The following is a 1,022,510-nucleotide window of genomic DNA, read 5'->3' as shown; positions in this document are numbered from 1 at the left end:
TTACTGTTAGATCTCACATGTAAATGGCAATTTGCAACTAAATTATAGGTCATCCTGTCAGTGAGAGAAAACTGAAAGAAGGCTGCTGAAGAAAACTTGCTTAGTATAAGCAATTTCCCAAGAGACAGTAGTTAGCTATAGTAAACAGATGAAGCAAGGTCTATCTTCTGTCAGGCAGTCAAATTAATATGGGAATACTCCATCTGTATAATTACAGAGCAGCTGAGGGCAAGCCCACTACATAGACACCTAAAATATTGGGGAAATTAGATTTTCTGAAACTTGATTCTAAAGTTATTTTCCTATCCTATTTTATATCCTAAAATATAAACGCAAAATTATTTCTGATATGCTCTTTGTGTTCAGTGTAAGAAAAGAATTCTAGGAAGCAGTGGCGACCATAGAAATGGTTCATCTGAAGGGTTTGGGTTGGTTTATTTTTTTTTTCTGTTTTTGGTCTGAAAAGATCCTATGGAAAATATCCTTTCAGTTTTAGGACACAAGAGAAATCTTAAACTGACACAAAGGAATAGAATTCAGCATTTATGTAAAAATTATTGGTGTGTTTCATAACTTTCTTTCTGCAATAACAATTCCTAAAATTTTAAAGTGGAAGTTTAACCTTGATAGCCCAAATTAATAATACCGTTAATCTCCAATCTTTATTTGGAAAAAGGCATGATCTCTAAGGGCAGCTGAGACATGTAGGATATGCTGTCACAGTGAGAACAGTTGATCTTTGTTGAGGGTTCATATTCACAACACACCTGTCATCTAACATGTATTCTGAAATCCTCAAGAGCTGAGAAATCCTTACACTATTTTACAAAGATTTAATAGAATCTTATGCCAGATGATCACATCTTAGAAGACAACTTTATTTCAAATCAATATTTTTGAGACTGTTGAGACCCATTCCTGAACCAGCTACCATAATTTAGTCATATTTTAATCAATTTTACTCAGGATTATACTCTGAACAAGTTTTGGAATGTGTGAAAAACTTTTCAATGTAAGTTTAATGAGAAAAATCACTACATAATATTCATGTACAGGTACAGAGCCCTAGGCATCTTTTCTTTTCTCTTTTTCTCCCTATGCAGATGTTTTTTGGAATCTCATGTACACCCTGAGAAAACCAAGAAAATTTAGGATTCTTTGAAGTCTACCTGAGGAAAAACCAAAATTCCTTCAGTAACTGTAACCATTCTCTGCATCCTTCCTCCTGCCAGCCCAAATCAATCAAGAGCTCTCTGCAGAACGAGGTCATTAGGTTTTAGAAATTGTTAGCAACATCTGAGTTTCAGCCACAAGTAAATTAACAACAAATTAGTCTATTAATGACTCTGTCTTGTACCCATACCTAAGTCCAAAGAATATATAATATTTTTAATTTTATCACTCTTGCATTCCAAAAAAGAAAAAAAGCAAGAGAGTTCCTTAGAAACATAATGAATAGCCTAAAGGCTTCTCAACTTTAAAGGTTGGTGTAGGGACTCATGTATCTGTGACCTGGATATCAGGTCCCAAACCTGTTTATTGTAAGGGGATAGAGATTTACTATTTGAATTTTCCTATCACACCTCTTCAGACCTCTGAAGAGTAGACAAGATGTTGTAATGAAGACCTCAACAGATGACATAAGTATGAAATTTGGTTCTCTAACTTATCCCAGTGATAAATGCAAGAAGTGATTAGCTGGCTACATTATCTGGCTCCAGAAATTGAGCCAATATTTACAATAATTCCTAGAAATAGTCCCCATTAGGAAGTGACATATTCATGTGGCATTTAAAACAAAATTTGAAATTACAGGAAAGTCTGGATTAAAATCTATGCACAAGTAAGTACCGTTCCACACCTTTCCACTCCTACTTGGCAAAAGAAACTATGGAATGCAAATTCAGATTTTGGGTGTCGGTTATGAAGTTTTCTTGCAAAAATGAGTACTTGAAAAGGAACGTTTTGATGTGTGCACCTAAAAAGGCTATTTGCCTAATTTCCAAACTGTGAGTTTGGAAGCTCCAATTGAATGAAGTTCCAATTTCTATGTCAATTCTAACTTGAAATCCCATCTAAGTTGTATGATAGCCATGGGAGTATGCATGGAACATATCAAGAAATGCAAGTTTATTAGTTTATTAAAGTACTTTTTTTGGTGTATATTATAGGACAGGATATTCTCTTTGCTTAGTCTTTTCTGGTGTCTGATAATGGTTTTATAAAACTTTTGTGATTTACAGAGAAAGAAGTGGCAGAGTTATCAACTGATTATTACAACTCAAGGTTGTCCTGTTTCCTACAAAAGATGCTAACTCAATTTTCCATCTGACAGAGTAGATACAAATCCCAAATTAATTTTTTTCAAGTATATATGCTGTAACACTCAGTATTATTAATCTTCATATAAAGAAATGAAAAAAAATTTCACTAAGCAAAAAATTGAATAGTACTATAGAACAAATTTCTAATTTGAATATGTAATTTTTTCAGTATAAATTTGCTGAATTATAAAATTAAAAAAAACTTTTTCTCCATGTCTTTGAGAATGTAAAAATTTATCCATATAAAAAGATATAATCAAGGAAGATATTTTTAGTATGGTCTTTAGGCCTCAGGAAAAAAAAAATTAGATCCATGGTTTAGTTATTAAGTGTCTCAGAGAAGTGTCATCTTAATTTTGAAAATAATTCATGTGAAAGTTTTACTTGTAGGCTAACAGTCCTTTCAATTTTATGAACAGACCTTATTCAGTGACAGATAAAATAAAAATATTCTCCCAATGAAAAGTTTCCTAAAGCAGAAATGAGTTATTTCAAAAATCTATCCATATAGACTATGTCTAAAATATTTCTTTACCCTACTTGCATTAAGCTTCTAAACACATAACCCAAACCAGGAAGAATACATTAATTAAAAGCTTATGTGTAGTAGAAATTGTTGTCTACTGAGAGACATATTTGTAAAATTATCTCAGTATAAGGTTCCAAATTCTAGAAAAATATTCAAACTACACATTCTTGGTCAGAGAATCCTTTATGTTGGAAAAGACCTTTAAGATTATCCAGAGCCCAGCCATTAAGTCTGAGGACTGCCAAGGCCATAACTAGACTATGTTCCCTAGTGCCACATCTTTTAAAGGCCTCCAGGAATGGTGACTCCACCATTTCTCTGGGCAACCTGTTCCAGTACTTAATCTCTCTTTCCATGAAGAAATTTTTTCCTAATATCCAACCTAAGTCTCATCTGGCAAAGCTTAAGGCTTTTCCTCCCATCCCATTCCATGTTACTTGGGAGAAGAGACCAAACCCCACCTGGCTACAGCCTCCTTTCAGGTGGATGTCAAGAGCAGTAAGGTCTCCTTTGAGCCTTCTTTTCTGCAGGCTAAATAACCCCCAGTTCCCTCAGATGCTCCTCATAAAGCTTGTGCTCTAGAGCCTTCAACAGCATAGAATGTTGCAAATTTATCAATAATTTTAATTGACTCTCATTGCACTTTTCTAGTCAACATTGGAATAAAAATGAAAACAAAGTGTTGAAATGTCTGAATTCCTCTTTCTGGGCGACTCTCTGCCCTATATATGGATGGGTAATCCATTTCCTTATATTTTTGGAATGTGAATTTTTCTGAAGTTCATAGCCCTTGCAATTCCTGTGTCTGCTTTAGAATGTTAGACATAGGGTTCAGCCTAATTTGGCAGTGGAAGACTAATTATCATGTAAGAAGACTTCAACAGAGCAGTCCTCAGAACTCAGTGATTCGAGAAGAAAAACTTTCCACTTGTTTTAATGTCATGATCAGTCCTGAAAGCTTTCATAATGTTAAATCATTGCCTCAGTACAGTTCAAAAGATTTTATGTCAAGTTAAAAAAAAAAGCTACCATCTTGAGGATGCTCCTCAATGTTATTACTGCTAACTGGAACTGAAAGTGAGCTACATCAAGGAAAAATTTTGACCCGGTTGGAATGATAGTTTCCTTATTACCTCCCATGGATTCTAAACCACCTAATCTTTAGCATCTGCTGTAAACATGCACAAAGTCATTGCAAAGACATTCATGCTTCACGAGCTGTAACACATCCCCACATTCTCTGTAGAGCAGATCCATATAGCTCCAGTATTCCTAGCCCACAGTAACAGCAGGTGCTGCAAAGTTTCCACCCAGCTTGAGCGCCTTGCATGAACATCAGACACTTGCAGGACCTCTATAATGTTCCTGGCATCTTGCCTTTGACCATCCTTATTTTGTGCTTTACTCTCTGACTGTTGGTGGGATAGGAGAAGACAAGAACAAAGTTGCATATCTATGCCTGAAGTTCAATCATGAAAAGGATATTTATGCATACTTGTCCTAATTTTGTCCCAATGGTTTCCATCCAACAGAAAATTCCTTTTCTTTCATACAGATGAAATAGAGATGGTAGCTCGTACTGTTTCCCAAACGACCTGTCCTGTGTTCACAAGTTTTCTAATTAGGCTCAAACTTGTCCATATAAACACAATGTTCTCCTTTTTACTAAATCTTCACATAGTCTCACTTCATATTCAAATTGTGGAATTCTATTTTGTGTATTTTTATAGATCTTCAAATTTGGATGTAGTTGCCCCTAGTCTTCTAATATTTATTGCCCCTTCAGTTCCCACTCCTTGCAAAGCCATATAATTTTCATTCTGAAAAAAAGAAGCAATGGGGATCTCCTAACTTCTGGCTTTCTACTCCTCTACATCAAGCATAACACAGGCTTCCCATGAGTGTAGTTTTCTTCTGTTTTTTTAAGCTTTTTCTACACTTTCAGCATATGTATAAATTTCCTGAAACATTTCCTGCTTGGATTTTAATACCTAAGCTACTATTTAGGTACTTCCTAGTTTAAGAAAACTTTCAAGAAATTGTCTGATATTTCTTTAGTATTAGTGCAGCAGTTTCAACTCATAACTTTGCTAGTATAATGCAAAGAGATGAGATGTCCTCTGCAGCAGAAGATGATGGTCCTTTCTAAATTTTTAATAAAGCTTTTGAGAGTGACTTATTCTGCCTATATGTTTGCAAGATTTTGCTGGCTGTTATATTCTAGTCAAAGGCCCATTCATCATCTAACCTTTCTTTATTAATTTCCTTTTCTGTTATATCAATAGAGTGCAGCTTCAGCTGTAATGATGTAACTGCTAATAAATAAAAATGCATACTTTCACATCTATTGAAAATTAACACTTATTTTACAGTCAATATTTCAGCCTTACAGCTTACATTTACTATATTCTTATGGTCATGTAACAGATAATCTTCTTCTCACTAACACAATCCATGCCCCCAGAGCTACAATACATTCACAATGCTATTAAACTCTTGTGGTGGAAGACAAGAAAAGAAACAAGATGTATCTAATATAATTGGATGAGTAATAATGAGTAGCATTCACAATATGAAAAAAAGGAAGGCTTAAAGACATTGTACTAATTATTTTTCTGGGTTTGGTTCGTGGTTTTTTGATTTGGTGGGTTTGGGTTTTTTTTTGGTTGGCTGGTTTGTGGTTTTATGTTTGTTTAAGATAGTGCTTTATTTAGACCTTAGGCCAAGTGTTATGTAGGAAGTGTGGAATAAACTCTATAGGATATTATTAAAGAACTTACATACTGCACAGCATCCTCTGCACTCCTCAAGACCTGACCAGGCAGGGTACTTCTGACAGGTAAGAGGAGAAAAGCTTAAGTGTTTTTATGGTTCTTACATCATTGGAAACTGTGACAATAAGACATCAGTCTCACATACAGCTGAACCGAACAACAGTTCGGATCAACAGTTTTTATTCATCTTGCTGATCAGGGCAGGAACAGTATTAGTTTTTAAGGGTGTTATAAGAGAGAACTGTAACATTTTCCCTGACCACAAATAGGCTTGCATAGGTTACGTGGTCTTCACTCCATTTGCAAATGTTCAGACCTGGAGCATTACAAGATAAGAAGTCTCCTTGGTATTTACTCTTCAGAGGGTGCTATTCCCTAGTAAAAGACTATGCAAATGGACATAGAAGACCATGAGACATCAAGGGCTTGTTAAAGTCACCATTCCCATGATCAGGTATTGAAAATGTTGATAACAAGTCTGGATCACATACCACCTTTAGTCAGGAGCTACTATTTTCAGGAAGAAGTATAGATTAAAAAGAATTAGATTGCTGAAGTATTTGCAGATTCATATAGTGGATATTTTGGCAGGTAACTTTTATACAGAATAAATTCTGATGATACCTTCAGAAGCATACAGACATTAAAATGATATTTGTACAAGAGATCCACAGAAAATTAATAGTCTGTATGTTTGGAAGTTCACACTATTAATATCTATGTCCAAAAAAAGGTCTTCACAAAATTCTGGTTATAAAATAATTTCCTATTCCCTTATCTTTCCTCTTTACGGTCCTGGCATTTAAGTAAACTGTAAAGCTAAAACAAAAGCTATATTTCTTCAACCAAAAGTAAATCAGAAAGGTACTAAATGTTAATAAAAGACTCCAAATATGTGCTTTTTCACATAGAATACATACTGTTCTTTTTCAGCTGATGAGACACCACTACAGTTCTAGTTCTAGTCAAAGTGATTCAATCACTGTGAGAATAAAAGGTAATATTTCTATATTTAATGTGGCAGGAAACCCTGATTCTTTCAATTAAAATAATCAAAGGCATCAAAGAAGTAGAAAGATTGAAAGCCACCATAGATAGTCCTGACTGTGGCTGAAAACAGGTGAATCTTTTCCAAAAGCAGAGTTTCAGCAAATTGCAAGCATGACAACATTCATTTATTCATTCATAAAGGCCTATGTAAGTGCATCTACTTTTTGAAGACTTATATAATTAGGCAAAGTGAAATTATTCTGTACAAAAACCTTAAAGACAACGAGGATTTTGTTGTTAGCAATAGCAACAAAGGCTATTTCAAAGGCATTGACTGGAAATATTCAATGAGTTGGCAAATGTAAAAGAGTTTACAGTAGATACCAAAAATGGAATAAAAATAGGACCAAGATAAGAAAAAAGCTTTGAATGTTATCTTCAAGAATTGGAGTATAGAGAATGTATTCTGTGAAAGCTGAATATATTAGCTGAGTTTTCATTCCCACTAACTTGAACCAGTTCAGTCTATGGGAAAGTGGGTCTCACTTGTATATTCCTTAGAGACAACTGAAAAAAAGAAAATTGTTTTAGTGAGGAAACTACTGAGACAGCTATTATATTAAAATATGCTTTCAAAAAAGGTGAAGTTTCTGAATTTTACAATATGCTTCTGCAACCTAAACTTTAAGACCAGGTGCAGCTCTTCAGTGAAGAGCACAAAGTCTGAAGATTTTAACACCTTCATTTCTCTGTCTGCAGAATACACAGCATATTCTGATTAAAGTGTGCTAACGTAGCTCATGCTTATTTCATATTTACTTAATTAAAGTATACCTTAAAAGAGAAGGAGCTTTGGTATTGCTCGGAAGAGAACAGAAGTGAAGAGAAGAACATCATGTACAACCAGGACTTCACAGGCTTTTGTAAACACTCAATTTTTTAGCACATTTTATATATTTTCGTTGTTTTGGTACCCACTACTGTGCAAAAGAAGAAAACCTATTGATGTTTTTTTGGGTTTGTTGCTTGGTTGGATTTTTTTGCAGATCGGAGATTGATTTCCATATTATATAGCAAACTACAAGCTGCTCACCAGGCAACTGAGAAAATGAGTAGTCAGGGTGGGAAGAAAATTCAGAGGATTTTTTAAGGACTTACAAGCTTTTATTTCACTATTTCTTTCTAATCTTTAACACTGGGACCTAATATTAATCATAACTATTTTTATGTCCTGTATGCCCACAAGACCCAGAATTCAGACTTCTGCAGAATTTTTTTGCAGATGTTGTACAGGAGAAGAGGAAAAGTCTCCCTTCCAGTATTTTTTGCATCAACATAGAAAAGCAGGGAGGTGTGGAATTGGCTAAAAATTAGATTTCTGGGCTAAAACAGACACATGTTATAAGATGCTTTTTTGTTCTTACTTAAATAGTTTCACCTGAAGAACAGCTGCTTCCTCCAGTGGGACAAGACCGACACTGGAATTGTTCCAATGCAACCAATGTACATCTGTTTTCAAAAGAAGATGTAATTCATATCTGCCTACCTGGGCATTTTCAGGGGAAGATGGAGCATCTGGAAGTTAAAATTGTATTCACATTTGAGAAATGCCAAGAATATATAAACAGCTTGATGAAAGAACAGAGGGGAAAGTGGCAGAGTCTGCAGATACAAGGAATCAATGATTACAACTTCATGATATTTGTAAATAAATATTCTGCATTCACAGCTCTGAGTGTCTCAATACCATAGAGAGAACAATGGAGAGGGTTAGTTAAAATTTTATATAAATTTTGCAATATCTAAGACAAATTTCTTCTGTGCTGAAAAACTATTTTAGAACATTAAAATTTCTGATATTTGATAATAAAAACATGGTAACTACAAGAACTAAGAAGTACTGTGCTGCCTGTTCTGCTTGAAGTAGCACTGGTTTGAGGTGGCAGAAATAAGATTTAATAGACAGGATGATTAATGGGAGTACAAAAGTTGGGGAAAGTGAGGCATGAAGGTGGGTTGGAGAGGTGTGTGCCTGTGGGGAGCACCAGCTCAGCTTCCTGCTTCCTTGCACCTGGGGACATGGGACCACCGCAGCCATCCAGCACTGAAAGAAGAGTCATCCCACTGCAAATGGCTCTGGCAGGGAGTAGTGAGGAATCTCATGGGTCCTGAAGCCTACCAGATGTGGTCATCTCCAGGAGAATGAAAAGTGCAGTAATCACTTTTCTTTTTCTTGTGTTACTCATGTAAAAAGCCCAGTCATTGAGCAGAAAACATAAAGCCTGATTTAAATATCAGAACAGCGCAAGTAAGCACTAAAAATATTCTCCAGAATCATTTAGGGTTAAGATCTCTGAGATCATTGAGTTCCAACTTTGACTGATCACCACCTTGCCAACTATACCATGGCACTGGTTGCCATGTCCAGTCATTTCTTGAACATCTCCAGGGTGACTCCACCACCTCCCTGCGCAGTCCATTCCAATGTATTACAATCCTATCCATGAAGAAATTCCTCCTGAAGTCCAGCTTGTACCTCCCCTGGTACAACTAGAGGCTATCTCTTCTTGACCTGTCACTTGTTGCCTGGGAGAAGAGGCAGAACCCCATCGCACTACTATCTCTTTTCAGGAAGAGAGAGATAAGGTCTCCCCAGAACCTCCTTTTTTCTAGGCAGGGAGGGTGCTTTTGGACAGTTGTGTAGTTTAACATTCACTTTAGTAGCACATTGAAGTTTAAAATAATTACAAAAAAGAGTTAATTCTGTTAAATATATAGGAAATCAAAGAATATTTACATTATTTTAGAATTTTAATGTAAAGACTGTTTCCAGCTGCATGAAGTAAAGTCATTAGACCAATGTAGCCCTGACCTAAGCACTACCACAGGGGAAAATAATTAGAGATCCAGTGCCACTTTATAGTCCTGACAGCCTCCACAGATGTGGCTTTATTTCTGATCCATACTTAGAATGACATACTGAAGAGTTGATAGCAGCACTGTTGTAAAAGTGAGCTTTACAACTAACTTCCCCTTTTGTGAAACTGCCCCTAGCATTCACAATATGAAATGCATTTGCCTATCTTGATTGATCAATTAAACAATGGCAAATATATGCTTAAAAGGAGTTTTTAAGACAAAATCCTAGTTCACATCACTGTTTTCTCTCTATAGTTATAATTATCCTAATTCATTAACACTGGCAAAATTGCTGATTCCCCTTCCCAATGCACTAATATCTGCATATGCAAACTTTTATTCATATTTAATTTTAATTTTAAATGTATGCTGAAACATCATCAATATTTGTAGCTAACCTTGCCAAGATCTCCCAAAATTGTATTCTCATATATCTGAAGTGGTTTTCCACATAATTTCCAAAGTTCCTTTCTTTCCAGAGTAACAGTGACCTAGTAAAATTTCCCTTGTGATTGTTCTTATATGAGCACTGTAAAAAGAAAACAACACATCCCTGGACACTTCTGGTTCGATAGGAACTCACAGGCAAAATACAATCAAGTAGTATTACAAAATCTATGGATATCTCCTTATGACAAATGAAAGGAATAGGCATGGAGCTGTGTCTCTCAGCAGAGGGACACACTGCATTTATGTCTGGAAGGGGAAGAAAGGGAGGGAGTAAGCTAGGAGAGTTTTCACTTCTACTCATCTGGAAATTCATCACTTCTTCTGGTTTGCTAACAGCAGAGTAGAGCGTTACATTCTCCAGAGCATTTCATGTGGCTTCTATGTAATCAATGAATGCAAAATCACCATGTTAGAACAAGAGATGCATTTTAGGATAAATATATCTCACATGGATTCTGCTTGAGCATCTGATAATAGGGCAGGTTTTGGGGTTTTTTTGCTGGGAAAAAAAAAAGCTTGTATTTATTTTTCAGTTGTTGTGCTTCTTACGAAAGTTAAAATTTTATCAAGCATATTTACAGATCAAAAACAAAAACACAAGGTTTTTGTGCCCTTCCATTTCTGAATCAGCAAAAAAATCGTGTTCTCAGAATTCACTTTCTACTGCAAAATAACATCTTCATGGACTTAATAAAGTGAGAGATAAATTTAGGGTAAAGCAGTAGTTGTTCTGCTCCAACTCATAGGATGCAGTCAGCCATCTAGTCATGGAGCTGGCCCAGACAGGCCAAATTCAACATCTACCACAGATCTTTTGCTATAATAGTGTTATACTAACACTCATGGTAAAAAAAAAAAAGCAAACAACCAAGAAAACCCCAACAAACCAAATCAACAGTAAATATATAAAAGGATTAGTCTAATTTTGGATGCCTCCCTGTAAAATGCTCACATTTTTTACTCCTATCATGAAGGGTGATGCAAAAAACTTCCAGGAAAAAGAGAATTTTAATGTTGTCCTTAGAAAAAGCCATTGAAATTATACTAAATTGTTATGCTGTAGTTGCAGTTTAAATATTGGGATTATAAACCATTATAAACTATATAATTTGAACTGTACCATATACATGGGTTATCACCTCTTTGGGGTATTAAGGTGTGTCCTACACCAGACGTGTTCATGTACTAATACAGCTGACTTCAGGAAGAGTTGCATGGATAGACAGTCAAAATTAAAATCCTACCTGCTACAGGAGGAAAAGGTCAGTGCATAATAAGGACCTTAACATTTGAATAGATGTATTAAATTATGCCTCTAGAAACAGTAAAATTACCAGAAAACTATATTTATGGTAATTGTGTCAATTGTGAGCAGCCTCTCAGCAAAGACTGAAACAAGATTTAGCCTTCCTGACATGCACAGAGAGCCACAACTTAAATCTCCATAATGGAATATAGGAAAAAATTGAGCTTATTTACATACCAAAGGAGGCTACAAAGGCTCAGATTCATTGTGCCTTTGACAATTTGACTCCAGGCAAAGGTACAGAGATACTTTTGAAGTTGTGAGAACATAAGCACGTAGAGGGAGTAGCAGGTCTTTACTCATTACATATTTGTAAAGGTTTTTTTAGAACTATCTTTGAAGATCCAAAGAGGAGACTTCTCCAGTGAGAAAGTTTTTCTGTGCCTGGCATTTAATAGTTTCCTTTCTTATGGTAAATGCCTTTGCATGGCACCAAGCAGAACTTCTAGACCAGATACAAGATCATACTGTGCTCTCAGACTTATTCTAAAAGAAGGTCAAATCTGCCCCTGGACTCAAGTGAGTCTTATTCAAGACTTAAAGGCACAGCTTTTTCATTCTGATTTGTTAGGATAAAGCTCAGCACTGACTATGATTTTGAACAACTAAACTGATTTGAGTGAAAGTGTAACATAGGTAAGTTTTAGCATATGAACTATTTGGGATTAAAAAAAACCAGGTAACTCCTATGGGTTTTTTCTCTTTAGCCTCCTCTACATTGCATGACCTGTTTTGTTAGCTCATCTCTTTTACTCAAAATATAATGAGTCTAAAGAATAATGCAGCTACTTACAGTGTGCTTTATTATTTTGTCTCAATATGTTTTGCATTCAGAGGAGGGGGACAAAAATAAATCAGAGACAATGAAGAAAAGGAAAGAACATGGGACAACTGTCAGCAGCGTCCTCCAGTATTTCTACTACTTTTTGGTGTCACTATCTCTACCATTAGTCAAAGATTTGGTAGCCATGTACTTGCTTCACAATTCCCAAAATAGACTTTCTTACATAAACCAAATGTGCTGTAGGGACATATTAGGAAAAAAAACAGAAGCTAAATCTTTCTGGTCCCTTTTGACCACATAGAACTTAAACACACTCCTACTCAGGAATCTAGAGTCTGAATGGTTGGTTCCAATGCACTGAAGGAAGACATACTATTTAAAGGTACAGGGATATGACTAAAATATTAAATATTATAAAAATGTTAAAAGTTGACAAGAGACCATGACAGCAGGATCATATGGATAATAAGCGCTGCTGGTTGTCCATAGTTTTAAACTAAGTGTTTAGATGCAGTGACTTTATATCTTACTTCTTTCTTGTCTACTTCATGTACTGTGTGACCAGTCTGGTTTGTCAATGTAAAGCAGCAAGGATATGAAGCCTCCCTGTCTCTGCAACTTCTCTTTGACCATACCTTTGGTTTGCTTTTAAATCAGTAAAAAACTGTGTTCCTCTTTTACACCTCTCTGAAGACATTTCAGTATTATTGCTCAACAATCCTCCTTTTTAAGACCCACTAAAATGAGGCTGCCATAGGGGAATATAGGCAGGGAACAAAATTGTTGATGCTTTTTGAATCATAAAGTAAAGTTTTCTATAAATGTCCTTTTAAAAAATGCCCTTTAAAATTAAAAATTAATTTAAGAAAACCCTGTGCTAAGGACCATACTTTCACAATATTACAGTTTTCCATTACTATTTATAGAAATCACATTTATTTAAACAAAACAAAAAAAAAAAAAAAAACTATGATCAAGCCATTACTGTTGTGAAAAGAGTTAAAGAAATTATTGAATTGTTGGAAATCACTGGCTAAGCAAATGCAGTCAAATTAGGGCAGCCTTTTTTTGAGAGTATAGCCTGTTTGCAAATGCAAAGAATCTGTTCCTAATTTCAATTTATTTTGCTATTTGTACTCAATTATTATCTTATTTGTACCAAGGCCTAATAAGGATTTAAAAAAAAAAAGTAGATTTTTTTTCCCCTACCTTTGAATAAATATGACATGAAAGAAAATGAGCTCTCTCAGTTATATATTCTTATAGGATGCAGTGGCCAAGAACTTAAATTAGAAATAGCACTATATTTTTTTAATAAATCATTTAACTTATCAAGAGAGCTTATACTTAAAATGGACTTTTCCTATTTAACCCTATTTCTATTATCTAAGTATGTAAATATACACATATAAACAATTTTTAACTGCTGGGTTTGTACCATTTTAATTGAATTAAAATTTCCGTCCTAATGAAGCTTGACAGAAACCACAACCAAAAATGAAACCATTATCCAGCAAAAGAGAAATGCACCATTTACCATTCTCCAGCATTAAAAAACAACAACAACAAAAAAAACTCAGTATGAAAAAGCTAAGAATCAAGATAAAGGACTCCCAAAATATAGAATATTTTATTACACAGATATTTAGGGTATATTTTTCTCTAAAAGGCACAAATTTAGTGAGAAGGGCTCTATTCAGTTGCCATATTGGTTGCTTTTTGGAAAAAAAATGATAGATGACATTTGCAAAAATCTTGAAAATTGCTATTTTGAAATCCAGGTTTCTTGTTTGTTGATTTAAATCATGACTGAAATTGGCAATCTAAAAGTCCTTCCAGTCATTTGGATTTAAAGCAAATCTATTAAAAGTAAGCCTCTACTACTGTAATATGGTTTACCTGGTAAAATTTGTAGTTTGCATTAGTTCAATCTTTTTAAACAGAGAAGAAACCAGTGACTGTCATCATCAGAAAGGAAAAAGCTTTTCATTTCTGTAAATGGATGAGCTGCTTCAAATGGGGTAACTCTGATTTGTTTCTCTCTCCTCAGTATGTCCTGAACTGAAGCCAGACCTGTATTATGAAATGTTTTAAAGTAAAACAGTTTCTGCTTTCCAGAACTGAGCAGTAAAAAGAGAGTAAATCTGCCTCTTACTCAGTATTTATATTGCAATCAGTGGGTGAAAGTACTCAAAATATTTCTAGACTAGATTGTTTTTTCAATGTTTAGGTCTCTGAAACTATAGGTTGAGACTTCTGAGAATGTAAGTAGTTGCACAGATTTCATATTTAGGTCAGTGGTAACTGATTTTCCCAATTACTTGAAAACACTAGTAGGATTTTAAAAACATTTCTCAATATATAAGTAACATTAAAATATGCTCCAAATACTTAAGATCACAAGGTTCTTTGTGATCTTTCAAAAAAAATTGAATAAATATTCAGACCTACAGTCCAGCTGTTTGTCCACAGCAGGAGCTAACTGAACACACACAGTTTTAGCCTGTCGTGTTCTAACACAATGCATTAGCTTGGCTCTCTGGTTAATAGGTTTTCAGTCTTCTTGTTCTCCAGAGCTAAAACCCTGACTAGTTTATAGGTTTTCAGCCTTCCTGCTCTGCAGAGCTAAACCCCTGACTCTCTGAGGGGCTACCTAATGTAATGAATTGTGTGTAAGAGTTGTACCAACTGAAGGTGCATAAATACTGTATCAGCTTTGAGTAGAGTTGTCCACAAATTCTTAAAGTCAAGCTAACCATGCTTGCATCAACAGGCTATGTATGAGAAAACACCAAGGCTGAAACCAAAACAGAATGGTTGTACAGGCCCACAGTCACAGGAGAATACAATTTTTAAGGAATTTTGGTAAGAATTTGGAGCTTCTGTTCTCCACAAAGATTTTTCCACAGGTAGACCTGGGTTTTCTGACCTTTTTTTTTTTTACTTTGTGTAATTAGGCTTTTGATTTTACCTGGTTGTTCTGAACTATAACAGACAGATTCCTAAAAAAAAATAGCTAAAATTATTGTATTTTCCTTACCCTGCTGGAATAGGTATACTATCATCCTCGTCATCAACATTGAAAGGCAGAGAAAGAAGGCATCTTTTCATTTTGAAAATTTGCTAGGTGCAAATATATTCTATATAAACATCCTAGCTCCAAGCATAAACAGCATTAAGGAAGGAGGGTAAGAAACACCTCTTATGCCTTTAGTCATCAAAATGAATCATCTAATCCAATTTATTCATCTAGGCCTCTGTTGCTGTCAGCACAACTGGCACATCTAGCAGCAACTCATGAATTACCATGAGAAGTAGCTATCTGCCTCTTGCTTCTAGTGTGCCTTCATTAAACATTTTGCCAATTGAATACCTCTGGTAGCTTCTGACCATCACACTCATGAAATAATTGGGATTTTACCCTCTGGCTCTTATGTGTTATTTCTCATACAGTAGTATTTTCATGTCTGTTAATCTTCAAGCATACACATCTTTTTGCCTTTTGAAATGATTTACATCTTAAAACTTTTCATAGTTATCCAATAGCCTGAGAAAAGGGCTGAAATGCAGAAGCTAATTTTGATTTTGTCACTGACAAGCTGTGTGTAGCCTTGGGGATAGCCTGTCTCCTTGCAGCCTGCTCCCAGACAGAGGAAATATGTAGTTGCACAGCTCTCAGCAGCAAAATAAGGACCAAACTGTGACTCATTGTCACATTTCTATTTGACTCCTGCTTCTCTCTTGCTCTACTGGGGAAATAAGTTGTGGCAGACAAACAGCTGGCACAGAAACCTTGTCTTTCTCCTCTCCTCACCTTCCTGGATTAGATCAGTGCACAGTCTCCAGAGCATTACAGCAAGCAGAGCTGAGTCTCCCTGTGTGGGAGGATGAAGAGTCAGGGGATACCCATCAACCTTGCACTGTGACCTGCAGGAGATTGGGCAAGAAAGGACCAGCTATAGGGCTGGTGCTGGAGCTGTTGTGCACACACAGATTAAGCTGTACATTGGCAGAAGCCATTTCTCAGAGGTGTCAGCCTTTTGCTGTTCGAGTTTCAGTGGTGGCAGCTCCAACTACATCTGCCACTGAGTCCAGTCCAATACCTGTGTTCATAGACACAGTGGAGTAGCATAGTTTGAGAGTCATGGCTTTTTAGACAAAGCCTTAAGTGGACCCCAGAAAAGATTCTGGCTGCTACAAGAATACTCAGTAACTGCTTAAATGTAATAATAACAAGAGCAATAATTACTATTAATTGTAATAATATGACTAATAGTAACAATATTATTAGATCCTGAGAGTATAGCAAAGACAGAGTACTTATTCCCTGTACTGAGTCTTTGTACTTTTTTTTAATACAATTTTAAGGACTTCCACTTTTTAATAGTACATTTCTGTGATGGCAATGACATGTAATAGGAGGATGCTGAAGATAATCCTTTGGAATCTTCTCCTAAATACTTGACAGCTGGAGACATAGGTCCTGCCAACTTTCTAAGGACATTTATGAATTGCTGTCTTCAGGGATCTCATTTTGTCTTTCACAGTGTACATTTCACCCGTATTTCTACAACTGACAATTTGTAGCTGTGTGAACGAATAAGTAGCACATGTGGGTTTTGGTGCAAGTAGGCAGTGCAGGGCTTATTGGCTACATATTTAAGTTACCTAATCTCACTGTCATTATCATGCTGTTGACCTGAAAGAGCTCCCCATTGCCTCTGTTCATCTCTGAATAGATTGTTGTCCTGACACAGGCTGTCAGAAAGAGAACCCTGAGATGTGCACCAGCACACCCTGCCAGGCCTGGGCCAAATCTCTAAACCAGCAACCACGTTGTCCTGCATCGCTGTTCTGCCCTGCTCTCTGGTGTGTCAGGGAAAAGGCAGGGAGCCTCCACAAAGGCAGGGAGCCCAAGAGTCTGGCTCTGTGACTGACAGTGGAAAAAAAGTTATAAATACCTATTGCAAGGAGCAAGTGGTTTAGTCCTAGCAAAGTCATGAAGAGCCCAGCAAATCATGGGCTGGGAGGTAGTATGGAAAACAAGATAAATTGTGAAAACAAAATAAATTGTGTGAAGTAGCAGGTAGTTGAATAGCTTTTTGTTTATCCAAGCTATACGTTGCTGAATTTTATATCTAAACTTTCAGGTTGTGAGTGCCAGTACTAGCCCCAGAGGAAAACAAACTGCAGTGAAACATTAGCTTCAAGCTGAATTCTTACTTTTTGCCATAAATAAAATTTCCATCTCATGGATACAGTGTTTAAAAATCAGTCAATCACTACAAGTGTATTCCAAGTACATGAAAACAAAATAAAACTAAGGCAAATATAACTAAACTAATTATATAGTTTATTTCCCTGTCACATGGAAGGTCAGCTTACTGGGGAGCTGGTGCTCATTAGCATTTAAGTCTATGCTTTGTATAAAAAGCCCCACAGAACACACACACTGTTACAGCTGTAAAAACACTCCTGTAAAAACACTACAAACGAAATTTAAAAAAAATCAGACCCTACTTTCCTTCATTCAATGGTCTTTTGTTTCATTCTAGAGTCTATAATTTTCTTTCTTTAATAAGATAAATGACTGAAAAGTCAGACTGGTTGTAAAGTCTTATATTTTTTGCCCTTAATTTTGGACCAAAAATCTTGCTAATTTGGTTGTTTCACAGATTTGCCTCATAACAGCTAGAAAATAACCAATGTTTCCAACAAACCTTTTTAAGAATTTCTAAATAAACCAGTGTTAGTATTTGGGTTAGGGCTGTCAGGCTGAGCCACCTGTTTTGGCAGTACTTGCATCCAGAAGTAAATTATAGATCAGTCCAATTGCTGATTAAAAAATCACATTGCTTCCCTGATGTGGCTAACCAGACATCAAGCAAGGATTGAACTACTTGACACAGTCCTAACATTAGCCCTTAAGAAGGAACAGGATCACTTTCTAATAGCACTTAATGCAGATCTTCTTACAAGTATGAACAATAAAAAATGGAAGATGAAAACAACATCTTTCATGCACTGAAACATCACATAATCTTGAGAAGCAGAATAAAGTAAATCTCAGAAGACTGTTTAAAAGCAATTTTTGTATTTTTGTCATTATTAAATTCAAATAAAGAGTGGAAAAAAAAGATGGAGTAAAATTCAACTAAAATATTCAGTATTAAAGAGGGTTGCATTTTAAATATATCCCTCCTTCTGACTTCAGCTGATAAAATATTGTTATGCATCTAAAATGTACTTTAAATATGAATGGTCAGGAAATATTAAAGTACATGAAACATTCACATTTTAGAATACGTATTTATTGGTTAATACAATTGCTTTTCATTTTTGCAGGCCAACATCGTGTATATTTATTTCAGCACAATTTTCACTGACTCCCTTAGAAGTCTACCTAAATAAGGATAACAGAGGGGTTTTTTACCTTTTATCCTTCAGTAACTTCATGTACACTTCAAAAATACTCTATGCTCCCTATGGAAAAATCAGGGCAAACAAATTAAGCTGTTCTGACTCTGGTAAATCTCTGATTATAAGGGACTACCAAAGCTTTTTTCTGAGCAAAGTTTTGAGAATAGAACCCTGAACTTCAGACATTCCCTGTTTGTATCACTCTGATGGAGGTGCCTAAATAATGGTGTTCTGCAAATGAAAATAAGGTTATTTTTAGAGGTGTACAGAGAACTTGTTTCAGTAACTGGTAAAAACTCAGGCTACAAGAGTAAAAAAGTAAAAGAGAGAAGAAAAAACAGGAAAGAAAAGTAGAAAGGAATGCAGAAAACAAAATTAAATTATCCTGGAGTGAAAACATTATTTGCTAAGAACAACAAATCATTTTGACAGGCCAGTTCACTTATACTGTTAAATCACATATCATTTTTTGTTAATTATATTTGAAAGGAGTTACTGTACCTTCTGCTGTTATCTCGGCCATGATGATGGTAAGAGATATTCTCTTTAAAAGGTCAAGATTTACTGTGGCAGCTTAGATAGTGCTTCTGGGTTGCTGACTCTCTCAGGACTTGCAGAATGAGAAGGAGGGAGGTCCTCTGCTTTTTCTAATTGTGTTCTTTCTTCTTTTATGCTCTCTGAAATGTCTGTTTCCTCTGCAGACTTGGCCTCCCAGAACAACCCAAGGCCTTCCAGAGGCAACACTTAAAGCTCAGTCTAAAGTATCAGCTTCTAACAAAAATAGCCATGCCTCAGAGTGAACCTTCAGCACGTTTGTCTAATATCCTCAGAAACATGCACACCAGAAATAAAATGTAAAAAAACCACAGCTCTAAACAGGACAGGAATGCATGGAGAGGCAACAAAAATCAAAAGAACTGGGAAAGAACTGTTCAATGCTCCTACAGCCTTGCTAACATAATTGCAGTTCTTTGGGGGGTATGTCAGGAAACATGAAATATAGAGTTCAAAGTAACCTTATCCATCCCAGTACAACTTTATTCTTAGCACACTCAGTGCTTAGCACATTCTTCCTGGCCTTATATGGCTTGGGGAGGGTCCTATGAAGCTCACCGCTGACCAAGGGGGAGGGTAAATTTAGGTGATTTTCTCCACTTAGACTCTTAGCTGCAGTTCAGAACCAATTAAGTCAACCAATTTGAACCAATAAAATTGGCTTGGATTTTTTTTGTTTGATCCTTTTCTGATCTGTTGTGATTATCACATATACCTGTGAAGCTCATCTAAGTACTACAGAACACTGTTAAAATTTTAATAATAATATTTTATATAGTCTAGATACATGAAGGCAATATGTAAAAATATTAAGTAGACCAGGTTTGATTTTCTGGGTCTGATTCATGGAAATATTTAGGTAGCTCAAAAATTCCGTGATTTTTAAAAAGATTTTATAAAACTGAAAGCAAGTGGATTCTTAAAAGCATTTAGAGAAAGTAAAATATTAACAATTCAAATAAGAACAATTATTTTAAAACCTGAGCAATCTTTTCCTTGGACTGCTTGCAATTCCACAGCTGTAGAATTATGTATGTGGTCAATAGGTTGAAAATGAAATTAGCAGAAAAGTGCCCTCAAGCCAGCATACCTTTACGTAAATGTCATCGTCACATGAAACCAGAAACCACCTTTAACAGCTCTTGCTAGGGAACCTATAGTCACCTTGTCTCTGCTACATGAGCTGGCATTTACACTTCTCATCTTCCCCCCCCAGGAGATTGGCACCTGGCTCTGTGGCAAAGTGTGGGGAAAGGAATCTATTTATCCAATGCACAAGATGCAGAAGCAAAGGTTCATTGAACAGCAAAATCCCCACCAGGTTTTTTCTCTTCCCTCTACTCTTAACACATTTCATACCTGCCACCTGTCTGAAATTGGTAGCTTTTTCTAGCCAAAGCTTGCAATCAGTGCTTGAGCCTCTTCTTTAGCTCTACTAACCTAGTATTTTGCACTGACAAGGTTTGATTACTTGATGCTAAGTACTCAGTGTTTTTCTGATCATGCCTCTAGCCCTCTGTTTGCTCCTTTAGCCTGTTCTTCAGTAGATCCTCCTTACAAGGCTGATAAAGAGATTTTATGTAAAACCTTATTTCTTCAAAAATACTCTTTCATGAGTACCAGAATGGTCTGAGGAGTCACATTCACATATCAACAAAGCAGCTGCCACAAAAAGTCAGTGGTTAGTAAAGGATGATACTAAGGCAAATCCCTTGTTCTTCTTAATTATATCTCTTCTGCTGAAGCAGTTACATTTTATATGAACAGTTAAATATTTGGGGTCACCTATGTTTTGACAGCTTTACTACTTGCTTAAGATGTGAGATAAATCATCTGAATACCTGAAGGACAGAGCTAATCAATCCTGAGAAGTCAGGATTTTTTTCATTTGTATTCCTATTCAAATTCAAAAAAATAATACAGTCTTCATTTTGGAACATAGGGAGAGAGACAAATGGGGAAAAATTAATGTCTGAATCTTTTCTTGTTTTATGTAGCAAGATCCTGAGATTGTGGACTATGCCCAGACATAGGTGTTTGTATAACTAACTATATGTGCATGATTGCCTGTCCCTCACCACTTTACATTGCAGCTCCTACCACCTGCCCTCCTTCCCACACACCTTACTCCCTTGTTATTATTTATGCTTACCTTCAATCATGGGCTGTTGTTCTGAAATCAAAATATAAGAGTAGAAGAAGTGAGAGAATCCAATTTGAAACCAATTTTCCACAACATCAGCCCAGTGGCCAGAAAGATAAGTGGTTGGTACCCTCTCATACCCTCCCTTGTATGCACAAAATATTCATTCTGGGAAGCAGGCTAAAGATGACATATGCACCAATATCTTACATATATGTGTATATATATGTATGTACATCTTACACATATATATGTGTATATACTTATACACACATAAAGTGTGGCTTTAGGCAAATTAATCGGAAGTTATGCAGTTGCTCCCTTTAAGGAGGAAAAAGTCAAGGAATCTGAATGTCATATTTACTAGAAATAATCACAGCCTTTGTGAAAATACACAGAACTAAAATAAAAGAAGTTATGTGTGTGTGCATATATGTTGAATCTGAAAAACAAACATTGCCATCTGGAAATTATAAAGAATATCACATTTATTCTTTAGAAGTCTAAGCAACCGAAAAATCTGAAAATGTTTTAAGGGCAAGTTCAAAGTTTTTTTTAAAATCGAATCTTTAGCTCCTGATTCAATTTAGGAGTTTCTTTTAAACATAATCTGTGAAACTCAGAGTATGCAGAAAGTGCAAAATTTATACGAATCTTCATGCAACAAAGTAAACATATTTTCCCGGCCTAGTTTATATGTTGAAAATTTCATTTTAATGGGAACCTTTTCTGCCTAACCTGACCAGAAATATTCTTTTATAAGATGTCCTCTCTCTCTCCTTGCTCCTCAAACAACATGGAAAATGAAAAATCTAAAACTGCTTTGGTTCTTGCAAGTGATATCTAAACTTGGACATACACAAGTTTCTCATAATTTCCTCTGATTATGCCTTGGGCACAATGAGAAAATGCTCTTGCCTCAAGTTAGCAATAAATATCCTGCTCCTGCTCACAGGGGTTACATGGTAAATGAACTGTCCTGGGATCAGTTCTCACATTCAGTGGTGGGAATGGAGGGCGGAAAGTGTAGAAACAGCTACACCCTCACACCAGATTTCTCAGATACACAAGTCTGTGTTAGACAAAATAAAATGACAGTTCTCTTTCCTCTATAGTTGCCTGGATAGGGAAAAAAGTGACAATACTAGGAAGAGGAGAGAAGGACGTACTATATGCTGCTACTAATGTCTGCATGTAGCCACATGCCTTGATCTCAGATAATTCATATTTCACTTAGAACCATAACTGATGGAACAAAGTAAAGCAATTATTTGAGCAATTTTTTAGAAAAATGCCAGAGGTTTACTATTTGTCAGATTCTAATGCAAACCCCTGCTTATTAGTGAAAAGTTTGGTTGTTCATATAATCAAAGTAGAAATATACAAATACTTTATGAGCTCATTTTTGGGTTGTCTTGATGATATTAAAAAGGGAATTAGGAGAGACAACAGTTCACATGAAATTATGAGGTAAAGAGAGGAGAGACTTTGATACTGATATAACAAGGTATTGGAGGAATTGAGTATAACAGTCATTCAACAAGAAAATGCAGGGCAATATTTGAGTTGTCTACTAATATGTTACTGATGAATTCTCAGAGTTCAGTCCTACTGAGAATCAAACTCTTCATAAGAAAAAGAGTTTTGTATCCCAGTGCATGCTCAGCAGCACAGCTGGGTCAAGGAAAGGAAACTTAAATTTAACTCTGATACACCCAATGATATCCCCAGCTCACATGGGAGTAGGTTGTTATCAAAAGCATCCAGCAATCAACTGATAAGAACTAAATATAAGATGAAAGTATAATGCCAAAGAGAGGGTGAATGGTACTGAATCTAGTGAGTAACAAAGACATATGCAGAAGCAAATATAGGATTAGAGTCATGTCTGCCAACTTAGCTTTGATGTGCATATGAAGCTGGTTTGCCCTGAAACCGACTTTTACTTTTTATGCTTTATTTTTGTTTAGGAATACTGTTACTTCTAGATGAGATTTTCATTCAGCCTCACTAGTAATGCCATGTTTTCCAGTGTGAATAGGAACACACACTCTGGTGCCTTTGAAGTCTTGATCAGTCAAAGATGTAGCTGTGACTTTCTATGGACCATTAGACAACTCTCAAGTAATTTTTTTCCATGTGTGATTGATATTTCATAATTAATGGTTGCAAGATTTTTTGAATCAACATGGCAAAAAATATAGGCATATTCTGGATATTCTGAAGCGCACACAAAATACAAATCAAAGCAAGACCTTGGTATCACATCTGACCTAGGTTAAATCTTGGCACAAATATATTTGTCTCATAAATCAATTTGAACCATTTTTCAGAGAATTGCATACATAGTACATAGTAACAAGTTTTTATTTAATATGTAGGAGACAGCAGGTTGAACTCCATAGTAGATCTGTCCTGCATTTAATGTGAGCTACTGACAGACAGATAAGGAGCTCTGTCCCTGTAGGCTGACTGGTCTGAATGCAAATCAGCCTCTGCCTGGGGACAGCTGACAAGCACACTGGGTTCACATCACCTTGGCACTCTGAGCTCATTAAAGGACACTTCCAAAGCTATATGATAGAAACACAGCAGTTACAAAAGAAAACATCTATGACACTGACTATTCTGCTTTACTATGGATGATATCACTCTTAGTCATTGTACTGCAAAACTGCTGAAGTAGCTTCAGTCAAGGTGTGTGAATAATGAACATTTTCTAACATCCAAGAAGGCCAACTGATTGTAAAACTATTTCCAGGAAACAAGAACATCCTACTTAGTCTTCTTGCAAGCTGGCCAAGTAGGCAGTCTATGGCAGGAAATCAGACTAAAGCAGCCCCCTAGCTAAGGAGATTTGCATGTTTTCAGTGTTCTTTGCTTTAACTATCAAATTATATGATAGTACTATATAATAAAAATTATATTACTATATTACTTATATAACTTATATAACTTATATTACTATAAGCTGGGTTCAGGGAGGGTATTTATTGCAGTATGTCAAGGTAGACTGCATTTGGATGACCTTTAGCAGCTCCATGTAACACGCTTTTCCTTTTCCTTTGATTATTGCTATTCTTATTGTGTATTGTTTTATTAGCACCTATGTGTCCTTACTTTTACATCTGGAAAATTACTCAGAAACAGGCAAGTTCTATGACTCTGAAAAAGAGATATCTGGAGCTGACCCTTTTTAAGAAACAATGACAAAAAGTACACTATAATCATCTTTTTTTTCAGGACAATCTCTATCCAAGCTTAACCATGGACAGAACATAGAAAGTTGATTATTAGAGATAGGGATTGGCTCTGACACAACATGAATTTCCCCTGTCAAATACTGATTGAGAACTGTTCAAAAATACCAAAGTATTTGGTGACTGGAAAAAATGTCCTTGCAAAGTAAGGTGACTTCAGTTCCCATGACTTTCCTTGAGAACAGGAATTTTCTGAAAAAATTCACTGACTTTTAAAAAAATTTATTTCAAACCAAGTTTTTATGTTGAAAGAACAAGACTCTGAAATATATCACACAGAAATACCTAGACAAAGCACAAAATGGCTCCTGAACTTCAAATTTCCAACCCAGCTCCAAATTTCCAGTAATACATTGTAAATTTTCTTCACATCTTAGACTTATGAAACGTCTCAATAGAAATCTGCATTTAGTGGGTTTTTTCCAGATATGACCATAGTCAAGCATGTTGCCAAAAACAGATGGAGAGAAAGAAAATTTTGAACAAAAGTCTGACGTGAAAAGACAAAGACAAATAAATGTTTTCATGCCAAGTACACGAGGACAAAAACATGGAGTAAAACTAAGTATCAAGTATCTTCAGTAATGTGAACCCTTTTTGGGATGGTTTATTCTATCTTCTCAGGCTGACCTTCACAGCCAATGGGAAATCTTCCTTTCTATTTAATAGCTTACTCTTCTTCTTGATATGGTACATTATGTACCACATGTTCTTAGACACTTAGGCTAGACTGGACCTCCCCTAGTCACATTGCCAAAGTATTTACCTTGTAAATAAAGCCAGTCAAAGTGTCAGGAGGTCCATCTGGATTTTGGCACTTGTATACTTTGAGAGATGACACTCAGTATCTAGGCACAGTGAATTAAAAGTCATTTTCAAGCACTTTTTGTCCTGGACATCTCTGTGTGCAATACAGATGCAGGTCTAAGAGCGGTTTTGCTGAGAGTTTGTGTCTCCTGCATTTTGTGTTTGTTTGGGTTTTTTTGAACATCATGTTTTTCTGCTATTCCCAGGATCCCTTTTGCCCAGGGACATCAGGACCTGCTTGAATTATGCATTTCCACAGACACAACACATATCAACTCCTGGCAGTGGAGAAATAATTTTCTAATGAAATAAAAGTCCTGAAGATGAATTAACTCTCTGTGTGCCACAGTCACCCATCCGGCAGTACAGAAACATATGACGCAAAATGCTGAAGAAAAAATTGAATATGCTATTTGTCACAAATATACAGAGAGACAGATAGAGAACAAAGGAGAAAAAATATAAAGCACACAAAGTATTTCAGCAATTATCGTCTCTAAGAAAGAAATTACATGAAAGAAACCAGATTTATAAAAACTTTGTTTCTACAACAGCCATAATTTTTCTTTGTGCTTCCTCTTTCTTTAGCCTACATTCTAGTCACAGTCTTAGAGAGATCAAAGCTGGAATTGCAGATGAAGAACCCACTTTATTATTATTATTATTATTATTATTATTATTATTATTATTATTATTATTATTATCACTATTTAAAAAGAAAATCTAATCTGGGAGCTTTTTCATTAGGCAATTTAGTTTCTTTACAGAGTAGAAATGGAAGACATGAATTAGTAAATTCAACCTTGTCAGTGCTGACAGCTGTGACTGCACTGAAAAAAGCATGTCTAAAAATTAAAAGATCTTTTAGAAGGAAATATAATTTTGAGCATTGATGTCTTTACAACCCATCAGAGCACATATATTTCAATTTTCCTTCAATAATACACCACCATTTGTCATTGTCAATCCATTTAGATTCCCGTCCAAGCTCCAACACAAGTCCATAGTCGACTTCCTAAAGCAAAACAAAAAGAATATTTCTCTGCAGAGCATTTACTGAAAAGAATTGCTAGGTCTTTCTTTCTCCTCTCCAGAAACCCTGAAAGAGCAGAACACAAATAGACCAAATACAGAGGACTAGAATGATCCTTAAAGGACAGCTACACCATTTCTTTTCCCAAAATCCCAGTTTAAATGAAAATAAAAGCATTACCCCAGAGGCACCAAGTAGAAGCTCCTCAGCTGCGTCCCCAGAGCTCAGAAGGCAAGGCAAGGGCATTGGGGACTTTTGGAAGCTCCCGGATGCATTCCCAGGGCCTGAGGAAAGCGTGCAGCGCTGGTACAGCTGGCACAAAGCGCAGCTGCCAAGGAGCTGTTGGCAGGTGCTCCCTGCGGGGTGGAGGGGCCGTGCAGCCAGTACCGGCAGGGCAGCACGTCCAGCTCTTGTGCAAGCCTCAAACAATCCAGACCGGGACGCAAATATTCTCTGGAGGATCTGGCCTCCAGTATAAGAGTTTGTGCTTGAGGTCATTTTGTGGGTCTTGGAAGTAATTATAACTGTACTTGTGGTTTTTTTTAAATTCACAGGCAGTCTGTGAAGTGGACATTTGGCTATAAAATCCTATTTTATGTGCCTTGTACCTTAAAGATTTTTCTCTCTGGTCACCCCTGCCTATTCCGCTTTCCTCAGCTAACTGGAAAGTTCAGGGTTTTGTGCAAATTCATGTCAGATTTTTATGAAGGAAAGGTAACTTGATTTTTTGGATTCTGCTTCACCTAACAATGTTGCCTTATGATGAACAAGGAAAAAACATGTTTATTGTTTCAGACAATTGAGAAAGGGATTTTGGTTTTGTTGTATTGTGGGTTTGTGCATTTTTTTCTTAAGAGAGTGAAAGCAGATAGGCTTATAGTCAATCCCTCAAGAAGGCAGATATAACAATACTTCTATTTTCCACATTTTCAGAGTAACAACAAAAAAAAAAAGTTATTTGTTTTACAAATAAGAAACAGAGCATGACAGCTGAATGGGGCAAACCTTGGGTTCAGCTGCAGAAATAACAAAGTCCACACAACATCAGATACACAAACACAGGACTGGAAGTACAATCCACCAGAACATGCATTTTGCACAATCAACCAGAACATACACTTTTCACACATCACCAAACTTGAGCTAATGTTCAAAATCATGTTTGTGACCCATATACAGCAAAGAGGTGCCTGACAGAAATGGGGGTGTTACACAGCCCTGGGAAGGTTATGCAGAGGCAGAAGACTGCAAGTAGTGAGTGATTCATGCCACAAGCAGAGTTATGGTCCCAGTTCCCCTATGTAACCTGAAATGACAAACTTGCTCTGTAAATAATACCATCCCACTCCCTTTACAGCATTTATCAAAGGAGTCCTTCTTACCCCCATTGTCCCCACCAGTAAATTTTGGTTTTAGTTAAAAACCCTCAAACTTTTCATTTGTCACAGTAGTGCCCTGACATCAACAGGTAGACACTTCTGGCAGACTAAATCCTAATGGTCTTTTTAAACAACTCTGAGTAATGTTTCCAGTTTTCCACTCCATACTAACACCAGTGGACTGGAACAGAAATTTACTCTTGCTCTTTTCCTCCTAAAAGACTGGTATCAGTGCATAACAGAAAGACAAAAAAACCCTCTTTTGTATTGTTTTAGTATATAATGTCTATCAACACTTTTATTGGAGTCAAAAAGTGTGGAGAATTAAAGACTACCACTTAAAGCTGGTGGTCCTGAAGTTAATTCCTGTCTTGGATGGTCTGGGTGTTTTTTGAGGGGTTAATTTAAACACACCTGTCACTCTTAACTACAAGGTAGTTGGAGTATGTTAACATTCTGCTGAATTATTTAAAAGATATGACTAATGCTTCATGTACCATAAGACTGTTATCTGCAAAAATAACATCTGTGTCATTCATTGCTGAGGGGTTAGGATTTCATCACTGGCATTTATCAGTGTGAAGGATTCTGCCATCTTACCAGCTCTCCTGCACCTTCAGGTGTAAAACCCAACCTACAGACTCTTCCACATTGCCTGTTTTAATCAGGGATGAATAAGAGTAAAATTTGGAGTCTCTTTCCTGAACAAAATCTAATAAACTTTCTGATAAACCAAAAACTGTGAAGTAGATATGTTAGACAGTCTGGTGTAATATAAGAATTCTTTCAAGAAGGTAGAAAATGATCCCACATATTGTTTTTTCCTGAGTCCTGGGAAAGAGCAATATTATCTAATGAAATAGCTCAGGGACTGAACTGAATATAATCTACTAACTAAAAAAGACTTCTCACAGTCCTGTGGCAGTGACATTGTTTCCTCATATGTATAAATCTTTTCTTCACCAGAAATCAGCCATCACTGAGAAGAAAAAAGAGCAAACACAATATCTAATTTATGGTACAACGTATCTTTTCCCTATGGTATCTCTCTGATATCAGATGAAGAATGTTTAGCTGTTCAAGTTATTTCTGATAATTATCTGGAAGAATCCTTCTGTTAGTTGTTGATCGTGCGTTGCAGTAGAAGTTCTGTCACCAAAGAACCTCTTTCTCACCCAACTTGATCAATTAAAGGCCAATTTTCAGAGTTTTCAAAGATCTCAGCTAAAGCAAGTGAGAACTGTAGGAATTTTCAAAACCAAAATGCTGATTATGTACTTTATTGCTTGTGTATTTGCATTGCATATGCAATCAGTAATTGTAAACGTTAAGTACTTAAGTGAAAATATATATACCATGATTATCCTGAAAGATATTTTTATTGAGTTATTGAAAGCTTTTCAGTCACTTGATCAGCTGTCCTTCATCAAATACACCACCTAGCTGGGAATTTGAGTCTGGTTATGGAAAGAATATGTGAATGAATGAATGAATGAATGAATGAATGAATGAATGAATGAATGAATTGTAGCCACATACTTTATTATTTGCTATTCTCAGTGTAAGAGGGCATATAATATCAGTTACATTTCTTTACAAACCTTGTGGTCTGCTTTTATTTATTTATTTATTTATTTATCTATTTATTTATTTATTTATAAAATAATCTTGCCATACACTCCATAGAACTGAAACCTTATTTCCATAACTGGGAGTATTAAGATATTGTCTCTCAGATTTTAGTTTAATTTTGTAAACTTTTCTAGTTTGCTTTGTTCTTCTTTGGAGTACTATAGATACACTGTACGAAATGCAGTAGTTCATTATTTGAGTGTTAATCTCACACAGTGGTAGAAGCCTACCTCATCATTGTCATAGGTTATATAAATCCCAGGACAAAATACTGGAAAATTCTGGGACTCAAAATATTCTATCAGTGGTCCAGATGTAAAGCTATAGAGAGCCCCAGCTTGAACAGTAGCAGTGTTGTGGCACCTGTGCCTAAATATGCTTGAAAGCAAAGGTCTACAGCTATAGCACCAGCTGTGGGAGGCACAGGGAAGTGGTTATATCTTGCTTTTCAGGTGGTGTTACCCTTCACCAGAGGAAGTATTAGACATAAGAATGCCTTTGGGAAGCTAAAAAGATATTGATACATCAAATAATTTATGAACTAAACGTTCTGATCCAGGTGCATACCAATGCCCTGGTCATGAGAACACTTTTCTGACAAATTTTCAGATTGGGCAGCAATTTATGTCCACAGCTCTAAAGAAGAGGTCAAGAGCCTCACTTGAATGTGTCTCTCTTAGTTGCTACAATTTTTGCATTTCCATTAGCATTATTTCACTTGTGCCACAGGCAAATAAATTGAAACATTAAGATGTGAACTGTAAATGATTACTTAAGAAATTTGTGCAAGAATCTGAAACCCAGTGTAACAATTTTGCACCTGTAATTGTCTCCTGTGTCTGTTGCTCAACATTAAAATAGTATAGGGAGAATTCATCTGTCACTATTAAAAAAGAAATAAATCAGAACTATTAAAATGTACACTCAGCATGAGAATTTTAAATACTTTCACACATTTTTGTAAAAAAACCCCCGCACTTAGATGCTATTTTTCAAATAATTAACATTATTAATTCACCGCTAAAAAGATTATTTGCATAATTTTTAGGATATATAATTAACACAGTGATTTGTATGAACACTTTAGTCTTGAAAGGGTTTTAAAAGGTTCTCCTTTCAAATCAAGCTTCTATTTTTACAGTCACAACCAATAGGGCAAAATTAAATACACATGCCTTGCTCTTTATACTGTTCATACTTCTGTTACACAGAGAATAAGAGTGTATTTTGCGGCTGTTTAGAAGGAACCACTGGTGAGAGAAATACTGTGCCTCAGCCCTCTGACAGCCACACAATGGAATGTCATTGAGGTGGAGGAATTCCAGTGGCAATTGAAATTGTACTCGTTGTTACAGCAGATAATGGCGTCTCACACCTTATGACTTCAGAGACAATTCCCAGCATTTTGTACCAGCTAAATTCAGAAAAAAAGAACCAAACTTTGCTGCCTGAAAAAGTATGTTTAGAAAGCATGAATGCCAAAATTGAAAATCAAAAGAACATTATATACCAGCACATGCAAGATAAGGGTGGCAGAAAATTATTGTCTTATCCTAGAAGAAAAAATAATCAGGATTTGAAGTTTTCTGTGTTATGCACACATCTTCTTAAAGATAATATAGAGTTGGAGCCCTGGTGATCTCAATGAGCCAAAGCAAGCTTGTAACAAAAAAATCCCCTCACTTTCTTTGATTATTGCATCTCTGGTTGCTGTGCAATTAATACACCAATTTTGCAAAGAGAGAAAATTCTGAAGAATCTCCTAACATAAAAGGGAGAAAATCTAACACATGAATCCAGCACAGTATAAAAGCATACTGTCTGGTCAATACCTGCCAATGAAATACCAAAAAACCCAGAAATAAAAAAATTATACTTGATGTGAGCAGACTTGTGCTTTTCTTCTGCTGTTAGGAAAAGCATTCTTCAGCCAAAATGTCAGCTCATTGGTCAGATTGCATCAATATACTGCAGCTGTTTTACAAATCAATATCTACTTTACAGTCCCTTCCTATAGTGAGCAGTAGGATTTGTTTTGAAAGAACAGGTGCAGTCAGAGGTTCTTACCTGATGTGTATTTGACAAAATGTACTAGAGAATAGTACAAGAGATCTTAAGATCTCTTGCCTCTGAAACTGGGCAGCTGCTTTTCTTCTGATACCAAAGAAAAACAAAATTTTAAAACCATCACCATGTTTTTGAGAGTCAGAAATTCTACTGTCACTGCACTTGATGACTTGTCAGCTGAAAGCTTGGCTTTTTATTGTGAAACCAGGCACACACATACTTGATTGTAAAGAATTCCTTTAAAAGTTATTTATAAAATGACAGCATCTTTTCTCTCTCATTTCCCTCTGGAAAACTTTGCATTCACAAATTGGATCTTTTGTCGTCCAGATTTTCAAACATTTCCTGAATCTTTGCAATGTCAGATTGATTCTGCCACTGAGTTTGAGGTGAAGTTAGGCACTTCTTGATAGCCTTGTTTCACTGTTCTGTCTCAAAGCCCTTATTAAAAATAGCTTAAATTTATCATTTGTTCCTTCAACTTTAGAGATCTTCTGCTGCAAAAGAAGCACTGAAACCAAATATTTTCCTGGTATTTTTCACACATCTACTGTCCTCTGACAGTCTGTATACACTGCAAGGACACACAGTCATTCTGCCCTGCAGACCTGCTCCTTCTGCTCCCATCAGGTTTTGCCCTTACTCACTTTGGAGCACCAGTCCCACCAATGACAATCCAAACCAGTGAACACAATGAGACTGCTATCATTTTGAGCCCCATTGCTGCACTGGAAGCTCTCTACCACCCCAGTGATTCTATTCCTTAGCTCTATGGAACTGAGGTGGATACATGGGCTGATGAACAGCAATGGATCGCTTTGTGTTGCAAGGATCATCAGAAATAAGCTGCACAATTGCCATGTTGTAGTTGCTTAGACTGGAGATGATCACAACACAACACAAAATATCTCCAAGTCTATCAGTAGTTAGACAAAGCTGACTATTTCTTGGGGCAGAAGAAATAAATTATCCTAATGCAGTTCATTCAGTCTCTATCACCAAAAATCCCACTATAGATATTAGCCAGACAAAGGCAGAACTAGCCACAGGCCTTTTGTTCCCTTGTGAGTCTCCAGATACTGTTTCTGACCACATGGAGCCACACCTATCACTTGAGGCAGGGTTTTTTTATTACTTAAATACATTATATCAGGGAACTTAGAAGCAGCTACTGACAAATAGCTTCCCTCTGGATGCACCCAGCACCAGGTAAGGAGCTGGCAGCTCCCCCTTTATGTTTATAGTGGTCTCACATAATGCCAATAGCTTCTTTGGGGACTGCAAAATCTCCAGTACCTGTTGCAGATGTAAGGTTGAATATAAGCCAAAATCAAAACCCACTGAGTATCTGTTGCCTTGATTTCAAGGTTTGTCCCATTTTGAAGAACAAAATTATGGAGCTGATAATCACATCCATCCTTTGAGACCTTCACTGTCTTTGCACACCTACCTGCTTCCAGCTGATTTGACAGCTTTCCTAATTTATGAGACAGTTGCATCAGCGTTTCTACCCTTTCCATTTTAGGGATTCAGCTCACTCATCTCAGTTATTCCTGCCAAATCTTCCTAAGGATCAAAATTCAGGTGCAAGATATGGACATCTCTGTATTTCAAATTTGAGCCTAAAGTGGAGACTAAAAACTAAATAAAGGACAAAACCAATGGTTAAAATTTACTGAAGAAGGAAAGACTTATTATTCTGAACAAAGTATTGGAGCACTGATAGTGGTGGGTTGTAGTGAAAAATTCCATGGAAATGCTTTATTATAACACCTCTAATTGAATGTACAAAGCTATGCTGCTTTTCTATTGCAAAGACTTAAATCAGTCTAGTTGCGAAAAAATATAATGGTGCATATCAGGACCAAAGGGACCTGTGAAACTACTTCTAAGTAGTAGAAGCTCTCACTCTAGAGGAGCTGAAATGTATCAGGTTTTAACTTTATTGTGAATTAGCAGTGATATCAATTTACCCATGTCACAGTGGTTTTAACAGTGGTTTTGAAAGAGAGAAAATACTTTTCATGAGAATTGTGATAAATAGAAATATTCCTTTCAAGAATAGTTCTGTGATTTTGTCCTTCCTTTAAGCCTTTTCTCAGGACTCCAGACTGTTACATGTAGTTTAGAGTTTACCATTGACTGAAATTATCTTTGTGGCTCAGAACATAATGAAGGTGCCTCTAATATTGACAAAGTTCCTTTTTTAAGTTTATGAATTATTTTGGTAGTTTGCCTATTACTGAAATCACTGAAGATTTCAACTTGACATGCATTTCTTTGCACAAAGATACAATGAGTTCATGAATCAATTTACTTCTGCTGTATTTCTTCCTAAAGTAAAAGTATGTAATCTCTGTCTCTCTCTCTCTCCCCCTCTGTCTCTTTGCTTTAAATATGGATGGTTCACTTGGCTGAAAACTGTCTTGGGGTTTCCGTGAACTGAATAAAAATAATTCTACTAATTTTCACTGACTAAATACTAAATCATAAGATTTTTCTCCTATCTACTATTGACATTTATATGATAGATAAAATGATATGTATTGTTTTTATTGTTACTATTACTGCAACTAAAACAGAATTTAGAAGTTACTTGGAATGAAAAGGAAAGTTTGAAAGCAAAGGATTAGTTTTTAGCAGTTTCTTGTCAGGCCTCTATTGAACAACTCAAACCTAAACACCCTAAAGGGATTTAGAGTTTAGTGACCTTTGTATTGCTCCTGATGTGAATTCAGAAAGGCAGTGTATAGTGTTTCAGTAAAAAGGCTGGTTTCAATACCCTGCAACTGAGCCCTTATTTCTATATTTGACCTCTCGGGGAATATGAGAGACGTAGCAGTGGGAACAGAGAGTGGAAGCCCCCAGAAAAAAGCAAAAAAACAACTAAACACAATTTCTTAAAAATGATTAAAGTTAGATTGTCTATAAAATGCAGTTTTAGAATGCAGTGGCAGATATCAACAGGAAATTTAATAACAGGGAACACAGGGAATTAATTTTGGAGGGAAGATGCTGTATCCTCCATCTGCATTGCCGTTAGAGAAAACCATTTTGAAGGTTTTTTCCTACAGACACCCCATTCCAAGAGATACAGTGAGATTCACTTTCTAGGAAAGAGCACTTGATAACGTCAGTAAAAGGTGAAGGTTTTACAGTGCCTGAAATACAGTAAGAGTGTCTGAATATCCTTTTAAAGCCAACCCTTTTGCATCCTGAATTAGACACCTAATTTTTATTCCATTGGTGATTTCTTATGTGTTTTTTTTTCTAGTAGCATAACAGCTTGAGTAATAAGAAATTAATTCCTCATGTGTTAGTGACAACCAGATGTTCAGTCCTAGACAGGTAGAAGAAAGAAAAGCAATGGCAGATATGAAAAAAGAGATCTCCTTAGAACTTCAAGCACCCTGATCCTTGGTCTGCATAAGTATACCTATTCCCTGTAGAGACTTTTATCATGTGTAAGGCAAAAAAAAAAATAGGAAATACCTTATGTCACATTCACAAAAATATATTTTAAATGTATTTGAAACTGGAAACTTTGAAAGAGTGATTGCTTTTTGAGTAGGCAAGCACAAGAGGTATAAAATACAGAATTTTTATCTTTTTCCCACAAATATCATCAGAACTGCATTTTTTGCACAGATAATGGCTGATTTATAATTTTTCTTATAACTATGGCTTCAAGTCTGTAAGCACTTTCACCTTATAACTCAAAGGAACAGTCTAAAAAAAAAGGTAAAACATGAAAAAGAAGAATGAATATTTTCCCATAAATAATATAAATATCTCCATGTCTTTTCAGTGCTTCAAACTGAGAATATTTCAGTACTGAACATTTCTTCTATGATCAAAGTTGTAGACATGATTCATTTGCTTCTCAAGACTAGAGTATTGTAGATATGTTGGTATCTGAAGTGCCTGCCTTCACTTACACTGGAAAAGGGATTGTATTGCTCACTATTTTTTCTCCCTGCCAACCCATTCCACAGTGCACTGGTACAAAGAGTTTGTTTGTGGAGGTGGAGTTTTGCCAAAGTGGTCATTAATGGCCATCATCATGTGCTCACTGTCCTATACACAGGCTAGAGAAAAAGAGGAAAGGATTTCCACCCCCCTCTCACAGATGTGCAGTACAGACAGTGACCAAACCCTTTTAAAAAAAATCGGCCTATATTAGACACGTTAGAGATCCTCAGCGAATGGGAAATCTGGGAAAAAAGCAAGCATCAGTCACTTTATTTCTCATTTCTGAGCCGCAGTAGGACAAATTGTAACTTACTGTGGTAATTCCCAAGTAGGAAGGGCAGTACTATGGAACAATGGGAGGCACCTTGATATGAAGGAGTCTTTGTCAAGCCCATAACAGAAGGAAGTTACTCAATTCTTAAAAGATTGATGTTGTCTGACCTTCCATTTGGAATCAGGATCAGGATCCAGAGAGTGCTACAGGAGCCTCAGAAGGGAAGATTTCTCTCCTCAACAATCCTACTATGCCTCAATAAAGAAGTAATATACATAAAGTCTTTCCAAGTATGGAATTAATGATTGAATGGCTGGTTCTGAAGATGACTAAAAATCCTTATTGAGATGTCTAGCAATTCTATTTCCAGTTTCATACTAACTTGGATATTTTTAATAGCTAATAATAACACCCTGACTACCTTTGACACTATGATACCCCAAAATGGTGCTTTTTTCACTTCCAGTGGACCCCACCATGGGCACTGGGATAGCCAAGATCAATCACATGCCTGCCATTCTCCATCTGTCTCTGTCCCCAAAATACCTCAGGACTGCTGCAAAGTTTGCAAAGAGCCTTCCTATTTCTGTTTTCCTCAGTTTCTGAGTCGCAGCATCTGGAACTTTCATAGACTTTATGCATCACTAAACTCAGTCTTTATCTCAAGATTGGGGAATAAAAGTGGAGGTTAGCTCATGTCAAATAGCCAAGATTTAATATTTTTCTCTTCAGTTTTTATTTTTTATCTTTTTTTCATTTAATAAATAAATGAAATTATATTCACAGTGGAATATGTCATTTTTTGTCAAAATTTCTTATATTTGATTAGCACAGTGTTATTTTCTATATATTCAATGATCAATTAACATGGTATAAACCCAAATAAAATACCAGATGAAATAGATAGAAATCTTGAAAAGGTACAAAAATATCTAAATAATAATACGTAAAAGAAATTGAAAAATAACTTCTAGAAAACTTCCTTAGATTCAAAAAAAGGGGGAAAAAAGGGAAAATTATTAATCAATGGCATGCAACAGGGTGTTTGATTATAACATGATGATAATTCCTCCAGGCCTTCCCAGCATTGTTCAATCCAAGTTATAAATAACATCACAGTAAATGCTAACGGGTGAGTTACACATTCATTTTCCATGTTATCACTGTGATCTTAAGGGATGCATTCTGGACAATGCCCATCATGCCTGTCTTGCAAAATAAGCAGAATTTCAGATAGGAAGCTAAACAATCAGTTTTAAAAAGGAAAAGCATTCCTAATTTTTAAGAAATCCTGAAATAGAAGGAATTATGGAAAATCTCACACTTTCTTTCATATACAGAGTGTAAAAATGTATTTTCACCTCTGAATCATGTCTCTAATAATAGTCATCATATTTCCATTAGTGTTTATATTTTCTATCTGAATGACAGAACATTGTGTGGCAGATGGAAAGGATGCAGATTAAAAATGTGTTAACAGTAACCCACCATGCTGTCAATAAGCTTTGGGAATTCTTGAATCAAGAAAAAATCATGAGCTTTTAATCAATTTAAAAAACCTGATAGGAATAGGTAAAGGTTATTAATAACTGAAGGAAATAAGAAACATTTGCAGTCAAATAAGCAGATTTCAAAGAGGGTTTTGTATACAAACCATATTTTAGTAGTTTTCACCAGTGTATATTTTCACCCTCAAATTCAAACTAATTTAGGTAACAAGGTAAGGCTGTTAAATGCATAAATACATTCTGGGAAGGCATCATTACAAACTGAAACTCCTTAGAGGCCCAGCATACCATGTGTGATCCAACTTGACATATTCTTGTTAATAAGCAGTTTCAGTAGATTTCAGAGGCAATGTTTGACAGGGTCCAGTGGTCCTGTTATAATCTTTCAACGGGCACCTTAAGCGTGGAGATGTGAAAGGTAGCCCCACTTACTTGTTTGAAGTTTCAGCAAAGATGCCAGAAGAACTACTTCTTCCTGTTATAAAATTATAATTCCTGTGATGAAATTATAATTTAGGTCCAGAATAAAAGTCCACTCAGAACAAAAGTCCAGCCAAAAAAAAATGCTTCTACATGGCTGTATATAACTGATGAAAACACTTTTCAGGAGCTGATATTTGATGATCCTTGTGGGTCACTTCAAATCAGGATATTCCATGACTTATGATTTTCATATTCCCTGTCAATATATAACATTCAATGCTCATGATTAACAAAAAAGAAAGTGTAGAAAGTATGCAAACCTTGGCCATGGCCTCTGTTATAGGTCGCTCTTTGTTTGTGATTCTCTGTTTGTGGACAGCTCTGTGTGATGAAATAACCTTATTGCTGCTATTTCCAGGCATAAGAAACAAAACCAGAGAGAGAAAAATATATTTAACAAGATCATCAATTACTCAACAACATAATTTGGAATACAAACCAGGTTTCTTGGGTCTCAAGCCTCCACACTGTTTCCAATTATTATTTTTTTTATCACCTCTATACTCTTCAAGAAACAGACAATACAAATATTTGTCATCTATGGCTCAAATTATCCAATAAAAACTATGTACATTTGCTGTTTTGTTATAGTGCAAAGCTTGTCATAGGATCAAATCTGCTTAAAAATCATTTCCATTTCTGGTTTTTATCAAAATACATGCTTATATTCTGTAGTAAGTTTTAAAGAAAAGTAATTCAAAAATATTCAGAAAAATAAATTGAAATAATCACAGGGAAAACATAATTTCCTGTTGCAAAGACATGCACTTATCTTCAGATATTCTTCTTCTATTCTTATGCCAGATGTGAATTTGGCTCACACACCCTTGTATACAGCTCCATTGCAACATTAATCACGTGATTAAGAGAGCTGTTATTTCGTTAGTACATCCTTTTACTGATCATTGTGACACATTAGTCATAAATAAAATGAATATCAGAGGCTTGCTTCAAAAACTGTGTATTGTCATTTCCACTGCAATGACAACTTGAGCCCTTCAGTCCGCAAGAATGGAATTGCACTAAATAACCTGGCCTAGTAACACTTCCATCTCTGTCTAAAGGGTGTTTATTCCAGAGCAATAGCATTTCTTTTTGAACAGAGAGAAACAAAGAGAGAGAGAAAGAGAGAGAGAGAGAGAGAGAAAGAAAGAGAGAAAGAGAGGAAAGAAAGAAAGAAAGAAAGAAAGAAAGAAAGAAAGAAAGAAAGAAAAAGAAAGAAAGAAAGAAAGAAAGAAAGAAAGAAAGAAAGAAAGAAAGAAAGAAAGAAAGAAAGAAAGAAAGAAAGAAAGAAAGAAAGAAAGAAAGAAAGAAAGAAAGAAAGAAAGAAGGAAAGAAAGAAAGAAGGAAAGAAAGAAAGAAGGAAAGAAGGAAAGAAGGAAAGAAAGAAAGAAAGAAAGAAAGAAAGAAAGAAAGAAAGAAAGAAAGAAAGAAAGAAAGAAAGAAGGAAAGAAGGAAAGAAAGAAGGAAAGAAAGAAAGAAAGAAGGAAAGAAAGAAGGAAAGAAGGAAAGAAAGAAGGAAAGAAAGAAGGAAAGAAAGAAAGAAAGAAAGAAAGAAAGAAAGAAAGAAAGAAAGAAAGAAAGAAAGAAAGAAAGAAAGAAAGAAAGAAAGAAAGAAAGAAAGAAAGGAGAAAAGAAAGAAGAAAAGAAAGAAGAAAAGTATTGAGAAAGGACAAAAAAATGCAAATGGATATCTATTTTTTTTAAGGGCCTCTTGCATAGAGAGGGAAAGATTTGTTGTTAATAATCAGCCAGATACCTCCTCCATCACCGGTGGTAAAATTGATCTAACTACGTAAAAAAGCCCTATGCTGCAGTTTTCCTTTTCCTACATTTGCTGACTAATCTACACAAATCACTGAGGACAATGGATATAACGAAATGAGTATATTTTGTAGTGGATTCCAGTAAAAAATGGACTTCATAGTGTGATTGTTGTTATTAATAGTCAGAAATAAAGTATTTGATTTACCAAAAACCCATTTTTTAACTATAAGTGAAAAATACCAGCAGTTTCCAATAACACAAAGATAAATTATACAAAACCTAATCCTTTGGTGAATGACATATACCTCAAATTTTTAAAATTCAGAAGTCTGTAAAATCCATCCTCTCTTCCCAGACACCTTCAGCTTTATACTACACCAACACATTTCATCCTATAATGACAGAAGCCATTTAGGTATTCACCTACAGCCATAATGTTGCCATTTTGGAGCATTTTGACCAACAGTTTGGGGCTCAACAGCCCCACAGGCAACCTTTGTGTCCTTCCCAAGGGTCACGTCACTGCCAGTGACTCCTAGTTTCCCAGCGTGGATCTGTGACTATTGCAGTGCTGACATCTACAGAAATCAATTCAGTGTGACAATGGAACAGTGGCCAATATTAATCCTTAAAAGGTGTGTTCAAGGAAGAAATTTTAGTAGGTGAAAGCAAAAGCTTTTTCTTTTCTTGTACAAGCAGCTACACAGCTCAGAGACCAGTGGGGGGAAAAAAAAGATTGAGTTTTTTTTTCCAAAATTGGATATGATCTAATCTAAGGAGTATGTCATATTCCTTCAAGAGAGAAACAGACCTTTCAATTTTGAATCAGTGTGGGGGCCTAATTGAACAGACTAATCTTTTCCCACAGTCTTTCCCCCAACTCAAATTTGTAAGATAAATGGATTTGTAAATAGTTGTTCATTCCACCAAGAAAAGATAACTTCTAAGATTGCTATGAAAGAAGTGTTTGACATCTATTATTGCAGTCTAATTGCTGTACATTCACAATGCCATAAAAGTGTGAAAGGGTGTGCTGTTACTTTTTACTGGCAAGTGTTCTGTGATGGAAAATGTGTGGAAGTACAGGAGATGAAAGAGCTATAGTGAAATTCAACACCTGTAGCATTACATGTAAGCTTTGAGAAAAACAGAAACATGCAACTCTGTTTGTGACAGGTAATCAAAGTACTGGATACTTTTCACAATTTTTCTAAAAAGGGATTTTTTAACAAAAGCTTGGGGTTTTTTAAAAGCATAATATGTACTTCTTCTTTAAAGATGACACAAAAAACCAAGGAGAAGCCAGAAGAATGAAAACTATTAAAAAAAATCATATTTAGTCTCTTGTAAATCCTTCTGCCTCCAAAAATTGGAGGATAGCCCTGCATGTTATTATAGGTTTCATCAGTAGATTCAGATCCAGAGCTGTGATTAAGACCTGAAAATCTTAGGCTGAAACTGAAAGATGCACTTCACTAACAAACATGTAGCAATTATCACAAAATTAAGTTCATTCCACATTTTAGCTAATCACCATGGAAACCTATATTCATTGGCACTTAATTGGAAATGTTCCTGACCTGGAAAACACTGTAGGCTTAAGACTGCATAATTTCTTATTTAAGCAATTGTACTATTCTGTGTTTGTGACAGCACACCCTGACAATTTTGGCAATAATCCCAGAGAAAAATATTTTCCTGAGAAGCCTGCTTCTTGCAAGTATTTTTCACAATCTAGAGGGACTTCTGCCCCAGAAGGTGGCTTCATCAAGACACTTCTACTGTTTGTGACATAAATACCTGAATACCCAGTCACAAGTGTTACAGAAAGCTGCTGTCCTAGTAACTCCAAACTGAAAAGCCATAAAAATAATAATGAAGGTTATGTCCTTCTGTCTGAAAGAAAACTGTGGTGCCGTGACAGCATCAGGAAAACTCCTGCAAAAAAATGTTCTTCAGGGATTATTTAGCTTGCCATAACAGAGTAGAGGGGAAAGAGTAGCTACAGACTGGAAAAAACGCCCTATGTAAAGGAAATTTTAGCTAAGAGTCATGCCTAGACTGAACTCCAGAGTACTGCTGCATTAAAGAGGTACTGGTGTCAGAACTAGCTGTTTATGAATCAGTTCTGGTTCATCTGCAACCCACTGTTGGATTACCATGCAAATGCTCCCCCAGCTGCTAACAAAAGCATTTTTATATGCATTTCTTTCATCCATTACAGTCTTCAAGAAGTAAAAAATTAATCCTTGTTAAGCAGTTAAAAAAAGGGCACAAAGGACTTAAAACTATTGGAGATAGTTCTGGGGTTTTTTTCTTTCCATGAATAGAAGGATTTAGCAAACTAAACTCTGTTTACTGCTAGAAAATTAATTAAATGATGAGTCAAAAGAACATATTCCTCAAAATTACAAATCAAAATTACAAAGCTGAAATGACATGTGATTGTGTATGAAAGCCATGGTCTTCAGATGGAACATAATATCTTTATCTCTTTTTCAAAACACATCTTCAAGTAAATAACATAAGAAATACACAATTCTTTTTAATTTTCATGGAACTAAGACTTGGTCTTGCATATTGGCAGGATATTGTGCGATGAAGACATTGATTTGGATTTTCTCTGTGTATAATCAACTTTCTGGATTTAGTAGGGAGTATGGAGAAGTAATGCAAATGTTTCAGCATTTTGTGAAGGCTTTTTTGGATCAGCTGCAACAAAGGTGTGGAAGCACAGAAAACACAACTCTACTCTTTCTATTCTCCAGCTCCTGGTTTGGACTTTGTCTCTCTGGCTCTCATCACATACATCCTACTCACTGCCTTCTGTATTTCATGCTCATGAGCTGCTGAGTATGTACGCCTATTTTTGCTAGGCACACTGCTTGCCACAAAGAGTCCCCTTATCATCAGCTTATTTGCAGTACCCATCTAATTCTCTCTTTTTCTTACAGTGAAAATTGCCTCAGGTTCATGTTGAGTCTTTGCTGGTTTTGCCTACTGGTGGTGCTGCTGCCTCAGGTTAGATGTGGCCGAGTCCTCACTATCCAGGTCCCTGAAATGCAGTGCAGCCTCTTCAGTGTTAAATGCTGCTGCAAAAAGCTGCTCCCATCCCTTATCCCTTCCACTAATGAAAGCAACCTCCTGCTGTCACTCTTGGCTGTTTTTTTCCCCTATCCCTTCCTCTTTCTCAAGGAATAATCAGTATATAATCCCATATGACTGTGTGAGCATGAGATAATAAAATGTGGAGCCCATTTTCCTCTCAAGACTGAGGTTTAGCATTGTCATATGAGAGGTTAATGTTCTTTTCCCAAGAAGTGCTCATTGTAATACTCATTGCACTACACTGTATCTTGTTTGCTAAATTTGAGTTTTCATCAGGGTTTTGCCACCTTAATAGCTAAAACCCCAAATATTTCTTATTTGTTTTTTTCAGGGAAACAGCTTCGTGTTGGCTGTTAAAACCTTACATTTGAGATGTGTTTAAACAGCTTAAGTGCTTTATGTATCTATTACAGTGACTTTAAAACCTTCCAAGATTTTGGAACCATTCCCATGAGATATCTTGGCCTGGAAGATTAATTTATCTGCCAGGTAGAAAATTTTTAAATTTTGTTTTAACAACCTTTGAAGTTTTGATACACCTGATAACTGAAGTTACCATAAGTCTTCCCTTGCTCTTCTCCTAAAAGCATTACGAATTTCCAGTCTTCAGATAACTAAACGTATTCATTCATTTTCTTAATGTATCTCTCTCTGAATAGAGTTGTTTTTCTCCTGAAAATTCTTGGCAAACTTTGAAGATTCCTGTTATCCTAACAGGAATCTTCATTTAAGGAATCTAACATTTAAGAGCATTCAGAGTATTGTTATCTTTTGCCAAAGTATACTCCCCAAGTCTTATTATTGCACTCAAATCAGCCATTTCACTCCTGTAAATACTTACATGATGAATAAATGCACATTCAAAGCAGTTGCTTTACAAATGGAGCATTTTTTGAGTTCATGGTTTTAATTCTTGTTCTCTATCATCTATTCCCATAAATGGACCTCCAGAATATAAATTAGAGCACATATATTTTAATTCTGATGGCTCTCAGTGTTTACATGACTGCCAGGATCTTCCTTTCTATATGTTTACTGTACTATTCTGTTAGGGTGGCAAAGGGATAGCAAATGATAGCTGGGAAATAAGGATATTTTTGCACTTCAGCTGTGCAGAAAATGAATGCGAGAAATCAAAATTAGAATCCATCAAGCAAAAAGAAAAAAAAAAGAACATTTAGGGTAAAAATAATGATAAATATTTATTATTGATTATGTTCATTGTTAACATCAGACTAATAGACTTTGTTTTGTTAATTTATATAGAAGACAAATAAATAAAGGGCCAGTATGTAAAAAGTATTTGTGGTTGTCAATTCTTTCCCATAAAATAAATGACTGAGAGACTCTCCTAAGAGATATGAGAGAAAGATTTTCAGTGATTTAAACAGTTAAGGACAGACTGGGATAACCAGGAAAAATACAGGAAGTTTTCAGTTTTCATGTCTTAAATAATATGAACAAGTATTTAATATTCATCTAACTGTGGACAAAATGACCAGACTTTGCCTTTCTTAATTTAAAAGCCATCAGAAATATTCATTCACCATCTTGGAGTTTTCTTGCCATTGGAATAAAATGATCAAGAACTCATTTTGAAGACTCTGTTTACCCTGTTTTTCTGCTGGGAGCAGCTTCTAGAGGTTATCTGCAGATGGGAAGGCTTCTCGTTGAAATTTAACACTGAAACATTCCAAACCATGTGCCATTTGCTCATTACTCCCTCACTCTCCCCGTGAGGCTGCTAGAAAGAAGAATTGAAGACACAAAAGATAGAAATTATGGGTTGAGATAAGAACAATTTCCTGGAAACAGTAGTGAAACAAAAATGAAACAGTAACAACAACAATATTTATAAAAGGGTGTAGAAGAAAAGTACAGCATTCTCCTTACGAATATTCTGTCACTTAATCAGAGTTTTGCAGTTATTCAAGGATGTACTTCCAAACCATTGGAGAGAATAGCCCTTCAAAAGCTGGCCTGTTTTCTCCCACCTTTCATGCTCCTCATGATTATCCATCCTCAGGGCAGATCTCTGAATTACCTTTCTGGAATTCTCTGTCCAGAATCTAAATATGGAGTTGACTCTATGACTCCAAACCTGGTGCAGACCATATTGAGAATATGTAGCACACTAGCAACAATAGGATGCTTTCCTTAACATCCAAAGGGAATTTTGAATTCTCAAAAGCTGAAGTCTGAAGGAGAAAAAGGGTGAGAAAAGCTGGGTCTGAAGGAGTAAAAGGGTGAGAAAAGCTGGGGAAAATCATCCTCCCTTGTTCTCTCCATAGGCTGAGTATGGTGTCAAAAGGTGTCAAAAGATAGTGCCCAAAGTAAGGGTAGGAGAGCAACACTGACTGCACATCCCAAATGACCCTCATTGGCCCTGATGTTCTCATGTCATAAGCTGATATGACATAGTACAGCAACATAGCAATCCTGATCCCTTCCCCTGCTCTGAAAAATAGCACAGCTTTGGTCCCATGCTGCATATATGGAAACATAATATAGTGTTGGGCACCACGTGAACAGTCCAAGCAACATTGTGAGCAATCAATCTCTGGTCATAACACAACAAACTGCTTAGATCAGATATTTTCCAGCCCTCTCACTGGGTAAACCTGTGGTTATCTTAACCTGTTGTTATCTGTATGCCCCAGATTGGGTGCCAAATAAAGCTGTCATGGATTAGGAATGGTGTTCCCATTAATTGAAGAACGTGTCAGAAGATAATTGTAATGAGGTTAAATACTTCTGACAAAAGTGAATCCTTTTGTCATATGACATGACTTGGGAAGGAAATGTCAATCCACATTATGTTCCACAGCTGTAACATTACTCTTCATAGACTCAAACATGTGCAAGTGAGCTATATCAGAAGTTGCATAATACTGATCTTTTTACCCCTGAGAGTATTGCAAATGTCTATCATTAAGGCAGCTACAGCTAGCCAGTCAATGTCAATCAAAGCCTGTGAGGCATTTTACAAATCAGTCCCTACTGATACATAATGATATATGAATTAAAAGCAGGAGATGGAGCCATTTTTCATTGTAACAGCTAAGTTTCCAATTAGCCTATTTAGGTACTTTTATTGTATGTGTCATGTGTATGCCATGTAGATATTATTACTCAATGCATTTTAATTAAATAACACAAATGCTGAAAGGAGCTAACAATGAATCAGAAATTTTGTTTAAATATGTTATATGTATGGAGGTTGGAGGAAAATAACATTTCTTACTTTATTCTTTGCTTCATTTGACCTTCATCATTTGCTTCACATTTCTTCACAGACAGAGACTTAAGTTATAACCAAAGCCTTTCTGACAATACTTTAGGGCTAAATTTAGAGATTTAAAGAAAATTCTTGGGTAGAGAAAATCCAGAACAGAAATATCTATCTCACTCCTGTAGATTAGCTAAATCTCATTATGAAAATTGACTTGCTCCCACATTTTACCAGAGACGCTGAAATGAGAAGCGAATCCACACTTTTCAAACAATTCCTTGGGGTTACTATAGCACTCCTGTAGTGAGCCTAGCTGAAAGTATGCTCCTTTTAGGTGTGTTTGTGTACCCCAAAACAAAAACACATGGTCAATTTCCTCTTCAGGATATTTGACAGAGGACAATGGAGCAGAAGAGAAGTTGGTATGATATTCTTGCAACTGTACTGCAGCTTCTCTATTCTCTGTCTAGGCATCCCCCAAAGCATAAAGCATCAACTCAGCAGCTGGCTTATAAACTACAAGAACAGCAGATTGATGCTGTGTCAGGAGCTGCTTTGCTCTAGTTAGATTAGAAAATTTTAATTATTTTAATTATTCTTTATTGCTGTAGATTTTAAGTAGGGAGGTATCTTAATTTATCTCATTTTCTAAAATATCTCTTTCATAGGAGATCAGAACAGTATCAGTATCTGTTTCTATCAGAACAGTAATCCTACCAAGATTATTCTAGAGTTATTTTCATGCTACATGCTGATTTTTGCATATCAGATCTTAAGTATTTCAGACATTGATTTTTCATTTGTCATTTGTTTGACCTCTTGTACTCAGAGAATATGCTAGTTCCATTAATTAACACTTAGATGTTTATTCATTTTAAAATTATATAATACCACGAAGAATAAGATGACTTTCAAGGAACAGGAATAAAGAAAACTAAGAAATAGAATGAAATACACATTTCACTTAAATGTGTCAAGTAGTTACACAAAACTGTGAGACTACAGAAAAACAATCACAAGTGAAAAAAGGAATTGTTAGAAATACTCTTTTTTATAAGACTTCCATTCCAAAGCTTCTTGCCACATATTGTGTTTCGAATCTTCAAAAACAGTCAAGGGATTTACACATTAAAGTCCCCCTGGAAGTGTCTTTGAAAGTCCTCCCTAGGAGAACAGCCTGGAAGGAATTTTGTGCAAGGCATAATTAGGAGCTACGGTGTACCTGCAAGCTGAGCAAATGCAGAATAACACCATCTGTGTAGCAACTCTCATTCTGCATTGGAGTTAGTCCCATAATGTCACCTTTCTTCTCTTATTAATCTCATTGTCCTCATTCCACACTTTACCTACCTCTGTGTATTCTCCATCTACAGGGAGAAAACTTGGACTTAACTGATTGCCTCAAGTTTTTTTTTTTTTTTTGATTCTTATGTTTATTTTTTAATTTAACTTTTATTTTATTTTTATTTTTATTTTTATTTTTATTTTTATTTTTATTTTTATTTTTATTTTTATTTTTATTTTTATTCTATTTTTTAATTTATTTTAAAATTCTTTTTATTCTAGTCTCTTTTTTTCTTCATTAAAACCCATTTAATGAGAATTAAGCTACTTACTAACTCTTCATGAAGTGACATTACTTGTTTAATTGTAACATCCTGCTACCAGTTCTTCACATAAAGCTGAATGTTATATGAATGTGATGGAACACAGGTGCTACAGTGTGCAAACTGACCAGAAAAGGTAAAAATAAAGGCGAGTAAGAGGATTCACAGGGATTTCTAAAGTCATGGGACAGTATAGAGTAATAAGTAGAAGAAAAAGAGGCAAAAGAATCAATATGAGTCAAACTCTTTTGGGGAAGGTGATTTAAAATGTTTTACAACTGTTATCTACCATCACTCTAGAGAACTCTGTACTGTTAATAAAATAAGGGCAAAATTCCTGAAAGACTTTACAGGAGATCTTTCTTTTCCAGATATAAATTAAGAATAAATGCCATTTAAATCTAGAGTCTGAGAAGAGAGTTAATTGGTCACTCACAGGGTAAATACAAGAAAGAAGTAAAAGTGATTTAGAATGAAGGACAGAACTGACATAAAACAAATTAGTGTACATTGGTGAGAAATTAATTCAGGCTGGAAATTAGAAGCTATCTAACAATCCTGAGAGCTGGGTCTCAAAAGGCTCAGCATGTGACTGGAAAAAGAATTCATTTTATTCTGGAATTTGAGAAATTTTTGATGGCAGTTGTATGACATTTACAGATTTCAAATGGGGAAAAACAAACCAAATCAGGAGCAAACACCTCCTGTCAACTGTTTGGTTGACCTGCTACTTATCATTACATACTTAAACTTTAAGCAGCAATTATCTTCTCACTGTACTTTTGGACACTGCAAAGGAGAATCCAAATCAAATGCAGTTCACATGGTAGAAACAATAACAGAGTAACATTGAGGTTTAAAGGGGGCTATTTAGTAAAAAGATTAAATTATGATAGTGTCTGCCATAGAAAATTTCAGTATGTCAGAGCCAGGTGAGTTCAGGATCAGTGAGACGAGGCTCAATTATGACCAACTTATTAGGCAGAAATGACCCAAGTGTGTAATTTCTGAAAGAAGGAAAACTAGGGAAAAAATGGGAAATAGCATTTTGAAAAAAAAATGAGAACTTACAGTTCAATTAAACCAAACATTTTCTCTTTTTATTTTTCCCTAAGCAAAATAGTGCAGTTTAACTCCTTACTTTTCAAGCATCAAATTATCCTAGGTGTTGCTTGAGATCAGACTTACATAAAAACATTGGTGCAGTAGAATTTATTAGGGCCAAATAACAAGAACCACATAACAAGAAATATCTCTTTGAAAATTTATGGTTTAGGGTGCCTTTACTATTTTTTTTTAATCTAATGCCTTAGATTCATGTAGAGGTAAGAGATTATTATCATGTGACTGTCCTGTTTGATTCATATTATCTCTTAATTACATTAATACATGCTGTAACACAGACACATGTAAAAATAATTGGTTGGTAAAACAGGGCTATCATGGATATAAACATTCCAGTCATCTTGATGCAATTCAGATATCTTTGCTAATGAATGACTTGAATAAAAGTCTGGATTTGGCTCACACTCTGTGATAATAACTTAGAAATTGGGTTGTGTTGTTATGCAACTTATTTAGTAGGCTTACAAACCTAGCTAAAACTATAAAATGAAAATTAAAAGGAATACCCTGCAAGCATAAGGTTTGCAGACTCAAGCATCTAGGCAAAGTTTCCATTTATACAAAGCAAATATAAGTAAATGAATAAGAACTGCCTCAGAACATGATCCCACAGGTGGTTGGGGACAGTTTCTTCTCTGGAGTCATGAACCTGAACCTCCATGGTAGACATTTGACTTAAATTCATCAATACCCTTGAAATATTCAGCATCTATGTTTGAGATACATGTACTTGATTAAGACTAACAATAAAGTACATTAACAGGACATCTTCCAAAACAATGACATGGAGAGTCACTTTGAAAATTTTTATTCCTCTCTTCCCAAGGCATATTTGAACTGTCTGAAAATTAGTGAGAAAACTGTTCAATTACACTGAGAATCTAAGGGAAAACAAGTGTTTTTCTCTGTATGTAGAGGTTTCCTTCAATAAATGGTAATGTAATATTAGATGAAGAATTGTCATGACATGTTCTTTGACTGGTATTTAAAATTATATTATTGTCTTCAGCATCAACTCAGACTTTTATTATAAATAGTGCTTAGGAATCAAAGGCAGCCTTTGATGGAACACTTTTCTTTTTCACTGAAGTGGACATTAATCATATGGATTCCTGAGCCACTCTTGTCATTTGTAAGCTTTTCTGATGTCTTCTATGCAGCCTTGAGAACAATCTTAACCAGACCCCATCTTCAGACTCTTGCAAGACTGGATCTAGAAACAATCCAAAGGACTATTACTGCTAAATTATACTATCAGGTGATAGCCTTGAAATGAGAATAAAAACCCAATTTCCTCATAGACCGGTATTGTGACTTCAGTCATGTTGAAGATACAGAATTTCCTTTTCATATCAACTGCCTTAACACAACCAAATTCATATTTCTAAAATTTAAGATTTTACTGGATGGCTCAACTGACCTTATAATACAGGAAAAAATAAAAAATCCATGGAATTCCTTGTATATTGTGGAATTATCTCCCAGTCCAGGAAGAGATTGGTTGATATGGCTGCTGCCTGTGAAAGCAGCTGGCTTCTTCAGCATCTGATTATTGTAGTATACTAAGTGGCAATATCCAGTTACCAGAATTAAAAAAAAAAATTAAAATAAAAAATGCATAGGCAGCAATAGGAAAGCAATGCTTGTTTGAATATTTCCTGTCTCTACATTCCTCTTTTTGTAATGTTTCAGCTTCTGGACTCAGTCAGACATACTTTATAGGACTTGATGGACAAATTGTCCCAATACTTAAATTCTATGCTCCTACTTTAGATAAGCTCAGGTTGATTCCATGGCATTTTCTTTCACTTGTAAGCAGATGTAGCATGATTCATTCATATCTATTTCTCTCAGCAGTTGCTTTTTTTTTAAACTGTGAAACTGGAAGGAAAAAAGGAAAATTAAGGATTATCTGTATTCAGGATTACTATATTCTTAATATGGAAACAAATTATTCACTGCTAGCATCAATCCATCTCTTAAGTAACTTTTGCATACTGTCCTAAGATTACGGACAATTTTTCTTCAGATAATTTTATGGATCAAAGAAGCAATTGCAAGTGAAAAATGCAACATTAACATAAAATGCATATAAGCATATCAGAAAATAAACTTTAATTCATGATGCACTTAGCCAAGACAATTGTCCCTTATTTTCCCCCTATTCCAGAACTAAAACAAACAGAGGATGCTTTCTTTCTTTGGTGCACAAGTCATTATTTACGCTTGCATGATGTCAACTTGCTCTACTGTTGCAAGAATTTTCATGTTCAGCTACAAAGACTTTGAGAAGGAATCAGTTGTTCTCAAGGCTAAAGCTGCAGCTGAAGAAGTTCCAACTCATTATCTATATTTATATTCTGTTCTGTCTGAAAATGTATTTTTATAAATTTCCAGCCTTGATGTGTTTCTTTTGAAGTAAAAAAGTTTCTGCAATTAACTTCATTGTGAAAAAAGCATCCCTGTAGTTTTTAAGGGATAACTTGAAGTCACAAGATCATAAAATCACAGAATAGCCCAGTCTAGAAGGGCTATTCAAAGACCATCAGATCCAGCCTTCCATGGGAAAGGGAGAGGAAGCCTAGATGAGATCAATTCTTTTCCCCTATTAGCCTGCTTAGATATGCCTCATGGTCTATATATTTTATTTTATTTCATGTTATTTTGTTTTATTTTATTTTAAATTAATATTTCACATCTAGAAAAGACCTGCAGTCTTGCAGTGAGTGGACGGTTATGGACACAAGAGCAATGTTCTCTCAGAGAAAAATCTTTTATGCATTTATTCTGAGACTTACTTCTTACATTTGAAGGGCAATCCAGCAGCCAGTAAATGCATGTAGAAGCTCTTTTGTAGGAAGACACAGGGTGAAATCCTGCTTTTCTTAATCATCAGGTTGAACCCTTCTGAACTAAAGCACCTGACTGTTAACTCTGCTTTGAAATGGAAAACTTGGTGGGCAGAAGATTTCACCACTTAAAAGAACAAGGTATACTGATATCAGTTATCTTGGAATTCAATTGGCTTTCTTGCTGCAAAGGTTGTACTAAATATAGAAACAGTTTTGAGCTGAGGACAAAAACCTAAAAAACTGCAGAAAACTGTGGTCTAGAAAAGGCATTTTGCTTGTGAAATTTCTCACATATTAGAAATGAAACAGATGCTTAATTAAGGTGAAATTCCACTTATTTACAGAAATCCTTGTTAGACCAAAATCTCGTGATTTAGGAGAACAATAGTAGCCAGATTTGGCTGATTTGTACTGTGAGTCAGAAAGAACAAAAAAAGAAACATTATTCCTTTTTTTTCCACAGTCATTCTCACACAATTTTTCCTTCCCAGCTTAAGAGCATTAGTTTAAGAAGCAGAGAAAGAAAAGAAAAGGAAGCATTCATCTAAAACAAATTTAATTATGTTTTTTGGCCAAAAAGACAGGTTAATATTTTTGGCAACTTGCATTTTTCCTTCTGCAGCTGGAATTCAGCAGCTCATAGCTGTCTGCCAAAGCAGATGCATAATCTAGGCCACTGCCTCACAACAGCTTTTGTGAGTGTTGTTAAAAGAAGCACTTTCTACATAAATACTGTGAGAATCTTAAAAGTAGAGAGTTTGAATGAAAATGAATAAGAATTCACTTGGGTTGGAGCAGAGGAAACAGCTTGTTGCAGAATTTAGATATGGAGATAGTTTTTCTCATTTCTAATAAATACATATTATTATGTCCTCGCTAACTACCCATAAAATAAAGATCAGCCTGGTAGTTCTAATTCTGAGGATGATCTATTGATGAAATCAAGCATTTTTTACAATATTCTATTAATATGAATGCAATCATCATGTTATCTTGAATATGAGAAAAATTAAATCACCAAAAAGTTTTCTTGTTCACATTCCTAAGTCTTTTTCAGTCAGAGTATTGATTTTATAACTTTCTTTTTAAATAGATTTACAGTGTGGGGATGATACTTTCCACTTCCCTCTGATTTTCTCTTTGCTTCCCTCTCTTTTTCTCTCTGTCTTCATGCACACATATGCATGCATATATCTATCTATTCAAGAAAATACTGAGAAATGTCCTTCTAGTTTTGAACTGGGTGGAAATGAGTGCTTTGTCTTGAGGATTTGGGACTGTCATTTACTCAGACATCTCCTCTGAAAGCAGAGAGTTTATTTCTGGTAAACTGAAACTATTAAACTCATCAGTTTTAGTAATGTTCTATCCAAATCCAGAAGTTTTACGGAGCTGATCAAAAACTCCTTCAAATCAGAAAAATTTTGCAAACTTGTAATCTTGTTACATACAATTAAAACAGTCCTGCATTTTGTTCTCCACCTCTGGAGGCCATATTTTCTCTAAAGCAGCTTTAGAGAAGGTGGCTGAGGGCAATCCAGTGTTTGATTGCACTCACTCTGGTGTTGCTCTTCCTATTACCTTCTTTTCCCTGCTGTGACTTGGGACTTGTCCTTTCACCACTGTCTTCCAAGAACAGTCTGGCTCCTTTGTTTTCTGCACACTCTCATTACATGTTGAAAGACTAAGAACCCCATTCAGAACACAGTTCTCTCAACCTCCTCTCATATGTCATGTGCTCCAGTCTTTAATCATCACAGTGGTTCTCAGCTGAATTTACTCCAATTAGTCAAGGTCTTTTTGGCAGCAGTGGTGTGTTGGAAAGCCCATCATAAAGAAAGCCCCTCAAGGCAAACATCCTAAGAACTGTTTTTTGCTCTTCCACAAGCCAGCCATTCTTCTTTGTGTTCCAGCATATTGGATGTATTTTTAAATAGAAATATTTCAGGTCCAGAAGTAGTCTGCCCTCTGAATAGTGCAGTTCCAAGCTGATACTTCTTCCTGGAACCAAAACAGCTAAGGATGTTGCTACAGATAGATCCAACTAGCACTTTATTAGTCTGAGTGTCTGCAAAATAGTAAAGTTGGTTAGAGCTTCTTAATTAGAGCTGGTTTCTTATGGAGTAGCTTTTTGTAGCTTTTTACTTTTTTTTTTCCTTTCTTTTTTTTTTCTCTCTTAATTCCCAGGCTTCTGAAGAAAGAAGAAAGAAGCTGTATGAGCTGATCAGTCATGTCAAACTTCACTCATTCTTCATTAGGTCAGTTCAGGTGCATTTATACCAGATAATCTCTGATTTCTGCACTGTCCAACAGTCATTTTCTGTAGATATATGGATTCACATACTGTGTATCCATCCATCCATCCATCCATCCATCCATCCATCCATCCATCCATCCATCCATCCATCCATCCATCGGTCTATATAGTACAGTTAATCTAGATGTAAAAATCCACCAACACAAAAAGCTCCCAATCTAAACTACAGAATTATTTCTTTGTGGCCCTTAATGGTGAAATAAGCAGGACATTAGATGTGAATTAAACATGACTTCCGCACCAGCTGATGCAAGAAAGACCTTGGCATCTAGTTTGTTGTGCTTTTCATGCTAAAATATTAATTCTGTTTAGACATGGTGTGTGGAATGACTCTGAGACTTTATTCTAAAACAGGCAGTATTGTCTAAAAGCTTCCCTAACTAATAACTATTTTTGACATCAGTTGTGGAAAAGAATCAATAAGCTTTAATGTAACATCCTCTCAAAAAAAATACTTAAACACACATACTCCTACATCATGAATAAAGGCATCATGAGAGGAGAGGAGAGGAGAGGAGAGGAGAGGAGAGGAGAGGAGAGGAGAGGAGAGGAGAGGAGAGGAGAGGAGAGGAGAGGAGAGGAGAGGAGAGGAGAGGAGAGGAGAGGAGAGGAGAGGAGAGGAGAGGAGAGGAGAGGAGAGGAGAGGAGAGGAGAGGAGAAAGCTTTTTGCTCACTAGCTAATACTCATCAAAGTTATCAGGGAAGAAATCAGAAAGTCTTGAGCATGTATTTGGTAAATCTTAACTATGTGTAAGAGTTGGCCAAATTCATGGCTGCATTCATCAAGCTCCTTTCTCAAGAAATACTTTAATGAACATATTGTAGTTTAAATTGTTTTAAGACAAAAAGAAAAATAACTATAGTGAACACAGTGGACATCATTTAATGTTTTTATATTCCTGCCATGAAGAAATGTGTTCCTTTTGTACTGCCTGACACATGCATCCCCGAAGCAATAGCCACATGAGGTCACTGTTCATACATGAGTCATATGCTCAAATCACAAAATTTTCACTTGACTGAAACCAAAATGTGTGACTGAAAAATAAAGTTGTCTGTTTTATACATTAACAAAAATCTATGTTTCACAGTCTGCAAAGAGCTGTTATTAACATGGAAAATACTAAATACAAACATTATATGCATAAAATACAAAATATACAGTAATTTTTTTTTTGCATTTGAAAAACAGCTAAAATTATCCCATAATGGTTGAAAAAAGCATGGGCATTATCAACTATATCTTCTGGAACTTTCTCTGTAGTAGTTATTCAGCTGTGCTGGCATAATAGCATCAAAAATTTCAAGAGACTTAGAAGCTTGTAATTATTTAATTGCTTATCTTTCATGAGATTTTTTTTTTCTTTTTGCTTTTATATGTAAAGTTTATTGTCTTCAGAAGCATAAAAATGCAAGAAGTTTAAATATTACAAACCGTGGGAGATGGTCTGGCATTAGATAAGCAAGCTATTAGGCAAGCATTGTTACAGCAAACCTGTGCACAGAACTGCAGTGCAAAGCCATCCTAGCTCTGAATTTGCTTACAAGTTTTTTGTCAATTCTTAAAATATATTATACCTATTATGCTGATAGACCCTCTCTGAATGATTCACCCATTCATGTGATTATATCAGCATACATTATCATAACAACTTCTTTTAAAAGATTACATAGCATATATGATGGATGCAGTGTTATGAGATTTCAGAGAGAGTACAATTTTTTTGGTCAAATTCTTCTCATAAAAGAATAAAGTGTCATATTCACCAGTGCTATATAGTCATGAAATTAAAAACCTTATCACGATCAAAATCATCAAGAGAATAGAAGAGAAATAGCAATCAAATATGTCAGCTGAATTTGAAGAACTGCATAATTAAAATCTTACTCCCCAAACTGAATCAAAGTCACATTTGTATGCTAAGATTCTTTCAGGGAGGTGGATTTTTTTATACTGGTGTATTTATCAGCAGGCATTTGGATGCAAAAGCACGATTTTTTATACTAATAAAATAAAAGATAACTTTAAAAGTTGATTAGTTTTTGCTACATCTTTTATCAAAATACCATGCATATTAACTTCTACATCCGAGCATTAAAAACCCTCACTACATAATGTTATAAAAGACTACTTTAATAGAAAATTAACACAGTAAAAAAACCCCATGTATGTGCTCAACAATTCTTGCATTTATTTTTTCATCTCTTAGCAGGTGAGTAAATAAAATTCCTCATATTATCCAATTATTTCATACCTTTGGATTCCCATGTGGAATCCAAAGAGAGATCACAGAGAAAACTTAAACATTAAATGTAATCATCTTCAGCAAAAGAGCAACAAAACAATGAATTTTAAACTACAGAGACTGTATATAAAATGGATGGAAAAGTGGGTCAATACAGGACATTATCCCCAGTTTCTATTGTCAGCATGTAGCCTTAAAACTGAGAAAAAAAAAGTTCTCATAATTAAATAATCATTAGCTTAATCTCTACAGCTGATCTGACTACACATAATATGACCTCCATATTTATAGAAACAAAACAGGGTATAATTACAAAATATAATTAACTACACTAATTAAGCTATAAAATAACAATAACTCTCAGTAAGTATATGACTACAATTTGCTGCTTAACTGAATTAATTCATGACTGTAAAGGAAGGCTAAAAGAACTAGATGCAGGAGGGAAAGAGTTCATCCAGCCTCAGAAATCAACTAAATTTTGAAAATCTGTCAGAATAATTGGTGACTGACCAGTAGCAGCAGCAAGTGCAGCAGATGGATGTTCAGCAGTGGAAATGGGTGTGAGTGTGCACAGCTGCAAACACCATTCCAAGAGCTGGTGGCCCTTCTGTGATCTGAAAGGACAAGTAAAGTTTTATCTCAAAATTCGTTATCAGGACCCACAAAACAGCAGTTCAGACAGTTCTTAAAGAGGAGTCAGATAATTACCCACTGGAATGGGGTAATTGACAGAGAAGCAACAACTGGGTGTTTTCACTTGCAGAGCGCAGTACATAAAATTACTTAATAGTGCTGTGGTAGTGCCATGATGCAGGAAGAAAGGAACCTGTTTCACTCCCTAGACTAAGATCACTACCATGGGACAAATGAATACTTCTATTTTGGCTCTTATAATCAAATAGATCTTGATACGTAGTGTTAAAAATTGTCTTAACCTATCCAACCTTTTGAACCATACCATCTGTCAATTCTTGTACAAGATAAATATATGAGAGATATTTTTCAGGAATAAGTCATAGGACAAAAATTCAATTTAATGTTTATTAGTTGCTTATTAACTACTGATTCCCTTCTTTCTTTTGCTATTTTTTTCTAATAAAGTATATCTGTCTAAGCAAGCAAATGAAAATACCTCCTGCTACCTTTCCTTTACTCAGTAATCAAAATTCTTACTGAAATAATTTATCATAGTGTTAGGAGCATATTTTTTGAGTGGAATCCCTACAAGATATTGGCAACACACCACTGGGTTCCCCAGGAAAGAAAGTCTTTTTTACTAGATATACATATTATTGCACCAACAACTACTCCACCTAAAAACTCAGCTACTCAGGGGATTACTTTTCATCACTGAATGTAAGTGTCCCATGTGTCACTCCAGCAGATGATGATGGGGCAGGTGGAGGGCTCTTATATTCATTTATTTCAAGTGAGATTTAATTTATTCTCCACCTATTCTTTCACTAAGAACTTTTCTCCCTTGCCTTTATAACCCACTCCATTAGGGTGTCTGGCGAGTCAGTGAAGAAGAGAGAGGGTAACAGAGTTTTGTGTGAGTCATATGCTGCTAATAGTCTGACCTATTTTACTGTCTAAAGTAGCATAGCTCTTTCATCTCACAGGTAGTTTTATTACTGCTGGCTAAAGGTTTAAAGGGATGTAAGGCCAGTCTATTTTAGGGGCAGCTGACACACAGTCAGAAAATACATTGTGGAAATTTTTGTCCAGTGAGGTTCAAATGTTATTTACAAGCAGCAAGCAAAAAAATCCTTTCACCACAAACCTGTGGTCTCAAATGTAGCTTAAAAAAAAAAAACCACCAAAAAACAATCCCTATAACTTGTGACTTAGAAGGTCAATTTGGTAGCATTCTTTAGAAAATCTTTTGGATTTCATCATTTTAGTTGTTGAGGATTACATTTATAAGATAAAAATAAAAAGAGTTTGTGTCACCCATAACTCTTATATGAATCTACATAATTTAAACATATCTATTGTATATTTTGCTTCCAAATTCGTCATCCATCCACAGAGATGTAAAGGTCACTGCTGACATACACCAATCAGGATGCAAAGTCATTCAGAAGTCTATCAGGAGGTAATAGTAATAATAACAATAACAATACCATTATAATCATAATTAAGCTTGTGTATAACATTAATATGAAGTAAAACTGTTTATTCCTACTGTTGTGTAGATTTTTGAAGACCTTACTCTCTGTATAGAAGTTTCTTCTTCCAAACCATGGAATCCAAGATTAAGAGCCACAAAAGGCACCAGCTGTCTGATCACCTATCATCACCATACCCACAACTTGTATGTATCTTTTCTTGAGTTTTTAAATCTCCATATTACCAAGAATCTGGACACATGTAAATAGACAATTACTCATCATCAAGGCATTTTTAAAATCCATTTTTACTTGGGAAATGTGTGTGTGCACACACTTTTGAGGGTTTTTTGTGTGTATAAATAAGGTCACAGAATAACTTAGACTGGGAGAGGTTTCTGGAGGTCAATTTGTCCAGACCTCCTTGCTCAAGGCAGATATACATTCACTAATTAGGCTGGAAATAGCAAGTTATTTATTTCTATTAGCATGAGGACAGCTATGGAACAGAAGCACTTTCATGAGAAAATAATCCAGTACCATACAATTTTATACTTTAAAGAACATCATATCTCAGTTATCTTTCCCATATCTAATATACCTTTCTATTATCTAATTACCTTTCTATATATCTAATATATACATTTCTCTTTACACAGAGGTATATACACATACACATCCCTCCTATAAATATAGAAACATGGAAGTTGGAAAGAGAAAGAAAAGAATGTATAAATATTCATATATATATATGTATATATATATGAATAGAAATTGCATTTGTAAAAAGAATATTCCTATATTAAATGCTCTAAAACAATACTCTTTTCATGCTGAAATAAGGGCAAATCCACAGATCCTACTAAGAGATATAAAAGGGGTCAGAAAACCTCTTGTCTTTTACTTAGACCAACCTTTTCAAACAGAACTATCATAAAATGGAGCCTGGACACAAGATGTGACATTTTGAGAACACATCAGCTGCCCCTCAGTGCTTTCTGTATCAGTTTAACAAGTCAAGGCAAACCTGGGTGACAACTAATTAAGACCCTACTAATGAGGCCATAAAAATTGGTGTCCTTAGAGATTTCTGATTACTGACCTTTATTGCTCTTTGGTCATTATACAGGGAGAAATGTCCCTGTGTGAAAGCTTGAATGTTTCAAGTAGATTTTACAGAGCACAGCTTTCTGTAATAAATAGAAAACAAATGTAGTTAATCATGCAGATATCAGCAAAACATGGTACATTATGCCTTTGTGTTCATGCAGAAAGAAAATGTGTCTGATGTAGATTTTTAGGTTTACAATAGTTTAATAGAACCAATATTTGGCATATTCAAATACCAGACTACAAACAAATGTGCTGTCACTCTGAAAGCTTTCATATGGTTGCATTTTTCAAATTAGCAAACTGAAAGTTATCTAAAAGGCAACACATTGTTATACTCTAATGGGCCACTATGGCATAACTTATTTAGTCATCAGTTCCAGCTTAAAATCAATTTCTCCAGATTTTGGATTCAGAATCCCCATAGGGATTTTACAATTTGGCTACTCCTTTCTCTTTCTTCTGGGCTATATTACAGGAGCATGTATACCACAGGACTTGGCAATACATCTGAGGAGATGTGACCTGTATAGGTGTTTTTTTACTGAACTCATCACCCCTAGTGCAACAACAGTGTAATGCAAAGATTCCTTTGTCATAGTATATCCTTGCACACAGGAGTGCAACAGGACTGGTCTGAGCCTATTCACAGCGAAAATGTCTCAGCACACAGGGAGAAGCTGAGTGAGGCCAGATTGCAGCCAATTGACCTGAAAGGAAAACATCCAAGCTCCCATATTAGTTCCATTGATGGTCTACAGACTGAAAGGCATTTATTTTCATGACAATTTCCCTGTGCTTTTTCTCCAGACATTTTATTTTCCTAGTTTAAAGCAGAGAACATGAAAAAGATTGCCATCTTTATTCCATGTACATAACCCTACCTCAGAAATGTTGTTTCCCCAAATTCAGGCATCTTTCCCTGACCCAAACTTTAATTGCCCACAATGTAAATATCTATATATGAAACTGTTGTTTTAATCAAACTGGCTTTATGGTCAAAGAAAAAAAGCTGTGCAGTCAATACAGAGTTTACTTGAGAAAGGAAATGCATTATAGCTTCTCTTCATTTTTATTACCAGATCTCTGTAGACTACAGAGAAACTGCATGAAGATTTTTAGATGATTTGTAGAATTACTTCAGTTTTGATAATGATATCATTGCTCAGTGTAGTTACATCTGGAAAAAAAAAAAGAAAATATTATCTTATTCCTCTGAATTTTCTCTGAAGAGTTGTTTCTTTCAAGGATCAGACCTTTTACATATCCAAGTGACTCTCAGATTTCATTTTGATCTTCATTTACAAAATAAGAATACACATAAGTGAGGAAGTAAATTTCTTATTCATGAAACGGAGTGATAACCACAACTGGAATATTAGACTCAACTTCATCTTTGAGTTTTAGGCTGAGTCTACTGCTATCTGTTGAAAAATTGGCATCTGTGTGCACAATCATTGGATTAAGTTGCAGATTTAGATTCTTTTACAATTTTGGGGAGAAAAAAAAAGAATTCTGAATTAAATTGGGCATTTATACTGGTCAGATTTTTCAGTGCTGCTGAATGATATAGGTGTCTGTGCTTTGTACATGCATACTGCATTTGATCTGTCACCTTTCTTGGTGACTTTTTTTCAAAGCTGCTAAAAAAAACTTTTTAAACTTTAAAAGATTCTTCTCAGACCTGTCTTAATTTTTTTTCCAATATAGTCCTAGTATAGAGATTTCTGGAATTAGTCATTTGAAGTAATACCACTTACTTCAAAGAGGAGGAGTAATTACGTCCCAGGTTAATGCATGCTCTTTACATATGTCAAGCAAATATTTGTTCCACTTCAAAATGCAGTGCACTGTCTCCTAGATCAAGAATATGCCATTTATTACCCTTATTCTAAAATTTTGTTTTAGAAACAAAACCAAAAATATTTATCACTGATTAAGTAAGAGCCATCTCAGTAATCTTAGCTGTGTATAGGTAACATTTTCATTTCATGGTTATATGACTTCTATATAATCATCACATAATTTTATATCTCTTTCTTTGTCTTAAAACTAATTATATCATAACAAGTAAGAAAAAATGAAACATAACTGTGATTATATTCAAGTTATTTTCACATTATTTAGGCAGGGTTTTTGGTCCCTTATGTAAAATTCTAGTTGAAATCCAGCACAGTTCTCACAATAGAGTCGAAGATTTAAACCTCTCTGCTTCCAAGACTGTATATTTAATAATACTGATAATGAAAAAATACACCAAAATTATTTGGAGCAGGAACCAGAAGCTGGAAGCATCTTCTCTCCCAGGTAAGGACTCTTGTCAGTGGTTTGTTACATCTGGTTTTCCCCTTTCTCCCATACCTTTGCAGAATGTCCCATTTTTACCATGAACATGAGAAATATCTTACTACTATGGTTTAACTGGTGATTACGAGAGTTTCCTTGACAACAGAGCAGTGCATAGCTGCTTCTCCAGATTAGTCTCACAAGACCTAGCAGCTACAAGCAAAATATGAAATTATGTGGTTCACAGAGGTGAAAAAGTTTATTTAGCCAGGCTATATACAAGAGACATGCAGTCACATTTTCCTCATTGGCTCACACTTAATAAGACATCGATGACCAATTATATCTTCCTAAATGAAATTCATAAAAGACTAATTGCAGAAGGACATTTTTTGATTGCTTGTTTCCATTTTCTTATATCAACTGAAATGGTGAGGAAATTACTATTAGCAAGATTTCAGATAATCCACTCTTTATAGTATTTCCTGTTGATTTTTTTATTTGTATGAAAGCTCTAAGAAACTGTTGCTTATAACTGTATTTTGTGATCTGTACAGAAACTGCCTCTTTCATACATCTTATTGAGCCTCTTTTTGAGGCTATCAGTGCTCTGTTCTGGAGGTATAACATTGAAAAGGAAAAATCTTGATTAGCAGCCCAGGTTATTCCCTCTGGTTACCAACATTTACACAAAAGAAACCTGTGAAATCTTCAGATAATAAGAGTGAAGCAAGACTTTTCAGTGTGCTGTCTCACCTAAACTTGCAACTCCCTGAAGCACTCATAAATACGCAGGCATGACTTATTGACCTCTCTGGGGTGCTTCTCTGCTGTCTTCTGCTGCACAGCATGTGGAGCCCTGAGGCCTGCAGCATGCTGGCTGGTATTGCTTGGAATGCATCAGAGATCCCATCTGGAAAGTGCACTCATTTCTTTTGCAGAGAAACTGGAGCATGCGTGGAAGTGTGGGGTGAAGAAAAGTTTGGAGAAGAGGTGGTGCATGGCCTTCTCTTGTCTCATCAAGTCTCATCATCTGATACCCAGATGCGTCTATGCTTAGGCTTTTCTTTCTACAAATCAGGACTCCAAGCCTGAGTCATAATGCAGCATTCATGACTCATACCTCATCTCTCATTTCTTTCTGCAAATGGAAACCTTAAAGCTTTTAAATATGTACTTCAAGATTGACCTGAGAATTAAAAACTTGGAAGTCCCAGATGCATCCTTTGTTACATTTGTGTTGTGTATTGTATCATGCTGTTTGCTACTGTTTTCCTTTCCCACATTAAGTCTTTTAATCTTATCTAACTGTAAGCAATGCATCACACAAAATGCACTTTTATTCCCTATGCCGACAAGTACAATAAAAATACTTCCCTGTTTGGCACACAAAGCATGTGTCATATCTTGTGACCTATAACAGCAGCACTTACATATAAACAAGAAAATAAAATCCCTTGGCAATGTATCAGTCATCCAGTACCACCTTTCTCTCAAGACGGCGTAATATAAAATTGCTTAGTAATCACCTGCTTCTTTTTTTTTTTCTTCCAATTAATAAGCCATATTTAAAAGTTCTGTCTTAAGATATAATGTAATCCTCCAAAATTTTCTCATCATGACTCAAGGAAACATCTGAGAATCTTATGAAAAGAGATTTTGGCCTATTTGAACAGGAGCATGTTTCACTAGTATATCTCTTAGCAGCCACTGATGAAGGAAGTTTAGAAGCAACCAAAAGAAGATTCCAGTGTCTATATGTTCTTTGACCCAATCTGTCGGAAGCATAAAAATCCCTGTTCAAGACTGCAGCTTTTGGAAAATACAGGGTGTACTGTGGGGTAATTTTCTAAGATGTTAGAAATCTTCACATTGCCTGTATTACCATATGAATAGAGGGAACACTCTTAAAGATAAATATAATGTTTATAGACATTTATATGTCAGGTCAAATGGAAAAATTATTCTCTTTCATTGAGAGATAATGATTACTTCTTATGACTAAATTTTATAGTGCTGCATTATTTACAAAGCTTTGAGCAGACATTAAAATAGTCATTACCAAGGGGAGGATTCTCCTTTCATTCTGTCTCTGTTCTTTCACATAAAAGAACATATTGCAAATGTAAACACACTTTGAGCTGAATATTTACAGTATTTTTAACACTCTTTCTGGCATCTTGCTGGCAGATGACTAGCTGTGATATGAAAAAAATGTTTTTGTGACAATTGTTTTATGTGCTTTTTAGCAAGATTTTCTTCTGATACATGTGCTGTCAGAATGCACATGCACAACATATTTATGGTCTGTTGACCACCCAGATTGAAGATATACCAGCTGAATATAGGAAAATGGATGCAGTCGATCTCAAATGTCTATGAATCTCAGCTTGGGCAACTGAAGAAATCCAGGTAGCTTTCTAATACTTACACCTTGACCCTTCTGTCTTTCTGTTCTCTCACCTGTATCTATTTACTCCATTTGCATGGACAAGAAGGAAAAAAAGAATCATACACAGGCTATCCATGCACAGGCTATTATTACAGGCAGGATTATTTTCTATACAGGTGATGTACACCCTTTGAAGCCCAGACATCCCTTGAAATGCTCCTAAAGACAGCTTCTCTGAGATCCAGTTTTATACTTGTTTCTCTCCGCAGCCCTAGAATCCATATGTGGGATAGGCTAACAGCAAATGTTAGCCTATACAACCAAGAAGGCACTTTTCCCCTCTGCTGGTTGCTCATCTGATCTAATAAAAAAGCCTGTGAACCAAGGAAAACCAGATGCTAGCTGCTATCTCTGTGCAGCTGCAGATGGGTTAGCCCTGAAACTGAGCTCACCAGTGCAGAGTTACTTTCTGCTTCCCAGCACATGAAGGCAAAACTCTTAATCAGAAGTTTCAGTTGGATGCAATGTTGTTGGATATTGTGTGGACCTCATGAAAAGAATAATCAAGACTGAAAAGCATTGTGAGGCTGAGCACCACACATCTGTAAAATGTAAAAAAGAAGGCCTTACTCCTTTGCAAAAGCCACAGCCCACAGGGGAGCAGATTATTGCTGTGCAATTGATGTATCCATAAGCCGATTGCATGTTGTGTGGGGTGGATGTGCAGAGATATGAGGGAGGCAGGGAAGGAAAGCCTGTGGTCTTACAGGCTGACTGTGCCTCTGTCCCACAATGCTGACTGAGATGGCTACTGCCATATGTATGCTCTAAAAAGATCACCCTGAATGAATCATCCAAAATAAATGCATCAAAGAGAGATAAAGCACACAAATGAGGGGGAAAATAAATTCAACTCATACAGGCTGGTGTTATAAAAAAAGAGGTAACACTGATCATATTCCTTTATTTGTGATGATTTGCATTATCCCAGTCAGCTCTATCCACTCCTAGCATCTTGTTTGATGAAATGAAAATCGCGTTAGTAATATAGTTTGCAGAGGGCATGAAGAACAAGATTGTTTATTCCTATGTTATAACTTTATTACTCTGCATATTTACAGGAGAGGTTGCTTACTGTAAGAAGAAAAATGAAGGTTTATAGCTTGGGTATTCACTTCTGATATTTGGGGGTTTTTTTTCACTTAGATTTCATTTCCCATCTCATTCTTAGATAATTAAAAAAGAAAGCTACAAATAGAAGCAAGTTGAAGATACACATGTAATAGGGAACTTTGGCAATGCCAAAACCTGCATGACTGAAGTATTTTCAATATCTTTTGATCAAATTGATATAATTAACAAACAGCAGAAGTGGGAAGAATATCCAGTATCTCCGAGTCTTCCTCTCTTTCACCCTGTAGACAGATGTTGAATGTGCAGCTTATATAATTTTTCCCATCAGTGCTGTTCAAACAATAATAAGTCTACCCTGACTAATGTTTTGAGAATCAAGAAAAACAAATAACTGGGAAAGAAAGCCCCAGGACTAGCAAAAAAGATCAATTTGAGAGTTTCCTGCTGGAATTATCTGCAAATGAACCTCAGAGTTCTTAAGAAACTTTGGGGTCTGGAAGGGATTTTAGCAAGTGAAGAAAGAACTTCAGTGAAGCAAAGAAAGCTCAGTGACAGAAGCAAGACCTAGAGGCAGTCAGACAAAAGAGAAAGTGAGTCAATATGTGAGCAAAGAACATGTTCAAGAGTATCAGGGAGTAAAACAACCAAAGGAAAAGTGATGCAGAAAGAAAGAAGAGGAACAGGAATACAATGTAATTGCAGACTACAGTTTTACTCTGGATGATTTATTTATGTGAAATCTTCCTAACATGTATTGAAAGATTACTCCAGGCTGGTTAAACCTTCTTAGGCAAAATAATCTTGAGAAATAGACTGAAGGGGAGATTTATTTTGGCCTTTTACTGAGTATAATGGTAGAAATGGTGCTGAACTCTTGCCCTCAGAAATAAAGTCTTTTACATTATTTATCCTCTTATTCACTATCATCTACTGCTCTATTTCTTGGAGATCAGTAAAAATGAGAATGTTTTTGCATTATTTCCAAGGAACTGTAGGAAAAAAGGTAGCAAAATTAGCATTTTCTCAGAAGTCATCAAGTCAAATTTAGTCTACCTTGTATGCTTCTAGGATAGGTGCATGGGATAGTAATACCCAGTAGGTGGCTGGAAGAATGGATGGGAAACACATAGGAGGCATATGTGCATTGTTAGGTGAGAGCATAAATGGAAATGTACCACATGAACTTCAATGCCAAAGAAGAAACAATACACATATTTTCCTAAATGCAAAAATAGAGATGAATGTTTTGCATCCATATAGCAAATAAAATAGGTCTCTCAAGCAGGAAGGCTTTGCCCAGAGATAAAGAAACACTCTGGACCATCAGTAAAAGACATGGAGAAGGGAACAACAACAAATCTTAAATAAAAAGATTCCAAACATAGAGAAAAGTGTAGGAACAACAGCAATAAAACCCCAGATTTCGTGGCTGCAGGAATTGACAAACCCTTCTTGCTCAAGTCTAACCTCAAGGCAGAATATGAAAAATTGGTAAGAGCATTAATTGGAAGAAAACTGAGAGAGCTGACATCTGCCATGGCTAAAGAAAAAAACAAAATAAATCTCTTTGAAATACTCAGTGAATTTAAGAGCAACTGAAAAACTCTGCAATAAATCTTAACAGGATACACAAAATAGGAGCTTAAGGAACACAGTTTTTAAGGGCCTAGCCTATTTAATGTCATTTCCTAAATGCCCAAATGTATTAAACATTTTATGATACAGTTAAAGGCCCAATCTCTATGCTGAAGAATTCAATTTATATTTAAAGCACAGCTTAGGAAAAAAAAATAGCATTTTATAAAAAGTATTGGTAGTTTCAGGCTGCACTGTTCAGCTGGTTGCTTGTTGAACTTACAGGTGTCTCAGCAGTGTGTGAAACCTATATTTCATGTTGAAAAAACATATCAGAGTTTAATTTTAAATAAAGTTTTAAAGAAGGAGAAGATAATAAAATGCGTGAGAGAGAACAAAATAAACCCTAAATTTCTAAAAATAATCAGATAATATTACTTCTAAATAATCAGATTGTTGGACACTTCAGGAACCTGTTAATGAAAAGAAAAAAAACAACCCATAATTGTACCTGAGGCATAACTTAGCTTCACAGGCCTGTGAAGTTGGGTGACAGCAGGGAAGAAGTTCATTTCACAGTTTTTATTATATGATATGATGATAAGTTTGTTACAGCTTCTTCCACCAAAAGATCTTATTCTTGTCCCAAGGAGGTGTTTGACCTGAACTTCTTTTATTTAACTTTTGCAGAAAAAGAAAATAAATCTGAAAAAAAACCAAACAAAAACCAAAACCAATCCTATAAAAAAAAAACCAAAACCCCAAACTAAGCTGAAACTCTTTGGGAGTTATTATTATAACTAAACTAATATACATTGTCTATAATTTTCCAACGTGTATCTCCTTTTAGCACAATAATATCTTGCACTATCATCTCCACATTTTAAATCTATCTCAAATCTCTGTATCAGCTATATAGTTGAAGAAAATGACCATTCATGAAAAATAAATAGAAAGGATCATCTTCAAGTAAATATAAACCAGTCTGCTGTTATCTGAATGCTGAGACCCATAATGTGACATTGCTATTTGATAAACATTTTAAGCGAGTCAGCACCCCTTGATCCATTAAAGTCCTTTCCCAACTCTGTGAATTATGTTAACCACAGAGCTGGAAGCTGTTCCTGTGCTGTTTGTACCAGCTTTCCAGGCACAGGAGAGGGGCACCATAAGAGAGACCTCTTTGCTTGTGTCTTCCCCATCAACAATGCTGAGGACTTCTGCCTAAGAGCCAGAAGGACCTGAAAATTCAGATGGCCACCCCTTCTTTCCCCCAGCACAAAAGGGAAGTGTGTAGAAGTAAAGATATTTCTCCTGCCTCTGTGCCTCTGACCAGGGAACTTCCAGCAGCCACAGCCCTGCCCCTGCCCTGGGGCAAGGACTATCAAGGGCCCCAGTCCCACCTGCAAGCTTGCTGTCTGGCTCTCCAACACACTTCCCCAACACCTCAGCCTGCACAGCTCTTGGAAACCTGAGTTTCTTCTCAGCTCTGATTTACAGCCTGATTCCATGCAGAATTGTACAGTATCTCTGGGAAGGTGGTCCATCATGGGGAATGCCTTACTGAGAGGGAAAAACGGGAACTCCTTTCACTGATCGTACTACTAGCAGAAACATAATGAGAAATTATATGCTAAGACTTGTGAATGAATGTGAATCATGGCCAAAGAAGATGCCAGACTTTGGAAAAATTCATACTGCCTTTCTTTGGCAGCACTCTGCACTTGCTGTTGTAAATTTACTTTTTGCCTCTTGACATACACTGCATTGGGAACTTCCACTGCACATTTTACCAAGTAGTAAGGCACCAGAGCCCTTTTGCAAGTGGTGTCTGAGGATGACAAACTAATAACAAGAGGGAATATTGAAGGGATGAGGGGCAGAGAACCATCAAATTTGACAAAAATGAAGACACTTAGGCCAAAATTAATCAAAAATCCAAAGGATATGAGGAAGAAAAAAACTTTAATTGCCTCTATTGCAAGGCTAGGAGCCTTTTTAGTAAACAAGAGCTGAAATGGCTCATTTATGAGCATGAATTTTTCCTCGTTGGCATTACTGAGACTTGATTGGGTAATCTGCATGACTGGAATACTGAAATCACTGGCTGTAACCTATTTAAGAAAGAAGTTGGGAGAGAGTGCAAAAAGACACTTCATGTCAAAAATGGCTCTTACTAAGTGCTGACAGTGTAGAAGTGAAAAATATTGGAAGTTTGGGGGTGAATATTTAACTGGCAAAGTGCAAAGTACCAGCTGGGATTGGCTGCAAGTTCCCATATCACAGTAGGAAGCCCCAGGCTCAGGTGAGCACCTGTCTACAGTGAAGTAGAACTAAATGCCTGTGTAATCACATGAACTTCAGCCTGAGTGACATATGCTGAAGAAATTCTGATGCTAATGTTAACATTCTTCTAGAATTCAAAGTTATAGGTTAAAAAATCCAACATATTACTAGGTAAAAATCCTGGTTATATTAGATTTGCTGTTTGCACAGAAAACAAAACCCAGTCTGCAGTAATCCTTTTAATAGGTTGATTTCAATGAATTGATAGCAATTAGGAACCAAATTAAATGGAAGGGGAGGGAAATAGTATCACAACATAATGAGCCTACATAGAAGTAGGAACCAGAGGAAATAGATAAAGGAAACAAAAGTAAAAAAATACACAATCATTTAATAATGGACCTCACCAGATTAAAGTAAATCATGATTAATCAATTACAAAATTGAAAAGGCAATAAGACCTGCCATGGCTGCTAAGGTCAATAAGAAGAGAGACTATTTGGCTTTTTTAAAAGGATATTAAAAGCAAATAAAAGAGAAGAACAATATTGGTTTTGCACTAGCAGATGGGAAATACCGAATAAAGAATAATAATGCAGACAAATCATGTGTGCTCAGTGCATAGCTCCATTCTCTGTTTAGGAGGGGAAAAAGTAGAAATTTTATCATAAAGTAAAGCTGAAGTACTTTCCATTTGAGGGGTCACTCCAGAAAATCAAAAGGTAGTTAATAACAGCACACATTTCCACATAAAAAGATCCAGGTAATTTTCATTGAGAAGTTTTAGAAAAATCTGGTAAAGAAATTCTCTGAACCATTAATGTTTATTGTCAATAAGAACTGGAGCATCAAAAAGCCCCAGTGAAAAGGAGGAAAACTAATATTGTACCAATATTTTAAGGGGTAAATGAGAAGACCTGCCAGTCTAACATTGATTAGAGGAAAAATTATATAAGACTGACATAACAGCTGATATAGACTCAATTAATAAAGAATTAAAGATGGATAATTATTGATGATGATTAATAATAATTAATGCTGATCCACATGAGTTTATGGAAAACAGACCTTATCAAGCCAACTTGATGGCTTTCATTGATGAGATTAAAAGTTTGGATGATGATGGTAACCATTTGGTTCAAAAACTTTAGATTTTTTCAGCTCATATTGATGACCATTTAACGAGGAAAACTAGAAGGGTGAAAATTCAGCATGGAGCATAAGTTAAGCAAGTTATTAAGTTAGCAAAAAAGGTGGGTAATTATACATCTCAAATTAGGAATTTTAAATGGAAAACAACTTCTGAACATGTCAATAGCACCTTGTACTATCTACCACTTAAATTAAATACAGAAAAGGAAAAACAAAGGAAATTGCTATCAATATAGTTTGAAGATGAAAAGGTAGTTTCAGTGGCATGTTGTGAAGAGGACTGGTTGTTTTATGTAACTTGGGTAACTTGGCAAGCTGAACATAAAGAAACATTTATGTGAGCAGGGAATAACACAAAGTCCTGTAGCCAGGAATAGACAAGGCAATTCAGAGGGAATCCATGGAGAAGCCTATCTCAGGAAACAGAACCAGAGAAGGAGCTCTAGAGGGCATAGGAGATGAACAAGATGGACAGGATATTTCCTGAGGATGATGAAAGCAAATCTGATATGAGGCTTTTTGCATTTGAAAATGTTGCATTCCTGAATAACATACTGTGTTTACTTCCACAGTCCAAATTTCTAGAACATATTGAACTGTTAGGGAGGATTTAAAAAAAAATAAAATCTGTGAGAGTGATTGAAGGACTGAAAAATCTACCTGGTAGTATAACGCACAGGGAGACCAAGGTCTTTATCTTATCATAAAGAAGATTATATATTAAAATGGCAAGAGTCACGACAAGTTTAGAGAGAGAAGAAAACAACCTTTTTGATTTCTAAAGGGAACTTTTCAGTGTTACTGTTAGAAGTTGAGTAACAAGCAGTTCTTTAAAATTAAGTTTTAGACAAGAGATAAAATGTAATTTTTGATCTTATTTCTTCTACTGGGCCTCTAGGATTTATTACAGAATGCTTTATGTAGTCCTTGTTTTTAGAAAATTCTATACAATGTCTAGAACAGTATTTCCCAAATTTAGTTCAATCAGAAATCAGTCCAAGGAAGTCCTATCACCTATTGCAGAAGGCCAATATGGATAAACAAAGGCACTCCATTTCACCTAGAAAGCCATTTAAACGTTATAAACAAACATAACTCAGGTTATTCTTCTCTTACAAGTTACAAGGCCACACGTGACCTCAGGAAAACAACAGGGTTTTCCAAGATCAGAGTCCATAAGAGATCATCAGACCTGCTGCACAACTTTTACTTTTCCTTCTTACAGTTCACTCTTCACGAAGCCCATTGATTTCCTGTGTGCCAAAGGGAGACCGCGTTAGGCACGGCTGCCTCCTGCACCATGGTATCCACGCTGTGGATTCCTCCGTGCCTTGGAGGACAGAGCGGGGCAGGGCAGGGCAGGGCTGGGCAGGGCTGGGCTGGGCTGGGCTGGGCAGGGCTGGGCAGGGCTGGGCAGGGCTGGCGGGAGCGCTGCGAGTGGGAATCTGCGCATCCACAGCTTTCCGCAAGAGCGGCCGGCGACGGGCGCCGTGTGTGTGCATGAACGCAGTGCCCTCTCTTGACGGGTTTCAGTTTACAAAGAATATCAAGGTTCAGCTGCAGCTGGGCTCTACCAGAGCTCTTCCAACTGCTGAGAGCTTAGAAGACTGGCAGTTCGACGGCTCATTCTACTTCTATTTGCCCGTAAAATCTCCTTCTTGAATACAAACCGTAATTTTACCCCTCTGTCCATTTTGAAGACCATAGTCACACTTCTGTCACAGAAGAAAGCATCCCTCTGTTTGTCGAACGTCAGGATTTTAGTTTCACTGGCAATCAAAATATTTTCTGAAAACAGAGCCTGTTTATTTCAGAATTAAAATGTGTTAAAATAATTTTTTTAAAGAGATCACATTAAATACAAACATGATAAATGAAAATTAGATTTGACAGACTTAAGGAAAAAAAGCAATGTTCAATAATATTAATAGCAGAATGCTTAAAAATATAGTTTTAATGGATATGCATCCATTATTTCATGGGATAAGGGAAACAAACATTAAAAACAATGGTCACAAAGAATAATCTGACCTCCTCATTGGCCAATTTTAAATGTGAGAAGAAATTTCAATGCTACGAAAATGATTTCTCCCTTGTGTTACCTTGCCCTAGGCGAAATGAGAACACATTTATTTTCCAGATGAGGTATATAAGAAGCAGAATGTTTAATCGACTTGCTAAAGGTTACACAAGTTTATAGCAGACAGATAAGAAAAATCTACTGTGTGGATGTCCAAAGTACCTAACATATGAAGTGTTTCAAATCTCTGTACACAGATCTACTGAAATTCAGGATCAATAATATTAAATTACCTATACAATGCTTTAATGTCCACAAGTGAAAAAACATTGACTAAAAATGAAGCAGTGATAGCATTATTAGACTCTTTTTTTTTCCCCAGAAAGACTAATAAGTGCACAGAAAATTACAGTGTTAGTTAAGAAAAACATTGTACAAACTGTGTCCACAGAGGGCAATGATAAACCTTCAGCTTGACAATTTTGTTAACCACGCTCCTTTGTGAAGCAAGATAATATGGCAAGGAATTCCTCCTCCCCTCCGATTCATATTTTTCCCATTCTCCCACAGAAGGTGGAACAGTTTGAAAAATGCCAAAGCTGTTGCATCCTTAATGTCTCTCAGCCTGGGTGGAAAACAAACTCAGCAGCAAGGATGCAGTGACAGCGCTTGGCTGCCACTGATCTGTGGCCCCAGAGCAGGGTTTTTGCCACTTGTGGTGTGCTGCAGTTGGTGGCCCAGGAAGGTCGGACACCCTTGGACACTACTCTGCTGATACCCGGTCTTACCCTGTGCTGCAGCCCACTGCAGGTCAGCTGAGCACCTGGGTGCAGCACCCCTCCACAGAGGTTCAGCATTCATCCTCATGTATAATTCACTACCATTTTCTACCAACCTTCATAATGGCAGGTATGTGATGCCTGCATTGTCTACAAAGTCAGTATATATGACAGAGTGCCAGGGACACATCATTCTCTTCTTCAATCTAGCAGCTTGCTAAGCTTCCCCATCTCATTCCCTTCTCATTTTGAAAACTGGCTTGTCCTTTGCCTGCAGATGAGAAGGGAGATTGCTACTACCATTACTTCATCCACTCATTACCAGAAATAAAATGACCAGAAAATTCCCTTACTGGTAAGTATTGCTAAGTAGAAATGACCCATCACATTATTTCCAAATCTAGTCACTTAGAATCAGTCAAGAAAATGAATACATTAAATGAATGGATTATCCTTATTACTGTTGTTACTTATATCTCATCTAAGGTATGCATATTGTTGAATAAGAAAGTAAAATCTTATTCTTTTCTTCACACCAGTTCCAGAGACCCAATATTTCTCACCATAAGGGAAAGGGAGACTTTCTGTTTCCAGTAGCCAGAGTGCATGACATAGCCTCAGATCTCCAGCACAGGTTGGTAGGAATAACAGGTTGCACAGGTTGGTAGGTTTTGGAAAACAGGTTGGTAGGAGTAACAGGTTGCACAGGTTGGTAGGTTTTGGAAAACAGGTTGGTAGGAATAACAGGTTGCACAGGTTCGTAGGTTTTGGAAACAGGAGCCAGGGACTTTTTCATCTTTGTAGAAGCTATGATGTACCACTGGGCTTTCAATTTCTATTTTTCATTTCATTCATGAAATGATGTCCCTCCTAATTTATCTGACCCTCTAGCTAGTTGTTGTCTGGTGACTTTTACAAGTCCTAAATTAATGCCTGAAAGGGATAACACTGCTCTTCTTATTCAGTTAAAACAAAGACTTACTTAGAAAATGTACACATTTAAACCCACTTAATGTTTCAAATATCATTATTTTCAGTAGCAACTGCTTCTTAGTTAAATGGTTTTTCAGGCATCAGACTATTATATGACAGATGATTTTGTCACTATGCAAAATGTGAAACCTGTAATCAACTTGTTATGGCATTTCACAAAAGTATGTGACAGTAAAATAAGTAAACTGTCATTTGGGCAATCAAGTCTTGAAATCCTGCAGGAGGTAAAAAAAAGTACCTGACATTCAATCTTTATGGTAGAGATTATGTTAAAAAATAGTTTAATACTGCTACAGTCTTATAGGTTTGAATAGAATTTTTATTGCAGTGTGCTTAAGCCTGCAATAATTTTGTATTATGTTTTAATCACTTATTTTTTCCTCCCTAATTGATTCTTTCCCCAGAAAGTCAACATGCACATCACACAGCAAGGTCTGCTCTGTTAACAAGGTGTTGGTTAAATTGAAACAATATTATCCCTTTACTATTGATGACAACATTATCAATTACAAAGCATTTTCAGACTGGTTTGATACAAGAATGGATGCAGTAGGTAATGAATGAATGCAGTAGGTAAGAGCTCATGCTGATTTAGTGGCACCTGGGAGAGCCTGGGGAGGTGGTGCTGGTGGCAGCAAGCTCCTACATGGCTGGAATGCTAGGGATGACGTGCCACTGAACCCACACTGTGCTGGCTAAACGGATTTCACATAAAAGGCTTATTAAAGGAAAGGGATATGCTCCATATCTAGTGGCCCTTCCTGCTGCTCTGTTTGGCCTGTGGCTTGTTCTCCCAAGTCCTTGTTCTCCTCTGTGGCCACTGGTTTGATGCAGCAGGCTGGCAGCTGCAGCCCTCCTTGGGCTGCCCTTTTGCCCAGGTGCTCTTCCAGGCTCAGGAAAGGAGCAGGCTAGGGTTAGGCTTAAAACCAGTTAGTTAGTCCTGTCAAATCACAGGGAAGGCAGGCACTCTAGGGGACACAGGTTTCACCATTATGCTGCCAAAAAGCGTGTTCCCCTCTCGTCTCCAAAGAGCAGACATCCTGGGTGTACAGGTACTAGCAATGAGCTCCTAAAACTGGAAGAGTAAAATGAATCTGTAGCCTCCGGTTTCCACTCATTAGTGACAGTCTAAGATTTTGGAACTGATCTCCTCCCAGAAATGAGTTATAGAAATAGGAATAAAATTACACTTGATTGAGAAGACTGGAGGGAAACAGGGAAAGCTATTTTTATCTGGCTTTTTTGTTTTGTTTGGTTTAGGGTTTTTTTTGGTTTGTTTTTTACCTCTTTATGATGACAAATCAACTGGTGAAAGCACTGTAACCTGCAAGTTAATGTTTTGCATGGAATAACCTTCAGTGAAGAGCACTGCACAGCCTGCCTTTGAAGAAAATTGGTTTTGTTTTGACAAAGTTATGAACATTTGGAAATTACTCACTGAGCACACATAACAGGCCTTTTGTTAAGTCTAACTAGGAACCAAAGAAACCAGTATTGCTGTGTGTACACAGCTGATTTTTCTGCATGCTGAAGCTGCAGGGCCCCAAGAACAGGCTTAGACTGGACTCAAAAAGGCCCTGACCTGAGCATTTGACCCAATGAGAGCTCAATCCTGTGGCTTGAGTCCTCTTGATAAAAGAGATTAAACAGATAAAAGTGACATGGAGAAAGGAAGTTTGTGTGGACAGATAAGCCACAGACCAGGGGGAAGTGGATAACAGCACAGAAACAGACACATTTACTTTAAACATACTTAGGAGAAGGCAAACAAGTTTAGAATCTTACTAGAGTGCAAAGGTATAGGAGAAGGTGTTGAGAAGAAAAAGGATCAGGGAGCTTTGGGAAGCTGTTAGAGTCCATGGAGACTGTCATTTTGGACTCTTCCACTACTGTCCAAATTTTCCTTAGGAAACCTCCCACTGTAATGAACAACCAGATCAGCTATGGGCACAGAGAGAGAACTCTTTGCTTCCTCACAAGAGTGCAAAAGAGTACAAACTGCCCTTTCTGTTAGCTCCCCAGCTCCCAGTCTCAGATAATGAGATCTGCTGTTCTTGCCACTGCCATGTGCTATAGGATGACACTGTTTGAGCAGGGAAGTTGGACCAGATGACCCACTGTAGTCCCTTCCAACTCTACCCATTCTGTGATCCTGTAAGTGTAAGCATGAAATGCTGAAGAAGTCAGAAGAAACTGTTGAGTGCAGAGGTACCTGAACTATTCTCTGCCACTTGCTGGACAGTTCTGCTGTCTAAGCCTCAGCTGTTCCACAGCTTTCTTTGTCCTCAGCTATGGCTATCCCTAGTTGCCTCCTTAGATCCTCAAATGAATATGTTCGCTGTGCCCAGAGATTTGACTGGTCCATACTGTGTCTGACAGCACAGAGGCTGACAATCAGAAGAATGTACTTTTGGAGCAGAGGACAAACACTGTCACTTTTGTGCGTGTTTTGCTTCCCTGTGGAGTGCTCATTACATTATAAGAATTTTTAGGAGTCATAACTGCTCATCTGACAGTTTGCCAACGATTTTGACAAACTTGCTTATAGAGTGAGAGCAAACTACATGGGGTTATAAGCTCCCAGAGAGCTTCCAGTTTTACAGGGTATTTGTGCTGCGAACAAATATCCACATGTGCTCAGGAAACCCAGGGTCATTCCTCCAGTTCATAATTGATGACATCCCAGATAAAACTACTTCTGTTGATGGGCAGTGCAGTAAGAGTGACCTGGTCTAAATTCAATGTCAAGGTGGTTGGTGATGACACAGCAATTAACAACCTTTGGAGGCTGATTGACACAGCAGATCTTGACACATAATTTACCACCAACCCGATGTATTCTGAATGCTTTTAACAGTAGAGGAAGGCCGGATCAAGTCACTAAGTGCAAACGTTCCTCATCATAATGGTGAAGAGCCAGTTCCCTGAAACCAATTAATATTTTTTTTCTTAATAGGACCAGTCTTGTCCTTCTTTTCCTGCCCTCACCCTCCAGCCCCAAGCCTCTGTCTCGGACCTCTCCCAGTGTTCCAGGTCAGACTCTTTAGATCAGCCTCCGCCTGTGAGCTCCGCTCAGGGTGGGAGCGACACCGGTGCGGCGGGCAGGTGGGGCCCGCGGCGTTCCCGGCGCTCCCGGGGAGCTCTCCCGGGTGCCGGCTGCAGCGGAGGGAGGGCGGCTGGGGCGGCTTCCCCTGCACCGCTGCCCGCGGCCCGCCAGGCGGCAGCAGCGCGCCCCACCGCGGGGCTGCGGCCGCGCCGGCTCCGCTCCGCGCCCGCGGCCGGGCCCCGCTCCGCTGCCCTGCTCTGTCCGCGGGCCGGGCCGGGCCGGGCCCTGCCGGAGGGGCTGTGCCTGGCGGCGGCGGGGCTGCGGAGCGCGCCGTGCGGTGCGCGGGAGCTCCGCGCGGGGTGGGCGCGGAGAGGTGTCCCGCCGAGACAAAGGCGCCCGGGAAGGTGCAGCCGCGCTCGCCGCGCCCGCGCAGACAAAGCGGAGGCGCCCCCCGCCGCTGCGCCGCCTCTCCGCGCCCTCCCGCGGGGGAGCCCCCGGGAGAGGGGTTCCCACAGCTGGGGCTGCCTCAGCCCTACCGGGAGGAGGAGGAGAAGGAGGAGGAAGGCGGGCGGGGGAGCAGCTATGTTGTGGGCAGGAGGGAAGCCGCTCTGCGAGCGTGAACCGAGCTTAGCGCCGCCGCCTGCCTCGCCTCCCCGTCCGTCCGTCCGTCCCTCCCTCCCTTCTCCCCTCCTCCCCCCGCCTCCCCCCCGCCGCAGACGGCTGCGAGCCCGGATGGTTTGCGAGCGGAGTTGAGGGGGCAAACTTTGAAGCCCAGATGCCTCTGGGGCTGCGCGGCAGAGCGCGGCTGCTCCTGCAGGCACCTGCCGCCGCCCTCCCCCCGGCGCTGCCGCCCTCCGCGGGGGCGGCCGGCCCCGCTGCCCGCGACCGCCGAGGCGGCGGGCGCTGCGGCCGCGGCTGAGGGCGGGCGGGCGGCGGGCGCGCCCCCATGCGGGTCCCGGGCTGGGGAGCGCCGGCGGCAGGCGGGAGCCGGGCGGCGGCCGGGCGGTGCTCTCCCGCCGCCTGAGTGGGCGCGGCGCGGGACGGCGGCGCGGGGTGCCGGGAGCCATGGGCTATTGCAGCGGCCGGTGCACGCTGGTGGCCGTGTGCGGCGCGCAGCTGGTGAGTGGCGGCGGGGGCGGCCCGCGGAGGAGGGGGGGGGAAGGAAGGCGGTAGGGAAGGAGGGGGCGGCGGGGCGGCTCCCCCGCTGCCCGGAGTGGGGGCTCGGGGAGGGGCAGGGTGGGAAGGCAGCGCCCGCGCTTTGGGCGAGGAGGGGCCGGGAGGGCTGGCATGGGGATGCGAGCGGGGCGGCAGGGTGGGAAATTGGGGCTGTGTTACAGGTAGTTTGGCGGGGACTCTGCTGGGGAGGCTGCGGTGGGCGCACGGCGGAGTTAATAAACTCGGGCAGTTCTCCCAAGCGTTGACTCAAGTTGGTACCTGGCTTCCTTTAACTGGCCCTGTGTAAGGCAGAGACGCGTGTCAGAGGTGATGCGCAGCTTGCACACAGTTTGCCATACAGGTGTGTTTTCCGTGTGAAGTTGTCACGCCTGAGCTGTTCTGCAGATGTGGGGGGTTTTTTGTTTGTTTTCTTTCAGACTTGTTGTCCAGTGTATTTTAACACTGTATCATTATGTTGCTACAGAACTCAGCCATATATTTATATTTACCTTTGGAGGAGACATGTGGCAGCGCTTGTAAGCTCAGCTACCAGCGAAACTAGATTGAGTTTAAAAAGTAGGCACTGAGATACAATAACAAAGAAGCTGCCTAAAAATAGATCTGCTTAGCAAGATGGTTAGGCTGTGCAATTGTATTGTGGCACTTTGAAAGAGACTGGGGTTAAAGTTAAGAAACTCATATCCCTGTCTGTAATGTATACAATGGGTTATTTCATTGTTGTGGATCAGATACATGATGTCAGAATTCCTGTGGATTTGGATGCAGTGACATACAGATAAAGACTTATCAATGTAATATGCCCCATTTCTTACTCTCATTATATTGAATGTTCATGTGCTGGCAGAACAGGTGCTGGAAGCACCTTTTTAAGCAGTTAACCTTATGGCAGAAATGAAATATTTCATGTTACTCCATCCCTCTACCTCTTAGTGAATAGTTTTGCTGAGAAAGTGTAAGTCAGTGTCAATAGCAACCAGCATAGTTGCCAATTTCTTTCCTGGAGGCAGGTACTAAGAGAACTACAAAAGAAGAAAAATAATAGATTTCAGGAACCAAATCAGTAAAACAGTACGTAAGAAAGAAAGATGTGTTAGCAGATCAGAAATTTGAAATGCCTGTGATCTTTTCATCAGTTGTCATCAGTCCTTAATAATTTTGTATTCTGGAACACATTTTATTTCTATATGCTGTTCCCCACCTAAGTTATTTAATTCTTTGTAAGTGGATGTATCTTATCAGACATGATTTATTCATGTATATTGTCTAAAAAGAAATCTTCAATAGTAGCAATAGAGTGAATCTTGAGTGGAATGGTAGGAATGTAGCCTTTTCCAGCAATTTGGAAACATAAAATTAATGTCTGAAGTTCTTCAGATCGATTTAAGTTTCAGAAGCATACTTTTTTTTCTCTTTTTCCTACAAAGGGGACAAAATTGGTTTAAATTGTGCCTCTTGCAGAGCTTTTTTTTTGTTGGTTTTTTTTATGCTTTTAACAACCAGGAGGTAATGATGACATATAGAATGTGCTAAGATGTTAAATTGTTATTTTTTTGAAAGTCTGTGAAGGAAAGTATATTTGCTAACTCATGGTGACAAAAAATACATGCAGAACTCAAAAAAACATCAACAGAAATGCCTGTAGGAATGTATCAGCAGGTGGATGAGCAGGTAAGCTAATCAGAACTGTAGCATTACTTTCTACATGAAGCTTCCTACAACTGGTTATAAAACTAGAGGGTCTAATAAACATATTTTTTTAAAAATAAATACTGTTTTCTGGAGTACCTTAAGGAAATTTTTAAGAGAATTGTAAACTGAAAGCCAACTTGAAAATTTTTATTGGGCAAGAAAAGGATGTACTAACAGCAATGAAAACTTCTGAATCACACTTGGCCTGTGTCATGACATTTAGATAGGTTAAAAGCAGGAGTAATCATTTAAATGAGAAAAAGGAGACGGAATGGAAAAAAATACACATTTTATTAAAATAAACGTGTCATATTCCTTCATGTGCCATATACCACCAGATGGGAATAGGTTATGAATTTTAAGTCAAGGAGATTTAACTCTCCTCAGTAGGCCCAAGGGTGATTAGTTGGTTGTCAGTACTTTTTTAGGTAAAGACTACTTAAAGGAGCAAATGCTGTCAAGATTCATCCTGGAATTATCAGCGACGTTAATGAAGATGCAAATCAAAAATAAAGGATCTAGTATTTATCTGGCCTGAGGAGATGGGTGTGGGAAGCATTTCCACACTGATAACCACAATTCAAAAAAAAAAGTGTAAAGCTTTAAGTGTGAAGACTATGTTTTACTGGTACCTGGGATTCAGTTTTAAAATATTTAAGTAGAAAGTATACTTTTGTTTTGAGGAAAAAGTTGGTAAGAAGAAAGGTTTCTTTGTTTCTTTAAATGTAAATATGTTCTTCCATCTATACAAAGCTAGGGTGTGGTGATCTAATTGGTCTTTGTAGGCACTGCACAATAAACAGTATTGTGGAATACTGCAGTTCATTAGAGAAGCTGTTGCATATTGTACACACATAAATGATGTAGATATCAAAATGGGTAAAAAAGGGGGTTGTTTCAGATACTGGTGCAGGAGTAGAGCTGCATTAGCTTGAGAGACCCTGCACAAGCAGAATTATTTTCATAAATGCATTTTAAGTGCTCATAGTTAAGGCAACATACTGTATACCATCAGATTATCAGAAACCTCAAGGAATGCTTCTGCTCACAAGGGCATACTGATCATTTCTCTCTGCTTATTAACATACATATACCTCACTGTTTGTGCTCTCATTTGTACTATGGAAAACAACCTTTGACAGCTCATTTTCCTCTGCATTTGTAGCCAATGAGAAAAATTAGAGCAAGTAAAAGCTAATTTTGCTCATGTTAGGAGCAAGGCATTGCTTTCTGTATACAAAATTTGTTATCTCTCTCTCTCTCTCTCTCCATATATATATATATATATATATACACACATACATATACACACACATATATATAAAGATATTAGTTTTGGTCTCTTGCTCATTTCCTTTCTGAAGAGAACCTTCAGCACAGGGGCTCTGGTGGTTTTTGTTGTATGGTAACTGTACTGGTTGCAATAAAAGATTTCGCCACTATTTCATTTTGTCCTTTAAACCTCTCTATTTTTGGGTGTTTCCTTTTCTATTAATAGCTCGCATCAGTAGCACTAATGTCTTGTTGCCTAGTCTTTTAAATAGAGGAGCAAAAGGGAAACTTCCAAGACTGTTTTGGTTTCTAGAAGTTTTCAAGAGCCCCACAGAAACCAGTTTGAAACTTTCTTCTTTCCCATTGTTGCTGCTTGGGAAAACTTGGAGCACGACAAAACAAGAAAAAGTACAGCATGTTTTCTACTTAGAAGGTCTCCCCTCAAGTGCAGTGATAAGAAAGGACTGTACTTCATGAGGAAACTTTAAGTCCCTAGTAATCATTGCCTTATTGTTTCTCACCATCAGACAAAGATTGCCATACTCCCACAAAGCAAATTAGATAACAGATAATTCAGCTTTTACTCTCCCTTCTCTCAGTTTCCTTCTGAATTTACTGAACTCGTTTATATAAATATTTCTGTAAAATTTGCCTGTTCTGCCTGTTGTTTTTCTTTTCTTCCTCTTTTTTTTAAGTCAACTATATTTCAGTTCAGATATTCCAACTAAGTACTAAAAAACATACAAAATTTGTCAACAAGCCATATATATATATATATATGCAAAGGGTCAGTTAGTCATTGTGAGGTACTCCATCTGATGCTCTAAAGATTTATTATAATATAAATACATTATCTGAATCTCTAAAGCTTGTCTTTCACAAGCACCAGTATATGATGCTTGTAAAGTCTCTCCTTCCTCTTGCTAGCACTTCACAGTTGGATCTATGTGCACACAAGCTCATGGTGACTCTTTCTGAGCTCATCCTGTTCCAGCTCTGGCTGGAGCCACTGTCCAAGTCTGTCATTCTGGCCAAGCAGAATGAAAAAGATACCTAGACTTGGTTGGTTTGCTAAGAGGCCAGGTCTTTTGAGCTAATGAAAAAAATTATCAAAATGCAAATGCTTTGTATAGAATGTCCTCATTCTGTAGTTTTCCACAAATGAATAATGCTAATTAAGAGAAAATTAAAATACTTTGTTTCAAAAACTGTTTTAGCTGAGGTAATTTCTATACTTAACTGTGATACTGTTGTCCATAAACACATACTTAATTGGTTGTTGGACATGAGGATACATATTTGAACTGCAGCAGGTAGAGTGGTGGAACCCAGGAAATGAATTACATACAAACTAGTATGGAAAGAAGTATTTACTATATTTCTTCTGTGACAAGAGGTGTCACGAGAGATGTCTATAATCAATATTGCACACTTAATATAAGACTGAAGAGTTCCTTGTACTCTTCCAATTCTCCCTTGCATTATTAAAAATCAGCATATGTAACTAAAGAGAACAGAGTGTGATACTTGGGGGAAAAAGTCTGCCTTAGCGATAGGCCCTGTAAAGTTTAGGTTTGCCTTTTTTAAATATGAATAGCAAACATTCTTATGCTCATTCAGGAATGGTGATCATGACAGGCTCTAGTCTATACCACAAATCTAGCTACAAGGTTTAATACAGTTTAATATCATGAATATTCTTACTTGGAGAAAACCTCATGTTTTAACAGTTTGGAGGTTTAATTCTCAGGACTTTCAGAGAGTGAAGTTTGCTGGATTAGAGCTCAGTTCCCACTGAGGGCAGAGCAAAGGCAATCACAGTGGATATTCTTCAGAATTAGCTATCCTGAAGTATTATGCAATAAAGAACATATTTTTTGTTAATGTAGGGTCTTACACCGTGCATAGTGTCAGGTACTTTGCCATAGCACATCAGAGTACATAACTAATGAACGTATAATGTTTTTTTTTTTTTCATTTTTGTTAAAGGGAAGCAGTAGTGAAATTTTGGGAGTTTGCTTTTAATTGCTGGGTTTGGGGGAGAGGTTTTTTCTTTTTTGCACGTGTGTTTTGATTGTGTTTCATTGTCACTGCTGCCAATAGTTTTCTATAGCAGCTTTAGGAGAGAAGTGTCTGCACTGGAAAATTCTGATGACATGTACATGTTCCTACATTTTCTGCTAGCAAAAGGGAAATGAAAAACGTGGGCTTTTCACGTGGAATGGGAAGTGATGTTACTGCACTAAGCCTGTGGATCTGTAGTTTTATCAATCTGCAAAGAATAGAAAGAATTGGTTTCAGTTTTGGGTAATACTTAGGTGCTACCTTTAAAATTGTGACTATGTCAACAACTTGCATCTGTCCCTTCTTTAAAGTCCTGCTTTGTTTTCCTCCTTTAAAGTTGCTTTGTTTCAGATTTGATAGGAAAGTGAAAGTTTCATTGTATCCAAAAACATGTGATCCTACTAGCAATGAAAAGGAAACAGTCTGTGAATAGCAGACTTTCAGCAGATGTATGTTTGAGAGCTATTGTATAACACTAAGGAGTAGATTTTGAGGTGTTGCTGGAAATAGATACACCAGAAACTTGGTTATGAATTCAGAGAGCTAACATCTCTTGTCATGAGAAATCATGTAGTAATGTTTTTAAGTTTGTAAGACCTTTGTAAAAAAATAAGCACTTTTATAAATGTCTGGTTTTGAGATAAAATACCAAGGATTCATAACCAAACTTTTTGTTCCTTATAACTTGAGCTCAAAAGGGGTGATGAGTGCAAAAAAATGGATGCCTGGGGAAACAGTCCATTATATAATTTAATTTTAGTGGCTTGACATTTGCTGAGAATGGGACAATGTTATTTTTTGTAGAAGTGTAAATGAATAATAATGAGTAATTGGTTATGCACTTTAAGAAAAGTGGAGTGTGTTAAGTTACAGGGGTAAAAGATTTAAAACCAGCTGGATAAAAGTTTAATTCACTGCATTTTGAAGCTCCTTTAGAGTTCAGTTAGCAGACTCAACATTCTGATACTGTAGTGTTTGGTAGGAAGGAAAGCTTTAAATAGATAGAAGTTGATTGAACTACCTGGTTATAGGCACCTTGAATATCTAGCAAAGTTACTCTTTTTGTGTAGCCATGGGGAAAATTTGTGATGGTAGGAATTAATTTCATATTCACAGAGACTTGAGCTAGCACCTTGAGCAATGAGTGGTGGTGTGGTTTTATTTTTGGGGTTTTTCTGTTGCTTTACAAAAAGCATTAAGTAAGCATTTTAAAAATACTCCAAAGTTTCCTTCTAGTCACTCTGTAGTCCATGAAGGGAAATATCTCATTTTGTAGTCAACAGAAAGGAACAGGTTCTGTGGTTGAAAACAGAAACATAATGTTTTAAGATGGTAGTGACTACTGTCCCAGGCTGGGCCATGAGAATGTACACTGCAGTGCAAAGTGCTGCAGATAAGGTGTGAAAACAAGTACTTGATCAGTTGTTCCAGAAATGCATCTAAATCCATATGGGATCTTCTCAATATTTTGCTGCATTTGATAACAGAGATGTCAACATCCAGTTTCATTTAGCATGACGTTTTTAGAAACTCCCCTGAGCTTAGGGACTGGTGAGATTCAGACAGTGTTTGCTCTGGAGGCTGATGTCAGTGAGCTATTTGTGTATCCCAGTACACTCCAGACTTCAGTTTTGGTCCCATTGTCCCACTGAGCTCAAGAGATTATCCCAGGTGGAAAATGACAAAAGAGACAGCAGATTCCAGTGGTCTTTTGTAAAAGGTATGTCAGAAATTTTGAATTTTTACAGGATTTCATGTAAGGTTCTGAATTCAAATGACATTTTATGGAGAATAATAATAGTGAGTATTTTCAAATTTGGATGAGGACAAGACTATTGATGATATGACCAAATCAGAATAATCTCTCTAGGCTTCCCTGCAATCAGAAGAGGGAGTCCATAAGGGGATAGGTCAGATTGCCTAATGTTGTTTCTTGGCTTAAGGTGACCATTAGAATTGTGCCTTAAGTAAAGTGGTCTTTCAGCTAATGCAGGCTTTTTGGGAGTGGGAGAGAAAAGAAAAATCACAGACCCATTGTATGATGTTAGTAATTCACAGTACTTATTATTTATATTTTCCTTACTCTTGCATTTTCACTTGTTATTTTGGTGAGGAATGTTTGATTTTAAGGACAGCTGTGATCTAGAGATTGAGCAATGCGGTTTTGGAAAAGTATTTGTGTCTTCATTGACTATGAAGAAAAATCAAGGAGCCTGCTTCCACTGGAACAATGCCAGCCTTTGTGCATCCTCCCTTATGATCCCCTAAAATATGATGCTAAAATCACATGGATAAAACCAATTTATGCTCACTTTGGGGTTTGGATGATTTTTCTGTAGCTTCCAACAGGAGTGAAGAAGACAGGGAGCATTGTAAATACTGTGCGATCAAAAAGAGTGTGTAATAAATGTAATAACTTTAAAGAATCGGATATTTTATTATCATCCAGATTAGCCTTCATTCATTTGTTTTATCACAGAAGTGAGGGACTGTTAAGTGCCACCTGACTTGTAAAGTAGAATGGGTGCAGTAGTTGAAATGACATTTTCTTGCCCCTGTGGCAAATAAACATTTCACAGTTCATTATTTTATGTCCTCTCCCCAGTTGTACATGTACCAGTTGGATGGCATCTGAGAATCATTTAAGCATTTTATCATTTTATAACCCTCTGATGGAAATGGCATTTAGAAGAAATATTACTGATTTCTGTGTTCACTAAAGAGTAAACATGCATAGCTAATGGTTCTATTCACCACAGATCATACTTATGCATTTTTAATAAAAACTTGATTTTAATTCATACATAACTTATGAGAAATGTTTATCAGTTTGGAGATCTGCTGATTCCTACTTAAACGTTTACATGTATCTGGATACCCTGAAAATATCTCTCACTGATGCTTGGATTAAGGTGAATCTTTACAGACAACTTGCTTCTCTGCTGCCTACGTGATGATGTAACATATGTAGGAAATGCTGATTATTATACTGATTGCTGAAAACAGTAAAAACCCCCATTTATTTGACATGAATGAATCTCATATTTTCCTATGCTGTTTGAAAAAAATAGGTTTCTAATATTAGTGTTTGGGGTGGCAGTGTGTGTGTGGGGGGGGGGGGGTATTCTTTTTCTTTTTTTGTATTTGGAATGTTAGGCAGTATCTTTGGTGGAAAGTCACCAGTTACATGTAACTGGCAAGTTACCAGTTGTGTGAATGGGAATAAGAAAAGTCTGTCATATTCTATATTCATACCATAACAGATTGAGTTCTGGTTTCCTCCTGACTCTTTTCTTATGAAGGAATTCTCATTAGTGGAGTTTGTTACAGAAAGCAGCATGTGAGGTTAATTCTCTTATTTCTAAGATGTATGTTGAAATGGTGATGCCTGTCATGTTTATACATTGCATCACCTTTCAGACAGCAAAAAATGCAGCACCATTTGTAGGTAGTGGGAGAGAGACTCATGCTATCTCATTCAAACATGTAATGAATAGGCTCTGAACCAACTTCTGGAAGTGGCTGCCTCTTTTTTTTCAACTGCATAGGCCTCTCTTCTGCATGCACCTTTATTAACCTCATTATACAGTCAAGCCTGTTTATTTTTGATGATATATTTGTACTAAAGAAGATTAGATAGACTGTCAAACTCTTTTTTTAGAATTCAGGCAGAACATAATTGAGTGATGCATGACATTTCTTCTGGATGAATGGAAGTCATGCTAGAGGCCTAGAACAAGGGTCAGAGGGTTGCCCCTGTTCACCTTGAGTAGCATTTACTGTCATTCTGAGTGATGCTGCAGTAGTGAATTAAATTGGTGCACAAGAACAAGGTAGCATTAAGAGCTAGAGGGTCTTGAATCTAAGGTACTGACTAATATTTGTGTGAGAAAGCTTAACTGTCTTAGGAAATTATGTCCTTCTTCTCCAGGTGACTCATAGTATGGGTCAATTTACTAATTAAAAATTCCTTTAAACTTCTTCATAGACAGACTAGTAATTGGCCCTCAACAAGTATATCCTTCTTGTTTTAAGATAAAAAGCTTTTGTGAGGAGAGGAAGATAGGTGCTGCAATGCCTCTTTAGAACAATGCATGTCTCTTTGAAAAGCCATTCTTCAATAATTAAACAAAATGTAAAGTTTGCAAATTTTTGTCATGACTGACAATGGCTTTGCATTTTTCATTACACTCTGGTCACAGTCTTTGTGGCAGGGTGTTCTATTACAGAGCACAGAAACAAAAGGAGAAAAAACCCGTTGCGTGTCATTGCTGCCTTCACAAAGCCACAAATGCATTAAACTCAAGATACTGTTCATTGTGCTCTTGAGCCACCAGTGACAAAGGTGCTGTGAGTACCACTGGATATGAGGGAGTCATATGTCATTACATCACTATTCAAATTGGCAGAGCAAATAGCATTAAAACAAATTAAAACATTAGTGGCTAAAGGAATGCAACACAGTAAGAGGCTTGACTGAATAAAATACAGTATAGAATTTGGATATTATTTTTACCATGAGTTATAAAATTGATTTTACCTTTTCCCTCTCTTTTCTTTTTAATTTACATTTAAGTTATTGTCCATGCCCATTTCATGCTCTTGAGGCCAGTTAGCTTTTATTTTCTTTGACACTTGCAGCAGTTGCAGACAGTGACAGCAGCTTGGTAACAAGCCAGATGATGGCACTGGTTGTGTTAACATAAGATATGGGCTTCAGTGTATCCTGAAAACAGAGTTCACTGTCTTGGATTTTATCAGACGGGCTTTCCTGAGTGTGGAGCTGGCAGTAAATTTGGTACTTCTAGAAGGAAGCTCACAACAAATTGGAGTTGGATGCAGTGTTCAGCAATATTCCTAATAATGCCTATTTCTGGTCCTGACAACCTTTCAGACTGTTTAGAGGGCCTACTGTTTGGTACTATTTTTTTTTGTTTTTCCTTTCTTTTCTGTAAATGAAAGCCATAACCGAGTGGTGGGGGTCGTAGTGGCAGGTACACAAGTAAAGTTACTGGCTTCAGCGACTGGAAGAAATGTCTGTTGTGCAACGTGCTAAACTGTGCTGTTTCAGATGCATAATAAAAGTTATTTATGGACACCAATAAAGTGGTATCTGTTGTATAATATCGCAGATAGGCATAAGGATAATAACAAAAGGCAGCTGGTTTAGTAAGCTCTATTTGCTGCAGAAATGTGCTGTTCTTTGTGAACTGAAATTAAAAAACCATGAGAGAATGTTGGGGTTTTTTCCTGCTTCCTGTCATTTGCCATCATTCTTGCTTTGCAGTGTGCTTTTAAAGAAAATTATGTGGGTCCCGTATCAGTATTATATTTGTCATGACTAGCACCTTATGAGAGGACAACTGTTCTTCTCTGCCCAGCACATATATGTAACTACCACTGAGGATAACAGAAGTTGTGAGTATAACCCTCCTCTTCATTTTACCAACAGGGGATGCTGGAGCTCTCGTGGTTTCAGTTAAATAACTTAGGTATAAAAACCAGCAATGAAATAGTTACAGATCTGCAACTATTCAGTTGCTTGTTCAGAGTTCATTGTCTGTAAGGAGGTTTCGAACTTCCAGCAATTATTAGCTGGCCTTTTTAACAAGGTGAGTAAGAAAGGCACTGTCAAAATGTGCAACATCTGAGTCTTTCAGTGCATGCTGAGTGTCTTCACTAGAAGGCCAGGTATTCAGGATCCCATCAGCCCAAGAGCAGTCTGAGGAAGCTTGGTGTGCAGGAGATGTTTTCAACTTGTAAGCATTTTGTGGTAACTCTTGGGTCTCTCTTTAATCCCATCAGGATTAAAAGAAAAGGAGCGACCAGCAGGTTTTTCCAGAGTTACTCAGATGCTGTAATGATGCTTTGGTTGCTGTCACTTCTGCTGAGAAATGGACTGAATTGGAACAAAGAACATAGCAATGGCACAGTGCCATCATAATGCTGTTAGGAACTAATGTAAACTCAGCTGGAGAAAACCATTTGCAGTGAACAGCAAGGTTTATTGACCATGGCAAGCCCAAGAACATATTCTCAAGAACCACCTCTTGGCATTTTAGCTGTTGTAATGTGCTGCATATGCAAATCTGTAAGCACTTGCTTCTCTCGGGTCAGAGCTGCCTGGTAGGCAACCCAGACTGCCCTAGAGAATGTAAACACATGCCTCAATGTTCATTCAAGTTTCTCTTTTGTTTTTTGTTTGCTTTTCAAAATTTGAGTAAATTGGAAATTCTGCACTACTTGGGGTGACAAATTAGATTTCTTGGTGAGCACAAGCCTTGACTTTTTTTGGAAGGTGAAAATTACTCGTCTTGAAACTGCAGCATCTATTCCAGACAGTTTCCTTACTAATTTCAGACAAGATACAAAGCTACAGTGATGAATGGATTGAACAGGTAATATTTGACATTTCCTTTTATGCTTATGCCATTTAAAAATAGCTGACTTTTGACAAACTGCTAGTACGTTTTTATATGAATTAGAAAACCTAGACATACAGTAAGTTCACTGCTACCTTTCATTTTGAGCTCTCTGGAAAATGGCTGTGCTAAAGGTTCCAGCTGCTTTGATGTTCAGTGTGAGCACAATGATACTGAATTGGCTGAAGCTGTTGACTCCCTTGAAAGCAGAGGCCCTGCAGAGAGACCTTGACGAATTAGAGGGCTGGGCACTCACCAGCCGTATGAAGCTTAACAAGTACAAGTGCCAGATTCTGAACCTGGGATGGGGCAACGCTGGATATTTGTACAGGGTGGGGAACGAGACACTGAAGAGCAGTCCCACATAAAGGACCTGGGATCCTGGTGGCAAGTTGAGCCTGAGTCAGCAGTGGATGCTCTGGCATTCAGGAGGGCCAACTGTGTCCTGGGGTGTATCAGGCACAGCATCGCCAGCCTGTCCAGGGAGCAAATTGTCTCACTCTGCTCTGCACTGGGGTGGCCTCGCCTTGAATATTGTATTTTTGGCACTAGAGTATAAGGATATAAATCAATTAGGGAGCATCCAAAGGAGAGCATAAAATGGTGAAGGGCCTTGAGGTGAGGCTGTATGAAAAGCGGCTGAGGTCACTTGGTCTGTTCAGCCTGGAGGAGACTGAGGGGAGACCTCATAGCAGCTTCCTTGTGAGGGGAGGAGGAGGAGCAGGCACTGATCTCTCCCCTGTGGTGACCAATGACAGGACCAAAGGGAAAGGCATGAAGCTGTGTGTCAGTAGTAAACTTTAAAAACTTTATTAACTTTTTTTTTTGTATGAGATATATTAAAGAGTGAAAGCTGGTGATACCAACAGGTGCCAGAGGAGCACTTCAGAACAGCCTTCTCTGAGGCAGTTGGGAAGGTATGTCTCTCATAACGAGATGCCAACCTAATTTTTTTGCCTCTAGGGATTTCATGAGAACATGACTTTAATCTCTGCACCCTAGGCCCACCTGCACAATTTAGGAAAAATTTTTTCTGCTCTCCTAGGTGTCTCCCTGTGTTGGTAGTGCCCTGTGGTGCAGACACACTTAAGCTGTGAATGGTGGCATCCAGGGGACCGAGCCATGCTGGCACCCTTCATACCTCGGTGCAACGATAGCCACTGAATTGCACTCTTACTGTGCAATTGCATTCTTACAGTGTAAAATTATTTCACACTGAATGACGTCCATTTTGTACCCACATAATCCAGCAAGGTGGAGGAGAAAGTTTGTGCCTGTGCAGAGACCTGAGACTCTTGCACTGGATTGTCTTTGGTCTTCTTTAGCGGTGTGTTGTAACTTAGAGCTTTTATCCCATTTATCTTGAAGATGTAAAATTTGTTAAGGAGTGTGCTGAGACATGCTTGCTGAGCGAAGGAATGATTAATCTTCCAGGAGTGTTTCCGTATAAAGTGTCAAATTACATTTATGAGGAACCTCTACATCATAGCCATCCTAGGACTTATATAAGGTCACAATACAAATACAGCCGCCAAAATCTCTTTAGAACATCAAATTTGATAGAGATAAAATGTGCTTAGTGAATTTTTTTTAAAGGTCAGAAAGGTAAAGATCGTGTATTTACTTCAATTGAAATTCAGCAGGTCTTAGGTTAAAGTGAGGGATAAGGAAAATAAATCTCTAGAATTATGTTATACTTGACAGAATCAATAATTGTCTCAGCATGAGCTGATGGTGAGCTGAAAATTTGTTTACGAATTTACGTAGATATTTCTGATTGGCACATCTTGTGCATAGTTGCACATAGCTTTACCCTAGATTTTTGTTCCACACTTTGTCTCCACATTAATGCTTTAGGAATGTTAGACCATCCTAATTTTTGATTAAAAACATGTTAGAAAATTCTGTATTTCAGATAATGTTCCTGTAGTGTAAGAAAATAAATATTTGCAGGGACATTATTGGCTTACTAATTTATTGAAGAAGAATGTTTTACACTGTAGTGGTTTTACTGGGTACCTGGCAGACTGAGTACTGCTACTGTAAGGAAGTTGGCCTTGGAAAGGGGAAGCATTTTCAAAATGATAGGTAGGAAGATGCATCTGTGAATTCCTTATAAGGAGAGTACTCATACTTGAAAAATTTAGGTACAGGTTTAGAAAATAGAGGTATTTTCTAAAACCTTTCTTTCTTGTGTCTACACAGTCTCCCTATGCTTGCAGGAATAATGCAAGGTGCTTCCTTCCTCTTAAGGCTGGGTCATCACAGTCTTTCACTAATCAGCTAGTATAATCTTGAAGTAAGTATTTCTAGTGCACCTTATTGGAGATCTGTGTCATTTTCTGTACTGCTCGCTTTATTTGCTGCCATACTCTTCCATGCATGCAAGCACCTGAGAGGAATTCCCTCCAGGTACCTACTCAGTGCCTAGGCTGCCTTTCAGGATGATGGAGGCAGGCAGGGGTCTCTAGGGGGGGAATTCACTACTCTTTGATAGCATTTAGAAACTTCACTTAGGTGCTTTAAATCACGCTCTGAAAGAACAAGTATCTCCATGAGCTTGGTATAGAATATTGAGTCATAAAGTAGGTGTCTGGAATCCACAGAAAACTTGTGCTTTTTTGCTCCCCTGCACATTTGATGTATGCTTGGTGCTGAATATAAAATAAGGTAAAATATGGATAATTTTTTTCTTTTTTTTTTTTCTCCTTTCTCTTTACTCCCTTTTATATTTCACAGAATCACAGAATGGTTGGGGTTGAAGGGATCTCTGGAGATGATCTCTCCATCTGCATAGTCCAACCCTCCTGCTAAAGCAGCCTCACCTAGAGCAGCTTGCACAGGATCATGTTCAGGCGGGGTTTCATAATCTCTCTGAGCTGCCTGTTCCAGTGCTCTGACAGCCTCAAAGTAAAGAAGTTTTTCTTCATGTTCAGGTGGAACTTCATATATTTCAGTTTGTTCATGTTGCCTCTTGTCCTGTCACTGGGCATCACTGAAAAGAGTCAGGCCCCATCTTCTTGACAAGCATGTGCTCTGCCATAACTAGATTCTTTTAAAGTTATATTATCTGCTTATGAATCTGCAGAATACATCAAGGAAAAAACACACACAAAAAAGAGGCTATTCACTGTTTGTTGAGGTTTACTCATGCAATAAGATTGATGTAAATTAATTGCAAACAGGAAAACTGTAAAATAGAGCTAATAAAGTTCATACCTTCATAATGGTGTCTGTGTCTCTGCTTTCCAAGAGCTGACATGCACTAATAGAGTCTGTGACTGTGGATTTTTTTCATATGTTCTTTTTGTCACTGTTCATATCTTTTCACTACTCAAGTCCTACTTGTTTTACTTTCTTGAAATGTCTTGGAAGGAAGAAAAGTTACATGGAGCCACTTCTTAGTTGGTATTTTTTATATTAGCTTGCCTTCTGCTGCTGCCATGAGCTATAAGCTAAGCTATATTAAACAGCAAGGATTGCTTACTTAGTAGCTACTAATAAACATGAAATATTTCTGGATGGAATCACTCTTTCCAGTTCTTTCATAGGTTACTGAGTCTGCATGAATTTTCTTGGTTGCAGTCAATCAGTGATCTATTTCGTGACAAGGCAATGTGTAGCCAGATACACCCAACTGTATTTCACTGGACTATAATCTTTACTCCCATAGATATTCCCATTCCCAATGTGAGGGAATATCAGTTCTGTTGCAGCGTGACAAGAGAAAAAGAGGCAGAGCTGTTTCCCCAAATACTGCACATCTTAAAGAAATGCACCTTTAGTGAAAGAAAATCCCCTGATAATAAGTGAATGAAATGACAGTAAAGCTTATTGAGTTCAAGAAGTGCAGGTAGGAAAATAACAACTGGTCTCTGCTGTAGTAACAGCTTCCATGAGATGTGGGGGTAAAGGAATGGGGAGAAGAGATAGAGGGAAGAGAAAAGAAAGAAAATAACATCATTGATGGAACTAGTTTTTTAATTTGGGGAATTTATTCTCAGAGGGGTTTCTTTCCACTAGACTAACCTCTTTTTATACTGGTCTGAAATAAAAAAGGACAACAGTTTTTTAGGGATTCGTGGTTCAGATGAGATAAAGAGGTTGGAGGAAGCAAGTCAGTTTGAAATATTTGTTCAATGCATGTAAATATATATACAGGAAGCGTATGTTAATGTGTTTATCTAACAGGAAAAAATATGTATGTCTCAGTGATGTGGGAAGATGTCATACTTGACACTGAATTGATGTTTTAAGCAGTGATGTGTCAGGTACTGCAAGTGTACTGCAGTGCATACATGATGACACTGAATGTGTCATAGAATTGGGGACTTATGAAGAAAAACTCTCATAACTTTACCACTTGAGCTGGGAAATTTGGCTTCTGGGGAAAAGTAGATGAAGCTTAGGCACAGGCAGAGTCTTAATATGTTGAATAGAGGGTGCATATAAGCAGTGGATTACATATCCATTTTCAGCTCAGTGTTGCAACAAAGGAGACAGCAGCTTAAGAAAATATGCCTGAATGAAGTCACAGCTCTGAATGTGTGTGCTGTGCGTTTTTAAAATAGGATCCTGTTGAATTGAATAGAATCATAATCTCCTACGCTGCATGGGTGGTACTCAAGACTTTAGGGGAATGGATGATAAGTCTGATACTAATGGTAGTCTATTAGAAAGAGATATGAATTTATCTTGCATGTGTCATGAGTGAATTTGTCTTAGCAGACCTACAAGTTGAGTAAATGATAAATGTTTCGTATTTATGTCATTGAATTAAATGAGAAAGGTCCTTCATTCAGCCACTTCTTACTATTATTCTCAGTGTTGGACTGCTAATTTGGGGGAAAAAGGAAGGAGAGCAGAAGAAAAAAAAATAATAAGAAGAAAAAAACCTGGGTGATGAGTGAAAGTGTCAAGACTCAGGGTCATTCTGGGAACACAGAAATACAGAAATGCTCTTCAGAGGTGATATAATCTCCAGGAGCAAACACAGATGGAGGGCTTCTGCTGCTGGATCTTGCTGACCAGGGATCTCTGGACATTCTTTAGAGGCATTAGGACTGCAGTCCAGGGAAAGGAGAGCTTTGTTGCTAGAGGGATGGACAAGATGTTGCATGCCCACAGAGTTGGCTTTATTATGCCAGTAACCAGTATTGCTGTCCATCAGAAATTATGTTCCTTTTGGTGGAGAAATACCTTGCATTTTTGTTAATGCAAATCACCCATGGCTTATTCACCTAACAGAGAAATCAGTTCAGGTATTTGAGCAATGGGGGGAGAAAACCCCATACTTTTAGCTTATGTGCCCTATCAGCAAGCAGACATATTTTAAACTTCATTTTGGTAAAAGAAAAAAAACAACTTAAAAGTACTTAGTGCAGTAGTATAAAAGTTGTGATAAAGTCTATGGGTTATATTGAATATATTTAGAAACTTTTCTGAAATTTAAACTTCAGCTCAGATTTCACAATAAAGGAATCAACATAAGTTAGGCACCCTGTGTAAGGTCAATTAGACACTTTTATTCAAAAATTGTATAAATGTTGATTTTTAAAGCCCACACAAAAAAGACACATGATAGAGGAAAGAATGCATTACAGCTGGACAACTATGGTATTTTTAAGACTACCCACAGTGAGGGAGCATTTGGCTAAGACAAGGTAATGGTTTGCAGGTTTCTTCTACTTAAGAAACCTGCTATTTTTTGCTTTTTTACTCACTTAGCTTACAAAAACATAAAATAAATGTCCTTTTACGTTTTTCCTTTCACTTTTTGTCAAGCAGTACATGCTTTGTAGTTGCTGAATGTATAATAATTAATGTTATTTTGATTTTGTGGGGGGTTATTTCTGGCTGATACAAGCTTTTAATGTTGCTTTTTCCTAACTTGGTTTCAGTAGTCCTTTAAATATATTTGTGTTGGTTTCCTGGAGTTTATCAATCATCTCCAAAAAAATTTGATCAAAATTTAAGTATGTACTGAACTCCCTTGAAGCATTACTGGTATCATACTGATGCATCTAAGCTAGATCATTCCCCCTTAATTCTCTTTCCTGTATTTGTCCTTACTTATTTTAGCTGCTGCTCAGACCTAAAGATTGGATACTTTCCTGCTTTAGCTACTTGGTAAGCTAAGAAATTGTCAGTATAATGGAAGCTGTTTAGATCAGTTCCATGGATGTGCCTTAGGTCCTAACATGGGCTGCTTGCTGGGTTTGCTGTGAACAGGGCATGCAGAGCAAGCAGAAGTACTCCTGGATCATTTTGAGCATATGGAAGGTTTCTCATTCCCCTTCCTGGCTGGGTTTAATTGACCACCCACTGCACACATTAGATGCCTACATGGGCTTAAGATCCACACTTGCAACCTGTGCTTGAGTCAGGAACTGAGGTTGCTCTGTCATCCCTGAGATGAGGCTTGGTCCTTTCTGTCATGGTGTGTCTGGAGAAGGAATAGTGGTAGCTGTAGCACTGCACAGTTTTCATATAGTAAATGACTTGTTAGTTTGTGTGCACAAGAAAAAAACATCTGTTTGTTTGCCCTCTTGAGAAGCTGAAGCCTTCATTTCTCAGCCCTTTTCAGAGTGAGTACCCTTGCCAGCAGCTCAGGACCAATGGGAACTACCCAGCTCTTACTCCCAGACCAAGAACAAGACAGAAAGAAGATGCCTGAACTCCCTCTATGTAAAATAGAAGAGTTCGATAAAGAAATGTACCTGGACTCAGCTCTTTGGACCACTCTACTAATTTTCTGTCATGGAGTTATAAGATGCATAAACATAAAAGTATTAAAAGCAGATCTCTTCTGGGAATTTGTTTAGTGTGGTTTAGAGTCAGGTAGAAGTAATCTCAGTCATTCACCCAGAGTCATGACATCAAGGAGTGAGAACTGGATCTCAGTCCTTAACCCCTGATGCTTTCCCTTTCAGGACTGATCTTATTTAATTTTTTTCTTCAGTAAAGTGGTTCAAAGATTAGCTGCATTAATCATCTCTGTTACCAAAAGATAGATTCAAGCTCCAGGACAAAAGCCTCTTTATGAAGCGAAAGGTCTTATTAAAATATCAGCTAAAGTCCCTGGAAGATCCCTTATAAAGACTACTGTTGCTACAACACCAAGTTGCTTTGTCAGGGAAAGCAAGATTATGGTAAAAAGATCAAGCTTAACTTTTTTTCTTTTTGGTTTCTTTTTTTTTCTCTTACACTCTAAATTATGTTTTTTTCTATCATCATCAGTAGTTATCTAAAAAAAAACTTCACAAGGGGAAAATGTCTTAAGCTTGCTTTCTTCTGCTCAGTTACTTCTCATGGTCTGATTTTATTCATTGAGACATTAAGTCAGTTTCAACAATAACAATAAATGAATATACTTGGAGTTCTGTGTGCTTAGGAGAAATACTGAATAAGTTTTCATGTGGACAGGGTGATAATTGTCATAATATTTCTCCTTTCTGCTCATGCTCTTAGCTTTGCACCCCCTGTGCAGGGCAGTGCAATGAGCGTGTCACCTGCCATAGACTGTGTGGGAGTCCTTCAGATGTGGAATGCCACACAGGAGGGGCTGGTGGCAGCACCCAGAGCAGTGTCATTCCTTGCCAGAATGTGGCCCTTTGCCTTTGAGTATCCCTCTATGGCTGTTTTATTTCTCCTTACAGCAATGTCCAGACCTGATGAAAATACTCTGATGTTGGAATTTGAGATTTTTTTTTTTTAGAGTCATCTTTCCTAGGTATTCTTTTAAACATGGTTAGACAATGTTTTGCACAAAATGGTGTTTTTGTTGATCATTGTCCCATATTTCACATGATTCTTGTGGGTGCCTTCCAACTTCAGGCATTCTGATTCTATCCCTGGTGTCCCACAGACAGAGCTGAGCAGTTCATTTGCTGACCCCTCCTACTCTTTAAGCTGCACTTTTGAATCTGAGGTAGAAAAAGGATGTGGTTTATTTCTTGCCTGCCCATCTGATTGCTTTGTTTTAATCTTACTGCTGTCTGCCAGACAGAAAAGGGAAAAACCCCAAACACCACTAACACCACAAGAAAAGCCCCAAACTCTTACAGTTGGAAGGTATGTCTTTATGACCTACAGTCTTCCTAAGTACAGTTCTGGTACTGTCAGATGGGTGTTGTGCTTTCTGGTCTTATCAATGGTCAGTGATCTTCATGTTTCCTGTGTCTTAATCCAGGCAAGCGTGCTTTCAGCAGACCAGTTCTGAGTTTGTGAAGGCAACACTCAAGTTTTTGAAAGCTGCCTCTGTTTCCAGTCACTCAAGTCTTCTAAAATTTAAATGCAAAATGGGACACCCAAATGCCTTTCTGACAGCTTTGAGAGTCTTAGTTTATGGAGTCTCTATTGCAATTGCCAGTCCATGAAGCCTGACAAGTGATTAAAGGAAATTATTGGTAGCCACCATGATGGTTTTGTTTTCGTTGGCAAAAACATCAATGTAGTAGCTTTGCTGTCATGCCTCAGTTTTTCATCCAAACTACCAGTAATAAAAAGTATGATTACTTCATTGGAAATGTGCTGCTTGCTATAATTCCTGTAATCACATCTGTTTTACTTTCTTTTCCTTGTCTTAGTTTTATTTCTCTTATTATACAAATAAAAATTAATCAGAAGATGATGTTTGCCAATTGTAAAACTTAGGCTGCTTATAAGTTTGGCAAACACCTCAATCAGGGATCTTTTCCAGTTTTGATTTTTTTTTTTTTTACTTCCCATTGCTCACCTATATTAGCATTTTTAAATATTGTCAAAAAAAAATGAAGAAATGTAGAAAATAGTATCCTGGCTTCTTTTAATTTTTTCCTTTTTTTTCTATACCATCTCCCAATAAAATTTTTAAGCATACATACCTATCTGACTTCCTTTTCTATATGAAGGGATTAAATATTATGTTAAATATAATTTGTAGAAACAGATGGGTAATTATATGCATGATAGGTGCTATCTCAGTATCTTTAAAATATATCCTTATAGGATTATTTACTCATGTACAAGTTATTCTCTCTTTAAGGAACACTGATAAGTAATAATTTGTGGATGCCAGTTGCCCACCAAAGTATCTCTATCACTCTCCCTCTTTTCCTGGACAGGGGAGAGGAAATAAAAGGCTTGTCAGCTGAGATCAGGGCAGGATGACATCACTCACCAGTTACTGTCAAGACCAAAACAGACTGGCTTGGGGAAATTAGATCAAATCAGAGTAGGATAATGAGAAATAAAAAAAAAAATCCTAAAACCACTTTTTTTCCCCAGCCGTTCCTTCTTCCAAGACTGACAAATTCTCTTCTTCCTCCCTCCCTGTTGTGGCACATCAGGACAGGGAATGGTGGCTGCATTTAGTTCATCACACATTGTCTCTGCTGCTCCTTCCTCTACAGGGAGAGGACTCCTCACTCTTCCCCTGCTCCAGCCTGAGGTCCCTCCCATGGGAGGCAGTCCTTCACCAACTTCTCCAACATAAATCCTTCCCATGGGCTGCAGTTCTTCACAAGCTGTGCCAGTGGGTTCCTTCTGTGGGGTGCAGTCCTTCAGTGCCTCAGCCCCCCTTCTCCTGTGGGGATGTCCCATGGGGCCACAAGTCCTTCCCAGCAAGCCTGCTCTGTTGTGGGCTCCTCTCTCCATGGGTCCACAAGTCCTGCCAAGAGCCTCTTCCAGGGTTTCCACAGTCACAGCCTCCTCTGGGCACTTCTGGGGTCCTCCAGGGACTGCTGCACTCCAGCGACTGCATTGCTCTGCTCCCCCATGGACCTCCGTGGGCTGCAAAGGCACAGCTGCTTCACCATAGTTTGCACCATGGGCTGCAGGGAACCTCTGCTCTGGTGCTTGGAACACCTCCTTCCTCTTCTTCACAGATCTTGGGGTCTGCAGAGTTGTTGGCCTCACATTGTCTCTCTCTCTCTCTCTCTCTCTCTCTCTCTCTCTCGTCAATATTGCTCAGGTTTTTGGTTTTATTTTATTATTTTTCCCCTTCTTAAGTATAGTAACCACCCCTGTTACTTACTGATAACTGGTTGGAAAGCAAAAGTATCCCTTGCCCTTCATGTTGCCTTATCTTTTTCATCCTACTACATGAAAGGTTTGTGGCAAACCATAAAGTATTAAGAACCTGCTCTTGTAGATTTGAAAATTTTCTTAAGCACTGTAGTTTGCTGCCAGTGATGATGCCTGCTGAGAGATGGAAGTTCAGATGATAGCAGTCTTGAAAACAGAGTTGAGGTGACTTGGCTTTGAAGTGGTCATCCTTCAACTGAAGGTTGAGGGAACAAGTCACCATGCCTGTTCATTTTAGAAATCTGCTCACAAGGGCCAGCTTGTTATCTCTAAGCTCTATGACAGTGTAAAATGGCTTTGTTTTGCTACCTTCTATATGATGTTGTAACTGACATGTAGAGTTTAACTTCTCAGGGCCAGTCTAGAAAAGTGTGAGTTTCTGTTGCTCACAAACACTCTTGTTCTTGTTGTGTATGTATACTCTTACAGTGCATTGCATCTTCAGACACTTTTGCAATGCTAATCTAACTCATTACAATATTTAAAGGACAGCCACCTCTCTGCATTTCATATGAACTGAAAATCTGAAGTTGCCACATTGATTAAGCTGTAATAAATAATTGTACTGAAGTACAGTGTCAATTGATTTCTAAATGCAAAATAGTCGTCTGAGAATTTTCTTCTTCAACATTATTTTCAGGGCACAGAAATAAATATTGTTGGAATCATCAAAGTGAATCACCCATATTTTCCAATTGAAACAAGTGTTTTGAAATGCTCATTGCTAAGCTATATGTGAATTTGGTCTGGTGTATTAATTTTCGAAAAATATACAGGCATGTTAATCTAGATCAACAGTGATCAAATCTATAGCTATTCTGGTTGTAAAACACAGTCTGGGTTAACACCTTTATTTTGGGCTAATCAATCTATTTCAAGAAATCTCTCAGAGGGTAGTGTTCAGATTTTAATTAAAGATAAAAATTGCAATTGGTAGCATTAATTTTAATATGTACATTTTTGTATATCTAATGTATATCTAAATGTATGCTTAGCTTCAAATATTTTCAGTGTTTCATTTATTCCTTGACTTTGACCTAGAAATTGTAGCACATACTATAAAAGTTGTAATTGATTAATATTGTATTCTTTTCTTTAAATAGTACTTTTCTCTAGTAATCTTCTTCAAATAGTACTTAGATATTCTTGCCGAATTGTTATATACTGTTCTTAAAATATTTACTTTTTCTCAATGATTGAAGTGATATTCAGGAAAAATTTACTTATAAATTACATTTCTGACTTTAAAAATGGCAGAATACAGAGGACAAAAAAGAAAAAAAAAGTGAATCCTCAAGTTTGCTCTTCTATTGAAGGTAACTTTCAAATTTATCATTAACAAGTCCTCAATTGTGAAAAAAAATAGATTTTTAAAATTACTTTTATTTTTCCTAGCAAGATTCTGACTTGAAAAGGTAGCCAGAGCTTTTGATACACAGGGATACAAGAATAAAGAGACTTCTGAAGCAATAATCCAGAATTCTGTCCAATTATTTTGGCTCTCATTTTTTTTTAAAGGTAATCCACCTGCTTTTAGTATGTTTTAAATATGTGCTAAGAACTGTGCAATCATATGATTAAAGACAATATCATCATGCATATGGCGTATCATAATCTCCAAAAATTAAATATGCAGAGGCTGCCTCTTGACGTTTTTCTAAAATTTGCATGCGCATTTTCTTCAGACTTTTGTATCAAAATTTTAGCTTTCTTTAATTATTATTATTATTAAGAAGTGCACACTACATGTTGTGCACTGACCACTGACATGAAATTCCTCCATTTCAACCCCTGTTAGCTGTTAGTGGGGTGTGCAGAGTCTGTTGTGTGCTGTTTGTCCTGCCTCATGTCATTCATTAGTCCTGTCCAATGCCTGCAGAGTGCCCTGTGGTTGGGTTTCACAGCTGTGTGCTGGCAGCTGAGCAGCACTGAAACATGTAAGATGTATGGTTTGATTGATTCTGGGTCATGCAGAGATGTCCATCCCAAGCCAAACGATGCTTCCTGTGAAACATGGAGCTTGACTATGGAGCTGTAAGTCTTCACCATTACCTGCTCTCAGCAGGCATTTAAGAATCCTTTTGTCAAAATGTCCTACCTCCAGAAATAGCTGCCCGAAATAGCAAGTTCTTGCCACTGATGACATGCTCTGTTCATTCTTCTGGCTGTCATATGATCTGCTATTAGTAACCTTATAACCTCTCATATGAACCGAGGGGTTTAGTGGAAACTTGGGATGGGAAAGAAAGCTTCCATTTCCTGGATTGGCTTTAATATTAGTTATGATTTCAATTTCCTGAGTTTTCAGCATCTTCAGCGTCTAGAACAGTGCTCAGTGTATTGCAAACACACTGGAGGACAGCAGGACTTCAACACCAGCATCCCAGCATCTCCTGTGACATCATGAGACTTACAGTATCCATACCGTCTATCCTGCCTCATACTGCACCAAATGTCTCCCTCCTTCATCTCTCTGTGCTGCACAGGGTGTCATTTTCCCCTTCCCACTTCTGTACTAGGTTTGTCCACGTCCCATCTGTTGTATCCTTGCAACCCACCTACTCTTAACTCACTCGCTTTCCTAATTTGGCCCCCTTAAAATAAAGAGGCAAAGAGCTCTGCTCCAGTATATGGTTCAGTATTAGAAGTGATAAACTATGATGTCTCTCCCTCCTAGTATCAATTTAGTCTATCTGGACCACATCATCTGAGCCCTTTTTCATACCTCGCTGTATCTGTTCTTCTTTTTCTACTTTCCTCATTCCCACCCACCATGATCCTTCCCATTCTTCCAGGCCTCCTTCTTCATTTCAGTCCTGCCTCATTTTTCTTCTTACAGCCTTTTTTCTTCCCTGTTCCTTGTTCTGCTTTGTGGGTGTCAGGCTGCCTCTTCCTTCATTTGGTATCATTTGGCATGACTGAAAGCAAGTTAAAACAACATTTTATTGCATTGACACAGAAAAAAACCCAAGTGGATTGAAGTCAGGTGGTGTTGTCATCTGTCAACCTCTTCTGGATATTTCTCTTCTACCTCAGAGACAGATTTGAAGCAGTTCCTGATATTCATTGTACGTAGGCACATCAGGTGGGATGTGTGTTGTAAAGATTCTGGTACTGTTTCAAGTGAGGTCTGACATCCTCCCTAGATTACCAGCTCATGTATGGAAGAAAGATGTGGCTAGTGGAGCAGAAACCATGTCAGGAGTCCAACTTTTCCTCATAAATCAACAGCCTTGGAGTGAAAAATGCCTGATGTCTAACCTGATAATGCTGTTGTAAATGAAGAAGGTTTGACTGGTGAGACCAATGGTGATTTGGAAGCAAGAGTAATTTCTCATGTGTACTTGTAATCTCTGGCATGTGGGTTTGTTCGGTATACGAGATGTGGTTCTTTAAAATATGAAACAAACATGAACTTAAGCTGTTAAACTTCTAATTGCATAATTAATTTTTGGAGAAAAATGTAATTGTTGGAATGTATTTTCATCTGACTTTACAAACTGTTAGGCAACATTCCAGTCCACATTTTGATATAAAGATTATTTTGTCCCTTTCTAAATAAGACAAATGTAAATTTTTAGAGTGTGTATCAAATTCTGGTAGTTCCTGTGTTCCTGACAGAGTGATTAATAAAATCACTGTGTGATGTTACATTACGCAGTCTTGGATAACATCTTTTGGAAGAGTACTTCATTCTTACTCAAATTGAAAATACCTTTGTGTGCCTTAATGTACACCTTATTCAGAGAACCTCATACTGTTTGTTCTATTCATTCTTGACAGCAAAAACCTCTGGTTACACTAAAGAAATAGGAATAACACTGGATTTTCTAAGATACTGGCAGTCAGGCCAACAGGATCTGTTAATGAATGGGAGTGATAGCCATAGCAAGTATTTGTCATGGTCCCTGGCAGTTTCCAGCTCAGAGGGGGGAAGTGCTTAAATGTTCCTGAGGGCAGGGGAAGTCACAAGGGATGTGTCCATAGTGGGGGTGAGCCAAATGCTGTGGAGTCCCCGTCTGGCTGGTGCTTCTCTAATATTGGTGGAATTAAGGTTGATTCATGAAGCAGTTACTGAGTTCCTGAGGGTGCTGTTGCTGAAACATTCCTGACATTGCCTGGGGTACCCCACCCAATAGCATAGCAGATACACAAAGGTAGTTCAGTCTCTGTTAAAGTGATTGGTTTGAATTCTGGGCGAAGAAGATCCTGAGTCCAAAATTTCATCAACAGGCCCAAGGTCTGTAGTCATGGTCCCTTCCATGAGTCACTCAGGTTTAAGCAGCTATGGAATTACAGAGCAATGGCCACAGGCAACACTGCAGCTGTCACACTACCTGAATATCCTGAATTCATTAATCACAAAGTTTGTCGTAATGTGATTGTCCCTGATCTGGAGATGTGTAGTTGCCTGCAAGATTGTCAGGACTGCACTTTGACTCCCCATGGAAATAGTTTTTATTTACTGTATAATGAATTGGTAGGTTAAACAACTGAATAATACAAGGCCTGACATTAAGTTTGATGCTGGTTTTCTGGCAGCCCTTCAGGGCAATGCTCTTCCTCTGAGTCTTCCTGGAATAATTAAATATCATTAATCCTTTGAAGGACTTCCCAGGTAGGAAGGAAAGGAAAGAGAACAGTAGGAGCAGGGAGGATGCAGGAGAAACAGAGCAGAGTGCGAGTCCTTACTGTGGGGGAAAGGGGAAAGTGGGAACAGGATAGGGACAGTATTTGGGGCAGCTGGAAGTGGTTAACACAGGTAGCTGAGAGCAGCTGAAGATTACAAGTGATTAAAAAGCACAAGCAAGTTCTGGTGTCAGCTGATGTATTATCATATGCTCTGTATATTTAAAAACACAACCCTTTGTCTTTCTCGTACCCGTTTTTGGTAGATATAATTGTAATCATTATAAAAATGTTTTAGGAGGTTGAATGACCATGTTTTAAGAAGTGGTCATTGCTTTCTGATAGCTCAGTTTTAAATGTATGACTTGATATATACCAGGATGTAATTTCATTGGGGTTTATAGCCACAGTTTCTGTTTGCTGTGCATTTTGGATGCAACAGTTGATTTTAAACCACAGATTTACTTGGTGAGATCCATGAAGTTGTTGTTCCCTCACAAAAAGACTGGCCTTCAAAAATGAACTTCCAGTCCCCATATGATGGAATTAGGAAAAACCACTAGTTTTTGAATGAATGCAGTATGTGGATTTTAATAAATTCTGAAAGAAAGTAAAAGAAATATACTGCAAGAAGAGCATATGATGGTAATTTGCATCACTGAAAGTTTGTTCTAGCAGAATTTACAAGTTGATTATTAGACTGTAGTTTATAGAAATTAAAAAGCATTTTGTAGCCTACTTATGAAGTAAGTTAAGAATAACAGCTTTGCAGTTTTCATTAGAGTCATTGATAATAACAAGAGTAGAAATTTAGTCCTCACTGAATGTCTGTATAATTCAGGCTTTTTTCCCCTCTCAGCAGGGATAAAAAGGAAGGCAATGGGTGGTACAGGATGTGTTAAATTAAGAATTTAAAAATACACAAGTGAGTGTAGAATGGACCTTAGGCAACAATCAGAAAGCATTCAAAGAACAAGTCTGTTGATGAGTTTATATCTAAAAGGTAGGTATTTGTAGACAGATAGATTAGATGAGGGATCTGATACTGGAGCTCATGGATTTACACTAGGTAATTTGTAGCACAGAGGGCTTGCTATTCCTTTGGGTGTCTGTTTTGCTGCTGTTCTCCAATGCTACCTCTGATCATTTACAGTGAATATTATTGGCAACATGTGGCAATCCTGACAAGGGTCTGGTTATAATTTTATGATAATGTGCATTCTCTGTAGCTTGCTGTTGTCATCCTTCATCTGTCTGTTTAAAGTGCCTGATTTTTGCTGTGAGGGTAAGTGCTCAGAGCTAAATTGGGGCTGACTGCTGCCACTGCTGAGGGTGGGAGGGCCACAGAGCAGAATGTTGCTGCTTTTGACCTGAAAACGTGCTGAGCATGATCTCCTTAGGGAGCCACAGCTAGAGGTCTGTGGTGCCCTGAGCCCAGAATGCCACAGCTCTGGCATACGTCTTTGTGTCTTGCTGGGTGTGATCCAGAGTAGGGGGCGGAAGAACCCTTTACTGCATCTTGCTTTTTTCACTTTGTTACCTTCTTTTTGCTGCTCTGATGGAACATCAGTGAAATGCTGTACCATTTATTTACAATGCTGCATGTATTCATTAGATGTGCAGAATAAAGTAGATATACACTGAGTCTGCAGGGAAAAAAAAGTAATCAGGGAATCAATAGCTGAAGAAGCACTGCTATTAGGCTGTCAGCTGTTCTCAGCAGAGTATGGCAAAGCAAACTTCAGCCAAGTGACCTAGAAAGAGGGATGCTTTATCAAGGAGTCAGCCTGCTTCTCAGGCGATAAAGTATTGCGAGTGAACGGTCAGTGGCTGTGTTGCTGACCTGTGCGCGCCTGCCCTGTTGCAGATTCTGCTCCTGCCCTGCCTCTGCTAAAAAAACCACACAAGCTCTTACAGCTCAGATGTGCAGGAAAGAAGTTATTTCACTGGCACAATTTTAATTTAAGTTGGCCTTTTCCATATCTTTCCATAAAACCATTGAGGCTGTTGCTAGTGTGCCCGCACGTAGGCTGAGGCTGCAGTCTGCTGTGCTGACCAGGGTTGTAGCTGTCTGATACACTGAGGTATCTTGACTGTCTGTACCCTTCTGCTACCTTCCTTACATGCCATATGCTCTTTGCTTCATTTACTATCAGATATTGTGTTTTCATTATGCTGAGTCCTGAGATCTAACATGGATTTTACACACTACAAAAACACTGCTACTGCTATGCTCTTCCTTATATTGGAGTTGATGTAATCATCTCTCTGTCTAAAACTAAATTTTCAATGTAGTATTTAATGCTTTGAAATTTGGCTGCTTTCAAAGCTCTTATGTCATACAATCACTAGTCCTGAAACATTGCTGGCACTAAAAAAGGGAAGGAAAATATTTCAGGTATCTTTTTCAGGATATGGATTCTCCTAATTCATCCCTTCTGTTGGTTTTCAAGCACAATAGCAATTCTTAGATCCTTCAGAAATTCAGACATGGGACTAATTCCAGCAGGAGAACACTCTTTTCACAGAATAAGACATTACCAGTCAAAATGATTTGATGATGTAATAATTGGAGCCTGCTTTGTCCCCAGCCTACTGGCTGGTGCTCTCATGATCTCAGTGGCACCTGCAGTCTTCTCAACACATGCATTCTTTTCCAAAATACATTATTGTGTTCAAAAATACATGAGTGCTGTGCCACACTGTTTTCTACCAACTTGCTTTGAGTAGTAGGTATGGTTTATCTTGAACACTCCAGAGGCCTGCTTGAAGGAATATCATGATGAGTAAAGAACAAGATGTTGCATGTGCATCTCCTAGCCTCGTAATGTGGGCAATCTGGGTATTCATTTAATGTTTTCTTTTCCTTGGTATTTCATTTTCCCTATTTTTTCACCTGCCTCCAGAAAGTTCATAATTGAGAAACATAATGAGTCCCACATGTTCATCAGTACTACTGAAGATGAATGATTTATAGCAGGAGGAAGATGTTAAGCTAAGTGCAGAGCAACTGCTACAGGTCACCAGAGTTTTGGAGACACAGCATCAATGGTACAAAGGGACTCAGAATTCACTTTAATGCTTTTCAAGTATCACTTGAACAGTAAGAAAACCAACTGGTGAAATATTTTTGCTCTATAAAACAAGAGTGTAATCAATAGTGTAATGCACACATATTGATGTATAGGTGCATTGACACAAATATCTGTGGGCACATGGATCTGGGAAGTTCCAATATCAAAACAAACCAAAAGGGACAGAATAAATTTTGACATGAAACCATTGCAGATTGCTTTCTTTGGCTTTGCAGAACCTGGCTTATTATTTCTGCTCTGACTGGTTAGTGATAACTCTTTGCCAGATTGCATATGTCAGACCTTCAACCCAGGCTCTTTGATCAGCTTATGATGATATTTTCCTCCTCCCCACCTACCCTTATGGTTCTGGATATCAGGGATTCTGTAATATTTTCCTTTTAAATTTGACATTTGAGCATTTTCACATTGACAGTTTGTTTTTATGTTGCAAGAATGGATGTTTTTGCCTCCCCTTTGGCTTTTTGGTTTTTTTAATTACCACCCCTGACTAGCCTAGCCAGCTTGTTTCTAGCAGATTGGTTCCTTATCTGCCAAGATAGCGGCAATCAAAAGTGTGCAGAACTTCTCTGTACAAACTGGATTATTATTACATCAAGGTCTAGCTTTCTGTTTTATAAAAGATTTCCTTCCATAGCTGATTTACTTCCACAGCCTTTTGCTTCCTTCCCTCCCTTCCCCTGCATTCCCAATCTTGTTTGTGGGACAGACAGTCTTGCTGGGATAAAAAAACAATCCTGTCTTTCATTGCCCTTTTAAATTAATTCTCTGTTGTCTGCAAATGACTGAAGCAAATAGTAGTTATATTAAAATCTGTAGCCCTATGGGTTCTGATGATTTTAGAAATCTGTTCAATGCACAATCCTGGGATATCATCATATCATCCTGCTGGGCATCAACCTTTTACAGATTTGTTTACTGTTTTTCAGAGTGGAAACTTAAACAAGGATCAAGTGAAATCATCAGAAAGTTGGTGATCTCTTCATTAATACACTTAAAGCCTTTGGGCTGGCCTACACAGTTATTTGTTCTACTCATGTGTTTGCAATTTCAGAGACGTTTTGTGAAATTTCTAAAGAAGGAAGCTGATATTACTAATATGTTGGGGTTTTGTTCAATTTGGTTGCTTGGTTTGTTTGTTTGTTTATTTGTTTTTTATGGAAGCTTTTAGCTCCATAGTAGAATGTCACCTGTTTTATTAGCTTATGGTAAAATAACTGCAAATAGCTCTGTTTTTCAGTCTCTCTTATTCTTTATATATTCTTCCTTTGGTTCGTGAATCTGGTGTGTAAATGTTTGATTTTCATGTAGTTTTCAGGCAGTTGTCCTTTTAAATTATTTTAAAACTGTATTTCAATATTGTCTTTTCCAGATATTTATTTAAACTCTTATTCCAGCAGAATTTCACATTGTCTTACCTGAAGCCAGATAGCATGTTTTAGGGCTGTTTGGGGGTTTTGCTGATTTGCTTTGTTTTGGGGGCAGGTCAGATTATTGGCTCTTGTGCTCTTACAGCTGTTTGTGATGATACTCCTATCATTGAACTAAAATAAAATCTTTAAGCAGGCTTACAGTGGAAGCATTTTATGTTGTCATCTGTCCTCATGTACTACAGACAGGAAGAGATATTATGATTTGTTCTGTTTTCTCTTTGCAAAGAGACACCGGAATGAAGGATTACATTCAGGGTAATATCAATTTCCTGGTTGTTTTGTAACAAGATTAAGGGAAGGGGTGGGGGAAGGCCAATCTACCTACTGCAACTAATGACTATCTCATACCCACCATTAGTGGAAAAGAACATAACATGGAGAGCAGTAATTGAGCAGAACAGCAAACTCTGGTGACCAGCATTGTTGCAAAATTGTTCAACTTTTGGAGACCTCCCCCATGAAGAAGACCAAAGGCAAATGATTTTTCCCATAATATGAAACTTATGGTGTAGGAAATTGTTCTGCCACTCAGTGTTTTGCTGATGGAGTATTTCACTTTAATTTTGGTTGTTTACCCCTTCAGTGCCATGGCAGAGGATCATGTGCATGACTCCCATGAGTTGTGATTTGCAGGGACTCAGAAGCTGTTCTGTGATGCTGTTCCCTGGTCCAGGCCCTTGTATGAGACCTGGTGACCCAAAAACGGAGTTGCACAAAGAAGCTGACTTACCCCAAGGTGCCATTTGTACCTCACAGAAAAGCAGAGATGTGGCAGTGGTGATAAGGGTTATCCACGTCTTTCTTACAAACTATTTCCTTTGGCTCCCTGAGGTGTAAGGTCTGACTGTTATCTCCTGCCTGGATAACTTTTGGTATGAGTCTTGGAGGCAGGGAGCTTGGGGCCCCTTCTTAAATGTGTATCACAGCTAGCACCATTTGATTCTGTCATTTTCCCCTAAATGCCACTTTTCAAAAGGCATGACTTTTTTGATCAGACCAGCCAATTTCCAGAAATAAACCAGATCAACATCTTAGTTTTCTGTCCTTAATTAAAATAAAATCCTCAGACCCTGAGTGATTTCAAACATGAAGAACAAAGGTGTCAGAAAAATTAATTACCAATAAGGGCATGCATAGATTAAGATGGGAGACAGATTGTGTGCATATGTATTATTTTTGGGTTTGTTTTGTTTTTTGTTTTCTGTTTTTTTTTTTTTTTTGTCCCTAATGGAGGTAATAAAGGGGCTAGTTTAGTAGAAGTTTAGTAGCTGATAGGATGAGTGAGGAAAAGGGAAGTTTGGATTTTGCCACTGGCATTTTTGGATTGAAATCTAGGGAAAAGGTATCTAACAAGTTACAAAATGGTAGCACCTGTGTAATGTGGTTGATAATTTAAAAATATAAATTTAAAAGTTCTGATCCATAATAAAGTTGAAATATGAAAATGCGAAGTTTGGCACTTTCTCCCTGTTAGATTTTCCTCTTGAGGGATTACGTTTTAGAAAGCAAAGGTATAATTATAACATAAATTTATTATGCTAGTTTCCATACTTAAATTATTTGTCATTCCAAAGTAAATGGCTATGACAGAGAATTCTGTATTGAACTCTTGTGTTTTAGCTTTAATTAAACTTTTGTTATGTTTTGCTTTCAACTTTTGTGGTAGTTTATAATTTATCTGCTCTATGATAATTCACTAAGAATAATATTCTTATATAAACTTGGATGGATGGTGCTTTCTTACTTGTCAGTGAGATCACCTATAGGATATGTCTGAAATGCAGATGACTTTATCTAAAATACAGCTAAACATAATTTATCTGATGAAGTTACTAGTTACTCCTAACATCTGTGAAAATAATCTCCCTCCAGGCTGTTTTAATGTCAGCTTGCTATTTGGGATAATTGTGAACATGTGATTATTATCATATATTATGTAGTATGAGAAAGCAAGGACAAGGTATTCAAGGTCAATTGAGTTGATAGCCTGAAATTACTTGCTCTTCAATTTTGCTTTGTCACTTTCTTTATTCATATATTTTACAGTTTATATAAATAACCCGTCTCTGTTTCCTTTGGCTTGGTATTCCAGAGAGAAAAAGAGAACATAAAATCTTTGTATGAGGGGAATAATTTTCTTTTCCAGAGGAAAATAACTTGATTAAAGTATGTAACATAGAAAAGCCACTTTTCTGAAAAGACTATAGTCTCTTGCAAATGGCCCGTAGGTATTCTACTTCTGTTTAGTATGAAAAGTATAAATTCTTGGTCTGGTTTTTGGGTGTCTGGTTTTGCACATTAGTGTGTTTGAGTCTTCACTGAACTTTGGATCCAGCACAAAGGGGTGGAAATAGTCTGTGTTGGCCATCTGAAAGAATGATTCTTCATCTACTATGTGTGCAAATCTAGAGGCATGGTGCTACTGATGGTGGAAGAATGTACATAAAACTCATTGCTTAATAGCATGAATTAACTCATGTTTAATAGCACGAATTGTACCTGGGATGGGGCAGCCCTGGTTGTGTGAAAAGACTGGGGACTGAGATGCTGGAAAGGGACCTGGGGGTCCCTTGGCAAGTTGAACATGAGTCAGCAGTGCCCTGGCAGCCAGGAAGGTCAAGTTTGTCCTGGGGTGCATCAGGCACAGCATCAACAGCTGGGCAAGGTAGGGGATTGTCCTGGTCTGCACTGGTGTGGCCTCAGCTTGAATATTTTATTTTTGGCACCACAGTATAAGAAGCATATAAACCTATGAGAGAGCATCCAAAGGAGGGCAACAAAGGGGAATGTGGGGGGATAGAATGTAAGAAAATAAAGGTAGTGCAGAAGGTAATCTCACCCCTGAGGAGTTGAAGCTGTACCAATCACCAAAGATTAGGAATAGGCCTGCCCTTAACAGGCCACAGCTGTGTCCAATGAGGATGAGTGCTATAAAAGAGCGGTAGAGAGAGCACGTGCACTGGCATTTGTTGGCTGTGCTGTGAAGAAGAAGGAGTCAGTGCTGTGAGGAGCTGCCTGTGGGAAATCACAAAGAAGGTATGGGACTTTTGCAGTAAGATGGCAACAGGTGAAGCTGTGTGAGGACTGGCAGAGGTCACTTGGTGTGTTCAGCATGGAGAAGAGGAGGCTGAGGGGAGACCTCATTGCAGCTACAACTTCCTTGTGAGGGAAAGAGGTGAGGCAGGTACTCTTCTCTGTACTGACCTTTGACAGGACCCAAGGAAATGGCTTGAAGATGTGCTAGGGCAGGTTTAGATTGAATATTAGAAAAATGTTTTTTACCTAGAAGGTGGTTGACCACTGGAACAGGCTCTGCAGGGAAGTGATTACAGCACAAAACCTGACAGAGTTCAAGAGTTTGGACAGCGCACTCAGGCCCACAGTGTGATTATCGGGAATGGTGCTGTGCCGGGCTAAGAGTTGGAGTTAATGATCCTTGTGGGTCCCTTCCAACTCAAAACATTCTATGATTCTACAGCTCTATGAATAAGAGCATCACCTTATTGACAGTCAAACTACTTTCTGAAATAACTATAATAAGTCAAAGTATAAAACCTTTTTTGTGTGCTACTTCTAGCCTTTCTGTGGTGTGAGTGTTGAATTTTATGTAGTTCTGATCTGACTTGAAAAGCAATTCCCTGAAAATTACATAACAAGGTTCCATTTTTGTATTATCTTTTTGCCTGTCATAAGTGCATACTTTACAAGTAAAGCAGTATTATTTTTTAATGCATCTTTAACTATCTACCAGCATATCTTGGGACTGAGGACTGAGGTTCTGACTGCTAGTTTATATTACTAGAAGGTTTTCCAGGTGAATCATGTTCAGGGCCTTTATATTTGCATCAGATCAGAGCTAGCAAGCTGTCCTATTGACTCAAGAATGAAAAGCTCCAGTTTGTGCTGTGTGTATTAGCTTTGGAGATTTCATGGGACCAAAGTGCAGTTTTCATTTTCGTATTGGTTGACTATATACTGCATTAGTGCATGTGATATGTAATACTATACTTCACCTTGGTTCTGCAGTGGTATTTCTTTAACAGTCCCCAGTGGAGAGCTGGGGCCTGCCTTATGGCCAGTTTGCTGCCGAAAACTGGGCTGGGGTCATTGCAACTGATTCGTGCCTGAAAAAGGCATCAAGGAACATGAGGCTATTGGTAGAATGATTGTGCTGGAGGAGCACAAGCACAGTAAAGAGACTGTGGAAAATGGTAGGATGATGAGAAAGTGCAAAGACAGATGTCTTTCCAGAATTCATGGGGCTGAACTGTGATGCAGACTGCAGTTTGTTGCTAGAGAGAGTGGTCATGATACTGACTGCTTAAGCAGAATGGACCTATTGAGTAAGGACAACTTTCTTGCAATCAGTTTTTAAAGGTATTTAAATGCTGCCCTGCTACTGATTTCACTGAGTTAAATGCTTAAATAACACATCTCTATTAACACATATTGATGTCTTTGCTGTCTTGTGTGCTTCTGTTGTCTGCAAAGGCATCTAAATAGTGGGAAGAACTGTGCAAATAAAGATACACTAAAAGAGAATATCCTCATTCATTATAAAAATGACTTTTGGAGAATACATGATGCATTTAAAAAATTGCTGTCAAGGTAATATGACCTACTACACCCATGCTAAACACCAATTTAAACAGAAATTCTGGTCAAATTCCATTTTAATACCAGGATGAATTTTATTCCTACTTTTCCTGTGTATTTGTCAAGCAGGGATGTACGACTGACTATTACTCAATGGCAGAGAATTTTATTGTTAAGCATCAGTGTCCTGGCTAGAATTCTACGTTCTCCATTAATCTTTGTTTTCTGGTTATTATAGATTATCTGTGGTTGTTGCAGGGTTCTGTTATTTAATGGCATATGGTAATTATGACACAATATCTGATGTGGTGGTAGGCACATGCATTTGTGTTGTGCATTAAACATCACTACTGCCTGACATTTTAGGTCTCTCAGCATCTGGAATGCAAATGTTGCTATTCAATGTCTTAAATTAATGTGAAGCTATCCTAAATAGTTGTTCATTTGAATGTCATTACTTTAATTGGTCTGCTTAGACTTCTGTCAAAGCTATTAAGGCTATTGTAATGTTGTGGAGGAGCAGTAGGTTGAATGCAGTGCTTGTAACCTGTGACTGTAAATGTGTTCCTAAGCAATTTCCAAAGATGTATTGTGTTGGAAGTTTAGGTAGAAGTACACTATGATCACCAAAGTACCTAAATTATTGTAAAGCCAGATGACCCATAATTTAATCATTAATTGCTGGGAAGAAAAAAGTGGAAAAATCTGTTTTTTTTTACTCATATGAAGATTAAACTGAGCTCTCCCCAGTATGTGTGGAAGTCTTTGCAAGTTAAAAGGACGTCTTTGATCCCAAACCACAGTTGTTCTAGAAGCATTCACTCATGTTTTCGTCAGGATTTTTCTGTGTTCTTATAAAACATGAAATGTTCTGCTAATCTGGCAAACAGGCTTTTGTTGTTGTTTTACAACTATGAAAAATGATTGTTTAATTAGAATACAAAATATGAAGAAAGGAACAGAAATGCTGTTTATTTATATTTAATATATAAATTATTTTTAACTGAATAGTCTGTCACTTTTACACCATGCAGTGTACAAGCATGTATAAGAAGCATTTGTCTGATACAAATTGTTTGCAAATACTTCTTTGAAGGCATGTGAGTGATGAGTATCAACTCTAAATTACTTATCTGCTCTATATATCTTCAACATATGAAAAATACATGGTCAGTCCCATTATTAATGGATGCTGTTCTTTTTTTTTTTACTCTGTGTTTTATCCATGGACCACTGCATCAAGCTAATACAAATTCAGTTTCAGGGCATATTCCATCTATATGATACAGTCTCCTAAATCCTCAAATTCAAATTTCTACATAAGGCAGGGATTAACCAGGCTGGTTTTTCAGCCAAAGTTTGTTTGACCAAGGTAGAGCAGCTGTAGCTCTGGACATGGAAATGTGCTTTACAGACAGGGAAATGAGTTCAAGACACAGGTCTCCAAAAATACAAACACTGGGGCTCCCAGTTGACTTAGCTAAAAGCATCAATCTATTTAAGTCTTTACCAATTATTTACTATTTGGTACATCTGAAATGCAGAATGTATTTAACTTTAATATTAGACTTTAATATTTAAAATATTCAACTGACATCTTAAAATGTGATCACTGCATATAAACACAGACTGTAACTGTGATTTTTTTTTAAGTCTGTTTGTTCTGTAACTGGTAGTCCTTAGTGGCTGTAAAGGAGTTATAATCATGTAAAGAATTTGATTAAGGATTTTTTTTGGAAAACTACATGCACTTTTTTAGATTGCCCATAATGGCTCCAGTGTGTAAACATGTAATTATGCAGTTTTCTTAAATGCTTACTATTTACTCAATAGGCCGTGAGGGCTACAGAAGAAGCTCTTTATTGCTTTGCAGATCATTGAACTTATAGACTGCATAATAGCTCCTTTGAAGCCAACATGTGCTGTTTTAATGTGGGTGCTGTGTAGAGTCCACATGCCCACATTTCATTTTAAAGAAAGAATAGTAAAATTATCTTTTTTTAATAGAAAAAGCAGTTGCTTCACACTATGGGAGGCTTCAAATGTTGTTTTGGATTACAGGAACCTTTACTGATTTAGACAAATAGGGTTTCTGTTTTTGTTAGGTATTTTGTTTTTGTTTTTTTTCAGGCTGTATGATCCAGTTCATTATTTTGCAGCTAAATATGGCTAACTGAATATATAGCTTCATGAAAGAAAATGTTTACATGATTTAACATTTGGAACATGAATAAAGAAAGCCCTGCAGGGAGACCTTGACAAAGTAGAGGGCTGGGCAATCACCAACCATATGAAGCTTAACAAGGGCAAAGTGTTGGATTCTGCCCTTGGGATGGCACAACCTGAGTTGTGTGCACACAACCTGGGCAATGAGAGGTTGAAGAGCAGCCCCATGCAAAGGGACCTGGGGGTCCTGGTCAATGGAAAGTAGATCATGAGTTGGCAGTGCTCTGACAGCCAGGAAGGCCAAGCGTCTCCTAGAGGGCATCAGGCACAGGATCACCAGCTAGGCAAGGGAGGGGATTGTCCTGCTCTGCTCTGCCCTGGGGCGACCTCCTCTAAATTTTTGTGTGCAATTTTGGGAGCCACAATATGAAAAAAAAAGACGTTAAGCTATTGGAGAGTGTCCAAGGGAGGGTCAAGAAGCTGTTGAAGGGTCTGGAGGAGAAGCCTTATGAGGTGTGGCTGAGGACACTCTTCAGCTTGGAGAAGAGGAGACTGAGGGGAGACATCATTATGGTCTTCAACATTCTCATGAGGGGAAGCAGAGGGGCAGGTGCCAATTTCTTCAGTCCCATGACCAGTGACAGGACTTGAGGAAATGACATGAAGGTGAGATGGGGAGGTCTAGGTTGGATGTCAGGGAAAGGTTCTTCACCCAGAGGGTGGTTGGGCATTGGTCCCAGGGAAGTAGTCTCAGCACCAAGCCTGACAGAGTTCAACAAGCTTTTGCACAGTGCTCTCAGGCACTCTTGGGATGTCCTATGCAGAGCCAGGAGTTGGACTGTGATGATCCTTGTGGGTCCCTTCAATCTCAGCGTATTGTATAATTTTATGATAAGCTTTAGGAATCTGGTGCTATTAGGCTTTCAAGTGCTGGTAGGGGAAAGTTGCTGAGCTGCGGATCAGAAAGGACAGGAAGGGTATTGGGAGGGAGTCTGTTTTGCCTGCAGTTACTGGTAATAGTCAACACTGTTTGTCTTCTGTTGAACTTTCCAGTTTCAGTCCTGGACCTGATCACTCAGGTGCCTGACATGCAAACCACTAGGACTGTGTTCTTAATAAGCCTGTTTCACATCTTTCTAGGCCAGAGGTGAACAGGGAGATGGCAGGACCGATTTTCTGCATTAATGGGGGAGAGAAATGTTGTGTAGATATGCAGAAAAAGCTGAGCATCAAGAAGGACCATGTTTGAAGCACTTGCTGAAGTGGAGGGTGAATCTAGCTGGCAGTCCATGGTGGGGAAGAAAATTATCTGGCGGGTGGTGTGGAGACAAGAATGAAATGTTTTGTTAGCTCTTCAGAAGTCACAGTATGGTTTCTGTGTTCTAAAATCTGTCAGCAAATAGAAGTTAGTTTAAAGAAGTTATTTCTCCAGTAAAAAGGGGAGAAAATGCACAATATTCTGAAGACCTCAGTAGTGCTCCTGAGCCGTGTGGGAGCAGAAGATCAAAGCTTCCATTTTCATCGTTTCATTTAACTTCTCTTATATTTAATTAGCTACATCCAGATGTACAAGAAATTATGTCTGAAGAGTAAAAGTAATAAAAATTCTGAGTCTTACAAGACTAATGAGCTAAAAACCAGTATCTATTCTGGTGACTGAGAAGAGGGTATTGTTCTGTTCTTTAATAAGAGCTTATGTCTACCAAGTGCCTGAAAGCAAAATCAAACTCCATCACAAACCAAATCTTTTTGCAAGGGAAAAAGAGATGGGTAATTTCAATGAGGGTATTGCAAATATCTGAATTTCATGTGCAAGTTCAAAGAAAAATGTTTCTCACAAATGAAGAATGGATGAATTTGGAAAGTTACTGTGGCTAAATAAGAAAGCTAGCATTCAAGTAGGAGAATTTAATTAAGAGTTCTTGAACTGCAACAATCTGTTAAGATAGTTGAGATGAGTGTGTTGCATATGAAGAGTTTGTTGTAATTTCAGCATGGATGTCAAAGTTATATACAGCACCATCAATTGGGAATAACAACACTGTCAGACTTTATGTATGCCTTTCATTTTGTTTTTACGATGTAGTGTAATGATGTTTTGTTAGCTGACTAATTTGTTGATGTTCCCTTGTATACAAAAGGACCATTAGATGCACCAACATAAAAACCTTTCCTATCAGTCATTCACAGAAGAGTTTATTAAAAGGCAACATTGTAAATATCTGATTAGTTCCTGATCCAGTTTGTATTTGTTACTAGTGGCACTAATGGGCATTGACTTGGTAGAGATGAATAATGTTCTGTCTCTTCTCAGCCCTCGAACAGGCCTTTTCCAGAACCAACAAATCAGCCACAGGCTGTGCTGATTTTACCTTTATTGAAATTGTTGCATTACATCAGGCCCTTACAGTCTAGAGCATTACAGAGTTACCCTCTTTAAAAATATGTAACATGATCATCAATGCAAAAAATAAAAAGAAAAGAAATAAAAGAAGACGGATCCTCCTATATTTAGGTTTCCCCCCCATAATGAAATTCAAGTCACTGAAAATGAAAGAGGTAAACAAAAATGACATTTTAGTTATCAGAATTCTAACTCTAGATCTCATAGGGACAGGTAGGTAGACAAATTCATATCTTTCAAGATGATACCTTCATTCAGAAGAGCATTGTTAAAAAGACTTTGTGAGGAGAAAATAGAGAAATAAACAAAATATCACTTTCCCTAGGAAGTGGCGTGTGAAATAGGGCTGCATATTTAAAGATGACCCATCAAAATAAAATGGCTTACAGGTGCAATGGAGGATGAAAAAGCAAATTGTTTTTTGGAGGTGTCTGTCCAGTTTAGGCTTCTGTCTTACATTGAAATGAATTGTCCACAGGATAGACCTATTTGTCCACTCACCATAGGCGGCATGGAATTTCTAGTTCAGATGTAACCAAATTATTTATAGAGTTTTGAAGTCAGATGACACAGATTTCACCATGACTTTGTTAACTGTGAAAGCCCTTGTGCGTCACTTTCATTCATTTTATATTGAATGTATTGCTCAGAAATCTCCGTAATCTTGTGCACAGCAACTTTTAGAAGTTAATTCTATTGCTCTTTGTAAGGCAAACAAAGAAAGTCATTGTGTGTTTAGTATGAAGCCTACTGTGTCAAAGTAAGCAACATTTCAAAATGCCTCTCAGTCGAACACGCATCAGTAGAAAGTGCATGGAAAACCTTTCATCCTAGCAACGTACATTTTGCTAATCTGTTGTTCATTCCAACACTGATTCTTCTTTCAACTGCATGGATAAAATCATACTCTGTACGCCATGTCCCAACTCTCTTAATCCCCTATTGTTTTGTAAACACCTCCAATAAAAGAGATGAAGTTGTATTTCCAGTATCACTTAAATCAATCCTGCTTTAGAATGGCTGTTTGAGGATTCTCTTTTTAAAAAATAGAACAAAAAAAATAACCTGTGCAGGAAGCTCACATTCAAAGTCCTCAGGTTGCACCTAGTTTCAAAATACTTTTGTTTGTGTACTCCTGTAGTGTATGAAAACACAAAAACTACCTCTAAATTCTTCAGCTATGAAGTTTTGTGTCATTTTAAGAAATGAATAATTTTTTTGCAGAGGGGAAAAAAAAACTTCTCTTAGACATAATCTTTTCATCTGTCTACTTCTAAAGCTGTAGATAGCAACAGCCTTTGCAGTGCACTTTGTAAAATAATGTCACAGGGAAGGTTCATCGATCAGGGAAGGCGGGTGGCCTGGAAAGTGCCAGGTCATTGGACAGCACTCCAGCTGGGGCTGGAGCTCTCCTTGGAACAGGTGGTCATCCTAGGCCACAGGGAACTGCAGGAGAATGCTGGAGATTTGTAGGTAGAGCTGCATATGCTGAGAGTGGGGTGGTTCAGACAGTCTGACATAGTGGGGAGAGGGACTGTCATTAAGCATATCAAATGGTCAGAGCTATGTAAGCTAGAGACATTATTGACATTCCTGCTTGCTGTCTATACAGTCCCCTTTCTCTACTCTGTGTCTATTCATCTATTCCTCTCCTACTGTAGTCAAGTGGAGAATGGATTGGAAGAAGTAGTTGAGGAGGGTCAGTAATTTCACAGAATTGAGGTTCAGCATCACAGTGAATCACTACATTTTATACAAGTGAAGTCTGAAGAAATTTTTTTCTTTGGGCTGTGCACTAAGATTTCCTGAGATGATTCTGTTTCCATTCTGCCACAAGCCCAAACTTGTGGACTTAGTATAATGCAGAGTAGTTTGTGTTCATTCTTAATTTACTTTAAGAATTACTGATCATTACTTTATTCTTTCTCTGATTCATCCTTGCCTTTTCAGACCTATTGATTTTGAAAATGGCAGCATGCTGCTGAGCTCCAGCCATACATCAGATTTGTTTCTCCCTGTTTGTGAATTACAATCGTATGACTCACCCAGAACTGCCAAGAAGATAATTGAATCAAGTCACCATTAGCTTCTGGAGTATAATTCTCATCAGCACATATTGGCAGTTTTATGAACTTTCTTAAAATGCAAGACAAAGAAATCTGAACCTGTTCACAAAATACGGAGATTAAACCCAGTCCCCAGTAAATTAAAAAAAAAAATTAATCAGCATCTTCACTTGCTTTGAGAGTCTTGAGGGAAAAGACATGAAGTATGGATTGATTAAAAAGGAGAAAGAACTGGGGTTCCAGTCACACTTGGAAGGCATTTTGGAATTGCCATTAAGGGTATCAGTGTATCTCAGGGTCACCTGCAAAACAATGCAATTTTCTACACTGGGGAAAAAATAGTCATGAAGACTATTGTAGAAAGAGTTAGTCCCTTCTCTGAGTACTTGGCTAGGAATGAAAAAGGGAGGATTTGCAAAATGTTACTTTATAGCCCAGACTACATGAGTGAAGGTTGTGAATTCCTGCAATGTGTCCAGCAGCACTGACTAGGCAATAAGGTGTGGCTTGGGAGTATCAGCAATAAATCTGTACAGACATTTTCTGTCAAAATGGTTTTTCAGAAAAGAACTTTTCCAAACAAAAAAACCTTTGTCATAATTACAGTTTTGGTGAAATTTGTATAGTGAACCATATTTGAGCACCCATACTGTCTTACCAAGATGCATCTTCCTGGGATAGTTTGTGCTTCCACACTTCCATAGGAGATGGAACTCAGGTTAGTGTCTCTGCTGTGCTTAATTTAAAACTTGGACTCACATGTGTCAAGAAGGTGTGCAGGTCTCAAGATTATTTTCTGCTGAGTATTTTTGCTTAAGTTTATTTTAAGATTTTTGGGTTAGTTCCCATGCTGGTAAAAAGGTTTTGAAACCTTGGTATTTTTGTGGAGTAAAGCTCTGCTTCTCTCTCATTCTATATTTGCCAGCTGGTGTACAACAGAGTGATCCCAAAGCTGTACATGCAATTTGTCAATTGAAAAGACACATTTCAGCAGTCCTTCTCCTGTGCCACCTGGAACCAAGGGACTGCACTGTACCTGCCAACGTTTGTGTTAATGCTCTTGAAGAGGCATACAATTTTGTTAATTGTGTTTTGAGATTGTATGAGACTGAAAGAAGTTGTAAATACTACTGAAGTGAAGAAAATGATTATTAAAAAGAAGATCAATGGGTGGTGATATAATTCAATTTGACAGTGGAACAGCAATTTGCTTTTGAGCAATGTACCTAGAATGGTTGTAGCATTTTGGCTCAGGGAGGTGACAGTTCAGTTCTATATGTGGTGCACTGGGGTATGGGCACATTTGAAGAGGTTGATTAATTTATTGGTGTGCTTTAACAAGCTTGCCATGAAGCTCCAGAGCTTGGAGTAGGGAAGAGTTGCCATATAGTGAAAATAACTATATTTTGACAGAAAAGCTTGCACAATGTTGCTGAGCAGCACACAGAACCCTATCTTCATATTTTCCACCAGAAACATTTTTAAATATTCTGGGGCAGCCACAGTGTTTTTGTTGAGGTTTGTTTTTCAGTTCTTTTCTAAAAGTCATCTGTGAAAGCAGGGTAGAAAAGTTGAATGTTGTGGCCCTAATCTTCCACTAGCAATATGTAGAAATGGAACTATTACAATTAAAAAGCTTCATAAATTTACCACTAATGTGCATTCTGGTTTGCATTATCTTACCAAAATTCCTGTCATTAAACTGGAATGAGTTTTGTCCTTACACTGTTTCAAGTAGGACTTGAGTGTTTGTAGTGATTCTCTGCAAGATTTGCTTTTTCCTCCAGCCAAGAACAGAGCACAGGTTAGATAGGTAGATAGATAACCTAAACAGGAACATGTGGAAATGCTACTTTGTAAGTTTTACATTGGGTTCTTAGTCTTCAGGTTGGCAGAGAACAGATTATCATATGTGCAAGACATCTAGGGAGGGAACTAGTTGACTTCTGACTGATCATGCCAGAATGTATTTCTTTAAGACCCTTTATTCAGTTTCATCTCTTTAATTTCTCTCTCTTTGTTATATCTACAATGGAATTTATGAAGAAGTCACCAATTTTTTCTTTTTTTTACTCATTGTATATGTGGCACATTCAATCCTGAATCTTTTTAAAATAAAAACAAATTATGTTATTCCAGTTAAGATTGAAAATTTCTATTCTCATCTTCAGTTCTAAAGTTTACATTCCTTTTGCTTTGTAGATCTCTTTTCAAATCTTTCAGAATTTGGCAATAAAACATTTACGTACAGAGAAAGGAAAAAACCCAAGCTCCCAAAACTTCAATAAAACTTTACAGAAGGTTCAATTAACATCACCCAAGCTTCAGTTAATCCACCCTATACAAAAGACATTAGTGTGCCCAGTGTCTGGAAAAACCATCTTCTGCTTTTGGGAATGTTGTTGTACCAATCATTAGGCATTTTCTATTGAAAGAAAAGCATCATATTTTAAAAACTCATAGCCTGAACATGCTGCCAGTAGTCATAATAGGATTTCACCCTCTTTCTCAACTATCCTTCTCTGTAATTAGGACTGGGTTTTAAAACTAAATGATTGGGTTTGGCATTTGTGTCAAATCACAGGAGCTATAAAGTCAAATAACTTTATCCTGCCAGGAAAATATCGTATCAAAACCAGTAGACAGCCATCCAATGCTAGTTAGACTGCTCACATGGATTTTCAGGTGAAATTCTTGAGCTGCATAAAATCACATCTGATGACTGCTGTGGGAATTATGGCACAAACCTCAGCAAGAGGGTCAGATGGACACTAGTCTGGCAGCCCCTGGGTCGGAGGCGAAGAGGAAGTGGTGTGTTCAAAAAGGATCTCTGTGGAACAAATACAGACTTTTGAAAAAACACAGGATTATGTATCCAAATAGATGATGGCTATTATAGAAGATACAGCTGGGACAAAATGTGTACCTTATTACTGATACTGAATATCCTATAAGAAAATGCTGCTCTGTTAAAAGATAATTAGGAGCAAACACTTTAAGCTGCTGTATTACTCAGAGCTAAAATGATCTAGTGAGATATCATATATATTATGCAAGGAGTTTAATAAAAATTTCATAAAAATTTGGGTAAGTTGGCAAGAGAATTTTTCCCAAATGGAAGCAAAGATTATCCTCTAATCATTATTAAAAAAATAAAATTGAAATAAATGCAGGATACATTCAGGAACTGTGCAGCATATGTTAATAGACTGTTATGAGGGAGAGGTTATATGTTATATACTTAGAACAGTTAACCTAAGAAAACAAAGGAATGCCTTTCTAGCTCATATTTCAGAGATTTTCATCTGTTCTGGGTAAAACCTGACTAGTATTTGTGAATTGCTCTAAGCCTAAGAGGGACTAATGACTTTAAGCAGAAAGAGGGTAGATTTTAATTGGGTTTTAGGAAGAAATTCTTGACTATGAGTGGGGTGAGGCACTGGAAACGGTTGCTCAGAGAAGTAGTGAATGCCCATCCTGGAAGTGTTCAAGGCCGGGCTGGATGGGGTTCTCAGCATCCTGGACGAGTAGAAGGTTTCCCTGCCCATGTCAGGGGGGTTGAAATTAGACTGTCTGTAAAAGTCCCTTCTAAACCAAACCTAACCTTTCTATGGTTCTGTGTATCTGTGATTCTAAGGGTCATTTCTGGGGAATACTAAAAGCGGAATGAGGTATTAATCTGAAAACAGGCCACAATGACATTTGCACTAGGAAAATAAGATGATGAAAAATCTCACCTCGTGAAGATGGCAGAGGTGAATTTGACATATAGAGTGAGCTGCTTCTGATTCCCAAAAATAGTGGTTCTTCTCTTAAGAGATTGTACCCTGCATTTTCAGAGTGATTTTATACCACCGAGGAATTAAAAAAAGGTCAAATCTATGAACCATACATAGAGCACTAAAATGATGTTATTCTTTAAAGACTGTGGGTTTTTTCTCTTTACATATTTCAAGTAATTGCTTTGAATTTTTTTAAGAACTCAATAAATTAAATATAACCCACCTACACCTTAATGACATAAAAATATGACAGAAGCATAACATAATAGAAATTCATCTTGTTAATGTATCTCATCATATTGTCTAAAAGCAGCAGCAGTATAAAAGATAAATTTAGGGTGTGTTAAACATTGAATGGTTCAACAGATATTGCATGCATATGCCAAAAGAACATATATTCTTCTCTGTTTGTGATATATATATTTTAGTGCATGCTGTTGGAACATTTGTAAAAGTTCCAATATACTTTTGTCAGATTGAAAACTTTACTGTGTGGACTTTTCCCTGGGAATTTTGTTACATTAGAAAAAAAAATAAAATCAGGATATCCAGCTGGTATTTCAGCAGTAGCTAATGAAACAGGCATAAAGCATCAAGCATACAACCAAATTGTTAAAGAGCACCTGTGTAGTCAGTAACTCTTCCTGCTATCTTCTTGTCAGGAAAAAATAATACAGAAATACTATTTTTTTCCAGTTTTGAAGTAATTTGTTTTGTTCAATTATTCTGTCCATTACACTAACACAGGGTGTCAGTTATGTTTCTTGGTTAATTACTGCTTCAGAATGGGGAAGTGGTTAGCCCATGTGCTTGATCCAGAGAGATGATGTAGCAATAAATGATTTTTTTTTTTCCAGTGACAGAACAATAAGTATCTTTCAAAAGCCGCTGTGGTAAATACTTTCTATGGCCTTTCCAGAAGTGCTGCTTCTTTCAATTTTTAGAAATCTTTCTCAGGACTGATTTAAACACAACTTTAACTACCAAGCAGAACTTGTTCATTTGAAAGCTCCCAGAGCTGTGAGTCTGTATTTTCTGTGCAAAATACTATACTTGAAATCACTACAGATTCTTTAACTTTTCTCCCTCTGAAGCGAACAGGAATTATATATTCTGGTTTTCAAGACAAATCAAAATAATATCTCTGCAGCTCCATACAGACACCTGAGGTGATCTCATGGTTTTCTAACCATGCTGCATGGTTTGCAGCAGGAAAGAACTAATTTTTTGGTCACCATTACACTGGAAGTAGATAAATGCAGATGTAGAAACAGAAGTCACTCCACAGCAGTACACTGCTATAAGTATGTAATAAAGCTGCATTTTTGCCATGCCCATCTTGACCATTTTCATCGCTGTCACTCTCTTCTTTTTTCTCCCACCAGTAACTTCCTTTGGATTCATGCACAGAAATCAATCTCTACTGTTAATGTTCTCTCCACATCTACATTCAACTGTTTGTGCATATGTGAATTTCAGAGTCTGACTTTCATAAAATTCTGCTAGTAATGTGCATTAGCAATCGATTAGCCTTAATCATCTGTTTAGCCCAATATGGGTTTCCATTAGCACCCTTATGGAAACTAAAATGGAAAAATGATTTGCTCATGAAAGACAGAAAAGGAAAGATTCAGAGAGATGAATTCTTTCATGATCTGTATATCTCTCTGATCAGCCAGCTGGAAAGGCATGGTCATTGAAAAAGTCAGGATTGCGGACTACTGACATTGTTTTCCCACAGGACTCTGTAGGTGTTTCATTCTCTGATTCCAAAATGAATTTTTGTAGATACTCATGACATGAGTGCATTATTAGTAACACATCAGCCACTAGTTAATTCTCTAAATTCTTTCATAGTTAATCACCAAGTAAGTTATGATGGTTGAAGGTGAATTAGAAATTTCCTGTAAGAAAAGAATTTCAAATTTCAGTCTTTCAAAGGGCTTGGATATTTTTGCCTTTTCATGCTCAGACAGTGCTTTTTCCCCTTTAATTTCTTAAGTATTTTTTCTTCTCTGTATTCTTATTACTGTTTTCTTTTCTGTGCAGGCTATAACTCTCCATGATATTGCAGGCTATTTGTAAGGAGAAAGATTGCAGGGTTGTAACATGAAATTGTCAAGGATCTACTGATACTAGTGTTTTGCCCTCCTTTAAGTCATTCTGTTTTCTCTCATTTGGCTTTCATTAGAGAACATCTCTACTGTAGGCTACAACTAAGAGTCAAGAAAATTGCACTTGAGGTTTGGGTGTACCATAGGCCTCATGATTGACCATATTATCTAATGCCCTGTGTGGCTGTTTATGAATCTCTGAGAGAAAGAAATAATTTTTGTCCAAATTTAGTTAATTTTGAATGTATAAATTAAAATGCAGACAAAACCTTAATGTTTTAACTAGCAATTTTCAGCCACTTTGTTGAATGTATTATTCTCTGTGTAAGAAGAAACATGCCATATGAGAAGATGACATTTTATAGAATACTGAGTAAATACAAAATATTAAAAAAAACCCCAGGAAATGTAGGCAACTTACTACATGGTTTTATTTATCTCATTTCTCTAATTTTTTGTTTTTCCTCTTCAGTGAGGATAGATTAGGGTAATTATGTAGTCAGTTCTGGTATGGCTTCAAAGAGTAATACCAAACATTAGCATCATGATAAAAATGTCTGGAAAGGGATTGCTAGTTTGCTAGAAGAAATAAAAGTAGATGCTTCTTGGCCATTAGGCTTTAGTTCCAAGGGAGGGAGTACTATGTAGGTCATGATGATAAAACTTTGTCATTTATCTGTGGGTTGCTCTGGGTGTGTTTGCATTTGGATATCTTTCACTCCTTGGGGTTTTTTGATGCATACCTTATGAAATTAATAGCATAATCTAACAGACCTCAATTTAATAGCATGATTTAGCATCCATTCTTGCCTTTATCTCTGTGGGGAAGTTGGAACTCACTGGAAATTTTACACAGACAATGCCAAAATAAAGCAGCTTATGCTGGTAGAAACAACAGCAATCTTTTCTCTTTTTAATTTTTTTTCCATGTGAAATTACAGGTACTGAAATACCATTTCAGCAATAAAACATAAAAGTGATACACGGTGGGAGATCATTAAAAAAGTATCCTGTCACTTGAATCAGACCACGTATTGTAATGCAGATTATATTGATTTGCTGCAAGTTTCACATTAAAACTAGACTTTCTGTCAACTGAGCACAACTACTAAAACTCTTTGAATTACAGTGGCAAGCAGCAGGGTAGTTGGTACAACGTATCTCTTACCAAAACTTGAGATTATAAGGATATTAGCAGGAGGTTTTCAGACTTTTTTCTGAAAGCTTGATAAATTATTAACCAAGTCTGTTTCTACTATTTGCACTATTGCTGCTGGATAGTATTCTTAAAAGGAACAGTGAGGTGCTGTGTTTTTATTTTTGTTGTAAAGTAGAATATTATTCATGTTGTTCTTTTCAAAGATTAAGAGATATTATCTCAGGTAGAGGCAAGATTCCCTTTCCCAAGATCTAAATTCAAATCTTCCGTGTTATGGTTCCCTGCGATTACCAAGGCTGTAAGAACATTCCTTGTTGCTTTTTGAAAATGTCCTAACTTTATCAACTTTCCCTTTGGTAGATGCTGAATCCCACAGCCTTGAAGGATTTGAGCAAGAATAGGAAAAGCCGTTACACAAGGCTAGGGCTGTAGATGAGGCTGCTGGAAATATTCTTTCAAATCATCTGCTGTGACATTTGAAAGTACCAAATGCAATAATGAACTTTTCAAAGTTAGTCTGATTTGTCTGAGTCATGTAAAATATAGATTTCCTCCCCTTTAGGTGCAGTGATTCCTAATTTATGAACTGAAACTCATGGAAGTACAGCCCATCCCTTTTTTTCATGAGTCAGAAAAGGTTTTGGGAACATCTATGGTGGTTAATGTCCTGCTTTGGGGAGCTGAGGGACAAATAGCTAAATAAATCTACTTCTGAAAAAGGCAAGTAGCAAGAAGCCATCTTGCTACTTTTCAGTTATATTAAGGTTTCTTTAGGTTTTTTCATGAGTCAGAAAAGGTTTTGGGAACATCTATGGTGGTTAATGTCCTGCTTTGGGGAGCTGAGGGACAAATAGCTAAATAAATCTACTTCTGAAAAAGGCAAGTAGCAAGAAGCCATCTTGCTACTTTTCAGTTATATTAAGGTTTCTTTAGGTTGCCCAGCTAGCATAGAGCAACCTGATGGTCACAGAAACAATCTCTGTGTGTGCAAGAAGTAGCCTTGAGCCAGAGCAGAGTGCAGTACTGTGTGAATCTGCTTACAGCCCCTGAAGTGTGAGCTACATCAAAGGCTTAGCTTAGGGAAGCAGAGACAATTAAAGAGAGAATAAATCAAGGGCTGTACTGAGCACCACTTTGGCAGCCTTTGGCATGGAGAGGTCAGTTGTTGAGGACCACAGGAAGCAGAGATTCAGGCAGAGCAGGCACAACCCCCACTGACTTTTGCTGCTGAGGACATGATCTCAGCCTGCGTGAGAGTGCTGGAGTACAAAGTACTGGTGATTCAAGGCTCATCTTGTCTCGTCAGCTCTTCCTCTGTCACAAAAATCATATATCTGAGAGCTGGGACCAGGAAATTGAAAAAGACCTGAATTTCTCAGTAGCTGCTGGTGATACCTTTGAGGATCAACCACTACCACTAAAAACTACTGTACATTTTCATCAGTTTTCAAAGAAATTCCATTGAGTTTCTGCTTTGCCTTGATGTATCATTTCAGATCTGTCACATTCTCTTTCACATTAGATCTGGCTTTGATAATATTATTTCAGCATTACTTTTCCTGAATTTTCGACTAAAGAAAAGGAATGTGTTGTGATTTTTTTTTTTTTTTTTGCTTGATTTCATACTCTAGAGCAGGCTTGCTATGTATTTATGTCTTCTTGCTGTTACGGAGTTTAATCCTAATAGAAGAGTAGCCTTCCAGGCTGCATGTCCCTATAGGAGAAGACACACAACATGAACAACTGCTTTCCTTCCCTAGCATTACTTTCTTAGCCTACTTAGCTTCCATCTCAAGGAGCCCTATTTAATATGGTGAATGGCTCTTTCTCAAAGATGTGTTTCATCCTGGGCAATTTTGCTATGCCTGTTGTGATTGTATGAAGTTGTGGAGATGAGATTTTTCTTCTGGTATTTTCTTAACTGGGTTTTGGACCCTGTTTGCTATCTTCTGTCAAATAAACTTATATATAGGAAACATGATGCAGGCAGTTCAAATCATCCTGCAGCCTTAAGTACCTATTTCTGTCAGTTCCTGTCAAAATTCTACCTTTTGTGATTTTGGAAGGATTTTTCATACTAAAAATGTAGCTGAGCTCTACCCCCATATTGTGCCAAACCTTCAGCTGAATGTGTATTGCTTTATGCTTACATGGTGATTTTGCATAATTTTGTGGATTTCTAAAGAGAAGGAGGGGAGATTTCTGTATAGGTTACTGAACACTAAAAAGTGTTGAAATTGAAAGACAGTTCAAAAGGATTACAGGAAATGCATAATCTAAATTCCAGACCTTAATGTAGGAGGTTTGTTCTTTAATGGGGTAGGTTTTTTTGTGACTATAATGACATCCATGAGGTTAGGTATTTTATAAGTCATTTCACCTGAAGAGCCTTTCCTTTTAGGTAATGCAGTTTCCTGCAAACACAAAGAGGGGAGAATTAATACTATTTAAAAATATTTTTTTTATTTCAACTTGTCTTCTCCTATGTGATATTCTCTGTCTCTCTTTCACATTGGTTTTATTTTCTCTGATGTTCAAAATTGCTAAATAAATGTTGTAGCTCTTGCCTGGTTTTAGTATGTTGGTGTCTTTTCCAAATGTTAGATTTTCAGCACACTATGGGATCATGCCAAAAGTAATCATTGCCTTTTTCAGTGTTAAGATTGCAGATTTGAATTAATTGCTGTTAGGTTATTTATTACAGTCTTTTGGAAGACTTAGTAATATATTTGTATCATGTCATAGCACTTCTGGAGTAGAGCTAAATTAATGGCAAATTTGTGGCAGAGAGCTAACTGGCAAGAGGTCTAGCTGGCAGGAGAAACCACTGAAGGTATCAGTCTGAGTTACAGCTTGGTGTGGATTGTTCAATATGGAGTTCATACGCAGCAGACTTATATGTGCCAGTACCACAAGTGATGTTAGGGGTTTTTGTTCAGTAATTTTTTGATGTTCAAAAAGAGCAACTTGATCTGTACAGTTACAAGTTATAAATTATTTTTTTAATCGATGTAATCTGTGTTTCAAGCTCTCACCCCTGATAGCACTAACAGTATTGAGAAAGAAGCTCATATTTTATATTCAGGTTTTCCTGCACTATATTTCTATCAGCTGGGTTCACACTTTCTATCTTTTCAGATGTGTAAACAGAGATTCTTTTCACCTGCCAAATTCTAGAAGCTAATCATCTCATCCCAAGAGGCTCACTCACTTCTTTTACCCAATTGAGAGAAGCAGCTACATCAAGTAATGGCAAGCATCTCATGTCCTTGTGATGAAATGAAACGTATTTCCTATGTGCCTGTTTCTCTCATTGAGTAAAGATTAATTAGACTAGAGCTCAGCTAGTCTTAGCTAACCTATCATTGTTTAATTTAGGCACAATCATTGTATTCTTGATCCCTACTTCCAAGTTCATAATTTGTCACTGAAGGTTTTTAGAAGAGCTGAACCAAATTGCAGGAATTATTATTAAAAGTAGTGTTTGACCAATCTTGAAATTGCAAGAACTTCACCATATTACTATAAGATCATGCTACTAAAGTGAGAGAACTGAAAGGAGGGGTTAAAGGAAAACCAAAACACTTAACGTGGATGAGCTGTTGGAATACCTTAGATTCAAAAGAGATGTAGGGATCCAGCATAGGCTGGAAACACACCCAATAAGAAAGAAGAATGAGAACCATCCTGCATGATATGATGGTCATGCATGATGACCAGTATCTTACTTATTAGTTATCCTCTAATAAAAGATTCTGAAAGAGATTTTTGTACTTTTATTCTTTCAGGGAGCTAACTGTCAAAGCATGTGAAGATAGAGAGCTTTGTCAAAAGATTTGTCACCAAACAGTAGTTTTGCTCATGTGATGTCCTCCAAAATATTTCTCATTAATAAAGTGAAGTATAAAACTTAACAGCTAAGGGTGGAAGCACTAAAACTCTCTACAAATGAAACCTATACTGAGAAAGAAATTAAGCAGTTTGTTGTAGACTTGTACATATTTTGAAAAGGTGGAGGTATGATAAGTGTGAAGGTCACAGTACCTTTCCTAAATTATTCTGACAGATAAAAATGATGGACCCTAAGAAACTCAGGATTGCTTATTTGTTGACTAGCTAAGCTGAGGATGTTCTTTTACTTGGGAGTCATAAAACAATGTGCACATTGATAAATAGGTAGTGCATTTTCACAGTTGCTTTCTATAAATAAACAAGCAAAGTCATGTTAAAATATGGCAACAGCATCACCAAAGTTTTACAATTACTTTTTTTTCCACGTTCCTTAGCTCTTTTCTTTGAGTAATTGCATACCACATTGCTTAGTTATATGGAGAGGAAAATTTTTGTTTCTTTTATATCTTGAGTAGACATTATCAATTTCATTTGATATTCCACCTTCCAGTAAGGTTGCCTTTCTAGCAGTAACCCAAGGAAGCTTTCCTACTTCTGTCATACTGGAGTTCCTTCTTCAGCTTTTTTCCATGTAGAAAATACTTTTAATATTGTCAGAAACCCAACTGCAAAAAATGCTCTCACCTTCAATTCAAAAAAAAAACAAACCAACAAAAACCAAACCTGCACTCTAACAAACAACACCCAAAGAACAAACCTAAAATATCAACTGAACAAAACCGTAGAAAACCATTGATGTTTAAAAGGTTTTCATGTCATAACTTCTGGATTGCTTGTCAAGAGACTGGCATGTTCTACTGGGGATTTCAGTAGGCAGCTACAACCAAAAATTTCATTGACAGCCAAAGAATCAATCTTTTCAGCTTCATTTGTGTTTAGAAGGAGTTGATGTAGAAGATGTCTGTGCAAGCTTAGGGAATTCTACAACCTCCCTTGTTTGTTATCTACCATGCAAATACTTTGTAGTTCATCTTCCCTGTCTTGCCAGTGTTGCATTTTTGGTGTCAGTAGCAAGGTCAACCTGAATTGAAAGTTCAACAGAAAAATGTGGGAACAAAAGCATAAGAATTCCTGCCTAGCAAAACAATCCAGCATAAGCATATTGGCAGGCTCTGCATGACATGAGTTGGGATGAAGCTTCATGCAAGGCTGAAGTATGTCTCGTTTGGTGAGTGGCAGTAGGGCTTTATCGTCTCAGTTGCTGAAAGTGTTTTGAAGTACAGCCTTAATCATAAAAGCAATACTAATGTTTTGTGACAAATTTGGAGTTGATTAAATGTTTATTTACTTTTCAGGACACACAAAGAAGCTGTGTAAGTGGCTATTATTTATCCCAAAGGTCTCAAAAGGTACAGCAATCACAGGAAAGCAAAAAAAAAGAAAATGCTAGATGAAAAAGGCAGAGGCAGTTTCAGCCTTCCTCTAGTATTTCCTATCCTTCCTTTCGTTCCTCTGTTGCTTTCTTTTTTTAGCCTCTTTTCAGCGATATCTCTATACTCATACCTGGTAATTTCTAGCAGTATTTCCTCATTCTTTTGCTTTCAATAGCCCTGTTTCAGTTCAGACAGTACAGATTGCTTAGTTTTGGGATGGAACTTCAAGCATGACAACTGGCAGAATTTAAACTCTATCATTGAACTGCCTCCTTTATGAAGTATATCACCTATAAAAGAGCTAAAGAATATATGAGAGGGTACTGATTATTATTATTATTTATTCACTTGGTTTATTATTTCATAGGCACCCTTCTGTGCCATTCAGAAAGCAGCTGTCAGACTAAATAAAAATACATGATAAGGAAGCCCTCATCTTTTTAATTGATATTAATCTAGTTGCATCCAGCCATAAAATGCTCACCATTGATGATATGGCAAATAATGTGACTGCAATTAGTTAGCAATTCAATGTGCCTTTCAGAAAACAGTCTCCAAACCTTCCTGAAAATAACACCCTTCTGCCAAAATGATTTTTTTTTGAGACATGTGCAACTACTAGGTTTTAGAGTCTCTTCAGATCTGAATTCTGAAAATTTTTTATGCTCTTTCTGAAGTTAATGCAGAAGCCTTGGTGGGTGAGGCAACGGATGCTGTTTTCAAGGGGAAATAAATAAGAGTGAATATAGATAAATATCCTAGCTTATAGAAGCTCTTCTGAAAACATTACTGAGGGGAATGTTTACACCCTTTGTTTTTAGCTTTTGCCAGTCTGACAAATGGATTGTCCTGAAGAGTGGTATTCACTGTAGAACTAAATAACTTGCTTCACATTATTTTAAATGTTCCCATGTATATTGTAATGTTCCCATAATTTTAATGTAGTCTTCTGTTTGTGTTTCTATTTTTTTTTTTTAGTATTTTGTGATAAAAAGGAACATTTTATTACAATTATTCACTAAATTTTAAGCCACAAATGGTAATCAGGCCATTACTGCACTACATGACATACTTAAGTGATTTTGGAGCATCCTTTGGTAAAGTCTTCTTCTCTGCTTCTGGCTACAGATGTCAGATTGACTGTTCAGGTTATTCTTCCAGCACTAGATCCATTACAGTCAGGATTCAAGTGTCCTCAGCCACTTTGCAACCCTACAGAAATTATTTGATCTGGATGAACACAGATTATTTGCTGCATGTTTTGCTATATTCAGGTGGAAAAAAACAAACCCTAAAATATAGCAACAAAGCTAAGATTAAAAGCTTCAGCTGAGAAGAGCACTGAGGTAAGTGGAGTGTGACTACCTCTAGTTAGCTTACTTCTGTTTCCCCACCAACCCACCACCTACCTTTCTGTGGTGCAAACAGCCTTGTCATTGCTGTTGACATAAGCAACAGTATATCATTTCCAACCTGGTGCATCTGGATTTAGATTGTTGGATGACTATCATTACCCTTATTCCTTTTTTTTCTCACCTGAGTCACTTTGACTGGTGGGAACCATAGTGAAACATGAAGGCAAAGCTGTCATTCACCTGTTGTGGCAGCAGATGGGCCCCTCCCAAGCTCTTACTGAAGGGTCAAATGAAATTGTTCCCTTTCTAATTTTTATTTTACTGTGCTTGAGGTACCAGTGGGAAATGAGACATTCCACAAAATGACTCAGACACACAGTTCTCAGTGTGTGTAAAGATCAATCCCAGTTTTACAGCTGGTTCCCTATCTCCCATCAGGTTCTAACAGACCAACAGCAGGATGCAGCTGATTCACCTGGTGGGTAAGAGCCTGATACATTTTAGGCTGGTATAGGAGCTTGGCTTCTGGTTATCTCATGGCTTTTGTGCATGTTCAAGGTACCTGCCTTGTCCAGTATGCTTCAGGGGCACTCTGGTGCTTGAAGTAACCCCAGATATTTTGTTGCTGCATTGACTGGGGTACTTGAAAGTATGCTTAATTACTGATTTTGCCTTGACTGAAGACCATTTCTTCTCTACTCTCATAAGGCGGAAATACCATTTGATTACTGCTTAATCTCAGTTAATTTATGTGGTGGTATATCTCTACTACAAAAGATTTGGAATTTTTACTGGGAAACTCTAGTCTTTTTTCATCAATAAGCTTTTGCAGCGGAGTGAATATATTTTCATATTCCCAGTACCCTCTAAGATTTCTTGGGCTCTTGGTTTCTGGTACCTCTAGAATCATGTAATGTTGTTCTGTTGAATCAACTAAAGATGGTTTAGTCTATGTATTTCTTCTAAGTTCTCATTTACTTAATTGTGGTTGTGCACATAAGAGAATATAAGGCTTCCCTTGATTTGCTAAATTTATCTTTATGGAGAAGTGAATGACCTTTATTAATGTGGTACTATTGCACATTTTTCCTTTTCAAGAAGTTTCTTTGAAAGTAAAGTTGCAGGTGTAGTATATTACTGTGACTAGGCATAATGAGATATCACTTAAGGAAAAAATTATTTTTAGTTGTCACCTACTGGTCCCTACCTTTAGTGTAAGTACTCTCTATGGAATAACATGAGAATATTTTTGAGCAAAACCTTAGAAATTTTTTAATATCTTTGCCTAAAGGCTATTTCTATTAGGTATATCAAAATTATGTGTAATTTATAGAAGCTAGCTTCTCTCTTTAATAACTATTTTTGCCTATAGGATTTTCAGCACTTTTACATACTTCTTAAATTTATTGATTCATTTGATCAATCCTGATCAATTCCTCTGAATCCTCTGGAAGTCAGAGATAATTAAAAATATTTGAAAGTGTTTGTTTACTTCAGTGATCTTTTGAACTGTAGAATGAATACAGTGCTTATGCAAGAAAAAAAAATCTGATTATGAATCTAATGAGGATTAAGTGCTTCTAAAAGGCAAGTAATGGATAGCCACAGTATGACTTCTTAACAACAATGGATAAGTGTAACAACCAGCTTCATTTCTGTGAGTTTTCAACTATTGAAAGCAATGAGATATTTTCCATCTTTTGTGTAATACAGTGTCCTTGGGTGGAAAAAAGAAAATATGGAAATGGAAGATATTTTAAATCTAAAAGCATGAGCTTTCACTAGGTCAGTGAAACTGTAGCACAAAATTGACTGTAGTGACTTCATATAGAGTGCATTTAAGGGCTCAAAAGTGTGAAACTTTACTGCTTTTATTTTTTTCCCTTGAGATGTAAATAAAAGCTGTTTGCTAATTCATTTGGGCATTGTTTTTTCATTGGTTTCGAAACATTTGGGTGTTTTGTTTTATTTTGGTTCTCTTGAGTATATTGGGGGAGTATGGGTGGGGAGAGTTGGGTTTTTTTCCTCTGTAGGAATAGGTAATAGATGCAAAAGAGTATTGTTTATTTTGTAAAGCAGAGCTCCTTCCATGTCCTGCATGGTCCATTCAATGATCTATTTTGTGTTACCAATTTGGATTAAGAATGTGAGAAAAAAAGCTACAATGTAAGATTTACATTAGAATGTTTCCTTTTCTGCTAATTTCCCAAGTTTGCATAGATGAAAAAATCTCTTTCTGAGGACAAGTGAAAGGACCAGAATGTTGATTTTATTGGAGTAACTGCTCTGGTTGAAGACAAATGTATTTGATTTTTTTCTTTTTTTTTTGACTCGAGTAATGTGTATTTATTTTAGATTTATTTGACACTTTAAAGAGCACCCATCCAGGGTTAGAAATGCCTTTGACATTTGTGGAAAATACAACTGTATTCTAGGCAATTGTTAATTTTTTTTCCATAATTATAGAGGCTAGGACTCAGCAAAGCATGTATATAACTAAAACCACACACTTAAATGCTCTGATGAATAGGCCAGCTCAGCTATGTCATGGTGGTGAGGAAGAATGAAATGGAAAGGTCATGGTCTCTTCTCTGTTTGAGTCAATCTGCCTGGGCAAAGACACCAGAAATTGGATACATTTTGCTATGTTGATGTGGGGCTAGCAGAGCCAGATTTTCCTTAGCTCTCTCAGAACTTCATCAGAGAGATGTGAAAAGACACATGGCAGAAACACATCAGCCTGCAGCACGTCCTGGGACACTGTGGTATCTCGGGAAAATGAGAGAAAGAAGGAGGAAAAGACCTAATGTGATTTGTGAGAGCTAAGGAGCTGAGCCTGACCAGGGAGTGGCAAAGGCTATCCTTACCTTAAGCATTGCTCAAACAAATGCAGAGTTAGACTATTCAAAGGTAACAAAATGTGTATCACTTTTTTTTTCCCCTGGTTGATTTATTGGGAAGAGATTCTGCACTCCAGTTAAACTGATGGATTCTTGAGACCAGTTTACTGCTTCAAGAGCCTTTGTTCCAGTAGTCTTACTTAGATGAATGGCCCAATAAAAAAGGGGAGGAAAAATTTTCCCAGTAATATTCCCTGTAGATCTTGGATTTTCTTAGTGACCTACATATCTTTTTCCACTACTTTATGCTTTTATTATATATATATAAACATGGGAATTCAGGCCTCCTCCTAAATAAAAAACAAAAGAGTAAATGTACTAAGTGTCATGTTGCAGCTGTGTGAGGGATTAAAGTGAGGTGTAGGATCACCAAAATTATAATTTTTAAGGAGAAAAACACAAGTAGCACTGTTTTAAGTTGCAGCTTAAAACAGTGACCTGAAGCTCTTAAAACTAGCAGCTCTGTATTCACTTCAATCTTTAGATTATGAAAAGCACATGTCTGAATTGTCAGTAACAATCACTAAATAAAGCTTGTCATCTGAAAGTGAGGAATCCACAGATGAATCTCACACTTGTAAAGTAATGAAGCCTTCCACCATATGCTGTCCAAACAGGTGTTGGGTCCCAGCTCTGACCACTTTTAGTCTAGGGGAGGTTAGGGCTTGAAGCAGATGGCTTCTGCTGAATAACTGAACTGAGCACAGGATGTGTCGCAGTGACCCCAAGACTACAGATAAATATGCATCCATGTGGGAGGCTGACATTTGGTTTGGTGCCTCTAACCAGTCTCTGTAGAAAAATAAATAGCTTTGCAATTAAAGAAGGGAAAAGAAAAAGAGACTATAGGATTATGTTCTCATTTTGTTGAGAAATTTTTAGGTCACAGAATCATACAGTAGAGCTGTAGTCCTCCTTGACAGAAAGGAACCCTTTTCAATTTTGTAACTTTTTGAAAGTATGTTTTTAGTATAAAGTTTTACAGGCTTTCAATAATATATTCAGCTTTAGCCCTTTCAAGGAGGAGGAAATAGTGCAGGCTATCCTCAGTTTATAACATTTTGCAAAAGAAAGAAGAGCCAAAAGAAAGACGTGCCTGTTAGGGATCCTTAATACTATTTTCTGTGGGAATTTCATGACTGAAGATTGCTTCAGAGCTGATCAGTTCCTGTTGTGTAATTCTACCTACCCTACGTGTGTGCAGAAACATAACTGGATATTGAAATTCCAGCATGATTCCTAGAAGCTCATTGAAATGGAAGTAACCAATACCTCTAAAATGATAGTGCAAGTAGTTTGTGTTGTTCTGTCACATTGCCAGGAATGTTTCTTAGGAATTAACATAGTGTGTGCCACTATGGACTGAAGCAGACAATAAGGATATATTACTAAGTATTGGAAACAATAAAATGAGAAATTAAAAGAACTATATTGCCTTTAATGTTTTCTTAGAACAAAGATTTTGATAAGGGACAGCCACAAGTAATATTGAGGTTTGGTCATCATCTACTCATCCAACAAATGTAATATAAGAAAGGATTTGAGAAATGGGACTCGGAGCCCTTCAAAGCTTCTATAGCTAGAGAAAAATATGAATGAAAAATAATTATTTGATCTTCTAAAAAACAGAAGTGCATTAAAAATAGTAATGTCCAAAATTAGGATAAAAATTCGAAATTTTTTAGTCTTTTCCACAATATTAGAGTGTTCTTGGTTTGAAATAGAATGAAATCATTCTGTAATATTGTTTCAGTTTTGTGTATTATTGCATTGCTGTAGATAAATTCCCCCGCCTGCCAAACGGTATTTTTTTTAAATCAAAAGTTGAACTTTTCAATCTAAGAAATTAGAAATGAGGTTCTTAGTTACTTTCTGGAGTTTTGAATGTCAAAAGCTGTCTTCAAAAAAACACCCCTTTTCTTTGAAATAAAGTGTTTTATAAAGATATTGTGTAGCACCTAGCTAGATTTGCGAATTTTAGTGTTTTGGAATAAAGCTTTTCTATCTTCATCTTAAAGGACACAGTAGACTGGCTTTATCAGGAAACTCTGCCTCAGGTATTAGTACAACACTTTAATTTGTTAGAAAGCTTAAGGGAACAGGTAACAACTCAAGCAAAGAATCTGAGATGCAGAGAAGTAAATACTGCATACCAAGAAACAAATTCTGAAAATGAATAAGAGATACAAAATTTCTACTACAAGAATTCTTATCTCCAGGCTTTTTCAGTTCAATAAATATAGACAGATGCAGCTTCAATAGTATTGATATTAAAAAATTAAGACAACTGTATTCAAGTACACTGAAAGCCTGAAAGTCATTCCCCTCCTTAAAGAAGATATTGACAAGCAAGAAGAAAAGCCTGCAGTTTTTTAAAATACCTTGAAATGTTGAGGAGACTCCGGCACTGCACTTCCATTGTTCATTTAATGAAATAAGCTGTTGCCTACACATCCATTAGAACATAAAATAGAAATAACATCTTAATTGTTAGGCAGAGTACTAAATAGCATAGTAGAAGCTGGAACAAAGTGAGAGGTTGACTTAAAAGTTTCATGCTTATGTCAATGCTTATTGCCACATGGGGTATATTAACACAAAACTGTTTCCTAGCAGTGTTTCTGCTTGCGTTATTTTTTACTCTTTTTCTTCATCTGGTTGGTTCTGGGTTTTTGTTTTTATTTTTTTTTTCTGGCAGTGGTGTAAGTACTCTTGTAATGCTGCATCACTTTCCTACTGACATTATCTGCTGTTGGAAGTTCGTATGTTGGGAATTATGCATGTTTTCAAGGAGTCACATTGTACACTATTTAGATGTAGATGTAAGCTAATCCCGCCCTGAAAACCTAGCTCTTTAGGTCCCTAAAATAGTCTGTATAACAGACAGCTGCAAGTCCTCCAGAGAGGTACCTATGTGGAAAAAGGAGAGTAGAATTATGCCATTTAATTATATAGAATTGATAGTGGCTACTACCTAACACTTTGCAAGAAGTGTGTTTGTGAAAGTTGCTAAATGGGAAAGTAACTGAGCTCAAGCAGAGGAAGACATTTATAATGAACAGTCTGAAGTAATATGCATGTTTTCTCTGTTTTCTGACAACTTAGTCTCAGTTGATTCTTTCATGGAGATCTGGCTACATCTGTTCTTTCAAGTGAACAACCCAAAACCACTAAAGGTAAAAAGCTCTTGAAACAGAGAAAATTCAAGGCTTATTGATCAAGATGAATTAAAATAAAAGGTTTGACAGCAGATATCTCTTACCCCTTGCAGCCTGCTGTGATTGTTGAGTGAATTCTGTCCTGCTGTGATTCCAGCAACTTTCACCACCTCTCTGAGGAGCAGTGATTTCTGCATTGCCTCTTCTGAACCTCTGTGAAACCTCTGTGCATCTTTTTTATCATCAGCTCTGCAGTTTGGCTTTGAGCCTGTTACTTTGTTTTAGGAGCCTCTTAATCGTCATTTTTGCTGGATGCTCCTAGTTTACTCTGTGTTCTGCCTGCTCTATGCTGCAGTCAAACACATCCACTTCAGGATGATCATCTACTCCCATCTGAGAGGCCCCACACCCCTTCTCAGCAGAAAACATGCAGTGTACATGCTGCAACTGGCAAATGCATAAATCAGGACGGGTGGCTTTAATCAGCCTCCCACTGGCCACCTCAGCAATGGGTTAACATGACAGCACTGCAGGCAGGTGCACTGTCAGTTTGAGAAGCCAGGTGGTACCAGGAGTCAGAATGGTTGTGAGGAGAACTCTTCAGTGGAATTACAGCCTCTTGTTCAGCCCAGAATTTAAGAAGAGGTGGAAAGATGGAGATAATAATAACAAAAAATTAAGGAGACAGATCTGACCTTATAAAAATCTGTTTCCCCTTTGTAATACGAATATAACATAATTTGTTTTAAAGGGGTTCGGCAGTCATTCCTGTGGATTTACTGAGTGTGGGAGGCAAAGCCTGCTGTTTAAAGAAATGGTGGATGATGAATGGCTGCTTCCAGGTAAAATCTTCAGTCCTCAGATGACAGCAGAAAGGACCAGAATGATGTACAGAATCTGTCACTTGGTGATATGCTTCTATTAAATAAACAGAATAGTTCACCTCTCTTTTGAAACATAGCATCTAATAAAATAACTTAAAAGCATCTAAATGTTTTAAGCTTGATTGCTCATTAACATTCATAAAATATTGGGATAAAAAAAGAATAAAACACTGAATAAAAGTAGAGCCAACCAGTAGAATAAAGCAAAGTGTGATGAAAAAGAGATTTGGAGTGAAAAAATTTACAGTTGACCAAAATATGGCTGCCACCTGTCCTTCCAATAAAGGCAAATATATCTTCTCAGTGATGTTACATTAGACTAATGTACCAAGGACTTCAAGACTAAATGATGACATCTGAGTCATTTGGCATATATAAAATAGACTTTGAAATAAGTCACTGTCTTGGAGCAAATATATCTTTGAAAACAAATAATTCTGGCTCAGCATTTATTCTTGATTAGTTCCTTGTGCCCACCTCTGTTCTGTAGCTGTCATGCTATTGTTATAAAAAGGCATGAGTGTGTGTGCCCCACACATGGTGTGTAGATAAAGCAGAGGCACATGATTCACAAAAGAGAAAAGGGACTTACTGACTTTGTAAAAATCGATGTGAAAGTGAGTGGGTCACTTTTAGCCATTTGAGAGTTCTGACTTTGTAAGTAGGTCACAGCATTGTAATATTCACGTATTACAATGAACTTAATTACATGCAAGAGCAGGATTGTAAGGAAAGGATTTTAACTGTAGCTTCTGGATCTGCATTGAGTTCTATGAGCAGAAAAACAGATGATTGATTTCCTTTCTTATTTTCTTTTGTAAAGAAGCCAAAATCATTTTATCCAAAGTTGTTTTACTTGGATGTATAGACTGCAGCTACCATTTTATAATGCTTAATCTTAATGGTTAAGTGGAGGGTGTTTTGTTGAATTTATGTGTGTATAGTTGGTTTTGCTTTCTGAAAAGCAAATGGAAGTAATTTGAGAGAAAGAAGATTACGGAGAGAACCTGACCTGGACTTTACTCAAAACCACAAACCTTGTGGAGAAGATAAAATCTGTGCTTTGAAAGATCTTGCTTTAAAATATAAAGCTTTCTCCCACACTGATGTCAGCAATGAAGAGCTTATTTCACAGAGGTTTCTGCTTTTAATTGTAGAGCACTACATCAAATTCCAGAAGATAAATGAACATGGAACGAATTTGTACTGGCTCTGTCAATAACTAATCTGACATCAGCATTTTAGCTCGTGGACAAAGGCGGCTTTGAGATCAGGAGAAGACTCTGTAAGAGCCTTTTCTTTGTGTTTAATTTAAATGTTAAATTTCTATCAGCTCAAGCTCTGTTATTAGTTAAAAAAAAAAAAAAGAAGAAGAAAAGAAGCTGATGTTTGCTTCTTTTCCAGAATGTGCACACATGCTGTTTTACTGAGACCTTTACAAGCTGTTGTTGGCTAGCCATACACTCCCGAGGCTGTTTTATTATTGTTCAGTCTTTCTACAGAAAACAAAATATAGCAACTTATGCCATGACATTTTGTGACATTTCCAGATATGAACATCTGGGAAGTTTAGTGTGACAGTGACAGCAAAGCTGACAATGATTTTCCAGTGCCACATACAGCCTGGGCATCTGCAGTCATTGCCTTTTCATTTTATTTTCCTCTCCCTCCCTCCCTCCTTATCCCACCTAAATGCTTAATGCAGCCTTTCTCTGTTTTGGCCTTGAAGATAGAATAATATCCCACATTTATTTCAAAGCTGTACATAGAACATTGTACATCAAGTGCATCACAAATCGGTTCAGAGCAAAAGGGAAGAAGCTTTCCAGCTAGCAAGAGGAAGCACAGCTGCACAAGTTGCTCTAATTGCAGACATTGGGTGGATTTGATCATCAGATGTCTACTCTGCATAAAATCGAAGTTAAACAGCTAAACATTAATTACTTCTATTATTGCGTTTAGATATTGAGATAAAAGGGGGGAAAAACACAACAACCTACACATCTTGGGTAGTAAGCCAAAGCAAGAGAAGGGGGGAAAAAAAAGGAAAAAAATCATTGAATAGTTGTTGCATTTGAAATGAAAAATATCTTGTTTGTGTGACAAAAGGTGCACTGGAGGAAGGTAAAATTTTATAAACGACCCAAAGTACAGCACTAATATGCTTAGTTAATAAAATAATATAAAACAAATAAAGGTACATTGTAGCTGTCTAAAGGAATTGCTGTGACCTAATGGTGTGAGGCACAAACACTTAGTCAACATGTTCTTATGTCAATTTCATTTTCAATTTATATTATTTATTTGCTTTTTTTCTAGTCTTAGACATCTACAGAAATTGTGTTTTTTAAGGGATATTCTCTCTGTTGCTTTGAGAGACAGTACTGGGTAGCATTACTAAGAATAAGAATTGCATAATCTGTCTGGTGTGTTGCAACACTTTCAGCCACAAGACCCTATTAAAGCCTCAAAAATTGTTACAACAAGCCTTTAAAATTACATACTATGTTTTAAAGATAATTTCAAGAAATAATAACTCAAATAACTCTCTATCTTAAAAAAATATTCAACTGGAAGATTTAGTATCCACCAAAAGTTTTATGCTGTACAAAGCTGTACAGTAACAGGGTAACAGCAAAATCATTTACCTGTAATTACTGATAGTGGAGTCACTGTTCCTGGAGGTGGATGTGGTACTTAGTGTCATGGTCTAGTGGTCTTGGGTCATAGGTTGGACTCAATGATCTCAAACATCTTTTCAAACCTAGCTGATTCTGTGATTTTTGTTTGGATTTACTGCAGTCAAACACTGTTCTATGTTTGGCTGTGTTTAGACACAACAGCCTTACATTTTTTTCTGTAATTAGTAGCCTTGAAATATTCATAGTGTTACTTTAAAAAAAAGGGCTAAGATGAAGAAAAATATAAGATAATAAGGGCAACAAGTAATTTTCTTCACTGAGCACTTTTTTCATATCCTCTAGGAAAATTTATACTCACTCTTTTACAGAATTGCTTTATTGGAAGAATAGAAACACCATATCTAATTCAGTCCACATCTCTGTCCCAGACTGGACAGTACTCCTAGAGAGAGTATGAGCTTTTTTGGATGGAAAATTGTCTTCCTAGCCTTTATTAACAGATACCCCCTAAAACACAAGGTTTTACCTTCCTTGTCTTCCTTGGAAGATACTTTTTTTGTAAAAATCTTCCTAATAAACTTATTTATTAGAGTATTTCCTGAAGGCAGATGCTGAAGTGCCAAGGCTATAACCTGTCAATTAAAAACCAGAGAATTGAAATATTGGACCCATGGAGTAATTCCTTGCTCAGACCAGGGAAGCTGGGGCTCCTGAAGGGTGTTTCCATGCTGCTTGCTGGTGAATGTTTGCCTGGCCAAGAGACAGCAATGACTTCCAATAGATAGATGATTTTCTGCTTTCCCCTAGAAATATATATAATGAGTCAGAGAGAACGTCTGGGTTTTATAGACTGCCATTAGCAGTTGTCATTTCAGCCCAAGACAATTCTGATTGAAAGAAAGTAATTTCCTGAATATATTAAAATAAAGGAGACTGTTATAACCTTAACAGGAAAATAGTGTGATGAATCAGATTCCACAAAGGGTTTCTTTTTCACCTCTTCCCCCTTTCCATCCTCTCCTCTTCCCCCAGGTTTCTCTTCATTGTAAACTCCCAGGCATCTTCCATTTACTCTTCAGGATCTTTGTTTTATTGTGCTTTGCCCCTTTTCTGTCCTCCTGAAAACCTAAGCAAATTGATAGAGCAAAGCACAAATACAGTGCCAACAGCTTACAGAGACCTTTCCTTAGAAAACAGCAGGCAGTAGACTTGGATTTTCTGCTTCACAGTACGGGGATGCAGCAAATACGACCAGCTGTTCCATGGAGAGTTTTGGCTCAGTGAAACCATTTTGTACAATGATGCTCTGGCCTGGCCCCAAACTTTCTGTTTCCTAAGCTCCTTATGCAACATACTGGAGAGGTCAGTTGGCTGAGGGAGGCAGTGTCCCACTTACCCCCACCCCAGCCCCAGGCGTCTCCTCTGCAGTTTGAGCCACATGTGGAGAAGAAATATTCTTCCTGTTGCTTTCTGTTGCTTTTGGCCCCCATGCACCAGTATCAGCAAACACAAGGTTCTTTGTGTCCTCTTCCTTGCCTAGTGGTTGGTTTATAGTGTTGCATCATCCAAAACACCTACTCTGCATTTTTGGCTTGGTTAAGTGACCCCCTGTTCACCCTGACCTTTTCTTGCTTCTCTTGTGGCAGGAATAGCAAATTTAGTCCTGTCCACAACAGCTCTTTTTTCTCCATTCTTAAGCATTTCTCCTGAAATTTTCACCTTTTTGAACGGGCAACTTCTTTGCAGCTTCTCTAATGATATTACTGCTCTTACATCTTTTTTCATCTCCATTAATGGCAAAAATCTGTCCATAGATTTTTTTTTAAGTTAAACTCTGAATTAGTTCTCAAATTGTTTCTCAGGTTTGTGTGAATGTTGCTACAAATACTCAGCTTTCTTCCATGCGACTCCTGTGCTGTAGTGTGACTGCAGACGAGTTTGTGAATGTACATTGCTGTAAGTTTAAAAAATCCTAATGAATTATTTGAGCACTGAATATTACCATCGCCTTGTGTGGGTATTATTGATGCCCATGGGTGACCAGGCTGTCGTGCCACTGGCACAGACACAGTTTAAAATCACCTTAAACCGTGTAAGAAGTTGCCATCCAAGGAAGAGCCAGGGCTGATGATATACCAGAATTGAATCTGAAAGTAGGAAATCTTGTGAAATAGGAAATACCTTAAGCACTCTGGTGATGGAATCCCAGCCAATCTGTTTCAAATGGACTGTGGAAATTTTTGGGGTTAATGAAAATAGAAAGCGTAGAGGATATTTTGGCATCTAATGGAATCTGAAAGAGAGAAGGTTCACTAATCACCTTTTTGTTACCCCTTCAGGATGCTGGGCACAGTATTTTACATTACTTCCACTCTTCAACTCAACTCTGTGCCTCGCTTTTGAGGCTCCCATAGACTTTTGGATTTAACTTGATTCTCCCTCCCTACCTCAAATAAGAAAACCCACACAGACTTGTACTAGAAGTGGGAATTGCATCCCATTGCTTATAAACCTATATAGATTGTGAAGGATATATTAAGATAGTTTAGTTAAAAACTTGAATGTGAATTTTGCAAACAATTTAACAAAATACATTATAAGAACACATGAATACTAAAAAAATCAGGTAAAGTTAAGAAAAATCATCGGTGGTTTTTCAGGCCGTAGCACAAGGGACAACATGTTAATTTTAGTTTGTGTGCCTGATCTGTCAATACATTTATTGGGGGTTCGAGCTGCCTTACAAAGCCCCTGCTTGGGACTGCACACATACTGTTACACTCTGATTTTCCCTCTGACATGATGCTAGCTTTCAGCCTGAAGCTCAGTATTATTTTATGCCATGTGTTAATTTCCTGCATGAATGCCTTATTTACCTTCATTTAGAGTATGCTGCAGGTGGAAACAGAACAGTACTTACTGGCAATATTTTTGGTGGCAAAACACTGAAGGACAGCTCAGGGTCTTGCATAGCTCCAGGGTATCACACTGTGAAAGCAATTTGGAGGTGTGATTTGTCATTAAGGAGGACTGGTTTCTTAAATACTGGTTCTTCGTAGGACTAACCATAAATACGAAGTTTTGCAGTCTCTTCAAAGGGAACAGATCTAAAAATTTCTGTTCTCCATTCAAAAGCTACTCAAGTCAATGGGAGTCTTTCCTGGAATTTCAGCCGGTGTTTGATTTGGCTCTCAGTAACATTTTGTTTTGTTTGAAAGTGTCTGGTGAAAACAATAGAACTCTTGGGGATAAAGTTACAGATTTGTGTATTAATTGAGTAGGGTTCTCTTACTAAATGCTTACTAGGTATCAGTAGCTGTTCCAGATATTTTTTTCTCTCCTTGTAAGATACAATAGTTACTGCGCATTACTCTGTTTTATTAGCATGTTATATGTATCTATACAATTTATATTAGTTTTCCTATATATCAGGTGCACTGATTTCAGTACTTGTATTTTTAGTGTGTATTCCACAAGGGCAGCTCAATATGCTAATTCATTAAGACTATTTACCCAATGCATCAACCTTTGTAAAAGATCCATTCAGTACTGTACCATGTAGAGGGATCATTCCTTTGCAGAGTTTCTAGGGTTTTTTTCCTTGTTACTTGGGTAGGTTTTGATTTTTGATGTTGTCTTCTAGGGACTTGCACTTTATTGTCTTGGAGGTTTTCTATTTGCTTTGCTCTGCAGTCAATGGATCCTCTGCTAGTGAGCTTCCAAACAATTGAGCTGGCGGTTTTTAAGTTGTAGGGTCTACATTTCTTCAGTTGCATTTAATGACTAAATACACGGCTAAATTTGTTAGGCTGTTTCAGCAATATATCTTAAATTTTTTATTTTTCCATTTTCTCCTTCACTGTTCTCTTCAAGGGCCAATGAAACTGCTTTTCTGTGTTTAAAACTGAATTCAGCAATGGAGGAAGGCTTAACATTTATGTCCGTGTGAGTTTATGCACTTGTGATATTGGCTGGTTATTAGAAACAAATATTCACATGTATATGAATGCATGTATACTATAATTGTGAGAGAGTAGAAAAGGGATGTAGCTAGATGTAAAGTATTTTTTTAAGCTTTTATGTTATGTGCTTCTCTTTACTTCTTCTTCTAGGAGCACAGAAATATGGTTTGTGTTTGCTTTGAGCGCAAATACGGGAGCTGCTTAAATTGCACCCACAAAAACTTCTTATTACCTTTTACATTTCCAGAGCATAAGTAAAAGAAAATTAAAAGCAGAAGGAAATGCTGTTGAAATTAAGCTTATACAATAATAGTACAGTAATACATTTGAGCAGCCTAGAACTTGCTGCCATAAGAAACCAAATGAGTCAGAAATTTAGCACAATTTCTATGGAGGCTCAAGCTTTGGGGCACTTCACATCTAAATTCAGATATAAGAAGCAACTTTACCTATTGAAAGATAATTCCATAATTGCCAATTTCATGGTTTCTTGCCCTTTTCTCTGATGCTGGTCGCTGTCAGAAAGGGTATTGGATGAGGTGAATTGGTCTGAATCACTATGACAATGGCTGTTATTGTGGGGAAAGGATGATTTCTGCTTGTATCTTACCAATAAGAGCACTTCTAACATGTATGCACTAGACTGAGAAACATTCCGTGAAAACTGATAAACATTGTGTTGATTTTAGAATGCACAACTTTAACATGCAAACTGATCAGCCTGTTTTTTATTGGAGAAAATTAAATAATTCTTTGTACCTTTTTAAAAGAAACGTGATTCAGAGTACTGCTCAAGCTAATGAAAGTTCAGGGTTAGTAAATAATGTAGAATACAGGAGGGATGAAGCATTTTAGATGAGCAGCTTATGACCTTTGCAGGAAAACAAATGTGAAACTTCTCCCAAATTTCAAATTTTTACCACAATGATTTTAGATCTATAATTTGGGCTTCTAGGCCATATGGTAATACAAATAATAAACTGTAACAACACTGGTAAATATTATATTTTTTCTTGTTGTTTACTCTTTTCCTAACTTCAGTAGTAGCAGCAGAACTTACAGTCCTTTCAAAGTAGTGACTAGTGCACCAGAGGTGAGTAGATATGCTTCATGGGAAACTTTCCTGCAGCAAGTTACACAGAGGACTTTAGCAGCTTTTTTTTTTTTTTTCTATATTTTCTTCTTCTGTAAAAACATTCTCCACTAGGTGTCCCAAGTACAAGGAATGCAAGATTAATGTCTTCTAGTTTTAAACTTGACTATTTTCCCCAAGTCAAGTATTCCTCATACTATAAACATTTTCTTATATTTTAAGGATTCCTGACTAAGTACTTCTAGAAAATTGATAGCAAAATATGAAAAGGTACTTTAAGTAATCATCTTGATTCCTGCCTCATATCCACTTAAAATTGATCTCCAGGACGTCACCGAGTCATCTATAAACAGCTGCAGAAAGAATTTTGTTAGGGCTGTCCTTGAGACTTAAGAACAAAAATCCATTCAAACCTTATTTTATAATACAAGCTGATCCCCCTACTACACTTTAATCCAAGATAATTTTTGGCATTTCTGAAAATTTCTGAGAAAGAGAACCAAACTTTTCAAAATTTTCCATAAGAATGTGCATCAAACCTCCAGCATGCTGAACATGCTGCACACTTCTCTGCTGTGGAGAAAAGAGCTTTCATTAATGAGGCCTCATTTTGGAACCTGTAAAAATATCTGGCAAGGTCCTTGAATTGTCATTGCAGATTCAAAGGCAGGAAACAAGAAAATATATACATATACTGTATGCCATTTGTAGGGACAGAACAGTCTGATGCAAAGTCCTGCTGAGAGGGAGCCAAGATGATAAGATCTGCTTGGTCGTAACATTTATTCATTGGCAAGCTTGCAGTTTAGAATGTCAAATTATTAGGTCCTTCTGGCATGTTATGATTTTCTTAATTATAATAAGTTTACAGATTTTGTTGATGAGGTCACCACAGGAGCATAGAAAAGAATTTAAATCCCTAATTGCTGAGGGACAGTGAGCAGCAAGAGCACCTATAGAAACAGCTCTAGATGCTGCAGTTACTCTGTTACAGTCAATGGAAATTTGTGTGGTAATGAGCCTCTGTCTTCTTGGCTCTGGAGTTCTGAGATCCCAGGAGCAGTGTAGTCATCAGAGAAGGATCTTCTGTTTGGATGATGCAGATTAGTTCTGCATGAAAAAGGGCAATGTCCTTCACACTTTGGAGGATTTATTTGCTATTTTTTTCCTTTCAATGTGTACATGACTGCAGAAAAATAGAACAGAATTTTCTGAGAGCTGGTCCGTGTACAGGGTAGGAAAGAAACAGAGAAATTTCTTCTTTGGGATGGCAGAAGACCCTAGTACCTGCTCAAGGTATAATGAAACACTCCATTTCTTATTGATTTAATCTAGTAACAATCTTGACAAGTCTGTTTTGAGTTACCATTTTGCCATGTTTGTGGATTTGAGTCACTTTTCCTTGCATTACAAGCTACCTTTTCTCATTCTTGGTATTGACATACTCAAAAGCATACACTTCAAGGTCAGAGAACACTGTAGGTTGCCTCTTACCTGTCCCTAACTGTTTTATCCTCCCCTTAGAATCCACTTTTCCCAGAATTTGTTTCTAAAGGAAGTGGGTCTTTTCTGTGATCTTCAAGAGGGGAGGAAGTTACTCCTGAATAAGGAAGAGTTTTGTTCACACTGTTTCATGATTTTCCCACACAAAGGAGGGCTTGAGAGCCCTCCCTACCTTCATTATGCTGTTCTAATTCAGAAAGACCTCCAACACTTTGTTATATTTTCAGATGATAGTAAATACTTGACAACACCTACAGATCCATTTGCATTTTTTTTGTATGGCAGGTCTTCCTAACTGTGTCTTTGCTATATAAGCAACATTACCTGAAAACATCTTTCAGACAATTTAGAGACTTGGCAGTTCTCTCCTTATTTACTTCTGATGCAAAGGTCCTGGCAAAGTAAAGACAAAGAGAATACTGGTTTTTACAAAGACCATGATGACCTGTGTGGTTTATGAGATGTAAGCCTTTATGATATTGTCTTTTTTATATGATTGATATAAGAACATAATGTCTATAGAAAGACAGATCTAAACTGTAAGTAGCCTATAATGCTCTTTCCAACACCTTAACAGTGGGAACAGTGCAGTTAAAGGTCGCCAATGTAGCGATATTTCCCCAGAGTATTCTCAGCCTCCAGGAGATGACCCTGAGACCACCTCAGTTGTTTAGAGCATGGTGGCAATAACAGCAGGGTTGTGAGTTCAATCCCTGTACGGGCCATTGAGTTAACAGTTGGACTTGATGATCCTAGTGAGTCTCCTCCAGCTGAGAATATTCTGTGGTCTCAGTTATAAATCAGAGACAGAATCTTTATAGTTAATATGTCTACAAGGATTTCTTGAATTGGTAAAGGCTTTCCTGGAATTCCTGGAACTTTTGTCAATCATCCTGTTTTTCTTATCTAGGTCTTGAGTTCTTGCTAAAAATGCATCCCTATAGATCTCATTTGTTTGCATAATTTCACTAATAATCTGTTTAGAGAGACCCTAATCTTAATGTTTAGATGTTTCAGTCTTTTTATGTAAAAAAAAAAACAAACAACCCTTCTAGATTTTCCATCAGACTCCTAATTTTTTTCGTTATGAAGTTTATGTAAAGATTACCTATAAAGTTTTCAGAGATTATAAAGCTATGTGTTAAGGTAACAGGATAGAGCCTCAGGGTGATCCGGTTCCATCAAGTTGGAACAAGAGCTTTTCCTCTCTCTTTGAGAGGCGTCTCACTCACTGGCAGATTTATTTAAAGTTTTATGGACTATTAATTAGAGGAGTCTTCCATGAAACATACTCATTCTGTAAGAGTAGTATTTTTCAGTCTATTTTTAGGGTAGCTCCAAATCCCCATAGTGTTTAGCTGAAGTCTTTGCATTTAAGTCATTAAGCAAGCATTACAAACTCTGAATGAGAAAGAAAGCCTACTTGCTTATACAGCACCAGGAGTTCTTGTGCATTTGTTCTCTGTGGCTTTATAATAATTTATACCATATTGTGGCTAGCTTTTCTTTCCCTGTATTACAAACCTTGTGAAGATTGTGTTCTGTCGCAGACATCTTTTGTGAAAAATCTTTTCTTTAGGATTTTTCCTGCTGAAGCTGAGAAGTTTCAGCAACAAGATGTAAACAATGGTTATCTGCTGCTGTGGAATGCAACAGGCTCATCTGTGATTGGTCTCCTGTGGATGTTTGGGTGTGGTGACCAGTCACAGCAGAGCTGGGTCTCGCTCTCTGTCTGAGACAGCTGCCTTTGTTATTCTTTTCTATTCTTAGCTTAGCTAGCTTCTGAAAAAACCTGTACTTCTTTTTCTTTTTAGTATAGTTATAATGTAATATATATATATATATATATATCATAAAATAATAAATCAAGCCTTCTGAACATGGAGTCAACATTCTTGTCTCTCCCTTCACCTGAAAACCTCTGTGACACTGTCACAGTGTTCTTCAGTGGGGAAAGACCAGAATGTAGCTTTACCTTTCCTCTTCCAGGCACAGAGATCATGATGCCACCTTTGCCAGGTACTGCAGCATATTCCCTTACTTTGAAACCTGGTAGTACTTCATGGACTATTTCATCCTTGGGATGAAGAGCAAACATGTCAAGAAGCTGTATTCATCTTTTCTATTAACCACTAAAATCTATTTTGCTTTCTGTTCTGGGCATTTCTTTAGTGCTTATCAGTTCAGCTACTTTTGTGATTCTTTTGAATGTGTTTACACTTTGCTTGACTTTGAGAAAATGTGATTGTTTTCTCAATCCCAGGAATCCTTTATAGCCTCACATATAGAGGAGTAAGCAAAACCAATGATATGTAAATTAACTGCTTGTTTTACCCAAAAGAAACCATATTTGGATGATATATAATTCCAAGTATTCTAATTTTGCTTAATGCTCTGCTGCAGTGGTTAGGAGAGTTAAACGGTATAATCTTCAGTACTCATCAGAAGCTCCGGGCAAGGATTGAACATTTTATGGCTTATCAATCAGTGACTGCCAGAGACCTTGCAAAGAAAAACAAGTTTTGATTGGTTAATGCATGCAATTCTTGAGAATTCTAACCTTCTGAACATAATATATGGTACTGAACAGGTGAGCAAAGTATCAGCTACCACATTAAGACAAATCTGACACTGCACCATCTACATTTTTTGTAGAAAATATTTACAGCTTTTCTTTCTAAATAGGCTATATAGAACATACGTATGAAGAATGGCTCTAAAGTACTCCTGTGCAAATATGTTTCTCTGTCTAGCTAGGTCCTGATTTCAGAATGACTGGGGTATGCCGAACTAGCTTCCCCATCATTAATGGCAAAATTTAAATATCTCCTTAAATCCTGTGCATGTGTAGAGGTAACTTTCCAAGCTAGCTTCTGCAGCCAGAACAATTCATTCCAAGACATTGGTGTTTTGGGGCTGGGCTCACTGGCACTGCCTTCAGCCTCCTATCAAAGCAGGATTTGATTTCTCTGGATCCAAACAGATCTATCTCTACAGCTGTGTCACTATAAGTTATAGGAGTAGAACTACCAAAATGACAGTGTGTGGACCAGCTGCACCAAGTATCTGCGCAGTGTGGCAGAGAAGGTCACGCTGCTTGTCCTTACAAGCACCAGCATCTGCTCAAGTAAGAGCAGTCAAGGGAAGTGTCTCTACAACTGAGGGTATTGTTGCTTTGCTAGGAGGAGTGTCCTGGTTTAGGAATGGTACTCCCCAGTTCAAGGACCCCACACCACTCACTGGAAACAGCAGTGAGATAAGGAAACAAACAGAAACAGCAGCAATACTAATGGCAGAGGGTAAAAGAAAACAAATTATTCACATGAGGGGAAAACCCCCACTAGTACACAATGATGGGTTAGGTAAATGCTACATGTACAAGATAACTTTCTGCTTGCAGTTCATTAATATGAGAGGGATAATCTACTGGCAAGATTTAGATAGTCTCGAGTATCTTAACACCACCAAAATGATAAAAAGTAAGTTTGCAAGAGAATATTTGATCCCATTGATCAAATCCAATACATCCAATATCTGAACTTATTAAAAAAACATTTAATAAAACATTTTTCTAAAGAATGGTCAACATGTGAGTGTTCTTTAACACAAAAGTTTTAGAAGATGAGCCTGGTGATTATAACAGCCATTGTCAAGGTATAAGGAGCTTTAAAATGGAAGTACACTAGCTAGAATTTTTGAAAAAATTAAACTATTGTATTGGATTTCAGCATAAAATACCAGGTAATAGAGTAAAGTCTATTACTCAATTTCACTTATTAAATTATTTACTTTATACAGATAAAGTATCACACTGAAAAAACATTCAGACACTTAAAAAAATAATGAGAAGTGATGCCTCCCTAAATTATTGTGTTTGTGGTTAATATCATCATTTTCCTATCTTATGCTGATGCATTTCAGAATTTATAGTCATACCAGGTAAGGTAAGCCAGAGGTCACTGGAGACAGAAAACTCTTCTAAGTGTGGACATAGGTAATCAGGAACTCCAGCTCATTCCAAGATTTTCCTTAGGAGGGAAGGATGGTGCAGCTGTGTATCACATTTGGCAGCTCTTATTTTGGAACTAACCATCCAAGACAAGTGGGATAAAATACTTACTTACTTCCACAGGGATGTGAAGACAAGATCATTTGGAACAAAAATTTATCAACTTTCAAGAGAGATAAATATTTGAAAAACAAGGTGGGGAAAAAGGCTAGGTTGAGATAATCTTGTTGAAAATATTTGGAACAATAAAGTTGTGTTAAAAGATTGAGTCTGATGTCTTAAGAAACCTAGAGGCAGATATATGCACATCTTTACTTTCACAATTCTGTTGTCTTCAATTGCAGCTGTCACTTTCCTCAATGGAAAATACATGTTGGAAATTGTAAATCCATATGTGATATTATCATGAAGAAAGACAAAGCTGGAAAAACTTAGTGCCATAAAGTGCCATAAAACCTTAGTGCCTTCAGTCTCATTTTCAGCAACAAAAGGAAATAAGTCTTAAAACTTTACATAAAGCTCTCTTGCTGTACATTGCTATTGTTCCTGATTTATTAAACATTTTCTTGCTAAAATCAAACTTATGGATTTGTGCAATGGTTGCTCTAGTGTCTGGAGAGAGACATTATTCTTTGAGTCAGTAAGCCCATAAATACAAACTGTAACCTTATGGCTCTTCCATGAGAAGAACATCTGATTACAGTAGATGAAGCAAGTAAGTGATTAGAAGCTTTTCTTCCACTTTGATTTCGGATTAATTTTTCTTGATCGGTTTTGGTGTGTCTTCGCCCCATATTAGCCTAAGTAATTTGTAGCCAAATGTAAAGGTTTTAACTGACCTTTGTTCAGTGCCAGCAGGGGTTATAAAGGAGTTATTGTAGGTAGGTGAATCCTTGTGTGGAGAGTTATTGCTTGGGTTTTTTGTACAGCTGTTAGCTCAGGTGTTTTGAGGAGAATCACTCGATGATTTAAAGAGCTAGTTCACGCTCCTGAATCTGGTGAAAAAAGAAGTGTTGTGGAGAGGTATTCAGGCATTTTCAATCTTTTAGTGATTTAGTTTCATCATCACCACAGAACCTAGACCGGTTACCAATCTGAGTCAAAACAGAATCTAAAGGCTATGGAGGTGCTTCCAGATGTCCATGACTAAAAGCTTCAGCAAACTCAGGTTAGTGATTTTCTATGAGGGAATGAGAAAGGTGAGATTCTGCTTGTATGGAAGGCTAGCACTGCAATGGTTGTAATGTCATAACTTTATAAAGATGTTACAGTGGCCAAAGGTTTACAAAAGTTCAGGTAGTTCTTCACCTCGGGTAAGGGTGAGTGGTTTGTGTGGGTGGGTGAATTAAATTAAATTCCATTGTGAGTTATTCTTCTATCCCTCTTTGGAAAGTCTCTCTTATTATCTCAGGTCTGTTACACAGAGTGTGTGGGATGATGGCTGGAGTAAAATTGCCTTTTTTTAATCTGGATGTAGGAGGTTACCACTGGATATGGTTATTTTATATGACTTTTTTAATGGTAGAAAGTTGATGCACGGGAACAAAGAGAAATCTGTTGAATCTTAAAGTTAATAGAGGGTTAAGGAATTTAGCAGCTATTAGTGTGCAGTGCTATCTCCCCCATAGATTTGTATGGCTGATTTGCCACAGGGAGACTGTGTTAAATAGCCTGGGGTAACAAAACCAGGATGTGAGTGAAAATCCAGAGTAGTAATGGTTACTGGGGTTTTATCTTGTTATGGAAGTTCCACTTAGTGATAAAGACTGGACTAGAACTCTGATCCCCTGAGCTGAACTAGTACTCTTATCTTTTGAGGCATGGAGATACAGCAACTCATATCCCATGCTGTCATGGGAAATCCTGAATAATGGTTTTTAGAGTCTCAATTGAAATAAATTTTTTTCTCAGTAGAGTGGTAGGAAACAGATTAATATAGGACAAGAGTAAGTAGCAGTGAAGTAGTATGTCCTAAAGAAAATGATAAATAATCTATGCAAATATGCAAGATTAGTGATCTTTTCCTCTTGAAATGCAGTCTTTTCATGTATCTCTCTCTCTGTGTATGTATACATAGCATAAGGGTGGCTTCTTTGCTTATACAGGCGTAAAAACTGTCTCCCCTGAAGTCAAGGGAAGAAGTTTCTCTAACTAATAGAATTAAACCTTTGTCATATTGCATGGTCTGTACACACTCAAATATTTAAGCACTTTTGCATGAAGGTTTCTGTGTGTTTTTTAATATGGGGGTGATGTATTTTGAGGTTTGCTTTCAAATAGTCTGTTGAGTACTTAAAATTATACTACATTGATGAATCAAGTTGTCAACTTGTTTTTGCAAGTGTCTTGACTCTTATGGTCAGAATTTACCTATTGTGAGAAGTCAGACTAGGCTTTGAATAAGCATAGACCAGATTTTTTGGGTGACCCAAACAATTTCTGCATGTAGAAAAATATGTAGGAAATCATAGAATATCCTGAGTTGGAAGGGACCAACTAGGATCATCATAGTCTAACTCCTGACTCTTCAAAGATGACCCTGAGAGTCATACCATATGCCTGTGAGTATTGTCCAAATGCTTCTTGAACTCTCTAAGGCTTGGTGCTGTGACCACTTCCCTGGGGAGCCTGTTCCAGTGCCCAGCCATGCTCTGGGTGAAGAACTTTTTTCTAATATCCAACCTAAATCTCTCCAGACACAGCTTCAGGCTATTCCCTCAGGTCACCACAGAGAAGAGTTTCTACACTTCCTCTCATGAGAAGGTTGTGGACAGCTATGAGGCCTCCCCTCAGTGTCCTGTTCTCCACTTGAACAAACGAAGTGACCTTAGCTGCTCCTTGTATTGTTTTCCCTCTGGAATCTGCACCATCTTTGTAGCCTTCCTCTGGATGACCTCTAATAGCTTTACATAATTTTTTATATTGTGGTGCCCAAAACTGCCCCCAGCAGTTGAGATGAGGCTGCCCCAGAGCAGAGCAGAGCAGGATGATCCCCTCCTTTGCCCTGCTGCAATGCTGTGCCTGATGCCCCCCAGGGCACGCTTGGCCCCTGGCTGCCAGGGCACTGCTGACTCATGTTCAACTTGCCATCGACCAGGACCACTTTCAATGGGGCTGCTCTCTGGTCTTTTGTTCCCCAGTCTGTATGTACATCCAGGGCTGCCCCCTCCCAGGTGCCAAATCCAGCACTTATATTAACATCTGCTAGTTTGAGTGTGCTTAACCAATAGAGTGTATTTTGTTGATTCTACGGTAAAAAATTTCTTGCTTTCAGTGTGCGTTTGTGAATATGGTATACATCGTCTTTGCTTTCTGCAAATGAACTGAAGCAGGGCAAAGGACCTTCTTTGCATGAGAAGAAATGTTGTTCTCTGTTACTGGTTGGTTCTACCTTCAAGTGAACCACAGAGTAGGTTTAGGTGGCAGGGAAGAAGGGAAACATACATAGTTTGACCTGATATTTCATAGTGAGAGCAAGAAGAGATCAATATAGAATGCCAGCTAGGGAATTCTAACTTGTGAAGAAGTACAACTTGTGACCATGATGTTAGTTACTTGATGTAAGATGGTAATTTTTTTTCATTTTTAAGTAACTGCTCAAAGGCTAGTGTATTAAAAGCTTTTTCAATGAGGAATCACTGGGAGAAATTCCTTGGCCAGTGTTCTGGAGCAGATAACTCTAGTTAATCACACTTATGGCCTGCAAAATAAAAGACAATTTTTCTTCCTTGGGTACAAGCTAGTAAAAATATCCTTGCTGAAGATTTAGCAAGTGAATAGTTGTGTACAGATTTATTGAAGCCATGATGATTTTTACATAAAGCAGAGAAATAGAAGCACTGGACTTTGCATTATTGAAGTCTATTGACCTAATACCTCCATTGCTGGTGGTCTAGAAGGTGATCTAAAGAAATAGTTATGCAGAAAGCTAAATAAAGTAAAAATTTCCAGCTTTATGACAAGCCTCTTCATGTTCAGGAGAAAAAAAGAAATGCTTCTGATCAGAATTTTAGAAACAATGGAATTTCTTTCTTTGACAGCAGAAAAGATCAATTAAATTTTTTCCTCCTGTACACTTAGTCCTTGACTTAACAGTCTCAATCAAGAAAAGCAGGGGTTTTTTTCTCCTAAATTAGCTCACTGATTAAAGGAAAATTATGATCTCTCCAAAATGCAAGCTACTGTTAGAAAAAGTTAGCAGTCAGACACTGAAGAACAGCTGTGAAACAAAGAAAATGGGATCAATTGTGATTGGAAAAATAGTCTTGGTTAAGAACTTTTTTCTTTCAATCTTGCTTAGCTTTGTGAAATAGAGGCAGGTCTGCAAAATACAAATTTACTGCACAATTTACTGTAAATGGAGGGTGCTGCATTTTGAGAACTTATTTTTGTGTGCTGGAAGACAAAATTAAAATATGTGGTGGCTCATCTGCTGATCAGTCATTGTAATGTGGCTCCACTAAAATCAACCAGTGAAAATCATTCTCCTGTTAATTTTTCTGACTGGGACATGACTGTTTTTTGGGGTTTTTTATTTTGTTTTATGTATATTGCAATATTTTTGAGAATGTACTGGTTACAGCTGGAGAACATTTTGCAGAACTCTGGAGTTAGTGTTCAATTTAAGAGATATATTACACATAAGAAACATTTTAGATTAAAAGGTTTTATTTTGGCCAACTAAATTACTATAGCACCATTTAAATCTGTAACAGTGTTTACAATATAAAATAAAAATCTTTAGGGTTTTTTGTGCTTCTGGAGACCAAAGCTTCAGGAGGCTTTATAGCAATACATTTTCCAAGATAAAACTACTTTTATAGCTGAATTCCCAGAGTGTGAGCTGCCTAACTCTCTGAATTAATACTGTAGCTAAAGAGCTATAAGAGATAGGAAGAATAAAGTTCTTGGAAAATGAGGATGATTAACAGAGCTACCCTTCTTCGAGTGGTTGCAGTCTTTAATCAGCCTTAGGATACATGCACTTTACAGTGTTACTCAGCCTGTAATCATATACATTAGTATTTATAATCTGACAATAATGCAAGATTAGCTGTAACTGAGAACCATTAATTTTAATTGTGACTCCATTCAAATGAGGGCAAAAGCATCTACCCTTCAGTACTGGACCATGCTAGGTAGCAGTGTGGGCGGTTCCCCTAACACTGCGGGTGTTGTGGCTTTCTGTTTTCCACCTGATTGCTTCATCCTGCTCTTTGCCCACTATTTGTACTTTGCTGTAGTCATAAAGTGATTGCACATAAAAAGTAAAAAGAGGCAAACAGGTAACATATTCTCATGGAGCTTTTTTTTTTTTTACTCTTTGCTTTCTGTGTAGGACCAGTTGAATAACTGTTGTCAGCACTTTGGTGCAGGCTGGGAGGATGTGCTTTCTGATATCTGAGAAGAGAAAACCCTTGTGAGTTTTCGGGCTGATTGGAGGTGCCAGAAATACCAGAGAACTGATACTCAAATGTATTTAGGAAGCTAAAACCTAGTAAATATGATTAAAAGTGCTTAAGCCCTTTGTGAAAATCTCAGCTTTGTGATTTGAGACATATTCTTCTCTCCCAAACACTGTGTGTGTGATGGAAGAGGAGAGATCCTGCTTGATATGAATAGGGAAATTGGGAGAATGGGATCCTCTCTGATAACAACATGGTGAATTGAAGAGGCCATCCATCAACAGATGGAAGTAGAATTAGGGAGGTGGCAGCCAGCAGAAGAGGGCAAGAAAGCAAAGCTGCAGGCTCTAATACTTGATGTTTAAAGCTTCAATTCCAGCATCAGCTGGAATTCTATGTATTGTCTTGTTCCAACTCCCTCCTCTAGTTAATTGCTTGAGGGCAGGAGACACCCAAAAGCAAATTAGCTCTCAGGTCTAAAAAATTTAGACAGTGCAGATTGTTTCATTCAAATCATTGGAAGTGAAAAACAAAACAGAAAATTGTTTCAGTGCTGCTGTATTTCCCATATCATCTAAAGTTCATACTGGTTTTAGAGTTCCTACTTCAGCTGCCTTTTCAGAGACAGTTGTGAGAAGAACTGGCAGTCAGGATGAAATATGGGAACATCAGTGTTTGTGTGATAGAAGTTTTGGGGAACTAGAATTAATCTCAGTCATAATGTTTGTATTTGCTTGGACTATTTCTATTTACCAAACTATTAAATCTGTGATTTTCTTGCTGTTTCTACTTGGAGAGATGCTTGCAAAAGAATGCCTGAATGAGATCCCTCATAAATTTTTGCCTTGTTTCCTACTTGATAGTTAAAACCACAAATATTCCTTTGTCTTCTGCTGCTATCACACTATACTCAGCCTGTTGCCTGGCTATATGGGAATTTTCAGTTGCAGTTGGGCGGAAGTTATGGCCCATTGTGGGCACCAACAACATCAGATAAAACAGCTTGAAAGAACTGTGGAAAAAACATCATTGAAGTTTCATCAACATCCCTGACATCAATCTTAATCTCTCATATTTGTTTCCTTCAAGCCTCTTACTGGCTGAGAAAAAAAGGGTATTGTCTCTCATCAACAGAGGACTGTTTGCCAGCCCTTTGACTTGATGGGAATTTTGAGCTTTTGCAAAATTTGCAGCTGAGCAGATGGACAGCACGCAGGAGGCCAAAATGACACAAAGGGAGCCCTTAGTTTGTAGAGCACAGTCTGGATCTGTCGCTAGATTATCAGCTTTGTGCCCTCTGCAAACAAGGCTGATACAAATTAAAAAAAAAAAAAAAAAAAAGCACAGGACTGAGACTGAAAGAAAATACTGTGATGTAGAAGAGCACAAAATGTGGGTCAAGACTTTTAAACGTCCTCCCTAGTTCTTCAAGCTGGATAGGGAATGTGAAAATTGGAAGACTTATACACAAGAAGCTTTACTGTGCTTTCTTACTCAGCACATGCCTTGCAGTTAGCAAACACACAGATCATTTTTGAATGATTTCCACCAAAAAATGTCGAGGCACATCACTATGACCTTGCAAGACACAGGGTTCCTTTCCAGTACAGCTTCACTTAAGATTTTCTGAGCAGAAAGCACTAGCATGTGGAATCTGGCTCAGACTTCACAGTGACCCTGAAAAAGTGATTAATGCAAAAGGGTAGCCTTCCCTTTTCAGAATAATAGAGATGAAGTTAATTCATGGGAAAGGGAGGGAGAAGGAAACAAAAAAAGAAAAAAAAATTCAGAAGCACACTGGGGCTTAAGAACTCATGTGGTCATCTCCCTCCTCAAAGGCTTCTTCCTTTGTTGGAGGCTGAGGTACTGGCATTTGAGCTACCGGACTTTAAAGGAGAAACTCAAGACAGATTGTTCCCAAAGGACTTCTTTGATACTTTAGTCAAATAGTCATAAAAATTCCAGACCTGCTGCTGGAAAAGTGGGGGGGGGGTGCAGGGTAGGAAATAGGCTGAAAAAGGAGAAAAGCTAATAGTAAAAAGGAGTCTGATTCTTTCCCCTTAGGACAAGACATGTAGATAAATTCAGAGGTCCTTGAAGGAAAACTTTGAAATGTCAATGATGTGGCATTGATAAAAAACCCCACCCAACCAAAACCACTGATTTTATTAAAGCATTGCTCTTCTGGTGTAATATGTTAAAAATAAATTTAAAAAGTAAGGATTCAATTGACAGTATATTCTATCTCTCCCTAGCAGCAACTCCCTATTCAATATTCTTCTGGAGATAAGACATTAGCAGTGGCCTTGGCAGTGAAGTATTGACCCTGACCCTTAGTGATCTGGCTTCCTCAGCTCTAGAAAGGCAAGGTCCGTGGGGAAATATATATGTCAGAAGAAAAACAAAAAGTTTTATGTAACAATAAAAGAATATCTGAAACATGATATTTTCTTTCTTTCAGCCAAATCATGTAAGGCATGATTACTGAAACACCAGGCAGATATAAGCCCCAAGGGGAAAGACACTAGGAAATTCAGTCATCATTTTTCCCCCTTTCTGTTTTATGGAGAGGCTCCCCAGGAATAGAAATTGGCCTGCATTAAGTCAACAGGAGATGTCATTTTTACTCAGCAAAAGTAAAGCCCAAAAATGGAATGAGATTGCCTACATAGAAATTAATGAGCTTTATTTTAACATGATATGCAAAGACTTCACCAGTGAAATGAGTTACCATTATGACATCATAAATTGAACCAGATCTGGCAGAAAAATGTCTAGATCACATATAGAGGGCACCCAAGTCTCTGCCTAGAGGCCTCATAATAGGATTAATTTTAACTATTTCCAGATACCTACAATGTGGAGATGTTTCTGCAACACCTGATTTATTAAAAGATTACACAATAAAAATAATTAATTGGAATGCAATTTGATATATTTGATTATTGTACTTTTATTTGTATTTTATTATAATTTGACAAAATGAATTGTTACCAGATAGTACCTGTTTCTCTCTCTGATCTCAAAAAACCCCAAACACGAAACAGCAAAACAACTCAAAACCTATGGTGAGCATCTTAAATGTAGTCAACTACAATAACCTACAAACAGACTTGTTAAATTGATGTGTTTCTGAGATTGAAGTCAGTTATGTTCCTTATTGATGCAGAGTAAAACCTGCTCCCAAGTTCGTTTTGAGGAACATAAACTTTCATTTTGGGCACCTCAAGGACAGGCATTAAGGTTCAGCATGGGTAAAATTAAAAATCTGTGCCCTGAAGTACTTGCAGGGTTAGACAGCAGTCCTATCAATGCATCCCCATCTTGGTATTTTATGGTTTTGGGATTTAGTGGATGCTTTACTGGTTTGGTCAGCAAAACTTTTCTTAAGATCTTTTTTCCAAGCTGAACTGAATCTCCATAAACATTTTCTGAGCCCAGTTTCATTCTGAGGAACATTCAGTAATGCTTTTGCTGGCCTCTTGATATCATGGCCACATGTTTCTCAAGGAGGTGTTTGTATGCTGGAAATACTAATTTAAATTGATTATCAAATCCCTTTTCCTTCACAGAATATTGGGTACAACTGTGACTGTTGCAGGAAATTAATCAACATTTGTGTTGAAGAACCTGAAGCACTGTTTCAACATGTAGTGTTGAATCCTCAGCAGCAGTAGTACGGCATTATTTGGCACTTGCAACCTTTGGGTCAGGGCCAATGCCTGATTGTGATCTATACAATACATCCTAGAAGTTATAGAAAGAAAAGTGACTGCATGATTCATAATTCTTCGTAAAAGTATTTGTGAAAGCTTAGTAAAGTGCTTCAGCAATTAAAATAGCCTCCAGGTTTACTAGTTGAAATTAAGTTTACATGAACTAGGGTTCCATTCGAAACTTCTGCTTTGTTGCTCATAAACTTCTTCATAATATTTTCCTCCTTGTCCTGACTTTTTCCAGTGTGAATGTCCTGAATGTGGTTCTGGTGGTGTTTTATTGTGGATTTTTAGCAACATTAACAGTTCCACCATTTATAGTGTATGAAAGCTAAGGGAAATAGCCTTTCCTCTTCAGTGACTCTTTGGATTTGTGCTTAAATGTTTCTCACCTCTAGTGAGGTGAGGGATAGAAACCTGAAATAGCCCCTACTGTGGAAAAGCAAATTCTTTTTTTTTCTGCTGAAAACTGGATTTAGTTGGAGCAAATGAGGAGGAAACTGCAAAAATACACACATGCAGTTTTTGTGTATTCAAAATAACCATTTAAATGTGATTTTTATCACAGAATATACTCAAATAACTGTGGATATTAACCAAGGACTTTGCAATGGAAAAGCTGTCAGTTTTATATCCCAAATAGCACACACAAATACTGAGCAAGAGCTTTTTGCTTAGAGTGTTTCCACAGCTCTTATTTTATCAGTGTCAAATAGATCACTACATTTTCAATATGTAGCTGTTCCACATTAACCCTGGATGTAATCAGGCAACTAAACTTTGTAAAAGAGGGAAAGCTAATATCTAATTTTTATGTGAGTTTACATGCATGTAGTTCTTCTTGTGCTAGAAAACAATCTTTATTTCATTTCTGTAAGCTTCAAATGCAACTTTTTGTTAGATTTTCCCCAGAAAAATATTGCAGGTTTCACAGCATCTCTAAATCGTAGAGTGGCTTGGGTTGGAGGGGACCTTGGAGATCATCCAGTACCACCCCCGCGCTATGGGCAGGTGCACCTTTCACTAGATCAGGTTGCTTGGAGCTCCATCCAACCTGGCTTTAAACACTCAGGGATGAGAAATCTCCACCTTGTCTGGGCAACCTGTTCCAGTTTTACCACCCTTACAGTAAAGGATTTCTTCCCAACACCTAATATAAACCTATGCTTAGTTTGAACCCATTCCTCCTTGTCTTGTCACTAAATGCTCGTGTAAATACTTTCCATCTTTATTTTAGCCTCCCTTCATGTACTGGAAGTAATTAAGTCACCCCATAGCCTTTTCTTTTCCAGACACAACAGCCCCCACTCTTTCCTCGGAGGAGCAGTGCTCCATCCCTCTGATCGACTTGGTGACCCCCTTCAGAAAGCCCCAACAGGTCCATATCCTTCCTGTGCTGAGGACCCCAGATCTGGACACAGCACTCTGGTTACAGTCTCATGAGAGCACAGTGGAGGGGCAGAATCACAACCTGCTGGTCATGCTGCTCTTGATGCAGCCCAGGATGCTGATGGCAACAAGGTTGTAGAAATTCATATGATTGATGTGAATTCAGTCCTTGTGCCAATGATCTTAAAATTTTAGCTCTTTGGTATCATGGGAATTGTAGTGGAAAGGTTAGTCAGCTGTTGAAATGAATATAGTGCTATTAGAAGATACACACTGATGTTCTGACAGTTGATGTGTTTTCTTTTGTGCAGTACATTGATAAAAGATTTATTTTTCATGTACTTAAAAATCTGTGTTCTGAAAAGTTAGAGTTTCAAAGTGAGTTTTGTACAACCATGGTTAAAGTTCCGTGTTTGAGATTCCTGGTCTGTTATCAATGGTGTGTTTTTGAAAATGAGATATGAAAGCCAAATAAGTGAAAGAAGCATTGTTTAGCATCTCTCTTTTGGGCTTCTGATTATGTCCTGGGGTTTCTGATGGGACCTATGACAGTAATATGAATGGTTCTTTTTAAAATGCAATATATTTCTATAAATCACATTGATAATTGTTTTCAATATAAAAATAACATTGTGAAATACTTTTTTATCAATTACCCATATCTTTTAATGATAAGTTTGTTTGTTTTTCAAGAATAGGAGGACGGAAGGCAATAGAAGTGGAGAAGGCCCAAAATATTCGGTTGAAAGAGATGGGTGTATCATATGGCAACATCCATCTTTATTGACCTACAACTGAATAGCCCTTGTCTTTCATTAACTTCAAGAGGAAATTGAAACATTTCCAAATGCCACCAGAAATAAAGAATATGAATTGGTGGATACAGTATTTTGAAGAATAGAGTGCAAAGCTGTTAATGAGCTGTTGTGGCTCCGTTCTGTAAGAAAGACAAGTTGCTTTAATCAGAAAGGTCATGCATGTCAGATAGCATTATTGTTTCCTGTGTTCGCTTGACTCTACTTCAGTCTGGGGGAATTAAGCTTTCAATGAACATTATTAATAGTTAAGACACATGTCTGGAGATGTGGATGCTTCTGCATTCAGCTCTGCTGAAATTTCACTTTTGATTTATTGTCATTGCTGTTAAGTACTGCTTAAATACAGCCAGCTTATATGTGTCACCAAAACCCCTAGAGTCATGCAAGTGTTAAATTTATAGCACAGAAAATACCTTAGGGATCAGCAAAGCACAGCTAGTTCTACCTTGGACTTGAACTATGGGAGCACTTTCATCATCCCTAAGGTTTAAGTGATTTGGTCATATTTTTTAGATATGCTGGAAAGAGAATGTAGGAGTTGTGATTCACTTAGGTTGAGACTCAATTAGTTTGGGGATTGTCTGTAGATAGCAATTCCCTGCAGGTGGTCAGGCTGTCCCAGAGTTTATATTTGTTTGTAGATGCAGGCACCTGTTTGGAGGGGGTGCTCCAAAGACACTCTAAACACAGACTTTACTCCTTTTCCCCCGCCCCCTGTTACATTCATCATATTTGTGGATCTGCAAGCTGTGTTAGGGCTGGCCAGTATTGGTCACTGTATAAAAAAATTACTAGAAATATTAAAGAATTTTTTTTTTTAAGTGTTATGAATGGTATTTCATAATATGATCCCCCAAATAACAAAAAGCTGCATGTGGGGTAATTTGAGAAAATATATTTCTTTTTTATTGTATTTGGGAGGAGTTTTTTATGCTTGTAATTTTATTATTTATGTGCATGCAGAAAAAAAGTATATTTTCATCCATTAGGAGCTCACAAAACCGGTTTTCCACCCAAAATGGAAAAAACTGTGAAGTGGAAGAAAAACCCCACCAGGGTTCATTGATCCTGAAAATGTTTGGTGACTTGTATCCTGATGAGGATTTCACCAGTGCAGGCAGACTGTCTTCCTGCAAACTTCTCCAGCCAGAGTAGGAAGATGTCTGTCAGGTTCCACAGGAATCCCTGTCCTAGCAGAAACAGTGGTGCTGCTGTCTGAGTTCTCTTGATCTGCAGTCAGCCTAGACGGTGTAAAAAGTCCTTTATCACAGCTTGAGTGGAAAGGAAGGATAGTCATCTTGTGTCTGTTATTTCTATATAGGTACAGGGAAGAAAAAAGGAACAAAAAAATGAAGTGGAAATATATTTAGCTCATTGTTACTGTGTAAGCCTTTTTACTGGACTGAGGTCAAGATTCTGCTACAAGAAAGGTTGATAAAGGCTAACACAGGAAATGATTGCTTTCAGAAATTACATGGCAATCTTGCCATATTTTTTCTTTTAATTGTCTGGAAAAGGCTGTGTTTGGGTCTTTTTTTTTGTTTTTCTGGTAATGTTTACATTGGCTATGTTTTGCCTCTTTGGTTCACTTCAGTGAAAACTGGGAGTTTCTTTGCTTTCTTATTTATTTCCTTTTAATCCTAAAGTTTATTCTGCTCCCCCACCTAAGCCCTTTCTTTAGGTGCAGTGAAAGTTGTTTTTTTTTTTTTTTACTCACCTCTTGAAAGCCACATTATAGAATACAGTTTGGGGGTTTAGAAAATTAGATGAATGTCCATATTCCCAAGTTTAGAACAGGGTCAGTGCAGCTGTGAAGGAGGAATGTATGGATGCACACTTGGAGCTTATTAGTGTAGATAAAAGTTATAAAATCTTTAGCTGTTGGAACTATTGTGCCAAAGTGAGGTGTGCATCTAGAAATCACTGAACTTCCATTCAACATCCCTTTTTAAATAAAAAAACCCCACACATCAGTCATCTCTTTTTTTTTCTTTTTTTGCTGTAGCATTGCCTGTGCAAAGGCTGTGGAGAATAAGAATGCTTTTCAGAGGTAGGGCTGTCCCAGCAAGATTAGTTGGGCAGGCCAAAAGTAGAGCATCTTTTTCATCAAGGACTATGAGATCCTAGAGGAAGGCCACTAATCCTTTTTCTTGGTGTGAACTCTTGTCCACATCCATTTTAAGGTATTCTCAAATATGTTTGAATACACAGTGAAGATGATTCTTCTTTTAAAATTCTCTTCTTATCTGAGGAGTTTGCAGCTCTAATGAAGATCTATATTCTCTATACAAATTCTCATCTCTTTTCATCTTCCCCGGGAAGGATGGGGAAGTAGCTGTGCAGCCACTAATTACTGAGAGATTAAAACAGTCTCTGTGATAAGAAAGGAACCTCAGTACTACTTTTTCAAGCCAAAACTGATGAAGAAGCTAGCAAAAAATACTCATTTTTGGATGGCCAAGAGGTAGCACCGTAATGTGCTACTATCATACACTATTGAATGTGCTACTATCTCAACAGAAGGACAGCTATAGGATGTGACAACTCTCATTATGTTGAAAAGCCAACAGGGTTTCAGCATCTGCCAGCTCATTCCTGTTTGTGATGTGACAAATATCTTTCCCAAAGGAAAGCTGGAAATACCTACATTAACAGTACCCAATTCTCTCTCTCCCTAATCGATTTTTGATGCTGAAGAAGAGGAGCCATACCAGCAAGGATGCCTATAGGTTAACTTTTGGAAGGTGAAACTATATTATACTGGCAGAGTGAAAACTTGGTTTCCCAGTATAAATACTTGAGATGATGAAGGAAAAAGAAAAACTCATACATTTCTTCCTCATGATATCTTATGCAAGAGTGGCCTGGCTTAAATGCTTAATGAAGGAGAAGACTGAAGATTAAAAATAGTAAAACTTTTCTTTTTTTTTTTTCCTTTTCCTTTACTTGCCCTGTTTTTTATAGAGGTATGGTAGTTAAATTAGGGCATACTATCCAATAGCATTTCAAACCTTTGGAAGAGAGATGCCAAAATGTCACTGTTAAATCTCTGTAGCCTTTTATTGTGGCAAGACAGATAGAAGCAAGAGCAGCATTTTACAAGTAGCCTAAGAACATCCCTCAGGGCACCTGAGGTGCTACAAGCCACATTAGACTTGTCCCAGAAATCAAAACTATGAACTTGAATGGGTGTTAGCACAAGTATCACTCTTGTACCTGCAGAACAGAAGAAGAAATGTGATAATTTCAAATATAATTGTACTCTCATGTCCTTTGTCTTCAGTGCAGCTATTATTAAGAATACACAGGTGCTTATTGTATTCAACTATGTTCCACTAGATTCAAAGCTTAAATAGCTACCATTTTAATTTTCCTCTGATGTCTGTAATTGTTTGTGTTGTACTTTATTACAGTAAAAAATTGGTAATAATAAAAACAACAATAATAATTCTGTTAAAAAAAGCCTTAATAATATTACCCACCCCATCAGCCTTAAGCTCATTTATATCTGACTTGTTGCTCTTATCCCTCTGACATGTCCAGATCGGCTTTAGTGCAGGTGAGGTGCCAAGGCTGCTGCTGGAGACCTGAGCATCTGGAGCTCCCGGGGCTTTGCTTGCCCTCTAGTGGCATTGGAGGGCTGGGGGTGGCCGAGGGGTTACACTGCTGCCTGACATCCCCAATCCTGGCGGTGCTCACCAAGGAAGAGGCAAACCCAAGCAGTTTTGTTAGCAGAGCATCTTCCTTCTGCCTTGCGTTTGAAATTGGAATCTCTGGGGTACAGGAAATAGTTTTAATGCAAAGAGCTTTCTTCTCTTCCATGCATCCAAGAAATTCTTTGACTGTAAGGGGGAAAGCTGTTCTTCCAAATGAAGTTACTATTTACAGGGATGCTCAACACATTAGAGACAGAAAATTGCAATTGAAAGAGGTATAAGCATTGTCTCGTTCTTGTGTTATTTGAATGTTACTTTAATTTTATAAGTAACACAATTTTTTTGACATTTTTGCTTCTGTGATTTCTGTAGAATAATGTCTGTTACAATTCATTAGCTGTCTTTTAATTTAAAATCATGATGAAATTGCAATTGCATCTCAGGCAAATTTCCTTAGCTGAGTCACAGAGGAGATAAACATTTGTTGATTTGCCTTGACATAGTATCCTTTTTCTGTAAATTGTATTTTGATACATTTGATAGCTTGAAGTATCTTCTGCAACCCACAATTAAAACTTCCTATCTACAGTGAGATGGTTACACTCTGATTTCTAGAAAAATGATGAAAATACCAATGTGATTATGCAGGAAAGTCAGCTGCAGAATAATGCCTTCCATTCATTAATCTTTGGCACTAGATGCAATTTTTCACAGCTACAGATACTGCTAACTATTGTTATCCTTCACTTTTATTTTTTTTTGTTTTGTTTTGTTTATTTTTCTTTTTTTTAAAGTTCAGTCCTTATAAAATAGACTATGTGCAGGTTGTCTTTTCTTGCACCAGCACAGGCTGTGGTATGTGCACATGTAAGTCATACTCTTAAGGACCTTTTTTTAAATAAGTACATCTCAATTTCAAGGTATTTTCAGCCCATTCTCTCTCTGCAAGTATAAAACCTCTAAGCTGTACTAAGCTTGTTTGTAGCCACTCAGGTTGTTTTTTTAGGATGGATGCTATGATTGTGTCTATATTAAAAATAATTTCTCAGTCTTTGCAATGAGAACATGTATTTCATTAAAATGTTTACACAATTTCAGGTTCTCTTTTTGCCTGTAACAGCTAGAATTCTCAAGTATTTGTGTTTATGTGTATGAAGATATGAGGAGATGAGGTGCTTGGATGAATATTCCCAATAAAAAGTTTGCATGCAGTCACCTGTTCAAGTAAGGCAGGAGTTTTTTTTGGGGTAGGTTCCTCTGTGCCAATAATTCCTTGAATATTTGTAACCAGGATGGGAATTGACAGGAGACTGTCTACATTTACCTAACAAAGAATTACTGTGCCTGTGTTTAACACCAACAACAGACTGCCTGGTTCTCCTGAACCTTGAAATGTTCAGTCACTTGTCAGCTTCTATGTCACCATGAGGCTATACAGGAGTAGCTCCTTTGGATAACTTGTTCTAGCTGGGGAAATTAATTTTTATCCTGAGTAAAGGCTGGGCTGTTCCTAGTGCATACATATGCAAAGCAGTACTCAACACTTTCTTTTTAGTTGTTTTCATTTAATCACCTCTCTTTCTGATTATTAGGTGACATTTACCTGTGAAATCAAGTGTTAACACAAACCCAGCTTGTCCTGTGATCTGGGGAGCTAATATGGAAATTCAATGGATCTGCATCTTTTGTTTTGTTTTCCAAGTCTGTTGTATGCTTGATTCATTAATAAAAATTCATTTACATGCTACAATGTTAAATTAGTTTTTGGAAAGAACAGAAATAAAAGTATGGAAACATGCTATTGCATATCTTGAAGCTGTTTTGCCTCCACAGTATATTACTCCCTTTTGTCACTGTTTTTCAGAGAGTTTGCCTTTCTTTGTGTGAGACATAATGCTGAGTAAGACTTAATACTGAGAAGAGTGAAGAGATTGGTATGTAGAAACTGAAAAGCCAACTAGAATTCTTCATAATAGCTCTATTACCACTCCTATCATCATCTGAGGAATATTTTTCCTTATGAAAAAAAGTCTTTTGTCAGCTTAGTTCAAGGGAGATGCTTCTTGAAAAGTTTTATTACCAGCCCTGGAAGCCCTTTTCATTGCTGTGTTTGCACCTTTGGCAGCATCTGCTTGGCTGCATAAGAGTTGGCATGTCTGTATGAGCTGTAACTGCATATTCATTACTGTGTTGAAGTATTCTCGAACAGATCATTGGAATTATTGGAAAATTACTTCTTGTTTTTGGAGCTACGGGTACAGAGACTTCTCAGTCCTAGGCAAGTGTATGAAAAAGCATGCGTTTGCTATCAGTAAAAGATGTATAGCAGAGCTCCTAACCCAGATTATGAGCTTCAAGCATGTAGTTTGCATGAAATATTGAATATGGCACCCGGCCTTTATCAAAAATTGTGTAGTCATCAGGACTGGAGGAGTGCCAGGACTGGCACTGGTGAGGCTGCATCGTGAGTATTGTGCCCTGTTCTGGGCCCCTTAGTACAAGAAAGACATTGAGGTGCTGGAGTGAGTCCAGAGAAGGGCAACAGAGCTGGTGAGGAGTCTAGAAGAGTGAGTTTTATGAGGAGAAGCTGAGGGAGCTGGAGTGGTCTAGCCTGGAGAAAAGGAAGCTCGGGGGTGACCTTCTTGCTCTGTACAACTGCCTGAAAGGAGGTTGTAACCAGGTGGGGACCAGTCTCTTCTCCCAGACAACTAGACAAGAGGACAAGATATGGTCTTGAGGAAGGGAGGTTCAGGTTCAACACCGTGAATAATTTCTTCACTGAAAGGGTTGTCAAGCATTGAAACAGGCTGTCCAGCAAAGTGGTGAAGTCACCATCCTTGAATGTGTTCAAGAAACAACTGGATGTGGCACTTAGCACTTTTGTTGGTTGACATGGCAGTGTTCACTCAAAGATTGGATTCAATGGTCTTGGAGCTCTTTTCCAACCTTAATGATTCTATATAAACCCACTTTACTGGAAGCTTTGAAGTTGGCATGTGATTCACTGGTATCCATTTATAATTTATGTGGGTTTTTATATGGAACAAATGTCATTCTCTTAGATTCATTTTTCTGCTTATGAATTGACCTCTTTAATGTCAGTAGTAGACATATGAATAGAATAATGGTGATCCTATGGTATGTACATCTTTTCATAGCAATTTTTCATAGCAAATCAATTCCAACTAGCAACAGAACCTCAAATCAAATGACAAGAGAAAGGTGACGATAGACTCAGTCTGCTTGGAATAGATCTCCCAGCCATAAAAATATGCACACAATTCTAGAAACTAATTGTGCTCTCTCAAAGGAGAGCCTTGGAAGGAGGGCATGGATGAGCATGGAGAGACTGCTTAGAATGCAGTAATGGTTTACGGGGAATGTCAAACTGCGCTTAGCTGTCAGAGCTCATCATTTTATCCTGCAGTGGACAGTGCTACTAGAGTTTGCACTTGTGGGGGGATAACAACAGTGCTATTTCCTTTGAAGAAATGTAGAAAAGCATCACATGCAGTGAAACTGAGCTTTACAGGATACATATAACTGTCATCCTGGTTATAAATAAAATACAACCTAGAAGAGGGTAACCTATTATTACTGAAATACCAATGTTGTGTTGGAGATGCTCAGGGCGATGGACAGAAGGAGTAAGTTCAGCCTAGTGAGCTGAATCTCTCTGGATTGACCATTTGCTGCAATTTATATTAGTAGGCAAAAGGCAGCCTTCTGTGATTATCTTCCATCTTGTCTGAGAAGTCTTTAACAGAGAAACCAAGAAAGGAGATAATGGTAAACTGCATTAACATGGACAGCTTCCAGTGCTGCTGCTTGGGCATCAAAGCTCTTAAAGGATCTTCAGTCAGGTCCTCTGACAGACAATGGGTAACAAACACATTTTGTGCAGAAACAAATTATTTCTTCATGATGGCCGGGAGCTACCTTTCATACCTTGCTGGCATTACCAGCATACATTGCCACTGCAAAGCAGCAACTTTGAAGGTAAATGGACAAGAAGTCGAGTTACCAAAAAAACAGAAAAACAAAGACAAAAAACCAAACCAAACAAACAAAAACCCCAAACAAACAAAACAAAACAGAAAAAACAAAAACAAAAAAAAAAACCAACAAACCACCAAAAAGCCAAAACAAACCCAAAAAACCCTCAGGACTGTCATTGTAATATCTACTGAGTAGTGTGATTTGGTGGGAGGAAAGTCCTACTTGTGTTGTATCCAGTAGTCATTGTAAAGAATTCAGATGCATAAAGAACTGTTTCTTATAATGAATATTAATGAATGCATATATTGATAGATGGAAAATTTTCTAAGTTAAATACTTATTTAAAGTATTTCAAGCAGACCATGAAATTAAGTACAGCATGTAGTCAGCCATGTGGGAAGTCCTCTTGACCCTTTAGGTAAAACTTAGAGTGTCTTTTATTTCTGTGTCAATTTATATGGCATGGCACCTGACCACTTTACAAGTTTGAAATAATTTTAAATACTTCTGTGAACAGGTTTCTTTAGATTTTTATAGCTTTAGTCACAGTGTGTGTTCTGAGCACAATGAAGTGGAGAATAGAAAATTTTTTTGTTTTGTTTTTATAAGTGGTCTCCACAAACTGTTATTAAAAAATGCTTTACAGAATGGCTTTTAATATTTTTTTTCTTTACAGGGAAAAATATTTATGGCTATATATTTACATCACATCTTAAAATCTGCATAGTAAGATGGGTTTCTTGTTTGTGTTTTACTGCTGGGATTGAGAGTTTAGTCACTTTTAAGACTTGAAAGCTTTTCAGTTTGTGAGATGTAAATCATGTTAGTGTTTTCACACCTGCTTCATTTAAATAGATTTAACAGCCCCACTATCGAAACTGCAGATACTTAATAATGAGGTTCCGCATGAGTTTTTTTTTTCAATTCTCTGATAAAAAAATTATCTTTGTCTATCATCTGATTCTAAATTAACAGGGAAGTCTTGTTTTTTTCCCTTGAGACAGAAGATGTGGGGTTTGAGCATTTATTTTTATATGTTGAACTAAATTCTCCTGTCATCTCAGTTAGTGCAGGACTTGGTACCTCACAGGATTTATTAACATAAACCAAAGGAGAGAGGTGAAGATGAGTTTTCTGAGTTTGATCTTTTCTTTTAAAATAACAAATGAAGCAAAGCTTCAAAGAAGTGGAAAGCCAGTGCTGAAGTAACTTGAGGCTGGACTGTTCACAGAAATTGCTAGCTGGTAGTCTGAGCCATTAAGAGTTAACAAGGTTGAAAATCTGCATCATGTAGAAATTCTATTTGAAGTGCGTGCAAAAGCCTGTAGGTGCAAAGTTTGAGAGCCCGCAAACCGAAACAACAACCTTTTCCTGATGGTAGTGGAATTCATTTGGGAAATACTACTACATCTACATTTCCTTCACACTTATTTAGAAGGTAGCAGCTTCCTGGTTTGGTTTTTGTATTCTTATCCACATTTGGGTAAGAATTGAAGTGTACTTCAATGTGCTTTAAAAAACCAAAATCAACAACAGAGACTTCCTAGGAAATTACAGTAGAATTGATGCTGGCATTTGTTGTTCTCCCCAAATGTCAAGATATTCAATAATACACTCCCTGAGAAATCAGAAAGTGTAAACTGAGGAAAATAGCAGAACAAACAGTTTCTACAAGGCATTAAGGATAGACCCACAAAAAAGGCCTAACTGAGGTGGGAACATAAATGTCCTCTGAACACAGTGTCTGCAACAGCTTTTGAAAGCCAGCTAGTACATCTGAGCTCTAGCAAGCCATTAGCTGAAAGGACAACTGCATGCATTTTTAATGTGCCTCATTTGGATCCTTCACATCCTGACCAGTGTTTGTGACTCCTTGAAAACACTTTGTAAAGCTATTATGGTATTTTTGTTTAAGAACATTATTTCTCTTTGGAGAAGCCACTGAATAGAATGGGAATGTTGTTCAGATCTTTTTAACATGTTATAGATAATGGAAGGAGTCCAAACTGGCATTTTCAAAAAGAATGCAGATACCTCTGCTTGAACCTTACTTGGAAAATAATGTCTTTCATGATGCAGTTTGCAGATGTTTATGTGTATGTAGACATAAACATTCTGGGCTTTTTTTTTGCTGAATGCCTGTGTCATTGACATATTGTTATTTTATAGGACTTTGCAGTGGTGGTGCTGGGCAGGGGTATAAGTGTAACTCATTTTTTACCATCTTTGTACATCATTAGAAATGAGAAAACAGCAGTGTCTGAACATATTTACTGTAGTATGACAGAATCTCAACCCTGCTGAAGTAAATGAAAATTTATAAAGATTACAGTAGTATTAGGATTTGATTTTTAATTATTAGTACTTACAGTTTGTTCATACAATGCTTTCCCTGTATAGATTAGTAATTGCTTGCTGCCTCAAAGTCTTTGTTCAATTATATCTAGGAGAGAGGAGTTCCCTAGAGCAGCTGATATGTGATGAGCTCTTTTATAGAAGCTGACCAGTGCTGCCAAGGATTTCACTTATGCTGTCAGGTCTGATTTTTAAAAAGGATCAGAACCCAGTGTGATAATCATGTTAATATTTGGTGTTGAAATGAAGCTGAACATATCTGAGAATCTTGGCCCAGGTTTGAGTTGCAAACTGTCCTGTGAATTGTTCAGGTGAGAAGACTACCAAGTGAGAGGAATGATCTTTGGAAACTAATGAAATGAAACATTCAGTAAGAAGCAAAAATATCTCTACTGCCCAATTAAAAGGTTTTACTTAAAAGTAATCTTTTTCCACTTGAAGTTAATCTTAAGAACATAGAAAAATTCTTCACAAGTGACAATATTTTCTATACCTAGCATTTAATTTAATAATATTCTTATTTTCATAAAGGTGAGAGACGCGAAATCCTATCCTGATGAAGTGAAAGGGAATCTCATTAAGGTTTTGTAGGATACCAGGGTGTTTGGATTTCTGTCTTCATCATGGATTTTGTTGAAAATCATAGGGAGGAGAGTGCTTGATTAGTTCTTTTTTTTTTTTTCTTTTTTTTTGTTTGGTTGGTTTTTTTAAAGCTCTTATGTCCTGGAATGTGTAAGATAAGGAGAAAGCAAAGTTGTCTGAAAGAAAAAAATATAAAATTGTTTTTGATCTATTCCAATAACAGCTTTCTTTTCCAGAAAAGTACATGTTCTTGAATGTTAAATCAATGAAAACAAAGCATGTATGGATAACTGTATATGCACTCAAATGACTCGAGTGGTTACTCAGGTACTAAATGAAAAGGGGAACATAAAATATTCCAGGAAAGTTAAAATATTAATGAATCATGACTTTCAACATCATGAGATGTCTAAAAATATCTTCTATATATATTTTATTCAGGTTCTGTTAACAGGATTTTTGGTAGGAAGTCAATTTCTCTCTAGCCTTTGGTGCCGTCAAACTATGAACATATGTGTAATTTTATACCGTCATCACAAAGTAGCATCATACTTAAACCAATAAAGAATCTTTGCTTTAAGTTTCTGTTCCAAATATCTGAGCAATTGTGGAAACTTCCAGAGTATAAAGTGTACTTGGGTGTGATGAGTTGGACATGTAGTGTTGAAACTTCTGTTATTACTTAGAGTTTTGTTTTTGCAAGAAGAACAACTGTTGTGAGAGAACAGAGGAATAACACTAAGGATATGTCTTGGAAAGGGTTGACAGCCCCTGCAGTTTTATACTGAATATGAATTCACAAACCCACTACAGATGAGAAGGTGCATTCAGTTGGATTATAAATAGACTATAGTTAGCTTTGAAATGCATCCATTTTATTCTGAGCTTCCAGAAAAGTCCTACTGATATGTAGCTACAGTGAGAGCTCTAATGTTGGTAATAAAGAGAAAATGACAGGAGTTTTATTTGGAGTCTTCTGACAGCTGTAGAAGAAAAAGAAATCCATATGTTGTTGTGACGCCTTCCCCCCCCCCCCCCAAACAGTGAAGGAGTAGATTAAAAAACTTTCCATTCTCAGAAAACAGATCTTTGTTCCCAGAGAAATGTGCTCAGTGTGACTGGAAATGTGTACAGTTTTTGGGTCCTTTTCTTCACTCTTTCTTTCTTGTGCTCAGATGCAGCAATCCCAATGTAATACAGTAGAAACCAGGTGCTGTTCTGTCTTGTGGTCTAAGGGAGGTGGAATGGCAAGACCCACGCTTTTGCTTTTTGTCAGAAGAGCACTCAAGTACCTTGAGGTGATACTCACCTGAACACATTGGTCAATGCAGCATTTTTGTGATGCCAGCAGTAAAGTCAGTGCTATGTGCTGCCCAGCCCGAATTAGTAAATTTCGTCTTGTAGGGGATGACTAGGATGACTTGGATCCAAGGGTCAGCAGAGTCTGTTTAGAGTACCTGTGGAGTTTAGAGTACCTTTGCTATCAAAAGAATATCAAACAGTGTATCCCCGTCCTAGGTGGAACAGAAGTGTATCAAATTAAGTTATGTTACTCTTAGTGTATTAAATAATAATTCTGTGTAATCTCCCCTGATTGCCACCTGGAGCAGACAAACATTTCTTCTGCCTCCTTTTAAGTACATATTTTACTGACTGAATGAAGAGTCTCTTCTTCTAATACATATCTCAAATGTGGGAAGTTTTGAATTTGGGTGGTCATTTTTAGCTTTTTAGGATGTGATTGAAACAGTGCCATCACCCAAGATGAGAAATGGTAATGTGTGTTTTGCTGCTAAACAAAATCAGAGCACAGCACTGGTGATTCTCCAAATAATTTGATGTTGCATCAGAAGACAGATGGCAATGATAAATCAGTGGAGAGCTGGGAGTCTTCAGCTTGTGTCAGCAGCATGCTGGTCTCCAGTTTTGGACTCTATCTAACCATGAACTATTTTTAGAGAGAGCATAAGGATGCAAGGCAGTGCAATTACTGCCTTTGCGTGGAGTGCAGAGGTCTTCAGCATTTGCACAACTTATTTTCTACACAGCATGATGGGTTTCCTCAACATGGATACATGACTGCTTGCACACTCTGGGACTTTGTAAAGTTAGGAGAGAAAGTGGACACAATATACAGTCTGGTGTTGCAGATAGTTTGCAGTGGAACAGAGAAAGGATCAGTATGTGCCAATCTGGTGGTCAGCCAAGGTCCTTCAGCATGTGGAGGACTTTCAGGTAGCAGGTGTGCTGGCGTATTCCTAGGTAGACACTGCCTGATAAACTCTCAATCTTGGGGGCTTTCTCCAGCACTGATATAACCACTTAGACATAAAGTTAAAGCAGCTGAGTTTAATCTGTAAAAAGGAGAGACTAGTGGTATTCCTTCTAAGAACATACATACTGTTTGACTGATGTCATGAGAGCTCTTCACCCTTTGACATGATCATTTTTATAGCTTCTGTGCTGCTATGGGTTTCCATCATAAAGTAACCATAAAAAACTATTTAATTTGCTATAAATTCTTTTGTGTTCATGTTCCTTTTTGTTTGTCCAAAGCCAACTGCAAAATTTGCGGTTCTCTGGGTCATAAAATCTCACATCACTATATGAATCCAATTATCAACATTGTTAGAAACAAATTAACATGAAACATCACAAAACTAATACCAAACAAAACCTAGCAATAATTGCCTGTGTTCTTTCACCTCATATTGCATTCTGTGTAGTTTTCTTACTCTTCCTCAAGTTTCCAGACACTGTTTTTCTCCAAGTCAGATCTCCATTCCCGCTGGGTGTTTATCAGTCTCTGTTCTGATGCCTGTCCCTCTGTCTTGTTCATAACAAATGCCAGAGTTCTGAATTTTTTAAGGCAACTGCAGCCATTGTAGTTGATGAAATGTTTTGGGGCAATATCAGGTCTCACATACTAAAGCAAGGACGTGGTCTTCAGTTTTCTTATCTCAAAACACTGAAAACAAAAACATACTGTTATTGCAAAATATTCTACCGGTCTACACAAAAGGTCCTATGAGCTTGAGAGCATGTTTCTTGTGATTATTTTCCCAAATTAACATTTTCTTTTACATACCCATCTTCAGTGTGACTGTTCTAATGCCATTGTGTCACTGCTGAGTGTAGTGTATATTTATGTAACAGCCTCCCTTGTAGAGTTTACTTTGGAAGTTAGACCAAAAAAATTATATGTAAATCAAACACATTTTTTTATTGAGATACAATGAGCATAGACCATAATGATACCACTTTTATGGCCACATTTCAAAGCACAAGCACACTTCATCTCTTTGATCCCTTTGTTCTAATGCTCAAAAATAAATGTTAGCCACTGAATGAGATTTTATAATGCCACATATAAAGTAGTTTTTGGGGTTTTTTTAACCAAAGACCTAAGAATCTTTTTCCATTAAACAAAAAATAGTAACAATTTGACAAGGAGGACTGGAGCTTTGAGATTTTTTTTTCCACTGATGCAATAATTAATTGCAGTGGGGCATCAAAGAATTCTATCGTGCAGTTTGCAAGGAGCACAGTTGTCACTCAAGACAAGTAATGAATTCATATATTTACATTGCAATAGCTAGCATGTCATGATGATACATATTTTCTCTGTAAAGGTGTTTTCTTAGCTTCAGAAAACCTCTCCTTCTAGGAAAAAGATCCTCTGTTGTGGAGGTCTTTCCTTGATAGCATGTACAGCAAGATGTTTAAAAGAAAGTGGATGTCCAGGGTGGAAATGAGAACCAGAGAGGTCCAGTAGTGAGATTTTTTACTGGGATCTTGGGGCTTGTACTAATGAACCTTAAACACTTTGTATATTATCCAAACACTGGATGGTGGGAAATCCAACTGCTTTGACTACTTGGAGTATTTCTCTTCTCAGAGTGTGACTTTTGGAGAATATTTTATATTTCCTATAGTTTCCTCTCCCCTGCATGAATTTCCTTTTTGCTTGTACAAGTTAAGCAAAGCTGACTTGAGCCCACTCATGCACTTTTTTTTGGCTTTTCCAAGCAAACAATCTCTCATCACATCTGTAGGGAAACTTCACAAAAGAGTCTGTAAAACTGAGGAAAGCGAAACCAAAACTATAAGTGCGGAGTAGCTTGTTTTAGTATGCTACATCAGAAATAGAATTTAAATTAAAGGCTTATAGATGCATTGGCTCTACTTAGCATTTATCATGAGCTATTTGTCTATTATATGTGTATAGATGCATATTTCTTACATAGGTCCTGTACTTAGTTTTATTTTAGTGGTGCTAATTCTCAAAATATCTCCATTTAAAACTGAAAGACATCTCTTTGAAGAAGTTTCTGTTCTTAATTTTACACGTCTGCTCACACTTTTCCACCCAGTCCAGCCCCCAGCCAAGCAAATCCAGCATATTCAAGGCTCATGAATATTTCTCTTAGATTAGGGATTATTTTGTGTCCTGTTTCCCTTCTTTTTAATAAGGAAAACTGAGATATGGAGAAAGGTTAAGCTGGGTGGTCAGCAGGGAAAAACACAGAGCAATGCTGCATTGAATTTTGCATAGCAGTGTTGCATGATTTGACAGTGTTGTTACCTATTGGGTAGTCAAGGCATCATCAACAGCCTTTGATAAAAAAGCTGGAATCTGGTTGGGTTTTTTTCCATTCTCTCAATTAATTGACACAAACATGCCCTCCAGAACGTTGGTTACCCTTTCTTTGGCTTAGGAAAAGTGAAATAGCTTCAGCAGGAAACTGAAGCTCTCCTGAAGTACCTGTTGATAGAAACTTTTAAGTCTTCCTATGCTTATCTACTCCCAAGCGTGCTTATCTTTAAATGTGTAAGTTGCTTAAAGTGATGTTTGCTGTCAAGAAGGCCATTTCTGAATTTTGTCCATTTTATACTGTTTATTGTATCTCTGTCCTCTGCCTTTGCCTCATAACCTGTTGTGATTCCTATCATTACTATGACTGGCCCAGAAAGGTATGACTTCCTTGAATATTTTTACATGGTTTATGAGTTTGTAAAGACAGAGTTGTAACTTCCTTTGCTTGCTTTGTATTTTATCTGGCAGAATTCATGTGTAAGGAAAAAAAACTAGGTGATCCAGTCTGTTCACTGTCTCTTCCTTGTACTCTGATATCAGATGACAATTTTATGCTATATTAATGTAAAATTAATCTGACTGTACTTTCTCAAAAAAGAATTATGGTGTTTTTAACCCATATATTGGGTATTTGTAATTGTATATTGTAAACATTGTATATTGTATACATTGTATACATAAACTTGTATATTGTAAACATTGAGTTATCTGAGACTATGACAGAAATGCCTGATCAAAGCATTAAGGATATGTTCAGGAGTGTTCTTTTTATTTTCAAGCACTAGAAATGTTTTTTCTCTTTTTTTAAGTAATAAGGATGCTTCTGCTAGAAAGAGCTCAGCCAGAACCTCCTTACACAGAAATGTCTGGTAGTTAGAAGCAGGATCTGATTTATGTTGGGGACCCAATTTTGTGTGGAGTTGCTAAAGAAGAGAAATGAAAAACCCTTCCCTTTCTCCAACCCTTGCTGTGCTTTCTGCGAAGTTAAGAGCAATAAAATATTTTAAAGCTGTCCTCAGACACCCTCATTTGCCTTGGAAAGCTTTTATTGGTAAGTGCCTGCTGGTGGATCCTGTAGTTGTGCAGGCTGAGTTCACTGTAGCACAGCAGACTGAGCAGCACCCTGCACGTGTGATATATCACCTTGATGCTTGTCATCCTGTCTCATAAGCTGAAGCGTTTTACTGGTTGATTTCATAGTTCATTAAAAGACTTGCATTTTCCTCCAGCAGCTGAGTGGCAAATAGAAATACCACTGGGTTGCAGAGACTGTGCTACTAAGTAATTCTAGCCTAACTGGCCATGCCTCTAGTAAGCAGTAAAATTGTTAACTGTGACAGCACCATTATTAGTAACGTCTCATTCATCTTGTATCCACGTTCCTTGAATTAACTGCTTTTTTCCTTTGCCTGTTATTTAACATTATTTTAAATTATTCCCTAAAAAAGAAAAAGGAATGGATTTAGTTCATTTCCTTATGAAAAGTTTGATGCTCTGTCTTCAAAGAATTATGTTCTCAAAATGTAGATGGAAAATCAAACTGAATAATTTACTTATTTCTGAAAGGGATTCTTATGCAAGGCTTGATTTACCTTGATTAACAGCAATTTACTACACATTTCAAAATGTGTTGCTAGTATTTGTAGCTCAAAATAGAGATACCTTGCAATTCCCTACTGTATTGAACACTGCATTGGAGGCTGCAGGAGCTGTTTAATTTTTGGAGATACAATAAGATTTCATTTCAAATAGCTTTAGATAATAACTAGTGAGGTGATTTAGTGTTAAACCTTTATTTTTTCTTCTCATTTTTTATAATCACTTTCTTAACACCTTCAAAATGCATTTTTATCAAAGTAGTGTGAGGATTATGAAGTAAATATAATTTCCTTCTTTTTCCTGGAAAGGTTTAGGGTTAAACACAAATGGTATAAGCAAAATGTTGGCTCCATGATGTTGACTAAAAGCATTCAATACTTTTTCAAAAACCTGAAAGCACAAGTAACAATCTAAAGCAGGCCTTTTAGGAATGTTTTTCTGCAAGAATAAGAGGGATTTGGTTTAATTTTTTCTTGTCTTCCTTGGAAAAACACCTCCTAAAATGGCTTCCAGAAATCATAAAAAGAAGTGTTGCTGATATAAATTTATAGAATTAAATAGGAGGTTTTTTCTTTTTTTTAATAATTCTACTTCTCCATCTAGCACTTATGAAAGATTGACCAGAAGAATGGTCACAGTAAACCATGCCTGTAGTAAATGATATTTCACCTTAAGGTTTTGAACAATTCTTCTGCAAATAGGAAGGATCTTTGTGCCTGTTGTCAAGAACAAGCCATTGACCATCCCTGGAGGCTGCGCAAGGCACACAAGCTATAGTGTAATTCTAAGTACAGAAAGGTTTGAATTTTTTACACATTCTTAGGGAATTAGTTAGTTATGTCCTAGGGCTACCCTCCTTTCTGAACTTCTTCCTTTTACACTAAACAAAGTTTGGTGGAATCAGGTATACATGAACTGAGGAAAGCATTTCTAGCAGGTTTGGACATAATGGCAGAAAATGTGGTGGTAATTCCTCTGCCTTCCTACCCCAACAGCCACCCTCAACACAAAAAGGAAAAAAACCAAAAAAACAAAAAGACAAAAAAGTGAGATTGACACAACCACCTTGCTGTCTGTGGATAGCAGATTTTTTAATGCAGCCCATTAGAAAGTTTAGGGAAATATTGGGCAAATGCTTTACAACAGGTTGGTCAGTGAGCAATGTGTCAGGTTTTTCTGGGTAAAACACAGTGACAACCAATGAAAAAAATTCTGCAGGAATTAAAAATTGACTTAAGGTAGGAGTTGAAGCACATTTCCTAAATGAATGTAAAAGCAGGTACAAGACTGAAGCATGAGAAAGTTCTATAGGAGAATGAATTGTATTAGCAGCAGGGTAACTTCAGCCGTTCTTTTTGGTTGGTTGGTTTTGTTTGTTTGGGTTTTTTTTTTTCCCCAGTGTTTACAGTGTTATGGACAGATTCTGTGAAGCAAAACTTTACTGTGTGAGTCAAGGCTGCATGCAGAAGTGTCCATTTATAGCCTGTAATTTTTTTAAAAGATTAAACAACTTGTCTTGTCTTGTATAAGACCAAGCCTAGCAAGGATTGCAGCTGGGTGCTTGGGGTAGTGGCAAGATCAGGGTGCTCTTGTGACATCTGAAAGATAAGCCAGAAGGAAGCCATCTTCCAACCAGAACATCATAGCAGAAAAATGAAATAGCAAGCTACCATAACTTTTATTGCTTAGAAAAGGTAACACAGCATAGAGATTCTGTAAGTAATTGGCACACATGCACGGTTACAACGGTTAAATAGTTAAAAAAAATATGGGTAATGCACTGTTTCTTAGATGTTCTTGGGCTGGTTTTTTTTTGTTTGTTTCTTTCTACTGTTGCATATAATGAACTTGATTTTTTCAGATTAGATAAGAAAATACATTTTAAAAGTATCCAGGAATAGCACTGCCACTGTTTCAAAAGTCTAGGTAGAATTAGAGATTTTGTGTTCATGTTTCTCTTTAAAATGCTGTATAGAAATATGTGTATTTTGTGATAGAGGATAAAACATCTTGTAACACCTTTTCAAGCACTGCAATTGTCTTATGAAATTCCCTGTTGCTTCAGTGTATGCTGGATCAGGCTCACAGTAAATAAACTTGGAAAAAGATCTGTAAAATCAGTCAAACACATAATTTTTCCTTTTTAAAAAGAAAAAAAAATACTTTAAAAAATCCGATATTATTTGTTTAAAACTCAGTTGTTTTGGTTTCTTTTTTTTTTTACTTCAGTATCAAATAGGCATTAGCATACATTCCTTTGAATCAAGAACTTAAAAAATCCCTTCAAAAATGCTACCCTGTTCTATTTTTATTCTATAGTTTGCTACATACACTTTAATTAATCTAATTTTGTTAGTATATTGAATGTTAAAAGAAAAGTAGGTTTTTATGATTTCATCCTGATTCATTGAGCTGCATCTCATAATTCACTGTCAATACAGAAAATGTAAAGCTGTTCCTGGGGTCATTCTGTCTTTTCAAATGCTCTTAAAATTGTCTGTCTGCACTTAAGAGTTTTTCTTCTAGAGCTCAGTTGGAACCACCTGCCTGGGAGATAAAGTGCATTTCCTCAGGCTCAAAGTCAGCTTCCAATAGACTGCAGCCAGACCTAATTTCTTACAATTTTTTCAACTTAATTTTTCCTGATATTTCTCCAGATCACGATTTTTCTTATTAACTCCTCTCTGAATGGTGCCACACCACCTGGGGTGCTTCAACACTTCATTTCTACTTGGGCTGTGTATTCTGGTTCAGTGATGCAGGTTGATTCCCATTCATCAGCAGCACAGTATAATGCCTTCCTGAACAAATCCCCTACTTTCCTAATGTACCAAATTACTGCAGCCAATTTTGGCCGCCTCTTCACATTTCTTAGGCTGATCAGTGACTCTTGAAACCTCTTTTTGGCTTTATGGAACAGCAGACTTTCCTACCTGTCTTATTTTTATACAGACAAACTAAACTGAAAAAAAGCAATCCAGGTGCCTAAGCAGGAGCAACCCAGGTGCCTAAGCAGAGGAATATACATCATATAATTGAAGACATAACAGAGGTTGGGCAGCTAGGCTCTGTGATTGATGGGAAACACTTCAGGACTGGCAGCTGGAGAACACTCAGGATACTTTAAAGCCCTAGATACATGTTTTAGGCTCTCAAATGACTCTTCATAATTCCTGCTCTGAAAGAAAATGTTATTGCAGTTAAATGAAACTAAAACCACTCAGTCCAAAATGCACATTTGATTTTTTTTTTATTCAGTTATTTTAATGGTCATTGTTGCAATGTCTATTATAATTGCAATGTATAAATGTGTCTGTGAATGGTTAGGTCTTCTGAAAAATCATGAGAAATATTTGAGGTATGGCAAAAGAATTTAAGGCACGGAATGTCAGAAAATAGCCCATTGGTTCTAGCTAAGATGGAAGAAAAACTTTTAACACAGTCATTCTTTCAAAATATGCTGTGGTGCTTCACTGGAGAGAGGTAAGGAAACATTATTAAAATATACACACTCATGCACTTTAAGCTTTACTTCTCTTTAAGCTCCCTTCAGCCAGAGGAGTTAAATAGCACTGTACTATTATTAGAAAATTTAATTTTCTGGTCTTTTTACTGCTAAGCCATTTTAATTTCCTGATAGTACCAAAATATAGACACTTTGAAATTTCAGGTTTCACTTTCTTGAAATTGTGGAAGTATTTTTTTGTAGAATCCAGGCTTTCAGAGGATGTCCTTTTTTTCATAAAAGAAGATCCCAATCATGAAGGGAGAGTGCTGGCAGAATGAATATTGACTTGTATTAATGTTGGAAAAAAAGTAAGGCTGAAGCATAATTTTCTTTCAGTGAAGCAATGAAAACGAGAAGAGATGCTTAAAAAATGCTAATGAAGGACTCAATTATGAAGAAACTTCAAGACTCAAAGCACCCAGGAAATTGCCACTTATTCATATTGCAGTGAAACACATTTGGTCCTATTGGGTAATTTTTTAATTTTTTTTTTTTCATGAGCCAAAGACATCCTTATTTCAACTATTTCATAGCCTTGACTCCCACACACAGCTGCACTGGTTTTTGGGGTTGGATGTGCAGGAATAAGCAACACTGTGGCAAATATCTCATCTTTGCCAAACATGGTTAGAAAAAGAGAAGAACCTGGTGTATCTTCAGGAGAACGAGGAAAATAAGTAGGAAAAGTTGGACACACGGTGACTTCTGTGCTCAAGGTTTTGTTTATGAGTGCTATCTACCCTTACATGTTGTTTCATCTATTCTGCTTAATGGAGAGATTACACACACAAAAAAGTGAAGCATTATGCTCGTTGGAATAAGGTTTTTGTCCATGAAGTGACATGTCTGTATTAGACAAAGCCCAGTAACAGAGGCAATTTGCTGATAACTTTATTCTGAGTATTTTCACATCCAAGTTTGAGATAAAACAGCATTTAAAAAGGATGAAGCTACTAATGATAACTCTAGGTATGTTCATGGCATATTCTTGATAAGAGCAGAGCTTTTTGTCCTTTGTTTTCACAGTGGTTCCAGGCAACCACTGTGGTTCCATCTGAAAAGATTTGGCTAATTTAGTCACTGGTGTTGCCTCACACTTGTTCCATTTATAGACTAGATGAAGAACTGTTTGCAAGTGGCTCTATCATTAATGACAAACACAAACCCACAAAAGAAAGAAACTTCTAAATTATTAACTGCCTGATCAGCAACTCAGTTGGGAAGTTCACTGGGTCATGAATGCTGACAGGTTGTCAGGGAAACAGGAATATCTTAAACAACTGCCTAGGTTGGAAGAGGAAATGTTTTTAAATAGTTTTGGTGTCTATTAGCTGAGCTGCATTTGCAAATGGAAAACACAGTAATGTTTTTTTTTTAATTCGATACAGGCAAATTGAAGAATCACAGAATGGTTGAGGTTGGAAGTAACCTCTGGAGACCATCTAGTCCAAATCCCTACACAAGCAGGTTCACCTAGAGCAGGTTGCACAGGATCACATCCAGGCAAGTTTTGAATATGTCCAGAGAAGGAGACTCCACAACCACTCTTTGCAGCTTTTAACTTTTAATTTAGAATCTTCATCTGGTTTGATTAATGAGAAATTCCTTGGATTTTCATCATTATTCCCCCTCCCTCATCTTTTTTCCTGTTCTAATCATTCATTAAAATATTCCTTTGCTATCCTGGCAATTTGAAAACAATTAATAGCGTTATGAAGCTCTCTTTAGCTTCCAAGTATGGTGAGCCAAAATTCAAGGTGATTTAGGTGTCATCATTTCTGCTTAGACTTTTACTTAGTCTGCCTCCTTTGCTACCCATATGCCCTTCAGGACCAGTAATTGGTACTTCCAATGGCTGAGGCAGTTTCCTTTTGTTCTGGGTCATAAAACAACCACCTGGAAGGGCAAGTTGAGAATCACAGGCAGGAAAATAAAATGCTGTGTTTGACTGGAAGTAGGATTTAGTCTAGGATTTGGAGAGATGGGGTTATGATTGGCAGGATGACATCCCTGCCTGCATTAGCAATTAGGCTGTAGAAAGCTGTGAAATGGATTCTATGTCTCTGAAGCTCTCAAAACTCTCATTGACATGCTCATTTTTTATGCTCGTTTCATCATTAGAATGATTGCTGGTCCATAAAGCTTACCTGTTCTTCTGAGTATTTGCTTATCTGGAAAACATCCTTCTGGAAGACGCCTAAAACAACTGTTATAAAAGAATATTTGTATTTCAAAACTTTATTTGCTAGGATAACTGGTCACTCTTCATCTGTTTTTGTTTTTTTTTTTCCTGATTCTTAGTGTGTATGCTAGCACTAATTAGGAAGATGAGGCAAAAGTTTTTCACTCATTTTGGCCCATGACTGGACAGGTAGAGATTGAGAGTAAGACAGTATATGACCATCAGTGACTATGAATCAGTATTCACTAAATATTAAAGGATCTGTTATTTAGCAATCAATCTCTTGAAGTTTTTTGTGTTAAATAAGAGCAATCATGCCATTGAACATTTATGAATACAGGTATAGTTCTCAAAACTCAGATAGAGTAATATAGATTTTCTGTGACAGTTTGCAAGGAATATAACTGATGGGAAGCCTGGAATCAGAGGGCACGCAATAACCTTTGACTGGTAAAATATCAAAATGAGGTTTTAAAGTTTTAGCTGTCTTCAGATTTTTTGGATTTAACCATGTTACATTTACACAGCAGGCCCTTATGGTACCTGAAGTCAGGTTTTCCTGAATTGTCATCATTGTAGATAGAATACTTACCAAAGTATTTTTTTCTCTTCCTTATTATTTGTATAAAATTTTGTACCAGTCTGATATTCTTGGAGTGGACTGATTAAAGTACATGGGAAAACTATGTTCTTAGAGCTGATCCTTACCACTCAAATGTACAATAGAGAAAAGATTACATTGCTGTTGTGACTATTCCAGGTCACTGTTTCTCTTTTCTCACCCCTTTATGTACTTCCTTTACAGTGCTTGAATGGCTGAGCTTGCCATCAGCATGATTCTGCTGCATTTCTGTGTCTTGGTGTTGCCCTAACAATGGAGAACAACTTGATTTATTTCACTCAACTGGTTGTCTAGAGCCCCTCTATACTTACTGGAGGGAAACAAGCACAAGGAAGCAGTTTGTTCATTTCCACAATGTAAATACCTGCTTTTGGAGCAAGTCTGCTGACTTCATGGAAATGCACATTTCCTTCTATCAATTCAGATGACTGAAGTGTTTAAATCTGTGTCTGGGCAGATTAAGTGCACCAAAATGACAAAGGGTAGGCAAAATTATAGCTTTTATTGGATAGGAAAATAAAACATTGCTCAGTCAGACTTTCTCAGATCCCAAAGAATTTTCTTGTGGGTTAGAAAGCTTGAAGAAAATGAATATCCCAGATAGAAATCTACTATTGCACATAACAGAAATCTCCTTTATAATATATTGTGATATGTACATTACTGGATTGTCCCTCAGCTGGGCTTCTTTTCTGTTAATATTTTGGGGTTTTGTTTGTTTGCTTGTTTAAACAACCTTATCCCACCCATGGTCACTAGAAAAAAATTTCACTTTCTTCCCTAGACTTCTCAAATCATCTTCTTCTAGAAAAAGTGTAGTTCCTCATTATTCTTAAGTGTAGGAACAAATTCCCTTTTACATTTATTAGAAAAAAAAAAAAAATCTGCAGCTCCTTTGGGTTATATTTTTTTTGATTCTTTTGCAAGCAAACCTTTTACAAATGTAGCACAAATAAAATAAACTCTCTATGTTGCCTGTTAGTAAAATGGGGAAGCAAAATTATACCCCATAGTATTCAGGATCTTCAAATTCATTTTTTCTCTATTTCAAAGTAGTGGTTTTTAACTGCTCATGAAAGCATTATAAAGATTGGTTTCTGAAGGGGGGAATAAAGCTTTCATTTTTTTCCACTCATATTCTCTCTGCCATCAGTTTATGGTTCAGAAACACAACCACTTTACTCTTCAGGACTAAATTAATTTGATGCACTATCACAGTGCATTCAAATTATCAAAGTCTGTTTCTTGCCCTAAAATATGGTATTGAAGTGAGAATACCAATCTGCTTGCATTTCATGGGTAGCTTGAAAATACTGAGCTACAAAACTGCAGATGAAATTACTCAGTTTCTTCTTGTCGGTGATTATCTTTTTTCCCTTCCTACCATGTATTAAAGTATTATTTCCCTGTAGGTTGATTATTTTTCCTCTTTCTAGCTAGTCAAAAGCTTCAATTTTTTTATTCTCCATAGTGATCACTTAAACTTGGGGCACTGGAGCTTTCACAGCTGAAGAACTGCTTTAATATTGTATACAGTTAGAGGAAGCTACAAAAGCCTTGCATACAATGGGGACTCAAAGAAGAATGCAAAAATATTTATTAGTGGCTTTTAATGGGACCTCTTTTGGTAAATGAAGATGTGATTATCAAATGGACTTTGATTTCTTTTATTTTTTCAGAGTAGTACTATCACTGAAATATAACACATACCATTCATACCAGCCCAGTACAAACTGATGATTTTAGGTCTTGCAAGGTCTGCATGAAAAGCATGATGGGTAATTAGCACAAGAATTCTAGTCAAATGTCTGAATTTCGTATGGCAAAGACTAAGAAGTCACACAGATTACAAGAGAAAGGAATGTTTTCTGTACCAGCATTTAATAGTTACGAGTGCTTACAATCCAGAGAACTTTTTAAGAACCGGCAGTATCACTTTACTAATACTGAAAAAGTGAATGGTGCTATTAGTTCATAGCTCAAAAGCTGAGTCCTCAGGAGCTTTCAAGGGAATTTCAAGGGAAAGCAGTGGTGTCTGGCAAATATTTGTATTAAAGGGGCCATTGGTGCCTTGATCCATGTGTGCTTACTCCAAAAAAGGCTCCCAAGAGCTTTTTTTTGTACTTACAAAACTGCTGAAAGTACTTTTATTTCTATATCTTACTGCTTAGGCAAAATAGAGAAATAAGAGTTTTACCAGTTTTGAGTTATAATTTCCATATTTACAGATTTAACTCAATAATTATGTATTTCTATCATCATCAGTAATTAATTTTTGTCTGCCTTGCATAGTAAAATGTTCAAGCTTGGCATGTTTAATATCTTTTACTTATGACTAATTATCAAAGTGACAATATTCACTTATTTCAGTTTTATGCAGGAAAGTATAAATGCAAAATGCTCATTTATTATTAATATGGGTAGTTGAGGAGGCTGTTTCTTCATTTTATAATCCTTTCAAATTACATATTACATCATATTAATAACATGTTACACTGCTATTCTTGCAGCAACTTTTGGGCAGTCAGGAGACATCCCATTTTATAGTCCATATACTCCTTTATCCTTGGCACTCACTGAATGACTGCTTCTCTTCCTGGAACTAATTTGGAGGGTTAAAAGGATCAGGATCTTTGCCATCATTTGTTCTACTATATTAAAGGATAAATAAGTGAATAAAATTGTGCTCTGGTAGTTTTCAATTCAGACCCCTATGAAAGTGACATGTTCCTTGCTTCTGTCAAAGTTTGGAAGTTTTTAACTGCTGGAGTTCCTTAACTGCAATACACATCTAGGCCAATAGTAAGAAGTTTTTGGACTTAGGCCTGTAACAAAATTTGCTGTTTATTTTTCACTTTTTTTCTCATTTTCTTGTATAGCAAATACTATTGTGTATTTATTAAAGACTTCGGGAAAACTTTTTGACAGTGAGAAAAAAGGATTTTTACTTTTGACTAAAGAGGCATTTTCTGGTGCTGTGTGGATCTTTACTTTTTTTTTTATTTTCTTTTTGAAGTTCTAAGAGAACTTAGCAACCATCAGACTGAGGATGTATCCTACTGAGCAGTTGTACTTGCTTTTAAATTTGAATAGTTGAGGGGGTTTTTGTTTATTTGTTTGCTTTTTCCCCTGGGGGGGGGGGTGATAGTCATAGTTACATTCAGCTGTCTTTAGAAGAGCTTCAGTTGGCCTTCAGTTTGGCTCTAGTCCATACAGCCAAGCTCTTTAGCATCTGAGAGGAACAGCCTCAGGATAGCTAAGAACACCTCTGTAGGATACAGTTTGCCTCCTAATCTCCCTTCTCTATAGATGCCCCTTCAGGAAGCTTCTTATATCTGTAATAACTAAATAAAGATAAAGTGGAGTAAAAAAAAATAACATACTTGTTTTGTCATGCCAGAATGGCAATAGTGAAGGGCAATTTACAGAATGAAAATTCTCTTTTAGGGCCTAGAGCCATATTCCATGGACACACATTAAATGGTAAGGCTCTGCCCCATGTGCTTTCTCTGTTCAACAGAAAACCAGGCTTGCTTCATGGTGGTGGTTGGTACCAGTGAGATATGGACCCATAGAAATATACCACAGTGCTAATTGTTTATTTCAGTCTTGTCAGAAAAATTAAATAATATTGGCAATGAAATTTGTACTTTGGGTTGTATCTGTCTGGACAAACTGAATCCATTTCTACTTTGTGTTATCATATATGTTTGTTCTTGTCTGAACAACTATTGCAAACCTCAGGCATAGGAGCTTAATTCTTTACTGATAAAAAACAGGGATGGTAACCTAGTAACTTTTGTTTCAGAGGCTTAAAAATGAGGCTAAGTGGTTCTTTTATGGTGGTAGTGATTATAGTGTTCAGCTTATTCTTTTTAAATTGCATTTAACTCATTTTTAAGGAATCAGAATTTATATAATGCAATACTCAAAATAACTAAACTAAGATCAGGGTTCCTACACAAATTCCTTTCTTTTTTCGCCTGTTTCTCCCCATCCGATATGTAAATAGTATATAAAACATGTTAGCATTTTCATGAAAATCCAGCATGTGCCCATGTTCTGTTTATCTCATTGCAAATGCTACAGAAGACAATACTTAGCCACTGAATGCTCTCCTTTCTATAGATGTCTAGATATACGCAAGGAATATGGAATTGTGTTGTTGCTAATTCCTCAGATATTTAATTCTCTTACTTGTATAAGTAATTAATGGATTTCTTGGGTTTTTTTTTTTTCTTTTTTCTTCTTTTTGCAAGAGTTGGAGACTTTAAAAATCTCATTCAAGACAACAGCATGACTTTAATGGATTTCAATAGCTACACAGTCTTTAATCAGTATCACATTTTGGAAGAAGCACCCAAATTTTCAGTACAAAAATTTGAACTACAGTTTCTGGCTGTGTCCTGTCTTTAAAAATGTTTTGCCAAGTGTGTTGTCCTACAGTAAAGCAAAACTTTTCATTTAGAAAAAATGCATCTTAACATACTTTACTGAGAAAACAGCCATTTCTAGGAAAAGATTAAAATCTTCCAACAGTCACCTTCACCTAACTATTTTGTTGTCATGTTGGAAGCACTTTTGGAGAGATGAAAATGGAAAGGAGAAGAGAAAAACCCTTTTGAATACTTGATTTTGGGTATTTTTCCCCTTTGCCCATTGTTTCTTAGACATCAAATTTTCTTCATAAAAATTATTTTTTTTTCTTATTTACATGACTAAATTAACATCATCTAGGAATGAATTAATAGTACTGAATAGAAGGACTGTTGAAGTACAGCCACTCATCTGTGTTTTGGAGCTCATGCCTTGTTTTATTTATGAGTGATGACATACAAGTAGAGATCATGTTGTACTTCCCAACAGATTGTCATGATTTAGGAATGCTGCTCCCTAGTTTGGTGGTCCCATTAAGATTCTCCAAACCACCAGAGCATGCCACTTCCTTGCTCCCCCACTTTCTCCTCCCTCTGCAGGGGATTGGAGACAAGAATTGGAGGCACAAAAGAAAAACATCATGGATTAAGATAAGAACGATTTACTGGAACAGCAACAGTATTGATGGAGTATACAAGAAAGGATCAATTTACACCAAAACCCCCCAAAAACCAACAACACCCAATGGCTTTGCCTGCCAAGCTCACTGGACCAGAAGGAACCCCTTCTCTCCACACCTGACAGTGACCTGAGGTAGGATAGAATAACATCCAAGCCGTGCACCCTGGCTGCTGCAAAAATGAACCCCAACCTGGCCAGAGCCAGCACACAGATAAACCAAATAATTACTTCTTAAAGGCAAGAAAATTACTTTTTTAAAGGCATTTTGGCCACTCATTCATTATCTATCTTATTTAGAAATGGTGAAAGGTTAATTCTCCACACTTTCCTGCCCTGATATATAAGTTACATTAGAAATGCTACTTTTGTAGTGTGTAAAGCACCATAAGAGTAATAGATTTTCATTACAGTATAATTCTAAAAGTGATTAGAGAACTCTAAGGAAACTTTATAGCATGATCAAAATAATAACTCTAATTTATATGTGTGCTTATAAATGTGCTGGGAAAAGTCTCTGCTTATAGGTAAATAGCTTGCCTTTCTAGGCTTGAATGAATAATAGAAGCTGCTGTGACTGTGAATAAAATTAAACAAAGATGTTCATTAACACATGAAAAATAGGGAGCAAAAGTAATTAATCTAGGTCATAAAGGAGATAACCATATGTGGAGAACAGTAAGAATGCTAAGACCAGTAGCCTGATTTTACTTGTGAGACAAGTAGTGTCATAAAAACTAGCAGAGCATTAAGTGCATAGACACGAGAAATATTGAGTTTAAAGCAGTTTGAGATGTTTCATTTATGGAGGGAACAAACCCTTAAAAATCTAGTTGCTTTTTTCTCCTACTAGAGCAAGACTGTGAAATCTTGATGAAACAATATTTTGGTAAAATAATCCAACACTGAACAATGGTAATTTGAATTACTGCAAGACAGACCTAGTGATGTAACAGCAGTTCTATAAGAAAGAGACTTTTTTTTTTGTTTTCTATATGATACAAAGCTAATAAATTTTACAGAAACTTTAGATTTTACTGATATTATCCACATTTTGCTTATTGGTTTGATGATAGTCCAGACAACAGTAAAGGAAAAGAGATGATGCCTATTAGTCAGCCTTTGTATCCTTAAAAATAAAACAAAGATAATTAAAAAAACACCACAGAACAAAAACACAAACAAATCTAAAACCATCTAAAATCTATAGTTTTGATGTTTTTTTACTAGAAATTAGTATCTTCAATTCATTCTCCAATAAAAATTAGACATATCACTTCACTGTAGATTGAATGCCATTCTGGGCAGTAAAAATACTTTTGAATGAAGACCTACTGTAAAATTTTAATAAGTGAACCAGACCTTCCAGGTCCTGCAGTGCTCCGAGTCCAAAGCAAGTTCTGGAAAATAGCTGGCAATCATGGATACTTTAAAGGTTTTGGTAGGGATTGAGATTTTTAATATATTTTTAATGATTCCATAGTTCTGGCTATGGATTTTTGAATTTACTAGTTCTTAGACATTTGGGACAATGACAGTGATTAACATGTTTGTGTAGGTGTAATTTCTGTTTGGGTCTAGGATAACGGAGCATACAGTATCTCTTTTTGAGAGGTACCTCTTCTGAGTACGTGAGATTATTTCTGAGAAAGAATCTTAAATATTAATCAGCAAGAGGAGAACATAAGAAGTTTTTTCTGTCAAAGGTGTTAAAGGTTTTTTTTTTGATCATATTTGAATTGTGTTCAGAAGGCATGATGCTGGTTAGTTTCATGAAAGTTCTAAAGCGTAGAGATTTTTTTTTTTTTTTTGGCATGTATATGTAGTGAAACTTTGGGTTTTTTACTTTCTACTAATACACTAATTTCTACTCATTGAATCTACTGGATGAAATGGAAAGACAGCAATTACTTCCAGGTCATTAGATAGAGAATACTAAGCAAATTAACAAGTATGTGCTATTCTGTCCTCGTTTTCCAAGTAAATCGCACCTTGACTGTTCCACAAGCATAGCAGCGATCAGGCTTCGGGCTCTGAACATTTGTAATATTCAGGTGACAATGAACAACCAAAGATTTTTTTATTCTACACAATGAGTGTGGTAAATGGAGGTGCATATACCAAACAGCTGCTGAGGTGGGATTCTCAGGTACTAACACAGATAAGCAAATTTAAAATATGACATATCTAGTGAGGGTACGGGACCCCTGACTGTGTTGTATGAAGCAACAGGGCTGCTGAGATCAGAAATAAAAAACAGGTAATTTCATACATTTTTAAAAAATCTGAAACGCAGAATATTTGAAAGTTTCTATAAACTGCCCAGGTGAAAGGATCTTTCTAAGGGCTAGATGTCAATAGTAATAGCAACACCAGCATATAGGTGTAACTCTGTGTTTGCTGGGGAATTCTCTCTGAACCAGTGAGCTAATACATAACTGTACTTCATTCAATGGCCATATTTCAACTGACTTTAGTGATTTCTGGATGCAGCCTTCTACATCTGCCTTAATCTCTGCATTGAATTAATTTCCAATTTTTCTAATTATCTTAACTTTCTTCATTTCAGAAGGGCAGTTCACCTTGGACCTCACGAAGTAATGATTTTGTTATGGATCAAATTAACATTTCCTGTCACATAGCTCGTTTGCTGAGAAAGAAAAAAGTTCTTCTAGGATGAATAAGATCGAGTGTCCATCCACCCTACTTTATAGGCAGAAATCTCCTATCCTTAGGCACATTGCAGCTCTTACAATATCTCTCGACCTTAATTTTCTCTCTTTGTATGGCTATGATATATTTAAGCAACATGCCTTTACTATTCCTCAGTTTAAAATTCGATGTGCCACATTGTCATGGTTTGTCACTGGCACAATGCCAGTGCCCCCATGAGGATACCCTCTCCCTGGTTTCTGCTGTGAGATGTGACCAGGAATAAGCAAAGCAGGCTTCCACTTAGAAATAAAGAAAACAAAACTTTATTAACTACACTACAACTATATATAAAAAAAGGAACACACACAGGAAAAATGAAAACCTTACAAATACATTTCCTCCTCCCCCCACCACATTTCCAACACAATGCATCTATTCCCCAAATCACCAACTCTCGGTCCAGCACCACCTTTTAGACAATCAATCCTCAGTTCATCAAGAGGAGAGGAGTCCTTCTTGTACCATGGGCTTCCCCTGGAAACACAGCTGAAGCCTCGTGTGTTCCTGTGTCACTCGTGGCACCGCCTGGAGTACATCTGCCGTCGTGACCTCTTCCTTTTCATGTCCAGTGCTCTCACCACTGAACACGGACCAGAGCTGCTTCTAGGGTTGTCTTTTAAGGATGCTTTATCCCGTTCCAAAAAGAGCACAGTCTCACCTTTGGGACACCTGTCCCCCCCATATTTTTCACCCCCTGGGGCTGAGGGGCACCAACACTGAACCCTCTTGGCTCTGAGGCCATTGCCTCCCCCTAGATGCAGTCTCTGTATCACAAGGAACATGGTTCTGTCCATGGCTGTACAAAAAGAGTCCAGCAAATGCCACTCCATCATCTCTTCCCACTAGGATTCTTCTCTATTCTTCCACTATTTGTCATTCGCCCAGACCTCTCTCACACTTGCCCATTTCCTTCCTCATCTTCCACTCTATCTCTCTTCTAGGAAAGGTCAATGTTCTGTAAAGTTTTCATTGTCCAAAAAGGGTTAAAAACTCGGACTCTGCCTTCTCAGGAACTCCCAGAGCAGCCGGACACCTTCTCGCTGCATCCTCCCCGCCCCCCCCCCCCCACCCCTTCTTCTCCTTCCCAGCCGTGCTGCCGGCACAGGCCCATGTTTATCAAGTTTCAAGGTAGCAGTCTCAAGCACAGGCTGTACTCTCTCTCTCTCGGGGAGGGGGGGCTGCCCGATGCCTCCTGGTGCTTCTCCCACCCTTCCATCCTCGGGGGCCTCTTCACCTCCCCTCTCTGTCCAAGCCTCGGCCTACCTCACTCAGCTGCATGGCTCCCCGGCCCCGCCCAGCAGCAGCAGCTGGACAGGGGAGAGATCTGAACTCTTTCCCCACTGGAACCCAAGAGAACTTCCCATGGGAGAGCTCTGCTTTTAACCCCGTGTTCTCAGAGGCGGATCCAACGTCCCAATGGCCACAGTAGATGCCAATATTAAAATCTGAACATTCATTGGCCCAACCACAGCATCCCAGAAAACACATTTCCTGTCAAACCACCACACACGTAGAAATTGACATTTAAGTATTGAAAAACTTGCATAGCCACTCTTACATGAAGTTCAGCTGGGTAGTCAGCAGATCCATATGGATCCCTATAAGGAGCTCTGATCATACTTCTTCATATAGAATAAGCTCAGTTTGTTGTGCATTTAGAAAGTATATTTGGGTGAAGATGTAGAGGACTGTAAATGTATATAAGCCATTTGTGCATGTCAGCAATTCATACAGAAAACATTTGTGGTCACTTTCTCAAACAGCTTTTGCTCCCAGGGTCTCATGGCTTCTCGCATTGTGTTAGGCTTGTTCCACCCCATGGTCAGGGCTGGGTGACAGCACTGCTGACACCCCAGAAAAGCACATTTGTAGTCCTGGTGCCTTTATCTGAAGAAACTTGTCTTCTCCAGGTTATGTACAGTTAGGATCTGTCCCTGGGTGAAAGAAAGATCGGAAAATCCTGCTGCTTGCAAAATTTTAATCCATTAAAGACATAACACAGATTTTTTTTTTTTTTTTTCAGGTCAGAATGTGCTATATCTAACACAGGCAAATAATAACTGTATCATTAATCATTAATAGGCCAGTAGCAAAACACAGGATCAACTTAATCCTTGTGGACATTGATGAGTGCACACTGCCACTTTAAATAATGGCATAAAAGGCATCATTACTACCCAGTATGGATTTACCACAGTAAATGAGTTTGAGTTACTGTATATATTTTGCACTCCATACCCTGTTATCAATAATAGTCCTCATGCCTCACAAAGGGCAACATGAGCAGGAAAAGAATAATTGCCATTCTGCATGGAGGCAGTTTATTGATGAGGTGGACAGAAGTAATATTTTTAGCCTGCTGGGTGTCCATCTGTAAGCAGTTTCCTGAAGCTGCTACTTCTCCTTTCTCTGGAAACTGTTATGGCTTTTTCTGTCCAATGAAAATAATGAGATCCATCTATCAAACAGAGAACAAACAATAAACTCTATACCTTCCAATTAATTTGTTTTTCACCTCTTGTTTACCAATGTGCATGCAGTTAACTATCCATCGTATTATATGCATGTAAAGACTACATTTCTCAAAAGGTTGAATCTATTAACCGTTTTCCTAGCAAAATATATCTGCATGCCCTCCAGCTAAACAGGAGACTTGAAAAAAAAAAATCAATCCTTTTGAAGTGCCAGAATGTAACAACATAATGTGCTATAAAATCATACCATCCAATCTAAAGTCTGTATCCTCTGTTATGTTCATAACTTATAGTCCATAAAAAACCTTTTCATGGCAAAAAAATAATTAATCTCAGTCAAAATATGCAGTAGTGAGTCATTTCAGGATATAGTATGTTTACATTAAATGTAGAGATTCCTCAAAAATGCATAGCTCTGGTACTTGAAGTCGGGGTGGCTTTGTAGTAATTTACTTTGTCCTAGCTGTATTTCCCTCTCTTAGATGGCTTTCCACTGTTTTTTGCACAGTAATTTTCAAAGGCTGAGAGATTGGCTATACCACATGATGACCAAGCTGTATACTCCTTTTGGCCACTGATGTGATTGTGTTGTTTCTGTCAGTGTGTTTCTTGGTTTGGGGTTTTTTTCAGAACATTGCTCTGTTATGGGGCTTTGCTTTTGTGTCTACAGCATTTCCATTTGTTTCATTAAGAGTTGCTTGCATCTGGGTGTTAATTTCCTTGAAGAAGTTTGTGTGCTATTTTCATGTGTAAAACATGTGAGCTGAGCTTATCAGGACACAGATGGCACATCAAGAAAACCTAAGCCAACTAGACAGAAACACTGATTTGTCTACCACCACACAAGCATACACACACACACACAAAATAACTGAGGAAATCAGCTCCAAGGTGCCAGTTTTTTTGTGCCGAAAAGCCTGGAACAATGAAGATGACTCAACAGTACAGTCATCCTTCTGAGACTATGCCTGAGGAAATTCTTAGTGTTAGAAAAGCTAGAAAAGGAGTCATGCTTCAGATCTTGGGAACCTGGCTGGCTGACTATGAATAGTTTTGTATGAACGGCTTAAGCACTGTATTATTGTCATTAGCCACTTTCAAATACAGTAAAATTCCACCAGGGAAGAACTTTCTTCCTTTTTGAAAAAGAGAGGACTCTGTTGTGAAAGAAAGGGTTAAAAGGCTTCAGAACTCATGTGGCAAAAGAAAAATAAGATGAGAAAGAAAAAGCCAAGAAGAAAATGTCTTTCTATGTATTTCTGTCTAAATCAAAGCAATTTCTAGCTGCCCTAAGTTAAACAATTGGTAGATGACATTTCATGCAGATGAATCAATGTGTTCCCAATTATAGTTGTATATTCAATATCTAACATGCAGTCAGCATCTTAACTAGTGTTTTTTGTCAAGCTGCTCTGAGCTCACCCACAAATATGTCATAGAGAGAAGTCTGTACTTTTTGACTAAGTGTGAATTAGAAAGGTGCTGCGGTGCTGAGATGATGAGTTTGCCCGGCTCACGCTCAGCCCCGATCAGCGACGAAGGGGCGCTTGAGGAGCCCGGAGCTCCTATCGCGCCTATGGGTCCCGAAGAGATCCACGATACGAGAGCGAAGGAGGGCGGCAAACGCAGGGAGGCGCAGGCAAGGAAAGAGGGACTCAGCCTTCAGGAAGGGTTGGCAGGTTTATTGGAGGAAGGTCGGTCGGGGAGAAAAAGCAGGGTGGAGGGAGAAGGACTGAGCCTCGAACTGAGGGCAAGTAACAGCTTATAAGGGAAGGGGGAGGGCCTGGGAGGGGCAACACGACAGCAAATGAGGGTATGAAAAAACTGATACATAGTTTGATGAACACATGAAGCTAACAAATCAGCAAAAAACTGGGGAGGGGTCCCTGCCCTTGCCCAATCACTCGACACCCTGGGGAGAAGGTTCTAGAAGGAAAGGCAGGGCTGCCGAGTGATGGACAAAGGCCAGGGGTGGGGACAACAAGACACATCTGATGGATAGGGGAGGGGAAACGTGACAGACAAATAACGATAAGAACTTGGGGATTTCCAGGGAGAAAGGGGGAGCTTTTCAGGACGAGCCAGACTGAATTAAAACAACATTACACCACGCACCACCACATCTCCCCCTTTCGCAAACAAACAAAAAGGAAAGGGGGGATGGGGGGGACTAACTTATTATAATTATCTGAGTTCATGTTCTCAAGGTTCAAATTCGCTGTCCTCAGGGCCTTCTTCGTAAGACAGTTCTTGGTCCAAGGGCCCCATACTGTCTTCTTCGTCAGGGTCTTCCCAAGAGTTTTCTTCTGGTGAGTTGGAGGGCGCTCGGAGTCGGAGGACTTCTGGAGAGGAAAGGGCTCGGTTAATAAAGTTTTTCAGTACTTTCCACAGTATTGAGGCAGCGAGTAACACAAGTATAAGTGAGAAACATAAATAAACGATCGGTTTCAGGATGGCTACTGCCCAGTTTGAAAACCCCCACCCGCGGAACATGTCCCCCAGCCAGTCGGTAGTTTGCGCTTTGATATTTTCAATATGATTTTGCATGCGTTCAATGGAGACTCTCGCGTCTTCAGCCCTGGATGAGAGGTTGAGGCAGCAGAGACCTTCAAACTCCTCGCACTTGTGCTGGTGTAACAGGAGGAGGAAATCGATGGCGGCTCTGTTTTGGAGTGTGGCTTGCCTCGTGACTTTCTCATCATAAAGGAGGTCCGTTAGGGCGGCTGACGTAAGATTGGCCTGTTTTACAACCCAACACTCTAGGCGGCCCAATTCGCCTAGTGACTTCGCGATCGCTACCCAAGGAAGTAAAACTGTGAGGGCAGTCGCTTTTGTACGGTCCCAATGTTCAATCACAGAGTCGCAGCCTTCATCTAAATTCTTTAAATCTCTTTTGATACGTTTTAAATCGAAGGTCGAATTGAGGCTTGCGCTTTTATTCTGCCAATCGATAATATGGGTCAGGTTGGGTGTAAACAGGGACAGCCGGCCTAATGCACATGGTCCCCCGATAGGATTAGATGGGATTCCCGCCCAAGCTCGGTTTCCGCAAATTAAGAACAAACCATGGGGAAGGGTCACTGTTTTGTCATTCGGGGAGGTGGCTAGAGGGATTTTTTCAACACGTTTGCACCATTGGTTCGGGGGATAGGAGGCATTGGAGGGGTTCAACAGGGTCAGAGTGCGTGGATACCGGAGTGAGGCAGAGGGGGGGTGTTGGGAACCCGGGGCTTCTCTAAAATATAGAGGATTACCGGGGCTGGGGATATATCGAAAAATGAGGCAAACTGGGGCAAGTGCAGAGCCGAGCAAATGGAGCTCTGGAGGGTTCACCTCAAGAGTAGGTTGTAAGCGGAGGTGGTCTCTCCAGGCGTTCCAAAAAGCAGTGGGGGATTTCGGGGTAGTTCTGAAGGAGTAAATATAATTGAAAGGGGAGGGAAGCTGGGAAGGGGGGAGCGGGATCCCCACGAGGCAAGACGCCATCGGGTCTTCAGCTGCCGCCGTGTTCAGGCAAAGGTGATCTTGCCCCAGGGCTTCCGCGAGGGTCCGCCAAACATTAGGTTTCGGCTGGGGGAGAGTCCATGCAGAGCAGCTGGTGGTGAGCGTGGCCCAAAGGAGGTAGATGGCAACTGAGCGTGTCTGGGGCTGTGCCATACCTGAAAAACTAAAAAGAGGCAGTATCAGGGAAGGAGAACTGGGCTTTAAGAAATGGGAACTAAGTATTCGAACGGTTCTGGCTCATCGCTGAACAAGGAACATATGGGCGGAAGAAGGGGGTCAGGGGGCTTTCTTCGGCGCCTCCAACTGGCGACACGGACTTGTTGCTCTTTCGTCCGGTGTTTCGCTTCCCTGGGCACAAAAGGCCGAACCCATTTTGAGGGCACCCACTTGGGACCAGAAGGAGTGAGGACGCAAGCGTACCCTCTCCCCCAGGTCACCAAGTCAAAGGGTCCTTGGGTCTGCCAAGTCTCCGGGTCCTTGATGAGGACCGGAGGCTTGGCTGTAGGTTGCAGCGCGTTGTGGCTCCCGAAGTGTCTAACCATGGGCGGGTTCAGGCTCTCAAAGGAACAGTTCAAAAAATTCAAAGTGAACATCGCCTTTGAGAGTCTGATGTGAGGGGGCTCTACCTTTGTGGTGGATTTCTGTCGCTCTAAGATTTTCTTAAGGCTTTGGTGAGCCCTCTCTACCATGGCTTGGCCTGTCGGGGAATAGGGGATGCCTGTTCGATGTTCTATTCCCCATTGCTGCAGGAACTGGCGCAGTTCCCTGGACTTGTACGCAGGCCCATTATCAGTTTTGAGCAGCCTAGGGATGCCCAGAACAGCAAATGCCTGAAGTAGGTGTTTTTCGACATCTGCTGCCCTTTCTCCCGTGTGGGCGGAGGCGAATACCGCGCCGGAGAAAGTGTCTATCGAGACATGAACAAAGCTCAACCGGCCAAAGGAGGGAACATGAGTGACATCTGTTTGCCACACTTCGCAGCTTGAAAGTCCTCTAGGATTTGTCCCCAGGCCCAATGATGGAAGCTGGTGGGACTGGCACTGGGGACATGTCGCCACGATAGCTTTGGCCTGTTCGCGCGTCAGATTGAACTGGCGAACAAGGCCAGGCGCGTTTTGGTGGAACAGCTGGTGGCTTAGTTTGGCCTGACCGAAGCGATCAGGGAGCGGGGCCACCTGAACAGGAGCGGCAAGGGCATCAGCGCGCCTGTTGCCCTCCGCAATGAACCCCGGCAAATCGGTGTGTGACCTAACGTGCATTACGTAGAAGGGCTGCTCTCGGTGGGAGACTAAATTTACAAGTTTGGAGAGTAGCTCGAAGAGGCGAACGTTCGAGATGTCCTGGAGGATTGCTCCCTCCGCTCTGGACACTACACCGGCTACATATGCCGAATCAGTTACCAAATTGAAGGGCTCAGAGAACCTCTCAAAAGCCCGGACGACTGCATCTAACTCAGCCACTTGTGGCGATCCTTCCACCACAGAGATGTCTGCCTCCCACCGCTGAGTTTGAGGGTCCCGCCAAGTCATCACTGACTTGTGGGATGCTCCAGATGCGTCAGTAAAAACGGTCAGGGCATCGAGGGGTCTCTTGCTCTGTACTGACTTAATGGTGAAAATAAATTCTTGATTAAACAATTTGTGGGCCGGCCGATCTATCGTAATTTGGCCCGTGTAGCTGTCCAGAGCTAGTTGTAAAAGTTCATTCGTCTGAAGGACGTTCTCAAACATTGTTAATTTGAGGTGGCCCGTGCCGAATTTAATGGGAAGATGAATGCACGTCAAGTCCTCACCTGCCAGCTCCCTGATCCGTGATCTCGCTTTCCGGATCAGGTCAGCCACCAGCTCCAGTGGCGATGTCATTCTTTTGGACCTATGGTGGCTCAGGAATACCCACTCTATGATCAAGAGAGGGTCCTTCGCCCCGCGGTCCTTGCTCTTCCCGATGACTCCGTCCCACTGGAAGAGCATGCCGTGAAGGTGTGGCAGTTTCCCCAGAACAATAAAACGGAATGGCAGACCCGGTTGGTACCGGTGGGCCTGCCTGGCCGAGATTAAACTCTGAATTTTCTCCAGAGCGGTTTTGGCCTCCGGGGTGAGGGTCCTAGGAGAACTCAGCTCCTCTCCCCCCTTCAACAAATTGAAGAGAGGGGTTAGGTCTTCGGTGGGAATACCTAACCAAGGTCTCACCCAATTTAAAGAACCACACAGTTGGTGGGCATCTGCTAGGCTTCGAATATTGCTTTTTATTGCCAATTTTTGCGGAACAATGGTCCGCTTGGTAATTTCAAGGCCAAGGTACCGCCAGGGCGGCATCCTTTGAATCTTTTCTTGCTCCAGCTCAAACCCTGCAGCAACCAACGCAGCGGTTGTCAGGTCAAGCGCATGAGCCAACAGGTCGTCGTCTGGCGCACAAATCAAAATGTCATCCATATAATGATGGATGACGGCTGACTCCACAGCTGCACGAACAGGGGTCAGCAGGGAAGCGACGTACCATTGGCAGATCACCGGGCTGCACTTCAAGCCTTGTGGCAATACGGTCCAATGGTAGCGCTTGCCTGGGGCTTCACGGTTAATAGATGGAACCGTGAAGGCGAAGCGCGGCGCATCATCAGGGTGTAGAGGAATTTGGAAAAAACAATCTTTTATGTCAACAACTGCCAAATTCCAATCTTTAGGGAGCATCGCAGGGGACGGCATCCCTGGTTGGAGGGGTCCCATATCTTTAATGACTGCGTTAATTCGACGGAGGTCCTGCAGGAGTCGCCATTTGTCTTTGTTGGGCTTTTTGATGACAAAGATGGGAGAGTTCCAAGGCGACATGGACTCTACTAAATGCCCTTTCTGTAGTTGTTCCTGCACGAGCTCGTTGAGCGCCGCTAATTTTTGTTTGTTTAGCGGCCACTGCGCCACCTGTACTGGTTCATCTGAAAGCCAATCCAGCTTCCAGGTGGGGCGCTCAGCAGTGGTCGCTGCCCGAAAAACCTGGGGAGTCACTGGTAAGTCAATTCGGGCTCCCCACTGGGCCAAGAGATCCCTCCCCCACAGGGGTTCCGTATAATCTAATACAAACGGACGAACAGAAGCCAATTGTCCGTCGGGCCCCGTAATTTGTACGATGCCTTTCGATTGCTTCGCCAATTGAAGCCCTCCTACACCTCTGATGTGGCCAGGGACGCTTTGCAATTCCCAACGCGACGGCCAATCCCGAGAGGGAATAACCGTGACGTCTGCCCCTGTGTCCAGCAAGCCGCGTAGAGCGACTTGCTCTCCCCCCTTTTTTAGTTTACAAATAAGTTTGGGCTTTTCATGCCCAAGAGTTTGAGCCCAGGCTACTGTGGGTATGTCTGGAGCCTGGGTTGCCGATTGAAATTCCGGAGGTGATAAATCGGAAACAGCATACGGTGGTGACACGACAAAGAATTGGGCCATTATTTGCCCCTTCGGTAGGAAGAGCGGGGGGTGGACACAATGCAGCATGAGTGAGATTTGTTCCGAGCCAGCGGGAAGCAGGCTCGGGACAATACTCACTTCTGGTGGGGTCGCCTTTGTGTCGCCTAGGACGAGGAGACTGTGGCTTTGACGTTCCCAGTTTGTTAGACCCTCCGGGAGGACAGCAACGTGGTGAAAACCGGCGGAACGGAGATGTAATGGTTCCGCAAGCTGCAACCTACGGGAGGAAACACAGGATGAAAGAGCATGAGTATTAATGGGTGGTGTTTGTGTCAGTCCGGCATGAAAGTCAAGTCCAGTTGGAGGCATTATTTCACTGTTCTCCCTCTTCTCCCGCCAGGACGGATGGTGTGAACAGGCCTCCGCATTTGTGTCCTGGCGCAGGGGGCCGCTGCGCTGTTTAACTAGTTTTTTTGAACAGTTTGCCCGTGGGTCCCCTGCACGGACTTTTTAAACTCATAAAACTGCTGTTTGAGGGGGCATGCGGGCATCCAGTGCCCCAGCTTCCCACACAGATGACACGGTGTGGCTGGAGGCTTAGGCACCGGGGTCGACATTGGTGGCAGCGGTTGCGCGGTAGTGGGACAGACGTCGGTGGTGAATGGGGGCTCCTCGACGGCGGCGGCGGCGGGACGGAAAGGTGTCCTCAGGCGGGCGGCTGCGGCAGGTGGTGGTCCGGTACCTGATGGAACTAATACTTTTTTCCCACACACCAAAAGCATGTCCCGCAGGGTGGGAGCTGGCTCCAGAGGGAGGCTGTTGATTGCATCTTTGCAAGCCGAGTTGGCATTGAGGAATGCCATCTCTTTTAACAGCTCGGCTTGCAAGTGTTCTCCTTCAACATGATAGTTAATGGACTTTCGGAGCCGCTCCACAAACTCGAGGAATGGTTCCTCGGCACCCTGCAGGACTTTGGCATATGGGACTTGGGGTGTGGCCGCTCGCAACCCCAAGAAAGCTTTCTCAGCCGCCCGGGCAGTTTGCTGCAGGACTTCTACGGGTATGGCTCTGGCTTGGGTTGCTCCGTCACTCCAGTTCCCCGTCCCAAGCATATGGTCAATGGAAATGACCTCTCCATCTACACTCGTCCGGGAGTTCGGGGCATCCCATAGGGACGGGAGCACCTTCAAGGCTTCCTTTCTCCACGCTGCCTCCCAGAGCACTTGCTCGGTGGAATTGAGGAGGCAGCGGAAGACTCGGCGGAGGTCGGCAGGTGTAATGACCGACTCCGCCAGGACGGCCTGAAGGAGTCCCCGAAAATATTCGGAGTCCCTCCCGAACTCTTTCTGTGCTTTGCACAGCTCCTTCATGGACGAATGAGAGAAGGGGACCCATTGAGCCAGGGTTGTCCCATCTCCCGCGGGATGAAAAACGACCGGGGCTGCTGATGGGACTGCAGACAGCTCCGGTCCCCGGCTCGGGACCCCCCCCCCGCTAGCCCCCAGAGCGTGGGAACCGGAAGGGAGGGCGTGGGAACCGGGAGCGGGGGAGGGAGGGTCCCGGCGTGGGAACTGGAGGGAGGGTTCTGCAGCAAAGTGCCTCCCCTTATGGGAGGGGCCCCATGACGTCGTTGCGGAGGCGGGGGGTGGTGGGAGAGGAGGGGAAGGGGGAGGAGTTGCAGGGGGTGAAGGCGGGGGAGGAAGGGGAGGAGAAGGGGGCGGGGGAAGGGGAGGGGACGTGGGAGGAACCCGCGAAAGGGGAAGGGAAGGGATTTGGGGGGGGGCTCGGGAAGGAGTGGGGGAACTCTGGGAAGGAGAAGGGGGTTTTTTAGGATTGAACACGCGGTCCCCTCCATTTTGGGATGATTTGACGCCATCTTGGCGAGGGGACTGCGGAGAACTGAACCGAACTTTGGGTTTAACAACTGGGGTCGAGGGGGCGCGGGAAGAGGGAACAGGGACAGTCTCCTCCGGAGGTTGGCCAGACCTCCGGAGGCTCGGGGACCGGGTCGCCCGCGAGGAGCTCAGGGACGGATGACTCCCTGGCGCGGGGCTGTCGCGGGCTGCTCCCCGCAGGGACTCGGTTCGGGAAGGAGGGCGCGAGGAACGAAGGGCAGGTGCATGGGGACGGGGAGAACTGGGGTATAACTGGGGGTCCGCTGGCTGAGTCCGGGAAGAGGGTTTAGCAGCGAGGGCAGAAATCAAAAGGGATATTAAACAAAAATGGCTCTGAAAAGATTTGCTGCCAGCTTGGATCTCTCTCTGAAGGCGGGATTGAACCCGCCTCAGAAATCTGGGATCCAGGACTGACTCGGGATTTAAATCGGGGTAGGTACGGGTCAGCCAGCGGACTAAACTTTTAACTTCCTTTTTATTAAACTTATAATTCCCACCCCCCAGGGTACCCACAACTTGGTAAAAAACCCCTTTCTGAGTGGCCGACAGTTTAGCACCCATAATTGCTGATGGAACACGCAGGGGTCGGCCACTCGCTCTACCACTAGCAACAGGGAAAGCGAAAAGAATCTGAAATAAAACTGAACGGGGTCCCCACTGACCCTGACCTCCCCCTCCCGCTGGCCGAGGAGAGGACCGGGATGCCTACGCCAGGTTTTCCGTGGGGTCAGGTGGTGGGCTGCACAACACAGCCAAGAGACTCACCAGTCAGGGGGACGAAACAAGGCTGCTGCTAGCGGGAGCTGCCTGCGCCGAAGGCGGCCTCTTTAGGGTGCGCTGAGAGGGTGTCGCCTTCTTCTCTCCGGAGCACCGCACCTCCCGAAACGAGGGCGTGCTACACGGAGAGCGGTGAGTCGCCCAAAGGATTAGAGCAATCCAACCCGCGCGTCGCGGGACTCCTGTTCCGAGATGCAGTCCTCCGAACGGTGTTCAGGATCCGCAGACTGCCTCAGATGCAGGGGTCTTCACGCCACGCGTTGGGCGCCAAACTGCTGCGGTGCTGAGATGATGAGTTTGCCCGGCTCACGCTCAGCCCCGATCAGCGACGAAGGGGCGCTTGAGGAGCCCGGAGCTCCTATCGCGCCTATGGGTCCCGAAGAGATCCACGATACGAGAGCGAAGGAGGGCGGCAAACGCAGGGAGGCGCAGGCAAGGAAAGAGGGACTCAGCCTTCAGGAAGGGTTGGCAGGTTTATTGGAGGAAGGTCGGTCGGGGAGAAAAAGCAGGGTGGAGGGAGAAGGACTGAGCCTCGAACTGAGGGCAAGTAACAGCTTATAAGGGAAGGGGGAGGGCCTGGGAGGGGCAACACGACAGCAAATGAGGGTATGAAAAAACTGATACATAGTTTGATGAACACATGAAGCTAACAAATCAGCAAAAAACTGGGGAGGGGTCCCTGCCCTTGCCCAATCACTCGACACCCTGGGGAGAAGGTTCTAGAAGGAAAGGCAGGGCTGCCGAGTGATGGACAAAGGCCAGGGGTGGGGACAACAAGACACATCTGATGGATAGGGGAGGGGAAACGTGACAGACAAATAACGATAAGAACTTGGGGATTTCCAGGGAGAAAGGGGGAGCTTTTCAGGACGAGCCAGACTGAATTAAAACAACATTACACCACGCACCACCACAGAAAGGCAGATGTATAACCTGGGAAAACTTGTAGATTGATCTTTCTTAAAAAGGGATGTGTTCAGCTACGCTGCTCAGGATTGTTCTTTGCACCACAAGCCATCATCAGCATGATGATAATTCAGAAATGAGCCCAGGTTCACTAGGAGATTATGTCTAACTGGTCCTGGCCTCAGCTGTTGGAATTGGTACATCTTTAAGGAAGGAATGTCTGATCTGGTGCTCTTCTGTAATTTCTGTCCTGATATTGGGCAGCTACACATACTCAGCTGGTATAAATTGGCACAGAACTGTTCAATTTTATGCTTCCTTAATGATCTACATTTAAAAAGAACTACAACAAAAAAAATTTTAAAAGTTTTTATAAAAACCAAAAAATGAAACCAACAACCCTCTACAATACGGAACATCAATTAGTCATGAATGTTATTGAACATCTGATTTATGAAAAGTTCTCCACTTCTCTGCATTCTTGGCTTTATTTTCCTCCAATCTGGTTGAGGTTTTAACTTCTATCATTTGCTAATACATTGGTCACTACTGTCACTCTGCCTTTTTCTCTGAGCAAGTTAATATATTTAAAGCTTTTACAACAGTCCTGGAACCCAGTGTAGTTCATTCAGTCTGAATTTCAGCACAGTTCCTTACAAAATTCATATAGCCCATCCATACAAAATCCTTTCAAGTAGGATCACCCTTATTTCAGTAGGGCTGGAAGTGTTTGACGTTGATGTGTACATACAACTTCACTGTGCCATCTCCCATATGTAAATTGCAACGTATGTAATGTACCACAGAGGATTTTAACGTTCTTTGCTATTGTGTTTTTGTGATATCTCCCTGGGTAAGGATTGCTAGTAACACAAAGTGCATGAATACTCTAGACTGACAAAAGGTTATTAAGCTCACTAAGACTGCTGTGGGAAGGTGTGTTTTCAAGCAATATGTTTGAAGCGTCCAAGTCCTTGGCTCCTAGCATTTCAGTGTCAAATGGGGGGGATGTAATTTACTGAATTTGCTTGTATAAATTTTATATAATGTGTGAGTTCTCATAAAATGAAAGCTAGAAAGTAAATGTTGATGGGACTCTTTTGCTCATATAAAAAAAATACAACTGAGTTAGGTAAATCTTATTGAAAATCTTGTTCAAAGGAAAAATATTTTAAGACCCAATTCTTAGCTGAAATAACTAAAAGAACTTTACTGAAGCCTGCAGAATATACATGAATTTATACTTTCCTGGAGGACGGATTACCTTTTGTAAAGGCTTAGAATAGGACCTGGTGAAATAAGAGTTTGGCTAAAAGATATTTTTATAAGAGAAATATGTTTTATATGGTCAGCCTCTTTAAAGCCAGAGTGTTTAGGAATTTGATTCTCTTACTATTTATAGTTCTCTTCAGACCATGAGCCATCAAGTAAGGACAAGAATTTTGTCTTGAGTTACTCTGAACTGACTGGTTGCCAAGATATTGAAGGGTTTATGGCACTTGATGAAATTTTACACGACTGCTCAAGAGTCTGACTAAACTTGCATGCATCTACTGTTGGAATGTAAAATTATGAGCACTAGATATATATTGCCACAAAGAAAAGGATATTTGGTGTGATTTGTTTGGGGTTTCTTTGTAATTCAAGATAATTTAAAGAAATGGTGCTTAATAGGGCAGAAGTGCTTCACTGCTGCCTAGAGACGGTGTATAAAAGCACAATATTTGTATAAGGGTTCTCTAAAGAGAGAAATGCATTAATTTGAGGAATCAATGCTTGTTTCTGCAAGATTATTATGGTAAAGGCTTTGCAGAGAATTTTAATATGTGTCACAGGCTTTCGAAAAGAAGGCAAACTGTGATCGACTGGAATAGCTTGGTGTCTCCCGAGATACTGTAATGTTATGCTGTGGGTTTTTATTTGTTGGCTTTTTTTTCCCCCAAGTGCTTCAAATGTTTTGTAATTGAGTAATTCAGCTGATAAACTTCAGCAAGGAAATGTGTAAAAGAAAGGTTTTCAAACAGAATGTAGACTCTTCAAACTGTGCAGGAGATAAGCTGCCTGGACACAGACCACTAAGGCACTTAGACTGCTTCATACACCTAGCAGGTCCCTCACCTGGTATATTAGGCATGAAATCACTTGCATCAGGAGGATTACTTGGAACTTAACTTTTTTACTTTAACATGCTTAAGTTTTTTGCTAGATTGGGATAAGTTTTAGGAACCAAGCCCCAAAAAGTGCTTTCTTTATAGAGAGAGTTCTTTGCTTTGGAAGGTGGATATGACCACATATTGATTATTTGTCTTCAGAATGAAATAGAAATTTTCTGTGGATTCTACAGAAAGAATTTCTGTAGGAGAAACAGATCAACTGTTAAAAAATGGATTTATGGGTGTACCTGCTGTTTTTATTTTAGTTTGATATTTTTATAGTTTTAATTAGTTGCTCTAAAGGGTACCTTAAAAATGTGTCATGAATGATCCTTAAGCAATCTCTATCCACTGTTGCATGATTAATAGGAGATTAATCTAGAAGATTTAAACTAGAAGATTAGATGTGGTATTCAATGTGTGATGAACTGTGAATTGTCAAGAAATAGAGTATCTTAAAATCAAAAGTGCAAAAAGAGCATAATTTTGTTACAAATAATATTCAGATCTGATTCCGATAATATCACAGTATATTAAGAAAAAATGGATTTACAACCATCTTCAGTGACTGTTTCTTTCTTTTCAAGTTTGTTTCTTGGAAATGGAAAATATTAACCTGTTGGAGAAATGCTTTCATAGAAAAAATAGATTCTTCTATGAACATGGAATCTGATTCTTATCTCCCTTGTAGTGATGGTAATTGTAAAATGCTTTACCCAAGTGTGGCCTGTCAAGAGACACTGGAGGGCCATGGTCCACAGCATATTTGCAGGAAACTGAGGAAATCTAGTGAAAAACACAATAATTAGATAAAAGTTTTGTTTAGTAAAGAAAATCTTTAAACATTTTATAAAAATATTTAGATATGTAGAAAGTGTGACTTTTGGGAGATGGGAAAAAGTTCAGGCATCAGATAAGGTAGTAACAAGATAGGCATTGCAAGATGGAAAAAAATCCATAAAGAGCCACATCTTCGTGGTCTTTTGTAGTGCTCTGTGTTTCCATGTAGGTTGATACTCATACATCTGGAAAACAAAATCCAAAGTAGAGAGTACTTGTAAAGAAAAAAAAAAACTTTAAACCTAATAGTAACCCTGATACTATGTATGTGACTTGATAAATCAGGTCAGTAATGGAATTAGGAGCTGTTGCATACCTACATATGTCTGCCTTTGGGTTTAGATATTAAACTGCTTTTCAAACGATATAAAAGTCATTTAGTGCTAGTGCTCACAAAAGGATATGTAAACATATGTAATATAGAACCTGAAATTCACGTTTTGCTGATACAACTTTGTCAGGTAGACAAGCCCTGGCTAACTTTGTAGTAGATGTTAAAAATGACATGGTGGGACAAGTTTTGTAGCTGTAATTTCATCACCTTTTAGGCAACTGAGGTTATTTTCAAATCAATCCAAGCTGATATAGAATGGTTAACTCACTTTAAGAAAAAGTCACAGGAGAAATGACAATGCTTAGCAGACAAGTGGAAAGTAAGAGGTCATAAATGCACAGACAAGACATGTATTTTGTTAAGGATATTAGAAGCAGGAGGGCAAGGCAGAGGGCTCTGGTTAACAGCTCTGCAGTGTCCTTACTTTTGTGCTTCATCATTATATCTTGGAGTAGCCAAGGCTGTACCTTACTGGTGATGATTCACTAGTATGTCAAAATAAATTGGTTACAAGGAACGAAGAAAATAAAGTGCTATAAAAATCGCCCCTAATGACAGTTTTCTGCATTACTTAAATGGTCAGAGAAAGCTACAAATTGCACATATCTTTTAATATTTTTTTAGACATTAACACTTAACCTAGAAATTAGGTTATTTTGAAGTTTACTTATGTATTTCTGAGGGTGTTAGCAAACAAAAAACAAGCCAAAACAGGATTTTCATAGGAGGAGAGTAAAATTCTTGAGTAATGGAACTATGATGTATAAAAATTATGTTCAGATTAATTTAAGGCATGTATATTTATCCAAGTTATACTAAAAAGAAAAAAAAAAATGATGTGAGTATGACCAATACTCACTGAAATAATTTCTGTTGAGGAGAGCAGAGGCAAAACAATTCTGCACTTAAAGCTGAAAACAGAAGTGCATAACTTCCTGTGAGGGAGATCAGGTCTAGTGTCCACAGCTGTTGGCCAGAGATATTAAAATAAACAGAGCTTGGTTTACAGGCACAGTATTTGTATTTGTTAAAGAACATAGAAATCAAATTTTTCCTTTGGAGGTGTTAAACTTTGTTGCTTGGTTAACAAAAGTGAATGCCCCTGCTGTTCCCACCAGGGCTCAGGGTCCTTCTAGTCACCTCTTAAAGTAATTATTTTCTCACATTTACAACTGAGTTGAATTTCTCCTTGCAACATCCCTGTTGAGATCTGGTGATCCAGACCTGAGTTTACCCCCAAATCATTTTAAATGTTGTTGTTGCAGGAGCCCTGAGAGACTAATCCTCCATTCCTGCCTAGAGGAATCACACTGCTTTTTTTGCCTGTTAGCTTTGATGCATGAGAAAAATGGCAAATTTTACCCATAGGGTTTGCTTTTTTACTTTCCAGAAAAGATGAAAACTTGTTATGGAGCATATTTTAAAGTCATTCTTGTATCCTTTTTCTACGGTAGACTTTTCCTGTACAAAGCAAGGGGCAATAAACCTTTTATTTTGAAAGAATGAATGCTGTAGATGTGAAACAGTGCCAATAATGTCAGTATTGTGTTATAGGGTTTTGAAAAATGAAATAATATATTCAAAGCAATTAACAAACATCAAATTTTTATTCTAGATGCTGAATGTGATTAGAAACTGTAAATGAACAATTCTTCATTCCAGCTGTTCTGGGAGCAGGTTTTCATGCACCATAGCCACCCTAAGCATAACTTTACTGCTATTTATTTGCACAGTCCATCAAAACAGCATTTTGATTAATAGGCTTTACTCTGTTAGAGAATCGCCATTTTAAACTATTGGTGTCTTTATTAAAACAGAGAAGTCTAAATCTGCAATATACAGTAAAAGCTATAGTGATTCTGTTTGCACCAAGAAAAAGTCTTTGGACAAAATTCTTATCAAGCTTCTATTTAGAAATAATGTTTCAAGGTTCATTTTGGTACTTTGTTTCACGGAATAGACTAGTTTTTATGTGTATAGCTTGCAGTGGTAATTGCACGAGGAGCTAAAGTTTATTGCCTTTCAATTCTCCAGTGCAGTGTGTTTTTACTCATTTAAAAGTGGTTTGTTTATTGTTGGGATTTTTTAGTTTGTTGGTTTGGTTTTGGGGTTTTTTATATATCCGTTTCAAACCCTACTAAAAGAAAAAAGAACAGCTTCTGGCATATTTTTTTTTTCATGGTGAAGAGTCTCTGCTCACAGTACACTGAAGAAACTGCTTTTAGTAGGAAATTGAGGAATGTAGCAGTCTTAACAAAAAATCATGGACAAGCTCTTGGCATTGTCTGAGATATTTCAGGTTTTAGTGCTAATCTACTGATTCTAGTAATTACTAGTCACACCCAAGTGATAAAGTCATGGTAGTTTTTTTATGCTCTTTTATTTCCTATTGATTATGTGATAATTAAACTACCAAAAACTATATTCCTATTTAAAGCAGTGCTATCAGTTTGGAGACAGGAATTAAAGGTTTTACTCAGAATTTTTGTCCATGTACTTTTTCTTCATGTTAACTGTATAAAAGAGCATTGGTGTGAATGTGCTTCTAGGATTTTAATCATTCATGGGCTTTCTTGGAAGCAGCAGCTTCTCACTTGATCGTGCATTATCCAAGTGACATGAAGTAATTTCCATATTAGCTTTTCCATTTGCTTATGATAGTTTTATGAATGACTGTTCTGTTGATTCTCCCCTACTCCTTTTCTCCCTTCTCCCAACCCATCTTCTCTTTATTTAACTGAGAGCCTGCCTTCTAACACAGTTGTGCTGCTCCAGAAAGAAAGCTAGGGCTTCCCTTGTCATGGAAGCTGAAGTTTTATGCCATTAACTGTTTCTGCTTATTGTTAGATGCAATCAGTAGAGAATTGCAAATGTGTTGGGATAACTGCATCCCTTTGTGCTTTGTACTAGATCATTCTTTATTCTTTGTTGTTTCCTTTGTTATCTGTTATATAACTACAAATAGAAAAGATGTGCCATACAGATGGAAAAATAACTTGTTTAGACATGTAAAGTCATAGAAAAGGGCATGATTGACGCTCAGCAAGTCAATCATTCTGTCCCTGGAAAGCATCATATCTTCATCCGTCTTACTTGCAAGATTTTTAAAGCCTCTGATGTTGGAGGCAATTATAACATTTCCATGTAATCCATTACAGTACTTCAGTGTGTTTGTCAGCAGGACATACAGACATGTATCGATTTATGTCTGAATGTGATCATTTATCCAGGCAACTTAAAACTCCTTCACAGGATTTACAAGCCCCTTTGCTACTTGTCCACGGTGGATTGAGAGAGCAGTTAATTCTCCTGAGTGATTCAGCCTTTTACATGTTTAAAACTGTTGTTATATTTCCCATTGACATCTTATGAACTGGCCAGCCCCTCTCCTTCATGTAATGTTATCCCAAAGATGGAAACACCAGGGCATATTAGGTTTCAAATTGTGAGGTTTGTTTATATTTTAATCATTATTATCACAAAGCTGGGGGGAGTGGCAAATCCCCCAGGGGTTTTGCAGTCCTTCAGAAGGACTGCAACAGGCCAGAGAGATGAGCAGAGAATAACTGTTTGAAATTCAGTAAAGGAAAATGCAGGGTCCTGCACCTTAGGATGAATAATCCCAGGCACCACTACAGGGTGGGGGCTGATCTGCTGGAAAGCAATTCTGCAGAGAAGGACCTGGGGGTCTTATGGCAACAAGCTGTCCAAGTGGCAGCAGTGTGCTCGTGTGGCCATGAAGGTATCCTGGGCTGCACTAAAAGAGCATTCCCAGCAGGTCGGGGGAGGTGATCCTGCCCCTCTACTCAGCCCTGCAAAAGGTTGCCCAGAGAGATTGTGGAGTCTCTGTCTCCTCAGCTGGAGATATTCAGGAGCTGCCTGGACACAGTCCTGTGCAGTGTGCTCTAGGATGACCCTGCCTGAGCAGGGAGGTTGAACCAGATGACCTACTGTGATTCCTGACCCATTCTGTGATTATTTTAGTATTGCTTTAAAAGCAGTGCTGTGTTATAATAATTTGTTTATTATTAAAGCTTTGACAAGCTATTTGTAAAATTTGACTTAATAAGTAACAATAGAGAGGTTAATCTCACTGATCAAAGATCTTGGGATTTCTTTAAGAGAGTCTGTTTGACTTGGTTATTGTAATAATATTTGCAAAAATTAGAATTTTAGCACAGAGAATAATTATGTGCTTCCTGGCATTTATTTATGCATACACACATACATACAATATGGTTCACATTGCTTCATTTTCATATTGAGTTGGACAATTAGTGAGTCTGAAAAGAGAGAAGCATAACCTTTGTGCTCCTTTCTCCAAAAGTAATTTATATCGTTAAATGCTGGTTCCTTGTGTCTTGGGCGAGTGCAGCAGATGAGGCACCGGGCACTTTATGGATGTGGGGTTTCTGAGCTCATTTAAAGCATCTGGTTTCCTCATCATGCCCCTTCTCCTCCTGGGCTTCCCAGCTCCCCTGTGTCTGGGAGCCAACAGCAGCAGAGTGAGGGGTTGTCAGTAGTGCTGGGGAACCATGTCTGGGAGGTGGAGGAACAGAGCACAGGCACATCACTGCTGTGTTTGTACACCTCAGCACCCACCTCTCCCCAGATGACAACCTTTCACTGTATGAAGAATTATTCTTTAGAGGCTTGCCTTTCTTATGCTAATCAACAGAGCTGATGTTATATTCTCTCCTTTTTGCTTTTATCATCCTCTGCTTAGCTTATTTTCCTCTAGCATGAAACTCTCTCCAGCTTTAATTCTTCTCTCACACAGATAAATCGAAAGCTGCAATTATTTACTGAGTGAGAGGAGGAGGGAGGAAGCACATTAATTTATAAATCATTTTAAATTTACTATTCATTGAAGGAGGAGTATGAAGAGCTCTGGCCTCTATCCACTCAGCATGACCAGAAAACAACAGACCTGTTTAGTCAGAAATAGTGCCAACTATTCCAATCTCTTACAGCAGCCTTGTTCTGCTGGGACCATCTGAAAGATGAGGTCTGACTTTCCCTGACCCTGCACAGTTTGTGGCTTTGCTGCTGGAAAAGTCAATACCTCTTCTAGTTCTTACATTGATGCTTTTTTCCTTCTAGAGGACTGGGGCAGACTGTCAGTCTGTTTTGCCTAGATCAGAGAATGCCCTCAGTGTTGTTTTTAGGGTGGAAGCCTGGGGAGTGGTGGTCAGGAGACAGACATTGGAATATTTTTTAATAGGGTATTAAAATTGCCTGAGGGGTTGCTCAGTGGAACTGAGAGGTGGGGAGAAGAAATTAGCACATCTTCTTAGACTGTGTACCATCAAATTATAGAAGACCAGATGAGTAATTTTCTGAGATAAGCAATGTGTAATGAACATGTGAGTTCACAAGTCTGTGGTTAAGATATGAACCAAGGAGTACAGTGGTAGGAATGGTTACTGAAAATATTTGTAAAGAGCAGGTAGAAGAACTACTTCAAAATTGCAAGCAAATTTCCTTGTATTGGGTTTGTGTGGCAAGGTTTTAGTACTGGGAGGGCTAGAGGGTTGGATTCTGTGAGAAGCTGCTGGAAGCTTCTCCAGTGATTGACAGAGACAATACCAACAAGCTCCAAGATGGACCCACTGCTGGTCAAGGCTCAGCCTGTTGCCAACAGCTAGAGTTCTTCAGGGTCAGGGAAGAAGGAGAGGGAGGAGGTGCTCCAGACTGGAGCAGAGAATCCCCTGTAGCCCCTGGTGTCACTCATGTGCTGGGGTCGGGGCAGGGACAGGCGAGAGGCAGGATCGTAGAAAAGGCAAAGAAGGCTTTATTCAAAAGAGCTGTGTGGTTTTTGCAGAGCTCTGTTCTATTGGCTAACTAACAGAAACATCTTTCTCATGCACTGTCCTTGAGAGGAATAGAAAAACAGCACCTTCAAATTGTTTATAGTCAACAAGTTATCACATCTTTCCAGCTCCCTAAAACTGCTCACAAGCCACTGTAAGAAACACTTGCCATTTCTCTCTCTCTGTCCCCTGGTATCCACACCTGGTGCAGGTGAGTCACCCATTCCCCTGCAGCCCATAGAGGTCCATGGTGGAGCAGAGATCCACCTGCAGCCCATGAAGGACTCCATACCAGATCAAGGGGATGTTCAAAGAAGGCTGTGACCCAGGAGAAGTCTGTGGATCAGGATCTGTGGGCCCATGGAGAGAGGACTACAATGTGGGAGCAGGTTTGCTAGCAGGACTTGTGACCCCATGAGGAACCTATGCTGGAGCAGTCTGTGGGAAACTGCAGCCTGTGGAAATGAATCACACTGGACAAGTTGGTGGAGGATTATCTTATCTATTAGGGGCCCCATGCTGGCATGAGAGAAGCATGTAAGGAGTCCTGCTGCTGTGGAAGAAAGAGCACCAGAGCCAACACATGATAAACTGACTGCAACCCCCATTCCCATTGCCCTGCATGGCTGGTGGGGAGGAGGTATTGAATCAGCAGTGAAGATGAGCCTAGGAAGAAGGAAGAGGTGGAAGCAAGGTGTTTCATTATTTAGTTTTTATTTCTCATTTTCCTGCTCAGGTTTGATTGGTAATAAATTAATTTCCCCAAGCTGAGTCTGTTTTGCCCATGAACTGTTGACTGGTCTTTCCCTGTTCTTACCTTGTCCTGTGAACCTTTCCTTATACTTTTCCTTTTCCAGCTAAGGAGAGCAGCTTTGGTGTTCACCTGGCATCCAGCTGAAGTCAACCCACCACAGTCCTGTAACATATGCAATAAAATTACAAATATAGAGCTTGCACATGTAAGGAGCAGAGGTGGATTGAAGTGAACAGCTGTTCTCCGCCTGGGTTTCACACAAACCCCAGAAGACATTAAGAAAGATACAGCAGAAATAATCATCAGCCTTGGCACATGCAGTATGCTTATATCTGGATAGTTGTGTGGCCTTGTGCAAAAGATCAAAGACTTGCATGCCACTTTTTGAGAATATGCCAGGAACCTGTGCCCCTTTGGCAGCTTTCTTAGACTGGGTCCTGGTTCTGGCAGCAGCTGGGTGCTGGAGGCAGGGAGATGTCTGCCAGCCCTGCACCCCTGCATGAGCACATGGTGTGTAGTCAAATTGCAACTTTGAAACATGAAAATGCATGATAACAGCTCTGGTGTTACTCATGCTGGGGATCACTGTGACAATCTGGTTCCTTCTTCCCACCTTTAGGTCTATGCCAAAATGAGTTTTAATTATTGTGTTTGCTTTAGGGTAGTCTCTTCGATGGCAATGCGCCAGAATCCAGGCTACCAATGCCTATCCAGTTTTCCAAGCTGTATCCTAAATGATTTTTTTCTGTCCCAGACTTTTATGTGGGTGATGGTGAGGGATGGCCAGGATGCTGCTCTGTAGCAGTTAAAGCTAATTTTTTAATTACTTGGATTTGCAACATTTCATCTCTAAATAAGCTTAGAAATTAATACAGGGACAGGTGCAGTCTTCAAAATTCAGCTGTGTTCACTGCAGACAATACTCCCCAACTGCTGGTTGATATTGAGTGCCTAACTTTTACCACCCTTGGAGCTCTACAGTTTAAAATTAGCTGATCTGGTTCATTTGTGTCTGCTGATAGAGTAGATGAGGCATGCTGGTGAGATTTCTCCCTGCAGAGTTGTGAGCTTCATAAAGGACCTCTAGAAATGAGATAAACATGCAAGAACACCTTCTCCCTCTTTAGTCCACATGCCCTTATGATCTCCCACTCAGATATGGCTCTTAGTAAGCAAGGAATTCTTATTGTGAACTGATGGATGGTACACATTTGTGTCAGGTAGTTTTGAAACTGGTCTTTTTTGGACTGCCTAGAAGGTGTGCAGAAGCTTTTGGGAAAAGCAGGGTAAAATGGGGATCATCTTGATGCTGAGACTTACTGAATCAGTTCTATGAAAATGAATTTCTGTGGTATATTCATTACAGAAGCCCACTTTGCAGCTGTACTTTAATAACCATTCTCCTCTCTTCCCATCAACAAGCACAAAATACATAAATAATGCTCTGGAAAATGGAGCAGTGGATTCTGTGGGAGTTTTAAGCCTAGATACCTAGTGCAGGAAGAGAGCTTTGCAACTCAAACAGTGCACTGGTCTTTTCTAAATGTGTCCCTGTAGTGTCATAATAGGAAAAGAATGACCTGCAGTGGACAGCAGGGGTTTTCCATGAGGTTTAAGTACTGTAACTAGTAACTAGTATTATTTTTAGAATGCTGTTGACCTCTGGAGAACATTTGCATGCTTTAAGTACAGGACTTAAATATCTTGCAAGAGAAAAAGGGACGTATGCTAAGCATGTATTAATTGCAAATCATGGATCAGTACTAATATTATACAAATCCTTTTGTTTGGTTGAGTTTTTTGAGTTCCAGACTATTTCTTTGAGGATACGAAAAGGAAGTAGTTTTCAGCCTATATTTTGGGAACTGTGGATTTGTTTTAATAACATGAGTGCTGGGGTGCAAAAGGACTCATTTGGAAATAGGTAAGTAAATTTATGTGGGAAGTCAGAGTATTTTTTAATTAATGTGTTGTTTTATGGTGCAAACATTTAGTTTAAAACCAGCTAATTCTCAGTTTACCAGATTAAAATTTCTATAGAAAAATGTGCATTAGAAGGGTGTATTAGACTGTAGTTTTGCAGCATCTTATTTTATAACTAAATTGCTAATGCTGGTCATCTTATAAATGCTGTTAGAGAACTGGTGTAGAAGCATTATTATGACTATTTTTTTTTCTTTTAGATGGAAATCTAAATAGAACAAATTATGAGCCGTAGTCTCCATTAGAGACTGTGAATATGGGGGAGGCTACTATTTTCATGTACCAAATGGGCTTTAAAAGTTACTATATTAGTTTTCATTTTAGCTAGTTCACCTAGACCTGGAAGTTAATTATGCCAACACACAACTGATCTTGTAAGTATACAGTGATGCTTCCTGGCAGAAACCTCAGGACCAAAAGCTGAAACATTCTTTTCCATTGTAAAGGAAAATGCTTTCTATGGTTTTATATAAAATCTGAAAATCTGATAAGATGACAAATGTGAATATATTGTGTTTTATAACTAATTTTACTGGAAACATCAGTTGTACTGAATTGTATTGACAGAAATCACTAATTGTCTGTGCTGATAGAAAGCAAATTATAACACTTTTAAATGTCATGAAATTCAAAACAGACATCTAATTGACAGCCAACAGCAGAAATTTCAGTTGTAAAACACTGAACTATAAATTTTGAAGAAAAGTTAATATATATGGAAACAAAATTGTTTACTACAGGAACTAATATAGAGAGTATGTCTTTTAAGATTTGCCCATTAATGCGCGTTTATCAGTTCTACATTCTGTTTCCACAAACTAATAATAGATAAAATAGTAATATTCACCATCCAAAAGTACCCATGCTTAAAAAAATATTAGAATGAAACTATATTTTTAGAAGTGCTTTTTAATCATATTCTCTAAAGGTTTTGTTAAATCAGAACTTTTAACTTACCATTTTGCTTATGTAGGCAAAACCAACAAATCTCCTCCAGAGTGAATACTAACCGTTAAAACTGATTTAATATAACAATTTAAACCTGCTTAAGGGGCTGGCAAAGCTACTCTCTCCCACTGCCTCAGTCTTAGACCTTGTGGACTTCCCCCTCACTTGCTCTGGAACTTGTCATTTGCTTTACTGGATGCAATTCAGCTCACTAACTTTTTCAGTTTTTGTGTTCAACATTATTACTAGATGAGCTGTAAAGTTTTGTTTCAACAGACACCATTCCGTGATCCTATGAAATTCTGAAGTTTAAGAAGCTGTATTTTAGGGGGGTTGCCCTAACTTGTTCCCTGTACCTTTATTCTTCTACCCTTTCTTTCCTGCTACCATATAGGTCCCTAACTGTAAGTGCTGCTGTCTGCAGTACAACTCCTTGGTCTTCTGAAGCATCTCTGAATTTGAGGCACCAACCTATATTCCTTCTGTAGGTTTCCTTCACCTTCTGTGGCTGCTCTGTCACTTAAGCTGCTGTATTTTAATCTGATGAACATAAGTAGCATTTGGAAGATCATCTCTGAGTTTTGAGACTCCTTCCTGAGGAACACAGGCTCCATGAAAGACCCCTTTCATGGAAGGGTTTCATGAGACACTGATCTGGCACTAGCTCACACGTTGCTCAGCTGACTGAATGACTGGCTGCCAGCAGAAGAAAGAAATTTCCCACTCCTGTCAGAGCTGTCCTACCCACTGGGCTGTGCAAGTCCCAAAAGAAAAGCAGCAGAAATTCACCCGAGGGATTGTGGCAAATTTTGAGGGTAGATGGATACATAAAATTCAAGCACTTTGTTAAAAAATAATAGATAAAAGCGAGTGTCAGTAAACAAGCAAATCTGTTGAGGTACAAGGGTATAAGGAGTAGAGAGGACAGGTGAAAACCAGGCAAGGTAGGTTCCCATGATACAGAGCCATGAGCTCAACTTCAGGAGACACTACAGCTGAAAAGAATGTCCATGTTCTTGCATCTCCAAAGCAACATTTTGCAAGGTAGAGTGCTCACTATAGCTGGAGGCAAAGCAATCCAAGAAGCAGCAAAAAGAAAGAAAATCCTGCAAGTTAAATATTTCCTCTATGTTTACCACTCTGACACATTAATAATAATATTTTTTCCAGTGTTTGCAGATACTCTCTCTCCAGTCTTCTTATTCATGCCTCACATGCCCTGTCTGTACAATGCTCTCTGTGCAGAACTTGTACTTCAAATAGTAAAAAGACACTCCTTTTGGTTACTGTCTTATCTGAATATCCCACTAGCTATAGGGACTTTTTTTAGTAAAAGTATGAGCAAACAGCTGGCAGCATTTGTGTGCTCATTTTCTATTCCTCTCAACTCTCTCTTTTTCCTCTTTTTAAAAAAGTTTTGATGATCATCTACTGCTTTAAACTCATTCACACAGCCAAGATTTGTATGGATTGTGCTGTCCCACTGTTAGTATTTTTCTTACTTGAAAGTGTGACCATCTGATGAATCATGCCCATTGTTCTATCTTGGGAGACAACGGAGCGCAAGATATTTTGAAATTTTGGTAATGCAATACTGCCAACAGAGACCCTTGAAATGGAGGTGACATTTAGAAATAAAAACAGGGTTGGCAATTTTATTTTACATGCATATACATAAATTTCCTTGTGCGTGTACGTGTGTGTTTACACATCTACACAGTTTTTTAAAAGTTATAGACATGAGCACCATACAAGTAGACACAGGGCTGCTAATTTGTAAGAAACCTTAATGAACTGGCATGGTCAGACGCTCTGAATATAAACTCCAAATCACACGGGCTTACTTTTGACCTTGCTCTTCAACTAAAACAAAGAAAAGCATGTTTAGAATAGAAGGCTGGTGGTGTTTTCAAAGGAGTTTTGGATGAGCAGTACCTCTGAAATTTAGAGACTGGAATAATTTATGCTTTTCTAATGATACATTTGAATTAGTTTAGTTTAGGTATTTGAATTGGAATAATTGTTGTAGTCTTCCTTTATCTCTCCAAGATATATGCTAGCACATTTTTCAATTAAAAATTAAGACTCTTGGGCTGAGTTACAAAATTTCAGTATAAATTTTCATTCTGAAATTATAAGCCCCCAAAAATAGCAAGGGGAAAGATTATAGCTCTCTGACACTACCTTATCTGTATAGCTGAGAACAGCATCACTACAATAAAAGAAGATAGCAGTGTCTCCCATTGATTGTTGTTTGATGAATGTAAAGCAATTTACTGGAATGCAATTAGCATTTGCAATCACATTACCATGGGGATTTTTTTTATCCTGGCTCTGAATTGAAAAATCTATACATTTTCTGTCCATGAGTCACTTCTTAGGAAGCTTCCTTTCATTTGCTGGCTGTGCAATGCTGTGGAATTAGTTTCTCAGAGTTTTTATAAGAAGAAATACATGTCTTGGAAAAAAAATGGCTTCTAAATAGAAATACCTTAGCAATCTTAAAATAATTTTATTAATCTATATATTAAGTTTGAAGTACAAAGATTAAATAAGTAAAACAGTGTCCTGAAAGATTAAGACCTGTGTATGATGGCAGAGTAACACTAGTGCTAAAAGTAACAACTTTTAACAAACATTTAGATTGCCAAAAAGAAATGTGCATGCATGCAAGTGCTCAGTTAGAGCACTGTTCTGTCTACACTCTAAATTGGTGTAAATTTAATTTTTTTTACATCACGCAAAGTATAGAGAGATTTCAGAAAAAAAAATCAAAACACTCAAATGAAAAATGTGTGTGCTGAAAGGGGTAGTCAACATCCTCCTGATGTTGACACGTGCATACAGTAGCAAATATGATCTCTACGGTGCTTTTTAATGGTTTCTGTATGTTATGGACCAAGGGGTGCTATTCTACCTCAAAGACAAACACAGGGAATTATTTCTATAGAGATCTATCTGGGAATGTCTGTTGCTTTAAAAACAAACTTTATTTTTAACACTATCTAAAGTATTCTACCTGCAATTGTATATAGTGCACCATAACCACTTTAGGAGGAGTTTCTCTCTTATGTGTTTGACCTTAGAGGTCTTACAAGGTCCCATTGTCTTGTATACCTTAATTTCTGTCTAGAAAGAATTGCTACTGAATTCCTGGAGACTATATTAGCTTTACCAGTGGGACATTATCTTCTGAGCTTTCTAAGGATTTTTATTTATTTTTAAATGAAAACCTTGAAAGAAAGGAGAAACTCCTTTGTTCCTGTTCCTATTATGTCTTTATACATATAATAAAATGCTAGTCCCAGTCAGTTCTTTTTTTCCACTGAAAACTTCCTTCAATTTTAATGGGTACAATGGCAGTTTTAACTGAGGTTGGCATTAATATTTTAGTAGAGTTGGAATTGTCTGTGTGCCCTGTTGCTACTTTGCTTAAGAAAAAAAGTTGTTGTCCTCATTTATCCATATTCACTGCTGTGCTCATGCTGTGCACTGGCATGCACATTTAGGGAGAGGCTGGAGGTTTTGGGACACATCTTGTGCTGGTAATAAGCAAAGCACTACATTTCCACCCTTCGCTGGGGTGGCCATGCAGTGTCCACTTCCTTCAGATTTTACTCTGCTGCCCTTTCATTTAGCATCAATAAACAGTTAAATACTTCATAGTCTCACATTTTGTCCTTGAGAAAAAGGACTGGATACCTTTGCCACATTGATACAGCCTCAAATTTTCTGTTATTTTTATGAAGACATAAATTGAACAATATGAAATGCAGGATGCAAGGAACGAGATAAACTTTTGACTGTATGAACAGAAGTATTATCATTTTCTAAAAACTAATTAAAAATTAGATTTTCTGTTTCTCTGGCTGAAGTACCAGAGACTTAGTATTGCTGAGTTTGAAGGCTGGATATGTTCTTAATAATATAATTATTATAGTTTTCCTGAGGAGGGAGATTTGTATTCTTTCTATATTAACTTCCAAAGTTAACCTCTTTATGCCTCTTCTCTTCTGTATTGCAGTTTTCTTCATGTTGCATTGCTGTAGCCTTGGTTGCCTATCCAAAGAGTGCTAAGGCTAAAAACAGATACTGGCTTTGTCCAGTATGGGGCAAAATGTTGTTCTTAAGTGCTGTTTTGTGTTGGTAAGGCTTCTCTGGCACTTTCAAATACATTCATCTAAATTCTGTCAATATTCATTTGCCATTTTTCTGAAACACAAGTATTTCCTGGGCTTTAGCAGCCTTCAGTGTTTGAGCAAGAAACTGCTGGGACTGCACTGTGTGTAATACTGGTAGTTTAGTGCTGGTGATATGTACCCAGTTTCCAGATTAGGGAAGATCCTATGCCCCTGTTTTTTTTTCTATTCTATAAGCAGTGACATGTTGTGGCAAGTGTTCCAGGCAGCTGTTGAAGTTACTCTGCTCCTGTGGGATCAATGCCTCCTGGTTCCTGTTAACTGACTTTACAGGAACCGGTGCATCGCAGGAGATAGGAGCCACTGTTTGTTGTGATATTGATTATTTGATTACTCTTGTCTTGTCTCTGTGAAGGCAACAGTTCGTGTTCCATGAAAGGATGGGACTTGTGGCTTCACCCAGAGCCTTCTCACAGGGGCAGAGGCTGGTCTGTGGCACTGTGTGCAAGCTCGCCAGCGTTTTGGGAGCCTCTAGCTGTCTTGAAGGAAATCAGTAATCAGTGGAATCCCTGAGCCATTGTTTCACGTGGAGGCAAGAGTGTAAAGATCATATAGAGGGAATATGACAGGCAAGCAGGAATCAGGAGATCCTTCATGGTAGAATTTAAATGACTCCAGGAGCTTATAAAATGCCTTCCCACTTGCATGTGAGGCAGCATCTTAACTTATGAGGCTTAGTGTCACTTTCCTTCCACCCACCTCATGCTCTTGAATCATTGTGTACAAGGATCATTTTGACTTTTTTGGGTTTTAATCCTTTTAGGGATGTTTACTGGAGGTTGAAGGGTGACAGCTTGCAGTGCCCTTGTAAGAAAGTAAATCTGTGCTGAGACAAAGCAAGCTCTTTACAGTGTTTTGATTTCATTTTGACTCTGGTTTTAAAATCATTGGCAATTACTCAGAGGAAAGAATGCATTGTGGAGGTCTTGCCCCTCACTGCCAAATGCTTCCTGCTCAAGCCAGGGAAGGATGTTGTACAAGGAGTTACCAGATCAGAGGTATTTAATGTGGAAGCTGGAGGATTTTCATTCAGACTAAGTGCTCGAAACAGGCGAGTGAGTTGGGTGTTTTAAGAAAAGATTGCAGCTAGAAAAGTTGGATTTGATTAAATATACAAGCAAGACATTTAAAATATAGTGAATAGAAGAATCCTGGGGTATAGAAGAATCCTGGGTAGAAGAATTGCTTCTAAAATCCTAGTGGGTAGAAGAATTGCTTTGTCTGCGACTTTGAAAGTATATTTGGTTTGCATAGCCAGGCTTTGGTAGCCAGGGGGCTACAAGGGTGGCTTCTGTTAGAATCTCCCAGGAGCTTCTTTTCTGTCTGACAGAGCCTGTACCAGTTGGTTCCAAGGTGGACCTGCCAGTGCCAACCCCAACATCAGTGGTGGTTGCGCCTCAGGGAAAACACATTACAGAAGGGGAAAAAATTATTATACTGCATTGGCAGTAGGAGAGAAGACTGACAATACATGAGAGGAACAACCCTCCAGGTCCTTTGGTCAGTGAAAAAGGACAAGAAGTGTACCAGGTACAGGGGCAGAGATCCCCTGCAGCCCTTGGGGCAGACCACGGTGAGGAGCTGTGCCCCTGCAGCCCAGGGAGGGCCATGGGGGAGCAGAGATCCACCACAGCCCATGCAGGACCCCAGGGCAGAGCAGGTGGGTGCCCAAAGGAGGCTGTGACCCTGTGGGGAGCCTGTGCTGGAGCAGCCTCCTGTAAGGATCTGTGGCCTCATGGAGAGAGGAGCCCACACCAGAGCAGGGTTGCTGGCAGGACTTGTGACCCTGAGCGGGCACCCACTGGAGCAGGCTGATCCTGAAGGACTGGACCTGTGGAAGGGACCCAAGCTTGAGCAGTTCATGAATGAGTGGATGAAGCCTGTGGGAAGGACTCACATTTAAGAAGTTGGTGGAGGACTGTCTCCTGTGGGAGGAATACCATGCAGGAGCAGGGAAAGAGTCTGAAGAGTCCTCTTCCCTCTGTGGAGGAAGGAGCAGCAAAGGCAATGCATGATGAACTGACCACAACCCCCATGACCCAAAAGAGAGGAACTCACACCTGAATAGCCATCTCCTAAAGGATCATGGAACAGGTAGAAATCTCTTAAGGAATGTTAAAGTAAACAGAAATAATAGAACAATGTTACACAGACATGAAGGGGAGCAGTGGCGTAGCAGAATGCTACAACTAGTCTTCACACATTAGGTGTCTGCAGAGGATGTGGAAGGAGACTCAAAGTGTGCTCCAAGAAACAGAGGAATTTTTTTAGGAAATAAGTTGCACTGAGACATCCTTGAATATTTTTATTTTGATATAAACGAATAAAATCTCTGTTAGCCACTCCTTCTCTGAAAAAAAGCTGAATGTTTTCTTGATTTTTCAATGAATTATCTGTGGAATAATACTGCATGGAAAGATGCAGTAGTATAAACATATGAAGGCTTTTGAACAGGATGTAGTTTCAGAGGGTTTAGGATTGAGTGTCATTAAGAACAAAGGATGACTGAGATCCTCTTTGGCACAATGCTGGTCTTCTTAAGGTTTCCAGGGTAAAAGTTCCCAATAAAAATAAAATAATGAACAGACCAATATAAACGAATTGTTGTATTTGAACTTGAAAATATGCTTAATTCTCAATTTGCATTGGGTTTGGGTTTTTGTTTGTTTTTGCTAGAGGTTTTTTATATCTCAAATCTTTTCACAGCTTCAAAGATTTTTGGGTTTACTTTTGTTTATTGTAAGGGTTACTGCTTTAATTCCAGTTTTAGCTGTATTTCACATCTTAATGACTGAAAAGACACATGCCTCAGTTGTTCTTGTTCTGAGTAATATGAATCATATAAATATGTAATATGAATATCACATGAATTTCAGTAATATGAAAATATCCATATCATTATCCAATATAAAGTAAGATTGTTCACTGTGTAGCTAAGAAATGCAAAACATGCTTTAAAGTCCACATTCTTGAGCTTCTACATAGCTTAAAAAAATAATTTCTACCTTGATTACAAACTAGAAAATTCTGGTTCCTTTGGGGTTTTATACTTCATTAAACATAATCTACTTCTTCAAGAGTATAAGCTCGCACCACTTGAATAGTGTTTGGCTCTTGGTTTTGTTCAGGTTTTTTTCTGTAATATCAAAACTGTATTTGGGTGTTCTGGGGTTGTTTGGACGGTTTTTAAGTTTTTATTTTGTTTCCTGATTGGGTTTTTGCTTTTGTTGTTTTGGGTTTTTTTTTGTTGTTGGTAATATTTAAAAAAAAATCTTTGTTCCCAGGAGAAAGAATACGTGGGCTTTAAAAGAAAAGGTTTAACATGTGGAAACTTTTTTGCATGCAGAATGTGCTATGAAGCTGTTTAGTGATTTGAAATGTTAAAACATCTCTCATGGGAATGAGTGAATGAATGAGCAGATGATTTTATCAGGCAGGTAGGAGACAAAAATTGTACAGATGTGGTTAATTGCTCTAAATTCACCCATATCCTCAAGCATCTACTCTCTTATTATTGTCTCTTCTTGTAAATCTGCACTCTATTGTTTAAGAATATCTACATATTTTACTGAACATTCCTTCTTCTGTAAGTGTAGTATGAGAAGTGTTCGGTCTGTCAGTATACAGGAAACAGCTGTTAAGAACTCCAATTTTATTCTTTTCCTTTTGGAAAAAGTGTAGGAAGTGATCAGATTCTTCAGCAATCTGCTTTGTATTAAACATCAAATTCAGGAGTTCCCAGGGGTGCTGTTAGATGTACTGTGATAATGGCTGCTGTGCTGCTGGAAATAGCAGTTGGTGGAGCTGCCGCGTGTACGCGGCAAGGTGAATGTTACTCTTGGTGTGACTGCTGCACATTCATACCCCTGCATGAGCATTTTTCAAATCTCTGCTTGTCCTTTGATCATATAGCTTTCACAGGTAGTTTGTGAACCTCAAAAGATCATTTGTAGGAGCTGGAAAGGCTTAGTTTAGAAAACACAAAAGAAAAAGGAACACCATCACCTGTGCCACTCTCATCCCCCGCCCCAAAAAAATCAACTCAGATGCAAACCAAAACAACCACCATGAAACAAGTAAATGATTAGCTAATGAAGTAAACAAAGATGTTTGCATGAATAAGTCATTGCTCTATTTGTTAAACTGATTGACAGAGGAAATGAAAGTGATATACTAGAGCTACCGCTTTCCTCCTACCTCTGATGTCTTGCAGTGCTCTGCCTTGCATTAGATCATGATGGATTGTAATGTTGTCTTTGGAAACTCTCTAACTCTTTGCGAAGTTGCAGAGGTTTTTGTCTGGCCTTAAACAAATTAGGATACAGAAATTGATAAGCAACTGTGTAGCCCCACCTGTCTGTTTTTACAATTAAAAAAAAAAATCCTGATGATTAGGAAAACAGCTCATGCTAGCATATATTCACAGCTATTTTCTAAATGGAAAATTACTTTATGCTAATTGTCCTGTTACAAGATAGGCCAAGCCAGTTGTTTTTTTTACTGCAGAACATACTGTTTCTTCTTCTATGAACTTAGGTGTACATTTTCTTTGTCATCCATGATTGTACCATTGAATTAAGAAGAATGTCCCACCAGTGATACTTTTGCTCAACATTTCTTCATGTTGCCAAACTGTTGCAAAAATAGCAAGTATTTAAGATCCATATAAACACTTTTTCTAAGCGGCATTGGGATGCTTTCTGGCATGGATTTTCATCTTCAGATGCCCCCTTGAAGATGGGAGAAAATTGAGAAGAAGTTATAGGTGTAAAGCATAATTCCATTGGCCTAGATAAAGGACAGTTTTCCTACCCAATTTCTATTGCATGTGTATTTTTTGCAGTTCTGTAAAGCCTTTCACTTAAGGAAAAAGTCTGACCTTTTAATAAGTGGATACTGATCAGCAGTGTGTGAAGTTTATCAAAGGCTTTTATGATAATCAGACATAAATTTTCATACTTGTTAAGTATAAAATAAAAGGGCATCAATCCATTTAAATCTGTCAGGTATTTGTCTAAGTGTTCTGAGTGTTTAGAAAGACAAAGTTGTTTCTAGACAACTTTATCATGTCTCATTTCAAGACAACTTTGCCTAGGTATAAAGAATTCTTTTAGATTTTGCAAAAAATTCCTGAATTGGCCTCAAGCTGAGAATGGAAGCACCTGGCTTGGTTTCACAGAGAACAACCTGAAAGACACCAAAAGGCTCCCAAGTCTTCAATACTGTTCCATAAAAGAGAAATAAACTTCTAGGTAGATCATAAGTAATTTGTCATACTGACTTGCTGTGTGCTGATTGAGACCTATTGAAAACAAAGCTTTGCAAATCCTTTCTGCTTCCAGCTCATTTTCCAGTTGATCCAAGCTCCCTTGCTTTCTGTCTGTTCTCAGGGCCATCTCACTACTGCAGGAAACCTTTTACATCTCAGAGCAGTGTCCCAACGCTGACAAAACAGCACCTTGCCTGCCTCCTTTTCTCTTCTTATCAAAAGCCCCATAGGCTTTACAGAAGTTTCTCCCAGTCCGATATGCTCAGTTTCCTTCAGAAAAGAGGCATTTTCTTTCTCCCACTAGGAATGTCAGCCTAGAAAAGAGAGATAGGAACAAGGTAAAAAGATGGCTGCACTGCCTTGTTGCATTGTTTTAAATAATATATAGCTAATCAAGCACTTGTAAATTTTGTACTGGATATGAAGCAGATTTATATTGCACCAAATTTTAGCTAAATGTGGAGAACATGTTATTGTTTCTTACCTGGCTCTCTTGATCATTCATCTGCTGTTCTTGGTGGTGGTGTTCAAAATCCTTTGACAACTTTCTTAGCCTGCTGTGTTCTGAGAACACCATGTTTTATAGTGGTAGTGTGATCTTGTTCCATTTTTCTATGTCATGCATATCTTCTTCAAATAGAGACCATCACAATCATTACAGTGTACTATTTGGTGCAGGGCTTCTGGAAAGAGTCAAGAGTTTTAGTCTTATTTCCTATTAAATGATCATTTTGTATGCCACCTAATTTGTCTTTTTTTTTCCCATCTGCAGTTGAATTTATTTACCTTCATATGCTTTAAAAATGTCTCATTATCTTATTGTAATCATTAATTGAATAGTTAACCTGTAACTTATTTTTTTCTTCAGAGTATCTGAGGTTTTCATGCTGGTTTCTTCTAGATGTAATTCATGATCACAGGACCATTGAACGGTTTGGGTTGAAAAGGGACCTCAAAGATCATCTAATTCCAACCTTCCACTAGTCCAGTTTACCCTAAGCCAATTGGTCTTGAATACTTCCAGGGACATCCACAACTGGAAAAGAAAGCTGATACATTTCTTAAAAAAGTAGATAAACATGGTGCTTCTTCTCTTAATCTGCACCAGCTGCAGACGAGGTGTGGTATCACTCAATAATCCATCCTCTCAGTTGTGCTGATTTGGTCTTCTCGTGCACCATCCTGGGATTGCACCAGCAGTGGCTGTATAGCAGAATCTACAAGCAGCAGGCAAACCAAGTCTCAGAGCTGGTAACTCCAATTCTAGCATATATATTCTGTGCTGCGCATCTTAGTCTTGCTCATGTTTTCTTGGTATGGCAACTGTCTGATTAGTATAATTAGTGAACTGAATTTGAAATTATAAACATTGTTATCATTGAAGGGAGTTTTTATTTTCAGGTAACAGGGCTGGCTGCCTTTGAGGTGTCTCTGGTGGTTGAAGTGGCTGTAACAGCCCCTGACAGCCTGCCTTGCTCAGTTCTTTCCCTGGAGCAACAGCTGTGCTGCTGCTGTCATCCCCAATGAGGGGGCATGTTTTTGTGCTGATTGAAGACCTGCTTTTGCAAAGAAAATGCTCTAAAAATCTGAAAGCTGTTTCTCTCTTCTGCACCTGGTGTTTTTGACTTCCACTGTGTAAATTGCAACCTGTTTTTGCAATGTCATTATTTTTTTTTTCCTCCAAAGTCTTAGCCTTTTGAATTTGAATAATAAAAATCATAGAACCAATTTGCCAGTGTCAGAAAAAAACTGTAAACTCTACAGTATTCTGTATATGTCACCTCTAATTGCATAAATTAAAATGAGCATAACTACTGGTAGTTGTACTAGTAAAACAGTCATTTTGCTATGGTTAAATTACTATTTTGAATATTTGAGAGTTGTGTTGTCTTTCAAGTTCCCTCTTTGAGGGGATATTAATGCTATACTTAAAGAGTAGTTCCTATAATAATTACTATAGATTCACAGCCAGCCTCTCTGCAGTTTTAGAGATTAGGTTAGAAGAAGGCATCAGTGTACTTTCAAGTCTCAATGAAAATCCTATGCTCCTCCTGTTTCAAAAAGGAACAAAAATAATCTAAGGAACTCCAAACCTATATTTAATCCTTACATTATCCTTAAAGATTACAGTGAAAGGCTAATTTTTAGCTGGCCTACACAATTTTTCCCAGATATCCTACATCCTTCATAAATAATACAGAAACACTCCCTGATTTCTCTGTAGAGTTGCTCTCTGCCTGTGATAGTTGTACTTTGGTTTTATTTTTTTTTCATAGTACAAACCTATGATCCTTGTGAAGTAACAGAGATGCAGTGGAATCTGTGAGCAATAGGAAATTCTGAGTGAGCTCATTTGTACTTTCCAGGAACTATTACAACTAGACTAGTGTTTTTGTAACTTATTTAAATGATGGTTCATAGTTTATTTGGGCAATGTTTTAGTGATGAGAAAGCTTTTCTACCTGATCCGGAGATGGTACTGCACTAATATGATTTCATGAAGCCTCTAACTGGGTAAAGAAACTGCAATCACTTAATTAGACCAGCAGAATTTCAGCTGTGATGAAGTTTTGAGAAAAAGGAAAAAAAGCCTCTCTCACCCAAAGCATTCAGGTAGTTGAAAATGTTGGTGTAAATAACTGCTAGAGGACAAAAACCATGATATACTAGAGCCATCAAAGAATGGACGTCTGAACAGATGAGGAGAAAGAGAAAATGCCACTGAAATAGAACAGATAATGGCTTTTTGCTGCTGTATAAAGGCTGAGGCCACAAGGTGAATCAGAAGAAATTTCAAAACAGGCAGCATTGATCCCGTGATAACAGTCCCATTGCCATGATTTCATTTCTATGACACTGCTTGATAGGTACAGACACAATTATTTAGTTTCCCATTTGCTGGTGCAACAGAAGGGTGTTTCCTTAATGTGTGCACAGTACCCCCTTCCTTGCACAGTCAAAGCTCCCACTCCTATCTCTGTACCAAGAATTACACAGCAGGACACAGCCTGATGAAAGAATTAATCTGTATTTTGCCTTGAGGCAACCATGTGTAATTGTGTGTTGAGTTTTTATTGCATATTTTTGCAGCCAACCTAGATGTTTCCTGAAGTTTCATAATTCTTAAGTTGTACTGTTAGTGCAGTATGGATGTTCATCTACCAGTATGACAAATCATAAATACTGAAACTGCTAAGAAATATAATGCAGTATTTTTGTGAAAGCCAAACCCAAACAGGAATGAAGAAACAGTTTTCAAATGGATGAAGCAAGTCAAACCAGAGAATTCACACCAAGCTATTATGCTTCATTAAAAAAAGTTATGTTTGGGGAATATTTTATTTTTATGTTTTATCTTCAGAAGTCCAAAAGTAAGTATTTTCTTTCTAAGAAATGTTATTGTCCATCATGAAAGCAATAATTAAACATCTGACTAACATTTTAATGAAACATGGATTGGATTGTGTATGTGTTAATGTTTTTTTGTGGGGTGAGTAATGATTGTATAGTTGAGATTGTTTAAGTAGGGAAATGCCTGTAAGGAATCTATATTTTATTAGAGCAGCTGATATAGTTGGAGGAGGGAGTCAGACAAGATTTCTGGCACACAAACCCTTTTTCCTGCATATGTTTCTTCTGTCACTCAGAAGTGTGGTTCGGAGACTAAAAAATATGCCATATATCTTTGCCAAAGTGGTTATAGCTTTACTTTAAATTTCATTTCTCTAGACTTTAAAAATATTTTAACTTCTGAAGGCGTTCAAAATATAAAAGACCTTTTCAGTCTAAAAAGAATTTATTTAATATTTTGCCTTATCAAAATGACTAGTAAATATTATTTTAAAAAATTTATACTGCACTTGTGCAATTATTCTGGAGTTCCTGTTCATCTAGTAGTATTTCTTGAATATGTTTCTCCAGACAGTTTTGCTGGTACTGCTCTGGAACAGGACTAGGAGAAAGAGATCACCTTTTTTGCCTTAGTATAACTCAGATATAATTCTGATGTCTCTCAATGGCATCTTAGGACCAATGAAATCACTACACAAGAGACTCCCAAGTAGCTTGATAGATAAAAAAATCAGAATAAATAACAAAATAATATGAACCACTAACTTATAGGTGATGATAAGTGTACCTAGTTGTCCACATTTCCATTATTATAAATAAAAAAAGTCATTAGACAATTAGAATTCTATGTTTCTTCTCTTTTTTCCCTTGCAGTGGGAAAATGCTTAATTGAGGCATCAAAGGCATTGTCTGGATTAATTAGTTAGTGATTTTTCAGTTCTATAAAGACTATTATTGATAGTAGTCAAGCATGAGACTGAAGTTATTTAGCATTTCTGTTCACTAGAACATTTACAGAGAGAATTTATTGTGAGTACATATAGTCACTTTGAATTAGTCCTCATTCATTCTGAACAAGCCAATCAATGAATGGAAGATTATGGAATTTGATGTGTCAGAAATTTTTTGACGCTTTCACACAACAAAGTTGAAGTTAAATCAGTCTGGATTTTAAAGTCCATCTGTTCTGGATGTTTGGCATCTCAAGGACTACCTACATCTCAATATATTACTGGAATTCTTGTAAAAGAGAAGGCATTTTTGCTGTTCGAGAAATGCATACAACATGGTTTTAATTTATGTGAGGCCTCACTTGCTCTTATCTTTTTGCACATCCTTGACATCTAAACTTTACTTTTTTATACAGATGCCAATCTGACCTCAAAATTAAATATGATATTTTGAAGATAGTCTGCATTATTTTGTCACTGAATAAACCATCTCTGTTTACTTTATACATATGCATATAAACCACTGGCCAAACACTAAATTGCAAAGTCACTGGCACCTTTGTGCTTTGTGCCACCATCTTCCACCCCTCCCCACTTGTTTTTTCCTTTTTTTTTTCCTTTTCTCCTCTACATTTTTGTAGCTTATTTAGCTTATTAGGAAGAACTTTTCCTTTAATTCCACCTTTCTCAAACCTTTTTTATTCCTGGAATAAGACCCCTTCCATCACTACAGGTCCTTAATAATTAGGGGACATTTACAGATGCCCAAACCAAAGCAAAAGCAGTGAGTTTTTTTCCATAAGTTATTCTGACTGCCCTCAGTTCTTCCAATTTTTCTTTTCCCTGCATCTGTGTCAAGTGCCCTAGTCCCATTCAAGACTGTGTATGGTCACAGAAATTTTACTCCCATTAAATTATCACCCTCCACAATCTCATGAGTGGCAGTGTGAGTGAAGTGGGGACAAATGTCCTTGCCTTGCAGCTTTGCCCATTGTCTATTGTGACTTGCATTGAAGAGCATTTGAGGGTTGGCCCTATCTGAGATAGCTAACTAATACCTGCTGAAATTATCACTGGTGAAGTTTGTTTTTCTCCCTGTTAAGTAACAGACATTTTATTTAAAAGCTGGTTAAGATTCACCATATAATTACTAGATATTAAAGACAGGCTCTAACAAGAAAATGAAATTAAAACAAAGCATCTCTTTTTTGCTCCTATCATAGTCAAGAAACTTTGTTTTAGTTGAGCTAAAGATTATTATGGCCTTCTACAGTAAACATTCTACCTACAAAAAAACTATTCCAGATTCACTTTTCATTGAAACTGAATTCTTAGTGTTTTGTCGTATTCACTTTTGGGATTCAATTTAGTAACAATCTCAAAACTAATTCATTGTCGATTGTGGGAGGGAAAAAATCTGAAATACTTTAGCAGAATCTACTGCAACAAATCAATTAAAAACAGGTAGCATCAATTTTCCTTTAATTAGATATAGTCAAAGATATAGTCAAACATTAATTTGAATTCACATTCTCCATTTTTCTTCTGGTGGAATCCTGAATTTATCTTTCATCTAACTGAAAATTTCAATAGATTCTGATGCCTTTTTCTCAAGACCACCATGCCCTAAAATGCCTTTTGCATCATTGCTGCTATGGCATTTTTGAGGCTGGCATTAAGTCCTTTTGCAGAAAGTAACTAGAGCACATATTTAAAATGCACTTCATACAGATAAGAACAGAGTATAGTGTTGAATTTGGTAAACATTTTCAAAAACCTTTGCCTGTTTTCTAGAAATAAAAAGCAATATTAATTATTTGCAGCATACTCTTAATGAAAATCACTGAACTCCCATATAGTGTTCCAGAAAATTCCTGTTGCCATTTTCATAAAAACATAGAAGTTGTGTACCTGTTGCTTTGAGGTTTGCATAAAATGTGTGATTATTTTCACTAATATTAATGGCAATTATAAAGAGCAAACACCTACATTACTTGGAGATAAGCCTCTGAACATAAAGCAGGATCTGCAAGCTTAGAGTTAATGAAGTATGTACATCTGTATGTTGCACGCCATAAGCTGAATGTGGTAAAGAGCTTGCTGAGGTTTCATCTCATCAACAGAGGAATTTTTGGAAGGAGATGAAGCTTTGAACTAATATCAGAGTATGTTTTGCATGCTTTAATGGAGAAGGTTAAAGAAAAAAAACATGAAAAGAAGTTAAATATTTCTGAGGTACAGAAATAGAAATACACCAAAGGTATTTTAATGACTTTCAGTATATTTTCTGCATGATTTTTAAGACTGATGCTGTGTTTTAGCAAATGACAAGCAAAACAGATATTTTACAGAGCATTATTACAGAAAAGAATGAAAAATATGTTGCCAGGACTGCTATAATTTGAGATAACTCTTCTGTATGAGATTTAAATTTTCCCCTGACCCCCTAGCCTCATATACTGCTCAAATACATAATAAATGGAAGGAAGGAAAAATCACCAAATTCATGGTATCTCAGTAGCAAAGCTATTTCAACTTCCAGGCCATTGTTTCATGAAAACAAATATAGTGGGCAAATAGGCAATAATTTTCTCATAACTGCAATATTTCAGAGAACTGGTAATGCTTAATTTGTTTTGCCTGTTTTATGACAAAATCTGAGGACAAAGAAGTCACAGTCAAACCGGTAGAGAAATCAGTCTTAAACCAGACACAGTGGCGAGACTGCACATGGATGCTAAGGGTGAAAGTCATTGGAATAAAACCTGCACCTGTTCAAGCTCACTGTTTTTATTTGTAGCAGTCTCTGAGAAGAATTTGTAATGTTTTTCTGTAGTTTTAGTAGTGTTAATGAAATAATAAATAGAATTAACTCATTTAAGTAAAGGATTAAATCTTCCCACAGTGCAAGAAATTTTTCCCACTAGTCACCATAGTACTGTATTTAACAAGGAAAATATAAAATAATTTTTATGCTGAATGTGTTGTACTAGGACTTGATTAGGATGCAAAACAAGATCCCTGTTCTGCAGGTATTTTTCCTTTTATAATGTTACCTGTTGCACTGGTTAACAGCTCAGGTTGACAGGTTCCTTTTTTTTTACTGATTCCAGGTTTTTAAGTTATTATTTATATAGGATGTGCTAAATGGATGTAGATGCAAATCCAGCTAAGTAATGAGGCATGCATATATTCTTCTTAATAATCTATATTTAAGATCTCCTTCATGAAGGCAGGTTGCTGTATTGCTATTTATAGTGGGGTTGAAAACCTATGAATATTCATGATATCTAATATGTCTTATATCTGATTATTGTGAAAGAAGTACAGTTCCCATAAATAAATATTTTAATAAGCAGATGAACTGCAGTAGAAGTATAATGAATATCTGTGTTCTCCAAATAACAGCGAAACAGGCACTTCTAGTGAAAGATAAACCTCTGAACAAATCTTCTGCTTTTACACATCTCTTATTTTCTGAGCAGGATTATGACTGTAAGCTGTCTAATTAAAAGGTGAATATAGAAAAGTAGTCTAGAAACACATAAACAGAAAGAACACAGATATTTCCTGAAAAGCCCTAAACTTGTTTTTTTAAAAATCTATATTCACCATGATCTCTATTATGCTTCAAGTTATATCATAGTTTATATCATAAAGAGGAGTTACATGGATTTTTCATACCTTAATAGGTTCTAAATGCAAATATTTAAGACTGAGTGGGAGATGATGTCTGGGACCATAAACTGAAAGCAGATGAATGTTTTGAAGAAGTGCAGTCACAAATAAAAATAAAAGAAACTTCATGTATGGTTCTCCCACTCCAAAGAAGTATAGAAGGTCATTTAGGAACAATCTAAACTGTCAATTTGTAAACAAAAATTCAAACATTGCAAAGAAAAATGGATCTCAAAAAGCTGAATAAAGCAATTATGTTCTTGTGGGTGTTCTGACTGCTTTAGGTTCTAGTAATGCACTACAAATTCAACTTAAATGTAGTTCCTATAGATGCTTTCAGATCAAACAAACCTGAACTAATGGAAAATGCAAGTTACTTTCAAAATCCTTTCAATGATAGCCATTCACACCACACTTAAAATATAAAAATTTCTCTCCTCAATACTTACTTAAAAGTATTTGGAAAAAACTTATGGTTTGACTTTTTGCTTCCAGTGACCTAAGCACATTCCTTTTTGCTCTAATGACTGCAGAATGAAGCACTACAGTCACTTAAAGTGTTTGGGGTGTTTTGGCTTTTTTTTTCTTTAGGGAAGGAGACCAGGTTTTTTGCTTTGTTTCTTGCCCATTAAATCTTGTGAATGAAGTTATCACCAGGGATGCCCGTGTCTGAATTCTCACAAATGGTTTACTGAGGAGGAGCAATTTTATTGTTATTTGTGTTGAGTTTGGGCTGTAATGCTCCTTAACATTCTGTTGCACATTTCTGCTGACAGTGATAAGAGGAAACTAGAGAGTGTGGGGATAGATGTCCACCAAAGAGCTGGCTTGGCAGCTCCTGTGGTGACTGCACTCTTCCAGTATCCCTTTCCCTCTGGGTAGCAAAGTGCTTCTTACTCAGCTTGGTGCTTGTAGGACATTTCCTAAGAGTTCTCCTGTCTCTGTCTCATTCAACCCAGCACTTTGTGAGCCTCAAGCAGAAATTTCTGCAACTACCAGTTCAGAGTGCTTAGTGCACATCCTAAGCAAAAGCCCTGGATATGTACAAAAGTAAATTTAATTAGTTGTTTGAAAAATCCTTGCTACTGCTGGCCAGATTGGGCTATTGGCTGATGTGACATCTACTTGAATCTTACTGTTAGCTTGACACAATTTACCTAGCATCCACTTAAATATTTCTGCCAAATATAATAAACAAACAAACAAAAAAAATCAGAAAAACTAGTACAGTGAAATCCTATTTTAGGAAAACAATAATTTCTTTATATTTAGAGTAGCTAAAGGACTTGTTAATTTGAGAGACAAAAATTTCTAATACAAGTGTCAGGCAGGTTTTATGAGAAAAGTATTATGCAATGGAAGAAATGATCACTGAACTTCTGATGCCAATAAAAGCATTAGTTTCTGTGTTCATCCCTCCTGCTGTGTTGCTTCTCTCTGCATTGTATCAACTTTTTTTGCTAATATGAAAAGCAACATTTTTTAGATTTTATGTCTGTCTTTGTTTTGTTAATGTTCAAGTCTGGGTCCTTGATTTCTCCAAGGTGGTTCAGCAAACGTATTTCAGGATCATATGAAACAAGAGTCACTGCCCTGTGTCTTCTCTGAGAATACTCCAAATAGGATTCACTCATCTGACCTTTATCAAGTACCCCAACCTAGTTCTCTAGGCAGCAACATATTGTCCTTTTTGGGTACAGAGAGAGTCCAGAGGTCAGGATTAAAAGAGATGCCTCTCTAGGAGAGCTGAATTTAAGATCAATCTTGTATTTTTCTTCAGTACTTGCTCTTTCCTGATGAATCTGACTTGTAGTGTAAAATACTGACACGTGGGGTAAGGGCAGCTCATTTTTATCCATGGAGGCGCTCTTAGGAATCAGGCTTCTCTCCTACATTTGGGCTCTCAGTAAGGCAACTCTTTGAAGAACCCCATCCTTCCCTGTAGACTGTGTCTTTCACACTTACCTGTGTTGTTATTGTTACCAGCAGAAATCTAATTGTTTTTAACTGTGGTCCCCAAGTGCCACAACTGCTGTAACATCACTCCAGTTACATTTTAACATTTAATTGTTAATTGCTTGTCTCTCTTATTCCTGCGTCTCTTTTTTCTCAACACAACTTACCTTTTCTACTCCCTGTTTGCTTACATCTGTTTTTAAACATGGCCACAATATTTTGCCTTTTTTTTTGTCTTTTTTAATGCACTTGCATTAAAAAAGTAACATTGAAGGGTCTTAAACATAAATGTAAAAAAAAAAAAGAAACCAGCTTTCTTCTCTTGCTTAGGATTTTTTTTCTTTTTTACCACTTGATTCTGTGGTTCTTTTAATATATTATTTTCTTCTTGCTTTTTAAAGATAAATGCAGCTGTCTAATAGACTATGTTGCCTTCTTTTAGTACTTTAATTGGTATTATACCTCCTTGACCCAGAAGAACAAGGGCACTTTTTCTAAAGCAAGCAAATTATATACTTCAGGTTGTGTAGCAACATGGTGCTGGTGAGCAACTCCTTTAAAGCAGTTCTGCAGAAAGCACTTTGAAATTACAATATACTGGGATAATAAAATCTACATTTTCTAGCACGTTTTTCTTATGTTGCTGTTAACAAAGCAAATCTAATCCCATTTTTAAAGTCATTGTATACAATTTTCTATTCTTAAATTTAGATCTATCACATTTCAAATAATTTCCAAAATAATTTAACAAAAGTAATTATTATTAATCTTTTATTTCCACTATTTAAAATCTTTGGGTATATTAAGAAAGTGCAAGATAAAACAGGATGATAATAATAATAAAAAAAGACAATTACGTACAGGGACAAAGATAGCTGCATAGTACATTTTATAGAAATTATCAAGCAAAAGCTCTTAACATGTGCAATTGGGAGTGGAAATTAATGTAAATTGATGCTTCTTATTTACGGAACAAAAGCAATGTTGGTTAATCCCAAGATGTTGAGGTGGCTTAGCAGCAGCATGAGAGTTCAAACCATCTCTTAAATTCCATGGGGATCAGGGCAGTAATTAAAGTTGCCTTCCATCCCTCCGAGGTCTAACCATGAATTCTTCTGTCATTCTAGCAAAGGCAAGATTCTCCTTCATGTTGCTCGTAGGCAAAACCAGCAGAGCTTATGGTCTCTGTAACCAGGGGTCAGGGATATGGGAAAACAAGGGCTTTGGCAACAGGAATAAATTGCCTGCCAGCATGGGACCGTAATTGAAGCACAAAGCCAGACAAAGCTCACCTTCCCTCTGCCCAGCAGAGAGTCATTTGCAGTGCTCTGTGTCAACCAGCACAGGCGTGGAAGAAGGTGTCAGCTTCACCTTTGTTAATGAGGTGCTGAAGGCTAAAAATATTCTCCTTGTATGCGATGGAAAGACAAGATAAGGTACACATTCTGACTCCCACGTGCTGCAAAACTAGTAAGGCTGCATTTGCTGAATGGCAATTGAGTTAAAAGTGGGAAAATTTAGCCTCAATGCAAGCTTCAGAAAAGGAAGCCGGAAAGAACCGTACATTTTACTTGCATACAGAAAATTTCACCTCCCACACAATGAGCTTTAATGGCAGCAGCGTGTCCTGGTCCAAACCTACAGATGGGGTCATAGGGTTCTCTTTAGCTCTCTCCAACTGCAAACCATTGAGAGAGCTGAATAATACCACAAAGGAAAGAGAGCTATAGTTCTGTTAGCAAAGACTTTCAATCACCTTTTGAAACTATGTCTTCTTGTAGCAATTCAGAGACACTTGAAATGGGAAATGGTATGTGTATTTTGGAAGGAATTAAACTTTCTAAAGATGTATAGCATTAGGCAGCTAGCAAAAACTCCAATATTTCAGATTTTTAGAAAAGACCAAAATAATTGTGCCGTGGAAAGTCACTTGGCAGAAACACATTTAGCACTTTCTATTCTTGCTGTTTTTTGTCTTGTTTAAAACCATCTCAGCTACTCTGTATTGAAAAGCACTACTATGTTTGAAACTTGAATGTTGCTTTATTTGCATTCTATTCAAAAATGGCCTAAATCAAAAGCAGTGGAGAAAATACTGAACAGAGTAATTTTGAAAAAAGCAAAACCCAAGCTTCCTTCCCCCACCTCTCTCATGTTATTGATTCCTGTGGGAGACTTAAGCAAAGTTATGAAAAATTTAATGTGTTGATGATGATCTTTTCCCTTTTCTGACACTAGCTGTCTGGTTACATCAGTGTAGCTACTCTGTCAGAAGGATGCTGAAATGTGTGATCTTTCAGGTCAGCTTTCCAGCAGATAAGTGATGACATTAGCTTCAATGTCCTTTTCTTTAATATTATAAAACATTAATATTTTATTTACACACAAACATCTGTGTTTGACCAGAGGTGGCCCATTAGGATGCAGGGCAATAGTGTCATCTAATGCACCCACATTATATGAAATAGTCATGGACACTAAAGCTAATAATAAATTCTGGTTTTGATATATCTCTTTCATGCAGGACAGCGTATAACCCAGCTAAAAACCAGCATATGCCTTCACTGGCATGTGGCAAGGAGGAAACCACTAAGCTATCAAGCAAATTAAACTAGTTATCTTCATATGGTGTCACATCCCAGATCAAATGTTATAGACCAGTGTCTACAGGTTGTATTTCTCATGGGAATGGCTGATATATTCAATCCTTGATGTATTTTCTACCTTTAACACTTAGTGAAGAAAAATCTCCTGAGAGAAATATGCTTTTCAGGCATAGAAGTAGAAGAGTTATTTGAAACTGGATTTGTGCTGATGCCAATCCTGATGTTGGTTGTGTTTTGAAAGGCTTTTTTTTCAAAGGTGTGGTAGGGTCCAGAGTTGGATGGATTAGCACAGGAAGTTCCAAAGTTTACAGCTAAATAGAAAATGAGAAGCAAATGTAATCAGATATCAAAGGTTTGAGATTAGAGGGAAATCTCTCTCTTAGGGCTCAGCATTGGTTTATTTGTATGAAATGCTGTTTCTGTCTGTTTTCATTAACATCTTGAGTGACTTCCAAAAAAATCCCTATCTTTTCCGTGTACTTAACTAAACAGATTTGTTTTTTTCCTACATCACTGCAAGTTCAAACTGTAAAGTACCTGAATCTACCTGTGGTGACAAGTTCTACATACATTCTAAACCCTTTTCCAATATTGATAGTTCCACCTACTTTGAATAAAAAATGCATTTGAAAGCATCTTTAGCTGATTTTGTTGTCAGTGATGGTCAGCCATATATATGATAGTAGGATTAAGCCCTTCAAAGTGCCTGTACAAGGTTTTCTGATTGTTTGTAACTTTCAGCATCCATTAGAGATATAACTAGTTGCACAGTCAACATTTTTTGCTTCATCGCCTACATGCCCTTGTGTCATGGAGTCCTTCATACATAATAAGGAAATCTTTTCATTGCTAGTAATCTAAATACTTGTTCTCTTTCCAGTCAAACCTTCTTTGACTAGGTGATTTTTTACAACAAAAATAAGAATGTGCTAAAAATTTTAAGAGATCCATAGTTATGATGAAGAAAGCAGCATTACAAAAAATAAAAAACCCCATGTTTTATTTAGAAGTTTCTTTATATACAGATTAACAATAGTACTTAGGGCTTAAAATGAGTCCTTCAAGAACCAGAGAAGCTTAGTCTAAGTTATCTAAGAAGTGGAAGCAATATTAATAAAGGGGTTGCTGTCAGTAAAAGGCTAAAGTGAATATGTTCAATGCCATCTCATTTATTCAACACACAGAGAGAAACAAAAAAAGGTGCTGGAAGGATTTAGAGATCTTTCAAGATGAACAATAGATTTTCCAGTAATTGGAGGTACATGAATTATAAAAAATTCATATACTTCAAAAGATGATGAATGAAAGATTGTAGTTGAACAAAAGGATGTATATCATAGGAAAAGAGTATAGATTTGCACTCAATAGCCAAAACAAAGCAGACAAAAGAGAAAGGAGCGGGAATCTGATGGAGAGGGAGAGTGTTCTATTCAGATTGAAAGTTTGGTATATAGGCTAAGTTATTACCCAATACAGTAAAGAAAGCCCTGGCAGGTTTATTATGGAGTGTTCAACTTCAATATAAAATTTATCTTTTGGAGTCAGAGTGCAGCACCACTAGATTTTTTTAAATTTCATTTTATTTTTTAATAGGCGCTTGAAACTAGGTCTTACAGAGAATTGTTTAGAGGTGTATGGCCACTGAGAAAGTCTATGGCTGGGTCAGTTTCATAAAGAGAATTGTGTGACAGAAAACTATCAACTAGAAGGCAAGTGTGATGAGATGAAAAAGACAATCAGTCAAGGATACCTGGATGAAGAAGAGTACAAGTGCAAATGAAGAGGAGTTAATGAAATTGATCACCTGTCACTCAGAAAGAGTAGTGATAATTAAACTATTGTCCTGAGATCTGATTTATTACAGCAGCAAATCTATGAGCAGTTATGTTTAGTGATCAAAATAATAGATAACAAAAGTAATGTTTACCTTTAGGAAATGATTGCCATAAATTATGTAATGTCCCTCTTGCTGCTTGATGCAGCCTTGCGTGTCCTATTTCCCATCATGCCAGCATCATTACATTGTGTATCTAATAGTGTCTGGCACAACCTAGAGAAAGAAGGACAGTGTTGATTTATCATGTTCTGATACTGTATATCTATATTTTCTCTTTGCTGACAATGAACGTGGTGCTAGTTGCTAGTCTTAGGTACAGAAGATGAATCTGCATCCAGCAGATGATGCAGATGACAGCCCTCCCAGATGACTGTCCCCATTGCACTTGCTGCTACTAAGAGAAATCATGCATATGGATTGAGTACACTGCTGGAAACCATCTGAGAGGATGTGTTTTTCTCCTGAGGAAGGCATCATCTTGTTTCTTAGCCTGTGGGAATCACTCTGCCCTGGCGTGTTACCTCAGCCTTGGTTGCATGTCAGGAGAAAGCACTTCAAGTGCATTTCAAGATGCAGTTAAGTCCATACCACAGGACTGAAATCCAGATGTAATGCAATGCATTCCTGTCACTGAGCAAGTGTACAGGATGGTTCTAGTGCACTAAGTGGGTTATGTAATGCACCCTGTGCATCCCTCCTGCACCACCACTTTCTTTGTCTTTTTGCCAGACCTGCCAGAAAGATTAGGCTCTGATTAAATTTTGGCTTTAGAAAATATCATGATTGCCTACAGAATGCAAGTTTTATTATTTTTCTGATGGGCCAATTCCCAGTTTTACATAGTTTATCTGTAATGTGCCATATTCTACTTTTTCTACATTTTACCATAAAAGTCCATCCAGTGAAATGTCAACACAAGATGAATGACAGTTTTATTCTTGGTACACTAAACCAGATTGTACCTACAGGGATATGCGGATAAGGGGTGGATTGTCTTTGGAACATACAATATTTACATCAGGATAGCTATGAATGGCAACTTGAGCATATAAACATTTTATCTATGATCATTTCCATCTATGGAAATGATCATAGATAAAATGTTTATATTCTCAAGTTTTCAAAAAAAGCAGTACATGTTACCAAAGTCTTAAGTATGTAACTGTTCCCATCTTGGATCAAATCTTTTAAAGTGTGTGTAGTTATAGTGACTGTGCCACCTTCCCCTTCCATTAAGGGCATAATTCATATTTTGAAAGTGGCACTGGGCAGAGGCAGAATCTCGTAGGCATAGATATATTTAATCTGGGCAGCAGGTTCATTTATATCAGGTTTATTTTTCCCCATGGTGTCTATCCACCATCAGTGATTTGTTTAATGAATGCATTTTAGATGTTGCTTAGAAATCTCACAGGATTAGAGTTCTTAAATATTTTAATGTCATTAGCTGCCATTGGAAATCTCTGTGTAATTCTTAATAAGATAGTTGTACCAAGGTGTTCAGTGTTCTTTTCAGTCATATATATTTTTCCTGAATATTAAAGGTAGTTTGACTTCTCCTACATACACATTAGAAGCTTGATGTCTTTCTCCTCAACTGAGTAACCTTCCTTAGGACAAAAGATAGTAAGTGCTGGTTGCAATTACCCATCTATGCCTTATTCATGTCTCCTTTCTATCAGAGTCTTTGGGGTTTTTGCTCTGTGGAGCAAAAATGATTATTGATCTGATATTTTATGGTTTTTAATGTGAAGTTTTATTTTTTTTTATATGTAGGCATTTACAACATTTTTCTTAAATAGTACAACATAACACTGCCCATGATATTCCGATGTTTGGCAGCACAGAGATGAGATGATTTGCTTCATTGAAGGATTCCAATCAGTGTCTTTGAGAACAGTTAAGAGTATCCACACCAAAGAGATCACTTCGACATGAAGAGATACTTGCTCTGACATCTGTGCAGGTTAATGCTGTTGATCATCTTCCCAGAGGCTTTATTTTCCAATTCTAGTTGTCTTTCTTCAAATAAATAGAATAAAAGGTTGAAAACAGCTGTAGTTACAAGAGACAGGAATAATGTCTCTATTAATAAATCTTTTACCATGGGGATAATATCCTGTATCTTTACTAGAGGGGCTGAACCTGTCCAGGGGGTGATTTTTTGAGCTTCACAGATGCTGTGATGAGGGTCATTGGGTTTTCTGTATTTTTCTTGGGGCTTTTTGGAGGATTTTTTTTTTTTTGGTTTGTGTTTTTGGGGGGGTTTTTCTGTTGTTGTTGTTTTGTTTGTTTGTTTTTGTTGTTGTGGGTTTTTTTGTGTTTTTTTTTTCTTAGTTGATTCAGAAAAGAATTTGTGGAGAAACAGGGTTTACTTTTCTTGACTTTTAAATACCAGATAAGTTTCCATGGCAAATTGTGCTCCTTTCACTTAAGAGACTAGACATCCTGGTAGAAATACTCTTCATGTTATTTTTGTATCATAGTGTAAGTCCTTCAGAGCTCTAAGGACTAGAAATTTCTCTTCTGACTTCATTCATGGGAGGAATTAGAACAGGGAGAAAAAAAATCAGAATAATTAAAAAAAGAAAAACCTGTTTGGTATGTACAATTCTGTAAAAAATATTTGACAGTTACCTGTAAACATAGTACTTGACTATATTATTCTTTCTCTCTCTCTCCCTTTCAATTTATAATATATATAAGAAAAGTAGGAGTAACTTTCAGTTTGAGTTTTGTGAAAATAATTGATCAGGACTGAATGCAATATTCATAGTTTAGTCCAGCCAGTGCCTTGTTGACTACCTTTAATATTTCCTTTACCAAAGCCAGAGTAGGGTTTCATTTCCAATCTTTGTGCCCACATTACATTTATCACTTATAATTTACTAATCCACCAAATTTTACATCTTGTATTTTTCTTAGGTTTTGGATTTGTCACATAAATTTTGTTAGCCATTAGTTTATCTTATTCATATTGTCATTTCTATTACTTCTGCTTTTGGTTCAAATGATTCATCTCATCTAATACTGAAATTCTCCTCTGAATGCTGCTCCTGTTGTAATTTTTACCAAAACTGGAGTTCTGGGAGAAGGAATACAAAACAAGAGCAAGAAAGCAAGTGACTCCAGATATTGTCTGTCCTGTCTTCTCTGAGTTGGTGTCTATATTTGGTGAAGAGGGTTTGAGTAATGGTTTCTGCCATCTAGAGAGCTCTTTTGATAATGCACAATCAATATTAGTTGCTTAAAGTGCTAAATATTTTTTTGCTACAAGGCAAAAGAAAATCAAGAGTGAAGAGAAAATCCTTGCTGTAGTGTTCTGAATTCTCATTTTAAAGTCTTAGTTGAAAAATTATACAATTTTTTAAAAGAATCATGTTGTTGATGATGAAGATTGATTGGCATCTGACAAAGTCGATGTGCTTGTATGCACTTACTGTTTCATTTATGGATTAATTTGTTTTATTTAATTACCTTTGCTCTTGTATTCATACCCCTGAATCAGTACAATGTAATGTTTATGGAAGTGCAAGTGACCTTGGAGATTTACTTCTAGCCATTGTCTTGTCTTCTGAGAATACAAAATCCATATGGTGCCATCCAAAAAGAAAAGGGTTTATCCTGCCTTAATGTCAAATTAGCTGTTATTACATTTGAGTAAAAGGTGAACTGTTTGAGGCAAAACTAATTATAATCTATTGCTGCTTATATTCTTTGTGCAAATTCGACATTTACATTTTTTAATAGCAATGCAGAAGATCAAAGTACATCTTTGTTAATTTTGCTTATTATTGCCATCTATGCTGGTGTCATAAACTCTGGTACTGACAGGCTGGCTGAAAAAATAGCTAGAAAGCTAATTGCTTGAAATAGGTTTCATGAAACTTATTAGGTGGTGTTGTACTTACCACATATGAAAACATGAAGAGAGTGCTGTATTGGACCACTTTTTTTTTTTAATTGAAAACTTTGTTTCTTTTGAAGAAGAAACACAACCTGACTGAAACTATTTACAAATTTTAATGATATACAATGAAGGAAATATTTTTAAAATTATCAAATTTATTATCAAAAATCTATTTCTAAACTGAATAAAATATTTGATTCCTAAGTAGGCAAATTTTGTTTGATAAAAACTGGTTGCTTGAACAAGCACAATTATTTCAAATTGATGAAAAAAAATTTCCTCCTCCTTTTAAACCTGCTCAATCAAAACAATAACACTAGAATAGAATTATATTTCTTAGACTGGTGTTCATGGAAGAAATGTTAACATTTAAGCATGCATTTGAGCAGTAGTTATAAAATTAATATGAAAATTGTTAGGAATAGAAGGCTATAGGAGATTGCTAAGGAGATCTTTACATTGAGTACTCTACAACAGCAGACAGTCATCAAGCAGCTACACAGATGATGATGGTCCATAAAATATCTGCCTCTAAAAAACTGGCCACAAAGCATTTTCCATTATCTTATATCAATTCCAACACTTAAAGGGTTGAAGATTGAAATTAAACCAAAACCAAACAAAAAAAACCCCACACAAACAAACAAAGAGCCCCAACTAGTGTGCCCCAGAGGTGAAGAAGAGAATAAAGGGCATTGCTGGTGTCATAACCACCTCCCTGGATGCCTGCAAGTGTGCTGTCCTCATCATGCTTGGACTTTGGAGACAGCCACTGACATGACAAATTCTATCCAATCCTCAAATCTGGAGATCAAAGACCCTAATAAAGTGATCCCTATGTTGACCAGATAACTCTAAGAGCTGAAATCATGGGCTCTTCATTTTACTTTATCTGCTTGACTGACAATCCTGGAGTGCTTGATGCACTCTACAATACCATGGTGTGTAATTGAAACAAAAAAAATCTCAGATTATTAGAATCCTTTCTGATCATGCTGGTAGTCTTAAATGTTTGGGAGAATTAAAAGGATACAGTGGGGTTTAGTGTACTTCAAGATTCAGACAGGTATTTGTGAATTTTTTTTCTATTCTTGACTCCTCTCTGGCCAAAAGAAAATTCTTTCCATTGTCATTTGAAATTATGCATTCAAAAGGGTCCAGGGCCACATTTCTAGGCTCTTAATGTCCATTTGTGGGTCACAGAGCTAAAAATAAAGTTAAATTCCTGTTTTCAATTTATCAAAAGTGTGGCCCATGGTGACACTGATGACCAAGCTTTTTCAGAGGTCAGCAGCTGACATGCTGATTTTCCCTTCAAAATTCTCTCTTGAGTGTAGCAGTCAGAAAATTCTGGTGATGGTGCATTCTGCAGGATGCACATGCTGGAGCTTCCAAGCAAAATTCAGTCTGAGTGTTTTTTTACTTCTAACTGGGCTCCATCAGAAGATTTCTAGAGTGTGTTGTGATCACAGATGGTTTCATCAACAGCTGCGTTAGTGATGAGTAGACATGATAACCTGTTTATGTGTGTTTTCACATTAGGACAAAATATTTCTGGAGAGGACTATGGCTGGACCTCACTGTTTTCAAGGAGCTAAGAAAATTTTCAAGCTGAGCATATTTTGTATGAACACCAAATAGTCAGCTGCCAAGTAATGACACTTTAGCTTGTAAAACATAAATAAGTCTGCAAATAAAAACAGAATATTCTTAGTAATATTAAATAGCTGCTATCTTACTTGAGCTCCTGAAAGCCACGTTAATATCTTTTACTTGTAAAATGTGTAATTGGATTCATTCTTAATATCTCAAATACAACCTTGTAATTTAAATGGATTTTTTAATGTGTATTAATTTTAATGAATGACTGGGAGGTTTATTGGAGGGAGGTAAAGTGATGTCTCTGAAGCCTCACTGGTTAATCAAATTGCTATAAATAATCTTTGATAGTCTAAGGTTCTATTCCTAGATGATTTCTCTCATCATTATCCAAGATGTTAAAGAACTGACACCTACAGAGGTTTGCTTTCAGATGCTGGTAAAGGTCATGAACATAGCTCTTCCCTCACCCTGCCCCCCCAAAAAATTCCTCTCAGTAGAGGGTGTAACTACTGTGTACTATGTCAAATCTTTGCTCTGTATGCATTTGGCAGTGCAAAGTCATCTTATTTAGATTGGCATTCATGGTGCCACTTCAGTATCTCTTGGTCATGGAAGAAAGATTGAGGGGAAAAAAGTGTGTAACCTCACTCAGAGGCCTGCTTTGTGCTTTCTCCATGAGCAAAAATAGAGAAACTATGACAGGGATTCAAAAGAAATGAATCAAAAAATTAGATATTTCAAAAGCAAATCAGAAGTACGTGGACTAGGAGACTTCTTTCTTCAAGTGAATGTTGCTGAAAATGGTTATGAGCCCCTTGGCATCAACTCCAAACTCTTTTCTTCTTTAAACTTTATCAGTACTGTAGTTCAGTTTTTCAGCAAAAAACCTAGATAGGTTGCAGTTGCAGTTTTGAAAGCATGGTTTTAATACCAAGGAGTTCATTCAGTTTTCCAAATTAATGGAAAAAAAAAAAAAAACAGCATGAAAGCTCTCCATGAGCAGGAATCACTCAGTCCTAGGTCCTACACGTTCTAAACAGCCATCTAAATAATTTTGCTCTTAGTTTCTATAGTCTTTATCTTGGATCATTCTGACAGACTGCAGCCTGGTCCTGTTAGATTATGCATTGTTCTTATCACATTTGTGGCAATCCATGACTTACTTACTCCTGATTTGTGTTATTTACATGTTCATGCTTTCTTGAAAATCTAAGTAAGCTTATTTAATATGTGTGTGCATTTACATGTGCATGTGTATACATTCACATTTCTATGCAAGTACAGACTATTGGGAACTTTGGATGGATTGCAGCAAATTCAGAGTAGGTCCAATTAAGTTGATCTTTTGTATTAATATGACATTAGAGTATTTGATCTTTTGAATTTTGCTAGTTCAGGACCAGAGTCACAAAACTCACTCTCATTTTCCACCTTTTTTTGCTTGTAGTCTTGGCTGAGAAATTGCTTATCAAGTAGGATGTAGAACAGAAATTACCTATGCCTACTAGAAATAACAATTTAAAGTTTAGATATTTTGTACTGGTGAACAAATGTGAACTGATTGGCAGCAAGAAGGCATGTAAAGGTTGTTCTTCAGTTTGCACACCATCTTAGTATAAACTGAGCTCTTAATGGTCCACACTTAAAGTTAGAAAACAGTGTCATTGTGTATAGACAGTTGTATCTGTCTGAATGAGAGAGGGAAAACACAAACCTGTTTTGTAGCTGTCTTTGTGACAGCCTTGGGGTTGCAACTTTGAAATCCACAGTTCCGTCTGGTCAATATGAACTCTGCATTTCCAAAAAAAAAATGGTTTTGAGAGTAGGTTTTCCCTGGTGTATCTAGTTAAATACCTTCCTTCTCATCTTGCTTTGTTGTGCTCTGGGCTGCACATCAAATTGGCTGTATTTCAGTGCCACCAAATGTGTACAGTTTGATAAGCACGTCGTAGCAAATCTTCAGGACCAAAGTCACTGTATAAACGTCAAATTATTTACCCATTTCAAAGCATTTTATCCTCCAGAGCTGTAAATCCAGCACCATTTGCTAACACAAAATTAGGTTTTTAATGCTGTGGGACCCTATAACACTAACACATCCTTGCTAGGGGGGAAGGAGGGGAAAGCAAAAGTTGATGTGTCTAGGTGAAGCTTCAGCAATTCAAGTGCTTTATTCACACTGGATTTAGAATCAGATTAACAGGCCATACTAGGTCTCAGTTCAGCAATTCTGTCATCCTGTCTTTTCTTATGAGCAGCAGAGACCAAATATTCTCATGTACTCACCACTCACAGAAATCAGCAGGAGCAGCAAGCAAGCTAGAAAGGCAAGAATGGGACACACCTGTGTATTACTGTATTTGCTTCATAGAAGATTTATGACTTCTTTTTTTGGCAATTAGTTGTGGTCACCTGAAAACTTGAAAGAATTGTGGAAAGCCTACTTGTATATTTCCAGACTGGTGATGTATTACACACTTTGTGTTTTCACTTTGTTGGTGTTCCACAGTGAATTACTCTTTTATTTTTCTTTGGTCAGACTATTTTCCTCAGCTTTCTGTTGCCTAATTTTTTCTTACTACTTTCACGTCCTTTTCTTAGGAAAAAAAAATCAATAAGAAGTGCTTTTAGCACTGGCACAGCAGAGTGGTTTGCTGCAGTGTAGGTGCCAGTAGTGCCAAGACTGCTGACCTATATATTGGGATTTTGGTTAAGCAGAGATAATCATATGGTGTTCTTTTAATATGTATCTTTATCTGGACATGTTTGGAACTGGGCTTTGTTAATAAATGTTTGATTTAGGTTCTGAAAGAGGACCTAAGACAGAATTTTGTTAACCATTTCTCAAATGCTTCTCAAACACTATTTTTATCACATATAAATTTCCATTAACAATATAATGCTGAAAAACAGGGGACAGGGAAATATCAAGTATAAAAATACATTCTGTCTTAAATGGATTTTTACTTTTATTGATAGTGAGGTAGGATATTACTGCATGTTTCTCACTTTATACCTGTAAATATACTTCCTGTTTTGGGACAGGGTCCATTTCCCATTCAAGCAACATGCATGAGATTTAAAATTGTAAGGTGGAAATTCTAGAAAGAACTTAGGATGAATTCAGAATCCCCACAAGTCATGGTCAAAAATGCATCCTTGCTTGTCTATAGCCCTAGTATTCCTACCCCAGATTAGGTGCAGTTTGGCAGAAAATAATGAGTGCCTCAGTCACATTAGAGAGATGAGGGAGATTTCTGTCTCCATTGGAAGACCTCAACTTTCTTCAGCCCTCATGGGCTTGAATTCTTGCCTCAGCTCCCCTGGTAGCCATGCAGCTGTGGGCAGGACAGGAATGGGGTCCACCCCTGTTTGGAATTGGTAACCACGCAGCTGGGACTGTAAGGGGCAAAGGGCAAGGAAGGGAGGAGAAGCAGGGAGCCCAGCTTTGGCAGTGTGCAAAGACTCTGGCATCAGTGGGATCCTAGGCCGGTTTCTGAGCACAGCTCTACACTTTGCATAGCACTCACTGAAAATGAAGCAGCAAGTACTGTCTCCTTGCATCTTGTTAGCTCCTTCTCCACAGCAGAGTTGGACAGATTCTTGGCTTCCTTAGAGATGCCCAAGAGGATTTCAGAGTGAGGAAAAATGTCTGCACTAACGTGATACTTAAGATCTGATTTTAATCCGGTTTGTTTGAGTGATCTAATCATAGCTTTCATTACCTGCCTTGAAAAACGTTTAGGAATGTGGACTGCAGATGGAAGGTAAGGGCAGCCTCTGTTCAGCATTGAAACTCAAAGAGCCAGGCTGGGCTTTCCTGTTGTGGTGAGAATCTCATTTTTTCTCTGCTCAGTTAATTCTCTGCTATTACACCTTTTTTTTTTTTTTCTTTCTCTTTCGCTATAATTATAGCAGCCAAATATCTTTTGTCTTCCTTTAGTGTTGTAATGTCTGACTGAAATTAGGAGATGTCAGTCTCCAGATGGTTTGAAATTTTCACCGGCCTGCGTTAAGTTGTAGGAGAAAGAAATTATAAGAAATATTGTCATAGAAACACAAAACAGAGTGTAGTGTTACTACACCAGATAGAATTCTTGCTCTGTAAGGAAGATGTAGCTTGTCACAAAGCTGTGAGAAAAAGCCTCACAAATTCTATAGCCTTCATGTTCAATCTTTTTAATTGCTGAAGTTCCCTGGGATTGATTGCTGCAGAGGCAAACAGTAGAAACTAAGATGCTGAATGGTAACTGGGGGGTTTCAGTGAGGTTCCATGAGGAAATCTACACTCTCTTTGTGGAAGAAAATAAATCTCAGTAATTCAAGTAAAAATGGCTACCTGAAGTCATCTTTTAAAAACATTTGATAGTGAATATAAAGTCATCTGGAGTTTTTTATAATTTACTTAATATTATCATTTTTCCTTTTTAATTGCCACCTAATGAAGATAGCTTGACTTTAGACATCTAATTTTAGTAAGTGCTTTCTATGAAGATATATGGGAATACAAACAATTTGAAGGCCTAAGAAAAAGCTACACTAATGAAATGCCTAATATAGATAAATGCAGAAAGCATTTTGCCTGCTTATTTATTGTTCACAGAGACAAGTAAAGGTCATCTTTTGCTATGCCATTATAATCTTGGCCTCCTTGGTATCAAAATGTTAAATATTGTAAAGAAATTTTTCTGTGTGATGAGGATATTAATTATAATACCTCTTTATGTTTTCATTCTAGCACCAGTCCATTTTCTTTCCATGCTGAAGTTTTCAGTAATTAATTCATGACCTTTAACTACTTTAAAGAAGCATAGATTGGGAATTATTGCTTTCCCTGCAATTGGAAGTGCCAAGGCAGAAATGCCTTGAGAAGCTTCATGGGATTTTATTAATGAGGTACTCATCTCACATTAGAATAAAACATCTGAAGCTGCTGGGTTCGCTCATTCTGGTGTTATCTGGAGGATCAGTGTTTAAAGTCACTTGGAGACTTTTGATCTTAGGTAAATAAGTGATCAGACCACATAAGGATATGCAGTTTATGATGAATAATCTGGTTTGTTTAGGATTAATTTTTACCCTTGCAATTCTGACTTCCTTCCCCCTAAAAGGTGAGTTAATACAAAATAACAGCTGAGTTCAAAGCATGAGTAAGAGAAGGAAAAATTCTGCACATGTATGAATGTAGGATAGAATTATAAAGGATATCTACCCTTGCGTATGTGTAATATATGTTCAGAAACACAGATTTGAAATTTATCTCTTCCCAAACCGCCTTTGTCATAGTGACCACTGCAAACACAAACTTCAGAGAAAGATTTAGAAAGTCAATACTTAAGAACTGTTAAGACTTCTACATAATTAATTTTATCACTATGCAAAGCTGGACAACCTGGTGGCCTGACTTGAATGGAAAGATCAGGAACCCTGTCTCCCTTATGTTTGTATTACTTCCCATACCCTCAACTACTCTGGGTAGCTCCACAGTCCTGTAGTGGAGTAGACTTGGAGACAAGGGGAAAGAAGGGGCAGGGAGAAAGACATTGATGCCCACTGTCTACGTGAAGATAGAGGCCATGAGAGGAGGGAGGGAGATTGAGAAGCACCTCCATTCAGTTCCTGGGCCACGACTAGCAGAAAAAGCACTCAAGTCTTCAGAGACATGAATTTGAGTGTGTCAGATTCTTTTGTATTTCAATAGGTGTTGAAAGCACCTTCACAAAAATCTGCCACAGCGATGCACTCCCTACAACTGCAGCTCTTGTCATGTGCAGGAGTGCTATGGGCACAGGAACTGAAACTTTGGGATTCGTGTCCCTTAGTGTTCTCTGCAAGCTTTCAGTCTGCATACATCAGGAAACAACTTTAATAGGATATTGCAGGATATACCAGATTTTGGTTATAAACCTGCTTTGAAATAATGAATTCAGATTAGGAAGAAGCTAAGTTTACATCTGTGCCTCTGAAAAGGTAGTAGGATGATTTCAAACTTAGGGTCCCAGAGATTTCGAAGTTAGGGTCCCAGAGAAGGATGCTGGAGCTAAAAGGTGAGAAAAAGATCAGGAGGGCTAAGCAAAGCACATGCTATCTCAAACCCTTTATGTTAGCAAATAACTGTGAACTATTGACAGTGTGCACATTTTTCAGAGAGAATGGTAGAAGATGGCAACCTCTTGGTTTACTTTGTTCCAGCAGAGCATTCTCTTGTGGGTGTGTACTAGATAACCTCTTTGGTGACCTGCACCTCATATGGATTATTTGAGTTTGTGAAATTAATATTTTATCTTTGGAGATCATAGCAGCATTTAGTAAGATCATCAAGTTCAACTGTTAGCCCAGCACTGACAATTCCACCACTAAACCATGTCCCCAAGTGCCACATCTAAATATCTTTTAAATACCTGCAGGGATGGTTACACTACCAAATCCCCGAGCAGATGAAAGGAAGGACTGATTTTAATTATTGCCAAATGCAAGTTCAGATCTCTAGTGTTTAACACATTCTCTAACTGTTAACCCTATTTAATATACTCATTTTAACAATAAATACTTTTTAACATAATTTGATGTCTGCATTTTATATAGAAAAATGCAGTTAACCCGCCTTTTAAATTTATTCTATTTACTCTTTTTCTCTACTTACTACTCTGCAGTAAAGTATAAAATAATGTTTCAGAAAGCTCTTCAAGTCACTACAAGTTTTGGACAAAAATTTCCTTAGGTCCTAAATTTAATTTACTGCTGAAAGAAAGAATAATGTATTTTTAGGAAGAATTAATTTAGACTTATGATAAACTCAGTTGCATCCTTTTTTTAGGGGAGTGGCAGTTATTGGCCTGTTGTGGTAGAGGTCATGAGAAATTCATGTCCTATTTCTTTTCTAATGGCTAGGGAATATGCTGCTTGCAAGCAGCAGAAATATTTTTTTTAGTGTAATGTCTCGTGGCTCAAGTAGAGATTTATTATTTTTTTAATGTAAGGTGTGATACAATGGAACTGAAGGATAAGATTTTGATCTCAGCAGTAGAAATTAATAAATGCACTGTAGGAAGTCATTTACTGTGATGTGCTGTATTCCTTAAATATTTGTATGGCTTCTCTCCCCTCATAGATTCTTTTCACAACAGGGTTACCTTAATATTGTAACAAGTTCTTGAACAGTACAAGGCCCATGTGCTGCATGATATCACTAACTTTTAGATGAAGTTGCAAAATTTAGCTTGAACTTCCAGATTGTAGCACTTGACAGGCATGCCAAAATCCAAACTTACATTGTTGAATTGGTTTTACACAATCAGTTTTTACGGTATTAAATCCATGACCAGTAAGCATTTACCATGAGATGCCTGGCACTTTTAGACCTTACCTCAAAGAAAATCTCATAACAAGTCAATTGAACTTGACCCCTACCTGTCTACAGCCTCCTTGCAGGTAGTTATAGAAAATTCAGCCGCTGTCAACCAACATCCCCAGATCCTTTTTCTCTGGGCTGCTTTCTAACCACTCTGCACTCAGGCTGTAGCACCAAAGGGGGTTATTGTGGCCAAAGTGCAGACCCCATCACTTGGTCTTGTTGCACCTCATGCTGTTCATCTCAGCCCATCAATCCAGCCTGTCCAGGTCCCTCTGCAGAGCTCTCCTACCCTTCAGCAGACCAACACTGTTGCCCAGCTTGGTATAGTCTACAAGTTTACTAAGGCTCCACTCAATCCCCTCATCCAGATTGTCAGTAAAGGTACTGAACAGCTCTGGCCCCACACAGATCCCTGGGGGACACCACTGCTGAGCAGACACGAAGTGCCTTCGCCATTCACCACCTCTCTCTGGGCCTGGCCACCCAGCCAGTTCTTGATCCCATGAACAGCACATCTGTCCAAATCATGGGTTGACATCTTCTCCAGAAGCTGGAGAAGAGCTGATTGTGAAAAGAATGGAAAGAAAGATCAGGCCTGTGAAGATCAGGAAGAAGAGTCTGTTCCCCAGATGGTCAGTGCCTTTAGATGGCCTACAGAGACTGAACACAGTTGTTCTGGTAGCTGTAAATGTTTCTAAAAATCTCCAGCAGAGATTCTGGACTAATGTTTCAGTTGGTGGTGACCAGCAGTCACCTGTCCACTACTGCTGCTACTTGCTATGCTACCTTAAGTACAAAAACTATGTGGGAGATGTAAAAGTTCCCCAAATAGCTGATTCTGGAACATAAATTTGAGTTAAATATCAGGTAATGGGCTATTGTTTTGCACTCTGCTTTTAAAATCAAAGTAGACAACTGAGAAATCAGTTGCAGGAATCAGGAATAAGAATACAACTCAAGTGATGAAAGCAGAGCTTAGCATTTAGAAATTACAATGCTCTAGATGCTTCTGCAATGTCAGTATCCTCCCCTTCTAACACACCTGTAAAGTTTTTTCTTGTTGACACTTCAGGCAAAGAGAAGGATGGGCCTACTCTGGGAATTCATCAATACCGGGTAATGAAACCAAAGTATATTTTTTTAAACTGACTTCTGCATCACTTGTTGCCAAAGTTGGAAAGCATAGGCTAAGTAGGCAAAGGAATGCAGAAGAATGGGGTTCACTTCAGGATAGAAGATGGCACTCGCTCTGAGAAATTGTATTCTAAGCCTGCCACTAACACCAAGTTCCTATCTTATGTCTGACAAGAGATGAAAGCAGACTTTTCTTAGATATGATTGTATGTTCCTCATTTTAAGATTCCTAACCTATGATACAGATTTGCAGATGTGGAAAATGGGCTTCAATGTATTTTCAATGTGCTGAGACCTTGAAAATCAAGTCTTAAGTATCTCATCCTGACCCTCAGCAAATAAGGGAAGCCTTGACCTTGATCTCTCTGTGCTACAATTGTAGTAGCCAGTAGTGTAAAGGCTACTATGAAAATAAATAAATTATTTTTTTTTAAATATCATGTGGAAAAAAACACCAGAAAAATAGCTATGAGAAAATTAATAATTCTTAGGAGAAATTAAAAACTATGTCTTTAGAGCAGGATGTGAAGAGTGTGCTGTAGATAATAAATGGAGAACATGTGTTGAACACCAAAAAGAAAGCAAAATATTGAATTATTATTTATTCAGGTGTGTACTGTCCATCAGGAGGCCCAAATAAAGTAGAGGTTATGTGGAAAAAAACCAGCATGCAGTCAAAGACTGCATATCATATTGATATGCAGAAGGGTCTATGGGAAATTCAGCCTTTGGAATTGCCTTGCATTTGAGTACTCAACCTTGCAACTATTTTAATGTCCTTTGATTGCAATTTTGTTTCATAAAAACTCATGTGCGCATAAATCTGTGTATATTTCTGCATAAACGTTTATTACACAGATTCTAATTGGGTGATTACATTCTGTTTCAGTAACAAACTAGATTTTTTCCTATTCAAGCTTTAGTTTTAGTAGACCCTTGGGGCTTAATCCAGGCTTGAATTTTACTAGTCGAGCATGATTATAACGGCCTTTTCACTACAAGTGTTAATACTGTTATAAATTATTTGGGGCTAACTTTCAATGCATTTTGTGTTAAGTTTCTTAATGAACTAAGTTAGCTTTCTTAGTGTTTTGATTGTCAAGGTTTTGTCCTGCCACTGGAGATAACATTATGTATGCCAGATGACCTTTTTTGGACATCGTGAAGTCTCTAGTTTTCAGGTTATTGTTATTTCCCCCTTTGACATGTACAAGTTTAAAAACAGAGCTATGAATTGTCAAGGTAAGTGTAGATTCAATACCATTGCCATGTTTATCTGTGGATTCTGCCCAAAAAGCGATTCACACAAAGTGCTGCACAGTTTTAAAAGCCACACTAAAAGCTCACACAGGATTTGAATATAGATTGGCTTGCAGCAGAACAGCAGCTCTCTGCAGTTTGAAACAGTGTCAAAGAAAGGAAACTGAAAGTTACTCTTCTCTCTCACTCTCTGTGTGTGTCTCCAGGGTGTTAGTCTGTCTTTTTTAAGTGCAGTAGAATTAGAAATAGCTTAATTTGTGCAGATGATGCAGAAGAAGGTTTGGGCACCACTTTTACAAAAATTAATTCAGAGCTGGACAAAAATTTTAAATGGCTGCGCTGGAGGTGGGCTTTGCCAGAGGAAGGGCACATCCTGCCCTTATTTTGAAAACATTGCAATCCTGTTTTTTGCCAAGTAGTCATAACTGCCATTTATTGCAGAGCCTGCCAGAAATGCATGAAGGCTTTTCATCTAAGTCAGAGAAAGTTTAGCAATCAGTATTTCCACACATTTTTATTCCCAGTGTATGAGGACTCCCAACCAATACAGGCTGTAAAAATGTATAATAGTAGTACCATGTTTTGATGCTTAGAAACTGACAAGATTGCTTGCAGTGACTGCTATCTCCTCTTGAAACAGGTACTGAAGAACCTGAAAATCTACTCTGACTGGAATTGTAACAAACTAAAATTTCTGTTTTGCATATTATTCTGCAAAGTCTAAATAGGCAAGCTTCAAAGGTAGAAAATTGAAATTGAAATTGCAATAAAAAATTCTAAACATAATTAACCTTTAAAAAGATATTTTGCTGTAACATAGGAATGTGCTGAAACAGGAAGCTTACTGTGAGCTTAAAAATAGGTGTTCCATTCCCAAAATGAAATTTGATCTGCAAGTGTGCAGTGGTGTAATAAATTTCATTATTGACAGCACGCCTTTCTATGTAGTTTTTACGCAGTCATATTTATTTTCTGATGGGAAATTTTTCTGTCAAAAATTTTCTTACCTATTCAATTTGCACCAGCCCTTTATCTAAGCCATAGAATAAAAGTATTTATTTGATACAGAAATTAATTTATAACAAGGAATAAGAAGTCTCTTTCTGAGCATATAAACTTTCATCAAGTTATGCTGGTTTAGCAGTTGTACTGATAATGTATTTGAGCACAGTTTTCTCATTCCTGTCAAATTTTATGACAAGATTATGAGATGAAAATATATAGGAAGTCCTGTTTTCATCAGAAATATTCAATTTTTCTGTGAAGTTGAAGTGAAGTAAAAATGTACAGTAAAGATTTTGGGTTTTAGAGATAAGAGTTCATTCCAATAGGGAATGAAATATTAAAAAAAATAAGTTCTGGATGCCTGAAAGCAGAATTGCACATTTCAGATTCACAACACATGGAAAATGCAAAACTGGTGGTTTCTACCTAGGTTTGAAGTCTTGAGCTTGTTGAGAAGCACATAGCCAGAGCTGCTGCATTTGCCAAAACTCATCCTTGGATTTTACCTAGGCTATAGGATAAGCTAGAGCTTTTGAGACAACTCTTAGTGTCTCAGCTCTTGTCTACTTTTCTGCCTAGTGTAAGACCTGGAAGATCAAGATATTCAGTTGAGTATCAGAAGCTGGCAGGTGGAATTGGAAAACATGTGTTCTAGTAAATTGGCAAAAACTGAATAATCTCCATGAAGCAGTTTTAGTGAACCAGAATTCTTCTGCAGGAGAACACACAGTAGAACCTTTTTTATGGCACGGATATTTTGATAAAGCTGTCTCCTGAAGCACTTTTACAGCAGGTGAGCTATAACCAGCCAAATGTCTCAGTGCTCTAACTCTATCTCTTTGGCTCTCTCAGATGTGGCTGACTAGGAAAAAATAGGCCCAGTTTTATAACTCATAAGATTGCAAACCAGCGCTGGCTGGAACAAACTATGGAGAGGCATGTGCCAGTTGAATGATTATCTCAGTGTTTACATCCTCATAGTTGACAAGTAAAAGTTAGGGCTCATTGAGAGGCATAATTTGAGCTAGCCACACACATTGCTGGGTTCTAACTGAGCAGTGAAGACTTGATGTTGTCAAAGATTGCTCAATGACTACAGCAGGAAGTGAAAAAGCAAACAGGGTGTTCAAACAGACAGAAAATAGTGATATGTTACACATGAACCAGTTATAACTCAGCTGGAATAAGACAGTTCAATGGCTTGGATTGGAAGGGACATTAAAGACCATCTAGTTCCAACCCCTCTGCCATGGGCATGGATGCCTTCCACTAGACCAACTTACTTAGAGCCCCATCCAACCTGGCTTTGAACACTTCCAGGGATGAGCCTGCACAACTTCTCTGGGCAATCTGTTCCAGTGCCTCACAGTAATTTTTTTTTTTTTCTTAATACCTAATCTAAATCTTTACTCTCAATTTGAATCCATTCCCTCTTGTCTGTCACTACATGCTCTTGGAAATAGTCCCTCTCCATCTTTCTTGTAGGCTTCCTTTGGGTACTGTAGGGCCACAGTTGGGTCACACTGAAGCCATCTCTTTTTCAGGTTGAACAATTTCAATTCTCTCAGCCTTTCCTCATATGGGAGGTGCTCCATACTTCTAATCATCTTGGTGGCCCTCCTCTGGACTCTCTCCAACACATCGATGTGCTTCATGTTCTGGGAACCCCAAAACTGAATGAAATACTCCAGGTGTGATCTCACCAGAGAGGAGCAGAAGGGAAAAATCACCTAGTTCAACCTGCTGGCCATTCTTCTTTTGATGCAGCCTGGGATATGGTTGGTTTTCTGAGCTGCAAGCACATATTGCCAGCCCATGTCCAATCTCTCATCCACCTCCACCAGCATCCCCAAGTGCTTCTGGGCAGTGCTGCCCTTGATCTGTTCATCCCCAGCCTGTGTTGGTACTGGGGTTGCCTTAAACCAGGTCCAGCACTTTACACCTGATCTAGTTAAACCACACAAGATTCCCATGGGCCCACTTCTTGGGCTTGCCCAGCTCCTTCTGGAGGGTACCCGATCTTTCAGGTGTGTCAATGACAACACTCTGCTTGTCATCATCTGCAAATTTGCTGAGTGCATTTTATCCCTTCATTTATGTTAATAATGGAGATAGGAAATAACAGTGGTCCCAGTACAGACCCCTGAGGGACAGCACTTGTCATTGATGTCCATTGTGACTCTGAGCCATTCCCCACTAATCTCTGGATGCAACCATCCAACTGATTTCTTATCCATCTAACAGTCCGTCAGCTGAGTCCATTTCTCTCCAATTCAGAGAGAAAGATGTTGTTGCCCTTCCCTTGTCTACTGATGTAGTTACTCCATCAGAGAAGGCTGGTTGGTTTTTGAAGGGAGGCTGAGTATAAAGACTTCCATACAAAGACTCAACATATTATTTTTATTTAGAAAGGATTAAAGAAAATAAATTATATAATGTAGATACGTGCAAGGAAGATAAAGTACTATCTCATACCTATTTTTTTTTTTATGGTATAAAAAAGAATGGGCAACTAAAAGAAAATAAAGAACAATAATGTTCTTCTTTAAAATACAAATTTTGTAAGCACAAACTCTGTGTTAATCTCATTTTCACAGGCCGAGTAGAATTGAGGCTAAGATCTTCATACAGTTTGTAAATGAATTAGACATTTGCATGCTTCTTTTAACTTTATATCATATAAATAAAGATTTTGCAAGCAATATGCCTTCAGGCTTTAGAGTTAAAAAGAAACATTCCCAATGGGCAGATTATTCTATAGCTATTCCTACTTTCCATAAGGCATCTTGTTATGTTCTCTGTTTGAGACAGGTTTCTGCAATTAGCCAGTCTTACAACTTTTTAATAAAAGTACACTGTGCAGTGTTTTGAATGTTACATTTTTAATGACATTAGGGCTGACTATGTTAAAGCACTTTTCAGACACTGTAACTTAAGCTTTGAGACAGGCATTCCTATAAAGTCTTGCCTTGCCTCCTATCAAAGATGGAGTTCTGTTCTAGTTCACTTGCTGTATATCAGTGATACAGATAATGGAGAATAGAGGCAAGAAGCAATACAGAAAGCAAGAAAAAGGTTCAACAGCCAAAGGAAATACAACTCAATATACAATAAAAGGACTGGCTTCACTTCCCATTTTTGAATCTTCTTCAACTCAAATTATTTTTGAATTCAAAAAGAGGCTCTCAAATATTTCACAAATGAAAAGGTCATTTTCAAAATGTTGCTTTAGCGCTTATTTTTCTTTAAAAATTGGCTGGGAAACTAAAAATATTCACCTGAAACATGAAAACAAGCAAAATATTCAAAAACATAGTGAAGCATTTAAGACACTTGCAATTAATTAGCCAATCTATTGATGAGAGACTGAAGAGCAGTCAGAAATATTTGAAGTGTGTTTAATTAATAGTTTTTATGATCCCTTTTTTCTTCAGTGTTATTTCAGAATTTGAAATCAAAGCTTTACAAACTTGTTGCACTTTGCTTATTGAATTCTGCAACTGTTCATGTGGGCTGCTTCACAAGAGCAGAAGCTCTGGTGGTCTGTGGCCCCTTACAGGAAATATTTCTCATGTTTCTTCGGTACTCAGGAAAATAAGATCTCAATTTTGTTCATGCTCCAATACTAGATATAGAAAATTTGGAAGGTTATCCTGCCTGCCTGAATTCAGTTGAGTGCCAGGTTTTTTGGTTATTTCCAAGGAATCAAGATCAGATAAGAGGTACTTTAACTTATTAGACTCCAACCTTTAGTGGTTATCAAAGGTAAATGGACTGAGTCAGAATAAGCAGGCCAAAACAGTTCTTCAGAATAATATCATCCATTACGTTTTAGGGGCTACCTTTCTATTTACTAGATCTGAAAGTTCTTTCTCTCTTAACTTGTCTCCTTTTAAGTTCATCTAACTGTTTATCATCTATTTACTTCTAAAAAGTATTTCCATGGACTAACTACACTTTTCATCAGAATTTCCCTTGGCTTGCTACTTCTTAGGTTTCATTTGTTACTCCCTAGCTCCCGTATTTGAAAAGAGGGTTAATGACATAATGCTTCCTGCTATGGTGAGGCATAAAGCAAATTAACCACCTCTTGGTTTTTTTCTGACAAAAGGGGTAGTTCTTAGTGGAAAGGTGCAAGTTGCTTGACTAGTTTTAGTCTGAAATTGTCACTACAACAGACTGTTAGTGATGTGATAGGACCTTGTAACTTCCTTTTATTTAAAAAAATTAGGTCTTAAAGTCTCCAAAGTACTTTATAATGCAGGGCTTTTCTTTAGGGGGAAATTATAAAATGGAAAGTACATTTATTGAATTGCATTTGAGCCTGTGCAGGAGTTTTGCTGCACCCTTAGCACTTGTTATTGGTTTACTGTGGGTGGCTCCCCTGTCACCCTACTGGTTCTTCCCAATTACCTACCTGGAAGCCTCCAATTTTCCTTAAGTGTTGCAAAGGCCAAAGAAGCAGCTAATGCTGTCTTTAACATTTCATTTTGGTGGGCAAGGGAATAAATTTAAGTATTGAAGTACTTTAGATCAGCACCTTTAATATCAAGGCAATTGTAGTCAGTTGATACTTTCCACTGGCATAGTCAGATCACCAGCTGAGGGACCATGGCAGAGGGTGATGGGACAGTAGAGGAGTGACAGGTTAGGGACAAAATGCAACTGCCCTGCCAGCTCTCCTGTGCATGAGAAACAGCTAAAGATGCAATGCCATAATATTATGGCTGACCAATAAGAATGGGATACAGGTGTCTATCCATGCATAATTCACAATATAATGTGGGGTTTAAGACTTGGATATTGTCAGAATTGAGTGGGAGTTCTTCCATCAACTTTAATGAAAAGTAAATGAGACTGCTGTTCAGCAAGTAGTTAAGAACAAGCCTAGTTTTCAGGCACAAGTGGTTGATTTCAGAGGAACCTGGTACATGTTTAAGTACCTTAGAGAATTGAGATTATATTGAATCATACATTGTCAGGACTAAGTAGCACACAAGCACCATAAAAGCTAATCAAAACAGTAATATGAAAGTAGCAGACATTAGTTTCATTGCATTTTTTACTAACATGCTGTGTTTATTATCACCATTGCCATTCAGCCAAAGCTTCCTTAGAACCCTTTTCTAGTACCCAAATGCATTAAATGGTTAATATTATTTTGACAGAATTAAATATTCTTTAAGAGGCTCAAGAGGAAGCATGTTCCAAAACCAAAATCCAAAGATAAAGAACCCAGTCTTTACTTCCCAAAAAAAAGTATATGCTGGATTTTATGTCAGGTTTATTTTCACCTGGTAAGAGATGTCAGAGGAGATAAGCTTTGTAAAACTAAGTGGGGGGAGGTGTTGGATGTTGTTTAGTGCCTGTTTCTCTGCTGCCTGCATTCATCTCTGTTGTAACTAAACAATGGAATACAGTATCTGTAATTATTCAAATAGGCACATTTGCAGTTATAATGTATTCTTTCACAAGCAAAGCTATTATTTAAAAATTAAAGGGAAGAAATGAGCTCTTTATGGCTTTAAATTAAAAATACCACATAATATGATAGAGCAATTTATAATTGTCAGAAAAATTAAAGGTTTTTCTTTGATTTTGCTGGTCTTAAGTTGATCTGAAAGTATCAGCCAGCTAGCAGCAACTTAAGACAGTAATGGTGATTTTGTTATTCTGTCTTTTTTTTTTTTTAATAAGGATTTTGGAATTGAAATTAGCTTGCTAGTTGATTTATAATGTTGGGACAAGATGAGTAGCTTGTACTGTGTTCAACTCTTACTGGTCAGAGCTTTTAGACTTTTTGCCATATCTGTAAAGCCTTTAGCTGGCAGAACTATACAATTTCTATTCCATCATTTTTTTTCTGTCTGTCATGGCATGCCAGTGTATTAGTTTAAATGCTCTGGTTGAGCTTTTACTTGATTCTGTTTTAGAGAAGCTCCAAAGCTCTTCTAAAATGCAGAGCCTCATTCTATTTGTTAGAGAAATTCAAGTGCTAGAAGCTTAATAATTTCTAGTTTTACAATGGTGTAATTTTATGCAGTGACAGACACATAAACCTTGAAGAACACAGCAGTGGTTCAAGTCTTCCTCATTATTAAATTTGCAAGACATAGATTCTGAGTAAACAGGAGTTCATACATTGTTTATTCAGTTTAAAGTAATAATTTCCATTGAATTTAATTTTCCATAGCCATAGCTGGAATCAATTTTAGAGTTATTTTTACCAAAAGCCTGAAATGGACACATTCATTCCTAGGTGCCGTTTAATTACATTTGTATATTGTTTACTAACCATCTGGGCATCTGATTAGATGCTATGACCATCATTTGATTTGAGCTTCTTTACTTGCACTAACTGCTAGTTATAAAAGATAATTACTTGGAAGTGAAAATATGCAGTTCACATGGGTAGCTCAAGCAATTGTTTTAGCTAGCCTTGCTGTTCTTTGTATTCTGATCCTTTGTGTTCAGAAGAGGAATAAATCCTCAAAGTCTCATACCTCACAAAGAACCTGGAGAATGTTTTGTGAAGGTTTACTGGGCTTTGTGCACTCTTTATGACCAAATCTGCAAGAGGAAAACAAAGATAAAAGCTTTATTTTCTCCTGAGCATTTTGTGTTCATAGAGACTAATAGCCAATTAAGATAAAAGGAAATATTTGATGGCTAAAATCCAATAATATTATCTGTCCCAGGTCAATTTGACATTTAATATGTTGTTTCCTCTTCAGCAATTTTGCTACAAGGGAAAATTCAAGCATTGAAAGAGAAGGACTCATCTGTTCTATCTATTCTATCTTGCATAGTTTTTGATTTTTTGATTTTTTTTTTCTTAGGTGAGGCTTTATCATTACAGCAGTGAGTTATTTACGTACATAGATGCTCCATAAAAAAATTCATCTGTATAGTAAGGGCTTTATTAAGATTGATAATGACTTCCTGAAGAATTATAATTATTAAAAATAATTTAACAGTATTGAATTGTTGGATTACTCTTTCCAGAACTATCATTAAAATAAGAGGGCAAAGCAGTTACACCTTTTTTGTGTGTAAATATATTTTGGTAGTTTAATGCAGGATTATTGAATAGCTGTTTAAATTAGGTAAGAATACCTAAGGTGTCAGAAATATATCTAAGTTGTCAGCACCAATAATGATGTAGACTCATGAGCAATCAATAACTGCTCAAAGCTTTGATTTTTACTGAAATAGTTGCTCTGAATCAATGCCAATACTTGCATGGACCATAGTCACAAGTATTTTGTTGATGGACCCATGTACTAAAAAGGAAAAATAAATCTTAGTAATTAAGGACTTTTTCTTCTTATGAACTGGTAAATAGAGAGTAAATGCAAAACTGACCTGAGGCATTTATCGTGAACTTTTGCCAGCTGAAATAGTGATGTGCTTCTTTAAGTACTATCATATAACAAGCCACTGTCATTTAAGGCATTCATTAGATTGTGATAAATAACTGGTTTATCTGTAGGGTATGGAAAATTGCTGCTTTTAAAATCTTTTTATAGCTCACTGAAAAATTGTTTGTGTCATGTATCTTGTTTTTTTAATAGTTAAGAGAAGACTATGGAAGACCATGACATTGTTTTGGGTTTTTGGGTTTTTTTTCCTTTCTTTTTTTTCTTTTCGAGAGCACACTTTTCTTTGTTTCAGAAAACACTTGCAAGTTATCATGGTGAAGAAGAATTAGAATCACATTAGCTCCTTTGTTTTCCATTGCATGTCAAGTTCCCTGGTTTAATAGTTCAGATCTGATTTACAAAGGCACCTCTGCTGTTTCCTATTACAGACCGAAAAACAAGATGTATTCAGATAATTTTTGTAAATATAACAAATAAGTAATTCATATATATATATATATATATCCTATGAATTGGAAACTCTGGCTTCTATCTGATAAATACAGGTGTCAAGCAAATTAATGAACCATTGGTTAAGTCCTCTGCATTTTCTGTGATCTGATGATAATGAGTTCTGTAAGCCCTACCTGAGAAAAATTCCTCTCTCTTCCCAGTTTTATACAGACTGTAACCATACTTTGTGCAAAGCCCACAGCCCTTGCAGAACAGTGACATTTTACAGCCAGACTTACTTTCATTCCCTCTGTGGTGCTGAACATTTTGTTTTAATTAGAAAACAGAAGTTTAACTCAAAACAACATCACTTTTTATTTATGCATATTTTTTATGAATGTTCTGTCAGTATTTGATCAAAAATTCTCACGCACGCATTAGAATCCCATTGCACCAGGTAGTATATCAGCATGGCATGAAAATGTCATTCTTGCTCAGATAGGTTTATAAGACAAGAGATGGCAGGTTGGTGCAGACAGTGGGCAAGGATGTTGAAACAATGAGATGGACCTGATTAGATGGAAGGGTGGCATTACCAGCCTGCCAGCAACTTAATCACTGTCTGGCACCAGTGTGTTTCAAGGAAAAATTTAAGGTTTAAGAGAAGTCTTTGTGGATGCTTACAGTGAGCTCCTATTAGACATTAGAGACAATTTTGAAGACTTTGTACGTTTGAAAATAAATCTAGTAGGAATGCCAGTGTCATAATTTGGTCAGGGATAGAAACTGTGACAAATTAAAACAATACATAGGAAAAGAATTGTATAGGTAGTGCTTTGAAAATTGAATGAAGACAAGTCAAATAGAGTTTATGCTTGAATGGGCTGCATAGTGATCAAGCCAGCAATGATCAATGCAGTGCCTTGGGAAAATAATCATTGCAAAACCAGTAGATATTTGGAGGATGCAATTGACTTTCTTCAAGCAAGCCTTTAGTTCCTTGCTGGATAGCTCTTCATTGTTGTGAAAGGGGTCTCTGATAAATCATGAGTGAAATGTAGGAAAAAATCTGCATACCATTTTTATTAAAAGTACTATTCAAATAATTGTTCTTATTTCTGTTTTCTTTCAACTCAAACATCAGTTATTTTCTTGTGTTATTTTAAAATGTCAAATAATGTATCTATATTTTCCCCTCATAGTAGTACTACATTATGACTAAGGCTATAACAGAGACATTCTTATCATTCAGCTGTTCCTCCAAGATCAGGATGAATACTTTCGTAAAGATCCTTTTGACATATTTTATAGAAGTAAATTTCTGACATACCACTTTCCATTGAAGCTTGGTGCCCCAATTTACTGAGGTAAACAATTTTTATTGAGTTTAGCAAATTGGTTTCACAGGATTTGGAAAAATGAAAACATAAAAACTCTTGAAAAAGGCTATTCCCATTTCTCATCTCAAAATACTTTTTCCTAAAGTCATTATTTCTCAAGTTTTTGACAAAAAGAAGTGAGTTTCAGATTAAATAATATGAAATATTTCCTTGATCTTTTTTAACTCTAATTTTCTTTTCCTAGTTTGTCTATTAAGTTTTTTTATTTTCAAAATTTTTTATAGAGTATTGATCTGCCAAACAGTGTTATAGGAGGATACAGTATGAAGGTGGTATAGAATGTAATCTTATCCCCCAAAGAGTTGCAGCTGAACCAATTACTAAAAATTAGGAGCAGGCCTAATTTTAACAGGCCACACCTGTAGCCAATAAGAACAGTGGTATAAAAGAGTGGATTGGTGGGCTCTGGAGTCAGTTAGTTATTGCAAGGACCAGGCATAGTCAGTGCTTAGAGGAGCTGCCTATGAGAAGCATTGAGGAGGTATGAAACTCTGGAGATATGGAATCCTTGCCCTATAGTGATGTTAGAACTCTTGATATATAAGACAACACAGTCTGGTTATGGCTGAAATTTACATTGCATGCAGAATTGCTATGTCTATTATCTAGATTCCTACTGTATCAAATATCTTTGGCTACTACACTTTAAGGAAGATGAGTATAATTCTTCTCTAATATTCATATGCTCCTTTAATTTAGGTCTTTGTACATACTGTATTTTTACCTAGAAGTTTTTTAAGGAAATGTAAAGCACTTTTATATAAATTACTTATTTTTATCTTCTTGTAGTTATTTTCATCTTCTTGTCTTTCTATCGTTAGAATTTCCTTGCTACTCCCAACAGTGAGAGTGCTTCAAAGTTTTTAAACTTCATTCATCACCATATGGGGTCTATGTTATCCTAAACTGTCAATGGAAAAAGTGTTAATTTATTACAGGACTGCTTTTGTAAGCATGAAATATATTTAAGAATATCTGGCAAGGATCCACAAATCTATTTTTATAGAGCTAAGGGTTTTTGTAAATGGTATGAAAAATTTTAAGCAGTGTAGACCTGAGTACTATTTCTCATGTTGTAATCCACACAGTAATAATATCTATGTTAAAAACTATTTACTCATTATAAAAGTCCACCTCAGAGTTCTTCAACAAGAAAATCAAAACTGGTCTCTTTCTTTGTTTTTAAAGCATCCACATTAATTCCAAGATCGTCTCTTGTTCCAAAAACTGTATTTTTGGAAAAGCTCTTTGAAGCAACAGCATTGCCTTCTTTGCTATTTTTTGCTGTCTGTGAAGATAGTTCTGCCTCTTCTAAGCAGTGCACAGGAGTACACTTGATGTCGTGGGAATAAGGAATGCTATGTCTGATTCATTAGTTGCAATTACTTATCATTATTCATTATTTATTTTGATTTATAATGGATAAAAAGAACCTACCCAGGGCCATTTTAACATGAATGATAAATGGAGTCTCATAAAACGATTAAACTGGCAACTGCTGGTTGTCTCTTAAGTGGACAATAATTGATGTAAGATTGAGAAATTCCGACCAATGCCTAGCCTCAGTCTTTTTTTTTCATACAATTCTAATTACAAAAGCTGGCTAATCTTCCCCAAAGCCAGGAAAATTTTCAGAGACTTTTAGCAAATGATGAAAAAGCAAATTAAGGCCTCATGTAAAAATCAGTCTTTCTCAACACTGACAACAAAACTTATTCTTGACGATCAGCAGTAAATTTAGTTCAGAGTCTGTAGAAGACTAAAAAAGTGTCAGGGAAAGGTTTGAGAGAAAAACACTTTTGTTCTTGTTCAAGATATTGATCAGAAGATGAAGAACTTCTTCTACAAGCTGGAAATCATCCTTCATGATATTAATGTAGTACAGCTACTCTCTGAATAATTAAAATTTTCTACAAAGAACAGGAAAGTACATCAGCTATTAGGATGTCAGGAACATTGTTAAATACAATAAAATGGAATAGTGATCATTTCAGTGCTCCTAAAGCAGTTGTATTGGAAATAAAATAAGTGTGTATATATGCACACTAGTATTTTTCAACAATTCATATCAAATTTGTACTGGAAGGGGACAGCATGTTCATAGTACATACTTTGACTGATTCTCTCTATTTGCTGTCTACCTACTAATGCTATTGACTTTGCTATCCTTTGTAAAAGGAGACCTTAGTGCCTAGGAAAGCCTTGCAGACTTAAACATAATCGAACATAAATTAGTCTTGCAGTCACCAAGAAAATAATTCTAAGTATTTTAGATTCTGAGATTAAAAAGTTTAATTTACCTATTATTATGGAAGTATTCTTTCTCTTTTGGGAAGAATGTATTGAAAAAGGTTGCCCATCTGTCCTGTGGCAAGCATGACCTGCCTGAAGGAAGTTAGCTGTTCATTGTTTGTTGCAGTGATTTGTGAGCACAGCAGTTACCTGTATTGACTCACAGTGCATCTAAATGTGAAGCACGAGTTATCCATGGCAGACAGTCTCCAATGAACCAGGCCTCAGTATTTTGTGCAGTTTTAAGACCTGGAGATCTTCATGTTTGTGCCTTGAAGAGAAATTAAATTTAGTGACCAGTCATCATTCCTGTAGTAGGATCCGGGCCGTGGAGTGAGTCGAGTTGTAGGTAACAGGAGTATGGGTATTGTTGTTTAGTAAATCTTGCAGGGGACTACAAAGCCCCTTGTGCCTCTTTGAGTCTTTTCTCTTGTCCGATGTGGTCTTCAAATGAGAACTGTAGGAATACCTCTCAGTTTGAGGGAACACCATGTGCCCTTCTTCCATGGCAGACACACAACAAGAAATGCTGTGATTATCTTTCAGTGTACAGACATCACCTATGACTGGCCATTAAAAAGTTTCTACTCAGACACCTAAGAAGGTGTCTTAAGCATGCTACTGAATATGCTACTGAGTGTTGTTACTAGTTGTTGCATCATCTGTAGAGCTAATGACAGTGCCTGGTTTCCTACTGGCTTTTATCCTTTAATCTCTCAGATCTGTCTTCCATGGAAATAACATCTGTTCCTTCCTGAATCTGTCTGTGACACCCCTGCAGATGAAGCATTTTGTCATTAGTCTGCAGCTAGATATGTCCAGATTGCCTGGCCCAGCTGCCTTCAGATGGGGTGTGTAGCTGTTACATTCTGCCTACCTTCCTCTCAGGATACTGCATCTCGGGATGTAGCTGTGCCCACAGTTATCTGTCTACCTCCCTGTTTTCTAGTTTCCAAATTTATAACATCTTTTAGACATTTTTTAGAAGGTCCAATTCTCTTTGAGCCTTTACCCATTTGCTAAATCTACCTAAAATTGGTCCACCCAAAACTTATTTGAGGTGTGACAGGGAAGGAAAAGTAGTTAGCATAAGCATTCTGTCTTGAGACATTTGAAAATGAGAGCTATTTCTTAAAAGTCTAACTTGACATGTGTATTTGAAGTATCTTAAATTTATTTGATAAAATGTGGTAATATTTCTCTAATGTATAAAATGAAACTTATGGATATGCAGTACCTTAGCAAATGCATGTAGAATTCATTGTATACTATGCAATCTTCATCATATTAATCACATAAGTAAATTTATGAAGCTTGTTTTCTCGAAAGAAGTATCATAATATTTGAAACTTTTTTAAAGCAGCATTTTGGGTGTTTTTACTAGCATTTATTGAACAAAATCCAGGATTTTGATTATTAAACACTATGACAGGATTTGCACAGATTTTGAGTGACAGCAAGTGTGATAAATAATGTTCTAGAATAATTTTAGAATAGACACTCAGACCTCTGCATTTTTTATAGCTTCTTGTAATGTTCTCACACTTTGCATACTCTAGGACTCCTCTGTGCAAAGGCTGGTGTTGTAGACTTCTCAGTCACTGATTTTTCTGTCTAGAGTATAAATTGAAAAGCTACTAGACTTTTATTGCACATACCTAACAGTACAGATCATAGAGGAGGTAAAAAACCCTAATGCACATGAGAATAATTGGCTGTATTTACACTTTCCCAGCTTCTGAATTAAGAGTTGAATTATGCTTAGACAACATAAAAGATTACTCCCCTCTGTGCCCTGGCACTTCATCATCTAATGAATAGATAGGTGGAACTTAAGAAATGAATTATTACTATTAAATTAAAAAAAGTGTAAGAACTTGATTACCCCTGCAAGACTTGTCCTGATATTAAGTCTGCCTCATGTGCTGCATAAAAATGCCAGGCTTATGAGGTAAAGGGCAAGATGGACATCTCTGTGACCATGTGCTTGCTAATTAACCAGCACTGAAAATAGCCTTGTCATGAGAGAAGAGTCATCTCCTGTACAACTAGGAACCAAATGATTTTGCTGCTTAGACCAGAAGATGAATACAGAAGCAGGCTGGATGCCACTGGAACAAAAGGAAAGCAACTCACAGAAGACTGTTAGGTACCAAAGATGCTTTTTCATTCCATATTGAGAATTTGGGCACTATAAAATTACTAGACTTATAGGGTTTTTTTTAACTAGTAGCCCTAAACTGAATGGACAATGAAAAAATGAAGCAGAAAAAAAAAGAGATTAACCAGACAGTGCTGCCAAGGTTCATTAGCTTTATTCTATGTAATCAATTTTCTTCTATTCTTCCAGCACCTTATTTAATACTTCCAACACTTGCAATAACTTTTGTTTCTGCCTTCTCTTAAAATGCATCTATTTATATGCATGTGAAAATAAGTTAGGGAATTATTAGAAAATTAGGGGTTTATGATTGGTTGTGATAGTTCTCTCTTGTTTTACTTTATGAGAACATCCTTAGCTGAAAATCAGGCAAATCTAATGCAATTCTCTCAGACAGTCTCATTTTCTTTTCTGCCTCTAACACATTTGTGTGTGAACACCTGTTTTAATAAATAATTGAAGCTGCTGAACTTTTGCTTTTCAGAAGTGTCACACTAAGATAATTGATATTGGAAGTGTACTGTGAAGCAACCCTTAGATTTTAAAAAGCCAGCTATTATAATAGCTTTTAATAAGAATCACAGACGTTAAAGGAAATGAGCTATCTATTGTTGGTGGCATTAATTTGGGAGTGCTGCAGTTGTCTGTATTATAAGTCTCAGTACATACCAACTCCATTTCCCAGTTTCTACCTCAAGCAGCTGATAAGGCTTAATAATTGAAAATTAAATAATACAATACACTTCTACTTGTGGAAGATATAAATAATCTGTTTTGAAAATTAAAAAGTATTAGAAATTAGAGTAATTTACTCCATGAGGAGGCAGATTGTAATGATAATTTCTAGAAAAATTGTTGGTTTTTATGTAAAGGGTATGGATGCCTCAAGCAATGAAATAAATAAGATTTATTGTTTTCAGGTTTTTCCATGACAATAAAAACAAGTCTTTTTTTTGTAGAATTATAATTCAGTCATTGGCAGTGTAATGCCTGGGCTACCCAGTCAGAAACTCATGGTTCCTTACAGAACAAATATACCACAATGAAGCTCTGCTCATGTTAGGGACATCTCCAGTAGCACTGGGATGTACTGTTGGGCAGCTCCTTCCAGCCTAGTGGGTTTGATTCAGGTGAATTTGTGCACAGTATTCAATAGACACTTAAAAAAGTCTTTAATAATGTGTAATATTTTAATAGGGAAATGATAAATGTGCTTAGATATAGGATGGTATTTATTTTTATTTGTGTAGCAGTATGGGGAAAGTTTTTGGCAGTAGGAAAATTACTCACTATACCTACAGTGTAAAGTAGCATGTGCTCTTCCTATGAACACTCTCTCTCTCTTTGCTGTCACAATTAAATATCACAATCTTTTATCTTTTACAATAGATTTCAATGCTTGTTGTATTGGTATTTACTCCTGAGTTATTCCTGTTTTACCCTGCCCTGGCTTTGTACAGCTGCTATAAGAGTTAGTAAAGCTGTGTGTCCACAGCAAAAAGATCTGTGCAATGTGTCCTTCTTGTAACTTGACTTCCAGCCATGGTTGCATCAACATGACTGTCAACCACAGACCGGAAATTTGGGTTCATCAGCCATAAAGGAGTCATGATGTAGTTTATTGCCCCAACAATTAAGGGACCAGAGAAGAGAATCAGTTTCGAATCATACATCTGAATCTTTAGATAGAGCCTTAGAGAATCTTCATCTGTTGCTGTTGTTGCATTCGTTACCTTTTAAAATACTTCTCTGCAAAACAAAAATGATGTAATGGCCATAGACATTAAGGTTAATCAGTGATTAAAATTCCCCAGCAATTTACAATGGAAGCACAATGGCTCCATTATTATCTTTGAGTAAAGTTTATAATTGTTATGGGAATTCTAGCTAGTTAAGCTATAAAATGGTAAGCACAGAAATGTTGCAGGTGCAGGTTGCATGTCATATAAATATTGTTTAACTCTTGAGAAATAGCCAAGAGAAGAAGGGAGAAAATAAACCACATGAGAACCCTGTGAGCTGAATCATAAAAATGTTCCTACTCCTAGAGACATGCAGTTCAGGCAATAGGAAGAGGCAGTCCAGTCTTTAAGTCAGATGCCTATCTCAAGTATAGAGAGCCAGGAGTCAGTGTTTGGTTCATGTCTCCTTGAGCTTTATTTGGCAGAAACTTCTAAGATGAATGTACACCCATTGGGTGTGGTACTACCTCACTGCTATGTCTGAGCACCTTCACTGTCTGGCAAGAGAAGCCCCACTTGTCTGGAGTAGCAACCTGGGCTCTTGGCACTATTCATTTAAAGAAAGATTGAACTTATGACCTTATGTCCTAATCCCTATTCTGAATGAAGATGTGCTTCTCTTTCCACTTTATGCCACAGAAGCATAGAAGCAATGATTGACAGCTTATTGGAGAGGGGAGATTCTCTCCTTATGGCCACAGACACTACTGGTTTCCTGGTCAGTCCCATGAACAGGGACAATCTCCACTGAGGAATGCTTTAGACAAAGAAATAGTACTGCAGCAACATCCAGGAGCCAGTTCAGTGCCAAAAACTTTTCTAGAATTATGTTTTTGCTGGATACTTCTGATTGTCTGGCTCTTGACTTGTCCATGCCTGGCTGTCCACAGTCTGGCTCAAAGAGGGAGAGTGGAAAACACACTCGCCCTAAGTTAGGAAGTGGAGTATATTGGTGTTGACCTAAGATGAATCTGAGGTACTTAAACTGCAATTTAGATAGAAGATCTAGTTTGTTAAATGAGCATAGGATGATGACTTCTCTCCTACACCTGGAAATGCATCTACCTTAATGGCATTACAGCAAGTAGGTGCTGCCCACACTCTCTCCCACTATTCTCAATGATAAGGAATTCTTTAGGCCTGAGCAGATGGTATAGCACCTTGATGAATTGTTGAATTAATATTTACCTGAATATTTAACTGCTTTTTTAACATCATCAATGTTTTATAATATGTCCTATATTAGAAAAAAAATAAACATATTGGTTAAGATTAGATTAGTAGAAAAGGGATTTATTTATAGAAATTTATCAGGAATTCATAGTAACTGTAAAATATGATAGACAGTGTTACTGATACACAGAAAAAATGTTGATATGAAGGATATCAGAAAACACAATAGTTAGAAGAAATTTAATGCATCGATATAATTTGCATCCCTTTTTTAGTTATTTCTATATATGAAACAACCTTTGTGTAATGGAAGACACATAGTAAATATTGTAAATCACATATACTTTTATGTCTGTTCCCTCATTTTAATGCATTCTAGAAAATTATTGCACAGTTTTTATTTCCTTAGACAGTTGCCAGGATAACGTAATAGGGAATCAAACATGTGACTCCATGTGTGCCAGACAAAGCCATCAGTAGCTAAAATCTGTCCAGTTTCTTTGACATTGTTAAATTTGCAGCAAATTAATATTAGCATTAGACTTTTATCATTTTTTCTGAAAAAGACCAGCATATGTCAGTTTTGGCCTAGGCATTAATATTTATTATTATTGCTGTCGTTTCAAGCCATTGTTTCTAGAAATCTGAGCATTGTGTCTCCTTGGTGTATGTCTGATGGTTACAACTGAAAGGAAAATCTGGGTGAACTGACAACTCAGTGAGGGCACTTGGGTATTGTAGTGAAGCTTCACACCTGTTGAAAGAGATTGCTTACAAATCAATTTTTATATTTTCCCTGCGATTATCTTGAAAAGATAATGAACAACATTCCCTTTAAATTAATTGGGATTTTTTGTTTGTAAATTGTACTAAATTCCTTTCCTTTGAGCCTGTATGAAAGCTCCAGAAGATTAAGTAAAATATACAGAAATATCCCTTGTAACATACATGTTAAATTGCTTAGTAAAAAAGCTGTGAGTAAAAGTGCTTGCTAATTATGGTGACAGTTATCAGAATTATAGATTGGTGCAAAATAGAACAGAGGCACCTGTCAGATGAACACTAGTGGGTGAGAAAAAGTCACTCTGTTGGATTTTCTCACAGGTTAGTCTGATAGTTACAAGAAATATTTTTCATATTTGTCAAGCTAAAATTCTGTGGGGTTTATTTTAGTGTTCATGGTTTATTTAGAATTAAGATATATAATTTCCGGCAGCTGTCAGTCTAAGGATGCCCATGCTTTTGCCCAAGTGGCAGTCTCATTAACAAATGCTCTGTTAATTTGCATATCAGCATAAATATACTATAAATCGTTTTTTACTGTAGTCTAGATAATATTTTTAAAAGACTGTTGCTATCTTGGGTGGAGGAGAAAATTCTTTTGGGACCTGTAACCATGGTAACCAGAGATCAGACTTGCTATAATTTGTTGTAAGTTAAAAGATCTAACACTGATTTACTTTTTACTTCATAAAACGTAATGGATTCTCCAATAAAGAATCCATACAAATAAGTGCTGTGCTTCCATGTACTGTTGAAATTCACTAAAAACATTTTGAGAAAATAATCTGCAATTTAAATAAGTCTTTGTTTTCAGTTGAAAGTCAAACAATTGTAACATCTTGATACTACCTATGAGGTTAAGTTACAGTATATAGGTCTTTCTCCTTCCTCATGATTATCTATGAAATAATTGTGTATGGCAATTTTAGTAATGCTTTTATGACAGTTGAGTGCATGCGCTTGTATGTTCTCCTTCCACCATTGACAGTGCCCTATTCTTCCATGTCATCACTGTATTTCCACTTTATGTAGTTGTTTTGCACCAGTACCTGAAACCCAAAGGTAGAAATCCAAGACAGCTAGAAAGGGTAAAAACTAAATCTAACACTCATGTAGTCCTACCTCCCTAAGCACTGTTAAAGGAGCTAAATGGCAGGGAGGGATTCCTGCAAATCAAGTCTCTTTTGGAAGCAGGGAAAGAAAGGAAACAGAAATGTTAAGTCAATGCTTCCCAGGCTGGAAGAATGAGTTGCTCCCTTTAATTACATTTTAGATCTGGGGCTCTTTGAAGTCAAGGATTAACAACCTTCCTACTTTGAGATTAAAATAAAATAGCTAATTAGCCCCTAAGAGAGAAAATAAGTCCCATGAAGTTGAGCTTTTGGCTTTGTTTTTATGACCTCTGAGGATTATCAAGGTTTTGTCTTTGGAAGTAAAGGCCCATTTTGTGGGAAACTGTAACTCAAGGGGGATTCCTGCATGAGCTGATTAGGACCTGTGGTGTCTTTGCACAGAGATTCTCCAAGTCCTATGTCTAAGAATTAAGGCCCAGATACTGAAATAAAATTACTTCTGTCAAATGCTTTGGCTTTCAGTGCTTCCTGAACAAGATGCATATTTTCCATATACCTTTCAGCTATAGTAATTGCCTTGTTCAAGTAAAGACATCTTTGTATTTTGCTGATAATTCCAAGCTAAAATTACATTTACTGTTAATTCTTGAGGAAAATACAGATTAGTCTCTTCGTTTGCTATTCCTTTCTCTGACATTCTTTGTAAGATGTCTCTTCTACGACAGTTGTGAAACAATAGCCTTTTAAGGTATTGAAAGCTGACAGGTGGGTTTAAACAGCATGTATGCATCCCACAATTTGAATATTTACAGATTTAACAGGAAAAGCTTTTAAATATGCTGTGTTAAAAAAGGGTGAACCTCATATCACTATTTGTCACATCTGTACCAGTTATTGATGGCAATTTCAGAAGCCACCATTAACTTAGAATATCACAAATGAACTGGAGTTTGCAATATCAATCAAAATTTGAATATAGAAATAGATTAAATAGTTTCTATGTTGAAGCCTATCCATTTGAAGAATCACCCAAAAGGCAATCTGTCTTTTTATAGAATTTATGCGCTTTGAAGCATCTTTCTTTCTATCAAGAGTGAATATATGATATAAACTCATGAAGATGCGTTTCTATAAAATCCATCTAAACTTTATGAAAGAGTCGTAATGGAAGAAAACAAAGTGATGCAATTAGTGCAAATCAATCAGCCTGAAGCAAGAAGAGCTAAGAATATCTACTACCCATATTTCTACTCTTCAAAATTTAGCGCTTTCTCCAACAGAGTTTCATTTGGGATCTCCTTACAAAGGATCTTTTAAGTGTAGCTCAATCTCATATATGACATTTTGTCAATAAATATCTTTGAAAATCTGTATGTTTGTGAGGGAAAATGCTAGCAGGCTTTCTCCTGCAGGTGTATATCTACCATTTTACTAAGTATTATCTCTTGGAGTTCCACTTTGAGTTTCTGTTTTATTATATTATTTCTAGGGAAAAAGCTTTCTTCTATGGGAATTATAATATTGAGACAGCTCAAAATATTGAATTGGTTTAAAAATAACATTCTTTTAATAAAGAGAGACCTGAGTCAAAGGGTAGTATATCATTATGTAATTAAAAGATCCATAAAATATTCATATGCTCAAGAGATAAGACTTCAGAAGTTCAAATTTAACTTTCGAATCTCTGATTTTTGATGTAGGAAAATTAATTTTGCATGAATGTAATCTCTTACTTGACCCTCAAAAAAGAAGAAAAATATTCTCCATTGTGTTTCTTACAATAATAGCTGTAGTTCCAGGTCTGGGGTGTCTTGGAGGCTTTTGGGGGTGGTTTTAGGGATTTTTTTTGTTTGCTTATTTTATTTTAACATTATATTCTACTTTTATGCTATTCTTATCTCTTCTCTGACTGCATAGTTAAAGTTAAATTGTTCTAATTTAAAGTCAAATCACCCTTCTTTTCTCTGTTATGATACAGCCTCTTTGTTGCACATAAGCTTTCTCTGGAAGAAAGCTTTACATTTCTGAGTGTGAATGGTGGGTCTGGCTTCATACAAACACAAAATTTGAAACAGCAACAACCAGAAACTCCATAAACTTCTGAAAGTACTGATTTGTCTAAAACTAAAGAGGGAAATCTAGACATATCTAGAATTGGAATTGTTCCGGACAGTATTGCATCTGAAATACAGTTGGAGAATACAAGGTTTTACCATAATTAGTTTCATGAATTATTATCAATTCAATGTTCTGTCAACCAATTATCACTTTTTATCAAAGTCTGCATGAGTGTATTATGTTTGAAAAGCTAATTGTGTCTCCACAGGGTGCTGTTTTTCCTCCTGTATATTTAAACCAAATCACCATCCTCTCTTTTTTCCCTCCCTCCCTCCATACCTCCATCCCAGTTTTCAGGTGCCAATACCCACACAAAATCTAGGATATGTTATCATGAGGTAAATATCAGAAATAATTCAGGTGAGATGAATATGGATAGCATGAAAGGAAGGTTTTATAGCAACACAGTTTTTTGTAGTTGTGGACAAGGTATATAGGAAAGGAAAGGCCAGATAGCATGGAGCAAGTGAACTTGAGAAGAGGACTGGTGTCAGGAGAAACATAGATTCTAGAGGGTGCAGAAAGATAGCATGTCTTAAAAAAAAAATGAGAGAGAAAAAGGTTTTGGGTTTTTTTTTTGTTTCTTTTTATCAATTGTGATTGCAAGCTATAACTCTGTACATACAAAAATTACATATCTCTGTCAAGTGAGGTGTTTGTTAAGACTTTAGTCTTTGCACATGCAAAAAAGCAGTAATTGGAAAACCTGATTTGTTTTAGAAAGCTGCTATGGAAGAGCTGAAACTATTCTACATGTCTGTGATAATGTGTTTTAGTACTTCTTTCCTGAAGTGTATGAATTATACTTTGCCAAGGGCACAGTGGCTATGCACAATAAATCCTGCTACTTGGCTGCAGTTGGCAGTCTGGTATTCTGACACTGCACAGGTGGCACTATGTTTCAGATAGGTATATCATGGACATCTCAATTTTCTGATGTACAAGAAATTTTCTTTAGAAGGTAATAATCTTTTTCTCTACTTTACAACATACAACACAAAAATATTTTAGAAATGAACTTCCACCGGGCAAGTAATGATTGTGTATCAGATTCTCATGTTGCAGTAGGATACACACATCACTAGACTCTGACAGCCAGGCAAGCTGATAAGAGTGAGTTTGTTCATACTGTGGAGTATCTTTAAATAGTTGGCTTTTATTAAAGCCAACTATTTCACAATTTTGTTTATTTTTTTTTAATATGTGCTAAATTGTTGCTTATTTAGTACTGTGCAAGTACTTCTGATTTGCGCACATTCTCAGTATGTACCATATTTGTTCCCTGCTGAACCAAGCCCTTACCTCCTTGGAGCAGGAAGTCATGCATGGGATCATACAATCATAAAAATTTTGTGGTTAGGAGAGACCTGAAAGATCATCTAGTATCAACCACCCTGCCATGGACAGGGGCACCTTTCACTAGACCTGGTTTGCTTATAGCTCCATCCAGCCCTTCAGCAAGACACCAAGGCCATCCAGGCCTTGAACATCTGCAGGGATGGGACAGCTACAATTTCTCTCGGCAACCTGCTCACCCTCACCACCCTCACAGTAAAAAATTTCTTCCTCATATCTAATGTTTTCCCTAGTCTTTTGTAGTCTGTTTTCCTAGAATGATGCCATTGGAATGGGAGCTAATAAGGTTTTATTATTCCTGGTCCAGGACAGCCATGGCAGTGCCTTGATATCATATACTCTAAGCCATTGAATGATGCAGCAACTTCATACCCTCAATTAGAATTCTACTTGAATATAGAGAGATTCTCTGAATTGTTATATCCTCAAATAACATCTCCTGTGTTACATAAATGAAGTGTAAAAATGGCTTACAACTCCTGCAAGATGCACTGCTGTACAAAGAACTGCTCATAAAATTACCGGATAAAATGAACGGATTAAGAACATTCATGCTGTTATTTTTGTGGATTAAATATCCATGCTTTTTATTTCAAGTTAATCAGTCCTTTGTACAGCAGGACAGAAAAAAAAATTCCCAACCCTGTCCAGTAAGCCTCAGCAGCAAGAATCATTATAAAAACCTTCATTGCTGTGAAGGAATTGCTGAACTTTTTGATATCCCAAATTGCACTTCCTAAATATGCACTATGCCAATTCTTTTTAAACTGAACATAAAGGTTTATTAAATGATATATTCAAAAAGTTGAGTTGAAAAAGTTTCACAAATATTCTAAGCTATGTTATTCATTCTGCCTAAATTGTAGCATGCACTCCATATAATACACCTTAAAGTACTCCCACACATGATACTAATTTTTGCTGAAGGGGACTGGATGACATAGTGGTTTGGTTTTTTTTTTTCAAATTGCATGTCTTAATAGAGATTTTGCCATTGACTTACTGAATGCACAAAAATCCCACACTACTCTGTGATTTACCCTGGACCAGTTAAGCAATTAAAGCATAGTTTTCCTAAAGATAGAGCACATACAAATGTGAACACATAATAGAAACCCTTGTGTGACATGAACGTGAACATTTTGCATGAAGTGCCGCTTGTAACTCTTAGATTCCAATTGAAAATTTATAATTGTATAAATATATATTGATGAACTGTAGGCAGTTTTAAAAAATAGATACCTGCTAGTTCTTGCTAGCAGGAGGAAGTATAGCAGTGATGGTGCCCTTTTAAACATCAATAATTATCTCTAATAAAGGTTCACCGATGTGCCACTTCAATAGGAAAATGTAAAAATTATAAACAGATGATGAATAGATGATTCTAAACAAGTATCATGTGTCTAATACCAGTGGTATTAAACTCTGCCAGGACTTTTCAGGGTACTGCTTATTTTATCTAAATTTTTAAAAAGGGTTGAGGTCTTTTATAAAGTTTAAGCCAACATATTTTTATAGCTGCTAACATATTATAGAATTGCTGTGGGAATTGGCATCATTTTTGCCTCACCAGTGTACCATATTCCCCTTCTCACCCCATTCTTCCAGAAATAATTTCCCTTGTCAGACATCTTGATGCTAAATCCCTGTTTGAGCACCCAAACAGGTCATGTTTCTTCTGTCAGTCTGTACCTTAAGCCACAACATGAAAGAGAGCAGGAAATTCTACAGCTCTTTCTCCTCATCATGCATAAGTAGTTATTTCAAATTACCTCGAGCAAAGTTTTGAGGAAATTGAACCATACCAAAACTCTCATTCAGCTTTTACTACCTACTTTTCCCAGGTGAGTCTTTCCTGTTTGCTCCCTAAAGTGAAATATTGCTTGTCGAGATTACCAGTTACCATAATTGATTGTGTAGAATTAAACTAACTTTTTTTACAGTTTCTAATATATTATATTTTATTAGAGTATTTTCTTAGCTTGAAAAATAACCCAGGCTGCAACAATAATTTTTTAAGAGTCTCTGAATCTGAACTATTTTATGTATATTTCAAAGAAAGCTGTATACAAGTCCATAATTTAAAAGCTATTTATCATTGCAAGTTTCTGTCAGTCAAAGTAAGGGCTATGGCTATATTTCATAATAATGGCATAACTCCTAGCTGGCCAAGAAATAATACCAAGTAGTCTAATAGAAACCCCATACAAATTTCATAAATTTGCTGTGTGAGGCACTGCATGAGGCTGCTGGCTTGAGGTCACATTCAGCAGAGTTGAGAATTCTCTAAATTCTCAGTTCAGACTGGATATTAGTTTCCTCATGCAACACTACAAGCTAGTACCAATATGAGACATTGGTGATCAGCCTTTTAACCCCAGCTTACCCTCAACAAACCTCTTCATAAAAGTATATACAGCTTCCAGGAAAGGTAGGAAGAGAATGCATTCTTCAGTGTGCTTTCCCTAGGCTACAAGGAATTTATTTCTTGGAAACATGTATCTGAAGGATACTAATTTCGTGCTGAGTAGCCAGACAGTAGGCAGTGGGATTGACTGAAGACCTGATACTTCAAATTGTGAAGCCCTGATGTACTTTTTTCCTTGTAATCTTTAAGTGCTTATGCCGCATTAAACACAATTAAGCTCTTGAGATTTTTGTCTTCTTCTGTTTTTGATGTAGTATCCTGCTAAACATTTCCAGTTTGGATAGGAAATAAAGATCAATTTTTTTCCCCTTTTTGTTTTATTTTATACAAAGTATTTTTCTTCTATTCTTTCCCTTGCACATCTCAAGGGATACAGGATAGCCAATTTTTCATGGTGAATTTTTATCTACTTGATTTTAACTTGTCTGGGTTTGTGATATATCAGTAAAACTGTTGTTAAAGCCATGACAGAAAAGACCCATTATATTACCAAATCTGTGGAATGTCAAAACTGCCCTGGAATTCTTGTCACCCTATCACAAGTCATAGCATCAACCTCACTGAAAGGTGTTAAGTCAAAAAGTCAGATTTTCCTGATTTTAGCGGCTATATCTGGATGTGGGATAATTCTTGACCCTACATCTCACTGCTTTCTAGAAGCTTGCTTGCTTTTATATCTGACAGCATAACAACATAGGTTGCTGCTCTCTAACCCATTTCTATCAAGAAGAGCCAGCATTAACACTAGGGCCACACCGAACTTGGCCATCTGGCCAATTGAAGAACAACAACTTATAGACTTAGATCCACAAATCCATGCTCTGCTGTGTTGGTGACAAAGGGTGTTTGGGCCTGTATCCCTTTAACCCAGTTCAGCTCTAAGCAGCGTGTAACATCAAGCACAGCTTGATGATCACAGCGTTTCTTTGCACATGTGCTGGTTTTGGCTGGGGTAGAATTAATTTTCTTCACAGTGGCTGGTATGGGGCTGTGTTCTGGATTTTTGCTGGACACAAGGTTGATAATATGGATATGTTTTTGTTGCTGCTGAGCAGGGCTTGCACATAGCCACAGCCTTTTTTTGTTTCTCATGCTGCCATGGCTGACAAGGGAAGCTGGAGGTTCAGCAGCAGCTGGGAGGAGACATAGCCAGGGCAGGTGACCCCAGCTGCCCAAAGGGATATTCCAGACTATATGACATCATACTCAGTATATTAAATGTAGAGGAAAAGGGAGAAGCGGGGGACATTTGGAGTCATGGCATTTGTCTTCCAAGTAATCATTACAGGTGATGGGACCCTGCTCTCCTGGGAGATGGATAAGCCTCTACCTGGCCATGGGAAGCAGTGAATCAAATCCTTGTTTTGCTTTGCTTGTGTGTGCATCTTTCCCTTCCTCTATTAAACTGCCTTTGTCTCAATTCACTTTTTTATTTTTCTTTTACCTTTCTAATTCTATTCCTGATCTTACTAGTGGGTGAGTGAGTGGGTGGCTCTGTGGGTTTGCTTGCTGGCTGGGGTTAAACTGTGGCAGCTTGTGTGCTTAAAAGGTGACCTTGTACTTATGGTATGTGTTACAATAGGTCAAGCAATGCTTAATTGTGTTGCTTTTGCATCAGTTCTTCCATCACTTGATAGATCTGGTGGTTCTTAACCAAAATACCCAAACATTTCTGTATTTGAGAACAGGAGCTCTAGGATATAATCTAAAAGCCATTAGGTCATGGAAGATCCTGTTAAATTCAAGCTTGAATAGGTCTCTAATAGGACATGTCATTTTAGTGCCATGGTGTTGATGAGGTAGGGAAAGAAGCTGAGCTGTTGCAGATTAGTCAGGGCAGCTTATGGCCTTTATGCTTCAAAGCATGTGTCCAGTTGCCAAATCAGCAGGACAACTTTTTTTTTTCCTTGCCAATGGTCAAGATGCCAGAAACAAATAGCGAATAGTGATCTAAGCTGAAAATAAGGAAGTTGTTACCACAAATACTTTGAGGAATGAGCTAATACCCATCTTTCAAAAAAAATCATAAGAGCTATTTTCTGATACTTAATATCAAAAAGAAAGCTTGGTTAGTGTTTACAATAAATCTTTCATTTTTAGTGCTAAACACCTGAGTGACTGCTTACTCTAATAAACATTGGAGGAATAGCAGTGCAAGTAACCTCAAGCAGATGCCATCTAAACCACATTCTTATTAGTTAGCAAATAGCAATATTTTCTTCCTCACCTGGGACATTTCCATACTGCTGAATGGGCAATTTATTTAAATTTTTGGTAAAACAGACCTCTCAGATGATAAAGAAATTCCTTGAAATGTATTGTCGTGAACATAGTCGCTTTTTTTTAAAGCATTCTTTTGTGTGCCACCCAGCAGAATTAGCACCTTGCATTCATCCACATTTCCTGTGCTTTGCTGTTAAGGATGGCTCATGTGGCAGGAACTGATCAACCCATGTGCTCCTTCCCCTCTGCTGAACTCAGCAAATGCTCTGTGCAGAACTCCAGCAGATGGATGCATTATCTTCTGAAGACACATGTTTCTCTTATGGACCATTTTACAGCTTGTGCTTGTTCAGTTTGTACTTTAATGGATACACTAATAAGGAGATTATCCGTGCAGTTCAGCTCTTCACTTTAAAAAGGTGAAAGGTGTAATGAAAAATAAATAAAGGAGAAGAAGATGAGGACAAATGCCTTGATTTCAGTGAGACCATGAGAACATTTAGGCCGGCTGATGTACACCCATTGTCTATAGTAACCCCAAATAAAGAATGGCACGTATTCTTTTAAAAATAAACCCCACAGTTTTGTATTCTATTTAAATATGCTTTCTTGGTATGATTTATAGTCCTAAGCTGTAGTCAAATCTCTTTCCTGGATAAATTGAATTCCATTCCAACAATCCTTTTCTGAGGAGTCTCTGAGATGTGGTATAAGCTCACCATGACACAAAGATCTTAATTAAAGCAACTAAGTGTTACTTTAAAAATGCTATGTATAAGACCTAGTCAGGGTGGGATTTAAACTGTAATTAGAGTGCTTGCTTCTGTGGTCAAATGTAAGTGCACTTTGCAAGAAAAAGATGATAATGCTAGGGAAATTTGTACAGTAGATGTAAAACAAAGATTTAGAAGACAGTAGCTGATAAAGAATAAAACAGGGATATAAGAGAAAAGCATGCAGGCATGAACTTTAGAGAATCTGACCTCAGGTATGCCAAGCAAACAAGGTTATTCAACTTTGCATGTATCTTTGTTACTCAGAATATTTTGACATATTTAAAGCAATTTTCCCCTGTTTGAAAACAGAAAAAACCCCATGTGAGTAAGTTCCCAAACAATCCAAACACTATTTTTTGAAATAATGTCTTTAAGAATTCAGCAAAAAAAAAAGGATTAGACATTTCTTAATTAAAGGAAACTTTGGGTAAAATTGTGTTTTGACTATGGCTTTGTGGTAGTGGGGCTGTGTGCCAGGATAGAGGTTTGGGAGGCTTAGTAGCTCTGACAGCTCTCTAGTAGCTACTGTAAGCTCTGATTGATTCTCCTTTGCTAGTAGGGATGCACTTTCATTACTTTAACTTGATGTTAAAGAAGCAGTCCTATAATTGGCAGCATCAGTTGTCTGGGGACTGAGAGGGAGGAATTTTAAATACATCTCTTCAGGCTAAAAGGACACTCAATGTTTATTGAGTTTTAATAGAGATAAACTTACAGGCACCTTTATTCTAATGTTATGGAAGATGTAACATTTTTTAATATGCTTGTTTTTTGAAGATTCAGAATGATCAAGCTCTGAGCTAAAAGCTTACAGCCTTGATTGCCATCAGATATTTGGATTCTGTGGGATGTGGGAATTTACAAGGCTGAGACTTACAAGTATGTCACTTGCTTTGAAAGAAGGTAATAATTTTGCTCACATTTAACACCTAGAGTCATGCAGTCTGGTGTCTTAAAGTCAAGGAGTAGTGGAAGGACATGCAGAGGGAAAAGCCTTTCAGGGTTTTTCAGAGAAGCCCCCTGAATATTGCATAGTTGAGAGAAACAGCATTTATTGTCAACCAGCTTTCTGGGTGCTCCTCACTGTGCTGTGTGGCTGCAGCAGCAGCAGAAGAGGACCTGGCATCCTCTCCCTTCCTCCCACCTGTCAAAATCCTCCTACATCCTGATGTTTACACCAGAATTCTCTACCATATACTCACCCATCACCCGGCCTCTGCAGCATATGTCCTTCTGTGAATTATGGAGTTTTCTTGGCTTCCTTTTCATGTTTGAATCAGAAGTACCAACTTTTCTGCCTTTCTAGAACAATTTCAACATCTGTAAAATTCTATTGACTGCATAAATATGAAATATAATCTGACATGAATCAGTGAGAATCCCTGTGTGTGCAGGGAAAGAAAAAATAGGCCTATTTAAATATCAAAATCTTTGCTAAAATGATGTGAAGGGACAGTTTGAAGGGGAAAAAAAAAACAGTTAAATAATTTAAGGCAAAAAGATTTCTGTATTTCAGATGACAGAATGACTATTACAGTGGTGTAATTCAAGAACCAAGTGATTTAGCCAGATATATAGTAACTGATCTTTCAATTTCTTCTTTTTATGCTCTGAAGAAAAATAAAGAAATGAGAACATGTGAAGAAAAGTTTTGAAATCAACTTAGTTGCACATTTTAGAGTGTTTTTTACTCTCTCATGAGGAATTTAGTTCTGTATTTCTTCTAAATTTTAAGTTATATCTAGAAGAAAATGTATGAAGTGCAAGTACATATATAAGTTATTAAAATGATTATAAATTATTAGAAGACTGTTCATATATAGGTGGTTCTGAAGTTCTTCCTTTTGACAGGTTAAAAACCATGGAGGTCTTTTTTCTTCTTTTCCCAGAATCTGCAACTGACTTTACATTGAAATTCAATATTGATCTAATAGGGAGGTAAAGATAACAAGAGAGTAAGAAATGTCAGAAATGGTGATTGTTGGATTACTAGATTCCCTTGTACACCCCATGGAGAGGGATGTTTGCATTACACTCTTCAGACCACTAAACCCAATGACCAATAAGGAGTTGTTCTTCTTATCATGGTTTATTGGCTAAGCTTCAGTGTGCCCATAATGGAAGAGGGCAGACAAGATCCAAAGGCAGAGGAGTTGACTGAATGATTCAGAAAATCTTTTCTTGGTTTCCTTAGTCCTAGAAAACTGTCTCTGTACCTGAAAGACATCAGTGTTAGTTTGAAACCATTACTGTCTATGAATTTGAACCAAACGTAATTTGAATGGGTTATTTGGGGGTAAATAGCAATCTTCTGGACCCAGTTATTGTTCATCCAGGAGTTGCACAGGTATTTATGCTTTCAAGATACCCAACTTTGAATCACTGGTGGCATTGAAATTTGTCTTGCTTACTTACCTACTGGCTTAGGTAAATGCACCATGTAAAACTTAGGTTTTTAAATACTATGTGTGTAATATGATAACTTTATAATCAGTTCCTTCAACAATTTCCTAGTGAAATTTGGACTGTGGATTTTGCATCATAACAATCAATGCCACAAAACTTAAAATTTGCCAGGTTGCAATAGGATACAGAGTTATTCCATTGTTTCACCTCAAACATGTACTCTCTAAAGGTAAAAAAGGCTATTCACAGAAATACCATGAAAAATATTCTCATAGGTACGTTCATATGGTGAGGGCAAAATTCCTCTTTCTGGCAAATTATTTACAGAAGCATCACTATCAGTTTGTGATAAATACTGTGCCTCCAGTATTTGCTATTTGCAGTCCATGACTACCATGCTAAGTCATATGATAATTTCCTATAATTTAGATTTTTGTGAAAGCAAAAGATTGGACACAGCATCTATTCACTGGAAAAAACATATTGCAATGCTTCTTATTGGCTGGAAGAGAATAGTATTAGGCTGGTTAACTACTAGCTGTAAGACTTAAAAAATATAATGGCAATAAAAATCTGGGTGAAGGAAATTTGAGGTTTCTTGCACATGTGTGTGTCTCTGTTTTGCTTGGCTTATTTGTTTATTCTTTTTAATATTTTGTAGAAAACTCTGTCATGGCTTAGGACTTTATGTGCGAATACCAAACAAAATGACATTTGGTGCCTTAAAGGTGTGATCTCGTGTCAGGAAACTGCCCTATCAGAGGTGAAAGAGGCAAAGGTGACGAGTATGATAGGTAGTATGTTAACAATCTAACTTTGTGATGGCTTCAAGGAAAAGAAAAAAATTATAAAAGGGCATGAAGGAGAATAATGAGGTAGTTCTGCCTGTGTTTACAAGGAAATCTTCCAAAATCTGAAAAGCAAAACAGGGAGAAGAGAAGGAGATTTTTTTAAACATAGTAGCTGGATGAAGGCTTGGATCATAAGCTAATCAGTGGCAGAACTCAGTCTTTGTGGCTGATGAGAGAGAAATGGTCTTGATAATTGAGGTTGGTACTTGAGTCAGTAGTGAAGGAAAAGGCAAGTGGGATGGAGAGAAATGGATGCCCCTCAGCAGCTCACTGGATACTGTGATTGAAACTTCAGATGTCATAGGCTTTTATACTTTTTTTATATGCACGTGCAGGTGAAAAGGTACAAAATATCTAAGATGCTATGCAGTGAGAATCTGCAAGGTTAAAGATCAATAAGTACTTAGGTTTTTGCAGGGCATTCTCTGATTTAACATCCAAATTAATGATTTCAAAGAACTAGATGACATGTAAGTGAAATTCATAGATAACTAAAACTGACAGGAGAGGAAAACATATTTAGCAGAGAGAAGGCATCCAAAAACTGGAAGAACTGGTTAGTGAGAAAATATGTAAATGCAAATGTACTAAAGCAGGACATTACAAAGTGCTAGGGTAATAAAGGCCAGTGATCATTAAAAATTGAGTATCTGTAGGTCAAGATATGTGGCAGAAGTGTGGAAAAGACTCAGAGGTCTAATTTCAGAGTTGTTACAGATTGCCAGTGTTAGCTTGTAAAAGGTTTGGTGCAATATTCTTAGTGTTACAGGAATAAATTTCCTTTGGGATATTTGAAGTTGCCTGATTAAAGAACAACTGCTGTAAATTATAGTAGGTTTTATGTATTTTTACACCACATAATCAATTTACCAACAAAAGAGTACTTTATATCTTATGTTGACCAGTCATTCTGTAACCTGTTGCTTTAAAACAACCCTGCATGTGAGTGTTCCTAAAATGGAGCAATTTCCTCTATTATGTAAAGAATATATACAGTGTAGTTAATTTTAGAAGAGGAAATGTGAATAATGATGTAGACTGTCTAATAAAACTAAGTGGACCAAACAGTTCCAAAATTTAAAAATTAAGAAGAGTTAGAATTTCCTTAAGCATGAATGCAAAAAATACTTAAGGGAAAACATTTCATTAGGATTAGTTTAAGTTCATGACAGATAAATAAACAACTCCTCACTGTTTATATTTCTTTTTTTTTAATTATCATAAGCAGACAGGTTTTTTTTTAACTTTTTAGTATGAAAGCTACATATTAGAACTTGGCACACACTAGGAGTGTGAGAATTGTCAAAATTCAAGCCAAGCTACAGCATACAAAAGGTAATCAAAACAAACAAACTTTAGCCATGTAAAATTAAGAATAAAAAAGTAAAAAAGGGGGTTTTATTCTAGGATTAGACAGATGGTAAAATGGTTCTTTTTGCCCCAAATTCTAAAATAAAATCTGATCAAAGCTTTCTGTAAAGACAAAGGTCCTTAATATTGAAAAAATTCTGAAAATGAGGACATGGAAATGTGACTTACTGTTTCACAGAGGAAAAAAAGCTTGAAAAAATCCATATGATCTAGATGGGGAAGATTAGAAAGTCTTCATTTCAGAATTTTGAAAAAACATGTTTAAAACCACAGATCTATTCAATTAACCTATTTTTAGTCAACCTTTCCCAGCAGATGTATACTCAGAGAACAATGCTAAAGCCTACACTTTAAATTTAGTGAGAGTTTTGCATTGAATTCAGAGATTTGGGATAGTGGATTTCAATGGCAATTATAATGAAATGTATGAAGGCAATTAGAAATAGGACAAAATAGGACATGTTTTGAACTGCAGTTTTTCTTTGATAAATAATTTTCTAGGCAAATGACATGCAGTAAAACTCATCTATTTGGACTTCTGTTAAACACTTGATTCAGTGCCAAAGAGTAAATTAAAAATAGGATTGTTACAGGAATTTTCATGTCTTGGAAAGAAATTACTAAAGGGGAGAAAATCACGTGTGATATTAAAACAGATAAGATACACTGAAGGGGAAGGAGGTTATTGCAGGTGATTTTTAGCATTTTTGTTGTGTTCTCATTTAGTATTTTCCTTAATGACCTCGGTCTAAAAGGTAAAAGTATGTCATTGGTTTTTTCTACAGTACATACGGTTAATTTAAAAAAAACTACCATAGGGAAAATAAATAATTTTAAAAACTTGAAGGCTTAAATAATAAAAATGCGTACATGGAATTAAATTCATCAGTGCAATGTATAGTAATATATTTGGGGACTCTTACAAATTTTTACAGTACGAGATGTTCGGTAGGTGAAGGGGGAAATAATTGTATGTATTAGATGATTGAATCTTCAAAATCATTCAGATGAGAAAAAAGCAAGTTTAGTTGAGGGGTTGGTTCTGAAAATTAGAAAATGCTAATGTCATTGTGTAAGGAAGTATTAAGGCCTCCTCTGAAAATCTTTGTAAGATTGAGGTTACTAAATCGAAGAAAAAATGAATTCATAGTGTAATCGATGAATGAAAGCATCCCAAAAGAATCCATACAGGGGAAAAGGCAACAAAGTAGAAGATACATATTGTGGGAATCCATAAAATTAGAGGGTTTTGGGAAAGCTGCAAAAGGCAGGCCTCAGATACAGCAGAATTGTGAATAGTGCTAAAGCAACAGTCATAAGATAGGTCAGCAGAAAAATTATTTCAACTGTAGAAAAAGCAAAGGCAGATAGAACAATAGCCTATGTATTAATGCTTGTCTGAATAGCTTTCTAAGCTGCAGAAAGTGTCTCCAGTAAGATATTAGGAAGGTTAAAGCTTAAGAATGAAGCTCTGTGCTTGAGGCTTACAAGAAGGTATTGTATTCGAAATAAGTAAGCATTGTTTTAACCAAAGCTACGTGTGCTTATAGTGATTGAATAGAACTACTGTCAATATGCTTTTGCTTTGTGTAATTGGTCAAGAAGCTTGTAAAGTATGTTGTAACATTAAGTTTTTTAGCCTTCTGCCTAGATTGTAATCTGTTAGCATCTTCCCATTGTCATAATCATGTAATGAGACTGATGCTGAAAAAATAAACAGCTCGAGACACTTTCCATAGCAGCCCCGTCTCGTTCACGTCTGTAAATAGCCCCCAGCCGGCATCACCAAGAAGCTGGAGAAAACCTAAAGCTGAAAGCATACATGATTGTTTTCTATAAACTCACAAAAAAGATAAATGCAGGAAAGAAGAAAATGACAAAGTTAGAAACTAGTTTTACCAAGAGAATTAGTTGAATACAAACTGTCAGTTAATTATTTCAACCTGGAAATTAATAGATTTCTAACCACGACAGGTTTGTGTTTAAAGCTTTCTATCAGAAATAGAAAAGCAAGAAACTAACTGCTTTGAAGATAATAATAATTATGCATATTTACTTCACAAAATAAATTACGTGAACTAGCACTATATTAAAGTCAGTGAGCCATAAATTCTTACAATGTTCCTTTTATAACCAAAGGGAAACGTGGTATAAGTATCTGAAATACATTTAATTTTTCTTTTCCATTATTGTTTTTAATGTGGTGCATACTGATAACATTACTGTAAGCGTGCTGGTATACAATATCAAAAAGGATAAAATTAATTCCTTCCTTTTGACTTGGAGATAGCTCTTTAGAAAAAAGGTGGTCGCCTCAGATCCTGAGACATTTAAAACCAGATACAATGTGCTACTGAAGAAAAATACTCTAGGGACCAAACTGACAGTGAAAGGATGAGACTTAATAAGCATTTTTCCCCCCTGTGCTTCTTGGAGTGCCAGCCCTTCTGCTGTTCTTCTCTCTGGTATGGCATCTCCAGGTCTACACACAGTGTGGCTGCCCTTCTGAATGCATGGATTAGCAAAGTAGCTAGTGAAAATGTTCAGTAGCTATTTTCAGATTGAAGTCACTTTCTATTTCACTTTATTCTTTTAATTACAACAACTGCTCACCCGTAAATTGTGCATACCCTTTGATTGTTAATGGGAGATTTAATTTTCTGGTTGAACATTCTGTTGAATATTCATTCTGATTGAATATTTGACTCAAAGAAATTAGCAGTTTCTGGAAACTAGTAGCATATATCCAAGAACTTTTGAGAAAAATATAGAACTAGAGAAGTATTTTCTTTTTTTGGTACAATCCCAAAAAATAGACAAACTTGTCTGTGAAAAATGAGTGCATTCAATTTTCTGTGATAAACTTTACTTGCAAATAAAATCAAGGCATCTTCTGTGACTTTTCTGAATGTACAGAGTTAGTGTTGCTTTGGGGGTAGAGCAGAAAAATCTCCAGACTGTCACATCAGAAATATGTGCATTTGTTCTCATGGAGAAATCAGTATTTAAACAATAAAATATACCAGGACTGTAGACTTTTGGATTTATTGTCTTTTAGGTAAAGATAGAGTTTTGCAAGAGATAACTTGCAAGCAGACCATTCAACATTCACAGAACCTTTTAGATTTACCAGTGTTTCACAGAAGCCAAGCACTCCATACGTACATTCTAGCTTTCAGAAACATACATGCTGTTATGAGCAGTTCTGCACTGGATTCTGCAATGGAAAAGCAAGTATATGGCAACCTAATAATGTTTCTTATCTTTAGACATTTTTTTCTGAATTTGCACTAAGCCTTTGGCTGAAAGTTTTACAATTGTTACTTAAATACGTATATATACGTGTGTGTGTGTATGTATAGATTAACCAAGTTAACAGTTTGCAGTAGGATGATTAAATTCTCACTTCGAAGGCCCAATTTTGAAAGAGGAAATAAATAAATTATTAACTTTTGCTAGTATACTACTAGGGGTAAGAAGAAACTTTTGTTTCCTGGGTTGAGCACCAAACCACTGAAATTGCCTAGTTTAATGTAAAGAATTTTAATAATTTACTAATCTGGCACAAAATTAAAGCAAAACTTAATTCTTTCTTTTACTGCACCTGTTACAAAGGCAATATTCCTTCCTAGCATGAAGAGAGTGTTGCTGTTTTAGGACAGTTTACTCTAGACTTGTCTTTAAAGTGTATGTTTTTCTTTAGAGAAGTACAGTAGCACAATGCTAATTTTTACATACATTACAGAGCACTAAGGAGCTTGTTGGGGTCAACAGGAAATAGACCTGCTGTTATTTAGTGACACCGTTTTCAGAGAGACCAAGTTGCTAGGCAAAGTATTGTTAGCTGTACAATAAATTTAACAATAACGTGTTATTACATGTGTAAATTGGCCAGAAATTCTCCATTTAATAAGTACATCTTGTTAGTTGACACACAATTATGTTAATGCAATGGAATTGGAGAGTAATTTAAATGTAATTATCATTTTAGGGCTTAAAAGATAAATCGTACAGAACATGGAACTTGTTCTTATAGAGTATGTTTGAAATACCAAGTATGTCTAAAATATTGTCTTACTGTTTTACCTTTGAAATTCATTTTTATCCAATGGAATAGAATAAGAGCAATTTGTAAATCAAAATACAATCGTACTGCTCAATGTTTCAGTTCCAAGTTTAGACTCGCACAATTAAGACAATCAGAAAACATATCCTTACTGAGGTTCAGTGTAATCACGTATGTTATCATGGCTTCAGTTTTTCTGTTTTACTAATGTATAGTCTAATAATAAATTATAAATAATTTATCTGCATTTGTAATACTATATTAAATTTCTTATCAAGCTTTCTTCAGTATTAAACTGTCTGTCAGTTTATGTATACATATTCATGTCCTGTTTAAGAGATAAGATTAATTTTCTGCCATCAATATGTTCTAACATCAGTTTAGGAAAAAATAAACAATAATAATTGTGTGTTAATTTATTGATTTCACTAGGTCCTTTTTTTTAATGTTAGTATTTAGAATTTTTATGGATTTAATTATTATATGTTTTTTATTTTTTCTATTTCATGTCTTGGTTTTTATTCAAAACTCCTCTGTTCCCTATTAATGCCAGCTGCTTTCTGGAGCAGTGCTTAACCATCAAGCTGTTAAACAGGTAATAAGCTCAATTTTAATCGAATTTAAATACTGTCTAGTTTTTTGATTCTAGACCATGATGGAGTCTTTGGTAAAAAATGTTATCTCCCATACCTTTTGAGGCAGTTTTGATCATGCACACGTGAATAATCAGAATAAGCCAACCTGGTTACTTTAACCATCTTCAGAATTAGTCTGCTGGAAAAAGGAGTTGTTGGAACCTGGTTTGGGGACCACATTTGAGTTTAGGCAAAATAAGCAAGCCTCTGCTGCCAAGGCAACAAAGTGTCATCCTAAACCTTTTTTTCCTGGTTACTCCTCAAATGTTTCTAAATCCACAGATTTTACTTTCTCAAACTACACACTGAGAAAGTAAAAGAGCAATGTAAGGACCACCCCACAGTTTTGAGAAAGCTGCATTTTCTCCTGCAGTCTTCAAACAACCGTGTAAACACAGTAAAAGAATACCAATATTATTGTTCTGAAATCCTTGGAATATTAAGCAAAGTCTTCTTAAGTTAGAAAAAAAAATATTTACAACTGTGTGAAGGTGTACTGTGACAACATTGGTCAATATCCTCAGCCTGATGTTAAGGCTGCTCTGCTCTATTTTCTTTAGAAAGTCATTTGCATCACATGTTGTTTGGCAAATAGAGACATTGTTTTATGTGTTACATTCTTGTACAGTTTTTTAAGCAGCAGGGATCTCTGGATGTCAGAATGGTCTATAAGCATAAGAGTTCTTCGCTAAGGTCACTGGCATTATTCCAGCCATCTGTTGTAGAATAAATTCCATCCAGTATGATTTTTGAAAATCGGTATGCTTTTTGCTGTTTTGGTTATGTTTGACTGAATATTTTATTGAAAAGTGTACATCACTAAGTATTGGTCAAAATAACCCAAGCTGCCATTCTTCTCAGCAAAGCTTGGTTTTATTCAGGTTTTGTGTTGGAGTAAATATAAAATGAAGTTTAAGACTGAACTTTTACAGAATCAGCAATGTGTTCTGATTTTGTTACTGAGAAGGTAAGAGGAGGGAAAGTGCAAAACAAGAAATCTAAGAGCAATTTAATAATCCCAATTCTTTAGAAGCTCCTTCAAATGACAGAGCATCTTTTAAAGGACATAAATTTACTTTGCCCATGAAATTTTGAATTCTGTTTGAGGTGCATATCTTGTCTTGATCTGCTAAGTATTGCTTCCTGCCTGGTTGGTGGCACTAATTCAGCAATACTCATTCAGTGTACCTTCATGTGCACTTTTCAGTGCCAGTATGACTCAGAACCACCACAGTATAATCTTGTCTTTTACTCAGGTCTTTTACTTGCTGGGAGCCCTAGGAAGGGAGACACAGAGTGCTTTTGAAGACTCTGGGTTGACATTAGTACCTGGACTTATTGCTAGACAATCAGAAGGTCATAAAGGGCAGAACAAGGATCAAGGCTATTGTGACAGTGGTGGTTTAAGGACAGTGATTTAGATGGGCTGCCCATCACTACAGTCGGTCAGGTTTAATGTCTATATATCAATCCTTTTGATTCAGGTCAGAGAAGTCATATTGAAACCAAGGTAGCAGTGTGTCACAAAGAAATCTGTGCTGTAAATGTCAATGCAGCAGTGGTTTCAAGGATGTTTCAATTAATCTCCTGTGCTTGCTAAAGGTGTGAATTAGGCCTCTTTAGAAAACTCTGAGATGGGCATGTTTTGGTTTTTCAACCCTATGAAGTTTCTAAAAAAAAAGCAGAGAGAGAGATTTTATGGATTGAAAGACAATTTCTGAAATGATTGACTGAGGGCTTACCAAAGATTCATTGACAGCTAAGTATAATTACACAAGGAACTTATTTAAACAAAGATTATTAAAAAGTTGCCATTTTTACATAATACAAAGTGCATACAAAAGAAAAATACAATCCTGTATATGTTGATCTCAGGAAGAATTCAGAATTGAAAACTATTTTCATGCTGTGTCACTCCAAGGTATTAATACTTTTTTTACTGTAAGGTATTTTCTTTCCCAGTGAAGGGAAAAAAAGTCTCAAAATCTCTTGTCTTCATAAAAAGAGCAAGACAACAGGATTTTTTTTGTTCCCATTTCAGATGTTAGGTTAATTTTTTGATCCGTTTTCAGGAATAGCAGAGACAATAATATCAGCTGTATGAGAATTAAAAATATGATTATCCTCACTCTTGCAGTTCTGCAAGTTGTTAGAGTGATCTGTATCCAGAAAAGTAATCTGTAAAACCCATTCAGGGAATCTTTTTCTAAAAGAACTATTCAAATCCAGGGACTTCAGTCTGTCAAGAAAAGCATTGCAAAATTGTCTAATTGTTGTGCCACAGATTTCTTTTTATCTCAGATCTTTCATCAGTTCGTGAGTTTGCTTTTCCTTTTGTTTTGTAAAGTAACATTTTCATTCTTTTCTTGTCTTTTCTCCTTGAAGAATTATACTCATCTACTGTTTGACCTTTTGCCAAAGAGCTTTGTAGTCCATAAACCCTTTTCTCTCCTTCCTACTTTCTCCAGAGTGATGGATCTCTGGGAAATGCATTGCTTCCTTCCCAAGCTATCAGGACTAATCCAGTCAGAGACCCCCATCCTTACTAAGACATAGGGAAGGTGCTGCAGGCATTTAAAGTGGAGCATGCCTCACCCTATTGACAGTCTCTTGGTTTGGCATGTGGGAATGATCATTGATTTTTCTCAAAGTTCTGCCTCTGGCACTGGCTTATGAAACACAGTGCCAAAAGAGACATCATACACATGGCACCTGAACAATTGGGTTATTCTGAATGAAGTAGGATAAATTGATTCTTTCAACTTGTGAATATTTTTTAAAAATTATTTTTGCAACTGGTGCACCTATGACTGCAGCATGTCTGAGAGCCCGTTGTCTGGATTTCCTTTGCCTGAGGTAAAAAAGATGAAGAGCTGGTGTTATGTGGTAACTTAGGGTATTGTGGAGAAACCAGATACACAAGAGGGGCTAGATTCCAACAGAACCTGTCCCCCATGCAAGGTGCAGGGACTGCAGCATAGCATCCTTGATAGAGTGCTTTGCAATCACAGTATTAGCATAAAAAGCACTTTTGGCCAATTACGTTGGAAAGATCTAGTATGTTGAAATTATTAACAGTAGGGAAGTTTAAATAAAGGGGGCATTTGGATTCTTCTTTCTTTTTGTTTAAAGATATGGGGCTTTATCTGTAATAAAATATCTGACCAGAAAAAAATGCTGTTAGCTGTGTGTATTTAAAAACATTTCATGATTTCATACAGCTGCATTTAGAAATATATTCAAAACCAGACTAATAATTTCTGAGCGTCAACCAGAGTAATCACTTATGGATTTTTCTGATTGCAAATTGAAGGTTTTATGTTTACATACAAGTCAGGTTTTGATTTTGGCTTTATTTTTCTGTTATTTAGTCTTGTCATTTGGGCCTTCAGGAAATAGTGTGACATCATGTTTCCAAATGTCAGAGTCAGAGGTATTTTATTTAAGTTGGAGATTTTTGTTTTGCTTTCTTTTGTTTTTTTTTTTTTTTTTTTTTTTTTCTGGGGGTGGGGAGAGATGGGCTTAGGACTTAACTAATTAAAAGTAATTTGTTTTCATGATCTGGATGAAGTGTTTTTGCCAGATGCCTAACATACCTCTGAGATCCAGGCAGAAATTTGTCACATCAACCAGGAAATCCTTATCAAAACAAAGCTTGGATCTCTGGTGGCACTGAGTGTATCGTTTGATAAGTGAGTCCTATTTTCTTGTCTGCACATCAGTCCTTTGTAGCAAAGGGCATTTATTAAGGAAACAGATGGGGAAACATCAGTTATCTTTTGTGCCTTCTGTTTTCTATAAAGGCCAGCAAGACAAGGCAAGCTCAACCAAAATAATTGAAGGCTTCATAGAGTAAGTCAGGGTAGAATAGATTCACTGTAGCTCCAGCAGCACTATAGCTTCTGATTTTAAAAACATGTTCGTCATACAGGTTGGTAAAATAGCTCAAATTTTGAAAAGCCATAGAAATTATCTTTCAAAGGCATTTTGATCAATGATATTGCTTTTACTAATACAAGCTGTTGTGCTATGCATACTTGGAATTGGTATAAGCCATTTCTGAACAAAGATTTTTTTGAAAATTGAGAGCCACAGAGGTGCTGAACCACCAGCTGCAGTTTTTATGGACTTCCGCAGAAATAGTGAACTATTATAAAAATCCTAAGATATCTTTAATCAGAATCATAGATATTAAGAGCAGTATTTTTTGTCCTGGTTTTAAGTTTGTCACAGCCATGTGGTAGGCTGACCTTGGCCATCTGCCATGTGTTCACCCTGTTGTTCTTACTCCCCTTCCTCAACAGAACTGGGACAAAAAAATTAGATGAAAAAGCTTGTGGGCCGGGATAAAGGCAAGGAGATCACTCACCAATTATTGTCAAAGAGAAAAGAGATGCAATTTGGGAAAAAAATTATCTAAATTTATTGCCAATTAAAGTTGATTTGGATGGTGGGAAACAAAAACTACACACTTTACCCTCTGCCTGGCTTTTTTTCCCAGTCTCAACTTCATTCTGTCATTCCCAACTCATCTACCTCTCCACCCTGACTGGTGGATGGGGAGTTGGGGGTTAGGATCAGCCCATGACAATCCTCTTCTGGGAATTCTGTCCAGGCACATGGAACACCTCCTCCTCCCCACCTCCATCCTGGGCCTCAAAGGGCTGTTTCTCACACCTTTTTCCCCTCATTAATTGCTCATGGACTGTGTCCTGCCCATTCCTACACTCACTTCCCCAAGACACTGCCATCGTGTCTGGGGGCCCTCAGCCTTTCCCTAGGATGGGTGAGTGGGAGCCCGCTTAAACTGGCCATGTCTCACACAGAGCAGGTCCCCCACTTCCTGGGCACCTAGCACAGGTTTATAAGTGAAGTGTGAGTTAATTAACTATACTAGAATGAAAACAGTATGAGTTATAGACAATTTCTTTCATCTGATTTTTTTTCATAGCTAGGTTTCATACTTCTCATAACTATGAGGCATTTAATTTTGTTCACTAGTGGGATATTTCTTAATTTATAGTGGTAAGTTAAATAAATTAAAAGGTAATCACCAAAACCTGAGGAATTTCTCATAAAAATTCTCCTGAAGAAAGTATATAGAGAGTGAATAGTACCAGTTTAATATTATTTCTGGGTTTTGCAACAATGTCTGGTTTTGCAACAATGGGATTACAACAGTTTAATCAGATTTAGTGATGAAATGCTGCCCTAGCAGTATTGCAGAGTCACATAAACTTGTGTTAGGCAATATCCCATAAAAGGTGGGGTTCCTCAACTCTACATAGTTTTGCCAGAGAAAGGCAGAACGAGGAGCACAGTGACATGGTGGAACAGCATAAGTTAAGAAACATATTGGAAATGAAAAATATCATGTTAACATATACCATAAGATCATAAATCTCTCTGTGTCTTAACACTTTCTCAAATATTCATGAAAAAAAATTGTGAATTTTTTTCTACAGTGCAGTGTATTGTTTCATATTACTTTGATTCTGTTGAGATATCTGATTATGTTATCCCTCAGACAATATTAATAGCTTGTCTGTTATGGTAGTCGTAATATCTAGATACAAGTGGAATTATGTTTCCCATTGCCTAGATTAATGAACTGAATGGGTAAAAAACCACAGTCAAAACCATGGATTTTTAAGCTCGTATTATACGTGTACATAAGTCACTTTTCTTGCAAATGCTAAGTGTCAGCCTGGTTCAGCTTAAATCCACATTTGCTGCCTTTAAATAGCAGGAAAAGAAGTTGATTCCCTACCTTAGTACTTTCGGTGTCCAGATTTGTGTTGTTATTAATCATTACCTGTTTGCCATTGATAATATTGCTACTTTCCAAGGCAATGAAATTGTTGTATTATTGCCACAATAATGCAGTTTTTCTATAGACTTTTGATACCAACTGCGTTTTCTTTTATCTTTAGTCACTTCTGTTTATGGATTCACAAGAAGAAAGAGCTGGTTTAGAGGTCTCTTAAAATAATCTTTTTTTTCATTTTAATGTTTTTGTACTTCTAAGAAGATATGTATTGTGTAGCATAACAAAATGTAATTTTACAAAGCCAGGGAGTCTAGATCTCTTAGCTACCTGCATTTCAAGGAAACTGTGCAAAGTCCTAGAAAACTCCCTTGTCCAACCAACTTATGAGTTTGTGTTCATTCACTGGATGTTCATTCCTGTTCTCTGGTCCAAGGCAAATAGATTGCTAGTTTAGGCATGAAAAGCTTCAAGTTTATGATTAGTTGTATAGAAAGACTTAAAAGGATGGTTATCTGCAGTGTCTTCTGTGCCTTGCCCCAAACTCATTTCAGTTATGTCTGCCCTTTTCAAAGCAGAACTTGAATTTCTTTCATTTACAGGCAACTATTCATCAGTAACCAAAATTACTGCACTTTCCCACTAGTACCAAATTCACCTTCCCCTTTATAACTTAATAAGGTGTAGCTTTTTTACTGGCCAACATTCAGTGCTTGGTGAGTGGCTCATGAAGCATGCAGTGGAGTTTTCCATCTGCCATTCTTTTCTTCCTATCCAGACTGAATAGAGTATATATTTTCTCTTCAAAATATTGCACTTTAAGCTTGAAAAAGACTTGTGCTCCAGCTTGCATGATGTGGCACTAATCTGCCATATCTGAGCAATATCTTTTCGTTTCAAAATACACTGACTGGTTTGTTCTTATTGCAGTGTCAGTATTGAATGGGGGTGTGTCCTGTTGCAGATGTGTCACCTCTTGGTGCTATGTTAATATGAAGGGACTCATTAAAATAAGGAATTGTTCATATTTTGTATGCTTTTAAAGCTTCAGGAACACCATCAATTTATTGTTAATGTACCTGACAGTCTTGTATTTTTTCATGACATACATTATTAGACCCAGATAATAATATTAGTAACAGATGTTTATTGTAAATGGATAGATGGCTGTCTTCAGGTTCTTGATAACAAAAGAAAAGTGCTACTTAACAGTTGTCTTCAGTGCAAGCAGAGACTGCATACTTCACTGTCAGGTCCATGCTGGTGTATTCAGCTGGGTGATTTTTGGTGGATCTGTAGCCTACTTTTCTCCAAGTCTTTACTCTTAAAATTAAGATAGTGGTGTTTCATGTCCTTTTACATGACTCTTCAGATAAGATGCACAGTTGCAAAATTCCAATTTTATTTAATTATATATGTAGGCTTGCTAACAACCACAGAGGATGTGAACAATTGAAGAGGAATAGCTGAGCAGGATCAGCCCTGCAATACCTATCCCAGGATAGACAAGAGTTACCTGTCACAAAGGATTACTAAATCCAAGCTTGAGGTAGATTTCTTGTAGTCTCAATTTATCCACAAATAAAATGAGTTGCTCCTTAGCTTTGCCCTCCCTCTGTGCCCCCCCTGTATCTTGATGTGCAAGTAAATGGAGCCTTTTACAGTATTATTCAAAAGTTTTGAAATGGTGCTGTTCAACGTCATGGCTATGTATGTGTGCAATAAGCTGAAAATGAAAACAAATCGATGAAGATTTGTAAATAAAGGAAGTGATTTCATTTTATATTCTCCTAATTCTTGGTCTTTCCCATTAGCCACTAGAGAGCAGCTTTCTACAGGACCTGAAAGAGATTACTGTCCTGCAGAGTTCCTGAAATGTAAACAGAGAATGTCTCCAAAATGATCATGTTTGAAAGTCATTTTATAAATACGTTCAGGCAGTATGATTGTAGATCATATTGAGTTTGTTCCTGACCCAATTTAAATCTTAACACTTCAGACTTCATGTGTCTGAAGGCATAATGTTCTGTGACTTAAGCATAAGTATACGTATTCTCATATGCCATCAATGGGCATAATTTTAGTAAGGTTTGTGATTTTCAGTCATGTCATTGCAGTTTAAATTGAAAAAAAAACCCAAAAAACAAAACAAAAAAAAATCCCAATCAAACCCAAACCTGTAAGCTATTTCAAATGGAAAATAAAAAAACCATATTAGATGAGAACAAAAGATCACCTAAGCACAGAAATCTGCCTCAAGCAGCAGCCAGTTGCAGTTGCCTAGTGAACAGTGCAGGACCCTGTAGAGCATGGTCATTCCTTCAATTTACCCTCTCAGCTTTCAGCAGTTGGTAATTATGAGACTTCTTAAACCAAAGGCTGTAGCAAGACCATCATTTTTATCTGCTATCAATGGACTAATTTTCCATGAAATTATCTGCATTTTTTCTGTCTAAAACACAAAAGCCTGTGGAAATATATTTCCCAGGTTCATTATTAACCCTGTAAAAATATATTTCTTTTTTCTTTTCAGCTTGTCTCACTTCATTGCAGCCAACTGCCTCTATGGCTAGTGCTAGAAAAAGTAATAAAACTTGCTCCTTACCTATTTACTTTATGTAATCCTTGATTTTTAAGAGTTTTTCATATTCTCCTAGAGCTCTCTCTTTTCTGACTTCAAGAGTCCTAATTGGTTTTGTCTGTCCTCAGTAGAAATCTTCCACTATTCTGATAATCCCTGTTATATTTCTTTGTACTTTTCCAGCTTTACTGTATCTACTGTTGCAAGTGTGGTGCTCTCTTCAATAGTACGGTTTTCTGTTTCATTGCCCACTCTTTCTTAATGATTTCTGAAATTTGGGGGTTGTTTATCATTAAGCTGACATTTTATGCTAATTTTCTGGAATAATTTTATAATTTCCTGAGTAGTGATTGTTAATTTAGAATCATCCACTGTGTATGGTAAATATTCTTTTCCGTGGAGGTACATAATTTTGCATTTATCAGGACTTTATTTCATTTGTCATTTTGATGCCTACTCATTCACTGTTGTAATATCCTTTCCAGCAATATTCTGGGGATTTACTATTGTCTACCTTGCAGATTTGGATAGACATAAAGTTTCTGCACCTTCCCACATAACTTCCCATTAAAACATACTTCCTTCAAGTGTTCAGTTTTGCTGAAGCTTTATGAAAGTAGTTATACTAGGAAGCTTCAGTCACTGATTCTTTAGATCTTTTAGAAAAAATAGTATTAATTCTCCCATAAAAAATTGCATTAATCATTTTTTTTCCCCAATCTAACCTGTAATCTTCCATACAGGATGAGAAGAAACTGGTCAAATAGTATTTGAGCAAATTTATATCCATCACACTGATTGTTGACAAGAGATTTCTTGGTCTCACCTCTGACTCCTGGCATACTTGTACAAGAGTGGAAGAGAAAGTCCAGTGTATAATAATGCTGAAAGTTAATACTTCCCCTTGAACAGCTTTCACCTTACAGATAAAACAAAATAAAATATTCACAGTTACTTAACTAAGATAGGAACTTAATTATTAGAGAAACTCAATAAAATCTACAGTTCCACACGGCTCCATTTTAAGATCAGGATTTAAATACTGCCTAACTCTGTTACCTTGAAGCTATTTTGTCTGAATCCCATAGGGAATCTGTGGCAGTGGAACAGCATGGACCCCAGTAGTCTATTCCTGGTCTATCATATGTATTGATTAATTTAGTAATAATTATGGTTCTTTTAGATTAAATAGATGGATCATATTCATTTTTTCTTGCTTAGGTGTCTGCACTTAGTCAGAATGGATTTGCCTCTGGAGGCCAACAGTGACACACACTTTTTAATTTAGTATACCAGAAATTTGGTGGAGATTCAATAACTAAAATGTGGATAGAAGCTAGAGTCCTACATTAGGTAGATTGGACTTCACCTCTGCTTTCTAAATAGAAGGTACGATTGGGATGGGCCAGTGGCTTCTTTTCTAAGATAGTATCCTTACAAGAGGAAGGTCTATTTGTTTAGCTCAAAGGGTTTTATAGCCATGTGTGGGGTGAAACCTGCTAGGCAGGGGATGAAGGAAGACTTGCAGCACTCCCCACAGCAGGGAAGACAGTTCTGTCTAGAGGAGAGCAGCTATGCAGGAATTAATGGTTCCCACCTGAGCTTCTCACAAAGAAAAGACATGAACGTCCCTAAAAATATTATTGGTGCTGACAACCATTGTCAGTTCTCAACAGAAATCTGAGAAATATTTGATTAGTTTTCCAGAATAAGAAGTTGTCTTTACCCTAAGGTTTTATTTTTCACCATAATTTACTTTATATCGTGAGATACGTTACTGGAAATTTTGACTCCTGTTTTTTCCTCCTGTATTTTTATCTATTCCTTCTTCTCTCCAATGTAGAATTGCCTGTCAATATCAGGGCATCTTGAATGGGCATTGATCCTTTCTTTCCTTGGCTGAGGTAACAGAGCAGCAGGGGTGAGAGAGGTTGATTCTGCTTCAGTTCCTTTTTCCTGCTTGTAAAGAAGGCAGCTCTCACTAACCAAAGTTCCTTTTCCACATAACTGCATTGTTTTCCAGGGACAGCAGCTTCCCATATCTTCACTGTAAATGGAATTCCAATCAGAATGTCATCAGGCTAGAGGCAAACCACTGGGTAAACCATTACTGCAGTCAAAGCAGTGCCATGCAGCACAACGCAGGAGCCAGCAGGTGCCTCATTCATTGCATAAAGGTGTGCTGTTGCCTTAGCAGAGAAGCAGCAAGCACAATATTATCAGATTATCTTTTCCTTGAGTTAAAAATATTCTCTCTCCAGAGAGGTCACCTATGCCACTAAGAAGTGCTCAGGCATTTGGTGTTATGTAAATGCTATTTTTTTTCCCTATTTTTCCATTAATAATAGGAATTTGCTTCAGAAAAGATGCTGTAGTTACCTTCAAATAATTGTATCAAAATCTGCTGTCTAGCAGGGATTAGAAAGTCATAGTCATCCATCATTTCAAACATTGACTAATACATTTATAGGAAGAAAGGTTAACTGCCAGATTTTTTACAATTTTGTGTAAGGTATCATGCGATATGAAATTAAAGTGAACACTGTTAGCCTTCCCCTCCTAGTGTAATACACACAAAATTGGTCAAAACCAATTATAAACACCTCTTTTTTTGACAAGTCATGACTAGATAGAAGATTTGGGTTTTTTGTAAATTCAAGGCAGTAATTTACTGACAAGATGGGGAATTTAAAAGGCTAGATTTAAGCAGCTAACCCAAAATTGTCAGGTTCGGTTTTGCTTCTGGGATTTGCTGTTGTTTTGGTTTTTTTGGGATTTTGGTGGTTTGGGTTTTTTTATTTTTGCTAGGCACTGTAGAAGGCTCTGGCTCAGTCAATGTAATTTGCCTTTCATAGTCTATCACAAGGCTCATGATTATTTCTTACAACAGAATATTCAGTGCAACAAAATAGTAGATTCTGCTGTGTTGGTTGGGCTGCATTCCAATTCCTGCCTTAGTGATGTTGGCTGCCTTCAGCACTGCCAGCACAATAATTATTGCTGCGTTTTCTAGACCTCATGAAACCAGCAAGGTGATCACCCCCTTGGAACAGCTGGGGATATGAGGTATGGAAAAGTGGAAAGAAATTGCTGCAACTCTGTGCTATCTTGCCAGCAAGTGCCACTTGAATGATGACAGCTATTGGCAGGGATAGGCCTCTGCTGGGGGAGAGCTTGCAGCAGTGCTAGATTATAGCTTTTCCTGCTTCCAAGAGGAGCTGCTGTGGGCACTGAATTAAAGAAAGCAAATTGGGAGGTGGGGAAAACAAAGATTCAAAGGCAAATGCAGAAGAGTAGAGGATAAAATCTGACAAGGAGCCAATTTTTGATTTACTGTATGTGATTGGCTCTCCTTATGAAGAAAAAACCTGCCACAAACACTGTCATGTCAGCCATGCAGGTTTGTTAGGCAGCTTTTCCAGCCTTCCTCACAATGTTAAGGTACCAACTGGTGTCAGAAAATGGATGCTATTCTTTTTTCGATACAGAGAAGTATAATATTTTTGTCAGGTTTTTACCATATGAAAAACAGAAGGACAGTTTAAAAAACCTTATTTTAGTTATTTAGCAAAATTTTCATCATTAACATATCTTCTGAAAATGTGCTGCTGTGCTTGAGTGTATAATTTGGGTAAGCAAATGAGTTTAATCCAGGACACAACACTAGCCTTCAATACACAGAACAAACACCCAGTAAAAATCTGACTTTAGTCTCAAATTTCTGATGTAAATTATTCTCAGACAAATGATTTTGACTACTTTGACTGGTTTTTACTGCTTTGACTGGTTTTGACTTCCCTTTCTTTTGAAACTTTTAATTTTATTCCACATACATTTTTTTCTGGACAATCTACTTGTATGGAAATATATATTTTTTTACACCATTCTCATCATTACTAACACCTAGTAGCTCTATATAATATATCAAACATTCATCTTGTGTGTTTATTCTTTTTGTCAGAGCTTTGCATCTATCCTTTTCCATGTGCCTCACATTTTAACTTCTCTGTATAACAGACTAGGAGAAGAGCTTTGCATCTCACCAAGTTGGAACTTTATTAGTTTTCCCTTTTTCTGTATTTGTTAGTTTTTAAGTTGATAAAGCTTGAAAGCGAATAGACAGTATTTCAGAAAGAATGTACTAAGAGAAGGAAATATTCGTATCCATACATGAATTGGCTACTAAAAAGGAGTTCAGCACACCTAATTAGTACATTACTCATTACAGACTAGCTTTATATTCATTGCATTTGTAATAGGGGCTAGGGAAAAGGACTGATCAGACTGCTTCTTAATTTTATTGGAGTGTTAATGTTGGAAAAGGCTAGAGAATGAGACTATAATCTGTACTGTTTACTTATATTACTGAGGCTGTGTTTCCAGGAGCAGGTGATAGCTTTTTGTATTTTTTCAAATCAGAAAGCTTAGGGTCCCACTCATTAAAACATATTGTTTCATAAAATCAGGAAAAAGCCATCTCTTTGTGTTTTCCTTGAAATATTCAATGGGAGCAGTGTCTGACTGAGTCACTCTGGCTGTCCATGGGAGCTGGAATGACCTAGAGTTTTCCTATAATGACAATTACAGCACAGAGTGCTTGATGTGCTGCCTTTTTTCCCCTTATAATTATGTTCCAAAAAAGATTGAATAAAAATGATTAAATATTGAAATATAATGTAAATTAACCAGTTCAAATCAAAAACTCTCGAGCTGAATTAAGTATTGAACTAGCCTAGAAACCACATTTTCTTTATTAACCAAAAAAAACCCCAAAAAAACCAAAAACCTTGATGCTCTGGATAGAAATGTATGTTTGTAGAACTGGGTTATAGACAGCAATCAGTGTTCCCCAGCTGCCATTGAATTTAAAGGTGCTGATCCTGGGAATTGGGAACACTGGACATCTGGAAGATGAGGTCTGAGACCTTGTGCTTCTCCCTTAGATTCTGTGTAGAGACCAGATAACAAGTCTGACTCTAAGGCAGCCATGTTGCAGAGAAAATGCCTTCATTCCTTCCACAGTACTTGAAGCTCTCTAAGGATGGATGGCTGTATACACAGGTAATAGGCAAAGTTCAGCAGGTAGAAACTTTTCTGTCTATAACTGATGTCAATTATCTTTCTTCCATAAAGTGATCAGCATAGTTTATATATCAGTTTTCAGGTGATGCCAAGGCATGAAAATGTAGCAGGTGCTTCAAATATTCCATGTAGTAATAATGATTACTCCAGTAGAAGCATCTTGAGAGAGATTTCTGTAAGGACAGTAAAGTCAGCATTCTGCTTATCCAGGTTTAGTTGTGGAATGAGAGATTACAAAGGAGCCCTCTCTGCCTTAACAGTTCTGACATGGGCTACTTCACATTCTCTCACCATGTCATTCTCTCTCTTGCTCTGTGGACACTTATATACCTGCATACAAATAAAACCACCAGGACACAACAACTAATGACTCTAGATTGGCTATTTTCATTTGATTTTCACTCTGTTACTAAATGCCTGGTTATTATTATTATGATCAGACTCAGACCTGATGAGATAATGAGTAATCCCTGCCAACTCCACTCAAAATAATTTGGCTAAAGAGGTTTCTTACAGGTGTGCCTTTCCTGCTGAGAACTAGAGACTAATTTTTTGCTGTTGTTATAGGGTAATTTTTTTTTCGGGTATTAAGCCAGAGTTTGTCCTGGACTGAGAATCATACATAGAAGATAGGTTCACTACCTAAACATAGCTGAGATACTTCCTTCTGTAAATTCTGACAGCATTATCACATCTTTCTTGAGTTTACAAATGTAATATAGCATAATATTAACCAGTGTGTAGAAACTAGTTGTATTTTTTTAAATGAAACCAAAATCTACTTTATTGATAAATATCTCCATAAGGAGAGAAACAATTTGAAAGTATTTGATCAGGCTAATCTTTCTGAATGATCTCTGCATGCTTGATTTTGCCTTCAGGCTTTACTGCAGGCCAATTCAGATTATTCAATCATAAATTATTATTAAATCTTAATTCAAAAGCATTTTTACTTGTAGAATTGGCTCTAGCTTTCTCAGCAGTGTCAGTAAAATTGAATTTTGCCACCTTAAAGTGTGGGTGCCAGTGCTTCGATGTTCTTGCTAGAAGGATGTGAACAGGAAAGAGAGAGAGCAAGATTGAGAGAGATGGAGGGAGTAATAAGGGTCAGCCAAAGAGATGGAAGGAAACTCGTACATTGACAGCGTTTACAGTAATTCCCAGTGATGGCCACTAACCCATCAGTCACGATCCCGCCTTTGGCCACAGTCACAGCTAGCCTTCTTGTTACACCTTCTTGCTGGTATTTGGCAGCTGAGGATTTTGTGCTACAACATTATCTTGGTTTTAAGGTAAAACAGAACCTCGTGACTTGACCCAATTATCAGTTTGAGAGCAAACCACTTTTATGCACCTTTCCCTGTGTTTGGTGGCATGCAAATATGTCATATTAAATAACTCGCAAATTGTTATTACAAGTGTTCATGAGCAGGAAATAAAATATACTACAGGGATTAAAACTTAGCACCTGTTGCTAAAGTTCATCCTGTAGCTGAACTACTAACTTATTGAGAGTCTCATAGGTAGAAGAGTTTCCATGAGATGGATTTTTTAAATTTTCTTTCAGACACACAAAAAGAATGTGTTCTGACACATCTCTAATTCTTGCTACTGGTGGCCAGCCAGAAACAAGAAACTCTGTTCTCTTAAAGCATACACATATGCACACACACACACACACAAAATTTGCTGTACCCCGATTTTAATATTTGTGCTCTAAATTGTGTCATGAACTTAAGTCTCTAACCCATCTAAGCAAGTCTTTGGAATCGAGTGTGCGTTTGTATACAAAACTTAGAAACAAATAAATTAACTGAAATGCTCTGCTGGTTTCAAGAGTATTGGAATGTTATATGCCTCACAAATTCTGGATTTTTGTTGTTGTTTTAAATATTAGTAAAAGTGAATTTGGTTTTGTACAGTAAAAACTACAGCCATTTGAGGCACAATTATCTCTACAATGCTGTGTAGATATGCTTCTCACTACTCCATAACAGCAAACCTACTGCAGAAAACTTGTACTTGTCATTTTTTTATTATTGCTGTGCTCAGTTAGGGAAGGCAGCAGCTAAGACTAAGAATGCACTCTGTACCTGAGGAGAGGTTTGTTGTCCTTAGTAGGTCACAGCAGAATCCACTTATACAAAATATGATGCAGGAATGTGGTCCTACACAGGATTTTTAAAAACTATGATTAGCTTCTTATCGAGAGTGGTGAAGGCCTATTCCTTTTCTCAGAAACATCAAATGGATTAAGGATGGTGGCTTAGTATTATATATGTGATTCCTTTGAGGAACGAATGGACAAGTGGAAACTAATTCCTTCTTGATTTTAACTCGAATTACCTGTTCTTGCTATGGTCTTGATGGTTTATATTAGATGCACCAAGAACACCATTGTGTCCACAGGTCTTCACAGCATTTAATTTCAGTGTTGCCTTTTTTGCCTTTCTTCTTACCAAAAAAGAAAAAAAAAATATTGTTTTTATCTACCCTGCTGTCTTACAGTAAAGAACTTGACTTACATGCGCATGCACGCTTGCAGATGTGTATGTGTATTTCACATAGATTTGACTTTCAAAATATTAATCTGTTTTTCTGCTGGGTGACTGTGGAGAATTTTCTGAGTAACTGGGCTCTCTATCTCAGGATACTATCTGAAGTTTTGATGAAAAATTAAATGAACCTCTCTAAGGAATGGCACAAATAAATGCATTCTGCCTCAAAATGATGGAAGTGCTGGAGGAGTGTTAGCTGGGGATATTGTACTCATGCAGGCAGGCTTTAGCATTAGAAATCGTTCATAAGCTAAAGGCCCAAAAATACTTGTGTTTAGTTGACTCTTTTTAATTTTCTATGCCATAGAGCAAGAACTGAAAGTATTTTAAAAACTTAAAAGCTAACACAAAAACAGAAGGGAATTATTAGATGGTGTGGGCTGAGGGGACTTAATGACTTAGCGATTAGAGCTTAATTTCCTTAGCTCATTCTTAGTGTGAGCCATTCAATGATATAAACCATGGTTGTTTAATTCTCCTGCACTGTAATTTAAGCTAATACTCTTCTTCCTTCGGATTTTGCTGAGAGCCTGTTAGCACCATTCAGCCAGCTGTGTGACCCTGCCCCAGCCCTGACATGCTGAGCGCCTGTGTGCTGTGTTTGCTGTCCAAGGACCTTGGCTGGCAGGGGCTGTACATATCCTCTTGTGTGTCTCTGCCTATGTAAACTTTAATTTATATAAGTGCAAAGTTTAGATTCTGTATCATTGTAAAGTAGTGGTGGTTGTAGTAGTAGTAGTTTCTTCAGTCGTGGTTGAGTTTCTTCTCAAGGAGCTTTCTGAGCAAAGGCACTTAGTCATTTTCTATTTTGGAGTTTGTGTTATAAATCATCTTTTGACTGGTTTCTTCTTTATGGCTCCTGTCTGAAATTCTAGTCCAATCATATACTTTAGGAATCATCTCCAAATGTTTTTCATTTTCCTCTGGAAATTCAGTTCATAGATCCCTCAAGGTCAGTAACACTGTTAATCTATTAACAACAACCAGCCTCTGACAAGAATCTGGAAATAGTTTTTGAGCTATGCCAATTTGGCACTATATGGGTTCATTTTATTTTCTATTTATTTTTACAATAGTTTGCCCGAGTCTGGAAAAAATAATGTGTTAGTAAAATAGTCCCCTTTATTTAAAGTCTTCTATAATTTTATCAGTGAATACGTGCAATAATCTGCCTAAGAAGACAATGTGGTGAGTGATTATTTTCTAACATTAGAACCTGACTGTCCATAATCCTACATTCTGAGTTCACTGCATTATTATCGTGGAATTGAATTAAAACATATTTTTCTTTTTCAACCATATTATACTTTTTCATCCAAAACAACCTTTTTTACTTTTTGCTTTTCTCAATTTAAACTCTTTCCCTGCATCATGGAATCGCAGGATGGTTTAGGTTGGAAAGGACCTTAAAGATTATCTAGTTCCAACACCCCTATCATGGGCAGGGACATTTTGCACTAGACCACATTTCTCAAAGCCCCACCCAACATGGTCTTGAACAGCTTCAGAGACTGAGGAGTCCACAACGGCTCTGGGCAACCTGTTCCAATACCTTGCCACTCTCACAAGAAAGGGTTTCTTAGAGTTCCTAATATCTAATCTAAATCTACCCTCTTTCAGCTTAAAGCCATTTCCCCTTGTCATGTCATTACCTGCCCTTGTTAAAAAAATCCCTCTCCAGGTTTCTTGTAAGCCCCTCTTTGCTAGTGGGAGGCTGCTCTAAGGCCTCCCTGAAGCCTTCTCTTCTCCAGGCTGAAGAGTCCCAGCTCTCTCAGCCTGTCTTCAGAGGAGAGGTGTCCAGCCCTGTGACCAACTTAGTGGCCTCAGTTGACCAGTTGACATCTTTCTTGTATTGAGGACCCCAGAGCTGGATGCAGCACTCCAGCTGGAGTCTCACCAGAGCAGAGTAGAAGGACAGAATCCCTTCCCTCACCCTGCAGGCCATACTGTTTTTTGATGCAGCCTAGGATGGGGTAGGCTTTCTGGACTTCAAGTGCACTTTGCCAGCTTGTGTTTTGCTTCTTGTCCACAAACAACCCCAAGTCTGTCTACCCAGGGCTGCTCTCAATGCACTCTCTGCACAGCCTGGATTTGGGCTTGGAATTGCCCGAATGAATCCAGGTGGAAGACCTTGCACTTGGCCTTGTTGAACTTTATGAGGTTCACACAAATGGACCTCTGAAGCCTGTCCAGGTCCCTCTGGATGACATCCCTTCCCTCCAGTGTGTCACCTGCACCACACAGCTTGGTGGCATCAGCAAACTCACTAAAGGTGCGCGAAACCCCAGTGCCCATGTCAATAACAGAAATGTTAAAAGTGCCAATACCAACCCCTGAGGAGGAAGAAAGAAAATTCCTTGACTTTAAAGATTAATATTTCTTGTTAGTTCTTTCCTTTATCTCCGTAATATCCTTGAAACAACATTAAACATTGAAGCTAGCAGGTATGATTTCAAGAAGTGCAGTTGTTTAACCAAAAATTTTGAAGTAAAGGGATAAAATGCTTTCAAAATCACATCTATATTTTCTCTTGCTATGTAAGGAAATCCCTTATGATTCTGACATCTGTGTAAGAGGAGCAAGCTACATAATACTATTTTTAATAGTCTTTGTTATTACTTTGTCCTACTTTCTACTTTTCTCCTTTTGGAAACACGGTGAGATTTTTTAGAAAATAACTCATGTAGAAAGTCTGTATTATATTTTCGTTTGTTTGTGGATAAGTTTTAGTGTCTCTTCACCTTCATCTCTTCAGGAAGTGGAAATAAAGATCTAGTTCTGTCCTATAATTTCCATTTCATAAATCCACAATGCACCTTGCCATGTTAGTGTGATCTTCTAAGGAAGAGTTGCATTTCTACAGCATTTCATCTGTACACACCTGACAGAGTGCTGCCATTTCACATATCCAGCAGCTCCTGCACACAGCTGATTCCTTGAAGTGATGTGAGAAAATTTAATAGCAATTCTGCCTATGACAAATGAGAGGTAGATATACATAGACAGAAGTGGTGCAGACTTGTCCTTTTCTTCTGTATTTACCCCCTGTCTTGTGTGCCCTGCTGTTTGGTATTTACTCACCTCAAGTTCAACATGGCCCCAAAATCTGAGTGGTTGCTTAGTACTGAAGGAATTACTAGCAATGGGAAAAAACAAAGAGTACGTTGATGTATGAAAAGAAAATATTCTCACAGAATAGCCATTTATCCAATGCAGTCCCACAAGGAAGTTTTGGTGGAACTGCATCTTTCACCAAGACAAGCAAAACAAAACATGTTGATGCATGGTAGCACAGTTTCATTTTTGACTAGAAGTCGTGTCAGGAATATGAAGTTTTCTACTTTTTATACAATTAATTAGCATGCTGCAATTTTCCTCTGTAATTGGCATACTTAACTGGATGATCTCCTGCTGTTTGAATGATTTGCAGCTTCCCATGTATTGTTTTTTGCTTGCTGAATCTCTACTGTTACTAAACTAAAAGCAGTGTAGTGAACAGTCTGTACTCTTTTTGCTACTGCTTTGCTCCTCTCATTTACTCTTTATCTGATGAAAATAAGAGCTCTGTGCTCAGAGGGATAATTTTCCCTTTGTTACCTGTTTAACAGCACTTAGGTTAACAGGTCTTTTGCTGATACACCTAACAGACCTCACACTGACCTATGTAATACTGCTTCATGCCACATGTTGGCCTTTTTTAATATAAATTACTGTGTCTGTAGTCAAGGAAATATTTCTTAATGATAAACTTAGAAGCACAGGCAATCTGAGTTTTCATGAAGTTCCTAATACAGCTTGACCTTCCTTTTGTTTCTTCTTCATTCCATTGTCACCATTAGACACATCTTGGGATTCTGGGAACTCTTCTGTGACTTTCCTCTGCTAGGGAGAGTTGTAGGATAGCGCAAATAGTTCAGAAACATTTTGGATCATGTAGGAACATAATTTCGTTCAATAAATATGTAAAATAAAATGGTAGTCAAAATACTAAGACTGGTTATAAGAAGGATGAGTTGTTTGAAAGAAGTCTTTGTTGAAAAGAGAAATTCAGTGTTTGACCTGAAACCTGAACACTCAAATTTGAAATTACATGGCTGGCAAACTTTCCTAGGATTATTTTGGCAGTCTCCATCTCAAAGTTCAACAAATGTCAGTACATAGCATATAATTAACAGCCTTTTTACATTTGCAATGCTGATGTGAATGTAGGATGTCTTTTAATGAAAAGTTTTCTTATTTAATTTCAAAAAGAAAGTGTTCATGTGATAGTGGACTGTGGCATGAAAATTGAAAAATTCTCCCATAGCTGTACCATACAAAAGCAGTAGTTAATTACTCATTTAGTACTTGATCTAAAAGGTGTTATTTTTTAAATTAACAGAGTGGTTGGCACATAAACCTAATTCAGTTCATACACAGCATAACATAAACTCAGTAAATAGTTACCTGTTATTTAATGAAACTTAATCAAGAAACAACCACCTGTTCTGTTTTTCTTTCTCTTCCTTTCTTGCTCTTTCTTCTTTTTTTTTGAGTGTGTGGTGTCTACATCGCTGTTATTTTAATTATTAATAATAATAATTTAATTTTTAAATTTTATTTTCATTATTCACATTTTTGTGAAATTTATCAATTCACCATTAAAGTTAATGAAATTGTTGGAATGCTGTCAAAGAAACTTCCTGATCTTTCTGTCTAAATATACTTCACCATTACATTGCCTTCTAATATTAACATAAATATTATTTTTGTCCAAACATGTCATTCTACCTATGGATTGAGCTACAGTACTGTATTTTTACATAATGTTAGAACACCATTTAAAGGACATCTGCTATTGGAATTGTGAAAATATTTCTACTGATACTGTTAGGAAAGCATTTTTTTCTAATATCTGACCTGTCTGTTTGGAATGATATTAAACATCAGACTGGGATGGGATTGTTCCACAATTGATTTTTAATATTATTTTATATTATTTATCTAGAGTCTTGGTGAAGTTTATACTTCAGCTGATGTTTCTGACAATGGAAGAATGTAAAGTAGAGTCATTATCAGTAGAACCAGATCAAAAAGTTGCATGTATTTGGTTACAGGTAAAAGCCCAGTGACAGAATAGCTGGAGTAGAAAGAAGAGATAAAAATCAAAATGCAGTGAAATTGTGGAAGAGACTGGACCAGGCTAAAGGATGGTGTTGTAAATGGAAACAGTGTAGATGAGAAGATGTCATAAACCTATCACGTTTTCAGCACTATACCCTAAAACATTGTAATAAAAACATTGATAAAAGCACTGATACCCTAAAACATTTGCTGTTGTATGTAAGAGTGATTTGTGTTTCTCCTCCTGCAAACATACCATTCTAGGTGAACAGTTTTGTATCTTGGTAGAATATACCTCAGTAACCAGTGAGAAGTGCAGCTTTCATTGAAACTAGAAGTTGAAGCATTTCAAAGTCATCTTATTTTACTGCTGACAAGTATTTTTTTAACTCAGAGCAATTGTCTTGGATATGGGAAGGGGAAACACCTCTATATATGATTTCTGGTTTGTTCTAATCTATTTATGCTTTTGCTTTTTAATCATAGGTTTCTGTGCTCGAGAGGCAGATATTTGACTTCCTTGGTTATCAGTGGGCACCCATCCTCGCAAATTTTATACACATTATTATAGTCATTCTTGGCTTATTTGGAACCATCCAGTATAGACCTCGTTACATAACAGGAGTGAGTATTTCATTTCATTTACTTACTTTGATGTGCATGTGGGGGAAAAAAAAAAACCTAAACAGAAAAACACTCCAAACTGCATCATTCTTAAAGCAAATAGAAATCTTATTTTAGTTTAATTTTCTTCTGTAGCATTTTGACATTTACTTACTTCACTTTTGGGACACCTGCAATAATCAACTGGTAACAGTCTCCAAAATTTAAAAGTCAATATGGTCATTAAGTGCATGACAATATGAACTTTCAAGTGGAGTCAGCTTAAGGAATTACAATGTCTTCAGTATTAGGGGAATTTAGAGCTAGTCTAAATGTTAGCTGTAACTTTCCTAGATACACTGGACCTCCCCAACAGAGGCGTGATTCATTATAGTTACTCATTATTGTTATTAACTTCTGTTGCTAGAGTGCTTATCTGTTATGTACATGCCTCCTAGAATTTATAATCCAACCTGAAGTGAGGTATGATGTTATGGTAAGAAATAATGGACTGAGGGCTCCAATATGAAAATAAGGATTTGGACCTTAATTAACATTTTTAATCCATTTCTTTCCTTATTCAGCTACCCCTTATACACAGACTTAGTATGTCTGTACTCTCTGGCACAATGCAGTATTAATTAAATTCTCTTTTCATACTCTGGGTTTTTGGAGTTTTTGCCATTTGTACTTCTACAAAGAGAAAACAATAGCAACTCTGAAAATCATCATTCAGAATACCTTTTGTTAGATTTTCATAACAATCTTTAATTACTGTCAAAATTGATTATTAATTCATGTAAAGCTTGTATACATTTGAGAGACAGGAGTTGAAAAATTTGCCCATACACAGCCATATTTTCATGTCAGATGAAAACAAGGGGATCTTAGAATGATAGAATGGTTTGCATTGGAAGCAAGCTTAAAGATCACCTGGTTCCAGGCTGGCAGGGGCACCTTTCAGTAGGCCAGATTGTTTTAAACTCCACTCCAACCTACTCTTGAGCCCCTTCTGAGAATGAGGAATCCACAACTTCTCTGGAAAATGTTTTCTAGTGTCTCACCAGCCTCACAGTGAAGAGGATTTCCTAATATCTAATCTAAACCTATTCACAGTTTGCTCTTTCAGTTTAAAGTCTTTACCCCTTGTCTCTGTTAACTCCACTGAATCTGTACCTCTTCTGCAAAGTCCCTCTCTTAACTGTTCCCTCATACACCAGTAGTCACTCAGAATAAAGAAAAATTTTGCTTCTACCCCAGTGCTACCATCCATATTACATTACTGTGATGCTGGGAGAAATACATTAACATTTGTGTCTGTGTTTCTGTCTCTGTGATCTCCTGTATGCAGAAAATTTGTATCCACATGTGTGATGCCTTTATGCATGCACACAATTTAATATATTCCAAAAAATTTACTATCAACATTGATGAGTATGTGGAAAGCCTTAAATATTTAGTTTTCCTTCAAGTTACAAAACTGGCAGTCATTTGAACTGGAGTCTCCTTTCTTTTCTGGGACTCTGACCAGTACAAGAGACTTGAAAATAAAAATGCAAAATTCAATCTGTTAAAGAAAAAGGGTTAAATGTTCCATCCCAAGACTATTCTGTGGCATAAAACAAAGCATGGGCACAAATTGGATAACTGAGCTAAACAAAAAATTATATTTAAATGGCCTGCTACTATGATAAGTGAATTGTGAATGGGGAAGAGCACCAACTTTATAAATTGAGTGTATTCACATGAGTTTCTGAATGATGTGGTTGTGCAACACTGTTCTAACTAATTTTCGCACACATCTTTCTTAGAGCTCACCCCAACTGTGGAGCCCATCTGGCTTTGTGAGTTTGCCTCTCTGCATCATCTCATTGATTTGGATTGAACCAATCTAATATCCAACTGTCTTGTTTTGAGTTTATAAAAGACACCTGAATATGCCAGTTATCATAGACTGTTTGAATAAGAAGACAATAATAAAAATCTCATCCTTTATTTAGTTGAATCAACAGAGGAGCTCTGTGGCCCACAGTAAAACAAAGACATGAACCTCTTAGAGCAGGTCCAGAGGAGGACCATGAAAACAGTCAGTGGGGTAGAACATCTATCCTCAAGAGGCAGGCTGGGAGAGTTGGAATTGTTCAGGCTGGAGAAGGGAAAGCTCTGGGCAAACATTATTGTAGCTTTTCAATATATGAAGGGGACTTACTTACAAGATAGACAGAGAAGGTCTTTTCACCAGGGCCTGTAGTGACAGAAAAAGGAACAATAGGCCCAAGCTGAAAGAAGGCAGGGTTAGATTGAACATAAGGAAGAAAATATTTACAATGAGGCTGGCTAGACACTGGAACAGATCAGAGAATTTGTGTATGCCCAATCCTTGGGAGTGTTCAAGGCCATGTTGGATAGGACTTTGAAAAACCAAATCTAGAGAAAAATATCCATGCCAATGGCAGGGGACTAAACGGTTTTTAAAGGTCCCTTCCAAGCTTGTACCTGGTCACATTAAGTCTGTGAGAAAAGGATAGATTATTAGTGGTACTTTACTTAACATGTAATTGCTGCTATACATGTGAAAAAAAAAACCAAACAAAAAAACAAAGAGAAAGAGGCAATTACCTTATGTCTCTGCTTCTTGCAGCATCATCAGTCTGCCAAGCCATTAGGCCCCAGAGAGTACAGTTGAGCTAATCTATGTCTTTTTAAAGACTAGATATGGTCAATTGCTCAGCACACCTAGTGGGATCTACTTAATGTCTTATATGACAAGTATCCCTGACTCTCCCAATTCAGGTTTGGAATATTTCTGTTTTAAATTGAAATTTATTATCTTCCTTTCTTAAAAAAATGTTTAAAGTAGCACATGAAGATGTGCAGCAATTAATCTCCCATATGTAGATACCAGGATACTATCCAACAACTGTAATCATGCCATGGGAAATTGTAAAGCCTCTGAGCTACCTTTCTGAATTTTAAAGACAGTCTCCATATGGTGAATTATTTGGCCAGGATTTTTGGGGAGAAAACATTTCAGATGACTATTTTGCTAAATCTTGTTAAGAGAACCAATTTTCAGGTAAAACAGTTATAATAAAAGGATTCTTATGCTTAACATTTTTAATAAGTGAGTTCTGGCATTAATACACCTTATTGACATAATTTGATTTTTCTTCCAGGTAATGGTTTTATTTATAATAAGAAAGTCTGTGTACTCAAGCTCAGCACAGAAATTGTTAAAAAATATATTTTCACAGAATCCCATAGTGGGTGAGGTTAGAAGGAGTCATTTGAACTGGAGTTTCAATGATCCACAGTGGATCATCTGGTCCAACTTCCCTGCTCAAGCAGGGTCATCCTAGAGCTCATGGCACAGCATTGCATCCAGATGATTTTTGAATTTCTCCAAAAAGGGAGACTCTGCAACCTCTCTGAGCAACTTGTTCTACTGCTCATTCATCTGCACAATAAACAAGTTTTTCCTCTTATTTTACTTCTGCCTTCTTTATAACGGTTAGGGGAAAAATTATGTGTAAAACCATTTAACAAAAAGGATGATGAAATTAAATAGAATAGTCATTGTGCATTCTTGTCAGCCTGCAAGACACAAAATTTTGAAGTCTGTGAAGTCAGACTCCTACCTGAATCTGCTCTCTGTAAAAGGTTTTCTTAGGAAGTACTTCTCCATTCTGAGACAAACCAGTGTTTCTGCTTAATTGTACTTACTGTGTTGCAACTGAGATGTAGACATTTATTTATAGAAGGAGGCACACAGACATTACTTCTCTGCTCTACACAAGTTTTCAGAGCAAATGATAATTTGCGAACATAAGCAATAATTTTCTGCATAATCATTTTGAGCTAATGCCCAATAATATTATAAGTACAATTAAGTAAATGACCTTGAACATTTTAGTAGTAGCTCTGTCTGGTGGCTGTCACAGGAGGCTGGGAATCAAGATTCTGCTTCTGTTTCAAGCTGTGCCATTGGAAAGATGACTTGTTTGTTCAAGTTTGTTCAAGCACACATAATAATATTCTTCAGTTTCTTCTTTGATTCAGTAGTTTGTCATGGATAAAAATGAATGGGAAAATTTTTCTGTTGTTTTTAGAATCATAGAACCATACAATGTGCTGAGTTGGAATGAACTCTTCAGCATCATTGAGTTCAATTTCTGGCCCTGCACAAGACACCCCAAGATTCACACCATGTGCCTGAGAGCATTGTCCAAATGCTTCCTGAACTCAGACAGGCTGGTGCTGTGACCACTTCCCTGGGGAGCCTGTTGCAGTGTTCAACCACCCTGTGGGTGAAAAACCTTTTTCTGATATCCAGCCTGAACTTCCCCTGTCTCAGCTTTGTGCCATTTCACTAAGTCCTGTCACAGGTCACCAGAGAGAAGAGATCAATGCCTTTCCCTCCACTCCTCCTTGTGAGGATACTGAAAACCAAAATGAGGTCTCCCCTCAGGTTCCTCTTTTCTAGGCTGAACAAACCAAGTGACCTCAGCTCCTCTTCATAAGGGACTACAGACCCTTCCCCATCCTTCTACTGTTCCTTTGGATGTTCTTTAATAACTCAATATCTCTTTTATATTGTGCTGCCCAAAACTGCGCACAGGGTTCAAGGTGAGGCTGCCCAGCTCAGAGCAGAGCAGGACCATCCCCTCCCTTGCCCAGCTGGTGATGCTGTGCCTGATGCCCCCCAGGACACGCTTGGCTATCCTGGCTGCCAGGCCACTGCTGACTCATGCTCAGCTTGCCATTGAACCAGGACCCCCAGGTCCCTTTCCATGGGGCTGCTCTACAGCTTCTCCTTCTCCAGTCTGTGCACACAACCAGGGTTGCCCCATTCCAAGCACAGAATCTGGAACTTGCCCTTGTTAAATTTCATATGGCTGGTGATTGCCCATTTCTCTAATTTGTCAAAGTCTCTCTACAGGGCCTCTCTGCCCTTGAGGGAGTTGATGGCTCCTCCATCAACCTAAGTTTGGTGTCCTTGCCAAACTTAGTATTTCATTGTGTCCTTCATCCAAGTCATAAATGAAGATATTGAAGAGCACAGAGTTGAGGATGGAGCTTAGTGAAGGACATCAGCCTGATGTCACCCCATTCACTATAATCCCTTGTGCCCAACTCTTGAGTGTGTTGCTCACCCATCACATAACACAATTATCTAGCTGTGAACTTGATGCTTTGCCCAGAAGGTTTCTGTGGGAGACAGTATCAAAATCTTTGCTGAAGTCCAAAAAGAATCCATTTCCTTGCATTTCTAGATTAATGAGATGGATTACCCTGTTGTAGAAGGAAATTAGGTTTGATAAGCAGGATTTTCCCTTCATGAAGCCACGCTGGCTGTGACTGATGACTGTGTTGTTCTCCAAGCATTTTTCAATATCTCCCAGAATAATATTTTCCATTATTTTAACAGATACTGAAGTGAGACTGACAGACAAGTAGTTTCCAGGGTCCTCCTTCTTGCCATTTTGAAAATTGGGACTATGTTAACTAGCTTACAGTCAACTGGAAGTCAACCTCTCTGGATTCCCAAGACCACTCAAAAATCATCCAGAGAGGCTTTGAGGTGTCATCAGCTAGCTCTTTGAGGAATCTGGATTAATCTCATCAGGCCCTATAGATTACAGAAATATTCATTTCTGTATTTCAATGTATTTAATGAATAAATTATTTCTATTACTCACATAGATTTCTGATAATTTTATTTTTAATGTAAGTAACAAAACAGTTAGCTATTATATCTACTATATTTCAGAGAAGACCAGCCCCTTAGACTTCTATTTCTGGCACAAATGGGCTTGAAAAAACAATTTCCTGCACCTATCACTAATTCCAGCAACCAAATGATTAAATTTTAGGAAATTCTGTCATTCTATTTACTAAAATCTTTGCTGAATGTGAGCTAGAAGGCAAGCTGAAGAAGACTGAAGTAAATCCACTTAAAACTGGAAATGTTACTTGTATGAAACATCTTTCATTATCCATGCTGTTCTCAGTATAAAAAATTTCAGGATTTATTTGTTTCACTCAGGTAGAAAATAGTGTGATGGAAGGTGATTTATATTTTAGTACTTACAAGCCAGATCAACCAGGAAGTGTGTGACCACAGTTATATTTCCATCTTAGTAAGAAAATCTGTGTCAGTGAAAAGTAATTACTAAAATGTCAGGAGTAATCCAAATATACACCTACCCAATGAAAAAGTTAAATACAAACAAACAAAAGAGGTATCTCAGGGATAAGCAATGAAAGATAATGATGACAGAATATTAATTTCCCCAGATTTCATAGAATTCTAGGAATTAAACTTCACATGTGCCTTAAACAGGGAGGGACAGAACAGCTTTTTTTATTTGAGAACTGCATGTGTATTAAGATGTTCTTACACTTGGGAAGGAAAGGGAAGGTCATCATCCATTCGTTTCAAGTGGCTCTATCATAAGCACACTACCATTACATTTTCAATCAGAAAAATCAAAGAGATTCAGAAAACACAAATGATGCAAGATCGAGGAGGTGACAGCACCCCCCAAAGTGGCCATTATGGAAAGCTCTGCCTACATATAAATAGAACAAATGTTAAGGTGAAATTTAAACAAAATAGTTCCTCAATGCTTACTCGTTTTATTCTTGGGGCTGTTGATTAAAAATTAGATATGTAAATCATTTTTCTTCAGCTGAAAAAAAAACAGATGAGTTTTTAGAAACAGAATTATGTCTAGTCATCAACTAACAGTGACTAAAATATTAGTGGTCACTGTGCCTCCAGAAAGATCAAGAAACAGACATTTTTTACTAATCTTCATCTTAATGGAAAACCAATGAATGATAGAATCATTAAGATTGGAAATGACCTGTATTATCATTGAGTCCAACCATTAACCTAATATGGCCAAACCCACCACTGAACCATCTCCCTAAGCACCATATTTACACTTTCAGTAGAATGTTGCTTTAGCATCCCTGTAAACTCCCAAATTAAAGAGGAGACAAAGCAAGGGAGAAACAGCACACTTGTATACCTAGTTAGTAGAGATAGTTAACTATAATAAACATTTCTGTGAAAGGTTGTGTCTGATGAAGTAAATGGAGATATAAAGTTGCTAAAACTATAATGCAGCATAGGATTGCATTGAAGTAAATAAAAGCTTTAAAGTGAAAAATGTGTGACCAAGAGGATAAGGACAAAGAAAAAATACAAACTAAAACTAGAAAACTTAAAAGAGGACTAGTAAACCTTGCAGAAACATGCTTGGGACACTGGTAAAACTCCATAACATGAATTAAGACACTTACAGTGCTGGAGAGTCCACCTCAGCCCTGAATTAGCTTTGCTTCATTCACGGCTTAATTTTTGTTATGCCAGATAAATTGATGCTAATGAAGCACTGGTATTTTATGGTGTACTAGTTTCTGCATGGGGGCATTTTCTTGAAATGCTTTCCATGCCATGAATAGCAGCATAAATTCTCTTTGACATTTTCCATGATAAGTATTCAATATGTTAGCGTTCTTTTCACTCCAGAATTTATACTTAGTATTTTGGTTGAAAATACTTGCTCATTAATATGTTTGTTCAATAAAAATGTTTGTCAAAGCTCTTCTTAAAAAATGTCCTTTATTCTGGTCACCTTTTCAGTAGTCCTCCCTCAAGTCTTGTCAGTGTTTTCTGAAATATCTCCATGTTCAGAAATACCGGGAACAAGAGCACGTTATTGCAACTTTTTTCTCTTAAAAATTCTCATAAAAGATTAGTGATACTTTGGATGCCAAGGAAGAGTAGAGTTTGAGATTCTTTTTATAGTCTGTCCTTTTACTACTGATGCTATCTCCATACAAATGACCTTTGTAAACTTGGCTGACTGTTATTTTATTGGAGGTTTTCGCTCACGTCTGGGAGATGCTGTGAAAAATGAGTAGGGATGTAAGTAGAAGATTGCCCTTTGGACTTTGAACAACATATGCTGAAAGGGATTTGATTCACAGGGAGGTATGCTGTTTAATAGAGTGCTTTTGCTGCTGTTGTGTTAAAAGACTAGATTTTAGTATGCTGTGGATTCAAATATACTTTAATTTATACTTAAAAGGACAAACTCAGCAGTTTACTTTTGTAACTGAATCTAGCCTGCTTTAGGGTAGGGATGAGAATGTGAAGGGAATAGAAGTTTCTGAATAGCTAGCTGGTCAGTGTCATAGCACTAATCCAAATTTTGAGTCTAATGGCTAACACGTACAGAACTTGATCAAACAAAAGCTTAACTTTTCCAGTGTTCAAAAAGTATTTCCTTCTGTATGCTTATCCATTAGCTTATTGGTGGAGTATTAAATACATGTTTTTAAAAAATGATCTTGTTTTTTACCTGTCAATCAGTCCAGAAAGTTGGTCTAAGATTTGATGACCCTGGGCTTTTGACCTCTCCTTATAGATATATTTTGATAACTTGCAAGAAATCTCAATGGATTTCAAATTCTTAAGCCCTGGAGATTCAGCTAAGCCTTGAATAAATATGTTCAAGAATCACTTCCAGTATAATATTATACAGAATGCATCTGTCTTGACTGTATGGAAGTTGATGAAAGAAGATAGTCTACAGTAAATTTCTCTGCATTTACTGTCATTTTTTGGCTCTTTATTTTAAACTTTTCTTATTATTTAGGATAGAGTATTTTTCCCTGTAATTGTCTGGGTGAAGTTTGACTACTTTCATCTGCTCTCTTCACTGGGACTTATTTAGGTGTGAGGCATTGAGGGTACAAATAATTAATCTAAAGGAAATTATGTAAAGGATGGCTCTTCTTTAAAAAGTGTAAAATATTCTTTGAAGATTAAAGAGCACTCAGACAGTAAATCTGCCAGCTCTAGGAAAGCACAATGAAAAAAAAAAACACACAAACCCCCTGCTGATCAGAGAACTAGTCAAGACATAAAAAGGAAGTGATCCCCATATAAGAGCTCTTTAGTCTCTGATTTCTCTAAGTTTTGTGTAGGACATTACTTTCTCAGAAGTTCCCTGCTGTCAGAAAACAGTTCTAAAGAGTAAAAGAAAAATGGCCAGACTCCAAGAGGCTTTTTAAAAACCAAGCATTTTAAAAACACAGTATACTCTTCTCCCTTATTTGAACATGAAATCTATTTGACTCTTAGAGCCACTGATTCCTGAAAATTAATTTGATATATTTTCAGAAAGTACGATTAAAGACACTCTGGACAAGACACTAGTACAGAATTTACTTGAACAGTTCTGCATGGAGTTTTGTTTTCCTTCAGACTGAGATGGATTTTCACTAATTTTCAGAGTGTTTTTTAAGTTTTCCATTATAAAAAAAGTCCTTTTAAAGACACTTAGCTAATACTGTTTTTTAAAGTGATTAAAATGCTGATTATTAGAAGATCAAAGATTATAATTTGCATCATATAATTAAGTGCAGCTTTGGTTCCCAGGAAATTTTATGCAGAACCTGTTCAGTGACTGATACTTTCAATTTAAATCCACAATTATTACTCTCATGACAGTTTTGACTACTGTAGAATTCAGCTACATTCATCCTTTCCTATAGGTTTTATTCCCTTACAATGAATTGTATTCACATTTAAAAAGTAGCCATTCAAAGTGGCTCTCCCTCTCCCATTCCACAGAAAAGGAAGAGGTTTTCCAGGGAGTCGCCACTGAGAAGTAAAGTTCCATGTAGAACTGAAAACAGTGTATGATGAATATTGTACTTTATTTGCATTCAAACCAGAGACATCACCATGGAAAGTTGAAAACATGAAGTTCCTCTGCATTTAGTTTTTTTCTTTAGAATAGATCCTCTGTTGTCTCACTGTAATAACAAGTGTGGTTTTTTTCCACAGTGGGGTCTATGGTTCGTTTTTTTCTTTTTTTTTTTTTTTCTCTTTAGAAGAACTAGCAACCCTTTCTGTTTAAATAATGTCTAATAGGCTGAAATAATGTCTAATAGGTTGAAATACTATAAAGAGCATTGAGAATGAATGACTTAGCTGATGAAGTCTTTAAACAGATAGGTAAAGGAATAGATTAGAGATGAAGTCCATGGGGTTTGCTACCTCTACCTAAACTGCAGTGGAAACATTAAAATTCTCTTAAGCACCCAATAGCCCTGGCCAGTTAGACATAATTAAAAATAAAGCAAGGATAAAGTAATGTTTCCACTGCTCTGAGATTACCTCTGTAGTTCAGTGCTGAATATTTCTCTTTATCTAGCGTAATCAGGTTTCCTTGTATTTCCCAGATTTACACCTGTATTTGTCACTGTGGATTTTCACATTGTTTATTTAGTATTTTTTTCTACTTGCTGTATATTAATTATGCTGACATTTGATTGTCTAAAAGGTTATATCTCTATCTTGTTATCTTTTATGTGTTTATAGCATGCATTCATGGAGATATCTGTCCACCTCAAAGATTTTAATGTCTCTGCCCTTGTGTGATGCTACTGGAGTAGGGAAGTATTCTCCCACACTGCTTTAGAACATGGGGGCTGAAATATTAGAGGTCTGAGAAATTTTCTCATTATCAGATGAAAGGCTGTGTCAGATAATCATGTGAATCCATTTCTCTCAAGTTACAAGCCTGTGTTTTACCCAGTGCATCCAGCAAGCATAGGGGTGCTGCAAACTGTCAGTAAAGTCTCGGAATAAAGACTGGAATCACAGCTACCTAACAGTGAGGAAAAAAAAAAACCCCAAAAAAAAGAAAAACAGTCTTTGGGCAGTATCTCTCTGTCCCAGCTGTTAGCTGTGCCCCATAAAATCACTCCCCTCTGCTGGGATGGGGAAGTGAATTGAACGGGTAAAAGTGAGAAAACACATGGGTTGTGATGAAGACAGTTTAAGAGATTAAACAAAATCTGCACATGCAAGCAAAGCCAACAAATTCATTTGCTGGTTCCCATGGACAGGGAGGAGCTCAGCCATTCCCAGGGAAGCAAGGGTCCATCATGCCTAAAAATTATTTGGGAAGACAAACGCTATCACTCCAAACATGCCCCTCTTCCCCTCTTCCCCCACTTTATATACTGAGAATGATGTCATATGGCATGGAGTGTTGCCAGGGTCACTTGGGGTTGGCTGTCCTGGCTGTGTCCCCTCCCAACTTGATGTGCACTCCCAGCCTCCCTGCTGGTGGGCTGGGGTGAGAGGCAGAAAAGGCCTTGAGGGGCTGCAAGCTCTGCTCAGCAACAACAAAAACATCTTTATATTAAAAACACTGTTTTCAGCACCAACCCAAAACATAGCTTCATACTAGCTATGCTGAAGAAAGCTATCCCAGACAAAGCTGGTACCTTCTTTCAGCAAGGGAAAAGCTGCTAATGCCTGAACCTGGTTTTGTGATAACTTTTGTCAGACTCCGTGGCTATTGCAATGGCTACTGGTATCCCTTGTTGTGCTTCTTCCAAGGGACTAATATATTTTAACTAACATCTTATAGCACAGTGACATATACATTCGAAAAAACAGGAAACATTGCCTTTAGTCCAACTATCTGCTCAAATCTCACATTCCTCTTTTGTGCTGCTTCTCCTTTGTAACTGGCTCTGGGCTTGTTGTGAAATACCACCACAGAACAAAAACTCTGCTGCTGCTCTTCTTTCTATTCCAGCTCCTTTTGTACTTCTGTCTCCCCCTAATCTCTGCTAATCTCTACATGTATATTTGAAAAGACATTGTACTGCATGTAGCTAAAATGATGTTTTGGCTTTCAATTAAATGAAGTCTGAGCAGCCCTGCTTACCAGTACCGAACTGAAACCAAGTTCTTCTGGCCAACTGATTAAGATTTATGAAATCTTAGTAATTTGAATGAAGCTGACTTTAGTCATAGTTGTCTTATATCTCTGCACAGGATGACCTGACAGTACCTGGAATCCACCTTCATATTTTTTCCAAGAGGTTTTTTTTTCTAAGAAATGTGGCTGATTCTATTTTGTGAGCTTCATTGTCACCCTGAGGTTATGCTACAAGAAAGGTGCATTGAGAATCACACAAAGCTATACTACCCTATTCATTTACAAATCCCCATTTCCAATTCTGAGAGAAGATGGAGATGCTTTTCTTCAGTTATATTCCAAATGTGGCCTTTTTTTTCCCATCTGAACAAGAACCTACTTAAAAATCATTTGTAAATCTTGTCACGAATCTTCATTTCAGAACTTCAGAGATGTTTTTCTCTTTCCATCTGTACTTCCCTTTTAAAATTTTTGTTGTTTTCATTATTGTTTTCAACTCCCAAATCTCCACAAGAAACAGGGCATGGTACTTCTTTCAAGTTTTGCCTGTTGCTGTGAGAACATTACCAGTAGAGATACATTTTCTGAATGACACTGAAAGGCAGGATAAACAATGAGTAGAGCTGTAAAATGCACTATTAAGCATGTTCCAAAATTTCCAATGCTCCCTACCTCTATAATTTAGCCGTCAAGGGCGCTATTTATTTGCATTTTGTTTTATGGGTTATTATGTATATTAGGCATAGAAGTTAATGCTACATAGAGTCACATTGGTTAGATCATAGCGAAGCAGCATTTTACGTGCTATGAACTCAGCAGGTAAAATTTGAATTATAAATGCCTCTAAGGACAGAATTTTGCATATCAATATAAATTTTTCTTCTATGCAAGTCTAGTAAAGTAACATTTTAGTTCTACAATTAAATGGTATGATTCCCCCTATACCAGTTCAAGCAACCAATAGTGCTGCTGCTCAGTTTGGTTCCTAGCTGTAATTTCATAACCATTTTCAATCATCCTGTTTGTTACATTTCTATTTATTTATTTATTATATTAAGCTCTGCAGCTGTTTTCATTGATTTCAGTATCAATTTTGGGTGAATGAGACATAAATAATTTTGGGTTTCCTGTTGTTTTTTATCAGCTAGTAGGCCAGTTAAAGATTCTGCGCTGACTGTACTCTGAAACCAGTGGATGTTTTTCCTTTCATTTATGGCTCACAAAATCAAACATTTAGCTGGTGGGTTTACTGTCCAACTAGAAAAAAGGCAGAACTCATTAGAAATATCTACAGAAGTTTTCAAGTTTATTAAATCACCATCTTTTGGAAGAGCATATATGTTGTTCCTTGGATAAAAATTTTGTTAAAGGATAGCATAATGTAAGTAATGCATAAACAAGCATGTGTCCTTTGCTAAATTGTTTGAATAGGCGATAAATTTCAAAACAAAATAATGAATTTTAAATTGGCATCATTTATTTTATCATCTCAGTGTTAATCAGTTTGACTTTTTAAGTCTAGATCTAAAGTAATCTTCAAAATGTTTCTGTTGTGAGTAAAAACCAAAAAGTTATTCATAGCCTATGGCACTGAGCACTCTACATATTTAATTTTGCATCTCCCTGAAGAGCAAATTCCTGTTTGAAATTTAATGTTGAAACAAGCCTGTCACAAATTTTATTTATGAGTTTTGTTTTACCTAGGTACTGCTTCTACTTTCTGTGAAACAAGAAGCACTCTCCTGTCTTTACTCTTTTTGAAATACCTATTCATAGATTTGAAATATTTTTAGTGACATAAATGGTACAAAGGTTTTGGGTCCTACGCCTCTTAGTTGTCTTGTTAAGCCAATTTTTTATTTCTTACTGATGCTCTGAATTTTGTGGCAAAATTAGATCCTATTTCTGTCTTAAGAGACTTGCCCTTATAATAAATTTAATTACTACCAATATTAATGCATTCGTCTGAATGTCTTAGGGTGATTGACAATGCTTTTCTCTCATAAAGATGTCATTGTTAAATTCACATAGGTGTAGACACGATGTGAATAAGCAGCCTTCTGTTTCTAAAATCCATTGCTGTTTCTGTGTGAGTAGTCTCTTTGACAACTTTATTGACACTGACTTTTTACCATTTGATATTTGAGTTCTAAGATAACAGATTCTAAAAATGGCCAGCTTTATTTATGGTCACAAAAGGCCTGGAAACATGCACTGACCATGGAATGAGGTAAAAAAGTTTTGATTCTTGTATGCTGTGATTTGCACTCAATTGTACTTTAAAAGATGTGCATAGTAGGATGATTCCTGCACAAACCACATCACAGAGAGTCTGTAGAAACTCAAAAGCTCTGGTTAAGTCAGGGAAGTGTTGTGAATGTTCATGCATGACAATGACTGGGAATTTTAAATACAATGTTGCCTTTCCCGTAAAACTAGTCTTCATTCCCCTAGTAGGAGAGATGATGAGACTCTCAGATTTATCCTTTTCTGTCATCTGGGAAACAGAACTGCCAAGTTCTGGCATTAAAAATCATGAGGACTGAAACACATTGAAATACATGAGGATTTTTTATTTTTTATTGCCTTAAAGGAGTGTGTATCACCAGAGTGATCCTGAGAGTAAAATCAAATAAATAGAATGTGGACTTAGTGACACTGTATTACTCCTGGCCCTGTTTCTCTATAGAAAACCTTCATTTAGTAGTTGCAAAATTTAATGGATGTTCTCTCCTCACTGTTGAATAGCTTAGGTAACTGTATTAGATCTTGTGCTCCTTAATGTAGGCAATAATGAGATACTCTGTCATATCTGCTCTCCTGGACTTTGCTGTGGTGCAAATTCTCTGCTCACTTCCCATTCTCAAAAATGGAGTCTACACTGTTCTGCTGCCTATGGACCTGTGCTGTAGTTAACCTATCTGTAAAAATTATTTTTTCAAGGTTCAACTCTGGGAGTTTTTTGTGCATTCTCTTTTTTCATTTCTTTTAATCCTCTTATCGGCCTTTGTGTCTCCGTTGAACTTTTTTACAAGTTCCTCTGATAAGTATCATAGTTTTTCATCATCTTTCAGCATCAGTTGTGTTTTGGAAATTCAAGTTTTCCTTCCTATCTCTACAAACCAAATGGGATAGCAATTTTTCTGTTTGATTGGTTTTGGGTTCTTTTTTGTTTGTTTTTTTGTTTGTTTGTTTGTTTGACTGCCTCCTTGGCATAATTACTACTTCTTATGACTGGGTTATTCCCCACTAATTTCCTCTGAGTCTGGTTCCAATATATATTGTACATGTTGAACATAACTGACTTCAGTTCTACATCTGAATTTTGACTTATATATTCTGGACAAAGTGTTAGACTCCTTGAGTTTCACATTGTTTTAATCCTCAGGTCATTAAAAGAATTCTGATGATATGAGCTACAAAATATTGTCTTATGATCAGAAATCTAGAGTGCTCAGTCACATATTCCCAGGCAGTTTGGGGTACATTAGAGAACAGTATGTTGGACAGACAGTATTTTTAAATTAGTTGCCTAATAGTACCTAAGTATTTTGACACTATTTGAATGGCAAATTATTTCAGTATGTGTATGTGCTTTTCAGATATCCCATATCAACTTTGACATCTAGCAACTATACAGGTTTAGCCCAACAAATACTGCAATTTGCTTTTATTACCTGTAGCATACATTTTCACAGAAAATGGCATGTGTTGCTGTTAATGGTTAGGATTTGCTTTCATCAGTCTCTCTCTGAAATCTGGGTGGAGATAGGAATGCTTCAAGATGCATTTGTTTGCTAATTGAACCATGAGTTTACCTCATGACAGAAGCAAAATAATTCTCATTCACTAGCATTTTTCATTTGGTTTTGTTATTGCTTGAAGCCTAATTTTATTACAATTTAAATTTGGCATGGTAATATATTTGTTTTGACAATGAATTACGTTCTACCAAGATAATTCAACTCTACCTCTTTGGGGGGGCTAGTAGGGGAAAGTAGAATTACTCAGTACAATAATGACTGTTCAGCAGAGATATGAGGGAAAAAGATCTAAAGCTCTGTAGGCTTTGAATTGCTCCTACACATCCTGGGTTGGTGCTGTATTATAAGGCAAATTTCTTGATGACTTCTGTTTACTTACTTTTTTACACTTTTTGGGTTTAGTTTGTTGGGTTGGTTTTTCTTTTCTTCAATACACTTTGAAAACAAACCTCAAATGTGAGATCTCATTTTGCCTAATTGGAAAAGGTTGTTTTTGTTCTTTTTCTTTTTTTGGACACGGGAGGGCAGCTTTGGTGTTAAATATCCTGTGGGGAATTGTTTGCAAGTTTGAGTGGATTTTTAAGTGAGGTTTTAGACTAAGTAACTGTAGCATTTGTTGCTTCCTATTTCATTTAAATCTATCAAGTTGGTCGCAGTTGGATCCTGCTGTTACTTGAATGGGAGGACAGTTTCCATTTCTTTACAGTATAACCTTTATCCTGAAGGAGTACAAAAATCAGAGAAATGATAGTCCTCTTCCTGTAGGGCTTGACTCTCAAAAAATAATCTATCATCTGTCTCTCCATCATTTTTATGTAATCTATTTGAAGCTGCATGGTGAGTGCTGGGTGCTGAATGTCAATGACAACTGTGTTAAGACAGCCAGAAATATTCATTAATATGCCTGTGCATAGTTTGCTATTTCATTTCACTGATACTTGGAACTATTTCTTCTCACTTATTAGAAAGCATTTACACTTATCAATGGATTCTTTTTTGAGAACTTATATATGGAAATTAATGACTTAGTAGAATATATTTATTTATATTCCTCAAAGATCTAATGCCTGTTAGGACTTGTTAGCTGATCAGTATAGCATAGACAGGAAATCAAAATACTTTTTTGGATCTTTTATACCAAAAGTAAAAACGCTTTTCAAATTATTCAGTGGTTGAGGTTTGCACCAATTCTTGTGAAAAGAGAGTTGTTCCCATACCTTTAAGGACAGGATTATGGCAGGATGGGTAAAGACCTTGATAAGATCTGGATAAGAGATTTGCCAAGAAGACCAGTGACATCCTGGCTTGTATCAAGAAAGATGTGGCCAGCAGGACCAGGGAAGTGATTGATTCTCTGTACTCAGCACTGGAGAGGCCACACCTGCAGTGTCATGTCCAGTTTGGGGCCCACACTTCAAGGAAGACATTGAGGTATCAAAGTGTGTCCAGAGAAGGGCAATGGAGCTGATGAAGGGTCTGGATCACAAGTCTTATGAGGAGCAGCTGGGAGAACTGGGGTTGTTTATCCTGGAGAAAAGGAAGCTCAGGGGTGACCTTGTTGCTCTCTAGAGCTGCCTGAAAGGAGGTTGTAGCAAGATGGGCGTTGATATTTTCTTCCAGACAATTAGTGACATGATAAGAGGACGTGGCCATAAGCTAAACCAGGGGAGGTTAAAGTAGGATGTCAGGAGGAATTCCTTCACTGAAAGGTTGTTAAACATTGGAATAGACTGCCCAGGGAGGTCATGGAGTCACTATCCCTGGAGGCATTCAAGAAACAACTGGGAGTGGTACATTGTACCATGGTCTAGTTGACAAAATGGTGGCCAGTCAAAGGTTGTACTCAATGATCTTGGAGGTTTTTTCCCACATGATTCTGTGTGTCTCATAGGAGACACGGAGAAAGATAGGAGAGCCATGCTGAGTTCTGTCTTATTAGGTCTCCCTTTGAAGCTAGAGTGCACTGCTTCCAGTTTTACTTCTAATTACCAAACCCAAGAAAACCACATGACAAGGGGACATTTGGAAAAGCATTAAATGAGTGTGCTATTCTGCAGTGAAATCTGATTCTCACCTGTCTAAGGCTTCCTTGCTGTAAAGCTTCTGTGAGAAGTAGCATGGTAAGAGAATGGAGAATGACATCGCTAATGGTTTTAACTATTTGAAGTCTTCCTGAGCTATAGATGAAATATTTATACCTACCAGAAGGAGAAATGCTATTAATACACTCCTTATGAAAGGCTTTTAGTTAATAGTTATGTGTATGCTGTGGTTGTCACCAGTGAAAATGGAAAGCTTTTAATATACATAACAGATAACACTTGTAATTGAGATTCTCTTTCTTTCCTTTCACTAATCCAGGGAACAACATCTTAAGTAATAAATAGCTGCAGTTTTAAAATGCTTCTCCAATTGTAAGTTTTCTCTCTCTGTATGTCCTTCCAGAATAAATACATATGCAAAAATTTGCCTCTGCTTTTGCCAAATGAGGAGAATTTTGCTATAACTAAATTATATGTGACCTCAATTTGATTCTAGTAAAAATTGTGGTCCTCAAAATGCCAGGCATTACTTGAATATTAACTTCTACCTTTTTCTTTAAAAGTTCATTTCTTTTATTTGGAAGAATAAAATGTGTACAGAATATCACTATTTTAATAGTTTCCACAGCCTTTAGCAGGTATCACGAGGATTGTAACAAGATACTAAGAATGTTAAAAGTAAAAAAAGGTTAGTGTTGATGCTAACATAAGATCTAATTAGGAGTTTTTAATTTCACTTCTACCTGAAGTAGAACTACCTGTTCTTTAATTTTCTATGAATAGACAGCTGTGTGGAGTCATGAGATGCTTGCTGCAGTGAACAAAGATATTCAGACAACTAAGTAATCAATCCTACATACACCTACATGCACCTTTTAACTTTCTATTTATCAGCAAAACACTGAACTTAGCAGAATTAGATATGAAGATAAGTGTGACGATGTTTGGAGAATTGTGGTTATAAATTCTTATCCACAGTCAATATGATTGACTGAAAAGAGAATTTCTGCTGGAATTTATTATAAAACTAACACAGAACAGAAAAAACAGCTTCTCTTTTTAAATAAAATCAAATTTAAATGCAAACCTACAATGTGAGAGGATTTTTTGCCTACTGAGTTTTCTAACCCTCATAAACAGAATGATAACTTTGCATTTCAGATATATGTAGGATGTGCACTTGTAGCAGGAATTCTGAAGATATCTTACCAAACCAATATATCTGGCCAATCTTGCAAAACCACTTTTGATAATATTTATGCAACATATGAAATAATTTATATTGCTCTGCATGTCTTTCCTTCCTGGGAGTATTCCTTTAAATTACCTTAATAAGCATGAAACTTCAAAACTGAGGGACAAAACAATCCGATGATTATAATCCTTTCAATATTAGTTGAAGTTGAAAGCAAATCCTACATTCGTGTGGAATATTCTTAGTTCACTGTATCAATTTTTCACATAAGTAAAGCAGCTTTGCTTTCATGTGAGTTCTGAAACAACCTGAACAACAGAACTAGGTACTATCTTCACCAAAACTACAGAGAGGAATAAAGTATTACTGTTAAGTTTGGTATCTAGAAGCCAACATATCAAGAAATTTTCTTATACGAGTATGTAGAATATATTTACAAAGGTACCTTTTGATTATTTGTGATGTAAAAATGTCCAGCATACAAAATTTTGTTTCTGAGCATTTTCAATTTTGTAAAGGCATTTCTAAGCATTATCACCTACTTATAAGAGTAATAAATTATATGTTATATGGAAAATTGCAGACTAATTTCACACCTTTTAGTTTAACTAAGCTTTCTTGTCAGAATGCTGGGATTTGAATTATCACACAGTAAAATGCACAGTCTGTAAAGTTGCTCCTGTTAATGTCATTATTAATCACTTTTGTTGCAGTAAATTCTAAGTGCTAACCAAGAAGGTGCTCTGTTGTGCTAAGCAGTGTATAAATGGAGCGATGGTGGGATAAGATAGTCACTGGGAGAGAGAAGTTAAAAGTGAAAGAACATAGCAATCACAGAGAGAAAGGCAAGAGTAAACCTGAATGAGGAGACACCTGTGTTTTATGGCAGATGTATACCAGACTGCCATTTTGCAAAGAGATCCCCCATTTAGATGCGAACACCTAATGACCATGCACTAGGTGAGACTGGATTTTTGTTATGGTTTCCTGTGACTGTCAAATTCCCTCAAGACTCTGGAAGTGGGAGCATCACCCCATGCACACTCTCAGCATGCTGAAAGATGCTGCTGGAACAGAAGAGAAAAGCATTGGCATGCAGAGGCTCAGCACAGGGGATTCTAGTCATAACTGCAGAAAAGTCTCAGACTCTGATTCCCTGTCTGGCTTCTTTCTGTGATTGTAAATACAGGAGAGTCCCTCTGAAGTTTTACCTCATTTGCCTGGGGAACAGAGAGGGATCACTGTGACTCTGACCAGTGTCTGCTGTTTGAAGCCTGCAGGGGTACAATTATTATGGAAGAGTTTATTGATTATCTTAAAAATAAAAGCTTGCAGATAAGGGTCTTTACAGCTTTGTCTCCTTTTCTAACAAGATGACATGTTAGATGCCACACACATTATTAAATGTCTAGCCTCTATCAGATACAGGATGTCACAAAGAGATGACACAGTTATCACAGGCCAGCAGACACGAGGATTTAAAATCCTTGTCTGGATTATAGCCCTGGTGTAAATACATGGGAAGCTATTGCTTTCAGTGGAACTTAACTGAATGTACCAGCTAAGAATTTGTTGTTAAGGGCTAAAAGTAATGCTGATAAGAAGGGATTTTTTTCCCCATGGTAAATGAAAAGAAATAACAACACCACCACCAAATTAGCAGCATAACTGGAGGAGTACTTGTTTTAGAGCCTGAAAATAACCAGTATCTATTTTGTCAACACCTTCCTCCCTCTCAAAAATCTCATGATATTTCAGGTGCAGAATTTAGTTCAGGACTTGCTTTTTATTTTTGTTACATGAATTTAATTATCATGGAAAGAGGCAACTTGATAGCATTAAAAATTAAGTAAGTCATGTTTTTTTATACTCCAAACAGCCACGAGCATACTGTAATTGACATCTGTGTTAGCATCTGCATTATAACCTGACAGGTAGCTCATCCTAGGCCAATAGGTGGAAGAGTGGATTAGTTCCAATAGTAATGGATGTAAATTTTCCATGACAGAATCTTTGGCCTGTATGCAACATATAGTCTGATCAAAACAGGTATTTTTACAGCACTCCATACTGTAGTTGCTAAGTGCTTGACAAATATTTCACATTATCAGCATTTTAAAACTGAGAAAATTAGGTCATGTTTCTGAAAAAGAAATATATAGATAGAAGCATAACACCTTTCTTCCAGCATAATCTGCTACTTTAGCAAGATTTTTAATATATATTTTTCTTTGTTCTTGTTTTTTCTTTTCTGTTTGCTTCTTATTCTATTTTTTTTAATAGAGGAAGTTTCATAACATCATTACAAACACTGGTAAAATAATTAAGTTTGGGTATGTAGTGTCTGTTAGACAGCCACTGAATTTAATAAAACCAAAACCCAAAGTTCCTTCTTCAATAGCATAACATTTATCATTGCATTTTGTTCTGCCAGCTATCTCATGCTTAGTGAGTACTTAAGTTCCAATGATTCCAATGGACTTTGCTTGAAGTTAATCATTTATATTTACATGTATTTTCAAGTGAGGATCAAATTTATCATGCTAGTTTAAAGCATTCAATAACAAAAAAGTCTAGAGGATCTTTGCCCATGCAATAGATATTACCTGATGATGACCCCAGAATTCCTTCATTTATTGCTCTTAACTGAAGCTGTTTGATCCTGTCGTAGAAGAGAAATGTTTAGGAAATCTTTGATTTGTCCTCTTTAAATCTGTAAAGGCTCAGACCTACATTTTGGATCCAGTGTGAAATTCCTGAGCATGCTGTGTACATGTTTTCAGTTCCAGCTTAATATGTTTTCCACTTTTCTTATCACATAGAAAAATGTACTGCTAAATTTTGCACTGTGTGGAGTTTGCTGAAGGATAAACACAAATGGACATTCAGGAGTGATGTATGGCACAGTGAGAGAGAGTGTATAAACACAAGTAAACAGTTCCACAGCAGCCCCACTATGGGTCATTAAGAAATGAGAACTTTGCAGAGAAGTGACCATAAATTGCAGCATTGTGTCTCTGATTTTTAGCCCTTGAAACCAGTGAACTGTGAGTCAGACTTTATCATTTATGCATTTGGGTGGCAAAAGGGAAAATACCAGGTGACATGAAATTAAACAGAACAAATGAATGCATGTGTGGGTGGTGAGAAACACAAAGGTCCTGTTATGACCATCATCATCATTTGAACCTTTGCTGTCGTTAGAAAAGACTTGAAGAATTCCTGCCAGGAATCATAATTAGATGATGCTGAGGTTGTTGTTTGGTTGCTTGCTTTTTTTTTCTTTTTAACTTATGGAGGCTCTTCAAAAATATGGCAACATTTTTTTTTGGTTCTTGTGCTTGAAAATGAGTCAAAGCTTCTCACATACTTTGTCACAAAGAAACAGAAGTTTTAAGATAGAACTGTAGGCTTTTGGGGGAGGCAATTGTTGGTATTTTTGATAAGGAAATTACAAGAAGAAAATAAGAAGGCATCATTATGGAAATAAAAAAAAAAAAAGAAAATAAGTAGTTAGTAAGACAGGGAGAACATTGAAGACTGCTCACCTGATCTTTCCTAGGAGAGCAACACAAAGCAGGAAATCTCATACTGCTGGGAAATCTCTAAATATGCCAGAAGAAACTGACAAGTGTAAAATTATTCTTGGAGTACAGCAAAGCTAAAAACAAACATAAAAATATTTCAACATCATGTCTGACAACAGAATAAAAAAATTAAAAACCAGTTGTAAACTCAGTGTTGGAAAGAAAAGGTGTTAGGCTGATATTTGAATGTTAATGTCTGCACAGGTGATGTTTGGAGTCCTTGCTCTTTATATTTGCACTGGTTTTGTCATATCATTTAAAATGAAACGGAACTAAACCAAAAATATCCTTGTAAATAACAATGAACTAGGAGCTTTGTATATATAATTTTTTAATACTTTTTTTTAAAATCACATTAATAGAAAGGAAGATAGCATTGTAATGAAACAGCATTTATATATATATTTACATAATCAAGGTTGGTCTCCATAAAACTGTTCTTTAATAAGTGTTAATCTATGAAAATACCACAACCCTTGTGATAAATTTTTCAAAATATAGTGATGTAGCTAATAGTCTTGGTGTCTTCCAGTTGTGAAACTAAATGAACCCAAGCCATGTCTTCTGCTTAGAATTAATATAAAATTAGAAAATTAGCCATAATTCTGTACTTTACCTATACACTTTAGCATCCATTTCTTAATTGCTTTCTAACATGTAAAAAACAAAGGTAGCAAACTAATTATATAGAAATTTTCAAATTTGCTGGACAATATATTTTCTCTTTCCATTTAATTCCTGCAATTTCTTTATTGCTACATTTTATCCACAAGGTTGGGTGTCAAAAAACCTATGGAAAGGAGCTCGCCGCACCAAACAGATCTTCTCACTTGATCTGTCATATCAGTGATTTATACATGCTGGCTACATATTATTTTGAGGGAGAATTCTTAGCACCGCAATTCATGCCAGAATCAAGAATTTAGGGCACTAGCATGCTTCTTAAGTTAAAGATTCAGGACTTCTCTCTGTTTAGGTAGATGTTCCCATATCTTTCTTTCATCAGTAGAAATGTTGCACTGGAGGCTTTTTAAGGCCTAATTTCTGCAGATTTATATATATAGCAGTCATTTATTTTCCACAGCAAAATAAGACATTAGGACAGAAATCCCTGCTGAATCAAAATGATTGTACAGACCAGTACTCTTCTCACTGAAAGTTAGGGGATCACACCTGCAATCTACACTTGACACCTTCTCTAAGACTTGCCATCTATTAGTTTGAATGTTCTGCAAGTATATCCCATGGGATAACTGGAAAAAGATCCACTTCATTGCTTCCTAATACATGTTCAGTAGGCAAAATCTTCAACACACTTAGAACAGTGCTGGGGAAAATAGGGAATATAAGTTAGAATTTGAGGCTACACAGCAGTCTCTTATGCTGCTTCATCTGCTTTCTGCAGAATTTTGTTCAAAACTGAGTGCCATGGGAATGTCACCTCGACAGCAGGTTCTCACTTAAACTGGGAGTAGACAAAGTGGCTACGGAATTAATTCAGCCAAAGACACTTCAAGTGTGAGAGCTCAGCAGAGTACCAGGGTGCTCTAATTATCCTTTTCTCCCCATCCATGCTCCTCCAGGCAAGTATGATCTGAGGTTGGGTGAGACAAGAAAGTGTTTAGTAATGGGAAAGGACAGAGATTTCTAAGTATTTTCGTCTTTCTAGGTGTGCATCTGCTAAAAAAATCAGTTAATACAATGAGCATTTACGTAAGTCCCCAGCTGAGTCCATATTTATACTACTCAGCCAAGACTTTCTGATTCCTTTGGACCAATTCTGTCTGGTAGGGGAGAGTTTTCTAATTTTATAACTAGATGTATGTGGCAAGTCTATGCTTGTTCTAGATTTATTTCTTTGTATTTTAATGCCAAACTCTCCTTTGCTGATGATTTCACTGCATTTCTGTTGGAAGGGTGGTCCTGCAGCTGAGATTGTAAACATAACCTCTCTGTTCTTTTATCTTTCTTGCCATTTCATTAGTGTTCTGGGACAGAACTCAGGTGCCATGGAAGTTTTCTTAATCTTTTTGGTCTAATTTCTTGCTGATCACTACTGACCTGATAGTGATTCTCTGACAATTCTTTTTCTTTTTTTTTTTTTTCCTTCTTTTTACCCCTTAGAGTTTTATAGTTTTATAGTTATCTTTCTGGCTTTTGTTCCCTAGTGCATACATGAGACACAGATCCTGTCTACATTTTAGAATTATCTTTTTCTTCTGACGGTAAAATTACATTTCTTATGCTTTTATTCTTTAAAATGTGATCATACTCTCAAATAACCTCCTGTGGCTTATATATTTGAACATTATCTTATTTACCTAACCTTTCACATGCTTCTTTCTGTTTTGAGACTTTATATCTCTTTGCAGTATTAATACTTCTATCTCCCTTACCCTCTTTGCTTTGGAAGTTCTCTTGTTTGTTCTCCCTATGACTAATACTATGGGATACATTTAAAGTAGAAATAAGGGCAAAGGAATATTTAACAATGTGGAGAGATGAACAAAAAAGAGCAGTGAGATTTGGGCAACTTATTGAAATTTCTTGTAGAAAAAGGACAGCAGATCTTTTTGATGGGACTGTTTCTCTTAAGTATCATCGATGAATGGGGACATATCACCTAAATATTACTGAAGCCTTAGCAGTGCATTTGTTCAACATGTTCTGAACAAGGCTGGGGAAAAATAAATTACTGTATCTATTTAATAATTTCCAGAGTGATTGTCAGGTTTGGCAATAAGTGTTTATATGTAAAGTTGTCCAGTGGTTTCCATTACAGAACCTTGATATTTAACCACTTTTATGAACTGGCTACATTTAAACACTTCAACCTAAAGTTTTTCCAAAATCTATTTATTATTTTTACCATTAAAGTGACTCAGTCTTCTGATCATCTAGATCGAGGGAACTAAAAGCAAACAAACAAAATTAGAAAAGGTTTGGTTGGTTTTTTTGTTTGTTTGTTTGTTTTGACAACCACTATACAAATATGTTCTAGTACTTTTCTAGTACTTTCTTGCAAAGTCAGTGTGACATTTGACATAGTAAAAAAGAGGGAAGAGATGCCACAGAGCATCATTTCAGGCTGTCTCTTGTCCACATTACAAATTCAGATAGATTTGTTGGAATGGGCAGTGATTTCAAATCAGGGGATGGCAACAAACTCTAGGCAGGAGAGCCAGAATGCAGCCATCCACCCTGCAACTGAGCCACAGTGCTGAGGGAGCAGGCTTTGCTTTTGCTGAACAAAGGCATGAACCCTGGGGGCTACTCAGGCCCTTACTCAACCCATGCCTCTCCTGGCTCAGGCAACTGGCACCTTTGTAGAAGGGAGAACAAAGAGGACCAGTTTTCTTCATGCCTGTGGTGAGGGGCAGAGGCAGGAAGCCATCATTCAGTTTGGGGAAAGAGGAAAGGGCAGAACACAGAAGTCTCTAGTTCATATAACTGTGGGTGGTGGGCTGTTGCCTTCTGTCATTTTGTTGTCTTGATTGGCACAGTTTTGTTTTGAGAGGCTGAGAGTCTCTAATGGCTCACATGTTGATCAACATCTCTGTGTAACAGTGGTTTTGGGATTCTTTTTGTTTTCAATGTGTCCTTTAAACAGCATAGAGGTATTTATACCTATGTATTAACAGCAAACTCACCTGGGAGCTATTATCAGCTCATGTGGAAGACAGTGCTCATCACACAATATTAACTGTGGCTACTTGACTGCATAACACTCACTATTCACAGTGAAAGTGCAGCTGAGAAAATGCTTACACATACACTTTTTCAAGCACTGGAACAAGAATCTATTAAAGCTGCAAATGGGGCATCCAAGACCGAGAAACTTCCAAAACTGACGGTGCCTCTGTGACCTTTATTTAGCCACCTGTGTTTTTGAATTATGCCACAGTCCTTAATTGTGTGATCAAAGTGAGCATCTCCTTATTAGTGCACAACATGGTTTTCTGGCACTGGTAATGAATAACATGGCTGCCTTCAGCACCCCAGACTCATTTGTGGCAGAAATTTCTTATCTCTAACATGAGACTAATAACTATTATCCTGCCCAGCCAGTGCTTTAGAAAGGTAATCCATGCTTAAGATGCACTCAGAAGCTACAGTAAGTCAGCTAGCCTAAGAAAATCCAACAAACAGGTGAATTTGGATGATATTCAATAATAAAGCACAAATATGGGCTGGGTGATGAAGGCAAAAAGAAATGTTAAACAGCAACATCCAGTGAACCTCTACTGTGATACATGAAAAAAAACATTGGATGTTGCTGTAAATTATCATGGGTAATTTTTCATTCTTTTATAATTTTTCCAGGACTTTACCTTGGCTTGTTTTTATTCTTGGAAATATCTTCTTCTTTTCCTTTTTCTTTATTTTTTTCTTTGTATAGAATACATTTTGTGCTTGGACAGAAATATAATTTTGAAATATCCAAGCAATCAGGCCAGCAGAATATTCTAATTTAATTCAAGCATGAAATATAAGCCTGAACTTTAGCTTGCATTGATACAAGATTTTACAATGGCCACAAAATTATCTTGATGATTTTGAAACAGCAGCAATTAGAAAATGGCATTATTTTCCTACTGGATGTTTTAGTACTTATTTCCATGTACCCGGTGGAGTATGCACTCTTTCTGGCACTTTGAAATGAAGTTGGAGAGCAGGAGAAACCCATTCAATTTTCATTATAACTTCCAGAATTTGGAATAATTCAGTCTGGTCGCTTAAAAACCCAATGCTTTTCCAAGCACATTTATCAGTTTGTCATTCTGTTGTCTCCTGTCATAAAACTGTCATCACAGTCTCTCTGATGTGGCAGTGCTGGGGGCACTGGCAAAGGTTCTTGGCTCAGCCATGCTCAGATTTTGCATGGCAAGTTGTGCTGCTCCAGTGAAAGTCACGTGGCTCTACTGCCTCAATGTGGAAGCTACCATGCCTTTCATTGCTAATGTCATCGACTGCCATCTTGACATCTGGATATATTCCCACCCCATTTGAAGTATCAGCTCTGTATTCCCCCTCACTGTTGACCTTTCTTACCTTCTTATAGTTTTTTGAGCTATCATCCTTTCAACAACCTGCTATTTTTACTTTTTCTGAAAAGTGCTGGGAAAGGATCTGTGAAGCACTGAGTGTTTATCAAAATAATGTGTATACTTTTCTATCTGAGCTGTGCATAGGTCATAATGCCAAGAAAGATATGTAAGAATCAAAGAAACTGAAGAAAAGCTGGGTTGGAAAAAAAACATTTTACCAAATATCCCTCTAAAAGTGAAGCAAAGTTCTGCAATCTGATGTTTCAAGGCAACTCACAGTTGCACTGTTAGTTTTCTTGACTACATTTGCTGTATCTCCTAATGTTCTTATATCAGAAATTATGCTGCAATTGATTGTATTTATGATACACGATGAGCTCATATGCATCTTGTACACTGAAAGTCAATTTAATTTCCTTATCATGTTTTTCTCAAGAATTTTTTTAAGACTTGTTTAATTTAAAGTTTAAATAATCTTCTTAGATTCCAATTTGCTGAGTTAGGAGTGTTATAAGAAAAATATGAGGTCTAGCCTTAGATTGAAATAATATCTCCTCTGAACAATGGTCCCGAAAACAAAACCAACAAATTATGCTTAAATTTCTGTCGGAATTGTGTGCCATATCTTTAGGATGAACTAGGATTATTCTTCTATCTCAGCTCTATGATTTCATATAATAATTTGTTTGCTTTCCTCTCAATCTAATCCAATTCCATTTGCAAAGCTTTCCTGGTTTCAAATTCTGTAAAATGGGATGAGTCTGTATTTTTGCCTTATTTTTTTCCTTTGAATTAGAGGCATATGGTGCACAATACTTAAACTATACTCACAACCTGCCCTACTCTCATTTTATTTCATAGTGGCTTTGTTCATCAGTGTCTTATCTGCTTTTATTCTGTTTCACTCCCAGTACCATATTTTTCTTTGTAAAAGAGGTACAAAAATGGTGATGGCAAGACCCATTTTCAGTGAGTGAAAAAAGAAGAAAAAAAAGCACAAAGACAGTTTATTAGTATCTCAGCTCTAGCATTTCTTCCTACAAAAGAAATGGCACTTTTGTGGCTATACAGGCTACCCATGTAAAACCTTTTTTTGGCACCTCTGTGTACTGAAACCGTCCAACTAGCTGATAAGCAGGCACCATGCCACCAAAGCAGATGGGCATAGCTGCAGAGAGCCAAAAGACAATGTATGTGCATCAAGTGTGGATGTTGGTGGCAGGCTTCCCAGTCAGTGATGTCTTAACGATTAAATGTCTCGAGTTTTTTGCATCTGTAGTTACAGAGATGCCAGCCTTACTTCTGAATGGTGTTTGAGATTTTTCCTCCTGGTTTGTTTATAAATTATAGGGAATTTTTTGTGAATGCTTGACCTAGAAGATACTTGGAACAAGAGGGTTAGCAGTAAAGGAAATAGTAGCAATAACTTTCCTCAGCCCTAAACAGCTGGATGTTCCCTCCCAAAATTAAGCAAACAAAAATTCCAGAAAGTGATAGTGTTTTTCAGGGTATTTGAGATATGCAGAGGAGAGAAGTAACAGGCACTTTAAGCGAAAGAAAATCAAATACAATCAGAGATACACATTTACTATAATATTACCAATAAAAGGATTTGGAGGTGATGCCATGAAAGAAACACTCTCAAAGGCATGAATAAAGAACAATATGCTATTCTTTGATCATATCACATTTAGGGAAATAGAATTTGACCAGTCTATGTATATTAAGAGGGCTGGACCACAACATTATCTGATTTCATTTCTAGTTTCTTCTCAGAACTGCAAAAACCTAGGGCATGGAATATTTTTAACTGAAGTTTTTTTGATGCCAGTTGAGAGAGAAGGGAAAGGCAGTTTCCCTAATATCATCTAAGACAAGGAACTTTCTTTGTTTCCTGAGTGATACAGAGCAAACTTGCACACAGAGTCAGGTATAAACCTCCTTGAGGAAGGCCCTAATGCATTCAATGAGCAAACAAAGTGTAATGTGTTTTGGTGATTTGAGAAAAAATCAGAGATTGATTGATTGATAAAGAAAATGCTTTTAAAATAGTACTTCATTTGAATATATGCAATCTGGTTTCAACACAAAATGATTTTTTTTTAGACAAACATAGTCCTAAATCTCTCTGAAGAAACTATAAAATTAAATCCATTTTGTATTTTATCCCCTGGAAGTGATGTTTGTGTATCTACATTCATTGTTAAAACTTCAAATTCCTCTTTTGTTTAATTCAATACATTCAGGATTGAAAAAGACTGAGAAAAAAACATGTTGTATTAAAAAATACTGATCTTGTCAATCAGGCAGTCTTGCCTATCAGATTTACTAGAAGGGAATAAAGGAATTGGAAGATTATTCTTTGTCTTCTCTTCCTTGGCTGTGGCTCATTAGATTCACTCCCAGAGTCCATCCCACAGAAGTGGGAGCAGTGATGCTCTCGCAGGTAGGCACCCCCTATACAAGGAAAATGTGTCTGTTCCATGAGGCTGGGTTTTCTGCCTCCTGAATTTGACTTTCTCTCCTCCAGCTACCTTAACCTCCTGAACAAAATTTAGTCTGTCTCTATGGCGTGGCTGGCTGGAAACACTCTGCAGATCCAGTTCCTGTGGGTTATCGCCAAAGAATGGGAGGTGACCTTGGCCATTGACTGCTACTCTGAAAGCCTCCCAAAACAGAGTTGCCAGCCAGTGACTTTGAAGGTCTGTGTGCTCCATTCTGCAACTCAGAAACACAAAGTCGTCTAGTGTCTTAGCCATGTCCCGAGTTTTTTCCAAAATTTTGGAGTGGTCTAAGGAATTTCTTAAAAATTGTGCTGCAAAAAACAGTTTGGAGAGAGGCAAGAAAAAATTTGATGGTCCTCATTTATTTTTCCTGTAGTAAATCTTCAGTTAACATTATATCTGCTTTGGAATATGACCATTAAAGACCACACTCAAAGCTCTTTGGACTCAACCACCAGAATCCTCATGACTTTGTCTGCTAAGGAATTAAGCCAAAGAAAACTGAAGGAGGAAAACAATACCTGGGAAGCTGAATAAAACCATCTCAATTTATCAAAAAGATGTTATTGTAAATGGCTTAGTTTTAGTTTTAGCAAGCATTTCAGTATATTCTCTGAGGAGGATGGATTCCCTTTATAAATAGTTGTAGTTGGCACTCAAATACTGAGGCATCAATAAAAGAATCTAAATAAATGTCAGTAGACTTCTGTTCCTAGCAACAGTAGCTATTGATTTTAATTTTTGCACTCTGTTAAAAATGAACATTGAAAGAATTCTGATTGTCCTGATTTGTATTTTTAATCGAGAATTCAAACGGGAACAGCTGCTAAACGTTCCATTAAAATAAACTGTTCAATGACTGAATTATAATCAAGATTTTTCTTTTTGGGTGTTTCTGAAAAGCCCAGAGACACCAAGGAAACAGTCAATACATGTCTAGTTCCATCAATTGCTAACGTCTGAAGCAAATTACTGCTTTCCACTTTTCCAGTGAGAAGCCCTTCTCATTAGATTACAGTGAGGTTATGTGTCTTAGGTTTATTTTAGCTGACAAGAACACCTTTTCTTCCTCACTGCACATTGCCCAGCTCAAACTGGAGGAAGTGAAAGTATTCCTGCTGAGGGCTGGCCACTCAGCAGAACAGGCAGATTCCACCTAGGACTGCCTCAGGCTGAAAAGGGCTGGGAGAAGTGGTCCCAGCTGGTGAGCCTGGCTTACCCTGGGTGGAATGCAGGGATGTGGCAAGGTGAGCACAGCCCAGAGCCCACGTGGAGGAGCACTGCTGCCCTGCCAGGGGCTGGGCCATCAGTGTGGCCTCCTGCACTGGCACCCTCAGCAGCGCCTCTCAGTAGAGTGGTCCTTGCCCTGGACTGAGCAATGGCAAGTAACAGGCAACCTCACTTCTTGGCAAGGGAGTATTCACATATTCTGCAGAAAAGCAGTTACATAATCCTCTTGAGCACGTTTTCAAATATTTCTTAACAACTGAGGCAAACTTGTACATATAAAACCATTCTGCCACCTATCCCTTTTCATGCTAAATCTGTGGAATTTTTTTATTCTTTTTTTTCTATTTTGCCATGTCGTAATTCCATAATAGTATTGACTCTTAGATTAAGTCTGATAAAGCAGTTTATAATATCCAATGATCTTCTTCATGTTTCTTTTTCATTGGTAATTAATTGGTAAAATGTTCTGGGGAGCCACAAATTACAGTGGAATTTTGCCACAACAATTTCTGCAACTTTCCCCTAAGATTTCTTACAACAAATATATCCATCAGTGACAGTTTAGATTCATGTGAATGCAATTTCTACACTGATAACTATGTATTATCTCTAAGGAAATCCAGGTTTTGAAATTCTTAGTATTTTAGGAGTGTTCTAGAAGGTAGGGTTTGAAAAAAATATTTCAAAATATTTCTAGCACTAATTGAAGAACCAAATCACAAAATCACATCATTTTCATTTCTATATTTTTTTTCCTATGTCAACTTTAATATAAATTTAACAGCTGATTAGAACTGGTCAAAAATAATGTAATTTCAAAGCCATTATTTCAGGTTTTTATTTCTTGAACAGCATTGATTTCTACTGCTAGTAGCTCTTGAAGTATATCCGGTAGATTAATATTGGAATTGAAGCAGAAAGGTTAAAAAACGTTCAAAGCAATGCTATTTTAAGGTTGACTGTTGTGTAACCAGCTCAAGTTATGTCTTGAAATACAGAGATATAACAAGAATTCTGTTATAAAGAAAGTGTTTTGAGTTCTATTTAAATGAGAACTATCATTTCCTGTTACTTACATTTAATTAGTAATTTCTAATTTGAGAGACTTTATAATCTGTTCTACAAACAAAAGAGTACTGAAAAAATATGGAAATAATAAGAGGAAAAATATCAGTCCATCTGTGAATGTATGTATGTATATTCATGTGTTTGCAGCTGGTTGGATATGTACTGTGTTGCAGTACACTGAGTATTCAGATATTTGAATTTACTTCCTGCTGATAAATGTTTCACAGCAAAGATGTGATCAAAAGATATACAGGAATTGATAGATGAGTGAAGCCAAACCAATTAAATTTCTACTGCCATGTCAAAAGATAAAATAAATATGTCCTGTTAAAATTTCTGCCTTACCTTACTTTATACGTTAAGTGCACTTTTGTTAAAAAGCTCAACAATTGTAACATACTGATGCACAAGAAACCTCAATCCCCACCAAACTCCCCCCCAAAACAAAACAATGAAACAAACAAAAAACAAAACAAAACCAAAAACAATAAACAACCAAAAAAAAAAAAGACCAACCAAGACAATAAGAAATATTTTAAATGAAAAGAAGAAAGTTTCTTTGCTCCTCTTTTGGAAGAAGAATGGCAGAAATATTTTTTTTTTAAAGAAAACTTATTTTTAAAAGTAACTTCTTAGTTCCGGAGTACTTTCACCTGGGGAGCCAGACTATTTGTAGCTCCCTATTGTAACTGACTGAACAGTGCGACAGAGCTACAAGGTAAACTAAGTTCTTCTGCATTTTGGCCATTCACCCTTCTAGCATCATATTGAAAGAAATTTTTGGTATCATTTGTAAGAATAGAGTGACTACACGGAGAAAATGTTATGTATCTTCCTTAGGAAACCTGTATGAGTGGGCTGATGTATCTCCAGAGTTGTTTGTGGTTTCTTGGAATGGAAGTTTGTCATTTAGTGTTGTGCGTTATATCTTCAGTGGTGTAGTTGGACACCAGTTTAGAAGCTGAAGGACAAATGAATGTGATGCAATACTGAAAACCACTTTTCTCAATCTTTTGCACTAAAACCGAAAGAGCTATGAATCCAAGAAACAGGAAATTAACAAATTAACAGAAAATTAATAAATTAATTATTCAAACTTAAGCATTAATGGACCATCAGGAAGTGTAGGATATAAACAAGAGTAGTCCTCAGAACATGTCTCTTCACCAGTCCATCAGTGATATTTTACCCTTGTGAAGTTTAAATTACTTTGGTATTTTTGTTTATGTGGGGAAAAAGAAGGAGTATATATCTGCATAGTGCAGTGTTACTATCTTATTCTTTATGTTACCAGTGCAAGATTTTTAATGGGCTCTGTGACACTGGGAATTTCACCTCTGAAAAGTTTGGCTTTCCAAGCAGCAAGGGTAGAGTGATCAGTGTCAGACACTGGGAAATGAACCGAGCCCTGAAAGTGCCTTTCCTCTGAATTGAGTATAATGGAATCTAGATGCTGCTCAGAGGAGGACATCTGCATTGCAGACATCTAAATGTGGGCAGATGGATAGTACTCTGACAGTAATGTGCTTTGTAGAAATTCAACTTATTTTATGCAAAAGGAGTTGGAGCCATGTCTTCAGAACAAAAAGCAAATCTCTGCTGTGCTTTCTGTTCCCAGCATAATTCTGGCACAAAGAAGAGGGAACAAAACAGAAGCAGCCAAAAGACAGAAGAAGCCCAGTGATTCCCACTCAAGCTAGAATCCCTTGGCTATGAGTAGATTGAGGGCTGACTGCACATCATATCAATATACTGGGCCCTGGGCTGTGCCTTTATCCATTTATGACCTGACCAGAATGTGCCTCAACTTTTCTCCTGTCTTTTATGCTTACGAATCCTTCTCATGCACATCAAGGGGAAAGTAGAGTTAATAAATAACATAAAATCAGAGTTTATAACTGAGTTCAAGGAACTTGAAAGTTTGTACATAGCCACGGAGTTCATGGAAGCCTCTGGAACGAAATTTTAAGCAGCATTTGCTTTGTATCTGCAAGCACTGATTGCTCAAGAGGAAAAAAACCATTCCAACAGCAATTTTGTCTTTGGTAGTGACCAGTTCTGATACACATGATAGTTCAGCGTCCTTCAGTCAGTCTTGGTAGAGGATACTAATTATTAAAGTATAATGACAAGGAAATAAAATATCAGGCAGATTTTTTTTTTATCTGAGGGAACAAAGGAAAAGAGAAAAAAATACATAAATGTGTGACTGATAAAAGACTGAAGAGTCAAGGAATCACAATGCCAATGGGTAAAAAAATTCCCTGATAAAGACAACTAGACTGTCATTGCAATTTGAGACAGAAAACTACAGCAACTCAAAATGGATGCTACAGAATCAATTCATATTTGCTTAGAAGCAGATGCTCACAAGAATGGACAGTACTCTGATACTATAGCCATGATTAAAAATAAATGAAAAAAAAAAGCCTAGCAAGAAATATCTAAGTCTTAATGATAGGAAGACTTCAGCGAAGCAAAACTAGTGGAAGCTGCATGCTGTGACAGTCAACAAGCAATGAAAAAAATCCAGAGAATTATGTCATTCTGCAAGAGCTTCCCAGTACATTCAGGAATATCAATGAACATTTATTGAAGTTGAACTGGTTGCACAAAGTCCTCTGCTGCCAGGAATATTATTTTTTGTCAAGACTACTGGTTTTGGCCCTGAGCTCTCTTCAAGTGGGGCCTGTAGATAACATCTGGGCAGGGAAGACTTTCATCTGAATTATTAAAAGCAGAACACAGTCGGTCTTTGGTCCTCATACATTCAATCACTGAATCTCTGCTGGGTGAGAATTTGACTTCAGATTCCTCTTTGGAGTTAGGCTGTGGTTTCTGATCCTGCTCTACACTGGAAGCTTCCTGCTGATGTGTGACCCCTGCTGGGTTCTAGAACTGGGCTCTCCACCATGTTGTGCTGCCCATAGCCTCATCAGCTCTCCAGGAAAAGCCCCAGGCAATGGGAATAGGAAGGAAACAGCAGAATGCACAAAGCAGATGAAATCAGAGATGGTGCCTACTAAGCAGCCACGTGAAGTCCCACTGTAGAATGATGTCCTTTCTGCTTCAGATGGACTTCTCACAGGGGAACCTAGAGGATTCTCTCAGTTCCAGCCATATGGAAACAAGGGGAAGATATAGTATATGGATGCCAAGTATTCAGAATTTCACTTTTTTTCATATTTGCTGGGGAAGAGATAGGCTTGAAAATTGTATTTCTAAGTGCTATATCTTCATAGACTGGGGAAATTAGGGGGAAAAGCATTAGAAACAAAGATAATTATATTGTAAACAGTTCTTACTGCATTACTGGAAAGTCATGTTCTTCCCAGATATGCTGGACTCTAGATAATCTTTGAACAGCTCAAGTACTGTTGTCCAGATAGCATAAATAATCACATATTTAATGACTGTGGTAAATGTACTAATTATAATTTTAGAAATTCCTTCCGTTTCTTTTTTCTGAATATAGCACAGAAGGATCTTGAGGAATATTTTCAGATTTGGAAGAATGTAAAACTAAAATTGTGTAGATTTCTAAAAATAAAATAAATAGCAAATCATTAATGACAAGGACAATTCAATTGCTTTGAATTTCCACAATGTAGGTCTCAGCCCTTGTATCCCCCAGAAAAATGTGTTTGTAACTGACTCACATATCAGAAAAGAATTTGGAAGCAAGAGAAATGCCATGTAAAGTTCTTTGGAAAAAAAAATTAATTATTTAATTTTAAATACTCATAGCTATCAGAGTTCCTGACTATTTATGCTCAAAAGGTAGGGGACATATTTCTCCTTCAGGCAAAGCGTGACAAGAGTATTAGATGTGAGCTCTGCTGACCATGTTTATATCAAAGGCAGTTGTGGCCTACCTGAACATTTGCTTCTTGTGCCCTTGTGATCATTTTTTCCATTTGGCTTTCGCATTAAGTGAAGTGATTTAATTTCTTTGACCTCCAGTTTCCCTGTTAGTAAACTGGAGATAATGTGACTTAGCCAACTTTGACAGAAGTATGAAGAGAAATGTATATGTTCTCAGTACTGGTTCAGGTATTTTAATATCTCAGTTTTCAATTCCCCAAGAAAAAAACCCCATCCTATATTTACTTGTGATGGTTCACAGTGAATGTAACTACACAGTATCAATGAATCATGAAATACCTAATTCTTCTCAAAATTCTTTGCAGTGGGTTATAAATTCACGTTTACTATTCAAGTCTTCAGTCTTAACCCAGTTGTACCTCTTTCCAGTGTGGATCTCCATAAAAATAATAAGCTTCATTGTCACTGCTGTGCCCCTTCTTAGTATCTCCTGCTTGGTCAAGTGTGTATTCATCAAAGTTCTTGTCTCGCTGTTATGTGATTGCTGTAGCATTGTGGTGGCTTCTGTCAGATAATGCAGTTGTCTTGAACTCCCATATATAAGAAAAAAATACAGCTGTAGCCCTTTGAAGAACTCTTATAAAATGTGCTTCTAATTAGATACATATAATAGAGAGTGCCAGGGGGATTTGTTCACTGTCACAGACCTTCAGTGCTGAATTCAACTATTTGCTGAAGCACATAGAAAACAAGAGGCATTTATGACTGCATGTGATGCAGAGATAAGAGATGAGCTACATCTGAAGTCTCTGAAATAAGAAGCAATGGGAAGCAGAAACATCCATTTATTTCAAGACAACTAAACTCAGTGTTTATCCATTGAATTCAGGTAACAAGCACTTAATACAGCATTTCAAAAGGAAGAAGTTTAAAACATACTTTTAAAAGACACTTTTAGCCTTATCTGTAGTCCAATAATGAGACATTCTTGTTAATGAGTTTCTCTAAATGGCAGACAAATGTGTCCATTTTTTGGTGATAAATTAGCAGTAAAAAAGAAAAGTTTTGTTTCTTCATATAATAAGGTTCTCTGCTGGCACAAGAAGTTCCAAAGTTCCTTGGAGGCTTCTGTTGAATGTCCTGTGCACGTTGAGCTTTTTAATCACTGTTGCTTACTTCCAATGCTAGATGTGCCATGAACAGCCGACATAATGAAACCTGGTTTCCAGTGTCTCTCTCCCATATTTTCCCCCTTCTTGTTGACTGATAAATGATGATTTTGTAAGTCCTTCTCTGTATAAGGACTTAATAGTTTCTATTCCCATTTGTATGCTCATTTTCCTGAAACCTTTGTCTTCCAATCTTCTTGTATTCTTTTGTCCAATTTGCTTAGAATTTTTCTGGAGCACAAAAATTTTTCACGCAAACAGAAATTGCACATTTTGTATTTTTAAGAAACCAACCTAAGTGCAGTGTTTAGAATTTTCACTATAAGGAATCCAGTTATCTTCACATGTCAGGAGTGTTTTTATGATCTACATAAGAATATATAACATTACAGTATTACAATAATTGGCAAAACCCAACAAGTTAAAATGCTGCAAAGTTGGTTAACAAAGCCAAATTAGGGTTTTTGAATCTAAATTGATGTTTTCTTCTCTTTTTTGTAATTATAAATCTTCATGTTACATGTGAAGAGGTGTGTACTGCGAGAAAGTTACAGGAAAATTAAATGCTTAATATGTTCAGTGTCTCAAAGTTTTGTTTAAAAAAATGAATTTGTTAAGACTCTCCAGCTGAACAAGGTTCCTATTTTCCAAAGTTTTATTAGCAGCCTGCATTCAAAGTGTAGATGTGGATTAGCTGGGTCATCTCTGGAGATATTCTGACCTCAGCTGGATAAATCCCTGCATAACTTGATCCATGCTGGTTGTGCCTTGAGCAGAGATTGGACCAGGTGACCTCCAGAGAGTTCACCTGACCTGAATAAATCTGCAATCTGTGACCAGAAAGAGCTAACCTATAAAGTATATGTAATCTGTATGCTTTAAATTACCTGAAATTACTTCTGTATAAAGCAATTCAAGCATTTATAGCTGTGTTAGCTTCCATTAAATCAAACCTATTTTTATCATAACTTTTTAAAATCTGAACTAATAGCTAGGCTGGCTGGAAATTATTTTGTTATCTCTAAAAAAAAATTTGAACAGGTCTAAATTTTGGTTGTATTGGATATAGTCTAACTTTAAATTCTGGGAAATGGCAGAATTGTTTTATTTTCACAGTAGCTAGTAAATTAGGTTGAAAATGGCATGTTGAATAATGGATAGTGTAATGGAGAACATCACTTGCAAGAGGAATGCAAGAAGAATCCTGCATATGTTGTTACTGAAAGAAGAGAAAGAGATTGTCATTCATGACAAACAGTAGTTTATAATGTATTTTTTTTTTATATGGAATGGATGGTATACAGTCCAAAATATAGTCTGCTATAGTTCAGAATGTGAACTCTTGGAGGTTTGCAGAAAATAGGCCTTCCTGATTTGGAAAAGGAACTATCAACATGTAATCAGTATGGTCTGGAGAAAAGGCTAAAAAACATAAAGAGTAAGTCTGTAGATACTTGTGAGAAGTGGGGTGGTGTTATAAAAGGAGAAAGCAGCTCTCAGCTATAGCAGGTAGGGAATGGTGTCCCATCGCTGTCATATTTCACATGTATGAAAGGCCTTGTGGAAAGAAAAAAACAAACATGCAGAATTGAATTGTGGACCTAGAGAATGGCTACAACAGCCATCAGAAAAACATTTGAAGATCCTGATGTTTATTAGGTGATGGAATAATTTGTCAAGGGAAATTCTTAAACACAAACATCAGATAAGATTAGCAACTGCAGGTCAGCCTTTATTGTACAGGATCTTACAGCCTTACAGCAGGGGAATTTACTTTTCAGTCCTAGCACATAAGGTCTTATGAATACAAAACAGAAGCAGAATAGTGGACAGAAGGAGAGAAAAAGTGTATTCAATTTCTCACATCAGATACATGAATAAGAAGTTTGGCAACTACCAACAAACAGATATTGCTTAAATATGAATGCTTCTCCTATACATTCTAGACAAAAAACAAAAAGAAAAACAAAAAGACCCTAAAGAAAGTGGCAATTTAAAATGTAGTCTGCTTCCTGTAAGTGTTGAATAATAATTATGAACCTTACTTTGGAAGGTCACAAAATTCCCACATATTTTGTTGAAATATTGCAAAAAATAGTGAGATAGATAACTTTTTTTTAGGTTATGTATGCTTGGTTTCTTGAGACTAAATATGAAGTGTTGAAAAAATCCAGGGCTAGTTCAATTATGCTGTTATTTAGTAAGATATAGTCGAATGATCAGGTCTGCATTTCTAATATAATTAATACAATTATATAATAATTACTATTAATAACTAATATAATTGATATTACATGCCTCTCTATTGTAACATTACCCATTTGAACAAAGAAAGAGATACAAATTAGTCTCAAATTAAAATGTCAGATTTATCAACTGTGTGTGAAGATGCAGGTTTTCTGCTGGGACTGACTACTCAGTAGGTCACTAGACACTGTGTCAGGGAAAGGGAAGAATTTATTTGTAATTCTCTCTCATGTGTAACATTTTTGTTCATAGGCACCATACTTATAATCTGATATTTGTCTTGGATTGAGCTAATGAACTAAATTTACCTCAGCTGAGTGGAATTGTTAATTCTGTTTCTCTCTTCCTCCCTACAGTATGCTGTCTGGCTGGTCCTTTGGGTTACATGGAACGTGTTTGTTATCTGCTTCTATTTGGAGGCTGGAGACCTTTCAAAGGTAGTTGGATACATTTAAGCCATCAACTCTTTGTTAACATGCCCAGGCTGTGCTCTGTTTTACTCATTCTTTTAGTGTTACCTAAATGAATTTCGTAGTATGATGTAAATTTGGAATATTCTGGGTATGTTAGAAACTTTTAAACCAGACAGTAATGAGTGTATACACTCTGATGCCCACAGCAATAATTGTATATATTTTTTAAAAGAAAATTACCTCTTTTTGTCCCCCTCAGTAGCCCTGCAATGCAAATTCCACCCATGTGAGAGACATTAATTAATGGTTTCATGAATAAAAAACATTGCCATCTCAGGAGCAAACAAATGTTTATTGTACCTTTTAGCTTGCTGTTACTTAGCTGGATTCCTTTCAGGGGTCTTATACATAGTATAATAGTTGTAAAACAAGGGGTTTTCCATTAAATTAAAGATGTAAATTGAGGTGCCAGAACAGGTTGCCATTTGGCTTCATCAGTGTTTATGCTTCTGGTATGAATTTTTCCTGGAACACTTATACATAGTAAAAATCTACAGAAAAAATATATTTTCCTAAGAAAGATATATTTATAGAGTTTTATTGACAGTGTGATAATGCATAAAGTGGCAGTTGGTAATGGCCTCATACCAACACTCCTACTTTCCAAGGTGTTCCCAGAAAGCTGGCAATTTGTGGGATAAAAGATTAGCAGTGGCAACAATTTTTTTTAGGGTAATATGCTTCAATTGAGTCCAGTTATTGCTGAATTATGCTCACATTACCATGAACTGACCATCAAGAATCCCTCATGTCAAACACATCACATTGTCTTCTTGACTCAGATTTTAATTTTTTTACCTGATTATAGGGAGTTTAGGCCAACTGTAAGTTACAGATATTATCCTCTGATCCTTTGTGAGTTACTGATACCTTTTTATGCAGAAGGTTAAACACAATTATAGGAAGAATAAATGAGGCAGAGATACATCCTTGCATGTTGTTTCTTTCAAATCACACCCAAAGTACAAAAACTACTAGAGATAAGGTATTTCATCCCCATCTATTCTGTTTCTTCAAAGATGCTGACTTCAAAAGGATCAAAATTTCATTTCCTTAGGGTGTAAAGTAATTTTCTGCAGGTAAAACGTTACCCTTTCCGGGTTTTATACTTTCAGACAGGCCAAATCTCATTAAAAGCTTGGCAAAAACAGCAAATAAAATGACTTGCATATATTATCTTTTATTTGGTCAAAATTCTTTCTTTGTTGCCAGGAGAACTAAGATACAAAACAAACCTGGCACCTGTTGTACAATCATACTCTACCCAATCCACCCTCTTTCCACCTGCTTGTTTCAGCCACCTGCATTCCTAAACTTGTAAATGTTGGGATGCTTATCCTGCCCCAGGAAGTGAATGGGGGTGGGAAAAATGGAGGAAGGAAAAGTAGCTGTTTAAGCACAGGATATAAAAACAGGGTAAGGACACAAATAAGTGCTGGTTGGAAATAAAATAGGCCAAAAATAGTACCTAAACCTTGAAATTATTTTTTTCCTGAAGTCATCATCTAGAATGTTTCCCAAACAGTCATAGGGTTCAGCTCTATATGAATGCAGTTTAATCTTTTATTTGGTATCTAGAGGTATTATTTGCTCCAGTGATATGATCTGCCTTGAAATACCCAGTAGAATATTCTTTCCACTTCAATTGGCTTTCAGAGCACCAGAATTGGTAAAGAGAGAGAAAAGAAAAAGTTCAGAGAAAAATGGATTTAAAAAAATGGTAGAGATCAACTCATTATCCAGAAAAGATCTAATTCACATGTGGGGCATCATTCTCCTCTCCTTTTCAACTCAAATGCTATGTCAAGACTTCCCCACATGGGAAATATACTAGAAGATCTAGTGCTTGGAAATATACATCTAATGCAAAGACACCCCACTGTTCAGGTTGATAGAACATACCCCCCCGTTCTAGATCCTTCAGAGGCTCTGACTGTTTTACACATGTAGGCATCTTACAGAATAGATCATTTCAAGTGTAATGTTTCTCAGGCCTACTCATAAATCTTGCACTGAATCTTCTTTATTATTTATATTTTCATCTGGGAATAACTGCAATTTTAAATCTGTGGTGATAAACCTGGGTATTTTCTTTGTTTGAAATGGTATGTAGAATCTTGAGAAAAGCTCTAGGTCTGAACTAGTGCTAAATAGAGAATAAAAAACAACCTTTAAGCAAGTACCATAGGGATGCCTCTGAGATTGTAAACCATGAGAGAGGATCCTGTGCAGCATGGCTTTAAGAATTAATAGGTTAAAATTACAACCTAATAACAGTTCAGATTGGTATAGTTTATTTTTATATGTATTATTTATAGCTTGCTACAAAATAAAATAGAGAGAAGGCAGGGGTTTTTTTCCAAAGTTTTAAGAAAGCTTTTATTCTATGTGTACAACAATTTTTCCATCATCACCTGCTGAGAAAATGGAGAGGACATATTTCAATTGTTAATATACTTATTTTACTTGTGGGGGTGGAGGTCATGACATTTTTACAGCTTCTCCTTATTATACTGAAACAGGTCTGTAAAGACTCAGAAATTTTCAGAACAATGAGATAAGCATCTCTAAAGAGACTGAGGAGATTCAAGGACTATTTGTGAACATCCATGTAAATCTGTTTGCATTATACACCTTTACAATCATAGCTATCTTGTGAAAAATGGTGTCACACCAAGTATTTTCTGTCCTTGAGGCACAGTTATCTTTGCTGAAACTCTATCACAGCAAGATGGAATATTTATGGCTTTGTAAGTATGGTTTGTAACAAAGAGGAAGTACAATCTCTTATTCTTAACCTTGATTTTTTATGTAGATCTGTGAATAAATGCCTAGAAAACCCACTTCACAGACTTCCTTTTCAGTATTATTCTTCAAAAATATTTAATTAGTTTGTGTGTTGTTTTGCTTAATGGTGACTGCCATACTCTCTATAAGTAGGACTTTAAGGTGTCAGGACTGGTAATATTTATTTTGGCCTGTGGCTAACCAAATGCAGCACATGAAAAGCATAACCTCTTATCTTGAATGAGGCACATCTGAAGTACACTAGTGAAACAAAAAAAAAACCAAAAAAGGAAAACATAATAGAAAGCATTTTTGAGAAAATGTAATATTCCTGTGATTTTTTTAAACCCAGGAAAGTAGACATGGAGATAAATTCAGCTATCTCAGAACAGCAGAAAATACTCATGTGATTAAGAACAGCACTCTTGATTCAAGGCATTTGAAAGCTTCCCCTAATGATGTCTAATGACACCACAAGCAGAAAATAAGCAGAAAAAGAACTATCATAGTCTCATTTTTAGTTTTGAAATGAGTAAACAGTTTTTGCTGAAAGAAACCCTTTCCTGAGGTTGCAGTGGTCCCATCACAAGCGTGGGAGTGGAGACTGTTGCTGTCAGCTGCTGGAACTCAAGGCAGAGGCTGGGTTTGGGGTGCTGGACAAGGGGGACCAGCTGAGCCTCAGCAGCCCTTGCTGCACAGGGTCCCATCCTCGGGTCAGAACTTATGGTTCTCTTTGCATTAAAATCTATTTGTGTGACCAGATCCAAGAATTCTCCTCTCACTCTCGCCTGGCTGAGCTCCGTAATCACTTCACCATAGTCCCCAGAGTACTATGTGAATATAACCAGAAGTACACGTCTGAAAAGCTCCCTTTAACTGTCAAAATTGACTTAGTTTCTATTTTTATTATATTCTTGATGTCTTCCTTATTTACAGAAAAAAATTTATGTTTACTATATTAAATCATTAGGTTGTACTTATTTATTTTTTACACAAAAATTAGATGTTTGAAAGTCAAACAGTCTGACATCAAGAAATGCCAGAATTAAGATTGCTTGACTAAACATGATTTAGGTCTCTTCTACATTCATTTTTACATACCTCTTAATGATGAAGCCACAACTGTGTATTTTTCTTTAATCTCTCTACCACATAGCCTATTTCAGAGATGAAGTTTTGGCAGTTGAGTGAGGCTGACATACTGGATCTTACTCCATATACTGCAGCAGTCAGAAAAAGATAATTACAAAATCTGTAAATTCTGTACTTCAGTTCTGATCTGAAAACATGTAGAATAAGAATATAAAAGGTTAGATACAGAACTCTGGCACCTAAAATGTCTAAGCACAGAAGTGATGCTGTGTACCTAGATCACTGGGTTTAGTCAAACTATCCTTCTGTAGTCAACTCATTATTCATTATACAGGTCCAAGCAACTGTTCTTAATTTTAAAAAAAAAAGGGTTTCTATTTGCATTCAAATCATGTTACTTCCTTTCCTATATTGCTCTGTACTGCAACAGGGGGAACTTGAAAGAATAAGTTTAAAATATGCACTTATTTAAAATTGAAATTGTTAAATATAATGCAAAGAACTGAATTTTCTGTAGTTAATAAAATGTAAACATAAAGGAAAATATGTAATCAGGTTGTTTTCTGCCAGAAGTTTTAAGGGAAATTAAAGGTTTCTGAACTCTTTCTCTCCTACCCACCACAAATAACTGGAAATATAAGATAACTTAGACTTACAAAATCACAGACTTATTCATGCTGGAAGAGCCTCCCAAGGTCACTTAATCTGGTCTCCTGCTCAGAGCAGCACCAACTAAAAAGTTCTATCATGTTGCCCAGAGTTTTAGCCAGTCGAGTTTTGGAAGTCTTCAGGATGGAAGTTTCACAACTTCTCTATTTCTTAACCATTCTCATTGTAAAAAAAAATTTTCCTGATATGCAGCTGAAATTTCCATGACTGCAATTTGTGGCATTGTCTCTTGTTCTGTCACTGTGTGCCTCTAGAAAAGTCATGTTCTACCTTTTCTAACATTCCCTTTAGGCTTTTAAGTGAAGCCGGGTACTTTGGTTTTCTATTTGTTCTTTCTGTAGTTGACTTCCTATTTTCTAACCACAGATAGTTTGCTGCACTTCACAAGGAAAATGCTAGTTATCTTGCAATAAATAATCAGTTCATTTTTCACACTTTTGCCTTACTATGGGAGAAAAATGAAGGGTCTTCGCACAAATGTAAAGCTATATAGTATCTTATGTATATTAGTTGTCCATGTTTGGAAAAAGTAGTAACACATTCAAAAAGAATTAGAGTCCTTTAGTTCAAAGACAATTATGCTAATAGTTAAGTTTCCTTATATTGTATTTAACAAACTACTGACAACCTTGTGTATAAACCCTGCAGTCTAGTAAAATGCTGCAAATATGTACTCTGTTCCTGCTGAGGTAAGCAAATCAGGAGGATTAACCAAAACTTGGTGAAGGCTCCCAAGTAACTGCTAGGGAGCAGTAGGAAGTCAGTGTCATGGCATTGTTGGGGAATACCCTTGGGGAGAGAGTCAGCTCTGCAAAGCTGAAGGAATGAAGATTTAGGGAGAGAGTTTGCTGCTGTTTCATTATCTGCAAATACTGCCCATTCTGTAGCTGGAGTCCAAGCTAGTCTGTTTTCCGTATCATGAAATCACAGGAATAAAGACAAACATAAGAAATCTTGTCCAGCTGCCAATGTGCAATCTGGTTAAAGTCAGTGTTTACATACTCATGGTCATGGTTCATAGTAAAGTAAAGCCAGAAGGGACTTTGGGATACAGCCATCAGTTCTCCTGCCTCCAGCCAGACCCAGCCAGCAACCTGCACTGTGGGAGTGCAGCTGATGCAAATGATCTCAAGGAGGAAATGAGCAGTTTAGAAATCCACCTACAAATGATGCTCATCCATTAGCAACTTTTCATCACTGAGAAATCCTCCTTTCCCCTGTTGATCTGAGATGGTAGTCCAGGATTAGACAGATATAGCTGACTCTTGGGCACTGTAGGGCAGCCCATTCTTTTTCTTATCCTTTTCCATTGGGTTACTCTAATGAGAAGAGGAAGAGGCAGCAATGGTCATAGCACCTCCTGTCAACAAATTAGCATGAGTAGAGATTGCTGGTGGAAATAAATGGAGACGATAGGAGGAAATATGGAAACTACTTTTCCTCCAACTGTTCCCACTTGTCCCTACCATCTTATTGCACAAAATTATAAGGACCAGCCAGAAATACATCTTATAGTAAGTAGTATTTTTCCATTTGAATATCCCAACCTTGGCAAGCACACATCCACCTATGTGTCTGACTTTCATATACCACTGCTTGGATTGATACCTAGTTGCTCTGAAATCCAGTTTATATCCATATGCAAATTAGCTATAATAATGCAAATTACTTCAGGATATAATTTGCATAGCTTTGTCACTCATGCTGCTTAAAAAACATGCTGGCTATGAGTGCTGAACACTTTATGCAGCTAATATGCTCTGATTTTAAAGGGAGGGCTTCATACATAGATGAAGCTAAGGAAAGAACAAAACAAAAAAAATGGGTAATTCATCTTCAGCATAACTCAGTTGTAACAAAGCAATGAACTTGGCAAAAAAGATTGAACTTATACCAGTTATGCATTCATTCTACATTACCTTGTGTCCATTGGTATTATTGTTATACTGCTTTGATTCCACATTTTCTAATTACTTTTGTATAGCAGTGGTCATTAGCAGTTAAATGTCAATGTCATACATACTCTAATAAAACAACCTGCAGGATGGTTAATTTTGAACATATTACCTTCCTTGGATGTTGTTTTAACAGATGTCCTGTTAAGATAACAGAGAAATTAAATTAGTTTTCAACTCAAAGCATCTGGTTAACTTTGTAGGTAAATGCCTTTGAGCAGTAAATCTGACCAGGGTTTTCAGATAAATAGCTATCAGAATGTTTTAAGTAAATGACTTTATTTTTTCACTTCTATTACTTAGGGCACATTTGACATGCTTGATCATATATCTAACAGATGAAAATTGAAAACAGTGCTGGCAACCAGCAGTGTTAGGTTATTCAGGGGGTAGTTTCATGGGTAGATACTATTAAGCATGCTTATAGTTTCATAAAATTTAGTTCTGCAGCAATTTTTAAATCTCAAGATCTTTACCAGCTGGAAAATAACTGATTATAAAATGTAATCTGTTTAATACTGTAGACATAGCATATGGTGGAATGCATTTAGATAAAAGTGGAATTTTTCATCTTTTTAATGGTGAAGTAAATTGTGATAGCAAATCATTCAAAGTATAGAAAAATATGAAATATGATTGTATCTATTTTGCTAATTGTAACAGTTTTATCTTTTAAAACCTGGGACATATTTCACATTGAGTTTATGAATAAACATACATCTTCCGCTGTTGATTTACTTATGCTCACTTTTCCCAAAATTCAATAGCTTTGCACCGAATACAGAAACATATGAAAATAAGAGTAGTGACTGGTTAGATGGTAATTCCATACGATGATTTACTTATGTGTGTGTATACATCTATATTGAGTACCTTAGTTATGCTGTTAAGATTGGGAAGCATGCACTTTAGCATGTACCTTAAAGCTGCATATATTATAGTTACATGAAGGCTTTCCTGTATATCTAAAGACAGTGCCATGAATATTTCTGCAAGTCTTTCAGACGTATAAACAAGACATTGCAAAAAAAATCCAAATATATATTTATGAGATTACTTTTTAATATTTATTAATTATATTGCAGTACCATCTAGTGGCCCCATTTTGATATCAGGGTGCCATTATACTGTGAACCTTAGACACACATAATATAAGTAAACCTTATCCTAGATGGTACATACTCTTACTATGTGATTCTGTGAGAATGGGAGATGGAAACCAAAAAAAAGTAGATTGCTGTGAAAATCCAAAACAATGTTATATCTTTGGAATTCTTCATGAAGTCTGGATTTTCACAACTTTCTTGTCCTATTTTTCCCCATGTTTCTCATCTCTGTGGGGACTGATAGTTGAGTGACACAAAGCCCTATTCTTAGTGCATTTTATGGTCCACTTCAGTGAGGAAAACTTTTCTGTATGCTGCAGTGCACCATTGCTAGCACTTCACCAGTTGTTCAAGGCACTGTGGGGAAAACTAGATTTTGCTTAAAATGGAAGATCAGAACTAAATTTATTTCTAGTCAGGCAGATGCTCAGAAGATCACAGCTACAGAATGCATGTTTTCTGTGACAGTTCATCTGGGCATTGTCCATGCCTCTCATACACAGTACCTTTACTATGGCTATGTGAGTCAGCTATGGACAAGGGCTGAAGGGGATTTACCATACTTGAAAGCAGAGCAACCACTCATCTTTTGAAAGTATAAAACCACTCATCTTGTGAAAGTATAAAAGAATATAAAAATATGCTCTGCTTTTTAATATTCACCGTCTCATGATGTCAGCCTTGTGACATTATTTATTTTTGTGGTATGGGCGCAATACTTTAATATAGACACTAGCAATTTTTTTTTTCTAAGTATGCAATGGCTAGAATATAGTTTCCCACATCTACTCTTCCTCTAAATATAAGATAGATTCTAATTAGAATCTATCATATAAACTCCATCTTGTGAACCAGGGGTCCACCAAAAATTTCAAGGCAGCACTAAACCCATGCATTTTCTGAGGAGCTTTGTGTTATTTGGAATTTCTGAAGGAAGCCATTCTGATCCTTATGTCACTAAAAATTATTCCAGTGGTAATCCAATAGGAAAATGAAATTCTGAATTGCCTCCAGCATCTTTTTACATATGGATAAGCATTTTTTGAACCTGGGAAAGCAGTGTGAGCTGTGAAGTACTCTCCATTTTTGATCCTGTTTAGTATAGAAACCCCATACTCCTTTCTCACCACTGCAATGGTGGGCTCCCAGGCCACGCACTGAAAATGGCTATGGTGGCTAATCACCTGCTACAGCTGTTCATCATCTTGTAGAACTCTATATTTGCAGTTCCCCTTCTGCTGGAGGCCCCCACTCCCATAGTCCTGCCTCTTGAACACTCATGATCTGTCTCTGGGCTGAAAACACAGGTGTTCCTTAAGGCACTTCAGGCAGCCACATAAAATTCATTCTTACACAGACACAGCTTTGCACTGGAGCATGCGAGTAGCTCCTACAAAAGGCTCTACTAAAAAGCTAAGGAGACAGTAATGTGTTTAAACTGTCACAGATATTTCAAAGTGAATGTTTACCCTAGTCACAGAGCCATGCTATGCTTTCTGCACCATGAGAGAATTTATACTCACTCGATAAATTTCCTTGAACATTTAAACAGGTATTTCAAATTTCAAGAAGCATCTTGGAATGTAGCTATTCAAGACAGAACCAAAATTAATTTTTCCTCTTGCAAAACTGTAGAAATATTTTAAATATTATTAATCTTTTTCATATCATTTTCTTCCTTTCTTATTCCCATGAAAAGAATGTCTCCAAAACTGGAATGGAAAAGCAGTGATCTGTGGTATATGGATAAGTGAATTAACTGATGTCAACTTCAATAACGGTGTGGGGTTAGCTGATGATTTTTTGATAATTGTCTGTAATAAACAGAAAAAATATTCTCTCCCATTGACTTCAGTGCTGTCACACTGCAGTTGACAGCACACTCACAATTGGTTTTATTTTGTTGATTCTCCACGCTCAGAATGAAGCACTATATATGAAAATATTTGATGTTCTTTTCTAATAACCTATTAAACCCAATGATTACCTTAGTGACTTTATCCCCAGAGTATAAATTTACTCTAGCGTTGTTTTCAAAAGTTGCTGCTGCTACTTCAATTACAGTAATTTTAAGGGGCATCCTATCTGTTCAGGAGTGCTGTAGTATGGTGCCACATCCCTCTTGTCAGACTACCACAAATACCTGTTTGTTTAGAAATTGGATTCCCTGTTTTGAGGGCAGGATTTGATTGATTGAGTAACCTTAGGAATTGAACTGAAGTGTGGTTTATTGTGGGTTTCACACTAAGAGCCTGTTCTTCAGCAGGCCACAGTGTAACTCAGGCTATTTTTCTTCCACCCTACAACAGGTAGGTAATTCAGCAATAATGAGGTGATCAGCAATGTGCTGTGTCTAAGTATCTCACTGGTATCTTTAAACTGCCAATGAATCCTTTTATAGAAAAACTGCTGTTTGCAATGCAGAAGAATAATAAGATCAGGGTGTTAAAAAATATCTGAAGAACCTCATCTACGGGTAATTTGAGATATACCTGACTACTCAAATGAAAAAATAAAAGGGGTTAGATTTGTCAAGCTTTTTATCATATCATAAAGGTGAAGGGCTCTCCTTTCATAGGGCAGCCTCATAGAAGGGGTCCTTCTGTGACTTCCAGATGCACAGAGCACATCCTTTCTCTCTTTTCTTGGCAATTTATACTTGCCACTTCTCTCTTTTCCTCCATCAGCTTATTAAACCTGATCACTTTTTATCTTGCCTTTACTCACCTCTGGCACATTCCTCTGACACTTAGCACATCCAGAGGTATTCTATCTTGATTTGGCTAAACTGGCACAGGGTGTTTGTTATTTGGGAGCACAAGGAAACACTGTATTTGAGTGCAAGTTCATTCAGGTATTTCTCTTAACCTCTGTTTACAGAACACACTGTTGTTGCTCTTGACTGCCCATTGTAACCAAATCCACTTGATTCAAAGTGTCCCACAAATGCTCTTAAATCACAAGTACAAGACATTTATCCGGCAGCTGCAGTGATGGAGATTGAGTTTCATTAGGTGGAGAAGTTAAGCAGTTGCAACATATTTATCTTAAAGTTCGACTTAAAGACATCTTTATTCCTCATTGGAATGCCAATATGAAGTTTATGTCTTCATAAACTGTGTATGACATAATAATAGAAGTTGTAATGAAACACTGTTAAATGTATTGCTGATATAATTGAAGTAATATACAGTATAAAAACTACTTGCACAAGTATTCACATGAGAATTACGTAAAAATTGATACTGAGGGTTGTGCAAAGCTTATCTGTGATTATCATCTACCCAATTGTATGCAATCCTAGGTGTTCAAATGGCCATGTAAGAAACACTGCCAAGAGCAAAACTGAGAGGTTTCTCCACTGGAAAAGCTTCTTCTTAAACCTTGAGAACTAACCACTCACTTTGATTGAAAAAAAGACTTATACATGTATATATATACACACATACATATTAGATCAGTGTTTTCCACTTCCTTTAAAGTATTTCAATCACAAAATGACATCCAACTCAGCACAAGGATATTCAATGTAGCATAATTTGCACAGAATAAAAAATCTTTGCAACTTCTAAATGTGCATTTCTCATGGTTGACAAACAATGATGGGGTTAAAAGCATGAGATGTTTTCTAAAACTACAACTTCTGGCTGTTGTGTTTTCCTTCATGATTTCTATGGTTTTAATTTTTAATAAAGTAAAAAGTCAGGAGCTCAGACAGCTGTTTGGAAGAAGAGGCTACAGGAGAGCTCAGTAACAACAGACTATGATACTATATAATTATATTTTTTTCTCTTCATTAGCATATACAACCTGCTACAGGAATGAGAATATAATGATAATTGCCAGACTCTTGGGTTTTCACACTTGGAAATAGTGTAAAGTACAAACCTAAAGTAATAGGGATTACATCAAGAAATGTCTCTGTCTGCATAGTGAAAGGAGGAGTTTGTAGCAGACTGGAGATTTAATTTTGATGTGAAATTTCTGGCAAAACATCTCCAAGAGATAATAGCATTTATTCTCTTTCTGGTCTCAAAGTGAATATGAGTGTAGCACTCATTCTTTAACTTCCCATTAAAAGATGTTTGTCTGTGTCACAGCATGTAGCATTAATGATAGATTCTGCAGAGAAAAGTTGCTGCTATATGAAAAATCACTGGAGACTAAAGTTTATTGAAAAAGTTTACATGGCAAATTTCTTTGGTTCCTGTACACATTTTGTTTAGCTTTAGGCAATGTTTTCATTTTTCATTAGCGCAGTAATGTCTCTGTTAAAAAGAATTTATAAAAATAATATCTTTTTTACACTATCTCTGTGTGCTGTATAAGACAATACTCCTTTGTTTCCTTTCATAAAGGGTCATGCTTTCAAAGTTGGTAAGTGTCAAGTACCATCTCATAGAGGCAGTGCAAAATACTAAGAGAACTTGTGGCAAATTGTTAATAAATAGAGTCTTGTTTCACATATAACTTAGATCTTTGATGATCCTAAGTCTAAAAATTATTTTCAAGTATTCAAATAATCTTCCTTTTCAGCAGGACATTTACTGGTGTCTTGCTAAGCTCCCATACCCATAGGACGTGCCCCTTTCCCATGTGTAATCCTTCACTCACTCTTTCTTTTTACATTTCCCCTGTTTTCCTGGACACCTGCCTGATGCAGGTGGTGGAGGGCTGAAACATTCTTTGGAGATCCCTACTTCTCTGCCTAGACTACCAACATAGCTCAGAGGGGATGTTGTTGTTCTATTATTTCTAGAGTCCCATAGTGTTATTATCAGATTTGTAAAGTCCATACCTCCTTGGTGTGTTCTCATGGCTGCAGATCTTCACTGCACAGACTCCTTCTGCATCTTGTTCTCTCTCCGTTCAGGGCTCCTCCAAGGCTCTCTCTGACTGGCTAACCCACCCCCTTTTATCCCAGTTATCTTCATTGATCACAGCTGCAGCACATCAAGGACAACCAGGACCTCTGGGGCAAAGCCTCTATACATATATTCAAATACAATACATTTCCTCTACTATAGTACAATACATACATTTCCCCATGACTCAAAGGCCATGTACAACATACATAGATCCTTGCTCAAAGGCCATACTCTTTCACAGCTCTTGGCCATCTCATCTTCTACCAAATACCACCGCAGCTCTTGGCCGTCTCATCTTCTACCAACTATCACATCGGGGTCACCAATAGTTGTTGTTCTATTTCTAGAGTCCCATATTGTTGATATTCTATTTCTAGAGTCCATACCTCCTTGGTGTGTCCTTATGGCTGCAGATCTTCACTGCACAGACTCCTTCTTCTGTATCTTGTTCTCTCTCAGTTTAGGGCTCCCTCAAGGCTCTCCCTGACTGGCTAACCCGCCCCCTTTTATCCCAGTTATCTTCATTGGTTACAGCTCAGCCCAATTAAGGACATTGCAGCTGCAGCCCATCAAGGGCAACCGGGACCTCCCGGGGCAAAGCCTATATACAGCTATTCAAGTACAATGCATTTCCTCTACTATAAGGGGATACCTGACTTCTAGGCAGTGGAAGTTAAATTGGCTGAATCCAGCCCTAAGTGCTTATCACCCACTGAATTCATGGCACTTAGGCACTAACAGGATACCTTCCTTTAACAATGAGCTCCTAATATATTTAAAAATCTGGTGGCATGGAGCCTAAATTTCATTTAAATAGAAATTTAAATGTTTAATCTGTTAGTAATTTCTGAAAATTAGGCTTGAGTTCTAGCAGAAAAATCCTTATCCTTTCTTAAAAATCCTGCATTTATTGATTTGCCTTCAAGAATAGGAGAAAAAATGGCAATGGTGGAGATCTCATTTATAGACATCCTGAAAAACTGCTTCTTGTTTTCTGTTCATATTATTTGATTCTCTTCCTTCATTGATTATAATTTTGTTTCAGAGTAAGGCAGTGATGCTGCATGTGAAATAACTTAAAAACTTGCCTACCATACCCATGAAACAGTGGGAGTCGGTTTTGAATGCCTAATAAAAAACATCATACTGACATGCATATGAATAATAAGCTTTCGGTTCAGAACATGGAATAGCTGAATTTCAAAACCTGAAATCCCTAAAAAGGTAAATGAAGAAAAGTACATGCTTCAAAGGAAAGAGCAGTGTGAAGAATTTGTGGCTCTGTATTGATTGGTACTATAGAAGACACTCATAATAAGAAAAATTGAAAGACTGCATGAAAAATTCAAAGCAAAAGATCTGATATGAAGATTCCCAGTACTGAGGAAGGGACATATATTCAGCATACTGAAAAATTTAAGATTAAATTTTTAATAATGGCTGTTTCTTTTCTGTAGTATTTCCTTTGTGATGAGCCACATGATACATGTTAGATCAGGTAAAAAGGAGAAAGAGGCAAACTTTTGAATATGTAAGTCATTGAGCGAATAAATATTTTATTTTGCTTTTTTACAATTAAATATCAAACTTCAGAAATGTAGAACTCCTGTATTTTATAAATGGAAATTCACATGGAACTATATTAAGTATAAACTCCTTTGGGATAATTTACTTCATCATTATTTTACCGTCTACATGTTAAAATATATTTCTTATGTTGATTCTTCATTATTCTTCACTGCGGTTGACAAGGTGGATTTTTTTTCACATTTTCTTATTACTCATGTTTTCTAAGTATTTTATTCTTATTGTAGTCCTCTGTATTCTTCCCATATACTCTGCAGTCTTTTTAGTATGGAGTATTTAAAAAAAAAAAAAGCTATTTCAATTAAGACTTCCCCAGCACCAAGTAAAGCTGACCCATAGGACCTTTTTAAAGTTTTATTATAAAACTTCCAATAAGTGTTACTGAATGAGATTTTCTCGATTTTGCCCAATGCTACAGTGTTGGTTTTCATTTCTATGTCACTATTACAATCTCCTTCAATTCTCTGCCATATTTTACTACCTTGCCAAATGTTACTTGCTCCCATTCTGTCTGATTTCTCCTGCCTACAGGAAGCATTTTGCTCTTTATTTAATTCACCTTGTTTTTCTTCATTTGCTGAGATCTGCCCTCTGCAGCATTTGCTCTCCTTTTTCTGCACTATTTAAACAGTGTTAAATCCTATAATCCAATAATTACTGAAAAAATAAATTGAGTTGAATTGAGTGGACGCCCACCTTCCTCTTCAAACGTTTTCTCAGCTTAACACCCAAACACTGATGAATTCTTTTTGTGAACAGTTTTTAAACCAGCTGTGGAAGTTGTTCTGGTGATTTACATGCACTATGCAATTTCTTTGTATATAAGGGACATCACAGAGCCCAGTGTCATAAGATGGAATAAATTAGATCCTCTCTACTGTTCTGCCTCTCCACATCCAAATCACCTGTCACAGAAGAAGGACAGTGATTTTAGGAATAACTGCTCTTGATAACTCATATTTATTTTACTATTTCATAGGTGCACAGGGATTGATGGATTAAAACTTTGTTACAGAACCTCAAGATCAATTATTAATTCACTTTTCTAAAACTGTGAAAACAGTGGCTGTCTTTCTGATACTCTACAGTTGCTTCATCAGCTTTTTCTTTTAAATTTTTTCTGCTTTTTTTCCTTTTTTTTTTCAGTCAGAAACTTCAAGTGAGATCATGTCCCTGTTGATGTCAATACATGAGGGTTTTTTATTCCATTTACTACAATGAGACCAGTAGCTAACACAGACTTTTCAAGGGCTTCTCAAAGTGCCAATTTTCAACCCTAAAAGCATAATGATATCTCAAGAATTCTGCACATCAAAAACAATTTCATAATGGAAGAGAATATTTTCATTTCATTGATATGGAAATCGTGTTATGGAGCACGCATCATGAAAGCATTCATTGTCTAAACTGACACTGTGTAAGTCATTCATAGATAATTTCCATCCTCACCAAAATGTTGTTAATTTAGATTTAGTGAAAAAGATGTACTTGTACTTATCATCACAAAACACAGATAGACATATGAGTAATAGTATGAGTTCTGTTTTTGTTTTTTGCTTTCATATTTCTATGCAAAAGATGTGCAAATCTTGGAGGATCTGAATATGTACCTGAAGAAGCAAACATCTATTAATCTATTAAATATAATCTGCTCACCAAATAAGTCAGTTATTTAACTGTAGAACAGGAGCATGACTTTGTAGTTCATATCACTTTACTGAACCTTGAGAGATTTAAGTCCACTTTTCAGCTCTGACTCAGATTTCCTGCAAATCACAGCTTTTACCTCAGCTTTTGCTGTCAGTTCCTGCTACTGTAAAACAAGATGCTTGCAGCTGCCTATGTAAAAAGGAAACCACCGTAGTGAGGTTAAATCAGTATTGCTCAAGTGCCTCACAGTTATTAGTGGAGACACCCCACTCTGCTGGTTCACCATGTCTAGTCCTGTTCATGAAAGTGGAATTACTTGAAGCCTTGATCATAGAAACAGGTCCCTTTAAGTTTTCTCATGTATGAATTTTTCCCTTCCTCAGTACATCTTCAGCCTACTGCTAATAAGACAACTAGTCAACAATATAATTAATCTTTCTTGTGCTAATGTTTGTGATGACTTTATCATACTTGTGTATTCAAATTATTTATTGAACTTTATGGGAAAAAATCTTTTTTTAGAAACTGCTCATCAAATGACTGACAGTTTGGAGTTTGTTCCAAAATATTTTTTGTTTTTACTGATTTGGTTATTATAATTGGATTACATGAGTCTCTTTGGCATACTGGGTTTACAAGAATGACAGTCAATAAAACAGTACAGGTAGTAAATATGTGGCAGGGTCCTTGTAATGGTCTTTAATCTTTTGCCTGGGAAGCTTTTGCCTGGGCAAAAGTTTTGGGTGATCAGTTCTGGAAAAGAGAACTCATCAACACTGACTCAGAGAACAGACCAACATTTCAGTCTGTTTTATCTTAAGTACATGCATGTGTAACTGCACCTTTTCATTTCTTGTTACATTTGTGTTTTATGTTATAGAGTGATATGAAAAATATTTTTCTGGAAACAGTATACTTACGTAAAGATAAGAAACTGGTTCATGATGCAGTCTTTTGGGTCAAATGAATCCTTATATCTATGTTTCATTTATTTTTTTTCTGGCACAGATAAAAAAGAGGATGTTAAACTGAACAAGATTCTTTTAGAATTTCAGTGACAGTTGCACATAGCTATTAAATTATATTTACTTTAGGGATTATGCAAGTTGAACATTTGTACAATATTCTAAGTTTTCAAAACAAATATTCTGTCTTAAATCATGAAGATCAAAAGCAATCAATTTAAATGAATACTGATTCATTGAAAGTTTCTGCCTATCATTTTTTAAGGCATCATATTTTCCTATGGAAAAGGTGATTTCCCCTGATAAATAATATGGAAAATCACTTTGAGAAAGGAAGTTTAATAGTCATTCCTCTGGCATGAAATGAAGTACAGTTGACTTTTTAAACAAGAATCTCAGGGGGGAAAAAAAAATCTGTTTTATGTTTAGGCATAACTTTTTATTTTGAAGTATTGTAAGCAGATATAGAAATCACACAATCTGTAGCTGAACCATGGCAGTATCTGAAGGCAGAGGTATCAACAATCCTTTTTAGATTAGAGAAGAAGAGGGATATCATCAGAAAAAGAATTTAGATATGTAGATTATGATCTAGTCATATTAAATATGATTAAATGTTTCTGGTCATCTACCTTGGTACAGAGGCCAAAGCCTCTCTACAAAAATATGATGGGATCTTTAGCAATCAGAAATGCTTAAGCATGAGACAATTTATCACAACCATCAGTAAAGGGAAAATCTATCAGAAAATTGATTATTTTTCAGCCCAGTCTGGCCTCCACCTACAGCTACCCCTCCAGGAGACCCGAGGGTTTTCCATGGGAAAGAGCACCTAGAGAGTAATGTCATTTCAGTGATGCAAATGCTTTCAGATAGAAAGCCAGGGACTTTGCTGTATAATACTCTCCAAGTAACAATTCTGTTTATTTCCCTTTTAACTTATTTTTTTATTAAAATATTAATTGGTAATCAAATATCAGATGGGACACAAAAAATAGAAAACAAAGAGAGAATTTTCACAAGAGTAGAATTGGCTAGTGTATCCTAGCAAGATCTGTGCTAACCTTTTCTCCAGCAGAATATTCAGCACTGCTCAAGCAAAACTGATGAATAAAATAAAGTTACAGAAATAGCTGATTATATCAAGAACTTCAAGCTTTCCAAAGTTGAGTCTAGGTAGAATTACAGAACAATCTCACAATCTTTGTATTTTGCAAAGTAGCTGATAGGACAAGTTGGCCCTGATAATAAATGCCTCTCAATACATCAATCTATCATGTGACTAGTTCTTTGAAATCATCAATTCAGCACCGAAAAAACCATCTTGAAACTTGATAGGAAAGGAGCAGTTCACCAGGCAAGTAATGTTGTACTACTGACAAACCACAGCGAACTCCAGTGCTAGGTAATGCAACCAATTCTGCTCATTTGTAAAAGAAATAATGTGTGAAATTGTCTAAGAAGGAACAGGGATGCTAGATTGATTCCATGGTGGATGAATGACTGTCACAACTTCTTGGAGTAAGGAATATTTTCCTGGAGTATCTCTGAGTACAATCTCAGGGCTATCATTTCAGTTTAGGCTATGGTTCTCATGTGTTTTGATTTTCAGGAAAGAGAATGTGTTCTGATTTGTTGCTTCTAAATATTGTCCTCTTAAAATAGCATAAAAAATACATTATAAAAAACTGGAGGATAAAGACAACTGAACCAAATTATTTAGGAATTTACTAGTAATTGGATTTTTGTTTGTAGCTGATGAATCACTTTGCCTGCCTACCCTCCCTCTCCTCTTCTGCTCCAGTAAAGCAGAGAGGAAGACAGTGGTGATAATCCTTCTGGATGGAAATATTTTACACTTGTTTGGTAGGTGATAAATGCTTCATTCCAAGGGGATTAGCACAGTGAAGATTCACTGAAGGAGTGAGGGTTTCTGCATGCACACTAAATAATCAGAGCCTTGTTGAATCAACAGTAATAATACTTTTTCTGTAGGAACAGCTAATACAGGAGCAACAACCACTCTAAGTTTTTTTTTTTTTTAAAATTTTAATATTCTCCTACAGCTTCTGTGTTGTGAACTTGTTTAATTGTTGTGGGGATTTTTCTTTCACTAGTTCACACTAATCTTTTCAGTTAAATCTTAATGGAGTTAGTAAGAAATATTTCATTTTCTCAGGAAACTAAGGCAATTTTAGGCAACTTAATGTTTTAAGCCAGATGAAGCATTTGTAATGATCAGCATTACTGCCACCATAAAATGTTAATAAATGTATATCCTAATTCATGCAAAGGGTATAATATTGCAAAAGAAACATATCTACTTTTTGTGGATTTCTATAATTTCTCTAAACATTACAGTTTCATTTAAACCTGTCACTGAAAGAAAATGCTTAATTTTCAAGAAAGGCAACTGTAAGAGCATTTTGTATTTCTTATCCAAATCAACACACATTCTAAAATACTGTTGAGAATATTCAGATTTTTTCTTACATTAGTGAAAATAATGTAAAAAAAAATGCAAGCACAAAATGAGAAACTGATTTGATGATTATAAGCTGTTTAAACTCCCTTCTTCCAGATATGACAAATTTATGCTTAAAAAATTCTGTTGCTTGGAATTTCTTCAGTCTGCATAGAATAACAAGGCAAATAACCTATACTAACATTGAATCCAAGCAATATGAGATTTAAAGGACAGTATGAAAAGAGTAAAGTGAAATTGTTTTGTGATTTCTTGAATTTTAAACAGAGATTGTACTAAAAATTCTTATAAAAATGTTAATTTATGGACATTTTATATTTTACTTTGTTTTTCCTATTCTGTCATGTTCTATCCATAGTTATGTCCTAATGCACAATCAGAAAGCTTCAGTGGAACACCAGAAAAAAAAAAGAACCCATTAACCTATCTAATGCTAGATATTTCTACTACCAGATGGAATCACAAGGTTGTTTTTAAATTGTGAGCTTTCTGCTAGAGCTGAGTGCTCCATCTGTGACAGATTAGCTCCCCAAGTTGGAAATACTGCTTTCAGTCCATTTCCCTACTAGAGACTGAATGCATTACCTTTAAAAAAAGCTGTGCTTTGAGTACAATTATCTTTACTTTGAAGCACCATTGTAAGACAGTGTCCAGTGAATTCATGCCAACAGACTGAGCCATGCTTGCTCCCACTTGAAGGTTGCTTATCTTGGCAGACTTTATACAGGTTATTGCCATTCATGATCTCAGTATTGAAAGTGTTGGGGAAGGGGGGATTTAAACAATTGTATTTTATTTCCCTCCCTTTAGTTTATGCAGTTTTGCCTTCAACAACATAGGATTGCAGGCTACGGAGATGGAGCCACCTTGCTGATGTGTGGTATAGAAGAGAAGATGAAGGAATGCTAGGCTAGAGTGTTAGAGAGCTTGGACGTGAACTGATTGCTGGGGATCTTAATATATCTCCCCTTCAATATTGAGATACCTTCCCCTCACCAGTTCCTTTTGCAGGTTTTGTGCCTAATAACTCAGAGTGTACAAAGCACTCTGACTATAAATACACTGTACTGGTTCAGGAGGAATCTTAATTTATTTTTATACTTTCATGGAAATGTTAAAAATATTCCAAACAAACTAATGAAGGTAGAATTCTGAAAACATTGAATTAAGAGTCTTTTCTGTTTTCAGTACCTTGATATTAATTGCACAGCTTAAATGATAGGCAATGCGTTTGAAATAACTATTAAGCTAAGAGAAGAAAATCCTAGTAAGTCACACTGTGGTATTTTTCTGAATAAAATGTCATTTTTGCTATTTGAAAAAAGTACCGGTGATGACTATTTAAATATTGAATTTAATTCTGAAATATTGTAATTTTTAAAGTCATCATATATAAAAAGCCATCAAAAACTGCATTTACAGTGCTTGGCTTATAATAGGTCATTTTATGGCTTTCTTTAGACTTTCCAATATGCAATGCACTTATGATGGCAGAAGATAAAATGATGCCTCCTCTGCTGATTTAGGCTATAACATTTAAATGCTGCAGTAACTGGAAAAACTATCTGCATCTTAGTGGTAATTTTTAGTAATTTTTTGGACTGCTAAGAATCTTTTTGTCATATGCAAAATAGAAGAATAACATTTTTCTATTCTAATGGTGCAACACTAAAAATATGTAAATATTTTCAGAGAACTGATTTGGTGGTTAACACCAAAATTTTTCTTCTTCATGGAATGTAAGGTTTTAGCACTTTAGACATAAATAACACTTGTGGCAATAAAAATGCACAGTATTGGCAAGTCCATTGAATATATTTTCATGTAGATGAAATATTATGTGAATTTTTACTTTCAGATTTCTGCTTCTAAAATTGCAATATTTTTTTTAACATTGGATGATATCTCACAGCCAAAAGTAGAACTTCATCATCAGCCTCAAGACGGGGCAAATGTTTGGTGGAATTAGTCAAAATCTTCTTGAACAAGTCATGTAATAAAGAAGTTTACATGTTTCATCTTTGCTTAAGACACATTTCGAAGTAGTTGAAATAATGGATTCTGGTTATGGGCTGTTTGTGTGAGAATGATGGTGGTTGTGCATGGGGTGACTTGGGTGGTGTACATACTAGCACAAGAAGTATGCAGGTGTAAAATAATAAAAAACTGGTGTATAAAATATTCTATGCAGAAAAATAAAAATATTTTTCTTCAATAGGTCTGATATTTTAGGGTATTCCTGTTTTATTGACAAAATTTGTGTATGTTCCTCTTTTGTTGCCTCATTACAGTGTTGGTACAAATAGATGAACAGGTTGAGGGGTAAGTCTTTTCCTTGTCTAATCATTGGCATTATTTAGCGAATTATACTTTTAAAATTCTGGAACATTATTAGACACCATTTTGGAGACACCTTTACTGAGAGGTCTGAGATTTAAAGAGCATAAATTATCTCAACAAATCTTTGCCTGGGTAGTGGCATGATAAAAGAAGGCACTGGTTCTGTTCAGATTCTATACTGAATTTTGTGTTCTTTTATTCTTTTATCTAGAAAACATTTAGAAAAATTATAATTGGAGCTATGTATTCTGTCTTTTGTAATTCCAGTATTACATCTTGAGAATTGTAGTAGATCTGTTGTACAGATCTGTTGTAGCACATATTTTTGTTGAAGTACATTATGGTTCTCTTTTTAACTTAAAGCTCATAGAAAATGATGTTTTGTCAGAATATGAGGAAAAGTTTTACTTATGAGGACATAAATTGTGATTATTGAGAAAGTTCATTAAGAAACACCTTGATTTTCTTATTCTTTTCAAAGGTTGCAGACATAAATTTAAATTCAGAATATTCTCAGTAATTATAATGTAATAATTGTAGCAATATTGCAAGCAGTCACCTGCTTTTGAAAATTTTAGTAGACGAAAAGAAAGGAAGTTAAGGAAAAAAGAGAGTTGGAAAGTATTACAAGAGATCTTCAATGGTGCACAAGAAGAGGTATAAAATTGTCTTACTGAAGAGGGAAATATATTTTTATTGTTACTGTAAAGATAATGTATTTAAGTAACCCAGTTTAAAAATAATGACACTTGTCTTAACAAAAATATTATATTCATGGATTTGTGGTGCTTTTTAATGGGAAAATCTTTTAATTTGGCCCTGCTTTGTCTCATCATATATATTGTCTGTCAGAAAAAGTCATTAGAATGGTTACTCGTACTGAGGAAGAAAATAGACTCATATTTTGTGGGGAAAGAGTAAAAGGGTCAAGGGTATTTCTTGAAATGTTAGGACAATATTGCTTTTACAATTGCTAAATACTCTTCTGTTTAAAATTGCATATTTGTAAGCAGAGATGCAAGTAATCCGTTTTAAGACTGTGAGAGCCTGTTATGATCCTCTAGTTTGATCTCTTGAATAACACAGTCGTTAGAATTTCACTGAGTAATTTTTCAGATTCTGATGGAGCTTCTCTTATCTTATGGAAAGAAACTCATTGTAGTCTAAAAAGATTTAAAATGATGGAAAATCCATTGTTCTCTGTTTTACTGAGTAGGTGTCTCTGGGACTAAAACAGTGCTCCTATCTCATCTGAATTTTTTTTAGCTTCTACTTTCATCCTGTGCATCTTGTTACACCTTTGTCTGCTAAACTCTGTGTCTTGTCAGAAATGTTCTGTTCATATTTATATTGTCTTCCTTCTTGTAACACTTGTCATGTATCATCTTTACCAAGTTACAACTATAAAATTACTGCTATTAAATGACTAAGTGATATAGATTAAAATTCTTAAATTTCTCTCTGTGATTTAGATCCAGAATAACTTTCTGAGCTCTTCACAGAACTATTTTCTTTTTCAATTTCCATTCTAAAAAGTCCAGTTGAAACATATACATTCTACATATATTTTCAGGGATTTGCATTTTATTCTTCGAGATTTGATTCTGTGAATTCTAGTTCATTGATCACTATAGATCTCTAAATCCTTCCTGAGAATGATTTTCCTACCGTCTATGTTGGAAAAAGATTTTGTGACTGGACTCTTAAATGGATAAAAAAATGGTTGTATGGTTGCATCCAGAGAGTAGTGATCAATGGTTCAGAGTACTGATGGACATCACTGACAATTGGTGTCCCTCAGGGGCCTATAATGGGACCTGTACTAAGTAATATCTTCATTAATGACATAGATGAAGGGGTTGAGTGCACCCTCAACAAATTTGCAGATGACACCAAGCAGAGCAGTGTTATCAACACACCTGAAGAACACAATGCCATCCAGAGAGACCTGGGCACTCTGAAGAATTGGGTTCATGGGAATCTCACAATTTAACAAAACCAAGTTCAAGGTAATGTACCTGGGTTGAGGCAACCCCAGGTATCAACACGGGCTGGGGGATGAACAGATGATGAACAGATTGAGAGCAGTCCTGCTGAGGACTTGGGAGTGCTGGTGGACGCGAAGCTGGACATGACCCAGCCATGTGCAGTCCCATCCCAGAAAGCCAAACTTGTCCTGGGCTGCATCCAAAGCAGTGTGAGCAGCAGGGCCAGGGAAGGGATTCTGCCCCTCTGCTCTACTGAGACCCCACTTGCTGTGCTGCATCCAGCTCTGGGGTCCCAGCACAGAGAGGAAGGACATGGACATGTTGGAGTGAGTCCAGAGGAGGCCACCAAAATGATTAGAGTGAATGGAACACCTGTCCTAAGAGGAAAAGCTGAGAGAATTGGGTTTGTTCAGCCTGGAGAACAGACAGCTTTGGTGTGACCCAATTGCAGCCTTACAGTACCTGAAAGGAGCCTACAAGAAAGATGGGATAGACTTTACAAGAATATATAGTAACAGAAAAATAAGGAATGGTTTCAAACTGAAAGAGATTGGGTTAAATTCAATTTTAGGAAGAAATTCTTTTGTGTGATGGTGACGAGACACTGGAACAGGTTGTCCAGAGAGGTTGTGGATGCCTCCTCCCTGGAAGTGTTCAAGGTCACATTGTGTGGAGCTCTGAGCAATCAGGTCTTCCATGCAGCCCATGGGAGAGGTACTGGAACAGGATCATCTTTTAGATCCTTCCAACTCCAACCATTCAGTGATTTATGGTTCTATGATTCCAAAATTCAGGCATCCATCAGAAAACTTGTGATGTGTGTTCCTTCTTCCTCATTGTAAAATATCTCAAAATGTATTATTTTGAAAATCTGCCTTAGTCTGTAAAATAGGTATATGTGTAAAAATGTCTGCTCCCCATGAGTGTTCATCATTCCACCATTTTTTTGTCAACTGCAAATTTTTGCTACCATGAATGTGCAAATTCTGGAATAATGAATATCAAGATCTTTGCACTAGCCCACTAAAAATTTCTTTTTGCATAATGGTTCCCAATTAACAGCTGTTTTCTGAAATTAGCAAGTGAATAATTTTTTCAAAGGATTATTATGTGCTACGGGGAATTTTGCGTAATGCTAATTTTTAATCTGAATGTTGTGCAGACAAGTGCCCTTACAGAAGCCATATTATGTCAACACCCTTTCCTCTGTGAACTGAACTTGTAGCCTCATCAAAAGTTCTGATGAGATCTGTTTTCCATAAAACTGTGCTGATTGGCACTAATTATGCCACCATCCTTTATTTCTTTAGTGCTTTTATGCTGCATCAGCTTTTCTGAGACTTTGCTGAGAACGGAAGTTCATCTAAAGCAGACCATAATTATTTGGGTCATCTCATCTACCCTTTACAAAATACAATGCAATAGACAATTACAGCCCTTTTTCCTTTCCATTATGTTTTACAAATATAGCCTGAGATCTCCATACAGAATGGAAAGCACAGTTTTGTGTAGTATGTCCTTGAAAAGGACTTGGGTTGCAGGCCATGGGACAGCTTGTCTGACACAGGGCAGAGTATATGCAATCTGTATGCAGAGGCTGAATATCACTTACTTTTCTCATGACAGAGTGCATACTGACGATGCTGCTGGAAAGGTTACAACCTGCTTTAACTCTTCTCTGCTCCATTAAGTTGTTCCATATCTCAAATAATATCTTTCAGTGGTACATTTTCAAAGCCTTTGTCACAGCTCAGTATCACTGTCTTGTCTGTTATGGCAGGGCATCACAGAGCGCACGTCCCAGAGACCCCGTGAAGATGGATCAAGATCACTACACAGCATGTGTTGCTTTCAGTGATGATGGTTCAGACAGACTTAATTGTATTTAGAAAATAGAATATTTATCTATTATGGATCTGTAGTTTTCAATCTCATGATCTTTTTGTAGCTATAATCTCAGGGCCAGATGCTCAACCAGGGTAAAGCAGCATCAACAGGCAATGCTCTTTTAAATTACATGATGTCATTATGATTTCTACAGCAGCTGAGCAACCATAATCATTCTGAAATGGCATTAACACAATATTTTGCTTTTACTCCTGAAGGAGTTACCAGAGTTGCATGGCATTACCAAAAGCCTTTCTGACATCTTTAAATATTTAGTATGCATTTGGACTATTTCCAGTGTTTTTCAGAGTAATACATCAAAATGTTTCCTCTGAACCCTCTTTCACACCAAAGAATAAAACCCAGAAAGGTAGCACAATCAGAAAAAGAACACTTTGGGAAAAAAAAATATAATATTTTCATGCCTGCTCTTCCCCTTTCAGAGGTGCACTTTTAGGAAAAGAGAGCTTAATTTTTCCACTTTACAAACCCAGTCTTCTCTTGTACAATAAATGAGGTTGGCATATACAAAGGAAATAGCCATGATTTGTAACATAATTTTACTAGCAAATCAGATACACATTTTGTTGCCATTTTGATCTTGGAAAATAATTGGAGGACTGAATGTTTTTGAAATGTGCCAGCAAAAAATAGTATGCTGGAAGTCCTTTTATTTTGAGGTAGCACTTCAATACATCAAACATCAGCAAAACTCTAGAGGGATTGGCAATACAGTGCAATAACCCTGTGTGGGAAAAAAAAAGTGTAAACAAAATCTATTTGATTATGCATATTTATAAAAAGTGTATTAAAATGTATAAGAAGCATAAATATATTTTAGAGAAAGTAAAATATGATCAGCATACTATGCCACAATTGAGGATTCATAGCAGATGTCACCTTGAGCAACTGCTATCAAATCTTCATGCACATGTACATGTATGAAACTTAATCAAGATATTTTTGCAGACAAAAATACTGCTAACTAAAATTTTTCTTTGGAATTATATGAAATAGCAGGGAATATCTTTTTTTTTTTTTTTAATGTAGTTCACATTGCTCAGTAAGGAATCTACAAAAGGTCTCTGATCCAGAATTCTCCTAAGGAGATTTTGTCTTAGGAAATTTCTACTGCCAATTGATTTTAGGAATCAAGTAAGTTACTTTCTTTGGATGTTTATGTAAGTTTGCTTCCAAGAAGAAAAAAAAACAAACTAAACAAACAAACAAACAAAAAAAACCCAAACCAACAAACCCAAAAAACAAAAACAAAAAAAAAAAAACAAAACCAAACAAAACTTCTCACTTATTCTGGAGGCAATATATTTAAGTTTGGATCCATGACCTGGGAGAGGCTCAGATATTGTGCTTTCAAAAATGGTACCTGAATTGGTTTTTCCAAATTAGTATTGGTATTCCTCTAAATAGGTTTGAGGTGTTTTCTTTTGAAGTGATTTCACTAAATACTAATTTATAATAGATAAATTTTATATATATATATATATATGGTTTTGGCATGCATATAATTTTCTGGTCTTGTAAACCATTGACTTGTCTGTAAAGAACATAGTAAGAACATAGGTATTATCAGTGTGTTATAGTAGTGTCTGTGAAAAGTATATGTGTTATCTGTGATCTGGGCCAAAGTAACTTGAAGATTAATTAAGACTGATAAATTTGAATAATGACTCTTATTCCAAGGTATTAAAAATTTTTTATTGAAGAATCCTACTCAGTTTCCTAAATCTGAGACACAAATTTCCTTTAGCCTATTCAAAACAACGTAACACATATGATGAAGAATTTCAGTTGCTGAATTATAAGATGCCTAAAAGTCCTTGGATGTCACCTTTTTAAAAGTAAGTGTATTATACTGATTAGTCTTTAGAGAAGTTGTAATTAACTCCTACCCTTAGCTGAGACCTAATTGCAGTTACTCTGTTTATAGGTTATGTTTGCCTACTTCCACCTAGAATTAGTCTGTATTTAATAGTGCTTATTTGTGGCCAGAGGCTGTTGTGAGTCCTTAGTAGTAGACCTCAATGTGGTGTCTGACTTCCTGTAGGTGTGCTTTGCATTTCAATGGACAGTTTCACATTTTAAAGACAACTATTTAATCTGGGAAGGCAAACACAGTCTCATCCTGGTTTCATCACCTGATACTGTACCTCTCTGTTCTCCATGGAAACTGTATGCCACGAAAATCTGATTTTTTTATCAGTACTATTAACATATTTTCTTTTAATTATTATCTTATGAAGATGATAGAGATTTATCTGCAAATAGCACTAAAAAACATGTGTTTATATGGTGATAAGGTGATATGTGATTTTTGGGAGGCTTTTCTTTTTTTATAACCTTAGTTTTACTCAGCCTTCTTTTAGTATTTTCTTCATTTGATTATTCTGCAAACTTTGCAGGTTATTTTCCTGGTTTTGGCTAGGATAGAGTTAATTTTCTTCTTAATAGCTGACACAGTGCTGTTCTTTGGACTTATCATGAGAATGATGTTAATAACACACTGGTGTTGTGCTTTTTGCTGTGCAGTCCTTACTCTAAATTGAGGCCTTTTTAGTTTCCCAAGCTCTGCCAGTGACCAGCCAGGCAGCTGACCCAAACTGCACAAAGGGTTATTCTATATCACAGAATATCATGGCCAGGATATAAAATGCAGGTAGGGTAGGTAAGACTGTTGTGGCTTAACTTCAGCAGGCAGCCAAGTTCCAAGCAGTCACTTACTCTCCCCAGCAGAATGAGGAGTAGAGTCAGAAAAAAAGTAAAGTTATTGTTTGAGATAAGGACAGTTTAACAATTGAAACAAAAATGCAGTATTAACATGGCTACTACTATTAGTTATAATGATAATAATGAAAATAAGAGAGGAAGAAGAGAATAAACCCCCCAAAAGAAAAGTGATGCACAGTGCCCTTTCTCACCACCGATTGATGTCCAGCCCAGCCCCAAGCAACCACCCCTCCCAGTTATCTTCCTCCAGTGCTATGGAAAATTCACCATGGATTAAGTATTTTATGTCAATGCAGAAAAGAGATAGAAGACTCTTGTATATTTTCCATTCTTTTCTGCAAGACTAGTTTCTCTCAGGTAGACTAGTTTTTCTGAAGTCTCATTTATTTTCATTAATGGTAGTTGGAAAAACTGATGAAAAACTTCATTAACAAAACTAAATGGTACAAAAATTGCCCACAAAAGAATAAAAAGAAAGCCTAAAAGTGGACTAGTTTCCATAAGCTACTGTGGTCATATATTTTTATACTGTTTGAAGAGAAGAAATATTTGTGTTTGCTTTTTTACTGATAAAAATAAGGTATGCTTTTCTTCCCTATTTTCCTTTCTGTAGAAATCCTGTGTTTAGAAGGTGTTTTAGAGACTTGACAGCATTATGACATACTAGGTGTGGAGAAAACTTAATTAGTTAATATAATGTGTTTTTTTCTTATACAGATTTCAGTCGTATCTGCTTATAAATTTCAGAGGAAAGGTGAAGACTAATCATGTCCCTTGGCTTCATATCTAAGGATGGGAAAACGTAGAGAGTTTTGAGGGAAGAGAAGGGTAAAAACACTGATCAATAAAATAAAATAAAATAAAATAAAATAAAATAAAATAAATTGCAAATAGTTGAGGAAAATGGTAGATGAACAGGCAGTTTTTTCACTGATAACAATTTGATACATTTTTTCCTTTTATTCCTTCCCACATTTTATTGTTTGGTGTCAGTTTATAGCTGTTGGAATGTGGTTTATCATGTTTCTCTATATTTTTGGGTCATAGACTCAATTATTTTCACTTTTGGGAGGTAGACAGGGGAAGTGCAAGGAAAGCAGGAGAAGCAGCCTCAGTGCTCATTTTCAGTGAGGCCTTTATTCCTCACTGTGCTCATCTGGGATCCAGTTTCTGAAGAAAATTTCCAGGGGTAGATGGAGACTTGCTACTTTTACTGAGTCTTGTGTAGAATACAGAGAACTTCAGCTGCCTGAAATTTTTTATCTTCACTGGAAAGCAGGGGCAGAGAAAAAACATTAATGTCAGGGCAGAACTCCTCTGTTACAGGGTGTCTTGCCTTTTTTTGGCTTTTGAGATGTAATTGCTCAAATATGAAATTCCATGACACATATGCAACTTTATGACTTGAAAATGTTACAGTTCCATATAGTTTTTCCAAGAAAAATGTAATTTTTTTCTCTGCCTTTTTTCTTTTATTTTAATAAGATGACAAACCTTAATTTTGATTTCTTTTTCTGAGAGACAAGAATATTGCTTTTTTTAACAAGAAAAATTTGAAGGATTAGAATGAGATTTTTGAGGAACAGTCACAAACTTCAGCAACTCTTGCTATGACTGTATGTCTCACATTGTTCTTTCTTAACATCAATACAGAGGATGTGCACATATAACTATAATTTTCAAATATAACAGCAACAATACTGCCAAAAAATGATACTCCATTGCACATTTAGCTCTCATTTCCCTCTTCCTTTGATCAAGGTGATTAGAGAAACACATGGGGTAGCTGTTAGTTGCATGGCTTAGAGCATACTCACAGAAAGAATCAAAAAGCATGGAAAGGCTAAAATTATGTTTCATTTTCTTCCCCCTGAACATTTATTTCTATAATACATGCATGTAATTTTCTCTTAAGAAAATAAAATCCAGGGAAGTGTTGAAATTATGAGGGTAATGATAATTCATATTTTAAATACCTGTCTTTTCTATGGATCACCTTTTAATACAGAAAACCTGTACTCTTTGTTTTCAGTCTGTTTTTAAGAGTTGTGCTCACTGTGCTGCTATCAAGTAAATGGTCTACTAAATGTTAAATCCAGGATAGATGATAATCCACAATTGCATTCAAAATTTTAAATTCCATGTAGGTTTAGGTATATCCAGAAAAAAATATATAGCCAACCCTACCATATTGCAATTCATGTTATTGAATTATGAAGACGATTATTCAGCCATTTGAAAAGGGAAGCCCTAATATATTGTACTTTTGTGAAGGCAGTACTACACAGAATGTGGTTAAATGTTTATACACAACATTTACATCAGGACCATGGTTACATTAAGTGCAAAAAGTGGACTTTCGTGTTTAAAACAGGAGCATGTTATTTCTGTTTGTGACATAAATTATTTGTTACAAATTTTGCACTGGATTTGGATTTAATATGCATTTGCATATTACACACTTGACATTGGAATGGGCTGACCACGGGAAGTGGTGAAATCACCATTCCCAGAAGTTTCCCAAGAAATGACTGGACGTGGTGTTATGATTTGGTTGGCATGGTGGTGCTGTCAGTCAAAGATTGAACTTGATGATCTTGGAGATCTTTTCCAACCTAACTGATTCTGTGGTTTTCCAATCTCTGCATAGAGTAATAGCAATGTCCTCTTGAAGGCTGCCTTTAAAACACAAATTTTTCTTTCAGAATAGTCAGCCCCTTGATAGGAAGAGTATGTATAGTGCCTAGCCATAATAAGGACACCTTTTTTTTCCATGATAAACTTTTATTTGCAAGCAATATAGTAACTATTAATTAAAGCAAATTGTATGTCAGAGACTAATGCATGCAAAGGTACCCACTGAAACATCACATGAATAGATTAAAAATAGTTATGCAAACTGCATCCTGATAAGGCAGTCCAGTTTTCTTTGCAAATGGTTTGCCACAGGCACAGTATTAACAGAACAGGAGGACAAATCAGGCATTTCAGCTCCCTGGCTACTCCTTGATCTGATGGGAACTGTTTTTTTCATCTAAATTACTTATTTTAAGGGTGCCTAATAATCCAATTACACTGAATCTAAAATCTCTGGCCTATCTTTCTAGGAAGAGTGCCAGCAGTAGTAACTAGGAATTAATGCCAACAATAGTCCAAAGCAGTTTTCACAAATTGTCCCCAAATATTTCATGGAAGTCTGTGTGTTAATGTTGTTCATTCAGTGCACTTAAATGGGTTTTGCAATGGCATGTACCAAATCCTCCCAGCCAGTTTAGCACTTTACTGCACAAGCAAATCTTTGGTTTATATCCAAAAATGCTATTTTGTCTGCTCATATTGCAAGAAATACCCTAGATATTTTCTAACTGCAAGTCTTGTCTGCACTGATTGTGTCCCCCCCCCTGGAAGGTAGCACACAGAGTTACCAAATGGTTTCTCAATATTATGCTGAGACAAAGGTCTGCTACTAAACAGAGGGAGGAGTGCCAAATATCCAATCATCGGTGCTATTTTCCTTAGCACCAGGATTTTCTTTGGAAAGGTCCCAACCAATTATAATGCAGGTCAGAATCTGCTTACCTTATGAGATCTGACAAGATCACAACCTGAGGAGACACAGATGGTGAGGCATTCCCATCATTACCAGCATTACCAGCATCCAAAAGCAAATGAACTTTTGTTTAGATCAGCTTCCAAGGAAACTTAATATTTGATGGATATAATTAGGTTAAGTGAGCCAGAATCCAAGACTAGATATGGAACTATATTTGTAGTGCATGGATAATAAATCTCAGTTATGAACACATGGCAGTCCTAATATCTAAAATTGGTGTAAACAGCAGAGGGATGTATAAGAACACTATAACTCATTATATGGTTGGCCAGTGATAATAGGGGAGAAAAAAGAGCAAACCAAATAAAGAAAAAAAAAACAACAAAACACCACAGTCGTACCAAATGAAAATACAAAACCAAACTACCTTTTTTTGTGGGACAGTTTCCATACTTTGGGAAATATGGAAATAAGAGCATATATCTATGTGTGTGTGTGTGTGTGTGTGTGTGTATATATATATATCTATGCATATAAAATGTATGAAATTGAAGGCTGCAGACCTAAAAGAATCATGGGAGAGATACAGTTCTCACTATCAGAAAAAAGAACAACCCTACATCTCCCCTCTGAGACAACTGAACTAACAGTGAAGCCCACAGGAGTGATTCCACTCAAAAGGCAGAGGAGAAATAAGAGTAGATACACCCTAGGATAACAGGGGAAACCTAATCACAGGGTCATAGCACTTATTCCCACTTTCTGACTCTGTGAATACCTTATCATTTTACAAACTTGAATAGCTCCCAACTGGAATAGTTTCCAGCTATGAACTTACAAGGAGATATTGCTATTAGATCTACCTGAAATTTCAGCCATTAAGTCTGACACTTGTGTTTCAGCACACATTATAGCTGATGAAAGTCTGTATTTATCTTGGTAATGGGAGAGTCTAAAACAGGTCAAGGGGATTTCACATTCATTTTAAATCTTCTAATCATTATACTATGAAATACAGAAAAAGAGGCAAAAACAATCTTTTCAATCTTGTAAATGATATATCATAAGACTACTCCTTGTTAGGCAATGCTGGCATCAGTTGTTTAAACATGCTTCTCATCTGATGTCCCACAAATATGGATTCTTGGATTCTGCAGCAAAGATAAAATGCAACAACAACAACAAAAAAAAAAGTGAATTAACAAATCTGAAGAAATTAAACATGCTACAAGTGAAATGTTACTGTCCAAACTGCATATACATGAAGTCAAGGATTTGTACCATCTGCCTCCTCTGTTTTTTTGAACTCCAGAAATTCCCATCTTTTCTGCCAGTTGTTGCTTTGCAGTCTTATAATCTTTCCAAAATCTGTCTTGATTTTTCTTTTTTTGAAAGATCTATTTTTTCTTTCACAGGAGTCATTTTGTGATTCTTGTCTCCCTCCATATCCAAATGCTTTTCTCTTACAGTTGAATTGCAGTGCTTTGGCTCAGAAATGTTACAATCCTTTTCACTGATCACAACCCATGACCCTCATGGAACACCTGCAATTCATCTACAGCAATAAAAATGAGTCTGCCTTGATACCATTTACCTGCTTCCTTTTTTCAGTAGCTTTGTTGTGTTTCAGGGCTATCATTTCAGCAGCAGTGCAGCTTTGCTTGTAATATGCATATTTCTGTCTGGAATGTAGATGAAAGAATATCAGTCTGATTAATATGCTAAGAAATGTTATCTTTCTGACTCACTTTAGGGTGGGAGCAGACAAATGTCTGAAGAAAGATGTTTTTTGTTTCTCCTGTGTGTTCTCCAATCCATAAATAAATACAGAAGAGAATATAAGCTAACCAAAGGAAGAAAACACTCCCATAAAATGCTAAGATGGGCTTGCTTGCATACCATTGTGTGATAGCCAGCGTCTCAATTCTGTCTGCAATTATGATAACATTTTGCTTTACAAAGCTGCTGCAATTAGCATATTTAAACATAGTCATTTCAAAGTACGCTGTTCAGCTCAAATTTATCAGCATTTTCATTGCATAAAATTTCATCTTAATAATCCATGAAGGTCAAGCTATTAGCAAGACACACACACAAGCTCACAAAAAACATGCCTGAAGCACAGTGGAAAATTCATGGCACTTAAGTGACTTGGCTATAATTCCTTTTCATCTCAACAGCCTTTAAAACTCTCCACATGAAAACAGCAATAGCCTTATGACATTTGCAGGGCAGTGTGTTTTCTGAACATTTATTTTCTTGACTTTTTTTAACCTAAGGATAACGTTCAATGTCAGCATATTTGCAGAAGTTAAAGACAGAAGCAGAATTCAAAGCTGTAATAATTTCTCATAAGAGACTTACAATATTTATTAAAAAGATACACCTACATAAATGCACTAAATTTGCATTTGCACAGTATTTTCTGTGCAGGATAGCCTGGATTTTTATGAAGAGAAAAGAAAATCTGTTTCAGTTTTTAAGTCCTTTTTTATGCCCCACAATATTTTTTCTTATACATATTTGTTCTGTTGACTTTCTGAAGTTGTTTTTGTGAAGTCTACATGAGGCTTTGAACTTTAGAAGTTAATTTATCTAAGAGGAGAAATTCTATCAGGATTATTTTGACAATTTGCACTTCAACAGTAAGGTCAGAAAATTAAAGCATTTGACCACTAGGGCTCCCTGTGTTTTGATTTTCGCAATGTAAAACAAATAAACAACACCCCCAAACTCTCAACAATTTTATATCTACTCTTCTTCTTCTCCTACAACTGCACCATTGAGGACCCAATTGCATTCAAATTTCACTCACTCTTGGTTTAGCTTCATGTCATGGATATAAATTGCTTTCTCAATGCCTTTGGCATTGGATTTAATGAGAAACTTTTGAAACATTTCACGATGTTCTATTTATGGTCCTAATCTTGATCTCACAGGGACCCCCCATGCTTTATTTTTAGTTTACATTTAATTCAGATTTATGTCAGATGTTTTGCTGAATACTGTGTGCACATTTTTTCTACCTTACTGACCCATCAGCTGTGCAAAATTCCATGTCATTAGGGGAGTTAATGGGGCAAGCAAGTGTTCATTGTCTAATGATAGATGCAACCTGATACAAAAACAAATGAAATAACATTTAGTGGAGTTTAATAAAGAAAGGTGGGGGAGGATTCTGCTGCCCAAGTGAGTGTCAAGAATGACAGTAGTCAGTGCTAAGGGAATAGGAAACAGGCAGCTGATGTCAATACTCAACCATTTATAATAATTAAGACACATGCTCCTTACCTGCTGTGTTACAAGTATTTAGAATCAGAGAATCATTTAGGTCAAACAAGACCCCTAAGATCATTGAGTCCAGCCATTAACCTGACACTGTCAAGTCCATCAAATTAAAATACCTTTTCCCTTGCAACTTACTGATATTAACATGCCTTCTAAGGGGAAAGGGTTTGTGTTGCTTGAGGTTTTTTCTCTTGTTGAACACATTTTAAGCTCAGCTTAGGAATGCATTACACTGTGGCCTAATCATTAATGACAAAATGGTTTCAATTTTGAGCCATGTCCTTTACTGTGGTGACTTTATCTTATTATTTAGTATAATGTGTTCTGCTGTGAATTTTTCCACAGTAAGTATAGTTGGTAAGCAGGAAGAGCTGCATTTTGACAAAATAAATGCAGAGAACAGGGAACATGTTAGATCACTTAGCTTCATTATGTCACCCACTTGTAGAAATTATTGCCTCCTGTCCTGTCACTTTTATAGAACAGTTTACATTCTAAAATACCTACCCACAGGGATCAAGAAAATAAAATAAAATTTTATTTATTGCATCTAAAGCTAAAAATAATCAGTTGGAGGAATTTGCTTGTCCTAGAGCCCAAAAGAACCCAAAACTCAGTTATTTCAGCTTTGATCATCATCTGTGCACTACTTCCAGGGGTGCATAGAAACAAGTTTTAGTTGAATGTAATCAAACAAAAAAAATCTGACTTCAAATAATTGCTTGTGTTCATAGACATTATTTATGATTATGATTTTTCTTCCTGTGGGCATAAAATCCCAGTTTCCTTGAAGTTATAATAACCAAAGTCATAAGTTTAAGTCATTGGATTTCACATGCTTATATATGTTTCTAAGTGTCTTCGTCTTTTGTTGCTTCATGTAGAAGGTCTGTGGGCCTTGATGTTGTTTAACCTTTTTAACAGAGATAACTATTTGCTTAAGTACAGCAAATTTTTTGGTGCTAGAATTAATTAATAATATTTACACAGTAGTCTTGGTTTGGGTCACCTCAGGACAATAGTACGTATCAACTCACAGAGAATTTTTGAAAGAAGAGAAATCATTAACTTAACTGTTTTTCTTGTGCTAACTAATGTCTTTGACTTGATGTAATTCTGATCTATGGTGATCAACTTTAATTTTTTCTAAATAAAAAATTCCTAAAAATATTTTCTAGGTTAAAGGAACTATCTACATTTATCTTTAGTATACCCATCCCATTCTTCTATTTTGTACCTTACTAAAGCAAACTAGAAGAGAAGGTTTCTTTTCCAGTAAAGTAGTATTGTGTTGAGAAGGATTTTATTATTTTGTTGGTTACAGAATCTCTTAAGACACTTACAAGTCAAAATAAGGTATTAACTTACCAAGAACTGAAAGTCTGAAGTTCACATGAGTCATAAGCTTAGGTTATTTGCCCAGCAGAAGTGAGCCCGATTAGCTTTCCCTTTCTGTAGCATGTCAAGTATGTGTGTATGTGTATGCATGTGTATGCTTAGTGGAAGTCAAATTGCAATTTTTCGTGGTATTGTTAAACCTTGCAACATGCAATGCCCTCCAACAGCAAGATCAATTGTAAGTCTTATTTCTACCACCAGCCTCTATGACTTCATATAAAACTCCAGAATTCTGATAAACTGTCATGGGGAAAAATGATAAAGTGATTTATACTCAATTTCGCTGGAAGGGAGAAATGCAGAGGCTGTCAGTCTGGGTCTTCAGAACAAATGAGTTACAGTTCATGAGGCAGCTCAATAAGGCTATCATTTCTCATCAGCTCCTATCACTGACAGCCACAGATTTACTGGATGGGGAAAGAGAAAATGGCTGAGATTTTGTGCAAGGTGAGTCGACACTCTTACTCCATCAACCAGACTTGTGTAGACAAGAAGCTACCATGAATATTTGATAGTAGCTTCTTCCCATAAGTGCCTGTAGAAAGTAGTAAAGCTGTTCTTTCTTTTGTATAAAAATAGCCCTTCATCTCTCTGTTTAGATCCAGTTGAAAATGTCCATTTGTAAACTGCTAAGGTTTTTGTGATTTATTTTGTGGGTGTGCATTTGTTTCACTCAGCAGTCTGTTTTGTGCCACATGCCTTATTTATAGCCCTTGCCGAAAAAACAAAAGAATCCTCAATCTGCTGGGATTTTGTATACAATGCATTTGTCACTATCCATCTCACAAGACTGCAATAAAAACACAGCCTCAGAGCCACCTGTGCATGCCCAGAGGAAAGAGGACTTTCCTCTGCCACAATTACAAATTGTTAGAAATATCTGTGTTCCAGTTTCAGTAAGAAAAATACTCAGGACAAAGCTGACGTACTTGCTCTGTACGTGCTCATGTTAAAATAGATCAGCATAAATGACTTCTGTACTATGCCAGGTTTCTCTTGCACAGAACTTTCCTGGCAATTGTTGGTGTCTGTACAAAAAGCTACTATGAGGATGTTTGCACAGCCAAATTTCTTAACAGAAATACAGATTTGCTTTACTGATTCATGCTAAAATATTTACTTCTTCTTTAATCTTTATTTTCAGTAATGAATTTGGTCCCTAGATGTCAGCATTAAACATTCTCTTAGGCTGGACTGTTGTGTTACAAGGGTGAGATATTAGAATTATAGAATCATAAAATATCCTGAGTTGGAAGGGACCAATCAGGATCACTGAATCCAGCTCTTAGCTCTGCACAGCACCATTCCCAAGAGTCACACCATGTGCCTGAGAGCATTGTCCAAATGCTTCTTGAGCTCTGTCAGGCTTGGTGCTGTGACCACTTCCCTGGGGAGCCTGTTCCAGTGCCCAACCACCCTCTGGGTGAGGAAACTTTTCATGATAAGTCATGATAACCATAACCTCCCCTGACACAACTTCAGTCCATTCCCTTTGGTCCTGTCAGTGGTCAGCACAGAGTAGAGATCAGTGCCTGCCCCTCCTCTTCCCCTCACAAGGAAGTTGCAGATTGCTATGAGGTCTCCCCTCAGTCTCCTCCAGGCTGAACAGACCTCAGCTGCTCCTCATACAACTTCCCCTCAAGGCCCTTCCCCATCCTCCTGGCCCTCCTTTGGATACTTTCTAATAGTTTAATGTCTTCTTTATGTTGTGGTGCCCAAAACTCACAGGTGTTATTGTTAGGCTGCTTTTTAAGATAGAGATATACTCCCAAAGGAGAATTTTATATGACAGTCAGAAACAAGGCTGTGATGTTCTCACTCTCCCTGATATGTCTTGTTTACCTGATTCTGTTTGCAAATCTATGTTGTGAATCAAACACTACTGCACCTGTATAAGTCAACAGAACTATATCTCTGTCCCTTATTTATCTGCAGAAATGAGACAGACTCCAAATCTTTGCTTGTGTCCACAGATTAGACAAAACAAATTTAAATACCTATTGAGTTACATAAACTCCTTCCATCATATGCCCACTGACAATAAAATCTGAAGAGTTCACACAGGAAAAAAAAAGAGTTCAAATGATTATCAAATATGTCTTTCATTATGTATTGGGTCTGGCTGAGATGGTGTTTCATTTTACAATCTAAGAAAGAACAAGGCTATACAGGCATTGCAGGTATGACTAACCTAGTGCCAAAAGAGTTAATGATGACAGACTTTATTTGATTTCTTTTTATCTTGCTATGAAGATTTAGAATAACAATAACATTCTACATTTGTGGAAAAGTACAGATAAGAACAAATATTACTAATATTAAAATGATGGTTTCTTTCCTGAATTTTTAAACCACTGCTAGCTGGTTTGTTTTGCCTAGGTTATTTTCCCATGTGCTTGAGCCATTCCTGTCATTACTAATAGGTACCATTCATTTTTTCAAATACTGCTCTGCTTTCATTTGCTTAAATGACTGAAAGCTGTGTACCAGTTCTATCTTTAATCTTTTTCTCTTAAGCTTTGAGAATCTCAGTAAATACATTTTCAAAAATAGAAAAAAATTTCAAAGTCAGATCAGATTAACAGGTTTGTCATTTAATAGACCATTTTCCATCTAGGAATAATAAATACAAAGAAACAATTTCTGATTTGTGTTCCTCTCTTCTGGAGCAGAGAGGGCTGAAAAACAAAGTGTGTCATAAATGCATCAAACTCTGTGTAGACAGAGTAAGGAAAGTACAGAACGTTTACAATCATAGAGTCCTTATGTTTCATATCAGTCATCTCTCTTCCTAAACTCTAAAGAACATAAGGAGCTACACATTAAAACACTAGTGTTGAAATCCTAACAAACCTATCACCACATGTTTTTCCACTCTTTTTTTTATTTAGCTGAACACAGGAGATAGTGATCCTGTGGGACAGCCTTAAAATTCTCTATGCAAGGAGCAGGAACTCATAGGGATTCCTGTATCTCTTTGGTTTTTGTCTTTTTAAGTTCACATAACTGACCATAAAAAGGGATAGCAAACTAACATACCAAGGCTCCATGAATATTATCTCACGGCAACTGTTTCCTGCTCTCTCCAGTGACTAAAGCATGGAGCATGAACTGGAACTGCATTTTTTCAGAATATCGAATGATTTTTCACATTCTTGATGATCCTGTATCTCTGTGTGGGAATATTATGGCAGAAAGGCAAGGCAAGGAAATGGAGAAGGGGATGAGGAAAGAAGGCAAAAATGGAAAAAGCAGGAGGAAAGAACTGGAAGAGGAAAGATGGAAAGAGAAGGGGAAATGGAAAGAGAAAACTATACATGTCAGGTTTCTCAGCTATCAGATATTCCAAGAAGTTAATTATAATGGGAATTTAGGTTATTGTTCAGAAGTAATTTCTCTTTGAATTTAATTCAAATTTAAAGTTGCTTTGTGTTTTTTGTAGTCTCAGCTATGAAGCATGAACTATAAGTCATAGGTTTATGAAGACTTCCAAAATTTGAGGTGGAAATAATTTCTTATTTGAGCCAAGATTTTGTCTATTTTTATCCTGTTTTCCACTTCACTAAAGATGTGTCCATCTTGACTGAGAGTGCTAGGAAAGTATTTTCCCATCTTGCCCAGCTATAACTGACTATCAGACACATTGGTCTGAAATGTTGTGAATCACCATTTGAATTTGAAGAATGTTCTGAAATATTCTTTATAAAGCTCTGATGGTAGCTGGTACACCTTTAGTCTTTTGTCATATTCCCCAAATGAATTTTCAGTTTCAATCCACATTTCACATTTGAAAGACTTTTGTGTCACAGAACCGCTATGAAAGCTGGCAAGACCAACAGCAGAAGGAAACCATAACTGAGATATTCAGGCAGGATGAATGCATAGCTGAAGATTATCACATGGGCATTTCCACATTGTCTGCCTGAGTGCCTTCCCACGATTTCTGGCACTGGTTCTATTATTTTTTTAACATCCTGTTGAATGAGAGTCTTGTTCTTTGCCTCTAATTTTGTACTTGCAAGGATCAAAACCCACAAATATGTGGGGTTTTAACCAAAATCTTTGGTGAGAACCAAAGGATTTGAAGTCAGTGCAAAAATGCCCTGACTTCTGTACTTGAATCAGCCCTTCTGTACATATGTTACATATTAAAATTATCTTCAGAAAGAAGAAAGTGTCATGTGAGTCTCTCAGTTACAGAATTTCAGGTGAATATGTGCATGATTATATAACATTATCTCCATTTTATTTTCTAGTAAAATTTTAAGAGCTGTTACAGGTTGAGAGCCTGTGTAAAAAAGATAAGAACTTACTAGAAGGTATTAATTGCTGTCACAGTTATTCATGGATTAATTATATAAATTCTGCTGTAAAACTGAGCTTGTAAGAATGCAGCTGAGCCATTTTCAATCTCTGTGCTGTTGTATAGCTAGTAATAGGTGAATCTGTCACCAAATTGCATCACTCCACTTTTCTCACATGGGCTAACATGAAAGTCCTTTACAGGGTGAGGAATTGTGTACCTTGCTCAGGGATCAAATAATTTACTTTCTACTAGTTGAATCACTGCTCAAACTTCTTTATTATATTCTCTGTTTTTCAGTAATGGAGTGCTGTTTCTGTACAGCAATTCAAGGTGTAACATGACAACTTTTCCATTTCTTGAAGTAAAATCGTAATGGATAATATCTAAAGAAGAAAATTGGACCCAATACATGATCCAGCTAGATGAGAACCACAGTAGGGATGCTGTTGCTTTATTTATTTGAGCCTTAATAATCTAGATTTTCCAACAGTGTTCAAGAATTAGAGTAGAATCAACAGTGAGGAAAAACTGAAATGTTTATAATAAAGTTGAGGAAGTCTTTACACCATACCATCCTGGTACCAACAGAAGCTTTGAATGTTAACAATCTAATGATACTATGTTTATTTTCTTAAAAGGAGCCTATGAAAGTTACTTTCTTTTAATCCATAATTAAGAAAAAAAAATGAGGCCACAATTAACAACAGATAAAAATTAAAGGCAAAAACATGTCTTGACATGGAAGATTTCTTTAAGGCTGCCATCATGCTTATGGCAGAGAAAATTCCAGAGAAAGGATAACTTTTGTTTTTCTTTTCCGTATCACCTGATAAATAAGTTAAGGAAATTGCACAGGGCTAGATTTATTGAATTTATATGATATGAGATTGAGTTGTACATATATACCTCTCCTTAGACACAGCTCTGGCAATAACTGGATGGTGCAAACCATTATGAAGTAGCTCTCTGTGAATGTAATCCACTTGAGCATTGCAATGCCATACATGCTACAAAGCCTGATGAATAAGAGTCAGGGCCAAAGTGGAGTCCACATCTCTCAGCTATATTTGCTGCTTAGGCTAACATATTTCTGGAGATGAAATAAAGGATGCTGATCCTCAGCAGGAGGCAAGGGACAGTTCCAGCAGTGGGTTTGTTTTAGCTAGTTTCAGAGATGCAGGTATAACAGGTGCAGAGGTAACAGCACTGCCTCCCTCCCTCCCTATCTCCAAACTCACAGCCCAGAGTACCCTGTGGAACTGGCTCATGGTCCCCATTGCATGGCTCCACCATGTCTTCTGCCTTCTTGTCCACAAGAACTTCTACTCATTCAAACATTTGGGTTGACTCAATGAACATCCATAGTCTGCTTTGGGAAAAGATGTGAAATGCCTGGCAGTCCTCTGCAATTCCTATCAGTAGGGTTCTCAGAGCATGATCCAGACTCCATCAAGGGCAGAAGGGAGGAGGATACCTCCTGCATTACTGATGATATATTAGAGGGGAGGCAATATGTCACTACAGCTTTGATGTAATTTGCTGATTTAAAGCATATGCCACCCTGAGCAGTTCTCACTGGGTCAGGCAGAGAGCCAGTCCACAGGAACATTGGCTCTTCATATAGCACAGTAGCACTGGGGTTACAGGATGATACGGCAGTCACCTGCCTTGGGGAGTATTTCAGATTTTCCTTCTCTCTTGGGAAAGTCAACCCTAAACCTCCAGCCATACTAATAAGTGGTTTGGCAGAAATATTCTCTTTTGAAGTAATAATACTCTTTATCCTTCAAGCATAACTTGTTTTACGCCATAAAATTCTTGATAATTTATACTTAAGGTAAAGATATGGCCCATTAAAGATACGGCCCTGTGATTCAGAACGTGGATACCATGAGTGTCAGATGCCCACAGGGATCTGAGGAGCATCGTCTCCTTCCTTATCTTCAAAGGTTTTAGTAGAAATTGGTGGTTTTGTATGAAATATCTTGATTTCTTCAAATTGATGTTTGCCAGTGGCAAACTTTTCAATTGGTGAATTTGCATCCAGCTCCCTTTTGCAAGATGCTGAGAAAAATCTGACAAGAGACCAAATTCATGTCAAACTTCTTTTGTAAATGAAAATCTGTCACTTCTGTAGGCAACAAGAACTAATGATTTGATTGTCACATAGAATTTGTAGCAATCCAGTTCCAACAGGCTGGAAAATTCACTGACATGCAAGAATTCTTTCTCTGCCTAAACATACAGATACATCTAGAAATCATTGATGCATATTATATTCCATTATCTTGATTTGTCCAAAATATGCATTTAAAAAAAAGAGAGATTGAGGGTCCCCCTTGTTCCACAAATGACAGTCTGCATTTAATTATTCAGTGACTGGTTGGTATTTAGCATGACTGATTTCCTTCCCACTTGTATCAAGAAATAAGTCTTTAATCCTAACCAAACTATTCCTTTTTAGGAGTAGGCTGTCTTAATAATTTTGATTTCAACAGTACCATAGTTCCTCTGCACATGCTTGGCCATATTGATATAAACCACCAAGTTTATCGAAGGTCTTACCTGAAACACTCATAACTGTTCTTGCTTATAGCTCTTAACTATTAAAAAAAACCAAAACAAAACAAAACCCTTTTGGTCTTTATTAATGGGATCATGCGTTCTTTAGTAGTTATGTCTGTTCTTTCTCAGAAAGGTTGCTACACATTGTGTATATTCCCAGATCTATGAAGGACACAGATTTTCACTGCTTTCATAAATACTGTATTATTAATAGTTTGTTTCACTTGACACTGAACAAGAACAGTAAGAATCTTTTTTTTTTCAGTTGAAAATTTTGTTTCCTAATTCAATGATTCATTTTAAATTTTGTGTTAATGATTTACAGTAGAAAATGTCAGCTACATTTCAAATCAACTAAAAATAAAGATATTTTTATTTCTGTCTAAAGCAAGCTTGCCTAAGTCTGCCAATGTTTGTGTGGAATACTTTGATCATAGCAAATTAGTATATTTGTAACACAAAATGTTTCCAAAATCTTGGTATATTTTAATTGCCTTTGTTTATTTCTGACTGTGTTATGGAATTTTGTGAAGTTTCTCCGCCTTTCTCTGAGTTTTTGATGATCCCTTTATATTCTGTTTAGACTTTATTATCCTACACTATGAAGAAATGAGTAAGGTAGAATTGCACTCTTACTTATGCTAAGTTAATTGTGTGCACTTTCTACTGATATTTACCTGCTGAGTTTGCAGAGGATAATTTGTGTCATTATACTAAACTTATGTAGTTTCTTTGTGATATGTCTTTTGCTTTTGTATTTTTATTTTCATAATGGCTTTACTATGCTTTGCTACTTTTACTAGTTTCTCTTTCTTTAGCTTTGTTTTTCTATCTCAAATCATCATACTTCTAAGAAAATTGTACAAATCCTTTCATTCATTCATTTTCTTTAACTTTATGATTATTAGTCTAGTAATTTCACTTTTCTTAATTCATGACACTTTCCTCATTAAGGGATAAAACTTGACTACTAATACTTGACAAGACAATTGATGCAGTGTTTTTGGGAAGATAAACTTTGCTTCTTTAATATGCTTGGCTTGTAGTAGTTGGAATTTTATTTCTCTGATTACATTGGCAGTGGAAAAAAGTGAGTATTAAGTCTTCAGTGTAAGTGTCAGGTTTTACTTATCTTTTTATGATCTGTATCTTGCTCTGCCCCTTAGATAAGAAAAAAATAAACCTCAGTGAAGTGCACGTTTATTGGACTGCGTTAAATTTTGAAGGTTTACACTTTTTCCTTTCAGTGTGATTTAAGCTATCAACGTAGGTGGTCTAGTTGCTCAGCTTACTGTTCTCTGACTCACATAGCAGGTGATTGACTGAAATGTTATGAATTTTCATCCCAGTACTTATAGACTACTTTAACAGTGGTATAAAATGGCTTGTCTGCTCAGAGGAGACCCAAGAGTTATTTTTTCCCCACAAGAATCAAACAGAAGCTCAAATAAAGCTTGTCGTTTTTTATTTTCTTGATTCACATTACTTTCTTCCCAATGGGATGGAATAATTAATTTTGTTCCTTTCTTTAAAGGAGAAAATTGTTTTGATTTCCCAATTGGAAATGAAGATTTCCATGAATGCCCAAGCTTGTATGGGGCTGTGAGTCTTGTTCTAAGAAATCTATTTCACTGTTTTGATTTGACTTCAGGGAAAGGCATCAGATTTCCTAAGATTTACTTCAGTGCCCTTGAAATCAGAATCTGGATCATGCTGTTTTTTAGAACTAAGAGACTTCAGCTCATAGAATCACAGTATCTCAGAAGACAATCTGGGAGGGAACTCTGGAAATTGTCCTGTCCACACATCCCGAGCACCACACTCACCCTCTCCATTCGGGCAGGGTCAGCTGTAGCAGGATGCCCAGGATGAAGCTGTTCCTGATGTGCCCCAGGACATGGATGGCCCTCCTGTCTACAAGGACCCTGCTGACACAATATCCAACTTTGCATCGACCAAGACCCCCAAATTTTTTTCTGTGGCACTGCTTCCCAGCATCTCACTCCCCAGTCTGTCTGTACATCCAGGGTTAGTCCTTCCCAGGTGCAGAATCTGGCACTTTCCATTGTTGAAAATTGTCATTCAAGTCCATTACCTCTTGGTCTTTCACTTGGTCCTGCAGAAAAGACTCTGGCTCTCTCATCTTCCTTCCTTTCCATCAGGTAATTTCCTTTCCTTGCTTCATTAATTTCCTTTCCTTGCTTCTTTGATGAGAAGTCTTTTCCTTCTCTCTCCTTTCTTAGGGCTGTTATGGAGAGGATAGGTTTCCACAAATGCCTGAGCTCATCTGGCACCATGAATCAGATTTTTGGCAATTGTTAATGCATTGTGAGTAATTAGGAAGTTCCAGTCTTGTAACAAAGGCAGTGTCTTTTGGAAAGAAGCTAAAAGGGAAAACATAGTGCATGAATCCCTTTTTTTCTGAAATATAAGCAGGTTATAAATATTCTTAGTGTGCCACCGCCCTGTAACTCAGAAATTATAAACATTAGTAGAAAGTAGATTTAAAGCCATGATATTGCCTGCTTGTACTTTTCTCATTCTAAACCACCAGTATTAAGTTCCTGTTCTTTAAATTTAGTTTCGAATCACAAACTCAAAAACATGCCCTGAGCTTAAGAGACTGGAATTTCTCCTAAAAGTAGGTCACAGAAAAAAGGATCTGAATCATTAAATGATGCTATCCATATCAGAAGAGGAAAGTCAGAATCTCATTATGTACTGTTCCAGACTTTTAAATGCTGAAACCTGAAGCTGAATTTTAGTTAACTGAAAAAACCTTTCAAATTTGGAGTAAACAATAAAAAAAATAACTCTGTCAGCAAAAATATATGAATCTTTGATAAACTCATCTCTCAATCCCAATCATATTCCACATTCAATGCATACATATAGAACTGTCACACAAATATTAAAGGAGAATAGAAGTATCAATTTATTTTATGTCACGAAGTCCAATACTTCAAATGCTGAATATTCTGATGCATATTTAGGATAAAGCATTTTTTCAGAAAATATTTAACTGGTTGGTAAAATAAGCTGAGGGATATATTAATACAGATAGAACACAGGTTTCATGATGCAAAATTCTTTGGAGAAAACATTGGAGGTTTGTTAACAGGTAAGAACGGAATGGGGAATGCATAGTGGGATGAAGAAATAATTAAAATTTGTTTTTATGGAACAGATTGTTAGAGAAAATAAAATATGTAGGCTATTTATTTGATAATTTGCTAATTTCTAGAATTTCATTCAGCTTTTTCCATAATGTAAAGGTATTTATAGCAAAAGGGTTTTTTATTTAATCTTCTTGAACTTTTTAGCAAAATCACTGGACTTCTTAAAAGGCTTTATGGTGTTTGAGAACTTCAGGTGTGTATTTTTCAAATTGCTTAAGGGTTGGAAATCTACCACTTAGGAGCACAATGTAGGAGTTCGTAGTGATGCATGAAAAATAGATGTAGCCCAGCTGGGAAGCAATAGAGAAGGCCTCTAAAATATATGTCAGCAAAACTGTCAGTGAAAAAGCCACTTGAAATCATGATAACCACAATGCAATGTGAATTGTTCTGTGTAGTAGTTCTACTGGGATTTTTCAAGTTCCATCTCCACATCATTGAAATATGATCCAGGTATGTCCAAAATTAGAACATTTAGAGTTCTCCACAAATTATAGTATGTCTGTTCCTTTATGTTGACAAATTCTTTTCATTAGCACCTAGCCATCCAAAGATGTTGGGGAACAAGTCTCTCTTACCGTTATTATTATTCTTTTTACCATTTTGCTGTGGCTTGATTGTGGGAAAATCAGCTAACACTTTGTATGAAAATGTTGAGGAAAAGTCTCTGAAGTTTGGCACCTGCACATTTAAGTGGTGGTGACATGTTTTTTGAGCTACTGAATGCAGCTGGTTATTGTAGCATCATTTTTATCTCAATGGATAATTTTCACATGAATTATCACTTTTCAAAAATTCATAGAGGAATGTTTCATCTTCACAGTGAAAGACTGGAAATATGGCTTTTACAAACACTGGCTTTGGTTGAAAATTGGGAAGTATTTCCAAAGAGTAATTTTATAGATACACTTAATGTATATGTTTGCCTAAAAGATATTATTTTTCCAACTAGAAAGGTTTGAGGCCTTTTTTTGCCATGTCTGTGTATTGATCAGTTCAGGAATTATTGGTCTTTCTTGGCTAGTTTTTTCTCTCATATGGGGGAAAGTTTATACTTGCATTTTTTCAAACTTCTTGCATATTTCAGAATGCTATTTGCTACAGGGGCCGTTTTAAGGTAAGAAGAGGAGGATATAATGCAGAGGTGCAAAAGCATTTCCTGTCTCTGTCTTTCTTAACACAGATTCAGATAGAGTTCAAAAGAAAAGAGAGTTCAAATGAAAACTCACAGTAGTAGAAAGTCTAGTCAGCCATACTTTTGGCAAATAATGTCTAACACTGTGCCAAAATTAATTGTGTATGTAAATGAGAATAATAATGGTCTGGTACATGGAGCACTGACATGTTACATCTATGGTCATTTAAATCTAACCTGAGGTTTTAACCACAATTAGAAGAGTGGTTTAGGGTTATTACCTGTTAGACAGTAGTCCCCCATTATCCTCAATAAAGAGAATATAATTTATCACAATTAGGCTTAATTGGCAATTCTCAGTCTGTGTTCAGCAGAGTATCAGGACTAAGACAGCATGGACAGTTACTTTATTCCTTTCATACCTGAAGGTGATTTTCCTCAGCTCAGTGATAAACAGTATGACCATCTCATTTAAAAAAAATAAAAATTATAAATTCAGAGTCTGTCGCACATTTCATTCTTCTTCAAGTTAGACATTCTAGGCAGTTCAGTTAGGAGACATGACACTTAGAAAATACCTCAAATTATATTACATTATATATGCAGAAATTGAAAAAACATGCTTTACATTACCTGCACTCATTATATTGGCAAGTGCTACTGAATACTATGATGACAAATCTTTATACGTTTAGAGAGAATGAATAAAACCTAACACCTCTGCAAGCTCACCTGTCCCCCACTCAAACTATATATTTTGAAAAGCTCTACTCCCATTCAGGCTTTTTCCTCTCTTCTGTAAGTTTTGATTCTACTGTTGCTAAGTGTTACAAAACTGCAACTTATGCTTAAATTTGGTTGTTTCACGGGATATCCTTCCTTATCAGCTTGTTTTGGTTTCATTTGGTTTTGGTGGGGTTTTTTGGTTTTTTTGGTTTTTTGGGGTTTTTTGTTTGTTTGTTTTTGTTTTGTTTTTAGGTTTTGGTTTTGGTTTTGGTTTTGTTTTTTTTTTCCAACAACCTCTATAACCAGCACTGCCAAATGCAAAATGTACATAGGCAAAAAAAATAATTCTGGCACACATCTGCTGTTTTTGCAGTGGCTTTATGGGAATAAGGAGAAATATGGGAAAATTAATAAATCTAGGTTTTCTTCTTTTTATATATGTAGTTTTTGTTTTGCAAAAGCCTACCAAGTGTTGTAGTTCGAGATCAGTGTTAGGGTGAAGTATGAAAGGATGGCTCTATTTCAGAAGTAATTAAATAAAACAATAAATTCCCAGCCTAGCCTGTGATTTTTTCAGGTCAAACTGATCTAAGAGTCAATTATATTCCTAAGAATATGACACTAAATGTAGATAATTACCTTTCTCTTACTGGAAATATGGGAATTACTCTCTTCTGGGAAAACTGATTGTGAAGTGACTCCAAGGTATACAGGGCTTCCTTACTGAATTTGGTGTTTAAGATACCATAATGATAATATGAGGTATGAGGAAAAAGAAAATCTGTAAGCCTTCCCTCATAGCGTTCCCTCTTTAGCAAGGGCAATATTAAATCTCAGGAGCTTTGTTGTTCAAATTGTATGGTGTTGGTTTGTTCGGTTTTCTTTCACAGACAATGAATGAACAAAACAGAGCTGAAGTGTTCATGGAGCATTTTGTTCTTTAAGGAGAGAGAAATCCACATAGACAAGTAATCATTTCTTCTCAGGGTTAAACACAGTATTCACTTGCAGATGCTGTTCTCACGAACAATCCCTTTCCATTACACCAGCATCACCTCTTCAGCCTCTGTAAGGACTCTTGTTCAGCATCAGAAGCTTATACTCAGTCTCTAGGAAAAGTAAAAATAGATGCAGATGTGGTGAATGTAGCCACATATTTTGATAAGCATTATTAATGCCAGAATGTATTGTTTTGTAAATTTATGGAATGGGAAAGGAATAATCTCCCTCAAAGCAACATAGTGCAGTATCTCAAGAAATGTATGTAATGAAGAACCAAGACTCTGCTCTTTCACTTGAGATATAAGATCTGTGTCTCAAAATATGCTGGTTTTGACCTAGGAGCAATGGAGAATTTAAACAGTCTCTTCAGTGCAGTAACAATGTAATGCATTTATACAACATCTTCCCTGAGTCGCAAGGGGCCTATCTGTGATCTTTCAACACGTCAAGCATACTGGATCTAAATAATTTCTTATGTGCTGAAAGGAAAAATGGATGTTGTTTAGGTCTCCTAGACAACAGACTATGCTTCAAAGGCAAACTATGTAATAGGTATTTATCTGACTCAAATCTAAAATTCAATTTAGGAGTGAAATAACATGACCATCTGGCATTGTTTTACTGGGCTGCTTCAGATAGACAAATAAAACTCAGCCAGGCTTCTGTACTGTTCAGTTCAAATGTTGTTCAGTTTGTGGAGTTTTTGGTTGTTTGCTTGTTTGTTTTGTTTCTAATTTTTGGGGGGTTTGTTTTCTTTTTTTCTTTAACAGATATCTAGACAGAAATATTTCTCCTCCATTTTCCTTATAGAAAGAATAATTCCATTGATTTGAATGTATTGCTCTTTCTTATGACAGTGATTTTGCTTGGTGTAAATTATATTTTCCAAATGGACAAAATCTTACTATAAACCAACAACTAGTAATGTATTTATTTGTGGCTCTTTGAATATTATTTTCTAAAAAAATATTATTCCATTTTCAGACATATATTTCCTCTTATGAATAGTTTACCTTTACCAATAAATGTCTGCTATCCTCAATTGCCAACTCAGGCACCAAAGTAAAATGAATTAGACTGAAATTTTTGTAACTGTCTGGAGAAAGAGGAATATTCTTTACAGAATTTTTTAAAAAGTAATTAAATCAGCAGTTCTTTCATATCTACTTATGATGACATCTTTAAAACCACAATTATGAAAAAAATCTCAGCGTGATTTCTCACATATGTATTATCATATATAAACTTGGTTTGCAGTGTTGAGTAAAACCACATGGATTAAACAACAAAATGAACTAATTTTCAGCCACATCAGATTTCAGGTGAAAATCAAATTAGCTGAGGCACATTTAGCTTAACTTTTTTCTAGGGATACTTCTTGAAGAAAGAGAGAAAAAAAAAGAATGAAAATGCTTTGAATTATAAACAATGAGGACAATCTTTTAATAGTATTTTATCCTAAAGACATAAATTTTCTACATGAATTGTTGAATTTTGGCATTGGAAACTCATTCAGAGTCTCCATTCCACCTATTAAACAATGCTAAACTAACATTAAAAAAATTAGTTTCTCTGAAAATTAGTATTTGAAGTCCCCTAGATTAAGAAAAACATTTTATTATTAGCCTCCCAAGTAATATTGCTTTTTTCTCTATCAGGAAAAATAATGAGTTTGCTTCTTAATTCATTCATTGCTCTTAAAATTTGTCATAGCCACAACCTTGAAAGTTTAGGAATATTAATTGATGATTCCATAAAATTAAATTATACATTTATAAAATTCGATGGGCTTGCCAAGTAATCTTTAATTTTAAGCACCACATGTGAATATATAAGTAGATATGCTGTTTTGTAAATTAACATGTAACACAAATAGACATTTTAGCAAGTAATCTGAATAGAAAACAGACTTCTTTTTACTGCCAGTTCTTATTTTCAGAAGCCAATACTTGCCATATTTACATGTCTGAGACAATCCTGATACAAAATAATAAGATAATTGTAATTAACAGGTATCTTTTTTCTCTCGTTAAAAGACTTGATATATCTTTCTAGAGCAGCTGTTTCGCTGTCAAAATCAGCCATGTAGCTTTTTCCTGTTAAGAAGTGTTTGCAAGAATCTTTTTACTGCTGAAAATAGTTTGAAAGTTTTTTCAGCTGTTTCATCTCAGGGTTAACTGCACTGCAGTTATCCATAGGAAATAAATGTAAATTATTTGGTTTGTATAATTTTAATTGAAAAGTATGTGCACTTTCAGATGAGAAATGAAAAGATAAAGTCAGAATAGGAGATAAAATTCAAGTCCAGTAATCTTGCAACTATAAATTGCTAGTCATTTTTTAGATGATATTGCTTTGGGATGTACATATAAAATGGACATTTTTTCTTCCCTCATGCTGGTTTACATAGTAGTGTAATTCTGTGGTATTTTAAGGATTTTTATAAAAGCATATCTCAAGCTTCCGTGCCATAAACCCCTAACATGATGAAAAGAAAACACAGATAACTTCAGTGGGACTCTCTCCTGGTATTCTGAAATGGGACTGCATTTGTGCAGGAAGGGGTGGGGAAGGGCAGGATATGGGACCAGTGTCTAGGTAAGGAGATCCCAGTCAGTTAAGGATTGCAAGGGGTGACAGACTGTGAAGTCACTCACAGTTGCCCCCAGCTGTTATTATCTTATTATTAAAAGATGCCTCTGCCTGAATTAAGGTGCAAACAAGATCATAAGCTGAAGTCAATAGTATGGATTTTATTTAACAGCAAATTTGAGGTAAAGAAATAGAAAGAAATAGGAAAAAGAAGGGGGCCAGAGGGGTGGGGGAGGGAGAGAGAGAGAAATGGAAAGATCAAGCAGAAAATAATTACCTCCCATAGATGTAGTGGCATCCTGCTGGTCCTCCTCCACCCTGGTCTTCTCAGTGGTGGGGGTCTCGGAGTCATTCTTCTGGCAGTACTACTTTTATACAGTTCATGTTCTGGGTATCCTCAGGGTGGTCGCAGATGTTCCTACAAGATCGGCTCACATGGGTGTAAGTATTTGTTTCCTTTCTCACAGTCTGCACAGTGGGAATTTTTGTCCAGTATGCTAAGCAAATCTTCACCTCCATTAGGCCAGGAATTAGAACCTTCCTGATGTTGCTATCTTGCTTATCTCAAGTTTCTGCTGTTGTGGTTTATCTTGTAGCTCCTTCTGTGGCCATGACTATTCTTTGAGCCAGGCAACTCCATGTTTTAAATCCTTACACTATCCCATGGTGTTACATGACCTGGACTGTAAAAATGCTCTGCATTCTTCTCCAGTTTTCAAGTTTCACAGTTGTGTGACATCTCCTTTATGCACAGGAGCAGATCAGTCTTTACCCTACTCAGTATTCAAAGCTGGAAGAATGCACTAAAGGATGACTGTATATATGTGTGCACATGTTCTCTTCTGAAGCTCCTCTATGTCATAAAAAGAGACACCAGACGTTGTTATGGTTGAGTGTTGTATGGATGGAAAGAATTTGGTTTTACTCTATGGAAACTGAGAGCTCAGAGCTATAATGTATATTGAGTTGCCCAAATGCCATTAAAGGCTTTTTCAAGGTAAAAGGCTTTGCAGTAGCACAGTCTTCATCTCATATTGTCATGACTAAAATTTTGTCAGGTTATACTTAATGACAGACTGTTGGAAAAACTTCAGAGTACACATGGTTTAAGTACTGACATTTGGCCACAGATGCTACTGTGAGATCTCAAATTGCCATTGCAAATAGCTAGAATATTAATGGAGAATTAAATCTCTATACCAGTAAAAGATGGAGAGAGCATCTTCTTTTATGCTTCCCTGCCCTGTCTGAACTACTTCTCTTATAATGGCTGCATTTCTGCCAAGTGCCTCTTCTTTCCGGCAAAGAACTATAAAAGCAGACTGCCCTTGCCATTTAGGAAAGATGTTGACAGGAGGCAGAGGCAGTGATCCTCTGCCTTATGGCATCAGTTCTCTCCCATCAGCATCACACATGAATAAGTGACTAACTGCCAAATGCCATTCTCCAGAATGGAGACATTTAGACAGTGCTGGAGAGTCTAGTCTGGATCTCTAAAACAACAAAACTCAAGGTCTCATCTCTGCATAAAAATGAGCTTAAATAATATCAAACCTGAGTTTATTACTAAAGAAAGCAAATGGATGTAAATAAGGCAGTAAAATGAATGAACTTCTGTCACAGGTGTTCCTAAGTAAAAGAGGTCATAATGCACAGACCTCATAAATACCATCTACCAAGTGAAAGCTATCTTTTCTCAGTGCTAAATTTGGGTGTGACCTGTGTATGTAACTGTAACGCTTGGCACACCAAGCAGGTGTCCCAAGAAAGTTCTGCGGGTGTCAGTATTTGAAAACTACAGTGGTGGTGGGTCTTAACAGCCGAGAGCTCCTGCAACACACAGGCAGTGAAGCAGTGCCTGAGTTCTTCAGGCCATTATACTTTAACTGCTGTAGTATGTTTTCAGATTAATAATGAACTGCTTTGCATGAATGAGAGTAATGTGAATGATAATAGCTGCAAAGTTTTAATGTAATGTAGGTACAGTTTCCATGGAAGTCCTTGAAGCTGGCATGCTATCTGCTAGGAGTTATTGGATAGCACGTGCCAGGTGGTGCTATGTAGCCATGAGGCACTTCAAATGACTCTGCAGAGACAGCTGTTGGAGAAAAAAGATGATGGTATCCTTAGGCCCCCCCAAAGTGAAATGATGGTTGTCCATTGGAAGCAAAATAGCTCTCCTTACAGGAATTTGTGTAGCTTCTGTTTCTGCATAGTGTTGTACAGTGTCAAAGCTAAAACTCCTCCCTTTCCTCACTTTATACGTAGCCTGTGTTGCCTCTTAAACAACTGTAACTTTTCTGTGAAGAGAGAAACAACTCCTTAGAAGATGGGGTTTAGAAATAAAAATGGCAAACATTTCACACTGTGTAGTGGTGTGATATGTTAGAAGTAATCTTGGAAGAAATGCAGTAGTGGGTAGAGTGCAGGTGGAGTGTTCAGAGCTGCATGTGTAATTCACACTTAGTGTGGTGGGTGCTATAAAAAAATCAATACATAAACTGGAAGGCGGATGGGATTCATCACATATCTCTGCTGTTTGTCACCTGAATATCCCCAGTATGTATAGAATGCATCTGTATAATTTTTTAATCCTATTTTACTTCTAAAAATAATCCTATTTAATCCTATTTTACTTCTAAAAATACATGTTAAATGCATATTAATTTCTATACACAGAACTAGAAGTGTTTAGTGTAAAATATGCCTAGGATACTAGGAAGTTTTAATTGGAGATAACACACAGTGCCAGAACAAAATGCATCTTTTACAGTATCACATTTACTCCTCATCAAGAGATCTGTCATATCAGTGCTTCATTTTGGGTAGCTCATTCTGTTGAAATGTATAATATTACTTAACCTGTAACAAAAAAAAATTACATGAAAACAAAACCTATTAATAGTAGTAATCATTATCCCATCCTTATTAAATATATTATCCTTCCTTTTCATTGCTATGCCAAATGCTAATTTCTAACAAGTAAACATTCTGGTTTTGCCATTTGATTGACATCTGCAGTGGAGTCCTAAAAGAAGGAGGAATGATTGAGGTATCTTTGTATGCTTTTGCTATGGTAAATAAAAAGTGGCCTTCAGGCCTTTGATATGATATTGAAAAATGATTTATTAAAGGGAACAGTAGGAATTTGAATTGCAATATAGAATTTTCAGTTTTCTGAGAGGTACCTTCCTGCTAGTTTAAATTGTAAACATCTGAAAATCCAGTGTAAATTGATGTTATATTTACTGTGCAGCAGTCACTTCAATATGCTTGCCTTGAAGCCTCAAAAGCAAAATCCTGTGTATTAATCCTATGGCTTCAGAAAAGCAGGGAGAAAAATAACCATTGATGCTTATAAATATGAAGCCTGCAGAGTATAAGTAAAAGAAATTTATACAGAAAACCTTGAACAATTCCTACTGCAACATCAGCCGAGTTTCATTCTGAGCTGTTGAGCCAGAAATGTGAGAAAATGAAGTGACTGAAGCCTGTCAGAAAAGAAAAACAGCTAGTGGAGTGATGATATGAATCCACAGACGAAGGCATTGAATCCACTATCTTCACTGCATTGATTAAAGACTGTTACTAGTCAGGTGAATTGAAACCTTCACAGAAGCCATGGTGGAGATGAGCACAATAAAAAGTTGTTTTTCATCTGTAATTCAGTAGGACTCTGAAGTAAGGAACTGATTTTTTTTTTTCTTGAACTGGGTTATATTATAAGCTTACAGGAACAAATATATATCATGTACGTTTCTCCCAGTAAATACCTTGGTTTATAGAACATGTTAGCAATCAGATTAGGCAAAAACTACAACACAGCTAAACTTTCCAAATATAGCTCTACCTTATTGGTATAGCTTATATCTTGAGTTCATACAGTTTGCATAAAACATGCATCATATTTAGCAGCTTCATTTGAAGATGAAGCTGAGCTTTGAAAATACCACAGATTTCAACACACTTTGGTCTCTCCTGATCCAAATGGATACTAGTATTTCATCCCAATTGTGACACAAAACAATCCTTTTTCATGACAAAAAAAAAAAAAAGATATTTCAAAATTTTTCAGGATTTTGAACTTTGTAGATTTGTTAATGTTGCGGCTTTTTGGGCTTGATTATTTAGAGTTCTTTGAAATTTGTTTTTTGGGGTTTTTGTTTTGTTTTGTTTTGTGAGAAGACGGCAATTTTTTTTAAACCTTCATCTTTACAGCATTTGGACATCTTTACAGCTTGTGGACAGATTAACTGATCAAAACCAGAGGCATCACCCCTGGAATACTCCTGAGGCACAGATGACTGCCAAAGAAGGAGGCATTTGCATGGAGCTTTTGTACTGACTCAGAGCTGAGTACTTAATCTGGGTCTCGCACATTTCAGTCACACCTCCTACAGACACAGTCACTAGATGCTTGTGAGTAGGTCTTCCCAGCAACTTGAGTAGGAACTTCTCAATTTCAAATAGATAATTCAGGGAAGTTATTTCAAAAGTTATATTTTCCTGGTCTGCTTTCATTACAATGAAGATAGTTTTTTTGCCATAAAAATCTTGTAATAACATTATTAAATACATTAGTCGTGGCAGGCCAGGACTTGTAAATATCAGGTATGTGGAAAATGTTCAAATAGACTAAAGGAATTATCCAAAATTAGGGGCTTGTCAGGAATTTGACACACATTTAAGTGAGATTCAGCAAAATGCTATAACAAATCTTTCTACTTCCTTAATATGAAAAGAGGCCTGTGTTTTACAGCATTCCACAAAGAATCACTTGGCTGTACTCTCTGGAAAATGTCAGAGCAAACCTCTGCTCTGTCACTCATGTATGCATAGTAGCAGGAATCATTCATTAATCAAGTTTAAGTTTAAAATCATTATTTCTTCCAACACTTCTTAAATTGACTTGACACTATTTCGAATCCATGAAGTTAAATTAATTCAGAATCCTTTCTGTCTCTCAGTCAGTTATAAAACAAAATATAGATTTTATTCCTTATACCTCAAAAACTATGAAAATGTACAAAAACCACCTTCTAATTTATGTGAAACTGATTTGATATGTTACTTGTCGTAGCATTCAACAATGTATCCTTAGCCTAACAAAATCAAAAAAACCTCTATATTCTGCTATGTTGCTTCTTGTTTCTACTACTTTTGAAAAGCTTTCAAAAATCAGGGAGAAATCCCTGGTGGTTTTAACAGTAGAGAACTCAGCTTTTTCTGTATGCTTTATCCTCTCTTAGTACTCTTTTGGCATACTCTTTTGCAGAGGAGAAAAAATTTTCAGGAGATATTTATTAAATTATTAGAATATAAACTGTGTTTTGAGTTCACAATATGAAGACATAAAAGTCAATAATTGTTCAGGGCTTTGGATGGAAGGAGATATTATTTCAAATGGCATCAATTAACAGTACCATGTGCTTTCAGTAAGTAATCTTTATGGAATAAGATTGTAACAGCAGTCTCTGATATAAGTTAATTTAATTAAACATGATTTTTTAGAATTTATTAACTTTTTGATTAAGAAAGGTCTCTCTACCATTTTTAGGTTGTTGATAGTTCCTTTCTTTTACTGCTTAAAATTGTTTGCATCATTGCAGTTAACTCTATCCACCCTTACACAAGATGCTGCTGTTCTTTTCAAGAATAGGAGAAAAAAGTCAATCCTACTAATGCAAATTCATATATCAGGCATAAAGCCAAAACAAACTAGCTGTTGCATATTTGTAGCTTATATCTGCTGCACTTGAATGTAATGAAATTACATTCAAGTATTGAATTGTTTGTTAAAACAAAAATACTGATAAAAGAATATCCCTTCAATGTAGTTTTCTTAGTCACAAAATTTGGCAGGTTTTGCAAGACCTTAAAGATGAAAAATAGCCAAAAAGAATGCCTGATTAGGAACTTTAATCCTGTTGATTTTCTCCTCATGGGCTGACCTTGCTTCAGGAATTTAAGAAACTCATTACCACAATTAGTTATTCCCATGGTAGCAACAGATAACGTAAACTAGATTGCTGGCCTTCACAGGCTCTGGGATGTCAGCCATATACTTCAGTGGTGCTGTTTCTTTTCTTTTCCAACAAGTACCTGTTAACCTGAGGGGAAATTCAAGGTGTTTGTACATAGCCCTAACTGTTTAACATCTCATTTCCTGCCATCTCTGACTGCACATACAACATACTGACATCTATAGGCACTGTGAACTATTTGTCTGGTTGAGCTCTTCTAATGAATCTAGGGAAACAAAAGGCTTTTTCAGACTTCTATGCCTTTACAAAGTACTCTCTCACCTTTTCTTTTTGGCCTGTGTTGTCATGCTTTTGCATTTAAATTCTCAGCTATTATATTCTTTCTCTGTTCTTCTAGTCTGAACACAAATTACAATTTCTTAATTGTAAGATATCCATCCTACAATAATACTCTTTGAGGCCATACAAAGCCACTTGAATTTGTGGACAGCAGAGATCAAGCCAAGAATAAATCACACCACAGGCCCTGGATTGATGCACCACACCACAATTTAATGGCTGATATAGACTCACCCATTGGTTACTTTGAATCTCCTTCCTATGATTTGAACATTTCCCATAATAACAGCAAGCATTTTGAGTCTTAGGTTTTACATTTTCATTTGCTCTTATAAAACATCCTTTCTTTCTCTTTTAGAAATTCTTACCGGCTTGGTTTTATGTTTTTAATGTGTTCATTTAAGGATGCAGATAATGAATATTTTACCATGACTATTATAAAATGGCTCTTATAGCCATTATGCCTTAAATCAGGTTTTTCACAGCTGTACCATTTACCACAAAAAGCTAAATAGAGTATTTATGTATATATCATCTTATATATATAATAAGAATATAATTATTGGAAAAAAAATAATTTCCCTAGCAAGGGAATATATCAAAGACTGAAGATTCCACATTAAAAATTGGGTATAAAGTCTGCTAAAATGGTAGAACATCTTCAAAGCAAAACATTTTTAATAAAATCAGTTTCACATTGATCTACTACAGGCAAAATCCTAAATCCATCATAAATATAACTGCTATTATTGTATGATGGAACAGTGAAAAGCAGATGGACCTTATTTGCTATAATGTAGCTGGGCTGAAGGTATTTTTCTGCCTCTCTTCCTGCATTATAATGACAGGTGGTGTTGAAGATAATTTTAACCAGATTATGATGAGCTGTAGTTCAAATTCAAAGACTTTTTTTTCAGCTTCTCATGCTTGGTATATGAGTGAACATACTTTTAAATGCAATTCTTCAAAAACAACATTTGAAGATTTTTGTGTGTGGGAGCTGGTGAGGTTCTTGCCTTTTCTGAAAAGAATTCTTTGAAAAACTTAAAAAGGACATATTTCAAAAAAAGATTCTTCTGACTTTCATGTGAAGATATCTATTTTGATATGAAAATGCTTGTCAATGGAATTTCCAAATAGCAGATTCCCTCCTTCTGAAAAAAGGATCACAAACTAGGTGGAGAACAAAAAAGGACTCTGTGCTTAGTTTAGACCTTGCAAGCTGACAAGGTAGTGTGTTAATTGCAATCTGCTTGCAAGGCAGGTTCTCTTTTTAAGAAGAGAGTAAGTGTATACATTTATGTAGTACTTGGTTTTCCTCACAGGTCAGTGAGTTACCTTCAAAGTTAGCACAGCCCTTGAAGAGAATTTCAGTTTCTTACTCGCATTCTTTGAGTTTCACCTTCTGTGTTATCTGTATTTATGCATATGGATGTATGCAGATATATGCAAATGACTGCATAAGTTGGAAGTTTCTAGAGTTGTTTAACTCTATGCAGTGGGAAAGCAAAGCACTATGGTGCTTAGTTTATAACTTAAGTGGGCAAAGAAATGCTTTGGGAAAGGGTTAATACTTATAGCAGCCCTATTCAGCTGAATGAAAATACATATTAGTGACATATGAAATAGAGAATTCATGTTTTCTGTCATTTCTTTGTGATGAAAAATTTCATTTTATGAAAAGCTGAGAATGTTTTCAAACTGCAAATATAAATACAGCAAAAGAATGTATTGAGTCTAGTCACAAATTTGTTTTGAATGACATCTGAATTACAAGGCTTCAGTAGTTGAAAAAATGGTAGCTACAGGTATTATTTGATCATTTCAAAAGACTGCTTGGGAAAAACACTATAAAGAACAGGGCATTTGACCATGTAACCACTCATAGAGTTTGAATATTTGTAATTTCTGTGAATGTTTATTTATTCTGCCTGGGAAAGCTAAAATTTTATGCAGTTTGACTCTGGTATCTGATGTCCCTCGGCAAAAGTTTGTATCTCTGCAAATACATTAGAGTAATAACAAGGTGCTGCCTCAGCATGTGCTTGAATACATTTTGGTCATCAAGAACCTGAGGGAAAGCTGATGGCAGATTCTATAGGAGCCCAGATTCAAGGGAGCCCGAAGGTCAGAAGTTTCTTTCTCCTGTTTGTAATCATCTGACTTTCTTTGCTGACTGTTTTGCTCAGCTGAATCCTCACCCATACTTTCAGTAAGCTTTAAACCTGGTTAAAAATGCAGTTTAAGCACCAATGAGTCACATCAGTAGTGAGTTTTTATCACCTGGGCTAGGGTTATACATAACCATAACTTCAGAAAATCCTTAGAAAACTCAAAGCAATGCTTGCCCTTTTCAATGTGAGCTCACTGAGACCAATGAAAAAATGATTCAGAAAACAAAGATGTATTTACCAGATCAATTCCTTATCGTAAAGACAATCTCCATAAGACTCAGTTTTTTCTTTAAAACACCTCATAGCATTTGAGGACTGTTGAGTATTTCAACTTGGTATGATGTATTTGGTAGATTTTTGTAACATGCTGTTAGGTCTCACGTGCATAGTGCAATTGCTTTGCACAGTAATTATTTTCAGACCTGGGCTTTGTTACTTACTGCCCAAAGCAGCCAGGCAATTAGCAATACTGGCAGATATCTGCTGCTGAAATTGCAAAATTTGTCAGATGACATGGTGCATGTTAGCCTAAAATTTCAGCCTTAATTCTACGATACTGTTGTCTTGGTTCAATCAAATGCAATAAATCCAACTAGTTTAACTAAACCACTAAATGAAGTTGTGCAGCTACTTTTATTGCAGTTTAAATGAGGCATTTTTCAATATAATATAAATTAGGATCTGTTTAAGCTAAACAGAAACAAACTGCTTTTAAACTGAGTTATACATACACACTGGAGTTTAAGTAATTCACTTTATGAAAAAAACTTAATAACCCACAAATCTTTTGTGTGAACAAAACTTTATTCTTCCTATACAAAACTGATAAAAGATTATTAAATATGGTTTCCACATCTTGGTAGAAAAATACAGAACAAGTCACATTTGACACATGCGCACATTCGACACATCTGCACTTCCCTGATCTGATATCAGATAGAAAGCTATGAAATAAAAATTTGGTTTTGCTAGAACACAAGAGCAAGTGTTAACACGGAAAATCTATTTTGTTAGAAAATATAAATAAATTAATCAAGTCTCTGAAAAGCAAGTCTTTGTATCATTAGGGAGATGTAAGAATAAAATGTACAAAATACCTTGGTTCAGGTGATAGGTTCTTCACTATAATGATGATGGTGGAACTGCAATGAAATATTTATATTTTCTAATGATCTACATTCTCCTAACATACTACTGAAATGTGATTCTTTCATACACAAATGTGAATGCAGACCAAGAAAGTTTTAAAGAAAAATATTAAAGATAAATCATTAATATTCTTCAAGCATGTGCCTCACTTCTGAGTAAAGAGACACTTAAGCACACACTTATGGACTTCCTCCCACTGGGACTCTGCACCATGATTATCTCTAACCATGTAAGTACAGTTTCTCCTGTGTCCTAGTGGAGTATGACTGAACAAAGAAATTGCTTTTGACTTCAGAATAACAGAGTAACTTGGAAATATTTTTATTTTAGCAACTTGAGGCCTCTTCGTGGACAAGAGGCATTTGGAGTAGTATTGCTCTGCTGCAAAAGAAGAATATTTTCTAGTGGTATAGATATCACTCATGAATCATACTAAATGGGAAATTTTATTGAAGATCACTTTCTTCAGGCTTTGATATATTTTTTTGTATTTGACTTCACTGAATTCTTTCCCAGCAAACAGTAAACATGTTTATTGTAGGCAGCTCAACAGCACTTTCACATGTGCCAAATGTAGCAGGATAGGCGTCCTCAGTGTAACACCAGGAAATGATAAAAGAAGAAGAGGTGCCTCACAAAAATTTCACAAACACTTCATGTCTGGGGCCAAGGAGTTGTTCAGGCACGATTCCTGACTTAGATTTATATTGAAACCTTCACTTGAGAAGCCCTGTCTTTGGTATTGTCTTGCCAAGCAATCCAGATCTTCTGGACTTGTTTACACGAGAAAAGCCTGGAGAAGAAAGTGGTGGACAACTTCTGAGCAAGATGAGGGTCTCCCCTTCTAAAAGAGGACCCTGCCCTTGAAGAAGCATGGAGCTGGAGATTATACCAAGCCAGAGGAAGGCAGGACTGTAGCTGTATGTTATGATTGCCCTGTAAGACTATATCAGACTTTAGGGAGGAAAGGGCCTGAGGCCATAAGTTAGATCATTGAGAAATTTTGGTTGATTAGTGATGAGAAAACATTAAAAAAAAATGGTAAAGATCCATCTTAAATAAGTACTGTGTTTTCATAACAGAGGGCTTACATGGAATGTCTAACTCTTTTTTAACTGTGTGTTTTATTCAGGATAAAATGTTTCCAGAATTCAGTTATTTAAAAATAAATAAGCAGCAGCTTGAATGCAGATAAAGGTACCCAACTCCATTAGGAAGGATTTTTTTCTGCAAGTCTGAAAGCAGGCATTATCCTTCTTTGATAGAAAAACACAGCTGTGCAGTGCTGAGATACTAATGTGTTCTGCATTCAGCAGATTGTAGGGAAAACAGACATTCTTATTTTGGATACAATTCAAACTTTTGGCAGTGTCTTCCAGCTTCTGAGGTCATTTGCATCACTTCATTACAATGCACACACATTGTTCATACCTTGTTATATGCCAATTGAGTATAAGTAAGTATTTGCATATTATTGCTCCACAGCTTATTGAGAGGCATTTCATTTCAGAATTTTAAATATTTAGTGACCAGGTGTTTAACTGCCAAATAAAAATAATCATGTCTGTTTCTTATGAGGAAAAAGTCTAACCAATCCAGTAAGACATTCTCAGTACCAAGCCAGTGAAGTGTGTAAAAATGTAGTGAGCTAAAGTCTTTTCTCATTTAAACCATCATAAATGTGCAATTATTCCTCTGAAGCAAAATGTACACCACCAGATATATTAGATTTTAATTAAAATTAGAATGTGGACTCTAGTAATCAGTATGTTAGTGATGTTTTGTGTTAAAACACAAATACAATGGAAGAAGTCATTAGTCATGCAAAAATAAAGAAAACAGAAGAGAAAACATAATTTAAGCTTCTTCTCCATTTTTATTTTAACCTTTTTCCAGTTATTCACATTTCATATTTTTTCTACATTGTTTTCAGTGGTTTTGTTTGTTTGTTTTTAATTGATGGCTGACTGTTAGACTCTTTAACATGTACCTAAATGAAAATAGATTGATTTTTCAAAGTCGTAAAGCATCTTCTGTGCTCCTTGATTCAGTAGCTTTCATTATTTGACCATAGAATGACTATTAAGAATGTAATGGGATCATAAAAAAGACAGATGTTGCACTGTGTTATGTCAGGTAAGGTATCTCCACTAGAAGTAGAGAGGTATTGAAGCTGTTTTATAAGGCATGGCTGAATTTTCATAATGCAGGGTATAGTCCCAGTGTTTGCAGCCAAGAACCAAGTATTTGAAAACAAAAGATATAAACAGAAGCTTTTGGGATGATCAGAGGTTTGGAGAGCTTGCAAGAAATGACTACAAGCATCCAAATTATTCAGTTGAATACAGAAAATTGTAAGAAAGATGGCTAGAGGAGGTTGTTATTTTCCTGATATCTCTTTCTGCCTCTGTGACTTACAGTATTAGAAACCTCCTGAGATATACAAAGCTATTTCATACTACCAGCCATCCTTGCCACTTTATGTGTACTCTGAGTAGTATCATAACCTCGTGTCTGAGATAAGTGGTCTGAAGTGCGCACACAGTAATTGAGATTTCCATGCATTATATATTTGTATAGTAGCATAATTTTTTTTAATCCTTTTTTTTTGGTTTCCTACACTCTCTATAGAAAATAATTAATATTTTCTGTCTTTCCATTGTTTTTGACTATTTAATTCTACAATCATTCCAAAGGCTCTTTTCTGACTAGTTGCACCTAACTCAGTCATCAATGAGTTTATATGCTTTACTTTCTATGCTTTACTTTGCAGAAGTTAGCCCTGAATTTCTCTCACATATTATTTATTCAGAGATGTAACTGGTTCTGGTCCTGGTATGCAGCCTATGTCTATATTACTAAACCTAAAAGAACTCAGACAGGGACTGAATCCCTGGTTCAAGTCCACATTCTTGCATTGTTTAGCCAGGTCCCTGAAATATTTTTGTCCTATGCCATCGTTGCCTAGACAATTTACAGGCACCATTTTGGCCCTCAAAACAGGGTTTTTAAATGCAGCTAAAAGTTAGGAAATAATTTTTATTGTTCAAAGTTTATTAAATAAAGTTTATTGTTCAAATCATGACTGTATAGCTTACCTTTACAATTAGAAGATATTTATTATATTAAAGGGAAATATTCTACTTAAATCTGCTAGGTTTGTCCTATTTTTACATAGAGGCAATAGACCAATTGCTTAGCAGCACCTTTTGCTATGCCTCCACTCAGATTTGCCTTTATGTTGCCAAAAACCTTGAACTTTCTCCTCAGATTTTCATGATTGCAACTCTTCGTCTCTGCTCTGTCATGGACATCTCTGCCAGGCCACAAATTTTTGGGGACCTGGTGTTCAGAACAAGTGTTTGGAATGCACCATTTTTGTCATTTCCAGTGCTGGGATGAGAAAAGGATCACCTTGCATGCCTCTCAGAAACTCTTTTTGATTCTTAATATGGTATTTGCTACTTCTGCAGCTGTTTAAGGAAAATCTTTTCTATTGGTCTTACGGTTCTGAGATCTCCAGCAAAGGTAATGTATGTTTTGTTTACTTCCTTTAAATATCCCAACCATTTAAAGGAGATTTTCTGGGTGCCAAGACTATAATTTATTTTGAGTATCTTATCAGATGCCAGTATTTCATTGCAGTGTATAGATATTCCTTCTTTATTCATGGACTTTGAAAGAGAATGATTGATGAATGGAGTTGCTCCATCAGAGGTAATGATTAAAGCTTCAGCTTTTAATACTCACTCTAGATTATTTCTTTTACCATTTTAACTTAAAGCAATAAAGTCATAAATGTTTCATTAGACAAGTTTAGAGCCTTCAAACTAGGAAAGTATTCCGTTAAATCAGACGACAGATAAAAGTTTGAAAAATTTCTGAATTTCTGATAGAAGTGCTGAGGGCAGGTGTATGAGCCTTTTGCATTATGATACCTTATTTTCAGCCTATTTTTCACCTAAATAAAAAAGGAAGATTTTGGTCTGAGAGACTTCTGCACATTTTCTTTCCTTTTGTCTAAATCATTGAGAAAAATACAGAGGAGAGTGTGTGCATAACAGAGGAACTGAGTTCTTTGTAAAATAAGCAACCCCTCTATGAATTCTCAGCCTTATAACTATGACCCCTAATGTTCTCCTAAATCTTCCAAACATAAATGAGTAGATATTGGTTATTATTAAAATAACTTTTCTACAGTGTTTTAATCTTTCTTTTCTGCATTTGATGTTCTCCTGCTTGAAAAAATGAACATGTTTAAATCTTCATCTGCTGACATGACCTCATCTGATATATAGGTTCTAGCCTGTATAGAGAGGATTGCCAGTTGTTTCTTTTTGGTTTATTTATGTCTGGGTTGGTTTTCTTTTTACTATCAGTATCACATTTCACTCTAAGTGTTCTGTGTTTTTACATACCTGCAGTGCCAAAACATTTTAACACTTAATATTTTTTTAAATTTAGAATTAGTCTTAAAAGCTAACATCTTGATCATTGTTAAAGAGCAAAACAAACCTAAACCAGTCTAGATATGGACAATTAAAATTAGATTTTAAGACAAGCTAGATAAAGGATCCATAAGAAAGGCTGTAAAAGCTATTTGAGCACCAACATGCTATAACTAAATATATACTGACAGTTATTATTTTCAACATTTTTTCTGTTTCCTGTAGAAAGTAATTTTTAAAATAAATTTTACTTTTCCAATTTTCTTTATTTTTCAAATGCACAGTAAAATATTTCAAAAAAGATGCATCTGGATTCATCTTCACATGTCCTGCTTCAATATATTTAGAAATTTGTGATGTGTACACTGTTACACACAGTACCGAGAGAGCAGCTCACTGGCCAAAGGCAGTTTATATGAACTTCCATAAAGTTTTCACCTCTTCTATAAAAAGTCATTTAGAAATTAAAATTAAAATGCTGCCTAAAGCTTGCTTCTTAACTTTTAATTTTAAAAATCCAAGATCCCAGCATTCTTTGGTCTCACTCAGGCAAAACTGAGTTTCTCTTTTAAACTAAAACTACAAGGGTGTAGTGTTGTAAATATCAGACTGCCAAAAGCATGACTGTTTCCATGCTAAACATTTAACCTATCTTGATTAAAATTATAACTCCTGTAAAATTAGAATTTCTGTATACTGTGTTATAGTATCTAAACTACTGTATTACTATACAGTAATACAGTAGTTTAGATCCTTCCCATCTTCCAGCAGAGTTATGATAAAAGTACCCAGAAAATTTCCCTGTGACAACAAATACTTCTTTTAAATGTTGGACTTAACATGAGTCCTGCTTTGAGATGCTTGAAGTTTGATGGCTTCAGCAGCCATTCATGTCCACAGAATGTTAGAATATTGATTTGAAGAAACAGAAATAGATATCCACATTAGCTATTTTTCTACTTCTCTCTCTAGAATGGAAAAAATACAGGGGAAAACAGAAATATCAGCAGGTGTGCCAAGGCCTCTGGTAATTCATTTGCCATGTTGTGCTATCATTTATGCCTATTTGATTGCCAGAATAAAGAGGATGCCCAAGTTAGGTTATGCTTTATTTTTATTTTATTAACTCCAGCCTTGGTCTCTTGTTCCCTTTTTCTTGCTTAGTGCCATTACAGACATTTCATTTATGAGTACTATCAGCAGTTATGAAAGAGCAATAAAAATGATTGAGGGTCTGGAAGGGACTGATTTATGAGGAAAGGAGAAGAGCTAAATATGGAGTGCCTGTCTAAATAATGATTCATGAGCGGCATGCTAAATATCTGTAAGTGTTTTAAGGGGGTAAATGAGAGAGGAATCAGGTAGGGTGGCTCAAAGAGAAGTAACCAGGAGTGACTGAATGGAAGTAAGGGAAGGATTTAGGCGCATTTTCTTTTATAGCCATATTTTTCTAACAGTGAAACTGCATACAACAAGAAACAATCTCCTGGGGCTGCTTAAAGCAGTGCTGCCACTTGACTGGATCAACTGCACCATCAGGACACTAAAAAAACACTCTCTGAATTGGCCATACTATAGGAACTCCTTCTTTACACATACTTCAAGGTGTTCTGCAGCCAGTACTTAACACCTTGGGACACCTTTTTTGGTCAGGTGATGAGTGTTAGGGAGCAAAATCAATATAGACATAGGTCTTTGCAAATTATGACATAAATCACAACTTTAATCTTCAGTGCTTCAGTGCTTTGTATCACAAAACTGAGAAGAAAGAAATGCTTTGCCTTGCAGTATAGTTCCAGGGATCAGGAAATCTCAGGCCATGCTTCCATCCTTTATTTATGGATGTTTGAAACAATGTACCTAGTCACTCACACTGAGAGGTAATGACTATGAACTTTTTGAGGTGCATGATTCCATAGTTGGACCTGACATGTATGTCAAGTTCCTTTGAGCAGAGCAGGAAGGGAAACTTCCTGCTGATAAGTAATCTGATACTGGCCATTCTGGTCATATCACGTGGATATTCTTAAGTTGTGTAAAAGGAGCAGAGAGAAATAAAAAGTGTCATTCATTCCCAACGACATTTTATTTTCTGGTTTGCACAAAAAAAGTTTATTCACTTTCATTTGAAATTTCATTAAGTTTGTCAGTTCAGCTCCTAAAAAATAATCTGACTGACAGCTGCCAATCATGGGAAAAAATGCTTACATTAATTTCGAATCCCAGATATCCACCCACCTGCAAAGCTACCTTAAAAACATTCCCAGCACTAAGATTAGGGAGAGAAAGCCAATCACAAAATATCTCACAAGAACAATAGTGAGACAAGCAGAAGAGGAGGACTTTGAATGCCAGGGAAGTTGCTCTCCTCTTATTAGAAGATCCAGCATTCTCTTGTTATTACTATGTGGAGTTAGAAAGACAAGGATTAGTGACTGTGTTTTCCCTACTCTGACATTTTATAACTTTATTTCTCTATTAGAACATCCTGCTGGATTTGTAATCATTCAAAAATGTAGTTCTATTTCCGCTGCTTCATAAGATGCATTCCTCAGGAGGTGAAGGAATGGTACAGAATGGTGCATCTATAAAAGGATATGAAACAGAATTGCAGAAACACAGAGTAGCTAAGGTTGAAAGAGGACATTAAAGGTCATCTGATCTGCCAACCCTGCTCAAGCAGGTCCACCCACAGCCAATTGCCCAGGACTCTATCTGGACAGCTTAAGAATATCTACTGGGATGGAGACTCCACAACCTTCCTAGGCAACCTGTGCCAGTGCTTGGTCAACCTCTTAGTGAAAAAGTGTTTCCTGATGCTCAGAAAGAACCTCCTGTGTTTTGATGTGGGCCCATTGCTTCTGGTCCTGTCACTGGGCATCACTGAAAAGACCCTGACTTTTTGTACCCTCTGTTTATGTATTTATATACCCTGGTAAGATCTTCCTGAGCCTTCTTTTCCATAGGCTGAAGAGTCACAGTTTCTCAGCCTTTCCTAATTTGACAGCTCACTCCTGATCAACTTTTGGCCCTTCTCTGGAAGCTCCCCAATATGTCCCCATTTGCCTTGTTCAGGGAAACTGAAAACTGGACTCCACACCCCAGGAGTGGTCTCACCAGTGTTGAGCAGAGTGCTGCTGAGTGGAGGAGTTCCCTCACCTGCTGACAGTGCTCTTCCTAATGTAGCCTAATACTGTTACTTACTGTCAGCCAGCTTTGTCATGAGTGTAGTGCTGCTTCATATTCAGCTTGATGTCCACCATGATCCCTCTTTTCTTAAAAGATGCCTTCCAGATAGTCATCCTCCAGCATATACACTGGTGCCTGGAGTTATTCTTCCCCAGGTTCAGGGCATTACACGCTGTTTAACTATGAAGAGGTCAGAGTAACGATGCTCAATTTTTAAAGGACAGATGATTTTGCTCCTTTTTCAGACATCCTTTCCTCAGTTTACACTTGAAGCTTGGTCATGCACTATTAACAAAGAATGTCTCTTTTTGCAATTGGTCTCCTAGCATACACCCATTCAAATCTTACCATGGAACCTGCCAATTTGGACTAGAAAATATGCAGTCAACATCTGTGAGCCAATCAGGAATCACTTCCTTTGGTGTGATTTTTAATTTCTTCAGAGAAAGATGATAGCCAAAGGTCTTTGGATTCTTAGCATGCAAAGACTATTAACTTTCTTTATGACTGCTAATTTTGTGTCTTGCAGAAGAGACTCTTCATTAGCTTTCCTATTTTTCTTCTTTTACATCACACTTCTTACAAGAACTAGAGGAATTGTGATTACCATAATAAATTATGTCTAACAGGATCCATGAAACAACTTTGAGGAGAAGAATTTTTTTTTAATCATCCAATCCTGAATCCTAAAAGCTATTTTGGACTTGCTTGGGTTTATATGCTAGTGTTAATTACAGAACCAAGTTAAATATTAATATTTCCTTTCTAGAATACCGCAGTAGGTATAGAGGTTGCACCATATATAATCTGTGTTCATAGATAAGTATGACTAATGCAGCGTACATCAAAAAGAAATCTGTCCTAAGGCACTATGCATGAGTCACAAAAACCATAGTATCATATTCAGAGTAATAATCAGACAAGAAATAACAGACTCCTAAAATTTAATGAGGTCATTTAGTCAAAAAGTGTGTTCTGGGTTTGTCTTAAACTACATACCAGGGCTGTATGTGCTTGCCTCTTTTTCTTTCTTTTAAATTCTATTAAACAACCACATGCAATGGAGCTATAGATTACCATAACATTAGTCCATAACCTCAATGAGGTAATACAAGGTGTCTGCAGTTTCTATTTTGTAGTCATGTTGCCTGCATATTATGGGAATCATTGTGATGAAAACAAACATCTCTGTCATAGACTGCTTTATAGGTGAATAATCCTTATTGTATCACTGTAGGTGATAGGGACAACTTGAAAAAAAAACCCCAAAAAACCAGCTTCAGAGATGTCTGAGTCCAGATACTCAAATAAAAATAGGTAGGAGATTTACCTTTTAAGAAAGGTCAGGAGTCAGCAAACCTGCACCACTTTTTTCTTCTGCATGTAAGGGAAGGAATAACACAGGAACTGCTGTCATAAGTTCCTCACAAATCACATGGGTTTCTTTTTCCTTTTCTTTCTGGAGTAGTATAGCTTCTGAAGAAAGGATGTTTTGAATTAGCTGCTTCTTTTTCATGCTGTCCCTTAAATATATCTGAAAGAAATACCTCTCTATTTCTCCTTTTTGTTTTAATTCTTTTTCTTTTTCCCTAAAGTAGTGGATCACCAATAAATGAATATAAGTTTTTACTATAGTCTGCAGTGACATGTTCTTTCTGTTTGGTTTGTACCTACTAGTGTGAAGGAAAAGCAACTACTGCAAAACCCTGATATTTTGAACTGTTGGTGAAATTTTATATGGAGAGGAAATCTAGGTTTGTTCAAGAACAGGTTTGCTCAAACACAAATTATCTACTCTAAAAGTAAAGGATCTGTAAATTTTAATGACATAATTTCTTTATACATTCCATAAATTTGAGAACTGTCAGGCAAGAGTTTCTTCTATACAAAGATAAATATGTTTCAACACAAGTTTTGAAGTAATAATAGGGAATCTTTTTCCACTTGTCCATTTGTGTCTTGCTTTTTGTTTTTCTGAGATGTCTTTCATCAATTGATAGCATAACCATACACACAGAGTAACATAAATTAATGATCCTAATATTTCAGTTGCAAATTACATTCTTCACTGCTCCAGTCCTGGAGCTAGCAGCCAGTCCTGAGTTTGTTGACATTGTTGGCTATTATTTAACACTATAGAGCTGGGAAAACTGGGGGGGAGGGAGGGGGGAAGGCAGAGGAAAGGCTTTTTTATTTAGGCCATCAATTACCTCATAAAATAAATCTTAAGAAGTCACCTTTGTGATGTGGTGTTTGGCTAGCCTTGACACTGGAGATGCAAACCAGGAGGTTAATTTGAAGATGTTTTGTTTAAGATGCAAAAAAAGTACAGTAGATATACAGAATATGACTTTATCCTGTAACAGAAAATAAAATGCATTAACATTAACAAAGTACTTTGTTGATACTTATCTTATTGAAGAAGAGGACTTCGGACTGATGCCAGCAGGTTTGGTGATTAACTGTGGTCAAAAAACACAATGCTGTCAAAGACTACTTCTTTATAGTGCTGGTGTCTTTTTACACCCCACAGAGATAATGACTGGGTTGCTAGGAAACTTACTTGAGTTTAACAAAGGGTAATGTAGGCATCTTTTCTATGGAAATGATGCATGAGCCAAAAGCTGTGTTCCTTAAGGAGCTACTTACCCTAAAATGCCTTTATTTTGTTTTACAATGAGTGGACAGGTGCACTTGTCTCTTCACAGAAACATTTTGATGTATTCTACTGCTGCTAGAGTGTATAAATGTACCTTAATCAAACTCGAAGGAGGATATTTCCCTAAGATTTGATGGGATCAGTCTGTTTTCAGAAACACATAAGTGTTCAAACTATATCAGTGGAAGAACCAAGGGACATTACCTTTCTTTCCTGAGTATGTCTCTAACAAAGCAATTCTGCAAATCTAATGTCATACAAGCAGGAAGTTGGAGGGGGAAAGAGTTATTCTTTGGGTTTGTTTTTTATGAAGGAGAGCCTTGGTTCTGAATTCTTTTTCCTTAAGACAAGCCTTCTTTTGTGAGTTTTTTTGGTGCTGTCCCTTCACTTCTCCGGCCTTTCCTCTACAGCTTCAAAATAGAATAAGCAGCTGCAAAAAAGTTCTTGTGCCTTCCTCCTCTGAACTACCACAATGCCCAGGAACATTCAGACAGCTCCAGGGATAGGTGGCTCACCTCCGTGGTGGGGTCTCTTAGATGCTGCCCTTGTTTCAGCACCATCCTCTATACAGGGTTTAGAAAGAGTTTCTATCCTGGGATTAACCTATATGAAGCCAATGAAGACACTAATATGCCTCTTTTCTTATTTTTAGGGGCATTTCCCACCAGGCCACAACTTTACTCTGATTCATATCTATTGCCCACAGATTTAGGCAGACTTTGCAACATTTTTGTGAAAATATTCTACATAGACATTCTATGTGTTGGTTGAATGCTATTGGTTTTATCCTTTTTGAATTTTATTAAAATTTGCTGCGAGCTTTCTCTTCTCGGAGTAACCATGGCAGCATAATTACCTTACCTGATATTTCCTTCTTCCTCTGTTATCAATATTTTTTTCTAGGGTATAATAAGTATATACAAAAATAAACCCCCACATTGAAATAATATTAGGAGGCTTTGCTGACATTTTTACCCTCACAGTTTTATGACCACTAAGAGTAGATTTGCTTTTCTCGTTGGGAATATGGCAGCTATCACTTCCACTGTGCAGGCCACTTTATCATTGTTGAGATCATAAAATCATCAAAACTGATGTCTGATGCTCTTCAGCAGAACAATTTATATCTATTTCTTGCTGTCAAAAGAATAATGATATAAGTTTAAAATAACAAGTCAAAGAGAAAATGAAAATAGATCTTATGGACTTCAACCTATAATCATGGTTCCTGATTACTGTCAGTATCTGAAATCATAGATATTCAGAATACTGAGCATGGGTTCCAAGTTTTTTAGTTTTAAATATCTTCTCATAAGCAAAATTATGTATTTTAATGTCAGTCAACAGTTCTCATTTTACCTATGAAACAGATTATCCTAAAGACCCCAGAAATTCCTTTGTAGAATTCAAATCACATGATTCTTTGTGGCTTTTTGGTTTAAGGTGCTTTTTTGGGTGGTTTTTTTTGTTTTGTTTTGTTTTGATTCAGCTTGGGTTTTGGGGTTTTTTTTTTGCTTTTCTTTTTGTGTGTGTGTGTGTGTGTAATTGCTGGCATTAAACTCATGTTAAAGTCAGGAATAGCTCTTTTTAGAAAAAAAAAATTATATTGTAAGCAAGAATAATCTAAAACAGTGGTAGGAAAGAAGTATTCTAGTCCTTGGGCATCCCAGAAAAGGTAAATATAAGATTTGATGAGTTTTTAATCTATAAAAAAAACTCACCAATTTAAACTATGAAAGTAATGACAACAGCATTTTTATTGTTATAGAAGCAATTGTAAAACTGGGATTTGATTAAGAAAATGAATGTAACTGTCCTGACTATAAGAGAAGGAAATTAAAAGGTGAGAGAGGGGAGACTTGTAAAATTTTGGGGAATAAAGTCTAGTGAACTCAGAAAGGTCATCTGAAAAATAAGTAGTTTACATCACACCACCTGTCTCTATATAATGCATGCTATGCTATTTTTCAAATTTTATATGTAGGTATGTAACAGTTCTAACTGTAAAAGCAGTAATCAATATTATAAATGTGATTATTTTTCAGCGATTATATAAAAAATAGTTTTTGAATTTATTCAATTCTGCATTAGTGAGTTTGAAAGAAGAGAAAGAATCAAGGGATTGTTTTGAAGGAGAACTGAACTAAGAAACACTGATCCTTCATGAGATGCACTGAATTTGTGTTGAACTTAAAAAGCCCAGAAAACTGGTTTCTTTGAATTCCTCAAGATCAAATATGCCACTGACTGAAATTTTGTCTAGTGATGAACAGAAAATTGATGGGTCTGATGATCCTGCAAGACACTTTCATTTCATTTTCTTTATTGAAACATAGTCACATGTTAATTAATGTTTCTTCTGAGACCTTTCAGCAACATTTTCACATCTGCTGTATTCAGTAGCAGTTTTTATTCATTTCTGCATCCAAAACACTGCAGAGATCAATCTGTGCTATATGATATAAAAACAACTAGAAGGCAAAAGCTTCAACTTGATCAAACAGTTAAAATTTCCTTTTATATTAATGAAATTGCCTTCAAGTGAACAAAATCAACATTAAAAATAGTGACTGCAAGGCTTACATTTGCAGATTTGCTAACAAATTTGGCAAGCAAAAAAAAATAGTGATAATGGAAGAACTGCAGCTTAGGTCTTGTGAAGATTGTGCTGATCCACAATGTGTATTGAGCAACAAAAGTGCAAATTATGGCTTTAAACAAAATAATTATTATTCAGGTTAATCTGATCACAAAGATATAATCAGACACATCACTGACTTAAAAACTCTTTAGTACTCAGTGATCCTGTACATATCCGGAACTGCTGTTTTCTGAGGATCCTGCTTCACACCTGAGCTCTGTTTTGTGTGCCTGTATTCTACCTAGAAAGTAGGTCATCTGGATCCAGTTCTTTCCTTCCTGCAACAGCATTCAAAACCAAAACATCTCCCAACTCCTAGATGGTGCCTTAGTCAACAAGCTGAAAAACCTCCACCAGTTTGAAGGACTGATTCTACAATGAAGAACTCAACAGAGGGAATTTGTAGAGGAGGATGCACACAACTACAGCCTTGCAAATGATGCACTCCTTTTATAAGAAAAATATACTAATTCTGTTCTGTTTCTGCATTTTGTGTTTCAAAACCACTGCTAAAATAGTGAATAACATCTTTCAGAGAACGTATCTAAACCCTGATCTCTCTGGATGATCATCTTATTAATGAACGTCCCAAAGCCCTGTGGATCCGTATGCTTTCCTGCAGTGATACAACTTCAGAAAGATAGAAGGAACTTATCTCTAGCATGAATAGAAAATAGCATAACACCTGGTGCTTTTTATGGAAATGCAAATTTTAGGTTGGACTCCCTCTCACTTTTACATTGAAGACCTGACAGAAGGAGGTGGATATCAAAGGGAAAGAAATGCTTAACATAGGAGTGAATATAAGATTAACACAAGGTGGTTTTTTATGCACAGCCTTTTTATTTTTTACATATGACCTAACTATGCTTGTTCATTGTGTGAGATTTTTAGGTTACAGTTCTAGTACTTAACCCAGTAAGTCCAGCTTTTATTTGTGATAAACATGCTTGAAATTCAAACACTTCCAACAACTTGTAGTTAGCCAAGTTGTTCATTAGACCTATCACTACATTACTCAACGACTAAAGTAATGCCAGATGGTTAATCAGGCATGACATCTGAACTAAAAATCCATACTGTGATCCATAGAGTTAGCTGTTCTCACTCCTGAAATACCCCATGCAGAACTCAGTATCCAGGTTTCCTAGGACCTATTTTGTAACACAGGGGCAGCAAAATGAGCTCATTACTAATTTGGCCCTACATTAGCCACAAATGCAGCCCAGTAGGAGATTTTCAGAGCAATGTTTTTGATGCTGGAGATCTGACTCACACAGTATGGAGGGTTCAGGGTCAGACTCTGTGGCTTCAATGCCTGCAGCAGTGACAAGTCATTGGAATACTTCTATAGTAGATCTGGGTTTTTTTGCCCAAAAGGGGTCTCTTGCAGTATTTCTGGGCCTGCTCTGCAGTGTAAACTGAGGCCAAAAGTGAGGTGACCTGCCGTCCTGTCCCAAAAAAAATTCGCTAAATTAGTCTCACCCTTGTGATGTGAAAAACCTGGGAAATTGGGGGATTTCAAATCTAAAAGGATTCTTGGATTTTGAGCAAGCTACAAGAAATCACATGGCCTTAGAAATCCCCTGGGGCATCTGGTTACCCTGTGCTGGCTGGGCAGCTCTGACACAAGCAGCACAACCCCAGCTGGGTCAGTGGAACCCCACCATCCCCTGGACAAGGCCTTTAGTTCAATATCATGGCACCAGAATTTAGGTACCTTTTATAAAGAGGTGTCTTGTGTGCCATGTCATGCAACTCTGCCGGTGATATTGTCAACTGTGTGGAGCCCCCTGTGGGATCAGAGCAAGGCTTTTCCTCCAAAAGCAGATCTCCATCACCTCATCATCGAAATCACTCCTTAGGCTCCACTGACTCTGTCTCCATGCACTCTAGCAGAGCCTTATAGGCCCATACAGTGGGAATGCAGATATTTGTCACACAAGCAGGCATATATATGAGACACAACATTAAGTGTCTTAATCTTGCACTGGGTTTGTTTCTTGAACTCAGAACCTGGCCAGGATGAATTTCTCAAAGGGTTGTATAAGTACCAGCAGAGTATTCTTGTTCAAATCATTCACATTAGGATTATTCAGATCAATGTAAATCTTTATAAACTGATCTTTTAAGAGGGAGTATATTTTGAAAGGGCAAGTGACTTCAGCAAGAGAATGTCAGGGTCTCAGAATAGACTCAAAAAGCTAGCTTCCCTTTGCAGGGAAACCAGAATACTTAACACTGGCATACTGGCTGAATGGCAAGTTTTTAATTTACAACATGAATTTATTTTTGGTTTTGGAATAAATATGTTCATGGAGTAAATTTAGGATTTTGAGTTCTACAGGAACTATCCAGTAATATAGTAAATTTTAGAAAATATCAATTTGCAGGGAAATCTTGCAGCCAATGAATAATTCTCCTCTCTCTTTGCCTGTTGTTATTAATTCCTCTCTTGCAGAAGAGCAGTAACTCATTTCTCCATGTGCTTGAGGGACAGATTTTTCCTCTTCTCATGCACAGACACAGACAGTGCCTCACAGCTGAGGGCCGGGTCATCTTGCTATACTTAAATCACTTCTGTTAGCTTTACAGCCCTCATTTTACTCCATCCATTTTCTTTTACTTCTTTCTGCCTCACTTATGGAAACTGAAGGACAAGATCTACCTGCTTTACAGTGACAAGAGTCCCTCTGTGACAGGCAAAGAAGAAATTTAAAGATACAGATGGGAAAAGGCAGAAAGGCTGGAAGATCGCTAGCTGGCACATCTGTGTTTTAAGGAAGAAGTTAAATTTAGGATAATTGAATATCAACATGAATGTACTCAGCCCTCTAAGCCAGAAGGCAGGGATGGGGAGCAGAATGAAGCTCCCATAATCTAAGGGAAAATGGTCAGTGGTCTGCAACACCACTTAGACACACCCACAAGTCTGTGGGGCTGGATGGGATTCATCCAAGAGTGTTGAGGGATCTAGCAGAAATGCTCCCTGAACCACTTTCAAACCCAGAAGTAAAAGTAATTTGAAGAATAAATTTTACCTGAATTACTACCTTAACACTTGAAGACAGGCTGAATATCTTTCAAAAGTTTTGGTTGTCCTGTCCTCAAGCCTTGATTAATTCTATGATCTGATACTCAGAAATCACTTCTACTTTGTATGGAAAATCTGTATTGCTGGAATGATGAGAACTTGTTGCAGTGCCATTGGGGTCTTTGCATTTTTAACACAAAGAGTAATGTTGCAACTGAAAAGTGGATTTGTCATTTTTTTCTCTGCTGTTTTTATAAATTGTGCAAAGCATAACCCATGGCAGGTCACAGCACAAGATTTAGAGAGCAAGGGTCTTCTCTGTTTTCCATTCCTGATGATCCGGATTTGATTTCTAGCAAATTTAAAACTAGAAATATCTGAGATAATTTGATGTTCAAATTGTTCTGATAACTGAACTAAATTCACTTTAGTACTGAGACTGTAGCTGACTAATCTGGCGTGTTTCATTAATTTATATAATTTAGTTTAAAACTGAATTCTATGGTCCATAGTAAGAGCTAGATCAAAAAAGCAAATTGTTTTCATCAAATCAACACTTCTGAATTTATATTTTTAAGGGGTTTTTTCATTTTTACTTTTCATTTAAAAAAAAAAAAAGATTTTGAAGTATCTTTTCAGAAGTTTTAATCAACCTTTCAATATGAAACAAATGCTTTTGATTTGAATCCCATTAGTAAGTATAATACTAACTGAGGTTTGATTCCTAATTACATTTTTGGTGATGAAAATCATATAAATTAATTTTGTACAATTTCAAATACTTTTACACACTTCTTGGATGTTAATGCTTTGCCACTGATTTGAGAAGTACTTTTCAACTTATTTTTCCAACTGATATCTATGTAGAAAATTCACGTCGTCATTTCTCCAGATAAATATAGACAAAATATAATAGAAAAGAAAAAAGTTTCTTTTCCAGAGCGCAATTACTTCAAGGTATCATTTTTGCACTTTGCATACATAATGGGAATGGCTAATACCATTCCTTGCTTTCAAATACTTCATCTGTGCTTGACATGGAGAAAATGTCATTCATTATGTGGCTGCTAACACAGTTTCTGTTCATTGACCCCAATTACAGGAGCTATCACTGCTCAGGTTTAAGAAAGCACTTAGGCACACACTTGAGTTCCATTAGAGGGACTTGTTGAGTGGGCAAAGGCAGACAGAGGCTGAAGTGCCTGCTTGAACAGGGCCCATCTCACGCACTGGCCCTCCCAGCATCGATGTCCTGTAGCACACCAGTCTCTCATTGACTCCAGCAGGGCAGCTCATACAAGGAAAAGGTCAAAATTAAGTACACGTCTGAAAATTGGCAGGACCAGAAGCTGGATGTCTTTGTAGTTACCTACAGGTGACTGCAAGCAAGCCTCATCCACAATGTAAACTGGCCTCACACATGCTGTCTCAAAGCCTGACTGTTGTGTCAAAGCTGGAAGGAAGCTGTTAGACTATTCTTTGGGCAGCCACTGTGGCTGCTGCTGTGGGCCATGGTACCACATTGCACGGCTGTTGTGATAGATTTGGGGTTGGGATACAGGACAAAGAGAAGCCGTGGCAACAGAGATGTCCATGCTTCTGCATTAAGTAGCTGTATCTCAGTCACAAAGAAGACAAAGTGGTTAAAAACATCATTCACTACTGCACAGTTCACACAGAGCTGTCAGAGCTAAGACATTGGAAACAACTCCCCAGCTCACACATTGGGCAGCCTTTCCCCAGTTTCCCTCATGTACAACTCACTGACAGGAGGGGCCAGGGACAGCAAGGTGCTTTCTTATGAAACAGAGAAATGGTGCCCACGTGTGATTAGGGAAATTAAATTATTTTATTGACTTCTTTTTCCTCCAGAGAAGGGAAGCTGAGACTGAGCATCTATGGTAAAAGAAAACCAGCTTTTGTCTGCACAGAGCAGAAAGCTTTCATAGGGGTGAGGAATTTAAAGAGAGATGGTATCTGTAACTGTACATCAAACCATAAGCCAAATTTACAGTATGTCATTCACTTCCCTTTGATTATTCTATGGTTTGACCTTGGGTTGTTTTTTTCTTTTGCTGAAGTGTTTTTTACTCTCACATGACAGTCCATTGAATTTAACAGAAACATCCAACTCCTGTCATTCTTGACACACTTACACGTCCTTGTAGATCAGATTATGAAAACAACCTTTCTGTCTATTATGTCACTAACAAATCAATGCACTGATGCTTCAGGTGAATGACTTCTTGTTAAAAATACAGCCTACCAACAAGGAATCAAATGTATAAATTACCTCTGGGCCAGCTATCACATGTATTTTTTTTCCTAAACTGTATTACCTCCTAGGCACTTGCTGCAACACTCTTGTATCAGAACAGACAATACAACATCACTATTTTTCAGGACGAAGAAAGGAAATGTAATGAAAATGCCACTTTTAATAAGAAAGCTCAGTAATATTCAGTCTCGGTTGTTCCAGCTGAGATATTAATGTCTTGCACTTCTTTCTGGAATTCAATAACTGAGAGAAAAAGGTAGGGATCAGGGGGTTAAAAAATTCTTGGCTGTGCTAAGCATATAAGGTCACTGGAATTATTGCTATAACTGATCTAATAGCAGTTGCTCTTTTGACATTTTTTGCAAGATTTTTCAAGTCAGCTGGAAGGGAACTCCTTACCTGCCTAAAGAATAAAAATGCTAACTCAGTTTTTTCTGCAAGTCTGAAGCTTTATCGCATGGAGACCAAAAAAGCTATGAAATATTTGGAGTGAAATATTTTTGTAAGAAAGACCATTACCTGCACACAAGCACAAGGATTGAATGCAACTGCACCTCAAAGTCATGGACTAGTATTGGGAAAGACCTGGTAGTCAGATATTGAAAAATGCAGTTTTTGCATCCACAAGCCATTTTCTGCTTTCAGACCCTCTATTGGCCTAAAAAAACACTGTAGAAAGACCTTCTGACTTCAGACCTGTTTTGTGGAGTTATGTGCCTAATGTAAAAAACACAAGCAGAATAATTCACTTTCATGAGACTGTCCTGTGCATAAAATTAAGAATGACTGCTTTTAACCTCCAGGAGACAAAATCCACTATTGTCATACATGTGTGATCAATAGAGATATTTCAATTAGAGACTTGGGCATAGATTAGGAGAGCCTCAGCTGAGGATGATGCTTCGAAGGGGGGGAACTGGCTCCTTTTCACTACTATCCCCTCAGTCTAAAATTGCTGAAGTACGATTGCTACATAAGTAGCAAATCCCCACATATCAGAAAGAAACTATGGGAAGAAGCTGAAAGGTTTTTTGATAAAAAATTTAACATGTAGCCTTGCTAAATGTCCCTGTTTTTTCACTGAAATCATGGTATTTTTGATTTCTTCTTTTGTTTCTTTTTTGTTAATGACAGTTTCAGAATACTTGGGATGACCAATGTTTTGCTTATTTCATTTTTTCCTCTTTAAATCTTATTGTGGCATACATTTTTTATGCTTAAAGGAAGAAAAGAAAATAGAGAAAAAAAGAATAAAGGAAAAGAAATGTTGATTGAAAAATTTCATCCCAAGACATGTTCTTTTTGAACAAAAGACAAAATTACAGCTCTTGTATTTGTCATATATCACTTTGTTTACAAAGCTGTATCAGTTTAAAAACAAGTCCTATATTTTAAAGTGTACATTTTATGTTTTGAAAATTAAAAACTTGAGATTTTTTCTTCTGAGATTTTTTTTCATATTATACCCTTCAATTCTAAAAGGAAAATTAAACAAACAATAAAAGAAAGCCTGAATGTTTTGAATTATTTTAAAATCCAAAGGACCAAGCAAAATCTTATACCAAAAATCATGGTAGCAAGTAAAAAACATCTGTTGAAATGTAAGTTTCTTATTCAGGCCCAAAACATTTGCTCAAGCTAAATTGTACAGAATTTAGGTAAATCGCCAACAGACCATGCTTCATTTATTTTAAAAAGTCAGCTGCTAGAAAAAAAAAATATTTGGGTAATGATGATAGTCCTTATCTTTTACACATAGTGTAATAATGAAAGTATTTTCCTTGTTGAATCTGAGTAAAAGGTCTCTAATCAGATTTCAGGGCTTCAAATCCTCATCTGCTACTTTGGGGTAGATGGGATACAGAACAGCTGAGAAATAAATGAGTAAACCATGGCTGGGAAACAAAGCAGCAAAGTACACATGAGTCAAAAAAGGAACAAAAAAACATCAAACTCTTTAGTCAAAAGGTTAGCTTACTCCCCTTGAGGGGGGAAGACCAATTCAAGCCCTTGACCCCAGGCTGTTGTATGTATTCTCACTGGAGAATTATTGCATGGAGAAAAAAACCCAAGGTGCATAAATCACCACAAGATAGATAAGGTACTTTGAAAAAACCCTGTTATATTCAGTTTTGTTTTGCTTTGGGTGTTGGGTTTTTTTTAAGGAAGGAAGAATATATGATTGTTCATTAGATTGGCATTGCAGGATGGCACGACCTCAGTGTTGATGATGCACTTGATCTCCACTCATACTGTATTTCAAAGGTAGTTGTCCTTCAGATAAGCATTGTTTGGGGTTTATCTAAAAGTTACATAAAGTTTGAATGGCCTAAGCACATAATAACTTAGTCTGAAGGGACTTTTTGGAGATGATCTAGTCCATTCCTCTGGCTCAAAGTAGAATCAGCTAGCACATTGCCCAGAACCATGCCTAATGAGTTTTGAATATCTCCAAGGATGGAGGTTCTACAAACTCTGGATGGTCTGTGCCTGTACTCTGTAAACACAGTAAAATGTGTTTCCTGATATTCAGAGGGAACCTCCACATTTCAGTTTGTACTCATTGCCTCTGCTCTTGTAACTAAGCACCACTGAATAAAGCCAGTCTCAATCCTATTGCACCCTCCCTGAAGGTATTTGCGCACTCTTTTCCCCCTGAGCCTATTCTTATCCAGCCTGACCAACCCCAGCTATCTCAGTCTCTCCTCATACGACAGATGCTCCCATCCCTCATCTTCATATCTCTATGGCCATGCCTGTCTTGTGTAAGGGTGCCCAAAACTGGGTCCAGAACTCCAAATGTGACTCCACCACTGCTGAATAGCTGGGAAAGGATCACCTTCCTGGAGCAGCTGGCAGTACCCTGCCTAACGCAGCCCAGGATTCCACTGGCCCTCTTTGGTGGGAGAGTGTATTCATGGCAGGGCCTCAGGTCCTCTTCTGCAAAGGTTCCTTCCACATGGTCATCCTCGAACCTGCACTAGTGCTTTGGTTTGTTCTTCCAGAGGTGTGAGGCTTTGCCCTTCACCTTGTTGAACTTCATCAGGTTTCTCATCGTCCCTTTTCTTAACCATATATACAAAATATAATTATTCTCAAGTTACAGCACTCAATCTTATATGATTGCAACTTTCAAAATGTGTGAAATTAAAAGTGCTCTGGTGAATACCAGCGAACCCTAGTTGCAAAGTAAAAACTGGTGGTTTTTTTATTCTGATCTCAGTTGTCAAAATACAGGAAATTGAACCACTGATAGTTTTTGAGCTTTTCAAGTACCGTATAGTTTTATGGATGCCTCCTGTTGGCTGATTAAGAATTCAGAGAAACAAAGAATAGCTGCTGCTGCTTTTTCATTGTTATTTTTAACTGTTTCTTTTATCAAATGCAATAATAAATTGACTTGTCTGTAGCAGTGAAAATCAAGGATCAAACTGCAGTTCTTGAAATGATGACAAACAGGGTAATCATTGAAGCAGAAAGGTTCCCCTGCCCCTATGGAAGTGTTTGTACCTAAATAGAACTGTCATCCTCCTCAGGATTTCATATTCTAGTGCAAGTAGTGATCCAGTTATGGTGGCTTAATCAATCCCATTTTGACATCAGTCAAATTTTATGAGCTCCAATAAATGTATTTCAAAAACAGATTCATCAGCTGTAGGATTCCTCAGCTGTAAGGTTCCTCAGCTTGTTATTCCCAACATCTAGGCCAGTGTCGGAAATGTACATGATCAGTATGCTTGAAATCTGGGTGAAGAAACAGTAATTTCAAAAAAAGAAAGAGGTTTGGAAAAAGAGGCAGGACATGAGCCTGTGTGCACAGGGCTGGAATTCTTAATCTAATTTTACCACTTTTGTAAATAGCTCTTTAGTAAATAGTCTAACAATTCAGACTTATAAAGAATAGGTCCTCTAATATAATTACATAGTGCAGAATGCATGAAGAAAAGTAGAACTTCTCACAGCAAGGAAGAGAGGGTGATTAATAGGAAAAGAAAGCAACAGATTGGAACAGAGCAGGAGGCGTTCAGGAAAGACTCAGGCTACCTGTAATCCTTATTTCCAGGAAAATAAAGGAATCTTGCATAAACAGGAAAGTGGTGATAACAAAAATTAAATCTGGGTTTGTAGCAATTATGGGGGATGAAGGTAAAAATGGAGAATATGAAGATGAAGTTCATTACTACCCTTTTTAAAGGACAAATTAGGAAGTCAATGAGACAGTGTGGCTAGATATAACTTTCTATCAAATAGCTGGCAAACACTGGAGTGTTGCCACACAGGAGAGAATAAATTGGATATGAGCTGTTTTCTAAGAAAAATTGATCTGCTACTGATATCAGGTGCCCTGTCTAAATGTAAATCCCTGCAGACTCCCTCTGTAGTGACTAGTGAGATACCTCTTCAGAAGCAATTTATCATATTAAAAAAAAAAAGTCAAAGATTATGTATTTCTTATAGAAGTCTTTAGTTAGTTCAGTGTTAGTGAAACTAAAAGACTGGGTGGAAGAGATTTTATCTATAAGGCCAATTGACGACATTTAAAAAGAAAAACAAAACTGTCCTTTGCAACCAGAAATGGGTCTCAGGAAGTTACTGATCCCTACAGCTGCCACAAGGCTGTACCTAGGAAGTTTCTAACGTGTTTGTCAAAGCTGTTTATTAGTTTTTCAAGTACCTCAATAGCTCTAGATTTTTTCTCCTAATGTTCATTACTTTGAATGCAAAGAAATTATTTTCATGGGGAATAAATTCTGTAAGGATTATTGAACACTATCATCTACTGTGCTGTAAGAGCATTTTAGACATTAAAGGCAATATGCTCACCCCTTCTTATCTGCCTCCCAAGGCACCTGATTCTGGCCATTGACAGAGACAGGACACAAGTCAGGATGCATTCTATCTTTCTAATATTGCTCCTTAATATTCTTTTCTTAGTTAGGATACACTGCACCAGTCGCTGCAGAAGAATAAAAAGTTTTCAAAAAGTCAGACTCAGATGTGAGATTTGTAACACCAATTTCTAGGAGGCATTTTTTCAAAGCAATGAGTTTAACTACACTAAAGTGACTCCCAAACAAGAGTGACCAAGCTGCAAAGGGTAAAAGTTAAAAGGTGACAATCCCTGTTGGAGAACAAGAACTTCTGGCTAAGCTTCAAGAGCTCTAGCAGCAGGACAGAAACACTGAGTGTTTAGTCATACAGTGTCCGCTACAGTTATCACTAAGGTCAGCATGTCTGGAAGGAAAATATTCACTTGACATCCAGTGGTGGGAAGAGAGTAAGAAATAATCCTAGCCATCTCTTCAAGGCTTCCTGTATTCTGATTATCCCAGCAGGGCTGTGTGAGACTAGCACCAACAGCAGTGCTCCTTCCAGGCAGTGTCAAAGTTGGTCAGGCTCTTAGAGCACAGTATATATTTTTCAGAATGAAAGAAAAGAGGAAATAGATCACAGAGCAATAAGCAGCTTACAGTCACACCTTGCCTTCCTAACACTGCCTATTGCACCTCTAGGAACTAATTTTCTTTAGTCTGTGATTTTTTTGTTCAGATTTAATGTCCCCTATCCTATCCTATCCTATCCTATCCTATCCTATCCTATCCTATCCTATCCTATCCTATCCTATCCTATCCTTTCCTTTATGGAAGTTATAGATATAGTAGCAGGTAACAGCCATATGCTGTAATACATGTATCTGCATGGAAATACATATAACTCTTGTAGTACACTGATGCAATAGTTTTTGGATATGTCATCATGTGCCCTGCATCTATGCAAATATTTATTTATATTTAGAATATTTATTATTGCATTCTTCCAAAACATCTCATCTGTTACAAAGGATGAAATCCTTTCAACTGCTGCACTTTGCATCTATGTTATTATATCAGTTAAAAATTGCATTCCACCTGATTTATGGAGGCAGATGCATTGTAACCCCTGCCACACCAAAAAGCAGAAGTATCGTGCTGAAGGAAGTACCAAGTCACAGTGTTTTAGAATACGAAAACATTATTATGCCAGTGGCAACATGCAGTAATTTGATAAGAAATTCCTGAGAAAGTCAAGGTTTATAGATGTTTGCAAACATCAGTGGCACCAAGCACTAAGGAGCTGGACTAAGAAATCCATTTATTTAATTTCAATGCAGCACCAAGATATTGTCAAACTGAAACAGAGTTATAAGGGCCTTGTAGAGTATGCAAATAGAAAACAAAAGCATAGTGCTAGGAAATAACCACTAAGACAGTAAGAAAAATATGAAGTAGATCCCACAGTGCAGCATAAGATACTACAATATGCAGTACTTTATTGGTTTTAATGCACCTCAGAGGAAAGAAAATGATAAATCAGCGAAGAAAAGGCAATGCCGGCCATGCTGGAACTTCTAATACCTTCTAGGAAAATGTAAAGGACTCACATGAAGTGGGGTTCTGCCCAGCACATAAACAGTTTCTCAAAATGTGCAGAAGATTTCAGTGTGAGTCCAGTGATCCTGTTCACACCTGTCAGCCCCTTCAGGAGAAAGTGGTTTCTGTATGTGAACAAACAAGCTTAGCTGGGTAGGTAGAGTGCTCCAAGAAGGAGGAGAGCACCCCATACTGAAAAAGGAATTTGGGAAAAGTTCAACAATGGCTGTCAGGAATGAACAAAAGGGCAAAACATTTTCTCATGCCAAAGAGTATTATGGAATGTCTATTAGAGGAGTCATACACACTGCAAAGAAGCTGTTGAGATAATGTCAGGCTAAGCAGGCACCCTTTAATGACAAAGGAGCTGAGGTTCTGAGACTGAGGAATCCTGATGGGTTCAGTCACATTTGAGCTAAAACAAGTGAAAGACAACAGGCTGAGCCTCAAAGGCTCCTGATTGTGTTATACCACCACACACTCAAACATTAAAATAGGAAAAGCTGTCCTAGACTGGGAGCTGTCTCTCCTCAGTGGCAATAGCACAAGAAAAAGGATATTATTTGGATCAATGCAGCAGAAGAATGGTTTTGGTTATTAAAGGAAAAAAAAATTGAGGATGAAGATAATTTTGCTGACTTTCCCCTATGGTTGTGTATCTGGTACCAGCAGGTTAGTCCAGATGTTTCAGAGCAGAACTCATTTTCAGGAGGGAAGAGAAGCAGAAGGTAGGAAAAAGGATTGAAACTGGCACCTGGAAAACAGATTACATGTGTAAACAGCTGTAATGGTAGGCAACTGCAGTATCTCTGTAGATAGGTTTTATTTTATGAAACTTGTATTTTAGTCTTGTACATTCTTCTACAATGCAAGCAAGAAACATCAAGATGGAGCTGAAAGCTTTCCAAACATGCACATGGAAACATTCAGAACTTCTGTCAGTCCTTTGCTTTCCCTTAGGCAGGCTGTGCTGTCCAAAATGTACAGGCTGGAGAAGGGAGTAGCGAAAGCAGGGCTCCCCTGGTGTGGGAGAATGAGCTGGGGGAAGCATGATCTGGGTCACCAGAATACAAGCAGTGCCCTCAAGGACCTAGGCACAGCTCCAAGCAAGGTCCACATGGCACCAGTGAAAGGTCTTGTTGACAGACAAGAGGTAATGGGTTATGTCCAAGGTCCCTCCATGTGAGCAGCAGAACTTGGCCACAGTCAGGGTTAAAGGCAAGAATATCCAGTTCATAATCCTGCATGCCAAAGGTTTATATGTGGTCTGCCCTTCTCCTGTGTGTGGATCCAGTTTCTTGCAATAGGGTTATGTTCATTACTCCAGAAATGTTTAGGTAAATGCTAGCAGTGCTCAGTTTTCTGAATGTACAGGACCACACATTTCAGATTCAAGCTGGTGGCAGATGGTTCTACCATACTTAACTGAGTTTCTTGAACTGATGAAGATACATTATTTAGAAAAATGTAGTCAATAATTTATCACAAGTCATATGGTATTAAAAGGCCAGTGTTGCACTAGTGCACCAGAAAGCTTTGCTTTCCCTGGGTTAAAGTACATGAAAAGTGTGTTTTATCAATATTTAAGACAGTTCTGTAACTGGCTGGACCGAGCTTTTATTCATAAAGTGTAAGAGTATCAGACATATGAGGTAAGGATCCTCAATGTATTCTGCAGTTTGTAATGTTAAAACAATGGCTTTTCAGGTCTGTGACACTTTAATTCAACAAAATGAATAATTTGAAAACTGTGTAAAAGCACAGATTTTTATAGTTTTTTTATGGTTGGTACGGATTAGTGAAGTGAAAATCAGATAGGTTTCCACTTCATGAACTCATTCATTTGTGTAGGCAGAAAACACAGCCAAAGAGCCCTCCTGGGGGTTTGTGGCACTTCTGTTGAGTCACTGGAAACCTCAGACTTTCCCAGAAGAGGGAAGGATTGTGGCCTGGGGTGGTACAGTTGCCATCCCTGGAACAAGCGAATAGGAAGCTGAGTGTTATGCAAAGATGGATGTAAGGATTTGCCGCTATAAAGCTTTACATTTTTCACACAAAATTTTATTTCTAGTTTGTTGTATAGCAGCCCTGAAAGCTATCTAAAAAACCCTTTACATTTGGCTACAAAAATATGTCTCAGAAAAAGTATTTTTCTGATGCTGCAAACTGGAGCAGCAGCAGAGCAGCAGTGTAAACTTACCAAACTTACCAAAGATAATATCTTCTTAAGATTTTTATTTCTTCCTTCTAAAGCACTTTCTGAATTATGCTTGAAGGCTGTATTTAACATCTCATTGAAAATTAAGAACACCTAGCAGCAGTTTCTTACTTTGAAAGCAAGATTCTCTGTCTGCATTAAATTCTTCTCAAAGAAATTACTAGTGATTGTATAAATTACTCTAGATGAAACATACTTGCAGTCACTAAAAATAAGAATAGATTCCAGAGATGCACCTCAGCATCCCAGTGGGACCTAAAAATGGAATATAAAATTAGCACCAAGCTGGTCATTTATTAAAGAATCATTTGGTTTCTTACCTTACTGAGCCTCACCTGCTTTCCCTTCACCACTAGAAATGTTTGTTCTCTTTCTCTTACCTCCCCTGCCAGTCGAAAGTAGAATTATACTTATGTGCTTAGAAGTTGAAACCACCATGTGCTGCAGCACTAGGGAAAACATTTATGATGTTAAAATATTTATACAGCTGGATTTGGAGAGATGCAGCATCTCCTTTTTGGTTAACAAGCTTGTCAACTGCTAGTTAGAAAAAAAATATAAAAGATGCCTTTAGAGCCAAAACTCCTCGAACAATTTTTGTCACAATCTTATGAACCATGTAATTCACAACATCATTTAAAACCTTTTGCAGTACCACATCCCAAAAACAGACCAGGACATGCACATAAATGCATGTAGAATACACATATATTATTCTGAAGTCTCTAGGCCTGGAAAGATTTTACTTTAATTCTAACTCTGGGAAGAGAAAACAATTTCAAGAGAACAGGGAGAACTGGGTTCTTGTCAAGGTAAAACCAAAATTACCCATTTGTTGCTCTTTATAATCTGGTAAAATTGGAGAAAGCATTTTCCTTATAGTAGCAGTCAAAGCTGGATTGCTTTGATATGTCTTAGATAAAGCTGTTATCCCAGGAGTAAATTAAAGGTTAATATACAGTATTTATTCCAGTCAGTCATATCATTATTTTTGAACTGACAATAACATCTGAAATTACTGATTTCAAATCACCAATTTAGAAAACAGAAAAAGAAATCTATATGCATGACCTTGTTACTGCATAATATTGCTGGCAAATTTCAGCACAGAGTGGCAGCTCACTTAGAAAAGCTGGGAAACATGATCACTGGAAGCTAGCAAACCCCCTCATGATGCGTGCTTGTCTGTCAGACAGGTGCATATACAGAAATCTCATGGTTTGGAGAACTTAATTTTCTGTTTGAGCAGCTGGGAGGAGACAGCCTTTCTGGACAGACCCCAGGCAAGCCACTGCCCTACTCTGCTTCAACAGCAGCCAGTGTTTGAGTTCCCTTCCATTCCCTCTCTGCCCTCTGTAAGACAGAGTCTAAACATCATAGTCTGTGCCTGATCATTGCTGCAAGCACCTGGGAACCCCAAGGTTAATTTCCTAAAAAAGGAAGATCCTTAAAAAAAACTAAGATCCTCAAGATTAGCTTTTCATTTTTAACTCCATTTTGTGGTTCTGATAATGGGGTCTGGACAGTGTTTAGTGCCCATGAATTTGTTTTCAGGGAGGTTTACCTATTCCACAGATAGCCAAGGGCAAGTACTTATGCAAGCTTTCTTCTCTGTGGATTTGGACATTGCTTCCTATTTTAAATGCTGAAAGGTTGTATAAATTTTGACTTTGGGATTTAGATATGATTTCACAAAAGTGTAATATTGTTAAACCTTCCCTGAAGTTAATAGAGCAACTGTTTCTATATTTTAAAATTGTAAGGATGACAAATAGGTGTACACTCAAGAAACTGACACTCCTGACACTTCTACTGCAAACAAAGGTATGAAAAATGTCTGTTTCATTTAAAAGCCATAAGGTGTCACTTGTGGGATCAGTGCCCTGGAGCAGACCTTCCAGTTCCATGTCTAATTTGGGCACAAATTAGGATCTGATTAGGACTGAAACCAAATTATAAGCAAACAAATAAATTTCCCAGAGTCAAGTGAGCTTTATGTATTAGTGCGTATTGCTTGGTGAAGACTCATCTGAAAAATGCAAACAATACAAAGTCCAAGATCAGGCATCCAAGAGAAAAAGATGTAAGTTGTTCCTGTGAGATGAGAGGATATTTTGGATTGCATTGATGTTAGACAAATTTTGGGGGTACAAGAGATAAAGGAAGAGATAAAGTCTCAGATACTGTAGCTCTGAGGATAAAGACAACCTGTGGGTATAGAACACTGCAGTTGTAAATGGCTGCTGCTCTCCTGGATCCAATTCTGCTGTTGACATTTTTAGAAGGGTAGCAAACAACAGGAGAGCAGTGGGAAAAGAGTGATTAATAAAACATAGCAAGTATAGGAAACTCAATTTATTCAGTATGTTCACTCCAGTATAATGACGAGAAAAGAACTAGCAGATAATTTTTAATCTAGGAGAAACCAAAGTTGCAGTAAAAACTATGATTGAAAATTTTAGGTAAATAAATTCAAAAGGCTTGTTTATGAAATAGAAGTAATTAACCTTCCCTAAAGAACTGGAGGAGCCTTCATCACTTGAAGTGGTGAAACACTTGTATGCTATTTTGAATTCTGTGCAGAATGTCACTGAGCAGTATCTTTGTACTTGGTGGAACAGTCTGAAGTTCTTTGTCCTGTTATGCATAAAATCCCATTAACACTCCCCTCTAACTTTAAAAACTACATTTCTGGTAATATTAAGATATTTCTCCAAGGAGAAAACACTCTGCAACTTCCTGAAATCCTGGTGGCATTTAGCATCTCCTATTTGCCTTATATTCTGTTGCCTAATGAATAGAAGAGTAACCAAGTTCCAAAGGAGAAACCTTGATTGTATGTACATTCATAGGGGGGCTTTTCTATGGATGTGTATGACAAATTAGGAGTACAGCTGTTTTGATATCTCACCTAAACTCCTGAATCATTGTTCATTCTGCATATTGAGGTTTGGTCTGCAGCTATCTGCATTCAGACAGGAAATAATTACATTTACATATGCAAATAAAATCATCTTCAGTAACCTAGGTCTTAGAAGCAAGGTCATTGTATTAAACTGATTAATTTTATCAAACTATCCTTGGGAAAAAAAAAAAGAAAGAGAGAAAGAGAACAGTCTTGTACAGACTTATCTGGGATCTGGGCTTCCACAGCCCTTCAATAAGTGCTATATTTAGAAGCAGGGATCAAAAAGTTTGGGTATGTTTTACGTGCTTGTTGTGGAGTCTGATTCTAATTGGTTTTACTGTCTTTAGGGATTATTTTCATGAAGTGAGACATCACTTGTCACAAATAATAGTGCCACAATTAAGCCTTTCAACAGCAGAGTCATCAAGGAGAATTACCTATAGCCCAGAGTGAAAAACCTGCCTTTTTTAAACAGCTCTATGGACATAAAAAAAAAGATCCTGAATTTCAGGCAATAATTTTGATCATAAAAGGGGTCAAAAATCTTTTTGCCAGATTTTACTATGACTCAGGAGCAGAAAGAAAAAGAACAAAATATACTCAATTTTAAAATACTTCATAGATTAGCAAGATTTGTTTATTTATTTTCTTAGGAAAAAAAATAACAGGCTTTGTTTGATATTCTTGAACACAGAGACCCTTGACTTTGCATCCTTAACTAAGACATTGGGCACAGCAGTGGTCTCAGGCATGTGACATTTTAACTTGTGTTCATTGAATAAAGTATCAGGACTTCAAAAATGTAATTCTTCAGACATGCTAATAACTGATTTAATGTTAATGAAATGTTACAGTTTTCATGTCCTTTTTATAAAGTTATAACATCCTGTCATGCTGTCCTCTATGTGTTAGAAGTTCAGAATTGAAAGCCACACTTACATTAAGCAGTCAGGCTCACAGCAAGGTGTTCAACTTGACATTTTGAGGAGCATGGATATTTCTATCCCGTTTTTCAGCTTAATGCATGATAATTATGCATTTTAAAGCATTTTTATTCTAATTTTTTGCTCTCTTTCCAAACACTATTCCTCCTGAGTCTCACAGAGCACATATTTCATGACAAGTATAATATTTTTTTCAAATTTAATCCTTTTTGTACACTCTGGTGTACCCACTGTTATTGCTCAGAATTTAATATAGGCCAATGTTTTTTTTAAAGTGCCCCTCAGATTCTTGTTCATCTCTTGCTTTATGCAGACAATAGGAAAAGAAATCTGTGGTACTCTAACAAGTAGCCTCATACACACTACACATTTTGCAAATGCAACATGTACTATAAGACACACTGTGTGCTAATGAACAATGCAGGGCTGGGCTTCCTGTGTAACTTCAGCTGTGAAAAATTCCAATTCTCTCTGTCCTCAAGGACTATACAGTGGTTCTGCTTTCCTACTTTTAGGAACTTCAGTTTGTCTAAAATAGCCAGCAGGATTAATCTCCAACTGTGCTTGAACTGGAGGTGCACCAAGTGAGATATTTGCCTGTGTTTTGTGACTAAATATGCTGATTTATTTCAGTCACACTCACAGAGTTTTTATTCACAAACAAGAAGACGTTATTCATGTGAATAGTGCAAGAAAGGGAATGAATTGTGCGTATTAGAAAGAATAGATTTATAGAGTATTCACAGCTATGAAAAGCATCATAGCCGTTTATTAAAGCCTCTTTTTTTGTCTTTATCACAAGAGCCATCAAAACCAGTGGATATTCATGTATAATTCATTAACAAACAAGGCAATTTTCCTGCTTACAATGCATAGGTCACTCATTCTTGGAACAGAAATAATACCATCTGATTTGGTGATTAATCAAAGTACGCAGACTAAACAGAAAATAATCATACTGACCAGTTATGAATAAATTCTACAGGAGGTTTAAAACTGTGCCTATAAACTATGACAAATACACAAATACAGAGATTTAATTAACAGCCTGTTCAGGAATAGTTGGCAGAATGACTGTATTCATTGAGAAAAGTTGTTCTCCATAGTTAGTAACCACAATAAATATCCACTTTTTATATCATTGCTTGGACAAGAAAAATATGTTCATACACTCAGTCCTCCATGAAGTTGGGAAAGCTTTTTTTTCTGCTGATAGCTAAAAAGGGGAACAGGTTAGTTTGACTGTTTAGAATATAATCTTATATGTAGAAAAAAAAGTGCAAATGCAGAATCCAAAAAGAACAGAATATAGATGAGAAAATGCAAAAGAAATTGTTACATAGGTAGAGTAATTAGTAAGATTTTACTTCCTGTGATTTTTGTTCCCTTACAGTTATTACTGTGCCTGCCCTGTGCCCAGAAGACTTATTTTTCCACAATACTTTCATTGTTTTCCTTTAGTGGTCTCCAGGAATAACTCTGGCTCTTCCCCACACCATCCCTACCCTCACTTCTCTACTGCAGTAATACTTTATTTGCCAACAAAAAAAAAAAAAAAAAGAAAACCACACAACAACAACACCCCAAATGAAAAGCACTTACACAATGCCTAGCACCTTGTCACATTTGCTACCTACCTGGCCAGACAAGAAAAGCTGGTTCTGCTGAGTTGCAAGCTCTGTTTGTGCTGCTTCTCTGGTCCAGGTACATGGGCTGCTTGGTGGACCACCAAGCCAGCCCACAGAAAAAGCTTCAGACACATTTTAACCTTCCCTCTGTGGATGTAGTAATAGGCTGTTTCTCCTTTTCTCTGTTTTCTCTCTTCATTAAATTTGCATGATTTTAATATCTAGATGTTTCTGTTAAATTTGATTAAAATCCGTCAGCAGGCTCAAAAATTGCATAGGAGAAGGAAAAAAAGAGTTATACAGAAAGAGAATATATCAAGTCAGGTGGTAGAATGCTGTAAGCCTTTTTTTTCCTTATAAAACTAATCTAAAGTTCTTGTAACACATAGTTAAGTACAGAGCTTTAAATATTTATTTATAATATTAATTAATACACAAAATATGGGATTCAGAACACCCTCAGAGTTTCTGTAAAACACTAGCTGTAATTGAAAATAGCAGTTTTTCAAAGACAGATAATGCTGTGTAGGATCCTGGCAGGCACAGCAGGAAGGTTGTAGGCATATAGCAAGAAAAGCCTGCAGAAAAGTTAGTACTAGTGGCCTAAGGAACTCATGTAATCTTCAGGCTGGTGGGAACTCAAAGGGACATTTAGGACATTTAGCTCTGGTGGTTTTTCATTGCTTGGCAGCCAAGAAGCCCAGGAAGACCTGAGCAGCCCTGGCTATTGAAAGCAAACGTGGGCACAATAAATCTACCAGGTTCTCCATCTCTGTACTAAGATGTCCTTTGTACCAGTCAGTGAGGTGTCTGTCTGTCTCTGTTATAAATCTATGTGCATTTCCTGAAGGTAAAAAAGAATGCCAGAACCAAAAAAAAAAAACCAAAAAACACCCACAACAATATATTCTATTACTGGAACTGCAGGTAAACTGTTATAATTCTTAAAAGAAATCACCTTCTGTGTGATGGAAATGCCTCCCAGTGTTCTCACCTAGCATGCTGAGAACTCAGATTTTTTTTCCACCTGTGATAACACTTTTCAAGCTTCTTACTGTCAGAAGAACAAAAATACAAAGTAAGTTCCTCTTTGGTTCCCTCCAAAATACCCAAGAACTCCACCTCTTATGAATAATAAACTAGCCAGATGCTTTTTTATTAATGACACTTCACACCTCTTCCATGTGTGAGCAGATTACCTAGGAGTATCAGCTGCCAGCCAAGTCTTTCTCTGCCAAGTGCTCTACAGAAAGATAGTCCCATGTAAAAGTGTTCACAATTTCAAGTATAAGACAAAGCAAAAAAGCAAGGGAACATTAGATAGCAGTAATGCTAGAGGTGTGGAGCATTTATTTCATATACTTTAACTCTGCAACTCTGTGCCACCTGTTCATTCCATATTCCACTTTGGCTGGTGGCTTTTGTCTACTTTTGCCAATGTTTGTGGCTTTAAGGCCAGTACTGTATTTGATACCTCTTGCTTTATAGATATGTATTTGCTACCATACTCAATTTTAACAAAGAGTAGAGAGACAGAAGTGGTCCAAAAGTAATATTTCCTTCTGGTGCATGAGTTTTATTTCTTACCCTCTCCCAGCCCAAGATAATTTTCTCCTCAGGCAACAATCCTTAATATCTTCTATGCAAAAATGCTGCATACCTGCAAGAGAACAGCAGATCTAAGAATTAATATCCTGCACACAGGATTTAGTATAAAACCCCTTTACCTTCTTACATCATGTCTTTAAAGTACAGAAGCCCATTAACTTCAAATTGTGATTCTGTTGCCTTTTTTTGCTCCAGCAAGGACTGCAGCAAACGCAGCACTACTAAAGCTTCTACTCATCTCAACTTTAGATTTCCATCCTTGTGTCTTTTAAGCTAGTTTCTCTGCAACATACAAGGTGTTAATAACTCTTTGTGTGTTCCAGTTTTTTCTACAGAGCTGGAAGAAAGCATGGATGCACTTTAATTGTCATACAGTATATTCTACATTTGGTTCCCAGTGCAAGCAGTTACATTTGCTGATAACAAAATGCATTTATCTTCAGTGACATTTTAGATAGCTCCACAACCTGCTGCGTATTCTAATGAAACCTGTATCACTACCAATTAGACACCTGCAGAAGAAGTGGGCTATGCAAATGCCTTGCCCCACAAATGCTATTTTCCCTCTCTCATTAAGTTTTCAGACTAAATTATATCACAGCTAATGGCTAAAGACTTGCCCCTCAAATTTCAGTGTTGCATGGAATTTTGCCAAATATCTCACACAGACTTTAAGGAGTTGTGTGACTGCAGGTCCTTCAAAATGTATTTTCCTTGCTTCACATATGCTGAACCTAGCCCTGCACTTGTCCACCTTCCTTTTCTTTCACTGACACACAGGCAGAAATGCCCTCCCTCTCACCCTGCATCACTGTGACAAGGTATTCTGGTGGGCTTGGAAAGCTGTAGATTATTGCTTTGTTTTTCATCTCTGGAGGTCCTTGGTTCAAATGTTTTAGATGTAAGTCAGACTTGCTGTAAACAAATATTTGTTGATTGGATATACAAGATAGAGATTAAACAGAGGAAATCTTGTTTATGAGGTTATATATGCATCAAGGGTTTTCAATGACATCACAAACCATGACAGAAAAGCAAACATGATTAACAGAGTTGCCACAAATCCCAAGATAGAATGGTATCTTGGTAACTCACAATTGCCAGTTTCTTTCATGCCAATCTCAGGACCTGTTCTAAGCCCTGTTGAGGATACAGTCCCCATCTTGTTCCCAGGAATGTTGAATTAACATTTCATTTGCTCTGGGCTCCTGCTGTTGCTGCCCCATATTCCAATTTGTCTGGCTGCTGCTCTGGTTGCTTTCATCTCCTTCTCCAGGGTGCTCTCTGGTGAATGCTTTGGCAGGAGCTGTAAGCATTACCCCATATCTATTAATTACACATGCAAGCACATTTCTGAAAGCATACAGTGTGTTCATAAGTCAAAATTGGATTATGAGATTCCCAAACTGTTTGTGGCCACAAGTGAGTGAAAATATGTGATCATCTCTGAAAATGCAGACTGCACAGATTTGGTAGTAGGCTTTAGATTTTCCCTTTGAAATTTTGGCCATAGCATTTCTAGAAGAAAAATGTTTCAAGAACAGGAACACAGAAACATTAAAATCTTAAAACACACAAGGAGGGTAGTGATTAAGTATTTTTTTGAATCTTCATATGTTATCATTTAAACAGGATCCTCTACACATGTCAGTTGTTGTAACTTACCTATGACTTACAGGTTTTTATTGGGCAATTTCAGTGAGACCAATTGTAAGGATACCCTTGGTTTGTCTAAATCACAATGGAAATCAATATCATTTTATCTGCATGCATATTCTTGTTTCTATAATCAGAAGGTAGAGGACAGGCTGGATCTGCTGTTGAGTTTCACTTCATATGAACTGTATATTTTAAGTAATAGCCAAAGCTGGAATGAATTAAGGCATTATACCTCACTTTGGCTGACCATAAAACAATTATGTTGTGGATTGACCCCAGTGGGCAGCTCAGGTCCACACAGACACTTACTCATCTCCTCCTCACAGGGGCATGGGGAGGATAATTAAGACACAAAGTGAGAAAATATCTGGGATAAAGACAATTAAATAGGTAAAGTGAAAGCTTTGTCTTCAAGCAAAGGAAAATCAGCAAAAAATGGTGAAAAATAATTTAAAAAAATTCCAATTCCACCAGCTTTGAAAAATATAAGCAAAAGTTTGGAGAGAATTCTTACTCTGATAGAAACATCAGCAGCAGAAACATTGTCTTTCTTTCTAGCTCAAAAACAACAAGAAATTTGCACAGTAATGTTAGCTACAAATATTGCCTTTAGCACAGTTCAATATAGCTGGCTATAAAGTAGCATTTACATGAGTTATCCTTATCACAGAGATCTTTGCTCAAGGGGCAGACTCTGTGAAAAGGGGTGTCAAATGACTATTTAGTGAGCAAGGCTTGTGTTTATTCTCTGGATGGTTTTTTTTGGTATTTCTTTTGTTAGCTTACAGTAACACCTGTCTAGGTGACAGAAAACATTTGAGTTTGCTTTATTTGCTATTGCTCACAGAACCTCAGAGAACAGAAGTGTGTAATTATCCCAATCTCAAGAAAATGAGAGTTTTAGATATTGCAAGACACCCCATTGCTAACCTGCTTATCTGAAATATTTTTTCTGATAGCACACAATAATTTCTTGTATCACAAATAGGCACTCTTTTCTGTTTCAGAATTAAATATTAATTGATTTTGGTCAAAATATATTTCTGTTGGTAATTCCTTGTTAAGGAAGATATATTCCTTTTGTTTTCTATATAGTGTGCATAAGAAGGTGAGAGAAGTTTAAGGCATTAGTCTGAGTGCACTGTTTTTTCTGTCATGGTCCTGGCCAAAAACACAGGGCAATGACTGGAAAGATTGTCTGAGACAGGGCAAGGGAGTTCAGGACCCAGAACCCATGGAAAGAAGTAAAGTGTGCTGCTTCATAGCAATACCTTCAGCCTCTTTCAAATATCAGTGTACAGTTGCTCAAATTCCTAAAAACTGCAAAAAGTTTGTAATTTTAGCAGTTACGTCTGTAATATTTTGTGTTTTGGTTGAATTCCTCTTCCTGTAGACAAAATTCACCATGCAAATACCCTTCTATCATAGGAATATCCTAATGAAGGATCTAAGAAATATTGAATAAAAATGTTTTAATTACAACCCTCACATTCATTAAGAAATATTTGAAGTCTTGGCACAGTACCCAAACAGGTTCAGAAACCAACAAAGGGAAACAATTTTTTTTAAATGCTCACATTTTTAAACTTAATGTCAGGATTCTCAGAGACAGGTTCAAGATTTCTATATATTTGAGGTTCTAAACCAACCCAAATATATGGGGAGAAATTTGAATTGGACTCCTCTCATAAATAGTCTGTATTAGAGTGCATGAGTGGAATTGCTCTCTAGCAAGCCTTTCCATCCTCTTCCACAAAAAATCTAGTCATACACAGGTTAACAGCTCATTTTGGGCTATCTGGGGTACTATGAGCTGGTAGCAATCATCAAAACACTGACTTCTATAGTTATTGAAGACATTTTGGCATCTATCACCAACATGAAAGGACGTTGTAGTGAGGTGGACACACTTCTTTTTCACTGAAAGAATGGTTAGGCATTGGAATAAGTTGCCCAGGGAGGTGATGGAGTCACCTGTCTGAAAATGCTCACGATGCGGCACTTGGGGATGTGGTTTGGGGTGGTTACAGTGATGCTGGGTTGAGGGTTACACTAAGTGCCCTTGAAGGTCTTTTCCAACCTTGATGATGCTGTTATTTTATGGTCTTCAGAAAGTTGTTAATTTCATCTTACCCTCTGGATAAGAAGGGATTTTAGAGGATAGACTGAAATCTGTCCTTTGGACAACTAAAATTAGGTGGACTACACGCCAATCTTTTTTGGTAACATTACATAATGATGGCATAATTAAGAAACATTTGGTGCTATTTCTGTACAGCAAATGCTGCTTTATCATTTTTTCTTTTGTTTTATGGAACAACTAAAGGATTGTTTTGACAATATGTTATTGAACTGGAAGAATCACAATCAATAAGTATTATAGCTACTCAGTGACTAGATTATTAGAAAAATAAATTAGGAACTATCCTGCTTGCAAATAACCATTATTTCACATGATAGGTAGAAAAATATTGTACACATGTCATGGCATATTGTTCATTTGCAAATACAGAGAGACCTTTTGTAATCATATAAATTTCATTTATTGATCAGAGATCATGATAAAGTGGTTTCTTTCAGAGTGCTCTTTGTCTAAGCTCTCTCTTTAAAATTAAGAATCTATTTTACATTACCACAACCCAAGATAAAAACTATGTGCCCTTGTGTGTACCAACAGGTAACTTCTTTCTCTCCTGCTTCAACATAACTGTTAGCTTTCTTATTAAGAAAAACTGTTAGTTTTCTTATTAAGAAAAAAAAAATACAGTTTTCTTCTTTCTCCAGCTGATTTTTTTGTTCAGGTATAGCAAACATGCTGCTACCAATTGTGATTTATGCTACAGGCAAATCTGACTTTTTCATTTGCACATCATGTCCATTTTGAAATAAAGAAGTGACAGCTGATCTGTATGTTGAAAGCACTGTGTTACTATTGCTCTATAGTTTGTTGGTTTGCTTTGTTTTGCTTCGCTTTGTTTTGCTTCTCTTTGTTTCCTCTGGAAGATCTCACAATCTGCTGTGAAGTAGTTGTGTGTTAAGAAAGGGAAAAGAAGTATAAATCTCACAGAGGTTGTTGCAGAGAAAAATTGTCACAAAGCACCAGACCACAGAGATTTAAGCCTTTGTGCCCTCAACAATAAAAATTCACCAAGGTAGCCATAGATTCCCTATATGGGAATTTGCCCCTCCAGAGCACACCTCGCACTTTTTTGTTGACCAAGGAATGACAAGGTATGAAAATACACCTGCTCATCTTTAAGCAAAATAAAAAGGGATTGTGGTGGAGAAATATACAGAATTCCGCATTACCTCAGGAAAGAGGTTTCTAAACTGTGATACACACAGCTCTGGTCTCTTTTGTAAATAGCAATAATCAAAAGCATCTGGCTGGCTGTTTATGTGCCTTTGCCTTAGTTGGTAAATGCCAGCTCACAGATAATCACACGAAAACAGCTGGGAGAATTGAAAGATTGTGGATAGAGGCAGAGAAATGAGGATGAATTTGTGGGAAGAGGAGAAAGTACAGAAGCTGCCACTATGGTACAAAGGAAAGAGATGTTAGGAAAAAGACATCAAGGACAAAATAATCCTTATGCTAATATTTTCATGAGACCATTTTTAATGCAAAACTGTCTAGAAATTCAGTTTCTATAAGGTAATTTTGTAAGCCAAATCAATACAAATCAGTGCTGCTCAGGTCCGTCTCAGATTCTCACTGTAAGATGAGTTAAAATGTATCAGCTGCCTAAACGTATTTACACGGAAATGCCAGGGCAGAGAATGAATCAATAAATGACCACAAAGCTTAAGAGAAAAAGGGTTAAAATATTAGGCTAATCAATTCCAAAACTTATGATAATGCAGCCTTAAAAGTCAAATGGTACTTGGGTTGTATGGAAAGGAGTTGAGGACTAAACAGGGGTATGGAGAAGCACAGGGCCTGTACTGTTGTCAGCCTACATAGCTCATCCTGTGTTAAGCAGAGGAGTTCAGTGCTGGCAGCATGTGCAGCATTGACCATTACAGTCCTTCCTGTAAGTGGAACAGATGGAGCACAAGTGCTGCAATGTGCTGACAGGAGACCCTTTTATTTCCGTTCCCTCAGAGTGGGTGCAGCTTACCCCTGATATTTCAAGCCCCACCAATTCAAAAGCATGATATCTCAAAAACTGATCTGTTGCCTTCCTCCTCTTCTCCAACCTCTTCTACATTTGGGAGAGGAACGTGATGAGAGCCAGTATGCTCCTGGTTTTCTTAAGTGATTAAGACAAACCTTTTGCTTTCAAAGGCACACAAAGCTTTTAGTTCCCCTTTTCAGCTTGCTTATGTCTAGCTAGATTTATGCATCTCACCAGTTTCTGTACCTCTCATAGGAAAACTGTGGAGAAATGAGGAATTATTCTGCATCCAGCAACAACGAGTCTTCATTGCACCTTTAATATTTCCTCTCAAAGTTTATGGGTTGTTGTTCCTGCTATGTTAATTACTTTTTAGTGATATGGGATAAATTTTCTTCTACTTTTTAAGTATGCATTAATTTTCTCTGAGAACTCAGTGCCCTGATACTCAGGTTCAGTTACCTTACACATTGTTTTTAGTTCTTCCTCCAGTTAGAGAATTGTCTCATACAAGTGCCTGAAGAAGGTTTGTGAAGCAGCAGGTTCATTATTTAAAAAATATTTGCAGGTACTCTTTGAGGTAACAGAGATGACCTTGAGGCACTGAGAAAACCACACCATTGCACAGTCCCAGGGAGCCAGCCTGCTGCATTGATTCACAGCTGGGTGATCATGACACCATGTTCAACAACCCCCACAGTAAATATAGATTAGATAGATAGATAGATAGATAGATAGATAGATAGATAGATAGATAGATAGATAGATAGATAGATTTATATCACAAAAGCTTTTCTCTTTCTTTAGGTGTTTTTCATTGCATAAATGCAGAAATGCAGGATTTGCTAATTTTCTCTCTTTATTACCTTAAATTCTAATGTATTAGTCTGCAGCACTAATGTATGTTGCAAAATATGCAATATGGCTGATGTTATAATCCCATTAGCAATTGACTGATGATTTTTGAATCCCTAACTCCCAAAATTTAACACTACTTTAGTTCTCATTTTTCCATTTAAAAGATAAGACCTTGTTGCACAATATTTTGCTTGAAAATAATTGAATGCTTGGCTCTTGCAGTGGAATCAATGCCACATTTTAATCTTTTTTAGGTTTTCCTACTGTATCATTCTTTATGAATTAAAATGAGTGTAGTGCTCAGAAAATGTCCCATGTTTCTAATCTATAGAATAATGCAGGTAGTATCTCTTCTCCAGTCTACAAATTTCCTCCTCTGGGTTTTATGAAGGTACAGATTCTGGAGACCAGGGAAGTAATTCATTCCCCGTACTGATCCAGTCTCTGACCTTGCATCAGATGTTTAAAGCAACAAAATATTTCTTCCTTCCTCTTAGCTCTGAGAGATTCCATAAAACAAGTCTGTGTGTAGTGGTAAAAAATATTCATAAGGGACTAAAGAAAGAAATCATCTTCCTTTCTGTAGTAAATGTAAGTGAAGAATGAAGCACCTAATAGGAAAACATAAGGATACTTCAAGAAAGGCTGTTGTCTAATGCAGAAATGTATATGATGTCCTGTAACTTTGAGATGTTCAACATTTGTGTCTAAACATTGTGTATAGATCAAGAAGTGAGAAACAAGCAAATGTGTTTTCATGGAAATCTGAATTTTAGTGTATAGCAATAAAAATGGCACATTCTAATGAATAGATGTCTTAAATTACCACCTTCCTATCTCACCCTAATAGTCTTATCTTAAAAATAAAAACAAACACAAAAACAAACTAACAAAACAAACAAACAAACAAACCCCCACCAGAATCCTAACCAGACCTTCCAGAAGATAGCATCTGCTTTCTAGATAAATTTGCTTCTTTTAGAAATAAGATTTGCAGCTACCCTACATCAGCATAAAATTAATTTGTCCTCTGTTCCTGTGTTTATTCCTACATTTCCCACTACTCCCTGAAGGAGGACAGGTCAGGAAATTATTCCTGCTACCTACCTGCAGACTACTCTCTGGAACACTGCATCCTTAAAAAAACCCTTATCTTTCCTGTGTTGCTGTGAAATATGAAAGTAGTACTATCTCCTGAGCAGAAAGTGCAAGAAAGAGAACTGTTTAGGGTCTTTCTTCCCCAATTATAATATTCTTTTTCCAAATCTTGGAAATCTGCACAGAATAATCTGGTGCGAGTGCTGTACCAAAATCCAAGTATTATCACGTTTGCTTGCTTAGTTATTTTTGCCTCCTTGTACTCCAGTAAAGGAGAATATACTCTTAAGAAAATTTTAAAGAACTTGAATACTCTTTCCTAATGACTGAGTATTACAGAGACCATCAAAAGGGAGAGTCTCTATGCCAAGAGAGAACAGCATGTTGGATGTTGTACAAAACCCTAAATAAAGACATGTCCAAAAGTGCATTGGATAAAGCTAGTTTTATAAATTAATTATCCAGCCAGAGGAGTTAAGCCAAGTCATCTTTTGTCTGTTTTGATGACTGCCTTGAGAATCCTGTGAAAATTTCTTTGAATTTCCCCAAAATGAAGAGCTTGCCAACTGAACACATGGACTACAGTTCTGCAATATTTATTTATAGCAGCAGAGCTCAGTCTATAAACAAGCACTACACCCCATGTCATTTATTATGTTATCTGTATTTTCCTGTGATTAGAACAAATGGCCAGATCAGTCGTACTTCTTGTATTTACAAAGTAGACTGATAGACAGTCAATACAGCACTTTTCTGTGAGGGATGAGAACAAACTGTGCAAAGCAGGCTTCTCCCAACCCCTTTTCTCTTTTTGATCATTACTCTTTTTCTAATGCTTTCAGCCAAAAAAGCACTGCATGACCTCTGAGAAATGTCAGGAAAACATTATTTTCTCTGTGCCACTCCAGTTTGTGGACATTGGGTGCATCCTTACTGCAAGCCCAGCTCAGAGCAGTGTATCTGAGACAAGTAGTGCTAAAATGCCTCTTGCTGCACTCTTGGGGTGCCACACACTACCCCCGCCCCCTCCCACCCCCCACCCCTTGACCTTCTCTGGCTGCTAAATGTGGCTGTGGGAGTCTCGCTAATGAACAGCACTGCACCATCTGTTTGGCTCCCACTGCTGAACCTCCTTGGGGTAAGGGAAGAGCAGCAAGCAAATGCCAGTCCAATACCTCTGTCTGACTCACAGAGAAGTACAGCTGCTGCTTCTGTGCTTTCTGCTCTTTTTTTTTTTTTCCTTTCCAGAATGACTCAGACACATTATTTTTCAGAAATAATTCAGAAGTGTAGGAAACTTAAATTCATAGAACAGAAATAAATTCATCACAGTATATGTGATAGAAAGAAACAAAGGAAAATTCAGTTAAAATTGTACCTGTTCTGCATGCATGACTATGTGTACAGGTGTCTGTGTCTGAATTTCAAACTGGATAAAAACTTATATGTGAATAGTTGCAGAAGTACATATTTTGGCTTTTTTATGATGCCACAAGTTTTGACAGCTGAATCTAAAAAAAGAAAAAAAATCTTGGGCATAAATTTTGTATCAGGGTTTTTACATTGCACTTATTCAGTAAAAATGTTTTAAATGGGAAACATATTTCTTTATTTTAATTGCACTTCCTTCCTTTTAAAATCCTTGGGACAAATACTCTCTTCTTTCTTTTCTGCATTGTTTCTAGTACCTTTTTACTCAACTGTGTAATATGGATTTTACACTGTATGATAGAAGGACAGAAAGTGATTTACTATGATATGTAAACTAGTGTACTCAAGTTTTATGTAAAGTAAGGTGTTGTCATTCTGTAACTATTTTAGTTAGTCCTTGGGCAAATGAAAGAAAATGTTCCCTTTTCATCTCTTTCAAAGTCTAGCAGAGGACTGGGCTGGGTGTCCTGATGTTTCTGATGGACAGCAGAATGTTGCTGCACTCCTGGTTGAGCAGCCTGGAGGTGAAGTGATCACATCACTCAGATGGGATTGCCTAATATAACACCCAAAATTTGTGGCTACAGCAAGTCTTCAGACCTGGGTTAGGGCAGTCTTGTTTGAAACTCCTGCCTCTCCTCCACAGTTTCCTTGTTCACTGTCAGCAACACCTTTTGAGGTATTTCTGCAAAATCCCACTGGGCTTGGGTCGATGAGGACCCACATTGGTGCCAATTCTGAAGTCCCAATGGATAAAGCTCCCTCTCTTCTCCACTGATCAGGGCAAGTCCTGGGCCAGTCCTCTGCTGGCATCTAGGTCCTTCATCCAGCTACCCTTCTCTTGTCTTTGCTGTGGGAGCCCTGCAGCGTCCTACTGCAGGCTGCAGTCTTGCCCTGTCAGTCTGGATGCTCTTCCGGTATTGCCACAGTCTCTGAGAAAAAAAAAGAGCTGAGTTTTATCCTTCCTCAGAGCAGCATGACTGCTCCTGCAGAGCCGCATGGTGCAAAGAGACATGAGGAAGAGCAGCAGAAATAAGTCTTTCTCATCTCAGTCTCTTCATGTCCCTTCTGTTCACAGTATACAGATAAATGCAAAATAGCAGCTATGTGGAGAGGTTTCCCAGCTCTCTGGAGAAAAGTAGGAGGCTGACAGTAATGAGGAAGCAATTTTTTGCCTTTTTAGTAGGACCAGAGTCTGAACCGGATTAGATGGTATAGGAATATATTTTTCTTCTCTTTCTGCAGGTGTGTGCAGTTTAAAACCAGCAGAGCCACGGCCATAGTAAAAGAAAATGAAAACAAACCACAGTACTAAAACCAAATAAAAATTGTGTTGTTGTTGTACCTGATACAGTCAGAGATATAAAAGAGATGTTAATTAGTTACGTGTTACTTGCTTTCTGCTCTGCATTTTGTAGCTCTTTATAGGGTTGAATGTTGTGCAACAGAGTGGGAGCAGATGCTGTGCTTCCTTTGTGAGCACCTATGCCAGTGACAGGATTTGAGCATATCAGGCATATGTTTTATTCACTAAGGCTCTAAGAAGCCATTTTCTGTAAGGTTGAATATTGAATGATGGAAGAGATATCTTGCATTAATTTTATACTTTTGGGGGGGGGGGGGGGGGTGCCAAAAAAACAGATCAAATATGTTTGGAACATGAGATACGAGAACAGCTGAATTTTGATAATAATGCAGAGAAAGAGATGACCTTATTAAATTGTATCTCCCCAAATCTTCCAAAGCAAGAAGCACAATTACATTGGAACCCTCCAGAAAATCAGTAGATTTTCCTGTATTTTTATTCAGTCATATACTGTAACTATTAAACCCTTGTCCAATGAACATGACATTGCATGATATACTTCAAAGACTAGACTTTAGGTACTATCATAAAATTATTTATTTGGGAAAACAGTAAAGGTAAAACACTGTTTCCAGACTGCCCACATGTGTGTCTTTGGGCTTGATTGGAGAACCATGAAAAACTTACTATATTGTTCAGGCCTTGTGTGAAGAGAATTGACTACAGGGAGGAACAAAGCAAGAGGGGTAGATAAAATTAAAAATTAGAAAAAGGAATTTACTCACTGCTTTCAGACCAAGTCAGTATTTCATATTGAAAGGCAAAAATATTTCATTTGTGGCCCTTATTTAGATTTTTGAGGTTAAGTTTTTTTTAATTAATTAAAAACTGTGTAGTGTTTTCTGGCTTCATAGACTACCCAGAGGAAATAAAAAGGATATGGTTTTGGCACTTACTGCACTCAAGACAGGTAATTTAATCAATGCCCCTATCACCTGTATTTGTCTGTCTACAGGAAAAACACAGTGATACCATCAGCAATTTGAAATAGCTGTCATTTAGGTATGAGTATGATTCACCAAGGGCAAACCAGGCCTGACAAGCCTGATCACCCTCTCTGACAAAGTAACGTGCTCGGCTCATGTAGGGCGAGCAGTGGTCATGGTCGACCTGGATTTCTTCAAAGCTTTCACTACGGTTTCCTACAGCCTCCTCCTGGAGAAACTGGTGGTTTATGGTCTGGGCAAGTAGCCTATGCAGCAGGTGGGGAAGAGGCTGACCAGCTCACCCAGAACACTAGATGTGCTGTTAAATAACTCTGTTTCATAACTGGAATAATACTGAAATAACTGGAAACCTGTCCCAAGTGTGGATCTCAGGGAGAGCTATTGGGCTCAATGCTGCTTGCTGCATTCATAAATGACATGGAAGATAGGATCAAGTGTACTCTGATGACATTTGCCATTGAGACCAAATTGAAGACTTTGGAAGGGAGACCATCCTGCAGGAAAACCTGGACAGGCTGAAAGAGTGGGATAAAATCTTATCAACCCCAAAAAGATCTTGCACCTGAGAAAATATAGTCCAGGAGCATAGCACAGGCTGGGATCTACCCAGCTGGGGAGTACCTCTGTGGAAAGGGAACTGAAGGAATTGGAATAATCACCCTGGGGAAGTGGAGGATTGCCCAGTCTCAGGCACTTTTGAAATTCAGCTGTACAGGGTGTATGCCATTTTGTCTAGAACACTATCTGCCAAGAAAGGTTGGACCAGATGATCTGTAAGGTCCCCTTCAGTCCTGGTGTTCTATGACTCTGGGATGACAACCCATTTTATTAATTATGGATGCCTAGTGTCTTACTGTTGCATTGATGGCAGTCTTAAATTTTGTTGTTGTTGCTTGCTTGTTGTTGCTTGGATTAAAATAAGGAGCAGAAGCAGGAGCAGGTGTAAATAAACAAGATCCTGGGACTCAGGATGCTCTCTTCCTCTCTGCCTGAGGACCTTTGGCTTCCCCAGGACATGAATCAATGGCCTCAGACAGAAGATAGCAAAGCATCTTTCTCACTATGAAACCTAAAAGACCTGATCTATAGGACACCCTTTTAAATTGCTATGGTAAAATCCTATCTGTTGTTTCCAACTCTAATAAAAAATCAAACCTCTAAGAACTCTGGCCCTGCAGTGGTGAGCTGAGCAGCACCCAAGATGAAGCACAAGCTTTCTCAGTTGGGTGGGATTTACTGAGTCACCAGTAACTCAACAACACGCTCTTTAAATTCCACTTTTTGCTCAAACATGGTTTTTAAACATGCTGTGGTGTGGCATTAATGGGAGAAGAGACCACAAAAGTTACTTAAATATATATATATATATCAGACTTATGTAGCAAACAAGATGTACTAAATTATCTTAGCTGAGCAAAGACTTTTTGTAAAAAGTTCTTTATATGACAAATAAGATATGGAGCCAAAAATTACATTAAATCTTTATAAATTGTGGAGTCCTGTTTAAATTAAAGGATTTATGCAGGTAATTCTATTAACGGTATTGATAGCTTTCTGCATAAATCCCAGCCTTTCAAACAGGAAAATATGTTTTTGCATTCAAAATGCATCTGACAAAATGCATTATGTAGTACTGTAATCCTTGCTCTCAGTTAGGAAGACGAGGATGGTGTTCTGTATGTAATTATCATATACATTAACAAATAATGCAAGAAGTTATTTTCAAGATATTTTCAAGGGATTTTTTAATAGAGTGAAAAATAAGATGTTTGGTTATCTTTCAGAAAGAGCAAATATGGCCTATGAGGTCTCATTTATTTTCTGTTCATCTGCAACACTTGGAAATTTAAAAGTCTTTTTGAGATGAGTTAATTTATTTTTATCAAACAAGGACAAGTTTGTGTAGAAGAGGTATTAAAAAACTTCCAGGTACATTTCTTAAAGCACCCAACAGCTGAAATAACTGTGTGGACTTTGATAATTCCTGATGAGTGTATTAGAGCTCTGGCCAAATAGTCAGTAGAGAATAGGATCAAATGCTAATATTTGATTAAGTTCTTCTAGAAGTTTGCCTTTAGATTAGGTCAGAATCCTACCCAGTTAAACCTGGATAAGGAACATGTTTTCAGAAAATTTGTGGGATGAGGGAGAAGGGGCAGGGGAAGTAACATCCATTATTTTATCCAAATATCCTACCAAACATAAGAGGTTTGTAATTTGCAAGTTGTGGATCTGAACCAAAATTAGGAGGAGCATGTGGGTCTTCACAAACCTTAATCCTGACTCTTGTAATTTAAACAATGTTTGTACTTCCAGAAAAAAGGGATGGATGTGTCCACAGCAGCACAGATGTACTGGGAAGGGTGTATGCCTCCCCCACAGCTTCATTTGGCTAAATGACCCCCACCAAGTACTGTGAGCTGCAGCTCAGTAGTTAGCCAAGCTAGCTGGGACCTGCTCAAATCTGTGCAGGCATTGCAGTTGTCGCTCTGATGGAGCCTTGGAGAGCCTAGGGGTGCATCCAATAGCACTGCATCCCCTAGAAAATCCCATGGTGATGTCCTTGCAGACACACTCATACCCACCCAGCCTACTTTTCTCTGGGTGTCCCATGCTTATGTCCTGCACAGATTACATTTTCCCTTTTATCCAGTAACACTAAAATGGTTATGTGTGGTGGTCAGTTGCTGTCAGGAGGCCTAGAGATGCCTCCTCAGGATGACACATTTCTCAGTGGTGGACGTCAGGTCCCTGCTGAGCAGGAAGCAGGAGCATCCACTGAGGAGTCAAGCACTGGCTAATGCTCTCAGTGTGAGGTGGAACCCAGTGTCCCAAGAAATGCAACCCAAAGAGCTCCTCACTGCCTGGGTGGGCATCTACACCTACATTGCTGTGCAAGTTTTTTCCTTTTGACTTCCAATCACCTAGATAGAGTCTCTTCAATACTCCTGCACATATTTAGCCAGGATTTGCAGCATTGTTTCAAGGGACATTTGAATCTTGTTTCTGCTACATTTGTTACTTGAGTATCTTGTGTTATGCGTTCAAATAATATTTATTATGTTCAGTGTGACCAGATCAATTTTATTGCCCTCTATTGCACGTTAACTTAGAGATAGTAATCCAACAGTGTTGCAAACTACTCTTTGCTGAGGGAGTGGAAACTCTGGCTGTCTAACAGTAGAGGTAGGAAAAAGAAGCCTATAGGTACAGTATTTAGGACAAAGTATTCTGGAAAGGCTTATAAGCACACTGAGAATCCACTGGAAAGACTGATTGGGCTGAAAAAGAACAAGCAGAATGGGAAAAAAGATGATGCTTTTATTGTTTGTCTCTTACAACTGACAGGAAAGATCTTTAAAAAGTAGTCTTTGAAGAGGGTTGTCTGGTTCTGATTATTTTATTGCAAGTCCATGCCCCTTCTGTGTGTTTTGATATATGTTCCTTCTCTTAATTAGTTCAACCTGTTCCGAAGTAATCAATGCATCCGTTTTTGTATTCCTCAGGCTTACATACAGTGTGCAGTCATTAGTGAAGTCTGTGGCTGATATTTTATACTTCTCCACACCTAAAATTAGTGAGATTTTATAGCCAGACATATCTTCTGACTGCTTACTTTATAAAAAGAAAAAAATTTAATAGGCTGACAAGCTCAATCAGAAAAAGTACTGGAACTACTGTTAATGTTAATATTTTTTCCCATAGGATTATTTTTGAATGGTCTTTTATTTCTAAGGATTTTTTAAGTAATATGAGGTACCTAAACAGAAGAGAAATGCTGAAACAACAAACATCCATGTCTGAAGCAGCAAAGGGTTTTCAAGACTACCTCTAAGACATGTTTTATTTTCCACTGAGGAGATTGTTGACTTCTTCTGAAGAAATGGTGTGCCTTCTCCACTAAGACCAATCTGTAGAGCCATAGCCAGAGAAAAAGAGGATTCTGAATTCCAGATGCTGGATTTCCAGGGATTCAATCATGACAGGCCTGATTTGTTGTTTTCAGGATGGATGGAATTTACTCCTTCAGGCAGCCTGTATACAAAAGTCACTCTCCAATCTATTTTAATCTACCTTAAACTCCTAAATATAGATTGTTACTGATATTCTAAGTAACATGGAGGGAGAAATTTTGTTTCATTTATGTGCAAATGATTGTCTTCACAATACTCCAAGAAAAACTCTTGGAAAGGTGGAAATATCAGACACAACCTTCAGAGGATGAGAACATTGTACCCTACCTCCCATGAAGACCACTTGCAGAATAACAACTGTGCTGAACTGCACCCACTGCTGAGCAAACACATTTCAAAGTTTCACTTTCTGCACTCAGAATTACTTTGGGATTGTTCGTTTGCAGCTTCTTTTTGTGTCTTTTTCAATTGTTTTGCACCCAAAGTACATCAGGATACCTGAAAACCAACCCCAACCAAGATTTTGTATTAAATTTCACATCAGGGTTTTATCTTATGTTGCAACAAAGGGAATAATTTCTGATGTGCTTTAATATATGCTGCTGTACCTGCTCAGAAAATGAGGTAGTTCATATGAAATTTCACACAAAAATTATATATAATTATCTCCCCTCTACAAGGGAACGTTCTAGGCTGAATAGCTGTAAAAAGTATTTAATGCTATTTTAAAAGATAAAAATGTAGGCAGACAGATTTACATTTAAATCATATTTCAATCAACCTTAAAGGTTCAATTTACACAGTAAGGGTATAAAAAGTTAGCTTATTAAATATGCACAATGTTTTGCATTGCATGAAGGATGTGGATTGTACTTTCGATTTCCAAGCAAATTAAACCTGCTGTCAGTAAGTACACTGTAGCAGGATACAGTGGGCTCTGTGGAAACCAATTTAAACAATTTATGCTACTGCATATCAGTTGGGTGAATTGGATTTCAGATAAATCCTCAGTGACAAGCTGAGGTTCTTCTTGCAAGAGTAGGAAGAATCCTCATCTCTTTTTCTGATCACAGGTTTAGGGCAATATTTTTACGCTCCATGCAAAGGAGTTGAAAGGGTTGTGGTGGCTTCATAGAAGGCACAAAAAATAATTATTATGCAGTGAGAGACAGTCTCTATGACTTAGCAGCAGCTGTCTACATCTTGCTATGTACATATTAGGGATTGATCAGGGAATTGTGTAGCTTGAGACCAGCCCACTCATCCCTAGCCTTCTTCTGTGTGAATGTAGTCAGTGACCCTACAGTCATGGACATTTAGAGATGCTTTTTTCTCAGCCTTTGAAGGCTGCATAAGGAGACAGATTGTGCATTAATTCATACCAGTCAATCTACCTCATCATATGGTTTTCCTTAATCTCTGTGTTATACAAAAGAGGACAAATCCTGCCTATCCAGTGCCTCATGGCTTGGGGATTTTTTATAAGGTGTAATTACTAAAGTACACTTGAAATCAAGTTTTCAAACACCAACTTTACCCTCCTTCCAAGTGCTCTAATGAACAGCCAGGGACACATCATCATGTATAACTTCTTATGGTACTTACTGTGCTTAAAAAAGATATTCTAAGAACATTCCAAACATTGATTCATCATCCAGCTGAGAATTCTGAGAACTCATCTTTTGAGAAAAATGGTTATGATAAAGATGAGGCCATAAAGTAACTGCCTGCATTTAATTGGAAAGTATTTCAAATAACTGTATGTGTAGCATAAACAAACACAAGTTTGAAGAGAACCAAATGTCTAAGGCAAGATAATTTTATTGAAAAAGTACAATTCCTTAGTAATAATGCATTTACATCTTTAGGTTAGAGGGCTCTAAAGCCCTTTACAGACTACATGCACTGTTTTCAGTGTATTCATAAAAATCAGCAGAAAGTTCTAGATGGTACTTTTAAAAATTAAATGACTCAATAAAGTCCTTTTATGATTCTTTCTCAAAAAGACTTTGGGAGGCTTTACATTGTCATCATATCCTCCCAGTCAACATATTGTTAAATTGCTGCCACTACTGAAGAAATTGGATTCTTCAGTAGTGGTGTGTTTGTAGAACACCCAACCATATTTTCAGCCATCTTATCACTGGACAACAATCCCAGCAAATCCAATTTCCAGCCATAAAGTCTGTTTTTCCAAAAGTGGCATCCATCTCCCAAAAGATTTCCATCAGACACATCTGTAAGCATCTTTCAAGTTTCCTCTGGATGAATCTGTCATGCAATTAGGTTATGGATGAGCTGCCGTGACAAATAGGTTGCCATTTGCCTTTTGATGTACTTTTGATTTTGATGTTTCAAGTATTTCCTTCTTTTAAATGCTGTCTTCTGGGAGCTGTACCCACTCTATTTTATGTTTTGGATAAAACACTTGCAGCAGCATCTTTTCTTTGGGAATCTAAAGAGCATGTTATAATGTGTCATATTTTTCCCAGGAGTGAATATTATTTTGAATACTTACTGTATTGTGGAATAGCCCGCAGACTAAAGAGTGTATTTACTTACCAGTTTTCTCTGCCCTGAGAAATCTCTCAGTTGGTAAAATAGAATCATAGAATCATAAAATGACTTGGTTTGGAAGGGACCTAAAAGATCATCTAGTTCCAAGTCTCCTGAAATGGGCAGGGACAGCTCCCACTAGACCAGGTTGCTCAGGGCCCCATCCAACCTGGCCTTGAACACTTCCAGGGATGGGGCATCCACAGCTCCTCTGGGCAACCTGTGCCAGTGCCTCACCACCCTCACAGAAATGAATTACTTCATTCTTCCAAAATATCTAAATAGTAATGTTTTCTGTTAAGTCTTTATTTGCCTCTGTTGCCTGTGGCTTATGATACAATCTTTAATTATATTTTGATTTACTATTTTTCCTCAATATCTCTGCCTTGTTCATTGCAGAGTGGAATAGATAAATCACCTGCAAGGAATGAAAGAGACTGCTGTCTGAGGGAATTCCTTTGCTGAGCTGGAATAGTAAGGCAAGAACCTGAAAGAGAGCGAAATACTAAGACAGCTATTGCTGCTCTGGAGGAATAGGTTCTAGTCCTCAGAAATTCTGTCTGGGTTTCTGAGTGGTGCTGCTGTCCACTGCTAGAATAACTTTTGTCTAATAACTGGGTTTTTCTTGCTCCTTTTTCTTTCTTTTTCTTTTTTTTTTTTTTGCATTAAGTTTGCACTGAGATATCTTTCTAAGAAAAAGAACAAATTGAATATTATTTTAAAAATTTAGAAGATGAGAAATGAAATCTATCTTTTTATTATTTAATTAATTCTATTATTAAATCCAGAAGCTAGTCCATACTGCTTTACTCCCAACTTCTCACTGATAAAATTTTCCAGTTTTTTCACATCTTATTTTTGCCCATCTTTCCCTACAGAAGCATGAGAAGCATGGAATATTTCAGGTCAAAGAGATTTAATTAATTCTTAAAATTATTTATTTAAATTCCAATCAGCATGATCTTTTATAAAAAAATACTTCAAAACCTTGTGCATTCCTGTGTTCCATTGCTGTGTTTAATGAAGAAATTATGAATGCAGATTTTAATGTCATCAACGTGAGGATATTGCTTTTGAATTTTGCAGCACATCTAGAGGCAAAGAAATAAAATGACCCTTTAAAAGCAATGTGTTTTACTGCAAGTATTTAGGCAACTCCTTAGTTCCTCTGCACACAAGCAATGACTAGACCTATGTTTCAATTTGTGCAAATGTATAACACAATTCAGAATCTGCCCGTACACCAGGCAACTGATCTGAAAATAAATTTGAATTAGGAAGTGAAAAATATTGTTTTCTGAGGGCTACAATTCCAATTTTGTTGTATTTTTTTCTCTAAGTTGTCTAATGTCCTTGTAGCTTAAAATCCAAATTGCCTGGAAGTTAATGAGGCATAATTACTTCCACTTTCTAAACACTAAGTATTTTCTTTCTTTTCACAAATTTTTAGGTCAAAACACTTAGAAATAAACTACATCCATACTTTTCATTTGGTTGTTAAAGGATGGGTTTTCTCAAAGCAGTTAAGCAATTTAGGAAGGTATGTGCTACTAGTTTTATGCACTGGTCAGCATAAGATAGCATAAATTATTTAGAGTCCTTGATAAACTAGCTGCCAAATATATCAGAAGATGTCTATGGGCTAGAAACACTTTCTCAATATCCAGGTTATAAAATAAGGAGATAAAGAACTGAAAGTAAAAAAAAAAAAAAACAAAAAACAAAAAAACCCATAAAATAAAATTAAAATTAAAAACCCTATCCAGGTTGGCCTATATTTCAAATTCCTACTACAAGTCTTTTTTAATTGTCTACTTCATTGTTATGCTGCCATCCTTCTATTGCAGGTAAGTAATTAACTCTCCAAAAGATGAGTTTAACTTAAAAGAGAAAATATTTTAATTTAGGGGAGTAGAACCCAAAGTTTTTCATACAAAAACTTCAACTTCCCCATGAACTTGCCTCTAACACTGAAACTGATGCCTATTTCATCATAATGTTTCAATGTCTTCTGTTCAATTTATGTTGTCATAATACTATTACTTTTATGAGATAAGGAGGCATAGGTAATTATGCTATATACTACATAAATTTTTTTTCAGCTCCAAGTAGTGGCAGGCTTTGTGCATTAAGGATGTTGCCTTTGTACTGCATGCTAAGGAAAAGTACTAGAAATTATACTAACTAGAAATATAACTACTTGTTCAAATATTAATATACTCCCCATATAGTCATTAAAGCTAAAAGGGAAAAATTGCTTTTGAGCATTTCACATTCATCAATAGTTCATGAAAATACGTAACAAGTTATGACACATCTAATAAAGATGAAAGGGATGAAAATCCTTGTGAATTTTTAATATGGATAATAAAGGGCATTAATACAGCTTAATTATATTGATAAATAATTTAAATTACTTTTTAAACTATGTTTTATTTTTACTTGAAATAACTTTATGTGTTATTCTTGGAGGAATTATAAACATGGCATTATCCTGCCAGCCACTCTACAAGGGGAAGTAAATGTTGTTGTATTGATGATCTGAATAAATATGGCCATTTAAAACATTCTTAGAACATTTCCTCTAAAATTCTGTATCTTTTAAAGTATCCTTTTAACTCCAAAGTTTAGATCAATGTTAAATAATAATAAAAACACACAAAGATCTGTCCTGAGATTAGATGTCTGATTGATCTGCCCTCTTAAGGCAAATCTGTTTCTGTACACATTATCATACAAAGGAATTATGTTGCTGTCTTTGCAGGGGACACTTGGCTTTCAGTCAGCTTGGGTATAGCTTAGTTAAAGGAAATGTAGATATTTCATTTAAAACCAGAGGCTTAAACCAAAGTTCAAGATTAAGTCCCTAGCTTTATTTCAGTGAAATATTCTGACTTTATTTTCTCAGCAAAGTAAGCTAATACTGGATAGGAGCTTTAACTACTTAGCAGTTCAGGGCTGACACACTTTTAGCAAGATCTGTGTGCCCAGACTGAAATTTGTCTTTTTCACCTTTGTTGCTTTTTCACAGAGTGCACTAGTGTACCTCCCTTTCTCTCTTTCTTCATCTCTCTCCGTGTTCCCTGGCTGCAGCCTGCTGACACTTAGCTAGAATCACAGAATTATAGAATATCGTGGCATGGGATGGACTGTGTGCCGAGGAGGAGGAGGAGGGGTTTGGTTACAGAGAGCCAGTCTCTGATATGAACACAACCAGGTGGCTATTGGTTCATGGGCTGGGTTGCGACCAATCAGAGTTGACTGTGGAGTGTTTTATATAGCCTATAAGAAAAGCTGGGTACCCAAATAGTTTCTCTGCTGCTTGAAAACCTCTATGTGTGTCATCTCTCCACCTCCCATGCACCGTGACAGTAGAATATCTTAAATTCTAGGGGATCCATAAAAATGACTGAGTCCAATTCCCTTCTTCACACGGGACTACCTAAAACTAAACCAATTGACTACAAATATTGTCCAGACATTCCTTGAAGTCTATCAGGTTTGATCCCATGACCAATTCCTTAAAAAGCCTGTTCCAGTGACCAGTCACCCCTCTCAGTGAAGAACTTTTTTTCTGATGTCCATCAGAACTTACCTGAGCAGTGTATTTCCCCTCATTTCCTCATGTCCTATCACTGGTCACCAGAGACAGAGATAGCACCTCCCCTTCCTCTGTCTCCCTTGAGAAAGCAAGGAGGGCAAAGCCTCTGCCTTCTCCAAGCTCAGCAAACCAAATGACCTCAGCCTTTCCTCATAAATCTTGTCCTTGAGTCCTTCCACCATCTTCTCACTCTCCCCTGCATACACTCTAATAACTTTATAGCTTCCTTATATTGGGGTATCCAAAACTGCCCCCAGCACCTGAGGTGAGACTGCCCCAGTGCAGAGCAGAGCAGGACAATCCCCTCCCTTGCCTGGCTGGCCACGCTGTGCCTGATGCCCCCCAGGACATGCTTGACCCCTGGCTGCTGCACCAGGAAGACACACCGGGCACACTACAGGGAGCACTGTTCAACTTGCCATCCACCCAAGCTCCCAGATCTCTTTCCACGGGGCCTCTCTTCAGCCTCTTGTCCCACAGTTTGGCCATATAACCTGAACAACAATGTGCTGTAATAACTGGTTTTACCTGAGTTATTAGGTATACCTGCGACCTCAGATTCTCCTGTTTAGGTGCAGAGAGCCAGGGAAGGAGTTATCACAGCCACCTGAATCAGCCAGTGCAGCAAAATTTATACTGGGAAAAATATTTTTTTTTTTTTTTTAGAAAGACACAGATACATATCTTGGCAGTCCTGCCACCTGAGGACAGGTGTATCCAGAAGTCTAAAGGAATTGTGTGTCCTAAACACAGTTGAGTCTGATTTCTGCCTTCTCCACCTGAAAATTTTCATGAAAATATGTCAGGGATATTTCTTAACAGCTCTAGAGATCTTTATTCCTTCTCTTCAAAGTACGTTTCTGGTCTCAGCAGGGATCAGACCAAAGACCCAGTTACTAGTTATGTGCTGTCCCATGCACAAAGGAGTTGCAAATGTTCACTGCCAGGTGACTCTATTGAACATTCCCCATCCTCCTGTTTGAAAGATCCCTACAGAGAAATACTCAAACCCCAACACTATGCCAATAAGCAAACCAACATCTACATTAATAAAGCATTAAAATCTCTGCATATTTATCACAACCTCTACATATTTAACTTCTGAAATATTTATAAAGTGCATAATACTTTCTGAAGTTGTCAGTATTTTGTATTAAAAAACAAAAATAAAAATTAAAGTTAAAAAATTATCTGTCCTCTCCAAAAGTGGATGCTAACAGGAACTTTTGGTAGGATCCAAACTGCATCTTTGCAACAGCTCAGCAAAACCCCTGCTTCCCAGAGGTAGAGTGTGACAGGTGCATTTCTTGCACCCAGGGAAACACCACCTCCATGGCCTCCCAGCAGAGTAAAATTAAGATTTTTTTTCGTCCTCTCCGTCTACTTAAAGCTGAGGTAAAATTTTTAGGAAGAAAATGTAGTGATATTATTTCACAAAATATTTTTAACTTTAAAAAAATTGTTGCCTTCCAATTAAGACAAAAAACATACAAAACATATCCCTAGGAATCATACAAGAAGAGAAGTGGAGCAAAACCTGTCCTAGCTTTTAGAAAATTGAAGTCTTTCATCCAGAAAACACTCAAATTTGAAAGGAAGAAAGGTGACAGAGTGCGTCCACTTCAGTGAAAGTGGATCGTGCTATTTCAGTTTCTCTGCTGTCCCCCCTTTGCAGCAGATGACATCCAGAGGTCCCTTGATTGGATGTGTCCCCTTGAACCAAGGACACCTCTTGCCAGTCATTGGAAAGGAAGATGCCCTATGTGCCAGACCACCTGTAGAATTTGTCCTGGGGACATGTCTTATGAACCCCTCATAAAACAAGGTGCACGTCATGTTGTACTTCATCTGCACCTGGCTTGTACCGCGTTTGGGCTGAGGGTGAGCCCAGGGCTGCCTATAAAACCTTGTGTCAAAACATTTTGATTTTGATGCATTTTGATGTGTTTCCATCTTAACATGACATTTATCTAAGATTCAAAATTCTTAACAGTTTTCCCACTGTCTTGAGTACTTAAATGAAAAGTAAATTCTCTCTTTTGATGAATTTGATCAAAACAAAACTGCACAGTCATCACAACAGGGCATCTCCATCTAAGGTGTGTTTGGGGTTTGCTCACCTGCTGAAGAATTCAGCTAGATGACAGTAATGCTACTGCTTATGGGAGAAGAACTAAATGACAACAGTATATGAAGGGATACTGCCAAAGCAATAGAGGAACCCAATTTCAATTAAAGTTATATAAAGTTAGGACTGAAATTATATTTCGGTTCTTCAGCAGTGATATTCTGCACTACTACACGTTACACAAAAAATTATTTCTTGGTGCACTAAAATTGAATCCTGTTCTTTAACAAAAAATGCTTGATCTTATAAATAGCTACATAGAATAGTATTAAAATACATCTGTTGACATAGTGACCTTTGTTATCTCTCCTTTCTTCTTCTGTATTATTTTGCTTTTCAAGCCTGTCTGTAAGAACTGCGTATCAGACCACAGATAAAACAAAGAATTTCATGAGTTGTTCTCAATAATTTAGTGCATTACAGAGATCCAGATCTGAAGGAAATGTAATTTTTTTACTTCCTTTTGCTGGATTTTAGGCTGAAGTGGGGGTACCCAAAACTCTGGGAGAAGAATGTCTTTTCAAAATTAAGTGTCACAAGGGACACATAGGTGACTTTTCCAGACTATTCAGACATGCTGGTGATTAGATGTATGTCAGCAAAAATCCATGCTTCTGAAAACAATGAACAACTATGTCTTACATGTAAATTTGAAACATCTAATAATAAACATCCACTGCAAAATATAAAAACCTTGCCTTTCTCTGCTCAAGATTTCTAAAGCCGTGTTAACGCTGCATAGGTGACCTGAGATCAGAACTCCAGGCTCTCACCTGCCAAGTCAGCTGTCCTGGTCAATTTATGTCCTTAGCTTCATTCCCAGCTTGGTCTTGCCATTCAAGCGACATTCAAGCACAATTTAGGGCCAATTCCACTTAACAACTTGTTGCTATTAAGGGATTTTGCAGAGTGCAAGCATGGTTGTTGTGAGACACGAGCTTGTTTTTCAAAGGAAAAAGAGGAGTTCAAGGTGAAGGCTCAATTGTTTAACTCGCAACTGGTGCTGCTTGGTCAGATGTGAACTTTGGGTGAGGGTCAACATTACTGATTGTTTTCACTATTCCTATCACTTCATAGTAGCTGCCTAAAGTTTTACTTCATCATGGTCTTAACACAGTCTACTGCTTTTATTTACCTGTTTAAATAATATTTGTGGAATAACATCCTATTTAGTTGGAAACCTGGTTTACTTTTTGTGTAACAAAATTTTCATATGGGCAGTGTGATATCCTGGGATCTGAAGGATTTTTTCAGCCATTCTTTAAGTTGAATAGTTTAAAGACAAGTGAAAATAGTCCATTGACATACTTCAAAACTCAGGGGATGCATAATCAAAATAAGTAAATTGGCAAACTCCAACTGACCCACTTATGCAACACATGCCCACAGAAACAAACCTAGGCTTTAATAGTCAACTTAAACAAAATATAAAATAAATATGCATCTTTAAAGAGGGAGAATTTTGAAACCTTCACATTGTGAAAAAGAATGGACCATATTTACTGTGCAGTTGCTGGAAGGTGTTGGTTTAGTGGGAAGGTCTTGATGGGACACACAAACCACTTTAAGTAGTGCCCTATGCAATGCAATTACACTCCCTGAGAGAAATTTTGACAAAGCTCTCCTTTAGATTCTGGTAAAAAGGAAACATTTAATCAGTGGTGGACATATTTTGGCTTAGCTCTGATGAGAGAAAATGGTTATAATTCAAAGCCTTTTATTATTGTTTTACATGTCAAGGATAACTTCTCTGTTTGTTCAATTAGTGTAGGCAAGAAGAAAATCAAAACTACCTTTTGAACAATTTGTGGGAAAATAAGAGAGGAACTCCTCTCTTCAACTTAAGAGAGGAAACACGAAAGAAAGTTGATGAGCAGTTATACTCATCAGCAGAGTGTCTTTTTCTAATATAGAAGATAAAAAGCATTGAGATCTGAAAGTGAGAAGGATTCTGGATCTCCCTGAATAAAAATGGAAAATTCTCAGAAAAAAAAATGTTTAAACACCTAGGATGAGCTCCAATTAGAAATTAGAGTACATAATAATCATCAACTTTATATAATTCTGACCTCTGCAAGGCAAACTGGTTTTTCTCAGTAAAATATTAAATCGCTGCTCAAGCCTTTCAAACACCTTCCATAATCCAGGGAAAAAAAATGAATTTTGAACCTCTCTGGTATCTGGGAGATTTTGAATTGTGATTTCAGTTCTAAACACTGTCAGCTATTTGCCAAATATGAACTGGATTCATGGGCCTGACTTATACTTTCCTTGAAGGTTTTAGGCTCAGTCCACTGCAGTTTCATGTATGAGCATTGTCTGTGTGGTTGGGTATGTGTGCTTAAAATAAGTAACCAAAACCTACGAGGAAGGGAGTGCATCTTACAGTAAGGTATCTCAGCCTGTAATGATTGTCTCTGTTTGGTGCTGCCACTAGCTACTTGAGTCTTTAATATTTCTTTTTGTGAAAATTAAAATTGGAGTTTAGATTTTATTGTTTCTTGAGTGTATTTGTTTCCATTTAACATGATGATCCTTTTTTTGGGAGAAAAGCTTAACCTAAAAGAAATGTGTTCCAATATTCTAGTTCTGTAATTTTACTGAAGATAGAAGAGTGAAGTTTGCAGAAAATCCAGGTCTTTATTAGATAAAATGGAAAAGATACCATCAGGATTAAAGCAGCAAAATAATCAGAACTCCTGGCTTCTCTTTACCATTATCAGTTTAGTGTTTTTCTAAGTCTCAGAACACTTTTTCAAAAGTAATACTACGGTGCTTTTTATTATTTATTTTTTTTCTTTTGAGGAGTCTGTAATCACTTTTCAAATATTGCACTCCCAAATCCCTTTTTGAGACAGGCACACCTTCATCTCTGTAGTTCTCGAGAGCTGAGCCCTCTTCCTCTCTTCACATGTATTATTTATGTGAGTAGGCACAAAGCTGAAAATAATAAATTGGCAGATCCACGATTGCACACCACTCAGTAGAAAGCTTAAGGAGCCCAGCACCACAAAATTGCACCATAACTTTCCAGATTCTATTGGACACTTTGAAATATTATACCTCTTGGGCAAGATGGCTTCTAGCAATAAAACTGGAAATGGTCATGGCAACAAATCAAGACTTGTACCTGCAATAAATGAACCCAAACAATAGTAGTAATTAAAATCTCACAAGATTCTCCTTTACTACTCTTAAGTAAGTCTAGTAAAGAAAATGCAAAGGTAGATTTTCTATCAATTAAGGCATTTTATGTATGTTATTAATTTCTTATGCCTTCCCTAAGCAGAATTTTCTCTCTGTCTAGCCACTATGTAAAAAGAAAAAGGAATAGCTTTTTTGGGAGTTTTGCCTACACCTGTTAACTTGGTGACAGGAACAGTGGGAACAGTAAACTTTTGCAAATGTAGGCCAGTAGTAAGTTGCTAGCTTCTACAGAGAAAAATTAGAGTATTAGTATAATCTTTACTGTGGAATGTCCTTGGAGAAGAAGAGCACCATAACATCTACTGCAGTAGACATTCTCACATGTCTAAAGAGTTGTTTAAGAAACACATTCAATCATAGCAGTACAAAGAACCTTCTAGACTTAGCGTAACCCTAGGCAAATACAACTCAAGCCTATGACCCAGTGTGATGAGCAGCAAGGCAGAAAGGCCTCTCTGAGCTGAACTACCTAATGAAGGTGCAATAGGTTTGTATGTGCAACTGTGAAGTCCCTGAGTCAAGGCACAGAGTGGCTATTATCTGAAAGAAGCATCCTAAAATATAACAGTCATTGAAAATATAAAATTCAAATGAAATTGTAATGGCATAAGAAGTGTAAACCTCTGAACAATGTTTCTAAGAGGAATCATGCACACACAGGTATGCTGTGGGAGCCATAGTTCTTCACAAGTGTTTATGGTTTCTTTCACTGTGTTTTTATACTTAACTGTTACTGATAAGAGAACAATACAACACTGAAATTTTATGAAGGAGAGAGAAAGCTTTATTTACCACAGATGAACATTTAAAACCAGAAAGTTAGAAGATATATGAGGAAACTTGTCCTATGAGCCTCTACATTAAAGAGTTTCTCATCTTTAAGGATTGCCTTCTGTATTCATAGTCTACTTTAGAGATTTGCATGCCATTTTATTCAAGACTACTTCTGCTAGACTGTTGTTTGCTGATAATCCTTTACTACTATTCATGTCCCAAGTGTTGTAGTAATATCCTATCAATCTCTATCAACATGAAGGCTGCATTTTTCCTATGTGCTTTACAAACACACATAAAATGCAAATCCACACGAATATATCATGACTTTATCTCACTGCTTAAAATAAAACAAACCTTTAAAAATGTTTTATTTTTAATTATAGCTTTTGTCACTGTGAGCTTCCCATGTTTTTCCTTAGAGTCCATTCAAATATTTTCAAGTAATAAATTAGAACAAAACCCTAAAATATAATGCTTATGCTCTGGTAGGTAAACAAAACTGCACAGTATATTTTAGCTAAGGGTTTGGTTTTTTTTTTTTCCTCTAGTCTCTATTTCCTCTTGAAGCTGAGGACACAGTCAAACTGGGGAATGGAAATTCATGTTTTTACGCCATACTACATACTCTAGAAAAGCAATTTTGTGGATTACTGAATGCAGACAACTAAGATGGGGAAAAGATGAGATTATGATATTTTACTGCTGCGTCTCAAGTTATTTGTGATGGATTAAACTACAAAGTGAAGTTAAAATTCAAATTCATTTTTTACATCATATGGTTCTTGTTTACTGATTTAATGAGACCATAGAACTTAAAATTGAAGAGTTGACATTAATTTTAAAAGCCCTGGTCTTGTAAATATTTGCAATCTACTTGTGTAAAGGATGCAGGTTTGCGCTCTATTTTTTTCTACTGATTTTGAACTTTTGCTGTCTGTAATGTCTTTTTTGCTCTGCACAGTCAGTTATTCATTTGACTTTTTCTGTTACCAGTTTGCTGTTACTTTTCCTGTAATTTGTAGCTGGATGTAGTAGAAAGAATTGTTGACCAGGGCAAGAAGCTCACCAGATTTAACAGGGCATGATTTAACAAGTCATTGTTGTGTGCCTGTGGCAGAGTGGTCAAGAAAATGTTCCTGGCCAGGCACAAGAAGGTTTCAGTGATCATGTGGATGATTATGATTAGCTTTGTTGCTAATAAAGTATCTAAATATTGACAATGCAATATCTGAACAGCTCATCATCTGCTACAATGGGTCTTAGTATAATCTAGTCATGGTCCTTCTCCTGCATCATGAGATTTAGTGAGATCCACATGCTCCCTAAACTTCTCAGAGAAGTCTAGGTATGGTTTAGTCCACTGAGTTTCAGATTTGGGCAACAGGCTGTGTCTAAAGGGTAATAATATAAGCAGGTTCAGCCAGAAATGTACAGGTTTACAGCCTCTGGCTTTGCAGAGTTTACAATTACAAAGCAACAAAGCACCTACGCAACCACAACTTTATGTCTGGACAACTTTATTTGACTGGACCTTAGTGCTTTATACTGTTCCATCCAAAAGTGAGTGTTTCCCATCTTCAAGCTGGGCATAGGAAGGGGATCTACCTGAAAGCTGCCTGAAACCTTTTTGGATGACCCAGTCTCTAGCAGAATTTTACACCCTTTTGCAAGTTGATGTGCATCAAAGTCAATCACAGACATCTCAGCTCCCCCATTTCTGGAATGCATTGATTATGTGAACATCCAGACAGTTCCTCCTGAAATACCCACCTGGTGTTCTTGCATTAGGACAAACCACATCACCCATCAGAGAGCTGGAAAAGGAAAGAGGATGTTGGGAGAAGAGGCACATAAAGATGCCACTATCTTTGGTCACCAACACAGTGCCGTGTTTGATCACTACAATTACAATTATCCTGACCTGAAAAAATTTTGCTAACTGTATGTACTTTCTCATTTTTACACAGAATGAGAAAATGTTATGGTCCTCCACTCAGCCTGTGGAGAGAGAAAAATCTGCATGGGAGAAGGGGAAAAGATAGGACATATAACGCAAAAGTGGCGTGTGCTGCTTCTCAGTTACCCCATGCTGGAACATTCCTCTTCCTTAGTGTCTCCATCCGACACTACTATCCAGGTTAACATTTTAATTCAATGTAAAAAAATACATACCTCTAGAATATGATACCCTACATTATATAGGAAAGAGATACATATATATATATGTGTGTGTGTGTGTGTGTGTGTGTGTGTGTGTGTAAAGGAACAACATTTTTACCTCTACAAGAGACTTTTTCCCTTTGATTCTAAAGGGATTCCACACACCTTGCTTAGCTTGTCTTTGCTAGTTAAATTTTACAAATTTAAAACTGGGTAGCACAAATGCCTCCCTCTTCACCCAGAAAAAAAGATCAAAGTAAAGCTGCTCCTTACTTCAGTCTCAGTTACTACATTGAGTAAATAAAGTCTGCTTATATGAGACTCAGGTGGTATTCAACAGGTGGCAATGCATAACTGTGTTTAAATCAGTCAGCTTTCTCTCCTTAGACAGTTACTAGAACTATATTTAACAGATTTCATATGCTCTTGGATGCAATTCACCTCATCTAAAAAATCATCTTATAATACAGGTCATATAAATCACAGTTAAAAGTGGATGCTTGCCTCCCCTGGCTGTAAAATGGGAGCCTGTAACGTGGCAATGGAGGAACGTGGTGTCAGGATGAGAGCAACAGGCTTGTAAAAGCTGGCTCTGGCTCCCAGAGTACAGTTCATAGATTTTGGTTACAGACTAAAGCTACACCTTAAAGTCAAGCACTAAATAGTCTAGAAAGTTATTTGTCCTGATGTCTTCTGTCATCTTCACCCTCATTCATTCATTTAAGCTAAGTTATACTCACTCATAATTAATTGGACAAAAAACATGCTCCCGGATCCTTGCAGCTGCTCAGCTGACAGGAGGGAGCTTGTTAAGTCACTGCAATTCAATTGTGTTTGATTGTACTACCGTAACCTGAAGCTTTGGCTTTCCTCTGATGTGAGTTTAAATCACGAGTAACTTCCCTGAAGACATTAGATTTATTTCACAGAATAAAAACAACATGAGAAGAGAATCAGGGCCTTAGGCCACCCAGCTTATACAACAATAAAAGGAGAAAGGGAATTTATGGATGACATCATCAAAGCAGGTCATAAAACCAAACTTACAGCTTGAAAATACTATATTAATTAAGAAAGTGTGTTGCCAAAGTTGGAGACTGTAATGCAGATACATTGTACGATGTAGATACATTGTACATTTGTACAACGCACAACATTATACAAAAACATAAAGAATTTAATAGAAATTTAGCTGCTGAACAATAGCTAAAACCTACAGAAGTCTTGAATCATGAGTACTTTGATCAGAGGCATAGAAGTTATGTACTGCACAATGGACATAGACAAATCACTGAAGTGAATATTAATCTTTAGATACTCAGAGTGAGTATTTCCTTTCAGATTGCAGGTATGTGAGGCATGAACATTATTTGTTTATTCAGCTAAATACATTAAAAAGCAAAAGCAAAACCAACACACCATACAGTTCAACATTACAAAACAATTATTCTATTCAGTCAGTGCTTTAAAAACAAACCCATTCCAGAACAGCTGGAAGCCTGCAAGTGACATTTATAACAATTGCAAGTGGTAGTTAACATAATGTAGCAAAAGAAAAGCTTGGCTTTTTTGGTCTTTTTTTTCCACATATTTTATTTCTAAATTTACATTTGGTTTATGATTTTCATGTAATCTCTTGCCTATTCTTTTATCTCTCCTGAAAAGTTCTAATTAGCAATTCTCACCAGCTTTGGTGCATCTGTCACTGGAATCCCTCCTAATGCATTTTATCGTGCCCAAAGCCTGTTCCAGAGTGCTTTTTTAACAATATGTATATTTTGCTTGTTTGTTTCAAATTCAGATACATCCTCTAAGCCCAGGTTTATCTGCCAAAATGAATAATGCCAAGTGTATTGGCATAATGGTACTCATAGCTGATTAATTACTTCTAAATATAGTAGAAATAAAGCAATTTTATGGGTTTTTTTTTAATCTTGACCATTGGTTTTTTTGTCATTTAGGGCAAATATCAGTAGAAAGCATGGTAAACCACACCAAAGAGATACACTGTGATGACTCATTCTTGAGAGAAGAGAAAATTAACTGGGAGCATAATGTAAAAGTTCAGTTCAAAAGGCACTAGCCTGTTCTTTTTATCTCAGTGGAAATGAATCATTACACTGACTAATACCAAGGCAGATCAACTCAGACTTGGATTCCCAAATCCAGAAATGACCCACTGAACTGGATTTATTGTGCTAATACAGCGAGTCATGGTGCTTACTATGAATGCTTCTGTTAGTGGTGTGAGAGTATGAATGGATATTTCACTTAAATGACCAATCAGGAGCTATAAAGTTAGTCCAATAAATGAAAACCATTCATTGATGAAAGACCAAAGCACATCATAGACACCTCATGTATCTTTAGGCAAAATATATCATTTAGAAGCCTCTTAAGCATCCAATGGACTTGAGAAATGGAGGAGGACTGAAGATGCTCTGCTGCACAGAAACAGCTCCACAGGCATAGTTTGTGACCAGATTCAGCAACTGCAGAAGCAGCCCTGTAAATGCTTTGGCACACCTGGGGAAAATTGAGGTAATGCTAGATGCCTTACAGAACACTTCGTGTTGTACTTACCTACCATGTGGGTCAGCGCCAGACCTCATCCATCTCATCTGCTCTTACAGGGCTTTTATGCATCCAATATCAAATGGCCCAAAGGTGCCAGACCTTGTCCTCTGTTGTTTATTGCTGAAACACAGCCTACTCCAAGGCTGCCTGCACAAAAATGTAGGTGCAAACTCTCTGGTCTCGTGAGTGCCCAGGATTTCAACGCTCAGACAGCTGGCTTGGCTGACCTGTAAACACCTCCATAAACTTTTCCATAGTGTAGTTGTATCACTTAAGTTAATCTCCTTCTCTGGGTGTCCATTTAGATGTTTCAGCCACCCTTGAATAACTGCAGAAGTAGTGTGCAATTGAATTATGAATTAAATTCTTCAGCCTGATTTTCTGGTGCAGGGCAATGGGATTCTCTACCACCATGCTCAAGCTGACAGAATCCAAGCACCACAGAGCTGCACAGGTCACTGGAATGAGCCCCACAATAGTTTAAAATTAGAATTTTAGCTGTTACACACATACACATATTTGGGAGGAAGGGCATGTTGGGGTTTTGTTTGTTTCCACTGACTCCTTGCAGGCCCTCAAAGAGACATACCAGACTTCTCATTTCAAGACAGCAGAAGAGCAGTTTGGATAGCTCTAAAGTACCTTGTAATAGTACTTTTATTCCTCCTAGACCCACTTTAATTTCTGCATACAATTCAGCTCATCTTGTTAGCATTCAGAAACACATAATCATGAAAATGATTATATGTCGGTGCTTTTATTAAGAGCTCTGGGTGTCAGGGGTATTCAACCCAAATCTGACTTCAACCATACATTCGGGATGAACATGTTTTTATATTCTATCGTTATATAACTTTCATGTTAATTATTAAACTTATATTGTTCTATTGTATACATGGATTCCAGCCAAGCATGGCTCCTTGTGGCTCCCCCTTAAATTTCTAACATAGTTTCTCATGATTCTTCTTATGATTATACAATAATTATATTTAATTATTGAACAATCATCACATCTAACAATTATATCATTTATCATACTGCTTACGCAGGTGCAATGATCTGGCAAAACACAAAGCCTAACATTTTCAGAGTCTATCTTTAACATTTTCCAGGGTCCCACTATCATTCTCCCCCCTTTGAAAGCATTTTCACTTCACTATAGGTGTAAATGTTTTCACTTGATACAGTCCTTTATTTCTCAATTTATACTTGACGTTCTTCAAATCCATGGTTGATGTAAACGTTGTCGTGGATGCTATCACGAACTGGAGAACCAGTAGATGGTGGGCGTGGATCTCATGTCAGTGCCTTTATTATTTTCTGGTTCCAGGACATTTTCTTCTGTATGTCTCCCTTTAAGATGCTGTAAACTAACCAAATTGCTAAGAATAAAATTAGTAAGATTATCACACTCTCAATGACAGATTTAATCCATGAACTCACATTCCACCCTAACCCTGTAAAGATTTTTCCTAACCAGCTCATAGTCACATCCTTTTGCTCTTCTTGTGCTTCATGCTCTATTTGTTTTAACTGATTGATGTCATATTCTACCTCTGCAGTTACATTTGGGATATGAACGCAGCAATGATCAACTCGTCCCTTTAAGAATCCACATACTCCATGCTCTTTCAGGAGTAACAAATCTAAGGCTAATCGATTTTGTAAAGTCATTTTTGTGGTGGCTTGTAATTGTACATTTAATTCTTTAAATCCTTCCCAGGTGACTCTTGCCAGTCTATCTACCTGACCTGTAAGTTTGTACAGCATCTCCCTACTCTGACAGTTTGCTATAGGACCAAGCAATGACTCTAGAGCCCACCCAAATTTCACTCCACTAGAGGGTTCTTGCCAAGTGTCATCTGGATTTTCACTGTCTAAAACTTCTCGTCTTGCTCTTATCTGCAGAAATTCATGTTTTCCGTTAAATGGGGACTTTTTCCAAATTGGACATGAGGTTGGAAGGCCTAAAGTAATCTCCTTTACTTTCCCATCTACAGGCAGATGTGTTGTCCAGGTACCATCGCTTGCTGCCCATACAAATTATCCTGGACTTTGGACTGTACTCCTGGTACATCCTACGACTACTTTATAATTCACTCTGCCTTGTTTATGTTTGATCCCTGTGCAAGCACAAACAATTTGTAGGGCTATTGCCAGGGGTGGCATCTGTTTTATCTCTGCATCACCAGAAGTGCAGTCATAAGTTTTATTACATGCCCACCAACTTACTTTGTCTGCCCTCGTTCTGCTACTAGTGGCAGTGTAGGTTACTGCTGGATCTGTTTCATTCTTGGAGCCTTCCCACTTAATACACCAAGGGGTGTTTGCTATATATTGGAATCTTTGAAGAATACTCACCAACCATGCACTGTCCCAAGGCTCTATCTGATCTTTCTGATCCTTGGCCTCACACTTCCATACCAGAGTGGTTTCTGTAACATTTTCTGTAATCTTTTTATAGTGTGACAAATAGCATTGCCATTGTGTGATGCCTTCTGATTCTCCCATAGGGGTTCCTAGTATGCCATCACTTAGAATACAGTCTTTCTGGCTCATGTGTTTCATCCATGTTCCTATTTTCTCCCAAGTTTCCTTGACTACTTGCCTCGATTCGGGTACCTGTTTGCATGCAATTGTTTTGTTCTTTTGTATTTCAGGTAGCTTTGATGTTATGATTCCCCAATTTACTGGGTCTCCTGCTGCCTTTGGTATTGGCAGACAGGCAGTTATTCTACTGGTGTTTTGCATTTTGGCAAAATCTTTGACTAATCCAATCATTACATTCTCAGCCTGAACTGCATTAGAAATCTTTATCACCTGTGTTTCTGCTTGTACCTCTCTCTTCATTCTAGAATGAAGAGTAGTTAGTTCATCTTTTTGCATTCCACATCCCAAAGACATTAATGACCATAACATTAGCACAATTACTGATAGCATTCTCAAAGCAATTAAACACATCTTATCTGCAGCCTTGTTGGTTCCACAGCTAACACAGTCTGTGATTCAGGATGGATTTTCTTCACTCGGGTATAGTGAACACAGAGGTCCACACAGGCTACTTTGACTGCTGTAAAGGTGGTCAGTAGTACCTGATGGGGTCCACTCCACTTTTCTTTCAGCGGTTCTTCGTTCCAGATTTAATGTACACCTCCTCTCCTGGATGTATGTTATGAACTGGATTCTCGAGAGTCAGTGGTCTATTCCACATGAGGATGCTCTGGAGCCAAGCTAAAGTTTTCCCGAGAGACAGAACATAATTATACACTTCCTGCTTTCCTGTGACGTGTACATTAGGGTTAGGCTCAGGAGATTCATATGGTTTCCCATACAATCTCTCATAAGGACTGACTGACATCCCACTCCTAGGCTTTATCCAAATCCTCAACAATGCTATTGGCAAAGCCTGGGGCCACTGCAATTTGGCTTCTTGGCATATTTTACTGATTTGACTTTTTAGTGTTTGATTCATCCTCTCTACCTGTCCATTTGACTGGGCTGTCCACGGTGTGTGGAGGTCCCAAGTCATCCCCAGCAATCTACTTACCTCTCTTACTACTGTAGCTGTGAAATGGGGCCCCCTCTCTGATGAAACCCCTAGGGGTACCCCAAACCTGGGAATAATCTCCTGCAGTAACCACTTAACTGTTTCCTTTGCTTGGTTTGTGCAACAGGGAAGGGCTTCTGGCCATCCAGAGAATGTGTCAACCCCCACTAACAGGTATTTGTATCCTCGAATTCTTGGCAGTTCTACAAAATCTACCTGTCAATAGTCTCTTGGCTCTATTCCTATTCAAATTCCTCCTAGTGTGCCTGTCGCCTAGCCACTGGGTTGTTTTTCAAGCAGATATCACATTTTGACATTACTGATTTTGCCATTGTTAACATCAGTACCGAAATTAAACTCTGCTTTAGCAATTTTACCAATGCCTCTGCACCCCAATGACATTCGTTATGTTTAATTTGTAGAACTTCTCTGATTATCAAGGGGGGGGTACCACTATTTGTCCTTGTGCAGTCACATACCATCCCTCTGAATTCTTTTGTACATTTAGCAAACATGCCAGTCTCTCATCTTCTACTGAATAGTTTGGTTTTGGAGGCAAATTGAATTGGGATACATTAAGCTTTAAAGGTATCAATGCCATTGTTGTTTGCACCTCTCGAGCAACCTTTCGGGCTGTCCACTCTGCCTTTCGATTTCCCTCACAGATTTTAGAGTTCCCTGATTGGTGTGCCTTACAATGTACAATTGCCACTTGTTCAGGTTTTTGTACTGCTTTTATCAATTGCAGGACTGCATCCTGATGTTTAATGTGCATACCTTGAGAAGATAGTAATCCTCTTTCTTTCCACAGTGCTCCGTGTACATGCACCACTCCAAAAGCATACTTTGAGTCAGTCCAGATATTTACCTTTTTCCCTTCACTTAATTCTAGTGCCCTGGTTAAAGCAACCAGTTCTGCCTTCTGGGCAGATATATTTGGTGGTAATGCCTTTGCCTCCACTACTGTACTGACTGTACAGCGTATCTGGTTCCTTTTTCCTCGGAGCTGCTCCCATCTGTAAATAGCTCCCACTCTGGCGGCTCTAGTGGGACGTCTTTCAGGTCTTCTCTTGCTGAATAGGTGTACTCTATTACCTCTACACAGTGATGCTCTAATGGGCCTTCTTCAGTTGTGGTACCTAGGAACAAAGCTGGATTCAAAAGGATAGTTGTTTTTAATGCGACATCATCCTGCTCAGTCAGGACTGGAATTTCATCATCCTGCTTGGGGATAGCCAATGGCCCCCCTTCTGCTCTAAGACAGTGGTTACCATGTGTGGTTCATAGACATCTATGTGCCTTCCCATAGTAAGCTTCCTGGCTTCTTGTATCAGCATCACAGTGGCTGCAACTGCCCGCAGACATGGAGGCCACCCGGCACTTATGTTGTCAAGTTGTTTGGAAAAGTAGCCCACCAGTCTTTTCCAGCTTCCCAGACGTTGGGTCAGGACTCCTAGTGCTAGGCGCAGCCTTTCATGTACAAACAGCTGAAAATCTTTAGACAGATCAGGTAACCCTAATGCTGGAGCAGTTGTCAGTGCTTCCTTTAATTTTAGGAAGGCTTCTTTCTGTGGCTTGCCCCAGGTAAATGGTTGTGTCTTCTGAGCTTCTTACAGGACTCTCACAATCAGTCCATAATCCATGATCCACAGGCGACACCATCCTGCCATCCCAAGGAAGACTCGCAGCTCATGTAAATTCTGGGGCTCTGGAATAGCACAAATAGCTTGGATACAGTTAGTACATAGTTTTTGTTGCCCTTGTGAAATCTCACATCCTAGGTAGATCACAATCTGTTGGGCAGTTTGTGCCTTTCCTCTGGATACTTTATAACCTCCCATTCCCAGTGAATTTAAAATCTCAAGGGTTAACTTTATACAGGTTGCTTTTCTTCTGTAGCTATTAGTATATCATCAACATACTGCAACAACAGGTATTGGTCTCTTGGTACTTGCCCACTCTCGGTCCAAATCTCCAGCTCCTTTGCCAGTTGGTTTCCGAATAGGGTCGGCGAGTTTTTGTAACCCTGTGGAAGTCGTGTCCAGGTGAGCTGGGTCTTTCTTCCATTCCCTGGGTTTTCCCACTCACAGGCAAAAAGTTTCCTAATTTCTTTGTCAAGGGGTATGCAGAAAAAAGCATCTTTTAAATCAATTACAGTAAACCATTTATCCTTTATGGATGTCAGCAATGTGTAGGGATTTGTTACCACTGGTTATATTTTGTTATATTATTTATTGCTCTCAAATCCTGCCCTAAACTATATTCACCATTTGGTTTCTTTACTAGAAATATTGGTATATTAAATTCTGACTCACATTCTTCTAAAATTCGGTATTCCAAAAATTTCTCAATAATCTTTACTATTCCTTGCCATGCTTCTGGTTTAATGGGATACTGTTTGACCTGTACAGCCCTTGCCCCTTCTTTTAACTCTACATGCACTGGTTGTGACAATTTAGATTTCCCTGGTATATCTGTCTCCCATACAGAGGGAATCACTGCATCCTCTACCTTCCTAGGGATGGAGGGAACAGGTTTTTCTTTGATCATTAAAATCTGTCCCGTCTTTGATTCAGGTATTTTCATTATAAGTCTCCATTTTCAAAGGTTATTACCGCATCAAGTTTCGTTAGCAAATCTCTCCCTAAAAGCGGAATTGGACACTCAGGTACATATAGGAACTCGTGTGTTAAAACCTTGTTCCCAAAACACAAATCTAGGGGTTGCAAGAATGGCCATTTTTCCTCTTTCCCTGTAGCCCCGACTATTGTTTCCTTGTCCCCAATTTGTCCTTGCAAATCATTTAATACAGAATATGTAGCTCCCGTATCTATTAGAAATTTGACCTCCTTATGCCCTAACTGTATATTTATTAAAGGTTCTTGAACCTGTTTTACAGGTTCCATGTCTAGTCAGCTGCTATATTCGCCTAAGACCATCGCCTTGGCAACATTTTCCTGCTGGAACTGATTGCCCTGCTGAAACCGGTTGTTCAAGTCTGGGCAATCCCTTTTCCAATGTCCTTCCTGTTTGCAATATGCACATTGATTTAGGCTTAACCCTTGCATAACTGGTCTTCTACCTCGACTACTTCTGCCACATCCCCTGAAATTTGGGTTCCCTTTTCCTTGTATTACTGCCAAAAAATTTTGCTGCTGCCTTTTACTAGCTTCTCTTTCACGATTATTATATACCTTCCAGGCTACCTCAAGTAGTTTATCCAAATTCCTTAATTCCTCCCCTTCTAATTTTTGCAATTTCCTACGAATATTGTCCTGTGACTGGCCCAAGAATATGTGAGCGAGCTGAACCTTTGCTTGTTCTGTGTCCATTTGGAGATCTGTATATTTCCTTGCTACCTCCTTAAGCCTCTCCAAAAATGCAGTGGGAGATTCTTTCTTTTCCTGTCGGACCTCATATAATTTAGACCAATTCATAGTTTTGGGCACAGCATTCTGAACTCCTATTTGGATCCACTCCTGATATTTCTGTAGTCTTCTCATACCCCAAGGTAAATTAGGGTCCCATTTTGGATCCTCAATTGGGAAATTTTCATCTAAAGTTCCTGTTGCAAGCCCGTTTCTGATATCCTCCCTTGCCCTTTCTTTGGCTGCCTTAAGTACCATCTCTTTCTCAGTAGAATCCATCAAAGTATCTAATATTACTTGTATGTTATCCCAGTCAGGATTCTGAGTTTTTATAACCATTTTTACTACTCGTGCCATTTTATCAGGATTTTCTCTATAAGTGCCATCTGATTGTTTCTAAATAACTAAATCTGCAGGAGAAAAAGGCGCTTTTATAAACACTGGCCCTTCCGCTCCTACACCTTGTCGCAAGGGAGCAATCACAGTCCGTTTTTGTCTGCCTGTCTTTTCTACCCACGACCAGGGCAAGCTTTGACCGACTCCGAGTTCTGTGGGCTATCGGTATCACTGATTCATTACTATTGATGTCTTTTTCACTTGCATCCCTCTTTCTCCTTTCTATCACAGTTAGGTTTTGCTCATCTTCCGATGAAGAGGGATCAGGTGACGGTGGGAGAGGAGGATAAAGAGAGAAAGGTGTACTAGATGAGACAAGTTCAGGGTTAGGTGAGGTAGGGGCAGATGGTGGGATAGGGACAGGTGAAGCAAGTGGTATAGGGCTAGGTTCTCTTGGTCTTATTGGAGCTACCTGTAAATCAATTTCTGTATAATTTTCCCTACTCAGACTTTCTTTCAACGCCAAGTGTTCTAAACAACATTCCTCACAAACCCTACACTTACCACTTGCAGATGCTCTAAGCACCATTAATCCACATTCATCCTGCCATCCTGGCTTTCCCTGTAAATAGAAAACCAAATCAACATACAGCACCTCATCCCATTTTCCTTGTTCTTTACAAAACGACATTAACTGCAAGATAGTGTTATATTGCAGAGTCCCATATTTTGGCCATTTTTCACCATTCTCCAAGGCATATTCTGGCCACCATGTATTACAATAATCAATCAACTTAACTTTACATAATTCTTCCCCAAAATTACCCTGTTTCCAATGTGCTAATAAGCACCCTAAAGGAGAAGTTTGCAGAATAGAGACATTGCTGCCCAAAATCCCTTTAAGCTTCTCCAACCAAATACACCACAAATGCCATAGCTGTAATGCTTACAGAACAGCACCTAGGCAATACCACCAGGAATTCCTGAGCCCAATCCAAGCGTAGCTTTCACTGCATCTTATCAGCAGGCACCCAAACCAAAGTAAAAAGCACCTTACCTTTCTCCTGGGGACGTTGTGAGTGGCAGGGGGCGGGTTGCAGCCAATTGAGCTCCCCAAGAATCCCTCGGTGCCGGCTGGAGCGTGGTCGAGTCGCAAACTCGCAAACTCACTCAGCAGCACTCACAGGGTCCCATCTGGGTCGCCAAAATGTTAGCATTCAGAAACATATAATCACGAAAATTATTATATTTCAGTGCTTTTATTAAGAGCTCTGGGTGTCAGGGATATTCAGCCCAAATCTGACTCCAACCATACATTCGGGATGAATATGTTTTTATATTCTATCATTATATAACTTTCATGTTGATTATTAAACTTATATTGTTCTATTGTATACATGGATTCCAGCCAAGCATGGCTCCTTGTGGCTCCCCCTTAAATTTCTAACATAGTTTCTCATGATTCTTCTTATGATTATACAATAATTATATTTAATTATTGAACAATCATCACATCTAACAATTATATCATTTATCATACTGCTTACGCAGGTGCAATGATCTGGCAAAACACAAAGTCTAACATTTTCAGAGTCTGTCTTTATTTTCCAGGGCCCCACTATCAATCTGAACAAGAATTGATTTGAGTTTATGGTGCTCCATCTACATTCTATATGCAGGAATTTTCAGAGGGAAAAACTGCCAATGACATCATGTTGGAAATATCAATAAGCAGATGTTTTTTAGAAATGTTCATCCTTAAGTAGAATAATACAAGCCTAATCTACTATTAAAATATATTCTGATATTTTAACAGATTCTTACTTCTCAAGTTGTCAAACAAAGAGGTTTTAATTGCTCTGGCTTCCCTGTTGCAGAATTTTATTTTGTTGATGGATCTGGTCTAATTCCTCTAGCAGACAGGCGAAATCCAACCACTAGCAGTGATTGAACAGTTCTTATACTGAAAAAAGTGGAGTCATTATTATAGCTGTTAATCAAGCATAGTGTGTGTTTTAACATATGATTTTCTGTCATGCAATGCCAACTAATGCCATCCAAAGCCCTCCAACACAGAGAAAGTTACAAATTAATTTTCTAAATTTATATCAATGGAAAATATAGTATTTAACTGGTGATACAACTCCAGTTATGTAACAATAGGGATAGGCATGTCTACATCTTCATATTTGCTTTTGTGCAGCAGAAAGGCCCAAAGACTGTTTTTCAACAGTTTAGACAAAAGAGAGAATGAATCCTCTATTTGACTTTCTGGCTTTGTTTTCTTTTTCTTGTGGCCTCTGCTAGGGGAATGGGCATGGCACATCTTTTGATAAATCTTTGGGGGTCAATTTTAACCACAGAAATAATTCAGAATATCTTTCTTTGCCTTTTTATTTTTAAAGAGATTAATATAAAAAGAACAAAATAAAAACTGAACTTTTTCTCCCTTGGATTTCAGGATGGAATTCTTTAAACAGGTTGGATTTTTTTTCTCTGCTTTATGGTTAGAGTTGGGAAGCTGTTTCTCCCCTTCTCTTATATACTTGGCAGAACAAATTATAGAAACTGCTACCAGTTCAGATTTTACTGTAACCCAAACCTTGTCTGAGAGTGTTCATCCAGAGCACAACTTTGTCTTATGACAGCTTCTGAATCTGTGTTGCCTGGGTTTTAATTCAGACATTTTGGTCTGTAAATCCCTCACTTCTCACTGAACCTTATCAAAATTAGTGTTCATGTCTGTAGTATTCAGAAAATGAAGGAAAGGTCAATACCATTAATTCAGCTTCAACTGAGGTCAAGCCATCCTCCAGGACAGATCCTCATGTAAGTTGTGATGACTCATCTCCTTGAAGAAACCTGCAGCATGGTTCATTTCTTCGTTATTACAGAACGATGTATTTAGTCATCAAAGTCTGCTGTTGCCAAAGAAAGGAAAATAAAGACTTGTCTAGCTCTCAAATTCAGGAAAAAAACTGGTTTATTTCTTCATCATCAGGCATCTGTATACCTGTCTGGCCACAAAGCAAGTGTTGTTTATTCAGGTCTTACTGAACACAAAATCATTGCGCATTTTATAAGTATAGTCTTGCTCAGAGACAGTGCTATATACAATAAAATAGGGGAGGAGTACACAATCCCTCACCAACACAGTCTATAATCTGAAAGATAATAAACATCCAGAGAATGCAAAAGTGAAAAAGAAGAAAAATTCAACACAACTTTTTCATTTGATATATGGCCTTCTTTTCCATTTTATCTTTTAGTAAAAGCTTCTGGGCAAAGCTGCTGACTGCAGAAGCTATGACCCAGGGCATACAAAGCCCATCTTCACAGAGAATAACCTGTACAGCAGGCTGTTCCACATAGTGACAAGTCTGAAAGCTGTGGGAAGGAAGGAAATGTCTGAAGGAAGCTTCAAATTCTAGGAATCAAAAGATCTGCTTTCAAAAAATGTCTCAAAAAGTTTCAGTGTTGCTGTTGATTACCTTGTGTGCCTATAATTCAGTAACCAGGTTCACTATGTCCCCTTATTCCAGGTTCTGTACAGATTTAAGGAAAAATCTTTTCTTTTTGACAGAATTTGCAGGGCAGACTCAGATGCTTAATAGGAAAGCATATGGTTTAATGTAACAGTACAATGTGTAAGAAAACTAAATACTGTTTTAGTTTATCCTGAATTAATTATATTCAAAACTATGATGTGAAAACAACTATTTCCTACCAATAAAATTAAACTTTATCAAGGACAGGTAAGGTCTAATAATTTAATATGTTTGGATTGTGTTTAAACAACACAATAAGGCATTAGAAGCCTGGAAAGGCACACAGATAATGAAATTGGTGAGGAAGCAGCAGTGGAGTACTGAGGAAGCTCCACTGATCATTTGGTGACTGGTATTGTAACATTTACCAGCTGTCTTTGTTCACAGTCTGGAAAAGCTGCTCCTAAAATAAGTTTTCCCTGTTAGAGGTTTCTGATTATTCTGGAAGGATGAGAATGAGGGAGCAGGGACAGGGGAGCTGGCCACAATATTGGCAGTGGGATCCCCAGAGTCTGATCACTTGAGGCACAGGGACATCAAACAGGTGGTAAAGAGGGAAACCTGTTTCCTTGTAACATCTGTCTTTGAGCTTTCCCAGATGTGTAATTATTGCCTCAAATCCATGTAATCTCATCTTCTACTGCAGTCTAAAGTTATGAAAGCCTGGCTTTACTTTGAGTAGGAGTGACCTACTCAAAGGTCAGTGTCTTTCACAGGAAGCTGTTTGACAGTGAGTTGTCCAAAGCAAAGCTAATCACCTGGATATCTTAATGGCCTTATCCTTATGAGGTACTCATCTGGGTAGGTGGGATGATTCATCCACTGGAGGTGGCCATCACTCCTTAATCCCGACAAAGGAGCCTAAACAGCTAGCTTTGTCTAGAAACTTGACTAAGTTTGATTAGTCAGCCAAAGATAAGTGAGATGAATCTTAACCTCTGCACATAAAATTTCTCCTATCTATTAGGAAGTTGTCCTTAGTCAGAGAGTGCCTTAAGATGACAGATGCCAGCAGGTACCTTTCACTGAAGTAGGTGCAAGAGTACTTCAGAGCAATAGTGGTTCAAAGTGCTGCCAGTGGTGGGTTATATTTGGACATTAAGGGAACATTTCTTTCCAAGAGGATGGCTAACCATTGGAATAGGCTTCCTATAGAGGAAGGTGATGCTCCAAGCCTGTCAGTGTCAAGACATTTGGACAATGCCTTTAATATTATCCTTAAGCTTTTGGTCAGCCCTAAACTGGTCAGGCAGCAGGACTAGTATGTTCCTTCAGAGTATGTCCCTTCCATCCAAAATATTCTATTCTATTCTATTCTATTCTATTCTATTCTATTCTATTCTATTCTATTCTATTCTATGCTATGCTATGCTATTCTATGCTATGCTATTATTTTCATGATCTTTCTATGAGGCATTTTAGTATTTTACTGCTGAAGAGGAGCAAGGTCAGGGTCTTCTTAGATGAACATTTTTGCCATCATTAAATTGGATTATCAGTGATCATCCTTAAAAGAGTTATAAATTAGGCTCCTGACAGTCAAAGTCTTTCCTACCAGTTGCTCCTCTTCTGGTTTGGGAGAAAGTCCTTGAGCAGATTGTGCTAGGGAGCCCAGACAAAGTTTGTAAATCCATAAATTTTTGTCTTTTGAGCATTGGTCTTAAAATATAGATATATAGTAGTGATTTCTCTGCTCAAGTTTGTACATAATATCCCGCCAGCAATGAAAAATAAAGTGCATGCGAGATAGGTTTTTTTTATCTATCATCAGTCTTTGACACCAGCTCTGCCTTACTTCTTTGCTCTGGAATTTTCCCTCACATGTGTCACACACCCTGTTGAACAATTATCAGCAAAATTAAGTGAGCTTTTGTCCTGCTCTGTCCTGCTATATGGACTACATTGCCTGGCAAGATTTGAAGCAAAAAGTTGAGCTTTGCCTTTAATTACAGTGTGTTGATAAGAGTAAATTCCATTTGTATCATTTGTCTTGGAAGTGCAGTTGAATAAATTAACTGGTGTAAATGTCCAAAGTTCATGGGTAGTTTTACATTTCAAATAGACTTTTCTCAAATGATCCCTAGGAAAAATATTGGCTTTGGATAGAGATCTGAAATCACATCTCCTAAGATTTTCAATCTATTTTCAATCTATTTTCATTACACTTCTTTCCCTCCCTTGCTTTCCAGGATTCAGAAGGGTGTGAGAACATGAACCAAATTGTAAAAGAAATTCTGTAATTTGTTCTGAAAACTCAAATTTGTTTTCAAGCAGGTGTAAAAAAAATTACATTTTTTAATTAAATTAAAAATATCAAGTATAAAAGTAGATATTTTTAATTTTGAAATTATTTTGGTTGTTTTTATGAATACTAATGTTTTGCAGCTTTTCTAAATCAGTCAAATGGTAAGAATTTTCAATGGTGAAAATTGCAGATAAAGGACTACATATTCTATTAGCAATACAAGTTGATGTTCTTGCTATTGGTAATTGATAAATTTTTCTGTCTGTTCTTCACCAATAATCTGTCTATCTGATTTCCACAAACTTAAAACTCTGCTGGGAATGCAGGAAGGTCCGAACAACAATCTCTTTTATTTTTCATGTTATTATGTAGGTTGCACAATTCAAATGTTTGAATATTTGCAACACTAACACTCCAAGGTTAAGGTTAAAAAAAGCTGATTTCAGAACAAAGGGAAGTATTAATTTCTTTCAGTATATTGGGCAGGAGCTAGATGAAAATAAGCTTTCCCCTTATAGAGGATTTAATTTTTTATGACTGTGAGCATCTACATTTACTATGAAATTTCTGTGAATACTGAAGGCGTCTGTATGGGAAAGGATAAGAAGGAGCAGTGGAGTGGAGCTGAACTCTCTGCTTAAAGAAACCTTTTATGTCTTCCTACATTGATTTGTGGAGCTGCAGAGCACTGCTTAGCTTCCACTGAGGTACCCAGAAAGACCTTCTTTATTACAGCTCAAGGCAACTGAATGTAATTCAGTGTGTTTCCTTTTGGAGCATGAACTCTCCTGCACTTGAAGTTGTGAAGAAATATTGCAGCAGGAATAGTCAAATCTGCTTATATGTGAAGAAGTTATATATGTAACAGAGCTTTGTCATTTCCCTTTAGTTTCTTAAGTAAAAACCACCTATATTAGCTACCAGATAGAGCTACAGGTAAAACCTGTTTTCAGAGGTCAGCTTACTGGTCTTTTGAAAGTTACCAAAGCCATTAAATCTAGATGCTAGAAATGTGAGCTTGGAGATAAACAGGGATCCTCCCAGTCTGGAATTGTGTTGGAGCTCTCCGATTCTATTACATGCTTCACAGACTCAGTGGTGTAGCCTTGCAGAAATCTGTTATGAAATGAGCCTCAAGGACCATGAAGAGATTGATCACTTATATAAAATAATGTTCTTTTTCTGGTTTATTCTGTTTGTGCAGCCACTGGAAAAACATTTCATTTCTTGACAAAAGTGTTGTTCAACATCCAGCCACTCTTATGAAGCTAAAAGAAATAATTTATTTTGCACCAATACAAAGAATTTTTATTAAATACTTTGCCATTATGTTAAGCAATGTTATGCATACCTTTTAACTTCTTTTTTGGTTTTTCTTCTTACAAAGGTATAGTAATTGTACCTTTCTTTTCTGTATTTCGGATACAACTTGATAAGAGGATTTATAAAAACTGATTCTTTTGAATTCTATTGAACAGGGTTTGACCACTTAAGTTTACTAAAAAAAGAAAGCAAAAGTAAAAAGTAAACAGAGTTTCAGATGGACTGACTTCTGAAATATATAAGACCTTTGAGAAAATCTCAAGGACTAATTCTCTAAGGAAAGGAAAATTACATCCCGTATCACCTCATCCGCATATTTGTTGCTCTTGCTTTTGTCTGCAGTTTCAGAAACAAAAATAGAACACTGGAAAGAAAAAATATCAGTGTGTTTCAAAAAAAGGAAAAAAATTGAGAATGTCATTCTTCTGACACTTATTCAGTGGGATGTTTAGGTTTATGCCTGGCTTTTGCCATTTAAAAGCATTAGGCCAAGCTGAGTTTTGTTGGAATCCTGAGTACCTTGCTTATCTCAGCCTCTGAACAGCAAATATTTTTATAACAATAGTTTTTATAGTAGATTTCAAGGTAGGCCAGGTCCTCATTTATGGTTTTGATCTCCATTTCTGTGGAATCACCACTGACCATTGGCGAAGATGCTGGAGAAAGTTGCCAGAGAGTTCCTTAAAACATTTACTATGTCATCAAAATCACTGACAAATTAGTATTGTTTTTCTGATGCAGCTAATCCTTTTTTCTCCAGTGATACAGTTCCTTTTGATATTTAGGTGAAGCATTTGCACAGTCACAAAAAACACAAAGCAGGATGAATATCTGCCTGGGATCACAGATGTGATTTGCTCTATACCTTCTCTCATGGGTGATAATATTCTCACAAAAATAGTCTCTAACTCTTGAATAATTTGACTTTAAAAAATAATCTTATCATATTACGAAGCAAAGCTGTAAATGACTGCAAGTCCAATAAACAAATTAATGCCATTTTTTACTCTCATAACTCTGATGCTTTCACGAGAAAAAATATCTTGTCTCTAAAAAGGTCATTTCTCTTAGGCTGTAGGAGGACTAACAAGCTAATTATAAATCCAGCTGAAGGGAAGACTTATGGACTCAGTCCATAATTATGTCTGGAATTGGTTTATTCTGAAGGTATAGTGAACTCAGTGGAATCTTCTGGGATTTCAGGCACTCTACATAGACCATTGAAATAAATCCTTAACACAGTTTTAATTTCTTTTCTTTTTCTATATAGACCAAGTTATTCCTCATGTAGAGGTTTTGTTCTAATTATTTCATTGTATCAGACAGTCATACAGTTTTGCAATACAATGTATTCTAGGGTTATATATATTTCAGTATATAAATGTATACAAAATTTGACCTACATTTAAGAAAGGATGTGAAAATATTTTGAGCCCAATAGGAAAAAAGGATGTGTTCAGCTATTTCCTGGACTAGGGCTCTAGTTGCAGCATAAATGAATAGGGAGTTGCAAAGGGGAATATTTCCCCCCTACTGACAAGTGACTGGGAAAATTAAAGGAGAAAAAAAATGAAGTCTTAGAGGTTTTTATAACAAACCTTAGGACCAACATGGGAGATGGATGTGAAAGACTGAATTTTTAAAACTGTTTTACAAGTTCAAAAAATAATCTCTTTTCTCTCTTCATTTTAAGGAGAATTTTAGCTTCAAATGAATGACCTTTTTATGTATAATCAATAGTCCTGAATATGTAAATGGTGCATTGTAATCAATATATAGGAATAAACACTAAGGCAGAAATATTATCACTGACAAAAACATCCTCATATAGCTGAGAAAAAGCGGAGATGAAAATTTATTTTTCTAAATATAACCTCATAGCAATTTTTTCCCCTCAATGTGAATTAGTGATTGGTACTGAAGGGCAAACAAAAAAATAGATTTGAGATATAGTTATAATAATAATACCAAAATTAATATCAATATCAATATGAAAGGTACTAAAATATACTGAACAAAGCCACTTCTTTTGAACCCTTGAGCTGCAATTCAAGGAACCTGCCATGTTTATTGATTGGTATGAGAGTACTACAGCAAAAGCTTTAAAGAATGAAAATTTCCCAAGGAATATTGTGTCATTGTCAGTAAACAGAGTTTAATGTTATAACTTCATCCTCAATAACACTACCTTTTGAAAGAAGTTTGTGCAACGTGACCTGTTTGGCAAGCTGATCAAGACTGAGCTCTCCAATAACATATGATAAAAAAAAGAACTCATATAAAGAATCAGACACGTTGACAAAAGTGGGTGAAAATGTGCTTTATTATATTATTGAATATGTAGAAATACCAAACAAAAAAATGGAATTTGAAATAATTTTAAATTGTCCACAAATTTTGTAATAAATATAAATGTGAGAGAAAGCTTTGAGATATTATTGAAATTCACAACTCTGATTATTTTGCAAAGTCGAAAATCTCCATTCAAAATGCTTTTGTCCAAGGACAATATCCCTAGATAATCAAGAAAAAGCTTTGCCTTTGCTCACACAGCTATGCAATGCACTTTCAGTATGTAAACTGACAAAGGCATTGAAAAGAACATTAAATTTGTTCTAGTTTCCCTGACCGAGCAGGAAAGTTCAGAGGGTTTTTGATTAAAATACGTGTTTAACCTTGGATTATTAAGTAGGGGAAAAAAAAAGAGTATATATTAAAAAAAGGTTTATTTTGATAGTCTTTCTGTTCTTCAGTCTGTCATCCAATAAAGCTGAAAATTTAAGTCTGACTATAAAACAGCTTTAACTATTCTGTCAAGCATGACTTTTTGAACCTGTCAAGCAGTCATTCCTTTCCTACTGCAAAACATCTAACTGCAAGCTTAATAGTCTTACTACTAAACAAAAGTTTCAGAATAAACCCCCACTTTATAAAAGCCTTTTTACAAACTTACTGAATTCGGGCAGATGCTCCAATTTTTGTTCCCTATCAGAAGCTAAGTTAACTGATGTTTCTGCTCTGAGGTCAAAGAAATTTCTATAAACAATAGTTAAGTGGGGAACCTTGTGAAGCAACTAATATTTTTGCCCATTGGTTGCCACCTGTCAAGAATAATAGTGCTATGGAATTTTGCTATCAAAGTGTCAACATTAGATTTAAAGTTGTATTTATCTGTTGCAGCACAGGTTGTATAATAATGTGCTGTCTTTCTGTACTGCCAGCTCAGCAGGAAATTCTAATAAAAAATCTGTATCGTTAATAAGCTACTAAAAGTAAATTAAAGTGTCTTCCTCTGGCACTGGATAGTATAAGAAATCTGTATTTGAGGCTGCATAATACTTTCCACTAAGAAATCCCAGTTTTCAGCAACTTATGACTTTGCCTTAGGTCAACTTTTCATGCTGAAATTTTCCATGCTTGCTCCACACTTCAGACTTTTTCTTTTGGGGAGATGGGTGTTAAATTTCAGCAGAGGTTCAAGTACTTCAAAGAATGAGAGTAGATAGCAGCTTTACCAAAACAAATTCTCAGGTATTTGATGCATTCTTTAGAACAGCAATCAGGCAATAGTAGTGAAGACTGCTGTTGGAGATACACATCTCTGCCCCAAATCAAAGTCAGATTTGGCCAAACTAGCAGTCTTAAAATCTCCCAGTGCACCTCTTGAGTCAGTTCTGCCAGGGTTTGCCACAGATCCCCTGTGCTTAATCCAGGCACCTTACACCTGCTCTGGTCTCCCAGTGTGCAAGCTGCACTGAACCCACTAGAATTCCCCCAGAAGCAGAGAACACATCCCAGAAGTAGAGAAGCTTAGGATCAGCAGATCCTTCCCATGTGGCTTGGGGCAAGAATGAGTTGAGACAGAACTCTCATTTGAATGATAATCTAGTTTTTCCAGGAATAATTGATTATAGATCTATACCTTCCACTATCTTCACAATTTTATATGAATTTCTGTCAACTACTATGTTGTAAGCAGACAGCAAACATTTTTTCTATATCTCACCAGAAACCCCTGACAAATTTCTCAAACTCTCTCCTGGATGATCCAAGGCTGCAACTCCAGCATCCCATGCCAAATTTTCTCTCTATTTAGCCAATGAAATGTAAGAAAAAGTACACCCTTTTAAGATACTTTCAAGAAAAAAACTGCATTTTGAATGTGTTCTGTACTGGCCTAAATTATTGCAAAACTCCCCAGGTTTTTGTAAAACCACTATTCTCAGGGAAACAAGCAGAATATCAGCAATAAAATGTATAAGTGTGCTTTAAAAAGTATATGCCTGCAATTTCAGAACTGCTGACAGCGAGTTTGAGTAGGGATGCAGTTTTCTGCATCCACTATAAAACTGGGCAAAGCCTTCTGCTTTGTCCTGTTTGTACATAACATCTTTTTAAGGTTTGGTGGTTTTTTTAGCAGAGTTACTCTGAGTAATTAATGGAGCAGAATTGTCATGATCGCACAGAACAGAACCTAGGAAAAAAATTACAGGTAATTTCAAAATATGTGAAATCAGGACTGTTTTCCCTTGGAAAAAGCAATATATAGTGGGTTGTAAATGCCAAGGTCAAAAAAGTTTTACAACTTCAGTCAGGCATCCTAAAAACAGTAAATACACAGTATGTCTTATGATATGCAATTAAAGTGATTTATATACACAAATAGAAATCAAAAACTTACTTTGCACCCACCCCTTTCCCCCCTCGAAACAACAGGAAAGGAAACAACACATCACAGACATGGGTCATTTTGTTTTAGTCACTACTGGAAAGCAGCTGGGGATTACAATGATGAGATCAGTAAAAGGCTGCTATATCAAATGAAATGGAATTGCTTAGTGACAGCAGAGAGGCTGGATTTGTGACAGCAGTTCTGGAGCACAGAGCAAGGTAGAACAAAATGGTCAGAAAAGCACCCACAGTCATGTGTTAGCTCCATAGTTTATATCAGTGGCTAATGGTTTTGTTTTGTTTTGGGTGGGTTAAACACATCATGATTCTTAAAAACTTCATGAAGCTGAGTGAAAGCATCAATCTATAAATGCAGGACTTAGCAGAAGTCTATTAAAGCAAAGCTTCTGTTTTTAGAAAATGAAAACATCTTTTTACTCTGTACTGATATGCAAGACACAGACAGATTCCCTAATGTTATAGAACATGTTACAGAGAGAAGAAAGAAGCTGTTAAAACACCGGGACAGTCTCAACCAGGTCTCCTGGGCTTGTATGAAATTATTTACTGGCTTTACAATGCTTGATAGATTTTCATTCACAGTGAATGTCTGAATTTGCATATAATGGTTAATTCTTTGAATTCTCTTTGCAGCTTGTTCTTATTCTCTAATCCTCTACTTTTCTAAGAAATGACAGTGCTCTTTGGTAAACCGTTTCCATGAGAGAGTTGCCTTTGCAGATATCTAGGCTTTGTTGATCAGTGCATAATGCTAGACTTGTACAGAATCAAGCATCTCCAGAATTATAAAAGACAATAGTAAACCATGTGCATAGAATATATTCCTACTGGGTTTCAAACCACTTCTGTATAGGATAGTATTGAAAATTTCATATTATTCATCAAGCTGAGTGTGGAGGGATAGAATGTAAGAAAATAAAGATAGTGCAGAAGGTAGTCTCACACCTGAGGAGTTGCAGCTGTACCAATCACCAAAGATTAGGAACAGGCCTGCCCTTAATAGGCCACAGCTGTGTCCAACAATAAGAAGAGTGCTACAAAAGAGTGGGTTAGCTAGGTGAGAAGAGAGTTGGAGTTTGTTGGTTGTGCTATGAAGAAGGAGTCAGTGCTGGGAGGAGCTGCACATGAGAAATCGCTGTGAAGGTATGGGAGATTTACAATGAGGTGACAATAGCTGAGCACACAGTGCTATTTAAATTTATGTGGTTCATTCTTTTAATTTCTGTGTGGGGCAAAGTCAGCTGGGGTAAAAAAATGTTGTAGTACTATACTCAGAGAACAGACCCATATGAAATATGGAGCAAATGTTGTAATTAATTGCTGACAAGACAAGGTCCGGTTCATTATTTTTAAAGATGTTCTAATAGCATCATTTATGAGGTACTCTTATATCAAATAATAAAGTGGTGTATTTTATATTTGGCTTTGGGTAGAAAAAAGGAGTGCTATGAATGGAAGAACACCTCACTATGCAAAACTTCATACAAATATAGAGCACATTTGAATACTGAAAATTTTAAGATAATAATTTAATTACTTCAAGATGCTTTATCCTGGAATGGAAAAAGTTAACATTGCATTTAAGTTAATTTAGAGGTAGATTGTATATTAAAGGATTGACCTAATTAATTTTGAATTTACACTAATAAGCTGAAGCTGTAAAAAATGGCTTATATCCTTGTGGTAGAACATGTCTTCAGGCAGTTCTCAGGTGATGAGAAACTGTCACACATTTTGGAGAAGGTTCTGTGTAACTGTATCTTATTATTATATTGATATACTTCATGGAGATACCAGGCATCTGGGATCTAGAAATTATTATTCATTTTTGAGATCTAAAAATATCAAGAACTTTTAATTGTTAGGTTTTGTTAAACTCAAAAAATTGTGACGTAGATTTGAAAAAAAAGTCACTTTACAAATTCAGTGACTAAAGAGTAAATAAGGTTCCATTCTAGGCCTTTCTTTGGAAGTAATCACTATTGTGACTGACAAATTTTCAAGTTACAAATCTTGGGGAACTTTTTTTTCCCCTCAACTCATTTGTGCATGCTTTCTCCCTGGCTTTAAGCAATAATTGATAGGCTTTTGAAAATTTTCTGTGGTACTCATAGTCTTAACTTCGTCCTTATTTCCCCACAACTATTAAATCTCTGCAAATCTCTCCTAAGTAAGGAGAGATGCTTCTTAAATTATGTAGTAGTGCTACTTCCTTTTTACACAGAAGGATGATATGTGGGTTTTTTATTATTTCATTACTCCAGTCTTTTTTGGTTCCATTCCTGTAGAAGGCATATAATTAAGCTTGATATAATGGCAGAGTTTTTTCCTTATTGGCATCAAATGAGTTACATGGTGGAAAAAATTGCAAAGATGTAATTAGTTAAAAATTTTAATAATATAACCTAGTAACTGTTGTGGGTTTTTTCAAGGAGTGGTATGACAGAAGAGCAATTAATTTCAGCTCTCTGAAGAATAATCCAGAAATTATGTTAATGAGCATAATAATTTTTCTCTGTATCTAGTGTGCTTATGCCACATTGCTGTTCATCCTCATATTAAGGGTACAGACAACCCTCAGTTCAGAAGGTGAGTTTGGAATCTTGAACCTCTTGTAAAACAGACTGTGAAGGCTCACTGTATTATCTGGATGCATGCAACTGTATTGACAAAAAAATGAGTATGAGAAAAGGAACAATTAAAAAATTAGAACTAAGGGAGCACTGGGTTACTTAAACATAATTGTTATATCAGACCACCTACAAATGTGCTGTGAAGCATTTTATTGCACCTCACATCCTGGTTCTGCCTGTGAGGTTTGTGCAGAAAGCACCGTTCTAGCAGGTTTTGTCACGCAAGTGTGCTTTTGTGTCAGTAATTTGCTAATGCTGTCACCTTGCAGAATGAAGCAACATTCATCTTAGGAGAGCACAGTAGCATTCCCCAAATGATCACAGAAGTTGAAGCACCTGCATCTGGTCTCTGCCTGCTGCTAGTGCTAAACCCTCTTCTCACAAAGGTGATCTGCCTTTTTATTATCTTAGGTTTGGTCAGAGAGAGGGAATTGTCAGCTGCAGGGTGACTCCAGCACAAGGCTTCCGGCTCCAACAGAACAAAACCTCCTAAGTGAATGAAGCATAACTGCGAATCCTTAAAATGTCAGATCTCTTGAGTCCCTACAAATGCACTTATGTTCCTTGTTTTATAATATGTTGACACTTGTGGGAGCCTAAAGAGTGGTAATTGACAAGAGGAAATGTCATTGTTGTTAGCCCCAGCAGATTTCATGCATGTTCCCATCAGCTGCAAAGTTTTTGTTCCCATCCACATCCTAGGCTACAGATAACCCTCATGAACATTTATTTAAAATGTTCTGATTCTTAAAGATCTCAAATCAATCCTCAAGAGAGTCTAAGACCTATAGAAAATGGATTTTATAGTCCCTTTCCTTTTAGAGGTGAAGAGCAAGAGTCCATATCTAAACATGTGGTTATTCTTTAGGCAGGGTTGCAAGATGTTCCTCTTTAGTAGGTGGAAGGGCAATTAGAATGGAAAGAAACACTGAAAAAAAATCTAAATTATCCCTCTTTCTAAAGTCTGCAACAGCGAGTTCATATGTTTTACTCATGTTATACAACTGATGACATGCTTCACTGCCATACAGCAAGAGTCTGGACTCCACAAAGCAGCTCAAGATGGAGCTGGGACCAGCAAGGGGTAGAGTCATGGAAGGAAGCAAACTTTGCCTAGGTGGGGAAACAACTTCTTGGATTGAGCAACACAAGTCTTCCACACTTTCTATAAATTCTGGAAAAGGTGTCATGTAACTATGATTCCATTAATCCCTTCCTAAGTCTGAGATTTTATAGCAAGCAAAAAAATCTACAGAACAGACAAACAAAACCAGATTTCTGACTCATTGCAGAACACATCCTGTAAAATATCATCAAAACAAAAGCATCCAGCTTTATGAGTTTAGAACTTTTCCTTTAGATCTCTTTAATACATCTCTGTAACGTGGAAAATGATGAAAATTGTCAGAAGCTGCATTTCATTTAATTTTTTTTCCATCTTTACACTTGTCACCAAAATTCATATAATTCTGAGAAATGCATAAGATTTTTAGCAGATGAAAATTCAGCCGCAGATGTTTGGCAATATCTATGCATACCAAAACAAGAACCGTGAGGTGTATTTCCATCAAAAAAAAAAAAAGAAAATTCATTTCTTTCTAGAGAATTATCTAATAATAGAAGACAGTTTAAAAAAGAAAAATAGAGGAAATTTTTAGGTTGCTGTGGTGGTGTGCAATTGAGAAAACTTTGTGCCACATGGAAGTTACTTTAATAGTTTACATCTTGAGTGGGTTGTTAAATTTTCCCTGTAAAATATAGCTAGTAATTGATCCAGAATGAGAAAACACTGTTTATTATTCTTATTTCCTCCATAGCAAGAGTTTTCATACATCCAGCTAGAACTGGGAACAAACACCTTTGGTATTTGGTGCTATAGCAGTTCAGCTTAGGAGCTGAACTGCTCACCAGGAAGGAGGGGAGGGAATTACTCCTGATGGAGATTCTACCACCAGGGGAGGGAGTTTTTATAAGCTCTGAGCACCTATCTCTTTGTAGCATTCAGTGTTCTGGTTTACTTGGAGCAAGGTGAATCTGGGGTCTAGAAGCCTGTGGGCTGACAACTGGGATTCATAGCCATAGGCTGATAATATATTAAATTGATTAAAAGCAACCTGTAGTATAAAATAGTCTTGATCTAGCAGATCTTCTCTTCTTCTGAACTCTGGGTTCTGTTGAAGGAACATCCTTCTGCATATTGTACAGAGGAGTTTACAAAATCTGTCTATACTTGCAATGATATGTTTTTCAAGTTATTTGACAGCTAAAAATGCCATGTGGTTGTCTGACATGGACCTGAATGTGGTAACTCACAAATATATAAATGATAGTAAATTAGGCTGTGGTTTGAGGCTTTGTGGGATTTTCTTAAGGATTTTATCTGGAAAATATTTTGTCCAAAAATATTACAATAAATTCTAACTGTATTTTCCCTTTTGGAGCAAAGCTAATTCCTCTATGTTTAGCAGAGAGAACAATTTATTTACTTTTATGCCCTTCTACTCATTAGTGACAATAATCTAGAAATGTTCAATATTAAGTAATTATGCATTCACTGAAATTTTTGGAGATGAGAATTTAAAAATAGGTCAAAACATCCTGTACAAAATGTACTTTTTTAAAAGATTTTCACTTACAGCACCACAAAAAGTGATTGAAATTGCATTAAGAGTTTAATTCCCAACTCAATCAGACTCACGGGAAAAAAGGCTTCTAATTGTCTAAAATGCATTTTGGATCTGCTCCTTTTTTATTTCTATTGTTAATATATGGAATGGATAAATTGTTCTCATCTTTGCCTTTTGAAGGGAACTTCTAGACTACTGTTAACTAAAGCAAATTGTAATCTTGAATCCTCATTAAACATAATAAGGAAGATAGGATTAGGTCTAATGGCCCAAAAACAAATTTGAAAAAGAATAACTCTCCAGTCCTAATTTGTCAGAATCAAGTCACTTTTTTGTCTGTATTTCTTTACTTATTATGATTTTATTACACCCACTATATATCCCATGCTCTTCATTAATTCTAAAGTTCTTTGAAAATATAAGGAGTCAAATACTGTTATTAAATCAATGAACAAAATAATTAAACTGTCTAAACAGAATTGCAAAGAATAATTAGCAATTAAACAGGATGCTTTTATCTGTGCAGTGTGATGATGAGAGCAAAACTAAGACAATCAGAACCTATCTGAATATAGAAGAAATAAGCAACAGTGAAAATTTAAGTTTCAGTTCATTAAAATGCACCTAAATGACTTCCAAATATTTTAGTCTATTAAATTATCAGATCTAAGACTTTGAAAATAATTTTCCCTTCTATTTACAAATTAATTTTGTTATTCAACTTCAGCTCTACACAATCTAGCAGAATCTCCTTTCTGAAAGTATCAATGAAATGCAAGCCTCCAGCAATCTCATCAATGTCAACTATAGCTAGTTTAAAAAATAGAGGTAGTACCAAATCTGTAACATATCCTTAATCTGTGTGTTCTTAAACCCAAATATTCCCTTTAGCTACGTGTGTTCAGATCTCAGTGGAAGTCACTGGTAATTGTATGTGGCATATCTGGGCCTAACATGATTTTTAGAAATATCTCCTTTGAAATTCTGTAAGTGGCAGGTAGATTGTCAAAGACCATGTCATTGCAATGGTTGTATTGGCAGAGGAATAAAAACCTCAAAAATGTGACCTGCACTCTGAAAGAAAACCCAGCACCTGTCTTGGGTATTTTTCCATTAAAATGAAAAAAATAATTCTCTTTCAATAAACAATGGGTGTGATTTTCTGCACAGGTGTGGTGACCTGTGCAGAATTTAAATCTACAGGTAGTAGTAAAGCAATTACATATCAATTTGTAGAATCTGAGATTATTCCTGGGAAGCCCCATTTGAGAGTAAAACCCATCAAATGGTTAAATCGGCAAGCTGGATTCTGGGAGGCTGGTTCAGATCTATTCTTTGTCACAAACCTATCCTCAAAGTCTTTTTGATACAGATTTTTTATAGCATTTAAATACCCATCAAAATAGTATAGGCTTTTATATGTCACGGACATCCTGCACAATTCTCACTTCTCCACAAAGAAAAAATTTGAAAATAATGTCATTCTACTGAAACAGGAGACCATGAACATAAGTACAATATCTTGATTGTATCTACGACTACCTAACGTAGGTAAAGTTTCAGAATCACATGCTCTACTCTGCAGTAAATGTGAAAACACCACTATTTCTTGTGCTGCCCCAAACTATATCAGAGAGCTGCAGTATCAATAAAGAGATGCAAATATTACATAATTTGCATGTAGAATCAGGCCACAGGAAATTCAAATTAGTCTCTTTATACAGGCACCAATCTGCTGACTTCTCACCAAAAATTAGGAAAGTGGAGGAGGCATTCAATTTGCAATGTGTTTTCATTTTCAGAAGGTTTTCCAGATTGTTGTATCATCATTAAATACATGAAAAGAGCGAACAGAAAAAATTTTTCTTCCTCTGAGTACAGTAGGAAATGGAGTCAATACAACAGGAAATCTATTTACCATGTTTTCATATAGGGCAGCTTTAAAAATGTTGAAAAGGAAAATATTTGGTGAATAATCACCAAATGTGATTGATCACCAGCATGAGATTAAAATATTATACAAAATAAAACCTGATGTAATTTTTAAAGCATAACATTTTAATTTATCTTAGTTGCCATTACAGGACTAACCAGTTGAAGGCCTGTAAAAAAATGGGGTAATTTCACAAAAATAAGTCCAATTTCACAAGTTGTGTAAATTGTCTGAAGACTTTCTCTGAGTTGCTCTAATAAAAGTTTTTTTGATCATTTAATTGAACAACCCACAGAATCTAAAAGAAGATTAAAAGAATGTTTAGATATTAGCACAAATGTGCTAATTTCCCATGAATCCCAGAAAACAAACAAGGAATGTTAGTGGTTTTTAATCAGAAAAGCACCTGATTTAATAAGAAATCTTAGCTGAATAGCTGCCATATGAAGTGTCAATTTTGAGCAATTCACTAGTTACTCTAGAGACTAGAGGAAAACGCACACAGATGAGCTCCCTCACTCTTTCAGACATCAGATAGTACCAGCTTGGCTGGTGAGGACCAGTGAGCACACCAGTGAAGTGATGAGGCAGAGAGCTCCAGCCAGTGGAGTGAATCTCAACACACTGCCCGAGGGAGATCATCCAAAGTAGGTGCAGGACAGGCCTAAAACTGTAAATGCTGGGCTGGCATCCAGGTGGAAAGGTAGGACAGCAGATCTCTGAAGTGCTGGGATCTGAGATATATCTAAGAGGAAGGCATGCAGCGCTGAGTGAGGTAGCACCAGGAAAAGCAAGACCTGGAAGTATGAATAGACTGTTGGAAGCCACCATGAGGCCATTGCAATTATCAGTAAGAGGCAATAAATGAACACACTAAATAAATTCTCAATGGTCAAGCCAGGCCTCGAGGAAACTGATTGTCACTGCTTAGAAGCTGGTAACTGGTCACAGCACTCCAGACATGCTTATTTCCTGTACAATCAAAAGACAGATACTGGTCAAGGCTGCATCCTTTTATTATTTGACTGCCAGGCTTAATGTTGTTGACCAGCTTTGCTTAACCATACTTTTCAGATATGATTGTACTACATGGATCTCAGCTGCCCAAATATGTTCCATCATCCAAACATCTGCCAAAGTTTATTATATCCTTGTGAAGCACCTCATCTCTTTGTTGTTCAAGAGAGGCAGATAAGTTTAAATAATGTAGCTAGTTATTCTTTGTTAAACTGGCTGATAATAGTAGCATTTGTTTTGACTAAATGACACATCCAAGAAAGTGGTAATTTCTAATACACTGTGGAAGTGAAGAGGTCTTCATCTAGTCCAGAAACAGTGGGGAAAAGGTGTTTCTGAAGCCTATAATTTTCTTGTCTGTTTTGTCACTAGACTTGATATAACTGAATTCAATTGATTGAATTCTATTATATTTTTAAGGCTTTCAGGTGCATGAAGATAAGCATTTTTAATTTTCATCTGGTAAAAAAAATAAAAAAAACCAAAAAAGGACAAAGCAAACCTTCCAAAAAACCCTGCCTCAAAACAAGAAATGTTAATGCAAGTAGAATTAAAATTCTTTATTAGGCTTCCATCTTGACAGGCAACTCCTGAAAAGCATTAGGACAAATTACAGTACAGTTTCAAGAAGCGCAATGACATAAAGAAAACTAATGCTACACAAATGAATGATCAAACTGGCTGAAAGCATAAAGTCGTAGTAACCCATGCCAGCTCAGTCCTCTTGCACTGCATCATTCTGTCTCAAATGTGTACGCTCTGTAAAATACAAAAGGATGGGCAGAAAGAAAATAATTCATTTTGTCCCTTTTATTAGTCACCTCCTGGTTTTCTGGATACTGCTAAATAATAAGGGAATATTCTCACCTGCTATCGTGAGTTACATTATCTCAGATTAATTTCAAATGTTTCATAGAATTATGCCCAAAGAAAGAAGTATTAAATGCAATTCTGAACTGAATATTGCTGTGCCATTAACAATAAAGCTTAGGGGTTTAGATGACAAAGTATGTGAGGTCAAGACTCTGCAAACTAAGCCTTTTAGCATGTGTATATTCAAGTCAAATTTATTATTATCTAATGCAAATAGCTCAGAGGCTTGGAGGCTTTTCTAGCAAGTAAAAATAAATGAACACAGCATCTAAAGCCAGAAAGATCTAGTTGAAAATAAATGAGCATTCAAAATAATCTGTCAGAGGGATCAAAAAATGTTTTAAAATAACAATGACAATGGCAATGCATTTTAAGATCTTGATGTACCAGAGAAGGCAATTTTGGAATCCATACCTGTAAACAAATTGGAAAAAAATAGTTGACCTGTGTGAAAGTGCACAGACCTGCAAAGGACTTTGCTGCAACATTATCTGTAGCATCACTTTAAGCCCTGTAGTTGACAATAAACCCAGAAAGTCTAGGATATATTTGCAGAAGTCTACATGGTAAACACAACCTCTGTCCATTGCAAAAATACTTGGGAAGTTGAAGTGTTCCATACTTGAAAACCCTGTCAGTTGCTTACACACCTGCAATTCATGCCTTGTTGCACATAAGCATTGTCATGACAACTTAGTGTTCCCCTCTTTCTTCCTTTTTAATTTTCCCTCTTTGTTCACTGGTTAATGAGGCTACTTCATACTATTCAAAATCTGCTACTTCTGCCTCAGTGGATGGCTATCAAAAATAAGGACAATGAAAGAGAAATGACAAAACATGAGGCCTCTTAGGCCTCTTGTTTCCTCCCTGCCAAGCATATTGGCTCAAAAATGTAAATTTGTTTCAGATGCACTTTCTGCCAGGAAAAGAGTAGTATCATACTACACACCAGAGAAAAGGAAGTAGAAAATCAAGTATGACCTAAAAATATCATTTTAATTGCAAGTAACATGTGAGATGGCATTTTATGTAATTTGATGTAGTCAGAACCATGACAGCTTTTTTTTTTTTAGGCTAAATCTAGATAGCCATATCATATACTCACAGCAATATGGATCTTACTGTCCAAAGCCCATCTTGGGTCTCTAAGCAAGTGGCTGAATTATTCTGTGCATCTTCTTAATGAATATTGCTAAGTAAAATTAGTTAAATTAAAGCTAACCGAGAGATATACATCTAAGCTGCAAATGCACACTGAATTTCAATGTCACAAGATAAACTTTTCCTCTTTGGGTAGTTTAGTTAATATGAGCCAACATGCTGGAATAACTCACATGTCAGTTCGTAACATAATTATCCTAATGACTAGAAGATAGATGGAATTTCAGTAGCTATTATAAAACTGAATATTCATTGGAGCAACTGCAGTATGGTTATCTAGGAACTTTCAGGGTCTGGATCAGTTAAAATAGAATTAGAATTTTCTTGTTTTTAATATACAATTTCCTGATTACAGAGGGATCTATAAGTTGTACTGTAGCTTTCTGATAAAATATTGCATACTCGGTACGGTGCTAATGGTGTTGGAAGGAGGGTTGAAAGGTAAATGTTCTGCTCTGAATTTAGATGGGCTAAAGGAGACTGACTTTATATATCAATGCTGGGTTGTATTTTTGTATAGAGGAGGCTGGTCCTTCTACTCTTTGTTTCCAGTGTACATATTGCATATGCAAGTTACTTTTCCATATGATCTGTAATCTTCCTCTTCTTTGAGGTGTGACAGCTCAGTTGTTTAGAACACAGTGCTAATAATGACAAAGTCCATCCCTATAGGGCCCATTCCCCTAAGAGCTGGACTCAATGACTCTTGTGAGTCCCCTCTTCCTCAGAATATTCTGTGATTGCTAATTTTCCCAAGTGTCAGATTGCAATTTTACCAGACCTGTAGTTTCCAGGCACACATATACTCCTATACTCAAATGTTACTAAAGTGAATGAAGCAAAATCAGAAATCCCATTTTAAAAAGATTTCCCATTAAAATGTAGTTTTCTTTTTAGTGATCCACTAGTAATGATTTGAACAGCACATTAACATCAGGGAGTTTGCTAATAAATATATGTAGTAAGCTTTATACTTTTCCTGCATCCTAAACTAAGGAAACAGGTTCATTATCTTGATAAATTAATTAAAAGTAGGTTTCTAACTCTGAGATCAGCTAAATAAAAATTGCTTTGACTGTGGTTTGCCAACAATAATATAATAAGGAACACTTTTCGCAGATTCCATACTGTTCATATTTTTCTATCAATTTTTTTAAAAACCTTTATATAATGAATGAAAATGTACCAGATATACTCTTGATGAAGAAAAATATTGTTAAGTTTTAGTAAAGGCAAATGAATATACATTGCTCTGTATTTATCAGACGAATAATACACTTCTAAGAAAGTAATAGCTGAATTTCACTAGAAAATACAAAGTATGATTATTCAATTCATCATTCAGTGGTAATATCAGAAACTCCATTACACAGAATTATGTCCAGAGATCCCATGAAAGTGTTCATGACTACTGAGCAAACACTGCCACTAAAGACCGATTTAGAGAGTTGCATTATTGAACAGAACATGACACTTGCTCACATAACAGGAATCATAAACTTTAATCTACTTGTTGGCAGGGGGACATATTGCATGTGAGTTTAATGATTAATATCTAATTTGAACTGAGAAATAGCTGATATTTCAAAAGCATAATAACTCTGTGCAGGGATCAAGAACCACTGTATCTAATGCACTCATTGGTATGTTACATGAATATAGGCTGCTAATTACAGCTGGTAGTGAAGGAAGTTGAAACTGGAAATTGAAACTTATTCAAAATAAAGGAAACAACTGATATAACAGCAGATAAGAAGCTAAATAATACCAAGTAGGAAATCAGGACTTAACAGTTATGGAAATTTTCATCTGAAACTTGAAAATAGGAAAATAACTTTCAGGTTGGTACAAAGAAAGCTGAACTTCTACACGTGGTTATCTGTCTCACTTAGCACAGACTAAATTAATTACAGGTTAGCTCACCTTTGCCAAATCTAGACTACATCAAGGACCATTTTATTTGTAGGCAGATTTAAAGATTCAAAATCAAGTGATATCAAATTTTAATATTCTGAATAATACATGAACCAAATATGCTCCATGATACTGCAAGCTATTTCTAATCCCAACATTTTTCATTTCTGTTACTTTTTTTCTGTATCTCAGACTTTTAATGACTGATAATTTGTGACTTTGCTTTCTTTGTGGCAATTTAACGTTTGTGTTCAAGATAATGCTGTCAAAAAAGAAAATCCAACAAAAATCAGGTGCATTAAATTTCCATATTGTCTCCTTTTAGTCAATCTGTAGTTTCAGTTTGCAAACCAATTCCTCTTTAAAGAATTAGGTAGAAGTTAGCTGCATGTAATTTTTTTTTTGGCTCCTTCATCAACTCTGTGGTGCCAAACAAAAAACTCCATGTAATGTTTTGCTATTATTATGGACACAGTATCTCTTGTCTTCTTTCCAGTTTTGGGGTGGGATATAAGATATCTATCAGAGAGCTTGGTGTTCCAATGGGGAAGCTTTGAAGTTTGGATACTTAATCCAAAGCAGTCCATTCATGGCAAAAGAATGGCAGAATCCTGGGAACTGCCTACAGCACTGCCACAGTTCCTGGAGCTCACAGACACCCATAAATCAACTATTTAGTTGATTAATTCAGAAATCAATTTTCTAGTATCGCAGAAATACTAGAACTTTGTCTCAGAGTCCTCAAATTTGTCATGCCACATAAGTTCATAGCTGTTTAAGGTCAAATTCCAAAAAGGCTTCAGGAGTTTTAGAATCATATGTTAAGTGTCAAAGTGAATAATCTTCTTCATTTTCAAGCAGAACTTCAGTATTCTTCCAAAGGAAATGCCACATTATATATTTAACTAAAACAATTAACAATTTTTTTTATTATTCATGAGGGAATTTCCAACTTATCAAATATTTGCTCTAATACCACATATTTCTAGTTGAAGTGCCTTTTTAGCACATGTATCTACAGAAAACATGCATCCAGCTCACAGATCATATATATATATATATATATATATATATACACACAGACATATAATTATTTATTTTTAATCTGATATCTTTTCACTCCAGAATAATAGCCATACCTCTGGTTTTATTTCTTAAGTACATGGAGTTGAAATGAATGCAGATATGTTCCTTTGGATTAGTAACTTGAGCTGCTCTAAAGCCAAAGGACTGTAAGGCATGATTCACCCCATGCTGAAGAAAATTTCCACACCTTTTGAAATTACTCATACCCTCACAATGCTTTTTCTGCTCCATTGCTCCATAGGCAACTAGCTCAGAAGTAGACAGCCAAAGCTAGGGAAATGCATTCCAGCTTTACAGGTCACACTCTGTTTCAAGAGTGCCACTGCATGGACTGCACAATATTGTATTGTACTGTAGCCTATCAAAAGCTGGGAACCTAAGAAAGAAGAAAATTTTTATAGTTATTCCCTTAAAATTACTTCTATAAACAAGGTTCCTTTTCTTGCATTAAAACTGCTCATATCTCTTAGAAAGCTCCAGGGAAAAGTCTTATATTTAAATTCAGTTATGTTTATGCATTACATGTTGGGTACTTCCAATTATTACATTAAATATATCAAATCTCAGTGGGATGACTGGTGATAAGTGTTGCATATTTATAAATATTATGTATTCCCAGAACCATGTTTTGGGTTATTAGAATCATAGATTCACGCTGATGAATGGCTCAGTAGGTCAATTAGTACATGTCATCAGCCTGAATATGCATGAATACATGATAGAAATTAGTCTATTTTGTTCTTAAAAGCCAGTAACAATAGATGACACAGACTTCCAAGTCAAGTCTCTCCAGTCTCAAGTCTCTCTTTGCCTCTCCCTTGGCTTCAGAAACTTTCTCCCCCAAGATCTAATTTGTATTTTCTTTGCAATGTCTTTGCAGCGCAGTTGAGTTCCTGGGCCAGTGACGATGTTGTACCCCCATTTCAGGCAGGGAAAGAGGTTACTCACTTCATTCCAACAGCCAGGCATGCTCCCAGGCTTCTGAGCCAGGAAACCCCAATTCCTCCTATCTTTCTTCCCAGGTCTTGTTTTCAGACAACTGCTCATTCTAGTCCACAGTTTTTCTTGAAGTCCTTTGAGTTGAAACCCTGCCAATACTAGGGAGAGTTTGTGCTGTAATAACTTTCCCCTTCCTTGTAAGAGAGTGACATCCAGAATTTTGTTACCCATACTGTCTTTGTATGTTTAGTTATTTCAACACAAATGTACTTTTCAATTTGTCCTTGCTGAATAGCACTTTACAGGAAAAATCTGAGGTTTCTCCAGATGATTTTGAATGCCAGTCCTTTCCTCAAATGTTCTTGCAGTCTCTCAGTATCATATAGTAACAAGCCTTTCCTCTTTTCAGTCATTCACATAATTAATTAAAACATATCATCATAGGGCCAAGGACAGAACACAGTATAGCATCATTTCATATTTCTTTCCAATATGACTGTTAACTACTGAAATTTCCTTCTGGACATGGTTTCCCCTTTTTTTGCAGAATATCTAATGGGTAAGTCAGAATAAAAATTGTTTTGACATTATTGAATTGTTTGAATTGTTAGTCTCACATGACATTCACTTCAGTGTGCTAGGGAATCACAGCATATTTATCAAAATCAGAAGGAATGCCATACCCAGAATAAAAAAATACCCATATCACCATCAATAAGAAAAGATATATTAATGGGTTCAAATATATATAAAACGATAATAATGCCTTGGGAAAAGTTTATCTTAAAAACTGGTCTCAGTTTAACAAATTTAATCTCACATGCTGTGAAAGTTCCATTAATTTAATGGAATTATTTCCAGTACAAAAAAAAAAATTATAAATTCTGAAGTTATCTTGGATTAAGCTGTTAGTCTCTGCAGGTTAAACAACTAAAAAATACATGAGGGCTTAATGATGAAGTTTTACAGGATGCTGTGTGCTCAGCCCAGGCAATAAAAAATTGTATGTAATTAATGCTCTATTGTAGTGCTGAGGTGCACCAAGGCAGAACCAAGGAGTTTGTCATTTCCTAACCTTTGAGGACTTAAGCATGTAATTTTTATTTTCATTTTTCACTCTGCCATTTGTTTTTGATATTAGGTTATTTTTTTGATTTAAGAGATGCATGCCTTTAATGTAATAATACTTTATAGATTCGCCTTTCAGATTAAATTAAAGCATTTATTTTAGATTGGAAGCATATAGAGCTTTACTGCTGCATTCTCTGGGCAAATTCAACTCCCAGTGAAGTCAGAATTGCACTAACACACAAGGTAGAAAACTGATGTGATCCTGGGAATTCAGAGAAGCATTAATACTTCCAATGCTTTTCTTCAGGAAAGAAAAAGTCAGTGATGTTGATGTAAAAATTACGTGTCTTTGTGTAAACAAAATACACCTCTCATTGTTATTTTATGAGAGTTTTACTCCAAAGAAAAAGCACATGTGGTGTATTACTGGCATTTCACAGTGAAGTGATTCTATAAATTCTGAAAAAATGAATTATTTATTGAATTTTATATATTTTTCCATCGGGCAGATATACAGTTCCTTGAAAATATTTTTACCCAGTCTAAATTTAATAAATCAGATATGATATGTTTATTCCTTGACTAAAAAAAATGAACTCTGCTTCTTTGAATTCACAGCATTTTTCAATATTCCTAAGCACCAGGAAATCAAAGAGCTCTTTGTATCACTCTTCTCCCTGTGACTGTTCTATTGTTGTACCAACTTTCCAATTCCAAGTAATAAAAGCATTGATCTTCTAACATCTTGGCAGTGGAGTTCATCTAATTCTGCATTAGCACTAAACACAAAAAATTTAGTATAAGCAGCCCCAAGAGATGCTTCAACCAGATTCCTCCATTTCCCTGGGCTAAATCAGCTCCTCAAAACTCAATTTAAGAAACTGACACAGACACTACAGTTAGAATGGTAAATCTACTCCCCATCAATTCCTTAAATAAAGTTTTCAATCACTGATTTGGTCTACAGAGATAGAGCTCTGTTCTAGGTACTCCTCTCAATCTATGCTCATTAAAGGTCATCGCTCCCAGTGTTTCATCTTAATCCTGGCTGGAAGTTGGAAGGTCTTTGAGCCAGTAGGAAATGCTTGCAAGTAAAATATGAACACTGAAGAACTGTAATATGATTCAAAAGGAATGGAGGCAAGAGAGAGAAAATATCTTGAAATAAACTTCCTGAATTTTTGCACGCTTACCTTTTTTTATTCCCAAATACTGTACTTTCACTACTACCATGGTCCCCAGCATGTTACAGTAGGATTTTTAGAGATACCCCATAGATATTCATGCTTCGGGGAAACAATCCATTCTATAACCAGGGGGGTTGGGAATTTTTGTTGGTTTGGTTGGTTGATTCATTGATTGCCTGAGTTTTTATTTGTTTTTTGAAGAACTGCAACAACCCTTCTAAAGCCTTCAAGGAAAGACACATTGAATCACAAAATTATTTAGGTTGGAAGGTCACCCTCTTCTCAAAGGAGGGCTAATTAAATGACATAGTTCAGGTGTTTTTGTGGTCATATTTTGGATATTGACAAGGATGAAGCTTTTACCTCATTTATGGACACTCATTCTAGTCTTTGGCAATTCTCATGGTTTAAAAAAAATTTTAAAAATAATTAGAATTTTCTGTGTTCCGGCTTATGTTTGCTGTTCTCCTGTCCTTCTGCTGTGGACCTGTGAGAGGAGGGTGCCTCTGTCTTCCATAAACTCTCCCTTTCAGTGGTTATGGGCAGGAGTAGCATCCTCACAAGCCTTCAGCAATTAATCCTGAACTGGCCTCACTCCTTCCTCCTCTCCTCAAATGTCCTGTGCTCTAGTCCATAACCAGCTTAGAAGCCTTTGCTGGATTGGTTCCACTCTGTGTATGTCTCTCTCCTACTGGGAAGCCCAGAACTGGACCAGGTGTTTTCTCACCAGTGCTGAGCAGAGATGAAGAACCACATTTCTCAGCCTACTGGTGACACTCCCCCAGCACAGCCCAGAAGTTTTTACCACCAACACTCCCAGGTTTCTTTCTGCAGAGCTGCTCCCCTGCCTGTCAGTGTTCAGCCACACAGAAAGCTCCATTCCCACTGAAAAGGGAACAAACTACTGTTGGTCCTGTCCGAGAGCAGAGACAGGGACTCCTCACAGTCATTCAAACACTCTTGGGCACTCAATGTTATATTAACTGGAAGCCAATCTTCCCTTTTCCAGAGCCCTGGGAGATGGAGCAAAGCATCCAAACATTAGCAAAGCATCTGAACATAACTTCAGTAACAGTGCAGCTGACAGCTGACATGAACAGTCAGCGAACAGTCATTAAAACATAGCTGATCTAGGAATTAATATTTAAGGATGCCTGCCAGGTACTAGATCCTACTCTTCAATTAAAAGGGTTTGCTGTGTTTTCTTTTCTAATATATCTCTTATCTAAAATATCTCTTATCTTATACCTTTGTTTAACATGTGAAGCAAAAAGCAGTTTAATTAGATTTTAATCAGTCCATATAATTACTCTTTATATAAATTTGAATTTATCTCCTAAAAATAGAATAAAGTTTCTGTAAGACCACCCTGGAAAATACAAGACCAAACAGCATTTGCTTTGTCATTAAATAACATATCTTCTACAAAGAATCAGATGAAAATATTTGAATCTAAGATTAAAGAGTCTTAAATATTGGGAAACAAAAGCAGATGTAAAGAGTAGAAAGAAAGAGTGTGATACTTGGAAAATTAATTTTTTACCACCTAATAACACCATCAGTTCAAAACTGTAACCCCACACACTTAATCTGCATATTTTTTCTACATCTTATGTATACTGTATATATAGTTATATATGGTGTGCAAACTGGTGCTAAGTATAAGATTAGGAAAATAATAGTTCTTTAGTTCTTTTTGATGAGGTGATTTTGCCATCTTAATTCAGGTGTTCTTGCATTATATGTAAGGATACATATATTCTTATATAAGCAGGTAGTCCTCTTAGGCTTTAGCAGCATTACATGCCTCACAGACAACAGGCAAAAGAGAGACATGCTGTCCATCTGTGGATTAGTACTTAGCTGGCTTAAATTGCTGCAGTTTCTTTTGCAGTACATGAGATGCTTTCCTGCATACTAGCAAAAATATCTAGCATGGTATTGTAAGATTATTCCTCAGGGGGTGCTTTTGAAAATGTAATAAAACCCATACATTTATCCAGAGTTACACACTGAGTCTTTTTAAATGGCTTTGAATTGTCCTTGGGAGGCTGTGGTTTACTGCAGTGGTGGAATTGTCACATCATAGGAGCAGGTCACTAGAGGAAAGGACACCCACCTGAAAAGTTTTGCTAGCGTCAGCTTGTTGGAGATCATAGTTTGTTTATTAATATAGGTGATTAAGTTTCTTTTCATCTGTTTCCATGAGACTTTTGATGTCAGAATAGAAGTTTATGAATAGCTTATTTTTAATTTCTGATTCAAGGATTTGAACCATATCCCCTCCACTGGATATGTGGGACTGCTAACATTTTCCAGTTTGTAAATGCAGCCTAAGCACCTCAAGTTTGGAAAACAGTAACATTTTATGATGAAAATGTTGAAACACATTTTCCACAATGTAGTTCGTTTTCTTGGTCTTTTCATTTTGAAAGCAAAAACTAGCTAAAAATGGATTTCATCCATAGTGGTCTCATTATTCAAAACTTTTTCCAACACACAGATTAATAACAAAACAAAAAAAAAACCAACAACAGCAACAACAAAAACCCTGAAAAATAATTATCAGCTTCAGGATGGAAGCAATTGTGTACATTGTTTCTTAAAATTAGTTAAAATAATTTTCAAACACAGGAAGCAGCCAATGTACGAAACATCCATAATTCTCTCTGCGTTCAAGATAATTTAGATGTTCTTATTTCTGTGCTTAAATGACAGTATTGGATAGTCAAATTAGTTTTAATAAAACTAATCTGTGGCCCATATTGAATGACACGATATCACACCACAAAAAGAGAGAGCAATTTCACCTACTGCTAAATTAATTAGTTCATGTAAATTGAAAAGAGGTTGATTTATCAAATCTGATATAGTCTTAGGTATTCTAATAATAACCATCATCACCTACAAGAACATGAATAAACACTTTATGAACTGAAGTTTATCAGAGTCATGTAACATGTTCCTGTGACAGATATCTTTTCATTTAAAAAATCAAATAGGATCTTTTAGACAGGAGCTGAAGGTAGTTTTTAAAGTCTATAGGGTAGGTATAGCTCGGGCAAAAGTAGCTCTTGCCATACATTGAAAGCATTGAAAACTGTGACATAGGTTTTCCCATGTCACGTGATGGATTGCAGCTGTGCAATTCCTTAAAATTGGTGAGTTGTACTGAGGAGTAAAATGTGCTAAACTAATGGTCAGAAACCTTAGATATTCAGCAGTATTGCAATAGAGACTGTTAGATGCAGGCTTTGTGTTTCTGCAGAGATCTATCTGACTTTTCTTTTACTGGCCCAAATTTGTGAGGCACGTGAATGTTGCACAGCTTCAGATCTGAATCTAATGCTGTGGGTGATGACATCTGTCAGCCTGGTCAGTAGTGGAATAAGTTTTAGTGAAAGAGCCTGAAGTAGGTGGTGCTGTACAGTTATTCCACATCATTTCTTGAACAGTGCCCAAGGGCTATGTGGAGAGAGCCCACACTTGTCCATCTGTCCTTCCTGATAATCACTCTGTGCTGCCCAGCATCTAGGTTTCAAAATAAGCTTTCCAGAGTCCTTCAGGAATATTTACCACTCTGTTACACCTGGGTCCTTTCTACTGACTTCAGAGGAATTCAAACCATTTAAATCAGGATATTTTGTTTTGCACTGAGAATGCAAATGGGTTGTGAGAACAAGCTATGCTTTTTTAATTGATGCTTTAGCTCATTGCAACCTCCCCACAGAAATAAATCCTTTAGAAAACATTGGTTTTGGAATAGATGTGAATCAAACTGAGAAAGATTACTCCACATTCTTTTTTAGAAATTTTCTGACTTAGCTAGGCGTCATTTTAATCATTCTGAGATTATAATGCTTATAAAATCACTACTGACTAGAAATGCTTGGGCTTTAGAGCACAAGGTACACAACACATATTTCTCCTCAGCCTGGTACTTCATTAACCCCACCTGTGTTACAATAATTTCAGGTTTCCTAACACTGCTTTTGGTATAGCAATAGCATTTTTGGGATAGCAACACCATTTTTGTGGTTTTAGAGCTCTATTCAAAGTCTTCTTACTGTTTTCTGCACACTACTAGATAATTATTTACATTTTAAAAGATAATTTACAAAAGTAGGAAACAGAAAACATAAATTTATCACTGTACACATGCATTTTGTTCTACAGTACCTAGCACTAAATAATAACCAACACCAGGGAACACTGAACAAACTGCATCAGCTGGAATGTCTTTCTGCATGCATTCTATCAATTTTCTGATGTTTAAGTTCTACATCATACACTTCTGCGTCCTTCCCTACTAAACGTTGGGCAATACTAAAATTTTTTCCATGGACAGAGATGATCAAGCAAAGTATTTTGGGGATGGTTTGGTAACTTGGTAAACCATTTATTCTAAAAAATAAAAGAATTTTAAAGATATTAATTTCATGCTGCAATTTTAATCAAGGCCTAGATCTTTCTTTATTCAGCCTTCAGAATGGTGATTCCAGCTCAGTGGAAGGTTTGCATAGTCTTTTGGATGCAATTCAAGTATAAGATGTCCTTGCAATGCCTAAAGATCTTTGCTTTTTATATATTTTTTCATATACTTGTAGCTTTGTAGACTGTTAATATATGGTTATATAGCTTGCAGTACTTTTCCTGCCCTTTCTCACACATCTAGAACAATAAGCTAACCCTTTCTAAGACATTCCTGAAATTCTGTTTAGTGTTATTCTCAAGTAGACAAATTCTAACAAGAACACTCTGTTTTGCACTAGAACTCAGAAGACATAGCAAGAAATAGGGCAAAAAAACCCCTGGAAGCACTCCAAGGAACAGACTCAAGGGTGGGTTGCTGGGGCAACTACTCTGTTATTGGATGCACTAATTAACCTTATAAAATTTGTAGTAAATCAAATGTATGCATGTGCAGAGCCATACTTGTGCATACTTGTGAAATCTTGCATTGAAGATCTGCTTTTCACATTATCATTCTTAATATTGTTTGGAAAGTTTTTGTCTTTTATAGGCAACACTTGTGCTTAGAGGGGTTTTATTTAGAATTAAGAGGTTATGTATATTTGTGTCTGAAAATTCTAAGCACTATTGATCTGTGTATTTGCCTGGGTAAACCAAGAGAGATTCATACTTCCTTTACTGTTTAAAAACAAAATGGGGTGGGGGGGAAGCCAGTCCCAACAAAATAATGAACTGAGCATCTTTAGAAGCATTATGCCTTACTCATAAAAAACTGATACTAATATATTGTGAAAGTGGTGTGATCATGCATTTTCAGCTCAGTATTAATAACCAGGGTTTGGAAACCTATCAGAACATTCACTTCACTTCTGAAAGAGACCCAGAACCCTACTGATCTTAGTTCAAACATAAAAGTCTTTGCCAGTTTTGGTTCATGGGACACAGATGAGATCTGATAATCCCAAGGACAGAACCATGTAGATCACCTGGAAAACTGTCCCCTGTACACTCACATTTTCAGAGCTTGGGTATAAGATGTCTTTGTCAGGGAATTGCAATTTGTCAAAACAATGTATTATATTTAACTCAATTTCCTTAAACAAATTTTCTCAATTTCAGAATGATATCCTTGATTACTGCACAGTGTGAAATAAATAAGATTCGACAGAGTTAGCTACTACTATGGGATGTGAGTGCCTATAGTTAGCTTTCCATTTCAGTGTGTTTTATCACTGCACAAGCTTACATCATCCAGAAAGTAATTTTCCAAGAAATTACAAAAATAATGCTTCTCAGGATCTTCAGTGAATATGTATAGTAGCTAAAATAAAATTTATATTTGACTGCAACTTCCTAGTCCTCGTGATAAATGACATTGGGCTACTGTGAAGGGCTAAATTCACATGTTCTGCACAAGGAAAAAATCAATGGATCTTAGTCCAGAACATTCTAAAAATATTCAGTTTAAATATGAAAAAAAATTCATGAAAGAGTAATATTCATGGAGCACAATAATCATGTTAACCTAGCAATATAAACTGAAGTTTTTACTTCCTTTTTCATTGTATTTTAATTGAAGAACTAAATAGATATAAATTTTTTGAAGAATAATGTTAATAAAAAGTCTTGATACCACTGATCTAATTAAATTAATATTCTGGAGCCTAGCAGGTGGTTTGTCTTTTTTTAATGAGTAGAAACAGAGCAGATTAAATCTTTTAGATTTTTCAATGTACATATTAAACTACTAGAAAAATATAAAGATCTAAATTAATATAACATTAATTGTAGCTTTACTAATTTCAGAAGATAATTGACATGTATTATACAACAGAATAATAATTGACAATGTCAAGCTCTGTATAGCAGTGCATGTGCTTTTTGAGGATTATTTATAGTATTTTATAAATATTATATTCTAGTTGCATTTTAGAGAAGAAAACCAGGACATCTGAGTCATCTCTTTCATGCTGGGAAATTTATAATTAAATCCTTCGGAAGTACGTTGGCACACCGGAAATCACTTAAAATACACTTGTAGCATTTTTAACTGAGAAATAGAATACTGAGAAAAGCTATCGGGGGGACAATTTTTGCCATTTTTCATTGATGAGCTTCAGAAGTTTATCAGTCAGGTATATTCAAACTGGTTAAACCTTATCTGATTAACGACATAGGTACATCAAATTCTGTATACAATTTTCAATTATACTAGTAAAAAATGGTTTAACAAGAGGAAATTAAAGAAGGGAATTCCAGGTTACTGAAAAAAAAAATCAAATTAAAGGGAAAACATCACATATATACAAAAATTAGGGAGGAAAACACCCAAATCAGATGAAACAAAATAGAAAAAATAATCTTTAAATATCCATTTTCCCTACAGATTTAGACAATAATTATTTTCTATATATAAACTTTGCATTTAAAAGGAAAAAAAACCCACACAGCTGACAAGCTTTATTTTGGTTCTTCAGTGAGGAGAGTTTTTTCTTTAGACAGGAAAAAGTCTGCTTGCATGAGAAACTGGTGCTGCCTGGTGGGAGTTAGTTTTAGTGGAAAAGTGAGATAACAGAAGAAAAAAAAAAGCCTGTAGAGGCCTTGGTGCATCCTAGGCATCCAGAACTACAAATGCTTTCAGACCCTGATCTTTTATCACTGAAACCTTGTGTGATTGTTCTCTCCAAGCAGCCGGTTCTTGCTAGTTTGAGTTTGATAAATGGAACAAGTAGTTACACGGTTGTATTTGACAAAAGATGTACAGAAGCTTGGCAGGTTTGCACAGATTTCAGCAATTCCTAATTAGAAAAATAGAAGAAATCATTTCCCATGACACAGCAAGCCACAACCATTGAAATCAGTACAATTCAACTTCCCCGAGTCGGGGAGATCTTCTGGACTTTCAAGGAGAATCACCCTGAACCACTCCTGCCTCTTTTTTCTCATGGCACTGTTTGGAATTAGCTTCTCTGAGGTGCAACCAACAAAAATCATTGAAACAGGAATATATTGTGATTTCTGCAAAGAGACAGCACACTTACTAACATGTGCTAGTACTAATACAATACACAAAGAGCTGTCTTCCTTTTAAGAACTGCTCTCCTCCTGCTGTGTCTGATTACAAAGAAGCTTTTATTCTTTTTTGGGCAGCTTTTACAAAGCTTTATGTTGCCATGTTCTGTTATCAGCTTTCCTCAGCCAGAAAATGCTATGCACTGTGCAGCTGACCCTCAAAAAGGTTGCCATCTACTGTATTAAACATAGGTACCAAACCATCAGAGCTCAAATTTTTACCAACTAAGCTGAAATAAAATTACAGATGTAATTTGAAGATGTCTCATATCCTAATCTCAGAAATCTGTCTCTGAGACCTCCAAACTTCAAGATTTGTCTAATCTAGCAGTACTTTTCCTGACCACTAAAAATATCAACACATCTTCAGAATGTCAGCAAAGATGTCCCACAAAATGTTTTCCTTTGGGATTTTTTCTTGGTGAGTATCAAAATCTACTTTAATGCACCAATTTTCACTAAAAAGCTTTACAAATACCAGCAGAATTTACAAAAGCAGCACAGTGATCGGCAATAAAGCCCTTACAGATGTATTTCTGTGTCCACAAAGGAAACAGCTGTTTGTTGAATTTAGGATAATGAAATCTTCCTTGACATACAGACTTTGAACAACAACATATTGGCTTGCCCAATGTGTATCAACAATTCTTGTTAGTTTTCATAGCTTCAAGGCTTATCAGACCATTTCTCTGCATTTCCCTGAACAAAGTTTGAGCCACAGATGTTGGAAGGGAAACAGACGGCAAATGCACTAGAGAGCATAATAAATCCTCAGCTTCCATTGTAGACTTTGTCTATGTCCACTAAAACTGTATTCAAACAGTGAACAAAGTAAATAGCAAGCAGAGTTTGTCAAAAAATAGTTCTAAATGCTGTCAGTAGAAGAGATGTTAATGATAGATACATCATCCCCTTCTTAGATTCCACAGTTCTAAAAGGGGATTCAATTCCTTAAGTGTTTTCTCACTAAGGGAAACTTTTTCATAAGCTGGTTGACCTTTAATACTGAGCAACAGGAACTGTTCTGCTAATATGGTTGCATGAAAGGGGACATGGCTTGAAGGTTATAGACAAGTTCAAAGCACAACGTAACAATTTATACCTGAGATTTAGTTGTGCAGCAGCTTTGTAGTTAATAGGCTCCTTCTATGCTTATTCTGATCCCAGATATTTTGGGCATAGGAATTTGCAAGGTCTGACTTACATGTTGACTTCTCATAATTTTATTTTATTGTCATTCTTAATCCATCCAAGCTGGACCTGAGACATGAATGGTGTCTAATCTTACACAACCAGATTTCATGCTTTATTGTTTTGCTTTCTGAAGTTGACCTTTTTTCTTAACAGACTAAGTACATACCAAAAGTAACAACTGCTTTTCAAAAGCCTTCTCAATCACATGATTCAAAGTTCTTTAAGATTTGAAGCTGTGACTTGCAGTAGAAATATTATTGTTATTGTTATTATTATTATTGTTACTTAACTGCCAAAAGATTATTTGAATGCAAAGGAATAGTGTAAATATTTCAAAAAATCATCTGAGGATAAATTCAGGGATGGGAAAAAGCTAGATTTTGTGAAGTTTCTATTTACATAAGTAATCTTAAATATTTTAATGTATAATTATATTTCCCATATAACTTGGAAATTTACTTATGCTTTAACTAATAATTTTTTAAAATATTGAATCTGTGGTAAGCAAAAATAGCTACCCCTAGAGAAATTATATTCTACACACAGAGCCCAGTTTTGATCCATTTTCACTTCTTCTGGCAGATGCATAACATACTCAGTTCCTGCAAGCCAGTTTATCCCTTTCTTTTTCAAGGAATACATTTTTCATTCCTAGTCTGCACTTTGTAAAATGTATTTAGTCCATCATGATTCTTCTCAAGGTATTGCAAATGCTAAAATAGAAATAGACAATGAGTCCTATTCATTTGTGCTGCATCTCTGATAAGAGACTAGAGGTTTCAAATTTTCCATGATAACTAGAATGGCTGAATTCTTCTTTTGACAATAACATGATGAATTCCAGTTTCAGTCATTGAGGAATAAATCTATTACTTTAAGCAAAGTTACTCCAAAGATGTCCATTCTACAACTTCTTACACCAAGTGAGAAGACCAGGGTTCTGCTTGAGGGGATGTAGCAGCCTTCAGAAAGAAAAATAATCTTTTGGCTTGGGTGAAAGGTAAAAATTCCCATTTCCAAGAAACACATGGCAGACACTTTAAAGTGTCTATGGCTTTAGCAGGGAAGGATCCAGAGAAAAGAGATGGTTTTTGGGGATGAAGACTTATAACCATACATCAATATATATATTTGGGCAAAATTTGCATTGTTTATAGAAATGTTTGCTGTAGTTTTGATCTAAACTAAAACATGCTTTAAGTTAGTTGTATGATTAAATTCATATGAAGCATTTTAAATTTTCTCATACAGCTCATTATTTGCTGGATTGAACTGTTGTGGGAATGAAGGGTAATTATTCATTGCAAACATATTTAGATCCTTCCTGCCATCTGATCGCTGTGTGTGCTTATGCAGGATAGTGATTCATTTTTTTTTTTTTGAAATTATACTTTTGGTACAAACTGTAAATCAGAGAAAAAAAATTAAGCTACACTGCAGTGTCAAGTGCAATCACAGATCAATTGACACGTGACATTATCCAAAACCTCTCTGGAGGGAGTTACCTCTTCATAAGTTAGTGCAAAAAAGTGAAATAAGTGAGGCTGAAAAAACGGCTCTTTTGAAGGGAGAGAAATGTGAATACAACTTATGTGCTACAGAATAGCATTCTATTATTTTTGGCACGGTAAGTCTAATTAAATAGTTACATCTTAAAATCTTTATAAGAATCTTAATTATTAATGACATCAACAGGCTGGAAAAAATGTAGGTTAGGTGTGGGGAGAGTTTGGCTCTGCAAAGACATTACTTAAAAGCAATCTTTTTTTGCATGACTGAGCACATGTGCACACAGACTAGATAGTCACACTTTACAATGAGGTTACACTCATAAATTATTTATAAAATGTTGGTAAACACTGTAGGCTATTACAGAATCTACAGAGTCCATAGTTTTGTTATAGCTATGTGTAACACCATCAAGCAATGTGCAACCACATATAATTTATGAAAGTAATATCCGTAGTATTGTTTATGATGTGTATTAATAATTTATTAATCCTTTATGAACTATTTATAAATGCAATCCTAATGGAAGGTATGGCTGACTAGTTACTCCATCACCCTAGCTGTATGGGAGTCAAAGGTTGCACACCTCTGCCCCTCCTTTTTACCTAGCCCAGTAGTCTTTAGACAAGGGCAACACTCACTCTTTCCTTACAGGATCCTAGGAAAGTAGAAATCAGAGAGAGGCATTGTAAAGAGATTTGCCTGCAAGCAAATGCACAGGATTCTTCAATCTTCTCCAATATTTCAGCAGAGCTACCATAGGTCTCCTTCGCTGGGTCCATGAGAAAAAGCTCCTGGCAGATGACGCGTGTATATTAAAGTGTACAAAGGCTTGAGTCTGGGGGATTTTTGTACAGTTTGGTACATCAGACCAACAAAACATGGGCCATCAATCCTTATGGTATCCACTGGAAAATGGGCAATCAGCAGAAATGAGTGCTATAGTCTAGGCTGCCATGATCTCTAGGAACAGATCCTGGCTTGCAGGATTATTTTTCTGCTCCAAAGCATCTCTGCCTGACAAGGTACAGCCACTTCTGCTTGCAGCAGGCAAGCTCCACTAACTTTCATGTGCCAGCGCAGTTTTATTGCAGCTCTTTGCTTCTTTATGCATGCTGTGAAATCCCTTGCTGAGGCATTGGATACCAGGGTACCATCCCCACACAATAATTCTTCTCTTGCTCTTCTGCAGGAAACAGATCTCATTCTGACCTTTAACATCTCAATGCACCGTTCCTGGTGGATGGAGAATGGGCCAGGCTGCACCGTGACCTCAGTAACCCCAGCACCGGACTGGGCACCAGAGGATCATCGTTACATCACTGTCTCGGGGTGTTTCCTTGAATACCAGTACATAGAAGTGGCTCACAGCTCTCTTCAGATCTTCCTTGCAGTAAGTGTTTACAAATGGCTTCAATTCCACTACCTTTTCAGGATTTCTTCTCTTCTTTACCGGAATAGTGGATGGTTGTGGCACTCAGTCACAAACCCTGGGTTTAGGTCTTAGTTTAGTTATGAAACTCTATTGTCATTCAGCCAGTTCAAGATAGCTGCATGCAAAAATTTCCAACATACATATTTATTATTGCACTAAAAACTAATGACATGGCACGCTCTGTTTTCCTGATACTGTAATATATAAGTTTTGACATAATAGCAAGTTACAGCTATTGTTGTGAAAGCCAAATTAAATATGAAATTGAATATAAAAGACAAACCAACAGTAAAAACTAGATTCCCTGATCAGTTCACAGGACTCAAACTCATCAATTTGTTTTTAACTGTATTAATTGACACTAGACTACAATGGGAGGGGTTTTCCCTCCCCTCCCCTCCCCTCCAGAAAAAGTTACACTTATATGAAAATCAAAACCCAGGATCTTAAATCTTTTATAGGAGTACAAGAATCCATTGTTGCACTGCAGAAAATTTATAAGGGATGAAAACTGTTTGCTTGGAGGAAATAATGTATAATGGAGCTCACAGTTATCCAAAAAGTGGGTGACTTTTCCATTTATCTATTCCTCAGCATTTTATAACACTCAGACTTGACTCGTGGAATTGTAGCTTCATAGAATAATTTTGGTTGGAAAAGACCTCTAAGATCATCAAGCCCAACCCTTAACACAGGACTGCCAAGTCCAACACTAAAGCCTGCTCTTAAGCAACTCATCTGCACATATTTTGATACCTCCAGGGAAGGAAATTACACCATTGCCCTGGGCAGCCTGTTCAAGTGCTCAACAAAACTTTTGGTGAATAATTTTTTCTTAATATCCAACATAAAGTTTCCCTGGTGCAAGCTTGATTTCCTTTCATCCAGACCAGGATGCCATTGGCCTTCTTGGCCATGTGGGCACATGCTGGCTCCTGTTCAGTCAGTGTTGACCAGCACCCCCAGGTCCTTTTCCAACAGGCAGCTTTCCAGACACTCTATCCCCAGCCTGTGGCAGTGCCTACAGTTGTTGTGACCCAAGTGCAGGACCTGGCGCTAGGCCTTGTTGAACTTCATACGATTGGCTTTGGCCCATTGATTCAGCCTGCCCTCTCCTCTGCAGAGCCCTCCTACCCTCAAGCCTTTAAAAACAAATAACCAGGCTATTTTTTCTGCCTTTTATTTTTTAATTTAATGAACGGTGAACAAGAAACTTGAGGTATATGTAGTTCAAGCCCAGTTCTGTTCCTGATTCAACAAGGTTTTTTGTGTGTCTGTGTTTAAATAGAGCTGAGGTTTTGGATAATCTCATTCTTTTCAAGTCAGAGTAATGGTTCAAAATAACAAGCCATTAGTAATCTGCTAGCTGTAGCTAACTACATCTGTGTTGTATTCCCATTCATGTTAGTCCAAATGTGGTTATCACTGGTAAAAAGCTGCACAGCATAAGTATGGGTCAATTTTACAAACCTTGTGCTTGACTACTGTTGACATCACTTTCACATTTCCCATTGTGGCTATTTTTTTCTATTAGAAATGCTAGTGTAAATTCACTCCCATATTAAATGTGATTAAATGGGAAACAGAGGAATTAACTGGTAAAGCTCAGTGACACATAACACAAAGTAAGAAGAGAAGATACTGTTTGTGTCAGGAAAATTAATCCACAAATACCAGAGGTTTATATCCAAAAAGGAGACAGAGGAGTCCTATTACTTTATTTGAATAAAAGGACAGGTCATGGGCATTTCCCATGGGGTCCCTCAAATTGTTAGAGGACTGAACCTCCTTTTTATCTTAATTTCCCAGCCCCATTTCCCTCTATCTTTCCCCATTGGCTAAGGTACTTGAGAGGTACAGGCTTTCCAAATCACCTATGACGCCCTTCTAATATATACCTCCCCCTTTTTCTTTTCTTTGTGTCAGTCAGTGGAATTCCTACAGAATTGCATTGTCAGTGGAGTTGGACTAAATGATTTCCAGAGGTCCCTTCCTACTCTAACAATTCTGTGAATCTGTGATTCTGTATTTCCATGGAACAACTTCCTCATTTCCTGCCCTCCCCAATTCTTGATCAATATCACAGCTGAATCTGCTAAGGTGAGATCTTAGCTTCATCACACTTTGACAGCAACAGCTATTTAAAGGTTTGCTGATAAATGCAGAAAAATGCATAATTTTGGCCACAACTAATTCAATATTCTTGTTGGAAAGAACTAACCCCTAACGTAGCCTGTTGTCAAGGTTTGAAGCTGGCACAATGCCCCCATTAAAATACTTTCTCCCTGATGTCTGCTGTGAGATGTGACCAGGAATAAGCAAAGCAGGCCCCCACTTCGAAATAAAGAAAAAAAAACTTTAACTAAACTACAACTCTAAGTAAAAAGAAACACACAGGGAAAATGAAAACCCTCCAGAAACATTTCCTCCTCTCCCCACCAAATTCCAATACATCCATCCCTCAAATTTCAACTCTCAGTCCATCACCACTCTTTAGATAATCAATTCTCAATTCATCAAGAGGAGAGGAGTCCTTCTTGTGCCATAGGCTTCCCCTGGAAACACCATTGAAACCTCGTGTGTTTCCATGTCACTCATGGCACTGCCGGGAGTACATCTGCTGTCATGACTTCTTCCTTCCATGTCCAGTGCTCTCACCACTGAACACGGACCAGAGCTGCTTCTAGGGTTGTCTTTTTAAGGATGCTCTGTCCCGATCCAAAGAGAGCACAGTCTCTCCTTTGGGGAACCTGTCCCCCCCAAAATTAACCCTTTGGGCCTGAGGGGTCTCAACACTGAACCCTCTAGACTCTGAGCCATTGCTTCCCCCTGGAGGCAGTCTCTGTGTCACAGGAAACATGGTTCTGTCCATGGCTATATCAAGAAGAGTCCAGCTAAAACCACTCCATCATCTCTTCCCACCTAAGATTCTTCTCTACTCTTCCGCATCTTTCACTTGCCCAGACCTTCACACTTGCACATTTCCTTCTTCCATTTCATCTGTATCTCTCTTCTAGGAAAGGTTAATGTTCTGCAAAGTTTTCATTGTCTAAAAAAGGGTTAGAAGCTCGGGCTCTGCCCGCCCAAAGCTCCCACAGCAGCCGGACACCTTCTCACTGCACCACCCCCTTCTTGTCCTTCTCGGCCATGCTGCCGGCACATGTATCAAGTTCCAAGGTAGCAGTCACAGGCACAGGCTGTACTCTCTCCCTCTCTCTCTCTCTCTCTCTCTCTCTCTCCTGGGGGTGGCTGCCCGATACCTCCTGGTGCTTCTCCCCCCTTCCATCCTCGGGTACTGTTCACCTCCCCTCTCTGTCCAAGCCTCGGCCTACCTCACCCGGTCGCATGGCTCCCCTGCCCCGCCCAGCAGCAGCAGCTGGGCCAGGGGAGAGATCCGAACTCTTTCCCCACTGGAACCCAAGAGAACTTCCCACGGGAGTGCTCTGCTTTTAACCCCTGTGTTCTCAGAGGCGTATCCATGTGCCCAGTGGCCACACCAGGTGCCAATATTAAAATCTGAACACCTATTGGTGACCACAGCATATCCCAGAAAACCTACTTCCTCTCAAACCATGACACCTGTGCTCACATACTCTCCACTAGGCCCTTCTCTCCCAGGGAAGTCTCATTTACAGAGCTCCCAAGTCTTGAGCATCTGATCCATCCAATATGCTCAGCAAGGACCACAACTCTGCCTGTCTTTATGTCTACAAATTACCAAAATGAACTGGTCTAGTGATGGCATGACTCATATACTCATATGCTTCAGGCAATAAAGTGTCCCTGTGTGTTTAAAGGCTATTGATTCTTGTTGCTTGCATTAGAGAAGCTATTTCATTTTCAGGCCTACTGGGTTATCAAGGATAGATATACTTAAATGACTGATCTCTGGAGAGAATTATTCCAGGTAAAGAATGAGGTCAGTAGTACTAATGGGGATTTGATTTGCAGCTATTTGAGCTGCATTCTGTATGGTATCTGCAGAGGAGTCTGAAACTTCCTACCTCTAAACAATAGGAGGTATAGCTGCCACTTCTCCATGGGGAGGGCAGTGCTTGGGAGGGACACAGTGCAGGTCATACACCACTGTTAATCTTGGCATATCATGTCAGAGCATAAGGAAGTCATTGGCTCTGCATGTAAATAGCATTTTCATCCCAGCCTTTTGTCACATAGCTGGAAGTTTCTCATAAGCTGGCAGTTTCTAAGCACTCACACATATCAATGTCTAATTCTACCTACAGAGCCTAGGTACAATTTTCTTCATTTCCACAGTTCGTTGAACTCTTGTCTTTTAAGAGAAGGTGAGAGGCTTTTCAGTTCAGGCCCTGAGCTGCAGTTCAGGTCAGAGGGTTCTGCTTCCAGATCTATCACAATGTTCTTTTGAAATCATGTCATCTCTCTGTGCCTCTTTCCAAGTGCAGAAGAGAGAGAAAAGCATGCCTAAATTTTTCATGTTCATTTCATAAGACTCTGTACCATTTGCCTAGATGGAGATCTCTTGAATCTTTCAAAAAGCCCCTAAATATGCAGGACACCCAGTACAGGAAGGTCTTTGTGTGGTACAAGGAAATTATAATGTTAATTGCATTTCATACAGAAATTGAGCTCAGATTCTCTGCATCTTTCTTTTGTCTTTGTTTTACTCTTTGATTATGCATGACCTGCCCTCACTCCCACAAGTCTGTTCTTGCAAAAGTCAACAAATGAAAACCCATTTGTAGATCAAAACTCTGAAAAGATGCAAATTAGAGATCAGGCTTGGAGATAAGTGTAACAGAATTACAAATCTATTTGCCAACACAGGATTAAAAATATTTAGTATGCTTGTCTTTTACTTCTCACACACTCAAAAATCTATTGATTTTAGTGGAGATAAGTGCCTGAGTTATGGGAATATGACCAATGTGAAGGCATCACCTTAGCCAGTTTGGGTTTTAGTTACATAGCCCTCGAAAAGATGGACTGTGTAATATTATTCCAGTAAAACAAGTGGAAGAAAGGCATTTCTTATGTACTGCATCTGCATTATTGATGGTAATTTACATACCGAATAAATAAAACCATAAGTAAACTCTTAGATAAAAGTATTGACCATTTTCAAAGTGATCCTGTCCACTGACTTTTATGTGCTATATATTAGTCTGAATTTCTTTTTGTTCCTTCCTGTATTTTTGCTTGAGTATATGCTTCATGCAATCATTAAAATTATTATTTCATGCTTCAAAATCTGAAATATGTAATTACCCATCCATAGTATTTACAGTAAATGTATAGTGTTTGGATTTCTGCAAAGTCTGCTTTATGCACAATACCTTTCAAGCCCTGATGCTGCCAGATGGATTTAAAACACCATGAAGCATAACTGTGTTATTAAGATGCAATAGTACAGCTATGAACTTAGGACGCCAGCATCAAAATCTCTGCTCTGTTGCAGATTTACCATAAAACCTCTGGCAGGGTGCTTAATTCATGGCAATTATTGTCTGTACTATACAAACAGTGGTTCTTAAATATTTCAGAAAGATGCTGCCAGGACAATTCCATTAAACATTGCAGGTAATCCAATATTATGGAAAGGTGGTCTGTGTATGTATTTAAGCACTTAGAACAATAGAATAGCATTAATGTTCCCTGCTTCTCTTAAGGATTAATAATTAGAATAGGAAAGTCTTAAAATCTTTAATGTTTGCATAGCACAGGTGGAATTAAATACCTTCAAGCCTGGGTAGAGAGATAGGAGTACTCAGTAAAAGTGTGCTTTTTACAAGAATATATTTACTGAGCTATCTACATGTATTTTAGACCTCCATGCTCAAATATGTTACTCAGAGTCTAACACTTAAAGGCCCTCAACAGTGCTGAGGAAATATGATTAGAAAAAAAAGCAGTGGTTCCCATCCAAAAGAACTAAACTTTGAAGTATAAAACAAGCCAGCCAGCCCATATGGAAAGGAAAAGAGGAAAAAACAGGAAGACAGAGAGGGAATATTAGTTTGAAGTTTCATTGGACCTCCTGTTTGACCATTGTCAGCTTTCCTGTAAGCATGATAAAAAAGTCCGATGATTCAGAATAAATAAACTTCTGATAAATTTTATCTGCTGGAAAATTATCCTAAAAAGCAGAAAAAGACAGAAGTGTGTGAAAGTTCGAAATTTAGGAATTAGCTGACAAGAAGCTGGTGTCTCATTAGCAGTGCACTCTCATACTGACAGGAGGGGACAGGCCAGGTGGGACAGGCCACAGAGAGTCTTGCAAGAGAATGAAGTAGTTGAATTTCACTGGACAAAACTAAGTAAAAGAAATGGAGGTTTTAAAGCAAGAGGTGGAAAATAATCTCAGCAGCGGGCATTTTCAGGAGCAAGGAGAAGACATGGCACAGGAGGAGAGGCAGGATGCTCCTCAGAAGCTGAGACTCACAGTAAGACATTAAGAGGGTATAAGAAGGACACCAAAGGTTAAAGAGAGAGCTTGTAAGGTCTAGCATTTAGAGCAGAAAGAGAAAAGAAGCCTTCTGCTAGGGAAGTACATTTGATCTCTTTTTTTTTTCCTTATGGTTTTAATTTAATTTTTATTTGAGAAGGTATTGGTAACACCTGAGCATAGAAAAAAGCCAGAATTTCCTCCAGATACACCAGCAAATTATAGAGCAAGACTGAAAGACTCAGGCAGCAGATATGTCAGCAGGACAGACTGTATGATACAAGGAGAGGCAAAACAGCAAAGGCAGGGGAAATGTGGAAAGTAGTCACAGGAATGCATGGAAAATGAAAGCTGCCTATCAAATAATGTCACTAAGAATGAGGCAAACAGCAAAAGAGCGTTTCCATGTTTCCCAAAATATTCATGAGTTGAACCAACACAGAGGTTTGCCCTGGATAATCCAAGTTCAAATTCTAAAATTAAACAGGCAGGTCCCTTTGACAGAGCTGCACAGGAGTATTCTGAAAACTTGTACTGTAGTAATAGCCTTCAATGAGCTCAAATGGATAATATTCATCTTTTAGGAAGAGTAACTATTGATGTAGCCCTTGTGTTCTGCCAATAAACCAGCATATTCCATTCCTCTGCTCAAAATACATAGAGTGTGATATGCTTGGAAAAAACAAAATGCAGCAAAGCTCTTGCAAAACATCAAATGCAGCAGTAAACCTAATGCTGTGTTCTTAATTTTCCAGTCCTTTTTACCCAATATAAAGGTCATCAATTGTGCAGGAAGTACATCTTGCACATAAAAGCCTGTTCTTAGATTTGTCCTTGATAACTTTGTTCCTGCACCTCCCTTCTGTCAACAGCCTCCACCTCTTCCACATGCTTATATTCATTCACGTACTTTGCACATCAGCTGTCTCTTCCTGTGCTTTTAGAGTGGTGAGAATATTTATATGTGAGTAAGGAGATAAGAGCTCATGTAATTAAGTTGTGACTCTTTGAACCTAATGCAGAAAAATAATATTATTTAATTAAAGCAAGGTTATTTTCTAAGGTAATACAATGGTTGAAAGAAAATTGATTCTTAATGATATAGATTGGTACTTTAGAAAGTCTTTTTTTCACTGTGGGACTGGGCAAAATCAGCACAATGTGAAAAGGGTATGAATCATTGTAAAGTGTTAATAGCACTGACTTGCCATGTTAGCAGACAGGCATCAGGTTCAGGAATCTTTGACATTGGCTCAGAGCACAGTATATTGCTTTTTCTGTGTTTGACAATAATGCTACAACATATGTCATTAGTATTTTGAAGGATTTCTGTAAGAGATTTTTTTTTAATATCTGTATGTATTATCTGTTATTGCTTCTATCAAATTTTACCTGCATATCTTCACTACTTCTTGCAGAAAACTGAATTTTACACATCAAAGCATAAACGGTTTTCATAATGAGTAGGTTACTTTGTCAGTAGAATTGTACTCATTCATTTTCTTGAAAACTTCCCTTCTTAATGAGCTGTGTTTGTATAAAGCTAAGCTATGTAATTGTCTGACAACAAGTTTTCTCCAACTCAGAAGAGAGAAGTCAGCTTTAAACAGTCTTCCCTAACCAAGGCAAACAGGATTGTCTCTGAAAGGTTTATTTCCCTGGTGGAGAGAAAGACAACAGCACCAGCACGAGTTGAGACTAGAAGAAGCCGTTCTGCTTCTTACAGATGTTCTTGCACTACCAAAGGCAAATAGCATTTGTGATTTTTTTTTTTTTTTTTTTTTTTAGTGAGACTGGAATTATGAAAACAAAGAGCTGAACATTGGACTCATTACTTTATGGCCAGAGGGAATTTTCCTGAGAATTTGTTTTGATCACCTCATATGTGTTTCTTGACAGAGGGGACTCTGAATTCTGGCTGACCCTGTAGTGATCTGACAGAGCAATGAGATTAAGGATCACCAGGTTCAGTGGCTCACGGCTGTCTGGGGGCTGTGTGATCTAGATGGTGCTGTGCTGACTGGTGATGCTTTCCTTCTGACTTGCTGCCTCCCACAACTGGCATTTAAATTATTCCTCAGTTCTGGTACTGGCATAGTCCTGTTTTTATTTCTCTGTCATAGCATGAGAGCTGCGCGTGAACCTGTTCCAGCTATACATGGGTCAGATGAACTGGACTGGGGTCTATTTAACCTAGTCTTGGTGAGCCTCTCTCTGAAGAGATTCTGGATAAGTAGCCTAGTCCATTTGATTTTCTCTCTGTTCAAAGGAATTTACAAGGTAGAAAAAGCTTATTACATTTGTTTGAGATGTAAAAATAGTACTGAGAAGAACAGCAATAATAATAAGTAGCACAAGCTTCTATAATCATAAGTATTCCTCTACAACATGTAGTTAAACAAAAAGCAGTACCTCTTCATACTGAAAACTCATAGTCAAGTTCCAGGTTCACCAACCCCATTCCTGATCTGGTTCTGAAGGTAGAATAAAAATGAGGGCTGATGCTTGGAAATATTGAAAACCCCATCCACTGTACAGCTATACCTCAGTGTCTCCATGTTTGGTATTCCTACTGATATTACAGTACTGTCTTGTTCTGCTTGATACAAAAGTGGCATTTGCCATTTTGCTTCATATCCCAGAAAAAGCCCCTCTAATTCTGGAAGTACAAGGACTCAGTTCATGAGTTAAGGTGATTTTTTCCTGAATATAGAGTCATAAAACATACAGCCAACTTCCTCACTTCATTATAGAGACAAACATATTAAAAAAAAAAAAACCTACCAGAAAAAGAACTATGATTGTTTCTCAAATTTGTGGTGAACCTTCAATGGTATACTTTAGGTAGTATGCTTCATATTTCATTTTTGTGTGCTGTTAGCACAGCTTCCTGAGCAGAGGATGAACTGAGAACATTAAAGTATAGTGTTAACGAAAACATAGAATGAACTGTTTTGCAGCTTTAGTCATGACTATTCTGGTCACAATACCATGATTCTGAAAATCTGATCTATAAAATTCACCAAAGATAAACAATGTCAGCAGCTGTAACTGAACCCGTATTGAAGGCACTGATTAATGATAGATTCCTGAAATTATATAATACAACTTGAGTACTTCTGGTAGAGCTAACTACCCCACTAAAAAGAATAACTGTGACTAAGGAATATTAAAATGTAGAAAGTATTTAGATGTCCCTGTTCTTTAGTGTGTGTACAATAAAAACAATTATATGACATTATGAATTCTGCAATTTTTCCCCCATTTTCTAGCACAGACAGCATAACAAGGCTTTTGCCTTCCAGAAAAATAAAAAAATTAAGAGTACCTTGCTTTCATGCAACTGTGTACCCTAGAACCTTTGGAATAAGTGTCTGAATCAGGCCAAGGTATTGGGGTCAGAAAACTGCTCACAATATTTTTGATAACTTAAGTTTTCTCTTGCAATCTCAGGATCAGAGCTAATTGGGAATTTTCTGAAGGAACATGATTCTTTTGAAAAATGCATCAGCTCTGAAATGTTTTGTCTTAACATAACAGTGTCATAGTGGTCATTTAAAGTGCAGGCAAGTGATCTTTAACATAGCACCTGGTTTTCTGGTAGATTTTTTTGGCTGGCTTCTTGGGCTCTGGACTTTCATAGTACATTTATACTTGGACAGGGCTCATCCTAAAAACCGCAGCATGATTATTCAGAATGTTTGACTTTTGCTAAAGGCCCTGTCATGCATTCAGCCCAGACCAGTATCACTGTCCCAGACTCTGTTGGGCCATGGGTACAGAGGTAGCACAAACCAAGGAGCATCTCTGATACCCAGTTTGGATCTGCTCATCTTGTTCTGAGGCAGAAAAAGAGCTTATTTGTGTGAACATAAGCTGTGCTATACCATTTGGCTTCTAGGTCAGAAGGCAGTCTGTAGGTTATTTCAGTTGATACTGTGTCTATATACACTTCTGTATGTTCACAAGGTCATGGCAATCGTACACTTAGAGTTGATGTTCCCTGGACATTTAGCAACACTAATGATACCTAGATCTCCAGCTAGTGTTTGAGTCATGCAGTGGACTCTGACCTTGCAGTTCAGGAAGGAAACATGGATTGGAATCCTAGTACTGGGAGAGAAAAGTTTATCATGTGTCTTAATTTTTTAGTGCTTATGTAGCATACAAAATAATGCATGCAATAAAGATCCTCTGTAGACATGCCCTAAGGATTCTTGGCTCTCTGACTTCTGCAGTTCTAAGGAAACTAGAGACTGAGATTGAAAATTGAGTCTTTTTGTTGTAAATTTTCTGAAATTTCCACCTGAAGCCTAGATTCTAAGTGGCAGGTAATATTCATTAGTGAAAAAGTCATTGTTCCATCTAACTGAAGAAAATTACTTTCCCTTGAAATCAGAGGTTATCTGTTCTTTGCCCGTATTCTCAGTAGACATCAGCTAATTCTCACCACTCCTTTAATAGATGTTATCTTCAGCACCAGCTGGGCAGGTACAGAGCACATACATGCACTTCTGATGTGTTTGGGGGCTTTCAAGGCGTGCCCCTGAGCAGCACCTTTCACCTAATCTGCAGCACTATTGAGACATCAGCTTTGCAGTACCCAACTGCTTGAAACAGACTGGCATAAAGTGATTCATGTTTTCAAAACCATTGGAGCAGGTTTTTTCCCAGCAGGCAGCATTCTTTCAACTCTACCTTTGAGCTTTGTCAGCCTCTATTCTGGTCTGAGCACAGTAAAGGAAATAGATATTTCTTAATGTATAAAATTTAATAATGAAATGCTGTGACTTTTCCTCTGCTTCATTTTCCTTCTGTATGTCCATGTTTTCTGCAGGCAGATCAGTTGTGTGTGCATAATCACAACCAGAGGGAAAAAAGGCATCTACAAAGCCACAGGAGCATTTATCTTCTGGTAACAATTGTTTCCATAGATGGGAATTCAACATCACCATGACAGAATTTATTTTTCTTTATATGTTCACAATGATCAAGTAGCGACATCTGGAATCTACCCCAGAGGTTCAAGTCAATAAAATATTAATATGTGCCATTTCCAGCGAGAAGGTTGTAACAAGAACACAGCACAGAAATCTCTGACATTTTTGCACTATTGTTTTGCACCTAAATATTTAACTGTTTCCTTTTCCACATACTCTTTTCCTAAAGATTAGGAAAAATAGATCTGGGACTAGGATGCAATTCCCTACCTTCCATTTAGGGGAACTGCTGTTCAGATAGCCCTATTTCCTGGGAATGCTCTGGGAAGTGGCTACTGACAAGGGGCTGGATCCTCAGCACATCCTCCCCACTCCCTCAGAAGAGCAGCTCTGGGAGGAGCTGGACTGACTGCACACATCTGATTCATAATTGAAACCAGGCACAGAAATTAAGGCAATGCTGGGCAGCCTCACCTGAAGAGCTCACCATTTTCCCAAGAGATTATCAATGCTTTCCTTAGTAATTCATTTCAGTGTATTCAGTCGCAAAAAGCAGAGAGAGCTGGAGGAAGAGAAGCACTGTCAAGCTTTGCTTTAGACAACTCCATTATTCCCATTCCTCTCATTCAGTGAATAAGTATTAACAGTCACTTATGCATAAGAAAAAATAATGAGGTTTAATGAATCTCCAAAGATCAGCTACTTCATAAAAGCAAATGCCACCCTTTTATCAGTAAAAGTCCTCCAAATCCAACATCAGCAGCAGAGGGAATTTCTATTTTAAAGCAAATTGCACCCAGTTTCAGTAAATTATCACAGAATGATTACTCAACTTTTATCCAGTCAATGTTATGCCTCCCCAGTGAACCAGTTTATTGTCAGTATGTCTGTTTCAAAACATGTCTTCCCTGGAAAGCACTCCTTCATTCAGCTTCTGCTGCTGGAAGCAGGCAATAGCTTGAAGCTAGCAGCTGCTCTCAAACAAAACAGGTAGAGAGGCAGAAAGGCTGCTGAATCCATAACAATAAGCACATCATGGCATAATTACAGTAAATCTCCAGAATGGTCTGTACACACAAAATGGCATATGTTTTGGACAGAGGAAGTGTGCACTAGCAAAACCATAGTATAACATAAGCATTTTCCACAGAAGTCCTGTTAGCTTGAAATTGATTTTTTATCTTGAAAATTATCATTGACAGAACAAAAGATAATGTTTAAATGGTCAGCTAGTTAGCTTGAGGGGAATATACTTAATATCCTGAAGGGCAGGAGCAGGTGATAGAAAGGTTTGGGGGAATTTTACAGTTGTAACTGCATAATCTAATACTGGTGCAGCCATTTAACCTTTCTTTGATATGCTCTTCTTTCACCACTGCATGTAATAGCAGTTCTGTTTTCTAAATGTCTTCATTTGACTTTGAACAGGTTAATAGGATTTATTGCTTCTGCAGCCTGCCTACACAAAACAGGTTGTCAATATGGGCAATCCTTTGTGGGCTGCCAGGGAATAATAGACTGCTTTCTCCATCCCTGCTTTTAGGAAGTGATTTAGTTTCCTGAAGATTTAGGTACAAAAGAGAGAAGGGGGGCAGGTAGTTTTTCTGTGTGAGTCTATCATGAGCTGGCACTGCTAAATGGCCACTTGGCATTTGCTGTATCAGCTGGTGGTGCTTGCCTCATTTTCAGACGGCAGCCTCCTGATTCTCCCTTAGAGATGCCTGCAGAAAATTTGCTGTGTCTAGGTACCAATGGTACAAAATACATAACCCAGATACATTTCAAAGGTTGTGACAGACTTTTGCAAACATATTCTGTTACAAACTGCATGAATTGATCTCATCTTCAAAAATGTTAAGCTGCGAAATCATTGTTTTGTACTCTGGCTGAACCTACATTTTAGGTTTCAGTGGCTTTGTGGTTTGTAAAGATCATTCTAAAATCACTGTGTATCATAAGAAAAGGATTTTTCCCTGGGCTGTTAGCTCTTTTTGCCATGATTATTGCTTCCTGCTGCAACCATCAGAATATAATGATGCAGCAAATTTTACAGAAATGTGAATTACATGAAAGAAACAAATTGTCATTTTTAAAGCATTGAGTCTTTCCAAATGTCTTCTGCATATGAGTTATGAAGCTCTGACTGAGTGGAAGAGGTTAGTCACATTAAAAATTATTATACTGGTTATATCTGAGACATAGATAAGAAATACATGCTGCATTTTCTGTCTCTTTTTGATTCTGGAAATAATACTGCTATGAGAGGTTCATTATGAAGATCCTAAAAATTACCAGAAGTAGTAGTCATTTTAATGCTATGATTTTTAAATGTGTGGATGAACCAAATCCCTCTGCAGTACATTGTATTTTCTATCCTGAAATACTCCTTTTGTGTAGCCATTTAGCTTCCTTAAACTCTGATTTATTTTCATTAAAGCAGTCAAAAAGAACCTGAGAAAGAAAATGGAATGAGGGTGGGGTTTTTTGGTTGGTTGGTTGGTTGGTTGGTTTTTTGTTTGTTTCCTGTAATTGTTTGTAAACCAAATCAAACCAAACAAACAAACAAACAAACAAAAAAATCCAACAAAAAACCTGCCACAAACAAAAAAATCCAACAGATCCAACAGGTTTGTTTCCAAAGCCACATGCAGGTATTATTCTTTTGTGCACTTACTGGGAATTGCCTTGGATAGTGAGATCCATAACTAAAAAAAATTCACAAACTTCCAGAAAAACAAAATTAATCACAGCTATTTCCAGACAAGGGATTTCTAGACAAGGGCTGCCACAGATGGCAGCTGACTTCAGTGGACTGAACAAGCACCGTGCACTCGAGCAAGGTTTGATCTGGAGATTTTGATCTCATCACAGGTCTGGACTTGGAGCTGAACTTTGCAAAAGTGTCTTCCTCAGCCCTAACGCACTTAGGAGCATCAGGCTCCATTTGATCCATAGCTCCTTAGAGAGCTTGATTCAGTGCATAGAGCTTTGAACAAGTCTCAGGGGGAATTTTGAAGGCAGTGTGAAGAGCATTCGTGCCATTAGCTGCCTCATGGAGGGACTTGGTGGCATTTTGGAGTCAGCATATGCAGCTGCATAGACCATTCAGGAGGTTTATAGTTCTTCCTCTAACTTCAGGTGTTTAAACAAAACTTCACTGAAATTAAAAAGTAACATTCCTTTGAAAGACTGTTTGAAGGTTTTTCTCTCCCAAAGAGACTGTCAACTGGAAAAGAGCAAGGAATTTTGAACTGCTGAGGGATTACAAGTTAACTCCTGGTTAGTGCACATAAACACAAAAGTGTGTTTGTCATCACTTCTGGAAAGCTAACTGTTTTTAAAATTTCATTTTTAATATCTTAAGGGGGTGTACAAGAACCTACAATTCTTTTCCAGTATCCACAATTACCTTCAAAACCCATTCTCCTGATGCTCTTCAAAATGGTTTCTAAGAGTCTCTTTGATTCTAGATGTAGAATTTTTATATGAATCCTAGGATCTCATATTTTTCTATGCAAAGCATTTAGGAAATCAGAGAATCACATGGTAATATTCAGCTTTTTCAAAAGAATGTCTGAGAGATTAAGTTTCACTTAAATTTCACTGAAAAAGACCTATTAGCTAGAAATGGTGAACATCTCAGTTGTTCAACATTCCTCCCTATAGCTTGTCTACTGAAATTTGAAAATATACGCTTGCTTCAGTTAGCATTTTCTTATTCTAAATTAAAAGTTACTACTTGTTATTGCAGTTGTTTTTGCTTGATTGTTGATGCTGTTGTTGTTGTTATAATTTTATTTTATCATGTAGAATTCTTGTCACTCAGTTTGATCACTTACACTATCAAACATCATTCAGGGTGAAATAAAAAACTAAACATATTATCATGTCAGATTGTTTTTGCAGAACTGCCATCATACTTTACAAATTTATGTTTGTTTACCAAAGCTACCTTAGTGTTCCAGAGACGTGACGTGGCATCTATTGAACATTACTGAGCTTTACAGGAGTTGTTAGAATTCAGCACATTTGTTTGACTTTTTTTCCCCTTCATTTAACAGAAATGGCACTTGTCAAAATTGCAATCTGCTAACTTAAATTTGGGCATCATTCAGCCAGCCTCCACACACACAGTACTTTGGCTTTACTTCATGCAATCTGCGACCTTTGTTTGCTCTCCTTCTTGACAAATGGCCTCACTAAAGCGACAGACACAGACAGACTGACGTGGAAGAGCATATAGCAATTTGGAATCTGCATGCTTTAGATTTTTTAATGCCATCTCAATAATAATACACCAGTGAATAAAGCAGGTGATTGGAAGTGGAGCGGATGCATACAGACAGATGGATTAAGACAGCAGTAATTGTGCTTTCACTTGATTATGATATTAACAGGCTCCAGGTGATTTCTATTTTTCACAGCGTCACTCATCTCAGCAAATCCCAGCAGGCTTGGAAGCAGCGTAGAGATGCATCCTGCTTTTCACATGAACCTGTTTCCAGTGTGAGCACTTAAGAGAGTTCTTCAGTCAAAAAGCAATTAGCTTCTGCAGTCTAGGGTGCCACTTAGAATATCCAGGCTCATGTGTTTCATCGTAAAATTGACCTTTTTAATTTTTTATGCCTGAGATTCCCCACTAAAAGAGTTAGCATTAAAAAATACAACCCTAGAGAAAATACTGAAGGCACATGTAGAATTTATTAAAGGATGTCTGGCCCTGAAGTGCTGGAGATAGGAACTCCATCTGAATATAATAAAATGAAGTATGCATTATTGTGTGCTTAATTTTTAAGTAATTGGTGTCATTATGTAGCATAATGATACCAATTACATAAAAAGCATAGGAAAGCAATATGTGTTACATTTACAGGCTTGCATTTTTCCTGTAATAATTGCTTTTCCATACAAATAGTGTCTGCTTGATGATACCTTTGAATAACTGTGCACAAATTATCCCAACATTTCAAAGTTTGTTCTCCTTTTTTAGTAACAGTTCCTGTCTTGGTAATTCACTTTTTGACAGAATTTAGCACCATTTTCTTGTAATGGAACTTTTCAATTGCCATAGACATTCAGGATAGGCAAAGAAGTATCTCTTTTACCCAGGCAACTTGAGTAAAACTATTGCCAGCGACAGTAACATCTTCCCTCCACCTCTGCCATCCATCAAGTCAGAGAGTTTCAATAGTGCAAGACTACTCAAGATTTAAGGTACAAATAGATGTTAAGCTTTAGGAATATCTGGCAGAAGCCAGCGTAGTTTTAGAACAGTACTTCAGTATTTTGCTCTAAAATTTAGTAGCAAGTTTCACTCACATCTCTACTGCTTAGACAGAAAGAGGACATGACAGCACCTTTAGCCCTGCTTGGAAGTAGCATGAGGTCAGCTAGGATTCTTGAAGCTGACATCTATTCCTACTTACGAACTAGTATGCAGGACCCCTACAAAAATTATGCTCTCTCGTAGCAAGGTAGACACAGTGCAGAGAAGAGCAAGTGTAGGTAATAAGAATACGTATCTATGCAGCACACATACACATCTGTGTGAGTATGAAATGAATGAAGCAGAACTCACCACAGTCCATACAGAGGAGATCTTTAACCAATGTGCAGTAGAACATTTTTATAACATGCAAAAAAATTGTCAAGATTTATGCCTTGTGTCACTTGTTTGTCTGCATTCAGCTTCAGACCCAGTGTCTGCTGTCTGGATAGGAAATTGTAGAAAATCAGCAAGGACCATGTCCTATAGACATGGTATAGACATCAGAATAATTCAGTGGTCCATCAACTTCAGAACCCGGTCTCTGACACTGCCAATGAACAATGTGTCAGAATAAGCTGGAAGTCAGCTCAGTTCCCTAATGAATTCATTGGGTCAATTCTGTACTGAGGTCTGAATGATGACACCTGAGAAATTTTTGCTAGAGGATGGGCCATTAAGAAAGGATCAAATTGCTTCATTTTCCAGGAGAAGGGAAACAAAACAAAAATAAGCAAAACAACTGAAAGCCACAAGAAAATCCACCCATCATGTGCCCTTTAATCATTTGAATCCTCTTCTCACCTCTGAAACTTTTCCATGCACACTAGGCTACTTCTCTTTTTCCCTTTACTCACTGGGGATGCTCTAGCTCATTAATTTGTATGTCCTCTTTCTATCATTTCCCAAGAGTTCAGTTTTGCACTTCCATAACTTTATTTCTTTAGCCTTTCCCTTGTCTTCCTTGTCCTTTATGCAAAATGGTGCAGTTTTTCTTTCACCATCTTTGTTGAATCACCCTAAAACCTTATGTTTTATCTTAAAGCTTTTGAAAAATTCAAATTTATGTAAAGGGTTCTGACTACAACCACCTTAATCTTTTTCCTTGTCATACAACTTCCATTTGTTGTCTAACCATTCCACTCCATTTAGAAACTACTCTGTGTTCCAAAATCTGCTTTGAAACTCTCTGCTGTCTCGTTCTCATGGCAAATATTTTTTCTCAGATTTTGCTCCATTCTGTCTTTACTGTGCATGCTTGTCTTGTTATTTAGTGCTAAGCCCATTGGGGTACATGATGTCAGTTTGTTTATGTTTATAATACTCCATGTAATATTATTGCCCTCTGTAAAGCAGTAGTGAAGGCACATTAAGACTGATAAGCCAATTTGAAGGAAAGCCTCCAATGATTAATGAACTTGTCGAATCAACTAGGACACCTGCTAATCATTTTTGAAGTACTGACAAATGTAACAGCTGTTAATTATACCAGCTGTAGCCTGCTTAGTGCTCAGGCAGTTTTACTATCATTAAAATAGCAACAGTTTTCTGAAAGTTACTTTGTCATTCTTTCCTTCCCTTCACAATACCTGCTGGAATAAGAAATATGGTGTACTGGATTTTGCTTGTTAATGAGTTATTTAGGTTTAAGCTCCCACAAGCCACAGTGTGAGGAGAAGAAGCACAGAAAGACACAGAGGGCTGAAGCAGTCAACAGAAGAAAGCACTGTACTTAGAAAACTAATTTTCTTTTAAGTATGGTAGATTGCAGTTCTCTGAAGCAGAGTCCTTGCTTTCAAAAAACCAATTTCTGGCAGACTGCAGAGGTTATTCCCCTTTGGTTTTCCAGCATCAGACAGGAGACTGGAATGGTGGACCCTCTCTCAGGGGGCTGGCAGCTTCACAAAAAAACAGATGGGACCTGACAGGCTATTTCCCAGAGATGGAGTCTCTGAAGCAGGAAGCAGGGATGCCTGAAAGACTGTGGGGAAAGCTGCTTTAAAATGGGTGAATCAAGGACTCTTTTGACAGGAGGCAGCATCCATTCACAGGCTACCAACTGTACTCCTTGTTATGTGACAGTCTTACCAGTCAGAGGTTGAGTTATGAGCTGCAAATGATTTGGTTAGGGTAATGTTTGACCTGTGCAACACAAGCTGTCTCTCCATGATTTTGACAAGAACCATTTGTTTTGCCTTGTCATTGGGTGCACCTCTCTCAGTTTCCAGCCCCACCTCACCAATCACATCATAACCTCCTCATTCTGAGCTGCCAGTTAAGTTTCACCCACAAAGGACTTGAAACATCCCACTTTTTCTTATTTCCTACAAATCCTTTAAAGAAAAAAGAAATTATTTTCTGAAAATACTTTAAATTTAAACAGTTGGAGATTTACTTGTGAGAACCTTTGAAATTCAAATCTCTCATCCTGAAAATGTAATTGAGTGTTTGCAGAAGATGCACATTGCATCTGTCAGTGAAAGGCTGTCCCTGAGGAGCTAGTTCTGTGCATTGCAGGCATGCAAGCAGGTACTTCTCTTCACCAGCTGCAGGAAAGTGTGCCAGCTTTTTAGCAACTGGTAAGAATAAACTCATCAGTTAAAAAAAAAAAAAAACAAGGTTGGATGAAAAGAATCAATATGCAGGTCCTGATCTAGTTTCCTGAACAATGGTGTTGAGTTATTGGAGTAGAAAGAAGGATACTTCAGAGGGTCTCTCAGTTTTTAGATACTCCTACTTAAAACATAAATGTATTGAAAATGCAGATATAGATAGGTTTGGGCGATGACTCACCTGCAAGACAATGTATTTGGGCTCTTTCTCAGTGCAGGAATGGACCTGCAGAGATTGAGGTCTTGTCTGCAAGGGAGGTGTGAAAATCCACATTGTAACAGGTGGTCATTTCAAACCATTGTCTTGGAGTAGGTGCTTTCCATCCTTGAAAAAAGGGAGATGGAATCAAAACTTCACCAACTGAGGTAGATCTAAACATGACCTGATCCCAAGAGGTGAAAGTTATAGCAGAGGCCATGAGATGATGCTGCAGCTTTAAGTGTCCTCCTGTCTTCGTGCTCCTGGGCTGCGGGAGGGTCGGATGTGACCCCCATGGAAACACTGCTGATGCCATGGATGCCTCTGGGAGCTGGTCTATGGGTGCAGCACTTACAACTCTGTGACCCATCCTCTCTTCAGGATTCTTAGAAAGCAACTTTATCCTTGAGCTATTCCTGACACAACCCTGTAATTAGGGTCAGACAGCTTTATGTCTTATCAGACAATACTATATCTTGTACAGATTCTCAATACATTTTTAAGCAGCTTTCTGTCTTCCAGGAAAGGCACTTCACTCTAATATTTCACTCTGTAGTTAATAGAGTTATTTCTTGTTGCAATATTAGTAGCAGATTTCTAATATTTCCTGTCATCATTAACATGTATTTAAGTGGATTTCAGATATGTAGGAAATTAAACTCAATGTAATGTAAACATTATGTCAAGTTGGATTTTTGATAAAAATCAACATATTTATAGCTGTGCACCCATTCACATAAGGGTATGCATTTGTTCATTGAGTTTTAATTAATAGATTCCTTGCCAATTCCTCTTTAGACCTTTATTATCCCTTTCTTTTAATGCACTCCATTCATCACTTTTAAAAATTAGACCAATTTAGTTGCATAATTTGAATCCATAATTGAATCTGCTAGCTACTCTCAGACTTTACAAGTTAATCAAATGACATCGTTTTAAACACATTTTCAGTGCATGGGAAAAACTATGTTAGTGACTAACCCCCAGCCCATTTAAAATAGGAAACTTATTCTAAGCCAGGCTCTGTGCTGATTAAACTTCTTCTCCAAACTAAATTTTTCCAATCCCTGATAAAAATTAATAACATAAGACTATGTGGAAGGATGAATAAAGTATAATTCTAGTTAAGAATGGGAAATGACAAATAAATGAAAAATCCTATCTAGGCATGGAAAATAAATGTGTAATTGAACAGCACAGAACCATATGTCAAATGCCTTCACAGAAAGAGTCAGGAAAAGAAAATCCCAACAGTATCTCAGTGAAAACACCAGCACAACTGCTTCTCCTTACTAGAGTGCTGTGAGTGCTAGAGACTCACCAGAGACATCTTACCTGGTCTAGCATTTGACAAGTCTCTGTTTATGTGTGCTGTCACTCAGACAATATTTTATATTCTCCCATTTTGTCTCTCTCTCAGGCTAAAAAAGCTGTGCATAAGCTACCAAAAAGGAACCCAAGTAAATTAGACAGGACTGACAGCTATCAGAATTAGTGACTAACTAGATCAGAAAGTTGCTTTAAGCCCTGATATGTTTGAATTCCATTAGACTTGCATGGATTTGTGCCAGAAATTATTTTAAAAGTATGGCGAGCAAATAATGTTTCATCTATATAGGTGAAACCTTTCCAAGGATGGGGGGGTGTGAAATAGGAGAAAAGAATATGTGGATTTCCAAGGAATAAGGATATGAAAATTCATGGAATGCCATTATGAATGTCCATGGTATTAATTTATTTTCCTGCCCCCTGCTGTATAACTTTACAAGCAAAAACATAGATGTTTATGTTACTGTATTAAAATAAATCTGAAATCCAGTAGTGGAAATTACTTAAACTATAGCAGCAGAAAAGTAGTTTTGCCAATATATTCTACGTCTCTTTTAGAAACCTTTGCTTGTGTGGCTGTATTGATTCTCAGTGCAGATCTATGTTTCCATTTTAATGCTATACCTCTGTTTTTTCCTTACTTCATTAACTTGCAGGCAAAAAATGCTGAATAAATGCTTCAGTGCAAGCAACATAATCCTTTGCCTTTCCACTCAAAAAAGAAACATTATTTTTAGAGCATAAAGTAAATAAATTTTAGCAGCACTAGAATGTCCTGAAAATTACATTTTTTGGCTTCTTTTAAGTCTCTGAATTCCTTTCTTAGAAGCTTTTCTGGATGGCCAATAAAGCCATAATGACCTGTAGGCAGCAGGGTGTTACTTAAGACAATTTGCAGTGAGCCCTAGATGTCAGGGAAAAAGAACTGGAAAAGGAAAGGTCAAGTACTGGTAGTGAAATGAGCAAAATTTCTTTCCACTACTCTTAGCTCTCTTTCTTTGTTTTATCCCTTTGCTGTTAGCATCACCCAAATCTCATCAGTTCTCTTCACTTTCCTCTTGTTGCCAGTTTAACAGAAGAATACAACAGCTACCTAATACATGCAGACAAATCATCACTACATTTATGTGAGAAAACATTCAACTTTTCATCAACTTCTGAGCTGTAAGATTACCTCCCAGAGCTTGAACTTCTCTCAGGTCTCCAATATGCATTTGATTCTGGAATGCATCACCTGTATTGTATTGATAAACAATTCCTGGTCAAGGCTGTCTCCTCTGGGCTTGTGTTTGTGGGCTTCCTCACCTGACTCAGAATTGTCATGAAATCAGGAACTCTGATGCTGCTTCCTCTGCAGAAAAGGAAATTATTACTGCATCACTGCACAGTGATGCTATACATTTCATTTCAAGACTTTTTTCATTAGTAAAAGCCTAGAATAGTTCCAAATCACCGTACTGTTAATTTGATGGTTTATGCATATTTTTATCCTAAACAGAATATACAATGAGTATATTAGATATAATAAAGGGTCTGAGAGCATTTGGTTGTTCTAAAAAAGGCCATTTCTTTCTTACAGTTTCAATTAATATTTGGCTAAAAACCAAAGAAAAATAACCAAAGATCTAAAATATACTTCTCAGATTGATTTTTTTTCTGATAGATTTATACTTTTAAAAGTAATTTTGACTAGACTCTAACTCCCCAAAACCTGGGCTCATTTCCAGATTTAAGTTTGAAGATTTATTGCATTTCCACCCTCTATTCTGCTTCCCAGGCACTATCTGCTTTTGGCAATTAATACAAACGTTATGGGGTTTGATTTGCTTCACTGCAGCATGTGAACTCAATTTCTCTTCATTTGTAGCTTTGAAATAGCATAAGCCTATTTGTGACAGTCTTTCACATTGCACTGGTACTGCTTACTGAGCGGTGGGTGCAGACCAGCAGGGCCAGCTGTACAGAATGCATCCCTTTTGTTTTAGCTGAATATGCTCACTTCGTGCCACGTCAAGGCAGGAATTTAGACAAGCAAGTGCTACAGCTGGGGTGGAAATGGGTTTATCAGCCATCTGACACACATAGCTTTACATGGGCTAAAAGGGCAGTGGAGGGGGCCTCACAGCTGCATGGGGTTCTGCACCAGATACCAAAGTTTCATTTATTTTTATTATGCAGAATGACATGTCACAAATCTCAAGTTGTTCCCACATTCATTTGCCCACACACCCTCACTACCAGAGCAGTGTATTGGTACAGACTAATGTGTCCAAACAAACCAAACTTTATAATGACCATCTCCAACCAAACTTCACCACTGTCAACTGCCACTCCAAATCCTCCAGCTGGTATCTCTAACTGTGTCTGGAGCAGATATCAACTTCAAATTTTAGCTGGTATCAGTAAACCTTGTAGAGCACTGAACATTTCAATGAACATTTGAACATTTCAAAATTGTTCCCGTGTCAGAATATCTGCTAAGGAAGAAAAATATTCATTGGACTCAGAAAAGAAAAATGACTGATTAAATGCATTTGAGAGTAAATTCATCCCATGTACACAAGTATCTGTGGAACTCTTCTGTGGTGCAGAACCAAAGTGTTCCCAGCCCTAACTGAGGCTTGAGAGCCGGGCCACCAATGTAGCTGTAGCAGCAACTGAGCACAGGGTCAGCTGGCTATCCCATAGCCAAAGGATGAATCCTCCTGCATGGGCTGATAGGTTTTGACAGGCATTCTACCCTGCTCCAGCAGTCCGAATACATGCACCAGATGTGAAAAAAGGAACATTGCAGCCATTGTCCTTAAAATCATTATTTCATTTCTCTCTGTGGCACTTCTCGGTGGGTGGGGGGAAGGGGGTGGGCAGACATTGATCTCTTCTCTATGTGACCAGTGACAGGACCAGAAGGAATGGCCTGAAGCTGTGTCAGGGGTGCTTTAGGCTGGATATCAGGAAAAGGTTCTTCACCAAAGGGTGGCTGGGCACTGGAACAGCTTCCCCAGGGAAGTGGTCATAGCACCAAACCTGGCAGAATTCAAGTGTCTATACAATACTTCCAGGCACATGGTGTGACTCTTGGGGATGGTCTATGCAAGGCTAGGGGTTGGACTTGATGATCCTTGAGAATCCCTTCTAAGTCAGCATATTCTGTGATTCTCTGACTCCTGTTATATTACAGCATCTGTTGAGAATTTGGAAGATTGGAAGATTACAATGATTCTTTCTTCATCATCAGAGTGTTTCTTATTTGTATTGAACCTCAAAAGACTGTTTAACAGAGTGAACAAAAAACAACTAATGTTGCTTAAGTTAGATTAATGTACCTGCATCAATGTCCTGGGTTGACCATATGATGCTTTTATCCCCAGTCGTCTCATTCTGTTTATGCTGAATAATAAGTTTTGCACCTTTAAAACATGTTCCAGAGAGTGAAGGGGAGGAGAGAAGAATTTATTCTCCTTTATAATAATACAGTGGTCATCCAACCAGTGTTAAGGGAACTGTAAGGAAATAAGGAAGTTTAGAGAAAAAGTACATCTACCTCACACAACAGAAACCACCCCAAAATACCCGGAAAATACTGTGAGCAGCTGGTTTATAGGCTAGAAACACTGTGCTCTGTCTGAATTTATCTGCCTGTGAGACAGCCCCTTTTTTTAGCTCAGTTACAATGCACTTTAAATTGCACAGTTGTCAAACTCAAAGTATTACATGCTTGATATGTGCAGCTAAGGGTTTATTGAGACCAATTAAAGATTTAACAATCCTATCAAAACACAACAATTGTTACTAGTCAAATTACAATGATACTAATAGTCTAGTCTATCCAATTATCAGAGGAATGTCTGAACGACCATGCAGTTAAAATTTTTATGCAAAAACTTTCCAGTATGTACCCCTTTCTCTGATGTTACATTCATCCCTTCAGTCTTCTTCTAGGCTTATGGCTGTGATGTCAGTTTTACTTGTATGGTGTCACAGTCTGAAAGACAAGTAACTGAAATGCAGCATGCCTTCTCCTAGGCTATCCTGCTGTTGAAAAGACAGGCTTTATAATTAAATACCTTGGAAATACTGAAAAATGATAGAAAGAGTTATGCTTATTCCCAATATACTTCCTTTTTTTTCAGAGATACCTATTTCTCACAGTCTTTTTCACAGCCCTCTAGAGGGAAAATATTTCCTCTTATCCTATTTTCCTCTGATGAATGAAAAGGTAGAAAAGGTAAGAATGAAGAAAGCTGAGGAAAAAAACTCATTACTAAAATATGTTATTTATGTGAAAATATATATGAAGAAAATTTTACATTCTTTAAAACTAAACAAAGATGTTGACACTCCCATTCATCTCTACCATTAGCAAATACAGGTCTGGTACTAGGAAAGACTTCCAAAATTTTAAACACAGTAATCAAATACCATAGAGAGTTATAAAATATGTAGGTTGTTCACACATCTGACCTCTCCTTAGGTTTGCTCACACTAAAACATCTGCATTACAGGCTTCTTCTCAGTCCTGTACTCTGGCTGACCTGAGGCCTAATGGGTGCACATCTTCAGATTGTGATAAAGATTTCTGCACTTACCTCAGGCAGTGCTGTTGCTTATAAGACTTGGCCCCACACTGCAGGACTGGGAGCTCCATTGGATGTACCATTTTCAAACCATCCCACACCTAGTTAGAAAATTTGCCATCTGGTTTGCTTGCTGAATAAGGAAACACCTGCATACTCAAAGGCCATAACCATCACTGTAAGCATGGGTGTGAGGTGTAGAGCCAGAAATATGGTCTTGTCCATGGAAGAGCCAGAACTGAAACTTGACTTAGAAGATACTTACATTCTAGTCTTCATTTAAAAAACAAAACCAAACCAAAAAAAAAAAAGCCAAAAAAAAAACCCAAAAAACAAAAACAAATAAAAAAAAAACAAAACAAAAAAAAAACACAAACCAAAAAACAGAAAAAAAAAAACCACCCAAAGAACACCCAGGTGTTTATGTTCATTGAGTTGTACAGGCAACACCTAAATGCAATTTCTATAGAAGCAATGTGAATGTGCACTTTTCAGGACTGAAAGATGGATCTCAGGTCTGTCTAAACTTGTTGGATAAGACTTACTTAGAAGAAACTCGGACTCTCTCCTCTCTGTAAATTTTGAGAATACTCAGGCAGCTAGAAAAATGAGTCTCAATGTCCAAAGAAGTGTGAGTAGGAGCCCTGCTGTGAAAATTTTGTTATCATAGGTTGGAACTGACATTTATAACAGCAGTAAAGCAATTGTAGGAGCTTAATAGCATGATGCATTCTCGATTACTGCTGTGTACACATGTCATCTGAGATAGCCTCCACTATCAGCTGGTGTCATCCAATCTTGGTTAGCAGTCAAGAGACAATGATGTGTCATCTTGTCATGGTTAAAAATAATTCTGTAAAAGTTGGAGTATCACACAGTTTGTCAAGTATGCTTAATTGAGTTAAAGCAGCTCAGTCACTGATCAAATCCTTATGGTAACACAGTGACATGATAGGCTACAACACATGACAGTGTGAATTATGGAGAGTCTTAAATGATAGGTAAATAATTGGAATTACAAGAATGGAAGTGCATCAGGGGATGCTGAGAATGCTACAAAAAGCCCCACATGCAATAGGACTTATTGTAAAAGCTCTGATAGGATCGCATCTACTTCCATTCTTGATGTTCACAGTTCCTTTTATGCAGTGATGAGGTGTACATGGAATTACAGTTCCAAATGAGCCAATTTGCTTTGTTCTTTTAAAATCTGAATTCACAATGGTGTGATTTCTGTCTGATGCCAATTTTCACTTTACCACAGGTAATTTATTGTGTCTTATTTCTATGTTTCCTTTTTAATGAGACATATATGACACAGTGGTAAGCTGTGTATTGGCATTGTTTTCCAGATTTTATTCAGGTTTTGAAAAAAACCTCTGGTCTGATTTCCCCTGACTTGCTTTTGTATTGCCACTGTTTACTAATTCTCCATAAGGCTGACTGGAATATAATAATTTGTTACATCCTGCAGTAGAGGAGGTTCTTCCTCAGTTGCATCTACTCTGGAAGGCACTTGCAAGACCAGACGAGAAAATAAGTGCCATCCCTGTGAGTTGATGTTTTTCTGTAAGTTAGGAAGGAAAAAGAAAACAGTCTGAAAAATTATACTGAAATCCATATGAATTCAAAGGATGCCAGGCACACATCTGGTGGGAGCAAACAGTTCCTGAACTAATTTTATTATTGGCTTATGCAATTTGTGGTAAATTACTATTAATTTATTTGAAGTCAAAGTCATTCATTTTTTGACAACTTTGTCCAACCCATGTGTGGAGACATACTACCTGGTGTCTGGTGTAGGTCATTAGTGTCTGCATATCCTGTCATGTGGTTTGGATATTTAAATTTTTAAAGAAATTAGAGACTCTTCCTAATGTGCTGATAAGCCAAGACCCTTGGCAAAACAGCATCAAGAAGCTGCCATTTGTGGGGGTTTCATCCCTGGATTTAAAATGCTTTTCTAACCATGGGAAATTGAGTCTTGAAAAATTGCACTCTTTAAGGAGGGCTGTCTTTTGGAGCACAGAAAAATAATATAGGGAAATTTCCCTATCACCAATGTCTGCTCTTATTTCAAGAAAAAAATTGGTAGCTAATGTGTTCTGTAAATATGCCACCTTTCAGTAATATTAAATAAAATTATATCTTCTTTCCAGTTGCCAAGAAAGCATTGTTATTTGCTCCCATTTCACCCACAGTGGAAAAAACAAACAAACAAACAAAAATCAAAATCAAAAACAAAAACACCACAACCAACAAAACTGAAAAACAGAAGTGTCTGTATTATATTAAAGAGTGTCTCAGAGCTGATAAATAATCTGGGCACTATGTAAGAGCCTTCTGTTGGAGGCCTCGTAATTCCTCATGATCTTCAAAAAAAGTTTTACTTCTTTCATTTACTCCTAGTTTACAAAGTACAAAACTGAAGTCTTATTTTCTGGTATAAGAGGGGATTTTTAATAGCACACATACACCATAGGTTGTGATTCTCTCTACTTCTGTACCTGGGCTCAGTTTAAAGTAGTAGTTCTTTTGATCTTTGAACAAGCTATCCTCCTGGAACAGCTGCATTTTTCTGTTTCTAGACTATCAAGTAGAATCAGGATGTACATCAATTGCACTTATTCCCAGGTTAGCTGTCCTCTAGCATAATTCAAAAAAAAAGAAGGGAAAAAAGGAAGCAGAGTAAGTAGCATAAAAGTAAGAGGATTTTTCTACTCGGTTTTTATCTTGAGTATGCATACAGTCACCTTTTGTGATGACTGGAAAGAACAAAGAATGTTTATCTGGTCCAGCAAGTGGCCTCATGACATCATAGTTTATGTTTTTCATTTATTCCTCTAAGAAAGGTTTTTGTGACATGAATAAATTGTTTAGCATCCAACAGCTTAGAAATCCAACAGCTTTGTGAGATACTCTTTAATGTTTCTCTGTCATTGCACTTTGCTTCAATTTTCATTAACTCATAAGGAAATTTATCTGAAAATTGAAAAATAATTGTGTAAAAGTTTGCTATATCTGATTTTATTCTAGGTCTTGCATTTTTAAATATAGTGTGATTATCATGACTAAAAAATTCCTTCTGTCACATTTTCTAATAGGCTTTCAGTAGTGGTGCCTGCCACAATTTTTCATTTACAGCCTGCAAATCTAACACTCAGAAAAATCACTGTCAGACTTCACACCTCTTTCTTCAGTGTGTTAGAATGGCACAGTCTCAGAGATAAATGAATATGAATCATGTGGATAAATTATTATTTTTAACATTCCAAGCAGAAAGGTCTAAGGCACTCTAGACCCTCAGTAGAAGTTCAGAGAGGAAATAATCTGCAATAACTAATTGTGAACAGCTGTTGATCAAGGAAACAAGTCATTATATCAGCACTTAAATCAGTGATAGCTGGTTTATAGTGGAGGAAAACAAGAGAAGACCTGCCAAATATTGGGGCAGAAAGGCATATTGTAAAATCTTGTGTTCACAAGGGTTCCTGAGTACTCTTTAAATGTAATTCAATGTCTCAGATGATATTGTAGGGTGATATCAATATCTGCTACATTTTTCTAGTCACAGTTTCTTCCCTCTGAGCCTAACTTTGTATCTTCATCCTCAGTTGTTTAACTTTGTTTCATTTTCTTTTTTATATGTTTACCATGTATAACTAAGAACAGAAAAAAGGCATATCCACTATCTAATTACAGATACAATGAAAAAATTAGATGATTATTTGCAAAACATATTTAAGAAAAAAATATAAAATTTGAAATCAAAAAGATAGTAAGATTCAGTTGAGTCCATTATCATTCAAGCCTAAATGAAGCCTTTTGTTTACTTCTCAGAGGCAGGACAACTGTTCCTCACAATTAAGTTAGATTTTCAACACATTCAAGAAATGTTAAGAAGCAGAACATTGATTTGAGCCTTAACCAAATTACAACTGCTGAAGCATATCAGGATGATTGCAGGCTCCCTCATCTACAATTTAATTGACACCAGTTCTTGGGCACCAGTGGCAAGCAATAGAAGAAAAAAAAAAAAAAGCATTGCATGCTCTTGAGCCACATATTACAGAATACTGTTTTTCAGTAAACAGATTCAAATGCTGATATTCTGTTGTGCCAGGCTCAAATCCTGCTGGTAATGCTGTACATACTTAGCTGTGCTGGGGAACAGTATGCATTAGAGATGAAGCGTTTCAGTAAGTCTATAAAAACCTCTAAACCAATCAGTGTTCTTTTTGCCTAACAGAGTAGATTTGTAGTTGCCATCAGCAAGTCTGATAAACTACAACAATCAAATGAATCAAAACTCAATGAATTATTATGCAACATATTCCATGAAACATTTTGAAATACAAATACGAGTTCTGCAGTCAACAGCAAGCAAACAACAACAAAAAGAAACATGAATTTCTGTTTTGCTGCTTTCACTATTACTGCTATTTTCATAGGACCAGCTCTGGCAGTTATATCTACAAAGAGCCTAATCATCTAAAAGAGGGCTCTGGCAGAGTAGGGCTATTCATATTTGCTTAGTGAGATTCAGGCTATGTCAAATAAAATGTAAAATCCTTTCTGTATTGCAGAGAAGGCTCAGAGGTGATTCAGAGCATCACTCAGATGTCCATTGCTAGACAACACTATTAACTATTTCCTGCCTTTGCTCTGCTGAGGTGCAAAGACATCTCACCCTGTGAGTGCCTGGAGCCTACTGAGTTTTCACCAGTAGACGTCCTTTAACATCTAATGTTTTGGATGGGCTCAGAAGTATCAGTCTTCCTTGTCACTGAGCATTAGTTTACTGTATTTAGTCTGTGCCCCTGATCTCTGATTCTGCAGTCGCTCTGATTTTACGGTTAACTGCAGGTGATGCCTGGACGTGAAACATGGCTCTGATGATCTACTGACCCCACCGTACCCGTGATGGGCACTTTAGAGCCAGTCAGCTGAGAAACAAAGACAAGGGCTGAAAACTGATCCTGCAAAGAGAAAATAGCAGTGTGTTTGTTTCTGACTTCACAATTTCAGTGCTTGCTAAAGCTGGAGGCAAGAAGGCTGCAACAAGTTTTATGGCAGTCATGTTAGAGGCAGAGGATGTGAGCCCAGACCCAGCTAGAGGCCAGGACCAGACCCTGCACTAGGGTCCTTCATAGCAGCTGCGTGAAGAGATCAGAACCCTGGACTTTTCCCCTCTCCCACCTGCTTAGAAAATTCTTGTTTCAGAAATGAACACTAGGAAGGAAAACAGGAATACACTTATCATCTAGATTTACTAGGGCAGCAAACCTTGGGTTTAAATTGCAATGAAGACAATTCAGAAGCAGCATAGTTCTGTGCTGAGCATAGATGTGGGGAGTTACTGATATGGATCAACTAGGCTAATCAAAGAATTTTTTCCAGGAGAGGTTTCTGAAGCATTTTTCACTCCTCCAGTGAAACATCTGTCAGGAACAGTATAGGTAGAGCTAACTCTGCCTTGAGGTTGGAAAAGTCGGATATGCGTAGATGTGCTTTTCTCCCTTCTTTCATATGATCCCAAGTGTTCTTTAAAAACAGATTATAATCTTGAGAAGTGTAATCCAGGAAGTAATTCTACACACACACACACGAAAGAGAAGGAAATGTATATGATTAGCCAAGGAAAAATCTTATATAACCCCATCAGAGGGGACAGAAAAGGGTTTAACACAGTGGCTTCCATCCTTTTTCTAAGACAGGCCCTGAGTTCCTATTATTGCTTCACTGGACACCTTCCCCAAGCTTAAGATGTTGGGCTTCCCTTCCACAGCATTTTTGGACACAGCATGTTACCTTCAGGACAGTCAGTACTGGGATCTGGGCAGTGCAGAGTGAAGACACACAGTGGAGCATAATTGTTCGGAGTCTTTTTTGCCTGGTTTCTGTCTCCCATTAATTCACTATTAATCAGGGGTTGGGGTGTGGGATAAAAGACCAAGGGAGACTAAGACAACAGAGGGGATTCACAGGGTGGATTTGGATAGAGGCTGCCTGCAAGACAGATTGTGCACCATGACTGTACTCATTTAGTGAACAGAATCTGACTTGAGTTGAAGAGACAGAAGTAGCACTGAAAGGCTACAGAATGGAGCTTAATCCACTTTGCAGCATTCCCCTTTGACCTGCAGTGCTGACTTGCATTAAAGAAAACATAAAGAAAAGCATTGGAAGTCACAAAAGAGACAGATTTGCTACTAACACCTCTCCGTACTTCCATGTTGCCAAACCTCATGAGTTGACAAACCTGTTCTAGGAAAAATATACTGCCTTTCTGCTGAGGACAATGAAGAGTAAGGAGCAGAAATATTACAGGAAAATGAGATAAGTATCTAGGCTGGAACTAAAGAAGAGGAGTCCTCACCTTTCAATGGAATATGTTGTCATACACCAGGATTTTCACAGAGCAGCCTGCCTATTTCCACAGGGAGGGAGTAGCCCTCATATATATTAAAAAGAGGGCTGAAGCTTCCTACAATTTAAATTGCACTGAATTAATCTAGAGCAAATCCTATATGAAGCAGTTCCTGTGGTGAAAACCTAGGACCCCAAACCCTTTCTACATGCTCCAACCACCAACTCCAGTCCTGATAACCTCCAAACCAGATAAAGGAAATAAGGCACCATGACATCTTTCTGTCCTTTCCCTCCTCAGGGCTAGTGAATTCCCACCTGAGAGCTAGAAAATATACGAGAAAAATTATATTATTATATTCTAGCAAAAATTAGTTATTTGCTGTGTTGAGGGTACTTTCTGAAGGGAAAATTTCATCTTTTCCATTATTCAAAATTAGGGGCTTGAAAGGGAAGAATTTCTTGCTGTGATACTTTTGAGGGAAGTTCTGGGAAAAAAGCTTTCAAGAGTATGGATGTGGGACATATTCCATGCTAAAGAGAAAAGATGGTGGTGCTGCAGTGTAGCTAGAATAGGAAATGGCATTTTGGCAATTGGATTCAGTGTGGAGCATATGCACTTAGAGACGTCATGACCTTCTTCCTCCGTGTTCACACATATGCACAAGAACTGCACCATGGCCCATTTATTTCAAAACACTGCTGCAGCTGACACTGATTCCAACTGCAGGGAAGCAATGTTAAGTAATAGAGTGTTGGGTTGGAGTGTACTACACAGAAAATATGTCCACGGGATTTATGTAGAGAACTCCTCTGTACTCCTTTAAATGTTCCTCTCTAAAGGCTCTTATTCTCTGAATCGCTTGTTTGGGGTTTGTGCAGCACAGACATTCCAAAAACCCCAACACTGCTAGCATGTTTATCAAGTAGGGTGGCCAGATGTTCAAAAACGCCAGCAAAGACTAAGGTTAAATACCTCCCTCAGGGGTTCCTTTTCTGAAAATGTTTTATGACTGTAAGTTTTTCTGAAAAGTAGTGAATTGCCTTTTTCTGTTGCCTTCTCACAGCTTCACACAGAGCACAGGGAAGCAGGCAGAATGACAAACACAGTAACAGAAATATGGAGAAAGTGCAGTTCTTTACATTTCATAAACACCATATCATTTCTATTAATATAAAAGACTAGAATCTGAAATAGAAGGTAAAGATTAGTTTAACACACAATATTGAATTATAATGTAAACTGTCTCTTAAAGTCAATGTCTCAGTGATGAGGTTCAGCTTAATGAGGTTTAGCATAAGTTAAAAAGAAATCAAGAGAGCTAATGTGAATAAATGCAAATTATTTCAGATGTCCTGTTATAAATTCAGACAAAAAATCCAGTAGATTTTTGAAGAATTAGAAGTTGTGTTTAGTTTTGGAGTTTTTTTGGTAGATTGATGGCTGGTTATGTATTTTCTGTCTTCATGTATTTTCCTTATATTCATCTTACTCTCTCTTTCTCCGTGATTATTTATGTGATTATTTACATTTTTGCAGTCAGGCACAGGGTGCTAGTTTTGGAGTGGAATAAACTTTCTGGCTGAAAGCTGTTTTAACCATGGTGAAATAGCCATCCCTTAGGAAACTTCCTTCCTCGTGTTTTACCTCTAAAATATTTCCAAAATTATCTTACCAGAAAAGAGGTTGGTGTCTTTTTCATTATTATTTTTTATCTGTCAATTAGTCTAATTGATGTAAAACCCTGATTGGGTCCTCAGAGAGATGAGTTTTTCCAGCTGAACCTTATCAAGAAACAGCTTAGCACAAAATAAGGAAGAAACCAAAACATGCAAGACTGCCAAAAAAAAATAAATAAAAACAAACCTGTGATGCTTTGAGACAAGGTGAAAGAAAAATTTAGGTGTTACAGCAGGCTGCTGTGTAGGTGTTATGAAAATAGGTCAAGCGTTTTCTAAATGCTTTCCTTTTAGTGCATAGATCTGATGCAAAACCATTAAAGTAAGAGTAAAAATGAGGAAGAGATAAAAGATTTTTCTGTAAATAATATCAGAATGTGGAAAGGATAGGGACTGTAAAAGGCAGTAGTTAACAGGCCAGAGAAGTGACTTGCTTTTTCATTCCTCTTTCCTTCTGCAAATGGCCATTACAGAATACAATGAACACAGAGTCACAGGAGGTGTGATGCTTTATCATGCCATGGGCAGAACTGGTGTTGAAGGTGGTAAAACACAGGTGGTGGTGGTGAGCACATGAAACTCAAATGAGAATGAGAAAAAGCTTCTGCAAACTCTGTGTGCACACATGCGGTGGAAAACTTGGCTGAGTAGTGGTATCAGCTGCCAAATTATTTCTAAAATATTCCAAATTTTCCCTAGGAAAACCTTCTTTTCCTTCAGGTCTGATGAATTAAATATTGGCCAGGAGTCAAGTACGAAGGAGTTCCCAATTCTGCTTGTAGAGAAGTTTTATCTATACCTGAAATTGCACAGAAGTTCAGCCTTTGAGTCAAGATTGAAGCCTGTGTTCTTCAATTCTGCTCAGAGTATAAATACACAGTGACCTCCTGGTAAACCATTTCATTGTTATCTCCCATTCTGCACTTGAAAACAGAGGTAATAAATTGCCTGCTACTTTGTTATAACATTGTAAATTCCTTGACTTATGTGGAAGGGGAAAAAAGAACTTTATTGGAATTACTTGTTTTTGCTGGCTTTAAGGTGTATGTAGGAAAGACTATTTAGATTCATCAGTTCTGGTGAAGAGATGGACAAGTGGTGCTACATGCTGAAAGCTTCTTCTGGGCAGGTTTTACTGTATTTGATCTAAATCTGAAAAATGCCTCAAGAAGCTGCAGTATTATTTTGAGTGTTCTGATTTCTGCTGGTGCACTCTTTCACTGCCATAAAATACCATGTCACATCCATATGCATTTTTCTCATAGTAAGGACAGAAAAGTTAAGCAGACATGGCAGAATATATTCTTTTTTTATGCTATTGTCAACTCTGAGCTTTCCTTGACCCTGTGCTTTAATATTTACTTAAGCACTTACTAAACTCAAGCTGGACTTATGGCCTAGATGACATTAATACTTGGTCTCGGTGTGCTATGATATTCAAGCCTTTGGGAGAGTGGTGTTGGGAGGCTGCCAGACTGTGTTTCACATGACATCTTTTTCACTCTGGTTAGTCTGAGGAACAAAATATATTCCCTGCATTTAGAAACTCATAAACTGTAATGTAGCTAAAATGGAGCAACAAGTACAGCCTCTCCCTTTGCACCAAAATCTTTCCTCCCTCTTTGTCATGCATGTCGTCATATGCATGTGTGCATAGAAGCATAAGCACATACCCATTGCAGAAAAATATTTTAAATCAGCTGGTGTCTAGCAATTATTTCATCATTTTTATATCCTTTATTAAAAGATGTCAGAGGGGAGGAGGGAAGTCATGTCTGAAAGTAAATCTAAGCATCCCAGGGGAAAAAAAATAAAGTTAATAAGGTGCACCATTTTATGTACAAATGAACAAACAGCTCACAGAGTAGGGTGAATGCAAATGCTGGAGACCTAACTTCCAACTGAGACATGTGGTACATCCCCACACAGATACAAGGAAGATCTCAAATGTGGAAAAATATGAAGGGAAACTTGATTCTTAATCAGTCTGACTGGTTCCAGTTGTGAAGCTATTTCTTGTGCTAGTTTGCATTAATATTAAGGAGACGATTAATCTCAGCAAGGCTGTCTGAGGGAAGTAAATACTACTGTGACTATGGAGATTTATGGAATAATAATAATAATAATCACATTAATAATATGTGTTTCATGTATTTTGGCAACCCTTTGGATCATAGATGTTGAAATGCTTAAAATGAGAGTGTCCTCAAAAGGAATATCTGTGTTGATTGTGAGACAGGGCCAGAGAGAGAACTCAAGCACTGGCCTCCTGATAAATGACATTACTTATTTTCCAGCTAACACCCTGCCTCTGTTTGGAGTACTCCTATGAACATTTTCTATGACAGTACATGAATACATTTCTGGAGATAGCTCCTTTCAGAGAACTCTCCCAGAAGGCAGAAAGGATAAGACAGGGCTATTCTTTGTTCATTCAAGCTTACACATTTTCTCAGTGTTATCCCAGATGCTTTGAATCCCCAAGCACCCCTACATACTCTCCTGTTACATCCAAGAGGCATGACAAAATCCTCAGTCTTGCATCCAAGAGTAGTTTACAGAGTTAAAGACAAAATTGAGGAACCATCTCAATATAGACATCAATATCGAACAAGAATATTTTCTGCTGTCTCTCCTCTGCCTTGCCACTTTCACTATGAGAAAAATTTGGATGGACTGATATGAGACAGCCATTTTATGGTACAGCAGCAGTAAACTAAGCGCAAAACCTCGCTCTGCTGGGAAGTGACACAGCCCTCATTGTTTCAGACACTTTGAATGGGAGAAGTAACACCTCAGAGAAGATGGCATTGCCTCAGAGCTGTAAGTCCCTACCACTCTGGACTCACAGGAGTCTCAGTTAAGTGCTGTGCAGACTGTGCATGGCCCCTGAGCACTTAACACTGCACCAAAGCAGTGTTGTCAAAAGCTGGTCTACAAAATTTGGCCTGGAAGATAGAGGTTGGCTCTTGGCCCTTTCCTATTTAGCAACAAAGCCATATCCAGAGTATCTTTCCCTGCATCATTAATTGTCCAGATCCCACTCTGCTTTATGAAGATAAGATATTCCCAGTTCTGCAGTGTCTCTGTGTCATGAGTGCAGCCTATTCCAGGATACACTTTATTTATGCAACTGTACAGCTTCCTGTCATTGCTGGCTCTACAGTTCAATTCTTTTAATATGTTCCATGAGGACTACTTGCTGACAAGGGAGGGCTCCACCAGCCGTGGGCTGCCCCAGTGCTCTCGTAGCCTTGAAGGTTCTGCACCTGATCATTTCAAAAGAGGAAATGTCTGACATTGTGGTTGTGTGGTGATCAGCAGAGAGGAGCTGTGTTTGCCTCAGGCAACCTCCTGCCAGTGGTACAATGTCTATTTTGAAATTTTGTCCCTCTGCACATTTCATACTAATCCACGGCCCTCTGTAAAATAGACTAGTCAGAAATAATATGCTCCATAAAAAATGAAAAATTAAAAAAAGGAAGTGAAAGAGTGAGCCAAGGTGACATATTTCCTCAGTTTTCTCTTTGGCATATTCCCAAGTGCTCCTTACCTTCTTTAAATCCTCTGCATTTTGTTTTGGATGAATATTTTAAGATACTACTTTTTTCCTTTCTGGAAACTCACATGCAGTTCCTGACATAAGGGTTGAAGCTTTTGAGGTGTGCCTTCTTTCCCCATATTTCCGTATTAAATATTAAGCTGAGATCTGGAACAAGCTCTCTCCTGAGATTCTTTGGATTTAATTCAGCACTTACATAAATAGCAATGTAAATTACATATCTAATGAATTAAGTGTTGTAATAATGGTGTAATATGCACCGTGTTACTTATGACTGAGTCTGCAAATTGAAGTTAATTTACTCAAGAAGAAAAAAGTAAAAGAAATCATAATACAGTTGAGGGTAATTGTACTCCACTGTATCAGAGCGAGCTAGATACTAATTACAAATATTTTACTATCACTCCAAGTTTCTCTGTTATTCTTCCACTAAACCAGTGCTCATTTTCCCAATTTTCAGAATTAATTTCTTTCACAAACATTCCTATATACTAAAATCCTTACATACCAATATTATGTACACCATATTATAGTAGAAAACCATGAAGACAGAGGAAAATGCTGCAATTTCCTAGTCTGACATCCTACATAAGGCAGGGCATAGAGATTCCCTGAATTAATTCCTGTCTCAAGCTATAAAACATTTAACATTGATCTTAAAGTATCCCACAGTTGAAAGCTCACTACAATTCTTGTTAAAATTCACCTTTAACTTGTCCAAATATCTAGATTTCTGTTCAGGTGCTTACAATGCAGTTATCTGCAAAAGTACATCATCCTGTCATCGGGAATATTTCACTAACTGTTTTTATGAAGATAGTTAATTTCCTTTGAGTAGCCAAACTGCTTTATCTCCTCCTCCTAGCCCTCTAATCACTCTCAGAACTCTTCTCTGAACCTTCTCCATTGTTTCAAAATCCTTCCTCAAGTGTGGATTTAAAATAATAATTTGAAAATTAGCATGTACAGTACTGCTGTTAAGAACAGACAAGAGTCTAAACAACTCTTGTTTAGACTCAGAGTTCCCTTTTAAATAACCTCATAATCTGTTTAGCCACTTTGCTAAGGGAACATTCCTGTCTGACTATCCAGGAGCCACTCTGTGGTCTCTTGCCTCAGACTCCAGCCCCACAGAGCTTAACCTGCAGCTTACACTGCAGCTCCACACCAAGCTAAAGGCAGTAAATGTACTCCTCAACAGCTGTGTTAAACTGGGAATCCACATTCTAATTCTAGTGCTAATTATGCATTATGAACCACAGGTCTGGAGTCACTGCTCCACAGACAACCCATCTGTGAGACAGGCTTTCCTGCCTCTATGTGTTCAAACACTTTATTTGCTTGTACTTGCAGTATCGAGATGTCCAGATTGTTCTGAAGGAGTGTCAGTCCTCCAGTCTGCATATTCTAAATTCAGCTGATTTTTAAGGTTGTTGTAGGCCTATAGAAACTGAACCACTTGTTTTGTTCTGCTAGAATAGGCTTAATTCAAATCATCAGGCTTCAGTCTCCTAAAAGCTGAAGCTAGACAGCAATGGGGCTTCTTTCCCAGACACGAAGTGAAACAGGCATCTCTGGGGACATTAATCTGAACCAATTTTGGAGAATTTAGATACCTGAAACAGGTGGCAACTTTTGTTCATTCTACAGCTGCTTGACTCTAGGAAGGAGTGACTACAAAAGAAAGCTAGTTGGCATCTGTTTTCACATTTATGGGGAAAAATTGAGATAATTATATTTGTCACCAAGTATGTTTGAGGTGAAAACTTTGGAAGCTGCAGGGCAAGAAAAACTTGAAGGTAAAACACTAGTTCTGCCATTTTTATCATGGCCATTCTCCTATGTCCCAAATAGTGAAGCACCAAGCAAGAATTTTTGCCTCTTAGAAGAAATATCAGTGTATTGGTATTCCATTAATCTCTCACTAAGCACAGGGACTGCCTTGGTATTACCTTGTTCATTGTGGAAAAGTGAATAATTCATGACAAAAATGGTCTAACTGGAAAGTATTTTAAAGTTGATATGCATACCCCAGTCATTGCATTCAAACAATGTTACTCTAAGGTTGGCTGTAAACGCTGCTGCTAATTCAACATTCTAGTGTACTTGGGACACCTTTCCATCTTTATTAGTATACCTCCATACTAGTGTACTTGTTTACATCTTTTCATATGTGATAGAGTGGCTGACTAGGGAAAAAACAGAGTTGATGGAAATAGCACAAGAAGTCACTGGATGGTTAATAGAAGCTACAAGGCCACAATTTTTGTTTCTTGACAGCAGGAAACAGACTAGTTGACATATGAAAGACAAAAGACATTTTATTAGAATATAGAATCTCTCCATGATACACACAGTATCAGTGTGAAGAAGCCATAAATAATGAAAGCATGCAAAAGGGTGCATGTGAAAGATGCAAAAGATGGCTCTAAATTGATTGAAAAAATATTATCAGAAATAAAAGTCTGCCTTACTGAAGCAGCAGCAAGGACAATGAAGACAACCGCAGTACTTAGTGGGCTCAGTAAGAGCTCAAGATCACATAAATCAATATAAGAATGATGAAAAAGAAATGCCGTCATCAAGACCTTTATATTTGGTACAAAAATGCAATGACCTAAAAAGAAGTTTGAAGGATTTCTCCAAAAGAACACGGAAGAGTTTTAGGATGACTCTGTCAGATTCAAGTCAGATGGCTGAGGGATCATTTTCCAGATTTTGTGTTGAAGTTGAATGAGATGGCTTGACTGAATGATCAGCATGAGAAGGTAAAGGATCCCAAGGCAGGCTTTTGTGCTACATGCCATCCTCCAGATAAAATAGACGTCTTCATGAATTATGCAACTAACATATCTCTGAATACCAGTAGGGCTTCACATCTGTTTGCTGCCCACTTCTAAAAAGTCTTCCTTCATGTCTACGTTGCTGCATGCTGAAGACTACTGTGAAATTCAGAGGAAAGCACCTACTAATGAGGTACATATTAAGCATGAAGTCTAACACCTTGTTGCGGAATTCTATCTTCATTGACAATTTTGCAGAGTTTTCAGAAAAAAACTTGTGAGCACACAGACTTTTTGGGCACATCAGCAGCCACCTGCCTCTGAAAATTTCATTTCCATTGCAGAGGAACAGCAGGCCTCTGCAAATCTGAACAAAGGACTGTGAAGTCTGTAAAAGAAAGATCTCCACTCTCACAAGCCCAGATTGAGCTCACTTATCTCCTCCTTCCTGATCCCAAAGTTTCCACAGGAAAAAATATCTAGATACACATGCTAAGCAGGAGCTGTGTTTGTCCCTACCAGGCCCCCAATAATTCAAGCAAAGGGACCAAGACCATCAGATTGGACCTCTTTAACTGAAGTTGTGATTTAGACACTGCTTGCAACACTTTTGGAAATTGGAATTTTTCTGCCCTAATGAATTTTGTATGTGAAGGCTTTTGCTATTTTCAACTTAATTTTAACCTATTTCTTTAGTATTATTAATGTATTTTATATGTTTCAGGTTTTTGGGAAACAGAGACCTGCTTATTGGGCCTGTATCTACTCTGGTTCATAGACAACCAAGCAAATGATCTATTTTATTTGAGTAGCCCATTCATATGTCAAACCTTGAAAATCTTTTATCCTTAATAACTGCTGCCACTCCTGTTCACTGAACTATTGGCCACTGTTTCTTTTGTCTTGGCATAAAATATCTGGGGGATTTTCAGACTCTGTTTTTCCTCTGTTTTCTATAGCTCTGAATTAATTCTGCAATGTCTCTGGCCTTCCACTGGACTTTCATACCTAATGTGTTATACCTGTACATTTCTGGGTTCATGCTGCAATCTTATGTTCCTACAGATTCATGATTCCTTGCCCACTAATACTGTTATTCATTTTCCAAGAACTTCCAAGTATCTTCTATTCAAAAGATAGAACTAGTATTTTACTACTGAGAATGTGAGAAACCAAATAAATCTGAGTTTATGAAATTTATTAGGGCACCAGGGAAAAATACCAGTGAAAGGTAGGTCAGCATGCCTGTGTGCACTTGAGTAGCTGGTCCCTCTTTCCATCTGCGCTGGCACTCTTCTTTCCCCTCTTACAATGCACTCTAAACAGCTCTCCAGCCCATTATACTGTAAATAATGTTTTTCTTCTTCCTTTGCAACATTCTCCTGATGTTTCCTAGTAGATATATCTTTGCTGCTGACTAGCATCATGTATCCTGATATTTGAAAATAGACTAGATCATACAAAACATTTCAGATTAAAGCTCTTGAATTGGAAACATGACTAGAACCGACCTCTGACAACAGATTTTTTTTCCTTCTTTTGAGAAGTCTAACTTAACTTTATGTACAATTTCCCTAAAACTTTTCTAAAGATCTCATTTGAAATTAACTTCTAAAGATTTCAGTTGAAATTTTTCCACTTATTTCGGTTATATAAGAAACCAGGGGGCAAAAACACTTCACTAAAACTTTAACCTATATTTATTGCTGCTATGCAGCCACACAGCTCAGTGGTCTGCAAAGATGGCTATGGATTTCATAGCATAGTGCTGTGCTGTGTTCTCTTATGTGTCTTCAATTAAATTATCCTTCTACCCTTTATTCTGCCAAGTCAATACAGCCAGATGAAATATTTTTCCATTCTGGCAATGAACTGGTGAAATAGAGGAACCAAACATCTAAAAATATTTTTTTCTCTAACCTTCAGTAGGAAATAACATTGTCTTTCATTTTTCAAAGACTTGGTGCATCTGTTCAAGTCAACACCAAATTTCTGTCTACTAAATATATATTTTTGACAGAAAATTGCAGAAGATGTGGTGCTATAAACATTTGGAATACACAAATTAAATAAAAACAACATTAAACATAAAGCATTAACACATTGCTGATATTCTGCACAGAGTATTATTATAGATAAATAGCAATGTAGAACAATATATGTAGCTGTAGCACTTTTCATGCCTTCCATGCAAAAACTGAAACCAAAAGTCATAACATTTACTGGAACTTTGCAGTGCTCTAAAAAAACAGGCACCTTTATCTCTATGTTACAGATCTTGTGAGGAAAAAAAGAAAAAAACAAAAAACTAAAATGTGATTGATTGCGCTGTTTTGATATCCATGTTGGAAATCTGCATCACAGAAGTGGGACTTTCTGGAGGCAAGAAAAGCAGAGTATTTTCAGGGACAAAGAAGAAACACAGCTGCTGTACCAGCATGGTGGCTGCTTGTGTGCAGTTGTCAGAGCAGAAGGAAAAGGTTCATGGCTTTTGCTCTCACTTCATGCGGTCCATTGCCAGTGTGCAGGCTTGATGGAGATTGGCCTTCTCTGTCAGTGCAGAAGCTTTCCCTCACCTCTCCTGCTGGGGCCAAGGCAACCTAATCTGCCACTAGATGGGCTGCCCTGAGTGACCCATGCCTGGAACAGGTGACAGAGCTGCAGCCTGCACCACATGCGGGTTAAAGACAACACAAACCTCACATTTTTCATAAGGACTAACACGTCAAAGTACTGCTGCTATTTGTGGTTTTCCTACCAAGCAGCTTCAGCATCAGCATGTTAAACAGCCTGTTACTGAAACCTAGGGAAGAGATGTGTGCTGTGTTACTGGGAGCCACACAGGTCTTCAGAGCTTCAAGCTGGTGATCACTGCTTTAGAGAGAAATGTGCCCAGTTCAGACAAAACATTTATTTTTAAATGGGCATCTGATGTCTGTTAATGGCAGAGGTCTAATTCAGACTTCCTTGATCACTGTGGCTGGCACGGTCCCAGGTACTGCATTATATTAACAAGGTTCATAAACTGTCAGAGATATAACTCATCCACTTAACTCTCTGCAATGAGGCACAGACTCTGAGGACATGGCCTTTCCGAGAATGTTCTCTCTCTGTAATTCGTCATTCCCCCGAAATGCCTCATGTGATATGATGTTACTGGAATCTTCAGCTAAAAGGTTCAATTTTTTTTTTTGGTCACACATATTGCAGAATGTATCCATATGTATTCTACCACCCCAGGTGGTGACTGGGGTGTCTGCCATCAAACTATTTCCATTTGGAGCAAGGAGATCACTATTTTTCATGCTGAATACACAAGAGAGTGATCCCCTGCCCTTAAGCAGGAGGTCTGTGAGGGGAAAGGTGCCCTTGACCATGGAATTCAATCTGTTGTTCTGCTTGGAGCTCTAGAGCGTAATCTCTCTTTGTACCATCCTAGGCTGCATGGTGTGATATTCATTTAAACTCTCCAGTGGTTCTCCTTTTGCAGGAAGGATTTTCACAAAGCGCTTTGGCATTTGCTTTTTGAAGCCTGCTTTGCTGATTTTGCTGAATGGAAAAGGTAGACCTAAAACATATCTTTTATTACAATTTTCAAAGGTGGAAAAAAGCCTGCAGTAGGCTAATGCTGAGAGGAAAAATAGCATTGAAACATTAGCTGAGTTCAGTTACTTTAAACATTAGACACCACAGGAAGAGGTTTTATTGACTTTGAAACCCCTCCTGACACTTGATGCTGTTATATTGTGCACCTGGAGCAGAATGTTTGTGCTAAGCAGGGCATTTGCTAGATGTATGGACTCTAAGGAGATGGAATGATGTGGAGCACCCTATGCATGCTGCTTTGCATGTTCCTGAGATACCTCTACTTCTTTACTCCAGAGCATGAGGCTTAAGGGAGTTATTCAGTTAAGATAAGTTCATTCATCCTCATCTTCCTGATATGCATTGCCAGAGACAGAGGCTGTCCTGTCAGGTATCCCACTTTTCCATATTGTGCACAGGCACAAACAGCCAGGGGGCTCAGGCAGAGCCTCCACCTGACAGTCACCTTCCTGGCAGCTCTGCTGATGCTGGCACTGTCAAAGAGATCTGTCAATTCCTCTGCTGTTAGTCCACAATTCCCACTGAGCTGCTGAATAACTATTACTGTATTTTGATAATCCATCAGCATTCAGGTTTCATAAGTTCAAGCCCTATTCATCTTGATCACACTCTTCAGAGCTGTTCCTGTGAAAGCCTTATTTGTTTCTCTTTCTGTATGTTAAAGTAATGAGCCTGACTATTCAGGCTGCTGAAGAGCTGCTTCAGCTGAGCTGTGCACTTTGCATACCCTGCATCCGCCTGCCTTGTCAGCACCACCATCCCCAGCTGTTGTGGGAACACTTTGATCAGAGCATTATTAGGCTGCTACAACATAACCACCACCATGAAGTCAGTGCAGTGCAAAAACTGCCACATTCCATGAAGTTTCCTGATCCTGGGACCATCATCAGAGCCTTCAAATAAATAGCAATTCATCACAGGGAAAATAAGTATCATCACAGAGAAAGAGGTGGCTGTTACTGAAAAGTCTCTTACCTCTGATGAAATGTTCTGGCTCTTGTCATTTGTGTGACAGCAATGATCTAATTTAATCTAATGCGTGATGTTGGAGAAGAGAAAATTACCTGTGCTTTCTTTCTGAACTTTTACTCTATACAGTGTTCATGGTTGGCCACAGTCCTGAGAAACTGGCAGACACAACATATTATTCTCCTTCTCATCTTCTACTCACTGTCTTTTGAATGTTTCTGTTTCCTGGATCCAAGGGTCTGATGTTCACACTCAAAGCATTGAAGTTTATTTGCCATATGGGTGCCTCAACATGGAGGGATGAATTTTCACTGAACAGAAACTCTCATATGTGTTTGTTTATCAGAAATTCAAAGCTCTCTTGTACCTTCAAAATATTTTCCCTTACACAATCTGCACAATTTTTATTTTTTTCCTACATCTCCTCAAAAGAGTAAGTAGCATTGATAATCAACTGTTTCTTCTAACAGAGTTCAATTTAAAATGCTAGACATTCATTTAGTGGGCTGCAAGGAGTCTGTGGCTTTGTTAGATCTGCAGCATAAAGAACCAATTTTTCTTATCCTAATCCTATGGCTGTCTGAAAAAGGTGACATGCAGTTACACATAATGATAAGAAAAGCTACTGCTGCCAAAGGCAGTAAGATACCAAAGCCAGATGATTAAACCATTCCAAAGCTTTTCCAGAAGACAAGAGGAAGCAAAGGTCCAAAGTTTTTTTCAGAGAAGTTATCATGCTATAAAACCTTCAGAACAAAGTCCACATAAAGACACAGATACACTTTTGTTTTAATAAACCATTCTTACTATTTACAGGAAAAAAATGGGGTGATGCAAATTTTAAAACCTTTAACTTTGTTTTTTTTTTGTTTGTTTAATTCATTCTTTGTTGGATTTTTTTTTGTTGCCAAGAGGACAGAGGCAGTTTTGTTTAAAAATAAATGGGCTTTTTTGTGCAATCTACACAGCTCTAATGGCTAAATAATTTTTATTTAGCCTGAAGAGCAGGCACCACACACACCTGACCCCTGTACAATCAAAACTCTGTTTTCACAATGACATGTTGGGCTACAGAGCTACACCATAAGAGGAAACAGAGCAATAGACTTTTCCATCTTCAGGACTTCCCATACACTTGGATTGGATGGAATTAACAAAAATACAAAACCAAAAATCCCCTCTCACCTTAATGAAGTCAGAAAATGTAAAGTGGAAACAACTCACAAAAGTAGAAAATATAAAATTAAAATTGCTCCAGGTTTAACATATTTTTGGCATCACTTGTGCCTTCAGCCTGCACTGAGCAATGCACATTTGAGCTGCACTTAGTACCTGGTGAATGCAGGTGGGTAATTTCTTCCTGGCCTCATCTTTGCTCTAAGTTGTCACCTGGGGATCTACACAGGTGAGCCCACCCTCTGTCCAATGAGACATGCCTGCCACAGCTTTTTAAGGGGGTACAGCAGAATCCTGGCTGGGCCATTTCACCTGTGGGAGCGGGAATGTGAAGTTCAGTGTTAAGCCTGGATCTACAAGATGCTCCACAGTTCAGCTATCACAGAGGTCAGCAGTAAGTGATCCCCATGTCTACCTCATGTGAGCTGGTAGCCCTTGTATTTTAGGTTACCTTTCAAGTCTGAGGCAGGAAAAAAAGGACATGCTACTCTTTGGCTGTGAGATGAAATCATGGAGAAGTGCCAAATATCATGTGGTTATCAAAAGCATAAATCACTCTGAAATCCCTAGGAAGAATGAAGACTTGTAGAAAGTTTTAAGTCAAAATTTCAGAAAACTCTTGCTAAAGTTTAAACTTTCTGGAAATTTGGGTCAAGCCAAATGTCTATAATACAGCTACAAAATAGGTAAGTATCTCTTGCTTTCTACTGTTGTTAAAGGTTTGCACTGCTCTCTTGTGACAAGCCACAGTGCTGTGGTTTTCAGTGCCCCTGTAGTCTCTTCAATTCATCAGGTGCAGAAGCTTGCCAGGGAAGATGCTAAGGGAATCCTGAACAAGATAGAACTGCTCTCAAGCACCCAGCAGCATTTCAAACAGAAGCTTTCTAGCAGGTCTCCACAGGGGTCTTCAAATGCTTATACAAGAGGAAATCTCCAGAAAACTGAAGAGTCCACAGAGAAATAAAGGAAGATTTTATGTTAAGCACCTTCTAGACAGCTGATATAAAATAAAAAAAAGATTATGATGCACTAGTTGAAATAAATGCAATTTTAATCACACTTTTCCAATGTGCCTAGACTTATCTGAATTAATGATTCATGGTTTTACTGTATCTGCTAAAAAGAAAAAAAAACAAAAACCTTTGGGGCTGAGTTTTCAGCTCAAGAGAGGAAAGAAAAATAATTTGATAACTACACAGGCTAAGAAATTATCATTTTGGCTTGCTTTTAAATTTCGTAAGTGCCCACTAGATATCATTGACATGTCGACATGTCAGTTTGACATTAGCTCTTTTAAGTAATTATTTTGTACAGAATAAAGCTACTTGACCATAGTAATGAAATCTTCCTTCTGGACAGCACATAGTTAATTCTGTAAAAGAATGACAGCAAGGCCACACAGTCTACCTTCCCTATCAGGAATCTGTCCTTATACCAATAGTTTTCCTATTCTCTCCTTTTATGATGAAAGAGATTTAAACTTAGAGGAATGACAGGGTTCTCATAATGTTAAATGTAAGCACAAATAAAAGCATACCTCAACAGAGTAGTTTCCATGGAACACAGCTTGAGTTTTATATTAAACTCCATCAATGATGTTCACTCACTGATGCAGCACTGCTGAAGGCAGTGAAATCAAGCTTGAAAGGGTTTTTGCAGGGGGCAGCTTTAGAACCCCCATGACACTGACTTAAATCTACAGATATTGAGAAAAAGGTCTCTGCCTCACCTTTGGTGCTAAATAATGAGTATGATTCTTCTGAGAATCAATACACTGGAAGCTTTCTAGACAGTAATTCTCCAGTTCTTCAGTTGCTCATAATGTGTGTATATATATATATATATATATATATATATATATATATATATCTCCAGACTCCAAAAATCCATTTTAAAGAAACATTGCCCCTTAAATGCACATCACTGCAAAGGTTTTATGTGTGCAGACCAGTGCAAGCTTAAGAAATATGATTAATTTGCACATGGTTGGACATGTAACATCGCAGCTTTGCAATATAGCATTCCCAGGGCCAGAATTACATCCATGTATTTCTGCTGTATTATTGCTTGAACTAGCCCATATTCTGCTTAGGTCTTAAAAGCAGAGTGTTTATAGACACCTGCAAAAACTTAATAATGAAAAGTAAATGCACAAGCCTTAGCTGTGTCAGAGATACTAAAACATTTTTTGATAGAAAAACACAATAGGTTTGTGAGGTTTAAATCTAAGGTCCATTTCACTAGACCAAGTATGGTTATAGAATAAAAACATACTCATTCAATGAAACCAAGACTATGTGTTATTTCCACAACTCTTAACTCATTAATCCTCATCTCAAGCCTGTTCCTCATCACCCTATCCCAATTAGATCCCCTTTTAGTTTTTGTTTCCTCCTTGCCATCACTCTTTTGTTTCAATTTCCCAGCTTAATAAACATAACTTGTAGTAATTACCTATATAGATATTGCTTTAAAAGAGGGAAGTGTGGGAACCTGGACCAGAAATTATGGGTTTTTTATATTATAGCCTTTTTTCCAAATCTGGTGCTCTTTGCGTTGTATAAAAACATTCATCTCCATGAAATAAGTGAGAAAAAATAGCAAGACAGGATTTTAATCAATACTGATCCTGATTGAGTTTGATCACAGCACTTGACATTTTGAGCAAGTCTGGAAGTACACTCACAGTGACTCAGGATCTGCCAAGAGTCTTTAGAGGTGTAGCGGGACATTGTTGACTTAGGTGGGAATATTCTAATTTTTTGTTTTCCTTATACAGCTATGATAAGGATATAAAAAGCATTAACTTCATTTTGTAGTTAATCTTATTACTGAAGCTTCAGTAATACTGTTTTATTGGTGATTTATTTTAGGCTTTGCTTGTCTTCTTTTTTTTCTTGACAGAAGGAAAATGGTTTCACCAACATGGTTATATATTAAAAAAAAAAACCCAAAAAAAAACAAACACCCCCCACAAAAAATTAAAAACATCTCACAAAATTATTAAGTGTTTAAGATCATTTTTTCTAAAATTAAGGTCATCAGATGCCCTCAAAGTACACCCAGGGAGCTGGTGCAGGCATGGATAATGTGTCACTTTTAGAAAGAGCAGTATTCATTTATACTCTCATATGGACATATCAGGGAAAGTTGTAAAGAGCAGATTTTTTCAAGGTGCAGAAAATGAGGTTCATAAAAACATGCATTCACTAATTACTCTATGTATAAATGAGCAGGAATGTTGCTAATGGCCCCTTCTCCTCTAGAGGCCCATACTACAGCATTAAAATGTGAGTGGGACAGATGCAGACACCTAAGCTTGATGGATCTGGGATCCAGAAATGATCTTCCGCTCATTGCACCTATTTTCTTTTATCTCTGCAGGGTTTATAAAAAAAAAAAAACCAAAAAAAAACAAAAAAACAAAGTTCAGGTAATTAAAAAAAAATAGGAAGGGATGCAAAGCAATGAGATTTTTCAAGCTAACCTTCCCAGTTTTAAACTGATTTTCTGAGACAGTCAGGCTCCTTCTCCTCTTTATCTCTGAGGACTCATTTCCTTCCTTCTCATGTATGACAAAAATCTTTTGGAGCTACTGAATCAGGAAGACTCTGCTCTGTGTAATTCTCATATTGCACTGAGCGCTTCTGTGCTTGAGGACTTCCCAGGAATATAAGTGATGTGACTAACTTCTATAATTTGCTTTGGTTTGGGTTTCTTCTCTCATATTCTTCTCCAGGATGAGGAATTATTCACTGTTTTGTTTGGATTTGTTGGGGGTTTTGGGGTATTTTTTGTGATACAGAGGTACATTGTGGTGGGCTTTTGTTAGAGAGAAAAGGTTAAAGCCTTGCACTATAAAAAAGGTAGTAAATTTTGGGAGACCTATCAATCCACGTGGGAATTCATTAAAAATTTTAGTTGACCAAAGTCCCCAAGAAATCTCTGCTATCTGCATAGATGAGCTGTACCCTTCTTAATGGGAAGTTCTAGTCCACAGGGAAGGAAACATGTTCCTGATCTCTGTCTTGGGGATCTCTGCAGCTAGCTTGGGCTCAGATCATTGAGTATAATCAGAGTGAAAATTGCCACTTTTGGTTCTGAGCCTCAGCTCATAGTGTGTGCCCACTGCTGCTGATGCAATTAGAAGGTAAACTTGAATGACTGTCACTGTATCAGAGCTGATAAATTACTTGGCTAAAAAAAAAAAGAAAAAGAAAAAAAACTAATGTGAGATTCAAATAAGAACAAAATGATGATGTTTTTCAAGGAAAGGTTGGATAGATGTGGGAGAAGGGGAGGTTTCTTTTATGAACTCTGATTATCTCATGGGAAAAAACCCTGACATTCGTACTTAGAACAATTTGAGCTTTAAGGCATTCTTTTAATCAACAAGCTCATCTGATGAAATGCTGTAGGATTTGCTTATATATCAAAGGAGTTCCCTAGAGATTTAAGCGATGTAACTGAACGCAATTAAAAGATCAGTTGTAAACATCATTTGTGATACAGTTTGTTTGCTGTGCTTTGTAAGATAAGTTCAGTTAATAACACATGAACTTGCGGTGGTTGACAAGACAGTAAAGTTCAATAACTGTAGTGCAAGAAAAGGATTACCATAGGAGCCTGCTAGATTTGCAACTATTCAGCTATCTTGGATCTGATGGTCTGTAAAAAGAGAACAGAGAAACTATTAAGCCAAGGTTCACATCCAAGAATGGAATCATTTATGAACAACCTTTCTGGGCCTAATTCGTTGCTGAATTAAACCTCAAGTAATGTCATTGAAGTCAATGGGGTTATGCAGGGCATAAGTCAGTGGAACAAATTAGCCCTCTGTCTTGAAGCCAAGAAACAAAAGGGAAGAGGGATCCAATAAAGGAGAGATGAAATGCTGATATTAGCTGAATGCCACTTCTTGGTACAGTGTGTTCTTTGTGTCCAGCAGTGAATATTTCATCCTTCCCAGGTGTAAAATCTTCCCAGCAGCACTGTAAGGCAGATTTATAATAAATGACAAAATTAATGGCTTAGTTCCGTTGTAATGCAGCTTCTGGGCTTCCAACAGGAATTTAAACTGTGAGCAGACAACACATATGCTGGCTTCAGTGTGATCTCCAAATCAAGTCTTGATTTTTTTAGGAAAACCTTCAGGCTGAACTTTTTTAACTTTTTTCCCCTTTTGCCATCTCCTACCCATACAGATATTAGAAGGCAGCATTTGTGGGTATAGGTAGCTTCCTACATAGAAAAGCGACAGAAATTCCAGGAATATCTGTGTAAGAGCTAGGAAAAAACAGGCGTAGTCACTGCCTCAGGTATGAAGACACTATGAAATAGAATGGATTTGTTTGCATTTAATTTATATATGGGTAATATTAAGGGCTCTAAGAACCCACAATATTGCAGTGATTGTTCAAATGCCTTGGATTAACAAAAAAAAATCCATTTTCACTAACCAGCATTCATAATACATGGTCTCTCAAATTTCACTTCTTCTACTGTCCAACCCACTGATTACTCAAACTGAAGTCAAGATCATCATCTCCCTCAGCCGGAGATTATGGGTTTTGCACCGCTCACAGACAGCTCACTCCTGGCTGAAGCCTCTAGGCATTTGTATCATCCATATAAAGAACAAATTCCCAAAGTGTACAGATGGTTTTGTAGATCATGAAAATATCTCTGTGAGGTGTCCTGTGCAGAATAACATATTTTAGCAGCACGGCTCACTTTTCACTACACGGAGATCAAATAACTGGAATTCTTTAGACATCCTAGCATGCAAACTTCAGTGATGAGCTAAAGGATGAAAAATTATTTCTTGTAATGGAGTAGAGAAAGCTCTCCAGACCTACATGAAAGGAAGTTGGTTAAAGCAGGCAACATGTGACACTTGTTGCTGCTCCAGTATTTGCTCTTTTACTTCTGGTCTAACTTAGCAACAAGAACTTGCTGGAAGGACCAGCAGCTGACTCACATGATACTTGGCCTGTTGCATGTATGATATTGGCCATTTATTCCCTTTTTTATTATCATTTTTTCAGGTGGTACATCAATAACTACTCCAGATTTTCATTTTCTTTAAATCCCATTGCTCCTGTTTACAATTCAATTCTGGGCATGCTCTGCAGAGAGGATTGAAAGGAACAAGATACAAATTTGCCAGCTGCTGTGTGAGATGCTGATGTAAACACATCCAGGACTATCCAAAGTGACTTGTAATGAGGCTTGGGGACTATTGCAGATATGAGAACAAGTTCTATTAATCCACAGCCCTAATTTCAACTGATAAAATACAAAATAAAGCTGGTTTACAAGTGCACTGAATTTGTCCTTGATTTAGTTGGCAAAGTTCCGATTTTAAAATAGTTCTGCTAGGGGACCAGGTTTTGTTGGGTAGCAAATCTGATTTTGACAGAAATATTTACATTTTCAGTAGCTAAAAGCTCACCCATCCAAATACTCATCCATTTTTGTATTTTTTCAATGATTGAAAAGAAGTTAACTAGGTATTGGAAAAATTTTGATCAATTTTTGGAAGTTTTATTGAAGGATGTGTTTTTCAAGAAAGATGCAGAATTCTCCTATTTCTAATTAAAATTATTAAACTGTTGTGGAGAATTATCTTTACCTCCTCAAAAAAGTCTGTTGAATTTTGTTGTTTCTGTTTCTGTAGTCGCTTTTCTAAAGCCATCTCTTGTTTCTCTATGGTATCAGTCTTACATCTAACACTATTACATTTTGTTTCAGCTGGCAGGCTTCATCTATGCCTGTTATGTTGTGAAGTGTATTACTGAAGAAGAGGACAGCTGTAAGTACTAAAGCTTTATTACATACAAAATGAATTCTTTTTTTTTTTAATCACCTCTCCACTATGCTGGCTCTTGCTGACTTCAACCTAAATGCCTTATTATACTGTAGCCAGATCATGTTTTCTGTCCATCCTTCTCAGTCTAAAATCTGTAAATTCTGAGGCAAAGGAGGAATGAAATACTGGTTTAAATTTACATACACCTCTCTTCTGGAAAGATCATTACAACTCTTTATCTCACTACTTAGCTTAAGACATAAAATAAGGGTGGTTTTGGGTTTTTTGTTGTTTTTTTTTTATAAAAAGAAAGAAAAAAAATCCCAATTAGCAAATACAAGTTGTTTTGTTTTTTTTCCTTGTTCCAGGCTGTTGTTAACTATTTTCAGAGTAATTGGTTACAACTGAAGTTATAGCTGTTTTGTGTTGGCATGTATGTTGTCCTGTAAAAGCAATTCTGGCAAAACAATAGCTTTAGATCATCACAGGACTTTAATTTATGAAAGGTTAAACAGTAGAGCTCCTCTTTGTTCCTCTTTATTCCTACTACTCCCAGGGTGCACTTACATGAAGTGAAATGATTTCATATAGATGTAGATTTGTGTTTCTTCTGCTTATTTATATCAGTAGAATCCTGTTGAGCAAAATTTGCTCTTATTGCATTTTGTGGAGTCAAGCCATTTCCTTTTTTTCCCCTACTCTAACCTGGATTTTTTTAAAAAGGTCCACTGCAGCATTCCACTACATCTTGGGATTCATACTAAAGCACTTTAGAAACAAGTATCAGAACTGCATGTAACTTTGATAAAATATACATGAATCCTAGGGAGAGCTCTGCAACAGGAAGCTAAAGGGTTTTTATTTGATTGAGAGCACTGCTAGGGCTGGCGGGGGTTCCTTTGTGTGTTCTCCTGCGTGGAAAATAGCTACAACCCTGTAATCTATTGGCAATACAGTGTCACTGTGAACCATCAAGGGGAGATTTAATGCTGAAATCAAACCACCACACTTTGGAGGTCGTTTCGACTATGCTCATTTCAGTTGTCTTTGTGTTTCTGTGGAAGTGAGAAAGGTATAAAGAGTACAAAGGGTTTGGGAAGCTGTGTGGAGCAGGGGTATGTCACAAATAGACTTTTCTGTTTAGAGAAGTACCCAGTCAAATGTATTTTCTCCTGCTTTCCCATTAAGTGCATTCATTATCCACAGAGTTGAAGGAGAGTTATTTCTTGTCCCCCAAAATGGAATCCCATTCAATACCGTTCTGCCCTCTCTTTTAGCTATTCTGTAATGCTTTAGGGCACTATGATATAAGTAAAAAGCAAGGAAGGGACTTGAGACTTGGCTCACCAATCAAGCGCAAAAGTCAGAGCACATTTGGGAGATCTCTCCCATTGTTCATCAAGCAGCATTCCTGGCAGGAATGCCACGACCAGTATGGTACTGTTTTCTTCTCTCTGCACCAAGAGCTCCCTGTTGCTCAGCAGCCACAGATTGTCATGCTTCTTTGAACATTTTCTTGCCATCACCTTGACTATTTTGTCATTCCTTTTGTCATTTGATTTCATTATTACTTTGTACACCCCAGCCACATCTCCTCATTCAGTCAAAGAGCACCTCACCCATCTGCCAGCCCCTCTCTGAGGCACCACGGTGAATCCCCACCCAATGCAATGAAGCCAGCACAAGCTCAGGTGCTGCAGCTTCCCCTCTGCTGAGGTTTGGAAGCTTGGCTGGCCAAAAAGGGAAAGGGAACGTCTGTGGCTGAGTTGTGCCAACAGTGAAATAATGCTCAGATTGGATCTGGCCCCTCAAGGTATCATAAAACTAAGACAGCTTCAGTTTCTATGGAGAGGCCTCATGAAGTAGCAAGTAAGAATGATTCTAGTTCTCTCTTTGCTCAGACATCCATGCTGCCATGTACCAAGTGTTCACTGTGACAGCCAGAGCCTGCAGTCTATACAAATAGTCCCTGCTCAGGTTTAATTTAAAATTATTTTATTTTCTTGGATACATTTTCTTGCTTTTCTATCTCTTTTGGCAACACATGCATTGATCATGCTCTTCTGAGAAGTATATCCCTTATTGATGTCATGTCATTTAGTATTTGTAAGGATAAATGTGTTGGATCATACCAAACTCATTTAGCCACAAGTCCTTTCTGATGAGACAGAACCAACAGAAAAAGCCTTTTGCTTTTCACAATGGACAAAGTGAGCACTCCATTCCATTTCTTCTGCTTTGCTAATGGGTCATGGGAACAACAGCAGTCCAAAGGAGAAGCAAAAGAGGCAGAAACACTGAACCTGGCAGAACTGAGCAGCAAGGCATAAGACTGGAGAAAAAGCCATGTAACGTCCAAGAGCCAAACCCCGGCATGCTCCAGATTTTAACCAGATGAAGATATTGACACTGCTCTGGAGTATCGTGTCTCATCTCCTGTTGGCACAGAGCCTCAACTGTAAAAACACAGTCAAGTTGCTCTTAAGCTGCTTCAGCTGAATTAGCTTTGCTCTCAAAGTAATTGGAACAAGCTGAAAGAATTACTATTTCTCCATTCTTTATGCAGATTTTATTAAGAGAAAAAATGAATTGGGGTAGAATTAAGCAAACATTTCACTAAGATTAACCTGCTCTAACCTCACTATAGGATTAAGAATGGAACAATACAGTGATAAAATCATGGTGATAACTAGGACTGAATCAGCAAGTCTAGAGGTTTTAATTACTCACACACCAAATAAATCCAGCTGCAGGCCCCCTAAATCAAAGCTCAAGCCTGTGCTACCTTTCATGAGAACAATCTTCTTTGGGTTAATTCTACACCAAGGATTAAAGAGGAAGTTGCTTTGTCTCCTGGTATGACCCCAGAAGTGCTCTGGTGCACACCAGAGTCAAACTGCAGCACCTGTGTCTTCCCAAGGGGCAGACAAGAGCAGCTTTTCCATGGCTGCTTCTCTCAGCGGAGGTTTACCACTCCCAAACATTTTCCCTGTGGCTGCATAAGAAGGAGGAACTCTGAAGGTTGGAGTGCCTCTGGTCTTTTTCTGGGAAAGACAAGGTAAAGACGAGGGAGTGCAGATCCCCAGCAACATTGCTGCCAGCTCCACGCTCTCCTCTGTCACATTCAGATTTTCTGAAAAATCCCTTCACCCAGGATTTTTCTCCTGGGAAGCTGAGAGGCCCCAGAGAAAAATGAAAACAATAACTATCTCATTTGCTTCTCCTCTGTTTTGCTCATCTGGAATGTGTTTGGAGATTGTTTACCCACAGGTGATTGTTTCATTGGTTTCTGGTGTGAGTGTTTTCACTCATTGGCCAATCAGTGCCAAGCTGTGTCGGGACTTTGGAGAGAGTCACGAGTTTTCATTATTATCTTTTTAACATTCTGTAAGTATCCTTTCTGTATTTTTTAGTATAGTTTAGTTTAATATTCTTTAATATAATATAGCATCATAAAATAATAAATTAGCCTTCTGAGAAAATGGAGTCAGATTCATCATTTGTTCCTGCCACGGGGGTCCCAGCAAATACAATACTCCTCTTCACCACTGCCATTGGAATGCCTAAGCCATTGCCATTCTTAACTCATTAGCATTATTAGCTGCAGCAATTAAAAATAAAACATGAAAATGTAAGCAGCAGCCATTACTTGGAAGCATCCAATGACTGTAAACTTGTTAGAGCTCCTGGTTTTTCTCCCAAAATCATGTTAGGCCTGCATTTTTCAAAGGCTGCACATTATTTTTAATAACATCGAAACGTTCCTTTAATGTGCATTTGCTCACTAGCAATTCGGCTCCCTGCTATAAGCTGCTACTGCCTTGCTAAAAGAAAATTCACCATATTTCTGAAAACTTCATTAACTGTATAGACATTTTGTGGGGAACACTGGAATATAAGCAGTCAAGCAGCATCCTCCCAGGCCTTTTTGTCTCTAGCAATTAAGAAAGAAACCTAGGTTACTGAAATGGGAATTCTGCACTCACAGGTTCTGTTGAGAGTAAGGAGATTTGCTTGTTACTAGAGGAACAGCTTTGGCTAGGAATGAACCTCAGCTAAGAGAAAATCTCTAATTTAGTCTGTGTCTCAGTGTAAAATCCTAACCTATAAGGCTCTATTGCTGACCCAGAGAAGGAGCAGAAATAGCGTTTACCTACTATTAGGCAATGGCAAGGCAATCAGAGAACAAATATGGCCCCTCTGAATGTTCCCTTGTGTACCATGAGGTACAACCTGTCCACCGCCTGATGCTAGCAGGGATCCAAACTGCATATACACTTTCATCTTTTCTCCTGGCATTGTTTCCAGTTAAACTGCAAAGCAAAAGAAATTGCAACTTTGTCTAGAAGATTTTTGCTGCATATTCCCAGGAACCCTGCTATTGGGGATGTCTTGGTGCAGAAGTGAAGCTCTATATAACCCTTTAAAATTCTTTCAATAAAAATTTGGATTAAAGACCGCATTTGAATTACTGAAAATGTTCAGCAAGACATACCCTAGATAGGAAATATCTTTTGGTAAGCAATAGAGCATTATGTGCCAATCAATTTGATGCCAAACAATATTCCACTCTGGGATCCACTCTGACCTGGGAAGTACAAAAAGTGATGACAAAGATTTTCTTTTAAAAGACAGTATTAAATTCAGTATATGTGAGAGATGGGAAATTTTGACATGCACATGGGGTAGACAGAAAAACATTTTCTTTTTATCTCTGTAATAGGCAACCTTCCACCTTTGGGCAGGTTGTTTAACCTCTCCATGCTTCTGTTTCCCATGTTTAAAATGGGAAATAATTGCAGGGACAAACTCACAGGCATGTTGCTTCCTAACTTTGAACATCTGGGATGAAAGGCACTATTGAAGTGCAGAATATGCTCAGGTATCACTTTTTTTCTGTGCCAAATGCTTGTCACAATCTGCTTATCGAGACATTACAGAGAAATAATACCTCAGCTTCCATTCCTGCTTAAAAAATCTCTACAACAAAGAGAAAGAGAAACTGGTAGCAAACATTTGAATATTAATTCTGCTTCTTTGTTTCCCATCCCAAGTTTGTGGTTCCCAGAAATTCTTGACGGTAATTTGTTGTTCATGGACTTCCTTAGCCACAAGAGTTCTATCTGTATTTAGTTTCCCATAGTGGTCTTTTCTTCCTGAAAGTGTCCTACTACGTTTGAAGCAAGAATGGTTTTATAAAACAGACTCCTGAGAAAAGGAGATCTGATATCTCAGCTATACAATTCCTTTGTTTTGCACCTACCATTTGTGTAGGGTGTCCTGAGTATGGTGTTTTCTCTGGAAAACACCAGGGATTCCATCTTCACCTTTTCCATGCTATCACAGGTGGCATCCATCTCGCACTCCGACAGCCACATTAAGTAGGCCTGCATCTTAAATTAACAATCAAGATTTCCACCACAGTCAGGGGAGGCAGGGATGCAACCCCAAAAAGCAACCTGCCCTATCTGTGGTAGACACCTCTCTCATGACTGGGGGAATCACCGGTCTGACTTGTTTGGCTGGTGCTAGGGACAGCCTAGACAGCCTGCAGAGACAGCCCAGCAACAAATAATAGTAGGAACAAATAAAAGTCAATATTTAAAACACAGTTGTTCTCCAAACTGTTGAACAGGTCATTGTGAATGGGAATGCAAGGAATACACTACAATTTTGAAGCTTCAGCTTGTTTTTGCTCAGCTGTGCTCTTCAATTTACAACCTGCAGCTCAATTAGAAGCTTTTTCCATTTACTTGTTTCATTTAGTGTGGTGACTGTTACATGATCTAAGTAAACCAGAGGGAGGAAAATGGGATGTCTTTGGCTGTCAGGATGCTGATAGAAGTGTGGAGGGAGAGCAGCCTTTGAAATCCCAAGGTGCTACTTTATGTTTGTCATCCTAAGGACAGCTGCTTTGGAGAGCTGCGATGCCACCAGGAACATTTAGGAAATTCCCTGACATACCTTTACAACATCAATCTTTTGCACATATCAATAGCTGGTTCCTGTGTTATTATTTCCAGTCATGTCCTGTCTGGGAGGGGCCCCTCATGGAGCAGAAGGCTGGTGTTGAGCATCTTGTTCTGCTCGGCACAGAGCACAGGCAATCTTTGTCCCCTAAGGTGTGTGTGCTCGCTGCTTCCGAGGCACAGGCTGAAAACGTCTGAGCTGCAGAGTGCAGGCTGAAGCACAGGGGAGCAAGTTTATGGCAGGAAGATATGACAAGTGAAACCGGCTGCATTTGAGATGCAAATGGAGCTGAGCAGTCCAAGGTGTCACAGGGCTTGGCAGACATTACACAGCCTGCTCTGTGATCATTTGGCACAGCACTGCAGAGAGAAACAAACTTAAAAGCTCTGAGGAGGTGCAGTTTGTTTAAATAATGGCAAGTAATTAGTCTGAAGACAAAATCAGTGATGGCATTTTATAATTACAATTAATTTAAAGGTTAATTTCCTTTGGTGCTAAAGTCTTATTTAAAACATTTACCAGGAAGGGAAATTAGGATGTTACTATCTAGATGCATAGAATGCTTCTGGGAATCCATGCCTATTATCACTAGAAAATTAGGTTAGACTCAAAGTGGGAATTTCAATTCATTTTAGTGTATAATAGATGGTGGTCAGGGCCTTGAGTCAGAAGGGTTGCTTAGGGTAGACTGTATGATTTGCATTTTCTTTGTTTGTGGGATTAATTGCAAATGTTTCTAACAAAAGGGCTGGGTTTATACATGAACAAGCTCGACATGAAAAGAAAATTGGTTATGGATTGCTGCCTTCGTAACTAATGAAGTTGATGTTCAAGGAATCCCTAGGAGACGGTGTTGTGGTATGAGACAAATATATAAATAAAGTCACACAAGGGAAAATGGTGGTACTGCTGGCTTCATCTCTGATGATTTCTTTTCTCCCTCTCTTGTCTCCCCTGCCACTCCCCTTGCATTCATCACCACCTCCTATGGGGATTGTCAACCCCAAGTTTAAAAATGTCTAAATAACATAACGTAAAACTTGAAGGAAGTAACATTTCCATTCCAGCAGTTCATCACAATGCAATACTTCTTAATAAAATCATTGCATTGTAACAGCCAGGGAAATATACTTACCTTACATAATTTTTTTTTAAACTATAGACCACACTATTTTTACCTATTCAGGACTGGCATTGCAGAAGTGTTGGAAAAGATCTGCGCATGTCAATAGTGAATGAACTGCTAACATCTGTTTTTTTGAAGATACATTTCATACCAAACCATTGGAAAAATATTACTCATCATAAATTATTTATTTCAGGAGAGGAACACAAAGGCATTCACACCATGAAACAATGTCCCAGGCAGTCGTGTCAAGCCAGTGGCAGAAATTAGGTAGTAACTAGTGATGGTTCTGATAACAAAGGCTACAGATCATTTGAAGCAATGCTCAGGTTGTTGATGCAGCTGAATAGGTTGTGGTCCTCCTAGACAGACATGGAAATGTTTTGACATTGAAAAATAGACAAAGCTCATATTCAAAATCAGGAAAAAATTAGCAAAATCTGAAACTCTCCACAAGCTGGAAATTGCTTGCAAAATACTTTCAGGCATGTTTTGTCCTGCTGCTGGTGAAAGACTCCATTTCAACATCAGTCCTTTCCTGCTACTTTGCACTGAACATGGACGGCTGTCTTTGGAAGGACACCCTCCAATGGGGCGCATCTGGTCCTTCATCCCCTGAGGAGGAAGAGAGGCAGTTTGGATTCTGAAGAGGAACAGCCTGCAAGTGGCCATGTGGGGCTGCTGGCCCCCTTCCCCACCCTGGTGTCCCACCCTTTGAGGGCAGCTGACTGCCTTCTTAGGGTTTCAACCAAGATTAGTGGGTGAACAATAGGTCCCGGCCATCCAAGCTCACTCCAGGCTGACAGATAGCAGAGTCTTTGAGAGGAATGGTGATGAGCTGCTGTGGGTGGACCAGACTAATTAATTATTTCCAGTGGCCCTGCGAAGGACACCTGTCCACAGCCTTAGTGTCCTTCCTGCTGAGACAGCCAGTGTGAGCTCCTTGCAGTTTCCCACATGCCATGAACATAGCTTTGTACTACATTATTTTTATCAGCATGACTCCTGTTAAAGTTTTCCTTATTGCTTTTCCTTTCAAATATCTAGATAGGTCTTCATTAGCATTGGTTTGTTAACTTTCATAGATTTGGGCCTTAATTCTCCCCTTTGTTGCACCTACTAATGACTCTTTTTCTAATTTATTAATGTGGCAGTCACACTTGGAGGCCACTGCCCCAGGCATTTTCTTTTTCCTTCTTTTTTTCTTTTTCTTCTCTTTATTGCTCGCCCCTAGCAGTCATCTGGCTAAGAACAATTTTTACTAACGACTCATTTGATAACTTTTACAATAATTCAGTCTACCACACATTTAATTCTTAAAATGATTTGTCAGTCAAAATCTATATTGCAGGGCTATATTTTTTTGCTCAGCACTTAGGGATGAAAATTTGAAAGCAAATGGCTATTATCCAGCAATGCTCAGGTCTATCCAGTTTAGAAAAATAATATATTGTTCAGACTGTTATTGTTCTCTTAGCTTATTATTGTTCTCTTGCTCTCTTAGCCAAGTGCAGGTCTTTTACTGATTCTTTCACTGATTCTTTCTTTACTAAGCATCAGACAAGCCCCAGTGCAAGTTTGGAGACAATCCTTGCAAAGCCTTGCAGAGGTCAGGCAGCAACCCTATTACCAGGTGTACAGGCTGACAGGTGGCTTGCTGTATTTGTCAGGTATAAAAGGCAGTGCTGGTCATTTCAGTCCAGTACTTCTCATTGCTGCAGCTATGCTCCAGTTTTTTCTGCCTGCCCTTTGGTTCTTATTCCTGCCTGCCTTATCCCTGGTCCCAGTTTCTGCCTTCAGCTACCTTGGGCTCATGCCTACCAGGTCTTGGTTGGTTATTTCTGACTTCTGGCTCCTTTCTGCTCAGCAAGGACCTTGGTACCTGTCCTCTCAACATGGTTCCCACTGTTGGCCAGCCCTGCCTTGCAGAGGCCTTGCTCCAGAGCATGGTCTTCCTCATGTCATGGTCCAAGAATCTGCTACTGACCAGACGCCTTCTCCACCTGCAAATCTGAGACAAATTGTGACTTGTCTAATTTCTGGACCCACAGCACCATTCATCTTGGTATTTTCTGCTGGGTACAACCATGAGCTGGATACACCTGGAAAGTAATATCTGCATATCTGTTGCTTGATAATTATAGGGAGCAACAGGCAGAGATCCCTGCCTGTATTTCTGTGAGAGCAGAAACACCAGATCATGTTTATTAGACTTGACAAACCTGAGTACCTCCCCACTCCTACAACTTATCTCAGAAGAGCTGATAAAAGACTCAGCCAGGGGATCAGCAGAAACAGAGACAGAAGAAGATGCTGCCTTACACCGACAAGAAGCATGATAAAAGGAGAAAAAATTGGAGGACAAGGCCCTGTGAAGCAAAAACTTACTGAATAATTTTGATTATCATACAAGTAAACAGCATGAAAATAGTGGCAGTGGAGCAAAATCTGAGCTGAGAAACTCCATCAAAATTTGTGTAAGGGCTTCCCTTTGCAGCTCCAGTGGCCATTGTAGAGCTCACAAATGCCATGAGGTTACAGTTTCAAAATCTGAGGGTTTATATTCACCTTGCAAATGGCTGAGCTGAGAGCACTCACAGGCCCTTCATTACTGACTGCTTGGCAGAAGTGCTGCTCATTGCACCACAAGAACTGGACCTCATGTCCAAGTCCTTATGCCATTTCTGAAACCTCCTGTGACAGCAGAAAGGGCACAGCCTCATGTGCTGGCAGATGTCTCCTTCCCCATGTTTCCCTGGTGTTTGGCTATACTGTGGTTTGAGAGCCTAAATCACTGTGTACTCAGCACAAAGACCAATAATGTTTGATTATCATTGTAAACAAACTTTATAGAGATCACATTCAAGCAAATCTCGTCCTGTGTGCTATTTTGTGGAACAGCCACCAGACCATGCTCACAGCATAAAAAGGCAGTAGCACTGAATTGTTTCGAAGTGTCTTCACCAAACGGAGAGCTGGATACCAGGATACTGGCAAAACTGCAAGAGCAAAGGTGTCCCCATATGTATTTTAATATTTTTGCCCCATATGTCATTTCCAAGGTATTAAAATGAAACTTAATTTTACTCCTCTCCATTTACTTTTTTTTTCTCAATTTGGCCAGTTTTTAGCTACCACTATTTGTGCACAGCTCTCTCTTGGCTCACGTCCTCACTCCTGCACCAGCATTGCTTTCAGTAATGTTATTAGCTGTAGTTTGTTTGCCATCTCTCCTTTCTTCTAGCTACACCTGCAGTGATGTTCCTTGTTGTGGCAGTGAAGCTCAATGGCAGCACTTCAGAAACCTGAGTCCAGGGAGCCACATCTTTGGCCTCTGGAGTGATTGCAGATAAATTTAAGACCTTGCAGGTCAGATGTAGGATATGAGCACCATGTGTTGTCTCTCTGCTCTACCACACAGGAAATATGTCCAGTCATGGCATGCACCTCCATGGTCATTAACTCTTTTTTTTTTAAAGGTGTCATCTTTATCATGGGTAATTCTAGGTTTTTTAATATTATTTTAGTAGATGCATGAATATATTTAAGGACCATTGTAATGCCAAGCACTGGGGTCTTTTTTCTGCATCGCATTTTAGTGGTCCTTCTATGTACTGTAGACTTCCAGAAATGGAAAATGAGAAACCCATTTATGCCTCTCATCCTGTCCTGAGGTACAGCAGAAACAGTGGGGACTCTGACCATGAGCAGAGGTTGAAATTTCACATTCCTGTGGGTAATTATTGATAGAAAATATGTCCCTACTTTAAGCCATATGTCTTGTGCTACACTTGTAACAGTCATATGTCTGACAAGACCCTTAACACAAGCAAAAGAAGAAAATTACCTGATTTTTTTATAACACATATTTCAGATAAGTAGTACTGCTATTATCCTATTCAAGTTCAGCTAGGAAAATAAAAATTTCAGCTCACAATATTTCAAAGATGGGTTTGCACGGCCAGGTTTTGAGGGGGCCACAGGGGTGTGTTCTGTGAAGATCTACTAGAAGTTTCTCCTGTGGCTTCTGACAGAGCCAATGCCAGACATCTCCAGGATGGACCTACTGCTGGCCAAGGCTTGGCCTGTCAGTGACAGCAGTAGTGCCTGTGGGATAATATATTAAAAAAGGAAAAAATCTGCACAACAACTCCAGCTGAAGAGTGGAATGGGAGTGAGAGCAACAACTCTGAGACCCCAAGACCAATGGAGGAGGAAGAGCTGCTCCAGGCACTGAAGCAGAGATCCCCCTGCAGCCCCTGGTGCAGACCACGGTGAGGAGCTGTGCCCCTGCAGCCCAGGGAGGGCCATGGGGGAGCAGAGATCCACCACAGCCCATGCAGGACCCCAGGGCAGAGCAGGTGGGTGCCCAAAGGAGGCTGTGACCCTGTGAGGAGCCTGTGCTGGAGCAGCCTCCTGTAAGGATCTGTGGCCTCATGGAGAGAGGAGCCCACACCAGAGCAGGGTTGCCGGCAGGACTTGGGACCCTGAGCGGGCACCCACTGGAGCAGGCTGCTCCTGAAGGACTGCACCCCAAGGAAGGGACCCATTGGAGCAGTTTATGAAGAATTATAGCCCATGGGAAGAATTCAAATTGGAGAAGTTTGTGGAGGACTGTCTCCCATAGGAGGGACCCCACACTGGAGCAGAAGAAGCGTATAAGGAGATCTCCCCCTGAGGAGGAAGGGAGACTTGTGATGAACTGGGCACAACCCTCATTCCTCATTCCCTCATTCACTGGGGTGAAGAAGGCAGAGAATCAGGAGTTTAACCTGGGAAGAAGGTTTAATATTTGGCTCTATTTCTCATTATACTGCTCTTCTTTGGTAATAATTCAAGGCTATCTTGCCTGTGATGGTAATTGCTGAGTGATCTCTCCCTGTCTCTATCCAGACCCATGAACCTTTTGTTACATTTTCTCTCTCTTATTCAGCTGAGGAGGGAAGCAACAGAGTGGCTTTGGTGGACAACTGGTGTTCATCCAGGGTCAACCCACCACAGAAGGAATTGTATTATGCTTGTTAGTTCATGTGTGCTTTTACTAAAGTGAAACCCAACATGAGCTTCTTGTGATAACAGTGACATGTAAGATGAATGTACGATAGAGTAGTCAAAAAAAGTGTTTGATGTATGAGGCTAAGGATGGACACCTCTGTACTGATTCAGCTAATGAGCCTTGTTTTATTCATCTGATGTTATGGCTGCTAGGAATGTATCAGTTGTATGACATTTCAGTGACCTTTCAGGCACAGCCAGGATAAAATGCCTGCAGAAAGGGCAGCCTGCTGCATGCTTTAAGAAACCAGCTCAGAGTCCACAGGGAGCTTTTAGCACAGTCTGGACACCACAGGGTTTGCAGTGCTGAGAAGCAGCCGCCATGAAGAAACCTTGCTGCAAACAAATTGATGAAATCTTTTTGTGCTGGAGTTCACTTTCTATTACCTTCCTTCACCTACCTTGCAAAGCTTGTTGTTGCCTGCAAGAAGCCATTGTATGTCTCCAGTGAGGTCATGGTCGTACTCACTGTCCTGCCATCATTTGGTTACACACATGGGAGCTTCTATAGTGAGCTGAACACAGAAATGTGTCTACGACCTTGCTTTGTTTGTAACTTGGCAATCTGGCTTACTAACACTCTGTGCTTGCTCTGTACAGCAGGGCAAAGCCACCATGCACAAAGAGGTATTCAGCACGCATCTTTCCTTCATGCTCACACAAAATCATTTTTCTCAAAGAAATCTTTTTCTTAACACATTGGTTTAGCTTTCTGAAAACAGCCCTGAAGACAAGCTTTTGCCCCACATCTGCAAAGCAGAGTGTCTATGCCTGCAGCTTACTAATAATGTTTTGCAGGTTGCTTGAAATAAAATGTTCTAGGGAAGTACAGAAGAAATGCAAAGCTGGACAAATGAGTATAAGCAATATCCCTAAAGTGACATGAGTTGACAACAGTGAGGCACTTGATCCAACACAGGCATTTTCTGACTTGTGTTGTCAGGGATCAAGAGCAACAAAATGAAAAGAAAATTGGGCAAGCAAACAACAAACCGTACCTGCAGCAAAACATACGTCCATTCTTTTTTCTGCAATCTTTGTATTTGAATGGGGGGGGGGGGGTCCTCGCAGCTTAACACTTCACTAAACAATATTCTTCATTTTCTGCCTGTAAACTTAATGTGTTCCCAAAGAGATGATAACATTTTGATAAAGGTATTCTGATGGTTACAGACATTGATTAAGTGAAATGCAACAAATAGCATTTGTCTTTATTTTAGCAAGATTTTGACATTATAAAAGGTTTGCAAGATGTTCAGAAAAGTACTGTCCAGATGCAGTCAGCAGAGGTGGAGTGCAAAACTGTTTAAAATTCTAATTGAAATGTAGTTATAAAGCAGACGGGACATTTCAGATGGGATCCCACTGGAACCTCAGCTAGGGAAATAATTCTCTTCATTATTTTTATTAACAACAATGAGGATAGAAGAGAGATCGTGTATAAAAAATTTAAGATTAAACTAGACTGGGAAGGGTACAAGCACTTCTGAATATAGGATTAGAAGTCAAAATAATCTTGAGAAGTGGCTTGAAATCAAGAAGGTGAAATTCAGTACAGACAAATACAAAAGAACTCTTGTGAGGAAGAATCAATCATCTTCAAATAAAATATGGACTAGGCTAGGCTAAAGTTAGTGACAAAACAAAAAATAAAGAGCTGATTATTAAGCTTTGTGTGATGCGGTTGAAAAAAGAAGTTGGAAACCAAACCCAAATGACACAAAGCAAGAAGAACAAAAACAAGAAAATAAATCCCAACCAAACATGCAAAACCCCAAAACCTACTGAATTATTTCAGGTAATGAACAGAAGACTGTATGGCAGTTGTCCCAGTTAGTCCTGATTTGTGCACCCCACTGTAAGAAAAACATAAGTAAACTGAGGAAGGATCTTCAGGCTTCAAAATGTAGAGGCTTGGACAACATGAGCTGTGAAAAAAATTTGAAATAACTCAGTTTGCTTAAACCTGAAAACAATGGATGGCATGAAATACTTTTTTTAAAGGTTTAAAAACAGTTATAAGAGAAAAAAATGGCTCATTTTTCTTCATATCCATAGGGAGAAAAGGCCAAAATATAGATAAGTAGTTAATTTGCAGGAAATTACATTTAAATTAGACATTAGGAAATTAGGCACAAGGAAAAGCAACACGGAGAGGCTATAGAACCTCCTTCATTAGAGATGTCAGGGATTAATTTAGTAACACATCTTTCTGGGATAGGAATACACATAATGCTGCTGCAGGGCACAGAAATAGCTAAATTATTTCTGCAGGGGCCATTCTTGCCAGCAATGAATGACTTTATGACAGATTCAACATGTGTGCAGTTGCAATGGAGACATACTGTACCCAGGAAGTCCAGTGGTTTTGGTAGCTCTTTGCTTGCAGAGTAAGTGGTAAATGGAGGCATACAAGAATTTGATTTTTTGGTAAATGTCTGGAATGGCTGAAACTGTATTGATAAGTGTGACTAAGTGTGGCACAAATTGGGGGGTACCTTAGTATTAAACAACTAATAAATGCAAGTGTTAAAGAGTCCAACAACTGTGGAAGTTATCAAACCATGTAAATTTACTTTTTTGTTGTTTATGACTGTAACTGCATTTTAGATCTACAAGAAAGTGTTGTCTATCAAATAGCCTTTTTTTTTCTTTTTATTTTTTTCTTTTTGCTTTTAATGTACACAGAGCCAGTCTGTCAGTAGCAGTGACCAGACATGTGAAAAATGCACTTCCATACCCGAACTCTTTGGCCCTTTTCTATCAAAGTAAAGTCCAATTCAGATCTGTGATGTAAGAGACAATATTTCAGGGATGAGAACTGCCCCCAGATAACCCCTGTAAGCCGATAGTTGAATCTCCTGGGACAAAAGAAGCAAATGGCACCCTTTTACCTGTGCAAAGAAAGTGTTTTAGCAGAGATATAGGGGTCTTGGGCTCAGATGAGATTGAATTATACTGGAAATTGTTTAAAACAAACATGAGAAGGCCATCAGGAGCTGGAAATTTTGTGAATTAATAAATAACTCCCACCCTACAACCTTCTTGCAGACCTTCAGCATCTTGAGAGAAATGCAGGTTTCCTTACATCTGTGAAATTTCATCTCTGAAGCTCAGATAAATTGTTCCAACTCTCTGTTCATGCATTTCAACCCAAATGTCAAAACAGGGAATCAGAGAAACTTCTGTCTCTCAGACAGAGTTGGATCAATGTACTCCCTCCTCTACATCCTCTACTGAGCCATGGTATGACAGCAAGCCAGCCACAGTAATCACAGTCAGAAGAAATGCATTCATGCCAATAAATAAATTGTTTTCAGCAGTTCTAATGTCTAAATAGCATGTTGTTTTGTATTAGTGAGGTGGTCTACTTGAAAAAGAGGGAGGTGTGGCTATTTTTGGTGGAAAGATGGTTGTTATAAATCCTTTACTGTTTTTATGTGGTTTTAAAATTGAATGGATTTTAAAAGTAAAGGGGAAAAAAGGGATACTTTGCCTTTCTTTACTTTTTTACTGTTTTTCTGTATCTTCCCAATTAGCTGGTCTAATATTAAGAGATTATTAGAGGACCTGTCAAAAATAATCTGTGTACTGGGTGGTTCTTGAATGATAGTACCTATCAGTTCTGAAAATATGTTGCTAATGAAAGCAATTTCTCCCCTTTCAGTTGATTTCATAGGTGGATTTGACTCTTATGGCTATCAAGGTCCACAGAAGACATCTCATTTACAGCTGCAGCCCATGTATATGTAAGTACTTAACTTCTAGGATATTCAGCAGAGTGGCAGCCTGATATTAAAGGATCATTAAGCTGAAAGATGGCATGACTTAAAAATTCAGAACAGTCAGAAGCCTTTTTTGATGGACTGAATTAAAGTTACACTTAGGAACCAACATTACTCTTGTGTTGAATTATAATGATTTCTTAGGGCAGGATATCATGTGTCACAGTTGTTCAAACAGCATCCAGCTCTCACCTGATTTTTCCCCATTTTCATTCAGGCAGGTTCCACTCAGAGACAGTGACAATTTGGTGTAGAAAAAACACTAATCATATGTGACAAACCTTGGCTGTGAAAAAAAGTGGATTTTTATGAAGTTTTATCAAAAGTTCAGCAACTTGCAAATTTAGTGGATGCATTTAGAGAGCATCTGTTCACCAAGGCACCTCTGTACCTCATTTCCAGTTTCCACATTTAAAAAAGCCAAAACAAATGTAACAACATATGGCTTTTAAAACTAGTTTGAATAGAAGACAGTATTTTACCTAACCATTGAGTGACAACTCCATCTCAGAGTGCAGTCTGATATGTTTGGGAGTTAAATGAATAAGCAAATCACAGCTCATACACACAGCTGGAGTATATTCACACTAGATCTGATGCGCCACCATAGACCAGCCCAGGAACAATCGTCTCCAAATATTTCTTGTACTGATATCAGCTGAAATGCAGAACAGTCCTGACTGCCCAGATAAATCTTACCTTACTGCTGCAGCCTTTGGAAATATTTTTTATTTGCCATCAATGCCCTACATACTAAAAGCACAGCATCACAGAACTCATAAAGGGGCAACAGTTATGTTTTTTCCTTTGTTTCTCATCTGAGCATTTCTTTTGTGGAAAAGAACTAAATTCAAGCAAACAGTAGCCATCCTAACACACAATTCCACTCACCTCTGAATGCAATTTCATTTCTTCGGATTAGTGGAAGTAAGTCTACTAATGGATTAGTGTACTTGTTAATGGAATCTTGCATTTACTCCTTTATCAGTGGTACAATCTGTTCTGTGTTGGTGTTTGGAACTGGGCCCTTCAGGAGCTTTGCTAGGGGCTTTTTAATAATCTCAAATTACAATGGTGCATATCTCCAATGTCGTCTCAGCTTCAGCTTCCCATCTGTCTGTGCTCAAGTAAATATTTTTCACCTGCACTTTTGGCACAGTGCTGCACATTTAGAAAATGTTATTTCCTTCATAGTATTATATGAGGTACATAGGTACTTAGAACAATTCTAATCCTATCTCTTTCTCAGTATACCATACCTTGTCATCAACATATGGAGCCCTCTAGCTATTATCCCATTCTCTTTATGCTCTCAGTGTTTCTTCCAGAACAGCAGATTGCATTTACTATGCATCTTCATACTGACTGGAAAGAAAGCTAGACCTGTGAAAAGAAAAGAAGGCAATAGCTTTAAGCCTGTAGCGTAGATGAAGAGATAGATGAACAATCCATGTTAACTGTGTTCTCTCTTATTCCGATGCTGCATGCTCACTGGAGTATGGGTGATTTAGCTGTCTTAAACAAGAGACAGAAATCAGAATGTGAGTGGACATTTTGTCCAATCAACGCACAAAAGCATTGACATGTCCCAGCCACAGTCAAATAAAGACACTTCGTGTTTCCCTCTGACTGTAGAGTGTTTGACAGGGCTCTCTAGGATTGCTACAGTCTGTCCTTAAGAAGATTTTATGGCATTTAGGAATACCTTTCTTTATTTACAGCTGAGGCACACTAGGAACACATGCATATGTATTCACATTGCAGTTGCTCTGTAAATGTAGGCAGTCCATTAGGTAGTGGAGTGACAAATTTGAATTTAAGTTAATCAAGTCAAGGTTTGATCTGCTTGTAGCACTATTTACAGCAATAGTATGTATTAGAAATCAAAACATGCTGATATGATAACAGCAGGCCTTTAAAATACTTGGTATTTTAAAGCTTTATTTGTTGGGAGGAAAGATTTGGTTCCCTATGGAGCTTGTTCCCCAAATATCACTTATGTAAGGCTTCACAGTATTCAAGGAAAGAAAGCAAAAACACAACGGGGCGGGGGGAGGAGAGGAGAGGAGAGGAGAGGAGAGGAGAGGAGAGGAGAGGAGAGGAGAGGAGAGGAGAGGAGAGGAGAGGAGAGGAGAGGAGAGGAGAGGAGAGGAGAGGAGAGGAGAGGAGAGGCGAGGAGAGGAGAGGAGAGGAGAGGAGAGGAGACATATTAAGCATAATATATGGAAGATATATTATCATACCATCTAATTCCTGCAGATGATCAAGAGATCAATTTTTGCCACCACTGCATCCTGTCCTATTCAGACTCACACTGAGCACATATCTTATGGAGCTCCGGATTTATTAGAGAAATTGAACAGGAAACAGATGCCTTTAAATCATCTGATGGCTAACTATATGCAGAGGCACAACAACAGTTTGTTCTCTGTGCTGTGGTGTGCCGGGCATGCTGCAAAATGGAAGGAGAGCATGTGGCCTCCTCTTTTAAAAGCTCACCAAAACAATATCAGCTTCTAATGGTTGTTCAGATTCTTTCAAAATACAAATTTCAACACATAGGTCAGTAATACAGAACAGAGAGCCCCCTATATATTTACCAGATTGATTCATATACAGAACTAGTACAAATCTTAAAGACATACAGAATGTTGTATTAGGTCTCAGTCATTATCCACTTCTTGCTGATGTGAATTGATTTAGTGGATTGCAATGACAGAAGTCCATCAACAGAAACTTATTTCTTTGGAAGTCAGACAGTTTTTCATCCAAGTGATTGAAATAAATTTTAACTCCTTTATACATGCAGTATTTAACTATTCTTCTGAAGGATAGCTGGGTTTACTAATTGCTAACTGCTAAGACATACTGTTTTGTAACCAGTTTCTTCCTGTGTGCTAAAGTTAGGACTTCATTTTGTTAATGTGGAGGTTATATTGAACCTACACCAACTTACATGGGCAAATTATATTGATTTATTCAGGCTTCTCACATTTACATTTCTATTCTGTCTTCAGGACTATTTCATCTAAAGATTTATTACTTTTTATTTGTGATTTTCATCAATCAAGCTCTACTTTTAAGAACATTCTAATTCAGTTTAAATACACATAGTCGCTTTGTGTGGTGTTTCATGAGTTATGAAAAACTACCCTAAATGAACAGGATATCTAAGGAAAAGAAAAATCTTAGTTTCTGAAAAAGAAATATTATCTTTAGGTAGTTAATTGGCTACTGTTACCTTTAATAGTCTAGAATTATTAGATTCAGACTCACACTGAAGTTCTTTTCTCTATGTTTTAGGCTTTAAATTCCAATCACAGTTTTCCTTATCACCTCTTCCAATTTAATATTTAATTTAAATCAGTTTACTTTTTAAAGTGAAAAATATATGCAATTTAAAACTATGCTTTGGGGAAGAATTCTTATGGTGACATTTCTCTACCTGTTATAAATGGGATTTTTTTATTATTTAAGTGCCAACAGTGTGCTCTATGCTGTACAAGCCAAGAAGCCTAGACAGTCCCTTCAAAACGAATACGCTTTTTGAACAGAACGGGATGCTCATGTACCTCCTTGCAGTGTGGCCACAGCTGATGTACTCAAAAGCAGCTTCCTGGCATTCTGTGCCGGAGATGCCAGTGCTCATTTCCAGACCATGGGAGAAGGACACAATAAGATGGCGGAAATCAATTGTCAAGACAAAATTCTCCTCATGGGAGGTGACGGAGGAAGGTGACTAAACACTCCCTGACACTGATTCTGCTGCACATGAAAAAAAACAGTGGTAGTTGTGGAACAAGACTGCACTGCATGATCACTGTTCTAAAAACATTAGGAAGGAGGGAGGGGAGAGAGATCTTTCTTTATGTTCTTCACACTGAACTTGTTTGTTCGAGGAAAGAAGAAGTGAAGCAAAAAAAACCCATGCATGTCTGATGTTGATGCCTAATGCACTGGAGAAATTGCTCAAAAGCAGTGCAGCCCTGAAGTGAAGCATGCTTTCCTCCTATTGTGAAGCCTAAGAATATTTGCAGTATCTGTATTCCTGCGTACACACACAAACACACACACACACACACATATAGGCATTTGTCTAGATAATTGCACAAACTGAAAGTGCTACCGACTTCACCATTCACTGAAAGTATAAATGAAACACAAAAAAAAAAAGACACTGAAACTAGCACCCTGAGTATAACCACCATGACACTCCACATGCAGTACAAATCTTCTGTGTAATTATCACCTCATGTTTTGAGATTCAGACACATTTCAATAACCTACCACCTAAGCTTTCACTATCAACAAACAACAACTTGTCCACTGTCAACAAACAACATCTTGAAAGCTTTAGTTACAAAACATGGGTTTGGGACAATACTGTTAAGGTGGCCGGGCTGTGGCACTTGCATAGGGTCTCTGCTTTGTGAGTGAGCTGTGGGCAGCCTTCCCCTGCAATCCAGCTCTTCTGCCCTCATACCATGTCACTTCTTGGTTTTACAAAGACAGCTATGTATCTGATGGATTATATAAATCAGGTCATATTCCAGTTGACCCATGGACATACAGTAAAGATTATAATTAAATATAACTCCTGCCTAAGATTGTTTAGAAAACTTGTGCTGACTTCTCTAACAATGTTCCAGAGAGAGCCAGGCAGTTACTTGAGTAAACACTTTGTCTTTCTGTCCTCTTCATACCACGTGTATCTGAACTGGTTTGTGGATTACACTTGCTTGCAAAAGGGCACCAGAGCAGCAGGGCAGGGATCAGAAAAGTATATGCTGGATTATAAGTGTTGTTCTTTCTCTGTCTTTCTTCTAGGTCAAAGTAAACATGGGGACTATTCAAGGTGGGCTAGAGGACCTGTTCAAAAATCTCTTTCAGGATGGCCTCCTGGTTCTTCAAAGAGAAAATAAATTCAATTTTTGTGCTAAAAAATTGTATAAAAGCTGATTGAACAGTGAGACAGAAAACAACAGAGACCTGCAGCCTCTCTTTCTAACAGGTACTAAAGGAGACGCCCCAGAACCCCTCCTTGAACCTCCTGCCTCTCAGCACCAGAGGGACACAGCAGAGGCATTGGTGCCACCTTTTGTCCCTTTTTTCCCTTGGCCACCGCCAGCACGGCCCATCTGGATTAAGACATGAACCCAGCCCACTCAGTGCTGTGGGAGCCTCCTCCACACTCCGGGCCCGTTGAGTCTCCTCAGTCAACAACACTGAAATACCAGGATGACCTTGCAGCAGAAGTCAATAGACAGCGCATTGTTTGCCCTGAAGGCTGTACAGTTCATACTTGCCTTAACCCAACTGCGTTGCACATTATTGAAACTACGTGCAAGCTTTCTGAAGTTAACATGCTGCTGTTAATTCTGAACGATTTCTAAGTCAGTGGTTTTCTTCTGTTTGGTTTTGCTTTGTTTTCATGTCAGGGAATAAGGCTCTGTTGCTCCATGGCTCCAGAGCAACCAAGTAGAAAACTGCCAGCTGTCTGATAAGTGCTTTACTTTTGGGGCTCCACAGTGGTCAAGAAATAGTTTATAATGATTAAAAAGAAAAATAAATAAAGAAATAACTGAGACCTTTTGGGGGTAAGGATGGGGAAAGGGGTAACAGAAACGAATAATTGAACCTACTGGAAATAAGCAGCAGAAACAGTGCTTCTTAATCCCGCTGGTTTTATTTATCGCACTGTAGGTGCTTTTATAGCTATCTCTAAACATCTTTTACTAACTACAGAGACATCTGCAGATTTCTATGAACAAAGGCCAACTGAATATGTACTAGCTATGTTTACTCTTTTATATCTGATTTCAACTAAAAATTCTCTGTAAGTGAGCTTTTTTTTTCTAATTGCACCATAAGGGATCCACATATTTTATTTCTTGATTTTGGTTGGAGAGGGCAGGGAGGGACTAGTTGAGTTGAAGAAATACTGAAGACCTTTTTGTGGTATATTTGGGGGGATCTGTTGTGTGTTAGAACGTGTATTTTATCTTCCTGTATTATTGTGGCTGAAAAAAAACCTCTGTGCTGTTACGTAGTTGGCAACAAGATGCCTTTGGGAATTTTGCTAGTAGGTCAATGTGTATATGAAATACTCTGAACTCCTAGGAACATATGTTTTATTCTACATCTGATCTGTATTTTCAAGAACGTAGATGGCTTTCACTTGGAAAACCCAATATTTTGCTCAGGTTTTTCAGAAACTTGGATTGTCATTGTTTCTTTGCTCAGACCTTGCATAGACAAACGCACGCACGTACCACACCTGAGGTGACCACGTAGCTTTTGAGGGCAAGAGGGAAGGTCAGCACCTGGAAATGCTCAAGGCACCCCTGAGCAACTCCCTTTTCCCTGCTGGCCAAACCCTTGCTCCAGAGGCCTCACACCACTCACCCATCCCTGTACAAGCCAGTGCCCTTTGCTGTGTCTGCATGGATGTACAGAATCACAAGCAGCAACTCTGGACAATGACAGAGGAACAGGCATTCACCAGTGAAAACAAGATACAGGACATGTTCAGGAACTATACCTACATTGATTCAGTGAGATTTATATAGATATAGATAGATATATATATATAAGTGTGTGAAGGTGTGTGTATGTCTATGTATATAAAATACACAGGACTAACTATTTTTGGGGGCTGCATCACCCAGGAAGATTCTGATGCAGTGGACCAAGGGTTCCCCTCTCAGATACTGCTGGGAATTTCATGCATGAAACATGAATGTCCCCTAGGCCTGATCCTGTAAAGCATTCATTGCTGATTTGGATCTCAAATTTAAATTTTCATACTTGAGTTCCTGAAAATATGAGTTCCTACTGGTAGAGATGCTTTTCACCTCCTAGAAACCCCATGCAACTTCCAAGTAACAGGCTGAAATTTCCCATAACTTGCAAAACTAAAAAAGTTTCTACTTTTCTGTAGTATTAAATATAGCAGATGTACAGTATTAAACACAATGAAGAGGTTTAAATGGGATGAAAATGTCATAACAGGTTATTTTATCTTTCCCTGTATACCAGTTAATCAAAATGATATTTCTATAAAAATCATTTTTTAACATGAAAAGAAACCAGTTTAGGCACCTAAGCAGCAATCCAATTTTCAGAAGATAATTTTTCATACCTTTCAGTGATTTCCCATGGAACAGCGGCTACTGGTAGTTAGCAATTTTAGAAGTCAGACAATTTAATGAAGTGTCTACACGTAGCTTATAGGCCTGATTTTAAATTAGAAAATTTTGGCCTTAATTTCTCTGTGTCTTAGTCTTCCCATCCATAATACGGGAATAATATGTGCCTCACAGGCTTTTTGTGAGGTCTGAATTGTTAATGTTTGTAAAATGCTTAGGAAATAGGAAGCACATCTAACTACTATGGATTGCAATATAAATGTGTATTCATATATTACATATAGAGTAGATACACACACTCACATACACACAGTATATATATATACACACATACATACCTATATGAAGTTGGTATTCATAACCTTGCTTAAGTTGCAGTTAGAGCACCACCATTAAAAAAGTTAGGACTGTTGACTACTCAACTAAATGATTAGTGGACAGATCTCTTCTGGAAGCAGTTTAGAGCACAGTAATGTGAGAATATCTGGATGGCATTTTTGATTTGTACAGCTGTATCCTCCTCAAAATCCAGTAAAGAATGTTATTTTTCTAGGCTGGGCTTTTGTTATAAACTAAAATATTCAGAAGGCAAGAGATACAATCCAAATGTGTCTTTTTTTCTTTTCTTTTTGGCATTTGTTAATTCTGAATGTATTTTTAACAAAAGTGATTTTTTTGACTTACTAGTGTAATTTGCATTTAAAAAAAATAAATGGAAAAATATAGGTTTCCAAGCTATTCACGGCCCCCTGCTGCTATTCAGAATGTACAGGAAACTCAGAATTACTCTTCCCAGCTGAGCAACAATGCAGGATAAAGGATCCTATTACATTTACATGATGACAATCCCGATCTGCGCAGTGCATGGATGTGACAGCCCTGAAAAGAAATTGCCGGGTCATGACACCATTTTAACGCTGTCATATGTACCAGGTATTTTCATTATCACTGACACTAAAAGGTTTCTTTTACAAGGCTGACTGCAACAGGCTCTTTACTTAGAAAACAGGGCTGGTTTTGCCCACTCATCAGGAATTTTAAGCCCATGATAGGTATAGAGTTGCCAACAGTGTTAAGTATTGCAAAAATAATACTTGTTAAGGAGGAGCTATGTAACATGGATATTTCCTCTGCATTCATATTCTTTTATATGCTATTTATTGTCCCTACACTGAAATGATGAAATCCTGTCTTAGGCAAAATGTTTATAGAGCTCACATATATTGACAGCTTGCCTGAGGTCATTCAATAAAGGTGGAGCAGAATGATATACATTTTGAGATACTCGGTCATGCTCTCTTAGGATGACTCCTCAGAAGGAGAGTTCTTTCTTTAGGACTTTTTAGGTCTTCATAATAGTGCAAGTGATACTTTTCAGTCAGGTAAGGAGAAATGGTTTGTGCTCCACTTGCTTAATCTAAGTACCGTATACAATACTCCACTGCTGCACAGCATTTTGATTAAGTGTGGCACAGTTATGTATTGATTGTTGGATGTCTCCAGATAGGAATGGCCATTAACTCAGTGTCTGAGGCCTTTCATCATTTGCATGCTCACCTTCCACTTGAGCACATAGATAGTAGACAAAGCAAAACTCCACACTCCATTAATCACTCCACCTTGTAATATTTTCGTTTCCAGTCCTCTGTTTTATTTTTAAAAGCAAATACTAAGAGGAGGATAGAAAGCCCATTAATAGTCTATGTGTATGTATTGCTTGCTGACTGTCTACTGATGAGTAGCTAAGATGAAAGTGATGGACTTCTTGAGTTTGTTTCCTAGCTATTCTGAATCTGGCTTCTTCCCAGCACATGTGGATTGACAGCAGACACTAAAGGTAAGCCAGGTGTTGTTGAAGAACCAATACACAGCAATACTGCAGACAGCACTGTGTCCGCTCCTTGGAGAAAGATGAAAACAGTTGTTAAGCTAATTGGTCTGCTTCAAGCTATGTGCAGTATTAAATGCAATTACAATGCATAAAAGAAACTGCCCTTTAGACTGCAATTACTCATTCACATACAGAAGTGGCACAGCACAGAATCAGTAAAAGAGATTTTCCTCCTGTAGTCACCAATATGCTTCATCTCCTGACGTGAATTGGAGAAATCATCTCTGTTTGATCTCATGTCCTGACAAGTCCCTCTGCTCAAACCTTCAACAAGAGAAGCAATCACAGCTATTTAAGGTTGAGACCTTGGCATAGCTGAGTGGTCTAGGAAGATACTGTACCAAATGTGAAGTTCTAAGTAGCACCATACATACATTTGTTGCGCATATCTTTCCATATGTACAAAAGAAGGGTCTTTTTAAAATGCACTTTTCCTTTATCTCTCAGAAACCAATTGAAACAGATTATATCTTTTACAAGTGTCTTCCAAAATCTTGCCAAGATCACGAAAGACATTTTTTAATAAAAAATCCAATAAAAACACCAATTTTCCTGCTCTCTGTTGAGTAGAAGGGACTTGGGACTTCCAAATGCCTTGGGATTATTATTATTTTTAGATAGATAGAAGGTATGAGAACTAAAAATAAATAATGCTTGTGGTCATCTCTGATTCAAAATTAAATCTCTACAAAAGCCATGCTTCTCCATCCACTAATGGAAAAGGATCTTTATTGCCATCTGGTACCTTATCATTTTCCCAGCTTTGCCTTTGTCCTGATGGGAAATAGGTTATGGGGAGCTTGAGGTGAAGAAGCATGTTCACATCCAGTATGTGCTCTCCAAAAGCCCCCAGTTCTGCCACACAGACGTTTCACACCTAGTTAATTTCTCTCTCTCTCTGTCACCATCTTCTTGTGCCATTCTCACTGTCTCTCTTCCTGAACACAGCCCTAAATACCCTCCCAAATTTACATAAAGCTCTCTGTCACACCCATTGTTTCCAACTCACAGAAAGGTGGTGATGGCAGTCGTGGAGGGGAGTGTCACTGAGGATGTGAGCAAAACGACAAGAAGAGGAAGCACAAGGTTACATAGATTCTCAAAAAGCCCCAGACAGGGAGACATTTAACCAAATGTAAAGGTTGGCAGCATTACAGAAGCCAGGAGACACAGCAAGCCCTGGTAGGAATCATAATTCCATTTGCTAAAGCTATAGCTCACTGAGTACACAGAAAGTCATAAATATCCAGAGCTACAAAAGGCACAGGTGAATTAGAAGAAATTAATAAAAAATGTTTGTGAACACATTTATTGGATTAGATTCACGTTTCATTTTCTTCAAGAATTTTCTCAGGATTGTGTTTTTCCCCCTTGCAAACATTTAGATAGTTGATTTCTATGCATGCAGGTGAATATTTTGTTCCTAGGAGAGCACACAAGTATGTGCAATTGCTTTAATTTGCACAGGATTCTCCATATTGATGCATCTGTGTGCATTTGTGCTAAATGTTGGCTCAGTTCACTCAGTCACACATACATGCACACATACACACACCTGTTATGTGGCTATATTTTATGATGGAGATACATAACCTCACACAGTCTCTCACCTTTTCTGCTTAGTTTTTCCTATCCCTCCTCTCAAGATATTAAAAGTCCTAGGTGTTTATTTTCTAGACAGGGATTTGGTACACAAAAATTATTATTTCTGATAATTACTGGATGTACAAGCATGGTGCAATCTATGAATAGAGTAAACAGGACAGTCCTTTCTACAAAGGATTTATGTGATAAATAAAGTTAATAAGAACATTTCAATTAGGAAAAAAAAGAAAAATATGATCTCACAGTCCCCCCCTGCTGTTAACTTCAGTTAGTTGAAGAAGTGGGTGACCAAAACAATTCAGAAAAAGGAGAAGGTGATACAGTTATTTACAGCATTACATGTAAGAATTAAGTAAAAGAATCAGCCAGCTATATCTTACTAGGATATCCAATTAATTTATGGTAGCTCCACATGGACATATTATATCTTATCTTACATTTTAAAGGCATTTAAAACAGTAGCTATGGAAGAAGAACAAACATCAAAGGGATTACATATTGATGTAATCACAAAAGGTTGATGGATTGATTCAATTAATCAGTGACTCATTTCTAAGAGTTCTGCAGGGATTTATTTACCAAACACTTACATTGTTTATTTTGCTCTCTGGAAGGTTTGTATAGTGTCATTTTTCTTCATTATTCTTCTTGTTTCATTCATCAGTTTCTGCCAAATATTTTCATGCTGATATGTGGCATGTTAGGCATGTAAATTGTCTACATTTACTGATTTAAAGCAGTACACTCCAAACTCTCAGGAACTGAGAACTTTTATTTATTTCCCTCATGTCCAAGAAACACTAGCCATCTATAATTAATATAAAGATGTGTTTTCTATTTAATGTTTGCTGTTAGTGTCTCCTCAACATGGCAAAGATTCTTTTCTAATGTAACCTCCTGATTAAGCTTTAGGCAGAAACTTACTAGGAAAAACATTTTGAACACTCTTGACAGCAAATAGAATAGCTGTTCCCTCTTTGGTTTTTCCTTATGTTTTGTAGTTCAAATCCAGGAAAACAATGCAAGAATGTTTTAAGGAGGTCAGCACTTTCACAATGTTTTCCATAAGTTTAGATAAGTTTTTACAAGGGCAAGAAGTGATAGGACAAGGGGGAATGGCTTTAAAACTGAAAGAGGGAAGCTTAGGTTAGACATTAGGGAAAAATGCTTTCCTTTGAGGATGGTGAGGCACTGAAACAAGTTGCCTGGAGAAGTGATGGATTCCCCATTCCTGAAAGTGTTCAAGGCCAAGTTAATGGTGAGCGAATTGGCACATACAGGAAACCAAAGGCAACCATCAAACCACAGCTGAAATGCAAAGACTGCATTTATTTTATCACCTGGCTTACAATGCCAAGCAGCAGAGACACACAGGGACACAGGCTCCATCCTGCTTAGTTCACCCCAGCAGGTAGCAGCAATCCAGTCTAGTGAAAAGTCTCCCTGTTCATGGCAGGAGTTTTGGAACTAGATGATCTTTAGGGTTCCTTCAAACTCAAATCATTCCATGATTCTATGATTTTCTGTTTTAATGCTGTCGCAGTATGTGCTTCAAAGTCAATACATAGAAATGGCCAAATTAGGACAAGTTACAGATTTCAAAATGGCAGATACTGGGCATAATAGAGGTCTGTGAAAGATGAAGAACTGAAACCAAAAGGAAACCATTCTTTGAAAGTGTTGAGTCTCATTTGGGCAAATATTTTTACTTTAAACTCTCAGGAACACTGAACAGCTTTTTTTTTTTTAATTAACATATTAATTGCTTGCATACATGCAGCATGTGTGTGATTTTCAGGCATCTTCAGCAGTGGTCAAATTCTTCACTTTTAGGTGGCTAGGAACAACTTCTCAGGAAAAGTGAAAGACCACAGACCCAGTGACAAGAGCCCTGGCAGTCTGCATCATGGGACAGCCCTTCCCCAATGGATTTAGAAAACTCCACCCTACCTATTAAACCAACTGTAACAGACAGATGGAGACAGACACCTCTCAGTGATAGCGGGTGACACACACAGAAACACAGGATGTTCTCTCTGAACATCAGCAAATTCTTTCTTACTGTCAGAGTCACCGAGCACTGGCACAGATTGCCCAGGGAGGTGGTGGGGTCTCCATTCTTGGAGACTGTAAAGTCTTGGCTAGACTTGGTCCTGGGCAACGTTCTGTAGGTGGCCCTGCATGAGTAGGGCTGTTGGACCCAACAGTCACCAGAGGCACAGTTGGACCCAACAGTCACCAGATTCCCTTTCCAGCCTCAACCAATCTCTGATCCTGTGATTCACCTCTCATTCAAGCTATAATTTTTCCCCATTGGAAATACTCCATCTCAAAAGGATGCAAAGATCTTCCCTTTTGGTCTGAGGTAGTCTCAGAATTAACCTTTGGAGTGAAAATAACAGGTCTGCACATTAAGAGAGAAAAAAAACCCATCAGTTTCTACAGTGCATTGGTTATTATTTTTCCCTTATGTGAGTCTCCTATAGTTGGCCAGTTGGATGAAATTCATTAAGGCCAGTGAGAATCTTGCTGATTGTTTCAATGAGATTTCAAGATGTCATACTTTGTGATTAAGATGTCTGAATATTTGCTATCCTTCAAAAACAAAAACCCACAGCCATTATCCTCAATAATTTTTAAACGCTCTACAAAGATTGAGATTGTTTTTTTCCCTTTTCATGCCCAGCATTTGTGAAATACATAAGCTGGTGATATAAAAATTTTATCTGTACTCATTTGTGCTGACCCATATAACTTGCTCATTGCCACATTTGCGCCAGAAAAATCTTTCCATCATTCCCACTCCTCTGTGTATTTCATTTCATGTGAATGAATATCACCCAGGGTTTTAACACCCTGGGAGGCTTTCTGCAAAACATGAGCATTACGGGGAGAAATTGTGACATTTGCATAGCTATTTGGCCAATGTGATAGTAGGAATCTGCTACATAACCTCTTTTCCCCTTTATAAATACATGTTAAATATTAGTTGTAACCCAGAATTCTCAGCATAAGTATTTTACATTCTTCTAGCTTCTTGCTCAGTTGCTCAGAGCTCCTCAGACTTGATAAGATTTCCATTGAGCAAACTAATTCAGCAGCAGGGAAATTTTTGCACATAAACAGAAAGATAAAGCACCACCTCAAAAGACAGTCTAATAATATCCAATGCTTCTAGAAATCCAATACTTTTGCCAAAGGCATTTCTCAGTCTGGAGTTTCTCCTGTGCAAAAATGCTTCTTGTTCATTAACATTACCAGTCTGAAATGCAGCTCCTGACAAAACTCTGTCTGGGTGAGACTCCCACCCCGACAGTCACTGATGTGTACAACCCATATTCTGCTCCGTGAAAGGATATAGATGGAGGAGCTAGCACTGCTCCTTCAGGCCTGTTCCCTTGAGCTTGTCCTTCTCACACCTGAGCACTAGAGACTGTTGCCCCCAACAGTCTCAGTTGCCATGGGCAGGTTGAGTTATTGAGCTGCACCACTGGTGAGTGCCAATTAAAATTAAGCAGGGTCTCTACATCCTTAGTAGAAAAGCATCCAGTGCTCCAGTGGTGCTGTGCCACCTGAGCAGGGACAGATCTAGGCAAAAATGGAGTAGAGAATTCTTCAAGCCGGAGCAACCAGGAAGGGCAGCAACATCTATGTCCCTGCTCCCAGCTTCTGCCAGAGCCCCAAAAACTCCCACTCCCTGTGTTGGCTCCATCACCAGAAGCACCCAGAGCTGACCAACAGTATCATCCAAGAGGTCCCATCCTCCTGGCACCAGCAGGAAGAGCAAGTCTGCATCTGGAGGAATCACTTCCAAAGTCTCTGTTTTAACTCAGATCACATCTTTTTTGTAAGAGAAGAAATCAGACTTTTGTCTGGCTACAGCTTTTTATATTTGAGGTGGCAAAATCCTACCTTGCTTCACTTTGCACTTGGTAAAGAGCAAGTTCAATTAGAGGAGGTCATTTTGGCAAGCAGGGAAAATGCTCCAATTTTTTTTGCATTAGGAAAGCTATAGTTTAGGTATACTTCTGAAAAATAAACTATAGGTTAAAAAAGATAATTCACTGTTTGAACTTGAACACATTCAAGCCTCCTTTATCAATGTGAAGACACCCTGAGTCATGTGCATGATTATTTAGTGTCATTACTTCCATGAATGCTTATTGATTACATTAAAATTAATACATATTCCATGTAGAAAAATCAAAGGAAATAACAGGAAAAATTGACATGAAGGTATTCTACTGTTAAGTTAACCATCAGGATCAATCTCAAAAACTATCCCCAAGTTCAGGTCTATAAACCACTTACACTACAAAAAAAAGCTCCTCAGTCCTGGAAGTCATACAGTTATGGCCAGAAGCTCTGTTAATCTCAGGCTGTTAAATTATATTAAATGACTGCCTGATCACTGTCCCAGATCATCTCCTAGTCCTATCGCCTTTACTCTCATTTGAAATCATAAGGGCCCCAGGTTTGTGAAATGGAAGTTCATAGTTCAATTTTTGTCCATGAATTATTTGCTTTTCATTTGTATAGTCCATAACAGAACCAGGAGAAAGACACCAGGCAGATTCCTAGAAGGACTTGCAGGCATGTATAACAAAGAGACTTTCAGGGGAAATACTGATGGTAAAGGGCTCCTCAGGCTGAGCCTTCTCAGACATTTTGGGTCTGCTTGCATTTGTAAAGAACTTGGAGCCCAAGCCACTCCTTCAGCCGCTTCATTTCTGAGGTGTTTGTGAGGAGAGTTACCCTCAAATCAGATGCCCAGTTTCACTGAAAGTCAGCAGATCTTAAAATCTTCTTGGGTATTTAGCTTCTTGGGCCTTTTTGAATGTTCACTAATGTTTATTTTTATTTTCAAATTTCCTCTGAAGGGGAACAAAAGGACCTTTGAAAATCAGTGCCTTGTGATTAGACTCTGTGGACAGGTACACTTTGCTCATCAGGCTAAATAAATTCAGTAATTTGTTCAGCCCTTGAGTTTCAGGTCTCCACATGTACTACACTCCGTTAATTTCACTGTGATTTTTCACAACTTTTATGAACAAAGAAATAAAAACTTCATCCACATCTGCTCTGATACTGTTTGAGTTCCTGATATAACGGATGTGTTCAGTAATAACAAAAATAGCTGATCTGTGAAAGCCCACGCTCTGTGACAGTTTGTACAATAATTTTTTTACCCTCAAACTCCATCACTTCAGAATCCCTTCCTCTTCCATCTGTCCTAAACAAGTGGGAGAGGCTTTTTGCTAGAAAATGTACTTTTTTAAGTACCTCTCTGGAGGAGAGCATAACAACTCTGCCTTAAGAAAAATGCTGTTAGTCCTTCCCGTGTGTCAGAATGGAAGTTGCTGCTAATTATAACTAAGATCCTGTCAGTTGTCTGAATTCACCAGCAATTCTCATAAGATCCCGAAGAAAGTGAGTAAACACATTAACAGGAATGTGCCAGCAGCAAGTCACCATAATTCCCTTGCCAGCTCTCTAAAACCTACTGCGGGCTCACAGCAGCAGCAGCAGCAGCAGCAGCATCTCAGAACACCTGGGGCCAGTGCAGGCAGCCTGACCCAGGCTCGCAGCTGTCTCCAAACAGGCACATCCATAGCAGGTCAGCAATGCCATAGCTGACAATCTTCTTGACAGGTCTGGAATATGCTGGAGATTTGGACAACAGGGGGGGAAATCTGTCACTCAGGCTCTTTTACCTGAGAAGCAAAGGGAGAAGAAAATCCCTCAAGTAAAAAAGGGTGTGCATTAAAATGTGGCACCAGCCTCCCTGGCAGTTTGGGCATACTGGGTTATGCCATGTTCTTTGTTGAATCCAAAAGAACAGAAATCTTTCTGCTGAAACACCAGATGCTGTTAATATTTCTATGGCACCAAGTCTTCCCGAGGGACTATTCCTGCAACCCTGGGCACACAGGACACATGCACAAACCAGAAAGGACTGGTTCTCATTAAATAATAACCACCTTTGCTACTGGGACCCTCTTGTGCCTCTCTGGAATGTAAATAGCCCTTCACAAGAGCAACTGTAAAACACACCCATCCAAAGATTTCTGCATTTGCTAAAGGAGCACAAAGGTGGCATAGGGAAAACAAGAACCTGATCCAATTCTCAGTAGTGGAGCAGGCTAAGTATCCTCCTTCTTCAGGGCTTTTTATCATTATTCATAAGTAACAACAGGTGCAGTAACTGATTTTTTTTTTCCAAAATACACAGCAATGCCTTTTTGGAGAGGGTTTGACAGATGGGATTTTTCAAGCCAAATGCAACCATGGAACCACTCTGCTGGGTGACAGAGCACAGCAGCTCCCTTACCCTTTCTGGGGTTCGATACAATTCATATTCCTGCACAGAGGGCAAGAGAAGAGGAGGAGAGGGAGAAGAATAGAAAAGATTACGAGACATTGAAGAGTGCAGTGTATTCAGTAAAAGCTTAATGAGATAATCCCATGGTAACCATCAGGTTTTGGCTTTTGTGCACAGCTATCTGCAGAAATGCTACCAGCATACAGCTTGTTTGCTGCTGACACTTTCTGTTAAAGAGGGAAAAATCCGTGAGGAGGTCTGGATTACCCAAAGGCTTGGCAATAGGACCTAAATCTAGGGGCATGGTGTGTGCATTGTACTCTGGTGGCCTGGAGAAGATGGTTTCAAGGTATCTGGTCGTATGTTCTGCAGCTGTAGCATGGTATGGGGAGTTAAAATTTAAGATAGGGAGCCTAAACTGATTTTACAAAAATAGGATTTTTTTTTCTTTCTCAAAGAAGACCTGACAGCTTTTGGAGAGTCAAAATTTAAATAAGCAACTTCAGAATCCTTCAACATTTTTTTACAGCATTTATAGTATTTTTTTCCCAAGTAGCAGGTACCATTTAATATCAGGTACCAAGTCATTTAATAGCTGTCTGAGTGAAAATTCCAGAGTCTTTTCTGTTTTATTTCTCATCTTGAACAGCCCTACTTCATTTTAACTTCCATCCAGATTAGTGTCAGGCTTTGGTCTTAACTGCTCTGAATGTAATGAAAATCAACAGTGTTGCATAGAAACAAATTACTCACCCATGCAATGACAGACTCAGAACAAAGGTCCTCTTCCTATTTCTCTTGGCTGTGACAGCTGACAGTGCTGTCCTACTGCACTGGCATCTGGAACAAGCGATCTAGGATCAGATTAGCCTGAAAGAAGTGTAACAGGATTTCAAATTAATGAAAACTTAAGAAACCTTCTTTTAGTAGGAACGCAGGCTTGGCACATGCTGATAGTGACCAAGAAGCATTACTTAAGGGTTACTCATAGTTCTTCTCTTGAAAAAGTAGTGTTACAGATATGTACAGTCTGGCATTGCTGCAATACAAGTGCATTCTGTCACATGAGGTCTGCAGATATCAGCCCTCACATTGCTGTAGGTGAACTCCAGTGGCACATATTAGTTGGGGACTTGGAGTCTTAATGCAGCGCACGGGAGTTTGGGGCATTCTCTCCCTAAGGAATTCGCAGTCTTCACGCATCCATGAGGGGTTTGCAGGTCTGAGTCACACCAGTGAGTCATGCTGTCAGCTGGTAATCAGGTGTCAGAGTCAGTACAGACTCAGCTTCCAGGCCATCCATGCTGTCCCCACTGCCTGATCCCTTTGTTTGGCTGAGAGCAGGGGCTATTTCCAGCCACCAGCTTGGTAGCCCTTGTAACCTGTTTTGATTGGTCAGCAGAGAAATGTCCTAGCTACAATCAGCATCTTCCAGGAACCTTTCAAAACCTGAAGAGGAAAATGATTAATATTTATGAGGTCAGCCTGAAATAGCTTCTGAAATGGAAGAAAATTTCACAAGGAGACATTTTCCTTAAATTGACTGAAAAAAGTCAGGGAGCTATTTATTGGCTTTGAAACTCAGTACAAAGGAATGAAATGATAGCACACCTTAAAACTGCTTCATGTGCTGACTGAGTCTGGGCTGTGTGGTTTGGTTTGCTCAGCTGGCAAAGCTGACATGACAGCTTCACACTCGTCAGAATTAGGGCCTACTTCCTCAGGCAGATCACCTCTCTTGGGTGTTGTCTTTCCAAATAAGACTGTAAGCTGATGTAAAAAAATCTGCTACTGTGTCTTTTTATTTGCAAAGGATCCCTTGGACTGGAAGTGAATCATTCTTTCATCCCATCATTTGCAATTCTGGTACTTAATCTAAAATAGGGATAGCAGCCCTGAAGTTTCTTGTCAGTGAAAGGCTGTTTGTCACAATGTTGGCCTCTGATATGTAAAGGCATTTCAGAAACCAAATGAGAAACAGCCCTGGGCAACCTGCTCAGTGTCCCTGCTCAGCCATACGCTGGAGTAGTCCATCTCCAGAGGTGCCTTCCTACCTCAGCCATTCTGTAACTCAGGCAAATGTGGCTTCTTGCTGAGCTGCAGCAGCCATCCTTGTCAGCCAGTAAACAGAACTTTTCACATAAGGCAAGCATGGCCCCTCTTACAAACTCAGTCTCTCTATACTTCTCTGTTACATAAGATTAAGCATACAAAATTGAAAAAACATGCTGTTCCAGAATCACAGCTTGTAGAATACTTAAATCAGCATGCAGCTCAGTACCTGCCTTGAATGCGTAAATGGTGATAGGAAACAATTCAAGATGTAGGACAGTAAGGTGTCTGGAATAGAGAGCACCCCAAATTCTGCCTGTGAGAGTTGGAGGACCTTATCACAGTGAATTGCTAGATGAATTGCTGTGTGGGATGAATTCTCCTAGATGCCCTGAGGAGATGCTTGGTGCTGTTCTACTTCTTTCTTATGAAGGGTACCACAAGACCTTAGACAGGAAGGCAAGTAATAGAATAAGATGTATGCATGGCAGAGGAAGAGCCCTAAAGAGTGAGGGAGCTTTAGATCAGGTGGAGACACAGGTGAGAATATTTCATATCAAGAAAAATCCTGGTCAGTTTTTACAAGATCAAACCACAAGTTAGTTCCCCCACTTCTTACCCAGATGCAGGTGGACACAGCTTCAATTTGAGTCTGTGTAACAATGCAGTTCACTCATTCCATGGGGAATCCAAGCCCAGGCATGGGACATGCATTCAGGAAGTTTACTGTGTAGAATAAATGTCTCATGTTGTGAGTGAATGCATCTTTGGGGTCTCTGACCAGAAGCTCTGTTTACGTGTTTCCATAGGGAAGACAAAGCTCAAGGAAACCACAGCATCTGAATCAGGATAAGGATGCTAGGAATTACTATAGTTAAGCCAAGGGGGGAGATGCCTCACAGATGCTGTAAAAGTTCCCTAATTTTTAAGTTTGGATTTTTCCCACACCTGTTCTGCACATTCTTATATATAGTCACTAGGTTAAACAAGGCTGTGAGCTGTGTTGCTTGTTTTCTCCCAGAGGTAGATGCCTTGATGGGAATCACCTTCCACACATATCAGAGCCATATCAGTGTGGTCAACACCTACCATACTCATAGAGACACAAGTGGATCTTAAGCATCTGTGATTTCACACAGGGAGGAGCCCCTCCTTTGGCTCAGAAATACCCAGCCCATGGTGTTCAGTTATCTCACTGGAGTGGCACTGTTTCTTATAATCCTCTTTTGGAAGTAATTTTGTATACTGGCACTTTTATCACCAGTAGTATTCCTATTCTTTTTCCTCTGTTCACTCAGCTGTTTTATTTCACCCTGGTGTGAGGTTTTGAGAAGAAAAACACAGGCTTTTCACAGGGGTTACAGCTTTGCACTTTCTGCTTGCCTGTGAAGATGAAATGTTTGACTCCAGAAGTGTGTTTTAGCAGCTTAATAAAACAAAAGAGGTAGCACTCTTGACCACCTTGAACAGTATCAGAATCTGCTGGCAGAGTTGTGTGCCCTTCAGCCAGCCCCAGGGAGGGTGAGCAGAGCCAGTGGCTGCCTCTGCCCTTCTTGGTCTGCATGTGCCTGCATGTAAACCAAACACTAATGCTTGGAAATTTTTCAAATATACCCTGTGGTTCATTGTGTGAAGTGAGCTTGTTATTGCTGCTTTAGCTCATTAACATCGCCTTTGTGTCACCCAGTCCAGAGATCATCAGTATATTGTCTACTGGAGCTGCCTCAAACATATTTTTGTCATAATAATCAGGCTAAGGATATCCTCTAAATCAGTTATCCATTGCTCCTGGGCTCTCTAAAGTACATCATCTGTTAGTATAAGAGCCTCTGCTTCTGCCTCTAGCAGTTTTCATAATGGAAGTATCTATTAATTCACTAATGCAGATCAACTTATTCAAATGTTTCAGATGCTGTTATACACATATTATTGCCATATGAAAAAAAAATCTACAAATCATCAGCAGTCCTATGTCTTGTCTTTCATGCACGTTTGAAACTGGTGAAGTATGTCTTATCCTCAGACTTTCCATAACATCATTGTCTGATCCATAAATCTTTGCCGATGCCTGGAAGGAGTTTTCTTCATTGTCACTGCTTTCTTTACATTCATTTTCAAGCTTAACTTTGTTTTTTCTCACTCCTGAGGTCCTGATAGGACAGGAGAACTTGGTTTTGGACTAGCCATCCTGACCTATTCCTTTAAAAGATTCATCATATTAGTGTTCTGTATTTTTCTTTAGCATTTCCGCAGCTTTTTTGCCTTTTTTTTTTTTTTTTTTTTTTTTGCAGATCCCAGCTCATGTTGCTACAGGAATTTCTCTTCTGGGCTTGTGCTTCACTTTGAAGTCATGCCTTTGTAGGTTTATGATCATGAGCGAAGTCTAGATGGTTCAGAAGCTTAAGATTAGTCAAAAATGTCCCCTAAGGTTTGTAATCTATTTCAGCTATACTGCACAGTATGTACTGACATCCAGTGACAGTGGTAAATTCTTTTCTATTTGAGTATAATTTTCCTGTGATAGTTCTATGCTCTCAATCCTTATGTCCCCAAAGTGTCACCTGTAAAATACTGTTTTGTCCACTATTTATGGCTTATCTACCTTTTCAATGTTGTGACCTGAATTTCTAGGAACATACCCTGAAACACATCCAGTGAGTTTGTTGCTGCCATTTTTTGTAGTTTAAAAATGATGCAGCCTTGGTGTTCTCAAAGCTCTCATCAAATTTTCTCAATAAGATCTGCTTTCTCTTTTGGGCTTCATAATAAGGATTTGTCTAAATCTTTTAATGGGTAAACCATCATGTTTATAATGGATTCTAATTTTCAAGCAAGAAGTTAGAGATTTGAGAATGCTTTATTGTCTTCATATTGTTTGAACAGGTCCAGAGACAATTTTTCCTAAGTTTTGGCCAAAGTAACTCACACAACACCTACTCTTACTCTGCTGTGATTCAGTTTTAGATGGCACTCCATCTTATGAGTTGGGCCATTAGGTTTTTGTTGAGTGTCTCAATGTACTAGGTTGTCAACAGCAAGGACTTGTATTGCACTTAATATTTCACTGTAGCTTTTCTGAACTTGTGAGCTTAGGAGAAGGTATATTCTGGGAGAGTTGTCTTCCAGACAGACAAAAGTATGTGTTTCAATTCCTTCTTCTTCAGAATGTCCAACCGGACATGGTGTCCCAAAGCAGATTTTAATGGATGAAGCAGGCACGTAAGTGATGTCCTTTAGGCTGGTTAGACTGTAGCTGGGCTGTAAGGAAGAAGAAAGGAGAAGTGAGACATTTGCCCCAAGGATGAGATCCTGTATGATGACATAATCTAGCAGAAAAAGGGAGAAGTCTGGGGGCTGCACAGTAGCTCAGGCTCATCAAAGACCCTTAATTCTGATATGTGGTTTTGGTAGCTACAGAAGTCTTGTATTCCCTTATCTCATACCAGTATTGGATATCCCAGCTGCTGAGGTTCCCCCTTTTTCACTTATGCTCAGCCATATGCTGCTGCTGTCCCCTGTCACACTGCATTTAGAAGTATCTGAATCCCTGGAGTCAGGGAGGCATCGGGCATCCCTTAAACACACCAAGAAAATGTTCCTCAATCTTTTCTGCTGGAAGGCAAATTTTCAGGCATCTCATAGACTATAAAATTGTTATCATTCCTCCTGAAGCTAAGACAAATATTCTTAGGAATGGCTCTGTTGTCACAGCTATCACACAGGCATCAAGACTTGTCCAGATGCTTACATCTAAACCTGCATTCCCCAATAGGCCTTTATTACATTATCAGCCTTGCTGACAAAAGCTATATGGATGTTGTGGCTTAGATTCAACATTCTGAGTTATTCTGCCCATTCTGGCAGGGCAGTTCAAGTAACCATGAGGCTTACGTACATTTTCTCATACTGCATTGCAGCAAAAGTGAAAGTGGCTGCACTGCTGCTATATCTTCCATCCCCTCCTGCAAGGACCTGAACTGTGTTTTTCTCTCTGCCTATTCCGTGCAGAAACCCTTGCTCCTGCTATATTCATTAATATCCTTATCCAACACCAGGGACAACATGCTTCCTGTGATTGTGCTCTGCTACATGCTTTCCTTCAACTGCTTTTTGTATCTTGCTGTTGCTTCCATGCTTCTTTTTTTTTTTTCCTTTAATTTATTTCTACCTGTATGGCTTTCCATCACATACATATCATGAATGATTCTTTTGACCCAGGAAGTAATTTTTGGTTCCTTTCCTGTCTTTGTTCACCCTTATTGGTCCTCCCCTGTCTGAAATTGCTCTCATTTTTCTCTTAGAGAGGTTTCATCTGACTACTGCAGCTGCTGTCGTTTTGTTCCTTCTATTTATATTTCTTGATTTAAATTCATCTGATGCCCAAGAACCATTTATTTTGCATTTCTCTTTGTGTATATCTCTAAAATTGTTCTATTAAATCCCTTTGCATCACTTTCAGATTGTTTCCTATTTCCTATAGAAAATATCACCTTGCCTGTGTCTGACAAATATTTTGTCTCTTTTCCCACAGTTCAATTCTGCTCATCTTGATGAACTCTAATTAGACTTTTCTCTAAGTAGCACCTTTCTACTTTCTTCCATACTAACCTTCAAGCTGTGCATGGACAGCTGCAAACTTAGCATCAAGTAATTTATTTTCTTCTACCAAATCCTGAAATACTTTTGTCCTAATCCTGAAGGACTAGTCATGCATCACTAATTAGTTTCTTCTTCCTATTTTAGGGAAAAGAATTCTCCTTGGCTGTACTGCTTTTCATTTGTGCCAAGTTTAGTGTTTGCACTCTTTCAAAACATTCCTGTAAGGAAGCAGTATGGTTTGAATTGGCGAATTATGAAAAAATAAAACCAACCTACTTGTGTGCACATTTCCAAAAGAACACAATTCAGTGAAATGAAGATGTAGTTTAAGCAGCATTAAGCAAGTCAGTTCTCTTTTAAGAGGACTCTTGGCTCCTTGAAAATTTCAGTTCTTAAAATAGGTGTAAATGTAGCTTAAACTTAATCTCAAAACCAGTTGTCCCCAGTAAACTTCTCACAGCTACACCGACAATCTATCACTAGTTCAAACAGTGATTAAGGAGCAGGTTTTTTTCCAGAGAGATGGATGAGACAAATTCCAAATCCTCTCAATGTAGCTTATTTAGGAAACATGAAAATGTGAGCTGAGCAACTTCATTTTGGAGTATATGATGCTTGCTGTTAAGATGATGTAATGGCAGGAAAATAGCTTAGATTTCCCTGTAGCTGTAGTAGTACAGTCTGTACAGCTGATTTCCAGGTTGTCAATGTTAATGAAGTTGAAAACATGCTGACAATTCAGCAATGTTTTCTTTTCAGCTGTGCAAATGCTGTGGCAACAGATTACAGCAGGATTGTAAGTACTTAACAAGAGCATTACAAAAAAATAATAATTGGGATGAGAGATGAAAAGAGAAAAAACATGGAAATAAATTAATGTAATGAAAAAAATAACTTTCATTACTTTAATATTTATAAGTACTATAGCAGAAAAAGTAGCCCATGATCTATTCCCCTTAGTGTTTTATGTACCAGCTTTAAAGCTATCTTTCTGCATTTTTTCATTAGGAAATTGAAAAAAGCAAACAAATGGACTTCCGCTAATTGTAACTGCTAAACAGAATGACATACCAAACATTTCACTGAATGCATTTTGGATAAATGTCATTATTCTGAGTTCCAGCATAGCCCACATGCTGGAATCATATGCTAATTTTGTGGGAATGATGTATGCCTTGGAGATCTACAAAGTCTGTCTTGAGGTCAGAAATTATCATCATCCAAGCACAAAACTCAGCGCTGATTTGCACTAGAAATTTTAAAGCAAAATTTAGTCAAATCTGTTTCTGCTTTCATGGAGGCATTTTCATCTCAGAAGGCTGAATAAAGGTCATTGCAGGATTCAAAGAATAACATCTATGCACAAATATTTTGGAAATAGCTGCAGAAATTGAGTGAATATGTGTTTGCCTGTTTGTGCAGGTGTATGTATATTGTGGGAGAGAGTTAATTCATTAAAGTATTGTGGATGACCTGTCTATCAAGAGTACAACTCATGCCTCACCTCAGTGCTGTCCAATACCATTCAAGTGTACAGATCTTTTGAAGGTTGGCAAAATGAAAAAACTTATCTCGAGCATGGATATAGATCCAGTGTCTCTCTTCTAGTTCCTGGAGTAATAAGTAAAGTAGACTTTGTCTATAGGAAAGCTTAGGATATCTACACCAGTTTATCCACACCTGCTTTCTTGGTCCCTTGATGATGCCACTGACCAGGTAACAGGGACAGATACCTTCTCTCAAACCTTCCTAGACTACCTCTACCATTGAAGATCTGATTTTAAGACAGAAAGCATTCTTGGAAGCAGCTGAGTAGTTCTACAAAGAATATGTGGCATTATTTTCCACATGCAGAAGACATCTTTCATTCCAATTGGTAAAATAAATGGCCTACAAAAAATGAGTTTTGCCTTTTTTTTAAACTGCTCAAAAGAGCTGCCACCCTGTGCCTAAGCAGTTTCTATAAGGACCCCAAAAAAATCAGAGCAGCTGTCCAGCCATGTATGCATGACATTAGCAGGTTTAATCAGGTTCTATATCAACTATACAATGGCAAGTACAGGAGAATTCTCCATTCATTTCTAGGCAGTTACAGTGTCATGAATAATGAAGTAACTAATTGTACATATTTCAAAATGTTCCAGATGTCTATCAGTGTCATCAAAATGGAATTCAAACATTTTTTTTAAATTCAAACCTATTTTAAAAAATAGGAAAGATGTCATAACAGAAAACATTTTCTGAGATGAAAAGAACAGTCAATTTGGAACATAAGTGCAAGAAGAATACAATACAGAAAGCTCTTGATAAATGGTGTTTATATGGATGCTAACAGAGCTTGCTATGCTGCATTTCCCATTTTCCATTTTAAGAATGCTAATTGTAAAGTATATTTACAGCAGAAAGCTAAATATTCCCTTTCCATCCAACCAAGCTACTAGGCAAGTCACCATGCAAGGAGAGTTTAAATTCTGGTGTGCAGTCATTTGCCATGAATCATACACAGCTATTCTATCTGACACCCTATAAACAACTATTTTAAAAACAACATCAACAGTAAATACATTTAATTCCCAGAAGACCCACTACAATTACTCTGCTTAGTGTCAAGGAGTTTGATTTGCTAAGGAAATGGTTGGTACTTATCTGTAGATCTGGTTAGCGGGAGAAGGCAGGCTGCCATTTCAAGACTTGCTCAATGGTTTGATATCAGATTTATTTAACCACTTGGGATATTGTGGCAGGGAGAAGAGAGCTTTCTTGGGCTTTTCTGAATCATCCATACACATGGCAAGCACAGGTGAATGCAGGACATGTTGGCTTAATGCCACCATGCCATCAGCCTCTGGAGGAGCAGCTCCCATAATCTCTGCTCTCCTATAATCTCTGCAGTAGCCCATGGTCCAGAGCTCAGCTCCAGTGAGGAACATCTACAGCTTCCATTGTGCCCAGTGTCACCTCACAACCATCCTTAATCACCCAGTCTCCCCTCTTCCCTTGGTGAAAGGGAAGATTCTTTGGGCAAGAGTACAGAGGCAAGTTCAGACTTAGTCTGCTGGATTTACAGTGCAAAGCCACATTTACTCTGTACATTTGCAAGTTGCAATATAATTGGAAGAAAATAATTGTTCTTTTAGGAGTAATCTAAGAGCCTGCTTACAAATGCATCATGTTCAGATGTTCTGAAATTAGTACCTCCTGATACTCTGCCCTTTTACACATTTTCAAGCAATAGCTCCTCACTAGTTCATACAAGATTATTCTACAGTTTATAGAGCCTTTGGAGAACTCAGTTTTTAAAGGGTTTAGGCATACCTCTGTATGAAAGAGCTGCCATGTCATGTTGCAGCTCAGGTTAAGTAGCATAAATCAGTCAGGTCTCTGACCAAGCAGACCTCTGTCATACTCCTTGGCTCTTCATGAGTTCTGAATTTTTGGTGCATTTTGAAGGTATTCACAAACAAACTCTGTCCATACTGCAAACTGAACAAAGATTACATAATTGTGATCTACTTGTACTTCTGCCTTCACACGAAAACTTCTGAATTTGTTTGAAATAAACTGGCCAGTGGGAAGAGATCACAGTTCTACTTGATTTCTGTCAAGTAGATAGGTGGACTTTGGGCGGGAGGCATTTCTAGATAGACAGCTGAGTTTGAAAAGAAATTGAGGGAGTGGCTAACACCACCCTTCAATTTGGCCTCTGCAGTGAAGACAGACACTAAAACCAGGTTTCATCATTGCTCAGAGAGCACTGATCAGCTCCCTGGGTGCCTGAGACACTAGACATTATGTAGTGCCTGAAAGATACAGCTGGAGACTCTTGGCAGATCTCTGTATCTGGACGCTGCATTGTGATAAGCACAAGAGTGGTAAGCACTTGCTGCAAAATACATTACATAAGTTTTTTATATTTCCAAAGTTTGCGTATTTATTTCAATAAAATATTATTGAGGACATTGTTTCCCAGTGATGATTTGATTCCTCACAGCAATAGCATGACAAAATGCTTACAGAAGCCCTCAGATCTGTACAGTTTTGCTGTCTGCCATTGTTCTCTTTCAGCTGTAGCATTTCTACATTCCTCTGTTCCACTGAACGTGCTTTTTAATGGCACCCAGCCACTTCCTCAGTGTCGTATTCTGAATTCTATTCTGTTGTTTGCCTAACCTGATCCAACAAAGGATATTAGAAAAAAGAAAAAGAAAAAAACTAAACAAATGTACACGCTCCCCATGGGTATCTCCTTTATTTTTCTGAGATTTGAGGTCAGGTTGTTATTATTGTTTGTCGTTTTCCTTTGTCTTCCTAGGTATTTACATTTATTCCCAGTACCTACATATCTCAACAGTATTTATAATATCAATGTTACCCATTGCTGCATGGAAGATAAAAAACTCCCCTGGTGCTTCAATTTGTGGAGCACAAAAGTTGTTTTCCAGCCCCAATCAACAGTTCAAGCTGTATATCAACCTCGTGTTTTAGGGACTCTGTTCCAGTCCTGAGTTCCAGCCAAGAGCCAATTACAACCTTTGCTTCTCACTTGAGATTATTCACTAAGTTGTTAAATTATATCAGTCTGCATTTGGGTCTGAATGAGGTATATCCATATTTACTATCACCCTTTGATTATGGCATTGCAGTCAGCTTTCAATCTGCATGACAAGTTTCCCTTTCCAACTCAATTTGAATTAATTCTGAGATTACAATTTTGTGTGACACTGTAATTAAAGGTGTGAGTGCAATCCAAACACAGATATCTACAGATTTTCCTTCGCTCATGAATGTTGCAGTTCTATTTTTAAAAGCAGTTAATGACTGTGGCAGAATGTATTCCTTCCAAACTAAGGTTACTTGCAGCTTATCTCTTTTTTATAAAAGAAGGGAGGAGCCAGACCCAGCAAGTATAAGCAAAGACATTAAGAGTGCCCTGCAAAATAGTCTAATCAGCCCTTTGTACCTTGTGTATTGGACACAAATAGAAGGCTCTGCTCCTGTTGGTCTTCGTGTACCTTCTTTGGGGGTTTTGATATATTTTATCTTGACTCCATCAAAGAATCTTAATCCTGGTCCCTAACGTCTGTTTTTTGATACAAGAGCTAAAAGTACCTTATCAGCTCTCCCCTTGCTTTTCTCTAACAATCACACAGTTACAAAGGGAATGAGACATGCAGCAGAGGGATTAACTACTTTGACCTAAGGGAAAAAGCTGTAGCATTACAGGTGAGATTGTAATACCTGTCTCTTCTCAAAAGAGATATCATGTCTGCTCACCTTCCTGATTGCATGTGATAGCTTCACATTATTTGTGGGATCAGTAATGCCTGGGATTCTCCTACTGTCACCTTTTCCTTTCCCCATCTCATTTTTCATAAGGTATATTCCCATATACACTATTAAACTAGAAAATGTATTCTGTCAATAGCCTCAATCAAGGTGTCCTTTTCAGCTCAGAATAGTGCTAAAGAGCTTGATCTGAAGTTATGGTTATAAACAAAATCAAGGCAAATCATGATTGGATCAGAGTTTTCACAGAGAAAATTGACATTCAGGCCATATTTATAATTTTAATTAAAGAATCTTAATGCCTACTATTACTGAGGCTCTTTGTCAGATCTGCCAGCTTCTTATATCATTCATTCTTTATAACTAAGAAAATTTTGAAAGAGTGGTAGAATCTGCGAAAATGTGATTTTAAGACATAAAAAGTGCATAGCACTGAGCACAGAAACAGAATACTTACTGATCAAAAATGCCATAAACAGCCATGGTTCTTGCTAACTGCTGAGTGCCATCTACTGCTGAGACAGTAGAAGCTGAAGGCATTTCTTGCAAAATGTACACTTGCAATGACCTTCAGCTGGCCAGCACAGGCGAGAGAAACCACTGCAGAGCCTCTGTGATACTTCTGCTGAGCTAGGGCTTTATGTCTGTCCCTCTTCCTGGACTCTGAAGATTTCTTGGGAGCTGCAAGAGGCAGGACCTGTCCTTGTGCTCACAAAGTGCCTTTGTTTAGGCTCATTCTCCACTTGATTCCTGGTAGCAGTTCTCCCTTATACTAAACGTCAATAGGGAATGGAGGAGCTCCCCAGGATCCACATCAGATGGCAGGAGGCTTGCCTCACCACACACTTAAAGACCTGTAGCCATTTAGCTATCCCTAATTCCTCACACAGTATTCTCATAGCCAGGAAAGCCACTTACAGGTATGAATCAGTTCCTAAAAACAGGAAACCTATTTAAACCTCTGCATGTGAGCTGGCTTTCAGCAGAATTTAAGGGTTCAGTACTTTTGTTGAAATGCTTAAGCACAAGAGTGAAGGAATACAACCAGAAATGTCCCACTTGCCTCCAGTTTTTCTTCCAGAAGGGTATGGGCCTCTGCAGCTATGTCATATTTGCCAAACTATTGAGGGCATCTCAAGTGACATTAGATTCCTGTGATCAGACAGCTGAATCAAGGCACTAGACAATATCATGCATGAAGATTTTGGCTGACTTTTTTCCCCAAACAAGGCACCTGTCTTTGTTCTGTTCAATGACATGCAAAATAACTCTAACAACAGTGAAAGTCTAGGCACCAAGCTCATGTGGCCTCCTTCAGGAGCTGAGCCTTAGCTCATATCTCTGATTACCATCCAGTCACTCGTGATGCCACCTGTTCAACACTTCCATTTAATTCTTTCCTTGACATGTCAATGTGATTGCTGACCTGTCTCTGATCAGAAACAATGAAAACCTCCATGAAATTGTTAAATCTTTCCATCTGAAAGCTTTTATTTACCTAGTAAAAAGAGAGAAAATAAAAGGTTTGCAAAAATAAACATAAAGGCTGTGGCATTTCTGGTTTACATTTGTAAAACAGTGTTAGGAGCTACTCAATTCACAGCTCTTCTATTCTGTCTCCACCACGCTGCAGGACCAGGTTACTGTTGCTGGAGGTAGTCATTGCCATCAGAAGGCTATAGACAGGTAAGCAGTCGTGGTTTGATCTAAGTGAAGAGATCAAGGAACTGGTCTGGGTTTTAAATTATAAATTTCAGAGCAAAGAGACAGTTTTGCCATTATGTTAGGCAGCATTCAGGGACTCAGTGCTTTGGAAAGTCTAAGTTGTAAACTGGGAGTGAATGTGCATGACTCTGTTGCTCTAATGTCTGTGCTTCTGTGCATAACTTTTTCTTTCTGAAGCAAAGCTATTGCTTCCAGAGTGTTGTGGGCATGTCAAATAAGTTAGACCTCTCAGGTAACCACAGAGGCACAGGAGGCAGCAGTTCAGGGCAGGATATGAGAGAGAAGTGCAAGTCTCCTGTGAGAGAAAGTTAGTGATAGACATTGAACAGGGAATGCAGTCTGAGAGACCAAGAAAGATCAGAAGAACAGCTTAACCTTCCCACTGCAGTATCTAAATCCATGTAGAAAATCAGCATGGAGGCAGGAGAAACAAGGCAAGGGCACAGTCAGCTAAAACTCTGCAACAGCTAAACCAAGCATCCTCAGAGCAGGAACAGCGTAGCAGATGAGCTCTCCTCGTCCTTCAATAACCCAAGTGATAAAAAAAAAACCTGGTCAGATTGTGTTGCTGCCAAAACATGCTGTCTCTGAACCCTTTCTCTCACATAGTTAGACCTTTTCTACTAATTGAAAACTGTAATTTATTCATGACGACCTTATTCCCACACAATCTGATTGTGTGCAGCGATAAAATACAACTGATACCTCTTTTCTGAGCTTTTAACCCTGCTCCTGTCTTTGAATCACATTAGAGACTCTCAGCAGGTATGAGAGTCCCGTTGAGACAGACACCCCACTGGGACCATACATAACAAAACCCTGTCTCCAAGGTATAGTGATGTGCTGCACACAACATTATACATTTTCTCAGGCCAGGGTCAAAACGAGCAGTTGCCAAAGCAGAATTAGTCTTGCTCATGAGGCTTTCATTCCAGGAAAATAAGTGAAAGTGATTCCTCATTTCTCCCTTCCCATATAATAGCTACTTTCGTGTAATGATCAGAGTAGGGTAAAATATTGTTAGTGATTCAGAAAAACAAAATAATAAAAGGACTTTAGTATCTTGGAGGGTAGAGAATACATTGAACTTTGAAAAATACTTAATGCATCCATAAATTAGCTAAGAGAATGTGTAGAGTCTTGTGGACTCTCATAAGGAGCACTAAGAAGAAGAGAGTAATGACTCATAAGAAAATAAAAAACAAGAAGGATAAAAATACATATTTGCTCTACCCTTCCCCCTCATCCCAATCTCATAAATATCAGGAGGAGGTACTAGAATTTTTACCCTCCATGAAAACCCTGCTGTACTTATTTGGCAAATGAAATAGCCTTTAAGATGTTCCTAGTGCTACATTTCATTGTTATGCACTTTTTTGAATATGATGATTCTTAATTCCATTAAATAAAAAAATGTATCATGTATAAAAATATAATTTTCTTTATATACCTGAATTAGTGGTTAAAATTGCTAGAAACATTTAAATGATACTGCAATTTTTGAGTTTAGGATGTTTTTTCTCCCAATAAGGGATATTTAAAAGCAATATTTGAACAACTCCAGCCTCCCAAAGTCCTGCGCCTTCACTAAAACTGAAATTTGTCTCCTATCTACTTTTTCCTCAGTTACAGCATAGAAAATGCAAAGAGAAGATTGGGGAAAGAGGGGAAGGAAAGCCATAAGAAATATTATAGGAATTGATATTGACAGAGGACTCCCCGAGTTCCTATCCTTCCTCTGAGCCATCTCTATTCATGTCATTCATGCCTGTATGTTACACAGTATGAAGTCAGTGAGCAGCCCCCGGAGCCAAAAAGGGAAAACAAAGGGTTATCCCAGCTGTTCAGCTACAAGAGTGCTCTCTTTATTTTCTGATTCTTGTGAAGCACTTTTTATTTCATGGGAAACAGAGCAATTTGAGCAGGAGGTATTTAGATTGTTACCACCATTATGCTACCACTCCACAACCTGGGCCAGATGTTGATAGATGAGATGGGAAATGAAAAACTCCATTCCAGGAAACTCAAGAGTTCATGCCAAGTTTTTGCTTAAAAACTATTCATTTAAATCACATTCTCCAAAACAGTTTTTACTCCAAATACTAACCAGAACATCTCTGAGCTTCAGACAGGATTCTCAGGGTGCATGGTAGAGAATAGAGCTGGGTCCTGGCAGGGAGCAGTAGGAGGATCCCCTGTCTGAGAGCCTCATGGCTGGCAGATTGTCCAGCTACTCAGCAAAACTGAGTTTGGGGACATTTCCTCTGTGGCAAGTGGGCAGCAGAAGTGTCAGGTCACCTATCACAGCAACAGCTCCCAGTCATAGCAGCTTGCTCCTGGCTGCCGTCACTGGTGATTAGGATCAAATCAGCTTTCATTTCAAATCAACCATTGGATTTGATTGTCACCATTGGCATTTGGGACAATGCATGGGTCAGCAGCAGTGATAAACCAGTTACCAGCAACAGGCTGTACATGACAATTTCCTTCTGACCTCTACATCAGGGCTTCCTGAAAGGTCTCTTTGCAGCTTTTCATACAGATCCACATGTGCTAATCATGGAGTCAGTGTTGGGGTGTCCTACACTCAGGCTTGACGTAGGTTAAGACCTCCCTTATTCAAAGCATGACATTCCCTTCTTTGCAGTCACATGTGATGCTGCAGCCTCAGCAGAATGGCACTGCTCTACTCCATGAACAGAAAAAACAAGGAGAACTGTGACAGCAGGGGCAGACAAGGTGCTGATTCTGGCTGGAGTTAATTTTCTTCATAGTGGCTTCTATGGGGCTATGATTTGGAATTGTGCTGGAACAGGGTTAATAACACATGATGCTCTAGTTACTGCTGAGCAGGGCTTTCCCAGAGACAAGGCCTTCTCTGCTCCTCACCCCATCCCACCATGAAGGAGGTGGGCAAGATGGGAAGGGACACAGCCAGGATAGCTGACATCAGCTGACCAAAGGGATATTCCACACCATCTGGAATCATGCTCAGCAAAAAGCTATTGGGAAGGTTGGGCAGAGGGTCACTCCCTGGGGACTTGCTGGACATTAGTTGGTTGGTGATGAGAAATTGTTTTTGTTTGGACCACTTATCTTTCTTGGGTCTTATTTTACTTTCTTTTTCATTATTATTATTTTGCCATTATTAACTTCATTTTAGCTAAACTCACACATTTTCTCCATTTTACCTTTTCTTTTCCCCCCAATGTGCTGTGGGCTGGGCCAGGGGAGTGTGTGAGCAGCTATGTGGTGGCTGAAATTAAACCATGACAGTTCTTTTGGTGCCCATCATAAGGCTCAAAGAGTTTGAGATAATAGCAGATTACCAGAGTGTATTAGAAAGGACTTCTATCTATTAGCAATTGCAGGTCACAACATTGATTCATATGTTCTCAATATTAGTTTATCAGATTTGTGCCATGCAATTTTTTGCTGTAGATATTAAAGCTTGGAGTTGGCTTTTTCAGTTTGCTGTGCTCTGTAGTGAGTAGTGATATTTTGACTGGGAGTTTTTTTATTAAAGTACTGACCTTGAGCTTAATCTGTTATTTTGGGCCCTGTAATGAAGTCATTACTGTACTTTGGGTACCATCTCCTGGAGACAATTAACAATTATATTTCTTCCTCTATGAGGCTTTTGTGAAGGAAATACAGAGTGGCACCTGCCCTACCTTCATCTGTGGTGTTTTTCTCCTTCATTACAACAAATTTCCAATGTCTTGAACATCATTGGATAGTTAAAATAGTTCTACTGGTATTTCCTGGGAATATTGTTTTGGTTTTGTCTAAGATTAATGAGCAGTTTAAGAGTATGACTCAGTCTCCATGAGTGAATGATCATGGGGTGCTGAGCGTGTGGAAGAATATGGGCAGGTATCTAGAGAACTTCTCACCCCCAAGGGTCTGGAACTTCACTCCCAAACAATGACAGGATGATGATGAATTGATAGAATGTTGAAAGACAACTGTTGTGGCTATTCCATAGTGGCACAATTGACAACACCATGCTGGGCCCTGGCCAGGATCTGCAAAACTCTGCTTGATATCTGCAGCATCCTCAGGAAGAAGAAAGGAAAAACAAACAAACAAACATTATAGCAAGCAGTTGGTAGTGACAATTTGTTTATGGGTATTAAAAATGTCTTTATAACTATCGAGACAGTAATGATGCTTACAGCTCAGGTGAAGACAGGTCTCAACATAGAATCTGATAATTTGTGTGAAAAATTCCTTCAAAGTTGGTAAAATTATAAGACCATCACAAACTCACAAGTACAGTAAAGACTATTTTTAACCAAATAATTTGAATATTCTACCTGCAGCAGTTATGTCATATCTTCTTGTGGCTTTTCCCTACTTACCATATTTTATATGCTATGTCCTCAGAATGGAAAACCTTTTTTCCATTTTGGGCTATGGCAATGGAATTATATTTTCTTTTCAGTTTCTTTGCAGTGCCTCTGCAAGGATTTTGCGATACATTAGAAAATATAAAAGACATTTCACCTCTGTTTTCTATATACTTTCTTACACATTTGTTCTTCTTCCACTCTTTTGTTTCCTCAGAGTTCAGTGTAAGGGACGGTGCTGTGAAGGGTAGTGGCACCCCTGTTAAGAGGAGGGTATGTAACAATAGGTTAGAAGCCTGTCAGTCTCTTTTGGGCTGAGTAGTACTGAACTGTGCTAAGCAAAGCTGATGCTACCAAGCTAAGAGTTAAGGTAGTGCTGTAGTAGTAGCAGCAAATATTGTTAGTACTAACAGTTGTTTGCAAGCTGAGACAGCTCCAGACCTGAGAAGGCACATGGCACCAGCTCTGGTGCATGTATCTGTATGTCACACACACATATCTCACAAAAACAATGAAACAATCAGTAGTGTAGCACACTGGGATGAAATATGCATAGAGGAAAAGCTTCATTCAGGGAACAGAAGACTCCACTGGTTATTGGCTTGCCAGGTGTTTGCCATGGTTGTGCTGCTTATTGTACTGGGCGAAGGAAGCCACAGTCTCCATATGTGACAGAGAGGGCAGAGGTGGCTTTTGAGGAAAAGCCATCAGTACAGTAAATGCAACCATTTCAGTTTCAGTTTTTACCTAAGGAATGATAGCTTCATTATTAAATCCCTAGTTTCATTTCTAGTTCTACTAGGAAAGTTCTGAATAACCTTGGAGTGACACTGAGAAATTAAACCCTGATCTCAGCTATTTTAATGTTGCCATCACAGCCTAGACATTCAGCTCTTCTCCAAGCAGACTTTCAAAGGTGTTTAGAAGCCTCAGGGTGAATGCTGGCATTTGGTAGACAGACAAATAAGCATAAACAGGTTCTAATAAACTCCCTTTGAAAATTAAGTATTTAGCTTTTTCAGGCATTTCTGAATAACACGGCAGGTGATGATCTATATCTTCCTAAGTATTTTAATAAATGTAGCTACTTCTGCCTCCTTTTTAGCTGCTCTATTTAATAGTGCTCTCCTAACACACTGAAGTGCAACAACTATAAATTCACCACTAGCTACTAACTGTTCTAACTTGAAATACTGAGGAAACTTTTAAGTCTCTACGTAAGTTTGCAAGAAACAAATTTTCTAGAGCTGACCAAATTGCTGGATTTCTTGCACTGATGATAAATGCACAGGAGAGGGGGCTGTAGGACTAGACTGATTTTCACTGAAGGAGACTTGCAAAGCTGAACACAGGATGATGACTAAAGGATTATAGGAATTATGAGAAAATAGCTTTAATGTCAGCTTTTTTTTAAAATATCTCTAAATAGTTTTGTAGCTAGCCCTATAACCCTCCAACATCAATAGATGCTCTTAATCTTACCTGTATATTCCAGCTGCATAAATATGTCTTACAAAGGTTCTTGACTGCTTTGTGTAACATAAACACCTTCTAGGATTATGAGATCAGAGTGGCATAAGTGTTAGTCCATGCAGAAGAGGAAGCCAGGTGGAAAACAGGCTTCTGGAACTGCTGAGATAGGTCAGCTTGAAAAATGGGAATTGGAGAGCAATCGGGATAATTTTACGTTTGTTAGGGAGAAGCATGGAGTTTAGAGATAAAAAAGAAAAATTGATTTCCTGCCTTAATATGTCTTTGTCCCTTTATTGTGTGCAAAAAGTCTGTTCCAGGTTTCTTCTCTCCAGACTTTCTACAACTTTATTTGCAAGTGGGGTAGCAGTAATGGCTGCATCCCCCAGAAATTATCACTTTTTAAACATTGCCCCCATCTGATTACAGTGGCTCAAACTTTGCACCATGAGATAATTTTCTGAAAGATATTCTAAAAACTGAACCAAAAATTTTACTTCAGCAGATTCAAGCACAAGAATCCACTATGAAGTCTTCCTTGAGTATAAAAAGAAAGTTCCCAACAATGTTTACCTGGAGTATTTATCATGTCTTTAGAGTTTTCCAAAACTGTAACATATGTGCTGATGTTTTATTTCCCACATGCAGGGTACTTCATCTAGCTCAGACAGTTTTTTTTCATAAACTGAGCTTTGGGAGCCTATGTCTTCTGCAGAGCACGACTTAAGAGACTAATGCAGCTATGGCAGAGCATTTCAGATGTCTCTGATGCCATTACCAGTTAAAACCCATACTACAGATCCCTTTTGTCAATACTTATGATGTATTTGGACTAGAACACTCCAAGCAAAGACACTCTGTCTTTTAAATCAGAAAAGAAAGAAATGTCTTTTTCCCCAGGAAACCAACTCCAAAGAATTGTAATTTTTGCAGGCTTTATTGCTTTATCTTATATGGTAATGAGAAACTGGTGCTTTCGATTGCAGCAGCTGGCCAACAGCTAATTCATGGAAGTATTTTAGATTTTTGTTCTACCTCAGAGGGAATACTTGGTGGCGTTTTTTTACCTTTTTTCTTTGAGAATAGTAATGACTCATGGTTACGTTTTAGGTGACCAATACATTTTTCAGCCTGTGCATACTTACAACACACAATGCATAATTGTGAGAGTGTGAGTAATGGATATTTAGCTCCAGTGAAATTCTGTGCATAGCAAGGTAAAGCTGGATTTGCTGTAGAGACCCACAGAAGTGAAGAAAAGTGGGCTTCTCCTACCCCATCCCTAAAAATGGACTTATATGAGATGGAATGACTTGCCTTTCTGTTGCAAGGTACTTTCTCCATTGCTTGAAAGTGAGAACCAGACCAGATGCCTCTCTTTTAGGTGACCTATGCTAGATGAAATTAAATCACTGGTTAAGGCTAAATCAAACCTTGTTTGGATTGAAAAATTCCCTACTTATTGTTTCAGTAACCTAGGTACATTTTGGCTCTTATTTTCTTCCCAGGCCCCATTATGAGATGAGACAAGCTATGCCCCTGAAAGCCTGACTAAAGCAGATGTCACGGTTATTTTCATTAAAAATACAGTGGGAGGAGGAACTATATCCAGGTTTTACACAGTAGGTGACTTATTAGATAGCTCTCTCAGGATGTGGGAGATCCACATCAAAGCAATTCAGTAGAAAAGCAGGCAGCCAAAGCTGCCACCCCTGACAGTGTGATGACTGTGAGTACAGCTCTCTTATGCTGCAGTTTCAATGATCACAGAGCATGATTAAGACAATCGACCACAGCACAATAGGATAGACACACAAAGATACAGATCTTATATCATTATTTGCTCTTGGACATAACTGAGACATTGGTGCCATCGTGAGCTGTGCCTTTCTACATCAGGGTAAGTAAATCCCTTGATTCTTCACAGTCTTCATTCTTCAGTTTGCAAAGTGGTTTTGCAAATATGGCCCCATCCTGGCTACACTTACACCACTTGAAAGAGCAAACTTCAGACAACTGAAGACATGACAAGCTGTGGCTCTTGCCACATTTCATCCTCACTTCCCAAGACAGCCAGCAGCACTACTCATCCCAAGGGGCTCCTAAAGGCACATCCTAGCTGTCCTGAGCCTGAGCTGGACAGGTGTCACTCTGAAGGGAAGTCTTCATAATCTATGACCAGCTACTGTATGTACCAGCATTTTTGTTGTCAGTTACTCATCTTGGGTTCCCTATTCTTTATTTTAATGAAGTCCCTATCAAAAAGTCCCAATGTAAACGGTGTACAGAAGATGTTTGCAAAAAAACCCAAACAGCCTTGCAATATCCAAAAATGGTGCAGAAATCTCTGGCACCTCATCTGTGAGATCCCTAACAGCAGCAAGTAAAGTGAGGCATGAGCTCCTGTATCAGGCCAGCTGGTAGTGCTACAAAAAAACAAGGGAGCACAGAAGCCTTTCTTCCCATCTCAGAGGACAGCTCCCTATTCAGGGTAAAGAAAGGCCTGGTGTCCCAGACAGAGGCATCTGTCCCTGCCCGGGGGAAGGGCTGTGTGTCCAAGGCCACAGTGCCTGTGCTCCAGCACTGCCCGATGGCTTTTGCTGATGTGTCAGCCAGCCTAACCACAGCCATTACTTCTTCTTCAAATATTGCAACATCTACATCCTTAAACTATCACAATCACATCAGTGTTTCCATTTGTATAGAATAAAGCCAATTCAATCATTCCAGTAACAGGGAGCAATTTGTTCTCTGTCTTGGGCATCTTTTGTCTCTCAGTGAAGGCAGCCCTGTTCCTTGCCTGCATCTGCATCCAATGGATGCTAAGAGAGCATCATGAGAAATTAGAAAGTTTCCTTTTGGAAACACCTGGGTTTGTTTTCCTCTGCCCTAGAAAGAGCAGCTGCTGAAAATTTTAAAGGTCCGTTTAACCCTCAGCACTTTTACATAATTCCTGCATTAGGGAGAGGAGGATAGTAGGGAGGTAGGAAGGCAGGAAGGAACAGTAAGCACTATAGTACACATGCTCATGGTGTATTTTGTGTAATGTATGCTGTGTAAGAGTCCATCTAGCCCATTGTGCTCTTGCCAAAAGTAGCCACAAAAAATGGCTCAGCAAAGAGTAAGAACAGAACAAGTGTATGCAATGCACCCATTTAAAGTTCTTCCAAATATCAATTTTTTCCAGCTTGGGGACTTTCAGGGCTAGATATACTTTATTTGCAATCTTCTATTAGCTTGCTCCAGCTCCTCTTTTAACATCTACCTCCTTTGATTGAGAAGTTAGGTTCATGTCTCACAATGGAAAGAATCACTTTCTTACTTTACACATATCTAGTCTGAATTTCATCTGCCTTTTTGCTGCCAGCTCAGCTGCCCCTATGGATTCTTCCTGCAACCCACAATTAGCCCTAGTTCCTTAAACAAATTAGGGTCATCTTCACTCTTTGACATTGTCTTAATTATGGTTGTTTATGAATATGTTAAACAGAACAGATATCTGGATAGATCTGAACTACATTGGTCAAGTCTTTTTACCTTCAAGGACTGACTTGAAATTTATGTTTCCTACTCCTAAACAAGGTTTCTACATCTTCATTTCTATGGTCACTACTTAATTACTGCATTTTAGATGTTTGGTCTGCTGCTAAACCAGAATATATATGGTGGTCAAAGTAAAAGGAAATTACAGTATTCAACCAGGTTTGGAAGCATGAGAGCAAGGTGTGATGACAAGGTTAATATCATTTCTTAGGCTGTCTCTCCCACTGCTTTCTGCAGAAGAGTAACTTCTGCAACTTCTGACTGCATCAGAGTCGGAGGAAGAACATTCTACCTTGATTACTGGGGGGGAAAAAACCCCATGGGGCACTTAGATGTCCACCTACTGAGGTGCTCGGCACACTCTCTAGGCTTAAGGAGATGTAGAAAGCCCAGGTCCGTTGAAGGATCCACAAAGCAGCACAGCCTGACCAGCACTCACACTGCTCACACACATGCAGAGCTGCTGACATTCTCAGTGCACCCAGCAGAGTCCCAATTCCCTGCCACATATAGCTGCAGGAGAGCAGTTGTGCAGAGATGCCCCACTGAGCCAACACGCTTTTCTCACCAGGGATGGGCTATGGCCACAATCAAAAGGTGCCTCTCCCACAGCACCCTGGCAGTGACCTTCCTGGGTAGCGTGGTTGCAATGGCTGGACTCTCCCACAGCTTCTTACATGACGCTTACAGCATCTCCCCTCCATTCTCCATCCAAGCTCTTCTCTGTTACTGGTGATTATCAGCTGACAAAACCTCTTGGGCAGCCAGTTTTAGCAGAACTGGAAAAGCTCTAGATAATAACATCATGCCTCACTGGCTGGCATCCCACAAGTGTGTGTGTCTGACTCTAATTTTGTTCCCAGGCAGCTCCTTGTTTTCCTTTCTTTCCCACCCCCAGTCTGAAAGAAAACAAAAGTCATTGAAACTTATTCTAGGCCAGCTGGTCACTGTAAACAGACACCAGCTCTGATGGTGTCACATAAACAGACACATAGCCCAGATGCATGAATACTTACACAGGGACAAGCCTAACATCCTTGTATTTTCTCTGGATAGAAAATACTGTGTTCTATCTGCCCCACTGATCCACTCTACTGCAACCAGGGATAAGTGCCACACACTATCAAATGCTCTCTCCTCATCCTCACCACCTTCCTCTTCCTCCATTGGGCTTTCGCATGGATCCTAGTCATGGTAAAGTCCTCTTTTTCTGGGCCAATCATTGGACTAGAGAAGGAAGTCCTCTCAGGAAATCTTCTGGAGTGCAAGGATGTAAAGAAGATCTATAGAAAATGTGGGGGTTGCAGGGGAGCATTTGGAATATGCTGAGTTGGAAGGGACCTATCAGGATCATCAAGTCCAACTCCTGGCCCTGCACAGGACACCCCAAGAATCATACCTTGTGCTTCAGATCATTGTTCAAGCACTTCTTGAACTCTGTCAGGCTTGGTGCTGGAGGCCCCTGGAGGGCCTGTTCCAGTGCAAAACCTTCTCCTGATATCCAGTCTAAGCCTCCCCTAACTCAGATTCATGCCATTTCCTCAAGCCCTGTCACTGATCACATGAGAGTGAAGAGATTGGCACCTGCCTGTCTGCTTCCCCTCATGAGAAAGTTGAAGATCATAATGAGGTCACCCCTCAGTCTCCTGTTCTCCAAGCTGAACAGACAAAGTTCAGTCCTCATAAGGCTTCCCCTCATGGCCCTTCACCATCCTCATGGCCCTCCTTTGGACACTCTCTAATAGCTTAATGTCTTTTATATGTTGTGGCACCCAAAACTGCACACAATCCTAAGGTGAGGCTGCCTCAGTGCAGAGCAGAGCAAGACAATCCCCTCCCTTGCCCTGCAGCAATGCTGTGCCTGATGCCCCCCAGGACAAGTTTGGCCCCTGGCTTCCAGGGCACTGCTGACTCATGTTCAACTTGCCATCAACCAGGACCAATAGTCCCCTTTCCATGGGGCTGCTCTGCAGCCTCTCATTGCCCAGTCTATAAACACAACCAGGGCTGCCCTGTACAGAATCCAGTACTAGCCCTTGTTAAACTTCATGTGGTTAGTGACTGTCCAACACTCTGATTTGTTGGGATCTCTCCACAGAGCCACTTTGCTCTTAAAGGAGTCAACATCTCCTTCCAATTTCAAATTATGTCATCAGCAGACTTACTTAGCTTTTTTTTTTTGCTTCCATAACCACTGCTGAAACAGAGAGCAGAACCCTTGCCTTGGTATCTCTCTAAACACTGCGCAACTGAGGGTTTAAAACTCCTTCTGGACCAGAATAAGACACAGCAGGTTGAGGAGGTTCTTAAGGAGGTGTAACCGGTGCTGGTTTTCTTAGCAGACCCTGTGGTGCTGCTGGAGGTAGCTGAGGGGGGCAGATGCGAAGGCAGAGCTCACCCACACCTCCTGGGGTGTGGCTGGGTGAGTTGGAGAAGAGGATCAACTGTCCCTGCAGCTGAATGAGGCTTCTTCAGGAGCCCAACCCCAGAAACAGTGATAAACCTAAGGCCTGCTCTATTTTCTTCTGAAATGACCTGCTTCAGGCTATTCAAAAGTTACTCAGGAGCTCTTTTGTCAAAAGCAGCTGCTATGACTTCTGCATTGCACTGGGGCACAGAGCCTGCAGGGAGGCTCCTCTCTGCAGCATCAGGGCCATCTTCTTCACCCCAGCCTCTGTGGGAGAAAAGAAAAAGCTCATTTTGGGAACTGAGTAACAACAACAGGGAGCAAGTGGCTGTGTATTGCTTAGTTGATGGCTGGGGTTAAACCACGACAGTCTCTTGCCAGAAATAGTGCACAGCATTTGTTCCCTGACTGGCTTCTCGAGAAGAGGACCTGTGCTCAGAACCCCAGCCATCCTATGCTTACCCTGCCCATAAACCCAAGGGAGGAGTTCACAGCCACGTTCCTGGCTCTGATCAGTTCTGCTGGTCCAGGAATTTATATACTTTCAGGTGTGGTACAAGGTGGGGTCCCTGGGAAACAAGAGAGGGACACTTATCTGGTCCCTGGGCTTGATGGGGACAGCTTGGTGTGCAAAGCAAGCATTCACCATATGGGAGCACAAACAAGTCCTGAGAAAAATCCTGAGACCCCAAGTTTCTTCTACCAGTGCCAAGACAGGTGATACTGAGAGAGGACAAGCAGAGCCAGTTCTGGAAGTGGCACATTCAGGTATGGGCTGTTTTCAGTGCAGACAAGTGTCTCCTGGTGCCAACAGGGATATTTTTAACCAGGTAGCCACAACAGCACTGCGATTCCAACTGGACATTTTAATGCAGCATAAAGATTGTAGGACAGACACGGATGCTTGTGCCCAGACAGACATGGGACATGGATGACTCCATTTGCCTAATTTCATAAAACAATTTGGAATTTATTGAGAGTGATTACACTCAAAGTCTTGGCAAAACTTTGAATTACAAAGCCATTTTTTATTAATTTCTAAATAAAATAGCAGCATAGCTTAGCAAAAATTATTTGGGGCATTAGAACTAGTGTCCTTTGGATATCTGTATTACTGGTACAAATTTAAATATGGCACAACTAACTCTTGGACTCAATTAGTAAGTTAAGCTCTTTCAAATGCTTACGTAATATGATAATTAAGAGCTGTACTATTATATCTCTTCCTTTCCAGGTTTTAAGACAACAATTCAGGACATATCTACTGGCTAGCAAAAAAAATGAAATTAAACTATATTCTTTCCTTCCAGGGATGTAGTGATAAATTAAAAATTAATTTAAAAGACACACTAGTTATTTGGTAAATAAGAACTTAGGCAAACATTCCTGTTTGATGGATAGCAAGAAAGAAATAATTTCTCTATTGTTCTGCAGAGTAGGTAAAATCCAGTTACCCATGTTTCTCCTTGACAACCCCATGGGTGTCCATCTTGGCCTTACATTCAAAATATACTCAGGTATATTTACTATTAACCTTTTTTTTTTTCTTATTCTGTGGGTAGAACTATACCATGCCTGAGTTTAAGAGCTTCACTGAATTTCACAGGAAATGGAAAAACTGACAGAAAACACAGATCTCTTCCAAATAATTTTGCAAAAGTGTACAATTCTGTCACCAAATGAACGCAGAAGTCAAATGTTTTGAAGTATCAGTCACTTGGGGCCTCCACTGATGCTAACGTTCCTAGAAAGTCATTTGACTAGCTCTGTTAAACTGGTTGTCTTGTTTGTCCCTGTAAGGAGCTTCTCCTTTAAATAAAACAGTAAACAATAATCATCATTATGGTTCTGTATAAACTCTTCTAAAATGAAATATTAAGGTTTTATGCTCTTGTATACTTTTGGGGATGTTTTGCTGGATGTATGAAGTGGGAAATTCCCCACAGAGCAGAAAACATGTCAGGGCTAAAGGAATCCTGAGGATAAATGACTGAAAATCATCCACCTAACTTCATCATAAAATGCACTTAAAAAATGGAAACTACCCCCCTCTACCCAAATCTGTAGAAATTCAGGGAAAACCCTCTTGAATTTTACCTGCAGTAGGAAAAATAAGGTGCAGTACTTGTTGCCTGTGTCACATAAACAGGAATTCAGGAGTGGATTTACCAGGGAGGATTGAGACCATCCACTATACAGGCACACAGCAGAGGCTGTGGTGCCCATAGAATATCTTCCATTACATGGTAGAAGGAAGCGGTAGAGCCTTGCCCCACTTCCCATTTAGATCCTGGCTCTCTCTGCCTCTCCCTGTACCGGGGAGGCTGGTGCCTGCCAAGAGGAATGACCTAGAGGCTGACTCTTCAAAGCAGGAAGATGGAAAAGTCCCCAATTAAGAAAAACATTAAAGGGAATCTAGAGTTGAAGAAAATGTTGAAGTTCCATTGAAAGCAAAAGGAAAGGAATGAAGAACATTTTTAAACCCCACTAGCTTCAATAAGACTTAAATATGTGATTAAAGGTAAGTGCATACTTTTATGAATAAGAATTTAATGACCCTTAAATCTACAGCTGTCTCATTGACATTATCTAGAGTGGAACCAGAAATTGTTTCCGGTAATCTGAGGCTAAATTACTTGAAAATGAAATTCTATGATGAGCAAGGAACAATGATTCATGTTAGAAACCTAAGTTCCTTCTCTTTGTGTCAGTCAAAGCCAAATCTAAATCTTCACCTCACACAAAATCCTTAAGGGTTTTTATTATTGTTAAACTACTTGAAAATTAAACTTTAGGAGGAGGAAGGCACAATGATTCATCTTAGAAATCTACAGTTCCCTTTCTTTCTGTCAGTCAACTTCAAACCTAAATCTTCACCTGACATACACAAAATTCTTACAGGCTTTTATTATTGCCCATTCTCGGGACTCTATCTGGTCAGTGATCCCAAGAAACATTAGAAAGTCTCTTTTCCCAGCCCAGCAGTCGAAGAAGGAGTCAGAGCTCTTCATTTCTCGGTCTCAAGGTTGTTTATTGTATCTTATCTATAAAATTCTTTCTCCTGACCAGCTGAGGTCTGCTCAGCAGGATGGACAGAGGCACTCTGGCCACCCCCAGGGTGGTGTTATCTTTTTATACTAAAAACTATGTATACAATATTTTCAATTACTTTCCAATACCTATCATCTATGTTAGACAGTGAGCTTCTACTCTAAACCAATCTAAAAGTGCCAACATCACAGCAGAAGATGGAGGCCAAGAAGAAGGAGAAAGGCTGGACACGCCCAGATTCCTCCATCTTGCCCCCTGGATCCCCATTCTAAAAACTTCAAAAATCTATTTTTTCACCCAGTGATAAATTCACTATCATTCTACTTAAACTTTCGTGGCTTGTAATTCTTCATATAAGGTTGGTAATCTTTTCCAAGGGCTAAATCAAAGGCACAGGGGTCTTGGGCTCTCTGCGAAGGTCTCTGAACCCCCTGGGCAGGGGCTCAAGCTCTCCAGGGCAGCCAGAAGAATTTCCTGGGTTTCGACAGCCCATCTTTATTATTTTATTTGTAGTTTTTATTTTCTTCTTAAAACTAGACAGGAGCTATCTAAAAACTATGTTTGCCCAGATCAAGACTTCATAAAACTCTCTTAAAAATTGATGGCCTCATAAAGTAGCAGTCAAACATGCTGAAGTTGCATTTGAGCAAATCTGTACAAGAAATCCTACTTCACTTTAAAACATCAGAGCTGTCAGCTCTCATCCCACCACGTGTAGGTGACGTATCCTGCAGCACAGAGCAGGGCCAGTGCAGACACTGCTGTCCCACAGCATTGCTGAGCCGGCTGAGGGCCACATGTGGGGCAGGTGCTACACAGACAATGCGGCCGCTCAGCCCTGGTCCCGTGTCCCAGGGGCATGTGAAAAACCTCTCCAAATCACAGGCCCAATAGCTGAGGTACTTTTGGTCTTTATGAGTAGCGCTGGTGAACTTTTTCATACTGCCACCTTCTCATTTGACTCAGGCCTTTTAGGGGGTGGTCACCATTCCCTGTACATTTGTTGAAAGTAAATTGCAAGGGGGAAAACCCTGATCTTATAAAAGTTGAAACTCAATATTCCATCATTATACTGGTGTTTTATCCCCTTTAAAAATCCAAGGCAGCACTAGAACTGTATCTCTTGTCTTTTTAAATTGTCTCTTCGTCTCCAGGGTTCCTTCACCTTCTGAGATAAAGAGATCTGTTAATAAAAAATTGCAACAGGAATTTCAATTTATTGAGTGTTTCATTGTGGTTTTTTTCCCAATAAAGTAGGGAAAGCCCAAAGAATACGTTTAATATTTCTTGCCTTCTTCCTTGTACTCCACTTTTACATTTTTTTACATTGCACTCCGAAGAAGAGAGGTGAAAGAGCTGGACTTCAGAATGAGAGGTCTTTATATTTTTTCTCTTCCTAATCTGAGTAGTGCAATGTTTTTATTATTTTTATGGAAAATATAGCTTTTTCTCCTAAAGCATTTATTGTATTCTACAGCTTTCTAATCCAAGAGTTATACACTTCTGTCTGTGGAAGACTGACTTGGCTGTTGCCTGACAGTATTGTCCTAGTAGTTCTTCCCTTAAACACAAGATGTCAGGTTTTCAACCCAAAAATCTCTAAGCAAGTAAAAAATGTTCTTGGCATTGGATAAATTCCCGTATCACTGGAAAGAAGAAAATCACTAAAAAAATAAGCAATAGTTGCATAGTCGCTTTAACTGGTATGACAAGACCATTAGTTCCTTGTGTATCTAAATTAGTGCCATGCTGGAGATGCCAGAGTAGGAAATTGGATCTCATACTCTATATTATGAGACTAGCAAAAGGCAAAACATAGTACTATCATTTGATCTTGGTAAATTTTATTTGATCACTGAAGGCCTACTCTTCTATGTCCTTCTGAAAGACAGGAGACAGACCAAAATAAGTGTGCAGAATTATGGGGTTGGAATAAAATATAAAAGTCTTTCTGTTTAGAAAATCTCCTCTCTAAAATCAGATATTTTTAAAAATAGTCTATGGTCTGTTGAACAAAAGTAGCAGTCGTTCTGAGGCATGAAGCAGGGAACATTTGGGTCCAGATCCAAATGTTCCCAAAGCCTTTTTTTGTTTTTTTTTTTTTTAAGTTCCATTAAAGCTTTTAATGGACAGCACTGTGGATCAAAACTAATGCTACCATGGGAAAGTGTTTTTGTTCTTAATCTCTGATCAGATCCAGCACACACACATGACCTGGCTGCCAGCTGAAGGCATGGTTAGCCCTTGAAGGAGCATGTTCCTGGTCTGAAATGGCAGAATGACACTCACATCCATCATGCTCTCTTAACAATCACTGTTTAGCTTTTAGTGACTCATGAATTTAATACAATTGCTATTTTGCATATGCTCCATGTTGATTTTACACCAGGTCCTACATTCATGAAAGGTTTATTTTCTAGTCAACTGATGCATTTCACTGATTTTTTGATTGCAGGTCTCAAAGTCAGTACAAAATGGAATTCAGCCTTGATTAATTTAGTCTAGGTGAAGGAAAGCTCTCACACCAAGTTTCCATATATTGTTTATAATATAATCAGAAAATATTAACTATAGAACTCCATATGTACTAAATGCATTTTAAAATAAAAACCCTTAATGTTTGAGTTCCTCTAGGATACAGCTAAAGCTGCTTGAATGCTTTAGGATTTGAAATTACAATATCCTCCTGTACATAGTGAAGCCTTTTTTCCCCTAACCCAGAAGAGACCAGAATTAAAGCACTTACAGCGGTCCCCTACTTTGTGCAGAGCTTTAGAGATAATTAGTGGAGGAACAATAAAAATTCAAGTACTAAAAGCAAAATCTGAAAAGCAATAATCCATAGCAGATAACACCACAATCACTTAGTATATGATATCAGACAGGAGAATAATGTTCTGGAAACATCCATGTACAAAAATGGAAAGCAAACTGAGAAAACAAAGAGATCTGTACTGATAAAGTCACAGAAGTGGCTTTTCAGGAAGTAAACCTGTAGAGGAGTGGAGGCAGGACTTAAAAAAAAAACAACCAAACAAACAAAAAAAAAACCCTAACAAAACCAAACAAAAAAAAAACTGGCAACCTACTTGTTTCCCCTCCTGAATTCTCTGCAACAGGATTTCCTCCTCACATCATGTGGAGCCATGTAAATATGCCCCCTTTGGCTACGTGACAGGAATCATTTCCTCCACCCTGCTTTCAGGGAAGGAAAGCAAAAATGAAAGGTCAGGATCTTGGGGATTTGTATTAGCAGAAAGCACTTAGTCAGGAAAAGGATAAAGATTACAGGGGAAGTAGTGCTATTCATCTGTAATCCTTTTCTGTTGAACACACTTTATATATTAATAATAAAAAATATGTGGAAAAAATTAAGCTTTACTATTCTGCACTTTCAATTCTTCATTGGTATTTAATGAAGGTATAAAGTTTTCAAAATGTCCTAGAAGAAACTCATAAGCTGAAATTTTACTAGCATCCACAAACGTGAAAGCAAACATTTTTCCCTGGTATAACTTCCAGGGAAAAAAAAAATTGCACTGCAAGTGAAGTTATTAACCAGGAAAAAGCTTCCTTAATTGTTTGTTTGCAGGAATTGTTGTGATTGTTCCCAGTCAGCCTTCTGTGTGTTCAGTGCTCCAGCAGAACTGGGACCCTAACTCATGCTTAACACAGCTGCACAGAAAAAGCCCAGACTCCTGCAGCAGCACTCTGCCTAAACACTCAGGTGACAACAGACACCTGCTTTTACCAGCTCTGATCAATGTGCAGGCATTTTGCTATCAACAAACAGATTAATAAAAACCAATAAAAAAGCACTTTTCTAGTATATTTTAGTCTCATTTCCTACTTATTCAATATATACAGAGTACAGTTAATATATCTTTGATGGAAAGATAATTTCTAGAAAAGCATCTATTCTTGAAGACTTTAGGTGCTATAAAGTCTGTTACAAACTAGATTTGTATGTTGAAACATAGTTTACTAGTTTATTTTTTATTATATTAAGACATTTTATTGAAACAAGACTAATACAGTCAAGTCAAACTCCTTTGTAAAACTTTGATTTTTTTTTTTACTGTTACTCACTAGCTTTTAGTCACTCTATATTTTTTCTCCCTGCTCATGAAATAATTGAGCAATGACATAACTCACTAAAATGCCCATTGAACTCTACTGGATACAGCCCCACCTGATGATCCTTCCCTACTGAGAGTTAGCTCTTGAATTAATTTGCCTGTTTTTTCATCTATATTTTACATGTATACTACTTCTGTTGCAATGTAATGTGCTTTAAACAATAATATTATGCAGCATTAAGATAAATGTTTTACCCATTTTTAAATATGTGCATTCTTAGTCAATTTTAGACATTTCAGACCAATTTATTGTACTGTTGATGTGACTAAAGAAACTGAGAAGATGATACCCAAAAGTACATTATGTTAACATAGACTGCTAACTGATTTATTTAAATAAACACATCTCGTTTTGGATATTTTCTCATTGGCATTCGTGCAAGCTAAACCAGTTTACCTTGAATTGCTCTGAATTGCACCATTTTAATTTCAGTGACCTAAAATCATGCTGTTAGTGCTATGTTCAGATCAATTCTTAGCTGAAAAAATATTCCATTTACTTTATAGTTGCATCTCAAAGGAACAACAGATAAATGTTTTCACTGGAAAATAAGAAGTAGTCAATAGATGCACTTCATTAGTATCCACAGAATAAAGCAAGCCTACAGCTGTTTCACATATTAATTGCTAAACCAGTAGTCTTCTAGCATTAGACTTTTTCACATGTCAAAAAGTTTATAGGCAACAAAAACTTAAAAGACAAATCTGATTGCAACTACACAGTTGCCCTCCTCTTTATTTTTATGCTCTCTCTTATAAGCAGATCAAATCACTCTAAGTAGCAGGTGGTATCACTCTAAATCAAGCAATCATAAGTAGCCAGATACCTCCTGATCTAATTAATAGAAAGAACACTGTTGCAATTCTATTTACTATTTCTTTATAAAATCTGCCAGCGTTCATATGAAAGTGAAACTTATGACTGGCACTGAAGAACATGACGGTGAGAATTTTCTCCACTAATCTGCTTCAAGTTTGTCTGAGGTTTAACGTGAAATCAATGCTTTTTATCTTAGTGTTCCACAGCTGCATCAAATAAGTTAGGCTTGGTTCTTCCTCACAAACTCATGTAACAAGAACCCATCACAGCAGCTGATTTCCCAGCAGACAGCCACGTGAGTGGCTCCTTGGGTAGGCTCCTGTGATAGCTTGGCATTTCTGACTTTTAATGTTGCTGATAAGCATACCAGAATCACAAAACAAAGTGCAAGGCTTTCACTGCAGCTTTGGCCTGCCAGCAGTCTCAGATTCCACTCTGACAACATAAGGATTTTGTTTTCTCCCCAGACAGTATCTTCAAATGTTACATTTTTTCCCCCAAGTCAGGCTTCCCTTGGATAAGAAGTTTACTGATGCCCTTTTATTACACCAGAGATTGTTCTTACATTTCCATCCAGGACTTAATCTGCAAACACAGCTGACCTTGTTGTTAGGGCATGATGTACCAGCGTTGTGTCTAAAAGGGCTACTAAGAAACAACTTCTGAAGAGAGAGTGCAAACCATTTTTTACCTATATTTATCAGGTTCCTAGCTGAACTTTTCTTTCAAAACAGCTTTCCATTGCAGTATGTAGATTGTTCTAGCTGGCCAGCACTTTCTAATAGTATTGCTGGTGCCTGTTTTAAAACAAGACATGTTAGATAAGAGAATATAGGAAAAGACTTCTAGGAACAGTTTTTTCAGTGTTGCTGAGTACTATGTGCAAAAAGATTCATGAGGTTCATTACTCATGCAGGTACAAGAGTGTGGTCTTCAGCCGCATACAGCAATTCCTAAAGTAAAATACATGCCTTTTACCAACAACTTTTTCAGTGTATGCAATGAAGGCTTTAAGAATCAACCTTTACGTTAAAGTGTGGACAAGCCAAGAATGCTCCATGAAAACAAACAGTCCATAGCAAAAGTATTGAAATTACCTTTCAAGGAAATAATTTAACTGATTCCCTGTTAATTGCTGTGTCTGAGCAGCAATTCAGAAAAGACATGGCTCCTGACATTGTGTTGTGTCACACACTGGATCTGTGTAGCAGCAAGTTCAGTATTAAGTTTTGTTAAGTCAATTTTCTGTCTTGCCTGTTTCCATTTTTGATGCTTCTGAAACCCCACTGCAGTCAAGCTATCTATAGAATAATCAATTGAGCGTATAATCAATATATCACCGCTTTAATTTTGCAGAGTCATATTTCAGACTCCTATTTTCCATCTAGCTGAGAAGATTTTCTTATCATGGTACTTCCACAGTGAAGCCAGCTTTACAGGCTGGAAAGCACAGGGACTTGCAAATTAGGGACAAAGCCATAAAATATATCTGTATTTTTACCTGTGATGTTATGAAAACAGCATCATCTCACTCTGCAGAATGACTTACTGAGTGTAGTCAGATATTACTTCTTGTGGCAGTAACAAAAATGAATTTGTGGAGAGAAATTACAGTATTTTTATCCTGCTAGTGAATTAGGTTTTATTCTGGCCTTTCTTTCCTTGGTATAATTGTCACACATATCCTACTAAATACCTGTTTTGGTATACTAGATAAAATCCCACTGGAAATCTGGACACATGATCTGAGCAAGGGAAAATGTTTAGATCCCTGCATTCTTACACAAAGAGAGCATGAAGCTAAAGGTGGGTTAAGTTCCTGGTGTTAGCTTATGCAAATAAAACCCTCACAGCACATACAGTGCTATTCAGTAATGACTACAGCCCAGCAGAAAAATTCTTGTGAATGCGGTGTTCCGCAGTCAAATGAATTAAAAATAGAGAGAAGTATCTGAACATATGTAATTTTACTTTTAACGATAAAATGTGCTACTAATGAGCTGATTTCACGTGGCACTCTGAATGAGGAAATGACAGTGTTTTGTCTGTGATACCGTAGTGGTACCTCGAGCATCAGCCAAGACCAGGGGATTCACTGGGTCACAGAGTTCTGCAGCTGCCAACACTCCTTGTCACACATGGCTTACCGTCTAAATAATGGAGACAGGCAAAGGGTAAAAGGGGAAACGGAGATATAGGAGTATCTCATCCAAGGTCACACAACTGGTCAGTAACAGAGCTGAGATTAGAAAAGGGGCCCCCCAGGTCCCCACCCCAGTGCCCTCACCACAAGACCTCACTGCCATCCGTGCCTGGCTGGCGAAAGCAGCTCCGCTTGTTACAGCAGCTTCCTGTGCAGACGTGGTGAGTCTCCATGGAGTCACAAAGCGTGTAATGGGAGTCTCTGCTGATAACAGTAGGGGTTGTTGAATTACAGAGATGAACTTAAGAAAGTCTTCAAAACATTCTGAAATTTGGCTTTAAGAAGCAAAGCAGCATTTATTTAAATTTAATTTAAAAATAGCTAATTTGAATAGCTTTATGTATCCCCAATGTCTGATCAGATTAATGACTTAATTTCACTTTTTTTTTTCTGAAATCCTTTTAAATTATTTGCATAGCAAAAACCCCCTCTAGTACAAAATGAGAAAAGCACAATTTGATAATCCAGTAATAAGGATAGACAATTGTTTTAACAAATGTTCAACTGCTTTTCAGGCCTGAAGCTAAGAAGGAAAAGATAGCAATTTGCACATCAGAGAATGACTCACAATATTTTCAAAAACATAGCTGCTAAGTCTTTATTTTACAAAACATTCTATCTGTGTGTCATTCTGCATAGTTAATGAAAGCAATAATAGCTATAAAATATACTTGGCTTTCAGCAGAATTTACTCTCACTGTGGTGTTGTCAGGTAATCCTGTGGCCAACTATTACTACAAAAATAAATTCAAAGAAATACTAATACAAATAAGACAGTGATGAAGAATTCTTTCTTTGGGAGAGTCTTAAAATGCTGATGTAATTTAGCATGGTCTCATGGCTGTACTGCTGCTGATGGTGGTAAATAACTCCTGCTTCCCCAAAATGAATTGCACCCAGGCTGTGCATCGAGGCATTTCATTCCAGATTAATGCTGATAAATGATCTGGGTGTTGTCTGTTGTTAAGGAAAAAACAGTGATTGTGGGATACATGGAATGTAACTTGAATCCAGTGTGCTTCTGAGACTAACAGTGAATAAGTTCACCTGGGGAAGCAAGCCATGGTCATGATTCCTAGATCAGTTTCTCAGTTTTAACTTCCTGTTCTATGAAAAGGAAGTTTCCTGCTTCACTCAAGTGGTTCTTTGCATTTGTTGAAGATGAAAGTGATTCCTGATTTATGAATCCGGGTGACATAATGGATATAATGTGGTCAGAAAATCTTAGAAGAATAAAAGATTTGAGTGATGAGGAGAGGGAAGTACTTTCCATCAGCTTAAGTTTCTGGTTGGTCTAGCCTTCAGTGGGAAACTGAATTCAGCAGTATCCAGAACACAAAGGCAGGCATGAGTCTCTCTACAAAGCTGTAGGCTAAATACAGATCTTTGTGACAATTTTAGGAAGTGAAGATGTGATAGGAAAAAGGATAAACATACTAAAAATTAGTGATGCAGGCAGAAAAACAAGAAAATAAAAACAGTGTTGCAAGTGTAAAAAATGACTTTGAAGAAGTGTGTAGAATTAATAATTCCAAAACAAGAGAAGCAATTAAGGTTCTAAGTGCCCTTTAAAATGTGACTTGAGACATTGATAAGATCTGTTTGGAAAGATACATAAATTCTAGAAAAGCATTTTCTCTCCTTAGCCCAGATGTGGGCAGTAAGTACCATAGGTAGTACAATGGCTTTGATCTGTTTAAGCATGTGTATCTTACATAGTTATGTTTTGAAGGTTGTTCCCATAGTGCCAGATAAAAATAATGGCACAGACTGTTTTCCAAATAAATACTGTAACAATTAAACTAGGCACACAGTCATTCTTCCTGATCTAATTAGGATGCTCATAAGAAATTATTCTAGTGCATGCATTTTTCTAACCTACACTTTCTGTAAAATATATGTGAATCTTCCACCTCACAAGATGAACAGAAGCTCAAGGATCCCCCTCAAAAAGTAAGTTCTGCACCCAATGACCCAGTACCATACTGCCAGTTACCTACTTACTACATAGAAAAAGAAGGCTTCACATTTCCTCAGAGGCTATCAGCATAAGCCCAGAAGAATCAATGTTAATTACTTATTCTAAAAACATTAATTATTTTTAGTAAAAGTAATTTTCAAGAAGTCTCAGGAATCACAGCCCTGGGAAATTAAATCCTCCTTTCACATATAAGTATACACACAGATAGAAATATGACACAAACAGCACAGTTGTTTAGCTCTGTTGTATTGCTGAAAGTATCTAAGCAGTTTGGTAATTCATTACAGAACTGCTTTCATGACTGTGTGTAGCAATGAGTTCTGCAGTTTGCCTACATGCTGCATAGCCCAGTAGTTTCTATTGCTGAAATTTTACATAAGCTTATGCTCTTTGATTAAAGGAAAGCAAGGAGCAAGGAAGGTAGGGAAGAAGGAGAGAAAACAAGGGTGGAGATTCTCAGGCACTACTCTGAAAAATTTTACAAATTTGGAAAAATGCAATTAATTGATGCAATAGCCATCACAACCTCCTTGTTCAGTGTGAATAATTAATAACAATAATAATAAAAAACCCAAAACAATCCCAACTTTGGGCGTTACTAGAACCTTGGTTCTAAGCTGCGGAACTTTAAAATCAGGCATGAGTAAAAGGACCAGCCATAAACATACCTATTCAAACCAAACCCTCCAATTTTATTCAACAGAGAAGAAAAGTATTATGGAATTTGCTACGTTCCCAAAGATAAGGGAATCTAGGTTCTGGTGGACAGAGCTTTCCAAAACCAGGGATGTCTCACAAATAATTAATACCCTGGCAGCTGCTTTCTTCATACTTCATTTGCAGAGTTCAAATGTGTGAATCTCTGTGGAGTTTGACTTGGCAGTACATCACAGGGAGAAAAGTGATTTTTCAAGCAGCTAGGCTCAGTTCTACGCAACTGTGCTCAAACCGAATGAAGTTCTTGTAAACCAAACAGTTTGGCGATAAAAAGGTTTATCTCTGTAGGATAATTTATTTTAATCTGTTATCTTATGCAAATCCAGCAGTGCTGCTATCTTTCTAATATCTTCCGTAAGGCTAGACATGCTCTACAGAGAGCATAAAATGTGTTGATCTAAAACCACATTTTAAACCAAGAAAGTTTTAGCAACAGACTCATTCTGGATGCAAATCTGACTCGTGGTTTCTCAAAATCTGGGCAACAGCCAGCCTAAGACACATCATGCAGCCTGTCAGTAGCAGTGCAGCCTCTTTGGGACCCACACATTCATTCCTGTACGGAGTCGTGCTTTGTGCACCCAGGCACCCACCAGCAGTGCAACGGAACCAGCACCCCTCACTGACTGCTCCGTCTCTCACCAGCTCTCTTGCAGAATAAGCAAGGGCCATGCAACACAAAATCCTGTTTTGTGGGATTGCTGGGGGCTGGTGGGAGGCTGGGGTGGTCTTTTTGTGAAAATTCTCCCTTTATGTCATTCAAATATGAGTCTGTGTAAAGGCACAGGGGAAAGGACATTAGTACATACTAGCAGGTCATGTTATGTTTACCTCTATTTTATGTTTACCTCTAAAACCTGTATTTTATTCTGTCTACTACTGTATAATTTCATACTTTTTCAATATACCTGAGAGAATTCATACAGAATATGGCAAAGACTTGTTGCAAAGACTTGATTGATATATTTGTCAAAGAGTGGGAGAGTCCCCTTGGGGGCTGCTCACCAGCCAAGGCCAGGGCAAATCCCACAATCTCAGACAGAATGGGGACCCTGGGAACAGCTGGGCTGGTACATCTGCTCACTCTTCACAGCCAGGACCAGCAGGACCCATGGCTGGGCACAGGCCACTGAACTACCCGTCCTTAGACCACAGGCTAGTAGGGCACAGACAATTCTGTAACTCCTATGTGCTTCATGCTTCCCCTCAGATAAGTATGATTATTATTGCCATCCTGAATTCCTGAAAAACCCTTTTCCCCTGCTGTGGTTTAGCACACACATTTCCAAATTAACAGTGGAGCAACATTCTGGCTCTTGCAATGATGCTAACTATCTTTCTAGCTTTCACTTGAAGTTCCAAGTTCTTAAGTGGTAGGCATGTAGGAAATTCTAATGTTTATTCAATCATTAAAAGTCCTACACTTGGTATTTTCAAAGTAAGCTTTGGGATCATAATCCCTAAAGGCTTAACTAAGAAAATTTATACATATTGTTTAAAAGAAAAAATTCCTCTACACTGTTTTTCTGGAAGGGTAACTATAGTCTGACACTGCACAAATTCATACCCACTGACTTTCACATCTAATTGGGTCTGCAAGAAATACAGCATTTTCAAGGCCAAGAGCCCCTCCAAGCCAGCAGCTGTTGCCAGTTGCTACACAGAGCCTGCTACACAGAGCCTGCAGTGCCTCCGCTGCCAGCCTTCAGCAGTCACCCTGTGTGACTTTCTGAGAAGCTCAGCTCCATCCCAGAGTGCACATGTACTTCAGTGGCACACAGGAACCAAAAGCTGGACTGGCTGCATACAGTGTCCTCAACGCCCTGCACTCTGGGACACTGCAGCTGAACAGCTGCGCTGCTGAGCTCAAACACACAGCCAGGCAAACACACAGAGCTGCTCCCTGCATGAGCCTGAGATCATAAGCTCACTGGGCTTGAGGGTACGACATGCAGACAGCCATGATGTCCCTGATTGTCATCTCCCGACTTGCAGACCTCCTCCTAGGTTAAGCCCAAAACCATGTCCTCTCAAGCAGAGCATCTAATTAACCTCTGAGGAACACAAAGTTCGGGATGGAAACTGCACAATCCATGTTAAGGTTGCTGCAGCATCAGTTCCATGACATCTTCCCTATGTGATGATGTAAATGATGACATCAAGGCGGGGCGATAACCATCTTCAAGCAGAGGCACTGGCATACCGACCAGCTCTGGAGCAGAATGTCCATACATCCTCCTAATCCTCGTCAGTACTTGAAGAAGCAAATATTGTTTTGGACCTGTGTGGATACTCGTGTTGCTAACAGTTTGAATTACTTTTGTGAATGTCACTCTATTGCCTCGATGTTAGTGCGTGGCTCTCACAGCGGAGTCGATGATGCTCACAACAATCTTTTCCTTCGGGGCTGATTTTTAATCGGACGGTCACCATGTACTCGGAAGACATTACTCTGCGGCCGGGCCGCAGGTACCGGCACACGTCGGAGGGAACCTGGGGCCCAGGACAACGCCTGGCGGTGCCGACGCCGGGCGCTGCCGTGCCGGCAGCCACGCAGTGTTTACGGCTGAATGAGGGGCGCAGCCGAGCAGCTGCGTCAGCGCGGGCGGGGGCGGGCCGGCCCGGGGGGCGGAGGCGGGCGCGCCCGGCGGGGCGGCCGCCGCGGGCGGGGGGCGGTGACGCGCGGGGCGGGCCGGGGCGGCTGCGGGGCGCGGCCGGGCGGGCTGCCCCGCGGCACCAGGGGAGGCTGCCCGCGTCCTCCCCGGCATGGGGGTCGGGCTCGGGCCGGCACCCCGCGGGCGGCGCTGACCGGAGCGGCGCCCGCCGCTGCCGCCGCTCCCTCCCCCGCGCCCGCAGCCCCTCGGCGGGGAGACCGGGCGGCGGCGGCCAGCTCCCGCGGGCGGGCAGCGCGGGGTTCGGCGCAGCGGGGCTCGGGACCCGGAAGCAGAAGCGGGGCCGGGAGGCGGCTGGATGGGAAGGAGCGGCGGCGGGCTGCGATGGGGGAGCAGCAGAGCTCGCTGAGCCCCCCGCGGGCGGCCGCTGCGCCGCCGAGCCCGGTCGGGGACCCGCGGGAGCCCGGCCCGGACGAGCCGCCTTCGCCGCGAGAGGCGGTCCCGGCCGGCGGGGCGGCCGGGCCGGGGCGAGGCGGAGAGCTGCCGCCGGCCGCTGCCGGCCCGGAGCGGCGAGGAGCCGAAGAGGAGGCGGAGGCGGCGGCCGGGCCGGAGCAGCCGCCGGGCTCGGGGGAGCCGGCGGCCCCGGCGGAGGAGGGGCCCGAGGGAGGCAGCGGCCGCCGCCGGCCCCCCCGGCGGCACGTGTACTGCACCGTCTACTGCGTGGAGAATGACCGGCCGGCGGCGGCCCCCGGCTCCCCCCGCGGCGGCCCGGGCGTGGGGCAGCCCCCCGCGCGGCGCGGGGTGGTGTCGGGCGACGACCCGCTGTCGTCCGGCGGGAGCATCGAGGTGGTGGACTTGTACCTGCTGCCCGAGCCCTTCTCCGGGCTGATCGCGGGCGAGTTCGGGCCGCTGCTGGTGCTGAGCTGCCGCGTGTGCCTGGAGGAGAAGCCCATCAAGCCCCTGTCCTGCTGCAAGAAGGCGGTGTGCGAGGAGTGCCTCCGGCGGTACCTCAGCTCCCAGGTATTTCCCAGCGGGCGCAGCCGGGGTGTGCTGGGGGGTACTGTGGCCGCAGTATGCTCGGGCAGCCCGGCGAGCGGGGCTGGGCCGTGAGGTGCGGAGGGACAGCGAGCCTTTCCCGTCCCGTACGGAACGCGTTCGGCCGCCACCTGCGTGCGAGCTGCGGAGTCAGCGACCGCCCGTTCCCGAAGTGCTGCTCTACGCGTTCGTACGCGGCTGGTCGGGCTGGTCGCTAATGCGTTTTTAGGCTCTCGCCGTCTTTATAAGAATTTTCGCTTTGAAATCTCAAACTCTTGCTGTTACCTGACCGGCGGCACCAGTTTTCTTGTAAGAGGCGGCCAAGGAGTGATAAGGAGAGGAGTTCGGGAGCACTGGCAGCCGCCTCCGAAGCGGCTCCTGGAGCCGGGGCTTTTGCCCGCTGCCGCTCGATGTTCGGGCCCGTGGTGGAGCCGCTCGGCCTGCTCCTCGCAGGACACTGCCTTTGGTGTTGCACCAGTTGTGCTAGCTTAAAATAGTGTGTGTGACTGTTGGTGAACAATTGCAGTTAACAACAGTAAACAATAACTTCTTAGGAGGAAAAAAATTGAAAACAACTTCTCCATCCTGGGCAGGCAACTGCTCATCCTGGCAGATAGCTGGCATATAGGGTGCTTACATGTTCATCACTGTTTTGTCAGTCAGAACTGCTATTTCAAACCGAAATTAGCTTGATAACTAAGCTCTGTCTTCGCTAATGTTTTCTGTAGTTAGTTTAGCACACCGAATATTTGTGTGTTTCTGCTGCTAGTGTAGTCATACCCTAAACACGAAGAACAATGGGAGAAGTATGGTGTGTGTGGGAAAAACAAAATCAACTAAACCTGTTGCGTACCATGTTAATGCTTTTATTCAGCAGAAGCTTTTAGGATGTGCCTGGTGGAAACATGCTAGTTTGTTGGTGGAATGAATTTTTTCACCCGTTTGGGGCTTGGTGCTGTGCTGGGGCAGTTTGTGCTCCTGCTGGGCTGTAGGGAAGGAATGGATGATTACAGCTACTCCTGCAATCCATAAATAGTTGACGGGCCTCTTCTGACCAGAGTACATTTCACTGCTTGGAAATTGCACGTGAATTGCAAATTGCTCCTCTCTGGGCCCTGGTAGCCTATGTAGCATTTGCTGGTGCTGGTAGTATTTGTTTTGGCTAATAGTAAACTCGGTAGCATTTTTATGATCTTGTTTGGATGTGTTTAGATAATAGCGAAGGGCTTTACTTGGGAACTGATGGATTGGATGGTCAGAGTTAATGTTTTGTGTGTTTCCTGTAACACTGAAACTCAGGAACACTTAATAGGCCTTCTTGAGACTTCATGCACAGAATGATTTGATTTGTAGATAAGTGGTAGACTGCAAACTCTCACTAAGTTTTTAGATTAATCTTGTCAGTGCATATTTGTGCTGCTTTGATATCTGCCACTGAGGTCATATGTCAGAGTATTGCCTTTCATTTAAGCTGGAAATTGACAAGAGTTGTGATGTCAGGGTGATCTTCCCCATGTCCTGCAGGTGCCTGCAGTTTACAGTGATGTAATGGAACTTACATGATCTGGTATCTAAAGCCATCCTGAAGAACTCTTCTGCCTGGTTTAGGCTGAACTCTGGGAGGAGGAAGCAGCAGCTTGGTGGCTGAAATAGCTGGCTGGCCTAGGAAGTGGGTATATGTGCTATGGAGTGGGTTTAGCATTGGCCAGGTGTTGGATGTGTATGCAGGGATGCCCTTCAAGGAAGCCACTACTATTGCTAAGCACCTGCAAAGCTGGTCCCAGTGGCTGGGGAAAGGAAGATACCCATATGGCACATAGCCATATGGGTACTTAGCTGCTGTGCTTTAAAGGTGGGGCAGGGATGCTGATCTTGAGAAGTGAGATTCACAGAGCGCTTCTGTGGACATGTTGTTACAGATGCTTTTATGACCAGGCAGAATTTTAGCTGCTTGATAAATTTGTTAGGGAAAAGTGAAACAAAATGCAACAAATAACAGTCCAATGTGTTCTTCCCTTATCTTCCTTTTTGAAAAGGATAAGAAAGCGATATTTCTTCAAGAAGAACAAGAAGTGATCTCTTTCCTTTGTGCAGTGGAAGGACCCTGTGAGTCATCCTGGGGAGAGAGAAAGGCATCTCCGTCTCAGTTATGTTAGAAGAATTTCTGGGAAGGATGAGTGAAAAGCCAGTATAGGTTAGAAATCAAGTTACCCTTCATCTTCAAGACTTTGCATTTTTTGTAGGAAATTAAAAAAAATTATGAGATGTTCAAAAGGTATAAATGCTGAAAAGCTGGTTTTGTTTGAAAATTTTAAAAGGTCTTACTTTTGGATATGATTAGCCCGATTTAAGAATGTACGTAAAATTGAAAACAAACAAAATACAATTGAAAAAAAAAAGCCAAGCAGCATTGTGAATAGTTTAGATCTGGTTTTCTTGTCAGAGAAATAGTAATCTCAGCCCTGGCTGACTCTACATCTCTGGAGGAGTGGTCTCTCATGCTGAAAATGTGGAATATATTGGCAGAAGTATAGCACTTAAAATAATTTGTGTAGTCTTTGATGTCTGTGTGTGTTCTCTCACTGGAGAAAGCAGTATTCTTCATGATAGCTTCATTGTGATTCCTGAAATGATGTTTAATGGAGTAGCAAAATAAAAACTCTGTTAATGCACCATGCTTTCTTCTATGCAAACATATAAGAGCATCAGAACTTCTGCCTTCAAGCCCTTTATAGATAAGAAAAATCAACCAAAGTTTTAGGCATTCTTAAAAGGAATGCCAGATGAAAATACTCCAGAGTTGTTGCTCATCATGCTGGAAAATGAGGGTAACATCTGAAGGTCCTTAGAGGTCAAGTCCAGTCTTATCACTGGCACCTTGCTGCATAATCCCTTTCAAAGATTTAGTGGCGGGAGCAGAAGCTTAGCAGGCGAGCCTGGAATGCCCAGGCTGATCTGGAGCCTGACTTTGGGAAATCATGTGACATTACTTCGGCCTCAATTTAGATATTCTGTCTCACATCCTGATAGTCACAGAGCACTCAGGGCTCTTTGGGGTCTGAGTATGACCAGTTGATCTACAATTCACAAAAAAGTTCTGTGACCGTTTGTTTGGACTCAAAGAAATTGATGATGTGGTAATTGATGGGTATGGGTTATGGGTTGTTGTGGAGTTCAGGATCTCTTGTGGATCCCACAGAGCCTGAGTCAGGTCCCAGCAAGCCATGTCCCCAGGAATTGATGCAGCCCAGAGCTGTTGTTTGTTATGCTTAATGGGTGAGGTTCAAGAGTGTGATTGAAGGGCCAGTGTTCTCCCTCCATGGACTCCCAGGTATGTGTTGAGTGAGGTTGGGATCAAAAGTGTGGAAGAGCCATTTCCCATGCAGCTGGAAGCTGTGGGTTTCTGCACTCTGTCATCCAGGATGCAAACTTGGGATAGGGAAGCAAGAACCAGGAGACTTAATCTCACAGGTGTAATATTGCATCTGTATCTCCTTCACCTCCTTCACTTCCCATCTTTCTCTTCATTAAACCAAACCCAAATTATTTCAGAAACTGAGCATACCAAGATTTGCTAAAAAAGTGATTCACTGCCTAACCACTCTGGGCTGCTTGTATCTTTATGTAAGAGGGAGCATTTCACTTTTCCTATAAAATGGCTGCAAAAGTTTTATAGAAACCTGAGTGTCTGCTTTTTCTATATGCAAACAGGGAAACTTGATAATCCAGTTTTGATGCTGTGCTCATTAGTGAAGCTTTATTTTGTAAATCTTGTAACACTGTTGGAGTAGTCATTCTTATAGTAAAAGACTTTGGGTGAGTTAATTTAAACACCATACTGTATTCTTCATCAGATTTTATGGTGCTTTAATTATAGGAACTCTAATGAGATTAGTAGCCATGCGTAAATCAGAAGGAATGGTTGGGGGTGGGGAAGGACTGCATCTGACAGCGTTTTCTGCATGGTTAGCTTTGGTGGGACAAAAATCCTTCTCTCTTCTGACCATGAAATGTGGAGATCATCCTTCCTCTGCTCAGGACCTCAGTCTTTCTCTGTCTGTGACCTGAGATTTTTTTTTGACCCCTCTCTTTTCTGTGCATGATTTCTTTCTGAAAGAGCTGGAGAAAAAAATCTGCGGACTGTTACATCAGGATTTTTGTGGGGAATGTGATTATAAACCTGCATAGTGAAGAGTAAAATTGGAGAGCAGTCTGCATCACATAAAACTAGTACTGGCTTGGAGCTGGAGGGCCTTGACACCTGTGTCTCATCAGGTGTCTGATAGTATCATATAAATGATACATCTTCAAAGCTGGTTTTCTCTGATGAAAACCAGCCAGCAGAAATGTAGGCACCAAGTGCTGAATCATCTGATGGTTAATGAGCTGCTTGTGCCCTGAGTCAAACCAGAGCTCAGAAAGGCCACTGTCATTCAGTGCAGAAGCAGCTCTGTGTTTGCGAGGGTAATTAATCTAAAACCTTGCTCTAGCACCAGCTATCGAGTTGCTGGGACGGCAGCACACTGCCTGCCAGGAGGTCATGGCAGGGTGAACGACCACCCCTCCAGCTGACATTGGAAGATTGCAGAAGTTTCCAAAGGAGGAAGAGAGGTGCAAGAGGAGAAAAGAACCTCCTGGTTTACAGGCTTTCTAAATCAAATCAGTAGCCTCAGCCAGTGTAAGCTGGCTGTGCTCCTGAGGAGAAGAAGGCAGATAGACTTGGTCCATCAGATGCAAGCAGCCTATAAGCTGCAGGAGCACCTAAACTACTCTGACATTTTCAGCAAGCAGCTTCTGAAAGTCTGTAGTGTTCTCATGTGTTGTATACAGTACCAGTGTGAAAATGCTGCTGCATAGGCAGATGTCATAGTTCAGGATGTTACCCAGGTCCCTCTAAGATTGTGAGAGTTACCTCTCTCAACTCTTTCAAGTTGACAAGATACATGGCAGACTTTAAGTCCATTTTCAGTGCTTCTTGGTGAATGCAGTTTGTGCCAAAACTTAAGTTTGGAACAGTTTACAAAATCCAGCATTGATGAATATGCTTTGAAATTAATTTTAAAGAAAACTAGTTTTGAGCAATGTTCTTGACTGATAATGCTGCCTAGTTCCCACTGTGTGTAGGCCTAGGTACTCTGTCAGCATATGGGCACTGCACATGGTATGTTTGTTCCCTGTGCAGGAGTAGCTTCAAGCTTACTCTTTGTGGCTAGCTATGACTTCCTCTTGTTTGGGTAAGTGTTTGGCAGGTGTAGAGCTGGAATTGTGGCTGTCCTTTCTTAGCCATGCTGTTGTGAAGTGAAGCAGAAGAGAAGTAGCTGTTCTTACAGCAAAGAACATTTTCAGTAAAACTCTGGGATCTAAGATACTGAGACTAGAATAGATGGTGTTGTGTTTGAACAGTTGCAGGAAGGGTTTTGCTGATGGAGAAAGGCCTCAGTTCCTGAGGGGAGGATGAATGGCATCATGAAATTGTTGATGTCGGTATCAAGTGGTAAGGGTGGGTGCTATGATGGGTGATACCATGAGTTGGCTGATGCTGATAGTAAAGTTGATTGAGGTGTAGAGTTTTCCTATGAATGGGAAATTGCAGTTGGAGATGGAGAACCAGTTTTGTTTTAGTTGGGGCTGAGACTGAATATGAAAATGTGTTCTTTCTGTGAAGCAGAAGCCCTCCTTGTCAGCTGTCTGTCACCTTGCTGGTCTGTGGGCGGTGTTGGCTTTGGGGACCACAGACAGGCTGAGCCATCAGGAGATCATCTGCTGCCAGCCCTCCCTCCCACCGCCCCCACCAGCTGCTCACAGGAGCTACCAGGCACAGGTATGAGATCAGTCCAAGGAATGTAAACCTAAATGAATTGAAAAGTGAACTGTTGGTGTTTAGTTGCCCAAACAAAAAGAAATGAAGGAGTTAAGTGAGGGTTGGGAAGGCCTTCAGCTCACCTCTGCCCCATAACTGCTTCTCCACCCAGAGCAACTGTTCTTCCAACTGCTCTGGGGCCTCTTGGCCCTTCATTCCTCTTTTCTTCTTGTACAAATATCTTGCTTCCTGCTGTCTAAACCAGCCAGGCTCAGGGAAAGTATGTATTTTAAATGGCCAGGATGTCAGTACATTGTCAAAATGATTAAGAGGTGTAAGGGATGTAATTTCTTTAAAAGAATTCAAACTGGAGGCTTCCCCCTGAAGAAGTACATTACTTAGTCACACAGGTTTATCTGTCTTTCTGTATGCTTTATCTGCTTGTGCTTATCTTTCTCTTGCTCCTTTTTTTAAAGTATTTTCTTGATTAATTATATTTTAAAAGTAAAAAAGTCCTTGTCTATAGGGTTTTGTTAGCCAAATACTACTTTTTCTGTACTGGAAAAAGTGACAAATTTGCCTTGTCGTGAAAAGGCTATTTAATTTTTGAGTCCCTTTTTAAGTACTTGAAAAATTTTTGGTAAGGCAAAGAAATTAATTTTACTTGGAAGTTAAAAGTTAGGGTGAAAAATTCAAGACTTTACTCAGAAGAAAATTTTATGGATTTCAGTGTGGAAGGTCAGAAGTTTAAGAGTAGTTTAGGCCAGATTTGGAATTAAACCTGAAATGGCTTACGTTCCATGTTCAAGTCCTTGGAACATCCATTTACTTTAGATGCTGCCTCACTGCTTTGATTTGAGATTGATGTATATTTTCATTGACAGCCTTGTTGGGATGTGCTGTTGCTCTCATTTACTTATTTAATTGTGAGAAAGGCTGTGCAGTTTCTAGATTAGGAGTCTATGAACAGGTAAAGAAATTTCCAAGTTTGTCACACTTCCATTTCCTTACAAGCTTGCTAAGTAGACCGCAGAGCACTAATTTTCCACAGTGATGTTTTTATTAAGTACAGCATGAACAATATAAGATTTTGTACTGGGAAATAGAAAGGGCAAAGTTTTATTTTCTCAAGCTTAGTCATCCTGATGCCATTGTGTATTGTTTTCTACCACTAACATGATATGGATGGCAGCAAAGGCAGGTGCCTCTCTGATTTACTTGGTTTGGCTTCCTGATCTTGTTGGAATGGTGGTGTATCAGCTTGGGGGTGTGAAATGGGGATCTGAGTGATTCTGTCCCTTTAGCTTGTAGGAAAGGGAAGTCCTATCCAAACTGTTTCAGCTGTGACGTGGCTCTGTGGGGTGGCTCACACAATACAAGGAAGGAAGAAAAGGGAGAAGAAGATTGCTGGGATGGGAAGGGCATGATGATCGTGTAGGAATTGGATTGCTCCAGAAGGTGGACCTGCTCAGGGTAAGCTTTCATAAAACAAAAGGGAATTGTGAAGGTTGGTGGCCTCCAAGTAGGGTGGATCCTTGGCCTCTGTTTAAAGCTGCAGCTGAATACTGGCCAGTTATTCTGGTAAATGGTGGCCAGAAAGTGAAATGGGACTTGCTCTTTTTCTGGTTTCCTGTTGGATGGAGGTAGGCAGGAAATAAATCTAGCCTTAAAAAAGAAAAAAAAATAGTAAGGATTCTAAACTCAGTTTAAAGTATATAACTTCCAGGAAAATAATGGGTTAGTGTTTTACTGAGCTGCTGGAAGACTTCTATACCCCATTGGCAGCAGGGTGGGTGGAGTAGGTAGGTAAAGCATCCCATCTGTGACACGATTACAGAGTGCCTGTGAGGTGCCATTTCCCTGCAGAAGCAAAAAGAATATAGTGTCCTTCACTACAGTCAGTACCATTGCTGCTGTAGGGGGGCAAAGAAATGTGGGGAGGGACTTCTTAACCCTTCAGCCATTTTAATGTTGCTCACTATGAGAGTGTTAGCTGGGGAGAGGACATCTTATGCCTCTCCGTTGCAGTGCACCTGTGCAGTGTAGAATTTGTCCCCTTAGAAGCCTCACAGAGGCAAGCATATGAATTGCTCAGTGCTTTTTTACATGCATGTGCAGTTCAGTTGTGCAGTAGCTTGGAAACTGTTTAGCTAACTTTATGGCATTAGCCTGCAGGTTAAAAATGGGAAAGAATGTGCAACTTTGGACCTTTTTGGAATGGATGGATCTGCAAAAGAGCAATGATAGCTCACAGTATTTAGATGCCTAGTGTTGCATACCAACTAAAAAATGTTCATGTTAGTATGTTTTTCTGTGATGAACAGATGTATATGGAGGTTAGAAAAGGAGTTGTGAAACACTGGCGTTCAGTCTGTGTTGTTTTTGTTAGACATTTATGCATATTGACATATACAGGTGAACCTAGGCCTCAAAGTGGCCAAAGTGAAATACAGTATTAAAATCTGGATATTTCAAAGTATGCATGTATCTGGTGGTCCCCATTTGTCTTAGATAAGGGAAGTGGCAATCAAGCAGACTCAGAAATTTTCACTCATTTGTACAATGGAAAGTAAATTCAGCCTTGCTTTTGTTGTATTTCTCAGTAACATTTAAAGAGTCATTTTCAAGCTTCTGAAGATATCAGTTCTTTCAAGACATTATTTGGAGTTCTTACTTTATTTTAAATTACTAGCATCTTCCCAGTCAGTAAGATATAAATCTTCCCTGCAGTGAGGTGCAGCTGTTACTGATGGACATCGCTGAGTGCTTTTGTCTCAGCAAAGTAGGTATTTCATGTCAAGGCTTGATTTGTTGTTCTTGCAGTGAAAGCCACTCATCAAATCCTACCTGAATTATCCCAGAGCGTAATGCTTCATGAGAACCTCACCCAAGCCATGACAGGTTGTCAGACAAGGCCAGACTATCACTTCTGGTAAATTAAGGATCTAAAAGGAGTTCTGGATCTCATTCTATTTTCTCTCCATGTCAAGAAAAGGAAACTTGTCTAAAGCTGATGGTATACAGTGATTTTAGCTAGCAGTGCTGCTTACCCCAGTCTGCTACTTGTTCCCTACTATTTGTGCATCATTTGATCCATCATCAGAAAAAAAAGATCTGGTTTAAAAAGTAACCCTTCACAGTCATTTTTGCTACTTTTATTCATACCCAGCTTCTAATTGTGTTATGCACAATATACAAATGTTTATTTCACCGCAAGTGAAATAAACATTTCACTGAATAAAGTGCTAAGTCGAGCAGGTAATTTTGGCAACTGTGGCAGCCTGTCAAACCAAAACATTTGAAATTGACATGTTCACAAAGGGGGCAGATGGGGGTTTTCATTTGAGCTCAATGAAATCAAAACTGCAGTTTGGTCCTTTTGCTGCATCATTTCCTCTTTCACAATCCAGACGGAAGTTGCAGCTTATCCAGTGCCTAAGGGGCATCTGCACCCACAGCGCTTGGATAGGCAGGGTCCAGGGAGTTACTCAAGCTGCTCCCAGCTCTGAGGTGCCCAGTCAAGCCCAGGCTGGTATCCACTGGTCCTGTCTCCACTGCCTGTGGCATCATTACATATGAGCTTTCAGCTAGCTGAATTCTAAAGCATCCTCATGTGTTTTGTAACATAGATTATTCTGAAGATAGTCTTACAAGTGAAATTTTTCATGTGAATATTGTTGCAAATGAGGAACCTCTCTCTCTCTTGGTCTTGCTTGTTTCAACAGCTTTAGTTTGCTGCAGCCAAGCAATGCCAAGTATGGTTGTTATTTTCTTGAGAGAATTTTTTTTCTGCACCACAGAGCTCTCAAAGGAAGCCTCTTGTTGTTCCTAATCTGTTTGAATAACAAGTGAAAAGATGCAGAACTTAAAATTATAGAAGAATTTGGCGGTTTTATTGTGTGGGTTGTGTTTTGTTGGGGTTTTTTTTGGTGGATGGGGATAGGGGTGTTAGGTTTTTTAGTGTTTTGTTTTGTTTGGGATTTCTTTTTCTGCAAAAACACAAAATGCACATTGGTATTGAATACGACATTAAAAAACATACAACAGAGCAAGGTATGGCACTGTCATGGAAGAACTGGTATGCATAATTAAATTTGATAGTGAAGGTTCTTTTGAGCTTGGTCATAAAGTCTCTTGGTATAAGTAAAATACCTAACATTTCTGTTGGAGAAGACAATCAAAATAATGACTATTCCAGCATATTCTTTTCCACTCTAATTGGTTTTTTTTTTTTTGTTTCTGTAGGTGTACTGCTTTTGACCCATAAAAATATTAAGCCTCTTTTTAAAATTAATCTAGATTTTTAGAAAAGTTCTAGCATGTACACTGGGCTGTGACTACAGCTTTCACAGGCTAGAAGCATGTTTTTTAGTGAGCAGCTTTGAGATGTTTGGAGAAAGCAGAGGAGAGCAGGAGTCCCATTTCATTGCATCAGTAATGAACTGGCACCAGACAATAAGTTTTACGATACTAGCTTATCGTTGTGCTTCTGTATTGAGTTTCCACGTAGGAGAATTTTATCTATTCTTATGGTGAAAAGAAGGAGCAAGGAAGAGGTCTTTGATTATTTTTATTTTTCAAGTATGAGTTTGTCCAGCTGTTGGAATGTTAGTAGGAGACGGGAGATCTTGGTCAATGATGGCAGATGATGTAAATGCCTGATAATGATGAAACCACTAAAAACCTGAATGCAATTTGAGGCTCTAGTATAGAGAGGAGAGCAGTGAGGCATTTGTATGTGGTAAGGCTTCATTTGGAGTCTTGGGTGTAGATGGTTGATGCTGGCCAGATGCCAGACACCCACCAAAGCCACTCTCTGTCCTCCTCTGGACAGGAGAGAGAAAATACTTGGGGTTGAGATAAGGACAGTGAGAGATCACTCACCAAATACCATAATGGGAAAAACTGTATCAAATTAGAGATATTAATTAAATTTATTGCTAACAAAATCAGCAGGATAATAGCAAAATAAACCCTTAAAACATCATCTCCTCACCCTTCCCTCCTTCCCAGCTCCACCTCCTACCCAAGGGAACTAGGAGACTGGAAATCAGGATTTTGGTCAGTTCATCACATCAGGAGTTTGTCCCCCCCCACTCAGGGAGAGGAACCCTTCCCCTGCTGCATCGTGGGATCCCTCCCACATGAGATAGTTCTCTGCTAACTTCTTCAACCTGAGTCCATCTCACAGGCAACAATCCTCCTCAGACTGCTGCAGCATGGGTCGCACTTCCACAGGGTGCAGTCCCCCAAGGACAAGCTGCTGCAGCAGGGGCCCCTCTCTCCATGGGTCTCCCACCAGGTCACAGGCTCCACTCAGGCATCCACCTGCTCCAGCATGGATCTCCTCCATGGGCTGCAGGTGGATTTCTGCATCGCTGTGGAGCTCCATGGGCTGCAGGGGCACAGCCTGACTCACCATGGTCTGCACTGTGGGCTGCAGAGAAATCCCAGCTCTGGTGCCTGGAGCACCTCCTGCCCCTCCTTCTGCACTGACCTTGGTGTCTGCAGGGCTGTTCCTCCCACATATTCTCACTCTGCTCTTCTCTGGCCTCAATTACATCTTCACAACAACTTCTTTTTCTCTTGTTTAAATCTGTTACCCCAGAGGTGTTACCACCATTTCTGATGGGCCCAGCCTTGGCAAGCGGCACATCCGTCTTTAGAGCCACCAGGGACCGGCTCTGCCGGACGTGGAGGAAGCTTCTGGTAGCTTCTTACAGAGGCCACCCTTGTAATCCCTCCCCCCCACAAACCAGGTGATGTAAAGCCAGTAAATCAGGTTTAAGAAAAATGGCACTAAGGAGGACTGCAAGGAGGAAAGAGCTGTTGTGCAGATGCAGAATTCTCTACTTGAGCATAAGCAGAACTGGGAGAAGAAATAACTGTTCTGTTTAAATGGAAGAGGTTGTCATTTGGGTAGGCGCTTGTAAAGAATATTTGGCACAACACAAAACTCTAAAAATTGCAATGAATTGCTAGCAATCAGTGTGAGCCTCTGTCAGAGAGAGGCTTTTGGGAGCATCTTTCCAGTCTCTGAAATCGTGAAGAAAGGTGTGGTATCACAGCAGTTCGCAAAGCCAGCACCCTTAGTACTCTCAAAAGAAGGTTTTCTTTGTGGCCCCACTGTGTGCTGAATTTGTCTCAGTTAGATGGTAAGGCTGCCTGGGCTTCTCAGTGCACTTTGTTGAGAAGCTGGAGTCCAGTGAGGAAATGGTAGAAGAGTTTTATTGTCTGGGGTTACGTTTTTCTAGACCGTCGCAAACAGTAAAATACTTCGTAATGCCCAACGAGTACCTGCTTGCAGCACGCTTCAAACAGTGCTCTGTATCTGGCATTATTTTGTTTGTATGGAAGGTGAAGTCAGGCATCTCACACTGATTTTAGGAGAAATAGCTTTCAAATAAATTTCAAACCTGAGTTTTTGGGACAGTTTCTGATTAGACTGTTCTGGCTGAATCAGAGCAATTTTCAAGCAGTTCCTTCCCTCTGCTGGCAGAGGAGAGACTGCATTGGTGTTACCCGAGTTGACCTAGGCTATAGAGGATGCCTTTGTGAAATAACTCTCCAAGGGAATGCATGCAGGCTGTTGTATAAAGAAACTTGTGAGAGAGAACATTTAGCAAAGACCAGTGATTGTTTTAGTTTCCACTGATTGCTTCTACATTAAAACAATGAACAGAACAGATGGTTAAGGTGGAGGAGCTATGTAACATTGAAAAACAATCTCTGAAATCATGTGATTTGGGCGTGGGGTCTGTTTTGAAAAAGACTTTTTTTTTGGTGAAACTAACTATTACCACCTGGGCAAATTTGCTGTAAATTACTGGAAGGAAGTAGCTGGATGTTGAATGTCCTTGTCTGTTCGTTAGCTGTGTGCTTCAGTTGACAGGCTGCAGCATTATCATTCTGGATTTATCTCCTGATATCTCACTCTTAAGTTGTTGCTTTCTCTTCTTCTCTTTTTTTTCCCCCTTCTTGTTTTATATACCAGTATCTGTCAAGTTTGGTGGAAAGATTTTGGCATTCTTAGAGTACTTATCTTGGCTGCCAGGTAGTCCTTTGGAATCTCAGGGTGCTTGCAAGGTGGTTTATTAGGGATTATGGTGATGTCTGTCCTGGCTGCATGCCTGACCTGGTGTACATAGGGAGGGCTTTGCTGCTGAGATGCAATAAACATTGAGTTTCTGTACTTGTCATGAAATACATCTGCAAACTGTCTAGATGAGCTTGTTGATGCTGTTGTGCTCTTTATAGCTGCTTTATGTAGGAGTTAGATCCACAGGGAAAATCAATAAATACTGCATAGAGTTAGAGGCTTGGTAGCCATGCATACATGCCTCATGTTTTTAATGTTCTGTATGTGTTTGCACCTTTGAAGACTGTGCAACATGAAAGAATCTTTTTTATTCAGTTCTTGTTAAGTTAGAGACTAAACTGGTCTCCTGCAGGGTTGTATCACCTCATGTCTCCGAGTTCACCAGTGAAGTCTGTCTGGAAAGACAAATTTAATGGAAGCACTGATAGATGCAAATTTTGGCTCTGCAATCAGTATGAGCAGCAGTTGGATCACAGCAAGCCTACTTCTGGATTTGAACAAACCTTGCACAAACATGAAAACTGACAGATGCTGACACCAACAGCAGGTGTTGAAACATTGAAAATATTTCTGACAGTTGCATAGTTTTAATGGATTTCTTGATATATGTAAGCCATGGTGGGAAAACTGATGGGAACTCTCTCTGGAATAGATCAGATAATAGTATATCTTGTGTAATCATCTATTGAAACACCTGAAAAATGCCCAAGTAATAAGATGGATGAAAAGAAATAAATGGCTGCTGATACATATTTTGAGTGGTTATAAAACCTTTATTTATGGCAGGAAGTTGAGCTTCTTCAAAAGATATATGCTTATCTAGTGAGTGCTGTAAAGATCCTGGAGAGTGACCTCTGTCCTCACCAGCTTCCAACTTTTGCTCTCTTTCCTCTTCCCTTTCCTGGATAAGTTTCCTTTCCCCTGTCAAGAGTTTTTTGAAATGCAGTTTCCTTTTCACAGCGACCCTTTTGCATACAGTGTTTGTAGTAGCACTCTGAAAAGGTTTACAGAATTGAAGGTAAACTTGGTCACATTATAGATAGTTCATCAGTGCCATTCAAGTGAAAATTACTCAATTGTGAACTTTTCTTATTTCTGTTGTCTTGAAGTGTTAGTCTTGTTTTTCTTCCCGGCAATGTTTAATTGCGCAGGAGAGAGACTTCCTTGCAGGAGGATCTTTGTAATTACATGTCAGATCCTTTTGTCTGATGAAGGCTTTAGAGCAGATAGTGGATTTCCCTGAGAGCTGTCCATGCTTTGCACTGCTGTTGTCACTCTGTTGTGTTCAGCTAAGACACTTGGTTGAACCTTCATGACACATCATATATAGCTGGCTTCTCTGTTCCTTGCTACGGTGTACACCACTGGAGAGGAGACTGAAGTGTGTTCAAAGCAGTGAATGGTCATGAGAAGTGTTGTTCCCTGTGGCTTGCAGAAGTTCTGGGCTGGCCTGTGTTACTCTGTTACTCAGATGTGATTCCAGCACACTGGTTTTGAAGACAGAGCTCAATAGCTTCTATTACACGAATAGTTTTGTTTGCAAAGTGGAATGATTGTGAAAATTGGAAGTATATAAGCATGTAGTGTTATCTTACTGTTGCACTGGTTTTTACCAAACGTTTTGGAAGACACCCTCCTATCTCCTTGAAGTAGCAGAAGAGATAGATTTTGTTCTCCCTTTTCTTACCTGTCAAGCTCGATTCCATTCTATAAGAGAATGGAATAACTGTGAGATTAAGCCTTAATTTATCTGCTTTTCCTTCCTTTTTTCCTCCTCCTATCTTTGAACAGAATTTGGTTGGGGTAGGAGGGCATTGGGATAAAGATCTAATCTTTCTGAAGCAGTAGAGTTCCTGTGTGTGATGTCACAAGAGACAGGTTTACTCCAATTGCAGCTTTAATGTTCTAGTTAAACCTATATTATACTGTGTTAGATGGACTAAGAGGTGTTTTGATGCCATGTAGGTGTCCAAATGTCCTTGTGCAGGAAGTGACTAATACAGCTGGGTAGGTAGGGCTGCACTAATGAGACCAGAAAAAAAAAAAGGGCTTTTTTAATAACAGAGAAGCTCTCACTGTCCAACTTACAGGACACATCACATGGCATCAAGAAATTTAGTGTTGTTTTGGCATACTGTTGGTTTCACTACTTATTCACATTTTAGAAATCTTTTTTTTTTGGGGGGGGGGGGGTGTAGGTTTTAGAGAAATAATCTACATATATTATGTCTTGGGTTGTATAACAGATAAATTAGTTGTGCTAATACTACATAGTGCAAACCCAAGCAAACAAGTAATGGCTCCTAGATTTCTGGAGTTTTGTTAAACTGGAAAAACAGAATTAGGAGAGCAGTTCAGTCATACTTGTCCTATGGTGACCACAGTGAAAAATCCTTGGAATCATGCCTAATTGTGGATCCAGTTCAAACTACTTTAAAAACCAGTTTTACTGTAACTCTTGGGGAAAAACCTGTTGCTTTTTGGTATTGTTTCATGTGAAACTAGCTGCAAACTTGTAAAGTTCCAATTTTTTTTTCCTCCACAAAAACTGTAAATTTGGGGAACTGGTACCTGATTGTTGAAATTTCCTTGAACCTATAAACAATTGAATTACACTGATAATGGTAATAATATGAATATGATGATAATTAAACTCTCATACTAAAGTTAAATTACAGCTCATCTAATGAAAGTGGAAATATATACATTTTGCATTACTTCCTTTCTCCTTTCATGTTCTCTTTTGGATTTCTGTGTTTGAACTCCTGCTGTTAGGTACTCTCTGGTCTCTGAATTTGCACATCTCAGTAAATGTAAAGTTCCTGGAATACAGGCAGAATTGGGGCGCCCCCATCTTTAGTGGGGTCTCAATAAAAGTTCTAGTCTACTCTTGTGGATTTTTTTTGTTGCTTTTTGTTCCACTTTTCTCGTTACAGCTCAAGCAATTCCTGCAGGTTGGCCAGATTTTCTTTGCTGTATTGCATTCTAATTTACTGTTTAATGGGTCTTTCCAAGGGTGTCTTAAAAGTACTTCTGTTGTGTGGTATTCAGAGCTGCATGTATGCAGTATGTCTAGTCTCATGTAGGATGTGAATCCAAGATCTTCCATCCTAAGATATTTGTCTGCTGTCAAAGCTAAGGAAGAAAATCATGTGAAGTCCCTTGAGAATTCAGCAAGTATATTGTTAATTTATTAAAATTATCATTTTTATATCACAGGTGCAATTTATTGTCTGCTGTTAGAATTGAAGGGTTCTAACACAGACTTCTAGATTTTCTTGGTTTCTTCCAGATGGAAATGTTCCATCCTACTTGAATCTATGGGGGAAATCTGACTGAACAGTTAGTTTGAAGAATTCTGAGCATGAGCTTTGGAGAAACTCACTTACTTGGTTGCTCCTGTGGTTGAAAAAACAAACCAACAAAATAAACAAATTAAAAAAACCACCAACCCCAAAAAAAAACCAAAAAAAAAGGAAAAACCCCACTCAACCCCCACCCCAAAAATCACATTTAGGTTATTTCACTGAAAATCTCTGGTGTTTCAGTGTCTGGGTGAGAAACTCAGTATAGCAGGATGTCTATCTTCATATTTACAAATGCTGTACACAGGGAATGAAATATTTAACTGCAGTTTTTCACCATGTATTAGCTGCAGATATTTTCATTAGGTGGCTTAACTCACTAATTCTTACAGCACTGCAGTGTCCTAGTCCTGTGGGGCTTAAACTAGATGCACTTTTTGTCCATGCTAGCAATTTTTTACCCCTGTAATATGCTGTGGTGGATTAAATTGCATGGGACAGGGCTCCTTGTTTCTGGATGCTGTGCTACAGCAGGGTCCTGAGGGCAGCCTGCATTCCAGTGGACATCCAGTAAGGCTTCTTATGCAGGGGATGAAGGCTGACTGTCTGTCTTGGTGAGGAGTGAGACCAGTGTGGTGTGTGGGAATCCTGGTGCAGAGAGCAGAAGAGATGCAGAGGCAGCAGGGCAGGGGAGAGGCTGGGTGCTTGCAGGCTGCAGCTGAGGCTGCAGGGCTCTGCCTGCTCCCTTCATTTGCTCTGCCTGGGATGTGCTCTCTCCTGGCACAAATCTTCCTAGCACTGATCAGCATGGAGTAACTGCCTGCTACTTATAGTAGCTATTCCCTTTGATCAAGGGTTATGTTCTTTTTCCTCTGTATGTGATGGATTGATTTCCACCTTGCTGACAAAAGTGTGTAGAAGCTGATAGTCTCACATAGAAATGTTTTTGAGTAGAGGATTATTACGACTTTCATGAGTGTGAGATGAGAGAGAATAATGTAATAGTGGAGGTAGAAGAACTGTGTTGTCAGTTTTTCCCTTCCTGGTACTATTAAAACCCTCCAGGATGATCCCAGTTGAGTCCCTGGGGACTTCTCAAAGATGACCACTTAGTGCAGTGACTCAGTTTTGAACTCACCTTTGCCACTCAAAATCACTAGGAGCTGTGCTTTGAGGTCAATCAAGCTGGTGTTAGGAAAAATACATTCTTACTTGCAAGACATTTATATTCTATTATGAGAAATGAATAATTTTCTTTGGAGGTTTGATGTGCAGAAATTGCTGAAGGGGCACATTAAAAAATGCTTTCATGATTTGTTTTATCTTTGTGTAGACTTGCTAGCCTGTTCTTTCTTACTGATTACAGTTTTGCAAATGAGAAATCAAACTGAAAGCCAGTTTGCACTTTTAAGCATAACGGTTTGTACTTTAGAGACACAAAATGTTGCAAGTGTATGGAAATTAGCACTGGTATGGGGTTTCATTTTTTTTTCCTAATTTAATGATGTTTATTGCTTTCTTGAGTTACATAGTTTTGTCAGACTTTCTCATATGTATTAAGTTGCTTATCGTGCAAAATTTTCATAATTCTGCATATGAAAACATGTAAGTGATCATTTGGGGGAATCATTGATCAGTTGAAGGGCTCTCATGTACTTTTCTATTCCCCTTGAACTATATGTGAGTGTTTTCTTCGGTCTTACCATACAATTCTTTTAATTCTTACCATAGTTACATTAAAATATTTTACTAGACAGGTATTTCAGCACAGGTTGAAAGAAGACTCCAAAGACCTCGTTATTTAAAATGGCTTTATAATGAGATTACCCTATGCATAAGAATACAGCTGATTATTACTTTAGTCACAAATACAAATATTCCTGTCTTTATTTTGAAAGAAACTGACAGAAAGTCAGTGTGCTTTGGGGCAGCAGTTTCCTGCATAGCAACAGCAGCAGCTTTTAGTGGCAGCTTCGGCTGTTTGATGCTGGCTAAAAAGAGACTTGACGAGTGCAGAGTCATCACTGGATGATGAAAATGTGGAGCAACTGGAACAGTTCAGAGGTGAGCCAGCCTGTGTGTGTATTATTAAATTCAGTAAAAGTAGGTGGATTCAGAAAATTTTGAAGACCAGACTTTTTTCCCCCATGGGCAAGAGGATGTCATTTTCAAGGGGAAAACTGCAGGAGAGAAAAGATGCAAGTTATAGGAAAGGCTGATATGGGTCCCTCTTCTTTTTCCTGAATTTTCTGTTCTTCTCTTCTTCCTCTCTCCAAACAAGCTATCAAAGCTGCAACTTCTTTCCCCTTTCTGACGTGAATCACTGCAGCTACCCTGCAGGCCTCTAGAGAAGCTTGTTTGGTGGTAAATGGTGGTCAATGATTGCTTAACCATAGGGAATAATCACAGTGGGAGGATCTAGAAGAACTATTGGGTTATTTTTCTAAAAAACAATAGTTCTTATCCCATTAAAAATCTGAAACAAAACTAGTATTTTGGCTAGACAGGTCAGTGTTTGACATCATGTGGGATGTTTCCATTTCAATGAAAATATCAAGGAAATGTAAATCAGATAGTTTTGAAAAGTTTTCTCCTCCTTGCTAACAATCATTCTGTTTAGCTGCTTGTCTCTTTGTCACGAAATCTGTTGGTCCTGTATTTTTGGTCTGGCAAAATCTGGAATTGGAGATCTATGTTCTTGTGTACAAACCCTCTTGTGTTCTGTCACTGTGCTTTGTAACTTCTACTCCTGTGCTGCTTCAGTTCCTACTTAGTAGCTTTTCTCCCACTGAGGACTATATAACTTCTTTGGAAATAATTAATGAAACTAGAATTTCCTCAACTGGTATTGGATTCAATTACTACTAGAGTCTGTGACTTCAAAAGTGGAGATGCATATAGTTGACTTGATACCTTCTTCACCTCACTTCACCTGCCCATCTCCTGGTCCCCAGTCCTTTCTGGTGGTGGTGGTTTGAAAACTGTTACCTCCTGGTACTGCAAAAATGCTTCTATAAAAATTCAGTATGACAAACCAGTTTCTGCAGCCCCACAAAAGTTTAATGGTAGCAGAAGTGGAGTATCCAGGTGTATAATGACCTGTTAATCATTTTTTAAACCTTTGTACTCAATAATCCTTGATTATTCTGGTTTTGGATTTTGGTTTATTGCAGGGGGTGATGTTGAGACAAGTTTGAATTTTACTTTTGTTTGTAAAGAGGTAGGCAGTACCTACAGAAATAAAAAGTAGTGGTTTTCTTCTGATTGTAAGGAGTTTCTCCTACTATAACCATTTCTAGTTTAGATTCTCCAAAGGTAACATATTTACTGTCAGAATAGGAAAATTAAACATATTTACTAATACCATCTTGCAGTGTATGTCAAGTTAATGAGATGTCCTGTTCATAGTATATCTTTTAGTAATCATTGTTTTATTCTTATGATCAGCTGCTTCACAATGTTTTGTAGCATGTGACAGTTGTTGGTAGAGTTCCTCCCTGCTTCTTGGCCCAAAGTTGCTGAGGTTACCTATTAACTTTAGTTGTTTCATTAAAAGTCATGTATTTCTTCATCTTGAAAAACCTACTTAATAGCATTAAGTTTTAACATTAAGGTTTTCATCTTGAAAAACCTTACTTCATAACATTTCCTCTTGCTCTAGCTTTACAGATAAGACTCTTGTATTCTTCAGGGAGACAGTTGGGAGGAGAGCAGGAGTTGTGCCTACAGAAGTGGAAAGCAATGAGGACCATCTGGAGAGCTGGGGGGTGGGTGGTAGGGCAGATGCTGGGCTGAGACCTGAAGCTCAGCGACAGATTTTCGTGCATGGTGCTGAGCATTGTAAGTACTCCTGCAAAATGGGAAAATACACCTTAGTACTCATAGACCTAATAATCACCTAGCTATAACAAAATGCGGGCTGCTTTCTGAAGAACAGGAATTCTGGCACCTGTGCAGAAAATACTGCTGCTTAGACTTGCATGGAGGCAGTGATCAAGGGCACTCCTCCAGCCCTGGTGCTGTAGTTGCCTTTAAGCTTTTCTTTTTTACTGAGAGGAGCTGCTAAGCATGTTTTGGGCTTGTAGCTTGCTAAAAGTAAACACAGTTAACATGAGATGTGCTTGGTACTTGATCTGAAGGTGTAGATTGACATGACAGGTAAGGCAGCTGGTGGCCTGCTACCTCTGCAAGAGTCTCTCCTTGTCTGTGTGCTTCCCATTTTTCTCTTGGGTTGTGAACTAGTGATCATGTGTCACAGGGGGAATTAATTCAGCTGCTTCATCAATTAGAAAACTTAATTTAAAAACACTTGAGTCTCCTGTGTTAGCTAACTGAAACTTCTTTCCTTGCAGCCTTGCAATTGCTCTCTAAAGGAGAGAGTAAGTAGGGAAGGCTACATTAACTTCTTCCATAAATTTTTTTCCATTAGTCATGGTGGAGTCTGTGTTTATGTCAGTCTTGGCTGACTGTGACCTGATGAAGTGGCTGAAGGGTTCTGAGACCAGGGGAGGGATACTGGGAGCAGCTGGTATGGGAGAGGTCTGCCTGGACCTGCACCCCAAACCTTTCAGGTGCTTGATCACTTAACTGGAGCCATTGGGTTAAACTGGTGTTACGGGGTAAGCCTGGCATACCATCCAGAAAGAGAAATCTGTGTGGGTGGGAGTCTTCTTTTTACCTTTCTATTCCAGGTCATTCTCTCTAACCAGCCAAAAAGGATGATTGCTGGGATCTGAATTCAGTGTTAACAACAGTTAGCCATCTTTCCATATTCATTCTCTGTCTGGGACTGCTGTTATTCTCAAAGTGATTAAAAACTTAAGGCAGGGAAAGAAAACTTGTTTTTGTGGTGTTTCTTTTGTTTTGTTTTTTTTTCCTGCATGCAAGTATTGCCACAGCCTTATCTGTTCACAATGGTACTTTTGCACAAATGAAGTCTCCTCCTCACTGTTAACACTGAGATTTTAGCCCTGAGTCTCCCAGGGCACTTGACTTACTCTTCCTTTGTTCATTTTTGCCCCATCACAAAAGCATGACACTACCTTGCAACATCTTTGTCAAATACATATCAATGTTTTCAAATAGTGAAAGGTTTGTAGTAAAGGTTATGTTATACTTTTCTGTTAAACATAGATTTACATATATAAACAGCAGATGAGATAACTAGTAGTGGGTTTGTTTTGTCTTTTTATAAAAGAGAATTTGTAAAAAATAGGAAGTTGTAGTTTCTCCTCCTATTGATGCAGAAATGAGTATGTTAATTGCCTTGTCAGCAGGTAGTACTGCCCTTAGGAATTCAAATGAACTTGCTTCATGTTTTCTCTGCTTTAGGAGAAAGTGTAAGTGTAATATATTGTTCTAAACACAATAGACTTTCCTAGTATACAACACCTGTATTGTCTGCTTCCCCCCTTGTTTTGCTGTTTCTAATGAGTTTATTATATAAAGATTCTAGCTGCTTTTGACAAACAAGGTCTGCAGCAGTCAGTACACAAACTGTCCTTTAATCAATCTGAAGTTCCAGCTTCAGTGGAGACCCTATTCCATCAGATTCTTGGGTAGACTGACCTGACACAGTAACAACCCCAGAATTACAGCCAGAGTTTGATCATCAGGAGAATTAACTCTCACAGCTTGGCTGGATTTTTAAGCTGTTTAAAAATTACTGTGCCCCAGATGAGTGCAGCGCTCTACAGGATTAGATCAATTGTGGGACAGAATTGTACTTTCAACTTTCATAAGATGATTTTTTTCTTCTGTGCTGTAGGTTTCTGCTGAGGTATTTAGGTAACAGTTTAACTCTTTGGTGATTTGGGTAATTTGCTCCCAGCTGGGGTTACACTTCAGTTCTGCTTCTCCAAGTATGGATCAGAATCAGTGTTTAAACTTTTGCCTCAGCTCCCTAGAGAGGGCTGTACTGTTTGCACTTGTTTATCTTGCATGTTTGCTCCCTGTGGTGGCTGTATCCGTCATTGCACTGAATGTGAATCGAAATGTGGTTTCAACATAAAATGCACTGTGAGAAATAACTTGATGAAGTAGTGTGACACTGGAGTTACAGCACAGTATCTACAGTTTATCCAAGTGATGGCATATGGGGAGAAGCTTGAAAGTTTGGTCTGCATTAGCCTTTCCTGGATTTATTCCTGAAAATGGGTCAGCATGCACATCCATCACTGAAGCCGTATAAAAGTTACTAATTTCTGTCACTTCATGGTACCTTCTATTAGCACAGCTTTTCATCAAAACCAGCTGTGTTGTGGGTTGGTACGGTACAGTGAGATGGGGTTACTTTTCAAAAAGGCAGAGCAAAGTAATTATTTATAAATCAAAACTTAGCTCTTTTGTAACAACTTGATCACATAAAGAAATTTATACAGGTTACCTTGTTTGTAGGTGAAGACAACTGATGGTATTTTAACATCATACATTATACCTTGAATCTAAGAAATGTCTACTATTACTCCTGACAATGACGTGCCAGTTAGAAAATACTTTTCAGACTTTCTTCTGCTTTTGCTTGTACCTATGAACTCTGCTGTTTCTTTATTAAATTCATCCTGTGAAGAGGGGTCAATTTGGCTTCATGTCTGATAGTCAAGCATGAAAATACTGATTATTAATACATGCACAAGGAAACTCAAAAACTCAAAACTAGCAAAGGCATGGAAACTAGTAGTAGGTATCTTTCTGAAGGAAAGCAGGACAGTTTAGGAACAGCTATAAAATGTGTGTCCTTTTTTCTATGGGCAGGGGAATGTAAACAATCAGGTTAGTGAAGAGAGTAGTTGAGACATTTGTGTTAAAAGTTCTTGCTATTTTTAAGTATTCACCCACAGCCATGCCAACTCTGTCAGGTTTTGTAGTCATCTTTTGGGATGTAATAGTGAGATAAGCAAGGGTATACTTCTCTTACGTCCTTTGCTTGATTATGAGAGCTTTTCTTATTTTATGCTAAGTACCACTTTCTGTTGGAAGAATATCAAGCATCATGAAGTGTTTCTGTAGGTACAACAATAAAACATAACAGCAGCTGTTGTTGGAGAAACCAAGGCTTGATTGATTATTGCTGATGATATCTGTTGGGCTTATCTGTGTTAGAGGTTCAGTAATACAGGTTAGTGAATAGGTTGGGCAAATATACAGTGATTTGCCCTATTTTATTTGAAGTAAATAAAATACTGCTTGGCAAATGGGAGCTTAGGAGTCTATTCCAGGTTTCATGTCTGGTGGAGAACCTGACTACTACATAGCAAAATAGTAGAAGAATGGACTTTTGATCTTGTCTTTTTCAGCATAAATAACTGTAGGATAAATTCTCACAGTTTATGGATTTTTCTTGTCTCCAGCTGAAGACCAAAGTGGTGATTCCAAGTGGAAGTTGAGACCATGTTTTTTCACTGTAGAATGGTTTGGATTGAGAGGGACATTAAAGATCATCCAATCCCTCTGCTGTGACCAAGGATGCTACCCACTAGATCAGTTTGCCCAGGACCTGGTCCAACTTGGCCTTCAACACTTCCTGGGATGGAGCATCAAAAACTTCTCTGGGCAAGCTGAGCCAGTATCTCCGCACCCTCTCAGTAAAGAATTTTCTCCTAATATCTGATCTAAACCTACCTTCTTTCTGTTTTAAGGCCAATTACCCCTTGTTCTGTAACTCCATGCAGTTGTAGAAAATCTCCAGCTGTCTTATAGGCCCTTTTTAGGAACTGTAAGGCTGCCCTAGGGTTTCCCTGGAGCCTTCTTTTCTGCAGGCTGAACAACTTTCTCAGCCTGTCTTTATCAGAGAGGTGCTCCAGCCTTCTGATCATCTTACAGATGTTAACTTTCTGTCCATCTTTAAGAAAAGCATGGGAAATGTTTTTATAGCCATGCTGAAAGCCTAACAAACCACCACCATTACAACGAAGGTGTTGCTTCTTAGCTATTTTTTAGTACTATTTGCTTCTTTGCTACTTTGCAGTAGTATTTCCTAATGCTACAGAGACTCTCCAAGCAGGGCTCACTCCTGAGATGCCTAGGTTATTTAAATTTATCACGGTACATGGATGGTGTCCTGGGCCTTGCTTCTTTTCTGAATTACCTTCCTGCACTTGCTCAGTTTTAATATGGGGTCTTTTGTTCTCTCAGGCAGGAGCAACTGCCTCTCTTTTCCAGCTGAGAAAGGGCAGGTATCTGGTTTGTTCTGCTGTCCTCAAAGCTCTTCTTTCAAGAGCATCTTTGGATCTTTTATTAAAAGTGAATTTGTGTTCTAAAGAATAGAAAAATCAGCATAAGCATACTTACATTGGTAATATGCACACCTGGGCAAAATCAGAAAGCTTTTGTGCTTTTCATTCTTCCCTTAATGAATGCTGAGAGAGCTGTGGGTTTGGGTTAGATTCCTCCAAGGTTTGCAGTTTCTTACATTATTGTTCCCAGGTTAATTTCCTCCACTGGGATTTCCCCTTCCCTCTGCCCTCACGCATGTGTGGGGAGGAAAGGTGAAAGATAACTTTCACAACCTCTGGGGGCCCTGGAGAGTGCAGGATGAAGCATTCTGCTAGTCAGTCTCTAACTAGTCACTCGGTCTAACTCTGGCATGCCTCTTTGGCAGACAGTGACCCAGCTCAGTGGGCAGCCATTCCAGGTGTACCAGCCCTGGTTTTGTCCAGGCATGGGACTAAGCTTTACCTCTGCTCTGGGTTTCAGCTTGTTGTGGATTTAGAACAGAAAGCAGATAACCTCCATGCTTGCTGGTGATGTGCACTAGGATTGATGAGTAGTCGCAGGCAGAGGCAGGATTTAATGCAATGCAGTTTTTCTAAATTCATTGCTGATATAAAATTATTTCCTTTTTAAATTCACTCAGTGAAGTAACAGGAGATGAAAAGACAAAAAGGGAGAGCTTTCCATGTTGATAATTGTTCACTTCTTGCAAAGGAGAATTTCAGTATTAGTTTGTTTTTCTATAAGTAATTTTCTGAAACCCTGTTCCTGTGAGGTGAGGACAAGAAAATCTGAATGTTTCTGTTGATATCAGATCCATGTGAGCAGGTAATGTTTAGTTCTGTGGAAGAAAAAAGGCGTAGAATTGTCACTATGTCATCAAATGAGAAAGCAAATTAAGAGGCATTTAAGAAATAGGTTTAGTGGTATTTAGGTGCATTCTGAAGAATATCTTCCTAGTTTATCCTCAGAGATTTTTTTAGAAGAGTTGTAGATGTGACTGTGGAGTCAAAAAGAAGTTTGAACAGGAAACAAACAAAATGGTGTGGAGTTTTGCTCCAGGCAGCCTTGGACAGTTTTGCCATTTAAAGTTTTGGGTCATTTCTGGGGCTAAAGCCACTCTGGTCTCTTCCCACACAGGTGGTGCTGGCTGTGACCCTCGCTGGTGTGTAGCTGCACCATTCCACAGTGCTCCTGGGGACATGGATGTGTGTAAGTGTGCTCCTGACAGTGGTCCTCAGAGTTATGAATGAAGCTGCAATCTCAGCCTCTGGCTAAAGTTGTAAAAACTAGATGACCTTTGAGAATTAAAGTTGATGGTGTGTTTAAATATGCTTTGTAAAGCATTCAGAAGACTTGCTTCTGGAGCAGAAAGGTGCTTTGATGGTGCTGGTGGTGGTTGGATGCAGTTCTGTACACTTAGATTGTCTCCCAGCTTCTTGCTTGTGAGTGCCTTTCACCTGAAGGATGAGGGACTTGCAAGTACTTCAAAGGTCCTGAGACTTTGCTTCTTTTTGTGACCTTTTTTGTGTCTTTTTTGTATTGACAGTGTAGTAACTAATGCAAAACTCATTGAGACCAAATTGTTGTCAAAACTAGAAGAGGTGGTGTCTGCTACAGCCTGCAGTGTTGGTGCCTTTGTGACTCTCTCTGAATGGTAACTGGAGCAGGAATCACCGTGTCATTGTCACAAGTGTGGTGCTTGTGAAAGGAGAACAAAGAGGACATGTGAAGGGGAGCATCCTCATGAACCCAAGCTGGTGACACAATAGAAAAGACTCTGGTTCAACTTTTATTAATAGTAAATAGCCTTTAGATGATCTTAATGACAGATAAAATGTATTATTTTGAATGCCTTCTGGATCTTTTTGAGGACAGTGATACATGCACTGATAAAGGCTAGTGAAGCCTTCCCCTCGTGAGGAGAGGAGTGATGACTCTTTGAGTGATTTTACAGATGGTTGTCAGAGAAGATGGTGGATGAGACAGCCATTCAGGAAGTAACTTATTGCAAGTCTGTTGAGAAATGAATTAAAGAGGGAGTAAAAGTGAAACACCCTATGGAATATGGTTTGTGAAGTGATGAACAACAGGCAAGAAGTTGTGTGAAAATGTTCTGTGGAGGAGGTGACACACACAAAACAGAAGATGTTTTTACTATTTGGTAGTGACACAACCTAAGTAGCTGCTGATATAATTACTCTAAGTTCTAGCTGTTTATTCTTGCTTGTCTTGCAGCACCCCTGGGGATCTGTATCATTTGAGAGCAAGGAGGGAGGATGAATGAACTGAAAAAGAGAATGTATTTCACAGGATTTTTTATTAAGAATTTTGATGGAGAATGCCAGGATATCACTGGCACAAATCAGGGATCCAGACTGATGAAGATAGTATGAAAAACACAGAAATACCTTAAAGGCAGGTGCAAAATGCGTAGTAAAAGTTTGAACTGTCTTTGGTTTGCACTTCTTGAATCATGTCTACTTGGATTTCATTTGGTTAGCACCTGCCACTGTGGAGTTCTGAATCGTGGTCATTCCTTCAAGGACTTTCCACCAACTACTACTGTTTTTTGAAAGAAAATAAATTGATAACGACACACTTTCCAAATGTACAAGAAAAGTAATTCTTCACTGCTTTGTAACTTATCAGGGAAAATGAAAGAAATGTTTCCAGTGAACTAGAAAGGAATAGGAGAAAGGAGTAGGGTTTTGCTTATAAGTAAAGGGAATTTTAATCCAGCTGTTTCTTTACCTAGAGTATGAAAGTCCTCTAGACTATACTGTCTCTTCCCTTGCATCTGCACATTTCCAGAATTATTTTTTTTAATGCATAACTTCCCTGGTAATTTACAGGGAACAATGTGGTGCACTGGTAGAAGTTAAATTTCTTTACAGGAGTGTGTATTTGCCTTGGCCACATTCACTTTCAGCTTTAAGAAGTAAGAGCAAATAAGCATGTGCATCTCTGAACTAAGAGAAGTTTCAGTTAGAAAATGCTTGTTTGTAGATATGTATTATAAAATAGAATGGCCCCTTACTTAAGGAATATAGCTGCAATACAGCAGCACAAGTACAGCCTGCAAATGTCACATTACATCCAGCCTGGGGCAGGCCAAATGACAGGTATAAATCTGGTCTAGTTTGAACTTTGCTTTCTGTGCAAAATCTGAAACAAAGATTTCCTTTAAAAGAAGGCTCAGGGTGTGGAAATGATTTTCTGACTTAAAATATCTTGCCATCTGTTTCTGTTTTCTGTTGGTGGTATCACTGCGTTCTTGGGCAGTAAGTAAATCAGTGTAGAGTCCATGTGTGTGTCCTGTCTCTGTTCCCCCCACTCTTTCTCCTCCCTACCACCCGCCAATAAAAACACTTTTAAAATAAAATGTCAGGAATTGGCAGGAGGAGGCACATACTGTTCTCCTGGTAATTTAAATGTTGCCTTTCTGTAGGATGAAAGGAGCTGGAGCCTGCTTTCTCCTTCTTAATTGTAAGCAGAGTATCCCCTCCTGAGATGCTTTACAGAAGTGAAGCACAACTGAGTAAAAGAGCTGGATGCTGCCTGACATTTAACACTGCTGCTGCTCAGCTGCTCTTAGACATATGAGTCCTTCCTCATGCTGTGAAAAGTACACCATGCTGTTCTGTATACTGAGGGTTCTAAAGTTCTTAATGCACAGTGGTTTTCTCAAAACTTGGGGGTTTGACATTGTGAGTAGCTGATATTGAAGGGATAAGACTCTGCAAAACAAAAAGAAAATGAAGGAAAATAATAAAACTAGTTATTTGTACCAGTGTCATAACAGATTGTTTTACTTTGTTTTTCCTTTCTCATTCTGTAGCATGTCCTGAGTTCATGGCAGCAGGTAGCCTGACAGGCTACCTCTAAAGCTATACTTCTATCAATTGCTGATGTTAGTGCACAAAGATGGACTGTTTTGGTAGGACAAGGCTTCATTGAAGTTACTGCTAATAACCAAGCCAGATCTGTTCACTTCAGTCCCATTCAAAACACAGGAAAAGGCTCAGTCTTTGCCAAACTTGAAAAGCTGAAACTATTACAGAGGTTAAAAATTATTTATTTCAAGTGGGTGTAAAACATATTTTCAAAATAAATACTGAAACCACACCTGACTCTTACCACATATATTAATCATATTCTGTGTGGGCATGAAGTACAGAAAATGTTGAGCTTTGTATTCCTTGGTTTTATAAATGCAGGTTTGTTCTAACTAGCATTTAATATAAGCAATGCCTTAGTACTGTCAGATGCATTGTATCTTCTCATTATGTAGTGCTACTCCATTGTGGCTTAGTTTACTCCTGGCAAAAAGATATGGCTCTTTTAATACCTCCCTAATGCTTAACTTTTTTTTTTTGTAGTAGATGTAGTCATAGGTGGGATTAATTTGACTCTTCAATTCTAAAGTGTACCTATACTTGTGTAAACAAAAGCTGATGCTAATCCTAGTGCAATAGCTTTTTGTGTTTCTGTAACAAATTGTTCTCTTAGTTGAGCATGCTTGTGATCTGTGGTGCTGTACTGATTGTTGTCTGCTTTTTAAGTACAGCTCCTTGATGCACTGGGTGATTCTTCTGAGAACAGTCCAGTGGTCCATATGCTTGGTTTCAATTTTACATGCTGCTGCAGGTGAATCAGTGTCCTACAGGTATAAAATGCTGGCATTCCCCAGCATGTAGTATGTGAGGTTTGGGGGATTTTTTCGTTTGTTTTTTTTATGTCTTTGAGTACATACTCCCCCTGTACCTGTCTGTGTAAAAGCCAAACTGAGCCTGGCATTGTTTGCATGTGGCAGAGCTCTGCTCACCTTTTAGAGCTAGAAATTGAATGTGGGGAATTTCCCTCCTAAAGAATGGATATATTACTGAGGAGCTGCCTCTCCTCCATACTGCAGACAGATTTGCCTCCATCCTGACCTGCTTGTGCCATGAGCCAAGGCTGCTCAGGGCACCAGGGCTTGCTGAGGTGTTCTCCACCTTGCTCTGGTCTGAGACTCACTGCCACCATCCACACTCTGCATTTCCCTCTAACATGTACCTAATCTCTTTGCTCTCCTAAATTTTAGCTACGTTGCTGAGAGAAAAGAGGTGGTGCAGTAGGATTTTTTTTTTTTAATCAGTATAAACCTTGGGTTTGATACCTTGGGTTATGACTCTTCTAATCCTCTGATTTCTGACTGAACTATCATTCAGTAGAGTTCATGCGGCTCAGTTGCTGAAGGAACAATGACAGGGTTGTGTTGTGTTGCTTTTTAGGGTTTTGCCCTTCTTTTTTAGTTTAAATACTGCATTAGTGGAGTCCTTGTGTCTTCTGGTACCACTATGCAGCAACAAGATCTGCATCCAAATCTGAGGCGTTTCTGTCTTATTTAGTGTGTTGTTCAGCAGGTTTCTCTAATTGAGGATGTTAAAGAATAAGCAGTGTGGGGAAATCAAACTTGCCAACCTTCAAATAGTAATTCCTGGAAAGAGATGCTGGTTGCGCCCTTTGTCTCTTCATGGAGATACTCAATAAGGAAGGAGTTGAATTGGTGGTCAGCTGCACTTGTGCAGTCAAAACTCACTCATTCAAGATCACTTGGGGCAGACACAAACATGCTCTAGCCGGGTCATTGCAGACTCTCAGGATCCAGCAGGGTTTATTAACTTAGGCTCACTGCCAAGAAAATGCAACTGTGGTGCTCCCAGAGCAAGTAGGATCTGCTGTTTTGGCATGGAGTCCGAGCAGTCAAAGCCTGCCAAGCGTGAAGGGTGCAGGTCTGGGTCCAGCGCAGTTCTTGGATCCAGGAGCTCTAAAAACACATTGCTGATTTCTGACCATATGGATCAGCTTGGGACCATCAGGACTCATTAGATCTGCAACAGTTTCTGCCCTGTTAACCTCAAGCTTGTTTGTTTGTCTGATTTTAGTTGGGTTTTTATTAAGGTTTTTTAATGTTGTTAGGGTGCGTGTTTTTTAAAATTTTCAACTCATGAGTTCTGGGGAAATGTATTAGCTTGATCAGCCCCAAGCTCAAGTAAAACTTTCTGCACGTGCAGTATGGCATGTAAGGAGCTTCTTGAAAGCAGACTGCAGAGGCACTGAGTGTACTGAACAGGAACCAGCTCAAGGTTCTGGAGTCAGAGCTGCTGATCCTAAATTGACTTTTAATATCTCTGTGTTGTGATTCCCAGGTCGTTTTGCAGTGAAACAGTATGCAAATGTTTCCATTGTCTGCTTTCTCACAGCGTTTGTGAGCCATGACTGGTGCACTCACCATTACACCCAAAGTATGAAGTGGACCTCTTTAGTTAGGACTTGTGTTTGGTTTTGTGGTGTATGTAGCCCTGGTACATAGACTGAGAGAATATGCTTAATAATTGCACTTGTCAGGGTAATTAGCTTTTCTGTTTGGATTTGAAAATGCTCTCTGGAAAAATTGCAGTGTGCTTCGTGTAACTCCATCAAGCACAAATGAAATAATCTGAAGACGGTGTGCTGGGTAGTCTCTGAATTGTTACAGTATTTGAAGTTAATTTTCCTCGCAAAATTTACCAATGCTTGCTTAACTTTTCCAGGCAAAAGGTCATACAGTTCTTTTTTTTTTGTTCCTATGTAGGTGCAGCTGGGACAAGCGGATATAAAATGCCCCATCACAGAGTGCAGCGAACACCTGGATGAAACAACTGTCCTCTATAACCTGCCCCATGACGACATCATCAAGTATAAATACTTCCTGGAACTCAGCCGCATTGACTCCAGCACCAAGCCATGCCCTCAGTGCAAGCACTTTACAACCTTCCGGAGGAGAGGCCACATTCCTACCCCTGCCAAATTGGAGAACAAATACAAAGTGAGCATGCTTGCCGGGGCTGTGGGTTAGATGGCACTGCAAAAGTAGGACAGCATTTGGTGAGCATTAAATGAACTTTTTTGTTTCACTGGAGCTGTGTGCAAGCTGTGATTAGGAATGTGAACCTGTAGTAGTACATCACTGATTAAGTACTTAATTGACTTTTAACAGTTCAAGCAGCTGAACTCTTCAGCCTGTGTTTTTTGGTAGGTGACATAATTTTGTCCTGACACACATTTTAATTTAAGGGGTGACTTCTTTCTGACATGCAAGCAATATGGTCACAGTCAGAAGAGGCTGGGAATGGGGAGTTACCACTACAACTGATAATTTTAGACATACAATTTTTAAGTTTTCCCTGAAACTGTGGGTGAGTGAATTCTGGGCATCTTATGATTTTAGGCTGTTGGCTTTGCTTCTTCCTTAGTAATAGACCTGTTGTCTGTCCTGCTTGTTGGGTCTGATTTCTTCACTCCCTTACCAGAGATGATACATTGCTGTAGTCTCATCATTCACAATGCAGAATTTGGAGAAATAGGGGGGCAGGAAAAGCCATTTCTGCAGCATTTCTTTTCATAGAAGAGTTGCTTATACTGTGATTTTAATCAAAGATAAGAAGCAAGAATTTGGAATAAGCTTTGAGCTGCTTAAAGTCCATCTGAGTTCCGGAAGACAACAGTGGTCTGCAGCACCATGTTCTGTGATAGTTTTCCATCTGGTTATTAGATTTGTTGTGGTTAATTTCATGATTGAGCTGGCCTTTCCTGGACAAACCAGTTCTTCTCAGTAGGAGTTTAGATGACTGTTTAGATAGCCCTAATTACCCAGCATAAGATTCAGCCTAGTATGAAGATTAAAAGGTGGAAGGTTGTGTATTCATTGGAGTTGAAAAGTTGGTAAAGCTAATTCTAAGTTATGAGCTATTTGTGCATATCTGTGTAGGACATGAATTACATGCCACACTCTGTTGGACTCAGTGTTTTCAAATTTTTGTCATTTTACTTTGAGGTGAAAAAAAATCTGAAACTGCAAGTAAAATTCCTTCTGCCCAAAGCTATTCTCCTTCACCCATCTGCTTCATCATCAGCACACATCAGATGTGACCCAGGGTAGATCAGAGCTTGTAATGCTTTGGCAGGCTCCTCTCTAAGGTGTCAGAGGCTGTTAAGTGTCCCACAAGTGTGGGTCATTGGTGGTGCAGCTGTTGTATCACAGGCCTGCCAGATCTGAGAACATTCCTCAGGGCACAACCAGTGCTCTTTTATGAGTTAAAATGCTACAGTTAAAATGTTCCCAACTGCCCTACAAACCACAATGGGAAAGAATGGGAGACTGTGTGATGCATAGTGCAAGCCAGGAGCAGTTCACTGGTCATGCGGGGGTTCAGTGTGTATACCTGTGATCTGCAGAGCTGAAATCTCCTGGCAACAGACTCAGGCAAAAATGTGTCCTTTGAGCTGAGCCCAGGTGTTGTGTGCAAGAATGTCTACTTGATGCTAGTCAGAAATATAATTGGGAAAATGCTGGCAAGCAGTATGGATGATCGTGGTCCACAGAGCTTCAGCATGCTCTTTGAACCTCAGTTGTTTTCTAATGTAGGTACAGTTTTAGTGATTTGTTTTAAGCTGAGCACAAGGAGAAGTTTTGTTGCAGGAAGAAGGTTTAAAAAGACGACTGTGTATGACATGGAGTGTATGTGAGTAATTTACATACACACATAGCTGTGGACCAATATTACCTGTTTTATTAGGTTCTCATGTGATTACATGTACACATTGTGCCTTGTATTGTAGGCTATTGGGAGGCGAAGACACATTTTCTTTTGTGTATAGCATAGGAGACATCTGACTGGAGGCTTTTGAGGCTGCCCTGTTCATATGCAAGTAATATAAACACCAGTTGCACCAGATGAATTCTGCACCAGCACTGCAAGTGTTGGCTTCAAGAGAACTGAGTCGTGTGGGGAACACATATGCACAAGCCTATGGTAGGGTCATAGCACAGCCAGTACACTCACTCTTTTATACACTGCAAGGGGAAAGCACTCTAAAATCCAAGACTTTATTTGAACTGATGCTTTAAAAATGTTAATGCCATTTCTAAAATTTTATACAGTATTTAAAATTTTAAGTAACATGAAAATTTAAAGAGGCAGCAAAGTTAGAAATTAGTTTTTCTTATTATAGCTGATTTGTGTCAGCTAAACTGATCTAGGTCCAGCAGTTCAATTGGCTGAGATTCAAGTCTTGGTGTACTAAGCCTAGGAAGTTAACGTGTATGTTGAGGAAGGAGGAGGAGAAGAAAAGGAGAACTTGCTTATCCAAACCTTTCTCCTACTATTACTGCCACTTAGGGTCACACAGAACAGCAAGAGAACTATTGAATTTTCTATATAAAATATTTTTATCATAAATGTATCCAGTATTAACTCTGAAAATTTCCTTGCTCCTTCTCATATGTTCTGAATTGAGAGTGTAATGTGGTTGCAGACAAGACTCTAACAAACCATTGTTCAGAGCTGTTATGCAAAAGAGCAATAGAAATGGGCAAAAACTGAAAAATTGCTGCTTTACCTGTTCCATTGTGCATGGAATGGGTAAAGGTTTCACAAGAGTGAGTAAGAAGACGTGTTCTGTGAGGAAGCTCTGGCTCTTGCCTGTTAGAGTTAGTTTTTTGACCTGCCACTTGCCATGGAGAAGCAATACTCTCTGCTCTGTGAGATTCATAATGAAGTTTTCTTGTTCATTTCTGTCAAGAGATACACGTCACATAAAAGGAGGACTTGAGTGCTTGGGTTTGCAAATGTAAATGTTTTTTCAATGCGGTTGTTACACAAACTGTCTTTTTTTTGAACTACTAAAGAATTTCTGAAAGTTGTTCTAGAAATAGCAGAAATTTGTTCAGATGCTTGATCTATTAGCTCCCCACTTTTGAGTCAGATTTTATCTTTAAGTGGCAGGTATCTTCATGGCTATACATTGCTTCAATCTGTCTTGAGCCTCAGCTGCTGCAGGTGTGGTGATTTTGCTGTGCTCTCCCTCCTTCTCTCAGCAGTTCATTCCTGCCAGGCTGCTTTTGCTTATGTTGATGTTTTAGTGTCACACTGGGAGCTGGATCAAAGATGAGCCCTAATGGGGTACAAAATTTGTTTGTTTTGTTGTTGCTTGTTTTCAGCTGTTTCAAGAGCGTGGATGGGTTGATGATGAGGAGAAGGAAGATGTTTTGGCTGGAGCTCGTATTTATTTTCAAATAAAGTGACAGTGACTGCAGCTAGAGAATGTAATTCATGTAATCAGTTAATTGCATGATTAATTTGGCCATCCTGTTATATAACTACTGTTCCACCAAGAAGCAGAAAATCTCACTAAGCTTTTTGTACCTTCAGGTTATAGGAATATTTTTATGAGCAGTCAGTTTTGCTATCATCAGGTCACGTTGTGTTTTGTGTTGAAATTATTTATCAGTTTTGAAAAGTCTTTTCCTGTGAGGTGAGGAAACTGGTAGATAAAGTGGCTTGCAGTAAAGAGGCTTGCTAAGAAAATGGAAGATGTTAGCCTTAAAGATCAGTGTTTCAGAAAGCTGAGAACCAAAAGAGTTAGAACACAAAATTGTGTAATCTTTTCTATTTCAAGGGAGACTGATCTCCAGGTGGCATAGAAGTTTGTGTATATATCCATTCTCTCAATTTTAATCAACAGAAATAGAAATCATAAAATAAGTGAGAAAATGTTTGTGTGAGAAAAAACATTTGAAAAAACACAAGGTTAATGTTTTGTTTTGCAGATATAGTTTGTCTGCTTTGCTGGACTATAATATATTTTACTGGTTTAAAATAATATGGAGATAGCTTTTCTGCGTCCTTGCTATGGTGATTTCATATGTAAGTACTGAAGGTTGAATCAAATAAAATTTGACTTTCCTTTCAGAAAAGCAGAGAAAAAGTAGAATAAGAACGTGAAAGACTGCTTTAGTTGCCCTGTTCTGTTTGTTTCTTAAGCACAGGGGCATCACATTGCATCCAAGTTTGAATGGTTTTAGAGGTTTTTTTGCAGCTACTAGTTCCAAGAAAAATAAGGTTCATAAGTACTTAAGGTACATAGTTTTCTTTGCTTGCTTCAGTTACGCTCAGGAAGCATTGAACCCACAGAGAAGTGAAATAGCCCATTCAAAATATAAAAACTATTTACAAGTTCAGTTTTGAGGAAGGTGCTGTCAGGGTGACAGGTGGAAGAGGAAACTGGTAATGAAACATAGAGTTCTTACTAGTTCTGTTAGGGCCATTTGTGGTAAGAAATGTTATTTTGAGTTCCTGTGGTTATAGCCTCATCCTGTATTTCAGTACTTTCTGATAAATGTATTTGGAAACACCTGATGTCAGTGTGCGTGTGTAAGTTTAAATACATATCCTGGTGGCTCCTGCATTGCTTTTGCTTATGTACATGCTATAATAGAAAGATAGAGTATGTAGTTAATTTGTCACATATTCATCAAAAAACAAACCAAAAAAAAAACCAACCCACAGAACTTGTGGTTTAAATTATGTTGCCTTTTTTTTTTTAAGGAAGGAGCTTTAACTTCCTAACCTGTTGATTTGGGTTTGTACTTGTTAACAACTGTGTTCTCTCTCAAATGTCTGAATACTGCAACTGATAAAAGTTTTCAGGTTGTAGAACATTGACTTGTGGCTACAAGCTCCATCTTTGGCTGAGGCATAACAAATACTGAGCCCTTCAATATGATGCTTGCTATAATCTATCTTCCCAGCAGTAGGACACTGACTTGTGTTGTTGAAAGACATAAATTCAATGCAGGGAGGGAGTGGGGGACAAAAAGGAAAAAAGAAAGAGAGATATGGGTTAGGATAGGTTAGATGACTTTCTTGTGCATATTAGATTTTAATGTATTGTGTAAACATTTATCAGTGCTCTGTGTTAGTTTGGTTTGTAGAAATATAAATGTATCATTCTTTAGGTTCCTCAGAGCAGGAAATTTCCCTTTTGTTAAGCTGGTTTTATTAGGAGAATTCATCTGGGAAGCTGAGATGCAAGTTAGTATATTTTTGTTGATTCAGCATATTGGCCACTGGTTCATTAGATTTTGAGAAAGGGCACTGATTTTGTTGCTTTTGTTTAATACTTCATAATGGCCTTGGATGAGTTTTCAGGCAAAAACTAACAATGTTTGTAATCCACATGTTTCAGTCCTAATGTGTTGTTTCTCTTTAAACAAGATGTAGTGATTGCATGTGTAAACAATTTTGACTAGCCCCAGCAAAATATGTAAGGGATATCAGAGCACCTACTTTGGACTCTTAATTGTAGTCAAGGAAGCATAACACCAGTTGTCAGGACTCAACAGGAGGGCACAGCAGCTGGTGGGAGTGAGAACTTGAGAAATATGTTTTGAGGACTTCACATGTGACTACACTCTGGGATGAAGTTTCCTGAGAAGCACCCCCATACGTCATGGTCAGCACAGATGTTTCTGTGGTTTGGTGGTGAACCAAGTCTGGATGCAGATAAAACCAAAACCGCTTGGTTTGGCTGGTTGAATTCCTCAGTCCCATCCATCAGCTGGGTACGAAGCCAGGGCAGTGCCAGACATGGACTGCAGCTGGAGATGGTGGACAGGGCTCAGCAGTCGCTTGAGCCTGAGATGTTTTGCTGCTGAGCAAAGTGAACATGTTGCGGGAGCCTGGATGTGCCTGAGTCTTAAGGTGTGTTCTAGTTCGTGCTGTCCTTAGTCATGATCCCGGTTGGAGGCCTGTCTTTTGTCATATTAGCAGCTGCAATGTGCCTCTGTTTATTACTCCTGCAAACACAGTAGCTGCCTTAGCTTTTCATGAAAAAAAAATAAACAGGCTGCGGAAGAAGATGTGATGACGATGGTACCTGTTTGACACAATGATTGAAAACTGAGGGAGCGGAAAGAATAGATCCTTTCCCAATTTGAGTATGGCTTGTGGGTTCTGCCATTAGGTGTGGTCTGTAGCAAGTGGGCTGTTTGGCACAGGCTCAGCTTGCCTTGACGCAGTCAAGAGCAAAAGGAAGTGCCTGACTTCCCGTTGGTAGTTGTGGCTCTTGGATGAGAGCCTTGCTCATGGCTCCTTTTCCCAGGACCATTTCTAATATAAGGCTTCAGAACCCATATGAAGCCAAGCTCTGTAGCACCTCTTCAGAAGACCAAGTGCTTTCTGTGATAGCCTTGGTAGTGCAGTTTGTTCCTAGAGAAGGACAGATCCACTGCACTGAAAACTGTCAAGCTAATTTTCAGGTGTTCTCACAAATGTATTGGAGGCAATTGAGTAAGTTTTCTGGATTCTGCCTTTTGTCTGTTGACCCACACAATCACTTTGGGAAGTAGTGCCTGTGGTTAAGCCAAGCTACTTGTGCTTCATTTGATTGAGGCCTTTCCTAGCTTTAGCAATTACTTTTGTATTTTCTCTTTTTTGAAAAGGAAAAGAACAAGCTAGCTTCCACAACTTCTTGTGTTTTTAAAACAGAGCCTCCAAAAGATGTTAAGTCTTTGCTGGACAGCTGCTCCTGTAATTGAGGAGCAGTGGTTTTAAAACAGGCTTTCTAGTTGTATCAGCACCCAGCTTGCAAACATGTGGTGTTTTCTCATTTATACAGATCCAGTGTCCATCTTGCCAATTTGTCTGGTGTTTCAAGTGCCACTCTCCCTGGCATGAAGGCGTTAACTGCAAAGAATACAAGAAGGGAGACAAGCTGTTACGTCACTGGGCCAACGAAATCGAACACGGGCAGAGGAATGCCCAGAAGTGTCCAAAATGCAAGGTGAGCTGCTCTCCCTTGGCTTGCAGGTAGTGGCTTCAAACTGTTCAAATATGCATTTAAATATACATTAGTACTTGTAGCTTCTGCTCAGCATTGGAAATGAAATTCACACTTGCTGTGCAGTTTCTTGTAGCGACCCATTGAGAAAAACAGGTCAGATTTTTTTGCTGGTTCCTGCACTGATTCTGCAGAGTGTCTGCATGTCAAGAAACATTATGGAAATTATTAAGAGGGGGCTTTGATGAAGCATAGAAATGTTTGGGTCAATTAATTGCAAAATAAAATAATCCTAAAATCTTTAAAGAAATGGAAAGCTTTAGGGAAATTCAGTGCCCTTTGTCAGGTTTTCCAGAGAGTTAGAGTGTATTCAATGTCTGAGTAAAGCTGGAAATACTCTGTCAACAAGTTAACTAAAGGAAACTAAGACGTGGCAAAACTCTAAGTTTTGTAGGATTGAATGTTACTACTTCACAAGCTGTACCTCAAGGTGGAACTTCACAGGCCACACCTCAAGTGCTGTGTCCAGTTCTGGGCCCTTCAGTTCAAGAAGGGCATCGGAGATTCTGCAGTGAGTCCAGAGAAGGGCAACAGAGCTGGTGAAGGGTCTGGAGCACAAGTCCTGTGTGGAGTGGCTGAGGTGGCTGAGGTCCCTCCTGAGCCTCCTTTTTAACCTGGAGAAAAGGGAGCTCAGGAGGCACCTCTTCATTCTCTACAACTACCTGAAAGGAGGATGTAGGCAGGTAGGGGTTGGCCTCTTCTCCCAGGCAGCCAGTGACAGGACAAGAGGAAATAGCATCAAACTGCAGGGGAGTTTCAGAATGCACATCAGGAGGAATTTCCTTGCAGAAGGGGTTGTTAAACATTGGAATGGGCTGCCAGGGAGGTGAAGTCACCAACCCTCAAGGTGTTCAAGAAATGACTGAATGTGACAGTGCCATGGTCAGGTGACAATGTGGTGATTGAAGGTTGGAGCTGATGATCTCAGAAGTCTTTCTCATTCCAACATGGATGCTTCTCTGAAGTCTTTCTCATTATTAATTTTCAACACTGAAATGCAGTTCCACACCCTAAAAATGTCATCGATCCCTTCAGAGATGAGCAGCATTTCCCACTACTCAGATGAGATGCAACAGCCCTGCACACCCCTGCCCCCGTTGCCATTAATGAAGGCCACTCTTAAATTTGTTCACAGTTTTTTTCACAGCTACCAACAGAGTAGTAAGTCAAAGCGGGACTGTTTCATGGAAAATTAATATTGAATTTTTACTTATAAGATTTACTTATAAGCATACAAAGTATATGTAACACTTTGAGCCTTACACTGTGCAAATAGGAAAGTGTTTATCAGTTTATAAAGTATCATATTTTGGTCTTTGAGAAAGAAATGCCTGTGATGCTATAGCTTGAAATTGAAAGATTTCAAAACACTGAGCAAAATTGTAAAGCTCTGAAATCAGTAGCTTGTTTTTTACTCTTCCTCCTGCACACGTGTGACCTTTTATCGCTTGCTTTTTGGTAAAGTTCATAGATTTGAGTCAATTCCAAAAATGTTCACTTTCTGGGAAGTCTTAAAGTAAAATACTTCGTTCTTTTCAGAGTGGGAAGAAGTGTCTGTTTTGATTTTAATTGTTTAACTTGTGTCAGATTTTATGACAATGGGAATGATGTAACTTAAATAAATTGTCCAAAAGATTAAGAAGGTGGACCAAGCAAAAACACATGAGTGTGGAAAACCAGGAGTGGTAGCTGATAGCTGGAAAGAGAAAGGAACCAAAACTGCTAAGTATAACATTCAGCATGAATAAGTTAAAATTTAAAATGTTGTGTTTAAATATTCAACTCTTTTCACCATCTTCAAAAGAAAAGGTTGGACACTTTAAACTTACATGGCTTATTACTAATTCTGAAGCATGAAGTTGCATGAGTTTGGCTGCTAATTTAAAAAATACTTGAGGTTTCTTTTCTTAATCAGAGGAAAATAAAACCTCCTACATGGTGGGAGGCAGTATGGAAACTTATGAAACTAGCACAGAAAAAGAACCTCTGTTAAGTCCTTCTTGGTAATGTGGCACTGTAAGTGAATATTGAAGAGGGAATTCAACCTTTTATTAAACTGTGTAGCTACCCCAACTCTTAACTTTCTTCTTCAGAAAAAAAGTTCTTCCTGCCTACAACGTCCAAAATGTTTCTCAACATACTGTTTATCTTTAAATCAAATCTATAACCTGCAAGTAATCAAAAGTAACACTTAGCTGGCAGTTAGTTTAAAAAAATACATCTTTGGATAGTTTAAAAAATACATCTTAACCAGTATTCTACATCAAATCTGTAGTAGATGCTTGGGCACATAGGGATAAGCATTCTGACAGTTAACAATTTGAAGTCAGGGGGATTACATCTAATACTTCTCTGCCTCTCTCTCCCATCCATCTCTACCTCCAAAATCTGTATATAAAATCACATTGAATTAGATGAGAATCCTATTTCCAAATAAAATAAAGAGTGACAAAGAAAATAATTTGTAAGACACTATTTGATTTATCCATGTTCTAGGTCCACAGAGGCCATGTTTCTGGTGAAAACATACATTATTTTTAACCTCTTTCATATTTTGGTTTAAAATTTGCAGTAGCCAAAATTGGCAAACAGATTGAGGGAAAGTCAATATTAAATTGTGTTCAAAGATACTAGTATTTCCTCTCTTCACTAAAACTGAAATTAACAGAAACTTAAGTAGAGGTAGTTTCTTTAATGAAGTAATATGTAAAATTACTGGTAGCTTCCAAAGTGTGATACTGATGACATTGTAAACTGTGACCATATTTTGCAGATAGCTTCTGGAGATAATTACTTATACCTACAGATAGATACATACACTGACTCTTTTTAGCTGTACCATGGAGAAATCAAATACATTATCTTCTCTGGGCATGCAGGTGAGAAAATCAAAACACACCTGGGGGTATGTGTATACAAAGGCAGATCCTCAGGCAAATATGAGTATTTCTCAGTGGTTTGGGTAAGTGATTTGAAAGAACATAATCCTTTGTAATGTCAATATAGCAGGGACTGTTAGATAAGCTTAAACTTGATTACTTTTTCCTGTAGTAGGATACAGCTTTTAGCCCATCTAATAGGAATGGCTTATATTTACCTGGTCTCTCCAAGATGTGTTTACGTAAGATAATAAAAATGTCACACACAGTCCAAATGCTTAATGTTAGATTCATGTTGTGACTGTGTGTCAGTATGGAAATATGGAAAAAATGCTACTTTTTTTTAACTGTATCTTAAATTTATTTTGACTTTTTTTTCCCTAATACAGCCTTTTCCAAATTTGCTATACACTATTTTGAGAGTCAATATAGACCATTTTTCTTAACAAGACTAGTCCAAAAAGGTCTGGTCTTGTTCTAGAGTAAGTTGGCTAATCAGTGAAAATTTGCTACATTATTGGGTGTAATTTGCCAAAATTCATAATATTTTTTTCTTTCCCCAGTACTGTTTTAAGGGGTTATTTTTTTAGAATTTCTTGGTATGTTTGCAACAAAATGCTTTTGTTTACACAAGTGTTTTTACAGTACAGCAAACCAAGGAAATACTCCATGTTGGTGTTATCTTACCACAGATTTCAAAAGCAGCACTATCTGAGGAAACACCACATAGCAGCTCTGGCTTGGAAGGCTTTGAACAGCAGCAGAAATTTAAGAACAAGCAGGTCAATGCAAATAAAGGAGCGTGTGCTTCTTATCTTTCTGATTCATATAAGCATTACCAAATAATTCAGGGCATAGTTTTTGGAAGCACTCTGCAAATTAATTCTCATCTTCTGGAGGGAGGAGAGTCCTTATTTGTGTACAAAGTGATAAAGCTGTGCAGGTTTTCTTCAGAGGTGGAGGAGACATGGCCACTCATCTCAGAACTCTTGGCAGTGATTTCCCTAGAAGATTTCTTTGAGAGGGCATGTAACATGCAGAGGGGGTAAAATAAGGGTCTGAAATAGCCACTGTGCTACTTCCAGTTTGGAGTCAAGTAGACAACTGATGTGTTTGCCCCTTGTGTGTAGTTTTCACCCCTGTTGTTCTGGAAGATCAATGGAAGAACAATTCCTGGGTCTCCGAATGGCTCACCTTCCCCTATGAGGCGGGTGTACGTGTTTGGTTTTGAACATGCCATGGGCGCAGGGTGAAGCCTGTAGCTTTGACTGAATGCATGGAGGCATTCAGAAGCTGGGCTTGCAGTGGCCATGCTGCAGGGCAGCCTGCAGTCACACTGCACCAAGCCCTGCACGGCTGCAGATTCCCACAGCCAGCGTGGCATTCCCGGCCTCACGCGTTCCCTGGCTGCTGCCTGTGCCGTGGTGCTGCCAGTGGGGCAGGAGCACTCGGAATACCTGAGCCATCGACCATGGCTTTCCCGACCTATAGGTTTGTAATCCATCTCTGTCACTGGATTATCCGGAGGGCACGGAGGCATGCCCGTGTAAACCGGAGATGAAGCTGATCTGGTGAGATGTCATGTCTTGGGCTTGAAAGCAGCCTGACCAAATGATCCAAAGTTCACCTGGCATTGTCAGTCTGCAAAGCCCTGCAGCTGGGGTTCGTGGGGTTTTTTACTTTGTTTTTTCTAATCAAGTCTTTACTCACTGTACTGGCCTACACCTTTTTTTTTGCAATAAAAAGGTACAGGTGAGTACAGCTGGTTGTTCCAGATTTGCAGCATTTGAAGACAGTTACATGTACAGATGGGTACTGACTAAAATATTTTTATGGTTAGCTTTTTGATGAAGTAAATATGAAGTGCATGTAGTTGCAGTATTTGTCTGTGAGATAATAAATCCTTATCAACTTCTTTCATGTTTCAAGAGGACAGTATGTCTGGAGAATTTAGGGGAGGACCAAGTAGATGGACAAATGATTCAGGAGCAATGCATGACTAACTGGAGCTGGGAGGATTCTAGGAAAGCATGGGTAGAAGGATGGCAGGCAGTTTCTAAGAGGTGGATATTTCTGATATGAATGGTAGAACATGAAAGGCTATTGCTAGCATCTCCTTGAAGTTCTTACTACCAATAAAAATTACCTTATTTTTGGAATGTGAAGTAATTTTGATTTGCATCTAGGATTTTTATAGGTTCCATGGTTCTACAGAATTACAATGAGGGTGAGTGATAACTTAATTGGGTTGGTAAATTAGAGAAGAGATAGGAGAATTCAACAGTCTTGATTCAAAAAGAAAATAAAGCAACCAGTTAATTCTCATTAGTCAAAAAATCTAGTTCCCTCATTTACATTTTTAAGATAGAATCAGCAGATGAGGAGAATTACCCTTTAAATTATGGAAGTCTCTGTAGTTGCTGTCTGAGTTGGTCACCTGAAAAATTAATTTTAATTAAATTTTAAAGTTAATTTGTCAAGATACTTTAAGTCACTATTAAAATACCTTTGTTTCAGTTCAAGTTCATCTGAGGAATTACAGTAACTCCAGAACTGTAGTCAACATCTTTTTTCACATGTAACCTGAGAAGTAAGAATTTGAACTGACAATGTAATGTCCCTTTTAGGAAAAAAAAAGTGTATATCTTCTTAAGTTATGCTTGATATTGGGTAGAGTTCTCTTTCTGCTTTGCCTACTGTCAGTGCTTAACTGTGAAAGTTTTGAAGTCAAGTGGCTTATAAAGCTCATCAGCAATGGTGGTTTTTCAGATGCTTCTGGAAAACAAGACACCTGTAATACAGCAGAATTCCTTGGGGTAAAGGGCGATGTTTGCTCAGTCAGACCAATTTTAATCTATTAGAATACTTGCCCACTAGGAAGTTGGCTTTTTTTTAATAGCCCAGTTCTCTCTTTTGTGAACATTTTCCCCTCTTGTATAAAAGCAGCGTTTGAAAGTATGGAAAAGCAAATCCTGAGATCACTACTGTGGCACAGGGAGGCTGGCAGGGGTATCTGGAGCTACTGTTACCCTTGTGACTCTTCTACCACGAGTGTTGCAGGTGGAAAGCATCACTTTGTTACATGGATAGAGTGCAAGTTTCAGCAGATGTTTGGGTGAGCAAGGCGAGAGCCCAGATCACCCCTGGTCAGCACCCAAGAACAAATGCATTTGACCCTCCCAAGAATGTTGGATACCCCAGGAGTCGCGAGTCTCTCTGGAGCTCACTGAGCTTTCAGTGTCTCTGGTGCTTGCAGGGCCACTGAGTGGTCGTGCCATATCTTTGCCTGTACTTCCCTGCAAAATAAATACATGTAGGAAAGTATAGGAGGTTTCAGGAGGCGTTGATGGATCTGTTGCAAGTTTCAACAGGTGAAATTCAAGTTGGATGTAATGGAAAAAAGTATTCCCAGGGAGGACGGTGAAGCATGATATAGATTGCTCAAAGAGGCTGTGACATACCCATGCTTGGAAATTTTTTAAATCTAATGGGATGAGATCTGGAGCAATGTGATCTCTCTGGAGATATCCCAGCTTGGAGTTGGGGGTTAAAATAGATGACCCCTGAGCATCACTTTCAACCTCAATTATTGGGCTATCTACAATTCCACTGTGGAACGTGGTCTTCGAATGCAGGATGGGGAACTATTTAGCAGGCAATCGGTAGAAAGATGGCTGTAGAACTAGGGCATGCAGAGTTTAGAGCATGCAAGGTGACCTAAAATGTTACAAGAAATGGATGTATTAGCCCTGTTTCATGCTGTGCTGTGGGTATCATGAAAGCTTAGTGTAAGTTTTTATTCCACAAATAGTTTGTGGAATTTTTTTGTTTGTTTTTTTAAGAAGGAGAAAGCATCCATACTTCTCAAATAATGTACTGTAACAGCAGTGTCTTTCTGGTGTTTATTACAAAATGCCATATCAATTTGTGATGGAAAAGGGAGTGGAGCCACAGGTGGCCTAAGAGGGAAACCCATCTGGGGAGGGGTCAAACAGAGTTCATAACTATATTCACTGTGTTGCTTTTATTTTTAATAAAGTTTGGTGCTAGCATATCTACTTCAGCAATAAAACAAAAATTTCAGTCAGGACAAGAATTCTCATCTGATATGAAGAACATTTAAACCAAAAAGGAGGATTATGTAGGAAGTGGGAATCTGGAAACAATAGAACTCACATTTAATGCTCTGAAACATGCCTCAGAAAACCATTATTGTCTTAAGCCAGCTGCAGTATTAATTAATTCAAGTGTTGACTTTGCAGGGAGTTGCTTGCAGCTTCTTTTCTTCTGGCACGTGAACTGCCCTGGGTAGTGCCCGCTTTCCTGTGCTTAGGAAGGGGGGAAAAATATTATTTCTTCTTTCCTTCTGCTCATCCAGATCCACATCCAGAGAACCGAAGGGTGTGACCACATGACCTGTTCACAGTGTAACACTAATTTCTGTTACCGTTGTGGAGAGAGATACCGCCAGCTCCGCTTCTTTGGAGACCACACGTCAAACCTCAGTATCTTTGGATGCAAATACCGCTACCTCCCCGAGAGACCACATCTGAGGAGATTAGTGCGAGGCTCTGTCTGTGGTGAGTGCATTAGTGCTCCTTGTGGAGAGCTGCACGATGAAGGGATGGGGGGATAGGACAATTATAGTTAAATTAAAACTAGTGGTTTAAAGGATTGGATGGCAAACTTGTTTTTCAGTTATTCAAAAGGTGGCTTATTAAGTATATTTAAATATATGGCACTTGCCCTCCCTTTTTAGATGGACTGTATATGATTAAGTATTGTGTCCTCTTCTGATAGCTTGTTTCCTAAATTTTTTTATAATACATAAGCAAACTGTAAAAGTGCTGTCAATATGCATATCTCTGGCTCTGTTCATTATTCTCCAAGAATATTGGAGAAATGGGTCACAGGAGAAACCTTATTTAAATTAATGTTGGTGTAAGTCTGTTTGAATAAAGTGCTCTTTGGATTTGAATCTGATCTGAGTAAAAAACCTCAAGGTTTTCCCGTATAAATAGGAGGACACTATTTTTACTGTTAGCTTTAGTTCAGATAAAATCAGCTTGAAACAAAATATAACTTGATATACATCAATTTTGCTCATAAAAGTATGATGCTTAAAATGTCTTTTTATTAACCAAAAGGCACTCATAATTTGCTTTTGAGACAGATATCTTTCTCAACTTACAGAAGCACAAGATAATAAAGTAGACTCTTATATTATGAGATTATCTTTCATACATGTGAAGTACAGTCATTGTAGTGAGTTTACAGCATGCAAGGTGACCTATAATGTTACAAGAAATGGATGTATTAGCTGTCAAAAAACGGATACCTGACAAGCAAAATAGAGCTTTCCATACTTTGAATTAAGGCATAAAAATTGGAGATGACTTGTAGTTCACCTAGAATGAGGAACTGCTTTGAGCTTGATTGTAGAGGTAAAGGCAAGAGACAGAACAGGTGGGAAAAAGCAAACCTGAGGTGAAAGCATTACTCCTGAGCCAGACATGTTCCAGTAAGGAAACTGGGTGGTTTCCAGAGCAGCATAAAAATTGACACATAAACTCGTAGACCTGATAATGAAAATGCCAGTCTTGCTGCTCTGCATTGTGGGGGATTTGCATACCTGGAATGCTTGTTTTAAAAAAAGTGGCAATATGGCATCCAAGCCCATTAGTTTGACCTTAGGAACTTGCAAGGCTTTGGTAACAAACTTTGAGAGAAGTGATTTAAAAATATAGAAATGACTAGAAAGGAGATGAAAATTGAAGATGATTGCAGGTGCCTACTCTGAAACATTTTGTAGAGATGAGTTGCAACACACCAGAAGATCTAGTCTAGATGAAAGACAGTGTTGGCATTAGGGCACATGAATATAAATGTTCATTAAAAATTTAGGCTTAAACTTCAAGAGCTGTTTCAAAGCACTTAGTAAGATTTCAGAAGAGCTTTCAGTAACAGCCACAATGGAAAACAATGTAAGCTTTTTTTAAATAGATCGTGTTATATTTAGTGTAATTAGTCTCTGCTGTAACAACAGATTGTACTCTGAGACATTACCAAGTCAGTGCTGCTGACATGCAGAATCATGGGTAATATTATTAGAATCATAGAATAGTTTGGGCTGAGAGGGACCTTTAAAGGCCACCTGTTATGAGCAGGGGCATCTTCAACTAAATCAGGTTGCTCAGAGCCCTATTCAGCCTGGTCTTGGATATTAAAGCTCCATGGTAAATATGCGTATACTCATATTTACAGGATCGCACATAGATAAGGTATAAGATACTTTTATTTTCATCTCCTATTTGCAAGTGTACTTGTGGTTTGCATTAATTAATAAACCAGGAAAGATTAGCAAAGCTCAGAGCCTCGCATTACATTTCTCATAGGATTTTCTGTTAAAATTTCTCTCCAAAGCTCCCTCTGTCATATGATGTGATTTCTCACAAGAGGGGTCATCATCTGAATAGAGACAGAGGTACCTGAATCTGCCAGCACATGTAGTAAGTGCTCACATTTTTACAATAGCTTCTTAACACTCAAGTTGACAAGAATTCAGCAAATTCTTCATCTGTACTTATGACCTTAAATCTCTGTCATTTCTACAGCTCTAGATTTGAATATTGATCCTGGTACACTTTATGAATAACTACCAAAATACTCCAGAGACCCAACAGAACTCATACATGAAAATAAAAAATTTAAATCTTCAGAAATTTGCATCTGATTTGAATTTGGGAATTGAGCTCACAGCTCTTCTCCACTACAGTAGATTTTGGCTGTGACTTGCATGTGTGAGCTGGTCTAGGTTTTTGTACTCTTTTCCACATGAGAGTACGTGTGGGTTTTCACATTGATTTTTAAAAATGTGTTATATTGCTGGAAGATTGTACCTCCTGACCTTTTGAAGACTATATAATCCCAGACTGTGATCCAGTTTGTTTGTGGATTATGCCATTTTCAATGCCAGAAATTTGCTAGGATCATCTCTCTTTGTAAAACAGAATTCAGCTGAATTGATCTGTGGCTGTTAATTGGGCTTGTATAGAGGTCTGCCTAATGAGTCTGTCCTCAGCAGTGGTCAATTAGAAATAAGATCTCACTCCTTGTTTGTTTCCAGTAATCATTGCTTTAGACACTTTCTTACTTTAGGTTTGTATCTGAACTTTTGCTTTGTAACCTTCAGTGGATGGATCCTTCACTAGTTTTAACAGTTCTTAAATTTTGGTTTCCACAACATTTCTGGTAGAGGCTCTAGGATTTCACTATCTGTCAGGTGGAGAAAGTCCTGGGTTTTTTTATTGATTCCTGATAATTTTATTGGCTAGTTTTGTTATCATGAAATTGAGTAAATAATAATAGCTTGCTGGCCTTTTCATATCATTTTTTATGGAGCATCCATCAGATTCTTCTTTGTCATGATACTGGATTTATTTTTTGTTTTGTTTATGTTTTATGTGTTGAGCTGAAGCTTACTAGTCTTAATCACTTAAGAGCAAATTTAAACCCAAAAATGTTGAATTCCAGTTAGGGATCACACCCAGGCTCAGGGAGGTCCCAGTAGCTAGAACTGAAAATATAAATATATAAATACTTTATCAGGCAAAAGAGGAGCATTATCATCAGGAGGTGTTACTGTAGAAGCTGGGGTTTTAGTTCTGTTCTGAAAGTCAGCAGAAGAAGAGATGGTAGCCGAGATGCCATTAAAAGCATAGACTCTACATTTTAGTAACATGTACTGAGAAACAGAGGTTGGATTTCCTGTAAAAAATGCCTCTGCTAGTTAGCTAAGTAGTGGAAACGAAAGGAATGTTATCTTGGCTATTGGGAGACTGGTGAGGTGTTGCTAGATATGTGGGGGTTTTGTATGGCTTTTTACTTTATTGCTATGGAGATGAAATACTTTAATAAATGTGATTTTGTAGCCATGTGGAGTGAAGGTTTTTTGGATTGTTTCTAAAATCTGGCTGGGTGGAGTGTGTAGAAAGATCACCACAAGGCAGGCTGGCATGCTGGCATGATTTCTATCGAGGAGCAAGTGCGCACAGTCACAAACTGCTCTGCAGTAAAAATAAGGGAAAAGAATTTATGGCAGCATAATTTTAAACATAATTTTCTTCATCAGCCAGCTGTTATGTAAAGGTGATAGTAATCACAGGGAGAAGAAAACCTCAGAAGTGATCTCTGACATTTCTTTCCCTTTTTTAGCCAGCATGGTTTCTAGAGAAACTGTCCTGTGACAGTACAGTGGATATATTACCCTAAAACCTGTAACCAAACCCAAAGTTATGCAAGGGAAAAGTATTCCCTCATGTTTCCTGAAATACTTTGTTATTTTGCAGAAGAATGTGGTTCTCTGTATCACAAATAAGCAACCCTTCTGAGACACCTGGAAATACAGTTGTATTACCACAAATGTCTGCATCTTCATGCTGGGCCACCCAGTAGAGAAATTGTTTACCATTAATTTGAGTGCAATTGTAAAAAGGTTCTGTTTCAATTGCTTTTTGTGATGTTACCCTTAAAAACTAACTTTGGACAAGAGCAAACTGGCTGTCATAGCCTGCTGCTGAGATGACCACATGGGCTAATGACCCAAGATTTTATTCAGCTCTTAGACAGGCATTACATTTGCTCTCTGTGCTCTCAGTTTCTGAGCCAACAGATACAGGACAGTTTAGTGCCTGCAACAAACAGCCTTAGTGACATTTCTTGGTGTGTCATGATTCCCTCATAATCTTTTGCATTATGACAAACGATGTCTATCAAGCTGGAATTGGATATAAAGTAGTTTTCAATTCTGACATGTAAAACTGAGCATTTTTTGTTTCATAGAATGCAAATAAAAGCCATTGGAGCAAATAGTACATACCCACTGCTTTGCCAGTGATTGCTGCTGTTTGTACTCTTTCTGATGGCAGCATTTGCAAGCCTTGTTCTCCTTGTGTTGTTTGTTAATTTTAGTTTACAAAGGTAGAGAAATTAAGGATTTGAATGTGACAGATATATAAGTAGAAATAGTATTTGTTTTGAAATTTGGTCTTTAGAAATAATGCGTTGCTAACCAAAAGAGGATATGGTCTCACGATGATAAAGTCATTTTATTCTATAAGGTAAATTATGAAAGATAACTACACAGTACTCATAACTTCATATTCACAGGCAGAAGGAAAGACACTACTCACGCTTTATTTCAGCTCTGAATTTGTCAAATATAAAGGGAACAAGTTCTTGAATTAGCTCAGGAATTGTTCTTCGTGAATGAAAAGAAGTTATTCCAATTGAAGGCTAGCTTAGCCCTTCCCATAGGCTCTGTTTCTGCATACTTAGTCACCAGCTCAGTGATTTAAGTTTTTAATAATTTTTAATAATTTTGATACCAAACATCATAATTTTCTAGCATTCTAATTACATGGCTATTAATGAAGTAAGGAGTTCATATCGTAAGCCTCTAATCTTTTACAAGCTTAACTTGAAATTGTTGAAGACTCTGATGATGTTTTAAAATGCTTTTCATTTCTTTTGGACCTTTCTTGAGGTTTTTCATCACTTTACATTCATTCTTCTGTCTACACTTGAATAATGTACTTGACAAGTTCTGTGTGTATAGAACACAGCTCAGTGGAGTCCCAGGAAGGTATGCCATTAGGATGCCTAGCAACTAGAGTAATACAAATATTTGCCAATTTTTTTTCTTCTAGGAATTAATGTTTCCCACCCACTGCACTCCCATGAAATTTAAAAGCTATCAAAACAGAGCGAGAAAAGGACCAGTTCATTAAACTGCTGTAAATATTTCCAAAATATCTCATTTTTCCTTCAGACTGCTCAAATTAGTGTCTCAGGTTATGGAAAGGTTTACATCATTATTAAATGTAGTAATCCACTTACTGAAATCTGATATGAGTGACTTGAGCGAGGGAAGAGAGAGGTAACAAACTCAGTTTTTCTCCCATTCTAGAGGTGACCTTTCAAACACATACCTAACTTGGAGAATTGCAGAATTTCAAGTCCCTGCTCAGACTGCTGGTGTATCAGTAAAAATGCCTGCCCTCCTGCATTTTCAGACAGCTCAGTTAAGGGATGTCTTTGACCCAGCTGCTCACCCAACAGAGCTAGGGAGATTCTTCCATTGAAAGTGTGCAGTGCAAGGAAGATAGCTTGGGTTCTGGCTCAATTTCAAATTCACATTTTCAGCAAGACCCCTGCCTTCACTGTGGTAACCTCTACAAATCATGAACTCATCAGAAAGTAAAGAACATGAACATGCTTTATTTCTTCTTGGTTTTATGCTCTAGCAAGTGTGCTGCTCAACATCACTCACTGCCCTACTCATGTGAGAGCCACAACATACCCTTATAAATGTAGATCCAAAATAGACTTGGCTGTGGTTTGACTTAGACCTAAATCACAGCTGTACATAAGCACTTTACTGTAACCTTTTAAAGCGAGCAGAAATGTATTTAAAGGTGATGGTCTCATCACCTTGAGCTAACCTAAACTTTCCAAGATGCTAGTTTATTTGGCATCTCTCCAGGCTGGTTGCCATGCAGTAGGATTCCAGAGAAGCCAAATTATAGTAGCTTTATAGCTATCACGTTCCTGTTGATGCTTGAGGGACTTCAGAATGGAAACAGAAATAAATGCAAGCTGTTAATGTATGAAGTAAGCTGTGCTCAGAGAGTTGTGGTGGGTGAAGAGGGCAAAGAGAAATGTGTATAGGGAACTGACTGTGTGGTGGTAGTTCCTGGCTGAATTTGTAGGATGAAATTACAAATAGGAATCCTATTTTTAGAGGTAAAGAATATTATTTTAAAAATAATAGATTAAAATATTTTCTGATATTGAAATATTTATGAATTGTTGGAAAGGAAAAAGTAAAACCTTCTTTGAACTGTTTAATGAATTTTGCATTTCAGCTGGAAAACTACTCATTACACCCCTAATATTGGTTCTGGGACTGGCACTGGGAGCTGTAGCTGTTGTAATAGGTAAGAGTTACATATGTGAATGAAACTAATCCTGATTATGCAGTGGCTTTCCCTATATGACATCTCAAAAACATGGACACAAAGTACAGATTTCACAGATGTTGTTTTAGTATTAAGCACATTACTTTTTTCTTAAAAAATGAGGTTTTTAAATTTATGCTTACTAGCTTCATTTTTGTTCCCATTTATTTCATTTTCCAAATAAACATCTTTATAACTGCTCTAGATAAACTAGCAAAAAGTTCAGAGTAGTTTAAATATAATCCTGGGGGCTGACTGACTTGGACCCAGCCTTATAATCACCCCATTGAATCACAATTTCATAATCTTGGTCACGTGTATGACAAGATTTTTAGGGAACTAAGGCTTAGTCCCAAGAGCTCACCAGCTTGAAGATGCAACAGCAGCAAAGCAGCAAATTGGGATGAGTCAGTCTCAAAACATGATCCAGTGAGAAGGCTGCCAAATTGTATTACATCACAAAAACTGGTACTCTGAACTCACGTGATTACAATATCAAAGCTCTGTTAATGTGGACAGATACTTTAGCAAAGCTGCTCTTTGCCTGGCTTAGCTGAGTTTTCCCACAGAAAGATTAGCTGTGACAACAAGGTATAATTTTGCTCATGTGAGTGCTTATCCACTCTTTAGATTGGCAGCAGCGTGTCACTAAGGGATCATGCTGCTTCACAGCTTTTCATCAAACTGCTTTTTCCACTGAGAATTTGCAGTGCATGCCCAGCCCTGAGGTATATTGGGGTGTGGCTCCTTTATTTTGATACAATAAAGCCAAAATACACCAGGTTAGCTATATTAATAAGGTTGGAAGTAACTAGTCAACCTATAACCAAAATACTGTTACAGCTTTTCTAGACTACATCTGGCCAAATAAGGAATATTGCTGTAATTTCTGTGTTTAGACCAACCATCTTCAATGAAGAGAGTGAGCAGTGCTTATCTTAAATATTTATTCTATTCAATAGCATTTTTATGCCAAAATTTTAAACAATAAAGGCTTCTTAGTGCCAGTAAATCTTATTTTGGTCTGCAATCTGGTATAATCTATGGTGGGGGGGGAAAAAACCCACTTTTTTATATACTAAAAATCAAGAGGATATTGCAGTAATATAGTAACAATATTTGCAATAATAATCAGAATGCCATTGAAGTCTCATCCTAGGCTTGGCTGGATAAGATATGATCAAGGCCAGCAGTATGAGCAGTTCCAAAAACATTGATTATTTATAGAAAAATTTTGGTTTTGATGTAATTAGAACAATATTTGCTGCCAACCACTATTAGAATAATTTCAGTTACATAGCTGAAAATCATACTGCGCCATTTACAAGTCTATTGAGCAAAGCAACAACCCTGTGATTGTAGTAGTCTTTTGTTCTATGTTGTAGTGGTGTTTCAAAAGAAAATCTACAGCCATTTCAGTCAGCTGGTGGCAAGAGAAAGAAGATCCTTCTTATTTGGGTTTGAAAGAATACAGACATTTGACAAATTATTTTTCACCTGAATGATTGTGTTGTATATATTTATTTTTGTTTTTACAGCTTTCTTTCTCTCAAAAGACTTAAGAATAAATAGTTCCCTGTCGAGGCAAGCATAAACACTTGATATAATTAAATATAAACATTTGGTATTACTTCACAGTAGATGAGGACGCTTATAAAAATAAATAAAAAGTAAACTATAAAGTGCTGTCTCTATTGCATGTGAATCTAATTGAAAACTAGCGTAGTTACATCAGCTTTGAATTTAGATCTAAGAATTTCCAGAGTGCTTTTAAACGTTTTATTTGTATCATATACCAAACAGCATGATTCAGAAGTTAATTTGTCAGAGGTGAGTGTAGGGTTGGCAGGAATTTGTCATAATAGAAAAGCGTAAGTGTAGCTTAACTCATTATCAAAGACATTGGTTGTTTCATGCTAATATTTTTTTCTGCTTCTCCAAATTCTCCTGGGACATGAAAAGCTCCATCCGAATATATATCTCTAAAAAACATACACATGCATACATATGCACAAAGGATTGCATTTAATTATGTGGTTTTTTCATGTTTCCTTCTTTTGGCAGGTTTATTTGTGTTTCCTGTCTATTGCCTTTGTAAAAAGCAGAGGAAAAGGTCACGGACAGGTATGCCCTGGTGAGGACGGACATGACTCGCCTGAACTGAGCTGGTCCTGCAAGGGCTATCAGTGTTTTGTGCAACAGAGCAATACAGTGCTGGTTACAGCATCAAAGCCACCGCCCTGGAAGAAGGATGGGGGCTCTCCTGCCATCTTCCCTCAGCTGACAACACTACTGCAGACCAGAAAGCCTCTCTGCTCTGGTGCACTCTCAACAAGATGGGCCCCCTGACTGCTGCTTTTTAAATGTTTTTTGGTTTTGGTTTTTTTTTTTAGTTATTACTTTGGAGGGGTTTTTTTGAGTCTAAGTTTCTGAACCAGACAATCCAAGTCTGTATTGTAGCCACAACTCTACTACCGATTTGGCCTGTGAAGAAAGCATTTAACTGCTAACATGTGCTTGTTTAACTTCAGTGTCGGCCTTTAAGGTGGAAATGCTTAGAAGTGTTTGGACTCTTACTGTGTACTGAGCATACTACTTTTGGTATTAAAAACTACTTCTGTAAATAACTTCCATCACACAGCATTCTGTTCAGCATACCAAAACCCCATCACATGCCAGAGCACGACAGCTGGTTGTCTTCTGAGCCCTCCTGCCAGTGGAGTGCACATTGCCACCGCCAAACTGCAGTGCCTCAGAGGGAAATACCCTTAGTACTGGAGCGCCGTGATACTTAAGAGTGTGGTGATTGGTTTCACTTCAGTAATTTATTTATGACAGTCTGTTAATATTAATGGCAGAGGGTGTAACAAGATTTCTTACAACAGGACTTCATTTTTTAAATTCTCACAGTACAGAAAAAATCTGAAGAGTTTAGATAATAAGATGTGTCAGTGGCCTAATCTGTCCCAAGATATCCCTGAAATGTGTCTTCAGGGAAGCTGGAAACCTGCTCTTTTTATTCTGACTTGGAATATGATACACATGCTACACACTACCTGTGTGAGGATTGATTTGATGAAATTTTATAGCCTAAATAGCACATTTTGTTTGTTTGTTCCCTTGAGTAGGCTACTACTACACAAGTCTTGGAGTATCCACTGATGTCTTAGGAGGAAAATCTGTGAATCCAGGGTAAGGGAAGCGATCATAAATTCTTAGGAGACCACTTCATTCTTACTTTCTGCTTCCAGTGTTTCTCTTCCTGGCACATGACAGTTCTGAAGAGAACAGCTATCTTTGCTCTTTTTTCCTTAAGTTCTACTGTTTGCTACCAAACCTCTTTCTCAGTGCATCACAACAAAAGCAATGTAATTCTGCATAAGGAGTCAATTACTGAGAATTTTTAGACTTTTAATTTTAATCCAAATCTATCATACAAACATAACTTAAAAACTAGAATAAATTTGTTTAGACAGAACACTGAAACAATAAAGAAAGGAACTGAATAAAAAAAATCTACTTTATACTGTAAAAATACAAGCTAATCTTAAAGAAAAGAAGATTGGATTTGTACTGTGAAGGTACTTCTTTTCAGTTTGTGTGTCTGAAGATACACACATATTTATATATCTATGTTTGTGTATATATGGGGAAAGGGGAAGCAGGAAGATGGGAAATGTCCTTAAAAGTCTACTGACTTCAAAATTTAGGCTTGCAAAAAAACTTATCATTTAAGAGGATGTACTCTGTACCACTTTCTTTGAAAATTATTGTTAAATCTGAATCCAGTTGTAATTTTTAAGCAAATGGTGTTCTGCCCCACCAACATAATACTGTTACAAGATACTTTGACTTTGAAGCCTCAGTGGAAGAAGCTGATAACTTTTGTTTACCTGGAAACACAAATATCAGTTTACCATAGTTGGCTAGTATGCTTGTTTTCTGTCAGCTTCTGGTTTTGTTTTCTTGTGTTTTTTTTTTCTTCAAGCACACCATAGTAGTCAATAACTATTTAATAATTTCCATTTGAATTTAAGGGCATGTTTACCCTGTTACCCTAACAGTAGAAATAGTACCTTTCAAAGATTTGCAAATTAAGAAGGGAAGCAATGATGTTTAGAAATAAAATTCAAAGCCTATTGCCAATGCAAATTCACCTGTTATTTAGACTTACTTTCTTCTGAGACACATCAGTTTTCTATTTGTGTTCTGTCTGAAGTTGGAAGCTGCCTTAAAATTGGTCTTGGTTTTGAGTGTGTTTTCTGAGGCTATACATATCAGTTGTCTTTGGCTTACTCAGGGATTTTTATTCCTCTCTTTAAATGTCAAATAATGAAGATATTTTTGTATTATTTAGAAAAACCTTCAGACCTCAGAGAGTGAGATATATATAAATTTAGGTTTGCAATGCAGTCTATAACTTGGTGTCAAACTATTCCACTTGAGAATTTAGTACTTGAGATTATCTGTACTTAACTACGCAGTGGATTAATTTCCTTTCTTTTCCTGGTTCTGTGTAAATGGGAGAGATATTCTTACAGTCTTTGTAGCTGTTTTCACTCTGCCATGTTTGCCTTTTTCAGTTTTTAACTAGAGTTCAGTAAGATCTGAAACTAAGATACTAGAATAAAGAACATAAAAGGGAAGATAATAGATCTGCACTTACTTCTATTCAGAAAGTATGTCCTTGTGGATGGAGAAAAGGAACATACAACTCAGCTCCTACATTATCATTTCATCTAGGCCATTTTGATTTTATCAGAACAGATTAAATCAAAGGGAAATGGTTCTTCATTTTCTATACAGAGCAGAAAGAGACATCTTTGACCTTGTAAAGAGGGGTGAGTCTGATTGTGCTTTTCCTGCACAGAACAAAAAGGAATTATAATAATTTTTGCAGTTAATAATTTTGCAATTGCAAGGAATTATGATAATTTGTTCTGTAGAGCAGGATAAATGTTCAAGAACCTGGCAGAATATGAGTATGGAAGTATTTTTCCATCTGTATAAAAATACTCCCACTTGAAAAGTACATAAATACAATTTTTATCAATATTATATAATATAACCTACTAAAGTATGAGAAGTAGCTCAGTACAAAGCTTCATTTGGTTAAATATTAGCTTTTAAGCAACTCATCACAGCAAACCTTATATGCATCAAAGCCATGTCATTTGTTTTAAAAACATTAATTTATTCTTTTGAAAGAAACTGAATGAACCTTATAAGGAAATTATGTAAGTGTATTGGTTTTTTGTAACTACTTTAAAGAAACCATCAGGCTGTTCTGCTTCATGTTTATTAGCAGAAAACTTCATTAGGCAGCTATATTAACCTGCTAAGGCAGATTCCACACTACTGTATGCTGATCATCATGGTCATTGTGTTTTCTTTTGCGACAGTTGATATTTAAGATTATTTATCTTTGTGCAAGGATGTTGCTCATCAGTGCCTGTGTTCAGACTAGGAAATGCTTAAATCCATTCTACACTAGCCTTCTGTTCCAAGCTTGCTGGGGCTGGGTTTGCCTGTGCGCTCAGTCCTGCGTACAGCCACGCAGTCAGAGCTGGGGCTCTCCCCATCCTGTGCCATGGCTGTGTGTGTGTTCCCCATCCTGTGCCATGGCTGGGTGTTCCCCATCCTGTGCCATGGCTGGGTGTTCCCCATCCTGTGCCATGGCTGGGTGTGTGTTCCCCATCCTGTGCCATGGCTGGGTGTGTGTTCCCCATCCTGTGCCATGGCTGGGTGTGTGTTCCCCATCCTGTGCCATGGCTGTGTATTCCCCATCCTGTGCCATGGCTGTGTGTGTATTCCCCATCCTGTGCCATGGCTGGGTGTGTATTCCCCATCCTGTGCCATGGCTGGGTGTTCCCTGTCCTGTGCCATGGCTGTGTGTGTGTATTCCCCATCCTGTGCCATGGCTGGGTGTTCCCTGTCCCGTGCCATGGCTGTGTGTGTATTCCCCATCCTGTGCCATGGCTGGGTGTTCCCTGTCCTGTGCCATGGCTGTGTGTGTATTCCCCATCCTGTGCCATGGCTGGGTGTTCCCCATCCTGTGCCATGGCTGTGTGTGTGTTCCCCATCCTGTGCCATGGCTGGGTGTTCCCTGTCCTGTGCCGTGGCTGGGTGTTGCCTGTCCTGTGCCGTGGCTGTGTGTGTATTCCCCATCCTGTGCCATGGCTGGGTGTTCCCTGTCCCGTGCCATGGCTGTGTGTGTGTGTTCCCCATCCTGTGCCATGGCTGGGTGTTCCCTGTCCTGTGCCGTGGCTGTGTGTGTGTTCCCCATCCTGCTCCTGCTAGGAGGGCTGGCTGGCCACACCACTCCCCAGGAGCTGCTCTCCCTTTCTCCACTAGGCAGAATTTAGTTGTATTTCAGTAGTGGGGTCAAGTCCCAGGGCTACTCAGCCATATCAGCAGCAGGATCATTTTCTGTCCCGTAGCATCTCAGAGCATAGTTAGGTATATGTAGAGAGCTTATACAGGAGCTTGTGACTGCAAAAAAAAATTGTGGTTTTCCTTATGTAGAAAATTGTGCTTTTCCTTTCCTATTAGCCAGTGAGAGTAATAAGCTGAGTAGGAATACAGGCAAGAACCACAAAAACAATTCCAAGTAGCTTTGTGCTGAGCTGACCCATCAGGCTTAGTTCTGTACAAAAAAGTCAGTGAGTCTTCAGTTCTCACCACCTCTATAATAAACAGCATATTCCTACCTGTTCAGTGTCATTAAAGTACAGTGCACTTCGAGTGATCTATTATCTTCCTTTGAGGCAGTGCAAATGTGTAAGGGAAGATTTTGTGTTTGGTTTTGATGCTCCTAATGCTGACTTGGTAATTCTGCCTAGTGTGTTAAGGGTTTTTGTAATTTACACCTATTTATTCATTACAAAAGTTTTACTTTATTAAAAATATTAATTTGCAGGGACTACTGCCAATTTTAACTAGAAGGCATTTTGGATCACTGTCAGGTATTCTTTTTAGCCAATAGGCTTTTTGCTCTTCCAAAGACTGTCACAGTTTGTGTGATGTTAAATGGTGTGTAGGTGGGGCAGTAATTCTCCCAGAGGATATAAGTTCACCAATGATGGAATGGTTTCTTATGCCAGTTAGGTTTGAGAAACTGTATAATATTCAGTGGCCAAACAGATTGCCAGGCAAATTATTGGTTGGTTTGTTAGTTTTTTTGGGTTTTTTAAATTCAGTTATGTTATTTTGTTTCTTGAGCAAACCTTACATCATAATTTTTGCTATGCTAATTGTGCAGGTTCAAGTTGTGGGTAAGAACCACAGATTGCTGTTACTATTATAATCTATATTAGATCTCTGCTGATGGAAAGAATCCTACATGAGGAGACTATTAGATAATTTCTTACTTTCTTTTCATTTTTAAGCCTTATAGTTGCAGTGAGTCAGCTTCATTCCTGACATTAGTCACAGCCCCATTAAACCAGAGAAAACTATTTTTGTGCCAGTGTGAAATTTGGTCACAAATACTTTTATAAAAACATCTGGAAGCGTGTTGATAGCCATGGAAAACCTGGTTCACTTCTTAAGAAGTGCAAACTAATTTGGAGCCACTCCTCTCATTGCAGAATGATGCCAGTGTGTTGAGTAAGCACAGGAGAGGGAAGGAGTTGGGAAGAATTTCCAAACAACATTCTCATTAGAGTAGATTTTCAGGAGAGGAGTTTAATTTATTTCTTTATTATTTTATAGAATAAAGAAACTTTAATGCTTTGAGTCACTAAAAAAATTAGAAGTAATACCCAAAGAGTGTTAAGTAACATTTCTTCAAATTCTGCTTTCTTCAATGTAACAAATAGCAGCACACTGTAAGAGATGGAATTGCGGCTGTTCAGTATTTTTAGGACTTAACACACAAACTTGAGGGTGCACAACATCTAAAAAGTTATGTTGCTGATCTACTTGGTAGTTCATCTTGCTACTGTTACATGAAAAACCAGCTGAGCCTTGATTCGATTGAAAGACAGTGTTTTTACTGTTGTTACAGCTTGAGCACTTAATACTCCAAAACATTTTTGTAATAAAACTAACAAATGCAGTTGCTTGCAGACTGAAGCTTCCGTGCTGATTCTTCCTTACCTTTCTGTGCATAAGAGTTTAGGAACCATATGTTCTCTCTGCAGTAAGGAACAGGCTGCACATATTAGGCAATTAATCACTGATGCTTCTCTTCTCTTGGCCTAATAGTGAAATGCCATAACGTAGGGAAATGAAAACTGATCTTAGAGTGCATGCTCTGATTTCAAAGTTAAACATGTGTAATAAGTTTTAATTACTCCATAGCAAGAAATAAATACATACATTTTGAAACATAATTCCAGCTGTTAATTTATAAATCTGTCGGTATAACACAATAGTTATAACAGTGATGCATTTATTAAAATATGTCTATTGTACAAAAGAAAACCTTTTTTGGTGCTTATTTGGCTTATCAAAACATGAAAAATTAATCTGAAGTGTTTGGATAGATTAAAGGCAGAAGAGAAGCCTATTGTGTAAAAATATTTGTTTAGCATTGATGTGAACTTCGCACATATCTTAAACACAATTGCATGCCAACCCCATTCAGTGTTCACCTTGTTGAAAATTTGTCAGACTGAAAACAGTATTTTTGAAATTTTTAACTTACTGTCACAGAGCATGATGTTACTAACACAATGCCACATTTACCTCATTTTTAGAAGGAAGTATATTTACAGAATTCAGAGAAGCTGTTCAGGTGTTTTGAACCCGTCCTGTAAAACTATGATGCAGTCAGAAAGCATCTTCATGCCTTATGCAAGCTCTGGGTGAGCAGATGGATTCAGTCTTTAGTCATGGACTATGTTTTTGCATAAAAAATGCACTCCTAAGAGTTTTTCATATCAATTTGCATCCTACTGATTTGTGTCCAGAAATTGCAAGGACAGGGACAGATTTACATTTCATTGTTTACCATCTCATAATAAATTGTTTACCATGTTTCCATTCTTACACACTTTGTTTGTATGCGCTCCTTCTCATTCTAAATCTCATAATTTGAAGCTGACTCGTGAAAATGGCTGATGATCAAATTGCACCTGTAAAATGTGATCTCATAAGAAATTGCTTCATTAATGCTTTGCTGAGATATAAGCAAAATATTAATTTTGTTGTATTTACATTACTTAAAAGCAAGATGCTGAAATCTGTTTTTCTTCAGGGCTTTTAATTTTGACTTTTAAAAAGTTACTTAAACAGCACCATCATCTTTGTTACATAACTAAGCATATGAGTACAAAATAACATTTTCGGGTATTTGTTAATTCTTGTCACTATGGTAGAGATGAGAATAGTGTTGAAAAAAAGAAAAATTACCTCTGAAGAGTACAAGCTGAATTTAATTCCATGACAGTTCAATGAGAAGTCTTCCCTTGCCCCCATCTCTTGTTTTGTGTATTTTAGGGTGACGGGTTCCCTTTAAAATAGGTTTCATTTGAATGGCAAGGAGTGAGGGTAGTGAGATAATAGATCACACCCTTTTTAGTGTACAGGCTTCTGGCACAACTAGGGTGCTGGCCAAACACTGTGGATTCATTAAGAAAGCAATTTCTAGTTCTGTATTTGGGCAGCATACAAGCTAGATGCATCAGTGATGGGAACTTTTTGTAGTATATTTATGGGATGGCTAAGAACTTGTAAAAACTGGAGGAAGGCAATGCCTATGAAAGCAACGCTTGAATTCCAGTATTTAGTGTTTTGTATAATGAGGGATTTAAAATGTGTAAGTGCCTTATTGCGTGAAACAAATGAAAGGTGTTCATACCCCTCAGCAGAGCAATGTGGGAATTCCTGTTCTGTGGGCTCCTACAGTTAGATTAACCCAAAGTAATGAGTTTGGTTTGCTGAGAAAGTTGACAAATGTTATATTAGGGAAGAAGTTAGCCTATCATAAAAGTAATCTGCCATGCTTATGTTAATTCTGATGATCTCATTTCTGTGGTTTTTTTTAACTGGCTCTTTGCCCCCATCCCTCCCATCTTCCTTCAGACTTCTGCAGAAATGCATCTTAAGTTGTTAGAGTAAGTCTGGCTCCTCCAATGTAAGAAGCCCTGAGTTTTCAACCACTGAAAGAAATGCAGCCTGTTGGAGAGGAGAATTGAGCACAGCCTGTTGTGGCTGCACCTGCCAGCTCGGGGGCTCACTGGTGCCTTGTTCACCCTAATTTTTGGAGGTGGAAGCACCAAGGAATATGGCACATGGAGGTGCACTGCAGCTAGGCTGGGACTTAAAGCGGGTTGAGAGCATTTCAGTTTTATCCAGCTGGAGCTATCCTGTTAATACAAGTTGGTAACTCCTGTGGAGTGGGTATCTAGGTGGACAAAACCATCGATCAAGATGGTGGCGCAGCTCTGGGATCTCTGCCCAGCACTTCACTGCAGGGTGGGAGGTGTGATCTGGAAAAGTATAACTCATTTTGCCATCTTCTGATAGCTTCAAAATGGGTGTTGTGGGGTTTATTTCTTCTTATTTCATTTTCCAGAAGACAGTGGAATTTTACCCTTTAGGTTCTAAACTTAAAGGACCTGTTTGTTCTTACTAACATTGATGCCACTGTTGTCCATCTATTACTGAGGTCAGGAATAAGCTACTTTTCTAAAACTACTTTGAATTTCATGAGCTTATGGAAGCAATTATCTGCCAAAAAGATTGAAGTATAAAAGCTAATTATCAGAAGGAAATTGAGTAAATGGGGGGTAAGAAGAAAAATTAAGCTTAGAAGGTCTTATTTTTTATAGATTCATGATCACAAGATGGTTTTAATATGTTCAATTTCCTCCACTGAGAATTTGTAAAGAAAAGCAGGAGAAATTAAGATGAGTATCCCTTTGAACCTTTTATTTTCCTGAAACTCTTGAGTTTTTCAGAACTGTAGGAGGGGCTTTTTTTTTTCCACCCTGGAGTTATTTGGTGATATAGCTGTCACGTACTGTGAACACTACTGTGACTGTTTAGTCAGGATACATCTTGCATATCTAAAGGTTTTGGTGATAGGGAATTTGATTTAGGGCCATACTGCAATAAAATTATAAGTGAATTATTATGTATCTTAATGACTTCTATTTCAGCATTAGCTCAGAATTTTAAAATTTGATCCTTCTATAATCTATTAAATAGAAGACGCCATGTGTCAAAATACTCCTTCAACCTTATGAGTTACTGTTTGTGTGTTTATTTTTACTAGTTATTTCCTTAAATGAATTTTTTTTCTCTCCTAGAACCAGCATTCACACAACCAAAATGCTGATACGATTTCCCCATTATCTTTGTCTTGCATTTAGCCAAAACTATATTTTCTGTTGCCAAGTATTGCAACAATGGTCTTCATGCTGTAATAACTTGATAAAATATTCAGTAGTCTTGGGCAATATTTTACAAATAATTCATCTTCAAGTTGGTATTTTAAATGTATACCAATAATCACTGTTGAGTGTGCTACCTAAGTGGCTGCTTCAGTTCATGTCAATGTTTTGTAAGGATTATTTCTTGCTACCCTCTTCAGAGTGCCTTTTCATTTAGGAGGTCTAGAAAGATGGTTCATTGAAGTCTTTTGTTGAATCTACCATAGTAATGTCTGATCTTTAAACTTGTCCTGATGAATGTATAACTAAAATCTTGTTCTTTAAAAAGCTATAGTAGACACAGGTTATATATGCACATGTTCATGCATGGATACAAGGGAAGGTATTCTGCCAATGTTTGTCCTGCTGGACAGGACCTTTCGAAAGTAAGTGAATTTTTTAACAGTTTTATTTTCAAAAATGTTACCTCACTAGTATTCAGTAGTAGATATGTTGTCTCTGTATTGCTTCACTTTGCTAAATACAATCACGGTAGGCAGTTTAATTTTTAAAAGACTCTGCGATGAATCTGGTGTTCGTATGAGACTGAATTTCGTAAGACAAAACTTACGGTACTTTATTTCCTTTAAAGGCATTCCTTTCACTTACACTGACATCCCAAGCCCCTGTTAGCAACAGACTGAAAAAGTGCTTCCCCATGATTAAATGGAAGAATGTTAAGTAGCATTTGAATGCACTCCACCCATCTTAGAATCAATATTCAGAAATGGGGGTGGGGGGCAGCGGATTTGATTAATTGTGGGGAAAAATACATTGTAGAGTTCGTTCACTTGCACACAAGGGGTTTTACAATGTCATCTAGTAATGTCTACCTAATAAAGTTTTGAAAAAGAAAAATTAAATTGCCTGAATGTTTAACTCTTTCTTTAAGCAATTCTATGCATGAAGGATAGCTGACTATCTCCAAGGAGTCTTGCTTAAATTTGTAATACTTTTTATGATATTTATATAATCTTTTTTTTAAAAATCACAGTAAATAATTTAAACTTCAGAATCTTTGTGTTCTCAATCCCTGTATTAGTCACTTCACTCTTAGCTGCTGTAACACTGAAAATGAAAGCAGGTAAAAAGCCAGTTTACTGTGGTGAATATTTTAATATAAAGTACTCCCTGTTGTGTGGTGTCATTCCTGGCTACTGCTTTCACTTTTAAAAGTATCCTAATATGCAACACAGAATTTTACCTTCTCATGAAATGTTAAAATGTTAGCTTAAAATAACCGAACACAAAATGAGGACAAAATTGCTGGAATCCAATCTTCCCATTCCATTTTATGACTACTTTGTAAAGATTTATCACTCTCAGAGGGTTTCAGAGAAAACAGTCTGTAGCTGTAAACTTGAAATTGGTAACCCATTAATAGATGCAGTTGCCTCTTCTCTCTGGAAAGGAACTGTGTTCAGTTTCCTTAACTAGGTGAGCTGTCAATATTAATAGAATGTGTTTTCTGATGTGTTGGGGATTTTTGCACATTCATGAACAGGCACACAAGGTATCACCACTACCTACAGTTTGTTTCTGTAGGAAATAAAGCTGAAAACCAATTCCCTGATGAGAAATACTCAGGAAAAATCTTGAGGCCTATTCTTTGTCCTGCTGGTGGAGAAAAAAACCTTTCAGCCCTCTTCCCAGGCGCCTCCAAAACAGGATTTGCAACAAAATGTCAAGGACATCGTAGCAGAGGCTCCTTATCTGCAGGAATTCTAGCATGCAGTGTGCAGCAATGGCAGGATAGGCCAAAGAAATTGATAGTTAAACTTCAGTTCCAGCTCTAGGGCTAACTTCTCACTTGCAATCTCAAACTGTTTGACAAAAGACAGCAGACTTTTTGATTTTAAGCATGGTATTTCCCCAAGTAAATAGGACTAAGGTGCTCTGCAGAGATTACAGATACAGAATTGTAATCTCTAAATGCTCCCCTTCAGCTGATTGACATTTGGTGCTTTTGAGGGTTTTCATGATTTGCTTAGTAGTATGGCTTGACCAGTGAAATGAATCATTGTGGGGTATGTGAAATACTGAATTAGAATTAGCAACCATGTAAACCTGTTATGCTTCTAAAAGGTCAATAAGGCTTTTATGAAGGAGTCCTGTTTTACCAACCACAAAGTTTATTGGCAGGTCAGCAAGTTCTGTAATTCCTTGCAATAGTCTCAAATTAAACCTAGACATGGGCTGAGAAGGAGGATCTCACATGGACAAGGTGGGCACAGTATGGTCAGAACATACAAATTGATTGTAGTAAATAGCTTTTGCCATGAAGGGAGAATGTTACTTGAATTCTGCAGAGATTTTTATTTGGCTTTGCTCTTGACCATATTTGCAAATTATCTAAAGAAAAAGGTAAGCAATTATGTAATAAACAATTTTGAGTTACCTGGGAGTGAAGATATGAGAGTTAGTTACAGTAATCAAATAAATGGGGTTTGGACAACAACAAAATAGAGGTAGGCAGGTTCTTTGCATGAAATGGTATGACTGATGGATATTGGTTATTGGGCTTGTACCAAAGGTCTCTAAGTGATACAGGAAAGACAAAACAGTCACCAGATGGGATCTGTAACAAAAAAAGAAGGGTGAATCTTAATGAAACAATGAAAGACTGATGAAGTCTCCTGCCAAAGGATATTATAAATGCTGAGAGCATTTACAGGAAAACTGGAGCAATTACAGGAGAGAAAGTGGTTCTATACACTTAATGTATAGAATACCAAGTTTGGCTCAGAAAGTCTTTTGAGTCAAAAATCTTTGGAAGCCTGAACAGTAGTGGATGGTAGTATTTGTTTGCAGTATTTTGCATTCTCCCCCAGATCCGTGGTTTTATTTACTGTCAGAGAGACTATTGGGTTCCCTGAAGCATTGCTCTGTCCCAGTATTTATAGGTAATTTTCTTTTAATTAGAATTCCCTAGGTAGGGATAATGTCATAGCGGATCCCAGCAGTGATCCAATGAGAATGGGAGGGATATGGCCTCTTCCATCCTACTTGACCAACACTACCATGGACGAGATGCTGATGGGTAAGATAGGCATTTGCAAAGCTCTCAAGTGGTGCAAATGTGTCCCCTTTGTGTACTGTTCTCACCACCATCTATTTTTTTTCTACCTGTTCTGAGCAATGTTCTTGCCTCAACCTAATCTACCTAGCTTGTCCTCTTACTTTCTGGGATGTTTTCATTATCATCTCATCCTTTCCCAGGCTGTTTTCCTCTTCCTTAATGCCCCCCTTACTGGAACACTGAAATAATCTGAATCTAAGACTTGTTTTTGTGATTCTCTAGGAGTGTTGTATGCATCCAAATCTGTGTTCTATGCTGACCCAGACCTCGACTCCTTGACCAATTTGCACATAAATAAATAGCACTACTTTTCTAGAAATATTTCTTTCCAAATGACATGCCATAATAGGTGTCTTTTACCCACTTTTGTCTGCCTTATATTTTATCAATCCCATTTTATTTTGTAAATTATGTTTCCTCTTTTGCTCTCTTTTATGCTAAAGGACTGTTGGGTAGTCTCTCAAAATTCCAAGCAGGTAAGAGAAAAAGTGCAGCAAATCAAAATAAAATTGCAATGGCAGAAAAGCAGCACTTTGTGATTAAATGTGACTCTCTAAAGATTCCCCTGCCTGATAATTGTACACCCCCCATTTTGATTTTTTTTTTTTATTAGCACGTGCATGATGCATCTAAATCATTACCTGTGAGCCTGTTTCGGGTGTATAGTTTTGGTTTGGGTTTTTTTTTCTGTTGGGGTTTTTGGGGGGATGAGGGGACCGTGGGGCTGGGGTAGTTTTTTTTTGATTTTGTGAAGGAATCTGTATGCACCTACTGGCTGATGGGGGATCGCCCTTCCCTGAGGCTGAAGCCAGCTGAGAGAGGGTTTTGATGATCCCCGTGATGCAGGGCTTCCCAAGTCACACTCCCAACAGCAGAGTCTGATGGATAAAGCATCATCCCAGTGCCCAGGCCTGCCACCCTTTGCTGCCTTCACCCCCTGGGGCAGGAGCAAGGCCGGTTCATGTCCCTGACCTCCAGCCCTTTCCTACTAAGAACTGCCTTGTAGATTCTCTTCTTTTAACTCATACCTTGTGGAGTAACAGCAATGGCAGGCTCCAGTCATTGGTACATCATCCCAGAACACTTCACGGAGCAGGAAATGGTGTCTGGGAGGAGTGGTGGGAAGGACACGTCTGCAACAGCAGTATGGTGTGACACCTGCCTCCCTCTGCCACAGGCTGCTCCAGGCATCTCTCCACAGCTCTCTCTGCTTCTTAATTTTAACTTTTTTCTTTTCAAACCATGTATATTTTTACCTTTAATTTGATCATATATTTGTTATTTATTAAAAATACTTCCAAATACATGGTTTCATTTTGATTTCATTTGACTTTTATGAGGTGATGGACAAGTCAGAGCTAATAATAAATAGCTTAGTGACAAACCTTTGCCAAATCAAATAAATTTTAATTCAACAGAGCTTTTCAATAACGCCTTCAGTGTTTCAGACCTTCTGTGTCTGTTGTTGCCTTTTTTTCAAATTCCTTTACAACAAGCACTCTATGTCACCACTCCCCTTGTGATGCTATTTTTAACAAACAGATTACTTAGATTTCAGGCAACATTGAGCCTTCATTTAGCTATCATTTTTTTATGTATTGTAATCTTGAGTTAGCTCTTTTATGGCTTTGAACCTTAAAGATGATTGTAGCGATGTTATCTCTCCCATAGCAGTAAAAGGAGACAAGATAGACAAAGGCTGACTTTTCCTCTCCCACAAAGGAGCATTCAAGGACTAAACATGGCTGTCAGAATTGTAGTTCACAAAAATCAACCTTTCTGGGGACCCCTTGTCAGCCTGATGGTGGATACATGGAGCAGCTGCCTCTGTTCATTCACCTGACAGCCTGTCAGATGAGTTCTCCTCAGGAAAAAGTGGCTGAATGGGAGCTGTGGTTGTTGCTTTGGTGGCAGCCTGTCCTGAGCTGCCACTTTCTCCAGCTTTTTGAGGGGTAAGTGTGGGGTGTGTGCATGGGATCTTCAGCAGGTCCCCAGGGCCCTGGATTTGGTGTGTAGGGTGCTGGCTCTCCTGAGCCACAGGTCCAGCCAGGTCATAACAGAGCCCTGCACATCCCAGTCCTGCTACTGGAAGACATTACAGGAGCCAGTCCTGTCAATGTGCATATAGGTAACATGTTACTAAGTATAATTTTTTTAGCTATCATGTTTTCATAGACTTATCAACATCCTTCGGCACAGAGTTTCTCTGCCTACTGTAAATTCAGGCAACAAATATTTCCCATGTTAAGACGCAGAATTTAGAAAAATACATTTACATGTTTCAGTTTATTATGTGTATGCATATGGTATGAAAACTTTTGTGCTCTTTTTTAAATTATATAATATGTAACAATTTATGTTATAATGTAAGAATATATAAAATTATATATATTATTAGATTATAACATAAATTTTTATAATAAAACATATATATGTATATGTATGTATTATATATGTGTGTGTATATATATATGTGTGTGCGTGCGTGTGTGTGTGTATGTGTTTATATATATATATATTTTTTTTTTTTAAACCGTCTGAAATTCAACAAAGGTGAATGCAGGGTCCTGCACCTGGGGAGGAAGAAGCCCAGACACCTGTACAGGCTGGGGGCTGTCCTGGTGGGAGAGCAGCTCTTCAAAGAAGGACCTGGATGTCCTGGTGGACAACAAGCTGCCCATGAGCCAGCACTGTTCCCACGTGGTCAGTGGTATCCTGGAGAGCATTAAGCAGAGCATTCCCAGCAGGTTGAGGGAAATGATCCTCTATTCAGCCCTGGTGAGGCCAGGTGATGATCCTCTATTCAGCCCTGGTGAGATGATCCCCTCTATTCAGCCCTGGTGAGGCCACTTTGTGCAGTTCTGGCCTCCTCAGCAGAAGCTGAGGAGCTGGAGCTCCTGCAGCACGTCAAACAGAGGGCTACAAAGGGGATTAAGGGACTGGAGCATATCTCTCTTATAAGGACAGGCTGAGGGAACTGGGCCTGTTCAGCCTCAAGAAGAGACAACTGAGAAGAGGGGACTTCATCAGTGTCTGTCAGTATCTGAAGGGAGCGGGCCAACAGAATGGAACCAAGCTCTTGGTGGTGCCAAGCAATGGGACAAGAGGTAACAGGCAAAAACAGATTCATAGGAACTTGCCCTTGAATATGAGGAAGAATTTCTTCACTGTGCAGGTGGCTGTGCACTGGAACACGTTGGCCAGAAGTGAAGTTGGTTGTGAAGTCTCCTCCACTGGAGATGTTCAAGAACCATCAGAACACAATCCTGCTTTAGCAGAGAGGTTGGACCAGGTGATCCATTGTGGTCCTTTCCAATCTGACCCACACTGTTATTCTGATGTTATTCTCATCTGTGGGTAGATAATAACAACAAGCCAACAGCATTATTCATTCCTTGCTGGTTTGTCATGCTGCATAACAAAAGAACTGCAGTAAAATAATTTACCTGCCTGTTTTATTGTTCATGTACACCTCTAGGGCTTTTTTATTATTACTCTTTTGCTAATTTGCTTATCTCAATGGCATTCTTTGGCACTGAATTATCTGCATTCCAATGTGCAAATGTATTTCTTTGCTTTAGTAATTGCCTTTTTATATAATGATTGTCTACCTCCTTTAAGATAAGAACAAGGTCCTGGAAGATGGTTGTTGATTTGAACTTGTGTATATTAAAAAGTGAAACAAGAACTAAAAATGTTTTTTGAGTTATAAAAAGGATAGCAAAAAAGGATTAGCAGATAAAGGAAAACTGCAGACATGAAGGCACATCTGATGAGAAATGTAGGTTGTTTAGGTTAGAGACTGACCACATTAGACTGATGTACCCAAAAACTTTTATACAACTCAGGGATTAAAAGCAGAGTCCTGTCATTGTTTCTGCTGGCTACTGAGCTTGTTAGGCATACCATATTTAAAATTAGCTGTTCCATGAATGGGAAAGCTAAAAGTCTGTTTCCTTGTGAATTTATTTTCTGTGCTCCTCTATTACAACCTGTCTTCACCTCGTACAGCCTATATGAACTTACCTCTCCCTGTTAAATGTTGCTGGTTTTGCCCAGTGTTCCCTAAAATCTCACAGAGTGCCTTCTCCCCATCTCTATCTAAGCAAGAATTATCACATGCTCTACCTTTTTCCAAACCACGTAGGTGCCAGTTGATCATCTACTGGAACTGTGATGGTTGCCAGACCAATTTTCAGGAGCTGTCAGGCAGGCTGGCTGCCCATCAGGAAGTGGTGACTGGATGCTTCACTCTTTTTCCCAACAGAAGCATTCCTACTTCAGTTGCCTTTGTCCAGGTACTGATTTCCAGAAATCCTATTTGAGCATAGTTACTGTATGCCAACACACAATGCAGTGTTCTAAGCCTCATTTCTTTAGAATCCCAGGAAAAAAAAGGAGATTTCCATATTTGCAGACGTAAAGTTTTCCCTTTAATTTCAATGTGAGGTTTCAGTTTTTGAAGATTAGTTTTAAAGCACAGCAAAAGTAATTAGATCATGGAAAGTGAGCGAGCTGTATGTTGGACAACGCTACTTGCAGTGGGTATGAAAAAGAATAAAGGTTAAAAAAGAGGTACATGGGCAAACACAGAACAAATTCTGGAGCTAGGAATAGAAATGAAAAAGTACTGATACTGATATTATGACCAGATATTTCCTGGCTATGGAGACTATTTATTTCTTCAAGTTTTGAGTCTGAATCTACAATGAACCTCTGGCAAAAATTTCCTGTAACTGGAACTTTTTAAATCTCCTTCCGGTGCTGTGTGCCACCAGCCAAACAATTGCTAGGGAAGGATATCAAAACTGCTAATAAAAATAAATAATATTTGTTTTCATTTTTTATTCAATGAAATAAATTTTCTTTATTTTTACATTTAAAAAAAATGTGGCATTTATATAACAAGTGAAAATTTACTTAGCAAACTTAACTTTAAATCATCACATTTGTACAGAATAAAAAAGCCATGGATCTACTGTTTTGTTGGTTAGATTTATTCTGTAAATGGTCTAGCCTAAAGTATTTCAGAGTTGTGATGTTTTGGATATTTTTTAATAGTAAAAAAGCTGTTTTAAAAGGGTGTTGAATTCTAAGAATTTGTTAAAATAGTTTCAAGTTACTGCATGTCTGCTAAACTTAACTGTGTGATTTTATCATTCACTTTATCATTTTGTTTAGGCCATGCAGTTCACCAAAGTCTGTCTCCTTACCTAGATAGATAAAGCTAGTAAGGGAAGAGTTCATTTTCAAAGCCCTTTTTCTGCACATAGGTACATTATTCTATAAATTCCATATAAATATATTATTATTATATATTCCATATATAGTTTGATATAAAGCAGGAAAAGCTTTCTTATTCAGTCTGGTTAGATTTGCAAATATATGAAGCTTTAGGAGACAAAGCACTTCCTTTTGCTACATCTCTCACATTCATACCTACTCATTTTATTGACAGCCCGCCATGCCAGAAAAAGGACATGATCAACTGGGTTAAGAGATTACATTTATTGTCTGTTAGTGGTTTACATCGTGTTTAAGTAATATTGTAGGACATGCTCTTCTGTGACCAGGCATTTAAGGAATTTGGGCAGGAGTTAGGAAAAGTTAAAAATTACCTTGGAGAAGAACAGCACATCAAGCATATTCATTTTTATAAATCAAATTAAGGTATTTTTATGAGACATGTTTCACGTAAGGAAAAGGAAAACATGCAGTGATTTCACTTAAGAATATTGGTGAACTGAGTTGGACTGCACATAGTGACTAGAGTGTTGTTTAGAAAGCCATTGAAATGGGGTTAGGTCAATATATGACCAACCTCAGTGGATTTGATGGATGCAAGGTATTTCTGAAAAAAAAAGCCATGTACTTGGGAGCCTAGGATCAGCCTTATGTGTTTCAAGAATGCTGCCCAAACTTCTGTATCAAAGGGCAAGGAACTGCTTGAAAGTGGATGGTAGAAGCACACATCTTTGAAAGATTTTTGCAAAATAATGGGCTATACTTACATTTTCAAAATAGAGTTCAGCCTCATGCATACTCTCAATTTTATTGTTAATGAGTTCAAAAGTAGTTGAAGTTAGCCTTACCTGCCATGGAATGTAAATGAGTCCCAATCCAACTCACCCTGAATAATCAGGATCTTTCTAGAGGGACTACTAGGAGCCAGGAAAGGTTTTAAGATAGGAGTTGTGTAGCAGCAACTAGGAATAGACAAGCATAAGAGTCAAAGCCAACTGAAAATGGCACAGCATTTTTAAAAGGTAAGAAAGCAAATTACGTAGCAATCTATTCTAAAAAATTGTCTTGGCAGACAGGTCTTTTTAGACTGATATGTTCAGATGTTATGTCTAAAATTATATTTTTAGGTAAATGATACTCCTCACAAAGAGCAATATTTGTGTGTCATGCTTTATCAATCTATCTAGTTAGAACTAATTTAGTTGAAACATTACTGCGGGTATTACAGAGGCTGAGACCAATGTTCCACACTCATAATTTGAAGTTTTAGCATGTCTGGAGATACTGCTTTCAGCAAGAAGGAGATAGCAGTTTGATGTTGACTTTGTGGAATGCTATCAGACACCAAGTGTGCAAATTTATATCTGAATGCATTTTTAATCACTTTGACATAATTTTTTAAGATTTTTGCTAGATTGACCTGAGAGACAATAAGGCAGATGGCTGACTTCTGCATGGAAACTTTCAGTTAATGAGGTAAATGAAACTTTCACCATAAAACACTAAATATTTTTTCTAGGCACTATGATCTCAAGCTGACAACTTCCATTTGGAACTAAAGCAAAAGAAGTGTGGTTTTCAGCAGAAAAGTATTCAGCAGAAAAAAAAAAAAGAGTGTGTTAATAGCCAGACTGAGATTGTAGATAATAAATACTTTATTCAGTCTCACAAGTGCATTTTTTCATTATCTCTCTCTCCCACACTCACAATTTGACAGACCACTTACATTTTAGTAAACTGATCTTTCTACTGATCATAAATATCCTCTGTTTTGCTACCAGAGGGCAATATCTTTGCTTCCAATTCTTGGTCTCGAGCATGTCATTTCTCTAACAGATTTTCAGTCCCTTTCTACCTTTCAGTTGGAAGTGTCAAACATTTCACAGCGTTAGGACAGCACAAAGAGAACAGTGTGGGAACAGCCACTCTGAGGCAGATTTCTGATCCCCCAGGCACTGTAATGTTCTCCTAGTAGCTCACAACAGTTTTCCTGAATCAATACCTGGTCCTTGGGAACTTGTGACAGCAGCTGTGCTGGATCAGCCAAAATCTGGTAACACACAGCTTGAATAGTGCCTGGACTTTTTAAGCACTCTTGGAGGCTCTGCAGGATCTGCTGGGGAAGAAGTGGTATTTTTTATGTTTTGTTGGCCTTACAGGTATTTTTTAATGAAATTTCCCAATAACTTTTAGACAAGAGCAGATTTTTATTAATCACAATATTCCATAGCAAGGGAGGTGCTAAGTTAGCACACATTATCTGAATCAGTATTTTATTAAATTTGGAATTGCCACTAGAATCCAATATGCACTGTATAGGAAGAGACAGTGAACTGTCAGCCCCTGCCCACTGCCTCCATGTTGTGAGACTTGTGTGCCCCTGCTCTATAGAACATTATGTAAAATTCTCCCAGTTCTCCATTACCCAACATCTCTCTTCCAAGCTAAAGAGCCTTAGCCTGTGAGCTGCTCACACAGCAGAAATGCTCCCAATACTTTGAATGTTCTTATTGCTGTTCTCTGCTCCTTTTCCAGTTCTACATTCTGTACTACCTATCTCAAAAAAAAAAAAGTAGATGAGACACACACACAAGGTCCTGAATAGCTGGGAAATTATGGACTCTTATAATAGCTTTCTCATTTTTCATTCATGATTGGCTTTTCGACTGCTACTGAGTAAGGAAGTGAAAGTTCTGTGAAAGTCCCTCTCAAACACCAAGGTCTCATTCCTGAGTCCTAGTTAGTCTGTACTGAACTGAGATCTGGGTAGGTTGCCAGACAGGGTGAAGAGACTCTAGAATCTAGGAGATTGTTTCAATTTCTTCCTGATTACTTTTTTCCTCCTTCTGGAAAATAAATTTAGTTCTGATGCAATTTCCTGTCCTTTTTTTTAGAGTATTTATTACTCCATATTTCCTCAAATATAGATTTTTTTTTCACTTTCTAAGCCTATATATAGATATGTCCTGTCTCCTCAATACAATAATCTGAGGAATAGCTCTAATTATAGCAGTTACTCTCTATTTTAGTCCACCATCTCCAGCAGCAAAGAGCCCTCTTGATTATTGCTTCCAAAAGATTTGCAAGAAACTATGCACCAGGCAGAAGCTAAATATTCTGGTAGGAGAAAAGAATCTTCCCTCTAAATACCAAGAAGTAAATTGCTTATATATGCCCAGCTGGGAAAGGGATTGGGTCCTTCCCAGGCCTTTTTCACAGTTCTGGTATTCCTCTCTATTCAACCAGTTTTCAAACCCCACTTGTTAAATGACTCAAAATGTTCCACCTTCACCCATCTGCTGACTTCTTGTGCACCTTGAGAACTAAAGGGCAGAATTTTTTCCACAAGGAAAATTCCTTGCCTGTCATTTTCTCCACCCACACTAGTAATTTAACTCATCAGAAAAAAATTCATCCTGCTTACTGACATTGAGGACATATATGTATAGCCAAGCTTTCAGATAGAGGGGTTTGTTTCACTTGGATGGTTATGTAAAACAGTAAAATAATCAAATACTATTCTTTTTCCCACTAGCTTTTATTTATATATATGTACATATACAGAAACACATTCATTATTACAAACTTCAGTATTAGTCATCGTATTAAAGTATATGTTGCTATGTACATTTTATATATGTATCTGTATAATTTGAATCCTGTTAAGTACTACCAACTTTTAATCATGTTCATCTGACTGCAGTAGGCTCATGCATTAATTCTCACACACATTTAAGCAGCAGCACTGGCAACAATGCTGTACTGAACTGTATGTGCAACTGTGGTGTGGCAATGTATGCTAATAAATCCTTCCCACCACAGATGACCTAAGGTTAGGACATATCTGTTTATTAGCTGGGAATGCACGTTTACATGTCAGGGCATGTGAGGAGAGCTAGGCTGAAACCAGGAGCCCATCCCAGCAAAACGGGTGGGTGCTAAAAGTGAGAATTGGAAAGAGGAGCAGTAACAGCTGAGGTCTTGCCACAGAACAGACAGAAACGTTCTTTCAATGGAATAGTGTGAATTGAACTTTTAATTACTATGTGCTCTTTTCAGCACAACAGATGAAAAACTGGAACTGAGCAGCTGGAAGCATTAACTGTTTTCCAGGAAAAACCTGCCTTGAAAAGTGCTTTGTGAGCATGTTGGAGCTGGAGAGGCAGATGTGTGATTTCACAATTTGATTCTAATTGTGCTCTAACAAGCTTGTGTATTCAAGTTCTTAGGTTGGAGCACTGGCTGAGGACAGGTGCTGTTTAATGTGATTCAATTAGACTTTTGTGAATCAATTTAAAAATACAAAAGTAGCAGATAGATGCCATGCATAATAGTAATGACATTATTATACAAATGCCTTTTGCAAATACTCTAAAAATTGTATAAGTTTTTGGCATTTCTAAACATCGCTTCTGACACCAGCATCTCACTCTGATCAGAAGCTAATCAGGAGATCAGAAATTAAGCAGGAGTGAAGATGATTGCAGAGACATGGCTGAAGCACTTCTACTATAGCACAGATGTCAGAAAGTGTAGCTAAATCCCTTTGCCCGACTGCAGTAAGTCACACAGCGTCTTTCACAGGACTGGTAGTAATTGCCCAAGTGCACGGAATGGCGCCCGCTTAACACCTCAGCTTGCACCTGGGTGTAACTCTCTTGCAGCTAAACGGCTTCCTAACATCTTCAAGGTGTCCTTGAGACAGCTGCCTTCTGCAGTTTCCTTCCTTACACTTTTTCATTCTGCATTTATCATTCTTTTCAGTTTCCCTTTGCAAATCTATCTTGAGGCACAATTTTCTCCCTCTTTCATACTCTCAGAAGAAACCCACAGACCTTGTTAAGCATACAGCCCATCCCTGTGGGCTGTAAAGAAGACCTGCACAGAATGCTTGCCGCAACTTCATCATTAACCTCATTTCCCTTAGGGAAATCAGTATTCAAGAGCAGTTTGTAAATGTACAGCATGTTGTTCATGTCCATCCTGAAGCAGAGCAAGCCAGTGGAGATCTTCCCTCTATGCCCTAAAGAATTCTATGTGCAAAAGGTTAGCGGTCACAGCACCTGGCAGTCTCCTTCCTGTAACTTCTCCAAAGTCAGCCACACTAGACCAAAATGTCAGCTTGCCTGTAAATTCTGCCTGCAGCCTTCTTGGCACAAGTATGTACAAGTGCCTGCTCTCACCCCACTGTCTTTCACTACACCCAAGTCCTCAGGAACAAGCATAGATCTCCACCCATATTCTTTCTAATCATATTTCCTCTTCTGGTGCTGAATTGCTGCTAAGCATTATCATAGCTCACTGTCCTAAATATCAAATCAATCCTACCTAAATTCTCTGTGCTAACCAAAGCTAAGAGACCCCTGAACAATCTTGTGCTTGCTCTTGCCAAATTCTGTTCATGGTGATGCTATGCCAAGCACTATGAGTCAGTCACAATTCACTGCTGAGTCAACCTGCTCAGCTAATTTTATCCTAGACTCAAATATAAATGAGAGTGTTGCAAATGGCGAGGTCACGACAGCGATTTGCGAAAGGAGGTGACTGTGGAGTAGACACATTGTCAGGGATGCGTATGGGAAAAAGGAGCACGCTGGAGATCTGTACGTACCTGGTTGTCCTCACCTAGAGGATGTAAACACCAAGTAGCTCAACATGACAGAGACAGAGGCCAGAGGAATTGCTGGCAGATTGTGCTGATATTTAAGATAAACACACAAAATATACACAAGATATTCACATTTAGAAACAATTTTCAGTGCTGAAGTTACAGTAAGTGAATGATAATGCCTAATCTTCAAATAGCCCTGATACCAAATGATAAATGTATGTTTCCCATGAACAGCAAATACAATTCAAGCTTCTACTTAAACTCCTTCTCCAGAAGATGACCTGGTTTTAAAGTGTTTTTAGCTTTGATTATGTAAAACACTTGGCACCATCAAGTGGTAAAACGGTGGACTGCTCCTACATAGCAGTCTCAGTACTAAAAAAGGAACAATGATGTAATTGTGTATTAGAAAGGAGCCTAAAGAAACTTTTGAATATATTTTATCAAGGTTACTTGAAAAAGTTTACGAAGTTTTGTCAGGAAAAGTACTGGATTAAATGTTTTTGTTTCCAGCAAATCAAGTTGGATCTGTCATTGCTTCCACTTGGATATATTATGGCAATCAGTTTCAGTATTTTTCAGTCTAAAGTACTGAAGTTGATTCTATTTACATGTGATCAGCATAGAAATAATGTTCACTTTAGCATAGAAGCTAGTATGAACTTTTTTTATTATGTTCCTTGATGATGTCTTAAGACAATAGTTCTATAAAATGGAAGTAGTAACCTGCATTGTTATGAAATTTGCTTCACTTTTCCTTACTGGCCATTGAATAGGCTTGAATGGGGCCAGCCAGTGGTAAAGGCAGTCTGCAAAAGAGGCATGTGTAGGCAGATAAAATGAGTAGAAATCAAATACAGAATTTAAAAGAACTCAATTAATTTGATTCTAAAATAATAACAGCAACAAAGTCTTTTGCTAGGCCAAACCCAATTCTGAAATCTGAAGAGATTTTAAATTATGCTGTAATCATGCATCATTTCAATTAGTACCAGCTTTGGTACAGATAACACTTAATATATGCATAACTTGATCAAAGAAATTATAGACCTACCTGTGGGGTAAAATGATCTATAATTATATTGGTTGATTATTACATAAATGTTTTTAATTTTGCCAGTGTGTGCTTAACAAATAAGGATTAAAAGACCTTCTTAAAAAAAACCCAAACCAAACAACCAACCAAAGAGCCACAAACCAACCAAAAGCCCAAACCTGTTCCAATGAAAATAACCTTCTTTGTTACTTAAAAATTCATTTTAATAAGATGCAAACTCCAGTCAATGACCTCACACAACTGAAGAGATAGAAGAGACAGGGAGATGAGCTGACCTCTGAGAAGGAAAAGCAGGTAAATTCTGCCAGGGAGCAAACCAACCTGAATAACAGTGAACAGAAAATCCTTGTCTTACAGTCAAAGGTATTTTTCCTGATATCACTGAATACACAAAGCATTTATATGGATTAAATCCTCATGTTTATCAGAGGAGAAATATCTGATGCAGAAAGTATTTCTCCATTTTGCTTTTTTATTTTCTTTTAATCAACTCTTCAGATACATATGCTCAATATTTTAGTAAGAAGTGAAGACTTCATTCTCTACTGTTAGTTGAAATCAGTGTTAACTGAACCTGGAATTCTCATAATGGGAAGAGGAGAGATTTGCACACTGCAGCAGGCTCCTTGAAAATCAGGATGACCAGCATCTTCCTGCATCCATAGCTTGTAAAATTATGATTTTTATATATATCTGAGATTTCTAAGAAAAGGAAACGTGAAGGGCTTTTTATGACATCTTGACCAAATTTTAGGACATTACATGTTGCCATTATATTGCAAAGGTTTCATATTGTTGTCTCTTTAGTGCAAGAGTTTCATACCTCCTAGATGTTTCCCCTCCTCCAGGCACTGACTCTTCCTTCTTCTCACAGCAGCCAACCAAATCCAGTTCCCCTCAACCAACCAATCCACTCTTTTATAACACTCTTCTTCTTATTGGCTACAGCTGTGGCCTGTTAAAGTCAGGCCTGCTCCTAATCTTTAATAGTTAACTCAGCTGCAACTCTTTAGGGGGTAAGATTACTTTCTACACTACCTTTATTTACTTATATTCTATCCCCCTACAGTTACATGCAGAAAAAAGTTTTTCAAATTGTCTTTTTTTTTTTTTTTTTTAAGTGCTGATTGTAGTAGCTTGTCCAGCTTCAGGAAATAATGTGCTCAAAGAGAAATAGGGCAGTGATTCCAGCAGTATGCAGAAGTGCACAAAACCCTCTCACTGTTTGTCCTAGTGTTAGGTCCTAGAATCCCAAGTACAAATGCAGAGAAATGTGCAGTAGTTAACAAAATGTTACTCCTTAATGATGAACCAGGACCAAAATACATGAGTGCTGTGTCAAAGTATCATAGAAGAAAAAAATACATTTATGAGGGAACAATGGGGAGAGGGACAAGGGAGATGCATTGAGTTTCATGAAGTCTTCAATAATATTTAGGTGTAATTCCTTTGTAGAGGCCTTGCCACTACTCGTAAGAGAGTGATTGACAGCAGCACTCTGCTGTCATCCTCCCAAACCCCACGTTTGCCAGGGAAGAGGAAGGGTTGCTGCAGGCTTTGTTATCAGCAGGGAAGATGATCTAGGGAATGCCAGCGCTGCTCTGCCAACACTAGTGCCTCAGCTCCACCCAAATGCCAGACAGCTCCCAGGCAGGAGCCATGGATCCCCACACTGGCACAGCCCTGAATCCAAGCTTATGTACCTTGTCTCCAGCTCAGCTGTCTGCCCGGGGCTCAGTGCAGGACTGGCTCGAGTCCCTCTGAGCTGGAGCACAGGCAGGCTGCACTGAAAACTGCTATTCGTGTGAGCCTCGGGAAGCTTTTGTAGGCATAGTCTGAGTAACAGGGTGTTTCATTTCACACCTTTGAGAGGAATCTGTTCTACAGATCACACATCCTTCAGCTTGATCCTCGCGTCATCTTGACTCTCCCTCAATTTAGAATTTGCCAAACCAAAAGAGTGATTGCCACTTTATCACATGGATAAAGCCATGGCTTAACAAGGGCTTTAAAAAAACCCTGCAAAGTACAAAGACACATTAAAAAAGAATATGCAGCCTGTGATTTAACTGTTTTAATAAATCAGGTAAAAAATGAGGAACTATTCAGTATTTGCTCTGTTTCCCACCACTCATTACTTAGCAAAAAATGAAGTCAGAATGTGTTGCAGATTTTCAATAAGCAAGCTACCTCTTATCCCAGAATACTGGCATCCCAAATTAATGGTATGGCTTACAGGTAAGCTGTCAGTAACCAAAATTTGAATCTTCATGTTGATGTTGTTCTGCTTTCTTATATGTATATGTTTATCAAGCTAAAGCAAAATGTAGAACAACAAACAGCTGTAGAGCAGCCACTTTCTAAAAAGAGGATAGAGATTCTGAAATTGCAATGGCTGTACATAACATGGAGGAGGAAATTTTTTTGAAATAGTGATGGCACAAGAGTAGATAATTTGCAATATCAAGTTATTTGTCTTATGGTAGTTGAGATTTTAAAGGCACAGGACTCAATCTTAAATACATTCTACTTTTGGGAATCAGTTGTGTTCTTACAGAGGCTGAAGTCACTCTAACTGGGCATCCAATTCTCTGAATACACTTTGCTCATTGTGATAGATTGCTGGCAGTTCTTCCCTATTTACTTTTCTTCTTTAAGAGAAAAGGAAATGAAATGTTATTCTCATATTTGCCAATTCTATGATTGATCCTTAAGAGGCATCCTTTTTACTGTGAATTCCTTTTAAAGAAATTGTAGGGTTTTTTATCATTTTTAGAAGGATAAATCTCAAGGGTTTTGCATACATTGGAAATTTTTTTAAAAAGCCAACTTTTCAGTGAAGTGTGATTCACACCTTTTGTATCATGATGCTAAATGGATACCTATGTATCCGTGTATCAGGGCATTACAATAGAGTACTTATCTGTTTCTTTCTGCGATGTTTTAAAGAATTGTTACGTTTTTCTCTTGGTGATATAGATAATAGTCAGGTTGGTTCAGTCACTCCCAGTCACATGGCAGGATGCACTTCCACTTCAGTCTGGAGATGTAGGATTTAAACCCCAGAAATGGGTATTACATCCAGCAATGCAGCATTAATTCGATCTGCTAGACATTCCGTCAGTATCTTCAAAGAAGAAGCTCCTTTAAGAACTTGAATTAAATGCTTTTCAGCAATAGCTTTTGTACCAGATTCCCAATGCACATATACAGAAATGAATGCTTTCTAACCAATAAAGAAATCTACTTCTGAGCTACATGTGAAAAATAAATTCTGTCCTTGCTTTTAGAATGGCTTCTTATCTTTTGGGTATAAAGAAATCATTCCAAGAAGACAGAAGAAACCACATCAGTTCTGCTAAGTGAAAACTGAATCGTATCTATCATGATTATTTTAACTGTATCAAAGATTGATTTTAACCCATTAAAAATTGAACTGTCATGGACTCACCAAGTCAACTTCAAACAGCATCATTTTGCAGCATTTGCCAAACCTGGAATTTTATTGTACAGTTTATTGTACAGCAGGATTGGCACATCACTAGATCAATGGACAGAGAGGTGGATCCAAAACTGACTGAAAGAAAGGGTTCAAAGAGAGTAGCCCAAGCCCAGCTGGAGGCCAATTACTTGGGGTGCACTGGTATGCACTAGGTAGAGTAGTGCCAGCAAGCCAAGTGAGTTGATCCTTCCCTCTGCTTAGCACAGGTGAGGTCATGTGTGGACTGCTGAGTCCAGTTCTGAACAAACGTGGACATATGTTGGACACGCAAGTCCAGCAATGGATGAGGAAGATGACTGAGAGATTGTTATTTGAGGAAAGGCTGAGAAGGCTGGGACTCTTCAGCCTGAATGCTCAGGAGGAATCTCATCACTGGGTATAGGAGGAATCTCATCACTGGGTATAAGTACTTGATGTTTGCAGTATCCCTGGGGCAGGCCCTGGGCTTTGTGTTGTGCTGGGGAGCACACACACAATGCTGCCTGAAAAAAATGGAAAACCTGAACAAAATTTCACCAAAGGACATGTGCATGGGTACGATAAAGAGAACCTCCAAAAGGATTCCAAAAACAGAGTATATGAACCAGAAGAATCAGGTGATGGGCCTCTGAATCAGAAATTGCACTCTAAGTTTCACAGTGGGTGACTGGGGGAAGGACCTTCCTCTCCCACAGCCGTGGGGGAACTTACAGCTGTCTGTGAGTCTATTCCAGGGTGCAGGCTGGGGCAATGTGGGTTTCCTTTTCCTCAGGTTAATGGCTTTGAAAGGTTTCATCTGTGTGAGTTAAACTGATTGCCCAGTGTTTAGTTTCTGAGGTGTGTAGTAGCAATGTCCATGCCCTACTTCTGAATAAGAGCTATTGACTATGTTCTTGAGGAGGTAGGAGAGGTCAGCTATTTTACAATTATTATTTTACAATTTATTTTACAATTAAATTGCTTTAGGAGTATAAAACCATCAAGTTTTTCACTCCATACACCACCAACAAAGTTGTTCAAGGTTAACAACTGATCTGAACAAAAGCCTAGTGGCAACCTGACTTACAAACCAGGATACTTAGAGCTTACATAAAGTGACAAGGATGTTCATTGAAAGGGATGAGGTGATTCTGGTAGGGGTGGATGCACATTGTCAGGCAGACTTGCTGAACATGCAACATTTCTACAAACACAACATGACATTAAGTACATCTTAATAGGGACTCAACCTACAGACAGTTAGCCCACATCTGGCTGCACAAAGCAGGATTCAGTTTTATGAAAAGCCCTTCAGATATCGCAAGGAGTCTCACCTGGTCTGGATCTGCTGCTGCTCCAGGGAGTTCAGGGTTCACATTGGGGCTGGGCTGCACATGTCTGCTCTATCAAGGCATCCTATACTCTCTAGGAACTCCCAAGTGGCATTGGATGTTTGTCTGCAAGTAAGTGAGTGCCTTCTGTACTGAATATTTCAAGTGCTTCAAGTTAAATATCCACTAGTATTTTAGAAATCCTAGGGTATCCTGCCTGTCCCAATATGACATTTCACAGAACTCCCACAGATCTTGTGTGATACATGCCAGCTCCTGTGGGTATCTCAGGTCTTTTGGACATCTAAAATGGTTCTCTGTATGTATGTTTAGACATTTAATTGCCTTCCTTCATCCAGGCAGCTAAGTTTAGTCGTGTGCCATCTGGTGTTGAAAGATGCCATGAGGGAATCAGCTCTGAGCTCTTGCAGCTGCAGTTCATCTGAATCACTCTAAAGCTGTGTGTCAAGGTGGCATGAACCCACGCCTAGAAATGCTGGGTTTCTTTTGTATTTCAACATGAGGGATGAGCCTTTACGTCAAAAAATAGAGTATTTAATCTCACAAGTTTTAGGAATGAATGCTGATTTTTTTTATGGCAGTATATATATATTTTAGAAAGTCCTGAAAACCTAATGACAACACATGCTCACACTGTGGTATCCACAAGCCCCAGGATATGTGTCAGCAGTTTGTAATCACTTCATGTATAATTTCTAGTTTGAACCAACCTTTATTTTCAGTCTCTCTTTCTCTCTCCCCCTCTCTCTCTGTTTTATTGGTGAAGAGTTTGATGTGCCTTCCCACTTGCTCATCCTCCATTTTTAACCTCACAGTATCCATTTTCATCCCAGGCAAACTGGAAAAACATTTGAGAGAGAGGGGAAAAGACTCAATTGATAGGATAGCCAGAAATCTGTTGAGTAATGGGGGGAAAAAAGTATTTCACTTCTCAAAAAGATTCTAAATAACCTCTGTGAATTGTAAAAACACAGAGTAATACTGTCACTGTTAGTCCTGTTACATATTTATCAAAGACAGCTGCACTGAGTTATCAGAACTTTATTATTTTAATAGAGATGTTGACATCAGAAAAGGATCTTGATTCATATTCTTTGACATTAGGAGCACAGTGATCAATGCTGGATCACTGATGCAATCAGTTCCACTAATCCCAGTTATGAGATGTCAGGATGTTTGAAGGAAAACAGAGCTGTCTAAAAATCAGGCAGATATTTTTAATTCATATCAATAATAATAAAATAATTTTCTCCTCATGATATCACAGAGCATGTTTCATACAAAGTTAAGCACACTCAAAAGTACCACACAAGGCTTGTATATTCATTCTTACATTCTGCTAGTTACAGCTGGAGAAAAAAAAAACATTTCATGATAGGAAAAGAAAAAATTAAACTACTTTATCATTAGACCATTAAGCTAATTGGGAAATTAGTTTCAGAACCATTAGGACAATCATGAAAATCTGCTGATAAGAATGTAAATTTAAATTTTCAAGTTCAGATTAAATCACTAAAGAGCAACGTGTTCAGCCTTTTTTTTGGTTAGAATTGTCTTCTGCTGCAGGCCTGGCCAGACATCCAGTTATAGGTAGTATGACATACATGATGGCAAAATAAATACATGCTAAAACTGTATTCCAAATAATCCTGCCCGTTCCTAGTATATGCATCCTTACAGCCTGTAAGAAAACTTAAGAATGTCCCCTAAACCAATATCAAAATTCTGTTTTGCTGAACTGTCATCTCTTCATATAATCTTATGGATCAGATACATGTGTAAAGGAAATATATTGTCATATGGTAGACACATATATGATAAAATCAATGTAATGCTTCTTATTTCCATTATGTCTTCAGACCCAGCCCTGTCCTCTGCTACACATTATTTTTTTTTACCAAGGTTTACCAAAGAAGGTAAAGGAGAGAGATTTTGGAAGAGATTCCAGGAGCTGTTTCATCTTGCTATAAGAAAGACATTTTTTACAATGAGAGTAATTAATCACTGGAACAATCTCCTGAGGAATGCTGTTGAGTCCCCATCAGAGTTCACCTTCATGAGCTTATGGGATGCTTTAGGCACATCCCCTCTCACTCTAGCACCAGTGGAAAATTGAGTTAAAAATTTTAGTTACTGTTAAGAGGTAAGGTCTAGTGTATGTAATATTGTTCTCTAATAATGTGTTTGTATAATTTAGCTCAGTGTTATTTTTTATAGTGTTCCTAATGTCTTTCTAGTATTGTTCTAGTACCTTTTGACCCATGGAGGCAGAACCCCACTGTATGAAACTGCAGGCTAAACTACAAGCCCTGTCTGTAAAATACACAAAGCAAGTAACATCTCACTGTTGTACACTGTAGTAACACTTCATTTCACACTTCACGTTCTAAATTGCAACATTGCCCTAGGCATTAAGTATACAAAGAATAAGAGATGCAAATCAAAAGAACTTACTAAAGGTTCAAGAAAAACTCTGAAAGAAGATTGAGCATATTCTATTTTAATTTTCAGTATTTCTTTCAAATATCAGTACCCACAATATTCTGAGAACTGAACATTTAGCATAGCACCTTTGGCAAAGACATCTGAATGGAAATAAATTGTAAAGTCTTGTGTGAACACATGGTTTTTGAACCATGTACAAGAAGGCATGGAGCATATCCTTGGCTTTGCCATCCATGGCATATTCCTACAAAGATTTAACCTGCTGCTGGAATCTAGCTTTGTATCACAACTGGAATGCTGTGCTTCACTGCAGTTTGCCATCTTTTCTCCAAAGTGCATGTATGCACATGCCATAGTCCATCCTGCTAAACAATCCCCGGCCTTTAGGACCAACAAATTCCACTGGTATTTCACAGTCTTTAGATGGTTTGCACTTGTGTGAATTGTTCAATAGTTTTTCCCCATTACTTTCCATGCAAAATCAGTAAGAGTTTAGGATACTTATTATCATGCAGAATGCTGCCTTAACCCCCAACTGCAAAATGCTGTAGTTGCTCCCTCCAAGAAAAGAGACACCCACTGAAGGCTGGCACGAGATTGGATGTTGTCACTGTTGTGTTAGAGGACAAGAACCAGTCAGTGCAATGACATAAACACGATACATTTATTTTGAAACCTATTGCTGTTTTATTGTGAAAATGGTGTCATCTGAAGTGTGTGATGATACATAATTGTTTCAAAAATAAAATAATCTGGCTTTTGTTTTATTCTGTCTGACCTCTTAAAAACCAAACAAAACCCAACTGTTTTTAATTTCAGCATGATGGGAGAGACAATGACCTTTCTCAAGCAACAACTAAGCTCCTACAACTTGATTGAGCCCTTTCAAAACAGAAAACAAGGTCTGAATTATGCCAGTCTCTTCAGACATTGAAGTGAAACAAAATCTCTTGCAAGGCAAATTTGATGAGGAATCTCAGTAATCAGTGATATATGTGGGACAATATGAAAATGCATCCTGTTGTACTGTAGGCAGAAAATTAATCGGCTATTTTACAATTAAATTGTGTAATTTCAATGGGATAGTAATTTTCTAATAAAATCCACCTTTAAAATGCTGATTTCCTAGCAGCATGTTGCAGGAGGACATTGTTAAAACTGGTTTCTTTTTCCTTCAAACATGCCATGAGATGAATATATTTCATCATCATGAATATATTTCAGTGAAACTCAAGACTTACAGGTTTGTTTTCATATTTATAGCTGTCTTAAATGCAGAACTAGTTTTGTTGTTCACCATAACTTGTTAGGTAAAACACTGGCTGGATTTTCTCTACAGTAGAGGGCATTCCTGATGTGGAAAAAGAAGTAATGTATCTAAATGTTAAGGATAAATCAAACTCAGCATATAAGCATCTGGTAAAATTTCCTGTTGTTCTGTAATTTGAATAGCATATGCTGCTGTAAGATTTGTAATTAGGTTTGTACATAAACAGTATTGTTAATATTGTTGTAGCCCTGAAAGCAGATTGGGTGCTGATTTCTCATCATGCTTCACAGGAACTGCTTAGGCTGCTTTAGAAAGCCCTGCTTATATTTGCAGAAAAGTACATTTTCTAATTATACTGATAATTTCACATGTTGAGAGAAATTTGTCAGGGATTTCATGCATTCATGGCTGGACCCGGCTTTGTGTTTTTTTCATGTAAAAGTTGCTAGCATTTCTGAGCTCAAATCTTGTCAGGGTAAGATGTCTCTGCATGTGAAATGACATGAGTGCAGGAATTCATTCTTCTGACAACCTCTGTTCTGCTTTTGTCAGTGGTAAATTCCAGCTCAAGGAGATGTCAAATCACAATGAAGAGAGGTTTGCCTAGGAAAAAATAATGATAATTCACGCCTTACGGAAATTAAAATTCAAACCCACAAGCATGTGTGTATTAAAGGAAAACCTCATTAGAAATGTACAAATTAAAGCTGCTTTGGCCTTAGTTTTCTAATTTTTTTAGAAAAAAAAAAGCGAAAAAAGTAATTTTGATGCTTTGCTGCAGGAAAAATGAACTTTTATTTTCTAGCTATAAATGGTCTTTTTTCTTTGGCCAAACCACATAATCATTTTCTTTCAGATAATTTTCTTCAATCAAAGTATGACACATTTGTATAATTTCACAAACAAATGCCCAATTTTTCTTTCATCTGCCCCCACTGGTCTAGCTTTGTAATTTTTAGTAGCACATGCCTTGAGAAGCTATGCGTCCTCAGTGCGTCCTGGAGGCACTAAGTAGTATCATACACTCAAATTAGATACAGTGTCTGACTGATAAATATGTGGATAATCAGCCATGGAGAAGGCAGCCTTACTAAAGCAATATTCTGGACCCTTCCAGGAGTGAAGTTAACATGAACTGGTAACAAAGTGTGGAAGTTATGTTGGCACGAGCAAACCTAGAGTAAATCAGTGCTGCAGTGTGAACTGTGTGTGGTCACGCCACACAGTAATAGCAGGATACAGACATATGTGCTGGGGAAAAATACAATTTTTACTTAAGCTGCTAAGTATACATGATAGCAGAGGCTCTGTCATTATTTTGCATGTGCTCCCATGCTTCTGCCATAGGAGGCAGCAGACCTTGACATGCACAGGTACTCAGATAAGCCATGAACTCGTTCACGTCAGGCGCTGACCGCTCCACCGTGCCGCTGGTGCACCAGCTACGCCTTTGCTCAGGGGGGAGCCCGTGCCGCCGGTGCCTTGCGGCTCCCCTGGGGGGCAGTGCCGGGTGCCTCCCCTCAGCGGGGCACAGCCGCGACAGCCGGAGGTGCTGTGCGCTGGCGAGGAACAGCGGAGGCGCCGCGGGGCTGGCCCGGGACGGGGCCTGTGCGGAGCCAGAGGGGCGCTGGGCCGGGAGCGGCACCGCCCGGGCCTGGCCGCCAGGGGGCGCCGCAGGGCGGCAGCGGCGCGGGGGCGGGAGCGGCGGGGGCGGGGGGCGGCGGCGGCGCGGCCCCGGCTGTCAGCGCCGCCCGAGCCGGGCTGCCAGCGGGCTCCGAGCGGGCTTCGCGCCTGAGCACGCACGGCTGAGCCCCGCGCTGCCATGGAGCCGCAGGCACGCGGTGAGTCTCGTCGGGACAGAGCCCTCCGGGGCGGCGCGGGGGTCCCGTCCCTGCTCTCCGGAGCTGCGCTCACCCCGCGGGGAGGGCCGAGCCGGCGCGGGGACAGCGCGAAGTGGGGCGGGCGGCGCCCGGGGCGGGGAGAGCCCCAGGGGAGCGGCGGCCCGGGGCACGGCCGGTGAGAGGAGCGCGGTGAGCGGTGCCCGGGAGCGCTGCCCGGTGCTCGCCGCCTGTGGCAGCCCCAGGCTCGGCCGAGGAGCGCGGCATGACCGGCCCGGCCCGCGGGGCGTCCTCGCCCTGCGCCACATCCTCCATCCCGAGCCGGCATCCCCTTGGCTTTTCTTACGGTTGGGATGTTGGCGGCCGCTTTCTCCTCCTGCTGGCTTCAGGCGTGTCGCGGTCAGTCAGGTAGCTGGCTGACAACTGCGTTAAGTTAGTGCCATCGAGGTTTGTTGTGGTTGAGGTATTTCTGTGTGTCCTGCTCCGCTGGCGTCCCCCTCCCCCGGTGGGGCTGCAGGCGCTGCCTCCCGAGGACAAGCGGGACGGTGCGAGCCGGAGCCGGCATCGCCACCCCTGTCCTGGAGGCAGCCGGAGAGCTGCATCGTCTAGATCCACCGAGAGCCGCTTAAAATTGGATCCCCTAAAATATTTCTGCAGCTTTGCAAACACGGCATTCATTCACCTAAAGTGAGCATTTTCTATTGCAACAGTTACGGCTTTCTTAGCCGTTCATAGCTCTCTCTTGATAAAGTTAACTGGCATCCAAAGAAGAGAAGAAACTTTTCGTGTGAGTTACAAGTGATGTTTGGGTCAGCCAAAGAGATTTAGCGCAGACCGGTCTTGCTCACCTTTATAATCTTCCTTCTGTTTTCTAAAGAACCTCATGGCTTTGTGACACAGGACTAAGCAGGTGGTACAAATATTTCTGCAAAATCAGAATGTTTAGGAAACATTTTATGTCATCTATAAAACATGGAGATGAAATAAGCAGGAGACATATGCTCATTGAAACTAACTGAAAAAATAGGTTTCCTAATTCCTAATAAGATAGTTAAAATCTGCCTTAAACAAATACACTTAAAAGAGGCAATGCTGGCTGCAAATGCATTTGTGCGTAAAGGAATAAAGTGGGAAATTTGAGTTCATTATGCTTGTGAATGAAAGCCTTTCTGGCAAGTGTTGTGCATGTGCTGTGCCAATGGATGCATGGCTGAAGCATCCAACAAAATAGATCTGTGGCTCAGTTCTTGGGATTTTTAGAAGTCAGTATTAGGTCTACAGCATAAGACTGTTATTTAAAGTAATTTTCTTTCTTCATCTGTATAGCTACTATGATGGAGCTCCTGTTCACTAAACAGGACCTCCACATGATACAGAATTTGGATAATTTCTTGTTTTATAGAGCTGATGGAAAACAGTATCAGATTCTGGTTAGCTGGATAGTGATGTATGTACATGCGAATCTTTTGCCTTCTCTGACTAGTAAGATGAGTAAACACACATGCTCTCAGTGTGTGTTAAAAATTTAGGTCAATAAATGTGTTTTGCTAATGTATATTTAGGTCAGCAGCTCTGTTACTTCCCCAAGTCTTGAATGAATTCTTCTTCTGGATGACTATTGTCTAGTGAGAGAATGTAAAATTTTACCTGTATTCAATTCTTGACTCACTTTTTCTTTGGTTTCTCACCTGTGTGTTTTATTTCTACAGTCTCTCAAAACAGTCTCTCATTACTAAGAAAAAAAAAAAGAGTATTGCTTTGATAAACTAGCAGTACAATCCAAGATTTTTTTGGTAGTTATTTGCATGCCAGCAAACCTTTGTTTTTACCTTCCCTTTCCTTCTAGATTTAATTTAGTGCATGCTACTGCAGTTATGGAGCCTTGCTGGCAAAAAGAATCCAACCTGTATGTGTCTAATGCTGTCAGATTCAGTTAAGTACATCTAAGCACTGGCCAGAAGTCTGAATTTTTCAATCCTAGTTACACATTTTGCAGAGAACATTTATAGCACTTCACTAACAAAACAGTAACAATTTCCTTGAAAGACTGCTTTACTTCCAATCTCTCCTTAAGCAGCAGGAGAAATGTGTATACATTTGAATGAGTTTCTTAATTGCTTCTAAAGAACTTTCCGATGCCCACAGAGAAATGAATCCTGAATGCTTTGTTCCAGTGTGCTCTGCTGGGATATTGTATTCCAACTGAAAAGATAAAGAAAAAGCTATGTATTTAAAAGCATAATTGTGTTGTTTGTGCCATTTTACATTGTCCTTCAGGCAGGCTATGCCTGAGTAGAGCAATTTTATGTTCAAAAAATGCATGCAAGTATAAAAATCAAATTTCTTCAGAACAGAAAAATAATTTTTGTCAGTATTTTTACATGGCAGCATGAGTTACCTTCATGAGTCTTAATGCAACTGTGGACAAAAGAAAAGTATTATGTGTAAATGTATCAAGGTACTGGGCAGAGCTTACAGCTACATCCCATGAGTTTTTGGGTGGTTCAAGTCACAATGTAGTATCTGTCCATGCCCCAAGGACCGTGAAAATTGACTGCTCTGACACTTACTTTAAAGTAGTAGAGAGAGTTCATGGAGTGAAACAGAATTACTGTTATACTTAAACATATTGAATGTGTCTGGCACCATTCATGTGGATGAACTAGACAAGACAGTCAATCAGACAGAGGGTAATAGTAATAAATGTTAAAATTATTTTCAAAAGAAATGGACACATGTTCCATGTAAACAAATTCATATGTGTAAAAAAAATATTACTTTATATAAACTTTAAGCCTCTGGCTGTTTTTCTCTTTAATTACTTTTTGTTTTTAATGGAAAAGCTGATCCGGGAACACACCAGCTAGGCTTGTACTAGGTGCTAAAATTTCATATGAGCATATTTGTTTTCCTTCCTGTGGCTGCCAGTCATTTCTCAAGTGAAAAGTTTGGAAATCTGAAGAACAGTGTTTCTCTTTGAAAGGGAGGAAGATCCAAGCTGTGTATTTGCCTCTCATCATACTCATTCTACTCCAGATCCAGATTAACTGACTATCTCATGTAGTCCTGCTTTCCCATTTAAAACTGTGAATGTCCTGTAATGATGACAGTGCCATGGATGTCTTGCTCTGTCTCTCATCTGAGAATCCCATGTGACTTTAACACTGGAGCTTTGCTCATTACACATTTCTCTCCTTTTGCAATAATTCTCCATTTCTTCATGCATCCAGACATAGTTGTACCCTCTTTCCCTGTCACATCCTCTCTTGATTCTTACTCTGATAAAAAGCTTTGATGTGCAGCTTTCCACTCCCTTTTTACCTACATAGGTAGCTCAGCCAGCTGCTCACACTCCTGGCCTCTGAAGGGGTTTTTGACCCCCGGCCCAGTCAAAAACCCTGTCCTGGCAATTCTCCTTAGAGCTGTTCCTGACAGGTGTTCTGCACCCTCGGTCAGTTATTTGTTGTAGCCATAATAGCTTGCAGTGGCTACACTCACCCCTGTCAGGTATTGTGGAGAGAGCTGTGGTTAGTTCAGATGTTGGATGACTCCTTCTCGAGGCCTTGTCTTGTAGTCTTGCGGCACCTCTTCTTCCCACTGCTGTGTGCAGCTGTGTGCAGCTGGCACACTCCTTCCGGGATCCTCAAGCCAGCTGCATCTGTCCTGTGTAACAGAGCAGAGCAGCAGCACCTTGGCATGTGCATTTGAGTGGAGCTTGTGATCAGAGGAATATCATTGGAAGTCACAGCATTAGCCCAGTGCCCTCTCCCTGCCACAGTGGCACCTCCATCTGTGGCACCTGCCACTCAGGTGGTCTGAAATCTCCATGGTGGGAGGCAGTGGTGAGGAGGATTTGTGTTACCTTGATACAGTGTACAAGACTTGCCAAAATGGCATTGGCAGCTTGGTCAGCATTCTCTCTCCTTGCTAGCTACTCATGTAATCCAGGTAGGAATCTGGATAGAGTCAGTCCTGCAGTGGGAAGGTGAGGATAGAAAACACACGGTGATGCTGCCTCATTGTAGCAGCAGTGCTGTAGCCATCAACAAAAGCAGTGTCATGCTGGAGAGGGCAGCATCTTCCCTATCCTCATGTTTGAGTCTGGTGCTCTACCAAGGAGCACTGACTGTTTTGATCTACGTTGTTCACCTCCTCCCTAAGAGCAGGGGACAGCTACTGGTTTGGAGCTGATTTAGTGTAACTGTTTTATGAGAAATGCCTGTCCACCTGTGCTTTTTGAGGCATCAGGATTCACTCTAGTTATCCACGGTTTGTGCTGTCTCTGTACTGCCTTCTAGAGCTCAGCAGTGCCCCACTATGGAAAGCAGGAGAGAGGACTTTGCAAAGGGGCAGGAGGATATCGGAGTAATTGAACCAGCCAGTGATAACCTGCTTATTTCACTGCACGATGGAAGTTTCAGTTGCTGTGTTAATAAGAGCACATGTAGAGGAGGTCAAGTGAAAAAGGCAGGGTTGTAATTTATGATAGAATTCTTAAATATTTAACAGCAGTGCACAAAGCTCAGAAAAGTAGCTCTTTCATGCTTTTTATAGCACAAGGAGAGAAAATGCATGTGTGGAATGAGTTATGTAGTATATCAGGTTTTAAGTAAGTAAATGTCTGAAATCAAATGCAATGATTCTCTTACATTTTTGTACCTGTATTGTTTTCAGCTTCAAGACTCTTGTCACAGGTTGAAATTCAGTTTGCTGAGGCTGAGAAAATTTGAAGGGCCTCATGCTACAGCTGAGAACTGAAAATAGTGTACTGTGGGATTCAGAAATGAGGTATAAAAGAGCGACCTCATCTAAAATCTAGGGCCAATCTTACAAGTGTTTTTTTCACAGTTTTGCAGTCATGAGGACATAAAATGTAGAGCATGCTAAAACAAAGACATCTAACCCAAAATCATGTTTTAAAATTCTTGCTCTATTTTTTATTCCTGTGTCTTATTTTCACAGGTCTGATGGTATGAGCCCTAGAAAGCAGCACAAGTATAATCTGAGTCTGATCTCTGTACTAAAGTGCATTAGTGGAAAGATGAGTATGCTGATGCTGTCCTGACATGCCTCACTGACTAGTACAGTAGAGAAATGCATGGAACTTTTGAGGTGCTTTGCTTAAGCTATGTGCTGCTTGAAGAACGTGGCACAGCCTTGACTGAAGATTGCAGAAGGTTTGAAGGAATGTTGCCATATTTAAAAATTTATGTATCAATTGGTAGCTTGTTTTAGCACAATCCTGGAATTTGGATTTAGAAAGAATGTACTCAACCCTTGACTCAGAAAGTGTTTTCAGGGCAGAATGAATTCTTGCTTTCTAATTATAAAATACCTCTTGAGGTAATAAATAAAAATGAGATGTGGGCAGGCTAGTTTTATCTGATTTTATTTGTACCTCCTATAAATGCACAGTTGCAATGCCAAATTTTATATATGTAGTATGTTATAGTCATATCATTGCTGTCTAAACTGGGCCTTTTGGCTGCTGCATGCTCTAAACCCATCTTGTATGAGAAATGGTGAGAAGAGACTGACAAATGTGGATTTTAGTATCGTGTCACATTGACCTTCTTCAAAACCCTTCAAAATTATATAAGTGTATTTGTTTCATTCTTTAGGACAGAGGTAATATTACTTAGCCATCTTTGAGGTCCATGGGTCAAAAGCATATCTATCATGATTATACTTCTGCATCCATGATGTGGTTAAGTGTTGCAGGAGAGTAATTGCAAACCACATATTTAGCAAGTGCTTGTATTGTACTTTAGCAGTGAATCTCCCTTTTCTTTCTCTTGTGCTGTCTCTCAGTCCCTCTTTCACTCCATACAAAGAAATAGAATGGCAGCACCGAGGATCTTGTTGCAAATGTTCTTATTGAAAAGTGTAAAACAATTGCAAGAATGCAACAACTACAAAGTGATACTTCCTGAGTGCCATCCTACAGTGATGAAAAAGTCTTGCAGTGTCTTCAATTTTCTCTCTCCTGCTTGGGTACATTTTACCTTTTCTGTGCTTTTAGGATTTAAAATGGCTGGATGATAAAAAGGGCTCCAGAAAGGCTGCTCTGGTTAATTAATTAATTCTGTGTAAGATTTCTTGAACTTTTTGATCCTTTGTTACTTATTCCATCAAAATGTCATTGTGCATATATTAATGGCATGTGGTTAATGGCATGATGAAGTGAAGAACCCACTATTGGATCCCCAAGCAGACAAGAAAGATTCCACTGCAAATAGTTGCATAAAACAGTAGGAATTTCTGCATTCTCTTCACATTACCTGTCATGTTTTCTTATGTAAGCTGATTGTTGAAAAATATCTCGTGATTGTAGGTAAAGCCCCTACAATCTTTAGCAACCAAAGTCTTTAGCAACCAAATAATAATACAGCAGTAAAATTTATAAATATATATTTACAGAGAAAAGGAAAAGTCATGGTTATGTGTGTGTATCCTGATAAAATAGCTTCTCTCATTTAGTCTGCTCTCCAACTAATGGGCTTTCAGATGCTTAGGAACTATGTAGCTAGGGATCCACTTCTTGGATTTTTGTTTTACATCTTCGCATTTCTAGTCACTGAAGGAGAATCCAGGGAGCTCAGAGAACTGGGCTGGGGTTATAAAGAAGAGAAGGAGGTCTAGTGACTTGTGTCATTTCCAAAAATGGAAGGCAATTATATGTCCTGAGCTGTCAGTTCCTTCTGAAGCAAGAAGGGCTGTCAGGAAGAATGCATACTTCTGGGGCTTCTTTTGTTGGTCTTCTAGGGTTTGGTTTCTGTAGAGTTGTCCTGCTTTCACCACTAATGTACTTTAGCCAGCAATTATCCTTGCTGTCCACCAAGAACATAATAAAAGTACACAGAAACTAGAACACCAGTGGTGCTTTAGGCAGAGAGAGACCTAAAGCTACATTTGGAAAATACTTTTGATATTCATACAAGTGTGAAGTGCCTATAGATATGGTGTTGATTTTCCCAGTGAAAAGTGTTTGCACAAAGTGTTTACATAACAGGCAGTGCAGTTTATTTTCATGTGCTTTCTTGCTGAAAGGGCTACTTTTGTTTGCTGATCAATGAAGTTGCTAGGACCAGATCCTCTCCAATCTATTTCTTTCTCTATTGCAAATCATTCTTTCTGGGATTTTTTTTTTTGCATTTACACAGTCTGATTTTTCTCTGAGTTTTGCATTAACTTGTGAAACACCCTTCCTCCTTAGTCATTCAAATACATAATTGGTACATTTTGTACCTGTGCCATGCTTTCAAATTGCCTAATAATAATTGCCTAATAATAATTGCCTAATAATTAAACTTACTAACATAGAAATCATAAATAAAGCATAATTTAAAACTACATATGATATGAATTTAAAAGGTTGTATGATTTATGTTCTGGAAATATTTATAAATGGTAGCTGAAGGGAGGTAATGCTTTCTATGTTTGCTTCTTCAGTAAAGAGTTTTTCAGTAAAGAGTTTTTCCCTGCTCACCTGTTTGTTCAACTGTCTTTTCACTGGTTTCCTCACCAGGAAATTGCCTTGCCACCTGGGTGGGACTAAGGTGATGCAGGTTTGTTGTTACAAAAAAGTGGCTCATCACCCTCTAAAGGTTTTAAAATACTTCTGCATAGTTGCCTCAGAATAACTGTTTTCATTGTGCTTTAGGTGAATTTAGTAGTAACGTGTCATGCTGATATTGGCTAAGGCATTTTAGGTCCTTATCTAATTCCTCTTTCTATGTTTCTCACTTGAATTAAAATGTTCTTAAATGCACAGAGTAGACTTCTGGTCATTCTAAGGTTTTTTGAGGATGGAGAAAATGTGTCTAGTTAGAAGGTCTTCTGAAGGCCTTAGATACTTTATGTTCTTTCTCTGGTGCATACTGGGCTGTTGCAGGCTAAAATTTCATTTAAAAGTGATCAGAGATAGTTGTATTTAAACATGTTCAGATTTTTCTTAGAGACGAGTAAAATATATGTACATTACAGAGTTAGAAGGGCAATTATGCCAGGAACAGAAGATTACCTTGTGCTCAAAGTATTTTAGGTAGATGGCAGCTATTAACTTATTATTGTGGGAGGAAGGAATCAAAGTCATAATCAGAGAGAATGATGTTTGCCATGTCATTACCTAACCAGTGCTGTAGTGCTGTGCACTATTATGTGCATATGAAGAACCAGTTAAGCCATGTGCTCTTGCAAACAGAAAATCCTTTAGTCATGTAGTGAGATAGGTGGTTCAGAACTCCTGATAGCAAAAAGATGACGGTGAAGAAGGAGCAATTACTTGAATAGCCTGACTGATTAAAAAAAAAAAAAAAGGCTGCTGAATAATGTCATTCAGACATTGATATAAACTGAATCACAATGCAGACTTGAAGACTTAAATAAAGACTTTGCAGAGCAAAATAACAGATTTTATCAGGAAACTGGAAGTCAAATACTACAGGTGGAGGAAAAATGTGTTCTCTTGGTTTTAAATTGCTTCAGAAAACAAAGAAACATAATCAGCAATATAGATGAAGCCTGCAGTAAGCACAAGGAATAGAGAAGAGTATGTAATAATAATAGTTTTTACCGATTTAGGAGAGGCTCAAAGATAGGAACCAGATTTAGACCTAGATCCAGAATTAGAAGGTTTCTCAGTTGTGTCCAATTCTGCACAGAAATATGGAGCATGGACATGTGTCCTGAAAAGGGAGGGGCAATATTTTGGTCACGGTTATGTGCTGTGCATGGGAGTCAAGGATGGGGAGGGTAAAAAGAGAGAAAAAATTTAACAGTTAGGTTGAGTAGGTATGAAGATGTGAATGAAAGCTATTAGCAGAGATGCAAGTATTGGAGTTCTGGTTTATTTCAGAAAAGCACGTTTTGTTATGTCCCTCTTGCAAGAAGTTCCTCAGTAAAATATTACTACTTAAGGTGGTAGAAGAGTGAAGAGAAGACAAGGGACTGTCTTGTGCTCATTTTCTAGACTTTTTTAAGGTACTGAAGTTAAAATGGGCATTATTTCACACTGTGTGATGTGTAAAAATTCTAGATTGGAGGTTTGAATTATATTCTTGTCACTTGAGTGTGGTCAAATGCAACCTCAGCAGCATGGCAACTCATGCCATGCACTTAGCTAAACCTCATCCTTCTCTTGCCCATTGGCTTGCCATTGCCTGTGCCCACAGCAGCTGTCATAGAAGCTCACCCTCTTTGGTTCAGGGCTTATTTTCCCAGCTGATCTTCAAGGAAAGAAGAAAAAAAAAGCCCAAATTTTGCTAGTATCAGCTGCCATTTTCTACTCATATTTGAGGGTGAATTGGGGACCTCAAAGATTGAGGCTGTATGGTGTGGCTGGACGTGCAGTCTCTGTCTCCTGGTCCAGTAAATATCCCGTCTTCCTGAAGCATGGTCTTTGTGTCACTAGGATGGCTGCATGGGGCACGCCACCTGTTTCTACACAGATAGCCAGGGCCCTAAACCCCTGGGGCCTCCACTCAGAGCCCCACTAACAAACACATTTCTTTGTAATGGTGTTTTACGTAACACTGAGTAGGCAAAGCCACAACCAAAAACTCTGAAGGCCTTAACATGGAGCTTAATACCAGGAGCAGAATAGTAAGTGCTTCATTTCACACCTCAAAATGCTGGCAAAAAGGCTTGTGGGAAAAACAAGTAAAACTTGGTGGTGGACAGGCCCAGATGGATGGTGCTATTCTGACTGAGAAGTGTTTTTTGTGGCCTGTGTGCAGAGAATTACTGTTACACTAATTCCAGATTCCAGGCTTATCAGAGCAAACCACTGCAACAAGACATCCTAGCTGAAAAGCAGTGTATCTGCAGGAGGTGGTGTGGCACTCAAGCGAGCTGTTTGTCAGTATGTTTAGAGTATTTCCTTTAAAAAATAAAAAATTGTCTCATCTTGGATAGAGGGCCTGTGCAACAGAACATGGCCGTTGTCTCTATTAGAATGTATTGTTTTCAAATAATATTCATATAAATGAGCTTTTTTTTTATTTGTTTTAAATAAATTGTGTTGCAGGTAGATGCATCCAAGAGTCGGTCAAGTTTATTTAGGGAAGACTAGGGGAAGTTTCCACTGTCAAATGACACAGACCCCCCTCCCCACTCCCTCCACCCTGTTAGGGAGGCAAAAGTGCACTAATGCAAAGTAGCTAGTCTTAATTATGAAGGGATTAAGGCGTGAAGCAGGTGGTCCTTAAAAAGGGGGGGCTGGGAGGGAGACATGACACAAGACATGTCTGCTCTGAGAAATGTTTGATTTTGGTGGCCATGAGCTTTTACATAATGTAACATAAAAAATTAAGAAAAACTCTGGGAAAAGGAACTGTACCTTTCTCCCAACTTAGGGAGTGGTGGCAACTCTGGGGCCTCCAACTTAAGAAAGGTATGGAGGGCCATAGCAATAATGAGAGAGCTGGAGAACCTTTTCTAAGAGAACTGGTTGAGAGAGTTAGTGTTGTTCAGCTTGGAGAAGAAAAGTCTTTGAGGAGACCTTACAGCACTTTCCAATACTTGAAGGGGTCTACAAGAGAACTGGAGGGACTTCTTTCAAGGGTGTGTAGTGGCAGGACAAGGGGAAAAGGCTTTAAACTGTCAGAGTAGGTTTAGCTTTAATACCACAAAGAAATTATTTACAGTGAGGGTGGTGAGACAAAAGAACAGGCTGCCCAGAGAAGTTGTGGATGCCCCATCCTTGGAAGTGCTCAAGGCCTGCTTGGATGGGGCTTTGGGCAGCCTGGTCTAATGGAGGGTGTCCCTGCCCATGCAGGTGGTTGGAACTAGATGTTCTTTTAGGTCCCATCCAACTCAAAATATTCTGTGATTTATTGTTGCTAATTTGTAATTATGCTGCCTGCAAAGCTTAGTCACAGATCACGGATATTTTGTGCTAAACAGTATGCAATAAGGCAGTCCTGGTCCTTTAAAACTGTGATCTTTACTTTCCCAGTATGAGAGATTGATCACAGAGGGGAAAGATCGTTTGTCCCTTTTCTCCCAGCACTCCTAAATGTGAACTTTAGTATATGTAACAATGTGGAGACATTTATTCTGTATTAAAACAATGGAAATAATTAGTTTGAGCCTGAAGAGGATACAGAATCTGTCATGTACCCAAGTATAATTGTTTCTTATGTATTTTCCCTAGCACATTTACAGGACCAAAAGTGACACATCTGTCTTACATGTTGAAATAGCTGAAAGGGGGTGTGAGAAAAGCAGGCAACCTGCTGGCTGCAGCATGATTTTGCTCATTTTTAAATTACACTTTTAAAGATCTTGTTAGTTATGTGTTTTGTGATCTAAAGGACACAAAATATGACTACATGAAGAATTTATTTTGCAATTAAAAATATAATTTTAGTACTTCTTGCAGTACAGATACATTGTTAGAAGTTAATTGAGGAGGCTTTTGAGTTTAATTATACTGCAGTTAGATTGCTGTCTAATTATATTCTTTTGCACCTGGCTTTAGAAAATTACAATAAACTGATTCATTCTTAGGAGGGAAAAGTTATTAAATCCTGCCATTAAGTTTCAGTGATTTTGATTCAGTGAAGCAGATGCATGATCTTAATTATACAATTGATGGTATTGCCGTCACTTCTACCAGCTGGGGATGGGACCCCAGGTGCCTCTCTGTTCAGAGATGAGAAAAATGTACTGTCATATATTTTTAGTATGAAAGGGTGGGTTTAAGAAATGTGACTGATAACTTCCACCTCTGACTGCCAGCATTTCCATGTCATAGTTCTTATCTTCCCCTACACTGCTTTTTCTCTAGTTTGATTATATATGCATTATTCCTTCATTTGCTTTGTGCTTTGTGTTACAGTTTCTAGAGTACCTTATTTGTAGAGAACAATTCCCTTTGGTGATGCAGTGTTATCCACTTTCTCATTCTCTATTATTCCATTGTGACTTCATCTTTTTCCTTCTTTTTCCCTGTTCTTCCTAAAGAAAAAGAGATGAAAACTCTTCTACTTGAGGCATTTTTTTCTTACCATTGACTTCACAGAAAGTTGTGCAGCATCATCAATAGAAAGCACAGAAAGTGGTACAATGCTGTCATTACTTTCAGTTTGACATAACAGAAGGAACCTTCTACTGTCTTTAAACTATTACATTTTACAATAATTGCTTTGTTTTTCCACAGCTATAGCTTGAAAATATTACCCTTGTCTTGTCCAAGCATTCAGGATTATTATTGTATACAAAGAGATCTTGCTATAGGGTAAAATGTGCAAGATCATCCTTGCATTCCTGGACATTTCAGGAAGGAAGATCAGATATTTTGCTTGGAAGATCAGTTCCCAGGTTGAAATCTTAGGTTGAAGTAAGTGATATGTATTTTTTTAACCATTATTGCTATTCTCAATTTTATCCATTTTGTTTCCATGTTTGGCATGATTATCAAACTCCTTATCAGTGTATATGGTTTCTTGGTGCAGTGGTCAAGCTGTTGTGTCTCTTTTCTGCCAGTTTTTTGTGTATAGATTGTCTCTTTTCACTGGCATAGATTAGCAGCTGTGTCAGTGGTTTCTGGGGGAAAAAGAAGGTAGACACATCCTCAAGGTATGATTAATTTATTTTTTTATACTAAAACAGAGAAAAGAATCAGCACAGTACAACTAGCTGTTTATCCAGGGGTTCCAAATAAAAGTTTTCCTTCATTTGGAAATCTGCCAATCTATCTCATAGCTATGGATAGATTTTCTTACTGCTTGGGTTTGCAAGGGTTAAGAGATAGAAGGCAAAGTTTTAACAAAGTCAGTAATAAGCTGCTCCAGGACAACCAGGGACACCTACTCTGAGATTTTAGACTACATCCTAGAGCTCTTGAATACCCAAAAGCTTTACTCTCTCCCTATCCTTGACACTACTGCCAGCCTAAAGCTCAGGGAGAGAGGAATGAAGACACTTGCACATCCATCTCTCTCTTTGAAGGAATATACTCAGAGCAAAGTGAAGACTGAGCCCACATAGTTGCAGAAAGTAGAACCCACATATTTCTGTTATGTTTACATTTTTAGTCTACATCACCTGTGCATCTTGAGTATTTCCTTCTTTTAGCCAAGGTGAATCCAGCCTCTGAGTTTGTTTTTCAATCATGACTTCAAAATCAACCTTATATTTTCAGTTCTAAGTCATTTAGGAGAGTGGCAGGCTGTATGTAATTGTTAGGCTCAAGCCTAAGCAAGTTGAAGACAAATTCGGACTTCTGGTCCACAGTTAGAACCAGACACAGAAGGGTTCTTCTGATCTTCCTTCAGTAGTTTGTTTTCTAGATGAATTCAATGATAACATATTTTCCTATTTTGATGTTCCAATAATAACTTTGTAGTGGAAAAAATGGTATGGAAATCCTTGCAACTTCTGATAGCTTTTTCGGATCAATTTAGTTATTTAGTACATGCTTCTAGTCCCCCTTGTCTCCCCCTTAATCTCTATATCTGGCATTAGGACTACATTATAAAGAAGATCAAAGACACTAATGCAGTGTCTGGACAGTTCCTTTGTTCTACTTACCATTGCATCCCTTTGAAGACTTAATTGCAATTTAAATTTGTGAACAAGTGTTTTCCAAATTTAAATAAGGAACTCTAATGACATGGCAGAAGAAGCTGTAGCAAGTCATTTTGCTTACTAGAAGGGTTGTGTAATTTGTTTTCTCACTATTGATGTGAATGCTAGATAAGGTAGATACGGTTTTTTAATTGGTTGGAAAACAAAAAAGCAGAGCAGTAAAAGCACTTCAATTCTTAATGCTTTGTTAACACAAAGGATCATCTATATATTTCCTTGAATGAATGTTAAAAAATGTACACAAACAGAAATTTGATGGTTCTTACCTTAATTTTGCTGTCATTATGGTTAATTCAACAAACATCAGTGCCTATAGTGTGAGTTTTTCCTTTTGTTTTTTTTTTGGGGGGGGGTTGGGGTTGTTTTTCTTTTTTAAACAGTCAACATGCAAGAAATAGTCTGATATGTACTACTCTAGAACATGGGTCTGAGATGAATACTGAGAAAATACATAAAAAGCACTAACTAAAACATCTTTATGTAGTTAATCTTTAGATACCTGAGTAAGTAAAAAAAAATCTGTCATGGATTTTATCATTGTATTATTTGGTTATTTTAAATTTTGTAGAATAGTTACAGATCTTCTAGATTCTAAGTGGCATATTAAATTTGTCATCCCTACAATCTTACTGGCAAACATATGCACAGGTATTGATCAATGCTGAAACAGTTTCTTGCATTAAATCAGATTTAACAGCAGACTGTAGAATTAGGTCACTAGTCTTAGCCACAGCTACCATGAACTTTGGGGGAAAATCAAAAATGTCCATTTCAGCACACTGGAACTACTTGCATGGTTGTTGTATTATTTTGTCGTATGAGTCTTGCAGAAGAACACAAAAATGGGCTTCCCCAGCTATTCACCTCCTCCTACTTCTTTCTATGTAAGTCTCCTAATACAAAGGATTTTCTGCTCATTTGTTTCAACCTGGGTCCTTCTGTATGACTTGCAGTTCCTATTTGCTGATAATCCTATACTTTTAATGTTTCATTCATATTTTTATCTAATGATATATGTGACAGTAAGTACTAAAACCTTCTTTAAACTAGAAGCCAAACAGTGTTTTGCATTGATTAGAACCAATTTTATGATTTCCCACACTTTATGGGGGCGGGGTTTTTTGTTATTTTGAAGTAACATATGTCCAGAAAATCACTAGTTTGCCTGTTTGTGGAGGATAAATGAGTTACACACGAGCATATTATTAGTGTAATTTGCTGTAGCAACAGGAGATTGTATGAGACTATAGAAACCTGCAGTTTTGTCTCCAGCAATCCTACACCACAAGACAAGGCTGTCTGGAAGAGATAATGAGGGAGGTGGGCTGGGTCTTGCATCTGTCTCTGGGCAGAGTCTTGTGACAGAATATCCCAGAGCTTATTGTTGATTAAATGATTAAGCTCTGGATTGAGCTTCATTGCAAATGGAGAAGTGGAGAGAAGGGGATAGGTAATGAGAACTCCTTAGTTGACCATGGAGAATGAGGGAGGGGAAGTTCAAGGAACAGGTTCTAAGACAGCTTCTGTTCCATTGATGCCTCTTTTGTGATTTTTTTTTTTTAGTATAATAGAGCTGCTTATAATAATGTAATAGTATAATAGGGCAAGCACAGCAACTGAATTTAAATTCAATTAAGTTAATCTGTATAAGACATAGTAGGAGAAGAAAACAGATGTTAGTTAGTGGTAGTGTCTAGGCTGTATCCTCATGCCTTACCTGTTAGGGGCCTGCTTGAATGAAACTTGGAAAACCTGTGCTTTAGATCAATATGTGGAGGTCAATGCCCAAAATACTGTGCTGTTAGTAAAGGACATAAGAGATACAGGACATCACCAAAGCTACAGGTTCTTGTAAATGGCTGGTAAAGTACTGGATGAGCTCCTAAATCATTCAGGGAAGCTTATAACACCTATACTACAAAGTAAAGCAAAAGTTATTCAACCACCCAACAACTGAATTGTTCTTCTAAAAGGATGGAAATTTAATTTCCAATTCCACACCTGGATATTAGTGCAATTCTGAATTAATAGCAGCTTTGCATCTGAACAATTAATGACAATTTAATCACAATTCCAGATTTTCCAGATCTGACCACAGCTGGAAGCAAGGCATGATCTTCAGTATTTCTGGGAGGAGTAGGTAAGAGGAAAGGAAATGCAACTTGAAGGCAATTTTTTTTTCTTGCTACCAATGACCTCATGTTAATCTTGAAAACAACTCAGCTACTTGTACAACTCCCTTCCCAGAGTTATCAAGCCTTCATGGCTCATAACTAATACCTATGCATCTTTAAGCAAAAATACTGTCTTTCCCCAGAGCAGTTCCTGTGTGTTGTCAGGTTATGTAACTGGGAAGGAGAGGAAAATGCCTCAGTCTTCTTCAATTCTGAGAGGAGACCTCATAGCAGTCTACAACTTTTTCATGAGGGAAGTGTAGAGACTGACACTGATTTCTTCTCTCATGACCAGTGGGCAGGACCTGAGAGAACAGCCTGAAGCTGTTTCAGGGGAGGGGAGGTTTAACTTAGATATTAAGGAAAAGTTTTTCACCCAGAGGGTGGTCGGACACTGAAGAGGTTTCCCAGGAAAGTGGTCACAGCTCTAAGCCTGACAGTGCTTGGGCACTCTGAAACACAGTATGATTCTAGGGCTTGGCCTGTGCAGGGTCAGAAGCTGGGCTTTGATGATCCCTGTCTCTTCCAACTCAGAATATTCTATGATTCTATGCTTCTAATCCATGGCCAGCCAGGACTTTGAGGCTGTATGAGATGAGAGCTTGTAGGTGGGCTTACATCCCTTCAGTTGTACTGGAGGGTGCTAGGCTGCTCCATCTCCTGCATGGTCAGGGAATCACAGAACTTCCTTCAGTCTGGAGACCAAAGTGTGAGACATGACAGTATCTGGAGAGAGAAACCAGTGACTGGGAGAAATGTTCTGCTGGCATTGCAGTGTCACACAGTACAGAGACACCTACAAATCCTGAGCAATAGGTACACCTGTGATCCAAAACATCCTTGAGTCCTAACTCGAGGCTCCAAAGCACTGGGTTAGGTTATCAGCACACCTGGGCTGATGAGCTCTCTAACTTCAGTGTGAGTCTGATCTGGTGGATGCTGACCTCTGCTGTGCTCCATTACAACTATAATGTCCTAATTGTAACCACTCTGCTATTGTTGCTGCTAGAATCAAAGTATTCTCACATGAGGAAGTTTCAGAACTCAGACTGGCCTAAAGAGGGCTGTGACCCACAGTATGCTAAAGAGATGTTTAGACTGTAGCTGACCAAAATGAAACATTTGCAGAGGGACAGTGACCATTATGGAGGACTCTCATAGCTTGAAAAAGAAAGTAGAGACTGAAGGATCAGACTAGATTTTAGAGGACTTAAACAAGAAGCAAAGGACAAAAACTGGGAGAGAAACTGGATGAGTTTGCAAAGTATCACAGAGAAGATTGATATGTATTTGTTGTTTTGGAATGGATTGTAATTTCAGTCCAGTCTTGAAGTTTAAACTTGACCATTGGGCCTAGTGTTAAGTGTTATTCAGTTGTTATTGGTGATTTTGTCCATGTTGGCTTCCATCTCTTACCTAGCTGTTCCAAAACTATTGTTGTCCCTTGAGCATGGATCTGCCTTCTTTTTAGCTTAAGGATCAGTTGGTCTGAGATCACCTCATCTCAACATCTATCCCAAGGCCTCCCTTAAGGGTTTTCAACCCTATTGCCCCTTAGATCCTTGCCAGCATTTCCAACAGCTGCCCTGTATCACTGCTCCTCCATCCATGAAAAAATAGACTGCTTTCAAGATTGTGCAGACTAAGTTTAGCTTGAGTCCCATAGCAACACTATTAATCCTCAAACAAATACCAAATAACAATTGTGTTTAGAGATGTAGGGGTGTTAATAAAGGTGATTTGGGAGTGTTCCTACTGAATAAATATGCTTTCCTTTGTCCTGACTTCAGCAATCTAGGTTTTCCTGGCAAGCTGCTTTTTGGGTAATAGCTAAGATTTCAACTACTTCTATATGCCATCATGTTTTTAAAACATTTTGTGCTTAAGGGTGGTGATCTATTTCTGCATATGGTGCCAAGCAGGGGTTCAGCACCTGTGTTGCTGCTCTTTATCTTCCCACTCAGGGAAGATTGTAATTAACAAGGCTGAATTCACTCCATCATGTTCTGCAGGGAAGTTGACAGTGTGAATCAAATTAGTTCTGTTCTGTTAAATAGAAGGAAATCCAGGTACGCTGGGGGACTCTAGGTGAAGAAAATGGCAGAAGGCTGGAGGGAATTTAGTTTTCTGCATGAAAATGTAAAGTACTCAATCTCAACAGACTTGTTCCTTGTAACCTCTGTTCTTTAATGTCCAAACTTAACTAAGCTGTATTTTAATCTCTGTATAATAGAGTATACAGGCCTCTGTGGAGCTAGGAAAGAAATTGTTCTCTACCATATTAAGCAGTATTCAGGTCTCAGGAGTCAGCAGAGATGGCTCATTTCCCTGCTAGGGAACTGAAATAAAGGGGAAAGTGCTGTCCCAGCTGTAACCTGGAGGAGATTTTTGTTCCACAACAGAAGATGATCTAGAATTTAAAACAAGTTCCAAAGTGACTAGAATGTTTTCTGTTATCTCATGGTTTGCATTGTTTTCTCTGCAGACCATAAAGAATGAGTGGCTCTTAGTGGCTGGAGCCCCAGCAATCTTCACTGAATGATTGGGAGATAGGAAGTATTTTGTTTCATCAGTACCTATTATGCCAGGCAGGCCCTGGTCTTGAAAACATTTATGTATGCACTTACCTTGCTTATTATAGATACTGACCCTGATCTTGGGCATGCAGAAGAAAGTAACAAGGTCCAGTGTATTTGTCCCCCTTTCACAGGCTTAGATTGAGCAATCAAGGAATGCTTCTCATTAATACTCAGAAAATTCAAACAATAGGTGTGGCATTTACTTCTGCAAACTGTGTGCATCTGTAAGGTTTCAAGTTGCTGCAATCAGAGGTACTTTTAGAGAAAACTTGGCTCTGTAATATACTTCCTTTATTATTCACTGTACTATTGCTGCTCTTCTCATCAGTGATCCGCATTAGCCAGCTTTCTTATTTTGAAGAAAAAGCTTTCTTTTTTTTTCTTCTGTATTGTTAGAAGCAAGAAAATGCCTTATCAGGGATTAGTAGGGTCCAAGGTGATTAATTTCTGGGAATGAGTGGTGTTTACACATATTAAATTGCTCCTGTGCAGACACTACTCTCTGATACTTCCAGTAGCTTTTCAGAGGCGAAGAGAAGCCAAATGCAAATGATTGTAGCAGGAAAAGGTTGGTTTTTCGTTGTTTGTTTTTTTTTTCCCTAGTGGGTAAATATTGTATCATTCTTGGATTTTGGGGCAGGCCAATACAATAGTTGAAATAATGAATAATGGTTGTCTTGACCTTTTAACTTTTTAAGGCCTGTTGGAAACTCAGCCGTTCCATGAAGCAGATGAAGATGTGGTCGCTGATGTTGATTTCACCAATATGATTTCTGAAGAAGAAAAAGAAGAGTTAAAGACTGAGCTAGCCAAGGTAATGAATTTGAATTTCTGTGAGTGTTAGTGTTTCTACTTCCTTAAACTGGAAATATTATTTTTAGGATGAAGTATACATCATAAAGGTATGCCTTTCCTTTTTGGTAAAATTATTCTAGGCAACAATAATGTAGCTCATAATTTTCTTATATACCTATTTTTTGAAGGTTAAATATCTTCTACTTGATGATTGTACTGTGAAAGTCAAAATGCACGTTCCCATCTTAGTCAAGACGTGTCTTTATTTATAAACATTCCTTGAAAAAGAATGAAAGGTGTTCTCATTAGATCTGGTATTGTTGTTACAGTGGTTGTGCCACCTGATAGAAAAATTTCTTTTTGTGGTGCTCAGAGGAAAAGGTAATAATGATGGTTACAGAAGAGGCTGATGATAACAAGCACAGTAATTTTATTACATTTTTGTTTCCTTTGGCACTGATGTGTTTTGAGAAGGTAGTATCCTTTTTCAGGAGTCTGGAACTCAGGACACTATGAAGAGGCTTAAAAATAAGGAGATGGGAGGAAAAAGGTGTGAACCACATGATCTCTTTATTACAAAGATTAAAGAAATTGTCTAAATTTGGTCTACCATGGAAGGATGAATTCAATTTTAATTACTACTGCTGAATACTGCAGTAAAGTGGAATTCTGAAATGAAAAATGAGAGACTGGGGAAAGCTGTAGGTTTAATTTTTTGAAATACAAGTCAAATAACAGAAATCACAGCCATATGAATGTGAGTTGGTTTTGCCTTAACTGGAATACTTAAATTGATATTAAGTTGTAGTGCTTAGAATACTTACAAAGTACTTACAAAGTACTCTAAGAAGTAACATCTGTAATGACTTTCAAGTAATTTACCTGCAGTGCCGATTCAGGATTTTCAAGTGAAACAGAAGACTGTTTTTTCACTTAAATATTTTATCAATCTTTGTGTTTCTGAGTTACTAGTTAACTTTTACTTCTTTGCTGATCCTGTCACATCTGTAAATAATCAGAAGGAAGCTGAAAGTTTACATACTCAGTTTATCAAATTAGTTAGGACTTGGCATATTCAATACTGGCTTTTTATCAGGACCAGAGGCAGTGGGCACACACTGAAACACAGTTGGTTCCCCCTGAACATCAGGAAGCATGTTTTTAATGTGTGTGTGACTGAGCAGTGTACCCAAAGACATTTTGGAGTCTCCATCCTTGAAGATATTTAAAAGTTGTCTGAGTACAGTCCTGGGAAACATGCTCTAGGTAGGGCTTGAACCAGATGTGCTACAGTGCTCCCTTCCAGCCTCAGCCATTCTGTGATTCTCTTCTCTGGCGAAGGGGACTTCATGGGTAGGTAGAAACAAGGAAGGAAAAAAGGCCAGAACTTCTTGCAATCATCTGAGAATGATATGCCTCTCTCAACAGAATTAATCTCAGATGTTTCTGGGTATCCCTTCTGCCTGCTGATCACATAGGAGAGAGAATTCTGGAAATGCTTTAATTCCTGTACTAACATACAAGTGAGAGATTGCCTGTCAAATATTATGATCTTGACTGACCTCAGAATTATTTTCTGAATTCCTCACAGCAGTTTACTGACCTGCAGCTGATGCTTAAAAGCAAAATAAAACTGATAATTATGCTAAGAAAGGTTTGAAAAACTTGAATGTAGAGTGAACAAAGTCTGAACAAAGTCTAAAGTTAAATGAGGCTTAAGACTCTTATAAAAGACTGCAAAAAAAAGTGTGACATTGTCTCCTTCACAAAGAAAAATTTGCTAATGTGGGAATTGGGTAATGTTTCCTTTTGAAAATCTGTAAGTCTTTACTTACAAGCCCTTTCTGCTCCACCAATGATAGTTTTGTTTTCTTCAATGTTCTTATGTGCTAAGTAATACCTCTTTGAGACTGTAGGAACAAACACCTACTGTTTGTTCCTACAGGCTCAAACAGTTCTGTTTGAGGGGTTCTGAGGGGTAAAAATCTTACTGTTCTGAGGGGTAAAAATCATCCTTAATTCTTCTATCAACAGTTGATAAAATGAGAATCTGTTTGTGAGCACCTGTTGTGCATTTATTTAAACAGAAAATATGTGCTTCATCTCTGTGTTGTGTACCTAATGTATATATTCTTTGTTTTCTTCCTCCTTCTCACTCTGACAATAGGAGAGGAACAAGCACTACTGTTTTTCTGTCAGGATTTTTTTGTGTCCTCTATTCCTATTCTCCTACTAATAATCTCTTTTTACTGGAAACTTCTCAGAACATGGACTTGGTCTGTTCTTGTATTTGTAGCCTAGCTAACACAGCAGGGCTCTGACTCTAATCAAGCCTTAGGATTTCTACAGTGAAACTAAAATGAGTAACTCTTACAGAAACTTCTAACAGTCATTTGAATTTACAGAGGTCAGCCTGACAGAATAACAGCAGAAAATTGTAGGCCAAAAGCTTTACATAAGGCCAGAAGATTGTTAGCAGAACAGATTTCCCCTGCCCCCCTCGCTGTGAGGAGCATTGTACAATGACTCTTGAGTCATGCTGGGGGCTGAGATTTTGAGCTACCTTGCTCACTGCTGTCAGTTGTCCTTCCATTACACTCATCAAAGTACTCATTTACTCTTTGGTGTCTTCCCCCTCCCACACCTTCCCAGAAGGAGCTATCTGGTTTGATCTAGCTGATGCACAGCATCAGCAGTGTGTGTTACTGCATGTTTGTTCCCAGTTTGAGGAAAGATTATAATAATACCTTTTCCTGCAAACTTATGGGAGAAGAGAACTTTATATGATGTGCCTATTCTCTTCTGACTCTGTTGCATTTTGAAAGAAGGGAACCATGATAATTAGAAGCTTGTATTTCTGTTGACTGAAGCCCTAGTTTTATAATGGAGTTATAAGCATTTACAAAAGTGGACTTAAAAAATTCCTAAACAGGTGATGCCTGACTTCCATGAGAATTAGGTATGTTACATGCTTAAATGCTTTTCAAGATCCTACTGTAAGTCCCTAATCCTTTCTACCTACTTCAGAGTCATCACTGATATCTGAGCACTTGAGGGCGGCTTTGTATCTGTCATTATTTCAAAATGATGGAAGTTAAGGAGGATTTTGTCAATTCAAAACTGATTGCTGTGTTATAAATAATAAATTACTTTTTTTTAATCAAAAATGTTGCTCATACTTCTGCCATTGAGCACAAGGCTAATGCTTGTTTAGGTTATCACACCTTTAAGATGTCTATTCAATGGAACAGATGGAAAGTAATTTTAATAGAAGACCTGAAATGTTTACATATCCAAGTACCTGATGATCAACCTAGTGCTGGCCCATAAGTGTCCTGGCATCAGTTTAAGTAAAGCGCTTTAGCAGTATTGCACAGGTAGTCATGCACTAAGGGGTTTGCTCTTGGTGAGAAAGAACCAAAAGGAGCTCTGAACTGCTGCCTGAGGAATGCTGACATTTGTGCTTTCTTTCTATAAGTGTATGACCAGTTACTTTCTCAGAAGAGAGCCTCTTGACACCTGCCTCTTGACAGTATTCCATTTGCAGGTTAGGAATATAATGGAGCACACAGGACATGGGGAGGAACAAAGCAATTTGCATTGCTGTGTACCTAACAACAGTACTGGTGAGGTGTTGGCATCACAGGCATTGGTGAATATTAATATCTACTTCACTCAGGTCATGATTTTGCTCTGTGTTCATAGCCTTGCTGCTTAATTCCTGAGCTGCTTGTATATTGAAATGGCAGGTAATGACAAAAGAAACTGATAGCTGGGGGATTCAAGGTTGAGACTTTTCCAAGAGCAGTGAGCTTGCAGCCAGTTTTACAGTTTGACAGTGAGGCAGAATGCATGAATGTGTAAAATAAAATAATGCTAGTGCTGATATCCTAAATATAGCCTTGGAGGTCAGTACTGCTTCAGCTGGTGCTTGCATCTTTCCCTGCAGCCAATGGAGTTAAATCAGAGGGAGACTGTGGCTCCAGGGAACTTAGCATATGGTAATCAGATAAGTTGCCATATGTTACCTTACTAACATATGGAGGAAGGAACACAGTTGGTAGGGGAATTTCTAAACCTGAAGTGAAAGGCAGCTGCTCTGTTGTCACTTGCCCTTGTTAGCTTCAGTGTCTTAGTGTGCTGCTTGTGTAGATTAGCTTGGGAGGCTTCCAGGTGAAGAATGCAAACCCCTACTCACTTGCAGGAGTGCTGCCCAAGGAGCAGGATTCTGAGCCAGTGGGCACGACCATTCTGGAGTCCCTCTTCTTACAGTCCTGTCTTCTGGTTCTTGCCTTGGTAAAACACCGGCTTTGATTAAATGTTTCAAAAAAATGACTACTGCGGAGAGAATTATATTGCTCTGTTTGGGCTGGATGGCATCTTTACAGCTTGAAATTGCAGAGTTTGGTTAAATACTAGGATTTCTGGAAAGACTGATCTGCTCTGTCTTCTGAGTGCTTTTATGCTTTAGATACTGATCACTCATGTTAATAGTTCAACTATAAATTTTTATGTTACAATTTTGAAATATGTAGTGCCTAAAATACATAAATAAAACTCATATGACAAGGATATAACATTTGATGGTACTCTCAAGTCATATATTATCATGCAGCTTTTTCTATTTTTTTTTTTACCTGCTCCTAAGAATTTACATACTTTTTTTCAGGACCAGAAGACTAAAAACCTGCAAGTATGAAGTTAAAAGCCTGTGCATTCAAAGAAAGAGATTTGCTTAAATTTTCCAGTCTTCTCTTGTCCTGTCCATTTCCATTTTACTAGTGAATGAAAAGCTGGTATTTGAGACTCCTAATGCTCCAAGGCAGATTTGGGTGAAATTGCTTCCTTACTGGATAATTCTCTCCCTTATCAGATGCATCTGTGTGATGGTGAACATAGGTGACACAGAGGCAGTAATTTAACATAGTGTCAGCTCTGTTCTGGGGATGCCTTTGTCACCTCCTCAAGCTCTTGACTCAGTCTCTCTAGGTACCTATGAAAAGCACAAGTTTGTGAGATTCATTTACCATCTTAACACTGTATGTTTATCATTCTGTGGGAACAGGCTAACTCCTTTCTCCTTGTTTCCCTCAGCTAGAGGATGAAATTTCAACTTTGCGGCAAGTGCTAGCAGCAAAAGAGAAGCACCTGGTTGAAATTAAACAAAAACTTGGCATAAGTCTGATGAATGAACTGAAGCAGAACTTTAGCAAAAGCTGGCATGATATGCAGACAACTTCTGCGTGAGTACTGATTTTTATACTTACACATATGAACATACCATGTTTTTCTAAAACTTTTTGGGCTGAATTAATAGCAACATTGGTAGAAAGAACCACCCACCTTCATCAAGTGCTGTCTGAAAAGTCATTTGCTTTTTTTTTTCCTCTTCATTTGACAACTGAATTTGACACTTAAGGAGAAGGAAAAGTGAGCTTCTCCACAACTGAGCTGAGCTGGGAGTTGACAGCAAGGAAGGCAGGGGGCAGTAGCATGCATCATCCATGAAGGAGCAGTCTCACAATACTTAAACAAAGAGAGCAGAGCAGTCCAATGACAGCAAAGAGGGTCAAACCAAGAGTTCAGATCTCCAAGTGCCTCTGTACTGATGAGCCAAGTCCTAGATCAAGCCAGGGAGTCAAATCTGTGAGTTCAAGATCTGTGAGGTACCTGGATAGATACAGGCATATCATTAATATGACTTGACATTAAATTCAGTCTAGGCTTTGGTATAGGTCCCAAATGAAGGGAAAAGGTGCTTAACAAGCATTCTCCCAACTCTTGCACAACATTTTCATCACAGTCTTACCCGAAGTTTCACAGCTGTGCAGTGCCAGATCTCACCTTGAGCTGCCAAGTTCAGGGGAGTGGGGGGGGAAAGCATTAACAGTTCCTCTCAGTGCCTTCAAGGTGCTGACAGACACTTGCCAAAAAATGTTAAAATGTACACTTTGACATTAAAAGAACTATTCTTTGTATTTTCATGAGAAGTCAAATAAGGCATAAACCCCTTAATAAAAATACAGTTTGTATGTCTCCTATCTCTCACTGCTGGACAGTTTCTCATCTAGGTGCTGCTTCTCATGACATGTCATTAGCAGGGTATCACTGTTGCCTTGGTGAGGATGTCTGGCATGTGCTAGGAGAGAACAGTCTAGAGACAGTAAGCTTTAGAAGAGAGGAGGGGCACAAGACATTGAACTAGAATTACTGGGAGAGACTTGCAAAATTTTGAAGCAAAAACTTTCATTTTTACTTGAAATTTGCTAGCAAGTTCCCAGATAGGTTTTCATTTTTTGTCCACATTGACATTTACCACAAATATAGACTTAGAGACTTTTTCAGTGTGGTAGCTGCTACTTTTTATTTGAGATGAGTTTCAGAACTACATCCATTAGGTGGTAAGTGTCCAGAAATTGTTTTGTGGAACTGAGCAGCAGGAGTCCCATTTGTGCCCCAGAAAATTCTCATGTTTATGGTCCAGCTGCTGTATAATTCTGCTAGACCCTTATGCCAGAACACCAGTGCTGATACAAATCATGGTAATCCAGCATCTTAAGAATGGATGTGTTGAGTAATAGAGGTGATTCATTGTTGCTGTACCAAAATAGCAGTGGGACAGCATTATTCACCAAAGTTCTCTGATTTAGGAAGGATGAAAAGCTTGGTTTTTTTTTGTTTTTTTTTAAAAGTTCTAAATATTTACATGCCTGTGGTTTAGGTTTCTAAATCTGCAGTTAGTCATTTTAAATTTTAAAATGATCTGGTTTTAAGAGGTGAAATTTTGTTTCACTTAGCTGGTGTGCTTTCCTGTAAGTTAAAAATACTTTTCTTTAGCAGGGAACTTTTCAAAACCACAGAGCACCAAAGTTTTTTTCCACTTATTGTTAATGTTTTTAAGCTCTCCATTTAGGGATGCATTCTTAGATTTAGAGTGGACTTAGAGGAAGAGGGGTGGACTTCTCTCAGTAACAGTCCTGTAAAGTGTGTTTGACCACTAGTTAAGAGTCACGACCTTACTTACAGGATGCAAGCCACTCCTACTGACTAAATTTAAACTTGAGATTTTGAATATTTTAAAGCATTTACATTTTAAATGGTTGGCCACAAGTTCCTTGTTAATTTCTTATACTATTCAGTGCACTGATGTTTAATATAATCTATTATATTGTAATATAATGTGTTGGGGGAGGCAAAGGGTTCTGCTGTGGAGCACATCAGTAACTACAGAGCAAATTGCCTTGGGTTTGGTTTGGTTTCATGGTGGTAAGGCATTCAACTGGAATGACATCCCACACACACCTTTTTAATGATTGGGTTTTCAGTGAATAGAAGCGGGTGGATATTTAACTTCTTGCAATGCAGGTTTTTTATATTTTAAAAATAGATAATTCATTCTTATTTAGATGCCAGAAGCAGGGTCATGTTGGTGGATTTTGAGGTTATTTATTTTAGCTTGAGAAATAATTACAAATGTCTTTACATGGATATTTGTAAAGACCATAATTGAGCTTTCCTAATTATTGTTCTGCTACAAAAGAAAGGTTTTATATAACCTGAATGCATTGTATTCAGTTGAAGCTTCTTGGTAGTGCTTCTGTAAAGCTCCCATGTCTCCTTACCTTCCATACTTCAGATTTTCACCATATAGTGGATTAAGGTAGAATATAGTATTTATGACAATTAACCTGGTTTTATACAGAATCACAGAATATTTGAGGTGTTGACAGCAATGTGAGAAGACTGTCTGGTCCAACTGACTCTTTCAGTCAGGACCAGCTAGAGCAGAGTGCTCAGGACTATGTTCAGTCAGGTTTTGAATATCTCCAAGGATGGAGATTCTACAGCCTCTCTGGGCAACCTGTTCCATCTTCAATTGCCCTCGCTGTGAAAAACATTTTTTTTAAATACTAAAATATCAGTATATTTTAATATTTCTTGCATTGAATTTCTGCTGGTTGCCTCTTGCACTTTCACTAAACACCACTCAAAAGGGCTTGCCTCTGTCTTCTTTCCTCCTTTCATTAGGTTGTTTATACACATTGATGAGATCCTTCCATGAGCATTCTCTAAGGTGACCAGTCCCAGCTTTCCCAGCCTCATCGTATGAGAGCTGCTCCAGTCCTTTGCCATCTTTATGCACCTTTGCTGGACTTGTTCCAGTTTGTCCATGTCTGCCTTGTACTGGGAAGCACAGAACAGGACCCAGCTGTGGCCATAACCAGGGCTGACAGGGGAAGGATCACTTCACACAACCTTTGCTGCAAAGGCACATTGCAGACTCATGTAATCTGTTCTCTACTAGGATTCCAGGCCTTTTTCTGCAAGGCTGCTTTCAGCTGGTTGATCCCCAACCTCTACTGGGTTATTAATCCCAGCCTGCAGGACTCTGCATTGCCCTTTGTTGAACTTACTGTGACTCCTGTTGCCTCTTTTTTTCAGATGAAGTCCCAAGTCATTGTATTCTTCAATGCAATTACAGAATCGCATTTCATTATATATGGAGAAGGTTACAAGGGTTACTTTAGCCTTTCACTAGTCCCTCATATTAAGCACTACAGACATAGATCCACAAGATATCTTGCCCTTTGCTGAGGGTTATGTTGTAACCACACTCAGCTTTGTCCTTCAGCTTTTCATTTGGTGCTTTTCTGTAGTTCTTTGGAAAAAAAAAACCACATAGGACATTGTAGTCCTGTCTTCTTGTGAGATATTTCAATTCTACTGAGTTTCTAAGGAGCAGTTTTATCTGTAAAATTACCCACCAATAAACTCACTCCAGCCTAATACTTTCCACAAACTTCTTTGCCATACTTTCTTAAAATATTATCAACTGCTATAAAACATAAACCTCTTCTGGTTTAAATGGTTAACCTTTCAACCCATGGATGGAATAATAACTATGGACAGAGCTTCTAGGGAGATGAAAATGCTTGGTTTGCTACTAAACCTCTCCAAAGAAAGAAATACTCCAGACATTCAGACCACTGTAAGCATTAGTACTGCCATGGCAAATAAATTATTAGAAGAGTTAGAAAATTAGAGGAAACCCATTCTGTCTTCAAGGGCTGCAGTAGTGAAATGATGTAAAATGTTTCAAAGTCGATATGCTTAGTGATTCAAACAGGGCGGCTGGGGAGCTTTTGATGTGATGGAAAGTGGACGCACACAAGGCAAACATTCAGGATAGGAATCTGAAAAAGCTGTTTTCAAAATGGCCTTTCAACTTTTGACCTTAGACAGAAATTTTCATTTGTAGAAAGGGAAAAGCTTATGAATTATAGGCCAGAATCAAGAGAACTGTAAGTGCTGGCTCCCAACAGCATGTTTCCTAGACAGAGCCCTTGGCTTTTTTCAGATGGTGACTGTCTTTTCAAGCCTTTTTAGGAAGGCTTCAGTGTTGCTCTGTTCTTGCATGTGATATTTAATTAAGATTTGGGACAAGAACATTCAACATGGACTTGGCCTTTTCCTCCAGAGGTAGAATAAAGGTTGGTTCATTGAATATTGACTGAACTATGTGAGCAAGCTTAGTTCTGCTGATAGGAAACCTGAGGACAACTATTGGGAACTTACTGTTTTATAATTCAAATTTCTGCCAGGACATAGGAAAATAGAAGATAATAGTTGCACTGCATGTATTTTAGCCTTACAATCTATGGTACAGGCAGTCTTTGTTAATATAGCTTTAAATATATAGTAATGCGTTCCCAAGTTTCAGAACTTTTTTCAGTAAGTCAGATATAATTTGTGGACAGCCACAGTCCTACTGTGACTTCTAGGAATTAAGTAAACTGTGTTCCCACACACATACTTCTTGTGAGTGGTAGTAAAAGAAATGTGGGTGTTTCTGTTCATTGCAATATGTAATCACCTTTTGACATTTTCTTCTCTAAATTTGCAAGTAAATGTAACAGTTGTGTAAGTGAAGAAATTGTGTGTTGGCTTTAGCAAGTACATTACCTGTGTGTGGGTCTGTGCTATATGGAAGTAAAAAGAGCCTGTCCCTTCCACTTTCTTTGCTTCCATTGGGTCAGATCAGGCAACCTTCATGCTGTCTTCAAAGAGAATTATTTTGCTGCTTTTCCACATGTGTCTCTGGCCTTGAATTTTGAAGGGTAGAGTAATAAGGAGAAAGAATTTTAAGAAGTTAACTTAGTCTGTTCTCATTGTTCCTTGTCCAAAAGGTGTATGTCCATTTATTTGCACAAGAACCTTCAGCTAATGGAAATTCCACAGCAAGGTTAGGTGATCTGGTCAAGATGTTCATTTCTCAGGGAAAAACCCACTGTAATTATCATGGGGCATCAGAAAATATAAACATGTGTATTATAGTGATCTTTATGTCTGTATATCTAACTGTAAGGATGGGAAGGGAGGCCTGAATGTAAATTGAGATCTCTGAAATTACAAGGATTAAAAATATCAAGAAAAGAGTCAAAAAAAGGGGAAGGGGAAAGGGAAGGGAAAGGAAATGAAAGGGTGGAATGGGAGAAAGGGAGGAGAAGAAAGGAAAAGAGAGACTGGGATGTGTATAATCTTGCATAATTTTTTTTATCTAATTTACAGTACATAGCCCACAGACAGTGTTACGATACAGTTTAAGGTGGGATGAACTGCCTCTAATGTCTTAAGATCATCTGTGCTTTAGCAAAGATATTTTGGCTTTTTGGCTTTTCTATCTGGAGTGTAATCGTAGCACACTTTTTACCCCCCCTATTCTATGCTGCATTGCACAAATAATGCATTTCAAACAACTGTATCCCATATTTTTCCCAAGTGTTTGAAGTTTACAGGGCAGTACAGCCCAGAATATTTGTCACCTTTGTCTGGCACTGACCTGTGACTTTCTCCAGCCTATTGAACAGTCAAGTCACCTTCCAAGTGCTGCACACAGATTGCTGCTGCAGCCTGCAGAGGTTCAGTTCCCTCAGTTCTCTCCTTCCTCTCCCTGTGGGAGAGGAACTACCTGGGGCTTACTTCTTTAGATTTAGACATATGTACCTCTCCAAATGTCAGCACTGTTTCAGTTAATTCTTAACATTCCTGGCAATGGGAAGGATGACAAAAAATACATCTGTCGTTTGGTTTTGAAGTTGGAATGAATTTCAGCAGAGTACTAAAAAAAAACCTTCCAAAACAAAAACCTAAAATAATTCACAACAGCTTAGAGTTAATTTGTGGCAAAAAATGACAATAAGAATGCTCTTAGAGAATGTTTTATCTATCATATATGCATTTATCTCACTGGACTATTAGCATAATTTAGTTAATGCTGAGCCCTGTTTCTCCCAGAAAATCAACAGAAAAAGAGTTTGGTACTGAGAGTTTCTCAGGGATCCAGATGCTTTAGATCAATTGCAGAAAAGTTATTCTTAAGATGACTAATGGTTTGAAAACTAAAAAGAAGTAAGCTCCATAGGACACAGCTTGTGCTACCAGGCTCTGCTCTACTGTATGGTTTTGTTGTTAATTGTTTGCATTCTGTTACATCCTCTGTGAGCCTTATCACAGGCAAGGCTTTCTCAAATGGATTAATTTTGCCAGCAAGCATTGATGGAGAGGGATATTGCTGAATGAAGATGAACTAATTAGCAAATGTACTAATTTTACAGAAGCTGAATTAAAATTCTTTATCATTTACTGCAGTACATCAAATGTGCAGCTTGACATCAAAATATAAATATTATATGTGTAGCCTACTTCTGTCAGCACAGTCTGTATTGCACCTGTGAATGAAGGGTACATTTAACTCTGCCATGTGAAGGGCAGTTCTGTACTGAGATGAGATCAGTATGATTGTCCTGTCATATCCTGCAGGTGATGTTGGCCATTTAAATGTCTAGTTCTCTAGTTCTCTCTATGTGGCTGCTGCTTGCCTGTTCTCTCTATAAAGCACTGGTTCCTTCACATGTTGTGTTTTATGAAACAGTATCTCCTTATATTTCCTTTCACTGTAAAAATCACAGTGAGATATATATAGTGAGATCTGGTTGTCACAGGATAGCATAATCTAAATGTAGTATATGACACTGTCAAGTGAAAGTGCAGTCAGAATATGCAAATCTACCTTGTCTAAATAGTATGTTACAGCACTGGAGACATGAGTTATCTTTAAAGCTCTTTTTAATTATGTTGGGTGTGTTATTGGACTATAACTGCAATATCAGCATGTTTTGTGATAACCTCTGATAATCACTTTTATAAATAATTGCTTCTGTTAAAGAAATAGCCTATTTTAAAAACAAAATTATCATCAGAAGTTGATGGATGAAATTCTTAGGTTAATGTCATATATAAAGGTAATGTTCAAATGTTCACAGGTGAGTGTTATTTACAAGTTTAAAATTGAGACAGCAGTTGATATAACTTATTTGTTAATCCCTCTTGTCTATGAAATATATTATAAATATTTATTGTTAAGTGCTGAGTGAAAACACAGAATATCAGCCTTGTTAACCATTACCAGCAATTCTTCTGTGCTACAGAGTATTTTCAGATGCCACAAAATCAGAGCAGGATTTCCTACTCTAACTGAATAAATCAAGTAGGCTGTTTCTACTTTTGTTGATGCTACTTGGTGTACTGCTGATGGTGCCTTTGTATGGGTGTAATGATGTATTTGTGTAAAAATGCAGTCAATGGCTTGGATGGAAGGTGGTCTTTCTTGAATCTCTGTATCCTAAATCATCTGAGTTTGTTTTTGGTGGAGTATTTCTAACCCGTAAGTTTTGGGGTCGCTGGTTGACCTGAGCTGCCGGCTGGCTGATTCCTAAGATGCTGTCAGCTGTCCCCATGAGCTGGTGGTCAGCACTCACCTAAGGATTGCCAGCAGTGGCTGCTGAAAGGATGAGAGTGCCCAGGTCTTGTAGATGACTTAGCATGCAGAGCATTTGGTGGTGCAAGGAGGACTTAAACCATACACAGAGCACTTTTTCCAGGTAATAAATGTTTGTAGTTCTTACCTGGAATATCCAACTTTATTTCTGCAGGTAAAGGTTTCTGAAAATTATGTAAGCTGTTCAGTGCATTAAAACAAAAGTACAAACTGCTGTGAGTTACATGACATGATGAAAACTGCTTGGTCAGATGATTAGTGTGCAATACAACTGAGCAGATTCCCACATGACAGAGAGAATATGTTGAAGAGATCATTGTTACCAGAGTGCTTGGCAAAGATATCAAATGGATGCTGTAAATATGAAATAACTATGAGGATAAATATATCTGAGCCAAAATACAGTGCATCATACATACAAATATCAACACAGCACATAACTAACTACAGGGAGGCAATGTGCTCTGTGGAAAGATTATTTATGAAGAAGGCATAGTGATATATGTAATGGTGGAGAGGTGGTAATGGGCAGGGGGGTTAATTTTTAAGCTATCAGAGAGCTCTGCTGAGATGCAAATTATTTTTTCTTGTCTCTGCTGACAGGGATTGCATGTTATGCTCCATTTTCACCTTTGTTATTTTGTTGTTCCTTAAAGCTCTTATTCAGCATTGCTGAAGGGAGGAGGGGACATGTCATAGGTCATTTTTGCTGAAGTTGGTGCTGAAAAAAGACTAGTTGTGTAACAGTTTTAGCTGGATTTGTGCTCTTATGTAATGTCAAAAGTATTAGGAGCACAAATGCAGTCTCCATGTCTTCCTCACTAGTGGAAATACTGGAGGATGTTTGTTTTATGGGATTTACAGAGAAAACAATATTGCTGGAATGCCAAAATCAGTGTCATTCCAGCTACTTTCCTGAAGATGTGTTCTGTAATGTTCAGAAATATGTAGGGGACTCTAATGTTTCTCAGTGAAATTTGGGTCTCTCCTGTATGGCGCATTTTGGACTGTTCTCCAAATAGTTTTACACGGTGTGAAGAAGTTGCAGTGAAAAGGTAAGACATAGAAATATTTTATCATAAAGTTAAATGTGCCTATAAATAAAATTAACTTCAAGGTGTTATTTCAAAAAATCAGTTTAGAGGGATATCTGAAAAGTATTTTTACTATGTACATTCAACCTGTACATAAATAGGTTGCACTACAAAGGACCTTTTAGACTTGGAAGACAAATCTTGGTCTTCATGTTGTCATCAGCAAAATTCCACTTGTGCTGAATAGTTTAGGAAGCTTTTCTGTTGGCAAATTCTTTAAGACTTGTATGCCACAGACAAGAGAATAGTTGATTTTTTCTTTTTCATAGACAACTCTTACCAATGAGCTATGTGCTTATAGTTTGCCAGTAGAATCCTTATTTTAGGGTCTCATCCCATTCTAATTTATGAGAGTATATCTGCTGTCAGCAAGAGTATGACATAGCTATTGAACTAGTTAAGATAGAGAATGAGGCCTCAGTGAAACAAGAGTATTGCATTCTTGCTATGTCCAAGGATGACTGGCTGAAAAGAAAGGAGATTCGGTAAAAGACAATCTTTTCCATCTTCTCTCTATTGTACTAGAATAAATAAAGCAAGCATAACCATTGCTTCCTCCTTTCTAATTATAATTTGTGTTCCTTCTGTCAGTGTTGTAATGTTTTAGCCCTTGTTATTCAACAGTGTCAATGTGTTTGGTTCAGCTTATCCAGCTGGACACTCCTAGAAATTCCGTACCCTAGTATTCAGTTGCTCCCTATGGATTGCCTTGTTAGTCAGTGAAAACAGAGACAAGCACCTTCATAGAAGGAGCCCTTTCACTTGGCAGTTTAAGAACTTGTTAGGTCAGTAGGATGTTGTGGCTTAGGAACATAAAATCAAAATATATTGTCTGAAAGGACAGAGCATTATGTGGCCTCTGCCATCAAAGCGGTGGTTTGTAAAACACAGTCCTGAACAGAGGACTTTCAGCAATAGGTCCCGCTGGGACTAAAGCTATGTGACATAAAATGTGGTGTGCCATACTGCAAATGTTAATCTTATTTCCCCTCCTTCCTCCACAAAGTTACTACTTTCATACTATAATATTTTTTTATATATAATATTACTTTCATAATATAATACTTATATACATAATAATGAGAAAATACCCTGTTGTAAGGACTTAAGCAGTAGGATTTTTGTTTTTCTTTATCAATTGCCAGTATATTTTGGTACATGCTCGCAATTCCATAGTTTTTGTTCAAAGGAGAATGAGAACCAGTGGAGTTTTATTTCTAAATTTTTCATGATCATTTCTTCTTGTCTGCCAACACACACCACAGGATAGAAGGCTGATTATCGTGTGCTCTCCTTTTGTTACTAGGTCAGTACTTCTAATTCTGAGCTTGTCTGCGTCACTGGGAGTATCAGATAATTTACTCAGAAGGAACCCTCTGACATGCTCAGAATTAGTTTAGTCAGCAGAAAATCATCTGTGCAGAAAAGCTTACTGATTACTCTGAGAGTGCAGGTTACCTGTACTGAAGAGTCTGTATGGGTCAGAGCATGTATTCTGAATCAGTAAATTAAGAAGATTCTGTGTTTGAATCTGCATGCTGTTAGTGAAATTAGTGGCATCTTTTAGAAGAATTCAGTCCTACTAAGAATATGCATTCACTCTCTAGGTTTCTTCATCTTTCTTTCTCTGTCCTTCGCCAAATCTTCTTCCTTAAAAGAAATTTTTAAAAGGGAAAAGAAAGGAAATTTGTGGAATGTGGAAACAGATTTGATGATTTTTTTTTTCTATTTTAAATATCAGAGAATCATTTTGAAGTGTATCTGTTAAATGTACCTAATACGTATATGCTTGAAAGAGCAGTTGTATTTGTCCAGATTCTTTTCTGTGCTTCAGACAGCAGATTTTGCCAGAAGGTCAGTGTCTGCTGAAAGAATACTTACTTGATGTAAATATGATTTTCTGTAAACAGAATTTGTATCAAGCAGGTATTCAACAAATCACTGCATTCTGCTTTTAACCAGCATGTGCTGGCCCATTTGGGGGATGTTATCTGCAAGAGAGAGAGAGAAGATTGCCAAGTTAAGGATTGCTCTGGAGAATGTTGCACTTAGGAAGCTGTGGAGAAACAGGCATCCTCACCCATGTTTGTTTTGAGCCATAGTTACTATGTTTATTAACATTTCAGTGGATGGGACTTTGAGGGAAATTAGTTGCAGGGATTCTAGTCTCTCTTTGTTAATACTTATCACTATTTCTGTTCTATTTTTTGTTTCCAGCTACAAGAAAACACATGAGACCCTGAGCCATGCAGGGCAAAAAGCAACAGCAGCTATCAGCAATGTAGGAACAGCTATCAGCAAGAAGTTTGGAGATATGAGGTATCAGTATCTGCTGCTTCTCTGGTCTTATTTAGAGGACTAAATGTATAAATAATTTGTCATCTCTTCATTTCCTTCTACATTAGTGTTTTAAAGGTTCAAGTAGTTTATAATTAGAGGATTTAATAACATTCATGTTTTTGACTGGGAAGAAGGCATAATGATGACCAAAGATAGAATTTTATAGGAGTCCTGTTTTTTGGGTTTTTTTTTAAAGTACAGTCAGAAATCCTTTTGTAATAACTTTGCCAACTCAAGGAAACATATAAGTAAAATGGAAAAAAAATTGCTGTTAGATCTTTATTAACCCAGTTTTATTCTTATATGGATGCTGGAGAAAAATATCATCTGAAGAAAAGAAGCCTACCTAGGAGCTGCTTGTGATAATACAAAAAATATTTCAGGCTATTTTTAATCGGTTTTTTTTCAAGATATACTGCAAAGTTTTGTTCTGCAGTTGTATAAAAATAGATATGATAGAAGTAACAGGAGTTCAGGTCAATAGAACTGCCACTTAAAGGCAACTTCAGTGTCAGGCTTTATATGTTGATGTATCTTTTAAAGTGTTGGCTTTAAAGTTCCTCAGTATGAGAGCAAAAATTGTATACTGTAAACCAGCATTCTAATTTTCATTAGGCAGTAGAATTACAGAACTTCCTGAGTGATTGAAGGAGTTGATTTTTTTGTTATAAGATAAGTGGACATGGGTAGCTCTACAATTGTGTAATTAGGGTCTCATTTATTAATAGTGCATATTATCCCATTGGTATGTACTCACTTTTTTCTTATTTTGTAATGTATGGGGTAACCATATCCTAAGATCTGTGTGTGCTGCAAATGACTGAAGCTTAGTTCATGGCAATAAAACCTTTTTTTCCCCTTTTTATTTTTATTCTGGATCTTAAATCTTTACAGATTTAACACCTTAACACCTTAACACCTACCTTTTACATACAGCTTAATTAATTAGAGAATTAATTAATTCTCTAAAGTACTAATGTTTTTCTAGGTGAAACTAAAAAAGGAAAATCTTCATTACTGTATTATCTGCTTTACAGTGTCTTTTTCCACATTGCAGTTCAAAATGGAAATGTAGTGAATGACTTACAACCTTGATACATAACTTAGTTATGTATGAACATAACTGAGAAATTTTTACTTGATACAGTTAAACATTCATGAGTAGTATATGCCTATCAAATGCTAGAAGAATAAGCAGGCATGCAATTATATTTTCTTAGTGTATTTTTTTCAGTGTTCAGAAATCTAAGAGCTGAAAACTTTCTAAAACATAAATTTAAAGGATTCATTTAAAAGTTTCTTCTTTAAATGAAGGTTTTTCTTCATAAATTTACTATTACTTAGAATTTATTTTAACTTATATGAGCTTTTGAAATTCATAAAACGTCACGTCTCCCCAGAGGAATAGAAATTTATGTGGTAAAGGCTGTGGTTTATTTGTTTGTTCATTCATTCCCTTTTTGGAGTCTCCCTGGTCTTTTCCTTTGGTGCCTTCTGGCTCTTCCATTATGAGAAACAGTGAGTGAGTTCTTCTTCTGACCTTCATTTCACTCATTATTTCTTGTGGGTTTATTGTATTTCACTTCAGTTCCCTCTTTCCAGGCTCCAGTTGGATTAGTCACTTTCCCAGGCTTTTTTGTTGCCTTTGTTAATTCTTTCTGCCTTCCCTGCATTTATAGTTGTATTCTGTATTTTTGAGAAATGTATAAGATGTGTGTGAGGCATGTGGCACCAACATATTCCCTGTTTCAGTTTATGTCTTCTTAACACTTCCTCTTGCAAAAAAGACAAGCCCACAGCTCAGCAAACAGGTCCTGTTGCTGCTTCCATGCTTTAGATCCTGCAGCAGTGACCAAAGAGTTTGTGTGTGAGTACCTTGAGCACTGGCTCTCGATTATAGAGGGAAGGATGACTTAGCAGTTGAGAATTTCTCAGGTCCTATTACTTGTGCCTTGCACATGGTGTGAGATTAACTGCAAAGGCAGAAATGTCTTCACTGAAATACAGCATGTTCAGCCTTTAATATTTCCCTTAATTAATCACTGTTACCAAATGCCTTTGTCTTACCTATCAGTATCAGCCCCCCTGCCCATGGCAGTCATGCTTCTGACATGGCAGATGGGAGGTGTTTATCCCATTAGCTCTTTAGCTCAAAGCAGATGCTGAGTCCAAAAGCATTTTGATTAATCAAAAAGAGGATTTCTAGTAGCTTTTTTTGATTTAAATTATTACCTTGAACCTTGGTTGTGAATTTTTCAGGAAAATATGAACTTCCAACACTCCTTTTTTGTGGATGCTTGCTGTTTTCAGTTAAGTTCTCAGCTGGGAGAGGTTTCTTGATGCTTGATGATGAAGCAGCAAGTGGTCTAGCCAGGTTCCCATAGTTATAGAGAGAGTGGCATGACTTGAACCTTCTGCATCTGCTGCACATCCTAAATCTGGAGTGATGGTCAGTATGCTTCCCTTAGCAACAAAGCTGGCCGAAATTCTTGGCTCAGCTTGGCCAGGTGTAGTTCTGTGTGGGGTCATATTACAAACCTTATCACTTAAATAACCTGATTATTAAAAATCTCCCCTCTCCCTTTCCAATCTCACTTGTGTTTGGACACAAAACTGTAAAGAGGCAGGAATTTTCTGTGTCATTGTTGGTTTGCTTTTTTTTGCTAATCCAAATAATTTTATTTCAGTGATCTAGTGTATGGATTATCACCACCCCCTCCCATCCTGTCATTTTAAACAAACATCAGACTCTAGCTTAATTCTCTTGGTTAGGCATTAAGGCTGATAGTCACCAATGACATCCAGATGCAAATCCCTGTTTTGCTTTCATTCACAGCAGACATTTGAAACTGATTTCTAAAATCCAGATGTCATCATAATTCCCAGTATGTTCAGCAGCCTTACTTCCTGGTGATGGTGATTTTGAAAGGGTCTGTAGACAGACTGACTAAATACTGAAACCTGCCTTCTTTATGAAACAAAATTCTGTTTTCTATGTTACCTGCTACATCAACTGTACAGAGCACTACATGAAAAACATATTTCTGTTCTGAAGTTATTGGATCTTAATTTTCATTTTGTTTTATCTCTAAAAATATTACTAAAATATAATATAAAAACAGGCCAGATAGACTCCCCCAAATGTGCTATTTTGTTATGTTAGCGTTCAAGAAGATAAAATCTGTAAGAAAAATGACAAAATTCTGTGTATCTGAAAGTACAGATGCCACCCTTTGGGGACCAAGTGCTTTTCCTGCAGCTGCTGTGCTTCTCTTTCATCCCCACCCCATCTTCCCAGTGTCACTACTCTCTAATTCATTTTGTGCATGAATAATCGCTAGCGTTTTACATTTTCTGAATTTTGTATTAATAAGCTTGTAAGGGATCTTTACAGTCATAATGCATCCTATTTAATATTGTGTTTCTAGGAATACAAGAAATGCATATAAAACCAGTGTACAGATACCTCTGCTTTAGGATACAAAATAGACACTAGCAATTATAGCTAAGATAATAGATTCTTCATTAATAGGCCTTGTGATTAATTATATGCCATCAAGATTTTTTTTTTTTTTTGCTCCTCCATCTCCAGCTCACATTGTCTCTTTTAATATTTATCTGGTATGGAAAGTTAAGAGAAAGGGGGTAGTCCCAGGTCACTCACAGGGCATTGATCAGAGGCTCAGATCTCTCAGTATTAGAGATTGCACTGACATTTTAACATGGCTCTTGCTAAGAAGAGCACAGATCTGATAGAGTTAGGGTCTTTATCCTTTTCTCCTTTGCTTTCTGCTAAAGTTTGAATATTTTTATGCTATACTGCTGGACTACTCTGCAGTTGTCTGTATGAATCTATGTCTCATCTCTGCTGATGACCTTTTTAAAAACAAGTTGTGATACCAAGTGAGAGATTTTCTGGGTTTTGGGTTGCTTTAAAAAAAAAAAAAAGAGGAAAGAAAGAAAAAGTAAACTATGTGCACTACACTACTATATGCACACTACCACATACATTGCTGCTACTCAAGTAAAGGTATTTAAAGATTAGGCTAACAAAGGCATGCATGCAAATTAGGATGTCAGCAGTTACATTTTGTATAGCTCCTTCATTCAGCTGCCTGGTACGTTTTCTTTAATTACATGATCACACAGACCCCTTTCAAATTCAGTGCCTGGGATGAGCCAGCTCTCAAAATGAATGAAGGTAATATAACACCTCATTCCTGCCAGGAGTTGGAAAGCACAGGTGGAAAGACACAAAAGGCTGCAGGGAGGGACAGCCTGGGGGCATGACTGTGGCAGTTGAATGTGCCCCGAGAACAGGAGGCACCAGAGGGGTGGAGGAAGGCAAAATTAATGCCTCTCCGGAGATGCAAGGGGGATTCTGGGAACTACAAAGCAGATACTGGAGGAATGCATTAACCTGTTATTTTCTAAGCATCTAGAAGATAGCATGATAGCAAAAACATAAAAGGGTTTGTCAAGAACAATTAACTTGAACTGACAGCACCTGTCATAGAGGATAGATGGAAGGTAGGAGATGTGATAGAGCTTGACTTTGATAAGCCTGTCTGTATTTTTCTTGCAGAAGTAGAGAAATACAGCTTAGGTGTTACTGCTTTAGCAGGAAGAGAGCATAGGGAATTGAAAATTGTATCCAAAGAATAGGTCGCAGTAGCTGACCATAATGTAGGATTTTGCAGGCATCTGTCCTGAGTCTGTTACTCATCAGCATTTTCATTGCTGGGTTAGATGAAAGTGCCAGGATGGCATTGCTTAGAATTCCCAAATGATTGCAGTGGCAGGGTATGCAAGCACTTTAGGCACCAGGATTAGAAATCCACATTATTTTAAATGATAAAATAAAATTCAGTGTAGGAAAGTGTAACATGCTTTATTGCCAAATGGGGAAAAAGTTCAAAAGCAGAGATGGGGAACACTGACCATGCAGCTCTGGCAGAGAAGGGCTAGCAAGTCTAGCCTTGTGGTTCACAAGTGCAGCTGAACAGAAGTTATTTCTGAAGGTTGTGAAATCTCTGTCATTTAAAGTCTTTAGAAGCAGGTGGGGCCAAAATCTTTTGGCGATGGTTCAGGTATGATTATTCTGCTTTACCACTTCGGGAGCTGACTTTGGTTGTGCCTTTTTTGTTGTGCCTTTTGGGGGTTTTTGTTGTTGTTGTTTGTTGTGGTGATAGAGTTTTTGCACAGCCTTTTAGAATTTCTGTGATGTAAGGATGTTCTGGGCACTTAAAATTGCTGTCAGATGTGAATTCCTTCAAATGCTGTAGCTGTCATGCCTGCAACTACCATTCTCAAACTTTCTGTCTTTTGGTACCCCTATAAAGGAAATAGCAATACTTCCTTGCTTCAGAAAATTATTTCGTAAGCGTTTCTTTTGCTGATGGATGAGGAAGTTGTTTTCTCTCACTTCCATGGACATTTGTCCCTTAATTTATGCTGGTTTTTATAGGTCTGCTGTAACAGAGATTTCATTATCATATGTCTGTGCAAGTATCTGTACTGGCATGGAGAAGGGGGCGGCTCTGTACTGGGAGCCAGCAGGTAGTAGAAGGAGGGCAACAGTATTACTTAAACGGGTCTGAGCAGAAATGTGTTGTGAAGACAAACCCTTGACTGTTTGAGAAGCAGCATTATACATGATGATGTGTATAACCTTGTAAATAAACCTGAAGAAATCAATGCTTTTCTTTGGAGCAAAGTATGAACATTGCGCAGTAAATAATGCATCACACTACACACTGAGAAAGGATGTGAAAAATAAGTATTTGAAGAGATGTTCATTAAGTGTGCACCACCTCTCTGGCTCACTGCATGAGGCAGGTGTTCCCTTGAAGTGGTCTGTAATTAAAGACTACATCAGTAGCACAGATGAAGGAGAGGCCTGTCTGCCTCATCATTTCTCAACTTTGGAACATTAATGACATCCTTTGAATATTGTATCTCAGTATGTCTCTCCCATTTCCGTCTTAATTAAGTTTCCTGTGAGGTGGAACACAGTGTCAAAGTGTTTCAAGTATTATTTTCAACAAAGAACAAGTATTTTAGAAAATGTTATTTTAGGAATTAAAAACTCCTTATTTTTTACATACCCTTTTTAAACTGAGAGATGATTAAGGGATTCAGAGGGGGAAAAACATCATTTGCTCTTATGTACCTGTACAATTTCAGTTCACCTATACTTTCTCTTTATTGATATTAAAGGAGGCTATGAGAAGAGAAAACAGCATTGTTTAAATCTGTTCTAATAAAGAGAACACCAAATTTAGTTTTTAAAGATAAAACTTCTGTTTTTCAATGCATACAGAATAGGTATGCTGCATAGCGAAGGACTGTATGAAAAGTTTTTCTTTGGGGGGATCTGAACTGATCCACATTCTACTGTGAATTCCAGCATCAAAATTTGAATGTAAATTATTTTATTTTTCTCCTTGGGCAGTTTGACATGCTACAGATGTGTATGTCTATTTTTGTTACCTTTTCCTAATACTTTTAACTCTTGCTTTTCTTTCCTTGTGCATCCACCCCAGATCACATTCAATTGGGTAAGACACATTACTCTCCTTGAATACTGCCTGTGTATTTGACCAGATTTGTTTTATGGGCTGTAATGCAGTAACCTCTTTCCTTTCAGCTTCATTATATGCTACTTAAACTGTTATGCCTCATTTTTGCAGCACGGTGAGTGTAACAAGAGAAGGATTGGACTAAGTGTTTGCCTTGAGTAGATTAGTTTTAAATTCAAATAATGGACACATTCAAAAGACGTTGGTCTTGAGAAAACCTACTTATATATAATCCCATTCTCTTAACCATATTCTTTCTGTCAGAGGCTTGAACATGAGCAACAAACAGTAAAAAGTTCTGTTCAGCTGAGTTTTGTAAAGATTATATGAAGTATTTAATTACCTCATCTTCAAGAGAGCAAAAATATCTTGGTCATGATTCTTTAAAAGTCTTGAGTCTTGGGGAAATTTCCAAGTTCTGAAGATGATAAAGGAGTTCTTTATAATTAGAGTTTATTGATTCTGTAAACCACTTGAATATGTGATAAAAAAAAATTGTTAGAAAACAATTTTATGTGTTCTTAAAGATTCTGTAAGCAGTCTGGCTTTATGTCATTTCACTCTGAGGAGAGGCTGAACAGCCCTGAAGGCCTTGCCACTCCCTCTGGCCTTGTAGTATCTTCAATGCACTGAAAAGCTCAAGAGTATTTTTTCCATTCAGCTAAGTTATCCTAACAAGGACTCTAATTCACTGAGTAAACTTCAAAGTACAGCATAGATTGACCTTCTAAACTCACTCTGACATGAAACTAAAATGTAATAAATGACAGATTCCTCTGTCATGAAGGATCCCTGTTCTCTGCAATGATCACGATCACAGTCATGCATGTCTTTAAAAAAAGCTTAATATTTTAGGCTTGTACTAAAAGAAGATTTTGCACTGTCTCTATAACTTGCATTCTTACCTCTTTAGAGAAATTAAAATATGAACTCAAAAAATAAGCATTTAATATTTTGATTGTCATGTGCCATCTCTTAGCTTTGTGAATTTAATCTTCTGGTTTAAACCTTTATACTTGGAATGTTTTGCTATTAAAAGATGAGCAGTCTATGCTGAAATACTTCCAAACTTTATTTTTGCCTATTTGTTGTGGGTTGCAAAACTAAAATGGCAAGGATGCTTGCTTAATTTAATGAGGACTGTTAAAGATTTGCTGCACTTGTGAAATGTTTGGGCTAATCTTTCATAAGTCTTAAAAATTATGTGAAAATTTGAACATGAAACATTAGCATTGTCTGCTGTCAGTTCTTGTCTATCTGATCTTAGCAGAAGCCTTAAAATATATACAACAGCAAACAGTTTGTATTAGATCTCACTATTCCACCTGCTTGCCAAATAGCTCTTCCCTCCTTTCCCCACCCCCATTTCTGAAAATCTTTAATCTTTAGAAAAGCTTTAAGATTGTAATCTGGAAAACCAAATCTGTATAATAGACTCAGTGCTGCTCTGATTTTGTGTAGTTTATAACAAACACTTGTGCTGTTTGTATGAGAGCTTTCATTTTTTATGCTATAATCATGCTTTACTTGCAACCAAGTGTTGGTGATGCTTACAGTAAAGCTCTCCCTGTTCTCAGTCAGACCAGGCTGCAGCTGTCAGTCAACACTGAAAGTAGCAATGCAGGGATTTTTGGAAAAAGACACACTCTTGCATCACACACTTTACCTGAAGTGCTCAGATCTAAATGTGCTTATGGAAAGTTCTTAAGCTTCAAATAAAGATTCTTATTTTCGGTCAGGCATGATGCTTCCCAGCAGCAGGGAACAGGTGATGCTGTGAAAACAGAGTTGGTGTCTGAAATGGGAGAATTTGGCTCATGTAAGTCAAGCAGTCAGCGTGGGTGGCATCTGGAGGTCTAAAGCTGTGCAGCATGATTTGGGGATCTTAGAGTAATGCAGAGGTCCCATGTTCTGCTTACAACTTTCCAATACTCCTGCTGCTGGGAAGTCTGAGGAGGGAAGTGTCACAAAGAGAGCTGGATGAGAGCTGTGGAAAATAGCTCCGTACCTTTGGTAAAGTTGAGGAGTGAAGGAGGAAGTGAAATGTCCTGGAGAGGTGCAGATATGTGAGAGTGCTGCCTCTCTGGCTGAAGAAACCTCTTGTTTAGGTAAGCAGTTGTGCCTTTTGAGATTGGGAGTCAGCGGAACCAGCTCCACTGATGTGCACAAACCTAGGGTGTATCCGTCCTGCCCAACACACAGCTCGTCCTCTGTCACTGCGGGACATGGAGGTGGCTCTCTGTGCCCTTTCCTGTGTCTCTGTAGATAGCCAGGGCCTGCACCATTTAAATGGATTTTGCCAGGAGCTGTTTTGCATCATTCTTTTGAGCCCCATTGCTGGTCAGTTGACATGAGAATGTGGCGGTAAGATCTTTAGAGCTGAGAGTTGGACAAGCCCTTGCCATCAGAAGAGGAAGAATACCAGCTCTCTTGACTATATGTATATGTACATTTAAAGCTAAGTTAAAAAATACATTATAATCATATTGGAAATCAGATTTTACAGCTTTTTTTTTCTTATGTTTTGCTTTCATCCCACAGCTATTCTATTCGCCATTCCATAAGCATGCCTGCAATGAGGTAATGTGCTACCCACATTCTATTTGCTATGGTGATGTTCAACAGAGTAATGAGGGGGGATTTGCATGCTTTGATCCTGATCCTGCAGTTTTTAGTTGGATGAGAAGTCTCACTTCAATCAATTAAGGTTATTCATGTAGATAAGTGCTGCAGGACAGGCTAGCTGTGGGTTTTTTGGTTTTTTGGTTTGTTTTTTTTTCATTTTAATTGTATTAACTGCTTAATCTTTTCTACAAGCCTTTGAGTAAATGAAGCAGTTCTGAGATGTATTTGGGTAGCTGATTGTTATCAGGTTTGTATTACTGAATATGAAATTCAGTTGTTTTGCTGTCTCTAGAACATCATCCAAAGCCCATTAACGTCAGAGATGCTTTCCACTCCAACAGGCTTTGGATCATGCTCCTATGGAGGGATTTTACATGAGTGCTTTCATATTTTAATGGCTATAATCAAGCTTTACTTCACTGCAGCCAAATATTGACGTCTGTTCAAGTAAAGCTCTGACTGTTTTCAATATAAAATTAGTATCCAGCTTTCTTTTTACTCCCTTGGCCTTTAAATACATGACTGTCCCCACTCTGTGCCAAGCATGCATGACAAACAAATTCACAACTAAATGATGGATGCTAATTCATTCAACTTCAGCAGGTGGGTAGTTTAAGGCAGCATTCACCAATGTGACCTATGGATCAAATATTAGTTATAAAACTCAGTTTCTCTCTCCTTTTGACCCTTCTTGTCCTATGAAAAAATCTGTCATCTAAATAACAGAAACTAAATTTGCATTATTTTTTCAACTGGCTTCTGTTTGCTCTTCCCTTAAATTGGGGTCATTTTAACTCAGCCTGATGGGGGATATGATATAAATGTATTTGCAGAATGAGGAACTGTGCTGACAACTTCAGCCAACTGTGCTGGCTGAAGTTATCAGTGCCTGAGCTTCAGAGTATTCACTAATAATGAAACAATGTATGCTTTAAATGAGCTCTCAGGTGCCAAGCAAGGAGCAGAGAACCAGAAGAAGGTCCCCTTCACCCACTGTAGACTTGTCCAAGTCTCCAGTGTGTTGGGTGAACACAAAGAAAAGCTTAGCTTAGCCAGGGAGGCACCTTAGGAGCACAGTCTCTCTAAAGTCTTTGTCTTTGAAAACAGCAGTCACAAAATCACAGGGAAGGGGGGGCGGGGCAGGATTCCTCAAAGACATTTGGGACCCACTTCCCATGTGGTTCTAATGTCCTTCTTCCCAACCTTAGGACATTAAACTTGGCATCTTTTTAATAATGTACATTATGAACTTGCTCATCAGCTGAAAAGAATGTTTATTTCTTTACAGCAACAATACAGATGGATAAAGCCATAGAAAAGCAGCATTACAGGCAGCATTGTCTGGTTGTTCTTCTGAGAACATGACAAATGTATCATAGAGTAGGCAGGCCAGTTATAATTTGGTTTCAATTACTATGCAGGTTCTACTTTTGAAAATTTGTAGCTAAAAAGTACTCATCCGATTACCATAATTGGATTTGACTGACAGAGCACAAGTGAGTGTTCATAGCCTTGTGCTGCCAGCCAGCCTTCATTCTGTGCTGACAGTGTTGGCTGGCAAGAACTGATCAAATTGTGGAATTATCCCATGATGTTGGCAACTGACTCTTTTTCCTCCCTTCAACTTTTTTTCTCCTAGGAACTCTCCAACTTTCAAATCGTTTGAGGAGAAGGTTGAAACCACTGTCACAAGCCTTAAGGTAAAGGCTAGGGGCAGAGTTTGCATGCCCGTGTGTGTTAAAGCGTGACAGCTTAGTTGTCCTTATCATTTGTACAGAAGACTGATTTAGTTTGTTGTTCCATCAAGAAATGTCATTGAGCACTAATGGAAAATGAAGGCAATATGCAAAGAAATTGTTTTCCTTTGCTTTGTTGCTAAGAAATTATTTCTGATGCCTGCTAAAGTAAGCAAGTGGTCTCGGAAATGCCAAAAATAGTGGTGGTAAGGAGTGTCTGTTCCCAGTCATCTCAATGTGTCATTCAGAAATAGAAAAAGGTAATTCAAACTGCACAGCTCTGAAGACCATTTCCACTCACAGTGATCTGCTTGATCACTGAGAAGCCTGATCTTATTTTGTTGACTAAGCACAGGTGTTCTAGAGGAGAGTATTTGTCATGCCAGCTCAGCCTGTTGAGTTCGGAGTGCTCTTAGATCATCCTTTAAGAAATCTGTAATTAAGCAGGAAAATACAGTAAGTTCTGAGTCTGAAATAATCCTCCATATCTCATGAAACCTTGTCTATCTTTATTGACAAACTCACTGACGTTTTCTCAAAATCTTCTCTTCTCTTCTCTTCTCTTCTCTTCTCTTCTCTTCTCTTCTCTTCTCTTCTCTTCTCTTCTCTTCTCTTCTCTTCTCTTCAGAATCACAGAATCACAGAAATTCTAGGTTGGAAGAGACCTTTAAGATCATCGAGTCCAACCCATGTTCTAATACCTCAACTAGATCATGGCACCAAGTGCCACATCCAGTCTTTTTTTAAACTCTTCGAGGGATGGTGACTCCACGACCTCCCTGGGTAGATGATTCCAGTATTTGACTACTCTTTCTGTAAAATACTTCCTCCTTATTTCTAGCTTGCATCTCCCTTGGCGCAGCTTGAGACTGTGTCCTCTTGTTCTGTCTGTTGTTGCCCGGAGAAAGAGACCGACCCCCAGCTCACCACAGCTACCCTTCAGGAAGTTGAAGAGGGTGATAAGGTCACCCCTGAGTCTCCTTTTCTCCAGGCTGAACAACCCCAGCTCCCTCAGTCGCTCTTCATATGGCTTGTGTTCTAAGCCCCTCACCAGCCTCGTTGCTCTCCTTTGGACACGCTCAAGCATCTCAACGTCCCTCCTAAAGTGAGGGGCTCTTCTCTTCTCTTCTCTTCTCTTCTCTTCTCTTCTCTTCTCTTCTCTTCTCTTCTCTTCTCTTCTCTTCTCTTCTCTTCTCTTCTCTTCTCTTCTCTTCTCTTCTCTTCTCTTCTCTTCTCTTCTCTTCTCTTCTCTTCTCTTCTCTTCTCTTTTTTCCTTATGTGAATGGGGAAGGGAAGCTGGAATCGTGTATCTAGGGTGCCACCAGGGTAGACTGCAGACAAATGGGAATATTTCAGCATTGCTTCTCCTTTTCCCTACCTCTGTTCCAAGGCTTGCAAGATTAGGAAGACCAGGGGATGGGGGAGAAATCATGGAATTACCCTTCAATTCTAGGGTTTTGTTGTGGTCTCAAAAAGTAGAGAACGACCCAGAGAGGCCCCTGAAAAAAGAACAGCAGTAGTCTTATAATCTTTCCAACCCCTGTATCAGCTACAAAGCTTCAGTGATCCTACAGTGTTCTGCAGTTCGCCAAAACTGATGTTCAGGTTTCATAACACTTAGAAGTCAAATTTCAAATTAGATTTTATTTTCTCTTGGAGTCTGGACTTTGGATTGTAGCTTTCTTGGAAGAGTATACTAGTTCATTTTCCCCTGGAAATCAAACAGGACAAGGGTGTCTCATTCTTCTCAACTTTTCTGAAAATCTGAACTCTGATGAATTAAATGTTTTATTGGAATTCCAAGCTAGGTAAGCTGCTGTGCTAGCTAAAGAAACAGGATTACGTAGGATTAACCCTTTGGAAACTTAGAACACAAGGTTCATTTAATAAAATAATCTTCCTAAGCATTCAGTGGCTGAGAGGTTGAAAAATGTCAGCTTGTCTTTGAGTTCTGTTGCAATTCTAGGATGGAGTAAAAGGTTTTGCCCTATTTTCTGGCTTGAATCATCTTGGAGCAGGCATATCAGCAAGCAAAGCCATAAAAGAATGTTCTCTTACCAAGACAACCTAGTCACAACAGCTTTGTCTCTTCATCGCTTAGTCTTGATCATTTCCAAATCTTTAGATACAGCTCTATCTTTGTTAGAGAACTTCTTTTTCAAAGATTTAGTCTTACTGATTTTTATTTTTAATACTTATTACAAATTCAGTGACCTGAAGCATTCTGGAAGTAGATGTGCAAGCACATTGGATACGTTTGATTGATGTATTTTGGTAACACTTCTCTGCCTTCTCCCATGAAAATGCCACTGGCAGTTTTATATTCCAGTTCTAGGCAGCTACAAGTGCCTGAAGGGATTTAGGTCCTTTGGTTACCATATTCCTTCTGCTGTCCAAAATCCCAGTGTGGTTTATGAATTTTGTGAGCAGCTGTGTTGCTATAGCTGGCATGTGGGCCACTCAGCAAATGAACCAGTACATTTTAGTATCCATCTCTTTCCCAGCCTGCATAGAATTGGAAAAAAAATCAATGAAACCAGTGTGAGCCACTCAGGTAAACAACCCCATTGGGTTTACTGCTAGGGTCTAAGGTCCTGCCTGGGATCTACTTAGGGACTGACTCCTTTAAGCATATGAGACATGCCACTGTCAAATTTTATGATGGCAGCCTAGTTTAGAAATTCTGGACTAAAGTTGCTTTATTTGACTGGTTTTATAGCTGTTGTTCTAAGGAACCATCCCTACGCATTCTCTGCCTGAACAGTTCCCTGCTGTCCTTGGCCATGGGGTGGATTGGAAAATGGGATTTGCTTCAGTGTGGGCAGAGGATCTTGCTGTTCTCTGTTTGCCTTATTTCAGACCAAGGTTGGTGGGACAAGCCACACGGGAGGCAGTTTTGAAGAAGTTCTCAGCTCTACAGCCCATGCTAGTGCTCAGAGCTCCCTTGCTGGCACCCGGCTCCCTGAAAGTGAAGAAGAGCTTCAGTGTTAAACAGCAGGCCCTCCTGTGCCCCACATGCCTCTCTTCAGAGACTTGCCCAGACAATGATTTTCAGCTCTCCCTCACCACACAACTTGTGCAACAAGGTTTTGTCAGCTTTGGAAAATTGCCATCCTGGCCTTGTGTTGGAGAAATGTTTCCTCTCCCTATTTCTATTTTCAGTGGGCCATTTTAGCACCAGGTACTTTGTACATCATCAAAACCACACACAAGTGATTGGCTGTAATGCACTAAATTCTGTGTTAAGTGACTAAATAGTTTTCAGTTACATGTAACTTCCCTCTAACAATCTCCCAGTCTCTGTTTCTTATTTATTTTGGTTTACCTTTTTTTCTGTCTCTTGGTTTCTGGCTTCCCTCTCAGTGCCACATCAGACAGATGGACCTAGAGCTGTGCAAAGCATTCAGCTGCCAGCAGTAGCCCATACACCAGCTGTCTACCATCCATACCAGGTGCCCTTTGCTCAGGAGTGTCTGTACATCATCTATTTCCTAACAGAATTAAAATCACTTACTGTCACAAAAAGCTGTTTCTCCTTCAGTGGTACAGTCTGGCTTTGCCCTACACCCGTTGGGCAGCAGAGTTAAGGAGGGCAGGAAGAGACACCTGGTTATTCATACAGAAACAACCTATCACAGCTGCTGATTTCAGATCGTCATTTTGGCTGGAAAGGTTTCAGTTTCAAAATGTGCACCACTGCTTGCTCTCTTTGGTTTAGTAAGGCTTGGCAGTGAACTTAATTAGAAAATCAAGTGGAGGGAGGAAACCTCTCATATTTCTGCCTCTGTATCTTCCCCTCAAAACCAAGGGAAAATATGTTTATGAGCCTCTGTCAAGATACAGCCTTAAGTGAAAGAATACAAACCAAACATTTGGCTTCAGACATGCCATAGGTTAGAGAGCCCATGCATTCAGAGCTGCTAGCGTAGACCCTGTCACCTGACAATGCACAGGATGAATAAGAACTTCACTTTTGGTGTCAAATTTTGCTGTGCTTCGCTCGAGGATGTTAATTCCACCAACCACATTATCCCTGCTCAATCACCAAGAGCCAGACGTCTCTCAGCTTTGATTCAGCATGTTTTCTGAGCTGCATTCTTTTAACATGTTTTCTAAAGAAAGAGCAGCACATTTGTGACACTATCTTGCTGTGTAGTGAGCACATGTCAGTCCGCACGGTGCGTTGCTCAGTTCACCACACACTGATGTGAGCACGAGATTATCAGTAAACAGGATGGAAAAGAGCCTGGCTACTTTGAGAATGGATGTGTTTTTTGAGCATACGCCAAAGCTTCAAATCAGTGTTAGTGAGTTTGACATTACAGACTGCTTAAAATTTTGTGAGAAAATGTGGCTTTAAGTGATTTTTGTTTTTTTCTTGTGTGGCTTTTGTTAGTTTTTACAAAGTTGAAAGTCCTTTTGTAATGTTCTACTGGACATAGGCTAACTTTGGACATTTATATCACATGCCTCTTTAGTGTGATTTTTAGCATGAAAGCAAATCTAATTGTTTTTCTAGTATTCTTGTGACAATTTTCTAGCTTATTTTACGTGGTTTTGTGCATAAATGTGAATTTATTTAAAATGGAAGATATTGACAACTTAATTTGTGTAAATGAAGTTCTTGATATTCTTATTAAAAATAAATTTCTCTCTCTTTTACCCTTTGTGATGTTTTAATTCTGTTTATCAGCACTACTGAGCAATCTAACGGAAGATGTCCCTGCCACTGGCAAGGGAGTTGGAACTTGATGATCTTTAAGGGCCCTTCCAACTCAAACCACTCTGATTACTGTGCCTGGGGTTCCACGCTGTCCCCTTGGTCCCCTGCAGAATGGGGAAGCCTCCTGCTACGCTGCACGAATGGACTGTTCCTGCTTAGGGCAGTGTTTGTGCTGGGTGTGTTTCTACCAAACATCTCTTCAAGGCCACTTTGCTGGTTTGTCAAGAATGTTCTCAATTCTGCCCTTCCACGCATCTGTAGCTTTCACACTCAGCATTCAATGCAAACTAATGGACACTATGATTTCTGTGCATCTAGGTGGAACAAAAGTGCTGAAAAAAGCTCCGTGAGCCCCACTCCATCCCCCTCTGCAATATGGCAATCTATTGCCAAGAACCACTAATCAGCTCAGCAAAGTGCAACCTGTTATTCCAGTCTTGCCACAGTGCATGATTGCTGCCCCAGGGGGTTCCTGAGCAGAGCAGGCACCTCACATCTCCTCTGAACCAGACCAATTCACTCTGTAGATTCTGAGCACTATGCCAGCCATTGAGGCAAGAAGCTCCCAGCATCTCTGCACAGCAGTCAGCAATCTAGGAAACACCAGCCACAGAACACTTGGGGAGCTTCAGTCAGGCCCCTGAGGTTCGTGTAAAGAAAGCATTTCCTGACACACGGTGCCTGACAACGTGTGTTCAGATACATTACCTACCTTTAAAGGATATGACAACTGAATTTAGTTTTATGCTGCTTCATTTGACATGAGGTGGAAGAGAACTCCCAGTCTCTACCAGGTAATTTTTACAGGTGCAAATTTTGCTTACTTGGTAATCATGGCATTGTCCTCATCTCCAGCTGCACACAATTCAGCAGTTGGGTGTGCAGACAGTGGCCTCATTATGGCATTTACCACCACTGCAGCTTTACTTCACAATCACTCTGTACTTCTACATTAGTGTCTACTTCTGCCAGAAACTCATTTATGGCAGAACTGCTACCAGCATGCCACATCCTGGAGAAGGGAGTCAGCTCTACATGGATGTACAGGCTTCTGCATTAGATGGCACAAACTGTGAGGGTCCCTCCCAACCTCAGGTATTCTGTGATTATTAATTACCTGTGAAGGAGTCTGTAAAACTGCCAGTCTGGAGTGAGGGGGAGTGAGGAATATAGACCTTATGGAAATACTGGCACCATTCTCTGATACAACACATGAACAGGGGAAAAGTTGTATGAAATAAAGAAGATATTAAGAAAATATAATTAATGAGATTACCAGTTTTATGCACCATCACTTAAGGCTGATGCACTTCAAAGAAATCTCATCTCTAAGCTAGTCAAGAGCTTCTACAGACACATGCTCATTAGTCTCATTTCTGTGTAGCACTGAGTAGATATTAACCCATTTTGAAGGTACTTACATCCATACATACTTAGAAATTCACAGAACAAGACCACCTGCCCCAGACAGTGCATTACATGAACAGATTAGATTGCAATCAACTAATTTTTAAATGTACGTGGACTTCCCCAGTAGAGAATCTATTTGTATCTGAGACTGCATTAATCAGAGGCTGATTAAAAAGAAGGAGAACCCCAAATATACTAATTCTTTGTTCCCTGACACAACCTCTGATCTGGAAGGCAACTACATTACCTGCTCCCCTCTAAGTGGTCCCGGGATTCTCAGCAATGAATGCACAGGAAAAAAAATCTGCTAGCAGAATCAGTGATGTTAGAGGAGAAAAAATAATGACCAGAATATAAACCAAAGTATTTATTATGGCTACAGCATTTAGGAACACCTCAGGAATGTGGATGAGATGTGGCAGCTATTCTTTTTTTCCTTTCTGTGTAAATCAGAGATACAAGCTGGAGTATTTCTGGGTGAACAAACTTCCCTGCAAAACAAAAGAAAGGGAAGGTTAATGAAAAATGCTCTCATTTTGCCACGTGTGAAAGGCTGGAATTGGAATGATAGCAGAGATGTCACTTTAGGCTCACAATAAATGTCAAATTATTCTTTTGAGAAAGTGAATGCTCCCAGTTCAATCCAATTATGGAGTAAGTGTAGCTACACCCTTTCTTCACAAAAAGCTTGTATTTTGTGCTCTATTCAGACATTTAAGAGCTGAAAAAGGGATGCACCGTGACCAAGATAATCTATACTATGTATGGTGCTACAGGAAACCACTCCAGTTCCAGGTGCACTTAGGGTATATGCTGCAGGCTCTACTCACACACCAGCTCAACTGAAGTTGTTGAATTCTGGTAGGGGAGCAAAGACAAATAGTTAGAAAATAAAGCATTATCAGCTTTGTTCACATTGTCCTTTTTTTCCTTTGCTAGTAAAAGTCTTACAGAGAGATTATTATTTCCCTAGGGAATCACCAAAGTATAAATGGGACTTGTCAGGGACTCTGTTGGGTGACTGCTGGTCCTCTTATCCCTAGAGTTTGTCTATCCCTAGTTTTTTTCCCAGGACAGGACAAGTTAGTTACAGTCCTCTTCTGGTGTTCAACTATCTTGCCAAAAAGATAAAGATTATTATTTTACCTATTTCTGCTTTAAACTACCAGTGTATTTTGCAAAGGATGAAAAGCAGTGGACAGAATAAAAAGTAATACAGTTGCAAATTAATCATTTCACTGAGGTGGTTCTCACAGGAACCTTGGGCTGGTCACTCAGCTCACTTGGGGATAACAAATCCTACTTCACTGACTCCTGAAACACTGACAGAGTACAAACTGCTGTCAGAGCATGGGTAAACACTGAAGACTCCTTTATGAAGACTCTGATGTTTCAGGGAGATCCTTACACACATGCAAGTGTAATGAAAGCTGAGCCTCTCTCTAAGGTGAAAAGTGATGTAAAAGGAATTCGGCATAAATTAAATTCCGGTTTAATACCTACAGATAAATGTCAGGTATGTTCACAATGCATCCAGTTTCCCCAGATATATTAGGGGACATGAGCAATGAGTAAAATAACTAGTTCTCACTTGCTCTGAATGTCTTTCAGGAAAAGAAAGGGAGTTTATGTATTTCATTTATGAAAGGAAAAAAAAGTACCCAAATGTCATACCAGCAGTTGAATCAAAAAAATCCTGCAGTCTGCCAGGTGTCTTTTCCAACTCTTCATACTCAAATGCTTGCAGTATCATCTCACACTGATCCAACTGCTTTACAAATTTGGCCTCTGCAGTAGACTGGTTTTCATATTCCTGAAAAGATTTGTAGTTATAAGAAAAAGAATTTTGTTACTCTGAAACAGAACACTAAAATCTCTTTATCTATCTAGAACTTTCTTCATTAGTACAAGCCAATCCAGAAATATTCATCACAGTTACATCTTTAACTTTGTTTTTACGAACACACAGTGGTCAGCAAAACACTTGAAATACATGCCAATTTTATATTAAATGCAGTGGGATGTAAAATACAGCCTTTTGCATAACCTGACTCTAAATATACCAATTGTTTTGGCTGAATCAGGGATGATATGGAGGTAACTCTGCATGACACACAAGTGAAACAATAGGTTTGATTTAACTGTATTTTACGTAGAAAGATAATTTCAGGCCTGGCTAAGGCTATTAATTACCAGAGTGTGTGCCTACACACTGTCACCACCTATTTTTAAGACCTATTTAGCACTTTTCTCACCACTTACTGTTTCTATATGGAGTTGTTCTTTATATTTCTCCTGTCATTCCTGCCTAATCTTTTTCCTCTAATCTGTCTGAGCTGCTTATGTCCTTATGTCTCTCCTAGGAGATAGGGAGTGGTTAAGGGGTTTCCTCCCCTTCAGAATTTAAGTCCTTTAATCTCTCTGCTATCTTTTCCCTCTCTACAGTCATCATCAGTATATATTTATGAGTGATTCACATTTCTACTCAACTTGAACAATTTTGCTGTCATTTGCTTCCAGTGATGGCTGCAGACAGGTTTGGCACTGCATTTTCTCTTTCCCAAATCTACTGCATTGTATGAGATGTCTCACGAGCAGGTCTTCCTGACTCTCCTGACTTCCAAAACCAAGCCCATAGAAAGGGGTTTTCTTCTGTGCAGGTTACCATTACCTTGATACCACTGGCAGGTCTGACCCTATTTGTCATCCCCACAACCATTATCACACCAAAGTGCACACTGGGACCATCTAAGCTCCCAGATCCACAGAACCTGTGGATCATAGCACTTCCACAGAGAAGAGCAGCATGAGTGCAGGAAGAGGTTTGCCTACTGACCACAGAACCTGGCAATCCTTTCTGCATCTTATGATAACAACTGTGGTATGAGTGCCATTCACAGTGGAAAGACCCTGGCTTTCTAATTCCAGCACACTCATGCTCAGATAAGTGTGACAGTCATTTCCTTGTCTTGCATACTCTTAGAAGCCTGTTCTTAGGCTTCTTACTTTACCTTTGAGGTCAGAAATCCAGATTTCGATAGGCATGATTGATTGGTTTACTATTCTACATAAATTTCAATGGTACTTTGAATTTTCAGTTACACCTTCATCATTATTTTAATAATAAATTTCATTTCAGTGTTTTTATCTTTTCTCTTTTCAACCTGAGCTTTGCCTCATTTTTAAATTAAGTCCTACTTATTTTCTTAAATCTATTTATTTCTACTCTATTTTTTTCTAATCTCTGTTGCAGGGGAGAGGGTCCCTCAAAAACAACAAACTCTTGGCAGCATTACAAAGGAGAACTTCAAGAAAAGAAGAAGTAGGGCTGTTCACCTGTAAAAGTCAGTTTCACCTCCAACAATCAGGTGGGAGTATCAATCTGCTGCCAACCTCTGTGCTATACACCCGATGTTACTGACACCTCAGCTCACATTGTCCTCAAGAAACATCAGCTATTACATGTGCAACTGTGCATAGTGCTGAAACAAACACTTACTGTTACCTCCCCACAGGTGGTTAAGACTCTGAAATTACAGTGTACTTTGGAAAAACACTAACTGGTCTCTCCAACACCACAGGTTGTCTTTTAAAAATCATTCCCATGCTTTTGCTCTTGAGAATAAAAAAGCAGGACAGAGCTGAAACGTGCTGACTCATTTACTTCACTGTTTTTTCAAACATATTTGGGATTAAGTTATAAAGTGAAGATATGTCTGAGGCATCTTTCTGCTGCCCCTCCCCTACACAACACTCGCCAGGTACCCACCAATACCACCCAAAGCAGCAGTCCTTGTAAAGCCAAAAGTGAAGAGATACAGAGACAAGGGCAGGGCAGAGCAGGAAGGACGTGCTAAGATTGTGAAGAAATCTTGTATTGCTCAGCACTGTTCAGCTCTGGTCCATGACCACCTTCACTCACCAAAAAAAAAAATCATAGTGCAATGTCTCTGGCTAGCGGAGAGCAGAGCAGCACACCAAGTTATCAGAGGCTGATTTTCTTTATCTCTTTTTTTTTTCTTCTTAAAGAGCAACTAGTTGTTCCACTTAACACTAGAGGGACTACATATGAATAGTGGATTTTTAGGGTACCCTCTCTGCCAGGTGGGTTGCACTCATGCTAATGAATTGCAGACACAGTGCCAATAAATAATCCTGAAGGTAGAAACAAAGACCAAACTATCAACAGTGTGCACATATTAAATGATGGTTAATGAGGATGATGAAAAGCTAACATGCTAAAGAACTGACTCCATGCTGAACAAGCTCTTACAACATCACTGGAGAAGACTGAGACCAGCAAAGCAAAAAACCGAATTACACAGAACTAACCTTATCTATCAAAACCTCATTTTCCTCAATTATAACAGTTTCTCAAGGGAGAAGGAACCAGTACTCCCTAAAAAAATACACACATATTATTTCCTGTATCTGAGGATGTTGGTTTACCCCCTTTACCTTAAAATATAGCTCTGAGTGCCCATTCCCACTGCCTGTTCAACCAAACAACTACCCAAATACAACAGGGAAAAAAAACCAAAAACAACTCTAAACCTAAAACAAAACCACAAACAGGGTGTTGTAGCAAAAGGCAGAAATTGGATGCCAATATTTGGAATTTAAATTCCCTCTAAGTAGAAATCAATGTAAGACACAGATTCAGATGATATACAGTCCAAGAAACACAGAATGCTTGGACAAGAGGTTGTGGATTCAATTTCCCCCGTGTGACCGTATGTCAGGAGGAGATAAAGCACAGTAATTATAAACTTGAATTGTGTGGAAATAATCTAATCATCTCTCATTTGCAAGTATAAAAGATCGTATCAATTAACAGCATGGGTTCGCATAAAAACGGTTAAATCACCTTCAAACACAAAAGATACTTTCTGATACAAACTTTTAAAGAACCCAAGACCAGAAATCTCAAGTGTTTGTAAAAAAGTGCATTTTTTTGGGTCACATTTAAGTTTAAACGTTAGTTTACTTAATAATTTTAAGTTACTACTAAATATCTTGGTCTAATGGACTTTATTAGAAAGAAATGAAAGCCACAGATATTACTTGTATAAAAAGCAGAAAATAAACCACAGCACCATCACCCACCATTATTTTTTTTCCTGTATTAAAAGCTGCATATGACCAGATACGAATGCAAGTGATAATGTAATAAAAAATCAGATTTATATCCAGAGGGCTGGATGTAGAGGACAAACTTTTCCTTTAGCTGTACAAACCAAGCCCTAGACAGGTTGATCAGGAACTCTGAGAGGCTAGGGGCAGAAGATGGTTATTTCATCAAAGTCCAGGCTTTCTGTTTGAAAAGGATCCAAAATTGACCTTGACTCATACTGTTAGGCTTTATCTTCTAAGCAAATATATCTCACTTTCTTGAGGTCAAAATAAGAGATGGCACAATTTCACAGATAAATAGGAAGAAGGGAATGGGTCACCCTGAAATTTTAAAATAGGATTAAAAGAATGCAAACTTACTTCCCAGAGTTCATAGATTTCTTTTCTGAGGTCCTCTGATAGAAGGTGGGTCAGCTGTTGCATAGCTGTCTAAAAAAAAGAAGCCATTTCCATTTATGTATTTTCTGAGCAACATTTGTATCATTAAATTTTCTGAATAATTATCTACATGTTACCAAGCTAGCAGAAACATCCACTACACAGCAAATTACTGTATTGTTTTGGCATGGCAATGTTTGGCTACAGCTCTGGCCAAGGTGGTAGCACCTCTGGGATAACATATTTAATGGGAGGGGAAAGCCCTATGCAACTTCACCCAGGAGGAGGAGTGAGAAGTGAGAGGAAGAACTCTGCAGATACCAGGGTTAGAGAAGAAGGAGAGGGAAGAGGTGCTTTAGGTGCCACAGGAGATTCCCCTGCAGCCTGTGAGGAAGATCATGGTGAGGCAGCTGTGGCCCTGCAGCCCTACAGAGGAGCAGAGATCCTCCTGCAGCCCCTGGAGGTCCATGGTGGAGCAGATATCTACCTGGGACCCATGGAGGATTCGAAGCAGGGGGATACTCAAAGGAGGCTGTGACTCTGCAGGAAGCCTGCACTGGAGCAGGCTCCCAGCAGAACTTGTGACTCCAGAAATTGTTCTGAATGTTCTTTGTGTTCCCCAGTTGATCAATCTCTTTTCTGTGCCGTCTCTACTGTTTGGTCAGTAACATGAAGGGCTGCTTCTAAAACAACCAACATCACAAGCAAGACAAAGGTTTCATGCCATGATTGTTTCTCCACTTCATATAGAGGATACAGTGTCACAATATGGTTCCAAATGGCTTGCCACCACTGAAGCATCAAGGTCTCCTTCCTTCTCACCTCTTTCCGGCTCTGGAACTCACCAGATTTCAAGGTTAGGTGGCTAAAATGACTTACCTGTCAAAAACCCCTACTCCAAACAACCTCCCTCCTCTAAAAAAACCCCAAAACTGCTTTTATTAATCAGGTTCATTTTCTGCTGCCTTAGTGCTGGTGAGACTCACTGGTTAAAGTTACTGCACAAGCAGCAAACTCTGGAGCCAGCTCAATGTTGGCTGTAGAGCAAACAGAAGAAAGGAGAACTCTACAGTGGAAGCAGAGTATTGATAACTCACCTCAAGCCACTTCCTGAAGTGGCTACCCATGGTCTGTTTTTACAACAAAGTATTTCAGAGTCATCCCAAATATTTAATGCTTTACTCTTCTTCTCACAAAATCCTCACTGACTGAAATGGGAGCAGAAGGAGCTGCAAATACTTAAGAAAATTTCTTAAACATACCTAGGCATCAAAATCTCTTTCCTTGCCTGAATTCAAATGAGACCAAAGTTGAAGGCTGATCCTCAGTGACACAACAACCTTTAGAGGCTTCCAGTAAAGAGTTTTTCTCTGTTCAGCGTTTTGAAGATCTTTGAAGAGTGTAACAAACACTCCAGTGATTATTCATCATCCATAAAAGGGGGCCCCTTTTATGCTTATCTGGTTAAAACTAGGGGCTGGGGGCCCATGACTAACTCTAGGAGTAAGTTTTTTGCTAAGAAAGCGGAAATTAACGATCTAAGGTGCATTTAGCATTCTTGAAGTACTTTCTTTACAGACCGTAATTTTGGTGTTTCTTTTTTTAATATACTTCATTGTGTGTTCTTACAATGAATGAAAAAAGCCTCTGAAGAGTTTCTGAGGCATGACATTGCCCTCTAGCTGTGGCTACAGAAATGGTTTACATTTTCTTCAAATAATGCCACAAACCAGAAACAACAAACCAGCAGCCTGGATAAGTGCAAGGCCAGAAATAAAGAGACTCTAGGCATGCTCACTCAAAGAATCACAACAGTAACAAAAGAGACACCTGCATCTGAGGTTCTGTGCAGAAGGTTTAAATGAAGTCTCTGTCAACCTCATGATCTGACACCACACACAAGATCTGACATGAACTGTCATCCATCCTACTCAGTGCACCTACTCCCTGCTCCTCACCTCTCGGGAAGGAGGCTGAACATGACTCATTCAGGCTTACCAAAACTGCAGCTAGTTCAGGAATAAATAAAGGTAGAAACAAAGACCAAATTATCAAAAGGGCCAAGGTGAAGATTACTTCAAAGATTCTTCTGTAACTTTGTACTTGGTCATGTTACAAGTACAAAAATCTCAATAAGCTGAAAGCTCTACTTGGTTGTGGCAGGCTTGTCCAATGCCAATGACAGTATTATATTGCTTGGGGCGTTCCTTCACCACCACTAGAAGATAAAAACACACAGAATGCTCTGCAGCTGTGGCTTCACACCTTATGTTCATACCTCTTCTCTCCTGTGTTTCTCCTCTTTTGGGATATTATCTGCAGGAGCAATATCTCCAACAATGCATTCAGCCATATCATGAACCAAAGCTAATCGTATGCATCTGACAAGAAGGAGGGACAGAATAATTAGTTTTTCAGCATTTTAAGTTGAAAACTTATCCATAAGTTAAGACTGCAGAATTTATCCCCCTTCATATACTCTAAAGGTTGTTCGAGCCTTTCTTAAACTTTATATAACATTTTTCTCTTTTTTGTTAAGGGAATTATTTTCCACCTTGACATGATTTTGATTTTTGATTTCTAGTCTCTACTGCTTGTAAATGCAGATTTAAGTATAAATACACTGTGTACCAGAGCATGATATTCAAAAGTAATGTACTTAGCTTTTGTATACTTGACTTTTGGAGATGTTGTGGTAATTAACTACATTATACACTTCACATTATTCCTGCAACAGGTAGAAGCTAATCTGATTGGAGCAATCCCTAATTCAGTATATAATCTGTCACTCACAGCTCTGCAGCCATGCCAGTCTGCAGCAGAGTAGTCAAAAAAGCCTTCATGTCAGTTGCTATAGCTTTCTCTGCTATCCTAGAGGCTTTCTGTGGCTCCTTACCGCTGCTGAGTGCTCCTCCAGTCTGTCAAAATCGACATAGTCTAAGGCTCTGACACAGCTGTTTGTTGCTTGACATTGTTTTTTAACAAGGGTCTTCAGCCTGTTTATTTACTACTTGAAAGAAGACCAGCTTTGAGCCTCTGCACTAAGGACTTGCCTCAACACTCACAGTTAAGCAATAAAGTTTTTAGCCCCTTTCAAACGACCAGGTGAACAGGATAGAGGGATAAGAAGAGAGGAAAGGATTTCAAATTCCTTCAGTGTGATTTAAAAGCTCTTACTTGGGACGACAGCTTCTTTAGCCTTTTGTTTGCAGCTCTCCCACAACATTAACATATGGTCATGATAAGGAGAGGCAGTCTCACCTGTCCTTGTTAAGGTTTTTGTCTTCAGTCACCAAAGCCATCATCGCCATCCTGTACATGTGGTCGGAGACGCTCTCTGGCTTTGCAACGTTCCTGTACACCCATCCCGTCCGCGGTACTCTCTGTTCGCGTCACAGAATCACAGAATCAGTTAGGCTGGAAAAGCCCGCAGAGATCATCGAGTCCAACCTCTGGGTGGATACCACAGCATCCACCAGACCATGGCACTGTACAGGTTAAACCCCTCGGTTTTGCAGGCCCTCGTTTCACAGACACCGGCAGAAATTCCGCCCCACCACGGGAAAGCTCTGATGCTCGCAGCGAACGCCTGCCCCAAGGCCCAGCCCAAGGCTGTCCCCGGCCAGGAGCTCGGCCCAGCCGCAGTAGGTGCCGCCGCAGCCCAAGGGCCGGGACACGGCGGCACCCACGAGGCCCCGCCGCAGCCGCGGCCCAGCCGGGCCCGCTGCGCTGGCACAACAGGGGCCGAAGCCCCGGCTCACGCCGGCCTCCGCCAGCCACCGCCCCCTGCCAGCCCCGGCCCCGCTGCCAGCCCGGGCACTGCCGAGGGAACCCGGCCCCAGCCCCCGCGCCTGACCCTTGCCCTGCGCCCACCTTGAGCTGCCCCAGCAGCCGCAGGAAGGGCAGCAGCCCGACCCCGCCGCCCGCCGCCATCGGCCACTGGCAGCACGGCCTCGACCGCGGCTCCTCCTCCTCCTCCCGCCAGGACGCGTCCGCAGAGGGGCCCGGGCGCAGGCGTGTGGGGGAACTGCGTCCCCAAAGCTCCGGCTCCTCGGGGTTCATTCACCACAAAAAAGAATGACACGGGCTGCGACTGCAATAGAAGCCGGGCTGCTCACGGGCATAAGTGCTGCGAAGTGGAAAAGGGAAGGTGGCAGGCGTGTCCTCTCCTCTCTTCCGCTGAGGTCCAGCAGGGAGGAGGAGAGAAAGGCAGGAATAGCTCTGTCAAAACTGGGCATCTCGGTGACCTTTACCATGAAAAAAAAAAAAAAAAAGAAAAAAAAAGAGTATCGCAAGCTCATTTATTGTTCACAGAAGAACGGGAAGAACGGATAGTTATCCGGGTTGCTGATGAGTCTTAAATTATTCTGTGGACTCCCGGCATTTTGCTGCAAGCACATCCGTCACTTTTTTGAGTTGAATAGATAATACGGTGACTTACCTGACAATTGGTGGATTTTCAAAATACATTGCATTTCTTTGCTACTTTTATCTTGCCAGCTGAAATAGCGGGTAATGGTTTCAATGTGGTGATGAAACAGTCTGTTTCAGGGAAGAAAATCTGCAGTTTTGCCAGCTATCAACAGATGGCAGAGTATTTAACTTTCGTTTGTATAAATATTTAAACTCCTAAATTAATAATAAAGCCCAGACAACTTTTTAGTGACCATTTCAAGGCTGTTTTCCCACAATAGAAAACAATAAGGACCAGGAAAATCATCACCTTTACACCTGTGTACACAATCATAGATGCCTTGGGTGTTGCAGTACAGCTTTCCTGCTTGAAGTTAATCACACATCTGTTGCAGATTTGTCTTGACAGCTCTTGAAACCATCCATAATAAGAATTTCATACTTTGTCCAGGCTGTCTGTCTTCTATGTGAGTAATTTGTTTCATAATGTCCTCTTTGGACCTCCTTTAGAATGAACACTTGAGCGATAATCATGAGGCTGGACTCACAGGCACTGGCCTCAGTGTAATTTTTGTAATATTTGTCAATTTTGTAGCCTTTATATGTATATAATCCCTCTGCATGCACTTGTGGGCTGGTTTGGCATATTGCTTATTGACACTGGTTTTCCACCCAGTCGTTCTTCAACAGTACTTATATATATATATATATATAGTTTATGTGCTTTTCCAAGTACCTATCAAATGCATCACGTGTAGTGTTAAATGGATGGACTCTCAGTTGGCTGGAGGACCCCGACATAGTACAAATATTAGCTCTGTCAGGATTTTAGTCTTCAGTAAGTAGCCTGAAAACAGAAACAAATCAGCTCCATACAATTTTAAGCAGCTTTTTTATGTAATTCAGAAACTTCAGCAAGGATTAGCAAAGTCTCCCTACAGGATATTAAGGTAGTGCTAAGGCTTAAGTCTCAATCTTTCATCAGTCTCAGCTGGCTTTCTTCTCCATCTTTTGCCAGAACAGATGGCAATTTCAAAAAAGAAATCCCGAATAAGCTGGTTACCGCAGAGTAATCATGATTTAAAAGCTGGAGATGGCGCTCTCTGCCCACAGATTTCTGCTACAAATGCATTTGCTGCCGCCCAATGCCAGACTGACGCTGTGCTTCCATTTCTTTAAGAAATAGCTCTGGGGGAGAGGAGTTGCTTTGCACACTTGGTGCAGTAATGCGCAAATCATCTCCCCAAATGCCAGGTGGCTGGGAGCAGACCCGGTATTTACTCCTAAGGTAGATCATAATCAGTTTGTGGTTTATATAATGTAGCACCAATGATAGCACATCGGGTTTTGAAAACCCTTATGTGTTCTGCCAGCATGGTCACAGTAAACCTTGCATTGGCAAAATATCTTCAGGAAAAGTAATTAATTGATGGGATTCATTCAGTACTATCCGGCAGGAACAAAAAAAAAGAAAAGAAAATGTTGTGTAGTTCAGCGGACAGGGCAAAAATGATTGTGTATCACAGACCCGTCAGGAAGGAATAGCAGCCTTGATGCCCTTCCTAATAGCAAAACGATTGATGATCACCTGCCAAACACTATAAATGGTCATTTTAGTTCTCCAGACTATAATATCTTCCTTCATCTGAGGCAATCTTAGCAACTATAGAGAGTTAGCTAGTGAAAATCTGTTGCAAGAAGTCTTCGGTAAGGGTACTGAAGTGCAAACCTCTAGGGTGAGAGTACATGTGTGCCCTGTGGCTCCCTTCACTCTGCCCTGCACCTCACAATGCTGAACTGTGGCTCCTTGTGCCCAAGGAGCCCCATTCTCTCTTGTGTGGGCTGTCAAAGCTGGTGAGAGGCACCTGAGAGAGGCACCGTGCACTGATATCTGTGCCAAGGGCTGGACATCTCCTGCTGACACTTCATAGAATCACAGAATGCTTTGGGTTGGAAAATACCTTAAATATCATCTACATCCACCCCCATTCCCATGGGTGGAGACTCCTTCCATTTTAGTAGTTGCTCAAAGCCCCATCCAACCTGGCCTGGAACACTTTCAGGGATGGGACATCCCCAGCTTCTCTGGGCACTGTGTTCCCATGTCTCACTACACTCACAAGAGAGCATTTCTTCCTAGTATCTAACCTAAACTTAGTCTCTTTCAGTTTAAAAGAAAGAGTCTTTTAAACTGAAAGACTTGTCCCATCACTTTACATGCCCTTGTAAAGCATCCCTCTCTGTATTAGAAGGCTGAGGAGAATGTGCACTTATGGTAGCATTCCAGTGGTCAGCAATAACTGTCCCTGTTCAGTGTAGCTAACCAGTGGCATCACTACTGAAAAGAAAAATGTTCTTGCTGCTGTTGCATAACATCTTGGGCTTTCTGTGATTAACAAGAGATTTTCTATCAGAACCATTAGGATTAGCCTATCTAAACCTTCAAAATGAAGAAAAAGTTGTTTTATCTTATATGTGTAATGGATCTGCAGGGCCAAGAGTAGAAGTTTAGACAGGCACATTTTGGGGGAAAAAACGTCAATTTAAGAGCAAATCAATCTTACGTGAGCAGAACATTTCTAATGTAAAAAGGCAGCTGAATTAGAGGATTAAGTCACACTGCCTGATTAACATCATTTGATCTTTTGCTATTGAAAAGCCACTGGTCTTCTCAGAGAATGGAAGCATTCAAACTTTAAATGACACCACAAGCCTGGCTTAGAAAGAAACCTGCTAAACTGAAAACAACTTGCCTTGCTTCAGTAATTGTTGGTTTGTCTCTGCTCTGGGGGGATGCATCCAAATCAGGATTTAGAAATCCCTCACATTTTGCTATAACAAAGAAGGACTGGAAAACTGAATGAGGGCATCTTGGGCGCTATGTGGGAGAGGCTCACAGCATGTGAATCCTGCCTTGCTTCACCATATCATATTTATTTCTTGTTAAAAAGTAGAAGACAGATACTCAAATGTCTGTTTGATGTTCATTTTCTTTATTGCACATTCCCTTTTGGTTTTGCCTTCTTAATTTTGCTGGGGTAGGAGGTAACCAAGAAAAAAAAAAAAAAGCTCACCTTGTCCCAAAGAGCCTGCTCAGAATCTGAGAGGTACCTGCTGATGACATTTGGTAAGAGAGCAAGAGAGGGAGTTCTAGTTACAGTTTTTATTGGTTTTAAAACTGAATTTGTTTTAACCAAGGAACATGCTTAAACAAAGAAGCTTTCCTTAAAATTATACCTCTTTCTTGTGAGCCTCAAAGTGAAATTGTAACAGATCAGCCTTGGTCATCTGAAATTTTCTAAAGTAAAGCAAGAATGAGGGAACCATTCTATGATATAATTAAGCCTTTTGTCACTGGAAACACCAAGAATGAGAATAAATCCCATGTAAAAAAAAAAATCCTATGCTACTTCTAATATCTTTTCTGTTAAAAAGCTTATACTGTTTTCACTTAATTGTGCTTAAATGAGTTTTGAAGGGATTTTAACAATCACCTGCCAATAAGTTCCACTGTAATAAACAGCACTTAGTAAACAGCAAGCAGACAGAAATCAAAGTATTTATTTCCTGTCTCTAATGATCTGATGGTCAGTTTGCTCAAAGAATTTTTATGTGCTTTTTGTGAAGTACTAACCAGTATTCCCAAGCAGTGTATTTTTATTATTTTAAAAAATGCTCATTTAATATTCATTATATTATTTTCCATCATACTGTTATTTCAGTTGTTAGAAATGGAGAAAAACAGTATTGTAAGATACAGAAAAGCTGTGAATATCCTTGCTATTCCCCTAGTCATGCTTTTAAGCATTGCACATTCAGATAATGAGCACCCAGTTCCTGCTCAGACTCTTGCTTTTCAGCCATCTCCCAAATGTCAGCCAAGTCAGACCCTGCTTAGCTTCCAAAATCAGATGTGATCAGGCATGTAACAATGTAAAGAAAAATAAACCCTGAAAGGCACTCTGAATTATAATGTACATTTTTTTTCCTTGACATGCAAGAAAGAACAAAATGGAAGTTTTATCACAACTCTGCTTCCTTTTGGGTGCCCCCACCCTCCCTTATTACTGTGAGTAACGTTTTCTCAAAATAAAGGCACACTGATTTGTTTGTTATTTTAGGCTCAGAGAAGCAGGTCGGGCTGGAACCCTGTCCAAATATATGCCTCTAGTCCCATTAAGGGCCTATGAAGGTACTTATATCTCCATCCACTGCACACCAGGGCATTGTCTCCCAGAGAGGGCTCCTGGCAGTGCCCAGCTCTGTCCATCCCCTATGGCCGTGTGTGCTTGTGCAGCCTGGAGCCGCTGCGCTCCTGTGGGCTCTCACACAGGGACAGATGCCCGTGATTAGCTGCCTTAGCTTCCTGCCCCCCTCGCACACTGCTCGGCTATTATTTTGAGGGCTGGTGACAGGGCTCTGGAGCCTCCCTTCCCCTCTGTCACCCTGGCTGGCAGCCGCGGCTGGGCGGCCTGATTTGTGCCCTGCCAGCCCCGGAGGGAGAGAGGGAGGGAGGGAGGGAGGGGGAGCAGGGGAGAACACCCGGAGGCCACTGTGCTCCGCTGCAGGGGCTTCAAGGGGTTTTCTAAGGGCAGGGTCACTGGCCACAGCTGGGGTGGCACTCCCTCCTCTCTCATGGGACCAATACAGCACCTACACTAGTAAAAAAACTCTGCTTTGCTGTTTTCATCCAAATACTTGAGCCCTTCAGACACCCCTGAACAAAACACACCAGCCATAGGCATGCTCTTGCTGATCCAAGGGAACCTCTTGCATGGGCCTCTGCCTTCTAACCTGAGATTGACTTTAATTATCCATTATTCTGCCTTCCTCCCTGTGAGCCTCTTGCTGAATGCATTGTGCCACCCAGCATATTAGTCAATCATCGCAGCTTACGGAGCACTACACTTCACATCTTGCCTTCGGTGTCATTCATGTGCACTGAGTGGAGACAGCAACCACTTTTAAGACGCTGGGTAGATTTAAGCATGCTAGGGCCTGTCTGTCCCTGTAGTAAATAGCTTTGCTGACATTTAAGCTGCACATGGCTTGATGTTAGGTCCAACAAAAATGTCACACTATAATCACTTTTTAAATAGCTGTTTCCGGCTCAGTTAGTACTGTATAGCTCCAGAAGAGAAAGCACTTACAAGCTGACAGGCAGAAAGGGGAGCCGTCTGTATAGGATGTTTGCCTAATCCCATCCCTGCCCTTGCCTGTCAGGCTTGGAGGCTTTGTTTGTTTAAAAAAAAAAATGCACATACAATTTAATGCCACTGTACTTTTCAGCTGGCAGACTCTAAAGAAAACTCGCAAATAAGTTCTGGGGAGAACTCACAGCTTTGATGTAGCTGTGAGGGGGTTGGGTGGCCCAGGGGGTGCCCACCCCTCAGCAGTTTTGTGGCTGATGCTGTGTACTGAGGCACTATGCTGCTGAGATTCTATTGCTGCAAGAAGGCATGTAGGTAAAATCCTAATGATCTCTGACAGCAGAAAAGCTGAGGGTTTTCATATTCCCTGATACCACTCCTTAAATTTATCTCTGCCTCTGAACCAGCCTGTGAAAGACATGGACCATGGAGAAGCCATGCCAGACTTGCTTCCTCTCTCATATGCCTCAGTTTGTGTGTTACAGTGTCCATATAGAATCACAGAATCGTTTAGGTTGGAAAAGACCTTCATATGGTTTCACTGAGACTCTGGCATCCTGCCCTACCCTAAGGAGGAACTAGCATCCCCATGGGGCACAATAGCTTCCCAGAGATCATTGCAGTATTCCTCAGCTCCTGGTCCCCCACTAGACAGACAGGTGATGGGTCAGAGCACCCTGTGATGAGGCTGAAGTGTTTATGTCTTTACCCTCCACCCCAAATGTGGCTGAAGGGAATACTTGCATCCCACCAGTCAGACCCACTGTCCCTAAACCATCTGTGTATGCAATGCTGCCCACCTGTAGTTCTGTCTTTGCCCCACAAGATCTCCTGGGGATTACCAGCAGTTTCTTTTGTGGCAAAGCACAGCTGTAATCAGAAGGTGGGTCAGTGGATCATGAAGCTCTTGTAGAAGGCAATGCATGAGAGCACTACAAAGATGAATAAGAGCGCATGATCTTTTGGGAAGAACAGAAACCCATGAGGGAATAAAGCAGTTTAGTGGGAAGGAGGAAGCCAGCCTTTCTTGGCTTCCACTGTAGCCTTTTCCATCTAATTTGATCTCTGGCTCTATTATTTATAGCCAAGTGGCAGTCTGAGAAGGTGCTATAGATGTGACTAAATGTCACCATGAGAACTGAGCCCAAGCCTTGAACACCTCTGGCTGTGGCTTCACAGAGGCTGCTGACCCCTGCGTGTAGGGCTGTTGTAAGTCATTGCCTTTCCTGATTAGGTCAGAACAATGGCACCAACCTGAGTGTGTCAACATGGAGATTTCCTGCTATGTTGATTTTCCTCTATCCCAAAGCAAGCCATATGCTATACTTTTTAATTGAAAAGCAAATTTATTCCTGTAGGACATGTATTTCCTAGCTGCATTGAGACAGTGAGCAGTGAATCTTAGCACATTCTTCATTTCACATCATAGTTACAGCAGGTGGTTGCTACTGTCTGTTGCCCATAATAGATAAAAAATTATAGAAAAGCAAATCTCCTCCACATTCAGACAGTGGAAGGTAAGCTTTTACCAAATACAGTTGCAAACTATGGGGCACTATGAAAGGGGTGTTGGGTAAAATACTACAGTCTCCAAGAGGTAGGACAAGTTAACCTTTCGTTTACAACCATCCAACATTCCTTAACCCAGATGTGACTTTTGTCACACCTCAAATTTGTATCAGCAACCCTTTTTCTTATAGGCACAGTTTGCTGGGAATGACTGTGCGTTTGATCAACCACCAGTGTGACGGTGACTGGTTTCCATTGCATGCAAGCTGTAGGGAGTCACTCTGAGGCTTTTGGAGAGTTCCTTCTGGCCAGGAGATGGGCAAGGAAGAAACAGAGGGATGGAATATATATTGCACAGTAAATTTAGTAAGAATGACCATGCATTTGAAGTCCAGCCACTAGCCCCTTTTTTACACTCTTTGCCAGTATAAAGAATGAAATGGAACTAGAGAAGCCAGGAGTGAGTGAGCATTCCTGAGAAAGCACAAAAAAGGGCATGCACTGAAAAACAAATGCTGTGATTTGGGATCTTACACAGATTCACTAGCCAGGGAAAAGGAAAGGCCCCACTGATGATTGAGATAGAAACTTTCTAAATATGAGTTTACATCCTTGTGTTGTTGAGTTCTTCCTCGTCAAACACACAGAGCAGAGTAGGGGTGGGCAATGGCAGTTTTGTTACCAGATAGATGTGAGATGTGTATGCCATGATGAACCATCAATTAAATGCAATGTTTAAAGATGTAAGCTACCACCTTTTGTTTTGTCAGCTCATCATCAAATAAAGACTTAGAGAACTCAGGCAAGAGAATATTTTCTTCAGTCTTACAACATTTAAAGTACGTTCAGGCATTCAGCTGAAAGACATTTTCTAGGAAATCAAAATTTAATAAGTAAATATTATATAAACAATTGCAAGTATCTCTTTGAGGGTTTTTTCCCTTGTTAAAAATACTTAGCTTCCTTTTTTATTTTACATCACATTCACAGCATTCAGTTGTAAGTGATTAGTAGCACATTCTTGCAACATCACAAATCATTCTTTTTAGTGAAGATCACAGAATGACAGAATGGTTGAGGTTGGAAGGGACCTTAGCAGATCATCTGGTCCAACCGCCCTGCCCAAGCCTGGTCAGCAAGGACAGGTGATCCAGGACCATGTCCATACAGCTTTTGACTAGTTCCAAGGATGAAAACTCCGCAACCTCTGTCATCTTCAGTGACAAAATATCATCCCTTTGTGCCAGCCTTAAAAGGAGAGGAACTTCCCATCAGCAGCTGTTTAAGTGAAAAAAAAGGACACACTAACATAAGAACTAAAAAGATGTTAACATTTCCAGGTTTTGCTTTGCTGACTCCACAATCTTTAGTTATATGTAAAAATTTACACAAGGATTTTATTAAGTGACTCTTTACACCCACAACTTTACTGTTTCTTTGAAAGTGGATCATAAATCTCCAAAAATTTTTAAAGCTAAAGCCTGCAGCCATATGCCATTGAGATTCCCACAGATTTTTCAGTATTACAAATCGTCTTCTGAGGTACCACAGCTTTTCATATCCTGTGGTTTTCATATAGGAAACCTAATAGAGCACTATCATCCTGAATTTCTTCTCTGCTGAAAAACATTGATTTTAACTTACCTGCCTTTTAAATCATGTTTCTTTAGATGAGTCAAATATCTAGAACATTTATTTTTTGCTTCGTTTTTGGTTTTGGTTTTGGTTTTGGTTTTTGGGTTGTTATTGTTTTTGGAGAAAGACTTCACTTGGACACTTGAATATATTTTATGTTTAAATGCAAATTTTTAATCAGTTTGTGGGTTGTGTGGACATATCTAAAGAGAAAACACACTTTTTTTATGACGTGGGTACCTCAGTTTGGCTTTTTGGCCAAGTACATTGACAGACATCATCCATACATGCCTTCCCAGGTGGAGTTGTGCATCTGCTCTGTGAGAATTGAGTATTTAGTTTTCAATTGTTTTGCTAAGAGTAAAATTACTGAATGTTTTCACAAGCAGGGGAGCAAAGTCCCTGCCAGAGAGCTCTCTGAGTGTGAGAGTAGCACAGCACGCATATGAAGGCTGAAGAAAGCATTTCAAGACCTCTGGAAGTGGCAATACCCCTGTGCAAGGCACCCTGACAAGCTGCTGCACTAAAGTGTTCCAGTGCACTGACAGGTCGGTGCAGTGACATTAGGAGGATGACAGCGATGCTGGAACATTGACTCCACATGAAAAATACTCCCTGCTTTTTGATTCTTCAGTGGGTCATTCAAATTAGTGACCCAAAAGAAGTGCATTATAAAATTGTTGGGGCGAAATTTCTGATGGTCTTGGATAAGGTATCTGGCTGCCCTTTGTAAACTGGTAAACTTGTAAACTTGTAAACTGAGCAATTCACGATTCACAACAAAAGCTAGCTCAATAAAACATTTATCTGCTGGCATCTTTTCTGGCTGCTTTTTTTTTTTTTTTTTTTTTTTTTTTTTTTTGTTAAAGTGTTTTATTTTTACGCAGCTTGTCAGTAAGATTCTTGGTCTCTCAAACTTCTGTATTTTCTTTTTCTGTGTGTGCCTTTTAACCAAACCAAGTATGACAACTTAAAGACGTGCAGATGGCTTTTGAGCTGGAGAGAACTGGTTGTCTAAATTAACTGGTAGAAAATTTCAGTCAACCAACTTCTACTTGGTTGACTGAAATTTGTGTCTATCAATTTGGTAACAACTTTTTCCTCAGCATTTGTTCATATGTTAAAGGTTTTCATCTTTTCATCTTTCCTGATGTGGATCATCATTCTACTAATGGTAAGCTTTTTTTTTTTTCCGTTTTGAAAGGGATAAGTATAAATCCCCCTAAAATACCCGATTTCATAAATGCTTTGGAATTTTATTTTTTTTTTACACTGGAATGTGTTCATTATTCGTCACTGTTACTTGACTTTCTCTGGTGGACATTTTGGTATAAAAATTTTTAAAATAATAAGCATGTGCAGAAAGGTGAAAGAGAAATTCTTCCTTTCTCACAAAGCCACAAAGCTTATTTTCCATAAATGAACACTTGTTTGATTTATTTTTTATTTCAGTTTTTTCTTAAATTCTTTTTCTTTTCAATTTTTTTTTTTTTTCAATTTCCTGTTCCCTCATAACTTAGCTCCTGGCAGCTATGTTACAAGGTTAAGTAGTCTAAATAGATATTAATCTGAAATAAAAAAGTGTTTTGCTCAACAAAAGCTGCAAGACTCAGTTTGTTGGCAGAGGAAAAAGTGTTGGTCTCGCCCTTCCCTGTTCTTACTAAGGAATTTTTTAATGTCCAAATTAGAAGACTAAAGTACTATCAAGTAAAAATATTTCAGGTAATTGAATTTGGGATTTGTGAGGTTTTTTGTGGTCATTTCTTGGTAATTAAGGGTTGGTCTTGGATTTTAACTTCTCATTTTTGAAATATGAGCTCTTTTTTTTTAGACAGATTAATCGGACGTTTTGTGGCTGATGGCCAAGATGCTCAATTGCAGATTTTGATATAAAGTTCCAGCTCCATTTTGTGCAACTTTTTGCTTTGAATTTGTGACCTACCACACGCACATTAAAAGGGAAGGCCAACAGCGAGCAGCTGCCACCTGATCCCCCATTTCACTCGCGAGCAGCGAGGCGCTCGCGCGGCGCTGTGCATCGGCCCTGCGGGGAGCCCATTCCTGAGCAGGGAGTCCTTGGACCCAGCAAAATGTTTTGTTCACCTCTGAAAGCAGCTGTGAGCAACAGGCTGTACTGTACCAAATACAGTTCGTTGGCATCGGCTTGAACTTTATTCTGCTGGGGTTTTTTTTGCTCTTTTCTGCATTTAAACATTGCAGCAAACCTTTCTGTTGGCTTCTTGGCTGCAGTATCCCTAGGGGGGGAAAAAGGAGATTTTTGTGACCTACAAAACATGGAAATGGGAGTTTTGATGAGTGGTTGGAAGTGGTGCCTCCAAAATCTTGTTTGCAGGTGTTTTGTGGCCACCCAGCAGAGCACAGAAAATGCCACAGTCGCACTGTCTGTGAGGAACACAGCTGAGATGCAGGCTGGACAACACTCTAAGCTTCTATTTAACAGCTTCCTAGACAAAAAATATTCTGCTAAAGAGGTCATGGGTAATTTTAACACTAAATATTTTCATGACTTGAAATTTTTACAAGAAGAAAATACAATTGTGTCACTTTTAACATGCACTCATTGGAAATCATTTGCAAATAAGCAAACATGTCAAAAATAGCCTACTGAAATAATTATGAAAAGCACTTTTATTTAGGGAATTATATTTACTGCTCCAGGATCAGATCTTCTCAAAAACATGTTGAAAAAAATGATCCCATACCAAAATCTTTGGGATTCTTCCAATCCCACTGGAGTTGTGTGAGTTTAATCCAGTGCTGTTCTATTATCATAATGTATTTTTGACAACTGAAATAAAATACTTAAATGTTTTATCCAAAGTATTTTGATAAATAGGTAAATTTCTTATCCAATGCATTTTCATGTATTTTTCTTTCCTCATGGGATGCCTTTGTTTAAATTTCTCCCTTATTCTGTCCTTAAAACCTTTTTATGTTCAGGGGAGGATGGAGAATGCAAGCATGTGCTATTAGCTGCTTGTTATACTGAGTGTGAGAACGGGAAAAAATACTTATCTTCAAATCAACAAAGTAATCTGGACAAATCAGTCATTTGTTTTCATTTCTTAAATTAAAGTAGGAATACCAGGTCATAAACCATTATTCAAAAATTAAATAAATATTTCTGAAAATATTTTTTCTTCATTTTAGTTCTATTTCTTCATCCAAAATCTTTTCAAATTTGACATAAATTATTGCATAGTTTCAACCTGTGTCTCCTTCTACTGACAGATAAGCTACAGAGGTTAAAAAAATTACTTGCTCTAAAGGTACCACTTGCATATTGGACAAGTATCTGTTGCTAAAACAACAGCAATGGTTAAAATGACAATAAATTTATCATCCAGTCCTATGAAACAAAACCACATTATCTTTTTAAAAAAGAATATATATATATATATGTTCTGCTGTTTGCTTTTGAATCACCCATGGCTGCTGCTTGATGACAAATTTAAATTATGGAGACAATCTTCCAGGCCCTGCTGGTAATTAATTGCTGTAACCTGTGTGTGCCTTTGTGAATCCAGCAGTGTGGCTGCAGATAAACAACTAATTAGCACTTTTATACAAGTGAAATGGATTTCCAATTACTGCTATCTCTCCCCGCCCCCCTCTTCTTCGCATGCATTTTTCTTAGGCATGAGGGATGCCTCATGGCTTACCAGACCAGATAGTCTTGTCTTTCTCTCTGTCTCCACCATTCAGCAAGGGTTTAATCCAAGCCAGGCTGCTGAGCTGCTGTGCCTGCCCTCACACAGCTGTCCTGGTGGGAGAAGCCTTTTGAAAGAAAGAATGAACATTTTAGGTAAAACAAGAAAACATAAAAAAACATTTGGGCAAGAACAGTGGTAGTAGTTAATAATCAGATGTAGCACTGACAGAGAGCTGTACTAGGAAGAGGCTCTAGAATTATCCCAGGTCCCTAGATTAGCTCAGGACTAAAGGGAAAAAAATGTGACCTGTAGTATGTAGTGTATATGGGCACAAACTAGGAAATCCAGAGGAATCTGTAACACAGTGTATTACAAGCAGCATAGAGGTGCAAACTAGTCCTGTGACCTGCTTATCTGCAGAAAGCTGGGACTGGATCCAGCTACTTTGATCCTCTGAGAAAGGAGGGAATGCAGCATCATGTACAGCTAATTTGGTAGAGTTCAGCTAGAGTACAGCTCCAGCCCTAACAGGGGCCAGATGGCCTGACCCCGTGCTGTGCTGCCCGCCTGCCCAAAGCACAGCACTTCCCTTTGGCAGACAGCTGCCTTTCCACCATGTGGGATTGCTGTCTTCAGAGCTGCTTTAAGAAAAACAAAATGCCTTGCACTTCCTTTGCTCCAAAGTGGGACCCACCTCCTGAGCACAGCAGTCCTCTGTTTCCACCAATGTATTTGGAAATCTTTACAGTGTTACACCAGAGCCAATGCAACTTTGATGCATTATTTCTCAGAGGCAGAGCAAGTATGGAACATATTACCTTGCTGGAAAAATTCTGACTTGGATTATTGCTTTGGCACTTTCCAAGTGGCCTTCTCACTCTGTATCCCGAGGTGTTTCAGAGGGGTAATAAATTACATTACCCACAACCGGTATGACCTCAGTAAGATCTACCTATGGCCAAGAATAGCTCCATGTTACTGTCAGGTAATTAGTGGTGTCATTCATTTACTGAGGAAGTGAGAGCCAGGAAGCAACCCTTTACCCTTTATGGCCAGTGTCACAGCACGGCACAGAAGCCATCTAAGCAGCCACCATCAGCTGGCTGAAGGGAGGTCAGATATTGGCAAGGAGTTTGTTCCTCAGGCCCATGGGAGAGGCAAGGCACACACAGAGTCACCCTTGCATGCACACTCCATCCATGGTCACATTTGGGGTTGTCATCCCACCTTCCTGCAAGCAAGGCCTGAGCTGCTTTCGCCTTAGGCTGTGCACTGACTTTAAAGCTTAAAACCCTGTGTAATCTGATGGGGGTGGCTTTCCAATCCTGCAGACCGGTGCCCTCTAAATTCAGGTAAAAACTTGTTCCTCTGATGCACAAAGACTGCTGTATCTAATCACAGCCAGCACACTGATATGGAATCAGAGGAACCCAGTTAGGCTGCTTGCTGCTCTCTGTGGCCATCCAGGGAGCCTTTCCGGGAATAAGGATAAGAGTCCATATTTGGACGTGGAGTGAAAAATGCATCTCTGCTTCTGCACCCTGGTGTGGCTAGTGCCCAACTTTGATTCTTGCAAGCCCAAGTGCTAAACTGAGGCACAAGCCCATGGAGAGCTGGAGGAGCAGAACACAGCTCCTTGTGCTCCAGAGGGAAAGGTCCACACTGCCCTGCAAGCTGGAAATGCTGGTGTGGATGCTGCTGGCATCATGCAGAGAGGCTGAAGGTGCTCACAGTCTCCCACCAGGGCACAAGCAGTGCCCAGCCCTGCCCTTCTCACTGAAGGCATTCTGCCCCTGCAAACAGAGCTGGAGGCGAGGCTTAGAAGGATTTTGATCCACATGAAAGGCAGGCAGAGAGCACTGCAGAGATGTGTATGAGCCTGAATGCATCTGTAGTCTCAAGATCTCATAGATATGCAGATGTACTATGATGGGCTTCTCCTTGAATGCTGGCAATCTTGGTCTTTCTGCTCCTTCACAGACACCTCTCTGACAGCCTACAGAGCTCTTTGGTATCACTCCTTATTCCATTCAGAGTTCATCCACCTCTCTTAACCCCCTTTACTCTGTCAGCAACCTTCCTCACCCTCCCACAGACAACAGACATCTAGTTCCCCCTTAGAACTTTTTTTTTAACATATGAAAAATTTCTTCTTGCTTTTCCCTCTCCTCTGCTCTGCTCCACACCACATATTCTGGAAGTCACCTTCAGACCACACTGGAGTGTTACCTCTATTGCCCAGGGCTAGGATCATGTTACAGCTTTCCTCTTCTCACTGAAGATGTGTGCTCTGATTTGAACTTCACCAAAGTTCAGGGATGTTTGGAATCTGGACTTCTGGCTTGGACCCCTCTCAGTGCCTCGTGTCAGCATCTAGGAGTTGACAGAAGTTGTTTGCAGCTGAGGCAGCCAGATCTACAAGATGCAAATGACCAGGAATAAAAGAAAGAAACTCTAATCCTCTAATTTAAGCTGGCCTCATGAGGAATTGCCTGGCCTCTGGAGACATACCAACATATCTTTCTTCCCACACATGCCACAGTGCTCACCTGGCTACTGGAAATCTTAACAAGCAATGAGATTCCACAAGTCTAGGGCCACACATCCTGGCCTGGATGGCACACACCTTCTTATTCTTGCTTTCCTTTTAAGGGACTTGGCCAGAAGTGATGGGGAAGATCTCTGCAGATGGATAATTCCATTTGGCACATGGCTGCTTTCCCTTTGCAATAGTTTTGGGGGAGAAGAGGCAATGGACAGAACAAATGGTTTATTTCGGCTTTTTATTTATTTTATCATAGTAGGCTTAGCCAGCTTAGCTTTGACTCCATAACAGGACTCAATCTGCAAAGGATGGTGGGGGGAAGAGGAGACTTGTTTCAAAGCCCTTATCAAAGTGCAGGCTGTGTTTCTCTGCTGGCACCTCATCTCAGCAGCATGGCACCCGTGGGGTTTTGCCTGCTGCTGCTGGGGGATGTGAGAGAGGCATTCCAAGCCTGTGCTCTCCACATGCCCTCAGCCTGCCCCACAGGGAGGGCATCTTACAGCACCGGCCAGGTGTCTGTGCAAGCCCAGGGGAGCCTGCCCAGTGTCAAAACAAGCAGGGCTGTCATTTTCTCTTCGTCTGCTACAGGAACTGAAAATTTCCTTCCTGCCGCTTCCTCCTGGCAGAAAATAGGCAGCTGAGAGACAGGCCAGAGAGGCCAGGGAGGACCAGTGGCCCACACACTCCCGGGATAGGAGGGAGCTGTGGCAGCCCAGGCTATTTTTAACCTGTTTTTGTTGCACACTGGCAGTCGTCTCTCATTGCTTTCTTCCTTCTCTGTGTCTCTGTATGTCTTTGCAGCTCCTTCCTGCTGCCCTGAGATGTGTGAACTATATATGGCCTGGGAAATCGGCAGCAGGCAGTATTTTTAAACCAGGCCTCCTCTTTGCAGGCTGCAGTGACGCAGTTCATCCGACTTTGCCAGTTTCTCATGGGAATGCAGGGTGCCCGGCAGCGGCCTGCGATACTTGGCTGCTGAGGTTTTGGCCTGCGCAATGCAACCCTTGGGGCCCAGGCTAACATCTCAAGACTTGGGAAGCATCAGACCTTGTGTGTGTGCAGGGGAGGGTTTGAGCCTGGCTGTCATCCCAGTGCAGCTTTCTGGATGCCAGCTGCAGGTCTCTGAGGTGAGGTGACTTTTCCAGCTGGCCAGGTGTTGCCATTGAATCTGGGGGCTGGGCACACGGATGACCTCCATAGCTACCTGCCCTCCTGCAGAGCACCTGTCTCTCTTCAAAGTCCCTGTTCATGCCCTCTGTGGAAATGGTTTTTGTAATATTTCGAACAGGTTTCCAGTGATAAAACCCTGGAAAATAGCCATCCAGTGTAGAAAAGACTGAATAAAAATACATTAAGAAATATTTGGGAGCAAATATTTCTTATCTGCTTTCATATGCCAAATAAACCTTTGATCTTTTCTCTTCTTCCACAGCTAAAATTCTGAGTGAAAAGGTGCTGCTGAGGACAATAACTTCCCTTAGGAGGTTTTTTTTTCTCACTGCTACTTTTAATTTCTGTTTTATATTCAACAGAGGAAAAATAAAAGGTTGGTTTGAGGGTCTTTGCTGGAAACATTCTGTCCGAAAACATTCTTTGAGCATTTCCACCCTGAGAAAAGACAGGAGCCACTTTTATTGTCTACAGCCTGAACATCTATTTTTCTCATGTTGCTAACTTTTTTACTGAAATTCTTGAAGAAAATAAAAAATATGTTTTAGTCACTCAGAACCTTGTAAATTAAAGAGTCACTTAATCAGATTTTCTTCTGTGAGAAAATGGTTTGTTTCTTCTTCTTTTAATATTTATGATGCACATAAGCTTAAGTTAAATAACCACTATCTGAGGATTCTTGTATATGACTCTACTGCTGTTGAAGAATGCATCATAGAATCATAGAACTGTATAGGTTGTAAAAGACCTCTAAGATCATTGAGTCCAACCCCTAACTCAGCACTGCCAAGTGTACCACTAAATCATGTCCCTAAGTGCCACATCTACACGTGTTTAAAATCCTCCTGGGATGGTGACTCCAGCAGCTCCCTGGGCAGCCTGTTCCAATGCTTGACAACTCCTTTCATGGAGAAATTTCTTCTAATATCCAATACAAACCTCCCCTGGTGCCACTTGAGGCCATTTCTACTTGTATTGCTCATTACCTGGGAGAAGAGACCGACCCACAGCTGGCTACAGCCTCCTTTCAGGTAGCTGTAGGGAGGGATAAGATCTCCCTGACTCCCCTTTTCTCCAGGCTAAACAACTCCAGCTCCCTCAGCCACTCCTCATAGGACTTGTGCTCCAGACCCTTCACCAAATTCATCGCCCTTCTCTGGGCTCACTCCAGTGCCTCAATGTCCCTCTATCAACAAAGTGTTGAAAATTGAGCACAGGATTCAAGACGTGCCCTCACCAAGACTGAGGAACATGGGAATGGTCATGGCCCTGGTCCTTCTGGCCCCAGGATTTCTGATACAAGCCAACCTTTCCTGCATCAGCTAACTGGGCCACTTTGTCATAGAGGGAGATGAGGCTGGTCAAGCAGGACCTGACTTTTACAAATCCACCCTGGCTGGGCCTGATTCCCTGGCTGTCCTGCACATGCCACAGGAATGCACTCAATCTGATCTGCTCCATGGGTTCCCCTTGCTTTCTTTTTCTTCAGTAAGAATCCCAACTCTAGCAGTGAAGAAGTTATGTGTTTGAGATGCAGTTAATTTTTATAGATTTCGCTGTGTTTTGGACCACACCCATCTATTTGTTTTTTAATGCTTGATTCTAGATTCATGAAAATACCTGTAATTTGTGAAGATTATCCTTCCAGACTTTAAGGATTTACACAGTATAGGGAATGCTGATCAGTGTTTATACAGTAATAATTTGTCCTCTACACCACTCCATTCAATTTATTTTAACTGCTAATAAGTCACAGTATTTCAGTTTCACAAAAAGTGACTAATTGCAGATATTATCAGAAAACCACAGGATTTGGTACCATGACACTAGGCAGTATTATGGAGAAGATTAATTCCTCAGGCCCAACTGGACCAGTGTAGGGAAGTCTCTGTGCCCAGGAAACTGTTTTTCATGCATGGATTTATAAACACTTAGGTAAAACAACACCAAGGATGTGAATTTAGCAGTATTAAAAAAAAGTATTTATTACTAATAGGTAAGGCAAAGGACACAGATAAAGCCTCAATACTCCGCTGATGATAACCACCCCCAGGAATTATTTAGGAGCCCAGTGACGTTAGTAAAGATGTACTCCCTTTTAGTAAAGAAAATCTGGGATAAAATTCTGACCATCTGGAATATTAGATTAGGTGAAGCAAGGACTTAATCTTGCTTGCTGAATTTTATTTTCCAAGTAGATATTTGCTCATGAAAGCAGGGTTTATCTTAACATGGTATCATATCAAAACTTGGCTTTGTCTTCTTTCTATCAGAAAAGGTCTTAGTTTAAGCATACACATTATTTTGGGATCAAAATGGTTTTATCATTCCAGAGATGCTTTCCAAAATGTTCCCATGACATGAAGTAGTCAGTGGACTTTTAATTCTGCAGATACCAATTAGAATCCAAGGTCTAAGAGGAAGTTCATTTCTGGGCAGTGAGAGCACATTGTGGGTGGTCATAGACGCCACAAAGCCTATGACTTCAGCCACCTGAGAAATTAAATAATGAACCCTGGCTGAGGAAGTTTGTGGGCATTACATCATTTACACATAAAAACAAAAAATAGATTTATAGGGCACATGGGTGGCTGTGAGCCAGCAGCCAATCTAGAAGTCTCAGCTATATCCAACAGACTAATGTCCTTTAATACCATTCTTTGTACAAAGGGATCCCACGGACCTACTTCTCCTCTGCTTCGGGTTCCTGTTTCTCAGTTGTTGCTACAGATTGACTGCAACTCTCAGATGTGTTGCTTAAACTGCAGCTGTACAGGGTGTGCTTTGCACTGAAGGAATAGGATGTGTGCCAGGTGTTTTTCCAAACCAGTGTAACCCTGGAGAGATGAACTGCTGCTCCAATTTTAATGGGGATTGGAAACCAGTTTAAGGGGTTCCTAGAGACCTGATGTGTTTGAAATATTTTATTATGCTGGTACCGACTACTCAGAAGTGGGAATAGGGTTGTTCTATTTCAGAAATTATCCTAAAGAGTTACAGTCTGAAAAACAATTATTTGAAAAAAAATTATTGCCTAATACAAAAGCTGGAGAACTAATAAATTGCAGTAGTAGCAAAACAGCAACAGAGCTGCAGCCAGCAGTGTCAGAGGGCATAGCTCTGGTGGGCTTTGTTGGGAATGGGGAGAGGAGGTCCTAAGGCTCCTGGCTTTAAAGGAAGGAAGAACCACAGGAAGGATTAAATGATTTTGCAAAGAGAAGTGCAGTGAGGCTGATCAGCCATGGGAATGAATAGCTGCTGGCAAAATGAGAGGCACAGAGGAGGCAATGGTTGTTCCTTGGAGTCTGGGCCTCCATGTAACACAAAGACAATGAAAGGGTCTTTTTGAGTGCCACTGATCCCTGCTGCTTTAGGCTCTGCAACTCCTCCCTCACCCCAAAACACACCCATCACCTCAGGGAGTGGGTTGGATCACGACCAGCTCATATCCCTGAAAAAGCACCCTCTGCACACTGACCCTGAGCAGTCTCGCTGAAAGCATCTCTGAGATTTCTTTAATTAAAACTTTGATTTGTGCTCAAGCAAGAGAAAACAAACATTGTCTGGTTCCAGTGTTCAGATTCCTCAATGGAAGCCAGATGTCACAGCTGGTTCCTACAACTGCTCTCGGTGTGGCAGCATGACCTCCTGCCACACACCACACAAGGGCAGCAGGCAGAGACGAGCCCAGTAGCTGCCCCAGTGTGTCTTGCTTTCATATTTAGTCTCAAAATATGTTTCCTGGACCTTATATACTCACTCTTTTCTCTCCATTCTTTTCTCTTTTCTCCTCGTTCTTTACTCCTACCTTGAGACTTGGCACACAGTGCAGTATCTGAGTAGCAAAATGAAGAAGAAAGAAGAAAGAAAAAGAAAGGAAGAAAGAGCAGAGTCCATGTCTCTTTGTTTCTAAGGCAACAGGTAGGAGCTGCGGAGCACTGGCACTCCCCCAGCTGGGGCTGCTCAGTGCCCCATGAGGACTGGTGGGAGGCTGTCTGTCTGTCTGCCTGTCAGCACGGGCACTGGGGAAATGGTGTGAAACAAATAAGCCTGGCTTGTGCTCCCATGTCAGCCCTTCGTGCAGGGCCACCACCGTGGCTGCCCCATCCCTGGCTCCTCTTGCTGGGTGACTGGAGACCAATGAGCAGGCAGGCAGGTGAAAAACATGATCTCAGGTGGCCTCAGATGACAGCTGAGACACATTTAAAACAACAGGGCCAGAAATAAATTACTTCCTCCTCCCAGGGTTACAGCCAGGTCATACAGGAAGGAGGACAGGATTATCACTTCAGGAAAGAGAAGATGCATTTGGCAGTTAAAAATTTTACTGAAATAGATAAAAGAGAAGGCTTTTTCATCTGTTTTCTTTCCTTTGGTCTCTGGACTTCCTTCACCTGCCTCCATCCATCGTAAGCAATCATCATGGGACAACACATGAAGCTGGGGTCACAGTCCAGAAAGGGCAGGGTGACAATCAGGTCAAAGTGAGTCGGAAATGAGCAATGCTGAACCCCACTGAGCTGTGTGGGCAGTGCTGAAAGCCATCCTGGAGACCCTCCAGTGCCTTCTGGGTGCAGGCAGGGGCATGGGCTAGAGCAGAAAGAGGCTTGTGGAGGGGTTGGATGATAGCAGCCACAGGAGTAACATGGACAAGAAAAAAACACTGTTGCAATTAGTGGCTGTCACTAATGCTTTTGCTGCCTTTCCACCGCGTTACCAGCTAGGAAACATTTTCATAGTGATCAAAACGTAACAGATGTGTCTGAAACAAGAGGAGATTTACCAGAGGCAGGCTATGAGAGCTTGGCTCCTTCCCTTCTTTTACTGGTGGAGGCACATGCTCCTGCACCATGGGATGTGGGCCCCAGTCCTACAGACTGAGGATGGGACTGTGGTCTGTCTCCTACCCTGACTTTGCCTGAATGTTTTTGAAGGCATTTAACTTACTTGGAAAGGTTTCACTGAGCTGACCTGTCTCCATTTGCTAAAAAATATCAAGCATTCAAGTTTCCATTGTCTTCAAAACTAAGAAGACTCGGGGAAAGCTCTGCAGAATTTATTTCTGAGGTTTTCTGAAATATCAAGAGCTGACTTGCCTTTCTAGCTGTTGCACTAAATTTCAGAAAAAGCCCAGAGAGTATTCTGGATACTTTTTAACAATAAACTTAATTTCATCTGACTTCAATTAATGTCAGCTGAACCACTGGTGCCTAAAAAAACCATATGTTGTTTGTAGGATCCATGGGGAGTGCAGGAATAATATGACCAGCAATAAATAATTACAATTGCTGGATAATCTATGACAAAAGAAATTATGCCAGAGTTCAGGATGCCAGTCTCTGTACTTTCAGAAGTGACTATAGGAGTTTCTCTGCAGGCAGGTATGTTGCAAAGCTAAGATTGTTGTCAGAGAAATCCAGAATAACCCTGTTAAAAAGAATGACAACATTTCTTTCCTAGATTATGATGATTAAATTTAAATATGGGGCTAATAAATCACTTCTTGCTCAGGCTAGTTGAGCCTTCCATATGTAGTAATGACTTTTCCAGTCAATGAATAGCTTTTTTCCAATTCCAGAATGGGTTGGGTATTGCCAATGGATAGTGGGCTGTACATTGCCTGTATCTGTATCTGTGTGTGGCTATGGCTGAGTGTCTGGAAGGTGTGAAGCCTGTGTGTGAGTGCTGCAGGGGATGTTCCATGAAAGTGGCAGTAGCAGCAAGAAGCAGAAATCACCTCTCCCTGATGGTGGCAGAGATCCACCAGCACAGCTGCACGTGCCTCCTGCTCTAAGAATTGTCGGGCATGTACATCATAGCCAGGCTAGATTAATGAGATGGCTTTGCAGTTATATACCCAAATAACCTCAAGTGAATAGACAAAACAAGCAGGATTTCTTACTACACCTACTTACCATTTTTGATTCCTGTAGGATGGTTAATAAGTAATTTTTGCAGCAGTAAAACTTTGCTTGCTTTAAAAAATTTTTCTTGTCTTGGCAAAGTAATGCCTTTTATTTCTAAATTAACATTAAAAAGACATGCATAAAAAGGAATTTTGAAGCCCCCTTAGTTACCTGTATTTAAAAATTCCAAGTAAGTACAGAATGTGACTTAATTTGAGCTCCAGACAGGGCTTAGGAAGCGTCTTGAAAAAGATCATAGTCTAGAACTTCCTTTCATTGGTATGTTAACATAAAATATTTTGAGTTTTTTGTGGTTGCTTCTTTTCTACATTTGGAAGTTAATGTGTCCCCGATCTGTTGTACCTCATCTTTATTTATAGCCAAGTCTTTTTTTTCTGTGCAACTTTTATTTTTTAGTGTGGCTCCTTTTGAAAGAAGAATGATAAAAGAGAAAATTGAATCATACAAAAAAATGTGTCTTTCAGCTTGTCAGAGGTAAAGAACTGTAGCTTTTATTTTACTACAGGGAGCATGATTACCTCAAGAGCCACTTCATTTTACAGCACCAAGCTTTCTTATACTCTTTATCTCTCTGTTTTTCACTTTCTCTTATGGGATTTTTTTTCAAGATTTCCCATTCTATAAAAAATTGGCATATTGCAGACATGAAACTGCCTACTAATGAAAAAACATCAAAATTAAATTCCTACATACAAACATTTCTGGGACAGATGTGATGAGCAATTATACCATCACAACAATGGGGAGATGTGATGTTTCACAGGGTAAGAGATAACCAAAACCACGCTCTTTGCCCTACAAAATGCACACTAATGACACCCTAAAGAACCCCTGTGATTACAGTTCAGGCAAAGAGGAATTCAGATCTGTGCCATCCCACACTTGAGAGACTCCAGTCTGATCTGGGCAGCACAGAGTTTATATTTTCCATGGCAGGAGGGGACGTAGTAACTGCCTGTATGACACCAAACTCAGGAAAATTGGGAAGCTTGTCCCAGCTGAAGCCCTTGAGCAATCACATGGCAAGTCAAACATTCATATGGAGCTGTCAGGCTCATAAGATTTTGTTTGGCCAAATGCATGAATTAAAACTAACTTCTCCTGGCTCTCCTAACAGCACCAGGACTTATTCTATCAAAGGAAATTTCATTTGTATATCACATATCCTTTGATTGCCCAAAAGGCCTGTACCCCGACATGCTGCGTCAAAATGAGACTTTATCAAAAGCAAGAGATACTGGAGAGCTGCTTATGCATTCACTCTGTGAACACCACTGCATTTAGGTCAGTGCCTTTACAATGATTGTAATGGAAAAAGACTATTCCCCAAGGTTTGAGGAGAACAATTGCTTTCTAACACAATTGCCCTGCTAAGGCAGTTGGAGTGAAAACCTGTCTGCTGGTCTTTTCACACCACCTAGGGGTGCTCAAAATTCTGCAAGAGCAGCCCAGGAGGGGTTTGTAGCATCTCTGCTGCTTTGGGGGTTGGCATTAGGGTCAGTGATGAGGCCTTTTGGCAATGCACAGCTTAAACACCATTACTGATAGTGCTAGTTGTGATTCTGTGGAGACCCTATGGCCAGAATGAAGGTTTCTCTCCTAGGGATGCTTCAGTTAAGGCAGGGAACCCAGAGGACTAAATCTTTTTTCCTAGAGAAGGCAGGGCCTCAGAGGCACAGTGCAGACTATCACATGTAGAAGTCCACCCAAAGAACAATATGATATGCCCCTGAAAACTGAGAGACCTTTAGAGCAAAATGAGTGCCTTTGACAGGAAACTCACTGGCAAATACCTGAACAAGCAGTCTGCTCCCACACCGGTGCAGGCAGAAGGACAGCCCCTTCCTCCTACCCCCTGCACATCCTGCTTCAGGCAAAATACCTGTAACCTTTAAACTATTGTAAGATTAAAAAAAAAAAATCCAGATCCTGAAAGATGTGACATTATCTGATGCTGACATCAGAGAATTGTAAACATGACTACTGAAGCAGCAGTATTTCCTTTTTCCCCATTTCTTGCCCTTGTGGTTCCACCTGAAATGAAGGGGACACCTCTGTGAACTACAGCCCACTCCTCTTTATTACCTGTTGAGTTTTCTCTGAGGAGACAGGAGGAAGACAAAACTTCAGCTAGAATTTTACTTGTTACAGGGATTTTCAGAAACGTCAATGGCAGTTGCTTGATTTAAAAATTACATCCCATTGCCAGCTTATAAATTATCACATTATTGCACCTCTCCTTTCAACATTGCCCATAGTCTTTGCCTGCTGAAGAGAAAGATGGAAAAATAGGAGGCACAAACACCACTTTCCAAGATTGGTTCTTATGTTCTCAGAATTTTGTGCCCAATAGCTTTCTGGTCAGGGAGGCATTGAAATGCTGAGCTTTCAAGCCAGTAAATGGCAAAAATAATCTGCTGATCCCCTTAGCACAGACAGAAATCTGTTCAGCTGGACTGTTTCTACATATGCTGTCAGGCAGAGAAAGATGTCCACCAATTGTCACCTCCTCCTTTGGCTTTGGAGGCGGCTCCACATAATTCACTGAGTGTGCAGGGATGCTGCTGGCATGCACAGCGGCGCAGGCAGCAGGGAAGAGGGCAGGACTACCAGAGGAAACGGAGCACAATGGGAGCACAGTTTAGCACCCCCCCACGTGTGTGTATGCACACACACATATACACTCACATAGTGAAATATGAGAAAGAGGGAGAAACTGGGGAGCAGTGAAGTGTAGCACGTGTCCAGGGAAAAGGGGCTTGACTGTTGTGGCTTCTTTTCAACCACAAGGATTTAATGCAACATTAATCTCTGGTGGTCTTGACATCCCTGATCACAGTCTTCTGATTTCATGTGAGTCGGCATTTCCAGCACAAACGGCTACTTTTTGTGGGAGACCTTATTCCACAGGAAAAAAGAGACCCTACATCTCAGCTGGATACTGATTTTTATTCTCCAATTAATTAAAATAGAAAACTCTTTCCACCTTTGAATGATGTGAAAGCAAAGAAGCTCAGGGATAGCTGAGGTTTTTATTTCACTTAATTTCTGGCATTTAAGGGGAAATATGAAAGTGATCAACTTAAATATATTTGAAAAGAGACATTATATGAAAACAAGTCAAATATTTCAAGGATTATCAGTAGGTGCCTGAGAATCAAGTCTTTGCTATTGATACAAGTGGCAAAGCTGATTTGGCTCAGCAGCAGCGGGCAGCAATCTCTGCATATGGCCATAACCTGATATCTGCCACTGCGGTTACATCTCATTCCCACAGTTTACCCTGGGCTAAATTGAGCCAACTTTCAACAAAAACCACCAGTGACCCCTGAGGCTTCCCTCTCGTCTTGCCACGCAGCCCGTCTCCAGCAGCAGCCAGCTTGAGCTGTCAGGGCTGTGTGTCAATGGAATTTGCACAAAGCATGAGTGCTCCTACTCCAGAAGAGAAACTGGGACACTTCTATGCTTGAAAACATGGGACAACTGTGGCAGCGTCTTTGCAGTTGCAAGGACACCAACCCAAAGTGTGACAAAATATATATCTCAGGCTTTTTGTATTGTTTTCCAGAGCAACAGTGTAGTTCTGTAAGGTTGTCATTGACATTGAAATAAGCAGATCACTGGGGTCTAATTTAAGAGTGGGCAATGTGTGGATGTGCTGAGCTGCCAGAGGAACTGAGGGAGAACTGACTGCTGTGATTTTGTTTACCCATTTTTTTATCTGATGACTTTTCAGAAGGCTGTAAGGCAAGGGGAGGGGGCTGAGTTTGTGGAAGTGATTTTGGAGCTTATATCTTTACCAAGAGATTTACTGCTCTTCTACCTTGGTGTTTTGGGATTTTTTCATGTGACATGGCTGCACACTCTTGGACTACTGAAAATTTCTGCTGCATATGAAAACCAATGAGCAAACAATGCTTCTTGTCACCTCTAAAACAAAATACCAGTAAGGGGGGAAATTATTTGGAATATTATGTGCTAATAACAAAATACACTCATATAAGCTGTAACTTCTTTCTTTGGTCCAAAACCTGCCAAACAAATATCATCCATCTGTCAATATGGTTGTCATGCATGGTTGACAGTGGGAGTCCAACTGGTAGAAAATGTGCTCTGTGCATGCTAAGTGGCAGCTCTGTATGTGGTGAAAGGGTCGGGGAGAAAAAAATATGGCCCAATACAAATTTATTTTCCAAACAGCTGTATGTACTGTACTGTAGTTTAAAGTAATTTTGGCATGGCTCTGTGAGTAGGATTCAAATCTACATGGAAAAAAGTTCAAGACAAAAAATAGTGACTTTAGAGAATACATTGGGAGTGTAAAGTCATTATGTCTCCCTTCAAGCTGTGGTTTCTCATGGCCTTCTGGAGAAAACTAGTAACCTGAAAGCTAAAAAAAAATATAAATCTGCTTACTTGAAACATGTGTCTGAACACTTGGGGTACACTGTCCTTTGTGCCAAGAATTTTTTTCACATGTGCTGTACAAGAATTGATTGCCTTTGTAATTTTTATCCTAGCTGAAACAAATGCACATGTTGTTCTTATTTGTATGAATGGCTAATCCATTTTAATATGCTGTTTTGACACATGTACATGACTTTCGCAAGTTAATAGAGGTGATTCACATCTGTCATGCCTTCCCTTATGTACATTTTCCTCTATACTGGCTTATGTTAAAGATAACAGGGAAATATATTCTTGTGCCGCTGATAATGAGATTAATTTTTTTAAGGGCTGATAGGCATCAAGTTGGTACTATACCAGTAACCCCAACCAGCTTCCCTTTTGGAAAGACCCTCTACAAAATCACCAGCGCATGAAATTCCTTTAGACATTTTGTCTCTCTTCCTCAGCTTGCCCCAAAATGCCTTCTTTCTGGAACACTCTGTGTGGGGGTTAGCATGAGGACAACCTTTTGGAACAAGGAATAGTCAGGGAGATTTGTGGTTTTTTTGATATTTTTTCTTGCCAAAAGGCAAGGGCCAATCAGGCATAAAGTGGCAATGAGGAATGGTACTTTCCTGTTTTATTTGTACGTGTCAAAACCATTTATCTGGATATTAACTGTTATCTCTGAAAATAAGCAGATGACTCAGCAAATATCCCACAAGCTGGCCCATTAGTCATCAGAAAGAACCAAAGGAAAGAATTGACTTGGCCTCACCTTACACACCTAATTTTGGTGTCATTGCCAGATTCAGAGTAGGAGCCTGCAGTGGTAGCTGTGAATCATTGGCTGGAGGAGCAGCTTTCATTCCACTGATTGTAAGTGGAAGTCTGTGGAGAGTTCACTTTGGGCAAGACGTGGGTTTTCTCTCTAAAGAAGTCAACAGTTCTATTGAATTCAAACCCAAAGTCCAAAACTTGTAATCAAGATGGTCTTTGGAGAAGAGGATAATCTTTTGCTATAACAGATTGGAGAACATGAAAATAAGAGTAGTCAAACTCTAAGCTTTGAGGAAAAAAAATAAATCTCCTATGGAAACTGAATATTTTCCTGATTGTTTCCATCTGCACTACACCCTGGCTATCCCATGCGATTTTAACCGATTAGCAGGGAGGAAGAAAATAATTTTCCAGAAATATTTTGCTGCACTCATGCAATAAGTACATTCCGGTTCACAATTACTTTGTATGTAAAAGCCAGGCCCTTTTACAGTATGTGTATGAAAATAATTATCTAAACAGGGGCTGTGTACATTGCAGCTGCCAAGGTGCTGACCACATGAATACCCTGTGACATAGATTTGGCAAGATCGAGATTAACCTTGTTAACTTGGCCAAATTCCAGAATAAGTAACAAAAGTTGGATAAACCTAATTTTCTCTCAATTTTAGCTGAGAATACTGTATGTGATGCTGCTGCTTTATATTTTAGGTAGTTACTCTCTTTATACAGGGGGAATATAGAATATTGCCCTCTTGACATCATGGTTACCCCAGCACTCCAGAAGTAGAAAAGACACCATATGAGGCAATCACATCTTTACTTGGCTCTTCTAACTCTTTCCTAGTGCTGCTTAATAGCTGCTTCCTCTCAGTCAGATGACGGGAATATCCCCATACCCTCAGCATGTTTCAATCTGTAATACTTTCTTTTGGCTTCAGTGAATTGTCTGCTTCCTTTGCTGAAAGGGTCTCAGGAAAGGTTTGTCCCAGGACCATTGAGTCAGAAAAGTAATGTGGAGTGTACCAAAACTAACAACTTTATAAAACACTCTACTCGATCAGTGGTGTCCATTTAAATTTTCCTTGACTCTGTTGGTAAGCACATGGCATCCTATCTTCTCATTGCAGGGTGAATCCTGAAGCAATGTCAAAACTAATGTCAAAAAGTGATAAATAGCTTTGATTGGCAACAAGGGACTGCTGTTGTCATGGTAGAAAGCCCTAGATGTCCACAAGAGAGATCTGGGGTCCTTCAGGCAAAAGGTCTGTTCCCAATGTACACCCTACACATGGCCTTTGTGCAGGCAAAGGCTCTGTGCTAGCAGCACATGCTATTGACACTGTGAGCTGCTTTAAGAGCTGCTGGAAAAAGGGAGCTGGGCATGAACAAGGGAGACTCTGCGTTGGTCTCTGATTAGAATCAGGGCTTGAGACAATGCTGGTCTTGCAGAGAAGGCATTGGCATGGAGTTAGGATTCCTAGGAGATGGAAATTACTTTTTCTCCCAGGGCTAACATTCCCATTAACTGGAGACATGAGACCTCCCCCTTGCTACAAATTTGACTCGATATCAGACTCATTACTCAAGTTTTCTTCATTCAGGCAGTGTGGCAGGCAGCAGAATACTGGCCAAACATCAAGCAATGGGGTATAGCACCCTGCAGCTAAGATCCAGAACTCACTAGTCAATTTCTCTATGCAAAAATATTTCTAAGATATAGTTTAATGTGTTTGTTAAAATGTTATGTAAATGGTGTAAACAGTTTAGATGTGTACGTAGTCACTACTATGCCTCAAAAATAGCTGACTACCAAAGTACCCCCATCATTGCTATTGAAGCTCTTCCTGCTTGCAGGCATTTCCAGCTAAAGTTACAGGTCTCTTTGGGCTAGCTAGGTTGTAGACCACTTGCTTTTGTTGGCCTGTCAGCATTGACAGTACTTATATTCTTCAGCATCTTTGCTCAATGCAGAGTTGATAGCAGCTGACGGGTTCCCTGCTGGAATCCATGTACCATTTTCCTGAGCAGGAAAGCCCCAGGTTATGTCCCAGCTGGTGTTGTAACAAGCTGGGGGGTTGTGTGTAAACACACTCTGGATGAAAACCCAAGCTGTGCTATTTGAAACCCAAGTTGCCGTTTCATGCAGAGTTACAGCCTAGCACGGGACAGCCTCATTGTGCCTGGCATCGGCCGCTGCTCTCTGTAGATCCCTCTGCCTGCCCTGGGGGAAGTGCTCTCATCTCGGGGCAGGTCAGCAGTGCTTCTGCTGCCTCCTCCTGCTAAACACTCCTGCAGGGAAGCGCCGTGCTCCTGCCAAGCCTCCCACACAAGAACCCGAGCACCTGAAGCTGAGCCCGCAGCTGAGGGCTTCTCTGCACCCATGGGTACCCCGGCATCAGCAGCTGGGGAAGATGGAGGAAACTCAGCTGGAATCATGCAGGAGTCACTCTTCTGAATGGTTCAGTTAAGCTTCACGTTGACAGGGATTTTTTTTTGTATTAAGACTAAGAAGTACAGTGGTACGAGTTTACATAGCAAATTCAAAGAAAAAAAGGGGTTCCGTTTTAGCATTAATGATGATGTGTCACAAATTAGAACAAAACTTTCCTAAACTCCCTCTGACATGAAACTAGGTATTGCAAAATAATCAGTATTTTAAATGGAGGTTTTAAAAACTTGGAAATGGCTCTAAACCAGTATGTTCTAGAGTGTGTTATAGTCTTGCACTAAAAAGCTTCTGCCATTACTGTAGGCATTTCTTAATATTAATTCAGTCTGCACTCAGTCAAGACTTTCACTGGTATCAGTGGGAATTTTCCTGCAAAGTGATTTTGCAAAGCATGAAAAGGCTGTTTTATGTGATTCATTTTTAGTTACACCCTCCGCCTCCAAAAAATCAGTTAATTTCATCCTTGCCTCCATAAACCCTGCATACTTATCAATGCTGCCTTAACAGGGATCTAGATGAAAGTGCTTTGTGGAATATGGCTTTTGTCAAGGTTAGTAGAGCTGCTAAAATTCCAGTCGTTCCATTTTAAAAATGACATTTCTCTGCCGGCTTATACAAAGTACAAATACACACATGCAAGTATGTGAAGAAAAAAATGAAACAAACCCCCAAAACTCAAACCAAAAAACAATGCAGGGAAAATGAACTGGATTGGAGATTTGAAAAATGCCACAGAGTAGCCCTATCAGTTAATATACGTTTATTTTCCCATCCATTTTCATTCATGTATTTTATTTGTTGTTCAGGCACTCTATCCACTTATTCTCTTTAATTAAATAGAATATTTTCTTCCAAAATGTTCGATGTGCCAAAAACTAATGAAAGCCAAAGATTTCTCAGCTATGGACAAAAAGACCCCACTTTCAATGGAACAAATTCACCTTTTGTTGGAAAACCATTACAGCAGCCTTCCAGTACATAAAGGGGAGATTCAGGAAAGATGGGAAGAGGCTCTTTGTCAGGGAGTGTAGGGGTAAGATGAGGGGCAATGTCTTTAAGCTGAAAGAGGAGAGAATTCAATTAGATATTAGGAAGAAATTCCTTCCTGTGAGGGTGGTGAAGCATTGGGCTGTCCAACCTCCCTCAGCCTCTCCTCCAAAGTCCTGTGCTGCAGCCCACAGCCAGTTTGGTGCCCATTGCTGGGCTGGCTGCAGGATGCTCCTGTCTCCCATGTAGAGGGGAGTGTGGAACTGGAGCCAGCACTCATCAGTGCTGAGCAGAGGTGAAGGATCACCCCCCTCGACCTGCTGGTGATGCTACCTAAAGCAGGTCAGTGTGAGGAAAATACCTTAGTGGGCAACTATAGAAGGCAAAGAATCTCTTTGCAACACAGGTGAAATAACTCAGGAGGGGCAGAAAAGGTAAAGATGAAAGGATGAAAAATAAATTTAACAACAAGACAGGGCAGGATTTATGGAAAAAGATGCAAAAATGCATTTTCATAAAAAATGCATTTGGAATACAGCACTTCAGAAAAAGAGTAGTGATGTATAAGAGGGATGCTGTGACAAGACTGACTGAGACACACTGATTTTATTCTGATTCAGCATTATATTACGGGTGATGAGAGAGTGATACTCTAAGGAAACTGGGATGACAATTACTACAGCTGCAAAATTTGCCAGTGTTTTTGTGGAAAATAAAGGCCAGCAACTGAGCGAGCAAATTCAAGGCAAAAATATATAAAGCAAACCTGACAAATCAGAGAAATAAGAAAAATATATTTTCTATATGCAAACAAGAAACATGCACATCTTTCCTTGTGAGTTTTACATGGATGTATCAATTTTTTTCTGCTTCTTTCCTGCTTTCATATGAAAACAGCTTCTGGGTCATCCCATTCAACTGTTTATGGAGTGTTTGCACTGAAGAGATGTTCATAATAAATAAATATACACAGTTGATTAAAATCCTCTTTCTCAGACTGCTGAGCCTTTACTTAGAGAAACATTAACAATATTTATTCTCCATTCATGCAGATAAATCTTCAGGAAGAAAAATATAGTAATGTGAAAAATGGGCATATGCAAGCAAACATATTTTAAAAATATTTTAATGTTGATTTAACTATTATTTTCTCTCTTTGCCTCAGACTACATAGAGTAAAAGAAGATGACAAACCTCTTCATCTCACTACACAGTGATCACTTCCACAACTATCTCTCTGATGTCCTCCAAAAGAAGGCCAAATCCTATTAAGGCTTACATAACTGCAAATCAATTAGAAATATATTGGAATTATTGGAATTGCTGGTAGAATCACCCCACAAATCACAGAAGCTGAGAGTTCTCCTAGGACAGCTTGCCTCCTTTCCATGAGGTTTAACACTTTAACCAACTGTCAATGTCAATTATTTGTCATTGCAGCAGTATAAAACTGCAAGAACACTGTGTATGTGTAAGATCACTGGGAGAAGTAAGGTCAGAAATTATGCAGCAAATGTTCCTTATGAGGACAAAGCTTCTGTAAAGGGAAGTGACTTGCCTGGGGTTAGGTAAAAAAAACAAGGGCAGCCCAGCTTCACTGCTGGTTGGGCCTGTGTGCAAGCCTCAGGCACATATTTCTTGCCGAAGCAGCTCCTCAGCTATGGTCTAGAGACTCTTGCAGACTTTCTGATTCAACCAGTATGGTTACCCATAACAATTTCATTAAACTATTTCTGTACAGTCTTTTGCTTGTTAGTCTTTCCCCTGGTAGAAGTCTGTATGTTCTGTGCTCCACTCCTAAAACAAACAACATGCAAGTAAATATGGTGCAAAGCACTTACCACAACTGAAAAATAAACTTCTAACCACAGTGAGGGAGAGGAAAAGAGCCGGGTATTTTGTGGTCCCCAAAGGAAATTGAAATCTGCTTTTTGGTGGAGACATGCTTCAAAAGATGAAACCAACCAAATGGAGAAAATGTCTCTTTTTCTTGGGTATGTGTGCAGCACATATTAATGGTTGCCAAAAGTTCAGTGGGAAGCACTGTTGATATTATTGTCTGTTTGTTATTAAATAAAAATCATTCAAGCTTTGTTCTCTTCTCCAGTGGATTAATGAAAGACATCACCCTGAATCAAATGTGATCAAGTTTCCTTTTAGCATATCATGCCTTGCTGCAATACACTTCAGACAGTGGCTGCTGCAGAACATTTTGTTTAGTGCCTTGTTTATTATTGTTTTTCTAGTCGACAAATGGTCCCAAATGTAATTCTTTTCCTAAAATTCCAATGGTCCACTATACTTTGAAAGAAAACAGATGATAAAAGCTTACTTTAAAATTTTATGTCTTCTTTTAGTGACTTTGTAAGTAAATTGAAATTATTCTTTAAAAGGAAAGAAAGAGAGAAGACAGGAGGAAAGAGAATAAGAGAAAGAATGAGCAAATGAAATAATGAGGGAAGGGAAGGGAAGGGAAGGGAAGGGAAGGGAAGGGAAGGGAAGGGAAGGGAAGGGAAGGGAAGGGAAGGGAAGGGAAGGGAAGGGAAGGGAAGGGAAGGGAAGGGAAGGGAAGGGAAGGGAAGGGAAGGGAAGGGAAGGGAAGGGAAGGGAAGGGAAGGGAAGGGAAGGGAAAACTTCTGTATATTTTTTGTAGTTGATGGGTTGATTTGTTTTAAATAAAAATTACTAATATTTTCTAGACTAGTATTTTTAAAAACATTCAGAAAGTCACAGAATCACTGAATATACTGGATCCTGTGGGAAGGAACCAACAAGGATCATCAAGTCCAAGTCCTGGCCCTGTTTGTTCATCCCCCGAAGCATTCTAAGAAAATAATTTATGTGTGTTATTGAACCAGACATTTTCATGTCTCCACAGACTCGGGAATGATTCATGTCCTTTCCTAATGACAATAATACAGTAGGCTTTTGACCACTAGTGAGCTGAGCTGGCTTGAGCTGGTGACCTGGAGATGAAATGTTTACTGCCAATCTCCCGGGCAACCATCTCCCCCTACAGGCACCTTTCAATAAATCTGCCCTTCCTTATTCTCAAAAGACACTTTGGAAACATGCCATTTGAATCTATTGAGAAGACTTCCAAAAATCCTTTTGTTTAAGGCTTGTTTTTGTAAGTGTTTTGTGTAAGACAGGCAGAGTTTTCTTTCCTTAAATTTTAAGTAACTTGCAGATTTTACGTGGTTTTACTCCTTTCATTTCTCAATGTCTTATGCTGTAGCCTGTGGCACAGCACTTTGCTGGTGAGCATTCCCACATTAGATGCTGCTTAGGCACACAAATCCCAGCTGTCATGTCTGTTCCCTTGGGAGGAACCAAAAATGCTCCCTTCCAGCTTCCCCTCCCACATTGCCTTACACACCCTAGGTACCTCCACCTCTGCAAACCCTTTATTAAAACTGAATCCTAAGATGAAAAAGAATGATGACATTACAGAACTGGTCCTTATCTAAACTACTAAGTACCATTTCAGATAAGGGAGTATGAGAGTAAATTACTCCACTGTAGCCCAGCACACCTATGCAAAATTATGTGTAGAAACAGAGAAAATAGTACCTGACACATAGCTGTGTTCCTGGAGATCAGCTTAAAATCTCCATGTTAAATATCCCCAGAAGGCAATGCTTATTATTCCCATTAGTTTCCTATTCAAAGACATGCCCATCTGTTTGTGAAACTATCATATAAAAACAATGGTTCCAATTCTCCATGCCTTACTCAGGCCTTTGTGAAACCAGTTACTGGAATTTTTATCTGTGTCAAGGAATTCAAAGCAGGACAAAATAAATTCAAATTTAATATAATTAAACACTCAGAATGGAAATTAAGTGTAGGGGTTTTTTCATATTTTTTGTTACTCTAAGTGCTAAGATGATATGCCCACCCTGTTGGTAAATGCTGTATTGTACTATTCAAAATGGATAGTTTCTTTCTTTAAATTCCCATATGTGTAGAGTAAATTCTGTCACTTTGCCTTCAGATTCTTACTAGTTTGCATCTTTTAAAGGCATGGATGATATACTTAACTGGGATGCAGACTCAGACACCTTGTGATTTGAATTTCAGCTACAATACAAGTCTGTATTCTGTAACAAATTTATTTTATATGAGTGATCCACTCCGAGCTTTTTCTCCTGAATCTTCTGTTCCACAGATGTCTAAATCATTGTATCTCAGCATGTCTGTGCTGAGGGCAGCAGCAATGCTCCTCCTTCCATGTGAGTTCATCCCTTGGTGGAAGGGATAAGACCCTTCCCCTTGTGTTACAAACTTTCACTCCCATTGCATTTTCTTTGCCAGTTCGAGACCTTTGGTCCTGTCTCATCATATCACTGCATCAGACCTACCCACAGCCACATCTCTGTGTCCTGGTCAAGTTTCTCTGGGCTGATGCAGCTCATCAGCCACTCATGTACATGCCAGCTCCACACTTAGAGGATTTGGGCTTGGCTGATGCCTGAAAATCCAAAAAATTTATTTGACTTTCATTGCCAACACCCAGCAGAATGGGCTGTACACCCCTACCCTCTGAGGAAGGCAGTGTCTGATTTTGAGGATATTTAAACTAGAGGGAGAGAAAAGATCTCACTTTTCCCTCACATTCCTGTTGAGATGGATGCAGCCTCCCATGGGGGAAAGCAGAGAGATTCTGTTCTGAGCATCTTGGTAAACTTGGTGCTTCTTCCTTGCAGTTGGAGGCTAATATTGCTACCCAAAGACAGCCAAATTCAAAGACTTACCAACCAAAGTTAAGAGCACTGTTGCTGAAACAGGCAGGGGTTTGTACCCTGTGGTGAGGAGTAGGAACTCGGAGGGACCAAGGAGCAAGGGAACCAGGAGGACTAAGGAGAAGGGAAAGGATGAGCTAGAGCAAAGGGTACTTGTTTTGTTGCCAGCAAGCGGAGACCGGGGAGAGCATCTGGTAACGGGAAGTGATTTGGATGATCTGATCTTCCTGGAAAACTCCATTTCTCTCTTCAGAAATTAAATTGTGATCTCCACCAGCATTATTATATGCCAGAAACTTATGGCATAATAGCTACCTTTGTGGCTTCCTTCTGTCTCTCTTTGTGGCTTTCTTCCCCTGTAAGGGGAGCCATCAGCACAATAGGGGATCTTACTACAGTTTGGGTGCTGCTTTCAAGAAGTTACAGGAGCCAGCAGTGCTCTGGAGCAGGTGCTTTTCAGAATATGAGTTGGATTTCTTGTTTCTGGAATAAGCAAATGCACCTAATCCATTTGATAATATATATTGAAATGGAGATGAGTGGAATACATGCAAACAAAAACAGATTATCATTTTCATCACTGACTGCATAAGGATCATTGCCATAGTTCCAGGTGACCAATTAATGAGCAAACTGCAACTCTTGTTCATGGTCCCATTTTGAATGAGATGTGTCAAACTTGGGGGAGAGGACTTTTGCAGATACAATAAACTGTGAATGCTGCTGAAGGAGAGAGTAGGGGACAGAGAGCAAGGAGGAAATGAAGAGCCCCGAACAGTGCTAAAGTGGAGAAGATTTACAAGTTGTTGATCAAGAAAACAAAGAGTAATATGGGAAGAAACTTCCACAGGGAAAGTGTGCAGAAATCTGAAGCACTAAAGATGAATGGGTGGATTACAGGCAATTTTTCAGCTTGACATGCCCATTTTCATATATGACAACACAGCCCAAGGAAAAAAAAACAAAGAAAGAAAATTAAGGACAACATGACTTGCAGTTACTGGGAATAATTTTTTAGCTACAGTGAGATGGCAGTAAAACAGCAACACAATAAGAATTTTGAAAAATGAAATGTCTTAAATGTAGCATGCCATGACAAAGAGCAACAAAATGCACTGGGATGTCACCTTTGAAGAAAAGCAATGAATTTTGCATTTGAGAGGAGAAGCAGGTATTTCATGGAACTGCCTGTGTATATCATGATCAGATGAGGAATTGAGCAACATAAAGAGCTTGCTCCAAGCCAGATTTAAGAGACTGGGGCTATGGCTCTTGTCTGATGCTGTTAGAAATCACGTACTTGATTGCTCAACAATGCAGCTGTAATTAGAAGAGTAAAGACAACTCTATGGAACAAGAAAAAAATTAGGAGTTTTATTCTCCCCAATGGGATGGTGAAAACTGATGAAGCAAAGCTTGCATTCCTTCTCACAGGGCATTCATATATGCTCTGTTACAGTGTGGGACTGCAGAGACTTTTGAGGCATCCTCACAGACCCATCAAAGATGGTGAAGGAAAGGAGAGAAAGGGCTTAATGTTGAATAAGAAAGTTGGAATCAGTTACATTCACAAGGAATATGAGGAACTTCTCTGATCAGGCAACTCAGCAGGGATCTCTAAGCATGGAAGACAGCTGAAGGATTTTAAGTGAGCTGCACTAGTGACAAACCATTTATTTTCCACTTTTGCCTTTCTCTTTTTTGAGCAGCATTACAATTGCTTCAGATTTTGCTAAGTACAGAACAGATCTGATTTGAGACGCTAATAGAACCAATGAATTCCTAGCAAGATAAGGCACAATTTTTAAGAGCCATCTTTGTGTTCAACACTCAAAATTTATTAGACAATTTCCTTAGCTACCAATTTAGATGTTTCCAGCTGTGCAGTAAGCAAAGGCACATAAGATCCCTCCTTTCTACAGGGCATTTCTGTTATTTTTTGGCAAGAAGACCAAGGGTTGATAAGAGAACAGAAAAAAAAAGAAGCTGTAATTTTAGGCAGAAGCTTGGGAAAAAAACAGCAGGGAAATCTTTCTGGACAAATCTGGTCAAGGCCTTAAGAGTAATTGCTAAGGTTTCCAAGATGGAAAACAGGAAGATAACTTTGTTCTTACCTTGTGTCCAGCCATGACATTTGCATGTTAAAACTGTAAGGTTCTGGCTGATTGTCTGGCTCTTCTATCCCCATGCAGTCTGTGGATTTTTTTTTGTATGTAGCCTTTTGTAGGTGGTTGAACATAAGACAATACCAGGCTCTTCCAGGGTGAAGCAGACTATACTGGTTACCTATTAGCACTTTCTCCCTGCATCCAGTAGGCATAGCAAGGTTCTGGGCAGTGGCCAAGATGGAGAAGGGTCTTTGATCCAACATCAATGTGCCATGGGTTTTCCAGAGAGGTGAGAAGGCTGCTGAGCAGCTTTGGAAAGAGCAGACTGCTGCTAGAAACTTTACATGTTTCCAAAAATGTATTCTAGAATCACAGAAGTACAAAGCTGCTAAGTACCACAGGGGATCATCTATGCCCTCCTTTTTCTCAGAGGTAGGATGATATTTGCCAAGACGATCTGAATGGGAGGATTATCTTACTTCTTCCAAAAATCTCCAGTGAAGGAAGACTTCTATTCACCCTAGGCTGCCTATACCAGCTGTTTCAATGTTTCTTTAATAAGAATTGCTTTTTCCTTATACATAACCTAAGTACCCTTCACTTAATCTGATTATTTCTTGTCCTAAGTCTAGTGAACATAATGAACAACAAATTAATCTTTTTTATAACTGTTTACATATTAGAAAACTGCCACCATGTCCTCCCTCATTTTCAAACCTTCTAGACTAAACAAACTCGCTTCCTCTGACCGTTCTCATCGGTCAAATTTCCCTACCCTTAGCTCCTTCTTCCTTCTATTCTTCTTAGTACATGCTTCACATGGGGTAGTGTCCTGGGGTCCCAAGATCATGTCACTTCCCTAGGTAAGGCTTGGACTACTTTTCTTCAGAGGAAGAAGAGACAATAACCTCCTACATTTTACAAATGAAAGTTCTGAAGCTGCACTCCAGAAGTCTTTCTTCTTTTCTGGTACACTGTTCATCTACAATAACTAAAAATAAAAATGTAGATGGGAATTCCAAGGTCCTCCTTCACCTTGCTGGTGGATGTAAGGATCTTGGTTGACTCTCCTCAAACTGAGCTGTAACTGTATAATATATATTGGTCAAATTAATTTTTTTATGACTGATCTTCAGTTTTGGTTGATGAACAGAACTGTACTGTAAAAATATTTTTGCCTCCAGATGGGACAAGGTGGTAGAAGAACAGAGATAGACTTGTAGTACTTTGACAAGGTCAGTCAGTCTTTTGCTACTTAGAATCATAGAATCATTAAGGATGGAAAATATCTCCAAAATCATCAGATCCAATCTCTGAACAAATACCACTGTGCCCACTGAACCATATCACACAGTACCACCTCTGCTTGGCTTTTTAACACTTCCCAAAAGGCTGACTCCACCACTTCTAGGGAAACCTGTTTCCATGCTTGTCATTATACTATCCTGTCCTGTACACATTCATAAACCTGGATTTGCAGTGATTTTGATTTTTTCCTGTTCTCTCCATCAGTAAATTTAACAAAGAAAAATGCAATCTGTCTGTCAATAAAGACAGGAATGACATGCAGTGTGGACTTCAGTTTTCAGAAAGCTCAGGTGTCAAAGAGTAACAAATGGCCACTGATCTTTCAGAGTAACTAAGTAGCACCATGAAAAAAGAAAAAGGATTTCCACAAAGAAAACCCCATATAAATTTTGTAGTCTTTATGCAGCTCACCAGGCTACTTTTACAGGATTTTTTTAATAAAGGTTTCTCCATTGGAAAAATTCAGGCAATTACACTCTACCACAGGAAGCAAGTTCAAGATACAGCTGCACGGAAAGATCCTCAAGGAATATTTTTCAGAATATCATAAGGCAGTCTGATATCGATTACATGGCTGTCTCAGCAGTGTACTTTGTGCATTTAGAACAAAAGCATTCCCTGTAAGTGCAGGGATAGTAATGACAGACATTTTTAAGGCAAACTGTTTACCAGAAACAGCCTATGAGAAAAGCACATAATAGACAAAACTGCCTCTCAGGCACTTGCTGTGGATTGAAAGAAGCTCAGAAGTTTTGGGTGGGTTACTTTTGTACTATTCTGTTTCTTTATTATCCAGGATGAAACGGAGAGATCCAAGACAAAAGTTGTACATTTTGGACTTTTTGAGACCTAAAAGAACACCTTGTCTTCCCATTTAATGAAAGTTTTGGGGTTTTTTTGCCAAGTAATTTGTTTCAGACCATCACAAGTATTACAGAAGTTACCTTACCTGTGGCCATGCTGTCATAATTCAAGTTGGTTGCTCAGTTACTGGCTGAAAAGTCTAGCAAAATGACAACCCCAAAGCAGCTGGTAGACACAAAAGCAGAGGAAAAGAGAAGAAACTCTTTTTAAGTCTTGGTGTAAAAACAGGAAGTGTTTGACATTCTGCCCTGGCATCTGTGTAGTGTCCATAGCTGTTATTTTAATTTTGGACATTTTGGTTCAATGAATATGAGAAAGAGAGAGGGAGGGAGGGAAGGACGGAGGGAGAGGAGAGAAATACTCTAAGCAGAGTATCTTAAAGTAGCAGGAAAGTACCCCAGAAATGCCAGGAAAACCTGTTTCAAAAGCAATGTAATAAAATGCACAGGATGATGCCCACTTACTGCAGTCCATACTGGGTCTTGTCCTGAGCACACAGACACAGATTTTACTTCATGTGTGACCTACAAATTTCAATAACATGAACTAACCAACCCTGGCAACACACTGATGGAGGAAGAGGGGCTTTTACATCTTGTTCATGATTAGCTGCTTTGAGAACCTTCAGTAATTTGGATTTTTCCTCTACAACACTGAAACCAGGAATAGCTTTGTCATTGCCATTAGTGATAAGAGAGGGAGAGAATGATTATTCCATAATTCTGAACTTGGGCAAAGCCTATGTGTAATAAGCACATTAAACAGGATGGAAAGAGGATGATCTGAAAGCTGTAAATTATTGAGTGCTATCTAATCCTGCACAATTGCTTTTTACTAGAAGCACTTCCTGGAAACTCAGGCATTTGTGACCTACTACATAAAGGCCTTCATTTAAAAGACATGAATGTTGAGAGACTAAAGATAAGGCATTCAAAGGAGGTTGTATAGTTTTGTCCTCTGTATAGTTGCTCTGTAACTTATACTTAAGAAAAACTTATGCAGTGTCATGAGCTGAGTCTTCATTTCAAAGTCAAACGTGTTTCCCACATTTTTCTATGTTAGTCTTTTAGATGTGTTATCATAATGTTTCTCATAAATGTTATCTATTAGTAGACAAGTTTCCCCCTGATGCTCTCCTAAAGAGGCCAGCACACCCAGCAGGAGCCCAGTAAATTCAGCTGTTTTTTGCTAGAAACCCTACATCATCCCTGTTTTATCGGAAATTCACATTTCCATGTAGGATAGCAAAGGTGTGAACCTGAGTTTCAATGCTATGCTCAGTTTTCCTTCCACACTCATTAAATTTGCAGAAAGGAAACACTGGTGTTCAGACTTAGGCAATTCTGTGTTAGCCACAGACATAATACAGTTACTGAGATTTAAGGTAATGCTATTGAGAGACATTTAACACCAACTGATTTAAAACAGGGTGTGAAGGGACTACTAGGCTCTCATGCATTTTTAAAATGCAGTTCTTAGCCTTTTCTCTATGGAGAAACACAATGAAAATATAAATTATTCCCCCAGGGAGAGATATAAACAAAAAAAATTGGACTAGAGTATTAATTACAATGGTAACATTAAAAGATAATTAGTGTTTGTAAATCAATGGTGAGGCTTCATGACTGGCTGTGCCCGGTCTGTGAGCAAACCTGGCAACCTTCTGTTGGGCTGTTCAGCCTGGAGAAGAGAAAGTTGTGTGGACATCTCATAGCAACATTCCAGTATCTGGAGGGGGCCTACAGGGAAAGCAGAGAGGGACCCTTCATTGGGATCTGTAGTGATAGGACATGGATTAATGGGCACAAACTGAAAGAGGGGGAATTTAGGTTAGAAATTAGGAAGAAATTTTCCACTGTGAGGGTGCTGATGCACTGGAACAAGCTGCCTGGAGAGGTTGTGGATGCCCCAACCCTGGCAGGGTTCAAACCCAGGTTGGACAAAGCCTTGAACAACCTGGTCTAGTGGGAGGTGTCCCTGCCCATGGCAAGGGACTTGGGACTTGATGATCTTTAAGGTCCATTCCAACCCCTTAACATTCTATGATTCTATAAAATCCCTTTGGGGCTTCCAATCTTCTCTATGTATCATGATTCTGATGTACTTATTCTGGGTGTCTTTCAGGACATCAAGATCACAAAGTCCAAAACATTGTGTTTGGCTTCCCAAGGATAACAGTGGGTTTCTGGGGTCTTTTTTGTGTTTCTCAAGGAAGTTTGGGGAAGTTTTCTGTTGGTTGGTTAGTTTTGTGGCTTTGGTTTTGATTTTGTGTGTTGGTTTGTTTGGTTTTTTAAAGAGCCTTGTTAAAAAGAAGCTAGAAGATGCTGCTAAGAATGTGATAACAGTGCAGAATTGAGTGCTGAAATCTTGCTGTTGGTTCCTTATTTGTTACGTATTAGGTAAGACTTGTAAAAGGTTATAGGGAAGCTTTGGTGATTAAATATCAAAATTTGGCTCTTTATTATAGACACAGGATATTCTTCTGAAAAGATGAAGTTGTATCCAGGCAAGGAACTTACACTGTAATATACATTCTAGCAGATAGAATACAAAAACTTAAGTAAGCCAAGAACAAGAAACAAATGCTGAAGTACTCAAAACCAAGTCTAAATTATTCTAGCCCATTAGGAAGGTGTAAAATGCCCTCTAGACAGTCCAGAAGCTAAATGCCATATCAGTGTGTGATGTACTCATCTCCTTCTTTTGAAAAGGGTCTATTAAAACATTGAAAGTGCAATAAAGATGAGAATGGCACAAAACATCTTCTCCAAGAGGAACAACTAAGTAGCAGTAGTAGCCCTCAGACTCAAGAAGAGACAACTTGAGCAATATGATAGATCTCTACAAAATCATGAGTGGTCCAAAGGATTTAACATTGTATTGTCTACTCCCATATATGAAGTAGGAACCATCATACAAAGATGTAAGATCCAGGGCTGGAGTAAGCAAAAGGGGATGTTTCTTCATGGGACAAAGATATGCAACTTTTCATGTCTGAGGAAAAACATATGGGCACAAAGAGAGACTGGACAAACAGTAGGATCAAGGATCCATTGAAGGCTATTGAATAAACAAACTGCATCAGATCTCCAAAAGTTCTACTCACTTAAAAAGAGTTGGACATGGCAGAGGACCTAAAGAGGGAAGAGCCATATATTCTTGTCCTGTCCTTATTTACCCTTTATCACCCATATATGGACATTTAGGGAGAAGGAAGACCAGGTAAAAGGGACATTTGCTCTCAACTAGTACAGACATTCCTGTGGCTGCTACCGCCTCTCATGCTTGTAGAGTCAGATGAAAGCATTCCAGATAGATAAAGAATTTTTTATTTTTAATTTTTATTTTACTACACTAGGTAAAGTATCTCTTCTTGGATTTGTTAGATGCAGAGATCTGCTTAGCCTTTTTTCTTGTGATTCTTTCTTGAAAAACAAGTTGACCCTTCTTCTATTTTCAAGCAGTTCATGGGGTCACAGGGTCTTGGACAAACACTGGTCCCTAGTTCTTCCTAAGTACTTTCCTCATGTATTCTTGTCAGGCTTTTGGAGGGATTGGGGTAGGGGGTGGGTGTGGTGCATTGTTTTTGGATTTCTCAGGAGAGCAATTTTCTGTTTCCAAATTTTCCACTTCCAATTGACAAATGATATTTCATCCAGTATCTTTTTTACACATAAGCCAGTCTAGTGCTGTTAGTTTCCCAGCAGTAAAGCCCTAAAGATCCTAACAGCGTAGTTCAAGAGGTGTACTTACTTGTTTGAATATGTTCCTTCTCTGAATGAGGGTTTGAGTGTGTGCACACATGGCTGTGTAGCTCCTCAGGAGAATATACACATCTGCTCTTGCAGTAGCAGCTGGTTAATGCAGAACCATCTGTACAAAATGTCAAGGTTGTAGACTGTGAGATAGCTCTCTGCCATTATATATTTTAAAAATAATTTATACTCAAAATTTAATACTGTGTATTAAAGAAATTTTTTCACAGGTTATCTGAATAGAAAATACCAGCTGCTCAAGTGGTGTCAGTCAGGACATGTGTGTTTTTAGGCAAGATTTGTCAACAGCCCATAAAACGTAATTCCTAACCCTGATGAACTATACCATGGAAAAGCACCAATGAGTTGACTTTGTACACATGTGTAGGCAGAGCTCTGTCAATGTACTTTAGGGAACCCTGCAGGTAGGTCATGAAGAATATGACATGACTATAGTGGCAAACAAATGGAAAGGGCTTTTAAAAAAATTAAAAAGGATTCCAACTTCACATAGTGGTTCAGGTGTTTTTTCTTTCCTTTGCTCTTGTGTACTTGCATATATGCATATTTCATTAGTGCTGGAGGAGACTTTTTTTTGAAAACAGAATACTGTAAGTATTCTTGTATATACATGTATTTTCCAGGAAAAAGGGAAAACACGTAGAACATTAAATGAGGGTGCCCTCCCTTTCCTTATCTAGTGCTAAACCCTTCCACCTTACTAAGAATGCCAGAGTTTTTCCACAAAGGCAATGATAGTATGAACTAGGTAGAGTCAGTAAAAGCCTATGCATGCAGTTAGTTGACATCAGTCAGTTGACATGATAGAAAGAGCTATCATGCTCAAAATATGTGCAAATAATATGTATAAGATTGCACAGGCATCTGGTAGAGAGAAAATTTTTTGCTTAAATCCAGTACTGACACAGACACTAAGACTGCTGTCTTCAGAGCTATAAAAATGCACTCATATGGTTATGCTGAGTATGTGGTTGCTCAGGGAAGATGTTTCTCAAAGACTGTCAGGAAAGGGAAAACACAACCAGGACTGCTTTCGTATTTCCATGTTTAGTGGTTTACAGCAGTGGAATTCAGGGCCTGCGATCTATTATAGTGGGAGTGAGTATGTAAGTCATGGCATCATCTGGTTGAAAGGCCCATAGCTGTTGTTCTTTTCCATCTAGGATCAGACAAAGCAGCATAAGGCTCCACATAATTAAGAGCAACTATCCCACAGCGGCAAGGAAAACAGAAAAGATTTCATTGGGAAGGAGGACTGACTACAGTACTTTAAAGACATGATTGTAAACAGAAGAAGCAAACCAGAGAATGTTTAACAGGAAAATAGCACTCTGACCCTCCCTGGATTAAATGCTATCAATCAAGTTTAAATTTAGGTCCTACATGGTCCCACATGAAAAGAAGGCAGTGGGGGCAAGGAAAGCTTAACGCCTGAGAATATTTGTATTGCATGGCAAGAAAAACAAGCCTAAAGTCAACAAAGAGCAGCCTGTAAAAACAAATAGTCCTGGCGAGAACAGCACTGCCACCCGAAAGCTCATTAGCAGCCAGAAACAGAAGAATTGTCTCTCTGCTCTTTCTATGGTGACTGCCCCCAGCCCAGCGCTACCGCAGCGCTTCTGACTCAGCTGCTGCCTCCCTCCTGCCCTAACCCCTGAGCCCTTGCCAGCACCCACACAATGCATGCCCTCAGCATGAAGAGTGTTTCCCCAGGGTGGGCTGGGCTGCTCTATGGTGGGAGGCAGGAGTGGAAAAAGAGCAGGAAATATCTGAGGGGTTTTTTAAAAATAATAGTAATGTATACATACAAGTATAGTAATTGTCTTTATCTGTTCTAAGATAAACCATCAGAGGGGAATTTTGGGTGTAAAATGATGGGAAGAAATACTGCCATGCCCACCAGCAAGCACATGGGATTTCAGAAATCATGTGAATTCCAAACCCAACGTCCCATCTGTCATCGCCTATTCACTGCTGGTGGAGTCACAGCTGTAGGGCAATGAGACGCTCCATTTCCTCCTGGTGCATGGGAAAACACAACCATGCATTTGGACACAGCTGAGATGTCTGGTGATCAGTAAGGAACACCAAAGACACTTTTTAACCTTGAGAGCCAAGATGTAATTTTAACAAACTTGCATTTAGGTACCTGAAAAAAGCAGTTGGATAATATCAGAGCCCATTTACAGCACTTTGAGATTTTTTTGTGCCTGTAGGTTTTACACTAGTCATAAGATTCTGTTCTGTAGATTAAGCTTAATATGTGGCAGAGTCTAAGGTCTCCAAGGAGACAAAGTTATATCTGCAAGTGTTATAAAGGATGTTCAACATTGCAGTTTTATTTGCAAGTACCATTTTTTCCTCTTCCCTTCTCTGTTCAGACCACCAAACTGCAGATAAATGGACAGAAAGGAAAAAAAAGAAACATCAGGGAATTTCTTCAAATGTAGCAAGTTGAAAGAGAACATCTATAATGCACAATAATCTGAATACTTTCCTGCATCACTGTAGCACCTTTCAGATTCCCCATCCTGCTGCACTGTTTGACTCCTTTCCTCTTCCAAACCTGCAGATGCATACCAAGCAGCCAACACCTGGGCAGGGCCCCGGTGCCCTGACTACTGGTACATATTTGTGTACCTAAACATAAGACTACACACAGTCTGTTTACGAGATTTATGGGTTTGTCTGTTTGTCTTCTGGTGGTTTATGCATTTGTCTGTATATTTGTGGAAACTGAGGTTAGTAGATGCATTGCCTACACCAAATGCATTGGCCTAGTCACTATCTATTGCCCCATGATGGAAACCACTGGACCGTGTATAACTTGGAATATGTGGCAGAGCTAAACCTGCGCAGTAGGAGGGTTCAGACATGTTGCTCACGAAATCGGGGGCAAAGTTCCAGTCGATTCAGCAGAGAAATCCTTGCTCCAAGGCTGATTCTTCAGTTCCTTACCTTTACCATTCTCTCAGGATGCAATGGGAAGATGAAGTTCAAGACTAAAAATACTGCATTTAAAGCACCTGTATTTGTATAACACACTAATACACAGCTTTGAGTCAGCTTCATTTTCTGATGTCTGTATCATTTTTCGTCCAATTACATACACACAGAATAAAAAGGATATCCATCAAAGTAGAGGACCCATACACCATAGACATGCATTTAGAAATAAATTTCAGCATTCCATTTAAGAAAAAGCAGCTCAGAGTAGAATCTAACCTCTTGGAAAGCATATTTAAAATGAGATAATGAGAACATACATTGATCTTTTATATGCAGTTTTCATTTTTTAGAAGACATTGAGCTACAGCAGTAAAATTACAATTATGCAGGTAAAGTATCTAGTTTTTCTGAGGAAAAAAATAGGAATGTCTGATTTTCAAGAATTTTTAATTATAGGCATAAATCTATCGTTTCAGATCTTTGATTTAATTAATCTGTAATCTTAAACTGGATTTTTTTAAGTGTAATTTTACCCTATAGAATCTGGAGTTAAGTTTCTTTCTCACTCTTTTCATGTTCTTTTGGGTTTTTGGTATTGCCCTCATTTGCAACGAGAACTGTAGCATAATTGCATTTTCTTTTGCAAGCAGAAGGGGGAAATTCAAAACAGGCACAGGTACCTATCATGCTTCTTATATTGAGATGACTTTTAAGACATAAGAAAGAAAAAAACTAAGTCTACAATTATTAATTAATCTGTTCATGAAACAACTTGCCTCACAACTTTGCATTCTCTTGCATCAGGTTTAGACCAAGATTTCTATAAAAATGAATTTGAGGGTCTTCCACTATAAAATGTACAGATAATAAAAAAAAATGTGAAACTAACAGGGAAGAAAGGTTGAAGTTTCCCTATTTTGCTTTGAAGAATGTGGGAAAATCAAGGACACTTTTAGACTGACATATTATTTTCCAGAAGTATTTAAAATACCTCTTTGATTCAAGTCCTCTTTGAATCCCTTGAGAAACACCCTTGTCCTTGTATGTTTAGTAGAAAGAATGCTGGCAAAAGTCTTTGAAAAGTCATACAAGTGGTAAAATGTTCATAGGTAAAAAAATTGGGTGAGTCCCAGTAAATACCCTCCTTTCGAGCTCTGCAGCATGACAGATATTTACTTTCAGAAAAGTGCTCTTTAGCCTTGGTGAATATGAGCATGAGGAGAAAAAAAAATTCCATCTGTAGGTTGAGTTTTCTTCAGCTTCTGCATGTGTTCATCCTTGATTGCTCAAGAGACACTGTGGGAAATCTTGCTGGCTCATCTCAATGCTGGTGGCAAAAAAGGTGACAAATGCAGAAAGCATCTCCATTTCTTCAGGGTTGTGACCAAGCTCTGACTGTCCCGGGTTGGCAGCAGGCACTGGAAGATGTGGTGTGGAACCAAGGAAGCACCCCTCATGTCTCTGGTTGCATGACATTGCAGGGTGCCCCCAGGACAGCTTTACTTGCCTCTCTGCCTGAAGACCTGAATCAGAACAGAGAAAAAAGAAAAGGTAGAAATCTCAGAATCCTGGTGTCAGGCATTCAGGATCTCACACAGTTTTACTGATGTCAGCCAGCCTGCAGCCAGGCCTGTCAATAGAAGCGTTTGAAGATCTGTTTGGGTGGGAGTATGCCTCCATGGGGTGCCTGAGACAGGCTGCAGGAGCTGAGCTGGTGGGTCTTGACCTCCCTCTCCATCCTTCTCCCAAGGGCCTGAGCAAGGCTGCCTGACTGCCCTGCAGAGTTGGGTGGCTTCGGGAGCAGTTCTTGTATTAAACTCTTGTCACAGGTCAGTTACTTCTCCCATTTGTACTTCCTCTAAAAATACCCATGCCTTATGGCTTCTGTAGACACATAACTTCATGTCTCCCTTACTCCTTCCCCAGAGGAATGAAGAATGTTGAGCTGCTGGCAGCTAAATTGTATTTAAAGACATTTTTATTTTCTGAATCATACTCAGTGTGATGCTTGTTTTAATTATATTTTATGCCGAGTGCTGTAAGATGCATGCATGAAAGCCTGCCCATAAATAAACATGTCTTTAAAAGTCCTTATTTATTTTCCTTGAGTCAATTCCTTCTCCTTTGCTGAGGTGCACAAAAGCTGGGATATATGTTCTCCAAAGCCCAGCCATGGAACCCAGACACCACATGATGCCAAAGAGCCTCTTTGCACCACTTCTGTGTGGGCTCGCCTGTGCTGTGGCACCGGGGGGACGCCTGCCTCCCTGATGGTCATTCCAGGGGCCTGAAATGTCCATGACTGCCTGGGGTAATCAGCTATTGTGCCTTCTGGAGAGGCAGGCACTCTCAAAAGCCTCTCTTTGGGCAGTTGTGGGGTGAAAGACAAAAAACTCGCCAGGCAAACACATTGTGAACACCAGGCAAGCTCTCAGAAGCTGCTCCTGTGCGGGAGGCAGAGCTCAGCCCTGAGCACAAGTCCCAGTGGAGGTGCCGTGACCTGGCTGTGCCCCTTCCCGGGGCTCAGACCCCCTCAGGGCACCTGTGGGATGAGGGAATGTCACCTGCTCCTGGCAAAGCGTTGGCTCAGCAACTGGGGGATCAAACAGCGATGGCAGGCGTGGGCCTGCCCATCAAAGGAGCCTTTTGAGGCCAATAAAGAAGGGATTCACGTTCTGTTCCTGGCTGGATCCCGCGGACGAGGCTGAGAACAGCCTGTGAGTAGCGTGGGGTTGGAGGGCGGCCAGGGGAGGCCATCCCGCCGGCTTTCACAGGACCTCTCGCTGCCACCGCTCACCCGCACGCGGCCCCGAGCGAGCGTGGCTCTGCTGCCCGGCCATGGCAGCCCTCCCCTGCCCTGCACCCAGCCCTGCCGGCTCCTCGCTCGGCTCTGCCAAACCAGCTGTCTCCTGACGGGAGAAAATAATCTGGGATCAAGGACAGGAAACTGGATCTGCGCACGCAGGCGAGATGAGAAACTCGTGTTTTGTGGCAACCCCCCTCAATCAAAGTGCTCCACCTCCCTCTCCTACCTCCAAGCAATGAGAAATGAAAATAAAAGGGATGCAATAAAAGCAGGTACACATCACTATTTTTTTTAACCTTTGTATGGGGAAAAAAAAAAGGAAAAGAAAGGAAAGCATCTAACCGCTTTTTTTTTTTTCTGGCATCAGCATGCTCTTCTGCTCCTATTTATGTGACAGCTCCTGTGCCCTCACCACAGACACGTGAGACTGTCCAAATACCGAGGGGTTTTTGGGTTTTTTGGAGAGGTGTCCCATATAGAAAGCCCCTGATAAACACCAAAGAGGGTAGAGCAGCAACCCTTTATGTCTGCAAGCCCCAGCCACTGTCTGCCTCTTGCTCCTGCCCCTCACACATCTGTGTTTCAACACCCCAGTGGTCCCTCACACTACTGCTGCAGCCTGCGCTGCCTGGAAATGTTTCGAGTGACTGAATGTGTTGCTTAGAAGAAGAAAACGTCCTTTGATATGTTTCTCGAAAAGAGGTAATTAAAGAAAAGCAGCCCACAAGCCTTCTGAGCTGGCTGTCCTTCTGGAAAGCAGCTTCCAGTCAGCCCCGCACAGAGCGGTGGCCAACTGCTGGGAATGAGTGGAACCATCTGGTTCTGCTGCCCTCCGTCCCCAGTGCCCTCGGGGGGTATTTAGCAGTGATGTGTTTGCTACACCAGCACCATTGCCTTAGCAACACAGCCAAAGTGTTTGTCAGCATGCGAGCAGCATGAATGATGGCGCCTTGTCCGAAGAGTCTGGGTTGCATGTGTGGGTCTCCTTCACAAAGCCAGTCTCACCACTCGCCTCACAAAGAGCCCGAGCGGGAAACTGGGAGCTGGGAGGGAAACTTTCCTGGGAGTCAAAAGCATATTTTTCTTCTAATTGTGTAGGAACTGCCTTGGCCTTTAGAATCAGTGGCGTCTAAACTAATAAATAGTACCAGTCTAAAGCTGATGAGACATAGCTACATTTTAACAAGTGTCTGCTATTTTTAAGTAGTAACAGATCTACTGCAGAAGTGCTGGAGGCCAGCTATGACCTGCCACCGGACTGCATCAGCCTTCTGAGAGCCTATTTCCTTCAACCTTTACTGAATTAGGTCTAAGGAAACTGCTTATATCTCCCTATTGTGCTTCTGTCAGTAGGTTTAAATGAAAATCTATTCACTGAAATCCTTTTTCTCATCAGCCATTTTCCCCCAGATCAGATCAGATGTCAATACAGTCTTTATTGGGAAGGAGCAGGGTCGTGCCTGAACAATGTTGTGTTCTTTTAATGAACAACACAGCTTACTTTTCATGCCCTCATGTTCTCAGGAAAAAAAAAATCAAATTCCTTACTGCTATCCCTTATGACACTTTCCTCTTCTCTCCTTTTCCTGCTCTGGTTCATGTCAAAGTGCATGTTTCCCACAACCTATTCTTCTTAATGCACATCTCTTCAACTAACAGTGCAGTTACTCTCCATAAAAGAGATTGCAGAAAAACTGTTCACCAAAAAGCTACAAATACATGAAATCTTCCCACTACCTGGAAGAAAAATGGCACAATGAATGAACTTCTGCAAGGCATATCACAGTCCTTCCTCATTCAGTGAACAAATCTAAAGTTGACAGATCTGGAGGAAGAAAATAAAAGTTGAGAGAAAGTTGATCAGTCGAATGGAAAAATAAAAAAACGTGTTTTTGCACTTTCAACCTAATCCAGGAGGGTCCTAAACTAAGAGAAACTTTATATCTTAAAAACAGGCAGCCACGTTCCAACTGACTTCTAAACATGATAAAGGTGTAGACATTTAGATCCTCAGAGATGTTCAATGAAAAAGTTATATTGGAATAGTCTCAAATATCTGCTATGAACAAACTACTTTAAGGCAGCATCACTGATTTTCAGGGTTTGTTTGCTTTGATTTGGTTTGTATCAATCCCTTTAAATAATGACTTCACCATTAGATTACACAGCTAGACAGTGGAGGACCTGAGCTTGGCTTTTTCCTTTCAAATCCCCACTTCCTATGAGGCGGTTCTGACTGCCAGACTATATCTTAGTGTGAAAGGGGCTCTCTCTGACTTCATGCTGGTGCTGGATTCAGAACGCAGGAAAAAAACAAAGAACAATTGGGGAACAGCTGCTGGTTGCTGCTTCAAAAATTGCATTTTATGGAATGGATCTTCCAAGGCAGGCCCTCCCTCCTCCAGTTGCAATTGCAGGCAAGGTTAGCATGCTAACTTTAGGTTGGTCCGTTCTTTGGGTGCCACTGTCTGGGGAAGCCAAGGTGCTACTCATAAGTGTCTTTCTCCAAGGCTAATGCTGAATATGTACAGTACAGGGAGTCTGAAGGGCCACACAGAGATTCTGAAATTCCTCTGTGTTGTAGAAAATATAGACATTGCTTTTATGTACATAAGGACAGGACTCAGTTAAAATGACCTAACCCTAATATCTCCTGTGAGTGTGGGTTACCCGCCAGCATTGCCTGGTGTACTCTGTGGTTTTATCACTCAGCCACAGAGCCTCTTCCCTCACCTTCCAGACTGATATAGCCCTGTGGCTCCCACTGAAGTCACCGAGAACCAGGAATTTTGTGCATAAACACCTCCTTTTCTGCAGAGAGCCCCGAGCCTCTGTGGATCCTGTAAACACTCCTCCAGAAGTCTCTAGCGTCCCTGTAATTTATACTGTAAACTCCCTACAGCGGAGCAGAGAGCTGAGATGCATGTGGAGGGAGAGAGGTCAGAAGAAGAGACTGTCAGTAGGATTTCTCTGTAGTCTGAGTGCAACATGAGATGTTCCCCATAGTGTCCCCACAAACATCTGTGTACATGAAACAGAAAGAGTTGCAGCCGCAGAGGGAGGAGTGTTTTATGTGGTGTACTTCTGTTTGGAGTATGCTGTTCTGGATGGCTTCAGTGCGTTTTCACAAGCAAACTATGTTCTTGTGTTTGTATTAAAATGTTAGTTCTTCTTTTTTAAGTTTTAAGCCACAGTTTTAAAGATATATGTGAAAGACCTTGCCCCCTGCAGATGTGTATCAATCTACAAAAGATGTAACATGACTTGCAATGCCAGTAGGGCTGGTGTAGATTCTTTGATGCTTAAGCATGGGAATTTATGAATGTATTTAGTGTTCTCCCATGTGGTCTGGTAGAAATAATGTCAAAAGAGGCATTGAAAATTGGATTTGGGTAAACACAAGTACAAAAGGATAAGTTCTTAGGACCACCAAATTATGTAAACACATCTCAAAAACAGGGACCTGCTACAGTCAGAAAATACTGTAGAAATGTTGAAGGCAACTGTTGAAGGAAGGAAGAGCTGTGTATCTTGAACTGATGAGACTGACATAGGATGAAACAGGAAGAGTAACACAAAGTATTTTGATGCATCCAATTTATTTAGGCTGAAAAATAAAGTGCTGTCAAGGTGGGGAGAAAGAGCACCCTTTCAAAAAATGTTTTACCCTTCATATGAGTGAGCAATCTAGAGGTGATAGAGCAACTGGAAATTTTCCATCATTATCTTTTAATTGAGAAATGGAATGATAAGTATATAGCTGCACATAAAAACTGCATTATCCTAAAAATGTGAACATTTTTTAAAACAAAAACAAGGTAAAAAACCACAAGCTTTGTTATGGTTGGGACAACTATATTTGATAATCAATACCTGAATACTTTTAAGACAAAAGTGCTATTTCACAGAATCATATTTTCTTTAAGTTTTAAAACTTGGTGAATGTACTGCCAAGTGGCCACTAGATTTTATTAGATCTTGTATAAAATTCTAGGCTATATAGAAGGAGGTGACAATAATGAAAAAGCCATAATTTGTCAGTCTTGCTTTTAGTGGTATTTGTCAGTGGTGTATGTAAACTGACATCAGCATTTCTTGCTTTGTTCAAATGTTTTTCCACAGACAAGGTTCAAGTAAAAATCATACTTTTGGATGAGTTGGCATGTGCTTTAGGAGCTTTGCTTCTGTGAGTTAAGCATTGTAAGAAAAGAACCAGATGATTAAAGGCTAATATATTTTTGTTTTCTGTGTGCAAAGGAAGACTAGGGCTGACACTAGCCATGACTCCTCAAGAGAAAGATAAAGAAGCACCTTGCACACTTTCTTAAGGGAAAGATAAGAAGTAAAGCCTTAACTAGGAACAGAAATGCTGCCTGGATTTTCAGCTTCTTTGTGTATTTTATTTTTCTGAATGAAGCTTTTTTCTCAGTAAAATTTTCAATCACTGAGACACCAGTTCTACTCTCTGTATCTCAGTTCTGAACTTCTGAAACTACAAATTATTTTAAAATATAGTAGAAAATCCTTGTCTTAAAATCCTTATCTTAAAATATAATAAAAAATCTTTATCTGAATTTCTGATACTTTTTCTGAAATGTTACCAGGTTCCAGCTCTGCAAAAATCCTTCTTGGTCACATCATAATTATTTCCTGCATCAGCTACTGTAACTCTCATTTTAATGGACTCCTGAAGCCATATTCACTGAACTTCAAAGTGCCTAGAAAACTGCAGTCAGACCACACAGTGTTTGCTAAGAAGCTTCATCTCCCTTAACTTTATTCACCTACTATCTCTCTGCCCACAGAACTCAAATCGACTGCTAATTCTTTTAATTCACTTTTGCCTCACTCTGTATTCAGCCCTTGGCCTAAGCACAATCCAGTTCTGTTCTTCCAAATTTTTCCTTTATTATCATTCCTACAGATCAATTTCTATGAAATACCTACAAGCTAAAGTAAGGAAAGTGGAACTTTTCAAGAGTTTTCTGCGAATTTTCCCAGCCGAAGAGACAGAAGTTAGAATTCGGCCTTTGAAGAAATACTTCAATTTTGAAAAGGCAGCTACCAAAATGGCCTACCTTTTTTAATTCTTTCCTGAATTTTCTGTAAGTCCCAGGAGTAAAAAGAAAATAAATCAGATAAACATATCTGTTTGAACTCAAGCAGATAAACATATCTGTTTGAACTCTGATCCTAATCTCCTATGCCTGTCTTTCCCTTTCTTTTACTGGGCCATTACCTTGTAGAAGCATAGGAATTAGATCTTATTTTCATCTTCCTTTTATTTTTTTATTTTAACACTCTCAAGCTTCTTAGACATCAGTATGCTTAGTTTAGGGCTGTCTTCAAAAGTGCTGTCCACTATTTGTTCTTCCAGGAGAAAGTCCTATCTTATCAAAATTGTGTTACTCTTTTTCCAGGCAGTAGTAAACCTGTATACTATCAAATTTGTCTTTTGTTTTTTCATATTCTGTCTTAACTCTCTCATTCGTATCACACTTATTCTTGCACAATAATTACTATCTCAGCTTCTAATCCAAGACATAATGAAGGCTGCTGTAATCAATCAAATCATATTCTTTTTAACTAGTAAGCATCTACAATGAAGAGATTGATTTCTGGGTGAACCACTTAACAGTGGACTCTTATGCCTGCTAGTGTTCATAAAATTGTAGCACTAAGTTTTTACTCTTGGTTTCATTGCTCCAGCACATCAACCATATGTGGTTGGAAAACTTTAAGATTGAACATCAGAAAAGTAAGGGAAAGAAAGTTTCCTTTTGCCTCTCAAGAAAAAGCATTGTTTAATTCTTTCAAATACAAATGGAATGCACATACAAAGCCACTAGGATGTGCTTAATTTCTTAAAGATGTTTTTCCATTTGATGAAGTATCATCTGACCCAATAAACCAACTCTAGCCTGGGCTTGAAGGTTCACAAAACATAAGCGTTGCCCAGCAAACTTCCCACTTCCTTTTCTTTTGGTTTTGTGTTTGAAAGAATCCCTTTCAGGGGAAATGTTAGAATGATATTTTCAGATATCCAGACAATATAAGACCAGACCACCAAATTAAAGTATTTTCTTTGTCTTAAGATAGCTTTCTTCTCTAAGTATGAATAAACATTTGGATCAGATAAATTGTTTTCTTTGAATTATAGGCAAAGAGAATTAAGTGGTTAAGCATACAGTTTAATGATATTAAGAGACAAACACTTTCATCTGATCACTCTTTAAGCTTTAATATTGATTAAAACACATTCTAAAAATTAGTGCTTATAAGGAAGGCCACAATGTGCTTGGAATTTTGTGCAAAATGTCAAGTGAACTAATAAAATGTCCTTTTACGTACGCAGTGCAAATACTGTAATTTAAAAATAAAAAACCTAAAAATACACATTATCTTAAATTCTATGTAGAAAACAGAAAATTGTTCAAGTGACAAGAAGAAAAAGTTAAAATACACATGTCACTACTCTCTCCTGGATGGTCCCACTCTCTTACAGCTTCAGGCAGGGATAGCTGTAATGAGGCAGTAACATCTACATTTTAATGTACTGGAAGTGGACAAACAGCACTTTCCTAATAATGTGGGCAAGTTAAATTGCTTTGATGCTTTCATTGTCATGCCACTCTTGCCATGGAAATAATGAATGCTCAAATGCATCTTACCACTGGTGGTGCTCAAATGCACCACCACCAGTTATTGGCCATGGAAATAATGAATGCTCAAATGCATCTTACCACTTGCTTAGCTTTTTTTTTTTTTTTTTTTTTTAATTATTGGATAAAGGTGCATCCCTGAGGAAAATGCCCAGGAGGTACTGGCTTGGGGAGACCAAAGGGATCCCTAAATTTTAGAATTTTTCATTTATAAAAACCTTGTTAAATATAATTCACTCTTAAAATGCAGGCTCTAATTTATAATATCATCACACTTGTGTTTCAATGAGTTTGTGCCTGATTTAAGTAGATAACAATAAGGCAAGTGAGTGCCGAAAATCAAAGTATCTGAACCCAACAAACATTTTTGAGATATAAATGGTGAGGAAACCTTTCTATTAATTTGTGCTACTCAAACATATTTTTGTGTTGCCATCAACCTAAAAATTGTATAAAGTTAAAAATTACCTATAGAACTATGTATTAGATCTCATCACTTATTAATCATGACCCATATTGATCCACTTCTTATTAAAAAATAAACTTTTGCTATCTAACTTGTGGCATGAGGATCTTGGCCTCTGTCTGGAAGCCTGTCTTTGACCATGACACTATGCAAAACCCCACAGAAAATAGAAGAACCATCCCAAGTGACAAGAACTGGGGTTACTTTTTTTTCTTCTCACAGTGTTCCGTACCCAAGAAAATACGGGGCTTTCAATAAAGCAGAAATCCAGAACTATGACAAGTGTCCTACTTTTGTGCCTTATCAGACGTAAAAAGGATCAAAAAATCACAATGCAGCCAGTGTTTGGGGGAATTTAGCCTATATTTCACCTCCTTGCTTCCTCACCAGCCCTGGGACAAACAGGTCTGCGGTTGGGTGGGACTCCCAAATGTCTCTCCTCCTCCCATCCTTACTCACCCAAGAAGAAAAGATAACTTGAATGGACAGAAGCATAATGGGTACAGTTACCTTCCCTCACGAAAAGCCTTTTGTCATCTCCTGCCTCTCTGCCTGTGTCTGGTTTGTTCTTCCTCTGGAGGCAGAAATAAAAGAGATGAACCATAACAAGGGGCCATCTTAGAACTGTCTAATGTCTAAATCAGAGAAGTCACCTCAGTTCCTCAGGAAAACACAGTAAAAGCTGGCAGCAGTGTGCTTGGGTTTCTAGCAAAAGCTCCCCATGAGTGAGAGGTGCCTACTCCAGCAGGGCTGACTGGGTCACATGCTATTGGTTTTCTGTGTTCATGAGAACCAAATGTTGCTTTAAAAGTGGCAGAGGAATGAACAGCATTTAAAATAAGCCAATTTAAAGCCTGGGCTTTTTCTGAGCTTTTATAATCTGCTATTTACTGAAAATATCTCTGTGTGTGAGATCTTTTCCCCTAAGAACATATGTCCTTCCTGCTTGTTCAGACTCTGATCCTAATCTCAACTGTTTGATGACATAATCTGTAGTATGGGAATGCAGGGAAATGCCTTCAAAAAACCCCAGTCCTAATTGAGAGAAGGTGCCTTCTGGGGGTTTTCTGTGTGCAATAGTTTCAGGAATGATTGGAAGAAAGCATATTAATCAATTTTGCAGATGATTTGCAGTGGGAAAAGATCATAAACCACTTAAAGGCTGGGAATAATACAGAACACAGTTTTCATAAAACAAAGGAAAACTCTAACATCACTTGGAGCATACTGGACATTCAGATTGCTTCCCACAGCTACTCAGCAAACATTTTTGAAAACATTTTGAAAACCAATACACATGAGAGAATGAATCAATGATAATTAAGAAATACACTCATGCTTTGAATATTGGAGGCACCAGGAAGAAACAAAAGTATTTTCAGTATCTAATCTTATTCTCCCAAACTCCAGAAAGGATAATACTAGTCTTTAGCAAAATTAGTGCTGTGGTACCATGTTGTTATTCTAGCAAGCAGGGTGTGATAATAGCAATTTGATATCCTCTTCAAACACATTTTATTGTAAGTGCCACTGATGGCAACAATGAACATCTGTAGAGTGCCTTTTAATATCAACCCTCATAGCAAGATTTAGCCTTCACCCTAAGAGAATAGGATTTTTTCTAATGAACTCAAAGCAGTTTTTCCTTATATTCACTAGCAATTCCAGCTAGATATACAAATCTCGCATGACTGCAGAAAGGCAATTGCCCTGTGTATGTTGTAAAGATCAGTAATTTGAAGCTTCCAGCAAGTTACATCAAACATCGTGGACTTTCATGAACATGCAGATATTAAATATACTTGCTAATTTTGCCTGTAACCCATGAATTGCTTTAGATAGTATTGGCACCATCTTGTCAGAATGCTTAGAGTTGGAAGAGTCCAGGCTTAAGTAAGCACAGCAACAGGATTGGTAAAACATGCTTTGAGAAACCATCTCAGGCCTCCAGACAAATCCATCTGAATGTTTTCATATTGCCTTTGATTTACAAAATATATAATCTTTAATATAACTTTTTCTGACTTTTTAATATTTTTATGCCATTATCTCAATTTTTTTTTTCTTCCAATAGCTCACATTTCAGAAATTCATAAAGCATGGCCCCCATAATTGCTGTGATTTGACTGTGGAACATAGAAAATGTGCATTACACAGTATGCTTTACCCAGGTCTTTTGATTAGCAGTCTTATCATCTGGGGGGATGAATAGAAGAATGAGACTCAAGTGGTCTCATCCTATCACAAGCTCCCTAGTCAAACTATTTTACATTTTTGCTTCAGTGTCCTGATTTGTAAAAAGAGAATTAAAAACCTATTTGCGTTAAACAGATATTATATGGGAGTTAATTGATAGTGTCTGTACTCTGCTTTGAACATCTAAAGAACAATATATGAATGGTAAGAGCTGCTTTCTCTTTCATTTTTTAGTCTATGTCTCACACTCAGATTTTACCTCTCTTCTCTAAACTCTTCCTACAGTTCTTTTATATTTCTACTATTGATAAATCCAAAGTCAGCTCCTTGAGTCAGTCTTATCGAACCTGGAAAAATCCTTCTATGGGACCATGTTGTTTTTTCTTTTATATTCCTTGTGTTATACTGTCTGCTCTTTGTTAATTTTATATTTCTTCACGCTATTAAAAGCCAGATGAAACTTTTTGCCTCGTAATACTTATTCCCTTTTCTTCAGATTTCTTCTCTTTTCTCTGAATCCTTTATTCTTATTTCTTTTCTGGCTGTTCATATGCAAGAGTTTTCTGAATGTGCACTCTGTGCAACCACTCAAAAAAATCAAGTCAGTTCTAGTTTATGCATTTATAAGAGTCAGAGAATTTTGTATTCCTAGTGTGTAAGATGATTTTCTCATAACTTAATTATGGTAAACAAGAAGGAGCAGGCCAAATGAAGGAAGATGGAATGTTTTGTTTTCTAATTAATTTCACACAGACGTAGCAGTTTCTCTCGTGCTGGCATAAAACAAGGAGCGTGCAAGTGGTATGAACAACACTGTCAGCAGCAACCTCATTTGTTTAACCTCAGCACATTAAAAAAAAAAAGAGATGAAGTTTTTTGGAATGCAAATATTATTGTGAAATGGGGAGGGGAGAAAGGAAAGGGAAAAATATAGGTTACACATGGCTGCTTTTAATGGAAATAGTATGATGTCGTTTCTCCCTTTCTTCATGGTTTGAAGTCAGCAATCCCCAGAGAGAAAAATTCTGAAGTGGTAATGAAAAGGGATCATTTCAGAACACATAACAGGCAGTTCCCTCTTCTTTTATGTTCTAGGGAGAGAGAATGTTTCCATTGTATGTGGCTTTTTGATATATGACTTTGAAAAGAATACTCAATCCTTCCATGAAAAGGTTGAATATTCTTCTTTGCTTAGTTCTCATTCCTGAATTACATTGAAATCCCACTCCCTGGTTATTCATAACTTGCTAAAGTTTCCCTGTGAGGCTTAAAATCGTAGCGGTCTAGTCTAGTGTAGACATTTTAAAAAGAAATTCCAAGCTAAAATAAATAATGCATTGCAGAATAAACAATATCTGAGACATAGCAGAGGGAGAATCAACACCATCCTTCCCTTTTTCTTTCCCTCGTGGTGACTACAGAAAAATTTATGCCAGTAAAGGGTTTTGCTTACATTAAATTGTGAGGCCATTTGTTGGTGCAATGCATTTCAAGCTCAAAAAGTACTGGGAGGCTGAACTTGAGACATTCACACTATGTAATAATTGCTCCACTTAACAATTAAATCTTAAGCAGTTTTGTTACTGGATTACTTTTCTGAAGCCTGGCTTGAAAACCAATCCAATAGTTCTATAGCAGCATCTAAAAGAAAACTGGAGCTTCAAAAAATGTGTGTTGGACATTTTTCACTGTTGTTCTTCCTGAGCTGCCAGTGCAGTTAAATGTTCCACAGTATGAAGAATTTCTAAGGACAATTGGATTAAAAATAGATTTCAAACAACAAAAGGTGCTGCAAGCAGAGGTTTATGCCTGTGGAAGTAGGGCAATACAGTAACATCTGTAAATATCAGCTGAAATTTTAATCCTCTTTTAATTAGACATCTTAGAAATAATTTCACATGCTAAAACTTGAAGTAAGGAGTCAGACATGGTGCTGCTGCACAATTTCCAGCTGGCTGATTAGATGTTTGCTTTGCAAATGTTGTGTTCTACTAACCTGAAGAGCATTCTGTTCATCTTCCCTGACATTAGACTAACAAAAATGTCATTGACCTAAATATGTACCCCCATATCCTTTGTAGAAAGGGCTTGCCAGTTGTTTGTGTGCTTTTTCTGGATAAGATGACTCTCGCTGTGAATTTTTCTTTCTATTGATGTGCAAAGGAAGTTAGGTGATCAGTCCAAACATACCTATTATTTCAATGTTAATTCATGGAAGACTTGTACTGCACCAGATCTCATGGGACTTGGAATACTGCTTAAAAAGTGTTCTCAAGTAATATTAAAAGAGCACAGACCTCACCAAAAAATCTGGGTATGGTGTGAACTCAATGTTTCGTAGCAGGGATATGCATTTCATTCAGCAACACCAGGGAGCACAGGGAGTGATAGGAGTCACTGCTGACAAAAGTTCTAGTCCACAGGCTAGATGACTTTTACGAGCACAGATCTCTTTTAATGGATCTGAGTAGTTTTGTGAGATTTAACTTGTCTTTTAAATAAAGTATGCAGGATTTAAAGTTTGAACTGACATGCCCAGGCAACTTACATCTGCATTAAATATTTTGGGATTTTCCAGCAGTGTCTTGTGGTATTAATTTTCTATTTCTGTAGTAGAAAAGGCAGTGATTTTTATGAAGTAAGGCACATAGGTTTAACTCATCCAGTAGGACTTCATTCAGGGTGCCTTCTTAACTTTTTTATTATATCTGTTGAAAAATATTAAACTCATAGTAAATAGTTTTGTAAATTCCTGATTAGAAATGCAACCCTCTCCTGTCCAACACACTCTGTAGCTTCTGTAATTTCTCTTTTGTGCAGGATTCAGCTGACCTAACCCAAGACATAAATGGTTAGCACCTTGCCTTAGTTAATTGTCCATGCAACTTCTAGAGACACAGGTAATCCCATCCTAAAGCAGATGTTTCACATAGGTGCACTGGATTACTTTCCTCAGGTGTATCCCTCCTTCCAAAGGAGCAGAGGTGGCAAATGTGGACAAGACACCTAACTTGAAGAGAGATCAAATGAGCTCCAGCACAATGAAGTTCATAGTCTATATTTTCTTGGAGCAGAATCTTGTTCAAAGAAGTTTCATGGAAGATGGTAACTACCTCTAGGCTTTTTTGAGAAAAGCCCTTTCTACTGGAACACTGTTTCACAGAATAGAGATGATCTTTTCCCCTTACTCTTCATTTTGTTTCCATCTCATAAACCCCTCTGAATGAATTCTGATGGTTTCCAAAGTGCCCAAAAAGAGTTGAGGAAGGGTGGTATGGGCACAGGCAACCTGAGCAGAGAGACTAGCTCAGAGAGAGGAGCCTGGGATTCAGGTGAGGCTCACATGCTGTTGTGTGGTGAGGGCAACAGCAGATGATGGCGTTTCACAGCTGAGACTGAGAATGACTGGGCCACCAGAATGACACTGAGTGATGGGGAGTGACATGACCATAGTGGGAACAACTGGGGTTATCAGCTTAGAGGGAAAGGTCTTGTAGCACTTAGAGTAGAACTTGTGTAGGACTACTGTTTCCCTACACCACTTTACATTCTGGCCACAAACACATGAAATTCACCAACAGCACAGGTTAGCTCATCCCCAAACAGTAAAATTGGATGTTTTGGCAAGACTCCACTTAGTCTGACATAATTTGGATTTGTATTTTTCTGGATTTGTACTTTACATAATATATTTCCTTGTATGGTTTCTACAACCAGTTAATTTTGGTCGCTGTGGTTTGAAGATAGACTTGACCAAATCCAAATCTGTGTCACAGCCATGTTAATCACAGTGTAATTATAGATTGCAGCATTTTTAAATGGCCCATATTCACAACTAAAATCCAAAAGGCCCATACATGAAAATCTGCAGCAATCATGTGCTTAAGCATCATTCAACAAAATCAGCGTGCAGTTGGGTAATGAAAATTTGAATCAACACGCTCTGGTAACCAGTAACCTTACACTGAATGCCAGCTGAACATTTAAACTGAAAATGCAAAGCAGAGAAGCACAACGATTCGATTACCAACTTCCTTTCTATAAAGAAAATATTGTTTCAAGTGAGTTGTTCTAATGATCAAGTATACCACAGAAATGTGTCAGCAATTAGAGCACTCAACATAGCATGCTTTTTTGAGCCTCTCCTTATCTAGCATCTTCTAAACACTTAGGAGAGATATATCTTTTGGCCCCAGACTATAAGTACAAAAAATGCTGGAAACCAACTTTAAATAATTAGTCCTTTAAATAATTAAATAAAGATTTAATGCAGATCTAAGTTGCCTGGGCACATCAGTTAAAACTTTAAATGCATAGACTCATTGTGTGATCTCCCATCTCAAGCAATACTTGGTTTATGAAAGAGTAGTGAGCTAAGGGACAGTGCTATCTGCTGAGGAAGATGCAGAAAGAACAGAAATGAATCATGCTTTTTGAGCTAAAACTTGAAGCTCATGACTAGGTGACAAGAATGAGTTCAAAACTCACCTCAAAACTGATGTCTGCTTCCCCAGACACGAGGGTTTGTGCTAGGCAGGGTTGGACTTTTCCACCCGTGGTCAGAGAAAGAACAGAGGTGCAGGAAAAGACCAGGAGGAGCAAGATAGGCGCAGCTTCCAGGGGATGCTAGAATTGAAAGCAGAAACTGCCTTGCTCTTCAGCACTATCTTCCTCCTGGCTTTTCAAGGCTCTTTCACTGGCAAAGTTTTGCTGCCCTGTTACAAGCAAGATTTGTAGCAACTATTTTGAGGTATGTAGTGGAGCTGGGTTTAGCAGGGTGACATGAAAAGAGAAGAAAGGAAAGAAATAATTTCTTAGGAAAAAAATACTCTGGGGCACCCTGTTAGCACAGTGCCTGATAAAGGGTGAAAATTTGTGCCAGGCTAAATTCTGAGCACCTGTACATGCTGGAGGTGCTTCACCCTGGCAAGCCCAATTGGAGTGCTAGAGAACATCATTGTTCTGAGTCCAGTGACTGCACCTTCAGCATCTACAGAGGACAAATTGCCATCTATAGCAATTACCTAGTGCACTTCTGACACATTGAATTGGAAATTTGGAATGATTCACTTGCAACTTAATTAGGACTGGAAGCCGGTGTCAGTCAGGGGGTGTTGTGTCGCCTACCATATCTATTCTATGCAATCACTTAAGTATTTCCACAGCACATCTGTCTTCATAATTCACTGAGTAGCCTAGTGCTCCACTGACCTTGCTCCTGAATTCTTTCAATATAACACAACTTCAGTATAAGATTGCCCAGCTATCACAAGTCTGGGGCACTTTAAAATGATAGTCAGGATATTTGAACAGCACTAACTCCAGATTCTAAGTAAATCAAAAGGTAACAATTCAATCATTTTTCCCTAAAGACAGAGATACAAAAGCAAATACTTGCACTCCACCAAAGGCAACAAGAAAATCTTAGTGCAAATGCTGTTATATAAGTAGGTTGCTATTACTTGTGTCTCACATTTCATGCCTTTATGGAGCTTAACAGTGTGCATGATTTTAGATATGAGAGGATTTTAATATGTGAACAGGCTTGCAGGTGAGAGAACAAACAGATGGCAGGTATGCCATTGTAGCAACTATGTACTGCGGGTATTTCAGATTTTTGCCACAACATTGCTGAAGTGCTGGGAGATATTCCAAATTACTTCAGTAGCTCATCACAATTACATTGTTAAAAAGTTGGGGAAGATGACATGAGCCTGGGGCAGTAGGCAAGAAAGAGGGGAAAGAGATAGATAGGAAGGGGGTGTGGAGACAGCAAGAGAGAGAATGAAAAAAAGAAAGAAAAAGAAAGAAGCCTCAGAACTGTTCTTTCACTTTTCAAATGTTTTTCAGAAAGTATCAAGATGTATTGAGCCCTAAGGCAACAGCCTAAATGCTCATCTAAGTTGTACGTGGAGAAAACAGGAATAATACCACAGGTTTCAACCATGATTTATAATAACATGAATGAAAGCTGACTCTGGCAGAGCTCCATCTACTTAATGAAAAACTTGTTGAAGAGGAAAAAATAGTCTAAAAAAAAAGACTGATAGAAGATTAGCAAGAACTAGCATGAACATGAGTACAGCATTTGTATATCTATCATTGAACACCATCTGATTAGTAACAAATATTTTGGTTCCAGCTTTTTTTAATTGCACTATTCCCATTTTGAATCTACAAAGCCATGATTATCTGCCAATTCCTTTTAAATGTCCCAGCACATAAAAGTCTTGGACATGGATTTGAAAACTTCCAGTGTTATTCATGGACAGTATCTGTGCATGGTGGTGTAGCAGAAAATATAGAGGTGGCAACATGGAAAGTAGACCCAAAGGGACACTAATAAACACCTTGCTTCTCAGCTCATTGTAACTCTATCAGTGTTTGCCTCTAGCCCAGCATCTCACTTTTGAACACTTCAAAGAAAACATGCAGGGAAATCAGTTATTTGATTATCTCCTCTCTTATATCATTCCTTCTGAGGCTCAGGCCTCTGCTTAAGAAGGCAAATAGCAACACTATATCCTCAAAGGCGTAGAAATAAGAGCTGAACAGCCATCTCTTACATCACTTAACACAGACTCTGCCAAGAAGAATTGCTCCCTACAGTACATTCATAAGTGTTTCCTCCTATGCAGCTCTAAATTACCAAAGGGATCGGGCTTCCATTGTCTTCCTGGGGAGGTTTCACCACAGCCTATTCAGGCACACTGTTTGGAGAGCAAGAGACAGTGATTTCATTGTGCCTCACATCTCTGGGTTTCCACTGAGAGGTTGGCTCCATGCTGCACCTGGAGCAATCTGAAACATCCTGATGACGCAGTGCTGAAATTTCCTGTTCACTTGTCATCGTGAACCTGATGGGCAACACCACTGTCAGCCAAAGTGCAAGTGAGCCAAATTCCTAGTCAGCTCTGCTTGAAACAGATTCCATGCTAGGATATGACCCTCAAGTGAAAACATATTGCAACTCTGCTTGGCTTCAATTCATGTCCCTTGGAAGCCCATGCACAAGGGACAAAGCTCTTTTGGTAAGCTCTTTGGGACAGTGACTAGCAGCCTGTGTATGCTGATTATCATAAGTAAACAACAAGAGTTGTCAGAAGTCAATATGTACAGTTCTTCCAATAAATTGACATGCTATATACCTGGGGCCAGAGCCAGGAAATGCCTAATTCCCTGATTATGAAAGAGGTGGAATTGGAGTACTAGCTATTTTCAAGATATTAATGAATTACACATTGTGATACAAGGTCTGATTCTGATCTAACTCTTCTCATCTGCTGGGGTAACTCACCTGGCTCCTGTGGGGCTCTTCTTGACTAACATCAGTGCAGTGGAGCAAGCTTACTTCATTTGTAAGCTGTGAATGTTTGGTAGCATGTGCAGTGCCTGTAGCATTCCTTTCTGAGAAACAGTACAGATGTTGGTAGGATGCTGGCACCAGATATTACCACAGTGGTATAAAATATTTGAAACCACTAAGTGGCTCATCTTTCTTCCATTGGATTAAATACGGTCTAAAATATTCTCTTTGTAATTTATTTAGGCTGCTACTTTTTGCTAGGCAGATAAAAAGAATCTTAGTTTAATAGCATATTTTGTTATGATATTGGGGTTTTTTGAGAAGTACCTTTAAGGAACATGGCACAGGGAGAAGGTGTTATTTGGAGGTTATTTATTCTGGAATCAACCTCCCTGAACTCCTGGTAATGGTTTCTAAAACATTTCTGGAGCTTCAAGAATTAAATGCTTAGCATTTTCATATGCTGCTTCCTAGTGCTGGTGAAACACTGGAGTCACACTAGCTGCAGCCTTCTGCATTTCTTAGAAGTACATACTTTCAGAAGAGCTTAGCCTTGGCATGATTCTGTTTCCTGTGATGTAAATGAAGATTTCTTGCAAACTTCAACAGCAGCAGGTAGGGGCACATGCTGAGCACAAAGTCCCATCCTTGGTGACTTGCCCCTGTTGCAGCTAACTTTTAGGAAAGCCAATGTCACAGCAAGGGTATTGGCTGTTTTAAAACTACTTTGCTTCTTTCATTTGTATGTAAGATCTATAAATAAATTCAGGCATTTTTGTTCCAATAAGCTCTATTCATAATGACACTGTCCTTAAATAGCAGGAAAGCACTATAGCAATATAATGAATTCTTTTCTGTGTTTTGTTTGCAAGCTGATTAAGTGCAATCACAGTGGCTTCGTTCAGAATTCTTCCTTTATGGAATAGATTTAAAAATAAAACAAAACACAGTCACCCGTGAAGGACTTCATAAAATGTCCAGGCTGTGAAAGGCAGTCAGCAATCTGTGCAAGTCACGTTCAAAACCTTTGTTTGACAAACTTTCCCAGAAGATTGGCAAAATGTTAAATAGCAACTGTACATGGAATTAGAAAATGAACAGAATCAGCTGACCTGAGAAAGATCTGAACTTGTAGTTCTTCCCACAGCCAACTCTATCATACAATTTTTTTCAGAAACATTATGCTGATAAAATCTCCCAGGCTCTGAATATTTACTGCTCAGTCATTTATTGTCCTTTTTAATAAACAGGTCAGGGGAGGTATTTGAGAACACGGCATATTTTTTCCCAAAATAATCAGGCAGCCAATATTTTTCAGCACAATAGCCTACTTGTCTTGGGCAACTTTTTCATTCTGAACAAGGGCATGAATGTTTCAAGATTAGCAGGACAAATGACTTATTTATGTTTATCCCTCTTTTTGTTGTACCATTTCTTTAATACCCTTTCATTCCATTCAGCTATCCTTACCTTCACTAGCTGTTGTAGATAGTCTGACTTGTGCTTTAATTATTTTATTTTTATTAAAGAATATCAGACTCTGAGGGTCCCACTACTGTAATAAGACCACCTTAATAAACAGATGTTTGCTTGCATATCTTTGCAGGGTAATGCAGTGCAAACACATGGATACAATCCCTTGGGTGATATATTCAAAGCTGCCTACAAATTAGCTACTTACAGCAGGCAAAAACATAGGTTTTTGAACTTCTTCAGTGTTAGTTCAAACTTGAGCTCTATATTTCTATACTCATCAAAGTCTGCCTGCTTCAAACCTTGACATTTCATTGACTTTTCTAAACAAATGAGCAATATTTTTGTCCACTTGTTGTTTGCGTTACTTTTGGCAGTGCTTAGTGTGCTTGCCCTTACTCTGTCCCCCACAGGATACCTATACAACCCCGGGATCCCTGGAAGTCAGCAGTGCCTGTGATGTGCTGGTGGAGACGAGAACTCCAGAACAGGAAACATGGCTGTGGCAGGACACTGCAAACACTCCTGGTGCTTTGGCTAATGCTCTGCTGGGATGGGGCATCAGAGCAAAGCATTTAGTTGTTCTTAATGACTTCCTCCTTGAACAAGGACTCAGAGAATCTTAGATGGAATGATCAGCTTTTTACTTTGCCCTGAGCATCACTGGACTTGATTCAGAGGTGCTGTTGTGGAACAGGCACTCCATAACAGGGACCAAATTAGGCTCACATCCAACATACTAACAGAACCAATAAAACCACCCAATATCTATGCCATCATGCCTAATTTCAAAAGATAATAATGTAAAAATGTGTTTAAAAACATGTAGGATTACATAAAAAATGAAACCTCCAACTTTTGAAGAGTAAAGTCTTTACTGATGGTATGCAGATAATTCAAAGATATTTGTCCTTGTTTTGACTGGGACAATTGTCTTCCTAATAGCTGGTACAGTGCTGTGTTTTGGATTTAGGATGAGAATTACATTGATAACACACTGATAAAACACTGATGTTTTAGCTGTTGCTCAGCAGAGCTTGCACAGAGTCAAGGAAATTTCAGCTTCTCACACTGACAGAGAGGAAGCTGGGAGGGGGCACAACCAGGATAGCTGACCCTCACTGGCTGAAGGGACATTCCACACTGCCTGGCATCATGCATAGCACAGAGAGCTTGGGAGTGCTGGCCAGGGAGTGGCTGCTCCTGCTCAGAGACCAGCTGGGCATCGATCAGCTGGTGAACAGCAATTGTCTTGTGCACCACTTGTTTTGCATATCTTTCTATTGTTGTTGTTATTATTATTATTATTATTATTATTATTATTATTATTATTATTATTATTATTATTATTATATTTTCTGTTGTACTAAACTGTCTTTATCTCAAGCCAGGGGCTCTATTTTTTTTCCCAATTCTGTCCCTCAGCCCAGTGAAGGGAGTGAGTGAATGGCTGTGTGGTGCTTCGCTGCCTGCTGGGTTATACCACAATAATTGTGTATTGGAGGCACAGAGAAAATACATACCAGATCCTTAAAAAATCATAAAAAGACCAGAAGAAAGCAGGTATGATGGCAACTGATTGAGGAAGATCTCAAAGATCAGAAGATCTCTCTAAGAAAACATCATTAGATCTGGAAGGTTAAACATTATTCACCCAAAGGCAGGAATTTTTAGAAACTACTTGCAAACGACATGGACTTGCATAATAAATAATTTTTCAAACATGTTAGGAAAAGGCATCTTGCCAGAGAATCTGTAGGGCAAAAGATTATTTAGTCATAAGGGCCAAACAACATCCTCTTTAAGAAGTGCAAAATTGCATTTCCACTGTAGCACCTTGGGAATCTTACTACACTATGATTCTTCTTTGCACAGGATGCAGCAAATTATTTGCTTCCAATTGGTGCTAAAATATGTGTGAAACCTAATTCAGGAAGACCTTGTCATAGCCACTGGCAGGTGAAATTCAATACATATATTGCAAACTCCATTCCTTATACCTACTAGGATAGGTTCCATGTTGCTGCTAATGCTGAGGAATAAAGTATTGATCTCATAACAAACAGATATGTGAAATTATTATCTTATTGCTCAGTACTGTTCTGCTGAGGCCTTTTTCTTTGTTCTGGCCTTTTCATTTCAGAAAAGATATAGAGAGGAGGAACAAAGATGATTAGCAGTGCAGAGTGTCTTCAAGACCCAAATAGTCTTGAAGCACTCTTACAGCTGAAAAAGGAATGCCTTACAACAGACATCACAAAGGGCACAGAGCTCAGGATGATGGTTGGAAAGGCTCTTCCAGTGCAGGAACTGGAAAGTTTCAAGTAAAGGCAGAGCTTCCAAAACCAAAAAATAAAAGGAATTTTGTTTCACGTTCCACATAGCTGAGCTGTGGGTTTTCTTGACACAGGATTCTGGGGCAATCAAAGTTTATACAGGTTCAAAACCAATTGGGCAAAGTTCAGATAATTCTGTCAGGGTTTCTTAAATGTAAAAATGCAACCTTTCCTTTGAGAACAACAAATCACTGGAAGCTAGGAGAACATCAGGTGATGTACCACTGCACACTTATTTTGTTCTTATACTTTCCCTACACACTTTCTACAGATGGCTGTCAAAGGCAAGATCCTGGGCAAGGCAGGCCTTTGATTTGGTTTGATTTGATCCTTACTTTCTCATTGCCTTTTGAGACAGTCTGTGTGCATAGGAGATCTCCTCCCTGAGCTACTGCTGGGACAGCACTTTAGCTGCTGTGAGTGGTTTTCGAGGCTGTCTCCCCTCAGTGTTCATACTGAAGGATTTCCTTTGCCTGTTAACAACAGGCTGGAGCCTAAACCCAGCCCAGGAGGGTGAGCCCTCCCTCCCCACCTCTGCCCTGCTGCTGTTTGACATGGCACACCTGTGTCAGGGGAGGAGATTTGGAAGACAAATAGCATGGGAAAAGAGTATTCCTTTTTCAATTGCTAAATACAGAGACCAAGACGAATTCAAATTTCTAATCGAAGGGAATTAATAATGTTTTTACTTGTGTTGCTTTTCTCACAAGGTGGTATTTCCATTACGACTATAAAAGAGATCTGCCAGAGGTGGGGAAACCTCTGGAAATCTGTCTGAACTGGTGCATGCATGGACAGGAGAGTGGGTAGAAGAAACCCACTGTGGTAAAACCTCCAGTGATTGATGGAGTATTTCCTAACAGTCAGCAGGCTTGAAATAGGTAAGAAATACTGAATGTAGATATGTGATGACACCACAGCTATCCAAACCACATAGCCAACAAAATAAAATAACTGTCCACAACAAAAGAGCAGAGAAAAAGGGCAATTTTCTGCTGTGTTTTGTACATTAGCATCCTACAGAGCAAATGGTAGGCTGATATTATGGATTATTGTATAAAATTTGCTGTCTTTTCTTCTATTCCTTCTGCAACCTGTACCTTTCAATTACTGTGTCTTACCATTATTTAAGGCTAAACTTTCTTCAGCAGATTATTGGTACAGACTTTTTGTTACATGGGTATACATCTTCTAGGGTTATGAGGTCTGTTCACGAAGGTCACAGCAGCACAAATAATAATACAGCTACAGGTAGAAAAATTAATTATAAACTACTTTTTAAACTAAATAATTATCTCAATGCATTCAGTAATGATGAATTTTTATGAGAAAATGTCATCTTGGAAAGACAGTATTGTATGTTAAATGAGGTAATGATAGAAAAGGGATGGTGATGCAAAGAGACTGAATATCTTATATTGAACACTTACAGGGTCTGATTCCAGGCTTGAAAAGTAATTGCCTGTTAGAAGAAAAATACCTATTACTTTATCATTCAAGGAGTTCACAAGTGGGATAGGCAGCCAACGAAGACATTTCAATGCAAGAAGAGTGTTTATAGGGAAAAGTAATATTACCTTACCTGATTTACAAACACCCTCATTTAAAATTCTCTGACATTCAGTGTTAACAGATTTATCTCCATTGCAGTAATCAGCTCAGTTACAAAAAGCTTCTGCTATCTATAACACAAATGGTACAGAAGGTGCTGCTCTCAGCAGGCAAAGGTAAAACCAGACAAAAGAGCAATGGTACAGAAGTACAGCCTGGGTGATCACAGCTAGTAATGAAAGCATTCAGCTTCAACCAAGGTTTTAAGGGAAGAAACTTTCTACCAGTACAAATAGAGTTGATGCAGGTGGACCATATCTAATGGTTCTAACTGCAGAAAATTATTTTGATGCATCTGCACATGCCTGCCAGCTCGGCAATTCTTAGATCTGTGTGAGAAACAGACAACCTGCTTCCCCTTCAGCAATACAGTGAAATAAACACTTTGGACCTGCTTAGGTCTAAAGACAGCAGGAAGCTGATTCTGTGATAGACAAAGCACTTCTTTTTACAACCTTTTTCCTTTTTTGATAATTTGTAATGAGCACTGCATAGCACACTAAGCATGCATGTTGTCAGTGTGGTAGCACTGGAACAGACAAACACAACCCAAACTACTTCATTTGCCTTGTGTGTGCACCCAGAGCTCTGCAAGAAGCAAAGCTTTCTGCTGCATTGACAAATATCAGCTTTACTGAAGTTCTCATTCTGCAGAAAGGGTACCAGCTAAGGCTTTGGGGATAGATTTCTCTCTTCTTATGAGGGGAGCCTGGGGACATATATTGAACAGGTTTAAAAATGAAAATAAAGATGTTGCAAACATTTTCCTTGACATGTCAGTGGAAAGTTGCTGAGCTGGTTTTAATCTGCAAAAATTATTCTGATTTTTCTGAAAGGAGAAAAGTGTGTTCCTGTTGTAGAGAGCTGTGACTCTTTTACAGCATACCTCCAAAAAAGCCTATCTACTTTACTCATTTACAATGCAGCCCAGGTCAACTCCTACACATCATGGGAAAACAGACAAGTATTTATTCTTCTTACACTTGCTTAAAGTAGAGGAAATTGTACAATTTAATCAGGCCTTTTTTTTTTCTTAATATGTATCAGATCAAAAAATAGACCCAGACCTTACTTTAAATGGATTTGTGTGTCAGCTTTTAACTTCCAGCAGTGATGTTAGTGGCAAAGCAAATTAGAAAATTGAAAAAGCAGTAGGTGAACAGGAGTTCATACAAAGAAGGTTGGGAAAATATCCAAGCAATCGGCATCAGCAAGAGAGTTTATAATTTAATTAAATTATGAAAAGAGTAAATGGGTCAAGTGATGAAATCAACAATACAGCCTTTCAAGGCAATAAGGATTAGAGAAGCCATCTTCCAACTCACAAAAAAATCAGTCCTTCATTCCAGTAACACAAGAGCAATTGTAAATTCTGTTGATTAGGTTTGCATGCAGTGAGATATTAGATTTGCTCTAAGCTCTGCAATGTCTTCCTTAGCAACTGTGCCACAAGTGCACAATGAATATTCTGAATAATTTTATGCCCATAGGATGCCTATGGACAACAAGTGTGAGTTGAGGTCACCATACAAAAAAAGAACTATGAAAATGTTAGGATTGTCTAAAAGTTTCATTTTTCTTGATCTTTTTACATCACTAAGATACAGGCTGTCAAATTTAACACAGAAGCCAATAATTGCTGTATAGACACCACAGAAGCAAAACCATCCCCAATTTCTAATGGCATCTCAGACTGAGCCCATTCTGCAGCTCTTCCTTCCCTTCCTCTTACCTTGTTTCCCCCTTCATTCCCCATGAGCAGAAGGATCCAGTTCCTGATTGACCCATACAGAGTTTTAGGAGTACAATTTCTTTTGATGCTCAAAATATTTTTCCTTTTTCTGAGTTGCTTTATACTTGTTGTTTGTTTTGCTTTATACAGCTAAATTTCTTCACATTGCGACAGCTTTGGAGAAAGCATGCAAGGAGAAAGCAAGTGAACTTTTAGTATACATGCAACAGCAGTGCCTGACCTGAGGTTCTAAACTGGCTTAAGTGCCATAGCCCTCTCCTGATAACTTTTTTAAAAACTGCCAGGGGTCCAGAGATTCATTGGAGCTTTAGAATATTTTCCTACTCACAGTAATAATGCTATTACTGCAATTTATGATTAATAGAATTGCTCAGCTATTTAGTTTATAAGCCTTTAGTCACTTACATTGCCTGTTAGCAAGATGGAGTTGACTGCCCAGATCCCCAAGCTATTTGTGATGTTTCCTGTTTCATTTCTTCATCTCTTTGGCACCACTTGTTCTGTTCAGGAGTTCAAAATCACTAATAAAACATTAGCAATTACCAGCAGTTTGTATATGAGGTAGTAATAATAATAATAAAATAGAATTAAGGTTTTGAGCTTGGAAACTCTTTTAGAAGACAGCAGTGGGATAGATCTATTTAGACTGTGCCAAAAGAGGAAAATGATAGGGATACTAACAGCAAATATCTTCTCCTAGACCACACTGACATGAAATCTGGGATTTAATTGAGGAAACCAACACACCATTGAATGAAGCAAATCAGCCTCCAAGAAAAAATGAACTGGTTTAGTGTGTTACAGTTATGGGAGATGTTTTGTCTTGTGTCCACATGGTAATCCTGGGCCAAAAGCTTCCTTAAACCTCCTTTGGGTTCTCAGTGCTATTGCAGAGATATGAAAAAAGGATTTATCCCTGCACTGATCTTTCTTACAACTGCAGCCCTATAAACCTTGTTGCTGTCTTCAGAAGCCCTTGATTAGTGACTACTTTACTGGTGATGAAAAGGCTTGCAAGAATAGTTGTCTAACCACCTGATCAAACCATCTTAGTTAGATCTACAGCTAAAATATAATAATAGTAGTAGTAGTAGTAGTAGTAGTAGTAGTAGTAGTAGTAGTAATAATGATAATAATATAGCAGTAGTGATTTAATTTATATAATTAGTTTGTTACATTTTAGCTACAGTGCTAAACAGGATATTTTGATCATGTAGTGAAGAGACTGAATTATGTTCTTCAAGTGTTGTAATAAGCTGAATTGTTAAAATCCTTCACATTTTTTCCTATATCTGGACTGCAGCAGATGATAGAGAAAGCTGCTAACACAGAAGAACAAGACATTCCCACATGAAAAAAATATGAACAACAAGTAGCAGAGGACTGTGTTTGATGCATGAAAGAGCTACAAATACTGAACAGATAAAGTGAGGCTTACTATCTCTTACTTCGTGCTTCAGGAGTTCTCTCTCTGCTAAGAGACTCAAGAGTTGAAGTGCTGTAGCAGGAGTAATCTGGAGAGCAAGAAACATTGCCTAAGTGCCAGGACTGCCAGGCTGTCACATTCCTACCTGGGCTGCCTCTCAGACAGAAGCATGGCCAGAGGTCTGCAAGTGTCTTGAATACTGTGCATACCACCAACAAACTCTGAAAATGTTAATGCTCCAAGGGTTGGGATGATTTTCTTTTATGATTTTTTAAATTATTAATTTGTAAATAAAATTTCAGTCATTGCAGTTAATATCCAGGGTTTAGGGTGGCTTCTTTTGCCTATAATTATAAGATGTCCAGGCTGGGAATATATTACTTGAGGAATGGGGGTGAGGTAGAGTATCTGTTTTTGCTAAATGCTAGATACTGAGCAAGGTTGGAGCCAGTATCTTCTGTAGCTTGAGAACAAATAACTTTTCTCATGGTGAGAGTCTCCACAGCTTTCCCATGAAAGCAAGCAAGCTTCTTGCTGTGGGTAAATAGGTGAAGTTCCTCTCAAGCTGATGAAAATCTGGCTTTAAGGAATTGTTTAGCAAGTGTTCCTTGTTTTGAGTATTTTCCTTTTTTAGACCATTTGTCACTACTGGTCAGTCAAACACTTCCAGCAAGCCAGGAACACTCTGTAACAGAACCACTGATACAAATACCCTTGTCCCAGCTAATGCAATATTAAATGCAAAAGAACTTTATAGTTCTGGGACATGTTTTCAAGTCTGAAAGAAGCTCATTTTTGTTAAGGAACATGACAGGGATCTGGAAACTGTTGTCATATGCGACTTAAAAATAGGTTGTACAGCAAGGATTTTGACTTTTCAGAGTTTGGGATGTTTTGGAGCGTGGCCTAGTACTTGCTTGGTTTTTTGTTTTGGGATCAACTACCCTTTGTTTGGTGGGCTTTCTTTCATTTCTAAAGCTACTTCCAGTTCCATAATTTTTTCTTCAAACCTTCCCACGTTTCTAAAACCCCAAGATACATTATGTGCTCCTGGCTAAATTTAGGATATATGTGTGGGGCCAAGCCTGTTCTCTTACATGCTGCTGTAAAAAAGGTCAGCTTTTTGTCATTCACTTCTCCCTTTCCTTTTCTGTTTCTACATGAATCACTTCATTGGCAGGCTATAATTTATAGTTTCCTCCCTGTAATATAAGTGCAAATGGTTCATTTTACTGACATAAATTATATGCAAAGGAGATTCTTAGAGTTGATCAGGCTTACGAGCCTGCTCTTACAGCCTTAATTTGTACCTTATACAAGAAGAAAAATAATAAATGAAAAAAGAGTGGCATAAGGGAGTGTGACAATTAAAATAGGTGGGAAGAGCGCAGGGACTTCTCATTCTTGTAAACATTTTCCTTGGAAACTTAATTAACTCTAGATGAATTCCACACAAATAATTTGTGATTTATCTCTCAGTGTGTTAACTCTGTATTTTTGCTGAAATAAAAGAGAAATAAGTATATGGCCTTTAATAATTATATAACGACCCTTCTGGACATTAAATTAAAGAAGAGAAAAGAAAACCAATCAAAAGACCCTAAACAAAAGGAAGTGAAGTTTATAAAATGAGAAGCACTGTGTATTGAAATTTGGGATAGGGAGCCAGCAGCAGTGCAGCAACATGTCTGGGTAAAGCAGGAAACCCCAAATCCAGTGAGTTGTTTGTAATTTAAGATGCTGATCTCAGTGCCTGTAACGCTAGCAATGTGTCATTTCTGGAAGCTAGGATAACAGAAAACCTGTGTGGGAAGGAGGGAAAGCAACCTACAATGTGGGATTGTTTGCCTTTCAATGAAGGATAGCTGAGAAGTTAATTGTACCTACGGGTTTTTGATGAATGCAAGTAACCTGATCCTGTGAAATCTGTGCATGGAGCTCACCCTTCAGCTTCCTGTGAAGCTTGGCATGGGGGCTGCTATTGTGCACAGAATCACAGGAGACACCAGAGCCTGGGAGGCAGCAGTCAGCCCTTGTTTGCTTTCATCAGTCAGCTCCGGGGCTGTGATTAGGGCTCTCCCCAAATCATTCATGCTTTCTGTAGGAATAACTTGCATCACTACATGATACACCTTCCTGTTAGTAGACTAGCCACTGTATTACTTGAAATTCAATTATCTTACTTTAGGTATTGCTTGGAAGCTTCAAATCATGTGCTTTAAGGGAAAGCAGCTACTGCATTCCCCTACCAAAGTGAATGTGCTGGTAGGTTAGATTTTACTGTCTTCTTCAGTCCCAATGTGAGTAACATCAGTCCTGTTGGGACAAGGATCTTGGAGATCTGAGAATCATCACAGTGGAAAACACTAGGGACTACTTCTACCAAAAACATAATTTGCTTGACAACATAATCTGTTTGGGTTTTTGTTGGGTTTTTTTGTTTTTTTTTTTTTGTAACCCGACTGATTCCTTAATTAACTCAAAAGTACCTTTGGCTACTCCTTCCTGGATATTTTAAAACAACAGGGAGAAAAATCTAAATTGTGTAGCATGGTATGCTTTCCAAACATCAAATTAGAAAGTGGTGGGTCATTTAAAAAATAACCACCTTGACAATAAGAAATAAATTTGTGCTAATTATAAGCATTCTATACAACAATTTTCTCTGAAATAATGCTCCCAAATATCTCCTGTAAATCTAGCAGCTTCTCCAGACATAATGGACTCCGTTTGCTCCCTGGTGTTCATACTCTTCAGGTTGGTGGCCATGAGATTTATGACACAAAGGTACTCTGTCTTTTCCCATTATACCTCAGAATTAGGAAACTGCAGCAGTGGAGAATATATTAAAAAATGCACCCACATCAGAAACTGCCCACTTAGTTATCAGAATCAGAAAAACACTCCCAAAGGCAGACAGACCATCAGTTAGCACAGCATGTCTTGCAGCAGCCTGCATTTGAAAGACTCTTATTAAGCAGAGGACTCTGGAAAGGTTGACTTAAAGCTGTGGAAAACAAATGAAGTCTTTTTTCTGCTCTTCAAGAATATTCCTGTTGGACTATAAAAGCCAAATGGTGTTTCCTGTGAACAGTTCCCTCCCAAGTGACCCCAGCCTGCTGACTGCACCTGTTTTGCCCTAGAGCATGACAATAAAGTACAGTTTCTCTTTTCTGAAGAAATTAATAAAAATCCCTCCTACTAATGCCGGTTAAACATGAAAACTGGACAGTTACTCTTCTGCAGTTTCTAAAATTTCACCAGCAACAGGCTCAACACATCTGGGTTTCCAAAGGCTGACATTGGTGTGCCACACGTACAAAGTAGATTATATAACTCTTGCTCAAAGGAGTAACTACCATTAAAATAGTAGGGATCTTCATCCTGTAATATCAACACTGTAATGCCTTCCTTCATTTTTACTTCTGCAGCATGAATGAAGAAATTCCTGTGAATTATGGATCTGTTTCAGAGACACTGTAGACAGAATATCACAGTCCTGGGTGAAATCTTGGACAGAGCTTGTCAGTGGAAAAACTCCCAAGACAGCACAATATTTAACTTGAGATCCTAGTGTCTATAATCTTATGAGCTGACTGTAGCTAGGATAAAGGTAATGTAGCTCTGAAGTCCTTTGTTCCTTTTTGACTTTTGTTAGCATGGATCAAAGACAATCTTGACACAAGTTAGTTTTCTTTTATTATCACTCATTGACAATAATGTTGTGCTGTGAAGCTGAGGTCAAAAGGAAAAGAAGAATAAATTACAATCACTTATACTGGAAATTAATTCAGAATCTCCTTTGTGACTCAGTGAGGTATATTGCTAAAGTTCACAGCCAACTTATTTTTTTCTTAATTTTTTGAGATAATTCTAGAAAAAGCAGCTTAAAATGGCTTTTTAAATTTCCAGCAAATACCCATGTTCAAAGCACCATTTTGGCTTGATATACTGTTTTAAAGGAAGTTGAGATTTTTCCTTTACAAAAAATTTGAAGACAGTTTAATCAGGCTAAAACACAAATACAGATTGAAGCTAACTGAACAAAGCAGATGAACTTTATAGAATCAGAGAGGGAGGATTCATACTGAAACAAGCTGACAGCATAAATAATAATTCATTAAAAATTTTGAGTGCACCTGAATGCACTTTTGTTTTAATCAGGGAACATTGTCCACTTCCATATTGATGTTTATTTCAGATTTATTACAGTAGTCTCCATGGATAACTCCGAAAACAGCACGGTTTTTTTAGCCAAGGGTAGAATAACTGAGTGCAATCCTCTCTTGATTTACATGGTGCCACAACAGTAATGTTAGATTAAGTTAACTAGGATATTTAGCCTATTTAGTAGTGGTCAGCTATGTGCATTGCTCATGAACATACACTGTTCATGATTCAGAGGAAATTCAAACCTCTGGTTCAGTTGCATGCTATTAAAAGATTAAGTTTCACCCTTCCTTCCACTAAACAAGTATAAAGTCAGTTCTTATTAGCAGTGGAATCACATCCTTTGCATTTTAGCAAATAACAGGTATTTTCAGTCAGTGTTTAATGTGCTTGCTGTTCTAACTGCTACAAACTACCTCATTCAACCAGTCAAAAATAGCATTCAAAGGATGCTATTTGCTTTCTCCAGTTAGCTCAGGAGAAATTATGGTGAGATGTTATGTGCAGCTACACCTACCTTTGTCACTTCTTAACAGGGCCAGAGTAACAGCCAGGAGCACAGGACAGGAAAGGACATTCCAAGTAAAGCTTGTCCTACTGCTCCCCTTGGTGCCATGTCATACAACCTCTTCCATTAACTTGTCAAGCTCCATCTTTACAGCAGATGACCTGGCTGGGAAGTCAGTCAGCCCTCTGAGAATCCCAGCCAGTGCTGGCTGCTAAAGCACAGCCAGAAACACACCATGCCCACCCACTGGTGCTGGTCCCAGATTCCCACCAGAGCACATCTAAATGCGCTCACATATGGCACCAGTACTTCATGCCAACAGATCCAGTTCCTGCAGCATGGGCAAGGCCACACAACATAGTGCGGAGAGCTCTAGGCTGAAAACCTTCTCTTGAAAGTGAGGTGCTTGTGGTTGTCCTGGCGCTCCTGAAAAGAAACTACGTGAAGGAAAGAAGTCCCTCTAGGCTTTTGCAGTTTGGCAAATACCGCCTCGTGACTCCCATGGCTTTCTTTCCATTCACACCACACTTTAAAGGTGAGAAAACCTCTTCCAGGAGTACCTCACATTAGAATTTAACAGTTTAAAGAGGACAGGTAGGGCTCAGACCCGGACATTGATTTTGATTTAATGTCTAGTGTGATCTTATCCAAAGAGCGAAAATTGCCTGCCTCTGATAGATATTTCCAATGTTATTTTATGTATCTATCAAAATACTTGTTTATCTGAACCTACACCAAGCCAAACTCATCCCACCACTGAAGTGGTGTCACATCCAAGAGCAAAAATCTCAGGGTATTAGAGGGAAACTTTTTACTGACTTCATGCTGTGCTGGGCTGAGCCCTTATTTGGCTATTTTCCTGAATGATGAAAAAGAGGGAAAAAAAGCATGTGTCTTCTCCTGGGAGACAGAAAGCATCTTGTCTGCCTCTCATTCAAGGTTTCAAATAATAATTCTCCTTTATAACTATGCATTGTTTCTGGCAATAATTATGGTTATAAAGCCAGATAAGTTTGGTGTAAATTAGCAGCACTCTGTGAAGTCACTGGAGCTGTGCCAGTATATACCAGTTGAAGGAATGGCACGGAATGTGATGTTCTGGAGCTGTGCCAACATATACCAGCTAAAGGCATGGCCCATAATTCTCTACATCAGCATCTCTGTGCTGCATTCCTTTATCAACAGCTGCTACATATTCCAAAAACAGAAAGAGAGTCCTGTCTTTCAAGGTCTGTGGAGCACAGGCAGTTTTCTCATTGCAGCTATTTTACAGGGTCTTTGAGAAAAAGATACCATATGTGATTAAGGTTTCTGGGCTCTTTCCTAGTGCAAATGAAAAAAAAAATAATTGCATTAGATCCGTGCCGGGTTTTTGCATGTCAAAGGTGTTTTGGTCCAAGTGATCTGGATCCTTCTAAACTCTAAAAGATGCAGAGAGCTGCTCCCTTCAGTTACTCATACACAGGCATTTGGCACACAGGGGGTTCTGAACATTGTACTGCACACAAAAGACACAGGAATCACCTACCTACATCTGAGCTGCACTTGAAGACAAGTGCTCGGGCATAGGGCATGTTTATATTTATTCAGTTATTAGTATAATTTCATATGTAAATATTTGATGAATTTGACTGTGTATGTATTAAGATGATTGAATGTTGTTTTCCTTGCTTAAAGGTAAACCACTAAATTTTAAGCTCCAGAAGGTATAATTAATAATAGTTGCAGTCTGCAGTAATTAATAATATTTGCAGTCTGCAGTTATAGTGTTCTGCCCTGTATTCTAACACAGGACATGAGTTTTGCTCCAAGGTATTTAGAACTTAATGTTGCCACAGGTAGTAAAATTTCTTTTTTTTTTCTTTGCCTCATCTAATTTATTCTAGAGTCAGCTACACAGCTAAAGCCTGTAGCTGCCACCCCCAGACTAATACTTGAGCTAGACCACCTAAAAGCACTTCTCTTACACAAAACAAACGAGGATAATTGCTAAGGATCCGTGTTTCCCAGCAGACAATACAGCCTTTGTTCAGTTGATACGTGCTTGGGTTTTGCTGGGTGGTTTTTTTCCTCTGAAAGAGTGGTAGCCAAATTACAGCCTTCCCATTTTTCCTTGGAGCCTGGGATCAGTGGACTGTTGAGTGCGACTTCTTGCCTTATCTAAACCTCTCAGTGATGGTCACTCGGGAGCAGACAGGCAATGCCACAGACGTTCCCAGACAGGAAAAAGTGGCCCCAGAGGAAAAGATTGAGCAGGTCTCTGTTTAAATGGATCTGACAGCTTTGCTTAGGGAAGATGTTTGTCCCTCTTTATGGATGTGTCCTTTTCCCCCCTTACGATTCCCAGGACCAGCACTACATTTACTGTGTGTCTGACTGTCTGCTCAGGGAGCCAGAGGTCATGTGTCCCACAGGCAGTGGGGATGGGTGAGAAATAAATCCACCAAGGCTGCTATTGGCAAGGGGGATGAGTCTTTTCCATAACATTTCCATCATCCTATTTAAAGTTTAATTCCCCAATGACAGAAGTCTCTCCGTTTATGTCTGTGGAAGTACAGTCAGTGTCTGACCTAACCTGCACATGCACATACATTTTCACACGAGCCCTGCTGAGGTTGGAAGAACAAAAATGTCAAAATAATTTTTCTGGTATTTAAGTTACAAAGTGAAATCAACTGGTAATCAACTGCTTGTACTGATTCACGAATTAGTTTTTTTCAAGCTGTGTTTTATATTATTTTACTTTTCTTATAAGATAAAGACTATTATTTTTAAACAAAAATATTCTATAGATTTTCTTTTGCCAATACTTGCATTTTGAGGACATCTAGCAGAAGTAAGAGAATCTTCAGCCAGAGTTTAATTTTAGAAAGGAAATATGGTATCATGCTTGAAGATTTTCTTAATCAGTCGGATTTGTCCTGACTTTTAACTGTAGATAAGAAAATAGACCATTTTATCACAAGGTTTTAGTGTGTGTGAGGTTTAGTGCCAACCAAAAATGGCTCCCAGTATCTTAGTTATTAAAGTCACATTTGCTGGTAATTATAGCTATTTCCTGCATAAAATGAAGTTTCCACAAATACTTAATAAGTCAAAATAAGTTAAATAAATGGCATGCCTCTGGAAATGTGAAATAAATTAATATTTTTCTGAGATCTGAATATCCCATCTACGGGGTTAAACGCATGCAGGAACTTATGTTTATTCCTGATAATGTCTAAAACATCCTATGCCTAATAAAACTTCACCAAATCATTGTTTTTATCTTCCAAGATGTTGAAACTCTCTCTGTGCTCTTTCCTCTTTGGTGCAGAGGATCCAGACACTTTCCACCACTAGACAGAGTTAAAAAATAGTGTTCTACTGTGATCACAATATATGAAATGAACTCTGACCTCTCTTTAAAAACCCAGAGATTTTTATTATGTTTTCAGTTACTTTAGTCAGTGGTTTTGGTGATATTTTTGCTATAAACTTTGAGATATATATATATATATATATATATATATATATATATATATATATATATATATAAAATAGGTGAGGGGGTTTTTTAATGCTTATCTAATAAGTTTTTTCTAAATCATTATCTAAAAGTAGTATGTTTAATAATGTTGCTATTAATCAGAAAAATATGGTTGTTGTAAAATTGAATTCAGTCCATATATTGAAGGAATAATCTTTTGAAAGTGCACTAGGCCAGACAGAGAAAAGAGGAACTTTAAAAAATGACAAGACAAAACAATACAAAACAAAGCAAAAAGTTGTTCCAATGCTTTTTCTTTTACTTCCCACAATCTTGTGTTTCTGAAATAAGTGCCTGAGGAGCTTGATCCAAACCTCTTTGAAGATGAAGAGAAACTGTGCTGTGGAGGTTTTGTCTGAGCCCTGTGGGTGCTCCTGGTGCTCCAGGTTTAGCAGCCCATGGCTGCCCATGCAGAGAGGCTACCCCTGGTGTTTGCAAGGCATTGATTAGCACAGTCCATTGGGCCCTGACAGTCCTGTGCACCTCATGCTAAACTTCTTCCATGAGGACAAAAGAGGCTGTCTTTCCCCTGACTTCAGTGAATGTGAGTAAAGTCAGATATGGGAAGAGTATTTTGGAAGAGCCATAATGGCTGCCAAAGAAGGCACAAAATCTAATAAGACAGCACTATTGCAGTTCACAGAACAAATGACAGAGAATGGAAGGAAAGTTTAAAGTCCACGGTCAAAAACAATAAAAGTCTAATCTTTGATGCAGACAGGAACAATTATTTGCCTGCAGCTGTTCACTGGAAACAACCACAAACTTGTGAACACTGACAGCTCATGATCTATTTAGCCATTGGTGTACACACCCTACAAAATAATGGCAGGGTGCTAATTATATTGAACCTTATTAGTATATAGGTTGCAGCTCATTTTTAACTCTGGAAAACTGCCATGAAATTAATCAAAGAAACTGAAGGACTTGGTCTATTACAGCTTACAAGCGGGGGTCTACCACATAATTCTCTGACCAAATGGGTTTGGGCAGCTGAAAATTAAAGTTTTGCTGGTTTGTTCTCCTTAATGAAAATCTCATTAAAAATCCCAGAGTTACAAATTATTTGCAAAAGGCACCATAATCAAGGCCCTTAGTGTCCACCTGACTCATCTTTCACATCTGGAAAATCTTTCTTCTCGATTCAACCAAGCTTTCAGCAAGTGCTACTGTACACAGAGAAGTTTGACGATTACTCCCAGGAGTGCAACTAAACAGGACATCATCTTGTGATACCACGACATGCTTGCCTTGAATATCAATAGAAGGAATATATAAGTTCCTTGTGTTTGGCCCCAGATTCCAGCATTTTCACAGCTGCTCTCCTGCCCATATATAGTATCTTCACATCATCCATATCACTGCTTCTTGTTGACTGCAGGAAGAAGACAATTCCAGATGGATTTCTGCACCAGGCTGCTCTCTACAGAGAATTCAGAGGTTTGGGAAGGGCTCCTAAAGAGGACAGGCAGGACTCACTGCCCTTTGGCTACTACAGATAACTTTTCAGCTGACCTGAGTATGATTCATTAGGAAATATTGACCTATTAACTTTTTCCCTGCCATTTCTTCCAGCAAAGAATCTGAAGGTAGTTTGTCATTCTCTCACATTCACTCCTGGTGAAGAAGAACTCCCATATTTCTAAAATGCCTTGTACAAATGCAAACATCCCTATTTGCAATGGTATGCTTCACCTCTGAAAATGAGAGCAGCTCATTCAGGTAATTTCAACTGCTCTCCCTTCTCCTCAGTGCAAGCCCTTCAACTATTGGGAAGATAAGAGATCTTGAAGACTTCTGACATTGTGAGATTTACTCCGTTTCCCTCCTCATTTGCCTCACAAACACACCTTGAAGTTTCTGAACAGCTTCCAGTTGGCTTCAGGGGGTGTTAGATTGGACTTGCAGGTACAACTCCAATTCTATTCCCAGTAAGGCAGTGTTTCTGGCCCTGTAAATTGGTAATTTGGGATTCCCTGCTTTTTTTCCAAACCTAAGGGCTCCAGCTATGGCAGACAAAATGCTTGAGCCACGCCAAGAAGCCAACTAGAATAATTTTCTTCATGAGAGCTAATTAGGTTAAATTGGGTCCCTGCTCTGAGGGATTCAATCACAGAGAGGAGAGTGAGAGAAGCAGTCTGGCTGGTTTGGCAGGAGCAACACTAAGGGCTGTGATTGTGCTGGGCTGTGAGAAACCGGGGGCTGGTGAGCAGTCTTCACATGATGTCACCTTTGAAAAGGTTGACTTGTGCAAAGATTGGAAGGACCTGCAGCAATCCTCCCAGAAAGGCTCGGTCTTGTTGCTCCTGGATGCGGAGTGTGTGGCTGCCTGGGCACACACCTCACCAGGAAGAAAGATCCATGTAAGGCAAACAAACCCTCTCCAGGAGTGTTTATCTCACGGCACAGAACGCCGCATGCCCCCGGATCAAAGCTGGTGGGAACAGATGCTGTTAGCAGGGCAGCAGCTGCACTCAGATCCTGTCCACACCCTTCCTGTTTGCAGTGGCCTACCCAGGGGCTATTATGTTCCCAACAGGGCGATGATTGCCCCTCCTTCCCACCCCTGCTGCCACTCTCCAGGGAGGGTGCACTGGCGCTCGCCTTGCTGTCTGCCTTCGGGTTCTCATTGTTCCTCTTGGAAGGTGCAGATAGTGGGCTAGACACTCCTTGGCTGCTGCTCTGATAAGGGGCTGGAAATTGTTCTCATGTGTTACACAGAAGCTCGCTTGAATGAAGGAACTCTACCCAAAATAACAAAACTGACCTCAGGGCTCATTATTTTCTTTCAATTAAGGAGCTTGAGCCTGTACAGACTAGGAAAAAAGAAAAGGTCAGTGTGGCCAGACTCTATCTTTTACTGGACTGAAGTATTGCAGTTATTGATGTTACCATGCTTTCTTGCAAGTGCACTGGAGACTGCATTCCAGCTCTGCATGCAAGGAAAACTCTATTTCCTCGCTGCTCTGCAAAGACTTGACTGTTGTCCAAGTCATTTATATAAAGTTTGGCTTAACCAAAATAACCCTAACTGCGAGCAGCAGTAGTGTAATCTTTCTTTGGTAGGGTGGAGAGAACTGCACTCACAGTAAGAGGAGGTGACTGGAACGCAGAGGTTCACCAAGAGGATCTGGGCAAGAGGGAAGCATGTTCCTTTTCATCCTGGCTGTCCAATAACCTCTGTTCCATCCATTAGTTTATGATGGGTTCAGCCAGTAAAACACAGCAGACTTGACTCTGATTTTCACTTGTGAAAATCAGGAATAGTTTCCAAAGGTATGACTGGAGCTAATCAATGGAATTTGGATTTTTAAATGCCTTCTGTTTTGCCTCTGTAGCAAAGACAGAAATCCTCTGGCAGCTTTGGTCTGGCATTGTCACGTAGTAACACAAATATTCCTACAGGTAAAACATTTCCTATCTTGCTTCTAGTGGAGCCTAATTAGTTCAGAAGTCATCATCTTCAAAAGACCATTTAAAATACCTAGCAGGTACCATTTGTGGTTTATTTTTCAGTGCTGCTTGCAAGTTCAACAGCAAATCTGATACACCTGGATATAATTTTAAACTATTTCTCTCAGAACAAATACAATCCTTCCCCTCTACTGAGCCATAGTGGGGCCACATTTGGAGTATTGGATTAAATTCTGGTCTCAACAGTTCAAGAAAGAAAAGGAGCTACTGGAGAGGATCCAATGGAGGGTCACAAAACAGAGGACCATAAAGATGATTAGGGTTCTGGAGCTTGTCTTATACAAGGAGACACTGAGGGAAATGGGCCTATGAAGTCTGGAGAAAACTGAAAGGGGGTCTTATCAATGCATATAAATATCTCAAAGGTAGCTGCCAGGAGGATGGTACCAGTCTCTTCAGTGGTGCACAGCAACAGGATGAAGAGTAATGGCCACTAAAACACAAGAAGTTTCACCTTAACATAAGGAAGAACTTTGCATTGAAGGTGGCAGAGCCACTGGAACAGCCTGCCAAGGGAGGTCATGGAATCTCCATCTCTGAAGAAATTCAAAACCCACCTGGACTCGCTCCTGTGTAACCTGCTCTATATAACCCTGCCTTGGCATGGGTGTTGATGATGATCTCCTTCCAATTCTAACTATTCTGTAATTCTGTGATTATACCAAAAAGATTAGATTGCCCACTAACTTAACTTCTTGAGACATCTTCGTTTGCTGTTGTACTACATCATAAAGGGGGAAAGAAAGCAGCAACTACATTGATGACAAAAAAGTCAATTGCATTACCTCACATCAAAGAGAATAATAGGATACTCTAAGTGACCAAGCCAGTGAGTGAACACACAAAATAATGATAAAAATACAATGGGCTGATAAATATTAAAAATGTTTTGCATTTTAGGATCTCTTTAAGCAAGAGGAGATATAAACTACTCTTGTAAAAACTGATTTGTAAGCAGAATTAGAGCAGCAAGCAACAGACGCTTGTGCCCTCTCAGAACCATGTTGGTCACCTATTCTCTTACGTGCCTGTCCAACCTCCTCTCAAAGTTCTGGTCCTTGACCACTCTTCAATACAGTATGTTGGATCACAGAGAGAGCTTTTGTCATTTCCTATGTCCCCAACATCTTTGCATCATACTTCTCCCAATTCAGCTTCTGTCCTTACCATCAAACACCATCATTAGATGATGCTTCTAATGGAAGTGCAAAATGCACTGGCATCCATAACTGTATCTGTGATGATAAAACACGCTGAGATCTGGGAATGTGTTCTCAATTGTGAACATTTTTAACTTTCTGAAATGTCCCTGGCCCTGTTTAGTCATGCCAGTTAGCAATTCTCCCAAAGCATTCCTGGTCACAGCTCACACGGGGCCTGTTCCCAACAGGCAGCCTACCCATGGACACCGTGCTTTGGAGGTCAACAGAGTTCAATAGCTAAAGCTGTGGCCAGGCTGTATCTCCAACTTTGGAGCCAGACAAAGGGCTGTTTAGTTTACTGATATAGATGCAGGCAATGGCTTTTAAAAAGCCTCTCAGTGTTTTCCTGATTAACCTTTCCCTGAAATAATACTGCAGAGGGAAACTCCCTGCTTACAAATCCTAGATCAGGCTGTCTCTTTCCTGGGTGTTTTCTCTCTATTAATTTGTTATTTTCCCTGACAGGTTATTTGTTTTCCCAGTTGTGCTTTCCTATCTGCCAATATGTGCAAGTTGCACAAATTGTCCTTTCCTACTTCCTCTGTCTCTGGTGTTTCCTCTCCCACCATCATTTTACCCTGTGGCATCTGTGGGAGGGGCTTTCCTTTCTCCTCATCACAGTCCATGAGTGCTGACTGCAGCCCTGCAAGCGGGAATGGGGAGGAAGGAAGGCAGCTCTGCCTGGTGTTTGGTGTTGGTCCCTCTCCTGTGCAGGGACTGTCCCATGCTGCTGCCACACTTAAGAGGATGTGGGTTTTGATCTCTTCTGTCAGCCTTTTTCTGGCTTTCCGTTTTTTCACCCCAAGCCTCTGTAAGGCAAGAAGCGTGTCTCTGTCCTGTGCTCCTCTGCACAGTCACAGCATCAGTGCAAAATATCACCTGGGCACAAACACAACAGGCTTCCAGGATGGCATGTCCAGTTTCAAATGCCTTGAATCCCTTCCCACTGTGGAATGAGTCCCCTGGTTTCTTTTCTCTGAGCAGTCTGAGTAAGAGGATCATTCAAGCAGTAATATAGCAGCAGCCACAATGTGCCCATCTCATTTTGGTCATAGGAAATGTCCCACAAAGGGACAGATTGTCTGTCCTCTGTGGGGGAAGACATCTTTGCAACCTTAACCTTTTCTCTGACAGCTGGAACTGGACAGGGTTTCCAGTGCAATTCCATATCTTTTGTTTTCTATTAGCTGACCATAGATGACTTTACAGTCAGGACACTTTGCTAAAGCGATAAAGGGATGTAACTCCAACCCTGAAATTACATTCTGAGGGCCAAGTACAAAGTTTGTAGTTGTGTTGTCGTTTTCTTGGATCTAGCCCCAAACAGCTTCTAACTGTGAAATACAATTCAGGGAGTTAAAAGTCACAGAAGAAAAGAAATAACACAGATATTAATGGAATTGCTGCTTATGACTGCTGTCTCCACAGCTAGCCCAGGTCAAGAAACCAACAGGAAAGAATGTGTGTTTATAACACAGCACAGACAAGATATTTTGGAAGACAGGTGACCATTGTGTGCATGGCTGAATGTGCATGCATAAGAGGCAAGTAGAGGCACAAGAACACACACACTGCAGGAGGCATGAAGTGTTAGAATACTGCAAAGTTTGCCTGCAGAGAAGTGATGTTTGGGTGTGTTTTCTACTCAACAATTTTGTAAGCGTTTTTTTTAATTATTATTGTTTTCTTAAACATCATTCAGGACCCCAACATAAGCCAAGTGTCATTACATAAATGTACCTGTGTGTTTCATCCTCCTAAAGGCTCTTCCTGGCAGAATGGCAGAAAATAGTAAGTTGTAAGTAAGGTGTACAAGAGCTCCATATCGCTCTCCTTTTTTTTTTTTTACAGTAAATAAGTGTTTCTGAATAACATACAATGCTGATGAAGTTAAATTTCGTCCTGGTTGATGGCTATGCTGGGACCAATCTCTCCTAGAGTTCCTAAGAACCACTGCTGCTTAGTCCATAGATTCCAGGTAGGTTCTGTATCCAAAGAATGACGAGTTTGATTCAGAAAGCACTTGTGTTTACCAATCATAATATTCCTGCCATGGGAACTGTTGTTGAGAAACTCCAAGATGGAGCTGATATTTGAAGACATTTCTGTGTTGCTACAAGTTGAAATAACAAGGAAAGTGGGCTACAAGGCTCTCCTCATGACAGGAGAGCTGGATGCTCCTGGACCTCACCTTCTGCTTATCTGGATCCTTGACCCCTGCCTGCACCATTTGATCCACATGCCTACGACTGCTGGGGACGTATGTCTCACAGGAGGAATTTGCCTGTGCCTCATGCACCCATCTTACAGCCCACTTACAAAGTGGATTATGGGACTAACACTTCAACGCTCACAAGTGGGAAACCTGAGAGCAGGTCATGGTCTGCATCACAGGCGAGGTGTAACAGAGTCAAGTGGGAGGTCAAGCAGAGCTAACTGGGTGAGGCTCAGCATTTTCATGGCCCTCCCCAGCCACAGAGGCTCTAGGTGTTATCAGTGTAAGAGGATCCCCAAAAGAAAATTTAGTAGCTAAATAATTACTTATTTCATTGAATGTAGTAATTTTGTCCTCCTGCTTTCTTTCCCAGATTTGATCTTTTCAAAATAATTTTATACAGGTAATGGAATACTCCTTCTTAGGGCATCCTACAGCCAGCAATGCTGCTTTGGCCAGGGAAGCCAGGAAGAAAAGCTTTCTCCCAAAACACTGGCAAGTTGCAGAAGAGGAAGGAAGGTACATACTGTAAAATTACAAGTTGTTTGAGAGGAGACTTGTCTTCCATCCTAAGAGAAAATATGAGTTAGATGAATTTTTTTTGTGTTGTTTGTCCATTACACTATATTTTGGTCCCAAATTATTTCTTCTTCTTCCTCTCCCATATTGGTATATTAGTAATTTTCCATGTATTCTATATATGGCAGTCCCAGCTTGGGGTTTAGGATACATTCATTTTTCAGAACACTTTTGTTGTACGTGAATATATTGATTCTTCCCACTGCTCCACTACCCATTATGCCATTATTCTAAGGGAAAGCTACAGTTTACTTTTGGTTATGGCCTTTTGGGCTTTTTATGGAGCCCACTATTTCTTAAGGTTTGTGCTGGGCCAGTCGTATCTTCCAGCCTCTTGGCTAACTGGCAGACAGTGAACAACATTTCTTAAAAATGGAGGACTTTCCTGAGGAGCTTCTCTAGCAACTTCTTGAGCCATTAACTGCTGCAGGGTGGAGAGGCAGGAGGCTGTGATCACTGTGAGCAAGCATTCGGTTTTGCCTGGTGACACATGGCTTTCTAAATTAGAGGGCTCTGAATAAAATAAAAAATATCAAAGCCATGTGTCTGCTTGTGGGTGCCACATTCTTTAGGATCACAGTGGCCATCCTTCTGCACGAATGTCACAGAAACGGCTCAGTTTCATCCCATTTGAATGATGTGGCAATGTTGTGAAACAGGGTGGAAAAGCGTCCCAAAACCCGTCAAGTGAAGGAACTGCTGGAGAGCTGGAAAGCGGCTGTAGAGACCCAAGTGCTGTCACTTTAGAGGGGTGATGGGCCTGTGTGCCTTTGAAACCATTTATCACAGAAGCCGTAACATCTGCCACCATCTTGGATTCATTCAAAAAGTGCGTCTCAGTAGCCATTTTCAATATGTTTGTTTTCAATTCAAAACACATAATTAAATACAGGCTGGGGTAGAATATATGCCTTGAGCTGCTTTGTCTCACCCTGGTTCAAGCGTGGCTTTTTCACAACTATATGCTTTGAATTGAAAGCTGTTTTTCTTTTTTCTTTTTCTTTTTCTTTTTTCTTTTTTCTTTTTTTTAGTTTTTTTGTTGGTTTTTTTTTCCCTGCAGGGCCTGTTGTTTCTCAAGTATCAATTGAAAGTAAAGCTGCAGATTTAAAGGAGCCCATCTGATAGGAGTCTGAGCATCCTGAGGCCACAGGGGCTGCCCAGGTTCCTGGGGCTCTGAGCAGCTCCTTCCTCCAGGATGGATGGAGCTCAGCCCTCACAAGCTGCAGCTGAAGCCTTGCTGTCAGAAGACTAAGCTGTGCCTTGTGTTTAATTTAGCCATGTTCCACTTCTCACACAAGGGACACTCAGATGATTTGTTGTCATGGAAGGAATGACCAACCTTGTTACAAGTCTCCAGAGAGGCTACCAAAAAGGTAGCTATGTCCTTAACGTACTGGCCTTAATAAACTATTCACGTCCTTTTTCCAGACTTTCTAGGAGGCACTTCAGAGGGACTGCGTGAATACATACTTGTCTGTTAACATTGCCTTCAGTTCAGCTGACTTTTATCACCATCACTGACACGTTGCAAACAAGCCTGGGGAAAAGACGAGCAAATGCTCCGGAATGAGCCACTCCAGACAGGCAGGGGATGGGTTGAACCTGCAGTTTTAACGTTATCTCCTAAAGAGACAGGAAGAAAAGCAAGTTGCTAATACAGGAATGAGTCAGAAACATAGGCAGTGCAATTCTCTGTCTGCTCTTCCAAAGAAGAAGAGGTTTTTGTGTGAGGCTGGGACAAATCCATCTATCTGAAAATTCAAGTCACACAAGTTTCCTGAATGATCAAGGTGCTCAGCTGCTGGGGCTACGTATGTGCTGGTGCAACATCCCCTTTTCTCAATTCAGGCAGGCAAAAGAGAATAGGTGGGTACTTGGGGATTCTTAATAGAGACCTGCTCCCCACCTCTCTGCCTCCTGGGGTTCCTGTGCTGAGGAAAACCAGGTGTACAAGTGGGCCAGGATGTGCAGCATGCTTTAACCCCAAATTTTGAGCTGAGATGGCTTCTGAATGATGGCTGAACTGGGGCTTTGCAATGTATCATAGTGAGCAGGTATGTGAAGCTCACACTAAAGAAATACAGAGATAGGTTATCTGAGATTTCAATAACTTCATGCTTTTAAACATGACACCTTAATTTTAAAACACAGTGTATATGAGGCAGTTTTTCTTTCCTGAAGTTGCCTGTTAACACCTGAATTCAGAACTAGGCAAACAAAGAAGACCCTGTCATATGTCTGCAGTGAAACAAAGAAGCAGAGAGCTTTTGCATAATTTATGCTCCAAATTTCTATAGGAGATACCTACAACAACTATGTTCTTTGGATGATTACATATATTCACTATTCTGTCAGTGTTTCAACTGAAAGAGAAAAAAAATGGAGGAACAAAGAGGAAACTAATGAGAATACTACTAATAATAGAGTCCCTGCAAGAGACTTCTGTCTGTGGTCACAGTCTTGTACAAAGGAGATGGGATGCATCTGTGTTGAAAGTAAAAGTATCTGCTTGGTATGCACTCCTCGTGCCTGTTTGGGAATAGATTATGAATCTGATGTGGGGAAACTGAGAGCAGAAAAAGCAAGATACCTGCTGCTACTTGAACTAGCGCTTCCGAAACATGAAGCCAAAGCATGCTTTTAATTTTCTACTACACCCATCTTTTTGAAGTGTCTCACATCCATACAAGGGGGGTGTTGTTATAGATTTCAAGGAGGAGGGGATTTGCTTTCTTTTTTCTCACAAATCTGTTTCTCATGGGCTTTCTTCTTTGGGCACGCATTCCAGCGCTACAGATGAGTGCTGAAATTACAGGGGTGAGAATTCAGCCAGGAATGAGTAACATGCAGCCATATGCACAAAACAGAAAACATCCTCTTTGACTAGGTGATAATTAGAAAGGCTGCCACATTGCAGTGTACACAAACAAAGCATATCCCCTTTGGGAATGCATTTTCTTTCCTCTGATGTGAAATATTTTTGTTTGGTGGAGGACAGTTTTTCAGCCACTCACTGACATACTTTTAAACATAGTTCTTGCTGCAGCAGCTCTTCCACATATAGGCATATGACCACTACCTACATGGGTCTAGCTGGTGTGTTGGAGAACAGAGCTAGTGTCTGATTAGAAAGAGTTGATAACTTATCAGTGCTCTGTGCTACCAGACTAAAGCCAATTAAAGGTGTCTTGAAAATAAGCTACTATCTCCTCATCTTCAGCAGAAACAGACTGATAATCCCATTCCACAGCTGCTGACTGACAGGCTGAGCCAACTATGAGCAGCTGACTTTTTATTCTACTAAAAGGCTCATCTTCTAATCTGCTTCCCTGGTATTCAATCCAGAATGCAGGGGCTTTCCTCTGGATCTGAACCATCCTCTGCATTTCTTCATCACGGTCTGACTGTAACCCAAACAGCCTAGAATGACCTTCCCAGAAAAGCCATATCTCCCCATGCAAGCTATAAAGGAATAATTTATGAGTAGCAAACAGATGCAAATATGAACTTTTTGCACTGAAGTTATGACTGGGTTGGATATCTGGCAGTGACACATCACTGAAATCTTTTAGGGAAAGGAATTAATATACCTTTTCTGAAAAGGAGGGGGAAGGAAGGAAGGAAGGAAGGAAGGAAGGAAGGAAGGAAGGAAGGAAGGAAGGAAGGAAGGAAGGAAGGAAGGAAGGAAGGAAGGAAGGAAGGAAGGAAGGAAGGAAGGAAGGAAGGAAGGAAGGAAGGAAGGAAGGAAGGAAAAAATACTAATTTTAATAATATCCTTCCTGTGTACATTATCTGCATGAAGAGGTATAACCACATTCAGAACCAACCTCCTCTTGCCACAGTGCCTCACAAGAAGACTGATGGTGTTGACCCTCTCCAGCTAAGCTTGGCTACTGTTCTGGTCTGCATGGAGGCAAAAATATCACAACAACACTTACAGTGTCAGAGAAATAATATCTAAATTATGCTAAGATAGATGTGTAAATAGTTGCAGTTCTTTTTGGTAGATAATTATTTCAAGTTCTGTGTGATCTTCAGGAAAAAGGAGTCATGAATTCAAAGCATAACTCATTAACTAGTGTACAAAGATTCATACAGTGAGGAGGATATTAAGGTCAAAGCTGAAACTTGATATAGGTTTTATGTTTTTATTAAGTCTTACTAGACGTTCTGCCTTGTATTCTACAAAGAAAAGGACATAGCCCCATAAAAGTTAACAAATCTTAAGGTTGCTATTATCAGCAAGGGAAGAAATGGCAAGATATCATTTGCTTTCAAAGCACATCACTTCCAATATTTGGATGTGATTTTGTATTCAACCAAAGCAAAAATAAAAGATTGTTTGATAAAAGGTTCAATAGAATTTAAATGCAAATTATGTAAGATGGCAAAATGTTTTCTGCCTTCCATGTACAGTGATAGCAGCAGGCAAATACTGATGTGTTTAAATGTATTCAAAACATATAATTTACATTTTTCTTCAAAGTTTTAGAATATATGCACACAGCTTTCAAAATGGGCTTTTGAACTGAGATTTAAGTAGGACTCACAAAAGCCACTGCTAAATGAGCACAGTTGAAGAACTAAAAAAATTTGTGCACAAATTTCCAAACTGGCTGTAAGGCTCTAAATGCCATTATATTCCAATGCCATTGCATGTAAAAACACTCATGTAGGAAGCAGGTGGCATCTTTTAAGACTTAACAAGATTAAATAGAGGTCAGGTTTGCAACAGGATTTGTACTTTATAATGCACATATATGGTATATGCAGCAGCACTTCACATTTCTGCAGTGAGACACGGTTCAGCACAATCGGGTCCTGGTTCAACAAAATCTATAATAACATACCCGAATTTTGGTGTCTAGCAGAACCCACCAACACAAGCCAAACTTCAGTCCCACCACACTCAGTTGGTCTCCATCAAATATTTAGAGTCAGGCTCAGGCTAAGGTGATGTATTCAGGATCAGAGTCACCCTTCCTCATCTTTTATGGCTGGGGTTGGAACACCTCCCTGCCCCCCTGACCCAGCTCTGCTGGCTGATGTTGGTCCTCAGGCAAAGGGCTGGGACTTTGCCATAGAAGGCAGCCAGGAGCACAGGGCAGCCCATGCCCTCTAGAGAGGCTGACTGGGGCCATGGGGCAGCAAGGCAGAGGAGGTTGTCCTGCCCCTCATTCAGCCTCTCCAGCTCAGAGCCAGCTGCAATTGGCTTTAAAGGGCTGCAGGACCACAGGGTTTTCAGCAGATTGACAGGAACAGTGGAAACAAAGCATATGGTTTTATCTGAGTCAGAGCAAAATATGCCACAAAGACCTCTTTCACCTTAAAGGTGTGTAAGTAAATCTTGGCCAATATCTGTGTGTGAAGTAGAGTTCTTTCCCTAGTAATGCCCCAGAGTGGTAGTTTTAAGTCGTAGAGAATCCAAGGGCTTTCTGAAGTTAAAAAAAAAAAATAAAATCAAACAACAAAATAGAGGCAAAGCTGTGTCACTGAGCTGAAATTCCTTTGACAGATGCAAAGTTCTTGGTGACAGTTATTTTCCAGGTCTGCAGCTCAGCAGCCCTGCCCCTGCATGGTTTCCCACATGAAGTGTTTGAAGAAGCGGTCGACGTGTGACTGTGATCTCCAAGGCCCACTGCCTGGTCTTCTTTAAGGATGGGGCAGGGACAGAAGGAAAGGTGATGCTGATAAGGGAATCTGAACCAAATGTTGTCACATTCTAGACGTGATTAGATGCCCTTGCTGTGACTTATTACACAACCTGAAAGTGGAAAGGGAAAACCTGGGGTGAAATGCAGCCACAAGAGGGGGAGATGCTTTCTCAGCAAAGAGCAAAAGCCAAGACAGAAATTATTGTAGATGCCTAAAACAGGTCAGATATCAGAGCTTCTTCTGCTCTGTGGGAGAGAAGTGATGCTGCAGTAAATTTCCCCTCAATCAGACCTACTGTCAGTTGCATTTATACCTCCACAAGCTGCTGATTGTATAAAAAAAAAAGGTTTGTCTTTAATAAAGAATGGGACAATGCTAAAGGCCATTTCTGATAAATCTGAGTTATTTCAGGTGTTGCTTTTTCCTTGCATGCTTGAACAAATTAAAGCTTTGAAGCCTAATGTACATAATAGAATTAAGAGACTTAAAATTGGAATGTTCTCCAAGCTTCCAGAAAATGTTTGTATATTTGCTTCTAAGAAAATTTATTGATTCATAAATTTCACATTCTTAATATTTATCGTGGCCTATGAAATAACTAAATTATCATCCGTTTCTCCCAAAACGTTTTTATCAAATGTCAAGGCCTTGAGGCAAGGACTCCAAGATTTAATAAGTTATCACTATGCATTTTTATGTATATATTTATTTGTAAATATTTATTGTTTGTAAAAAAGCATTATTGTATGTGTTGGTAAAACAAATTGTTGTGCAAATACAAGGAAAAGTGCAAATTTTCTAGTCTAAAGGAAAACCTGGCAATCTCCTTCTTAACTGGGTTACACACTTCTCTTCAGCCTCAACACCTATCAAATATAGCCTGGGTTTGTTCCACTTCTGAATGTGACATTGGTGACTACTAATTATTCCCCAGTTTATTATTTATTTGTTGAAATCCTGACTGAGGATGTGGGTGTGAGGGAGGATTTAGTCTAAACTGGATTTTAAGTCCTGTTGATACCTATTTGGTCTGGCTCCCCATGTTCAAAATAAGCCTGCTACAACACAAGTCTGCTCTGCCTGGGAGGCACCTGGCTGCCCCTGAAGTTGAAGAGTAATCTGAAGAGCAGCCCAGGGCCATAAAGACCTTGCAGGGGACACCAGCTGAGCAGGGGCAGCAGCTCTGCTGTGACAGATCCTGTTGTCTTTTCCTGATGTGGCTAAATAGCCATTTTAAATGCAAGCCTTTATCAGGCCCGCATTTCCCTGAGTAATGTCCCATAATGATTATAATGAACAGAAAAAGATCCATAGTCTGGGAAAGATTAAAGTATGGCTCTCCCTTTTACCTCACTTTTATAGCTCAAGAGGAACCATGATGAGACTGAGGTTTTACCACAATGTAAATTATTGGTGTGGGTGTCCGAAAAAATGCACGTCGGGAGGCAGCCAGGTGGTGAGCACTGCTTTGAAAGCAGCTGCAGGAGTGCTCTGTGGAGTTGATTTCAGCAGGAATTTTGGTTGGAAGTGTGGCTGTGACAGAGAGGATCTATGGCTCAAAGTTTCCCATCCCTCTGACACATATTGTGACTCACTGTATCAAGCAAGAGGTTGTAGGAAGAAAAAGGGCAAAATAGGGACAAAGAGAAAAAGAAATCCTTTCCCCCTGGTTCCTATCTCCCCCAGTGTTATACCTTAGCCATTTGAGAAATATATCTTTTTTATCTCCTTCTTCAAGTCCATGGAATTTTAAAGGCTATCCATACCTTCATACCTTTTACTCTCCTATTTCCCTTCATCACAAGCCCTTGCCCTCAGATAACCCTGGGCACATTTGTATTGCAGGCACTGGCAGAGGAGGACAGCTGCCTTCAGCCCACCCTCTTTTCATCCACATTCTGCCCTTCACCAGGTCTTCAGCCCCTGCCTGACCCATCTCTTTGCTGACAGTCTCACAGGGATTTGAGTGGCTCCTCCCTGACTTTGGGCCAAAATACACCTGGGACACAAAGAAGGGGGCTGCCTTTTGTTTATTTTCTGTTCCACACATAATCAGGAAGCTTTACAATATAGCGTTGCAGCACACATACTTAGTTTGCAAACTCCTGCCACATGTTCATAGAGTGTCTGCCAACCAAGAGGTCCAGACCATAATAATAACCATACCAAAGCCTGTAGGAGCTTTTTGAAATATATCGACATGCAGAATGAGAACACTGGACCTGCAGAAAATGTTACATTGCTTTGAAAGATGAGTTGGGCAGCTTGCTTAGCTCTTTGTGTGATGAGCAGAGTGAGGTCCCTGTCCAGATGTCAGGAGGGCCTGGCTGAAGTCTGAGCTCAGCAAGAAGCTAAGAAGGACACAGCAACATGTGACAGCAGGGTGCTGCAAAAGCTCTGCTCATAAATGCACACCAAGTGGGGTTTACCCTCTCTTTCCCAGCTGCCAGCTCATTGAGGTACATGGCGTCATCCTGCTTTATTAAATCAAGGCTTCCATCTTGCTTTTGCCAAGAAGACTAGCTCAGCCCTGTTTTCTTCCTCAGACATGATATCCAGTTGTATTTCTGGGTACTTGTCATAGTCTCATTTCTATAGTCACTCTGTTTAGCAAGGAAGTTTCAATCCCATTTTACAGGTGTGAATGTGAGGCACAGAGTGCTGAGAGACAGCACCATGCGAGAAGCTTTCCTCTGTTTCACCAGCTCTCTTCCATCTGTTAGTTTGCTCTTCCTAAAAGCAAGAGGGGATGCTAAATTTCAGAGGCAGTGGGCACAGGAGGAAGCAAGTAAAGAGGAGAAAAAAAGGAAGCTCTGGCATTGACTGAATGATGATTTCTTGCCATGCTTTGCTAAGCATTTATTTAGAGGGAGCAGCTGAAGGTCCCAGTCCAGGCTGTCAGAAAGTGATGGAGAAGAGTGCATGATAACCAATAAGGGGAAAAAAACTCAGTCAGAAGGTCAGTGGTGAAATCACCCCAAGTGAACTCATAAGGTCCACTCCATATCCCCCACAATTTGTACCATAAATGGGTGCAAGAGAGATTTTCCCACTCACATATCCCTTCAGCAGAGATGGCGGGGCAGGAGGAACTCTTTTACCTCTCTCTATCTCTTGCAGCCTTCTATTCCCTTTTTATGTAACTGGGTACACCTTGCTAAAGGGTTAGAGCCTGCTCTGCCCTTCCAGCTGCTGGTTCAACCCTCACTTTTGAGGTCACCTTATGCTGTAGTCTGGTTTACCTATGGAGATTATTTTTACTGCCAAGCTTGCAAAAGGCACATAGAGTGAGGATGTCGCAGCTCCTGTGATTGCTGCTGAAAGATGAGCTACATGGCCCCACAGATGCCAAGCCTGGGGAGAAGTGGGAAGAGATGAAAGATGAAAAGGTGGGAGGGAAGTTTTGCTGTGTCTGAGGAAACTAAGACTTCACTCAAATTCAGGTTTTTGCATCCCTGACCCCAGGGTGACCTCCTGACCTCTCCTCCCTGCCTGGCTCCAGCCCAGCTGTTTCTCCTGAAGGAAAGAGGCCAGACTCACCTCCTGCACTCTGCTTGACAGCGTGTCCAGGCAGACTGCTTCCTGCCAGAGTAAACACAATTACAGAGCATCATGCACAGGGTTCAGGCCACCTAATACCAAAGAGGTCAACAGGATAGGCGCCCCAGAAAGCCCCAAAGTGGCAGTGCCATCATAACAAGTAAACAACTGCACATGTGCAACTCTTCTAAGTTTGTTGATTGCATCGGTAAGAATTGTTGGATGTTGCTTGTTCTCCACATAGATGTAAAAAACTGTAAAGTAAATGTGAAGCAACCCACGAGGTTATGAATACAGCTTACAAAAGATGCCCACTAATAATTTTTCTAGTAAAAGACCCTAATAAAAAAAGCTGTGGCAGCATGAAGACTAAACCATCATGGACTAATAAAGAAGCAAGAGATGTCTGGCTAGCTCCTGAGAGAAGAATTACGTGAGAGGAAGAAGCAATATTTAAAAAGCAGTCAAGAAATAATCTAGTCCACAGCCAGGACAAAGCAACTACAATTATGGGTGCTTGTAATAGGAAGGGGCAGTGATTCCATTACTAAACTCCTTCCTCAGGCAAGAGATCAAAGGAAATGACACCCGTAAGAAGAATTTCTACAATGCCTCACTAATTAAACAGCAGTTGTTTCATGTAATATTGAAATCAAAAACCATGTAAACAAACCTTGAGACAGGTTTGAATATTTTCCATTCAGACATGAGCCTGAACAACTCAGTCTTGCACTGTTCCTGACTTTTGGAGAAGTTTGAATCCAGAGATGGATGAATTCAATTTTTGTGATCTGGATTCATCTTCACTTAGTATTAACAGAAGTCAAATCCTTAGCAAGGAATATACAGTAGCTTGAAAGAAAATGCAGAACACAACCAATGACTGATAAGAAAATGTCAAATAAATCCAACTTCAGTAATGTTTCAAAATGAGCCTGATATGTCACAAACTTAGATGGAAGCAAGACATTCAGTAACTTTTAAGTGATTGAGAAAAGGAAAATGAGCATTACAGTAACACAAGTAGCAGCACCTTCCAGTATGGCTGAGAAAGCTCCCAGGCTGGTGGCAAAGCAGCAACAAAGACCAGCAGCATCCTTCTTCCATACTTCCCCTCTGGGTCAGTTTACCTCCCGGAAAGTTTATGAGTGCTGCAATGTAGGTGGGGCTGAGCTGGTCAGAAAGGCACAGAATAATAACCAGAGTGCACCACAGCTTGTTTATACCCAAGTCTCTGAATCTTGGCTCCGTAACTCCTACAAATCTCTTCCAACAGAAGTGTTTTGAAGGGGTTATCCCTGCAACCACAGCTGGGCACCTAAATTAAAAAACTGATACCTATAACCAGGGAGTTGTGGATTGATTGGCTCTTTTCCTTTCCATTACCATTTTCTTCTCATTGGTTTAAGACTTATCTGCAACACTTCTGTCCATCAGAGTTCCTGCTGGGAATACTGGGATTGTTTCTCCCCTTCATGACAGAGATTTCTCTTTTTCAAGCTAGCTCCTGCATGCGAGTTTTGCTCTGGCTATGCCTGCTGTGGTGAATTCAGCAAGACAAGGCAAAAGGCTTAAGCACCAGCCCATGACTGCCTCTGACATTTGGCTGTCTGCAGACTCCTGGGAGCCGTGCCCACAGCTGCCTCTGAGCCTGCTTGCATCGCTTGGGCATGGCTAGCAAATGCCAAGAGCCATTTTCTCACACAAAAGGTGGCCCTGTAACCTCCCATGCCCCTCAGTCACTGCCCCTTCCCCATATTCAAGGACCACCACACCTCATTCATGATTACTTTCATGTTAACATGGGTCTGTACATATTCAGACAGTCCACTGCTATTCCTGTTTTTTCCTTTGAATCATAACCCTGGAGCCCTGCAGCTCGAGGCAGCCAAGTTTCTTTCAGAAAGAAGATTTACAAAATGAGAATTTCCTTCTCAAGAGCTCATCTGTTTAGTCCCCACCTGCACTCTTAATCCTACCAGTGACATCAGTGGGAATGGGCAGACATTTGAATTTTCAGTAAAAGGCAAAAGTGAGTGGTCTTATATTCATTGTCTCCACCCACACCCATCTGTTTCAAAAAAAAAAAAAAAACAAAACAGAAAAAGAAAAAGAAGTTTTAAAAAGAAGAGAATAAGTGGAAACAATAGCAAGAAGACATGCACACACAGAAATATGGCAGAATCTAAAAGCAAACACTTGTGAATTTCCCGTAACAACAAACTGGATTCACAGTTCAAGGACCCTTTGGATGTGGTAACCAGGAGCTGGAGCAAGCAGCCAAATGCTCAGCGCGGATGTGGCCTCTGTCCAAGGGCAGGGTAGGAGATTCACAAGAGGCACACTTTCTCTCTCTGCAGGCAGAGCACCAGGAAAGAACATCTCCCTCCCTGGGAGCCAGGGTGGCCACAGAGCTGGCCCAGGTTCATAGGCAGCCTCAAAAATCCTCCAGTCCTTTATGCTTCTACAGAAAGGATATTCCTTTCCCAGCTCACCTGTGCCAAGTGCTTCCCTCTCCGGGTAGCTCAGAGCCCTGCTGCCTGCCACAGACATCTGCAGAGGCTCCTCTGCAAACAGCAATTCCACACAGCTTAACCCACACAGATTTGTGCCCTGCTGGAAAAGGACATCGCACTTTACTGTGCATTTGAAAAGTCCTTGCACACACACGGACACTCACACACACATCCACAAACAGTGGGGCTAACAGCTGCTGCCTGGGGACAAGCACATTCAACACTGCCTTAAAGAATAACTCCACTGCATCCCCTCGTTTGGGGAAAAAACTTTACAGCAAAATGTCTCAGGAGAAGAAGCCACAGGGCTGTTATAGCTTTAACAGACCCCGAGTGCTTATCTCAAGCTGAGAGAGTGATTTCATGGCAATAATTTGTTTAAAGTGTTGCTGATTGCTTCCTATTTCTTCCCAGCAAATGACTTTTACACCTTTCTACTGTTGCTTTTATATGAGCTGCTATGGCAATTACTCTGCGGGAGGCTGTATAAACATCACACAGACTCTTTTATGTCCCTACCAAAGGCCATAGAAGACACTCCTGAGACCAGATTAAAAGTATTTTCATACCTTTACTCCTTCCTTGAAAAAAAATATTGTTGTTAAGCTGCTAACAGAGTATTCTCTTATTCTTACAGAACCCGTTCAAATGTATTTCCAACAGAGACTGCCTGATCCCTGTGTGTAGTCCCTTTGAAGGGACCTTAAATAAAGTAATAAATAAAATTACTGAGAGTTCATGGGGGCAAGGACCCACCCCTTTTCTGCTAAAAGAAGAATATCTCTGATAAAATTATTTCAAATTGAATTGACTCTTTCAGAAGAGCTGTGGCTATACAGGAAATGATCTGGGTTAATCTGATCATCTGAGGAATCTCGTTCTGGTATCTCTGGTGTATCCTCTTATTCTCCAGTGCCAGCAATAGGTGTTAGCTCTCTGTTTCTGTCATCTCTGCAAGGAACACATTCATGCAATGGATGTTGGAGTCAAAATGCATTTTGGAGTCTGGCCAAGGCACTTTGCATGTTTGACGGGAGCTCCAGCCCAAGAATATGGTTTGGCCCAAGGAAGTTTTCTTCTCAATCCCAACTTCAAATGTTCTGCATTCTGTGGTCAACAGCGCTCAGAGATATGCATCCCATCAGGTCACCTGTGAAGCCCAAGCTCCATCCCCATCTCTGTTCTATTAACCACAGCTTACTACGGAGTCTGGGCCAGTTTTAGGCCTTTTTCTGCCTGTTTTGTTCTGACTTTTGGAGGACTTAAGATAGCTGAGCCAGCACAAAGTTAGAGCAGCACAGGAAGATAATACAAGATCTGGCATACATCCTCCTGGTGCACAGTTGGGTGCTCAATGGGTTTTGGCACACTTCTTCTTAATCAGTGTTTTACATCATGTGACCATAGTGATGGGTTTTTTCTTGTCAAGAAAATCAATATATTATCCATGAAGAGTGAGAAAGACACCCTGATACTAATTGTTAGAAAGAGAATGACAGGATTAAAACATACAGAATGATTAACTCAATAATTCATTAATTTAGCTAGGATTTGTGATGCAAGTTCCATTTTAATGCTTGATTTTCAGTTGTGGGGGGGATTTGCTCGTTTCATTGCAACTTATATAAAAAGAATTATTGAAATTCTACGTGCTTAGCAACATATTATCTTCCTTTCTATGATTTAATGCAAAATAGTCTAATATGATATTACTTTTTCTGATATTCTGTGTGAATGAGATGTTTCAAATGTCTTATGAATGAAATCCCAAAATCAAAACTTTTAACACTTTTACCTGTGGACGAAATGGGACATCTCTGTAGTGTTATCATAGATCCTTAATCACTGTTTTCAATTCTGTATACAGTTTGTATTAATATTCCATTTCACAATCTCTGAACTCGTATTTACTTTGAGACAATGTAAATTTGAAAGCAAGCGCATTCCAAAAGCTGCCACTGCCATTGTCTCCAGGATGAAGAGTACATGTACAATGTTGTGAGGGGAGCACTCTTAGTTTCATCCAGTTGTGTTCTTTGCCTTTTCTGAATTATGGATCATATTGGTCTTCCAGAGCATTCACTGCCCTGCTGCTCATCCACCTTGACTGATACACCATCAATAATACACAATGGCAGCTTCTTGCATTAGCCTCCCACAGTATGTTTTGGGTGGAATTTTTCAGTGTTTAAAATGCATCACCAATATTATCAGAGAACGGGACTCCAGCAGATAAACTCACATTCAAGAAAGGGAGTAAAGGGTATTATGCAATTTCTTACTTACAGAGAATTCTTTTCTCATCTCTATTTGCACTTCTGGGCAGCAGAATGGCTCCTCAGCTTTAAGAAAAAGCAGATACTCATCAATAGGCTCTAAAACATCTGTTGAAAAACATGCTGTGTGCAGCAAGATGTCAAACAGGGGAGCGTGAGCCCATTAGGATGTTAGGAAAGGAGTTTCCTTGTTCCTTGCACTGAAAGCCCATTGCTGTCTTCAGGTGGTAAAAACATTAAAATAAGCCCAACTGTGAAACTCTGCTTATTTCACGCAGGCATGAATTGGTCTGGTACAAGAACTGTCTGTCAAGTAAATGAAATGAGATAAGCAGGACTAACACAGTATTATGCTCTTGGCATAACAGTAACTCCTGTAACATTATCTAGATGGCTCCATAAATTGCTCTTAAGTACTCCAAGTGTTTTTACATGCATTTTTTTCACAAACAGGCTTGGTAACATTGTTCTTCCTGACCTTTGCACATCCCTATACAATTCCCTTCGGCACTCAGAAAGGAGAACTGTAACTGTGTGAAACAAAAGCTGAAGTGTTTATTCACAGCAGTACTAATTGAAGTAACATCTTCTGAGACCTATTTGCTGTATATGCCCATGGGTACATGAAAAGTCAATGCAATACTGCTCCCTATGAAGTGAATATTATTTTGCCCAACATGGAAAATCCTGGCTGAATTCCCAAGATGTCTGCAAGATTACCATTAGGACCAAACAAAAAGGAAACTGCTGTACAGTATCTCATGATCACTTACAAGCCAACACAGAGCTAACTAATTAGTTCCTTAGTATTATCATATTCAGTCCTAAATCCTGAATGATGGTTGGTATCAATGGTGGCACTATTTCACCACAAAAACTTGTTTCAGATGAGAAGACTACAGTGTCTGTGTCTAGTCAAAGTTGCTTCCCAAATACAGTCCCCTTCAAGCCATTTTATACAAATTAGACTATTTCTAACCTGTTTAAGTGGCAGAGGAGGAGTACTCAGAAAAACTCCCATTTTCCCATCTACCTTTAGCAACTTAGCTGCCATCTGGTGTGGTTATAGAGCTCTGGGAGAGGTGCAGGGCCCCCAGGCTCCCTTACCCACCCTGGTGTAAAGGACATTAGGGAGAAGAAGATCCCTGTGAGGGATGCCCCTGGACACCTGGCCACAGGCACAGAGAGATAATAGATACCAAATTGTATCTTACTCTAATACACTAATGTAATTACAGCTTATTATAAAATAAATATCCAGATGCCAATTTTACAGCCTTCTTTAATCACATCTGATTAATCACAAATCTCTCCTTAAAACAGAAAATGGAAGGAAATAAAAGAGCACACACAGAGAATTCAGTTTTGTCTAACATTTCTCTCTAAGGTATTTCTATCAGTTCTCTGAGATGTTTAGGATTTTCTGTTGATTACTTGTCCCTCTCAAGCTGTCCTTACAGAAGCTCTGGGAATTGTGGGATGAAAACCCCTAACAGATTATTGTCCCCAGGATCTCTCCACCCCTGCACTCAGACTCCACTGCCATCTGCCTCACAGCCCAAACCAGCTCAGGTTAACAGGGTTGGCTGGGAGCAGCTGGAGAGGGGATTCTTCAGCTTTCCTCACACCCCTGAAAGAAGTGCAGTCACTTGTTGCTTCTAACCCAAGGGTGGCCACAGGGAATGTTCATGGGACTTAGGCTTCTAAATCATTACTGTGGAAGCTTGACCCCAAATCTGGAGCATGATGTGTGGCCACTAACTGCAATGTGAAGAGACTTGGATCTCTCCACTCTTAGTGGTTTGACTGTGGTTCCTTGCTAAAACGAACTTTTTAACAAGTTTGTCTCTGGAAGCCTTTGGATTTATTATCCTTGCAATGTTTGTTCTTAGAATGGCCTGTTTCAGGAAACACTTAATATTTTGCATTCTTTTTGTATCTAGTAACACATAAACTTTAGGCCTGTAATTCTATTCTTTGGAGCAATTGCAAATCATTTCATCTTCTTTCACACTTCCATTTCTCTAGTACCATTGTTATAACCCACAATTTGTGAGATAGATTGTAAAGAGCAGATGACAATAGCAGAACCAGCAACATTGCTCCTCATGCATCCTTCTAGTCTATGCTCCTCTTCCATTTGGAAAGAAGAAGGTGGTTTTTTGTATAGATCATTTTGTTAGCTCTGCTCAGATGATGCACTGATTGCCTGCAATGTGTGAACACTTTCCTCTGAGACCCCATGGACCACATGGTCTCCAAAGAAGTTCTAGGAGATATTTGCCTTATTTTCTACTTCTGCAGAGAACTACAAACCTGAGAATGGAAAAGGCAATAATTAACTATATTCTTGCTTCCTGTTAACAAGAAAAGAAGTAACGAATTATCCAGTGTAGCAAATTCTCCAACCTAAGAGCAACTCCTGTAACATTTTATAATACTTTCTACTAAGGTACTTTTCAATTTACTAGTTTCAATGCAAGGCTTTCTTTTCAGTTTAATTATAGAAATTTGCCATGTAAATGTATTTGCGTAAGAATTTTTACAACTAAAGCTTATTATCACCGGATCATATAATCATTTAAGCTGGAAAAGATCTATAAGATCATGAACCCATCATTGCCAGGTCCACCACTGAATTCTGAACCTAAATGCCTCCTCTACACATCTTTTAAATACCTCCAGGGTTGGCAACTCAAAAACTTCCCTGAGAAGTCTGTCCCAATGCTTGAACACCCTTTTCACGAAGAAATATTTCCTAATAGTCAATCTAAACTTTCTTGGCACAACTTGAGGTTGTTTTCCTTTGACCTATTGATTGTTACCTGTGGAAGGAGAATGACAACCTCAGTGTAATCTTCTGCGTCCTGGAGCGATTCTTGAGACTGCATATTTCTGGTCCTTGTAGGCAAATCCATTAGTTCTCTGTCATCTTTAGTCACCTGATTTCTCACCACATAAATATACAGCACAGCTGACAAAATAGGAGCATTTTCTCTATTTCTATATTTGCTTACATTCTCTTGTCCCAGTTTTCTCAGGAATGTAAATCATGCTATAAATCTTTATCTACTGAGTATTTTAAAGTCATCACATGCTTTTAAACTGGATCACAGGCAAATGAAAAGTATGTGTTGCACAGAATGGGCAAGTTAGTGGCATTTCTTGATGATACTTCATTCTAGTTTAGGAAAAGAAAATACTGGAAAGTATTCAATTTGCTTATCAATGAATATGATAACACAATTCTTACCTTTATGCAAATGAAGAAACTCCCTAATTTTATATTCATTGCTGTTACTCTGCAGATTGGAAGTAGATATCAGTTGAGAAAAATGTATTCTTTTAAAGGCACAAGCTCTAGAGGACTCAGACAATTTGGCAGTATGTCTGGCAGTAGATAACATAACACCTATTGTTCTTAAACCTCTTTGAAATATGTATGAAATCCAGCAGAGAGTTAGCAACTCAACTGATTTCACTCATCATGAGTGGTATCATATAACCAAGCAACAGTCAGAGTCTGAATCCTGCTCCTGGAAGGAAATGCCAGTTACCTTGAGGCAATTCCATTCCCAGCACAAAGCTCCCCCAGTTGCAAGGATGCAAGGTCACAGTGAGTGACTCTGTGGAGAGCAGACAAAGACACTAGATCTCAACTGAAAGAAATGAAGCAGGAATAAGGAAACAAAAAACAGGTGAGGGTTTCTCTGTGTATGAGGGGAAACTACACAGGTGCCTTAGCTGCTGTTCTCCGTGGAAAAGAAGAGGTGGGGCTGAGCTGGGAGGGTTGGAAACTGCATGTTAACAATAAACAGATTTTATTGTGGTTAGGTGTTGGCCAAAGCTCTCTACACTACTCAAGAGAGTGTAGAGAGCTTTGGCCAACACCTAACCAACACAGTGATACTTATGCTATTGTTCTGTCAGACCAGATTGACTCTTGGCTGCTTTAAATGGCATCAGAAGCTGGAGTCTGTAGGCTTAGGGAAGCAGTAAGTTTCTGCAAAGCATCCTGTGTCCAGGTTGGCTCTTTAACTCTTCAGGAATCCATCTCAATCTACAGGAATTTTTTGTCTACTTCAACATGTTCTGACACATTCTGACTCCTACTCCTCTGGAGTCTTCAAGCAGGAGATCACAGTTATCACAGCAGCATGTGTCATTTTGGGATGGAATCCATCATCACAGACCTTATTAATTAAATTATAGGCCCTCATCTGTTCAGAGATCAATTTCCAAAACATTTTTCAAATGCAGAGACATATTACATGACTCATTCCACATGATTTAGCAACTTTAGCATCCTACAGTAAAAGCTCCTCAGAGATGATCCACAACATATTAACAGAACATTAACTAAATATTTATAATTTGTATTTTATCACTATCTAGCTTTCTTTTTTACCCTTCCCTTTTGTGTCTTATGGTTTTGGTAACCTAGGCCAGTAACATAATACTGAACCTTATATGCAGAGGAGCCTTCAGTAACCTGTCCCTAAATTTGGATGGGAGCGGAATTGATTTGCAATACAGTCCAGTTACCCTGCCTTGTGTTGTGCAGCTGGTGAAAAACAGGGAAGTTACTCTCTAACAGGGTAAATCTGAGCATTCTTTGCTGGAGTTTAGCACTGACATCATTTTTAGAGTGCAAGAGTCAGTATCTCACAGAAAAAGGTGCTTTCTAAATTTTTATATACTAGTATGGCATTTTCAAATGGGTTAATAACACGTTACTTCTGGCAGGACCTTCACCATAAGCTTTCCCTATGTTTCTGATTGCACAGCTCTATTAATCAATTTTACACCACTAATGTTCCTGGTCTACTACCCAAATTTGCCCTCAAGAGTTTCTGTGATCTGCTGTAAGCCTGATAGTATATTTTTTAAATTAGTTTGCCTTAGAGGGAAAAGATTAAGGCCCTCTAGACCCTTGACTACCTGCTTTTAGGTCTTTGCCAGAAGATGTATCTCTTTTATCTCTCTTGCAGAGAAAATTTCTCTCATTTTGTGGCACTGGAGGTAATACTTCAAAGCCACCCACTACAAATTGAAGGACAGAAACCTGAATATCATTAGCTCATGGAAACCATGTTATTGGCTCCAGGGGGGAGAACAAATTCTGATACGATCACGGGTGCAGCTTTTCTTTGCACTAAATCTGGGTTTGCCTCAGAGAATGTTTTTTAGTTACTTCCACTGCTATTACTTTTGGCATAATGTGCAACAGGTTTCATCTCCCAGAATGCTCAGTGCTTTATCTCTGCCTTGAATTTTCAGTTTGCATGGAGATGCAAAATACAAATGATCACAGATATTTTCTATGGTCAATATATTAGAGAGAGCATACAATGTATTGTGGTGCTTTCTGGAACAGGTTTTCTCCTGCAGGATAACTCCACTATTTTAAAGAAACATTTCAGTGAAGTCACATTAGCATAAAGAGATGCAAAGGAGAAGTGAGCATCTGCCTGTATTTGTGCATAAAGAACCTCATTGTCTCTTTCTCCTGCAGCTTAATACCTAAGTTCTCTGCAGAACAGCAAGTATTTGTAATACGTTTCCTTGTACTGCTCTGGGTTGTTGTTTTTTTTTCATAGAGTTCTGCTAAAATTCTCTGCTGCAGTCCTATTCATGTAAATCTCCATACGGACACTTCAGAGAAAACAATTTGTTACACAAAAAAGAAAACAAAGCAAAAGCACAGACCTGTTTTGTCTGTCCCCGTGACTTGAAAAACAGAAAAGTTTATCTCAAATATGAAGTCAAAACTACATCTATAGTCTTAATTAAGCAACTATACCAGTCTGTTAACAAATTTACCAATTGTGGAAGCTGTAAACATACAATGTGGAAATAAATAAAATACATTTTAAACTATATTTACAACTACCACAGAGTAAGAAAAGAACATAGTTCTGTTCTATTCATTTTAGATTTCTATATATTTCTGGTTCCATTTTTTTAAGATGGGAATTTACCCTTTGTTAATGACATCAGAATTTCATCAGAATTTCATCGGAATTTCATCCCTTCCACCGGGATGCCACTTATTTCCAGCAAACCTATTGGAAAGCTGGCCCATCATGACTTAAAAAACTCAAGTAACAAGCAAGACTCTATCCTGGCAATGGACAGCATATGAGGTACACCCATTACATGCCCCCAGATTGTCAAGTAGGGAGACAGCACCCTGCAATCATTAGTGGGAATATTATCAGTATTGCCCTGCTTACAATTTGGGACCCTGAGAAAGTGAGGCCAAAATTCTGGCTGATGCAGGTCAGGCAGCCCCTTCTTTCTGTAGTTGTTCTGTAGTTCTGTAGTCTTTCTTCATGATCTGTCATGAAAAAATGCTCAGCTTGCAAGAATTAATATCATTAAATATTAACCCAAATCACTTAATGAAGCTTTCAAAATAAGAGATTACCATATATATAAAATATGTATTATTATTATTATTATTATATTCCAGAATTCATCCATACATTTATTATTCCACATTATATTTATTATTTCCCAGGAACAAAACAGGATTTATTTCATAAATTTTGCTGCAAAAAACACTAGTTAGATATCAGAAAGCCTTTGGGAATTTTTTTTCTCAAAACTGTCCTTTGCCAGACTGGATGAGACAGCTGAAGGAAGAAAAATTTATTCTGCTCCCGGTATGCCACAGTTACCCAAGAGTATTGCAAGAGTGACCCAAAGCCTTCACTTCTGGATTTGCCTTAGGGGTAGCTGAGAGGCATTTCAGGAGGAGATTGCAGCCAAAATAGTTTTATTCAGGGTTATTGTAGACCAGGAAAAAAGTAAGCTTATAAATTAAACCAGAACACTTTATCTACTGATATGTTTACATTTAAACTATTTCTGTTCATGAGCCACTGTCAAGAGAAGTTACATCCTTCTACTTTTGATGTTTAGATTCTATTTTCACTACAAATTTGACTCTAAAGCTTATGTTTAGTATCAAAAGCTTAAAAAGAAATCAATAGGTTCAAGAACATATAAGATTAGATGAAGCAGGAAAATGCTCTCAGGCTTAAAACTTATTATTTATTTTCAGATAATACCTTTTTTCTTTCACAGGTTTGCCTTATATATATAGCTATATATATATATATAGCTATAGCTATTGCTCTTTAATATTTTTCTAATCCTATACTTCTTTGTTGGCATACAGCTTTTTTATCCAGAATTAGATGAGGGTTTCTGGCATGCAGTTGCAAGGTAAGTAGAATTGTAGATGCAGATTTGTTGACTGAGACCACAGACTCACTTAGATCAGTGATGAAAGTACAGCACAGCTCCACAGAAAAGTTTTTTCAATGAAAGTTCAGATACAAGGTTCTAGACTTGGGAAAGGATTCCAAAAGCTCTTTGAATGGTAGGCTGGACCAGCATAGGAAAGCTGGCCTGAGCTTTTGATATTCACCACTGATATATGAGTGTTTGGGAGCAGTATTCATTCGCAAATATTTATTAGTCAGGATTGAGTCATTCACTGCCTTACATGAGCCTAACAAATGTATATGATGAATAGGAGTTGTCTACCTTTTGCTTCTCAGGGAATAGAAACCACAGCCTATTGTCTTCTTATTAATATCCCTATACTGCATGCTTACAAAATAAAGAAAAGCTCATAAGCAAATGCCCAGCCCACTTCCAAGCTCTTTTAGCAATCTCTCCCAAACACATCTCTGCGTGCTTTTCTGCCCAGAGTTGCTAGAACCTGACCAGGAATTTCCCTAGAGAAACACAAAGCTCCGTACTCTGCTTTTTGAGCTCTTTGTGCTCACTCAAACCTGTCTCAAATATCAACAGCATTTACAGAGCTATCAGGAAAACAGCTGGGGCTGGGGCCAGCACCATGCCATGCACGTGTCCCTCACTCTGCAGGATGAGGGTGCACCCTTTGCCAGCCAGCACTGGCTCAAGAGCACTTTGATTCTCCTTTACAAGCTCCCTGTCTCCAGCCCAACTACTCAGTTCCCCTCCTCACTGTGGAGTAGAAAGGAAGGAGAAAAACTGTTTGCCCTTTTTCTCTCTTCATTACAGTCGTGGTTAACTGTTGTTTCTGTGTCATCTGTGGTGCTCCAATGATGTACCAGGTTTTGAGGTGCAGAGGTTGCAGCAGGACAGTGTATTGAAGACACGATGAGCAAAGCTCCTTCTCACTGTTCTCCCTGTGCCCACCAAGGAGGGAGAGAGAGCTGTCTTTTCTTTCCTTCCCAAAAGCTGTGTACTGGTGGGAGAAACAGGAGAGGGAGGGAAGATGAAATGGAAAGAGGGGAGGAGAGAGCTAAATGGCAAGAGATAAAATATGGAAGAGGAAGAAGGACCTTGCATAACCTTAAGACTTGGTGCAGCCTAGTCACACTTTTTTTAGTTGCAAGCTTTAACAGCTTGCTAGACCATTCAGAAAATGCTTCCACAAGAAAGGGATTTAAACTTCTAAAAAATCTCTTATTTTTACTGTTGTTATATCCTGATGATTTCCAGGATTTCTGGAATCCAGTTTCCATGGGAGACATAGAATACCATATAAGAAATTATTAAAACAAAAAGCATGTGTAAGAAATTAATAAAACACTTGCTGTTTTGCCTCTTGCTTCCTTTGATAAAGGAGGCCATTAGCATCTTTCAGCTGAACAGCTTCCACCCAGTTCCTGTGTATGAGAGCACACATCAGAAGAGTGTCCACATGAAACTGATATATTCCTCAAAACTCCTAAAGCACGCACAGTGCACCATTGGCTGGTACTTCAGGCCTCCAAGACTGCAGAGTAAAAGTTAATTTTATATAGTGAACAGTAAACACACAATGCAATACTCTGTTATTTAATTACATGGAAAAGTCCTTTTTTGAAAAGAGAAGTCTACTTATTTCCCATGCATAAAACCCTACATCAAGAAAGTCATGAATTATGGATTAGAAATGGCACCTTTAAAATACTTCAATGCTTATGATTTAAGGACCTGTAGCCCACAGCAAGCCACTAACATGCAGGAAAAAATGCTTATACATCAACACTTGTATGGCACAGCCTCTCAAAATCAACCTCTGTCCTTCCTTGACAATATGCTGAATTGTCTTTCCTATTCCAGCCCCCTCCCATCTTTCTTGTTTTCAATTATGGGTTAAAACATTGAAGAACGTTTCATATCTCTTGATCCAGAGCTTTAAGCTTAAAGAGAGTGAAGCAGAAGGGAAGAAGGGAGTGGGAAGCCCCAGCAAGGGCAGATCATCTTCTGTAGTCTGTGAGTTCTGTGAAGAAAAAAGCAAAGATGGAGCCCAAGCACACCATGGCGTGCTCTCCCTGTTTACTCTAGAATATCCCCAATTTACTGACAGCACAAAGCAGTACCGTATTGTTTATAATGTCATTCCTCAAGAATGTAATGTCCCACCCTCTCCCACTCTCAGCTTTAAACTTGTTTGATGAACACAGTTTTCCAGTAAAGACAACATGATATTTGGCCAGAGTGGTGGAATAAGAAACATGATTCTTTTCATGTTGGACACTTGTGTAATATTTCTCAACATCCAAAGCTGGGTTTATGCAGGATTACAGCAATCCTTTTATTATTCATGAAAGATGACAGCATGCCGTGTGATAATGTTTAGGTTAGACATCATGCAATTTACAATAGCTTATGTGGAGGGAAATATGAAATTTTAGTTAGTAAAATGAAATCTTTAATTAGTTTCATCTGTCCAACATTTGCTCTTTTTTTTTTTCTCTTTAATTCAAGCAGTGAATATCTTCCGAAAGATTCACAGAGCAGAGACTTGTCTTACAGCAACAGCTAAGAAAAGTGCTTATTAATGCCCTGAGCCTGCCACGCATGACACAGCCAGGTTTGTCACGCTGTGGAATCTCAGATCTGTGTGAGAAAAACAGATTACACGCAACCCTTTGTAGCTCCTCCAGGCCTGTGAAGGCTTGCATGTCCTAGGCTGGAGAACAGCATTCCTCCAGTGGAACAAGGAAGGAGACAACCCTCAGCTCATCACCATCACCTCCTCATGTAGGAATTGCTACTCCCTCCACCAGAGCAGGAGGGACATAGAGACATCCTTCCAGGGAGAGGTGAGGAAAAAGCAGAGAAAACCACACACGAGACCTGTTGAGATTAACTTTTCCAAAAAGTCTCCATCCAACCCTCTGGGTGCTATCAGTAATGTTAATGTAGATGATCTTCTAAAGGCAGCGATATGAGGCATGGACAGGCTTTATTGCAGCACAGCCATAAATAATTAAAAACAATGTAATAAATGAACCTGTCAAAACCAGCTGGCATAAAGTTAGACTGACTAATCTGATCTGACTGCCAAAATCAGCACACAAGAAAATCTCCATCTGTGAGCTGAGGGCCCAAAGTGCTCAGGGGGCCTGTTGTGCATGCCTGTCTCAGCCACCCAGAGCAAGGATGCTGCTCAGAGGTGCCCTGTGAGGGCAGGTGAGTGTCCCATCGGACAGGGGAGTGTGAAGGACAGTACTTAATTGCTACTGCACGTCACCATGTGTCATACACACAGCCTAGCACTGGATTTTTATTCTTTTTCTTTTTGAAATAGGATAAAACACTTCAGGGAAAACCAACCCTCCAGTAAAATTTTTTCTTGCATGTACACACAACACTTTTTACCTACATGAACTGTTTTAATAAAGTGTCTCTGGTTGTCTAAAGATTTACTCAGAGCCAAGAAGTTAAAACTACACCCTTAACAGCAAGGCTTGAGCATTTTTAAAATTTGACTGTTCTCCTCTTTTTATTGTGCTAAAAAAAAATTAGTAAAAAGGAAATTAATCTGCAGCTGACCAAAACACACTTCAAAACACATGCGTCATAAAAAACTGGCATTTTTGGAAGATGACTGTTGGCCACACATTGGTGATGTTATTGGAGTTTTTCCTTTAAGGTCAGACATTTAATCTAAGTACTATTAACACTTAAATAATTTGCCAATTTTTTTCCCTTACTAAGCTTCTTTTTAAGATGGTTATTTGGTTTGTTTCCTTTGAAACTCTGTTTCCTGTGTGATTTTTAATGAAATTTCAATAACAATATCCCTTTAAAATGTCAAATACATTTTTGGGAAACAAAAAATATTTTGGAACAGAAACCTCACAATTCCAAATCAGCCTCAACACTTTCTATGCTGCATTCTCTTATTTATGGCTGACTGTCCATTTCATTGAAGCTAAACAATCAGACAGTAAGATACTTTTGCTTTGTCTACACACATATATACATATAAAAACATATACAAATGCACACACATGTATACTACTCGTCCAAGGCCAATTTGGATAAACAAAAAGAAATGCCTGAAAATGGAGATCTCTGGTGGAATAACTCTGTAGCTACAATAGGCATCAATGTTACCAGGAGTTTGCTTTCTCCATCTAATTGCAATTAACATCCTAGCAGGGCCTAGAGATTTTGTTGTAATTGCAATTTATTAGACTGAGGCAATGATTTCTTGATAGTCTCTCCCTTCTGTTAGGGGAAACGTACTCACTTTTTTAGTATTTATGTATTTATTTATTTGCAGTTGGATGTATTTTTGAGAGGATCCTCCACCCCATTACAAGACCAGAGCTAAAGCTGATGAAAAGCACTTCAATATTTGAAATTTTTTTCTTGACACACAACCTTGTCTGCATCTCTCTTTTACATTTGAGCAACAAAAAGAAAGGGGACATTATCCTTGCACATATTGATACGACATAAATATTTTGAAGTTACTCGCGTAGATAGGAAAAAAATGTTCCTGTTTCTGCCTCTCTTTATACATCAGGGTTGCAGAACAGCGGCCTCATTTAGCTATTGTCAGGCATGATGCATAAAAAAATGCGTATGCTCTGAGCAGGGCTTGTGCTTGAGTGACGTTGGAGCAAGAGCCTGGCACACTGGGTGTGGGTGCAGAGGAGGAAGCTGTGACACTCTCCATCACCTGTGAAAAATGCGTATTTTATGATTGGCTTTTCGCAAATATGAAAATAGATATTATATGTGTTGTGATAGAATGTAATGCTGTAATAATTCTCTTGAGTAGTGTGTTAAATATAGTTTTAGATTATAAAAATTGTTAAAATAGAAACTATGCTATGTAAGATACTTTTTTCTAAAGAAAGGACTCACAGAGAGATAGCAGCCACAGGACACCTAAATCTTTCAGAGAAAAAGAATTTGTTGCCCTCTTACCAGAAGAAACGAACTTCTTCCCGCCTCGAAGGGGCTGTCAGGATTCAGAGGAAGAAGCTGACGATGACCAGACAGAATCCTGTATTTGAATGGAATTTAGGTATCATGTATGAGGTGTATGAATATGCAACAGGTTATTGTTTTTAAGAGTTAATCCTCTGTTAACGTGTGTCCTTTGTCGGGCTTATGCTGCCCAGAAAAACGTACCCGGACGTCCGTAACTCTTTGTTTCTATTGTCTCATATTGCCCTAATTCAAATTGTCCAAATTATTATTACTCTAATTGTATTACTATTTTTATAACCATTTTATTACTATTAAACTTTTAACATTTTAAAAACAAGTGATTGGCGTTCTTCACATCACCCAACGCGCTTCAAAGACCTTCGCACTTGCCATCTGACCTTGGCCGCGGGACCTGCGGCGCCAAAAGAGCCCCAGCTCTGGCTGTAGCAGGTCGTGGCGCAGGTGCCAGCCCCACAATTCCCGCTTTGTCCGGCTGTGTCCCGGCGGTGATGCCCGCCGGGCTGCGCTGTGTGCCGCAGGGCGCGCCAGCCCCGCGCTCACAGGCTCGGCAGTGAATCCGTGCCGGCTCACACGGATCCAAGGGCTGGCACCCAGCGCCTCCCTGCCCGCCCGTGCTCCATATCAGTCTTCCTGCAGGAGCGGCAGCGCCGGGGCAGACGGCGGCACATGTTTGCGCCGGGTACCTGCCTTAGTGGAGGCCTTTTCCTTGGAATGGCAGCCGCAGGCAGCTGGCCAGAGTGGCCAGGGAGCTTTGGGGGCTCGGTGGGGAAGTCTGGGAGGAAGGCAGCCCCGTGCGGAGAATGGCAGGAAAGGCGCCCCGCTTCCCGGCGGCTCCGTGTGCCGGGAGGCGCCGGGAGCCCGCCCGCCCCGCAGGCGCGTCCCGGGATTTCCGAGCCGCGGCCGCAGCTCCTGCTAACAGCCAAATATTTCACTCCAGAGACATACTACACTTCCTGATATAGGATGCACTTGCATGTCTCCTGGTGACCTTAAACACTAATAAAGGAGTCATAATACGACCTAGACAGGCCTTGAGAGGCAGCCGGCGCACGGGTGGCTGAAAGGGAGGCTCGAGGGGTGGGAGCGCTTGTCTGCTCTTTGTTCGGCAGCTTTCGTGTCGTGTTCCTTCCCTTTTGATTATGCAGAGGAAGGGATTTTAAAATACATTGTGTTGCCCTTTTGCCAACAGCAGAAATTAATCCAATGTGCTGGGAGAGAAAAAGCTCCATGTGCTGATGGCTGGGGCTCTCCAGCATCTCCCGGCAGCTCGCATCTGACCGAGGAGCCCTCTCGGCTCTTCCTCCCCACATCTGTGGCCCACCAAGGAAAAAGGCAACACGGTGCAAACACTGATCCTCCTGTGGATCCCACTCACTTATTTCCACTGCCTGGGCAGGCAAGAAGCTTCTGTGCCTATGTATTGTGGAGATTTTAAGGCTGCCCATCAGTTGTAAACTCAGAGAGACATCCAGCTCCTACCCAAATCACAGGCTGAAGAATGGTGAGGTTCTCAATGATGTTGGGCCAGAATTTCTTCTGCTGACCACAGACTTGCTTGCACTCAAAAGAGTGGAGGACTTTGCCCCTCAGTGTAGGGAAATATAGAGGCTGTTACGTGCTGCCTCCTGCCACATGTGGAGTTTTGCACTGCCTTGGCCCTACAGCTCAGCAAAAATAAGCAGAGAGAGGTTAATTTTGGACCATGCTGGCAATCCAGCTATCAACCATAAAATATGCTCAGACTTGCTAAGTAATGAGTGAATGATGACTTTGTTACAGGCAAAATGGTACAGTGTCACAGTGTTAGAGATCAAACGCAAGCGAGGGAGAAACAAGAGACCACCAGGATAAGTGGCAGACTTTCTCATCAGCACAGAAAACTATTTTACTCTTTTAATAGCTCTAAAAATACTCTATTTGACCATGGACCTATGTTATTTAGATCTGTTTATTTGTAAAAGGAAGGATAACAGTCTTCAACTCCATATTACATAAGATCAGCTGACATTTGCTATGATATCATAGACCAACAAAATGAAATAACTCGCAGAGAAAATATTGACTTTCTTTGTCTGAATTTAAGCCAGCAGACAGAAGAGAGATGAATATAAAATAAGAAAAAATATTACAGCAGTCATATCCAAACTAAATTTAGATACAAGTGAGGCATGTCCTAATTTAGGAAAGCGCAAGAAAAGATCTTGAGCATTATTATCTCTAATATAAAAGCTTTAAGTTGCAGAAAACAATCCTCAATAATACCATCCTCCAACACTTTCACAGAATTCCCACTGATTTTGGCAGGAGCTACGCACACATTTTGGAGGGTGGCCTTCAGCTTCATGGAGAAATAGGAGGCTGAACCTGTGCACATGGCAATTCTTAATGGTAATTTTCACTACACAGGCCAGCAACTCAAAACTTTGTCTGCTCTCAGCTAAGACACTAATCAAATAACCTCACATCTGACATGCCCTTAGAGTATCAGTCTGCCTTCAAGACTCTTTCCCAGGATCTGACTGACAAGGGCAATTAATCAGGGCTGGGTCCACTGCAGCCAGCAATGTGACGTCAGTGCAAAGCTGGTGAGAAGTCCACACCAGAGCTCTTTTTTTGCATCAACTTTGTTCTTAACATAGTGCTGTTGCTCACTTACACCTCATTTTTTAAAAATAAATACACATTTTTGAAGCTTCTGGTAGAATACATTTCTCAACTTGACTCAATTCAGTAAACTTTAACAGAAATTTTTACAAAATCCTATTCAGTCACATTCCACTTTTTGCGAAGAGGAAAGAAGCAATCATGACTGTCTGAATATTTCTGTCATAGAGACTTTTCTAATTCTTCTGTACATTAAGAACAGTCTCCTGCATACATTTTCTAGGATCTGATATGCTCACTTGTTTTTTTTTAATTCACCATCATGTGTCTAGAAAATATTCTCCTGACTTTCTCCAAATTCTTCAGTTTTAATCCAGTGCATCTAAAATACAACTCTGTTTCCCCCTGAGTACTAGGCTTGGAGGGAATAAAATGCTGTCTCCTGTGTGCTCTAGGGTATTAGGATGGCAGAAGCTTTAAATGTCAATCTTTCTTTAATATTTATAGGAATTGATTCATTACACTAGACCCTCACTACTGAGTTTCCACTTCTGTTCATAAATCACTCTAGGTCAAAAACTGTATTGAGGACCTCATCCATTCAGCATCTGGCCTTTATGTAGCAAAATCAGATTTAGAAGACTTTGGAGACCTTGCCACTTCTTATAGAATTCTGGTCTTTTGCATAGTTTCTGTCTTCTTAAAGTGCCTTATTAAGCAATACTTCTATCTCCTGTTACCCCTTTCTAGTTCAATGCAAGCAGAATTGTTCGCATCCCCCTGCAATGCTCCAGGCCTCTCCACCTCTTTCCTTGTTCCTCTTGGCCTTTTGTCTGCTGTTTCTGTCAAGTGTTTCTGCACAGCATTTCAGCTTCTTTAAAGGCAACCCTATTGGTGCCTCAGCTGATCTCAATTTGTACATTACACAAGAAAGAAAAAAAATAAAACCAGTCTGAAATACCATTTGCTTTTTACTGCATAAAATACACCATAAGTTCACCTCATGCCATGTGCGTGCTCCTGTTCTCCGCATCAGTTTTTCCATGGAAACTTGCACCAGCGTCATCCAGGGCAGGAACTCCCCACACTTGGGCCTGTCCTTCTTCGTGAGAGGAGGGCACTGCTGGGAAGGTGAGTGTGACTGACACACAAAGGGCCCCAGGCTCTTTGGCACATGTGTTTCTCAAGCTCCAGTTGTGAGCTGACATGTTTACATTGCAAACCACTCACAGACTGCAGTGGGTGCAAACAGGCATCTTCAATTATTCCTGTGGCCTCTTCCCCATAAATAAAATATTAAGAAAAAAAGAAAACTGTCTGCTAGCCTGTTTACTGCCAGAATTTTTCCCGTCTTGTGGTACTCGAGCGGAGTGACTGGGACAAGCTCCTTGGCTGTTGTGGAAACAAGAAATTGTGACAAATGAGCCCAGACAATCGTCAGGTGAAGGGCACCGTGACGATGGGCTGGCCCTGCAGCAAGGCAGGGGTCAGGGCCCTGGCTGACATGCAGGCACACTTCAGCACCTCCTCCCAGACCTGCTGTCCCCCCACAGCAGGGAGCTGTTGGCCACATCAGTCCTGCTTGTCCTGGGGGTGGAAACAGCCCCCCTCTGCTGAAAGGGGGCCACAGAGTCACATAACAGTTTAACCCAGGGGGCATCTCTGTCACATCCAGCTCCTGTGTGCCTCAGAGGACTCCAAATCAATGGCAAGGGAGCTTCTTTTGGGCCATAATGCATGTTCATGAGTTCAGTCAGACTTTTTTCCAACATGGTAACATGGCACAAACAAAATCACAGATACGATGCTCCACGTGAATCTCGTGCAGAAGTAGAAATAGCTTTGGTCTTGGTATATTTCTAGTGGCATTTTTTTCCCTAAAGAACCTGTTTGAGTTATAATCTAAACACCACTTTTCAAAGAGACCTTAGGGCCTGCCTCCCTCTAGCTCTTGGTCAGGCTAACAGATTCTCCAAGCTGGCAATTGGATCACTTCACATGTGGAGGGGCTTTGCATGTCTCTATCCATGGATATCCCTCCTGCTTGGCATATAGCAATGGGGACCAGAACACAAGGTCAGGGGTACTGCATGCCTGAGTCCTATGTCACTGCCTGGCACACAGGAGAAAAAGGAGCTTCAGTTCATGCTGGGCATATTAGCAAAGAGTGCAGGGACCAGTTTTCTGCCAGTAATCTTTAAATTTTGATCTTTTATAGCTAATGAAAAAGAAACCTATAAATAAATTCATTAGTCAAAGCAAAGAAAATCTGCACATTTTGGAAGACCAGTCTCCAGCAACAATCTGTGAACAGTATGTTTCAGCAATGCTAGGTTTTCTTTTCCACAATTTCCTAGGAGTCATATTTATCCTGCCTTCAAGGACTGGTGCCCCTGCTTAATCAGATTTATAATAAGCCTAATATTTAGGTTCTCAAGAACAATTTGAGATTTCCTTCCAGTGAACATTAGAAAATGATACTGTGATTAGCCATGATATCTCTCTGACTTGGACTGTTAAACAAAACAAGCAGTTGGCACAACTGTTTGATTTGGGAAGAAAGAGAAGCAAGAGTAATGACAGCCAGTTTCCAGGTTTTTAATAGAGGAAATGTTTTTGATACAGAAGTCCCATCCCAGTTGTATTTAAGTTCACATACAAAGTAACACAAATTGTTTTTTAAACATGGAAAAGTTCAGAAAAGCTGATTAAAATTATTTCTTACAGCCCTCTATTCACCTTTTTCTTTATGCAGCCCCTGAAAGTTAAAAGAGTTATGACATGTAAGATAACCAAAGGGTCAATCCTGCCCAAAAATATATTAGTCACCTAAGACAAGAACAGTTTTTTGCCCAGCTTTGCCTTTGGACCATAAGGACTTTGTTAGCATAAAAAAAGACATTATTTTTCAGAGAAATATGATGTCAGTAGAGCTCTTGAAGAATAAACAAAAACTTTTCCTTCATTGTGTATTACAGTCCTGGAAAAATAGTGAACTGACTTTCTTCTCACACTTTTTACCATGACTGATGCACAAGGCAGAAAAAAAACTTCTCAATAGATTATGAAATTTCAAACTGAATCTAAAAAACTTGGAAAAAAGTTTTAGATTTAACCACTGTGACCCTGAGACAAGTGGCAGACCAGAACTCTGCAACTTTACATTTTTGTTTTCCATGATTCAGTCTAATCCCTTCCACAAGCAGAAGACTATACAAGGCATTGACTAGAGAGCTGTTTCTTTTTCTTCAAATTTCAAAGTGCTTTTTTCCCTGGTCTTAAAATGTCTTAAAAGTAAACATCTGTCTTTCATCTGCTGGATGGCAATTTAAGAACATCAACCATTAACCCCCCAGGCACCTCTGCAGATCTGAGGTCCCTCATAGCAAGAGATGCTTGGGGCTCTTGGTGGTCCTTGGCTGCAGAGTAACCCAGAGCATCTATATCTCTTTCTGTGAAGAAGAGAATACAGCGTCAGGGATCCCTTTCTGCAATACAGCTGGAGCACATAAAAAAAAGTAATTAAAAGCTCCTAAAACAGACCATCACTTACAGTATATGTCTGTTCCTACTTGTGTTCCCAATAGTGTCTTCAAGATTGATCTGCTTTTTAAAAAAAAAAAAAAGAAAAGAAAAAGAAAGATTAGCACCTATTACAACTGAACGAAAATGTACTCTATGGGATTTTCATGTCTAAAAACACAGCCTTTCTCTCTCCTCTTTAGCACCCAAGTCTATCTACTGCTTTCTTCTGGAGCAGATTTAAGAGCTCACCTCCTATCAAATACTTGTGCACATTCAAGGTGCAGGTACTTGACACTCTAGAATACATCTAATCTGTTAAATGGGAAGAAAATTCTTTGCCTCCTTTGTTTGATATGTCACCTAATATATTTCAGGAAATATGAAATCAGATTAAGCCTGAAATGCCATGTCTCACCCAGTGACTCCTAAGTGGCATTTCCCTGTGCTTGGGATAAGCACTGGATACCATTTCTTCATAGAACAAGCTGAGATTTATCCCATCCCAAACTGGCTACACCAGGACTTGGAACAGGCCTCGTGAAATTTAAACTGTTGTGTGCCAGATGACTGCTTAGCCACTAGTGCTACTCCATTCTGGCACTCCTCAGCCAGGACAGCAAGACCTCTTTGACCAGGGAGTAAAGAAAAAAGTGGTGGTGGCAGGACTGGGGGAGACCCAGGTGCTGTGACACACTGCTAGAACATTGTGTGTGATGCCCATTTAACACAAAGCATGAGTATTCAAGGGAATAATGCCTAAACATCATTCAGCCTATTCTGTTTTGTTTCATGGGGATTACAGTGCCTTGCATTTTACCACAGCCTCCAAGCAGTGTGTTTCCAGTGGTCCACAAGGCAGCCTACCACTAGACCTGTTTTTAAAAAATGGGATTTCACAAGTCAGCTAGGCACTTTTGAAAATGTTACTCTCAGTCAGACTAAGCTCTTTGGGCTTCCCCCCAGAGGAGCTGCTGGGATGCCTGGGGCCTACCAGCACAGAAGCAGTTAATTCCTATGAAGACTCTGAGAAAAAAAAAAAAAAAAAAACAGAAAAAACAGCCTAAGAACAGCCCTGTGTTGGGAGGAGAGCTGGAAAACGAGGCTGTTGCTGTTGTTTTCATTGTGTGCACTCTAATCAGAGAGAGTAAGAACAATAATGCATGTAATGCTGATTTTGGACCGTTTCCATGCAGCTTTTCCCAGGCTAGGCAGCCTTGGGAACCACTGATAGTGTGGCACACCAGGGGCACAGCCTCAATCACCAAGCACAGGGCAGGGCAGCCTTTTCTGCACATAAAATATGTGAGGGATGACAAGAATCTTCCCAGCATGGGAAGTGGCAATAACAAAAAAAAATATACAAGGGGCTGAAGCTGAGTGCAACATCCACTGCAGAGCATGCCTGCAGGCAACACTCAGATTTGAAAGGTAGACTGCTATTTTTCATTTCCTCTCCTGTTTTGTGCTTGTTTGTTTGTTTGTTTGTTTTCTCTTCTTTCATTAGATGCCCCCCTCCCCCTCTCAGCACCACTTTGAAGCCAAGATGAAAGAATTGCTGTGGCTGCTGGCACAGAGCACACACAGGGAGACTGACTGAAGTGTGCTTTAGTTTAAGATGGCATGGCTTTTTTTTTTCCCCCAAGTAAGGGAGGGACAGGGGGAGGGGAGAAGAGGAGAAGAAAGTTATTCAGCTAAAAACAATATATTACACTTCATTGAAAAGCATATTGTACAGCTTGGATTGAAACATGGTCCTAATTTTTCAAAGCTTTGCTCTTCAAGGACAGAGGGTTTTGGGTAGCTAAGATGTGGCATCCTCCCAGAGAGCAACTGCCCATATTTTATTCATAAAACCTGCCACATCAGTGTATGATGAGAATTGACACAACAAGCTGTAGCTCCGTGACCTGTTTTGAATAAGTTGGTCAAATCAATGATGTTTGTCCCTTAGTAGCAGAAATTTATGTAGCCACTGAGGGGTGGAAAAAAGTCACTTGCTACCATTTTTGTTTCTAAAACAAAGAGACGCCTTTGAACAGTAACAATAAAAGGATCAACTTGTTTTCTTTTCTTTTCTCTGGCAATTGATTTCTTCTGACATCCACTTTGAAAAAAGAAAAGAAAGAAAAAATTGGCAGAGGAAGGGATAGAATTTACAGACTTCTTTCTTGACACTGGAAGATTTGATTATCTGTGAGTGGCTGAAATATTCAGTTATTTGGGGAAATCCTGGTGTCAGTGACATCAGCAAGGGACTGTCAATGACTTCAGCATATCAACAAGTTCCAGTCCCACCAAGTTCATCGTGTGCTGTCCAAGCCTACAAGGACAAGGCCCTTCCACCAACTCAGGCTTGTCCCAATGATGGAAAAGTTGGACAAAGACTCTGTAAAATCCAGGGAAAAGGGAAGGTCACCATGGATGGTTGCAATATTTTCTCCTGCCTTCAGCTCCCAGCCCTTGCCCCTATAAAAGTGTCATTCACCACCAGAATTTCATGCTTGTTTAAGATCTGTTAGTCACTGTTAAACTGCCAACAGCTAGCCAAATTCATACTAATGTTCTTTTAAATATGCAGCAGTCCTACCATTTACAATCATTATGGAATTAAACTGTAGAATTAAACTCTCAGGTCAAATACCTTAACATATATCTAAAACAGCATTAATTAGCATGTCCAAGGATTTTTTTGGAAGCCCTTGAAGAGAGCAATTACAGCAATTGGTGAATATCCTTTGAAGGGTGGATTGCATGCAGCTTAGCAAGTTAGAACTTCTGACTATTAATTTATTTTGAACTAATTCTGACCCTGCTTCTGCCTGCTAACTGCAAGCCAACTTTCAAAGGCCAAATATACTGGTGTACAAAGTAAGCCAAGTTTTCTGGAGAATAGAGAGCAGCAAGCCAGCTTCTCAGAGGGATGGGGCTGTTTCTGTATCAAAGATTAACAGAGAAACAAAAGAATCACAAAATAGGTGTTATCATGACCTGTTACACAGAAAAATAATTTTATAGCAATATGTTTTGTATATGGAACAATCCAGGGCCCGTATAAGGAAACAGCACAGCCATTGAAAGAATTCCTTGTCACAGCAGTAACAGAGGGGACTTGTTACAAACTAAGCAGTTTCCAAGCAAGCAGCAAACAGGATTTTGTGACGGTGGCATCACAAGAGGATCATGAAGAGATCTTTAAACAACAGACAGACTATAGGACTTGAAAAGGTTTTCTGACTTGGCTCCAAGGAAGGACCAGTTATGCCCAAACTATTCCAGGCATGTTTATGGAATCTTGTCTTTAAGATCTCAAATGATGGAGATTCCTCAGTTTCACCAGGTAACATAATTCAGTGTGTAGCTGACTGCACATTAAAAATCATTCCTAAGATCTACCCCAATCTCCTTTATTACTGTTTGGTATGCATGCATCACATTCTTCTGGAAGGCAAAATGCATTACTCTTTAGCATTTTCATTTGGGCTGCCCTTCTCCTTATCATGAATATGTCCAGTCAGGTCCATCTTCCCTCCTAATGGCTCCAGGATGGTGAGATTAAAGCTGGAATATGCTCCATTACTTGTAGCATTTTGCCTAGCCAAATTCTAATTGTAGGACTCCCTTTTGTGAGTGCTGTGATACACTTCCTATCACTGTTGTTTTAAAAGCACCGGCCCTTTTAGAAGTGCAAGCAGGAGGGGATTGGAAAAGGAAATGTCCAATATTTAAATCAATTGCAGTAAGTGGGTACCAGAACATTGGGCAATGAACTTTGCATATCAGACAACCACATGGATCTCTCTCAGTCTGAATTGACAGGTCAATAATAATGGAAAAAAAGCAATTTTAACTGAAAAATAAAAATAATCAAATAGAACAATTCTGTATATGGTTATTCTCCTAGTACTACACAGAATCCAGCTACAAAGCAAAAATTGTGGAGTGAGGAAAAATCTAGGATCCATAGTTATTTTTCAATGTGATGCTATTAACAAAGTTATCCAAAATTCTCTCTTCTTAAATCGGTGGATTAGATGTTTCCTTGAGATAATTGCAAAGTAGTGACACAGGAAAGGCAGAGCAAATTTTAATTCTTACCTAGCATCCAAGAAATGCAGCACTTATTTTAACAACCAGAAAGAAGATTCAGGTAAATTTTGGAGGGCTTCAGTAAAAGTATCTATTTGATGTTCCTCAGAGACAGAAATATTCAAATTGTTAGTGCTGTGAAAAAGAAATTGGACAGGCATGTGAAGAATGAAAATATAAGAGATAGTGCTGAAAAAAAAATTCAAAGGAGACACTAAACCCTTTATTGTAGGATTTAGATGGCTTTGAATATTGGTGGGAAGGAATAAAATTGAAGGGGGGGAACACAAACGTGTCTGCTTGTGTAAGGCAAGGTTTTGTCACCAAGTGTCTCCTGCTGACTGTGTTTTTTAAGGTAGAATATTGAACAGGATGAGCCACTTACTGGTCTGAGAACTACCATGACCCTAAAAGGAAGAGATATTGGAAGAATTCTAAAATCAGCCTCAGGGTAACATCTTCTCCCTTTTCATCATCACATCTGGAACAAAAATATTTAGCAGGGCTGGTCACTGCTAATCTCATTCACTAACTTATTACCATCTGAGCTTCAACACTTCAGCACTACATTTCTGGCTTTAGATTTTAATTACAGTACCCAACTCCCACTACAGCTGTGTGCTCCCCAACCATGAGATTTTCCTGGCCATTTCTCTGACTCCACAAGACTCTGTGTGCAGGATTCCTGAAAAAAAAAGAGCAGGATCCCTGCCTTTACCACTTCTAGTGTAAGCTGCTACACTGTCCCACAGTTACAGCAACCAAAATTTCCCTGAATCCTTGGGTTTTGTCTAGTTTATTTGGCCTAAAATGCCATTTGTTCTGTCAGTGAACTGTGAGCTACAATTAGTATCCTGCTAATGTTTTTTTGCCTCTGCTGAATGACCAAGTCAGGAACCAGACAAAGCCTGCACACTTGTTCTGTGGGGATCACTTTTATTAATGAATACATGATTGAGTCTCTAACATGAAAATATCAGCATTTTTGCAAAATCAAAATTTTTTTCATTAAATAATTAAATATTTTCCATTAAGTGACACTGAGATACCAGGTTGATTTTTCAATGCTTACAAATGCCTTTGGCAGGCAGCAAGTCCCTGTGAGTTACTGACTCCTGAAGGATAGGGCAGAGCCTTTTTGAAAGGTTACAGAAGAATTCTGGTATTGGTTAACAAATTCATCCTTTCCTGTGTGTGAATGGTATAATCAAGGGAAAATGTGTCATGAAATATTTGAAAGAAAAGGAGTAGGTGTGTTTCAAAGCACAAATAAATCTCTACCTTTGCAGTCTCTCAGCAGATCACAGCAGGCAGATTAAGGTTTTGTGTCACTACTGGTGGGCTGTGTGTAACGGGCTTGAAAACTTACTACCCTGACATTAGTCCCAAACTAAGGCTTATTAGCCAGACCAAAAGCAGCTGTGTTGCCATGACCCACAGCTTTTAAGGAAACAAAACAATTAGTATAGTTATAAATAACTGCTTTTGAAGAGCATAAGTCATACATTTCTTGTTTTCTTTTGTGTCCCTTATAAACAAACTAGCCCTTAAAATAATTGTGTTAAGAGCAAAGACATATGAGATATATGACTGTGACAAGTAATAGCTTCTTACAAGAATTTGGGAGTTTGGGGCTTTTACACTCCTCGAGTAATAAAGATTGTAAGAGGTTTTTTTAAGGACTGTAATGACATCTGAGAGGAGAGCTTCAATTGCCATTGACATTTGAATATCTCAGCCAATTATGTGCAGACATATTTCAAAGTGATGCCTGCACTATCTTCTGATTGTGCCAGGAGCAGAGAGAAGCTTGGAAAGCAGGGTAGCTCAGCCTCTGGCCTCCTGAAGCCACGGATTTTACCTCCAGCACAGCAGGAATGGCAGCAAGCAGGGGCAGGGAGCAATGTGGAACAGGTCAGAAGGAAGAAAAGGCAGTGCCGCCAATTTGGTCAAGAGGTCAGGTCCTTGCTGTCTTTCCCAACTGCTTTCACTCACTGAAACTTTTCTCTTCTTGTACTTTTCTTGTGCTGTTTAGTTAGACCTGCTATGTCAGCTGGAGTGTTTATCTAAATGAAGGCTGTAATGCTTTCTGTCACACTACTCTTCTTTGTCTGAAGCTCTCACTAAAATCACAGTGTTATTCTGGAGAAAGTAAGAGGTTTAATAAAGAGAAAAGGGCTTCTCTTGCCCCTGAGTCACAACAAAGGTGTCATAGAGGTGGAAATGCTGTTCTTTCCAGCAGCAGGCACAGCAAGGATACTGAAAGGTTTCTTGAAACTGGCATCAAAGATTTCCCTACATGTGCCCCAGCATTACTGAGAGGGGTACTGAGTAACACGAGATTTCTAGATGATGGAAAATTTTCTTTTGGCCCTTTGGGCTTGTTGAATGTGGGAATGAGAGACTCCTAAGCAGGTACTAAAAGACTGCCACAGTACTTTCCAATGTGACCTTGTAACAAAACTTTGGGCCTCACCTTACCTGTAGATGAAGCTACTGCTGTGGAAGAGCCCCAGCCATAATCCAAGAATGGAATATCGATCACATTTTTCTTTTTTCACAGGGCAGCAGCTACAGATTCCAGCATAGTATGAGGCAGGGATATTTTTTTGGGTTCCAGAAGGTGATTAATCCAAAGTGCAAGGCAAAATGTGTAACATTCTTGCTGCTTGAAAGCCACCAGGGCAGAGATGTTAATTTTAACAATCTGTCACAGATGTTAGAGATTGCTAAACTAGGGACTTAGCTATGAAGTCTATTTTTCAGTTTACAGAAATAATTTAGTTATCTGGTCTAGCACTAATCAGCCTACTGCTCCTCTCCTCAGGAAAAATGCATAACAGGGGTGTAGCCTTGAATGTGGGGAGACCAAACTGAAAATTATAACCATTTGCAGCTCTGTCAGAGATTTCTGCTCTGAATTTGAACAGAGTATTTGGATGTGTGTCAGAATGACAGGATGGTGAATATCTCAGCCCTCCAACCCAAGGCTGGTCATGAGATCAGTGACAGAAACATTTTGGGCCCAACACACTTTGTTCAATCATGGGTTTCCCACTAGCTGCACATTCCCATTTCAAGACACCTGCTAAACCCCTTGCAGCCATGGCTGGCAGCCCTGGGAGGACTCAGCCAGGCTGGAGCCCTCTCTGCAAGGCTAGAGGTGCCTTCTTCTGCTCAAGGGGCTATTGGGATGATCCCAGGCTGCTGTTAAACTGATCACCCTCCATGGCCTTTCACGTGGAAGGTGACAGGTTCTACAGCAGCACAGGCAGCAGCATGGTGGGCTGCTCTGCTTGGACCATGTAATCTGTCCCTCCTATGCTCTTCCCCACATTCTTACATGGAAGCAGCAATGACAGCAGGGACAGTGACAGATCCTGCTTGGCTCACTGTCAGTCTGAGAGCAGACAAAGCTTGTCTACTTTTATTACACCCTTTTGCCATAGTAGGCCATGGAACACACAGATGTGGAGTGGAAATTTTCATCCTGAAACTATAAAGGCTATTGCCTTCCATAAGAGAACTCTGTTACTGCCTTTGCCTTCAGTTTGGACAGTCTCAACAGCAGGGGGGCATCCTCCTGTCCTGATGTGCAGGTGTAGCAGAGACTGGGGCTCAAAGGAGAAGAGGTTTTCTGATTCAGTGTCTCTGTGTCTGCCTTTGTCTGTTATCACACAGAGACTGAGTTACAGCAGTGCAAAGGACGCTGTGAGAACATCTCCATCCCCTGGCCATGGAAACAGAGAGACCTCTGCAACCAGAGCTACAGTAGTAGAAGGGACCCTCTGCCTTTACAAGCCCAGACAGGCTCTGCAGCAGCTCTCATACATGACATGCCATGCCATTAGTCCTGACCTTCTTGCCTTCATGACACTACCCCAGGAGACCAAAGTTTTGTCTTTTCTTCCTAATCTGGTTTCTCACATATCACTTCTTTCTGTGTCATGGGTTCAAGTGGCTCTCAGTTTGCTGGTGTCTATGTTAAAATATATTAAAGCAGTCTGCTTTTCAAGGAGGAGGTTTTACTGAGGCCTGTCACTAGTGGTGTTTCTTAAGGTTCAATACTGGGCCCAGTATTGTTTAATTTATTCATCAATGGCTTGGATGAAGGGGCAGATGCCTCCTCAGCAAGTTTGCTGATGACACTAAGTTGGGAGGAGTGGCCAATGGGGCTATGCAGCCCTTCAGAAGGACCACAACTGGTCAGAGAGATGAGCAGAGAGGAGACGCCTGAAATTCAACAAAGGTAAATGCAGGGTCCTGCACTCTAGGATGAATAATCCTGGGCACCTGTAGAGGCTGGGGGCTGATCTGCTGGAAAACAGCTCTGCAGAGAAGGACCTGGGGGTCTTGGGGGACAGCAAGCATCTGTGAGTCAGCAGTGTGCCCTTGAGGCCAAGAAGGCTGGTGATATCCTGGCATGCACTAAAAGAGCATTCCCAGCAGGTCGAGGGATGTGATCCTGCCCCACTAATCAGCCCTGGAACAGGTTGCCCAGAGAGGTTGTGGAGTCTCCCTCACTGGAGATATCCAAAAACTGTCTGGATGCAATCCTGTGCCATGAGCTCTAGCATGAGTGTGCTTGAGCAGGGAGGTTGCAGCAGGTGACCCACTGTGGTCCCATTCAACCTGACCCATTCTGTGATTCTGTGATTTGCAGACTAAATACATTAATTGCCTTTACATTTGTACTCAGTGTGTCAGGAGACCATAAAAGCCAGGCTGATGGCTAGTCTAGAAAAAGAGTGTATTTCAAACTCATAGGACCACTTCAGCAGAGTGTAAACAGCCTAAATTCCATTATGGTCACAACCTCAGAGGCATATCTTCTGGATTCTATAATGGTCATGTAGCCAAGACAGAATATGAGCCTGGGGGCTGTAGGTTCAGCAGCACTCTGTCCACCAGTGCTGAGAGTAGAGAAAGACTGTATCTGGTCCAGCCTTGGTGGCGCCTTGTGCTGGTAAGTAGTCCCAGAACATGGTGAGTTTTTAGGGTTAGACTGAAGAATACTGCAAGAGTTTTGGTAACTGGTAGTTCTACAATCAAAAAACTATTAATTCACAATGTTTTACATGGCAGTCCTATTTAAAAAAAAAAAAAACAAAAAACAACCAAGTATCAAACTAACAAAAAGACACAGTACTATGAAAACACAAACCACTTAGAAAGACGCTGTTTTGGTTTTTTTTTTCAGTTCCCTTGTGATGAAAGATCTGTCAGTTTGCAACCTGGCATAATTTGCCTCTTGGCAGCACTTACCCCTCTCACTTAGCTGCTCTGAATTCCTCCTACTTCTTCAATGTATGTGTTCTTCATTGGGTTTGTCATGGAGTCTTCACCATCTGCACCACGTCAGCAGCACTACAACCTTACCAACTAGAGAAAAGGCCTTTCTCCCAGCCCATAACTTCCTCACCCATTGCTAGGATTGCTCTTTTAAGACTCGTTTAGGAAGACAAGAAAATAAAAGGGCAAAAAAGAAGAGAAGACATGAGAGGAGGGGAGATAAAATAGAAGAGCAAAAGGGAAACAAGTCCTTAAAGTATACCCCATGAAACATATCTTCTGAGATCTGCTTATCTGTACGTTACCAAAGGAAATTTCTCTCCGCCTACTTCGATGTATTGAAAAGAGGGGGAAAAAGAAAAGAGGAAAAGGAATAGAAAAAAACCCTGTGGTGTAATCCCCACGAGAAGACCATGTCCAAGAGTGACATTCTTGAGGCTAATCTTCCCATATGTCCTCTCAAACAAGCACGGTAAGAAATAATTGCAACCATTCCTGCTCAAGTTGCATATGCTGGCAAAAATTATTTCACCAAAAGAGCATTCTTTTGTACAAGTCCCTGAGCGCCTGCATGAGGCTTCAAGGCTCTCTCTCTCTCTCTCTCTGCCCCCAACATTCCTGCTCTCGAGAGTGTGGCACTCAAGTACGGTGTGGGTTGTGCTTTTGGGTGTAGTGAGTAAAGGTGACTCTCACTGTTACTGTAAATTAACCTGTCAACACCAGCCTAAGAGCCGTGGCCAATAAAAATAATGGGCTTGTGAGTGAAGAGCTGTTGACACAGCATTTCAGAAAGACAAGTTCAGCACTTGGGGCTGCAAGGGCACCAAACGTTTTTGTTTTGGTTTTCGGTTTTTGTTTAGTTTTTTCCCCCAAGTTTGCTCGGAAAATACAGAAAAGAATTCAGCATCATTTCAGGACTGCTAGTGTAAAGGGATGGTCTGGATATCCTGAGGATTTTCAGCCCTGGAGGGCACCTGAGATTGTACACTTAGCTTGAATATCTATATTGCATGAGAAAATCAGTAGCCAGAGGGTTAAATGTGTTACTAAATAATTTTCCTCCATGATGCTCTTTAAAGTGGGCTGATAATAGAAAACTGAGCCCTCCATTTTCTCAGCCTTTGTAAAATCATCACATATATTCACACCATCTCCTTTGGGAGAGGCATTAATGTATTTCCGTATGGAAAGCACTGACATCTTCCTTTTCTCTTAAAAATACCTTTGCTGCAGTTCAGAAATACAGGTAGACTTGAGTGTAGCAGATCATAAGCACTTCTTTGTTCAGAGTGGGTTTTAAGTAGCCATTGGTCTTCAAAGCTGTTTGAGTTCCAGCAAGTTGAGTTACAACTACTGTGAATTGATTTTGTCAGTATTGTTTCCAGTACTCAGGAACAATTCATGCTGTGCTCCTCACCATTTCCAATTACACCAGTACATGCAGAGCTTGTCCCACCAGCCTGATCAGGGCAGTCCCTTAACCAAAGGCAGCGAGTACAAAGGAGCCTGTGAGCAAGTTGTGTGGTGGAGTGTGGGAGGGAGAGGAATAATCCTCTGTGCCCTGGTGGTTGGGACAGAAATTGCCTGTGGAGAGACTTTTCATTCAGTCATTCTTACTGTTCTGGTGTTCCTCTGAGTCTTCCTGACACATGGCTGCAGGTCAGAGCACTGATGCCCAGGTGCTTTAAACTCAGTCTCTGCCTCAGCCCGAGGCTAAGTGAAATGCTGGGCGAGACAAGAAATCTAACACAAGAGGAATGAAACCACCCAGAGTCTGTGCTATTGTGCGTCATTGCTGTGGGTCCCCAGGCCAGGAGTGCCTCTTTCCCTATCTTTGTGCAGTGCCTTCCACTGGGACAGCAACATCTCTGAGGGCTGCATGGGAGTCCAAAACAACAGCCAGAGATGCCCAGATACAACTTACATTTTTTATCTTTTAACAATGACTGCTACTGAGCTTAGCGTTATCACACTGTGCTGCCATCCTCTCTGGACTATTGCTAGCTATGAGACAGAGCTCTCCTGCTTCTTGTTTGGTTTGGTTTCCTTTGGTTTCCTCCACAGGAGTTTGGCAGACTCACCATCACAGGCAGAAGCACAGCTTTTTCCATAGGCCAGAAACATCCTCCAAAACTCATTAAGGTTTTACAACTGTTTTACTGCAAGAGTTGCCCAGCACTCACGCAGAGCTCCACTCCAGTGAGGTGCCATGTGTTGCAGACAGAAATGCAATAACATGATTTTCATCTCAAAGAACCTGCTAGCTCATCCTTCATACACTGCTAACCCTTGCCTCTGCTAACCTGTACTGCTTTCTTGGATATTATTTGAAATTCAATGTTTGACTCAGAGCTAATTTGACCTTTTTTTATTATTATTTTCCAGAAGTATTATTTGATTTTTAAGGACTTTAACAGAAAAAAAAAATAGGAAATTTAAGGCTGGATTTACCAAACTACTTTAAAAATCTTGAGAACATGTTCCCTGAGCCTATGTCCCTAATCAGCAAAGTTTGCTTGTTGCAGTATTTACCAAGGAGAAAAAAATTCAACACTCCTCCTTGTGACTCTACTGCAGAGAGCAACATGCTTGAATTTGGGCAGTTAACCTCTTAGGAACTTGTCTCAACACTCAGAAAAGGTGAACTGTAGTGCAGCTCACCCAATATTCCTAACTGAAGCTTCATACCAAATTATAGAAAGTATTTAATTACCCACTCAGACAAGTGCTGTAAACACCAAAATACAGTTGCAAGGGAGAAAGTTGCTAAGCTGCCCCAAGGATCGAGCCTTCCAAAATTCAATGTTTCCTTCTGAAAATGTCGAAATGAACCAGTTGGGCATTTCCAGAACTAACTTTGTTAGTTTTTGCTTCAGCCAAAAGTCACTGTCCTGCTTGACCCAGTGTCACAAGGCTGAGCTTTTGGGCGAACGCTCGATTTATTGGGGCAAAGAGAACAATTGCAAAGTCCTGCTCTGTGGCAGCTCCTCCTAAGGCAGGTCGAGCAGCTGGGGAGCAGAGCCCCTGCTCTGGGCACGGCGGGCAGCCCCTGACCGGCTGCAGGAGGTTAGCGACTTGTGTGGCAACATGTGGCATTTCTTTTTCATAAAAAAAGAAATCACCAAAGCAAAAACAGATGATAGGGAATAGCCGTTGCTGAGATACTACAAATAAGTAAACAATCCTTGGGCTTTGTGCTGTTGTTATTTTCCTTTAATGAGGGCTGTGGGTGGGAGGCCCTGGCGCCTCTTCAGTGCACCCAGCCTAGAAAAAGAGCTCTCTCCTACCCTGATCGAGTTGACAATGCAACAGGAGTGGTACCTCCTGAGCAACTCAGCCCACAGCTGGGGAGTAGCCCTCCACTTTGAAGGTTGCTGCTGCTGACATCAGGGTAAAATATGAAAACTCTGTCTCTTCTCCTTCATCAAATTGTGCAGTTCTGCTCCCACAAGAAGAAGCTGCTGTCAGGGACTTGGCAGGCTTCCCAAAGCTCAGCAGTTGAGTGACAAGGAACAGAGAAGGGCACTGTACCAGGGATAGTTATGATTTTTTTGGCTTATTATTGGATATTAAAAACCATAGAGAAGATGTCCTCAGAGGTGCAAATCATCTCAATTATAAGCTGATGGCAGAGTGCATAAAATCTCATTTTGAGGACAAACCAAACTGTACCACATCAGTCAAAAACCTTTTAGGCACACTTGCAAAATATTTTTCTGGACTCTGCAAATATTATACTTGTTCACTATGAAACATATTCATAAAAATATAAAGGTACCAGTGGGAATGAGGTACAGGAATTGTCCCTGGAAACATCTTCAGCCTTCAACTTCTATATTCAAGTATTCTCCTACTTCAAGAAAATTCTTTCTAATTTTTTTCAGCCAAACGCAATTGCACTTTCACATGGGTTTAAAAATTCTTCTCTCTCTGGACCTCTATGTCTACTTTTTTGCCACAAAACTGGCCCTGTTACTGGAAAAGAAAAATGAGATGGTTATTTGAGATTCCAGCTGGACACCGGATGGATTGTTCTTCTCCATGATACAAGCCCAGCCTCATGGGAGCCCACAAAAAAGAGGGCAGCATTTCTTTTTCATTCCTCCTGTACACTGGGGCACTGCTACTTCTTGTGTGTCTTTCTGCGCGTATTGTCCTGATGTCTTATGGATTTTTTTTAAACTATCAATAATGCTGCTTACCCTCCTGTGGTGAGAGGACAGAGAATTTTTGCCCCCCTTCAGAAGAGGAACTGTGCTGTGTAAGAGCTGCTTTCCTTGTCAAGCACAAATTTGAATGTGAAGGTTTCTAGCTGCTCCTTTGGCATCCTGCATTACTCCCATAGATTGTTTCCTCTTCCTGATTTCTCAATAAAACCTGTTGCTGCCACTTATTCCTTGCCTAACAAGTAAATGTACAAAAAGTACGAGCTGCAAACATTAATGAATAATGAATGTACCTTTATGTTGGAGGGAAAAGCAAGAACAATGTGGGCTGACCAGACCAGTCGGCTGCTCCCAGCCAGCTGCTGCCAAAGCAGGGGCAAGGGGAGAAAACTGAAGTGCCCACCAAATGCGTCACTCCAGGTGCCAGCTCAAAGGGTGCATGGTTTCCCACAGAATTCTATTTCAAAGCCAGTGTCCTGAGAGGAGTAAAGTTTCTTCTTTGGAAAACTCTGTCTCCAGCGGATTCTCAAGTGTCTACTAGAGCTGTGTTCCCCCAGCAGTGTTTCTCTCAGCTGGTGTTATGCAACAGGCCCCTGTGATTTCATGAAGCTTGCAGGAATGTCATTAACACCTTGTGATTCCTACCAACTTTAGCTGGCCAATTGCCAGCTGGTTTGAAAATTATCAAGGGGCGTGAATATGAACAAACACATGCATGCCACATTGAGTGGTATGTTGAGAGCCTTATTTCCTAGAAAACCCAGCTAGTAAATAAAGCAAAATCACAAGTAATGTTGTTGGCAGTAGTGTCAGCTGTCCCCATACCTGTCATGGTGCTAAGGTCACCCACAGGCATTGCTGTTCCCAACCAGCCTCTCTTAGGACTATGCAGCCCAGGACCCCGTTTCGGTTCAGCCTGGGGTGGTCAGTCCCTGCCCCAGTGGTGCCACAGCAATGCTGGCTTCCAGCCCCACCTTCTGAAAGCTCTAGACCTATGCCATAAATAGCCTGTCTCCTGGATGGCAGCTTGTCTCCAGTCCTGCCTCTGGGTCTGGGTGGATTTTGGAGCCATGCATTAGGCCAGTTCCATCTCGCTTCTGACAGAAGCACCTGGATAGTCCCTGGCCCTGTTTTGTCACTTGCCGTGTGAGGGTCTGTTGATGGGTGCTGTCACAGCCTCCAGACCTACCCACCGTGATCAGAACTGGGACAGCACCCACTGGTGAGCACATGACTCATGCTGGGGTCCCCTTCACCCCTCAGCTCATCCACCTTCAGGAGCCAACTCTCTGCATACTGATGTCACCCAACAAACAAAAGGGCACACAGTGGAGCTCTGAAAGTTATTGAAAGACTCACATTACTTAGGCACTATAAAACGTGCCTAAGAGATATAACTCAAGACACTGAGGTGTACAGGAGTCTCATAAAGACCAGCAAGATGATAAAATTACAGTAAATGTTTTTATACAGGAGATAGGGCAAGCTGACCATCTCATGCCAGGAGAAAGAGCTCCACCCATCTGTCAAAGGAGACCTCTACAGAGCCAGCCATGGCATCATTTCATATCTAATGCGGAATATTTAGCCAATTAAAGGTAGATCTGTAATATCACCTCTTGGAAGTGTAAACTTTATGAAGTACATATATACAACCACTCAGTAGATAATTTGGGACTTACAGATTTGAGATTAATGTCAGAAGCTTTGGGTGGAGGAGATAGAGAGCAAAAATGAACAATGATATCCCTGCTTGCAAAGAATTTGCCACTTCACATGTTCAAAAAGTACAAATACTTGATATGACCTTATACACCAAGCTGATGTTCCTTGGGGCCATCTTCCCTGGTGAGGAACTACTGAAGTTGATTTATGTGGTGGGTAGGAGCCTTTAACACTAAGACGTCCTATGAAAAAGGCTAAATAGTTTACAAGCAAAGTCACAACACTATTTATGCCAGTATTATCAAATTAATTCATAAACAGTGACTTTTTTAGCAGGATTTTTTTTAAATAAGAACTACAGCATGGTGGCATGTGTTAGCAAAATAATTACAATATTAAATAACTCCTGCAAGGTTTAAGGTCATGTAATAATGGCTGGAAGCTTGTTCAGCTTCTCTGAAATGGAGTCATTTCAAATATGTTCCTCCTGCTGCAAGCAAGATCACAAACCCTGGAGTATTCCCAAGAGTGTGTTTATGGTTAACTGCCTATATGATGCTTTAGCTTGGCTATTTGGAACCATGAAGAAAAGGAAGAAAAGCTGAAGTCTACAGCTGATAGCAAATACAATGAAAGGAAAAAAATCACAGAATTGGTCTCAAAAGAATTGAGGTTGGAAGGCAAAAGGTGGCAAAGGATTTCATGAGGAAGTGTCAAGTGTCAGTGAGGGAGTTTTTGATAACTTATCCCTGTTATAAAAATTATGGAGAGGGACAAGTAGCAGTGTGCTTGGAGCTCCAGTGGCAGTGTGCTTGGAACTACAGTAGGTACATAAGCTAAGGCTGCCACTACCCTGAGAAACCAGAGCAAGATTTTTGACAAGGGTAACAAACATGGTGTTCTTGGTATGGTCAGAAGCCAAAACATTTTGGGATCCTGCAGTGTGCTCATTCTCCAGTAAAGTGACAAACATCACATTCTACTTTGTTAAGACAAAATCAGTGAGTTAGTGTTTGGTTTGCTTAATCATTGTACAAACATTTGCCTGAATGTCCTCAGCAGTGCTATTGTCATATTTTACTGTCTGTTCTTTGACATTTTACAGGCACATCCTTCAACAGTCTCTCAGTTTTGTCCTCTGTGTCAAAACCCTCTGTAAGACCTATCAAGGCCACCTGTGGGCCAAGCTAGAGGGCAGCAGCTTCTTATGGCACCTTTTTTCCTGGGGACAGTGGAGCTGTCAAAATCCACAAGTTCAAGCCTTGCGCCTGTCTGGCAGCACTCTGCAACATCCAGCCTTCAGCTGCAGCACGTGATTGTCAGCAACTGCAGAAGGGCTCAAACATCAACATTCACCCCTTTTGAGAAGAAAATGTAGAAATATGGTGAACCCTTAATCCTCCAGCTATTCAGAGCTCAGAATTAAAAACGCAAGAGAAAATTTCTCTAAAAAACCAGAGGAGAAAGATGCCGAAATCTCCTTCTGTTCTTGGGGTATTTTTTTACAAGTTGATGAGCTCTTCAAAACTTAAGATGAATAGTACAGTAAAAGAAGCCAGGAAATGGCTGTCAGGTTATTTTCACAAAAACACAACCAGATCCTGCCTTTCTTTTTTGAAAAATAATTTCTGCTGTCATTAGCTATAGATGATGAAGAAAATCTGTTCCTCTGCAAGCCTGTGAAAAAAGGTTAGAAAAAGTGTCATGTTCCTTACTTGACATAATAGACTAAATAATAAAATTCAATTCAAGCATGCAGCTTGCACTTAGAAACATTTTTATCCAACCAGCCAGGTACCTCAGAATATATATCGAGATTAATCTAGTCCTCGATTCAACTTTTCTTTTAGTGATCTCAAGCTGTAACAGTTCAACAATCTCCTTCTGCAGCAGGACTATCATGGATACCCACCATTGTCATGAACAGGCAACAGAAGCCAGTGCCTAATGTGTGAACCCCCTGATCTCTTTCCTCCTGGTGTAGTGTTGAATGACTTGTCTGAAGTACCTCTGCTTTATGCTGCAAAAACATTTTACCATTGCTCAGCCCAAATTAGTGCTTTATTGTGAATGGTTTTTTCTCTTTTTCCAGCCAGAGAACACTAGTGATGGCTTAAACCAGCTCTCTGTCCTGTAGAGTGTGGTGTGTCCTTTCAAACCAGCATGCAGGAGCATTAAATTAATTTGTGAAAGCTTCCACTCCGGTGCTTCTTCGGTTGTTTTTTATGCGCGTGCTTGGCTATTGTTTGTGTAACATACAAGAACAAGAACCATACCTTCCAGTACTGCCTTGAGCAACCCATAGCCTTGAGCCTGGAACTCTGTAGGTACAACTGCAGTTCACAGTTCAGGTCTTAGACCTAGTGCTAAGGAAGGAGGGGATATGATGATTGCTTTCAAATGTATTTACTCAAACACCCAGAGCAGCCAAACATGAATGCTTCAGCTTTCACGCTTTGCAGGCTCAAAGACCTCAGATCAGGACAGCATCTATGGATGTGTTTAATTAGAAACACATGCTAAAAACATGGACACCAATTACACTAACTTCATTGCAACTTAATTGAAAATGTGCTTAAATATTTCCTGTTTGAGGCCTAAAAGAACAAGAACACAGCTTTTCAAAATACAGGACATTTCATTGTGTGGAATTTTAAAGGACTTTATGTGCTGCATATGCTGGCAGTATTTACCCTGAAAAGCAGCTGCTTCTGAGGTGGAACATTTTGTGTGCTATGAGAACAAACAGCAACGCTGTAACAGCTACAGACAATGATTATATCATGCCCAAATAAAACCAGTGTAGCAAAACAGACAACCAGAGCATAATTTCTCAGTTTGAAATTTGGAGGAGAAACTAAGTTTTACAAAAAGCTGCACTGAAGCTCTGTCAATGAGCATGGAAATCTGGAACACTGAGCTTCACGCCGGGACACTGGCATTCCTCACTTCTAGGGAAGAAGGACCTTTTCCTTAACTAACTACCAGGACAGCATTATTCCTTGTGCAGCATTTAGTTTTCCTGCAAGGTGTCCCATGCCAAAAGCCATGCTTAGCTTGCAAGAATGGCACAGCCTGGCTATCTTGGAGATAGGGAAAAGGCTGCTTAGTAGTTAGAAAATGTCTTAAAAAGTTTTGTCACTATTATTTAGTCCTGTTGTTGCCCTCCACTTAGGACACTTAATCCTTTGCACTTATTTTTAAAAGCCATTCTGTGCCATCACTTCTTCAACAGGGCTTTAAAATCGATAGCACGATATGTTTCACAGCTGTGTGCTTAGCCTCACACACAGCATCTGTGTCCTTTGCTTTCAGCAGCACACGCAGCAGCTGCCCAGGCACACAGCCTGATGCACGTGAGAGGCTCCTGGAAATGCAAGGGGCACCGACAGAACGAAGGACACGTTCCTGTGCCTTCGTGCACACACCAGCTCCGGTGCTTGAGTTGTCGTTGTGTGGTAAAACCTCCAGGTACAACTCCATTAGACAGAGAAGTATTTTTGGCACTAGAACTCTTTTCTACATGGCTAGGATATAATGATGTCACTTGCCTTTATGCTGCTTAGACATATATGCAGTAGATCCTCTATTGGACCACTCACGTTATTTCTTTAATTTCACTTTGTTAGCTGTCGTCATATTGCAGTCAAAAAATTACTTGTCTGAGATCTTTGGCTCAAAACAACCTGCTTGCACGATCACAACACAAGTTTATTCTGGAACATATATGCCAAGCTGTGTCAGTCTAGAAATATGGGAAAAAAATCTGTTCACACCATTTAATGTTAAAAAGAACCCCATTTTTCTCAGTTTTGTCTCTGTTGTTTTTCTTCTTCTATTGCTTGATGCCCTCTTTGGTGAGTGATAAAAAAGACTTTTTAAAAGGACATTGGCAGCAGATTAATCTATGATGTGAATTAATCCCACTCTGTTGTTCTTAAAACATTTGTCATGTCAGAATTTACGAGGCAGCTATGCAATAATCATACAAAAGATTTTTACATGGCTGAAATTACAATTCTACAGCATTCACACACCAATAGACATAAAAGACAACAAAAATACATACTCAGTTACATTAGTAGTAAGAAGACAGGAAAAGAGCTGGACCACCATGTTGTGTGGAAGGAATTGCACCATTTGACGACACAAAGGCAAAATATTGAACCTTTGCATCAGCCTTCAATTCAAATATTGGGTGCAATCAGGCAAATAACAAAACCCACATCAGAACTCAACTCTGAGGCTAAGAGCACAGGCTGACACTGGGTAGACAATATTTAGAAAAGTTAGCTGTTTAGTTTTGTTGTTTTCCAAATCAGCCTCCTAATTAATTTTACCCTCTGATATTTAAAGAATTAGCTGAAACTAACCTTGAACATTCACAGGACTCAGATAGGCAAACACAGAATGGACATTCATGCCACCCAGTGAGGATCATCTGAAAGTCACACATCATTAACAACCTACATTGCACAGTCATTGGAGACAAGCATCTTCTCCAGAATGCAATTTCCTCATCTTGAAATGGTTCCTAAAATGAGTCAATTGAGGCACTCATCTCTCCCATAATTACAGAGGAATCCTTGACAACTATTTTAAACAGGACATTTTTAAATTGGACAGCATCCAGTGCTCCAATATCTCACATCATGTAACCTGAATTGCCTTTATACCTTCAGGAAATGGAAAAATTATGAGATTGTAGGGAAATCACATTATCTTCATTGTAGGAAAGCCACTAGAATGAAGAACCAAATAAACTATTTGTGAGTCACTACTGGGTTATGAGGAAAGGCACACAGTCAATTTGGATTTCAAACCTTTGTGGAGAGGGCTGTGGCTGCTGGGTACAGGCTGCTGTGGGACAGTTTTTCTCAGCCCATCCTGGTATTTCACTTTGCATCTGTAGTAACAGGCTAAGAACTATTATTTACCACGTGCTCTAACTAAGGGCAATTTGTGAATGGGTAGCGGTGGCAGCTGGATGTGCAGACAGCCCTCTGTCCCCAGTGCCATACATCAGAGGAGAGGGGAAGAGGGAGCAGCGACCAGCTGGAGGGAGGACAGTGCTGGTGCTGCTGCTGTAACACCTCCTCTCAGGCAGCCAGCTCTATTTCACCCCTCCCTGGTTTTTGGCTACAGAAACTGATCTTGCTCTTTGGCTGAGTGAGAAAGAGCTCAGGCACAGCAGTGGATGGGGCAAAGACCCTGAGACCTGAAGCAGAGGGGATAAAAGGAGTGATGCCTCTGCCAGGGAAGAGTATGAGTAGTGTCATAGGAAAACATTTTTTATACAGCAGCCGTAGTGTCTCTTATTCAGACCTTTCTTGAGCAGCAGCTACATTAAATGCCCATGATTGTTCACTTCATCATAATGTTTTGATATGGTACCTATGTAAGCCACCTGATACTGTCATAGCTGTGTTAAAATTTCTCTGATAGTAGATAAAATTAGTGGCTGGCTTTGTTTGACACTCTTTTTTCCAGCACTAACTTTGGAACTTAAATCACTTTTCTGTTCCTTTTGCCTGTGCTTTCGAGATTCTTTTATTTTCAGTCATATTTTGGCCAGGCATGCTGCTGTGCAGTTGCAGAAGAAAATACTCCAAGTACTTCAGAAGCAACCTGCTTCCAGCATGTTGTGTGTTTTAATTTAATTTTTTAGATTTTCTGTAAACCGCATAATTTTCCCATAAGGTGAAACAGATGTAATAAATTTTCAGCACCTGCCTTTATGAAGGGATTTCAATCTCTTAAATTTTGTGCAGTGTCAGGTCAAATATTCCCTAGAGAAAAGAGGGCATAGATTATATTTAAATCTATGAAAGGCACCTGCTGACCTATATATATACCTCCAGCATTCATTTTGAACATGCAACACCTTAAACTTCAAAGAAAAGATCATTGCAACAGATACAAGAATGTACAGGGTAGAGGGCAGTGAAATATAGCATTCACTTTTCCAGTTTTTATATACAGAGCCATCAGTGTTTCCCTCTCATGACCACAGTAAAAAGGAAGTTTTTGTACACTTATAGGCGGTGGAGAAGCACAGTTATATCTCATTATACTGAAGAATGGGATAGATAACTTTTTCTGTTAGCTGTGGGTTTTCTTCTGCTAGAAACTGAGCTTTTTCTTTTCTTTCCCAGAAAGTGGTCAAGTTAAAAAAATAAATAGATGAGCAAATACAGATGCGTGAATAATTTTATAGAAAAAATCAATATAGTATATACATATATATTATATATACTTCATGTACGAAGTTTTACTTTAGTACCTTGCCATCATTGGAGAGGTACTCTGTACTTCTGTATTCCAACTAAATCCCTCCCAACATTCTCTCTTGTACTTTGATGGAGAAAGCCAGAGCTTATGGAGATAATGCATGTTTATATCCCACTAGCTGTGTTTCCTGCCCACTTTAAACTTTGGAGAAAGCTCCTCATCTAAAACAACTAGATATTGTCAGTTCACTACTTTCTCCCATTATTGAAAGTACTGCAGAACATCCTGGGTTTAAAGAGAGAATAACAACACTTTTTAAATATTTTTTCACAGTTCCAATAGGGAAGTAACAGTGTGATTGAATTGTTGGCAAAGGACTTCAGAAATAAAATGCTGTAAAGATAGCCCAAAAGTGGCAAGCAAAACCAACATAATGTAATTGGCACCAGGGATACAGGACATTGCACCAGTGAGACAAAAGATCCTTTAGAAGGGTATTTTAAGCCTCTAAGGTTGATTTAACAGGGACAAAGTTTGCTGTGGCACAGAGAGCACCCTCCCTCCATGGAGGCAGCAGAAAGCAGTCGTCAGGTCCCATCCGAGCTGCTGGTAGGAATGCAAGGAGAGGAAAAAAACAGAATCAGTGTATTTCCTGAAGTGCTCTCTCTTTCCACTTCTGATCTTTAGTTATTTTGTGAGGTTTCACCCCAAAAGAAGACAATGATTTAGAAGGGCTGCACTAAGCCTGGTGTCGCCAGTCCCTGAGATAAGCCCTGGGAAGCTGTCTGGAGACCGTGCCACACTGAACAGCCTGGGAAGGGAAAGAGCTGCCTGAGCATCCCCCAGCTGCACTGCTACCAGTCTGCAGCTGGCCACCCTCGGGCTCCCATGAGCCCTTCAGATGTTGGCACCCATGGGGGTTTCTCCTGATAGATTGTAGGCTTGGACTAATTCAAAAATATGGGGAAATTCAGTGTTCCTCCCCTAGGACTATTCCCCACATCAATTCTCACACTCCAGTACACAAAGACTTAGAAACAAAGTCCTAAGAAGATGATGGGGAATACAATCACGAAGTCAGGCCAAGGAAAAAACCAGACACCCTACTGAAATACAGCAAGTAAGGTAAAAAAAGTATCACTCTCATACCTTTCTTACCTTTCTAATGCCCTTAGTAAAGACTTCTCTGACTCTCTTTTCCCCTGAGTTGAATATTGTCCCACAGCCATACGAGGTTCACTACCTCTCATAGACCGTGTCAAGGCAGGGCAGCAGCCCAGGTTTCTCTTGGCAAGTCTGTCTCTAGTCCTTGGAAGACCATCTTGCTTGGACTACTTTGTGATCATTACTCCTTTACTCAGTGCTCCAGCTTCCCTCAGGGGTGGAAGAGGTGAGGAAGGTACCACTGCCCTGTGTGCTACATCCCACTGCAAGGTGGTTCTTACCATCACCCACCCATAGTTCAGTCCTTGGAACAGAGACCCCAGAAATGGGATCTCTGCAGCAACTTTGAGCAGAATGTCTTGGAGCACGGAAATGAAGTCTTTGCTACAAGAATACACTTCTGTTAAATTCCAAGCACATGTACAACTGTGAACAATTACCTCTCAAATTTCTCTTCTGCCAATGAAGCTGTGCAGCACTTTGCCCTTTTCATAAATAGAGGGAATAGACATCTTTTCCCACCCTAAAATCTCTGGCCATGGGGTTGTAGTTCATTTACTGAAAGTAACACTATAGCAATCCCTAACACCACAATATAAAGATAGATTCTGACATGTCAATCAAACCTGAAATTATCTTATGTTGTGCATCTTGGCAATCCTGTCTTTCCTGGCTTGACCAAAAGCTGTACCAGTACAATGATCACAGGGATCACAAAGCCAGAGGTGAAACTTGTGGAGGGAATCAAGTGTTCATAAAAACCATCATTTTTGCTCAGCCCTTCACAGCATAGCTCATGAAGCATGACCTAATTTCTTCATTATGGAGCAAGAGAATTTAAAAGCACTTAGTAGCTATTTTGTCATCCCATAGAAAGGAGGACTACTTTCTATGAGAAGAGAAAAGGAAAACTGTCTTTGTCTTCATCGAATAGAATTATGCAGCATCCTGAATTCAGTCATGCTAAGACGGAGCTCTGTTAAAGAATGCAATAAGCCACATGCTGCAGCTGTACAGACACACTTAAGCATCTCTAGAACACACCCAGGTGTTTCTCACCATGAGGGATACAGAAAAATCTGTGTCAAACCAATGAGTAGATCCCGAAGCCAGGCAGCCATGCAGACCATCAGGAAACACTGTCATCAACTTCTTCATTCAAAACCTCATACTGGCGAGACAGTTCCATAGGCCAGCTCCAGACAACAAGTAGTCACACTTGGTTTGTAAATCAGTGGAATAAGAAAAACATTAGCCTCCTCAGTATTCATAGCTTTTGCATTCTTTATTTTTTAATCCCAGAGTTTTGAAGACAGAAACTCTGTGGGACTATTCTCATTGAACAAAACCACCAGCAGGTCTCCCCATGCAGCCAGAAGAGTGGAGTTCAGAAGAAATTCCATCCTTAATTACAGTTCTGCACATACTTATCTGTGAGACAAAGAAACAGATCTGCATTCCTCCAAAAATATGGGTATTTCAATGCTTTGCTGCTCATGTACAAATGCAACTATAACCTTATGCTTTTATACTTCTTCTTATCTGTTGTATCTTTTTTAGTTTCCTAAGCATTGAAAATAAAATCCTTTGGTCACAATTTGTTGTCTTTATTGCAGCCAAATACTGTTTGAAATATGAGAGATCTGAAGCGCATCCAAACTTCTTTTGACATTGTTTTTCCAAGCATGTCCCAAACTTTGCCATGACTCAAGTGAAGTTTAAGACATTCTGGTGCTGAACAAAAAATAAGGCATCATCCAAGAGTTTGAGGTAAATATGAATACATGAGGTAAATATGAAATTAGATAGTGCAGGGATCAGTAAGAAAGATACAACCAGAGCCAAAGTTTCAAGAAACTGACAGAGACTATCAGAGTTTTGCAATGGAGAATAGTCATGTGGTTTTCAGTGGTGTCAGAGATGAAAGAAATTATTATGATTTTCAGCTGTTAGTAGTGGAAGCCATTTCACAAACTTATTTCAGCCCAAGAAAGGACACAAACATGTGCCAAATGATTCCATACAAAGCTTCCCATGTAGTCTGTACATCTCTGTATGTGTCTACCAGAAGCACAATGTGAGATTACCAGACAGATGGTGGTTGCCTTTGCCACAGATTATCAGACTCCCTAAATGTACTGTGTGTGTTTGGCCCAGACAGCCAAAGACAATATTTTATTCTTGAGATTTTTGTGTCATAGATGGTAAACAAATCTGATGACCTCCAGCTTGGAGATGGGAATGGGAGGAATAAATCAAAGCAAAAAAAAAAAAGTTTGTATTCAACTTCAAAGTGTTAAAAACAAAATTCTCTAAAGATGGGAGGGGAAAATCCTAAATTATGTTACATGTCAAATCAAGCCTTTGCATACAAATATGATTCTTATTAATATATGTTGTAAATGCTTTCTTCATCTTCATTAAAAGTGTCTTTTCTTCCCTAAAGCTCAGTAGCGCTATTACATACTGCTGTTTCCTTTGTCTTGATAGTCCCAAAATGACTCCATCTCTGCACCAAGCCTCTCTCACTCTACATTATTCAGTGTTAGTAGCAATCCAAACAACTCCTAGACTTCAAATATTTCTGAAAAATTGGAAGAGCATTCATAGCTCCATTCTGCAGTGGGAAGAACTGTGGCACAGAGAGATAAAATCATCTGTCCTTGGCAGGAAGCCACCTACAGAATACTTGCTTTTTGTTCATTTTTTACTCCTGCCTTTATAATCCAGATACTTCTTAGATATTTTTGCTTTCTTTTTCTTGCTAGTATTTTGTTTGATTTTCTTTTTTTTAATCTTCATGTCGTTTATTCAGGTGCTTGTATTTTTAATTACCTCTTCCTACAGGCTATTTCGTAAGAGAAAACCTCCCCCTGGCTGCATAAAGTCTCTACTGGAACATCCGGCGGGACCAGGACTAAGCATACTTTCCTCTACTTTTGTCCCACTTTTCTCTGTCCCTTGGATCCGTTTATCCCTAGTTCTTCCCATTTTGTGCTACACTTCTAACTCTCCCCCGCATTCCCCGCTGCCGCCTTCCTATTTTCTTTCTGTCTCTCTCTCCTCCTTTCCCACCAGCTGGACATAAAGGGACCAGGATTTGAAATACCAAACAATAGCTTTTCAGATCTGGTATGTTTCCTAAGGACTTCACAGGACTGAAGTCTATGGGAGGGGGAGTAGCCTTTAAAAAAACAACTAGATGTTCCTAATCATTGCCAGGAGATGCACTAAGGGGAGCCTACAAGGACTCAGTCACAAAAAGGGAGTGGTATTTTCCTTGCCATGAGCCCAGTATTGCGCTAGCCAGCACTCTGAGTCACTGGGGGGAGCTTTGCTGGGAGAAGTCATGCAGGAAGTTCAATCCAAGAAATCAATCTCAGAACAGCCATTGCCCTATTTTGGAAAATATCAAGTATCAACACAGAGTTTCAGGAAGGTTGTTCAAAGTAATATTCTCATTGTGCTGGAAAAGCATCAGCTATGCCAAAGCAGAACAGTCCTCCTTAACATATCTTTCTGGTGTCCCTCTGATGGTCCCTGTGACCCAGGGTCATCTGCTCACTAGTGATTCGTGGCATATGTTCAAAATGTCCATACATTCCTTTAAATAGTTCAACAAATATTTTTCCTAATCTCTGTGCATTTTGGAGATACCAAGTTGGTACTTTAAGTCAGTTCCTTCCAGATCTTTCCCAGCTCACAGCTGCTGCTGTTATTTGTAACATCAGCATAGTTTCTCCATTTCTACTAAAATTACCTAACAACAATCAGTTAAACAGAAACACTCCCAGGTATCTCTACATCCTGCAGCCTGCAGCACTGACACACTTGGAAGCTTGGGAAAAGACTCTTTCTCTCAGAATGCTCCCTTCCACAGAGATAAAAAGAAGAGGATTATAGAAAATGTTGGGAGGGCTTTTAGCAAACTGGCACAAAAACTAAGAAACAAATGATGGATGTTTTCTAGTCTCAGATGTCTATAATGGATTTCAAATCAAGCATTAACCATGGTGTATTTGTGCTGGAATAGATGTCCCACAGACATTTGAGACAGGTCTTTTGTTGCAAGAAATGCGGAAAATAAGAGTCAGCTTCCAAAAGACCTCTTTGATTTATATTTGTATCTCTTGCATGGAAAATGGAATCATTTGGTACAGAGTCGCCATTTGTCATTTAAAGTGTGATGTGCAAAGCAATTCACAGAAGAATGACATAACATTGACCATGGGCCAGCTTATCACCTTTTACTTTACATAAGTATTCTTCCTCACTAGCCCTGCTAAAACATCACAGTAGCTAATCTATGTGATACAATGAGAAACAGCACAAGAACCAAGGGCATCTTTTCATATGCCTCCCTAATCATGGTAAGACATTCTTTTTCTGAAATCCATGTGTGGGTTTTCATCACGTGGCATGCAATGTACAAAAATGCAGAGTGGAGAGATTGCATGCTTGGTCATACAAAGGGAAAATATGGAAAACAATCTCAGTATCAAATGTGACATTGATGAGTTCATCGCTTATCTGACTTTCATTCTAGATCTGGGGCTAAGGTTTCCTTAAGTCTTTCACCAGACCTGCTATAGCTTTGGGCAAAGCAGCTGTTTTCTCTGTGCTTCTGATGCTCCTCCCTAAAATGAACTGAACAAACCTAAACGACCACAAGGTGAACTGACACTAATCAGAGGTGAGAGCCTGAGCCCCAGGCTATGCTATTTGACCAGTCCCCCAGTACCAGCTCCATTCCTGAGGCAAGCCCACAATCCTCACTCTGACTGTGGGGGCAGCCAAAGCAAGACAGAGAAGTGGAGTGTCCCTTCCTCCCTCATGCCCCAAGTCCCAAGGGGAGGAAAGGCACATGCATTTGCAGAAGACAGCTCCAGCATTTTCCAACAGATCTCATGTTTAATGAACTAGCAGACCAGGACAGAAAGGGAAGAGAGATTTCTCTGTAAACAGGCATCCCACTCTTCAATGGTCATTTAAAAGAAACCACAAAACCAGCCCTAAAATCCCATTTTAAAAAAATTCTCAGAATCTTAAAAGAAGGACCAGCAAGGAACCAAGCTGATCTGACAAAATGTAGATGCGCCTGATCATATGGCCATGGACAGAAAGGAGGAAGGCATTTGAAAACCTTCTGTTTAGGAAGTGTTGTGTCCTTTTGAAATATCTCAAAGACAGCCTTGTGCGGGCTTCACAATGAGTGAGGAAAAAAGCGGATTGTGGAAAAAAAAAAAAAGAAAAAAAAATTAAGGAAATGGAAGGAGAACGCAAAGAGCATTTTAAGAGGTTGAAGGCAAACCCCCCACCACAGACAGTGGGCAAAAAGGGATCTAAAAATAGGAAGCATGAGACAGGACTCTCCGAAAGAGAGCGGGAAGGACACTGTGTTCTGAAAACTAGTGTGAACAACCACAAACAAATGTGCCAAGGCTCTTGTACATTTTGTTGGCATTTTGCTCAAGGCTGGCACATAATCCATACCAGGAAAGGTATCACCAAGTAGTCAGTGCCCTTCTCTGGGGCATGCTTTACCAGTTCAAACTCCTCAGAGATCAGAGGCAAATGGCTCATCAGCCTGTGACAGAAAAATGATAAAACAGACTTCCCTGAACTCTCCCTTATAGTGGAATTGACAGAAGCATATATTTATGTATTTATCTAACTCCTGGAAAAAAAAGTTTGGCTTTTTTTGCTACCTACTTACAGTAAGTTTATAGCCATTTGTTCATATGCTTACACTGGTATTTAGATTCTTTCTAAATTAGCTTTACTTAGCTTATCTTCTCCTCTCCAGTGTTTACAGAGAGTAACCATATCCCCCCCACTAAGCTTACACACCAGCCTCTGCTATTTTCTTATTGTATACAAGATCTTCTATTTTGTGATCATTCTTCTTTTACACTTCCGCATCTACTCTGGTCTAATCTAGTTTCTCTTGAAGTGGGGTAAACAGAGTGAGAATGAAACTTCAAATACTAGCTCACAAGCACCTTGCAAAATAATACCTCTCTACCTCCACTGGAGCTGTCAGACCTGATGAAACCTCTGAAAGAACATAAGCCTTTATCCCTTCCAAATCACACTCATGTTTCTAATTTCTATTACCTCTTACAGAGGTCCAGCTTATAACAGAGGTTTCAATGACCTCCTAAATGCAATGATTGTCTATTTGTGATAGTAAATTCTATCTCATTTCTGCTTAAGTCATCGACAAAGTAGTCTTCAGAGTCATCTTCATGCAATGGTCTGATTTTCATCTGTATTGACATGCTTCTCTTTTTATTTATCACTGGCAGTTTTCATCAACTTATTCCTGTATTTTATTCCAAACTCATGAAACAAACATATTGAATGACACCAGTGCCAAGACAGGGTCTCAAGACACCTCCTTGCAGCCTGACAGGTTTCTTTTCAGCACAGCATGTTGTCCCGTCCCTTTTATGTGCAACTCAGGTTTCTCATATTAATCTCCATTGTTTCCAATCTGACAGCTTCTCAGCTGGTACAATATAAAATATTTCAGTAGAGACCAGAATATTCAAACTGTCTGCTAATCTATGTGATACAATGAGAAACAGCACAAGAACCAAGGGCATCTTTTCATATGCCTCCCTAATCATGGTAGGGCATTCTTTTTCTGAAATCCAGGTGTGGGTTTTCATCACGTGGCATGCAATGTCTGCCTAGTAAAGTGTTGGGAGTCACCAACCCTGTAGGTATTTAAAAGATGTGGGGACATCATTTAGTGATGGACTTGGCAGCAGAGAGTTAACATTGAACTCAATGATTTAAAGATCTCCAACCAAAATGATTCCATGATTTCACTATATTTTCTTCAGTTAGAAAATCACTTATTTATCTCAAAGAGACATTTTGTGATGCTTTATTCAACCAAGGTAATTTTTAATCATGCTTTCTATTTATCTCCATTTGCTTAATTATTCTGTATGTCAGCAGTAAACTGTGCTAAAAATCCTTGCTGATTGTACTAACACTTCTCCAACTGGTCTCACAGATGAAGATTGTCCAGTGCCTTAACTGAAGTACATGGAGAGGCTTTGGAGACCACATGCTCTTCACTGTCTCTTCCAATCTGAAGAGCAGGAGACACATTTGAAGCAAACACAAGAAGGTTGTACTTCAATCAAGCTGCAGGTAACCTCTGGAATTCCTTGTCATGAGATGTTGTGAATGGTTAAAGATAGAAACAGGGGAGGGGGTACATGAACAAGCAAATGAAAGAGAAAAAAACTGAAGGACAACACCTATGACCCTCCACATGTTTACCCTGGGCACGTGTGTCCCTGGGCCACAAACTGCAGGAGGCTCAGAAACCAATATTGCATTGAGAAGCATGATGAGATGGATTGTCAAACCCAGTGAATTGACTCATATATTTATGTAATCTACTACATCTTATTTGACTGCCTTATTTCTTGACACTTCTTTATTTCCTGACTGTGTCTTATTTCTACCACATTCATTCCACAACAACTATTCTCATTCACTTTCCCACTTTTTACCTCATGGCCAATATCATCACTATTGAAAGCTGAGAAAAGTGTTTGTTTAGCTTTTACAGGATACACAGATTATTGTAAACCTTGTAATATCCTTAGGGCACATTAGATAAATATTCTCTTTTTTTTTTTTTTTTTTTTTTTTTTTTTTACATTTCTTGCTTTACCTGCTGTCATTTTTTGTAATTTCTTTTTTTAAGAGCTTGACTTCTGGAAATTCTCACTTTGTTCCTACATTTTCTAAGATCAGTAAAAGGTTTATTTCATGATCTCTCGTTTTTCCATTCATTTTAGCCCTCAAGTTTCATTCATAAGTTCTTGTTTGACACAACAAATCATTAGGCCACAAGTGGGATCCTTTCTTGCCAAAGATGAAATAGGTTTTACATCTTTGAGGTAGATTGTATATGTTTTACACATAGATATAAATATTACATCTCTTAATTGAGAAATTCCAGCCCTCTACTGCCTCTCAGTTCTCTGTGTTCTCTAAGCAATGAAAGCAAGGACAACAGCTCAGGAGAGAATGGAATGTAGATTTTGGCATCTGAGGCCCCTTTCAAGCATGTAAGGTACTTACCTTCAACAATTGCAGCCATCTAGTGGACAAATACCAGAAATAGTCCCTCTTCAGTACGAATGTGGTCTTCCCTTGCATGCAATTGTTCACTGAGTGGACTGGTATTTGGTGTTTCATGGTTAAACAGGCAATACAAAGCCAGTGTCCCAAAATCACTTTGTCATGAGCTTGTGTTACAGCACAGTTGTCCTGGCCACTCTGCTAAGACCTTAGGAATGAGCGCACCTTGCTACCACAGAATATGATACTCTAGGGAGTCACTTGGGCACACAGATTTATTCTCTTGCATTTCCAATACCTAAAAAAGTATGGCTGTACTAACTGCCATACACTGACAGTGATAATGAACACATAACCAGAATGGTTTCTACAGTGGGACATGCCACTGACTCACTTGGATACCTGACAAGTGAGTGTGCAGACAGCTTTTTGTGTGTCAAGGCCTTACCCTATAGCAGTGATTCCAGCCTGTGCTACACTGCCTGATTGATGTACTGATGACTCTGCCAAGGGGAACATCCTGGCTGTGAATGTTAGCCTTCACCGAAGGAGGCTACATAGACAATTACCACTTTTGCAAGCTCAGTTAGCTCAGTCAGCTAGGTAATGGCAATCCAACAACATCTGCCTTTTGAAGTGTGAGACTTAAGGAAGAATTTTTTTTCACAGAAAGGGAGATTGGGCATTGCAATGGACTGCCCCAGAAGGTGATGGAGTCAACACCCCTGGAGGTGTTTAAGGAAAGAGTGGTGTGCCACTTGGTGCCACAGTCTAGTTGATAAGGTGGTATTAAGTCATAGGCTGGACTCGATGATCTCAAAGGTCTTTTCCAACCTAGCTGACTCTCTGATTCTGTCATAAGTCATCTTTTAAAATGCTGATACTTTGGGCAAAGCATGACTATTCCATTTTGTTTGCTAGGAACTCACCAAATCTTGATGATGTACCACTGATACATATGTCTAAGGACCCTGAAGGAATGACTTGTTGGAAGCCTAGTCATTTTGTATTTTTTTTAGGTATTGCCACAAAACTTAATTGAACTCTAGCCACTATTACCAATAATGAACCCCTACCATTATTACCAATATATAATGCAGGTACAATACAAAAACCTGGCTTTTCCACACTCTGCACACATGCTATGGGTGTTTCCAGGTGTCATCAGTGTCATTGTATGTCTGCAGTATTCCTGGCTGTTAGGAATAAAAAATTGTAAAGAGCATTTTTCTAGTGACATTTAGTTATTGTGCTTCCTGGAGATGACTGCTATGAAGCTGCATACGAAGGGAAGAGACAAGACAGGAGAGGATCAGACCTCAGGAAATGCTGTGGTCTACCCTGTCCTCCATTATGATTAGCAAAGCTGCTGAAGATCCTGGAGCCAAACACCATTTGGACACTGCAGTAACTACCTGCCTGATTCAGCACCAGAGTTAAGCAAACTGTTTGTAGCCAACAGCATAACAATTCCAGCCATTTTTCCTATTCATAATTTATGTTTAAGCTCTGCATTGTTTCTATTTTTTTTCACTTGCAAGAAATTCACTGCAACACTTTATTGAGGAATATGCTATTTGTTTTATACCTGAGTCATAGGATATTATTTCTACAACCAGAAACTGAAACTGTTCATCAACAGAGAGTGGAACTGAAGCAGTCATTTCTAACTGAATCTTTGAGAAAAGACAGACTTACTCACACATACGAAAACCAGCAGCCAATGTTTGCCTGTGTGCATGGCCTGGGGCAGCAGTTTTCAGTACTGAAACCCAATGAGACAGGACACAAGAGACAGGAAAAAATATGTGCCATGAAGTTCCCAGTGTGAGCAGAGCATCCTCAGCCACACATTCTAGTGATCAATTCACCTCAAAGGGCTGACATCAAACTGGTGTTAGATTTATTTTACATTCCAGAAGAGCAGCAATAATCCTAAATTACATAGATCTACACTGGACTTTAGCACCTGACAGTCACTTGTCAGCTGCAGTCATGCTCTGCATGTACTCAGTCCCTGAAATATTTTAGTATGTTGCCTTTTGGAAGGCAACATACTAAAATATTTCAGGTACTGGACATCCCCTGAGAAAGCCATAGGAAATACATATTGGTCTTGTGGTTAATTTAACAAAGCTCTTGATGTCATTATTATATAGTGGAAATGTAGTCAAACACTTAATAGGCAGCCAAAATTTAAATAAATTCCCATTTTCTTAAGTGGTCATTTGAGTGTTTGACATAAAACGTACATCTGTGTTTAAAACATGGCATACACACATGAACTTACACATCACTGTCGATTTTAACATGCTGAAACGATTTTCAAGTCTGCTTTAAAGTTATTGGCTTCCAAAACCAATGATGATAAGTAAAGTGAGATCTGGAACAAATTAATATATTTCCCAATAATCTGCGGGTTTCTTCAGGACCGCTCATAGTACTTAATCACCAGCCAAGAGCTCCCCAAGACAACAAAATGTAAAAGAAGAAAAATGCTGTGAATATTGATAAGGTGCAAAGTCAGGCACTTAAAATTTAGGAAGCATAAAACTATGATTCCCCACACAATGTTAATTTGAGATCCTCGTATACATTTATTCTGATACAAACCTGATATTCAACTTTTTTCCACAGGATTTCTCTGTGGCTGGGGCAGACTGGCAAACCAGGAAGCAGAAGCAAAGTGCTGCTTTCCAAGTAGGACAGCTGGCTGTCAGCAAATGCCATAACAATGCCAGCTTCTCTGCCAGAGAAATAGAGGGCTCCAGAGAAAATATAATGACTGACCAAGGTGCTTGTGCCGAGGCATTGGGTGTGCAGGAAACAAGTTATATCCTCTATTTCCCACCTTTTCAGGAGGTGGTTAGGAGCATATATAACCCAGCTGGGTTGCCCAGGAGAAGAAGTTTCACCCTGCTGCCTCCTTCTCTTCCCTCTAACCCCATAGCTGGGTTTGTCACCTGAGTTGGGGGATAGACAGACCCATGCCTAAAGCTAGCAGTCCCTTGAAAACAGGCTAATCAAGAACAGATGGCCAGAATTGTTCCAGGAGTGCATACATTTCCTTGGCCATCATCTTCCCAGCCCAGGGCCTGTGGGGCAGTGCCCAGTTGCCTGGGCTAGTTCTGCCCCCAGCTGCAGAACTGTGATGGGAAAGGAGCTGCTCTCAGCTGAGCACTTCCCAGGAGCAGGGGCACAGACCCAGGAAACAGTCATCCCCAGGCACAGGACTGCTAACAGCCTGCAGAGATCCTCAAATCACTTACAATTGAGCTGCTGCAGGGAGGGACATTTAATCCTGCAGGGGAGGTTTAGACTGGATATTAGGAAACATTTCTTCATGGAAAGGGTTGTCAGGCACTGGAACAGGCTGCCCAGGGAAGGGTTTGAGTCAGCATCCCCAGAGGTACTTAAAAGACGTGTAGATATGGCACTTGCAGACGTGGTTTAGTGATGGATTTGGCAGTGCTGGGTAAATGGCTTGACTCAAAGATCTTAGAGGTCTTTCTTTTCCAGCCTAAATGGTTCTATGATCCCATGATTAATGCCATAATGCACCCAGCCTAATAAGCTCTGCTTCTTAACCTTACAATTCCTTTTCCCCTCTGTGTTTTTCTTCATGTGGCTGTTATATATTGGCCTGTTTTATTACACCAATTTAAAATTGAGAGAAAAGGCTTTAAAATTTGCACCTATTTTATTCTTCTTCTTTTCTTCCTTACAGATGAACCAAAAAAAAAAAAAAACAAACAAAACCAAACAAAAAGAAAACCAATGAAAAACAACAAAAACCCCAACAAACAACCCCCAAAATCAAAACAAATGAACAAAACAAATCAACAATAAAAAAGCCCAAAAAAACCCACCCCCTCAAACAAGCAGAAAAAGAAATCCCAAAGCCCAGCTCTGCCATTCAGTTTGTCCAGTTTTGTACTTGGGCACTACAATGGTTCACATTAACAGCTGTAATATTTTTTATAGGAGGTAACTGGAAGTTCAGACACTGAGCAACCTCTCCTTAGAGGAATAAACAAAAACCTTTATTTCCAGCTTCCTATTCTAATAGGAAAGCTGCTCTCCCACACTCCCTACAGTTTACCAAAATTGTCCTTTCTCTTTGAAATGTTTACTCCAAAATACCACAATCTGTCTTGGATTCCCACAAAGCTCAGAGTAGCAACACAACAGATCCCAAATCTGTCAACACAGCTTCACCTCAGTGTTGGTGCTGTAGCTGAGATTTGGATTAAGACACCTCAAGACTGAGGCACCACCTATCTGGAGCACCCAGCCACTTGTAAAGGAGGCAACAGTGAGCTATGGGTGACAATATGGATTTGGAGACATACAAGGACTAAGCTATAAAACTGCAACCTTGGGAGAGAACAGTGGGGAAAAAACATTTAAATTACCCCATACCTAAAATGTCAGGGTATTTCTTTCAGAGTCTCATTCAAACAATACTGCTGCTTATGATTCAAGTTTTCCACAGCCTCCACATTCCTAAGTACTCATCTGACTTCAGTATTTTTTAATGTAAAGCTAGATCAAGGCTTCTCAGCAGCATAGGCAAGAAGCAGTTTTGGAAATGGTGGTAGAATGTCTCCAGGGTAGGGAGGACAAAAAAAAAAAAAAAAAAAAGGGGGGGCTTTGATATATGCTGAACTGCAGAACAGCTGAACCAGAGTAAGCTTTTTATTGGCCTGTGAGAAATGTGATTCAACTACTTTGAGTCTGCTCAGAGCCTGATGAAGGAAAGCATTTTTAAAAATCTTCCAGTTGTTAAAACGGAAAGAGAAGATTTCTGCCTCTTGGAAGGGTGTACTTAAAAAGGGGTACACAGAGTGGTTCTCCGGTTTGGAGAGGGTATTTGCCTAAGTGGGAATGCAGAGCACAGATTTTAATCCCTCACTATGTTGAATTTCCTAGCCTTTTGCTAAAAGTGGCATCCCAGTAGCTGTGGCACACATCATCCCAATGCAGGGACAGTGCTGCCACTGCCCAGGCTTCTCAGGGGTGACACAGGAGGCTTTGTCACTCCAGCTTTTCACAGGGTAGGCAATGGGAGGCTCTGCCTCTTGAGGGAAATGGCTCACCAGGGCCAAATCTGCAAAACCAGCAATGCAATAGAGTGCTCCTGATCACTGCATTCTGGTCAGAATTTTGGCTTTGAGCTTGGAGCATTTTCTGTCTTTTACAACCAAAGTTCTACAGCTCAAATGAAATTATTTGATTCACTTCATGAAAACTGCAAACTCAATCAACATTTGCTTGTAGTGGATATGCCTTCCCCTAGTGCCCCCTCACTCATGTCCTGCCAAGCATCCTGTGGGAAAGCAGGAAGGAACTTAGATTCAAAGGCTGACTGCTAGACCCTCTGCTGACACCCTAAGGGAGATTGCAGTGTCCCCTGGTTGGCAGAAAAAGCAAAGTTACTCCATTTGCTCTGTCAAATGAGTCAGTAGTCCTTCTGCTGCCCCAGGAAACTCAGGTTTCCAGGATCACTAGAAATTGCTCAATGAATCATCACAAATCTACAGATCCATGGCTGCTTCTGAATAAAGGTGCCCTTCGTGCATCATGTGCGTGGGGGACTTCTCCTCAAGAGGCTTGTGCAAGTCTCCAAGTAATTTGCTCGTGTCACAGAGTTTCCATGAGGTTAAAAATCAGGTTTTGCATAGCACTAATATGAGCAAATATTTATCATTCTGAGCTGAACTAACATGTAACTGTGCCTACCCCAGTTCAACAAGGATTTTAACCTGCTGCCTGCTTGAGGTGAGACATAGGCTTAAACAGGTTGCTGAATAAAAGCCAAAAGGAAGATAGATAGATGGATTGAAAGATTAGGCAGACATATATGGTTGCATAAAATTTTCAAGCAAACTTTTAAAATTGTTTTCCCTTTAATTCTGATGTTTTATTGGTATTGCTCTCCCAGTAGAATTTCAGTGCAGCTCTTATCTTTACAACAGAAAAGAAACAAAACTAAAGCAAAAATATATTTTTCTATTCAACTGAGTACCTGTTTTTAATGGGTGGAGTCAGGTCCAAACACAGAATTTCTCAGACAGACTCTGACTTTTTCATTTAATTTTCCAAAACCCTCGAGCTGTTCTGAAAATGTTTTATCTTGTAGTAATTAAATAAAAATCAATAATTTCAATATAATTTGAAATGATACATGGAGCATACAGGTGCCTTGTAAACACAGAAAAACATTACCACATCCGTTATTATTAATGCTCTTTACTTTCTGCCAAGTTTATCCATGCTCCTGTCAAGTGAGGAAATCCTTCTGCTGATACAGGAATCAGATGATCAGGGTTAGTCTCACCAGGGAAGAGGAGACGCAAGGATTTTTGATGCATTTCAAGACAGTGTAAAGGTCTTGTTTATATTCTTCTTATCAAAGTATAAGAGTGAAGGAGCTGTTGCCTATGAATATGACCAAAAGGACTGACTGCCATATGAATCTCCCCACCAGCATGTTGTGATCTCCTGGGTAGCCTTAACATTGGCAGATTGAATGTGGTGCACTGAATATTCATTATTGATCCTCAATGGCTTGTGAACAAAGGCACCGTGTCCTGCATCACCCAGTTTCTGTTTATCCGAAATGCCACAATCACACATATTTATCCCAGAGATAGCATTGTTCAAGTACACCATCTATGATGATGCTTCAAACAAGAAAAGTATTTTTTACAGTGTTGAATACCTGGAAGTGACAGGAACCAAATCATAGTAATGGCTCAAGATGAGACTGACAAGCTATTTGCATGTCAGCATACAGAAAGCAGGGCTGTAGCATGCCATGCAAACATCTGCAGGAATGAACTGCAAGGTTTGAACCTCATGTTGCTGAAGGCTAAAATACATTTTCTGTACCATTGATAAAGATTAGAAGGAAAAAAATAGCCACTGAAATCTCCAGGAAAAATACATTTAGTACACACACACAGAATTCCCACAATCTAAATCAGTTCAGACCTATCCCAGAGGGAGCTCCTCATCCTTTCTGCCTATTTCCACCCCATTTGTTTTATGCCATCTCTTTCTAATACAACCAGGGAAACTGATCAAACACATTCTATACATACCACCCAGCCCACAGTCTCAGCATCCCAGCTGTATTCCTAACCTCACAAATCCACAGTCAAACCATCTCCAGGGTTTCAAAAGCATAGCAGCTTTCATGAAGGGAGGCAGTGGGAGCTCTCTTAATTAGCTCAGCTTCTTTGTGCATTTCTAGACATGTCTCCCTGTTTGTTCACCTTGAAGAGTTTCATGTCCGGGTAGAAATAGAAGATTTGTCCTCCATAAAGTAGCATCACATTCTTCAGGGTCTTCTTTTTTCCTTGTAAAAGTTCTGACACTTAGAAAAACAGTCAACATGGGGCCAAATATCTAAATGGAAAGAGGTGAATTTTAACCAGAGTGTGCATTTAATGAGGACTAACAGAGGAAAAGCTGGAAACACAGATAGTTAGGTGAGCATTTCCCTGACAAAAAGTCCTTCACAAGTTGTCCCTACAACTCTACAAACTCTTCCCTACAACTTTGCAAATTCAAACATGAAACCATCACTAATGTAAATCAATCCTTTCTGGAAGTATGAGAAAAATAAATTCAGTCTTGATAGCTTAATTATTTTAATATTTCCACTGGATATATACCTTACCAACCTGACAGTCATTTCTAGAATGCAGGGAAGTCAGCAGAAACATGACTTTTCTCACCAGTACTTTAAAGATAAGTTTATAGAGAAAAGAGAGTTGAGGACAAAGCCATGGAAAGATGGTTCCAACTTTACTGTGTCCATGATTTCATTATTCAAGGTTTGCAACAAGGAAATCACATGATCCCCTAGAGCATTCAGCATGGGCTGAGAGGCTCTGGGACAACAAATCACTCAAGAATGTGTCTAAACTACACACAGTGAGTTTTTCTAAGGAGATCCCACATAGATCAAGTTAGATAATAATTTAAATCATTATTACCATTCCTCTCTGGCTACTTAAAAAAAAGATTTTAAAACTGAGATTCCCCATTAAAATCTGCATGAATTCCAAAATCTGAATTAGTACATGGCTAAATATGAGGTAGCAGTCAGTTAAATTTGTATCTTCTGAGAATTGGTTTGTCTTACATGCTGCAATATTTCTATTACTAGGGGACTGAAATAAAAAAGTTAAAATATTGGTATTTTCTAATTTTTATGTATTATCATGATGGCTTAAAAGAAAAATGAAAACATCAATGAAATTTTGAATTTTGAAGAACCCCAAAAATGCACCTCCTCCTGAATTAAAGGACATCAATTTGTCTCCAGAAGTTTACTCGTTGCTATGAAGAGGCTATTCTTCCTACTAAGTAGGCTTAATTAAATAATAATTAAAGTATTTTGTACAAAATCACTTCAATGTGAAGAAAAGTAAACTATTTCTGGTCTCAGAATAAGTAAAAGAATAAATAAAGAATAAATTTAAAAAAAAACCCTAACTACCTCAGTTCTACCTCTCCTTTAAACCTCTCTGTACTAGGTACTAGCAAAATATTCTGATCCATCTAACCAATATCCTCACTAATTTCCCATTTGAAGCCCTTGCAGATGTCTCCTGATAATTAAAACACTTTTATTACAAAAGAGGAGGCAATGATCTTTCTCAAGACTACCTACCTGTTCAGTACATGCACATATGTACATTGTACATGTGTACATTGTTCATCTTGCTGCCTGTGTGTCCTCTGTTTTTCAGTGCAGTCTGTCTCCTTTCTTAGAGACATCAAAGTTTAAGGGGGTGGGTGTTACCTAAAATTACATTAGGAATTACATCAGCATTGCTTTAAAAATCTATATTAATAAACTACTTCAATGTCTGGAACAACTGTACAGCTCTCACTGGCCTTCGGTGTTTCTATTTTTCCCATGTAAAATAAGGTCTTAGTTTTATACAAAAACCTTGAACAAGAGTTACACTAAAGTGTAACTTAATTCGCATACTGTACATAATCCTACTGATTTATAATTCTACCATTTCAAAAGAGACATTTTGGCTGTTTGGAGCTTTAATGTCAGCAAGCCACCTTAACAACTTCAAATACATATAGTTAATGCCCAAAGTGAAGCATATATAACATATTCATATTGATTGAACCCAAGGGCTTTGCTCATCCTCAAGATATCTGTTTTTACAAATCAGCACCTTCATCCACATTTTATATATAAATATAGTAAATATTTAGCTATTAGAATGTTGCTGCATGGAACAGGATGAGAAAAGGTTTACAGGAATATATCCACAGTCAACTTTAGACAACTAATCACATCTGCTCTGCCTGGATTCTGCCATTCATGGTAACTTAACACAGTCCCAAACCTCATCTCTCAACCATTCTGTTGAACAAAGGTTACAGACTTTGCATTCACCATGGAAAAAATAGACTCAATTGACTATGTTGGCCATCTATTCATCCTTGTTTCTTTTCCATGTAATATCTAACATGTTGATATATTTAACAAAAATTGAATTCATTAACACATTAGTCAATATATCAATATTGCTTGTTGATTAAGTTCTTGGGATTTTTCCCCAGTTATAAAATGATCAAACTAAATCTCAGGGTTTTTTTCCATTGCTTTACTTTCTCTGAGATTTTTTAAACTATAATTTTCTGCAGGTAATTGGGTTAAAGGAAAGACTTCTATAATTGTTGTTTTTTGGGGGTTTTTTGCATGGTCTCTTTTATGTATTTTTACTGGAGCATTTCTGCTGTTTGAAGAGACTGTGACCATCCCTTCTATTGAATGGCTGTACTAAAAGAAAACAATGAAAGACACAATTCTACAACCACCATGTACGAACTTCTCTTTATTTGTCTGAACAGGGCTTGGTCTGTAAGATCCTGGAGGGTAATTTTACGACTTTTTGGACAAGGCTTCACTGTACTGCCCAAGCACAGCAGATTGTGGGGCACAGCTCAGTTACATCTGTGCTATCAGACAATGGCTCTGCTCCTGCTTCCAATGCAGTCACTGAGAATTTTGCCATGAAGTCATATTACTGTAATTCAGATGTGCTACTGAAATAAATGTGATGTATATTTTCCATGATATGATTACTGGATTCAGTTCTGGTCAATTAAAGCTGCCTGCCCAGGGCTATCAACAGGGTAATGATTAATGTCAATAAGCAACCCTTGTGCACATCTGCTGGCTGCCTATTAAAAAACCCAAAACAAACAAACCAACATTAAACATGGGCAGTGACATTAATTTGTTGCCTTCAGCCACATTTAGACTAAGAATACCCAGCTGCATGGAGCTGAAGTATTGTGTCCATAAAGAAACTGGCAGAGGGAACATGTATTGCTAGGAAAGTGTCAAGACCTGCATGGCACTCTCAATGAGGCCCTGGTTCAAGGTGGAGAGCTCAGCTGCAGCACTGCCCACATCACCTGTGAAAGGCCATGCAGCAGCACTCTGCCATTTCACAGGACAGACAAACTAGATGAAAGCCTCACAGCACAGCAAGAACAGCCACAGAATGTAACAGAAATAAAAGTTTCTCTGTGTGTGTCTGTGTGAGCCCTTGAATGAGCACAATTACAGCAAAACACCCCTAGTGCCACCCAGGACGTTGGGGTGCGTGCATCAAGCTCTGAGTACCAGCCCCACCAGAGGACAGCATAAGAGCACCTGGGCTTGGCCCCTGCTATGGAGGGAGAAATTCAGAACAGAAAAGCTCCTGGTGAACTTCTTATGAGTCCCTGGCCCTCTCTGCTCTCCTTCCAGCCAGCACATGATACACCCACACTGACCCTCAGTGCCCCAAACATGAGGGATCTTCTCTGTTCCCATCCTAGCTGGGCTTTCATCCCATGGGTTGCATCTCTGAAACAAAGACACATCCTCACACTCCAGCTCCTCTCCTTGTTTGCTCTCCCATGGTTTTAATGCCACCCTAGGGACTGGGCTAAGCAGTTTGGGGAGCAAAGATGGGCATCTCTCATGCTCCATTGTTTTGAAGCAGGAAATGGCCACAGAAAAGCCTCTTCCCAGAGCACACAGGCTGATGACATGGGACTGGTGGGATCCCTTCTGGTCAGAATGTAACCCTCACTGGAACAATCAGCAATCTGGACATCCGAAAATTATTTTATTAAACAACAGTTGTTAATCAGTAGGAGGTCTTTTTCCACAGCCATTCTTTAAAGCCGAAACATTTCCATGTTTCCTGTAATACTTGTGCTTAGTCACACATTGACAAATACAAGGGAGAAAACTCAGATCTGTATGACAGATTTTTGGAACCGCCAAAATAATCTCTTTGAATTCTGCAGCCACTTGACAGCAGGAGTCCAGGAGGAGAGTGTTGAAAGCAAAAACTTGTATTTATTCACTGAATTTTTCTCCCAGAACAGGATACCTATCATACCTATCATCAAATGAACAGTCCATAGACCCTGTTGAACTTTAAAACTCTCCAGGTCCACTTTTTGCTACCCATCCTGTAAGCCTGACAGAGAGAAAAGGGATTGTCCTTTACATTTCAGTGAGAATTTAACACACTCAATCAAAGGCTCTGCCAGAGGACATTCTGCAGAACATCCCACCATCTTACAACTTGTATATTCACATGTGCAAAAAGTCTCTGGCTGTGTCTGCTCTTCCCTGCTGTAATACATGACAAGAAAAGAGATACCTAGGTCAAAATTCCCTAACATTTAAACACTTGAGAAGTATTAAGTAGTCTAATTAAAAGTTATTACTATTACTCTTACTTTCTAAATACCTGGAGAGGAAGGACTGTGCTGGTGGGGCTCAAGGTCACATGCCACTAAGTCATGAAACTTTCCTCCTCCATGCCAGGCTGGCAGCAGGTCTCATTCAGAGTGTTGGCCATGAAAGGGGAGGTCTGCTCTTCTTTTTTTTTTTTTTTGTGGTCATACCAAAAGGCCATGACTTCAGTGGAAGTGAACATCCTCTCCCACATCCATCAATTCTGAAGCATGGAAGGAACAAGCACTTCATCTCTAAGTAGATTTGTAGAGAAAGAGATAAGCCTGGCTGTTTTCCAGAGCTTGCTGTATCACAGGGCTGGGACTGGCCATAAGCAGCTGAGAAGGGCCATGGCCTGCAGAGGATGGCAGCACCTTGCTCTGCTCTGCTGGTGGCATGGGCCTGAGAAACTGGGTTTGCTCCTTTGCCTTGCGTGACCAGCACCTGCTGCTGGGGTCCTTGCTCCTTACACCAGGCATCCACCCCTGAGCAAGAAGAGCAGGCTGGGCTCTCCCACAGTTCTCTGCCTCCCATCTGCACTTTCCTTCTCCCTCATCTCTCTCCAGGGCAAGCCCAGTCTCCTCATTACTTGCCTCAGACCAGGCTGGCTGTGTTGTTGAAAACTTTGAGCATGGGATGCTTTGGGCTCTGCCTTGAGGGGAGAGTTTCAGTATGTGTCCCACAGCAGCCCAGAATCAGCACCACAGATCCAGAAAGGCCTGGAGCTTGGATATACCCATGGTGTGTCCTACTAGCCTGCTAAACAACACATACACATCATTTACATCCACTGCACATGGCACTGCACATGCCAAAGTGGGAATGCTGTTCAGGAGCTGTGCTCTCCCCATAACATGCCTGCATATCCTTGGGAGCCCAACTCAAAGGCATGGGGTTTGCCAGCCAAGAGAGTCAAAACTCCAGTGTCCCATTGTAAATCTATTCCTTAGGCCAACCCATGCCCAGCTGTGTAATACAAATAACATTTTTCACCACAGAAAACATTTCTGCATCTTGGAGGCATACAGTAAATAAAAAACACATTAAAATGCTTAATGTGCTTAACTCTTTGTGTCTTTGGAGTCATTTTGCTATGATGGAGTTATAGGTGCTATACAGAAATAAAACTCCCCACTGATCACTTTCACAGTGTGGTGAAGTGTGGTCACTCTCAGGTGGCCTTCATAAAAGAAATTAAAAACAAATTCTCCAACAAATACAGACTGAGAATTGAGACTTCACAAACTCTCAAGCACTAAAATCACAAATAATCTCTCATGATAAAGACAGTGGTGTGCTAAAAACTGTGTTTTAAATTAATTTTAGCCAGGTGAACATAGTGCTGCTCACAAAGGAGTAAAGCCATGGAAAGAAATCTCCTGGAGAAGCAAATAACTAAATGCGCATGATGGGTGCAGCTGGGCACCACCAAGCTTTCATGGTGACCTCAGCAGGATGAGTAACTTCATCCAGCATTTTCCATGAAGCAGAGAACAATATTTTTCACTTTGTAGCTTTCTTCTGAGGCTCCCAAGAGAGCAATTCTTTTTTCCAGGCCGCTTGCAACTGCCCCAAAATCCTGCAATTCTGGCTTTATCAATACAAAAAAAGGAAGAAAACACAAAATGTACAGACCAACACATACAACCCTTTTTCTTCTTAACTAAAAATGCGTGAAATCTGTGGTGGGGTAGTAGAAAGAGGTGAAAACACACCAGTGTGGCATGGTGACATGTCTTTGCAAACCTCCTGCCTCTCACTCCTCACCCCTCCCTTCCACGGGCACAACCAGCCATCAGCATGGCTGCAATAGCAGCAGCTGTTGCAGATTCCCCAGCTCGCCCCATTATATCTCCTTGTGGTTCCTCTTGATGCAGACCCCTTTGATCAGCGATACAGGGAAGATTGGATCCCAGCTGATGAAGAGCTCCTTGTGGGACAGGGCACACGTGGCTCCTGCCGGTCGGTGCTGTGACGTCCCGTGTCCGCGGGGATGCTGCATGTACGTCACAGCAGCCGTGCTGAGCCCCCGCCCCGCACAAAACTCATGTACTGAATTTTCCCTCTTTGCCTCCAGCCATCCCTGCTCTGCCTCCTGCTAAGTCAATTGATATCTACCACACCAGCAGTAAAGGGCCCTTGGGAAAAAGGAAAGCAGGGAGTAGGCTGGTTGTTCCTGATCTAGGCATGCTCTCTGCCAGTACAGCATATTTTCTAGCGTGTTTTACAATTCGGTTTAAATGACTCAGCTAAGGGGTTTTGTATAACTTCTGACCACAGCCTAACAGTTCTCACAGGAGGTAATATTTCCTAGTGTTTGGCACGAGCTTTTCTCCTTTTCATCTAAGCACTTGTGCTCCTTCAGCAACCCTTACCCACTTCTATCCTTTCTTCATGCTTACAGGCTACAACTTTGTAAGGGGTTACTGGATCCCTCAACTCCCACTAAGCCCTTCAACATACAGAGCTGTATACCACATTCATTACTATTATGAAAGTATTTAGACAGACAGGCTTTATCTAGCTGTCCTAACCTTTCCCATAAACCAGTCTTTTAAGTCCAACAGTGGGTTGAGTTATTTTATGTGAATTCCCTCCCGTTTGTCAACAGCAATCTGCAACGTTCTGATCTTTGAATCACTGGATTGTCGCAGTGCTGACAAGGTTCTTTTTTATAACTAATCAAATGCTCATTTGTTGCATGTTACTAATTGCACTTAATTCTACCTCTGGTTTTTTCCCAGTTTCATTATACTCTCCATATTACAATGTTGTGGTAAGCAGCACCAGACACAACTGGATTCCTTAGTCTGTCAGCAGCAAAGGTAATTGACATAAATATTTAAAACACACCAAACTGTGATATATGAAACGATTAAAACCCTTTCAGAAGCATCCTCTCTCTAACCTAGTCACCTGGTAAACTGAATTTAAGTGGCTGAAAAACAACCAAAAAAAACCATTGCCTTCCATTTCTACCAATGGGAAATATTCCCCCTCTCTGCTCTACATTCTTGCTCCTCACAGAGTGAGTAGATATTTTATTAGGTACAGATTTAAACACAAAAAGATTTTCCAAGCCTTGGATCTAGTTTCAAGCAATTACACATTGGCTGGGTGTAACTCAATGCAGGATCACCCAACTGGAGAGCACAACAGAGAAGGCTCTTTACAAAGAAAAAAAAAATTATTCCAAGTGTTCCACCTCACACAGAATTCTTGAAAAATATTCTTCTCCCCAGAGATCAGGGGTTGTTTGTCTCATTTGAGGGCTGAGTATCTTCCTGTTGCTAGTAGACTGGCAAAAAAAAGTAGAGGGCTCAAGATGCAGAGTGAATGAAGAGCTGTCCTGAGGTGACACCAGAATTTCATGAGAACTCCTGAAGGCTGCACCTGTGCCACCTAACAATTCTGTCTGCTGGACACTGGACCCTTGTGTATCATCTCAGCTATAGTAAACAAGATGTACTCACCTGTCTGCTCTCCAGCAGCACTGGCAGCAAAACATCTTTGCAATCAGGGCAAAAAGTGTCAGTCATGTGCCTCAGTCTGCCCCCAAAGCAGCCTTTCTAAGAGGGAATACGGTTCTTAAGAATGGCAGTCTTCTGGTGATACTGCAATGCTGTCTCTGAGGAACTCACCTGGAGAAAATATGAGCTGGTATCAGTCCTCTGGGTTTCAGATAAACAAAATTAATGTGATTTTTTTTAACACTAAAACCAAGTCTAGAACAAGAAACTAACTAGCTCTGACTAGATGACACCAAGTGGTCACAGCAAAATTTACATTTATTATTATTGCAACATTTTGCAAAATTGTCACCCTTTGAACTGGAGTTTTGCAGCATTGCCATTTGAACAATTTTATTTATTAGGTGGGAGACATTAAGTCTGGATATTTTGAGTCTAGGAAGAGCACTCAATCTGTTTAAAAGTACAAGGGAAAGTTCAACATTAATTGCTAACACACTTAAAAATTTACTTACTGCATATTGACAAGATGCAGATTTTAAAGCACCAGTTATTCAGTTAATCAGTGACTGACAAAGTGATTTATAACTAGACCATGTAATGGTGCTAATATAGAAATCAATGAAAATGTTCCTATCACCAAAATACCAGAGGTCTTTGTGTAAGGCATTATGTGTCTTCTCAAACCTACTGAAGTATAAAATACCAGGAGATTGGTTACACCATGACTTTAGAAAAGGAGTTTATCTTACCCGATGCTTTAAGGCTCATAATATCTCTCACAAGAGGTATTTGAACTGAACAACATGCTTATTGATGTAGGAAAAGAGATGTCAGTGCATTTTCTCATCCATTACAATTTTGTATGTGATGTAGGGTTGTATGAGCAAGTACCAAAATGTATTTTTAAAAGTTCGTCATCTGATGGAATGTGTTCTGTTAGGATGTTTTCTTTTCTTCCTTAGATGACTCTGTGAAATACTTGCCTAGTCATTTTGCCAGTACCATGAAACACCAGCAAAATATCACACATGTAGCCAACCCAAGACTGAAAAACTGGCTACACTGAAAATTAACTCAACAGGTTCTCCCATTGTTTTTGAAGGGCTTGAATTTTTCCCAACTAAAGAGTCTTAACCTCTGCAGGCACATGTGAAAAAGGAGATGGGTGTGATAGGAAATAAAATGCTCTCTATGCCCACAGGGAAGGGGAAGGTGAGAAACAGCTGTGTGGACTAGGGTGTGTTGTGGACACGTGTACTTTGTACTACCCCTGACCCTAGCAATGAAATTCTGTTGTCTTTCTACACAGAGTTATCATCCCTCTAAATATTTCCTGTATTGACTCTGATACCTGCACAAAGTATGTTTTGAATTGAAAAACTGTGACTTGAACAAGAAGGCAAGGACAGCATGAAACACACAAAGGAGGGCAACCAGTGCCAACCCCCTTCATCCTCAGCCTTCTGACTGGGCTAAATGGCCTGTCTCTGACATGACAGCATCTGGCTCCACCAGGAGGATTTATTCCCCTATGCCGACCTGCTCCACAAATGCACAGCCGTTTCACCAGCTGAGCTACAGTGGCCACTTTACAGACATGCTATGCTAAAATATTCTGTGCCCTCCTGTTCACTGGAATGCACCCCTCTTTCTCACAATTCACCTCGCTTGGGCTGTGTTTCCTGAGCTCTTCAGGCTGCTTTCTCTCATTCTCATGCCCTATCTGCTGTTGCCAGATCTTCTACATTTTAAATAAATTTATATGCTCTACTTAGCATCAGTCCTGTAGTCTCCTTACTTCCCATTTAAGATCAATACAGAAGAAATCAATAGACTACACAACAATTCCCTCAGACACTCCTCTCCAGACCATAATGCATTGCTGGCACCTCCTCTTTATAGCTGGTCTGTTAGTTATCTTTCTCTCTTTACTACAGTGCTTTTATCTGAGATTATTTTAATTAGAAGAAAGTTAAAATTCCTGGAGAAACTCTGCATGACAGAGTAGTCCTGGAAATCTAAATATGTGTTACTTGTGCAATGTTATGTTTTACTGTATGAAAAAAATGAGAGGCTGTTTTGTTAATAACACACGTGATGGACTTTAGATGATGCCATGGACTTACAAAACACAAGGACTCTGACCTTTCTGTAACCACAGCAAAAATCTCACTCTGTGTGAAACTGTGCCCTGAGCCCCTGAGCTCTGCAGGGTACCTGGTTTCAGAAGCAGAGCATACAAGTGACACAAGTGACATACACCCACTGTGTAGGTACTAACCAAATTCAAACAGGCAGGTGCTCGGTAACTGCCTCCAGCAGGGCAATTGCTCTGCATGACAATTCCTTCTCCTTACTCAATGCCAGCAAGGATAGTTTTCCTTGTTCTCCTTACTGTCAGACTCCCTCTCACAGCAGGAAGGTTTGTCCCCTCTGGCTGGAAGGGAGCAACAGGGAAGTTTCTGTAGCTCATCCCTCTCACCTCTCTCTTCCCTGACAGAGCCAGTGGGCTGCTCTGCCAGCTTGGAATTCCCCTATCAGGGAAGAAAAATCCCCTCTGATTGCAGGAACCCAAACCTCCCACAGAAATGGATGGGTGATGGAGTTTAAGTGCCGCTGCTCTGACATGTCACCTCACAAAAAGAACTTCATGCATGCTGAAGTACCTCAGTGTGCAGTTTCCAGACAGAAGGGGATCCAAGGCTGACATCTTAGGGACATGGACACACCGAGTAATCCTGGGTGCACTAGGGGTTTACTGCACCTATGCTTAGGCCCAGAGACAATTTAAAGGTAGTGCAGGAGATAAACTAGCAGTGCTCTTGTAATATAACATGGAAAAAAATGCAGCTAGTCTGCATTGGGGAGCAACTGCTAAGCCTGGAAAATCAGTATGGTGAATCTGAGCACATGTCACAGACAATCACCACAGCCCTCGTGTTGGGAGCCCTGCACAGCCACTGCTAATCCTGAGAGTGTCTGGAAAATCCACCAAAAAGCTTCAGAGACTGCACACACGAAATGGGGAAGGCAGGTAAGTCTGGGTTGAGCAGACTACCAGAAGAAGGGAGGAGAGAGTATGGTAAGAGAAAAGGCAGGGGCGAGGAGGGCCAAGATGTTAAAGGGCAGGGCTGGAGGAGGGCCAAGATGTTAAAGGCAGGGTGTCTCAGGCAGAGTAGGAATGAGTGGTCCAGAGGCAGTGACAGGAACAACGTGGCCAGAGCTATTAACCAGGAGGATGAACTGAATGGTTTTTCTAAAAGCCCAGAAATGCAGAGAGATGTGCTTGGGAAGCCAGGCAGGAGCCTGAACAAAGTTTAGCCTACGTAGCATAGAAGTCAGATTATCCTCTGCTTTTGTAGGAAGATCTGATAGCTGCACTTGGAGACAACTTTCACATCTAAGCAAACAAGAGGGCAGAGAAAGCACCAGCATTATAAGCCTTTCTCTCCAAGACTGAGAGAGCTGATGTCCTCAGCCTTGTTCAAGGAAGCAGAGAAGACGAGCTTTAAGAAAGAAGAAGTTCAATATTGACTGTGCAAAGGACAAAGATGGGAAAAGGACATATGAAGAGGGAGTCTATCAAAAGAGACATCACATAAAAGCCATTCTGTGACTGGGAAGTCATTGCTAGAAAGTTCTGTGCGCTGCAATCCAGAAGACATCATCAGGTTGTTCCCAGAGAAGGAGCTAGCAAAAAGGAAGGGAGCATGTTTCATGAAGAGCAGTAGAAAATAAAGCAACAGTCAGAGACAAAGCTAAGGAGAAAGGTTTTCAGAAGGACAGGACAGCTTTCCAAGTAGGAGCAATGACTTTAAAGAAGAGAAAGTTTCAGAGATCTGAGATTAGGCTCAGAAAATGAAGCTAAAGTCTTCAGTTAAAACAAGTGTTCCATGGTCAAAAACAATACAACAGTGGCTAAGCTGGGGGCTGAAGGGAGGAAACAGGAAATAGTGTCATCTGGTTTTATCCTTTACACCAGGATAATAACACCCTGGCACCTCATGGTGTTTTGGCAGGGGGGTGTCCATTTTCTGTAATTCCAGAAGGGTTACAAAACCACAGAAAGGATCAGGTCAGGCGGGACCACTGCATGGCATCTATTCCAACCCCCTGGCACAGGCAGGGTCCCCTAGGGCACATTAGGGGATTGTGTCAGCTTTTGAATATATCCAGGCAAGGAGACTCCCAGGCTGAAGGCCTGAGGAGGTGCTGCCAGCCACCTCAGGCCCTGTGATGGAGCTCAAAAAAGGAACAGCACAGGTCCAAAAATGGCACCTCTGCCCCTTGCAAAGGTGAGCACCAGCACTCACACAGAACCAGCAAGCACCAAAAGCAAACTGCTCCCACAGTAATTTTAAGTGCACTTTGGTTAACATCTGCCATAAAAAAAGAAACACAAGAAAACAACCTACCAAGCAAAGGAAAGCACTTAGCATTTTGGAAAGCCTTCAGTCTGCACAGAATTTTTTATCTCTTTTACCAGAAAGAACAGTGAACACTTTTTTAAGTCTGACACGTCCTCTGAGCTGCAGAGCTTTCCTCTCAAAGTCTGATCTACCTTTGCTGTAATAAGACATATTTATTTTCAACCATGTGTAACAAAAAGTGTACACTGAATAAAATTAATTAGAAATATGTTAAAATAAAATACTACCAAAGTAATATAATATTTTGAAGGAGAGAAAAATGTTTATCACTATAAATCAAAAATACCTTCACAAAATTGTTTGCTTTTAGAAGTAAGGAGAAAATTAGAATTAGGCCCAGTTCCTGCAGAGAGAACTTTTCAATTTCCTTCTTGAAGCAAAAGTCATATCCAGTTAACACAGGTTTTCCTGATTAGGCTCAGCGGGATCAAACACGATAGTAACTAAAGAATCCTGAAAATACTTGTTTAAACACAGGCAGTTGTAAGACACAAGACTCATCAGAATGGAACAGAGACAACTTCTCTTCCTTGGACAGCAGGTGACAAAAGGGAACTCACTGTAGTTTAGATGAATTGTTCTCTACATGGACATATATTCATGGAAGTATGTAACTTCCAGTATGGGGAAAAACTGTTTCTCTTTGGCTGAAAATCCTGATCCAAACTTCTGATCCAAGCCTGGGTCTTGACTGAATGTCTGCCTGTTTAATTTGTGTATAAATTTTATCAGTTGAGTATTCATGTTGACCCTACGTGCTTTATTTCAAAGACTTGGAAGAGGTTTCCATTAAAAATTTTTTATTTCTTCTACTGACAAGCAGATGTTTAGTGTGTCCTTTTACTTACCTAGCCTTGCAGGATCTGTACTTTCAAAGCCCCTTCCGAGTGCCAATAAGGACTACTGTTACTGAGGTAGTTTGCAAAAATACCATGGATCTATCCAGAATATCTGAGGTTGTTTATTTCTATCACATGCACAGTTTATATAAAGGAGTATTTTTAGAGCATTAGGTGAAGTGCTTTATTATAACAGCTAGATTTGAAGCCTGGAGATGATACACTATTTTCTTTCATAAATAAATCTTGGATAAAACCTTAGCACTGCCAGCACTGCCTGAAAATTGGTTCCTTCTTAACTCTCTGGGCAGCGTGGGTTTTTTTTTTATCTTAGAGGAGCAACCAACAATAAAACTCAAAAAATGACAATTCTCCAGTTTTTGGCATCCAAAAAGCAAAAAAAAAAAAAAAAAAAAAAAGAAAGGTCCATTCAGCGTGAAAAACATAAAAGAAATAAAGGAACATGCTGTAAAAAGCTGACAAGGAAGAAGGAATTGAAAAAGAAGAAAAAAAAAAAGATAGAATTGCTTTAGTTCAAAACCCCCCAAGTTTTTATTACAAAAATTCAAGAAGGTCCCCATTTCTGACACAGAATGTGTTTATCTAGACTTGCCACAGTCACTAGTAAATTAAACCATGCCTCACCACTGTAAAAATTTATTTCAAGAGAAATGAGTTTCAATGAGAAAGTGATTATGTGCTCATTTTTACAAGTACTCCATTTCCATTATAATAGGATAGTTTTATTCTTGATACAGATCTATGGATTTTAATAGCACTACCGCTAAAATAGATTAAAGTTCATAATTCATGTTGTGCAAAAAACTGTGAGATTAGGTTCTGTATATTATTGTGAGGTAATTAAGTGGCCTGATTTCTACTAGAAAAGGAAGTGCCCTAGTTCCCTTTAACACCATTGAAGCCGTTCATTAGGATGACTGAAGTTAGAGAGTTCTTAAATCTTGGCCCATAGTCTTCGAAGAAAACAGAGAGCCAAATCCCAAGAGATGTTCAGTGAAAGTCTAAAATCCACAATGATGCCCTAATTCTCCACTGCTACATGTCTCCCCTGGTCATGTACAGCTGGGTATAGTTGTTGTAAAATATTACCTGGCAAGAACTTTGCACATGTATAGAAAATATAGACCTGGCTTTTGCAGAACATGTATACTGAGTATCAGGCAAAATGCTGTCATTACCAAGATCCTTCACACAATGACTTTAAACTTTAGCAGGCAATTACTATATCCATTTTAGTGATAGGAGCCTAAAGAGGCACAAAGCAAACTAGCCTAGATGGAAGTGCCGGGGAAAATCAACAGACTTAATATTTAGAGCGGATTAGTTAAACCACAAACAATTCTATGTAGACATCCATTCAAAATTAAAGCTGCTTTTATTCTAGTCAATGTTATTTTATTCTGAAAGTGAGTTAATTTAAATCAAATTGCAGCCAGTTCTGTTGTGAATAAGAGCATGCAAACTGAGTTTCAATACAGTTCACAGACACTTTTAATTTACACCTTTTGTTAATGTAATTAATTGTCCTGAGTGCCTGAGCTCACATAGGAAGTGTGCCAAGGTGCAAAGAGTTAAGGATGAGGCTCTCAGCTGCAGGGTTTGTCCTCTCCAGCTGCCCTTCCTTGGGGTGCTGTTCAATCACGCTCGTTATCACCAGACAGTGGGAGCCAGAGGAGGTGTTCCTGTCTTTCTGTGTCACCTACAATGTAGTGACAGCTCTCAGGGAGAGCATTTCATGCTCTGGACAAACACGCAGCACCTATTGACTAGGGGCCAGGAGAAAGCACTCGACCCAGGAGGGTGCATTCATTGACCCCTGTAGGCACTAAAAACAGAGAAGCAGTGTGACACACTGCAGGAGATGCAGAGTTACATTTTCTGTCATCAGCCTAAAATCCCAATAGTCAGCTTCACTACTTAACCAAGATCAGATTTGTGGAGGTGTAGCTCAGTGATAAACATTAAAACTTGTTACTTAGAAAGGTCTATAAATACTCACTGTATCTTCCTTCATACTTTTTTGTCCTCCATCATCTTTAGCTTAAAATTTATAGTAGCAAGTCTTTGTACACTTTTTATCTTTCCCAAAACTGAAGTGATCTACTGGAGTGATTGCATCCATCTCAGGGAATTGCAATTTTATCAGTATCTGTGGGGTTATTGTACTACCCCAGGAATCAGCTGTGGATCAGGCCCTACTGTGATCCACTGGCAAAAATTCTACACCCCAGCTAATAGTCAAATACTCCTCCACAATACAGACCTGCATGGAATGTCATGCATTCACTTCCACCTGTGTGTAGCCACTGTCTAGGCAAAGCCACGTTTTAAAGACTCTTTTTTTTTTTTTTGAGCATTATTTCCTTCAGCTGTCACACATAGTTTCCTCAGCTCTCTGCTCTTTCTTCAGTCCGTCCATCCCACTGTGGTATGAATATGGCCAGAAATAATTTTAACCATCTATTTACAATCACATCAGGGGAAAAAAATCAAGAAGGCTTTTTCTCTTGTTTTCCTGGCAGTTAGTGATGAGTCCATCAAGAAAAAAAAGCAAACAAACAAACAAACAAAAAAACAACAAAAAAAACCTCCCAACTCCCCCCCCCAAAAAAACCCACGAAAAACCCCAAACCCCTCCCCAAAAAAAACCCAACAAAGCCAGAACAAAGCCAGCATCATGGTCCACAGTCCATGAATGGGAATTGCATTTCTCTCCTGTTCCTAAGAGTTTCCTAATAGAGAAAGTAACTTAAAAGTAGTAGAACAGCTATCCCCGAGAAGCTGCTTACTGAGTAGGAGGATATGGGATGCAAATGGCTTTTTAAGAAGGAGACAGTAAAGTTTAAAAAAAAATCCTCAAAGACTTAGATTCCGAGTACCTACCGTGTTCAGTAAAGAAACTCGGGACAATCTTGAGTCTCCTTCAGAAGGAGACTTCAGAGCTGCTGAAAAAAACTTCAGCTCCTTCAGAAGGCCATGCACATTTTAAAAATAGTTTTTGAACTCCCTAACTATTTAATCCTAAACGGCACACAGAGATGTGTAAAATCCTGAAATCTCGGGGGATAGGAAATTTCATTTTCGGGAACGGAGCAGAAGAGAGTCACTTCCCTACGGGAGCCGGCTCTCTAGACATAGCGAGAAATGTACTGCATTGCTTACTTGGCAAGCCGGCTCTGGGAGCGCCCGCACGGCTCAGCGCCTGTCGGGGCCGGAGCGCCGGGCTGGCCTCGTGTGACCCACCAGGCCCCGCAGCCACCGCCAGCACCACGAGAGTAAAAACAAACAAACAAAACCCCCAAACAACAAACCCACAAGAAAGCAGGAAGGAGAGAGGGTGGGACGGAGAGGGAGCTGCCCGGCCTCCCCCCGACGCCCCCCGGCCGGGACAGGAAGCCTGCGGGCCGGGGAGCCTCCACCGCGGAGCCGCCGGCCGGGGCCTCCTCTCCCGGGAAAACGCTGCTCAGGGGATCCGGGGAGCGAGGGGGGCCTGCAGGGAGAGCTGGCTGGCGTGGGTGGTGAGTGAGGGCAGGGGCTGTCCCGGGGCCTCCAGGCTGGCGGGAAGCGGCGAGTCCGCCCGGCTTTTTCCCTTTGGAGGGAAAAGCAACGGGGAACGGCGAATGCTGCGTTTCTTTGGGCTTCGACTGCGCGGCTGTCAGCGCTGCGTGCTGCCAGCTGAGCGGGCAATCCCGCCGCAGCGAGGATTCCCGGGATCCGCGCTTTGGGGGCCACTGGAGAAAGAGACACGTGTGCCGTACAGCCAGGACCACAGCACAACAAGAGGCTTGGCCCGTGGGTCGCGGTGCTGGTGCCGCGCCACGGAGCCCCTGCCTGTCGCAGCGCACCTGCCGCAGGGGAGAGCCTGAGACCGGGCAGAGGTGCAAGGGCGTGCCTTCCTCGGTGCCACCCGGGAAAGGCCGAAATTTCTCACCCAAAGAGCAGGCAGATCTCTCAAAAATAATTAAAACAAAACCAAACAAACAAAATCCCTAATCTGGGCAAGATGAAAAAAGAAGTTTCCCGGAGGAGGGCCTTTAGCGAGGGTGCCAGGAGGATTTAGCAGCCGGATCGACGACGCTGACATAAGCTCTACTCGGGGAGGTAACCATAGGATAGCTCAGGTTTCTGTAGGAAAACAGCATGCGGGAGTTGTGCCCCAGGGGGAAATAATACCATAAAGCAGCAGGAGCTATTTCCAGAGTGAGCAGAAATTACAAATCCAGCGGCACCGACGCGTGACATGAAAGATTTCTGTGCAAAAACCCCGAGACAGCTCGGAAACGCACCAACATCCCCGGGTGATTCGCGTGCCTTAGCAGGGATTCGGACACCCACGCTCGAGCCTGTGTCCCCCCCTCCCTCCCCGTGTGTGCAGGCGTTTTTCGAGCAGCTGCAGCCCAGGCAGAGTAACACGGACTCAAACTCAGACCTACCAAACCTCGCCTCGCACTGAAAGGCGATGTCTGAGGCACGGCAGCGTTTCCTGGCCGCTCCCGGGGCGCCCAGAACGGGGGTCCCGGACGGGAGCAGGCCCGGCTACCTCAGGTCTCCCTGTGTCGTTACAGCACAGACCACGAAAAATAATTTGGGGTGGTAATTTTTTTTGTTTATTGGGATTTTTAAAATATTCTAGAAACCCCGACGTCGAGCACTGAAACTGCTGAGCCTAATGCCAGATTCCTAAAGTGTTTGTGCTTCAAATTGCAGTCGGGCGCCACAGGCTGCTCCTGCTAGTCCACTTCTCCCGAGAGATCCCGATACATTTTAGGGTTGTTTGTTCGTGGGGATTTATTTCGTGGGGTTTGGTTTGGTTTTTGGGTTTTTTGGTGTTTTTTTTGGTTTGGTTTTTTTTGTTTGTTTGTTAGTTTTTTGTTGTTGTTGTTGTTGTTTTGGTTTGGTTTGGGTTTTTTGAGGAGGAGGTTTGTATTTTGGTTTGGTTTGTTTTTTTGTTCAGATCCCATCAAAGGGGACATTGTGGGGAATGCGTCCCAAGTTCCCTGGAGCTGTCTTCGACATTCCCGCGGACGCTCTCTTCTGTTGTTAGTGAGCAGCCGCGGAGCTTTTAGTAACTCTGCAAATACGGGCATGAAAAGGATGTCCCGGTAGGGCAATGAGGCATGAAATCCCGCTGTTCCTTTACATAGTAGCAACATCCACATGAAAGGGCAAACACCCGACGTGCCACCAAATGTAATTGCAGAGATGGCGGATGTCGGCGTACAAAAGAGCTGGCGCCGGTTTCTCATTCGCAACGGCCCTGTGCCGCACGCACACCCGCGAACGAACCAAACCACCTGTACCTTCCACGGGATTTAACCGAGTGGAAAACTGAGTCATTGGTACTGTCGGCTGCTAAATATAAAGCAGCCGGGGCAAACTCCGCCCGCAGGCAGAAGCAGCACCGGTGCTGCCGAGCGGGGCCGCGCCGGGAAGGTGCCCGCTCACTCCGGCCCATCGAGCTCGCAGCTTGCCCCGAAAGGAAAGCCGGACCCATCGGCCACTCGGGCCCTTCTTCCCGCCCTCCCTCTGTCCGGAGCAGCATCGTGCTGTCGCCGCCTGGAAATCCGGAGAGGCGAGAGCAGTGCGGCCACGGTGAGGGTCGCGGGGCCACGCCGCGCTGAACAGGAGACTCTTGGCCGCTCTGTCATTTTGCGGCGACGCCGGCAGCTCCTGCCCACGTCTCTCTCCGGCAGGTGCTGCTTGCCGGAGCCCCGGTCGGGCAGTCGCAGCCCCGGGCGGCCAGGCGGGGCGGCGAGGGGGCTGCCCCTGTCCCGACAAGGTACCGAGTCGTAGCAAGGGCAGTCCCCTCGCCGGTAGCCTTCAAGTCCTCCGGGCTGCTGAGCGACCGCAGCTCCGTGTGCCGCCGAGAGCCAGGATAAAGCCGCGGTGTCCAAGCTGGTGCCGAACCCTCCCCGCCCCGTCCCGGCCCCTCTCGGCCAGCGTCCGACAGCAGGGGCGGGAGAAAAACGTTCCTAGGAAGGTGGCAAAGGGGATGGAGGGGGGAACAGGCAGACAGGGGCAATCACCGCAGTTGAAAGATTAAATTTCTGCGGAGAACATACCACTCCGAATGTATTTTGTCAGGAATCCGGAATTTGAAAACACAAACAAACGGGGTGGAGAAATCCCAAACAAAAGCAAAATAAAACCCGCCTGCTACAGATCGTCCGGTAAACAAGACGCTAAACTTCCTCCCAAGTCGCTCCCAGCAGGGATTATCGCTGTGCTTGGCTCCCGGCCCTGCAAGCGCCCGCTAGCCCTCGGCGCGCCCGTGGAACTCAGCGGGACGGGGCGGCCGGGGAGGCGCGCCCGGCCGGGGGGGATTTATACATTTCCCGGGACTTACACAACTCTCCAACGCACTCCCGTGTGCCCGATAATACCACTCGCGGCACCGCAAGAAAGGAGACCGCGGCTGCTGCCACCGCCCGGGGCTCTGGAGCACTGGGCAGGGGGCTGATCCGGCTCGTGTGCTACGGGTGGAGGGGAGCAAGATCGTCCCAAGTGCCCGGTGAGAGATGGACAGCGGGGCGACACCGGCCACCCCTCTTCTTCCGGCAGCATCGGAGGGCTGGGAATCCAGTATTGCTCCTTCTCCCCGCAGGGCGAGCTCTGAGGATGCTCGGAACCCCGTACCCCTCCCTCCTCGGCCCCGTGCTGGCTCCGCTCCCCGCCTGCCGTGAGCCGAGGGCGGCGGGACCCCGCCGGGCGGGCGGGCGGCCGCCCGCTCCTCCGCACGCCTCCGCGCCCCGGCGGTGGGCGGCCCCCGGCCGTCACCCTCGGCAGGGCGGGCCTTGCCGGGGGCGGGCCGTCGGGCTTGAGGCTGTGCCGCGGCGTGGGAAAGCGGCTCAGAGAGGGTTTGCTCTGCTGGCGGTGCGGAGTCGTGCTGTGCCGAGCTGTGCCGTGCCCGGAGCCCCCCCGGATTTATTTATCTTTGCCACCGCGCCGTGCGCACGATGAAGCGACCTTGCGAGGAAACTACCTCAGACAGCGATATGGACGAGACTATAGACGTGGGTAGCGAGAACAACTACTCGGGGTAAGTGAGGCACCCCCGGGGCCGCCGTCTCCGTCGGGGGCGCGGGCCGGGGTGCGCCCCAAGCTGGGGCAGGGCGAGGGGGAGACCCGGACACCCCCTTGGGATGGGGGTGGGGGGGCGGCGGCCCCCGAGGTCAGAGGTGTTGTGTCCCCCTCCAGGTCAGCTGGCAGCTCGCTCGTAGCCCACCAAAAATTAGCCCCGCGCTTGGAGTGCCCGAGCCTTGAAATTATGCGCAGCACTCCAGTAGCTGTGTGAGCCACCGGGCTGCGGTTCATTAGCGCCGCTTAATTTGCCATTTGCAATCAGACCTTTTCCAAAATCGCTCCTGATCAGGCCGAACAACCTCATTTCCCACGGCGCCAGTGGGGAATGAGCCGTGGAAAGTAAGCAGGGATCCTCAGCAGCTGAACTTCAGCAAACCCGCCGTGCGAGCCGAGGGCGGGCAGTGGTGTTTGCCCAGGGAGGGTCGGGCTGGGCGCGCTGCGGGGACGCTGAGGGGCTGAGGGGCTCCTCCTGCAAATTTAGAGGTTCATGCACCAGAGCCCTTTCTCTTCCTCATCGGTGGCTAAATAAGTATTAAAAGATACTGATTTTTTTTTTTTTGCGCGCTCGTGATGAAATAAGAGCAACTTTGTCCTCGTGCGTAGTATAGTTTTAAAAGCAGATTTTGAATTCCACTCCTGGACAATGCAACAGAGCCGGGCTGGGCACCTGGCATCGTACTTGACCATCTACTGACTGTGTAGCAATGGGCAGCAACGTCAAAACCCAGCAGGCCTGGCAGAGGTTGTGTCATCGGTTATGTCCACTCACCACTGCTGTTGCCATATAGAGATGCTTCATGTGGATTTGGGCCTGGTTCTTCAGCCTCTGCTTGGTAGGCAGGACTTTATATGCAAAGAAAATGAAATCTGCACTGGATAGTAAACTGTCTACAGAAAAGGACTTTATTTCCTACAGAGTGTTGGAAAATTCAAAATGTCAATTCAAAATGTATGCTGGGGTAGTCAAAACTGAAATGCATTGCTGTCTTCAAAAACACTGTGCAACGCAAGGCACTTCTTAAAAGCACTGAAAATGGCATTAGAGGGACTATGCATACGTAATATGGTGACCTAAGGTGTCTTCAAAGAGCGGTGTCAAGTTGTGCAACACCTGACGTACTTTTATTGTTTCACAGGCAAAGTAATAGTTCTGTCATTCGATCAAATTCCCCAACGACAACATCTCAGATCATGGCCAGAAAGAAAAGAAGAGGGGTATGTTTCATTTAATTATTTTTGCATTTGACAATTTGCATGTGTGTTGTGATTTTGCCCTTCATTTTTATAAACTTAATGTGTTTTGTTTTTTTGGGAATAGATTATAGAGAAAAGGCGCCGTGATCGTATAAATAACAGTTTATCAGAGCTGAGGCGGCTTGTGCCAACTGCTTTTGAAAAACAAGTAAGCTTTTTTTTTTAAATATAAATTCTGTATCTCATCTGGCAATGTTAGTTCTCTTGTAAATCTCATTAAAATAATACTGTATGTGTCCTGATCTGGCACAAAGCAGGCATTTCAATAAAATGCTTTGTTGTGGCAAAACTATTAGAAACATAATTCATTATAAGGCTGAAAAACATTTCCATTCTTTGGCTTGTTTTTCCCTTAAGGGTAACTATGTTCATGTTGCCTCTGTTCTTTCGATGAATTCCAGTAGTGGTTTTGTTAAAAATGTGCTTTACTCCATATTAAATAAAAAATAAAAATACACAAACCCAACACAACTCCCCAAACCTGTATGTAAATTAGCTTTCTGTCTAAATCTTTAAATATAATTTACTTTGCCGCTACTTTAACGGACCTTTTTTTTTCAAATCTATACTTTCCATTGCAAGCAAATCAGTCCAATTTCCTGAAAAGGGAGCAGACAGTCTGGATTATTCATGTTTTAAGATTACTCTTTAGAACCAGTGCATTAGGAGGTGGAATAGGCCCGTGTTTGTCAGCTAGTGAAGTCAGTGATATATTCAGAGTTTCAGTGAGAAAGTATTTAGTAGGAAGTCTGAAAGGATCCAGTTAACTTTAGCTCAGTTCCTTGGTCATGAAATTACAGACCAAGAGATTAGAATACAATGTTTCATTAAAAAAAAAAAAAAGCATTTTGGTTTTTCCATTTAAATTTTTTTTTCCATATCTTGAATTTTATTTTTTGGGCTTTGATTCAATTTTCAACCTTGTTCCTGTTTTGCTAGAAGTGTCGAAGATTGCTGGATATGTGCAACTGACACTATGTTTCAATAAAAATGAAACATCTGAAAATAAATAACCTGACTTCCTTGTAATAGTAAAATAAACCCAGAAAGTAAAATCTGAGAGCAGGATTGGGAGGTGCTGAATATAAGTGGTAACTACGTGGCAAACACCACGCCGTGTTAGGCCTGTTTCATCCCTGGCCTGAGCAAAAGCTGGCTGAAAAAAATAAATTTGAAGTGTTGGTTGAGAGCATCTCTTGTGTCACCTGCAATATGATTTTTAGTAACTGGTAGTTGTCACTGTGACCTTGCGTTGGTTCTGGCAAAACAGTGACAGGGATATTTTCAGCTAGATAAACAGGGGCAAGAGACAACAGTTGTTTGTCCCATCTTATTGTTTATTTCTTGAAAACCACAAACATTATAAAACAAGTCCTACAGAGCCTTTGGAAATTACCCAGCACCATGCAGTTTTTAGCTATTAGTCACTCTCACTGAGACGGCTTGTACTGTGTCTATGGAAAAGATGAAGTCTGTGAAAGCTACAGGATGTAGCTGCATGTAAAACGGGGAATTCTGACCAAAAATTCACACGCACATCAATGTTGGTACATTGAGAGCAATAAGCAGATTGAAAAAAAGGCACTGCCATAAAAACGAGCATGTGCTGTATTTGAATCAGAAAATCCCACCATTTTCCCGCAATATGCCAAGGACGAAGTCATCAGTCCTTGCCCAGCTCCTTGACATTCAGCTCACTGGAGTTTCCAAGTTGGAGGTTTAGTTTCGCTTCCGCCTCCCTCCCTTCCCAAGCCACCGTGTTACTCTTGAGTGTGGCAGAGATGAGCACTCTGAAACATGGCTGCACAGCACCAGGCAAACTTTGCCCAGCTCAAAATGTACAACCTGGGAGAAGCTGGCTGAGACAGTGAGGTAGCCCAGATGATAACTAAGAGAGAAAAAATTGGCTGGCAGGATGTGATCCACTGGTGGCTGCAGCTTGCGTGGCCCTGATTTTAACTGATGCCAAGGGATGATCTCTTGCACTGGAATAACATTTGTGTTGTCTGGGTGTGTTCCAGATATCCAAGGGAATGCTGCCAAGCAAAATAGTTTTATTTATACATTGATATATCAATACTGCCTTTTGAGTTCTATTTTGTACTTTTCCGGTATCTCTTGTAGCTCTGCGAGCCACTCTTAGTGTCAGAAAAGATTTTTACTGACAGAGGAGCTACACTCTTTCGCAGTATTTAGTCTTTGCAAAGTAGGCCTCTCACTAACTTAAAATACTGTGGACTGTGTGGCAGTTTTTTCAGTCAAAAAATGAGAATGGAATATTCAACAACCAAATGACACATTGCAAACTAACAGGCCATGAAGAGAGGGACAGTGCTGGGTTTGTGTCCGCAGGGACACCTACCGGTAATAGCACAAAAAGTAACGTTGCAACAGGGTCCTAACCTGTGGCCACACAGACCCCTCCTGCCAGCTCTCCCCTTGTGTTTGTTGTTAAAAGGGAAGTCCAGAAAGTTATGTATTTCTCTCATTTCTTGAAGATGTCATCTCTACACTGCCTTCAAGGCCAGAGCTGCTGAGGTATAGCCCTAATAAAGGGAAATTAGGGAGACGGTATTAGTCCTTAGACCAAGTCTGGGAAGCAGATGCTCACGAAAGAATTAAGCAGAGAATGTCCTAATGATAGGGGAAATTGAAACCATAAGGCTGAGCTCAGTGGAAAGTATATCAAATTGAAGTTTCTAGTACTCGTAAGCCTTTATTTATATGTGTCTCTTATCTCAAAGGGATCTGCCAAATTAGAAAAAGCGGAAATACTGCAAATGACAGTGGATCATCTGAAGATGCTGCAGGCAACAGGAGGGAAAGGTAAGGAGCCAACAATTTTTTTTTTTAATATTTGGGGAAGTCTCATCAAAAAAAGTGCTTTGAGGAGCTGTGATAGGCGTTTCCAGATTAAAGGAGTGGAAATCAATGCTAATGGCAGGATTGAACTCGTGGGAAAGAGCTACTGGGACAAAAGAAGCACTTGACCCTGGGCTTGTGTTTGCTTTCATAACACTGTGGGAGTAAAGGCTTCATTCACAGGCAGCCCAGTCAGAGATTTGTTTGGGGTTTCCAAAGAGCACTGAAATCTGCACAGGGAGACAAAACAAATACGCAAACACCAAACATAAACAGGAGGTTTGTGGCAACAATTGTGTAGCAAAAAACCTGATGCTAAACCTCATTATTGAGCTGCTATACTGAAGGAAGTGAACAGAGAAGAACTTGAATTTATGTTTAAATATTTTCTTTGTTCTGGAAAGACTTTTCAGTTCCAGGTTAGACCATCTCATTCACCAGAACAAAACCCAGTCTTGCTCTGTGCATCTCCAGGTATCTGATGAAGTGGGTAGGCAGGCAGTGCTCTCTGCACTCACATTTCTATGCTATATTTGTGTGTCAGAGGCTGGCATAGCTCCCTGTTAATGGGTGCTGGCATGACGCAGTGGCTGCACTCGCTGACCCATTAGATCAGCCGAGCGCCGGGAGTCGAGCGTACCTCGCTTGTGCAAGCTGACAGTCCCAAGGCTGGAGGCCAAATGGTTTCAGCCACCCACGAGGTGTTCTGTGTAGTCATGATTTTGGAACTTATTTGGAGCGAAAAACTTGCTGGCATTCCATAGGCATGGTCCCACGTCCCGTGCCATCAACCGTGATCATGCTTTGAATTGTTGTAATGGAAGCCAGCTGATTCTTCACTCACCCACTATGCCATATAGGTAAAGGCTAGAAAAGAAACTGCTGCTGTCTCTCTTACTTTTTTTTTTGACCAAAGTTTTTAGTGCATGACTGAATTATGCTACTCTCCATACCTTGCAGCAATTAAAAACTCAGCTCAGAATCAGTGCGAGCCTAACAGAAGATGGCTATAGGAAAGCCTGTTAAAAGCTGGTGTTTTGTTATTTGTGAAAATTAACGCCAAGTTGACACACCTTTTTTCTAGGTGTTAAGGAATTTTTTCTAGGAGTCCATTTAAGCTTAAAAGTTATGGGTAACTTGTTTGATAAGAGATGAAAGGAATTTTATTGCCCATCAGGTAACATACATGTCTCTTGGTTCCTCAGGAAATGTACAAAATTTAAATAGAAGGTTAACATATGTGTAAAAAGTCCTTGAGAAAGCACTGTAGTTGCTAAAGATACACTCTTGAAAGTTATAAAATGCCAGAATTTATCATGGTTGTGCAGTCTGTGTTCAGGTGATTTGGATCCTCTGTGTGTCCTAGTGATGGTGCCTTCTCTGAGTGTGTGGCTGTGTGCTGGTTCCACAAGCTCTGTCTCCCTTGGTGCAGGGAGCACAGAGTGCTTGGCTGCTGAGGGAAGTGGTGGCTGTTTCGTTTCATCCTCCCCATGCGATGTGTGGCCCAGCTATCACAGCCTGACCCCCACATCACGCTGCATATTGTTCCTCTGAGGAGCTGCAGCAGCTCCCAGCCCTCCAATGTTTGCACCGACAGCGGGATGGCCAGGAGGTGAACCCAAATGGAGACCTCATTTATCAGGAAGCTTCCTTCCCTGGTTTACCTGCCCCAAAAAAATATGCAGAGTATTTTTTTATAAATGGGTCAGGTCAGGTGGCCAAGTGGGGCAGGGGATGAAATGCCTGGGATGGGAGCTGCGGGACAGAGACACGTGTTGGTGGAGCCCAGCCTCTGGCTCCAGTTGGACAAACTGGATGTTGCTAGCAGTCCCAGGTCTTGCAGTCTCTTCTCTTCCTTGGTTGGTCTCTGCTCCATGTCTCTCCTGCCCCAGCTGACACCGGCATAGCTGTGGCAGTGCGGGAAAGGGTGAAGTGTTGTGGTGCAGGGACAGGCAATGCAGGCTTATTTCTGCTGCTGTCTTTCACACCATGATCCACGGTGGGTGGCCCATCACAATAATACCTGATCGCTTCACAAATACTACAACTTTATCTGCTCCTTCTGTCCTAGAGATAAGAGTAATCTCACTGCACAGATTAAGAAACTGTAAGAAAAAGAGGTTTGAGTACTGGGCAAAGTTTAAGCCTGCATTTCTTGCTTGCTTAATGTTTTACTTTGCAATCTAACTAACAGTTTTAAATATAATTTCTTAGAGTATTTTTAAAGTAGATATTTGTTTTATTTGTATTTATTTCCCTCTTTGTGTGCCAGAGGATTTTTTTTGTATCAGCAAAAAAATTAGTTTCATCATTTTTACCAGGGACAATCACTTCTTTCTGAGGAAAGGAGAAATGGGTCCTGATACCCATATGCTGCCCTGCATTAAGGACTGTCCTCTTCCTCACACAGAAAGGAGGACATCCATGATGGGGAGTGGGTGGGACTGGGGCAAGTCAGGATGGGCTTGGCCACCACTCAGCACACTGATCCCGAGGTGGGCGGTGTGGGAGAGAAACCCAACACTGCTTCTTCCCCTTCTCTGCTTTTCAGAGCTGCCTGGGCAGGCAGGCAGGCAGATGCCTCTCAGGTCCTGTGCAGGCTCTGTGTTTCTGCCATCCTGACACAGGTGTGGACAGTTCTGTGGACAGTCTCCTATTCACATTGAGCTATTATTTTGGCCTAAGGCCAAGGCTTTTTGCTGATGGTGCAAGCAAGCACAGGGGAGGAGTGATTTGTCAACAGTGAGTTGTTTGTAGAGAACTCAGTGTGGTTTTATTGAAGCTTCACTACAAATTTATCTTGAGTGAGTGACACCTGGGTCAGTGCATGGGTTCATGTAGCCTAAGTGACTTGTGTGCAGCAGGTGGGTTACCAGGACAGATGAGGTAAAACCAAGAGTTCCTGTTCACTACAAAACACTGGCATGTGCACATGGTGGAGGATGTTTGTGGGTTGGGAAAGAAATGAGAAGCAACATTTTTAAGTCTCTCTCAGAAGGGGGAAGCTGGTGAAGGGGAAACCGGGAAAAGATAACCATCAAAATATAATGGAGCCTGGGAGTCCCAGATCTCATCTAGCCTCTGTTTTCATGCCTCGGCCACCATAGGAGACTGAAAGGGAGCCAGGATCACCAGGGCTTTGGGATGGCTTGTCACAGAGCCAGCAGCTCAGACTCAGGGGAAGCTGGTGACAACCACATCCCCCACATCTCTTCTAGTCCAGGAGGGAGGGAGGCCGGGAAGCCCTGGCTTGAGCCAAGTGCTCTCAGGACTCCCAGGCTGGCTGACTCATGGCCAGGGCCGGGAAGTGGTTCTGGCTGTGCGTCAGCCCCTCTGATGCTGCTGGAGGTCCTGGAGCCTCCGGCACAGAAGCAGTCCCCACGCCAGGCTGACTGGCACCCGAGAAGGTGCCCTGCTATCTCACTGCTGCTGGCACACCTGGCCTTTGGTTCTCAGGAGCTCACTCAAACCTTTGGTTGCAGTGGACCTGGCAGGAAGAAAGCTGTGAGGAGTCAGCACTTGAGGACAGGAGTCCTCCACTCGTTGATCTGCTGGCTGAGCCAGAGTTTCACTCAGGTTCAGATGAGCAAGTAGTAGGCTTGCAGCAAAAGCACCGTTGTGATTTGGCAAGATGGAGTGTATAGTGGGCAGGGGATTTGGAGCAACATGGATAAATGTGCCTGAGTTAATTCTATAATGTGAGCATGCAGTGGTGGAAGCGCTTCTTTCTAGCCTGAAAATTGATTAAAATGAAAAAAGGCATCTAAAGTGCTAGCATTTTTCAGAAAGGCCGAAATTATTTCATGACAGAGTACAAGGCATTGCTGCCATGTTCCACCGTAAGATGGGCACTTGATCTTTATATACTCACACACATCACAGTCATGCATACCTAAAAATTTTCATTGAAAGTGAGAGGAAAAACACCATGCCAACTTGGGAGTGGATAGGATATTATTGCCCCAAGGAGACAACATTTAAACTAAAATAGGAAAATTCCAAAAAGTGGAATAGGTTTTTGTGGTTGAAGAGCTGCAAGTTAAATGCAAGATTTTATGCTCAACCCTTTTAGAAAGGGAGTATCCTTTCATGTGCATTTAATAAAACTTTTTTTTTTCAAATGCTTTTTTGTCCCAAGCCTATGGAGCTCCAGTTGCTGTTTGTTGAAATACCTCATGGGCCATATGACTGTCAGTCTTCCATCTCCAAATTAGCAATAGCATTACATAAAACATTTTCTCAGTAAAGCTTTTTATTGTGTGTTTGCAGAGTCATCACAAGATGTTTTTTGTTTGTAGTTAAGCAACACCGTATGTCATATTGTCTTAATGACTCTGTGAAGTAGAAGGGACCCCGGCAGCAGCTACAACAACTATCTCACAATGTCAAGAAATAGTTTGAAAGCATTAGGATGAATGCCAGTGTAGGGAAGAAAAGGCAGGGTAGTACATGCAAGCTCTCTGATCTCCAGCCTGTTTCTTTGTGTGGATAAGCATCTCATTCACACATACAGGATCAACATTGCACTGCAGCAGCTTGCTGAGGAATTTCAGGAGAGGCATCATGTATCTTTTTAAATGTCTTATGGACTTACTTATTTTCATTTGTATATGGTCTGCATAAACAACTGCAGCCTAGTACATTACAGGGATGGTCACAGAGATCATTTTACAGACCAGAGAACAAACTTCTGTTGCACATCTTAACCCACAAATGGCAAACGGGAAATGCGGTGGCTGAGCCAGGACTGGGTTGGCCGGCTCCACATTCAACATGTATTTTGCCCTCCCCTTGCAGGTTATTTTGACGCCCATTCCCTGGCCATGGATTTCATGAGCATCGGCTTCCGGGAGTGCTTGACAGAAGTGGCGAGGTACCTGACTTCGGTGGAAGGTCTCGACACATCCGACCCCCTGCGCGTTAGACTCGTGTCCCACCTGAGCACCTGCGCCTCTCAGAGGGAAGCTGCTGCCATGACCTCCTCCATGGTCCACCACCACCACCATCCCTTGCACCCTCACCACTGGGCCGCCGCCTTCCACCACCTCCCGGCCGCTCTGCTGCAGCCGAACGGACTCCACGCCTCCGATGCCGCCCCGTGCAGACTCTCCTCGGACGTGCCCCCTCACGGCTCCGCCCTGCTCACGGCCACCTTCGCCCACGCCGATGCCGCCCTCAGAGTCCCCTCCGCCGGCAGCATCGCTCCCTGTGTCCCTCCTCTCTCTACCTCCCTCTTGTCCCTGTCGGCCACTGTTCACGCCGCGGCAGCAGCAGCCACAGCCGCAGCCCAGAGCTTCCCCCTCTCCTTCACCGGCACCTTCCCCATGCTGCCCCCCAGCGCGGCCGCCGCCGCCGTGGCCGCGGCCACCGCCATTACCCCTCCGCTGGCCGTGTCAGCCTCTGCCAGCCCTCAGCAGGCTGGCACCGGCGGCGGCACGAAACCCTACCGACCCTGGGGGACTGAAGTTGGAGCCTTTTAATTCCCCCCCCGGCCACACACAGCTCTTCCCACTGCAGTTCCCTCCTCTCCCTGTCAGCACACGTGCATGTGCTCACAGCCACGAGCCACCATCCCCGCACCCAGCCCCAGCCCCGGCGCTCGCCGTGTCCTCCCTGCTCAGCCTCACCCGAAGGGCCTGAGCGGTGCCGGCGAGCCCACCGAGGGGCGGCGATTATCCATCCTCACTGCCGGTGTCGGAGAGGACATGGGGAGACACCTTCTTCTTCTTCTCCGTTCGTCTTGCTGGAGGCACTTTGAGGGAGCAGCAATGGCTTTCATAACAGTGTCACCATGTCGGCATGTAGAGGTTTCCTGCAACACACGTAGGAATACATAGACATTAGAACTGATAGTTCTCCAGCTATGCATCCTTGTTTGGCAGAGAGATGAGGGATTGCATCTACCAGGTCTCCTCAGGCTAGAAAAGGAGTAGAAAAGGAGTTCCAGTTTCATAAGTGCCTGACATTGAAAAAATAATAAATAAATATATATATATATATATGTGTGTGTGTTCTGCTAAAACAAATAACATTGCACAGGTATGGATATGGGAGAGAGGGGAAATTTTGCGTTCAGCTCCAGAACTAGGATACTTTTCCGGGGCAGATCGTGCTCTTGGAGGAGAAAGGTTTTTTTAGCCAAAAGATTGCCGAGGAAGAATGTTTAGTTTGACAGGCCTAGTTCTCGCTTAGTTCACTTTCTTTGTACAGACTTGCCAAATTGTGACGTCTAGCATAGCATTGGCAAAAGCAATTATCTTATCAGTGCTGGGATTAATGAACGTTTCAGTACTGCCTGTGAGCCCTGAGGCACCCATTTTTATGGCTTAAACTTGGTGCTAGCTCCTATCTGCACAAACAGTGAATTTGTCATGCACCCAGAAGTAGCCACCTATTGAAAGCGTGCACACTTGGATAGAGTTGATTCATGCCAATACAAGAGATTCAGTGTTGTAAGAGTTCAACTTATTTAGCTGTATTTGGACATTCACTTTTAGCCGATTCAGTGCAAGATCCTTCTTCTATTCACTATCACCTTCTGGGAGAATGATCACTCTGGGTATGAATGAAGTTATGGTAGGGACAACTTTTAAATTGGCTATTAACATGCCAACATTGTAATGTGGGTTTGATTCCAAACCAAAATGAATGTATTAATGGGATGTGAGTAAATTATTTTGTCAATACCCAGATAACTAGTGCTGCATAAAATGATTTGCTTTCATTTTTTATTACAGTGACTTAAAATAACCTAAGTATTTTAATACAACCAGTCAAGAACTAGAGATTTTATGTAAAAAAAAGAAAATAAAAATAAAACACAGCATGTATTATTATGCACTTGATTTCTCTGCTGTGTGGAGAAAGCAATAAGCATTGAAAATGTTAAACATTATGCAAAATATACTTTAAAATATTTGTTTTAAAAATACTGTACCTAGTCGGTCTTTTATGCATTACTTTGTTAACCTTTTTTCTATGCAAAAGTCTTTACATATCACTAATTAAATGAAGTCCTTTTTGACTGCATTTTATGGATGATTTGTTGCAGTATTTGTTTGCTTTTGAAGAATACTTGTGGACTCAGAGTTGTTTTCTGCCCCTGATAACAAGCCTGTTGGCTGCTCTGTACTCTTCTGCTCCCCTTGCTCAGCCAGGAAACCCACCTTCTCCAGCGTGCTCTACAATAGGCAGGGGAAAACAGCAAAGCAGCATCGGTTTTCAGGCTTGCAGACTGGCTCTGCATTGATGGTATGCTTAATGATGCAAGCATATCTGTTCATCCAGGAGAGCCCCAAAAATCATTGAGGTTTCTAGGTTTGGCTTTCCATAGGGTTTAGAAGGTGAAAATGTTAACCCAATGACATCATTAATCCATAAATATATGGAATGAGAGGAGGTAATTTTTACAAATTCTGGTCTTCTAATTTGACACTTCTCACTGAGGCAAGGGTTTGTTATTGTTTCATCTGACCTGCTAAGCCCCTCTGTGGAAAGCTCTGTTTATGAGGATGAGGACACAGTCTTACATGTCTGAATGCCAAAATAACAGCTGGCAAGACTGAGACACAGAAAAAGGGGATCACACCACAGCCAGACAGACACTTCACTCGTCATCAAAAGCCTCAGCAGCCTCAGCTCAGTGGCTCACTCTCCTGTCATCCTTTTTCCCAAATATTAAACCTGGAACTCATCCCTGCCTCAATTAGCTGGTTTCTGGCACTTAAGTGAGGAGGGGTTTTCATTCACCTGAAAAAATGGACAAAAGAGGGGTAAGAAGTCTTGTAACCCCTACACTGTTAATCAACCTTGATATTCTTTGAAATAGTGTTGTTTGGGGGGAATATGACTTTTTTTTTAAGGGCAGAAATGCTGTGCTGCTGTTCCGGCATATTTAGCAGCGTACAGATGAGGTATCATTCACTTTCTAAATGTGTATTTTCAAGAAAAAAGAGGATATTAATGGCTGGTAGATAAAAAGTGGGGTTTATTTGCATGAAAGAGCAGGTTGCAGCCCTACTTCACAGTAAGCTATTAATTTGCCCTCAAAGAGCCTGGTAGGAGGTCTCTCAGGCATGTATCACCTTAAAAATATGCACCCACTGACTTGGTTCCACCTAAGGTCTTCAATCTAATTGATGTGCCTCAAAACATCATTTGTTTCCCAAAATGCAATATTCTGCCTTGTTCTAAAAAAATGGCAGTTTGAAAAGACACTGATTAGGTACACGCCACTGACAGATTTGTGCAGCCTGTTTGTGCTTATCCCATTTTCACTTTCAAAAAAAACCAGTTGCTGATGCATCCTCTATTGTTTTTTGTGTGGGCTTTTGGTCTCTACTCTTTTTTGTTGTGCTGTCTTTTGGTTTGGTTTGAATCAAATCACTTAGAAGACATGAGGAGCTCATCCTTCATGCCTGCTTATTCCTAGGCTGTTGGGAATGTTACCTCTCTGAGAGTGGATGAAGATTTTCCAAGTGAGAAATTAACAACAAAGACACGTATTTCGTGTGTGCTGTTGGAAAGACATGAGAGGGTAATAGCTTCTGGTGGCTTTGGCTGTAGCTGTGCTAACAGATCAGAGCTGAAGGCATCTATGCAGTCTTTAAAACAGAGCAAGGGAAAGCTGTTTCCTTGGCATAACCGAGATGCAAAAGTTAGGACCCATGGCTGTGCACATGCAACCTTACTTCAGCCTTTTTCTATCTTTATTGTGCATTCAATGAGGAATGGACCTGGATGAAGAATAGTAAGAGTAATTTATATAATTTAAGAGTAGATCATGACACATACTACAAGAACACAATTCAGGCTGCTTGTTCAACTGTTAGCAGTTGGCTTTGACTAACTTTTCAATGGGTGGGTTTACAACTTTAAATTCCAATTATCAGGAGGATCAAAGCAGGTTATGCAATTTCCTAGAATGTTTTTCTTAAAAGGAAAAAACTAAAAACCAATTCTGTCACTCAGCATTAGCAGGCTCAAAACCTTAGCCCTCAGCAATGCAAATAAAAAGCACTTAGGCTGCTGAGAGAAGATTATTACCCTAGAGAGGAGACAGGCAACTGAGAGGCAGTGCTGCCTCTCCTCCCTTCGCTGTGATTGCAAGAGGAGGAAATCCAGCATTAGGTATTGCCTAGAAGAAAAACTGGCTACTGTGGCCGAGGGCTGAATGCATATATTCAAAGCAGAATAATTGTCTGTGACTACCTCTGCCTGAACAACTGCCAGGAGGTGCCAGCTTATGCTGCTGCCTTCTTAGTGTGAACCTTGAAAATGTTTGCAGCTGTTTTGAAAGATGGTACTTCAATCAGGATGCCATGAGATAAGCCTGGGACATGGATTTTGGCAAATTCTTAGGGCTATTGTAACTGAGGAATCTCTTCTTTACAACAGGGAAAGATCACAAGCACCTTTTAGTCAAAAGATAAAACATAAGAAAATACTTATATGTGAAGTGGATTTTACCAGCTCTGTAGTCACCAGACTCATTTCTCATCTGCATCTGTAGGCACAGATAGACTGAGATCACACAACTGAGGACCTGAGGGATTGAACTGGTTGTTTTGCTCAACTTTGAGTAAAGATGAAGGAATTGATATAGCTTTGTTTGCAAGCTTCATGTGTCCAAGCTTCATTTGTGTGAGGCCACTGCATGAACCTGAGTCAATTTTACTCAACTCTGAACTTTCTACTTGTACTCTATTTTTTCGCTGCATCCTTTTACACAGCAAATACTTAGACACTAGTGTGTAAAAGTCTCAAAGGAATGAGTGCAGCAACACATCTGATCATAACCAGAAATGATAAGCAGAGGAGCACCAGGCAGGTGCTAGAAATGCTGAGATCTCCACTCAAGGGTAAACCAAACCTCTCCTGATTTATAAACGAAATAACATTTTGACAGATAATTGACAGATAATTTCCATAAAATACACGTGATTTTCTTTTTTGGGAAAAGGTGTGTTTGGTTTTGATTTTTTTTTTTATCCTGGTAATTGCTTTTACTGGAAGTTGTAAAGTGCTATGAATGTGCAAACACAATCACTTAGTCATCATTCAGTTGTCTAAATGTTTGCCATGTCCTAAGTTTGGCTCCAACTATCACTTTGGAGGGGGTAGGTCTCCCTTCTGTCCTGTGTCACCTCTGCCAGTCCTGTGCAGGTGCCTGGGAAATCCAAGTTGCTTAAGAGGCACAATATATGTTAGGCCAGGCAACTGAATTTCTCTCTATCTTGCATCATCTTTGGAGATACAGGACTTGAAGCTTAATAATATTTTCACATATGATCTAATTTTTTCAAAGAATCAGACTCCTCACCAGAAGAAACAATAGAACAGTATCAAAATCATTGGGTGATAATGCATTATCATCTATCACTCCCATAGAACTAAGACCAGTGAACACCTCAATCAGCATTAATTTTAGAAGTTCTCTTAATGCTCTGACTTCAGCAGTGGTGGTGATTGTAAGGTGACATCAATATAATTTGTTTATAAAGGCATATTTTTCTGCATTCATGGTGGCAATGTAAATCTGGGACACATGAATTAGTGTTGTACCCTAGATACTCAAATACCAGAAGCAAAAGGAAGTGATTATGGGAAATAAAATGAAATATGTCTGGTTGAATTATTTTCAAGGTCTGAAGAGGCAGATTCCTTTTCTACAGATATACAACTGCCAATATTGAATTCAAGCAAAGCTAATTGTTTTAGACAATGTTTTAACAGTGCTATTACTTATTCTACAGGAAAGTCTTCTGAGTTAGTGCCTGAATTTTGCTTTCCACTCAGTTAATTTTCAGGATTTTTCTCTTCTACAAAGAAAGTTTTCAGGATGAAAAAATACCTTGATGCAACACTGAAACTGTGGGTGCAAGGAAATTTTGAACACTGCCTATGTGAACTGCAAGACCTCTGCACCCACTCCAGGAAACAGTGTCCCAGTGGAAGATGTAAAGGAAATGGTTTTACCTGCAAAGAATACCCATAGATATTACTCTGTGGTAAGTGAAAATCTAACAAATGAGTACAAGGCAATATATAAACCCAAGGAGACAAAACTGTAGTTATGTAAAGGCCTACATACACTTTTCCCCCTTACTTTTGATTTAACTCAGAATGCTGTATTTTTTTCATATCTCAGAGAAAAATAACTTTAATTTTCTTGAGAAAAAGGACTTTCTCCCTTGATGAGTTTAAAACAAAAGTTAAACATTTAAGCTACACTTTCACAACTTGATTAACAGGACGAGGTCTGTTGTGTGTGGATTGTTCACATAGCTCTTAATGTCACTTGCCAGCACAGCCCTTGGTTTTATTATACAAGCCCTAAAATAAAATAACATTGTTTTTCTCCCCACCCCCTCTCCCTCTGTTGCTTTCTAAATGTATTTTGGTGGAGGAGAAGTTTATTTTTCTTGGCTTTTCTGGGGTTTGTTTTTCTGAAGAGGCACCAGGGTGGCAAAGGGGAGCAGTGGTGGGGACTCTGGCTCCTTGGGCACCAACAGCATCTCTTTCCCTTTGACCAGGCAAAGCTGCTTCCTCTCCTTTTCCCTTCCCTGCCCTCTTTTTGGGCAGCTGTCCCACTGGTTGTCCCCCTCCCTCCTTTTCCAGCAGAAAGGGGATGCAACCTTTGCAAACCAGGCAGCCACCCCAGCATGGGCTGGTGGCAAGGACCAGCTGCCAGCCTGCGGTTTCATGAGGCTGTTTCAGTCCCTCTTACCACACTTTGTCATTTTGTCCATCATACAAGCTGAAGTTAATGTTTTCTGATCATTATCTCAGACCTTCAGCCACAATCTACTGTGGCCAATGTCTGTCTGCTTCCCTCCTCATGTTACCAAGAATTTGATACCTGCCCTGCTACAATGACTTTGACCCTTCAATTTATTATTGCATTTGTGAATTAAAATGCTCCAAACAGGAATCTCAAAACAAAACAAATAAAACCATTTCTTGAGGCTGCTGAAAACTGACCTTCATGTGCCACCCTGTCCTCCTTCAAGGCCTGCGAAACCGACAAGAAAGATTCCCATTAGTAAATCACTATTGGATCATTAAACCTTTTTAAGGCAGTGTGTGCCTTACCAAGAGAATGAGGATTACGACACAGCAGTGGCTGCTGCCCACCGACAATCATGGGAACCGACCTCAGTAATAAATCCATTAATTATCTGGCTCACTTTGACCGGTTCTCACGCCAGAGCCGCTCCTTTGATGTGACCGTCAAAACCCAAGGATGCCCAATAGCAGTAGCCACGAACAAAACAAAAGACAAGTAATAATTCAATATAAATATGTAAGACCTGCTTGCCCACATGCCCAGCTTTTGCAGTAGAGTGTTTCTGTGCCTGTGGTTCAAACTGGAGGCAAAAAAAAGGGGAAATAAAGCTCTTTTTCTCCTGTATATAACCTTTAAAGTGAAGAAGAACTAGGCATGTTAGAGATATTTTTTAGCTATTGTTGACATGAGTGACATTTTCCCTGTTGCTTTTCAAAATCAGTGTTAACAGTTCATCACCAATATGACTTAGAACTTGTCCTGCAAAGGAACTAAGGATGTACTTTTGAGGGAAACAGAGGAACTATTCCTCTTCAGTGTGATTATTTGTATAAACAAAATTCTTTATGCTTTTAAGCCCCCTGCAGGACCAAAACTTTAGAGGATGAATTTTTGTCTGATTTTTAAAAATTCTGGGTGTCAAGATACTTTTTCAGTGTTTAAATACATCAGAAATACAACGTATTTGTTAATTCACTTCTTGGCTACTCACCTGTAAAGTGGGAATAGTGTGTTAATTAATACTTGTCCTTGATCTTGTCTAATTAGACCACAGACCCCAGGGGAAAGACTAGTTCCTAACTCATCATCATCTTGGGAGCACTTTTAACTCAAGTTTCTATCCCTTACCATAAGCCTTTGATTAATAGAAGATAGAGCCCAGATGCTACTGAGGGATGCAAATTTCTGATGGCATTTCTGATGGATGACTTGGAAGGAAAGACCCTTTGAATGTATGACCAGAAAAGAAGTAGAATTCGTACAATTGCATTTAATCATTTGGCTTTTTTTTTTTTTTTGAGGATCAGCAAACTGTAATAAACAGTAGTTACAAGAGATTTTAAGATACCTGGTTTATCTTTAAGATACCTGGATTTTGCCTTCATCCACAGCAGAACCACCAGCCACTCCTTTCTCACCAAAGACACACTTAGGGGGAACATGATGATAAACCCAAGAGAGACCACTTCAGAACTGGGTTTTGCATGTGCACAGAGGCTCCCTGTGAGCCTTGTAGCAGGCAGGGGAGTCATGGTGACAGAAGCTCAGGAGCTCATATTCATCTTCTCACGTGCTTCACACTCTTCTTCAGCCTGGTAACTTAAGGGAAGACGAGTGCAGTGTGGTAGGAGGGATGAAAGCCCTTGCAGGCTACAGCAAGGAGTTCCATTTTGATTGAACCAAAGCCACAGTCCCAACAAGTCTGAAACTGAGACTTACTACCTGGCTTGGGGTAGAGAATGAACAAACTGCAAAACGTCATCCTGATAGAATTAGGCAGGTGGTTTCTTATCTGAGCAGACAGGGAGATCATTCCTGATTTTTCATTTATTTTGCTGGATCTCTTGTGCAGAACTGCAGCTTACGCAATACAAATTATGCCAGTTATGGAATACAAAGTTGTGATTTCTGTAAAAAAATCCCCTGCAAAGGGTGCAGGGGCAGTTTGGGTGGACAGCCAGAAAGGCACCCTGCTGTGGCCACCCTCCATCAGCCCAGCTGCCTTGACCTTGTCTGGGTTGCTGCTATTCCCAGCTACATGCAGCAGACAGCACCACCAGCCAGAGCATGTGTTGTAATACCAATTTATAGTCTGTTATTATTTTCCTGCTTTGGGGGGAAAACTGGAATCTCCCAGCTCTGTTTTCCTGCTAGCAATTCAAAAATTAGGCACAGCATAATAACATTGTCAATATAGTTTACTAAAGTGTGATTATTCAAAAGAGCACATGAGAAACAAAGCATGGAAAGGCAGAAGGTAATGATTGACTGTAGCCACAAGACAGTATAAAAAGGATCTAGAAAGCAGATTTGCAGCATGCAAGAGAAAAACTCAGACTTTTAAAAGGATCAGAGCTTTCATAATTTCATGATCAGAGTACTTCTTAATAGGACATGGCAACTGCTCCTGTAAAAGGACTTGCTGGAAAATAGTCCTTGGACAGTATTATCTAGATCTGGGAGTGGTAATTAAATCTGTATTGGACTTTCAATAACATTACCTTAAATAAACTGCCTTGGCTTGCATAAAATAGTTTCTCTTTAAACACAATTTAGAGTAAATTTTCCAACTGTAGTTTTCAAGGAACAGTCCTGGCAGGATGTGCAGTGAGGTTGTCATATTTTTTTTTTATCTTATAGTCCAGAAGGTGTTTCAAAGTGAATCTGTAGCTTGGGAAGAAATTTACAGTTGTGTTTTATGACATCAATATTATATAGAAAGAATATTGGGATAGAGAATAGGACGGGGGGAAAAAAAAGCCTGGAAAAAGGATTGTGTGCCTGAAAGCATCTTTTGGGTTTGTTTTTCCTTCCACCCCACCAGTTTAATAAACACTTTGCCTTGTTTGTGTCCTTTGACTGCCATGGTGACAGCACTAGTGTTATAGCACAGACTGCTCCCATGGCTCATCAGCCTTGTGAATCTGTGCAGAAGGGAAGGGAATGAAACCTTATCTTGTGTCCTTGGGCAGCTGATGCCCCGGTATCCTGACCTGGGATGCAGAAATTTTGGTTCCCTTCTTCACCTTGGCACAAACTTTTGCATGACCTTCAGTACAAAACTTTCAGGTGAAAAGCAGAGGTGCTGCTGTGGGGGTGAAAAACAGAGTGGCTCTGGGGGTGAACATGTTCAAGGACACATGGTCTTTGTCACTCTGGTAATGGTATGTGTCCTCATTGTATTAATGCCACAGACAGGATGAGGTGATAGAGTCCGAGTCACACTCCTGATTATACTTTGTGACTTTTTTTTTTTTAATGTTATATTGACTGTTTAAAGACAGATTGTAAAGTTTCCATATACAGCATTCAACTCAGAAACTATGCCGTGATTTGCCTTAATAAAAGCTTCATTTGTACATGAAATTTGCTTTATCAGCAAACACAAGTCCTTCATTCCTCTATAGCTCATTGGAATGGAACGTTAACTTAGGGAACTGGGTCTGAAACCTCCAGAGGAGGGGCTGCTCTGGGAATCGCGGGCGGGTGGCGGCAGACACAGGACCGGGATGCCACCTCGTGGCGTGTTCCCACAATATTTATATTACTAGGCAAAGGCTCGTTGCCTTGGGGAGGATACCACGGAGTTGCGCTTGCTTATATCCACAATAAAACAGACAAAAAGGCGATAAGTGGCCAAGAGAATGTCCTGGGAACAGAATAAATCTAACGACTGCATGACTCTATGCCCTTCAAGTACAAGTGAAATGTGATGGCAAGTAGAAAATAGGCCTATAAAAAAAGAGTGGGAACTTTCATTTTCTAAAGAATTGCTAGCTATAAAACTCATACAAAATTTTATGTTCACTCACAGCCAATATACTTCATATAAGATTGGAAAAAACTTACAAAGTGGAACTAATTTAGGGCTGTAACTTAAAAGAGGTAGCAAGAAAGAAAAGTTGACTCAGCTGCTGGTTTAAGTTGATGTACAGTTAAGGTATTGTCTTCCTTATCATTCTTATTTCTTCTGCAGTTCATTTCCATAAGCCTTTGCTGTGACATGGAAAGCACTTGGTCACCCTTATGACGAAGAAGAGAAAAGAAAGTGAAAATATTTGTGAGCCAGTATCTCAAAATCTATCATAGTGAGAAGCAAATTCACCTATAATTTGAAAATGTGTTATTAATAATCTTATATTTGCTTGAAATACCTCTGCTCTTGCCAGATCACTTTTGTCATGTGCTTTTGATTGCACTGCCAGTCCTGGGTAAAACAGCCCACCTTTTCTGGGGCTTCAGCAGGCCAGCATCTTGAGTTACCTTTTTTGTAAACCAAAAATATCAACAAAAGCTCTAGGAAGGATGGTGCTTCTACCAGATAAAAACAAGTACCCAGTTCCTTCCCTCCATCACTAAGATCCAGGAACAAGGAATCAGGAACTGCTGTAACACTGTTCAACACATGCTCAAGGTGAATATTGATCTGGGCTCTTTACATCCCAGCCCAGGACACCTTTAGTCACAGTGGGACCTGAAGTGTAAGGACACCAAGCCAAGAGGATTGGTGCCTACTCCTTGCTGGATGAATATTTGCTGTCTATGCAATGGCAAGTTTCAAGTCTGGCATTGGACTGAAAAGGGATTTTGAAGGCCATTTGATAGCTTCTTCAGAGATTACGCAGCATTCCTAACAAAATATTGGAAACTACTCTTTCTTTGTGTGCAAGAGCTATTCTGGCATTTTTTACATGTTTCTAAAATCTTATATGTGATTATTTTTTCTCAGGTGACTCTACAGCTGGACTTACACTGCTAAGAGTGTGCAAATGTCCTACTACAAAATGAGTTAAAGCAAAAAGAAATGCTTGTTTTGTTCCTATTCTGTAAAACCATATATATGCCTTTTCTGGGAAGGTAGTCAACACTGGAAATTAATTTTAGCTAGTTCTAAAATTGCCCATCATTTTCTGATAAAGAAGGTAGAAACCTCTTCCACCAACTTGGTAAAGCCTTTTACTGAGATCAAAGAGGGAGAGAAGAATCTCAGAGCCCTACGCAGTTCTAATTAACAGGTAAACTGTTAATTATAGGGGAAAATGCAGGATGAAATCATATAATTGTGACTTTCTGGATCTTAGGAGATCCACTGAGCCATTCCCCTTGCCCAGTCTGAGAGACTTGATAACTTGTCCAGCCCACTCTTAAGAACCTCCAGCCATAGGAGTGCAATAATTCCTTGGGTGGCCACCTGTGGACCTGGTGTTTAACTATAATTTGGTGGCACATCTTCTTTATATCTAAAGGGTAACAACAGCCCTTTTGACTGTTTGCTTTCTGCCTTAGAGCAAAGGTGATCCCTTCTCTTTGAGCCTCCTTGAAGCTTCTTTTTCATAAAGAATATAGTGGAGGACCTTTTCCACAAGACACTCCTGTCTGCAGTGGAGGGCAGCCTAGGCTCTGGCACATCCTGGGAAAGGCAGCCAAAGCCATTATTTCCAGTGGTGCTTTCTCATCAGGTATCCTAAGGAGAGCCTGGCTCTATCCCCTTGGCACCTCACTTCAGGTACTTGCAGACATTGAGGAGGTCCCGTCTCAGCTGTCTCGGTCAAGGCTGAATAGGCTCAGTCTCCTCATCCTTTCCTTATAAGAGAGATGCTCCAGCCCCTACTGGGTCCCTGCTGCTGTGATTCAAAGATTCATGATAGCACTGAGTGACCATTCACCTGTGGGGGGGAAGGTGTGGGAGCACCCTAAGCTGTTAGAGAAGCCAAAAAAAAAAAAAAAAAAAAAAAAAAAAGAAAGAAGTTATGTTATTTCTAAATGCATGTGGCCCTCTAGGCAGGCCTCTGCTGACCTCTAGAATCCGGGTGGGTGGGCATGGGGTGTCTATAGGCAGTGCTGTGACTGACTGAAAGATTTCCAGGCACCTGCTAATGCTACACCTTCCCCTGCCCACCAGCACAGGGCGCTGGCACTTCCTGCACAATTCGTGCACGATTGCTCCAAGCTGTCAGGTGCGTCCTACAACCCCCTCGCCTCGGGCTCGCGCAGCAACCGGCCGATGGTCCCAGAAATGTTAGAGCAGAAGGAGATGGGCCGGAGGGGATCCTAAAACAAAAGAGAAATGGAGAGGGTAATGATAGCAAAATTAAGTCTTCCCTGACCGGGAATCGAACCCGGGCCGCGGCGGTGAGAGCGCCGAATCCTAACCACTAGACCACCAGGGATCCTTGAAAATGCATCTACACTTCTTTGTAAAGAAGCAATGACAGTACACTCTCCTTCCCTCCTTCGACTGTTTTGTGCCGCTGCTTTCTCCTTGTGCTCCCACTTTCCAAGCAACACCAAGTCCTGGAAGCAGCTACGTGTGGAGAAGGACGTTGTATTCCACCCCACGGAAGAGAATAGTGGCGGCAGGCTGGGGAGGAGAGGGGGTCGCCCAGGCGAGGCTGGTGAAGGGCCCTGGCCGTGGGCGGGAGGCAGGATGGTGGTGGGGGAGCGGGCAGGACGGAGCCTCGGGCGGGAAGGAGCGGCCAGCCCGGCGGTGCCGCCGCGGGAGCGGGGGTGGCTCCGACAGCGCCACAGGCAAGAGCTGCGCGGCCGCGGCAGGGCCGGGGGGGGCTCGCAGGAGGGCGCCGGCCGCCGCCGCTGGGTCTCCGTCTCTTCTTCCTCCAGCGCTCTTCCCGCCGCCCCCAGCCGGCGCTAGCCTCGCGCGGTTGTTTTCCCGCATTTCGCGTTGCCTTTACAAGCCGGTTGTGACACTGTCGTCTCTGTACGGGGTGTCGCTGTCACGGCTGCAGGCGGGGCCCCGTCAGCCGAGCGCTCTGCACCGCACATCCCAGCGGCGGCTGCCGGGAGCGGAGGAACGTGGCGCTTCCCTCCGCGCCGCTGCACGGGCAGGCTGTGGAAACACCTCCGCTTGTCCGCGTTCCGGTGCTAGGCCTGCAGGGAAAAGCGGCTCCAAAGGCCTTTCTCAGGTGGGAGCCAGTAGCTCCACAGAGGGGATCGAGGTCGGTGTTTGCCGGCCTTGCTCTGCCGCGGCCTCCTCAGACGATAGATATTAATTTGTGACCTTGTTTTTTTTTTTGTAAGGTCTGTGTGAGCGGAATGAAAGCAGCCAGTGCTGCGGCTGACCTCTGTGTGAAAGCTCTTTCCTCTGGCATGTTGTTTTCATAAGCATAGAAGACCTGGGAGCTCTACTAGCAAAAATAATATTCCCTATTTAGGCAGTGTCCAACGATACAAGAGGGCTGGCTCTGCCTGAGCAAATTTCTCTAGTTCTCAAGCCCTTTGCCTCTAAAATGCAAAAACCTTTCTGTGTTAAGATAGATAAGCTTCAGACTGTGTGCTTGTCAACTGTGCAAATATGCATTAGCTGATCTTCAAAAGCTTTAGAGTCTGAAAACAAACTTAAGGGGATAATTTTCTTCTGGGAGAAGCGAAGGAGGTTGAAGGTGTTTGGTTTCCATCTCATCAGCATCCCTGTTAAGCTGATGGTTCATTTCATCACAAAACATTTACTGCAGCAGTCTAGAACAAAATGTGTGTCTTGATTGTGATGAAGCTTTCTTTGGTCTAAATTCAGCAATTTTACTGTGCAGTGAGAGAACAAAATATGAGGTAAAAATCAGGCCCTCTTAGATATGATCTAATGTCTTATATATGCTGGAACAGTTTTTCACATGTGTAGGATTGACAGCATCCCCTTTGGTAAGACAAAGGAATTTCAGGCCTTGAGGAGCCAAAGCTGTGTCAGGCTGGAGACTGAGGTATCACTGTGGTCTGAGGCCACTTCACAGAGGTGGGTCTGCTTAGGTGAGAGAGGTCAGCTGGTCCCAGCAGGTAATCTGTGCCCATTGCTGAAGAGAAAGGTGAAGTGGGACCTAGTTTCCTACTGAGTGAACCTGCCAGGAACACCAGCTAGATATTGAGGTGGTTATACTGCAGAAACTGAGCTAGCCTTAAGAGTTTGTATACTCCACTAGGTCCACAGAGTTGTGTTTAAAAGCATAGGCTTCTCCACTCGCTGTGCATCTCAGGTGGGTTTTGGAGGGCTACTTACTTCTGTGGCTGTGATGTTAGCAGCACTGCAGACAGCTAGGTTAGAAAAAGGCTAGGCTCACAGCAGCTGCATTTGCAGGATTGAAGATATATGTTACAGAATGGTCATTGCCACCCTTAAGAGTGTCTCTGTTATGTGACACCACAGAGGAAGGCAGGGGTGAGTCCCTTGGTTCTTAAGATGCTTCAATGATGGAGACAAAATACTCCTCCTGACAATTTCAGAGAAGTAGCTGAGCCTATGAAAAATGTGATCTTATGCCAATGGCAGGGTGGGCAAGTGTGTTTTGTCCATGCCCTAGGCAGCTGTTAGATGTAGAAGCAAAGCAATCCTGCTCTGTTGTGCTTGACAGTTAGCAAATCACTTTCCAAATGAGTAATATATCTTACTAAATTTCTTTTGAGCAGTGGAAGGGTTGTTAATGAGCAGTGAGAACTAAGGTATGTACAAGAGAAATTTACTGAAATAGCAAATATTTTCCTTGATGTTAACCTCAGAGGTGAGGGCTGACCACTAGACCATCAGGAAAATAGCACTGAGAGTCATATGCTGCCTAGTTATTTTTAGAAATGGCTTTCTTTGCTGTACAAGTCATGTGCACTGACAAAAGATTGTGCCTCTCCTCTGGCTTGCTGTATCCGATAGAGAAGTGCATCAGTGAAACTGACAGCGATTCAGCCTCCTGCCAGCACAGAAGCAGCCAGTGCCTGTGCTTGCATCCCTGAGATGGTAGCTGGAGAAGAATGATCTTCCCAAAGGCACCAGGAAAGGAAGGCCAGTGTTTCTTTTCACCTAACGCTGGTGTGCCTGTGAAACCGAGTGAATAGCATTCAGTGTTAGAGGTACTGGAGCACAGCTGTCACAGTTTGGTAAATAAAGCTGAATTTTGGAACCTGAAAAATCAGAGTGATTCCTTTAAATGCAAGCTGTACAGCAGCGTGCAATTAACTTGTCTGTTCCATATGAATACATTACATATTATTATAACTTTAATTTGACATGCTGATTGATGTGTGACAGTAGGCTTACGGTGTAAAAATGAGTAAGAATAGCATCAAAGTAATATGCTAAGTTATGGAAAGTATATAATTTGAGTATGTATGTAATATATAATGGTAAGTACAAATTTTCTTTACTGTGGTACATGCCTTAGCTATAGTGAAAACCCTTGATCTGCATAGAAACTGCATTTATCAGTCCTCTCTTTCCTCAATTGTGTGTTTCATTTGTAAAGTCTTGGTATCAGATTTTCTTCTGTAAGTTCCCCTGACTTGTAATTGTACATCATCCCAGTTTCAAGGAAGTGGAAAGGAGAAGGAAGGAAGAGATGAGGCAGAGTCTTTTGCTATTTTATGTTTAATTTCCATGTATGGTCAGATTGGTGACCTAACTGTTGGATTATAACAATTTTCTGGGGGAAAATGCTACTGTACTTTGTGTCTTATTATATCTGTTTTAACCGCAGTAGTGTTTTGATGGAAATAATGTGAGGAAAACCTGAAGAGGCGTTGTCCAGACGTCGCAGCTGCTGTGGTACTCTCAGCTCCAAGAGCAGATTCCAGGCCGTGCAGTGACTGCTCCCTGTGCCTGCAGTGTGGCGCTCGCCGCGCCAGGGGATGCGATGCGGGGACAGGCAGCGCCACGGCTCGGGACCAGCAGGGCGCGGCAGTCCCACTCCTCAGGGATATTTTAATGATCCTGAAGAACGAGATGGGGAGCAACCAGCAATATTTTACAGTACTTACTTTACAGAAGTACTTTAACACGTTCTTGTATTCTTTTTCTTCAGCTTCTGTTCTTCCTCTGGCACTACATTTGATATAGTAAAGCCTGGGCCAGCTTCTTTTCCCTTTTAGCCCATGTTAAAATGCACGTGATTCTGGGGTTTGGGATAAAGTGTGGCAGTGAGGTGCTTCATGCAGTGTCCACTGAGCTACCTTAGGTGAAACAAATAGGACTTTTTTGTCATCTTCTCTTGTATTGCAGCAAATTTCATCTCTTTTTATAGTCTTTCTTCAGTTGAGCATTTTGGGAGCTACTTCTGGTTTGCTCTTCTAGACAGAGAAATAGGTGCACAGAATCAGTCATTAGGGAAGAATTTATTATAAAAGTTTCAAGCTGTGGTCTCTTTCTCATTTTTTTGTAAAACTTGTGGAAAATTTCAGTACCTCAGTCACATTGAGTTATATCTAGACAATCAATTCAAAGTTAAAGGGTGAGTTGGGGACACTCTGAAACTTCATCATTACATAAACCAAAGAAACCAGGCTAAGAATAGCCCTCAGTGCAGAAGGATCAAGCAGAGCCTCAATTATGTATGCATAAAAGTCTGTCTGTATGAAACCTATTTTGTGACTACTTCATGGTGAATAATGGTAGGAGTAATAGGCAAAAACAGAAGGGATAATGGAAATAAAAAGAAAGATTGGTGTCACCTTTGTTTTTGTATTTTTTTCAAAACTGGACTGTTATAACCGTCAAGTTTGTCAGTGTAGTTTTTTATGGCAGGTTGTCTTTCTTAAATAAATGAGCTGTAAGCTAACAATTACAGATGTAAAAAAGGAAACAAAAACTACATGAACTACATGAGCAATACAGTATTTTTTCTGCTATTAGTGTAAGCTGATCTGAATGCAGGCCATATACAGTATGTTTACTGTACCTCTAGCAATTTTTTCTCTTGAATGTATGTAACTCTGTTAATGTACACTGAAGCAGAAGATCAAAACCCATACAAATGTAGTATTTCAGTATCCCAAATCTGTTCTGTCTTTCAAGGGTGGTTATACATGTGTGTTTGTGTGAGAAATATTTTTCTAGGATAAAAATTCACAATTTGGAAGTGATGAAAATAGCAAATTTACATTTTGTCTCCATCAAAATAATGCAAACAGTGATAAAACAAATTTGCCCAATCCTGAAATCAATGAGCAACATGAATTTAAGATTTTCTCTGGTAAAGATATTCTAAGCATTGATACCATGAAGACAGTGAATCAAATGATGTTAGTGCATTTATATTCAACTGGATTGTCAAGGAACGTATTGCCATGGGAAAGAGCAAACTATTCAGACCGTCTGCTATCCTCTATACTGCAGTGAGACTAAAACTAAATTTTATTTCAAGGGTGATGTGTGTGTGTCTGATCCACCTATTATCTGCCTATCTCATGTTCATCATTGTAACAGAGAGGCAGGCATTACTGAGCACTTCAGACTCAGTAAAACAAAAGGGTGTGTGACACGCCACTCACACAATGACTTCTTCCAGTGACATGAAGTCTGTGGGTTGAGCCACAGGCAATGACCCACAGTGCCATAACCAGAACTTGTACAGTGCTTCTGTCCCAGTCCTAGCCTGCTTATCCTGCTACTTTGACAGGAATTTGAGTGATTTGTCCCCCATGCCAGCAGTCTAGAATGTGTATTTGATATGCTCAGGGCAACATAAGTACTATAGAAATACATTGTTTCTTTGCTATATGGAGTTCACACATTATTTTCATAGAGCTTTCTACACTGTACAGTAGAGGTGACTGTGCTTGGAATGATGATGGACAGCAGACTGGTACATTAGGACAGGGATAGCTTTTCTGGAGCTAAAACAAGCTGTTAGTCACTGTCATGGTTGTGCAGGTGCAGCTAAGAGATAAATAGGGCTTCCACCACTTTGATGGATAGAGCTTCATAGCTCCTACAATTTGGCAGAGGTGGTTGGGTAAACAGTACTACTATTCTTTCTGTTTTTTCCCAATTTTGTTATCTAAGCACTGCTAGAAGAGTAACTGAGAGCAGGGCCCTTTTCTTCTGTGTGGTGAAGTATTTGAGATTTTAACCAAAGTAACTTTGGGTTTGTCCATCTTTTGCTGGGTAGTAGTAAGATTTACTAACTTCAGTGTGTTACCAGAACGCATCCTTTAAGCAGCAGACTGTGTTTTAAAGAAAATCTGTCCCTTGTAAAAGAAGCTGGTTTAGTAAAAAAAAAATCAGATAGAAACTTCAATTTTAGCTGAAACTGCAGTAGCAAATTTAGTGGAGGAGTTGAGACAGTTGCTGTTCCAGTAGTGGCACTGAGTGGTAGCAAGTATATACTACAAATAGGATAATGGCAATGGTGGGAGATGGCGGTGTCTGTATTGGAAATGCATTTGGTCCTGAAAATGACACGTTTTTGAAATGAGTCTTCTAAGCAGCTATTTAATTAAAAAAAAAAAAAAAACAAAAAAACAAGCTTCTGACAAATCTCTTACTTAAAACTCGTTAGATTCATAACATTATAACTAGTAAAAATATTATACTTGAGACCCCTGTAAACCATTTGTTATTTTGACACACTCTTTTAGCATCTCTCTATATATGTGTACACTTTGTGTATGCTTTTCATTTATGCAGGTAGCTGCCTATCTTCAGGCTTAAGATTTTGTCTTGCAGAATTTGGAATTTAATGATGTTACAATGCCTTTGTTAAAATGCCTGAAAGACAATGCCCGAAATCAGTTTTTTCAGAGCTGATTACTAACCTAAGGAAGAAAAAAAGAAGCTAGATCCTGTTTAGGCTAGCCACAAACATCTGGAAGGGTTACCTGCAGTTATCTCGGGTAAGGGAATGGAGTTTCTGGTAAATACAGCGGGTGTTTTCTGGGGATTGGGTGAAGAAGCCTACTGGCGGACAGTGTAGAAACAGCGGATGAGGTTTCTAGGCTTTTCAGTTTCCCACGGATCTGAAGGCTTTGGTTAACCTCAATTTCCAAAAC

The 1,022,510-nt window shown here is 38.8% G+C and overlaps 5 protein-coding genes, 2 long non-coding RNA genes and 1 other non-coding gene across 10 annotated transcripts; 5 read left to right on the top strand and 3 right to left on the bottom strand.

Moving 5' to 3' along the window:
• The first annotated feature begins 77,759 nt into the window (after positions 1-77,759).
• On the top strand, positions 77,760-611,215 carry NKAIN2 (sodium/potassium transporting ATPase interacting 2). 2 transcript variants are annotated; one of them, XM_066547060.1, is made up of 7 exons: positions 77,760-77,869; positions 320,001-320,138; positions 359,915-359,995; positions 534,848-535,048; positions 587,336-587,396; positions 603,212-603,293; positions 608,157-611,215. In XM_066547060.1, the coding sequence occupies exons 1-7, from the start codon at positions 77,816-77,818 to the stop codon at positions 608,164-608,166; spliced, it is 627 nt and encodes a 208-aa protein (XP_066403157.1). In that variant the 5' UTR covers positions 77,760-77,815; the 3' UTR covers positions 608,167-611,215. The 2 variants fall into 2 exon arrangements, with proteins under 2 accessions (XP_066403157.1, XP_066403158.1); XM_066547061.1 differs by lacking the exon at positions 77,760-77,869 and adding an exon at positions 140,373-140,422.
• LOC136554784 (uncharacterized) lies at positions 91,258-92,600 on the top strand. Its single transcript, XR_010783377.1, has 2 exons — positions 91,258-91,672; positions 92,113-92,600. It is a non-coding gene; the product is annotated as an uncharacterized lncRNA (long non-coding RNA).
• A 50,421-nt stretch (positions 611,216-661,636) lies between the features above and the next one.
• On the top strand, positions 661,637-717,148 carry RNF217 (ring finger protein 217). The gene is made up of 6 exons (XM_066545774.1): positions 661,637-662,272; positions 693,322-693,555; positions 700,188-700,352; positions 707,667-707,868; positions 714,214-714,285; positions 716,371-717,148. Exons 1-6 carry the CDS (start codon positions 661,637-661,639, stop codon positions 716,442-716,444), a joined length of 1,383 nt encoding a protein of 460 aa, XP_066401871.1. The 3' UTR covers positions 716,445-717,148.
• Positions 717,149-750,932: 33,784 nt separating this feature from the next.
• TPD52L1 (TPD52 like 1) lies at positions 750,933-802,060 on the top strand. 2 transcript variants are annotated; one of them, XM_066547058.1, is made up of 8 exons: positions 750,933-751,046; positions 770,088-770,203; positions 775,279-775,427; positions 786,334-786,435; positions 793,002-793,016; positions 795,579-795,617; positions 797,302-797,362; positions 800,258-802,060. In XM_066547058.1, the coding sequence occupies exons 1-8, from the start codon at positions 751,028-751,030 to the stop codon at positions 800,387-800,389; spliced, it is 633 nt and encodes a 210-aa protein (XP_066403155.1). In that variant the 5' UTR covers positions 750,933-751,027; the 3' UTR covers positions 800,390-802,060. The 2 variants fall into 2 exon arrangements, with proteins under 2 accessions (XP_066403155.1, XP_066403156.1); XM_066547059.1 differs by lacking the exon at positions 793,002-793,016.
• A 1,823-nt stretch (positions 802,061-803,883) lies between these two features.
• HDDC2 (HD domain containing 2) lies at positions 803,884-813,598 on the bottom strand. Its single transcript, XM_066547057.1, has 7 exons — positions 813,484-813,598; positions 812,916-813,289; positions 812,304-812,425; positions 811,321-811,423; positions 809,025-809,093; positions 805,206-805,344; positions 803,884-804,022 (listed from the first exon to the last, which is right to left on the bottom strand). The coding sequence occupies exons 2-7, from the start codon at positions 813,102-813,104 to the stop codon at positions 803,928-803,930; spliced, it is 717 nt and encodes a 238-aa protein (XP_066403154.1). The 5' UTR covers positions 813,105-813,289; positions 813,484-813,598; the 3' UTR covers positions 803,884-803,927.
• Positions 813,599-928,889: 115,291 nt separating this feature from the next.
• On the bottom strand, positions 928,890-930,151 carry LOC136553989 (uncharacterized). The gene is made up of 3 exons (XR_010783263.1): positions 930,056-930,151; positions 929,342-929,420; positions 928,890-929,090 (listed from the first exon to the last, which is right to left on the bottom strand). It is a non-coding gene; the product is annotated as an uncharacterized lncRNA (long non-coding RNA).
• A 63,462-nt stretch (positions 930,152-993,613) lies between these two features.
• On the top strand, positions 993,614-1,004,992 carry HEY2 (hes related family bHLH transcription factor with YRPW motif 2). The gene is made up of 5 exons (XM_066545772.1): positions 993,614-993,803; positions 994,984-995,062; positions 995,166-995,249; positions 997,846-997,927; positions 1,002,761-1,004,992. Exons 1-5 carry the CDS (start codon positions 993,721-993,723, stop codon positions 1,003,441-1,003,443), a joined length of 1,011 nt encoding a protein of 336 aa, XP_066401869.1. The 5' UTR covers positions 993,614-993,720; the 3' UTR covers positions 1,003,444-1,004,992.
• A 10,857-nt stretch (positions 1,004,993-1,015,849) lies between these two features.
• TRNAE-CUC (transfer RNA glutamic acid (anticodon CUC)) lies at positions 1,015,850-1,015,921 on the bottom strand. Its single transcript has one exon. It is a non-coding gene; the product is annotated as a tRNA-Glu (tRNA).
• Positions 1,015,922-1,022,510: the final 6,589 nt, after the last annotated feature.

This window comes from Molothrus aeneus, chromosome 3 (genome assembly GCF_037042795.1).
Source record: "Molothrus aeneus isolate 106 chromosome 3, BPBGC_Maene_1.0, whole genome shotgun sequence".
Lineage (NCBI taxonomy): Eukaryota > Metazoa > Chordata > Aves > Passeriformes > Icteridae > Molothrus > Molothrus aeneus.
Note: the sequence above shows the minus strand (reverse complement) of the source record. Positions and strands in the feature narration are given on the sequence as shown.

Excerpts from the sequence above, each read along its gene's own strand:
- HEY2 (XM_066545772.1), top strand. The coding sequence starts at position 993,721 with ATGAAGCGACCTTGCGAGGAAACTACCTCAGACAGCGATATGGACGAG. Across the intron at positions 993,804-994,983 it reads AGCGAGAACAACTACTCGGG|GCAAAGTAATAGTTCTGTCA; the intron begins GTAAGTGAGGCA and ends ATTGTTTCACAG. Across the intron at positions 995,250-997,845 it reads CAACTGCTTTTGAAAAACAA|GGATCTGCCAAATTAGAAAA; the intron begins GTAAGCTTTTTT and ends CTTATCTCAAAG.
- RNF217 (XM_066545774.1), top strand. The coding sequence starts at position 661,637 with ATGGGGGAGCAGCAGAGCTCGCTGAGCCCCCCGCGGGCGGCCGCTGCG. Across the intron at positions 662,273-693,321 it reads GGCGGTACCTCAGCTCCCAG|GTGCAGCTGGGACAAGCGGA; the intron begins GTATTTCCCAGC and ends GTTCCTATGTAG. Across the intron at positions 693,556-700,187 it reads AATTGGAGAACAAATACAAA|ATCCAGTGTCCATCTTGCCA; the intron begins GTGAGCATGCTT and ends TCATTTATACAG.
- HDDC2 (XM_066547057.1), bottom strand. The coding sequence starts at position 813,104 with ATGAACCCCGAGGAGCCGGAGCTTTGGGGACGCAGTTCCCCCACACGC. Across the intron at positions 809,094-811,320 it reads AGAAACACAGGAGAGAAGAG|ACAGCTATGCAACAGCTGAC; the intron begins GTATGAACATAA and ends TCTTTTTTTTAG. Across the intron at positions 804,023-805,205 it reads TTTTTTTGATTCAACTGCTG|GGAAGTTTGTTCACCCAGAA; the intron begins GTATGACATTTG and ends TTTGTTTTGCAG.
- NKAIN2 (XM_066547060.1), top strand. The coding sequence starts at position 77,816 with ATGGGCTATTGCAGCGGCCGGTGCACGCTGGTGGCCGTGTGCGGCGCG. Across the intron at positions 320,139-359,914 it reads GACCTCGTTACATAACAGGA|TATGCTGTCTGGCTGGTCCT; the intron begins GTGAGTATTTCA and ends TCCTCCCTACAG. Across the intron at positions 535,049-587,335 it reads CTCTTCAGATCTTCCTTGCA|CTGGCAGGCTTCATCTATGC; the intron begins GTAAGTGTTTAC and ends ATTTTGTTTCAG.
- TPD52L1 (XM_066547058.1), top strand. Across the intron at positions 775,428-786,333 it reads GATATGCAGACAACTTCTGC|CTACAAGAAAACACATGAGA; the intron begins GTGAGTACTGAT and ends TTTTGTTTCCAG. Across the intron at positions 797,363-800,257 it reads CCACTGTCACAAGCCTTAAG|ACCAAGGTTGGTGGGACAAG; the intron begins GTAAAGGCTAGG and ends GCCTTATTTCAG.